Source organism: Maniola jurtina, chromosome 9, assembly GCF_905333055.1.
Source record: "Maniola jurtina chromosome 9, ilManJurt1.1, whole genome shotgun sequence".
NCBI lineage: Eukaryota > Metazoa > Arthropoda > Insecta > Lepidoptera > Nymphalidae > Maniola > Maniola jurtina.
The window spans coordinates 1,301,856-2,455,288 of record NC_060037.1 but is presented as its reverse complement, the minus strand read 5'-3'; the positions used below and the strand labels follow the sequence as shown (position 1 = coordinate 2,455,288).

The window sequence follows — 1,153,433 nt, the reverse complement described above, 5'->3', positions numbered from 1 at the left end:
ACATTTATATTTTGCATCTGTATCTCGCTTAATTTTCCGGGACAAAAGTAGCGTTTGTTCCGGTAAAAAGCTAGCAGACAGACAGATACATTTTCGCATTTATAATATAATACTAGTATGAAAGTATGGATACTGGATAGTAGTAGTTATTAGCTGGTCTTTGTTGAGGCTGACTACACCGTGGCCAAAATTTAGCCCGCGGGAATATTATGACCACAAACTCAGCCAATAACAACAATCGCGATTGAAAGGAACATTATTATCATCAGCTGATAAGATTGAAGCACCGCGCAAACCTGAGGATAAGAAGAAAGTGTAAGTAATTCAGCCCACAGTAATTACCTTACGATACGCATCTCGCCGCAAAACAAGCAAACGCCGCGGCCTTGCGACGAAAAACCAAAAAATCCACACCTCCTGACCTACATACGACGCACCATAAACGAATAAAATAACAGAAATAATAATAAGACGAATAAGACGAAATAATAATAAAAAAAAGTTATACTGGCAGTCGAAAAATAAAAATAATAACGTTCAGATTACGGTTACGCGGTCGTAGCGGCCGCGTTTTTCATTCACGCTCCGGTAGGATAGTTCTCTTTTTAAACGAGACGCGGTACGTGCCGCGAACTTGGTCTCGTTCCTTTTCTCCGTTCGTTCTTTTTTAATCATTTCTCGAATATGGAGCGTCGTTTTTATCGTTTTCCCGGCCGTTTGGGCTGTCCCATTCATGCGAGCGGGTTGATTCGAGTTTTAAAGTGTTTTTGTTGTTTTCGAACAATTACGATGTCTCGTAAGCTTCGTCGAGTGTGTTGTTTATGTTTTTTAAACCATTACGCAACCCGAGTTACTGTTCGGACTTCGGAATGATGACCCGCTCTAAACCGTTCGTCCGCTCCGTCCGAACTCCGGGCTCGTTTGCGTGCGATGAATTTTAAATTAATTTAAAATATCTGGCGCAAATTCTCAACTAAAGTATTTAAAGTTAATTAGACCTACAGATTTAACTAATGTTAGTAGCTTTACACTAGCTTCATAATTTTCCTGAAAACTCTAAAGTTTATAAAAACATAGCACACTAGAATCTTTACTCAACTGCGTATAGTGCGCCTCTTACGCATTTCAGCGAGAAGCCACTTTCACAATATAAGGAGAGGTAATAACATAGCATCCTTACTTTGCTACTAAGCAAAACTTAAGCATGTACCTACCTATAAGTACATATACAGGTAATTTCTAAAAAAATCGATTCTTTCACGAACGAACATGCAACTCTAATTTCAAAATAAAAAACCCCTGTTTACAATATCAGTATCATAAATGTGAAAATGTGTCTGTAGACTTTTCACTGAACCGATCTTAACAAAATTTAGCAGAGATATATTAAGTATAGCTTCCATCTAAAAAATCAAAGAGTTGTGATTTTGAAATTCGCCAGCATGAATTTTTTTATTATTAATTGTTGTTATACGGCATTAGAAATGCAGACCCTGTGAAAACTTCATCACTCTATCTATGACGGACCATGAGTTATGTAGATACAGCCCGCTGACGGACGGACATGACGGGCTGATAAACGGACGGACAACGGAGGCTTAGTAGTTAGGGTTCCGTTAGCACCCTTCGAGTACGAAAGCCTAAAAATTACAACTGAAAATCTGTGGCACTCGTACATCAATGTGTGGAAATGGTGTACAGGCAGGAAAACCCTTTAGAAATGTTCTTATTTGAAAAGAGCTTTTCCAAAAGCCGGCGTCGATACAAATAGATTTTTAGTACCATTTATTTAGCGGTAGAACTATTTTTGGTTGGAATCTTATTAAATCCAATTTAATTCTTTCCGGGTTCCGGATGGTCGGGCAGCTAGAAAGTGCTGGTCTAGGCAATAATGGCGATCTTTTTATCTTTTTAGTGTTCCGTAATTGAAAGTGAAAACGCACACTTATGGAATCACCACGATACAGCGAAGTATGTCTGTCAGACGTTTTATTCAAAAACTTGATGGGTGACAAGTAGAATTTTTGAAAATCACCCCCAAGCTGTTAGTTTATTCTTTACATGTATAGACTAGTAGATGATCCCCGCGCGTTTGTCCGCGTGGATTTAGCTTTTTTTTTCAAATCCCGTGGGAACTCTTTGATTTTCCGGGATAAAAAGTACCTAACCTATCTCCGAGATGCACGGTATCGCTGTTTTAAATAGATGCTGCCTGCGACTTTTGTCCACTTGGATTTAGGTATTTAAAACATCCCGTGAAAACTCTTTGCTTTTCCGGGATAAAAAGTAGCCGTCCCCGGGATGTAAGCTATTTCTATACCAAATCGTGAAAATCGGTTAAACGGTTGGACCGTGAAAAGCTAGACACATAGACAGACTTCCGCATTTAAAATATTAATTAGTAGGTATCGGTATGGATAAACTACAATTAAGCTAAGCTTTGAAGCTGATATGAACGGACGATTGTGGGTTAGAAACTTGTTAGTGAGTTTTCTATTTTGAAATAAAAAATGAGTAGGTAATTAGGTACTTAGCACATGAAAGTCGAAAATAAATACGAAAAGGGAATTTTATTTTATTTATTATAGGAAAATCTAAGAACATTACGATTATTATTTTATTACGGAACACTGATTGTGCGAGAACAACTGCCACTTGTCGGGCTTTTTTATCTTTTTTCGTATCGCCAGCATCTTTTTCTTTCTTTTTTCTATCTGTTCTCGAACGCTTTAACACTTGTCGCGCGTGGCGGCTTATTAAAGTGGAAATCCTTTGAAAAGGCGTCGTGATTTTTTTTGTACCGACTTCAAAAAGCACTTGTGCGATTAATCTATTTGGTCTTAATTCCTCTAAATAATGCAAAATACTCAAATGAGTTTCTACCGGTAAAAAAACTACAAAAGAAAATTTTTCCTTCATCGTCGGCTCCATCACTCATCCGATCATCACCATTCATCATCAGATTGATGATTTTAATGGTGTCTATTCCAGATAAGCAGTCGCAAAACTGAAAACCTGAAAAATCTCACAGATTCGGGAAATAAATAGAACGGTGGGAGTTATTACAAGTAAATATTGTCAAAATAATCTCTTTTTAACCCCCGACCCAAAAAGAGGGGTGTTATAAGTTTGACGTGTGTATCTGTGTATCTGTGTGTCTGTGTATCTGTGTATCTGTGTATCTGTGTATCTGTGTATCTGTGTATCTGTGTATCTGTCTGTGGCATCGTAGCGCCTAAACGAATGAACCGATTTTAATTTAGTTTTTTTTGTTTGAAAGGTGGCTTGATCGAGAGTGTTCTTAGCTATAATCCAAAAAAATTGGTTCAGCCGTTTAAGAGTTATCAGCTCTTTTCTAGTTTTCTCGTAGAAAAGAAGGTTACATAACCGTTAGGTTCATAATATTATATCAATTGACAAATGTCAAGCTGTCAAGATGGACGTTGCCTAGATATACATAATTATTTATTTGAAAATGATTTGTCGGGGGTGTTGAAAATTTTTAATTTACACTTGTAACTAACTTGTTAATACAGTTGCTCAAAAAGTGGCGTATTGCAGGGACGTATAGCGTTCGGGATGTGGGCTATTACATAATCGTGCTTTTTTTTACCTTTCCCGCACTCGTGCTTTTTCTTTCCCAACTGTCAAAATATTAAAAAGAAAAACCAACCATGAAGTTTTTACTAAAAAAATTCATAGAAGGTTTTATGATTCATGAAAATACGTATATTTCTAAGAAGAAGCTACTAATTTGTTTCAATATCAGATTTAATGATTTGATTGAATGAGTTTGGTTAGGTTTCATTTCATTTCATCTCATTAAATTTCATTTTCATTTCATATCAATAAAAAACTTCTACTGAATACTTGGCTGTATGGGCATAGTTCCCTTTGCCTACCAGAATGGGTGAAAAAAAAAAACTCTACTTATAGTCTACGGTTGGCGCCATTTTTCAGAAATTTTCTTTGCAAGTTTAGTTGTTGGTTGCCTAAAATGAGTAATTTCGACCCTAGTTTTTTATATCTATCACACTTAATATTATAAAGGCGAAAGTTTGTATGTGTGTGTGTGTGTGTGTGTGTGTGTGTGTGTGTATGTTTGTTACTCCTTCACGCAAAAACTACTGGACGGATTTGGCTGAAATTTGGAATGAAGATAGATAATATCCTGGATTAGCACATAGGCTACTTTTTATCCCGGAAAATCAAAGAGTTCCCACGGGATTTCGAAAAGCTAAATCCACGCGGGCGAAGTCGCGGGCATCGGCTAGTTAACAATAAAGTTGTTTTAAATTAAATTAAATTAAGTTAGTTGAGTTTATTGTGTTTTTATTATTTTATTAAATTGCTTCATTTTTTCGCAACTGTATTAAAAATAGTCGTTCAGTACACGTGCGGAACCGTCATTGCAACTCGTTCCGACTGTCAACCCTCGCCTTCAGCTACGCCTCGGCTCGGGTAGACATTTGTCGGAACTCTTTGCAATGACAGCCTTTCCGCACTTGTAATGAAATATACTATTGAAGGAGAAGTGTCTTCTAATTGCAGATAGGTCCTATAGGTAAGTAAGAAATTAGGTAAGTATGTAGATATTTTGAGAAATTTCACTCAAGTGAACCTGTCTGTCTGTCGCGGAACCGTAGGCCTCTGGGGCAGACGTTCTAGAGTCGAGACCGCATACCAATAAGTGCGGTGTGGGATGACCTCCAACCCGCTGGACTCACGGCATTAAGAAGGTAGTGGGAAGTGGGTGGATGAGAAAGGCGGAGGACCGTGTGGTGGCGCACTCTCGGGAAGGCCTTTGTCCAGCAGCTGGGCATTGACTAATTGATTGATTGAACGTAGATTCTCTATTTTAAAGAAGATCCTTATATTATCCTAAGCATCTAGCGAACTTTTCTTTCCCGAGGAAACAACAAAACGAACCTACTAACGCCATCTAGCGACAGCTTTACAAACTATTCTTTGGAAAATAAAAAATTGACTATATTTTTTATCAAAAGACTTTTAAGTTTTTAAACGAATGCTCGAATAGAGAATTAGTTGAACCACCCGACTTCGCTCGGGTGCAATCTGAAATTCTTTCTTGAGAGTCTATTTTACAGGAAAAACCTATGCAAAATCTCAGAATAGACCCAGTAGTTTGAGCTGTGCGTTGATACATCACTACAACAGCCAGTCAGTCAGTCAGTCAGTCGGTCAGTCAGTTTTGATTTTTATATTAGTATTTAAAAGTATTTATAGAATCCATTATAGCTGATATCCAAGACATATTTTAGGCTTTGCCATGACCTTAAATGTGGCCTAATAAGGAGACCCTGGTATAGTTCTCGACAGGTCGACATGGCAATCGGGGTGGGGACGCCCCGCACACCCGCACAGCCCCCGCGCTAAAGTAGTGGTGCGGCATATCCCCGCCTTATACCCCGATAGCCAAATCGACCTACCGCGTAGGTAGGTCCTATACGTATCTATTATTTTATCAGATTTGGCATTCTTTCATTCCCCACTCAGGTCGCTACCACTTAACGAGACGTGAAATAAAAATCAATTACATACTACTAGTTACCTATAATTTGAGAGTACTTATTTACAATTGCCCCGTCCGTCCGTCCATCTGTCTAAATGGTCTTATCGCGTGTGAAGTGGGTAACGTGTGTGATTTTGGACTAGAACGTTAATTTTACATTAGGTTAGTAGGTATTTTTGGCTAGCATTTTATTTTAAGGTAGTAATAGTAGTCTAAAATATATACAAGTCTAAATTAAAAATTTATAACACCCCCGACAAGTGAAGGTTACAGTAACTAGAAAAGCGATGATAATTTTCAAACGGCTGAACCGATTTTCTTGGATTATAGTTAAGAACACTCTCGATCAAGACACCTTTCAAACAAAAAAAAACAAAATAAAATCGGTTCATTAGTTTAGGAGCTACGATGCTACAGACAGATACACAGATAGACACGTCAAACTTATAACACCCCTCTTTTTGGGTCTGGGGTTAAAAATGAAAAGGTAAAGCTGCCTGACTGATCTATCAACGCACAGCTAAAACTACGAGTACTGCACGGATAGGGCTGAAAGGCATGCAGATAGCTATTATGACGTGAACATCCGCTTAGAAAAGATTTTTGAAAATTCAATCCCTTAGGGGGTATCTTTCATGAATACCGTTTTTAAATTATTGGGCAGCGTAAGGTAGTGGACAGACAGACACTTTCGCATTAATCCGTGTCGGACAAAAGTCCCAAAAAAATAAAGATTAAAAAAAATAAAAATAATAATATCAGTACTAGGTACCTATGGATTAACGTTTTATCAATCTATACTAATAAATAAAATTGGAGTGTCTGTCTGTAATTTCGAAATAACTACCGCATATTAAGATCATATGGTTATTTGAACGATACCATAACTGAATCACACTTTTTTAAAGTTTTTGTCTGTCTGTCTATCTGTCTGTCTGTCTGTCTGTCTGTCTGTCTGTTTGAAAAGGCTAATCTTCGGAACGGCTGAACCGATTTTGACGGGATTTTCGCAGACAAGTAGAGAATTGACCAGGGAGTAACATAGGCTACTTTTTTAACCGACTTTCAAAAAGGGAGTTGTGTTTTTCTAGCTATGTACACCGAAATATCCGAGATTTCTGAACCGATTTGCGTCGTTTCTTTTTTAATCGATAGAGGAACTTTGCGACATTGTTTCATAAAAAATTTGGAGTCCAACTCCTCAATCCTGATGCTGCAGGGGATCTGACCAATCCACGCGGGCGAAGCTGCGGGCATCAGCTAGTTTATTAGTATATAGATAAACATTTGATCTTTTTCGCGGAATTAAAGGCTACCCGTAAATTCTATCTCTAACGTCCGATCAAAGACATCCTAAATGTGCGCAGCTTGTATACCTACACAACATTAAATAAATGGCAAAGCGCTAAGACATACCTACCTGATTCTTAGAACGTCTGTAGGTCGAATGTTCAGCATAATTCTCAAAAGCTCATAAAAAGCTAAAGGTCACAGCGTCCCTATGGTTACGTCAGATGCTTCTAATTTGTACCTCTGTGGCTCATTAATAAACCACATCATCGCTTGGTAGTAAGTACCAAGTTCAAGTAGCACAGGACGGTGGCGTGTGTCAGTTCCTACAAAATCAGAAAAATGGTCAAGGGTTCCGTAACATCGTACAAGAATAATAACACTTTTTTTTAATGATCTATCAACGCACAGCTCAAACTACTGAAAGGAGAAGGCTCAAATTTAGCATGCAGGTAAGTAGTTATTGGCATCTGGTAAGAATTTTTGAAAATTCAAGCCCAAAGGGGGTAAAATAGGGGTTTGAAATTTGAGTAGTCCACGCGGATGAAGTCGCGGGCGTAAGCTAGTTTTGAAAAATAAATCGTAAGTAATTCACGCTACCGACGCGACGTTACAAACAAGCTTTTGAACCGCTTTACTTTTAACAGTTCTGCTATCAGACATCAGACTGGATAATAACAATATGCTTTCTAAAAAACCCAATTTTGGTTGCATTGTCGTGAACGGCGCCTGCTTTGAGAGTTTAATTTCTTATCAATGGTGCCACTAGGTGCCGTTATCTAATTTTTCTGAGACCCAACCGTGGCCAATCGCCTTCGGTGATTGGTCTTCGAGACGTTTAGAAATGGACCGATTAAACTTTTCTTTCAATTTCACATGGCATGCACCTACTTTGTAGTGTAATCTTACTAATTACATCAAAGATATTTAATATTATAGTCTACAAATTATATGGGCATCATCATCATAGGGTCTCCTTTTTAGGGTTCCGTAGTTGAATTATAAGGAGATACCAACGCTAGGTGGAGCGATGGCATGGCATCGAATCGACTAGGTGCGAAAGGCTGAGGGTAGGAAACATAGGCGCTACTTATATTAAAAGAGGCCTACGTTCAGCAATGGATGCATTGGCCGTACAATCAGTAACTTTAAATCAGGTCATAGCCATCCACAGCTGGATATTAGGTCTCTTGTAGGGATTTCCACGTGACTTTGTGGTTACATCATCAAAAAAAAAAAAAATTAAAATGTGTTTCAATTTTCAATGTAAGATAACTATATCAAGTGGGATATCATATTGTGGCTTTACCTGTACATTTTAAAACAGATTTTTATTTATTTTTATGCATAATAGTTTATAATTTGTCGTGCAAAATGTCGGAAAAATTACCCAAGTACGGAACCCTCGGTGCGCGAGTCTGACTCGCACTTGGCCGGTTTTTTTTTTAATTTGATTAAGTAGTAGACCTTAGTAAGTGCTTAGAGCTTAATAGTACTAGGTAGTCGTAACACTTCACTACTAGCTAGTAGCTACGAGTGCGAGTGCGGCAGTTGCCATAACAACCACTTCGTTGTTTTGCCAATTCTGTCTATTCATTTGACTCGTTTTCCATTTTTAGCGGAACTAGGCATAGGCGAGCGCATTCAGAAATACCTTTTATATCCACCGGGTTAACGTTTAGAAGCGAAAGTCAATAGCGCTTTATTAAGAGACCTCACGTTATGGTTCGTTTTTTAAAAAGAAAGTTTTTTATTGGTTCTACTTGTGCCAGGTTGGTTTGGAAAAAAAACTTATATGCATGAATGCTATTAGGCTGTATTGCTCATACTCTGTGCGTTGTTTTGAGATTTCATAAAAATATAAAATCCAGACTCATGTTGTAGTTCGCAATAGGCTTAGGCATGTTCTTTTTTTAAAAAAAGCTCACTTAAAAAGTTTTCGAATAAATTTTTTGACGAAAGCTCTGCCGAAGCAGTTCTGAAACCTCGTTTGAAGGTCTTGAGTTGAAATCACTGTTAAATTGCAGTTGATTTCACATAGAAACACCGCTGACTTTGTAATATCGATTTATATCAATACATAGTTACCTATTATTGTAAATGCGATAATGTGTCTGTCTGTCTGCTAGCTTTTCACTTGCTATCAGTTAAATCGAGTAGGTACAGTACAAAGATAGTTCGCATTCCGAGGTCAGAAAGTTTCAAAGAGTTGACACGGGATTTTTAAAACCGCCGCGGGCGAATCATCTACCAATTAATAAATTATACATATATGGCGGTACTTATAAAGTGAGGGGTAACGGTGGTGAAGACATTTACACGGCCGCGCATTGGTTCGTTAGACCTTTCGTTTCGCAGACTGATATGTAAAAGCACTAATGAAAGCAGTAGTAAGTGACAAGAACTACCTATAGTTATAGTTACATAGTTGTCTTATGTAGAGACACCGTCTGGAGTTTGTTGTAATTGCGTATAGCCAACGCGACGGCTTAGTTTATTTTCTACTAGCTGATGCCCGCAGCTTCGCCCGCGTGGATTGGTCAGATCCCTGCAGCATCAGGATTGAGGAGTTGGACTCCAAATTTTTTATGAAACAATGTCGCGAAGTTCCTCTATCGATTAAAAAAGAAATGACGCAAATCGGTTCAGAAATCTCGGAGATTTCGGTGTACATAGGTAGAAAAACACAACTCCCTTTTTGAAAGTCGGTTAAAAAAGTAGCCTATTTTACTCCCTGGTCAATTCTCTACTTGTCTGTGAAAACCCCGTCAAAATCGGTCCAGCCGTTCCGAAGATTAGCCTTTTCAAACAGACAGACAGACAGACAGACAGACAGACAGACAGACAGACAGACAGACAGACAGACAGACAGACAGACAGACAGACAGACAGACAAAAATTTTAAAAACGTGTGATTCAGTGTTGGCATCGTTCAAATAACCATATGAGCTTAATATGAGGTAGTTATTTCGAAATTACAGACAGACACTCCAATTTTATTTATTAGTATAGATTGTACCAAACAAGTACTTACCTACCGCAAATACCAAATTATAACTATTTGCTATTATAAACTGCAGGCGTTTTCAATTTTAATCATAATCCACTGATGAATTAATCGCTACGTAATCAAGTTTATCTAGAAGCAAGCAGTTACAAAAATAAACTTAAGAAAAAACAAATGGCTTTTTTAAAGATAACAGTACAAGTGTAAATTAAAAATTTATAACACCCCCGACAAAGTATCTGAGTTTTCCAAAACATCATTTTCAAATAAATAATTATGTATCAAGGCAACGTCCATCTTGACAGCTTGACATATTTTGTCAATTGACATAATATTATGAACCTAACGGTTATGTAACCTTCTTTTCTACAAGAAAACTAGAAAAGAGCTGATAACTCTTAAACGGCTGCACCAATTTTTTTGGATTATAGCTAAGAACACTCTCGATCAAGCCACCTTTCAAACAAAAAAAAGTAAATTAAAATCGGTTCATTCGTTTAGGCGCTACGATGCCACAGACAGATACACAGATACACAGATACACAGATACACAGATACACAGACACACAGATACACAGATACACAGATACACACGTCAAACTTATAACACCCCTCTTTTTGGGTCGGGGGTTAAAAATAAGACTGCCTTAAAACCCCAAAGAAGCTGATTGATAATTAATCATACTCTATGGTTGATTTTTCGAACGTTAACGAAACGTCATCCTAGTGCTATTACTAAACGAATGTTCGAACTTCAAAAAATTGGAAAATACTCGAGTGGTGCACTGCCCGTTCTTGAACAGTGTTTCGCAATAAAATAATATTAAATTAAACAATAACCATGTTATCCAGCCTCAGGACTGGAGTTCAAGGTTTGGTACGTTTAACCTAAAAACCTCAAAATGTATCAAGTTCGAAATGTTATTGAATTGCGTTACATAATAACAAAGTGACATCGGAATCGTAAGGTGAAGTTGAATTTGTGATTTTTTCAGTGGAAAGTGTCCTCTAGGGCTCTTCAGACCACTGCAAACCTTCAGCATGATAGCCTGTTCGTGCACCGAGACACTCCAGAAGACAACCCTAGTATACCTTTCGAATTTACGGCCGAAAATAAAAAGGTATTTTTGACAGGCGTTTGTTTTGAATCTAATTTCCTCCATTCTCTTTTTAAATTTAATATCAGCCATCAGCCAATTTTAATTTAGAACATAGTCAATGCGTATTAATTAATGTGAGTAATGTATAATTTAGAATAGAAAGATGAAGCTAACCTCTAACTTTAACCAAAAAAAAGCTAGTCTTCCCTTATCTTCAAGTCTTAAATCTTCTATCAACAAAATGTCTATATTTAGTTGCTTAGTATTTAAGATGAGATACTCTTAAACATATTTGTGGTAGGTAGCTCTTATATTTTATACTGTACTTACACATAAATTCTTACAATTTGCTCTCACACTTAGCATGTTCACCATATTGCAAAATATCTAACCAAGATACCTAACTCACAAGCCTAGTCCAGTCTGTCCCCTCCTAACTAGTTCGCACTGGCACTGGCCCATTTATTCCACTTCCTGGATGACAGTGAAAAGAGTATCTGCCGTATAATATTCTCATACTGACAAACAGACCAGTTCTATACTAGCAAGATATTCTTTTCACACCACCAAACAGATCAATAAATTGCCTACTCGCTCCAGCAATATAAGGCGGTGCAATTGCTTGTATACAGTATGGCATATTATTGTAAATTGAATATCTACTTGAAAAGAGCAACCGCCGAGTTTCTTGCTGGTTCTTCTCGGTAGGAACGGCATTCCGAACCAGTGGTAGATTTTTTTGACGATTCAAAAGCACTTGTAAAAGTTTAATTGAATAAAAACATTTTGAATTTTGTTTTTTTTTTTTACTGAACAGGTAGAAAGTTGGCAGTTGTTTTACATTCAAACAAACTTGCTTTGCTTGCCTCTATCCCACCCACACACTATCCACTTAGATATTATGAATATCCTTTTTCATACAATCCATCCATCTCTTCCTTGGTCTTCCTCTACTACTTAGTCCTTTCACATGCATTTACATAAAACAAATTGGTAGAAACTCGTAGAGATCTCTCGTGCTTCCCTGTCCACTTTTTCTTTTTAACCCCCGACCCAAAAAGAGGGGTGTTATAAGTTTGACGTGTGTATCTGTGTATCTGTGTATCTGTGTATCTGTGTATCTGTCTGTGGCATCGTAGCGCCTAAACGAATGAACCGATTTTAATTTAGTTTTTTTTGTTTGAAAGGTGGCTTGATCGAGAGTGTTCTTAGCTATAATCTAAAAAAATTGGTTCAGCCGTTTAAGAGTTATCAGCTCTTTTCTAGTTTTCTTGTAGAAAAGAAGGTTAGATAACCGTTAGGTTCATAATATTATGTCAATAGACAAATGTCAAGCTGTCAAGATGGACGTTGCCATAATTATTTATTTGAAAATGATGTTTTGGAAAACTCAAATACTTTGGATCGTTGGGGTCGTTATAAATTTTTAATTTACACTTGTTCTCTTTATTATTACAACTTTCTGGTACAAATTAAAAAAAAATGGTATAATTCCAGCGTGCAGATGCCCTCCTGAACATATACCCTGAAGGTCACAAGAGGGGGGCAATGATCCCACTCTTGGACCTGGCTCAGCGTCAGAACGGAGGCTGGCTTCCTATCTCAGCCATGCATAAGGTGGCTGACATGCTCAACCTGCCGAGGATGAGGGTGTATGAAGTCGCTACTTTTTATACTATGTTCATCAGGTAAATTGAAAAATTATGATAATTTATTTGTATACAGTATGAGCCCTTGTCAGAAAACATGTGATTGTAGCAATGCAGCAACATGACTCATTCCTTATACGCATGGCTAAGGTTTGGAATACTCTTCCGCAATCTGTGTTTCCTACCAATTACAATCCAGGTATCTTTAAAAAAAGAATGAAAAGGAATCTAGGCTAACGTGTCCCATGTTAGGCCACATCATCACTTTCCATCAGGTGTGATGCGCTTGCCTATGATGAATTAAAAAAAAACTCACACTGAACATAATATACACTGAAACAGTTAAGTGGTTAAGAGATCTTTTCTTTTTTCTCTTTTCATTCAGTTTGCCCATGGGCATAGGCCTCCTTCAGGGTTCTCCATATAGTTCTTTCTTTGGCTTTTCTTCGCCAAGTCTTCCCTGCCATTTCTGGCTGGGCAGCACTTTGTTGGGTGTGTCACATATCTTAGAGAGATTATCACTTTTTAAAATAATTCTGATATGGTTTATTTGTAAATTTCAGACGACCAATTGGCAAGTATCATCTACAAGTATGCACCACAACACCCTGCTGGTTGAGAGGATCCGACACAGTTCTGAAGACTATCACTGAGGCCACCAACTGCCAAGTTGGCGGGAACAGTCCTTGTGGGAAATTCTCTGTTTCTGAGGTTAGTTATTCAGCTGTTTTTATTATACACATAAAAAGTTAACTTACTGTCATGTCAATCATGTCAGCTAAACTGCTGGACCAGTCACAGTCTGCTGATCAGACAGTCAATTAGACAATAGCAATCAACTGGTCAGATAATCAGAGCATCAAACAGTCACAGACAGTTTGTTAGTCACAGTCACAACAGCAATCAACTGGTCAGACAGTCGCATTTAGCAGGTCAGAAGTTGCAATCAGTTATTTGGTCACAGTCAGTCTCAATCTCAACTAGTCAGTTAAATAGTGGCATTTAACCAGTCAGACAGGCACAGTCAGCTGGTCAGATAGTTGCAGTTAGACAGTAGCAGTAAGTATATGAGTTGGTCAGACAGTATTCAGTCGGTTTGACCGACTGAATACTGTCTGTTTGACCGTTTGTATAAAATAAATTCCCACTTAGAAAGGATTTTCTGGCAGGTCAGCTACTTTTCAATGCATACTTCCATATCCATATCCATACTAATATTATAAATGGGAGAGTTTGTCTGTCTGTCTGTCTGCTACCTTTTCACAGCCCAACAGTTTAACCGATTCTAACTAAATTTGGTACAGCTTACATCCCGGGGAAGGTCATAGGCTACTTTTTGTCCCGGAAAATCAAAAAGTTCCCACAGGATCCTTAAAGGTCCATCCGTTTAAACAATTTATATATGAAATTTGGTACCAAGGTAGCTTGCGCCCGCCTCCGTAATTGACAGGCAATTTTTTTATCCCATAAAATCAAACGGTTCCCACAGAATCGTTTAAAACCTAAATCCACGCGGATGAAGTCGCGGGCATCCTCTAGTAATATAATAAGAGATCTTTGTTTCTATTTTCAGGTGGAGTGTTTGGGCGCGTGTGTGAATGCTCCGATGCTTCAAGTCAATGATGACTACTATGTAAGCTATTTTTAACCGACTTCCAAAAAAGGAGGAGGTTCTCAATTCGTCGGGATCTTTTTTTTTTTTATTTTTTTTATTTTTTATGTATGTTCCCCGATTACTCAAAGACCCCTGGACCGATTTGGAAAATTTTTTTTTGTTTGAAAGGGTATACTGTGCAGGTGGTCCCATATAAATTTGGTGAAGATCTGATGAATATCTTCGGAGATGGAGAACAGAACTCCTCAATGGATAAGAGCAAATTGCTCGCGATCACTGTAATAGCTTAGTAAACAGTAGGGTTTTAACTGGGCATAGCATATTATAGTACAGTGGGGCCACTAAAAATAAAAAAAATTTCAAAAGAAAAATAAAACCGACTTCAAAAACCAAAAACACTAAAAAGTAGAAAATAATTTTTGTTTAGCTACACATGTAATGTACCTAGGTATGAAGTCGGGCGAGCTTCACTCTTGGATTTCTAATTTTGTTTTAATATGCTCGCTCGACTTCGTACCTAGGTACATTACATGTGTAGCGAAACAAAAATTATTTTCTACTTTTTAGTGTTTTTGGTTTTTGAAGTCGGTTTTATTTACTTAATTTAAATCTAAACTAAAACTAAATTACTAAAATAAACCAAAAGAAATCTCATCATCTCATTGATTTCACACCAGCGAAACATTGTACCAAAGAAGCTGGCAGCAATGCTCTTTTGGATAACCAAACATATTCTTTGGCAATCTCTTTGATCCTTGGTGAAAATAAACCTAAAGAGCTGTCAAGTTGAAAGGAACCACTACACAGAAGGAAAATATTAAAATTTAAAAAAAAAAAGTGTTCAGGGTATTTCTTGAATATGAAAAGCGTGATTTGAAAAAATTTGGTTTAACAAATTTTTGCCAAGTGTGAACGTTTGAAAGTAGTAAAAGCCCTTTTTTGCCTTTTTTCAGGAAGATCTAACGGTTGAGGACACAAAAGAAATTATTGAAAAACTAAAAAAAGATGAGAAACCGAAACCTGGACCAAGGTACAAATCAATCCTTACATATTCATTTAGTTTTTAGGGTTCTGTACCTCAAAAGGAAAAAGAAATTCTTATAGGATTACTTCGTTATCTGTCAAGACCCTCCAAGGGAATCAAATTCTATAGAGTACTTCCCGTTGATGAAATGTGGCAGCTAATAATGTTTTATTAGACAAGTAAAGAGATAAATACGAAAACCGTGAATTTGTGATCACATTACAAAAAATTTAAAAAGTGATATTTCTTGTATGATTGTACAGAACAATAATATACAACAGAATTTGCAACAATTTGTTTTGAAATGCGGCCAGCCTAAATTGTTTATAATTTGTCTTAGGAATGGCAGATTCGCCGCTGAGCCTCTGGGAGGGCTGACATCTCTGACGGAGGAGCCGACCGGGCCTGGATACGGTCTCCAAGACGCGCTCAAAGCGTAGACCGACTTGTGTAATTATTGTTAGGAATATTTAAATAAAATCATGTATAGAACTGATTTGTTTGTTTTTTTTTTTTTAATTTTTACTCAGGTTATAAACTAAACGCACACTGTTTTGTTGTGAGTTGGGTTGGGTGCTAGGTGTAAGCAATGTGCGTTCGTCTTAAAAGTATGGGTGCATTCAAATCAACATAGATATTGCATAAGTGTATGCACAGTATAATGATTGGTTTATAAAGTACTAGTTGATGCCCGTGACTTCGTCCGCGTGGATTGAGGTTTTTGAAAAATCCCGTGGGAATTCTGCTTTTCCGGGATAAACAGTTGCCTATGTCAATTTCCGGGACGCAAGCTACCTACCTCTGTACCAAATTTCATATAAATCGGTTAAATGGATGGGCTTTTAAGAATCCTGTGGTGAACTCTGATTTTCCGACATAAAAAGTAGCCTATGTGCCCAGCCTTCCTCAGGGTGTAAGCTAGCTCTGTACTTTTTATCAAGCAAGCATTCAGCGGTTAAGCTGTAAAAAGGTAACAGAGAGACAATCGCATAGTCCTATATCAGGAGTATAGGGTGCCCGCGGCTTCGTCCGCGTGGATGTAGGTTTTTGAAGATCCCGTGGGAACTGTTTGGATTTTCGGGATAAAAAGTTATATATGTCAATAACATGACGCATGCTATCTCGGTACCAAACGTACAAATCGGTTGAGCGGATGGGTCTTTAGGAATCCTGTGGGAACTCTGATTTTCCGGGATAAAAAGTAGCCTAGGTCCGTCCCCGGGATATAAGCTAACTCTGTACCTTTCGTCAGAATCGGTTAAACTATTGGGCCGTGAAAAGGTAGCAGACAGACGGACACACTTTCGCATTTATAATATTAGTATGGATTAATTAGTAATTAAGTGTTCTATGGTATTCATACCTCTAATGGCGTACGCAATTAAGTAAATTGAATATCAACTTATTGAATTAGAAAATCGCATTCAAAAGCATTTGCGTAAGGTCAAAACGAACAGATAAGGCATATCGAATACATTATGTTTAGATAACACGAACGCTAAACACGTTTTAGTCACGATTTATACATACGAGTGAGTGTTCATAGATAGTAGCTAGTTGGTAACTATTGAGGTAAATGAAATAACAATAAATCAGTATTTTATATTGGATACGACACGTCGGACCATAAAAATTAATTTAATTTGATTTTTATTTATAATTCGTGAACAGACCTATCTGTGTTTAAAATTAAGTGGTGTGAACAACTAGTCACCAAATTACCAGAAAATGAAGTGTTTTATATTAATTATGTGCAATTTTCCGCAAACTTTGCAAAAAAGTGAAGGTTGTTAGTGTCAACGTCAACGTGTATGAGTGAGACACGCGATGTGTTCAAATGTTTCGACGTAGCAGAAACGATAAAGATGGATATAGGGAATACACGAAAATTCAACTGTGGGAGGATGAACCGGCTAACTGGGATGTAAGTGCCAATTATATGAAATTGTATCTATGTAGATCAATGATCACCAAATCAAGTTTTTTTCTTGTAGTATCTAGCTAGCTAAGTATAACAAAAGTACCTGTGTAGCTATTATGAAATGCATTACCACACCAATGTGCTCGATGATGCATTAGTATGTACCTATCTACCTGTAAGTATGCGAATGCGAGTTCCGTTTGAAACTGGTGGAAGCTTTAGTTGGTGATTAGTTATTGAAGAAAAGTTTAGAATTTAATTACATTCACATAAGTAGGTACGTAGGTACTACAACGAACGAGCCTCGAGTTATTTAAAACTCAATTATATTTGTTTTTTTGAACTGTACAACTATTTCAAGCATTGTTAAAAAAGCGCGCCCATTTTTATATTAACGATTCCTGATTAATTTATTTATCATTTTAAAAACTTTTATTGTTAACTTGAACGCATAATTTGTTGTGATGTGACATTTGCGTTTGACATTGATTGAAAAACGTCATCTTCTTGCTTGTCAAATTGTCGACTGTTGAGTCAGCTGTCATTTTGTTAGCACTTTGTTAGTGAATTCGCGATCTTTCGTGGTTTGTGTTGTCTTTTCGGTGAAATAGAAAAAATGTCTTTCGAGTCCTAAGCTCCAAGACATTTTTCGTGAAAGATGAGAAGTAGCCCTACACGCAAATATGAGAATTTCTCCGACCACCAAGCAAGAGAGACCGACAAATACTCCTTAGACAGCCAAGACACGGCCAGTCTGGTATGCATAGTGCAAAACAGTTGTTAAAATTATTGATTTTGTTTGTGTACCATCCAGATGTTATTGATTCATTAAATGCTTTGTGTTAGTTAGTCATTGCTGGTCGTTCGGGAGCCATGGTAATTTAAAATTGTCGTTTAATTCATAGCAGTAGCGAGCGTTTACGTACGCCTCCCAATGCAGTTCAATGTGGAAGGGACTAGGGAGTGATTTTAGCGGTCTACGGTCTAGATTTTTCTCTCAAATCGTAGTTATAGTTTAGAGTGCACCGTATAAGATTATTCGCGTGTAGAAAAACGTCGATGCAATTTTTATTAGGCCGCCAACACGACTTTGCCTCATTGCAATTCTACTTACTTTCACTATGTGCGACTTATCGGCGAAAGTGGTAAAATAAACAATTTCCTTGTTGGTGAAGACACTCGCGCTCTTTATGTGTCTTCCTCCAAATTCCAGAAAATATTTTCAGCCAGCTGTAATATGTTTTTTGCCAGGCTTTTCAGAGCTCTTCAAGACTTCAAGTGACTGCTAACCTAAATTCTCATTCATTAAGCTCTTCACATTATTAAATAGGACACTGGTTGTTTAGGATAAAAGGCTTATTCTTGTTTTTTTATCTTTTAACTAAAAATTTTAGTTTACTCTTGTTTACTAAAATCTAACTGTTTGCTAAAATATTCAAACAATATCAATACACATTTTAATTCTAACACAAGTAATAATAACTGCATTAATATACAATTTAAAAAACTAGTCATATGAATAACAATGTCAGACATTTTATTCGTTAAGGGGACATTTTTGTCTTATTAGATAAGACTAACTTTGTTTGCATAGATTTAGGCTTTTAAAAATCCTGTGGGGACTCTTTACTTTCTGGAATAAAAAGTTGCCTATGTCCATCCCCAGGAAGCAAGCTGTACTAAACTTTTAATCAAATGTAAGCAGATGTGTCGTGTAAAGGTAACAGACCAAGTGGCAGACAGACAGATAGATTGAGAGACCCACTTATAGTATGAATTTAATCAAAATAATTCACAATAGTTACTGCCCTTTTGACTTTCTCACTGAGACATACAATTTCACAGAAAAGCCTATTACTAATGCACACAGAAGCAATGTGGCTTCTGGCCAACAGGTGCACAAGTAATAAGTATTGGTAAATGTGACTGTTGGTATTAAAGTTATATAAATAACTTTAATACATGAAACTGGAACATGAAAATGGAACCCATATAGGTTCAGTTGTCTATCTGTCTGTATGTCTGTCTAGCCAATTTGCTCCAAATCTACTGGACTGATTAAGTTGATATTTGGTTTACATATATGCATGATGGGTAATGTAAATAAATGAATTTTGAATATACTTTTGGGTGGCAAATTATAAAAAAGGTTTTGCAAACTGTTATATGTGATATATCAAATAAAAGGACTTGCTTGTTGTGAGGGTCTCATATAAAGACCTCAATAATATCCTGTGTCTTTTATAATTTTAAAATAATTATCTCAGAAACTACTGAGCCTAAACTTCAAAAAAAAAAAAGGGCTTTACTTATAGATTTCAGGAAAACCTATAAGAAGTCTATAGTCTTAAAATAACATGGCAAATCTCATTCAAGTGAATCTACCACTGGCTCGGAATGCCCAGTGATAGATTCCATTGGTTTAAACCAGAAATTACATTTTTCATAGGTAGTCACAACTTCTTAAGTACTTTATCTTATTAAGTAGGTACTTCTTTTAACTAAGTAGAGTAAGCCATACAAATATGTACATTAGACAATGATAGTTCATTATTTAAATGAGTTTATGTAAATAAGGAACAAACTTATTACAAGAGCTATTAAATGATGTGTTCATATGAATTGTATACCCTACTTTGTACTAAATATTTGTAGGTAAATAAATTAACTTATCTATAAATCTCATGCCGATGGAGCCACAGGCAAAAACTGGTTGTATAATAAATGCGAAAGTGTGTCTGTCTGTCTGTAATCTGTATCTTTTCTTTTCTCGGTTCAACTGCTGAACCAATCTTGATGTTTGGCATAGTGATAACTTATATCCCGGAAATGGGCTTATTCTTTTTATCCTGGAGTTTTAATTCTTTTTAAAAACCTAATCCACGCAAACAAAGTCGTGGGCATCAGCTGGTTTCAAAAATATTTGAGTTATCAAAAAAGATGGTACCTTAGCTATAATCCAAGAAAATCGGTTCAGCCGTTTGAAAGTTATCAGCTCTTTTCTAGTTACTGTAACCTTCACTTGTCGGGGGTGTTATGAATTTTTAATTTACACTTGTATTGATGATGATTAACGGGTTCACTATAATTGTTGCAGCATTCGAACACGGAGGAGGGCGGGCGGCGGGGTGCGGGGGACGTGAGCGCGGGCGCCGGCGACATGTGGATCAGTGCGGTCGAGAGTTCCATCCTCAGTTGGGAGGAGGTTGGTACAATCATACTTCCTTATATCCTGGTTTAATGATTCAAAAGAGACTCTCTGACTTATGGATGATCCCAAGCTATTGCCAATTTGTTGGTAAACCTGGAGCACCGCAGAGACGTAAGCTCGCTTTGCGTGTTCTATCGCTTATATATTGGTCTGAGGAGTTGTTTGATTTGATTCTATCCTCCTTTTTCTACAACCGCACTGCACGTCATCGTAAGAAATTTCATCAGTGCACTGCCTGGGTGTTTGGTGCACTTCGACCACCCGTTGTTTTATTCCATGCACAAGTAAACTGTGGGACCACCTCCCTTAGGCGGTGTTCCCACTAGATTTCAACATGGGATTATTGAATAAATTCCTGAAAGGCCGGCAACGCATTGGGGGTTCCTTTGGTGCTCCAAATGTTCATGGGCCGCGGTAATCACTTAATATTACGTGACCCGCCTGCTCGTTTGTTCGCAATTTATATAAAATCATTCACATAAGCCTCCTTTCGAGCTTCGCTGTAGTCTGGTGAAAAAATATGCTCCTGTAACTCTCTCTGAATGAGCTGTGTCGTTTACTCGATTCTTTCACGAATACTAAGATAACCAGAGTAACCAACACGACATAGCTCCACGCTGAGGTGGCAACAGTTCGAAAAGCAGATAGACATTGGGAGCCCATGATGCTAAAATGGCGATTTCGCACCAGAAAGTGCAACGTTGGAAGACTTTGAAGAACCCTACTAGGTGGACAGACAACATGAAACGAGTCTATCGGTTGATAATGGTGATGATGATATTTTCTGAATAATTTGAATGCTCAAACTGCCTGTTTTGATCCAGTCGCTAATAAGCTTAAAACGGCGCAAATAGGATAAATAGGGCAGTTGCGTGACACTAGTGTTAGACTGATTTGACGTGAAACTTAGTGAATAGTGGGCGTAAGCAAATTATCCGCTTACGGTTATCACCACTTTTTTTTTCCTCTCTCGTCTGGCTTTACAAATATTAGCCAATGTCAAGTTTGTAGTTATTTGTAACAAGTTAGTTAAACTATACAAGTATGGACCCCGTATGTGCCAGCGCTCGCCGGCACCCCCTTAGAGCGCTTTCCAGTCAGTTTTAACAAAAAAAAAACACTCCAAAAAGGCAGAACACGCCCGCCAGCTAACACCAACACAGACGAAGTCCTATCACCACTTTGACATAACGTAAGTCATAACATGACTTGAAATTATCAAATGATAGATCTGGTACTTGTAGGGTTCCGTATGTCTAAATGAAAAACCGTAAAAATACGAAAACCGTGAATTTCTGGTTACATCACAAAAAAAATTAAAATGTGTGTGTGGTGTCTTCTCGACAAACTAACGTTTATCGGGGTACGGGCCTCGAGGCCGAGCCTCCTTGCCCGGGCGTGTCCTCACAGGTTCTTAGCTACCTGGATTATTAATTTCAGTCCTTTCTAAAGGACTGAGGTCGCGCCTAAATTCGGCGTCGGCCTTGAGGCAATTAAAATGTGTTCGCGAAAAAAATAATTTATTAAATCAAATATAGATCCCGCAATCCGTTATTAACTTGCAGTATGCTACATAAAAGTGTTGGGTATTTTTTTGTCGCGAATCCTTCGCGTGCAAGTCCGACTCGCACTTGACCGGTTTTTTAAAATCTAAATCCACGCGGACGAGGCCGCGGGTACCTATCAGCTCTTCACTTAGACAGGCATACAAACACAACACGTGCTTCACTGTTCTGTCCCAGATTTGAGTAATCCTACCCCCAAAAGGGACGTGCTTTTGTTTTGTCTACTGTAGGGCCTCGACCCAGATTTTCCGTGATGTCCCATTTGTGAAGAAAATTTGAATCATCCAAAAATTTTTTTCTGAATTTTCGAAAAACGGAATTTGTTTTTCCTTTAACCAATTTTTATTATTGTTTATTGTTCGGATTCTCTTAATTTTTAGGATTCTCAAAAGGACAAAAGGAACTCCTATAGGATCACTTCTTGAATGTCTGTCAAGACATGTCAAGGGAATCAAAACCTATTGACCGGGTTTCTTTAAATCGTTTCTAGACTTATTTCTTTTAATTTAAAGTTGATATAACTTTCGCATAATTTTAGCTCCTTAAGACTGCCAAATAATACGGTATTTGCCTATGCCAAAATTATATTGTTTCTCAGTAATTATTATGAAATAGAGGGTCTTCCAAAATCCGTTGTTAGTTTTAAGTGTAATAACCATTTTAAATTAATTATCGATTAAACTAAAAAAGCTCGTCAAATCATTGTGATGTCACATGCCAGTATTTTATAGAAGCTCGCATACTAAGCGCGTTTTGATGTTTGATAAAAAAATACTGATTTGAATAGTTGTCAAATACCGGATTAGCTAGAAGGGCTTTAGTGTCAAAGTCAAAGTCAAAATCAATAAATTATTGTCATTTTGACCATCAAAATGAAAACTATTGTTTTCATTTTGAGCTAACTATTTTGATATATTTTGATTTGAACTATTGTTTTGATTTTGTTTTGAGAATTGTTATACATATTTGTATGATATAATAATTCCTCTAAACACTACATCCTAATACACCCTACCTAGGTAAACTAGGTACAAGATACGAAATTACTTCAGGTAAATTTGACCACTGCTATATAGGAGGACAATAGCATAGTTTTGTAATTTGTTCTATTGACATAAAAATTTTAATTAACACGTTCGTATGAAAGTTTGCTTCGCTGAATAGTTTTATAAAACCTATACCCAAACGATTTCGTAAATACAAAATAAATAATAGTACTATGTACGCGTAACTTTAATTGCTATTTGAAATAGCAATAGATTCAATTCATATTTGACCGCACAAACTACAAGTTCAAAGCAATCTAGCGGTCGAAAACCTTTTTCGAAATCGAGGTCGTTGTCTCGTGTCTGTCTTATGTCTATTGATATAGCGTAGTAATAATAATTATATTATTGGAATTATACCTAATAAGTTTTCCAGATTAGTCGTATAATCTAATAAATAAATACTAATTCTATAAGTCCAAAGGCCCAAAAAGAGGGGTGTTAACTTATAAGTTTGACGTGTGGATCTTTGTATGTGTGTATCTGTCTGTGGCATCGTAGCTCCTAAACTAATGAACCGATTTTAATTTTTTTTTTTTTTTTTTTTGTTTGAAAGGTGGCTTGATCGAGTGTGTGCTAAGCTATAATCCAAGAAAATCGGTTCAGCCGTTTGAAAGTTATCAGCTCTTTTCTAGTTATTGTAACCTTCACTTGTCGGGGGTGATATAAATTTTTAATTTACACTTGTTATTTCGTATAACTTGGTATTAAATAATTTATGGCAAAATGATAGAGCAAAATTGAATGTTCGAATGAGTAGGCACTGACAACACAACCGTTAAACTGTGACGATCATCTGCTTGTATAGAACAAAAACTCGTTCAATAACTAGTCATCTGTCCAAATATTTGCAAGTAATAAATTATCACATATTATTATACTATGTTTATTCACATTGTATAGACGTAGAATTACTGTCACACCCATTTATCATCGGGAAAATTTACGTCCCTTTCATTCAGTCAAGTTATACCACGACTTCAAAATAACAGAATGAAGTTCAAAGATTGTTTGACTCCAACTGACAATGCGAAAAATACCAAAATTTACAGGGTCCCGTAGCTGAAGGGTAACAAAGGGGTTGTATTATCCTCTGTTGTCCGTCTCTCCGTCTGTCTGTCTGTCAGGGGACTGTATTTCATGCACCGTAAAAGGCAGAGTTGAAATTTTCACAAAGTGTGAATTTTTATTACCGCTGTAATAACAAATGGTAAAAATTTCTTGCGCTGCCTAAATCCATTGGTACTTTGCTACTCGTTTGATGTCATCTACCCACCTAGTAGGGGGTTATCCAACGCTGCACTTTCCATTGCAAGGTCGTCACTCTAGCATCTTGCGACTGCAACGTCTATCGGGTTTTCGAACTATGTGCCTTGCCCATTGCCACTTCAGCTTCGCATCTCGTCGAGTTATTCCGGTTACTCTGGTTCTCCTTCTGAATTTCCGAAGGAACTCCATTTTACTATACTAGGTGCGTATTTTGTCTTGTAAGAAACGGGGCATTTAGTGCCCTGTTTATTAATACCAATCAGGTATTTGCCGTTGAGCTAGTTTGGTGGCATTATTAATTATAATCAGAATCACATATTATTATTTATCGTCTCAATTAATAAGCTCTTTATTATTTTTAAATTAATTATTCAGCATCACCTTTACATTTTGTTGTAGGCTAAAAGGAATTTTCCAAGTAAACAGGTGTCTAAATCATTGAATATCACTTGCTTTAACGGTGAAGGAGAACATCGTGTGGAAACCTGCATGCCGAGTTTTCTATAATGTTCTCAAAGGTGTATGAAAGCCGCCAATCCGCACTTGGCCTTGGAATTTGGCCTAACCCTTCTTATTCTGAGAAGAAGCCTGTTCTCTGTAGTAGGCCAGTGCGGCGATGGGTTAAATTAAAATGATAAGTTATCTAAAGTAATTTTCAAGTACAACTTCATGGCTAAACCGCTGAATCGACCTCAGTGCTTAAACATGTGCAGAGCGTGCAGAGATGGTTTGCGTTCTGGAGGATTAACATGTTAGGCTATTTTTCGTGTGAAACCTACCAATCACCACTTGACCAGCGTGCTGGACTATAGCTTAAATCCTTCTCATTCTGAGAGGAGACCCGTGGTATTGGGCCGGCGATGAGTTGACACTTGACATAATGGTAATGACTATTTTCGTCAACCATGTTGACATATACATATTACTACTTACTTGTTTATAAATTAGAATATCTCTCTGAGGTTGACTAAAACGTAAAATCCAACAGATTAATTTTAATATAGATACAGCTTAGCTATCACGAGAGGTATAATCTCAGACAGACAGACATTTCAGACAATACAGATCATTTGAGACAATGGCTAAGCTCTGACGCTTAGCGCATCTCATTACTGCAGACAATATTTACACTAACCTCCGTTCTCTCGATATTATACAAGGGTGAAGAATGAACGGGTTTATTATTTCTATTTCTATAACTGAAAACTGTAACAAGTGGATGTAGACAGAGAATGTATAATGCATACATTTTGAGAACTCACTCGCCATATTTCCTCTATTGTGTCAACTGTCATGTCAAAGGTACAGCTTACCAGGGTTTACCTTTAGATTAAGGACTAAAATCGTCACTATAGAGATCTTTTTCTTCTGAAGTTCATAATTCAGAGTGCGGACTGTTCCAAATTTCATAAAAATCGGTTAACCTGTTGGGCCGTGAAAAGCTAGCAGACAGACAGACAGACACACTTTCGGATTTATAATATTAGTATGGATAAGTATAATATAAGTATGGATGTTTACGACATTACGGTATTAAAATGTGAAAATTCGTTACCAACGTGGGATGGTTTCCAGGTCAGCTTTGATTTGCGGTTAAACGAATTCTGGTATTTTTGGTTCGAAAAGTCCGAGGCGCCAAAAAGGTCGACAAATAATATCATGACGTGCTGTTTGATGGAAAACGATTGAGAATTGAGATCCTTTTTCCTCCTTTTGCTTTTGCATATAAAGTACTTAAGTACCTAAACTAAGACTGTGCCAAAATGGTGACCTTACTGCAAGGCTAAACAATTAAGGAAAATTCATTTTCAGTTCTTGTCATTTAAAATTGAAGTCGAGAATATAGAAATAACTACCATACCTAACTGCAATTTGCGTCATCTCAGCACGCGATGGTTGACATACACATTATTAGATGTCTTTGTAATGCACAAATAATACAGGTTTGGATAAGTTAAGTATAATGTTTTGCTTCGGAATTATGCCCTGTGAAAGAAACTGAGTATAGTTCGCTCCATCATCCGGTGTGTGACTTTGAGCTTTCGTATATGAGGGGTTTCGGCTGTGGCTATTATCACTCTTTCAGTGCGTGCCGCGTAAAATCCGATTATGGGTATGGGTGTTAAAAATCGAACTACTGAGAGTAACTGTAGGGTGCCGCTGGATTCAGGCCGCACATAGCCGTGGCGTGTGAAGTTCTTAAAGAGACGTACCTATGTTCGGCAGTGGATGTCTATCGGTTGACGATGAAAATCATGACTGAGAATAAAGTGGGCTCAGGGATATGGTACTGGACAAAATAATCGAACATTTGAGACTAGGATGTTTCCATATTTTTTTTTGTCGTAGGTGGCGGAACGTCTCCAAGTAGACGTGCGTCGGGGACTATCATGGCGCGAAGCAAACGACCGGATGAACTTTGTGGGTCCAAACGAGTTTCAAGTCAAAGAAGAGGAACCGTTGTGGAAGAAGTACATCGAGCAGTTCCAGAACCCGCTCATACTTCTGTTGCTAGGTAAGTTAATGTTACTGCTAAGGATCTTTTGAACAGCGTTGTGGGTAAAAATTGACGCCTTAAACTTTGTGGGGCCAAATGAGTTTCAAGTCAAGGAAGGAGAACCGTTGAGGAAGAAAAACATAGTTGTAGAATCTATTTATTATTTTTAACCCCCGACCCAAAAAGAGGGGTGTTATAAGTTTGACGTGTGTATCTGTGTGTCTGTGTATCTGTGTGTCTGTGTATCTGTGTATCTGTGTGTGGCATCGTAGCGTCTAAACGAATGAACTGATTTTAATTTAGTTTTTTTTGTTTGCAAGGTGGCTTGATCGAGAGTGTTCTTAGCTATAATCTAAAAAAATTGGTTCAGCCGTTTAAGAGTTATCAGCTCTTTTCTAGTTTTCTTGTAGAAAAGAAGGTTAGATAACCGTTAGGTTCATAATAATATTATGTCAATAGACAAATGTCAAGCTGTCAAAATGGACGTTGCCTAAATACATAATTATTTATTTGAAAATGATGTTTTGGAAAACTCAAATACTTTGGATCGTCGGGGGTGTTATAAATTTTTATTTACACTTGTGTAACTTGTAAACTGGAAAGGTTTTTAAAGAATCTATACTAATAAATAAAATTGGAGTGTCTGTCTGTAATTTCGAAATGACTACCACATATTAAGGTCATATGGTTATTTGAACGATACCATGACTGAATCACACGTTTTTAAAATTTTTGTCTGTCTGTCTGTCTGTCTGTCTGTCTGTCTGTCTGTCTGTCTGTCTGTCTGTCTGTCTGTCTGTTTGAAAAGGCTAATCTTCGGAACGGCTGAACCGATTTTAACGGGATTTTCACATACAAGTAGAGGATTGACCAGGGTGTAACATAGGCTACTTTTTTAACCGACTTTCAAGAAGGGAGTTGTGTTTTTCTACCTATGTACACCGAAATCTCCGAGATTTCTGAACCGATTTGCGTCATTTCTTTTTTAATCGATAGAGGAACTTTGCGACATTGTTTCAAAAAAAATTTGGATTCAAACTCCTCAATCCTGATGCTGCAGAGGATCTGACCAAGCCACGCGGGCGAAGCTGCGGGCATCAGCTAGTTGTTTCATAAAAAAGGAGTCCCAACTCCTCAATCCTGATGCTGCAGGGGATCTGACCAATTCACGCGGGCGAAGCTGCGGGCATCAGCTAGTTTATGAATATGATAGGAATTGAACCCCGGACTTCTTACTTATAAAAACCACAGCGCTCACAACGGGAGGTCGTCGGTAGACGGAATTTATGTAAACAAACTGCAAGATTGGTTCAAAAGTCCAAGTTAACCAAAATGACACATAAATTACACGGTCTAGCTAGTTTTTGACTCAAAACGGATTACTGCTGCTTAAAATATCTTAAATCACGAGTTGGTTAAGTAAAATATGTGGTTCAACTAGTATAAGTACCTATAAAAACTAGGAAAACTTAGTACCAAATTAGGTACCTATGTATATTTGCATTTATACGTGCAACTCCTTGCAATCATCCGATATTCGAGAACGAATAAATTACGCAGATTGTTATCAAATTTATAACTCCAACAGACCAACAATTTTCGTGAAAATCGGGGTGGGGACGCCCCTACACCCGCACGGGTCTGTGGGGCGTCTCCCTGTCTCATACCGCGATTGCCATCTCGACTTGTCGTGTACTATACATATAATTCGCAACAGATTGGGCATAACAGTCAGGGTTTGAGGCAGGGGGACGCCCCCAATGCCATGTCGACCTGTCGCGTACTACACTTTTGTCCCAATAAAATCAAAGACTTTTTAAAATACTGCGGGATTTTTGCAGTCACTTAAATCCGCAGTATGAAGTCTGGGGCATACTCTACTTCAATATTTAAATTTTTGTCCACCTTTTAGGCGCCGCGCCGCTTTCATGTTAATGTAGTATGACCGGTACTACTTACTCCATATTATCTTGAGTACCTACGTTTTTATTGGAGACCTGATTTTGAACGAATTAATTGATATCGATCGATAAAGAAAGTCGTATTACAAATCGTTTGTGTAGATATTATCTATTACAGGTTTGTGGTTGATAACGATCTTAAATGGTAGGTAATGATTACTTACCAGTTAAGGATCTCCCTCCATCCATCCATCTGGGGCCGCGTCATCACTTGTCATAAGATGAGATTGCGGGAAAACTGTATCAATCATTATTACAATCGCAATCGTTGTGATTGGCTGAATTTATGGTATTCTTGTTGCAACAATACATTGTAGCCAATAGTAAGCGAGCATCAACCAATCAGAGGTGATTGCGATCGTGACATTGTAGCTGTCACTCTACCGCAATCGAGCCGCAGCTCAAAAATTCACATTATCTGAATAAGTAAGTTTTATAATGCAACTAGAGGATGCCCGCGACTTCGTTCGCGTGGATTTAGGTTTTTAAAGATCCCGTGGGAATTGTTTGATTTTCCGGGTTCGGAAACTATAAAGTCGAAGCGACACTTTTCTGTCACATTTTTTGTGTGACAACTTATCTTTTTAACCCCCGACCCAAAAAGAGGGGTGTTATAAGTTTGATGTGTGTATCTGTGTATCTGTCTGTGGCATCGTAGCTCCTAAACTAATGAACCGATTTTAATTTAGTTTTTTTTGTTTGAAAGGTGGCTTGATCGAGAGTGTTCTTAGCTATAGTAGAAGAAAATCGGTTCAGCCGTTTGAAAGTTATCAGCTCTTTTCTAGTTACTGTAACCTTCACTTGTCGGGGGTGATATAAATTTTTAATTTACACTTGTCACAAAGTGGCGTAGGTACTTTATCTAAGTACCATTACCTACTTTACCTACTCAAGTATCCATTTCCTGGGCACGTAATGGGTATGCATTAGTGATGATTGCAGCTCTCGCGTTTGCTCCCCGGGCGCGACAAACGGGCTTAATTAAGTTGCGTTAATGGAATTAAACTTTAATGGATTTTCCGTTTGTGAATGCTGTTTACACGAGCTTTGTTTGACTTGGCGAGATGGATAACTTCCGGGCACATATACATTGTATACAAGTGTAAATTAAAAATTTATAACACCCCCGACAAAGTATTTGAGTTTTCCAAAACATCATTTTCAAATAAATAATTATGTATCTAGGCAACGTCCATCTTGACAGCTTGACATTTGTCAATTGACATAATATTATGAACCTAACGGTTATCTAACCTTCTTTTCTACAAGAAAACTAGAAAAGAGCTGATAACTCTTAAACGGGTAAACCAATTTTTTTGGATTATAGCTAAGAGCACTCTCGATCAAGCCACCTTTCAAACAAAAAAAAGTAAATTAAAATCGGTTCATTCGTTTAGGCGCTACGATGCCACAGACAGATACACAGATACACAGATACACAAATACACAGATACACAGACACACAGATACACAGATGCACACGTCAAACTTATAACTCCCCTCTTTTTGGGTCGGGGGTTAAAAACAGCTGCCTATCTCAGCATCTTTATTCTTTAGGTCTTCGCACGTTACACTGACTGATGCCAACACCACTCAAACTCGACTCACAGTAAAGCATGGAAATATATCGTATTCCTTAGGCCCGGTTTCCACCTAAGCGGAGCGGAGAGAAATGTTCAGTAGACGAATCACATTACTGATAAGTATATGACGCGAAAAAATTATCACGTCATTTAACAATAATCTGCTTGGTCTGCTAAACACATCTGCGTCCATCTCCACTCTGGTGGACTCCACTCCGACTCGACTCACAGTAAAGCATGAAAATGTGAGCTTTATATGGCGTTTCTGACGGTGAAATTTTCAATGTTTAATTATTCAGCATGGTCTAATTTAATTACACACTTCAATATTGACAAGTGTAAATGAAAAAAAAGGTTACAGTAACTAGAAAAGAGCTGATAACTTTCAAACGGCTGAACCGATTTTTTCTTCGATTAAAGCTAAGAACACTCTCGATCAAGCCACCTTCAAAACAAAAAATAAGTAAATTAAATCGGTTCATTACTTTAGGAGCTACGATGCCACAGACAGATACCTACACAGATAAACACGTCAAACTTATAACACCTCTTATACGAGGGCGGCACTGAAAATTTCGGGAATCAAGGAAGTGACACAACATTACTATTTAAAAATGTATTTATTGCTTTTCGAAGTATTCTCCGCGAAATTTGACACATTTTTCCATACGATGGAACCAATATTGAAGCAACCATTCCATTCGGAAGTTGGGGTCTCCAAAATGGCCGTTTTGTAGGCGTCCACAGCTTCTTCAGGTGATGAAAATCTCTGACCACGCAATGTATTCTTTATTTTAGGGAAAGTACAGAAATCATTAGGGCTTAGGTCGGGGCTGTACGGCGGATGGTCTAATAATTCTATGTTTTCTTGCTCTAAAAACTCTTTTGTTCTGTGCGCGGTGTGAGAACTCGCATTGTCGTGATGGAGGATGATGTGGCGGTTGCAGTTCTCTTTACGGAGTTCAGAAACGACCTGTGGCAAACAAATGCTAGCATACCATTCTGCATTAACCGTTCTTTGTCCCTCAAGAGGAATAGTCGCAACATGGCCGGTTTTGGAGACAAACGTGGCCACCATTTTTTTGCAACACTTCGTGAACGAACAATTTTTGTTGGCTTTAACTCATTTTCGAACACCCAAACTCGTGACTGGTTTTTTGTTTCGAGTTTGTACGCGTATATCCAGGATTCGTCACCTGATACGATGTTGTATACAGCATTTGAGGATCCTGCGTGGAATCTTTCGAGAGTTCTGACGCACCAAGTAACGCGAGCCGCTTTTTGCTCTTCACAGAGCATATGCGGTATCCATCGGGAAAACAACTTTTTTACACCTAATTGTTCATGCAAGATTATTTGTATTTGACTCATGCCAATGTCTAAAGTTGCCTGAATTTCGCGGTATGTCACATGTCGATCTTCCTCAATCAGCTTACGCACAGCATCAACGTTTTCTTGGGTGACTGCAGTTTTTGGACGACCTTGACGGGGATCATCACTGAGCTTGACACGTCCACGTTGAAATTCAGCAAACCAGCGATAAACTGTGGTTTTAGATGGGGCTTCATCACCAAATGCAGAAATCATCCGGTCGACACACTCTTTTTGTGTTAAACCACTTCGAAAGTCATAATAAATCATCGCTCTAGAATTTTCTCGAGTCAATTCCATTTTCTCAACGACTAAACAAGTTTGACAAGACCTTGTGACAAGACCGAGAATCTTTTTCTAAATAAATAAATGGTATTCGATTTTTAAAACCTAGGAGTTTTCAATTAAAAAGATTTTAATATAACAGGGACAGTGGAAATATTCCATTCCCGATACTTTCAGTGCAGCCTATGTAAAGAGAAAAGAAACTGTCAGATCGAAATGGTGACTTTGGTATGAAATCAGCCTGTAGCTAGTTAGAAGGCGATTTGGTAAATATAAACATCCGGCATTTACAAATTAATAAACATATTATAAGCTGTAAGTAATTACCTACCTTATACCTAGGTAGCAGTCAGTTCCCTGCTATTTATATGTAAATAAAAATATGTTAATACAAGTGTAAATTAAAAATTTATAAACCCCCGACAAGTGAAGTTTACAGTAACTAGAAAAAAGCTGATAACATTCCACCGGCTGAACCGATTTTCTTGAATTATAGCTAAGATCACTCTCGATCAAGCCACCTTTCAAACAAAATAAAACTAAATTAAAATCGGTTCATTAGTTTAGGAGCTACGATGCCACAGACAGATACACAGATACACACGTCAAACTTATAACACACCTCTTTTTAGGTCGGGGATTAAAAATAATTTACTTACCTACCTTTAGAAACCTAGGAGGGCTATTTAAAATATGGAAAAAGTAATTGTTCTCGTTAAAAAATCGGAAACTCGGGATGATAGTTGATACGGTCTATGGGCGTTAATAGAAGTTCAAACCGTTCAAGACTAGATAATAAATTATGTATTATCATTCTAGAGTTAGCGCAGAAAACAAGTCAATAAAAGTAGCTCAAGCGTGTCTGGTTGTAAGAAACGGTTGCGCAAAACTCGTTTTACTTTTAAATGCACGACATGAGAACGCGCACCGTAAAAATTTGCGTTCTGTTAGGGTGCGTTCATACATGCTCTTTTTGCTAATCATGATCAGTGTTAACAGGGCTCTCTCCGTCACTTACTCCATACAATCGTAGTCCCAATTTCATTTGAATACTAAGCAACCAAAGTCCATGAAATTTTTCAGACATATTCTAGAAACTAATATCTGTGCCCGTGGTGTTTTAGATTTTTCTAAAAATATGTAGTTTTAAAATTACAGGGGCTCAAAGATTAGTATGTGAATTTTTAAGACCGCGTAACTTTGAAACCGAATATTTCAACGGAAATCTGGAAAACCACAGGCATAGATATTAGTTCCCGGAACGTTTCTATAAAATTCCATTGAGTATGATTGGTCAGTATTCCAATGAGAGACGAACTACGTTTGTATGGAGTGAGTGACGGAGAGACCCCTCTTAAGATATCGTCGCTAAGATCCAAGATCTTAGATCCAAAGAACTCACTTTGACTTTGCTACTACCGAATCTGATCCTTGATATGGAGTGTGGTCGACAAAAAAATCAGGTGTGAACCTACCCTAAGTTGTTGTAATGACGATGCATACTATGTATTTAACATCCTTTAGACATATCGTTAAAAAAGTTCAACAAACTTTATATAACCTGGCTACTTAAGTCTATTTCGAACTCAAGGTTTTGTGATCTACATATTTGGATAAAATGACTTAGTACCAATATACAACAAAATATGCTTTATAGTTTTGCGTACCCCACTAAGAAGGGATTTTACACAAATTCCACGAGTGACTTGGTTAAAATCTACCATAAGTATTTTTCATTATCCAATTCACAGAATTAAAAGTATCTAAATAAGATTATTTTTAAGTAAATCGGAGCATTTTCTGGCGGGTCACCTATTACAATAAAATATATTAAACGTTTTATTTTCCTTATATTATTTTACTGAAGAATTAGTTATTTAAGTTTTTTTGCGTTGGAAAAATTATAATAATCTTGAAGATAAAAAAATGGCAATAACTTCGGTGATGATTCGCGTGTTTTTCAAGGCAACTGAAATTTACAATTTTAAACTTGCAGGCAAAAAATCAAGTGATTTGTTAAAGAAAACAATAAGTTATAATTTTTACTAAATGAAGTCTAATTAGGTATAAAAGACTAGCTGAAGCCTGCGAGTTCGTTCGCGTTTAGGTTATAATAAATCCTGTGGGAACTCTCATTTTCCGGCATAAAAGTCTTATGTTCGTTTCAAGTGTTTAAATGATGGATTTCCAGCTATCTTTTTGACAGACAGACACACTTTCGCATTTACATTCATTTTTAGGGTTCCGTACCTCAAAGAGAAAAAGGAACTCTTGTAGGATCACTTTATTGACAGTCTGCCTGACCGTCCGTCCGTCGTGTCTGTCTAGAAAGCCAATAGGGTACTTCCCATTGACCTAGAATCATGGGCAGGTAGGTAGGCCTTATAGCACAAGTAAAGAAAAAATTCCGAAAACCGTTAAAAAGGTTTTCCGAAAAAAATAATTCCGAAAAAAAATTACATAATATGTCGTGTAGATTGTGCAGTATTTTTTGTACGATGGTATGGAACCCTTCGTGAGCGAGTCCGACTCGCACTTGACGGGTTTTTCTTATTTTTGTGGATGCAAGCTTTGAGTCAAAGTCAAAGTCAAAATCATTCATTCAAAGTAGGAACTATTGTACTCATTTTGATGGTCGAAATTGTTGTACGATATAACGGTGATAATTAATAACTTAAACGGGCGGGTTCCAAACGCGCCCAAGTCTGAGAAGAGCCCACAACAAACTCAGCCGGGTATTCTTTTTTTATTATCACCACTTTACAAAATCACATAGACTTGTTTCTATAATGCTTTGAACTTTTCATTTCTCATAGTTTATTTGTAAAATGACTGACGTACAGACAAACTGGACGAAACTCTAACTCCTTGTTTTACTAAGGACCCCGTAAAGTTTAAAAAAAATGTAAAAATTATAAGAATACAATATAATTTGGTTTAAATAATACTACAATTTCGAGCTGTTGGCGCGAGTCTTACACAACATCTTCACTTGCCACGAAGCGTGAAGGTCAAGCGCAAATCTGTTATCATTAGAATAAATAATTCAAGTTCAAGAATAATTTAATTATAACTATCCACTAGATAAAATTTGTACCATATTTTCCAAACGCGGGATTTTGCCTAAATTCTATCTTGACTCATCGTCTACATTACAGCTGTTATCTATCTCTCTTTGGGTTTTCGTGAAATCCTCTGTTTGCGGAGGAATTATTAAAATTGGGTTTTATATTATTTCCTGAGATTCTGTGACTTTATCTGTATTTATAACTCTGTGTTATCCTACTTAATATTATAAATTTGAAAGTGTGGATGTTCGGATGTTTGTTACTTAATCACGCAACGTTTTTGAGTGATTTGGATGAAATTTGGCATGGAGATAGATTATAACCTGGATTAAGACATAGGCTAATTTGTATTCCGAAAAATCAATGAGTACCCACGGGATTTCAAAAAAGCCTATATCCACGCGGACGAAGTCGCGGGCATCAGCTAGTAAGTTATAACTCTGAAATAGGTACTAACTAGTTCAGGATAGCTTAGTCTGAAGACAAAATTGAGTTTCGAAATCGGATTCAAAATTTTGACAGCCTCTCTGGCGCTGCTAAGCGCTGTGGTCTTATTAGTAGGCGGCCCCGGGTTCGATTCCCGGCAGGGGCTTAGAAATTTCTAAATTTCTGGCCTGGTCTGGTTGGAGGCTTCGGCCGTGGCTGTTTCCACCCTACCGGCAAAGCCGTGTCGCCAAGCGATTTAGCATTCCGGTACAATGCCGTGTAGAAACCAAAGAAGTTTCGGTTTAATAAAAACTGCCCTACCCCTTCCAGGTTAGCCCGTTTCCATCTTAGACTGCATCATCACTTACCACCAGGTGAGATTGCAGTCAAGGGCTAACTTGTATCTGAACGAGTGGAAATTAAAAAATTTATAACGCCCCCGACAAGTGAAGGTTACAGTAACTAGAAAAGAGCTAATAACTTTCAAACGGCTGAACCGATTTTTTCGGATTATAGCTAAGAACACTCTCGATCAAGCCACCTTTCAAACAAAAAAAAACTAAATTAAAATCGGTTCATTAGTTTAGGAGCTACGAAGTCACAGACAGATACACAGATACACACGACAAACTTATAACACCCCTCTTTTTGGGTCGGGGGTTAATAAAAAAAATAGGCAATCATAAGCACCTCCTCCTAGGGAGGTAGGCAGATTAAGCCGAAAGTTTACATTTTGACTAATACTCGGCGTTCCTGAGGATTGCCTAAGGTCAAATGTAGGCAACATTTGACGCCTGCCAGTTACGTCGAAGCCTCGAAGTTTTGATACAAGTTCCCTAACTGTCGTGAACTGTGGCTTCGTTCAGTTCAGTCAATGAAAGCAATGTTTGGATTGCATTTTGAGTGATAACTTTGTTCTGCATAGGTCTGAGGCTGTCCTAAACGTCGCGTGTATTCAGATACTCTATAAAACTATTATACCATTGTTATCAATCAAAAGTCACCTTGACCAGTCGCATAAATTAATGCGCGTCTAGTATTTGCAATACTAACTCAACTGTGAGTTGGTCATTGATGAAATTATATTAAGTGTTGATGATGCGCTTGGATTCATTAATCACATCCGCGTGGATTTAGGTTTTTTTAAATCCCATAGGACCTCTTCGATTTTCCAGAAAAAAAACCGGCCAAGTGCGAGTCGGACTCGCACACGCAGGGTTCCGTAACATCGTACAAGATATACATAACACCTTTATGTAGAACTCTGCAAGTTAATAACGGTCTGTGCCATCTATATGTGATTTAGTGAATTAAATTTTTCGTGAACTTATTAAAATTATTTTTATGTGTGATATAACCACAAATTCACAGACTCCTACCTGCCAAATATCATGATTCTAGGTCAACGGGAAGTATCCTATAGGTTTTCTTGAAAGACACAGACGGACAGACAGACAACAAAGTGATTCTATAAGGGTCCGTTTTTCCGTTTGAGGTAAGGAACCCTAAAAATAACCTATGCTATGCTATGCTAGGCCCCGGGATGCAAGCTATCTCTATCCCAAATACCAAACTTCTTGAGTAAAACCTAAACCCATCAATATTATTAATCTAAAAATATGTACTCGTTTTCCGCAGGTTCGGCGGTCGTCAGCGTCTGTATGCGGCAATTCGACGATGCCTTGTCGATCACGATTGCGATTATGATCGTGGTGACTGTCGCCTTCGTTCAGGAGTATCGATCGGAGAAGTCGCTTGAAGAGCTGAACAAACTGGTACCACCGACATGCAACTGGTAATTATTTTTATTATGCTAAATTGCTTCCAATGGCCAACGTAACAAGTTTAAATTAAAAATTTATAACACCCCCGACAAAGTATTTGAGTTTTCCAAAACATCATTTTCAAATAAATAATTATGTATCTAGGCAACGTCCATCTTGACAGCTTGACATTAATTGTCAATTGACATAATATTATGAACCTAACGGTTATCTAACCTTCTTTTCTACAAGAAAACTAGAAAAGAGCTGATAACTCTTAAACGGCTGAACCAATTTTTTTGGATTATAGCTAAGAACACTCTCGATCAAGCCACCTTTCAAACAAAAAAAAGTAAATTAAAATCGGTTCATTCGTTTAGGCGCTACGATGCCACAGACAGATACACAGATACACAGATACACAGATACACAGATACACAGACACACAGATACACAGATACACACGTCAAACTTATAACTCCCCTCTTTTTGGGTCGGGGGTTAAAAAGAGCAAGAGTTAAGATGTACAGTGCAAGACGTGCCGATATGCCATCGTTGGCGTAAAGTATTAATTCGACAAGCTAATAATAAATTATATTTTATTTAGTTCTACAAATTGTTGAAATAACCAAGATAATATGATCGAGTTATCGATATGACTTCATTTTGCTAGCAAAATTGCATATCGAATTTATTTAACCTGCAACGTGTAACCTTCAAATGGTGGTTACATTATTGGCAAGCCAAGGCTTTTTCTAGGGTTCCGTACCAAAATGTTATTAAAGCGGTCAAGTGCGAGTCGGCACTTCCGTAGCATCGTACTTACCAGATATTATACTCGTAACATCGTAACACTGAACTCTTTAATTGTTTTTAATTAGCATGGCGTCCATTTTGGAATTTTTCAGTGTATTATTTTAGGGTTCCGTATCCGAAGAGTGCCAACAGCCAACGGCATTCTTTACTAAGGCTCCGCTGTAGTTCGTCTGTCCGTCCATTTGTCGATATGTCTGTCAGCGGGTTGTATCTCCTGAACCGTAATAGGTAGAGAGTTGAAATTTTCACCGAATATCTATTGCCGCCTTTTATAGCGATGTTTTTTTTAACGATTTTTGTTCTATTACAAGTAAGCCCTTAACTGCGAGCTTACCTAATGGTAAGTGATGCTGCAGTCTAATAGGTATTAACGAAAATACTTTATTTTCTATTCTAGTTTACGAGAAGGCAGCGTCGAGCACTTCCTAGCAAGAAATCTAGTTCCGGGCGACATAATCCATCTTAACGTCGGCGATCGGGTCCCCGCAGACTTGCGACTCTACGACGCGACCGACCTCGCGATAGACGAGTCGTCGTTCACCGGCGAAACGGAACCCGCCTCGAAGAGCGTTTTACCGAACAAAGCTGCAGCTGGAAGGGTTAATAAGGATAACATCGCTTTTCTCGGCACGCTTGTGCGATGTGGAAACGCGAAGGTTAGTATTTTCATCGCCGACTAGGTATGTTTAGTTCGCGACAGGTTGACATGGCAATCGGGGTGGGGACGCATCGCCCGCAGGCGCTGGCGGGGTGTCTCCCCTCCACGACTCGTCCCATACCCCGATTGCCATGTATTATAATATGTATGCCATGTATTATAATCGTAAAAACACTATTTTGACAGATCCGTCAAAATACAGATCTGTAAAAACACGAATGAGAGCACACGCGTACGTACATTTTATATGACGGACATTTCGGATCGCATTTTCACGAATCACGAAAACGAATTGAATACGAACGAGTACAAACCACAGTCGGGGGTTTTTTGAAAACTTTAAATTACTAGTTGCTTGGTTTTACTAGCGGAACTCTTTAGGTATTAAACTAAGCCTCTTAGTTGTGCCTGTTATTCTAATCCCTTATTTGATACACTTCTAGTTACGACACGAACCAATTGCCTTTTGACCTTTGCAGTTACAAGTTAAACGAGCAGCTCAGATTATAGAATAATTTCCACTCGGGTTAACGTTGATCCCATTCAGTAATGGATTCGTAATAGGATTCTGGAAGTACTTAAACCCCCGAAGATGAGTGGTAGAGCACTTATAGCTTGTCAGTCATCTGAATATACAGTTCGATTTTTTAACTGGAAAAGTATGGGGAAATCCAAAACCATAGGAGATAGGGAAACTGTCTCAGGAAACTTTAGGTCCTTTTTGTGAAAACAATTTTGGCATAGTTAATTGTTTGGTCAAGCGTGAGTTGCCAATAAAAATCAATGAAATTGACAATTTTTTTTTTAATTCGGATCGACTCAGTTTAATGTAAGAATGATTTCATTGTATCTAAGGAAAAAAATTGGGCAGCAGAAGTCAATATTTTTATTGACAATGTACCTGCGCTGAAATCTTGTCGAATAGCGCGAAAATAACATAGTACGGGTCCGTCGGCTACTGGTTGCATGCCTACACGCCATGTTTTCAACATTTTTTTTTAGTAGGCTCTGCTAAAAGACAAATCTAGGTACAATAGGCGAAGTGGAGCTATTGTACTATGTAATTTTTGTTAGACAATTAAAATAAAATATTTTTCCTTTATGCTAGCATTTTGCTTTTTGTTCACGTTATTTTTTGTTGCTTTGTAAAAAATGTTTCAAACGTACTACGAAAAGTATTTGTGCCTGTTTTATGGAACATTAAGGTACACAATTGAAATAAAAGGAAGTAATTTTTCAGATTTATTCTAATTTAGAGGAAGTTAATCTAAATTGAGTATCATTATTACATTTTTTAAAATACGCGAAATAACTTATTTTATTATTATAAACGTTTTCATGATATTTTGTGAATGTCTAAGTTCTCAGATAAAACGTTTTTATTCCCTGATTAAAGTACAGTCGGTAATTTACAAAGTAAACGCATTTGCGTAGAATATGATTACAACTAACAGATAGCCTTGACCCGACCTCGAACTTATAACTAGTTGAATCCCCAATGAAATCAATAGTTTTCTGTAAAGGCCGATGAAAATTATAAAAAGCTATGTATATTATTGAGCGTAAATATTAAATGCCCATACTTACATAGTAGTTGTTGCGTGAACGAGTAACAAAAATACACACACACACACATACAAACTTTCGCCTTTATAATATTAGTGTGATTAGTGTGATGGGAATTGGGATATGTTCGTGCAATTTTTTGGTTTATTAAATTATTGACCGCTTGACCACGATTCTCACTTGATGGAAAGTGATGATGTCGCCTAAGATAGGACGCGTTTACCTAAAAGATGCCTAATCACTCCTGTTTTAAATACCTAGTTCATAATCGTTGAGTTGATAGTTTGAAACTTTGTGCAGTTGTTGGCACTTGCGGGAATGTTGCTGACAGTAATGTGCGTGGTACCATCAACATAGTTACAATAGATGACAAAAATTACCTTGACTGCGATTTCACCTGGTAGTACGTGTCAAGGCGGTCTAAGGCTAAGATCTATAAAATACTAGCTGATGTCCGCGACTTCGTCCGCGTGGATTTAGGTTTTTTTAAAATCCCGTGGGATCCCTTTGATTTTCCGGGATAAAAGTTGCCTATGACAATTTCCGGGTCGCAAGCTAACTCTGTACTTACCTTTAATCAAAATCGGTTTAACTGTTGGGCCGTGAAAAGCTAGCAAACATACAGCCAGACAGATACACTTTCGCATTTATAATATTAAGTATGAATTATTATTTCACCAGGGTATCGTAGTGAGCACAGGCGAGCGGTCAGAATTCGGTGACATCTTCCGCATGATGCAAGCCGAGGAAGCTCCGAAGACGCCTCTCCAGAAATCCATGGACACTCTTGGAGCTCAGCTGTCGTTGTATTCCTTCTGCATCATCGGTTTTATCATGGTCACGGGCTGGCTGCAAGGCAAGCAGCTGCAGGAGATGTTCACCATCGGCGTCAGTTTGGCTGTAGCTGCTATTCCTGAGGGTAAGGGCTACTGCTGGACATATTGTCTTGTATAGATATCCATAGCTTTCAGCATACCTTCAAGTCAAGAGTGAAACGGCATCTTCTAGGCAAGCGCGTTCCATCGTAGGATGCATCATCACTTGCCAGCAAGTCTGATTGCAGCCAAGCGCTGGTCTCTAATTAAAAAAAAAATCCACTGAATTGTTGCGCCTCAAGCGAGAAACAGAGAGAAGCGTGTTTTGTCCGCGAGCTCCTACGTCCTTCGTCAATGTCGTTTCCCAACTTATTAATCAGAAGAACCAACTTTTTATGCTGGCTTAGTGGCCCAAAGTCGATCTTGGCTTACGATAGTAGAAGTTGCTACTCATGCCTATTCGAATAGCTGTTCTCCGACTGTTTTTACGCCAGTCTACTCCCTTAGTTACGTAGCGATTCTCATTCTCACTCTTCAGCACATGCACACTGAGCACTCTTTCTCATTCAACTGCTGGTCTAATTTAAATCAACAATCGCTTTTCTCTTGTCTACAGGTTTGCCAATCGTGGTGACGGTGACTCTAGCGCTCGGGGTGATGCGAATGGCCAAGAGGAATGCCATCGTCAAGAAGCTGCCCACTGTTGAAACTCTAGGATGCGTCAATGTCATATGCAGTGATAAAACTGGTGAGTCAAGTATACATAGTATGTCATTTTTAGGTTTCAATCCGGACCTTATCTTTTCAAAGATTTTGAAGTGTGATATATTTTGTTGTTAACGCAAATAAATATTTTGCTTTTCTTTTTATGTTGTTCATCGGCATTTATTAACACTCATGTCTTATTTCTTACTTCGATTTGAGCAAAGTCAATGTTCGCTCTATATACTTCAGACAAGGGTTAGCTAATAACGTGTCATCGAATAAATTGATCTAATTTATCTGTTGACAGGGACGTTAACTAAAAACGAGATGACAGTAACAACGCTGTCAACCTCTGGCGGCCATATAGCGGAGGTGACGGGCGCCGGGTACAGTGCTAGAGGCGATATTCAGTTGAGGGCTTACAAGGGACGGGACCTCGATGTGGCGAGGATGGGAGTCAACAGTATGCTAGAGGTAGGAGGATACTTAGGATTTGCAGTTTTGTTATAGAACTGATGAGGAGGCATTACAGTTCCAAGAAGCTTGAATGGCAACGTTGAAAAATTCCTCATTAGGTTCTCCTCCTTGGTCCTACGTAGCATTTTTTTAGAAACTTTTGATTTTGAAAGTGAATGATTTTTGGCGATAGCTCTGAAACAATTTGATTTATAGGATCACTTTGTTGTCTGTCCCTCCGTCCGTCCGTCTGTCCGTCCGTCTGTCTGTCGTGTCTGTCAAAAAACCTATAGGGTACTTCCCGTTGACCCTAGAATCATGAAATTTGGCGGGTAGGTCTTATAGCACAAGTACAGGAATAAATCTGACTAGTGTAAATTAAAAATTTATAACACCCCCGACAAGTGAAGTTACAGTAACTAGAAAAGACCGAAAATACCTGATAACTTTCAAACGGCTGAACCGATTTTCTTGGACTATTCCGCGCCTACGATCCAAAGTATCAGAGTTTTCCAAAACATCATTTTCAAATAAATAATTATGTATCAAGGCAACGTCCATCTTAACAGCATGACACTTGTCAATTGACATAATATTATGAACCTAACGGTTATGTAACCTTCTTTTCTACAAGAAAACTAGAAAAGAGCTGATAACTCTTAAACGGCTGAACCAATTTTTTTGGATTATAGCTAAGAACACTCTCGATCAAGCCACCTTTCAAACAAAAAAAACTAAATTAAAATCGGTTCATTCGTTTAGGCGCTACGATGCCACAGACAGATACACAGATACACAGATACACAGATACACAGACACACAGATACACAGATACACACGTCAAACTTATAACACCCCTCTTTTTGGGTCGGGGGTTAAAAACCGCGAATTTGTGGTTACATAATTAAAAAAAAAATGTGTTTCAATTTTCAAAGTAAGATAACTATACCAAGTGCGGTATCATATAAATTTTATTTATTTTTATGTGTAATAGTTTTTGAGTTATCATGCAAAATGTTGGAAAAAATACCTGAGTACGGAACCCCTCGGTGCGCGAGTCTGACTCGCACTTGGCCGGTTTTTTAAGTTAACTACTTATAGAAATAGGGTGGCAGAATTTTCTCTAATAGACCGCTTTTTGCTCAAGATCTTTGGTGGGCACTGTAACTAAATTTCTCAAACCAGGTGGGTGTAATCTGCAACAACGCTGTGATCCGAGACGACGTCCTGTACGGCCAGCCTACAGAGGGCGCCTTGCTGGCTTGTGCTATGAAGAACAACATGCATGAGGTTCGCGACCAGTACACGAGGCTCAATGAAATACCTTTCAGGTAAATATCTTCATCAAGGCACACCGGAAAACGATTTTTTCAAAATTATCGAAAATTATCGATTAAAATTTAAATCGAATATTGGCTGGGCAGCGCGTATTCGTGCCTAACAATGAGTGACCGAGACAGATTACTGCTTCTGCTTTTGTTGGATATCTCACAACACCTCAAAGCTTTTTGAAATTAAACTTATTTAAGGGCACTTCTAGCGTTAGATCTTTTCTCAGACGGAATTAATGTTTGCGTTACTTCCATTCGTATTTAAAATGGCCGCCAAACAGAAGAGCTATTTTGAGGCCGACATCTTTTACTGAAAGTTTTTTCTAAGAACGATGTACTTCTTGTCTTAGATTAAAATCTCTGTCTTTTACTTGCTAAGTTACTACATGATTATGTTAAAATCATCGTTTAGTTCTTACAAATCAATTTCTTCACCAACAGTTCGGAAACCAAGATGATGGTAGTGAAATGCGCGCCAAAGTTCAACGATGGCAATCTGAAGGAAGAGGTATTCGTGAAAGGCGCCATCGAGAAAGTGTTGCCATTATGCACTCAGTACATAGACAGTGCGGGCAACTATGCGCCTATAACTAAGGAGAAGCAAGCGGATTTCCTCAACGAGGCTTATAACATTGGACGGATGGGTAAGAACTTTTTTGACTAGTTTTTGCCCGCACGGCAACAAAATTCAAATTCAAAAAAATTGAATTTGAATTTGAATTTTGAATTTGATTTACGGTCGAAAATTCAATACCACCGATTTTAATTTCGCATCGTTTATGCCTGGAGCGGTGACTGTAGATGTATTAACAAACTTAAGCTTTAAATAAAAGCAGTTAAAGCCTGTTTTACTTTAACGTGTTTTGACGCTCGAATTCTATCGACGTTGGGGAGATATAAAATCTTAAGTTTCTAGATACCGAAGTTTGAGTTTTATATTGATAAGTACGTCAATCAAGTGCTAGTTTCTCCTTAGTTTCATTCTTATAAAAATAGATTCAGCCCACAAGCTCTCACGAATTTTTACTTTTTTGTTTAAGGTTTGCGCATAATAGCCCTCTGTCGCGGCCCAAGCCTAGAATCCCTCACATACACGGGCGTATGCGGCGTGTGCGACCCTCCCAGAGAGTCAGCAAGGGACGCCATCGCCGCGTTGCGAAGGGCCCAAGTCCAAGTCAAAATGGTCACTGGCGACGCGAGACCCACTGCTTTGGCTGTTGGTACGTGTTCTTGTACGGTCGGCCTCAGAATTCGAATAGCAATTCTGCGAAACTATTGCATCAAAAACCTGTCATGTTTATGATCTTTTCTATAAACACGCCACACACACACCTAACGCTTGTGCATAACTGTGCCACACGAATATGATCATTAAGGTGCTAAACGACTTACGACTTTTGACTGTACATCATCGTCATCTTTGTCGTAACATTGTTGGCATAGTAGTCGTGGTCATCACGAAGCGAGGACTTTGTGGTAGATATCATATGCCTCACGAGCATTCGCCACTCTTCCCTGCTGGCCGATAGCCTGGTCCATCGCATGGGTGACCTTTCTCGCCCTCTGGTGCCCTCCACCTTCTCTGGCACGACAAGACGCTCGTTGGAGTCACTCTCATGCCAGGAGACGTCTCCGAAGAATCAGGGTAGAACTAAAAAACCTTCTTTTTTAGTTCTACCCTGATTCTACATGGGTACTACATCTATTCCCGATGCGTACATGAACACCGCGCTATCAAAATACGCTTCTGGACTATCACCACCTTTACTTGCCACGCAAAATGATTGACTCTGACGTATTTTCCAACAGCACAAATGGTTGGACTGGACGTCTTACATTCTCAGTCTCTGTCGGGAGAGCAGCTGGAAGCGATGTCTGATGACGAATTGGACGCCGTTATCGATAACGTGAGTATCTCTCTCTCCCCTCTCCATCTCTCTCTCTCCCTCCCCTCCCCCACCATCTTTCCTTAGCTCTACTCTCCTCCCGATCTCTCTCTCCCTCGATCTCTCTCTCCCCCTTTCACCATCTCCACCTCTCGCCCTCTCTCTCCCCTCTCTATCTCCATATTTCAAGGCTCTATTTCTCAAAAACGGCTTTTCCGACCTAAGGTAACAAGTTGTTCTGAATACTAAGGTCAAGCAGGTTTTAGCGGAGTGGAGTATGAGCTAAATCCTTCTAATTCTGAGAAGAGACTCATGCATAGTTATTCTATTATGCTATTTATAGTTCATCATTAATAGTTGATATATACTTTTAGGTAACGGTATTTTACCGAGTGACTCCTAAGCATAAACTGTCGATTGTTAAATCGCTACAGAGGCTCGGCAACATCGTTGGAATGACAGGTGAGAAAGGCCATGGCGAAAATGGACCCACAAAATTTAAAACTAACGAAGCATAGCACATAATATGCAGTTATATTAATAAATAGGTTAAGCCCGCAATTTCATCCGCGTGGACTACACTTTCTAACCCCTATTTTACCCTCTTAGGTAGGGGTTGAATTTTCAAAAATTGTCTTAGTGGATGTCTGCATTATAATAATATCTGCAAGTCTTTCAGCACTATCCATCCAGTAGTTTATATGCGTTGATCAGTCAGTCAATCAGACTAACCTTTTCGTTAATATATATTTAGACTCAATGATGACTACATTATTAAGAATCTTTGTTTTTTGAAAATCTAACTCCATTTCGATTTTCATGTTACCCTAAGAAGGATTGCTTTAATATGTAAAATCGCAGGCGATGGTGTGAACGACGGGGTGGCGCTAAAGCGCGCGGACATCGGCATCGCAATGGGGCGTAATGGCACCGACGTGTGCAAGGAGGCCGCCGATATGATCCTGGTGGATGACGACTTCGCTACTATCATGTAAGAATCGTTTTGACTGCATGTCGTATCACCTGACGGCATGCCATCGTATCACCCGACGACATATCGCATCACACGGTGGTGTGCCGTCTGTTCACTCGTCGGCATATCGTCGTATGATCTGACGGCTTGGATATTGTCTCACCGACGACATGCATGTCGTCGTCTCACCCGACGGTACTTCATCATTTTACTCGATGGCATGTCGTCTCGCCCGATGGCATGTCGTCTTATTCGACGGCATGTCGTCTCACCCGACGACATGTCATCTTACCCGACGGCATGGCGTCGTATCACCCGACGGCATGTCATCCCACCCGACGGCACGTCGTCGTAAAAGCGTAGGCTGTTCGCTTAGTAAAATCTTCCGTCTTGTTGATTGCAGTTCCGCAATCGAGGAGGGCAAGTGCATATTCTACAACATCCGCAACTTCGTGCGCTTCCAACTGTCCACGTCTATCGCGGCGCTGTCGCTCATCGCGCTCGCTACGCTCATGGGCGTGCCCAATCCGCTCAACGCGATGCAGATACTGTGGATCAACATCATTATGGACGGTTAGTATATTATATTTATATGGTAAACTAGCTGACGCCCGCGACTTCGTCCGCGTGGATTTAGGTTTTTCGAAATCCCGTGGGAACTCTTTGGTTTTTCGGGATAAAAAGTAGCCTACGTGTTAATCCCTGGATTAACATGTAATAACCCTGGTATAATCTATCTTCGTCCTAAACAGCGAAATCCGTCCAGTAGTTTTTGCGTGAAAGAGTAACAAACATACATTTCGCCTTTATAATGACAATGACTTATTGGTTTTACAGGCCCCCCCGCGCAATCGCTAGGCGTGGAGCCGGTGGACCACGAGGTGCTTCGACGGCGGCCGCGCGACACCAAGCGACGCATCATATCGAGATCGTTGCTGCTATCCGTGCTGCTTTCCGCCGCCATCATCATTGCTGGCACGCTCTGGGTGTTTAATAGAGAGGTAAGATTTTTTTTTTGATATTCAAAAATAAAATCTTAAGGATAGTAGACCCTTAAGAATTAGATACGCCGGTTGCATTCGTACTGCATAACTGCAAAATTGCAGTTTGGACGCGGTTATTGTGTAGTTGAATCTTCGTAATTGTTTGTTTGTAATTTTTAAATATAAAGACAGTTAACTTGTTGAGCTTTTACTGTTTTTACATGCAAAAGTATTGAAAAAACGTATGAAATCTCGATGTTTTTTAAAACGCTCGCCTCCGGCTCGGGTGTTAAATTTTGCCCCTCATTTAACTTACGGCACTTGTAACATAATAACTATTTTGAGCTTGCATGTTGTTGCCAGATGTCGGACAACAAGATAACGCCGCGCGACACCACGATGACGTTCACTTGCTTCGTGCTGTACGACATGTTCAACGCGCTGTCGTGTCGCTCGCAGACCAAGTCCGTGTTCCAAGTTGGATTCTTCTCTAACAAGTGAGTAATATGTCTGTCGGATATCGGGTAACCAACAACGTCGTGCGACACCACGATGACGTTCACTTGCTTCGTGCTGTTCGACGGTAAACTGTAAAGCAGACGTGTAGGATCAAAATATAACTGCGAATTGGGCCAAATAAAGAGACGGTCCTACACAAGTGTGATAATAAAATATTGTAGCACTGTCCTCTGTATTATTTTACTGTGCTCTGCCGTTTGCGTCTTCGCTTTTTTCGTTAATACGTGGCCAATATAGCACATAGCAATGGTGATACTGGTTGTTATATTTTATTGTTTTAACCTATTAAAAACATTGTATAAGACACATGTGCAACTCTCGTTGATATTTAAAATTCTCGTCTGCGGCTTGGGTATTATAACATGGGCCTTGTCTGTAATTTTGTGTTTTGCGCACTAGGGACTAAAATAGCTGTTTCTTTATGTTTTCTATCTGTTTGATACCATCGGGTCTGTGGTTTAACTGCGCATGATATTTTGCAGGATGTTCCTGATAGCGGTGACTCTGAGCCTGGTGGGGCAGATGCTGGTCATCTACTTCCCGCCGCTGCAGCGAGTCTTTCAGACCGAGGCGCTGACTGGACATGGTATATTATTTTACTATTAGCGGATACCGAGCGTGTGCTACTATTAATAAGAAGTAATGTTAAAAAGTAAAACCCGACTACGATCATCTTGATAAACGCTGAAATATTATAGTAAAATTGTTTTTCTGTCACTTGGTATATTTTAATGTTGTAGTAGGCACATTGATATTCATGAACTCAGAATTTTCTCCTTTTTAATTTGACATCCCACTCGATAGAATAGCAAAAAAAATTTTTGGAAACTTCCCACTTTTTTGATGTAACATCTGTTATGTCAATTTTTTTCTATAAAATATAGCCTATGTCACCCGGGTCTTTACAACGAATTCATTCATCAAAATCGGCCCAGTAGTTTAGGCGCTACGGGGGGAACTCACAGAATCTGGATACAAACATACATACATACTTACATACAGAGACTGCTAAAATCATATCCCTTCCTTTTTACTTTGCCGTAGTCGGGTAATATCGTTCGCCCTTGCAGCGTGGTTGAAGGACAAACCAACAAACATATTTTCGCTTTTATGAAGTAGTGATTATTATTATTTTTGTTTCAGATCTCATATTCCTAGTCTGTCTAACATCAAGCGTATTCATAGTGAGCGAAATCAAGAAACTCATAGAACGCACCCTCAAGAGACGGTCCTTTGGAAAGTTCTCGACGAAGGCTCACGACGCGTTGGACTTTGTATGACACGAGTCCGACAGGAAAACGCAGTAAGCACCGCGTCGTGTCATTGTGACGTCATGCAGCATGACAGTGGAATTCACTGTGTCATAGACCAACATGACATGAGGGAATTCATCAAAAGTTGCGTTTATGACACTGAAATTCACTGTGCCATAGATATTACAAACAACAGAGTTAAAAATCAAGTTTATGACAGTGGAATTCATTGTGTCATAGACCGACACCACAACAGAAAAGTTGTCAAAAATAGTGATTATGACATCGGAATTCATTGTGCCACTGACCAATATGACACAAACAGAGTCAAAAGTGACGTTTATGACACTGAAATTCATTGTCTCATAGACCAACATAACACGAAGAAATTCGTCAAAAATTACATTTATGACACCGAAACTCAGTGTATTACTGATCAACACGACACAATGAACTATCATATCAAAAATTATGACAATGGAATTCAGGGTGTCATAGACAAATGTGACACAAACACGTGCAGTAGCAAAAGTGGAGTTTACGATGTGTTGAATTGTATAGAGATGGAACACAGTGAAAATCAATCTGTCATATTGCAACGTAACACAAGTAAGAACTACAGAACCAAAAGTGGTGTTGGCGAAGTGTCATATAGGCCAGAAATGGGACACAGTGAAAACCGATATGTCATAGAACAAAATAACACAAGAAAACACTGTGAAAGTGAAAATGACTTGGGTGTAATAAATTGTACAGATGAAAAAGTGAAAGTGACACAGTGTTTCTTTGACAGAATGGGTCGCGTTGCATCCCAAAGTGAGGGAAAGGAAAGTGAAAGTAAAGTGAATCTGTTTAGTAAAAATTTTAGTGAAGTATTGCAAGATGGGACACCATTTGCTATTTATGATGGTAAAATCGATATTCCTATTCGTTTATAATTTTCCTTCTGTACTGCGGAGTAATAATCGATTAATTCAGGTAAAGCAATAATATTACGAGTCATGTAAGTTGAAAATGTATGCGTTATAGTGTCCTGCACCTAGGTTCATAATCAACAACTATACTAACATATTATTTTATTACTCTGTAAAGTACAGAATACCAGTTGTGTTGTCTCAGTATTGAATGAACTATGATAATTATTTGTTTTTAATTTAGTTTCTAGTGTGAAGTATGTTAAGTGAAGTTTAATAGTTTAATGTTTACGCTTATATTTGTGTTTTTGGGTGCTTTGATGGTGTACTTTCAAAAGCTGATTGCATATTACAATTTAGGATGGTGAATGTGCCTTATTTAATTATTTTTTACGAATTATTAAATAGGGGGTCTTCCAAAATTCTTAAAATCCGCGTCTGCTTTTAGTTTTAAGTTTGCTAACCATTTTGAATTATCGATTTATCTAAAAAAGTACGTCGAATAACGTCAAATGTTTATGACGTCAAAGTCATTTATTCAAATTGGGTACTATTGTACACTTTCTGATTGTCAAACAATGATTTAGTGGTGATAATTTGATTGCTTTAACTTAAAATTAACATCACATCTATGTATTTCATACAAGCTATACCTATACCTATACCTATATAACTATACTAAGCGAGCGTTTTGACGTTTGATAAAATGTCGATGATTTGACTAGTAGTCATCATCCCTATTGTGTGTGTTTCGAATAACACCCTGGCAAGAAAGTCATGTCTCAAGACATCTTCTTCACTTGACCTAGGTCAAGACCCGACTTAACCTAGGTCAAGTAAAGAAGACAGAAGATCTCGCTGCTGCTGGTTTTGTGATTAGGTACTGTAGTTTAGGATATTTTACACCAAGCGAGGAAAATCTAAAATATAAAAAAGAGATAGTATTTGTATTACACAATTATATAATGAATTTTAAAGATTTCACTTTTATATCTTAACAAATATTCGAAACTCAAGTAGCTGTAGTCGCCATGATGGATTTCGACTGTGACGTCACATGGATTGTAGTTGTAATGTCACAAAGAAAATGCCATTGTTTATCCGTGTGACGTCATGACAGCTCATGACCTAACATGATGGCAGCTAGGGTTTTCGCGGGGAAATTTAAAATGAAAAATTTTAATGCATTTTTACTGTCGTTATCGATCGAATTGAATTTTTGTGAATTTTTTGGTAGTTTATTATCATCTTAGGATCAAATTAAGATACTTTTCATAAAAGAGTAAATTATCTTATGCGTGATTGCTGTAGAATTCTTTCATATGAGTATGAGCATACTGCTAGATACACCCAGTATCTATTGGCCACGTGCGGTTCTTACGGTAATATGCGCTCAGCTTTATTAATTCGCATTTTTGTTGTATTATTTATTTTTTGTGTGGTAATCATAGTTCTTAAATAGATAGCTATACTCTTTGGAACCAGTACATTGAATTGTCTCCAGTGTTCCAATAGGCAATTTATTTGTAGCACTTTTTTAAGTTGAAATAAATTATTTTGCATGGACTTATTTCACACTCCATTTATGAAACGTATTAAAACATTTTATTTTTGACATGTTAAGTAAAATGTATTCTAAAATATTAAATTGTAATATCAAATGTCATTGTGTATAAAATATAAACTATACTCTATCCACGGAAAGAAGTTAGTATAGGGATCTCTCTGTTACGTAATTCCATACAAATGATAGAGACACATATCTCAGTGGGCGTTAACCATTTTGAGCCACCAACCAATCGCTAACATGCTTTCAAAAAAACTCGAAATTCAATTCGAAAACATGTTCACAAATATAATATATAGAGTATGTATGATTGGTTGGTGGCTCAAAATGGTTAACGCCCACTGAGATATTTGTCTCTATCATTTGTATGGGATTACGTAATAGAGATCTCTGTGCTATTTTATTTTCGAGGATAGAGTATAGTAACTACAACTTGTTGGTTGGTGTAAACATGACGTCACATCTTTTGGTTGAATGGCTTGAAGTAAGATATTGTGAGCTGTGATGAGGCCTAGCCTCAAGACTGGATTGGTTCATCTTTAATGAGTAACTCTTACAATTAAAATTATCATTAAACATATGACACAAGTAGAAAATCGTGTAAAAATAACGTCTTTATAGTCAAAATAATGGGATGACATGATAAAATTATTTATGTTACATTTTATAAAAGTATACTTAAAATTTCTTTTCTTCCAAAACTATATTGTGATGTGCATGTGTAATTTATTAACTATTCGAATAATTAATTATTACAATTATATAATTTATTTATAATTATTATAATAGCCACAAGAAATTACCACATGATATTTTATTTTTCAATTCAATAAAATTTAATTTATCATCAAAGTTTTATTTCATTTTCCAATTTTTTTTTTAATTAGTTTATTTAAAATAATTATTATATTCTACACCTACATTTAAGTATTATCATGGATGTAATTTATTACACCCAGTGCAATTTAATTTAAGTAAAAAAAAAAAATCAAAAACACCTTTACGCCCGAAATTAATAATATTTAATCTGTTTGTAATCTATCGAAAAGTCGCTGAGAACCGCGGTTGTAATCTAGATACTCAAAAAGAAAAATCCTACAGGGATCTCTCTGTTATGTAATCCCATACAAATGATAGAGACAAGTATCTCAGTGGGTGTTAACCATTTTGAATCATCAACCAATTACAAACGAAACTATGTTTTCTAATTGAATTTTTGAAACATTTCCGTATTGCATTTCTTTTTTTTTTTTAAACATGTTTATATAGCGGCCGCCCGCTCAGCGAAAATATAGATCGTTGTTAGTTGCTTGGTGCCTCAACATAGTTAGCGCCCACTGAAATTTTTGCCTCTATCATTTGTATGGGAATAAAGTAAATTATTTCCGCCGATAGAGTAGGTATATTTTGTCAAAAAAGACGGTATAATTTTTGACAAAAAACAACGTCGCTTAAGTAACTTATTGACAGATTACAAATAGACTAATTATTGATGGCCTTTAGAAATAAACTGGTGCTAATTCTGGTGTATGCTAAACTGTAATCTTAGTTATTTATTGACACAACTAATATTACTGTCTCTTTTTGAATGGTCTCTGAAGAAAAGGACGCTCATCGTTTAATCCTTATGAGTAATTCTTAAAACAGTTATCTTTAAAATATATACTTGAATATATATTGTGATGAAATCATATCTATGTTAATAACAATATTGGCATAAAAATTAAAATATTCTAAAATGTATTTACAGTCATGGTTATAGACAGTATAATAGACATAAAATGTCAAATACAATTCTGAATATTAATGTTCTAAATGTTAAACTTAATTTTAATGGCGGTTATCGACCGAAATTAATAATCCTATCTACAATCTGTCAAGCCGGAGATACGATTGCACATCGCTTGTTCACTATTGTCACAGCTTAGCAATAATACAGTTTGGAAACAAAATTATTTAGTATTTACACAGAGTGACGGTGGGACCCTTGTATGGATATTGGCGCAACATCTCACAAACTTAAAGGGCTGATGTCTATTGATGATTCCATCTCACTCCTACACTAATCCTGTGTAAGTGTGGGAGTGAGACGGAATGATTTACGCCAATTCGTTACGAGTCCCTTCTTTATGGCACGCGTTCGCTAGATACCTATGTATAATTAATCATAATTAGGGATCTTTACATGAAATTTCCAATAGTTATTTAATAATCAAAAATATAAATAAATCAATTTTGTAACTTCAATAGACTATTTGAATATTTATATTGTTTTCTTAGCTAGTTAGCTAGATCTGAAGCTAGTACTTTAGATAAAGTCATGTAAAAATTAAAGTTGAATAATGTAACTACTACCCATGCTACTCGTTAAGGTAAAGGACAGCGGAATTCCGCGCGCGGAAATTATCTACGGTGTTTTGTCCGCACAAATACGGCGCTCATGTTTCATTTCTATGCGACACATTGCATTGCATTGGAGTGAAATTCCGCGCGTTTATTCGCATGCGGAATTCCGCTACATATTTAAGGTTGCCTGTCCACTGAAGCGGAGATGTCTCAAACAACCGATCAGATTATTAATTATGTAGATTATAAAATGCGGGGCGAGGGGCACACTGCATGGTCAATCCTGAACTGAATTAAGGTTAAGGTTACCGATTAATCGGCTTGGGCTTTAGCTAGAAATCGATTTTCAGTCGGTCACTCTCTGATCTACACTCTACTGATCACATCTCCACTCCGCTTTGGTTGACCGGCACCTTAAGAGCTTAGAGTTTGTCTCTCTATTGTTAAGATATCAAATATCTCTGATGTAGACTAAATAATAAAGTTAAATATTCGCGAGTTTACACAATTTAATATTAGAAGGGTATTGAGAAAAAAACCTTCAGATTTTCTCCATCTATAAAGGGAGAAGTTTTCCGAAATCGAAAAACTGTGAAATTCCTATCGAAATCGGAAAAACTTCCTTTTCAAAGTAGGTAGACTACACGTTTGGAAGGTGAAAATCCGAAGGCACGTCAGGAAGTTTCTCTCAGTGATATTTGTAAGTAGTATTTTATAAAGTCTACACCATATGTAATACTTTTCATTGCAATGTTCTGTGTACACTCAGGTCGAAATCTATAGACCGCACTTTGACTTTGCTTAGACTTAAGTTTGAGTTAAAATGACACAGATTTATGCCAGTGGTATAACGCTGTAATTTGGCAGGTAGGTAGGTCTTACAGCACAAGTACAGGAATAAATCTGAAAACCGCGAATTTGTGGTCACATCATTTAAAAAAAATTAAAATATGTTTTAATTTTCAAAGTAAGATAACTATGTCAAGTGTGGTATCATATGAAAGGGCTTTACCTGTACATTCTAAAACAGACTTTTATTTATTTTTATGCATAATAGTTTTGTTGGAAAAAATACCCGAGTACGGAACCTTCAGTGCGCAAATCTGACTCGCACTTGGCCGGTTTTTATTCAAGTTGAGCCTTATATAACTTAGAAGTGTAAATTAAAAATTTATAACTCCCCCGACAAGTGAAGGTTACAGTAGGTAACTAGAAAAGAGCTGATAACTTTCAAACGGCTGGACCGATTTTCTTGGATTTAAGAATTATAGCTAAGAACACTATCTATCAAGCCACCTTTCGAACAAAAAAAACTAAATAAAAATCGGTTCATTAGTTTAAGAGCTACGATGCCACAGACAGATACATACGTCAAACTTATAACACCCCTCTTTTTGGGTCGGGGGTTAAAAAGGCGTGTTTTGTAACACTTTTGTTATAAAACACGCCTTTTTAGTTATATAAGGCTCAACTTTATGAAATTGTTACATAATCTGGACGCGCCTTTAGTAGGTACCGAGAACATTTGGATAAAAAGTATTACAGTACGTCGAGACTCCTTTTATTAATGAAATCTTCATACAAGTCTTTATTGTACTGTTTTCATATCTGTACCTACGTAATAAATATCTGATTAGGGAACATCGTGTGAGAAATATACATGTTAGATATTGTATGTTTTGTTTTATTCGACATCCTGTACTATAAAGGGTTATTCCGTTTATCCACCCTGAAGCAACTAACGTCTGTTTTCAAAATTACATCTATCTGTAATCTACAGATAAGATACTTAGCAACGTTGTTATTTGTCAAAAATTGTATGGTGTTTTTGCCAAATAACAACGTCTCTAAGTAACTTATCTACAGCTTACAGCTTACAGATTGAATATTGAAAACGGATATAAGAGGGCCAGACCTTCGTTATTTTATAAAAGCTGAAAGTTTCTCTGCGCTTTGTCCCCAATACGGGGAGGCACTATCGGCGACTGTCTTTTTTTTCTTTCGTCTGGCTTTACAAAGATTAGCCAATGTCAAGTTTGTAGTTATTTGTAACAAGTTAGTTAAACTATACAAGTATGGACCCCCTCTGTGCCGGCGCTCGCCGACATACGCCGGCGACTGTCATAACTTTGGCAGGGTAACAGGTAACAAAGACGTATAAAATCTCGTCAAAGTATACCTGTTTTTTATATTTTCTTCCGAATAGTATTAGAAATCACGTGTCATGCATGGCCAGACACCCAAAATTTTAACCATTTATTAACACGACAGCTTTTTAACGTCCGTTAAAAAAACGTCCAAATAGAACAAAATATGTATTCCCAAGTATAATATTATGTTCACATGTCAACGCTTTTTAACGTGTGAACAGATACTTGGGAATACATGTGTTTTATTTGGACGCTTTTTTTAACGTCCGTTAAACGCTTTTTTAACGGAAATTAAAAAAGCTCTCGTGTAAATGGAGCTTTTGGGTGTCTGTCCAACACCATTGATATAGAATAAGAAATACACAGATGGTAAAGTAATACAACGGTAATTCATTGTAGGTAGGTATACCTATTATTTTCCTCGTGCTGGTCATTAACCTGGCATAGTAACCTACCTACCTAGATTTTTAGGGTATCTACATAATGGAATAAACGAAACTGCTTTATGATCACTATAATACTGAAGCCTCAGAACTCTGACTTAACTTGCGCAGTGGGAGCATTTATCGCTCTTTGTACGTCATTCATACGAAGTGAGGTGAGGCTGTCTGTTTCACCGCGCGATTGATTCTCCTGTAGGTAAACCTTAGGCTTCGTACGTAGTAAGAATGAACAGTACCGATGCGCAGACATATCCCTTCCACCTGTTGTACACAGTACTATTTAAAAGAAAAAAATAGCGAGCAGGCGGGTCACCTGATGTTAAGTGATTACCGCCACCCATGAACATTTGCAGCACAAAGGTGCTTACCGCCGATGCGTTGCCTGTCTTTCAGGAATTTGTTTGTCCGCTCCTTGAATACCACATTGTACCTAATCTAGTGGGAACACCGCTAATGGGAGTTGATTCCACAGTTCACAACGGGCGGTCGAAGTGCACTAGGTACCCAGGTGCAGTGCTGAGCTCTTTACTGAGTTAAAACCAAGTCAATTAAAAGAAAAGAACGGGTAATTCCCTAGTCCAAGACAGTCTTCCGAGTATTTGATTGACTTGTGCGATCGTTAGGTGCATATACCTACTTAGTTCGCACGGGGAGCCAAATTATGCTAATATTATCATAAATTATTTTGGTGCCTATTTGGGACAATTCCACACTACAATATATATTATCAGCTACCTACCTATCCAAATTATTGGCTTGAGCAGTGTTCACCAGGAAAGTTAAGCTTTTTAGGCACCCAAGTAAGTAGCTAGATAAATAGAAAACTTTATTGCACACAAAAAATGAAATAACCAAGACAAAACAAAGAAACTAAAAACAATTGTATGCAAAGGCGGCCTTATTGTAGCTAGATTTTACGGAATAAGGCCGGCTGCATTTTATCAAAAATCGGTCAAGTGCGAGACGAATTAATCGCACACGACCGTACCACTACCATCGTACAAGAAATTAACTTTTTCATTAGATTCCCTTCAGAGTTCAAACAGTGCGTACTGACTACAGACGGACAAACCGGCCCGAGGGACTTTACAGGCCGCTATATTAAGTAAATATCGACTTAGGTATAAACAAACCAGTCTAGTCAGTATCAAAATGGCTTCACGAGCGATTGGTCGCGTCATCTTCCTATATTTAGTTAGTGTAGAATTAGTGAGTGCACAATATACCATTCCGGATGTAACAATACAGGCTTTGAAACCAAAAGGAATCAGAGTTTCTATACCAGGTAACCCCAAAGAATATACTACTCTTGTGCTTGTGACAGACCCAACCCGGCTTTGTGGTTTTCTGAAAAACTTTTCTTAGTGAGTTATTAAAGGAGGCAAGTAGCCAAGTAGCAAATAGCAATGTTATAGTATAGCACAAGTAAAGGGAAAAATTGAAAAACCGGATTTTATTTAAAGTGTTATTTCTTGTAATATGGAACGGAACCCTTCCGTGCGAGTCCGACTCGCACTTGACGGGTTTTTAACCAAGGTATTACAATTATCGCCATTAAAAGTGATGTTTCTTACCCGTTGAGTAAAAGAAAGACATTTGACCGATTCAGATGAAACTTTCACAGTTCAAATGAGGTAGGACCAGAGCCAGACCTATCTAGACACAAGTGTAAATTAAAAATTTATAACACCCCCGACGATCCAAAGTATTTGAGTTTTCCAAAACATCATTTTCAAATAAATAATTATGTATTTAGGCAACGCCCATCTTGACAGCTTGACATTTGTCAATTGACATAATATTATGAACCTAACGGTTATGTAACCTTCTTTTCTACAAGAAAACTAGAAAAGAGCTGATAATTCTTAAACGGCTGAACCATTTTTTTTGGATTATAGCTAAGAACACTCTCGATCAAGCCACCTTTCAAACAAAAAAAACTAAATTAAAATCGGTTCATTCGTTTAGGCGCTACGATGCCACAGACAGATACACAGATACACACGTCAAACTTATAACACCCCTCTTTTTGGGTCGGGGGTTAAAAAAAACAATGATCGAAATCAGTAAATAATTACTGAACCGTGCGAAACAGGGGATAAACAAAAGCTAGATAGATATTTTAATCTTTAAAGATGAAAGGTCATTATTTCTGTATTGCAATAAAATTAAATAATACAGATAACAAGTGTAAATTAAAAATTTTCAACACCCCCGACCAATCATTTTCAAATAAATAATTATGTATATCTAGGCAACGTCCATCTTGACAGCTTGACATTTGTCAATTGACACTTGAATATTATGAACCTAAGGGTTATCTAACCTTCTTTCCTACAAGAAAACTAGAAAAGAGCTGATAACTTTTAAACGGCTGAACCAATTTTTTTGGATTAGGATAGCTAAGAACACTCTCGATCAAGCCACCTTTCAAACAAAAAAAAGTAAATTAAAATCGGTTCATTCGTTTAAGCGCTACGATGCCACAGACAGATACACAGATACACAGATACACAGACACACAGATACACAGATACACACGTCAAACTTATAACACCCCTCTTTTTGGGTCGGGGGTTAAAAACGGTGGTCGATTCATTACCTACTCTAAATTAAGAGGTTGTTTTCGCACGTTCTTTCATAACTATTGATACAGAGGGCGGTATACTTACGTAGGTAAATCGAGCGGGACAAGGACAATGTTTTATATAGTATACTACTAGCAGTGGCGTGCACAGGTCTATAGTTAGGGTAGGCATAAGGTAGGTAATTACAAGCGGTCACGATGAAAAATGAGCATTGAACTATTTCGGTCAGGGTAAGCAGCGCTTTTATGCCTCTCTGCACGCCGCTGACTACTAGGTACCCGCAGTTGCGGACGCGGGGAGAGCCTTCTTTACGTAATTAGTATTCTTTGGTACTACTATAATATTTTTTACTCGTTTCAGATTCTCCAGGAGTGACCTTGTTTGTTTTCCAAGGAAATGTCAATAAGAACATAGCAAACAAGGACGTTGGTCTCATAACGGGAGAAATAACCAACCCCACGAATGGAAGATGGCTATTCGAGGATTTGGACGTGGAACTGAAAATTGGGGATGTGGTCAACTACTATGTATTCGTTGTGAGCGATAAGAAGGGTTACATGAAGGATTCTTTGACCTTTACTGTGAAAGGTACTTAATTATAGATACCTACAGTAAGATTTTAATGATTTATTCAGGTACAAGTTAGCCCTTGACTGCAATCTTATCTGGTGGTATGTGATGATGCAGTCTAAGACAGAAACGGGCTAATGGAAGCGGTATGGCAGTTTTTATTAAACCCATACCCATTTGGTTTCTTCACGGCATCAAACCGGAACGCTAAATCGCTTGGCGGCAAAGCTTTGCCGGTAGGGTGGTAACTAGCCACGGCCAAAGCATCCCACCATTCTGTGTTCTATTTTAAGAAGCTTATATTTTTCTTGCAGTTTTAGAGGACCCTTCTTCTATACCTACCGCGGAAGGAAACTGCGAGCCTACTCAGACGCTAGTGAGAAATGGTCAAGCGTGCGCCGGCAAGATCATATTCGAAGATAAGTTCGACTCGCTACGGGAAGATGTGTGGCAAATTGAGCAATACATACCTGATGAACCTGTATGTGTATTATATATATGTAATCTGTATGTATGTATAGTAAAGAAAGAAAGAAAAAAAAGGTTTACTTTTGAAAGCTGTGCCACACATTACCAGTTATATCTACGGGTTAGGTTATCCCGGCGCCTCTAATACCTGAGCGCTTCAGCGGTTGGGCGGTGAAAACGTAGCAGACAGACAGACAGACCCACTTTCGCATTTATAATATTAGTATGGATTTTAAAAGAAACTCCAGTTCTATAGCCTTTGGTATTTGATCTCCTCATAAGATTAACTTGTGTTTCCAGGATTACCCATTCGTTTCATACCAACGTCCTTTCAACGCGCAAACGGTGTCGGTTCAAGGTGGAAATCTACGCATTGAACCCAAGCTACAACAAAACATACCAGGCTTTAGCAACTCGTCTATAGAGATGGGCGTATTGGATCTATTTAGTGGGTAAGTCACATCCATCATCATGATCATCCCATTGCCGGCTCACTACTGAGTGGGGGTCTCCTCTCAGAATGAAAAGGTTGTAGGAAACCAGTTCTCAGTAGTGGGCTGGCGATGGGGTCATGATGGTGATGACGCAATGGTAGTTTAGTAGTTGGCAAGCGCCCTCCCAGTCAGAGCCACTGATGTTCGATCCCGGGCACCTCTAACTTTTCAGAATTACCTATGTCACTTGCTATAACGGTGAAGGAAAACATCGGGAGGAAACCTGTATGCCTGACAGTTCTCCATAATGTTCTCAAATACCTATTCGCATTTGGACAGCGTGGTGGACTATGACCTATTCCCTTGTCATTTTGAGAAGAGACCGTGCCCATTGGTGGGCTGGTGGGTGGCGATGAGTTGATCATCATCATCATCACTTTTTACATGCTTTGCTCCATAATGCCTCATAAGGTCGCTTCATTTAGAACCAGGGTCTAACACCCGTGCTCTGTAGTAGTACCTAGTGAGAAGAGACCCGTGCTCAATGGTGAGCTGGTGATGGGTTGATTATAATGATGATGATGGGCGCAGACCTCGACGAAGGCTAGCCTTGCCATGTCTGAAGTTTTTGATTTATATACAGCTGTACGGCTACTTCGACGAAATGCCGCGCAGAGGCGTGGGGTGCAAGTATTCTACCGCCCATAGTCAGTGGCAGGCTGACGTCAAAGACGTTTGCTTTTACATACGGCGTTGTGGAAATACGCGCTAAACTACCACAAGGAGATTGGTTGTATCCAGGTAATTCAATTTTTTTTAGAAGGATACTAGAGTTGTCCGTCCGTCTGTCTATCGGGTGCTGTATCTCATGAACCGTAATAGAATAGGTAATTTTCATACTGTGTTGCTTAATTTATATTGCCGCTATAACAACAAATGATAAAAGTTTCAAAATGGCTGCCATGCAAATGAAAAAAATGTGTTATCATGAATCATGTACGATGATGGTACGGAATCCTTTGTGTGCGAGTCAACAATTAATTTCGTAAATAAATCATTTTCAAGTTAATCATTCCAATATTTTGTAGATATACTTCTGGAGTCTTTCCTGAAGAAATATGGCGTTCTTAACTACGCATCAGGGGTTGTGAGGATCGCCGGAGCTCGGGGCAATGGACAGCTGTCGGATCGAAGCTTTGATATTGGAAACAAAGTGAGATTAACTATCACTATTAGATACTATTAGATTTTTACGGGATATAAAGTAGCCTGTGTTTGTCCAGGGTATATTCTATCTACATTATGTCGTTTTTAGCCAAATCAGTTCAATAGTTTTTGCGTGTTGCAAAGAGTAACAAACGTATACACACACACACACAAGCATGGACCCCACATACAAACTTTCGCCTTTATAATAATACTAGATGATGCCCGCGACTTCATCCGCTTGGATTGAGGTTTTTTAGTGATCCCGTGAGAACCCTTCGATTTTCCGGGATAAAAGTTGCCTATGTCAGTTTTCGGGATGCAAGCTACCTCTGTACCCATCAAAATCGATTAAACTGTTGGGCCGTTAAAAGCCAGCAGACAGACAGACACACTTTCGCGTTTATAATATTAATTAGTATTAGTTTCGCATTTATAATATAAATTATATGGATTAGTGTGATGTGATCGAAGGCCATTATCGCCCACAGGCCGCAACCTTGCAAAATGGTGCTAAAGTGATAGCTTCTATCTCTACAGATGCTGTATGGTGGTGTATTGATGGATGCCAAATGTCGAGATGTTCTACAAGGAAGCCGACCCTCCAGTCGGCCGTGGGGTGACGAATTCCATGTTTACACTGTTCGATGGACACCAGGTACCTTCATTGAAACGTTGTATACAAGCAGGCGTTACCTACTTTGCGGAAGTCCATGATATACAAAGAACCAAAACCTCAATTTGTTATAATACGCTGAAACAGACAAATCCACTTTTAATATGGGTACCTTCAAGTCAAGAGTGAATAGGCAACTTCTAGGTAAGCATCACATAAATCCCGTCACCGGAGCATACTCAGGAGATGAAGAATGCACATTGTGACAACTGCAACGATGGACGGTGTATTTGTCACGATCGTCACTTAGCAATTGTGCATTGTATGGTCTACACCTACAGGTCTACAGGTGGTAGTGATGCTTGGTGGCTGGCTTTCCTGCATGTTTAGCAGTGGGAGGGCGGGTGAATATTGCATGCTGCATGGTGTATAGTGTGTCCATTTCAGCGGATTATAGCAAATTAAACTTTTGGTTCCATTTATAAATATCTATGGTTTTTTGTAGATGAAATAACGTTATCGGTAGACGGCGAGGAATGGGCCAGGTTCGCTCCAACTGGGGAAGGTTTGAGAGATTCCTTCTCTACCTCGTGCGACGTCCCTCGAAGCGTGCTCGCCACTGGCTCCAAGTTAGCGCCATTCGACGATCATGTAAGTGTACGAATGTACTTACTATACTATACCTACTATACCTACCTGTACTGTACCTAAGCCGAACTTGGTCCCGTGACTCGATAAATTATACCTAAAGCGGCGCACCCCTTCCACACCACTTATCTCTTATGAGATACTAGCTTATATGCCCACAACTACATAAATTTTTAGGGTTCCGTGTAGCGTATTCCGTATAAAGGAACCCTTATAGATCACAAAAAAATTAAAATGCATTCATGAAAAAATTAATTTACTAAATCACATATCGATGACGCTGTTGTCATTAACTTGCAGTGTTGCACATAAAAATGTAAAAAAATATCTTGTGCGACGGTACGGAACCCTTCGTATGCGTGTTCGACTCGCACTTGACCGGTTTTAATGTATGGTGGCAAATATTTCAATTCTACCCATTACGGCTCATGAGATACAGCCCGATGACAGACTGACTGACGGAATGACAGCGGAGGCTTAGTAACAGAGTCCTATTGGCACCAATCGGGTACTGAAACCTGAAAGAGCGAGGCCCGACTTCGCACTTGATCGGGTTTTTACACTACTGTGACATTATTATCGAATAATTGCGGTTTTTTCTTATCTTTCAGTTCGTGATAACTCTAGGAGTGGCAGCAGGAGGCATCACGGAGTTTCCAGATGATGTGACCTCAGGAGGGAAACCAAAGCCTTGGAGAAACACAAGTAGGAAGGCTAGTCTTCTGTTTTGGCAAGACATGGCCTCGTGGATAGAAACATGGAGGCAACCTGCCCTTCTTGTCGACTATGTGACTGTCCGAGCTTTGTGAACATCGAAAAATATTTTCTAAAGCCCGCTCTACACTCGCGCCATGACTTACCGCGAACGCCGCGATAGCAGCCGATGGTGCCGGTAGTTCGCGTTCACGCTTTACAGTGTTTCCGTATCCGGAGGGTGCGAATGGGACCAAGCCTCCGATGTCCATTTGTTTGTCTGTCAGTGGGTTGTATATCGTAAACCATAATAGGTAGAGAGTTGAAATTTTCACAGAGTTTGAAGTTCTATTGCCGCTATAGCAACAAATGATAAAAATTTCAAAATGGTCGATACGATACGATAGTAAGGAACCCTTCGTGTGCGAGTTCAACTCGCAGTTGACCGTTTTTTCTGCTTTGTAGAACTGACTGACGCGAAAAGTGCGCGATGGTAGAACGGGCTTAAGTATAATGAGTCTAATTAATTATATTATCGGTTTGAAAGAATAAAGGATAAAACATAGAAGTATTCCGTACGCTCCATTATGTCGTATCGAAACTCCACCTTAGAGGGCATGCATTTATACTTTACGCAACGTGTCTTTAATTCGATTATAACTCCGTAACTGTTACTTCGAGTCGGCCAACCAAGCCATTATAAACATCAATAGCTCAACAGTTAAAGGTTGGAATCCCATCAGTTGCACTATTTTGTAGTGCCTACCTGTCCTAGCACAACACGGTCTCTATTTTCAAATGGTGTGACACATGCGTCTTCTATGTTTTATCCTTCTTTATTTTATATCTTGATAAGAATTTTATTGATAAGATAAGGATATAATATTTTATACTATTGATGTCTAGTCGTAAAAATAAATATGTTTTATATTTTGTGGTAATGTTTTTTCGTGAACCTAGCTTTTCACTGTCGGTTACTCTGGTTCTCCTCCGGATCTCCTCATTTTTGACCCCCGACCAAAAAAGAGGGGTGTTATAAGTTTGATGTGTGTATCTATATCTCCTAAACTAATGAACCGATTTTAATTTAGTTTTTTATGTTTGAAAAGTGGCTTAATCAAGAGTGTACTTAGCTATAATCCAAGAAAATCGGTTCAGCCGTTTGAAAGTTATCAGCACTTTTCTAGTTACTGTAACCTTCACTTGTCGGAATTGTTATAAATTTTTATTTTCCCTTGTTGACTTGATCACGTAGAGAAACTCCACGCATAGGTAGTTCTCTCCATCGCCCGATGGGTGACTCTGAGCTTTCTCATGGGCCCATACTTAAATAGCGACCACGTCTCGGATCCATACTATACCAACACTAGCAACATGATTATGATGATGATGATGATGATGAAGAACCTATGGCAGGTACTTATATTAAATGAGTTTTTGACGCTATCTTTAGTAAGATAGAGCAGATAGGTACCTACGTGGTACTACTCGGGAATCGGGATTTCCATTCGATTTTCACAAATACACATAGACATTGTTAGGGAGAAGGTTTGTGTGTAAGTGACTAGTGTTCATAGATATCTAGGAAAACTAGTGTTCACCACCGGAGTGGAGTGGCTACCGTTACGGTTAAGTGTGAATCGGCTGAACTATGACGAATCATTTATTGTCGGTAAAAATATTGATATATCTGACACAAATACTGCGCACGTAAACCATTAAAATGAGAAAAATACACTGTGAACTTGTTTCTCTTCTATAGATTTTGCGTCGCTAATCTCATAATTTTCAAAAATCAAAAATATTTGAACCGATATTTCAGTAGGTAAGGTAGGCGAAGCCGAAAAGTCAGTAGTCTAGAATAAACGCATATATTATGGAGTCGGAGTTCATTGAGATAATTAGGTATGGTTATCGGGTCATTGTAACCTTTGAGAGTAGAGACAGATAAGTACTAAAACATTATCAACCTAACAAAATGATTTCATTATACTGGTAAGTGTGTTTTAATGTAAATGTTTTAGGATTCCGTACCCAAAGGATGCCAATCACTAAACCTCCCCTGTCCATCCGTCAGTCTGTCCGTCCGTCTATCCTGTATTCTGATAACGAACTGTATCTCATTTAAAATTTTCTGTCTATTGCCGTTATTTAACAAATATTCAAAAAAAGTGTCAAGTGCGAGTTGGATTCGCACACGAAGAGTTCCGTATCGTCTTCCAAAAAATTACACCTTTGATTATTTTTGTGCTGTAATCACAAATTCACGGTTTTCGAATTTTTCCATTTACTTGTGCTATAAGACATTACTATTTGCCTTCTAGGTCAACGGGAAGTAGGTAGGTACTAGGTACCTTATAGGTATTGATTCCTTGACGAGTCTTGACAGACACGACTGACAGACAGACAGACAACGAAGTGATCCTATAAGAATTTCTTTTTCCTTTTGAGGTACGGAACCCTAAGAACTAAGATGGCTAATTTCAAAATGGCCGCCATGTAAATTAAAAATAACTAAAAAATATATAGTGTACCAACGGTTGCCTGTAAAAGATTGCTATAGCAATAAGGCCGCCTTTGCACCATCTAGTATAGTTTTTTCTAATATTTTTCTGTAGGTATATGTTTGTGTGTGCAATAAAATTTTCCAAATAAAATAAACAGTGTTATATGTCTTGTACGATGGTATGGAACCCTTAGTGTGCGAGTCCGACTCATACTTGGCTGATTTTTAGGGTTCCGTACCTCAAAAAGAAAAATGGAACCCTTATAGGATCACTTTGTTATCTGTCTGTCTGTCGTGTCTGTCAAGAAAACCTATAGGGTACCTACTTCCCATTTACCTAGAATCATTGTAGGTCTCATAGCACAAGTAACGAAAAAAAAAATGGAAACCGTGAATTTGTGGTTACATCACAAAAAAAAATTAAAGTGTGGTTCAATTTTCGAAGTAAGATAACTATAACAAGTGAGGTACCATATGAAAGGGCTTAAAACCTGTACATTCTAAAACAGATTTTTATTTATTTTTATGCATAATAATTTTTGATTTATCGTGCAAAATGTTGGAAAAAATACCCGAGTACGGAACCCTCGATGCGCGAGTCTGACTTGCACTTGGCCGATTTTATTTTAAACTAGCTGATGCCCGCGACTTCGTTCGTGTGGATGTAGTTTTTTAAAAATCCCGTGGGAACTCTTTGATTTTCCGGGATAAAAAGTAGCCTATGTGCTAATCCAGAGTATAATCTATCTTCATTCTAAATTTCAGCCCAATCCGTCCAGTAGTTTTTGCGTGAAGGAGTAACAAACATACACACACACACACACACACACACACACATACAAACTTTCGCCTTTATAATATTAGTGTGATAATAAAATATAAAAGAGGCAGTCAATACGATACACTTTAAGTAGATACACGACGTAAAGTGTGTACATATTAGTTACTATTATTTGTGGTAAAGGGCACACCAAATGACGAATCCGCATATAATACGAAAATAAACTATTTTAATATCAATAGAGGAAAAAATTGTAAAAACCAGACGCAGAGATGTTTGTCAGTAAAGTTGTGTTCTGTATAGTGCTCGTGGAAATAATAAATGGACAAAATATTGGAACAAGAAAACCGAACGTCACCGCAACTTTAAGAGCGCTACATCCAAGAGGATTACGCGTTTATATAACTGGTACGTATATATTATTAGCTGTTAACTCTTTCTCTTCTTAATACTTCGAACTCAAAAAAATTAAGAGCCTCATCTACAAACTTACGACTTACGAAAGATAATAATCGATGAAGATAATCCGATAATTATGATTAAATAATATATATTTAATTGCAATAATTCAAAAAAAACCGGCCAAGTGCAAGCCAGACTTGCGCACCGAGGATTCCGTACTCGGGTATTTTTTCCGTCATTTTGCACGATTTATCAAAAACTGGTAGGTACGCATAAAAATAAATAAAAATCTGTTTTAGAATGTACAGGTTAAGTCCTTTCATATGATACCCCACTTGTTATGAGTTATCTTACTTTGAAAATTGAATCGCATTTTTAAACGATTTTTGGAGGTACGGAACTCTTAAAATATGAATACCTATAACATATTATCTATAGAAATGTACCATACATACACACATACTTACCTGTTATTTTTTCAAGGGGATGTGGACACAAACGTTGTAATTTTTAATGGGAAGCTGTATGGATTAATGGAAAATGGGATAAAGCAAGTATGGGGAACTGCGATAAAGCAAGCTAGTGGTGGATGGTTATTTGAAGATCCAAATTTGACTTTGAATGTAGGAAGTATGATAAGCTATCGGATATTTTTACCGGATCAGTTTACTCAATTTTTAAAGGAAAACGATAAAAATTCTTATAAATTGAAGGGATTTGAAACGGATATTTTGACCTTTCAAGTGTCAGGTGAGTTAGTCAAGTCAGGCTGTTTTATGATAGCGCATCAAGCCAGGCTGTTTTATGCCAGCGCATCAAGCCAGGCTGTTTTATGCCAGCGCATCAAGCCAGGCTGTTTTATGCCAGCGCATCAAGCCAGGCTGTTTTATGCCAGCGCATCAAGCCAGGCTGTTTTATGCCAGCGCATCAAGCCAGGCTGTTTTATGCCAGCGCATCAAGCCAGGCTGTTTTATGCCAGCGCATCAAGCCAGGCTGTTTTATGCCAGCGCATCAAGCCAGGCTGTTTTATGCCAGCGCATCAAGTCAGGCTGTTTTATGCCAGCGCATCAAGTCAGGCTGTTTTATGCGAGCGCATCAAGTCAGGCTGTTTTATGCCAGCGCATCAAGTCAGGCTGTTTTATGCCAGCGCATCCAGTCAGGCTGTTTTATGCGAGCGCATCAAGTCAGGCTGTTTTATGCCAGCGCATCAAGCCAGGCTGTTTTATGCCAGCGCATCAAGCCAGGCTGTTTTATGCCAGCGCATCAAGTCAGGCTGTTTTATGCCAGCGCATCAAGTCAGGCTGTTTTATGCGAGCGCATCAAGTCAGGCTGTTTTATGCCAGCGCATCAAGTCAGGCTGTTTTATGCCAGCGCATCCAGTCAGGCTGTTTTATGCGAGCGCATCAAGTCAGGCTGTTTTATGCCAGCGCATCAAGTCAGGCTGTTTTATGCCAGCGCATCAAGTCAGGCTGTTTTATGCGAGCGCATCAAGTCAGGCTGTTTTATGCCAGCGCATCAAGTCAGGCTGTTTTATGCCAGCGCATCCAGTCAGGCTGTTTTATGCGAGCGCATCAAGTCAGGCTGTTTTATGCCAGCGCATCAAGTCAGGCTGTTTTATGCCAGCGCATCAAGTCAGGCTGTTTTATGCGAGCGCATCAAGTCAGGCTGTTTTATGCCAGCGCATCAAGTCAGGCTGTTTTATGCCAGCGCATCCAGTCAGGCTGTTTTATGCGAGCGCATCAAGTCAGGCTGTTTTATGCCAGCGCATCAAGTCAGGCTGTTTTATGCCAGCGCATCAAGTCAGGCTGTTTTATGCCAGCGCATCAAGTCAGGCTGTTTTATACTGAATTATGAACATCTTCTAGTTCTGGAAGACCCTTCGGCACCTGAACCGAATTGTGTACCAACTAGGACCAGGGTTCGAGGTAGACAATACGTATGTGGCGGTGAGGTCATTTTTGAAGACAATTTTGACACGTTGCGAGAAGATTTATGGCAGGTCGAGCAGTATATACCTGTCGATCACCCTGTAAGTATTTAACCAATTATTTAATTTGTTATAAAATTATTTAACAAATTAGTAATTTACGCGAACCAGAGTTATGAGGAGTGTAAAAACAGCGCGAAATGTTTCGTGTAAAATATACACACTGCATGCTTAGGCCTGAACTGCCCTAAGTACGCACTCCTGACTGATCGTGCGTCTCATTTCATGTTCATCATCATCAACACTCATCGCCGGCTAACTACTGAGCACGGGTCTTCTCTCAGAATGAGAAGGGGCTGGCCATAATCCACGATGCTGGTCAATTGCGGATTGGCGACTTCACACACCTTTCGAGAATATTATGGAGAACTCTCAAGCATGCCAGATTCCTCACGATGTAGTAGGTACTTACATGTTGAAAACTAGACACCTCTCACTTTTATTATACCTACTTATTACAGGATCACCCATTCGTATCGTTTCAAAGGCTAACCTCAGATCCAAATGTGTTCGTGGAAAACGGGACTTTGCACATTGTTCCCAAACTACAGGAGAACTTACTAAGAGGACAGGAATCCATTTTATCCGGGAATCTAGATCTAAGTGATGGGTTAGTACACATGTTTTGATAAAATCATACGTTATTTTGTTTGAAACCTAGATAGAAAAAAATTGGCTTAGTGCGAGTCAGACTCGCGCACCGTGGGTTCCCTACTCGGGTATTTTCCCCGACATTTTGCACGATAAATCAAAAACTATTAAGTATGCTTAAAAATAAATAAAAATCTGTTTTAGAATATACAGGTAAAGCCCTTTCATATGACACCCCAATTGGTAGGTATAGTTATCTAACTTTACCAATAAATAGTAGGTATTATTTGGCTCATGAACACATTTAATTTTCTTTTTGTGATGTAACCACAAATTCACTTTATTTTACTCTACTTGTGCAATAAAACCTACCTACCTGCCACATTTCATGATCTTAAGTCAACGGGTATATACCTATAGGGTTTCTTGACAGAAACGACAGACGGGCAGACGGACAGACAGACAGACACCGCATCGACAGCGGCACAAGACTACTATTCAACGCCAGAACGTCAGACCTAATATATCTCATAATCGTCATCATCAACAATATAGGTATAGCAATCCGTTAATAGTCCGGGCCTGCTAAAACAACTCCACCAAACTCTATCCTGACTACCTTAGCTACTGACTTCCATTGAGGTGAGAGATCCCTTGGCATAATTGAAGTCGGTTTTTCAAAGAATTATAATGCCTCTTTTATTTTTCAAGTTGTACAAGAAAAATGTGCTCAAAAAAAGCTTTTGGACCGGATATTCTACCGCCGATTGTGAGCGGACGCTTGACCAGCTATCTCTTTTCCTTCAAATATGGGATCGTTTATGTGAGGGCCAAGGTACCAAAAGGAGATTGGTTGTATCCAGGTAGGTACGTTATTAAATATAATTCAACACTGTTTCAAACATTAAGGCTTTGTACAGATAAATGTACCTACATATAGGTTTGCCTGATCCGAACACCATATCATTCACCATATCGTATTAAGCTTCGTATCTCAATGTGGACGCTTTTCAGTTTGATCGTAATATCATGATTGGGTAATAAATAGTGCCAAAAATACTAGCTACATTTCCGCGTTGGGCTGGATTTATCCCTTGTACAAAAAAATAAGTCAACTTTTCTGTTACCAGTTGAGAAATTATCCGTGGTGTAAGAATTTTAGCAATAATACTCCATGGCCCCAGGATCTCCATGGCATACGGAATAACAATGTAACTCTCGATAAGAGAGACATAGGTAGGTACCTACTGGCGCCGCTTACCGGTTCCAGCTATGTCTACTATGGCTCTTGGTGTTTTCTAATGTTATATTTTACTTTATCTGGGGGTCAGTTAAGCATGAGCCATTTCATTTACAGAAATTCTTCTTGAGCCACTGTTAACAAAATACGGTGGTACATTCGGCGGTAAATTTTCTTTGCCTGAAATTTTAAAAATTGCGTTAGCTGATGGAAATCGAGTGAATAACGAGGACTACGCCCTGGTGTACCAGGTAATTAATTAATTGCCCAACTAAATAGCCTCATAACATACGAATATTCCTTAGTAAGAGTCCTACCTTAAGGTCGCTAACTATGGGCCTCATAAAAAAAGCTCAGAAACGCTCGGCGGGCAATGGAGTTGCCCGCCGAGCGTTTCTGCTTGAAGCGAGCAGAAACGCGTGAAGAGCGAGTTTCGAGCGTAAATGCTTGAAGTTCCTCTACGTGATCAAATCAGAAATGAGGAGATCCGTAGGAGAACCACAGTAATTGACACAGCTCAACGGGCTGTGAAACTGCAGTGGCAAAGGGCAGATCACATAGTTTGAAAAACCAATAGACGTTGCGGCCCCACGGTGCTAGAATGGTGACCTCAACAGCGTTGGAAGATTTCCCTACTAGGTAGACAGATGATATCAAACGAGTCGCAGGCAGCCACTGGATTCGGGTAGTGCAAGACCATGGCATGTAGAACTCCCTACATTAAGAGACCTATGTCCAGCAGTGCACGTCTAGTGATCAATAATAATGATGATGAGTGGAAGATACCCTGCCAGCAGGCATAAGACCGTAGGGATTTCTACCTCATTCTCCGAAAGAAAATGTCTTACGATGAAGACTGTTCTTACTTAGTTGGACAGAGGTTAGTCAGGGGCATCCTACGGTCATCCATAACACCCAAATTATGACGTTTCAAGTGACTTTCACTTGAATCGTCTCAGTAAAATTTGTTTTTTTTTTGCCCATAGATATTTAACAGATCGAAGTTAGGGCTTGGAAATTGCGGTGCCACTAAGACGGAGTCGACCACTCGATTCAATCATGACTTTTGGGGTGACGATTTTCACGAGTTTGCACTCCGATGGACGCCAGGTAAGGTCATTTCATAATAGAGGATTCCCGCGGCTTCGCCCGCGTGGATATCGGTTTTTTACTCCCTTTGATTTTCCGGATAAAAGTAGCCTATGTCCTTCCCCGGGATGTATCCCAAGTCTGTACCAAATTTCATTAAAATCGGTTCGGCAGTGAAAACGTACCAGACAGACAGACACACTTTCGCACTTATAATATCAGTATGAATTATTCAACAGACAGCAGACCAGTTATATACCTTCTATTAATATAATTCGTTAACCAGCATCTTCAAGGTATGAAGGTAACATCTAAGCAAGCGCACTCCATCTTAGGCTGCATTATCACTTGCTAGCAGGACTGATTGCAGCCAAGCGCTAGTCTGTAGAAAAAAAAACTAAGCTGTTAAGAAGATCATCAGCTCTTTTCTAGTTGATGAAGGGATATGAGCAATGAACATATTCCACGGGTCTGATCGATTCGAAATTTAGTGTCTAGTTACTTCAATGATATTGCAAAAACCTTTACTATCATGTTGTTTCAGACGAAATAATGCTTACTGTGGATGGGGATAAATACTTCTACTGGGAACGTCCATCCCTTTGCGAAGACATCACGTCTGCTTTCGACTACGTAAGCATTATTCTGATTTATTTCCCATTTTTAGGGATTCTTTACTTTTACTCTATCTATAAGTACATTAATCACGTCAAAAAGACAAAATTCAACTACACAGACCAAGTGCGAGAAGGTTCAGTACCTTGGAAGGATACGTGTTGCTTAAATTATCTCTAACTGCAAATGTAACTTTGTTATCGCAATAAGTCAAACTAGCCAAAGACGGCGTCCTCATTTATCTAATCTAATCTAATAGAATAATATTGTAAAGCGGGTATACTTTAGTTTTCTTTAGCTCTTACAAAGCGTAGAAACCTTCTCGAAGAAATGCGTACCTGAGCGATGCGATTTGCCCAGTGTTTTAAACCTTTTGGAGTTAGTGTTTTCACTTCTATCATGATTTCATTATTAGTTCGAGGTAACGAGGTCCTATGGGCCGCGTATAGTGCGCCTACGCATTTCAGCGAGAAGCTACTTGTTTACCATTTAAGTCAGAGGAAAAATAGATCGTTTGGGTCCACTGACCATTCGCTGACCACTGTCCATGACCACTTCCCGATATGACCAGTTTCCAATATAACCACTTCCCGGTATGTCCATTACCTGTATAACCACTTCCCGTTATGACCACTTCACGTTATGACCACTTCCCGTTATTACCACTTCCCATTATGACCACTTCCCGATATGGCCACTTCCCGGTATGACCATACGTATATAATATATTATTGTTATTACTCTTCTAGCTCCATCTAACTTTGGGCGTGGCTGTCGGGGGTGCTGGCGAGTTCCCTGATAACTCGAGCACTGACAACGGCAAGCCCAAGCCTTGGCGTAACGGTGACCCTAAGGCGAGTCTCCGGTTTTGGGAGGAACGACACTCCTGGTTACCAACATGGACGCAGCCAAGCTTGATCGTTGACTATATTAAAGTTGTTGCTTTATAAAGCTATCGCAATTTAAAAGATCGGTCAAGTGCGAGCTGGATTCGCATACGAAGGACAAACCGACACGTTTTCGATTTATAATGCGGGTAGTTATGCCTACTCTGTATGATACTGATTCAGGCCAGGTTTAAATAAAGCAACAAAGAAAACATTAAGTAACTTGTATTTTATTTACACTTATCTAGAAATTATTGCTAGATATTAAGCCGGTCCATGATCTGAGACAAATAAATATATTATTGACGCTAAGTATATTAATTTTTACATAACGGAACAGAACGCTAAACCGATTGCGGCACGGCTTTGCCAGTAGGGTGGCAACTAGCCACGGCGTAGTCTACTACTATAGATCAGTGACAATTCTAGAAATTGTATATCCCGATACTGCCGCTGCAGTTAATCGAACACCTCGCTTATAGGGCCACAGCGCTACTACTGCGCCAGGGAGGTTGTCGAAATATTTTATCATAGAACCCTAACAAACCCTGTTTAATTTTTTTTCCTTTTTATGAGTGCTACTCAATTCTACTATGATCTAGCCTAATTTATGACTAATAAGTAGTTTAACTTTAGCCTAAGTTCACGAAGAACCCGGAAGAAGAAGTAATCCTGTTTCATGAAGAAGAAAATGTACAACAACTCACCTTTCAAAGTGCATACACTCTCACATAGTCGACAAGCAAAGCGCTCATGTCCTCGTACCAAGTAGGCATCCACTGGTCCTTCGCCTCCCAGAATTTGAGCATCGCGTCCGTGGCATTGTTGGTCCAGGGTTTGTTGGGGTTATCCGGGAACTCGTGGGCACCACCCACGGACAGGCCCAGAGAAATGTAGAACTGGAAATTCAAATATCTTGGTTCAAGACATGTTTTTAGCCGACCACGACAAGCCAAAAGGAAGGCTCATGATTTGAGCAGTCTATGTATGTGTGTCTGTATTTACGCATGCTCCACTATAGTGCCTAAACAACACCGCTGGTTTTGATAAAATATAAAGTGTCATTCGATTCGTTATTGTGATCCTGGTGTCATGGCTACCTTTTATACGAACAACATGAAGCAGCAATGTAAAGAAACAAAATGTAGAACCAACCAATGTCAAATGAGTTTGATGATGATGCAAGTTTTCCAGAAATCAATCTGCAGTATTCTCTAAGGGCGGCGATATATTAATTCTCAGTTAATAGTCGCCCCCCGTGTCACGGAATCCGCCACGTGTCCACCACAACATGTGTGTGTGTGTGTGTGGGGACAGTGTGGTTTTTGTTTTTATGCAGCCGGCCCTCAGACAGGAGTGGTCCTGGATGTTTCTCCACGGACCGCAATGTGCGTTCGAAATGTCGATGTTCAAATGTGTCCTGCAGTTCACACTATGACGCGCAGTTAACTGCGTTCTTCATCGACCCGCGAGCCAAGTGATCCACCGTCCAGGGTAATAGTTTATTATTTAATAACAATAATAATAATAATAATATATTTTGTATTTGTATTGATATCAATAATTGTTGTTCGTGGTGGGGGTGTCGAGAGTGAGGACCGCCCGCGCGACACGCCCGCCCGCACGGGGCGGGCCACGCGCGGCCGGTCGCAAGTCTCATGTTGTGTGAGAATATTTGCGTGTAATTAATATTGTGTGTTGGTTGGTTGGTGGTGTCTTTAACAACATATACTACTATGTACGCGCGCGCGATGTACGTGTGCGTTTAGTGTACGTGTACGTTAATGATCCTTCCGCAGGTTCCCCTACGGAAACCTTGTTACGACTTTTACTTCCTCTAAATGATCAAGTTTGGTCAACTTCCCAGCAACGCCGACGGCCGTGAAGCCACCGCGTGTCGGTCCGAAGACCTCACTAAATCATTCAATCGGTAGTAGCGACGGGCGGTGTGTACAAAGGGCAGGGACGTAATCAACGCGAGCTTATGACTCGCGCTTACTAGGAATTCCTCGTTTATGGGGGATAATTGCAAACCCCAATCCCCAGCACGAAGGAGTTTCAACGGGTTGCCCGGGCCTCTAGGCCAGGGAGAACATGCTGATTCCTTCAGTGTAGCGCGCGTGCGGCCCAGGACATCTAAGGGCATCACAGACCTGTTATTGCTCAATCTCGTGCGCCTCGAAGACGCCGGTCCCTCTAAGAAGAATTTTAATACGCCGCCAGTGAGTTGCTCGACCGAAATCGTGCACACCTAAATGACGACGCCTATTTAGCAGGCTAGAGTCTCGTTCGTTACCGGAATTAACCAGACAAATCGCTCCACCAACTAAGAACGGCCATGCACCACCACCCACCGAATCAAGAAAGAGCTGTTAATCTGTCAATCCTTCCGGTGTCCGGGCCTGGTGAGATTTCCCGTGTTGAGTCAAATTAAGCCGCAGGCTCCACTCCTGGTGGTGCCCTTCCGTCAATTCCTTTAAGTTTCAGCTTTGCAACCATACTCCCCCCGGAGTCCAAAATCTTTGGTTTCCCGGAAGCTGCCCGCCGAGCCATTGTAGTAACGTCGGCGGATCGCTAGATGACATATTTACGGTTAGAACTAGGGCGGTATCTAATCGCCTTCGAACCTCTAACTTTCGTTCTTGATTGATGAAAACACCTTTGGCAAATGCTTTCGCTGATGTTCGTCTTGCGACGATCCAAGAATTTCACCTCTAACGTCGCAATACGAATGCCCCCAGTTATCCCTATTAATCATTACCTCGGAGTTCTGAAAACCAACAAAATAGAACCGAGATCATATTCTATTATTCCATGCACGAAATATTCAAGCGGCATTTTGAGCCCGCTTTGAGCACTCTAATTTGTTCAAAGTAAAATTGTCGGCCCACCTCGACACTCAATAAAGAGCACCGCGATAGGATTTTGATATTGAACCGGCGTGTTACCGCCGGCTCACCGACGATATGCTCCGCAAACGTGTCAGTATCACCGCGGATGCGGTGCACCGACAGCGCGGCGCACAAATGCAACTACGAGCTTTTTAACCGCAACAATTTTAGTATACGCTATTGGAGCTGGAATTACCGCGGCTGCTGGCACCAGACTTGCCCTCCAATTGTTCCTCGTTAAAATATTTAAAGTGTACTCATTCCGATTACGAGGCCTCGTAAGAGTCCCGTATCGTTATTTTTCGTCACTACCTCCCCGTGCCGGGAGTGGGTAATTTGCGCGCCTGCTGCCTTCCTTGGATGTGGTAGCCGTTTCTCAGGCTCCCTCTCCGGAATCGAACCCTGATTCCCCGTTACCCGTGACAACCATGGTAGTCGCAGAAACTACCATCGAAAGTTGATAAGGCAGACATTTGAAAGATGCGTCGCCGGTACTGGACCGTGCGATCGGCAAAAGTTATCCAGATTCATCAAAAGTAACGACTTCGGACGCGAGGCCCTCCGTCGATTGGTTTTGATCTAATAAAAGCACTCGTCCCATCACTGGTCGGAGTTCTGATTGCATGTATTAGCTCTAGAATTACCACAGTTATCCAAGTAACTGAGTAAGATCTAAGGAACCAAAACTGATATATTGAGCCATTCGCGGTATCGCCTTAATACGGCTTGCACTGAGACATGCATGGCTTAATCTTTGAGACAAGCATATAACTACTGGCAGGATCAACCAGGGAGCTACTCAGAGTACTATACTCCGGCGGGCGTCTCGCGTTGCGCGTTGCGTGTGCGCGCGCGCACTCGCACGCGAGCTCACGACGACGACGCACGACGCACGACGGAGATCGAAGCGACTCGCGTGCGCTCCAATGACGGAAGCGACGCGGTGCCCGAGAGACATATAAGTAGTAGTATAGTAGGAGAAGACAATATTCGGCTCCGGCGGAGAGGCGAAGCGTGAGGAGGATCGCGATATCGCTCCCTCCGACGGCCCCTCTTATTGTTTAAAGGACACTCGAGGTCCACATGTTCCGAACGTTCATAAACAAGACGATATCTGTTGAAATACACACGCGCACGTTTAGTGCTGCAAATGCTTTTCGTCCGCTGAAACAACAGAAACGGGAAAGACATTGCTTATCGTCGCTCGGTGTAAGAGAGCCCAGACGTACAGAGTTCCCCCGCGCGTTCTACACACGAACGACAACTACACACCTTATGTATGTAGTTGTCGTTGTTGTGCGGTAACGTCCATCTTGTGGAAGGGGATAACTGTGTGTGCGCCACACGGTCGGTGAAAACCGACCGAGTTTTAGGCACGCTTTGGACTTTCACATTTCGGCCGTTATATCAACTACATATATTTTGTATATATATTAGTTGTTACCACGAAAAACACCGCCGCTTTGTAGAGAGAACTCCTTCGCGCAGAGCGGCGCGTCGCGTCGTTACCGTCTCAGAGCGATAAGGGGGACGGCGCTGCTAACTTTTTTTTTTTTCCGTTAGCGAGTATGCCGCCTCCCCCCCCGTTCGGCTCCGGACCGAAACGCTGGCTGCCACCATAGCGTTGGAGTTCGCCCTCAGATGCGGTCTCGTCGGTCGACACAGTGGATTGGATGAAAAATTCAAATATAATTATTAATAACATTTGCTCTACTGACACTTCTACTAAAGGTCCTTCTTTTTTTCACCAATATATTTATTTCTTAATATATTTATTTATTACCAAGTATATAACAACCCCAGAAAAGACCCCACCACACACACAATATGTTCAAACACAAGTTTTTCAAACTTATTTTATTATTATTTATAAGTTTTATTTCCATGAGTACAAAACATATCTGGGGCGCCTGTTCGTTCAATATAGTTGGTGAAAAATTTGAACTTATAATATAATGTGAAGCGCAACTATTGCCACACCTACTCTAATATCCTCCGACACACAAACGATGCAGCGGTTCATAACGCAACGTATTATGAACTACAACAGCTAAACTATATGCTGAGCTGAACACAATCACGTTTCGTTTACCACTGAATCCTCTGTGGGGAGACTGGCGACAACCCATTTGTCTCTTTTCGAAAATAAAGAAGATAATGATGAATAATGAATATAATAATGATGATGATAATGATAATATGGTGTGCCCGTCCCCAAAAAAAAAAAAAAAATTATTTATAATAATAAAATAATTAATATAACACCACAGTTAATTATAATTTTTAACCCCGGGGAGAGGCTACACAGCGATTTGCACCAAAATAAACAATGCCTTTTATCCGAATATGAGATAATTAATTTATTATGACGCTCCATTACACTGTTGCTTAGGTGTGCCAACATAATTTATACAGCATCATTAATTATATTACTCTCAAATCATCACTGGGCTTTGATCTACTTTATTGTTAATTAAAAATAAAATTCTTGGATCGTCGCAACACGAACGTCAAGCGAAAGCATTCATTTATTTGCCAAAAGTGTTTTAACCATCAATCAAGAACGAAAGTCCCTACAACTACATATTGTATACCACCGCCCTAGTTGTGACCGTAAAATATGAGCCATCTCGCAGATTCGCAGACGTTGCTCTCGGCGGGCGGCTGCCGTTTTCACCACCAAACATTTTTCACCACGGGTAGAGTAGAGTAGAGTAGAGTAGAGTAGAGTAGAGTAGAGTAGAGTAGAGTAGAGTAGAGTAGAGTATGGTTGCAATTGTTGAAACTAAGAGGGATCGACAGAAGGAGGGCACCACCATGAGTGGAGCCTGTGGCTTAATTTGACTCATCATGGGGAAACTACTTCGTGTGCTGGGGATATTGGGGTTTGCAATTATATCAGCTTACGTATGTTGTCCTTGTCCTGCCCTTACTTACTAGCTGTAAAAGCTGCGCTTACTACGCGGGCAATAAAATTGAAACTTATCAATTCGCATAATGTTGTTGAAAATTTTAACGTGGTAGTGACGTCACAATTGACTAAATTCAGTAGCCCGTGTAATTATCCCGTGTCGATATTTAAGTGTGTGTACATGTGTGTTTCAGTGTGAGTTGAGTGACCCTGGACGGGTGACCGACTGCATATACATACTGGCGGCATACTGGTTACGGATACCTTAAATAATGGTTCCAATCGTTCATGTGGTACAATTCATAGCGGTCGGATAGGTATGTTAGTCAGGTGGGACACAAACAATCTTAGAACCACCCCAATCTCTTTGTATGTAGGTACGGATTCGTACTGACTATTGTCTATATCTAATCTATCTATAGGATAGGTGCTTAGGCATAATTATACCCGCTTACGTTACGGCAGCTAAGCTAGCGTGGCCGGTGACCGTCGCCCGTGGACCTGTGGAGTTGTTCCCGTAGAGTTCTCAGATGTGACCCTTTGACCTTTGAACAAAAGAGAAAAAAATAAAATAATTATCAATAGGAGAAAATAATTACTATCTGAAACAGCAAATTTTTGAAAGTAGGGGAGATGAAAATGTTTACTTGCATGAAAGCTTCACAACTTATACAATATATCTTCTATAATAAATCGACCGAAAGTGAAAAAATTGCAACCTAATGACTGGACAGCGCCATCTATGATTTGTATTAGTAATAAACGCTAACTTTATGCGGTCGTGAACGCAATTCTCCAATTCACGGTTTCTCGGATTTTATCCTTCACTTGTGCTATATATAGGACATTGCTACCTGTCAAATTTTTTTTTTTTTTTTTGTAACAATCGCAAGGGCTATATTCTATGGGCATATGAAAAAACAGATGCAAAAAAAAAAGACATTCTAATAAAAACGGGCGTAACGAAAAAAAAAAAATGCAATTTTTCTGTTACACTTGAGACATTCGAAAGACGGACGACAATATACTTTTATAATGACAAAAATTATAAAGAATCCAACCTGTTATAAAAAAAACTACAAAAAGTTACAAAAACAAAAATTACCTATAAAGAGTCGCACTTTTTAACCCCCGACCCAAAAAGAGGGGTGTTATAAGTTTGACGTGTGTATATGTGTATCTGTCTGTGGCATCGTAGCGCCTAAACGAATGAACAGATTTTAATGTTTGCAAGGTGGCTTGATCGAGTGTGTTCTTAGCTTATAATCTTATTATATATCTAATATCTATTAGAAATAAAATATATAATCATAATGATATTGTGTCAATTGACAAATGTCAAGCTGTCAAGATGGACGTTGCCTGTATACATAATTATTTATTTGAAAATTATGTTTTGGAAAACTCAGATACTTTAGATCGTAGGCGCGGAATAGTCCAAGAAAATCAGTTCAGCCGTTTGAAAGTTATCAGGTCTTTTCGGTCTTTTCTAGTTACTGTAACCTTCACTTGTCGGGGGTGTTATAAATTTTTAATTTACACTTGTCTACAAGAAAACTAGAAAAGAGCTGATAACTCTTAAACGGCTGAACCAATTTTTTTGGATTATAGCTAAGAACACTCTCGATCAAGCCACCTTTCAAACAAAAAAAACTAAATTAAAATCGGTTCATTCGTTTAGGCGCTACGATGCCACAGACAGATACACAGATACACAGACACACAGATACACAGATACACAGATACACACGTCAAACTTATAACACCCCTCTTTTTGGGTCGGGGGTTAAAAATTAAAAGAAGCCCTTATAATCTTCACAAACTGAAGTTTTTAATTGCATGTATTTAATAGCTGTTAATGCTTTAGAAAAATAAACAATTTACTTCAAAGTACAGCATTTTTGCGATTAGTCAAATAGCTATGGTCTAAGAGTGAAGCTCGCCCGACTTCATACCTAGGTACATTACATGTGTAGCTAAACAAAAATTATTTTCTACTTTTTAGTGTTTTTGGTTTTTGAAGTCGGTTTTATTTTTCTTTTGAAATTTTTTATTTCACATTTTTTAGTGGCCCCACTGTACTATAATATGCTATGCCCAGTTAAAACCCTACTGTTTACTAAGCTATTACAGTGATCGCGAGCAATTTGCTCTTATCCATTGAGGAGTTCTGTTCTCCATCTCCGAAGATATTCATCAGATCTTCACCAAATTTATATGGGACCACTTGCACAGTATACCCTTTCAAACAAAAAAAAAATTCCAAATCGGTCCAGGGATCTTTGAGTAATCGGGGAACATACATAAAAAAAAAAAAGATCCCGACGAATTGAGAACCTCCTCCTTTTTTGGAAGTCGGTTAAAAATTTAAGTACACAGATCAAGTTCGAGAAGGTTCAGTACCTTGGAAGGATACGTGTTGCTTAAATTATCTCCAACTGCAAATGTAACTTTGCTATCGCAATAAGTCAAAGTACGCTCTATAAGATTTCACCCTTAAACTAGCCAACGACGGCGTCCTCATTAATCTAATCTAATCTAATAGAATAATATTGTAAAGCGGGTATACTTTAGTTTTCTTTAGCTCTTACAAAGCGTAGAAACCTTCTCGAAGAAATGCGTACCTAAGCGATGTGATTTGCCCGACGTTTTAAACCTTTTGGAGTTAGTGTTTTCACTCCTATCATGATTTCATTATTAGTTAGAGGTAACGAGGTCCTATGGGCCGCGTATAGTGCGCCTACGCATTTCAGCGAGAAGCTACTTGTTTACCATTTAAGTCAGAGGAAAAATAGATCGTTTGGGTCCACTGACCATTCACTGACCACTGTCCATGACCACTTCCCGATATGACCAGTTTCCAATATAACCACTTCCCGATATGTCCATTACCCGTATAACCACTTCCCGTTATGACCACTTCGCGTTATGACCACTTCCCGTTATTACCACTTCCCATTATGACCACTTCCCGATATGACCATACGTATCAGGGGGCACGGTAGTGCCCCCGCCAAGACGAGCCAAACGCGGCGGTCGGGGCGCTACGTACCTTTTTCTCGAAGTGTTTCGCCGTATTTTCGACCCGTCATAACTTCGGTCTGGATGACGCTAGAAAGCTGAAATTTTCAGTATAAGGTGTCCTCAGCAAATTTACCAAATATACCAAGTATCAAATATCTAGCTTTTATGGTTACAGATTTATTGATACCTAAAATACGCCGTTTTCGTCCCTCACTGATGATCATCACAATTCAAAGTCTGTAATTCTAGGGTACTTCCCGAAGTCCTAGAAGGCTGAAATTTGGTATGTAGACTAGAAATTGCATACAAACTACAGGAAAATTAAGACTTTGGAAATTCCCCCCCTCTACGCCTCTTATGAGAAAAGCAAATCTGTAAATTCTGTCGCTAGAATGCTGATATTTTCAGGATAAGATGTCCTTGGCAGATTTATTAAACGCACTGAGTATCAATTGTCTAGCTTTTATAGTTTCAGATTTATTGACAGTCAAACTTCTAGTCTGTAATTCTAGGGCACTTCCCGAAGTCCTAGAAGACTGAAATTTGGTATGTAGACTAGAAATTGCATACAAACTACAAGAAAATTAAGACTTTGGAAATTTCCCCCCTCTACGCCTCTTATGAGAAAAGCAAATCTGTAAATTCTGTCGCTAGAATGCTGATATTTTCAGGATAAGATGTCCTTGGCAGATTTATTAAACGCATTGAGTATCAATTGTCTAGCTTTTATAGTTTCAGATTTATTGACAGTCAAAACTTCTAGTCACAAATTCTAGGGTACTTTCTGAAGTTCTAGAAGACTGAAATTTGGCATTAAGTAGGAATTTCAACAATTATGAACAACAGATAAATTAAGAAATCGGGCCCCCCTTCATCCCCTCGTATATGAGATGCATATCTGTAAAATCTGTTGCTCGAATTCTAAAGTTTTCAGGATAAGATGTCCGTGGCAGATTTATCAAACGTACCAAGTATCTGTGTTTCCTGAAGTCCTAAAAGACTGAAATTTGGTATATCTGCTTCAAAATTGAGTTGCAAGATTCCACCCGAACAAACATATTTACATACGAGTACATTGCAAGTTGAATAAAAGCTTTTAAAAAAAGAGGTAACGATAGAGAGTGGGCCATGAAAATGATGTACCTACAAAAAATAGATCCAAAAAAATCTAGGGCACCTGCCAAAAAGAAATGAAATCCCACCAAAAACATTTCATGTAAAAATGTAGCCAAGACTCACAAGTTCATAATGTTTTCACTGTTAAAAAGTTATGAGATCTCTAGTAGAGCCAAGCCCCTAACTGAGCTTAGATTTGTGCTGGCCATGGGACCTATCCCAAGTCCAAAGTAATATAGCTCTTAAATGTTCTTGACTGTATCAAATTTATAACAATAAACAACAAATCACTCTACTTAGAAGCTCTGATTCTACAAACCCTATATCTTGGTAAAAAAAGTACGGCTTGGCCGTTTACAGTTCGTGGATTTTTTATCTGAAATGACATCTAAGCCCGGAATTGCTTCTGCGACCATCACGAAGTACAATACAAATTAGTAATTGTCGAACAAACTATTCCTTAAGGCCTTAAAATATGTTATGTCATGTAATAGTTTTTTTACGAACATTAAACGGCCAATCCGTCCTTTTTTAACCCCCGACCCAAAAAGAGGGGTGTTATAAGTTTGACGTGTGTATCTGTGTATCTGTGTATCTGTGTATCTGTGTATCTGTGTATCTGTGTATCTGTGTATCTGTGTATCTGTGTATCTGTGTATCGGTGTATCTGTGTATCTGTCTGTGGCCTCGTAGCGCCTAAACGAATGAACCGATTTTAATTTAGTTTTTTTTGTTTGAAAGGTGGCTTGATCGAGAGTGTTCTTAGCTATAATCCAAAAAAATCGGTTCAGCCGTTTGGAAGTTATCAGCTCTTTTCTGGTTTTCTTATTACTTTTATCCCAGGACCACCAGAGGTTACGTATTTTCTGACACAGGAAATATGTACGATTGAGTAGAGTTAGTAAGTACTAAGAAAGCATGCCTAGCCTACGTGCTAGCTTGCTTAGACGGCCAATTTTCAGGTATCTGATAATCAAGGTACATAAAACCATTACTTACCTCACGTAAATTCTCCAAACTGATTTTTACGTATATTTTAGGCAATATCCATAAAAATATGTCGCCAATACTTCCAGACACTTCCCGCATCGGCCGTATTGCTTTGCAGACGCTTTAAAGCTCCCAAAATAAGTAATTACTTAACTGCACGTAAATTCTGATGCTCCATTTTTATATATGTCCACCAGACAACTATTTTAAAACCTTTTACAAGAAGACAGACCGATCCAGATCCAATTATCCCCTAAATTCAATTTTAACGCCTCTGTGGTTTTATATACGCGCATGAGACTGAGTAAGACATGTATTAGGATATATTGACTTCTCTCTCACTCTCTTATAGTTTACTTATGTCAATTAATTATTAATATAAAAAAAATCAGCTAAAAATTAAAAAAATTGGAGAATTTACATGAGGTAAGTAATGTTTTTATGTACCTTGATTACCTGATACCTGAAAATTGGCCGTCTAAGCAAGCTAGCAGGTCTGTAGGCATGCGTTCTTAGTACATACTAACACTACTCAATCGTCCACATTTCGTTCGTCAGAAAATACGTGACGGCTGGTGGCCCTGGGATCTTTCACTATTGTAACAGAGGTTCATAATATTATGTCAATTGGCAAATGTCAAGCTGTCAAGATGGACGTTGCTTAGATACATAATTATTTATTTGAAAATAATGTTTTGGAAAACTCCGATACTTTGGATCGTAGGCGCGGAGTTTCTAATTTATAAAATATTATAATTGATGATTAAACGAACTTACCTGAAGTGAAGTTCTATCCCAATTATACGAGTTGCTTCGTCCGAAGAGATTAGGTATACATTGTAGTAATACGTCAAAGTATTGCCTTTCTACCACTTGTTTGAAAGCAGAAAATCTGCACTTCTATTTTTTGTATTTTTTGTTGGTACCACTGGAGCGTTCCCATCTCATTTAGTTGAAAGCCTGCCTGGAACATTAATATTTCACTTATCAGGGGTCCTAGGGCTGGGAGGGACCTAATCTCTTCGGACGAAGCAACTCGTATAATTGGGATAGAACTTCACTTCAGGTAAGTTCGTTTAATCATCAATTATACCTCATTGCTTCGTCCTTTGAGATTAGGTATACATTGTAGATTTTGAAAGATAGTGAAATATTAAAACACTTCTAGGTTTAATAATATTGTATTTATATTATCAATTTTGACAAGCAAAATAAAGCCAAAAATAAATAAAAGATATTATCATAATTACGGTTACTTCATCCGTATTTAAGTAGATACTTAGTGATTTTTATAATCACTGTATTATAAGTAAAAATAAAATACTTTTAAAGCTGCTGATTCAAATTTATTTTACTTAAAATAAATTTTAATCAGCTGCTCAGTGTTCCAGATTGATTTATGAATAATAAATAATAATAAATAATAGGAGTGATAGAGCAATCTGATTAGATTGATCACATTGAATACCTCTACGATAAACTCTGGCACACAGCATAGAGTTGCCCACGCTAAGGCCGCTGTATTTCGTATTAGGTATATCAATATTGATACCTTTACTGTGAGCTGCGGAGGTAGCTGCATGCCTGACGGAATAAGCGAAAAAAAAAAATATAGAAGTATTATATTTTTATCCACTGACTGATACTGTTCGTAGATACCGATTTATGCGGACTCTTAAATCTTACTATTGTAATGGGGCATTTTTTTTTTTTTTTTTTCGTAGGGGTTACATTCTATCGATGTATTCTAACAATGTTTCTGCTGGATAAAGTTATCTTCGGTGAATGTTTATTAGAAAGGAACATTTAGGCAAGGTTGAGCTGAATCTGGGTATGACGATCTTGTTAGGACATGTATTTCGACTGATGTTTGTTAAATTAATATTATTATTAACAATTACACTACGTATCTAAATTAATTTTCAAAATATGGTTTGCACCTTATGTGTAATTATACCAGCATGAGTAATGTGACGTCAATCAAATATTCTAAATTCAAATTGTTATTTGGATTCCAATTAACAAAAATTCTAAAACTATGGACAGATCTCATGGTATAACAACATCAAATCTTGAGACTGGAGGACGATGAAAAAACAGACGTTACTCTCGAACCTAGGATCAACGATAGAGCTGAGCCATGGCTGTGTTTTATGAACCCATCAAGCTTATAGCCTGACCGGCTAATTCAGATAGACATTTTCATCGGAGTTGACGCTTCATAATATACAATATACCTTTATTTCAGGACACAGAGTTCGTTCTGTCGTGTGCACCTATTTTTTTTTTTTTTTTTTTTTTTACAAAAAACTAACCCAACACCATCTTGCGAAGTTGATCATAATATATACAAAGATGACGGTGCTACGCTCCTCTCTACCTAGTAGTACCGTCTTGATAACTTCCATGCAACCAACATAATATGCAATCAACAGGGTGGCTGAAACAGATAATGCATTATCATTATGTCTAAATTGAATTTAGAACCGAACAGAGAAGGCTCTGAAATGGTGGAAACCAGGGTTTTTTTTTTTTTTTTTGCCAAAACCAACATGTGGTTGCCCTAAGGCTGGTACTATTTATTTAAATACATGTTCTTCTAGTTCCCGTTTCCCTTGATAAGATCTTCGTGACTCCGCATTTCGTTGTTTTTTAAACTAATGTATGAAGCGAACACAAATCTCCTGTGAGCTTCACAGCATAATTATAGATTTTGATATTCTCGTAAGAAGTGGACATCTAACTCCATCTATATAGTTAAATAGGAAAGAGAGCACTTTATTGTCTTACGCAATAAAATGCCTTTTTTTTTTTTTTTTAATAGATTCCATTTTCTGAAAACCTGAAAGTCCAAAAAAAAAAAACAGTCAGTAATTTTAGCTACTTCATATGTTTGACAGATTCAAAACTAAACTCAGAATCCACTGGCCATCGGTGGTCTTCTCACAACGTGTCGCCCCTACCCTATATCGTTAGCATCCGAAAAAAAAAAAATAATTCTAGACAGTCTATTTTGTCAAATAGGATTGACTGTCACTTCGATAGATTTTTACCATTATGTAAATAATCCTGCAAAGACTGTGCTGAATGCTGATGTGTCAATGCTGAGCTATCTTAGTGATTTGCATTACACAACAAGATATTTAAAACATCTTTCTGTCCGTTTTTGTAGGTGTACCGTATCTACTTACTAAATCGCGGGTAAGTCGCAGTAAGTCATTAACAACGAGTTTTGTATGTAAATTTAGCTCTTGATTGATTAAATATCATTTTTCTTCAGACGGGTCAACGTATTTTTTATTTTTTTTTAATCAGGTAATTGCAATATTTGCGCACAGTAGGTACTCGGGCTGTACAGCTCTTTTTAACCCCCGACCCAAAAAGAGGGGTGTTATAAGTTTGACGTGTGTATCTGTGTATCTGTGTATCTGTGTATCTGTGTATCTGTGTATCTGTGTATCTGTCTGTGGCCTCGTAGCGCCTAAACGAATGAACCGATTTTAATTTAGTTTTTTTTGTTTGAAAGGTGGCTTGATCGAGAATGTTCTTAGCTATAATCCAAAAAAATTGGTTCAGCCGTTTGGAAGTTATCAGCTCTTTTCTGGTTTTCATATTACTTTTATCCCAGGACCACCAGAGGTTACGTATTTTCTGACACAGGAAATATGTACGATTGAGTAGTGTTAGTAAGTACTAAGAAAGCATGCCTAGCCTACGTGCTAGCTTGCTTAGACGGCCAATTTTCAGGTATCTGATATTCAAGGTACATAAAAATATTACTTACCTCTCGTGAATTCTCCAAACTGATTTTTACGTATATTTTAGGCAATATCCTTTAAAATGTGTCGCTTATACTCCCAGACACTTCCCGCGTCGGCCGTATTGCTTTGCAGACGCTTTAAAGCTCCCAAAATAAGTAATTACTTATCTGCACGTAAATTCTGATGCTCCATTTTTATATATGTCTACCAGACAACTATTTTAAAACCTTTTACAAGAAGACAGACCGATCCAGAGGGCCAATCATCCCCTAAATTAAATTTTAATGCCTCTGTGGGTTTGAGCGCGAGGGCATCATTATCTACGCGCATGAGACTGAGTAAGACATGTATTAGGATATATTGATTTCTCTCTCACTCTCTTATAGTTTACTTATGTCAATTAATTATTAATATTAAAAAAAAACAGCTAAAAATAAAAAAAAATGGAGAATTTACGCGAGGTAAGTAATGTTTTTATGTACCTTGATTACCTGATACCTGAAAATTGGCCGTCTAAGCAAGCTAGCAGGTCTGTAGGCATGCGTTCTTAGTACATACTAACACTACTCAATCGTCCACATTTCATTCGTCAGAAAATACGTGACGGCTGGTGGCCCTGGGATCTTTCACTATTGTAACAGAGGTTCATAATATTATGTCAATTGGCAAATGTCAAGCTGTCAAGATGGACGTTGCCTAGATACATAATTATTTATTTGAAAATAATGTTTTGGAAAACTCCGATACTTTGGATCGTAGGCGCGGAGTTTCTAATTTATAAAATATTATAATCACAGTTAAACGAGAAAACATCAATTCAATTATAATATCCAACAGTCAACCAAAGGCCACGAACAATCAACCCAAACCCAAACCATAGTCAAACTATTTTTAGGGTTCAGTAGGTATCTGTAGAAAAAAAAAACATGTTGTAGTCTCGACTGTTGTAGACGCGTAGGTGTGCATGGCACCATTAAATATCGTAGGAGGCGATGACCCTCCGCGCGGCTGAGGTTCCCGCATCGTAGTCGCTTTGTCGCGCAGGTTTGGATGATGCATTAGACATTGACGCATTTTTATCGTAAAATGAGTGGGAAAGAAGTTATCGTGAAAAAACTGTTTTTGGGCGCCATTTTTCCAAGATGGCGGCGCGAGCGGCAAAGGTACGAGGTGGCAAAATAAAAATTCGGAAAGAGCACATCAAAATTTATAAAACCACCAATTTGCATAACATTCTGAAAACTTTCCAGATAAGCCCCTTTTTGACGCCCAAATTACTGGGCTAATTATAGAAATTGGGTTTTAGAATGGCACAAATAAACGGTAATTTATGAATAAAAGTTTAAAAAGCGTGAAATAAAAATTAAATTAAAAATTTAAAAAACCCCCGACACATAAACCTCTAAAAAGTAAAAAAATAATAGGTAAGTATGTATGGGCCCTTTAAGAATAGTATAAATCATAAACTATGAAAGTCATCTGTTGTAGAAAGAATAGTCTTTAGCGGTCCCCCGACGCAACGAACGCTTGGATAAAAACTTTACTATTTATACTATTCTTAAAGGGCCCATACATACTTACCTATTATTTTTTTACTTTTTAGAGGTTTATGTGTCGGGGGTTTTTTAAATTTTTAATTTAATTTTTATTTACATTGATGATAAATCTTAAGAACTCTAAAGTATTTATTGTTTGTAAAATAATTTTAGATAACCCTGATAACTTTTAAAAATCAACTATATCTTGTAAATATATGTTATGTATATACCTAGTTGACAAGTAACCCAAAAATCTGAGTAAATACATAAATCACCGGCTTTAGTACTCGTAGTTTTGTAAAGACGAGAGGCGGAAAGTATATTCAGACCAAAATAGTAAACCATTAAATTGGAATAATTCTCGTTCATTTTAAATCGTAGATACTTTCTATAGATAGGTAGTAAAATCTTTTATAACTCCTAAGAAATAAATCTAACGTGGCCATCCAACTATTCATTGATGTAGTTGTAATTGACCTTAATGTTGTTATGTAAGCACCCACTTTAAGAATTTTTCGTTTAAGAATTTTAGACTTATTATAAGTCTGTTATTTCCATTGGATTTATAATAAAAAATGAAAAGAAGGAAACGATCCTTCACACGAATCACATTGTGATAAGTATAACTTCACTAAACATAAAGTCTATGATATTATATTCAGATGATAGGAGACATGCTGGGTCGTGAGATTAAGATACTGGTTTTAGAAATGGAATCCCGTATCCTCTTACCCACAATAGTATGACTGGGTCATAAATTAATTGCCATTAGTCCTAAAAGTAGAATGAACGTTCCTGCGGAACGTACCGGGTGCAGCGACGAGGGTCCCCGGTGACACTGCCAGAGCCAGCGGCGCGGCGACTGTCACAGCTGCCGTGAGCGCGGTGACTTCGTGGGTTCGTACTTCGTATATAATCGTTGCTCCCGCTTGTTGTATTGCCGGGAGCGGATGCTCCTGGTTTAAAGTCTGGATAGGAGCCGGTTTCGGCTTCTGCGTTGCAGGAGGTTTTCTTGCGGGTGGGATTATTCATATCTTGGCACCGGATCATAATATTACAAGCCCGAATGTATCGGCTAGCTTCACGCTGTATAAGACACAGTCTATTTCTGTATGAGCTGATCTTTAATATTTTTCTTTATTAAAAAAGAATATGAAGTTTTTTCTTGTCATAGATTCGTTGTGCTGGGTATCGCACATCAGTCTGGCTGGATCTTTAATAATAATTAATTTACGGACTGATCACTTTATTCTAAAGAGAAAAAATGAGTGAGAGCTTCCTCATGAGCATATCCGATAAAGCGAAGCGAAGACTAGTTTTTTCTTGACGATGGCTTAATTTTATGGTTGACGTGCTTGGCTGCGTTTCGACAACAATCATTGGCACTAACTCAGGTTCGAGTTGTAATCCGTCTGTACAATGGTATTTTAAACCATCTACCCTTAACTTTTCTATCAGTAGCGAAAGGGTACATCCTTATTAGAAGACCGCAACATAAATGTATAAACTATATGAAGGTATGAAGAAGGTATTTAATATGTGTAAATCTCAAATGATCTCATTTTTACTCGATAATAGCACTTGATATCTCATGATTCATGTAGACACATTTCATTCACAAATAATAATCAAAGTAAAGGTAATAATATTCCTTTTTAAATGTATTCCATCACGATAATATTTTCAAAGCTTTCGGAATTCCAAATGATGTGAAGGTAACATCCCCATGAGATGTACACAACACCGATTGGAAATTGATATCATTCCATTAGTCTGATACGGAAATAGTCCTAATAACTATTCACAATATCATTAGTAATAGGTAATGTTTTACTGTAAATACCTTCATGGTCTGGGCTTCCAAATGACGTGAAGGTTACATCCCCATGAGATGTACACAGCACTATTGGAAAGTGATGTCATATCATCACCAGTGTGATACGGAAATATCAGCATTTCACTGTTAAATACCTTCATGTTCCGGGATTCCAATTAACGTGAAGGTCACATCCCCACAAGATGTACACAACACAATAGGAAAGTGATGTCATATTCTCAGTGTGATACGGAAATAGTCCTTGCAACTATTCACAATATCCTAAGAAATAAATAACATTTCACTGTAAACACCTTCATGTTCCGGGATTCTAATTGATGTGAAGGTCACATCCCCACAAGATGTACACAACACAATAGGAAAGTAATGTCGTATTTTATTAGTGTGATATGGAAATAATCCTAGCAAATTTTCACAATATCCTTAGAAGTAGGCAACATTTCACTGTAAATACCTTTTTATTTCGGGATTCCAAGTGACGTATCATATATATCATATCACTAGTTTGATTCGTAAACAGTCCCAGAAGCTATTCATAATATGTTTAGAATTAGGTAACACGTCTTCACTGAAATACCTTATGGTCCGGAATTCCAAATCACGTGAAAGTAACATCGCCATGTTGTCATATGTCAAGGTAACATCGCAATGCACAAAACATTAATTGCATAGTGATATCATATCACCAGACACTATTATAATAAAACCTTATAACATAAAAATATGTAACAAATAAATAAATAAATAAATCACTATCGTTTTGGTGACTACGCTTTTGTAACGTTTTTTAAAACTTGAATAACGTGGTGATCGGCGAGGCACTAAAACGCGAATGAGATGGGAACGCTCCAGTGGTACCAACAAAAAATACAAAAAATAGAAGTGCAGATTTTCTGCTTTCAAACAAGTGGTAGAAAGGCAATACTTTGACGTATTACTACAATGTATACCTAATCTCAAAGGACGAAGCAATGAGGTATAATCACAGTTAAACGAGAAAACATCAATTCAATTATAATATCCAACAGTCAACCAAAGGCCACGAACAATCAACCCAAACCCAAACCATAGTCAAACTATTTTTAGGGTTCAGTAGGTATCTGTAGAAAAAAAAAAGATGTAGTCGCGTAGGTGTGCATGGCACCATTAAATATCGTAGGAGGCGATGACCCTCCGCGCGGCTGAGGTTCCCGCATCGTAGTCGCTTTGTCGCGCAGGTTTGGATGATGCATTAGGCGCACCTTCTTTATATTTTATCTGCTTGAACTCAGCTTATTTACTTTGACAAAATACGTTTAAAATTCATCATCATCAGGATCAACCCATCGCCGGCTCACTACTAAGCACAAGTCTCCTCTCAGAATGAGAAGCTACCACACTGGCCAAGCACGTATTGGCAGACCTCACGCACCTTTGAGGGAGCATTATGGCCAACTCTTAAGCTTGTAGGTTTCCTGACGATGTTTTCCTTCACCACTTCGTTGTCTGTCTGTGTGTCATCTTTCAAGAGAATCAAAACTTATAAATTGGGTACTTCCCGTTTACGTAGAATCATGAAAGGCAGGTAGCAATATCTTATAGCCCAAGCACTCTACTCCTGTGGCCCAAGTAAACAGAAAAATCCGACAACTGAATTGTCATTACATAAAAAAAAACTTGTACGGGACTCTTCATGTGTGAGGCAGACTCGCACTTGACCGGTTTTTGAAAGTTATGTCAAATAAAAATTTGACATGCAATAACAAACAAAATGACATACAAGCCACTTTATTCCTTATTTCATCGGATGAAAGTCGATTTCAATTTAATCGTATATCTTAAAAAAGCGAACTATTATACGACTACGTAAAATGGGTACATTTTTAAAGCAACGACATGTTAGAAAGAGATATTTCGTTTTGGTCATGTTAAACTATGTGAGTCATTCAGATAATTCTTGATTTAGTGATGTTCGGTCAAAAATATTTCATGGAACGTATAATTAACATAACATTGATGTTACTTTTGAAGAGATATTAGCTGCCTTATTGGATTTATATTATTATAGAAATTGGGTTTTAGAATGGCACAAATAAACGGTAATTTATGAATAAAAGTTTAAAAAGCGTGAAATAAAAATTAAATTAAAAATTTAAAAAACCCCCGACACATAAACCTCTAAAAAGTAAAAAAATAATAGGTAAGTATGTATGGGCCCTTTAAGAATAGTATAAATAGTAAAGTTTTTATCCAAGCGTTCGTTGCGTCGGGGGACCGCTAAAGACTATTCTTTCTACAACAGATGACTTTCATAGTTTATGATAGGTAGCGGTCCCCTGGCGCAACGAGCGCTTGGATAAAAACTTTACTATTTATACTATTCTTAAAGGGCCCATACATACTTACCTATTATTTTTTTACTTTTTAGAGGTTTATGTGTCGGGGGTTTTTTAAATTTTTAATTTAATTTTTATTTACCAAGATGTAGGGTTTGTAGAATCAGAGCTTGTAAGTAGAGTGATTTGTTATTTATTGTTATAAATTTGATACAGTCAAGAACATTTAAGAGCTATATTACTTTGGACTTGGGATAGGTCCCATGGCCAGCACAAATCTAAGCTCAGTTAGGGGCTTGGCTCTACTAGAGATCTCATAACTTTTTAACAGTGAAAACATTATGAACTTGTGAGTCTTGGCTACATTTTTACATGAAATGTTTTTGGTGGGTATATTATTGTTATTACTCTTCTAGCTCCATCTAACATTGGGCGTGGCTGCCGGGGGTGCTGGTGAGTTCCCTGATAACTCGAGCACTGACAACGGCAAGCCCAAGCCTTGGCGTAACGGTGACCCTAAGACGAGTCTCCGGTTTTGGGAGGAACGACACTCCTGGTTACCAACATGGACGCAGCCAAGCTTGATTGTTGACTATATTAAAGTTGTTGCTTTATAAAGCTATCGCAATTTAAAAGATCGGTCAAGTGCGAGCTGGATTCGCATACGAAGGACAAACCGACACGTTTTCGATTTATTATGCAGGTAGTTATGCCCACTCTGTATGATACTGATTCAGGCCAGGTTTAAATAAAGCGACAAAGAAAACATTGAGTAATTTGTATTTTTTTTACACTTATCTAGAAATTATTGCTAGATATTAAGCCGGTCCATGATCTGAAACAAATAAATATATTATTGACGCTAAGTATATTAATTTTTACATAACGGAACAGAACGCTAAACCGATTGCGGCACGGCTTTGCCAGTAGGGTGGCAACTAGCCACGGCGTAGTCTCCTACTATAGATCAGTGACAATTCTAGAAATTATATATCCCGATACTGCCGCTGCAGTTAATCGAACACCTCGCTTATAGGGCCACAGCGCCAGGGAAATATTTTATCATAGAACCCTAACAAACCCTGTTAAATTTTTTTTTTCCTTTTTATGAGTGCTACTCAATTCTACTACGATCTAGCCTAATTTATGACTAATAAGTAGTTTAACTTTAGCCTAAGTTCACGAAGAACACGGAAGAAGAAGTAATCCTGTTTCATGAAGAAGAAAATGTACAATGCAATAATTAATAATAATTTGACATGTTTGTTACATTAAATAAATTCAATAAATTTTGCACGCCATGCTTGGCAGAATATGAGATTCCACATAATATTTAAGACCAATGTACTCGTATATCATACCATATTCTAGCAAATAAACTCTTCTTATTCTTATTCTTAACAACTCACCTTTCAAAGTGCATAGACTCTCACATAGTCGACAAGCAAAGCGCTCATGTCCTCGTACCAAGTAGGCATCCACTGGTCCTTCGCCTCCCAGAATTTGAGCATCGCGTCCGTGGCATTGTTGGTCCAGGGTTTGTTGGGGTTATCCGGGAACTCGTGGGCACCACCCACTGAGAGGCCCAGGGAAATGTAGAACTGGAAATTCAAATATCTTGGTTGAAGACATGTTTTTAGCCGACCACGACAAAGCCAAAAGGAAAGCTCATGATTTGAGCAGTCTATGTATGTGTGTCTGTATTTACGCATGCTCTACCGTAGTGCCTAAACAACTCCGCTGGTTTTGATAAAATATAGTGTCACTCGATTCGTTATTGTGATCCTGGTGTCATGGCTACCTTTTTAACCGACTTCCAAAAAAGGAGGAGGTTCTCAATTCGTCGGGATCTTTGGATTTGGAAAATTTTTTTTTGTTTGAAAGGGTATACTGTGCAGGTGGTCCCATATAAATTTGGTGAAGATCTGATGAATATCTTCGGAGATGGAGAACAGAACTCCTCAATGGATAAGAGCAAATTGCTCGCGATCACTGTAATAGCTTAGTAAACAGTAGGGTTTTAACTGGGCATAGCATATTATAGTACAGTGGGGCCACTAAAAATTGTGAAATAAAAAATTTTCAAAAGAAAAATAAAACCGACTTCAAAAACCAAAACACTAAAAAGTAGAAAATAATTTTTGTTTAGCTACACATGTAATGTACCTAGGTATGAAGTCGGGCGAGCTTCACTCTTGGATTTCTAATTTTGTTTTAATATGCTCGCTCGACTTCATACCTAGGTACATTACATGTGTAGCTAAACAAAAATTATTTTCTACTTTTTAGTGTTTTTGGTTTTTGAAGTCGGTTTTATTTTTCTTTTATACGAACAACATGAAGCAGCAATGTAAAGAAACAAAATGTAGAACCAACCAATGTCAAATGAGTTTGATGACTATCATGATGATGCAAGTTTTCCAGAAATCAATCTGCAGTATTCTCTAAAGCTATGGTTTCCTCCAACAGCGGTGCCGTTTTTAAACGGATGCAATGTAATGACCGCAAAAAGACGGCCGTAAACATGTGGAATGTTCGAGACTGCGTTGACCGTTTTATTACGGTGAACAGTCCACAAAGTAAGTATCAATGGTTGAAAATGGACGAACTTGATTTAGCGTTACTCGTATATTTGGAAGATGAACAATCATCAGAAGACGAAAATAGTCTAATCTTTATGTTTTACATTATATAGCACATCATGAACCCGCACAAAATCAATTAAAATTTCATCATCCTCGCTGGTCCAGTTGATGAAACTCATTTTGAACAATAGATATTTTAAAATGGCACGCAAATTAATATTTCGCTTGAAAATACCTTCACCGCTATGAAAAAAACGTTGACAGACACTTTAACACCGACAAGACGACCGTCATGCAAATGGCGGTACCGCTTTTTGACGTTACGGTGTCAATTGCCGTTATCTAGGAAACCGCGCCATATTGTTTACATAGTCAACGTTCTAGTGACGTCATTCACCGCTGTATTACGGCCGCTACATGATGGCACCGCTTTTGGAGGAAACCAGAGCTTAAGGGCGGTTACGCACTCATCCGATCCGAATCCGTGAAAATTCGTTCCGAAGTAGTCATAGAACTATTTCTATGATAGCTTACTCACTAGATCCGACTTCCGTCATCCGATTCCTCTCCGTCATCCGTGTGAATATCCCGGATGTGACTCGAATTCAAATCGGACGTATGACTTACATAATATGACAAAGATCTACACTGAATAGCAAAGATTTGGATCAAAGATCGGATTAGTGCGTAAGCAATTATATATCCGTCCGAGGTTTTAATATCCGTATTTTCACGGATTCGGTTCGGATGAGTGCGTAACCGTTCTTAGAATAAAGTAAAAGCAAGCTATAAAGCAATTAATTAGATTGCTTATGGGTTTAGTGATTTTAAGGAAGCAGTGGTACCATTTGGTCAAAAGGCGCCATGGGAGTGCCTTGAAGCCACCTTGTAGCGGCTTGCACGTCATTCTTCTTGCCGTCCTCAGCAAAACCTCCAGGGCTTACTTCTCCATAGTTTTCTCCATCGACGTAAAGAGATATGCCATCTACACAAATAAATAAAATTGGTAGCAATGGGCTGATGATGATAATGATGCACGCCACGGAAGCTCTCAGAATTTTCCCGGCTTAATTCACAGTTATCACTCCGGTAGCTTAATATCACAAGATGTTCATAAGTTATAGCCTATAACCTTCTTAGTTAATCCTTATTTCTATTGGTGAAAACCGTATGAAAATCTGTACAGTAGTTTCTGAGATTAGCCCGAACAACCACGAATTCAACGCGGCGCGGCAGGGGACTTAATTTAAGTACCTATAATGATAAGTATAAAGTTAATATAGGTAGTGATCATAGAATCCAGATACAGGATGTAATTAGAGCGCTAGCGAAAACTTAGCGCTATTATTATAATACTAGCTAAGCAAAACCCAATACCATTGATAACCATTAGCTTTATACTTCTAGTTTTAGTAATTTAGTAGGTACTTTTCAAACCCGCAATGTTAATATTACTACAGCGTGCAAAACTCGGGCATGAGGCACCATTGACCCCACGGTTGACGGTACCTATCTATCGGCACCACGTGTAACTATTATATTTGATAAGTTACCTGGTTTCCATACTAAAGTGTAGTTATGAAAAACTTTGCTCCAGTGGTCGAAACCAATCTTCTCTTTTATATACTGCGTCCTGAAAATAAAGAAAAAGAATAATATAAAATATGTACTTAAAAATATTTGTTATATTTCAAAAGAATAAGAAAGCATTTTCGACGAAAGTTCTCAGTCGGTTTGGACATTTTTAACCCCCGACCAAAAAAGAGGGGTGTTATAAGTTTGACGTGTGTATCTGTGTATCTGTGTATCTGTGTGTCTGTGTATCTGTGTATCTGTGTATCTGTGTATCTGTGTATCTGTCTGTGGCATCGTAGCGCCTAAACGAATGAACCGATTTCAATTTACTTTTTTTTGTTTGAAAGGTGGCTTGATCGAGAGTGTTCTTAGCTATAATCCAAAAAAATTGGTTAAGCCATTTAAGAGTTATCAGCTCTTTTCTAGTTTTCTTGTAGAAAAGAAGGTTAGATAACCGTTAGGTTCATAATATTATGTCAATTGACAAATGTCAAGCTGTCAAGATGGACGTTGCCTAAATACATAATTATTTATTTGTGAAAATGATGTTTTGGAAAACTCAGATACTTTAGATCGGAGGCGCGGAATAGTTCAAGAAAATCAGTTCAGCCGTTTGAAAGTTATCAGGTCTTTTCGGTCTTTTCTAGTTACTGTAACCTTCACTCGTCGGGGGTGTTTTAAATTTTTAATTTACACTTGTGTACACTTTTGAACAATTATTTATTTATCGTCATATTTCAACAAATTAACACACAAGTGTAAATTAAAAATTTATAACACCTCCGACGATCCAAAGTATTTGAGTTTTCCAAAACATCAATTTCAAATAAATAATTATGTATTTAGGCAACGTCCATCTGGACAGCTTGACATTTGTCTATTGACATAATATTATGAACCTAACGGTTATCTAACCTTCTTTTCTACAAGAAAACTAGAAAAGAGCTGATAACTCTTAAACGGCTGAACCATTTTTTTTAGATTATAGCTAAGAACACTCTCGATCAAGCCACCTTTCAAACAAAAAAAACTAAATTAAAATCGGTTCATTCGTTTAGGCGCTACGATGCCACAGACAGATACACAGATACACAGATACACAGATACACAGATACACAGATACACAGACACACAGATACACACGTCAAACTTATAACACCCCTCTTTTTGGGTCGCACACAGATACACAGACACACAGATACACACGTCAAACTTATAACACCCCTCTTTTTGGGTCGGGGGTTAAAAACAATAGTAACGTTTACGGATAAACCTTTCTCTTGAATTGTTTTTAACCCCCGACCCAAAAAGAGGGGTGTTATAAGTTTGACGTGTGTATCTGTGTATCTGTCTGTGGCATCGTAGCGCCTAAACGAATGAACCGATTTTAATTTAGTTTTTTTTAAATATTGGATAGAATCAGGCGTTACTTTGCGGAAGTTCATGTTTAGCAAGAAACAGTTAAAAATTATTTTGCTATAATCCGCCAACAGGATAAATCTGTATGGTCAAACATGCAGTTACAAGCTAAGCACCGCTTACCTTCCCAACCAAGCAATAAAGCCAAGTTCCCAAGCAAGCACTGCCACCACCATTCACATGCAACACCACACAAGACTTTTCCACTACTCTCGACGCACGTTTCGCCCCGACACCGGAGCAGCCTCAGGAGATTTTGACTTTACAATGCTGTATTGTCAAGTGAAGACTTCACTTCCGGTCCGGTTTGCCGGTGTCGGGGCGAAACGTGCGTCGAGAGTAGTGGAAAAGTCTTGTGTGGTGTTGCATGTGAATGGTGGTGGCAGTGCTTGCTTGGGAACTTGGCTTTATTGCTTGGTTGGGAAGGTAAGCGGTGCTTAGCTTGTAACTGCATGTTTGACCATACAGATTTATCCTGTTGGCGGATTATAGCAAAATAATTTTTAACTGTTTCTTGTTAGTTTTTTTTGTTTGAAAGGTGGCTTGATCGAGAGTGTTCTTAACTATAATCTAAAAAAATTGGTTCAGCCGTTTAAGAGTTATCAGCTCTTTTCTAGTTTTCTTGTAGAAAAGAAGGTTAGATAACCGTTAGGTTCTTAGTATTATGTCAATAGACAAATGTCAAGCTGTCAAGATGGACGTTGCCTAAATACATAATTATTTATTTGAAAATGATGTTTTGGAAAACTCAAATACTTTGGATCGTCGGGGGTGTTATAAATTTGTAATTTACACTTGTGTCTATTGATGAAAACCGCATTAAAATCCGTTGCGTAGTTTAAAGGTCGTAGCTGACTTACACGATACAGCTCCCCACGGTAAAAGAATAAACATTCAAATATGGGCTTAAAGTCGTATTCTGTACATACATTTTACATTGACAGTATACAATTGCAAACATCGAGCAGCAAGCAAGCTTACCGCAATTTAGCCACTTGATGGTTGACGTCTTGCTCACCACACGCTTCAAGCAAGCGGCACACGGCCACGCGTCTACACTCACCAGGCCACTCGAGCAAGTTGTAAGGTGCACAGTAGGGAGACGCCGCCGTAGGTACTGACTACTGCTAGCTGTCATCGCGTGGGCAGCAAGCTTTCTGCTTGCTGTCGGCGCGTGGCCAACCTAGCGGTCAATTCGATTTGAGGCGGAGCCGTGCTTATGTTGTGTAGGAACGGTGTCGTGCAAATGAGCTACGACCTTAAAAGTCTTTAGCGTACAGAGAGAGGGATAGCCGGCGGGACGCGACTTGGTTTTTACTATGAGTATGTAGAGAAGTTACCTAAAAGGTGGTGCGTCATTTAAGATAGGTCCACCGTACAAGTGTTTGGAATCTTCCACGTTTCCCTTGACCAAAGCGACTCGTAGAAGTCCGGAGGCGTAGTTTTGATCTCCGTAGAGATTGTCTCGGGGTTCCAATTGTAGTTCTGTAAAAAAATACAATGAGACCTACAACATTTTGATTTTTGAGTTCAATAAAAGCGGCCGAAAGCGAGTCGGGACTCGCTCTTTTATAGTTCCGTACATAAACTTGTACAACGTATTTTTAACCCCCGACCCAAAAAGAGGGGTGTTATAAGTTTGACGTGTGTATCTGTGTATCTGTGTATCTGTCTGTGGCATCGTAGCGCCTAAACGAATGAACCGATTTTAATTTAGTTTTTTTGTTTGAAAGGTGGCTTGATCGAGAGTGTTCTTAGCTATAATCTAAAAAAATTGGTTCAGCCGTTTAAGAGTTATCAGCCCTTTTCTAGTTTTCTTGTAGAAAAGAAGGTTAGATATCCGTTAGGTTCATAATATTATGTCAATTGACAAATGTCAAGCTGTCAAGATGGACGTTGCCTAAATAAATAATTATTAATTATTTATTTGAAAATGATGTTTTAGAAAACTCAGATACTTTGGATCGTCGGGGGTGTTATAAATTTTTAATTTACACTTGTGTATGGAATATTTCATTTCCGAGCTAGACATCGCAACAAACTGTGAAAGTAAACTCAAAAAATGTTCGTTTGTTTTGGTCACATCAAACAAACCTCTTATTGTTTATGTTATTAACCCCCGACCCAAAAAGAGGGGAGTTATAAGTTTGACGTGTGTATCTGTGTATCTGTGTGTCTGTGTATCTGTGTATCTGTCTGTGGCATCGTAGCGGCTAAACGAATGAACCGATTTTAATTTACTTTTTTTGTTTGAAAGGTGGCTTGATCGAGAGTGTTCTTAGCTATAATCCAAAAAAATTGGTTCAGCCGTTTAAGAGTTATCAGCTCTTTTCTAGTTTTCTTGTAGAAAAGAAGGTTAGATAACGGTTAGGTTCATAATATTATGTCAATTGACAAATGTCAAGCTTTCAAGATGGACGTTGCCTAGATACATAATTATTTATTTGAAAATGATGTTTTGGAAAACTCAAATACTTTGTCGGGGGTGTTATAAATTTTTAATTTACACTTGTTTTCATTTTGTTCTATATAGTACCTAGATCAGGGGGCACGGCAGTGCCCCCGCCAAGACGAGCCAAACGGCGGCCGGGGCGCTACGTACCTTTTTCTCGAAGTGTTTCGCCGTATTTTCGACCCGTCATAACTTCGGTCTGGATGACGCTAGAAAGCTGAAATTTTCAGTATAAGGTGTCCTCAGCAAATTTACCAAATATACTAAGTATCAAATATCTAGCTTTTATGGTTACAGATTTATTGATACCTAAAATACGCCGATTTCGTCCCTCACTGATGATCATCAAAACCTATAAGGTACTTCCCGAAGTCCTAGAAGACTGAAATTTGGTATGTAGACTAGAAATTGCATACAAACTACAGGAAAATTAAGAAATTGGAAATGTCCCCCCTCTACGCCTCTTGTGAGAAAAGCAAATCTGTAAATTCTGTCGCTAGAACGCTGATATTTTCAGGATAAGATGTCCTTGGCAGATTTATTAAACACACTGAGTATCAATTGTCTAGCTTTTATAGTTTCAGATTTATTGACAGTCAAAACTCCTAGTCTGTAATTCTAGGGTACTTCCCGAAGTCATTAAGTAGGAATTTCAAGAATTATAAACAACAGATAAATTAAGAAATCGGGTCCCCCTTCATCCCCTCGTATATGAGATGCATATCTGTAAAATCTGTTGCTCGAATACTAAAGTTTTCAGGATAAGATGTCTGTGGCAGATTTATCAAACGTACCAAGTATCTGTGTTTGTAGAAGTTCTAAAAGACTGAAATTTGGTATATCTGCTTCAAAATTGAGTTGCAAGATTCCACCCGAACAAACATACTTACATAACTACGCGTACATTGCAAGTTGAATAAAAGCTTTTAAAAAGAGGTAACGATAGAGAGTGGGCCATGAAAATGATGTACCTACAAGAAATATATCCAAAAAAATCTAGGGCACCTGCCAAAAAGAAATGAAATCCCACCAAAAACATTTCATGTAAAAAAGTGGCCAAGACTCACAAGTTCATAATGTTTTCACTGTTAAAAAGTTATGAGATCTCTAGTAGAGCCAAGCCCCTAGCTGAGCTTAGATTTGTGCTGGCCATGGGACCTATCCGAAGTCCAAAGTAATATAGCTCTTAAATACTCCTGACTATATCACATTTATAACAATAAATAACAAATCACTCTACTTACAAGCTCTGATTCTACAAACCCTACATCTTGGTAAAAAAAGTACGGCTTGGCCGTTTACAGTTCGTGGATTTTTTATCTGAAATGACATTTAAGCCCGGAATAGCTTCTGCGACCATCACGAAGTACAATACAAATTAGTAATTGACGAACAAACTATTCCTTATGGCCTTAAAATATGTTATGTCATGTAATAATTATACGAACATTAAACGGCCAAGCCGTACTTTTTTAACCAAGACGTAGGGTTTGTAGAATCAGAGCTTGTAAGTGGAGTGATTTGTTATTTATTGTTATAAATGTGATATAGTCAAGAGCATTTAAGAGCTATATTACTTTGGACTTGGGATAGATCCCATGGCCAGCACAAATCTAAGCTCAGCTAGGGGCTTGGCTCTACTAGAGATCTCATAACTTTTTAACAGTGAAAACATTATGAACTTGTGAGTCTTGGCCACTTTTTTACATGAATAATATTATACCAAACATATTCTTAAAACTGTTTGGTTTTGTTTTTGAGATATAGCAACAAGTACAAGTGTAAATTAAAAATTTATAACACCCCCGACGATCCAAAGTATTTGAGTTTTCCAAAACATCATTTTCAAATAAATAATTATGTATTTTGGCAACGTCCATCTTGACAGCTTGACATTTGTCTATTGACATAATATTATGAACCTAACGGTTATCTAACCTTCTTTTCTACAACAAAACTAGAAAAGAGCTGATAACTCTTAAACGGCTGAACCAATTTTTTTAGATTATAGCTAAGAACACTCTCGATCAAGCCACCTTTCAAACAAAAAAAACTAAATTAAAATCGGTTCATTCGTTTAGGCGCTACGATGCCACAGATAGATACACAGATACACAGATACACAGATACACAGATACACAGACACACAGATACACAGACACACAGATACACACGTCAACCTTATAACACCCCTCTGTTTGGGTCGGGGGTTAAAAATGGTCTAAAACTGACAACTTTGTCCCCCTTTGTGAAAAAAAATAAACAAGTGTAAATTAAAAATTTATAACACCCCCGACAAAGTATCTGAGTTTTCCAAAACATCATTTTCAAATAAATAATTATGTATCAAGGCAACGTCCATCTTGACAGCTTGACATTTGTCAATTGACATAATATTATGAACCTAACGGTTATCTAACCTTCTTTTCTACAAGAAAACTAGAAAAGAGCTGATAACTCTTAAACGGCTGAACCAATTTTTTTTTATTATAGCTAAGAACACTCTCGATCAAGCCACCTTTCAAACAAAAAAAAGTACATTAAAATCGGTTCATTCGTTTAGGCGCTACGATGCCACAGACAGATACACAGATACACAGACACACAGATACACAGATACACACGTCAAACTTATAACACCCCTCTTTTTCGGTCGGGGGTTAAAAACTTATTCGTGCTCTACTCAAGGAGCTGTAGACAGAATGATATTCCACGTATTGTCGTATCCCACGAATCCCACGTATCATCTTTTCATTGAGTAGAGTAAAAAAACAGCCTTTTAATCTGGGGGCACGGTAGTGCCCCCGGGCCAAGTCGAGCTAGAGGCACACCGTAACATCCTTTTCTCGAACCCATTCGTGTCACTTTCGACCCCCCTGTAACTTCGTTGCAGATAAAGCTAGAAGTCTGAATTTTCAGTGACCAAGAGGACATAGTAAAACCAGGTATATGCCCAAATTACATTTAATTTGAGAACTATTACAAGTCAAAGTTCCTTGATTCTGTAAGTGACACACTCACCGATCATCAAAATTCTAAGGTACTTCTAGCAGACCTACAAGTTTCAAATTTTGCACACAGTAAGTGTTTAGAGTACAAAGCAAGGAAAAATTTAAAAATATCTGAATTTCAGTCCCGTTTTCAAGATATACTTATTTTTCATTATTACTGTATAAGTAACTTTGTAAACCTATATAAAAAGACTAGTGTTTTGCTCGGTGCGCGAGCTGCTAAAGCAGCTCGCGTGACGTGGTTGGGTTAACTTTATTATACTAAACCAAATTTATTTATTAAGATACAAAATTCACCGCGAAAACACCATAAAACGACACCCATAACGATTTTTTTCTTAAAAAATGCATGTCCGCCATCTTGGATTTCAAAATAAATGTCATTATCATAATCAGCACCCTACAAAACCCTGAAAACGACATTCACATTATTATTTGTAAAAACAGGGTAGTTGAGGTTAATAAAGTAGGGTGCGTGGGTGCGCGGACCACTAAAGTGGCCCGCGAGCATGCAGAATTTATTCCGCCGAGTAGACCTTTGGACCCTGATCATCTTTTGCCAAGAAACCACTCATCCATCTTTTATAGCCTCCGAGATAGACACCGACGAAATTTGTACGGCGGCCATCTTGTTTTTCCAAAATTTTCCATTTTTTCTATTAATCGTTTACTACTTTCTTCAAAGATTGCGAGTTTCAACGAAATCGGTTGGAAAACAAAAGAGTTGCAAAAATCACGTCGGTCGCCATCTTGTTTTTCTGAAATGTCATAATTTTTCCCTACTCGCCTCCCCCACCCAAACATATCTCCCCTACATTATTGTATCGTTTTCCGTATCTTTCTAGGAGAATGAGACATTCAATATTCGCCATACAAAATGTATGGAAAAATAAATTCCGCCATTTTGATTTTTTTTTCTATTCATCGAGTAGACCTTCGGATCCTGATCCTCTTTCGCCACGAAACCACACTTCCATCTTTTATACCCTCCGAGCTGGACACCGGCGAAATTTGTATGGCGGCCATCTTTTCTTCGCCATTTTGATTTTTTTTTCAGCTTTTTGGCAATTGCATGACGTCATGAATGACATTTGCTCGAGCACCCCCCACCTATCTTCAATACCTTAAGCGGGCCCTCCACCCGTCTCCGAAACCCTCAATCATCAGCTCTCTCCATAATTTTGGCTTACTAACTTTTTGTTTTCTATACGACACCATCAGTGAAAAAAAAATTTTTCATACAAAATTTTACAGGAGTTTCTTAGTTGAAAATCTCGAAAATCTCCCCAAAAGTGGCAACACCAGTTGTATATCTCCATACTGCCAGCCGAGATACACAATCGATTCATACATACTGACTTTCCAAAATGTTGCCAACTGCCTCAAAAACGTGGTCAAAATTTCGAAAAATAAAAAAAAATACAAAATGGCCGCCAACTCGTTTCACAGAAAGATTTTACACGGTTTCATAATTTTCCTATTAACTACAGGATATACCGCGCCCGATGACGTTTCAATCTTTCCTCTCGCTCGCACCCACGCGAAAGGGGATACCGTGAAAAAGACCGTGTCGAAAATCACTTTTACTTTGATAAATTCCAGTGTTGCCAGTCTCTGGTAACAAAAGTACCTAAATGTCATTTGCACGAGCAAAACACATAATCGCTTATACTCGGATTTTGCTAAAAGTGCGTATTTCGATTTTTTACAATTTCCCGAAAATCTTGAATTTTCCCTAAAAATGGGGTAATTATTTCACACCGATCTATACCTCCAGTCTATACGTACAACCGCTACATAGAATCTGAACCGCTCCGATGTTGCCAACTTTGAGATATTCGAATTTTAAAATTGCGTTTTTTCGTACCTCTAACAAAACGGCCGCCATGACAGTCGCCATCTTGAATTTTTAAAAACCACTCCCTTTCTGTCAAAATACAGGATAATCGTGGGCGAAATAGGAAAAAATAATTATCCTCGACTACCCCGTCTTGGATCTGTGGCGCCGCGGTTCGGGGTCGAAAAATCAAAATTTTGAAAACGCTACGGTTCGGCCGCCATCTTGTTTTTTCAATTTTTTCGACATTTCCCATTAATCGTTTACTACATTCTTTAATAGTTGCGAGTTTGAACGGAGTCCCTTAAAAAACAACGGAGCTGCAAAAATCACCTCGGCCGCCATCTTGTTTTTCCGAAATGTCATAATTTTTCCCCAGAGGGTTCCCGAAATCGAACATAACTCCCCTACATCATTATAACATTTTCCGTCTCTTTCTAGGAGAACAATTATGTCAATGAGTGAGTCAGTCAGTGAGTGGTAATCGAGCTATATATAGTATAATAACTAGTGTTTTGCTCGGTGCGCGAGCTGCTAAAGCAGCTCTCGTGACGTGGTTAGGTTTATGAGTTGTGTTAAACCGATTTTTTTTATTAAGATACACAAATTACCCCGAAAACCCCATAAAACGACACCTATATATTGAGGTTAATAAAGTAGGGTGCGTGGGTGCGCGGACCACTAAAGTGGTCCGCGAGCATGCAGAGTTTGTTCCACCGAGTAGACCTTCGGATCCTGATCATCTTTTGCCAAGAAACCACTCTTCCATCTTTTATAGCCTCCGAGATAGACACCGACGAAATTTGTACGGCGGCCATCTTGTTTTTCCAAAATTTTCCACTTTTTCTATTAATTATTTAATACATTCTTCAAAGATTGCGAGTTTCAACGAAATCGGTTGGAAAACAAAAGAGTTGCAAAAATCATATAGGCCGCCATCTTGTTTTTCTGAAATGTCATAATTTTTCCCTACTCATATTGCGCATCCGAACATATCTCCCATACATCAATGTATCGTTTTCTGTCTCTTTCTAGGAGAATGAGACATTCATAATCGCCATACAAAATGTATGGAAAAATAAATTCCGCCATTTTGAATTTTTTTTCTATTCATCGAGTAGACCTTCGGATCCTAATCATCTCTTGCCAAGAAACCTCACTTCCATCTTTTATACCCTCCGAGCTGGACACCGGCGAAATATGTATGGCGGCCATCTTTTCTTCGCCATTTTGAATTTTTTTTCAGCTTTTTGGCAATTGGATGACGTCATGAATGACATTTGCTCGAGCACCCCCCGCCTATCTTCAATACCTTAAGCGGGCCCTCCACCCGTCTCCGAAACCCTCAATCATCAGCTCTCTCCATAATTTTGGCTTACTAAGTTTTTGTTCTCTATACGACACCATCAGTGAAAAAAAAATTTTTCATACAAAATTTTACAGGAGTTTCTTAGTTGAAATTCTCGAAAATCTCCCCAAAAGTGGCAACACCGGTTGCATATCTCCATACTGCCAGCCGAGATACACAATCGATTCATACATATTGACTTTCCAAAATGTTGCCAACTGCCTCAAAAACGTGATCAAAATTTCGAAAAATTCAAAAAATTACAAAATGGCCGCCAACTCGTTTTGAAGAAATAAATTACATCGTTGTACAACTTTTCCAATAACTACAGGATATACCGCTCCCGATGACGTTTCAATCTCCCATCTCGCTCGCACCCACGCGAAACGATCGCCCCTGGAAAAAGACCATGTCGAAAATCACTTTTTCTTTGATAAATTCCAGTGTTGCCAGTCTCCGGCGACAAAAATATCCAAATGTCATTGTTACGAGCAAAACACATAATCGCTCATACTCGGATTTTGCAAAAAGTCCTTATTTCGTTTTTTTACAATTTCCCGAAAATCTTGAAATTTCCCTAAAAATGGGGTAATTTTTTCCCACCGATCTATACCTCGAGTCTATACGTACAACCGCTTCATAGAAGCCGAATCGCTCCGATGTTGCCAACTTTGAGATATTTAACTTTTAAAATTGCGTTTTTTCGTACCTTGAACAAAACGGCCGCCATGACAGCCGCCATCTTGAATTTTTAAAAATCACTCCCGTTCTGTCAAAATACAGGATAATTGTGGGCGAAACACGAAAAAATAATTATCCTCGATTTCCCCGTTTCGGATCTGTGGCGCCGCGGTTCGGGGTCGAAAAATCAAAATTTTGAAAACGCTGCGGTTCGGCCGCCATCTTGTTTTTTCAATTTTTTCGACATTTCCTATTAATCGTTTACTACTTTCTTTAAAGTTTACAAAATTCAACAAAATCGGTTGGAAAACAACGGAGCTGCAAAAATCACGTCGGCCGCCATCTTGTTTTTCTGAAATGTCATAATTTTTCCCCAGAGGGTTTCCGAATCCAACCACATCTCCCCTACATCATTATATCATTTTCCGTCTCTTTCTAGGAGAACAATTATGTCAATGAGTCAGTCAGTGAGTGAGTGGTAATCGAGCTATATATAGTATAACTAGTGTTTTGCTCGGTGCGCGAGCTGCTAAAGCAGCTCACGTGACGTGGTTATGTTAACTTTATTATATTTAACCAAATTTATTTATTAAAGATACACAATTCACCACAAAAACCCACAAAACGACACCCATATCAATTTTTTTCTTAAAAAGTGCATGTCCGCCATCTTGGATTTCAAAATCAGTGTCGTTATCAAAATCAGCACGCCGGAAAACTCTGAAAACGACATCCATATCATTTTTTGTAAAAACGGGGTAGTTGAGGTTAATAAAGTAGGGTGCGTGGGTGCGCGGACCACTAAAGTGGTCCGCGAGCATGCAGAGTTTGTTCCACCGAGTAGACCTTCGGATCCTGATCATCTTTTGCCGAGAAACCAGTCTTCCATCTTTTATACCCTCCGAGATAGACACCGACGAAGTTTGTGTGGCGGCCATCTTGTTTTTCCAAATTTTTCCACTATTTCCATTAATCGTTTACTACTTTCTTCCAAGATTGCGAGTTTCAACGAAATCGGTCGAAAAACAATAGAGTTGCAAAAATCATATAGGCCGCCATCTTGTTTTTCTGAAATATCATAATTTTCCCCTACTCATATCGCGCATCCGAACATATCTCCCATACATCAATGTATCGTTTTCTGTCTCTTTCTAGGAGAATGAGGCATTCAATATTCGCCATACAAAATGTATGGAAAAAAAAATTCCGCCATTTTGGATTTTTTTTCTATTCATCGAGTAGACCTTCGGATCCTGATCATCTCTTGCCAAGAAACCTCACTTCCATCTTTTATACCCTCCGAGCTGGACACCAGCGAAATTTGTATGGCGGCCATCTTTTCTTCGCCATTTTGAATTTTTTTTCAGCTTTTTGGCAATTGGATGACGTCATGAATGACATTTGCTCGAGCACCCCCCACCTATCTTCAATACCTTAAGCGGGCCCTCCACGCGTCTCCGAAACCCTCAATCATCAGCTCTCTCCATAATTTTGGCTTACTAACTTTTTGTTTTCAATACGACACCATCAGTGAAAAAAAAAATTTTCATACAAAATTTTACAGGAGTTTCTTAGTTGAAAATCTCGAAAATCTCCCCAAAACTGGCAACACCGGTTGCATATTTCTATACTGCCAGCCGAGATACACAATCGATTCATACATATTGACTTTCCAAAATGTTGCCAACTGCCTCAAAAACTTGATCAAAATTTCGAAAAGTTAAAAAAAATACAAAATGGCCGCCAGCTCGTTTCACAGAAAGATTTTACACGGTTTCATAATTTTCCTATTAACTACAGGATATACCGCTCCCGATGACGTTTCAATCTTGCCTCTCGCTCGCACCCACGCGAAAGGAGATACCGTGAAAAAGACCGTGTCGAAAATCACTTTTACTTTGATAAATTCCAGTGTTGCGAGTCTCTGGTAACAAAAGTACCTAAATGTCATTTGCACGAGCAAAACACATAATCGCTCATACTCGGATTTTGCTAAAAGTGCGTATTTCGATTTTTTACAATTTCCCGAAAATCTTGAAATTTCCCTAAAAATTGGGTAATTTTTTTCCTGCAAACTATACCTCGAGCCTGTACGTACAATCGCTTCATAGAAGCCGAATCGCTCTGATGTTGCCAACTTTGAGATATTTGAATTTTAAAATTGCGTTTTTTCGTACCTGTAACATAATGGTTGCCACGACAGCCGCCATCTTGAATTTTTAATAACCACTCCCGTTCTGTCAAAATACAGGATAATCGTGGGCGAAACCAGAAAAAATAATTATCCTCTATTACCCCGTCTCGGATCTGTGGCGCTGCGGTTAGGGGTCGAAAAATGAAAATTTTGAAAACGCTCCATCTCGGCCGCCATTTTGTTTTTCCAATTTTTTCTACATTTTCTGGTAACCGTTTACTACTTTCTACAAAGTTTGCAAAATTCAAAAAAATCGGTTGGAAAAGAACGGAGCTGCAAAAATCACCTCGGCCGCCATCTTGTTTTTCCGAAATGTCATAATTTTTCCCCAGAGGACTCCCGAATCCGACCACATCTCCCCTACATCATTATATCATTTTCCGTCTCTTTCTAGGAGAACAATTATGTCAATGAGTGAGTGGTAATCGAGCTATATATAGTATAACTAGTGTTTTGCTCGGTGCGCGAGCTGCTAAAGCAGCTCGCGTGACGTGGTTGGGTTAACTTTATTATACTAAACCAAATTTATTTATTAAGATACACAATTCACCACAAAAACCCACAAAACGACACCCATATCAATTTTTTTCTTAAAAAGTGCATGTCCGCCATCTTGGATTTCAAAATAAATGTCGTTATCAAAATCAGCACGCTAGAAAACTCTGAAAACGACATCCATATCATTTTTTGTAAAAACGGGGTAGTTGAGGTTAATAAAGTAGGGTGCGTGGGTGCGCGGACCACTAAAGTGGTCCGCGAGCATGCAGAGTTTGTTCCACCGAGTAGACCTTCGGACCCTGATCATCTTTTGCCAAGAAACCACTCTTCCATCTTTTATAGCCTCCGAGATAGACACCGACGAAATTTGTACGGCGGCCATCTTGTTTTTCCAAAATTTTCCACTTTTTCTGTTAATCGTTTCCTACATTCTTTAAAGATTGCGAGTTTCAACGAAATCGGTTGGAAAACAAAAGAGTTGCAAAAATCATATAGGCCGCCATCTTGTTTTTCTGAAATGTCATAATTTTTCCCTACTCGCCTCCCCCACCCGAACACATCTCCCCTACATTATTGTATCGTTTTCTGTCTCTTTCTAGGAGAATGAGACATTCAATATTCGCCATACAAAATGTATGGGAAAATAAATTCCGCCATTTTGAATTTTTTTTCTATTCATCGAGTAGACCTTTGGATCCTGATCCTCTTTTGCCAAGAAACCGCACCTCCATCTTTTATACCCTCCGAGCTGGACGCCGGCGAAATTTGTATGGCGGCCATCTTTTCTTCGCCATTTTGAATTTTTTTTCAGCTTTTTGGCAATTGGATGATGTCATGAATGACATTTGGTCGAGCACCCCCCACCTATCTTCAATACCTTGAGCGGACCCTTCACCCGTCTCCGACATCCTCGATCATCAGCTATTTCCAAATTTTTCCTCGATTTTTTTTTTGTTTCCTATACGAAACCATCAGTGAAAAAAAAAAATTTCATACAAAATTTTACAGGAGGAGTTTTTGGGGAAAATCTCGAAAATCTCCCCAAATGTGGCAACACTGTGTACATATTTCGATACTGCTGGTTGAGTCACACAATCGATTGATACATGTTGACTTTCCAAAATGTTGCCAACTGCCTCAAAAACGTGGTCAAAATTTCGAAAAATAAAAAAAAATACAAAATGGCCGCCAACTCGTTTCACAGAAAGATTTTACACGGTTTCATAATTTTCCTATTAACTACAGGATATACCGCGCCCGATGACGTTTCAATCTTTCCTCTCGCTCGCACCCACGCGAAAGGGGATACCGTGAAAAAGACCGTGTCGAAAATCACTTTTACTTTGATAAATTCCAGTGTTGCCAGTCTCCGGCGACAAAAATACCCAAATGTCATTTGTACGAGCAAAACACATAATCGCTCATACTCGGATTTTGCGAAAAGTCCGTATTTCGATTTTTTACATTTTCCCCAAAATCTTGAAATTTCCCGAAAAATGGGGTAATTTTTCCCGACCAATCTATACCTCAAGTTCATACGTACAATCGCTTCATAGAAGCTGAACCGCTCCGATGTTGCCAACTTTGAGATATTTAACTTTTAAAATTGCGTTTTTTCATACCTCTAACATAACGGCCACCATGACAGCCGCCATCTTGAATTTTTAAAAATCACTCCCGTTCTGTCAAAATACAGGATAATCGTGGGCGAAACACGAAAAAATAATTATCCTCGACTGCCCCGTCTCGGATCTGTGGCGCCGCGGTTCCGGGTCGAAAAATGAAAATTTTGAAAACGCTCCATCTCGGCCGCCATCTTGTTTTTCCAATTTTTTCCACATTTTCTGTTAATCGTTTACTACTTTCTTCAAAGTTTGCAAAATTCAACAAAATCGTTTGGAAAACAACGGAGCTGCAAAAATCACGTCGGCCGCCATCTTGTTTTTCTAAAATGTCATAATTTTTCCCCAGAGGGTTCCCGAATCCGAACACATCTCCCCTACATCATTATATCATTTTCTGTCTCCTTCTAGGAGAACAATTATGTCAATGAGTCAGTGAGTCAGTGAGTGGTAATCGAGCTATATATAGTATAATATAACTAGTGTTTTGCTCGGTGCGCGAGCTGCTAAAGCAGCTCACGTGACGTGGTTATGTTAACTTTATTATATTTAACCAAATTTATTTATTAAAGATACACAATTCACCACAAAAACCCACAAAACGACACCCATATCAATTTTTTTCTTAAAAAGTGCATGTCCGCCATCTTGGATTTCAAAATAAATGTCGTTATCAAAATCAGCACGCCGGAAAACTCTGAAAACGACATCCATATCATTTTTTGTAAAAACGGGGTAGTTGAGGTTAATAAAGTAGGGTGCGTGGGTGCGCGGACCACTAAAGTGGTCCGCGAGCATGCAGAGTTTGTTCCACCGAGTAGACCTTCGGACCCTGATCATCTTTTGCCAAGAAACCACTCTTCCATCTTTTATAGCCTCCGAGATAGACACCGACGAAATTTGTACGGCGGCCATTTTGTTTTTCCAAAATTTTCCACTTTTTCTATTAATTGTTTACTATATTCTTCAAAGATTGCGAGTTTCAACGAAATCGGTTGGAAAACAAAAGAGTTGCAAAAATCACGTCGGTCGCCATCTTGTTTTTCTGAAATTTCATAATTTTCCCCTACTCATATCGCGCATCCGAACATATCTTCCAAACATCAATGTATCGTTTTCCGTCTCTTTCTAGGAGAATGAGACATTCATAATCGCCATACAAAATGTATGGATAAATAAATTCCGCCATTTTGAATTTTTTTTCTATTCATCGAGTAGACCTTCGGACCCTGATTATCTCTTGCCAAGAAACCTCACTTCTATCTTTTATACCCTCCGAGCTGGACACCGGCGAAATATGTATGGCGGCCATCTTTTCTTTGCCATTTTGAATTTTTTTTCAGCTTTTTGGCAATTGGATGACGTCATGAATGACATTTGCTCGAGCACCCCCCACCTATCTTCAATACCTTAAGCGGGCCCTCCACCCGTCTCCGAAACCCTCATACATCAGCTCTCTCCATAATTTTGGCTTACTAAGTTTTTGTTTCCTATACGACACCATCAGTGAAAAAAAAAATTTTCATACAAAATTTTACAGGAGTTTCTTAGTTGAAAATCTCGAAAATCTCCCCAAAAGTGGCAACACCGGTTGCATATCTCCATACTGCCAGCCGAGATACACAATCGATTCATACATATTGACTTTCCAAAATGTTGCCAACTGCCTCAAAAACGTGATCAAAATTTCGAAAAATTCAAAAAATTACAAAATGGCCGCCAACTCGTTTCGCAGAAATAAATTACATCGTTGTACAACTTTCCCAATAACTACAGGATATACCGCTCCCGGTGACGTTTCAATCTCTCCTCTCGCTCGCACCCACGCGAAACGATCGCCCCTAAAAAAAGACTACGTCGAAAATCACTTTTTCTTTGATAAATTCCAGTGTTGCCAGTCTCCGGCAACAAAAATACCCAAATGTCATTTGTATGATCAAAACACATAATCGCTCATACTCGGATTTTGCGAAAAGTCCGTATTTCGTTTTTTTTCAATTTCCCGAAAATCTTGAAATTTTCCCCAAAAAATGGGGTAATTTTTTTCCTCCAATCTATACCTCGAGCCTATACGTACAATTGCTTCATAGAAGCCGAATCGCTCCGATGTTGCCAACTTTGCGATATTTAACTTTTAAAATTGCGTTTTTTCGTACCTCTAACATAACGGCCGCCATGACAGCCGCCATCTTGAAATTTTGAAAACCACTCCCATTCCGTCAAAATTCAGGATAATCATAGACGAAACCAGAAAAAAATAATTATAATCGATTTCCCGTTTCGGATCTGTGGCGCCGCGGTTCGGGGTCGAAAAATCAAAATTTTGAAAACGCTACGGTTCGGCCGCCATCTTGTTTTTTCAATTTTTTCGACATTTCCCATTAATCGTTTACCATTTTCTTCAAATATTACAAAATTCAACGAAATCGGTTGGAAAACAACGGAGCTGCAAAAATCACGTCGGCCGCCATCTTGTTTTTCCGAAATGTCATAATTTTTCCCCAGTCGAATCCCCCACCCGAACACATTTCTCCTACATCATTATATCATTTTCCTTCTCTTTCTAGGAGAACAATTATGTCAATGAGTCAGTGAGTGAGTGAGTGGTAATCGAGCTATATATAGTATAATAACTAGTGTTTCGCTCGGTGCGCGAGCTGCTAAAGCAGCTCACGTGACGTGGTTAGGTTTATGAGTTGTATTGAACCGATTTTTTTTATTAAGATACACAAATTACCCCGAAAACCCCATAAAACGACACCTATATCAATTTTTTTCTTATAAAGTGCACGCTCGCCATCTTGGATTTCAAAATAAATGTCGTTATCAAAATCAGCGCTCTGGAAAACTCTGAAAACGACATCCATATTATTTTTTGTAGATTAGGATTATAATTTAGTAGGGTGCGTGGGTGCGCGGACCACTAAAGTGGTCCGCGAGCATGCAGAGTTTGTTCCACCGAGTAGACCTTCGGACCCTGATCATCTTTTGCCAAGAAACCACTCTTCCATCTTTTATAGCCTCCGAGATAGACATCGACGAAATTTATACGGCGGCCATCTTGTTTTTCCAAAATTTTCCACTTTTTCTATTAATCGTTTACTACATTCTTCAAAGATTGCGAGTTTCAACGAAATCGGTTGGAAAACAAAAGATTTGCAAAAATCACGTCAGTCGCCATCTTGTTTTTCTGAGATGTCATAATTTTTCCCTACTCGCCTCCTCCACCCGAACACATCTCCCCTACATTATTGTATCGTTTTCCGTCTCTTTCTAGGAGAATGAGACATTCAATATTCACCATACATTTTCTATGGGAAAATAAATTCCGCCATTTTGAATTTTTTTTCCATTCATCGAGTAGACCTTCGGACCCTGATCGTCTCTTGCCACGAAACCACACTTCCATCTTTTATACCCTCCGAGCTGGACGCCGGCAAAATTTGTATGGCGGCCATCTTTTTTTCGCCATTTTGAATTTTTTTTCAGCTTTTTGGCAATTGGATGACGTCATGAATGACATTTGGTCGAGCACCCCCCACCTATCTTCAATACCTTGAGCGGACCCTTCACCCGTCTCCGACATCCTCGATCATCAGCTATTTCCAAATTTTTCCTCGATTTTTTTTTTGTTTTCTATACGAAACCATCAGTGGAAAAAAAAATTTCATACAAAATTTTACAGGAGGAGTTTTTGGGGAGAATCTCGAAAATCTCCCCAAATGTGGCAACACTGTTTACATATTTTGATACTGCTGGTTGAGTCACACAATCGATTGATATATGTCGACTTTCCAAAATGTTGCCAACTGCCTCAAAAACGTGGTCAAAATTTCGAAAAATAAAAAAAAATACAAAATGGCCGCCAACTCGTTTCACAGAAAGATTTTACACGGTTTCATAATTTTCCTATTAACTACAGGATATACCGCGCCCGATGACGTTTCAATCTTTCCTCTCGCTCGCACCCACGCGAAAGGGGATACCGTGAAAAAGACCGTGTCGAAAATCACTTTTACTTTGATAAATTCCAGTGTTGCCAGTCTCCGGCAACAAAAATACCCAAATGTCATTTGTACGAGCAAAACACGTAATCGCTTATACTCGGATTTTGCGAAAAGTCCGTATTTCGATTTTTTACAATTTCCCGAAAATCTTGAAATTCCCCCAAAAATGGGGTAATTTTTCCCCACCAATCTATACCTCAAGTTCATACGTACAATCGCTTCATAGAAGCCAAATCGCTCCGATGTTGCCAACTTTGAGATATTTAACTTTTAAAATTGCATTTTTTCGTACCTCAAACAAAACTGCCGCCATGACAGCCGCCATCTTGAACTTTTTAAAACCACTCCCGTTCTGTAAAAATACAGAATAATCATGGGCGAAACACGAAAAAATAGTTATCCTCGACTACCCCGTTTCGGATCTGTGGCGCCGCGGTTCGAGGTCGAAAAATCAAAATTTTTAAAACGCTACGGCTCGGCCGCCATCTTGTTTTTTCAATTTTTTCGACATTTCCCATTAATCGTTTACTACTTTCTTCAAAGTTTGCAAAATTCAACGAAATCGGTAGAAAAACAACGGAGCTGCAAAAATCATGTCGGCCGCCATCTTGTTTTTCTGAAATGTCATAATTTTTCCCCAGTCGATTCCCCCACCCGAACACAACTCCCCTACATCACTATATCATTTTCCGTCTCCTTCTAGGAGAACAATTATGTCAATGAGTGAGTGAGTCAGTGGTAATTGAGCTATATATAGTATAACTAGTGTTTTGCTCGGTGCGCGAGCTGCTAAAGCAGCTCACGTGACGTGGTAAGGTTAACTTTTATTATATAAAACCAAATTGATTTATTAAGATAATTCACCCCGAAAAACCCCATAAAATGACAGGCATTTCTATTTTTTGTAGAAAATGTAAGTCCGCCATCTTGGATTTGAAAATAAATGTCATTATCAAAATCAGCACCCTGGAAACCCTGAAAACGATATCCATATTATTTTTTGTAAATTAGGATAATAAGTTAGTAGGGTGCGTGGGTGCGCGGACCACTAAAGTGGTCCGCGAGCATGCAGCGTTTGTTCCACCGAGTAGACCTTCGGACTCTGATCATCTTTTGCCAAGAAACCACTCTTCCATCTTTTATAGCCTCCGAGATAGACACCGACGAAATTTGTACGGCGGCCATTTTGTTTTTCCAAAATTTTCCACTTTTTCTATTAATCGTTTAGTACATTCTTCAAAGATTGCGAGTTTCAACGAAATCGGTTGGAAAACAAAAGAGTTGCAAAAATCACGTCGGTCGCCATCTTGTTTTTCTGAAATTTCATAATTTTCCCCTACTCATATCGCGCATCCGAACATATCTCCCAAACATCAATGTATCGTTTTCCGTCTCTTTCTAGGAGAATGAGACATTCATAATCGCCATACAAAATGTATGGAAAAATAAATTCCGCCATTTTGAATTTTTTTTCTATTCATCGAGTAGACCTTCGGATCTTGATTCTCTTTTGCCAAGAAACCACACTTCCATCTTTTATACCTTCCGAGCTGGACACCGGCGAAATTTGTATGGCGGCCATCTTTTCTTCGCCATTTTGAATTTTTTTTCAGCTTTTTGGCAATTGGATGACGTCATGAATGACATTTGCTCGAGCACCCCCCACCTATCTTCAATACCTTAAGCGGACCCTTCACCCGTCTCCGATGTCCTCAATCATCAGCTTTCTCCATAATTTTGGCTTACTAAGTTTTTGTTTTCTATATAACACCATCAGTGAAAAAAAAATTTTTCATACAAAATTTTACAGGAGTTTCTTAGTTGAAAATCTCGAAAATCTCCCCAAAACTGGCAACACCGGTTGCATATCTCCATACTGCCAGCCGAGATACACAATCGATTCATACATACTGACTTTCCAAAATGTTGCCAACTGCCTCAAAAACGTGATCAAAATTTCGAAAAATTAAAAAAAATACAAAATGGCTGCCAACTCGTTTCACAGAAAGATTTTGCACGGTTTCATAATTTTCCTATTAACTACAGGATATACCGCGCCCGATGACGTTTCAATCTCTCCTCTCGCTCACACCCACGCGAAACGATCGCCCCTAAAAAAAGACCACGTCGAAAATCACTTTTACTTTGATAAATTCCAGTGTTGCCAGTCTCCGGTGACAAAAATACCCAAATGTCATTTGTACGAGCAAAACACGTAATCACTCATACTCGGATTTTGCTAAAAGTGCGTATTTCGATTTTTTACAATTTCCCGAAAATCTTGAAATTTCCCTAAAAATGGGGTAATTTTTTCCCACCGATCTATACCTCGAGCCTATACGTACAACCGCTTTATGGAAGCAGAATCGCTCCGATGTTGCCAACTTTGAGATATTTAACTTTTAAAATTGCGTTTTTTCGTACCTCGAACAAAACGGCCGCCATGACAGCCGCCATCTTGAATTTTTAAAAACCACTCCCGTTCTGTCAAAATACAGGATAGTCGTGGGAGAAACCAAGAAAAATAATTATCCTCGATTACCCCGTTTCGGATCTGTGGCGCCGCGGTTCGGGGTCGAAAAATGAAAATTTTGAAAACGCTACGGCTCGGCCGCCATCTTGTTTTTCCAATTTTTTCCACATTTCCCATTAATCGTTTACTATTTTCTTCAAATATTGCAAAATTCAATGAAATCGGTTGGAAAACAACAGAGCTGCAAAAATCACCTCAGCCGCCATCTTGTTTTTCTGAAATGTCATAATTTTTCCCCAGAGGACTCCCGAATCCGAACACAACTCCCCAGCATCATTATATCATTTTCCGTCTCTTTCTAGGAGAACAATTATGTCAATGAGTCAGTCAGTGAGTGAGTGGTAATCGAGCTATATATAGTATAATAATAATAACTAGTGTTTTGCTCGGTGCGCGAGCTGCTAAAGCAGCTCACGTGACGTGGTAAGGTTAACTTTTATTATATAAAACCAAATTGATTTATTAAGATAATTCACCCCGAAAAACCCCATAAAATGACAGGCATTTCTATTTTTTGTAGAAAATGTAAGCCCGCAATCTTGGATTTGAAAATAAATGTCATTATCAAAATCAGCACCCTGGAAACCCTGAAAACGATATCCATATTATTTTTTGTAAATTAGGATAATAAGTTAGTAGGGTGCGTGGGTGCGCGGACCACTAAAGTGGTCCGCGAGCATGCAGCGTTTGTTCCACCGAGTAGACCTTCGGACTCTGATCATCTTTTGCCAAGAAACCACTCTTCCATCTTTTATAGCCTCCGAGATAGACACCGACGAAATTTGTACGGCGGCCATTTTGTTTTTCCAAAATTTTCCACTTTTTCTATTAATCGTTTAGTACATTCTTCAAAGATTGCGAGTTTCAACGAAATCGGTTGGAAAACAAAAGAGTTGCAAAAATCACGTCGGCCGCCATCTTGTTTTTCTGAAATATCATAATCTTTCCCTACTCATATCGTGCACCCGAACATATCTCCCGAACATCATCGTATCGTTTATTGTTTCTTTCTAGGAGAATAAAACATAAAATATTCGCCATACAAAATGTATGGAAAAATAAATTCCGCCATTTTGAATTTTTTTTCTATTCATCGAGTAGACCTTTGGATCCTGATCCTCTTTTGCCAAGATACCACACCTCCATCTTTTATACCCTCCGAGCTGGACGCCGGCGAAATTCGTATGGCGGCCATCTTTTCTTCGCCATTTTGAATTTTTTTTCAGCTTTTTGGCAATTGGATGACGTCATGAATGACATTTGGTCGAGCACCCCCCACCTATCTTCAATACCTTGAGCGGACCCTTCACCCGTCTCCGACATCCTCAATCATCAGCTTTCTCCATAATTTTGGCTTACTAAGTTTTTGTTTTCTATATAACACCATCAGTGAAAAAAAAATTTTTCATACAAAATTTTACAGGAGTTTCTTAGTTGAAAATCTCGAAAATCTCCCCAAAACTGGCAACACCGGTTGCATATCTCCATACTGCCAGCCGAGATACACAATCGATTCATACATACTGACTTTCCAAAATGTTGCCAACTGCCTCAAAAACGTGATCAAAATTTCGAAAAATTAAAAAAAATACAAAATGGCCGCCAACTCGTTTCACAGAAAGATTTTACACGGTTTCATAATTTTCCTATTAACTACAGGATATACCGCGCCCGATGACGTTTCAATCTTTCCTCTCGCTCGCACCCACGCGAAAGGGGATACCGTGAAAAAGACCGTGTCGAAAATCACTTTTACTTTGATAAATTCCAGTGTTGCCAGTCTCCGGCAACAAAAATACCCAAATGTCATTTGTACGAGCAAAACACGTAATCGCTCATACTCGGATTTTTCAAAAAGCCCGTATTTCGATTTTTTACAATTTCCCGAAAATCTTGAAATTTCCCCAAAAAATGGGGTAATTTTTTTCCTCCAATCTATACCTCGAGCCTATACGTACAATCGCTTCATAGAAGCCGAATCGCTCCGATGTTGCCAACTTTGAGATATTTAACTTTTAAAATTGCGTTTTTTCATACCTCTAACATAACGGCCGCCATGACAGCCGCCATCTTGAATTTTTAAAAATCACTCCCATTCTGTCAAAATACAGGATAATTGTGGGCGAAACACGAAAAAATAATTATCCTCGACTACCCCGTCTCGGATCTGTGGCGCCGCGGTTCGGGGTCGAAAAATCAAAATTTTCAAAACGCTGCGGCTCGGCCGCCATCTTGTTTTTCCAATTTTTTCTACATTTTCTATTAACCGTTTACTACTTTCTTCAAAGTTTGCAAAATTCGACGAAATCGGTTGGAAAACAACGGAGCTGCAAAAATCACGTCGGCCGCCATCTTGTTTTTCTGAAATGTCATAATTTTTCCCCAGAGGGTTCCCGAAACCAAACACAACTCCCCTACATCATTATATCATTTTCCGTCTCTTTCTAGGAGAACAATTATGTCAATGAGTGAGTGAGTCAGTGAGTGGTAATCGAGCTATATATAGTATAATATAATAATAATAATAATTGCAAACTTGCGTGATTACAAAGTTACATTTGCAGTGAATTTCGAATAACTTAAGCGCCTATCTTACTTGAAAATAGACAATAATGAACCCTACTACAAAGTAATAAAAAGGTATATTTGAAAATAGACAATAATGAACCCTATTACACAGTACTAATATGGTGTATTTGAAAATAGAAAATAATAATAGACCCTTTTACAGAGCAGGTAGGCAGTGGGAGTAGGTATGGCATATTTGAAATAGACAATAATGAACCCTATTACATAGTACTAATATGGTACAGAATATGGTATATTTACTTCGAAAGCAACTTATACGCTACAATAGAAATATACAATAGAAAGCGTGAGTCGGAGTCGCACACAAAGGGTTTCATACCATCGCACAAAATTGAAAATTATGTACTTTTAAATAGGTATTTTGGTTTAAAAAATAAAAGAGACACTTTAAAAATATCACATTTCTTGTATGGCCTCTATATTTATTTATTTTATTTTCATTATTTACTTTTATAGCGGCAATATAAATACACAATCTTTCAAAATTTCAATTATCTACCTTCTTTCTACATTTCATGAGATACTGCCCACTGACAGACAGACGGACAGGCGGACGGCGGGAGCTTAGTAATAGGGTCCTGTTGGCACTCGTTGGATTCGGTCTTCGGAAAAAAAGCTTGTTTCTTTTCAATCAATGCTATGCATTGTTTTTACAGACTCAGTCGTTTAGAGTTATTTGTCAATTTTGCCAGATGTGATATGTCAGTAGGGTTGCCAGTTGCCACCTATTAAATATATTTTCTTTTCTTAAATATCACCCGATTTCATATAAGGATATAAAATACTTAGGGGAAAAACTCACGTTAGTAGTGAACTTAGAAAAATATAATAAGAATAAGAATAAGAAGTGTTTATTTATTTTATTTATGATGTATTGTGATTACTTGGTAGATGGTCTTGTTTGCCAATACACAGTCAAATTTTTTATTATATTACCAAGTCCTGATGCCAATATTATGGCCTTATGGCATAAAGCTATGTGGCTGAACTAAAAAAGCAATATTTAAATGACAATACAATGGTTTCAAAACAAAGTACTTTGGAATATTGTTAATATAAACCACGGCACATTAGAAATGACGTTATTAATAATCGGGACCTCATTAACAGCATCTTTAAATTCCAAGATATGTAAACAATCTGTTCTTGTTGAGTTTAAGATTACACTTAATTTCATCCCGCCACTTATTATATAGCATTTATTTGGATTTAATTTGGAAAAGTATAGCAGAAAAATTTACTGCAACAATCAACAACTGGTGGAAAGCCAAAATAAGCAAAAAAAAATTTATTGCTCTCATACCTACGTTACGTTTGCCCGAAATAAAGTAACACGTTATTATAAAGTATGGTTGGCAGCCCTAAACGTCGAGGTCCATTTATGGGCTACCTCTGATGAACATTTGGTACTCATAAAATATAATTCAATTGTTAGTTAGTAGTACCAAGTTTTAAGTAAAATAGACGAGTTTGTGAACTCTACGAAAGAGCTTGCGTTGTATTATTTTTCCCGGATTGTGGTGTTATCTTATAAAATAATACTGTAGTAAAATAATTGTAAAATCAATACCAAAAAGTTCGTGTAGCGAAGTTTTATTATTTTGGTGTTTTTAAAATGGACTATACTCAATAATCGTTAAATTAAATGACTGATACACTACTGTGCGTCAAGATTTTAAAACCCCGATAGTCTAAATTCTGTGACGTAATAGAGTGATATCCTGTGTTCCAGTAGCTGCACGTTGGGAAGTATTAGATATTAAGCTTATACGATAAATTATACATACATAGTTTTACCTAAAAGTTATATTGTATTGTACCTTTATGCTTTTATCGGCGAAGCTTACTATCCCTTATTTTTTTAATATAAACTTTTCACATTAATGGGATTAACATTTCCTAAATCTTCACAGTTGAATTTAAAATAACCGTTAAATTAACCGTACATTACTACTTACAACACACTACATACAACCTACTACTTACGCTGCACAAATATATGTAAATGTAGTTAAACTCATTTTAAGTAAATGCCTATCGTATTCCTTCACTCAAAACCATTTTTAACCCCCGACCCAAAAAGAGGGGTGTTATAAGTTTGACGTGTGTATCTGTGTGTCTGTGTATCTGTGTGTCTGTGTATCTGTGTGTCTGTGTATCTGTGTATCTGTGTATCTGTGTATCTGTGTATCTGTCTGTGGCATCGTAGCGCCTAAACGAATGAACCGATTTTAATTTAGTTTTTTTTGTTTGAAAGGTGGCTTGATCGAGAGTGTTCTTAGCTATAATCTAAAAAAATTGATTCAGCCGTTTAAGAGTTATCAGCTCTTTTCTAGTTTTCTTGTAGAAAAGAAGGTTAGATAACCGTTAGGTTCATAATATTATGTCAATAGACAAATGTCAAGCTGTCAAGATGGACGTTGCCTAAATACATAATTATTTATTTGAAAATGATGTTTTGGAAAACTCAAAAAATACTTTGGATCGTCGGGGGTGTTATAAATTTTTAATTTACACTTGTATCTAATGTTACCATTTGTAGCGAATAGTTAGTTATAGTAAAACAAACAACGTATTTAATTTACTGTTAAAATGAATGATGCAACGGAATCTGATAGTTAGGCTACGCTAGTATTTTAGGTTATAGTAGCTCATCGGTGATGAGCAGTATCCGCGGTAGTTCCAATGGCATTCTGAAGACATTGGCTGAAAAGCTAGATAATCCATTTATGAGACACTGGATTGGTTTGCACATGCACTCTTAGTGTCTCATGTTCAAATTCAAATTCAAATTCAAAATGTTTTTATTCAATTAGACTTTTACAAGTTCTTTCGAATCGTCAAAAGCATCTACCACTGGTGGGTCATCTACCACAGGCATCTACATGGGTGGGTATCTAGTCAAATAAAATTATATTATAATAAATAAACAAACCTACTTACTAACATAGTCATAAGCAATTATCAGGGGGCACGGCAGTGCCTCCGCCAAGACGAGCCAAACGGCGGCCGGGGCGCTACGTACCTTTTTCTCGAAGTGTTTCGCCGTATTTTCGACCCGTCATAACTTCGGTCTGGATGACGCTAGAAAGCTGAAATTTTCAGTCTAAGGTGTCCTTAGCAAATTTACCAAATGTACTAAGTATCAAATATCTAGCTTTTATGGTTACAGATTTATTGATACCTAAAATACGCCGATTTCGTCCCTCACTGATGATCATCAAAACCTCTAAGGTACTTCCCGAAGTCCTAGAAGACGGAAATTTGGTATGTAGACTAGAAATTGCATACAAACTACAGGAAAATTAAGAAATTGGAAATGTCCTCCCTCTACGCCTCTTATGGGAAAAGCAAATCTGTAAATTCTGTTGCTAGAATGCTGATTTTTTCAGAGTAAGATGTTCTTGGCAGATTTATTAAACGCATTGAGTATCAATTGTCTAGCTTTTATAGTTTCAGATTTATTGATAGTCAAAACTTCTAGTCTGTAATTCTAGGGTACTTCCCGAAGCCTTAGAAGACTGAAATTTGGTATTTAGACTAGAAATTGCATACAAACTACAGGAAAATTAAAAAATTGGAAATTTCCCCCCCTCTACGCCTCTTATGAGAAAAGCAAATCTGTAAATTCTGTCGCTAGAACGCTGATATTTTCAGGATAATATGTCCTTGGCAGATTTATTAAACACACTGAGTATCAATTGTCTAGCTTTTATAGTTTCAGATTTATTGACAGTCAAAACTCCTAGTCTGTAATTCTAGGGTACTTCCCGAAGTCATTAAGTAGGAATTTCAAGAATTATGAACAACAGATAAATTAAGAAATCGGGTCCTCCTTCATCCCCTCGTATATGAGATGCATATCTGTAAAATCTGTTGCTCGAATACTAAAGTTTTCAGGATAAGATGTCTGTGGCAGATTTATCAAACGTACCAAGTATCTGTGTTTGTAGAAGTCCTTAAAGACTGAAATTTGGTATATCTGCTTCAAAATTGAGTTGCAAGATTCCACCCGAACAAACATACTTACATACGAGTACATTGCAAGTTGAATAAAAGCTTTTAAAAAAGAGGTAACGATAGAGAGTGGGCCATGAAAATGATGTACCTACAAGAAATATATCCAAAAAAATCTAGGGCACCTGCCAAAAAGAAATGAAATCCCACCAAAAACATTTCATGTAAAAAAGTGGCCAAGACTCACAAGTTCATAATGTTTTCACTGTTAAAAAGTTATGAGATCTCTAGTAGAGCCAAGCCCCTAGCTGAGCTTAGATTTGTGCTGGCCATGGGATCTATCCCAAGTCCAAAGTAATATAGCTCTTAAATGCTCTTGAGTATATCACATTTATAACAATAAATAACAAATCACTCTACTTACAAGCTCTGATTCTACAAACCCTACATCTTGGTAAAAAAAGTACGGCTTGGCCGTTTACAGTTCGTGGATTTTTTATCTGAAATGACATTTAAGCCCGGAATAGCTTCTGCGACCATCACGAAGTACAATACAAATTAGTAATTGACGAACAAACTATTCCTTAAAATATGTTATGTCATGTAATAGTTATACGAACATTAAACGGCCAAGCCGTACTTTTTTAACCAAGACGTAGGGTTTGTAGAATCAGAGCTTGTAAGTGGAGTGATTTGTTATTTATTGTTATAAATGTGATATACTCAAGAGCATTTAAGAGCTATATTACTTTGGACTTGGGATAGATCCCATGGCCAGCACAAATCTAAGCTCAGCTAGGGGCTTGGCTCTACTAGAGATCTCATAACTTTTTAACAGTGAAAACATTATGAACTTGTGAGTCTTGGCCACTTTTTTACATGAAATGTTTTTGGTGGGTTCTCATATTCCTCACTTAGTTACATGTAGATTAGTTTTGTAGGTTATTACATTTTCCTTATTTTCTTATGTTAGTATGGTTAGTAAGTGAACAATTTTTGCTATGAACATGAGCCCCTACGCGGGTAAAGGCTCTACTCAAAGAAATTTAAGTAGGGTAAGAATACAAATATAGTTACCTACATAGAGTAAGTATACACCCATTTATCTTAATTTTTTTCTTGGCTCACGTAATAGGACCTATTCCTGATGGGCGTATGATTACCTGGTAGAAGCCAGTTCCCTAAAGGCATCCGAGCACCGATTTCGATCCTGCCATACTTGAAACTGAAACTCTTCTTTGTAGTCAACTTGGCGGTAATGATTGGCGGTAAGATGTCATCCTGAAAAGCTTCTCTATGACATTCTCTGGTCCCAATCACTCCTGTACAACTGGAAAGGCAAGATGATGAGTGGCTGAGATCTTCTTTGATATTACAATTGAATTTGAATTTAATTTTTTTTTTGTAAGTAAATTTTAATAAATAATACGTCATTAAATTTTTCTTCTTTCCTTCATTATTATTATTGAGACTGCTCGTGCAGATTTAGGCACAAGATCTCAATCTTGTGCCTAAATCTGCACGAGATCCCACGCATGATTTTGTTTTTAACCCCCGACCCAAAAAGAGGGGTGTTATAAGTTTGACGTGTGTATCTGTGTATCTGTGTGTCTGTGTATCTGTGTATCTGTGTGTCTGTGTATCTGTGTATCTGTGTATCTGTCTGTGGCATCGTAGCGCCGAAACGAATGAACCGATTTTAATTTAGTTTTTTTTGTTTGAAAGGTGGCTTGATCGAGAGTGTTCTTAGCTATAATCTGAAAAAAATTGGTTCAGCCGTTTAAGAGTTATCAGCTCTTTTCTAGTTTTCTTGTAGAAAAGAAGGTTAGATATCCGTTAGGTTCATAATATTATGTCAATAGACAAATGTCAAGCTGTCAAGATGGACGTTGCCTAAATACATAATTATTTATTTGAAAATAATGTTTTGGAAAACTCAAATACTTTGGATCGTCGGGGGTGTTATAAATTTTTAATTTACACTTGTATTGTAAAGTAATAATTAATCGAAGTAGTGGCGATTCTTGTCGATGAATATTCATCAATGGCAAGGTGATGACCTAATAATAACTCCGTTAAATTTTGTATACATCAAAAAAATAATCATTGCGTGCCTATAGACAATGGGATTCCCAAAGCTTGAAATCGAAGTTTTTTTTTAGTTATTTCTATTAAAACTCCTCACGAACTTTGCGGTAAAAAAAATATGTTTGTGGTTTTGTCCGAGTACATTGTTGGATATCCTCAATATTACGTGATAAAATTATACTGTATTTCTCCCTTTATTTCAATGCATCATCGTACTGTATTACTGTAGGCTTAGTACTAGTTTAGGAGCTACGATGCCACACACAGATGACAGATACACAGGTCAAACTTATAACACCCCTCTTTTTGGGTTAGGGGTCAAAAACTTATCCGAAAAAAACCTTACCTTTGAGTTAGATCTAAAGACTCATACACAAATTCATCTCCAAATTTCGACTCCAGGGTAATAGGTTTGATGACCAGTTTTCCATCGTTCACTCGAACATTTTTTCCAAACAAGTAAACGTTGAATGGGTATTCCTAAAAGGCAGATAGAATTAGACATTTCATTTTCTTGTTGTTCCTATTTTGTTTGTAATATCCGACATATTGAATTTGCCATGACGTCATTTTATTATACCTATCATCATCATGCTCAACCCACTGCCTGCTCGCTTTCAGCCCGCTCCATCCAGTAGGTAGGGCAGTTCGTTAATTGATCAGTTAGTCAATCAGTAACCTTATACTTTCCTTTTACTTATACATTACTAGTTTACGTCCGCAACTTCTTTCACGTGGGATACACAAATTTCCTACCCCTATTTACCTCATCAGGGGTTGAATTTCCAAAAATCCTCTTTTAACGGATGTCAACGTCACAATAGCTCTACAGCCCGATCCGTCCAGTAGTTTGAGCTGTGCGTTGATAGATCAATCAGTCCGTCAGTTAGTCACCTTTTCCTTTTATATATATTTAGACTAGCTTATATGTCCATGACTTCGTTCGCATAGAGTACACAAATTTTAAACCCTTATGGATTGGATTTTCTCAAATCTTGTCTTACCGGACGTCATAATAACTGTCTGCCTAATCCATTCATTAGTTTGAGCTGTATGTTGTTAAATCAGTCAGTCAGTTCTTTTATAATATACCTTATATAGATTCAGATATCGCCTCACTCTATATGTATTACTTACTGGAGGACCAGGAAACTTGGTTTCAGGCGTCCATACATTCCCCTTTTTGACGCCTGCATTGAAATTGTCTTCAAACAAAAGTTGGCCACTGCAGACAAATCCAGGTACTGACGTTTTAGACGCTGATATTTGACATGGATAGATGTTGCTTTCTTGGATTGGAGTTACTGGTTTTGCAGCTTCAGGGCTTAGTGCTGGAGGGTTTGGGGTGATCCCTGGGAGTGTACAAATTGGAGTATTCCCGGGTGATGATGTTTCAGGCGTTGGGAGAGGTGATGATGATTCTATGGCACTACCATCAGGCCCAACTGGATTGCCTTCTTCATCAACGTATCCTAGAAAAATTAGCACAATAAGTCATGACTGAGCCTACGTATGCAACGTATGTGATAATAACGTTTCGTGTTGGTGCACTTATACCACGTATGTACTCGTAACCTAGGTTTTGTCAAGAAAGGATTTTCAGAAATCGATCAAAGCGATTTACCATGGCTTCGTTCGATATCCAAAAGTCCTTTGTTTGATTGATGCCTGAGTATAAAATGTCTATCTCCCACTTGTAAGATTACATCGCTAACCATGGCGTCAAAGACGTAGGTATAGCCGCGTGCCCGATGTAGGTACTCATTGGTAAGATGAGAATTATACAGGGTAAGGTTAGAATCAGTGAGGTAGAAGGCGACAGGAAGAACGTTAAAATCGTCCTTGAAAATTTTATGATGGTATCGTATGTTGATTCAAGGAATTTACCTGTAACAGTCCATTCCCCATTATCCTGCCGATATCCAAGGCCATCTTTCAGAACATAAGTCCAGAAATAAATTTTATCGCCAATAACCAAATGCGCGTCTCGGTCTCTGAAGAACCAGCGTCCGTTTTTGGGCTTGGTGATATCGCGCGACCACTGGCCCGCTTCCAGGCCCTCCATTTCCTCGTTCAGTTTGCCGTGGAAGGCGAATAGGGTGTATCCATCATCTGTAATAATAAAATATGTTTGTATGTATGTACATTATTGCACCACATAACACAAATGACAGATTATAAACAAGTGTAAATTAAAAATTTTCAACACCCCCGACAAATCATTTTCAAATAAATAATTATGTATATCTAGGCAACGTCCATCTTGACAGCTTGACATTTGTCAATTGACACTTGAATATTATGAACCTAAGGGTTATCTAACCTTCTTTTCTACAAGAAAACTAGAAAATAGCTGATAACTTTTAAACGGCTGAACCAATTATTTTGGATTATAGCTAAGAACACTCTCGATCAAGCCACCTTTCAAACAAAAAAAAGTAAATTAAAATCGGTTCATTCGTTTAGGCGCTACGATGCCACAGACAGATACACAGATACACAGATACACAGATACACAGATACACAGATACACAGACACACAGATACACAGATACATACGTCAAACTTATAACACCCCTCTTTTTGGGTCGGGGGTTTAAAAGAAAACTTAAAATGTAGGTACAAAAATGCGGTCTTCTCACTAAATAGCGATCTCTTCCAGAGAAAACGAACAAATGGACAAATATATGTGCAAAATATTGTAAGTACCTTTTACAGAATGGATATGTTTATGGGCTTTACCTTATATGTATAAATTGTTACGGCTATACTCACGTATTTAGTCGTACTATACTTATAATGGAAATCACTCACGACAGTTTAAAGGTATTATACCTTACTTTATATATTTCAGTAGGTAGATTATTATTTTTAACCCCCGACCCAAAAAGAGGGGTGTTATAAGTTTGTCGTGTGTATCTGTGTATCTGTGTATCTGTGTGTCTGTGTATCTGTGTATCTGTGTATCTGTGTATCTGTGTATCTGTGTATCTGTCTGTGGCATCGTAGCGCCTAAACGAATGAACCGATTTTAATTTAGTTTTTTTTGTTTGAAAGGTGGCTTGATCGAGAGTGTTCTTAGCTATAATCTAAAAAAATTGGTTCAGCCGTTTAAGAGTTATCAGCTCTTTTCTAGTTTTCTTGTAGAAAAGAAGGTTAGATAACCGTTAGGTTCATAATATTATGTCAATAGACAAATGTCAAGCTGTCAAGATGGACGTTGCCTAAATACATAATTATTTATTTGAAAATGTCTGTTTTGGAAAACTCAAATACTTTGGATCGTCGGGGGTGTTATAAATTTTTAATTTACACTTGTTACTCTATGATTATGGAGTTCTGAAAACTATGTATCTAAACATTATATAAGCATTAGTTGAAATGTTTAGTACCTATTCAAAAAGAAATAAAAATAGTTTTTTCATCTCACTAGCTCGGAAAATAGAGCGATGATAGCCAAGTGGTTAAGACGTTGGCTTTCTATTCTTGCGGTCGGTAGTTCGATCCCCGGCTTTCAACTTCTCGGAGCATTTTAGTAATTAAATATTACTTTTAACGGTGAAGGAAAACATTAAAGGTTGCCTGGTAGAGATTGCTCCAAGCAATAAGGCCGCCTTTGCACACAATTGTTTTTTTCTGTTTTCTTCTTACTGTGTTGTTATCCTTTACATGTGTTTTTGTGTGCAATAAAGAGTTTCTATCTATCTATCATTGTGAGGAAACCTACATGTCTGAGAGAGATCTCCATAATTTCTTCAAAGTCTGCTAAGTCGCCTTTGGCTAATTATTAACTATCGCCATATCCTTCTCATACTAACGAGAGACTCGTTCTCAAAAGTGAGCCGGCGATAGGTTGATGATAATGATGATGACGAAAATCTCTACATAGTAGGTATCTATAAAAATACATACAGGTCAAACACATAACCCTCCTTTGCGCTTCGCCGCAGTCGGATAAAAAGTCGCTGTCTGTACGTAGGTACGCTTACATCTTTTAAAATACGCAAAGCATTTCAATGCGGTTTTTAACCCCCGACCCAAAAAGAGGGGTGTTATAAGTTTGACGTGTGTATTTGTGTATCTGTGTGTCTGTGTATCTGTGTATCTGTGTATCTGTGTATCTGTCTGTGGCATCGTAGCGCCTAAACGAATGAACCGATTTTAATTTACTTTTTTTTGTTTGAAAGGTGGCTTGATCGAGAGTGTTCTTAGCTATAATCCAAAAAAATTGGTTCAGCCGTTTGAAAGTTATCAGCTCTTTTCTAGTTTTCTTGTAGAAAAGAAGGTTAGATAACCCTTAGGTTCATAATATTCAAGTGTCAATTGACAAATGTCAAGCTGTCAAGATGGACGTTGCCTAGATAAACATAATTATTTATTTGAAAATGATTTGTCGGGGGTGTTGAAAATTTTTAATTTACACTTGTCCCTAATAGGTAGAGTGATTCAACAGGAAGATTTGTATGTACAGTTCAAAGCAGTTCCCGCGGGATTTTAAAACCTAAATCAACACGTATGAAGACGCGGGCACCAGTTAGTAATATAATATGGATTAAGTTAAAATCAAACCTGGAACGGAAACTCGTAATCCTTTAGGATAAACAGCTTCCAATTTGGCTTCTGGCACTTCATGACACTGCACTATTACAGATAGTCCTAACAAAAACAGTAAAAATCTAAATTTTGACGTCATAGTAACACTAACTGCTATTTTACATACGTGAAGGTGCTCAATGCGAAATATTATGATCGTATTTAATTTATTATATCATAGGTCTGACGTTTCCCATTCGATATAATGCACTAACGATTCGCGGTCTCTCCGCGGTTTTATGTACACACATAAGAGCCGGCTGCCCAAAGTGATCCATCCGTACTTCCGTACTGGCGATACACGATCAAGTATACTGTCAAGTTTGCAGCAGACTTGAAGCGGCGTTCAGTCACACTTAATGTTATAAAACCGACTTCAAAAACCACAAACACTAAAAAGTAAAAAATGACTTTTATTTAGCTACACATGTAATGTACCTAGGTATGAAGTTGAGCGAGCATATTAAAACATAAAAAAATAAAACCGACTTCAAAAACCACAAACACTAAAAAGTAAAAAATAACTTTTATTTAGCTACACATGTAATGTACCTAGGTATGAAGTCGAGCGAGCATATTAAAACAAAATTAGAAATCCAAGAGTGAAGCTCGCCCGACTTCATACTGAGATGGCCTTGCCATCCGTCATACGGTTTTATGACTGTCGGAAATTTGAAGCCTTGCTCTTAAAAACAAAAATCTCGCACGAAAAGAAATAAATTAGTTAAGTTTCTGAGTAATTGTAGGAAAGGAAGTAAAAAAAATAAAAGGGCAAAATAAATTGCTCTAAAGCTAAATTGCGTTAGGGTCGGTCATAAATTAGATAAAAGTCGTAAATTTTAACTTAGAAATCTCTACAAGTGTACAAAATTGTAATCACGTGTTATGCGAGTGGTCTAGACAAGGCAAGAGCGTGAGAAAGCAAAAGGTACGGCCCATTAAGGGATGTTCGAAATACATTTTATTTTCAGCCAATTAGCCATCAGCCAGGGTAATTCTGTGCGCAAGAGTGAACCAATCAGAAACCGAAATTTCGCTGGTTTTTTTTTCATTTCAGATCATGGGCGTGAACAAAAGATATCCGTGTGGACGTTTTAAGTCTACACTGGGGGACCGAGAGGGACATTCGATTGAGGTCTGGCTCAACGTGCAGTAGAGCCTAACAGTGAATATTAATTAAGTGTAGAAATATATTGCAATTGTATAGTTAATAATAGAAAAATTATAAATAGAATAAAATAGTGTGTATCCGGGCCAGCAGAAGCTGATATATGGTGATGTACTAATTTACATTTAATTTTAAACTAGATTATTTGAAAATCAGTTCCAAAAATCTTGAGTAAAGAATTATTTTACAAACTAAATTAGAGATGATATTATTATTTGGATATTAGGAGGTGTTACAATATTGTGTATAACTATTAGATTTGCATCCAAAATTATAGAAATGGGACATTTCTCTTTGTGGAACTAGGATTCAAATATATCTAGAATAAATAATGAATATATTATAATTTACGCATAATGTGTGTCCTTAAAATTTACTTTATTATGGAAGTAAGAATTATAGATAATATCTCTATTGATTATGTGGGCATGTGTGTATTTTAGATAAAATGGTGTACATAATATTATATAAAGCCGAAAGGGTTTTTTTGTTTGAATATTTGCTTTTCCCTTTCAATAATTAGTATGGCTTAGGAAGCAAATATTCGGCCGGGAATTAATTAATGTAATAAAGTTACTTAATTCCCAGTCTAAATAATAAATTCAGTTTCTCTTCTTTTTTTCTAAATACTCAACTGTATGAGTAAATAAACAATTATTTACCAGAAATAAATGCACTTGGGTATAACTATCATCTTTTATTTGCTATATTTAGATACATTTTCCTAGACATTTAATAATGGAGATTCAATTTGTTTGGAGGCTAGACTATCGTATTGTAATATTAACAAAGCCAAAGATACGAAGAAACCATGTATCGAACTAACTTGAGCTCCAATATTAAGATTTTCTCATATGACCTATTTACCAATCACAATTCCTATTATTAAGTAAAAATTAGGTTAGGTTTTTTTTCAGCAGTGCACCTATTTATAATACTAGCTCTTATTCAGCATTAAATAGGGAATAAAATTGAATTAGCAGTCTAATGCAGTCTGATGGAATGACACTTGTCGTTACAATTATAGATTTGGTAGAAAAATTACTCAATAGCTAAAATAAGGTGGTGTGCTATAAACTACTAGCTACCGCGGTATAAACATCGTCTTCATCAACATGAACAGCTTTCACCGGCTCACTACTGAGCGCGGACTTCATAGAGAACTCTCGATCAAGTTTACCTTCATCATATGGTATTTTATACCATTATGTGAAATTCTCACGATGGTTTTTCCTTATACTTTTATTATCACAAAACGATTAGTACTAATATACCAAGAATGCTCTCCACTACTAAAGATAATAGGGTTGGCTGGGTTCGAATCCCAGGCTAAAGACACCTTAAAGGGACCTTGTCGAGGATACTTTCGAGTAACAGCTAAATTTCATCTACCTACTAAAATACCCTGAACGAGACAATGGAATACACGCTGCCTCCGGAGGACAGATGGCGAGGCAGGTAGGTACCTTTTTTTTTATGGTGTACCGATCTTTCCCAAACAGCATTTTAGGTAACATTATCTGTTAAAACCGACGCCAGCTGAATTTGTGAATCACCGAGTTTTTGAATAGATAAAAATACTAGTTTTGCTGTACTTTGTAATTCCTTTGCTTGATATTATATGGTACATGGTTGATTGGTGACGTACCAGCAGCGAGATTCCGGCACAAAGCAAACACGTCATGTCTTTATACAGCTGGACTCTCCGAACTAATAAATTGGCCAATTTATTGACAATCAATCAAACAAATATATATATATATACAAAAATACCATGGTTTTGGGGCGAGCCCAGAGCTCATTGAAAAGAACCTAGGTTTCCGTACCTAGGCAAATTGAAACCGCTTCGCAGCGAAATAGGAGAGTCCAAGTGCTGTGCCCCGATAACAATGCTAAAAGACTGAGATTTCAGTGTAGGGCTCCCCCCGTGCTTGAGGAATGCCGGTTGGTCTCAAACCGATGGCCTAAATAAGGCAAATACACGTATCAACTGATTTTCCACACTAACAGGACGTTCTAAATTAGCAAATCTCTCCACTCATTATATCTATTTTGAGGAGTTGAAATTTTACATTAATTTTTTATAATTCAATCCGTGTAAACCTGTTAGCTGGTCGAGAAGTCTACGTGTTCACCCAACGTACTGTACCAATTAATTACTTGTAAATAACTCATGACTTAAATACCTAGGTGTTTCTATAATTCAGCTGAGTTCATTTCTTATTTTATCTCTTCATAATGCCTAATCTTAACCACTAGTATAGACGATCACAGCGTACCATCACAGAAATTTGATGCCGAGTGACCAGGGATCTATGTACGTATTCGAAATAACGATATGACTAGATTTACATTAACATAAAAATAACACAACGTAGAAATTGTGATTGGGTATTTGAGAGAGAAAAATTTATAAACTTACATTGCTATTTATAAATTATAAGTTTTAAGGACACACTGCATGTTGTTTTATATTTATATGTTGTACATTTACATTTATTTATGTATAGGGGGAGCAGGAGAGCAGAAATAAGCTGTATGTCTTATAAATGTAAAATTTACAGGTTTTCAGAAGATACTACAGAGATCGAGCTATTATTCCTTGCTTATTTCTCAGACTTAATTTTTTTCAAACTCTGAGAATACATATAATCGAAGCAGACCCAAACATGTGATTGCAATTAGTAACAGTAATATATTAGTATTAAAAATACGGCTTCGCGACTTATGAAAGTTATTCAAATAAAATTTAAGTTGGCACTTGGGTAGGTAAAAGAAATAGGGTCAAATTGAAAAAAAAAAGATGTCTTCAGGTAGAAAAGGACGTAGAACAAAGCAAGTAGGTGCGGGGCAAAGCGATGTTAGTACCGTAGAATCGAGCGAGCAAACAACGACCTTAGGGAATGCTACATTAGAGTTGATTTTGAAAAAAATCACCGAATTCGAAGCAAAATTACAACAGTTAAATTCAAATACCGGTTCAAATGAAATCGCGAGCATTTCTTCACACGAGTCGAACGGGATTAATGAAAATGAAAAATCTGATAGGCAGGGGTCGAATCTTGAAACCGCGAGCACAAGTACATTATCTGAGACCCGGAATTTATATGTTGTACAGCCGTCAGTAACTAAACCAAATTTCGACGGAAAACCATTCACTAACCCCATCGTTTTTCTTAAACGATTAAAGAAATATATAAGGGCGGTAAATGGATTAGATCGCGAAATAGATATAGCGTTAGGTTGCATCTCGGGGCATGCTCGGAAGGTTATGGACTTGTATTCGAAGGGCTGGACTACGTTCGCTGACTTCGAGATTGATTTTAGACGAAATTATTGGACCGAACAAATTCAGGAATCTATAAGATATAAATTGATTAATGCGGTATATTCAAGCGATTCGGGAATGTCGATGTCCGAACATTTTGCTGAGCAAGCAGAATCAATGCAGTCATTAACTATTGCGTTTAGTGAGAGAGATTTGGTCAATTCTATTATGCGACATTATGCTATAGATATACAGCGATTATGGTTTACTAGAACAGAAGAAGTTAACATCATGAACGGAGCGAAATTTCTTCGAAACATAGAGCAAAATATTGTTGAAAAACCTAGGCAAATTACGAGAGGTACTGTTAGTAATAATTACAGAGGTAGACGATACAATGAGTCATCATCGAGACGACCTATTGTAGCAACAATGTCAACAAGAAGTTGGAGAGCTAGGGGAAATTCGACGAGGGGACGCGGCTATCGTGGTCGATTAGGTTCTAGGGTTAACTTTAACAGGCCTACGGTATCCGAATCTAAACAAATTAGGCCGGCTATCACGTTCGTGAAAGAGGGCGAGAATCTTACTGTGTCTAAGAATGTGGGGGAGGGTTCATCAAAAAACTAGAATGCCCAACACAAACGAGGTCAAGTCAGTTAGTCTTGTGTGGCACGGGCGTCAGAAAGACCTCAGATCACGAAAGGACAGGTGTAGTCTATAGGATCTTAATTAATAGTGGATGGAAGCCAGGACAGAGTTTGGGGACCGGAGATAAGGGACTTAAACGGTTATTAAGAGGCGGCGTTGATTATAACGAGTATAGTAGTCAATTTGAAATTAGGAGTATAGGAATCTTATTGGAAAACCAGTTTGAAAATGTAACAGAGTGTAATGAGTTAGGCGTGACTTGTGAAACTTGTATGAGGAGAGGTTTGAATGTGTACACAATGTATCATGAATTAGATGAACAAACCGATGTGAGTGTTGATTATTCTTTACCTAGGTTACCTGAAGTATGTGTTAGACTGTATGGAAGGAGTATGAGTGCACTCATAGATACGGGAAGTCAGATTAGTGGAATAACTAGGGAATTGTACGACTCTATTCTAAGAGAACATGGGACATTGCCAGAGATCGCTATTCCAGCAATTCAAATACAAGGCGCGTTTGGATCGCGAAGTGAAAGCACAAATCGGTTAGTACTAATAGAGTTTCAGTTAGGTAGTACTTTAGTTGAAGCACCTGTACTAGTTATGCGACGTCTTCCTAGGTCATTGATACTAGGATACGATTGGTTAGAGCGGGTAAAAGGAATAGTGAACTGTAATGGTGAACACACTTTGACTATTGAACATATGGGCGTTAGGTCTTGTGTTAGGCTGAATTCGGACTGCAAAATCGAAAGGTTAGGGGGAGAGACGAACGCAGCCACGATTAATTTAATATTAAATCAAAACTCTAGGCCAGTGGAACAAAGTGTATCAGACATGAATTTAGATAATGAGAAATTTAAGGGATTAAAATTAGATGACGCGAACTTAAGTAATGAACAAAAGGAATTATTACTACCTGTGTTAAACAAACACTGTAAGGTATTTACGGTAGGTTTAGGTTTGACAAACAAGTACGAACACGTTATTGAGCTATTAGACGAAACACCTTTTGTAAAACACAGTTATCCGGTACCTTTGGCGTATAGAGAACAGGTAAAAACCGAATTAGAAGAGTTAGAAAAACTAGGCGTGATCAGACAGGAAGCGACTCCTTACTGTAGTCCTCTCACTTTCACTAAGAAGCGAGATGGGTCAATAAGACTCTTATTGGACGCACGAGAGTTGAATAAGAAAATGGTAGGTGACGCGGGCGCGCCTCCACTCACATCTGAGATTTTACAATCCTTTCATGGAGTAAATTATATCAGTTTAATTGATTTGAATAATGCCTATTTTCAAATACCTTTGCATAAAGATTCTAGGAAGTATACTGGGTTCTCGTTCATGGGGAAGACGTATACTTATAATGTTTTACCTCAAGGTTTAAAGACTTCTGTAGCAGGGTTTTCGAGAGCAATGGATTATATCCTAGTAGGAGTACGAGAGTTTTGCGTAAACTATTTAGACGACATAGTCATATTCACTACCGGGGACATGAAGTTACACTTAGAACATTTAGATCGAGTGTTAGATAAATTAGAAACCGCAGGTTTAACTGGAAGGTTAGAGAAGTGTCGGTTCTTATGTGTAGAGGTAAAGTTGTTAGGACACATAGTAAATACTAACGGGGTACGTATGGATCCTGAACGGGTTAAAGCCATATTAGACTTCCCTATACCTCGGACTATAAAACAATTACGAGGATTTCTGGGATTAATAAATTATTTCAGAAGATTTATCTCAAAATACAGCGAAGAGGTTAAACCACTGTGCGACCTATTAAAACAAAATACGAAATGGTCATGGACAGAGGAAATTAATGATTGTTTTGAAAGGGTCAAGAAATTGTTTATAGATACGATACTTCTTGTACACCCAAATCCTAAGGGAACTTATTATTTACAAACCGATAGCAGTAATTTGGGGGTTTCGGGTTATGTCTATCAATTGAATGAAGCAGGTGAAGAACAAATATTAGGGTTCTGTAGTAAAGCATTGACAGAGACAGAACGCAAATGGACAGTTACTGAACAAGAACTATGGGCCATCATTTTCAGTTTGTCAAAGTTTGAAACATATTTGAGAGGAGCGAATTTAGTCATTAGGACTGATCATAAAAGTCTGATTTTCTTGCAGACGTGCAAACTATTGAGTGCTAGGATGATACGTTGGGTACATTATATAGGGCGATTTAATTACACAGTCGAACATGTGAAAGGTAAACTAAACATTGTAGCAGACGTATTGTCTCGACACTTAAAGGGGACCACTGATGTATTAACTAACAAGGTCACGGGGCCTGAAATGAATCTATTTAAAACATCATTAGGACGATTAGTGCGGGAGCGATGGAGAGAGATAGGTAGTTATCAAAGTCGCGACAAGACTGCTAGTGAGATAATTAGACGCGTGCAAACAGCAAACACTTCTGAATCAAAGTACTACGTGCTTAAAGAAGGGATTCTTTATAGAACAGACATAAAAGGGGATATCTTAAGATTATATGTTCCCGAGAACATACTAAGGGATTTGATAGTTAGCATACATGAAGAAGTAGGTCATTTCGGGCGATACAAGGTTTATGCTCTGATGAAACGTCAATATTATTTCCCAAATATGTCTCGTATAATAGGTCGTGTTGTAAGAGCTTGCGAGGCATGTCAAAAGTCAAAGCATGCTTTGGAAACGCACACGGGGCCAATAAAAACTGTAATAGCGAAGGAAATAGGAGAGAGAGTTTTTTGCGATATTTTTGGACCTTTACCGGCAGGACGATTTGGTTTTAAATACATATTCGTAATGCAAGATGCTTATAGTAAGTTAATCAGACTATACCCACTACGCCAGGCTAGTGGGAAGGCTACTTTAACTTGTGTAAAAAAGTTTCATAAGCAGGTCACAATTAAGACATTATGTTCAGACAGAGGCGCGAACTTTACTTCAAAAGTTTTCGAGTTAGGTATTCGCCAACTAGGTATCGAGTTAACGCACACATCTGTTAGAAATCCACGGCCAAATTCAACAGAGAGAGTTAATAAAGAGTTAGGTAGATTATTCAGGACGTATTGCGACGAATCACATCGTTCATGGGTAGATCTATTATCGGATATAGAAGATTGTTACAATCAGGTAATACATACTACAACGGGATATTCGCCAAACGAGATTATATATGGAAAACGTACTCTGCTATCGACTGATTTCAACACTGACTCATCGGTGAGGGCAGACTTACAGGGTGAACCGTTAGAACAGATTCGACAGCAGGCACGGCAAAACATAGATAAGGCGGCCGAAAGTAGGCAATTACATTATAACAAAAATCATAAGTTAATACAATTCGAAATCGGAGATTTAGTGAAACTTAAGACTTTTACGAAGTCAGATGCGGATAAAAAGTTGACAAAAAAATTCATGCGCTTATATGAAGGACCGTACATAATAGGGGCAGTTCCATATAATAATGTATATACATTAATAGACGTTCATACTGGTAAAGTTAAGGGTAACTACAATGCCATTCATTTGTTTAGGTACTATGTAGATAACTAGAAAGATAGGTAAAACTAGAGTATTGAAAGGAACAGAAGACAGGTAGTTTGGGGTACGCTAAACAAAGAGATACCTGAGTTAAGTAGTTATGGTCATGCCCGAGGGTATAATAGATAGGCGTGGGAGGTTTAAGACTAGCGCTCGAATACAGATAAGAAAAAAAAAAAATAGATTTTGAAACGACTAGTACAGCTGCAATGAAAATAGGGGATTACTGCGTGTATTAAAAATCTATTTTGGGGGAGCGTGAGATGGCCTTGCCATCCGTCATACGGTTTTATGACTGTCGGAAATTTGAAGCCTTGCTCTTAAAAACAAAAATCTCGCACGAAAAGAAATAAATTAGTTAAGTTTCTGAGTAATTGTAGGAAAGGAAGTAAAAAAAATAAAAGGGCAAAATAAATTGCTCTAAAGCTAAATTGCGTTAGGGTCGGTCATAAATTAGATAAAAGTCGTAAATTTTAACTTAGAAATCTCTACAAGTGTACAAAATTGTAATCACGTGTTATGCGAGTGGTCTAGACAAGGCAAGAGCGTGAGAAAGCAAAAGGTACGGCCCATTAAGGGATGTTCGAAATACATTTTATTTTCAGCCAATTAGCCATCAGCCAGGGTAATTCTGTGCGCAAGAGTGAACCAATCAGAAACCGAAATTTCGCTGGTTTTTTTTTCATTTCAGATCATGGGCGTGAACAAAAGATATCCGTGTGGACGTTTTAAGTCTACACTGGGGGACCGAGAGGGACATTCGATTGAGGTCTGGCTCAACGTGCAGTAGAGCCTAACAGTGAATATTAATTAAGTGTAGAAATATATTGCAATTGTATAGTTAATAATAGAAAAATTATAAATAGAATAAAATAGTGTGTATCCGGGCCAGCAGAAGCTGATATATGGTGATGTACTAATTTACATTTAATTTTAAACTAGATTATTTGAAAATCAGTTCCAAAAATCTTGAGTAAAGAATTATTTTACAAACTAAATTAGAGATGATATTATTATTTGGATATTAGGAGGTGTTACAATATTGTGTATAACTATTAGATTTGCATCCAAAATTATAGAAATGGGACATTTCTCTTTGTGGAACTAGGATTCAAATATATCTAGAATAAATAATGAATATATTATAATTTACGCATAATGTGTGTCCTTAAAATTTACTTTATTATGGAAGTAAGAATTATAGATAATATCTCTATTGATTATGTGGGCATGTGTGTATTTTAGATAAAATGGTGTACATAATATTATATAAAGCCGAAAGGGTTTTTTTGTTTGAATATTTGCTTTTCCCTTTCAATAATTAGTATGGCTTAGGAAGCAAATATTCGGCCGGGAATTAATTAATGTAATAAAGTTACTTAATTCCCAGTCTAAATAATAAATTCAGTTTCTCTTCTTTTTTTCTAAATACTCAACTGTATGAGTAAATAAACAATTATTTACCAGAAATAAATGCACTTGGGTATAACTATCATCTTTTATTTGCTATATTTAGATACATTTTCCTAGACATTTAATAATGGAGATTCAATTTGTTTGGAGGCTAGACTATCGTATTGTAATATTAACAAAGCCAAAGATACGAAGAAACCATGTATCGAACTAACTTGAGCTCCAATATTAAGATTTTCTCATATGACCTATTTACCAATCACAATTCCTATTATTAAGTAAAAATTAGGTTAGGTTTTTTTTCAGCAGTGCACCTATTTATAATACTAGCTCTTATTCAGCATTAAATAGGGAATAAAATTGAATTAGCAGTCTAATGCAGTCTGATGGAATGACACTTGTCGTTACAATTATAGATTTGGTAGAAAAATTACTCAATAGCTAAAATAAGGTGGTGTGCTATAAACTACTAGCTACCGCGGTATAAACATCGTCTTCATCAACATGAACAGCTTTCACCGGCTCACTACTGAGCGCGGACTTCATAGAGAACTCTCGATCAAGTTTACCTTCATCATATGGTATTTTATACCATTATGTGAAATTCTCACGATGGTTTTTCCTTATACTTTTATTATCACAAAACGATTAGTACTAATATACCAAGAATGCTCTCCACTACTAAAGATAATAGGGTTGGCTGGGTTCGAATCCCAGGCTAAAGACACCTTAAAGGGACCTTGTCGAGGATACTTTCGAGTAACAGCTAAATTTCATCTACCTACTAAAATACCCTGAACGAGACAATGGAATACACGCTGCCTCCGGAGGACAGATGGCGAGGCAGGTAGGTACCTTTTTTTTTATGGTGTACCGATCTTTCCCAAACAGCATTTTAGGTAACATTATCTGTTAAAACCGACGCCAGCTGAATTTGTGAATCACCGAGTTTTTGAATAGATAAAAATACTAGTTTTGCTGTACTTTGTAATTCCTTTGCTTGATATTATATGGTACATGGTTGATTGGTGACGTACCAGCAGCGAGATTCCGGCACAAAGCAAACACGTCATGTCTTTATACAGCTGGACTCTCCGAACTAATAAATTGGCCAATTTATTGACAATCAATCAAACAAATATATATATATATACAAAAATACCATGGTTTTGGGGCGAGCCCAGAGCTCATTGAAAAGAACCTAGGTTTCCGTACCTAGGCAAATTGAAACCGCTTCGCAGCGAAATAGGAGAGTCCAAGTGCTGTGCCCCGATAACAATGCTAAAAGACTGAGATTTCAGTGTAGGGCTCCCCCCGTGCTTGAGGAATGCCGGTTGGTCTCAAACCGATGGCCTAAATAAGGCAAATACACGTATCAACTGATTTTCCACACTAACAGGACGTTCTAAATTAGCAAATCTCTCCACTCATTATATCTATTTTGAGGAGTTGAAATTTTACATTAATTTTTTATAATTCAATCCGTGTAAACCTGTTAGCTGGTCGAGAAGTCTACGTGTTCACCCAACGTACTGTACCAATTAATTACTTGTAAATAACTCATGACTTAAATACCTAGGTGTTTCTATAATTCAGCTGAGTTCATTTCTTATTTTATCTCTTCATAATGCCTAATCTTAACCACTAGTATAGACGATCACAGCGTACCATCACAATACCTAGGTACATTACATGTGTAGCTAAATAAAAGTTATTTTTTACTTTTTAGTGTTTGTGGTTTTTGAAGTCGGTTTTATTTTTCTTTTGAAAATTTTTTATTTCACAATTTTTAGTGGCCCCACTGTACTATAATATGCTATGCCCAGTTAAAACCCTACTGTTTACTAAGCTATTGCACTGATCGCGAGAAATTTGCTCCTATCTATTGAGGAGTTCTGTTCTCCATCTCCGAAGATATTCATCAAATCTTCACCAAATTTATATGAGACCACCTGCACAGTATACCCTTTCAAACAAAAAAAAAATTCCAAATCGGTCCAGGGGTCTTTGAGTAATCGGGGAACATACATAAAAACAAAAAAAAAAAAAAAAAGATTCCGACGAATTGAGAACCTCCTCCTTTTTTGGAAGTCGGTTAATAAAGGCGAAAGTTTGTGTGTATGTGTGTATGTATGTTTGTTACTCCTTCACGCAAAAACCACGGAAACTAATGTGTCAGAATTAGTCGATACTACAGCTAATTTCTTAACCTGGACCCTTTCAAGAAAAGATTTTTATATAAATCTGTGAGGATGATACTGCCATTGTCGCAATTGAAAATGCCATAAGCCTATGTTGTCGTATTAGTTTAAAAAATTCAAAAAACCAAATTAAATTTGAATTTCGCGGGCAGGCCCGTCTCATGCCCCTTAACCACAAATTGATTATTGAAATATTTCTGCATAGGCAGTTCTTCTTCAGTTGCATTCTATTGCATTCTGACCTGGCGTGTGCCTAGGTGTAGAAAATTAAGATAAAACAAAAAAAGTCAGTTAAAAATCGACTATAAAATGTTTACGAGTTGTATTCATTACCATACATAAATTAACTATCTAACATTGACATTTTTATTCTTCACACTACCTAATATTATAAAATTTCGAAAAACCTAAATCCACGCGGACGAAGTCGCGGGCGTCAGCTAGTTAATTAATAAATTATTGAAATTTTTATACTTTGAATAAATATTAATGGATCACTCGTATAAAATATATGATAATAGATCTTTATGATGACACATAAAAAAAAAATTCTGTATAGTTACTTGATAAGTGACGTTTGTCTCTTGTACTATTATTAGGTGTTATCGCTATTTTCTGAGAAATAAGTACCTAACATTTTGAAGATCGGATCGAATTAATAACATAATAATCATTATGTTCAGATTATAGATCTATTATTTATAATAAATAACAGCATTCCGAGTTGGTATAATTAATAACAAGAGTGAGGAAATATAATGAGATTTCATTTTTTATATGCCTTATCTACTAAAGGTATAAGTGTAAGAAAAACAAGAAAACCGGTGAAGTGCGAGGCGGGCTTCGATCGTTAGTGGTTCCGTCCATTATTATTTCGGGTGTATGAAATATAGATAAAAGATTAAACCGTGAAAGAACAACCCAAATAATGTTCGTTTGCGTTGGTCAGAGCTTACAAACAATTTTTAACCGACTTCAAAAAAAGGAGGAGGTTCTAAATCGACTGTGTGTCTTTTCAAATTTTTCTTGTATGTTTGTTACGCGATTACTCTGCCAAATATGAACCGATTTTTTTTTGGTAGATCATACTTGCGAGGTGGAGAGAACAGAACTCCTCAATGGATACGAGTAAATTGCTCGTGATCAGTGTAATAGCATGGTAAACAGTAGGTAAGTTTTTACCAGGTATAGCATATTTTAATACAGTGGGGCCACTAAAAATAGTGATATTTAACAAAATAAAAGCCGACTTCAATAACCACAATCACTAAAAAGCATTGCTAAAAAGTAAAAATCATATCATCGCATATCCTACGCTCCGCCTCAGGAAAGTGGGAAAATCGTTTGTGGGAATGAGTGTAATATTTTATAATAAAATTCCACAATCAATTTTAGACTTGCCTTTACACAAGTTTAAAAAATCTATTAAAAGTATGCTCCTGGAAAAAGCTTATTATACAATCGAAGATTATGTAAATGACAAAAAAGCTTGGATTTGATTCGCTCCAGCAATATACGGCGCTGCAATTGCTTGTATACAGTATGGCATATTATTGTAAATTGTACATTTGAAAAGAGCAACCGCCGAGTTTCTTGCTGGTTCTTCTCGGTAGGAACAGCATTCCGAACCAGTGGTAGATTATTTTGACGATTCAAAAGCACTTGTAAAAGTTTAATTGAATAAAAATAATTTGAATTTGAATTTGAATTTGAAAAAATAATTCAATTTCTCTATTTTCCGAGAGGTAAAAACTATTTATTTCTTTTTAACCGACTTCCAAAAAAGGAGGAGGTTCTCAATTCATCGGGATCTTTTTTTTTTTTTATGTATGTTCCCCGATTACTCAAAGACCCCTGGACCGATTTGGAAAATTTTTTTTTTGTTTGAAAGGGTATACTGTGCAAGTGGTCCCATATAAATTTGGTGAAGATCTGATGAATATCTTCGGAGATGGAGAACAGAACTCCTCAATGGATAAGAGCAAATTGCTCGCGATCACTGTAATAGCTTAGTAAACAGTAGGGTTTTAACTGGGCATAGCATATTATAGCACAGTGGGGCCACTAAAAATTGTGAAATAAAAAATTTTCAAAATAAAAATAAAACCGACTTCAAAAACCAAAAACACTAAAAAAGTAGAAAATAATTTTTGTTTAGCTACACATGTAATGTACCTAGGTATGAAGTCGGGCGAGCTTCACTCTTGGATTTCAAATTTTGTTTTAATATGCTCGCTCGACTTCATACCTAGGTACATTACATGTGTAGCTAAACAAAAATTATTTTCTACTTTTTAGTGTTTTTGGTTTTTGAAGTCGGTTTTATTTTTCTTTTGAAAATTTTTGAATACTTAGGTATATACAACTATTAACAAGAAATCCTTTACAGTCAAGGCCATCGACACAAAGATCGGCTGATATTATTTGACCTTCTAAGGTCAACATAGAGATGATTGGAGCTGTATTTTTATCAAAGTTTTTCAACATAGATATCTCAGTTCAGTTGACCGCAGGCTACGACAAAACCGGTTTTGTATATTGGGCAAGCAAAAAAACAACAAAATTGTTTGCATACAATTAGATACACATAGCGATGGCGTGAGTTCCTCGTATGGAATTAACGGCAGTTTCTCCATCATTCGCTGCATACAAACGTTAGTTTCGTTCTCATTAATTAAATATTAATGAAACAAACGCAATCAGGGGGCACGGCAGTGCCCCCGCCAAGACGAGCCAAACGGCGGCCGGGGCACTACGTACCTTTTTCTCGAAGTGTTTCGCCGTATTTTCGACCCGTCATAACTTCGGTCTGGATGACGCTAGAAAGCTGAAATTTTCAGTATAAGGTGTCCTCAGCAAATTTACCAAATATACTAAGTATCAAATATCTAGCTTTTATGGTTACAGATTTATTGATACCTAAAATACGCCGATTTCGTCCCTCACTGATGATCATCAAAACCTCTACTCAAAACCTCTAAGGTACTTCCCGAAGTCCTAGAAGACTGAAATTCGGTATGTAGACTAGAAATTGCATACAAACTACAGGAAAATTAAGAAATTGGAAATTTCCCCCCTCTACTCCTCTTATGAGAAAAGCAAATCTGTAAATTTTGTCGCTAGAATGCTGATATTTTCAGGATAAGATGTCCTTGGCAGATTTATTAAACGCACTGAGTATCAATTGTCTAGCTTTAATAGTTTCAGATTTATTGACAGTCAAAACTTCTAGTCACAAATTCTAGGGTACTTTCTGAAGTCCTAGAAGACTGAAATTTGGCATTAAGCAGGAATTTCAAGAATTATAAACAACAGATAAATTAAGAAATCGGGTCCCCCTTCATCCCCTCGTATATGAGATGCATATCTGTAAAATCTGTTGCTCGAATACTAAAGTTTTCAAAATAAGATGTCCGTGGCAGATTTATCAAACGTACCAAGTATCTGTGTTTCCTGAAGTCCTAAAAGACTGAAGTTTGGTATATCTGCTTCAAAATTGAGTTGCAAGATTCCACCCGAACTAACATATTTACATACGAGTACATTGCAAGTTGAATAAAAGCTTTTAAAAAAAGAGGTAACGATAGAGAGTGGGCCATGAAAATGATGTACCTACAAGAAATAGATCCAAAAAAAATCTAGGGCACCTGCCAAAAAGAAATGAAATCCCACCAAAAACATTCCATGTAAAAAGGTAGCCAAGACTCACAAGTTCATAATGTTTTCACTGTTAAAAAGTTATGAGATCTCTAATAGAGCCAAGCCCCTAGCTGAGCTTAGATTTGTGCTGGCCATGGGACCTATCCGAAGTCCAAAGTAATATAGCTCTTAAATGTTCTTGAGTGTATCAAATTTATAACAATAAATAACAAATCACTCTACTTACAAGCTCTGATTCTACAAACCCTATATCTTGGTAAAAAAAGTACGGCTTGGCCGTTTACAGTTCGTGGATTTTTTATCTGAAATGACATTTAAGCCCGGAATAGCTTCTGTGACCATCACGAAGTACAATAGAAATTAGTAATTGTCGAACAAACTATTCCTTATAGCCTTAAAATATGTGATGTCATGTAATAGTTTTACGAACATTAAACGGCCAAGCCGACCTTTTTTTACCAAGATGTAGGGTTTGTAGAATCAGAGCTTGTAAGTAGAGTGATTTGTTATTTATTGTTATAAATGTGATATAGTCAAGAACATTTAAGAGCTATATTACTTTGGACTTGGGATAGGTCCCATGGCCAGCACAAATCTAAGCTCAGTTAGGGGCTTGGCTCTACTAGAGATCTCATAAATTTTTAACAGTGAAAACATTATGAACTTGTGAGTCTTGGCTACCTTTTTACATGAAATGTTTTTGGTGGTATAATTTTGTGGGCATGTTCTAGATCTGTGAATCTGTGGATTGCCAGAGACAGACAGAGAAAAAAAAACACGTGATTTTTATTCGCTGTGCGGGCTAGCTGCTATTTACGGGGCCGTTTATAATGGGTCTAAACGCTAAGATAATCTTATTAAGTCATCAATCAAACATAGATTTTTTTATTAATTAGAGTCTAAGAGTCTTTATTTCCAAAAAAACATCTAACATTAAAGAATCACAAAGCGTAAACGTTAACGGAGTCAACAATCAGCTCTGGTGATGTCCAGGTCCGGAACCAGGAGTCCTGCTGCTGGTAGAACCTGTACACTGCCTTGCTGGCTCCATTGCTCCACGGCTTGTCAGGGTTGTCTGCGAAGTCGTTGATGCCACCTGCGCGCACGCCGAGTGAGATGTAGAACTGAGGGAGAAGAAAGAAAAGAAAAATGAAAAAAATATAATGGAGCCAAGTATTTCTTGACATAAAATCCAAATAGTTTTTTTTGGCTCAATCTGTGACTCTAATCCTGCGCCCTATGATCATCAGCCGAGTAAATCAGTGTTTTTTAAATTCCTATACAAGTTAGCCCTTGATTACAATACCACCTGGTGATAAGTGAAAATGCAGTCTAAGATGGTAGCGGGCTAACCCGGAAGAGGTATGGCATATTCATTAAAGCGACTTGGGTAAGTTTGTAAGTTTGTAGATAATCTCTGGAACTGTTGAACCTATTTTGAAAATTCTATCACCAGTAGAAAGCTACATTACTCCTGAGTGATATATGCTATATTTTATTTTCAATTGAATTAGAGATGTCAACAAAAATTATAATAAGCTACCCCTGCGAAGCCGGGACGCCAGGTCCTCAACTTTACTGTTAAGCTCACCATTTGATCAAGTGGCGCCATAATGGATCCCTTCAGCCACATGGAAGCGTGTGGTACGGCGTGCTGTTTGGCTGTATAGTAGAAGCCTTCTCCAGGGTTTACGTCCCCATAGTGGACGCCGTCTACGAACAGCTGGATACCATCTGGAAACAAAGCAGTTATACAGTTTATTGAGTTTATTAACCAAGCGAAGCGAAATCTCCGAGTCTCCTTAAGTGAATTTGCCATGTTTCTTGCATTCTAACTTCTGAATGAACACACTTTCCTTGTGTTTCTATATAATATGTTTGTTTGTGTAGGTGTATGTGTGTGTGAGTGTACTCCATGCCCCTAAAATACGTGGCGCAAAGAAATAAAATAGCTGGTTTCGGGTAGGTATTGCAGTAATTTTGTTTTCATGTGGTTGTGAAATCATAATTGACTGAATTGCCCAGAATATGGTACTTGCCTATGTCAAAAATAAATTATTTCTCAGTGATTATTAAATAGAGGGTCTCCCAAAATATGTAAAATACACGTCCTTTGTTAATTTTAAGTGTAATAACCATTTTAAATTATCAATAATTGAACTAAAAAAGCGTTTCAAATCATTCTGACCTCACATGCCAGTATTTCATAGAAGCTCGCATACTAAATTTAAGCGCGTGTTTTTTTACGTTGGTAAAAATATACTGATTAACTCCCCACCCAAAAAAGGGTTGTTATAAGTTTGACGTGTGTATCTGTGTATCTATGTGTGGCATCGTAGCTCCTAAACTAATGAACCAATTTTAATTTAGTTTTTTTTGTTTGAAAGGTGGCTTAATCGAGAGTGCTCTTAGCTATAATCAACGAAAATCGGTTCAGCCGTTTGAAAGTTATCAGTTCTTTTCTAGTTACTGTAATCTTCACTTGTCGGGGTTGTTATAAATTTTTAATTTACACTTGTTTGACTAGTTGCCAAACTATTGAGTAATTCCAATTGCCCGAGTAAGCGAACTTTAAGACTGGTCAAATACTTACTTGGTTTCCAAATCATACTGTAGTTATGGAAATCCTTGTTCCAGTTATCGATGCCGAGGTGTTCTTTCAGGAGGAAGGTTCTGTAAGGCTCGGCATCCGTGAGGACTGGTCCACCATACAGCCTCTTGCTGAAGGGCGGATTTCCCCTTACAAAAGCTACTCGCATGAGGCCAGACTCATAACGTTGTTTGCCGTAGACGCTGTCGCGAGGTTCGAGGTTGATTTCTGGAATTGAATAGAATGTAAGATATTTGCTTTGCAATTCTCATTGTGCTAAGGGTCGTAATAATGGTTCGAGATCGTGATTCTTTTTTTTAATTTATAGATTGTGGCAAGTGATGATGTACTTAGCTTAAGATGGAGGAGGACGCTTGCCTAAAATATGCCTGTTCACTCTTGACTTGAAGGTACCCATATTAAAATTGGGGGAAAACAGAAGCTGGAAGAGCGTTCCAGAGTGAATAGGCATCTTCTAGGCAAGCACATTCTATCTAAGGTTGCGTTATGTCACTTGGCAGCATGTCTGATTGCAGCCAAGCGCTAATTAATTATTTTACCTGGTATAAGCCAGTTCCCAGCCGGTAATTTAGCTCTCACGTCGATCCTGCCGTACTTGAAGTTGAACCGATTGCGCGTTGTGATTTTGCCACTGGTGACTGGCGGCAGGATGTTGGCGCCAGATGACTGCAAGTAGCACTCCTGTGTGCCAACCTGGCCTGTGCACCTGGAATACCATGAGGGAAACGATTAATCAAGGTCTTCATCTCAATTGTTCACTCTTGGCAGAGTGGTCATAGCTATGAATTCTTCTTCACTGCTCGTGCGATCTCCCTCAAGCGATTTCTGTTGGTGGCATTACGTGCAAGTAATAATTAAAGTGAGTATCTACTCTTTGAAAGTTGTGTGGTCCAGTTGTCGGAAGTTCTAGGCAAGCGCGCTTCATCTTAGGCTGCATCCTCATTTCTCAGCTAAATTTGTCATTTGACTAAATAAAAACCGGTCAAGTGCGAGTCGGACTCGCATGCGAAGGGTTCCGTACCATAGTACAAGATATACCTAACACCTTTATATAGAGCTCTGCAACTTACAGTCTACGCCATCTATATGTGATTTAGTGAAGTAGTTTTTTTGTGAACACATTTAATTTTTTTTTGTGATATAACAAATACACGGTTTTCGGATTTTTCCCTTTACTTGGGCTATCTATACTACTAATAAATAAAATTGGAGTGTCTGTCTGTAATTTCGAAATAACTACCTCATATTAAGCTCATATGGTTATTTGAACGATACCAACACGGAATCACACGTTTTTAAAATTTTTGTCTGTCTGTCTGTCTGTCTGTCTGTCTGTTTGAAAAGGCTAATCTTCGGAACGGCTGGACCGATTTTGACGGGGTTTTCACAGACAAGTAGAGGATTGATCAGGGAGTAACATAGGCTACTTTTTTAACCGACTTTCAAAAAGGGAGTTGTGTTTTTCTTCCTATGTACACCGAAATCTCCGAGATTTCTGAACCGATTTGCGTAATTTTTTTTTTAATCGATAGAGGAACTTTGTGACAACTTTTCCACGGGATTTCAGACCCTAAATCCACGCGGGCGAAGCTGCGGGCATCAGCTAGTAAGACATATGTACCTGCCACATTTCATGATTCTAGATCAACGGGAAGTACCCTATAGGTTTTCTTGACAGACACGACAGACGGACTGACGGACAGACAGACAGACATACAGAGAGACAGTTTTTCCTTTTGAGGTACGGAACCCTAAAAAAAAGTTGCCGGAAAATGAGGCATTGGTCGCAGGTCCTGGCTACGCAACATCCGGGAGTGGACGGGAATCGCGAGTGACGCCGAATCATTTCGCCTCGCGAATAGGATTGCGATACATATTATTAATTATTTCTTTTTAACACAATATTATTATTGTATTTAACACCCAAGAACTCACAATAATTGAGGAAAATACCAAATATAGTAATTATATAAGGAACCTGTTTATGAATAATATTATAATAATAAGTATGTTTTTTTTTATTTTTTTGCTATTTTATAGTCTTTTTTTCTCAAAGTCACAGGTGTCTCATGTTTTTGAGGTCATTATCCAAATCGTAGAGTTCTGACGCTGACTTTAAACGTCTTTTAATAAATTGAAAACAAGTTTCTTTATAATATAAAACAAGATGATTCCCGCGACTTCGGCCGCGTGGATTGGTAATACAGTGGCTGAGACATTAATGCGTTCTGGTTTTTAGGGTTCCGTACCTCAAAAGAAAAAACCGGTCAAGTGTGAGTCAGTCATGAACATATTTTAATTTTTTTTTGTAATGCAACCGCAAATTTAAGAGATTCGGATTTTTTCCTTTACTTGTGCTATAAGACCTACCTACAAGCCAAATTTCATGATTCTAGATCAACGGGAAGTAGGTACGGCTTTTCTTGACAGACACGACAGACAGACCTGAAGTGATCCTATAAGAGTTTCGTTTTTCCTTTTGAGGTACGGAATATTAATAACGAGCACACATGATGCCACACAAAACATTTACTTACGAACTGGTCAAGTCCCATTCGCCGTCTATATAAGCATCACCAAACCGCGACTCGGTAAGCACGGGCTTGATCTTCAGGTCACCGCTATCCAACGTTACTGTGTCCTTTACGTACGCGTTGAATGGGTAATCCTAGAATACAAACAAAATAAAATAATTTTAATATAGCTTACCCAAGAAATATCTGCCTTATTTGAAATAGCAATGACTATCCTTTATGACTTGCCAGTAAATAGCTACCTACCCAACTACTGTTTACCCTGGCTTTGAACACTGTGCACGCCACTGTATATTATCCCCGTGTGCTATAAATTAAGCTAACGAAGTCGCGTGAAAAAACTAGTAAATAATAAAACGTACCGGCCCTCGAGGAAGCATAACCTCAGCGTCCCATTGGTTCAACTTATCCAAATTTGGTTTGTTGAAGTCCTCAGTGAAGATGAGAGCACCTTGGCATACGGATCTGAGACCTTGGACCTCTGTCTGTGACTTCTGGCAGACTGGTGGGGGATTGTAGGGGGTAGGGTCCGGACCGGGAGCAGGTGTTGGTCCAGGTTCTGGAAGATTGGCTGGGTCTACTGGTGTTCCATCTTCGTTGACAAATTCTGCAAAATAATCGTGCTATTGTAAGACCTCCCAGAATTAAACAAAATCTGTATTGCTCAGGATATTTGTGACATATTGATGCCAGCGAATAAGTTTTTTTTTTAAATTCTGTGGGAATTTTTGTGAAAAAACTAACTCCACTATCTCCGTCTCCGGAATACGCTAGATCTGTAGTTGTACCTATTGCATCAAAATCAGTTAAGCGGTTGGACTGTGAAAAGTACCTAGCGAAATTCTGAATCTCAATTTTATAACTTTAACTTATTGCCAACTGCTCAGCCAGTTGACAAACTGCTCAAGTGAGTGCGTTATTTAGTAATCAATTGCTTAACCTACCTGTCTATTACTGGTGGAAGACAGAATCGTCCCAAAACAGCTCCTATCAAACGAAAAAGCTCCAGGGCAAAAAGAAGTAAATTCCTTACCAGTGACAGTCCATTCTCCATTGTCCTGCCTATATCCCAGACCATTCTTGATGACATAGGTCCAGAAGTATATTTTGTCCCCTAGTTTTAATTGTGCGTTTTTGTCTCTGAAGGTCCATACCCCGTTCTTGGGCTTGGTAATATCTCGAGCCCATTGCCCCGCCTCCAGACCTTCCATCTCCTGGTTGAGGTTACCGTGGAAGGCCATGAGTGAGAAGCCATCGTCTGTGAAATGAGAAAAAGATCATAGAGTAGGTATTACAGCAACTTGTAATGTTTATGCTGAAGGGTGTATTACTAGCTTTCATGCAACTTGGTCCGCGTCAAATTACCTTTCTTTCGTACCCGAAGGATGCCAACGGGCAGTGGCGTGCACAGGGTTTAAAGCCAGGGTAAGCATTAAAGTAGGAACTTATTTTCTGGGAGGTCATAATGGAAAATCACACTAATATTATAAAGGCGAATAATATTAGTGTGATAAAGGCGAAAGTTTGTATGTGTGTGTGTGTGTGTGTGTGTGTGTGTGTGTGTGTGTGTGTGTGTATATGTTTGTTACTCCTTCACGCAAAAACTACTGGACGGATTGGGCTGAAATTTAGAATGGAGATAGATTGTACCCTAGATTAGCACAATCCGATCCCGGAAAATCAAAGAGTTCCCACGGGAATTTAAAAAACCTACATCCACGCGAACGAAGTCGCGGGTATCAGCTAGTAATTGATAATTTATTACAACTAGGGTAGGCAGTACTTTTATACCTCTATGAGGTGCACGCCACAGCCAACGGGACTTTATTACTAAGCCTCCGCTGTTCATCCATCCGACGCATCCGTCCGTCTTGATCTTATCAATTGTTTTTGCAGAGGTTTGAATACAAGTGTTATAAGCGGGTGATAATTCCGTCAACTGAGCAATTTCCATTAGATACCTACCTAAACAGGTGCCTAGGTCTTGACCATACTTTTAAAAAACTCCTTGATTTTCTGATTGAAAATGAGAAAGATAGGGCATGTGCCGCATAGAGGCAAAGGCGATCGCAAGCAATGATGTAGGTAGGTACTATAGGTACCTACATAGGTATAGGACAGGTACCTAATTTGAAAAACAAATAATTTACTTCAACCTACGCCCTAAATTATGTCAAAAACTAAATGGTATTTAAAAAAAATAAGAACGTTGCTGAGTAACTTATCCAGAGAGTCCATATAGAGAGATTATTACTAGCTAATTATATTTCGGCCATTAGCCTTTGTTAAGACAGGTTAACGACATTTGCTTTTAATCCACTCCAAAGTACATCGAACTACTGCTGCTATCTGACCATTTATTAATACTATGTATAGTAATAATCATAATAAATCAAACTGGTTTAATATTCCACAAAGAATAATTTAAGTATAAACTTGTATAGTTAAGTGGCATCTCTTTCATATTGATTGGTATTTTGCCCCGGCCTCGTGTTATTGATTCCTTTATTATTTATCATTAGTAATGACGTTTAAGTTTAGTTTGACTATTAAGTTATTTATTGAATATTAAGGTATATTAAGCTATATCATCGGTGTATATCGACGAGGCGGCTCAAGCCATCATTGCTTACTTGTAGATCCATAGCATTTAAAAAAAAATCTTCTCAAAAGGTCATTAGTAAGTCGACGATGCGTTGTTTGTTGATGATGATGATGATGATTATATTTTAAGACCTCAAGCTTTGGAGTTTCGTAATTAATCGCTAACACGGGAGCTCAAGTGAGATGATCCTGATTGCTTCGTGGCATATTCTACAGTATAGGAGTATCAATATCTGATACTGCAGTTAACTGATAGCTAGCAAGTTACCAATTAATTTCCAGTATTACTTTAATGACACAATCTTAGCCACGGTTCAGACTTCAGACAGTCCAATGTTCTGATACAAAACGTGGTAAAAACCGGTACATTTGATTAAAATACTGAAAATACCCAACTATATAAATAAATTCATGTCTGTAAAAATAATGTAATTCATGTTTGTGAGTAGTTTTCGCAAAAAAAAATTTAGTGAAGGTTTCTGTTAGAAAAACTTACGTCCTACCTACATGTAGTCTACGTCGTCGGTTCAATCATTTTGGTGTAAAGGGGTAAAAAACAAAACTTTCACATTAAATATAGAGATAAAAATATTAGTGGATCGGTTCTGGGTTACGGTGCTGGGTACAGCATAGAGTAAAGTAATCTATAACAGCGTACAGTATAACATCCCATAAAGCCAAAACAAATAATTAAACTTTTCCTACAAAGACAATAACAATACAAAGTAGTTTAACCTTGAACTGTGTGATAAAAATACCTTAATAATACAAGAACATACCTTTGACTGTGACTCGCAATCCTTTGGGATAGATCGCTTCAAGCTTGGCCGGTGGGACCGTGTATGCAGCACTAGCCTGTATCAGGCATAGACTGCATACTGTAGCGAATATAAAAAGTATTTTTTCCAACATAACGTCCGTCTTCCATGAACGCTTGTCACAGACTGAACTTAGGTTATATAAATATCAGATGAAGACTCCAAGCTCCAAGTTAGAGGTCTCGAGACGTGTTTATCAACTCAGGCGCATCTGGGAAAATGTAGATTTAAGTAAATTATAGACTTGGCAGTTACAAAATTGTTTTTTTTTAATACTAAAAAACCGACCAAGTGCGAGTCGGCCTCGCGCACCGCGGGTTCCGTACTCTGGTATTTTTTTTCGACATTTTGCACGATAAATCAAAAACTATTTGTATTTGTATTTATTTATTTCTTCGTTTCAGACTTATAAAAGCACTTACGAAAGTCACAATACACTGAAAAAATAAGTCTACCAAATATGTAGGATCTAAATAATATCAAAATAACAATAGTAACAATAGTAAACTATTATTTATGCATATAAAAATAAATGAACAACAAACCACTGAACGTGACGTGTTTGTTTGTTCCACATTTATAATATGGGTAGTAATCATTTCGTAATAGGTACCTACGTAATCCAAGAAAAATCAACATACCTACATAGATAATTCATGTAATTATTGGGAATTTCCCTACTTGTTTTCATTATGCTTATGAGTTTTGAGAACTATTAGGTACAAATTAGTAATTAAAATAATTGTTATTGTTTACATTTTAAGAATTTTACCAATTCCTATATTCGTGGTAGGTAGAAATGCGTAATTGGATTTCTCAGAAACAGTCATTTTTGGGTCGATTGTAACTAAGTAAATAAAAAATAACCTAGATAGAACTAATGATGAATGAGCAACCGGAAAGAACAAAAAAACTTTTTAAAACTGGCTGAACTATTCTAAACTGGCTGAAAAATTTAAAAAAAAAAAAAAAAAAAAAAAAAATCACTATACTTTAATGTGTGTTTGTTTGTTTGTCCTTCGCCATAACGGAGCAACGGATTGACCTGATTTTTAAAATAAATATACTTGAAGACCTGGAGAGTGGAGAGTGACATAGCCTATTTTTAGTCCCGGAGTATCAAAGAATTCCCACGGGATCTTTGAAAATCTAAATCACCGGCATCAGCTAGTAACTAATAATTCAAACTTTTGTAAACATTCCTGCCCTGTCTAAAAATAATTAAGTCTATGGAAAAGGCGAGTAGCGATGACCGCTGGAATTACCGGTTGGCAATATTACATAAGAGGTTGATATGGTTGATGGACAAATACCAACAGTTTTCCTCATCATCAGACTACTTTGTGTGGCTCGTAAACGAGCTATAGAAATTGCCGTGAACTTGCTGGCTACTCTAGCCCAGCCAGCAGCAAATAATATCATCATCATGATCATGTGCTTGTCAGAGCAGGTTTAAGGCAGGGCAAAAAAAACGTGTCGTCAACAGTGCGAGTCAATCCATCTTTGAAATTAATCATTTTTACGGAAATTTGGCAATCCACAGCCACATTTTAATTTCTAGAAATTATATTTAAAAAAATCAGTTCTACTGATGCCCGCGACTTCATCCGCGTGGATTTAGGTTTTCAAAAATCTCGAGGGAACTCTTTGATTTTCCGGGATAGAAGGTTGTGTACGGTATGGTTCCCAAGCTTTCTTATCATTTAAAACCCTTTAAAAACTGTAATAGGATTTTTCTATAGGTTTTACAAAAACTTCATCGCCGGCCCACCACTGAGAACGGGTCTCCTCTCAAAATGAGAAAGGTTCTATAGTCCGCTATGCTGGCCAAGTGCGACGATTTCATACACCTTCGAGAGCATTATGGCGAACTCTCAGGCTTCACTCACCGAATAAAAATTTTTTTTTGGAAATCGGTTAAAAGGCATAGATTTTCAAATCAGTTTATTCAGAAAAACTTGAGATAAATCATATTGCATAAACGTCGATGGAGTCAACAATCAGCTCTGGTGAAGTCCAGGTCCGGAACCAGGAGTCCTGCTGCTGGTAGAACCTGTACACTGCCTTGCTGGCTCCATTGCTCCACGGCTTGTCAGGGCTGTCCGCAAAGTCGTTGATCCCACCTGCGCGCACTCCGAGGGAGATGTAGAACTGAGGGCAAAAAACTGGTCAAGTGCGAGACTCGCATACGAAAGGTTCCGTACCATCGTACAAGATATTTTAATATTTTTATGTGCACAGCAAGTTAATTACAACAGCGCCATCTATATGTGATTTGGTAAATTAATTTTTTCGTGAATACAATTTTTTTTTTTGTGATGTAACCACAAATTTTCTGCTTTCGGATTTATTCCTTTACGTATGCTGTAAGACCCACCTTTCTACCAAATTTCATGATTCTAGATCAACGGGAAGTACCCTATAGGTGACGGACACGACGGACGGACAGACGACAGAGAACAAAGTGATCCTGTAAGGGTTCCGTTTTTCCTTTTGAAGTACGAAACCCTAAAAATCGGGCAAATGTCTTCCCACACCAAGGGTTCCGCACCATCGTACAAGTAATCTCAAACCTCCTCACCAGTTGGTCAAACGGTGCAATGTGGGATCCTTTCAACCAGTTAGAAGCGTAGGGTACATCATACTGCTTGGCTGTGTAGTAGAAACCTTCGCCGGGTTTCACAGTCCCGTAGCTAACTGAATCCACGAAGACTTCGATGCTGGCTGAAAAAACAACCATGGTATTTTATAAATCTAAATATACAGGGTGTAAACTAATGATTGTAAGCTTATTTCGACATTATAAAATTATTGATCAATGTTGACCTGAATAAACTTTTATTTTTTACCTATTTGTTTATTACTTCGGAACGGCTGAACCGATTTTGACGGGATTTACACAGACAAGTAGAGGATTGACCAGGGAGTAACATAGGCTACTTTTTTTAACTGACTTTCAAAAAGGAAGTTGTGTTTTGCTACCTATGTACACCGAAATCTCCGAGATTTCTGAACCGATTTGCGTCATTTCTTTTTTAATCGATAGAGGAACTTTGCGACATTGTTTCATAAAAAATTTGGAGTCCAACTCCTCAATCCTGATGCTGCAGAGGATCTGACCAATCCACGCGGGAGAAGCTGCGGGCATCAGCTAGTCGAAAAATAAAGTCAGAAAACTAATGGTATGCGTGGTATGTACCTACCCTTTATCCATACTAATAAAGTCCATACTTACTAATAAAATGCGAAAGTGTGTCTCTGTCTATCTTTCTGCTAACTTTTTACAGCCAAACAGATTGACCGATTTTGATGAAATTTGGTACAGGGTTAATTTACATCCCGGTGCCTGGGATCAAACCCCCGTCCCCCGAATAGAAGGCGAACGTCTGAACCACTAGGCTTACAATCGCAACCGCAATCACTAATAGTTGATTTGTATACGAAAAACTTACTTGGTTTCCAAACCAAAGTGAAGTCATGGAAGTCCTTATTCCAGTTCTCGATGCTGCGATTTTCTTTGAGATGGTAGGATCTGTAAGGCTCGGCATCGGAGAGGACTGGCCCGCTGTATAACTTGTTGCTAAAGAGCGGATTTCCTCGCACAAAGGCTACACGGATGAGGCCCGACTCATAACGTTGTTTGCCGTAGACGGTGTCGCGAGGTTCGAGGTTGATTTCTGGAATTGGAATAAACTTGCTTATTTAGATTTTTTTTAAGTTAAATGACATCATCATCATCACCATCATTGTCAACCGATAGACGTCCACCGCTGGACATACTCGTAGGTCTCTTGTAGGGACATCCACACGCCACGATCTTGCGCCGCCTACATCCAGTGGCTCCCTGAGACTCGTTTGATGTTGCCTGTCCACCTAGTGGGAGGATTTTTGAACTTTTAGTTGAATACCTTTTGCAATCAACAAATGAACAAGTGTAAATCAAAAATATATAACACACTCGACAAGTGAAGGTTATAGTAAATAGAAAAGAGCTGATAACTTTCAAACGGCTGAACCAATTTTCTTGGATTATAGCTAAGAACACTCTCGATCAAGCCACCTTTCAAACAAACAAAAAAACTAAATTAAAATCGGTTTAAAATCAGTTTATCTGTCTGTGGCATCGTAGCTCCTAAACTATTAAACCGATTTTAATTTAGTTTTTTTGTTTGTTGATACACAGATACGCAGATACACAGATACGCAGATACACAGATACACACGTCAAACTTATAACACCCCTCTTTTTGGGTCGGGGGTTAATAAAAAGGGGTTAAGCAAATCTTCACCTGGTATAAGCCAGTTCCCAGCAGGCAGTTTGGCTCTCACGTCTATCCTGCCGTACTTGAAGCTAAACCGATTGCGCGTGGTGATCTTGCCACTGGTGACTGGCGGCAGGATGTTGGCGCCAGACGACTGCAAGTAACACTCTTCTGAGCCCACCTGGCCTGTGCACCTGAAAATACCATTGAAAAGGATGGTGAAATCATCTTCGTGAGCTGATTGAGACGTACAGACAAACAGTAGAAAAATTCAGTACGTCGGTTCCGGAAAACTCGCATCAATCATTAATTACAATCGAAATTGTTGTGATTGGCTGAATTTATGGTATTCTTGTTAGTAGCCAATTAGTGAGCGAGTGCATGTCGGCCATCATCATTGATCAGAGATCATTGTGATCGTCACACCGTAGAGCTATCATTTTACCATAATCGAGTCCCAGGTGTCCATCGGCATTGATTCATTTTTTATTTACGTGTTGGTCATTTTGAAATTTTTATTATTTGTTCTTATAGCGGCAATAGAAATAGACACTGTAAAAATTTCAATTCTCTGCCTATTACGGTTCATGCAATACAGCCCGCTGACAGACAGACGGGCGGACGGACCGCGGAGGCTTTCTAATAGGGTCTCATTGGCCCCTTCGGTTACACAAACTTGAAAATATCTACAGATTTTACCTTCAACATTGACATATGTATTCTATTGTTTGAGCTCGATGATAAATATGGAGAAACCGGTTAGGTAGTTGAACTTACAGTGATATTTTAACTCTCACGTTTTCCTCAAATCTAAGTGCATAGGTATAGAGACAAAATCGATTCCTATAATATTTATAAGAAAATATTATCCGGGTAGTGCTAGAGGTATGGGTAAATGTAGATTTACCCGGGATCACTTAGCATACCCGAGCTTTGCAATAGTCAAAGGCAAAGTCAGAATATAAGTTTGAGTTCGGTATTGTACCTTTATCAAAAACGGTTAAACGGGCAGGACGGACAGACAAACTCGCATACTTATAGGTAATCATCGATGTAGGTAATATTAGTTGAAACTCTAGAGTATGGATAGTATGAACTATTCTAAACTTCAAATACATTGCATTGATAGAAGCTGACAAAGCAGGTGCGACAGGCGAATGGACAGACGGACGGACTGAGTCACGTCATGGTTGTACCAATTTTAGGGTTCCGTATAGGATCACTTGCCTGCCTGTCTGTCTGTCCGTCTGTCGTTTCTATCAAGAAAACCTATATGGTACTTCCCGTTCACCTAGAGTCATGAAATTTGGAAGGTAGGCAGGGTCTTATAGCACGAGTAAAGGGGAAAATCAGTAAATCGTGAATTTGTGATTCAAAACATATACTCACGAGCTGGTCAAGTCCCATTCACCACCTATATAAACATCTCCAAAGCGCGAATCAGTTAGTTCAGGTTTTATCTTTAGGTTACCATCCTCTACTTTTATTGTGTCCTTCACATATGCGTTGAACGGGTAATCCTTTAAACAAGTGTAAATTAAAAATTTTCAACACCCCCGACAAATCATTTTCAAATAAATAATTATGTATATCTAGGCAACGTCCATCTTGACAGCTTGACATTTGTCAATTGACACTTGAATATTATGAACCTAACCGTTATCTAACCTTCTTTTCTACAAGAAAACTAGAAAAGAGCTGATAACTCTTAAACGGCTGAACCAATTTTTTTGGATTATAGCTAAGAACACTCCCGATCAAGCCACGTTTCAAAAAAAAAAAACTAAATTAAAATCGGTTCATTCGTTTAGGCGCTACGGTGCCACAGACAGATACACAGATACACAGACACACAGATACACAGATACACAGACACACAGATACACAGATACACAGATACACAGATACACACGTCAAACTTATAACACCCCTCTTTTTGGGTCGGGGGTTAAAAATACGAAATTTAGAACCACGTGAAAACTTAGCCTAGAGCTTATGACATCGGGTTCCTAGGCAGGAGACTAGACTATAAAAACAAATAGTAAAAAATTTAAAATGATCTACATGAAAATTAAAGAAAAATATATATTGTACGATGGTACGGAACCCTTCGTGTGCGAGTCCGACTCGTACTTGACCGATGTTTTAAGTAAAACTTCTTTTAGTCGTGCCTTAAGACTTCAAGGTTAGGTAATTTTTCGCACCGAAGTAACGTTTTCTCGTACGTTCTTAAAATGGCCACCACGAGTTCTCTTCTACCACGAAAAAGAAGTTTTATTCTATAAACTCTCGTGGGAGGCTTCAGCCGTGGCTAGTTACCACCCTATTGCAGTCAAGGGCTAACTTGTATCTTAATAAAAAAAAAACTTACTGGACCTCGAGGAAACTTGTACTCAGCATCCCACTGGTTCAAATCATTCAATTTTTGTTTGCTAAAGTCCTCACTGAAGATGTGAGCACCTTGGCACACTGAGCTTAGACCAAGGACTTCTGTCTCCGACTTTCGACAGCTTGGAGATTGATAAATATATGAATACGGGTCCGGTTTGGGGTCAGGTTCAGGTTTTGGCAGATTCGCTGGATCCACTGGTCTCCCGTCTTCGCTGATGAACTCTGAAAAAAGGTATTATAGATTTAACTACTACTCGGTCAAGCTAAGTTTGCACCTCGCGTCAATTACGTCATACTACGGTATGCGAACCGTACTGATGCGACAAGGCGACCGCGGGGAGGTGAGCGGGGAGGTGGGAGAGGCGCCGCATTCCAACGAGGTGCAAACTCTGCACAGCATGAGAGATAGCTGTGATAGCCCAGTGGTTAGGACGTCCGCCTCCTAATCGGAGGTTGAAGGTTCGATACCGGGCATGAACCTGTAACTTTTAGGGAGTTATGTGCATTTTAAGTATAGAAAAAGTATCTCTTGCTTTAACGGTGAAGGAAAAGATCGTGAGGAAACTGCATGCCTGAGAGTTCTGATGATTCTTTGAAGATGTTCTCAAAGGTGTGTGAAGTCTACCCATCCGCAATTGGCTAGTGTGGTAGACTATAGCCAAAAACCTTCTCACTCTTAGAAGAGGTCCGTGCTCTGTAGTGAGCCGGCGATGGGTTGACCATTATGATGCCTGAGAGATCTCCATAATATTCTTGTGTTCAAAGTTGTGTGAAGTCTGCCAATCTGCACTCGGCCCACGTGGCAGACTATGGCCTAAAGTCCTAAACCCTTCTCATCCTGTGAGAAGACTAGTGATGTAGAGGACCAACGATGTGTTGATCATGATGGAGATGAAATGGATCAAAATTTCGAGTTTGAAACGGTTCTTACCAGTAATAGTCCATTCTCCCTCCTGCCTATAAGTCAGGTCATTCTTCATAACAACTAACCAGTAGTAAAATGTGTCACCAAGTTTAATTTTAATGCCTTGGCCGTGGAAGGTCCACGGGTCCCCATTCTTTGGCTTATGTAAAGTTTGGAAGATCCGGCCAGGCTCCAGCACTCCTATTTTTTTATTAATGTTGGCATGGAACTGCAGGAGGGAGTACCCGTCATCTACAAAATAAGAGATTTTTAGAGTTCCTTACCCGGAGGGTGCTGACGGGAACCTATTACAAAGCCAGTCCAAAAGTCAAAAGTCATAATGATTTATTCAAAGTAGGTACTATTGTACTCCTTTTCATGGACAGAATTGTTATATTAATTGTATGATATAGTGGTGATAATTAATCACGTGAACAATGTTCGTACGTCCGTCCGTCTATCTATCCGTCTGTCTGTCAACGGGTTGTATCGTGTATGTAAGTTGAAATTTTCACAGTAGCAAGTAGCCGAAATTTTTCCAAAAGTAACCAACTTCAATGGAATGTGAATGAAATTCATTGAGTTTGTTCTCTTACTACCTGTCTATAGGTAGTCCTCAAGGCACTTTGCACATTCCCTGCATTCGCTTTAATAACTCACATTTTGTTTAGTTTTCGTGAGTGTTTTTCAATACGCATTATAAAATGTTAACGTGAATTATACACCCAGACTAAACCAGGAGGAAATAAATATAAATAATTATTTATCTAGCGAATTAAACCGCATTTAACACAAACTATGAAGTAGTTTATCCTTAATGTATAGTACTTATTCATACTAATATTATAATTGCGGAAGTGTGTCTGTCTGTCTGTCTGTCTGTCTGTCTGCTACGTTTTCACGGCCCAATCGCTGAACCGATTTTAATGTTTGGTACAGTCTTGGGATACATCCCGGGGAAGGACATAGGCTACTTTTTATCCCGGAAAATGACAGAGTTCCTACGGGATTTAAAAAAAAAACCGAAATCCAGCCATCCATAAATTAGTGGACCGATTTCAAAATTTCTTTTACCTTTACTTAGAGGGATTCTTCCGAATCCGTATAGGCTATATTTTATCCCGGAAAATAGAAAAAATAAATATCCACCCGTGCGAAGCCGGGGCGGGTCGCTAGTAAATAATATAGAAAAACATACCCTTGACAGATAGTCGAAAGTATCCTGGAGGGTACACCGCTTCAAACTTTGCTGGCGGCACTTTGTATGCACTAGCCTTTATAAAGCATAGAGTCACAAATGTAGCGAATATTATATGTAATTTTCCCAACATAACGCCTATGCAATGTGAACGCTCCACGCAGACTGAGGTCTGACTTCTGAGTTTTGACTTCTGAGGTTATATGATTATTGACTACCTAGGTATATGTTATCATAGTTCAACTCAAAGATACATAATATCATCTCAATAAAGTGCCGTGAGCATCCAAAAAAAATATATGGTATGGCCAATACCCGTCTTGTTTGTTCGACTTGGCCGAGGGCACTACCGGGGCCTCAGATTATGTGATCATATTTTTTCCTGTCATCATTTTCTTGTATATCCGCTATAATATTTCTATCATTTTCAATATTTCTCAAAATACTCATACCTACGAAATAATTCAAACAAAACTATAATATTATAAATGCGAAAGTGTGTCTATCTGTCTGCCTATTACCTTTATACGGCTCAACCGCTGAACTAATCTTCACAAACCGACAGACCTTTTAAGTTTACCCCGTATAGATAGTAGGGGCTTCTTCATAACGTTTGGGCGCATATAGAACCTTCACAGCTTTATATTATGACGAATTTATAATATTACCTGCTGCAGTTTACAACAATGCTACCCTTTACTTATTATTAAAGCGGAACTTACGAAAAAACCCCATGATCTTAACTAAGAGCATGCAGAGAGTTTGCATCCCGGAGATTATCGTAGGCTACAATTTATCCCGGAAAATCAAAGAGTTCTCACGGGATTTAAAAAAAAATTTTAAGCCATGCAGATGAAGTCATCTTGTATTATTTAAACTAATAATATGTGAAGCCTGTCAAGACTTATTCGATCACCGATTTTGATGAACTTTAGTACAAGGATAGCTTGCATGCGGGAGACGGGCTATAGAATTATCATTTTTTTGTCTCGGAAAATCATATAATTTCCGCAGATTTTCAAAAACCCGAATCCACGCGTACGAATTCACGGGCAACAGCTAGTAATTTAATATTTTTTTTTTATTTAGTGCGTTGTTTGTAACTTGTAGTATATTTTTCATTTTCTTATTAAATAATATCTTGCCAGGACAAAGCGGAGGTTATTTTTCTTTTTAATAAATCAAAAAATAATTATATTACTTTGAGAAACATACAACCGTAGATACGGAAGTGCTAACATATTAATAGTTATGTTCATAATATGTTACGAGTGTCATGTAGAGTGAAAAAGATGTAAAATTCGTATAATTTATTATCTTAGAAACATGGTTTGGAAATTATATGAATTACTAGATGATGGCCGCGACTTGGACAGCGTGGATTCAGGTTTAAAGAAATCCCGTGAGAACTCTTTACCTTTAGTCAAAATTGGTAAAACGGAGAATTTAAATTCAGGAACTACCTCTGTCATCTATGTACTATCTTTTATCCATTAAGAGGGCTCTCTCCGTCACTCGTTTCATACAATCGTAGTTCCGATTTCATTTGAATATTAAGCAACCAAAGTCCATGAAATTTTGCAGACATATTCTAAAAACTAATATCTATGTCTGTGGTTTTCCAGATTTCTGTTAAAATATTCGGTTTCAAAGTTACGCGGTCTTAAAAATTTTCATACAAATCATTGAGCCCCTGTAATTTTAAAACTACATATTTTTAGAAAAATCTAAAACACCACAGACACAGATATTAGTTTCTAGAATATGTCTGCAAAATTTCATGGACTTTGGTTGCTTAATATTCAAATGAAATTGGAACTACGATTGTATGAAACGAGTGGAAACGAGTGACGGAGAGAGCCCTGTTAACTGCTCCAATACCAATTTGTCATACTTTAGTTTAGTTTTAACTTTTAGTGTAACAAAAGTGCAAAATATTGTTCAGGAGTTAAAGTTGGGAAACTTTCCGGTCTTCAATAGAACTCGTTTTCTTCACTCATTAATCACGGGCCAAAACTTTGCAGATTAAAGTCCATTCAGATATAGCGATATTACAGGAACGAATTATTTAATTATTATTGGATACACTCTTTTTTCCGAATTTTTTCGCGAAAAAGCTTCGAAGTGGAAATAAACAAAACTAAAATAAAAAAACCGGCCAAGTGCGAGTCAGACTTGCGCACCGAGGATTCCGTACTAGGGTACTTTTTCTGATATTTTTAACCGACTTCCAAAAAAGGAGGAGGTTCTCAATTCGTCGGGATCTTTTTTTTTTTTTTTATTTTTTTTTTTTTTATGTATGTTCCCCGATTACTCAAATACCCCTGGACCGATTTGGAAATTTTTTTTTTGTTTGAAAGGGTATACTGTGCAGGTGGTCCCATATAAATTTGGTGAAGATCTGATGAATATCTTCGGAGATGAAGAACAGAACTCCTTAATGGATAGGAGCAAATTGCTCGCGATCAGTGTAATAGCTTAGTAAACAGTAGGGTTTTAACTGGGCACAGCATATTATAGTACAGTGGGGCCACTAAAAATTGTGAAATAAAAAAATTTCAAAAGAAAAATAAAACCGACTTCAAAAACGACAAACACTAAAAAGTAAAAATTAATTTTTGTTTAGCTACACGTGTAATGCACCTAGGTATGAAGTCGGGCGAGCTTCACTCTTGGATTTCTAATTTTGTTTTAATATGCTCGCTCGACTTCATACCTAGGTGCATTACACGTGTAGCTAAACAAAAGTTATTTTTTACTTTTTAGTGTTTGTCGTTTTTGAAGTCGGTTTTATTTTTCTTTTGAAAATTTTTTATGCACGGTAAATTAAATACTATTATGGATAAAAATAAACAAAAATCAGTTTTAAAATGTACAGGTAAGGTCCTTTCCCATGATACCCCACATAGTATAATTTTCTTACTTTGAAAATTGAAACACATTAATTTTTTTTTTGTGATGTAGCTACAACAAATTCACGGTTTTCGAATTTTTTCCTTTACTTGTGCTGCCTACCTACCTGCCGAGTTTCAAGATTCTAGGACAACAGGAAGTACCCTATAGCTTTTCTTGACAGACACGACAGACGGACAGACAGACAGACAACAAAGTGATTTTATAAGGGTTCCGTTTTGCTCCTTTGAGGTACGGAACCATAAAAAAATTACTTAACTTTCTTTCAAGATTCAATAGCAGTGCAAATGTCAAACATTAGATAAATAGGTGTTGAATAATTGAATGGAAGTTATCATTCGCTCGTTAGCGCTTGCTCGCCTTGTCTGTCACAACCTTTATCATCCGAAAAGTTCGGTGGAAGTTCGTTCTCTAGAACCAAGTATGTATGTACCTACATTTATCAGAACTGTCAACTTTTCTTTACGCCATAAACTTATTTTAGTTATAAAATGTTCCAAAAATGTTATTTTGTCATCAAATTCTACGTATCAATTAATTTGTAGGTATATAATATAATTAGTCCACGAAATATGTCTTTGAACCGTTCATAATAATAATTGTAACATAATATTAGATTCTGCCCTGCTCTACTACTCTACTTTTCAATGACACGCGCTTTTAAACGAATACTTACAATAGGTATATTTTAAATTCCACAACAAAGAAAGTAGTTTACCTAGTGTAAATAAAATATAGAAAATAGGGTTTTATTTCATCGGTGAATATGTTAGCTACCTAAATATGTTACCTATCTAGTTCATTCTTTCACATCCCACAATAATAATGCGTAAACAAAACTGCAAAACCATTGACTGCGCAAAACTACGCTAAACAGCCGCCCGCCCAAACAAAAGCTTTTACGAATTAGTGACATTTGAAAACTGCTCTAATATAAGCCCGATGCAACAAGTACCGCCCAAGCGGGGGCGGGCGGGTGAAGTTTCAGACTTCAGTACCGTCGCGACCATGGCTACGGACGGACGTACGAAGCGTTCGCAGTCGATATGCGCGCCCTCTTCCGCGAGTATGGAGGCCTTGGCTGCTCCCATGGAGACCACCCCGGCTCCGAGACGCAGGCCCGCGACCAGGTCGCAGTCCGCACGCATCACGGGCGGGCGATCAGTGCGGCACAGGAGACAGCAGCAGCAGCAACAGTTGGACAGGGAAACTAGAGCACGCTACAGCTCCGAACCACGCTTGGCGGAAGCCGAAACCCCCCCACAAGTCAGAAGGCAAGCTTCCGCACGCCGGCGGCCCCCACCAGGACAACACAGCCAACCTAGACGCTCAAACGCGTTCTTGGACGTTCCCAAAACAGCCCACCAACCAGAGGAGGAGCCAGATGAAGACTCCTACAGGCTCCGCACCTTCAATATAACACAGAAAGGAGGTCAGTGCTACACCGTTCATTCACCTTTTCGACTATATTTAAATGCGGAGTTTTTCGATTCAAAAAGTTGGCAGGCGTCCTACACAGTTTTCAGAACAGTTACAGTATTAATGCAGTGTTCCTACTTTTCCTCCCCATGATTTTAGTGAAAGAAGTATCCTGTTCAACGTATTGGACGTCTGCTGTTTCTTTTCCATTCGTGCTAAAAATCCCGGTCGTTAAATGTTATGCGCCGCCGTGAATCATTCCGTAACACCGTTTACGAGGCCAGCATAAATCAAGCGGTACAAGAACATACGTGTTTACTTTTGAGTGTAAAAATAAATCGGGGTGTTCACTTCGTGCGTCAGCCGTCGATGTGTGAGTAGCCCTTTAGGCTCGTTACGCACGACATCATCATTATCGACTGATAGACATCTATTGCTGGACTTAGTCTCTTGCAGGGACTTCCACACGCCGCGGTCTTGCGCCGCCTGAATCCAGCGGCTCCCTGCGACTCGTTTGATGTCGTATGCCCACCTAGTACGGGTTCTTCCAACGCAAGCTTTCCGGTGCGAGGTTGCCATTCTAGCACCTTGGAACCCCAACTTCTATGGTTTTTCTTTTCGAACCATGTGTCCTGTCTATTGCCACTTCAGCTTCTTAATCCTTTCAGCTATGTCGTTCTCCTACAGATGTTCTCATGTCTGATTTGACCACGTAGAAAACTCCAAGCTTAGCTCTCGCTATCGCTCGCTGAGCAACTCTGAGCTTTCTTATGAGACCCATAGTTAGCGACCATGTCTCGGATCTATGCGTCATCATTGGTAACACGCACTGTTCGAAGACACACACTCCATCTTCAAGTGTTCTTCAAGCACAACCATTTTGGACGAGAAGGCATCTCGAAGCTTTCCAAACGCTACCCAGCCCAGTTGGATTCAACATCTTTCTCGAAATTTATAATGAAGGAAACAATTATCTTTTTAATAAATAAATTTATAGTAGGTACCCGTTAGAAGCTCAGAGCTTATGGACGTTGGTACAGCACCTCCAATAAAGCTTATCCGAATACAATTACCAAAGGCAACTAACCCATTCAACAGTAAATTAATAAAGGCCCGAGCGGGAAAAGGAAGATTTAGATTATTGAATAAACTTTGAAAGATATCTAAAACTGCCAGAAGGAAGTAATTTAGAAAGAAAATTTTAATACCAACTTTTGTTAATTTACTAATTGTACCGCATTTTTAAGAAATTTTTACCTACTACTTTATCAAAAATTTAAATAAACACTACCATTCTATCTACATTTTAATTTTTGTTGTGATGTAACCACAAATTCACGGTTTTCGGATTTTTCCCCTTATTTATGCTATAAGATCTATATACCTGCTAAATTTCATGATCCTAGGTCAACGAAAAGTATCCTATAGGTTTCTTGATAGACATGACAGACAAACAGACAACGAAGTGATCCTATAATGGTTCCTTTTTTCCTTTTAAAGTACGGAACCCTAAAATACTAAAAGCTTATCTCCCAGTCAACCTAGATGTGCAACGGAGCTAGAAAAACGTTAATAGGAGTGCAATTAAATCAGATCTAGAACTATAGCAATATTTTTATGACTAGTTGGCCCACCCTGATATCGCTTGCCTAATCGGTTCAAGTGTTGGGCCCTGAAAAGCTAGCAGACAGACAGTCAGGCAGACAGACAGACACAATTTCGCATTTATAATATTAAGTATGGACGTTACAATGTTAGGACTTGCAATACAATGCACAGTAATGTAATTGACTTTGCAACTGTTTTCATCTCGGCGGATAGGTATAGGTACTTTATCTTTTTATTGCGTCTAGACAGCTGACTCTAAGTGCTAATATAAGTATTTATTTATCCCTTTGCCGTTGCATTACCAGCACTCAACAATATAAACAGTCTTATACACATTGGCCCGATGGACTCGGCCAATACACTCAGCGAACGTGTACTAGGCCATTTGACGTAGCTATGTACATTTAGGTACAACGTTAAATCAGCGCTGGCTGGCTTGCTGACTTTGTCGGTTTTCACTTTTTCTACAAAGATCAAAGAACCTTGGCGCAATTTAAGGTCGATTCACAGCAATTGCGTACACGTGACACGTGCGTAATGACGCGCGTAAAACCCATAAACAAACCGGGTAACGCTTACGTCCACGCTTTACGCAAGCGGTGTGCCATGTTTCATACAGTTCCATACATTATAACTATTAATCCTTTTAGATCTTGATCAACCCATTGCCAGCTAGTTACTGAGTACTGGTCTCCTTCGAGAATGAAAAAAGTGTGGCCATACTCTACCACACTGGCCACGATTGGCAGACTGCACACACCTTTGAGAAAGAAAACTCTTAGGCATACAGATTTCCTCTCGATGTTTTCCATCACCATTATAATGTAGCTTTCTACTGGTGAAAGAATTTAATTGGTTTAGTAGTAACCAGAGATTAGCCGTTACAAACAAACATACAAACTTTACCTCTTTATAATATTATTATAGAGTTTTTCAGGCAGAAAAAATAAGTTTTATTATTCAGCTTCACGTCCTGAAAGATTCGTCCTGACCTCTGTGACAGACGAACGACGGACTAACAGACAGACAACCGGAGGGTTGGTAGCAGGGCTCCCGTGTATCTCTTTGAATATGGAACCCTAAAAATTACCAACTCATTATAGTTAGAATCAGTAACGAGAAAAAAAGGTAGCTCTTGAGTCCGTAATTAAAAAACCATTACCAATTAAACACGAAGCTTTAAACGGGTAAAATAAATTCGTTCTTTTCTTGAATTTGTTTTTTTTTTTGTAATTTTCTCTGAATTGTGCCATTGGGCTTTATTAAGGATACAAAACTTTGCCGCTAAATAATTCCCTCTGCTTCGGGGAACACCTAAACCGACGACCTTAATAATTCTGGCTCGTAATCTAATGATATACATAATATTAAAAAAGGACCAAGTCCTGATTGACTTACTGATACTATCAGCGGTGGCCCGTTTGTTTGACGTGCGGACCTGGGATCAAATCTCCGACTTCCCGAGTAGAAGGCGGACGTCTTTACCACTAGACTATCACGTTGTTAAGTAAGTAGACCTAATTAAAGACTCGGAACTTCAAAGCAATATTCAAGTTAAAGTTAAAGCCAATATTGGTAAAAACGGCTTGGATTTCGAGCAGGAATTTCGGTCTGGTTCTTATTAAAATGAATATTAGAATTTCGAGAATTGGTAAACCAGTGGTGCTGGCTGAGTGATTAGGAATTCATGAATAAAACTAGTACCACAGTCAATAACATATCATTATTACTCAGAGTTACTCAACGAGCGATGGAGGGAGCTATGTTGAGAGTTACGTTACGTTATGTCGTGATCCAATCAGAAATGAGGAAATCCGTAGGAGAACCAGAGTAACTGTTAAAGCTCAGCGGTGGCAAAGCTGAAGTGGCAATGGGCAGAGCACATCGTCTATCTATATACATATAATAAAATTGTAGAAAAGTGGTGTTTGTACAATGGAAATATATAAAAAAAAAGTAGCAGGGGTTGTTATTATATCGATGCCGAACCCGAAATTGTAATTAAATTTTTTTTGTCTGTTTGTCTGTGTGTTTGTGCACGCTAATATCAGAAACGGCTTATTCGATTTAGATACGGTTTTCACTAATATATTGTAGTAAGCTTCACTTAACATTTAGTGTTTATTTCATGTCAATCGGTTCATAAATAAAAAAGTTATGTCAATTTAAAGAAGCCCGAAAAGTCACTATTCCACGCGAACGAAGTCGCGGGCACAGCTAGTTCGAAATAAAGCTATAGAAGTTGAGGTCCCACGGTGCTGGAATGGCGACCTTGCACCGGAAAGTGAGAGCTTTACTATGAGCTACACATTTTCTGCGCATGAAAAATTTCTTTTAAAATTGAAAATTTTAAAAAATCCTATTGTTTCAATACTCTGAGTCCTTAGATTCTCATGCACCTAATATTTCTTGTGTATCTACCAAAATGTGTGGAAATCATCTAATTTCTCCATCGCCCGTGGAGCCGAGGAGTAACTCTGAGCTTTATTGTGTGGCGCGCATTTTTCGCTCTGAGTTCTAAAATATTAATGCACTTAAATTTTTTTCTACCATAATCTTCCAAAAAGTGTGAAAAGCGGCATTTTTCTATCGTTTTCCCATCTACACCAAATCATATATAAGTATTATTTATTTCTTACGGTTAACGATATCCTAGAGCCTCTTGATCGTAAGTTCTTAATATGAGAACGCATTGAATATAAATAGTATATTTCGATGTAAAAACGTGACAACCGAGTTATTTCTGTTCAACGTTTCTGATACGAGCCGCTAAGATGTAGAACGCCCTTCCGGCGCGGGCGTCCGTGTTTCCAAGAGTTTCCTGCTATGTAATAACAACTTGAGGCAACACAAGAATAAAATATATATGTTCTAGGCAAGCACGCTCTGACCTAGACTTAATCATTGTTTTCCATTAGGAGTCATTGTTCTGAAATGCTAGTCCAATCATCATCACAACAAACTGGCCCACCAGTTTGGCGAGATATAAAATGTTAAAAATAGGTAAAATTTGTGTGAATAAATAAATTAAAAAAAAAACAATCGTAATTAATTATCACCACTATATCATTTTTCAAATCTCACCAATCTGACAAAGAAAAGGTGTACAATAGTACCTACTTTGAATAAATGATTTTGACTTTCACTTTGACTTTGATCATGATGACCCACAACTGAGCAAGGGTATTATACTCTTAGAATGGGAAGAGTTAAGGCCACAGTACACCACGCTGATGCAGTGCGGATTATAGTAGATTTCACTTCTCATAGAGAACATTATGGAGAACTCTCAGACATGCAGGTTTTCTGACGATGTTTTCCTTCACCAAGCATGTGATATTTAAGTGTCTACTAGTAATTACTTCTTTGAGATTTTAATGTCTCATCTTTTCCAATTTATCGGTATAGGAAAACGATGCCAATATTATAAAGTTTACTTTAGAATATTGCCATTTCAATCGACACCAAAGACTAGTAAAATCTCAATAATTGTTTAGCATTCATTCACATACATCCTAAAAATAAGATCAAAAGGAATGTTTTGATAAACTGTTTTTACGCCTAAACATGATGATTCATATCGATAAAACGTTTACTTTAACCACAAGATTGGTATCGCTAAATATGGTTTGGTGAAATATCGCTCAGCTTTCCGAATCCAATTTCTAAGATTGAAGGGAAACGAATTTTGCTAAAGATCCTTTCTAGTATGAGAGACGAATGACAATAAAAGTGAGGTGTCTAATACAAAAAGAAATTGATGTTGGCTATTTATCTATATGTTATAGTCTAAAGCCCAAATGCCGGTACATTGCGATGGACCTTGGCAATCCTTGCCTAAAACCAAAACTTCATTTTACTAATTTGGTTCTAGAAGGCACTTCTAGACTGAACCAAGCGCTCTCCTGGTATTTTTAAGGATTGCCTAGGACAATTGCGATGGGCTGGCATTTCGGCTTTGGACTGTAACATATATTAAAATGCAGGAAGAGTGCGAATTTTATGAGTTTGTGTGTATGTGGTGGGTAATATCCGAAACCACTGCACTTATTTGAAAAATTCAAATTAAAATTTTGTTAATTATGCTATTTTGACATAGTCTGATATTCCACTGTTTCGATTGTGGTTTATCAAAATAGCAATAAAAAGTAAAATTTCTATATCTTCCAATTATAGACATTTTGAAAGTCGACTCCTAGACTACGCACGGATGTGACAGAAACAGAGTTGATGTAATTTAATTTTTTTGTAAACATTTTAAGATTAAATGCGTTCCCTGTAAATAAAGGTTCTTTGAATTCGAATTTTCTCATCAAATGTTTTGTTTGGAAAATAATTGCTTATGTTTTTTAGCTTTAGACAATATCTTTGATCCGAGGACACAAAAATAATACTGTGTTTATAAAATACTGACTTTTGTCAGTGACTTCATCTGCGTGATATAACTTTTATGGCCTATCGGGAATAATGCATAAGCATAAGCATCTATCAGTAAAAGGATCACTTTGTCTGTCTGTCCGTAAAAAAATAAAAAAATACCTTTTTGGTTAGCCTGCTTCCATCTTATCTCATCACTTACCACCAGGTGAGATTGCAGTCAAGGGTTAACTTGTATCTGAATAAAAAATAAAAAACTTATTATTAACCGGTCTCATATTCATCATTTCAACCCACTGGCCCACTACTGATCACTCCTCTCAGAATGAGAAGGTTGGAACTTGAAATTTTGTTAATATAGATTTTTCTTTATCGTAGACCCAACTATGACTTTTCATGCACTCCTGCACTCATGAAACCGAGGCGTGTTAAATTTTATTATATTAGGTATTTGAATAGTAATACTGTGGTAATACCTTCTGTTGCACCATCTGCAATAGGTTAACCCAGTTTTGATATTGGCGTGTGACCAACTTTCTTAATGGCTTTATACGAATAGGAACCATTCAATGAGCGTTGCATTATAAAATCCGTGTAAAAAAAATATTTGATAGCTTTCCTATTAAAATTGACGTTCAGTAAATATCCTACTTTTTATCAGCGATAAATAATTATGCAGTGAGCTATCATCACCGTCATCATGATCAACCCATCGCCGGCCCACTACTGAGCACAGGTCTCCTCTCAGAATAAGAAGGTTTTAGGCCATAGTCCACCACGCTGGCCAAGTGCGGATTGGCAGACTTCAGACGCCTTTGAGTAGATATATTATAGACAACTCTCAGGCATACAGGTTTCCTTACGATGTTTTCTGAAATAAGAAGGTGAGAAAAAAGAATTTTATATACTTACAAATAGTTTTTACAGTTTCATTATCTGTTATCTGTATGATTTAGGCCGTATCATTTAGGTGTGAACAGATAACATAATTACATTTTGTTCAATTTGGACGCTTTTTTAACGAACGTTAAAAAAGCTTTCGTATAAATGAGGCCTTATGATATAACAATTTCCAATTTGTATTCAAAAGCTGGTTCCAATCCATTTTTGTTTGTGGATGACAGGTTTCGGGAATATAAAAACATTGCACGAAAAATGTTTGCTTAATTCCATACAGTATTTAAAGCTTGGACGCACATATTGTGCGATGGATACATCCAATATGGCTGCTAAATCCGTTTTGTTGTAATCCATCCATACTAATATTATAAATGCGAAGTCTGTCTATTTTTAGGGTTCCGTATCTCAAAAGTAAAACGGAACCTTTATAGGATCACTTTGTTGTCTGTCTGTCCCTCTGTCCGTCTATCGTGTCTGTCAAAAAAACCTATAAGGTACTTCCCGTGCCCTAGAATCATGAAATTTGACAGGTAGGTAGGTCTTATAGAACCAGTAAAGGAATAAATCCGAAAACGATGAATTCGTGGTTACATCATTAAAAAAAAATTAAAATGTGTTTAATTTTTAAAGTAAGATAACTATATCAAGTGTCATATGAAATGGCTTGACTTGCGTATTCTAAAACAGATTTTTATTTATTTTTAACCATAATAGTATTTGATTTATCAAGCTAAATGTCGGAAAAACACCCGAGTTCGGAACCCTCGGCGCGCGAGCCTGACACGCGCTTGGCCGGTTTTTTAGCTTTTCATACCAAATTTTTAGATGCAAGGATTAACGGGAATACCTAAGTAGGTATATAGGTTTTGGTTCCCTTGATCGAGCTTGAAATACACGACAGATAGACAACGAAGTAATCATGTAAGGGTTCCTTTGTCCTCTTGAGGACATGACCATAAAAATATCTGGTTCAAAATTAAAATAAAATATGCCCATAACGGACGCAAACAGTTCTAAGGCAGTCGTTACGAGGCCTTAACTTCTCGACGTGTTATGAATATTAACATCGAAAATTCGAAACCCTTTGTTTGAGTAAGTATTTTGCAAAAGTTTCCTTGCTTAGCGACTGTGAAATAATATTGAGCTTTGTACTTTACTAGAAGAAACTGTGGGTAGAGGTGAATAGAGACCTTAACCTGAGGTACTAACCGCCGCACAATCATCATCATCATCAATGCATCGCCGATGCCGACTGTCTAGTCTCCCTACAGAAGGTCTGCCCGAGATCAAATCCCGGACCTCCTGATTAGAAGGCTGACGTCTTAATCATTTGGCTATCACCGCTTCATTGGAGGCAATGCTCAAACCGTACTTTTGACAAACACGGGCATACATATTCAAATCAAATCAAAATATTTTATTAAATTAAACCTTTACTTTATTAAATTAAATTGATGTTGATAGATCAGTCAGTCAGTCAGTTTTTCTTTATATATATATATTATTTTAATATGTTTAAATTTTTCGTAGTAAATTAAGAAAGCTTGTAGATACTTTATAAATCGTTTTGACTTTAACAGGGCTCTCTCCGTCACTCGTTTCATACAATCGTAGTTCCAATTTCATTTGAATATTAAGCAACCAAAGTCCATGAAATTTTGCAGACATATTCTAGAAACTAATATCTATGTCTGTGGTTTTCCAGATTTCTGTTAAAATATTCGGTTTCAAAGTTATGCGGTCGTAATAATTTTCATACAAATCTTTGAGCCCCTGTTATTTTAAAACTACATATTTTTAGAAAAATCTAAAACACCACAGACACAGATATTAGTTTCTAGAATATGTCTGCAAAATTTCATGGACTTTGGTTGCTTAATATTCAAATGAAATTGGAACTACGATTGTATGAAACGAGTGGAAACGAGTGACGGAGAGAGCCCTCTTAAACTTATTACAAAACCAAACATAAAAACTCAATGTTGTCAGTCAGTAATTGTATAAAACGACAGTTAATTGAACAGGGAAGCAGAGCGCCGTTAAAATTAATGCCGCCTATTTTCATTAAGGCTTGTTAGGAAGCTATTAAAATAATTACTGATGACACTATTAGAAGCCGTACAGATTTTATAGTGAAACTTGATGGTAAACTTAGAACTTCCTATAAGTGTGCTTCTGAATTAAGCATACCAATTACACAATCGAAGATTATGCAAATTATAATTATAATTATAAACTTGCAGCTCGCGGGACTGCAATTACTTTTAATCATCATCATAATATTATTGTAAATCGAATCTTTAACAAGTGTAAATTAAAAATTTATAACACCCCCGATGATCCAAAGTATCTGAGTTTTCCAAAACATCACATTCAAATAAATAATTATGTATTTAGGCAACGTCCATCTTGACAGCTTGACATTTGTCTATTGACATAATATTATGAACCTAACGGTTATCTAACCTTCTTTTCCACAAGAAAACTAGAAAAGAGCTGATAACTCTTAAACGGCTGAACCAATTTTTTTAGATTATAGCTAAGAACACTCTCGATCAAGCCACCTTTCAAACAAAAAAAACTAAATTAAAATCGGTTCATACGTTTAGGCGCTACGATGCCACAGACAGATACACAGATACACAGACACACAGATATACAGACACACAGATACACAGATACACAGATACACAGACACACAGATATACAGACACACAGATACACACGTCAAACTTATAACACCCCTCTTTTTGGGTCGGGGGTTAAAAAGATCAACCGCCCGCGATTAAAAAGTACTTATAGAGTTTATTTAAATAAAATATATTTCTATTCTATTGTAGTAGATCAAGGCGGGTCCATTTAGTAACATGACCCGAGAAATATACCTACGGCGGCGCGCCCTTTCGACGTCTCTTGCGTAACTCTATCCATTATGAGAGAGACAGATAAGAGAGAGTTTACACGATAGAAAGAGTAGCGTTTGTTAAATTTTGAGCCGCAGCGCTGTACGAGCTTAATTGTACTTTACTGAGTCGTTTCAAGAGTCGCTATTGATTTAAATTTCATTGTAAAGTCATCCTCTTGTACCAGGAGGGGATTCTGTGGTGACGTTAGGTGGCGTGCAAAATTGTACTTAAAAATGGCACGGGTAAAACTAGCGATTTTTTTTAGGTGTTTTGTAGTGAGCAATATAATCACACCCTTTTCACTTTTATAGTCTATCTAATTGTGTAAGAGAGAGTGCCTTAAGAGGGCTCTCTCCGTCACTCGTTTCATACAAACGTAGTTCCAATTTCATTTGAATATTAAGCAACCAAAGTCCATGAAATTTTGCAGACATATTCTAGAAACTAATATCTATGTCTGTGGTTTTCCAGATTTCTGCTAAAATATTCGGTTTCAAAGTTACGTGGTCTTAAAAATTTACATACAAATCTTTGAGCACCTGTAATTTTAAAACTACATATTTTTAGAAAAATCTAAAACACCACAGACACAGATATTAAATTCTAGAATATGTCTGCAAAATTTCTTGGACTTTGGTTGCTTAATATTCAAATGAAATTGGAACTACGATTGTATGAAACGAGTGACGGAGAGAGCCCTGTTAATATTAGCTTGAGTCATGGAACAAGGTATATATATAAAGATCTACCTACGCAATCTTAATAGGTACTTTTTCTTTGTAGCTATTTCGCAACGCCAGGGCATGTAATAAGATTGTAATAAGAGTGTCAAACGTAGCCCTTAACGCCTTTGCATGTACACAAACTGTTGCTGGCGGGCAATATAACGCTTTTATGAGATTCCTCGCAAATATACTGACGCTTTTAACAAATTAGTTTTCTGCCTTCATGGGTACCTAGATGAAATGTGTTAAATTTAGATTGCTCGACTTGCTCACATTTTTAGGGTTCCGTTACTCAAAAGTAAAAAGGTAGCCTTTTACAACGACTTCTTTGGCTGTCTGTCTGTCGTGTCTATCAAGAAAAGGGAATCAAAACTGATACTTCTTGTTCACTTAGATTCATTAAAGATAGATAGGTAGGCTTAGACTAACAGGCTAATAGCATAAGTAAAGTAAAAAATCCAAAAACCGTGATTTTGCGGTTACATCCCGAAAAAAAAATGAAGTCGTGGAATTAGGAAGTACTTCGTAGGTTCTAGTTACTTCCTATTTGTACGCGTGAAATCAATGAAACCTAGACGTTTCATAGCTTCGCTTACCTAGCGTCAAACGTAAGTAACATTTGACGCCTGCCAGTGTAGCTGAAGCCTCTGCGTTTCGTTACAACTTTCTAAATGTCGTGAACTGTGGCAAAATATCAAACAGTCTAAAAGATGTCAAACAAGTGTAAATTAAAAATTTATAACACCCCCGACTTGGACTATTCCGCGCCTACGATCCAAAGTATCCGAGTATCCGAGTTTTCCAAAACATCATTTTCAAATAAATAATTGTGTATCTAGGCAACGTCCATCGTGACAGCTTGACATTTGTCAATTGACATAATATTATGAACCTAATGGTTATCTAACCTTCTTTTCTACAAGAAAACTAGAAAAGAGCTGATAACTCTTAAACGGCTAAACCAATTTTTTTGGATTATAGCTAAGAACACTCTCGATCAAGCCACCTTTCAAACAAAAAAAAACTAAACTAAAATCGGTTCATTCGTTTAGGCGCTACGATGCCACAGACAGATACACAGATACACACGTCAAACTTATAACACCCCTCTTTTTGGGTCGGGGGTTAAAAATGTGACGTGCAAACCTCTGGGTCTTTCATTGAACGACGACTTCATCACATGCCATAACATTACAGAGGCGTGGAAATGTACCGGAAATCTTTTCTGAAACCATTTTTCCTCTAAGGATCATTTTCACGTAATTTGTTACGACCCTACGTGCGCCTTCTTAAGATGACAGTAGGGTTGTCACTTTTGTTGTTAGTTCAGTAACATTTTTAATACCATTCTAAATAAGTTGAGATTGGAGTAAAATACTATTCGTCGATCTTGTATTCATTTGTACCTTAACTAATTTATTCCCGTAACTTCCCCTAATTTCAAACCTCTATTTTACTCTCTTAGGGGTTGAATTTCCAATAATCCTTTCTTAGCGATAGTCAGTCAGTCACCTTTTCCTTTTATACATTTAGACTAGCTGATCTGGCCCTAGCTTTGCTCGGGCGACACTTCTGAAATTTCTTTCTTAGCGTAGGATCTATTCTATACAGAAAAACCTACATGCGAAATCGTAAGTTTCTAAACTAGCAGTTGATATGTCAGTCAGTCAGCCGTTTCTATTTTATACAGATACTTTCACTGTATTGTTTCATTAAATCAATACCTAATTGAAAATTTCTAGTCTCTAAATAATGGTCTGGTCTGGGAGGCTCCGGTCAGTCAATAGCGATTGAGCATTCCGGTACAATGAGGTGCAGAAAGTGATGAAGAATATTGGTTTAATACACTCCTTACTGCACGCGATTACGAGTAAAGTTAGACGAAATCGCGTAAAAACTACAGTGCTCAGTCATCATAAAGAATGAATAAATGAATTAATGAATATTCTGTACTTCATAAAAATTAATGCAAAACATAAAAAGCAAAACAGTATAGCAAAAAAAGTGTTCCTAGCAAAAAATCTAAACAACGCTCAAACAAATTGTTTAGTTGACAACCCTACTTAACAAGAGCCATCTTCATACATAAAGTCACGTCAGTGTCAGGTTGACCCGAATCACGAGTGGTCGGCCGGCGAATCGATTGTTCAGGCATCCGGAAAAATCCTCCCCTTTCGAATTTACATTTTTTCTCAATCACTTCGATATGAAATACTCGATCGCTTGCGGTGAAGTACTCTTTGTGAGCCCTTGCCTTTGAACAAAAAATCAGGTCGGCCCTTTTTAAAAAGCTCACACAAATCAAATAATATAAAGTAATAATAAAGTAGGTACGTAAAGTCGGCCTCAGAATTCGAGTAGCAATTCCGCGAAACTATGGCATGAAAAACTTGTCGCACTCAATTGACCACACCTAACGAATGTGCATAACCGTGCCACGCGAATATGATCATTAAGGTGCTAAACGATTTACGGTCTTTGACTGTATATACATTAAAAACTATAACCGTATCCACAAATTTCCTTCTTTTTAGAGTTCCGTACCACAAAAAGAAAAAAAGAACCTTTACATGATCACTTCGTGGTCTATCTGTCGCGACTGTCAAGACCCGTCAAGAGAATCAAAACCGCTCAACTTCCCGTTGACCTGGTTTCTAGAATCATAAAACTTTTCATCTAGCAATGTTTTATAGCACAGGCGCAGGAAAAAAACCGAAATCCGCGGATTTGTGGTTATATCACAAAAATAATCAAGAATTGATACGGCAAAATAATATTATGCTTACCATAGATTTATTATGCCATTGAAAACTAAATCAGATCATAAATGGCGCTGTCCCTCACTAACCATTCTATGACTCACGATTCCTGACGTCACAAGTGCACGGTGGGCTAGGTGTGGGAACAAAAAGGGCTATTTCTTGTACGATGGTACGGAATCCTTTGTGTGCGAGTCCAACTCACACTTGACCGGTTTTTAACAACTGCGCACCAATGTGTGTTCAAGCCTAGAATGAAACGTTATTCTCTTGAGCGTAAAAATGTAATTTCCTTCCACTCCAGTCGCGGTTAGTTGTTTTTAAGAAGGAAAGATAATAGCTAAAATATTCAAATTTCGTTTCGAGGATTTTACCCAAAATTTTACCTATCTGCTCTTTTTGTTTTATTATCAGAGGTTCGTGGAACTTTTAATGGCTTTTAAAGAAGTATGATTTTGTAAAAAAAAATGGCACTCCATTTGATTGTATTTAGATAAATTATTTTTCCTTCGTGCAAAACATCTTGAGTGTTCTTCATAATATTATGTTCTGAAAGGCATGAAAAGTCTGCAATTCTGCACTTGGCTAGCGTGGTGAACTGCTACAATGGCTCAGTGCAGTTCGCAGACTTCACTCACCTTTGAGAAAATTATGGAGAACTCTCAGGCAGGATTCTCAACAATGTTTTTCTTCACCGATAAAACAAGTGATAAAAATTAAAAACGTGTGCCATGAACCCCCGACTTCTCAAAAAGAGGCGATGATAAGAGAACCACTAAGCTATCACGGCTTTTCTTACTCGTTCACTCACGCCCAAAAGCCGGTAGCCCTGAAATAGCACCGGTGGCTTAACATTTTGGCGCGATTTGGCTTCAAACCAAGCGTGCGAACATCAAAAATATCCCTCTATTTATACACGGACACGCCTTCGGACCGATTATTATTATTTTGGGATCGAAATAAAAAATCGGTCAAGTTGGCAAAAAGTACACGATAAAACAGAAATCGTTTTATAAACACGTACCTGCATTATATAAAAACGAAAAAACTATTAAAAGTTTTGATAGAGTTCTGCAAATTTTCAAACTGCTGCAAAACTAATATTAAACTAAGCGCCGCAGTATGGAGTTTGTCATACGTCTTTTGCCATGGAACCCTAAAAGAAAGAAAATAAACAGGAACATTGGGTATTTTCGTCTGGCAATAGTATCCATTTCTCCAGCCAAAGTCGCTCGCACGTGGTTAGGAGCGTCATTTTATTTACTTCACCTGCAGTCTAATCTATATTATTATTAGGATTCCGTTTTTCTGAGAAAAAAGGCCTTATAGAAATACAAGTGGAAGTCTCTCATTCTCAAGTCTGACTCTGTCTGATTTCTTTCAAGTCACGCTTGAAAAAGTTTTAATTCAAAAATACACACTAAGTATTTCAAACTTATAAACATTGTTAGGATACTTTGCAATCTTTTTCGTCTCGAAGGACAGTTTATCTTATTATTGCGTCTAAACTGCTGACTGTTGGTGCGAATTAAGTAGGTATTTATATTATTCTCAGTACTTTCCCAGCACCCCAATTCCTCCCAAGCAAAAGTGCGGGAGGGAGGGAGTCAGCTAATCGTTCTAAAAAGACTACATAATAAGCTGCCCCGTTGATCTAGTAGTTAGCATGTTCGAATGCGGATGAGGGTTCTGGGTTTGATTCCCGGTTATGATTATTGGGCTCCGTTTTTACTTTTTAGTACGGAACCCTAAAGAAGAGTAAAATTTAAAGCTAAGATAATCTCAGTTTGAGCAGATATGAGTATAAATTATACGGTACAAGTACAACTCTTATCGATTGCCCGATAGAGGGCGATGACCTCTATGCACCGGGGTTATTGACTCTGCTCAGATATTTCATAAGGCACAGTCGAGAAGTACTTCGCAGCGAGTTATGGAAATTGCTATATAGGGTTATGTTAGGAATTTCTCTGAGAGATAAATTCTAAATTCTTTGATCCGCGAAATCAATTTTACTGGCGCAGCCCAAACCATCAGCAACCTGAAGTTGCAGTGAATTAGGGATCAAACGTTATATTAGGAATTTCCCTAAGGAATATGATCCGAAATGAAGAGATCCGCTGGAGAATTAAGAACACCGAGATAGCCCAAACTTTCAGAAAGCTGAAGTGGTAGTGACTTAGTGAGTTAGGGAAAGGGTTATGTTAGGAATTTATCTGAGGGATACGATTCGAAATGAAAAGATCCGCAGGAGAACTAAGGTCACTGACATAGCCCAAATAAAAAGTAAAAGTCCATGGTTCCCGCGGACTTTTTTAAAGATTAAGTACGAGTATATTAAGGTGGACTAGGTCGCGGGCACCAGCTAGTATCGAAATAAATGCGAATTATTTATTTTGAGTAGATTATAAGTTGGACGGGGCTGCGCAGGCGGAACTCTGAACCAGGGCTTTGGACTTCAACTAATAACAATTTAACTTTTAAATTGAGGCTTTGCAACGTGCTAGCTGCCAGTCACTGGCGAAATATCGGCTCAGAGTAATTTGGTTATAGAACGAACTTACTTCGTGATTTTTTAGGGATCCGTACCCGAAGGGTGTCAACGGGACCCTATTACTAAGCCTCCGCTGTCCGTCGGTTCGTCCGTCTGACTGTACCTCATGAACCGTAATAGGTAGACAGTTGAAATTTTCACAGAATGTGGATTTCTATTGCCGCTATAACAAAAAATAATAAAAAAACGTGAAATTACCTCCCAGTCCCACGCATTCTAGGTACTAAAGCGCTTACCACTACGCCTAGAAGATTATTATCAAAAGTCGTTGAGTAGTTTTGGAGTTATGAGGGAACGGGTAAAAAACATACAAACAAAGACTGCTAAAATCATAAATCATCTAGTCAAGGATTGAAGGGGACTTTTTATTTAACAGCGGGTCTCTAGAAAGCTAAATATAGGGCTCCAGGTGTTCATGTCCTCATCTCACACTTTATTACCCATTTTAGTTTACATCCCATAGCAGCCTGTAAAAAACCTATTTGTTTACCTTCGTCTCTTCAAAAACAGACCTTATTCACCTGCAATAAGTTTCGAATTTCTTTAACGTTACCAGCTAATCCACTGTAAGTAAAACTTGGTAGCGCGCATTCGAAAGTTAACTTTAAGTAAAGAAGCTTAAGAGTTATAATTACTTTTGTAATATAAACACAGAGTTTCCCCATTAGCAGAACGAGCCTGTACAATAGATCCACAAAAGCCTATTCTGCGTGGACTTAAAGAGTTTTAAGTAACTGTCTAGGACGCGAAGGAATTTTTAATGAATATCTTCGTATTACTAGCTTTTGCCCGCATCTTTGGTTTTCTTAAATATTAAAAGGAAAAGCTGACTGACTGACTGACTGACTGATTTATTAACAGGGCTCTCTCCGTCACTCGTTTCATACAATCGTAGTTCCAATTTCATTTGAATATTAAGCAACCAAAGTCCATGAAATTTTGCAGACATATTCTAGAAACTAATATCTGTGTCTGTGGTGTTTTAGATTTTTCTAAAAATATGTAGTTTTAAAATTACAGGGGCTCAAAGATTTGTATGTAAATTTTTAAGACCGCGTAACTTTGAAACCGAATATTTTAACAGAAATCTGGAAAACCACAGACATAGATATTAGTTTCTAGAATATGTCTGCAAAATTTCATGGACTTTGGTTGCTTAATATGCAAATGAAATTGAAACTACGTTTGTATGAAACGAGTGACGGAGAGAGCCCTCTTAATGCACAGCTCTAACTACTGGACGGATCGGGCTGGGCATGCAGATAAATTATGACGTAGACATCCGCTAAGAAAGGATTTTTGAAAATTCAATTTCTAAAGACGCATAACAGGGGTTTGAAATTTGTTTAGTCCACGCGGACGTAGTCGCAGGCATAAGCTAGTACAAATATAAAAGCTTGCGATATAGTATTGTGAGTATAATAGACACAAGCAAAATATAATGGGAAAATTAGGCCTGGCTTAACCTAAATGACTTTTTGCTTCCTTTGAGCACATTAATATTATTTTTATACCGAAATAAGATGGAAAACTTTTATGCTGTATTTCTTGAGGGATAGATAAATTAGCGGATGTGAAGATGTTTCCTTGTTATTATTATATGTATTATTATAATATAATATTCTACATTATCATTAGGGATAGTGTAAAGTGTACGACGTTGGTATCCTGTTTGGTGGGGTCCAGGGTTCAAACATGCATGAGGCCCTGTCAGGGCATCGCAAATACAAAATATTGTAGAATATGATCTTCTTAATTTAAAATACAGTTAAAGTTAGACATACACCTTTTTAACCACCGACCCAAAAAGAGGGATGTTATAAGTTTGACGTGTGTATACTATCTGTGTATCTGTCGGTGGCATCGTAGCTCCTATTAGAATGAACCGATTTTAATTTAGTTTTTTTCGTTTGAAAGGTGGCACAATCGAGAGTGTTCTTAGCTATAATCGAAGAAAATTGGTTCAGCCGATTGAAAGTTATCAGATCTTTTCTAGTTTTCTTATAAGTAGAGGTTTTTGTGTCGGGGGGTTTTTAAATTTTGAGCTATTATTATCACAATCTGTTATTATGTGTGTAATGAATAAAATAGAATATAAATACAAACCTTGGAATTGGCAATTTAGCACTTAATAATCACTTAACGATAACTTAATAATTATCTATTAATACGTAGCGTAATATCACAAGCGGGAGTTAATAGCGAGCTCTGAGAGGTACATAATTAGGTGCATTAGCGCTCATAATTAGATTGACATTATCAAAATAGGTAGGGTACAGTGGGTTAACACAGCTTTCACTAAAATATTTCGCGTCGATATTTCTCTTAATATGATTTGGAATACCTGCAGCTTTTTCTTTTTATTATTGCTAAAAGAGGATCCAGTTAAAATTTTAGTGCTATTCTACAAAAAATACTTAAAAATGCTCAGAATATATCAGTTTATCTGTCCTTTTCTTATTAAATTGGTGAGAAAAAGATGCGAATACTCTGAAATTCAGACAGGTGGGCGAATTGAATTATGGAGATACTCGTAGTGTTGCCATCATGGACTTGGAATAGCCAGATTCCGTATATTTATACTATATATAGCTCGATTACCACTCACTCACTCACTGACTCATTGACATAATTGTTCTCCTAGAAAGAGACGGAAAATGATATAATGATGTAGGGGAGTTGTGTTTGGATTCGGGAACCCTCTGGGGAAAAATTATGACATTTCAGAAAAACAAGATGGCGGCCGATGTGATTTTTGCACCTCCGTTGTTTTCCAACCGATTTTGTTGAATTTTGTAAACTTCAAAGAAAGTAGTAAACGATTAATGGGAAATGTCGAAAAAATTGAAAAAACAAGATGGCGGCCAAACCGTAGCGTTTTCAAAATTTTGATTTTTCGACCCCGAACCGCGGCGCCACAGATCCGAGACGGGGTAGTCGAGGATAATTATTTTTTCGTGTTTCGCCCACAATTATCCTGTATTTTGACAGAACGGGAGTGATTTTTAAAAATTCAAGATGGCGGCTGTCATGGCGGCCGTTTTGTTCGAGGTACGAAAAAACGCAATTTTAAAAGTTAAATATCTCAAAGTTGGCAACATCGGAGCGATTCGGCTTCTATGAAGCGGTTGTACGTATAGACTCGAGGTATAGATCGGTGGGAAAAAATTACCCCATTTTTAGGGAAATTTCAAGATTTTCGGGAAATTGTAAAAAAACGAAATAAGGACTTTTTGCAAAATCCGAGTAAGAGCGATTATGTGTTTTGCTCGTAACAATGACATTTGGGTACTTTTGTCGCCGAAGACTGGCAACACTGGAATTTATCAGAGAAAAAGTGATTTTCGACGTGGTCTTTTTTCAGGGGCGATCGTTTCGCTTGGGTGCGAGCGAGAGGAGAGATTGCAACGTCATCGGAAGCGGTATATCCTGTAGTTATTGGAAAAGTTGTACAACGATGTAATTTATTTCTGTAAAACGAATTGGCGGCCATTTTGTATTTTTTTTAATTTTTCGAAATTTTGACCACGTTTTTGAGGCAGTTGGCAACATTTTGGATAGTCAATATGTATGAATCGATTGTGTATCTCGGCTGGCAGTATCGAGATATGCAACCGGTGTTGCCACTTTTGGGGAGATTTTCGAGATTTTCGACTAAGAAACTCCTGTAAAATTTTGTATGAAAATTTTTTTTTTCAATGATGGTGTTATATAGAAAACAAAAACTTAGTAAGCCAAAATTATGGAGAGAGCTGATGATTGAGGATATCGGAGACACGTGAAGGGCCCGCTTAAGGTATTGAAGATAGGTGGGGGGTGCTCGAGCAAATGTCATTCATGATGTCATCCAATTGCCAAAAAGCTGAAAAAAATTCAAAATGGCGAAGAAAAGATGGCCGCCATACAAATTTCGCCAGTGTCCAGCTCGGAGGGTATAAAAGATGGAAGTGGGGTTTCTTGGAAGAAGATGATCGAGATCCGAAGGTCTACTCGATGAATAGAAAAAAAAATCAAAATGGCGGAATTTATTTTTCCATACATTTTGTATGGCGAATATTTTATGTTTTGTTCTCCTAGAAAGAAACAATAAACGATACGATGATGTTCGGGAGATATGTTTGGGTGCACGATATGAGTAGGGAAAAATTATGATATTTCAGAAAAACAAGATGGCGACCGACATGATTTTTGCAACTCTTTTGTTTTCCAACCGATTTCGTTGAAACTCGCAATCTTTGAAGAATGTAGTAAACGATTAATAGGAAAAGTGGAAAATTTTGGAAAATCAAGATGGCCGCCGTACAAATTTCGTCGGTGTCTATCTCGGAGGCTATAAAAGATGGAAGAGTGGTTTCTTGGCAAAAGATGATCAGGATCCGAAGGTCTACTCGTTGGAACAAAGTATGTATGCTCGCGGACCACTTTAGTGGTCCGCGCACCAACGCACCCTACTTTATTAACCTCAACTACCCCATTTTTACAAAAAATGATATGGATGTCGTTTTCAGAGTTTTCCAGCGTGCTGATTTTGATAACGACATTTATTTTGAAATCCAAGATGGCGGACATGCACTTTTTAAGAAAAAAATTGATATGGGTGTCGTTTTGTGGGTTTTTGTGGTGAATTGTGTTTCTTTAATAAATAAATTTGGTTAAATATAATAAAGTTAACATAACCACGTCACGCGAGCTGCTTTAGCAGCTCGCGCACCGAGCAAAACACTAGTTTTATACTATATATAGCTCGATTACCACTCACTGACTCACTGACTCACTCATTGACATAATTGTTCTCCTAGAAGGAGACGGAAAATGATATAGTGATGTGGGGGAATTGTGTTCGGTTTCGGGAACCCTCTGGGGAAAAATTATGACATTTCAGAAAAACAAGATGGCGGCCAAGGTGATTTTTGCAGCTCCGTTGTTTTCCAACCGATTTTGTTGAATTTTGCAATCTTTAAAGAAAGTAGTAAACGGTTAATAGAAAATGTGAAAAAAATTGGAAAAACAAGATGGCGGCAGAACCGTAGCGTTTTGAAAATTTTCATTTTTCGACCCCGAACCGCGGCGCCACAGATCCGAGACGGGGTAGTCGAGAATAATTATTTTTTCACGTTTCGCCCACGATTATCCTGTATTTTGACAGAACGGGAGTGGTTTTTAAAAATTCAAGATGGCGGCTGTCATTGCGGCCGTTTTGTGCGAGGTACGAAAAAACGCAACTTTAAAAGTTAAATATCCCAAAGTTGGCAACATCGGAGCGATTCGGCTTCTATGAAGCGATTGTACGTATAAGCTCAAGGTATAGATTGGAGGAAAAAAATTACCCCATTTTTTGGGGAAATTTCAAGATTTTCGGGAAATTGTAAAAAATCGAAATGCGGACTTTTCGCAAAATCCGAGTATGAGCGATTATGTGTTTTGATCATACAAATGACATTTGGGTATTTTCGTCACCGGAAACTGGCAACACTGTAATTTATCAAAGAAAAAGTGATTTTCGACATGGTCTTTTTTCAGGGACGATAGGTTCGCTTGGGTGCGAGCGAGATGAGAGATTGAAACGTCAACGGGAGGGGTATATCCTGTAGTTATTGGAAAAGTTGTACAACGATGTAATTTATTTCTGCAAAACGAGTTGGCGGCCATTTTGTAATTTTTTGAATTTTTAGAAATTTTGATCACGTTTTTGAGGCAGTTGGCAACATTTTGGAAAGTCGATATGTATGAATCGATTGTGTATCTCGGCTGGCAGTATCGAAATATGCAACTGGTGTTGCCACTTTTGGGGAGATTTTTGAGATTTTCAACTAAGAAACTCCTGTAAAATTTTGTATGAAAAATTTTTTTTTCACTGATGGTGTCGTATAGAAAACAAAAACTTAGTAAGCCAAAATTATGGAGACAGCTGATGATTGAGGATTTCGGAGACGGGTGAAGGGTCCGCTTAAGGTATTGAAGATAGGTGGGGGGTGCTCGAGCAAATGTCATTCACGACGTCATCCAATTGCCAAAAAGCTGAAAAAAAAATCAAAATGGCGAAAAAAAGATGGCCGCCATACAAATTTCGCCGGCGTCCAGCTCGGAGGGTATAAAAGATGGAGGTGCGGTTTCTTGGCAATAGAGGATCAGGATCCAAAGGTTTACTCGATGAATAGAAAAAAAATTCAAAATGGCGGAATTTAATTTTCCATACATTTTGTATGGTGAATATTGAATGCCTCATTCTCCTAGAAAGAGACGGATAACGATACGATAATGTAGAGGAGATATGTTTTGGTGCACGATATGAGTAGGGAAAAATTATGACATTTCAGAAAAACAAGATGGCGGCTTATATGATTTTTGCAACTCTTTTGTTTTCCAACCGATTTCGTTGAAACTCGCAATCTTTAAAGAATGTAGTAAACGATTAATAGAAAAAGTGGAAAATTTTGGAAAAACAAGATGGCCGCCGTACAAATTTCGTCGGTGTCTATCTCGGAGGCTATAAAAGATGGAAGAGTGGTTTCTTGGCAAAAGATGATCAGGGTCCGAAGGTCTACTCGGTGAAACAAACTCTGCATGCTCGCGGACCACTTTAGTGGTCCGCGCACCCACGCACCCTACTAAATCATTATCCTAATTTACAAAAAAATAATATGGATATCGTTTTCAGCGTTTTTCAGGGTGCTGATTTTGATAATGACATTCATTTTCAAATCCAAGATGGCGGACTTACATTTTCTACAAAAAATAGAAATGCCTGTCATTTTATGGGGTTTTTCGGGGTGAATTATGTATCTTAATAAATCAATTTGATTTTATATAATAAAGTTAACCTTACCACGTCACGCGAGCTGCTTTAGCAGCTCGCGCACCGAGCAAAAGCTAGTTATACTATATATAGCTCGATTACCACTCACTCACTCATTGACATAATTGTTCTCCTAGAAAGAGAAGGAAAATGATATAATGATGTAGGGGAAATGTGTTCGGGTGGGGGAGTTGACTGGGGAAAAATTATGACATTTCGGAAAAACAAGATGGCGGCCGACGTGATTTTTGCAGCTCCTTTATTTTTTAAGGGATTCCGTTCAAACTCGCAACTATTAAAAAATGTAGTAAACGATTAACAAAAAATGTGGAAAAAATTGGAAAAACAAGATGGCGGCCGAGCCGTAGCGTTTCAAAATTTTTAATTTTTCGACCCCGAACCGCGGCGTCACAGATCCGAAACGGGGTAATCGAGGATAATTATTTTTTCTGGTTTCGCCCACGATTATCCTGTATTTTGACAGAACGGGAGTGGCTTTTAAAAATTCAAGATGGCGGCTGTCATGGCGGCCGTTTTGTTAGAGGTACGAAAAAACGCAATTTTAAAAGTTAAATATCTCAAAGTTGGCAACATCGGAGCGATTCGGCTTCTATGAAGCGATTGTACGTATAGGCTCGAGGTATAGATTGGTGGGAAAAAATTACCCCATTTTTAGGGAAATTTCAAGATTTTCGGGAAATTGTAAAAAATCGAAATACGCACTTTTAGCAAAATTCGAGTATGAGCGATTACGTGTTTTGCTCGTAAAAATGACATTTGGGTATTTTCGTCGCCGGAGACTGGCAACACTGGAATTCATCAAAGAAAAAGTGATTTTCGACACGGTCTTTTTCACGGTATCCCCTTTCGCGTGGGTGCGAGCGAGAGGCAAGATTGAAACGTCATCGGGAGCGGTATATCCTGTAGTTAATAGGAAAATTATGAAACCGTGTAAAATCTTTCTGTGAAACGAGCTGGCGGCCATTTTGTATTTTTTTTAACTTTTCGAAATTTTGATCAAGTTTTTGAGGCAGTTGGCAACATTTTGGAAAGTCAATATGTATGAATCGATTGTGTATCTCGGCTGGCAGTATAGAGATATGCAACCGGTGTTGCCAGTTTTGGGGAGATTTTCGAGATTTTCAACTAAGAAACTCCTGTAAAATTTTGTATGAAAATTTTTTTTTTCACTGATGGTGTCGTATAGAAAACAAAAAGTTAGTAAGCCAAAATTATGGAGAGAGCTGATGATTGAGGGTTTCGGAGACGGGTGGAGGGCCCGCTTAAGGTATTGAAGATAGGTGGGGGGTGCTCGAGCAAATGTCATTCATGACGTCATCCAATTGCCAAAAAGCTGAAAAAAAATTCAAAATGGCGAAGAAAAGATGGCCGCCATACAAATTTCGCCGGTGTCCAGCTCGGAGGGTATAAAAGATGGAAGTGTGGTTTCTTGGCAAGAGAGGATCAGGATCCGAAGGTCTACTCGATGAATAGAAAAAAAAATCAAAATGGCGGAATTTATTTTTCCATACATTTTGTATGGCGAATATTTTATGTTTTATTCTCCTAGAAAGAAACAATAAACGATACGATGATGTTCGGGAGATATGTTCGGGTGCACGATATGAGTAGGGAAAAATTATGACATTTCAGAAAAACAAGATGGCGGCCTATATGATTTTTGCAACTCTTTTGTTTTCCAACCGATTTCGTTGAAACTCGCAATCTTTGAAGAATGTAGTAAACGATTAATAGAAAAAGTGAAAAATTTTGGAAAAACAAGATGGCCGCCGTACAAATTTCGTCGGTGTCTATCTCGGAGGCTATAAAAGATGGAAGTGTGGTTTCTTGGCAAAAGATGATCAGGGTCCGAAGGTCTACTCGGTGGAACAAACTCTGCATGCTCGCGGACCACTTTAGTGGTCCGCGCACCCACGCACCCTACTAAATTAACCTCAACTACCCCGTTTTTACAAAAAATGATATGGATGTCGTTTTTAGAGTTTTCCAGGGTGCTGATTTTGATAATGACATTCATTTTTAGATCCAAGCTGGTGGACATGCACTTTTTAAGAAAAAATTGATATGGGTGTGGGTTTTATGTGTTTTTGTGGTGAATTGTGTATCTTAATAAATAAATTTGGTTAAATATAATAAAGTCAACATAACCACGTCACGCGAGCTGCTTTAGCAGCTCGCGCACCGAGCAAAACACTAGTTATACTATATATAGCTTTATACTATATATAGCTCGATTACCACTGACTGACTCACTCACTCATTGACATAATTGTTCTCCTAGAAAGAGACGGAAAATGATATAGTAATGTAGGGGAGATGTGTTTGGTTTCGGGAACCCTCTGGGGAAAAATTATGACATTTCAGAAAAACAAGATGGCCGCCGATGTGATTTTTGCAGCTCTGTTGTTTTCCAACCGATTTCGTTGAATTTTGCAATCTTTAAAGAAATTGGTTAAAAATTAATAAAAAAAGTAGAAAAAATTGAAAAAACAAAATGGCGGCTGAGCTGGAGCGTTTTCAAAATTTTCATTTTTCGACCCTTAACCGCGGCGCCACAGATCCCAAACGGGGTAGTTGAGGATAATTATTTTTCCGTGATTCACCCACGATTATCCTGAATTTTGACGGAATGGGAGTGGTTTTTAAAAATTCAAGATGGCGGCTGTCGTGGCGGCCATTATGTTAGAGGTACGAAAAAACGCAATTTTAAAAGTTAAATATCTCAAAGTTGGCAACATCGGAGCGATTCGGCTTCTATGAAGCGATTGTACGTATAGGCTCGAGGTATAGATTGGAGGAAAAAAATTACCCCATTTTTTGGGAAAATTTCAAGATTTTCGGGAAATTGTAAAAAATCGAAATACGCACTTTTAGCAAAATCCGAGTATGAGCGATTACGTGTTTTGCTCGTGCAAATGACATTTGGATATTTTCGTCACCGGAAACTGGCAACACTGGAATTGATCAAAGAAAACGTGATTTTCGACATGGTCTTTTTTCAGGGACGATAGGTTCGCTTGGGTGCGAGCGAGATGAGAGATTGAAACGTCAACGGGAGCGGTATATCCTGTAGTTATTGGAAAAGTTGTACAACGATGTAATTTATTTCTGCAAAACGAGTTGGCGGCCATTTTGTAATTTTTTGAATTTTTCGAAATTTTGATCACGTTTTTGAGGCAGTTGGCAACATTTTGGAAAGTCAATATGTATGAATCGATTGTGTATCTCGGCTGGCAGTATGGAGATGTGCAACCGGTGTTGCCACTTTTGGGGAGATTTTCGAGATTCGAGACTAAGAAACTCCTGTAAAATTTTGTATGAAAAATTTTTTTTTCACTGATGGTGTCAGATAGAAAACAAAAACTTAGTAAGCCAAAATTATGGAGAGAGCTGATGATTGAGGGTTTCGGAGACGGGTGGAGGGCCCGCTTAAGGTATTGAAGATAGGTGGGGGGTGCTCGAGCAAATGTCATTCATGACGTCATCCAATTGCCAAAAAGCTGAAAAAAAATTCAAAATGGTGAAAAAAAGATGGCCGCCATACAAATTTTGCCGGCGTCCAGCTCGGAGGGTACAAAAGATGGAGGTGCGGTTTCGTGGCAAAAGAGGATCAGGATCCAAAGGTCTACTCGATAAATAGAAAAAAAATTCAAAATGGCGGAATTTATTTTCCCATACATTTTGTATGGCGAATATTGAATGTCTCATTCTCCTAGAAAGAGACGGAAAACGATACGATAATGTAGGGGAGATGTGTTCGGGTGGGGAAGGCGAGTAGGGAAAAATTATAACATTTCAGAAAAAACAAGATGGCGACCGACGTGATTTTTGCAACTCTTTTGTTTTCCAACCAATTTCGTTGAAACTCGCAATCTTAGAAGAATGTAGTAAACGATTAATAGAAAGTGGAAAATTTTGGAAAAACAAGATGGCCGCCGCACAAATTTCGTCGGTGTCTATCTCGGAGGCTATAAAAGATGGAAGAGTGGTTTCTTGGCAAAAGATGATCAGGGTCCGAAGGTCTACTCAGTGGAACAAACTCTGCATGCTCGCGGACCACTTTAGTGGTCCGCGTACCCACGCACCCTACTTTATTAACCTCAACTACCCCGTTTTTACAAAAAACAATATCGATGTCGATTTCAGGGTTTTCCAGGGTGCTGATTTTGGTAATGACATTCATTTCGAAATCCAAGATGGCGGACATGCACTTTTTAAGAGAAAAGTTGAAATGGGTGTCGTTTTGTGGGTTTTTGAGGTGAATCGTGTATCTTAATAAATAAATTTGGTTTAGTATAATAAATTTAACCCAACCACGTCACGTGAGCTGCTTTAGCAGCTCGCGCACCGAGCAAAACACTAGTTCATCTATACATGTAATAAAATTGTAGAAAAGTGGTGTCTGTACAATGGAAATATATAAAAAAAAGTAGCAGGGGTTGTTATTATATCGATGCCGAACCCGAAATTGTAATTAATTTTTTTATTGTCTGTTTGTCTGTTTGTCTGTGTGTTTGTGCACGCTAATATCAGAAACGGCTTATTCGATTTAGATACGGTTTTCACTAATATATTGTAAAAAGCTTCACTTAACATTTAGTGTTATTTCATGTCAATCGGTTCATAAATAAAAAAGTTATGTCAATTTAAAGAATCACGCTGCCCGAAAAGTCAATATTCCACGCGAACGAAGTCGCGGGCACAGCTAGTTAAATAATATGAAAAGCAACTGTGTCTACGTGCGTTTTTCCACTAACGATGACGTCACGCGAGTCATTTAGATCTTAGATGATCACAACTTGCAACACAAGTTCTATTCGCCACGCTCGGTGAGCCCGTAAGTGCCAGGCCTTCGGTATTTTATAAAAGCTGAAATTGAAAAATTTGATGAAAAATTTTTATGCGAGTCCCTAACATAACAGTATTACCCCTAACACAGGGAGGAACGATCAGCGACTATGAAGTTTGGATCATGGTGGCTTTGGCCGATAACAGGTAACAAATACGTATAGGTAAATACCCTTAAATTCAACATGCCTTAAGGGTGTGCATGACGTGATTTTTAATACTATACCGAAGAAAATGTTCCGAATAAATTAGACTATAATTTAACGAAAAATTTTATTCGTCTTTGTTACCTGTTATCTGCCAAACCCACCAATGGGACCAATAATACAAGTCTACAAGATGCGTGGTCACCCTACACATAACATGGTATGCCAATACTAACTACACTCAATATTGTGCACGACACTATAACGTGTCCAATGACATTAAAGCCTTCTGAAAGGTTATTTATTCTGCGCTCGTAGCGCTACGTGGATGCTACGTCGTAGGCATGTGGCTACGTTTATCGTAGGCGATAACTTTGTAAGTGACGTCATATGGAGCGAGTGACGTTTATTGTGAAAGTTCTTTTAAGTCAGTATACGTCATGCATGTTCCCTTACTTCTACCAGAGCTTGCTTAGGGAAGGAATACATATTTCAGAATTTTTAGAAATTCCACTCTAAAGATAACTAAGGGATGGAAGTTTGTAGGAAATATTATAAATGTATGAAAGTCCGTCATTTTAAAGTTATAACGGCTTGGGCATTTAGGAGTTCGGTCCAAAATTAAAAAGTCCGCGTTTCATAATTTTTTGAAATTTTCATCTTCTCGCCGATTTTTAACCCCCGACCCAAAAAAAGGGGTGTTATAAGTTTGACGTGTATATCTGTTTATCTGTGTGTTTGTGTATCTGTCTGTGGCATCGTAGCTCTTAAACGCATAAACCAATTTTAATATATGTAGTTTTTTTTTTGTTTGAAAGGTAGCTTGATCGAGAGTGTTCTTAAGCTATAATCCAAGAAAATCGGTTCAGCCGTTTGAAACTTATTTACTTTTCAGAGAGTTTTTATGTCAGGGGTTTTAAATTTTGTATTTATGTTAGGTATATTTAAGTTATTTAAGGATTCCATTTTATTTTGAATGAGGTCTCAGTTACTCTCAAGTTGCGCCTAGAAAAAGTTTTAAGTACTAAAAAAACTGAGTTTACCCAATTTACCAAAACAACTCAACTGGGAATCAAATTCAGAACTTTCTTATAAGGTCCACTAAATAGGTTTCGTCCCGGAGGCTTTGTTGGTAATCCCATACAAAAGTAATATTCTCTTCCCTAAAGTTCGAGCACACTTTCACACTATCTTGAACAAAAGTAATTTGATTGTTTCAAGAGACTTACATTCTTAAGTAGTGCTACACAATATTATTAAAAAAAGCAGAAATAGCCTAGTGGTGAAGACTTCTGGTCTTCTAAGAAGACTAGTGGTCAGCTTTCTATTTGAGCGTTCCAGAGTTCAGCCTTCTCAGACCCGGGCGCGTTTGGAACCCTCGTGGCTTTATTTTTAAGTTGAGGTAATTAATTATCACAACTACATCATTATTTGACAATCAGAAAGTGTACAATAATACCCAAATTGAATAAATGACTGCGACCCTCGTCTATCTTAGATCATCACTTCTGGTAAAGGTGAGATTGCAGTCAAAGACTAACATGTATTTAAAGAAATTAATTAATTTAAAACTAAAAAAGATTTCAAGTAAATAAAACTTTAAACGTTTGGTGCGCTTAGTAATCCATTAAATTAATTAAAAGCATAAATCCCTAGGATTAAAAGCTTAAGAGATCCTCAAGCCTATTAAATAAGAGTTTCTTAGAATTTTAATGCGACCGCGGTTTCACAAGTGATTTAAATTAAAAGGTAATTATGATTCATTTTCACCCGACCACGGCAAAACTAAAAAGAAGGGTTATGATTTTAGCAGTCTATTTATGTATATTTGTATTTAGATATTTAAAATTTCGTCACAAGTCTTTGATTTTCCGGGATAAAAAGTAGTCTATGTCACTTTTCAGGTCTTTAATTATATCCAAGCAAACAATCACTCCGATCCGTTGCGGCGTGATTGAAGGACAAACCAATAAACAAACTCAGTTTTATATTTATAATATGGGTAATGTAGCACCATCCAATCGGATCATTAGTTCTGGAGTTGGCCGCCCACATACAAACTCACAAAGTAACAAATTTTACCACTTTATAATACTAATACCAATAAAATTAGTAGTTTTAAGTTACAAATATAATTTATTGAATATTGTATCTTGGACAAATTTTGCAACCAGTAGGTAGGTATCCATAAGAAAAATAGATAAATAGGAAGCAAGGCTGTGTCTGTCGTAATTAAAACCCAATATAAGAGCAATAAAATAAAACTACGATTATAATAGTATCTATTTATTAGTCCAAATGTCGGAACCCTTTAAGTGTTTTTGAGACCTCATTTCATGTTTATTCAAATGTTCTGTCTACCAAAAACAATTTGTCCATTACGAATAGATTATTATTTGTCTCGTTGGATCCCAATTCGGTTGTGTCAAACCGCAGGATGATTATTCCACTCAATAGACCGCAAAACTTGAGGTTTGCCACCGCTGTTTTAGCTTTAACTTGTAATAATTAAACGATCGACTTCAGTGACTTAGAAGAAATTCCTTTATTCGGGTTTTGTACTTTAAAAGGAAAAACCGGCCAAGTGCGAGTCAGACTCGCGCATCGAGGGTTCCAGGTATTTTTTCCAACATTTTGCACGACAAATCAAAAACTATACCTATGCATGAAACTATACCTATACTTGTACATTCTAAAATCTGTTTTAGAATGTACAAGTAAAGCCCGTACACTATATGATACACCACTTGGTATAGTTATCTTACTTTGAAAATTGAAAATAAGTAGGTACTAATTATTTATTAGTTCATGAACACATTTTAATTCACGGTTTTCGGATTTTTTCCTTTACTTGTGCTATAAGACCTACCTACTTGCCTTTCATGATTCTAGATCAACGGGAAGTACCCTAAAAGGTTTTCTTGACAGTTTCTAGACTACAGTTAGACAGACAGACAGACAGAGAGACAAACAGACAGACAACAATGTGCCTCTAGAAGGGTTCCGTTTTCCTTTTGAGGTACACGCGGGAACCCTAAAAAGGAAGCCTTATAGAATCATTTCATTGTCCATTTGTCGTGTCTGACATCAAGTGAATCAAAATCTATAGGATAATTCCCGTTGACCTAAAATCATGAAATTTATCAGATACCAATGCCTTATTAGTTATATAAAGTGGTTAAATCACAAAAGTGTTATTATTATGTACAGCCCAAATCAATAGCAATGAGGATTAGATACGACGATCTCACTTATGCCTTCGGTCCATACTCCCTAAAGCGCACCCTAGCTTGTTTAGTCGAAGATATTATCTCAGACTTAAGAATATCACTTTTCGGAAGCGATGAGATGAAAACGGACAGATGTCAGGACCGTTCAGGCCTTCAGGATAATAATTAACAGAGACGCCGGCTCTGAGCGGAACCTATAAATATTTAATGACGCAAAATACATAGATACGAGTATCTTGCTTTACTATATTGTAACGTGGGAGGGTTGTGTATCTGTGTATCTGTCTGGGGCAGCATAGCTCCTAAACGAATGAACCGATTTTAATTTAGTTTTTTTTGTTTGAAAGTTGGCTTGATCGAGAGTGTTCTTAGCTATAATCGAAGAAAATCGGTTCAGCTGTTTGAAAGTTATCAGCTCTTCTCTAGTTTTCTTATAGAGGTTAATTGTGTCGGGGGTTTTTTAAATTTTGAGTTATCTTTAAACTCTTTTTAACCGGTTTAAAGAAGCTAACTAATCTAGTAAAATAAATTGCTAAACACTTACTAGACGCAGGTTAACAGGCACTAAGCGAGCACTAATCGCCAAGCTGTCTGTTTCTCGAGGGACGTGTTATGGGCTGCCAATACCAGTACATTAATCTAGAAAGCGTACGAGCAGATTGGATACTTTAGAACGCAGAATTCAGAAAATGTATAGAAGTAGTCGTTATGGCTTTCACAGGAGTTAAATGATTATAAGTCGAATAAAATACTAGAGGATGCCCGCGACTTCGTCCGTGTGGATGTAGGTTTTTGAATATCCTGTGGATACTGTTTGGTTTTCCGGGATAAAAAGTTGTCTATGTCAATAACAGGAACGAACGTAAGCTACCTTGGTACCAACATACATATCGGTTGAGCGGATGGGTCTTCAGGAATCCCGTAGGAACTCTTTGATTTTCCGAGATTAAAAGTAGCCTATGTCCGTCCCCGGGATATAAGCTAACTCTGTACCAAATTTCGTCAGAATCGGTAAAACTGTTGGGCTGTGAAAAGGTAGCAGACAGACAGACAGACACACTTTCGCATTTATAATATTAGTATAGAAGATACGAAGTTGCCTCGTAGATATGTGGTAAAACAGTATTCTAAAATCCGATTGTATTTTTAGAATGATGTTATACCACATATCTAATAATAATTACTGAAAACTCATTGCCGGCCCAATATTGAGCACAGACACCTTTAGAATGAGAACGGTTTAGGACATAATCCAACGTGCTGCTAAAGCGCGGATTGGCAGATTTCACACACCTTTGAGAACATTCCTATTTCATCTTACGAGTGATTTATGTCGTTGGCGTGACTTCATTATCTTTTTATCACTCATCCCTTTTGAACTGTAAATGCTGGTAGGAGAGTTTATATAAATTCAAACTCAACTCAAACTCAAAATCAAATACAAGGAACCAAAAGCTTAATTTGCTATAATCCGCTAACCAACTAACGCTAACGAATTATAGCAAATTAAGCTTTTGGTTCGTTGTATATCATGGACTTCCGCAAAATAACGCCTGCTTCTATTAATACCTATATTCAAAATCATTTATTCAAAGTAGGTATTAGTATATACCTTTAGATGGTCAGAATTGTTAGATTTGTAAGATGATATAGTGGTGATAATTAACTACGTAAACTTAAAACTAAATCTACGAGTTGTATAATACCTGCGGTTTGTGCGTGACCGTTTTAGGCAACGTACTCTCCACTATACTTCACTAAACACAAGCCTCAGCCTTGAGACACAAGAGCATAAAGTAGGTGCTAGTAGGTACGAATAACCTATATTGGATACAGTCGAAGTCCTCAAAGTTGGGAACTGTGTCGCGCATCCAGTGAGGGATTCACCGACTCACACTCGATTTGACACACTCAGTGAGCCAGCGATCTAGAAACATTAATAGCCTAAGAGCCAACAGGAGACAGACCTTCGTTATTTTATAAAAGTTGAAAGTTATCTGTGTATTGTCTCCAACACAGGGAAGAATGGTCAGCGACTATATGCAGTTTGGATCATGGTGGCTTTGGTAGATAAAACAGTTAAAAAAGTGCAAGCGCAATTTTTTATATTTGCTTTGGAATAGTATTAGAAATCACTTCATGGATTGCCAAATACTGTGGCAACTTTTCTACCTGTTATCTTCCAAAGCCACCATGATCCAACGTCATAGTCGCTGATCGCTCGGCCTTGTTTTGGGGACAATACGCAGAGAAACTTTCAGCTTTTATAAAATAACGAAGGTCTGGGCTTCGCTGGCTCTCTCTCTTTATAAACTTTCAAACGTTTTCATCTATTTCAGGAACGGAAACGGCCTATCCTATTAAACGATATACTTTAAACGAGCAATTTTTTATATGTACCTAATTGGTTTCTCGGAAACGTCTCAAACGATTTGAATGGAATTGAGTATTGAGTTTTAAATTATTTTTTATATTCCTTTATATAAAGAAGCGTCATCTCTAAGTTATCGTGGGGATTTAGAGTTAACATGTTTTTTTGGAAATGGTTCTAACGATTTGGTTGAAGATTTAGATAGTGTTTTACTGTCAAAGTTTTTTAGATTGTCAAACAAAATAAAAGCACCGAGCAAAGCTTGCAAATATGCGCTAATTATTTTTACATTTCTGAAGTATCTATAACATTTCATTCAGCTAACAGTCGATTTTTAACCCCCGACCCAAAAAGAGGGGTGTTATAAGTTTGACGTGGTGGCTTGATCGAGAGTGTTCGATTATAGAATCGAAAAAAATCAGTTCAGCCGTTTGAAAGTTATCAGCTCTTTTCTAGTTTTCTTATACTTAGAGGTTTTTGTGTTGGGGGTTTTTTAAATTTTGAGTTATTAATAGTAGGTATAGTAAAATTTAACAGAGGCATAAATTTGAGTAGCAAATGAATACTTACTTTAAATTTAATAGGTACACATTTTATACGTAAGCTAAAAATAAATGAATATTAATTTCATACACGATAACACACTCAACATTTGTTTCACATCAGAAGCAAAGTGTTTTCCAATTTTAAACAAACGAACCCGAACTGAACGTGCTTCCGAAAATAGCCGAAGTAACACGAAAACTTCCGAAAATAAACGAACGCACGCTCGCACGACCGACGCAATTCTTGACCCTATTTCAAAAATGTCTTAATTTCTTTAATAGCATTCGGTAACCATGCAATAATTATTTTAATAATATTATTATGCTGAAACTGAAATGTGAACTTAAAGAGAATAAGCTCCGATGGTTCGGGCACAAAATGCGAAGAAGTATTTTTTTTATTGGCTAGCCACAGCCAATAAAAAAAATACTTACTATCCTTACCAACCCACCAGGGAGAGGAAGACTAACAGCCACATGGTGGTCCAATGTCGTGAGCCCGTTAAAGCCCGTTAACGTTAGCGACGTTAACATCTCGTTAATAACAAGTAACAACCAGGACAGCCAAAGACGATCTTCTATTCAGAGAGCCTGGGGTTTGATCTAGCATTTCTAACTTACAGAGTTGGGATTTAAGGAGTCAAATATCACATGCTTTAGCGGTGAAGGAAAACATCGTATAGAATCTTGTATGCCTGAGAGTTCTCCATATTGTTTTCAAATGTGTGTTATCTGTGAATAAGTTATAATGTGAATATTATTGTAAATCGAAGAATTGAAAAAAGCAACCGCCGAGTTTCTTGCTGGTTCTTCTCGGTTGGAACGGCATTCCGAACAAGTGGTAAATTATTATTTGACGATTCAAAAGCACTTGTAAAAGTATATTTGAATAAAAATCTATTCTTTTTTTTCTATTTTAAAATTGACCAGTGTAGTGACCAAATCCTTCTCAATCTGAGAGGAGATCTGCTTCAGTTCTGGTCTGGCGATTACTTGATGATTATTATGATGGCGGAAGGAAATGGTTACAGGAAAATCAATCTTGTTAAATATGTAGGAAATACGCGTGGATTTTCTTTTGAGAAAATCCATGGGAACTCTTTAATTTTCCGGGATAAAAAGTAGCCTTTGTCACTTTCCAAGTTTTGAAACTCATTCAAAAAAATCATGTCGATCCGATGCTCCTTTACAGGGTGATTGCAAGACAAACCAATAAACCAACACTTTCGTATTTATAATATTAATAGGATGTGATGATCCAATGAACCAATTACATTTCCTCTATTTACCATGAAAGATTGAAGTGAAAACGGATTATTTATTATTTTATGAAAAAATAAAATTAAGATAAAATCTGATCCTTGCCACCCTACACTACTGATTCAGTACCGTGCGTGCGCGCAACGAAACCATACGATTTATTTCAATGCGAGTTTAATGCTGAAAACAGATGCCTACCCCTAATAAATCCTTTTTTACCGTTAGAATAGAAAAAAGATTTACCTCGTTGTTTTAGCCGCTAGCATATTAGATTGCGAATTTAACTGCAATCTGTCGATAACTTACTAGTCTGTCTGTCGTGTCTGTCAAGTACATCATTGAAATCAAAATCTATAGGGTACCTTCCGTAACTACGTAAAAATGAGTTGCAGTCAGCAAAAGTTTTAGTTCGGAATGACCCGTCCTGTATGAGTATTGAGTATCTACTACAATTAATACAATACATTGTTGGGTTACGGTTTCTAGGTTTCACGAAATCACATCCGAACAAGTTCGAAATGTACCGCAAATCCGCTTGGTTAGCAAAACTGAAGTAAATTCCGGAATCGGACAAACTCCGTCGTAATCCGGAAAATATTTGATCTGTCCGAAACCGCGGAGCTCGGACTACAACTGTGAGCGAGGTTTCCTGAACAAACAGTTTTATCAAGTACATACATGAGCACGACCGCTTCAACATTTATAAGAGGGTTGGAAAATGGTATTTAGAAAAGAAGGAATGTCACGTTTCTTTTGACTAGTGACCCGAACGTTTTCGATTTTAAAAGTGGTCTACTTTTAAGATCGAAAACGTTCTGTGTTTAAAAGTTCCGATAGAAAAATCAGTCAAGTGCGAGTCGGACTCACTCACGAAGGTTCCGTATCATTGTACAAGAAATAATATTTCGTAATTTTGGCGGCCAATTAGTTATTATTTCTTGTTATAGCGACAATAGAAATGCATACCTAATCAGTGAAAATTTCAACTCTCCTATTACGGCTCACGAGATATAGCCCACTGACAGACAGACGGATGGACAGGCGGACAGCGGAGGCTTAGTAATAGGATCCCTTTGGCACCTTTCAAATACGGAACCCGGAAAAAAGACATAATAATATCTTCTATTTTTCTTTCAATTACAGCTCTGTTACAGACGTATAATAGAGTAAGTAGTAAATAAAATAGTTATTTAATAAGAATGTCCCAAACATTTTTATCTTCATAATACATTATGCTGGACAAGTCGCAGCCTTTTTCTATCACAAAAGGCTATTTCCCTTCACTTTAACAGTTTCCTCTTTACTTATTGGGTAAAATCGATAACCTTTTTCCGTAACAAAATTTATTTCGTGTAAATAAAACCTTGTTTATTGATATAAAAAGGCTTTAGGTCAAAGAATATCGAAAATAATATACTTACTATTTTTTTTCCTTCCGTTTTTGGGTACGATTCCGTACCTCAAAAGGAAAAACGGAACCCTTATAGGATCATTCCGTTGTCTGTCTGTCCATCTGTAGTGCCTGTGAAAAAACCTATAGGTAATTACTTCCCGTTGACCTAGAATCATAAAATTTGGCAGGTAGGTAGATCTTATAGCACAAGTACAGGAATAAACTTGAAAACCGCGAATTTGTGGTTACATTACAAAAAAAATTAAAACGTATTTCAATTTTCAAAGTAAGATAACTATACTAAGTGGGGTATCATATGAAAGGGGTTTACGTATACATTCTAAAATAGATTTTTATTTATTTTTATGTATAATAGTTTTTAATAGTTTTTGATTTATCGTGCAAAATGTTGGAAAAATACCTGAGTACGGAACCCTCAGTGCGCGAGTCTAACTCACTTCACTCACTTCACTTCACACACGTCACTTAGCCGGTTTTTTGAATGCAAAACTTATTTCTGAGTCTCTCACATGACCGATTCAAGCATCTGGTAGATAGATATACGATATATTATAATAAGACCAACTTCGATATGCGAGTATGTAAGCTTTTTATGATCTCTTCATACCGATATCTATTGAGTTAAAGCAATTTGCGTTTATGCTGGCTTATATTTTATCCGACAGCTTTTATTCTGAGTGTGTTATTTACGCGTTTTAATGCTATAATCGATCTATGAAGCTCTTAAGATTAGTATTTCATAAAAATAGGATTAATGGGATTTTAGTTCTATTTACTTCTTTGAAGAACTAAAATGTTTTTTAAATTGATTATCATCTATATTTACTTGTTTATATCTATACATATAATAAAATTGTAGAAAAGTGGTGTCTGTACAATGGAAATATATAAAAAAAAAGTAGCAGGGGTTGTTATTATATCGATGCCGAACCCGAAATTGTAATTAATTTTTTTTTGTCTGTTTGTCTGTTTGTCTGTTTGTCTGTTTGTCTGTTTGTCTGTTTGTCTGTTTGTCTGTTTGTCTGTTTGTCTGTGTGTTTGTGCACGCTAATCTCAGAAACGGCTTATTCGATTTAGATACGGTTTTCACTAATATATTGTAGGAAGCTTCACTTAGGATTTAGTGTTTATTTCATGTCAATCGATTCATAAATAAAAAAGTTATGTCAATTTAAAGAATCACGGCGCCTCGCGCCTGAGCGTCCGTGGCTATATAAAGCGCGAAAAGTCACTATTCCACGCGAACGAAGTCGCGGGCACAGCTAGTCTATCATATAAACATAGCATACAACTCAGCAGAGTTCCTTCTCGGACTGAGAAGGGTTTAGGCCATAGAAAATCACATTGGTTAACTTCACACACATTTGAGAACACTATGGAGAAATCTTAGGCACAGTTCACGTCAGTTATGAAACTTATAACAAAACCTCGAGGCTTTGCTACACTGGCATACAATGTTGGCTATGAAACGACTAGGTATGTGATATGGGACGTCGTGGCAGCGCAGCGCGACAAAGAGATTTAAATAATTTTTAACCCCTGACCCAAAAAGAGGGGTGTTATAAGTTTTACGTGTGTATCTGTGTGTCTGTGTATCTGTATATCTGTCTGTGGAATCGTTGCTCCTAAACGAATGGACCGATTTTAATTTAGTTTTTTTTTGTTTGAAAGGTGGCTTGATCGAGAGTGTTCTTAGCTATAATCGAAAATAGGTTCAGTCGTTCGAAAGTTATCAGCTCTTTTCTAGTTTTCTTGAGTTTTTTTTTTGCTCAAATACCTAATATTTTACAGATATTTGAAAGCTCACACAATCGAACTCACTCTTCCATTAAGCTATCCCGGACTTTTGGCATCTGCGATACCTAATGGAAATCATAAAATGCCATCCAAACTACAAAATTACCTTTCAACATACTTATCAACGGTTTAAACTATACCAGCGTAACTGTTACACGTTCTCTTTTGTTATTAGATTATAAATGTAAACAATACTATGCAGGCGGGTATCGGATTTAGAAAACACTTGCAATTTCTCGAGAAAATTGTTACAATTGGCCCTCGTCCAACGCTATGAATTTACGTACTGAAAGCGCTAATATCAATAATATTCGCAATAAAACGACTTCTGAAATAACTGGGAGCCTTGCGACATTGACGTAATAATTGTAACGTAGAACTGTGCACATGTGCAGTCGGTTTTTCCCTCAGTATGGCAATACTTAATTATTTCATGGAATGTAATATATCAGAGAGGAATGGAGACGCATTATTAAGCGTACCACAGCACTGCAAAGGTAACGCATCCGCGGCACTTCTGGGGCTGCAAGTGTCCATGGGCGGCGGTAATCACTTAACATCAGGTGACCTGCTCGTTAGCTCGCTATTTTTAACCCCCGACCCAAAAAGAGACGTGCTATAAGTTTGACGTGTGTATCTGTGTATCTGTCTGTGGCATCGTAGCTCCTAAACTAATGAACCGATTTTAATTTAGTTTTTTTGTTTGAAAGGTGGCTTGATCGAGAGTGGTTATTAGCTTTAATTCAAGAAAATCGGTTCAGCCGTTTGAAAGTTATCAGCTCTTTTCTAATTACTGTAATCTTCACTTGTCGGGGGTGTTATGAATTTTTAATTTACACTTGTTGGGATAAAACGGTACCACAAAAGGGATGTATTATCGGGGTATAAAGAGTAGTAAGAGAAAGGCCCGCATGATAAATGTGGCAACTTAATAACAGCGGCCGTCGAGTTGTAGCTTGAATTACGTTGCCGACATAAGTACAACAGGATTTATTTCACTTGTGTTACGTTTTGGATTTACTTTGAGGCTATTGCCGTGAGCTGTGCTATTGTACCGATCGTCATTACGGTCCTTTTAACACGTAGCCTTGCATCAAATCAGTCTATCCGCATTCTGTCAATAAGTTACTAAGCAACGTTATTATGTCAAAAGATCGGCCAAGTGCAAGTCGGACTCGCGCACCGGGGTTCCGTACCTTCGAAAGATGCGTGTAATTATTTATTATCTCCAACTGCAAATACATGTTTGTTATGGCTTTAAAGTGATAAAATACTTTATAGTTTCGGATTTTCCCCTTAACTTGTGCTATAAGACATTGTTTCTAGCAAACGGGAAGTATCCTATAGGTTTTGATTTCTTTGATTTTTTTGAACTCTTTGATTTCCGGGTTATAAAGTAGCCCATCCAGCTCACTCTCCAGCGAGGTGATTTGCTAACTTAGTGTTTAACACTAAGTTGAAAGCCATTTAGATTATTTTTATATTGGTTGGTTATATATTGCTGTTTCATTGAGTGGCATTAAAACAAATTTGCGTAGAAAACCTTCCATGGATTAAAAATAAATGTCAAATGAGCTCGGTGGTTATCATTCAGTGTTAGTCGCTGAGTAAGCTAATCGGTAAGCTGGTATTTATACTCATGCAAAAATCAAGTCGAGGTTATTTCGTTTGCGAGATCAATTCGCTCTTAACCTTTTTTTTTTCTATCGAAAGCGCTGGGGAGCGCTAGGAAAACTTCCCTTAAAGGAAAAATAACCCCAAAAAGCATACATTATCGGGGTAAAAGATTACACAGTAGTAAAAGAAAGGCCCGCGTGATAAATGTAACAAAATGGCATCGAGTTTGTAGCTCGAATTACCTACGTTGACGGCATACATAAAACAAGATTTATTTCACTTATGTTACGGTTCGGATTATTGTAGTTTTATTTTTCCGATCATGATTAAGCTCGCTGTCGTAGCGGTGAGGTCTCAGATTCGATTTCTGGTAGAAAGGTTTGGAAATAATCCCTCCGCTGAATGGCAATGGACAACTTTAGACCAGGAAGCTTCCAGAGTACGGGTCGCAGCCTAATTCCTTGTCGGCGGCCAATGTCGCGCACCAAGCCTTTCGTCTCCTCACCAGACTGCATGAGATTGTTAAGACGATGTACCTATATCCTCGACCTCTATCAACTATGCATTTCTGACCGGTTTGACATTCTTCATATTGAATGAATGCATGAATATAAAAAAAATATTCATTCAACTATTCCTTCAATATTCAACAGAACCAATTCATATTCCACAGGTTCTTTGGAAGTTCGCGAGGTTATTATTCACATCCAGACTTCATAAGTTTTCCAATTTGAGTAGGTATACGTGATTAGCATCTCATAAGAAGATAGCTAGGTCTTGTTAGATTTTGTGGCTCTGAATTTGCCTGTTAAAATTATAATGAGATTTCGATGTAGTCTAGCGTATCTTCTCTCTGGGCTGGTTTCCGCACTTAAACGTTTCCGTCTGTTGTGCGTATCATTCGATAGGATTTTTTTTCAGGTGGCAGTTTCAACGGAACAATAATGAAATAAATATCAAATGTAATTTATTTAGGTACCTACCTACTCATTTATTTTATACTTTACTGCAACTACACTAAGTAAACCCATCGGCAAACATATAAGGATCTTATTCTAATAGCTGCAGCGTTCAAAGGCGGTCTTATCGCTAAAGCGATCTCCAACAACATTTGATGAAAGGAATCACGAAAGCGCGGGTTGGTGCAGAGCCAACCTATGCTACAAAACTAAAGGGTTCCTTATTTTACTGCGGTACTCTAAAACCGGATATATGAGTACTGAAGTGCTTCAACTAAATAGTAAATGGAGTGGATCGCAGCTGTCAACCGTTATCTGATATTGCTAACGCGTTTGTTTGAAGCCCGGAAACCCTTACGACTCTACGTAAACAGATAGTCTGATAGTGTAGGTACCTACTAGTATATCTAGTGAAACTGCTTTTAATATAGCTTCTGAGTTCTGACCCATTCAGTAATCTTTGAGAGATCAGCGCTCAAAATTGTAAACGAGTATAACCTGGGATACACAATCCAGCTAGGTAGTTTCATTTTCGAGTATGAGCTTAACAGGAGAATCTAACGCGGTTGGGCAGCGCTCGGGAAGCTTCGAGATGTTTCTCGTCGAAAATTCCTCGGTGCTTGAAGACCAAAGTCTTGCGTGAACAGTGCGAATAGCCAGTAATGACATATGGATCCGAAACATGGTATTCTATTATGGGCCTTATAAGAAAGTCCGAGTCACTCAGCGGGCAATGGTAAGAGCTATGCTTGGGTTTTCTCTACGTGATCAAATCAGAAATGAGGAGATCCGTAGTAACTGACATGATACAACGGTTCAACATACATATAAGGAATATCTTCGGAAATTAGTTCACGTTGTTTTGCATAACATTATGCTCGCTTATATCATACAGTTGTCGGATATTTCTATCTCACAGACAAGCTTAATCGGATGCTGTCAGTTACCCCGCAACTGAGATAAGATGCTGCATAATACCACAATACTATCTGAAGGCATGCTTTGAAAACGTTGTTACCAGATAAGGGCGAGCATTTTCAATAAATAAACAAGGAAATCAATTGACATTTCAATGCCTGTTCTAATGTTTTTCCTCGCAGGTGGTGATTTTTTGGTTTTCGTTACACAAATTACAAAATAAGGAAGTAGGAGCCTTTATAGTTTCATCCAGTCGTTTGTCTGTGTATCACACCTATTTTAAAAGTCAACTAAAACAGCTGTAATATTGAAATTTAATATTTTCAGGATGATAAACATTTAAGTACTATTGGCGTCACTCAGAAAAGCAGGTATTATTTAAATATTTTTATCGAATTATTGGAATGTCCTCTCAAACCAACACAAAAAACATCAGGTTCAATGTGTAGAGGTTATCCGAGAGTTTTAATCTAAACAAACTAATGCCAAAATAAATAATTTAATTAGATCGTGATTGCTATCACAACATCTAATTATTCAGTTCACAATCCAAATACCGAAAATATGCGATATCGCTCCGAATCTCGGAAGGAGACTGAACTACAACTTTCGAAACACCCGTATTTATGCAAGTTCAATCTTGTTGGCCTCCTAGCAACAGATTGTATGACATCGAATGAGCCAAATATCGATTTTATCAATCTACCTGCATTAGATAAATTAATAATTTTATATTACTTTTGACAACTCAAATCAATTTTTAAAAATAACCTTACAGTTCTTAGGTGAAATTTGCAAAAAAAAAAATCGTTTTGTTTAAAAAAAACCCGGTCAAGTGCTATTCGGATTGGCACTCGAAGGATTCCGTACAAAAAATAACAACTTTAAAAATTTTTTCATGTTTTCACGGTTTTCTGATTTTCTTCTTTATTGTGCTAAAAGACCTTTACCTACCAGCCAAATTTCATGGTTCTATGTCCACGTGAAGTACCCTATAGGTTTTCATTCCCTTTTCTGACAGACACGACAAGCAGACAGACAGACAACGAAGTGATCCTATAAGGGTTCCTTTTTCTCTAGAGATAAGGAATCCTAAAAATTACGTAATTCAAATAAAATCTACTAAAACACAAAACAATACTATAAACAAAGTCTCTTAAAGTTCTTAAAACTTGACTTCCACCAAATGTCTTTATCAACTTCACTAAAGTTTTTCAAACAATACCCTGCCTTGAACTGCTTGTCTTTATATTATTTTCTTGGTGGGCTCATAACATACTTGGGCAGCTTCCAACGGCCTGTACGGCCATAACCGCTGCAAATAGCCCCCATTACCATAGGTCACGCATTGTCATGTCTTCTCTGAGTGGTGTGAGTAGTTTTCAATGTATTTTTAACCCCCGACCCAAAAAGAGGGGAGTTATAAGTTTGACGTGTGTATCTGTGTATCTGTGTGTCTGTGTATCTGTGTATCTGTGTATCTGTGTATCTGTGTATCTGTGTATCTGTGTATCTGTGTATCTGTCTGTGGCATCGTAGCGCCTAAACGAATGAACCGATTTTAATTTACTTTTTTTTGTTTGAAAGGTGGGATCGAGAGTGTTCTTAGCTATAATCCAAAAAAATTGGTTCAGCCGTTTAAGAGTTATCAGCTCTTTTCTAGTTTTCTTGTAGAAAAGAAGGTTAGATAACCGTTAGGTTCATAATATTATGTCAATTGACAAATGTCAAGCTGTCAAGATGGACGTTGCCTTGATACATAATTATTTATTTGAAAATGATGTTTTGGAAAACTCAGATACTTTGTCGGGGGTGTTATAAATTTTTAATTTACACTTGTGTGTTTTTAACCCCCGACTCAAAAAGAGGGGTGTTATAAGTTTGACGTGTGTATCTGTGTATCTGTCTGTGGCATCGTAGCTCCTAAACAAATGAACTGAATTTTAATTTAGTTCTTTTTTTGTATGAAAGGTGGCTTAATCGAGAGTGTTCTTAGCTATAATCCAAGAAAATCAGTTCAGATGTTTAAAAGTTATCAGTTCTTTTCTAGTTACTTCATTTGTCGGGGGTGTCATAAATTTTTAATTTACACTTGCTAGACTAGCACTTGGGTGAAATAGCAAGTTTCATATGATGCAGCCTAAGATGGAGCGCGCTTGCCTAGATGATACCTGTTCACTCTTGACTTGAAGGTACCCATATCAAAATTGGAGGGGAAAACGGATGCTGGAAGGACGCTCTATATCCTAGCAGTGCGAATTAGAAACGAGGAGGCGAATCGCTTGGTACGTGTCGGTGGAATTTTGACTACGTACGGGCGCAGACCTTAGCGATGCCTTGGGCTACGAAGACCAGGCCAAAAAGCTCATGGGTACTCTCTGAAATATATCCTGTGGGACACCGATACACAGGCAAGCTTGATAAAGGGTAAGAAGCTGTTCCGGCAGGAAATACCTACCGTTTGAAATTCATTTTACTGAGATACAGTAAAATTAATGAGATGAGAGATGACTATCTGTGTATATAATGTAATTAAATGTTGTGAACAAAAAAGAAGAAGAAAAAAATACAATGAATACCTTTATTAAGTTTTCGTACCCAAAGGGTAAAAACGGAGTCCCATTAATGTCACTCTGCTGTGTGTCTGTCCGCCGGTCACAGGTCTCTAGCTCATATAGCGAGGCCCGACTTTTTTTATTTTACTTTCTCATATACTTACTCTTATGTCGATCATTGAGCTTTACTCTTATGATACTTTTTTCCATCGCACTCTGTCATTTTTTGCTAATTTCATTCCGAATTCGGGACCTTCTACATACCTACTTATAAGACCACAGACAGCGCTCACAAAGGTGCATGCTGCTATGAAAATAGTGTAGCAACAACTCTAAATAAAACCGCAAAGTTTTTAGCTACGTCACAACATATAACCACGCTCCACGCATATCACTGGGTAATGGATAAACAGATTTACCCGAGTGCTCAGATCAAAGCAATCAGAAATGTATCTGCCTTCTGACGTAACACTTTTAACGATAGAGCGAAAAGATTCGTCGGTAACAGAATCCATACTAATATTATAAATGCGAAAGTGTGTCTGTCTGTCTGTCTGCTACCTTTTCACGGCCCAAAAGTTTAACCGATTCTGACGAAATTTGTTACAGAGTTAGCTTATATCCCGGGGACGGACATAGGCTACTTTTTATCCCGAAAAATGAAAGAGTTCCCACGGGATTCCTAAAGACCCATCCGCTCAACCGATTTGTATGAAAGGTACCGAGGTAGCTTGCGTCCATATTATTGACATAGACAACTTTTTATCCCGGAAAACCAAACAGTTCCCACGGGATCTTCAAAAACCTATATCCACGCGGACGAAGTCGCGGGCATCCTCTAGTACTAATAATATATCGTTTGGGTACCCGAAGGGTGCCAACGGGACCCTATTACTAAGCCTCCGCTATCCGTCCATCCGTCCGTCTGTCTGACAGTAGGCTATACGTAAATAGGTGTATAGGCAGTTAGGTGAGAGTTGAAATTACACTCTGTGAAAATTTCCCACAACAAACTACGTTTTTTCCGAGTTATTTTCCGAACACGATTCCATTCCATAACACAACAGTCGCACAATAGCCCAAATATGTTTAGTTTATCTTTGACGTTTGTTTTACGTAAACACGCGAGAAACAATTCATTCTATAGGCCGCCCATTATGATATGTTAGCACTGGATATTAGAGAACATGCACATATTTGCTTAACCCAAAGAAATAGGAGAGGAGGAAATGAGCAATCACTGACTAAAGTTCAATCTTAAACCATATTGAGTAAAAAAAGTTGATGTAGTTTTTAGGGTTCCGTTCCTCAAAAGAAAAAAGGAACCCTTATAAGATCAATTCGTTGTCTGTATATTTGTCTCTCAAGAAACTTATAGGGTACTTCCCGTTGACCTAGTATCATAAAAATTAGGTAGGTAGGTTTTACAGCACACGTAAGGGGAAAAATCTGGAAACCGTGAATTTGTGGTTATATACCAAAATGTGTTCATGAACAAATAATTAGTATTTTCAACTTTCAAAGTAAGATTAATATACCAAGTGGGGTATCATAATATGAAAGGACTTTACCTGCAACAGATTTTTATGCATTTTTGATTTATCGTGCAAAATGTCGAAAAAATTCGACTGTAGTACGGAACCCTCAGTGCGCGAGTCTGACTCGTACTTAGCCGATTTTATTTATAATGGATATCACTCACGATAGTTTTAAAGCTTTAATGCATGTACCTGTTCAACAGAAAGTTTGCATACGTTACAGACTGTTTGTCTTGATGGCTTTGGATTTAGCACGAGCTCGGGACGGTTATGGCGGGGAGTAAACACGGATTGACGTCATAGGTTTAAATGCATACACGAGTGATTCATGTGCGAACTGAGAGGTGTGTCTGATGCGTCGGTATATGGCCGAAATAAAGTTTATATTTATCAGGATTCTGGATACATTTGCTGAGCGCGTGATGGGGGTAAACAGAATAACCCATCTAACCCATGTAGCGTCCTGGTGTAATCAATACCCTGGCGGCCTCTAGCAAGTCTAGTGCGATCAAAATGAAATAATTTGATCATGCACAATTACCTATATTTCAATTCTACAGTGATCGGAAATTGAAAAAAAAATTAAATTCAAAATTCTTTATTTATTTACTAGCGACCCGCCCCAGCTTCGCACGCAAAGGTATGTGTATGTGAAGTCTCGCCAATCCGCACTTGGCCAGCTGCTGACTATGTCCTCAAGCGAACCTATTTCTAGTTCTTATTTATACATACTAATATTATAAATGCGAAAGTGTGTCTGTCTACATCCGTTTAACCAATTTATATGAAATTTAATACCATGATAGCTTGCATTCCGGAAATTGACATAGGCGGCTACTTTTTATTCTGGAAAATCAAAGAATTCCCAAGGGATTTTTGGGAAACATAAATCCACGCCGACGAAGTCGCAGGCATCATCTAGTTTCTATTATATTAAGTATGCGTAATTTTATATACTTTTGTGAAATCAAAGGGGTCAGGGATTGTACGTATCCAATAGCGGAAACTCCACTTGCCTTTCATTAATGTGAATCAACTCATTTTAAAAAAAGGTGATATTTTAGTTTGTCTAAAAATTAGGAACATTTCTTTATAACTCAGCCCGCGGCGAAAGGCGCTGAATCGACAAAAAGACTGACTGAATTCTACACTCAATAAAGCACATCTGCTAGTTATTTGATCGCACTTAATAAAATTCCGGCTACTAATAGGGTTGTCACTGTCAAAAAATTAAAACTTGTATGAAACCCATGAAATGAATGATGAAGTGTGTGAGTGCGTTCATTTGTCCTTCGATCACGTCACAAAGAGAAACGGATCGACATGATTTTTTGCATAGGTATTATTACAGACTTGGAAAATAACATAGGCTACTTTTTATCCTAGAAAATCCAAAAAAGAGTTCTCACGGTATTAAAAAAAACCGGCAAGTCCGATGGTTCCGTACTACAGTCGCATTTTTTTCCACATTTTGTATGATAAATTAAAAATTACTATGCACAAAAATAAATAAAAATCTGTTTTAGAATGTACACTGTACAGGTAAAAAGCTCTTTCATAAATGAGACCCATACCTCACTTGGTGTAGTAATCTTACTTATTTGTTCATAACCAGATTTTTTTTATGTAACCACCAATTCACGGTTTTCTGATTTTTCTCCTTATGTGCTATGTGTGCTATAAGATCTAGCTTTCTGTCAAATTTCATGACTCTAGACCAACGGGATGTACCCTATAGGTTTTTTTGACAGACACGACAGACGGACAGACATACAACAAACTGTTCCTATAAGGGTTCCTTTTTTCCTTTTGAAGTACGGAACTCTAAAAATGAAGTCCACGCGGACAAAGCCCCGGCGCGCATCAAATAAGTTTTTTTAGAGCAAATGCAGAAGTACGTGGTCTGATATTAATTGATTAAGTACCTACCATCGCCCCCATAAATAACGGTGGTCGTCCCTACTGTAGTACCAGAGGAACTGCTTGCGCGTTGCCGGCTTATCAACTTCCGGGAAATTTTTCAGTGCTTTTTCATTTCCGGGATTTTCCACTTTAATTTCCGGGACTTTAACTTAATTTTGAGCTCATTTCGATTTAATGTTAACACATTTTTTAATAATATAAAATAATATGAAGTCTGTCTGGAAAATAGTCTGCCAATCAGCTTTTGGCTAGCAACACTAGCGTGGTTGCACAATCAGCCCAAACTGTTCTCAATCTGAGAGGAGAACCGTTCTCGGTAGTGGGCTGGCGATGGAATGAGATGACAATGATGATGATGATGATGATGGGTGTGAAATCTAAAGAAAGTCTAAAGCAGCAACGCTTCTTATTTTTCTTTATTCTTTAACTAGCGAACCGCCCCGGCTTCGCACGGGTGCTTGAAAATAAAATATAGCCTATGTCAGGAAGAATGTAGTGTGTACTCGATTGGTCCAAATTTCATGATTCGAAGTCAACGGGAAGTACCCTATTTTATTCTATGGAAAAGTGGTTATAATGGCTAAAATATAAATGTTTGGTTTATACTATCGCGGACTTTTTTGTAGGCATTATTGAGTTCTACAACTTTTCTATAGAAGTCAACCATACATCTCTAACCATTTAGGCAGCGTTCGCGAGAATCGTTAACGTACGGCAGTTTTTTCGACGCCTTACTCCACAATTTTCACTACCACGAAAAATCCTATCTATTTTCCGGGATAAAATATAGCCTATACGGATTCGGTAGAATCCCTCTAAGTAATGGTAAAAGAAATTTTGAAATCAGTCCAGTAGTTTTTGAGCCTATTCAATACAAACATACAAAAATACAAAAATACAAAGGTTTCCTCTTTATAATATTAGTATAGACTAGCGACCCGCTCCGGCTTGCACGGGTTGCTACAATTACAATTTTCGCAGGGATTCCTAACTTTTTATAAACAAAATATAGATTATGTTACTCAGAAATAACGTAGCTTTCTACAGACGTGAAAGAATTTTCAAAATCGGTTCTGTAGTTCCAAAGATTTCCCCCTACAAACAAACTTACAAACTTTAAATAGATATTAATATGGATTGCTATTCCCGTCATTGAATCCGCGTGGATTGAGGTTTTTAAATCACTAGACGATTCAAACTTGTAAAAGTTCATTTGAATAAAACCATTCTATTTCTTTTTCAATATCTTACACATCCCGTATACATACGGCCTACAGATTTTTCAAAGTCGGGATGTCCCGATAAAATCCCGGATGGCTGGCATCCTTAGCTCGGAAGCCCAATGAACCTCATTTCAATCTTACGTCAATGCATCCCGTCATAGCTTGTCTGTTTCTACAGCTTTCTAAGAATAGATCGTAAGTGGGCAAAGAGATTTCGATGAGCTCACGGGCCTGCGTGAAATGATACAGGTTCGATTTCTGGTTGTGTTACTTTTATGTATGATCGCGTAATCTATCTTAGTATATAAAATATAAAAAGTATTTCTGCCTAAGTTTATCACATGTGCCCCAAACTAATTTGTGAGAATAGTCGATAGTAGAATTAATTTCTTAAACTGAAGATTTTTATATAAACTTGTGAGGATGATACTGCCATTGTCGCAATTAAAATACCATAAGCCTACGTTGTCGTATTAGTTTACAAATTGCGGAAAACCAAATTAAATTTGAATTTGGAACTCATAACTCTAGAACATTGGTTGTACTGGGCGGCTTTTTTGGCAATTACCACCAAAAACCTGTCCAAAATGACGCCGCGACATATTACACGGAAATGATCATCATTGTAGAGTCACAAATGACTAGTCCGTGATTAGATCGTGTTTTTCCACGTATGAGAGACAAACACAAATTATTGTCACATGTCCAATATGTTTCCATCGTATACATTCATCCCGGTTTAAGCGGCGATAGCCTAGTCATTAAAACCGGTCTTCTTTTCGGTTGTCCGAGGTTGAAGTCTGTCTGTCTGTCTGTCCGTCCGTTCGTCCGTCCGTCTGTCATGAAAACCTATAGAGTACATCTCATTGACCGAGAATTACGGACTTTGGTAGGTAGGTGGGTCTTATAGCACAAGTAAAGGAGTAACTCCGAAAACAAAGAATTTGTGGTGTGTCTACGAAAAATTAATTTATTAAATGACGTCATATTATAGATGGCGCTGTTCTCATTAACTTGTTCACTTTGCACATAAAAATATTAAAACTCGACTCGCATATGAAGAGTTCCGTACGATGGTACGGAACCCTTCATATGCGAGTCCGTCTCGCACTTGACCAGTTTTTTGCCAATCAAGTAGAGATGAATCATTGCACTTTGTCAAACGATTCGTCAACATTTGGATGGGTGATGGTGCAACTTGACACGTATGTCAGGTTTATTGTTGTGAAACGGTGGCGATGACGTCCTTGCGCCGTTAAACGAGTGCGCACGCGCAACCCGGCGCCGAGCTCTAGGGTTAACACTGCTGCTTGTGTTTATGTTAGCACTATAGATAATTGGGAGTTTGGGGGTTCCATCTTCCGACATCTCTAACTTTTCAGAGTTATACACTTTCGTACATGTTTACTACACAATGTACGTGTTTAAATCAATTAAATATCACTTACTTTAACGAAGTAAGATACATTATAAATAATTTATTATTATGTAGCATGCGGCCTTTTCTCATGCCTCAAGGCCATGTTTGATCTAGCATAAAACAGCCATTAGAGATATTAGTGTAAACTCTCAATTTCTGTATTCTGTTTTTAACCCCCGACCCCAAAAGAGGGGTGTTATAAGTTTGACGTGTGTATCTGTGTATCTGTCTGTGGCATCGTAGCTCCTAAACGAATGAACCGATTTTAATTCAGTTTTTTTGTTTGAAAGGTGGCTTGATCGAGAGTGTTCATAGCTATAATCGAGGAAAATCGGTTCATCCGTTTGAAAGTTATCAGCTCTTTTCTAGTTTTATTACAGAGGTTTTTGTGTCGGGGGTTTTTTAAATTTTGAGTTATTTCTCAACTGTTGAGGAAATTTATAATAAGAGTCTTGTTAGGGTTCTTGCTTCACTTACAACTTTGTAATGTAAAGAGTTAGCTAGACTGGGCCGAGTCAGGTAGTTTTATGTATTGCCCTATTGCATGCCTCAAGTCATTATGTTGGAGTATAACAGCCTTAAGCTAACTAACAAATGTAACTCTCAATTTCTGTGTTCTGTTTTTTTCAACCGTTGGAGAAATTTATAATTAAGATCTTGTTAGTGTTCTGCTTTGCTTTCGTCTTGCATCGTGCCTCTAACCACATCAGTTGCAAGTTAAAGCTAACGTTTAAATTATTCGTACAACTCTGCAATTTAACCTTTGCAAGGCACCTTTGCTAGGCTGAGTTAGCAAGGCTGGGGCGAGTAACGTAGTTTTATGTATTGCCCTATTATATGCCTCAAGGCATTATGTTGCTTTGGCGTAAAACAGTCTTTAGCTAACTAACAAATGTAACTCTCTATTCCTGTCTTCTGTTGGAGAAATTTATAATTAGGGTCTTGTTAGTGTTTTACTTTGCTTTCGTCTTGCATCGTGGCTCTAACCACTTTAGTTAAGAGTTAAAATAAAACTAACATTTAAGCTATTCGTACAACTCTGCAATGTAACCCTTGCAATTAGCTTTCCCGTGCCATAAAACGTTAATTGGAAATACTCAAGCATTAATTGAAATAAAGCCTGTCACACACATAAAGCGCGGCGATGGCGACGCGCAACGTCATCTACGTGGCACGATACGTGTAGAATTTACTAATCGTAATCCATATTAATATTATTAAAGTCTGTCTATCTGTCTACTAGTTTTGACGGCCCATACGTTTAACTGATTTTTATGAAATTTGCTTAAATCTGATCAGTTTGCACATAGATCAATAATAATAATTTAATGGATGACTGGCGCTTCCCAACTACATACTCTCTTCTCGTTGCTCGCCAACTCGTTTCTAGTTTATGGCTCAAATCCGTACAAGTTTAAAACTAGACATTTACGAAAATCTGGCAAACTTTGGTTGCCTAATATTCAAATGAGAATGAAGTATGTTTCTATGGATGAAGCGAGTGACGAGAATCTTCTGTTAAACTCATTGCAAAGTAAGCGTACGTAGCATCTACATTATTCAGTCTCACTGAAACCTGCACTTTACATAATTATATGAAAAGTTAAGTTTTACATCGCTCTAAAAGGACTTTCAGGGGAAACCCTTGAAAGTCCTTTTGGAGCGGTATAAAACTGCTACTGTGTATTGCAGAGAACACATTTAACAACTTCAAAGGTCAAGAGGGAGTTCAAAATGTCAACACATTGCTGGATTCAACGTAAACTTTCTTTTTACGACGGGAATTTTCGCAAAAGTTTGTATTAAATGGTAAAATTGTGAAACAGCGTTAATTACATGGAGATAAATTAGTTTTTAGGTAGTTAAATAATAGGTATTAAATAAAAAAAACGATGACAGCCAAGTGGCTAACCCACAACATTTCGGGATTACCTATGTGCATTTTGAGCAATTAGATATGTTTTGCTCTATCGACGAAGGAAAACATTACAAGGAAATCTGATTACTTTCAGGGAGTTCTCCATTATGTTCTCAAAAATTGTGAAGTCTGCTAATCTGGAAAAAAGGCTCGTGTTAGTACCAAGTTGACCACAAATGGATTGAAATGTTGACATAAACTTGGTAGAAGTATATTCTCTATTCAAGACAAGAGTGAATAGGCATTTTCTAGGCAATCGCGCTCCATCATATGCTGCATCATTACTTGCCAGCAGGTCTGATTGAAAAGCCAAGCTCTAAACTATACATTTAATAAATAATCCCTCAAAAGTAACAGGCATGAATAACAAAACAAAGTATGCCTTAAAATCTAATATCTCTTTTCTTTCACCAGGTATCGTCAACCGGGGAGATTCCTTCCGCCGGCGGAGATCCCGATCAGGAAGTCTGGCCCCAGCATCCCCCGCGCAATCTGCCCCTGAGTCACAAGAGCGCAAACCTGTGGCGTGTCACAGAGTGGCCATGGTCGGAGCGCAGGGCGTCGGCAAGACCGCACTCATCAGTCAGTTCCAGACCAGCGAGTGTATCAACGCTTATGACAGACAAAGTAAGCCACCACTTTAACTTTAGATAAGACATACTTAAAATTTACAAGCAAAGAGGGATATATAAGCTAGTCAGAAAATATTTTAAGATTAGAGAGTAAGATTTTGGTGTAACTAACGAAACGACATAGTCACTAAGTAACTAAGCTTTTTAATAAAGAGGCAAAAGAGCACAGCTTTCCTACTCTGAGCTCCTGCATTTCTTGTACAAACTGCCTTTCACAAGCGTGTGACTTGTCACAGAGTGACCGTGGTCGGAGCGCAGGGCGTTGGTAAAACTGCACTGATCAGTCAGTTCCAGACCAGCGAGTGTATCAACGCTTATGACAGTCAAAGTAAATCACCATTTTAATTTCAGGGGGGGCATTTCTTATACCAGCGATGTCTATCAGTTGAAACGAAGAAAACTTAACTTTTTGTCCCCAACTCCTTTGTGCTCAAAAACTTTTTAACCTTCACCTTTCTACTATCGTATCGCAAGACATCGTCAAAGTACATCTATAAGTAGTTCGTAGTTTTACGACAAAGCGATTTGCTATCTCGTTTCTAATTCGAACGCGCTCTAGGACATGGACTGCCCTCCCGGCTTCACATAGAGAATTTCAGAGACATAAATGCCTACAAACAAAAGTTGGATTCACTAATTTTGTGGCACTGAAACCCCGCAAGAATAATAATTGCAACTCACTGAGTGATTTCAAAGTTACTGATACAGTGAGTTTTGTCGTATCCACCTTACAGATTCTCTCAAAACTTTTACGTGTCAAACTCTTGTCTTCACGCTTTAGAAATCCGATCTTTGTCGCTTCGAACAAACTTTGTCTCTACAAGGTTATTATGTTTTGTCCTTGTTTTATAGATGAGAAACTACGTAAAGTATCTATGAACAATACTGTTCGAACTTTTTACGATAATAATGACGACGTAGCAGTCAACAAAATTTTCCAATTTTCCCGAGTGAGTAAACACCTAACCTTTCTCATTAATAACTCCATATTTTGCCACGACAGTAAAGTGAGGTAGCTATACTGCTGCTTCGAAGAACAAAAAAAAACCAGGCAAGTGCGAGTTGTACCAAGCACAATCAGTGTGTCACAAGCACAAGTAACTCCTTTCCGCGAACCTAAAATCAATAAAATTATGTTTGGGTGGTAACAAATTTTTGTAACTCTGCTGTTTCAGTTTCATAACGTGCATTGAAAGACCTCAAGGTCCTAATTCGGGAGATATACAGGGTTCGATCCTCTAACTTTTCGGAATTACCTGAGTATGTGCGTATTAAACATTTGAATATTACTTGCTTTAGCGATGTAGTAAACCATAGTGAGGAAACCTGCATGCCTGAAGAGAATTCCCCATAGTATTTTCAGAGGTGTGTGAAGTCTGCCAGTAAACATTTGATATAATAGAGATAAAATTATCGATAATAATTCATTTAGTTAGTTTGTTACTACCTTGGTTACTACATAATATTTTTGACGTTTTTTTTGGCCAAAGTGCTTAAATATGGCCTAAGCTTCCCATTTTGAGAGAAGACCCGTGCTTACTAGTGGGCTGATGATGTGATTGTGATGTTCTGAACGCCTCTAAACGGATGGACGGACTGCACGAAACTAAAAGGTTTCCTTTTCTCATTACGGAACTCTAAAACTAGAGTACATAATAAACTGTAGCGCTAGTTTTCCAGCTCAATAGCGATAATGTTGTTTTGGTAGAAACTTGCTCGAGTATAAAAAGGAAAACTAAGAGGTTCTTTTGTGCTTCCCACGTCGCGTCGCCGGAATAATTAACCTCCTTGCGATGCTCGGTACAATTACTGCAATACAGTGCTGTGTTTACCCACTTACTTTTTTAACCCCCGACCCAAAAAGAGGGGTGTTATAAGTTTGACGTGTGTATCTGTGTATCTGTGTGTCTGTGTATCTGTGTATCTGTGTATCTGTGTATCTGTGTATCTGTGTCTCTGTGTATCTGTGTATCTGTCTGTGGCATCGTAGCGCCTAAACGAATGAACCGATTTTAATTTACTTTTTTTTGTTTGAAAGGTGGCTTGATCGAGAGTGTTCTTAGCTATAATCCAAAAAAATTGGTTCAGCCGTTTAAAAGTTATCAGCTATTTTCTAGTTTTCTTGTAGAAAAGAAGGTTAGATAACCCTTAGGTTCATAATATTCAAGTGTCAATTGACAAATGTCAAGCTGTCAAGATGGACGTTGCCTAGATATACATAATTATTTATTTGAAAATGATTTGTCGGGGGTGTTGAAAATTTTTAATTTACTTTGTATTTGCTTTGCTTGTTTGCTTTGCGTGAAATGAATAAGGGTTTCCCAAATTAAGACATCGTTTGCATTTGATTTGCTCGGAAGCGTAAAAATCTTTAGCTTCGTATGCCTAGGTACATTTCAAAAATCAAAATATATTTCTTATACTACGTCTGTACCCGGTTCGAAATGCAGATTCTATTGAGAAGAGCCTCGTCGCGTCGTCGGAGTAATTAAGCTCTTTGCGATGCTCGGTATAATTACTGCCATATACCCAGTAAATTTTATATATTTACTTGTTTGCTCAAGTGAAAATGAAACTTGTATAAGGTTTTCTCAAGTTAAGACAACGTTTTTATTTATTTATTTATTTATTGAGTTTGCTTTGAATTTGCACATAAGCGTAAAAATCTAAAGCTTCGTACAAATATTTTATTTTGACGATGTCCCTGGCAGTGGTTAACGCTGTGGTACAATAAGTAGGAGGTCCCGGGATCGATTCTTGCCAAGGGCAATTTGAGAAACCATAATTTCTAAACTGTCTCTGGTCCTATTTAGTGAGAAGTTTCAGCAGTTACTAAGTAGTTACCAGTTATCACCCCACTGGCAAAGCGGTGCCGCCAAGCGATTTAGCGTCCCGTACGATACCAAAATATAGCAGGGGTGTGAGTTTAATGAAACTGCCACACCCTTTCCAAGTTAGCCCTCTTTCATCTTAGACTGCATCATCACTTACCATCAGGTGAAAACGTAGTCAAGGGCTAACTTGCATCAGAATCAAAAAATAAATGCCATACATGCCCATTATTAAGGCATTGATTACTTAATTAGGGACTTATTACATCTACTATCTTATTACATCTACTAGGTAGGTACTAGTCTGTACTTATTTACTTTTTTTTAATCTAAGTATCTAACATTGTTTTTGGAAGAACAAAGTACATGGCAACATAGATAAAATTTGTTACTATACATAACCTAGACCTTTGCAAATGTATCAATTAATTATTCCGAAATACAAATGTCAAACGATACCCAAGTTTCCATGTAATTCCCAATGTAACATTTCAATTGAATAGACATTTATTGAGACAACAATTTATGCGAGGTTTTGGATGCGATCTTTATTACTTTAGATCGATTCTGGCCAGCAATTCGTTTACGTTTGTTTAATCTTGAGAAATAAAACACCAGTGTTTAGAATTTAACGTATATTCACGAGGTGATGAGCAGTATCAAATCTTATAAAACATCATCCCAACGAAGCGGGAACTTCAGCCGCGCGGCGGTCGTCTCCCACGATATAATGGCGCCATGCACATCTACGCCACCACTTCAGATTTGCAATCGTGGATGCTATTGTATTGCATCCCACATCCCGCATTCATGAACACAGGTGTGTGTACTCCTGAAAATATAAAATGTATAAGAGGAAAAGCTGACTGACTGACTGACTGATCTATCAATGCACAACTCAAACAACTGGACTGATCGGGCTGGAACTTGCATGCAGATAGCTATTATGACGCAGACATCCGCTAAGAAAGGATTTTTGAAATTTCAATCCCTAAAAGAGTTTTGTGTAGTCCTCGCTGATGAAGTCGCGGGCATTAGCTAGTCTATACTAATATTATAAAGAGGAAACCTTTGTATTTTTGTATGTTTGTATTGAATAGGCTCAAAAACTACTGGACCGATTTCAAAATTTCTTTTACCATTACTTAGAGGGATTCTTCCGAATCCGTATAGGCTATATTTTACCCCGGAACACCCGTGCGAAGCCGGGGCGGGTCGCTAGTAAGTAATATAGTATTAAAACATAATTTTGTAATAGTACAGAATCCCTCTAAGTATACTGGCACTTGTTCGTCTTGTTTTACGCAGAGCCGCGCTATTTGCGCCGAATAATGCCTATGTAATATAATATTATATGCCAAAGCTACCTTTTTTGCTCTAATAAAATTAGCTTGACCTTACTAGCCTGTAAGTAATTTAGATTAATTAGGTAATGAATCTCCTTGACCCTTGGCCCATCTTAAGTGCTTATTTACTGCAATCATCACGCACTTTTCTGTGAAGGAAAACTTTGTGAGGAAACTTGCTTTTCTCGGAGTTTCGAGGCTAAACATCAGTACGATTAAGGTAAAATGAGAACTACAGTGTGACGATCGCAATCACATCCGATTGGCCAACACTGGCTCACTATTGGCTACAATGCCTTGTTGTAACAAGAACACCATAAATTCAGCCAATCACAACAACTACGATTGTAATAATGTTTCATGCAGGTTTTCCGGAATCGACCTACTGGTGTCAAATAACATGATTTCTGGATGACAGACATGGAAGGGATCCGTATTGTAGGTTGACTGATAAATTAAAAGAGCGGCAGTACATGCCTCCCTGCCTTACTTTATACCACCGATAGATCGATAAATAACCCATTGTGCTGGTTTAAGGACTGAATTTATTTTACCTGTCGTCATCTCATCTCATTGCCGGCCTAATATTGGGCACGAATCGCTTCTCAGAATAAAATCCACCGCAATAGCCGATTGCAAATAGGCAGTCTTCACACATTTTAAGGTTACTATGGGGAACTCTCAAGCATACAGGTTTCCTTGCGATGTTTTCCTTCACCGTTAAAGAAAGTGATACTTGATTGCTTAAAATGCACATAACTCCGAAAAGTTAAAAGTTACGTGATCAGATGTCTTAACCACCAGGCTATCATAGCTTGAGGAAGAGAATGTATTCTACAGAAAAAAATTGTACAGAAAAAAATTGTACAGAAAGTATTTTGTGGAAACCTCGCGGTAATTACCAAATTACCCAAATGAATATGAGAATCGCCGAGTGTTTCACTTACTCGCTGACGTCACTCGATATCCAAAATGGTGGATATTGTATGCTCAATAATTACATGAAATTAATGAAAATTAATTTATGTTTCATTCAAACAACTAATTGGTAGATTATTGTTTTTTTTTTTAAATTGTTCCGACTCAATGTAGGGGCGATGATTTTTTTAAAAGCCTTGTTAACCTAGTAATTTAGACGTCCACTTTACATTCCAGAAGTTGGGGGTTCGATCCTGGGCACGCATAATATCTAACTTTTCGAAGTTTTGGGCATTTTAAGCAATTAAATTTTATCTTGCTTTAACGGTGATGGAAAACATCGCGAGGAAACCTGCATGCCCGCTGCTCATAGGTGTCTGAAGTCTGCTAATTCGCATTGAGTCAGTGTGGCAGACTATGGCCTAAAACCCTTCTCATGCTAAGAGGCTGTGCTCAACATGTGAAGGAAAACATTATCCATGATGCCCACATTTCAAACGCTTGCAACCGTCTACAACTACCCATTGAAGCCTACCTATTGAAAGAGAAAAAAAATGTCGTGCAACTATGTAGGTAGCCATATTTTGGCTTTGCGTGATCGAGTTTATCTACAAAATACATTCTTGCCAAGATTTATGTAAACCAACTTGAAAAGTGAACCGTGAAATTGGGAGGGCGGATTTATTTGTGGCTTACAGCCTATGAATAAATAATTACAAGCGCGGTAATAAACAGATACGATTATTGAGATACTACGCCACAAAAAATTTAAAATACGAAAATTCTTGAACGTAAGTACTACGCGCATTAGGCACTTGACGAGACATTCTGAACAATTTTTTTTGCGGGCTGCAATATGTTTACCTATGTGTTGCAACAAGTGTAAATTAAAAATTTATAACACCCCTGACAAGTGAAGATTACAGAAACTAGAAAAGAGCTGATAACTTTCAAACGGCTGAACCGATTTTCTTGGATTATAGCTAAGAACACTTTCGAGCAAGACACCTGTCAAACACAAAAACTAAATTAAAATTGGTTCATTAGTTTAGGAGCTACGATGCCACAGAAGATACACAGATACACACGTCAAACTTATAACACCCCTCTTTTTGGGTCGGGGGTTAAAAACAATATGCCCGGAAGTAGCTGTGCCTTCGGTAGATATTGTTTTCGCTTGCGTGTTAAACTTTATCTGCACAGTTTATTTCCCGTCGAAAAATTTATGTTCGCCGAAAACTTGAAAGTGAACCATGAAATTGGGCGGCCTTAATTTATTATGCGGTTTATAGTCAACAAGATGATGTAGGGTTTTATTATTTATCAGAAAATGTTGTAAATCCAGTTTACTTCAATGCGTATTTATCGCTAGTGGACTCACCCCAGTTTCACTCGGGTGAGTTTTTAAAAATCCCATTGAACAAATTTTATTAAGTTAAAAACTTTTCTTTTCTATTGTAATACTATGCTAATACTATGCTAATACACACTTTCCCTCATATTAATCATTCTCTGTTTTCCGTGAGCCTACTATAACAACCTCGTAAGCCGCATTCAAGCGTGTACAATAGAACTTTGGCACAGTTTTAATCCAGGCTTAGTCGAGTAGTTACTATCCAGCTAGTTAGCTAATACACTCAGCTAAGGACCAATTGCATAACGGACGGTAAAAGTCCAATTATAGCTAGCGTTAAATTTTCACTGCCAATAAAAAGCAAAGTGGGTTGCCTAGTTCATTCATACCTCAGAGAAGTCTCCCTAGCGCATTACCCAGCGCTTTTCATACAAACGTAGTTTGGCTCTCATTTTAATACTAGGTAATCAAATACAATGAAATTTTATAGATATACGTTCTGAAAACAAATTAACATCCCGTACTTTTTCCAAATTTTAGTAAAAAATGTGTAACTTTGAAACTTCACAGTTTACAGAAATCTGGCAAATCATAAACACAGATTTTTGTTTTTAAAACATGTCTACATTGAGTTTGATTTTTTAGTATCAAAATGAGATCCAAACTTCGTTTGTTTGAAACGCATTACGAATGAACTCCTCTGCTTTAAAGAAAAATGGTCCAAAGTTAACAAACCCTCACGTGTACAACCCACTTTAACGGTAACCGTGACGTAACTTTAACCGCCAATCATGCAAATGACTTAAAGCTTATTTAAAATGCATACATGCAGGTGAGCTGTTTTTAACCCCCGACCCAAAAAGAGGGGAGTTATAAGTTTGACGTGTGTATCTGTGTATCTGTGTGTCTGTGTATCTGTGTATCTGTGTATCTGTGTATCTGTGTATCTGTCTGTGGCATCGTAGCGCCTAAACGAATGAACCGATTTTAATTTACTTTTTTTTGTTTGAAAGGTGGCTTGATCGAGAGTGTTCTTAGCTATAATCCAAAAAAATTGGTTCAGCCGTTTAAGAGTTATCAGCTCTTTTCTAGTTATCTTATATAAAAGAAGGTTAGATAACCGTAAGGTTCATAATATTATGTCAATTGACAAATGTCTAGCTGTCAAGATGGACGTTGCCTATAATAATTATTTATTTGAAAATGATGTTTTGGAAAATTCAAATACTTTGTCGGGGGTGTTATAAATTTTTAATTTACACTTGTGTTGTAAGTAACAAGCGCGGTGTAGCAAAGCTACGACTCTACGGTCTACGATCTATCGATTCTACGTCGTAGCCTTCCAGTTATTTAACCGTAGCGTAAGGTCTCAATATTATATATATCAAGGTTCCGTCAAACAAGGAACCTCATATTTGCATCCAGTCTGACGGTTTATCTGTCGATTGGTCTGTTTTGTGTCTAGGCTATTTTAAAAGAACTTCAGCATCTAAAAAAGTGTTGCCGCTACTGTATTAAAATTTTGAAAAAATAATATATCCTGAAAAAGAAAAGCGAGAGCCGAAAAATACAGGTTCAACATTATTATTTTAAAATCATTGTAAAGTTTAATTGTCGTTTTGGTAGAAAACTACCGTTCACAAAATAATGACCGTCAAAGTTTTTAGCATTTCAGCATGACTACGGAACCATAACTCTAAAAATAAAGATTTAAAAAAAGAATATTGCTACCTGCTAAATTTCTTGATTCTAAGTCAACAGGAAGTACCGTATAGGTGTTGATTCTCTTTTCTTTACAGTCGCAATAAACAGACAGACAGTCATACAGACCGATAACGAAGTAATAAGAGTTCCTCTTTCCCTTTTGAGGTACGGAACCCTAAAAATAGATGCGTATAGAAAAAGCGCGAAATGATATCAGTAAATTTCTACATTATGAAAACAAAATTAAGGGTATTTTTAGCTTGATGAAGAACATAATCCTCTCTGCTTCGAGGAGACAGTATAACAAATTGCTGGATCATTAATCTATTTTGTTAGAGGTCTTTGGAGACAATTCGTCGGCAATACGGCACAATTCCCACGGGATAGGCGATGGTACGGATGATAATTAATTAGGCTATAATATATAGAATACCCGGCTAAGTTTGTTGTGGGTTCTTCTCAGACCTGGGTGCGTTTGGAACCCTCGTAGCAGTCGTAGCTTAAGTTTTAAGTTTACGTTATCACCAAAAAATACATCATTAAATTAAAATGTATTTTGAATAAATGATTTGACTTTCGCTTTGATATTTTTTGCAACGGTGATAGTATAATGGTTAAAAAAGACTTCAGCCTCCTATCCAGGGGGACTGGAGTTCAATTGCGGGCTTACCTCTACCTTTATCGATTTGGGATGTTTTAATTCATGTTCACGATGTTCTCTTTGCCGTTAGAGTATGTGATATATTTTAATATATCACATACTCTAACGGCAAAAAGAACATCGTGAGGATTCTGTATGCCTGAGTGTTCTCCATAATGTTCTCAAAGGTGTGAAAAGTCTAAACACATACAAAAACCGATAAGCGTTGCGTACCGATACCCCAATGCGTTTGGCGAGTGCTAGCCACTGAGTAATTATGAATTTCTAGCTGATACCCGCAACTTCGTTCGCGTGGATGTTGGTTTTTTATAATTCCCGTGGGAACTCTTTGATTTTCCGGGATAAAAAGTAGCCTATGTGCTAATCCAGGGTATAATCTATCTCTATTCTAAATTTCAGCCCAATCCGTCCAGTAGTTTTTGCGTGAAAGAGTAACAAACATATACACACACACACACACACACACACACACACACACACACACACACACACACATACAAACTTTCTCCTTTATAATATTATAGTGTGATAGTGTGATGCCATGATCTTAGAGATTTATATATATTATAAAACCCCATAAAACTCGGAAAGTCGGTAAGCATAGCCACACGCAACATTTATGTTCACCAAGTAGCCCGCTACACGTTCGCCGGATGCATTGGCCGAAAACATTGGCCCAACGTGCGTCCCTTAACACAGTTATGAGTACTTGAGGAAAATTCGATCAACCTTCCTTCAATCTAAATCTCCAGAACTCACGACTTGGGCGAGACTAATCGAGTTTATTACACGTGTATTAGACCCTTATCCCTTACAACATTGGCATGATGTATAAGGATTATAAGAGTACCGTAAAAGAGCATTTATTTTTACTGAAGTTTTTACTCAGAGCGAGTTGTGGCTTATCAGTAAATAGGCGACATATTATTAAAGCTGCATTTAGTATACATTGCCCCAATGTGGTTGCCGAGTGCTGGCCGATGTGTAAGCGTTACTTACGAACTTTTTGAGGTTTATATCATAAAAACTAACAAAAAAGCGCATTGGCCGAGAACGTTGGGCCAATGTGTTCAAGGCTCTTAAAATTTTCGACTGTCAACGCGTCTCGTAACACAGTTATAAATACTTGAGGAAAATTCGATCAACCCTCCCTAAGCCCGCCGACATTTTGCCCGATAGATACAATCTAAATCTCCAGGGATCACGGCTTGGGCATGGAGCTAATCGAGTTTATTATACGTGTATCAGGCCCTTACACGAGCATTGGTACAAGGTATAAGGATTTTTTTTTTACACCAATACTGTGTTACTGTGTACTTAGACCAGGCCGTGACGCGATAAAATATAATAATATCTTAGTAATTATATACATTATTATAGGTACTTAATTTTAATTCATTTTCATAAAAAATACAAGAGAAGTTTTGTTGTTTAACATGTGCAATCGGAGTTTTTTAACTTCAAGTAATTAATGTTTGTTTTGTTTTGTTTTGAAAATACGAATAAAATTATTGACACACTTACGCTACAATTAAAAATATAAAGTTTAATACTAAAACTCGACTATTCCTCTTAATAAATGCTGAAATATGGTAAAAAACCGTCCAAGTGCGAGTCAGAGTCGCGCACCGAGGGTTCCGTACTCGGGTATTTTTTCCGACATTTTGCACGATAAATCAAAAACTATTTATTTTAGAATGTACAAGTAAAGCCCTTTCATATTATGATACCCCCTATTTTTTATTCACGTTGAATTGGCACTGCCGCAGTGTCGTGAATAAAACGCTTTATAGACCTGTGGGCGTCGTCAGACTCAGGACACGCACCGACTTACAATAAAATTAGCGCTGTTTGACTGTATATTCTCATCATGCGCTGAGGATGAGCCGGTATTGGGACTCGGGACTCGGGGCGAGACGTGCGTAGACTGCGTTCTTACTACGAAAAACTTTGTATGGTGTAGGGCGAACATTTCGATATAACTGTAAACCTAGAACTTTTAATTTGGATTTCATTATACTTACAATCAATCTGTAATTTGCGGATAAGTTATTTACAAATTACAACGTTGTTATTTGTCCAAAAAACCATAGGTAGGCATAATTTTTGACATAAGTATAACAACGTTGCTAAGTAGATTATCGACAGATTGAAGATGGATTGAAAACAATATGATGTAGTTTTTGAATCTAGAATTACTTTTGACGTACTTTCCACTAAGAAAATTTTAGACACTTAGTTTTTACGATCGACTACAACATGACCATAAAACTAAAATAATATAGGCATGACGAAAGTCATCGCACAAATCACCGCACGCGCCTCTTGGCTATCTATATTTTACTTCTGTTTATTTTTCATTACTTATGTTTTGCTACTTAGAATTAATGAAGTGGACATTGGAACAGCTTATCCGTACTAATATTATAAATGTGAAAGTGTGTCTGTCTGTCTGTCTGCTAACAACCGCTGCTGCTCGGTGCAGCGGTTGGGCTGTGAAAACTTAGCCTAAGTTTTCACAGCCCAACCGCTGCACCGATTTAATGAAATTTGCTACAGACTTGGGATACATCCCGGGGAAGGACATAGGCTACTTTTATTCCGTAAAATCAAAGAGTTCCTACGGGATTTAAAAAAATGGAAATCGACGCGAGCGAAGCCGCGGACATCCCCTAGTTTCTAATTAAGATAATAAGACAGCTGGTAAAATCCATCCTCCACTGGCTACTGGAAAAATTCAGCAGACAGCGGCGGCTTAGAAATAGGGTCCCGTTGGTACCCTTCGGGTACGGAACCCTAAAATTGCGTCGATCCCAGAGCGAGCGGCCCTTACTATTGCATGTGTGATCACGCTAAACGTGCGTGATAGTAATCTAGAATTAAGAACCCACGCAAACCCTTAATGACTAGAGTCCTAATAGCTTTTTCCAACTTGTTTCATCCCTTATCGAACTAGGTGTGGTTAAAGCGTATCTGAATTCCGAAAAGTATTTAATACTAGCCGAAGCCCGCGACTTCGCCCGCGTGGATTTAGGTTTTTCGATATCCCGTGGGAACTCTTTGATTTTCCGAGATAAAAAGTAGCCTATGCTCTAATCCAGGATATTATCTATCTCCATTCCAAACAGCCAAATCCATCTAGTAGTTTTTGCGTGAAGGAGTAACAAACATACACACACACACACACACACACATACAAACTTTCGCCTTTATAATATTATAGTGTGATTGACTATCAAAGCAGTAGGTACACAGAAAGCTTTCATTCTAGAAATGGGCATCCATTGTATCAAGCTATCTCTCAGAAAAAATCCGTCAAAATCGGTTCAGTGGTTGAACCGTGAAAAAATAACAGAGAGGTAGACAGATGAAAAAAATAATAATGAAAAATGAAAAGATGGACAGATTCATCCCATTTTATAAATGCGAAAATGTGTTTTTTTGTAAGTTTGTTGGTTTATTCTTCAATCATACCACAACGGACCAACGGATGACGTAATATTTGCACGGATATGTTAAAGACATACTGAGGCTACTTTTTATCCGGAAAATCAAAGTTTTCTAACGAGATTTTTAAAACCTTAAATCCACACTTGAGTTGCGAGCATCAGTTAGATAAATTCTGTGATATAGGATAGATTTAGAAAAACCAGCAGAGTCAGTTACTAGTGGATATAAGAGTAAAAGTAAGTAAAACTATTTGAACAGGGTTATTTCGACTCCCGCGGGACTTTTGTGGCAATTTGCTTGTATAAATTGAATCTAGCGGCGGACGCTTTTTCCCACATCAATCTAACGAAGCCCCGTGGGTTCGAGTTTTGATGGAGCTAGCGTATTCAACTTCGGATGTTGTGTTTGCTATAAATCCTTTATGAATTTGCTATAACTTTCACTAAAGCTGCCACTATTAAATATTTAAGTGTCTCTACGTACCGACATTAGTTGGCGCCACAGGTATGTTTAATCACTCATTATGGAGCCTGAATCGCGCTTGTAAAGCTTTCACTTTAGAGCACTAATACATATACAAGTTTCAAGATACAATGATCGGACCATCTGGATCCCCGGACTTATAGTATTAAACTAACTTATGCTCGTGACTTCGTCCACGTGGACCACACAAATTTCAAACAATTTTACCCCCTTAGGGGTTGAATTTTCAAATATCCTTTCTTAGCGGATGTCTACGTTATAATAGCTATCTGCATGCCAAATTTCAATCCGATCCGTCCAGTAGTTTGAACTGTACATTCAGTCAGTCAGTCACTTTTTCCTTTTATATATTTACATAAAATAAACATACTGATATCAACGTACCTACAGATTAAAACTCTGGGTCTAGAAATGCAGATTTTTCTCAGTAACGTGGACTCTAAGAAATGACTCTTAGACTTTGAAAGTACTTACCTATATAAATTCTAAATCCTACCGCCTCAGAAACTATTGCAAATTACATTAAAGTTATGGGTGTCCTGACGCCCGAACTTCTCAAAAGGACTTTGAATATACTAATCCAACTTTGTAATAACATTAAGCGTGTATTAATTCATTTCCATCGGCGCAAAGTTGCCCATCTATCGGTATTCTACAGGATATAATATTTCGGAGAGTATGCCCAAAAACTTTTTGACCTGATTCTTCCTTCACCTTTCTACTTTCATACCGCAAGGCATCGTCAAGGTCTGCACCTGTACGTGGTCGAAATTCCACGGGGACGTACGAATATTAACTTTTTGCTACTATTTAACCCGACAAACTAGAATACTGTGAAGGTAGATACAGTTCTAGTGATAACTGCACTCGGAGTACCTGTACTAGACAATTATTATAATGTAATATTTTTAATGTTGAGTTTATACAGTGTATCGATGGTTTATCATATGAAATAAATAAATAAATAAATAAGCGATTTGCCTCCTCGTTTCTAATTCGGACCACTACGATTGGAACGTCCTTTCGGCATCGGTTTTCTCCTCCACTTTTAATATAGGTACCTTTAAGTCAAGAATAAATAAGCATCTTATTTTACTAGAGAATGCCCGCGACTTCGTCCGCGTGGACTTAGGTTTTTAAAGATCCCGTGGGAACTGTTTGATTTTCCGGGATAAAATGCCTATGTCAATTACAGAAGCACAAGTTACCTCGGTACCAAATTTCATAAAAATCGGTTAAGCGCCATCCGCTTAACCGATTTTTATGAAATTTGGAAGTTTTTAGGAATCCCGTTTATTTAGGAACTCTTTGATTTTCCGAGATAAAAAGTAACTTATGTCCGTCCCCAAATTTAAAAAAAAACCGTAATTAATATAAATCGACGTGAGTAACTTGGAAAATTACCAAGCAAAAAAGTTCGACACGCTACCATTTACCATCTGACCTTGATTTCAGTTATCAGTTAGATAAGGCTTCGTAGTTCGTGATCATAAATGTTAATTTATTTATGTATGCGAAAAGTTCCATTCTAAAGATTACTTTCTTACTTTTCAGGGTTCCGAATCCCCTGAGAAAAAAAAGGAACCCTTATAGGATCACTTCATAGTCGGTCTGTCTGTTTGTCGTGCTGCCAAGACCCGTCAAGGTAATCAAAACCAATAGGATGTACTTCCCGTTAACCTAGAATCCTGTTTTCCTGGAGTTTTCCATAATGTTCTCAAAGATGTTGCATAGAAGCAGGTGTTATATTGCGGAAGTCCATATACAAGGAACCAAGAGCTTAATTTGCCATAATCTGCTAAACCAGACAGATCTACATATATGGTACCACGCAGCACCACACAGATCCCAAAACCACTCGACATACGTTTTGCCCCAACACCGGAGCATCCTCAGGAGATGTAGACCTTACAATGCCTAATTACAAATTGCTTTGCATCATTAAACCATTGAAACATGTGTAAAGAAATAGATGTGCTTGTAATATTGTACGGTATCGAGTAATAACCCATTTATTTCCAATAAAACTCGTCTATTACTGTCAATTTATCTCGATTGATGTTCCTGGGTGGGAACAATAAGCTTATTATAATATTATAAAGGCGAAAATTTGTGTGTATGTATGTGTGTTTGTATGTGTGTATGTTTGTTACTTTTTCACGTAAAAACTACTAATCGGATTTGGCTGAATGGAGGCAGATTATACCATGGATTAACATATAGGCTACTTTTTATGCCGGAAAATTAAAGAGAGAGAATTAAATTTTTAAAAACCTATATCCATGCGAACGAAGTCGCGGGCATCAGCTTATTTCCAACGAAACTCGTCTACTACCATCAATTTATCTTAATTAATGTTCCTGGGTGGGAAGAATAAGGTTACAGATGGACGATAAATGCGATTCATTGAGAAGACTCTAGGTTTAGGATATATTTTATTTTTGATGTCCGTCCTGGTGCAGTTGTGAGTGACAGCTCTTAAAAATGGGAACAAGATCAGTTTTCCAAATTCTTAACTAAAGGAAATATTGTAGGTACCTTTACGGGTTCAAAGGTGATAATTAATATAAACATTTGAAGGGTGGGAATTGAATTAGTCTAATCAAAGGGGCTCAGGGAAATTATATGCGTGCCTTGATTGCGACACATTCAGAGGTTTAATGAGTGCCTCAGACGCTGATTTTGTATCCGAGGCCAAAGAGAACCCTTCCTAGAAGGGAAGACGATATATTATGCAACATTTCCTTCATAATCCATATCCATACTTCAATACTTTAAAATTATAAATGGGAAAATGTGTCGGTCTGTCTGTGACCGTTCATGACCCATCCGTTTAACCGATTTTGACGTAGATTGCAGCCCGAGAAAACAGCCTTCTTTTTGTTTCGTTGTGGGCTACACTATCTGTGCTAGTATTATAAAGGCGAAAGAGTGTGTGTGTGGGTGTGTGTGTGTGTGGGTGTGTGTGTGTGTGGGTGTGTGTGTGGGTGTGTATGTGTGTTGAGATTTGAATGTAGATATAGGGTATGTATTGTTAGAATACTTACATCATCCCGAGTGACACTCTACTCGCCAATTTTCGAAATAAAAATAATATGGCGGTTGTATGCCATTTTAATTTTTGGAATGGACGTGTTGAAGGCCCTACAAGAGACCTATATTTAGCAGTAGACCGTAGACGTCTATCGGTTGATAACGATGATGATGATGATGAAGATTTTTAATTAATCGCAACCGCAATAAGGAGTTACCCTCACTAACCTTTCAAAGTGTAAGCTCATTAAAATTCTCGTCTTGGCAACATTTTGACCAACTTTTCCCTTTGTGAGGAATTTAAATGAGGGTGAAAAATTATCGGTTTGAACTCTCCCGAGGTAATTATAAGACAAAGAGCCAAAATGGGCAGTTATTTTTAATTTCGCTCATTTTGTCTTACCTAACCAAAGCTTTTACATCTTAGTTTCTATAGCCTACCAAATCTTTGTAAAGAATATCAATTTTTTTCTTTTATTGTTGGGTAAATTAGAACAGAAACACTTGTATCAGTACTGTCGGCTACTGCGTTCTACACGGCGTCGTACCAGAACGCTTAATCGCTTGGCGGTATGACTTTGCACGTAGGGTGGTAATGGTAACTACGTCCACGTCAGAAGCCTCCCACCAGACCAGCAACAGCTTCGAAATCATAAATTCCCAAATTGCTCCTGTCGGAAATCGAACTCGGGACCTCCCACTTATAAGACCAAAGCGCTCACCAATGCACCAGGGAGGCCGTCATTTTGAAATTTTGCATTTACCTAGATTCAATCTATAACGTAGACTCTTTAAAAATGATTTTAACTATTTCAGGTTCAACTGTATTACATGTCATATACATGATCTCATATTCTATTCAGCTTAGAAAGTTGATAGGTCTTAATACGTGACAGGTTGAAATGGCAATCGGAGAGGGAACGACGCCGGTTTCCTCACGATGTATTCCTCCACCATTAAAGCAAGTAACTTTTTTTTAAAATTCATTATAGGCAACCGCTTGACCACGATCACACCTGGTGGAAAGTGATGATGTGGCCTAAGATGGGACGTGTTTGCCTAGAAGATGCCTATTCACTCTTGTTTTAAAGATACCCGGATTGTAATTCCAAACCTTAGCCATGCGTATGAGGAATGATGACGCAAAACGTTTCGTGCATGTAGATGAAACTCCGAAAAGTTAGAGGCGTATAGGAACTCCCGACCCACCGATAAGCGGCCGATGTTTTATTCCCTAGGCTATCACCACTTCTGCAATATAGTGCATAGGTACTCTATGTTAATATATTTAATCCCTTCGGGCCGACGTGCGCCTCCAAAGACTACATTAATGATCGTTGTTTATAAACTACGACGGTACTCATTGTGAGCTTTTACCTAATAATGGGTTTTACCCAGCTTTCCCCTATTACTCATTCCAGCAGTAATAAATCAAAAACAATGGCCGACCTGCGTCAATTAATCAAAAGGAACGGGTTTAGCATCTACATACATTCCAACCTTCAACTCCTCGTAGATCTAGTGGTTAGCTGTCCGATTGCGGATGATGAAGTCCCGGGTTCGATTCCTGGGTCGGGCTAAAAATAGGATTGGGTTGTCTGTTAAAAAAAAATCAGCAGGTACTAGTTCTGAGATAGGAAGTTGGTTCAGCCCAGTGCCTCGCAGAACACGTTTAAAGCTGTCGCTCTTCCAGTTGATATCTTTTCGGTTGTGTTGGATTTCCGTCCCATCGGGCTATGAGACTGAGGAAATAGAGAGTGCACCTGTGTTTTCGCACAAACTTGTGCATTATAATATCTCCCGTGGAGATGGCTAATTTGTAATTTTTTTAAATCTATATTTTGCGGAAATCTTGATCGTCAATTGAATCTATATAGGTTTAAAGAAATGCGGGAGACGAAAATTTCACTGACAATAATTAATCATGGTAGAACGCATGCTCTATCATGATTAGTTACGATTAACTACGGTTTACCCACGATGGTTAATATGCACATAGCTCTGAAAAGTTAGAGGGAAACCCCGGTCTCCCCGAATAACAGGCTGAAGTCTTAACCTTCATTATTCACCACACGATTCCTTATCCTTGAAGAAACAATAAACCTAGCTTAACTTAGCTTGACTTTAAACTGCTTTGAACGTATTGAAAGCTGACTTGTCAGCACGTCTATAGAGGCTTTATAAACAGTGATGAACGGTGGATGAACGCAATGGATTCATGTCAAAATCCCCATCCAAATAAACCAATTAGTTATTGATTGAAGCCATTAATGTCTATATTTTGGAAATTTAGATTAATCTATGCGATATTGAAAGACATTTAACTATAAATCTGTAGTTTCAATTAAATATTAATTGAAGCTTAATGAAGGCGTACTTAGTAAGTTGGTTAGTGGTTATTAAAACCGCAGGTTGAAATGTGTTCTCACCCATAGGTATATCGCAAATATTTAGATAACTAATTGTAGGTAGATTGTTTTATTATTCCTATTCAAATTCCTGGAACTGATACCTTCTGCTAACTTCGTTTTGTTACCAATATTATTACATTGTGAGTGAATGTAGTAGATACAGCCTATGGAGTGAAGTTAGCACGAGGTGTCAAACTGTGTCTGTTGGCTTTTGATTATACCCTAGAGTTTCTTATCTTTTTTTTATAATCATGGCAATTTATATTGAAAGATTCAACAGCTTATACCGAAGTTCGCCAAGATAAATATCAAAATCGTTCACATATCCCTAACTCAAGTTAACCCAGCTCCTTTCATATCAAAAGTTCTCAAACGTAAACCTTAACTTAGACTAGACAGATTTCATCTCCGGAAGCGATTATGCTCATCTGCCAAAAGCACACGTAGGTGTGCGACTTAAGGCGCAACGCACTCCTGCAGAGTGGAGCTGAGTTTAGCTGCTTTGGGTAGCGACATCGATGGATAGCGCACCCTTCGAGTATCTTTTTACTGCGACAAAGCCCAAAATGAAAGTTATTATGTATTTATTTAGGTCCGTTCCTATGTCCGCTCGTAACTACTCAATGGCTCAACCGATTTTGATAAATGATACATCATTAGATTTATCTTGATGGTTTGGTAACATGAGTTTTTGGTTGGGTACATAAAATTATTAAAAAAGCAAAATGGCGGATTTTATGCGCTTTAATGTGCGGGCTGAAAAGGATGCAGAGATGCGTAGTCGGGGTCTTTTTGAAAACTTTTTAAATTACTTGTTACCCGATTACGTCAAAGCCTTTGACGGGATAATGATTTTAGCACACTATGTATGTAATATGTATGCAGGTACATATTTTAAGCTTTAATAATTTTAATTTTTTATTCACAGATGTCGACAGTTCCGAGCAAAAGGTGTCCATAATGCTGAACGGCGAAGAATCAGAATTATATTTCGTTAACTGTACAAGCACAAAGGTACGATTTATCTAAGCACTACTAAATGATACGCGCGACTTACGAGTAGTTCGCGTGGATATGTAGGTTTATAATATCGCGGGAACTCTTTGATTTTTTCAAATAAAAAGTAGCATTTGTCCATGTGCAGGATGCATGATATCTACTGCTATGTACCAAAATTCATCAAAATCGGTTAAGCGGAAGCGGAAGCGTGAATAGGTGACAGACAGACTTCGTCCGCGTGGATTTAGGTTTTTAAAGATCCCGTGGGAGCTGTATGATTTTCCGGGGTTAAAAGTTGCCTATGTCAATTAAAGGGACGTATCACGTAAGTTATCTCGGTGCCAAATTTCATACAAATCGGTGAAGCGGATGGGTTTTTGGAAATCCTGTGGGAATTCTTTGATTTTCCGGGATAAAAAGTAGCCTATGCCCGTCCCCGGGATATAAGCTAACCCTGTACCAAATTTCGTCAGAATCGGTTAAACTGTTGGGCCGTGAAAAGGTAGCACACAGACAGACAGACAGATAGTATGGATATGGATGAATAGTATGGTTGTATCGAGCTTCAAGCTGGGAAAATCGTTCATTTTCGGTACAGCCAAAAGGCTTCACCCGAAATTGAACTCGTAATTTTTGACTGGATTGAAATATTTAGTAGGAAACATTGTAAAGGGATGTTTGGGGATGAGGGAATTTTATTATTGATATATCCAAATAGGATATTTCACCAAATGGCGAGCAAATATTAATAATTGAGTACATTTTTGTATTAAAATATTATCAACAGTTTCATATTTTATTATTTGTGTGACAGAGTTACTGTGTTTCCTGTTTTCATAAAGCACAATGCCTACATGTACCAATACTAGTTAGGGTTTCGTACCCGAAGAGACTATTATTAGTTTCCGTTGTCCATTCGTCTGTCTGTCCGACGCATTTTTAGGGTTCGGATAGCAAATAATAAAAACTTCCAAATGGCCGCCATGTAAATTTAAAAAAAAAAGAGTACATAAGCTTGTACGATGGTACGGAACCCTTTGTATGCGACTCCGGCTCGCACTAGACCGATTTTGTATTAAATTATCGACAGCTTCATCACACTATTATATATAATATTATAAAGGAGAAAGTTTGTATGTGTGTGTATGTGTGTGTGTGTGTGTGTGTGTATGTTTGTTACTCCTTCACGCAAAAACTACTGGACGGATTGGGCTGAAATTTAGAATGGAGATAGATTATACCCTGGATTAGCACATAGGCTACTTTTTATCCCGGAAAATTAAAGAGTTCCCACGGGAATTTTAAAAAACCTACATCCACGCGAACGAAGTCGCGGGTATCAGCTAGTATTTTAATAATTTATTTGTGAGAGAGTTAATGTATTTTCTGTTTTCATAAAGAACAATGCATACGTGCGCTATAGTTAGTTATGATATGTAAATTGCAGGGTAGGTAGTTATCAGTGAATATCCAGGTTGTTACTCGTCCCCAGTTGCCCACTCATGCACTGATTGAACATTGAATAAAGCCTTGTATTGGAAAATGTAACAGTATTTTTCCGCACTTTTGAATTGCTACTTATTTACTACATACATTCCATACTTCCATACTAATGTTACAAATGCAAAGTTGTCCATCTGTTGTTTACCTTTTCACGGCTCAACTGCTGAAGCAATCTTGACAAAATCGGACACAAAAATACCATGCATACTGCATGCAGAATGCAGACGTAGGTATATAGACCGCGTATGCGTCCTGCTGAGTATCCTGTAGATAGATAAGACACTTTTTAACCCCCGACCCAAAAAAATGGGTTTTATAAGTTTTACGTGTGTATCTGTGTATCTGTCTGTGGCATCTTAGCTCCTAAACTAATAAACCGATTTTAATTTAGTTTTTTTTTGTGTCAAAGGTGGTTTAAAAGTTATCAGCTCTTTTCTAGTTACTGTAATCTTCCCTTGTCGGGGGTGTTATAAATTTTTAATTTACACTTGTTATTCCAAAAAATCAAATAATTCTCGCAGGATTTTTAAAATATCTAAAGCGCACACAAAGAATATTTGATGATATCTTCTTCTATTAGAATAATATATATATAAATAATACTCGCTTTATGTCTGTCTCCTAAGATTAACGCACAGTAATCAAAAATTCAATCGAAATTCTGAAGACACTTCGTGCTACCCGTGCAAAGCCGGGGCGAGTCGCTAGCTAGGACGGAATAAAGCATTGTATTGGAAAATGAATCGAGTATTTTTCCGAGCTTTGCAACATTTTATATTAGAAACATTGAATTATGCAAGCTGCATTACGAGTGCCCTGTTGAAATGGAAATGCTGAGGAATATAACTATTTATTCGGGCAAAATATTGTGCAGGTCCTTTGGATTTGTAATGGAACAGGTTTGCGTTTGACTATAAAAGTAAAAGAATATAATTATTACTAAAGTACCTAATCTCCAGTAGAAATTACTTAGTTCTTCTTTGTGTATGTCTTTTCATTGTAAGGTATGTTGTAATTTTAAGTTATTGGTACATGAATAAATACAAGTGTAAATTAAAAATTTATAACACCCCCGACGATCCAAAGTATTTGAGTTTTCCAAAACATCATTTTCAAATAAATAATAATTATGTATTTAGGCAACGTCCATCTTGACAGTTTGACATTTGTCTATTGACATAATATTATGAACCTAACGGTTATATAACCTTCTTTTCTACAAGAAAACTAGAAAAGAGCTGATAACTCTTAAACGGCTGAACCAATTTTTTTAGATTATAGCTAAGAACACTCTCGATCAAGCCACCTTTCAAACAAAAAAAACTAAATTAAAATCGGTTCATTCGTTTAGGCGCTACGATGCCACAGACAGATACACAGATACACAGATACACAGATACACAGATACACAGATACACAGATACACAGACACACAGATACACAGATACACAGACACACAGATACACAGATACACACGTCAAACTTATAACACCCCTCTTTTTGGGTCGGGGGTTAAAAAGAATATGACCCGCAGTGGGGGCAAGTGATGATGATAATAATATTATAATAAAAGGAGAAACTTACCTAAGAGCTGATTAACGTATCGAGATAGTAGGTGAAACTGCTGTAAAAAAAATTTGAATGGATGATTTCTTTGTAATGTTGACTTACTATATGTATATTTATTATACTTAAAAAGGGTGAAACTTTGCCTAAATATAAGTCATTTTAAACTGAATTCTATCAACAAGTGTAAATTAAAAATTTATAACACCCCCGACGATCCAAAGTATTTGAGTTTTCCAAAACATCATTTTCAAATAAATAATTATGTATTTAGACAACGTCCATCTTGACAGCTTGACATTAGTCTATTGACATAATATTATGAACCTAACGGTTATCTAACCTTCTTTTCTACAAGAAAACTAGAAAAGAGCTGATAACTCTTAAACGGCTGAACCAATTTTTTTAGATTATAGCTAAGAACACTCTCGATCAAGCCACCTTTCAAACAAAAAAAACTAAATTAAAATCGGTTCATTCGTTTAGGCGCTACGATGCCACAGACAGATACACAGATACACAGATACACACGTCAAACTTATAACACCCCTCTTTTTGGGTCGGGGGTTAAAAATTTTCAACACCCCCGACAAATCATTTTCAAATAAATAATTATGTATATCTAGGCAATGTCCATCTTGACAGCTTGACATTTGTCAATTGACACTTGAATATTATGAACCTAAGGGTTATCTAACCTTCTTTTCTACAAGAAAACTAGAAAATAGCTAATAACTTTTAAACGGCTGAACCAATTTTTTTGGATTATAGCTAAGAACACTCTCGATCAAGCCACCTTTCCAACAAAAAAAAGTAAATTAAAATCGGTTCATTTCTTTAGGCGCTACGATGCCACAGACAGATACACAGATACACAGATACACAGATACACAGATACACAGACACACAGATACACACGTCAAACTTATAACACCCCTCTTTTTGGGTCGGGGGTTAAAAATAGCGTTGACTTTTTTGAGTATATATATATTAGTAGCGAAAACTACGCGGATGAAGTCTCTGGCGAATCCTACCTACTTAGTAACTTTTTTTTGTGTTCGTAGGAAGAAATCGACCGAGCAGAACCTCCAGATGCCTTCGTAGTGATCTACTCCGTGATAGACAAGGCGTCCTTCCAGAAAGCTGAACAAGAGCTAGCCAGGTTGCTAGATTGTGACATGCTGAGATCAAGACCTGCTTTACTGGTCGGCAATAAGATCGACCTGGCGAGAAGCAGGGCTGTTTCTACACAAGGTAATACAAAACAAGTGGTCCTTTTTGGAGTTGCGTACCTCAAAAGGAAAAATGGAACCCTTATAGGATCACTTCGTTGTCTGTCCGTCTGTCGTGTCTGTCAAGAAATCATTCGTCATCTTATCGGTTTGTATTAAAGTAGCTGAGGGTGTCAACCTGCAACCACATAAGGATGCCAACGCTCCCGGTTACTCACTGTTCTCTGGTGGAAACACAAAACAGTGCAGGATGAATAAGCTTGTAAAGCTCCTCAGCACACTCTTCAAAGTCCACCGTCCTTCCATCTTCGAGGATACAGAGGAAGAATTTGCCAGGTTCCCAAATTCCATGACTTGTCGGAAAACAAAACAGGGATCGGGGGTGACATTTTTGTTATCAAGGCTAGGCCAGAAAAAAACAAGTTTTTATTCATAATATCACTAGCGACCCGCCCCGGCTTCGCACGGGTGGACATTTATTTTTTCTATTTTCCGGGATAAAATATAGCCTATACGGATTCGGAAGAATCCCTCTAAGTAATGGTAAAAGAAATTTTGAAATCGGTCCAGTAGTTTTTGAGCCTATTCAATACAAACATACAAAAATACAAAGGTTTCCTCTTTATAATAATTATAATATCATAAGCATAAAATGTCATGTTTTTCGTTCGATTTAAAAACCATCTGAAACATTCTGGTTATCGAATCAACGGCTTCGCAACTTTGTTTCCCAACTTGCGTGAAGAGGTAACAAAACTTTTGATTAAATTGCTATTTGCTGATTTATATTTTATGACTTCGTTACATTCAGGGATATTATTACCTATCGAAATTACCGACTAACGTAGAATTTTTGACAAAAAATATTAAAAAAAACCAGTCAAGTGCGAGTCAGACTCGCGCACATGGGGTTCCGTGCCATCGTAAAAGATCATGTACTTTTTGATTTTTTATTATTTACGTGGCAGCCATTTTTAAATATTTGTTAGCAGTCACTATACATACACTATACTATACACACTCTGTGTGAATTCCAACTCTTTACCTAAGTATTAAAATTCATGAGCTACAGTCCGCTGATAGGCAGATAGACAGACAGAAATAAAGACAGATAGATGGGCAGACGGATTGACAGCGGAGGCTTTAGAATCCCGTTAGCACTTTTCGGGTACGTAACGATAAAAACTTTTTCTATAATACAAGTGTAAATTAAAAATTTATAACACCCCCGACGATCCAAAGTATTTGAGTTTTCCAAAACATCATTTTCAAATAAATAATAATGCATTTAGGCAACGTCCATCTTGACAGCTTGACATTTGTCTATTGACATAATATTAAGAACCTAACGGTTATCTAACCTTCTTTTCTACAAGAAAACTAGAAAAGAGCTGATAACTCTTAAACGGCTGAACCAATTTTTTTAGATTATAGCTAAGAACACTCTCGATCAAGCCACCTTTCAAACAAAAAAAACTAAATTAAAATCGGTTCATTCGTTTAGGCGCTACGATGCCACAGACAGATACACAGATACACAGATACACAGATACACAGATACACAGATACACAGATACACAGATACACAGACACACAGATACACAGACACACAGATACACAGATACACACGTCAAACTTATAACACCCCTCTTTTTGGGTCGGGGGTTAAAAATTGCGGAACTTATACCATATCGAGGTACCCTTTGTTTGGAAGTACGAAACTGGAGACAGGATGAGGTGGTATTTAATAGGGTACGTCCGCAGTCTGATATGATGATGATGATTATGAATTATATGATTCTTTAAACTTTGTCCGTCTATTAATAAAGCAAATCATTGGAATGTTTTCGTGAAAATAGTTAATTAAACTTTGTCATGTTTATAGCTGTAGGCTTAAATATCGGATGTTCAATTTACTTGAATAATGAGGACAATGTACGGACGATCTATCAAATTGGCCTCGGTATAAGAGCGAGGGCATATTAGCGACTTTTTGTCCCGAAACTTTTTGTGCTTTCATGCTGTTTACACTCTTTATTACAATACTTAGTCACTTTAATTTGCCATAACTTTCTAAAAAGGTGAACTATTAGCTTCTCACTGAAACGCGTAAGACTGAGACTACACGACGCGTTTCTGGTGCGTTACGGCGCCGCACCGGTATAGGTATGAGTATTGGGTAATTAAAAAAAAAAAGATTCCGACGAATTGAGTACCTCCTCCTTTTTTGGAAGTCGGTTAAAAATCAGATCTGGATACGAAAAACCAACTCCGAAGGGTCTGGGGCCGGGCAAATGCGTCGTTTATCTGCGTGTTTCTCCGAGAAGATTTTTGAATATTGAGAATATTATTGATAAAAGACAAGTGTAAATTAAAAATTTATAACACCCCCGACGATCCAAAGTATTTGAGTTTTCCAAAACATCATTTTCAAATAAATAACAAATAATTATGTATTTAGGCATCGTCCATCTTGGCAGCTTGACATTTGTCTATTGACATAATATTAAGAACCTAACGGTTATCTAACCTTCTTTTCTACAAGAAAACTAGAAAAGAGCTGATAACTCTTAAACGGCTGAACCAATTTATTTAGATTATAGCTAAGAACACTCTCGATCAAGCCACCTTTCAAACAAAAAAACTAAATTAAAATCGGTTCATTCGTTTAGGCGCTACGATGCCACAGACAGATACACAGATACACAGATACACAGATACACAGATACACAGATACACAGATACACAGACACACAGATACACAGATACACACGTCAAACTTATAACACCCCTCTTTTTGGGTCGGGGGTTAAAAATGCTGTTAATTTTCGTAAAGACGTTTGGTTAAACCCTCCGATAGTGCCATTTAATACATTAACAAGTGTAAATTAAAAATTTATAACACCCCCGACAAGTGAAGTTACAGTAACTAGACAAGTGTAAATTAAAAATTTTCAACACCCCCGACAAATCATTTTCAAAAAAATAATTATGTATATCTAGGCAACGTCCATCTTGACAGCTTGACATTTGTCAATTGACACTTGAATATTATGAACCTAAGGATTATCTAACCTTCTTTTCTACAAGAAAACTAGAAAATAGCTGATAACTTTTAAACGGCTGAACCAATTTTTTTGGATTATAGCTAAGAACACTCTCGATCAAGCCACCTTTCAAACAAAAAAAACTAAATTAAAATCGGTTCATTCGTTTAGGCGCTACGATGCCACAGACAGATACACAGATACACAGACACACAGATACACAGATACACACGTCAAACTTATAACACCCCTCTTTTTGGGTCGGGGGTTAAAAAGAGCTGCTAACTTTCAAACGGCTGAACTGATTTTCTTGGACTATTCCGCGCCTACGATCCAAAGTATCAGAGTTTTCCAAAACATCATTTTCAAATAAATAATTATGTATCAAGGCAACGTCCATCTTGACAGCTTGACATTTGTCAATTGACATAATATTATGAACCTAACGGTTATGTAACCTTCTTTTCTACAAGAAAACTAGAAAAGAGCTGATAACTCTTAAACGGCTGCACCAACTTTTTTGGATTATAGCTAAGAACACTCTTGATCAAGCCACCTTTCAAACAAAAAAAACTAAATTAAAATCGGTTCATTCGTTTAGGCGCTACGATGCCACAGACAGATACACAGATACACAGATACACAGATACACACGTCAAACTTATAACACCCCTCTTTTTGGGTCGGGGGTTAAAAATCACAATAAATATAAAAAAATTATATTAAAATAATAAGACACTAAAAATATGGGGGTAATTTTTTTGCAAGCAAGCTTTTTATGAGTAAGAGCAAAGCTTGCTCGTCAAGCTTGTATCAGCGTCGGGAGCAAGCTTTACAATAAAGCTTTTATGCGACCGTAAATTAGGCCGTCAATTACAGGAATACAGACTGAATAGGAGAGTTTTCAAGCAAAATTGCGAAACGTAAATAAATAAACCATTATTCATGAAAAATGGGCTCCTTTTATAACGTCGTTCGATTTATGTCCGTACCAGATTATATTTTTCTGACGTATTAATTTTATGATTCCAACCACGCTTAATAACTTTTTTTGTTAATTAATAATTACAAGCTGGTACCCGGGACATCATCTGCTTTTTTGAAATTGCTGAGGAAATTCTTTAGTTTTCCGAGATAGAACGTAGCCGTCTTCAGGATGAAAGTTATCTCTATGCCAAATATCCTCAGGATGGGTTCATTGTTGATCAGTGGAAAAGTAACAGATAAATAGACAGACGTACTTTTATATTTACAACATTACTATGGGTACAATACATTACGTACGATAGAGTTTCTTTTCTCATTGGTTGATGCTTCATTAAAAGTTTCCGTTTGGAGGGCTAAGGTATATTTTACTCTAACGTTCTAGTTTTTCGATACTCGAAATCAATCAACTTTGTGTTGTACTCGAACTAACCCTGGAAAGTTGTGCAACGCTAACTTCTCTACGCTAAACTATTTTGTAACTTTGCCTTTGTTAACACTTCAACTTTGCCAATTTTGTCCACAGACGGCAAATGCCTCGCCTGCACCTACAAAGCGAAGTTCATCGAAGTATCAGTCGGTATCAACCACAATGTGGACGAGCTCCTGGTCGGCATCCTGAACCAAATACGGCTGAAACAGCAGCAATACTCAGCGGAAGGAGGTAGGGAATCCTCGCCAGCCCACTGGTACAAGTCCAGAGGAGTTGTACGAGCCAGTATGAAAGCTAGGCAAATGTTAACCTGGATTTTCGGCAAAGAGGACACGAAATTCAAAAACTGTGAGAACTTAAACGTCCTGTGAGTGGAAAGTGATGGCCCCGTGTTCGTTTAGACATTGGACTGTGACGCGGGTGTTTTTTTTTAAATTTTAAGTAAGGCAACGGCTGACGTCACTTTGTTTTTGGAAATATGGTACTCTTAGGTTTCGATCCATCATGAGAGAGATAGAACTGAGAATATGTAGACATCAGTCATCATAGACTATAGGCCAGATATAAGTAAAAGCTATGGATGTGGCACCGTGACACGCCATGATACAAGTAACCAGGGTTCGGAACCAGTTGATTTCCCAAACCGGTTTTGATTGTGGTTAAAGTTTCGGTCACTGTTTTAAGTTTTAACCGATTAGTAAGGAAGGTTTTTTCCCGATTCTGTTGAGCGAAATTTAACCCAAATATTTTTTCGGTTTAGTTAGTTGAAACCATGCTCTTACGGAGTTATAATGGTTTCATGAACAATTAGTGCTGTTTCAAAACCGGTTCTAAGCCCTGAAACTGACAGCTAAAAATAATATTATTAATTATGTTAAAAAGTGGAACTAACAGAGAACGGAGAGAACGTTTAAGAAAAAATCAACATGGCGTCTGCGCAGTAGTGTATTTTTAATGCCAAAGAATATCTGTAAATCAATATTAGATGTATTGTGCCAATTTTTTGGAAAAAATTTAAACATAATCGTTTAGATTAAGCCTATATTTAAGTGATAAACGCAGTATTCTCCTTTGTCTCGTCTTTAAAATATGATTTAAATAATAATACGACATCATCAGCAATATTATAGTTATGATATTGAATTACTTACTAAGTATGTACGTATTTGTATTATAAAATTTATAGAATACCTATTATAACTAAGAATTTAAGGGCTGATTTTCCATTCGACAATTTGATGGATTGATAGTTTTCATTCAAAAACAGCTAAAATTCAAAATTCTTGAGTTGTAAGTTAATGCCGATTGAAAAATCAGTCCTAATTATAATATAATAAAACTCGAATACTAAAAAATACAATGTTACTGGACCATTTGATATGTAAAATCATATAATTAATATATTTTATTTAAATATAGCTATGAGTATAAAACATTTAAAATAGGTAACTGTCTGTATCTAGTTTTTACAAGAGAGTTTAAAAACATATGATATTATTTCACATTGCTTTTTTTGCAAAAATTACCATGATACCTAAATAAAAATCATTAATATCGTGAATACTTATATTTAATTTGTTTATGAATACTAATTCGAGAGTGTTTAAAACCTTTACTAGCAGAACGTTCAATTCCGTCGACAAACCCTTAGAAAAATATACCTACTTAATATTGCTTTGTATGAAATATGTATAATTTTATAACATGTATAATTTGCATATTTATTTAGTTATTGTATAATAAAGAACTAGCTATACCATGTACATATAACAACTGCGGATGCACTTAAGGATTTGATGTTGTATAAAAATATAATATAAGATTTATTGATTGTATATTAATTCAATGTTTTATATCTTTGTGATTGTCCAATTTATGTCAAAATATATCATTATAGAATGTTATACATTAAACACAAAATATTATTTCGTTAACAAAATGGTAATTCAGATTTCGAAATTTTCTTCAAGTGTAACAATTAGAGAACAAAATGTTTCTGAAATAAATTAATTTTCTTAAACAATAGCACAATTATTTTGAATTAAATGACACCATATAGGTAATTAAATCAGTTGTGGCACAAAGTTTAAAATGATTTTTGGCTAAATGAATGTTTTACTATACCAAAATTATAGATCAAATAAATCAAAAATTATGGCTGAATGTTATTCTCATCAATAATAATGATTTCAAAACTGTTCTTAAATAATATTATAAATTAGAAACTTCATTATCTCTATTCGAAACAGTGCCTTTAATAATTAATAATGTATGTTAAACCTACACATACTTTACTTACCTATATTCATCTTGAAACTCTTCGTTTTCATGTCTAATTAGTAATTAATAAAATTAATAGTTATTGATGTATTTTTTATATATTTCCCATTATCATAGATTTTGATATAAATTATAAGAGTAAGTATTACTTATGTTAAAGTATAACAGTAATATTGTACAGACATCCGAATTATATAAATGTATAACTTGGTAAATAATTATAATTAAGTATTCGTTATATATAATTTGCGATGTAAAAATATTTTGTGTCTATTAGCTAGTGTGGTATTTAATAAAAGATCTATGATGGTAGGGTTTCCAACATAGTTTCTTGCAAAGGTCATATCGTCGGAAAAAAGGGCAGTTCAAAAGTTTTTCAATCTAGTCGTCTATCTAGACCTGCTCCGTATCCTGCTCAGTTGGCTTCGCTCACACCTCAGCCCTAGAGTTACCCACACAGAAATCGTGTGTGGACAGACCGGTGTTCCGGTAGTAGGAATAGCTAATTAAATCAATTACGATTCTAGCCACGGAAAGAAGTTAGCATAGCGCTTTCTCTTACGTAATATCATACAAATGAAAGAGCCAAAGATCTCAGTGGGCGTTAACCATTTTGAGTTTTGATTACTAATTAGTCATATCCGGGGGTGAAATTTTTAGGCAACCCATATGCAATATATTTATTGACATGTTTAATTGAATATAAAATATGTTTCATCCATTAACCAGCTCGGTGAAGGTCGTTGTATAGCAGGATCTTAACCAATACTGGTGTTTCTGCGGCCTCAGGTTATAATAAATTCATATCTTATAGTACGTGACTGGTTGAGATGGCCATCGGGGTATGGGGCGGGGGGACACCCCGGTTGCCATTTCAACCTGTCGCGCACTATACTATACATGCTCAATGATCTAAAGAAAGCACACCTATTATTACAAGCGCTAACTAACTTTGTTTTCTAAATCCTCACTCACACCTACCTTGAGAGATAATCTGTTTGAAAGCTATCTGAAAGTTCACTTCTCACAATTTGCATACACACAAATTGCCGAGTAAGCTACCGACATAAGCATACTTGACTTTAACAGACTTTCACAGTGTCTGTTGCACAAAAGTCGCTTGAATGAAATGAAATAACTTTTGTTTCAAGTAGGACAACTTGTGCCACTTATGCAAATTCAGGACTCTACTTCCGGTTTGGAAAATAGGAGGTACTGAAAAGAGACTAAACCGGCTCTTTTCAAAACGCAAAATGTTACCATATGCAGATATCGTTGCTGGCTTGTAGAAAGGGCGAATAAGCCATTTTTAACCCCAGACCCAAAAAGAGGGGTGATAATATGACGAGTGTATCTGTGTATCTGTCTGTGGCATCCTAGCTCCTAAATTCAGGAACCGATTTTAATTCATTTACATATGACAGGGAAAAAATATACGATCATAACGGAATGTCGATATCTAGATGCAGCAATTCGTAACTTATATTTTCTGACCGGCCAATTTAGATCGCGTGTATTGTACGCGTCAGTCGAAAAAAAATCGCGTTGTTTTAAAATAAGTGTGAACGCAGCCTAAGCTTGAAACTTTGATTAATTTCGCATAAAATCATCGTCTTCGCCAACCCTCGAACAAATTGAATAATTATTAATTTTACTATAATTTTATACGTCTTATAATTAATGTAGTAAAATGTTTACTTAACTGTAAATAAATAAACAGATTGACAATAAATTTGAATACTGTATGTGATATATTTATTTTATTTACCTTAAAACCCAATTTCGCAGCCAAAGATATGGTCGTTAGTAAGTAGGTACTTACTGTTACAGGTGGATTTAACTTTAAGGGCAGGCCTACACTGCTGAATTTCGCCGCGCAATTTTCGCGGGAAAACTCGCATCGCTGGTGATATTTCGCAGTGCGGGCTTATCGCGTGAATTTATTGACCCCCGACCCAAAAAGCAGGGTGGTATATGGTTGACGTGTGTATCTGTGTATCTGTCTGTGGCATCGTAGCTCCTAAATTAATGAACCTATTTTAATTTAGTTTTTTTTTGTTTGAAAGGTCGTCGAGTGTTCTTAGCTATAATCCGAGAAAATCGGTTCAGCCGTTTGAAAGTTAGCAGCTTTTCTAGTTATTGTAACCTTCCACTAATTGTCGGAGGTGTCGCAATTTTTTGTGTACTATCAAATGGGGTAGAAACTGACAAAAAATTACTCGTAAGCAATTTCACCCTAACCACCTGGGTGCCTGGCCTGGTGCACTTCGACAGATCCTTTTTTCCATGCACATTAACTGTGAAATCGACTCCGTGTTCCCACTATATTACAACAAAGGGTTATTCAAAGGGGCGTACAAAAAATTCCTGAAAGGTCAGCAACGCATCGGCGGCTCCTCCGATGCAAATGTTCATAGGCGGTGGTAATTACTTAACATTAAGTGATCCGCCTGGCTTGCTATTTTTGATTCAAAAAAAACATTATAAATAATCCCGAAGGTTTTATTCACCATGTGTGCTAGGCAAGATCAATAGATACGCAGATTTTTATAAACCCACAAAAAAGATCGCGGATTTATTTCGTACTGGCTTACCATAATGGACGAAATGTCTCATAAATTTTGATAAAGTAAATAGGTGCTACATTTATTAGATAGCCTATTCCCATTTATCGTGATGAATACCCGAACCTGAATAGCAAATGTCTCTCGGGTGACATAGAGTCGACATTTTAGAACAATACCCGCGGAGTATAATAGCATTCCGGTAAAATGCTGTTTGTATAGCCACTTCTGCGGTGTGATATCTATTTATCAGAAGTAGCTGTACGAAGTTATGAAGCAATGTAATAAGGAACAAATAACACCTAACTAGCTTATCCGCCCGGCTTCGCTCGGGGGAATTTCATATAATAATTATTATTAAAGCAGGAATAATAATATTAATTAAGAGGATGGTGAAAGACCTCAGTTATCTATTTAGTAAAGGCTATCAAACGTATTTCATATTACATTATAATATACTATATATCAAAACGGAACTAACATGGTCAGCGGCTCTCTTCGTATGAGAAGAAAAAATAAACTCGAACTGCTTTTTTCTTTTTAAACTAATAATTATTAATTATGTACAGTCGTATGCACATAATTAAGAACGACTACCTACTTCATGGCAAACATATAAAACTGCTTATACTTTGTCGTAAAAACATTGATAACTTTTGACCATTCAAATTGTAATTTCAGGATTCATTTTTAGGCCATTCAGATTTAGGTATAGAACGAACTTTGTTTGCTTAGACTTAAGACACTGTTAAAATGAGACAGCGTTACATCGCTGATATAAATCCATCATCTCGTTTTAACTAAAACTTAACAGGGCTCTCTCCGTCACTCGTTTCATACAATCGTAGTTCCAATTTCATTTGAATATTAAGCAACCAAAGTCCATGAAATTTTGCAGACATATTCTAGAAACTAATATCTGTGTCTGTGGTGTTTTAGATTTTTCTAAAAATATGTAGTTTTAAAATTACAGGGGCTCAAAGATTTGTATGAAATTTTTTAAGACCGCGTAAATTTGAAACCGAATATTTTAACAGAAATCTGGAAAACCACAGACATAGATATTAGTTTCTAGAATATGTCTGCAAAATTTCATGGACTTTGGTTGCTTAATATTCAAATGAAATTGGAACTACGATTGTATGAAACGACTAACGGACAGAGCCCTCTTAAGTCTGAGCAAAGTCAAAGTACGCTCTAAAGATTTCAGCATTAGAATCTTTCGCTTGCTAGGTATCAAACAAGCTGTAGGGTGCCGTTGGATTTAGGTGACGCAAGATGGTGGCGCATGGAAGTCCCTACTTGAGACCTAGGTCCAGGAGTTGGTGTCTATCGGTTCATTATGACGAAAATAGCACCAAATAACGACTTTACAGCCTTGCATAATAACTAACTTAGTATTTTTAAGTCTTTCTTTTTAGATGATGGTTGAAATCACGTGATATACAAGGCACCAAAAGCTTAATTGGCTATAATCCGCTGTGACTAACTGGAAATGGCTTGGCAAATAGGCATTGTAAGGTCTATATCTCCTGAGGATGCTTCGGTGTCGGGGCGAAACGTGCGTCGAGGGGTTTTGGGGTTTGTGTGGTGCTGAGTGGTAGTGGTGCGTATTGCTTGCTAGGTGGCTGGCTTTTCCTGCATGTTTATCAGTGGCAGGGTGGGTGGTGCATGTCGCATGCTGCATGTTGCACATACAGATTTGTTTGGTTTAGCGGATTATAGCAAATTAAGCTTTTGGTTCCTTGTATATCATGGACTTCCGCAAAATAATGCCTGCTTCTATACTACATTTGAAATCACATCACACGTAGGATGACGTAGATAAGTATTTGAATAAGTAAAGTATTTGGTGCCCTTTGCCCTTAAATGTAAGTCGCGAGGGGTTCGTTCCAATTAAAAAGGGTAAAATGGCCTCATTGATGTAACTCGTAATGAAGAGCTAGCTGGGTTACAACCAGCTCTGTAGGCTTTATAATATCTCTTATACAATATTTTTGTGTAGTACGTTCAATTGTTCATGCAACAAATGCTTTAGATTTAAAACCCTCTAATTTAAAAGAATCTTTAAGTATAAAGAATATAATGTCCTCTCGACCGAATTTCGCCCACGGCGGCCAAGCTCCATAGAGATTAGCCAACTGCGTGGGAGATAGTATATGCACACACTATTCCCTCACTCTCATAGCCCGATGGCACAGGAATCCGATAGGTACAACCGGAGAGAGATCAGGCGCAGGACCGACGGCAAAGCTCTCTGAAACACGGGGGTAAAGAACCACCAACTTCCTATATAACACCGAGCTAGTACCTACTGGAAAAATCCAATCCTATTTTTGGCCAGGACCTCGTCATCTGCAGTCGAACATAGAACCACTAGACCAAGGAGGAAAAGTCTATGAATACATTATCTTTACTTTATACTTATACTTTACTAAAACCCGACTACGATCGTCTATAATAAACGCTAAAATATTTATACATAATAAATTGTTTTTCTGTCGCTTTGTATATTTTAATGTTATAGTACAATTATATTCCTAAATTTTCTCTCTTTCATTTGACATTCAATAGCAAAAAAAAACCTTTTTTTATGCAACATCCGTTAGCTCAATTTTTTTCGTAAAAATATAACCTATATTACCCGGACCTTTATAACTCATCAATTGACAACTCATTCATCAAAATCGGCCCAGTAGTTTAGGTGCTACGGTGGAAAACACAGAATATGGATAAACACAAAACATAGACTGTTAAAATCATTTAACCCTTTCTTTTGGCTTTGCCGTAGTTGGGTAAAAAGGATAAACTGATTGACTGACATAATATTGTTATAACGAGCACCTTTCACCACTGGGTCTTGAATTTTGTTACTTGAGATTTTACGTATACGTTTTCCCTTTATTTCAAAAAGGCAAATAGGTGAATAATAATATTATCTTACCTATCTTTTCGACTTCTTTCGAACTCTCCGATGGGCCTCCTATTAACAGACAGGCCTTTATTAAGGATGTTTCAAAGAGGATGTGTGATGTGTAGGCCTATTTGAATAAAATCTATTTTGAATAGAATATTCGGCTATGATAAAACCAGGTACCCATACCTACCTATAGTCCGTAATAAATGACTTCTTACGCGCCATTTTAACTGGTCATTCTGTCACGAAAAAGTACGGTACACCTAATATTATAACGGCGAAAGTTTGTGTGTGTGTGTGTGTGTGTGTGTGTGTGTATGTTTGTTACTTTTTCACGCAACTTTCATTCTCCACGCACGCTTCCTTCATTTTACAGAATAAAATCTAGTATAGACTAGATTTTATTCTAGAATAAAATCTAGTATAGACTAGATTTTATTCTGGATTTTATTTGGAGAGTGACATAGGTCACTCTCCAAATCTTTAACTGTACCCATGCAAAAAAAAACACGCCAATCCTTGTGCCGTTGCGACGTGATTGAAAGACAAACCAACAAAAAACACACTTTCGTATTTATAATATGGGTAGTGTTTTGTCCAAGCAGACTGCTTCTGAGACCTGAGTTCGTTTGATCAATTAACAACTTTTCTGTACTCTCTGGTGACTGGCCGACCATACGAGGTATAATTAACCCCTAATATTGACATAAATTGACAAACAAGCCGCCGCCATCGAAACGTGGTCATTTATTCATTATGCCTACTAATGTACTCATGTTATTACCCGGGCCTGCACCCCCCATCCGTAATGTGTCGATATGGGAATGCTAGGGATGGCAAAAAATGGTTTGTTTTGTTTTCTCAATCAATAGACGCCCGTAATTAACAATAATTATAATCAATCTATCATAATTATTAAATCTGTCGATCAGTTATTTAGCAACGTTGTAATAAACGTTGTAATAAAACTTATAAAGTCATTAAGAAATATTCCATATGCTAGCTATATTAAAACATAATGAAAACTCTACCGTGGTGGGCAGTGCATAATCTTCTTCTTCGTTGTAACACTCTTGGCAGAGCGGTCGTGGTCATTACGAAGCAACGTTTGAGGTCAAACGTCAAGAGGAGGTTATACGCCTAATTACGCCTAATACGACTCAGTGGTAAGCGCTGTGGTCTTATTAGTGGCAGGTCCCGGGTTCAAATCCCGGCAGGGGTTTGGAATTTTATGGTCTGGTTTGGTGAGAGGCTTAGGTCGTGGCTAGTTACCACCGTACCGGCAAATCCGTGCCGATTTATCGTTCCAGTACGATGTCGTATAGAATCTAAAGTGGTATGAGTTTAATAAAACTACCACACTCCTTCCAGGTTAACCCGCTTCCATCTTAGACTGCATGATCACTTACCACCAGATAGATTACAGTCAAGGGCTAAATTGTATCTGAATTTAAAAAAAACTCTACCGCATCTGCTTTCAGTCCGATTGTAACTACGTAACTGTCTATTTGATTCGATCAAGGCAGTGGCCAGTGTTGCATGAAACGTAGTACGAACTAACTATGAGTCTGTTGCGTTTTGCGTTACGTGTTTAACAGACGTGAGGTGGCGCCTGGGGGCCCCTAGTTTTGAATGACAATCATGTTAGAGACGCGGTTTCTGTGCTTTGTCGTTCACTGCATTGTTATATTTGGTCCATAGATTAAATAGTCTGGATTTAATACTTAGTCACTATTAGATAATACCACAATTGATAAGAATAAGAATATATAAGAATTGTCACAGAAATTTAATTATTGGCACGTATGCCAATCAGAATAACAGAACGAAACTGTACCTACCTATTGTCCTAAATATATTAGCTTTTTATTATTGCTCACAATACAAATTGTGTCCAACGAACTAAAATTTTCATACAAACGCATGACCTATTGACATTAAAACCCTCTATATTGACGGTTGCAGCAAGATTAACACCCGTATTCACAAACGTTACTATGAGGTCTCACAGTGCCCTCGAACGCACAGTGTCCGTTCCACCAATCAGATGACTGTATCACGTCAATTTACAATGATCTGATTGGTGGAACCTACACTATGCGTTAGAGCGCACTGTGAGACCTCATAGTAACGTTTGTGAATACGGCCGTAATAGTAGTAAGTAGTAGTACCTAAAGTACTTAGTAGAGTAGCTACTTAATTTTCATCTATTGACATTAAAAACCTCTATAGGCTAAAATGCACTATTGTAGCATTACCTACTAAGTACTTTAAATTCATCCAATCACAATATTAATATTGTAGCAATGTGACATCCACAACTTTCGTGCTAAAGAGGCCGGTTACCCTAGCGGCCCTACAGATTTTCATTAAAAAAGCATTATTGATCAACCCTGATTTATGATAGTAGGTTGGGGGGATGCGACGGGCCCAATTTCGGAAATCAATTGGTCTCGTTGGGGCTTCGCACTCGTTTGCGGGGCGGGCTGACGGCGATTGGTAATTTCCATAAGGCGGATCGCACAGGCGTTCGTTAGATATCCGACGGGACAAACACAGCCGGCACCTGTTCACGACAGGTATGAAACTTATACGAGGCTTCACATATGTATACTGGCAGGCGTCAAATGTAGATAACATTTGACGCCTGATCAGTCTCGTATGATTGAGGTTCTCAATCATACGAGACTTGTGACTTGATGAATTATTGTGATTCTCAGTGTAAATTCTTTGACCAGAACGCGAATCTGCGAAATGCTATTTTTCCGGGTCCGGGGTTCGACCCGGGTACGTAACTTTTTTAATCGTTTTAATCAATCTGAATACATCGTGAGGAAATTTTCGATGCTGGAGAGTTCTCCATAATGTTCTCAAAAGTGTGTGAAGTCTGCCAATCCTCACTTGACCAGTGTGGTTGAAAACATATCATTCTGAGAGGAGACCCGTCTGACGCAGTGGTAAGCGCTATGGTCTTATTAGTTGGAGGTTTCGATTTCTTCGATTCCCGGGGTTTCGAATTTTATAATTCGTAGTCTGGTCTGGAGGCTTCGGTCGTGGCTAGTTATCACTAGTGCCGCCAAGCGATTTAGCGTTCCGGTACGATGCAGTGTAGAAATTAAACGGGAACATGGGTTTAATAAAAACTGCCATACCCCTTCCAGGTTAGCCCACTTCCATCTTAGATTACAAATCATCACTTACTACCAGATGAGATTGCAGTCAAGGGCTAACTTGTATCTGAATAATAAAAAAAGACAGCTCAGTAGTGAGCTGGCAATGGGTTGTGATGATGATTAAAGCTTCATAGTGACAATAGGCAAACTTTATGCCAAAAAAATCATATGTGGATGGATATAGTTACTCGTATTATACGGCATGCCCAGTATGCAATAAAATTTTGGCACGCATGACAATGAGGCTCATTAAAGCATGCCTGTATGCCGCCATCTTGCGACTGCCAACTGCCGTTTCCGCTTCCGTTCCAATTTTAAATCCTGAACTCAGAATTGTATGAATCATCCACATTCAACAAAGCCTTCATTAGTGAAAGCGTAGGAGTCCAGAGAATTACTTAAAATGCAGAAAACCTACCAATTTTGTACTCTCAGCATCGTTTGATGTCTCCTCATTTCTGTGATTGTGACCCCTTTGCCTGTTAATACATAGGTAGGTGAAGTAAGTAATATTGTATACCAAAACGCAATAATATCCACATTTTTGCTAGCAGGTAAGATACCAGTTTACTATAATAGTACGAAACTTTATAAAATAAAGTGTAAGATAGTACATAAATCTCTAGTCTTATTTAAACTCTATTCAATTTACATGCGGATACAACAGATGAGTTTAGATGTTTCAGTATATTCGACGGTGAAACAACCATGTTAACCGCAAACCTACCTCTATTTCTACACATTCGTTTCGTGGGTCAACGACGTCCAATGTTTGTAAATTGGGCCACAGTGCTTTGCCGAATATTCGCAAATACTTCCTCTTGCGGTGATAGCCCAGTGGTTAAGACGGTTATTCGAAAGGTCGGGGACTCGATCCCGGGCTCTAAACTTGACCTCTAACTTTTCAGAGTCATGTGCGTTCTAAGCAATTACCTAAATACTTAGGTATCACAAACCTGCATACCTGAGAGTTTTCCATAATGCTCTCGGGCATTGGGCAATCTACACTGGGCCAGCTTGGCAGACTATGGCCTAAACCCTTCTCATTCGGAGAGGAGTATTTACTCAGTAGTGCGTCAGCGATGAGTTGATCCTGATGATGATAATTTTCTCTTACATTTAAATTCATATATACATATCTACCTAGTACCTACTCCTTGTGACGTAGCATGCGAGTTTTAAAATACAAATAACTCCGAAAAGGGGTGCTTGTCTGGGAGCAAACCACGGACCCACCAAATGAGACACTGTCACAATTTTTTCAGTTAAATCGATAAATGTAGGTAATATTGTTGTCAATTGTCATCATCATCGAACCTCAGACATCCCCCAAATACAAGACGTCTTAACCAATCGCCGTTTTATACATCGATAAATTAGTTTACATTATTAGTTTTAGGTACTTACGTCGATAAATATATTATTATTGATATAATTTATCTAAAACTCTGAAAAAAGAATTGTTCGCGTCGTCAAATCCCGGCAACGCTGTAAGGGAAGCTATAAAAGCCTTGTAAAACGACATCAAATATCACAAAAGTTTCAAAAGAAATCACTTATTTTTTTACGCTCATCTGCGAGGAAAAGCCTTCATCGCTTTTCATAAAATATATGTATAAAATGTTCAGAATATTTCCTTCCGCGAAATCTGTTACTCGTGTAGGACAATAATACCACTTTTTTATTTTTCACAATATAAGTTTTCATAACACAGACCCTCCCATAAGGAAGAATTTTCGGAAATCCTACCCGAATGAAGCTGTAACGGGCCAGCTTGTTTAACCATAAATGGATACTTACTTACTTTTTATAAATTCAATATTGAACAGATTTTGCAGAATTTAATATATGACTCCAATTTCAGCCAAATTGCTCTGAGCATTAAAGAAATAAATGTCATGCTCAACCTATTCCATACTGGCATAAGCCATAATATTACCCTTGCGTGTAGGGTTGCCAGCAAGACCAATATTTCTTTTATACATAGGTATACAAGTGTAAATTAAAAATTTATAACACCCCCGACAAATTATTTGAGTTTTCCAAAACATCATTTTCAAATAAATATTTATGTATCTAGGCAACGTCCATCTAGACAGCTTGACATTTGTCAATTGACATAATATTATGAACCTAACGGTTATCTAACCTTCTTTTCTACAAGAAAACTAGAAAAGAGCTGATAACTCTTAAACGGATGAACCAATTTTTTTGGATTATAGCTAAGAACACTCTCGATCAAGCCACCTTTCAAACAAAAAAAAGTAAATTAAAATCGGTTCATTCGTTTAGGCGCTACGATGCCACAGACAGATACACAGATACACAGATACACAGATACACAGATACACAGATACACAGACACACAGATACACAGATACACACGTCAAACTTATAACTCCCCTCTTTTTGGGTCGGGGGTTAAAAAGTACCCATAAAAGGATAACTGACGGATTGATTTAACAGCGATTTAAGCTATGCATAAGCAAACAACTTAAATTGCTGGGTCTAAAACTTGAGTTTTTGTTTAAAGGTCTAAAATTGACTCTCGCTATGAAAGGATTTTAAGAAATAAGGCTCTCAACGGGAGCTTTATTCTAACACGGACGAATTCACAAAAAAAAAGAGGTACTTTTATATTAGGATTTGTAAAAGCAAACCAACCTTAGCTTGTTACAGTGTACAGCTACTACGGGTTAAAAGCCTCTGTTTATTAAACTACAATACTGATCGTACTTCAGTGATTTTTATCCTTTGCTGAATTCCGTTTTTCACCTACAAAGTTAAACTTGCTCTTGCTGGCAATCGAATCTGAAACCGGTCACCGGTCAACCGGTGAATACGGTCACTACATATCTATGGGTCACAACGCTTACAGATGACTGTCAAAAAGATGAAAAGAGAGTTAAAAAATCCTGAAAATTACTTAATAAGAATTTCGTTCCTGGCAATCAATCTCTACGGAGGATTGAGCATCTGCGCAGAACATATTATGCACAAACACAGGTGCACTCTCTCTTGCCTTACTCTCCTTCTCCGATGGAACGGCAATCCGACCCGCCCGGAGAAACATCAAGCGAAATGACCTTCGGAAACGGATTCACATACTCTCCGAGGCAGAGATTGAAACCCCGCTAACTTGCTAATTCCGGGCTCTGTCTTCATTGCTAGTACTGAAAATCGTGGTCTGTCGAGATCCTACCCTCAAACGGATTATTGCACCGGCTTCTGTTGGCAGCCATTTAATATTTATGACTCTGGCCTTGATGAATTCCTTGATAGAAGTATCTAGGTGCGAGGTTCCGGGTTCGATTCCCGGCAGGGAATTAGAAATTTTATAATTTCTAAATTTTTGGTCTGGTCTGGTGAGACTCCGTGGAGTTATCATCCTACTGGCAAAGCCGAGCCGCCAAGCGATTTAGCGTTTCGTTACGATGCCGTGTAAAAACCAAAGGGAGGTTAGCCCGCTTCCATCTTAGACCCCATCATCACTTACCACCAGGTGAGATTGCAGTGAAGGGCTAAATTGTATCTGAATTTAAAAAAAGCCAACGAGAATTTTATTCTCCGAAATTAATTTGCTGCATCCGACAAACCTGATCTCAAACAGCTTCCATCCGACCATTAGGGTTGTCTACGAAACGTAGAATTCACCAATTTAATACAAATTTAGTTTCCACGACCCACTGAATTTAACACTCCAGGCAAACCTCAACTCTAACACGATTCCTATAAAACTCTAATTTGCTTATCATATCTACAACTGCAGTAAAACCGAAATTATCTCTATTTATTCATGCAAGGGATGTTGGACTTTGTTTTGAATGAGATGGGGTTGGGTTTTGAGTGGCAGGTTTGATTATTGTATGGCAAAGACAGGGTAACATGTTGTGCTTGGTCCTGTGATGCGTTTCACACGCTCTCCAATTTGACATGTTAATAGACGCCGTACAAAGCAATGCTTAGTATTTAATTACGAAGGAGGAGAAATTACAAGAAGAGATAGTAGGTACAGTCTCCATCGATATAGAATTAGACAGTCTCTCAAGCTTCCTAGGACAGCGATAGGAACTTTTTTTTAATTATGGTCGGCAATCGCAAGTCCAGCGTACCTACTTGTATTAGTAGGTATAGGTCATTGTATGCGCACTTAAAATAACCCTTTATCATAATAATGGACTCAGATCACAATATAAATGAAACCCTTCGAAGTCCAGGCTTAAGTCGTTAACCAAAGAGCACTTATTATAAGCATAATACTTTGGAAATTGGGACCTTAGAGGATCAAACCTCTGTCGGGGTCTCATTAACTTTGAACGTTCCTTTATGTATGTATCCTTTATGCAGGTATTTTATTTCAACGAAGGTTGCCACATAAGATAACGAAGGTAATCTATACAATGTGCCATAAAAACCGGTCAAGTGCGAGTCGGCCTCGCATATGAAGGGTTCCGGATCATCATAAAAGAAATGACACCTTTTTATTTTTTTACAAAACTGTCAGCGCTTTAGCGCTTTATGATATAAAAAATCAATTAAAGTGAAAATAATTTTGGAACTTTCCCATCGCTAAACGCTCCCGCTACCTGTAGCCATGTCCCCGGATGATCCAATCAAAGTAGGTACGATGGAACGGTGTTAATTAATACGATACGCGAACCAGTAGCGTACATGCGTGGATACACAGCGTGGATATAAATAACTAAAGAATACATTGCTAGTCTTTAAAATGTATTGATGCTCATACAAATAAGATCTGCAAGGGTAACCGCTTGATTTTGGATTTGGAAAGTGATTAATCGTACAGATCTGCACGATAAAGTAGAAGGTTCGCCGTGTCAAAAAGCTCGTACAGGCCAAAGCTGCAATGTCGGCGCATTGCGATTGGCCTAGTCAATCCTAAGGTCAGAGACGCTACGAGTGCTTGGTAAAATCCAATCTTTTGATTTTTGCCTGACCAGTTTTTGTTCTGGCAATCCTGAGTTCGAACTAAAAAATAGGACTTACGAACACTCGATAGACTCAAAACTCACTAGACCTCATGCTGGTGGTATGCTTTTGACTTGCTTTCGGCATAAAAAAGGTCCCATACTTATCTACTAAAATACCTATCTTTTCCTTCAGCTGACTTAAAAAAGTATCTACCTACGAGTATAAACGTCGACAATCTGCGTGAGAAGAAACCAAAAAAAAAAACCTTTAAATGACATACAAGGGACCTAATATCCAGTAGGTACATATATCTTTTTCAAATGACCTACCAGAGACCTATGTCCAGCACTGTAGGTAGATAGGTGTCTTAGATTTTGCATAATTTCCAGCCCAGGTTTCCGAAGTCAATATGAATGAATACGAGATTAGAGTATCTGTGTACTTTGTGTCTATGAGATATGAATATTGGGTCGTGTGAGTGTTTATTCAATTACTGCAACTAATTTAATTAAAATCTTTCGTATGAATACCTATCTACCTATATTTTAGGCTTGAATCACAGAATTCAGAACAGGTTATAGAAAAATCTGGGGTATTTCAAATAAGAGTCCTAGGGCCACACAACACTAGTTCCTAAGCCATTGCGACACAGACTATGTTTTAAGGTTTAAAAATCGGCCACGTGTGAGTTGGACTCGTACACGAAGGGTTCCGTACCATTGTACAAGAAACAATTTTTTTCATGGCGGCCATTTTGAAAAATTATTATTTGTTCTTATAGCGGCAATAAAAATACATATTCTGTCAAAATTTCAACTCGCTACCTATTACGGTTCACGAGATACAGCCCGCTGACAGACTCGATAGCTCAACGGTTGAAGAGCAGACTGAATTCCGAAAGGTCGGCGGTTCAAACCCCACCCGTTGCACTATTGTCGTACCCACTCCTGGCAAAAGCTTTACGCTTAATTTGAGTGGAAACAGGAGTAGGTATAAGTCATTATTAGCATGCCTAATATTCTTTTTTTTTTAAATGGGCGGGCGGTCGGACGGACGAACAGCGGAGGCCTTGGCAGTTGGCATCCTTCGGGTGCGGAACCCTAGTAATTAAACTGAAAATCTATGTATACCTACTTTGTGCTATCCGTATGAAGCCGGGGCGGGTCGCTATAGTTAGGTAGGTATCTATACATAACGTGACGAGAGATACGAGTGAAGTGACCCATTTAATTATATTACCATGGGTCGAGTTGGTTGCAAAAAGGGAATTTTATATTATGTACACGAGACCTAACACACAACGAACGAAAATAATAAATTCAGCTGAATTAAGGGGTCCATTACATTATTAGGCAGTACATCTGGTACAGGCTTAAACACTAAAGGTGCTATTTACCTACCTACTGTACGTATTGTACCTATTAGGTACAGAGTCATTATCATCTTCAGCCAATAGACGTCCACAACTGGGTATAGGCCTCTCTTTAGAACTTCCACCTTCCACACGCCACAGACTTGCGCCGCCATGTGACTCGTCTTTATCTTCTGCTATGAGGCTATACAGGTTCTTGTATACCCTGTATCACTTCGACCGTCTCCGATCTATTGTGATCGCCTCCACTTCATATTTCCTCGTCGAAACCTGTGGCCGCCAGATACAGGAGCACTTTTTTGACTGGAACTGAAGTAGCATCCTCTGGGTATACGATCTGTTCGATTCCCTAGGTGAATGCTTAAGGTGCCCACGCACTCGAACTGAACTGCAGCTGAACTGCGCGTCGCGTCAACGCCCCGTACGATATTCTCTCCAGCCGCGCAGCGCGGCAGTGACGTACGCGCGTCGCATTAGAGCGGGGCAAAAGCAGACTATGCGCATCAGAGTCTCGACAGACTCCGGGCACAGTCTACGAATGTCTTTGCCCTAGAGCTTAAGGGCACTTGTCTAATATTAGTCCACAGTGACCTGTCAAAGCTTGCACTAGTAATGCATAGATTTCTCCTACTAAGCGCCAGCACCTCAGAGGCTACCTTGAAATTGAAGGATTTGACCAGCGCTTTCGAGTGGCTGTTTTTCCAGCGATTGAGTATGTTATAATCAAATTCACAATATTTTTATTCAATTAACTTTTACAAGTTCTTTTGAATCGTCAAGAGCATCTACCACTGGTTCAGAATGCCTTTCCTACCGAGAAGAACCAGCAAGAAACTCGGCGGTTGCTCTTTTCAAGGATTTGATATACAATATTATGCCATGTATAAAAGCAATTGAAGTAAGTTATAATAGCAGTAGGTTAACAGGGTAAGTTGAATCAGGCTCTCAGATAATAGCAGACAGGTGCCTACGACTCGTATGATATCGCAACTCATCTATGAAGGAGTCTGCTAAAGCTAAACTCTCCGGTACAAGACCGCCATTCCATAGCCTGTACCTAAGTTGGTTGGTTCTCTTTTTCCGTCTCCCTCTCCGTCATTGTTGAGGGTCGAGACCACTTTCCAATTAGTCACATAATGCAAGGGATTTTCTAGATTGGATGGGATTCACCTACAATTTACTCAAGTAAATATCATTTCAACGACAAAAGCTCTAGTGTTAGAGTTTTGGAATTTCCGTAGTAGCAACCCATTGTCGAATAACAGTTCCAATTTACTAAGCTTCCTTCTGTATTCGGATAAATTGTTTCTGAAATCCTATTAACGTAGTTTAATTTCCACGTTTGGTGCTCTCTAATTTGTGTTATAGTGCTGGAATTGCTTCATGTACGAATAGGTACCTATTACTAAAATCCTTACCGACGTTTTGAATACATAAATGGATGAACACTATATGTTCTTAATATTGTGTAGGTAAATTATAAATCATGAACATGATCCCCGCGACTTCATCCGCGTAAATCCTTTGATTGTGTAAATCAAAAATTTATAACACCCCCGACAAGTGAAGGTTACGGTCACTAGAAAAGAGCTAATAAATTTCAAACGGCTGAACCGATTTTCCTGAATTATACTAGATAAGAACACTCTCGATCAAGCCACCTTTCAAATTAAAAAAAAACTAAATTAAAATCGGTTCACTAGTTTAGGAGCTACGATGCCACATACAGATACACGCGTCAAACTTATAACACTCCTCTTTTTGAGTCGGGGGTTAAAAACGTCATTAATCCCTAACAATTAGTGATTTCTTCTTTTTAAACTCTTGCCTTATTTAAGCATACCTTAGGTTATCTAAGGTCCTTGGCGTACAAATTCCAGCTACTAATATAGAAAGTAGTTCGTCTGTCTGTTTCTATACAAAGGTAATACCTACAAACTGCAAGAGCGACTCACCGAAGTGGTTATGCTTATAGTCTCAATTGTTTGTGTGTAGTGTAAGCCACAAGAGTTTGCAGTGTTTGTAAAAGAGAAAATATCTTTCTGTCTGTCTGTCTATCTTTTTTCAACACAGTTAAATAATACGATACATATCCATTAGGTAGGTAGGAGGTAGGTACCAGTGGTATCAATACTTAGTCGAAACTCCACTGTTACGTACGGTGCTATTTGCTTCCGCGTTTCAAATTCTTAACAGTCAAGCGCTGGCCAATAAATTAAAAAAAAAACAGAGTTCCCACGGGATTTTAAACAGACCTAAATCAACGACAATGAAGTCACGGGCATCATCTAGTTTATTATAAAACTCTTGCCTTTTTAACCCCCGACCCAAACGGAGGGGTGTTATAAGTTTGACGTGTGTATCTGTATATCTGTCTGTGGCATCGTAGCTCCTAAACTAATGAACCGATTTTAATTTAGTTTTTTTTGTTTGAAAGGTGGCTTGATCGAGAGTGTTCTTAGCTATAATCCAAGAAAATCGGTACAGCCGTTTGAAAGTTATCAGCTCTTTTCTAGTTCTTACTGTAACCTTCACTTGTCGGGGGTGTTATAAATTTTTAATTTACACTTGTATAACTTGTACCACAGAGTAAGCTAAAGCCAACTGACCGTAGCTCGAGAAGAGAATTTAATCAAAGCTTGGGTATTGTGCGATTGTGGGTAAGTAAGCAACTATCTTTGATGCTGGAGCACTTAAGTGAACTACGAGCACTGCATAAACAATAGGGATACCTATCCGATGCACTAGATACCTACTGTGTCACAGAATTTAGAATACCTACCTACGAGTATCATCATCATTGTAGCGGTTGCCACCTTCACAAGATGTCGCTTCTGAACTCAATCAATCAACAACGCTCGAAACACGAACCCCAGCCTGATAACTCACGACCCGCGGCCTAGATGGCAGCACGGGTAGCTTAATTGGAAACTCAAGGAGAAACACGCAACTTTCAATCGCATTAACAGAGCGTTTATCAAATTGCACTATATATAGAAGTTTCTGGCGCCCCGAGCACAACACTAGTTCGGTGGAAATTCCCATTTGGTACGGTCGAGCACACAGCCACAGCTCCCGTACATCATCATCATCAGCCTGTGGACGTCCTCTGTTGAACATAGACGCTTAATTATTAGCAGGGCAGGGCAACGACGTGCGAGCTATTTTGGACATACCTACTTACAATTAAAGGGCTACTTTTTATCCCAGAAAATTAAACAGTTCCCAAAAATGATAGAAAGTGTGTCTGTCTGTCTGCTACCCGTTCCACGGGATTCGTAAAAACCCATCCGCTTAACCGATTTGTATGTTTGGTACCGAGATAGCTTGCGTCCCTGTAATTGACATACGCATTTTATCCCGGAAAATCAAACAGTGCCCAACAAAGATCCCGATCTTTAAAAATATAAATCCACGCGGACGAAGTCGCGGGCATCCTCTAGTTATTAATAATATAATTAGTTTAATTATACATTAATCACAATTATTTCCTTTACTAGCCCCCAGTTGAAATGGTGGTGAAACGAGAATCCATCAATGATAAAAAGGTTGCCTTTGTAAATTTTCACGACCCTTTTTCCTGAATGCTTCAACAATAGCGCTGTACGCTTCGCTTCGCTGGTCTTCACACTTCATTAGCAGTGGACGGGAAGCGACGTGCGGGCTATTTTAGACACAATGAAATGGCTATTATAAAGGTATCAGTTTAGGAGATAATAATTCTATTGTATGCAATTTTGGATAATAAATGGTAACACCATTATTTTTAACCCCCGACCCAAAAAGAGGGGTGTTATAAGTTTAACGTGTGTATCTGTGTATCTGTCCGTGGCATCGTAGCGCCTAAACGAATGAACCGATTTTAATTAACTTTTTTTTGTTTGAAAGGTGGCTTGATCGAGAGTGTTCTTAGCTATAATCCAAAAAAATTGCTTCAGCCGTTTAAAAGTTATCAGCTCTTTGCTAGTTTTCTTGTAGAAAAGAAGGTTAGATAACCGTTAGGTTCATAATATTATGTCGATTGACAAATGTCAAGCTGTCAAGATGGACGTTACCTAGATACATAAATATTTATTTGAAAATGATGTTTTGGAAAACTCAGATACTTTGGTCTTTGGATCGTAGGCGCGGAATAGTCCAAGAAAATCGGTTCAGCCGTTTGAAATTTATCAGGTCTTTTCTCCACCTCCACTTGTCGGGGGTGTTATAAATTTTTAATTTACACTTGTGTAACTTTAACATAAAATTGACAAAATATTGGACATAATAATATTGTGCCCACACAATAAACTTGAAGATCTAGCGCAATGCTAATAGAGAGAAAGCCTGGGAGGGCCAGACCTTAGTTATTTTATAAAAGCTGAAAGTTTGTGTTATCCTCAACACTACAGACAGACAGCCTTAAACTTAAACAATTTCTTAAAGGAAGTCTGGCATGAGTTGCCACAACTCTTAAGACGTGTTTGGCAATCCATGATGTAATTACTAATACTATTCCGAAGAAAATATTTAAAAAAATACACTATACTTTGATCTAAGATTTTTCACACCTTTGTCACCTGTTATCTCCCAAAGCCAACATGATCCAAACTTCATAATTGCTCATCATTCCTCCCTGTGTTGGGAACAACACGCAGAGAAACTTTCAGCTTTTATAAAGTAACGAAGGTAAGCACTGTGGTTTTATAAGTGAGGTTCTGGGTTTGGTTCCTGGCAGAGGATGCATTGGATTCGCCAAGCGTTCGAGCATTCTGCGAAGATGGAAACCGCCATCTGACTATTTCATACAATTTTCCAATACTAAGTTGTTGTTGATAAAGGGTAACTTATTTGATTAGTTAGCAACATCCCTATTACAATTCAGGTATCTTTAAAACAAGAGTGAGTACACATCTAGGCACACAAATCCCATCTTAGGTCACATCATCACTTCCCATTAGGGGTGATTGTGGTCAAGCATTCGCTTGAATTTAATAAAAGTAGCCTCTAATCAAATCTTTATTCTATAACTAACAAAATTACACTTATTATTTTTACTTAACGATTAACAATTAACTAAATAAATTATTTTTTCTGCAATAATGCATTCCCTTTAGGTTTCAACCGGTTGTTAATGATATCCTGTCTCTCTTGCTCCTTAGCTTGCACCATATCTTGGTGTCTCCTTTTAGCAAAGTCCACTTCTGAACATAATGTGACAATTTGATTCGCAAATTCTTGCTGCTTGAGCATTCTCTTCTTTTGCTTTTGCTGGAATCAAATAAAACAAACTCGTTAACATAATATATTTTTGTATAGTGATGGTCCATTTCAATGTGGCAAACAATCACAGAAAGCGAATTTTCGCACTTACACCTGTGAAATCACTGTAAAAAAAAAATAAGTTTCACAAAATGAAAATGATTTCAAAATAGCAATAATGCCCATCTCTGGGTTTTAGTATTAAGCCAGTCTGTCCTACATATTGTTTCAGCCTTGTTAGATTGGTGGTAAACTTTCATTGTAGATGATGAGGTACCAGGTTCTACTTCTAGAAACAGAAGGATTTTTCATTCAAATAAACTTTTGCAAGTGCTTTTGGTATTATCTACCATTGGTTTGAAATGCCTTTCCAACTGAGAATATCCAGCAAAAAACTCAATGGTGGCTCTTTTCAAACAACATAATTTAAAGTAATTGCAGTCCCTTGTATAGAGTGAGCTATAAGACAAATCCATGCTATTTCATCATTTAATAATCTGTGATTGAATAATCAAGCTAGCTTTTGCCTATGACTTTGGCTGCAATAGGTACATTTATAATTTATAGCCTATATCACTCGAAGATAATGTAGTTATCTGTCAGTAAAAGAATTTTTGAAATCAGATGAGTAGTTTTGGAGATTACCTCCTATATCCAAACTTACAAACTACATTTTCATATTAGTGTAGATGATAAAATCAACATACAAGTAAAGGAGTGGGTCTTCCATCCAAGAAGGTGTAATCAGGTCCATCTGTCAATACCCCCTCAGCATTGCGGTTGGCCGACAGTCCTTTGGAGACTCTCCATTGCTTCATATGTGACACTGTAGTGCAGGTGAACGAGCGCCTTAGAACTGAAATTTGAAATGCCTCCTTTTATAAGCTGGCTGATGGCTATTATGCTTATACTTTGTGTGAAAATGAGCCAGCTATTCTGTAATCTGTTACCTCATCGCCTTTTGCATCGGTTGCCTCATCGATTCTATTGAATATCAAACTTCAGGCAATTTTATTCAAATCCATACTTTTACTAATATTATAAATGCGAAAGTGTGTCTGTCTGTCTCTCTGTCTGTCTGTCTGTCTGCTACGTTTTCACGGTCCAACCGTTGAACCGATTTGAATGAAATTTGGTACAGACATGAGATACATCCCGGGGAAGGACATAGGCTACTTTTTATCCCGGAAAATCAAAGAGTTCCTACAGGATTTTAAAAAACCAAAATTCACGCGGGCGAAGCCGCGGGCATCCTCTAGTAAGTATTAAATTGAATTATAAATTGGGATATTTTTTGTTACTTAGTTGAAAACAAAGTTATTCACTTACCAGTATATCTAGAGAAAGTAAGAGTTTTCACAAATCCACTCATTTCAAACTAAGTACAAAAATTTTACAATAGTTTCATTCGATTACAATTTAGTACCTAATACCTATTTTATTATTTTACTTTTCGATTTGTATTTTGAAAAATAAAATTTTGATTTTTGAGGTTATTTGTAGAACTTTGACATTGACATCTGTTAACAATTGAAATTTATCATAGATTATAGACACATAATTTTGTAGAATTCTGTAGAAACTAACATGACAGAAAACATTGCAGGCAGAAAACATGAAGAAAACACTTGTGAATTTTTGGTACCTAATAATAATAATTATTATCATTTATTTTTCAGTCATAATGACTGGTTTTGTGGTGTTTTGTTTTGTCAACTAACCATAGTGAACTTTGAGTTATCTGTAGAGCTATTGTATATGATCTACGCATAGTATTGCCATCAGTTGATTTTCTACTTATATTCAGGCAACGTCGTCTAAGGAAAATCTAGGGGAGAAGCTTAATGGGGAGAAGGGATATAACAGGTCCTTTTTCACAAAACAATTTTAACGCCTTTCCAAAAGGTACCCAAAAAGAATAGAATTTAAGTATATGAGGGTTTAGGGAGTGCCGTGATATTTAAAATAGAATTTAAAAAAAAATGATAAATAGAATTATGTGATAGCAACCCCGTTAGTCAATTGTGATTTGTGAATGTGTCTCATATCCACGATTTGTCAATAATTTTGTGTGAGTGAGTTCATTTTTGTGCTTGGAAAAACTTCGAAGAAACGCTAAAAATAGCAGTGTTTCTAGGTGATTTGCAAGTTTTTCTCTGATTTCTTCATTTACCAACAAAGAACGTAAGTAGAATAAATGGAAAAGCCTCTTCGATAAGAAAACAGATCGATAAATACATAGTTGTTGCGCCATTTCGGAAATCTAGCACTTTCTAGAGAAAACTCTCAACATTCAACTGAACATTCATGATTAAATTTGTTTATATAGCTAGTGATTTAATATTTTTTTAGTTGCTCTATTGTTCAAAGCATGTTTCTTTTCTGATGTTTTACAAAGTATTGTAATCGAAATATTTGTTATTGCATCATAATATCTTGTAAAATACGACGGTAAATCAATCAATATCTTCTAGTAAAAACGTCCATACTAAATTTTAAAAAACGTGTTTCTTGCGTAGGGCTTTAGGGTATTTCCTCTGGCGATAGAGTGATTGTGTGACTCTCTCTCTTGTATATTTACTATTTCCCTTCCTTACAAACCCAATATTATACTTAAATATTATGAGTCAGTAAGTAAATATTATTAGCTAGGTAATTAAAAATTATTATTTTGTAACTACTTTTCAAATGCAAGGACACATACGTCATCTTTTATTGAAATTGTAATATAAACTGTAAAGAACATAGTTGCAATCTACATTGGTCTAAGTATATAATGTTTTGTTTGTAATAAGCCAGGGAATACAGAATATTAAGACTCAATTACATTTTTTAGAAAAGGCATGTCCATAATACCCATTATGAAAGTACAATGAAAGTAGCATAAAACTAAGTGATATACATTCTCAAAACATTGATTACAGTAAAAAGAATTAATTATTACCAATATCAACAAATAAAATTTAACCCTATTAATTTTTCCAGTTAATTCTCCCACCGTGTAAGTGAAATTTCATCAAAACGGCTTCAGAAAAGTTAAACCCGTCGGAGCAGAAAAACTACGACACAATGTGTATGTATACCTTTAATTCCTTTTTTACTTAATTTTTCTTCTTTTTTGCAGTCTGTGACTTTGGACAATGTGGCAGAGCCCTGGAGTCTATCCCGGAGGTTTTATATTTTGCATAGATATTTGAATGTTGTGCACCCTATGTCATCATTGTCCAAAAGTTGTTTTTTTTTATATTGTTGCTGTGTAATATAATGCTACTTCCTTACTGTGCTAGAAACTTGAGAAGCATTTGCATGTGCTAATAACATGGCGCAATGCAAACCGTCAGAGTGGAATGGGCAGCATTTATTTTGATATTAATTCAAAGTAAGCTTTATTTAGCTAACCTGTATTCTGCCATAGTAATTGTAGTAAGTCAGAAGGACTAGATTTCAACATGGGGTTCCTCTGGTGCTGAAAATGTTCACAGGTGGCATTAATTAAGAAAATTTAATAAAAGTAATTTAAAAAAACGAAAAATCTGGAACAGCCATGATTAACATTATACCAACCATAGCTCATAAAGACTGGCTTCTTTCTACTCTGTGGGTATGCATCAGCCCTAAAAACTGTTCGCCTTGAAAAGTTAAAACAAGGCTATCCCTTTCCTAAGAGTATGTTGTAAAAAGATGAGCACAATTTTTAAACCTGTCAATTTAATTCATCAAAGATTGTCCTAGGATTGTACCATTATGTCTGTTTATTTAAAAACATGATAAACATCTAAACATTTATCTACACAGGCACACACTGTTAAACATGCATAAGCAAACATCTTTCAATGAGTTTATAGTATACTTTTATTAGAACAAACTCACCTGAACACTTCTGCTATTCACCAATCACCAATTTATTATTATTTTGACATTTCTCACTGTGCTAGCAATCTAGCATGCTACTCTCACACCTGGATAAAATGAAACTTTAACTGCATAAAATGAGGAATAGTATAATAAAAATTCCAGCTTGGGATTTTGGGTAAAAGCCAGGCATTACTTTGCAGAAGTCCAGGGTATACAACAAACCATAAGCTTAATTTGCTACAATCTGCTGGTGCTAGGCCATAGATCAAGTTTACTGTCAAGTTTGCATGATATCAGGCAAACTTGAAGCCATACACAGTCAAGTATGCATGCTGTCATGCAAACTTGACCAATAAACTTGACTGTGTATGGCTAGCAAACAGACATCTGTAGCGTACAACATGCAGCATTAGATATACACCCACTGCCCTCCCACTGCTAAAGATGCAGGAAAGGCAAGCAAGTAAGATAATCACCAACATGTAACACCACACAAACAGTCCAAACATAAAAAGGCTTTGAGTGCATGGATCATAGCAAATTAAGCTTATGGTTTCTTGTCCAGTTTCAAAGTTGTAATTGGCTTTATGATGCAACTGCATTTTAGCCAACAACAACAGCCACAAGCTACAAGAGAGGGTCAGCCAATCAGAGATGATTGCAAACATCACATTGTAGATATCAAACATGAAAAATACAAGGATTTAACTAGGGGTGTCAAAAGCTAATAAAATAACACAAATGATGCAGTGTTTATCAGAACTTTTGGGTATTGAGGCTTATTTAATACTAGACAATGAAATATTTAATACTAGACGATGCCCGCGAATCTAAGTCCTCGTGGAATTAGATTTCAAAATTCCCATGGGAACCCTTGTGTCTCAGGGATGCAAGCTAACTCTGTACCAAACTTCCATTTGATTGAGCGGTGAAAAGGTAACAGGCAGACACCTTCGGATTCACAATATTATTATAGATTTCTCATTGTTTGTTCTTTACAACCCTAATAAACTTGCCTGCAATTATTTCAACTCATATTGGTTTTTCAATTTTGAACTTTATCATAAAGATGACTAAGTGCAATATGCAAGTTCAGTGCAAATCGCTCTAATGCCATCCACCTACACTAATTGTATTGACCCTGGAAATGAGTTTTATAATCTCGTTAGGAAATCGTAAACATTACCCTCAATGAGCAAATATGTGGTCTCTAACTCTAACATCATCTCACCTTCATCATCATCAATATGCATCCCACTTCTGGACATACAGTTCTTACATAATATAGGCTTCTTAAATCGTCGTTAATCGATAGACGTCCACAATCCACTGCTGGACAAAGGTCTTTTTATAGGTACTTCCACTCGTCACGTTCTTGCGCCGCCTGCATCCAACGGCTCCCTGCGATTTGTTTGATATTGATTGTTGTCTACCTAGTAGGGGGTCTTCCAACGCTGTGCTTTCCGGTGCGAGGTCGCCATTCTACCATCTTGGGACCCTAACGTCTATCGGCTTTTTGAACTACGTGCCCTGCCCAATGCCACTTGAGCTTAGCAACCCATTGAACTGTTGGCTAATCTGATTCTCCTATGGATCTCCTCATTTCTGATTTGATCACGTAGACATGTAGGCGTGGAAATCCCTACAAGAGACCTCTGTCCAGCTGTGGACGTATATTGGTTGATAATGATGATGATATTGACAAATACCTATTAGGGTAACATTTTTGTAAGCGGGATTTCCCGAGTTCACGATATGAATATGAATCATTCATTGTTGTTATACATTTATTTTACTAATAATGATAAGAGGCACAAAACTGACCCAACAAGTTGCCTACAAGTTTAAAATAAACATCAGGAAAACTGATAACAGAAGCTTGTTATCAAGTTTCGATTTTTTTTTGCTTCAATTTAAGTTTCAATAAAAAGGAGACAAAATACCAGCGGTGTAACGCTGTCTCGTTTTAACCGTATCTTAAGTCTGAGGAAAGGTGTGATGATTTGTTCCACAGTTTTCATTGGCCAAGTTGAGCTGGTCTTGGTTGGCAAATGCTTAGATTTTATGTGATACTCTATATTGTGTGTCTGTCAGTCTGTCTGCTAGCTTTTCACGCCCCAACAGATTGACCGATTTTGATGAAAGGTACAGAGTTAGCTTACATCCCGGGGACGGACATAGGCTACTTTTTATCCCGGAAAATCAAAGAGTTCCCACGGGATTCTTAAAGGTCCATCCGTTTAACCGATATGGGTACAGAGGTAGCTTGCGTGCCGGAAATATACATAGTCAACTTTTTATCCCGGAAAATTAAATAGTTCTCACGGGATCATAAAAAATTTAAATTCACGCGGACGAAGTTGCTGGCATCATCTAGTAAGTTATAATCTCATTTGAAAGTAAACAAAGTTATAAAAAAAACGGTAATTAGATATTTTATCTGTTTTTCAATGCATCGCTGTTCGCCGTTGGCAGACAGTCAAGGATGCATCGATTTTCAATAATTTATATGTATCTACTTACATAATATATTAATGTGAATGTTACATTTTAATTTCGGAGGGATCACCAAACTTCGCCATTAATTTCACCTTGTCTGTCTGCCCGTCCGTCTGTCCTAGATATCAGTTGCTAAAGGTACGTAAAAATATTACTCCCTTTTCTTAATGCTTGAGTATTGATTTTTATGTATATTTCCTGAGTATCATAGTATAAAAATTACGACTCAGACTATAAGTAAGATAAACTATGTTATTTTTAGTCTGGAGGAAATTAGTAATTATCGCCGACTGGAGTCTGGAAGTGTCTGGCAGTATTGTAATTAATTATATTAATTACAATATTATAATACTAGCTGATGCCCGCAGCTTCGCCCGCGTGGATTGGTCAGATCCCCTGCAGCATCAGGATTGAGGAGTTGGACTCCAAATTTTTTATGAAATAATGTCGCCAAGTTCCTCTATCGATTAAAACAAAAATTACGCAAATCGGTTCAGAAATCTCGGAGATTTCGCTGTACATAGGTTGAAAAACACAACTCCCTTTTTGAAAGTTGGTTAAAAAAGTAGCCTATGTTACTCCCTGGTCAATCCTCTACTTATCTGTGAAAACCCCGTCAAAATCGGTTCAGCCGTTCCGAAGATTAGCCTTTTCAAACAGACAGACAGACAGACAGACAAAAATTTTAAAAACGTGTGATTCAGTGTTGGTATCGTTCAAATAACCATATGAGCTTAATATGAGGTAGTTATTTCGAAATTACAGACAGACACTCCTATTTTATTTATTAGTATAGATTCTGTACAATATATGTATATGAAAATCAGCACTCAGACTTTAAGAAAAGTGAGTAATTTTTTTTTAATAGGTACTTTCAGTAGCTGATACCTATTAATTGGCCCACGGTTCAAGCTAGGAGATATGCGTATGTTAACAGCGTACCACTACTATTTTTTTTTTTTTTAAAGAATATTAGCCATGTTAAATGACTAATATTCCCCCTTTCCTCTCCAACTAAGCGTCAGGCTTGTGCTAGGAGTAGGTACGACAATAGTGCAACGGGCGGGGTTTGAACCGTCGACCTTTCGGTTTTCAGTCCACTCCTTTACCGGTTGAGCTATTGAGGCTATCTACTATCCCACACATTTTGTTTCTCAGAAAATAAGGAAGGTCTGGCGGCAGTGGGAACTTGCTCTATAAAATCTATCTCAATGATATTTTGGTCGCCAACAAAGATTTTTAAGTAGGTAGGTATATTTTACCGCCAAAAGAATACCTAAACCTTAAAATATCTGAAACACTTATAAAGCATTTTCTATTTTTCACACACATCGCTATCGATTACCTCATGCTGGCATGACTCAGCATACAATTCTAAATCGGCACACATTATTATATGTACCTACTTTCTAGTATTTTCACAGTGATGCAAGATGAAAAGCAATTTGTTTGTAAATCTTCAGCCCTAATAAAAAAAACCTCTTCGTAAACGTTACAATCATAACTCTTATCCAGTCAAAACTACTATACGCAAACAACTATAGTAATAGACTTAAGTAATTTTGACTGAAATAGCCTGCTTCCATCTTAGATTACATCATCAGTCATCACTTACCACCAGGTGAGATTGCAGTTAAGGACTAACTTGTATCCGAATGAAATGAAATAAACTCCGTATCCTTGGCATAGTCTAGTAGTAGTCAGCGAAAAGAGAGCCACATTATTATCCCAAGAACATCACTATCATTATCTAGTTAATGGATATGGTTCACAAGCTTAGCAATGAGGAATTTGATGCAGACGGTCAACAGATCCATCCTCTCAGTTTCTCGCCTCATGTTTCCTATAAAGATGGTTTTAGCCATTACATGTACAGTTTAGAATAGGGTATTCACCTACAATGGCTTCGTGAAACTCGGCCATTTGGCTCTTATTCCTTACAAATGGGGGCATAACACTTACTTTCAGTATTTACAGAATACAGACGATCCAATTTGACTGACGGTGAGGTGGCCTAGTTACTCACTAGTGTGGTGTACAACAGCATAATTTCGAATTTCGAAACCTTACATAAAAAGTCTAGGTGATACCCCCGCGAATTCGTCCGCGTGGATGTAGGTTTTTATCCCGCAGGAATTCTTTCGAGTTGCCGGGATGAAAATATGTGTTGAGTCAGGGTATAAGCTATTCCAATCCAAATGGCCAAATCCGCCCAGTATTTTTTGCGTATAAGAGTAATAAACATACACACACATAAGCCCCCGTACTTACACATATACATGGATATAAACTTTGGCTTTTTAATATTATATTTCTAGTATTATATCCTCCTTCCCTCAATTTTGCGCATTATGCTGGCCTGAACTGTCCCAGATAACTGAACTGACCTTTCTGTGTGACACTCTTTCAGTATTTGAACTGAAACTCTAAACTGAACTGTTGATTATCACAACTTTGCTAACTAATCGAGACATCCAATTTGGGTCGGGCCCAACCATCCAACAAGATACCAACCACGTTGGTTTGTGTGTTAGTATCTATCTACAACTGTTGGATCCGCTCAAGTCTCAACTCTGTTCCCAGTACGCATGTGTGGCGTAAACATTCCTATTTCCGTATACGGGAATTTAGCTCTTAACACAATCGGATTAACACTATAATCGCGAACAACATATATTTATACGGTCGTCTTACATTCTATACATTTTTTTCAAGTTCTTATGAGATAGGTACGCCGTACGACTTTTTCATTCAGCTCAGTTTTTGCGTTGGCACATCTCGCCACGGTTGTGGGTCGGTTTTTCATAATAGGAGTGCAGTGTTAATTCGTGACTCGTTCATATATTAGTGCTGTTCGAGGTCACAGACGGGTATAATTCGTTGCGGAAAAAATAGAAAAAAATCTTTTTAATATTGCTATTGTTGTTTCTTGAGAAGATATTTGCTACCAATTTTAATAGAAACAAAGATATCCTAAATATTATCCCGGTATTAATATCAGGGTATCCTTTTACGAGCGATTGCTATACTGTGAATCTCGTGGATAGTACAACTTAAAACCGGCGACATGCTGGCGGCCCAGGCACGCGACGCGAAACCGGCACTAAACAGTCAAACTCCTGATTTATTACCTTATGCTTTATAGCACAAATAAAGGAAAAATCCGAAAATCGGGACTGTGGTTACATCACAAAAAAAATTATAATGTGTTCATGAACAAATAATAATAATTAGTATTTTCAGTTCATAAGATATCTAGCTAGGTATACCAAGTAGGGTATCATATGAAAGGGCTTTACCTCTACATTCTAAAACAGATTTTTATTTATTTTTAAGCATTATAGTTTTTGATTTATCGCGCAAAATGTCGAAAAAAATATCCGAGTACGGAACCCTCGATACGCGAGTCTAGCTCGCACTTGGCTGGTTTTTTTCTTTGGTCACTAATAGATCGGATACGTCTACTATGTACCTTCCCACTTAATTTTTCTGACCAAGACAGCACTATATTTTGAACGTGAGCTCATTCATCCAATTAAAAGGTGTTTTGGTGAATTTAGTGATTTTTTAAGTCAGAGTGAAGGATATAATAAATTTTCAACATAAAATCAACCGTAAATATAACAAATATAACACAGTGTCGATAATTGTTTACGTGCAAATGATATGAGGCCTTCGTCATATTTATAACCTCCAACAGTACGATGGCTGAGAACAAAGGTATAATAAAGTTTTTTTATATGTGTTGTATGCCCATTGTGTCTTGACCTACGGGCTACGAGTATAACTAGCATTCAGCGGTCACTCCTCAACGCTAGTTAGTTGTTGACTATTGATCATTCCGTGTTTTTCACCGTTTCATCGAATTTATGCAGTTATGCCTCTGATTTCCAAAATGATCTTATACTGTTTTTTATACCACTTTCAGTCGTGTTTCGATTGATAATGGTACAAATGTGCAGTGGATGTTACGCATTCATCCGAATTGAATCCGTGAAATTACGGATATAAAAATCTCGGACCGAATTCGGATATTGCTTACCTACTAATCCGATCTCTGATCCAACTCCAAGCTATTCAGTGGGACATCTTTGACATCTCTACGTGATATATCCGGTTTGAATCCGAGGGACATCTGAGATATTCTCACGGATGACGGAAGTTGGATCTAGTGCGTAAGCTACCATACAAATAGTTCTATGACTACTTCGGAACGTATTTTTATGGACTCGAATCGGATGAACTATCAAAATAATAACTATCTCATCATTATTACAGATCAATCGCAAGGTGGCGGCTATCCACAGGCCGGTTATCCCCAAGGAGGTTATCCTCCTCAAGGCGGCTATCCTCCTCAGGGAGGTTACCCTCCTCCAGGCGGCTATCCTCAGGGAGGGTATGCACCACCACCGCAACCTGGATTCCAGCCTGCTGGATATGGAGAGGGCTATGGAGTAAGTTCTCATTTCAATCATAACCAATCAGAGGTTTGGGCTTAATTAAACTCATACTCCTTCCAAGTTAGCCCGCTTCCATCTTAGACTGCATCATCACTTACCACCAGGTGAGATCGCACTTCGCAGTCAAGGACTAACTTGTATCAGAATTTTGGACTCGCACAGGTAGGGCTCCATGCCATTGTACAAGAAATAACACTTTTTTAATTTTATTAATTTTCATGGCGAACAATTTGAAACCTTTATTATTTGTTGTTATAGCGGCAATAGAAATACAGGTTTTGTGAAAATTTTAATTCTCTGCCTATTACGGTTCACGAGATACAGCCCGCTGACAGACAGACAGACGGACGGACGGACAGCGGAGTAATAGGGTCCCATTGGCACTCTTCGGGTGGAACCCTAATAAAAACTCGCGCAGTTTGTGCAGGGATTAAATGTGTCTCAGTGACCATAGTACGAGTAATTACCCGTCAAACTCGCACACTCGCTCGTAGCCCAGCGACAATACTATCCCATCTCACACGCTCTCTTCTCGTTGCTCGCCAATTCATTTCTAGTTTTCAGGTCAACTCGTTTACCTCTAATTGTCAGCGGTCGGACAGAGGCCTTATTCTAGTTGGCTTTGTTATGGCATTATCTAATGTCCGTTTTATAATCGGACGGAAATCTTTTTAAATATGTATCAATTTGGCGTGGATTGGGGAGGACATGATGATCGTAAGATATTAATGACATTATGAGTGATTGCATAGTCAAGTCTTAAACTAAATCCATGCAAAAATCACCTCAAACCAAAGAACAAACATAATAATGGCGAGTCCTTTATAATGGGGAGAGCTCTGAAGAGTTGTAGGACCTCATTCCACCCTCCTTTTTCTACAACCGCACGGCACGCCGCGCAACTGAAATTACCCTATAGGTTTTTGACGGACACAACAGACGGACAGACGCACAGACAACAAAGTGAACCTACAAGGGTTCCATTTTTCCTTTTGAGGTACAGAACCCTAAAAAAATCTGCGCAGCCACATCAGCGTAACTTATAAAAGTAGTACCTACTATACCTTGATGTTCTACTAAGTATTAACTTTTCGTTTCCAGCAACCAGCATACCCTGGCCCCGGCGGCAGCCTCGGCGAGGATGCGGACGTCAAGGGCTTTGATTTCAATGAGCAGAGCATTCGGAAGTCTTTCATCCGAAAGGTGAGATCCCTTTCACTTTTTCTTGACATCTATACTAATATTATAAAGAAGAAACCATTGTATTTTTGTATGTTTGTATTGAATAGGCTCAAAAACTACTGGACCGATTTCAAAATTTCTTTTACCATTACTTAGAGGGATTCTTCCGAATCCGTATAGGCTATATTTTATCCCGGAAAATAGAAATGTCCACCCGTGCGAAGCCGGGGCGGGTCGCTAGTTAAAAATAAAAGTTAATTGTGTACTAAGAGTGGAAAATTGAAATTATAATACCTGAGCTGCAGGCGAGGTTTTTAAATAACACCAAGTTTTTTTTACCGGGCCTTGTACTAATAATAATATATATATATATATATATATATATTTTGCCTGGCCTTATAACATTTGTTATGATTGGTCGCAGGTGTACTCCATCCTGATGTGCCAGCTGCTGGTGACGATGGCCTTCATCACTCTGTTCGTGTATCACCAACCCACCAAGCTCTGGGTCCGCACCCACACCTATTTATTGTGAGTATTCATCATCATCAAATCAAATTGATCTGGTCAAAGCTGAAGATTGATTGCTACATGCATAACATTGGCTTAGTCAAATAGCCAGTTATGTCTTTATTACAGTTCTATAATCGCATTTACAGCTAGGTTACTCGCTATATTCACACAGACTAAAAGTTAACGTTAGATGCGGTCGCTGTGGGGGAGCCTTAAAAAGTCACCGGTGGCTCGCCAGGTAGAAGCCGCTGGAGCTGGCTGAAACGAACCGAAGCTATGATGCGACCAACACCTACAGGGTCCTGCTCGTCCCCACCACCACACGTCTGCCCGAATTCCCACGAGCCGACGACCTTAATATACCTAAGAAATTCGGTTCACGATTGCCTACCCGCGCGTCTCCTCTTCCGTTCTTGTAACAGTTCATTCAACTTCGGCGTTTGTTAAAATCCTTCAGCTTCGTCCAAACTTTGGCCTATTTTGGCCGAAGCCAAAGCCGTGGTCGAACACTACTGATAGGGCATAGGATCTAACAATAATGCTTTTAGAATGCGTAACTTGCGGCAGCTGTGTTAACTGTGGAGTTTGGTTTGCAGCTGGATCGCCTTCGTCATAGTGTTCGTCTGCCTGATCGCGATGGCGTGCTGCGAGAGCGTGCGGCGCCAGGCTCCCATGAATTTCATCTTCCTCGGCATCTTCACCGTCGCCGAGAGCTTCATGCTCGGCGTCACCAGCAGCATGTACGATAGCGACGCGGTAAGTGATAGACACTTCTTCTACAGGTTTTTCTTCTTTGTCGTAACACTCTTGGCAGAGCGGTCGTGCTCATCGCGAAGCGACCTAACGCAGATGTTATATGACTCACGAGCATTCGCCACGTATCAAGTTCGCGCTCGTGCATTGAAGAACTATACGACATAACCCGGTGTCCCGAGTTGCTGCGTTTTATCATCCGAGGGCATTAGCATTGACTTGATTGTGGGTTCTAACTTTTTCAGAACATACATCTCATTGAGTATTGAAATTGCGACTCATTCAATTGATTCCATGTATACAGGTTGCTATTAGGACTTTAGAAAAAACGAAGACAGGTGATAGCACTGATGATGATTACTGATAAGAAATAATCCTGCATTTTTAAAACTTAGCCATGTATTGCAAATAAAACATCTGACTGACGCTAGAGGTCAACGAACTTTGTGTAGATAGGTACCGTGGAATCAATGCCGCAACGTAGGTGGGGCATTGATCCCGAGTTTTGCACGCTATACATTGTGGATTTGAAAATACTAAATCGCCAAAATGGCCAATAGCTATTGGTATTGGATTGTGCTTAGGTAGTATAATAATAGCGCTGAGTTTTCGCTAGTGTTCTAATCACACCCTGTATAACAAGCTGTTCCATCAACAGGTAATGATGGCGGTGGGTATAACGGCGGCCGTGTGCCTCGCGCTGACTCTGTTCGCGTTCCAGTCTCGATGGGACTTCACGGCCATGGGTGGAGTCTTGCTTTGCGCTACCGTCGTGCTCTTGCTGTTTGGTAAGCTATTTTTAACTGACTATTTTTGACTATTTTCAAAAAAGGAAGAGGTTCTTTCGTCAGAATCTTTTTTTTTTTTTTAATGTATGTTCCCCGATTAATCAAAGACGCCTGGACCGCTTTAGATTTTTTTTCTTTGGTTTGAATATACTTCGCAGGTGGTCCTGTATAGATTTGGTGAAGATCTGATAAATATCTTCAATCTAAGTATAGCCCAAAATTATGTACTTTGAGATGCTTAAAATTTTTACTAGATACATGCTGAAGTTACAATAATTAATATGTGTTTTGCCACTTTTAGCTACATTGAATAACTATATGTTTTGTTAATAGAGTAAGGTAGAAGTCTTACTTTGATGTTTCATCATTTAATATCCAACTTTTTTTCAGGTATTATCGCGATATTCGTACGCGGAAAGACGATGACTCTAGTCTACGCGTCTCTCGGAGCTCTGATCTTCTCTCTCTACCTGATCTACGACACTCAGCTGATGATGGGCGGCAAGCACAAGTACAGCATCTCCCCCGAGGAGTACATCTTCGCGGCTCTCAACTTGTACCTCGACGTTGTCAACATCTTCATCTACATCCTCACCATCATCGGCGCTGCGAAGGACTAATGCGTGCGGCAACCCTTATACTGTACGTTCTTCAATTTTGTTTAAATTAGGGCCAACGATAAGCGATACTAAGAAAAACTATGTACTTTAAACGTAGGGCTGGCAAGAAGCGATACTTTATTTTACAAAACTACACGAAAACCATTGTTACCTAATACGTTACCTCTACTTGCGGCATCCGTATTTCTTTGGCGCGTCCATTGCTACTGACTTACGTTGAATGATGGCATCCTCGTCTGATGCAACTGGCTCGTACTGCCAACTTCAGCGCAGGCGATGCTGCTGACTTTTGCTGCTTTGGTCAAACCTTATATAACCCGACAAGTGATGCGTTCTTGAGTGCTAGTATCTTACAGCTTATCTCGGATTCTCGGTTACATTAACCAAATAATTTATTCCCAGAGGTTGTAAGAAAAAGATGTATAGTTTTTTCTTACAATCTCTGCGAATAAATTATGGCGCCTTACAAGCCTTAGCAGTACCTTAGCGTACACCGTTAGCACAGTGCACGACAGAGGGAACCTCTAACAAAATGTCGAAGCTTCAACGTCACTGGCAGGCGTCAAATGTTCCCTCACTTTAGAAGCCCGTACAGCTGCAGCTGTCGAGGAAGTATTGTTTCAAAGACTTGCCCACCAAATCCAAGACATTAGCTGCTGACAAAACTATTCCACATAAAAGTTCTTGTTTAAAAAAAAAAACTTTTTTTGCTTTAAATGTATCGCTTTTCGAAGGCTTTAACTAAGTTTCGGTTAAATACGTGCTTGACGTGTTGTTTTGGAATGATTTATTTCTATTTTTTGTGCGGATAGTGAATTTTTTTAAATTATTATATGATTTTTTTAAATCTTAATATGTGCAAAGTAGGAAAGGTCCCTGCGAATAGTAAAATGTATCTTCGCAACTTACAGGCCTTTTCTTCTTAGGTGACTTTTTTTAGTACCAAACCACCATATTGCACTTCGCCAGTGTAAAGTAGCTGGAAGAAGGCACGATGGAGATTGGCCGGTGAAAATGTGCCAATTTTCTGAATATTGTATTTGAATAGGCTTTAAATCATATTTGTTAGTAAAATATACTATAATAAATACTATCACGATATACATCAAAGAGACAACCATTAATAGATTAAAAAAAAAATTGGGGAACTACTAATATTAGCCTACTAATATTGGACTTCTATTTAATTTTATTTGATGTAGGTATTATTTAGCATGTTTGCGTTTTGTTCATACAGAAAATGTCAATATTCATTTCGTTTTCATTCATTGTGTTTGATTACATGCGTTATAATAGGTTTAAGTATATAAAATAAATAAATAAATAAATAATATCAGTTTTCGCCTTGTGATAAAAAAAAATTATACAATTTTTTAATAACCGTAAATAAAATACAAATGTTAGCTTCTCTTACATTCCATAAAACTTTACTATTCACTGTTCCATACAGAAAAAAAAAACAATGTGATAGAATAATATTATTTATGGACTGATTAGAATAAAACACGTCAAGTGCGATCACTATTTAACCGCACCACAGACAATAAAGTGTCATTTCTAAAAAAATAACCTGATTTGAGGTAACCTTGGTGTTCAACTTTGACAGCCAACGAACAATTGAATTTGAAGGTTTCCTTTTCAATAACGGATCTATGGTTAGATTGAATATGGAGATAAAGATAAGATAAAGCGTTTATCTTATCTTTACCTCCATACGTTATCTTTCTTTAAATATTTTTGTTATCTTTTAATACTTTGTTTAGATAATAATTAGAATATGTATTTTTTCGTTTGCTGTCATAGTTACTTGAAAAGCAAAGTTATCCTAATCCTAGTTACCAGTCTTGACCTCGACTGATATTATGTTTTAAAAACTTTTCGAATACTTACTTAATACATACAAGCTTAAAACCTGATTGCATACTTACACCAATATATACAAAAAACTATTAAACTAAAATTTGCCTAAACGTAATGCTATCCATTTATAAATTAATAATAATAATTCAATCTGTGTATATGTTACTGATTGCTGACATTAATAATATTATAATCTGTAATATGTCGATAAGTTACTTAGCAACATTGTTATCTGTCAAAAATTTTATTTTATTTTTTGACAAAAAATAACAATATTGCTAAGAAACGAAAGATTACAGATAGATTGTATTATTAATTTTGGTGTATATTTTAGTCCAGTCAATTTTTCTTGTGAAATTTTCGTACATCCCATTCATCAAAAACCCTAACATTGAAATACCGTATTTTGGTTTATAGTTTTTTGTACAAAATATTTGGTTATTGTTTAAAATACATATTTTTAAATACTTGTTCGTATGTTTTAGGAGCGATTTATGGCCGAAATTGGTAATAATTGATATATCAGTTATTGTTGTTGTTATTTGTCAAAAAAGAAGATGCAATTATTGCGAAATAACAACGTTGCTAATCAACTTGATGACAGATTACGGGTAGATTGATTTATTATTATTAATTCCGGCCTGTAGCGATTAATAATTTAATTGATTTATTTTTTAATATTGATGTTATGTAATCTAAATAAAAATGTGTTTGAATCGAATAGTTATGCTTATATGAATTAAACCTATGTATATTCGAAACTTAAGATGAATTCGAATATTTAGTGACTGCTCACTGCTGCACTAAAATAACTAAGATCCTTAACTATATAACTATAATAATATTATACTGATGTACCTACGCCGTTTATTAAAAAAATATAAAATATTATAAAACCTACAGTTAGACGTGTTTTGCCCTATTTAAAAATATTATCATTTGAATGGGTAAGAGTAAGACAAAACACATTTTTAACTTTTTATAAAAAAGATATTTAGAACTTAATTTTTTCAATAGGTTTATTGGATTATTTTGAAAATATATTTTCGTCCACGATCTTTATGTATGCAATTATTCTAAATGTACATTGTATTTAACATGATATATGTATAACAGACCATAAAATTGTTCCACTCTGATTGAATGTCATTTGCACATTATATGCAGTTTTATGGTCGACTAATGTGTAAATCGTAAATGTCGTCAAAACAATTTGAGACGTGTTACATAGGCAATAGGGACGCATTTGAATTGCGCGTCTTGTGTTAATTCGGATTATAATATGAGAGTATTAAAAAATATACCTTCCTTTTCTGCAAGAAACGTTATGAGAAGGATGGCACTAGTTTATTCTTATTTAGTTTCTGTACAACCGAATTTGCACAATATAACAGTTTCAGATATTAAAATAAATTGTATTACTGTTAATTTATAACAAGCTCTAGCTCAATGCCGTAGAGTTTATTATTGCAAAATATTTTATTCGTCAGTGTGATTTATGAGATTTGTGTAGTGTCATCCTTTTCACATTGCTCTATGATGGAGAGGACGGAACTATATGCGGTTTGATTAAGAGCTGTATTTCGTCGTTGTAATTTTAAGTATTGCTAATAGATGGAGCTTGCAAACTGAGACAGCTAATATATGTAAAGATCACAGATTAGCAATACTACAGTTTGGAAACGAATCATACTACAACAAGCTATTGCTAACCTTTTGCATTGCAATGTTCAAATCACGCTATAGTTCGCATTCACGCTCAAACTCACGGACAATCGATGTCGTGCATTACAATGAAACCACGTTTTTAGACTAACAGCTGAAATTAATAACCAATATTATTCGTAATTCGTCGATAAGTTACTTAGCAACATTGTAATTTGTATAAATGGTATGGTCTTTTTTGACAAATAACGTAACGACGCTGCTATGCAACTTATCGACAGGTTACAGATAGATTGATTTAATTAATTTCAGCTTTAAGCAAGTTTTTGGAATTTGTCACAATCATACTTATGTATATGCTGCTATCTAGTTTCTGAACTGTGTGATTGCTAAACTTTGCTAAAAATTACTCAACTGTTTTGTTTACAAATTAATGTGATATTGATTTTTTTCTCTGCACAGGGTGTTAAAAAATAGCACTAAATACTGTGGGATTCAATACTTTAGTCAAGATTTGCCATATTATTAGCGGCAAATTGCGTTTAAAAAAAAAATCATTGAAATTCCAGATTTTTTCGGAACAAAACCATTTTTTCGTATTTTTTATTATTTCCAGTGAAGTGATGGTATGTCGTGCTATTTACTAGACACCCTTTATTCATATTATGTAATTTTAAAAAGAAGAGTTCAAATATGTTTTTTTTCACAAAACATGCTGTATATACTTAAGCAATGGCACATTGATTCTCAGCAAGGATCTAAAGTATTTATATTGTAAGGGTTTTGTTATGTTCAAACTTTGATTTTTATTAAAATTAACGTAATAATACCTTATTTGTGTTATTATTTAACACCGTTGTAGGCATATTATTCTAATTACTAGATACGCGCCCATTTTTTCAATTGTTGGTGTTTGTGCAATAAACCGCCTTGTTAAAGTTTTTGAAAACGCAATATTTAAGCTAGCAAACAGACAGATAGTCACACTCGCATTTATAATATAAGATGGATTATTATCCATAGCATTGCGCCAAAGAGTGTTGAAATATATTTTTCTTTCTTAATAGAAATTCAATTCTAAGAAAAGTCTTATCTTTATGCAGAAGGGCTTCCGAGACGGTCAAGCACGTAGTTTTGCTTGGTCAAGCTGCTCGGTGCGCCCGTCAAGCAGCTTGAGCCAGCAAACTACCTTTCTCATTTCTCGAACACTCCGAACGTCTCGTCAAGCTAAAATATAAAATCGCACCAATCACCGTCAAGCTTGTAAATGCTTGACTCGAGCATCAAGCCAACTTTGTAAACGTTCAAAATGCTTAGCTCCAACCAAATTCTACGTGCTTGACCGTCTCTGAAGCCCGTTACTATAAAAATACTGCTGAAACTAATCTGACACAGGACACTTACAATACTGGCTTTTTGCAGTTTTATAAAAGCCAATTACAACGATTGAGACGATCGCGATGCGCCAATCGCAAGTTTCGTAATATCTACCTAAGTACACCCTATAGGAGTCATACAGGTGTGTTATCATTATCAATCTACTGTTCTACATAGTTTTATCAGTGTATGTCTCGTATCAGTGACTGTGCTGTGCGATAAACTACGAACGGATACACAATGGCACAGGTAAGTCGAATATTTTATTATTTTCAATTAAATAAGTTGCCAAAGTATTTATGTAACAAAGCTATGTCCTTTGCACCACTTTGGTTGCCTGGTGGAGATCGCTAGGTAGCGATAAGGCCGCCAAATTGTACCTGCCTATATTTTTCTGTACTATTTTTCAATACGATTTCATACAATAAAAGTATAGGTAGGTATTCATTCATCATTCAAAATATTATCACCTTTTATCTATGAGTATTGAATGCAACTCAGCTGGGCAGCGTTCGGGAGTCTTCGACATGTCTTCTCTTCTAAAATTCTTGTTTGAAGACTAAAATCTTCGAACAGTGCAAGTTGCCAGTGGATATGAAACATGGTTGCTAAATATGGGCCTCATAAGAAAGCTTCAGTCACTTAGCATTCGATGGATAAAGATATGCAACTAATTATATAAAACACTATTACTTTTTTAGCAAACATACTATGGGCCTGGCAGTTATGGCGAGGATCAAGACGTGGAAGCCTTCGATTTCACCGAGCAAAGTATAAGGAGGGGCTTTATTAGAAAGGTAAGAGAAACGACAATTTCTATAACTAACTACCTACCCAACTCCTATGTGTGATTCGCTTGAGGCTTGAGTATCTAAGAGTAGTTTCTCTGACAGCCTTTACGGAAGATAGCGTTGTACGCTTGACTCGGAAGAAGAATAGGAAGATCTTCCTCCGGGCTTTTTAGGGTTCTGTACCCAAATGGTAAAAACGGTCCCTCCGCGTGTCATGCCTAGGTCTCTAGCTCGTAGACGAAGTGAGTTACAAACCTGAAATTTAGATATTTGGTCCAGAACGTTGACCCAAAACCATATATTGAATTAAAAATTCAATTTAATTATTATTTTTCGGGAGGGATACATGAAAAAGGAGCCAAAAAAGTAGAGCACGAATATATTTTCGTATTTTTAGGGTTCCTCAAAAGGAAAAACGGAACCCTTATAGGATCACTTTGTTGTCTGTCTGTCCGTCCGTTCGTGTCTTTCAAGAAAACCTATAGGGTACTTCCCGATGATCTAGAATCATAAAATTTGGCACATAGGTAGGTCTTATAGTACTACAAGTAAAGGAAAAAATCCCAAAACCGCGATTTGTGGTTACATCACGAAAAAAAATTAAAATGTGTCTTGAAATTGTTAAAATTCAAAGTAAGATAACTAAATCGGGTTTCATATGAAAAGGCTTTACTTGTACATTCTAAAAAATAATAATTTTTGATTTATCGTGCAAAATATCGGAAAAACACCCGAGTACGGACCCTCGGTGCGCGAGTCTGACTCGCACTTGGCCGGTTTTTTAATACAAGTTCCTTAACTGTCAGAAACTGTGCCACAGTTATTTTGCCAGATTAGCCTTTCCCATACAATTCCGTCCGCAAAAATACGCTTGAATCTTACGTCATCGTCATTGACAAAGTCAAGAGACTTTTGCAATTTCTCTTGACTTTTTGAGCGCGTTTTTTATCTTCGAAGGGCCCATCCATATACATCGATGGCCACAGATCTATTACGTACTTCGTCCGTGCAGTACCTACCTATCTAGTTACTAAATTAAGTACAACGTTTCCAGGTATACGCGATCTTGATGTGTCAACTGCTCATCACGATGGGATGCATATCGCTGTTCCTCTTCCACGAGCCGACTCAACAGTTCGTCAAAGATAACCCCTACCTCTTGTAAGTTAAAACTCATTACCACTTTTGTCCTATTTATCTATAAGGTATAGTACGCGACAGGTCGAGTTGGCAATCGGGGTAAGTGTCGGGGGACGCCCCACACACCCGCACGTCAGCGCTATCCCACACGGGGTTAGAGCGGGGGCTGTGCGAGTGTGCGGGGCGTCCCCACCCCGATTAAAACACCTTGGTAAAAGATAGCGGCCTCAGCTGTTCTGTTTAACGGTTAATTTAAATTACCAGTTACCTAATGAAATTACGAAATAATCGGCTTGTAAAGCACACCACGAGGGCTAAGTGCGGATTGATAGACTTCACACACCTTTGAGAATATTCTGGAAATCGGAGAACAAGCATGCAGATTTCCTCACGACGTTTTTCTTTACCGTCAAAGCAAGTGATATTTTTTTAATTACTTAAAACGTACGACTGAAAAGTCAGAGCTAGGTCAGAACCCAGAGCACCCGAATAAATAGCTGAAGTCTTAACCACTAGCTAGGATATCACCGCTTTATCCATACTTAATTATATTTATAATACTTATTATTAGAAATGCGAAAGTGTACCTGTCTGTCTGTCTGCTACGTTTTCACGGCCCAACCACTGAACCGATTTTAATGGGTACAGATTTGGGGTAGGTACATCCCAGGAAAGGACATAGGCTACTTTTTATCCCGGAAAATCAAAGAGTTCCTACAGGATTTAAAAAAAAACCGAAATCTAGTTATATATATGACCTTGTTTGATTAAGGTAAATTTTTGGGTGTTTCCAGGTGGATAGCGATAGTGGTTCTGGTCGTGTGCCTCATCTCTATGGCGTGCTGCACGGAGGTGCGGCGCACTGCACCCATGAACTTCATCTTCCTCACCCTCTTCACTCTGGCGCAAAGCTTCCTGCTTGGCGTCATCACCAGCGCCTACAACGTTAGCGAGGTAAGTCTAATACCTATTTCCTATATCCTCAGTAACATTTTACTTCTCACCGACGTTGAAATATCTATTAATATATTCATATTTTATCCTGATAACGCCTGTTATCAGAGAACTGGTTACCAAATGAGTAACTAAATTGCTTTACTTATCAGGAGGCAAAAATAACGGTTTCGTCATGGGCGTATTGATTTTATCATGGGAGGGACTGCCCGTTCTCACAATTCAACAAACTAGGCTGACATCTATCTACACTTAAAAATTTTAAAAAAAATCTCAATAACGTTGGCTGGCTGGACTACTCTTTTAACCTTTTTCGAAGGGAGCGGACTCAACTATATTAATGATAGCGACCCGCCCCGGCTACGCACGGGTGGACATTTATTTTTTCTATTTTCCGGGATAAAATATAGCCTATATACGGATTCGGAAGAATCCCTCTAAGTAATGGTAAAAGAAGTTTTGAAATCGGTCCAGTAGTTTTTGAGCCTATTCAATACAAACATACAAAAATACAAAAATACGAAAATACAAAGGTTTCCTCTTTATAATATTAGTATAGACGACAAGGAGATCTTCTTCGGCCAAACGGGGGTACAGGCCTCGAAGCATGGCCTCCTTACCCGGGTGAGGCGCAGGGCAACTTAGTGCAGCGGTATTCCATCGGCCAGGGCCTGCCATTCTTGGTTTTGACCCAAGGAACTCGTTGTAGGAACTTTCCAGGGTATGTTCGGCCTTATAGAGCCTTATAGATGGGATTCATGCTCTTCCAAGGAAAGTTGTAGATTTTTTCTTAAATCGGACTTTTGTGCTAGAGTTTGGTTCAACGACAGTCAAAAGTAAATTTCCTGTACGACCCCGTCTAGAAACCGATAAGTGAGTGTAATAAGAATTACTATACCCCTACCAAGTAAGTTCTTTATCATCTTCATCTGCATCATCATTTACCACCGGGTGAAATCGCAGTCAAGGGCTAACTTGTAATGGAATGAAAAAACCACTTAGTTTGTTTTTTTAGGGTAAGCAGTTTATTTTCCTTTGCAGGTGATGATGGCAGTAGGCATAACTGCAGCTGTGTGCCTGGGGCTGACGCTGTTTGCCTTCCAGACTAAATTCGACTTCACTATGATGGGCGGCGCGCTCGTTGCCGCTTCTATGGTTTTGCTAGTCTTTGGTAAGCATTGCTTCTAATCGATCAACTGTCAAGCTCTTTAATAAACTAAGCATATAACCCACCATCTCCCATGGCCCTGAAACGGGCTGAAACGACATTAGGAACGACATTCCGAACGAGTGGTAAATTATTTTGACGATTCAAAAGCACTTGTGAAAGTTTATTTAAATAAAAATACATTCCATTCTAACGGAGAAGCGCGCCCGTTCGGTAATTGCTCTTGCCTTATTTCCCAGGTCGTCTTCTTGACGCCCTACAAATTATTTCCAATCTACTTCCTCGTCCCTGTGTGTCCCTCTCCCCTTTCTGGGGCATACGACACGGTTACAGGAGATTCCCTTCGCCAGTCGTGATATCTCCTCCTATCCACTTCTTCTTCTGTTTCCTCATGAACAAAGGGAATTAACTCGTAAGAAAATTACGTAGCTATTGCTTCTTCCTTTGTGATTCGCACGCAAAGACCTAGAATGCTCTTTCGGCTTCCGTTTCCCCTACACCTAAAGCATTTATACCTGCAAATAAAGGGATCTAGGCAAGCATGCTCCATCTTAGCCTGTATCATCTCTTGCCAGTTGCCAAGCGCTAGTTTTTAGGTATCCCTACGGAACCCTAAAAACTAGCGCTTGGCAACTGGCAAGAGATGGAAATTTAATATGGCTCCTAAGTACCTAAGCATCTTCATTTTGCCAGCTTGTTCGACTACTTTAAATTGGCATTCTAATACGAATTTATTTATTTCTAGGTATCCTAGCGTTAATCTTAAGGAGCAACATCCTGACACTAGTCTACGCGGCCGCCGGCGCTCTGATCTTCTCACTCTACCTGGTCTACGACACTCAGCTGATGATGGGCGGCAAGCACAAGTACAGCATCTCTCCCGAAGAGTACATCTTCGCGGCTCTCAACTTGTACTTGGACATTGTCAACATTTTCTTGTTCATATTGACCATTATTGGCGCAACGAAATGAAACTCAAGACTTCCCTTAAAATAGTCCTCTTTTTCGTTCAAACATCAAGTCTTTTCGTGGTACGTAGCGACCCGAACTGCAACGGGATTCGAGCAACACTACATGATAGCCATGTAGCTCATTCGACATTTATTTTTAATCCATTGAAGGTTTAAACGTCCATTTAAACGAAGGTAAGCAGTGCTTTTATGACTCTACTAGAGATCGTTTTGCTAGAGGAAAATATAAAAAATAGGAGAAATCTTGGCCTTTTTTCTTGTGCAAAATTTCAGCTTTCTAGGATTTGGGCTGGGTGTTGATAAGCCAGGCAGTGAGTCATGTTGAGTTATTGATGACCTGCACGCTACTGCTTTGAACCCTTTAAATTATAATTAACGCCATGTGAACGATTTCGAAATAAAACGTTTTGCATGAGCATTGTTGTGGTAATAACGGGGACTGACGGTAACGGGGACGGGGACAGAGTTAGGTGAGGTATTTCTTCGAATACAATCTAGTAGAGTAGACAGACACGATACTTTTACGAAATTTAAACCACCGTATTGGTAAACGAAAATAGGATATTCTTGCCGAAACCGAAACGGGTCAGTGTCTAAAGGATAGGTAGGTACTTAATGATTGTTAATTCATTCCTTTTTTGGCTCTGTAGGAATCTCTATGGTACAGAAAATTTTCATCAATATGCATTCGACCAAACACAGACACAGAGTAGGATAGGATCCTAGATATAAGTATGATGTAAATATTATACTTAATAGAGTTCTTATAATGTTACCTAATTTAGTTTTAAAATGTAATAAAAATAAATTATTGTTTGCTATTTGCTTATTTTATTGTTAACTTACATTTCTCATCTAGTTTTTACTATTTCGACAAAAGACTATGTGGTCTCATGAGGCTGTTTTTCCACCAGAGATGTGCTATGCAGCTATATTTTGAAGAGATCAAAGCTAAGTTATAAAACTACTAGAAGATGCCCGCGACTACGTCTGCGTGGATTTAAGATTTTAAAGATCCCGTGGGAACTGTTTGATTTTCCGGGATAAAAAGTAGCCTATGTCCGTCTCCGGGATATAGGCTAACTCTATACTAAATTTATCAGAATCGGTGAAACTGTTGGGCCGTGAAAAGGTAGCAGACAGACAGACACACTTTCGCATTAATAATATTAGTATGGATGTGACCGTTTCCACTGATACTAAGCGGTGTATAGTGCTCGGCAGACAACTTGGCCCTGAAGCAGCGTAGTGGGAAAAAGTTTTTCGCGACTCGAACTAAGCGATGCATCCACGGGGTGGGTGCCCAACGAGTCACACTGTCTCTTCTAGGGAATTCATTGAAGTTTTCCTCACATCAAGTCACACTGTTACTAGCTGCAACTTTTTGATCCATGGTAGGGAGAGCATGGCGCTTCACCACTCGTGCATCCGTACGTCCTTCTGTATCTCATATAAAAAACATAGCGACCCGTTTCCACCAATGCTGAGCTATGTGGAGCAATAAAAATGATTGGAGAATAACATCCATAGCAACGCATAATGGCACATCTCTGATGGAAAAACAGCCTAATAGTAATATTAATGGTCGATGGTGAGCCACCTCGCTGGGTTATGAATGGTAATTTTGTCGATCAGATCCTGCGAGAAGCCTTTGAGCTTCATTCTTGGAAGAACGTTGGTGTTTATGTGACTGTAGCCGTGCCCTCCGAATTTTGTCTGGAATTAAAGGTAAACAGATACACTTAGGTTGAAATCTATAGTTTAGCTTAGACTTAAGTTCCAGTTAAAACGAGACAGATTTATGCCAGCGGTATATCGTTGTCTCGCTTTAACAGTGTCTTAAGTCTGAGAAAAGTCAAAGTGCGCTCTATAAATTCCAGTCGTAGATGGGTGATGTTAAAAATAAGATGGGTGTCATTGACAATGGACATGATACGGATGTACTAAGCGCGTGCTCCGAAAAAATTATCAGTTTAGAGATCAAGTAACTATATATAAACTAAAAAAAACTACCATCTAATCTATAAATAGTTGTAATGTAGGAACCTTATAATTTTCTCAAGCAATAAATTAAAAAAAAAAAACAGAAGTATTATCTGTATTAGTGATTGGTGATCTTGAAAATAAGATGGGTCCTACACAAATCACTTAGCTTACTTACCAATCTATGCTTGGTGTGTATATCGTGAGACATCAGTATCTTATCCTCCTTGCCTTCTTTAACTAACTGTCTGATCATGCCGATCCTCTGAGCATCTGATGGCATATCTGTGTCTAGATTCAGCTGGTAGAAAGATACTTCTATACCGAACAGATCGAATTGACAATATGTGCCCAGTTCGGAAAATTCTAGCAGTTTTGCTGGGTCCAATAATGTACCTAAAAATATAAATAACCACAATTTACGTCAATAGCTCATGGTTAATTGGAATCCTATAAGTATGTCCTAATCCAGAGTCATTCAGATGGCAATGGAGAGACTAAAGAACTATGCTTGGAGTTTATCTCCGTGATCAAATCAGAAATCACGAGATCCAAAGGAGAAGCAGAGTCGACAAAGCTCCAGCGAGTTGCGAAGCTGATGTGGCAATGGGCAGGCCACATAATTTGGAAAACCGATAGACGTACCAAGATGCTGGAATTCCAGCCTTACACCGGAATTGTTGGATGACGCTGGATACTAGCAGCATAGGACTGGCTATTGTGAAGATTCATGCAGGAGACCTTCATCCAGTAATAGACGGCTAGGTATCGCTTGAGTCGACGACGACGACAAAGAACTTTTTTATTTTATTCAGTTACAATTTAGTCCTTGACTGTAACCTCACCTGGTGGTAAGTAACGATGCAGTCTAAGATGGAAGCGGGCTAACCTGGAAGGGGTATGGCAGTTTTTATTAAACCCATACCCCTTTGGTTTCTACACGGCATTGTACTGGAACGCTAAATCGCTTGGCGGCACGGTTTTGCCAGTAGGGCGGTAACTAGCCACGGCCGAAGCCTCCCACCAGACCAGACCAGAAATTATAAAATTACAGACCCATGCCGGGAATCGAACCCCGAACCTCACACTAAAATACAAACAACAACCAAAATTACTCACGGTCTAAATGCAACATGACAGCTTTGTCGACCTTCCCACCAGCCTCCGCGTAGATGCGTATAATCTCAAACGGCGCTTCGGGCTCTCGATGCGGATGGAAACTCACTCCGCAGCCAATCTGAGCTTGAAGTTCCCCTGCTGCTGCTATTGCTTTACGCTCGAAATCTAGAAAGGAATATTTTTAACAATACTTTTTTTTAAAGAAAACTAGCCATGCTAATCATGACTAATAGAATAGAATAGAATAGATTTTTATTCAAATAAACTTTTACAAGTGCTTTTGAATACTCCCCTTTCCCGTCCAATTAGCGTAAAGCTTGTGCCAGAAGTGGGTACGACAATAGGGTAGTGGGGTTTGAACGCCAAATTTCTAACCCCCGACCCAAAAAGAGGGGTGTTATAAGTTTGACGTGTGTATCTGTGTATCTGTCTGTGGCATCGTAGCTCCTAAATTAATGGACCGATTTTAATAATTTTTTTTTTGTTTGAAAGGTGGCTTGATCGAGAGTGTTCTTAGCTATAATCCAAGAAAATCGGTTCAGCGGTTTGAAAGTTATCAGCTCTTTACTAATTACTGTAACCTTCACTTGTCGGGGGTGTTATAAATTTTTAATTTACACTTGTATACTAACCTCTCAAAGGCCATACACTAGCAATCTCCCCCATGAAACCCGCTCTAACGGTCGGATAGTCCACACACCCCACGGTCAACTCTTCCAGCATGTGGTTATACAGGTCTTCCTTACTGCTCTTCAGGGTGTCTTCGGCTTGCACGTCAGCGATGTAGTGCCCCGTGCCAGCGACTATATGCACGTCTGTCGATTCTGACACTTGCTTGTAAAACCCAATGTCCCTCTCAAGACCTAACGTCGAGTTTTCCACTATGGTACCTGGAAACAAAAGGATTATGTGAACAACTTTATAACTCAAAATTTAAAAACCCCCGACACAAAAACCTCTGTAAGAAAACTAAAAAAGAGCTGATAACTTTCAAACGGCTTAACCGATTTTCTTCGATTATAACTAAGAACGCTCTCGATCAAGCCACCTTTCAAACACAAAAAAAAACTAAATTAAAATCGGTTCATCGGTTTAGGAGCTACAATGCCACAGACAGATCCACAGATACACACGTCAAACTTATAACACCCCTTTTTTTGGGTCGGGGGTTAAAAAACAATTTTCATCATTTCAGCGCATCGTTGGCTCACTACTGAGTACAGGTCCCCTCTCAGAATGAGAAGGGTTTAGGCCATAGTTCACTATGATAAAAGTACAGATTGGCAGACTTCACACATTTGAGAACATTATGAAGAACTCTGGTCTCAGACATGCAGGTTTCCATAACAAAGTTTTCCTTTACTACGTATAAAGCAAGGTGATATCTAATACTCCTCATTTTCCCGAAGAGGTCTATGTCCAGGCTGGGGCGATTTGGAAATTTAGAATTTCTACATTGTCTGTACACTGTAGGCTGGTCTGGTGGGAGGCTACGGCCGTGGTTATAATTACCACCCTATCGGCAAAGCTGTGCCGCCAAGCGATCTAGCGTTTCAGTACGATGACGTTAAAAACGGGTGTAATAAAAATCGCCATACACCTTCCAAGTTAGCCCGCTACCATCTTAGACTGCATCATCACTTACTATCAGGTGAGATCTCAGTCAAGGGCTGTATTGGAACTTGTAATGGAAAAAAAACTTACCGCCACCTAGTGATTTATAAAGCTGGACATCACTCAAAACAGCATTCCTGGAGTCCAAATCATTGAACAATAAATTATACTGCGAACTGTATGGATACTGCCTAATGAATCCGACCTTTTCACAAGTGAAACCTTCTGTAAAATTGCTCTCTAACTCTTTGGGAGGTTGCCGGTAAAAGTGGGTGAATTTCATACACAAGTGCTCATGGGTTAGCGTCCTTCCCAGGACTTGGGGTGAGACGTTGCCTCTAACTGAAAAACAATAAAATTATTTTGAGTTGGGGAGCGTAAGTCGAAGTACCTTTAGAGGTAGCTATCAAGTGCCAACTAGTATTTTTAGGGTGCGTACCCGGAGGGTGCCAACGGGACCCTATAACTAAGCCTCCACTGTCTGTCTGTCTGTAAGCGTCTAGCGAGCTGTATCTCACGAACCGTAATAGCTAAAGAGTTAAAAATTTTTAGTATGTAGTTAGGTATTTCTATTTCCGCTATAACAACAAATAATAAAAAACACCAAGATGTCGAATTTCAAAAAGACCGCCATGCGATATCTTGTACGATGGTAGATACGGAACCTTTCGTGTGCAAGGTCAACTTGCACCTGACCGATTATATTTGAGTTCCGTACCAAAATAATAAAAAGGAACCCTATGGACCACAAATTAATAAAAAAATGGAAACTCACCAGTCTGAACTTTTCCCGTACTCATTGTTGTATCACTAAAGATAAGTAGTTAGTTTTTAATTGCAGAGATAAATGATGTAAGTTCTGTTGTACTTGTAGATTTATTCTCCTTTCACAGATATCGACACTAATTTGTATAGAGACCATATCACACAAGTTAGTAAACAGGTTCATGTAGTTAGGTAGGCAATATGTTCGCTTGATATCTTCACTTCATAATATAAACCAATAATATTATCATTCAGCGACATAAAGTACTTATGTTTAGTATTTATATGTACCTATGCCTTTTATCACTGTCACACACTAATTTAATACAAACAAAACAAACTCAATAAACTAGGCACGCAGCTCTCGCCATGAATATGTAACTGGATAAATTACTACGCATTATAGAGTACGGAAGGCGCGACGCGTCGAGTGATGATAGTAATATTTACCAAAGCCGTGAACTACGTTTGATGTCGATGGCCTCTATAAAACAACGGCGCGAACTGTCGTCCGCGTTTGAAGTCTGAGATTCGATTCCCCGGTAGATGTTTTTTATCATCATCATCAATCCATCGCCGGCACACTGCTGGTTACGGGTCTCCTGTCAGAATGAGAAGGGTTCAAGCCATGGTTGGCCATGCTTGCCCAGTGCGGATTTGCAGACAACTAACTTACCAAGTTACCTTCCACTACCTAACTTATCAGATGAAATTGTAGTCAACCTCAGGCTGAATCTCAGCGTACTTTGACTTTGCTCAGACTTAGGTAAGTTTCAGTTATAACAAGACAGATATATGTCAGCGATATACTGCTGCCTCGTTTTATCTGTGTCTTAAGTCTAAGCAAAGACGGAGTTCACTCTATAAATCTCTTTTAGTTATTAATCTTTTTGGAAATAAATTATTTGTATTTGTAAATTTCAGCCTAAATATTGGTACAAGCATCATTAAAATCGGTCCACGCGTTTTGTGCCCGAAAGGAAACAAACATTAGATGAACATAAATTAAGTATACCTAACTATTATTTTGCCCTGTACCTACTGTCCGTAAAACCATAGTCAAACTAGGTATGTAAAAGTCGAAATAAATTGTCATAGAAACGAATAAACAAGGATTTTATTGTCCTAGTGACAGAATCAATTCAAAATAAATGGTAGGCTCAGATCAGCTCAGATGGTAGGTGTCGAATATTCTTCTTGAATTTTCCTCTCCTCTAACAGCAAAGATGCCAATTTTAGTGAAAGATTATTCGTGGATACAAAGTTCCACCAACATCCATATAAGAGTACCTCTAGATCCAGTTTATAAGGAAAAGGTAGATCTTTTTACAACAGACAGGTATATCAAAGCTAATTTTAGCCCATTTCTCTTTGAAATATTTCTATTGCACGACGTAGACATAAAAAGAAGCAAATGTATCGTAAAAGATGATGTGATTCTACTAGATTTATTCAAAAAAGATGATGCTGAATGGGAGTCTTTAGAAAAAACCTTAACAAAAGAAGAAAAGATGAGGATTAGGCAAGAAACACTTGAAGAATGCCAGCAAAAGGCCAAGCAAGAAGCAGAAGATAAAGCTATTAAGAAAAGCAACTTAGATAGATTCACTGTCCAACGGGCAATGGATATTGATAATAAGCAACATGATTTAATGGATTCGAGAAGAGACGAACAACGTAAGAAAGCTATGGGTGATTTAGAAAAATGGAGAGCATCGACTGTTGAAAATAATCACAATTTTAAAGATACTACAAGCTCCAGTGTTAAAATAGTTGAATTGCCCTCGTCAGAGGATGAAGAAGTTGAGAAAAATGCAAGAGGAAGAGAAGTTGAAAATAATAAAAGAAGTTTTGTTGATACTGAAAGTTCTGGGGCTAAAATAATTGAATTACCGTCGTCAGAAGACGAATGTTTCGCGAATAATACAAAAATAAATGAAAATCTTACCAAAAAGCAAACTTCAGAAGATTCGCCCAAAAGCACTAAAATACTAGCTGAAATCAAAAAGCAAATACTATGGAAACCAGAGAAGAAAGTAGTGAAATCGGAATACGTAGAAAAGAAAAAAGAAGAAACTGTTAAAAGAGTCTTGCCAAAACTAAGGCAAATGGCTGAATTACAAATTACTCATACTCCTCGAACGTTTCCAACCCCCAGCAGGGAATCCACTGCTCAAGAAGAAGAAGCGTGGCTGAAGAACATTACAATGGCCAGAAGAGCTACTGGTAAGATATGTAGCGTTTTGATTGGCAATCCAAATATTATGCTCTATTTATAATAATATGATCCTCTCCCAGATGCCCAAGCCAGTCAATTAACCTTTTTGCGTTCATAGCTGGAGATTCTCGAGAGTGCGTCCCCATACAATGTCCTCCGCCTTCCTGAACACCCTGCTATCTTCTTTAGGTCGTCCATAGGGTGGGCTGGTCTTCCCACATTGCGCATGCTGATACACCTACAATGTCTTCACTCCAGAACATGTATACCACAGGGGCCAATGGTTGTGGAACAAATATGGCCGGCCCATTGCCATTTCAGCTCCTCGGATCTCCTTCATTACCGATTTTATACCTCCGCTGATGTGCTGATAGGGTCAACATAGCTCCATAGCACGCGGAACGACTTTGAACTTGTGGGCGAGACTAAGCCAACGAGAAATGGTTGTTTATTTCTTATGCCAACTTTTTGTTGAAACCAGTAGGTAGTTAGTTGGAGAATCGAAATCGTTTTCTTTTACTAAGTACTTGTAATTTTTCAGGTTTTGTGTCCGAAGATTTGCGTCCGGAAGAGCAAGACCCTCAATGGTGCAAAGAGAAGGGCGACGAGTTCTTTCGGAGCGGGAACTATCTCGGCGCTATCAGTGCCTATACACACGGCATCACTTTGTCTGACAAACTGCCCACGCTTTTTGCCAACAGAGCTGCCACTCACTTTGCCTTGGGGAATTTTAGTAAATGTGTAAGGTCTAAAAAGCTTAAACTCGGTATAATCGTCGCAAATCTTCCGGGTTCTTGCGAATCATGTGACAAACACTGAGTCCTAAAACTCGTAATTAATTTTATTATCACCACTATATCGTACAAATATAACAATTCCGACCATCAAAAGGTCGTACAATAGTACCTACTTACTTTGAATAAATGATTTTGACTTTGACTTTGACTTGACTTTAAGCTAGCTACCTTACTGCGCAGTTTTAGCACATGACACACTAGAATCAAGAAGATTTGCGAGTTGCTGGCTTAGTATGATAGTATGAAAGTTGCATCATAATACTTTTATCACGTTTCAAACCATCGGCACCCCACTACTGATCACGGGTCTCCCCTTAGAATAAAATAGAATACATTTTTATTCAAGTTAACTTTTATAAGTGCTACAATGAGAAGGGTTCAATTCTACAAGCTGACCAAGTGTACACTGGCAATCTTAACATAACTTTGAGAACCACGCATGTCATAACGTTAAGCTCCATGTAAAAAGTCCATGATAGGCTCAAAATTGACTACTTTTACAAAATTTACTGTAACATAACATAAGAAGTACCCCAACCCACAATACCAACAGATAGGTTAACCTGGTTAATACATGTTGAACACTTTCTTTCAGGCGACAGATTGTTCCACAGCCTTGGATCTGTTGAAGCCGCCGTGCGAAGGCAATCGTCGGAGTCGAGCAAAATGCATCGCCAGGAGAGGAGCAGCGCTTGCTCGGCTCGGGTATCTGAGCAAAGCCATCGACGAAATGAAGGCAGCTGCCAAGTTGGTGCCCGATGATGAAAAAATCAAGAGAGATATAATTGACATGGAAAGAGCTTGGGAACAAAATCCAGATTCAGATTAGGGCACTTAAATCTTTAATTGACGTTAGTTTGGAGTCTCGCCTATATTCCAGAAATAAGAAAAAGAACGCCAAACAACATCAATATTTGAGTTGCCCCCAAATCAAAGCAACTACCTCCTATTACATTTCAATTTTCAATTAATATGTACGTATTTGTAGTTTAATATTTTTTATTTTCATTAACATTACCGTGAAGTGATATAATGTATACCAATAAAAATGATTACAAGATCTAAGTTGTTCTTTTTACAGGATGACAGCCCTTAATATAGCTATACTATAATAAATGTCCTAGGGGTTAATTAATCCATCGGGAAATTAAAGAAGAATTTTTTAACATAAGCACTATATAATACATAATAGGAATAAAAATATAATACACAAAAAATTATGAATTCACTGTGTCGTACTATTCCTCTACAATCTTATTCGTAAGCCCAAGATTATTCAATAACGCGTGAGGCGACGGATCTCTGCCGCGGAATCTTCTAAATACTTCGCTGGGGTGGCAACTACCGCCGGTGGCCAAGAACGTGTCTCTATATCTTTTACTGATGGTTAGAATATCCTGATTCCTCTCTCTGGCTTCATCGAAAGCACTGTAAATGTCAGCGGCAATCATTTTCGACCACAGATGGCAGTAGTACGCTGCACCCCATTCCTCAGAGAAAATCTTGGTAAAGGAAAGAAGGTGCGAGTCGTATTTGTCAAACGGCAACGCGTTATATTTCGGCCACAATTCCATTACTAAATCGCGCCAGAACGTTTGTTTGGAGTACAATTCTAAATCTAATCGTGAGAGATACAATTCTTTGCATAATTCGTATCCTGCCATATGCCTCCTTATGTTTTGCAGGTTTGTGACTATCTCCTCAGGTAATGGTTCGTCAGTTTTGTAGTGGCCACTGATCGATTGGATAGTGTGCTGGTCGTAAAGCCAATGCGTCATCACTTGCCCGCATACTTCTGCCGCATCCCATTCCACGTTGGACAGCCCAGCTACTTCTGAATAGTTCGCAGTCGTAAGCAAATGTCTGAGTGCATGCCCGAATCTTTGGAACAACGCGCTCACTTCTTTAAATGTTAACAGCGACTGTTTTCCTTCAATCGGTGGTTGGAAATTAAAAATTAGAGCAGAAAGAGGTTGCGTTGATGCTACAAAATTTTTTTGGCGAATCGAAACATGCCATCCTGCGTCATCGTATACGCGAATTTTTTCATCCTCTCGAGCGTAAGGATCCAAATAGAATCCAGCTATCGGTTTGTTACGGTTTTCGTCATAAATGTCGTAATATTTAACATCCTTATGCCAGGTGTGCGTATTCGATCGTTCAACGATCTGTATTCTAAAGAGGTTGCTACACAAATTGAAGAGACTGTTAATGACTTTGGGCAGCGGGAAATATTCGCGAATTTTGTTCTCATCGAAATTATAGAGGGACCATTTTTGTTTTCGTTGCCAATACGGTATATCCCAATGCTCCAATTTTGAATCAAACCCTCGTTCGTTAGCGTAACTCTGTAGTGTATCAAGTTCAACATCCTGCATAGGTCTGGCAGTTGTAAGGAGATTATCAAGTACACTAATAACATTTTCTAGCGATCCTGCCATTTTGGTTTCCATACTCATATCAACAAAAGAATCATAGCCCAATATTTTTGCTTGTTCCGATCTGTAACTTCTCAACTTTTCTATATTAGTACTGGTTTCCAAATCTTTGTTAAGGTATCCCGAGCAACGTTGCACATGGGCTTGCCATGCATTCCACCTCAAATTCCTATCGGGACAGTATTGCATAAATGGTTCATAAATGTGCGGTTGCAATGTGAGTTTCCACGGACCCTTATCAGCTTCATTATTTACGGACATCGCTTTTGCTAGGTTTTCGGGAAACTCTTTGGCTACTCGATCATTATTTATGATGCTACTGAACCTTTTAGTAGCAACTCCGACCTTTTCTCTTATAACATTTCTTTCTTTCTGTAAGTTGTTTAAGATATTGTTGAGTCTATCGCGTTTAGCTCCTTTGATGTCTAGGCCATTTAGTTTGCCTTCTAGTATGTATTTATCTAAAAGCCTCTGTTCTTCGTCTGTTAATTTTTTGAGTCTGTTTTTCTCATCCACTGCTGCATTGTAAATTGGTATGCTGTTAAACTTGGATGACCTAGCTTTATGAGCCCTCTCGTGTATTTGAATATAAGATTTGGTTGGCATTAGTGAACTGTTACTCAAGTACAAGGTCTTCGCCATGCCCCATGTCAGTTCTAACTGGCTATCTAATGTCTCTAGAGGCTGGAAAATCTCCACAAATGCATTTTTGCAATTCATACATGATTGCTCAATTTGTCGGACACCGTTTTCATATTCCAAGCTCTGTTTACTGATTGTGGCGATGCATTTCTCAATTGTAAAGGCATTGAATTCTGGTAAGCCATTCTCTGATAGAAGTGTACTTGTGTCTGCATCCTCGCCTATCTCTGGAATTCTGCAAAAATAGATATTACTTATATAAAGTTAGGTAGAAATTAAAATTGCTTCTTTTTTTCTTTATCTTATTTACTATCTTTTATATAATACCTGGTTCTTTTTACTTTAAACTAATACAGAGATCTAATGCCTTGGAAAAAATTTACCTACAATACAACTACATACATAAATATTTTATTTATTTGTAATGAGGTAAAGTCTGAAGTTTGGATACAGGAGGTGATCTCCGAAACTACTAATAGTGATCAGAAATGTTGGGTTTACACACATTATAATACATTTATATCTATAGTATAATGTACTTATTTAAAAAAAAATATAACAATTGATTGGACCATATTGACTCACACAAGTTTTAAATATTATGCAATACTTGAAAAAATATTGGTTTTCTAAGAGATTCTCCAGTAGATCAAATATATGATAATTTAATTGAAGTATTTGTATATTCAATGGTTTATTAAACATTTTTGCAGTTATTGCAAATGAGCTTCTATCATACACTATCTTATATGCCAAACAATATAACATATTGTACAGTGAAAAATAGTTGTGAAACAATCAAAAAATAGGCCTCGAGACGATTTGCTACCTAATAATCACCTGGCCTTAAAGTTATGCTATTGTTTCATATAAAATCAAGTCATTAGCAGAAAGATATGAACAGAATCAAGATATTCGTTTTTGATAGGTTGGTATATATCTTATATTTTGCTAAATGAACGCAAAACATTCACAATATCACAGTCATCAATCAATTGTGAGTAGATTTGTGTTATTCTAGCTTTATTTTTACGACGAAATTATTGGATGAGACCTTAATGAGACTAAAAAGAAAGTCTACTTACAGAACAACATAACCAGAGTTGCGTTTGTTTTGATAAAATGGTCGTTTCAAATGGCGCGTTAAAATGTTAGGACGCAAAAAAGACGATGCCATTATAATATTAACAACTCTAAATCACTCAATCACGTTTTTATTAAATAATTCGTTTAAAATAGAAAAACAGAGCCGCAAAAACATATGATGTTGACATTTGATGACAGTGACATGACATATGAAGAGAAGATGTCAAATTCAAATTAGCACCGACCATAGACTCAAAGATCATATTGTTTAAGTTTTTAAAGTTAGTCATTGAAAGGTCATGGACGCCTACATTTCGAATCTTCTACATTTTTTCTAAAGATTCTTGTTTCACTTATCTATACTAATCTATTCTATATAATAAATAAAATTGGAGTGTCTGTCTGTAATTTCGAAATAACTACCTCATATTAAGCTCATATGGTTATTTGAACGATACCATAACTGAATCACACGTTTTTAAAATTTTTGTCTGTCTGTCTGTCTGTCTGTCTGTTTGAAAAGGCTAATCTTTGGAACGGCTGAACCGATTTTGACGGGACTTTCACAGGCAAGTAGAGGATTGACCAGGGCGTAAAATAGGCTACTTTTTTAACCGACTTTCAAAAAGGGAGTTGTGTTTTTCTACCTATGTACACCGAAATCTCCGAGATTTCTGAACCGATTTGCGTCATTTCTTTTTTAATCGATAGAGGAACTTTGCGACATTGTTTCATAAAAAATTTGGAGTCCAACTCCTCAATCCTGATGCTGCAGGGGATCTGACCAATCCACGCGGGCGAAGCTGCGGGCATCAGCTAGTCTTTCATAAAAATACGTAGAACTTGTTGATTAGATACATAAAGTAAAAATTGTTTACTAAATAAGGATCGTACGAGGTAGGACGCGCATACATTGAGGTTTAAATCATTATGATTTTACTATGCAAAGCAAAACTTTGGAATATACTAGGGTGCAATAATAATAATTTTATAGCAGGTTTTGTACAATCCTTTATTTTAATACCATAAATTCAATTTTTTCATTACTCTTATCAATAACAGCCACATCCTCATTTAAAGTCACATTCACCATTTGGCACGAACACAACGCGTTGCAATCTTTACAGTTGGCTTGTTTCTTTTCTTCCTCGACTTTGGTTTCTTTGACTGGTGGACTGCAGCAGAAGTCTGTATCGAGGCCCATTCTCTCACCATCTTCTAGGGTCTGTGGTAGATGTTGGTTGAGGGTTTCAGGGAGAAGCAAGCTCGCGATGCCACCGGCTACCAGCAATGCTCCCATTATGATTAGGGGTAGAACCATTATGTCAGAACCCTGAAAGTAATTATGGACTTAGATAGGATGTACCTATTTATAAAGAGAATAACAATGAAAACCTAGAACTAGTAGACCTTAGACCTAGTGGTCAAGGTGGGTAACATTAGACCAATGTGATGTAACATTGTCAAGTATTAGAGACGGGCCGAATATGAATTTTGCCATGAGCGTAATGGTAAGGAGCACGATCTGCTATGGAATAATTGACCAGTAAAATTTTAATTGAATTGTCTTACCAGATAGTTTACTAGTGGGATGAAAATAGGTCCAAGCATGCCGAGCACAGAGCTCAGACTCATGCCGAGTCCCCTGACAACCGTGGGATACAGTTCCGACGCCATCAATGGTAACACGACGAACGCGGACGATATGCCCATCTTACCCACGCAGTATAGAGCTAAGGTTACATTGGTTTCTGAAAAAGAATGCTTTTTTATTTGAATCTCTGCATCATCATTAAACCCATTGCCAGCAAAGGTCTCACAATGAGATCGGTTTAGGCTATAGTCCACCACGTTGACTTAGCAAACTAATGAGAATTAGCAAACTTGAGCAAATTATGGAGAACTCTCAGGCATGCAGGTTTCTTTACGATGTTTTCTTGCACCATTAAAACAAGTGATATTTAATTGATTAAAATGTTTATAGCTTAGAAAAGTAAGAGGTGCGTCCCCGAAAGGTATGAGAAATCTTCCGTACTTTGGCTAGCGTGATGGACTATACCATTCTCATTCTAAGAGAACTCCCTGACCAGCTGTGTGTGAGCTGCTGTGGGCCAGCAATGGGTTGAGATAATAATGACGTTCTCTGTATAGCATCGATCCACATTAAGATAAGATTCTGAGAAATTCCAATGAAATCTTTAAATACCTAACCTAACTCCGCGCGAATGAAGTCGCAGTAAACAAGATGATAGTAAAACGATTCATACCGAAAACTTTTCACAGAACTTACCATGTTGTACCAAAAATGTGGTCAAACAAGCAACACCACCGACCACCATACTCATGCATAAAGTCCAGCGTCTGCCCAACCGTTCCATAGATGGCCACAGGAACATATATGTGGGTAACTCCACGATACCAGCTAGAAAGAAGTTCAGAAACTCATCCCCTCCCAAAACTGGAGCATAGTACGATAGTCCAACATACACGCTCGTGTTTGTAAACCATATAAAAGTTATGATGATGGTTTTCTTCCGTAAATTGGGTGTTCTGAAGAGGTCTAATATTCCATATTTTCGCGACTTCTCCTTTTCTAGATCTTGTTTTAGCTTGTCAGATTCGTACTTGCGTCGCAAGTGCACCATGTAGTTTGCGGGTAAGGATTTGCCATTGATCCTAAGAACAAAATGATCTGTATTAATTTTTTATTGCTTACTAGCTGATGCCCGCAGCTTCGCCCGCGTGGATTGGTCAGATCCCCTGCAGCATCAGGATTGAGGAGTTGGACTCCAAATTTTTTATGAAACAATGTCGCAAAGTTCCTCTATCGATTAAAAAAGAAATGACGCAAATCGGTTCAGAAATCCCGGAGATTTCGGTGTACATAGGTAGAAAAACACAACTCCCTTTTTGAAAGTCGGTTAAAAAGTAGCCTATACTTACTCCCTACTCCCTCCCTACCTTACTCCCTGGTCAATTCTCTACTTGTCTGTGAAAATCCCGTCAAAATCGGTTCAGCCGTTCCCAAGATTAGCCTTTTCAAACAGACAGACAGACAGACAGACAGACAAAAATTTTAAAAACGTGTGATTCAGTTATAGTATCGTTCAAATAACCACATGACCTTAATATGCGGTAGTTATTTCGAAATTACAGACAGACACTCCAATTTTATTTATTAGTATAGATAGTATAGACTACCGCCCATAGCAGAGAGGTCCTCTAGGATGAGCCCAATGTGTGTCGTGTACAAAACAGGCACCGGCACAAGTTCTTTAGAGTTCTCAGAGCCTCTCCATATGCATGGAGGATGGCCACCAAGATGGATAAATCCAACGTAACCCGATCTCTTTGCAGAGATCGAGTATCTTAAGAAGGAATTTTCCTCCCTACAAAAAACGATAAGAAATTTAACTAACCTGGCCATATTCTTCAAAATAACTTCAGCCTTCTCAAACTGTCCCCTCGCCAACAACCAACGTGGACTTTCAGGCATTGGCCAGATGTAGAGGAAGAAGCAGACAAAAGGCAGAGTACTAGCCAAGGCCAGGTGTCGCCAGTCTCTGACCAAGTAGACCAGGCCAGCTAACAGGATGAGGCCCAGGGAATACGCAATGTTAGACAGGATGGTACACAGAGTTCGGCATTTCGGACCCACTAGTTCTATCGCTGAAATTTAAATTATAACATTAAAGAAACAAAGTTCAAAACTAAAACTCCTTCTAAAAATACGACCACAGACGAATCATCTAAAAAGAACTCTGAACTGTAATCCTGCGCAGTGGATAATTAATTGATCTAATTGGTGATATGGAGTGGGACTTCTGTGCTACCGCGCATTGGTTTACCAGTCAGCCAACCACTGTAAAGTGGTTTGTCAAAATCTAAAGTCCAATTTGAAATTGCAATATGGCCGATTGCGCAGGTCATACACAAGCCCGGCTGAGATCTGTTTCTACTTTTCATACTTACAATGCGCAGTCATATGCCTCGCGTTCAGATTGGACTGTACTTGATTTGCGCGCACTATCGGAAAGAATAGTACAACTGAAGCAGACATCTCACAGTTGTCCAGAAGTCTATTAAAGTAACCGCAGTTACATCAAAAAATTACTAACCCAAAACGTAAGGTGTGGCCATAATAGCAGGAACGGTGAATCCTACGCCAAATCTATAGATTATCCACACCAAGTAGTTTTGAGCGAACGCTGTGGCCACTCCGAAGACACACTCAATGGCCAGGTAGATGAAGAAGGAGGGCTTCCTTCCCAACGTGTCTTGGAGGTAGCCGAAGATGTAGTTGCCTATGATGCCTCCGACGGCGAGCAGTACCAGCCCGAGGGTTGGGTAAAAATCCTTGTTGCATACCAAGTTCCACTGTGAAATTAAAATCACGATTATCATCATCATCATCTCAACCCATCTGCGGTACGAGTCTCTTCTCAGAATGTGAAGGACTCAGACCATCCACGCTGGACAAGTGTGGATTGGCAGATTTCACACACCTTATAGAGCATCGTGGAGAGCCTCAGACACGCAGGTTTCCTGACGATGTTTTCCTCCACTGTTGAAACCAGTGATATATAATTGCTTAAAACGCACCCAACCCCAAAAAGTTAGAGGTCCAAACAGGTAGAGTTAGAGGCCCGGGATCGAACCGCCAACCTTCTGAATAGGAAGTCAACGTCTAAGCCACTAGGCTATCACTGCTTTGTTTACGAAATAGTAACTCCCTTAAATGCCAATAAATATTCCATATTAATATTAGAAAAGCGAAAGTGTGTCTGTCTGTCTGTCTGTTACCTTTTCATGGCTCAACACCTGCCAATTTTAACTAAAGGCACAGATATAGCTTATATTCTGGAGACAAAAATAGGATACCTAAACTTTAAACCACGCGGATATAGTTGCGAGTATCAACTAGGTAATTCCCCTCCCAGAAATTGAACCTGAGACCACGGTGCTCACCACTACGCCGAAAAGGTCTGAATACCGCTCCGCTGCCGTATCTGCACTTACCTCGATAACAACGGTATTTTTGTAAGTGTTCATTTCGTAAACCCAACCATCTGAGCAGGGTATGGTCTCCACCTGCTTATCCTGATTGTCTTCTATATTCGGGTAGTTGCTCACAATGTCGGTGTAGTTCAGATTGTACATGGTACAAGAGGAGTACTCCAGCTGCTCGTTCTTTAGTTCCAGTGGTATACTGAAAAATAAAAAAATGATTCATGTTTTAGGTAGGTAGGTAGTTCTGTACCTACTTGACAAACTGTTTTCTGGGTCCATAACTTTTTAATAACGAATTTTAATAAAATATAACCAATATTTAAAGTAATAAAATGGTTGCAGGATGCGCAAAATGTTGAATCCTAGTTTCGTCGTCTTTTGATTTGATTGATGGAGGTTGGAACCCATATAATTTCCGCGGAAGCTTAGGCATGACACCTTAGATAAACTTGGAAAGTGGATTATAGAAGGATAAGATCTGAAATGAAGAGATCCGCTAGAGGATCAAGGTCACTGATATAGCCCAAACTAGCAGCAATAAGTAGGTAGGTACTACTAGTTAAGTTTATCGTAGGGGGCAGGGGCGATGGCTGTTGGAGTCGAACAGTCGAATAGTCCTAGAGTGGTGACGGAGTACTAGTTAACGTAGTGTGGGGTGTTCTCCCCACCCTCTGTCACGATATAAAGAGGGTGATGGGAAGTGGACAGTGTGTGGTGGTAAAAAGCTAGGCTGCGCCAGCAATGCCAAGTCCACTGCAGTATTCAGCAGTGGATATTTGGTGATATTACGATGATGCCTACCTAATGTTCCTAGCTAGCTCTGGATCCTCAAGCGCCTCCAGCTCGGGCACCCTGCACCAATGCTGGACATCTGCCGCCATGAAGAGCTGCGCGTAGGCGTGGAAGCCGCACGGGATCACCGCGGGCAGCAGGATGAAGTAGATCACCAGCTTCTGGTAGCGTCCGAATTCACCCACGTCTTCAAGGATCGCATCGAAATCCATTGTCGGACCTGCTGAATAAGACTTATACTAATAATAATTTACTTATATACTTACTGTTTGTTTACTCATGATTTATACTCATCAATTAAATTACAAAAATATGTTTAAGCTGTGGAAATAGACACCTTTTTTTATTCAAATAAACTTTCAAAAGTGCTTTGAAGCGCCTAAAGAATCTGACCACAGTACACAGGTTCGGAATGCCATTCCTACCGAGAAGAATTTAGTATGTGTACCTAACTACCTATCGAGTAGTGCGAAAATATTAGGTCTTCTTATACTTAGGTCATCTACCGCTAAGACTGAGATGACTCGTGGCCGTGTAAGGTCTGGGTTGTGACTTGTGGGAGGGTGCCAGTGACGTTGAAAGCATTGATTTTTTCGTCAAGTGACCTCCCGCAACCCGCGCTCTTTTCACTAGCTGTCTCAATAGAACGGCATACCTGCATAGTAGGTAGGTACCTACAAATTTAAAACTGATGATCAGAAAACGAAATGTTTGTTCTCTGTTTTCCCGCGAAACTTAAAATTTTCTTGTAGGCATAGTTAGTCCGTCTCCAGAATTTGAAGATTTGTCTTGATCTAACACCCATATTTCTACTTATCCAAAATTCGATCCGTTTGCATTAGTTAAATCAATGCCTAAACACCACCTGAAGAAGACTCCAGAATTATCTCTAGGGACCTACTTAGTGTTAAGTACCTATTACGTACCTTATACATAGAATAGTTTTTACTTTTTAACCCGGAAAAATAAAGAATGTCTACAAAATTTTAAAATAACCTAAATCGACGCGGGGAAGTCTATAATATTTATTGTAGGTAGGTAGTAATTTTTATTTAAAAAAAGAGCAACCGCCGAGTTTCTGATTTCATTGGTAAGTTTCACTTGAGAATCACCTCGAAAGTATTTTGTAAAAGTTTTCTATTTAATAAAGTATTAATATTTTGCATTCCTTACCTTCGGAGTTCTCAAATGAGACGCGTCCCTCGACGTTGTATCTTTAATCCAAGTGGTCAAAATAGTTGTCATATACCGGCCACTGTCCACGCGGGTCGAGCAGGCAAACTGCCGCGGTGTACCAATAAGCAGGTTGCCTATACTTGGGACCCTAAACGCTACCGGTTCTATGTACAGTGTGCTTAGATATTTAAAATAATATGCCTGAATTCAGAAACTTCTTCACTCTTAACAGCTAAATTAGTTTCCCGGGGCGAGTCCCCAACTAAAAATATATCCTGTTTTTAACCCCCAACCCAAAAAGAGGGTTATAAGTTTGACGTGTGTATCTGTATATCTGCCTGCATCGTAGCTCCTAAACTAATGAACCGATTTTAATTTAGTTTTTTTTTGTTTGAAAGATGCCTTGAACGAGAGTGTTCTTATCTATAATCCAAGAAAATCGGTTCAGCCGTTTGAAAGTTATCAGCTCTTTTCTAGTTACTGTAACCTTCACTTGTCGGGGGTGTTATAAATTTTTAATTTATACTAATTGTTCTATCAAGAAATTTTTAATAAGGAAAGTTGATCAGCCTGCTATGGAGCGAGCTATGTTAGATGTCTCTCTGGAAGACAAATTCTGGAGGAAATCCGAAGGCGAACTAAAGCAACCGATACAGTTCAATGAATTAGCAAGCTAAAGTGGCAGTGGGTGTGTCTGTCTCAGAACCGATGGCTGCCGAGGCAGGCGTGTTCTGGAGTGAAGACCGCGAACCAGCAAGTGTAGTATGGCCCGTGTGGGATCTCCAACCCACTGGATTGATGACCTTAACCTATTTGCTCACACACCCATATGACCTATAGGTACACTTTTTTTCTTGCGGGATTGTCTAGTCTCCGATGAGATCTGAGGCAATGGCGTTGTGCAGCAAAAAATATACGAGATGCGTTCTTTGGAAATCTCGAAGCCCGTGAATCAACAAAGATTGGGAGTTGGTCGAAATTTTAATGAGTTCAATTCGATCCGGTCTCCAGGCCGGAACTTCGGGCATCTAAGAAATTTCACCTTCAAGAAGTTCCTGGGTTATATCTTGTAAGGTTATTTTTAAAAAGTTGATTTGAGTTGTCAAAAATAATATAAAATTATTAATTTAGCTGATGAAGGTAGTTTGGTAAAATCGATATTTGGCTCATTCGATGTCATACAATCTGTTGCTAGGAGGCCAACAAGATTGAACTTGCATAAATACGGGTGTTTCGAAGGTTTTAGTTTAGTCTCCTTCTGAGATTCGGAGCGATATCGCATATTTTCGGTATTTGGATTGTGAACTGAATAATTAGATGTTGTGATACCAATCACGCTCTAATTAAATTATTTATTTTGGCATTAGTTTGTTTAGATTAAAACTCTCGGATAACCTTGCACATTAAACTTGTGTTTTTTTGTGTTGGTTTTGGAGAGGACATTCCAATAATTCGATAAAAATATTTAAATAATACCTGCTTTTCTGAGTGACGCCAATAATCTGAATTATTTAGATACCTACACACAAAACAGTAGGTACTCAAATAGAGCTGGGTCAGTCGGTAATAGGTATTTAATAGGTAGATAATAAGGGTATTCTAGGTTTATTTGTAGATAATACGCAGTTGGGTGGTTCGATTTATCCCTACGCTATCCACCAGCATGCTATAGGCAGATATACTTGCCCTTTGATTTGCCTTTGACCCTGTATATAAATTCGTGAAACGAAATCTATTGTTAAGAATTAAATCATGAAGAGGAAATCAGCTTTGCAATGACATACCTCTCGATTTTTAAATCCAAGAGCTAAAAAAACTTCACCCAATATACATGATGGGATGCTCTAGCGCAATTATCTCATTGGTTGAGCGCAGTCAATTCGATTAGCGATATAATTGGAGCAGCGAAAGGACGGCTGCTGACCGACAAATCAAGGTCGGAGTTGATCAACTAATAGGCATCACCCATTGACGATTCATTGTGCAATATGGCGTGGGAAACAGGTGAAATGGGGCAGTGGATTGCGTGCAACGCTGGGAGAGTAATAGAGCAATGGCTAAAGGCTGCCAAGGCTCTGTCATGGCCAGTTGGGGAATTGGGAGTTGTGACATTGTACAGACGAGACTTGTAGACTTCAGAATAGTAACTTAAATAGTAGGTAGGTACCTTCAGTGGCAATACGTCACCAACGTTTTCAATAATTTGTGCAATCTTGAAACGTAGAGAAAGCAGAAATTAAAACTTATTTGAATTGAATGTTTTTTAAAACCTATTTGAAATGAAGATTTTTTAGGAAACGCGCAATAGAAAGTAAAAACAGACAGTTGCTAAAAAAAATTCGAGGTCTAGAACATTTGGCATGGTAACTTAGGTACCTACTAAAAGAATGCAGTATTCGGGTAAGGTCTACGTGTAATAATGGACATTTTCCATTAATTACTGCTTGTAATCAACGTATTTCGAATCAAGAGAAGAAATAAGAGAGTATTTCACTGTCTGATGGATCGACAAGTAAATTGAACAGACAAGAATGTTAGACAGTGTAAGGAAGTAAAGGAAAACTGTTAGGCTAGGAAGACAGAATATGTTAGGTAGGGTGTAAAATGAAAACACCAAAATAAAAAATGCTAAAAATGTATACTTAGTAAAAAGTAACAAATTACGTAAGTATATTAACTTTTTAGCTTACTAGTATAATTACCAAAAATAAGAAAGCATACAAAATACTGAGATGTCTCTATGAAATAAAAGCGATTTTTTTAGGTTTTCAAATTAATTGTAGTATCAATAATTAGAGGTATACCTACCTACCTATGATATATAGGTATATAGGATATGTATATTATCAATCGTGCATATCATACGCGCAATACGTCATACTTATAGCTACAATGTCGCTGACGCGAGCGTGGAGTTTTCAACCATCCCAATTACACGGGTCTGCCCGCGAAATTCAAATTTAATTTGGTTTTTCGCAATTTGTAAACTAATACGACAAAGTAGGCTTATAACATTCTAACAGCGCCAATGGCAGTATCATCTCCACAGGTTTATATCAATATCGTTACTTAGAGTATCGACTAATTTGTGAGTAACTCACGTCAAGCTCATTATTTTGGCTAATTCCTTAAACTGTACACTTTCAAGTAAAGATATTTATACAAACCTGTAAGGATGATACTGCCATTGGCGCTATTAGAATGCCATAAGCCTACTTTATCGTATTAGTTTACAAATTGCGAAGAACCAAATTTAATTTGAATTTCGCGGGCAGACCTGTCTAGTGCACCTTAAGGGTGCTTTTTCACCAGAGATGTGCTATGCTACGTTGCTATGGATGCGTTTCATATCCACCAATTATATTCATTAGTGCACATATCTTAGCACTGGTGGAAACGGATTCAACTTAGATATGTTTTTTATATGGAAGGATGCGTGCTATGGATGCGTACTATGTGCCCTCACCGCTTCCCTACTAACGATACGTCGCATAGCTCGAGCTGCGCGTCTTCCTCGCGCAGCTACTTTGCGGCGGCGCATCTTCCTCGCACAGCTACATAGCTTAGTATTGGTGGAAACGGTCACATATTTTCGTAGCGCAGATTTCACATCTTCGCAGCATAGCTGATTAGCATATCTCTGGTGGAAAGGCACCCTTAGTTTTCACTTCAAGCAGTGCTACATCTAGAGTTGTGTGTAGACCAGCCTACGTGTCCGCATCCCGGGTCTTGTGACACATGGTGCGGTACCACTCGGGGTCGGTCTTGGCCGCGCTCTCGGGCCGCCCGTCGCGGTGGCGGTAGTGGAACTCCGAGACTCCGCGCCCGCGTATACCGTTCACTGTGAACGCGCAGAACCGCTCCACCATACGCGCCTCCCACTCCGAAGACACGTAGTGTACCGACTCGTACTCCACCAGCACCTGAATACAGAGTAGAGACCATAATAGGTAAACACACAGAATACTTACCTACTAGACACTTGGTAGAATTGTTTACAGTAGATTTCTACTGCTGTTATAACAATTTTTACTGTATTAAATACGACTTAAAGATTTATCTATTCAGTCACTCGCGTACCTATATTTTCTTCGCTCACTTGCTTTGTCGCATTTTTCGAGAGATTGTTTTGTGCAGTCCCTGGACGTACCCATGCAGGTATAACCGCTAACTACTGCACAGCCCACCGTCGTACCTGCACAGTATACACCTGGTCCCCGGCCTGCATCCTGAAGGCGTAGTCCCTGGGCGCACTGCCGCCTTCGCCGTGCTGATACAGCTGCAAATCCACCCACTGCACAGCCAAAACCTCGCCGTTTGGTAGACCCACTGTTCCTGCCTCCAAACTGCACAAAAAAGACAGAACATCAGAGAGTTCAAGTATTCTCGGCGGCTGTCCGAGACTGATACAAGACAATCTCCCTCAATAGCTCAACGGTTGAGGAGCGGACTGACTACCGAAAGGTCGGCGGTTCAAACCCCACCCGTTGCACTATTATCGTACCCACTTCTGGCACAAGCTTTACGCTTAATTGGAGGGGAAAGGGGAGTATTAGTCATGATTAGCATGGCTAATATTCTTTTAAAATAAAATCTTTTTGGTGACAATAATAATTATTATTATTAGTTACGTAAAGTATTGAAAAATAATTTTCAATGTGGGCAGTTGCTTCACGAGATTAAAAAACCAGTCAAGTGCGAGTCGGACTCGCACACGAAGGCTTTTGAAACATCGTATGAGAAAAAACACTTTCAATTTTTTTTATTTTCATGGCGGCCATTTTGAAATTTTTAACACTAATTTGTTGTTATAGCGGCAATAAATACACACTCTATGAAAATTTCAACTTTCTACCTATTACGGTTCACGAGAAACATCGCACTGCCAGACAGACGGACGGACGGACAGCGGAGGCCATAGGGAGACATTATAGGGTCCCGTTGGCACCCTTCGGGTATGGAACCCTAACAAGGAAGATTGAGCTAATGCTCTTAGCTTTATTTAGTCCAGCTGATTCAAGTACCTACGTAAAGTATCTAAGAAAGGATCTCTCTTCAATAGAAAACAAGTGACGAACCTGGTGGCTGTCGAAGGTTGGCAGACCACTCCAACGCTGATACTGGTGCCGTCTTCCAGAAAAATGTGATGGAACGCGTATCGGTGCATCAGACTCCAGTCCCGTATTTGACCTGGAAACATAAACTTAGGAAAACCTTCCGAAAAGTCAAAAAAACGCTGAAGAAATAATTTTACATAGATGGAAGAAGATGATAGCCATGTCGAAGACATCAGTATCCTAGTCGAAAAATTTTGGACTTCAAGCCCGGGCACACGAACCTCTAACATTCCAAAGTTTGTGCGTTTTAATCGATTAAACATCATTTGCTGTAGGTAGCGGCGAAGGAAAACATCGAGATGAAAACCTGCATGCCTAAGAGTTTTCCATAATGTTCTCAAAAATGTGTGAAGTCAGCCAATCTACTTGGACTATGTGGTCGTCTATAGACAACCCCTTCTTATTTTCAGAGCAGACCCGTGCTCAGTAGCGAATGTGAGCCGGCAATGGGTTGTTGAAGATGGTGGAGGAATTTAAAAGGTCTTACCAAAGCTGTGATCTCTAAAGGAAGGCAAGGTGTATTCGTAGGATTCGTTCCCAATCATGAAATTGCATTTCAAAACTCCGAATTGCTCATAGTGAGATTGGTGGGCCCTGAAAAAATTAAGATTTCAATAATCCAGTAAGTTTGATTGCAACAAAGGACAAGTCTGAATGAAGTAGGTAATTAAAAAAAAAAAACTGACTGCCGTTTGCACTGTAGCACGTCTCTGGGTATTTAGTAATTCTTAAGGCTAGTCTACGTGGTCAGTGGACTAAGAAACCTTGATTTTAAAAGACCAATTGAGTGCTATGTGATTTTTTTCGCCTCTACCGCCATTTAGTATTTTACGGTTAGGTTTCATAAAAACCAACCTAGCGTACCTATAACGTTTCTAGACGTTCAGCATGGTTCAGATGAATCCCATGCAGCTTTTTAGATGCTTCGAGGGTATAAAGAATAGAAGAAATACAGCCCTGACTTTGCTGATACGCAGTCGGGTAATAAAGGAACTAACGTTTTGAGTTTCTGAAAGTACTGTCGACTCCACTTCTCCCTGGCGATGGATCGGATGACGGCGGGCGGGTGGAGGTCGCAATCGTAGTCGAAATACTTGCTCGTCGCGTTCCATTCGCCGTTGAATTCCACTTCCACCATTTTGCTTGGGTCGTTTTGGTACCTGCACATTTTGAAATAAATATTATTTTTATTTGTTAGAAATCTTTCTTGCACACAAACATATATGGATAAAGAAAACAATATAAGTTACAGAAGAAATTATACCTACAAAATAGTGCAAAGGCGGCCCTATTGCTAAGCAATCTCTTACAGACAACCTTTGATGAAAGGATTTAATAAGCAGAGCATTGAACATATTATTCAGAACATTGAAATACACTTCTACCTTCTTCGAAGGTTCTATGTGACTATATCCACCCCAAATCAACCAGGTGTATACCTAGAATATCATGTCCGCGTCTGTCTATCCAGGTCAGGGAATTAGTAATTTTTTAATCCGGGGTGGATGGTCAGTTTTAGGGTGAATAAAACGAATAACCCACTAATGTCTTACTGCTGGGCAAAGAAGTGCAGAGCACTAGAAACAATATGGTATTTATACTTATTATTTTAATATTTATAAATACTGCTTTCACCACCCCTAAATCTAGATCTGGAATTTTGCCAATTAATTATATACCCTCGGAACCTAATGGGAGGCTGCAGGATCAGTCCACACCTGCCTTACCCAAAACCTAACGAGTCTGTGAAGAATGGTCATATAATAATATAATTTCGTACCACATCTGTCCTCTGTAAGAGATGGTCCACTTCTTCATCGGCTCAACGGGTGTCATCTTAATACCCTCAGCCCCAAATTCACCGATTGGAGCCCCGAAAAGTACCGTGTCCGGAATCTTTTTACTGCAGAGGAGACCTTTGCCGGGTAACTGGAAATACAAAAATCTCTTTTAATTAAGCTTTCTCCTGTCTTTTTCTATAGATAAAGTCCTTTATTTCTTAACATTGATAAAGACCTAAAACACAGTCCGTGTTTAAGGGAAACATCCCGTTTTCTAAAATAGAAAAGCACTAATATGGGATGAATACCTATGATTTTTTTCAGTCAACTATATAATATCCTTGGTAAGGCGTGATATTGCTTCATCAGAAGAAGGTTGAATTGCCCCAGATGATCACAGTCAACTTCGGATTTTCTTCTTTCCAACCAAAAAAACTTATTTTGTCATATTATTCGTTGCCAACTATACCTTTTGAAGACGAAGAAACAGAACAGAAAAACAGAATCGATAAGTTTTTACAGTCTACCTGGCGCAGTGGTAAGCGCTGTGGTCTTATTAGTGGGAGGTCCCGGGTTCGATTTTTGCCAGGGTTTGAAATATAATAATTTCTAATATTTATGGTCTGGTCTGGAGGCTCCGGCCGTGGCTAGTTACCACCCTACCGGCAAAGCCGTGTCGCCAAGCGATTTAGCGTTCCGGTACGATGTCGCGTAGAAACCAAATGGATATGGGTTTAATAAACACTGCCATACTCCTTCCAGGTTAGCCCGCTTCCATCTTAGACTGCATCATCACTTACTGTCAGGTGAGATTGCAGTCAAGGGCTAACTTGTATCTAATAAATAAATAAAAAGTTATACAGGGAGAAGCGATAAGAACAAAACAATAAGTACCCCTATATAGAAGAGGCCATTGCACATGCCCATGGGTCGTCGCTCGCAGCCCGATATCACGTACACCCCCTTGTCCTTATCGTCCTCCTCCTTCGCCGATATGAAGAACACTGCATCGAAAGCCTTCAAAGCAAAAAAAAAATTTATAGGTAGGTATAGCGCATAACTGATAGGCCTGTGGTAGTGGAGCGGTGCGGGAAGGGTCACAGTTGTCACATCACTGAACTCTTGGGTTACGTCATCACACCCTCCCGAATCACTCCACTACCGCAGGAACCAACTCAGTTATAAGTACATTAGGCCTGTATGATTTGGGTAGTTGGGTACATAAGTACCTATATATTAATAAATTCGAAGTTCTTGGATAGAATCAGGCGTTACTTTGCGGAAGTTCATGTTCCTCAAGTCGAAATCTCCTGAGGATGCTCCGGTGTCGGGGCGAAACGTGCGTCGAGAGTAGTGGAAAAGTCTTGTGTGGTGGTGCATGTGATTGGTGGTGGCAGTGCTTGCTTGGGAACTTGGCTTTATTGCTTGGTTGGGGAGGTAAGCGGTGCTTATAGCTTGTAACTGCATGTTTGACCATACAAATTTTTTCTGTTGGCGGATTATAGCAAAATAATTTTTAACTGTTTCTTGCTAATTCGAAGTTCGTTCTTCAAAATTATTTTCTGGTTGACTCCATTACATGTCGTAATTTTGGTATTGACCTGACCGTGGCTGCTTACTTGACAAACTCCTGGGGTTCTAGGCTTCCGTATCTCCGAAGGAAAAAAGGAGGCTAATAGGATCACTACGTTGTCTGTCTGCCTGTCGTGTCTATCAAGACCTATCAAGGGAATCAAAACCAAGAGCGTATGTACTTCCCATTGAGCTTGGAATCATATTTGTCAGGTAACTTTGTTTTACAGCATCCGAAAACCGTGAAATATCTTTAAATAAAACTTACCTTGGCATGATAGCTGAGTGGTTGTGCTTTGTCCATTTCTGCAGGGTCTGACATGGCTTTGACTCCCTGCCCCGCTCGCCCCTCCTTACCAGCTGCATGGTTTTTGCTAGAATACTGTACAAAACATAAAACATTTAGGTGCGATGTAGGTAGCTGGATCATCAGTAGCCTATTTTTTTTAATTACAGTAGAACGCCGATTATCCGAATTAATTGGGAACGGGGTCGATTCGGATAATCGAAAATTCGGATAATCGGACATAGACTGGTAATAAAGAAAAACGAACTGTCACACATAGAATAAACTTTATTAAATTTAACAAACTCAATTCTACAATATGTAAGTAGTGCACTAGAGATAGAGAGAGGGACAACAAAACAAAACAAAACAAAAATTACATTACTTACTTACAGTGCTTGGTTTTAATTTTTTATATTACGCTTAGGACAGATTTCGGATAATTGGCGATTCGGTTAATCGGCGTTCGGATAATCGGCGTTCTACTGTACCATGAAAGTTAGCCCTTGACTGCGATCTCACCTGGTAGTAAGTGTCGATGCAGTCGATGGAAACGGGCTAACTTGGGAAAGGTAGGTACTATATGTAGGTATATACCGACAAAGACTCCGGCGCAGACCAATCCCCTTCACTATCATTCTAGCTCTTCTTACCTGATGGCATCTGTACCGTCCTACCTACCTAATTTATCTAACTACCTACTAAAACTTTTTTCCTATTTTTTTTTTATACGTAATATTTTCTTTTTTTATTTGACCAAGTAGGTACCTAATAACATTCTCTTGATAAATGACTAACGTAATTATCTTTATCTGGAACAGGTGTTATCTCGAAGTATTAATATTTTTAGTAAGTAGGCACACGACTATATCTAATTACTTGCGCGATAATGAAATTAAGTAATAGTGTTAGTTTGATATTTTCAAAAATATATTTAGGAACCTATTTTTAAATACTTCTACTATTTCATTCCTATGTTGCATTACCACGTCCATTCGTTTCCCAACTTTCGCTTCAAAAGCCTCTGCTATCGATTAGGGAACGAGTAACTCAGCTATTTTCTCGATACCAAATTAGATATTGGGTTTAGGTAGGTAAGTACTGTAGTAAGTACCTAATAAATAAACAAACAACTCAATTTACCGATAAAAGTTGTTTGGGCTGCTGATTTTATATGTAAGTACAAATATGTACTTACTTATTAAGTAAATATTATAGTAAATCACTATAGATACATAACAAGACATTTTGCTCCAGCATTGCTTGGAAGTTTTTGTCAATCCTTTCTTAGTGAGGGGTCTATGTAAAGGGAAAACATACATACAAAATCTTAAGTTTCTAGTACTTAACAACGGTTTTACAATAGGCCAAATATACCATAGGCCCTGATAGCCTAGTCCGCCTCGGAGTTATATATGCGTTTTAAGCAATTAAATTATCACTTGCTTTAACGGTAAAGGAAAACATCGTGAGGAAACCTGTGTGCCTGAGACTTCTTCATACTGTTCTCAAAGGTGTGTGAAGTCATTCAATCCGCACTAGGCCAGCGTGGCAGAGTATGGCCAAACGCTATTCATTCTGTGAGACCATTACTTAGTAATTAGTAATGAGCCGGCTATCGGTTGATCATGATGATGTAAAGTTTCTGTAGTATAGAAGCAGGCGTTATTTTGCGGAAGTCCATGATATACAAGGAACCAAAAGCTTAATTTGCTATAATCCGCTAAACCAAACAAATCTGTATGGTGCAACATGCAGCATACGACATTCTTGCCTGGTGGCTGGCTTTTCCTGCATGTTTATCAGTGGGAGGGCGGGCGCTGTATGTTGCACCATACAGATTTGTTTGGTTTCGCGGATTATAGCAAATTAAGCTTTTGGTTCCTTGAAAAGTTTCTGACATATTAGTACTATCAACATACAAGTAAAGGTTACTGTAACTAGAAAAGAGCTGATAACTTTCAAACGGCTGAACCGATTTTCTTGGATTATAGCTAAGAACACTCTCGATTAAGCCACCTTTCAAACAAAAAAAAAACTAAATTAAAATCGGTTCATTAGTTTAGGAGCTACGATGCCACAGACAGATACACAGATACTCAGATACACACATGTCAAACTTATAACACCCCTCTTTTTGGGTCGGGGGTTAAAAAGAAAGCGCACGATCGCATTGCAAGCATGCCGGGCAATTAGCAAGTAAACAATGATTACAAAACTGACCTTTCTATAGTAATACAGGCAGGCAAATACCACGTATTTCAAGTAGTACCATTTCCCCGGTACTGAGTATATGCCAAAGATCGGCTCAGGGTCCTTTCTCCTCAGAAAAATCACCAAAAACACAATAAATACACCCAATATTACCAGAGCGCAGGTCATTTTGCCGTGAGTAGATAATAGCGAATGCTGTGGTTATACATATAACTGTACATAATGACCATTGATATAAATAAACCAAAGATACACAATTAATTAGCAATGTAATTAGCAGGTAATTAGTAATTACATTGCTAATCAATTGTGTATCTTCAGTAAGGTATTCTATGCTTATACTCAATAAATACTTTTAGCTGAGTATAAGCAACACAAGATACAAAAGGCTCACAACGCAAAGACGTTTAAATAAATAGCGACAAATCTTGTAACAACGCGATTAATTGGCATGCGTGTCCGAGTAGGTATACACCTTCGGGTGGTTGTTTTAGGGTGGATAAACGGAATAAATAAATCAGTAATAACAGTTTCATCTGGTGGGAGGCTTCGGCCGTAGCTAGTTACCAACCTACTGGCAAAGCCGTGCCGACAGCGTTTTAGCGTTCCGGTACAATGCCATGTAGAAAACAAAGGAGTATGGGTTTAATGAAAACTGTCATCCCCCTTCTAGGTTAGCCCCGTCCATCTTAGACTGCATCATCACTTACCACTAGGTGAGATTTCAGTCAAGGGCTAACTTGTATCTGAATAAATAAATAAAAGTAACAACAACGTTTAGTATATCAATGGTAATGAAAGTGTCCACGCTGATAAGACGTGACGTTATGGTTAGTGATAATGGACTTATTTAATGTGTTGCTATTCACCTACATTTATCAAGAGCCAAGTGTAAATATAATTTTTTAGGGTTCCGTAACCAAAGGGTGCCAACGGGACCTTATGACTAAGCTTCCACTGTTCGTCCGTCAATCCGTCTGTCTGTCAGCGGGCTGTATCTCGTGAACCGTAATAGGCAGAGTTGAAATTTTCACAGAATGTGTACATATTTCTATTACCGCTATAACAATAACAAAAATTTCAAAATGGCCGTAAAAATAACTTATCACTTCTATACCTATTTTAATTGTGTGATTTGTAATTATTATTTACTAAAATAAGCTCTATTAAAGAGATTTAAAATAAAACACATACACAAAAATATAAATAAAATTGATTTTTATTCAATCGATATATCAGAATCGACTTCTTTGATATCTAACCATTGTTTTATTTTAATTTTATTGTAGCAGTCAGTTTGCGTATTCTACACCATCTCAAGAGCTCATTGTGCATTGATCCGACCCAAATCCGAAAATAATAATCCGTTTTTAGGGTTCCGTACCACGAAAGGAAAAAAGAAACCCTTAAGGGCCCCCGAGACGATCAATCGCGATTGTCAATTTTTACGTGATTGATGCTTATTGTCAATGCCAAATGATCGTTTAGCAAGAGAATTGAAGCAATTGTCAATTGCAACTACGGTATTGAAGGACATTGATGGAAATTTTGATTGATGGCAATTGACGCGCTGTGCATTGACGTTCAATGACAGCAATTGTCAATCGTTTTTATAAACATCCGGCTCTGTTTTTAAAGATTTTTTGGTAAATGTTCATTAGTGAAGCGATATCTTAATTTTTTTTTTTTTTTTTTTATAATATTTTAATTATTTAAATTAATTATTTAATTATTTAATTTATAATATTTTTTATCGTTTTTTGTGGGTAGAAACTGCAAGAAAAAACTATATCTACGTTTGAAATCATATTTCGAGCGACTTGACTTTCTTCATTGCAGTTCAATATCAGACTGAAGCAAGCGTAAATGATACACCTTCATTTGGAGCTTCAATCGCTCATCATTTGAAATCTTCAATCACGTGACCATTGTCAATTGCAAATGATCGTTTCGGGCATCCTTTATAGGATCACTTCGTTGTCTGTCTGTTGCGTCTGTCAAGACTCATTTGGGGAATCAAAACCTATAGGATCCACCACACCATCCCGAGGGAAAGGCTATATTTTTTTTTTTAATTCCAATAGGAGAGAGCAGTCAGGTATTTTTTTTTTAAAAATTAAGTATTAGTTACTTGTTTAACAGATTTCACAAACGTTTTCCCGAATTCGGATCGGATTAATGCACTGCCGCCCTTACGGTGCATGTCCACTTAAGTGGAGCGGAAGCGTTTGACAAATCAGATTATTCATAGGTGACGTGATAATTTTTCAGGTCATCTACCTACTTTTATATAAAATTTTAAAGAGCACAAGATGTAGGAATGGTTGGTCCTTCAATCACGCACTAACAGAGCAGCGGATTGATGTGATTTTACGCGTGGATATAGGTAAAGACCTGAAGAGTGACCTGCTATACTATTTATCCCAGATTTTTTTTTATGAGATTTTCAAAAACGTACTACACAGACGATGTCGCGGGCATTTTAGCTGAAGGGGTTAAATAAAGATGATGAAATATATCAATAATTTGATCAGTCTGCTGAACACATATCCGCTCTATCAAACTTTATTAGACAGGCACCCTTCGAATTAAATTTTTTTATTCATTCCTAAATCCTAATCCTCCAAATCAAGGTTCTGTAACTCCTCATCTAGGTCTTCATCAAGGAATAGGTTTTCGTTGATGGGGACTGCCCCGTCGTGGGAGGTCTCCTTGTCCTCATCTGGAGCTTTGTCTCCGTTCTCCATAACATGGTTGATCTGGTGGAGTCTGTCGTCTGTTGCTTTTGTGCCTGAGTCATCCACCTGAGAAACGAAGGATCATCACTACATAATATACAAGTGAAGGTTACAGTAACTAGAAAAGAGCTGATAACTTTCAAACGGCTAAACTGTTTTTCTTGGATTATAGCTAAGAACACTCTTGATCAAGCTGCCCTTCAAACAAAAAAAAACTAAATTAAAATCGGCTCATTAGTTTAGGAGCTACGATGCCACAAACAGATACACAGATACACACGTCAAACTTATAACACCCCTCTTTTTGGGTCGGGGGTTAAAAACAAAGTCGCTTACCGCTGTCTGGCCCTATGTATGCTTAGATCTTTAAAAATACGCAACAGATTTTGATGCGGTTTTTTTAATAGATAGAGTGATTCAAAAGGAAGGTTTATACATATAATACACGTGTCAGATCAAGATGAATTTATGCCTATATCTATTATGCTAAAATTGATCCAATCGTAAACTTGGAGACTGAACTAAATATTGATTATTATATTTTGAACGGAAACGTTATTATTCCGCGACAATCTTCACTGCCAATGTGCTGCCATCAAACAAGAGTATGATATTGTTATAATGTCTTTTATTATTCATCATAGTTTAATTTGGTATCTAGGAATATGACAATATGTAAAATATTAAGATGCAAATTATCAATACATATCACTAGTTAATTTATTGTAAAATAAATACTGTCAATATACTAAGATTGACATGATACTACTGGATTTAACATTTATCATACAGTAGTCAATAGTTATTATGTAAAATAAGGAATAAGAGAATATCTAAAATATTATGATGTTAATTATCAATACATGTCATTAATTATTAATTGTGAATTAAATACTGTCACTATACTAGGGTTGACATGATACCGCTGGATTTGGTATACAGTTGTCAATAGTTATTATGTGAAATAATATGTAAACCATCGATTTATTATGTAATTAATTATTATTGTCAAATTAACAATATGTAAACCATAAATATGTGTTGCTGATGATATTATTATGTTAAATTAAATATTGTGTTAGGTTGGTACATTGTACCAACCTTCAAATAAATATTAAGATGGACGTCACAATGGATTCCCGCCTTGTTTGCGATGGCAGTGTCTATAAAAGTACCTTACCTCGACGGAGGGAGGTCATTCTTGTGGAATAATTCAGTCTACATCATTTCTTGTGTAATAATTCAGTCTACGTCATTCTTGTGTTATAATTCAAATAGTAAAGTCAGTCTGGTTCAAATGGTGAAGTTCTTGACGCCAGAGCAAACAAGGGCGGCAGGCTATACCAAAGTTAAGTATTCTTATATTTTATTATAATTGAGAAGTATTTGCTGGTTATAACTGATTGCCATAAATGTGTACCAAATATATTTTAGTACTATGTATTGAATGTTGTAATGGTTTTAAAAAGACGTGTGTCGTGGAGTTTCTTTGCCCTTTCTTCTCCACGACGAAACACCTTTGCGAAACGGGCAGTAGAGTCATCTTTAAATAAATAGATCTATGCTGAACAATACAATAAAATACAGATAGATCTATAAAGATTAAGTGAGGAAGATATCTGAATAAACGACTAATTATTATTATTCAGCTTGGTTTGTTTTACTTATGTGTTTACTACCTACCCTCTCTTGGTAATTAATTAACTTTATCTATTGAAGTGAAAGTTTAGATTAGGTTTTTAACTTATTTAATTTTAGAAAACAGTTTAGGATTCTTACTTTTACTAAATAATACAGTAGTTGCTTTGCTTGATTTTAATTGTTAAATGATTTAACATTTAGGCTTTACCTGACAAAATCATAGCTACCTACAAGTTTAAATAAAAGATAGATGATAACTTTTATTAGTCAATATTTAAGCCCACTCTGTAATACAAATCTAACATCAGAAGTGGGATTCAATAAGATCTTGTCTTAATACTAATACTTTTCAAATGCTTTCAGTAATCTTGGATGCGGCCTCTCCTCGAAGCGACAGGCTTCTGCCTGTCGTCAACGGCACTTGGTGCTGGTAATCCGAAGGCCAGAGAGTGATGGACAACCCTGTCGTCAGTGGCCTTGATGCTAGTTTGGCACCGCTAGTTAAAACGTTTCTCCATTAGTGAAATTCAATGCTACAGCTAAGTTCTAGTGTTTATTTTTTTTAGTGAGGGTGGTTACAAAAATTTTAGTTATTAAGATAAATCTAGATTAAGATAATTTTATTTAGATAATGGTAAATCTAGTTAGGCGTCAGATTGGCCGAGCGATTTATATAAAATGTATTTGTGAAATAATCACAAAATTATAATACTCTATCAAAGCAAAAATAACAACAAAACAGTAAATTTGCTTTCGAGAATATATCATACCCATTTACTTTAGGTAAAAGTCTGAAGACAGTGTGAATTTTCAAAATTATGATTTACGAAACCTAAGCATAAAAAAAAAAAACTATTTACTTTCTTTTCTCTTAAAGCAATTTAAATAATTTTTGACACTCAAGTGTTTTTTTTTTTGGGCTCTCTTCAACTTGCCTTAAACAAAAAAAAAAAAATATTCCCCTTAAATATAGTTTGATTTTTAATCTTACTAATAAAATATCCTCACTGTTTCTATATTTAGTATATAGATACCTAATGTTAATAAGTCTTCCTAATAATAGTAATACATCCATTTTATTTTGGAAATACCTACATTATAACATTTTATAATTTTATTTTTCTTGAGTTGTTTTGAAAGAGGAAGGAAGGAAGAAATCACATACAATAACATAAAATAAAGACTATGTTTATTCACATAGAAAAAGATAGGCACAATGTTATGTAACAACAAATAAAACAAATTCTATAATAATCCAATTTCGGTCTGACGTCTAGCTATCTTAGTTTTCATGGCAGTAACATTGACATTGAATCTTTGAATATTAATTGTGTTCCGAATAATACAATCGTATTTATATATAATCTATTTTATATACGTCGGTACTTTGTTACGAATGACATCATTTTATATATTTTTTTTTCATGTCGGTATTTTGTTACCGCAGTTGATTTACTTTCACTGGAGCTACAATGTTCTATTTTCCTATGTACTTCGAGAGCGAAGTACTTATCAGAATGGCCGAATAAGAGATATAATATACTAATAATTTATACTTTAAATGACAGAAAGAAGGAAAAACAAAGAAGAAAAACAAAAAAAAAAAACAAAAAAAAAAAAAAAACTTCTAGTGTCAAATGGTCAAAAGGTTAATAATCCCAAATGACAAGGACAAATAGAAAATTAGGTTAGTTAGTTCTGCTTGTACTAATCATTACCAGTACTAATTCTTAACTTCTATTAATACTTTTTTTTAAAGAAGTTTTTAGTCTGGTAATGTTAGACGTCTTGAACTTGACAAATACTAGTACTGTGATCTAGTACTTGTCTCTGGTACAAGCCCATATCTTTATGGGGGGCAGATCGTTAGGTAGGTAGGTGTTAGTTCTGCTTGTACTAATCATTACCAGTACTAATTCTTAACTTCTATTAATACATTTTTTTTTTTAAGAAGTTTTTAGTCTGGTAATGTTAGACGTCTTGAACTTGACAAATACTAGTACTGTGATCTAGTACTTGTCTCTGGTACAAGCCCATATCTTTATGGGGGGCAGATCGTTAGGTAGGTAGGTGTTAGTTCTGCTTGTACTAATCATTACCACTACTAATTCTTAACTTCTATTAATACATTTTTTTTTTAAGAAGTTTTTAGTCTGGTAATGTTAGACGTCTTGAACTTGACAAATACTAGTACTGTGATCTAGTACTTGTCTCTGGTACAAGCCCATATCTTTATGGGGGGCAGATCGTTAGGTAGGTAGGTGTTAGTTCTGCTTGTACTAATCATTGCCAGTACTAATTCTTAACTTCTATTAATATTTTTTTTTTAAGAAGTTTTTAGTCTGGTAATGTTAGACGTCTTGAACTTGACAAATGCTAGTACTGTGATCTAGTAATTGTCTCTGGTACAAGCCCATATTTTTATGGGGGGCAGATTGTTAGATAGGTGTTAGTTAGTTCTGCTTGTACTAATCATTATCAGTACTAATTCTTAACTTCTCTTAACATTTCTTTTTTTTTTTAAAAGAAGTTTTTGGTTTGATAATGTTAGACGTCTTGAACCTGACAAATGCTAGTACTGTGATCTAGTAATTGTCTCTGGTACAAGCCCATAATATTTATGGGGGGCAGATAGTTAGGTAGTTTATTTAGGCTGCTGATGACCGCCCTGTTGCTCTACCGTTATGTTCCACTCAGCGGGAATAGGTATTTTGCAATAAAGGCCGGAGGCAGTAGTCTGCTGAGTTACTGACCCACTCGGTCTAGATCTTCACGTACAGCAGGTGAGAGGACTGAGAGGGGGGTCTCTAACTAATAGGTTAGCTATTAGCTTACAGAATTTTTTTTTATAGCTTACAGATATTTCTTTTTGTAGCTCTTAGCTAGGCATTTTTTTTTTCTTTTCTTTCTCGGCCCCTTTATATGTAAGGTCTATATTTATGCTAAAATTTATCTATGTCATCTCAGAATGACTTTTATTTCTATATGCTAAAATTTATCTTTCCCTATGTACTTCGGGAGCGAAGTACTTGTCAGTCTGGCCGTGTCAGATCAAGATGAATTTATGCCTATATCTATTATGCTAAAATTGATCCAATCGTAAACTTGGAGACTGAACTAAATATTGATTATTATATTTTGAACGGAAACGTTATTATTCCGCGACAATCTTCACTGCCAATGTGCTGCCATCAAACAAGAGTATGATATTGTTATAATGTCTTTTATTATTCATCATAGTTTAATTTGGTATCTAGGAATATGACAATATGTAAAATATTAAGATGCAAATTATCAATACATATCACTAGTTAATTTATTGTAAAATAAATACTGTCAATATACTAAGATTGACATGATACTACTGGATTTAACATTTATCATACAGTAGTCAATAGTTATTATGTAAAATAAGGAATAAGAGAATATCTAAAATATTATGATGTTAATTATCAATACATGTCATTAATTATTAATTGTGAATTAAATACTGTCACTATACTAGGGTTGACATGATACCGCTGGATTTGGTATACAGTTGTCAATAGTTATTATGTGAAATAATATGTAAACCATCGATTTATTATGTAATTAATTATTATTGTCAAATTAACAATATGTAAACCATAAATATGTGTTGCTGATGATATTATTATGTTAAATTAAATATTGTGTTAGGTTGGTACATTGTACCAACCTTCAAATAAATATTAAGATGGACGTCACAATGGATTCCCGCCTTGTTTGCGATGGCAGTGTCTATAAAAGTACCTTACCTCGACGGAGGGAGGTCATTCTTGTGGAATAATTCAGTCTACATCATTTCTTGTGTAATAATTCAGTCTACGTCATTCTTGTGTTATAATTCAAATAGTAAAGTCAGTCTGGTTCAAATGGTGAAGTTCTTGACGCCAGAGCAAACAAGGGCGGCAGGCTATACCAAAGTTAAGTATTCTTATATTTTATTATAATTGAGAAGTATTTGCTGGTTATAACTGATTGCCATAAATGTGTACCAAATATATTTTAGTACTATGTATTGAATGTTGTAATGGTTTTAAAAAGACGTGTGTCGTGGAGTTTCTTTGCCCTTTCTTCTCCACGACGAAACACCTTTGCGAAACGGGCAGTAGAGTCATCTTTAAATAAATAGATCTATGCTGAACAATACAATAAAATACAGATAGATCTATAAAGATTAAGTGAGGAAGATATCTGAATAAACGACTAATTATTATTATTCAGCTTGGTTTGTTTTACTTATGTGTTTACTACCTACCCTCTCTTGGTAATTAATTAACTTTATCTATTGAAGTGAAAGTTTAGATTAGGTTTTTAACTTATTTAATTTTAGAAAACAGTTTAGGATTCTTACTTTTACTAAATAATACAGTAGTTGCTTTGCTTGATTTTAATTGTTAAATGATTTAACATTTAGGCTTTACCTGACAAAATCATAGCTACCTACAAGTTTAAATAAAAGATAGATGATAACTTTTATTAGTCAATATTTAAGCCCACTCTGTAATACAAATCTAACACACGCATAAGATATTAGAGAAACACTGATAATTTTAGAGGTTTAAATAAATAAAAAAATAGGATCTTCACCTCAGAAGCTTCCATGCCAATAAGGTCCAGCTCAATATTCCTATACTCCGTAATATCCTGTTCCTCCTCCTCTTGGTCGTAGTTGCGAAGGTCGAAGGCCTCATCATCATCGTCGTCGTCTTCAGCCAGCGCCGGGTCGAAGGAGAACATCTCTCGTCCGGACAGACCGACCGCTCGGCCAGCTTTGAAGTCTGTACGTTTTTGTTCCTCTGCTTGGAGGAGGGCTTCCTGTAATTTTGAAAAACTATTACATTTCGGTAATTTGTAACATCTCACTAATATTGTAAAGGCGAAAGTTTGTGTGTATGTATGTCACGCAAAAACTACTGGACGGACTTGGCTGAAATTTAGAATGGAAATAGGTTATCACACTAATATTATAAAGGCGAAAGTTGTTTGTTACTCTTTCACACAAAAACTACTGGACGGATTTGGCAGAAATTTAGAATGTAAATCGATTATACCCTGGATTAACACATATGCTACTTTTATCCCGGAAAATTAAAGAGTTCTCACGAAAAAACCAATGTCCACGCGAACAAAGTCGCGGGCATCAGCTAGTAATTACTAAAATAACTTTTTAAATTAACTTTTTACATTGGTAACTGAACCGTTAATTCAGTTACCAAACTATATTAACTTGATTTGAGTTTTTTGTAGTTTACTTTGGTAGTTTAGTTTCAGGCATTTTGGTGGTGCCTGGCATAAGTTCTTGTGTTCATTTGGGACTATTTCCGAAGGTTATTTTTCAATACCGATGCACATAAACCGACATTTTGCACGATAAATCAAAAACTATTATGCATAAAAATAAATAAAAATCTTTTTTAGAATGTATAGGTAAAGCCCTTTCATATGATACCCCACTTGGTACAGTTATGTTACTTTGAAAGTTAAAACACATTTTAATTATTTTTTTGTGTGATGTAACCACAAATTCACGGTCTTCGGATTTATTCCTTTATTTGTGTTATAAGACCTACCTACCTGCCAAATTTCATGATTCTAGGTCAACGGGAAGTACCCTATAGGTTTTCTTGACAGATTAGATGGACGGACAGACAGACAGACAACTGATCCTATAAGAGTTCCGTTTTTCCTTTTGAGGTACGGAACCCTAAAAAAGACAAGTATCAGACATACCTGTTTCTCTTTAATCTTTTTCTTCTTCCATGCCAAAAAGGTTTCCAACGTGATCTTTGTCTGGTTGGCCCCTAACGCAGCTCTCTCCCTCTCAATGAGATCAACAAGAGATATCTCGTTCTTTTTGTCCTCCATCTTCTTTTTGTCGCGTTTGAGGACGAAGCCGGCCGGCAGAGCGTGTCTGTAGATACATTTCCCACCCGATGGACACTCCCAAAACCAACCATATTTGGACTTTTCAACAGCTTCCAGAAAATGTTTGCATATCTGTAAAAAATATTAATAAGGATTAACTTTTTTTCTAAACTACTAGAAAAACAAGCTTATCAAGCACACAACAGAACATGCATATAAGGTAAGTTCTATTGTCAAAGTTCTTAGACTGACAATAGAACTTCCTCTTTGCACCCTAATGTATGAGTTTAGTTTTCCATTTCTGTACTTCTCTCTCTGTTTATGTGTGTACGTGTGTGTGAGTAACCTTATATTCTCTCATAAGAAATGGAATCTTACTTATAAAATAGCCTAGTACTGGCTGGACTCACTTAGATAATAAACAAAGTGAGCCTGACTAGTTTTGAACCCATCCAGTGTCCTTTTTCAGAGGGACTCTGCTAAATGAGACTGCGCGCTGCGCGGGCAGCTGTGGGAGAGGCTGAGGGTTCTAGCTTCTAATGAGGGGAAATACTCACAATGTCAGTGGGAGGTCGCTGCTTGTTGCCCTCTCCGTGTTTCTTCTCCACCACCTCTTTCAGTTTGTCCTCATCCCAGTTGTCCATGGTGTCATCATCGTCCCTCATGTCCACATATAGAGATCTCTTTTCAGCCTGCAAAGTTGATAAAAAGATTTATCTATCTATTTATATATCATTTTAGTATAATTTTATTGTGTTCATTTTGTTGAAGGATTTTTGTCTCAATCTAAATAAAAGATCTTTGTGCTGCATTCATAACAAACATAAGAATAATTATTTTAATAATAAATTAACTTAATTCAAAACTAAAATAGAAAATATTTAAATTAAATAGTAAAGTAGAACTACTAACTAATTTGAGTCAGTATTACTTAAAATAATAGTTATATTTAATAAAAATTTTAAACTTGGAAAAATATCATTTATTTATTTAAACAAAATTACAAAGAATAAGAATATGGGATACACTTAATAAAACAAAGGACAACCTTATGACTAAAGTGATCGCTTCCAGGTAACCCATACTTAAGAACTTATAGAACTGAAGACCAATATATATTTCTTTTTCTGAACAACATTAATTGTTATTGCTATTATTACAACTGATATTAAAAAGACCTTTTCACTTGTCTTCTCTGCTTAACTGATTTTGACGAAATTCGGTACAAAGATACAGTTTGGGAAGACAAAGCTAGCAAGTAACACCCCAATGAAATTACTTACTTAATTAGAACTTTGAAAGTTTCAGTGTTATTTTTAGGTAATTTTGTTATTATAAGTTCGTTCTCTATGTCTTAGATAAAAGATATTACTCTTTTGACTTACCTTTCTTTCAATAGTCAAGTCGTGAGAGAACTTGCACTTGTCACCTTTTGTACATTGCCCTTGTTTGAAGAAAGCACACACAACCGACTTGGGGTCAATACCTGTGCAAAAGAGGGGTGTTATAAGTTTGACGTGTGTATCTGTGTATCTGTGTGTCTGTGTATCTGTGTATCTGTCTGTGGCATCGTAGCGCCTAAACGAATGAACCGATTTTAATTTAGTTTTTTTTTGTTTGAAAGGTGGCTTGATCGAGAGTGTTCTTAGCTATAATCCAAAAAAAATTGGTTCAGCCGTTTAAAAGTTATCAGCTCTTTTCTAGTTTTTTTGTAGAAAAGAAGGTTAGATAACCCTTAGGTTCATAATATTCAAGTGTCAATTGACAAATGTCAAGCTGTCAAGATGGACGTTGCCTAGATATACATAATTATTTATTTGAAAATGATTTGTCGGGGGTGTTGAAAATTTTTAATTTACACTTGTTGTTTCAGGTAAGTATAGATCCGGATGTGTCCGGAATTAACAATGGCGCCCAACAGGGGATTCCAACAAGGTTTATTAATACTAATACCCATAAATTAATCCAATATGTATGGTAGGAACTCTATTAAAATTATAAATACCGAAGTGTGTTTGCTTAGACGTGATTTTTTGCATTGATATAGTTAAAGACCTGGAGAGTAACATAGGCTACTTCTTATCCAGGGAAATAAAAGTTTGCATGAGAATCTTTTAAACCTAAATCCACATGGTTTTTTTTGAGGTCACCTATTGTACTGAATTACCAAAAACAAAAATCATGCTATCCTTTTCATTTTGACAAGAATGGCACCACTTTCACTTTCGGTAGCAATCATTAAAGCATTTTTCATACCTTTCTCAACTTTTTGTGTCTGAACAGGTTTGAACAGCAGGGCCAACTCCTTCAACTTCTGTTCTTTTTCCTTCTTTTTGTCATCTATAGGCTTGGCGGGGTGGATGCCACCGCTCTTCACTTGCTTCTCTACTTGCTGGATGAACTTCTGCTGTTTTGCGCCCTTCTTGTTCTTTAAGCCAAATGTCTTGTCCTGGTAATGATAAAGAAGTATTGAACACTAGCTGACCCACCTCTGCTTCTCTGTTTAATGACTATAAATGGTGGTATATGCTTACTTCCACTACATATTAACCCACAGGTGTAAATTAAAAATTTATAACACCCCCCACAAGTGAAGGTTACAGTAACTAGAAAAGAGCTGATAACCTTCAAACGGCTGAACCAATTTTCTTGGATTATAGCTAAGAACACCCTCGATCAAGCCACCTTTTAAATAAAAAAATTAAATTAAAATTGGTTAGGAGCTACGATTCCACAGGCAGATACACAGATACACACGTCCAACTTATAACACCCCTCTTTTTGGGTTGGGGGTTAAAAAGTAGGTAGTGAAATAGTACTTAATGGAACTTTTTCTTTAAGAAAATGTTTATATGGAAATATTTTAAGTAACACAAGAAACAATAAAAGTTACATATTGTTAAATTAAGATCTATTTCTATAACGCAATGCCAGTAGTCTGTATAATATTATGCCCTATACATCTATATACACTATACAGTTTGCGGAAATCAAGTAATGCAAACTGAAGTTGCAACATGGCAGTTTGCGCAGGCAGGTCATAGGTTTCATTATGTTCAGATTAGACTTGTTTTGCATCCACTATACAATCTTACTTACTTTACTACTCCAAAATTCTCAACTATCGCTACTCACAGATTTCATCTAAGTTGTGCAATTCACAATGCCAGGCATTCTACGTAACTTGACAAAAATATGAACTAACTGACCCAACCCGGCTTCGCTTAGATAGGATTTCTCACAATCCATTTTTATTTCTTAGTGATGGAGAAGTCTACGTTATAAAGATAGGTATCAACAAGATCTCAAGTTTCTAGACCCAGCTGTTTGAGCTGTATGTTGTTATGGCAGTCAGTCAGTTTATCCTTTTATTGTATAGATATTGCCAATATTATTAGGAACTTTAATCTATAAGCAGCATTCTTATATATTAACCCATCTTATAATGAAATTTCAGAGTCATTGCTCTCTTTTTGATGTGAATTGTAAAGTTCAAGAGGTTGTTCAGAATAGAAAACATAGGGTAAGGTTATTAAATTTACCTCAATAACTTTCTCCTTTTTCTTCTGCTCGGTCTTTTTGCTGGCCCCAGGAGCAGGCTGTTTCTTCGGCGGCATGGTTATAGTTAAATTTTTGATTAAACAGAGCAGTTACAAAATTTACATTTCTTGGGCAGTGGGCACTGGGCTGCCAACTGCTGAGTGCTAGTTTTTCCGCAGAAAGAGATTTAGGTTTCCACTCGGTCTCGATTTTTTAGAAAAAAAATAATCGCGATCGTGGCTTAGGAGACGGCTGTACATTGACGTTTGGTTCTTAATGTTGCTATTTACTATTCAATAAGTCCCTAAATTCGATTTTCCCTTAAACTACTTTTAGACATTATTATGTCAGTTTATTCAATTTATCCTTTTATATTATGTATAGTAGATAATAATTTGGTATAGATTTGAATAATTCAATTGTAAGGAAATTCAAAAATCTCATATAATTATTTAGTTTGATTGAGTTGTTTCTTTTTTTTTTTTCTTTAAATCTGGCTTTACTCTCATTAGCCAATGTCAAGTTTGTGATATTTTCAAGTTATTGAATTTATACAAGTATGGACTCCGTCTGCGCCGGCGCCCGCCGACATACGCGCGGCGCCCCTTTAGAGCGCTTCCCAGTCAGTTCCACCATCAAAAAACACCAACTAACACAAAAACCAGCCACTCTTAACAATAAAAACACTCCAAACAAGCATAGCACGCGCGCCAGCAAACGCCATCACAGACGAAGTCCTGAGTTGTTTCTTCACCACTAAAATTCCCCAAATCACGGGATTTTTTTCATAGACAGGCTGGTGACATATGACAGGCAGGCAGACCTTTATTACATAGGTAACGTCAGAAGTATGTCAGAAGTTGGTCAGAAGATAGCTAATTTTTAGCTAAGGATGAGATGTCTCGTCGGAAAACGATTATCTAATCGACACTAATGGCGAGTTTCTCTAACTATAGGCAGGAGCACCAATTTATTTATGGATCAGCCTTTTAGGTCATTCTGAAAAGTTAAGCTGGTAGAAATATTATCGTCATTAAGTACTCGACTATTAAACTATTAAAAGACGACAAACTACAAAAAGTGTTATTTTACAATCGATTCATTTTACACTGGTTCCTATTCAAGTATTCTTGTGAAAAAAATTGTATCGGACATCACTAACATTCATGTCAGAATGTCAGACATTGTCATTTGTCAGACTTTTTTATTTATTGGTGCGCGAGAATCGCTGGTTGGTTCACGTCAGACACGGTCAATGTTGAATTTTTATCCCGTATCGAAATAAACAGTTGCTGAAGCCTGAAAGTAGGCCATGGCGAATGATAGTCGTTTTTACAGGCTATCATCTGGTGCACGCTCGAATAGGTCGTATTTGTTTTGCCAATAAGTTGGAAGTAATGGAAATTGTCGACGTCGAAGATGGTCAGCCCGACGCCGCGGCGGCGACGAGAAAGAAGACTTTGTGGGCTAAAATAAACAACAGGACGACATACAGTTATTTAGTTAATATTGTGATATCGACGTTACTCCTCACGTGTTTAGTTCTAGTGCTTTATTTCTTCAAGGAGTACTTGAAGATTATTTTATACTGGGTGGACGCACAGGACCCTAAGATAATATTTTTACTGTTCATGGGACTGTTTTTGATCGTAAGTTTTCCAGTGACGATTGGTTATTTAGTGTTGATAATAACGAGTGGATACTTGTTTGGGATTCTGAAGGGGTTGGGTACAGTGATCGTGAGTGCGAACTTCGGGGTGGCGGTGGCTCATTTCACGTTGAAAATGCTAAGAGGCTACCTGCCTCTTGACCGCCTTCTCAAGAACGAGACGGCGAGAGCCCTCTTGAAAGTGATATCGGGGCCTCAAGCGTTCAAGATAGTATTCTTTGCGAGGCTCACTCCAATACCTTTTGGACTTCAAAACACGATATTTGCGGTAAGTTTTCCGCTCCTTACCTTACTCCTCTGCTGCCACTAGTTTTTATTAAGATAACTTAATCACAGACTTCAAAAATAAATTAGGTTGGTGCTACCTACCCAATTTATTTTTTACAGTTCCATGGTAAACACTTATACCCCATGGATTAATGTCTGTCTTTCTAACAATCTATTTCATAGCTATTTTACAAATAAAATATTAAAACTGGAAAGTAGAAAGTTATTACCACTATAAAGACTTAATTTACCATCTTACACTGATGACTAAATCAACATATTATCAGTTTATGTATGGGAAATGTGTTGGGCGTAAAATAAACATGGTGATAAAAGCTTGTACAAGTTTATTACTTAAGGCAGATGATAAATTGGACAGCATCATGAGCATCAACAATTTTTGGGCCCAATAGCCTCCTATTAGTTATACATTTAATTCATTAATAAAACATTTTACCTAATTAATAGATAGATTGTATAGAAGTACTTAAGTATACCTACTTAGTAAATTTCTTTGTATTCCATTACTACTTTTCTTATTTACATTTTCCTCAAATGCCATAATTTACAGTTACAATATAATTTATTACATGGTAACAATTAACGTGAAGGTCACATAAAAGCCCCTAGTTATAATACAAGACTGTTTCTCAAGGTGAATTTATGCTTAGCACCATCTAATTATTCACCAGCAAACCCCATACTTTTGTGGGCTTTCTGAAGGGTGGTAACTGGCACTGTTTTAAGAATGCACAGTCATGATTGGCTACCCTTTTTTCTTTGAATAATTTTGCTTCATAGTCATAGTCATAGTCATAGTCATTTATTCTTGATAATATACATTATACGTCAATCCATCATGATCAACCCATTTCCGCCCCACTACTGAGTACGGGTCTCCTCTCAGAATGAGAAGGGTTTAGGCCATAGTCTGCCACGCTGGCCCAATGCGGATTGGCAGACTTCACACACCTTTGAGAACATGGAGAACTCTCAGGCATGCAGGTTTCCTCACGATGTTTTCCTTCACCGTTAAAGCAAGTGATATTTAATTGCTTAATCTTCTTCTTCTCTCTGGGCTGGTTTCCACACTTAAACGTTTCCGTCTGTTGTGCGTGTATTCCGTCTGTTGCTTCTACTATATGAAAAGAGCGATAATAGCCTAATAGTTAAGATGTCGACTTTTTCGGGAGGTCGGACTTCAATCCTGGGCACACAAGCCTAGCTTCTCTAGCTCTAGCTTCAAGCTCTAGCTTAACATCACTTGCTTTAATGATGAAAGAAAACATCTTGTGGAAAGCCACATGCCTCAGAGTTCTTCATAATGTTCTCAAACGTATGTGAAGTCTGCCAATCTACACTGGACTAGCGCGTGGCTAAAGTAGTGAGCTGACGATGGGTTGATCATAATAATGTAATGTTATTATTATTATGGTTAGAGCTTTATTTTCCACACACTAATTAGCACCTATTACATTTTTATTTTTTACAATATTTTAACTATCGTGGCGTGCGGCCCCCTGCGGGTAAAAGCCTCCCCCATCCTTTTCCAGGCCTCTCTGTCGATTGCGATTTCCATCCATTTTCTTCCTGCGATGCCTATAATTTTGTCTTCCCACTTTTTCCTCTGTCTTCCTACACTCCTTTTGCCAGTAGGGTCCTGCCATTTTGATGTTAAATAAGTCCACCTTTTGTCTTTATACCTTGATATATATGTCCTGCCCATTTTCACTTTTGTTCCAGGGCATACTGAAGAGCATCTATTATCTGGGTTTTCTTGTAGATGTCTATGTTTCTTGTTTTTTATATTCTTCTCAGCTTCAGTGTGCTTCTTGAATGTAATGTTACCGCAGCCATTTACTCTTATCTGTTGAGGAGTTCTGTTCTCCATCTCTGAAGACATTCACCCGATCTTAACCAAATTTAAATGGGACCAACCTGATAGTAGTTCTTTCTTTTCTCTGGAGATACAGAAGCTTAAAACTCAATATGGCGGGTGTATGGCGCCATTTTCAAATGTGGAACCTTTAAGTAAATGTTTTTGGTTACCTTTTGGTAGGACAGTCGTATTTTTTATTTTTATTAAATAAGGTCTTGTTTTGACAGATTCAGGATAACCCATCTAGTGTGCAGTAAATAGTGGGCTGTTATTATTGTAGGTATTTCATTCACAAATCCAGTAGAATATAGTCACTTGATCTTCAAATGTAATTAGATTCAATTAGCTTCACTCAAGAGTCAAACCTACAGGTCATTATATAATGAAGCATGCTAAATTGCGCTCATGTCTCTCCGAGAGTAAGTACTTAAACCTAATTCATTTTTAGGGTTCAGTACCTGAAGGATGCCAATGGGACCCTATTACTGCCTCCACTGTCTGTTCGCCCATCTATCTGTCCGTTAGAACTACCATACCCCTTGCAGGTTAGCCAGCTTCCATCTTAAACTGCATCATCACTTACCACCAGGTGAGATTATAGTCAACAGCTAACTTGTGTCTGACTAAAAAAAAAGCTGTAACCATAGAAAGTTGAAATTTTTATACAATATCTATTTCTATTGCTGCTACAGCAACAAATCTTACTAAATATTTTAAAATGGCAGCCATGAAAATTTAAAAAAAATAATTAAAAGGTTTTAAGTATTTCTTGTAGCTTTTTAATTTTATTTAAAAGCTACTTTCTTCAAGTAAACCTTTACAAAGCGCTTACGAATCGTCAAGTGAATTTACCATTACACTGGTTCGGAAGAACTAGCAAGAAACTTAGCGATTGCTCACTCATTGCCACCGAGGCTCACAATGCGACAGCACGGCATAGGCACTAGGCAGGTATTGAATTGATCCTACTAATCGTAGAACTGCGATTGGTATTTGTGTAGGTACTCTTCCAAAAGACAACTATAGGTACAACAACACAAATACAATGTGATGATCTCAATAGTTTATTTTATAGCAGCAATATTCTATTGACGTCAAACAGCTTCAGTGAACCATGAAAAATTCATTTCAAAGATTGCGTTGTCCTCTTTAATATAATTTATTCACTTTTTTCAATGGTTTTGAATAATTTATTCATGTAATAGTAAATAATGTACTTGAAATTTACTTACTTACAAAATATATCCATTTTAGCCTAGTTTAGTCCCACGATAATATATGTATTTATAAGATTGTATGTAGGTATGATATTGATATGTAAATAAGAGCTAAACTACGTTTGTATGGAGTGAGCTAAGGACGCGCTAGGGAAACTTCTCTTTAGGTGGAAGCGACTGGCTTGCCCGCGAAATTCAAATTTAATTTGGTTTTTCGCAATTTATATCGACTAATTTGTGAGAATAGTCGATACGAGAATTAATTTCTTAAACTCTCTTGTAAAGATTTTTATATAAACTTGTGAGGATGATACTGCCATTGTCGCAATTAAAATACCTACGTTTTCGTATTAGTTTACAAATTGCGAAAAACCAAATTAAATTTGAATTTCGCGGGCAGGCCCGTCTCATGCCCCTTACAGACCCAGCTCTATGCCGCGGCTTTGAATGGATAATCCGGTATCAACCAGATACACACAAGTACTTATTATTATCATTATCGTCATCAAAGTTGCAAAACAAGAATTACTGCTATGCAATCTATTCTACCTACGTACGCGTACCTACTAGTACTCATACATTATAATATTATTTTACTACATATAAATAAAGTAGATAGCTAAGCTATATTGTATGGACAGGTAGTCAATGATCTGTCGACTGAAAAAAGTTGGCAGCCATCAAGATTTAAAACTACACAAGTGTAAATTAAAAATTTATAACACCCCCGACAAGTGAAAGTTACAGTAACTAGAAAAGAGCTGATAACTTTCAAACGGCTGAACCGATTTTCTTGGACTATAGCTAAGAACACTCTCGATCAAGCCACCTTTTAAACAAAAAAAACTAAATTAAAATCGGTTCATTTGTTTAGGCGCTACGGTGCCACAGACAGATACACAGATACACAGATACACAGACACACAGATACACAGATACACACGTCAAACTTATAACACCCCTCTTTTTGGGTCGGGGGTTAAAAATACACGCCCGGATGGTATCGAGATCAATGCTTACGAAAAAGCTACATAAGCCTTTTTTAACTTGAATCCGTGTTAGTACCTTTTGCTTTACAGTCTAAGTACATATTTAAAAGACTCCTTTAAAAAGAACACTACTCCACTACCTCATCCCACACTACATCATGGAAATATTTAACAAATTCCTGAAAGGCCGGCAACACATCGGCGGTTCCTCTGATGTTGCGGCGGCGGTAATCTCCTAAGGCTGGTTTTACAGTGACGCTTACCGTCCGCGCGGGTGGTAAGCGCGCGGGTGGTAAGCACGGTGGTGGGTGAATTGCCGTCAGCGCGGGCCATCCGCGCGACTATGTAACAATCCAAGAGACGCAAAGCTCGTGGCCCGCGACGCTTACCAACCGCGCTGGCGAAAGCGTCACTGTAAAACCACACTATTATCAAGTTGACTCGTTTGCTCGCTAGTTATTTAAAAAAAATCTTGACTATATCATATAGAAGAAGTGTGAATTAAAAATTTATAACACCTCCGACAAATGAAGGTCACAGTAACTAGAAAAGAGCTGATAACTTTCAAACGGCTGAACCTATTTTCTTGGATTATAGCTAAGAACACTCGATCAAGCCACCTTTCAAACAAAAAAAAACTAAATTAAAATCGATTCATTAGTTTAGGAGCTACGATGCCACAGATATATACACAGATACACACGTCAAACTTATAAATACCCCTCTTTTCGGGTCGGGGGTTAAAAATGGGCTCTAACTCAAATCTAATAAGAAATTCGCATATGCACATACAAATGACGTCACTCATCAAGACAAAACTAGTCGCACTGAGACGCAACACGCCCTAGGCACCCCGCGGGCGCCGAGAACAATAGGGTCGTAAACTTTATGGCACATTTCTATTTGCGCACGTTATTGAGATAATCTGTCGATCAACTCGTCGAGGAGAAGACATTCTCATCTTGTTCAAAACATTGGAACACACGAGGGGTTTATTGTAATTTAACGCTCGTTTTCCAGACGCTTGTTTGGAATCAAGAATCATACATTTTCTGTAAGCTTTTGGACTGTTCATTTCATTACAAAGAGAGCCAATGACAAAAAACTGGTCAAGTGCAAGGCTGACTTGCCCTTGCCTCGAGATTCGCACTTGACCAGTTTTTTTATTATTTAACTAGCGACCCGTCTCGGCTTCGCACGGGTGCAATGTAAATTATCGCAAATTAACACAAAATTATATTAAACTATACGTATAAACCATCCTCTTGAATTACTATCTATTGGTGAAAACCGCAGTTCAATCCATTGCGTAGTTTATGAGATCTAAGCGTACATACAGGCAGCGGAAAGCGACTTTATTTTTAACCCCCGACCCAAAAAGAGGGGTGTTATAAGTTTGACGTGTGTATCTGTGTATCTGTGACCTGTGTGTCTGTGTATCTGTGTATCTGTGTATCTGTCTGTGGCATCGTAGCGCCTAAACGAATGAACCGATTTTAATTTACTTTTTTTTGTTTGAAAGGTGGCTTGATCGAGAGTGTTCTTAGCTATAATCCAAAAAAATTGGTTCAGCCGTTTAAGAGTTATCAGCTCTTTTCTAGTTTTCTTGTAGAAAAGAAGGTTAGATAACCCTTAGGTTTATAACACTCAAGTGTCAATTTTGACAAATCAATCTGTCAAGATGGACGTTGCCTAGATATACATAATTATTTATATGAAAATGATGTTTTGGAAAACTCAGATACTTTGGATTGTAGGCGCGGAATAGTCCAAGAAAATCGGTTCAGCCGTTTGAAAGTTATCAGCTCTTTTCTAGTTACTGTACTGTGTTAGTGAAGGTTCACTTGTCGGGGGTGTTGAAAATTTTTAATTTACACTTGTATACTATGTAGAGGTGATCATGCGGCATCTACCTACTCCAGGTCCATGGTCCCACCTGATGGTGATATCTTAATTTATTTGACCCAGTGGTCCTCTACTTTTACAAAAATGAACATTATGTGCATACCGTCCAGATAGCGCCTCTCCAGAGAGGAGAGGGTTGAGAGTTGAGACTGAGTTGATCTTTGAGATAATCAGTTCACTTGGCAAGAACAAAACAAATATTAACATAACATTACCCTTCTTCCGTCCATCGATTTTTATTACTTGCTGTTGCTGATGTCCGTGACTTCGTCTGCGTGGATTTAGATTTCCAAAAATCCCGTAGGAACTTTGATTTTCCGGGAAAAAAGTAGCCTATATTACTCTCCAAGATCTTAATTATATCTTAAAATCCGTTGCGGCGTGATTGAAGGACAAACCAACAAACAAGCATTTTCGAAATATTATGGATAACATACAACAATAACATAATGGATGGACAAATATTATGTGTAGTTCTAGTTTATAGTAGGTATGCCTGGAGATTACGCTCGTACAAAATGTAGATCGGTACCTACATACTTACTTTTGCACAATCTGAAATGACGGTCCATTTTTAGCTATTTTAAGAACTCGAGAAATAGGCCTCGTCGACCCAGTTTAAAAGTTAGTGTGAAATGTGTAACTTTCATCTTGAGCAAATGTTTATTAGAGCAACAAGACGAGACAAAGTTCATGGTGGAACTACCGATTTTATTGCCAGATTTATTTCAGCAGTATCAGGATTGAGAAGTTGAAATAATTATTGTAATCCTAATGTATAGAACCAAAAAAATATTTCTACCTATGAGACTTTGAAACCATCCAACCGATGTGCCCCCAACCGGTTTCATCTAAAAGGTAATAATGCGAAAATTAATGAATGAATGAATATACTTTATGCCAAATTTCAGCCTGATCCGTCCAGTAGCTGTGCATTGATAGATCAGTCAGTCAGTCACCTTTTCCTTTTATAAATGTAACCCTTGTCAGTCGTCATCATACTAATTTCAACCTACAATTTTGCTCGCATAGGTATTACAATTTATACTTACGTAGATTTGCACTGTACGCGTATGATTGCGGATTGATAAAATCCACAAATAGATCCACGATACTAGACGTGTCTTGTTTTTATTGCACGTTTAGAGGGCGATATAAATATCTAGCGTGCGTGATAAACAGATAAAGAATGTAATAATAGCTGTATCAGCAAATATATGAATGATTCCATTTCACCAAATGAAACCTCACTCACATTATCTGCCTCGACCGCTTGAGATGAATGTTCTGTAGTGGAGCATACCTACCGCATTTTATTCTCTTGACCCTGAGATAAATAAAAAGTTACTCATACATTAGGTACTAGCAGTTGCCCGCGATTTCATCCACGTTATAATCATAATCCTCAACTCAGCGCGGGTCAGTCAACACCTCTCATAATGAGAAAGACTTAGGCCATAGTCTGCCACGCTGGCCCAGTGTGGATTGGCAGACTTCACACACCTTGGGGAAAGGTACCTCCAATATCAATTTATAACCGACAATTTCTAAATCTCATCAGTTTCAGGTGGCCAGGTCCCTTGCAGCATCAGAAATGAGGAGTAGAAATTCAAATTTTTAATGGAAATTTCGCAAGGTGTCCCTATCGATTTCAAAAATATTACGCAAATCGGTTCAGAAATGTCGGAGATTTCGGTGTACATAGGTAGAAAAACACAACTTCTCCCACAACTGGATATATCCACGGGCATGAAGTGGCGGGCATCAGCTAGTAATTTCATAAATATTTGTAACCGAAACCGTTTTTAACCCCCGACCCAAAAAGAGGGGTGTTATAAGTTTGACGTGTGTATCTGTGTATCTGTGTGTCTGTGTATCTGTGTATCTGTCTGTGGCATCGTAGCGCCTAAACGAATGAACCGATTTTAATTTAGTTTTTTTTTGTTTGAAAGGTGGCTTGATCGAGAGTGTTCTTAGCTATAATCTAAAAAAATTGGTTCAGCCGTTTAAGAGTTATCAGCTCTTTTCTAGTTTTCTTGTAGAAAAGAAGGTTAGATAACCGTTAGGTTCATAATATTATGTCAATAGACAAATCTCAAGCTGTCAAGATGGACGTTGCCTAAATACATAATTATTTATTTGAAAATGATGTTTTGGAAAACTACTTTGGATCGTCGGGGGTGTTATAAATTTTTAATTTACACTTGTAATACTACAATCTTATCTATAGCCAGATCCGAAATTTCACCGCTAACAACCCTGGTAATATGAGCGACGATGGCCGTTACAAAATTAAAGACAATGTCTATACCTTACAATGACAAGTGTAAATTAAAAATTTACACACCCCCGACAAGTGAAGGTTACAGTACCTAGAAAAAAGCTGATAACTTTCAAACGGCTGAACCGATTTTCTTGGATGATAGCTAAGAACACTCTCGATCAAGCCACTTTTCAAACAAAAAAAAACTAAATTAAAATCGGTTCATTCGTTTAGGCGCTACGATGCCACAGACAGATACACAGATACACACGTCAAACTTATAACACCCCTCTTTTTGGGTCGGGGGTTAAAAACCCAGGTCTATACGTAGTACGTACAGAGTAAAGTTTCTCGCTTACTCCCACGGTACCGTATAAAAATATCCAGGAGAAAAATGTGATCAGCAGCGTTTTAATTCGTTTGAAGTCACACATCGCGTTGCGTGTTCGAAGAATTTGATCTCGTGCAAAAACACAGTCAGAAGCCAAGCGCCTTTTTTTTCCTCAATTTGTTTATACGGCCTCGTCTAATAAAAGTATCTTCGCCTTCACTTTGAAAATACAATGTCGTTTAAAAAAAAAAAAAATAGCGAGCAAACAAGCAGGCGGGTCACCTGATGTTAAGTGATTACCCGCCGCCCATGAACATTTGCAGCACCATAGGAACCGCCGATGCGTTGCCGGCCTTTCAGGAATTTGTTGGTCCGGCCCTGTTGTAATCTAGCGGGAACACCGCCGATGGGAGTTGATTCCACAGTTTGCATGTGCGTGGAAAAAAGGATCTGGCACAACGGGCGGTCAAAGCGCACCAGGCACCCAGGTGTTGCTGGTGATATTTTTATAGCTGACGTTTGACATGTCTAGTATACTCGTTGCTAGTATAAGATTCCTTTACAAGCGATAGACTAAGTAAGGTGGCATCCACTTCCTATTCACTTAACTTGTAACTGCAGAACGAAAAAATCGTTAGGAAACCTGCATTCCTGCGAGTTCCCCATAACGTTCTCAAAAGTAGGTGAAGTGTATGAAGTTTGCCAATCCGTACTTGACCGCGTGCTAGCTAACTGCGTCTCATTCTGAGAGGAGACCTGTTGTCAGTAGTGGGCCGGCGCGGCGGTTGATAAGGATTAGAGTCCTCTTATTCCTATTAGTCTAGGTCTTGCGCAAATCACCATGTTCCAACTTCAGACTGGACTGCTTGCTTTACGTCAATCAACCCCCTTAATCAACGTCGCAACTCGAACCCAACGTAATCAGTTGATTTACGCAGTCACAAGTCACAAAGCTATATATTCCACACCAGCCCTAGTTGCACATATTTATTTGCCTTTGTGTCATTGTTTTATTGACTCGTTTCTTGCGCAAAAGATTTATGTTCCGTTGCGAAATCTATTGCGGAAGCTTGGTAAATACCTAAGTATAGGTTATTTGCTTCGATGTCTCAAATTGAATCGGTATCCCCATTATCATGTTAAGAGGGCTCTCTCCGTCACTCGTTTCCACTCGTTTCATACAATCGTAGTTCCAATTTCATCTGAATATTAAGCAACCAAAGTCCATGAAATTTTGCAGACATATTCTAGAAACTAATATCTATGTCTGTGGTTTTTCAGATTTCTGTTAAAATATTCGGTTTCAAAGTTACGCGGTCTTTAAAATTTACATACAAATCTTTGAGCCCTTGTAATTTTAAAACTACATATTTTTAGAAAAATCTAAAACACCACAGACACAGATATTAGTTTCTAGAATATGTCTGCAAAATTTCATGGACTTTGGTTGCTTAATATTCAAATGAAATTGGAACTACGATTGTATGAAACGAGTGGAAACGAGTGACGGAGAGAGCCCTGTTAAGTGACCGGGTGATAAGAGTTCAATGATAAAATCTTGACATGACGCAAGTAGGTATAAGTACTTTGCTAACTACACATAATACAAGTAGAAATCTATATTATCCATACTATAATGTTATAAATGCGAAAGTGTGTCTGTCTGTCTGCTAGCTTTTCACGGCCCAACAGTTTAGCCGATTTTGATGAAATTTGGTACAGAGTTAGTTTACATCCCGGGGACGAACATGGGCCACTTTTTATCCTAGAAAATATTTTCCAGGGGATTCTCAAAGGCCCATCCGTATAACCAATTTATATGAAATTTGGTACAGAGGTAGCTTGCATCCCGGAAACTGAATAGGCAACTTTTATCTAGGATTTTTCATAAATCTAATTTCACGCAGATGAAGTCGCGGGCATTATCTAGTACTTAATAATATTATAAGCATTTTAGCTTGTAACTAAACCTTGTATTTACAGCTCACAAATAGGTACGTTACATCATAGGTACTTATTGAACGGCGATAAAATGATAAAATACCACAACACAACTAATAGCTATTGTGACTTTAATACCGATCATAGCTATCAATATATGTGTACATGTTTATTATTAACTGTAATGAGATTTCACAATTTCGCATGACTTTAGATACCGTCTATAACTACTTACTCACATATAATTCCCAATCACAAGTTGCTCAGTTTTGCTCACACTATAGCATCTATACTTAAAACTTGGAGGAGGCTCGCACAACACCGAGAGGAATGGCGTGCACGTGAGGAGGCCTATGTCCAACAATGGATTAACAAAGGCTAAGAAAGAAGAAGAACAAGAAGATAGCATCTATAGACAAGCCAACTTCTAACTCCAACTAGGTCGCCAATTATTGTGAGTGTCATCAAGTGTAAGGTTAGGTACTGAATATCTAAATAGACAAGTGTAAATTAAAAATTTATAACACCCCCGACAAGTGAAGGTTACAGTAACTAGAAAAGACCGAAAAGACCTGATAACTTTCAAACGGCTGAACTGATTTTCTTGGACTATTCCGCGCCTACTATCTAAAGTATCTGAGTTTTCCAAAACATCATTTTCAAATAATTAATTATGTGTCTAGGCAACGTCCATCTGGACAGCTTGACATTTTTCAATTGACATAATATTATGAACCTAACGGTTATGTAACCTACTTTTCTACAAGAAAACTAGAAAAGAGCTGATAACTCTTAAACGGCTGAACCAATTTTTTTGTATTATAGCTAAGAACACTCTCGATCAAGCCACCTTTCAAACAAAAAAAACTAAATTAAAATCGGTTCATTCGTTTAGGCGCTACGATGCCACAGACAGATACACAGATACACAGATACACAGACACAAAGATACACAGATACACACGTCAAACTTATAACACCCCTCTTTTTGGGTCGGGGGTTAAAAAGATGACTGACTGTCTGAGTGACTGATTGATCTATCAACGCACAGCTCAAACTACTGAACGGATCGAGTTGGGCATGCAGATATCTATTATGACGTAGACATCTGCTAGAAAAGATTTCTGAAAATTAAACCCCTAAGAGGAGGGGGGGTTCAGGGGTTTGTCCCCCACGGGGGCGTAAGCTAATAGTCCTGCAATAAATAAAAATTGAAAGTTTGAGAGACTTGGGATACATCCCGGGGAAGGATATATAGGCTATTTTTTATCCCGGAAAATTAGAGTTCCTACGGGATTTAAAAAAAAAACGAAATCCGCACGGGCGAAGCCGCAGGCATCCTCTAGTAATTATATAAGAATTAACTACTTACTTCTAAATAATTAAGTTACTAACTACTTAGGTAGCATAAATGTAAACCAACATTTCTGGCGCATGACGGCGATGTAAATTTTTCAACAAGATTTTTCGCGTGTGTAGCTGCGAGCTAGACGGGGCTATGACGTGACACGATAAACATTTTCAGCGCATTTCAGTTTACTGTACAAGTTTACTATTGACGTAGGGTTGGCAGTTGCCGTCTATGAATTTTTAACGATCTCTTTAACGATTCATATGCTGTTATAGTTACTTTTGGAAGTAAACAAGAGGACGAATGTAATTCATTAATTTTTAGGCGTCGCGTCCTCTAAACTAAAATAAAAATCTAAAATTGTATTCTTATTCTTTATTGTGCTTTTGTGGAGCTAAATAAACTTTTATTTATTTATTTAAATAGGTTCTGCATCAGTCAAATAAGTCGACATGAATTCATGACTTATGGAACAAAGATATATCCAGATATTAGACGCCAGGTTAGTGATGTCATTGCAGTGAGTGTGACAAAACTCAAAGCAAAACCTATCGTCTAAGTGGAGGGAGATTGGAGATCAAACGAGCAAATGCTGGCTCTATCTCCGCACTAATTCTAATTCTAATTGGATAAACAGAGACAGAGCAATGCTCTGTTTGACAGGGTAGTAATAAAGCGAGCATTTCTTTTGGTCTTAATTCTTAATGAACGATTATGCGCCATAACCGTTCGTTCGTGTGTTGTGCGCGATTGACAAAACCATAAAAATAAATCCCACTAAATCTTGAATCTTTATTCTTAGGTAGGCACCTGAAAAGATACTGATTTTCCCTTGTGCTTATTAAGTTAAACTAGTCTTGGTATCAGGATAAATATCTGGATATTTTGTAGAGAAAAAGGTAAGTGCTTCCTGAACTCTTAAATATTTCCACACTTTCGAGCCTTGAGCTTAACTCGATCGATTTAGATTTTTTGTATAATATATGCTGTACCATTAATTATGTCTTTAAAAAAGCGAAGAGGCAACCCTAATTTTACATCAAAGATTGTTTACACCTCTGCGCGACGCGGACGTTTGAAAATATCCGCAGCATGCGAGGCTGTCGTTTATTGTGTACTAACTACTAACACGTCTGTTTGTATATTTTTAACGGAATGATGCTTATAAAGTTAATAATGGTACAAGAAAACGTCACAAGTCATAAAACTAGTCATATCTTTCCTCCCGACCGAATTTAGGCCACGGTATTTAACCTCCAACTACGCAGGATGTAGGCGAGAGTATCCTGCTAAAACCCAATAATCCCACCCAACTCAACAAAGACTTATTGGATTTTAGTTCTGTACCCTCGAGGTAGGTAAAGAGACAAGTAACTATATGCGCAAACACTGGTGCACAAGAAACAAGCTTAATCCATACTTCCATACTAATATTATAAATGCGTAAGTGTGTCTGTCTGTCTATCTGCTACGTTTTCACGGCCCAACCACTGAACCAATTTTAATGGGTACCTACAGACTTGGGATACACCCTGAGCAAGGACATAGGCTACTTTTTATCCCGGAAAATCACAGAGTTCCTACGGGATTTAAAAAAAAAATCGAAATCCACGCGGGCGAAGCCGCGGGCATCCCCTAATTCGCTATATAATCCGCCAAAGCAGACAAGTGTGTATAATGTATATGCATTATGTACCTATACGTGTAGGTATCATGCGATATGCACCGCAGGCCCTCTCACTACTATGGCATGCAGGAAAAGCAATCAATCAAGGGAGCAATACTCACCACTACTACCACACAAGTCACAATACCAAACAAGTCTTCTAAAACACACTCAACGTACGTTTCATTCCGAAATCGAGCATAATCAGAAGATGAGACCTTTTTTAGAGTTCCGTACCTCAAAAGAAAAAACGTTGGGAAAATTACCCAAGTACAGAACCCTCGGTACGCGAGTCTGACTCGCACTTGACCGGTTTTTTTTTTTAAATTTAGGACAATTTTTTTAGGATTAAATTTAAACAGACTAGCGCTTGGCTGTAATCAGACCTGCTAGCAAGTACCTAATGATGTACCCTATGATGGAGCGCGCTTTCCTAGGAGTTGCATATTCGCTCTTGACTTGAAGGTACCCATGTTAATAGTGGAAGAGAAAACTGATGTCGGAAGGGCGTTCCATATCCTGGCGGTTCGGATTAGAAATGAGGAAGCAAATCGCTTCCTCGTGACCAAGGTCCTACCAAGGAGGGTTCCAGACATGCGAGCTAAGCGGTTTGATGACAGCTCAGCTTATATGGCTGCAACCTTCGTAAGCGTAACAAGTCTTTCACTAAGTGCCTAAGCAAGTAGTTAATTACTAAAGTGGCGAAAAAGACTAATGGTAATGACTTTCAGCAATTTCCTTTATTGTCAAGCATGTTACAATATTCATGACTCTTTACGAAGCGGAATCTTGTAGTGTTCTTGAGAACTTTTAATGAAGTATAGGTTATTAATAATAATTACGTCGTTGTTTTAACGACTTATAAAAAACTTCTTTTGTTTAGTTCAGTTCAGTTGACTTCGAAACTAAAAATACACTTCTTTATTATCCTCTACTTTGTACGTACAATGTTCATCCTAATAATATTATACGCGAAAGTTTGTATGTATGTATGGATGGATGTTTCACGAAAAAATTACGGGACGGATGTGGTTGAAGTTTGGAATGGAGATAGATTTTATACCCTGGCTTGACAGTTAACATATAGGCTAATTTTATCCCGGAAAAGCAATGAGTTTCCACGGGATTTTTAAAAACCTATATCCACGGGAACGAAGTCGCGGGCATCAGCTAGTGTTATAATTGTCACACTAGCTGAGATGCTCGTAACTTTGTCCGCATGGAATAGATACAGTGAAAACCCTTTATAACAACATCATTATAAGAACAAATCGGTTATAATGTCAAAAATTTAAGTCCCAGCTATTTGTAGAATAAAGACTTAACACTGGTTATCACAGCTACTGCTTTTTGCGATTCATGGTCGCTTCAATTTTGTTATAACAAATTTTGACTGTATTTTAAAAATCAGGTGAACTGCCCACCAAGGGTTAAGGAAGTATGGATTGTTTTCAGCTTGTGTACATAACTTTAACCAAGTGCGCCTTAACCATTAGTTATATTGCGCTGGCGTTTTACCAAATGGCGTGCAGTATGGTACAATTTACTCGCACTTACTTAGTAGAAACAAAATAATTGCTTCCACTTTTCCATGCGAGATTATTGTAATGTTTACGAGTGGCTCGAGTTTGCGGACTGACGTGCGAAGCCACTATATCCAATGTTAGTTAATTATGTACATAATATATTATGTTAAACTAACTCTTTGCGTGTTGGTTTATCACGACAGTTATATAAACTGCGTGCCTGTATTGCTCCTATAAAAACATTTTTATCGTAAGAATAATGGGATTAGGCTGGTTATATGTGCCAAGTGAATGATTTACCATCAGGTGAGATTGCAGTCAAAGGCTAACTTGAATCTGAATAAAAAAAAAATGATGATCATTGTCAACCTCATATAAGGACTTCACAGACAACGGTCTTATGCTGCCTGAACCTAACAACTTCCCGAAACTTGTTTGATATGTCCATCTAGTGGAGGATCTGACAACGCTGCGCTTTCCGGCTCGAGGTCGCCATTCTAACACTTTGGGACCCCAACATTCGACCCCCCAACTGTTTTTCGAACTATGTTCCCAACCCATTGCCACTTCAGCTTCGCAACCCTATATCTATATCGGTAAGGTAATCTGGTTCTCTAACGGATCTCATTATTCGTCGGTGGTCTGCTTTTTTTCTGGAATCCCCAAAAAATATTAGTGCTATGATATTGGAGGCCGTTTTCCGCATTTTCCGTTTTTAAGCAACATTTATCATTTAATTTTAAACTGATTCAGTAGGTTACAAGTTTTTACACATAGCAAGTAACCGGTAAATGAGTCTCTCAGAAAACTAGTCTAGTCTAAAAACTTGTTTTGAATAGTTTTACTTTCTTCACCAACTAACGACCTAAAAACCTTGGCATCCTGCGACCGTTTACTTAAATAATTTAATCGTTCACACGAATTAGATCTCCCTCAAACGACTTCTGTTGGAGGCATTACGTGCACACACGGAGACAGGCGTGTTCGTTGCAGAACGAATTAAGTCCGTCCAGCTAGTTGGGGAACGCGCACGTGGACGTTTGTCCTCCGCTCGACCTTGTACCACGAGGTGTTCGTCGATGGTACCACTCTTTCTCGTAATGTACCCAAAGAACTCGAGGATTAACGTTATTCAAAATCCCGCGGGAACTCTTTGATTTTCCGGGATAAAAAGTAGCCTATGTGCTAATCCAGGGTATAATCTATCTCCATTCTAAATTTCAGCCCAATCCGTCCAGTAGTTTTTGCGTGAAGGAGTAACAAACATACACACACACACACACACACACACACACACACACACACACACACACACACACACACACACACACACACACACACACATACAAACTTTCTCCTTTATAATATTAAGTGTGATGTGATTAGTACGATTAATACAGAGATTTAAAAAAATGTTTGTTACAGGTGAGCGATGTCCGAGGCTGCGGGTACCACCTGGCCACGTTGCTGGGCCTGCTGCCGGCGCAGGTCATCAACGTGTACCTGGGCTCCACGCTGCGCTCCATGCACGACGTGCTGCACGAATCGCACGTGACCGGGTACATCGTGTTCGCTTTCCAGGTAAGCTTTTTTCCTATTCTTGATCCCGAAAAAAGTTTTATCTGACCTTTGTTTTGCCTTGATCTGTACCACATTTCACGACTCTATCAGTACTATGTTGTCCATTATCCAACCTAATCCTACTAATATTATAAATGTGAAAGTGTGGATGTTTGGATGTTTGTTACTCAATCACCCAAAACGGCTGAACGGAATTGGATGAAATTTGGAATGGAGATAGATTATACCCTGGATTAGCACATAGGCTACTTTGTATCCCGGAAAATCGAAGATTTTCCGCGGGATTTCAAAAAACATAAATCCACGCGGACGAAGTCGCGGGCATCAGCTAGTATATTATAAATGTGAAAGTGTGGATGTTTGGATGTTTGTTACTCACTTTACATACACGTTACTTTTTATTCTGAATTATATCAAAAAAACATCAAAGAGTCCTCACGATACTTTTGAAAACATATATCCACGCGGACGAATTCGCTGGCATAGGGTACCTTTTATCCCGGAAAAGCATCATCTTTAATGCGTAAATGTGTCTGTCTGTAGATTTGTCTGTTACTTTTTAACGGCCAGCCAAAAGCTGGTACAGAGACGCCGCCAAAAACCGATCTCCGGCTTTCCTCGTCCACCTAGTTCCCGCCACCTGAACTAATGGTCTCCATTCCATAACACGTGTGTCCCTCGGTTCTGTGGCAAATACCCGTATGACCTGCGTACCACCACTTCCGCTTCCTAATCCTTTGGGATATGCCGGTTCATTTTGGTTTGTCTATGAATTTCCTTGTCGGGGATTTGTCTGAGAAAGATTTCTTTTCTTCTTCTTCGATCTTCTTTTCTTAGTTAGGGTTTTTTTCTTAAAATAAAGCCGCATTTTTCCTGCAAAAAATTCCCACGTTAGATATTTAAAAACAAAACATCTCCACTTTCTCCATGAAAAGACGTTAAGTGCCGCGCTATTTCCAGCTTAACAACCTTTTATGCGCGGACCGAGGTCTTAGGGTCATAGCAGACACGATGCTGTTAGTATCAGCGATCGGTCGATCGCTGCATCGCGTTTTGACAATTTTCTGCGTTCAATTGAATTCGCGCATTTTAGAGATGGTTTCTTTTGTCTGCGTTCGATCGCTATATTGAAATCCATCCATACTATCCATCACACTAATATTATAAAGGCGAAAGTTTGTATGTGTGTGTGTGTGTGTGTGTGTGTGTGTATGTTTGTTACTCCTTCACGCAAAAACTACTGGACGGATTTGGCTGAAATGTGGAATGGAGATAGATAATATCCTGGATTAGCACATAGGCTACTTTTTATCTCGGAAAATCAAAGAGTTCCCACGGGATTTCAAAACACCTAAATCCACGCGGGCGAAGTCGCGGGCATCGGCTAGTACTCAATATTATAAATGCAAAAGTGTCTATCTGTCTGTCTGCTAGCTTTTCACAGCCCATCTAATAAACCAATTTTGATGAAATTAGCTTGATACCTGGGGACGGACATAAGCCACTTTTTATCCCGGAAAATCACAGAATTCATACAGAATTTTTAATAGCCCATCCATTTAACCAATTTCAAGGGGTACAAAAATAGCTTATATCCCGGAGACGGATATGGGCTTTTTATCCCGAAAAATCAGAGGTTTTCTACGGGATTTTTAAAATATACGCGGATGAAATCGCGGGCATCATCTCTTCGATATTATACTATCGAAGATTATGTAAATGATAAAAAAGCGTGAATTTGACCTGCAATTCGCTCCAGCAATGCGCAGGACTTCAATTGCTTTTATACATGGCATAATATTGTATATCAAATCTTTGAAAAGAGCAACCGCCGAGTTTCTTGCTGGTTTTTCTCGGTAGGAAAGGCATTCCGAACCAGTGGTAGATGCTTTTGACGATTCGAAAGAACTTGTAAAAGTCTAATTGAATAAAAATATTTTGAATTTTGAATTTTGAATTTTTAACAAATAATCAATTTGATCGCTGCGACTGGAGATACTTGTGCAGAATGGAACGGCATTGAGCGTTCGAAAAAGCAACAACACCGATCGCCGATGCTAAAAACATCGTGTCTGCTGTGGCCCTTAGAGAAAGCGTTTGACTAAGTCACGTTTCAATAACCGCCCACTTCTCCCCATAACTTCCCCAGACCTTCAACTTGCTTCCATTGGAAATGCGAATATAAAAACGTATACAAAACTGTAATTTATTCTATGCTTATGGTAATTAAGTTTGCTGTTTGCGTATTTCTTGTGTAAATGGATAACGTTTTTACATGCATATCATTAAACGAAACATGAAAACCTTAGCTATAGGTACCTTGCTACTTAGAATTTCACCAAAAAATTCTAAACAAGGCGTTAGCTAATGTCTCTTCTACTTAGTTACTCCCAAACAATCTATTACCTGAGTATCACAAAAATGTAAATGCCCGGATAAAAAAAACATTAATTCCAATTTTCCTCCTTGTATTTATAAAATCAACCTTCAGTGCAGACAGGAGCTTGTGTGGCCCGGTTGCCAATTGACATTTCAATTTACAAATTGACGACGTTATTGAGCCAGTGTACCTACAACTACTGTGTCTATAGTACGGCGTACCTAGACCTACCTAGCTGTATGGTAAGGATAGTAAATGTTAAAATATTTATTTTTAGGGTTCGGAAAACTTTATTACGTAATCCTTATAGGATTACTTTGTAATCTGTCTCTCTGTCCGTCTTTTCGTCTGTCGTTTGTCAAGAAAGCCTATAGGGTACTTCCCGTTGACCTAGAATCATGAAAGGCAGGTAGGTAGGTCTTAAATACAAGCAAAGGAAAAAATCCGAAAACCTGAATTTGTGGTTACATCACACAAAAATAATTAACATTTCAGAAGTGTTTCAATTTTCAAAGCAAGATAACTATACCAAGTGGGGTATCATATGAAAGGGCTTTACCTGTACATTCTAAAACAGATTTATTTTTTATTTTTATGCAGAATAGTTTTTGATTTATCATGCAAAATGATGGAAAAAATACCCGGTTACGGAACCCTCGGTGCACGAGTCTGACTCGCACTTGGCCGATCTTTTCATCCTTAAGAGAAGTTTCCCTAGTGCGCTTCCCAGCCCTCTCAATACAAACGTAGTTTATCATTTAAATAATAACCAATTCCCATTGGAATATTAACCCAACGTTTTGCAGATACGTTTTAGAAACAAATATCTTACACTAGCTGACGCCCGCGACTTCGTCCGCGTGGTTTTAGGTTTTTCGAAATCCCGTGGGAACTCCGGGATAAAAAGTAGCCTATGTGCTAATCCAGGATATTATCTATCTCCATTCCAAATTTCAGCCAAATCCGTCGAGTAGTTTTTGCGTGAAAAAGTAACAAACATACACACACACGCACACACACACACACACACACACACATATACATACAAACTTTCGCCTTTATAATATTAGTGTGATATGTTCCCGGTGCCTACTTACTTTGTGGGTGGTCTGCTAACTACTACATATACGTGATTACTAATCCAGCACCTTGGAACCCCAACGCCTATCGGTTATTCGAACTATGCACCAGCTCACTTGGTCTCACCTCTCATGGTCTCATCTCATTTCCCTTCTCTCATCTTAGTTATACCTGGCTTGAGAAGTCAGAGTCTGTGTATCCAGTGAACGCAGTGGATATGAAATTGTATCGATTTCTTCTATATTTATCCGCGTATATCCGGATGAGAAACCCCTGTAGACGCTTCAACCTTGATTCAATTATTCCAAGCCTCTCTTCAATGCCAGGGAAGTGTAATGAAATTGGAAAGGTCGTTGGTTCTATCACAGAATACTTTATAGTACCTACTACTTCAAATTCATATCTAAATACAAGTCTAAATTAAAAATTTATAACACCCCCGACAAGTGAAGGTTACAGTAACTAGAAAAGAGCTGATAACTTTCAAACGGCTATAGCGATTTTCTTGGATTATAGCTAAGAATACTCTCAATCAAGCCACCTTACAAACAAAAAAAAAAAACTAAATTAAAATCGGTTTATTAGTTTAGGAGCTACGATGCCACAGAAAGATACACAGATACACACTGATGTGAATCAAACGAGTACATGATGGGAACTGAACTTTATTATATTTATTTTCATAATACCCACTTCTATACAACATCTTTCCCCTTATTTTTATAAAGTTAAGAACACAATATATTCTTACAATATTATTAATTGATCAATAGAGAAACTTAAGACTGAAATTAGGTATACATTAATATACGTAATCCAATTTAACATTAAGTAAATTATTAAAACATTAATTAATTAAAATATTTAAACATTACATACTACTAAAAATAAAAATTAATTATACATGCATATTGTTTATATATTAGAATTAATCTAGCTGTAATGAATTGTACCTATTTAATTAATAAATAATCATTTTAAATATTTTAAATTCATGCGAGCCTTGACAGCCGCCGGTCTGCGTGCTGCTATTTTATTTTCATTATTTGGCATACTCTCATTATCATAGACCGTAAGGGTTTCCGCGGTAGTAGTAGCAGTAGGATGAGTATCCTGAGGTGTATTATGATTGTCGCCTTCTGCGTCACTCCACTTATCTTCCTCCGTTGCGCGAGCTTCAACTGGAGGCATGAGTAGTAAATGACGTCTATTTCGTCTGTAACGTCTCCCGGACACATTGTCCTTGACGAAGTACGAGCGCGGTTGAGGCGCTGCACTTTGTACTACGGCATGCTTCCGTTTGCCTTCATCAACCATAACTACACTCTGTCCCGGTACTAGTTCGGGCAAAACTCGCGAATGCTGATCGTAATAAGTTTTACTCTTAACCTGCTTACCTAAGATGCTTTGGTAATCCGCGGTGTTATCACGCTGGGGTCTAAGAGATCGCTCATGCGCTGGAAGCCTGGTATTTAATCTGCGCCCCATGAGCAGTTCAGCTGGAGAGCTTACTCCATCGCGTGGACATGCTCTAAAGTTCAGCAGTCCCAAGTGAAAGTCTGATCCCGAATTAGTTGCTTTAATTAACATATTTTTAATAGTTCGTACGCTTTTTTCACTTCGGCCGTTAGCTTGAGGATAGTTGGGTGACGTAGTGATATGAGAAAACCCCCATTTTGTTCGGAAATCGGCAAATTCCCTTGAGCAATACGCCGGGCCGTTGTCAGTGACCAATTGAACTGGAATGCCATGCCTGGCGAACTGATCCTTCATAGCTTGTATGACCGCCTTGCTTCCTATACTACTGAGCGAACTGACTTCTATAAAGTTTGAAAAATAATCTACGAGAATTAAAAAGTTTTTATTTCGATACTGAAAAATATCCGAACCTACCTTCGACCACGGAATATCTGGTATCTCGTGCGGTATCATGGGTTCTCGCGAGGGTCGCGGCGCGTGCTGCGCGCACGTCGCACACCGGCGCACCGCGCGCTCCACGTCGCGCGCCATGCCCGGCCAAAACATTACCAATCGAGCGCGCCGCTTGCACCGATCGATGCCCATGTGACCTTCATGAACACGGTTTATCATTTCTGTACGAAGGCTTCGGGGTATGTAAACCAAATTATCTTTTAAAATAATATTATCTATATATTCAAAACTTTCTCTGTATGACCATAAGTGCCGCACACATTCATCGGCATCATATTTATTTACTGGCCACCCATCTTTTATGTACTTGATAATAGTTTGGCATTCCTTATCCGACTCGACGCCACGTCCGTCGAGGAGCCGCGAGGAGGAGCGCGAGCCACAGCGCTCCGCGCGCCGCGGCCGCCGCGCGCCGGGACGCGCCCGCGCCGAGCCCACGGCGGCGGCGCCGCGCCGCCCGCGCCTGCGCGACCGCCTCGTATCACGTCCACTGACGTCGATGATGATGACGCACACGCCTCCTCAGCCTTCGCCTTGGTGCCTTCGATGTTCTGTTTCTCTTCAATCGACATCTCATTAGCCCGGCATATCTTAAGAGCACTTTGCAAAGTTAACTCTTCTGACCTCAATAATCTATCTCGTACTTTGCTATCCAATACGCCGCAAACTATTCGATCACGAATAAGGCCTTCCTCTAAATGCTCGAATTCACAATGTTCTGATAAAATTTTCAAGGCCGTCACGTATTCGTCGATCGACTCGCCAGATTCTTGATTTCGGGTAAAGAACTTGAAACGTACCATAGTTGTGTTTTGTTTCGTGCCAAAGTGTTCGTTGAATTTTTTTACCAATGTATCAATATCTTCACGATTTTCTTCTTTTGTGTATTTGAACGTCGTATAAATATCATAACCCTCCGATCCTATCAAGTTTACTAGTAGGCTGGCCTGCACATCCGTAGATTCCTTGTGAACGCCGGCCGCTTTTAAAAATACATAAAACTGCTGCCGCCATTTTCGCCACGCGGTTGCACGGCACGCCGGCCCACCTTCCAGGCACAATTCCGCTGGTGGCCTCGCGTGTTCCATTTTTATTATTTACTTATCACTGCACACTGCATCCAAAACTTATCTTAACGTACATTACACAGTTCCACACGCGCAATTATTATTTAATTACATTCACCGCTGCCACCATGATGTGAATCAAACGAGTACATGATGGGAACTGAACTTTATTATATTTATTTTCATAATACCCACTTCTATACAACACACACGTCAAACTAATAACACCCCTTTTTTGGGCCGAGGGTTACTAAACCTTACTGCTGGCAGCTCGTCTTCTTCCCTAACTTCTATTGGAATAGAATAGAAATATTTTTTATTTAATTAAACTTTTACAAGGAGGTACTTTTGAATTGGCAAATGTATCTACCACTGGTTCGGAATGCCTATACATAAAAGCAGCTGAGTGACTTACTTATCAAGTTTCAACAGACCTCCATCCAAATTGGATACCCAAGAAAAGAACTTTCGTCTACCCCATCAATCCAGCGACCTTTAGGTCTCTTAGGACCTTCTGGTTTGCTGCATAAAAAATAAACTAATATTAAATTTATCAGCTATCGCGGAATTCAAGGAAAATTGATTATTGTAGATAGATAATAGTATTAGCAGCAAGTGGGTAAATAAGTAAATTGGGAGTGCAGTTTATGTGGCATTTTGTTGTCTTACATAAGCAAATAATAAAATAATAATAATAATTTATCAAGAGCGTGTCATAACACGCAATAAGGAAGGTTTGCGTAGTCGTGGTTTGCAAAGTTTGTAATGGTAAGTGTAGTCATGCTTTGCAAAGTTTGTCATGCTAAGCGTATTTATGCTTTGCAAAGTTTGTCATGCTAAGCGTAGTCATGATTTGCAAAGTTTGACATAACTAAGCGTAGTCATGCTTTGCAAAGTTTAATTTGCAGACGAACTTTGACGGTCATCATTTCGTAAACGGTAGCTTTATTCGACTGTGATACACAGACTGACGGACAGACGGACTGGGCGAAACTATTTATTACAATACCCTAAAAACTGGTCAAGTGCGAGGCGGATTCGCACACGAAGGGTTCCATACCATCGTTCAAGGTATACGTAACACTTTTATGTAGCACTGCAAGTTAATGACGGACTGCGCCATCTATATGTGATTTAATAAATTAATTTTTTCATTAATGCATTATAGTTTTTTAATGATGTAACCACAAATTCAAGGTTTTCGGATTTTTCCTTCCTTGTGCTATAAGACATACCTACCTGCTAAATTTCATGATTCTAGGTCAACGGGAAATAACCTATAGGTTTTTTTTTGACAGACACGACAGACAGACAGACAACAAAGTGATCCTATAAGGGTTCTTTTTTTCCTTTTGAGGTACGGAACCCTAAATATTTATGGAAATGGGTAGACGATAACCTAATACCTTAGGCACACCTATAAACAATCTTATCTATAATCTAGTACTTAACGATTAATTAGGTTACCAGAAATAAATAGGTAAGTACCTACCTAGATTACATACTTTTTATAAACCCGTGGTACTTATTCCAATCAAGGTCTTATCGTAAGATAAAATTTGTCGTCGATAAGTATAGGTAGACTAATATTTCAAGATAAAAAACCTTAAAGACAATAATAGGCATAAAATAATTAAAAAAAATTGATGATATAGCGAGATACTGGCTATATTATAGAAATGTGTGATTTGATGAATAGGTACCAAAAATCTTAAGTAAGTATATTATGCTGTGGCCCCGCCATCAGCGGTGCGATGGAACTTCGTAAGGTTTTTAGTCGGTAGGAGTCCGACATAACCACTGAACTCCCCCGTGGTCGGTGGTATCCATGACGGATTTTCCTCACGAGAAAAAAAAAAGGTACATATGACAGGTGGTCAAATTTACGTTACGGTTGCCGTTAATCTTTCGTTTGTAATAAAAGCAAAATGGGTTGTACAGGGTTTAACTTTAACAGGGTTAACTTTAGACCACAATTATGAAGGACGTGTATGAATACTGACTCTGAAATTTAAATTTATATAAGTTCGTGTTAAACTTTACAATAAAGACCTTATATTAATATGAAAAAGTTATAAACTGCATTACAGCCGCCACGCTCACCTCCGAACTATCAGTCAGACAGACACACTTTCGTATTCATAATATGGATAGTGATATAGTTTTATTAAAATCTATAAATCGAAGCTCCAAGGTAACAATAGAAAAACTTTATAGTAAACACCTCCGACTGATAAGAGAGGGCGATCGCCCGACGCCCGGTGCTGAGGACGAATCCAAATCCAATTATAGCCCGGCCTCGTGATTGTGAGATTACTCTTACACCACCGATATTTTCAAATCTTTGTCTGAAAACAATTTTCGACTATAATATCATCATCATTATCAACCGATAGACTTCTAGTACTGCTGGACATAGGCAGAGTAAACTGGGGACGTGAAATCAAAGAAAAATAATCGTTTCATACCTAGCGTCAAATGTAGGTCACATTTGACGCCTGCCAGTGACTTCGAAGCCTCGATGTTTTGTTACAAGTTTCCTAACTGTCGTGAACTTTAACATAAATGTAGGTCTCTTGTAGACTTCCTCACTTATTTGGATATGTACCTTGTGTCTCCGTAGGAAGAATGCAAAAAGCCGAGAAAAGTTCGGTTGCGTCCATGTAAACCCCACCCGTTGCACTATTGTCGTATACCTACCTCTAGCACAAGCTTTGCGCTTAGTTGGGGGAAAAGGGGGATGATAGTCATGATTAAAATGACGAATATTCCTTAAAAAAACTATTAACTGACGTGTAACTGTTCTTCAATTTTCAGATACTCATCGGCGTAACGCTCATGGTGTGGGTGGTGCAAAAGGCGCGGAAAGAGCTCACGATAGCCATAATGGCAGCTGAGTTGGGCCGCGACACACTCTCCACGAGCAGTTCCTCCAGCTAGCACACCGCCCCCACGTCTGACGTGGACAGCGCTAGTGACAGCTAGGGGCCGGCCGTCGGGTGCTGCGCCCGGCAACGTGAGACTTTTGTATAGCCGCTACAGCTCTACATAGACTGGTCAAACGATCCCACTTCTGATGTGCCAGTGATAGTTATTTACAGAACTCTTGACTTCATTTGTTGATTAATGAGCCAACGATCGACTTCTTGGGTGATAGGATATACGAGCATACCGCCCCCATGTCCGACGTGGACAGGGCTAATGATACCTAGTAGCATCTAAGTGCCGGCGAGCGTGAGCTGTGCCCGGCAACGTGAGACTTTTGAATTGCCGCTATAGAGACACATAGACTGGTCAAATGATCCCACTTCTGATGTGCCAGTGATAATTTATAGAGCTCTTGGTTTAGACTTCATTAGTTGATTACTAAGCCAGTGTTTGGCTTCTAAGACTGGGCGATAGGATATACTAGCACACCGTCCCCACATTTAACACGGGCAGCGTGAGTGACGGCTAGGGACTGGCCACCGAGTGTAGTGTCCGGCAACGTGAGACTTTTGTATAGCCGCTACAGCTCTTCATAGACTGGACTTGAACCACAACGATCCCACTTCTGATGTGCTAGTGATAATATTAGTCAGCCAAAGTTACGAGTTATAGGGCTCGGTGATAGGACACAAGAAGGTGACTGATCTCACTTTTGCTGTTAGCAAAGACAATGAGACTATTGTATAGTGTTTGAAGCAAATGTTGAAAGTTGTACGATTATTAAAAGATGTACTGAGCCATACTGATCCCACTTCTGATGTAGACAATTAAAGCTAGAGGCCGGCCATTGGGTGCTACTCCTGGCAACAAGAGCCTATGTCGTATTCGCTACGGCTCTAGACTGGTCCTTAACCACTATGATCCCACTTCTGATGTGTCAGTTTTAATTATGTATTTAGACTTCATTTGATGGAAGCCAATGTTTCGAGTGCTAGTACTTGGTGATAGGATACAATAAGCTACTGATCTCACTCTTAATGTTAGCAATGCTAGTGAGACTATTGTAACGTGTTTTGAGGCCAATTTTCAAAGTTCTCAGATTACTATGATATTAGAAGACGAACTAACGTAAACTGATCCCACTTCTGATTGAAACAACGAAAGCTAGGGTACAGACACCGACTGTTGCGCATAATTAATTAATTATTTATAATAAATTACTAGCAAATTCTGATAATATGTATTTAAAATTATTTAGAAATTTCGTTGTATGTAAGAAAATTATAAATATTTTGCCCTTGATTTCCAGACAGTAATTTCACACAACTGGCGTCAAGGCTAGTACGTATAGTTCAAGGATAGTCAAATATCTTGCAACCGCGATCGCGTCCCGTCACGCATTTGCCTCGTCAGAGACCGTATTGTTATCAAACGTGAAAATCTTTCATGCATAATTTTGTATATTCCGCTGCGACCTTTCAAGATCTTGATAATACAACCGTACCTTATACCTAAGCTACTGTTAAACGTAAATTCAGATTAAACAATTGAGTCAAAAAAAACTCAAATATGACGTATTGTGTACCTACCCATATCCATACTTAATATTATAATTGCGAAAGTGTGTCTGTCTGTCTGTCTGCTACCTTTTCACGGCTCAACAGTTTAACCGATTCTGACGAAATTTGGTACAGAGTTAGCTTATATCCCGGGGACGGACATCTATCCCGGAAAATCAAAGTTCCCACGGGATTCCTAAAGACCCAGCCGCTCAACCGATTTGTATGAAATTTTGTACCGAGGTAGCTTGCGTCCATGTTATTGACATAGACAACTTTTTATCCCGGAAACCCAAACAGTTCCCACGGGATCTTCAAAAACCTACATCCACGCGGACGAAGTCGCGGGCATCCTCTAGTTATATGTAGGTAAAAAAATGCGAAACCATGTTTGTTTGTTTATTTACGTTCAATCTTGTCGAAACCGAGCAAGAATCGACGTGATTATATGCACGGGTATAGTTAAAGACCTACAGAGTGGCATGGCTACTTTCTATCTCGGAAAATCAAAGAGTTCCCACAGGATTTTCAAAAATCTAAATCCACACGGACATAGTCAGTGATGCCATCTAGTGCTATAAGTTTGTAAATATGTTCCAGTGAAATATTTATTAACTTTTTTATCAAAAGCAATATACCAACATGTCCTTATCAGCAAATATCAAAATCAGTGATCAAATATCGATGAAGGTTATATTTGGCTGCGTTTTCAAGCGTGCTCAAGTCTCAACTGCTCAAGTTCAATCGCACATGTTATCAGTACGTCTAGATTGTAGCTAGATATTGCTGTGTAGCAACCGACTGCCAAGGTCACGTAAGGGCCGGCTCACATCACGACAACACATCCTCATAGACCGTTTAGGGAGCATAAGTATGTGGAGTTATTATCACGATTATTGGACAAACAGCCGCTTTGTAAGCGACCATAGGCGGGTGGAACTTTGTCACTGACTCTACCTAATACAATGTTTACCTACTAATAGGTACTTTAAATATACTAAAATAATATTAAGACTTCAATTGCTTATTTAGTATTATGTAAAACAAACATCACAAGTGGTTATTCTATATTTTTGACATTAGATTGATTCTTTGCTCGATAACGGAACAGCTGCATCAATCATTGCTACAATTTCAATAGGTGTGATTGGCTGAATTTATGGTATTCTTGCTGCAAACAAAATTTCAGCCAATAGTGAGAGAGTGACGTAAATCAAAAGTGATTACGATTTTTATACACTATATTGTTAAAATATGGTAGTATGCCCTTCAGTCGCTATAATGTCAGATAGTTTCAGAATCAGCAGTAGGTAGGTCTAAGTAGGCCTAAATATGAGTAAGATTCGTTCACTTGGAAAAGTCCAACTGTTTAAAATATTATATAGTGACAATGGCGTCAATTATGATGTTTTTCTGAAGTATCTGTATCTTTTTCTTTTTAATATTGCCAAAAAGGACGGAAAATTAATTTTAAATTTAAAGACTCCAAATTTTAGTGCACTCTAAACAATAGGCTTACGACTAGCATTAAGTTTGTCTGTCCTTTTCATATTACATTTGTAAGAAGAAGATGCGAATACTTACTCTGAAATTTAGTTGCGACCAATTACCATTTACCATCAGTAAAATTTTTCTTTCTTTCTTTTGCTAAGCCTAGAAAATGTAACACCATACGCAGCAAAGTTGAGTTAAGTTTTTACACAGTTGGTGATTTTCAAATGAACAGACGTGTTTTGCACCCATTGTGTGTACACGCCCTTATGATAAGAAATATGCAAAAAAATATTTTTCAACAATTTATCCATAGATTTTATTAATTTTCGGATGTTTTATGTAGTCAAACTATTTGTATATAGTATTAAAATTGATGCCAAATTACTACGGTTAACCCCGATGCGATGGTTATGGTCAAAAGAGTTATCTTACAAATTATAATGGACTGTTAAAATGTAATTTTTTTCTAAATATTTTTGCAGTACAAAAGAAAATTGTTAAAGCCAACGACCTGTATTAAAGTACTACGCACTGGACGGGTCATTCCGAACTTTTGCAGCAACTGCAACACATTTATGTTTACAATGCTTCATATAACCCGATTTTTGCTCGGAACGCCCATCTAGTGCGTAGTACATAGAGGTCGCTGGGTTTTGAGGGGTTTGTTCAACAGAATAGCCACCATAACAACTAACACTGTTTGAGTGTGACACCTTTAAATGTGTATTCAACTTTATTTGTTTAGTCTATTAAATGGGACCATGAGTATCTATTGATTTTTATATGGTAGCCATATTATGTAATACAATCCTTATATCAGTAGTTGGAAAAAGGACGATAAAGTGTAAAGCTGGAGACTGACTTGTAATATTAGTTTGTAATATATCATTCGCGGCGGGCGCAACGTGCTCTACTCGACTGTTTGCGAATTCCCTGTAAGTGTTACATTACACCTTTAAGTGTTACATTACAAGACTGCAGGTCGTGTCATGTCGCGTCATTTTGAGTAAAAACCAGCCAAGTGCGAGTCGGACTCGCACATGAAAAGTTCTGTACCATCGTACAAAATATTTTTACATTTGTATGTTGATACTGTTAGTTAATTACAACAGCGCTATCTATATTATGTTATGTGATTAAGTAAATTATTTTTTCGTGATAGTAAGTTATTTTGTTCATGGTTTTCAGATTTTTCCTCTACTTGTGCTAATAAGATGTGCTTTATAAGACCTACCTACCTGCCAAATTCTAAATCAGCGGGACCTATAGGTTTTCTTGACGAACACGACAGACAACAAAGTGATTCTATAAGGGTTCCTTTTTTCCATTTAGAGATACGGAACCCTAAAAATGGAGAACACTTGAGCAAAGATTACAAATGATACATTACAAACACGCTACAATTCAGTCTGTGGCGCCGTACTGTAACAAGAAAAAATATAAAAATTAAATTAAAAATTTAAAAAACCCCCGACACATAAACCTCTAAAAAGTAAAAAAATAATAGGTAAGTATGTATGGGCCCTTTAAGAATAGTATAAATAGTAAAGTTTTTATCCAAGCGCTCGTTGCGCCAGGGGACCGCTACCTATCATAAACTATGAAAGTCATCTGTTGTAGAAAGAATAGTCTTTAGCGGTCCCCCGACGCAACGAACGCTTGGATAAAAACTTTACTATTTATACTATTCTTAAAGGGCCCATACATACTTACCTATTATTTTTTTACTTTTTAGAGGTTTATGTGTCGGGGGTTTTTTAAATTTTTAATTTAATTTTTATTTCACGCTTTTTAAACTTTTATTCATAAATTACCGTTTATTTGTGCAATTCTAAAACCCAATTTCTATAATAATATAAATCCAATAAGGCAGCTAATATCTCTTCAAAAGTAACATCAATGTTATACGTTCCATGAAATATTTTTGACCGAACATCACTAAATCAAGAATTATCTGAATGACTCACATAGTTTAACACGACCAAAACGAAATATCTGTTTCTAACATGTCGTTGCTTTAAAAAGGTACCCATTTTACGTAGTCGTATAATAGTTCGCTTTTCAAGATATACCTACGATTAAATTGAAATCGACTTTCACCCGATGAAATAAGGAATAAATTGGCTTGTATTTCATTTTGTTTGTTATTGCATGTAAAATTTTTATTTGACATAACTTTCAAAAACCGGTCAAGTGCGAGTCTGCCTCACACATGAAGAGTTCCGTACAAGTTTTTTTTATGTAATGACAATTCAGTTGTCGGATTTTTCTGTTTACTTGGGCCACAGGAGTAGAGTACTTGGGCTATAAGATATTGCTACCTGCCTTTCATGATCCTACGTAAAAGGGAAGTACCCAATTTATAAGTTTTGATTCTCTTGAAAGATGACACACAGACAGACAACGAAGTGGTGAAGGAAAACACCGTCAGGAAACCTGCATGCTTAAGAGTTGGCCATAATGCTCCCTCAAAGGTACGTGAGGTGTGCCAATACGTGCTTGGCCAGTGTGGTAGCTTCTCATTCTGAGAGGAGACTTGTGCTCAGTAGTGAGCCGGCGATGGGTTGATCCTGATAATGATGAATTTTAAACGTATTTTGTCAAAGTAAATAAGCTGAGTTCAAGCAGATAAAATATAAAGAAAGTGCGCCTAATGCATCATCCAAACCTGCGCGACAAAGCGACTACAATGCGGGAACCTCAGCTGCGCGGAGGGTCATCGCCTATATTTACGATATTTAATGGTGCCATGCACACCTACGCGACTACAACAGTCGAGGCTACATCTTTTTTTTTTTCTACAGATACCTACTGAACCCTAAAAATAGTTAGACTATGGTTTGGGTTTGGGTTGATTGTTCGTGGCCTTTGGTTGACTGTTGGATATTATAATTGAATTGATGTTTTCTCGTTTAACTGTGATTATAATATTTTATAAATTAGAAACTCCGCGCCTACGATCCAAAGTATCGGAGTTTTCCAAAACATTATTTTCAAATAAATAATTATGTATCTAAGCAACGTCCATCTTGACAGCTTGACATTTGCCAATTGAAATAATATTATGAACCTCTGTTACAATAGTGAAAGATCCCAGGGCCACCAGCCGTCACGTATTTTCTGACGAACGAAATGTGGACGATTGAGTAGTGTTAGTATGTACTAAGAACGCATGCCTACAGACCTGCTAGCTTGCTTAGACGGCCAATTTTCAGGTATCAGGTAATCAAGGTACATAAATACATTACTTACCTCACGTAAATTCTCCAATTTTTTTAATTTTTAGCTGTTTTTTTTTAATATTAATAATTAATTGACATAAGTAAACTATAAGAGAGTGAGAGAGAAGTCAATATATCCTAATACATGTCTTACTCAGTCTCATGCGCGTAGATAATGATGCCCTCGCGCTCAAACCCACAGAGGCATTATAATTGAATTTAGGGGATGATTGGCCCTCTGGATCGGTCTGTCTTCTTGTAAAAGGTTTTAAAATAGTTGTCTGGTGGACATATATAAAACTGGAGCATCAGAATTTACGTGCAGTTAAGTAATTACTTATTTTGGGAGCTTTAAAGCGTCTGCAAAGCAATACGGCCGACGCGGGAAGTGTCTGGGAGTATTGGCGACATATTTTTAAGGATATTGCCTAAAATATACGTAAAAATCAGTTTGGAGAATTTACGTGAGGTAAGTAATGGTTTTATGTACCTTGATTATCAGATACCTGAAAATTGGCCGTCTAAGCAAGCTAGCACGTAGGCTAGGCATGCTTTCTTAGTACTTACTAACACTACTCAATCGTACATATTTCCTGTGTCAGAAAATACGTAACCTCTGGTGGTCCTGGGATAAAAGTAATAAGAAAACCAGAAAAGAGCTGATAACTTCCAAACGGCTGAACCGATTTTCTTGGATTATAGCTAAGAACACTCTCGATCAAGCCACCTTTCAAACAAAAAAAACTAAATTAAAATCGGTTCATTCGTTTAGGCGCTACGAGGCCACAGACAGATACACAGATACACAGATACACACGTCAAACTTATAACACCCCTCTTTTTGGGTCGGGGGTTAAAAATAAAATTAAAGATTGCCTCAAATGGTATACAAACAAACGGTACAAGTCAATCTCCAGCTTAATAATTAATTAAGAAGCGACCAGAGTAGTACCACCTCTATTTACTGCTGTCGTTTTGCTAAAAAGCAGCTAACTCCAAAAAATCGATTTTTCAGTTATCGCCAAAACATGGGAATTTAGAAAAACTAATGTTAATTTGAAATCAGTGGTTTATGAAAAAGAATCATTATGTTGGACCAAACTAAAAACTAACGGATAATCTTGATCGTAGCATACTTTTTGAAAACTTCCGTTTTTCAAAATTCTCATGTTTTTGGCGAAGTTTGGCGTCTTTTATATGCTATTTATATAACTATATCTAAAGACGTGTCCACATTATGTAGCCTTAATAATTTTTGTAATAAAATTTAATTATAATAATGGCTTATCTTTTATCTTGTCATACGTTATTAATAATTCGTTAAAATTGGATCATTATTATACTACGTAAAATCTCTTGACCATAACTGGACGAAGAGCAAACTCAATATGAATAAATTATAAAATTACTTAGCTATTAAAATTCTAAATATTAATGTGAAATTATTGTATTTGGCATTTATTATTTTTGAACATAGACTATTTTGTTTGGGAGGCTTTATTTGTTACAATGTTATTCTTAAAGTGAATGTAAATAGTTTATAAACTAGTCTAAAATACTACCTATTATTTTAAATTTGAGAACACTATTCTCTATGATGTGTGCTAAAGGTGTGAACACATTGCTGTGTTGTCAGTTGTCACTCGACAGAATGTTGTTTTTCACCACAACACAACACAATAAATTCGAAAACCGTGAATTTGTAGACATAACAAAAAAGATTAAAAGGTTATTTTTTGCACAATGGTATGAAATCCTTCGTGTGCGAGTCTGACTCGCATTTGTCCAGTTTTTTTTATCGGTTTTATTTTGTTGCGTTAAGGATTCATCATTGGGCTAGACGCACATGACTTATTTTCGATTACAGACCGATTTTATTAAAAAGTCGGTTTCATAAACTTGCCTAGCAAGTATTCGTGACATATTAAAATACTCTGTTTTCTATAAAAAATTGTTTTAATGTTGTAGGTAAATAGGTACTCATAAGGATATGTTTAAGCATCAATGAAATGTATGATCCAAGTAGATAATTAATAAAATAAAATCTAATTAAAGCTATAGTCAAATGGTGCGGAATCAGGCGTGCAATGCGACGTATTAAAACATTTTATTTTTTTACTACAAAATATTGCTTGAAAAATGAAGTGTAATAATAAAATATGCGAGAGTTAACAGCTAAAAATCATTATGGTTAAAAACATATTGTTAAAATTGATTTAAGTTATGCCATACTGTAATATTTTGGTTTTATTTTGACCAACGTCAATATTGTGGTCTTTAAAATCATTTAATAGCACAACAACGAATTACAGTTGCCTATATTTAAAAAAAAAACCTGTGCAATAACTTGATGGGATATTTGATCTCAAAATTGTTTTCTTTTTTATATAGGTACTTATGTTTTTATGTAACCAACTAATTAGTTCTTCCTTTAGACATCTTGAAGACTGATTTTTTTGTAGCACTCTATTCATTTGTTATTTGCAAAATATGACCTAAATCAAATTTAGGCACTTTAAAAAAATTATCCTAATTGAAATTTTATTACAAAATATGTTGTAAACTTGTACATTACAAGTTATTTTTATGTTAATTAAATTATTGTTATCTCTTAAATTCAATAGATACATCAATTTTGTAGGGAGATGATTGTATTTTTTTACCTGAACTTATTATTTAATGTTTTTGACTGTGACGTAAGTACGAAAGTGACTGATTGCGATCACCCACCTACAAAATGACCTAAAATTGGCTAGGATTATCATGATCAAGCAAGACAAAAATTTAGGTAATTGAGGACCGATTTATCGCTCGCCAAATAATAAACGGAGTTTTAAGTTTTTTGACAGATTTTATACAGAAAAGCTGTCACAGGTTATCTAAAGGCCGAAATTAATAATAATCAACCCTATCTGTAATCTGTGGATAGCTTCCTTAGCAACGATCTCTCGTTAGAGAGTTGTTTGTTGTTCCTTGGTTGTTAATCGTCAAAAACTTATCGACAGATTACGGATAGATTGATTTATTAATGATGGTTAAAAAATCGATCCATAATTTTTTGTTTTTATAAAGGTAAGCGAAGACTATGACGACTTGCTTGCTCTATCATAATAATATCGTTTTTCATATTATTATTGTGTACTTACCTATAACCTTGTCAAAATCAAAAGCATTGCCTTTTCCAAATGAGTGCCAAATTATTTTATAACACATTTCGAGCATCTCTTCATAGCAAATTGTGATTTTAGATTTCGCTATATTAAAATTGCGTAAGTGTTTTAATATTCTCTTATATTCATTCGTGCTTTTCATTGTAACTATAATCTATGTCGTTAAGAGAATACCTATCAAAACCTTTTTAAAAATCTATCTTTTTCACAAGGTTCATTAAATAATAATGAATTAGGGTGCGTTTCCACTGAAGTGGAGCTGTTTGTTTCCGACCAATCAAGTTATATTTAGATGAGGTGATAATTTTCAGATCACGTCATCTCTCAATGATTTGATTGGTCGAAAACACTTGTCTCCGTTCTGCACCGCTTCATAAGAAAGACACCCTTAAGAATTGCATAGATATAATATGTAGAGAGGTCGTATACTCGTCCAAGAGTCGCATTTTGGTAAGATGCGTTATGCGATTCACTACGACTAATACGAATAGGAAATATGATATAATGTAATTTTTAATCTTAAACAAATTTCGAGTTTCGAGGAATATTTAATTAAATCAATAAGAACTCAGTGTAAGGTGTAATAATATAATACATATATAAAATACAATATACCGCATAGAGAGTGCATATAAAAATCTAGACGGTATATTTTATTTATATATCAATCGTGATATATAATACAAAAATTGTTTATAGTATATTATGTAAGTAATATTTATTAAATGTGTGATGCTTTAAAAAGCTAAAATTATGCTCAGTCAGAACTACCTATTTAAATATTTTTATATTAAGAAAACTAATTCTAATGTTTATGATGGTAACGCATTTATTATAAACGAATTTATTTTGTGTTGTTTTAAATACATAATATATCCAATTGTTGTTTATGATTACACATTCTGGCGGTTACGAAGAATAAACAAGCCCTATGAATACACATACCTAATTATGTAGTTTTATTTTATATTGAACACCCTCTTTTCTCTACGGTAGATAGTTAAAATATACCGAAAATGCTGTAATTAGACTTATTTATTACCAACATATCTACACGGTTTCAAATTAGAGCACCGCAGTAGGTAAGTCCCCCTTTGTGTTTAAGATGGACTAGGTACAGGAAACAATTCAATTATATTTAATAGAACAATCATAGCTGGCATCTTTGTTCGAGGTGTAAGTAGCAATGTGCGCACGCCTTAACATTAAAAAAAGTTGTTACTCTACCCATATGCCAAAAAAATTTCGGTTAATCATCTGCACGGATAACTTGATCGATAATCTCTGTTACCTAATTAAAAATTGAAATAATATTATTAACTACCTAAAAAATGTCAAGTTTTGGAGACGACCTTGCAATCATGAGGATCATCGCAGTGGACTCCATTGCACGAACGGAAATCGCAGACGCTCAATAATGTGACTCGTCCGATAGTTCATATTATTGTAGTATTTGATCATAAAGAAGCGATTTAAAAGAATGTTGCGACGCATCCCAGTCTCGACTTTCTACGGATGCCCGCCATAATGTATGCTTACCTTAGGTAGGTATTCATGGATCAGCTTAGGCTATGTATAAAATTAAAGCCGTTGTTGATTACTTTAATTTTTAAATTAGTATTATATGAAATTAGTTATATAACAATTTACAGAGATGGTTTAAAATGATATAATTTTGTTCTTGTATTTCGAACGCATCACATTTGACAGAAACGGTAGGTTTTTGAACGCATCCTCAAACTGTCATTTTCATTTATCATGGCGGAGGATGAAGACGGTGTTTCGGATAAAAAATCACCACAAAATTCGAATAATGCGGGATCGTCTCAACAAAATGCAGCTAAGCCTGACCTGGGGATAGCAGAAGCCAAGTATGACGTGAAAGAGAACGGGGACGCCGGCCCCGCGGAGCCAATAAGCTCGTCTTCCAGTATGTGTTTTGCGGAGTTGTTTTTTGTTGCCTAAAATATAAAGTAGGGCTACGTTTAGTTGAAACGTTCTTTTTGCAGAATCGACTGGCGCAATGCGTAAGGAAGAGAATCCGTTCTCGTTCCGACACTTCCTGAAACGGGATCTGTCGCTGCCGGGGAATTCTACGTACGAGAACACGGGAGCTCGACCTAAAGTTTACGCAAATACAGTGCAGCATTCTCCAACGAAAATAGATGTTCACAACGATACGAGGCGCGATAAGAGCCGCTCCAGCGAGACCCAAGCCAAAGAGAAACAAAACGATGATACTTTATCGAATAATTTAGTAGATATTCCTTTTAGACCATTTAATGTAGTGGATAATTCTGATTCTAAGCATAATCTGTACACGGACAATTCAGAGCCTTTCTCCCACAGGCCGAACTTGGCCTCTGAGCCTCTGGGCATGCCTTCCTTGCCCGACTTTGTTCAGGATCACATTTTAGTGGAGCAAGCTTATCTGAATTCCAATGGTCCGATATCTGTTGATCTTGATAATTTACCTGATTTTACGTTCAATACTAACTTCAATGTGGGTTCTTCTTCCTCGCTGGGGAGGAGGAATAAAAGTGGATATGGGAATAATCGAGGTTACGACTATGAGGCATACATGGGTGCGTCAACGTCTGAGTCGGGGCCATCTGGTCACATTCCCCTGGACTTGCCCTCTGGAGCGGAAGCGGCTGGCCCAGTGCCTCTGGATCTCCCTGCACACTTGAGCCTGGATCTGACCGAGTCTGTGAACCCGGCAGATAGACGGAACGTGTCACCAAGGAATACCTTTCCTTTGGATCTACCGCCTAATGCAGGTGAGTTAATAAAAATATACATTACGGCTAATTCTGATGTACACAATCTCTAAACTGATAGGTTTAATCTTAGTGCTATCATTTTCTGCAAAGAGCATTATGAAAGGGATGGCTATCCATATTTGTTAGTTAAAATAAAGAATAGGTGCTCAACATATTATTGAATAAATTGAGTAGGTTAATGATCTCTTTCGCATAAATTTTTAAACATTATAAAAGTTGATTTACACATTTTTGTTCAAGTCATCAAGTATTTAATTATAAACACATAAATTTAAACACTGTTGAACAATGTGTTTAGTCTAGGTTATTATACAATTAGGTACTTAACAAAGTTTTTAATGACAGAGTAGTAATAACCATAATCGTTTATTTATAATATCATAAATGGCGTGAGTTGTCTCTTACATGAAATAAAAATATTTAACTTCATTCATTACACCCAACAGTTGTTATTAAATCCAAAAAAAAAAATTGTATATTTAGGAGATCTCTCTATGCATTTTGATCACTTGCAATTACTCATCATTGTGATGTCAGTATGAACTTGCTAAGTTATATATCAATATCCTTCAGACAGAATGGAATGCATAGAGCATACTAATAAATTATAAGGCTGGCCGCACATGGGAAATAGTTCTCTGACTTATGTTGCAATTTGCGCCAACACATTGGTGTTTCATGTAAAAACTGGTGACAAAAATTGGTTTTATTGTTGTAAAGTTCTAATCTATACAGCATGCCTTTTTACCTTTGTGATTGATTTTGTCGCTTTAGTAAACGGAACTGTAAAACAACTGTTAGATCTTTACTGTAATCTCAATTGTGTGATTGGTTGAATTTATGAGATTCTTGCTGCAACAATGCATTTCAGATTGAAAGAGATTGTCTGCTCACATTCAAGTCAATGTGTGCCCAGCCTAAAGAAATTATATGACATAACTATTTATGGTGGCTATTGAATACTGTTATAATGATGATATGTATGGACTCACCAATTTATACTCGTGACGTTTTTATTGTTTCCAATCAGTTATGTCATTATGCTAAGGTTGCTACTTATTTTTAGGATTCTGTAACTCAAATGGAAAAAAATATCCCACAAGAATCACTTCGCTGTCTGTGTCTTTGTCTGACTGTGTGTCTTATCTGTCAAGAAAACATATCGGGTATTTCCCGTTGACCTAAAATCATGAAATTTCGCAGGTAGATAAGTCCTATAAGTAAATGAAAAAATCCAAAAGACATGAATTTGTATTGACATTGATGAATTTGTATTGTAAAGACATGAATATTACCAAAAAAATTGAAATGTGCTCAACAAACAATTAGTTTACTACATAAATCAAATATAGATGGAGTCCATCATTAACTTGCAGTGTTGCCCAAATCTCACTTGACTGGGTTTTTTAAATAGTAGGCAACTGCATGAATTTTTCAAAATCCTGTATTTTTTTTTTGTTGTTCTAGGAGCAGAATCAATGAGGCTGCCAGACTTCCTGCCAGTACACCCTGGCCGGACGTCTCCGGAGCCAGAGCACCAAGATGAACAGCTTCAACAGATTATCTCTGAGCTGGAACGCACCAGGTTAGCTAAATTATATTACTTTACATTTCTTTCTTTGGGACAAGTTTCTGAACTTTAGGTTGCCCTTCTTACGTGCTTCTCCATTCAAACGTATTACACTGATTATTCCATCATTTATTGTTCTAGATCTAAAACTAAGCCAGATATTGATTTATCTATGCTCAAAAGCAATAAATATTGTAAAACTATATTTATTTTGAAAATTGTGGCCCTTACAACATCTCTATTGTAAGTCAAATTTTACGGCAACTACGTGCATAAATCGAGCACGTAAGCAAGTGTAAAATTGTGTATTTGCTTTAGGGTAAACTTAATGATAATTTCCTATGTCTTCCCCTTTTCCCCTCCAATTAAGCGTAAAGCTTGTGCCAGGAGTGGGTACGTCAATAGTGCAACGGGTGGGGTTTGAACCGCCGACGGAATTCAGTCCGCTCCGCAACCGTTGAGCTATGGAGGCTCTAACTTGTCGGTAAACTTGATCGTGTATGGCCAGGTTAATTTCAAAATGTGAGTAAACTGATTTTTCCAGATCGGAGTTATTCGCGGAGCGCAGCCGTCGCTCGCGCGCGGAGGAGGAGGCCAACTCTGCGCGCGAGGCCGCCTCGCTGCTGCGTGCCGAGGCGGCGGCCGCGCGCGCCTCCGAGGCGGCCTTGCGGGCGCGCCTGCACGACGCGCGCCTCGCCGACCGCGAGTACGCGGGGCAGCTCGAGGCGGCAACGCACCGCGTCGAGAACAACCTCCAGGACACTGCCGTGAGTTCTTTGAATCCAAGTTAGGGATAATACGTATATCCATACTTCCATACTAATGTTATGAATGTGAAAATGTGTCTGTCTGTCTGCCCACGGCCCAACAGTTTAACCGATTTTAAATATTGGATAGAATCAGGCGTTACTTTGCGGAAGTTCATGTTTAGCAAGAAACAGTTAAAAATTATTTTGCTATAATCCGCCAACAGGATAAATCTGTATGGTCAAACATGCAGTTACAAGCTAAGCACCGCTTACCTTCCCAACCAAGCAATAAAGCCAAGTTCCCAAGCAAGCACTGCCACCACCATTCACATGCAACACCACACAAGACTTTTCCACTACTCTCGACGCACGTTTCGCCCCGACACCGGAGCATCCTCAGGAGATTTTGACTTTACAATGCTGTATTGTCAAGTGACGTTCTAATCAAATGCGCGGTATTATATACTGTTATTTAGTCCCACAACTGTTGCCCCGCCCATTACCCCCCCTCACCCCCTGTACTACCCCCGCCCCCCTCCAGTCTACCCCTTTCAAACAAACGAAGCAACGGTGAATTTGAAACATTAACTTGTTCATTGAGTAATTTAAATTGATTATTATTATTATGTTTTATTATTACTAATTGTTCGAACATGCTCAATCCAAGACCTTTATCGCAAGTGTGTAGGATTTTATATGAATGGTCGGATGATAATTTGTGTCCACTATCTAGGAGATGTTTAGCAAAATGTGATTTTTGGGGTTGGTTGTTCCTAACCGCGGCTAAATGTTCTTTGTAACGTGTTTCAAATTTACGACCCGTTTGACCGATATATGTGGCTTTGCAGTCTGAGCATTCGAGTTTATAAATGCCGGATTTTTGTTTGTTGTTTAATTTATCTTTACCGTTGCAAATATTTTTAAGTGTATTATTAGTCCTAAATGCAACATGTATATCATGTGCTTTAAGTGTCTTAGCTATACGCTCGGACACTGTTCCAAAATAGGTTAGACTGGATTTGTATTTGTTTATTTTATCTGATGGCGATGAATATAAATCCTTTTATTTAAAATTTTCACATTTTAAACATTTCACATTTTCACATTTTAAATTTTTTAAAATTTGGTACAGAGGTAGCTAGCATCCTGGGAATTGACATAGGCAATTTTTTTCCTGGAACTCTAAAGAGTTCCCACGAGATTTTTAAAAACCCTGAATCCACGCGGATGACGTCGCGGACATCATCTAGCAATACATAATTCAAAGAGTTCCACACTATAGTAAAAGAAATCTCAATATCTACTGCAACAAAACAACAGTGCAAGATAATAACAGACAGCGCCATCTTGATGTTTGAATCTCCAGAATGAATTTGGGGGAGCCAAAACTTATAGAGTACTTTCCATTGACTTAGAATCATGAAATTTGGCAGGTAGCAATGTCTTATAGCACAGCTAAAGCAAAAAATCCGAAAACCGTGAATTTGTGGTTACATCACAAAAAATAAAATTGTTCACAACCAAATAATAATATCTTTACTAAATCAAATCATAAATGGCACTGTCCATTATTAACTTGCAATGTTGTACAGCTGTTGGAACGATAAACTTTTATTATACTTGTTTGAGCTGTCTTGCACGATGGTACGGAACCCTTCGTGAGCGAGTCCGACGCGCACTTGACCGATTTTTAATATGTAATAATCTAGTTGAGAGGCTAGTTAGAATTTTGCACTAAGCTATGTGTTTGTTTCGCAGGCGAGAGCGACGGAAGCAGAGACAAACGTTTCTAAACTAAGGAATGAAATCAAAAGACTAAAGGTACGTCAAATATATAAAAGTAGGCGCAACAAACACCTATAGAATGGCAATGGCCATGGTTTGTTGTGGGCTCCTCTCAGACTTGGGCGCGTGTCGAACCCTCGTAGCTTTAGCTTTAAGTTATCGTAATTAACTGTCACCATTTTGATAATCAGAAAGTGTACAATAGTACCCCATTTGAATAAATGCCTTTGACTTTGTAACGAGATGCAGCATCTGTTAAAGCGATTTTCATCTATATTTATTATTATGGTGGTCTTTTTCTTTCCTTCACCATTAAATCTAGTGATATTTAATTGTTTAAAATGCACATAACTCAGAAAAGTTAGAGGTACATCTCTTAGGCTGAGATCTGTAGAGCGAACTTTGCTTTGCTTAGAGTTTAGTTTCAGTTAAAACGAGACAGAATAATGCCAGCGTTATGACGCTGTCTCGTTTTAACAATGTCTTAAGCTTGAGCAAAGTCAAAGTGCGTTCTATAGATCACAGCCTTAATCTCTATCATAAACATTATCATTCCTATATTCATTAAAATCGTAGGAGGAGTTGGCAGCATCACAAGAAGAAGTGCGCTCGCTGCGCAACGTGCAGAGCAACGCCGCGACTGACTTGCGACACGCCACCACTGTCGCCGAGACATCGCTCAGGTACTTACTTATTTATAACTTAAGTAGTTCACTTAAGTGCTCCAGCATCAAAGATAGTTGCTTACTTAAGCTTTGATTAAATTCTCTTCTCGAGCTACGGTCAGTTGGCTTTAGCTTACTCTGTGGTACAAGTCATAAAAGGCAAGCGTTTTATAATAAACTAGAGGATGTCCGCGACTTCGTCCGCGTGGATTTGGGCTTTTAAAGATCCCGTGGGAACTGTTTGATTTTCCGGGATAAAAAGTTGCCAATGTCAATTACAGGAACGCAAGCTACCTCGGTACCAAATTTCATACAAATCGGTTAAGCGGATAGGTTTTTGGGAATCCCGTGGGAACTTTTTGATTTTCCGGAATAAAAAATAGCTTATGTCTGTCCCCGGGATATAAGCTAACCCTGTACCAAACGTCTGAATCGGTTAAACTGTTGGGCTGTGAAAAGGTAGCAGACACTTTCGCATTTATAATATTAGTATGGATTACAAAAATGCGGCCAAGTGCGAGTCGGAGTGTGCACCGAAGGTTCCGTAATCCGTTGCCTCAAATATCTTAAGGTCCATGACACGGCTCTGCCCGCGAAATTCAAATTTTTTGGCTTATGACATTTTAATTGCGCATCATCCTCGCAGGTTTATATAAAATCTTTACTTGAAAGGGTCCAGTTTAAGACTAAGGTATGGGTATGGGTTTGCAGTTCGCGGGTAGTAGTCGGGCTTTGGTGCTGTTTAATTTACCTGTCATTTTTGTTGCAGGGAGCTCTTGTCCGGCTTAGAGCGGTTACGCTCGCTCAGCTCCGCGCTGGACCCCACATGATGGTCGCGACCTCACTACTAACCTTAACACTCAACTTTTGTATCGATGTTTCCCGAACACCGCTATTTATAAGATAATTTATTAAATATCATTATTTACCACGGAAATTGTGCGTTTATTATTTTTTTCATCATTATTTTTATCATAGCAATGGTTTAGATGAAAAAAACTTACTTTGTGGTGGTGCCCAGTGCCCACTGTAACAGTTCGATCAATTGGAATACGCCTCAATAGATATTGTTGTACATGTATCTAAATATAAAAGGAAAAGGTGACTGACTGACTGACTGATCTATCAACACACAGCTCAAACTACTGGACGGATTGGACTGAAATTTGGCATCCAGATAGCTATTATAATGTAGATATCAGTTGAGAAAGGAATTTCGAAATCAATCCCTAAGAAGGTAAAATATGTACACGTTTGAAATTTGTGTAGTTGTAAGTTAGAAATAATTTAATTTGCCAACCCAATAACATCACAATTTTATATTTATTGTTCATTCATAAAATCACAACTTTATATCGCGTCCTCATAACAAAAAATGACACTTATTAAAGCGATTATATTCAAATGTATAATAATTATAAATAAATAAATAGGTATAGTACAATTATCGTGGATTCTACTACTGGATACTAGATTCAATGCATGTAAGAAAAGTTCTGACTGACTGACTAACCCATCAGCGCCCAGGCCAAACTGTTGGCCCTAGAAAGCAGAATTTTGCATTTTATAATGTATAAGTGAATGTAAAATAATGAATAAGGCGGGAATTTTTGCGCAAATTATTATATTCGCAAAGCAAATAATTTGCAATTCCCACGAGAGGAAAGAGGATTTTTGACTCCTAGAGTCGAATACTATTTTACATTGAATTGAGGTCTGAAGGAAGGTGATGGGATACATCTCACAAGTCGAAAGTGATTTAAATTATTAATTTACATTTGGAAATTAAAATAAGTGAGTCATAGGTATCATGTAGAACTTGTAATTACGCATCGACCATTTCTATATGAATAATAACACGATTATTGTAGGTAAAAAATTAAAAGAAACACCAGTACACATCGGCCCGATGCGTTCGGCCAGTACCGGCCAACGTGTAAGATGCTTTGATGATAGTTTGACAACCTACTAAAGTTAGTAAGCCTGTCAGCGTTGGCTGGAGCAAAGTTCTGTCTTGTATTATTTGCCGAGTGCATTGGCCAATGTGTACTAGGCATTACACACATTGTACAGTGTAATTTATTTTCGAATGTGAGAATGTGTGTTTTAGATCTAATTTTGGTTGAGTTTGGAAAATGGGCTGTAATTTAAGGTCACTTAATATAATTCTAGGCATGGGGTGTAGCAAAAATGAGGGAAATCTATTATATAGGGGAAAAATATTATGAAAAAAAATCCTGAAATTTATTAGTTATGTATCATAAAACTATTAAGTAAATAAATATATCCATGAGATACATTTTGGTTTTTAAGGATTAAAAAATGGAAATTGTAAGCTTAAAATAAAAAAAATATTTTTGCATTTTAGAAATGTAAATCCTTTATAGATTGTAATAATTGGATTAAATATGAATAACATTATACTTATCTATGAATAGTACGCAACTCTGTGCGCTGGCCCTAAGGTTGAAATCACTTTGACTTAAGTTTCAATTAAAACGAGACAAATTTATGCCAGTGGTATAACGCTGTCTCGTTTTAACAGAGCCTTAAGGCCGAGCAAAATCAATGTGTGGTCTATGGATCTCAGCCTAAGACCAGGGGCAGTAGAATTCAGCGAGCTAGCTAAAAAACGCGCGCGGAATTCCGGAACAATATGAGATATTGAAATATGAAGGGAGCAACCACTTTGCCCCCTTGTGACACAAATGCCTATTTTGTGTCACAAAATCATGTTGTGTTATCAGTAATACTTATCCAATTTTTGTGATTCATTTTGAATCAAACTTGGTACACGTTCAGTCCTATGTAAAATGTTCACAATAAACTCGAAACATTAATTATAATTAATTATATATGTGAGTCTGAATGGAAATAAAAAAGAAACAATATTATAATTGTGTTATTATTTTTATTTCCTAATATTTATTACAATAATAGTAAGTAGCGCTATTAAAAATACGTGAAAGTACCTACTTATCTAACTTTAAAGTGTTTACAACATTTTTCACATAACTATTATTTTGGAATGCAATTAATATAAAATTGCGAAGGTTTAAAGAAAACCCGGTTTAGTAGAGTTAATTCTTAACTCAAAGATCTTTAATGTTTTTGCATTATTATAGTACATTACCTAAAAAATGTGTTACTATTTTTATTACCAAACAATTATAATAAGTAGATATCACTAGTAAAAATACTTAGGTAAGTACTTATTTTTTTAAAATATCCAATTTTTTCACTTAATTCTTTTTTGGAATGCAAATATATTTCTATGGTTTAACGAAAACTCTCTTTTGTCGAGTTGATTCTCAAATCAAAGGTCTAAAAACCTTTTTACATCATTCACAGTAAAGTGTTCTAGAAGTAAATTCATAAAAGTAACAATGATGCAAATTCACTCATCTGAAATTGACATGTTTAAAAGTGTGCTACTCTTTACTATGTTCTCTGCATAAAAGGATATTACTTTTAAACCAATTTGGTTTAGAAATCGTATAAAACCGAATTAGCATCATTGTTTATAAAATAATACAATTTTAAACTTAACATTAAAACAATAATACTTTTCAGCGGTTATTAAAGCCTTTTTTTTTTTTTTTCTCTCTCGTCTGGCTTTTACAATGATTAGCCAATGTCAAGTTTGAAGTTAAAGTTAGCTAAAATATACAAGTATGGACCCCGTCTGTGCCGGCGCTCGCCGACATACGCACGGCACCCCCTTAGAGCGCTTTCCAGTCGGTTTTAACAAAAAAAACACTCCAAAAAGTCACAACACGCGCGCCAGCAAACGCCACCACAGACGAAGTCCTTATTAAAGCCTAGAACAATAGAAATTTTTATTTGATTCAAAGGAGACTGCCCAGAATTCATAGAAAATGTACATAGGGGTCCAAAAGTAATGTCAAAAATATGAATTTAATTGCATTAATTTTTGATTTATTGGTACAATTTGGTACAGAGGTAGTTTGCGGTACGTAGTTTGCTGGAAATTGACCAAGGCAACTTTTTATCCCGGAAAAGCAGAGTTCCTAAGGGATTAAAAAAAATTGGTTGTCTGTAAAGTCGGTTTACTGACGATAGTTGAACGTGACAACAAAGGCCGATTGTGCTTCTTTGTCGCTCGTTCCGCGCTCTCGCTTGCGCTTCAAGCCTTACATGGAACGCCTCAGAGCGAGGTAACGCCGCATGATTCATGTTTTTTCGTGCGTGCAGCGAGCTCTATCGAATTATAAGACGTTGTCACGTCAAAAACGAAATCCATGCAGTCTAAGTCGCGGGCATCGTCGAGTACATCATTAATCGACGCTACGCCGGGTAATATTCTATGAATATCGGGTGATCTCCTTTAGAATCATTCAATGACGTCATTGAGCTATGATGTCAGTGTAGAGATGGTCCCAGTGCTCGGGACAGTGCAGGAAGTACTTCCGGCACGCCGTGCAGAAGCGCCGCTTGTACTGCTCGGGGGACACCACGGTGGGCTGGCCCGACCCGAGGTTCTTCTTCACCAGATGTTCCAGCTTTTTGTCCCATGTGAAGGTGCGTATGTAATCTGTAAACGAGATAAACTTCAAACATACAGCCTCATCACTAATATTATAAAGGAGAAAGTTTGTGTCTGTTTGTTACTGTAAGCGCCCTCTAGTTACTTAAGTTATTATGATATATTTAATTACGCTATCATACATACACACATACAAACACTCACGCACACATAAAATTCCATCCTATTACCCGCTCTTACACCCCGCTCCTGTCAGTTACCTTTCAACCTGCGTTTACGCACGTCGAGTCTGAAACCCGCTAACTGCGTGACGCCCGCTATACAAACGCCACGCTCCGCTTGTGTAAAAAACTCATATATCGCTAAATTAATCACGCAAAAACCCGCTATTAAACTGTAAAAACGCTACGCTAAGTAAATAAGTTAAAATCACATAAACTTTAAAATTAAGTGAAGTGTTCTGCGAATCTGTGCTTCGAAGAAACTATCCACGGAATACGAGAAAGGGAAGACTCCAAACCACCGGTGACCTATCCTGCCTAAATCCAGGTATTTATCCTACAGTTACTCTTAGACGCAAAAACTACTGCACGTATTTGGCTGTGGGATAGAGATAGATTAACACAGGCTACTTTTTACCCCGGAAAATCAATGAGTTCCCATGGGATTTTTAAAAACCTATATCCACGCGAATGAAGTTGCGGGCAACGGCTAGTCTTAGACTTACTGTTCGTTCGTTGAGTGCGAGTCAGACTTGCACACGAAGGATTTCGTTCAAGAAACACTAATTTTCATGGCAGCCATTTTGAAATTTTTAGGACCTGTTTCACCACCTCCAGATAAACTATAGCCAATATACTCTCTGCTTTAAGTTCACGAGAACAGCCCGCTGTCAAACGGACGGACAGCGGAGGCTTAGTTATATTCTTTGTCACGCTACCACGACGGCCCATGTCACATACCTAGTCATTTCATAGCCTACATTTGACGCTTATCAGTGCAGGTGAAGCCCCGAGGTTTTGTTACAAGTGTCATATTATCTGTGGTGTAAGTGTGAAGGGTTAGCAACTCACCAATAATGCCTAGCACGAGCGTCCGGCCGCGTATGCCCAGTAGCAGCGAGTAGTCCATGACCGCGTTGTCGGCCAGGAACCGCGTGTCGCGCTCCACGCCCGCCCACAGCGCGCGCGCGCCCGCGCCGCCGATGTGCAGCTGCTGCTCCCAGCGCACTGCGGGGAACCGCGCGTCTTGAGAGAATGCTCATCACACTAATATTATAAAGGCGAAAGTTTGTATGTGTGTGTGTGTGTGTGTGTGTGTGTGTGTGTGTGTATGTTTGTTACTCCTTCACGCTAAAACTACTGGACGGATTGGGCTGAAATTTAGAATGGAGATAGATTATACTCTGGATTAGCACATAGGCTATTTTTTATCCAGGAAAATCAAAGAGTTCCCACGGGATTTTTAAAAAACTACATCCACGCGAACGAAGTCGCGGGCATCAGCTAGTTATTGTATACAGCAGTGATGGGCAAACTACGGCCCGCGGCCCAACTCCGGCCCTCGAACTGTTTTCGAAAAAAAGGAAAGTTGACGCCGAGTGCCGAAAAATCTGGCCCTCCTCAGATTTTCTGGTTTTTCTGGTATAGAGCATAGGTCCACTTATAGTGCGCGTAAAACAAGTTTTACGTGTCAACGTGTGGCTCTTCGTTGTTTTAGTCATTGGTATAATTTAAAGTAAATGTTATGTTTGCTTGCGACTGATCGGCTCGACAAATACGCCCGCTTAAGACCTAAACAAACTACATCGGACGCGGCTGAACGATTCCTCCGAGCCGGTGTTGTGCTTGGAATGCAGTTGGTTCAACCGTTGTAGGTTAGAAGTTCTATATATAGTGCAATTCGGTAAGAACTTCGGAATTGATTCAGGCTGCGAGCATGTAGGTACTCTGTCGTGTTTACATCGTAGATCTAATAGCGACATCTATAATCATATGCTTCAGGGTCGTAAAGGCCGTGCTTAGGGCGTTTTTTATCGAGGGAGGCGGAGGAGAAGACAGGGGGAGGAGGACGAGGTGGGAGGAGGAGGGGGGTTTACTCACGTCGCAACAAGTTCTCATCAACAAGTACGGCCGTGGTGGGCGGCGCCGCGGCCGCGCCGGCGGCCAGGCGCTGCCGACTCGCGCCCTTTAGGTCGAAGCGTTGTTCCACCGCCGCGCCGCCTGAGCCATACCTATACCAAATAACCATTAATAAATGAATGAACCGTGAATGAATTGATGAATATTCTTTTAATATAAACAAAAATCAGTACAGATAACAAAGCATAATAAAAATCGGTGAAGTGTGAGTCGGGCTCGCGCACGAAGATTTCCATAGCGTCGTACAAGAAATAACACTTATTAATTCTTGTTAATTCGGCCATGGCAGCCATTTTTATCAGCAATAGAAATGCACAATGTGAAAATTTCAACTCTCTGCCTATTACGGTGCTCGAGATACAGACCGCTGACGTAAAGATAGACAGACAGACGGACGGACAGCGGAGGGTTAGTCTTCGGGTACAATAAAATTAATTTTACATATTAGAATTATAACAGGGAGTATTTATAGTGGGTCAGTTCTGGCCTCTGAGCATTCGAACAAATCCTCTTCAGTAAATTCTGTCTATACTAACCAAACATTTTCCATAACCAAAACACCACAAGCCGCACCGCCCACGCTGAATACACCCAGGATACGGGCTGGAATGAATGAATGAAAAATAAATGAATAAACTTTGTATCGAGCAGAACTAACAAACAGAGAGACAATAAAGTGAGTTAATATTGCATTGTCATCTAGTTCCAATCTATGTTTCAAATTTCAAACCTCTATATTATCGGAAAGTTAGTTTAAAATTGATTTCAATTTTTTTCGACGAACAGAGTGACAAGAAATACTAACAAACAAATAGAAAATGTAATAAATATTAATACTAATAATAACTACTAGTAATAATTATATACTTTATAATTACTCACACCACACCATTATAGTGGTAAATACACTGAGACCTTTTGTACCACTTAAATTGTAACATGTATTTCTAATAAATAAATTATGATTAAGATTAAGATATTGAGAGATAACAAACAGGCTTGCAAGAAAGTGAGTTAGTAAAAAGTGTTTAAAATATTCTAGAATGAAAATCAAGAAAATGGAAGGCAATCATTGCTGGCAATAAGTTTATGTTTTCATACCAAGTAAACTGGGTAATCTTTTCTGTCGACAGTTTGTGACGTAGTTGAAATAGTGAGGCGCGAACTCCAGAAACTGTTGCCACTCCGGCTTTGTCATCTCTTTTAACACGTACCGGTCGTCTGAAAATCATAAAATATATTAAAAGGGCATCTTAGTGTGGAAACCACACTCACGGCGGCCGATACAAGCGAAATTAATGTGAGTGATTTTATGTGTTGTCCTACAAAATATTGCATTGTCGGCCAGAATTTGACCGACGGAGTCGTTAAGGTCGTGCTTAGGGCGTCTTTTTTTTTTAGAGATTTTTTAATTTTAAGAGATGTTCACCGTTAGTTTTGCAAAAAGTGGAGCCAGATTTGCCCCCTCGGGCAGCCCATGGTACGCAGTGTGCTAGCGACCTTATGAACCCTTCCTCAATCTCGCAAAGGCCTTTGGCTGAAACAAAAATTACATTGGTATATATAATTTTGAAATTCCGAATCCAATCCGAGTTTTCTGAATTTGTTAAGTTACAGTAATTAACTATCACCACTATATCGTACAAATATAACAATTCCGACCATCAAAAGGAGTACAATAGTACGTCCTTAAAAATAAATGATTTTGACTTTGACTTGACTTTGAATAAACAATACCCACTGTCTCTGAGATCATCGCAGCACTTGGCGTCCTCCCAGAACTGCTTGTTGTCTTCGTCCCCGTCCAGCGGCGACAGCAGCATGTGACGAAACTTGTGGAACTGGCACGCGTAGTACACGCGACAGAGCAGACCGTCCTACAAATGGAATAATGTCGCCATTTTATACCGCCTTACTAATGGAATAAATATGCTAACATTTTATACCGTCCTACAAAAGGGTTTTTTAAGAATATTGTCATACTATTCATGACCAATATTCCCCTTTCCCCTCCAATAAAGCTTGTGCTAGGAGTTAGGTACGACAACAGTGCAACGGGTAGGGTTTGAACCGCCGACCATTCGGTATTCAGTCCGCTCTTCAACTATTCAGGCTTTAATATTGTCACCATTCTATAATATACCGCCCTACATATGGAATAAACATGTCATCATTCTTTACCGCCCTACAAAACGACTAAATATTATGTTATCATTTTATACCATCCTACAAATGGAATAAATATTATGTCAGCATTTTATACCGTCCTACAAATGGAATAAATATTATGTCACCATTTTATACCGCCCTACAAATGGATGACCGCATTTCCAATATTCGTTACTTTTTGGATATTGGATTATGTAACAGTCAACAGAGAGAGTCCTAGACTAACTTCTTTCCGTGGATAGAGTAAGTATAGAAGTTACCTTTAATAACACTTCAATGTGTTCATTGCTCTTAGTTTTAGCCTTGTCCGTCTCGCTTTTCTCTCTAACGGAATTTGTATTCTCGCCCTCTTCGAGTTCAGTTTGACTTCTGGAATTAAAATAAATAATTTTTCAATAGGAGAGTAAAGATATGTATGTATGTATTTACTTTATTGCACCACAAATGACTGGTTACAAAAAAGAAAACTTAAAATGTAGGTACGAAAAGGCGGTCTTATCGCTAAATAGCGATCTCTTCTAAACAACCTTAACACTAGGAAGAAGACGAACAAATGGAAAGTGGGAGGTGGTGTATCTAATAAACCTTAAATACTATTTAGCTAAAGATAGTACCTATGTTATTTTACCTACCAGAGGTTCGACGAAGACATCTAGACACAGCAATCGAGTGAAGAGACCAACCGTAAATGGCCACAGTAATTCTTGGACCTTTATGGCAGAGTCAACAAAGTAATCCTATAAGGGTTCCGTTTTTCCTTTTGAGGTACGGAACCCTAAAAAGCCTATCTTGCAATTAAAATAAATAAACAAAAAAAAAAAATTCTGACGAATTCAGAACCTCCTACTTTTTTCGAAGTCGGTTAAAAATACGCACGTGTGTCGCTGTTGCTGCAGAGTCTTCTGGTAGGTGACGGAGGCGAGCGTGGCCGCTATGACGGAGCCGATCTCCCCAGCCTTCACTACCACGGGGACCAGTCCGCTCGATATTATCATACCTCCCTATGATCAAAATAGAAAGTACATTACTGTCGAGTATTATTGGAAGGATGAGCCAAAGCCGAGGACTTGCCAAGTGATTTTAAAAGGACGAAGCGCCAGCAGAGTCCTTTTAAAGTCAACTAGGCCGTTAATTACTATTTCGGTCGAGGAATGAACTAGCCCGCACGCAGCCAGCCGCGAAGCTATCACCAGGTATAACTATTGGTTCGCGGTCATTTTCGTGATTTGTTTTACTGTAAGTACAGAGTAAACTCGAATCTGTGAGAAACATTAGTACCACGCTGTTCTGCGACATAGCAACGCAGCAGGGTACTACTACTGTTTTGCGAATTTCTTCAATTTTATTTTATTTTAAGACTAACGCCAAATAAATGATCGAAAAGGATAGTACTATTAAAATATACACTTAGCTAGAGCTATAAAACCACTAAAATTTCAGCGTGTATTTTCACCTGATTCGCAGGTTGATTGTTGGACAGAAGTTGTGACAGAATTTGTTTGACCGTCTTCTTGTCGCCCTTTTCCTCGTCTTCTTCCGTTCCTACAATATTCATTTGTTATACTTGAGAGGAATAGATGAGTTAAATAATTAAGAAATCACTTTTATACAATATACAGAGCGAAACCAGAACGCAAGCAAAAAGGAAAACAGGTGATTGATGATTATTGAGAGATAACACAAAAAAAAATTATTTAAAAATCCTGTATTTTTAAAAGTTCACAATATATTGCAAATAAAACATCTGACTGACGCTAGAGGTCAACGAACGTTGCGTAAATATGCCACTCGGAGTCAATGCCGCGTCGTAGATGGGGCATTGATTCGAGTTTTGCACGCCATACATTGCGGGTTTGAAAACACTATATCACTAAAACTACAAGATAAGGCGAATGGTTATTGGGATTGGATTGTGTAATGTATGTACCTCCAAAAAATTAAATATAACTTACATACCTGCGTGATCTTTGTCATTGTCCTTGATGAGATTTTCTGTGTAAAAAAACCAATACATAATTTTATTCTTAAGTTTGAATTTTAGCTAAGAAATTGTACATTTAATTATTTCTGTAAGTACTAGCCTGTAATATCGTTGTTAGCAACGTCCGTTGATTCTTCCAAATCTGGTTTATCGTCCGCTAGAATGAGACAAATGTACGATATTACTTATTTATTGAAAATAAATACTTAAATAAAGATACCACTTGTGCGCGCCACCACTATTGTATTGTTTAATTTACTTGACATACATAATGAAGTATGCTTTGTAATTCAGAGTATAACATATAGAATCGTATCATTGGATCTGTAATATATTGGATTACAAGGTATTCTTTTGTAAAAAATCTACTCTGTAATCCGACAAATTCGATAGTTCGACATTGCAAAACTTTTGTCGGATTTATCGGGGGACCACTGTATTGGTTCTATTTTGCATTTATTTCTTATCTTGTACAGATACTCAGATCGCTGGCTGAAACTGTAGCCTTTGGTAGGCTGAACACAGAGCATACAAAGCAGAGGCCGCGTATGTCAGATGCAAAATGGTTTCACTCACAAGTGGTGTCAGTTTGTGGTCTCGGTTTGTGCGTGGCGCGTGCGTCGTGCGCGTCGCGCAGCATCTTCTCCCCCGAGATGATGCTGTCGTACACGCTCCACAGCTTCCGGACGCGCTCTGTCAAGTTAAATCCAAATACATACAAATCTAAATATATGAAAGGAAAACCTGGCTGACTGACTGACTGATCTATCAACGCACAGCTCAAACTACTGGATGGATCAGGCTAAAATTTGTTATGAGGTGATCCGCAAAAACCGCAGAAGTTCGCGTGGACTACACTTTCAAACCCATATTTTATCCCCTTAGCGGTTGAATTTTCTAAAATCCTTTCTAAGCGGATGTCTGCATCATAATAGCTATCTGAATGCTAAATTTTAGCCTGATCCATCCAGTAGTTTGACCTGTGCGCTAATAGATTAGTCAGTCAGTCAGTTAGTCATCCTTTCCTTTTATATATTTAGATTTAGTTCATACTCCATACCAGCTAAAGAGGCCTGCTCGTGCGTGGAAGTGAGCGCGAGGTGTATTTGCTCCATGTGCTGTTTGAACGCCGCGTACTCCTTCTCCATATCCACTTCCGTTGCGTTGCTGAATGTTTCGTGACCTGAGGATCATTTTTTACTCTCAATAGTTAGCTTTTTTGTTTTAATAAAAAATAGCGAACAAACGAGCAGGCTGGTCACCTGGTGTTAAGTGATTACCGCCGCCCATGAACATTTGGAACACCAGAGGTACCGCCGAAGCAAGTACTCAAAATATCGAGTGTTGATCATTATAGATATCGTTCTCTCATTTCAATTTTTCAGTTTTCAGAAAAGTTTAAAAGTGTGCCTCCCCCCTTTGTGGCTTGAATTGCTATTTATTTAAATGATTTAGGGGAGGAAACATTTGTTTCGGAGGGAACATGCCTGCACTATTATGCATTCTGAGCCTCTACAGTGTACCAACCTTTGAGCATGATTTCGTTGAGATGTGCTATGAGCGCGTCGCGCATCTGCTTCGTGTCGTAGTTGATAGCGATCACATCCGGCGGCAACTGGATCTCGTACATCGGTATCTTGTTGTATCTGACAACATTACACGAATATTGCTTTATTTTTTGTATTACCTACTTAATTATTAAATTACTATACTAACTCTATCTATTAACCACAGTCTTTGTATTTATATCTTATATTCTATCTTATCTTTTATACCGTCCGAAACTTCTGGCTCCACAGAAGACCAGCGCTGTGCCTGCGTTCCCGACACAGGCGCAGCAAATGCTGAGTAGAATCCATTTTGGTACCACATACCACCTTATTTAGAGCAATTATTCTTTTATCTGTACTTTCTGTGGCATCAAATAGACAATTTTTCTTTCTTTCTTCATAGTCAATATACTTACCTGAAGCAAGCAGTAGTGAGTCGACTCACAAACGCGTGGGAGTGCGCGTTGAGTGCGTGCGAACATTGCTCGCGCGCGTACCGCGGCGCTGAGAGACGCGTGCGCACGTACTGCGCCAGCGACAGCGACAGAGACAGGCGCGACAGTCGCGACCCGCGCGACACCGCGCCGCACTGCTCGCAGCGCGACCAGAACATTACCTGAGGATATTAATCATGAGACAGATTGGCTTACTATATATTCCAGCCACACTACAACGCAAACAAAAGTAGTCCGATCTGAGAAAAACCGGCCCTTATAAGATTACTTTGTTGTCTGTCTGTCTGTCTGTATGTTCATCTGTCAGTCTGTCGTGTCTGTCGAGAAAACCTATAAAGTACTTTCCGTTGACCTAGAATCATGAAATTTGGCAGGTAGGTAGGTCCTATAACACACTATAACCCGAAAACCGCGAATTAGTGGTTACATCACAAAAAAATTAAACGTGAACAAATAATTAGTATTTTTAATTTTCAAAGTAAGATAACTATGCCAAGTGGGCTATCATATTAAAGGGCTTTATCTACACATTCTAAAACAGATTTTTATGCAAGTTTGCGTTTAATGAAAATACTAAAGTTGTTGAGAGACATCTTAAAAATATCTTCTGAGAGTTTTTTGTAGAAACGTATACAACACTAAGTAACTTATTAGAGACGCCTATATACGATACCTGTTTGTTCTGCTCCTCTTTGGCTTTATCGACGTTGCTGTGGCCGATGGTGTTGCAGGTTATTGTAATGCATACGTCATCGTGCACGAACCTGAGTATACGAATTTGTTTTGAAAATGCAGAACATGTAGCTGACATAACTATAAGAAAAATAATATTGTTTGTACATAAATCTATAGTTCCATTTAAACCACAATAGATCGTTTCAACGAATAGTTCCTATGGCGTTATGTTGGCTCCCCTTCATTTCATTTCATTCATTCATGAAAATAAACAAAATATGCGTCTTCTCATGCCAATATGGTGCCAATGACTGAGACAGACAGGGGAGCCAACGTAACGCCATAGGAACTATTCTTTGAAACGATCTATAGCTTATGCCCGCGACTTCATCCGATGTGTACGTCATAACAGCTATCTGCATGCAGACCAATCCGTCCAACGTAGGTAGTTAGAGTCGGCGTTGATAGATCATTAATCAATCATTTGTTTGCTCTAAATGCAGGATAACAAGTTATTCAGTCAGTCAGTCACCTTTTCCTTTTATATATTTAGGTAATATCACTAACTTCCTGATATGCTGGTTCATCGGAATGTGGCAGTTGGAAGCAGGACACTTGTGGTCGCCATTGAAGCAGTACTTCTCTAGGAAAGCTCCCAGGGAAATGTCGTGCCGGCCGTACATTTCCATTGTCACTATCCTGGAAACAAAACCAGTAATAATAATATTTATCTATACTCCACGGAAAGAAGTTAGCACAGCGCTCTCTCTGTTATGTAATCCCATACAAATGACAGAGACAAAAATCACAGTAGGCGCTAACCATTTTGAGTCACCAACCAGTCACGCACGAAACGTTTGGCGTCATCATTCCTCATACGCATACGTAAGGTTTGGAATACTCTTTCACGATATGTATTTCCTACTAAATACAATCCAGCTAGTTATCTTTGAAACAAGAGTGAATAGGCAAACGCATCACAATCTCATGCCACATACTCACTCACACTTTCCATCAGGTGTGATTGTGCCTAAACTGAATTAAAAAATATATATATTTACACCTTCTTTCATTAACCTAATAACTTGGGACTGTCACAAGCACATTTTAGTCAAGTATTTGACCTTCTTACTAATATAAAAGAAGAAGCACAATTTACTGAATTGTTTTCTTTTTGGAACTCACCAAGGATTAACACAGAAGTCCGGTACGTTGGGTGATTTATTGCAATAACTGTACAGCAAGAGGCTCAGTCGTTGATGATTTTCTGGCGACAGAACATCCAGTGGTTCTTTTTCCGAGTTCTTGTTAGATTCTGCTTCTGCTTCCGTAGATTTAACTACTGATACTTTATAGTGGGGACATTCGGCTGAAAAAATCCATTAGTCTAATATTTTTTCTGTAAAATCATCTGTCATTTCAGTAATGAAATTCAAAAAGTTTAAAATCTATTTTTTCAAATTACACAACAGCCTTAGAAAAATGTAAACTGCATTCTACATAGAGAGTCCCATATTATCTCTTGCATTTGAGTATATATCGGGTAAAACATTTCAGGATTCCAAGTATTTGTCATGGTCGTCTGACTGGATAGGGTTTCTGTCTATACTAATATTATTGAGAAGTATGTTTGTTTGTTTGCCCTTTTTTCACACCCTAACTAAGCAACCAATGATTTCATTTTTGGAAATAGAAATAGTTCAAAGGATGGAGAGTAAGTAATATAGGCTACTTTTTATCCCGGAAGTGAAGAATTTTATGAGTGACGAGATCACCTTTGGTATTTTTGTTTCCCCCGTGCCTAAACATTGACAGAACATGCACAAGGACAACTTATCTCTTTTATGAGCATTTATAAAAATACATACGTTTATGTTTATTAGTAGGTAGCTGGCAACCGACAGCACGGAAGTTAGCTAAAGATGCTCTTAACGCTGGATCATCCGCCGGTGCTGTTATCGGATTACTAACAAACGGATGATCTTGTATCTTCACATTCTTAGAGGGTGCCTTAGCAGACTCTTTGCGTAAAGCCCTCGGAGTGTGAGGAGTTTGCGGCTGTTGTAACGGTAGCAGGTTTAGTGAGGGTGCTGGTATTACTATGTTGGGAGACATTGATAGTACCACGTCGTCTGTGCACCATCTGTAATATTTATTTGGTTTTAGAGCTATTCCAGACGTAATACGATTCCCTATTTCTAAAATCAAATTTTTCGCCGACAATAGCCAACTTGGTGGTGGTCGATTCAGACACAACAAATTATTGACAGGTCCAATCTAGTGCTTTACTTTTCCGTTGAGCATTATGAGAGGGCTAGCAATATATTAAGATCTGTATTTTAGTTTTAGTTAGTAAGTTTAGTTTAGAGATTATTGTGCAACAGAATTAACTATATTGTTTTGAGTCTTATTTTCGCTGTTATTTTTATAAGATTAATCGTCTGCGATTTGAGTTAATCTATGACACACCTGTATCAGTATAAAAGATCGCTAATATTGCCAATTGGTATGGTAGATCATTAACATAAACTAAAAACAAAATAGGACCCACATCCTTCATTGTAAGACACCCCAATGAAGTATGCTCTACAAGTACTTCAAATTCTTACGATAAGAAGCAATGAGATCTAATGCTTTTACTTAGTTTACGAGACAAATTATTAGCAAAGCTGCAAAGTTCATCACAGTCAAATGCCTCAGCCAGGTCACTAAAATTCTTTTGACATTCAGTTGTCATCTGTTATACACTGATAAATAATTATACATAGTAAAATTATGAAAAGTACATATAACTTATAATTTTTGTCGTCAGATTTAAGAGATATTCCTAAATAATTACATAAACTATTTATTAAATAAGATTAAGAGTAGTGTGCACAATTATTTTAATTTACTTAACTCACCTTTCACTATGACTATCAGCTTTTAATTTAGCTTCTTCTTTTGGTAGAAATACGTCATCATCCACAGACAGTCTAGATTGCAAAGGATCACTAAAATCTTTTATAGGGACACCGCAACTTAGATTTTTATCGCTATCAGTTTTACGAGAAAACTGCTTTGATTTTTGCAATGGATCATCGATTTCTATTGACTTTTTCACTTCATTGTGATCCTCTTGTTTATTCTGTTGTAGTTCACTTACTTCTTCATTTTTTTTATTTTTATTTACATTTGATTCATCATTTAAAGTATCATTTGTTTCATTTTCAGATTCATTATTACGAGATTCATCTATACCAATATTCGAATTTTTTGTTGTATCATCATTTTGCTTATTAGGATCATCCAGCGCATTATTTGTATTACCGAATATTTTATCACTTCCTTCAGAAATGTCATTACTATCATCATTGTCATCTTGACTGTTAAATTGATGTCTCATGTTACTTTCAGTACCTATTTTTTCATTTTTGTCATGTTGGTCATCCTCGTCATCGACAAAAGTTCCGGGTTCAGGTAGTACTGCTTCTATATCACCTAGGAATGCCTTTTCTAGTTTCCAATTATAACATGCTAAGAGCATGAATTTGACTATTTTCTTTACACGGATAAGTTCCTGTAAAGATCCTCCACGGAGTAATATACAGCAGCCTAATTGTGGTTCTGCACAACCTTCTAGCACCATGAGAGTTTTACTAGAAACTGACAATTGGCAATATTAGTAAGATTCATTTAAATTTAACTCATTAGCCTGAGAGTTCTGGTGGATATACTCACAATTCTTGACATAAAAGTTCCTACAAGTGCCCAACCGCGGCATTCCGATCCTTGCATCGATAGAGGCCACCAGGTCAGCCCGGGCACAGCGGGCGCTCCGCCGCAGGGCCCGGTCGCGGACCCCCACCGCTAGGGCTACACCCTCGCCGCGCAGGGCGTCTTGCACAGCCCTGGCTGCGCTGCCTCGCACTAGCACTACTTTAGGCCGAAGGGCTGATATTCGGGCTGCGCAACGGACTAGATATTCTTGCTCCTAATAAAGTGTACATAGCATTTTTATTTGAATTGTTGTCGCGCTTTCTTTTCTAGGGTTCTTTTTTTAATTTATAGACTAGAGCTTGACTGTAATCAGATCTGTTAGTTAATTATTGTTTGGGTACCCGTTAATATAGGTATCAAATCAAAGCTGAGTAAAAATTGCCAAGGATTAACCTAACCTGCATTAGAAGGGGCTCCAATGAAGTAAGCTTTCCCTCCACCCTCTGATACGCAATAGAACAATCCAGCAATAGCACTGTAGGATTCGATATGTGTTTTGGCATGCCTCTGGAAAAAACAATTGAATAAACATTACGCAAACATAGTACACAGTACAAACACACAGAAATATATGGAGAAAAAGATAAAGATCACAAGAAATAGTTTTAAAACACGATTTTCCATATACATATTACATTACCGCAAAAATGATATTACTTAAATAACATTTTGAAAAAAGTTGGACAGTAAAAGCCGATTCACACCAAGCACGTACACGTGACACGCGTGTAGTGACGCGCGTGAATCCGTAGACATAACTGCACGCATTACGTCTACGCGGACTTCACGCCACGCAAGCGGTGTGCCATGTCTCATACAGTGCCATACATTACAACGCAATGCTACGCGCTAAGTCTACGCTTACGCGAGGCATGCGCGGCCTGTGTGGCCGGCGCTTAAACATTAGGGAGAACAGAATGTACTTATTAAAAAAGAATTAACCAACCTGTGTGCAACATTTTTGGTCATAACGACTCCCTGTATGACGCAACTGTCAGTCATGTTCCCACCCGGGACCTTCTTCACTTGCACGTAGTTCCGTACGTCTATGTCGTTGCTAAGCATATCTAAAAACACGATGGACACTTGATAATAATTTACGTACAAATTTAATTCTCGATCTGTGTAACTGGATATAATTATGGTGATGTACAAGAATTTAATCGTAGCATTTCTGCCGCTTTAGTCAATACAGACACGAAACAGTACTGGTCCCAAAATTAAACCTGGAGGAACCTCAAATTTAAAAGATCCAAAAGTTATTTATTTATTACTCGGTTATTTATTACAAACAAAATGGAGAGTTTACTAACCAATAATAATAAAATATCATGCCAGTAAAAATACACTTTTGGAAGAAACAGTATGGAACACTCTGTCAAAGGCTTTTAATAAATCTTAAGACACTTTAGCATCTTGCACACAATCTCTGGAACATTGGAAGACTCCCCGCTATGTGGGCAGATGACATCAAACGAGTCACGGGGAGCCGCTGGATTCAGGCGGCACGAGATTGTGGCGTGTGTGTGACTTACAAGAGACCTACAGTGGAGAGAGAGAGAGAGAGAGAGAGAGAGAGAGAGAGAGAGAGAGAGAGAGAGAGAGAGAGAGAGAGAGAGAGAGAGATACACCAGCAGTTGACGTGCAAAATGTATTTTCACTGACCAGGTGCTGTTATATCGGCCGCGTGCACGCACAGTGGGTACAGCGCGTCTAACCATGCTGCTGGTAAACCTTCCCTTGCGAGCCACTGGCGCATCAACAGCTTCAGATGCTCCTCTCCGGATTGTTCTATTGCTTTGCACACTTGTTTTGTATCGTTGCCATCTACAAATAAATTGTCGCTCTAAATAAAAATCATTATTTTTATTCTCTTTATTAAATTGCAATCCATAATTGTATGATATTATAAATAGTTAACGATTTGTTAAATGTCACTATTACTTATTTTTATTTATTAATTTATACTTTTTTTAGAACCAACTTTTCAATAACTAAATAACTTTTTTTGCAATAAAGATTAGTTTGGGTTAGGAACTACCTAAGCACACTACCTGCTAAACTTGATTTAGGTCAACGGGAATTTATAGGTATTGATTCTCCCGAATTTAGACATGACAGACAGACAACGAAGTGATACTATAGGGCTTCCTTTTTTCCTTTTGAGGTATGGAACTCTAAAAAGGATAACCATAATTTTGGATAACTTACTTTCATTATGATCTAAAATTGGCTGGTCCTCTTCACTGGTCGGTGTTGATTTCAGTTCTAAAAACATCACAACATATATAAAATAATTTAGCTACCCACTATATTAAAATAAACCTACAATCCAACTGTTTCTTACCAGTTTTCGTGGCTTTGATAAGTCTAGCCGAGCTGTTCCCTAGGTTTAGATCCAGGCAATAGGAGGATACACTCTCTACAAGTCCATTGTTACATTCCTCTGCTGCAATGGAAAATAATGCATTTTGTAGTCGCAAATTAGTATCTAACATACACGCGAGTTGAAGGTAAAATACCTATGATTAGTCTTAGAGAATACATTCAGACTATTTACTACGGCATGCTTGCCACTCGTTGGCGACTCGTCGGCAATGTTTTTGATGACTCGTCCTCGATGTGTTGACGACTCGTGGACAGTATGTTAACGATTCATCGGCAATTTATTGACGACTTGTTGGCAATATGTTGACAACTCATCGGCAATTTACTGACGACTTCTCGGCAATGTTAAAGAAGTGGACTGAAATCCGAAATGTTGGCTGTTCAAACCTCGTCAGCAATGTGTTGACGACTCATGGACAACCGTGACCTGGCTTAGCGCTATGTTTACCTGTCGGCGCGTCATTGGAGTCGCTGTCCCGCCTCAGTTGTATGGGGCGGTAGAGCGCGTAGTCCGCGAACGCGGCCGGCTCGGTCATACGCTCCATATACCCGTTGCTCAACAAGCTCTGACACAGGATCGCCGCTTGAGCCCTGCCATTTTTATCATTTCGGAAATAAACACAATAATAGTCACACATTTCAGTTCTATATTTTAGAAAGTATTTCGACTTTCTTGATATCTTTCGAATATCATCTCTCCATTGTTCGTATGTCTGTCAAAAACTCATTCTCGCGTTTGGCGATCAAAATCCCAGATCAAAAATAAAGATTGCGATCCATGTTAGATTGATTGGGTTGTACGAATAAATCCGAGCGTGGTGTTAGCTTACAGATTAGGACACACGTAGGTACTATACAAACATATAGGCCAATTTTCGATGTTTTTCATTTTAACATATACGATCTATAAATGTACCTACTCGATCGATATATTTATGTTGAAATTTTTATAAAACTCGAAAACTTTCAACAATAATTTTCATGGGTTTACACAGGATTTTACACGGTTTCCTACGGCAGGAACACAATTTTGGTTTTATCTACGGGAATAATAATGATTTTAAAATACAATAAGTAGGTATACACAAGTGATACAAGCGGACGAACTCGCGGTCAACAACTAGTGTTAAAATACGTTGTAATGATAGCCTTTACGTTTTACAAAGCAAATAAGGTGAAATTGTGCATCGATAAAAATGTACTTAGGTCCTAAAATTATTATCTGATAAAATTATCTAGAAATTGGCCTAAATTAGGTATTATCAGATATCTATGTATTATTAAATTAGAATTATTTTTTTAGGAGTTGATCATACAATATTGACGAAATCTTTGCAGTATATTTAGTCTCTACTATTGCCTCTATAAATGTGTTAGTGGACCATGAAAAATATAGGTACGATTGGTTCTTTTACGCAGATTTAGGTTCTGGTAAGAGGCAAGAGCTAATTTATACAAAACCTAATTTATTTTGACTTCATCCGCGTCAATTTTAGCTTTTTGAAAATCTCGTAGTGCATAAATTAGCTTTCAGTGAAACATAGTAAACGTAGTTTAATTAGATGTTTTTTACTTTCGGATCCGCAGCGATGCGAGTGTTCTCGTTCGCACGCTCTTTAGCTTCTTAGCTCGGGTTGATGACCATGGCGCGCGAAATTAAACAAATCAAAATATTATGTTATCTGTGAAATGGAAAAATCTCTAGGAAGTATGGATAGCATAAACATAGACTATAGAATATAGATCATATTACTAGTATGGATTATAATACTTGTATGGACAGAAAAGGAAGGAGGATTTCGTCTGTGGTGGCGTTTCCTGGCGCGCGTGCGGTGCTTTTTTGGAGTGTTTTTTTGTGAAAAGTGGTCGGTTTTTGTGTTCTGCTGGTGTTTATTGGTGGTGGAACTGACTGGGAAGCGCTCTAAAGGGGCGCCGCGTGTATGTCGGCGGGCGCCAGCACAGACGGAGCCCATACTTATACATATAGTTTCCCTAACTTAACCCTAACTTGACATTGGCTAATCAGTGTAAAGCCAGACGAGAGAGTAAAAAAAAAGTAGAGAAGGAAGGATATCAGCTTACCTGGTTTTTTGCGAAGTATGCTCCATAATCCACTGCATGATGTCGTACCCGCGCCATACGCTGTTGTACCTCATTAGACGATACCTGTAAAGTTTTGTTTTGTTAACCCCTGACCCAAAAAAAGGGGTGTTACAAGTTTGACGTGTGTATCTGTGTATCTGTCTGTGGCATCGTAGCTCCTAAGCTAATGAACCGATTTTAATTTAGTTTTTTGTTTGAAAGGTGGCTTGATCGAGAGTGTTCTTAGTTATAATCCAGAAAATCGGTTCAGCCGTTTGAAAGTTATCAGCTTTTTTCTAGTTACTTCACTTTTCGGGGGTGTTATAAATTTTTAATTTATAATTAAATATCATTTGCTTTAGTGGTGAAGGAGAACATAGTGGGAAACCTGCACGGCTGAGAGTTCTCCATAATGTTCCCAAAGGTGTGTGAAGTCTACCAACCCGCACTTGGCCAGTAGTGTACTATGGTCAAACTCTTCTCTTACCGTGCTCAGTAGTGAGACGGCGATGGGTTGATCATGATGATAGTATACCTGTGGTGTTGAGTAGGTAATGCGTAATACAGCTGCCGGAATACATCGTGCAGAGCCTCTTTAGTGGAACTCCTTACTTCGCACGGCTCTTGTTCACGCGCGAACATGAAATCCCTGTTCTTATTCTGCTGAATTTTGTTGTCAGGGAACTTTACCTGTTCAGGAAACAAGTATACTTTAGCAACAAACGTTTAAGAGTGGCCTCCATGGTCGCTTCAAGTCAGGCGTGAGAACATGCTATTGCAGTCAACTTTTGTAGGTGGGAGGATACTCTAGAATCCTAGAGCAAGATGCGTGATAAGATAACACTAATCAATGTTTGGTATTATATTTTTTGCAAATTTTATTATTTTTAAACAAGCTAAAGACATTTTTGAAAGTAAAGTTTACCATAAAAGCAATAATTTTGCAATTTTATAGTTTCTTACATGGTTTACTTACGCACGAAGTTGCCTCATTTGGCTTAAAATGGAGATTCACAGATCATAACTTTCAAATTTATCTTAATTTTACTTTTATTCTTTTAGGACATAGATAATGTAAAGATAAATCGGTATCTCATTTAGCTTTACATAGAATAATAGACGTAATACGTTTGTATTCAGAAGTGTGTAAGGAGGGTGAACAATTATCAATATTTATCACTACTGAGCACAAGTTTGTTCTCAGAATGAGAAGGGCCATAGTCTGCCACACTGGCCAAGTGCGGAATAGCAGACTTCACACACATTCGAGAACATTATGAAGAACTCGCAGGCATTCAGGCTTCCTCACGATGATTTCCTTTACTGTTAAAGCAAGTGATAAACATATGACGACTAAATTCACATGTTTGTCGATGTTTGCCCGACAAATGACTATTTCTTATGTATACTTACTTGCAAACTCTCTTGCAGACTCCTTAGGTCAGGCGAGATATCATTGGTCATGTCGTTTTCACGCAAGTACGTTAACACTACATTACAGCAGTACGTACATACGCGCAGCCCGCCCGCACATCCGAATATTTGACCTGGAAAGTTACAACCAAACCAATAGTAGAGGCTCGATAGCTCAACGGTTGAGGAGCGGACTAACTTCCGAAAGGTCGGCGGTTCAAACCCCACCCGTTGCACTATTGTCGTACCCACTCCTGGCACAAGCTTTACGCTTAATTGGAGGGGAAAGGGGAATATTGTTCATGATTAGCGTGGCTAATATTCTTTTTTAAAACAAAAAAAATAACAATTAAATCTTCTCCTATATCTAAATACTAGATGATACCCGCGACTTCGTTTGCGTAGATTTAGTTTTTTAAAAATCTCGTGGGAACTTTTTGATTTTTCTGGGATAAAAAGTTGCCTATGTAAATTTCTAGGAAAGCTACCTCTGAATCAAACAAATTAGTTAAATGGATAGGCCTTTGAGAATTTCAAGGAACTCTTTCATTTTCCGGGATAAAAAGTAGCCTATATCCATCCCCGGGATGTAAGCTAACCTATCTATACTAATAAATAAAATTGGAGTGTCTGTCTGTAATTTCGAAATAACTACCTCATATTAAGCTCATATGGTTATTTGAACGATATCAACACTGAATCACACGTTTTTAAAATTTTTGTCTGTCTGTCTGTCTGTCTGTCTGTCTGTTTGAAAAGGCTAATCTTCGGAACGGCTGGACCGATTTTGACGGGGTTTTCACAGACAAGTAGAGGATTGATCAGGGAGTAAAATAGGCTACTTTTTTAACCGACTTTTAAAAAGGGAGTTGTGTTTTTCTTCCTATGTACACCGAAATCTCCGAGCTTTCTGAACGGATTTGCGTAATTTTTTTTTTTAATCGATAGAGGAACTTTGTGACAACTTTTCCACGGGATTTCAGACCCTAAATCCACGCGGGCGAAGCTGCGGGCATCAGCTAGTAAGGATATATAACTCATAACTAAGCTGCTGTAGTGGAGCGATGCGGGTAAATGACGTCATCACACCCCTCCCGCTCCACTCCAATACTACAGGAACCTTGAGTAGGTAGGTACCTGTGTCACGTGTTGTCTTTTAGAAATGATTTTCAGAAATTCTGCTCAGAATTCAGAAATGATGCTGGGCTGTTTCAGCAAGACCCTCCTATAACTTTTTTTTTAAAAGAATATCAGTCATGCTAAATGCTAATCATGAGTCATGACTTATATTCCCCTTTCCTCTCCAACTAAGAGTAAAGCTTGTTCTAGGTGTAGGAAAGACAGTAGTGTAATGGGACAGGTTTGAACCCTCAACTTTTTTTCATTCACTTCTCATCAGCTGAGCTATTCAGACACTTATAATCAACAAGTGTAAATTAAAAATTTATAACACCCCCAACAAGTGAAGGTTACAGTAACTAGAAAATAGCTGATAACTTTCAAACGGCTGAACCGATTTTATTGGATTATAGCTAAGAACACTCTCGATTAAGCCACCTTTCAAACAAAAAAAACTAAATTAAAATCGGTTTATTTGTGTAGGCGCTACGATGCCACAGACAGATACACAGATACACACGTCAAACTTATAACACCCCTCTTTTTGGGTCGGGGGTTAAAAATATATTTTACCTGGTACACGCTGGCTGCAACATCGCGAGCAGAATATCTGCCCACACACTCTGCAGTGGTGCTTGCGCCTCAGTGCACTAAACCTCGCCGCACATTCATAACATTCCATAGATATGTCATCAGGCATCCAGTAGCGAGCTAGCTCTGTGTCTGCGTAACGAGTGCCACTCTAAAATTCATACAATTTCGTACAATATAGCATGCGCTTAGCTAGTAGTCCAATCTGAAGTTGCTACATGGCAGTTTTACACATCTATACTAATATTATAAAGAGGTAACCTCTGTATTTTTGTATGTTTGTATTGAATAGGCTCAAAAACTACTGGACCGATTTCAAAATTTCTTTTACCATTACTTAGAGGGATTCTTCCGAATCCGTATAGGCTATATTTTATCCCGGAAAATAGAAAAAATAAATGTCCACCCGTGCGAAGCCGGGGCGGGTCGTTAGTGTCATATAAAATAAAAACCGGCCAAGTGCAAGTCAGACTCACACACTGAGGGTTCAGTACTCTGGTATTTTTCCAACATTTTGCATGATAAATCAAAAACTATTATACACAAAAATAAATAAAAATCTGTTTTAGGATGTACAGGTAAAGCCCTTTCATATGATACCCCACTTGGTATAGTTATCTTATTTTGAAAATTGAAACACATTTTTTTTTTTAAATGATGTAACCACAAATTCGCGGTTTTCAGATTTGTTCCTGTACTTGTGCTAGAAGACCTACCTACCTACAAAATTTCATGATTCTAGGTCAACGGGAAGTACCCTATAGGTTTCTTGACAGACAGACAAAGTGATCCTATAAGGGTTCCGTTTTTCTCTTTGAGGTACGGAACCCTAAAAATAGCCTTTATTTCAGAGTCCACAATGTTTTAGTACTTAATTATTTGCATCACAAAAAATCTCAACTCTGAGGCTGAGATCTATAGAGTGTACTTTGACTTTGCTTAGACTTAAGACACTGTTAAAACGAGACAGTATTTTACACGGAATAAATCTGTCTCATTTTAAATGAAACTTAAGTCTAAGTCAAAGGCTGAGTGCCTCGCAGCAAAGGCTTCCTCCAACCTTTACAAGTGCTTACGGTCCTGTGCCACCCTTTTCACTAACAGACCAGCCGTTAGTTTCAGCTCATCCTACCAATGTCTTTCATAGGACATAATCCTAATTTCAGCAATATATAAACAGGAGTAGCAATTTAAAAATGGTGTATACTTTTCTAAATGTATATGCAATAGGCCGCGCATGTTTGAACCTATGCAAAAACCCTTCTGATAAGCATACTCATATAACTCACCCCTGACCCTAATGCAGCAAGGCCACTGATTCTCTTCAAAACATTAGGCAAACTACGCCCCTCGTATTCCACCACATAGCTGCCTGTTTCCGTTCTAGAATCATCGTAATCTCTCTCCTGATCATCAACAGACTCATCAGCTTTCTCATCCTCACCCTTGTCCTGGCTTTCACCAGGCTCATTTGGGGTAAAGATAGGAAATTTCCACAGTTTGTTCAAAAATGTTGTTACACCACTCTGGCTAGATTCCGACTCGAAACGAGGAAACTCCGTTAGTTGGGAGGTGTCGTATTTTTCCATGATTGATTAAAATATGGGTTTGGTAAATAATTTATAATGGAATTCATAAGAAATTAAGAATGTTTTTAGTTTATGTTGTGATCACCTGACCCTGACACTTTTGTTTATCTGTCAATCTGTCAATGTCTATTTGTCTATTCATGCAACATTGCCAGTAAAGGTACGAAATATGTAAAATTGGTACTTTTTGGTACCTTGTTATGTTTTTGTCTTGTTCTTTTACCTTACTGTTTTGTTAATTTGTAAGTATCTCAAAAATCCATACGGCAAATTCAAGTTTAAATCAACAGTTCAAAGTTCAGCGATGTACAGACTTTTTCTTCAGTTTTTTTTACAGTCTGCGGTACTGCACGTCATACCTTTTCAAGCTTTTCATACCTTTTCAGGGCCTCGTTCGTAGTATTTGCCACCCATCTGGCAATGCTTGCTAAATGTCAATATGAATGTCAATTATTGTCATTTGTCACACATCATTTGATATTGACGTTTCAATTAAAATATAAAACCAAGAAGAAATTTACAATTTATTAGTAAAAGTTCTTAATTCTTATTTTTTACTTATAATATAAATTAGAAAGAGAAAAATAATGGGTGAAGTGTCCTTAGAAACATCGGCATACGCCAAAATTATATTACACGCTGCAAAATACCCACATTGTGCGGTGAACGGAGTTCTGCTTGCAGACGGATCCAAAATCAAATCTGGCAACAAAAACCAGGATCTGGATATCGTGGATTCCATACCGTTGTTCCACCATAGCCATTACGTATCTCCTATGGCGGAAATTGCTTTAACTCAGGTACATTTGTTGAAATTCTATGATGACTGAGCTTCAATCATAAGCTTAAGCATAATTTCTTAGCATAAGCTAGCTTGCGACTACTGCCTAGAAATATGCTTTCCTTATGCACCCACTAGTTCCAGACACTTTCTTACGATCGTCGCTTTAGTGAGTAGGAGTATGAACATACTAGCTATTGTACATACTAGTACCATGACCTGCTTGTTGTCATCTCAATTTTATTTAAAACTAGATGATATTAATGACTTAGTCTGCATGGATTTAGGTTCTTAAAAATGCTGTGTAATCAAGTTTTCTGTGATAAAAAGTACCTAACCTGTGTGCTTTTCAGGAATGCAAGCTATCTCTGTACCAGATTTCATCATTATGATTAATTCCTATTTACAGATAGAATTACAGGCCCAACAAGATAACAGAGTGATAGCAGGCTACTATGTAGCCTGTGAGAACTTCAGGGACAATACTGTGGAAAAGTGTCCAGGACAGAAGATAGCTGAGAAGATTGTTGAATATTTTCCATCTGCTGTGTTCATTGTGGTAAGGATATTGTTTTGTAGAATTTGATAACTACAACCATAGGACAGGTAGACTATGTAGGTAGATTATCATGGAAGTTTTCAGTATAGATTGGATACTTCTTCTTCTTCTAGTGCCGTCTCCTATCAGAGGTTGGCAATCATTAAGGCTACTTATAAGTGGATTGGATTATTGGATACTTATAAGTTATAATATTTTTTAACCCCCAACCCAAAAAGAGGGGTGTTATAAGTTTGACGTGTGTATCTGTGTATCTGTGTGTCTGTGTATCTGTGTATCTGTCTGTGGCATCGTAGCGCCTAAACGAATGAACCGATTTTAATTTAGTTTTTTTTGTTTGAAAGGTGGCTTGATCGAGAGTGTTCTTAGCTATAATCTATAAAAATTGGTTCAGCCGTTTAAGAGTTATCAGCTCTTTTCTAGTTTTCTTGTAGAAAAGAAGGTTAGATAACCGTTAGGTTCATAATATTATGTCAATAGACAAATGTCAAGCTGTCAAGATGGACGTTGCCTAAATACATAATTATTTATTTGAAAATGATGTTTTGGAAAACTCAGATACTTTGGATCGTCGGGGGTGTTATAAATTTTTAATTTACACTTGTAATTGGATTAAATCACAGTGTAGTCCCGTCTGAAAGACACTGTTGTTTCATGAACAAGATATGTCCTTTGGTATGACTTCTTTTTAGGACCCAGAGAAGAATTTAAAAAGAAAGCTATTAAGATTTTTGAAGTAAGTTTTGGAAGTGGAGAAGAGCCCTCAATCAAATCTTGATATCAAGATCAGTTAAGCTACCAAGCCAAGTTTATCTTAATTTTCCTAAAGATCAATCTTACCAAAGGAAATGTCTTGTTCATGAAACACCATATTTTGCACTTTTTCATCATATGCAATTTTTATTAATTTTTTTCTATCTATCTATCTAATCAGGTTGACAATAAAAGGATGGTGCAGAACCTAGACACTCCAGCTATCAAGATACACAAATACAGTGAAGGGAAATGGAAACCAAAAGATGCCAACAAAGTGTTATTTCGTAAGTTAATGAAACCTGTATGTTATTTCTTTTGTGTAAAAAATAAAAATATAATATTAAAGTGATTGAAGGACAAACCAACAAAATTCTTATGTGTTTATGTGTACCAGATTTTGTCTGCAATGATTCGTGTTGCCCATGGCAACTCTTTGATTTATTTTATTTATTTTTTATTTGTACCAGAAAGTTGTAACAATTAAGAGACAAAGAAAGTAAAAGTGGACAGAGAAGCACTCTATAAGAGATCTCTACCAGTGACCCTTGGCAGTGCGAGAGGTTGTAAAGGGAGTAGAATAGAATATGTTGCCCCATCGTACTTTTGCATTTATAATATTAGGCTAGTCATTTTCATTTTTTTTTCCAGAGACTCCTTATGTACTAGAGACAGTGTCGCATTTACTTCAGCGGCGAGTTCAGAAGGACCTCGTAGACTTTGATAACTACTTGGATGATTCAACGCAAGATTGGAGCAACTTGGGCATAGAGAAACTCATAGCTAGCATGGATGCTACAAATGCACTTGACAAGGAAAAGGATTCTGAATAAAAGCACCTTTTGTTTCATAGAAATTGGCGTTGATTCTGATGACTTTTATCTAAACTAAGAATATCTGCATTTCTTTTCTATTTACTATTGCTAAAAAAGGATGGAAACAGAATTTTTAACCGATTTCAAAAAAAGGAGGAGGTTCTCAATTTGTAGGGATCTTTTCTTTTTTTTTTAGATAAAATACTCTTTTTAGTGTTACTCTACATTAAACACTATACTCAGGACTGCATCTGACTTTGTCTGTGTTAGTGTTGGCTGGCGGGCGTGCTCTGCCTTTTTGGTGTTTTTTTTTTTTTGTTAAAACTGACTGGAAAGCGCTCTAAGGGGATGCCGTGCGTGTGTCAGCGAGCGCCGGCACAGACGGGGTCCATACTTGTATAGTTTATCTAACTTGTTACAATTAACTACAAACTTGACATTGGCTAATCTTTGTAAAGCCAGAAGAGAGAGAGAGATTGAGGTTTGACAGTTTCAAATTAAATAAAATAAGTTTGTCCGTCCTTTTCTTATTACTTTGTAAAAGATTCAAATACTTTAAAATTTATTTGCCATCAGAATCAGTACCAAGGTCAAGAAATCCAAGCATTTAATATTTTGGATAATTTGGGTAGTTTGTTTTGACAGTATAAGGTCAGGACAGAATTAATCCTACAAATATAGATCTAAGTGTAATTATTTAAAATGTGTAGACGGGGGGGTAAAATGTTTAGTTTAATTTGTAAATTATATATATTGAGCCTGTAAATCACCGTATCGGTCAGCGCATACCCACAGAGTGGAGTGGACTCTATTGGATTAAAACATAAACTCAGCTTTATGGACTTTGATATATGGTTCAAATTGGTATAAACTAATACACAGAGGAGACTTGTAGTGGCAAAGTATTTGTCCTCAAGAGGATAATCCAAATAAGACGGTGCGCGCCTCAGCTTCACTCCACTCTGTCGATGTGTATTGTGCTTTAGATTACTAAAATCGTCAAGGGTGCAGTTTCGATCGTAGGTTGTTTTTCAGGCTGTATTCCATATAGCAAAGGTTTGTTTTATTTTAATTTTAAGAAAAAATGTTATTAAATAACAAACATTTTTAGTATGAATTTAATAATTAAGATATGTATTTATTTAAAGAAGCATTTATTTATACTACAAAAGTATAATAAAACCAGTTATATCTGTATAATATTTTTTATTGTGAATTAAAGTAATCTTCTACCAACTTCTTGCATTTATTGAGTCCACTCAAATCGCCAGCTTTGCCTTGAAACTTGCCGTTTTTAAATGCACCTTTGCCTTTTAAAAGTTCCGTTATTCTGAAAACAAAAACAAATTCAAACAAGTGTAAATTAAAAATTTATAACACCCCAGACAAGTGAAGGTTACAGTAACTAGAAAAGAGCTGATAACTTTCAAACGGCTAAACCGATTTTATTGGATTATAGCTGAGAACACTCTCGATCAAGCCACCTTTCAAACAAAAAAAACTAAATTAAAATCGGTTCATTAGTTTAAGAGCTACGATGCCACAGACAGATAAACAGATACACACGTCAAACTTATAACACCCCTCTGTTTGGGTTGGGGGTTAATTAAGAAGTTTTATAGAGATGAGTTTTTGGTGATCTCCCTGCCACAATGGAAAATATAATATTGATCAAACAAAGCAAGGTCTAAATAATTTTATATATATTATTATGCCCAGAATTGCGGAACCGGCAGATTTTACTTACTGTTGTCCCAAAGCATTGCAATGTTCTTCTGGTCCTTGTATTATAATCTGTCCTTCTTTTGGTTTGTCCGGGTCCTCCGATACCAAAAACATAAACAACCCTTCTTTCTCCAAACCCTTGCATATAGCTCGATTAAATTCAGGGGTGGCCTCTTTCTTGTACATAAACAAGTATTTTGGTTTAGGGTTGGCACTTTTGACTTTGTTAATTTCATGCTCTGCTAACTCTGATAGGACGTTTTGGAGATTTTTGTTAGTGATTTTTAGATTTTTTTGAAGTTTTGAGACTAGTTCCTCGTGTTTAGTTGGTTCATTCCTGAAACAATGAAGAATTAGTGAAAAAAAAAACCGGCCAAGTGCGAGTCAGACTCACGCACCGAGAGTTCCGTACTCAGGTATTTTTCCGACATTTTGTATTTATGCAAAAACTATTATGCTTAAAAATACATAAGAATGTACAAGTAAAGCCCTTTCATATAGGCCCAATTGGTATAGTTATCTTACTTTGAAAATTAAAAGACATTTTAATTTTTTTTCTGTGATGTAACCACAAACTCACGGTTTTCAGATTTATTCCTGTACTGGTGCTATAAGACCTACCTACCTACCAAATTTCATGATTCGTCATGAAACAAACATGAGTCAACGGGAAGTACCCTATAGGTTTCTTGACAGATACGACGGATGGACGGACGGACGGACAGACAGACAGACAGACAACAAAGTGATCCTGTTCCGGGTTCCGTTTTTCTTTTTGAGGTACAGAACCCTAAAAAAACACTCGACTGAAGCTGAGCTGATCAGCCAGTCTTAAAGGACATAAATCTTACTTCAATAGTGCATTGAGGGCTTTCTCTCTGTCCAACATCCGTTGCAATGTGTTGGTGACTCGATTGCCCACTAGGAACTTGAGGTTTGTCTTGCCTTTCTTCCCTGCTTCTATTCCTAGTAACTTGATAGTTTGAAGTTGGCTGCAACAAGATAATATAAGATCAAAAACAGGCCAAGTACGAGTCAGCCTCGCGCACTGAGGGTTCCTGGGCACTGAGAGAGTTCCGTTTTTCCTTTTGAGGTATGGAACCCCTTAAAATTATGAACATACACCATAACCACTATACTATCACACATATATTTTATGAATAGGTATAATACAAACTACATTTTACTACTGCGTTTTAAACGAAAAAATTGACTTGACGAATGTTACCTCCAAAGTGTACATTTCAGATTTTCAGATTTATTTATTTATTTGCTTTCATGTACATTTACATTAATTGATGGTGGGTGCTTAAAGCTAAAAGCTAAATACATGAGACCCTGTCAGGGTATTGCAAATACAATTTTAGGTACAATAAAATGGTTAATATTAAAAATACAATAAGAATAGGATTAAAATAAGAATAGGAATAAAATATAATAAATAGGTGTATAGTCCATGTAGATGAAGTTACGGGCATAATCTAGTTACGAATACAATTGAGTGCACAAACTACCTTATTCTCAAGTTGGGCTTAAAAATGTTTTACTTTGATATCTATCCTTTTGTGTATTTTACCTCAAATTAGAGACATGTGTACCGCAGCACATATTCTCGTCAATGTCGCCGATGCAAATCACTCGGATTGTGTCCATGCAGTCCTTAGGAAGGCCCCGCGTGTGTGCCTGAAACCATTTAGTTTTTATTAGCGGCCGACTTTTTCAATCGTTAGTTAATAGGTAGGTAGGTTAATAAGTAGGTTAGTTCATTAAGTAGCAATATGAATTTTAATGAAAAATATGAGTAGGTAGATGCCAAAATCTCCTGTGGCTGTACGCCACGACAAAATGCGGCACGTGCCATGGCGTATCTAAGCGAACAGACGTTATTTACCTCATCTAAATTAGGATCATTGGCTTTACACATCTTCACAGATACAGGTATGGCTCTACGTATCAAGTCATTGCACCTCTCCTCAACAACTTTTACAACACTCTCTGCAATGCTGGTAGAGTCAAGTTCAACATAAGACTCTTCTGCCCCCAGCCACCAACTTGTTGTGGGTAAGTTATGTTCTTTTTCCAGAATGGCTGAGAGCAAATGCTGACCTGAAAATACAAGTTAGTTCTTAGGGTTTCATACTGGAAGGGTGCCAACGAGACTATAACTAAGACTTTGCTGTCTGTCCGTCAGCAGACTTTATCTCCTGAATCGTAATAGGTGGAGAATTCAAATTTTGACAAAAAAGATTTTACAGGAATCAGTATACCTCAATTTTTGATCTGTTTAGCCCACAGGAATCAGTTTACCTCCTGAACATAAAAAGTGAAGTGGAAATTTTTTTGATGTGTTCAATCCTAGAGTGATATCTTTTTAAAAGGTTCTCATTAAACTTCTCATAAATCAATTTAATCAAAATTTTAGTAAATAAATAATTTAAGAGATGGATAGACACAGAGCGCAACTTACACCTGCTAGAAATAGGTTTTCAAGAATCCCCTGGGAACTCTTTGATTTTCCAGAACAAAAAGTATCTTTGAAATTTAAGCCGAATCTGTACAAAATTTTGCCAAAATTGTTCAAACGGATGGACTGCAAAAAGTCTGCAGACAGACACACTTTCGAATTTATAATATTAGTCAGGATTATTATTATTTTCAAATAGCACTAACCTACCTACCTGAGTGCTGCTGCATGTGATCAAACCGTCTTGTCCAGTCTATCCTCTGAGCCACCTCAGTGCCCACTTCCAGTGGTTCTCGTGTGAAATGTAGAGCTTCATCACCCTTGCGAAGCACTTGGAGCACCTCTGTGTTGTTCAACCAACCTATGTCATGTGGCTGTAGACGAGATTGTAAAGAAGATTATTGTGAAAAATTGCAGTAAAAAGAGCCATGTAAAAGAAGAAGTAAAGTAAGAGTACTATGACAAGACCTGTTCTCAGACCTGGGCACGTTTGGAACCCTCATAGCTTTAGTTTTAAGTTGATGAAATTAATTATCACCACTATCGTCTTACAAATCCAACAACTGACTATCAAAAAGTGTACAATAGTACATAGTTTGGATAAATGATTTCACTTTGAAAAGTGCTACCCGAGCAAAGCAGGGGCTAGGCGGCTAGTCATATTATAAACTAGCTGATGCCCGCGACTTCGTCCGCATAATATGTATGTTACTCCTTCACGCAAAAATTACTTCACAGATTTGGCTGAAATTTGGAATGGAGATAGATAATATTCTGGTTTAGCACAGCTACTTTTTATCTCGGAAAATCAAAGGGTTCCCACACTATTTTAAAAAAGCTAAATCCATACAGACGAAGGACAGGGCATTTAATAATGAAAATAATGAACTAGTACCTGGCCGCCCCCTGCTGGGAAGAGGATAGTGTTCTCCAGTGTTACTTGATATCCCTCGAACTTTGATACTTTTCCATAGTCCACGATTGGCTCTTTAGTTTCTTCACATTTTACTACTTTTGATATGAACTTAAAAAGAGATTTTCACATTTTAGACCCACACGAAAATGTTATTAAGTCTTTCAAATCATTAAATTCATTTATTTAGTTTTGACTTCAATTTGTGAGAGCTGTAATTTGGTTTTATCGTGGTTTTATTCAGAAATTCCACAATATTTACCTCCTTTAAGAAACTGTCCTCTTGGCATTTGAAAACCATGTTCAATTATTTTATTTTGTTCGTAAATTATTGCAAACGACTGAGAAATATATATTTTTAGTGAATTTTACTTATTTTAACTTTAGCAAACCAATAACTTTCTAGATTTGAGGTTAGGAACTGTGGTTAGGACCTAGGTAGGTTAGGACTTAGGATTACCGATTAGGTCCATGTCTAATTGTGTCAAATGATATATAATATACTCTGTGGTCATATGTCAAAAAAAACGCTCTTTGGCAAGGAACCGTAGACTGAGTAATATTTCCTCTTGATCTTTGGTTCCACTTTCAAAAATTCAAATTCATTCTAAAACGGTAGAGGAACTCTGCTATGTAAACTTAAGCTACATCTAGGTACACAAGAACAAAAATTGTTTTATTTAAATCCAATTCTGTATCTTTTTAATGGTGGTTTAGTAAAACACATCGTTGCTGGTATTTTATTAAGATAGTTAAGGTAAAAAAATAAAAGTGCATCTAAGAATGTTAGGGTTAATCATAAGCTAATTTTTTTATTCTTTGTATATGAATTGAACGTTTGATCCAAAACTGATACGGCGAAATCGACGTCCTCCTTGTTGATACACATCGGCGGTTTAATTCTGAGAACCTGTGGAATTAAATAGAAAACTTTTTTTTAAATAATGTATGAAAACTGGCTAAGTAGCGCGGTCCTCTGTCTCTTGGCAAGTAAAATTCTGGTACAGTAGTGTTCTGGATTCAAATTTTAATACGATGATATCTATAAGCTAATCGGGAAAGTTTGGTTTGACTGCTTTATATCATCCTATGTTAAGTTAGCTTTTCTAAAATGACGCATATGACGATGATCGTTGTCGTCCGCGTTGTTGTCATCAGCCATAGACGTCCAATGCTGAACATAGGGATCTTGTAAAAACTTTCACACGGCATGTTTTTGGGCTGCCAACTACCAACCATCAATTTTTTTTAACATAAAACTGAAAATTAGTAGGTATATATCTATATTGACTTCAAGACTGAAGTCTACACTCCACAGATGCCTACAACTTTATGTTTTATGCTGTCATTTCCAAAATTAATATCTTACATTGCCCCACCGCCCTCCTGCACCAATAAGAGCGCCAGAATCCTTGATCATTTCCATAATATCGACAAAGTCACTTCTCTTCAATGGATCCTTGGTTCCTGGCTCGACCAGTTCTAGGGCTAACATAAGACCTTTACCACGCACATCCCCAATCATGGGGTGGACCTTTTGCAATGCCATTAGTTGTTCTATGAAGTATTTGCCAGTTTCTTTACAGTTTTTCTGAAGGTTCTCTTCTTCTATCACCTGTAATGAACAAAAATATAGATGTGAAAAAAACTAAGTTCTATAAAATGATTTGCCAAACAATAATAAAGGAACCAATTTGATTTTTTGATAAATTAGTAGACTGACTCAAGTTTAGTCTGCTAGGAGGCTATGGTAGCATCAAAGAAAACTCTACTCCCTATATCGCGATAACCTTATATCTGAACAGGATTCTGGATTTATTTAAAACACGTTATTTCCATTGGACCGCCATGTTTTATGCTGGTTGTTCTCAATAAAGTGGTAGTTTGAAGCCAGTGTCACTTAAAATTACAACGATTCAGGAGCACTTGATAGTTACATGTTTAATTGAATTAAACTTTTCTATTCTATTTTCTGTATCGTCGTTCCAAACTTTCCATATACCTAATTAGATCCTAAGAACTTACTTCCAAAACAGCTTTTCCAACTGCAGCAGCCATTGGGTTTCCCCCGAACGTATTAAAATACGAGGCTTTATTGTGAGCATCAGCTATTTCCTTAGTAGTAACCACCGCTGCTAAGGGGAAGCCATTACCAATTCCTTTTGCCATAGTCACAATGTCTGGTACAATTCCGTGAGTCTCAAAACCCCAAAACGCGTCGCCGGTACGACCAAAACCTGTTTGCACCTAGAGAAGTCATTAAGTATCAACATATTGACTGTGGTGGAAATGCCAGAAACTAGTTAGAAAAATAAATAGGTAATATTATCATAAAGTATTATACTATGAAATATGCCGTTCTGAAAGGGTAAAATCAGCAAGGTGATTCAAAACACTTCGATTCGGTAAGTTACGGAACTTACCGAATCAAGTGTCCTAAATCGCAGTGCTGGTAGAAAATTGTTTTTTAAGAACAAGTAACTAAGTAGCGCAAATAAGATTGCAAAAATCCACAGATCTTTGGGCGACAAGATGATTGAATAATTATTATTTATGCAAATAACTACCTGATTCCGCTAGAATCCCAAGATCATAAAATTTTCAATATAAATAACTAGCTAGAGTTCCACACTATTTTAAAGGAACATCATTAAAAATTGAGCTAAGAAGCAAATCAATAATTACCTCATCAGCAACATACAGTCCGCCATATTTACGTATTAGTTCTCTAGCTTTCCTAATATATCCTTTCGGAAACTGCACGCCTCCATTCACTCCTTGGATTGATTCTGCAAAAAGTGCAGCCACTTTTCCAGCTGGCACTGAATTCTCTAAAAGCTAAAATTTCCCATTATGTACACTTTTGAAGGCCCACAAATAATAATCGTTACCATCATTTTCGCCAACTAATAACATCCACAGCTGGACACAGATCTCTTGTAAGGACTTCTGTCATATATATATGCTAGTCATATATATATGCTAGCGCCCAAATGGATACTTTGAGCATTTCTCAGCTACTGTAGGGAAGCTAGAGTTTCTTCCTTAGACTTTATGGCTGCTAGGCTAGACATTCAGGCGATAGATCAAATCTGGTTTGAAATCTTTCGAAATAAGTAGTTACTCTTCGCTTAGTTAGGAGATAATATCTACAGTGTATAAAAATCATTATACTTATTTTGAATAGGTTCTGCTGACTGTATATACCTCTTTGAGCTGATGGATGTATTTGTCCGAAGTATCACAGTCACCAACACAAGAACACGCATCCGGTACTTGTGATATCGAGTCTCTACATCCACCCCAAATACCACGGTAGGGGTCTGGTAGCATTGCCTGTTAGCATGTTAAAAATTATTTCTTAAAACTATTTGTTCATCAAATCAAAAAGGATAAATTCCAAAAAAAGTAAATTGAATAAAAAAAATTTAAACATGATCCTTCGAACCGGATTATGAAAGTTTATGTCAGTCAATTTTAATATACAAAGCAGTGTTGTTAAAAAACATTCCGGTACGATATGCCCCATAGAAACGTTCCTGCACGGTCAAATAAAAGCTAAGCACCATATTTCTTCCAAGTAAGTGCACTCAATTTTTGAGCATAATATCGTCATTTACTGTCAGAACACAGTATCAAAGTTCACAGTCATGCGATTAGTTTTCATCGAATAAAAAATACCTAGAGTCCTAAGAGAGGTGAATATAGAGAAATTTTCCTTACATGATGAATACCAGCCGGGACTGGCAATGGCATTCGGTACGACTGCGAGGCTGTCAAACCCATCAAGGCACTGGAGTAGCCGTGGTAACAACTCTGGAGAGAAATTATATCATGGTTTCCCGTGTATGCCTTGGCTAGGACTGTAGCCAGATCGTTTGCTTCTGTGCCACTGTTCACCAAGTAGACTACCTATTTGAACAAAAATATGATTATTATTATTATGATAATTATGACCTCCTTATATGATTATCTCCTTCTACCGGCAGGCTGCCATAGAAATGCCACTTAAGCAACGATCGCCTCAGAGCTAAGAATCCGAATTTCCACTTTTGAATTTCTTTTGAACAACTCAGCGTAAGATGATTAGAAAAAAAAAAAATGAAAATCCAAATGTAGGCAATAAACAGCTTCGTCAATGCGGTAAGCACATTACAAAAGTACGCTTGCGCTTGTGTTAAAAAAGCTCATAATGATAGTAGAGAGGATTTTTCTGCGCATGGGTATGTATTTTCTACAGCGCTTTCTTTCTGAAGAAATGGAAAGTTGTCTAACAAACCAATATGACAGCGTTATGGAAACTATAAATGTAGTTTTAATTTAATTTATGTGGTATAAATAAATCGTTAAATCACTCACTGCGCAGGTTCAGCGTTAGAATTATTTTCAACTGACGTTAATTATTGCAGCATTAGCTGTCGTTGAGTTTAGTGATTATTAAGCCAAAGTATACCTTCAGATCTCCTGGAAATTTGGAAGTCAATTTCTCAATGTACTCATAAATTCTTGGATGCCTGTAAATATTTGTAGTGTGCCAGAGAGTATCGATTTGTTTATGTAGTGCAGCAGACACTTTCCTGAAAAAACATGAACCAATTTATTTTCCAGTGCCCTGAAAAATTATTTTGAAGGCTGGTTATTTCACTACAATGCAGATTTTTTTCTTTCACAACACCTCGTTCGTCTCAAAAATGAAGTGGTATGTTCACAAAATCACTTTCTTCGAAGGTTAATATAATCATATTAACCTTCGTCTTTTTTATTGCCTAACTTAGAAAAATATAACTTTCTCTTGACTTGAGCTGATCTTGACTAGCTTGAACTGACCATAAACTATCGCAAGCCAAAACGGTAAAACGCATCGGCTAAGAAAAGATTTTGGAAATATCTGTTGAGATCCAGGAGATGTTAAATGACCACCTGGTTAGAAAAGATAGATTTCTCACGGATGACAATGCCCCACGGAGACGGTGACGATGCCTCCGATCAGATCAAGGTACCGTCTGCCCTCATGATCGAACAACCATTGCATGTGCCCCTGGTGGAGCATAATGGGCCGCTTGTACAAGTTGTACATAACTGAAGGTATTTTCTCAGCTTTTATACTATCCGTCTCTGAGATTGATGGACCCTGAAAAATTAATGATCTTTTATGATGACCTTCCTTTAAAATTGGAGAAATATTTATGGATTTAGCTGAACTTATAAGGTCATTATATTTTTTTCTTTTCTTCCAGTTAATTATCGCCATCAGCTTATTTGGAGGAACACATCAAACGCAACATAGCGATAGTAATTTTAATGGGCGTCGTGCAAGGGAGGCATGATACCTCGAAGGCTTCCAGTAGGCGCTTAGGGTGGCCATCGAGGATGTGTAAGTGGATGAAAATCCCACATTTCTTCTCAAAAAAGGCAGCTATCGTAAAAAGATTTTGCCCAAGTCATTAAAAAAAAGTAATAACTCACATGGTATTTATTTGGTGTAAAATCACATTTCGGCAAGGCGCTTGCGTATCTCCTGTTTAAAGTTTTATACCAACATCTTGTTACTATTAACAAACAATAATTAAGATTTATTTATGTAAGTTGTACGCACCTACTTAAACAATAACTAAAATTAAAGACCGTTTGATAAATTAAAAACGTTAAAGTTAAAAATACCTTTTTTAGTTTTACTGTATTTTAATATTGTTATTGAAATTAAGTTTTATGCCTAAGTTCATTAAGTTATATACAGGTCCCTATGTAGGTACCTATATTTTATAATAAAATTACCTTTGATCGCCATTATATTTTTTAATTTATTAACCAAGTAGGTACCCGTTCAAATAGAAGGCGTAAATACTACTGAATTGAATTTGAATTATAATTTAGGTACCTACGTCTCTTGACATCTTGACACCAGAATATGTTTATGATAACAATAGCCACATAATGTATTAAGTTGATTTACATTGTTTTACTTACCGAGAAAATAAATAATTCTGTTGTATTTTTTATTTAAATTACATAGTTACTTCAGATACCTAATTAAAAACCTTCACCAGTCATAATGGATCATTCACGCCTCGTCTATTGTGAATCGTGCCCCCTTTAGCCGCGCTCACTATTCACGCATTTCGTAAACATTAAACAGAAAAGTGCAGGTTATTGCGGATTGCATCTTTCATTTCATTTCAGATTCACCTTTCCAATTCCTTTAACTTGTTTCACAGTTTAGGTAGTTACCTATATAGGCGTATACCTTAAATGAAACGAACGAAAACGTATGATTTTGTAGTATTCAAATAGAGTTAATATTAATAGCCTTGTTATTATAATATATTTACATAATTTTATCAATTGTTGTAGAAAAGTGATAAGATAACAAGGAAGCGTATAATTGTGAAGGAAAAGTATAAAGATTATAATATTATATTTTTGTTTTAATTATTATCTGTAGTTTTAAACTTTGATAAACATATTATTTTTTGTTAGATATTTATTGTTAAGTTCAGCACTATTCCAGGCTGATATTCGTATAAACTACGTACATACACTAAAGACATCCATTGAAATTGACTATCTATTTGAAAAGAGCAACCGCCGAGTTTCTTGCCGGTTCTTCTCGGTAGGAAAGGCATTCCGAACCAGTGGTAGATACTTTTGACGATTCAAAAGAACTTGTAAAAGTTGAATAAAAATATGTTGAAAAAAAAAATTGAATTGAATTGAATATATAGGTAACAATAATTTTAATGTCCCCCACAAGTGTAAACCTAGCTTTACGCATAATTATTCAATAGTCAGATTTATTAGAGTCATTAAATCTTTGATTATGATTAGTGATTTCGATACATAAACTAGTATGAATGGTATGAATCTAGTCTGGTCTTGAAATCTTGAGTCTTTACTCTTGACTCAGATTAAATTTTTGACACGGGACCTTGACTCTTCAAGTTTAGAGAAAGGAATGAAATATGAATCGATAATAATATTGTACCAGAATATTTACGAATACAAATAGCCCGTTGAAAAATTTTCCTATTTTATTTTTAAAAAAATCTTAAAAGATTAAATCAGGAACACTTTTCTCGGTTTTCACCATCTCAGGATCACTTCTTTTATCTATGGTTTTCACAAAACCGGTAACTGTTGGATAAAGTTGAACTTCACTAGTGACAAGTGTTCCTTCCACGTCAATCGAGTTGGATATAAAATTGGCGTTGTCAAAAAACGAGTGTTCGAGGAGGTGGCCGTATATTGTATTCGTATTGTATTGGAAAAGTGAACGGCTCAAGTCACCTCTAAAATTGTTAAATAACTCCGTTAATTATATCTAGAATATAATTCAAAATGAAACTAATTTATCTCATGTTATTGGTCTTGCCTGCGGCGCTTCTTTGCTTTCAAAATGGTAAGCTATTTTCGTACTTTTTGTAAAAGTAAATATTCCATGTACGTGGCATAACATTGAATTTATGTAATTCTTAAAAGAAAGTGCCTATTTATAGCATCACAATTTGTTATACAAACAGAATTACAAGTTTTAAAGGATTGCTTTTGGTTAACTTTACTAGTTTGTTGCTCAAATAACTCATATAGTAACCTAATTTCTAAAGAACTTATTATATTCCACATACATATTAACACTACCATAATTTTGTATGAATATTTGAGCTGATCATCATAATATTGTTGTGTCTTGGGATCTTGAGTATATATTTTTATGTCTGATCTTTCCATATGGATATACTCTTGTCATCTATATATACATATAGTAAAATTGTAGAAAAGTGGTGTCTGTACACTGGAAATATATAAAAAAAAAGTAGCAGGGGTTGTTATTATATTGATGCCGAACCCAAAATTGTAATTAATTTTTTTTGTCTGTTTGTGTGTTTGTGCACGCTAATATCAGAAACGGCTTATTCGATTTAGATACGGTTTTCACTAATATATTGTAGTAAGCTTCACTTAACATTTTGTGTTTATTTCATGTCAATTGGTTCATAAATAAAAAAGTTATGTCAATTAAAGAATCACGGCGAACATTTTTAACGTACATGCTGCCCGAAAAGTCACTATTCCACGCGAACGAAGTCGCGAGCACAGCTAGTAATAACTATGTGGGCCCAGGACCAATTTCAATACACATTTTCCTTGCTAGCAATTTTTTTACTGTTGAGTTAGAAAGGCAGCCAGTATCTTTGGCTACTCAGACTCAGGACAAACAACTGTGTTCATCTCAAAGATTTGTCAGAGGGGGAATCAAATTCATGGCCCATGATTTTGAGATCACTTTATTCTGTTAACTTAGTATTTCTTGGCACAAGGGGTGAAGGGGGAGGGGTAGGTGCTCCCTCACCTCACCTACCACTCTCATTGCAAGGTAATGGACAGTTAGACCAAAGAAAAAAAGGATTATATCCTAATCCCAAACTATGACATATATTGCGCGCGTGGGGGAAGGAGGGTAAAAAAAGGTGGAGGGTAAGGGTAGGAGGTAAAGGGTATCCCTTCCTCCCTTCATTAATATCTTAATATCTTGGAAACTTATATGAATCGCCGATTTGGCTTGCAGGGGGGTACATTCCTTCGTCTCCTACCATTTACTCCCCCGTCCCAGCCCCTGAGTTTCATGGTATAGTTTGGGGTTAGGCTATAAAACTTTTTTCTCTGGAACAGCCCATTACCTTGTAATAAAAGTGGTATCAGGGATGAGGAAGCAGCTCCCCCTTTCCCTTCCCTCCATCTTTCGCTCTCTCGTGCAAAGGGATACTAAGTCCAACCCCTTATTCTTATTAACCACTAGCCTACAAGTCAGTCTAGATATGAATTTTTAGTTTATCCTATCTAAAGATACTCATTGTGTTGAATCAATAATTCATTAGTCTCCTTTCGGTTTAATAGTAATTTATTTTTTGGAAAGTACTGGCAGTCCAGGAAATGTTGAATTGCTTTGATTAACTATAAATTTGAATATAGACCAAAACATAATCACATAATAATCACAAACTTTTCAAGGATAGCTTGGAATGTTCTTGTAGTACTATAAGATTGAATATGTGGAATAAGTCTGACATTGTATTCATTACATTTTACAGGGAACACACTCCTAGCAAAAGCTGACGAGGATGAACTAGATGATGTAGTGGACATTGAGGGTGAAGATAACCAGGTGGTGGGTGAAGATGCGCTCGGCGATGAAGATGATGACTCGGTCAAATCATCACAAGATGTTGACACTACGATAATGTTCATCAAACCTTTACCAAGTTATGGTGATGCAGTATTTGGTGAGTGGTACTATATAACAAATGGCAACTGTGTAAACAGACTTAAATAATACGACCACTAATTTTTAACTACTATAGAAAATCTGCTTTGCTTTATGCAGTTTAAAAAAAATTGAATGTCCCAAAATATCTGCAGGTTTTGGTCTGTGGCGATATCTGTATGAAAAATTTCATGGGCGATTTTTCCTTGGCCTTGTGTTAGGCCTTGCTAAGACATATTATGCACAGTTGACTTGTCGCCCAGCGATTCAACGGACGGCAACCGTTAGAATCTATATGGAAGTTGTGTGAACGCGCACGCGCAGTCGCGGCAACTACGTGCGCATACACGTATATAAATTACATATTCTAACTGTGGACTAAGTGGCCAAGCAAGGTTTTACCCTGCTTAGAGACTATTCTAAAGACATCTATAGATATTTAAAAAAAAAATCATATTTATCATAAAGTGTTTTTCAACCCACAGACATACAAGCCGGCTTCCCCGTAGAATTCCTCGTCGGTTTCACCAACAAAGGCTCAGAAGATTACATTGTAGAGACCATGGAGGCCTCATTCAGATACCCCATGGACTACACATACTACATTCAGAACTTCACAGCGTTGCCGTACTATAGAGAAGTGAAGCCAAAGCAAGAGGCTACGTTCGCTTATTCCTTCATCCCCAATGAAGCATTCGCTGGCAGGCCTTTTGGACTTAACATTCAGTTGAACTACAGGGATGCCAGTGGGAACTTTTATCAGGTTTGTAAGGTTTTTTTTTAATTTTTAGCAATATCAATGTAAAATGGTCATTTCATCAATTAATTACTTAATTATTTCATTTTATAACTTAATTACATGTACTTTAGTAAACAGATCTTGAAAATGATATCTAAGCATACTCCAAATCTGAATGAACTGTTTCTGGTGGGTTCTTTAAAGAGTAGTTGGAGTTAATGAGCATTGTTTTCCATCACAGAAGTCTAAATACAACTAAAAAAACTTGGTAAATTAGTTTAGACTATGCTCAAGGTCTGGGGGGAGGTTGTGGTTGTGTATCGCAGTCAAGGGAGAATAAACAAAATGTCAATTAAAAATACTTGCTATTTTTATTTCGCTTATTAAAGATGAAATATTATTTTTCATTTAAACTATGCATAGAACAAAGTTCAACAAAGTGTATCTCTAACCAAGAAAGACTAAGATGCGTCAATGTACAATTTCTTAGTACATAAGATAATATTTTATAAGCTTAGGTTAATGTTTCTTCTTAGTCATAAATTAGGCTAGGTCATAGTACAATTGAGTAGCTTATTGGCACTCATAATAAGAAAAAAAATTTAAACTATTATTCTGTCTTATCAACAGGATGCTGTATACAACCAGACCCTTAACATCGTAGAAGTCTCAGAAGGTCTGGACGGAGAGACCTTCTTCCTATACGTGTTCCTGGGAGCAGCGTGCGTGTTGGCGCTAGTGTTGGGCCAACAAGCGCTGTCGTCGCTCGCGCGGCGCCGCTCGCCTCGCTCCGCGCCCAAACCTCTTGAGACTGGAACGGCCAGCGATGTAGACTATGACTGGCTACCCAAGGAAGTCGTTAACCAGCTCAGTAAGTGTTCTCATATCTTGATACTTTTTTAAGTGTGGAAACCAGCTCAGAGAGAAGAAAGAAAGGATCTCAATACTTTTTAAGATTCCGTACCCAAAGGGTGCCAATGGGGCCCTATCATTACTGCTCTGCTGTCCGTAAGAAATTAGCTCTAGTATTGACTTATTTATGAGTTATAATCGATACTAGAGCTAATTTCTTAAACTGGACCCTTTCAAGTAAAGATTTTTATATAAAACCTGTGAGAATAATACTGCCATTGGCGCAATTAAAGTGCCATAAGCCTACTTTGTCGTATTAGTTTACAAATTGCGATAAACCAAATTAAAATTGAATTTCGCGGGCAGACCCGTCGCATTTATATACCATATTCTAGCAAATAAACACTTCTTATTCTTATTCTTATCCACCTTAATAGATGTCGCTGTTTTCTATTACAATATGTATTTATGTATTTAAAACTATCTTATAGGAATTATGGGATATCGCGAGGGCTCAGTTCAAAGCGAACCACTACTTTAAATTTTGTTTTCTTGTTTACAGAAAAGTCGCCCAAAACGCCCAAGCAGTCGCCGCGCCTGAGGAAGGCGAAAAGATCTGCGGGCGCGGACGATTAATTATAGCATCGAATTATTAGCGTAGGAACACCAAGCAATGCCTAACCTAGGCTATGAGTGATCCTTGACAACTGGAATAGGACTAGCTCACTCATTCTTGTGACATTTTAGCCCTAAGCGAGCCTAAGGCCGTGTCCCCATTAGGCAAACAGACTCTGAGCGGCGTACCTGTCGCTAACTCTATGTCAGTTTGAGTACAACTATTCTCATACCTCCAATTTGCACTTAGCCAATGTGGGTAGACTATGGCCAAACCCTTCAGTGGTGAGCCGGTGAAGGGTTGATCATGATGGTGATGATGATGATGATTCTCATACCTATCTATATAATTATATTATTGTATACTTTTTGCTTCACTGCAAATTAGCCGCTCGCTGAATGAGTCGGCAAGTGAAACGCCATAAACCGCGTACATTACGCTCTGAATGGCCACTCCATTTAAAAATTATAGGAAGGCAAACTAAACAAACCACTCACTGTTCGTCTAGTGGGGACAAGGCCTCAATTGTTAGGGCCGCCTTTACCATAACCTTACAGTTACACAAGCCAAACGCCCCAAAATATGACATTCTTCTGTAAAATTATAAAAAAAAATTGTTCTCTGTTCTTTGATTTATTTTCTATCTCGTATTTTCATATTAATTTATATGTGCTGTTTACTAAATTTAATAATAAATAATGCTGACTGCGCACGCGATGTTTATCAATTTAATATATTTTCATAGTTAGCTCGAATAAGCTAACAAAAAAATTTACCATTATTTTTATATTTTTCTTACTTTGAATCTATAAAGTTATTTAAGTGCCCACTAAGTAGGCATTCAAAAGACTCAATAGGCTAATGATATCATTCTCCTATTCCTATTTCAAATTGTTATAAAGTGAAAAACTGTGTTTTTAGTTGCTGAAAGTTGTGAGTAAATTATGGAACAAAATGTGTGGATAACTTTGTAATGATGTGTGAATTATGTGGAGACATTATTTAATTAAAAATGTTACATTTTTACTTAGTGTTTCTTTTTTAATACCCAAACTGGGCCATAATTATAATGTTTTATGGTTCCAACATATTATTTTTCATGAATTTAGTATATTTAGGTAGATATTATGTTTACCATTTCTTCATATTAAAGACATTTTCAAAATTAGAACCATGAGTTTTTAAAATTTTATTTGAAGAAGGAAGGGGTTTGAATTTTTCAGTATGGATTTATGGAATGGAGTCATGTTTGTCATTTTTTTTTTTTTTAAATAGCAGCCACTCATAAAACCTGCTAAGCCTGCATGACGGACTACACTCTAGGTAGACCAAAATGTTCAAGGCTCTGAGAAGGTTCAAGATCCTCTATCCTCTGGCCTCTATGAGTCTATGGGTTCAAGGATCAAGCTTAGTATGGTGCAAAGTAGATAGTCACATAGAATTTCACACGGTATGGTGCATAAACTCCATTTAAATGAATAATTTTATTTTAATATCGAAAATAACTAGAAAAATGAAAGTGGAGGCTGGAACTAGGTAGTAAATACTTTTATAGGTTGGAGCTAGGAACAAGTATAAATCACAGGTATAAATACTTGGAAGAAAAGTATAAGTATTGTTCCTAGGGTTGTAATAGAACTAGAAGCATAATAAAAATTGTCTATGCGCCGGTGTTTAAAGTGTCCTCCGGTTAAAAACCGGTTAACTTCTAAAACTGGTAAAAATAAGAAAAACCAAAATGGTTAAAGCTATAAGGTCACCAGCACACCCAATAGTACATAAATAGAATTTAGCATCAATTTAGGATGTCAATAAAAGTAATTTTGCTAAATTACCGATAAATTCAAAATTGCCATGTAAATGGTTACATCACTAAGCCGTCACTAATCAATGTGATTTTTTTTATCTGTCATCAATTTCTTTTTCGTACACGCTTGTTGCGTTGCACGTGTATTTAGGGTTTTCGCTCGATATCTAACAAAAATGGATAAGCCCAACGTTCTCGCCCGTGTGATTAAGGTCCTGGGCCGTACTGGCTCCCAGGGACAATGTACCCAGGTCAAAGTGGAGTTCATAGGAGAGACGAGTCGTCAAATTATTAGGAACGTGAAGGGACCGATTCGTGAAGGAGACATTCTAACACTCTTGGAGTCTGAGCGTGAAGCTAGAAGACTAAGATAAACGGTAAGGAATAATGTATTATTCTCTATTTACGGTGCAAGCATGATACATTTGGGTAGTCAATAATCTAACCTCTCAAAATGTCAACATTTTTGCTATGCACTTTCCTTAGAATCCTAAGATCGTTTTTTGTTTTATAACACTAGTCGGGAAATCCAGGGTTCAATCCTGTGCACTCACCTTGTAAGTCTTCTAGTTTTGTCATTTTAAGCAATTAGATATCACTTGCCTTTACAGTTGAGGTAAACATTGTAATTATGCCTGTGAGTTCTCTATAATTTTCTTAAAGGTTGGCTAATCCACACTTGGCCAGCGTGGTAGCCTATGGCCAAATACTTTTCTTAATAGTGAACCAGCCATGGGTTGATCATGATGATAATGATGTATGAATTTATATACTTATTTTTACTTGGATGTATGGACATATGAACTTTTGTAATATGTCTTAATCTGTTTCTTCTTTTCCAGGGTTGGGCGAATCTACATTAGGTTAAGTTGCTTTATAATGTATCATCTATTATCTAGAGTTTAATGTGAACATCAAAACCGTCAAAGATTTCTTATAACTATGTAACCAGCTAATAAATGACATAAAAAACATTTGTCTTTAATTTTCCCACTATCTAATACTGGCTATACATGATCAAGTTTGCAGTGGACTTGAAGCATGTACAGTCAACTGATAGCCATACACTGTCAAGTTGTAAACTGGATGTCCTGCTGCAAACTTGACCAGTAAACTTGGTCAGGTATGGCCAACATAACAGAATATACTATGATTAAATATTTACAGTGATAATGCATAAAATATATGGATTGGTTCTCCATTTTGCAGCTATTCTTTCCAATTACTTGAAAATTGGAAATAATTTTGAAATTGACTAAGTCCACTGGGTATAATTTGAAAAATTATTAATTAGCCCTTAATATTGTGAGAGGAGACCCATTCTCAGTAGACTGGTGATGGCTTGAAATTAGTCTAACAATTTTCTATATTTGGGTTCCTATTTAATAGTCTAGTCTTCACCTAGCTATAGAAATATAATACTGCACCTGGAGTTGGTAAAATATACTGCATCTGGTAAAAAACATCTCTGCCAAGAAGCTGCTGCTGTTCCTGGTGTCAATCATTATTGGACGGAAACTGTAAGGGGGGGGGGGCAATAGAAGGTGAACACGACAGATTGGCAATGTTCAACGTGATACAGGGTCTGGAAGAGCCCTGCATAGACACCAAGACGAAGATCTGTTTACTAGGCTCATAGATTTATTATTTATACTTGGTAAGACAGGTTCTACTCTACTGTCTATGGCTAAGATTAGTTGCAAAATTATACAGTTTACACCTGGCATCCTAAGAATGGAGCAGGATGGATGATCCAAGGATGTCTTCAGCACACCAGTCAGATAATTTATACACAATGAAAAACTATCAATCATCTGATTGGTCTGCAAAGTAGCTCTGCTTTGGTGGATACCAGGCCTTATTTTAAAGCAGTGAAGGTAAATTGAAACTACTGCTCTTTATTATACGTCTTTACTAGGAAGCTGAATTATTTCCAAGATGTAAATGTATCTAATTTATACAAATACAAAAAAAAAACTGGTCAAGTGGGAGTCCACTTGCACACGAAGTGTTCATTATCACTACAAAAAATATCATTTTGTGGTGTAAGCACAAATTCGGATTTTTCCCTTTACTTGTGCTATAAAACTTACCTACCTGCCTTTCATGATTCTAGGTAAACGGGAAGTACCCAATAGGTTTCTTGACAGACCCAACAGACATCAAAGTGATCCTATGTGGGTTCCGTTTTTCCTTTGGAGGTATGGAACATGTAAAAGTAAAATGTGAATTTGTATCAGTCTGGTAACTTAGGATAACTGATTTTGTCCAAGATAGCTTGAATCCCAGAGACAGATATAGGCAACTTTTTATCCCTGAAAATCTGAGTTCATGCAGAATTTTTGAAACTAAATCCACATGGACAAAGTCGCAGGCATCAGTACATACAAAATTAAAAGTATTATACTTATGTACAAAATTTAATTAACTTATGCAGAAAACTGCTGAGATTTCTTTGTATGCAAGGGTTGCATCATAAAGAAAAACTACATTTTTGAGAGTTTATTCACAATATTATCATAATAATATATTCGCTAACAGTAACTGTACACTCATTTTTTATGTTGATTATTATTTTGATAATATTAAATAATTTAATAAAACAATAACATAAAAAATGAGATAATGTAAGTAAATTAGCATGTCCACAACTAGGGACCCCATATTCATATTCTGACATGAAAACTGGTGGATAATAATATTCTATTTACAAAAATATACAAGTTTTATTCATTGGATAAAAACACACGGATGCCACTTTTCTGGATAACTCTTGATATTTTCGTTGACAGGAACACTTAAGTTTGCACATTGAGCACATCTGAGGCTTGTGTGGGCGCTACTAAGTGTCGTATTTTTCACATTCGCACTGAGCCCAAAACAAACAGTTACCTATACCACTGTAACAAATAAGAGTGACAGCCGCTAGGAATACTACACTGCACACAGTACAAGGCTTCCTTTCCAGAAAGAATCCAATAAGGTACAGCACCATAAACATAACGTGCGTGTTCACTAGCGCCGGGTTCACGGGCTTTGGTATCAGAAGAACGGGAATCAGCCATTGCAAACAATACATTTCGGTGGTGACCGATGAGGTAACAAATTGTGGAGACTAATAATTGATATGAACGGCAGCGACGCGGGTGCCTATCAGTGTCGTAATCGACATGTTTTGGATGATATCATAGTTATCCGCAATTAATAATGTCAAGGTACGTATCGAATAATTATTATGAGCGGACGTCGACCGAAAAATTTATTTTTGACAATGACATTTTTACGCAGTCTTTTTTGACATTTAGTAATGTAGTGCTGCTACATAAAAATAATATGTTACCGACAGACTATATAAGGTGTTACCGTGGCTTAGGGCTAGGTTACATTAGTTTGAAAAAAAAAACGATAATTACCGATTTTCCGAAATAATCGTTTTTACAAAATTTACGTATTTTTCTACTTATTAGGTATCTCTACTGCAGAGTGCAGAAGACTTCGATTAGGTATGAAGATCGTGACCAAGCGATCAAAAATGAATTTAATTTCAGTAGGTAAATAGATTTTAAAAAGATTGTTAGATTCGGAACACGACGAATCCGGTAAAAATAAAATAGATAGATTCCTATGGCTCTATATTCTACAACATCGTGGAAAATATGAAGGTTCTTTTTTCTGTCCTAACTCACATTAGTAGGATACCTGGATACACAACATACTTTCTCATTACACAAGAAAGAATAGCGAAGCTGCACGATGTGAGTCCGTGTGGCCTAGTCGCGACCTGCGATCGCGTTTGTCTGTAGATTGCTCTGGGAAAATACCTAAGTTGGTAACTGGAATGGATGGGTGACCGATGTAAGATAATCTATGCTAAAACGTAATGGTAACTACATACTCTTTGCTATGCTTAAGAGTTACCTCGGAGAGCAAAACCGTTGCATCGTCCGCCCGGTATAATAATAATTATTTAGTTATTAAATTGTAAGCAATGTATGCGGAAGGATAGGTGCTAGCGGTCGGCCCAGATAGGAACGGGTAGGTACGTTCTGCGGGCGCAATGCCATACATTCCACACCGCTCGACACCCGCTGTCGATTAGGACACAGCCATCGACAGATTTTGTGAAGTAGGTAGGTACCTACTTTTATCTATCAATTATAAATATTATTATCATCATCATCGTCAAAGCCAAAATCATTTATTCAAAGTAGGTAACTGTTGTACTCCTTTTGATGGTCGGAATTGTTTTATTTGCACGATATAGTGGTGATAATTAATTACGTAACTTAAAACTAAAGCTAGGAGGGTTCCAAACGCGCCCAAGTCTGAGAAGAGCACACATTGATCCACAGCCCATCCTCAGCGCACTTCTGAGCACGGGTTCCTCTCAGAATGATATGGTTTGGCCATAGTCCATCACGTTGGCCAAATGCGGATTGGCAGACTTGAAATATAAGTAGGTATACTTAGGTAGGTACTTATATTTCAAAACATGCGGAGAAGTGAGAACTTTGAGGCATGCAGGTCTCCTTACAATGTTTTCCGATGTACCGATATTATTATGCTTAATATATTTCACCGCGATTAATAGCCTCATCTGGTGATAAAAGGGCTGGCTCATTTTTTGCGCAACGGATCAGCCTGGCTGTCCAGCGCGGAAATGCAGCCAGTATTCTTGGCACCATTCCACGCGGGCGTGATTTGTATATATAGTAATAAGATAAGGCTTGATATCTATACTAATAAATAAAATTGGAGTGTCTGTCTGTAATTTCGAAATAACTACCGCATATTAAGGTCATATGGTTATTTGAACGATACTATAACTGAATCACACGTTTTTAAAATTTTTGTCTGTCTGTCTGTCTGTCTGTCTGTTGAAAAGGCTAATCTTGGGAACGGCTGAACCGATTTTGACGGGATTTTCACAGACAAGCAGAGAATTGACCAGGGAGTAACATAGGCTACTTTTTAACCGACTTTCAAAAAGGGAGTTGTGTTTTTCTACCTATATACACCGAAATCTCCGAGATTTCTGAACCGATTTGCGTCATTTCTTTTTTAATCGATAGAGGAACTTTGCGACATTGTTTCTTAAAAAATTCGTAGTCCAACTCCTCAATCCTGATGCTGCAGGGGATCTGACCAATCCACGCGGGCGAAGCTGCGGGCATCAGCTAGTTTTCAATAAAAACAATTAGGTACAATTCAAAATAAAAATAGAAAAAGTTACTCATTTTTTATTTTCATTTTCATGATATTTTTGTATTGTAAATTTTTACATTTCAATTTTTATAAAAAAAAAGATAAGTGCCTATTGCTATTACTTGCTTTCATTTCTGGTATTTTACTTTTCCAGTTCATTCATCCGTGTAACTTATAAAGTAAGTAAATAAAACTTATTTGGCACACTGCCATATTATAAAAACAAGTTGTAGTAGATATGTACCAACTGACCTATTTGGGTGAAATATTTATTATCTCCGTAAAAGCAGAGACAGGGTTTTCGGAAGTTCAAACTTTAATAAAATTAGTTTTATTTAGTTAGATTCTACCTACCTACAATCTAAGACAAGTTTCAGGCATTATTTCATCAAGATAATTTTCTTCACCGTTCAAACAAGGGATACGAAATCAAGAAAATACCCGTCCTTAGTAGTGGGCATGCGATGGTTTGATGGTGATGATGATGATTATTACAAGAGAACTGCCATTCTGTGATTAATAGAATGGGGTCATAACCTTCAGCAATGGGGAATAGCACTATATATAAGAAGTCGTAAATGAAAAACTTAATATTTCCAAGCGAACATAGCAAACATAACTAATAAATAACTCCAGTGGGAACGAAATATATAAGACAATAAATCGCATCAAGCAACTTAGCAACTACGAGTAAGTTTAAGTTTTAAGCGAATTTCACAGCAGCGCGTGCTTTCAAACTAAGGGTGATTTTCCACTTAGTGGTAAACAAGTTAGCCTTTTAGGCATTCTACAAACAGAACGCGTAGGTCGGTACTTAGCGCGCATCAAAACGTAATTTAGCGTCGTCGCTATACGCGCGTACGTCACTGCCGCGCTTCGCGACTGGAGAGAATATCGTGCGGGGCGCTGACGCGACGCGCAGTTCAGCTGCAGTTCAGTTCGAGTGCATGGGCACCTTTACTGCCTACAGCGCAGCCTTAAGTATTGCTTTATGTTCTACTAGAGGATGCCCGCGACTTCGTCCGCGTGGATTTAGATTTTTATAGATCCCGTGGGAACTGTTTGATTTTCCAGGATAAAAGTTGCCTATTATGAATGAATATGAGATTGAACTTTTTATAAAAAAATTAGATATTGATATTCTATGCCTTACTGAGCATTGGCTCAATAGTTATCAATTAATTGTCAATCTTGGAAATTATTCATTGTCAAGTGCGTTCACAAGAAAGAAGGCTATTCGCGGAGGATCTATGATAATAACCCGCAACAACATTAATTACAAGGAACGAAAAGACATTCTTAATCTTTCGGTTGAACGCACTATTGAGCTGTCCTGTGTTGAGCTGGAGCGATATATTATAGTTTGCGCATACCGACCTCCTTCAGGTGACTTTTCTTTGTTTGAGGACGTCATGGAGGAGGCACTGAGGCGGATATGTAGGTCATCAAAAAAAATATTGATTTGTGGAGACTTTAATATTGATATTTTACTTCACACCTCCTTTACAGACAGATTACTTAACTTATTTAAAAGTTTTAATTTAGAAAACATTTTTGTTGAGCCCACACGTGTAACTGCAACTTCAGCTACTTGTATTGATAATATACTAATAAATAAAATTGGAGTGTCTGTCTGTAATTTCGAAATAACTACCTCATATTAAGCTCATATGGTTATTTGAACGATACCAACACTGAATCACACGTTTTTAAAATTTTTGTCTGTCTGTCTGTCTGTCTGTCTGTCTGTCTGTTTGAAAAGGCTAATCTCCGGAACGGCTGAACCGATTTTGACGGGATTTTTACAGACAAGTTGAGGATTGACCAGGGCGTAAAATAGGCTACTTTTTTAACCGACTTTCAAAAAGGGAGTTGTGTTTTTCTACCTATGTACACCGAAATCTCAGAGATTTCTGAACCGATTTGCGTAATTTTTTTTTTAATCGATAGAGGAACTATGTGACATTGTTTCATAAAAAAATTGGATTCCAACTCCTCAATCCTGATCCTGTAGGAGACCTCACCATCAATACTGATGGGATTTAGAAACTGTCGGTTATAAATTGATTGATGCATGCGTCTGTGTAAGTACTGAAATGTATATAGTAATCTTAATGTAAGTGAACAGTATGTTCTTTTTGAGAATAAATTCTTTAAACCGATATTGAAGGTATCTCTGTACCATGTAAAGACTTTGTCGTTGACCTCGAGGACCCAACTCCTCAACCCTGATACTGTAAGGAATTGCATTCCTAAATCCTGGTGATCCCTCGGGATTTTTTAAGGATCATCCGTTTAAATGTTTTTACGTGATACAGAAACACGTTGCAACCCGGGGACAGGCTATTACGGATAGGCTACTTATGTCCTGGGAAATCAAAAGTTCCCACGGGATTTCAGACCCTAAATCCACGCGGGCGAAGCTGCGGGCATCAGCTAGTTGATAATATTTTTGGTGATTGTAAAATTGTTACAAAATCCATTATCACCAATCTTAGATCCGACCACTGTGGACAAATGATATCTGTTCCCAGCTGTCAACGAAATACAATAAAAGTAGTAAAGTATAGGCCAGTCACTACTAAAAAAGTAAAGCAATTCAAACATAATATTTTATTCACCTTACCTTCACTTGACCTTACACAGGGTGGTCCGGATGAACTGTATAATGCTTTTTTTAACTTAATAAATTCCCAATTTAATTCTATTTTTAAAATTATAGAAAAAAGATTGTTTAAAAATCTTAAATTTAGTGAGTGGGCAACTGTTGGCATTTATAAAAGTAGGAATAAGCTGTTTGACTTGTATGCAGAAAAGCAATATAATTTTACTCCAACCTTTGTTCAATATGTAAGAAATTATTCAAAATTATTTAGAAATGTTTGCATACAAGCTAAGTCAATTCACATAAAACAAAAAAATATTAATTCAGATAATAAAATAAAAGCAGCTTGGGAAATCATCGCAGATGAAACTGGGAAATATAAAATGGAAAATAATAAATTGGAACTTAGAATTAACAATCACATTACTGACTCTGACATAGAAATTGCAAAGACATTTGAGGACTTTTTCCGAAACATCCCAGTTACCACTACTAGTTCCCTTAACTCATCGCCAACAGAAGCCTATAATCTTCTTAGGGGCAATGTTTCTGAGTGCAGTGTACTATTTAAGTTTGAACAAATTACCCCACATGATATTATTAAGGTATTCAAATCTTTACAGTACAAAAAAACATGTGACTTATGGGGGATATCAGTAAAAGTAATCAGCATTATTATTGATATTGTTGCTCCATATCTTGCTCTAATTTTTAATAAGTCCGTAGAGTCAGGATCCTTTCCAGATCTTATGAAATACAGTAAATTGATTCCTCTTTTCAAATCGGGCAGTAAAAGTGACCCAAATAATTACAGGCCTATTTCGATTTTGCCGACTTTTAGCAAGATATTTGAAAAAATTATGCTCAACCAACTGCTCTTGCACTTTAACTTGAATAAATTACTTCACTCGGAGCAGTATGGTTTTACTAAAGGACGATCAACAATCGATGCAGGCGCAATGCTTTTAAAGCATATATTCGATGCGTGGGAGAACTCACAGAATGCCATTGGAATTTTCTGTGATTTGTCTAAAGCATTCGATTGCGTTGAGCACGAGACTCTCTTAGCTAAATTGAGCTATTATGGAGTCAAAGACACTGCGCTTAGTCTTATTGCGTCTTATCTCAGTGATCGTATACAAACAGTATGTGTAAATGATGTGAAGTCATCCGGATCAGCCTCATTAATGGGTGTTCCTCAAGGCTCTATCCTAGGTCCCTTCATGTTCTTGGTATATATAAACGATCTACCATATTTTGTCCAAAATACTTGCGATATTGTACTATTTGCTGATGATACGTCTTTGATTTTTAAATTAGATAGAAATGAGAATACTTTTGACGATGTAAATAGAGCCATATCGCGGGTCACTCACTGGTTTACTGTTAACAATTTGCTTTTAAATGCAAAGAAAACCAAGTGTGTCGAATTCGCACTGCCCAATACCAAGACGAAAAATGACATTAAATTAAATAATAAATAATGATATGTTGAAAGTAGAGGAGACCACCGTGTTCCTGGGGATAACTCTAGATGCAAAGCTTCAATGGAACGCCCATATATCAACACTTGCTGGTAAACTCAGCTCTGCTGCTTACGCTGTTAGAAAGATTCGACAAATAACTGACGTGGAAACTGCAAAAATTGTATATTTTGCCTATTTTCACAGTATCATGTCTTACGGAATCTTGCTATGGGGTAAAGCGGCAGATATTGGAAAAATTTTCGTTTTACAAAAAAGGGCAATACGCGCAATTTATAATTTAAAACCGCGCGATTCCCTACGAGAGAAATTTAAGGAAATAGGTATTCTTACAGTAGCTTCTAAATACATTTACAATAATATAATTTTTGTACGACAAAACATCCTCAGCTACAATAAAATCGGTGATTTCCATGACAGGCCAACTAGAAACCGTAATAAGCTCGCAACTCCTACGCTCCGCCTCAGAAAAGTGGCAAAGTCATTTGTGGAAATGAGTGTAATATTTTATAATAAAATTCCACAGTCAATATTAGACTTGCCTTTACAAAAGTTTAAAAAATCCATTAAAAGTATGCTCCTGGCAAAAGCATATTACACAATCGAAGATTATGTAAATGATAAAAAGCATGGATTTGACTCGCTCCAGCAATGCGCGGGTCTGCAATTGCTTGTATAGTATAGAATATTATGTAAATTGAACAATTGAAAAGAGCAACCGCCGAGTTTCTTGCTGGTTCTTCTCGGTAGGAACGGCATTCCGAATCAGTGGTAAATTATTTGACGATTCAAAAGCACTTGTAAAAGTTTACTTGAATAAAAATCTATTCTATTCTATTCTATTCTATTCTATTTCGATTACAGGGACGCAAGCTACTTCGCTACCAAATTTCATACAAATCGGTTATCGGTAGTGGATGGGTCTTTAGGAATCCCGCGGGAACTCTTTGATTTTCCGGGATAAAAAGTAGCCTATGTCCGTCCCCGGGATGTAAGCTAACTCTGTACCAAATTTTATCAAAAAAGGTTAAGCTGTTGGGCTGGGAAAAGCTAGTAGACGGATACACTTTCGCATTTATAATATTAGTATGGATTTGGGCTATGTCAGTGACCTTGGCTCTTCTGCGACTTTTAGTGTTATTCGGAAATAATACCCAGGACCTCCTTATTAGACCATAACGCACACTAAGTACTATGCCAGGGAGGTCGTCGAACAGGTAGGAGAAAATTATTAGTCATCTCAATTCTATTGGAAATGAAAATATACCTCTGTATAGAGTAAGTAGGTAGCATATATGACCGCACAAGATTAATGTCCAAAGGAATACAAAAAGCTTTCATTCCTGACTACCAGTGCCTATTTCATGAAAGCCTTTTGCGCATGCGTGGCGAATAAAGGGTTCTCTCACCCCCACGTTTCGGCAGTTTCCCGCCAGTGACGTCCGACACCCGAATCGGACGGCATTCGTCCAAAAACGTGTAAAAAAACTCAAAAAACCAGTGAATACCCATAACTATAGGTGAAGTGAACAATACCTTGGACCGTTTGCCGAAAAAAAAAACCAAGCATGGCCCGATTTGAATTTAAATCAATACACGAACGGCTCGGACACACAGTAAAGGGATTCCTTTTAATTGCATGCCATGTTTTATTCTCGATCATGTGCCATGATAGCGAAAACGAATCGCATTGAGGATTTAGACGTTATGACAATAACGAGACAATAAAATATAGACTACTATATTAGCGTTTTAGAGATTATATAAGAAGTTAGAAGATAAAGTATTTGGAATTGATATTATAGAAACTGTAACTCTAATAATAATCGAAAATGGCGAACACAGCACATTTAATGAGAAGGCAGAGTTCCCGAGATTTATACGCTCAGCGTTCATTAGATCGGATGGAAATGAAAGAGTTGAGAGGGCGTTTAGTTACAATGGAGAATGGACACCCAATACATCGCACCCATGTTATGTACGGAGCGACAAACCAGGCTTTCGAGGACACCAGCCCAAACCGACGGTCTTCAGAAACGCCGACAAGCAAAGCAAGTTCGGAAAACGAAAGAGGTGTGATTAAACCAGAGGGGGGTGGAATCGAGAGGGAATCTTGGGACAGCAAGCTGACTTTCTTACTGGCCACCGTTGGTTATGCCGTTGGTTTGGGTAACGTGTGGAGGTTTCCATATTTAGCCCAAAAGAATGGGGGTGGAGCGTTTCTTATCCCGTACTTTGTTATGCTTGCAATTGAAGGGATACCAATATTTTATTTGGAGCTCGCGATCGGTCAGCGTTTGAGGAAGGGTGCTATTGGAGTTTGGCATCAGGTTTCTCCGTATTTGGGCGGTATAGGGATCAGCTCGGCCGTGGTGTCGTTCAACGTGGCTTTGTACTATAACTCTATAATCGCGTGGTGCCTGTTCTACTTCGTTCAAAGCTTCCAGGCTGAGCTTCCGTGGTCCGAGTGTCCGAGGAAGTACTTCCGCAATGGATCCTATACCACTGAACCGGAGTGTGCTGTAAGTATGCCTAGTACTTACATTGAAAACTCGTTTTTTTTCTATTATTCAAAGCACTGTATTGCTTAAAACTATGACAAAGAATAAAATACAGGATACATTTATAAACAAAGGGCGACCTTATCACTATAGTGATCTCTATCTTTTTTTAACCCCCGACCCAAAAAGAGGGGTGTTATAAGTTTGACGTGTGTATCTGTGTATCTGTGTATCTGTCTGTGGTATCGTAGCTCCTAAACTAATGAACCGATTTAAATTTAGTTTTTTTTGTTTGAAAGGTGGCTTGACCGAAAGTGTTCTTAGCTATAATCCAAGAAAATTGGTTCAGCCGTTTGAAAGTTATCAGCTCTTTTCTAGTTACTGTAACCTTCACTTGTCGGGGGTGTTATAAATTTTTAATTTACACTTGTTCATAAATATGTCTGGAATTTTTGCAAACTCGTTTGGGAAATACCTGCTATGCTAGAAATATTGAAATTTACGTTTACTACATTCATCATGCCTGAAATATTGGAAAACTCGTTTGTATAATAACACTTTTTTTACTTTGCCCGAAATGTTTGGAAAATATGTTCTTCAAATGTATCTTTCTATATTATGTCTGAAATATTGAAAAACTCGTTGGTTAAATAAGCCTTTTAATAACATAGGTACCTCAATACTAGAAAACGTGTTTGTTAAATTAATTATTACATGTCTTTCTTTGATATGCCTGAAATACTAGAAAATGCGTTTGTTAAATATGCCTGAAATACTGGGAGATCCTTCTTATGTCAGAAATATCACGAAATTACAACGCTCGATATGTAAGCATCATATTATTAGAGTTTCAGAGCATAGTAATACTGGATTTTGCATCCGCTCATATGAATTTGCATAAATGAATTGAACGTATATCATGTTCGTAGTTTGCTCATGTAGATTGGAGACCTAGCATTTAATTTATCTGCGAGGTTTATGGTGAGAAAGTGTAACTTATGATTTTCAACCCCCGACCCAAAAAGAGGGTGTTATAAGTTTGACGTGTGTATCTGTGTATCTGTCTGTGGCATCGTAGCTCCTAAACTTAATTTAGTTTTTTTTTTTTGTCTGAAAGGTGGCTTGATCGAGAGTGTTCTTAGCTATAATCCAAAAAAATCGGTTCAGCCGTTTGAAAGTTATCAGCTCTTTTCTAGTTACTGTAACATCCACTTGTCGGGGGTGGTATAAATTTTTAATTTAGGTACACTTGTTAAACTTGTGTAAAAAGTTAAAAGTATGCTCCTCAAAAAAGCATATTATACATGGATTTGACTCGCTCCAGCAATTCGCGGGGCTGCTATTGCTTGTATAGTACGGTATATTATTGTAAATTGAACCGTTGAAAAGAGCAACCGCCGAGTTTCTTGCTGGTTCTTCTCGGTAGGAACGGCATTCTGGATCAGTGGTAAATTATTTTGACGATTCAAAAGCACGTAAAAGTTTATTTGAATAAAAATCTATTCTATTCTATTCTATTCCATTGCATATTCATCAGTTTAAATAACAAGTTAAAGACCCTAAATGTCTAAACCAAGAATATTGATCACGATTTATCTCTCGTAGATTTAATCTCATAATAGCTTTGAGATGAGTAAATAATCTGCTTGTGACGCAATAAGAAAACGAAATAAGATTCTAAAATTATGAAGGAAATCTCACACTGCCGCAAGATCTACACTCTGCAAAAATAAAATTTTTTATATTTATGCCTATATTTATATTTGTAATATGAAGGCTAGCAATAAAATTGTTTAAACTTATAAATAAATAAAAGCGAACAGCGAAGTCTTAGTAAGACCCTATGTGATCCGAAGAGTCCCGTTGACACCCTGCAAAATTAAGTTTGTGCCATCAAACATAACTGAAAATTAAAAAAAACCACCGACACAAAAACCTCGATAAGTGCTGATAACTTTCAAACGTCTGAACCGATTTTCTTCGACTATGTCTGAGAACACTCTCGATCAAGCCACCTTTCAAACAAAAAAATTAAATTAAAATCGGTTCATTCGTTTAGGAGCTACGATACCACAGACAGATACACAGACATACAGATACACACGTCAAACTTATAACACTCCTCTTTTTGGGTCAGGGGTTAAAAATAAGAAGAAAATTAAGTTTGCTACTAATGATATAGGTACCTTATCAGTATCACACTTCACACTAAATTTTATAAAGGCGAAAGTTTGTGTGTATGTATGTGTGTGTTTGTTACTCTTTCACGCTAAAACTACTGAATGGATTCGGCTGAAATTCGGAATAGAGTTAGAAATCCTGGATAGCACATCGTTTTACTCAAATAACTCTTACAAGTAAGTACATGGGTACTTTTGAATCGTCAAATGCATCGCTATCGTATCGCTGCAAAAATCGGCGTGGGCGATAGCTCTTAAGGCTTCCTTTTGAAGTTGTATTAAAGGAAAAGTTCCATTCTAACTTGGGAGAACTTATAAGACTTAATTTATGTTTTAAGAATTTAATAAGTCATAATCCAGCCAAAACCTAGTTTAGCTCAAAATATGAGCAGATTTTATACCTAACTTCGTGCCCGTAGCTTCAATATACAAGTGTCTTTTAGGATTCCGTTTTTTTTTTTTAAATAAACACTACTCCAAAAGAAATCCTACTGAAGTAGGATTCAGGAAAGTGTACTTAAATATTAGCACTGTTAGGTTTCTAATAATATAATACGTTACGTAAGGTTTTGTTACCACAAAAACTTGTAAACCACTTAGGGCTAAGTTCAGACGTAATTTTAGTAAAAAACTCACCCTAAAGTCTGCTTGGGACATTTTCTTCGTAACTTTAGCTTGAAATGGAATGTAATTTCGCTGAGTAAGTTAGGAACTCTGAATAAGAAGGTATACTGTCTAGTTAGTGCTCAAAATGAATTAAGGAATGGAGTGTGAGAAGTGGCCTATAGGATATCTCTCTCACTCGAACTCATATAGTCCAGATAAGGGATGTTTTAGGGGACCATTCGATCAAAGAGATCCCTCGAGATTTTTAGAAACCTAAATCCATGTGTGTCATTTGTAAAGCGGACAGTTAAAAATTTATAACACCTCCGACAAGTGAAGGTTACAGTAACTAGAAAATAGCTAATAACTTTCAAACGGCTGAACCGATATTCTTGGATTATAGCTAAGAACACTCTCGATCAAGCCATCTTTCAAACAAAAAAAATAAATATTGGATAGAATCAGGCGTTACTTTGCGGAAGTTCATGTTTAGCAAGAAACAGTTAAAAATTATTTTGCTATAATCCGCCAACAGAAAAAATCTGTACCCGACACCGGAGCATCCTCAGGAGAGGATGCTCCGGTGTCGGGGCGAAACGTGCGTCGAGAGTAGTGGAAAAGTCTTGTGTGGTGGTGCATGTGAATGGTGGTGGCAGTGCTTGCTTGGGAACTTGGCTTTATTGCTTGGTTGGGGAGGTAAGCGGTGCTTAGCTTGTAACTGCATGTTTGACCATACAGATTTTTTCTGTTGGCGGATTATAGCAAAATAATTTTTAACTGTTTCTTGCTAAAAAAAAAAAATTAAAATCGGTTCATTCGTTTAGGCGCTACGATGCCACAGACAGATACACAGATACACACGTCAAACTTATAACACCCCTCTTTTTGGGTCGGGGGTTAAAAATATTGTGTTGAATGACTCTAAGTATTTATATAACGTTCTCCGAAAATTACTCTACCTTTGAAAACTAATAAAGATTTGTACCTTTATAAAACTAGAATTTCTGGGAATTGTAAGCTATGGAGAAACCAATCCAATATTTGAGATGTTAGTCAATCAGTTCATTCTTTTATATATGTACTATAGTTGATACCCGCGGCTTCGTTCACGTGGATATAGGTTTTATTATATCCACTGTTTTATATTAAAATTTCGTTGGAACTCTTTGATTTTCTGGGATAAAAAGTAGCTTATATGTGTTAATCCAGAGTATAATATATCTCCATTCTAAATTTCAGCGAAATCTAGGTTACTCTTTCCTACAAATCCAGTAGGTTTTGTAGGAAAGAGTAACAAACATAGACACACATACAAACTTCGCCTTAATAATAATATTAGTGTGATAAGATCTTATAGATAAAATCATTTCTAATAAGATAAACTTATCCGTAATAACAAGTGTAAATTAAAAATTTTCAACACCCCCGACAAATCATTTTCAAATAAATAATTATGTATATCTAGGCAACGTCCATCTTGACAACTTGACAAATCAATCATTGTCATTTGTCAATTGACACTTGAATATTATGAACCTAAGGGTTATCTAACCTTGTTTTCTACAAGAAAACTAGAAAATAGCTGATAACTTTTAAACGGCTGAACCAAATTTTTTGGATTATAGCTAAGAACACTCTCGATCAAGCCACCTTTCAAACAAAAAAAAACTAAATTAAAATCGGTTCATTCGTTTAGGCGCTACGATGCCACAGACAGATACACAGATACACAGATACACAGATACACAGACACACAGATACACAGATACACACGTCAAACTTATAACACCCCTCTTTTTGGGTCGGGGGTTAAAAAAGACACTCGTAAGCACAAATAAAACATAAAACAAAGAGAGAAAGCTTCTTTTCCTCTTGAGTGCGGGGCCCGAGGGCTCTCCCTTGAGAGGGATTGAACCACACGGGTCGATTATTACGTGCACCACGCGTTTTACTATCTTGGGACAGTGTTAATCTAAAATAAAGAATTAAGTTTTTTATCATTTATTCAGGCACTTCTGTAAAAAATTGAATGATTTAGAATAAACTCTTATATAACGCAAAATTTAAAAACTCCCGACACAAAAACCTCTATAAGAAAACTAGAAAAGAGCTGATAACTTTCAAACGGCTGAATCGATTTTCTTCGATTATAACTAAGAACACTCTCTATAAGCCACCTTTCAAACAAAAAAACTAAATTAAAATCGTTTCATTCGTTTAGGAGCTACAATGCCACAGACAGATACACACGTCAAACTTATAACACCCCTCTTTTTGTGTCAGGGGTTAAAATATGCTCGCTTAAGCCCATGACATAAGATACATTATAGATTATAGGCAGATACATTATATCTCCGTAAACAACAATAATAAATACTTACTTAACATGCTTTCATAATAATAACTTCGTGCAAGAAAACACATCGCTTAAAACATAAGTAAACTTAAGTATGAAAGTTAGAAGACTTCAAGGTTTGGGTTCAAACTTTGACATTGCGTCTTAATTTTATGTGTGGTTTATTTATTGTTAGTAAGTAGGTAACTTTAAAAATCGTCGATTAAAATTAAAATACTCTTTATGGAAAGCTTTTTAAAAGCAAATCAAAAGATAAAAGGTTACTCTTGATATTTTATAAGAATTAATGGTCACCCTCAACGTTGTATCATCTGAGATAACGTGTTAATTTTGCTTCTAAAGACAGTAAGGGTTTGAACTTTTGAAGTTCGTTTTGAAGTCTTTTCTACTTGAGTGCTTTCGCTAACATTCAATAATAATCGCTTCATACTTTACTCTAAAGTTGAGTTGGGCGTGGGTGCGGAAGGATCTGGGTGCCCTCCGCATTATAGCCCAAGAAAATTTCCACCATAATAGAAAAGGCACCTTCCGTTATATGATTATTACAAGTAAGACGCAGAAAGACTAACCAAAACAAACTTCGGAAAGTTTTCTTAGCTGAATCATTACCCATAATATTATTATAAATGCAAAAGAATGTTTGTTGTTGGTTTGTTCTTTAACACACCGCAACAGAGCAACGGGTCCACTTGATTTTTTACATGGATATAAATAAAAACCTGGAGAGTGATATCAAATTTATATCTCGGAAATTCAACGAGTTCCCATTGGATTTTTAGTAACTAAAATCTACGAGAAGAAAGTCGCGGGCATCAGCTAGTAATATTTATACCGAGTCCTTTTATTTTAAAAGAGTCTACATACTAAGAAGCTTATACTCATACTACAGACTTAGGCACAAGGTATACCGTCAGAGAAGAGTGCACCCCCGGCTCGGTGACTTTCTTGATAACAATTCATACTAAGCTTCATATTAAGGCTGGTCATACACTACAGAAGTAGCTAAACTATGAGCAATGGTAAAGTTAGGCGATGAAACTATGTGTCTATCTCCACCAAAGCTAACTGATGCAGCGGTGTGTGTAAAATGTGCGAGGAAGATGCACGATGCTAAAGCTAAAGACGCTTAGTCATTGGCTGGGTTCTATACTTGCTCGCTACACCACTTGCATCCCTCGTTTCAACTGAGCAGTATGTAAAAAACTCAGCTTCACTGACTCCCTTTCCACCAAAGCCAAGCTTAGCTGTGCTATGAAAATTAACGATCCTATTTTATGGGATTTAGCACAGACCGCAGCATAGCAAAGTAGCACATCTCTGGTGGAAAGGCAACCTTACTTTGGTATAATGGCAGCAGCGTCCAAGCGATCCATGAGTTTTTATTTTCAAGAAACGAATTTGAACCGTATGCGAAAGAACATAAAACCGAGTTTAAGTTGTAATCAAAATGCATCCACTCTACTCTCTGTCTGTATGCGTTGGCCCTTAGAATGACTAATCTAAGTTGTTAAGTTTGAGTACTTTATAGAGTTTCAAAGTGGAAAGATTGAGTCTGTAAGCCCCAAGCGCAGCTCCATCCATTATTTAAAATCGATAGTTCGAGAAAATTCACCGTGGCTTTTGCAGTCGGAGTTATTTTCCATGAAAATCGGGTTTCCGATGGAGAGAAATTTCCTTTATATGTTTTCTATTGTGATAAGGTATTTCAAGACATTTCCCAATTCTAGACCAAAATTACTCGTCACATATTTATTCGTCACATAAGTAGGTATATGAGTCACAATTGTACTTCTTTTGATGGTCAGAATTGTTATTGAAGAAAAAATAAATACTTATTCACTAAGATCTCGCGATATAACAATACCAGAAGAACCTATTCCCAGGGTATCAAATAACGATAGGTCACGGCCCGAAGGTTAGATTAAGGACTATATGCCCGAAGGAAGAAAATGACATTTACTAAGATTAATTATTATCTGTTGGCTCGTCGATGGTAATTGATGACTAGCTGGAAAAATCGTGAAATAGCGTCTGTAGTAGATTAAGGGTTCTTTAATAAGCCGAAACAACGATAAAATTAATGCTAGACTCTTGAAATTCAAATAAGTATGCGTTAAGAATTTATTAGCGTAAGGCCTCATTCGCACGAGAGCTTTTTTAACAGGTTGTTCAAATAGGACAAATGCATTCCCAAGTATCTGTTCACACGTCAACGCTTTTTTAACGCGCTCTTTGTATTATCAGCGCAACGCCGGGTTTTAACGCAACACTTTTCAGAATTAGAGCTAAAAGATGCAAAAGTACGTAATTTGTAAGTCCGTAATTTGCGAAGACTTCATACACATAACACAATTTCAATGTCTTCTTGGTAGGAAAGTCATTCCGAACCAGTGGTAAATTATTTTGACGATGCAAAAGCACGTGTAAAAGTTTACTTGAATAAAAATATATTCTATTCCGTTCCGTCCCGTCCCATCCCATCCCATCCTATCCCATTCCATTCCATTCCACTCTATTCTATTCTATCCTATTCTAAGCCTCAATAGCTCAACAGTTATAGGAGTGGACTGAATTCCGAAAGGTCAGCGGTTCAAACCCCAGCCGTTGCACATTGCCGTACCCACTCCTAGCACAAGCTTTACGCTTAGTTGGAGGGGAAAGGGGACTGTTAGTCATGATTAAAAATGGCTAATATTCTTTTTTTTAAAATTAAATAAATATATATTCTATTCTAATGCCATACTGATTGCAATTTTGTAGCGCACCTACACCACTCGTTAGAATCTATATATTAACTATTCAAAATATAAATCACATTATCAATTTTCATACCTTTACCGTTATTAAGTCGAGAGCGTGAAATTGATGTTCAAGTATAATTGGTGTTTTTGAATTGGTTCGCAGCGTAAATGGAAATTTCCACCCTCTGTATTTTACTACAATTTTTATTTACTTAACTAGATGATGCCCGCAGCTTCGCCCGCGTGGATTGGTCAGATCCCTTACGAATTACGCAAATCTGTTCAGAAATCTCGGAGATATCAGAGTACAAAGGTAGAAAAACACAATTCCTCCATTTTTTTAAGTCGTTTAAATAGTAGCTTCTGCTACTCCTTGGTTAATCATTGTTGTCTGAGAAAGTCCCGTCAAAATAGGTTCAGTCATTCCGAAGATTAGCCCGTTCAAACAGACTGGCACTTCAATTTTATTTATTAGTAGATATAGATACTCCACTTTCGATCGATCCACACGAATCGGTACAAAAAATAACTGCCATTTCCATTTCAGTCAACGTACTATGTCAATGAAAAGCTGAATCCACCGAGTTCTATCTACCTATCTAGGTTTTATGTAGGTATGTAGTTAACTAAGAAAGGAAAAAGGATTTTCAGAAAACCCATTCGAGCGAAGCCGCTGTGCATCAACTAGTGTAAATATAACGAAATCCTTTCAAGTTTTTAACCGACTTCCAAAAAAGGAGGAGGTTCTCAATTCGTCGGGATCTTTTTTTTTTTATTTTTTTTTTATTTTTTATGTATGTTCCCCGATTACTCAAAGACCCCAGGACCGATTTGGAAAAATTTTTTTTTGTTTGAAAGGGTATACTGTGCAGGTGGTCCCATATAAATTTGGTGAAGATCTGATGAATATCTTCGGAGATGGAGAACAGAACTCCTCAATGGATAGGAGCAAATTGCTCGCGATCAGTGTAATAGCTTAGTAAACAGTAGGGTTTTAACTGGGCACAGCATATTATAGTACAGTAGGGCCACTAAAAATTGTGAAATAAAAAAATTTCAAAAGAAAAATAAAACCGACTTCAAAAACGACAAACACTAAAAAGTAAAAAATAACTTTTGTTTAGCTACACGTGTAATGCACCTAGGTATGAAGTCGGGCGAGCTTCACTCTTGGATTTCTAATTTTGTTTATATATGCTCGCTCGACTTCATACCTAGGTGCATTACACATGTAGCTAAACAAAAGTTATTTTTTACTTTTTAGTGTTTGTCGTTTTTGAAGTCGGTTTTATTTTTTAGTATACCTAGAGCTAAGCAAGATCTATGTATGAAAATATTGTAGCTATCGTAGCATATTCGTAGCCGCGTAGGTGGAACGTAGGCTGCTACGATTCTGTAGCGTGGGCGTAGAACGTAGCTGTATATGATTATGAACTATATGCTTATTGTAATAAGAGCTAAAAATGTTGGCAGTCTGGTTAGTGATGTCTTCAGTAAATTGATCGTGTGTTTCGTTTGTGTAGGCGCTCTATACGTTTTAATTTAACTATGTGGAGATTTAAAATAGCTGTTATTTACTTATGTTGCAAGTATGCAAAGTAGAAAACTTAATAAATTGAAATATAGTTTGTTTGCTAAAACATTGGTATAATATCACTAACAAGTGTAAATTAAAAATTTATAACACCCTCGACAAGTGAAAGTTACAGTAACTAGAAAAGAGCTGATGACTTCCAAACGGCTGAGCCGATTTTCTTGGATTATAGCTAAGAACACTCTCGATCAAGCCACCTTTCAAACAAAAAAAACTAAATTAAAATCGGTACATTAGTTTAGGCGCTACGGTGCCACAGACAGATACACAGATACACAGACACACAGATACACACGTCAAACTTATAACACCCCTCTTTATGGGTCGGGGGTTAAAAATAGTGGTGTACTTCCAGACATGTTTGGCTTTTGAATATTTATTGTTTGTTATAGCGTGAATAGCGTTACATATACTCTGTGAAAATTTCAAGTCTCTACCCATTAGGGTTCATGAGATACAACCCGCTGACAGACAGACGAACAGACGGATGGACAGCGGAGGCTTAGTACAAAGGCACCCAAAGGGACGAAACCCTAAATCCTAATTAGGAATATCTAATTAATTAGAGCAAGTTCTCATTCCCAAGCTTTTTAACCCCCGACCCAAAAAGAGGCATATTATAAGTTTGACGTGTGTATCTGTGTGTCTGTGCATCTGTCTGTGGCATCGTAGCTCCTAAACTAATGAACCGATTTTAATTTAGTTTTTTTTGTTTGAAAGGTGGCTTGATCGAAAGTGTTCTTAGCAATAATCCAAGAAAATCGGTTCAGCCGTTTGAAAGTTATCAACTCTTTTCTAGTTACTGTAACCTTCACTTTTCGGGGGTATTATAAATTTTTAATTTACACTTGTTTGCCATTTAAATAGTCCCTATAGGATATTTCAATAAGTTTTCGTTTTATTAAAAAAAAAACTACTCACACCCATAATACTGCGATAATATTATAATAATTATGTGATGTAATTTATCAGAAATGGACCATGATGACGTCATGCGGTCACATTACCTACACGTTATGTTATGTATAATATTATTACATAAGAGTATGTATGCGTGGACCCTGTCATTTGTGGTTATACTGGGTTTTATGCGAAGCGAATGAATGCGTGTATATAATATTATTATCTACTAAATCATAAAAGGGAAAGCTGACTGACTGATCCATCAACGACAGCTGTAACCCCTATTTTACTTCCGTAGGGGTTGAATTTCCAAAAATCCTTTCTTAGTGGATAATTACGTTATAATAGCTATCTATATATGCTGCCTAATCCATCCAGTAGCTTAAACTGTGCGTTGACAGATCAGTCAGTCAGTTAATTTTTCCTTTTATATATTTAAACACATTAATTTTCCGAGCGAGCAATATTAAATAGAACAAAACAATGGTAGTCTAAGCCCTAATAATCCCCTGTCTGCGATCTTAATCTATACATAATATAATAAAATTGTAGAAAAGTGGTGTCTGTACAGTGGAAATATATTAAAAAAAAGTAGCAGGGATTGTTATTATATCGATGCTGAACCCGAAATTGTAATTAATTTTCTTTTTGTCTGTTTGTCTGTTCGTCTGTGTGTTTGTGCACGCTAATATCAGAAACGGCTGATTCGATTTAGATACGGGTTTCACTAATATATTGTAGTAAGCTTCACTTAACATTTAGTGTTTATTTCATGTCAATCGGTTCATAACTAAAAAAGTTATGTCAATTTAAAGAATCACGGCGAACATTTTTAACGTACAGAGTACCTACGCACTATGCTGCCCGATAAGTCACTATTCCACGCGAACTAAGTCGCGGGCACAGCTAGTTGGTAATATAAGTGAAGATGCCGTCTAAGATGGAAGCCGGCTAACGTGGCAGCTGGGTATGGTAGTTTAATTAAACCCATACCTTCTCTAAATCAGACGCTATGTGGCATCTTAAAAAAAGTTTATGTGAAAATATTAACTTTCCTATAGGAGAGATGTAGTTTATTCCACAAGAATTAATAAGTAACGCTAAAAGAGGGGTATTGACTCAGCCATTTACTACCGGAGACTCAGACCCGTTGGCCGTCTTGTTTGTTCAACTGGAGTGAACAGTCCCGCTTTATTAAATTGTGAAAACAAAATGATGTCGCGATTGTCACGTAGGGTCCGTTTGAGTTAAACGTACTGGAAAATTACTCTTTACGATGTTTTATAACCCTCTCATAATAAACTGATTTGATTGTTTTATTTAGGTCGTTTTATTAACATTATAGGTGTATTACTTGTTTGAGATTTTTTATTCTGTTACAAGTTTAAAGAACACAATAACAAAGTGTCTTCCAGTAAAAACTCTTGACTAAAAACTCTACGTCACTGCAATTTTTAACCCCCGGGACCCAAAAAGGGGGTGTTATAAGTTTGACGTATATATCTGTGTATCTGCGTATCTGTCTGTGGCATCGTAGCTCCTAAACTAATGAATCGATTTTAATTTAGTTTTTTTTTTGTTTGAAAGGTGGCTTGATCTGGAGTGTTCTTAGCTATAATCCAATAAAATCGGTTCAGCCGTTTGAAAGTTATTTATCAGCGCTTTTCTAGTTACTGTAACCTTCATTTGTAGGGGGTTTCATAAATTTTTATTAATTTATACTTGTATTTTTATCTAAGTATAAATACGTTAATATAGTATTACTCATCAGCTTTACTCATAGCCAGATTATAATCTTTGTACAGTAAGTGCTGTACGATAAAAAAATCGGTTTCAATTTAGCCTTTGACTACGATCTCACCTGCTGGTAAATAATGATACAATCTAATATGGAAGCGGGCTAACTTGGAAGGGATATAGCAATTTGGCACGGCTTTCACTGGTAGATAGGTAACTAACTAGCCACGGCCATAGACTGAGCTTTAAAGGGTACTTCTCTGATTTGGCGCAAATCGGAGAAAATAAGAGAATTTTTTAAATTGTGAAAATTGCTGAACTAAACTAAAATATAGGTGAAATTAAAAAGAATGACCAAGTTATATCAAATTGCACCCATGAATTTCAGAGATATATGCATTTGAAATTTTCAGTTACTGAAGGTAATGATTTCTAGTGTGCTGGTAATGATTTTGGTGGAGAAGGCGTTGATGTTTATGTGATGGTAATGAAGCAATATTTCATTTTCAAAAAAGAACGTATTTCTTCATCTTATTACTCAAGTAAACAGAATCAATAACGGAAATATTGCAAACTTTAACAAAAATATTATTCCAGACATATCATCACCTATAAATTTTACTTGAAATGTATAAAATAATCATGCTGCGAGAGCATATTATCACGAAAACAAATGTTTGGTGATAGAACAGTATGAGCGAAAACATGATTATTTTAATTTGCATAGAAATGATAGACCTGCGAAGGGTGTCGTATATAAACATTTTAGTTGATGATAAAGTTATACCAATTTTGGACCCTGAAGTCAAAAAGAATTTGTAAAACGATTTATAGAAAATAAAATGTTCGCAGACACATGTCAAGGAATCATTGCAACATCTTGGGAATGTTAAGACATGCAATGAATACCGCACTATCAGCCTCATGAGTCATGTTCCAAAGATGTTTCTACTTATCAGCTCTTAAGGGATTAGAAATAAATGTGACAACTACTTCAATGAGAGTCAGTTTGGATTTAGATTTGGTGTTGGAACCTGAGAAGCATTATTTGCTATAAACGTACTAGTCCAAAAATATAGAGACATGCAAACTGATGTTTGAATTTCCTTCATTGATTATGAAAAGCCTTTGACCGTGTACATCAAGTGGTACTTATTCGTTGTTTGCAGTATGTTGAACTCGTTGGCAAGGAAATAAAGATCATTAAGAACCCTTACTGGTGGCAGACTGGGACAGTAATAGTTGAAGTTGAGGAAACAGATGAAGTAGCGGTAGGCCATAGGGTATGACAAGGACACATCTTATCTCCGCTTCTGTTCAACTTATACTGAGACGCTATCATCTCAGAAGCATTGGAAAATAAGGAATGGGATGTCAAGGTAAACAAATAAATATAAATAATATTAGATACGCTGATGATACTGTTTTTTTAGCTTCTAGTTCCCAAGATCTTTAGAAAATAATAGATAGCGTTTATAAATGTAGCAGAAAGTCGGGTTTAAGCATGAATCTCTCAAAGACTAAGTTTATGTACAGTATCAAGAAAACCGCAACAAACCTCAATAAGAACTCTCACATGTACAACACTCGAAAGAGTTTCAATGCACAAATATCTTGATACATGGGTAAATGAAGAATGGGATCCAGATTCTGAAATAAAGACCTGAATTGAAATTGCCCGTGAATTATTCATGAAAATGAAAAAAGTACTGCGCAATAAGCAACTGCTACTGAAAATTACTGCGAGTAAGTTGGGTTCAAAAAATAAAAATGACAAAGATGCATCGGTAAAGATAGAGACCTAATTTTGGCGATCAAATGCAGAAAGGTTGGTTATCTGGGGCATGTTCTCAGACATGACCAGTATCAGTCGTACGCGTACTATCTTTAAGAGGTAATCTGCCATTAATAAAGAAAGGAGTATTAGTCCAATGGAAACGTACATCAGAAAGTATTTTTACTTTTGGTGAATTCCTGGCTTTCCTGGAAACTTCTTCCGTTTTATTTGTTTCAACTGATAGAGTTTCTTGTAAAGGTTTTTTATATAATCCCATCCTCGTCGCCACTGAAATATACTACAAGAAGTTAATAACCATGGTCATTTCGATACGCCATTTTATTCGAAAACACGTCAAACCGTCGAAACAAAAGCCTAATAATTATTGACATACACCATCGACAATGTATATTACACAAAGCTAGCCCTTGACGTCAATTGTAGAGGTTTTGACGAATAAATAACATCTTTTATTACTATAGGAGTGGTATGTTCACAAGGAGCACATTATTTTTCTGTGGATGATTTTCTTCTAAATCCCTTGTTATCTTAAACAGTATTTTCTCAATCGGCTTACTTCTTTTTATTTTTTCTATATGTTTTTTTAATTTTCAAGTATTTTTTTTTCTCTGTACTCTTTGTTGTCTTGGAGTCAACAAAGAGTTTTGATTTTCTATTCTTCTTTAGTCTCAAAATAATCCGTAGAGTTAAGTAAGGATGTCTTCCTCACCACTGTTATTTATCTTGCTTATCGACGAAGTTATGCGTCGTGTCACCAATAGTCCGAAAGGGATATCATGGAGCAGTAGGCAACTTGAAGACCTTAACTATGCGGAAGACCTTGTTCTCATATCAGATTGACTCGAATACATTAAGTCCAAATCAAAATACCTACAAGACAAAGTTCCTTAACTAGTCTGCCGATTACCACAAAGAAAACAGTGAAGATGAGGATAAGTTCTACTGCTTCAGAACCATTTTATTTAGAAGACAAACCAATTAAACAGGTGGAGGAGTTCTATAACCTCGGTAGCATCATTTCTCCTAGCGGCGGTGCCGAGGCTGATGTCGATAACTGGATTATAAAAGCTAAAGCTCTCTCTGTTTGAATCGCTTGTAAATTCAGTCTTCTTATACAGGTGTGAAACGTGGAAACAACTATATCGCTAATCCACAGAATTCAGGTTTTCCACAATAAGAGTTTCAGTGTTATTCCCCGCATTTTCTGGTCTAACACGATCAGAAATGAGGACTTGTGGTACAAATGCCAGCAACTCCCAGTTAATAAGGAAATAGCTTTGAGGCGATTGTGATTGGTCGGGCATATTTTGCGAAGAGAGGAAGAAAACGTTGCTCAAGTGGCATTTATTGAAACCTGCCTACCTGGCAGCCTGGCGGTCAAATGAGACCTGGTCGAACAACAAACTCCTAGAGGAGGCCCATTGAAGCAGACCTTAAAAGAGTGGAATTCTCGTGGAACCATGTCAAAGCAGCAACCAAAGGTAGGAAGACCTAGAAAACAACTGCTGCAGCCCTAATATCCAAGAAGGAATGAAAGGACTCCATCATTCTTCTTTACGTTTCGCATATTTTTCTAGATCTTTCTTTAGTTCTTCGTTTTTGTTTGTTTTTTGTGTTTTTAGCCTGCGCTAATTTTTTTTCGCGCGTTTTTTGACTATTTCTTTTCACTATGGTAGTTTCTAAAATCGATATATGATGGTTATTTTTAATACTGAAATACCTCGAGTTGCAAGGATTTCGAATAGTTATTTCTAAATCGCTTGTAACAATATGGGCTACTAATTCAACTGATTAGTTAAAGAATTACTGAAGATTAATATTTTGTCACGTGATTTAATGTCAAAGGATATGAAGAAAATTACACAATTTTGGCACAACATTATTTCCTGAAAAATTGATCACCTCCTTCAATTCAACATCATTACCTTAATTTAACAAAATTACGGTAATGATAGAGCGTAAGTGAGGTTTTGGCAGTTTTAATTGTCTAACGTCGTATTTTAAAATGCAATATATTTGAACTTCAAACTAGATACTTATATTGTTAATAGTACATGAAAGAAGATAAAATTATTAAGAAAAACTAATTACTTACCCTAAAATGATGTTGAAGGTAAAGAGTGAAAAGTCGTGCCAAACACCATTTTCGGCACCAAAAACGTAAATAATTTTTTTTCTACAAGTGCACGGCCACTTTCCACAACATGCCTAGATAGACCGATTATGGCTTAGTACGGGGCAGGGGAGAACGGATGGCAATATGTATACTAGAAGGATATTTTGGAGGTGCCATCTCAGTTGCAGGTAATGACTTTTTTTCTGTGCCAAACATTTGTTATTTTTTTATGACGTAATTAAATGATTCGTACGTGTAAAAATGCATTTTAATTGCTTCTCAGTATGTATATAATAATATGTGAAAAACTCGAGCTCGTTTAAAACCGTCTTCTTTGAAAATCATAGCGATTTTTCCTGAGACTCCTGTTTTACCCGCAGAAGGAGGTGAGTTTTTAATATCAAAAATATTATTTCTGAAGTAACCTTTGTAGTTACAATTTTGAATTTTGGGGCACCCGTAGCTGAATATACAAGAGTTCTTTTGTAATGCAATTCTCATCTGTAACTCCATTCATTATTTTTTTATTTGACCTGATATGTGATTTGCGCCAAATCTGAGAATCACCGTAAATGGAATCAGAAGTTTTCTGTAGAGATTCTACTAGAGTAATAAGTACTTAATAAAACAATATTTTATCTTTTCAGGTAAGCAGCCCAACACAATACTTCTGGTACCGAACAACCCTTCAAATATCCGAAGACATTAACTATCCAGAAACCTTCAACTACAAAATAGCTCTTGCCCTCATAGTAGCCTGGATCTTGGTCTACATGTGCATGATCAAGGGCATAGCATCTTCGGGCAAAGTGGTCTACGTCACAGCCACCTTTCCTTATATTGTACTAGTGATATTCTTCTTTAGAGGAATCACTTTGAAAGGAATGGGAGATGGGCTGATACATCTCTTTACTCCGAAATGGCATAAGATTTTGGATCCCGTGGTTTGGTTGGAAGCTGGCACGCAGATCTTCTTTTCATTAGGTAACTATTGTAATTTATTTCTTACTGGCGACCCACCCCGGCGTCGCAGGGGTCAATTTATCTACAGATTTTTTAATTTTTGTTTTTTGTGTTGCTCTTGGAAGGATCACTAGCAACGTCACGAGTTTTTGAACATTACTTATATTTTTAGGAAGAAAAACTGCACAATACATTGTTTACTGGCAGTATCTTTTGATTGCGTTCACTTAGAAGTTCGATTTTTTCACAGCTTTAAGGGATTGTAGACCTGAGCATTTCATAATTGATTTCAAATTGATTCCTCCACGGGTTCCTAAAAAAAGCGTCTTGACAGGTCGGACAGACAGACAGACAACAAAGTGATTCTATAAGGGTTCGTGTTTCCTTTGGAGGTTCGAACCTCCAAAGGTTGAAGTCTTTTATATTTAAATATTACTGAAATTTTCAGGTCTAGCCTTCGGAGGTCTAATAGCGTTCAGCTCATACAACCCAGTCGACAACAACTGCTACAGGGACGCAATCATGGTGTCAATGACGAACTGCCTGACGTCGATGTTCGCGGGCATCGTCGTCTTCTCCATAATCGGCTTCAAAGCCACCATGGTCTATGAGAAGTGCCTTGAATTGAGAAACGAGACGCTACGAGAGGTGTTTGGATCAGGGTATAGGTCGATGGTATTTCCTGAGGCGGGGCAGAATGTGACTGTGGATTTGAACGGCAATTTGACGACGTTGGTGATGCCGACCTTGCCTGAATGCGATTTGCAGAAGGAACTAGATAATGTGAGTATAAAATGTTACTATTATCTTGGACTTTTGTTCGATCTGTGTAGAGGCATATAACCACAATTAAAATGATGCAGCGTAGAGCGTGCTAGCAAAGTTCACGAACTAACTTTTCGTAGTTATGTGCGTTTTAGGCAAAAACATCACTTGCTTTGGTGAAGGAAAACATCGCGAGGAAACCTGCATTTAATGTTGTGGGTATGTGAAATCTGCCAAACCCTTTTCTATTTGAGAAGAGATCCGGTGCATTAATGATAATGATGACAAAACGGAATCTTTTATCCACAGACCGCATCAGGGACCGGCCTAGCGTTCATAATCTTCACAGAAGCGATCAACCAGTTCCCTGGCGCCCAGTTCTGGTCCGTCCTATTCTTCCTCATGCTCTTCACGCTGGGCATCGATTCACAATTCGGAACTTTGGAAGGCGTGGTGACTTCTATCGTTGACATGAAGCTGTTCCCGAACCTTCGTAAGGAGTATCTGACTGGAGGACTATGCCTGATCTGTTGCCTGTTGTCTATGGCATTCGCGCATGGTTCCGGAAGCTATATCTTCTTGCTGTTCGATATGTATAGCGGGAATTTCCCGTTGCTGATCATAGCGTTCTTTGAATGCATTGGGATCGCTTACGTGTATGGTGTGAAAAGGTGCGTATAACTGTATTTGTTATAATTAGTACCTATTTTCATATTTTTAGGGTTCCGTACCTCAAAAGGAAAAAAACCCTTATAGGATCACTTTGTTATCTGTCTGTCTGTCTGTCCGTCCGTCCGTCCGTCCGTCCGTCCGTCCGTCCGTCCGTCGTGTTTGTCAAGAAACCTATAGGGTACTTCCCGTTGACCTAGAATCATGCAAAACAGATTTTTATTTATTTTTATGTATAATAGTTTTTGATTTTACGTGCAAAATGTTGAAAAAAATACCCGAGTACGGAACCCTCAGTGCGCGAGCCTGACTGGCCGGTTTTTATATAAAGATACAAATATTAAAGTTAGCCAACTGGTTACTGATAATGCAGTTTAAGATGGAAGCGGACTTTCTAGCTCAAGACATTTCTTTTTAGATATTAAGATAAAGACATAAATTAAGTACCTAATATTACTTAATTTATATATGTAAGTAGTATTTCATAAGTATGGATTAAAAGGAAAAGCAGTGGATTATAAAAAAGCAAAATCAATTTTCTCCTCACATTCAGAAACGAATATTTGTGTTTCAATCTTGCAAACTCCGCAAAATGAGTTTATTTCTGTTGAAAAGGGTAGGATTTCATTAACGGCAAACCCAACCCCCGTTTTATTGTAAGCACGTTGTAAGTAACTGAATAAACGTATCGAGCTGTTTATTCGGTGTTAAAGCTTTATGCAAATTGGTATCCATTGAATTTTATGTAATACAGCTGTGAATTTGCGGGAACGAAATTGGGCAAGAAATATAATAAATTACTGGAAATACGTATTCATTTAGGTTTTTTTACATATCTCGTGGGAATTTGTTAGTTAAAACCCACAAAGACCAAGCCGGCAATCAATTAATGTAATCTAGGACCTCCTACTTATACTTATTTTAGTGATTTAAGACCTTTAAAAAGTGAGCTACGTATAGGTACTTGTACCTATTTTGAATACCTACAAGTGTAAATTAAAAATTCATTACAAACCCGACAAGTGAAGGTTACAGTAACTAGAAAAGAGCTGACAACTTTTTGATGATTTTCTTGGATTATAGCTAAGAACACTCTCGATCAAGCCACCTTTCAAACAAAAAAAAAACTAAATTAAAATCCGTTCATCAGTTTAGGAGCTACGATGCCACAGACAGATACACAGATACAGACGTCAAACTTATAACACCCCTCTTTTTGGGTCGGGGTTAAAAATGTTATAATTATTTGACTTTTTTGACGCTGTGCCTAGATGATCAGAGACCAGTAATTTTTTTGAAATATTGTCGGGAAAGGTAGCTTAATAATGGTCGTCCGTAGGCTGAAATGACGATGATGATATTGTCTTTACAGATTTGCCGACGACATAGAACTCATGACGGGTCAACGTCCAGGCATATACTGGATGATTTGCTGGAAGTACCTTTCACCTTTGGCCATGCTCTCCATCCTGGTGTCCTCATTCGTCGAGTTGGCCATGGAAGGCTCCAGTTACGAGGCCTGGATTGCTTCTGAGGGCGATACGGTGAAGAAACCTTGGCCGATATGGGCGGTGCTGTTGGTGCTTGTGCTGATACTTGCTTCGGTGCTGTGGATTCCTGGATTGGCTATTTTCAGGTATATATGATCACCATGAAGTGAACTCGTTACTCGTCACCTCTGATTGGTTGACGATCGCTCACTATTGGCTACAACAATACATTGTTGCAACAAGAATAGCATGAATTTAGCCAGTAACAACAATTGGGATTGTAATAATGATTGATGCAAGTTTTACGGAATCGTGCTACTGAGCTTTCTTATTGAGTTAGCGACCAAGGGCTAAAATGACTTCTTTTAACTTCATTTAATGTTTCAGATACTTCGGAATCCCAATAATAGACGACGAAGAACGCGCATGGTTCCCAGCGGATGATCTTCGTGACTTCCACGGCATCGAACCCAGGCCCGTCTCCAAGTTGGAGACCTTGCTGTTCTGCACCAGACCTGATGGAAGCGAGGGTTGCTGCTGGCCTGGCTGCTGTGAAACCGACGATGAAGAATAAACCAAAAATATCAGGTTAACTCGAATTTTCACCATACCTACCAATTACAGTACGGGTATCTTTAGAACAAGAGTGAATACTGAATACGCATGTCCTAGGTAAACGCGTCCCATCTTAGGCCACATCATCACTATCCATCAGGTGTGATTGTGATTTGTGGTCAAGCGTGTGCCTATAAAGAATTTTGAAAAATCCCGTAGTATTCGTACTAACATATCAAAGTAAGGAAACATCCACATATCTTTGAAAATTTTTGAGTATTCCGTATAAAAAGTATAATAGGACTTATTATAGACACCTACCTATTATCGAATCACTATCGAATAATAATAATTATTTATTATAGTTAATAAGATATACAGGGTGCTTGGTAATTAGTATATAATGACGACACGTACCCATACTTCTTTGATCTGATAAATACAATGCTGAAGTAAAATTACGAAATAAAATTATAAAAATTTCCATACAAAATTTTAATTTTTTTTTATGACCAAGTTTTCATGGCCCTAATGTGCCCTAACTCACTGAGATCGTTGGCCTCGGCCTATCTAAAGATGGCCAACGATCTCAGTGAGTTAGGGCACGTCAGGGTCATGAAAACTGTGACATATGTTTTTTTTTTAAATTTTGTATGGAAATTTTTATAATTTAATTTCGTCATTATACTTCAGCATTGTGTTTATCAGATCAAAGTAGCATGGGTCGTCATTATTTACCAAACACCCTGTATACACTCTTGCCATATCACCATGAAACCCAAATGTCTTATGTCGGTACGTTCAGAATTACCTATATTTTAAAAAAAAACTTTGAAATTTTAAAAAGCTTGTTATCAGCGAAAAAGAAAAAATTATATAATAAATCCAGATGCACACTGGAGATTTTTGATGACTAAAAAAAGAAAAATGTCATTGTATGCAAAAAAATGCCTTTACAAAAACCATTTTGCACTAAGTATTTGTACTCATTTCAAAAATAGTTAGGAGTATATAGGAATTAGTAAATTAAAGTACTTATTTTCACAAAAAATATGATTGTCATTAAGGTGTACTTTAGTTATCGTTAGTTCACTTAAAAGGTAAACAAATCACAGAAATCTTTTTGGAAAAACGCATAAGCGACCCGATTTGCCCGGCGCTTTAGACCTTGCTTTAGACCCTCTGGCGTTAGATTTTTCTTTCCTGTCATGGTTTTATGTACAAGAAACCAAAAGCTTAATTATCTATAACGAATTTTTGGATTGGCGGACCAAATCAAAGGAATCTGCATTTTTTTTGGTTTGGCGGATACTAGCAAATTAAGCTTTTGGTTCCTTGTATGTCATGAACTTCCGCTTAAACCTACTTCTATACTACATGATTTTATTGTCAGTTCGGGGTAATAAGGTCTTATGGGCCGCATGGCGCCTCGTTATGCGTTTTAGCGAAAAGCTCCTTAAAAACAGATTATACGATAGTGATTATTATACTCCATTCGTCATATTATTATCCTGCCGTTTATACTTTAAGTATACTACTCTGTTAAATCTTTGTATATTTAGCGTCATTAGTATATTTGTTGTTGCCTAGTATAAAGTAATAAAATAAGTAATAATGTTCACCTACATGATTATAATGCTCAAAGCACATTAGCGCGAAGCGTTTAATTCGCCGGGACCGAAGAGCATAAGGTCGCATTCTCTCAAAATGTATTAGGCGCAATTAGTACCATAGACATGGTAAATTCACATTACACTAACTCATAGTTCAACAATGAATGATAGCCATCGAGCTCATTTGACTTTGGCCAGTTCTACATTGCTGCTTCACTGAGAGATATCAAAATGATTTTGCATAGCCCAAATGTCAAATTCAATTCAATTCAATTCAAAATATTTTTATTCAATTAAACTTTTACAAGTGCTTTTGAATGTCAAAATAAGCTACCACTGGTTCGGAACGCCGTTTCTACCGAGAAGAACTAGCAAGAAACTCGGCGGTTGCTCTTTTCAAGTATAAAGAGCTTGGTGGATATCATTCAGTATTGGACACTGAGTTAGCGAATCACCCCGCTGGTCTCGGTGAAAATGTTCCTTTGCAAATTACGTTAGATAAAACGTAGGAAACGTGACAAGATAAAGTTCAGTTGACTATGAGGCTAAGAAGTCGTGTCGCTGCATGTCATCTTGCCGCAATGTGCCTTGAGCCTAATTCATTTTTTGTTGATTTATTTGTAACGATGACAGTAAAATAATCCTTGAAACTTGTATTATTTTAAAATAGCGCTATCAAGGTAAGAAGTTCTCGCTTATATTAGTTTGATAAAATATGACAATATTGCTAGACTGTCTTCTGAATACATCTTTTTTAAATATTTTATTATATCAGTCGGTCTAGTTTTATTATAATAAGCCAGTAACAAGCGACTTTAAAAAACATATTATTATTATACATATTCTATTTTATAATGGTTAATTTAAGATTTTGAATGACAATAACGAAGAAATATGAATAAAGACAATAATAAATTGAGTTCTTCATTGATAGAAACGAATAATGAGATAAAGTAGTTGAGATGAATGCCATCCTGAGCAATACATGCCTACATGTAGATTATTATTATAGATACATACAGGGTGTTATTAGAACGCTATAAGCAAAAACGAAGACGGGTGAGCGTACCTACTGATGATTATTGATAGGAAAAAATATTTAAAAAACCTGTTTGTATTTATTAAAGGTACTCAATTTATTGCAAATAAAACATCTGACTGATGCTAGAGGTCAACGTACATGCGTAGATAGGTGCCCCTGGGGTAATGCGTCGTCGAAGGCTAAACATTGCGGGTTTGAAAACTACTAATCACTAAAACTGCAAATAATGCGAATGGTTACCTTTTGGTATTGGACTGTGTTTAGGTAACTAGTTACGCTAAGTTTTCGCTAGCGTTCTAATTACAAAGTGTATTTATAAGACTAAGTATGTTAGTAAATAAGGCGAAAAATTGTTTTGTTTTGAAGTTGTTTAAGATTTTTTGTTATATTTTCTCGGTACCTATAGGATTATTTATTGAATTTTTAAGTGCCATTTTTATAGATGTTACCTACTTGTTTAGCTTATTTTTTTATTATCTTTTTATATACTTACCTACATAATAAGAATTTGAAAGATTTTGGATTAATATTGATGATTATAGTAGTTTAAGATAAACTTATATTGCAATACCGCGTAGGTACTTATAATGTATCTTATGATAATAATAAGGTAGTTATATCTAAGCTTGAATCATACCTACATTAAAAAAAAATTTAACGGTTAAAATTTAACCCATAACCATATATTTTAATCAAATACATCCGATTCTTTGCTATTGTGACATAATCATAGCTAAAGTTGCCACTAGGAATATAATAAGTATAGCGTGTATAATACAAAATGTAATATTATGCAGAAAGACTAGCCCTAGTTATTTTTTGCGAATTGTGTCAATTAAGATAATAAAATGCCTATGAAGAAAACGTAACAGGTGGGTGGGTTATTGGGTCGCATTTAACAATTTTTTGTTGTTAATTTTATGTTTTTAAAGTCCTAAAATAACAGTAAAGTACTTAATAAAAATAAATTGAGCATTTTTCACAGTCAAAGTACTATCGACATTGCCCTCATTGCAATAATATCTAAAATCAATTGTGCATCCGTTCGAATACTAGCGCATCCGCGCGCAGTCTCGCGCGTGCTCGCGTATTCTCTGGTAGAAAGCGTAATGTGACACGCGATTAGAAAACTTCGCGGGCATGCTCTGCGCTGCGCTCCGCCATATGTGCGCCGGCTCTTATACTACTTTTATTTAGTGATTGAAAAATAGGTTCTTAGTTTAAATACGTTTTCAAATACAGAAACCTGTCGAAAGTCCAAGTTAAAGTCCCTAATGCCGTTAAAATACTCACCGATTTTTAACCGACCTTCAAAAGTGGAGGATCTCAATTCCATGCATTTTTTTTAAATCGTAATCTAAATCGTGTAGTTTGTAACGTAAAATACACCAATACAAAAAGCACAAAATAATACTTAGTGTTAAAATCGTTATTTATTGGTGTACATAAGCATCATAATATGTCTAAGTAGGTATCATAAGTTATATGATTAGATAAACTAGTAGGAATCACCAATGCACACTCGTTCTTATTTTTGCGATATAGAAAATCATAGTTATTAAGTAGTAGGTTTAAAACAAATGCCTAAAATACCTAGGTTTGGAAAATATTGGCGAAAGCGCAGCGAGCGTCAAATTTTTTGACGTTTCAATAAACTGTTTTAGAATTTAAACTTTCGCGAATAGCGAATAGAACACGGCTATACTGACGTCTGGTGTTGTCGGTGTATGTCCGACTACGACTAGTCTCTGATTTCGTATCGGACCGAAGAACCCCGACGTAAAAAAACTATAGTCGGACATACGCCAACAATATCGAAAAACTCCGTGTTTTGAAACTGATTTGTTCTTAGCAAATCAGTATGTGGACAATAATTTCAGGGGTTTAAACTTCCAAAAACTCCCCTAACTTGGTATTTTTAAAAATATAACTGTACTTATATCACTGGTAGGTCTACCTACTTATAGCTGTTATGTATATAGAACTTATACAATACCTATTGTTCCGAAACGTAGACAATACTTTTAAAAATATACTATATCTTAATATGTAATATGATATTACCTATATCCCCTATAAATGTTATCTGGTTAAACATATCTTTCTATAAGAACTTGTTGTTTTTTGTGTAATGTAAAAATTTTGTGTAATCTATTGCGTGTTGATGGTAAATAAACGTTCAAAAAACTATTACGGTTTTTATTTTTTATAAACTACTAGCTTTTACCTAGATTTAGGTTTACCCGTTGAAAGGGCTTGAAGATTTTGGCCTGCCTAGTAGTCCACCATTTTTCTTTTTTTAGGGTTCCGTACCTCAAAAAGAAAAACGGAACCCTTATAGGATCACTTTGTTGTCTGTCTGTCTGTCAAGAAACCTATAGGGTACTTGCCGTTGACCTAGAATCATGAAATTTGGCAGGTAGGTAGGTCTTATAGCACAAACACAGAAAAAATTTGAAAACCCCGAATTTGTGGTTACATCATTAAAAAAAAATTAAAACGTGTTTTAATTTTCAGAGTAAGATAACTATACCTACCAAGTGGGGTATCATATGAAAGGGCTTTACCTGTACATTCTAAAACAGATTTTATTTATTATTATGTATAGTAGTTAGTACCTATTTGATTTATCTTGCAAAATGTTGGTAAAAAAACCCGAGTACGGAACCCTCAGTGCGCGAGCCTGACTAGCACTTGGCCGGTTTTTTTTTTCAAAAAAGCACCCACCAATAAAACCTGCATTAATCAATATCAGACATCAATACCTACTAACAAGTATAATTGTAGGAGATAAAATCTTCCAGAGCGTCAAGTTTCTAAGATATACCTAGGTAAGCTATTAAAGTTGTACTTGGTGGAGTCATCAATACAAGTCTAGCCACTGGAAGATTTTTAACCGCCGACCCAAAAAGAGGGGTGCAGTGTTATAACTTTGACGTGTATCTGTCTCTGGCATCGTAGCTCCTAAACTAAACTAATGAACCGATTTTAATTTAGTTTTTTTGTTTGAAAGGTGGCTTGATCGAGAGTTTCCTTAGCTATAATCCAAGAAAATCGGTTCGGCCGTTTGAAAGTTATCAGCTCTTTTCTAGTTACTGTAACCTTCACATGTCGGGGGTGTTATTTTTTAATTGACACTTGCGTCTTATACAATACTTTTTTGTATTGATGCCAGCTATTGATTCAGGTTTTATGCATGGCCGCTATTTTGAAACAAAAAGAAAATGGCGGACATGTAGGTAGGCCAGGTTCTATACTAAAATATTCAAACTCCTTTGTCAAAACCTTTATTGTAGTTCTATTCTAAAAGCATACTTTGACTTTGCTCAGATATAAGTTCCAGTTAAAACGAGAAAGATTTAGGTCAGCAATATAACGCTGTCTCGTTTTAGCAGAAGTCTGAACTAAGTCAAGGTACACTCTATGAATCTTAATCTTATTAGTGTAATATAAGACAAACACAAACGTATATTTTTGCATAATAATCATTTATTTGATGTCTAAACAAGTTCTTTAGGTTTGGGTATTCATTTTATCAGGAACGAATGATATAACATTGATACCTTTGATACTTAGAATATTTTTATTATAATAATAATAAAACTACTAGCACCCACCCCGCTGCTAGTGGGACCCATTTTATCATATTTTTATCCAATGTTTTTTTTTTCTTCCTTTACTTTAGTTCTCTGTTGTTTCTGTTATTTTATTTCTCTTTTGTTTCTGTTATTTATTGATTTTGTTGTTGCTGTTATTTTATTTTTTGTTCTTTCTGTGTTTCTGTTATTTTTTCTGTTGTTTTTGTTATTGCTGTTATTTTTGAACATTTTTTAAAAATAGGGTAAAATGTGCAAAATAAATAAATGAGAGTAAAAATAAAACTAAAAAATTCAGAATAATGAAAATCATACGATCTACATTAGGTACTATAGGAGTACAGTCTTAAAAATGTTTTTTAACTAAGTACCTAATCAAGTATAGATACATCGGTTTAGTTTAGAGATTATATACAACAGAATTAGCCACATTATTTCATTATATAATTTAGATTCACTAACATTAGGTATACAGTCTTTTCTGTAAGTTAGGCACTGGCATCGATTCTGATGTTTTTCTCTAAACTAAATTTAGAGTATCTGCATCTTTTTCTTTTTAAAATTGCTGAAAAGGGACGGAAAATGAATTTTGAATTTAATCCTGTCACGAGAATTGACAGTTTTAAATTAAATTAAATAAGGTCTTCAGTGAGTGTGTCCTATCCATCTACCTGTGATGATGTATGGATCGGAAACGTGGACACTGACAGTTCGCCTCGTCCACAAACTACAAGTCACTCAGCGCGCTATGGAGCGAGCTATGTTGGTATCACTCTCAGGGGTAAAATCTAAGCGAGGAAATTCGCACAAGAACAAACGCGACTGACATAGCTCAAAGGGTTAGAAAGCTGAAGCGCCAATGAGCAGGTCATGTCTGTCACAGAACCGACGGCCGATGGGACAGACGCGTTCTGGAGTGGAGATCACATACCAGTAAGCGCAGTGTAGGACCTCCAGCCCGCTGGATCGATGACCTAAAGAAGGTGGCGGGGAGCGAGTGGATGAGGAAGGCGGAGGACCGTGTTTGGCGGCGCGCTCTTGGAAAGGCCTATGTCCAGCAGTGGACGCATACAGGCTGATGAAATAGAAAATTAAATTAGGTCTGTCTGTCCTTTTTTTGTTACATTGGTAAGAAAAAGATACGAATACTCTAAAATTTAGTTGCGATCAGAATCAGTACCAATATTGCTGTAGATAACTAAAACTATACTAGTTAATAGTTCGCCCGGTGTGAATTTGAAGTAAATATCGTCGGACAGACAAATGCAAATTCACCCCAGTAGACTCCGGTTGAATATAATGGATATTATTGCACTTGACTTTGCTTAGACTTAAGGTTCAGTTAAAACGGGACAGATTTATGCCAGCGGTATAGCGCTGTCTCGTTTTAACAGTGTCTTAAGTCTGAGCAAAGACAAAGTGCACACTATAGACCTCCTCAGAGACCTTACTTCGCTCAGTTAACTATGCTAAAGCTATTTATATGACATACTAGCTGATGCCCGCGACTTCGTTCGCGCGGATGTAGGTTTTTAAAAATCCCGTAGGAATTCTTTGATTTTCCGGGATAAAAAGTAGCCTATGTGCTAATCCAGGGTATAATCTATTTCCATTCTAAATTTCAGCCCAATCCGTCCAGTAGTTATTGCGTGAAGGAGTAACAAACTTACACACACACACACACACATACAAACTTTCGCCTTTATAATATTAAGTGTGATTATTGCTAAAATTTATTAGTTAGGAATTTTACAATTAACTTTCTGAAACATAAAGTAATAAGAAGCACAGATAAATATTACAGATAAATATCTAGCATCCAAAGCAAATTAAAGTTTAATGCTATACAAATATATCTGTTTTTACAATAACGCTAGCTGATGTCTCACTAGTCATCTGCGCAATAATTTAACACTTATACTTATTCTGAATTAGATGTTCTGATATAGTCTGCTATTCTTTAGTTTGCTTAAAAGATAAACAAATCGCCGAAACCTCAGAGAAAACACGAAAGACCTTCAGTAGGTCGATTCCGGAAAACCTGCATCAATCATTCAATTGTTGTGATTGGCTGAATTTATGGTATTCTTGTTGCAACAATGCATTGTAGCCAATAGTGAGCGAGCGTCAACCAATCAGAGGTAATTGCGATTGTCACATTGTAGCTGTCATTCTACCGCAATCGAGCACCTGGATTGAGGTTCATCATAGTGATTTTATTGTCAGTTCTTGGTAACAGGGTCATACTTGTTTACCTTTTAAGTAAACTAAGGAAAACTAAGGTATAACAATGAAACTAAAGGAAATTGACGATTCTATTCAAAACTAGTCAAATACTACTCTCTCCATCCAAAATTGCTTTGTCGTCCTCAGCTTTTTTAACCTTTTTGGCTTTAATATCAGCCATTGTCTGTTCTATGGAACGTAAATCCTTTTTATTCTCGCTAGGAACTTCTCCATAACTTTTGTTCATATTAGTCTTCTGTGCTGCATCTATGGCAGCTTCTTGGCCAATCAGATGCGCGTATTTCTGTTTATAAAAAGTCCCACTCAATTCTTCTTTGCCATGCTTCCGTTTTCTATTCTTCTCTTCTTGGTTATCTAGTTCGGCTTGTTTCTCCATTTCTAGACGTCTTTGAGCCATTTCGGTGGCTTTGTCATCGTTCCATACACCACCGCCTCTACGAACACTTAACTCATCCTCAGAGGGACCTTTATCTTTTAAGTAGACAACGGCATAACGGTCCACACCTTCTTGTCCAAATGAGTATACCTAGAAAGAGAGAAATGTTTACCCTTATATATTATTAAAAAAAAAAATTAAGACCCTCACTTTTTTTGATGTAACATCCGTCGGGGTGATTTTTTTTGTATAATATATAGCCTATGTCACCCAGACCTTTACAACGAATCGATTGACACCTCATTCATCAAAATCGTTCCAGTAGTTTAGGCGCTTTGGTGGAACACACACAATCTGGACATAAACATACATATATAGACTGCTAAAATCATAACCCTTCCTTTCGGCTTTGCCGTAGTCGGGTAAAAAAGGAAAAGCTAACTGACTGACTGATCTATCAACGCACAGCTCAAACTACTGGACTGGTCTAATAGGCAAAAATTTTAAAAAAGTGTGCGATACTCTGGTATTTTTTCCAACATTTTGCATGATAAATCAAAAACTTTTATGCATAAAAATAAATAAAAATCTGTTTTAGAATAGTAAAGTAAGTACAAGTAAAGTTCTTTCATATGATACACCACTTGGTGTAGTTATCTTACTTTGAAAATTGAAACACATTTTAACTTTTTTTTCTATGATGTAACACTCAATTTTAGGATTTATTCCTTTACTTGTGCTATAAGAGCTACCTACCTGCCAAATTTCATGATTCTAGGTCAATGGAAAGTAGCCTATAGGTTTTTTTGACACACACAACAGATGGACGAACAGACAGACAAACAGACAAAAAAGTGATCCTATAAAGGTTCCGTTTTTCATTTTGAGATACAGAACCCTAAAAACTTTCAGGCATGCAGGTTTCCTCACAATGTTTTCCTTCACTATTAAAAGAAGTGCTATTAACACACATAACTCCAAGAAGTTAGAGGTGCTGCTTTATAATAAACACATTACCTGAGCACCAGCTGTGGTAGCCACATCACGGATAACAGATCTGTACATTTGTTCCATCGGTTCAAACTGCAGGTATGGTTTAGTACCATCCTTTATGAAATTACTTATCTTCTCCTCAACTCGTTTACAGAATTTGTTCAAAATAACTTTTTCTTCTTTCTGCTTACGTTCTATTGCCTCTTTCTGCTTTTTCATAGCATTTTTCTGCGCCTCACTCGTTGACGGAGGTTTTTGCATGGAATTCAATATGGAGCCTAAGAGATCCATGTTTGAACAATAACCTTTGAATTAAAGCTCTAGCTTTTATATTTCGTTTTCCGTGCAAAAGGATGTGTATGCAATAATTTCAGGCACTTTTCGCTGCCAATCAGAAGGTATTTTAAAATTTTCAACCAACGACTGTGTGTTCAGACCTTTAAGGGCTAAAACGTTTAGTGAAGTTTCAATCTGACCACAGATTTGACCTCCAAAAGATATTGTGTCTGCCACAAATTCTAGGACCTGCTCTAAAGGAGGTTGGTATGGGGTTCCAGTTACAAGTGGTGTTTGAACTGAGAAGTCAATTTCTTTGCAGCTTTCTAAAAGAACTCTGTTTTTGTTACAAAGTTGTTCAAACAAGTCTTCAATGATTGATCTGAAAATAAAGTTTTAAGACTTTACTACTTACTTACTACTATACTTACTACTTTACTTACTACTTTAAGTAGTACTAAAAGATGGCAGCAACTTTATCTGCTGGATTTAATTTTTTTATACCCTGTAGGAACTTTATGGTTTTTTCCACAACAAAAATAGTCTTTATTTATTCTTGAATACAAGGTATCTCTTAATCCGTTGAATGCTGTCAGTCTCACAGCCAAAGTTAGATGCCACCATGCATTTCTTAATTTAGGCATATTTTTACAAAATCATTTTATTAGACTCCGCAAATTCCTCACTTGTAAATTAAGTAAGTACTTCCCTCACTTGCAATTAATTCTAATAAAGTTACTCTTTCGTTATTGCTTGTTTAATAACATTAGTTCACCAATTCTATACTCAGCAATGAGTGTTTTGATATTATGATGGCCTAAATAACTACACAATTATTAGAGATAGTGACTTACCGTTGACTTTGTATCTCTTCAACTTCTTCAGAAATGAGGTTATGTAGAGCCGATAACAATTTAGCTTGGAGCCCTGTAAATTCTTCCAATGGAGTGCCAATTACTTGGGCTCTAAAACAGTCAATTTTTGAAACTATATGGAAACTTACAATATTAACAATTTAAGTAGTACTTAATCAAATTAAACTTACTCTTTGATATTGCGGCAGCGATGTATTAATTTATTTATAGAAATTGCGCAGTTTTGGCAAATTTTCAAACTACTTTTGGACGTATTGTACAATTCTTCGAAGTACGAAAAGTAGTCAATAATTTGCTTCTGTACTTTCGTTTCCATTATATGAATTAAAATTCATATTTTATATTTTTCTTGTAGGCAAAGCAAACAATATTTTATTTTAAAATTATGTGTACCTTTATTTTGTTTTGGCTTACATTAGACTTCGAATGACATTTATGCAAAAATATATTGCCTACTAAATTTGCAGCACTGTCCCCAAAAGTTGGAAAAGGGAAATGAAAATCTATTTCAATTTAATGTGAGCTTTCTTGCATCAAATTTTATCAAAATCGGTTGAACAGTGAAAAGGTAACAAATAGACAGACAGATAGGAGCACTTTCACATTTCACATTCAACATAACGTTAGTATTAGTTGTAAGCATTTATTGCTTATATTACTGTCAGTTGGCACAGAACTACTTGAACTCCCTAAATTATGGGAAGTTTGATCAACATATAAACACTTTATTTAGGTTACCACAGACAATATTAAACAAGCGTAGATTATACAAAGGATTTTATAAAAATTAAACATTATTAGTGTATTAAATAAATAATCAAACATTAGGCTAATGAAAAATTCAAATAAGTTTTAAAATAGCAGGTAGGTATTACTTTTATAATTATTTTTTCGAAGCCTTATGGTAGTTCGTTCTCTTTGTGCATTAATTGAAGTCATTTTTATGAGGTTGTCAAATCATCCACCAATAGGAAACGAGTAAAAAGACAAGGAAAGTCTTTCTTTTTGAATTTGGTTGATGAAAACAAATCAGTCTCGCTTGTTGCACGATTAGAGGTGGATGTTGACCTCCGCCGCGATAAATGACGAAAAAAAATCGCTGTATAAATTAAATACGGTGTTATTGCAATACTTAAGCCATTGTTGTGTTGATAAAATGAGTGAAAAAGTGTGATATAATTTTATATTAAAAGCGTAGGTAAATAGCAGTAAGTGCATTCGTGAAAATGAATGGTAAATTGCACAGTGAAACGGGGCCCACTTTCTCGGCCGACGACATGCGTGCCCAAATATTAAATCCATTTGTACACAAATTAGAATTGGATAACACATACGACAAAATACGGGTAAGATTATGTTTGCAACAAGGTTTGCAACAAAAACAATACATACAGTACCTAGGTACTTTATTTTTGGAATAAAAAAAAAACAAGTTCATTTTGCGCAGACTCAGTGAGATGTCTTATCGCGAAATGATTTGCGATTGAGATTCTTTCAATCATTCTATTAGTTAGTTTTCATCAGTATAAATAATTTAAGTATCTTTGCGAAAGTTGTTATGGTATTATTATGTAATAAAAACAAGATAGGTAGGTACCTATTTAGTTACTTACTTAAAAGGCCTTCGCGCACTTTCTCTAATTTATATTTTTGTAGTTATGTAGGTATAGGAAGTAGTAGTAGGCCATAGAAATAAAAAAATACACATACTTAATGTGAAAATTTCAACTCTAGGTTCCCGTTTAAAATAGGTTCCCGTGGGCAACTTCGGTTACGGAATCCTAAATTCCACATTGCACTATTATTGATATCAAACGTACGACTAAATAACGTAACAGTTCCTATATTTTAATACGTGCGTTTGAACGTAATGTTATTAGGTATAATAATATTAAGTTTCACGCTCGGTAAGTAATGTAAATAATATAATCTTCATTATTACTCTCTACAAGCAAAGCAATGACAAAACCTGAAAAAATCGGTCAAGTGCGAGTCGGGCTCGCATATGAAGGTTTCCGCACCATCGTACACGAAATCATCATCATCAACGACCGATAAACGTCCATTGCTGGAATAGGTAGAATGTAGGGACTTCCACACGCCACGGTCTTGCGCCGCCGTCATTCAGCGGCTGATTTCGGCCGTCCACCTAATGGGGGGTCTTCCAGTGCAATGAATCCCGTGCGAGGTGTCTCCATTCCAGCATCTTCATGTCTTGCTTATGTCCCGCCCGTAGAAGAAATAATACTTTTAAATTTTTTTTAAATTTTCATGGCGGTTATAGCTCCAATAGAAATACACACCCTGTCTCTACCTATGACAGACATATGGACGGACAGCAGAGGCTTAGTAATATATAGGTAAAAAATATGCCCTGCTACCTTTGGTTGCTCTACGTTCTACCCAGTAACTTGAGCTGAACCACAAAATAATTCGTGAGAGAGTATCTGTGCGTGAATGGTAGGTCTTGCGGGTATAGTAACTTAATAGCCAGGTCCACGTTGATCGAGCACTGCTCGCGAACATCCCTCGAGCTTCTGGCTCTCGAGCAGTATCCGCGAGGCAATCTACTCGACTGCGGCAGAATGATAGCTACAATGTCACGACCGGAATCACCTCTGATTGGTTGACGCTCGCTCACCATTGGCTACAATGCATTGTTGCACCAAAAATAGCATACATTTAGGCAATAACTACAATTGCGATAATAATGATTTATGTAGGTTTTACGGAATCGAGCTACCGAACCCAAATCCGCGTAGAGATATAGTAGACTGTCAATACCGAACAAACACCTCTCAAAACGAGGTGTCTTTGAGGACATTCCATGACTCAGGGCAGAAGCGTTCGAGGCAGCCTGAGCCGGCCGAGGCAAATTGACTCGCGAGCTGTCCGGTTTAGACCCGGCTAATGCCTATGAAATATGAGTAATATTAGGTAACCTACCAGTTATATTAACTACCTCATATAGGTACCTACTTTATTGTAATTTTGTCCCAGAAACAGATTCTTCTCAGATTCGATGTCGATGCTGATCGACGATCTAGCTAGGTCGTCGATTACCGACAAGCATTTTATAAAATTTCATAACACGCAGTTCAAATCGTATAAGAGGAACAGAAAGTTAGAAATTGACCACTTACATCGCCATCGGCCGGTCGTCAAGGGAAAGTAGTGTTGTTCACCATAATACGCGCATATGCTCATGTTGATGTTCATGTACTAAAAACGTACTTACCCAGTTACTGTAATAGTTAAATTATGTAACATAAATAACTTTAGTTATCGAACCGAGAATTAATTTAGTCGTATCCAGTTGACATGACAAAGATGATATTAAGTAGGTATTTTCCTACAACAGACTGAATAAATTTAGATAGGATATTGGTAGATCTTTAGTTACAACTAGCTGATGCCCGCAGCTTCGCCCGCGTGGATTGGTCAGATCCCCTGCAGCATCAGGATTGAGGAGTTGGACTCCAAATTTTTTACGAAACAATGTCGCAAAGTTCCTCTATCGATTAAAAAAGAAATGACGCAAATCGGTTCAGAAATCTCGGAGATTTCGGTGTACATAGGTAGAAAAACACAACTCCCTTTTTGAAAGTCGGTTAAAAAAGTAGCCTATTTTACGCCCTGGTCAATCCTCTACTTGCCTGTGAAAGTCCCGTCAAAATCGGTTCAGCCGTTCCAAAGATTAGCCTTTTCAAACAGACAGACAGACAGACAGACAGACAGACAGACAAAAATTTTAAAAACGTGTGATTCAGTTATGGTATCGTTCAAATAACCATATGAGCTTAATATGAGGTAGTTATTTCGAAATTACAGACAGACACTCCAATTTTATTTATTAGTATAGATAACAGTAATTATAGGAAACCGCTGATACCTACTGAAACCTTTTTAGAGCTTGATTACGATCTAATGCTCATTTTTCGGTACGGAATTGCCATTCTACCAACTTTAATTACTCAATAAAGTGTTTAAATTACCTATTGGAATAGATCGATATTCTATTATTATGATTAATTAGCAAGTATCTACTAACTACCTATAGAAAATTACTTGGGTTGCTTTACTTAGCTAAGTAGGTACTTGGATTGCCAATTTCAAGTCAAGTAAGACACTGCATTCTACAATGTTGTACCCACCCACAGGCTTACGAGTTTGCGTGACCAGTGACGTACAAAGATGTTTGCCTTCAAGTTTTATAGGTAACAGTATTAGGTATTTTGTCTCGGATCGATTATGATGAGCTGGTATTGACTCTACATTGCATTTTGATGGGAATTATTGTAGCTACAGCTCTCGTCACGAAGTCTATTGTGAGAAAAAAAACGCTAGCTCACTAAGACGGGTCTCCATTCAGCATGTTCTACCACGCTGGCCAAGTGCGGATTGGCAGACTTCAAACACCTTTAAGAACAATATAGAGAACTCTCAGATATGCAGGTTTCCTCACGATTTTTCCTTCACTATATAGCAAGTGATATTAAATGCTTAAAACGTAGGTACATAGATAGCTCCGAAAAGTTAGAGGTGCGTGAACGGACTCGAATCCCGGACTTGCTGGTTAGAAGAGCGACATTTGGTTCATAACAAAATGATGATGATGATGACAATATTAGGTTAGGCGAAGCTAATTTATAAAGCTTATAATAAAAAGCACCTTGACCTAATGGACTAAGAGCTAGCGCGTGCCAGATATTCGTTATTTTATAAAAGCTAAAAGTTTGTCTGAGTGCGTATTGTCCCCAACACAGCGATTAGCGACTAAGAAGCTTGGAGCATGGTTGCTTTGGGAAACTTAAACTTTAAGGGCATCTGGCAGGAAGTTGCCACGACACTAAGTGTCTGACAAAGTATGACATTATTTCTAATACTTTTCCAAAGAAAAAAATAAAAAAATTAGACTTTATACTTTGACGTAATTTTTTTTACACCTTTATTACCTGTTATCTTCCAAAGCAACCATGCTCCAAACTTTATGGTCGCTGATCGTTCTTCCCTGTATTGGGGGCAATACGCAGAGAAACTTTTAGCTTTTTTAAAATAACGAAGGTCTGGCACGCGCTGGCTCTCTCTCTATAATGATGACGACAAAATGACGAAAAGCACGACTACCTAGTTAGTGATACCTATTAGTGCATTGTTATCGCTGCGGCAATCAAAACACTATACATAGTCTTGAACATCAAGGTCTTTACCTAATCTATCATCCACATACCGTTAAGGCCACTCCTCAATGCTAAACAAAAACCTAATTAAAGTTTTTTGGATGCTCGAAAAAATGCAGGAAAATAAAGAACTTCCGAACTAGAAAAAAATCGGTCAAGTGCAATTTGTACTCGCATACGAACAAGTGTAAATTAAAAATTTATAACACCCCCGACGATCCAAAGTATTTGAGTTTTCCAAAACATCATTTTCAAATTAATAATTATGTATTTAATCAACGTCCATATTTGACAGCTTGACATTTGTCAATTGACATAATATTATGAACCTAACGGTTATCTAACCTTCTTTTCTACAAGAAAACTAGAAAAGAGCTGATAACTCTTAAACGGCTCAACCAATTTTTTTAGATTATAGCTAAGAACACTCTCGATCAAGCCACCTTTCAAACAAAAAAAACTAAATTAAAATCGGTTCATTCGTTTAGGCGCTACGATGCCACAGACAGATACACAGATACACAGATACACAGACACACAGATACACAGACACACAGATACACAGATACACAGATACACACGTCAAACTTATAACACCCCTCTTTTTGGGTCGGGGGTTAATAATATCGTAAAAGAAATAACACTTATTTCACGGCTATTTTGAAATTTTTGATATCTATGATATTTACCGTTATTAGCGGCAATAAAAATACATAACACTTAAATATTTATCTCCATTACTTAGCCATCTGTTCAGATCCTTCAGCGGTCAAGTAGTGATAAAGTAGTGAACAGACAGACAAACTTCCTCATAGTTATCTGTTCAAGATCCGTTTAACGGTAACTCGTGATATAAGGTAACAGACAGGCATACTTCCCCATTATAGTATAGATTAGAGATAAGTGCTTGACCTTTAGCTCGGTCTTATTTAAACAGTAACTACTGAAGTTTGGGGTTATGTAACTAGTTGTTCGAGAAAAGTTGAAAATCTCTGGAGAATTAAGTAGTTTGCCACTTGAGACAGGCTTTTGTGTTTGGTGCAATGCTACTAAAAGGTCGCGTTGTGTGTCGCGATTACCAGGGTTTATTGGCTGATCCGATGATAGACCTGGTTAATTTTTTCCGCAAAGGATCAGCTGTCTGTTCAGCGCGGAAAATCCTCTGACCTTCTCACAGACTCAGCGTGAAAAGTCCTCACTCTCTCACAGATTCAGCGCGGAAAGTCCTAACTCTCTCACAGATTCAGCGCGGATAATCCTGACTCTCTCACAGATTCAGCGCGGATAATCCTACTCTCTCACAGACTCAGCGCGGAAAGTCCTGACTCTCTCACAGACTCAGCGCGGAAAGTCCTGACTCTCTCACAGACTCAGCGCGGAAAGTCCTGACTCTCTCACAGATTCAGCGCAGAAAGTCCTGACTCTTCTTGAGCGCTCGGACTTCCGAGAGATTTCGCGAGCTGCTTCCATAAGACTGTCACGGCTGTCAGCCGCGACTTACGGATGCGTTCACGCTTTACTAAAACGATAAATAAAAATAAAATAAATAAAAATATTTTATTTCAGACAATAATTACATGTCCATAATTAATTCTATACAAATTAAATTAAATCTATTATTGTTTGTTTCAGACGGCGATTTTCACAGTAATTTTATTGCCTTTCCGGGTGATAGTGATCCTCTTTCTGATCGTCACGGCATGGTTCCTTGCGTGTATAGGCCTCTATGGGCTGACCGAGGACGACCTGAGGGAGAAACCCATGACTGGCTGGAGAAGGTGAATATAACTACTTAATATACTTGTTAAGTATATATTCTTGACAATACTTTTTATTCCGTTGCAAGTTAGCCCTTGACTGCGATCTCACTGGTGGTAAGTGATGAAGCAGTCGTAGATGGAAACGGGTAACTTGGAATGGGTATACCACCATGGCATGCCAATGTGCCCATAAATGGTAATATTACCTGTCTGGATACATTGTCCAGTTGCAATGCTCTGGATGATATTTTTGATGTGCATTTTTTTTTAAATTTTTCTTAAGTAAACTATTGAAAATTAAGTTCCTAAGTAATTTGAAGACAGATAAAATTGAACAGATAAGATTCCATATTTTTTTGCAAGAACATACTTCCACATATGGGTAAAACATATATTTTGTCGTAGTTAGTTAGTTAACTAACAAGTTAGATGGAATATTCAACTTTTCTTTTTGACCCCAAACTGCTAGTTCTTCGTACCGCATGCCGTGGCATAAAGAAGCATATAATTATGTACTGACACGCTGTTTTCAATTACCTTTTCTCGTCATTGCGAATAATGTGTGTGCCGTTTTAAATTAAATGAGGATGCGATAAGAACGGGTTTACCGAAATTAAAAGAGCGCATGTTCATTTTGATATTTCACTGACACAAAACCATTATTACATAATCGCAATTCGTAAAGTTATCGATAGGGAAATATTATAATATACCTTTAGGTATACAGGTTTATGACTGAAACAGGTTTTTCAAAATCATCATCGGCTTATGGACGTCCACTGTTGGTCATAGGCCTTCCCTAATGAATGCTACCACACCCGGTCCTCTGCCTTCTTCCAGCCACTTCTCGCCAGTCTCTTTATATCCTCGGTCCATCGTACTGGAGGACGCGACGCCCCACACTATGCTTGCTTACGCGCGGTCTCTAGGACTTTTCGGCTCCAACGGCCATCCATCGCCTCTACGACAGGCATAGCCTGCCCACTGCCACTGCCAGCTTGCTAATGGTTTGGGCTATGTCAGTAACCTTGGTCCTCCTGCGGATTTCCTCATTTCGGACTCTACCCCTCAGGGAAATTCCTAACACAGCGCTCTCCATAGCTCGCTGAGCGTCATTGATTTTGTCCATGAATCCGTTTGTCAGTGTCCACGTTTCATCACCATACCTACGTGAGAAAAAATACATATCCGAAAAAATCACTACAGAAGTCAAATCAACAGCAGTTCCTATAAACTTGAAAGTCATTATTTAAATTTTCACGAAGTGATAAATGAATTATTTTATTCAAGTTTTCACCGTAAATAGAGATGTCTGTACTCTGGACCAGCTAGATTTTCGGTAGATCCTTTATTAATATAAAGCGGATGCCCGCAATTTTGTCCTCATGAATTATGGCTTGTTGAATATCCCATGGGCATCTAAGTACTTACCTTGATTAACTTATTGATTTTCCGAGATGAATATCTATGTTTATCTTTAAAATGCAAGCTCTCTTTGCCAAACGTCAAGATCGATGAAGCATTGAGTCGTGAAAAGTTTACAGATAGACAAAATTTACGTATAATATATAAGTAATATAATATCATGTACAAGTACAATAGTGTTATTGTTCAAGTTTTTGTTACATTTTATAGTTTTCCGGCTTCGTAGCACAATAACACAGTATTACAAATACTACGCTAACAATGCCAGTTGCAGGGCATTGTTGTCTAAACTATACTAACTATAGGCAAGTGAAATCCTTGAAACCTCGCACAGAAAAACTATGGACAGGCGGGAAGTATTATGTGTTTCGTAAAACATTCATTTGAACAAAATTATAGGTAACACTAAAATGACCGTGACTTTAACCGCGTGGATTTAGGTTTTTAAAAATCCCGAGGCAACTCATTGATTTTCCGGGTTTGAAAGTAGCCTATATGAAAGCTATCTCTCTCCCTGTACTTATCTTTCATCAAAATCTGTTTAAATCGGTCGTGAAACGGTAACAGACATACATACCTTCACACTTTTGCATTTATAATAATTAGTATGGATTATTAAATACTTACCTCGTTACTTACGATGTTGTAGCAATGGAGGTAAACCATTTAAGTTCATCATTATAATCATTATCATGATTCTTGATCAAACCATCGGCAGCTCACTACTGAGCACGGGTCTGCTGGCTAAGTGCGGATTGGCAGACTTCACACATCTTTGAGAACATTATCTACGGATAACTCTCAGGCATACAGGTTTCCTCACGATGTTTTTCTTCACCGTTAATAATATTATTTTTAATTTTTATTATTGGTGGTCAAAGTTTAACACGATAACCATAACGTAACTTTAACCGCCTCTCATGCAATTAGCTTTAGGTATTTGCTGTAACCAAACCACACCAAACCGCAGACGTTAGAGATTAACCTAATTCACCCATACAAGTATCTAAATAATAACTATTACCGTTATTGTGGATGCAAAAACTGGTACCTACTCTTTATTTTTTTTTTGTTTAAGCATATTTTAATAAGCAGACTTGGCAAAGAATTTCTTCGTATGAACTTGGGCCACGGTAGTAAGAATACAAATCGGTTAAGCGGATGGGTTTTTGGGAATCCCGTGGGAACTCTTTGATTTTCCGGGATAAAAAGTAGCCTATGTCCGTCCACGGGACATAAGCTAACCCTGTACCAAATTTCGTCAGGATCGGTTAAACTGTTGGGCTGTGAAAAGGTAGCAGACAGGCAGACACACTTTCGCATTTATAATATTAGTATGGATTTATACACTCAGTGAAAATTTCAATTGTGTACCTCTTACAGGTTATAAGACCCACTGACAAACAGACTGACGAATATTGGAGGCTTAGCACTTGTTGGCAGTCTTCGGGTACTGAACCCTACAAAGCATTTCTACCTGCATGAAATGTGCATTTGTAAATTGGAACTGTATTGGACAGCTTTTACTACTTCTGATACTATGTCAGACCAAAGACATGGCGTTTATATTTACATCGCTGTGTCAGACCGACTCTACGGAAAGCAGATTCTACTCAAAAGATTATTTTTCTTGAAGTATGCAAAAGCTTTCGATTTACTATGATAAATTTTTGCTCATGAAGTCAGTATCACAGTATCACACTTCACATCAATATTATAAAAGCGAAAGTTTGTGTGTATGTGTGTGTGTGTGTGTATGTTTGTTACTCCTTCACGCAAAAACTACTAGACAGATTTGGCTGAAATTTGGAGTGGAGATTGATAATATCCTGGATTAGCACATAGGCTACTTATTACCCCGGAAAATCAAAGAGTTCCCACGGGATTTCAAAAAACTAAATCCACGCGGGCGAAGTCGCGGGCATCGGTTAGTAGAACATATAAGGATAAACTGACTGATTGATTTCAGTATTGAGATTTGGTATACGTATGATATAGGGAAGTAAAAATTACTAGAAATACCACCTGAGCAAGGGCAGCGTGGTGCTAGTTATAGTAACAACTTATATAATTTTCATGGTTTTGGGTCGTTGGGTCGTCAAGTAACAGTAAGTAATAGTTAAGTAATTGGCTCGTTTAGTGGTATTAGCAAAGCTACCTTATTATACCTAACTCCTATAATTAGTGTAAAAAGAGCTACGGGTCGTATTGAGTAATTGCATCTTTCTGTTAGTTTACTGTTTCGAGGCCACGTGATTGAATCACTATTTGCCAATTTTGGCGATAGTTAAGAGAGGCTTCTCTAGTGCGGTCCCCAGCACTTTTTATAAAAAGTTAAACAGCACTAAAACGTGACTACTACCCGCGAACTGCTTGCCGATAGAAGCGATAGATATAGTAGAATTGTTTTCCGGTCGCTCGGTGTATATTAACATTGTACTATGTTTATATTTATCATTTGATATCCCACTCGATGCAATAGCAACAAGTGTAAATTAAAAATTTATAACACCCCCGACAAGTGAAGGTTACAGTAACTAGAAAAGAGCTGATAAATTTCAAACGGCTTAACCGATTTTCTTAGATTTATTATAGCTAAGAACACTCTCGATCAAGCCACCTTTCAAACAAAAAATAAATTAATTAAAATCGGTTCATTCGTTTAGGAGCTACGATGCTACAGACAGATACACAGATTAAACACACGTCAAAATTATAACACCCCTCTTTTTGGGTCGGGGGTTAAAAACGCGCGTGGAAATTTTTTCTTCCGTCTCTTCATTGTAGAAAATTACGCTAGATTTGTCCCTAGCCTAAGTCGGTCAAAAAGTAAAATATTTGTTTGTCTCCATGATCCATCAAGTCTGTTGAGCAAACGGGTGCTGGCCTTGGAGTCTGTGGCACCGTTAAAGTAACGAAGCACGCTATCTATTACTGACATAGATGATATTCTAGGCTATATTATTCAACCTGTGTACTTAGGTAGGTTCTTTCTATCTTTCTTTTATTATAATACAAGTGTAAATTAAAAATTTTCATCACCCCCGACCAGTGAAGGTTACAGTAACTAGAAAAGAGCTGATAACTTTCAAAAACTTGGAGTTTTCCAAACATTTTCCAAAACATCATTTTTAAATAAATAATAATGTATATCTAGGCAACGTCCATCTTGACAGCTTGACATTTGTCAATTGACTTAATATTAAGAACCTAACGGTTATGTAACCTTCTTTTCTACAAGAAAACTAGAAAAGAGCTGATAACTCTTAAACGGCTGAACCAATTTTTTTAGATTATAGCTAAGAACACTCTCGATCAAGCCACCTTTCAAACAAAAAAAACTAAATTAAAATCGGTTCATTCGTTTAGGCGCTACGATGCCACAGACAGATACACAGATACACAGATACACAGACACACAGATACACAGATACACACGTCAAACTTATAACACCCCTCTTTTTTGGTCGGGGGTTAAAAATTGAGGGACCCAGGATACATCCTTTGTAGATGACCGATAAATTAAATAGTCTGTACTTAGGAAAATTCGCGAAAATAGCAGACAGCTAATTTATTCCTGTCGTATTTTATACTCGTAACTAGTATTTCTATCTATCTATAACCCAAACTAATTGGTAATCATTCGGTCGAATGGATATTGTAATTAATTAATTATGCATGGATTGCTTTTTTGATGTCGGAACGCATGTAATTAGTATTATTTATCTATCTAAATATTTAAAAGGAAAAGCTAATTGACTGACTGACTGACTGACTGATCCATCAACGCAAAGCTCAAACTACTGGACGGATCGGGCTAAAAATTGGCATGCACATAGATAGCTATTTTGACGTAGACATCCGCTAAGAAAGGATTTTTTAACCCCCGACCCAAAAAGAGGGGTGTTATAAGTTTGACGTGTGTATCTGTGTATCTGTCTGTGGCATTGTAGCGTCTAAACGAATGAACCGATTTTAATTTTGTTTTTTTTTTTGTTTGAAAGGTGGCTTGATCTTAGCCATAATCCAAAAAAATTGGTTCAGCCGTTTAAGAGTTATCAGCTCTTTTCTAGTTTTCTTGTAGAAAAGAAGGTTAGATAACCGTTAGGTTCATAATATTATGTCAATTGACAAATGTCAAGCTGTCAAGATGGACGTTGCCTAAATACATAATTATTTATTTGAAAATGATGTTTTGGAAAACTCAGATAGGTACTTTGGATCGTAGGCGCGGAATAATCCAAGAAAATCGGTTCAGCCGTTTGAGAGTTATCAGCTTTTTTCTAGTTACTGTAACCTTCACTTGTCGGGGGTGTTATAAATTTTTAATTTACACTTGTGAAAATTCAACCGCTAAGGGGTAAAATTGGGGTTTGAAATTTGTGTAGGCCACGCGGACGAAGTCGCGGGCATAAGCTAGTATGATAATATACTGTTAAACTGCAAAATACTGTTATCAATGTATTGTTACCAGTTTAATTCAAATCCTAATTCACTTTCTTTTATTGTTTCATCAAGATTATCTAGCGAAAGTGAAATCGATACACCAACACGATTTTTGAATAACAAATTAGATTGTTATCGATTAATTATAGTTTATTAATGGAATGGACATTGGAATTTAAATTTACGGCCGAAATTAATCATCGATCTTCAATACTAATAGTAAAGTAAGTTTGTTTGTAGGAAGTAATCTCGGAAACTACTACTCGACCTGTATCTGTACATTCTAAAACAGATTTTTATTTATGCATAATACTTTTTGATTTATCGTGCAAAATGTTGGACAAAATACCCGAGTACGGAACCCTCGATCCTACCAACACCTTAACCTACCCTTAAGGCATTCCCGCAATTTTTGATATATATTTAAAAATTATTAAGACATTGTATAAATAATAAAGACAAGTAAGAGTATTTTTACCGTTGAACCTTTTTACCATCCCATATTCATACTTGAGCTTATTGACAGAGAAAGTTTCGTTTTTCTATCGTGCGTAAAGAAAGTACAAACTCATGTTGTCTGTGTCAATAGAAAAACGATTATTTAAAAAATCCCATATGCGCAGGCGCAAATATGTAGTTTACGGTCGAAATTGATATTAATAAGTAAATACATTATCTATTTGTGATTAGTTGATAAGTTACTCAGAAATGTAGTTATCCACTGATATTTTAAGAATTTTATGACAGACTAGCGACCCGCCCCGGTTTCGCACGGGTGGACATTTATTTTTTCTATTTTCCGGGATAAAATATAGCCTATACGGATTCGGAAGAATCCCTCTAAGTAATGGTAAAAGAAATTTTGAAATCGGTCCAGTAGTTTTTGAGCCTATTCAATACAAACATACAAAAATACAAAGGTTTCCTCTTTATAATATTAGTATAGAAATCCATACTAATATTACCGTAGAGTTAATTTTATTAGTATTCGCAACAAATATTCGTCGCCAAGGCTGGTTTTGTAGAGCAAAGCGTATCCAATCGAGACATTGACGATCGATGTTGAAACGCAACGGAGGATGAATCGCTAACAATGCTTCAAGGCTTTAACTCTACATATTTTGATTGAGTTTACTATTGAATCAGAAAGGATGCTTTGATTTTGCGATCTTACAATTTGATTTGTATTTATTTACATTTGGAATTCCTTGTCAGTTGTTGATATTATATCATATTATGTGCAACTAATATCAACAATCAGTCAAGTGTAAATCGGACTCCGTACCATCGTACAAAAGTAATACTTTGATTTTTCGAATTTTCATGGCGGCCATTTTGAATTTTTTATTATTTGTTGTTATAGCGGCAATAGAGATACATATTCTGTGAAAATTTAAACTCTCTACCTATTACGGTTCACGAAACACAGACAGACAGACGGATGGACGGACGGACGGACGGACAGCGAACGTTTAGTAATAGGGTCACGCGCGTTGGCACGCTTATTTTCAATTTTTCCATCGTCGCAGCCTCGGCAATATTGATATCAAAGAAAAACAAATGAAAAACTGGTTTTTAAAATTAATTTGAGAATTGAGATACGAAGTCAAGCATAAAAATCGAGTTTTTTGGCTAGTGCGCAGTTTTAGAATTTAGAAATGATAATTTCACTCCTAGGAAAGTATCTACTTCAAGACAAGTGATTAGGAATCTTCTAAGCAAGCGCGTTCAAACCTAGAATTCATCAAATGGAAACGTTTAGTATGATTGTCGTCAAGTGCAAGCATACCTATACCTATTTCAATGAAGACAAGAGATTTAAAACATAATAGGTACTTACTATAATAATACGTCATATTGCACGAATTTGTAGAACATATAAGATCAGCTTTATTTCGCCCGAGTAATTACTGTCACAAGTGTAAATTAAAAATTTTCAACACCCCCGACAAATCATTTTCAAATAAATAATTATGTATATCTAGGCAACGTCCATCTTGACAGCTTGACATTTGTCAATTGACACTTGAATATTATGAACCTAAGGGTTATCTAACCTTCTTTTCTACAAGAAAACTAGAAAATAGCTGATAACTCTTAAACGGCTGAACCAAGTTTTTTGGATTATAGCTAAGAACACTCTCGATCAAGCCACCTTTCAAACAAAAAAAAGTAAATTAAAATCGGTTCATTCGTTTAGGCGCTACGATGCCACAGACAGATACACAGATACACAGATACACAGATACACAGATACACAGACACACAGATACACACGTCAAACTTATAACACCCCTCTTTTTGGGTCGGGGGTTAAAAACATGATCATATCGTACAATTTAGCATTGTATTACAACCTTTAAAGCCACGAGTTATGGTATAAATTCGCCTGAGGTATTTTATCTGAGAACTGGTAAGACTGCTCTTATGTTAGCTTAGCTTCGAAGATCTAGTTTCGAGGTCGAGACTACGCTCGCCTCTAGAGATGAAGTATTTGATTTTCCCGATTGCCTGTCTTGTCTTTGGCTCTTGTACTGTTTGTAGTAAATGAGGCCTGAATCACTTACTTTTGATGTCAAATAACTTCGATTCTCGAGGCATGGACGTAAAAAATCGGTCAAGTGCGAGTCGGCATCGCAGACGAAGGGTTCCGTGCCACGAGAAATAACACTTTATTTTATTTAATTTTTATGGCGGCCATTTTATAATTTTTTATTATGTTGTTGTAATACAGGCATTAGAAATGATACAGATTCATGACTTACAACCCTTTGACAGACAGACAGACGGTCGGACGGACGGACGGGCAATAGAGGCTTAGTAATAGCACCGTTGGCACCCTTTGGGTACGGAAACCTAAAAATAAGGAAGTCATAAAATATTTGCTTTGGCGTACAAAAATTTTACAATGCTGATAAAAGTATGCAATCAATCTGAATAAGAATCAACATCATTATAGGAGGTACTAGGTAGGTACCTACCTACTACGATGGTGCCTGAGTTACGTCGTTATCTTTATCAAGCTTTCCCCTGTGTGTGGTATTCGTAAACGAGTCTTGTTTGGCTGCTGCTTACGTCACAACTCGCAGTACACTGGCCTTGTTCTCGGTAGCGAGTACTGACGAGCGGCACTTGTTTGTTTTCGCCAAACTGTTCCTTGCGTACTGTTTGTATTATCATTGGCTACCACTGAAATGGACTTGTACAAGTACACTGGAAGAGGCGTGCCATACAAAATGACAGTTACTTTTTGTGCCGATTTGAAGCACTAGGCTACGTCCACTACTTCCAATAGTTTGCACAGCTCAGTGTATATTTTATTATCCAGATGTACATATCTCTAAGGCTGAAATCTATAGAGCGGACTTTGCTCAGACTTAAGTTTCAGTTAAAACGAGACAGATTTATGTCATCGATATAGCGCTTTTTCATTTTATCAGTGTCTTGAGTCAAAGTCAAAGTGCGCTCTATAGATCTTAGCCTAAGTCAGCCGTGTCCGATGATTCGTTTCCACCTTTACTCACGCATTTCGTCGGATGCAATGCTGACGCATTTTACAGATGTAGGTACCTGATTGTACAATGTATAGGAATAATTTAATAAGCACGAGAGTAACGCCTCCACAAAAGTAACGTAATTTAATAGAGTAGGAAAAGGCTTCGTTGAATAGGTATACTTCAAGGCTTATAGATCTGCTAGCTGAATAATAGGGCGAAGGAAAAATATTCCTTTTTTATTTCTAGACTTCTTTATTTAAGCATTACTAGCTGATGACTGTGTCTTCGTTAGCATGGATTTAGTTTTATAAAAATCCCGTGGGAACTCTTTGATTTTCGGGTATAAAAGTAGCCTATGCGCGCCTCTGCTTTTCCAGGATACAAGTTATCTCTGTGCCAAATAGATAATAATAGGTAATCGCGAATACAAGTTTTTGAGGACCCCTTGGGAACTCTGATTTTCCGGGATAAAATGTAGCCTTCGTCCTTCCCTGGGATGCAAGCTGTATCAGACAGACGGACGGACAGCGGACGCGGAGGCTTAGTAGTTAGTAATAGGGTCCCATTGGCATTCTTCAGGTGCAGAACCCTGAAACAGCTTTATTTAGACCTCGTGTACTGAATTTGCTTAGACATTAGCTACTGTTATTATTTTATTTCGCAAGGAAAACTTACAGCTTGCAGGAAAAAGTAAATAGATAAGAACATAATAAAATTAAAGCTAATAATAAGTTTTCACGGATAGAATTTACATAAGAAAAAAAAAAATTTATTTCCCATCTTTCATCAAAAGAAATCGTACTTATAATACCTACTTCGTTGCGATAACAGGGGTTGGTACACGCTATACCATTATGAAATGCCATAAACAAAAGCTATGAACGAAGAAAAAAGCTAGTAAAGCTTTATCTGACGAAAATTAAAATCAAATAAATTTTTATTGTTTGTTAGGTACAAGATTAAAAATGCGTGCTACTAAAATTTCAATATTGCCTTCTTACATAGGTTCACTGTCCACTGACTGACTGGACTAGTCAAGGTCAAGTACCTTCCCTTTTGACACGAAAGGTTCAAATTACATGAGTTTCGCATGAGTAACATATAGATACTTATAATTATTTAAAAGCTTTTGGAATAAATACAAAGAGACTTTTTTATCACTTCATCATTTAAATAATTGCCTAACCGACCCATTCATTAGGACTGAGCTCCTAAACCCCAAGAAGAATATGTTGAATATAAAGCGTACAGCGTAATGCTGAGTTGGGACCTTTTTTTCGGGTTGTGCCACACATGACAGTATATTCCGGCGCTTCTTCCGCTGGAATAAACTGCCTTTTGGCTTTGCGACGGGTTTGCCCGCGAAATTCAAATTTAATTTGGTTTTTCGCAATTTGTAAACTAATACGACAAAGTAGGCTTATGCCACTTTAATTGTGCCAATGGCAGTATCATCCTCACAGATTTTTTAGCTAAGAAATTAGCTCTAGTATCGACTAACTTGTGAGATATAGTTGATACTAGAGCTAATTTCTTAAACTAGACCCTTTCAAGTAAAGATTTTTATATAAACCTGTGAGGATGATACTGCCATTGGCGCAATTAAAATGCCATAAGCCTACATCGTCGTATTAGTTTACAAATTGCGAAAAACCAAATTAAATTTGAATTTCGCGGGCAGACCTGTCTCATGCCCCTTAATGCTCAAGTGTTAGAAACGCCGGTGGTGTGTGGCACAACTTTCAAAGAGTGAACGTTTTTTTTTTCTTTCTTTACTACGCATACTAACATAGCTATCTCGTTCTAGCAAGCTGCGCTTCTCGATTCTCTCTCTCATACGCTTGGTGGTGGTAGCAGCCGGGTTCCACCGGGTGCGGATATTGGGTCGAGAGCACGTGCCTTCCAACCGGCGGGAAGCCCCAGTAATCGTGATCGCCCCACATTCTTCCTACTTCGATGCAATAGCCATCGTATGCCTTGGAGCACCCAGCGTGGTTGCTAAGGCGGACACAGCAAGACTGCCCTTCATAGGACGTACGTGCTCATTGTGGTGTTTTGGCATGATGTGTGTAGTTTAGTTATTGAGTTCAGCTTCTGTGCACAAATGCTGTTTTAATTTCGTTTGTTATATTTTGATTCGTAGTTCTTATAAAGTAGCGATACGTTCCTTTTTGACGCAACAGCCACTATATTGTCTTGGTTTTCTCAAAGTGGTTGAAAAGTCTGACACAGCAAGACTGCCCTTCATAGGACGTACGTGCTCATTGTGGTGTTTTGGCATGATGTGTGTAGTTTAGTTATTGAGTTAAGCTTCTGTGCACAAATGTTGTTTTACTTTCGTTTGTTATATTTTGATTCGTAGTCCTTTTAAATTAGCGATACGTTTCTTTTTGACGTAACAGTCACTTTATTGTGTATTGGTGTTTTCCGCTGTGTGTAGTTTAGCTATTGAGTTAAGTTTTTATACACAAATGCTGTTGTACTTTCGTTTGATATTCTTTTTTTCGTAGTCCTTTTAAAGTTACCCAACAGGCGTTGTGTACCTTGGTTTCTCAGCTTGGTTGCCAAGGTTGTACAGCAAAACTGCGCTTCATAGGATGTACGTGCTCATTGTGGTGTTTTGGCATGATGTGTGTAGTTTAGAGCTTCTTTGCACAAATGCTGTTTTACTTGGGTTTGATGTCTTTTGTTTTGTAGTTCTTTTTAAAGTAGTGATACGTTTCTTTTTGACGCAACAGTCACTGTATGTTTTGGTGTTCTCAGCGTGGTTGAAACATTGGATGTACATTGTACATGCTCATATTATTTGTGATGTTTTGAATTTTGTGGTGTTTGGCATGAAGTGTGTAGATTAGTTTTTTTGCGCAAAAATATTTGGTTTTGTTTAATTTGTTTGTGTTTTTATATTTGTAGTTTTTTTCATCCTTTGCTGGCTAAGCCATTCTATGACTGGTTTGTTAATTTTTGTAATGTTTTCTAGCTATTTCATTTATAACATTTCAGCCTGAATATATTATATCATTTTCTTGTATGAGTACATAAAAATTGTTTCTAAAACCTATGGTTGCCACAATAATAGAGTAAGATCCAAGGATCGGGTTAGTTTGTATTGTTAATGTACGAGTAGGCGTGCATATTTGCTTCGCGATCTTAGACCATAAGATGCGGTATGGCCCATACCGGACCTAATTGTGGCGACAATCTCTAAACATGACATGCATCTTGTATAATGATTCACACCTGCAGATGCTAACGACTTGTGATAATGGAATCAAGTTCTCATATAGTGGCATCGTAGCCCTAATGTGGTCGACGTGACGTAAAGTGAAAGTACCCTTTGGAAGTAGCTCAAGTATGTTTTTGTTGGTATGGTTCAATGACTTTCTAAGCAAGGACATCGCACTGGCGCGCATAACAAGGGACCAAGTAATTGTGCTTATACTCGGTGTAAGCACACTTTCTTCATTAGTCGCATGTTGACTGCTAAGCTGCCAAGATGCCTAAATGCGCGATCAAAAAGTGCCGAAATAATACGTTAACGACGCAGAAAAGAGATGGTGTGACTTACCACCGGTAAGTTAATTTTATTTACGTAAGATAACATGCGAAAAAGTGTAAAATACTTAGTAAAACCATTGAAAACACTAGAAATATCTAAAATTATTTACAATGTTCCCATTCCTTTCTCTCACGCACATCGGAAAGAGACAGATGGAAGGGCGCGTCACGAATGTCGGAAAAACAAAACTGTGGAGTAGCTTTTTTTTGTTCAATGTAAAATCTATTGGCCATTATTGTATCACATTTATTTTATTATCTTTTGACGACCTCCGGTGCGCAGTGGTAGCGCGGTGGATTTGTATGACGAGGGTCCCGGGTTCGATTCCCGGCTGGGCCGATTGAGATTTTCTTAATTGGTTTAGGTCGGCTGGTGGGAGGCCTTTGGCCGTGGCTACTTACCACTCTACCGCCAAGCGATTTAACGTTCCGGTACGATGCCATATAGAAACATCTATAACGGGTATGGATTTTACCCCACCCCTACAAGTTAGCCCGCTACTACCGTAGACTGTATCATCACTTTCCACCAGGTGTGATTGCAATCTAGGGCTTTTAATTTTTTTTTAATATAAATCATCCCACGTAAAACCATATACATATAACTAGTAGGGCGCGAGAGTTCGCGGCCCGCAAGCGGACCGCAATTTTTCTGCTCATCAAGTTGAATTTCGGGTCCTGATCATTTTTTGTCAAGAAACCACTCTTCCATCTTTTATAATCTTCGAGATAGACACCGGCGAAATTTGTATGGCCGCCATATTGAATCCGCCATTTTGGTTTTATTTTTCAGCTCCCTGTCTATTGGATGAAGTTCTGAGTGACATTTGTTCGAGCAACCCCACCTATCTTCAATACCCTGACCGTGCTCCTCACCGAAATCCTCAATCATCAGCTCTATCCATATTTTTCCTCCGAATCATTTTTTGTCCTCTATACGAAACTATCGGTAAAAAAAAAACATACAAAGAGGTGATCAAATGAGTCAGTCAGTCAGTCAGTCAGTCAGTCAGTCAGTGAATCAGCACGAGGAGATATAGTATAATAGTTATATAGTATAGATATAGTATAATAGTTTCATATTTACAAAAACGAAAAATCTCTCAAAGAAATAACAAAAATTAATAGTGCTACACTACTCCATTCCATTTTTTGTTCAAGTTTGCTTCTAAAATCACCTTATTCAGCTTCCAGTGCTTATCGATTTACATTGCGGCTTAATCACTGAGGTTAGTTTACAGGACTTGAATGTTAGCGGGAATGTATAAATGGAGCAGTAGAAGCTACATAAGGTGAATTTAGAAACGTGTGCCATGTTTGGGCTCTTGTGTTGTATGCCGTGATGTGTCCATGCTTAGAAAGTCATTGGTATGGTTTGTGTAAATAAGCATGCTTGCTTGGTACTCCGTTATGATGTCGCGTAGACCTCAAGGCGTAGGTACATACGTCAGTAGGTACAGTAAAAATCCGATAAAGTGCGAGTCGGACTCGTGTACAAAGGGTTCCGTACCTTCGTACAAGATATACGTAGGCACTTTTATTTACTCGTACCATCTTACAAGATATTTTAATAGTTTTCTGTGAAACACAGCAAGTTAATGACAACAGCGCCAGCTGTATGTGATTTAGTAAATTAATTTTTTTCGTGAACACATTTTTTTAAATGGGCGTCCTTTACCTCGTGAGCTTTTGCAGTCACCCGCACCAGCGCAACTTGCTGGTGAAGATGATGACGACGAGGACGACGCAAGCATTACTGGACCTGACAATAGCCCCGTGCGCGATGGCGAGTCCATCGCCCACAGTACGGGGGCCCTGGATCCAACACACATCCGAGACCTCGAGGCCCAAAGCCAAGAAGGCAGGCCTTAGCCGATAACGGCTTAAAGGACGTTACCGGGGAAGTGTTCTTCCCCGCGCCACACCCGGGCAAGGAGGCCACGCCTCGAGGCCCGTACCCCCGTCTTGACCTAGGTCAGATGGAGAAGACCCCGCTGCGACATTTTTTTTGTGATGTAGCTACAAAATCTCTGTTTTTGGATTTATTCCTTTACTTGTGCTACAAGACATACCTGCCAGCCACATTTCATGAAGAAAGAACCTTTAGAAGTACCCTAAAGGTTTTGACAGTTTGCTTATGTGGTTTACAGTGGTAATGGATTTTTGCCAAGTTCTCTACCAGATAAAACGACTGTGAGTTAAGAAAGAAAAACTTCAATTTAGACTTGGTTACAAGGGCACGCAACAGGAATTGCTTATGTGCTAAAATGCGAAGCATACGTTAATAAATTGTGCATACTATTTACTGTAGCTACCTGGCAGGTATTGCGTGTCTATCTTAGATCATTAAGTTATCATGTGTATGAGGAATTTACGCCATACACTCGAGTCGCTAACGGGACATCGTATGATCGTATAATTTTCAAGTTTACTGTTTTTAGCCGTCCGTACACGAAGGGTGCCAACGGGACTCTATTACTAAGCCTCCTCTGTCCGTCCGTCCGTCCGCCCGTCCGCCCTTCCATCTGTCAGCGGGCTGTATTTCGTGAACCATTTTACCACCGAACCGGAAGACGTCGGGCGAGTTCACCGATCCTTATGTCGTCGACATTCCATCTACACGCACGAAACGTTTTGCGCCATCATTCCTCATACGCATGGCTAAGGTTTGGAATACTCTTCCGCGATCTGTGTTTCCTACCAATTAGGTACAATCCGGGTATCTTTAAAACAAGAGTGACCTCACTTCGCTCGATCAGTTTATACGTAACAAAGTTCTAGTTTATTCTATTAGTATTGTCTGTACCTATGCCTAATCTTGTAAAGATAATGAACATGTAGGGTTAATTTCGCCTTCCTCACATTTACTTTGCTATTCCTAAGATATATCTGCGAAGTGCGAAATAATCATAAAGTAACCTCCTATAATATTACTTGTAGTCCCGTTGTGTTATTATCTTGAAACTTACGATGTTGTTAAGTTGGATGCACACTTGAAAATAAAATAAAAATTACTTAATATAAATACAAGTGTAAATTAAAAATTTATAACACCCCCGACGATCCAAAGTATTTGAGTTTTCCAAAACATCTTTTTGAAATAAATAATTATGTATTTAGGCAACGTCCATCTTGACAGCTTGACATTTGTCTATTGACATAATATTATGAACCTAACGGTTATCTAACCTTCTTTTCTACAAGAAAACTAGAAAAGAGCTGATAACTCTTAAACTGCTGCCAATTTTTTTAGATTATAGCTAAGAACACTCTCGATCAAGCCACCTTTCAAACAAAAAAAACTAAATTAAAATCGGTTCATTCGTTTAGGCGCTACGATGCCACAGACAGATACACAGATACACAGATACACACGTCAAACTTATAATACCCCTCTTTTTTGGTCGGGGGTTAAAAATAATTTAGCACCTATATACTTACCTACGCTTCGGTTAGTAAAACAATTTCTTGTAAAAATATAAAAAGGAATTGCATTTAGGGTTCCGTACCCGAAGGGGCTTACGGGACCCAAACAGGAATTAATGTCTGGTTGCTAAGGCTTCAGAAGCTCCTGGATATTAATAAATTACAAAATTGTTCAACTTTATCTAAAAGCAAGTGTAAATTAAAAATTTATAACGCCCCCGGCAAGTGATGGTTACTGTAACTAGAAAAGAGCTGATAACTTTCAAACGGTAGAACCGATTTTCTTGGATTATAGCTAAGAACACTCGGTCAAGTCACCTTTCAAACAAAAAAAAAAAAACTAATTTAAAATCGGTTCATTAGTTTGGGAGCTACGATACCACAGACAGATACACAGATACACACGTCAAACTTACAACACCCCTCTTTTTGGGTCGGGGGTTAAAAACAAGCGGGCCTGCTCCGGCTTTGTTCAGATCATGACTAGAGACTAGATTATTTTATCAAACTACGGTTGAATCACTTATCACACCTGTTCAAGTGTTCTATAACACTGCAATGGTTATTTTAATTGAGTTGAACGAATCGCTAAATACTTCCTCTACTGACGTAAACGGCAAATGTCATGCAATGCATCCGTTTTGCAGCAGGTTTTACATAACGCACGCAATGTGCAACGTCCCCCTTATGTGCACTCGGCTTAAATCGACTTTCTCTATGTCTAGGCACGCTTAAACACTGGAGTCGAAAGTTGAGAAATAGCGATGATACTAAAGTTATTATTAGTTATTTTGAATCTGAGCAACTCATTATGTTTGTATTAAAGCTTGGAGATAACATAATGGAGCTATGTTAACAACACGCGACTGCGTGCGCCAGAAACGTGCTTCCTAGAAGGAAATTGTATAATGTATAGTAATGCAGAAACTGCTCAACGGGTTGTAAAGCCGAAATGGCAATGGGCGCAACACATATAGTACCCGCACGTCACCCGCGTTATCCCACCACATCGGGTTAGCGCGTGGGCTGTGTAGGTGTACGGGGCGTCCCCACCCCAATTGCACACTCGACCTGTCGCGTACAATAGGCCGAAGAAGCGATAGATGTTTGGTTACCAAGTTTCTGGAATGGCGACCGGAAAGCGCAGTGTTGGCAGTTGTTGGGGTTTGTAAAGAGTTGTTCCCGTTGAGTCACGCTCCCGTGAGTAACACTGTGATACAACGGGGGAAAAATTCCTCTGAGTCACAGTGTGACACAAGAGAAATTAATGGTGGTCTCACCATCGCCATCCGAAGGCGACAAAGAAACATCCATATACCTACCTACTAACTTGTAGTGGTCCCGAACTCTATTAAACAGTTTAGACTTTTAGAGCTACATATTTTCAGGGCTACAATAAGGCTCAAAATGTTGAGTAGGACATAACCTTGCCTACATAATTTACGTACCTTTTTTTTCTATGGGGAAATCTCTTTAAGATACCCGCTTGGGTTATGTGGGATTTCTACCCACTAAATCCCTTCCGTGGCCTTCCTCAGCATAATTATATTGAAGAGCTCCGGGAACTCTGACGAACGTGCGCCGGTGCCTCTTTCGCACTCCTCTTCGACGGTCTCCTCCTGAACAATGTACTTCCCTGGCCCTCAGCTTGTGCCACAGCAAGCTGCTGACTTCTCAGGGTCGCCGGCTTTTAATTTACGTACCTACGTTATATAGGTACTAACTTTATTACTAAAAAATTTGAACTAACGTATGTTCTTTCTTATAATTTCTAGGTCTCTGAAACCCCTGATATGTTTCATTGGGAAGATGTCGTACCTCGCCGGTGGTATGGCCATCACAGTGCGAGGCCGACAAGTCAGTCGCAAGGAAGCCCCCATACTTGTCGTGGCCCCGCACTCCTCGTTTCTGGACAGCTGCATCGTGTACGCGACAAAAATGTCTTCGGTCATTGTCAGGAAGGAAAGCATGGACAATTATGTTGGAAGTAGGTGTCTTTTTCATCTGGTGACGGGTTTTGGGAACTTTTTGTGAAAGTGCATTAAAGGTGAAAGTGCATTGGTTTTTGGTGAAGGTGTATGGACTTTTGAATTGCATAATATGTAGCTATGACCTTTTAGTCAAGAGTGCATCGTGTATGCATAAAAATGTTCTCGGTCATTGTCAGGAAGGAAAGCGTGGACAATTTACAAAGTAGGGTTTCTGGGAACTTTTTGTAAAAGTGCATTAAAGGTGAAGGTACATTAGTTTTTGGTGATGGTTTATCAACTTTTGCATAATGTGTTAATAGCTATGGCCTCCAAGCCAATAGTGAATAAGCATCTTCTAGGCATTTGCTGCATCTTAGGCTGCATTAACACCTGCCAGCCGGTCTGATTATTACGGCCAAGCTAGTCTATTTTATAAAAAAAACTATTATCATTCAGTAAGGAATGCATGGACAATATTATTTACTGAACATAGGTGCCCATTAAAGCTACCTGTTGATGTTTTTTGGGAGCTTTATGTGAAAGCGTATTAGATAAGTTTGGTAAATGAATGCTTGGTATACTAACTTTTGGTGAAGGCTACATAAAATGTGTGAATTGTGCAATGTCTGGGAATAGTTTTCATGAAGGAATGCATGGGCGATTAAGGTGTAGGAATTAATTGTTATACCTAATTATCTATTTCTTTACTTGGTGATGGTTTTGACGAACATAACTAACTTTTGATGAGAGTGCCTACAGTTAAAAACAGATACTATTGGAAGATATCCATTCTTATATGAATATTTGTTACATCATAGCCAGATTATGGACATATTTTGTTAGCGAAAACGGAATGTGATAATGATCTTTAACAAAATTAATCGGCTTGGTGGTGGAAGCCATCTTTGATAGTAGATTTTGCTATGATTTTCTACTGTTGTTTCATAACTGCTCGTCACACAATCATAGTTTTCGAGCTGTGACATTTTTACTGTTTCCGATATTTGTGGATGCATTTCTTAGTCTTGTTTTTGTGGATATTTTTTTGGGGAAACCAGGGATAAATCTAGCGGAAAATTGCTTGCGTATTTCCGCTTTTACCCTTGCTCTAAGGCCTCTGAGGGTGTTTCAATAAGATTTTTATGATCTTTTTTCACACGGAATTGACGTTTGTGTTTCTGTTTGTCTACCGATAACAATATCTATGTTATTCGTTGACCGTCAAACAGCAACCCACGGTGAGTTTAGTTTTATTTCAAACGTGCCTTTGCGTAAAGGCACGCACTACTTTTTTATAAATCCCCTAAAAATATATATCTAATTACATATTATATACTAAAAAGGAAAAGCTGACTGACCGACTGACTGGTCTATCAACGCACAGCTCAAATTACGGATCGGGTTGGGCATGCAGGCTATTATGGCGTAGACATCCGCTAAGAATAGATTTTTGAAAATTCAACCTAAGAGGGTATAACAAGTGTAAATTAAAAGTTTATAACACCCCCGACGATCCAAAGTATCTGAGTTTTCCAAAACATCATTTTCAAATAAATAATTATGTATTTAGGCAACGTCCATCTTGACAGCTTGACATTTGTCTATTGACATAATATTATGAACCTAACGGTTATCTAACCTTCTTTTCTACAAGAAAACTAGAAAAGAGCTTATAACTCTTAAACGGCTGAACCAATTTTTTTAGATTATAGCTAAGAACACTCTCGATCAAGCCACCTTTCAAACAAAAAAACTAAATTAAAATCGGTTCATTCGTTTAGGCGCTACGATGCCACAGACAGATACACAGATACACAGATACACACGTCAAACTTATAACACCCCTCTTTTTGGGTCGGGGGTTAAAAATAGGGGTTTGAAATGTATGTAGTCCACGCGGACTAATTCGCCTTGGGGTAATACATAACGCTGGTAAAAACCAGTTTCATTTCCATTCATGTTCAACTCAAGTAAGGCTGAACTTATATTTATAAAAGGCATTTAGCAGGCGTGCACACTCGAGACTGCTCTTACTATTGATTTTCTGTTCAGCAGTCTGAGCTGGTGCAGCTCACGCGTATTATAAGTGATGCTAAGAATAAATTCATCTATTTATTGCAAAGAAATTTAATATTTTACGGTAGGTATCCGAAGGGCATTCCGAACCAGTGGTAGATGCTCTTGACAATAAAAAATTATTTGTAAAAGTCTAATTGAATAAAAATATTTTGAATTTGGTGGTTTTTCTGGTAGATCAATGGTCGCTAGATAAGTACCACTGTATCTCGGGAACCGTATATACCTATGTAGCTAGAGAGTTTAAATTTTCATAGAATATGTATATCTATCTCTATTGCCACTATAACAACGAATAATAAAAATTTCGAAATGGCCGCCATAAAAATGTAAAACAAATAGTGCAAGTCCAACTCGCAGTTTTATTTATATTCATTAACTTAAAAAATATACATAGAGTTTTTGTTACGTTCAGCGCCATAAAAACCACAGTTTATTTGACTGATATTTTCAAAACTATACAAGCTCACTGACAAACATACACATCTTTGTAGGTATATCAGTTGGATACGATTTTCGAAAGTTTCTTTTCAAGCCTCTACTCGAGCTCGGACCTTATACGAATTTTAAAGACATTCACGCTTCACAACTCAGTCACGTATTCACTATTCAAGTACGCGTATTCAAGCCTAAATAGTATAATGAAATCACCTTTTTCATGGCTTCTTTTGAATCTTTTTCGTTGCCGCCTTTTTCCTTGTTATTTGTAAACAACCTTTTGTAGAGTTGTACATTTATTGTGGCTCGTGACATTTTAAGGCTAATGTGTATTGATGTAGTTTTGTCATTTAGAGACGTAAAGGTGGTTTCAGACTTCTTTATCTGCTTGTTTTATAAGCGAAATTCACATTACGAGTGACACGAAATTAGTTTCACGACATTAATTTCATTATCAATTGCATGTGTAATCGCATTGCGTTACGAAATTAGACGTTAAAGTCTGATACTAATTTCGTGCCTCTAATTTTGTAATAAAAATTCCGCTTTACGCTTGTTTTGACATAGGTACGCGCTAATACGCGCTTCACATTTCGCGCTTCAATAAACCGAACACTTAAATATACCGGCGTGATCGCTCAAAGCCGCCTCGAATCGGTGGGTCGGTCACAAAGAGTATACCTAATAATATTGGTCAGTCAGCCAGTAGCAATATTAATTGGCGTCTGTCGCTGTGTATACACTGTACACGCAAGTAGGTATAGTCCGTTATTCCTTTTTTTTTTAAATAAAGAATATTAGCCAAGTTTATCATGATGACTAATATTCCCCTTTCCCTTCCTATAACTGTCCGCTCCTATAACCGTTGAGCTATCGAGGCCTTTGTTTGCTTAAAAGATAAACATATCGTACAGAACCTCGGAGAAACGTGTACCTAAGTGACGCAATTTTGGATGCGCTTTATACCTTGTGGAGTTTGCTTTTTCCCTCGTATCATAATTTATTTGTCAGTTAGCGGTACAAGGTTGTATGGGCCTCGCATAGTGCGTCTCTTACGGAAAATTAAATAGATCGTCCGAGAGGATTTTATAAATAAATAAGTTAATAATATTTTATTTCAGACCACATACAAAGAATGTGTTAGTAACAATAAATCCTTATAATAACCTTAGTAATGTTAGTACAAAGTAAATAAATAAAGTAGCCTACCGTGCCAACTCCAGTCGCCCGGTGGCCACAGCTATCCAATATTTTGTTATTGGGCAGCCTATCCTATCCCTTATTGCACCGAGAATGCCGTTGTGACTGCTACGAAGGCGCTGTAGGAGTGAGGCCTGAGGATCTTTTTACACATCTTTTTAATTAGTCAATATTTTGTAGTCTTCTGAATATAAAATGTAAAAGCCCAACGTTCACAATATGAAATAGCAATGGTGACATTAACCTTTGTCGAAGTCAGGTGAAGTCAGCCAAGTCTAAAGACGCTACACGTGTGAATAAAAATACCGCGGGCGACCTCACGTGCTATTGTCTTGTACCTACTCGATACATAATTAGCTCATACGGCGAGTTACATAGCATCACAATAATACTTTATAAATAATACTTAGTTACCTATGAAATGTACACGGGTATGTGTGTATGTATGTATATTATATTTAATTGCACCACAAAACACAAATGACAGGTTACAAATAAGTGTATTTAAATAAAAAAATTATAACACCCCCCACAAGTGAATAACAGTAACTAGAAAAGAGCTGATAACTTTCAAACGGCAGAACCGATTTTCTTGGATTATAGCTAAGAACACTCTCTATCAAGCCACCTTTCAAACAAAAAAAAAACTAAATTAAAATAGGTTAATTAGTTTAGGAGCTACGATGCCACAGACAGATACACAGATACACACGTCAAACTTATAACCCCTCTTTTTGGGTCGGGGATTAAAAAGAAAACTTAAAAAGGTACAAAAAGATACGTCTGGATTCAGTCCTACAAGAGACCTAATGTCCAGCAGTTGTTGATGACGATGATGATGATGAAAGAGTATAAAAAAATCTTCGCAAAATGGATATGAAAGATTTATCATTGAGTTAACTTGCTAAAGCAAGTCTACTAAGGGAAGTACATCAAACCCGTCCGAATGACCCATCCGCGTTGTAAAAGACGACAATATCATAACTGCAAAATGTTCGAATTAGTCCGAATTAGATTTTGTCGAAAGAAAAATTGGCAAAGGTTCCTGGACAATTCTCGAATTCGGGCAAAACTGCACATTTTTTAAATCTGTTTTGTAAAGACTCAAGGCCATGAAAGAACACACGATTCAAAAGATGGATATGCGTAATTTTTTTTTGTTTTGCATTATGGTCAATGGTCATGTAAAAGTTATAAGGAAGGGAATCTAAAGAATAGAGATTATTACGCAAAACTAATTCCAGAGGGGGTTTTGAGGACAGGAAAACGTCTGTCGGGTCAGCTAGTTTGAAATATACCAAAACATCACTATAATACTATAATGGTTAATTGGTAAATATTCCTTATATTCCAGAACTAATAAACTACACTCAGCCGGTGTACGTGTGGCGCGATGACCCCAACTCGAGACAAAACACTATCAAGGAGATCATAGAGCGAGCGACCTCCAAAGAAGACTGGCCTCAGGTGGGTTCCATTAAACTTACAGAGTAGCTGACAATTGTCAAGAAATGCTTATTTAGGTCGAACATTCATATGAAGGGATCCATTATGATCCATGGCGAGTGATGTATTGAAATGAGTAAGTAGGTAACTGCTGGGGAGCTTTCCGGCTCTTCTCAGTAGAAATTTCTTTCCAGAGTGGTTGTAGTTTTAAGTTATATGAGCCATAAGGAAGAGAAATGCGACGCCTAGCTCTATTATGTCTAAAGATGGCCGTATATTCTTGTAATGTGAAGAAATCTTTTAGCTTTTATTTATTCTATCGTAATTTATAACATCAAAAATCAAAATTTAAATTTAGGATTCATTATTTTATCATAATTAGAATTGTGAACTTAAAAATTTGAATATTCAATAAATAATAATTTCATTTTGAATATTAAATTTATGATTTCGAATAAAAACTTTGAATTTTGAATTAAGTTTATAACAATTTATTGTAAAACAAAATAAGCTAGGAGCTAAGAACATGATTTTTCATGTTTCCAGGTGCTAATATTCCCAGAAGGCACGTGCACGAATCGGTCCTGCTTGATCACGTTCAAGCCGGGTGGATTCTACCCCGGCGTGCCCGTCCAACCCGTCACTATCCGCTACCCCAATGCCAAAGACACGGTCACTTGGACCTGGGATGGACCTGGCGCGTAAGTTACCTTATTTTATTTTGCGGCCTGTGTACCACAGTGGGTACTTCTTTGTCAATCTTGGAAGTGGTTTTTTACTACTGCTCAGCTTCTGGCAACAACTTACCATGTCACCCAGCCAAAACATCTGCTGGTCGATTACGGAAAAGCTGCCTGCATCAATCATTGTTACATTATCTAAATTGTTTTGTTTGGCTGGATTCATATAGTACTTTTGCTACGACAATGCATTTCATCAAAAGAGTGTTGGCCAATTACAGATGATTGCGATTATCACACTCTAGCTGTCATTTTATCATAATTGACTGGAATCCCCACTAGATTGACGATAGATATTAAACAAGTTGCTGCCCGGCTAGCATGGGCAGTAGATAAAAATTATATCCCCCGATTATATCCACTTATCTCATAGAAATCAGTGGATATAATCGGGGGATATAATTTTTATCTACTGCCCATGCTAGCCGGGCTGGAAGATGCCAAAATCCTTGCAAGTGACTTGTGCCTAAATGTCGACGTCTTTCCGTTGAAACTAAGACGATAGTAGTTGTAGTACCACCTCGCCTTTGTAATTTATCTTCTGGCAAATTAGTACAGTCAATTTGCAAATTGCCCTCCGAAAAAAGACCTACCGCAATTTGACATAATGAATCGTTAGGGGGGCATGTCAAGAGGTCAGAGGAAAAATAAAAAGGTCGCGCTGATTGCTGATTTTGAGAAATTCAAAAAATGAATAAAAAAAATTTGAAATGCTTTTTTCTTGGAAACTATTGGTTTTAGGAAAAAGTTTTTTAAATAAAAATGTAGAGGGCATTACGAACTATATTTTTTGTCATTGGAGTGACGTCATCCGACTTGAAATACAAAAAGTAGAGGGCGCTAATGGATCAAAAAAGTGTTTCAACGCTATTTTCGATAGGAAAAAATGATTTTTTTATAATAATGTAAATTGGAAAGTTGTGCATCACAAAATTAGCTACAACTTTTATTTTAACAAAAATTTTATAAAACTTACCGTTTTCGAGCTGGAACTTGTCGAAGTGTACAAATTGTACATTATGTACCGTGCCGTTGCACAGTTCTCATGCCATTCAGTTTTTATCTTTTTTAACCCCCGACCCAAAAAGAGGGGTGTTATAAGTTTCACGTGTGTATCTGTGTATCTGTGTGTCTGTGTATCTGTGTGTCTGTGTATCTGTGTATATGTGTATCTGTCTGTGGCATCGGAGCGCCTAAACGAATGAACCGATTTTAATTTACTTTTTTTTGTTTGAAAGGTGGCTTGATCGAGAGTGTTCTTAGCTATAATCCAAAAAAATTCGTTCAGCCGTTTAAGAGTTATCAGCTCTTTTCTAGTTTTCTTGTAGAAAAGAAGGTTAGATAACCGTTAGGTTCATAATATTATGTCAATTGACAAATGTCAAGCTGTCAAGATGTACGTTGCCTAAATACATAATTATTTATTTGAAAATCTTTTTGAAAATGATGTTTTGGAAAACTCAGATACTTTAGATAGTAGGCGCGGAATAGTCCAAGAAAATCAGTTCAGCCGTTTCAAAGTTATCAGGTCTTTTCGGTCTTTTCTAGTTACTGTAACCTTCACTTGTCGGGGGTGTTATAAATTTTTGATTTACACTTGTTTTAATTCAAATGAAATAGCAGTAATTGTTTTCTTACTTTTTTATCAAAAAAATTGAACTTTTGTTTAACAAAAATTTGAACTTAGGTGAATTTATCTATGTTTTGCATCACGTTTATTTCTTTCTTTTGAAACAAACACATTTATTCGACAATTTTGTTTTTTCATTTAGTTAACTAAATGCAATAACGTTGCACTTTTTCAACTGTACCTCGAGAACAGAAAGTTTTATAAAAATTTTGTTTAAATAAAAGTTGTAGCTAATTTTGTGACGAACAACTTTCCAATTTACATTATTATAAAAAAATAATTTTTTCCTATCGAAAATAGCGTTGAAACACTTTTCTGATCCATTAGCGCCCTCTACTTTTTGTATTTCAAGTCGGATGACGTCACTCCAATGACAAAAAATGTAGTTCGCAATGCCCTCTACATTTTTGTTTAAAAAACTTTTTCCTAAAACTAATAGTTTCCAAGAAAAAAGCATTTCTAATTTTTTTTATTCATTTTTGAATTTCTCAAAATCAGCAATCAGCACGACCTTTTTATTTTTCCTGTGACCTCTTGACATGCCCCCCTAACGATACATTATGTCAAATTACGGTAGGTCTTTTTTCGGAGGGCATCTAATTATTCCTTGCATATTGACTGAACTAAATGAACGAATTGAATTTCATTGATTTATTTATGAATCAACGAGAGTGAGAGTTTATGACGTCATTTTATTCACCAGGTGACCTTGTAACAATACCAGTTTCAAGTATTAAAATATATTTAAATATTTATATTGAGAAAATTATCTATCACGCCTGCTAATGAATAAACAAGTCGTTAGAGTTCATTGTCTTGCACACGTTTATATAATAAATACTAGCTGATGCCCGCGACATCGTTCGCGTGGATGTAATTTTTTAAAAATCCCGTGGGAACTCTTTGATTTTCCGGGATAAAAAGTAGCCTATGTGCTAATCCAAAGTATAATCTATCTCCATTCCCAATTTCAGCTAAATCCGTCCTGTAGTTTTTGCGTAAAAGAGTAACAAAGGTAGGTATACATACAAACTTTCGCGTTTATAATATTAAAAAGTAGAATATACATCATCATCACCATTATCAAATGATAGACGTCCACTGCTGGACAACTCGGCGGTTGCTCTTTTCATATATTCAACTAGTGACCCGCCCCGGCTTCGTACAGCTTATTACAATTTTGTTAGGGATCTCTAATTTTTTTGAAAATAAAAATAAATATGTAACTCTGGAATAATGTAGCTTTCCACTGTCGAAAGAATTTTCAAAATCGGTTCAAATGTTCCAGAGATTACCCCCTACAAACAAACTTACAAACGTTACCCCTTTAATTTTTTTTTTACAATTACAATTTTATAAATTGTAATTCCCTCCCTTCTAAATTTCAGCCCGATCCGTCCAGTAGTTTTTACGTGAAAGGGTAACAAACATACACACACACACACACACACACATACAAACTTTCGCCTTTATAATATTAGTGTGAAGTGTGATATTAGTGTGATTATTATATGCTTGTATTTTTAGCCTAGTGCCTGCCTAGTCGTAGTAGTAGAGTGGTGATATGCTAGTGATTAACACGTCGGCCTCCTATTTGATCCTGGGTCCTCTAATCTTTCGGAGTTGTGCGTTTTAAACATGCTGTAACGATGAAACCTGCATGACTGCGAGATCTTCATAATGTTCTCAAAGGTGTGTAAAGACTGTTGGGTCTCTCTGGGTTGCTCTTGGGTCAGCGTTGGACTATGGCCAAAACCCATTTTAAGAAGAAACCTATGTGCAGTAATGAACCGGCGAGGGATTGATGATGATCTTTAGCCAACGGTTGTTATTTCTTTCAGATTAAAACTGTTATGGCTGACGTTAACCCAAGTGCACAGTTCGTGTGAGATCGAATTCCTGCCGGTGTACTACCCCAGCGAGGAAGAGAAACGTGACCCTAAGCTTTACGCGAGGAACGTCAGAGATGTTATGGCCAAGTAAGTTAATTTAGATTAAAAAATGTTTACAAAGAAAACTGTTCAAGTAACTACTTTGGACTTATAAATATACTAGCCGATGCCCGCGACTTCGCCCGCGTGGATTTAGGTTTTCGAAATCCCGTGGGAACTCTTTGATTTTCCGGGATAAAAAGTAGCCTATGTGCTAATCCAGGATATTATCTATCTCCATTCCAAATTTCAGCCAAATCCGTCCAGTAGTTTTTGCGTGAAGGAGTAACAAACATACACACACACACACACACACACACACACACACACACACACACACACACACACACACACACACACACATACAAACTTTCGCCTTTATAATATTAGTGTGATTAGTGTGATTTACAAAAAAAAACTGGTCGTATAAAAATTCAAAATTCAAAATTCAAAATTCAAATCATTTTTATTCAAGTAAACTTTTACAAGTGCTTTCGAATCGTCAAAATAATCTACCACTGGTTCGGAATTCGGAATGGTAAAAACGTCTTTACTAATGGCTGAGTATTAATAGTGCTTGAACAAAATAATTCATCACTTGTGAATATTTTAATCATATTGAATTTGTGGACTTATTACTTAAATATCTGAAATATTCAGTCAAATTTAAAATTTCCTCTGTTACAAAAATCGGAGTATAAGTTGGTATTTTATTTTAAATCATAAATTATGCAGACTGTCAGTTTAAAATTTTACTCGCAAAACTGCTGTTCTTAAATATTCGAAATATTCGTTTGTGTTAACTTAAATCTTAAGCTTCGAATTTAGAATTTAGGCTTACTGAGTTATAGTTCTTAATTAATTTAATGAGTGATGAGTTTCAAATAATCAGGTCTGAATTATGAATATGAAAATTTGAATAATGAATTTTCCGTTGTTTCAGAGCACTAGGAGTACCAGTGCTAGACTATACATACGATGATTGTCGTCTAATCGCGCAGGCTAAGCAGATGGGCATTCCGGGAGGAGCGTTCGTTAGGGAAGTCAGTGAGCTACGGACATTGCTCGGGTAAGACTCAATGAGAAATTGACCTTAATTTTATATCTATACATATAATAAAATTGTAGAAAAGTGGTGTCTGTACAATGGAAATATATAAAAAAAAAGTAGCAGGGGTTGTTATTATATCGATGCCGAACCCGAAATTGTAATTAATTTTTTTTTCGTCTGTTTGTCTGTGTGTTTGTGCACGCTAATATCAGAAACGGCTTATTCGATTTAGATACGGTTTTACTAACATATTGTAGTAAGCTTCACTTAACATTTAGTGTTTATTTCATGTCAATCGGTTCATAAATAAAAAAGTTATGTCAATTTAAAGAATCACGGCGAACATTTTTAACGTACAGAGTACGTATACTACACGCCTCGCGCCTGAGCGTCCGTGGCTATATAAAGCGCGGTCACTATTTCACGCGAACGAAGTCGCGGGCACAGCTAGTTATTAATATGTTCATTTTATTTTTTTAAGATATTTTTGTGAAATATTATTTAGAAACAAGTGTAAATTAAAAATTTATAACACCCCCGACAAGTGAAGGTTACAGTAACTAGAAAAGAGCTGATAACTTTCAAACAGCTGAAGCGATTTCTTGGATTATAACTAAGAACACTCTCGATCAAGCCACCTTTCAAGCAAAAAAACTAAATTAAAATTGGTTCATTAGTTTATAAGCTACGATGCCATAGACAGATACACGTCAAACTTATAACACCCCTCTTTTTGGGTCGGGGGTTAAAAAAGAAATGTGATTGACGTATAATGTATATATATATTATGAATATTAAACAACTATGACTATGACTATTGAAATTGATAAATCTTTGTCGACAGATTGACGCGAACACAGCCAGAGTTGGATCTGGCGCGCATGGGAGTGCAGGAACAGACACGATGGGTGTCTGCGCAAGAGTTCGCGCAGAGGCTCGGCGTGCCGCACGACTCGCGCTTGCTACGACTCTACAAAATATTTGAGCATGTGAGTTTATTGACGATTTTTAGGGTTCCGAATCTCAAAAGGAACCCTTATAAGATCACTTTGTTGTCGTCTGCGTGTCTGTCTCTCTGTCCGTCTGTCTGTCCGTCTCTCCGTCTATCTGTCTGTCTGTCCGTCTGTAGTGTCTATCCGTAAATTCGTGGTTACATCACGAAAAAACAAAAATCAAACTGTGTTCATCAACAAATAATTGAATAAAATAAATTAAACTTATTGAATATTAACTTCTGAATGTTGAACAATGAGTTTGTTTAAAATATTGAATATTCAAATTTTAATATTGGGACAATTGGTTTCAGAGAACTCTCGGGATGGTGTGTTTCCCAGACTATCTTCTGTGTGCGGTGTTCCTGTCAATACCACATGTGACTGTGAGCCAGCTCCTAGAATATGCTTTTAAGGTAAATGAAAAGTTATATGAAACTAGCTTGTTCGTCCGCGTAGACTACAAAATTTCAAACCCCTTTTTCATCTCCTTACGGGTCTTTAAAAAAAGTATTTTTGGTATTAATACATATTCTCAGTCCCCATAAAGTAATTTTAATCAGCTGAATTGAGGTTCCGAAGTTCAATGAAGTCGCTTCACGGCTTTTAAGTATATTTTGGATATTTTAGTTATATGACACAACGGGCACGGGGCGGCTAAAGATGCACAACTTCGAAGAGGTAGCGACGCGCTGTCTCGGTCTCTCGCACGAAGAGGCGCAGAACACGTTTCGACAAGCCGACCTCGACGAAAAGGGGTACCTTACTTATGGTAAGTACACTACAATGATGTACACTATGATACAATAAGCTGACGTCTATGGAAAGTGATACGTTACTTGTATGTATTATTAGTGTAGCTAAAACAGAAATTACATTATGAAATTAGTGGCACGAAATTAGTTTCACGACATTTATTTCATTAAATTAAAAATTTAATGCAATTACATTAGAAATTAATGTGAAAGTAATTTCGTAATGTAAATTCCGCTTAACTTACTACAGCATACACTATAATGTACACTACAACGCACTATGCAACCTACACTGCAATATTCATAACAGTGTTCACTACAACGTTAGCTGCAGTGTACTACGTGATGAATCCTGTGGTTTGTTATACAAAATAGGATCTACAAAAAAAATTGGAATATTAAAAACTCCTTTTTTTGGCAATGGTATATGATATTAACTAACATTTTTTTTTATTTCAGAGGACTTTATGTCATTCTTCCAAAACGAATCGGATTTCTCGTTAAACTTCATAGAGGCGCCACAGAAGAAGGTGCAGTGAGGGTCGCCGGTTCACATCCCGACAGTCTGCAGCCAAGTACCTTAACGTTAGTTATAAGGCGGAAACAAATTATAGAACGCAGATACATAACTGTAATGATCCAGACTCCAGATCCCATCCAGATACACATATAAGTTGCGACAGATGCGTCCATCAGTCGCAACTAATATATGTATCTGGATGGGACATTGAACTGTCAAGCTTGCGGACGTAACCTTGAGCGCTCGGACGTCCGAGCGATATCTCGCAAGCCGCAACTCAAAGCAGAGCTATCAGTTGCGGACGCGGCTTACGGACGCCTCCCATAGTTTGTTTCACGCTATAGACATACTTTATGTGTAGTACAATCCAAATACTAGTGATCTTTGCAATAACTTGAATTAGTAGGCTTAGTAAAAGTTGGCACATCTCGACAGTGTCTTTCGATTTCCAGTATCGAAATACTATAACGTAAGACGTAACGTAGAGTAAAATAAACCTTAAGTGCCATGTTTTAAAGTACATTCAGTATTACCGATTTTTAATACAGCAAAATGAGGTCTCTGAGCCTACTTGGTTGAATTTGCATTTGCCCGTTCGTCTGTCAGAGCATTATAACTTCTGAATTAGTTCACATACTTATACATACTCATATTTATACTTGTACATTTTTACACTTTGTGAAGTTTACAATTAATATGTAAATCAATGGTCCAATGCTTAACAAATACTAACTTTAGTCAGTTATCAAATAATTCTACACTTTTTCCCTTCACAGGGAGAGAGAGAGAGATTAAGAACCTAATAATTATTTCAGTATAAAATAGTGTAGAACTTTATGACTTTAACATTATAGTGTATCGAATTATGATACTCGACATCTACCCACGTTGTCGAGAAGTGCAACCTCGTACTATGCCTGTTGATTTGACATAAAACGCGTCCATTTGCGTAATCTATCACGTAGTTTAATAATTGTATAAATACAATTAGTGCCAAAAAAGAAACGAAACGAAAATAGCGGTGTCAATCAATCTCTCACTCTCTCATACACACTAACTTTGCATAGTGTGCGAGTGAGAGGGAATGATTGACGCTATCATTTTCGATTCGTTTCTTAGCACGAGTTATAATGTAGGTAGAATAATTAATTAATTATTTACTTAATTTGCAATACCTAGTAGTAGTTCTGCAGACATAGGGAATGTGAATACATGAATACTGAGTAGAAAACCACTGAGCAATTATTAATTATGGTTTTTTAGTGATTATAGTTCAATTATATGATAATTACTGTATTAGTGAACGTAACAAGTAATTTAAAAGTCGCAGGTTCGAATACTGAGGTTGTTATGTGCTTAAATGTGTATGAAAATGTATAAAGAAGTTTTAGTGTATTTAATAAATCAAATCACATAGTCTGCATAGTGAAACACGAATGAGTTTGTTTCGCTAACTCCCTTTCCAAACCAGTGTCCAATTGAAGGACGCGTGCCTTCAATGAGGAACTTTCCAGTGAACGTTCCATAAAATTATCATAGATGTCTTTGAATGCATAGCTCGCCGTGGCAGAAAAATACTGTGTGTGCCCTTGAGATTGTTTTTTTAGGTCATTCAACATATTCAATGATATAATATGACGAGTAACTGTTTAGTTTATAGACACATCTAAAGTAAAGCAGAAATAAATAAAAACGAAAACGAAAAACTGGCGAATGGCTGACGTAGGAATATGTCCATAAACTAAACATTTACTCGTCCTTTACTCGTCATATTATATCATTGATTGACCTAAGAAAAAAAAATCTAAAGGGCACAGACAGTATTTTTCTGCCGCGGTGAGCTATGCATTCAGAGACATCTATGATAATTTTATGGAACGTTCGCTGGAAAGTTCCTCATTGAACACGGATTTGGAAAGAAGTTAGCGTCACAAGCCCGTGTGTGTTTCAAGGCTGTACTGCCTTCTGTTGCACACGGAAACTTAAGGGGCAAGCGACGGGTCTGCCCGCGAAATTCAAATTTAATTTGGTTTTTAGCAATTTGTAAACTAATACGAAGAAGTAGGCTTATGGCATTCTAATTACGACAATGGCAGTATCATTTCCACGTGTTTATATAAAAATCTTTACTTGATAAGGTCCAATTTAAGAAATTAGCTCTAGTATCGACTAATTTGTGAGTTACAGTCGATACTAGAGCTAATTTCTTAAACTGGACCCTTTCAAGTAAAGATTTTTATATAAATAGGTGGGAATGATACTGTTATTGTCGTAAATAGAATGCCATACTTTGTCGTAATAGTTTACAAATTGCGAAAACCAAATAAAATTTGAATTTCGCGGGCAAACCCGTCACATCCACCTTACGTAGCCGGCCGGAGTCTATGTAATGTGCGAAGACCTGAAAGCATTTTACATTCGCTGGATACGATTTACTGTTAGTAATCAAATCACTTGGATCTTGAAAATACATAATTGTTGTAAATATTATTTAATAAATACAATTTTATATTATTTAGTAAGTAGTAAAATGGTCACCGCGCTTCCTTATATAAATATACCTTTGGAAAGCCATTCTGTAAATGTGATAAGTTTAATATATTGGTACTGATTCGGATCGCAACTAAATTTTAGAGTATCCGCTTTTTCTTGCCAATGTAATAAGAAAAGGACGGACAAACTGTCAAACCTCTGTCTTCAGATGCCAGTCGTGATTATAAGGGTTAAATTTGTAGCACTAAAATTTAGAACCTTAAAGCTCATTCACACAGGCTGCGTAAGCGTAGACGTAGCGCGTGCCATTGAGCTGTAATGTATGGAACTGTATGAAACATGGCACACCGCCTGCGTAAAGCGTGGACGTATGCGTAACCCGGTATGTTACGGGTTTACGCGCGTCACTACGCACGTGTCACGTGTACGCAATTGGTGTGAATCGGCCTTTAATTTAATATTAATTGTCCGTCCTTATTTTTGCAATATTAAAAAGTAAAGGTGCAGATACTCTAAATTTAGTTTATAGAAAAACAACGTAGGTTTAGTAAGCGGTGAAGATGCTATTTAAAATTATTAATTTATTTGCTGACCCGCCCGGCTTCGCACGGGTGGGTTTACCTGTACACTAAATGTTGATGTGTTATATGTTATGTTAAAGCGAAAGTGATTAATTAGCGATAATAAATAATAGCTAGATTAATCAATCACTATAGCTGTGATATGTTACAGCTACAACTCATGTTTTTAGAATTATGTCGTGGTTCAACGACCCCGGTTGGAACGGGTTTAAACCCGTTTTTCTCGTCAAACTCCTCCTCAAAAAAAACAGTCAAGTGCGAGTAGGAGTCTTGCAATCGTACCATCGTACAAGAAATATTTTTTTTTAATTTTCATGGCGGCCATTTTGAATTCTTTTATTTTTCATTTATTTGTTGTTATAGCGGGAATAGAAATAAACATCCTGTCAATATTTCAACTTTCTACCTATCACAGTTTACGTTATAGAGCCCGCTGACACACAGACGGACGGACAGACAGCGGAGTCTTAGTAATAGAGTCCCGTTGGCACCCTTCGGATACGGAACCCTAAAAATGAGCTCGGTGGCTATCATTCAGTGTTGAATACTGATTTAGCGAATCACCCTGCTAGTCAGTACGCATATTTATGTTGCTCGCACATTAGAGTCGAGCCGCACGTGGCGAATTTTTCATATTGGATTCAAAAAGGATTCGAAAATTTTTGCTAAAATAAAAAATCCTATTTTTGGGTAGCTTACTAGTATTTGTTGTTTACCTCCATCTTAATACTCAGTAGAGGTTTAAACAATGTGTAAGTTATAAATATAGGTATTAAAGGAGGTATTAATTGTATTACAATCTCAATCGATTAGCAGTAAGTATTTAAGGACTTAATCTTAGCTTAAGTATTTATTTCTATTTGTAGGTAGTTTATTTAATAGGGGCATTGTGGCTATTTCTGTGGTACACTCTCTAAACTACACTAAAATGGCAAATCTATATTGCTACCCCTTTCATAATCCTCCATTCGGTAAAGGATAGCACTAGATTAAATGATCGTATGTACAACAGAATTAGCTACAATGATCACAGATTATAGACTAATATTACTAAACGCGCTGCAAACGACGCATTTTTAGTATGGGAATTGCGAATAACCATCATTTGACAGATTTTTACTAAATATACTGTCAAAACGTCTAATTTTTTCCTCATTTGATAGTTGAAAAATCTGTTATAATATGCGGTCAGCATTACCCAGATTTCTATTGTACTTGAAAATAGTTTATTTGCCCTATAAGGCTACAAATGAAGAAATGATTTTATCGATAAAAAGCCTAGTACACATTGGCCCAACGTGCTTGGTCAATGCACTTGGCGAACATGTACGGAGCAACGAGCGAGCGCTGACAACTTGTCGACTCTTGTAGGTTTTCATCACTGACCTCGAAATAATATTCTACGCTGGACTTGCGATAGCCGACCTTTTTGTGAAACAATTTGATTTTTGTGCTGATAGCAGCAGTTAGCGTACTCGGAACTAAATATTAGTGATGACTGATGAGACATCTGACAACATAATGTCAACACCAAGACCATTCGACTCAAAATGTAAATTTTAATTCCCGGTACGCTCAGTGGGGTGCTTCGAATCGGCACAAAAAATAACTCTCATTTTGTATGACACACGTCTTCCAACGTACCTACTTGTATTTAAGTCTATTTCAGTGCTTATTATACATCTAATCTTGGCGCAAATCGCAAGCAACGAGGCACTCGCCAAACGCATTGAGCCAATGTGTATTGGAGCCATAAGAAATTATATTAATGAGATTTGATTGAACTAAGTATGCGAAAGTATTTTAGGTAGCATTCCTTTGTTATTGTTTTTAATTTTATTGTACCGAGGCGTATTAACTTTTTTATAATAAAACTTTTGAAATTAATTTTGGTGCTTTTATTTCTCATCTTTTTCTATTTTAAATCAGGTAACATATTAATAGGTATTTAATGTGATCTTTAACAGCGGCCATTTTGTTTTTTTTTTATTATTTGCTGTTAAAGCGGCAATAGGTACATAGTACAACTCTGTGAAAATTTCAACTCTCTACCTATAACGGTTCAGGAGATACTGGTCGCTGACAGACAGATGAGTGGACAGCGAAGGCTTAGTAATAGCGTCCCGTTGGTACTCTTTGGATGCGGAACCCTAGAGATACGTACCACATAAACTTTGTGTCTTTAGGAACGAACTTTTTCATCGCAGTATAAAGGTTATCCATCTTGATCCTCAGTTGCATCAAAGACCCGGACATTAAACGCTACATGGTAGGTACTCCGTTTGAGAGGCCAACTTCTTTCTCAGTTCTCTGGCCTCTCACAGGCGGAGTCTGGTCACGTAGACCGACTGAGTCATCTTGCTTTGCTGACAAAAAACTGGTTTTCCCAGTATGCCTTTTCCTTGGGGATCCTACTCTCTCTGGCTTGTCGTCCGGCGGTTCTGAATAAAAAGAGCGGTCAAGCGCGAATCGATTTCGCACACGAAGCGTTCCGGACTCCCTGCAAGATATAAGTAGGTACCTAACACTTTTATATAGAACACTGCAAGTTAATGTGATTTAGTAAATGAATTTTTGCGTGACCACATTCTAATTATTTTTTGAGATGTAACCACAAATTCACAGTTTTAGGATTTTTCCCTTTACTTGTGCTATGAAAGGCAGGTAGGTAGGTCTTATATAAGACCTACCTACCTGCCTTTCATGAATCTAGATCAACGGGAAATACCTACCCTACAGGTTATACCCTAATTGCCCTATAGGACAGACAGACAACAAAGTGATCCTATAAGGGTTCCTTTTTTCCTTTTGAGTTACGGAACCCTGAAAAGCTGTGAGGGATTTTCTTTCTGTGATTGATGAGTTAACAAGACAAGGTACAAGATAGCTATTTTACTCTACTTCACATGCGTAACGCATGGGTGCGCACTGCCCAGCCAACGTTCAAAGGTGGCGGTGGCGTTTAATGTGAAATAAATTTATCGTGGTCCATATATTAGGTGTGTAAAGTCTGCCTTGGCTGGCGTGGTGGACTATGACCTAAGCTTTCTCCTTCTGAAAGGAGACTCGGAGACTTGTGCTCAGTAGGTAGGCTGGTGATGAGTAGAGATTCAATGGGCTTCGGCCGTAGCTAGTTACCTGAAATGAGGTAGAGCTAGTCCTCTACCTTATTTCATCTCTTCTTATTAGAAACGCATAGTATTCAAAGCAACAAACCATTTTGTTTATTTTTACCCTCAATTTCGGTCCAGACTCGGCTTGAATTTTTGTATTTAATCCTTGAAAGTCCAATTATTCATCCGTGTTTCGAAACCAGTTTCCGTATGCGGGTTAAATTCAATTGCCTTCGTAAAAAGTAACGAATAAAATTGCAATGAAGCAATCTGAAATAAATAAAAAATAAAATAAAACCCGATCAAGTGCAATTTTGCACGAATTTTCTAAAAATATTTCCAACCAACCGAAGCTAAACCGTTAATGACTATATAGACAGTGTATATTTTGTAAATATCCACTTTTCGTCAATTTTTTTGTGTGTAACAATAAATTGCACATTTGAAAAGACCAGCCGCCGAGTTTCTTGCTGGCTCTTCTCGGTGGGAATTCTCGTTTGTATCAAAAAAATATTTGATTGATCACACTACTATTATAAAAGCGAAAGTTTGTATGTGTGTGTGTGTGTGTGTGTGTGTTTGTTACTCTTTCACGCAAAAACCACTTGGCTTGGATAGATTTGGCTGAAATTCGGAATGGAGATAGATAGTACCCTGGATTAGCACATAGGCTACTTTTTATCCCGGAAAATCAAAAAGTTCCCACGGGATTTCGAAAAACCTAAATCCACGCGGAAGAAGTCGCGGGCCTCAGCTTGTACTCTGTATATTCTAATCTATTCTACACTAGGTCATGCTCGCAACTTCGTCCGCGTGGATTTACATTTCCGAAAAACCCGTGGGAACTCTAAGATTTTCCGGGAAGAAAAAGTAGCTCACTCACTCTCCACTCTCCCGATCTTTAACTATATATTTCATGTATGTAATTAGGTCAATCCGTTGCTCAGTTGCAGCGTGATTGAAGGACAAACCAATAAACCAACAAATAAACACACTTTCGCATTGATATTATGCGGTGATGATAAAGTCAAAGTCAAAGTCAAAATCATTTATTCAAAGTAGGTACAATTGTACTCCTTTTGATGGTCGAAATTGTTAAACTTGTACGATATAGTGGTGATAAAGCTACGAGGGTTCCAAACGATAATAAATGCGATATTTAAAAACCAATAATGTAATTAATAACTCACGCTACATTCGGGCGAGCATCTCCTTGTCGATACTTCGCGTTTGATGGCAGATTGTAAATTCAATAATACCATCAATTATGGTCCATTAACGACCTCGTTATTTAACAGTAAATGTTCAGCGGAATCTTGCGTTTATAATGCATTCATTTCGGGAACTCACTCGCCATGTTTAATATGAATTGCTGGCGCTCCGCCGACTTCAGATATTTGTAGGTCTGATAATAATAAATAGGGCCGATAATTTCGCCGACTTGTATCATAGACTAGAAGATGCCCGCGACTTCGTCCGCGTGGATTTAGATTTTTACAGATCCTGTGGGAACTGTTTGATTTTCCGGGATAAAATACCTATGTCAATTACAGGGACGGAAGCTACCTCGGTACCAAATTTCACACAAATCGGTTAAGCGGATGGGATTTTAGGAATCCCGTGGGAACTCTTTGATTTTCCGGGATAAAAGTAGCCTTTGTCCGTCCCTGAGATATAAGCTAACACTGTACCAAATTTCGTCAGAATCGGTTAAACTGTTGGGCCGTGAAAAGGTAGCAGACAGACAGACACACTTTCGCATTTATAATATTAGTATGGATATGGATTTTATTGACCAACTAGGGCATTTTGTAGGGCGTGTAAGACGTGTGCGTTTCAATATTGCAATTTGTATGTTTCATTTTTTGCCGACCAAAAAATCCGTCACCGATTTGTCGGACGTGGGCGAAGCGCCTTAAATGCACATAGCTCCGAAAAGTTAAAGGTGCGTCCTTGAATCCCGGATTCCCTGAACAACAATTCGAGGCAATATCTTAGGCTATTATCGAGGTACATACCTAAGTTTCCCTAACTTTTCAGTCAGGGCAGGCAACCTTAATGCAGATTAGCCATCGAAGTAGGAGATATTAACTTCCGCTTTAAGCATCATCCAAACCTGCACAACCAAGCGACTATAAGTAGATACATAAAGCTTAATATTTTAACACAGAAGGTCTCACGAGGTCAACGATACCCTACAAATGAAAAGGCTCTTCATATAAGTCAAAATGATCCCACATTCCATCCCGTCGCGAACCTTAAGAGCTGGGACACTACAAACGCGTATGCAGCACGTACACGTGACCACGCGCGTAGTGACGCGCGTGAATCCATAGACATGACAGCACGCATTACGTCTACGCGAACGTTCACGTCACGCAAGCGGTATGCCATATCTCATGCAGTTCTATACATACAACGTCATGGTACGCGCTACGTCTACGCTTACGTGCTGCATACGCGTTTGGTGTGTCCCGGCTTTAAAACTGTCTTTGTTTCTGCACAAGTATGTGCAGAAATACAGTAGCACTTTCTAATTCCCTGACTCTCATAATCCAATGGAACAGCAATCCGGCAAAACCGAAAAGAGATGAAACACAGAACCTTAGCAATTGATTTAGCCCTTTCGTAGCTTCGTAGCGCCTCTACGAAAAACGTAGGGTGAGTACCTATAGCACTTTCCTTGCGCGGATCTTACTTCGTAGCACGCTTTAGAAATACGCGGGACTGCAATATTACTGATACTACTCATTTATTATGCCATAATAAAATTGTAAATCTATACACTTCTATACCAATATTTTTAAGGGGTAACGTTTGTAAGTTTGTTTGCAGGGGATAATCTCTGGAACTACTGAATCGATTTTGAAAATTCTTTCGACAGTGGAAAGCTACATTATTCCAGAGTAACATATTTATTTTTATTTTCAAATAAATTAGAGATCCCTAAGAAAATTGTAATAAGCTGTACGAAGCCGGGGCGGGTCACTAGTTGAATATATGAAAAGAGCAACCGCCGAGTTGTCCAGCAGTGGAAGTCTATCGTTTGATAATGATGATAATGATGTATATTCTACTTAATATTATAAACGCGAAAGTTTGTATGTATAGACCTTTATTACTCTTTCACACAAAAACTACAGGGCGGATTTAGCTGAAATTGGGAATGGAGATAGATTATACTCTGAATTAACACATAAGCTATTTTTTATCCCGGAAAATCAATGAGTTCCCAGGGGATTTCAAGAACCTATATCTACGCAAACGAAGTTGCGGGCGTCAGCTAGTATCTTTATAAAGTCAATAATGAGGAGTCGAACTTAAGCCCATTTGAACTGACTGGTGATTCTTTTACACCACTGTGCCAAAGAAGTCATAAGAAAAGAAAGACGGGTCATTAGGTGCAAGTGTTTCAGCTTATTGCACGTTAAAGGTAATATCGAGACAATTCCAAACGCTCACAACTCTTTAGGTCTCATATTTTATTTGAGCTGAAAGAAAGCCTATTCAAATACGGTTTCAGTCGCCAACATATCCGTCTCCTTCTGGCAGCTGGAGCGCATATTTTCGGTCCCTCTTCCACGCCCGGTCAAACGGGTCAAAGATTGTATGGAGCTACCAGTTTATATTATTTTCCTGAAACTTTTATCACGATAAAAGAAAGAAAAACAAAACTTTTTAATAGTTTATTGGTTGCGGTAGGTTTTACATAAAACAGGTAGTGTAGACCTACTATTTACTAATGGGCATTTTGACTTAAACCTAAAAAAGGTAGCTTATTAGGCTTTGAATGTTCTTTTGTATCAAAAGGAGACATCCTGAAGTCGGCTTCACCTAAAAATAGGTCCAGAAACTTGGAATTTTAGGTTTCGTGTAGGAGACTATGTCGTAGACTAAGAAAAGATTTTGTAAATCTATAACTACGTGGACAAAGTCGTCAAAATCTGCTAGTCAAGCACATATAGCCTCGAGCTTTAGGGTTTTAAGAAGCTCCAAGAATCTTAGAAAATCTATAAGTACCTTTAAAAGGAAAAGATAAATGACTGACTGATTGATCTATCAACGCACAGCTCAAACTACTGGAGGGATTGCGCTGGGTATACCTACAGATAGCTATTATGACGTAGAATAAAGTTTGAAATTTTTGAAGTCCACGCAAAATCGCGGACATTTTAATACTGGCAAACTCGTGTCGCCAAGTGATTTAGCATTCCGGGACGATGCCACGTAGGAAGCAATCAGGTTCCCAGGTTCCAATCCAGGTTGGCCCGTTTCCATCTTAGACTACATCGTCACTTACCACCAAGTGAGATCGTAGCCAAGGGCTAACTTGTTTCGGAATAAAGCAAAACAAAAAACCAGTCAAGTGCGAGTCGGACTCGCACACGAAGGTTTCCGTACCATCGTACATGATTAGGTACTTTTTTATTTGTTGTTATGGCGACAATAGAAAATACACATTTTGTGAAAATTTTAAATCTCAACCTAGGTTCATGTGATTAGGCCTGCTGACAGACAGATGGATGGACAGACGGACTAATGGATGGACAGCCGGAGGCTCAATAATAGTATCCCGTTGGTACTCTTCGGGTACGGAACCCGAAAAAGTCTCTTACGGAATGTCTGCTCTGATACATGCTTATTCTATGATCCCGTAGTATCGAAATAGGGGTTTCCTACCCCTCGGATCCAGTGTTATGAGGTGCGTTCCGCCGGTTACACGCGCCTGTTTCACCCGCGACAAATAAACACGACAAAAAATGTAGTCGAATTTCATACGCGACAAGAACACGCAAGTAAAACGCACGCGATGGTTCGAAATCCGAAATTATGAATCGAATTTTTTTTCTTTCGTCCTAGGTACTTTTGCATGTTAAGTTTGGGAATTGAGTTCTTTATAGTGCCGTGACCTGTGTAATGCTCGGAATTTCAGCCGTTGGGCGTGTTTTGTGTTGGAACTGAAAGTGTAATCACAGGTGAGTTGGCGAGGTCGCTTTTGATTGGGTTTAAGTCCTGCAACGTAATGTTACGTGATTTACTCATATTTATAAATGCTTATAGTATCTGTTTTAATGTATTATTAATGTAATTCAAAGGAATAAATTTAAATTTTAAAATAAATAAATTAAACAACAAAAACAAATCAATAATATCATCTAAACCTCAGTAACCAGGCAAGGTGCCCAGAACGCTGGCTGCTTTAAATCTTTGAAAAGCCAGACTAACTTAATCAGTTATATTAATTAAAAAATATTTATATTTCTTAATAGATACTCAGGTACAACTAAAGTACATTTTATTTATTTATTTATTATTAAAACTATATTTTTTGAATTGTCACTGAAATATTATAATTCGTTACTAAATTAAAGCGTTTTCATACTTTAACATAAATTGAAGGCAATGGGTTAGTATTTTAATCGTGTCCTTGTTATTAATATTTTAAATGGTTTTATATTCAATTTAAAGCAGTCTCTGCATTTTCATCATTAAATTTAAATGTATAATTAGAAAATCACCCTGATTTTCTTTGTTTTAACATATATATACATTATACATACTTATACGCAAATTATCGTGCATTCGTAATTACATAAGCAGAAATTTTTATACAATGATTTATCTATAAAAATTATAGGTACTAAAAATATTAATTTAAGTATTTAATTATCGAAAATATACATATAAGACTACAAGTACGCTAGTGTAAAATTATTTTTTACACTAGCGTAACTATTGAATCTACGTAGATAAAATCTCTGTTCTCTAGTATGACTCTATCAAAAAATTTGACAATATAATTCAATTTTTAACCCCCGACCCAAAAAGAGGGGTGTTATAAGTTTGACGTGTGTATCTGTGTATCTGTGTATCTGTCTGTGGCATCGTAGCTCCTAAACTAATGAACTGATTTTAATTTAGTTTTTTTTGTTTGAAAGGTGGCTTGATCGAGAGTGTTCTTAGCTATAATTCAAGAAAATCGGTTCAGCCGTTTGAAAGTTATCAGCTCTTTTCTAGTGACTGTAATCTTCACTTGTCGGGGGTGTTATAAATTTTTAATTTACACTTGTTTTAATAATTTTAAATAGTTATTTAATAAATCTATACATATAAAAAGTTAATTAGTAATTAATGTTTTCATTATAGTATGAAAAATCATAAGTTTCTCGACCAGTGCTTTCTCGGTAGGAAAGGCATTCCGAACCAGTGGTAGATGCTTTTGACGATTCGAAAGAACTTGTAAAAGTCTAATTGAATAAAAACATTTTGAATTTGAATTTGAATTTGAAAAGTGCAACGCGTAGTTTGAGCTTGATATTAGATTAGCTGGATATTAGTCAGATACTCAGATCTATTGCATAAAATTATAGATGAACCGTGGAACCAACTATTTAATTCGACAGTAACCTAATGCATTTTAACGAAGGTTAACCAATAATTACACAACATCCACTAATTGAGTTGGCAGTACAAAGCGCAATGGTTTTGCGATATTGGTTTATAATCTACTGTCGGCCAAACTGATAATAATGCAAAGAGAACTGTGTCAAAGTTGATATAAGCACAATTCAGTAACACATCACCGACTTAGATCAAACTTTAGATGGAGATCTAAAGTTTAAGGTGCCCTTTAACAGGGCTCTCTCCGTCACTCGTTTCATACAATCGTAGTTCCAATTTCATTTGAATATTAAGCAACCAAAGTCCATGAAATTTTGCAGACATATTCTAGAAACTAATATCTTATGTCTGTGGTTTCCAGATTTCTGTTAAAATATTCGGTTTCAAAGTTACGCGGTCTTAAAAATTCACATACAAATCTTTGAGCCCCTGTAATTTTAAAACTACATATTTTTAGAAAAATCTAAAACACCACAGACACAGATATTAGTTTCTAGAATATGTCTGCAAAATTTTATGGACTTTGGTTGCTTAATATTCAAATGAAATTGGAACTACGATTGTATGAAACGAGTGACGGAGAGAGCCCTGTTAATGTACAATAATTAAAGGAAAAGACGTTATCGGCGGATAGGTGACGTTATCGTATCGGAAGATGTTTCGAAGATATCTTTCTAATATACTAGCTTCTTCCCGGGACTTCGTCTGTGGTGGCGTTTGCTGGCGCGCGTGTTGTGGCTTTTTGAATGTTTTTTTTTTGTTAAAACTGACTGGAAAGCGCTCTAAGGGGGTGCCGTGCGTATGTCGGCGAGCGCCGGCACAGACGGGGTCCATACTTGTATAGTTTAGCTAACTTGTTACAAATAACTACAAACTTGACATTGGCTAATCATTGTAAAAGCCAGACGAGAGAAAAAAAAAAAGCTTCTTCCCGCGGTTTCGTCCGCTTGAACTACACAAATTTCAAACCCCTATTTTACCCCCTTAGGGGTTGAATTTTCAAAAATCCTTTCTTAGCGTGTGTATACGTCATAATAGGCTATCTGCATGCTAAGTTGCAGCCTGATCCGTCCAGTAGTAGTTTGAGCTGTGCGTTGAAAGGTCAGTCAGTCAATCAGTCCGTCCGTCAGTCAGCTTTTCCTTTTATGTATATTGTAAGGTTATTTTTAAAAATTGATTTGAGTTGTCAAAAATAATATAAAATTATTAATTTATCTAATGCAGGTAGATTGATAAAATCGATATTTGGCTCATTCGATGTCATACAATCTGTTGCTAGGAGGCCAACAAGATTGAACTTGCATAAATACGGGTGTTTCGAAAGTTGTAGTTCAGTCTCCTTCCGAGATTCGGAGCGATATCGCATATTTTCGGTATTTGGATTGTGAACTGAATAATTAGATGTTGTGATAGCAATCACGATCTAATTAAATTATTTATTTTGGCATTAGTTTGTTTAGATTAAAACTCTCGGATAACCTCTACACATTGAACCTGATGTTTTTTGTGTTGGTTTGAGAGGACATTCCAATAATTCGATAAAAATATTTAAATAATACCTGCTTTTCTGAGTGACGCCAATAATTCAGAAGCGGGACGTGTCTCGCGTTGCCTTAATTTCGCTTTGGTATCTTTTTCAAAACAACCCACATTTGATAAATTTTTTTAATGAGTTCGGTGGTTTTGTTGATTAAAATTTTAAGTTTTTTTTTAAAGAATTTAGTCTTTTGTGAAGTGGAAAGTAATTTGCAATAAGTGGTTCAGATTTTGTATACATCGAATGAGAAGTTAGTCGTTTGGATTTATTGTTGACTTGATATTAAAACTGAGAGTTCGGCAGTTCAAGGGTAGGTTTTAATGATTTGACGGAGGGCAGGATAGCCCATGATTTGGATTTGACTTAGGGCAAGGAAGCCCGCGACTGACATGACAAGATTGATTAGAAACACGAGGACGTGTTAAATTCAGGACGGCCGCACTGTAAGGTTATTTTTAAAAATTGATTTGAGTTGTCAAAAATAATATAAAATTATTAATTTATCTAATGCAGGTAGATTGATAAAATCGATATTTGGCTCATTCGATGTCATACAATCTGTTGCTAGGAGGCCAACAAGATTGAACTTGCATAAATACGGGTGTTTCGAAAGTTGTAGTTCAGTCTCCTTCCGAGATTCGGAGCGATATCGCATATTTTCGGTATTTGGATTGTGAACTGAATAATTAGATGTTGTGATAGCAATCACGATCTAATTAAATTATTTATTTTGGCATTAGTTTGTTTAGATTAAAACTCTCGGATAACCTCTACACATTGAACCTGATGTTTTTTGTGTTGGTTTGAGAGGACATTCCAATAATTCGATAAAAATATTTAAATAATACCTGCTTTTCTGAGTGACGCCAATAATATATACATTAAAAAGTTGTCTTAAGAGGTAGGTAAGGTGAGGTGAATATTGGTAAGGTAGATAGGTAGGCGTGGGTTGTGACTTGTGGCCTAAGCGACGTGTAAGATGAACGCGTCGGCTGACCGTTATGAATTTCACCAGCTTTCTCGTAACTAACAATATTTTGCCTTACAAAAATTAAACAATTAATGGATGCATATTGGCTGTTGATGATGATGATGGTGATGATGAATAAGAAAACGGTTATTTTAAAAATAAGTAAACATGCTTGATCGAAGAGAAAGATCCAGTTCATTTCCCTATAATTCGACTATCAACAACAACAAATCTGGCAAATCGATTTTCGGATTAGTTGGAAACTTCGCTAACTTCATGGCAGGGGTGATTTATACCCTATCAGATACTGTTGATGTTTCGCCCTTGTAATTGGCTCTGTTCTACTCCATAATTAGTTAATTCAGTTTCTACAATGCAATTACAAGTTAAGCCTATTTCGACGATATAAGATTACGTACTTAACTAAGTATAGCCTCAAAAACGGTGATAGCCTAATGGTTAGAACTTCGGTCTCTTATTCAAGGGGTCCAAACTTCGGTTTCGGGCATGCACTTAACTTTTCACAGTTCTGTGCGTCTCAAGCAATTAAATATCAAAATGATGCCTGAATACCTTGGAGTTCTTCCTTAGTGTTCGCAAAAGAGTGTGAAGTCTACCAATCCGCACTTGTGACCAGACTATGCCTAAACAATTCTCATTCTGAGTAGAGAAACGTGCTCAGTAGTGGGAAAAGGTAACAGACAGCCTGACACACTTTCACATTTATGGATCACCGACCTTTTTAGGGTTCCGTACCTGAAAAGGAAAAACGGAACCCTTATAGGATCATTTTGTTGTCTGTCTGTCTGTCTGTCCGTCTGTCTGTCCGTCCGTCAAACAAACTTTCGCATTTATAATCTTTCCTCTTTATAATATTAGGTAGTTTAGATATCAATTTCAGAGTGTGGATTATTCTACGCGTATTTTCCGCATCACTCCGCAACAAGAGTGACATAATACGTTTTCGGGAAAATTGAGTTTTGCTTACATTTAATTAAAATTTGATTGAAACGGCTCACCGAAGGGCGTAAAGGGGTGAAAGGGTGTAACGCCAGCGGCAATTTCTGAACTTGTATAAAAGTTTGACAACGCCTTCTCATGTTCATTTCGCCGGCGGAACCCTGACTTGAATTACGCAGGTAACGCATAGGTACTATTCAAGTTATATATGTTTGTATAGCGCTAATAGCCTAGAATAGAAAGGGATATGTTTTATTCAAGTAAACGTTTATTGAATAGTCAAAATAATTTACCATTATTTCGGAATGCCGTTTCTACCGAGAAGAACCAGCAAGAAACTCGGCAATTGCTCTTTTCAAGTGCTCAATTCACAATAATGTTATGTACAATTATTGCAATAATATAATGTTGTTATACAAGCAATTGCAGGTTTAGGTCATACTATACAAGCAGGTTCCCAGCGATCAAGTCATCGTCAGTAACGAAGCTTCGCTTGAAAAAACTCATTTCTTCTGGTAATATGAGCCAATACTTTAAACGAGATTATTTCAAGGTAAACTGGAATTTTATAAAGAGGTTTGCGGACGACGGCGGTATTATACGGACATTAGCATTTCAATCTGGCGCTGTCCCGATAGAATCGAACTCATTACTAGTCTCGCGGGGCCTTGCAGCCCAAGCATGACCAGTGCGATAACGCTAAGGTAATATTAAAATGGTATTTTTCTATTTTAAGGGTTCCGTACCTCAAAAGGAAAAACGGAACCCTTATAGGGTCACTTTGTTGTCTGTCTGTCTGTCCATCTGTCCATAAAACCTATAGGGTCCTTCCCGTTGACCTAGAATTAAGAAATTTGGCAGATAGGTAGCTTTTAGCACAAATACAGAAAAAACCTGATCTGTTTGTCCTCGGGATGTAAGTTAACTCTGCACCCATCAAAATTGGTTGAACTGTTGGGCCGTGAAAAGCTAGCAGACAGACAGACAGACACATCACACTAATATTATAAAGGAGAAAGTTTGTATGTGTGTGTGTGTGTGTGTATGTTTGTTACTCCTTTACGCAATAACTACTGGATGGATTGGGCTGAAAATAATGGAGATAGATTATACTCTGGATTAGCACATAGGCTACTTTTTATCCCGGAAAATCAAAGAGTTCTCACGGGAATTTTAAAAAACCTACATCCACGCGAACGAAGTCGCGGGTATCAGCTAGTAAGTAATATTTTTGGTATAAAAGTAAACGAGTCAGCGATAATTTTTTCTACTGAAGGAAATCGATAGGTTTACCGTCTATACGTACAAAGTTATACCTTTTGCCAGAGCTTTTGCACGTGTTACCTATATTCCCAGCTCTCAAAGAATGTTGATGCATCGATCTGCGTACCTTATTCATTACGGGGAGACCCCGCCTCTCGAACGAATGATCAAACTGAAAGATGTGAAAAACGTATTACGATATAATAAAATTATGATTATGATTTTTATTTCAAACTCAAACCCAAAACTTTAATAGCACTAATATTATAAAGGCGAAAGTTTTGTGTGTGCGTGTGTGTATGTTTGGTACTCCTTCACGCAAAAACTACTGGACGAATTTGGATGTTTAGAGTGGTGATAGCTGGTTTATACTCTGGATTAACGCAAAGGCTACTTACTTTTTATTCCGAAAAATTAAAGAGTTCCAACGAGATTTTTAAGAAATCTATATCCACGCGGGCGAGGTCGATGGCATCAGCTAGTTTAAAATGGATATTTACTTACCATTGTACACTTTTTGATTGTCAATATCGTTAAATTAAAAGATAATGATTATTTATTTATTTATTTTATTTTACAATTTATTGAACGGCAGTGCCACTTACACGAACTAGATGATTAATTTTTATTATACAAATACAAAAAAGAAAAAAAAGGTAAAGATATAAAAAGGTAAAGGTAAAGGTAAAGGTAAGATTATACATGACTGTCCAAAAAAGAAGTGTAACTTTTTCAGGACTAGTGCAGGATGGATGCCAACAAGGTATTTAGCATCCCAGTACGATGCCGTATAGACATCGATAAGGAGTAAGGGTTTAATAAAAAACTGCCACACCCTTTCCAAGTTATCCCACTATAACTATGCTAGCCTGCATCATCACTTACCACCAGGTGAGATCACAGTTGAGGGATAACTTGTAATGGAATAAAAAAAACAATATTAATATTTTTCCAAAAATAAACTCGTCACTTTTTCTCGCAAATAATGTAGAGATTCAGAAAAACCTTTCTACATGATGAATTTGCCTTCAACATGTATATAGGTTTTGTTACTTTAATGCGATATAAGAGTGAGGTTTTGGGAAGGGTCAGTTGGGCAAAAACTAAAACTTTTGATATGAATGATAGAGGATGTAGGAATATGTTTTGCTACTAGATGAAGCCTGTATTTCGTCCGCATGGATTTATGTTTTAAATTTCCGTAGTCTGATTTTCCTGGTTAAAAAGTTTCCATACAGCCAACCATCTCCAAAACACGAGCTATCATCCTACCTACCGAATTTCATCAAAATCAGTTAAACGCATGTTAAGACAGGCAGACAGACAGGCATATAAACAGACAGACATACTTTCGCATTTATAATATTAGTATAGAAGTATGGATTGTATGGATAATTTCAGTTTTCCGTACTGGCCGCTCCCAACATCTCACCCTGTATATGGATGAAAAGAGGGGGTACAAAAGGGAGAAAAGGTGGTCCTAAATGTCAAATGGCAATGCAAATCATGCTGTATCATCGGGCCGAATACAGGGCGCTCCGAAAGCCGTCCATTAACGTTTTTGTGGCCTCCATTCTGCGTTTCAAATGTTTTTCCGTCCGCTATAATTACTGAAATAGGTTTTATAATTTCGTGTTATTTTGAGAAGTGACATTACATTTCCCTTTTGCTTATGTTCGGTAATGACTTTACATTTTAATGCCTTTAATGTTTTGGCTTTTATTTAATTCTGCTTATGAGTTTGTGGCATTATTTTTGGCCATAAAAACCCAAAAATCACTACATAAGTCCCTCGTCCCGCAAATTCCGTATTTGTTCGGACTAATCTTAAAAACTACTTACCGTGAGGAATTTTATACGGTTTCCACTTATAGAAAGAAGGGTTTAAATATCTGAGAAGGTCATAAGCTATAATATTTGAACATTTTGCGAAAATAAGTTACTGGTACGTTGATATTTGTGAATTAATTTGGAAAAAATCGTACATTAGTACCTAATGCGACATGATAGCGTGCATGCATGCACGGACTTCATTCCTTATCTTATCCATTCTCATACCACACATCTATCTTACCTCCCTTTTACCGCCCAAAGTTCTGAACCATATACAATGTAACAGATTTAACGACTGTTTTATAGATTTCTCCCTTAAGTTTAAGGGGAGTTTGCGGGTCGTATGCACCTGAGACCTGTCGCCATTTCATCCTACTATACTTAGCATTATTAATCGTCGCCTCTCAAAGTGTATTACTTGTTTGATGTATCGCGGGCAACTGCATGCCGTCACCCGTGATCCGTTCGTTCATCAATATTACAAATGACCGCAATTTTGAATCTTAGGCTGCTTACAGGCTTAGCGGTTACTATAGCGGTCTTATTTCGTTATGACGTCATAGTTTTCACATTCGCACCATTCGGCAACGAACGAATGCACGAAACAACGAACGGCATAATGCTTTTGCCAAAACTCGCTATCACAAAATTAAACTAAATCTGTCTACGTCCATGTGCAAATGAGCCTTAGCTATGTCAGGTATTTAAGCTCGACGCTGGTTAAATAACCAAGTAAAACATCTTTGTTCAGAAAAATTACTTACATAATAAACTCTTCCATTTTTTTTTGCTTCATTTGCTTTTAAAAAGAGTGACCATAGATATTTTGTGGTTGTTCTTGGTGAGAAATGTATTCCAAACTAGTATTGGAATATATTTCTCTGGAAGATAAAAACTAACTCAAAAATGTCCTGTGTCCTGACAGTTGTAAAGCAAATTAGAAATCGAGCATCACGCGTTTTTCCAAACTTTTTCATAATCATATCAGCCTGTGGATGTCTACTGCTGGGTATAGACCTTCATTAATGAGTTCCACTATACTTTATATTGTCAGTCCTTCGTGTGGGAGGATGCGCCACGCTACGGTTACTGGCATACACAGTGTCCACTCTAGGACTTTTACGCTTAAACGGCGTCGCCCCTGGCCCTACAAGCATAGTCTATCTATCTACTATCATATCAGTTTGTTGATGAGTCAGTTGCCTTGATTCTGTTGCAGATTTCCTCGTTCCGGATCTTATCCTTCAAGAAATCGTCTATCATAGCTCTTGGAGAGAGCTATGATAATGATAATATAAAGATCGTATTTTAAATTTTTGCACACGTCTAGAAATAAGATAGTCCCGTTTATAAATACCCTTATATAATTTATTACAAAGCGTCCATGGGTATAATCTAGTGTACAAAGCGGCCATTGTTGGAATGTAGGTAGTATACCGACGAGCCACGTTTTTCAAACAAAACATCACAATCAATCATTTTCGCTCTTTTCGCTACATTGGAGCGGTACTGAGAAAAACAACTTTGAGAAATTGAAAAAGTATTTTTTATAAAATGTTTTTCATATATTTCGGATACAACGAAAAATACTTCAAAATATTTGTAAAAATGTTTTATTTCTTTATTTTTACTAGGTGATGCCTGTGCCTTCGTCCGAGAGCGTTTAGATATTTTTATTTCCGTGATAAAAAACTCAACCACTACAGTCTTAACCACTACGCTTAACCCCTTTTTTGCAACTCATAAATACCCATAAAAGAAACCTATACAAATACAATACGAGTATTATGTAACATTGAGGGACTAAAATAGCGGATTGTTTGAAGTATTTTCACGCCTAGATTCCAAGCTCGGCATGCCAAAACGGCCGTTCATCTAAATAGCTCCCTTTGTGGAGAGATCATTATAGCGTCACTTGTTTTCTACGTTTCATGCCGATTGTTCCATGAGCTACGTGTTTGAACTTGAATGAAGATAGGAAAAATAGGAAAGATGTGGTTCTTTTTACATTTAGTTGGTGTATTTTATTTTAAGTTGATAAATATAGTTATCATAATCATCCCATGAGGGTACGTTTCCACTGAAGTGGAGCTGGGCAGAGTGGAGCGGAGAAAAACAGTGAAAAGCGGCAAGTGTTTACATCCTCCGTTCGGCACCATGGCCTGATTGACTCCGTTCTGTCCGGCTCGGGGCCGCATGTTCATGTGAACATATTTTATTTGAAAGTCCGCTCCGCTCCACTTACACAGTTTCCACTGGTGCGGAGTGGAGATAAGCACTGTAATTGGCCGATTCACGGCACGCTCCACTCCACTCCGCCCAGCACTGCATCAAGAGAAACGCACTCTTACAATGATAAAAACATTTTTGACCTCACTACATGTAGGTAGATTATAGCAACTATTCGTGCAAAGCGCATCTTCATAGCACTTATTCCTTGCTCATCTGCTCCTACAGTAAATTTGGTGAAAATTAAATATAGTTTTGTAGTTTAACCTCGCTTATTTCTTAGCTACATCGCACATCATTAAGTGACCAATGGTTGAATTTTATTGAATGAAAACTCACCAGCGATGATGATAGATGAAGCCTCTACCTACCCAAACAGTATTGAAGCAGTAATTATACTCTAGGAGATTACATAGCAATCGCCCGTTGAAATATTACGCAATTATTGTGATTTACCGCCCCAATACACCCAAAGCTATCCGATGTTAGACCGGTTTCAACATTATTAATTACTACCTTACCATTAAAATATAATCTATTACCGGGAAATGGAAACAAGGGATCGGAAGGGGAATTAGAATTTAATATTAATTAAACTTTGTAGAACAGAAGTGTACTTATGTCGTTAGTTTATATAGGAGCATGTGAGTTGCGCTCAAAGTAATCAAGTAAAATAATAGGAACAACTTTCTCCAGTGTTGTTATGTCCTAGGATCCAGCTGATCCAGCCGATAGATCTTGGGACGATCTTGAAAGCTCGTTAGCGCGATTTTTCTTTATTGATTTTTGTAATCAACAGCGTTACAGATAATAAGGGTTTACAGTTCAAACTTAATACTAAAATAAAAAAATTTCAAAAGAAAAATAAAACCGACTTCAAAAACCAAAAACACTAAAAAGTAGAAAATAATTTTTGTTTAGCTACACATGTAATGTACCTAGGTATGAAGTCGAGCGAGCATATTAAAACAAAATTAGAAATCCAAGAGTGAAGCTCGCCCGACTTCATACCTAGGTACATTACATGTGTAGCTAAACAAAAATTATTTTCTACTTTTTAGTGTTTTTGGTTTTTGAAGTCGGTTTTATTTTTCTTTTGAATTTTTTTTATTTCATAATTTTTAGTGGCCCCACTGTACTATAATATGCTATGCCCAGTTAAAACCCTACTGTTTACTAAGCTATTACAGTGATCGCGAGCAATTTGCTCTTATCCATTGAGGAGTTCTGTTCTCCATCTCCGAAGATATTCATCAGATCTTCACCAAATTTATATGGGACCACCTGCACAGTATACCCTTTCAAACAAAAAAAAAAAATTTCCAAATCGGTCCAGGGGTCTTTGCGTAATCGGGGAACATACATAAAAAAAACAAAAAAAAAAAAAAAAGATCCCGACGAATTGAGAACCTCCTCCTTTTTTGGAAGTCGGTTAATGAGGCCAAGTAGGATTTATAACTACATATTTATAACAGTAGGTTTGAGGTTAAGTATACATTTTATTTCAAGAAAAGTGTCCGGGATCGTAATTAAAAAAACGTGCATTTTCTTTGTCATTTATCATCATCATCATCTTAATTCTCAACACTTGCTGGCCCACTACTGAGTCTCCTCTGAGAGTGAAAAGAACTCAGGCCATAGCTTAGCCACCTGTGTTGTTACCATACTAGACAAATGTGAATTAGCAGACTTAGCACACTTTGTACTAAAGTTCTATTAACAGGAAAAATGATAGAGGACTCTCAGGCATGCAGGTTTTCTCATACTATTATCTGTACCTACCAATACACATTTCAAACATATCAACAAGTCCAACATTCATACGGAGGTACTAATGGTTAGGGTAAAGAGTCAAACTTTATGTTTAAAAGTTAACATACCCTGACTTGTGCACCCTAAAGTGTTTTTTGGTGGTAAAAAAAAGGGAGCCTTTATAACCCCCGACCCGAAAAAGAGGGGTGTTATAAGTTTGACGTGTGTATCTGTGTATCTGTCTGTGGCATCGTAGCTCCTAAACTAATGAACCAATTTTAATTTAGTTTTTTTTTTGTTTGAAATGTGGCTTGATCGAAAGTGTTCTTAGCTATAATTCAAGAAAATCTTTTTTTTTTTTTTTTAAAGAATATTAGCCATGCTAATCATGACTAATACTCCCCTTTCCCTCTAACGGTAAGCTTACCTTAACAATGTGCGACTAACGCAAAAAATAATTGTGCCTTAGTAGGTACTTTTTACGTTTCAGAACATTCCCCGCGGACCTGAAATAAAGCATAATTTTTAATCCCATTTGCACATTTTCGGATTTAACTAAGTAGTATAAAACCTCATTAGCACCATTGTGAAATTTATAAAAGCCAGTGAAAAATGAAAATTCCGAAACATGACTTAATAAAATCATACCGAAACGGGAATGTTTTTGGCTCAAATATATTAATTATCTTTCATGCTTTCATGGATTCTACTCATTTTGAATAAAAATTAAATAAAGCTATTTTTATTTTTTATCTTTTTTACAGATATTTTTTTATTATTTTCTTTGCCATGCCTCGGAGAGTATATAAAGCCATCAGTTCCGGTTGTTATCACTAAAATCTGATAATAACCGTAAAAACCTAAAAACTCGAAGACTTGTTCTCATAGAGTCGTAAATATCTCAATATTTACGACCGCATTACTGTATCCCAAGAAAACTCATGGCCCTCAGCAACAAGAAATATGATGCAGAGAGAGAGAGAAAATCTTTTATAATTAACTAGCGACCCACCCCGGCTTCGCACGGGTGCAATGTAGATACTAATGTGGTGTCATTGTGGTTATTTGGTTGTATTTCAAAAGAATAAGACAGCATTTTCGATGAAAGCTCTCAGTCGACTTGATTTTTTTGACATTTTTAACCCCCGACCCAAAAAAGGGGTGTTATAAGTTTGACGTGTGTATCTGTGTATCTGTCTGTGGCATCGTAGCTCCTAAACTAATGAACTGATTTTAATTTAGTTTTTTTTTGTTTGAAAGGTGGCTTGATCGAGAGTGTTCTTACTATAATCCAAGAAAATCGGTTCAGCCGTTTGAAAGCTCTTTTCTAGTTACTGTAACCTTCACTTGTTGGGGGTGTTATAAATTTTTAATTTACACTTGTGAACAATTATCATTATATTTCAACAAACCAACAATAAACATTAAACTTCGAGCACACGTTTATAACATCCTCTTGAATCACTCTATATTTTGCTGGAAATTACATTAAAATCCGTTGCGTAATTTAAAATATTACAAGAAGACAGACAGCGGGAAGCGACTTTGTTTTATACTACGTAGATACGCGCTTTCGTAGCGTCGTAGCGAGGCGTAACTCCTCTACAAGACACGTAGATCATGAGTGTAGCATTTCTTGTGTATAAAATGTAGAGTACGCGCCTGGATCCAACAGCTTTTTGCTAATCGTTTGATATCATCTATTTACATACTCGTAGTAGTCTGCTAACGCTGTGCTTTCCGTATGAGGTTCCTATTCCAGTACGTTGGGACCCCAACCTTTATCGGAACTATGTGTCCGATCCATTGCCTCTTCAGCTACGCAACTCGTTGGGCTTCATCGTGCCGGTACCACTCGCTGCCAACGATTCTGCCAAAAATCCTTTCCTAGTGCATGTCTACGTCATAATAAGTATTTGCATACCAAATTTCAGCCTGAATCGTCCAGTAGTTTGAGCTGTGCTTTGATAGATCAATCAGTCAGTCAGTCACTTTGTAGGGTTCAAACATATAACATAGGTACGCGGATTGTAAGCCAGTAGTAATAATTGAGTCAAAATACGCGCTCGCGGCGTAATACCCAAGCCAGTGTTTCATTTAGCCGCCATTTCTCGCATTTCCTAAACATTTTATATCTATATTATATTAAAAAGTGTAGACTTATATCCCCTGTGGCATGCCTGTATGTATTGCTCGGCGTAAAACGGCCTTAACAATGGACTTGTACGCCACGCTCTACTGTAATTTGTCTAATAGCATCCCTACTTCCTCCTATTCAACTTAATGGCATACCCCATTACTCATGGAGTACGAGCAGTTATCTAGTTACTGGTCAAAGCGTCAACAGTATCACATCACACTAATATTATAAAGCCAAAAGTTTGTATGTGTGTGTGCGTGTGTGTGTATGTTTGTTACTCCTTCACGCAAAAACTACCAGACGGATTTGGCTGAAATTTGGAATGGAGATAGATAATATCCTGGATTAGCACATAGGCTACTTTTTATCCCGGAAATCAAAGATTTCGAAAAACCTAAATCCACGCGAGCGAAGCCGCGGGCATCGGCTAGTTTCAAATAAAAGCAGGCACATAGCAATACAAGTCAGTTCATCTATACTAAGTCCATACTTAATAATATTATAAATGCGAAAGTTTGTCTCTCGATCTGTCTGTCTATTTGTTAGCTTTTCACGGCCCATCTGTTTAACCGTTCTAGACGAAATTTGTTATCTTTGGCTTTGGGTTAGGTATTATAAGTATGCTTATGCCTTAATCCAAAGCCTTATTGTTCCTGCCCTTTCAAAACCAAATTGGATTGAAGTTTTAATTCTTACCTTCTATTCACGTTTACAGACAGTAAAACACATTTCCCCAATCGAAACAATGCCGATCCATCATTATGAAACGGGCACGTATTATACATTCATGAGATTATTTCCATCAACATTGAGCCTAACAGCTAGGGTTGCCACCTGCCAAAAACATCAAACGCGCGGGAAAAGTAAACAAAGTGTTTTTAACCCCCGACCCAAAAAGAGGGGTGTTATAAGTTTGACGTGTGTATCTGTGTATCTGTGTGTCTGTGTATCTGTGTATCTGTGTATCTGTGTATCTGTCTGTGGCATCGTAGCGCCTAAACGAATGAACCGATTTTAATTTAGTTTTTTTTGTTTGAAAGGTGGCTTGATCGAGAGTGTTCTTAGTTATAATTTAAAAAAATTGGTTCAGCCGTTTAAGAGTTATCAGCTCTTTTCTAGTTTTTAGTTGAAAAGAAGGTTAGATAACCGTTAGGTTTTTAATATTATGTCAACAGACAAATGTCAAGCTGTCAAGATGGACGTTGCCTACATACATAATTATTTATTTGAAAATGATGTTTTGGAAAACTCAAATACTTTGGATCGTCGGGGGTGTTATAAATTTTTAATTTACACTTGTCTACTATCCATTTACCATCGAACAGAATTCTGACCCTGCCTATTGATTTGCTAACTCACTGTTGATTGATTGCGAAAAAACTGCAGCAATCATTATTATAATCTTAACTGTAATTTAATTGTAGTTGGCTGAATTTAAGGTGTTGTTGTTGCAACAATGGATTATCCTCAATAGTGACCGAGTGTCAAACAATCATAGGTGATTGCAATCATGACATTGTAACTGCCATTTTACTGTAATCGAGCACCAGAATGATAGCCACCGTGGTTATCGAAAAAATATTTTAATATCACTTAGTTAAGCCGCAATGTGAAACTAACCAATATCAAATGAGTTCGGTGGCCATTATTTAGACAATGAGCAAGTGAATCAGACCACTAATAGGTAATAACTTAAAATTTAAAAACCCTCGACACAAACACCTCTATAAGAAAACTAGAAAAGAGCTGTTAACTCTTAAGCGGCTGAACCGATTTTCTTTGATTATAGCTAAGAACACTCTCGATCAAGCCACCTTTCAAACAAAAAAACTAAATTAAAATCGGTCCATTCGTTTAGGAGCTACGATACCACAAACAGATACACAGATACGCACGTCAAACTTATAACACCCCTCTTTTTGGGTCGGGGTGGTTTATCAGTTAAAAGTGGTTTATCATTCATACCGGTTGGTGTATTTTTCTGACTCACCCGGGCTTCGTATGTTTGGACTTAAGTTTTTTTAAAGTAGAAGAAAATATTGTACTCGTACCTACATAATATAAGCTTTCTCGTGAATGTTCTAAGTAATTTTAAAACTGTATTGAAATACGGTTTTAATAAGTATGTTATATTATTAAAGTAATAAGTACGTTATATTTTATTTTGAACTTTGGCACCCCTACTGCTTCGCTTGAAAGCCGTTAATTTTGATACAATGCCGCCTATCGCGATTCCCATATTCATTAGAATTTTTCAAACAGCGTGATTGATTTGAAGGCGGGTCCTGAATAAAAATATACCCATACTAATATTGTTAAGTCCACCTCCTATTCGGAAGGTCGGGGGTTCGAACCCTGGCACGCACCGAATATGAAGAGTCAGAATATTACAAACATTAAAATACATGCACAGAATTGTTTTTTTTTTGTTAGCTGAGATGTAGTTAGTGAATGTGAAGTAGTATATTAGAAGTATCATAATATTTATGGTAATTTCAAGAGAATCATGTTGTGCCTTGATAGAAAGCACAGATCCTTGCTGCATGGGGATGCAGCAAAGACGTCAGAAGTGGTTAAACAGATGGGAAGTGAAAAGCTAGCATCAGACAGACATACTTTCGCGTTTATGTTATACGTATCGCGTTTATAGTTCAAAGAAATTTAATGTTATTAGCATGGATTCCTCAGGTAAATGTATTCTGACCTTCCTTTTGCAATACCATCTACATTTCAGCGGCGATCTTTGAAAAGACAAGGGTCATAGCTAGGTCGTAATATCCAAATATTATTTTTATATTTTTCATTTACGAATAGAAAAGGTCTCGAAAGAAAATTGTTTACTTTTTACATTCCCTTGGAAGTAATTTCAAAGGGACTTCGTGAGATTACATCGGGCAAAAGTAAAGAAAGCAATTAGGTTGGGTTTGATTGGTTGTTTCGAGACGATTACATGCATGGCGAAATTTAATATAGCTAATTTTAAGAACAGTTTTTTTCATTACCCCGAGGGATTTTACATATTTAGGGAGCATATACTTACTTATTATAAAAGCGAAAATGTGTCTATCTGTGTGCTAACTTTCATCCATCCGTTTAACCATTTTGACAAAATTTTGTACAAAGATAGCTTACTTTCAGAAATCAAAGAGTTCTCACGGGCTTCTTAAAAACCTAAATCTACGTGGATGAAGTCGTTTGTATCATCCATCTATTTGGTACAGAGATAGCTTGCATCCTGGGGATAGACACAGGATAATTTTTATCCCGGAAATCAAAGAGTTCCCACGGGATTTTTTTAAAACCCGGGCCGGGTTGACCCGGGCAACATCTAGTTTTGCGATAAAAAAAGTATATGTAGGTATATCACCAGAGAAAAGAAATCTCAATTTTACGCATTCAAGGTTCAAAGACAAGGCCAAAGGCTGGTTATAACGTGAAATCATAGAAAAGTGTCCATTTCCACGTTTGCCAAGACCCTTGTCTTTGCAATAAGCCCGGACGCGTTGCTGACGTTTTAAAAGGATGAAACAATTTGGGCATCTGACGTACAAGGCGAAGGGTTTTGAATAAGGTTCAGAATACCCTTGTTTTATTATTTTCTCAGTCATATTAACCCAACTAGCCTGGCACGACGCCGCACAAAACGCGCGCGTACTTGTGTACCATTTGTGTTATTTCTATATTATGATGGTTCAGAACTGACTTGCACTGGGTTTTTAAATGAATACATTTTCTTTTAAGTGCTTATGGTGTTTTGGTGATTAAAACCATATAATTATGGCGGGCGTTTTCGCCAGTAAAACGGTCGCGTATCCTCGCGACTCTGCGGCCGTCGGTGGTGTAATACGGCCTAACGACCACAATTACGGCGCACCGTAATATTTTATGTAATGCGCTTGTGTTTTGCTGAATACGCCGCACGTTCATAACAAAGGGTGATGTTGTATTGTATTGTTTGTGGAGGCATTTTTTAGGGTTCTGCACCGAAAGGATGCAAACGGGACCCTTTTCTTTCCTTTCTTCTCTGTGGGCTGGTTTCTGCACCTGAACGTTTCCGTCTGTTGTGCATGCATTGCCTCTCTCCGCCGAAATCGTCACTCCAGCCAAATGTTCACTCCAGAAGCCGAGTAGACCGCTCAGGTTGCCGATTTCAGGCACTCGACAAATTAAGCCTATCTGCTGTCCGATTATCTGTCTGTCAGTGGCCCGGATCTCATGAACTGTAATAAACACTTAGAGAGATGAAATTTTCACAGAGTGTGTGTATTTCTATTACCGCTATAAGAAGATAACCAAGATATAGCTATTTGCTACATATATTATATATGCGTACGTTAAAGGTCACCCTAGCACTACTCTATCCTATACATTTTGTTTCTCAGCTCTAGAATATTTTATTGATCAGTAGATGCAAATCGCTGCAATGGAAGGTACTTAGAAATGCCATTAGAATCATTTATTGCACACACACTGCATAAAGTTCGAGATAGATAAGTAATTTACTTGTGTTTTATGGGTTGGAGCACGTCATCTCAATATATGAAAGGAAATGCTAACTGAATGACTAATCTATCAACGCATATTACTGTCTTGAATTAAAAGAAATTGATTTAGATAGAAAAACTTTGCGTGATGAGTGATAACTGCTAAACTTCGTTTTGAAGAAGGTATATGATGGTCGACCCATTGTCGGCTCACTACTGAGCAGGAGTCTATCCTCAGAGTGAAGGGTTTAGGCCATAGTCTGCCACGCTGGTCCAATGCGGATCAGCAGACTTCACACACCTTTGAGAACATAGAGAACTCAGGCATGCAGGTTTGTTCAAGATGTTTTCCTTCACCGTTAAAGCAAGTGATATTTAATTGCTTAAAACGCATATCACTGAAAAGTTAGAAGTGCATGCCCGGGATCAAATCCCCGACTTCCGATTAGGAGCCGGATGTTCTAACCGCTAGGCTATCACAGCTAGCTAGATAATCCTGTCCGACGTCCTATCACTGCCTAAATTGATGATGAAAAATAATATATGTAGATTAACCCTTTTAAGAAAACTATTTTAAACTAGCCGATGCCCGCGACTTCGCCCGCGTGGATTTAGGTTTTTTGAAATCCCGTGGGAACTCTTTGATTTTCCGGGATAAAAAGTAGCCTATGTGCTAATCCAGGATATAATCTATCTCCATTCTAAATTTCAGTGAAATCCGTCCAGTAGTTTTTGCGTGAAGGAGTAACAAACATGTGTATGTTTGTTACTCCTTGTTTGTGTGTGTGTGTGTACACACACACACACACACACACACACACATACAAACTTTCGCCTTTATAATATTAGTGTGATGTGATGCTGGCACCGAAGCGAAAAGAATATTAAATCGATAGAGCTAAAAATTTGTGACAGTTTTTTTCAGTAAAAAAGTAGAGTAAAACTTTCTACGTAGATACTCGTAGTAGGTATAGTAAGTATTATCATTGAGTTAGGCCATGGAGCAGCAAATTTTATGCATCAGGCGTTAAAAACAAACGCCTATATACATGACCTTAATTTCTTTACACCCTGGACCTGCGATTGTCGATATTGAAAGAACTTGAGTTTTGGCACTTTGGCGCAAATAGCATCAGCGAGCGTCATGTTGGTACTCGGAAGTCGGAACTAATTATAATAGTGATGAGATATCTGTCAACGTTCACTAAGTTGACAGATATCTCATACTATTCCATATGAATACCATGAAAAATAAGTCTTTTTAAGGATCGGCTCGGCCGATTTCGATCAAGATAGATAACTGACATCCCGGAGCCGTCTATGGCTGCTCACTGCTATTTTTAATCCCGAGTTCTTAGGGGATCTTAAGAATGTACACGACTTATAACTTTATAATATCGTTCCTACTGTGTATCTACTAAAACCATGCAAACTTTATTCTTATTCGTGATAACCTATTAGGTAAGTAGGTATACTTATTTTGCTGTGCATCCATACTGGTGAATTGTATATATTATATTTATATTTATTTTTCATGTACCAAAATTGTAGTTACAAAGTTAAGATAAATTAAGCTATGTACATAGGAAATGCTTATCTCTAAACAGAGATTGTACATTGATATTGAAATGAAAATGTATTTATTTAACAGGTAAAAGATTTTTAGAAAAGAGAATAAGGTTATTATACCAAAGATTTATTTAGACTAAAAACTTACTTAATAAACATGTCACCAAGCATGTCACTTGGCTTAATGAATAGTTAATTTCTTTTTTGCTGCTCTAGTATCGCACGACTCTTCGGGTTTATTGGCGTATAGTTCATACCTATGCATAGAAAGCTTCCATGTTAAAGAGTCTTTGGCTGTTTGCCTATTCCGAAGTTTTAGTTTGTTTTTCAACAGGAACAAGGAAAAAACTCATGCATTTTCTGAATTGAATTGGAACTTTGAAACAAAGTTTAGTCAAGTTTCCAATGTAGATACCTACCAGTAAAACTTTATTATCTTTTCATATTAAAACTCGAACAAGTTTGAGTCGGACTCGCACACGAAGGGTTCCGTACCGTCGTATAAGAAAACCCTTAAATTTTCTTTGTAATGTAAGCGTAAATTCACAATTTTCGCACTATCCCCTTTACTTGTGTTGCAAGAAATGATTACTACCTGCCTTTCATGATTCTAGGTCAATGGAAAGTATCCTATAAGTTTTGATTCCCTTGACGGGTATTGACAGACACGACAGACAAGCAGACAACGAAGTAATCCTATTTTTAACCCCCGACCAAAAAGAGGGGTGTTATAAGTTTGACGTGTGTATCTGTGTATCTGTGTGTCTGTGTATCTGTGTATTTGTCTGTGGCATCGTAGCGCTTAAACGACTGAACCGATTTTAATTTACTTTTTTTGTTTGAAAGGTGGCTTGATCGAGAGTGTTCTTAGCTATAATCCAAAAAAATTGGTTCAGTCGTTTAAAAGTTATCAGCTATTTTCTAGTTTTCTTGTAGAAAAGAAGGTTAGATAACCCTTAGGTTCATCATATTCAAGTGTCAATTGACAAATGTCAAGCTGTCAAGATGGACGTTGCCTAGATATACATAATAATTTATTTGAAAATGATTTGTCGGGGGTGTTGAAAATTCTTAATTTACGTCTTTTATTCTTTTTGACGTATGGACCCCTAAAAATATAAGATCTTATGAAATCCATCTCCATAGTAATGCTAAAAATGCGAAAATGTGTCACTCGGTCTATCCGCTAAACCGATTTTGACGACATTTGGCAAAAGGGTAACTTTTTTTTTTGTTGTTTCGTTTGTGATTGGCTAGAGGCTCAAAATGGATAGCGCCTACTGATTTTTGTCTCTATCTATTGTATGGGATTACGTAACAGAGAGAGTGCCATGCTCACTTCTTTCCACGGATAATATATAGATAAGTATAAATATTGATGTGCTGGTACCAGACGTGTGTGCAGTAAAATTGTCGTAAAAGCTCGTAAATATTTATCGGGGTGTGTTAAAACTGGGTTCATTTTGTGTCTTCGGAACTAGGGCACAGTATAAAATCAGTCGAGGCGTAGGTACATACAAACAAAAAGTTCAATTGCGTCAAATTCGAAGCAGACAAATACAAGCTTTTTATTTGACAAAGAGATAGCGCTTGATTGCGAAACTTGCTTACTTGGGTATGTTAGTTTTTTAGGGTTCCGTTCCAAAGCTGCCAACGAGACCCTGTAATTAAGCTTCCACTATCCGTCCGGCTGTCTGTCTGTCAAAGATTTGCACTGAATAATTTGGATTTGGATCAGAGATATCCGATCTCTGATCCAAATCCAAGTTATTCGTGCGTTATTAATGCGTATAGAAATGTCCGAATTCGGTCCGAGTTTTTTATATCCGTATTTTCACGGATTCGGATCGGATGAATACGTAACCGCTCTAACGATGTTTGCAGTAGGTACGATAGTAGAAAGGAATATTGGGAAATTATAGACTTCCAGATTCTTCCGCATACAGGTATACTTTTTTCCACGTCCTAACTGTAACTTAGCAATTAAAACAAATAGCATTTTATTCTTACTTCTAGAAACCTTCTAGCAAATAAAAACGTATTGCGGCCAGAGCGGGAATAGATTGAAAAACCATTAGAGATCGCTTTAGCTGTTGTAAGTACATTACCGATACACAACCGGATCAGAGATAAACGCTCCTTTTATACTGATTAAAATAACTCTTAGGAACTTAAATTAATTACAATTGCATGGAAACTACCTGCAAGGTAATAATATAGTTTTGATAGATATACATAGTAATGAAATAGATCTTAATATATCTATAGCTATGTCCTTTGCACCATTTTGGTTGCCTGGAAGAGATCGCTAGGTAGCGATAAGGCCGCCAAATTGTACCTGCCTTATATTTTTGTTGTGCTTTGTATGTGTTTTTTCTGTATTATTTTTGTGGTGTTCTATAAAAGTATATTCATTCATTTGTTTAAGACTTCAGTCTTCTATAGTCTAAGGAGGGTTCGATCCCTGGCACACACCTCTTAATTTTTGGAGTTATGCAGTTAAATATCACTTGATTTTGCGAAGGAAAATATCGTGAAGAAACCTGCATGCATGAGTGTTCTATATTAAATATAATCTGTTCTGCGTGGCGTGGTGGACTATGATCTAAGCACTCATTGTGAAATGAGACTCATTCTTAGTAGTGGGCCGGCGCTGGGTTGAGGTGATGGTTATTCTCTTTGTAACGTAGAACTAAAACTCCACAAAGAAAAGATTTTCAGAAATTTTCAGAAAAGCCGGAGCGGGTCATAATATATATAGGTAGTTAAGTTTTATCAGGGTTCCGTAACCAAGGGTGCCAACGGGACCCTATGAGTAGGTATATCTAAACCTCTGCTGTCCGTCCGTCCGTGCGGGCTGTATCTCGTGAACCGTAATAGGCAGCGAGCAGAGATTCTAAGGTATTTCTATTGCCGCTATAGCAACCAATAATAAAAATTTAAAATTGACCGCCATGAAAATTAAAAAAAAGTGTTATTTCTTGTACGATGGCATGGAACATTCTGTGCGCGAATTCTTCTCAGGGGTATGAGATTGCTTGTTACAATAATAGGCCTTTAAGAAGTTGAAGCTAAAGAAAATTTTCTTTCCGAGCAAATCCTTTGCTAATACCTTCTTTTGCTTGCCTACTATGGCTTCAGGTCGCTATGTCAAGTGATTGCTATGTATTAGTTTAATGTAATGTGATTACTGTACTGTAAACAGATACAGGGGGATTAGACCATGAACTCTTTCATCCATACAATTCAAATTTTCTTATTGCCATACCTTCTCAAACTGAATTTTAATGGTTAAATACCAAGCATCATAGATAGGTAGGTATAACTTGAAAAATAATAGACTTATACAAAATTACAATATTTAATTTCCTAATACAAAATTTAATTTCCTATTTTTCTCTCTAGGGATGGAATTTCCAAAATCCTTCCTTATGTCACAGCCACATTAACGGCCATCAACGCGTTTGTCAAAGGTGTTCTCGTTAAGCGTAGATGTAGCCAAGATCAACACGCTAATTTGATCAACGGCATTCACAATGCCGGTTGGCGTTTGTCAATATGTCAGGTGGCGGTATATTATGGCCTGGTTTGCTGGGATGCTACGGCCGTGGCTAGTTACCACCCTACTGGCAAAGCCGTGCCGCCAAGCTATTTAGCGTTCCGGTATGATGCCGTGTAGAAACCAAAGGAGTATGATTTAGTAAAAACTACCATAGCCCTTCCAGGCTAGCCCGATTCCATGTTAGACTGCATCATCACTTACCGCCAGATGAAATTGCAGTCAAGGGCTAACTTGAAACTCAATTTAAAAAAAAACAATGTTGTAGTCACAGCTTTAGTGCTATAGGATCCAGAACGTTTACCGAGCGAGGTCAACGGGGTCTTTTTACGGTAAATTAAAAAATGCCAACTTGTGGTTAACCTCTTTTTGCATTTATTTGACTTTGTGTGTTCCGTGAATTCATACTAAACGATTCAATCCAACCAACCAACGATTTCATACTAGAGAAAACACTCTAATCTATAAAGCCGGCATTGTTTTAAACAAATATCTTAAATAAGTGTTTTAAATACCGTTTAAAGCAGCTAAATATTAAAAAAACTGTAAGTAAATAAATATGTTTAAAACAGTTTTTAAAGAGAATAATTTGTTCTTTAAAAAAAACATAGTTTTTCACCTTGTGTAGTATAAAACCTAAGTAGCTTGTGTAGTAAACCTAAGTACCTAAGTAGTTAGCTTTGGAAAAAGGCACCTAGTAGTCTTTCCAAAGGTAACTAAAAATAAATTTTACAAATAATGGTTCATCTCGCGATTAAAAAGTAATAAATTAAAGTTTTAATAATAATTTTAATACAATAGAATTACAGTTAATCCCACATAAATAACAATATGGAGGATGGAGGCTTTGTATAGCAGGCGGAACGTTTTAAATAGATAACATTTTCTCCAATCTAAACGTCAATCATGCTTAACGCGGCAAGGCAACGCGGCTGTGTTACTGGCAACGTTACTGTTTATTGACGAAAACAATAATACATGTGCGGGATTACAACCGGGTTCGCGTCAGGCAGGATACGGGATTATGCGCTTAGCCCGTACAATTAAAAAGAGACAATTTTAATGGCTAACACACAACCTATTGTGTCCACAAATAGACGGGTAAAAGCCAGATCCTATTATTGTCTACTAGCTGATGCCCGCGACTTCGTTCGCGTGGATTTAGGTTTTTTAAAAATCCCGTGGGAGCTCTTCGATTTTCCGGAAAAAAAGTAGCCTATGAGCTAATCCTGGGTATAATCTATCTCCATTCTAAATAGCCCAATCCGTCCAGTAGTTTTTGCGTGAAGGAGTAACAAACATACACACACGCATAAACACAAACTTTCGCCTTTATAATATTAGTGTGAAGTGTGACTATGGACTATGTCCAATTTAGTGACATCCTAGCTAGAAATATGTTTTGTTACAATATATTTTTAAACATAATCTATTAAAAACAGTGTGTTATTTTTAACTTGGACGGACGGGTTAGTAAAATACCATTTCCAATACATAAGAAAACTGTCTTTGGATCCATAAAAACATTGAAACTGACTAAAATCAAAATTTCATGATTCTAGGTCAACGGGAAGTAGGTAACCTATAGGTTTTCTTGATAGACCCGACAAACAGACAGACAATGACAACAAAGTAATCTTATAATAGTCCTTTTTTTCCTTTTGAGATACGGAACCCTAAAAAAAATTAAAAAACTAGCTGATTAATATTTCCCTATTAGATAGATATCTATCTAGGTTCTAGATGCTCGACGAGCAATCTTCATATTATAGAGTTTAGCATTAAATTTGCTTGAGTAAAGTTAAAAGTACCTATCAGATCCCACACCGCGTAATATCTTGTGTATGTGCATATTTAATACAAACTCATTTAAGTTTGGTAGTTTCCTCGAGCTCTGGTATCAGCATAATAATATTCATAAGAAAGTATGAGATACATTTCATGTTTCTATGCTTATTATTTTCTTCAGGCATGGATGGATCACCTATTGCTATGATCACCATCATTTCCTTCTAATCTATTACTGTGCATCCTTAAATGTATGATTTTTTTTTCAAAAAACCGACTTCCAAAACCACTACAAAGTAAAAGAATAATTTTTGTTTCTACACGTATATGTATGTGCTGCCATTCTGGAGATGGACATAGTTTTTATCGCGGGAAAAAAAGAGTTTTTAAAAAGCTCCTAACTTCGGGTAGTTGTGCTTGTGTGTGCATAAGTGCATGCCCGGTATTGAGCAACCAATCCCTCGAATGTGAAGCGGACGTCTTGACCACGAGGCTATCAAGTCTATCAACACGACTTGAAGTTATGCTCAGCTTAAATTCATTTTCTTATACTTCTGATAAAAATATCCGCTCAAATTATATTCGGTTAGGGGCTAGGGCAAACGAGCGGGTTGCATGTGCAAGATGGCTTGCGTGCTACAATCACGATAACTTAATATCTTCTAGGAATTTACTGTGTTCTTGGAAACGTAATTACTCCTACATCGAGTTTATCCTGCCAGGGTCGGTGTACTATGCCCTTATATTGAAAATACGTCTACATAGTTGGAGAATGTTACATAACTTTGAGAGTTAATAGAAAGGTGATTCAGTTTGTTTAAAGATTCCATTGGGACTTTTCGTTTCTAAGCGTGGGTGCACTAAAGGATTCTGACGTTATAAAGAGTACCTACCTACATACTAAATCCATGAATGTAATATATCTATTAATACGTTCATGAACAAAGGTCGTAGCTCACTTACACACACTCACTTACGACACAGCTCCCGTGCGTTATAAGGATAAACATTCAAATATTGGCTTGATGTCGTACTCACATACACTTTACAATGACAACATACATTTGCAATCAACGCGCAGCAAGCGAGCTTGCCGCTATTTAGTCACTCGGTGGTTGACGTCTCGCGTGCGTCGCATCTACAGCGTGCGGGCCACTCAAGCTAGTTGTAAACCCCCGTCCACACACTGTCCGTGTGGCATGGGAAGAAGCGCGGAACGGAGGCAGAGACGTAGTGTGGCCGCGTTACTCCCACGTTCCTCGTTCATGCCCATCGCTCCCTATTTCGTCGGTAAGTATGCAATAGCGCACACGCTGCCACAGTTTCGACGTCCATTGCGTTGCTAAGGCAAGCGACCTAGTGCGGCGCGTCGCGATTAATTGCGAGAGTAGAGCAGTGTGTGGACGCACAGTAACGCGTTCAGTAGGGTGACGCCTTACTACTAGCTGACATCGCATGGACGGCCAGCTTTCTACTAGCTGTCGGCGCGTGGACAATTACTAGCGGTCACTTCGATTTGAAGCGGAGCCGTGCGTGTTTTGTGTGGGAACGGTGTTGTGTAAATGAGTTACGACCTTAAATCTTAATTTTTATCAACGTGTATACATCTCAAATGCAGCGGTTTGAGCTGTATAAATACATTGATTTGTTGCAAGATGTGTTGCTATAAAAATTAAATCAAATCATTCTTTTTTTAAAACAAACGCTTACATAGTAAATCAAAATGAATATTTATTCATATTAATTAAGTTAATTATTTGTTGATATTAATTACCGTAAAAATATTATATAGAATGTAATAAATGTTCGTAATCACAAAATTCCCAACTCAATAAACTCATCAACGATACCTTGCATCCTATCATAGAATCGCTCATCAATTTTAATAGTCATCTCTAACAAGTTATCCTTTGCTAAATCGGGAACATCCTCCTTAATTAAAAACATAGGCAGCATATACAGGGTGTACATTAATGCATAATCCAAACTATCTTTAAAGCACTTTTCGAAGTCTTCACTCGAGAAGAGCGAGTCGATATCGAAGTAGTTGAGAAAGCTCGTTAAAGTTTTGAAGTAGACATCTCTGAGATAAAGTAAGTGTTGTTTTCTGAAGTTGCGGTCGCTCGCCGCGTATATAAAGTATATGAGGTCAATGACCGGACAGCCATAATAGATTTGCTGGTAGTCGATTGGTATGACTTCTGATACTCGTCCGTTCTGGGAAAGAAAGGATACAACATGTTTTGACTAACTTTATAAAAATATTACAATAAAACTTAATGCTAGCCTTAATTCATTGCTGTACAAATCAAGTCCGTGTGAAATGGCGCAAAGAATACTGGTGTCATTTCCGCGTTGGACAGCCAGGCTGATCCTTTGCGCAACAAACTAACTTTTGCTATTTGTTCGCGTAAAATTCGGGTTAAACTGTATCTAGGAGTTCTGGTAAACCGGTTTTCATAAAATGTAGGCTGTATAAGCCGGGACTCTTAAACATGCAGGTTTCTTCAGGTTTCTTCACGATATTTTAATTTACCGGTATAGCAAATGATATTCAATTGCTTAAAAATGCACAGATATAGACTACTTTTTAACTCGGATAATAATCGAAGGTTTCCTTTAGGATTAAAAAAAATCTAAACCCATACGGACGAAGTCGTGGGCGACATTAATGAAATTACAATATTACATATTACTTACTATTTCTTTCAGAAGAACGTTGTTCATTTTATAATCACCATGCACCAAACATTTTATCTTCGAGTGCAATCCGTTCATATATTTTGGATATTTTTCTAGAGAGATAGGAAAGAATTTTGCTATTTTATCCTTAGTGGCATCATCCATTCTTGCTGTAGAAGTGTCACACATTTTTTTAGCCAACTCATTCCAATAATCATCAAAAACAAATGACTGTTTTATCGTCTTTATTTTAGTTTCAAAGTATTCCGGGTTTCTATTTTGCAGAACAAAAGATAATGCATGAAATTTCGCCAGTTGTTTTATAGATAACTCTGCAAATTCCACTGACATTACGTCTAATCTTGGCATAGTCTTGTATCCTTTTTTGGTCAAATTATCCAAAATAATCACTTTACTATTCGTTTCGTTATAACTTTTAACCATTTTGAATCTTTCTCCTAGAGGAATTTTAGCTTTTACTTGCAACTCATCATATATTTTGCTAAGTTCTTTATAAACAAATGCTTCTCTTGCATAAACTTCTGGTATGGAATATACTCGAAAATCATCGTTGTAAATAATGTGCTTTAAAAATAAACTAGTTTCCTTATGGCCCTCAGAGTTATATCCAGTTACATTAATTTCATATAATTCACCTAAAAAATTGTTACCGCCGGTAAAAACTTTTCCTGCATCTATTTCATATGTACCATAACCTTGTTCGATAATGATTTTATTTATAGAATTCTGTAAATCATATGTAAACTCTTCACTGATAACAATTTTGGTTCGTTGATAATTATTTACGCTGCATTCACAACTCTGTTTACCTTCCATTTTTAAAGCACTAGTAAGTATGTTTTGTACTATTGTCTATCAGTACCTAATATTATAAGGTGTTGCATCTGTTAAATAACTAGTATATTCTTTAAATCTAATCTTCATAGATTAATCAAAACAAATATAGATGATTAGTTCTAGATAATATCACAGTATCACACTCCACACCACACGTCTTAAAGTCTATGGACACACTTTTGCTTTGACGTACAGTTGACGTTTTGGTTTGTTTATTGAATATCATTATGCAATAATTTAGATAAGATTTACTAAGCGATCCAATAAAACGATACTTTAATTAATATTGTTAAAACATTTTTTCCTGATATTATATTATTACATATTATCATTATTTTATTATTACAGGATTATGGCATATTTATAATCTGTATGTGTATGTATGCTCAGTTTATTTTATCTATTCATATTATAACTACACGAGTGGCCTTACTTGTATGTGACTCATGATTTCATGCTCGTTTATCGAACCGATAAAAATACTTTGTACTTTTTTCGACCACATAAAAACTTGTGAGTCAGACAGAGACGACTACATTATTTATGCTTCCCAATTTTATTATTACAATTGCAAACTTGGTAATTTTATTTTTACAATATTATATTTTATTGCATGACTCTACAACTACTTAAAACTTACTATGTACTTTACTTACTTTATACTTTAAACGCATATTTTTAAATAGCACAATATTCTCTATTTCATTTCTATTCATACTTTTTATATTTCAAACATTGCAGTGAAAAAAAATTTTTGATAAAAAACATGAAAGTATGTAAAACTTTTTATTTACTAATCATATTTTATAAAACTTAACTTAACCTAACTTACTTAACAGTTGAAAAACTATTAAAATTATTACTATTTACTAGAATTACTTTAATATTCCCCATTCCATATACTCTTCAACAACTTCAGTAACTCTCTCTTTGTATCTGTCATCCATTTTGAAAGGCACATCATTAACCGTATTTTTACCACAATATGGAACTTCTTGTTCTACTACTATAAATATTATAGGAGAAACATACAACGATACCATAAGCCCAAAATCTAACGAATCCTTAAAATCTTTTTCAAAGTCTTTCTTCGCATATATATCGTTTATATCTAAGTGAAAATACTTAAGAAATTCAGTCAATTTATTGTGATATAAATCTTTCAAGTTATTCATGTGAGCCTTTCTGAATTCACGGTCAGTTCCAGTGTAAAGAAAATAAAAAAAATCTACCAGTGGTGATCCGTAGAATAAAAATTGGTAGTCGATTAGTACGACCTCTTTTTCTTCGTCAGCCTGAAAATAAGGAATACATACTTTTATACTTTTATTTGGAATGCTTAATAATGATGCTTAGAGCTTGGCTTAGAGGTGACTATAATATTTACAGTGAATATTTTTAATACTTTGAGGAGATCCTTCCTCCACCTTCAGATCTTCCGATCTTAATTAAAATGAACTCTTACAACTAAACAACCGCAACCGTTCAAATAAAAAACAATTCTTGAAATCGGTTCACATTTGACGGAGTTAAGGAGTAATTTCGACAAAAAAAACCTGCCAAGTGCGAGTCAGACTCGCGCACACACATAAAAATAAATAAAAATCTGTTTTAGAATGTACAGGTAAAGCCCTTTCATATGATACCCCACTTGGTATAGTTAACTTACTTTGAAAATTAAAAAATATATTAATTTATTTAAAATGATGTTACCGCAAATTCGCAGTTTTCAGATTTATTCCTGTACTTGTGCTATAAGACCTACCAAACCTACCTGCCAAATTTCATGATTCTAGGTCTACGGGAAGTATCCTATAGGTATTCTTGACAGACACGACGGACGGACGGACGGACGAATAGACAGACAGACAGACAGACAACAAATTGATCCTATAAGGGTTCCTTTTTTATTTGAGGTAAGGAACCCTAAAAATAGGCGTTGAATATACTACAATTATAAGCCAGTCTTTCTGAAGGTAGTTCAAAATAGTACATAGAATAAATTGAAAAATCTACTTACGATTTCTTTGACCATGATATTACTTATCCTAAAATCTCCATGACACATGCATTTAACTGATCCAGTTTCACCTTTGGAGTATTTTGGAAATTTGTTATAAAATGAATGTTGTAGAAAATAATCTATTTTCTCTTTTGTGCCTCTATCGAAATGATTAGTTGTAATTTCAAACATTTTTTGTGCATAATTCTTCCACCCAATAATATCATCGAAAACCACTGAAGGTTCTAGTGATTTAATTTTCTTTTCAAAGTAATCTGGTCTTTTATGCTTTAGTACGAAAGTTAGTCCATGTAATTTGGCAAGCTGTGCGATTGATAGTTCAGCAAATTTTAAAGGCATTACATCCATTCGATTCAGAGTTTTGAATCCTTTTTTAGCAATGTTTTCAAGAAATATTGCTTCTGAAACGCATTCATAACTTTTCACAATTTTGAATCTCTCTCCTTCCGGTACATTTACATTATCTTGTAGTGTACTAAAAATATCAACCAATTCAGTATATACTAATACTTCACTTGAATAACAAGTTTCAACATTGACAATAGATTTTAAAATACCTTCGTCCGAAATGACTTGTTTAAGAAAAATGTGTATTTCTTTGGGTCCATCTTTCGTTTTACCTTTTATTTCAACCTCGTATAGATCCCCCAAGTAATTGCTGCCATTACTAGATATAAGTTTTTGGGATATTTCGTGCGATGTAAAACCTTCTTTTGCGACAATATTTTTTAATGACTGCTTGACACTGGGAAGGAACTTAACTTCGGAGGCTTCATCATTTGTACTGCCATTTTTTAATAAGCCTTTTGTTATGTTACTGCAAGATTTTTCTATGGCAGCCATTTGAGTAAATTAAAAAAACAATTATGATACGTTGTGTTCAAATTGTGATGCTCGCTGAAACACTACGAGAGTAATAATATTAATATAAACAATACGAAACATAATACCTAATATTGTAGATAATAAAAATTAAATTAAAAATTTAAAAAACCCCCGACACATAAACCTCTAAAAAGTAAAAAAATAATAGGTAAGTATGTATGGGCCCTTTAAGAATAGTATAAATAGTAAAGTTTTTATCCAAGCGCTCGTTGCGCCAGGGGACCGCTACCTATCATAAACTATGAAAGTCATCTGTTGTAGCAAGAATAGTTTTTGTTAACTTTAGCGGTCCCCCGACGCAACGAACGCTTGGATAAAAACTTTACTATTTATACTATTCTTAAAGGGCCCATACATACTTACCTATTATTTTTTTACTTTTTAGAGGTTTATGTGTCGGGGGTTTTTTAAATTTTTAATTTAATTTTTATTTCACGCTTTTTAAACTTTTATTCATAAATTACCGTTTATTTGTGCCATTCTAAAACCCAATTTCTATAATAATATAAATCCAATAAGGCAGCTAATATCTCTTCAAAAGTAACATCAATGTTATGTTAATTATACGTTCTATGAAATATTTTTGACCGAACATCACTATCTCAAGAATTATCTGAATGACTCACATAGTTTAACATGACCAAAACGAAATATCTGTTTCTAACATGTCGTTGCTTTAAAAATGTACCCATTTTACGTAGTCGTATAATAGTTCGCTTTTCAAGATATACCTACGATTAAATTGAAATCGACTTTCACCCGATGAAATAAGGAATAAAGTGGCTTGTATTTCATTTTGTTTGTTATTGCATGTAAAATTTTTATTTGACATAACTTTCAAAAACCGGTCAAGTGCGAGTCTGCCTCACACATGAAGAGTTCCGTACAAGTTTTTTTTTATGTAATGACAATTCAGTTGTCGGATTTTTCTGTTTACTTGGGCCAGAGGAGTAGAGTGCTTGGCCTATAACATATTGCTACCTGCCTTTCATGATTCTACGTAAACGGGAAGTACCCAATTTATAAGTTTTGATTCTCTTGAAAGATGACACACAGACAGACAACGAAGTGGTGAAGGAAAACATCGTCAGGAAACCTGCATGCTTAAGAGTTGGCCATAATGCTCCCTCAAAGGTGCATGAGGTGTGCCAATACGTGATTGGCCAATTTGGTAGCTTCTCATTCTGAGAGGAGACTTGTGCTCAGTAGTAAGCCGGCGATGGGTTGATCCTGATGATGATGAATTTTTAACGTATTTTGTCAAAATAAATAAGCTGAGTTCAAGCAGATATAATATAAAGAAGGTGCGCCTAATGCATCATCCAAACCTGCGCGACAAAGCGACTATGATGCGGGAACCTCAGCCGCGCGGAGGGTCATCGCCTCCTACGATATTACTATACGATATTACGATATTACTAAAACAGTCGAGGCTACATCTTTTTTTTTTCTACAGATACCTACTGAACCCTAAAAATAGTTTGACTATGGTTTGGGTTTGGGTTGATTGTTCGTGGCCTTTGGTTGACTGTTGGATATTATAATTGAATTGATGTTTTCTCGTTTAACTGTGATTATAATATTTTATAAATTAGAAACTCCGCGCCTACGATCCAAAGTATCGGAGTTTTCCAAAACATTATTTTCAAATAAATAATTATGTATCTAAGCAACGTCCATCTTGACAGCTTGACATTTGCCAATTGACATAATATTATGAACCTCTGTTACAATAGTGAAAGATCCCAGGGCCACCAGCCGTCACGTATTTTCTGACGAACGAAATGTGGACGATTGAGTAGTGTTAGTATATACTAAGAACGCATGCCTACAGACCTGCTAGCTTGCTTAGACGGCCAATTTTCAGGTATCAGGTAATCAAGGTACATAAAAACATTACTTACCTCACGTGAGTTCTCCAATTTTTTTAATTTTTAGCTGTTTTTTTTTAATATTAATAATTAATTGACATAAGTAAACTATAAGAGAGTGAGAGAGAAGTCAATATATCCTAATACATGTCTTACTCAGTCTCATGCGCGTAGATAATGATGCCCTCGCGCTCAAACCCACAGAGGCATTAAAATTGAATTTAGGGGATGATTGGCCCTCTGGATCGGTCTGTCTTCTTGTAAAAGGTTTTAAAATAGTTGTCTGGTGGACATATATAAAAATGGAGCATCAGAATTTACGTGCAGTTAAGTAATTACTTATTCTGGGAGCTTTAAAGCGTCTGCAAAGCAATACGGCCGACGCGGGAAGTGTCTGGGAGTATTGGCGACATATTTTTAAGGATATTGCCTAAAATATACGTAAAAATCAGTTTGGACAATTTACGTGAGGTAAGTAATGGTTTTATGTACCTTGATTATCAGATACCTGAAAATTGGCCGTCTAAGCAAGCTAGCACGTAGGCTAGGCATGCTTTCTTAGTACTTACTAACACTACTCAATCGTACATATTTCCTGTGTCAGAAAATACGTAACCTCTGGTGGTCCTGGGATAAAAGTAATAAGAAAACCAGAAAAGAGCTGATAACTTCCAAACGGCTGAACCAATTTTTTTGGATTATAGCTAAGAACACTCTCGATCAAGCCACCTTTCAAACAAAAAAAACTAAATTAAAATCGGTCCATTCGTTTAGGCGCTACGAGGTCACAGACAGATACACAGATACACAGATACACAGATACACAGATACACAGATACACAGATACACAGATACACAGATACACAGATACACAGATACACAGATACACACGTCAAACTTATAACACCCCTCTTTTTGGGTCGGGGGTTAAAAAGAATTGATAATAATGATTAGGTAACAAATAACAATGTTAACATAAGGGTATTTTCACATGCATATGGTTGCTAAAGGCTCGTCGCTGTGCCGTGCTAGCTCTTTCACGTGCTGTTTACGCACGGTCCACGGTCGCCCGGTAGCGATGGCCGAAGTATTGTCAAGGTACCAGATTGAAGACGCCTTTGTTTATTAGGAAATGGGACTAAATAGGTATACCAGCCTTACTCCTCTTGAACCAACGCCTTCAGCGTCAACTTCGTTACATACATACTTGACAGAAATATTGAATGCATCCATTCAATGTTATATAAAAATCTATAAAAGTTTATATATAGATTCCATATAGTAAGTCGCTCTCGTACTAGTGAAATTAACATATTATTTACGTCAATTTAAATGAGACGTTCTGCAGCAAACCTCCGCTCCTGTGATGTAAGGTCGAGTGACCTTCCCGTCTCTCACTGTGCCGTGTTACTCTCGTGTTTATGTGAACGATTCTTTACAAGTTATCTAATACATAACTGTAAAGGCGGTTGCCGCTTCGAAATCGTGTTTGTCGCGGATTAGGATGGACGACATGCGGTTACGGCACGGTCGCCGTGCGTTGTGAAAGCTGTCCTAATTGACCGTGCGCATGTGGAAAGGGCCTAACTTTGAATAATTTATGCCTTGTAGGTATGTCATTAGGCGTATATTTGCCTGCATGCAGATTACTTGCAAAGATAAGTGTTTTTTCATACAAACATATCAAACGATTGCGGTGGATTATGTAACCATACGCAATTTAAGCCTTCACACATTTGCATTGGTCGGCACTCGTCAAATGCACTGGGCCACTATGTGGCTGAAAGAATCCATCAAAATCATCATGGTCAGTCCATCACCGGCTCACTACTGAGAACGGGTCTTTCGTGAGAATGAAAATGGTTTGTCCTTAGACCACAACGCTAGCCAAGTAAGGATTGCCAGACTTCATATACCTTTAAGAACATTGTGGAATACTTTCAGGCATGCAGATTTCCTCAAGATGTTTTTTTTCAGCATTAAAGCAAGTGATATTTAATTACAAGCTTGTATAATGTGCTATTTATTTATTCACTAGTTAAATATGAGTCCGGGTGGTAGCAGAGGGTGCAACTATAACTAATTCCATCCTAATTGATTTGTTAAAAAAATATTTTACTAATAAATGCATATCAGTAAAATGTATGTAGGTAGTAAGTATAGTGCGTTTCATCGAATAGTACCTATGGCGTTATGTTGGCTCCCCTGTCTGTTCAAGTCATTGGCACCATATTTGCATAAGAAGACGCAGATTTTGTTTATTTTCATTTGATTTTCGTGAATGTATGAAATGAAAATCAAATGAAAATAAACAAAATCTGTGTCTTCTCAAGCCAATAGGGTGCCAATGACCACCCAACAGACAGGGGAGCCAACATAACGCCATAGGTACTATTCGATGAAACGCACTATACCTATGTATGCCCGTGCGGTTCAGCCTGTAATGTGCGAGCAGCATTAGACTATGCTAAATTTTTTCTGCGATGTTCACTCATACGTAATTAAGATACATGACATGATAATTTTAGACAAAGAAAAAAATAAAGGTTCAGTTATTGTGACCCCAAGTTCCCAAACAAAGAATGTTTTGATAAACAATATAGTATACTAATTCAATATTTGGTTTTGGGTCGACGTCCTACACCAAATACCCAAACTTCAGGTTTGCACCTCATTAGTCTACGAGCTAGAGACCTGTGACGCACGGACAGACAGATAGACAGACAGCAGACTGACATAAATAGGTTTTTTTACCCTTTGGCTACGGAAAAAATGAAACCCTAAAAAGGAAAATTTATTCTGGTTGTGGAAGTTAGAAAGCACTTTAGCAAACAGTTAAAAATCTATCTCAGAGATAAAGCCTTCCTCTGCATTAGGCCTTATGCAAATAAATTGGTATTACATAAGCCTTTTTTGTTAGTGTAATCCATGAATTTCGTAAACATCCAATTTAGGGAAAGCGGCTTCTGGGAGTACTTGTTGTTGAAAGAAAATGAGTTATTTTCCGTTTCATTGTAATTTCGGCTTTTCGAATTCGATCAAATCAGAGTATCAAGTACGTGCTCTATTTAAAGGACCATACATAGGCCCTCGAAACACGGGCAACTTTGACCAGTTTTTTTATAAAAGAAAAGTTCGCTTTTTCAGAAAATCTGAATCCCAGACTAAGTCAGGGGAAAAAGATCGTCGAAAAAGCTAAGTAATATCTATTTGGTGAATCTTTATTGTTCTGTGAGGTTTTGCAGTTCTATCGCCAAACGGAAAAAAAACCGGCCAAGTGCGAGTCAGACTCGCGCACTGAGGGTTCCGTACTCGGGTATTTTTCCCAAAATTTTGAACGATAAATTAAAAACTACTTATTATACGTAAAAATAAATAAAAATCTGTTTTAGGATGTACTGCAGGTAAAGCCCTTTCATTTGATACCCCACTTAGTATAGTTATCTTATTTCGAAAATTGAAACACATTTTAATTTTTTTTTAAATGATGTCACCACAAATTCACGGTTTTCAGATTTATTCCTGTACATGTGCTGCAAGACCTACCAACCTACCAAATTTCATGATTCTAGGTCAACGGGAAGTACCCTATAGGTTTCTTGACAGACACGATGGACAGACAGACAGACAACAAAGTGATTCTATAAGGGTTCCGTTTTTCCTTTTGAGCTACGGAACCCCTAAAAAGGAAAAAGTCGGTTTTCTCGTTTCATTTCGCGGTCGGTCCCAATCTAAGTAACGCTAGAGAAAACAGACCGCCCTTTGTTTGAGAGCAAATATATATGTACGCTATTATAGACAACGGACAATATAGTGGCCCATTTGTTAAGTGGGCCGCTCTCACACCGTTTTGTAACAAAAATCTCTACTCTTCAAAATTGCTTTCTCCATTGCCCGCTGAGTGCTTTCGAGCTTTCTTATGAGGCCCATAGCTACGTCTCGGATCTTGGTCTTCAACAGAGAAAGAGATGCTTGGAGTTCCTCTGCATAATTAAATTAGAAACGGGGAGATCCGTACAATAACCAATGTAAACAGGTTGCAAAGCTGAAGTGCCAATGGGCAGGGCACATAGTTCGAGAATATGATAGAAACTTAGGTCGGAAACATACATCGCGTGGATTTGACCTGCAGCTCGCTCCAGTAATACGCGGGACTCCAATTACCTTTATACACGGCATAATTATTGTAAAACAAATCTTTGAAAAGAGTAACCGCCGAGTTTCTTGCTGGTTCTTCTCGGTAGGAAAGACATTCCGAACCAGTGGTAGATGCTCTTGACGATTCAAAAGTACTTGTAAAAGTCTAATTGAATAAAAATATTTTGAATTTTGAATACGTTAGGGATGCTAGGTTCTAGAATGCTGAGTAATTACGAGAAAGTGCAGCATTGGAACACCCCCCTTCCCCCTTCCACTAGGTAGGCAGAGGACATCAAACTAGTCGGAGGGAGCTGCTGGATTCAGGCGGCGCAAGACCGTGGCGCGTGGAAATGAACTAGATTCGGCGGCTAACCTTTCTCGAAATTGGATTTAAGTACTTAGTTTAATATGCTACAAAGGTTCGAAAATTTCGATATAACAGCGTAAACGCGGACTTTACCGCCGCCTAACCTTGGTTCAATCGACCAACTACACTAACATTACGACAGTTCGCCATTTTGTTCAAAATTGTGCGTCGATTCGCCAATACAAAGTTATGGTCCTTGTCCTACAAGGGAATACATAATAGTAGGTACCTTTAATGAACAGAAGACTCACGCTATGGACGTAGAGATAAGGTAAACGATTTTATATCGGTGAAAAGATGAAAAAGTGTCCAGCTTAAGAGTTTTACAAGTGTAAATTAAAAATTTATAACACTCCCGATAAGTGAAGGTTACAGTAACTAGATAAGAGCTGATAACTTTCAAACGGCTGAAACGACTTTCTTGGATTATAGCTAAGAACACTGTCGATCAAGTCACCTTTCAAACAAAAAAACTAAATTAAAATCGGTGCATTAGTTTAGGAGCTACGATGCCACAGACAGATACACAGATACACACGTCAAACTTATAACATCCCTCTTTTTGGGTCGGGGGCTAAAAACGAAACGTACTTTTGACATGACAGTTTATACATAAAGCTAAAATGGCGAGTGAGATTTCTAAACACTATCATACATGCGGATGAAGTCGCGGGCATCATCTATGTATATTATAACTCAATATGTACAAGTGTAAATTAAAAATTTATAACACCCCCGACAAGTGAAGGTCACAGTAACTAGAAAATACCCAAAATACCTGATAACTTTCAAACGGCTGAACCGATTTTCTTGGACTATTCCGCACCTACGATTCAAAGTATCTGAGTTTTCCAAAACATCATTTTCAAATAAATAATTATGTATCTAGACAACGTCCATTTTGACAGCTTGACATTTGTCAATTGACATAATATTATGAACCTAACGGTTATCTAACCTTCTTTTCTACAAGAAAACTAGAAAAGAGCTGATAACTCTTAAACGGCTGCACCAATTTTTTTGCATTATAGCTAAGAACACTCTCGATCAAGCTACCTTTCAAACAAAAAAAACTAAATTAAAATCGGTTCATTCGTTTAGGCGCTACGATGTCACAGACAGATACACAGATACACAGGTACACAGATACACAGACACACAGATACACAGATACACACGTCAAACTTATAACACCCCTCTTTTTGGGTCGGGGGTTAAAAACATACCTAAGCGAAAAGAAAGCAAAAGAAAGAGCGCAATACAATGATATCGCAGGGGAAATCTTACCCAAATATAAAAACATCGTAAAACAGACTCAAACGTAATATTAAGCATTACTTTTTATCACCACGATAATGTGAATTCGGATTACGCAGCGGGAGTTCTTTAAATTGGACAACCCTGACTTGAGTTCTCGTGAATATTTTTAACCCCCGACCCAAAAAGAGGGGTGTTATAAGTTTGACGTGTGTATCTAGGTATCTGTCTGTGGCATCGTAGCTCCGAACTAATGAACCGATTTTAATTTAGTTTTTTTTTGTTTGAAAGGTGGCTTGATCGAGGGTGTTCTTAGCTATATAGGTAAAGAAGAAAAAAGAAGAAGAAGAGAAGAAAGAAAATCGGTTCAGCCGTTTGAAAGTTATCAGCTCTTTTCTAGTTACTGTGTCACCTTCATTTGTCGGGGGTGTTATTTTTTAATTTACACTTGTTCGACCTATCATTTTTTCTTTTCAAAATTAAAATAAAACCAGCCAAGTGCAAGTTGGACTCGCACACGTAGTTGTTTAAAAAACGTAATTTAATTTTCAAATAAACTGAAAATATTACAATAATACGTAAATTATACTCGCGCCTCGTCCTCGAGATTAGCAGGTTCTTGATGTTATAACACAGGTAGTTACGCCTAGATGTCACCACTCTGCACTTAGTTGAGAAAAAAGTATTAATTAAATTTTTATTTTTCTTGTTGTGGGTAGGTATCGTCCATTTGCATTCTCGGTCGATTGTCGTCCATCATTCGCGTTCTAGTGCTCAACCACTCAACATCTTTTAAGCGTTTTCGCACTGTTCGGTATAAAAATGTCCAAATGTAAAGGATCTAGGACCATTATTATAAGAATAAAATACGAAAGTTAGAACTTAAAATTCGTAAACGGAAGATAAGTGTTTCGGAGAGTGTATTGCTGTGTAATGTGTATAAATGTGTATCGTGTAACTTGCAAGCTGTTGCTGTAGTAGAAGACGAATTTGGAGCAGGTATTTACATATTTTTGTTTTAAAGTGATATATAATATCGTCTCTTTTGCTCGCACGTGTTTACGTACTGAATATTTAAATGCAACCTGAACAGTCATTGGGGCTGCTTCGACGCATTAAATTATGATCTCTCGGGCCTGTACGTATTTACGTACTAAATATTTAAATGCAACCTAAACAGTCATTGAAGCTGCTTCGACGCATTATAATATGATCTCTCTGGCCTGTACGTGTTTACGTACTGAATATTTAAATGCAACCTGAACAGTCATTGGGGCTGCTTCGACGCATTAAAACATGATTTCTCTGGCCTTTACGTGTTTACGCACTAAATATTTAAATGCACCTGAACAGTCATTGGGGCTGCTTCGACGCATTGAAATATGATCTCTCTGGCCTATACGTATTTACGTACTGAATAATTAAATGCAACCTGAACAGTCATTGGGGCTGTTTCAACGCATTAGAATACGAATGGCAGTCCTTCCGCTGGGGATTTTAACCTTACCTAATAAAACTGACAAATTTATAAGGTACCCTGACTTATTAATAATAATTAATATACTATAAACGTATATTTTCTGTTTAAGGAATAATAAATTACGAAAATTTGTCAGGGACTTCTTAAGGTCCACATTATAAATAAGTTATTTAGCTTATAAACTTTGAAATGATTAATATCATATCTATGATAAATTTCTTATACGCTCGCAATGCGACCAGATGACTTGCTAATTCTTTGTTTAAAGAATAATAAATTATGAAAATTTGTCAGGGGCCTCTTGAGGGTCCACCTTATAGGTAAATTATTTAGCTTACAAACCTTGAAAATATCATATCTATGATAAATTTCTTATACGCCCGCAATGCAATCATATGACTTGCTAATTCTTTGTTTAAAGAATAATAAATTACGAAAATTTGTCAGGGGCCTCTTGAGGGCCCACCTTATAGTTAAATTATTTAGCTTACAGATGACTTGCTATTTCTTTGTTTAAAGAATAATAAATTACGAAAATTTCTCAGGGGCCTCCTAAGGGTCCACCTTATAAGTAAATTATTTAGGTTACAAATTTTTAAAATATATCTATGATAAATTTCGGATACGCTCGCAATGTGAATAGAAGATTTGCTACTAGAATGACAAACTGAAGACAACACAGCTCAGATTTTTAACAACAACTTTGTGCCTCCACCAGGCCCTAGCAATGACACAGATCTTCCCCCGAAGACCCTTTTGCTCATGATACAAATGTCTTGATCTGGACATGGAGATTTTAGAGATATTATTAAGTACATATTGTCCAGTAGAAATGTTTCACCTTACATAATCAGGCATGTAAAATTTGTACAAAGTCATTCATATTTAAGTTACAAAGTCATTCATATTAAAAATTAATATTTAAACTATTCTTTGAATTTCAAAAATTTATCATATAATTTTTAAATTGTGTAGAAACACCTTTCTATTAGCCACCGTTTAAACCTTAATTGAAATAAGTTTAATGTAAGTTTTCTAAACGCCTTTGGTATTTGATTGAAAACTATGATCGATTTTACTGCGCAGTGATGATCCTACCTGTAACTAATAATAAATACGGGCCAGAAATACGCAACGAATTTGCAAATCGTTTATTACATGTTGTAAGAGACGGTCCTAATAAGGAAGACCGTAAAAACTTAATTAAACTAAAATGGGTATTTCGTACCTATTGCCAAATTGTACTCAACTAGACGAATTATGAAGGACTGACATCGAGAAATTTAAAATGCAAGGCCCGTAGGCCGCCAGCGGGGCCACCAAGGAACCGTGAGCTTGCCGCGCCGCGCGCTTCATACCACCCCGCCGCCGCGGCCGCCGCCGCGCCGCCCGGCGCACTACCCACCGCTGCACAGTGGGACGGATCGTGCGCCGCCGCCGCGCCGCACGCGCACTCATCAAAGACGTCGTCGCGGGGCTACCAGGCAACGGATTCCCGTCGCCACTATTACATGCAGCTAAGTATGCATGACTTTTATCTAAATTTTATCAACTGTGGGCTCGCTACAACGATAATAGTACTATACTGACTATTGGTACTATCCTGGTTAAAAGGGTATAAAATGCCATTTATATCACCTGTTGTACAACAGATACTTCCTGCTAGCGGCTAGCCCAACTTACTCGGCTATTGAAAGACCTCATTACTAGCTACCTACTCAATTTTGGAGCCATATCAAAATGTTTCTTCATTTTAGAGTGTTTCTCAATTTGTCTCCATGGACTTAAGTATAATATAATACATAATGTAAATATAATATTTTTTTTTTTCAAGTATTTTCCTGGTACCAGAATCTTGTGGCAAGATGCGATTCATTTTGAATCTAAGAAATCTTAATAAAATTGTTAAAACGGATCATTTTGAACTAGAGGATTTAAGAACAACATTAAAAATTATAACATAATATGTTTGTCAAATGGCGTCAATTTACTTAAAAGACGAGTATTTTTTAGTTAAAATACATGAAGAATCACGAAAATATTTAAGATTCTTTTTTGAGAGTAAATTATTCGAATTTAAGGTCTTGCTATTTGGGCTAAGCACGGCCGCATACGTATTTACTAAAATATGTAAACCTAAAGCTGAATTATTGCGCTCCGCGGGTCTTCTTTCTACCGTCTATTTAGACGATTGACTGACAGTATTGTTGGGTTCTTCCCGTTCAGAATGTTTAACTAACATAGATCTAACCAAAAGACTATTAGTGTCATTTGGTTTCATTACCAATGAAGTAAAGAGTCTTTCTTTTTGACCAAATGTAAATTTTTAGATATGATCATAGATTCAGACAGTTTTCAAATTGGCTTACCAACAGAATAAAAGATTGCGTATAAAAGCGCATCTTTAAATTTTCTAAAAATTTAAGTGTTGCAAAATTAGAACTTTTGCTCAGCTATTAGGCTTATTAGTTTCTCCTTGTCCGACCATCGAATACGGATGGTTGCACACTAAGGAAATGGAAAAATATAAACTTCTCAACTTGAAAGGTCATGATGATTACAACAATTTAATGAATTTACCCTTCAACATGTTTTCGACTGGATATATAAAAATAAAAAAAGAAACGAAAGTTCTGTTCATCGAATTAGTCTATTTTGATTTTTGAATTGAATTGATGTCTACCTACCAAGTTGAGATATTTTCTGACGCCTCAACGATGGGGTGGAGGGCCGCATGTGAAGGTAGGTCTGCAAGTGGATCGTGGTCGAATAATGAACGACAACAACATAAGAATTATTTAGAGCTGCTTGCTGCAATTATTGCTTTAATTATTTTTGCAAAAAACCTTTTTTAACTGCCAAATATTGCTACATGTTGACAATTCAAGGGCAGAGAATACATAAATAAAATGAGTGGTATACGGTACCCTCATCTCACAATAATTACTCGTGATGGATGGGAGTAGTGCCTTCTCGTTTTCGCATCTTACATTAAATCTAATGACAATACAATTGCAGACTATGAATCACGTAGAACTCACCCAGTCATAGAATGGGAGCTGTCTGATTGGGAGTTTTGACGCAGACATTCGCTATAGACTCATTTACAGTTTCATGGTCAGATTATAGTTATACGCGTTTCCGCTTATGTCAGTGATACTTAAGACGCTTAGAAAAATAATTACAGACAAAGCACGCGGTATCATGGTTGTACTCCTTTTGGCCTACACAGCCATGGTACCCCTTGTTAAGATACCTCTTATTTCGGATACTGTGACTTTTTTCCCTAAAAGCCATGCCTTATAATTCTCTCATTGTAGCTCCTGCCGAATGCACGACTCTATTACCCTGGTGGCATTATCCGGGTATTATCCGAGATGCATTTTCAAGAAAAAACATATCAGAATTATCTCTTGAAATAATGTTGACATCATTAGCACCTAACTTCGTGAAACATTACCATGTTTACTTGGAGAAATTGTGGTATTTCTGTCAAACTAACTTGGTATATATTTATGATGCATCTATACCCACGGTAATTTGTTTTTTAAACCAACTTTTTAATGATTGTTACCAATACGGCACACTCAATTCGTTTCGCAGATACTAAGCCAAGAAATAGTTAATAATGATAGCATAAAAAAAAAAAAAATGATGTAACCTGAGATGCCAACCTAGTATTAAATAAACTGAGCTCATGGCACCCCAATGTGCAATTAACCGTAGATAATCTTACAAATAAAACCCCTTACTAGCTCTGTCGACCGCACAAAGAGTCCAAACTCTCTCGAAGATAAAAGATAGTAATATTCAAAACTTCTCTCATCGTATCACAATTAAAATTCCCGACATAATAAAGACTTCTAGACTTGGCTTTCAACAACCCATTATTCGTTTACCCTTCTTTATACAGAGAACAGCCATAATATGTCCAGCCACTACAGTGTTATGTTATACATATAGAACGCACCTCATCGTTAAGAACATCCTCATAAACCAGTAGCGGTATTGTTAATAATGATGATACTACTTTAGCAGAATCAATCACTAATCAATCTTTATCATATATTTGATCAGTCAATTATATCTAGTGTAATCACTCGCAACTTGCAAAATCATAATACGGTACTTACATTGTACTTAATACATATAATTGTTTACAACTAGCTAGGATAGCTAGTATAAGGATAATAGTTAATTAATTTTCACTTAATCAGTATGATTACGAAAAAAAAAAAAAAAAAACTTATGTTTATTGATTGTACTAAAGGATATAATAATAATAATTATACTCTATTTAGATACAATCTTTTATTTTTCATTGATGATATTTCCGCAATACTCTCAAAGTCTACCTGTGTTATAACATCAAGAACCTGCTAATCTCGAGGACGAGGCGCGAGTATAATTAATGATTAAACGAACTTACCTGTACGTGAAGTTCTATCATAATTATACGAGCGCCGAGTCCGAAGAGATTAGCAATCCCGCCCGCCCAGTGCGCACACCCCAATTAGTGTCTCGGAAATACATCAATGAATATCAGAATCTCTTGCTCTAAACTAAATGATGGACGACAATCGACCGAGAATGCAAATGGACGATACCTACCCACAACAAGAAAAATAAAAATTTAATTAATACTTTTTTCTCAACTAAGTGCAGAGTGGTGACATCTAGGCGTAACTACCTGTGTTATAACATCAAGAACCTGCTAATCTCTTCGGACTCGGCGCTCGTATAATTATGATAGAACTTCACGTACAGGTAAGTTCGTTTAATCATTAATTATCGCCTTATCTGATTACTAAACAAATCATGCCCACGCGGAATGGTGCCAAGAATACTGGCTGCATTTCCGCGCTGGACAGCTAGACTGATCCGTTGCGCAGAAAATGAGCCAGCCTTCTGTTACCCGATCAGGCTATTAAAAAAATAAAATTCTTGATAAACTTTTTATTCCATAATGCTCAAAACCTCGTTGTACGTATGTAATTGTAGTGGGACGTTAATAAAAGGTTACTTTAATATTCCCCATTCCATATACTCTTCAACAACTTCAGTAACTCTCTCTTTGTATCTATCATCCAATATGAACGACATATCATCAACGGTATTTTTACCAAAATCTGGAACTTCATCTTCTACTGTAAATATTATGGGAGAATAAAACAACGCTAACATAAGGCCAAAATCTAAGTAATCTTTAAAATCTTTTTCAAAGTCCTTCTTCGGATATACATCTTTTATGTCTAATTCAAAATACTTAAGAAATTCAGTCAATTTATTGTGATATCGATCTTTCAAGTTATTCATGTGAGCCTTTCTGAATTTACGATCAGTTCCAGTGTAAAGAAAAAAGAAAAGATCTTCTAGTGGTGATCCATAACATAAAAATTGATAGTCAATTAATACAACTTCTTTTTCTTCTCCGGCCTGTAAATTATAAAAATAAGTAACATTTTCAATTAGAATTTTTAAAATAATAATTCATATTTGTACCTAAATATTTTTAGAGTGAACATTTTGCACATTTTTAACACTCAGAGACGTTCCATCCTCCATCTCTGAAGATATTCATCAGATGTTCATTATAAAATTTTTAAAACAAACAGGACTAATTTGATGGTACATTCTTTAAAATGGGAAAGATTTATTAAAATCGGTATAGGTAGATTTGACGTAAGTATGAGAAAATTGGGTTTGAAATTTATGTACTTCACCCGGACGAAGTCGCGGACATAAGCTAGTCTTCTGTATAATATATACTTGTAAAAGGAAAAGCTGACTGACTGACTAACTGATCTATCAACGCACAACTCAAACTACTGGACAGATTGGGCTGTTTCGTATGCAGATGCTATTATGACGTAGAAATCCGCTAAGGTATATTGACAAAAATCTACTTACGATTTCTTTGACCATTATATTACTCAACTTAAAGTCGCCATGATTCATGCACTTAACTGAACCAAATTCACCTTTAAAATACTTTGGATATTTGTCATAAAATGAGTTTTGTAAAAAATAATCTATTTTCTCTTTTGTGCCTCTATCGAAATGTTTAGTCGTAATTTCAAATATTTTTTTTGCATAATTTTTCCATACAATTGTATCATAGAAGAGCGCAGCAGATTCTATTGTTTTTATCTTCTCTTCAAAGTAATCTGTTCTTTTATGCTTTAGTACGAAAGCTAGTCCATGTAACTTAGCAAGCTCTGCGATTGATAGCTCTGCAAATTTTAAAGGCATAACATCCATCCTATTAAGAGTTTTGAATCCTTTTTTAGCAATGTTTTCGAGAAATATCGCTTCTGGAACGCATTCATAACTTTTCACAGTTTTGAGTCTCTCTCCTTCCGGTACATTTGCATTCTCTTGTAGTGTATTAAAAATATCAATCAATTCAGTATACAGTAATACTTCATGTGAATAGCAAGTTTCAACATTGACAATAGATTTCATAGTACCTTCACATGAGATGATTTGTTTAAGAAAAATGTGTATTTCTTTGGGTCCATCTTTGGTTTCACCTTTGATATCAACCTCGTATAGGTCTCCCAAGTAATTGCTGCCATTATTGGATATCATTCTTTGGGATATGTCGTGCGATGTAAAACCTTCTCTTGCGACAATATGTTTAAGTGACTGTTTGACACTGGGAAAGAACTTAACTTCTAATTCTTCATCGTTTGTAATGCCATTTTTTATTAAGTCTTTTGTTAAGTTACTACAAGATTTTTGTATGACATCCATTTCAATAAATTATATTTTAAAAAAAAACTAATTGTGATACGTTGCAGTTAAGTTGTGACGCTCGTTGAAACACTGCGAGAATAATATAATATTGACGTAATCCATGTAAAACATACTCGTAATTATGTTTTAGATAAGAATAAATGACGCAGATTTGTTAAAAATGCAAGCTGGAGACTGACTTGTAACATTTTGGTGTAATATATCGAGATTTTGTAACTTAAACCAAAGACTGACTTGTAACGTTCGTTTGTAATGTATCATTCGCGGTGGGTGCTCTACTCGACTTTCTATTCGCGAATTCCTTTTGAGAGTTACATTACTAGTCAGTGCACTTCAAAAATGGACACACTTGAGCCAAAGAGCTCGAATCGATACATTACACACCCTACAAGTCAGTCTCTAGCTTAAGACTGTTATGTTTTATCTCCGATGTTCACATATTATGCTAAACTTATACTTACATAATCTTATTATTGATTTAATAAAAAAAAAATAGATTCACTTATTATGTACCCAAGTTCCCAAACAGATAGTGTTTTTATAAACATCAGTTTTTATATGTTTAATTGCTTATCGGGCCTTGAGATTTCAAGTGAATCATTAATGTAATAAGTATCTACTATATAAAAGCCATACAAGTATTACGCAAGCAGAATTTAAGTAATTTGTAAACTCCCCTCCCCCTTGTCAGCAAAAGTAAGCAAAGGTCTTATATCCCCTACCTATGCTTGGGTAAACAGTACATCAAATCTTTGAGAAGAGCAACTGTCGAATTTCTTGTTAGTTCTTCTCAGTTGTAAAGGTATTCCGAACCAGTGGTAGATCCATTTGACAATTCAAAAGTGCTTGTAAAAGTTTAATTGAATAATTCGACTACTAAGTAATTTAATTTCTATTTTCAAAATCCTAGTTGCTTATCCCTTTCGAATACTGTATTTGCATAGGTCAACAAGTGTAAATTAAAAATTTATAACACCCCCGACGATCCAAAGTATTTGAGTTTTCCAAAACATCATTTTCAAATAAATAATTATATGATAATTATGTATTTAGGCAACGTCCATCTTGACAGCTTGACATTTGTCAATTGACATAATATTAAGAACCTAACGGTTATCTAACCTTCTCTTCTACAAGAAAACTAGAAAAGAGCTGATAACTCTTAAACGGCTGAACCAATTTTTTTGGATTATAGCTAAGAACACTCTCGATCAAGCCACCTTTCAAACAAAAAAAACTAAATTAAAATCGGTTCATTCGTTTAGGCGCTACGATGCCACAGACAGATACACAGATACACAGATACACAGACACACAGATACACACGTCAAACTTATAACACCCCTCTTTTTGGGTCGGGGGTTAAAAATAATTTATTTATCAGTGATTATTAAATAGAGGGTTTTCCATAATACGTAAAATCCACGTCCTTTCTTAGTTTTATGTGTGATAACCATTTTAAATATTTAATATGTTAAAACGCACATAACTCCGAACAGTTAGAGGTGCGTGCCCGGGATCGAACCCCCGATCTCTCGAATAGGAGGCGGAAGTCATAACCACTAGGCTATCACGGGTTTGGTAGTAAATCTATTTAGTAGATTCGCTACAAGGCCATTATTGAAAGCAAGAGTCGAATGTTTTGGAAATATTTTCTGTTATTTCGTTCGCGGCTTATCTCTCTTTATCTCCTGACTCCTGACCTTTGGTGATGAATTAGGAAAATATAAAAATAAAATGTTTGTATTTTTAACCCCCGACCAAAAAGAGGGGTGTTATAAGTTTGACGTGTCTATCTGTGTATCTGTCTGTGGCATCATAGCTCCTACACTAATGAACCGATTTTAATTTAGTTTTTTTTTTTTGTTTGAAAGGTGGCTTGATCGAGAGTGTTCTTAGCTATAATCCAAGAAAATCGGTTCAGCCGTTTGAACCTTCCCGCCTTCACTTGTCGGGGGTGTTATAAATTATTAATTTACACTTGTTATCGAATAAATAGGTACCTACTATACTCTATCTTTAAAAGAGTGGGACTCTCGTGAAACCATGTCAAGGCAACAGTCAGAGAGAGGGAGACATGGAAATCAACAGCCCTAAGTTCCAAGAGGGAATAAAAGGACCCCATCATCATCATCATCATCATCATACTCTATCTACGGAAATAAGTTAGTATAGGGCTCTCTTTGTTGACCTGTGCGTGATGGACACGAGGTGGTCCGTCGCTCACAGTGTGGTCCTCGGTTCGGTTGGCGTGCTGTGGTTCCGGCATGCCTCTAACGGTGTTTGGGGCCACGTAGTGTCCCAGTGATGGATCCGCTGAGGCGGACATCCGCTGACGGAGTAACAAGGTTTTGTCGGTCTCTTGTGGTCCGAGATCAGCGGTGGGATGGAACTTTGTGAGGTTTTTAGTCGGTAGGAGTCCGACATAACCATTAGTGGCCGGTGGTATCCATGACGGATAAAAAAACCCAGCCATAGGGTTAGAAACCATCACCATTATTACGTTTTTTACATACCTTGGAGAACATTATGGAGAACTCTCAGGAATGCAAGTTTCCTCACGATAGTTCATTCACCTTCAAAGCAAATGTTGTACTTTAATTGCTTAAAATTGCGTCTAGAAAATGGCAAGAGCTTTTGAAATAATAAATATATACAATGGCGTTGAAAATCTCGGAAAGACCGGCTCAGTGAGTACAAAATTCCACGGCTTTCTTACTAATTGAGTCTTTTGTGGCAGATTTAAATGTTAAATTATATTCTGGTTTTTGTGAGAGCGAGTCAACGATTTAACTTATAACAATACGGCTGTTGGTTTGAGATATGAATATAAATAAGTTGTGCATTTTAAAAACTTGCTGTGTTCAATGTTCATACTTGGTCGATTTTCGGGTGGCTGTGCTCACAACCTTTTCTGAGGGCTGGATCCTCGCTTGGGTGGGGCCATGGGTGTTGTTGGGTTGTCTTAGTTCAAAAATATTCCGATGGAAACTCCCCCTATTCTTCCACCAGATAAATAGGTAAGGCTGAGTGCACTTGGGCATACCAAGTGTAATCTTTCCCTCGGGCGATGCCAAAAATATTTTCCATCTCGCAAAACATGTTTGCGAAAACAATCCGATCGATGTTGTGACCGGAAATTGAAGTAGGCTCGCTTCCGCTTGAATTATTAATAACCTAATTTTCACGGACTTGCAAATTAGTAATGGTCGTTTTCCACGCTGCCTGATTACTGTACGTCCGACTTTTTTAATATTCAGATACAAAGGAATACAAACCTTAATTTGCTATAATAACCTGAAAAAGGCAAATCTTTATGGTGCAACATGCAGCAAGCGACATGCACAGACCGCCCTCTCACTGCTAAGCATGCAGGAAAAGCTAGCCAATGAGCAAGCCCGAAGTAACACCACGCAACACCACACAAATCCATCAGAACACACTTGGATATCATGGACTTCCTCAAAGTAACACCTGCTTCTATACAATTTTCAGATACAAGTTATCTTGACCGACATCTCACCTGGTGGTAAGTGAGGATGCAGTCTAAAACTTTTTAAAATTGTAGACTAAGTAGTTACAATTTTAATTAGCTTTCTACAAGTACCGCTCAAAAAGACACACTATTTTGCATAATATTAGCATTTTGCTCTTCGAGAGCTAAAACATCTGGTTTTTCGGTTTTGAATAAATTTGCTTTTATTGCCAGGGGAGTTTTTGCAGAATGTAATTCCTGCAGATGACCTTCCTCTTCATTTCATTCAACAAAAAACTTAACTAACCCACCCAAGGAGAAGTTATGATATAATGTGATCGAAGAAAGCACGCATTTACCTACCTAGCAGATGCCTATTACAAAACTCTTTTTTTTTCAACTATAGTAAAAGTATTCGCTTGGCTATAGGTAATCATACCAAATAGTAGGTGGTAATCCAACCTAAAGAACACCACGCCTGCCTAGGAGATGAAATTCTAGATTCTAGCCAGAGATGTGCTACCTAAACATGATTGTGCACTTCAGCTTTAATTCCCTGCAAAAATAAACTCTGTTGCATTAGCATAAAGTCCAATTTCTAATACAATTATGCTAAGCGGAAAAATGAGCCGAGCGAGAGGTCTATAAATTGGAGTGTGTTACTGTCTAATGGATTGCAAGCATAAAAAAATATTTTCTATGGTACGAATTATGATGTAGCTCACAAAGTTCTTATTCATTGTTTATTTAATTTCAAACAACAAGATTACTTTCTTTTGCTTTCGCAGTAATTTTCATACTGTTATCTTTATTTTATAATGTCATTAAAATATCATTTAGTTTAAAAAGTATTATAAATATTTTTTTAAATTAATAGGATGACAACACTGGGTGTCAAGCAAAACAATATGGCGAACATTCTGTACTATACTATACAGAAGTAGTAAGGTAACCATAATTTGATTGTTTAATGGAAGTGTTTTTTTCTGTTTATCGATAGATTTCTCAAAAATGAAGACTTAAGGCAAAAATGGATCGCTGTCGTTCCAGGAAATATCAGCATAAATTCGGCAGTTTGCGGAATGCATTTTAAAGCGGAAGATTTTGCTACGGCTTCGTGTGCACTGAATTTTTTTTTAAAAGAAACGCTGTACCATCAATTTTCCCAAAAGTATGCCTTGCTTACGAACTTCCTAAAACTGTTTAGTACCTAAACACATGCACCAGATTATACAAAATAATTTTACTTACCTATATTATAGGTACCCATACTTAACATGACTGGTACTTTTTCGTAGAACAAAAAAAAATTGAATTTCTCTACTTTTATAACTACAGCGCGGCAGACTATGGCCTAAACCTTTATCATTCTGAGAAGAGACCCGTGCTCAGTAGTGAGCGGTAATGGGTTATCAGGATGATTCATCCTCTCCTATTCTCATATAATCCATCAAATGTCTTACATTATCAAATCGTGTTGTCACCCTAATAGAAAGGGACACACTCCAATTTAGCGCTATCTCAATAGGCTCGTTTTTGGTGTCTCAGTGCACAATCTTGTTTAGGTAGCATGTCTCTGATTCTAGCAGTACGAATTAGAAACGAGGACGCGAAGTGGTGTACCTTGAATGAACTCTTCTTTAACCCCCGACCAAAAAAGAGGGGTGTTATAAGTTTGACGTGTGTATCTGTGTATCTGTGTATCTGTGTGTCTGTGTATCTGTGTATCTGTGTATCTGTGTATCTGTGTATCTGTCTGTGGCATCGTAGCGCCTAAACGAATGAACCGATTTTAATTTAGTTTTTTTTGTTTGAAAGGTGGCTTGATCGAGAGTGTTCTTAGCTATAATCTAAAAAAATTGGTTCAGCCGTTTAAGAGTTATCAGCTCTTTTCTAGTTTTCTTGTAGAAAAGAAGGTTAGATAACCGTTAGGTTCATAATATTCTGTCAATAGACAAATGACAAGCTGTCAAGATGGACGTTGCCTAAATACATAATATTTGAAAATGATGTTTTGGAAAACTCAAATACTTTGGATCGTCGGGGGTGTTATAAATTTTTAATTTACACTTGTTAAAAGATAGCGAGAAGAGGTTGTAAGAGTGCTGAAACAGAATGGAGCGCAGGCGTCCCTCGAAGTCAGTCGACCACATCTTCGCTCCACTCACTTTAGTGGGCAGGCAGCCTAAGAGTCGAAAACTCAGATCTCTGAAGAGTCCAACCTTGCCTATAAAGAAAGGGAGGCAATTTTTTCTCATAAATGCCAACATTATGAAATTAATACCATTTTTTTGTTACAGAAAACAGCCATGAAAAAACCAGGCGCTACACACACAACAAAATAAAATGACGACAACCAATGGTATACTCACTATGCAAGCACCAATCAAACGTTACAATCCGATCAAATTGAAAATGAACAGTATCCATACCAACGTCATAGCAACAGTGGTTATCCTCGCATCGTTGCCTTACATCTCAACTTTAAACCTTCCAAGTGGAGACCCCGCACCGGGACGCTCGCCGGGACCACCTGTCGACGAAAAGTTTGAATTAGAGACGAATTTGGGAATGCCTGAAGACCCAGTTTACGACGAAATGACGACGACTGACGATGTTCCAACCACTATAAGTGAAGCTAGTGTTAGTGAAAGGACGGTTGATGGTTGCGCGTACGCACACATTCCGAGTGACAGTGACGAAGTAGTTACGTTGAGTGAATGGAATAGTGATGTGAATTTGACGGTCAGTCATTCGGTGTTCGATAGTGAGGAGCTCGTGAAAGGAGTTATATATGATGGTGAGTATTATACATACGTGAAATGCTACGTGAAACAGAATAAGCACAATTTTTATCTGACTGCGGCAAAGCCAAAAGGAAGGGTTATGATTTTAGCAGTCTATGTATGTATGTTTTTCAAAGAAATACTAAGCCAAAAATAACAGACCATTAAAAGACATCGTTAAAATAGAGTTAACTGAAGCAACCACAGCCATAATGGCCGGAACCGATAAGTGTCGCACGTACTTATGCCTTTCTTATCGAGAGTTACATTTTTGTTTGTCGTTTTCGGGTTTGCCGTAGAGACCCTATGGCTCAAAGTCAGCGCTCAAAAACTCTTACGAGAGGTTTCTACATATACAATTGGTTTATTAAGTGACAGAAGGGCTGGTTTAGTTATATTCGCAAAAGCTTGGTTGTTCAGAGCAGAAAACATTATATGTATGCAGGATTTTTATAGATAAGGCTAGATTTTTCATCAAAAAAGACTCAAAGCTAAAATATTTCCACCAACGTAGCGTACGGGACCATGCAGTCAAAAGCTCTTGAACGTGCCTAGGAGTTGTTCACGACAATTCTCAAGCACACTGAACGATTATTATTTTGGTGAGCATTCGTTTGCCAAATCCGTGTGCAAACTACAAACCCTAATACGGATGTTGCTTAAAGTGAAAAATCAATTATTTCCATTGATTACTATAATTATTAATAGAGGATCTTCCAAAATACTTGTTGCTTGTTAAAAAAGTGGATTGCATTTGAATCGTGTACTAACTAACTACTCAATGGACTAATTAGTTAAAATAATTCACATATAAATATCTCTCAATCAATTTATTATACAAGTGTAAATTAAAAATTTATAACACCCCCGACAAGTGAAGGTTACAGTAACTAGAAAAGAGCTGATAACTTTCGAATGGCTGAACCGATTTTCTTGGAGTATAGCTAGAACACTCGATCAAGCCACCTTTCAAACAAAAAAAAACTAAATTAAAATCGGTTTATTAGTTTAGGAGCTACGATGCCACAGACAGATACACAGAAACGTCAAACTTATAACAACCCTCTTTTTGGGTCGGGGATTAAAAAATATTTATTGAGTTACTGAAACATAAACCTCCTGGGTCTGGGATCTTGAGATTGATAAGTTGTTTTCTTCTTATTGTAGACAATCACTAAGAAAAGATTTTCAAAAATATTGTTGGTGAAGAGGGAAAGGACCTACAAGTCATTCATGTATGGAGGGGAGCCACTTTAGAATGTTAATTGTACGTACTTCTACCCAATTTTATTTCTCCAGCCTCTACATGAACATTGTTCTACAATCAAGCGCGAATGATTGTTATACAAACGCATTAACACTGTGACAGCACAATACAATTTGCGATTCAAAGCGCAGATTAGAGTTCTGATTAGTGATTCCCTTTGGATCATGTTGCTCCTTGACGACTAAGCAATTCTAGTGCAAGAGCTGGTAGTACAAATACAATATGGTGTTATACTAACTTACTAATTCTCTGACGGCCAATACAATTTGCGATACAAAGCGCAGATTGGAGGTCTGATTGATCGTAGCTCAGAATTTTCAATAGAACCATCAGAATAGAACTTGCTTTACACATAAAATATCTCAATAGGAGTGAAGTTCCCAATTTTAGTTTTGATTGTACCAAGCCTCAGCAATACACATCCCAAGCAATTGTAGCAAGCCTCAGTATACAATCACAAGCCAGTATTTTTTTATACCAACGCACTGATGCTATATGGGTAGAATACAATATACGATTCAAAGCCCAGATTTGAGTTCTAATTAGTAATTCCCTTGATCATGTCTTTCCATGATTTGCATAAGCCAATCCTAGGGAAAGAGCTGGTAGTACAAATACATGATGTTGTACAAACGCATTAAGCGATACGATAGCAAATATAAGCGATTTAAAGCGCAGATTGGACTCAAATCAATATTGGTGATCAGTTAAAAAACAATTAGACATCATAACAGTCTTAAAATATCACAGTTATAAGGTGTGAGGTGCGCAATATTAATTATGAATATACTCATATCACTTCTTCACTCTTAATACTTACTACTTTTTCTGTGTATTCAATACATAGGAAATATGACAGTGGTCCCTTACACTATCGTTAATTTGCAACACACATCGTAATTAGTGTCTTAACTACATTAGTCTCATGTTTATTCAAAGCTAAGCCCACCTCACACCTCGACGCGCATATATATCTACATACACACAGAGTTATGTACTAAGTTATTGTATAGCATAAGATACACTAGGTGCCCTACATGAAATAATAATTTTTGAGACAAACGCTTTTCATTCTTGCTTTTAGTCAAACGATCACAAAACTCAATCACACACACAAACGCGCAAAACATGTAGTGCAATTTGAACACGAGGCGTTGACTGCCACAGATTAGGTATTAGTTTGACTGCGCATTGTAAGCTCAACGGCAAAGCTAGGTTTCCACCCGTCCATAGTTGCTTACACTGGCGGGTGCAAACCTAACTTTGTCGTATGTCTTCATACTGTTTCTTGTATTAAAACTTCTACTACTTAGCCAAGTTGGACACGTCACTTTCGCACTTTTACTATGTTAAGCCTTTAGATCCAAGTTTTCGATGAAATCGTTCGGAAAGAAAAGTTTCGCTGAAAGAGTATTGGCAGCACGTTTGAACGCATCAAGCCGTGTATAATGACACGGCTAATCCAGACAACTTAGCAGACTTTGTGACGCCTGTGGGGTTAGAACGACTTTTAACAACTCGCTAACGTTGATAGAACAGCTATAATTTCGGCAGTAAATGTCCTCATTACGATTACATTGCGTTAACGTTTATTAGAGCGATTTTTCACGGTTTTACATCTAGCCAACGTTGATAGAATTCAAGCTTCGAAACCCTGTAAATGTAAAGTGAGAATAAAATAGACTTAAAGGTGAATTTTTTAAAGTAGCTTTTGCGCTACTATCTATTGGTTTTTGCTTTCCGATGTTTCCGCATCGAGCGTTGACTGTAGATGTATGGATTTGAAAAAAAAAAAGTTAAGTCCCATCCAAGGTCCCATCTAGATTTTTGACGTTAGACGTTTAAAATGTTTCAAAGCTCGAATTCTATTAAGTTTCAACTTTGGCGAGGTAAAATCTCATGCTAACCATACTGTTATGTCGAGGAAAATTGCCCTAATAAACGTTAAAGTAACGTAATACGATAACGTGGATATTTTTTCCTGTAATTTTATTTTGATATTTTGACAGTAGTGTCCTTAATGTGTACCTTTCTCTTTTCATACAAACGTATTTCGGTTGTTATCACACGGCCTTATCTGCAGTTTGCCAGATTTCCGTAAAAAAGCGAAGTTTTGAAGTCGGGCTCAAAGATTTGTATAAAAGGTTTAGGGTACATATAAATATTCCTACGTTTAAAAAACCCAAAAACTTAGAATCCACAGCTGAACAGACAATAAAGCAATGGAGGCAGACTTCAATCGTCTAGAAAGCATAAGGAAGAAATAAAATCGTTTATTATTTAAATTGTGCCACACATCAGGGGGCACGGCAGTGCCCCCGCCAAGACGAGCCAAACGGCGGCCGGGGCGCTACGTACCTTTTTCTCGAAGTGTTTCGCCGTATTTTCGACCCGTCATAACTTCGGTCTGGAAGACGCTAGAAAGCTGAAATTTTCAGTATAAGGTGTCCTCAGCAAATTTACCAAATATACCAAGTATCAAATATCTAGCTTTTATGGTTACAGATTTATTGATACCTAAAATACGCCGATTTCGTCCCTCACTGATGATCATCAAAACCTCTACTCAAAACCTCTAAGGTACTTCCCGAAGTCCTAGAAGACTGAAATTTGGTATGTAGACTAGAAATTGACTACAAACTACAGGAAAATTAAGAAATTGGAAATGCCCCCCCTCTACGCCTCTTATGGGTGAAGCAAATCAGTAAATTCTGTCGCTAGAATGCTGATATTTTCAGGATAAGATGTCCTGGGCAGATTTATTAAACGCATTGAGTATCAATTGTCTAGCCTTTATAGTTTCAGATTTATTGACAGTCAAAACTTCTAGTCTGTAATTCTAGGGTACTTCCCGAAGTCCTAAAAGACTGAAATTTGGTGTGTACACTAGAAATTGCATACAAACTACAGAAAAATTAAGAAATTCGAAATTTTCCCCCTCCACTCCCACGTATGGGGGAAGCAAATTATTTGTAAAGTCTATCGCTAGAATGCTGATATTTTCAGAATAATATGTCCTTGACAGACTTATCAAACGTACCAAGTATCAATTGTCTACCTGTTATGGTTTCAGATTTATTGCCATTCAAAACCCCTCTAGTCAAAAGTTCTAAAGTACTTCCCTAAGTCCTAGAAGACTGAAATTTGGTATGTAGGCTAGGGATTTCATTCAAACAACAGGAAAATAAACTTTTCCCAGTCTGTACATTTAAAAAATGTGTTTCCTGAAGTCCTAAAAGACTGAAATCTGATATATGTATCTGCTTTAAAATTGAGTTGCAAGATTCCACCCAAAAAAACATAGTTACATACATTGCAAGTGGAATAAAAGCTTTTAAAAAAAGAGGTAACAATAGAGAGGGGGCCATGAAAATGATGTAGGTACTTACAAAAAATAGATCCAAAAAAAAAATCTAGAGCACCTGCCAAAAAGAAATGAAATCCCACCAAAAACATTTCATGTAAAATGTTGCCAAGACTCACAAGTTCATAATGCTTTCACTGTTAAAAAGTTATGAGATCTCTAGTAGAGCCAAGCCCCTAGCTGAGCTTAGAATTGTGCTGGCCATGGGACCTATCCCAAGTCCAAAGTATATAGCTCTTAAATGCTCTTGAGTATATCTCATTTATAACAATAAAGAACAAATAACTCTACTTACAAGTTCTGATTTTACAAACCCTAAATCTTGGTTAAAAAAGTACGGCTTGGCCGTTTAATGTTCGTGAAACTATTACATGACATAACATATTATATTAAGGTCATAAGGAATAGTTTGTTCGACAATTACTAATTTTTATTATACTTCATGATTGTCGCACAAGCTATTCCGGGCTTAAATGTCATATCAGATAAAAGTACCACGAACATTAAACGGCCAAGCCGTCCTTTTTTAACCAAGATTTAGGGTTTGTAAAATCAGAGCTTGTAAGTAGAGTTATTTGTTCTTTATTGTTATAAATGAGATATACTCAAGAGCATTTAAGAGCTGTATACTTTGGACTTGGGATAGGTCCCATGGCCAGCACAATTCTAAGCTCAGCTAGGGGCTTGGCTCTACTAGAGATCTCATAACTTTTTAACAGTGAAAGCATTATGAACTTGTGAGTCTTGGCAACATTTTACATGAAATGTTTTTGGTGGGATCACATATTATATCTAAGAGGTTTCCCCCATCTTAGCATTAAAGCCAATATGCCTCAAGTAGAAGAAATGCCGATATAAACTGTCGTGTATGGTACAACCTGAAAAAGGGCTTCAGCTCAGAATAATGTTGTATGCTAAATTATTTGGTCTGATGGGAGGGATTTGAACTCATGAACTATCCGTCCACTTAACCGTTGAGCTAATGGGGAGTTAGTAGAGATCACATCTTACATACCACCGCACATCTAATGGGTACTCTAGGGGGTCATAAAGATCCAAAATTAAGCTGCCCTAGCATTAATAGACCTTCAAAGATTATAGATGGTCCGGCCCTTCAGAATTACGAGTTGTAGAGGGAATAAAGGTTAATAAGGGTTAAATGGATAATGACTTGTATATACACGCCAATAACAATTCTGGCTCACTTGTATTGGTAGCCAACTTACTTCTATAAGTCTTGTTAGGCTAAGTATATTAAACATACATAGTTACTTAGATGGGATGACTTCGTTTTCTGGTTGATTCCTACGTGTCGGCAGCAGCCTTTTTGTACATCTAAAAGTATAAGACCACGATAATTGTTCTGCTAGTGCAAAATATCTTTATATCAGCGTGTTATATACATATTAGGCAGAAACACTTTGGCCTTGTTTATTTTCTATTATATTAACTAAGGTCTGTCATCATCATCATCATCATCATCAGCCTGTGGACGTCCACTGCTGGACATAGGCCTTCCCTATAGAGCGCCACCACACCCGGTCCTCAGCCTTCCTCATCCAGCCACTTCCCGCCAGCCGCTTTATATCGTCGGTCCATCGTGCTGGAGGGCGTCCCACACTACGTTTGCTCAAACGCGGTCTCCACTCAAGGACTTTCCGGCTCCAACGGCCATCGCCTCTACGACAGGCATGGCCTGCCCACTGCCACTTCAGCTTGCTAATAGTTTGGGCTATGTCAGTGACCTTGGTTCTCCTGCGGATCTCCTCATTTCGGATCTTATCCCTCAGGGAAACTCCTAACATAGCCCTCTCCATAGCTCGCTGAGCAACTTTGAATTTCTGAACAAGGCCATTTGTCAGTGTCCACGTTTCAGCACCATAGGTGAGGACGGGAAGGACTAAGGTCTGTACGGTACGATAATAACAATAACATTAAGATATTACACGAGGATATAAGCTCATTTAATAAACTATACGCAACTTAATAGACTATCACAGACACATATAATTAATTTTTCGATTGATAATTACTGATAGGAACCTGGCGAAAGCCGACATAATTGGCACGTCTGTAGATGCTTTAACAAGGGTCAAAATAAATTGACGAGATGTGGTGTGATGAGGCAACCCTTTGAGGTCGATCAGAATTATCATGGCACTTATGACCCAAGCTATTAATTATCCAGTTTACTATTCAGAAGCGTATTTTAGATAGCAATTTCGGATGGGTATTGAAGTTCAAACGACCGTAATAAATATTAACTATTGAGTGATATATTGGTAGTTAGATGAAAATAGATGACCGAGTTGTGAAGTAATTTATTATATTGACAACAAGTGTAAATTAAAAATTTATAACACCCCCGACGATCCAAAGTATTTGAGTTTTCCAAAACATCATTTTCAAATAAATAATTTGGTATGTATTTAGGCAACGTCCATCTTGACAGCTTGACATTTGTCAATTGACATAATATTATGAACCTAACGGTTATCTAACCTTCTTTTCTACAAGAAAACTAGAAAAGAGCTGATAACTCTTAAACGGCTGAACCAATTTTTTTAGATTATAGCTAAGAACACTCTCGATCAAGCCACCTTTCAAACAAAAAAAACTAAATTAAAATCGGTTCATTCGTTTAGGCGCTACGATGCCACAGACAGATACACAGATACACAGATACACAGACACACAGATACACAGATACACACGTCAAACTTATAACACCCCTCTTTTTGGGTCGGGGGTTAAAAACAAAGCTACTACATTATTAAACTACAGATGTTACGCTTAAAGGCATGAACTCTTACAAAACAAACCAATACAATATGGATAGTTTGAATTACGTAGGTAATAATTTTCATACAATTTATTGCTAGATTCGGGGAGTCAGAGGTTCGAACCCAAGCTCACACCTCTAGCTTTCCAGAGTTATATGCGTTTTTAACTGACTTCAAAAAAAGAAGGAGGTTCTCAATTCGTCGGATTCTTTGTTTTTTTTTTTTAATGTATGTTCACCGATTACTCAAAGAACCGATTTGGAATTTTTTTTTGTTTGAAAGGGTATACTGTGCAGGTGGTCCCATATAAATTTGGTGAAGATTTGATGAATATCTTCGGAGATGGAGAACAGAACTCCTCAATGGATAAGAGCAAATTGCTCGCGATCAGTGTAATAGCTTAGTAAACAGTAGGTCTTTAACTGGGGATAGCATATTATAGTACAGTGGGGCCACTAAAAATTGTGAAATAAAAAAAATTCAAAAGAAAAATAAAACCGACTTCAAAAACCACTAAGCGAGCTTCACATTTGGATTTCTAATTTTGTTTTATTATGCTCACTCGACTTCATACCTAGGTAGGTACATCACACGTGTAACTAAACAAAAATTATTTATTACTTTTTAGTGCTAGTGGTTTTTGAAGTCGGTTTTATTTTTCTTTTGAATTTTTTTTAGCAATTACATATAACTTGCTTTAACATTGAAAACTGCATCGTTAAAAAACGATCGAATCTAAACTAGTTAAAAATAATTTTAAAATATTTCAAAAAACAATTTTAAAATAAGTAAAGCTCATTTTATAAAAAAAGGCAAATGAAAAGGTCCAAATTATGCACGGTAGAGTTCCGTAGGCAATTTGTAGCGAAAGTTGCGGTTCGGAATTAATTTGTGTGCGCAGCTAAGGGTAATGTATTATTTCACGCGCTTGTAGGCAGCGGAAAGTGGCTTGCAAAAATTCATTGTAGAATATATATATTTTTTTTTACAAATAAACCGTTGCCAGCTCTGTGAAGTTATTACGCGCCTGCCCCAATAAGGTGTTTTACATTGGCAGAGCAGCCGGTCGTGTTTTTAATTTTTTTCTAATTACGACTATTTTAAATGTAATTTATTACCACAATCAGATAGCCATAAAATAATAAGTATAAGTAGGTACCTACCACTGAAGTTTTGCGTTCACGCAATGCAAAAGATCTCTCAGAATCTACCTTCGCTCCGGTAGGAATTTCTGTTTTTTTTTTATTACATTGGGAAGAGCTTAGATCATAGTACCAGTCTGGCAAATTGTGAAGTGGCAAAGTCAAATTCAAATTCAAAATATTTTTATTCAATTAAACTTTTACAAGTGCTTTTGAATAGTCAAAATAATCTACCGCTGGTTCGGAATACCGTTCCTACCGAGAAGAACCAGCAAGAAGCTCGGCAGATTTTACATACCTTTGGAGTAGGTACGCTATGTTTTCTTTCACCGTGATAGCAAGTGATATTTAATTGCACATAGCCGTAACTCTGATAACTTAAGCGTGCTTGCCCAGATCGCACTCCAAATCCCCGGAATAGTAAGGAAGTCTTCCCCATTAGGTTACCACCGATTTTTGACTGTAGTAACAAAAATTACGACGGTTTTCATCAAATTATCTAAAATACAACTCAAATCGTTCAAGTAAACAAACAAATACAATTTCACGAGGCTGCGTAGTACTGTAATGGGATTAAAGACTCTCTTTTTGTTGAAACCGCCCCCCGGGAAGCCTTTATCCAATAAATTAATCAAATCTTCCTTGTTTACAACTGACCCACTTGCAAACGGGCCGTTTGCGATTTTTAACCCCCGACCCAAAAAGAGGGGTGTTATAAGTTTGACGTGTGTATCTGTGTATCTGTGTATCTGTGTATCTGTGTGTCTGTGTATCTGTGTATCTGTGTATCTGTGTATCTGTGTATCTGTCTGTGGCATCGTAGCGCCTAAACGAATGAACCGATTTTAATTTACTTTTTTTTGTTTGAAAGGTGGCTTGATCGAGAGTGTTCTTAGCTATAATCCAAAAAAATTGGTGCAGCCGTTTAAGAGTTATCAGCTCTTTTCTAGTTTTCTTGTAGAAAAGAAGGTTACATAACCATTAGGTTCTTAATATTATGTCAATTGACAAATGTCAAGCTGTCAAGATGGACGTTGCCTTGATACATAATTATTTATTTGAAAATGATGTTTTGGAAAACTCTGATACTTTGGATCGTAGGCGCGGAATAGTCCAAGAAAATCGGTTCAGCCGTTTGAAAGTTATCAGGTCTTTTCGGTCTTTTCTAGTTACTGTAACTTCACTTGTCGGGGGTGTTATAAATTTTTAATTTACACTTGTTGTAAAATTATACAACTTTCAAGCTTGAAGTGCATAGTAGGTACATGTTAGCCCAAAGCGCTCGGCCATTGCACTTAACGAAAGTGTTCAAGGATATTTAGTGAGTAGTTGGCGTGCGGTTAGATCTGGTTGGCTTATGGACTTTCGTGGGTTTTCATATAAGCATTTGAGTAATGTACTGGAAACTTAACGTGAGATATTTTTGAGTTGTAGAAAAATTTTGAGTGTACAAGTTATCTCAAAGGTGAAAAAGGTGTTTTTCAGTAGGTATTGTTAGTGTTAGCATGTTTTTAATTATATTTTTGAAGAATTATATTTGGGGCCATATGTAACGCACCAGAATAATTTCTTAAATTAATATCAGTTTGTGACTTAAAGTAACAAGTAGTTTATATTAATAATATCGAAGGGCTCCTTACAATATTGAAAATTCGAGTGATATCGCGCGTAGAGAAAATAATATACACCTATAATTGGACATGTACAAGTTCGCCGAATGCTTTGTCCGAGCACATTTAGCTAATGTGTACAACGCTCTTTATCCATTCTAACCGGCCATAGACATACATTAACATTACTTATTTAAGTTCATATTGAACAATCAGATATGACTATTTTAAGTTACCAAGAAATAAAGTACTTATATTTCAAAATAAGTGACTTTGTACTAGTTTGAGGACTTATTTAAAACAATGCTGTAAAGAACTCGTTATAAAGTTAAGATGAGGATCGTATTTAGATACATTGTCGTGTCTTCCTACAACTTTCCTTCCCCAAGAATATACAACTTTTGTATTAAAAGTAACAACTTTTAATACGTCCCCGGACAGGCACGTGGATCGGAAAGACTTTTACTTTTATCATGCATAAAACTCTTTTGAATTATTATCGCTGTTTCGTTCATAGGAAACTAACTTTTACTATAAATAAAAGAAGCTATTTTTGTGTAAATATTTTATAGGCTACGTCCGCGTGATATTCAGGACAAAGAAAGCAATATCTGGAGTTTTAGTGGACCGATTTTGATCAAAGTTTATTAAGAGTTCATTCGCAGTGTATTTTAAAAAACGTAGTTTGGCTCTCATTTGAATATGATGAAATCTTCAAGGCAAGATTGAAAATACATCTTCTAGCCTAGAAGCGCGCTTACTTAAAAGTTCTAGGCAAGCGCGCTCTAACCTAGTCCTCATCAAATTGCTCTCTCATTACTCAGGCATGATTGTCGTCAAGATTAATTCACAATTTAAAAATCTCTGAAACTAAAAAAAATGTCTGTGTTGCCAGGTTTCCTTTAAAATCCACCATGATCCAAACTTTATAGACGCTGATCGTTCTTCCCGTTGGGGACAATACGCAGAGAAACCCTCAGCGTTTATAAAATAACGAAGGTCCGGCACGCACTGGCTCTTAGTCCAATACGGCTGCGAGGCGTGATCGTTGACTGTGGACCTCACTCAGATCTACAAGTGTAAATTAAAAATTTATAACACCCCCGACAAGTGAAGGTTACAGTAACTAGAAAAGAGCTAATAACGTTCAAACGGCTGAACCGATTTTCTTGGATTATAGCTAAGAAAACTCTCGATCAAGCCACCTTTCAAACAAAAAAAAAAAAACTAAATTAAAATCAGTTCATTAGTTTAGGAGCTACGATGCCACAGACAGATACACAGGTACATAGATACATAGATACGCAGATATATAGATACACACGTCAAACTTATAACACCCCTCTTTTTGGGTCGGGGGTTAAAAAGGCCTCTTAAGAAAGCTCCGAGTCACTCAGCGGGCGATGGAGAGAGTCAATATTTTCTAATTTGATCACGTAGAGAAACGTGATCAAATTAGAAATGTAGAGATCCGTTAGACCAACCAGATTAAGTAGAAGTATTGTCTCTACCGATAAAATTAAAATAGGTCTATAAGAAAAAAGGAAAATGTGTCTGACTGACTAACACACTGACTGATCTATCAACGCACAGCCTCGCACAGCTCGAACTACTCAGTCAAGAATGGATTTTTGAAAATTCAAGCCCTAAGGGGGTAAAATAGGGGTTTGAAATTTGTGTAATCCATGCTGACCCTTTTACCAAGAGAAGCACAAAAGCTAGCTAATTTTCTATGCTAATTTTAGGAAAAACCACAAAATATTAGTTAAATCACCGGGTAAGCTATGATATTGCAATTCAGTCATATTATTACCATGTAGTATTAGTTAAATTAACGTGTAGTATTAGCTGAGTGTTGCGGTAAGTGGGCATATTCAGTTAATTACGTTGTGGGACGTACAAGTATTCATAGGTAGCAATAAGGTAGGTACCTAAAATCAAACGCATATATTATGTACTAGCTGATACCCGCGACTTCGTTCGCGTGGATGTAGGTTTTTTAAAATTCCCGTGGGAACTCTTGGATTTTCCGGGATAAAAAGTAGCCTATGTGCTAATCCAGGGTATAATCTATGTCCATTCTAAATTTCAGCCCAATCCGTCCAGTAGTTTTTGCGTGAAGGAGTAACAAACACACACACACACACACACACACACACACACACACACACACACACACACACACACACACACACACATACATACAAACTTTCTCCTTTATATCGAGCCGAACGTTCCCCCGCGCTATACCCCGTTTGCCATCTCGATCTGTCGCGAACTATAGTTAGACAAGCTGCGTTATAACTAAATTACGACCCCATCGAATGCCATATTCCATTATTGTAATACTAGCTGATACCCGCGACTTCGTTCGCGTGGATTTAGGTTTTTTGAAATCCCGTGGGAAGTCTTTGATTTTCTGGGATAAAAAGTAGCTTATGTGTTAATCCTGGATATTATCTATCTCCATTCCGAATTTCAGCCAAAACCGTCCAGTAGTTTTTGCGTGAAGGAGTAACAAACATACACACACACACAACACACACATACAAACTTTCGCCTTTATAATATTAGTGTGATGATATGCCTAATTAATCCCTCAATACACTTACAAGTCATCAATACATGAAAATAATTGCAACACTACCTACTTGGAAAACATTCACAGAAATTCAATTTTCATGCGCCTCATTATTATAACACTGATGATAATATTCATCCATTTTCAACATTTAAAGCTGATCGCATATCTATCAGCACTCTTCGAAATCCGGCTGCATGTTGCAGTATACAGATTTGCCGTTTTTAGCGGATTATAGCTTAAGCTTTTGATTCCTTGTATTTTTAACCTCCGACCCAAAAAGAGGGATGTTATAAGTTTGACGTGTGTATCTATGTATCGGTCTGTGGCATCGTAGCTCCTCAATTAATGAACAGATTTTAATTTGGTTTTTTTATTTGAAAGGCGGCTTGATCGAGAGTGTTCTTAGCTATAATCCAAGAAAATCGGTTCAGCCGTTTGAAAGTTATCAGCTCTTTTCTAGTTTTCTTATAGAGGTGTTTGTGTCGGGGGTTTGTTAAATTTTAAATTATTAGATATTTGATTACAAGTCTGAAATTCTCTTTGATATTTTGAGATAAACCTTTATCTAACCTGATGGTAAGTGATAATGCACTCTAAGATGGAAGCGGGCTAACTTGATGCGGAGTTTGCACTTATTGATAGGCGATCAGTTTTATCCACCCACCTGATAATTGTTAATTTCCGTTTATTGAACAGTGCTTTTATGTTACAGTTAAAGCTTAATTCCGTTAATTAATTAATTAGTCGCGGGTGGAAAACGTAAACATGCCTCGTCGATATTGAATTGAATGTTTTGTAATTGTCAAGGCCAGAGGATTAAATACGAAACATCAAACTCAATATCTCAATATTTTAAACTCATATAAATACGTACCGTATTTTCCTTTATATAAAATCACTGTAACAAGTGTAAATTAAAAATTTTCAACACCCCCGACAAATCATTTTCAAATAAATATTTATGTATATCTAGGCAACGTCCATCTTGACAGCTTGACATATTTTGTCAATTGACATAATATTATGAACCTAACGGTTATGTAACCTTCTTTTCTACAAGAAAACTAGAAAAGAGCTGATAACTCTTGAACGGCTGAACCAATTTTTTTGGATTATAGCTAAGAACACTCTCGATCAAGCCACCTTTCAAACAAAAAAACTAAATTAAAATCGGTTCATTCGTTTAGGCGCTACGATGCCACAGACAGATACACAGATACACAGATACACAGATACACAGATACACACGTCAAACTTATAACACCCCTCTTTTTGGGTCGGGGGTTAAAAACTAAATAAATATATTAAAAATATCTTTTTAAAGCATTTTGTGTGTCATATCCGCCATTTTGGTGTTGTCATATCACGTGGAAGACTTATTCGTTGTGCGAGTGGTCAAGTGTGAGTCGGACTCGGACGAAGGGTTCCGTGTCATCGTACAAGAAATAGTAAGTACTTTAATTTGTTTTTAATTTTCATGGCGGCCAATTTGAAATTCTTATTATTCGTAGTTGTAGCGGCATTATAAATACACATACTGTAAAAATTCAACTCTCTACCTATTAAGGTTCATGAGATACAGCCCGCTGACAGGTAGACGGACGAATGGATGGACGAACAAACAGCGGAGTATTAGTAATAGGGTCCCGTCTGCACCCTTTGGGTACGTAACGCTAAAAAGTAAGTAAAATATTATAACTGTAAGCAATATTTATCATAGACTGCAAGTTAAGTACTCTTGTGAAGGTAATAAACCCACAAATTGAAGTTATTACAACAATAAATTTTGTTTACAATAAAATATGACTGAATATTTTAAGTTCTGAATATTATAGAATTGAATTATGAAAATGGCTACAACGTGGTATAAAATTACCTTCAGATATCATTTATTCATGATTTGTCGTCGAAACTAATGGCGCGATGTCGCGTGGATGGAATTTTAAATTATTAATCAACAGAGATATTTAAAACATTTATACCTAATTGTGGATGGATAGGGCAAAGTAGCAAAGGTTTTACGAAGTTGTGGGCAAAAGTTAGTCTTAGACCATAGCTAGCTTTTTCTTGTGGCTTCGTTTGTGTAGATTAAGGTTTATTAACGATGGCGTTGGCGTGGCAATTTCCCAAAATCTTTTCTATAGTGGGCGGTTTACTACGTTATAACTTATAGGTCCCACACGCAAAATAGCAAGTTTCTAAATCCAGTGGTTTAACTACCAGTCTATTACTTTCTTATTTTATGTATAACTTTTTCCCATGACTTCGTTCGCGTGACATAATGTATATCCTACCTAAATCTTACTCAGGGATAATTTTGCATATATATCAGTGAAAGCATTCTCTATAGATTAATTTGTTATACTAGTGTAAATATATCTACACAGATTTAACCTTTTTTAACTGAATTTATAACAAGTGTAAATTAAAAATTTATAACACCCCCGACGATCCAAAGTATTTGAGTTTTCCAAAACATCATTTTCAAATAAATAATTATGTATTTAGGCAACGTCCATCTTGACAGCTTGACATTTGTCTATTGACATAATATTATAAACCTAACGGTTATCTAACCTTCTTTTCTACAAGAAAACTAGAAAAGAGCTGATAACTCTTAAACGGCTGAACCAATTTTTTTAGATTATAGCTAAGAACACTCTCGATCAAGCCACCTTTCAAACAAAAAAAACTAAATTAAAATCGGTTCATTCGTTTAGGCGCTACGATGCCACAGACAGATACACAGATACACAGATACACACGTCAAACTTATAACACCCCTCTTTTTGGGTCGGGGGTTAAAAATGGGAGGTTGTTTTGCACTTGTTCGGATTTCAATATACGTATTTTTATTTGAATGGATAAGAAATGGATATATCGTCAGGTTGGTTCAATTTACATTTCGTGAAGATCTTATAAAATTGCTTCGGATACGGAGGACGGAACTCCTCAACGGATAAGATTAAATCGCTCGCGAACATTGCACATTTTTGTACTGTACGTACATAGCACTTTAGTTAGGTAGGTATATAACAGAGTCTTACGTATATTTAGGTATTTATTGTGTCTGCAAATGAGCACCACGACTATCACTTCCTATATCAATACTTACCACTACCTACTCGTATATTATAAACTAGAGGATGCCCGCGACCTCGTCCGCGTGGATTTAGGTTTTTAAGGATCCCGTGGGAACTGTTTGATTTTCCGGGATAAAAAGTTGCCTATTTCGATTACAGGGATGCAAGCTCCTTCGGTACCAAATTTCATACAAATCGGTTAAGTGGATGGGTCTTTAGGAATCCCGCGGGAACTTTTTGATTTTCCGGGATAAAAAGTAGCCTATGTCCGTCCCCGGGATATAAGCTAACCCTGTACCAAATTTTGTCAGAATCGGTTACACTATTGGGCCGTAAAAAGGTAGCAGACAGACAGACAGATAGACAGACAGACACACTTTCGCATTTATAATATTAGTATGGATGTCATAACTTTCATTACCTATATCACTACCTCTCTACCTCACTACCTAAGAAAGTATGTTTGTTTGTTAGTTTTTTGGGTTGTCGATTTCTCCTTCAAACACGTCGCAACAGATCAACCATAGATATGTAACCAACGTGTTCTTTTACTTGGATATAGTTAAACTACTAGAAACTAGAAGACTACTTTTTATCCCCGAAAAGCAATCACCCACAGAATTTTTAAATACCTAAATCCACTCGGACGAAGGCCTCTTGATGATGATTGCCTATTAATTATAGTTAATTTTTAGAGTTTTGTGCCCAAAGAGTGCCAATGGAACTCTATTACTAAGACTCCGCTGTCTGTCCGTCCATCCGTCCGTCCGTCTGTCAGTCAGCGGGCTATATCTCCTGAACCGTAATAAGTAGAAAGTCGAAATTTTCACTGATAGTGCATTTTTATTGTCGCTATAACACTAAATAATAAAAATTTCAAAGCTGAAAATAAAATAAAAATAGAATGTGTTATTTCTCGTACGATGGTACGGAACCCTTCGCGTGCAAGTCCGATTCTCCATTGGCCAATTTTTAAATTCGATTATACTGCTAGAGAAGATACGCACAATAGATAAAATGAATTCACAATAATACAGTGAATAATCATAAAAAGTTTTGAACTTTTTCTTGAGTTTCTTTAATGTAATGAGCAATTTACTTCAACCCTCTAACCTTTAAAGCCTTTGAAAATAGCTTCAGTAATTGCAAACGAATCGATCTTTATTTACTATTCTATGTACCCGCTGTTCAGAAACCTATTTACGTCTTATTTATTTAAATTAACAAGAGTGAATAGGCACCTTCTAGGTAAACGCGTCCCATCTTAGACCACATCATCACTTTCCATCAGGTGTGATTGTGGTCAAGCGCTTGCCTATAGTGAATAAAAAAAAAATTGTATAGTAGTGTAATAGTAAAGTAGAGGTAGACTTGGTAGGGCGTAAAGTCGGAGGATCATTAAAATCGGTGAAGTGCGAGTCAGAATCGCACACAAAAGGTTCCGTAGTGTGCAGTACATTATGTAATTCAGTGATAACTGCAAACTGGTGGTCTAGTTCACCGCAAAGTTTATTGTTTCGCAAGAACAATGGCGGTAGTGGTTGCTTTTGTACCTATGTTCTTATTACATAGCTACATAGTACGAACCTATGAGTAGGTACGTAGTTTGAATAAGCTGGAAGTTTATAAGTTGCAATTAAAGTCGAAAATGAACCATAATATGGTATATTATACGAAAATATTTTCTTGCTTATTGCTAGGAAGAAAAACGTTAACTAAGTAGGAGCCTTATAATAAAGCTCGGAATCACTCAATGGGCGATATGAATGGAGTATCTCTAATCAAAAATTGAAGATCCGTAGAAGATCCTGAGAAACCGATAACCCCGGGATGCGAAGTTAAAGTGGCATTTGGCAGGAAACAGTTCCAAGAACCGAAAATTTCCGCGCATTTTTTCCGCTAAAGAAATTCGCCTACATTTGTCTCTAGTCTTATAGTTTCCGTAATCATATAATTTTCAGTCTTAACAATCCTATTTGTAATCTAGATACCTATAAGAACGACCATTTTTACGCTAGGTAGAATTTCGTCAAATCCTTTCTTAGTTATGAAAACCTACAACATTTCAAGTTTCTAGACCCGTTGTGTATCGGTCGTAGAGTTAATCAATTCATTGTATATCATTGTATATAACAACTGTAAATGGTTTAAGAAAGTATTAACTACCATGGAAAAACTGCTCTAAGAATAAAACATCTTATAATTCATTAATTTCCCTCGACTCACAAACTAATTTCTTAAGTTCTTTTTTAAATTGAAAAGAAAAAATAAAAACAAACAAGCTGTACACGGCACTTGAGACCGAAGTTTTTAACTAGCATAATATTTTTTAGTCTAGTACTACGACCTCGCTCAAGTTTTTCAACGCCCAGTAATCTACTTACTTTTTTTTCTACTTCAGAAGTTGGAAAATGAAACAATTAGTGCTTGTAGATTTTCATATTTTTAAAGTTCATTCGATTCTAAGTTATAATAACTTGATACACAAGTTAAATTGTAAAAGATCAAATAAATTCTTATTGTTAACGCGCTCGAGTAAACAGCGCATCTTAAAAGTGCCTACGAGTATCTTAGGCGACGAAAGGCTGCCTAGGACCCTCGAATTTGAGAGGCGGCATGGTGCGTTAGCGGGAATTGACTGACTTGCGTGCCTCTTCCATGTCGAGTGTAGCAAACTAGCAGTAAGATAATAATCCATTAAAGCTTTTCTACGAAAATTATTTTAACGTCGCTCGGTAAAGCAGAAATGTACAACCAAACAATGTCAAATGCTGAAAATTAGCGCTGCGGTAATCGGACACAATATTGGTCTTAGTATTTTTTAGTTTTAAGTTTAGTTGATAATTTGTATGAATTGTATTTTTATTTTTACTCTTTTTTTGTGATTTTGTTGTGCTGAATAAACTTTTATTTATTTATTTAAATGAGTTTGATGGCTATTATTCAGTGTTGCACTGCATCACCACGCTACGTTTTAAGAGGCGTACTATAATCACGCGCAAAAGTGTTAAAGATAGATTTTAGTTAGAGTTTATTGGTGCCTTATTATTCCAATATGGTCGGTTGTTTAGTGATCGTTATCTTTCAGCTGAAGCTACGATAAATTACCGAAACGCTTCATACAAATTGGGGCACGATGCCCATAAAGTAACATTACAAGGCATAAAGCTTTCGCGATCGATATGGCCTGGACTCGCGCCAGTTTATCGAGGATAAGTGGAATTAGACATGTACGAGGGGCTATTCCACTTACACCTGACTAGATAACTCGCTCCAGTTCTACTCGAGTGGAATTTCTGGAAATACTTTCTTAGTGGCGGTCTACAATGGATCTATCTAGAAAAAATATTTGTGGTTCTGATTACACTTTGTATCCGCAAGTATATTGCCCTAATATTTTTTGAGTAAATAATATTTTTAAATTTAAATCTCAGTTTCTCCTTTTATATTAATTACTAACTTATGTCTGTGACTTCATCCGCGTGGACTACACTTTCAAACAACATAATACCCCCATTTTTCAAAAATCCTATTTGAGCGAATGTCTACGTCATAATAGCATGCCAAATTTCAGCCTGATCCTTCCAGTAGTTTGAGTTGTGCGTTGATAGATCAGTCAGTCAGTCAATCAGCTTTCCTTTTATATACATACAGATATAGATGCATAGATATACAAGAAGGTATATAATAGAAAAGGTTTATATAGTTAAAAAAATGGATATTACTGGCGTCGAGTGCTTTGAAAATATTGGCACAGTCGCTCCCAACGCTCCACAAAAATATCAAAAGTCATTGAACTTAGTTTTCGTCGGTTTGGAGAGTTTTCCTATTCGCATAAATACGAATAGATTCGGGCTTAACCTAGATTTCGGTCTGCAGTTCGCTTTGTAACCTGAATTTTCCGGATTTTGGTTAAAAGTTATTGAGAGAGTTTAAAAAAAGTTAAAACAAATGTTATTATAATATTAATATAAAACAACCGGTCAAGTGCGAGCCGGACTCGCACATGAAGGGTACCGTACAATTATTCCGTACAATTTGTGTACCGTACACTACGCACCACCACAACCTTACAATGAATAATTGCTTTGCAATTAGGCATTGTAAGGTCTACATCTCCTGAAGATACTCCGGTGTCGGGGCGAAACGTGCGTCGAGTGGTGTTGGGATTTGTATGGTGCTGCGTGGTGGTGGTGCGTTGTGCTTGCTTGGTGACTGGCTTGTCGTGCATGTCGCATGCTGCATCATACAGATTTGTTTGGTTTAACGGATTATAGCAAAAGCTTTTGGTTCCTTGCATATTATGGCCTTCCGCAAAGTAACGCCTGCTTCAATACAATATTTAATTTTTAACCCCCGACCCAAAAAGAGGGGTGTTATAAGTTTAACGTGTGTATCTGTATTCTGTGCATCTGTGTTCTTAGCTATAATCCAAGAAAATCGGTTCAGCCGCTTGAAAGTTATCAGCTCTTTTCTAGTTACTGTAACCTTCACTTGTCAGGGATGTAATAAATACTTGTTAGTAGTTCAGACATTACCACATTAAAATATGTCGCCTATATTTTTCTCCGTCCTATCGATAACACCAATCTGCTGACGTCACGCGCATAGGTAGAGGCGTGATGTCCTCCTACCCCACCCCAGGTGGGGTGAAGGACCGTGCAGTCGATACGGGTGCAACGAACTATTGCCACTGGGTGACTAGGCGTCCGTAGCGTTTTTAGGACGAGCTGAAGTCTACTGTATGCTATGGGTTATGGATAAGTACTAAAAATAGGTAACATAATGGATATGGATAAATACTAAGAACACGTAACATAATGGATATGGATAAGTACTAAGAACAGGTAACACAATATAAACAAAAATCAAGTGTCGCATGTATGAATGATCGGCACTTGAGAACGGCACAAGAAAACCTATAGGGTACTTCCCGTTGACCTAGAATCATGAAATTTGGCAGGTAAGTAGGTCTTATAGCACGAGTAAAGGAATAAATCTGAAAACCGTGAATTTGTGGTTGGATCATTAAAAAAAAATGTGTTTCACTTATTTGCACTTTTCAAAATAATTCAATTTTCAAAATAAGTTATCTATACCAAGTGGGGTATCATATGAAAGGGCTTTCTTTACCTGTACATCCTAAAACAGATTTTTATTTATTTTTATGCATAATAGTTTTTGATTTATCGTGCAAAATGTTGGAAAAAATACCCGAGCACGGAACCTTCAGTGCGCGAGTCTGACTCGCACTTGGCCGGTTTTTTTCGGGTTGCGCCACACATGACACAGTTTAGTCCGGCGGCGCTTCTTCTGCTTGAGGTTTTTGACTTTTAAATACTCAAGTATTAGAGTCGCCTAACCCGTAGGCATAACTGGTAATGTGTAGCACAGCTTTCAAAATAAAGTTTTTTCTTTCATTCAATATTGTCTGAGATTTCAATTCAGTTTTCTTCCAATAATCCGTCTCAACCATCTTAAAATTAAGGTCAATATAGAAATTTTGGGAGAAGGCAAATAAAAAGGAGCTCAGCTAAGAACTTTATTGGCGCCGATCCAACGGTTTTAAAATGAAATTTTATGTGAAAATAATATAGATTAAACACGCTTCGGGGTGTATTTAGTTGAAAGTTCAGACAGTATCGAATACCGGAAGGAGTTATGTTTTTAGACTGAAGCTTGATACTTTCTTCATCATTATTTTGTAATCCATTGGCAGCCTTGAGCACTGAACACAGGTCTCCTCTCAGAAGACATCCGTACGTAGAAATTCCTCGGACACGTATGAAGCGATTTGCTTCCTCGTTTCTAATCTGAACCGCTAGGACATGGAACGCCTTTCTGGCATCAGTTTTCCTCTTCACTTTCAACATGGACCAAGTCAAAAGTGAATAGGCATCATCTAGGCAAGCGCTCCGAAAAAAATATAAATGAAATACACTTGGGTTTATTGTAGTTGAAGTTTTAGACAGAAACGAATACCGGAGGGAGCTGTGCTTTTAAGAGAGCTCTCTCCGTCACTCGTTTCATACAATCGTAGTTCCAATTTCATTTGAATATTAAGCAACCAAAGTCCATGTAATTTTGCAGACATATTCTAGAAACTAATATCTATGTCTGTGGTTTTCCAGATTTCTGTTAAAATATTCGGTTTCAAAGTTACGCGGTCGTAAAAATTTTCATACAAATCTTCGAGCCCCTGTAATTTTAAAACTACATATTTTTAGAAAAATCTAAAACACCACAGACACAGATATTAGTTTCTAGAATATGTCTGCAAAATTTCATGGACTTTGGTTGCTTAATATTCAAATGAAATTGGAACTACGATTGTATAAAACGAGTGACGGAGAGAGCCCTGTTAAGATCGAAGCTAGAATTACTTCAATATCATGAACATATTGACACGATATCCTAAGAGGGTAGAGTGGATTAGTTTTGGAGGAATATAAATACTTATGTCAAGAATATTTTACCCCGTTTTTAACCCCCGACCCAAAAACGGGTGTTATAAGTTTGACATGTATATCTGTGTATCTGTCTGTGGCATCGTAGCTCCTAAACTAATGAATCGATTTTAATTTAGTTTTTTTTTGTTTGAAAGGTGGCTTAATCGAGAGTGTTCTTAGCTATAATCCAAGAAAATCGGTTCAGCCGTTTGAAAGTTATCAGCTTTTTCTAGTAACTGTAACCTTTCTCTTGTCGGGGGTGTTATAAATTTTTAATTTACACTTGTCTTACCTACTTACCTGCTAGGTATAAAGTCGCGATTACACTGTATGTTTCCTCATGTAAGTAACTTTCGGTAATTAAACACTGCTTGACTGCTTAGGCAAATGACACTTATACGAGTGTTTACATAAATTTGTTGTAAGTTAATCATGTGAGCTACTTACGTAAGTAAAACTTACAGGTGTAATTGCGGTCAAATCTAGTGCAAATAAGTGTAATCATGTTGTAATCATACTTCGAATTCCATCTACAAAACTCCGTCCCATTCCCGACGATCCATTTCCATTACAAGTTTCGGCTAAACGAATAAAGACGGTGTAGCCGGAATGACTTCATCTTCCCGAGAAAATTTAACCTTACGGAAAAATTATACCAGAGGGTCCTCGCGACCACGCGGACTGTGAAATCTTTTGCGATTTATTCTGTCCCGGTTCGTAGAAAGCTAAGGATTACGGAAAATACATTTAATTTTTTTCTCGAAATTTCTTTAAACAATATTCTTACTTTTCCTGTTCGTGTGGAAATGTTTTTAAAAATATTATGTCTTCCTGTTCGTACAAAGTCCACGGCCGCCATTAGGTATCGTAAACCACAATATAAACAACCAAGTACAACAATCAAGTAGTACTTTAAAACAAGGGTAAAACACCACCAACAGTTACAGTAACTAGAAAAGAGCTGATAACTTTCAAACGGCTGAACCGATTTTCTTGGATTATAGCTAAGAACACTCTCGATCAAGCCACCTTTCAAACAAAAAAACTAAATTAAAATCGGTTCATTAGTTTAGGAGCTACGATGCCACAGACAGATACACAGATACACACGTCAAACTTATAACACCCCTCTTTTTGGGTCGGGGATTTAAAAAAAATCGCGCTGAGAAGTTCTCAACAGTAAGCATTGTTACATCTGAGCGAGTATGACCGTTATTGAAACATTGTGTCGTGGACAACAAAACGGCTTTTGTTATTTGCATGTTGCAACTAGCTAATGCGCGACAGATAGCTAGTGCGTGTTGCCAATGATTTTAGGGTTCCGTATTTTCAGAGAATAAAGGAATCTTTATAGGATCACTTCGTTGTCTATCTGTATCGTTTAGATTTTTTAAGTCAACAATTTCCTTTGACCAATCTTTGCCGGCTCCTCTATCGACAAAATACATACTTTTAAGCATTCAGAATCTATTACTCATTCGGAATGCCCTAGAAACAAGTGTAAATTAAAAATTTATAACACCCCCGACAAGTGAAGGTTACAGTAACTAGAAAAGAGCTGATAATTTTCAAACGGCTGAACCGATTTTCTTGGATTATAGCTAAGAACACTCTCGATCAAGCCACCTTTCAAACAAAAAAAAAAACTAAATTAAAATCGGTTCACTAGTTTAGGAGCTACGATGCCACATACAGATACACAGATACACACGTCAAACTTATAATACCCCTCTTTTTGGGTCGGGGGTTAAAAATGTTCTTCTGCGAAATGTTTAAAACACGTAGAAACGCATTACCGTTTTACACGATAGGACTAATGACACAGCATTTTGGCTTAAACGCGAGCAAATATAGGGACTATTTGCATAGTTTTACATCGCGCATAAAATTTTACTCGAACGCGAAAAGCCGGCGTTGGATCATGGCACTTCGCTACGAAAATATGCAAAAGTGTAGAAGAGTTGGACCAGCCGCACGTTGGATCGCCAATTTATTGAGGCGTTGGACCAACCGCACGTTGGATCGCCAATTTGTAGAGGAGGTTAGGCAGGCGATGAAGAAAACACGAGGTCGAACTAGACGGAAACTATATATATTGGTTCACCACTTAGTTTAGGTACAATCTTATAGTTTGACACTTCGTAGGCTTCCAGAACGCCCTGTTCCAGCAGATGTGGATGCAGGAGTTCGTGCCACCTATGAAGGTTGGTAGGTTTCCGGAACGCCCCGTTCCAGCAGATGTGGATGCAGGGGTTCGTGCCACCTATGTCGTTGGTACTACTGAAACTAGTGTTTAACTCTGTCCCAACAGGTGTGGATGCAGAGTTCGTAACTCGTTTGAGTACCGAGCGAAGGAATCCGGAACTGACTCGGAATTCATTAGGAATTGATTAGATTGATTTGATAAGAATGATTTTACAAACATATGCTAGCCGATATATACAACTGACCCGCAGTTCACGGTAACGCGAAGTAACAGGTAACTAGCGCCATCTAGTTATCGGGTCGAGTACTGAAATCGGTGTTACAGTCTCCCCCTCTGTCTGCGAAGTCGTCCCGACGAGAGAGACAGGGAGTTAGTTGTAGTCGTTCTTTAGAGATCTTCCTCGATGGCATCGAGGAATTGTCGTTGTTAGCCTTGGTAAGAAATTATTCTCGTCCATCCAATCTCTTAAATCTTCGTTCAGGCTTTGTGTTAACAAAGTGCTTATCCACCCTCCCCCTGCACTGAAACTGCTCCAAGGACAAAGTAGCTTGCTTCCCATTAGGATTGAACACGTTTTCGTTCTTGGTAAGAAAAAATTTGGGTGCGTCGCTATAATTTTCCAGCTTTCCATAGCATCTTCATATAGAGCATCTAGTACAGGATAATAATCATCAAAAAGTTCTAAGTGTTTCCTCTTCAGTGGGCTGAGTGTCAAAGAGATGAGCGGACTATAAGGTTAGTCTGACAGCGTATTTGTCTGACTGTCTTCATGAAGCGAAGGCGAAGATACTGGTTCCATTCTAACAGAACGTATAGTGTCAACAGTGACATCAAGGTAGTTCAGAAACTCTCTTCACAGAGTTTGAAGATGTTGTGTGGATCCACGTCCACGGAGATACACGTTTCATCAAAGACTAATTCCTCGTCGTCCTTCATAAGTCGCCTGTAGTCGCGTCGGCCGTTGCGTCGGATCGGCCACCAGTTGGAGCGCCAATTTGTAAAAACGTTGCATAGGCGACCAGTTGGATCGCCAATTTATAGAGGTGTTGGACCAGCCGCACGTTGGATCGCCAATTTGTAGAGGAGGTTAGGCAGGCGATGAAGAAAACACGAGGTCGAACTAGACGGAAACTATATATATTGGTTCACCACTTAGTTTAGGTACAATCTTATAGTTTGACACTTCGTAGGCTTCCAGAACGCCCTGTTCCAGCAGATGTGGATGCAGGAGTTCGTGCCACCTATGAAGGTTGGTAGGTTTCCGGAACGCCCCGTTCCAGCAGATGTGGATGCAGGGGTTCGTGCCACCTATGTCGTTGGTACTACTGAAACTAGTGTTTAACTCTGTCCCAACAGGTGTGGATGCAGAGTTCGTAACTCGTTTGAGTACCGAGCGAAGGAATCCGGAACTGACTCGGAATTCATTAGGAATTGATTAGATTGATTTGATAAGAATGATTTTACAAACATATGCTAGCCGATATATACAACTGACCCGCAGTTCACGGTAACGCGAAGTAACAGGTAACTAGCGCCATCTAGTTATCGGGTCGAGTACTGAAATCGGTGTTACAAAAGGGTAAATAAAATTTACGGAAAATGTTTTTCATTTTATCTCATGTTGAAATTTTTTATGGGTATATTAAGGTTACGAGTAAGTACCTACTTATTTATTTGCTTAGTTATTATTGGCTAGAAACAAAGAAAACCAGGCAAGTTCAAGTAGGACTCACACATGGAGGGTTCCGTGCGATGGCACAAGAAATAACACCTTTTTTGTGATATAACTATACCGTTTTCTGATTTTTCCCTTTACTTGTGCTTGGGCTTTGCTAGTTGCCTCATGTAGGTCAACAGGAAGTGAAGTTTTGATTCTCTTGACGGATTTAGACTCTTGAAAGACAGACAAACATTTAAATGATCCTATTAGGGTTCCCTATAAGTACTTAAAATACTAAAGTGCATAACTTAGTTAATTGAAAATATCCTGCAAGAAAATGTTTCACCATTTTCAAAACACCTGAAATATGTACACGAGAAAAACACGATATTGGGAGCAAACTGTGATGAAAAATCTTTATTCGCGATGTTGAAACAAAACGATTTTGTCGATTTTGTCCGTTTTGCCACACTATGAATAGCCGTCCGCGGCTTCAGCCAATTTTCCTGTGAAATATTTTTAACAGTGCCACTTTCTCTTTACAATTTCCGATGCATGGTCGGTTCAGAATTCGAGTAGTAATTTCGCGAAAATATTGCATCAAAAACCTGTCAAAATTATGACCTTTTTCTATAAACACGCCACACACCTACCGCACGTGCATAACCGTGCCACACGAATATGACCATTAAGGTGCCAAACGACTTACGGCCTTTGACTGTACGTAGGTATTCCAACCAACATACACATAACTGTACACACACACCTTCATAGATAGGTATAAGGACTAATTGATCTATATTCATTATTTTCATCTGTTATATATCCTGTTTATTTTAAAATTAAAAAAAAGAAAAGTATTTGAGCAACAAGTCTTTTCATTTGCAATATGTCATACAGTACAGTTATTTGCCTTATGTTCTAATTACATATATCTTAAAAGTGTCCCAAAACCCCTTCTTAGATATTCAAAACTCATTTACGTATTTGAATCATAAAAATTCACATATGTACAGTCAAAGTCCGTAAGTCGTTTAGCACCTTAATGATCATATTTGCGTGGCACGGTTATGCACATACGTTAGGTATGAGTGGCGTGTTTATAGAAAAAGGTCCTAAGTGCGACAGGTTTTTGATGCAATAGTTTCGCGGAAACTCTAATACTGAAGCGAACCGTATCAAATAGTCGATACATCGTACTAAAGTTATCAAAATTCAATCAATTCTAAACCGGCCATATCCAATCAAAATAATCGTCGAAGCTATCCTTAATATGTGGTAGTTATTTCGAAATTACAGACATACACTCCAATTTTATTTATTAGTATAGATATAAGAAATAGCTTATGTCCGCGACTTCGTCTGCGTGGACTACACAAATTTCAACCCTCTATTTTACCCACTTAGGGGTTGAATTTTCAAAAGTCCTTTCTTGGCGCATGTCTACGTCATGATAGCTATCTGCATGCCCGGCCCGATTCTTTCAGTAGTTTGATTTGTGCTTTGATAGATAGTCAGTCAATCAGTCAGTCACCTTTTCCTTTTTAACCCCTGACCCAAAAAGAGGGGTGTTATAAGTTTGACGTGTGTATCTGTGTATCTGTGTGTCTGTGTATCTGTGTATCTGTGTATCTGTCTGTGGCATCGTAGCGCCTAAACGAATGAACCGATTTTAATTTACTTTTTTTTGTTTGAAAGGTGGCTTGATCGAGAGTGTTCTTAGCTATAATCTAAAAAAATTGGTTCAGCCGTTTAAGGTTTATCAGCTCTTTTCTAGTTTTCTTGTAGAAAAGAAGGTTAGATAACCGTTAGGTTCATAATATTATGTCAATAGACAAATAAATGTCAAGCTGTCAAGATGGACGTTGCCTAAATACATAATTATTTATTTGAAAATGATGTTTTGGAAAACTCAAATACTTTGGATCGTCGGGGGTGTTATAAATTTTTAATTTACACTTGTATATACTTAGACAAGTGTAAATTAAAAATTTACAACACCCCCGACAAGTGAAGGTTACAGTAACTACAAAAGAGCTGATAATTTTCAAACGGCTAAACCGATTTTCTTGGATTATAGCTAAGATCTCTCTCGATCAAGCCACCTTTCAAACAAAAAAAACTATATTAAAATCGGTTTATTAGTTAAGGAGCTACGATGCCACAGACAGATACACAGATACACACGTCAAACTTATAACAACCCTCTTTTTGGGTCGGGGGTTAATAACTAACTAAATACGAGTAAATGAAGTCGTGAGCATCATCTAGTTCCGAATATTTTCTTAATAATTTAGTTACATAATTAAAATGATGCCCTAAAGAAAATGGTAGTTATATTATTCATAATTTTAATTATCTTTAGTTTCAAGGCTGCGACTGAAAATGATTGATGACGAAAATGTATACAGTTACAAAGGAGTTTCATTTTGTATTCTGAGCTCATTAATCATGGAAAACGAGGGATGGTCATAATTAATAAATAAATAGATTTAGGGGTGATTTTTAATCCTCAAATAACTTTTATCTGAGGAATATCCGATGTCAATGGTTCTTTTTGTAAAAAATCAGCCCTAAGGGCCGATTTTTCAATCAAATGCTCTTTGACGATAGAAAAATCGGCTCTTAAGGTTGATTTTTTACAAAAAGAACCATCGAAATCGGATAACATAGCATAGTAGGTACAAACTTAATATGCGTGGTAGAATCGGATATCCTCCTTTTTTTCGTCCGTTGAAAACCAAAGTGGCCGATATCTAAAGTAAGTCAAGACAAAGTAATCTATCCTTCAAGGTAAGTAACATATATAGGGTCTATAAAACAACAGGGATCGCTGTTAGGGCCATCGTATTACCTTAACGTGGTTCATAGACGAGCAATACAAATTGCATCTTGCTAAAATTGTAGCCCAACTATAAAAAATTTCAATAAGATATACGAAGTCTGCGTGCTAGAAAGGGCTGGCTAAACGGGCGGGTTACATGTTTGAAAATAGACCTAGCTCGTTTGAAATGCCTGTAAATAGACTTCTATATCATGAAAAAGGTCTCAAGGTGACTTTTCAGGCAGCTTGAGCCAAAATAGGTTTTATCACTAAACTTTATGCTTCTTATCAATCTTATATTTTTCATCCTAAATCAGTTGCATTTGCGTATTTTGTACGTTTTTAGGGTTATGTACCTTAAAAGGAAAAAAGGAAAAATCCGAAAACCGTGAATTTATGGTTACGTTATAAGAATTTCCAATTAAAAGACATCAATGAATACATACTCACAAATTTTTCTCTACAAATTGTGTGTCTTACATAATTCTTGTAATTTTAATAATATACCCGTATAAACATGGGGCTATGAATCAGCTTAGCTTATTATATTCAGGCTATCTGTGAGTAGAAACTGGAGTGAAAAAGCCCTTGCGCTCTCAAAAACCGGCCAAGTGCGAGTCAGACTCGCGCACCGAGGGTTCCGTACTCGGGTACTTTTTCCGACATCAAAAACTACAGGTAAAGCCCGTTCATAATTTATGATACCCCACTTGGTAAAATTATGTTAATTTGAAAATTGAAAATAAGTACCTTTATTTGTTCATGAACACATTATTTTTGTGTGTAACCACAAATTTACGGTTTTCAGATTTTTTCCTTTACTTGTGCTATAAGACCTAACTACTTGGCAAATTTCATAATTCTAGTTCAACGGGAAGTACCCTGTAGGTTTCTTGACGGACACGAAAGACGGACAGACAGACAGATAACAAAGTGATCCTATAAGGGTTCTGTTTTTCCTTTTGAGGTACGGACTACGGAACCCTAAAAAGCTCTTGCGCTCTGAAAAATATGTAAAGTAGGTATACGAAAACATTGTATCTCTGGTTCTAAAAATAGATAATTTTAAAAAATTCGCATTCTATAGAATTGAAAGGCTGGAGAGGCTTTTTTAGCGATTCCCCTCGCGCGCCGCGGCGAGCATTTCAGTTGAATGCGAAAAATAAATGTTTATTTTTGTCGGAGTGAATTGGGTCAAGGCTGCACCGCTATCTCATCATCATCATGATCAGTCGATCATTTTGACTGGTGGGAGGCTTCGGCCGTGGCTAGTTACCACGATACCGACAAAGACGTGCCACCAATTCCAGTACGATGCCGTGTAGAAACCAAAAGGTTATAAGCCCTTCCAAGTTAACCCGCTTCCTCCTTGCATCATCACTTACCACTAGGTGAGATTGCAGTGAAGGGGTAACTTGTATCCAAATTAAAAAAACCTATCGCCAGCTCACTACTGAGCACTGGTTTCATCTCAGAATGAGAAGGGTTTGAAGATGCGAAAGTGTATCTGTCTGTCTGTCTGCCTGCTGGATTTTCACGGTTCAACCGATTTTCACATAAAAATAAACGAAAGTTGGTAGTCTAACTTCTTCACACTAATATTATAAAGGCGAAAGTTTGTGTGTTTGCGTGCAAGTGTGTATGTGTGTATGTTTGTTACTCCTTCAAGCAAAAACTACTAGACGGATTTGGCTGAAATTTGGAACGGAGACAGATTATATCCTGGATTAGCACATTGGCTACTTTTTATCCCGGAAAATTAAAGAGTTCCTACCGGATTTTGGAAACCTAGATCCACACGGGCGATGTCGCGGGCATCGGCTAGTAACATATAAAACTAAGTAGGTAAGTAGCTTAACGGCAATGTTTTCGTTAGATGTTTGTTCAATCATTTTTCGGGAACAAAGAGACGTTGGGTCAATGTTGGTTTTGGCCGGAATTTAATTAAATTACGTGCTTTCGCCCTTATTACTATAGATTTTGGGGCCAAGTAGAGACGTACGTACCTATTCCCACTGTGCAATTGCTGCCAGCCTTTGTGTCTAAAGGTCTATTATTGAAAAATTCTGAATTATTTTCCATTCACCCATATCTAATTAACAATCAGTTGCGTGCAAATAATTTAACGGCAATTTAATTTCCATTGAAATTCGCAGCTTTTAGCGGTTGACATTTTAATTTAGCGGTTACCGTAGAGTTCTTAACAGAGTGTAGAGAGGGCGTTAGTATATTTTCAAAACAAAGTTTTGATCCCTTGTTTGTTTCAGTACTTAACGTGGGCCCAAACTTGACTGCTATGAAAATTTTTTCTCTCAAAAAATATTACTCATTTCACATAATTATCTTTTTCTTATTGTGTAGTATACAAAAAAGTAGATTCTTATTTCATTTTAATATTAGACATATTACCTCTAACCGTTGAACTATTTAGGCTACTATATTTTGACTGCCAGCAGAGTGATAATGATAATCACACTAATATTATAAAGGCGAAAGTTTGTCTGTCTGTGTGTGTATGTTTGTTACTCCTTCACGCAAAAATCACTGGACGGATTTGGCTGAAATTTAGACTGGAGGTAGATATTATCCTGGATTAGCACATAAACTACTTTTTATCCCGGTAAATCAAAGAATTCCCACGGGATTTTGGAAAACTTAAGCGGATGAAGTCGCGGGCATCAGCTAGTAACTTTTAAAGTTCATGTTTAGTCCACTTGAATTCAGCCATGTCATATTAATATTATTGCAACCAATCCGTACTGTCAAAGGATTAAGCGTGGTTACACAAGTCTGTATAAGAAATAAGCCAACTTTTTTTCTTTCTCTATTTGTCCTATCTGTAGTCTTTAACGTCTTCGTCGATTAAGCATAGTTCGATACGCATGGTTGGCAATACAAGCGTTTGATTACATTGATTTAACGCCTCAGTCCTCCACGCCACTTTATTTACTAGAAAACGATTCCATTGAAACATTTCCAACCGAAAATGATTTTAAAACCATTACCAATTATCCTCATTTATGTTTTATTCTGCAACTGTAAAGATTCAAAAGTTATCAGCATCAAAACATTAGATTTTAAAACTAACGCTAGTATTAAAGGTCTGGGCGTTAAAGATCAGCCAAAAGAAAAAAAATTGAATGTGGCAAGTCCTAACAATTTTGAAGAAGATCAAGAAAAATCTTCAATTACTCCAAAAGTTATATCTCAAACTGGAGTTAGTATGAATCTAAGTACGAAAACTCCTAGTATATTATATCAAGATAAATCGTCAAGCACTGAAATTTTGAATCATACTGAAGTTAGTGTTAATAATATTAGTGATATAACAACTAATACTATTCATATGTCTGCAAGAAATCCAAACGAAAATGTTTTAGATCAAATAAAATATATAGAAGATAAAATTGCAAAAAGCAAAGCAGTCAATAATAATAATAAACTAAAAGCAATTTCATCAAATGATCTTTCAACTATTGAGTCTCTATTAAACGATATAAAGAAAATTCTCAAGTACGAAGAAGCAAGGAGCCATGAAATTGACTCCTTTAAAGGCTACGTTCCAATAACTGAGGATATAGACATTCCAGAATTCATTCCACAGGAACCGAGCCGGAAGATATTCAAAGATGGATTTAATTTGATTCCGCATTGGGGATTATAATAATTTATTGAAATAGTCAAACTTTTTAAATAAAATGAAATAATAAAGCATTTCCAGTTTGCAATTGAGAGAGAGGGCTCTCTCCGTCACTCGTTTCATACAATCGTAGTTCCAATTTCATTTGAATATTAAGCAACAAAGGCCATGAAATTTGCAGACATATTCTAGAAACTAATATCTATGTCTGTGGTTTTCCAGATTTCTGTTAAAATATTCGGTTTCAAAGTTACGCGGTCTTAAAAATTTTCATACAAATCTTTGAGTCCCTGTAATTTTCCTAACTACATATTTTTGGAAAAATCTAAACACCACAGACACAGATATTAGTTTCTAGAATATGTCTGCAAAATTTCATGGACTTTGGTTGTACAACAAACAAAATAGTATTAGAAATCACGTCATTGCAGACGTCCTTACAGTTTTAAGGGTGTGTCAGATTCAGTGACCCATACCACATACCGCGAACCTCTTAATACTTGGAGATCAGTGCCATAGACACATAAAAATACTCAAAAACTAGATATTCCCGTAGACCTAGAATCATGAAATTATATTGGTAGCAATTGCCTTAGAGCGCAATTTAAGGGAAAAATCTGATATCCATGAATTTGAGGTTACATCACAAAAAATGTTGTTTCTTGTACGGAACCCTTCGTGTGTGAATCGAACTCGCACTTGACCGTTGTTTCTTTTAGGATTGTCAACTGTCACCACTTTTTATTAACCGTGCTACCATTTCATTTTCAAGTGAAATCATTTTTAACCCCCGACCCAAAAAGAGGGGTGTTATAAGTTTGACGTGTGTATCTGTGTATCTGTGTGTCTGTGTATCTGTGTATCTGTGTATCTGTGTATCTGTGTATCTGTGTATCTGTGTATCTGTGTATCTGTGTATCTGTGTATCTGTGTATCTGTGTATCTGTGTATCTGTCTGTGACATCGTAGCGCCTAAACGAATGAACCGATTTTAATTTAGTTTTTTTTGTTTGAAAGGTGGCTTGATCGAGAGTGTTCTTAGCTATAATCTAAAAAAATTGGTTCAGCCGTTTAAGAGTTATCAGCTCTTTTCTAGTTTTCTTGTAGAAAAGAAGGTTAGATAACCGTTAGTTTCATAATATTATGTCAATTGACAAATGTCAAGCTGTCAAGATGGACGTTGCCTAAATACATAATTATTTATTTGAAAATGATGTTTTGGAAAACTCAGATACTTTGGATCGTCGGGGGTGTTATAAATTTTTAATTTACACTTGTTACAGTCGCAGTCAGTGGTACGCCATTTTGGATTCATTCCAAGTTTTATCTTGATTTGTTGCATTGTTTTATTGTGGTTGGGCCAATCATAAGAGAGATAAAAGTCTGGGTTGTATGAAAGTTATATCAAACTAAATGCTTTGCCTTTTTATAAATGAGGCGATGACCCAACCAAATGCAAACTATTTCGATTTAAATCTTTTCAAATACTAGCTTATGCCCGAGACTTTATTCTCGTAGACATTTCAAACCCCTATTTTTAACCCACGACCCAAAAAGAGGGGTGTTATAAGTTTGACGTGTGCATCTGTGTATCTGTCTGTGGCATCGTAGCTGCTAAACTAATGAACCGTTTTTAATTTAGTTTTTTTTGTTTGATAGGTGGCTTGATCGAAAGTGTTCTTAGCTATAATCCAAGAAAATCGCTTCAGCCGTTTGAAAGTAATCAGCTCTTTTCTAACTAGAAAAGAGCTGATTAACACCCTAACGACAAGTGAAGGTTACAGTAGTTACTGTAACTTTCACTTGTCGAGGGTGTTATAAATTTCTAATTTACACTAGGTAGGGTTTGAATTTTTAGAAATCCTTTCTTAAGTGGGTGTCTATGTCCTAATTATGGATACCTATGGATCAGATTCAAAAGATGATAGGTTAAATCCATCTCTCCTAACAAACAAGCAAAAATTATAATGGAGTCGTATGAAAAGTGGAATTTTAAAAACAAGTTCAAGCATAAACCATGTAACGTCTTACAAACTTTAACTTGACTGAACCCAGGGTTACTTTGCAACATTTGCACATTTCACAAATTGATCGATGTTAGAACTTTGCGACGACGACGGCGAAGATTGTTCGTTGTCGCATTAAGGTGATCACTGATCGTTTACAAACGACCAGTAAAGACGCAAGAATTACAAAAGGCGCAAAAGCCGTAAAAGCATGGAAAACACGTTTTTCACTATTGATGCGGTTGAATCAACAAAACTCAACCACATTAATCCCATAGCTGGTAACGTTACTAAAGGTGCTGATAGTTCAGTAATGCACACAATATTCGTAAGAGGTGCACACCATCCATTTTTAATACTGTAAATGCTTCAATGCATCAATAGAAAACTTTCTAGGGTTTCTGGAAGAAATCCCTTGAAAAGTTAAGTTGTGCTTGTGCAAGTAATTTCAATGTTAATATTTTAGTTTTTAAGTAACTGATATACAATAAATAAAAATATTTTTAGTAAGGAAAGTCCGCCTGAATATTGAAAACTACTTGATATTGGCGACTTTACCCACGAGAACTTCGATTTCTTAAAACCACGTCGGAATTTCACAAAATCGTTTTTTTTAGGTCTATGTTATAGAGAGAACTTACGTGCACAATCTCAAGTTTCTAGACCTAGTGGATTCAGCTGTAAGTCAGCCAGTCAGTTTCTGTTTTTATAGTTAAAGTTATAGATAGATACATTTAAAAATCTAAGTCAGACTTGCAACCTTTGCGGCTCTTGCGCCTCTCACATGTCTTACGTTTCTTACGGCCATGTGAAATACGCCTTATAGCCCATAAATCAATATAATAGCGACCATTTATTCTTGGAAGTTTAAATCACTGTAACTTACCGCTACTGTGGCTTAAGCAAGTTTACCTGCATTTGCTGTTCGATGCTATACTTCGAATAGGTGAAAAGATTCATTTTTAGGGTTCCGTATCTCTAGAGAAAAAAAGGAACCCTTATAGGATCACTTCGTTGTCTGTCTGTCGTGTCAGTCAAGACCCATCGAGGAAACCAAAACCTAGAATCATAAAATTTGACACATGTAAAAGAAGAAATCCGAAAACATGGATTTGGGTCACTGGTTACATAAAAAAAATGTTATCTCATGAACCATGGTACGGAACCTTTTGTGTGAGAGTCCGACTTGCACTTGATCGGTTTTAATATTAAGTCTAAGTACGTAGTACTTTAATTCAATTGTTAATGGGATCGCAATTCGTTGTGCCCTCAGTTCTCATAAACATTAATTACAAAGCTTTCACATAAAATTAAACGGCGAAGCTATCGCGCTCAGGGTCATGTAAAAGGGCGTTTAACTCAGAAATAATTATAAAGCGTTTCAAACAGAGAGTGAAAAAATTAATGTACATGAGTAATTATAAGTAATTATGAGTAATGATAACCCGCAATATGGCCTGCCTGGGCCACTAAATTTGCTTATTTTTAGAGCTCCTTATCTCTAGAGAAAAAAAGGAACCCTTGTAAGATCACTTCGTTGTCTATCTGTCAAGACTCGTCAACCCGTTGACCTATCATCAGGAAGGCAGGTAAAGCACTGTCTTAAAGCACAAGAGAAAAATCCGAAAACCGTGAATTTGTTGTTACATCACAAAAAAAAATTAAAAGTGTTATGTAGTGTATGATAGTACGGAATCCTTTGTGTGCGAATCCAAGTCGCACTTGATCATATTTTTTAATTAGAAATAGAAATATTTTTTATTGACCTACAGAAGCGAGCTCACTTAGCCTACTTGGCTAAATTTGTACCAATGATTTGGCCTGGCCTGGAAAGTATATTAGGAGAAAAAAACTATTACAAACCTTCACCTGTGATTAACAGAAGGGATTTTAACTTTCAGCAAATAGAAATACAGCGAGCAATATTACAAACTTAGACCCCAGAAGTTGGGACATATAGTGAGACAGTGACATACAGTATTACGGGTGCCATTTGGAGCCATGCCAGACGGCACGACGATGCCAAATGCATGCTCAGTAATTGTATGTTCTCGTTGTGTGAACACTTTAGTGTTAACTGGCTGGAAGTTGGAAAGCATTCGTTTAGTGCTTAAATAAACAAACTGGTGAAGCCGATTAGGACATTATTATTTCAAGACAACCTTCACCATTACGTGAGTAACAGAAGGGGTTTTGAAATTCAGGAAATAGAAATACAGTCAGCTATCTCCCAAACTCAGACCACAGAAGTTGGACCATAGTGAGACAATGATGAGCCGTATCGCGGGTGCCATTTGGAGCCGTGCCAGATGGCGCAACGATGCCAAATGCATTCTCAATAATTGCATGTTCTCGTTATGTGAACACTTTAGCGCTGACTGCCCAGAAGTTGGAACGCCTATAGCATTTGTTTAGGGCCTAAATAAACAACGGGTGTAAGTCGATCAGGACATTATTATTTCAAGAAAATCCTAACCATTGTGTGAAAAACAGAAGGGGTTTTAACATTCAGCAAATAGAAATACAGCAAGCAATATTCTAAATTTAGACCAGAGAAGTTGGACCATAGTGAGACAATGACATACTGTATCGCGGGTGCCATTTGGAGCCATGCCAGATGGCGCGACGATGCCAAATCCATGCTCAGTAATTGCATGTTCTCGTTATGTGAACACTTTAGTGCCGACTGGCCAGAAGTTGGAACGCCTGTGTTATTCGTTTAGTGTCTAACTACCCTCTGAATAAATACAACATTTATGATTTGAAATAGGAGTTGGAGGAGTTAACCGTGTTACCAGGATACACCGGCCCAAGCGCTGCTGTTACCCGCAACACTCAGACACACGAGGAGGTTACCTGGCTGGTACCTACCCACCTATGCCTATAAGTTTTCTTGACAAACATAACAGACGGACAGACGGACCGACAAACAGACAACAAAGTGATCCTATAAGGCTTCCGTTTTTCCTTTTGAGACATGGAACCCTAAAAATGTCTACGTTCCCTTTCCGTGGCCCAGCATTTAATTATTCAGGAAAAACAAACAATGGCCTGTAACAAGTTGACAACTGGAGAATAAATGAAAGCAAAACTTCATTGTTGAGTACATATTCCATTATTAAAAGTAAGCACCCCTTAATTAACCTCGCCCCTAGCAGGCCCTGTGGGAACTAAAAACAAATGTAGTGAAACTCCGCGGGCGGCAACACTCGTGCGCATTTCCGCAACAAAAAAAACACGCAATGATTTTGGCTCCAATATTCATCATTTCAAAATGTTAAGCCTAGCGTCATTATTATCTGTGCGGACAAGACAGCGATAGAAAATTCATCATCCTCTCAACCGGTACACTACTGAGAATGGGTCTTTTCTCAGAATGAAAATGGTTTGGTAATAGTCCAAAATTGGCAGACCTTTGAAAACGTCATAGAGAACTTTATGAATTGCGCAATACAATCAAGTTTTTTCTGAAACTCCAGCTTGTAAAAAATCTATGTCTCTTTTAAGCTTTCAACTCCAAAATTCTGGGTAGTGCTAGACCGAGCTTTATCTCAAAATATCAAAGAGAATTTAGTTAAGACTTGTAATCAAATATCTAATAACTTAAAATTTAAAAAACCCCCGACACAAAAACCTCTATATGAAAACTAGAAAAGAGCTGATAACAAACGGCTGAACCAATTTTCTTCGATTATAGCTAAGAACACTCTCGATCAAGCCACCTTTCATACAAAAAAAACTAAATTAAAATCGGTTCCTTAGCTTAGAGCTCCTAAGCTAATAAATTCATGGAATATAGCTAAGAAAAGAACACTCTCGATCAAGCTACCTTTCAAACAAAAAACTAAATTAAAATCGGTCCATTCGTTTAGGAGCTACGATGCCACATACAGATACACAGATACACACGTCAAATTTATAACACCCCTCTTTTTGGGTCGGGGGTTAAAACATATCATTAGATATCTCACACATTATCATTAGGTACCTCATACATCCAAATATTATGTCATAGTCAAATAAACAAACCCGTATTATTGAATAAAGAAATAATGATTTAAAAAAATTTTAATTCATAATATTCTATTCTCTAATTAACCAAGCTCCGTTGGGAAATACGGTATTCTATTGGCTTACGAAGGTGCGGCCATATTCGAATCGATTAGCAAAACACTGGCTAATTGGCGAATGGCGTAGTTACCCAATAAAAGAACTATCAGAATTGCCTAATGGCCAAGGAGGTCTCTAATTTCGAAAAGCATTCCAAGTTAACCGAAGAGAAACATTCGAGTATACATGGGTGAATTTGCACCGTTTGTCAGAACCTTATAATTTTTGTTTGAATTTGAGAAAATAATTACTTCAAATTTAAAAATATGATGTAAATCAATGGCTCAAAGTCAGAAATCACATTTTTTTATATTTGAAAACTGTGTTTGAGGGAGGCGCTATAGCAGCAAATGGGGGCAAAAAAAAATTGCGTAAACTTATGGAGTATCATTGAAAAACTAACAACAACAAAAAATAACTACCTGCACATTACATATAGAATATAAAAGAATAGATTTTTATTTAAATAAACTTTTACAAGTGCTTCTGAATCGTCAAATAATTTACCACTGGTTCGGAATGCCGGTCCTACCGAAAAGAACCAGCAAGAAACTCGACATAGTCAAACAACATAATTTTTTTTTGAATTGAATGTGGGGGCTATCAGAGCCCGAAGCTTTTAGACAAGTCGTAAAAAGTTAACAGACACACTTTCGCATTTATTAGTATAGATGAGTTAAAGTTTAAATGACGTCTACCTGTAGTAGGTGGTTGTACTACACAAAGGTCGTTGATTCAAAGTGATAGTTCGAAAGTAAGCTTCCACTAAAAGGCTTTCAAATTGCAGTTGAAAATAGTTGAACCGAACGAGCCTTGTCATTAGGCTAATAGCTATCGTGAATGTATATAAATCGGATCGATTAGCCGATGTTTAAGCCCTAATTCGCACGAGCGTTAAAAAGCGTTGCGTTAAAACCCGGCGGCGTTGCGCTGAAAATAGAAAGTGCGCGTTAAAAAAGCGTTGACGTCCGAATAGATACTTCAGAATGCATTTGTTCTATTTGAACGCTTTTTCAACGGACGTTAAAAAAAGCTCTCGTGCGAATGAGAGTCGTTTTCAATATATATAATATATAATATGGCGAGACGTTTGACGATTTAGGTTTTTAAAGTCGATGGAATTTTTCTAAATGTTTTTTTTTCTTACCCTATCATATTGTGAAGTATACTTATATCAAGAACTCATTGAGTAGAGTACAAATACATTTTGTGACCAAAACAGGCGAATTTTTTTTGGGGTTTGTACCATGGTTTAAACTTTAAGCATGATTTGTAATGATACGATGTGTAAGCTCGTAAGTGAAATAATTATTTCAAACACTCAAAATATGTTGTTCATAATTTTATTATGTACGGAACCCTCAAAGAGCGAGGCCCCACTGGCACTTGGCTGGTTTTTATTTAAAGAATGATAATACGTTAATTGCGGCTAGTGCGGTTAGTGTGGTGGTGGCATAAATAATATGTAAAGTACATACTATTAGCTATTAAGGCTTAATTAAGGGTAGATTCTTAGTTATAAACTAGCCCTGCCCCTTATACCCTTACGCCCTTTTATGGGTGTTGCAGGTGCGGCGATAATTGAATCGATTACCGAGACATCGATTAAACAAATCGATTCCGAAATACTGATGACCGCTTGTGGTAATGGTTAGAGTGGAGGTTTAAATTATTACTGTTAATGTTGCGGTTATAACAATGTTATAGTAAGTAACGAAGGGCTTTGTAATGAGTTGAGATTGAATTTGATACAGACATACTTAGGTCCGGTGATAAGTGATAACTGATAACCTTAGTGGTTAAGACTTTGGTGTCCTATTTCGGGGGTCCGTAGTTTGATCTCGGCCTGTACTCCTAAAAGTATTAGGAGTTATGTGTGCTTTAAGCAACCAAACCCAAAAAACCAAAGGAGTATGGGTTTAATGAAAACTGCCATAACCTTTCCAGGTTAACCCGCTTCCATCTTAGACTGCATCACCATCATCACTTACCACCGGATAAGATTGCAGTCAATGGCTCGAACGAGTCACACTGTACTGTGTTTCTAAATCTCTGGTCTAGTCTGGTGGAGGTTTCGGTCGTGGCTAGTTACACACCCTACCGGCAAAGCCGTGCCGCCAAGCGATTTAGCGTTCCGGTACGAATGCCGTGTAGAAACCAAAGGCATTCCGAACCAGTGGTAAATTATTTTGACGAATCAAAAGCAATTGTAAAAGTTTATTTGAATAAAAATATGTTCTATTCTATTCTAAAGGGTTATGCGTTAACAAAAAACTGCCATACCCCTTCCAGGTTAGCCCGTTTCCATCTTAGACTGCTTCATCACTTACTACGGTGAGATTGCAGTCAAGGGCTAACTTGTATCGGAACAAGTGTAAATTAAAAATTTATAACACCCCCGACAAGTGAAGGTTACAGCAACTAGAAAAGAGCTGATAACTTTCAAACGGCTGAACCGATTTTCTTGAATTATAGCTGAACACTCTCGATCAAGCCACCTTTCAAACAAAAAAAAAAACTAAATTAAAATCGGTTCATTAGTTTAGGAGCTACGATGCCACAGACAGATACACAGATACACCGATACACAGATACACACGTCAAACTTATAACACCCCTCTTTTTGGGTCGGGGGTTAAATAAAAAAAAACTGTTTGTGTGCCTCGATGGGAGAAAAATTTCGATGAATTCCCGACGAGTCACACTGTCACCCGATTGGGTGTGACTCGTTGGGAACCACCCAACCATGAGACATACAACCAGAAAGAGATGGTTCATTATGAAAGTAAAGCCGATGTACGACCCACCAACAATATAATTAACTCATTGCCGCCGGCCGGGCTCGAGCCAATTTATTGAAGCTTCAATAGCATATTTGTTTTGTAATAAGTTTTTGATTAACTCCAATAGGCTTATTTACTGAAAATGTTGACTACAATGCCTATCGCAAAACAAACCTTCTTGTTTCCCGCGACTTCGTCCGCGTGCAATTTCTGTTGTTCCCAGAACTAATGAATCCTAGCTGTAAGACACTTTATACGAGTTTATTTCGAGTACAACAGTTTCACTTTTAATATGGGTACCTTCAAGTCAAGAGTGAATAGGCAACTTCTAGGCAAGCGCGCTCCATTTTAGGCTGCATCATCACTTGCTAGCAGGTCTGATTGCAGCCAAGCGCTAGTCTATAAATTAACAAAAAAAAAAACAAGATATTTACATCAAATATCTAGATGGACCCACTTCCTAAAGGTCCTAAAGGGAAGAGATAAAGAGAGACCTTTTCATTTCCCGATTTCGGTAGGAATTTGTTTTTCCGATTCGATAGGTAATCGGTAAAGGAAAACTTCTCCCTTTTAAAAGAAACGCAATTGAAAGGAAAAAATCAGAAGGAAAATCGTAGCATTTACATCAATGACATATTATTAAACCATAGACATTAGATATGTTACCTTCACATTACATGATAGATTGGTAAGCGCTGTGGTCTTATTAGTGCGAGGTCCCAGGTTCGATTCCCGGCAGGGATTTGGCATTTTATAATTTATGAATTTCTGGTCTGGTCCTGTGGGAGGCTTCGGCCGTGGGTAGTTACCACCCTACCGGCAAAGCCGTACCACCAAGCGATTTAACGTTCCGGTACAATGCCGTGTAGAAAACAAAGGGGTATGGGTTTAATAAAAACTGCTATACCTAAGGTTAGCCCGCTTCCATCTTAGACTGCATCATCACTTACCACCAGGTAAGATTGCAGTCAAGGGCTAACTTCTTGGATGAATTAACCACTTATACAAGGCTAACTTGTATCTGAATACAAAATTAGAATAAAAAATAGGCCAACATAACCACCAGGCCTTACTTATTTTGTGAGAAACAAAATGTGTGGGATAGTGTAGTGTGTACTATATTATTAACGTGCACATATTCTGATCTGATTTTATTTATTTATAGCATCATAGATTTACATGCTCGTATTGTATAGACCTACCATTGAATACACGGCAATTTTTCAATACACTTTTTATTTACTCATGCGAAGGTTTTTTACAACGCCACACAAAGGCCCTTTTTTTCGCATTCACGGCTAATATTTACATTTGTTCTTTCACATCACGTGACGCGTAGCTTTGTAAAGCCTTTCACAATACAATAATAATAATGTATGTTAGAATATGTTTGATGTGCTGTTTTTTTTTTTTTTCATTTTAATATCGTGTTGATGTAACGTAGACAATTTTAATGAAAAAAAGAATGAGTTCTTTTATTATTGTGATGAGTCCTTAAAGACTCCAAACAAGACTAAAAGATAGGTAATATGCCAGAGTCAAAGTCAAAGTCAAATGATTTATTCAAAGTACGTATTATTGTACTCTTTTGATTTGGAACATGATAATAATATAGAGGTGATAATTAATAACGTAAACTTAAAATTGAAGCTACGAGGGTTCCAAACGCGTCCGGGTCTGAGAACAGCTCACAATATTGTAGGTAAATATTAGGAAAATATCACAGTTCATTTCCGTCAATTTGACTTCCGCGATATTTACTACACAAGTTTATGTAATCATTAACTTTGGTAGGGAAAAAATATGCGGGAAATATATCCCACATAATAATAAGTTATGAATGACCCGGATCCATCATTTGAGGCAAGATTAATATTGCGCATTGATTAATGATGATACCATAATATATCATCATGATTAATTGAAAATACTATTGGAAAAACACCATGTATTAGTGTCATGTACCTATTGTTCGCGACAAGTCGAGATGGCAATCGTAGTGTCGCACACCCGCACAGTAACCCTGTACGAGATAGCCCGGTTGAAATGCGAGTGTGTGTTCCCACACCTCATACTCCGATTGCCATCTCAATCTATCTCGTACTAGGTATACTCAAAATTCCAGCCTGATTGCCTAGTGGTTAAGACGTTGATCGTCCGGGGTTCGATCCCAGGCACGCACCTCTAACTTTTCGGTGTTATGTGCGTTTTAAGCATCCAAGAAAATGGGTTCAGCCGTTTGAAAGTTATCAGCTCTTTTCTAGTTACTGTAACCTTCACTTGTCGGGGGTGTTATAAATTATTAATTAACACTTGTACACTTAGTTGGTTGTGGAACAAGAGCCTAAAACAAATTAATGAGGCAAAAGTAAAACTGTCACAAGTCTAATTTAATTGAATATAACAAAAGCACGCTACGATTAATTCCATCGTAACCGTAAACTGAAACGCAACCGTAATATTCCAAAACAGTAGGAAACGGAACAACCGTAATATTTATCGCACGATACCAATCTTAGCTTTTGTACTTTGTAACCACGGAAGGCGGTACATCATTTGTTTGCGGTACAAGATATAAACTGAAGCGTTTTATAAATTGTACATTGCTTTACAAGCTGGAAATATTACAAATGTAAATTAAAAATTTATAACACCCCCGACAAGTGAAGGTTACAGTAACTAGAAAAGAGCTGATAACTTTCAAACGGCTGAACCGATTTTTTTGGATTATAGCTAAGAACACTCTCAATCAAGCCACCTTTCAAAAAAAAACTAAATTTAAATCGGTTCATTAGTTTAGGAGCTACGATGCCACAGACAGATACACAGATACACACGTCAAACTTATAACACTCTCTTTTTGGGTCGGGGGTTAAAATAGTCTCACAAATAATATCAAATTACTTTACAGGGTGTTTTTTATCTGGGAGAGTATGGGTAAATCCAAAACAATAGGAGATAAAGGGCAACTGTCTTAGGAACCTTAAAGTCATTTTATGTGAAATCAATATAAGAAACAATGAAATTGTAATTTTTTTAATGTCGATCGACACAGTTTCATGTAAGAATAATCTCATTGTATTGATAGAAATATTGGGACTGCAGAATCAATGAAAATGTTTGTAAACGCTCAAATCTATCAAGCGTATCGATGTAAATTGTCAGACTAAGCACACTGACGGCCGTATTCACAATCATTACTATGAGGTCTCACAGTGCGCTCGAACGCATAGTGTAGGTTCGACCAATCAGATCATTGTAAATTGACGTGATGCAGTCATCTGATTGGTGGAACCTACACTATGCCTTCGAGCGCGCTATGAGACCTCATAGTAACGTTTGTGAATACGGGTTCAAATTCAAATTTAAATTCAAAATATTTTCATTCAATTAGACTTTTACAAGTTCTTTTGAATCGTCAAAAGCATCTACCACTGGTTCGGAATGCCTTTCCTACGAAAAACCAGCAAGAAACTCGGCGGTTGCTCTTTTCAAAGATTTGATATACAATATTATGCCAAACGCTCAAATCTATCAAGCGTATAGATGTGAATTGTCAGACTAAGCACACTGAGTGTCTAATTCAAAATAACATTTCAGGTCGAGATTTCCCCAAACCCCGCGCTTGGCACGAGTCGAGCGTGTCGTAAAGCTCGATTAGTTCGATGATCCACCCTTTTAGCGGCTTGCAACAACGCCGCGCCGACCATATACCTCTCTTTGTTCGCTTTTATAGCACCATTACAGCACCGAAAGCGCTATAAGTCAACCAAATAAACGTGGCACTCAGCTACGATGTGCTAAAACCTGTGCTGAAACTTACATGGACTTTTGGCTGAATACTGAAACAACATGAGAGCTTCGAATGATATGTTTTTTGACATTTGTTGTATGGACAAAATGTCAAAAATCTGACCATATCTTTGAACTCAATTAGTACATCTAGAAGGCCTGTATCTATACTAATAAATAAAATTGGAGTGTCTGTCTGTAATCTATAATTTATAATCTATAATCTATAACTAATAAATAAAATTGGAGTGTCTGTCTGTAATTTCGAAATAACTACCGCATATTAAGGTCATATGGTTATTTGAACGATACTATAACTGAATCACACGTTTTTAAAATTTTTGTCTGTCTATCTGTCTGTCTGTCTGTCTGTCTGTCTGTCTGTCTGTCTGTCTGTCTGTTTGAAAAGGCTAATCTTGGGAACGGCTGAACCGATTTTGACAAGATTTTCACAGACAAGTAGAGAATTGACCAGGGAGTAACATAGGCTACTTTTTTAACCGACTTTCAAAAAGGGAGTTGTGTTTTTCTACCTATGTACACCGAAATCTCCGAGATTTCTGAACCGATTTGCGTCATTTCTTTTTTAATCGATAGAGGAACTTTGCGACATTGTTTCATAAAAAATTTGGAGTCCAACTCTTCAATCCTGATGCTGCAGGGGATCTGACCAATCCACGCGGGCGAAGCATCAGCTAGTTTCAAATAAAAATCGTGTTCTAAAAAGCTGTCAAAATTAGTATAACACTAACACTGGATATCAAGTTGTAAGCAAAAACGATTCAGCTCGCAAACATTTTTGTTCAGAATGACCCGTCTAGTGATCCGATAGTACTGCAGTCTACAGGTCGTTTTTCGACCGTGTTTTTTCATAGGCATATCTTCAATCCTTGAAAACAATTTTTTTTTTAATTTTTTCGGCAGACCACACAACAGTAGCGTTACCTCAAACTGACAGAGTAACTTAATCTTAGCTTAATTATTATAATTGTAATTTATAGTGTCGTGTACAGTGTTTATGGGATTTTGTTTAAATAATAATTTATATGAAAAATACCTAAACTTTAATAAAGTACTTTCGAATTATCAATATGACTCTAGGTACCACTTTAACCGCTTTATCCTATCTCTCACAAGTAAACGTTAAAACATCTTTGTATCTCAAACAATAAAAGCTCGGAGATTCTTGTTTGATGGCACTTTGAAGTTGTTTACTGCAACTTCCTTTCTTATTTATGAATTTCGGAAAGACAAATGGCTTGAAGCTGGATTTGTGACATTTGTATTAAAATGTAACTTTGGCTCGACTTTCTGATCGTTAAGTGAAACGTTTTGTAAATAATAGCAATAGTTATAATAAAGTAAGAAGTCCTCTTTGATTTTTATCGTCCATTATTAATACGAAGGCATTCCGAACCATGAGTAGATGGATTTGACGATTCAAAAGTACCTACATACTTGTAAAAGTCTAATTGAATAAAAAAATATTTTTATTCATTTATTTATTTAATAATGTAAATGTGTCAGTCGTGAGTCAATGTAATTAATATATCGTATTAAATATTTTATTTTAGTATAAAATCTCCTCGTTGTGATCCTGGACGTGATCACGACCTATGAAACTGGGTCGGAATATTGAGCATTTAAATATTCGTGGTACGTACCTGCACTTGCTTAGGTGGTACTTATTTTACTTAGTTTACTTAGGTGGTACTTTATACAGCTTATTTGATAGATCATAATTATAATGTAACCAAAATTGAGATATGTACCTAGTACCAAAATAGTTAGTGCCATAGATTCCTTGTACGCCCACGGATATCACACTACAAGGCTTATAATTAGGGTTGCATACTTCATAAGGAAAAAAGGAACCCTTATAGGATCACTTTGTCGTCTGTCTGTCTGTCCGTCTGTCCTCCTCAGCTCCCTCACCTCACCTCATGCTCACACAACCTCAGCTTGCTGGGATGTTACGGACGCTATCTAAGATGTGGTATTATATTATCACTGGTGTAACTGCCTAACATGTCTCCAGTAACAAAGCATTCTGTTTATTCGGATACATTTTTGGAATTAAATCAAAAAGGTAAATAGGTCAAAGGTGAAACAATAACTGTAACTTATTTAACCGCAATCAATAAAGGCGCGCGCCATTTAACGTTAACATAACCGTAAACTTTCAAACGGGACCATATTTCCCGTAAACAATGAGTTAACAAGAAAAAAGAAAATAAGTAACCAATATTATATTATTATTTTTTAATACAGTTGCTCAAAAAGTGGGGTATTGCAGGGACGTATAGCGTTCGGGATGTGGGCTATTACATACTCGTGCTTTTTCTTTACCTTTCCCGCACTTGTGCTTTTTCTTTCCCAACTGTCAAAATATTAAAAAGAAAAACCAACCAAGAAGTTTTTACTAGAAAAATTCATAGAAGTTTTTATGATTCATGCAAATACGTATTTCTAATAAGAAGCTACTAATTTGTTTCAATATCAGATTTAATGATTTGATTGAATGAGTTTGGTTAGGTTTCATTTCATTTCATCTCATTAAATTTCATTTTCATTTCATATCAATAAAAACTTCTACTGAAGACTTGGCTGTGTGGGCATAGTTCCCTTTGCCTACCAGAATGGGTGAAGAAAAAATAAAACTCTGCTTATATTCTACTCTTGGCGCCATTTTTCAGAAATTTTCTTTGCGAGTTTAGTTGTTGGTTGCCTAAAATGAGTAATTTCGACCCTAGTTTTTTATATCTATTAACAATAAAGTTGTTTTAAATTAAATTAAATTAAGTTAGTTGAGTTTATTGTGTTTTTATTATTTTATTAAATTGCTTCATTTTTTCGCAACTGTATTAAAAATAGTCGTTCAGTACACGTGCGGAACCGTCATTACAACTCGTTCCGACTGTCAACCCTCGCCTTCAGCTACGCCTCGGCTCGGGTAGACATTTGTCGGAACTCTTTGCAATGACAGCCTTTCCGCACTTGTAATGAAATATACTATTTTAATACAGTTGCTCAATAAGTGGCGTATTGCAGGGACGTATAGCGTTCGGGATGTGGGCTATTACATAATCGTGCTTTTTCTTTACCTTTCCCGCACTCGTGCTTTTTCTTTCCCAACTGTCAAAATATTAAAAAGAAAAACCAACCATGAAGTTTTTACTAAAAAAATTCATAGAAGTTTTTATGATTCATGCAAATACGTATTTCTAATAAGAAGCTACTAATTTGTTTCAATATCAGATTTAATGATTTGATTGAATGAGTTTGGTTAGGTTTCATTTCATTTCATCTCATTAAATTTCATTTTCATTTCATATCAATAAAAAACTTCTACTGAAGACTTGGCTGTATGGGCATAGTTCCCTTTGCCTACCAGAATGGGTGAAGAAAAAAAAAACTCTGCTTATATTCTACGGTTGGCGCCATTTTTCAGAAATTTTCTTTGCGAGTTTAGTTGTTGGTTGCCAAAAATGAGTAATTTCGACCCTAGTTTTTTATATCTATTAAAAATAAAGTAGTTTTAAATTAAATTAAATTAAGTTAGTTGAGTTTATTGTGTTTTTATTATTTTATTAAATTGCTTCATTTTTTCGCAACTGTATTAAAAATAGTCGTTCAGTACACGTGCGGAACCGTCATTGCAACTCGTTCCGACTGTCAACCCTCGCCTTCAGCTACGCCTCGGCTCGGGTAGACATTTGTCGGAACTCTTTGCAATGACAGCCTTTCCGCACTTGTAATGAAATATACTATTACCCTTCATAACCACGAATCGTGTCAATAACAGCTTTTTGCGGTCAAAGCCACGAGTAACAGCGATTTATTTTTTTCTTTCTTTTTTCTATTTTTGACGAACCTTATGATGAGAAGGAAATGTGAAGAAAAAACTTAGGTAATACTCAATTCAATTCAATTATACTTATAGGTAACACTTAACTAGCTTTAAGCTAATCATAATTTTATCACTTATCATTATTATCATTTCAATCTGCGAATGTGCTCTGCTGAACGTAGGTTTTTTTTTTCCAAAGAATGTTCGAGTTTTTTCCTCAGTCGTCCTCATTCAGCCACTTCCGCCACTCTTTTTACCCGACTACGGCAAAGCCGAAAGGAAGGGTTATTATATTGTAGGTACATCTTGCCAATCTGCACTAGACTAGGGGTGGCGGACTAATGTTTACAAAACACACTTAGACTTGTGAATACAAAAGTCTATCATGACGATATTAATCCTGCTACCCTTACTTGTTCCCGGTCTCCACACAAGAACTTTCCTGCTCCACCGGCCATCGCACCTTCGGCAAGATTACCCTTTTTTTTTTTATTCAGATACACGTTAGCCCATGACTGCAATCTCACCTGGTGGTAAGTGATGACGCAGTCTAAAATGAAAGCGGATGGAAGGAGTATGGCAGTTTTTCATTAAATCCATACTCCTTTGTTGTTTCACTTTTTGTTTGGCTCTTTCTCTTTTGGTTTGGCTTACCACTCGTAACTTATACTATACATTTCGTGCGCATGTTTCTAGTACCCTATTTCCACAGGATGGTACGAGAAAAGTGCGTGACGCGGCAAATTACACGGAAAATTGTTAATAAGATGAAAGAAACTTCGGTATTCTAATAGCTTAATCTAATGATCTCGTGCCTACTGTGACACGCAAGTGGTATTATGTATTTACCTTTCATAATAAGCTTATTAATTCTCTAGATATGATACCGGTGATTTCATTCGCATGTATTTAGGTATTTTTCCACGGGAACTTTTATTTTTTGGGACAAAAACTAGCCTTCAAGTATATAATTAAATCCATGCAAAACATCACATCGATTCGTTGGTCTGTTGCGGCGTAATTGACGGCCAATCCAACAAACAAACAAACACACTTTCGTAATATCAATATGAATGTTTGTTGATATAGTTCGATCGTGATTATATTTTAGGTTGAGATTCTACAGGACGTACCAAACTTTGACTGCTCAGATTTAAGACGAAATAAATGCAAATACAAATTAGGCGCCGCAGACTTAATTCACTTGGGTCTATTTAAGTATTAACAGGGCTCTCTCCGTCACTCGTTTCATACAATCGTAGTTCCAATTTCATTTGAATACTAAGCAACCAAAGTCAATGAAATTTTGCAGACATATTCTAGAAACTAATATCTGTGTCTGTGGTGTTTTAGATTTTTCTAAAAATATGTAGTTTTAAAATTACAGGAGCTCAAAGATTTGTATGAAAATTTTTAAGACCGCGTAACTTTGAAACCGAATATTTTAACAGAAATCTGGAAAACCACAGACATAGATATTAGTTTCTAGAATATGTCTGCAAAATTTCATGTACTTTGGTTGCTTAATATTCAAATAAAATTGGAACTACGATTGTATGAAACGAGTGACGGAGAGAGTCCTCTTAAGTATTTTACTTTGTTCACTTAATTGCTAGCTAGGTGAATTAAGTATACTAATAAGTAGTTTTGAAAACCCTTTAGTATTTGATAATTAATTAACTGAGAGTTCTGAAAAAACCAAAAGACCATTTTGTGCGATTTTACATGTTATGTTCCACTTCATTATGTGAATCCATACTTCAATCATTTAAATTAAGTCTACGGCAGCTAAAATTCTGGAACCAATTTCATATCACACTAATATTATAAAGGCAAACTTTTGTATGTGTGTGTGTGTGTGTGTGTACGTTTGTTACTCCTTCACGCAAAAACCACTGGACGGATTTGGCTGAAATTTGGAATGGAGATAGATAATATCTTGGATTAGCACATAGGCTACTTTTTATCCCGGAAAATCAGAGTTCCCACGGGATTCCGAAAAACCTAAATCCACGCGGGCGAAGTCGCGGGCATCGGCTAGTTAATTATATTATCGATGCTTCGACGGATTCCCTCTAGATTTTAACAGGGGGCTATTCAAGGGGCGGATTGACAAATTCCTGAAAATTACCGCAGCTTCACTGCTGTGGGAATTTCGGGAATTCAGTCTTATTCCTTGTCTACATAACACAAGAAACCTCTAAACAAAATTATTGAGTTTTCCAAAGTTTTGGGCTGAGCGTTGATGTCAGTCAGGACTTTTCATTGTATGAGTAAACAATGTACGCATTGAAATATTTTCTTTTTAAATAAACCTAAAAAATGTGAATTCCATCTCATTGGAATTTAAACGTAATTTTAAATTAAATTTAAAAAACAGATTAACCGGAATATCGTTGTGTTGAATTTAAATTAAAGCTGAATTTAAATTCACAGATATTAATGCTTCGGAGTTTTCAGATTATTTGGAGAATATTTGGAGTATTGCCAGCTCAGACCCACTTTAAGTAAATTAAATTAAATAGGAAGCAATTATTGGGGTGCTAATGTAAATTTTTCTTTAGTTTTCATTATAGCTAAGTAATAGAAAAGCTGTAAGGTGCCTTGTAATATCCGATAGAAGCGGAAGTCTCTTACGTAATTTATATTTGGACGCGCGTGACTTCATCACACTATCACACTAATATTATAAAGGTGAAAGTTTGTGTGTGTGTGTGTGTGTGTGTGTGTGTGTCTGTGTGTGTGTGTATGTTTGTTACTCCTTCACGCAAAAACCTAATAACCTGGATTAGCACATAGGCTACTTTTTATCCCGGAAAACCAAAGAGTTCCCAAGGGATTTCGAAAAACCTAAATCCACGCGGACGAAGTCGCGGGCATCAGCTAGTACTCAATATATTTATTGACCGAGCGAAGCTAGGTTTAGCTCTGAGGTTGAAATATATAGAGCGTACTTTGACTTTGTTTAGACTTAAGTTTCAGTTAAAACGAGACAGATTTATGCCAGCGGTATGACGCTGTCTCGTTTTAACAGTGTCTATAGATCTCAGCCTGAGTCTACTGTAGTGAATTTACACTTGTCCGTCCGTACGTCTGCCAGAGCCTTTTAACTTCTGAATTACTTAACGTAATTACTTGAAATTTAAATTTAATATGATCTGATATGTTATGATCTGATGGCCTTCATATAAAGTACCTATTGCATAAAAGTTATAAAAAGCTTTATTTCAGAGGGGGCTCTCGTGGAAGCGAATGCAACAAATACTAAAATTAAAATTAAATAAATGTTATAAAGAAAGGAAATTATTTCATTTTTAATGAGCATCAGTACTTTTAACATAACTTTACAATAATGCTAATTGATGGCGCTGTCTTCTTTTACAATGTATAGTTGAAATCTACAATGGTCTACTCTACTGGGCTAGGTGAGCGCAACAACTACAATATCATAAATTTAGAAAAAAGAGACTAAAATAAAAGTCACAACTGTATTACCCATCCGAACCAAAACCATTAAAAACATACCGAGGCCATCAAAAATAACGGTCTAGTCAGTTTAATTACCCACAGTCCTGGAAACGGTATTCTTTTTTTGAATATCGGACTCCAGTGTTGCCAGACCATTTGGCAAGTTGCCAGTGCATACCAACTTTAAATAAATGAACAGGAATTGAAAGCGTTTTGTTACTGGGACGTAGCACGCTATATTTTTCCGGCGTTTTTAGAGTTCCGTTCGTGAAGGGTGCCAACGGGTCCCTATTGTTAAGCCTCCGCTATCCGTCTATCTGTCAGCGAGCTGTATCCCATGAACCGAAGATAGAATAATAAAGAGAGAGTTCTATTACCACTAAAATCATAACCCTTCCTTTTGACGTTGGCGCAGTCGGGTAATAACAACCCGCAGTCGGGTAATAACAACAAAATGATAAACAAGTGTAAATTAAAAATTTATGACACCCCCGACAAGTGAAGGTTACAGTAACTAGAAAAGAGCTGATATCTTGCAAACGACTGAACCCATTTTCTTGGATTATAGCTAAGAACACTCAATCAAGCCACCTTTCAAACAAAAAAAAAACCAAATTAAAAACGGATCATTAGTTTAGGAGCTATGATGCCACAGACAGATTCACAGATACACACGTTAAACTTATAACACCCCTCTTTTTGGGTCGGGGGTTAAAAACCAAGATGGTGAATTTCAAAATAGCTGCCATGTAAATTAAAAAATTTGAAAGTACATAGTTACATCTTGTGCAATGGCACGGAACCCTTCAAGTGCGAGTCCGGTTCACACTTGACCAGCTTTGTGGTAACACTGCAAAACGGACGGGCTTTTTTGTCTATAACAGAATAGACTGATGCCACATGCCACTTCAATCAAGGTTTCTGTTGTAACCTGCTGTAAAAAGTTAACGAATTCACACTATGTGATGTGGCTGTCGCTAAATTCTTTTAAATGTAAGTATTTTCGATTTTCGATGGATGAAACATCACAGGTGCACTCTCATATCCCTATGGAATGGAAATCAGACACGAACGGAGAGATATCAGGCCCAAGAGCTTTAGATACAGGATGGAACCAGAACGCAAGCAAAAACTTAGCGTTATCATTACATGTACTACCATAATACAATCCAATGCCAATAACCATTTGCCTTATGTTGTAGTTTTAGTGATTTAGTATTTTCAAGCCCCTATTGTATAGCGTGCAAAATCCGGGTCAATGCCCCACCTACGACGCGGCATTGACTTCGAGTGGTCTATTTACGGAACGTTCGTTGACCTCTAGCGTCAGTCAGATGTTTTATTTGCAATAATATCGTGAACTTTTAAAAAATACAGGATTAAAAAAATCTTTTTGTAGTTTTTTTAATGGTATCTTATCAGTAATCATCCGTACTATCACCTGTCCTTGTTTTTGCTAGCGTTCTGATTACACCCTGTATTTGGCCTGACCTGGGAATTGAACCCAGAACCTCGACATCTGCAGTTAAACATGCTAACCCCTAGACGAAAAAGGCAGTTTGCCCGAAGGTAAAACCGTGGTAAGTATAAAGCATTAGTTCACCAATCCTCGTTTTAGTGGCTTGCAACAAAGTCACGCGATCCCCGCCCTTTCTCTGTAAGGTTACGGTGCTTACTTTGTGCCGAAAGCGCCGTAAACCTGTAGATAAACGTGACGAGGCGGTAAAACTTCAGTTATAGCTGTTATTATGGGAGTATCCACGTGGAACTACTAGCCTAATGTGTTACTTCGATGGCTCAGTGACTCAAAACATTGCCCAGAAAGCGTACAATCTATCGCGCATACCTATGCTTGCTAACAGGTTTGATTGCAGCCAAGCGGTCTAGTCTATAAATTAACAAGTGTAAATTATTTTATAACACCCCCGGACATGTGAAGGTTACAGTAACCAGAAGAGAGCTGATAACTTTCAAACGGTTGAACCGATTTTCTTGGATTATAGCTATAAGAATACTCTCGATCAAGCCACCTTTCAACCTAAAAAAAAAGTAAATTAAAATCGGTTCATTAGTTTAGGAGCTACGATGCCACAGACAGATACACAGATACACACATCAAACTTATAACACCCCTCTTTTTGGGTCGGGGATTAAAAATCAGTCAAATACGAGTCGGACTTGCACACGAAGGGTTCCGTACCATCGTACAAGAAATAACACTTTTTATTTTATTTTTGTGATGTAACCATAAATTCAAGGTCTTTACTTGTGCTATAAGACATTGCTATCTGCCAAATTTCATCTTTCTAGGTGAACAGGAAGTAGATATTCATAGGTATTCATTCTCTTGGGGTCTTGACAGATACGACAGAAAGACAGACAGACAGACAACGAAGAGAGCCTATAAAGGTTCCTTTTTTTTTCTCTAGAGTACGGAATCCGAAAATAGTAGAAGTCCAGTACATTTTTCGTCCAGTTTCATGCATAAAAGTTTTGAATAACTAAGCTTCGGTAGCCGCAAACCGTTGTACAGGGCAGCCGCAAAGCAAACGTGTTTCTGAAAATATTTTTGTTGTTACTTCAGCTATGATGTACTCATAACTTTGTTTATTTATTTAAACTTGTTGAGTATTAGCATCATCAGCCTATGGATGTCCACTGTTGGACATAGGCCTTCCCTAATGCATGAGCGCCACCACACCCGGTCCTCAGCCTTCCTCATCCAGCCACTTTCTGGCAACATCTTTAAATTGTCGGTCCATCATACTAGGACGCTCCACACTACGCTTTCTTAAGCAGTCTCCATTCTAGGACTTATCGTCTCCAACGGCCACATCGCTACTTCAGTTTGCAAAAAAAGAGGGGTGTTATTAGTTTAACGTGTGTATTTGTGTATCTGTGTATCTGTCTGTGGCATCGTAGCTCCTAAACCAATGAACCGATTTTAATTTAGTTTTTTTTTGTTTGAAAGGTGGCTTGATCGAGAGTGTTCTTAGGTATATTCCAAGAAAATCGGTTCAGCCGTTTGAAAGTTATCAGCTTTTTTCTAGTTACTGTAAACCTTCACTTTTCGGGGGTTTTATAATTTTTTTAACCCCCGACCCAAAAAGAGGGGTGTTATAAGTTTGACATGTGTATCTGTGTATCTGTGTGTCTGTGTATCTGTGTATCCGTGTATCTGTGTATCTGTGTATCTGTGTATCTGTGTATCTGTCTGTGGCATCGTAGCGCCTAAACGAATGAACCGATTTTAATTTAGTTTTTTTTGTTTGAAAGGTGGCTTGATCGAGAGTGTTCTTAGCTATAATCTAAAAAAATTGGTTCAGCCGTTACCAGCTCAGTACCAGAGTTATCAGCTCTTTTCTAGTTTTCTAGTTTTCTTGTAGAAAAGAAGGTTAGATAACCGTTAGGTTCACAATATTATGTCAATAGACAAATGTTAAGCTGTAAAGATGGACGTTGCCTAATAAATACATAATTATTTATTTGAAAATGATGTTTTGGAAAAAAAAAATACTTTGGATCGTCGGGGGTGTTATAAATTTTTAATTTACACTTGTTATTTACACTTGTTAATTTACACTTGTGATATAAAGAGTACCTATGTATCCATATTCCGTTTGTTAAAAGTTTTAATCGTTATCTTCCCTTTTTTCTCGGAGCGAAACTCGGGCGAGGCGACGAGGCTTTATTTATTCATCCCCTAACCGAGTTTCCCCGCTGCGTGACGTCATACGAATGTCGGTGACCTACAATCGATTTAAGCGCAGTTTCTAGCCTTAGTACTGTTTACACATCTCGATGACTACAATAGTTAACGTAAGGAAATTCCAGTTTCATGAATATATATGTTTGTAAATAGGTTTCATAATACCTACTCATATAGTAGACACTACTGAAATCCACTTATGGTGATAGGAATGTTTTCTAGTGTTTTTAATATCGAAATATTGTTCTAACAATTTGGTTTACAAAAATAATTCGAAAAAACTAATTGTAACATCCAAAACAACATAATTAAATTATACCTAATGCTATGAAAGTCCATCTGTTTTTACTAAAAAAACAGGTGTTTTTTGCAGTGATTGTTTTGAAGGCATGGAATTGCACTATCCATTCAATTTTTGTGGAAGACACAAAAAAGAAGAAGAATGTATCTATATTAAATCAAAGTCATAATATTTTAATTTATTAACACATATTTATATAGACATATTATTATGCGCCTTCGTCAGGACGCTTATGAAAGGCCAAATCTGTCAGTTTATTTATAGTGACTCTACCACTGAGAGGTAGCATTTTCTACTAAGAAGAAACCAACAACAAACTAAGCAGTTACTCTTTTCATATTAAGCACTTAAATTATGTTTTGGTACAATACAATTTAACAACGTATAAATTCTATATTGCGGGTTGCTACCATTAGAAAAAAAAAATCACCTAAAACTTTTGTCGTTATCACTCTATAATCTCTTTACTCTGGGATTTTTGCTTTACTATACTATGTATTCGCCAAATAAAAATCCCATAAAATCCTGTGTGATAAACGCGAATTGATATTATGACAGGAGCTCGCCATCGAGTTTCGATAAAAACGATTCCACTCATGCTAAGGCTGCGGTACACATGATACTATCGAATCTGAGAGAACCATCGACATAGAATGAGAGAACTGACAGCGTATAACGTATTATTTTGCAGACGAATGCGATTTGATTTTCGCTTTCAATGAAACTTTTTGATTACTGTACTCGATATCTTAGCTGAAAAATGTGTCCCAAACTTATTAGATCAAGTAAACCTTATATTAAAGATGGAACACATTTTTTTTCTGGGCTGTGCGTTGTCTGTGTGTTTGTTTGTTGCTTTACACGGAGGGTTCCATACCACCGTCAGGATATTACATTATCAGAATCGTCAGGCAAACAGACAGTCAACAAAGTGATCCTATAAGGGTTTCTTTTTCCTTTTGAGGTATGGAACCCTAAAAACCAATGATAAGGTCTAAGATAGAGTTTGTTGGTTTGTCCTTCAATCATGCTGCAACGATACAACGACACGGCGTGATTTTTTGCATGAATATTGAATATAGTTAAAGACCAGTGACATAGGCTACTTTTTATCGTGGAAAGTCAGAGTTCCTATGGGATTTTAAGCTAAATCCACGTGGACAAAGTTGGAGACATCAGCTAGCAATAATAATAATATAATGATGATGATGATGATGGAGTCCTTTTAATCCTTCGTGGAACTTAGGGCTGCAGCATTTGTTTTCCGTGTCTCCTTATCTTTGATCTATCCATACTAATATTATAAATGCGAAAGTGTGTCTGTCTGTCTGTCTGTCTGTCTGCTACGTTTTCACGGCCCAACCGCTGAACCGATTTTAATGAAATTTAGTACAGACTTGGGATACAACCCGGGGAAGGACATAGGCTACTTTTTATCCCGGAAAATCAAAGAGTTCCTACGGGATAAAAAACCGATATCCACGCGGGCGAAGCCGCGGGCATTCTCTAGTACTTAAATAATAATATAATACGGTAAAATTATTCATTTAAACGCCGAAACCTAAAACCTTTCGGGCGTTGATGAATGTCGCAAAACCCGCGGCAATGAATCCCGCCTCTCGTCCCGGCTGCGCTGAAACATGGCCTTGTTCATAAATTGCCGCCCAAGACGACTTGATTAATATCTTCTTATCGCCACCCGGTATTGGATACCATAATTAAAATGTTCTATCTATATTATAATCTACTATTACTAGCTTATATAAATGCCCGTGATTTCGTCTGCGGTTTTGAAAATTACATGAGAATTCTTTCATTTCCGTGACTAACATGTATGTAATAATGTATGTACTATGTAAACTATCTCTTTACCCGATTCGTCGAGTTCGGTTCAGTGGTCGAGTCATGAAAAGGTAACAAACAGACAGACAAACACACACTTTCTCATTGACTTACATTTTGCATGTTAGATGGTGTGTCCTTTTAAGTGTGTTTTGTATTGGTTGGTCTTTCAATCACGTCGCAACGGAGCAGCGGGTATTTTTTGCATGGGTATAGTTAAAGATCTGCCGAGTGACATAGAAAATCAAAATCTACGCGGACGAAGTCATGGGCATCAGCTAATTATTATGTATATATTTTTGGTCTAATGATTCAGTTTTTTTGGCAGTAAATTACCTTTTTGAGGATTTTAAGTTTACCACGAATAAATAAATCAAGTAACACTAAATAAACATAACCAATAATCAAAAACAATAGAAAGACATAATTTACTAGGTGAAATTCTAGCGTGAAAGTGTACCTAACGACTTGTCGAATACCTTTGCACTTAAAATAACATTAGGCACAAGTCGTTCGTATGAATATTTCAGATTCTTACGACTAACGATTCGTATAATTTCAATCTTCCATTCGCTCCTGCCTAATATCCGTGATAATTACGTTTCTACCATTAGGCACAAGTATTAAATCTGTGCTAATATATCACGTGATAAATGTTACTGGCAACACCGAGTGAGATTGTTCGAAATTTGAGCCAACAGCGTGAAAGCCTAGTGGTTTTCTATAATGTTTTAAAGGTGTGTGAAGTCTGCGAATCCCACATTCTCCTCATCTTTTATTTCCTCATCTGTGGTCAATCCTTACTTGACCAGCGTGGTGGACTATGGCATAAACGGGCGATGGGTTGATCATGATAATGATGATAAACTCTACAGCACTTTGAGCTACACGACCAAAACTCAAAACTCAAATCAAAGTAGATACTATTGTACTCCTTTTGATGGTCAGAAATGTTAGATTTGTAAGATGATATAGTGGTGATAATTAATTACATAAATTTAAAACTCAAGCTATGGGGGTTCCAAACGTGCCCAAGTCTGAGAAGAGCCACATAGCGACGCGACTCCGTTGGGTGTCGCGGTCGCATAACTCAAAGTGTATCTTGGACTCCTTGCACACAAGACATGGGCAAACATTTATTTAGAGTTCAAACAACATTCAAAGATTTAGAAGGATAGAAAAGAAGACAGCAAAGATAGGAAGAAAGACAAAATGGGTCAAGTGTGTGTCAGACTCGCACATGAGAGGTTCCGTTCCATCGTAGATTATATACTTTTTAATTTGCAGTGCGGCCATAATTTTTTATTATTTATTGTAGAAATACACGCACTCTGTGAAAACCTCAACTCTACCTATCACGGTTCTTGAGATACAGCTTGCTGATAGATAGACGGATCGACACCGAATGCTTAGTAATACAGTCCTAAACGAAGAGAATACGGAATCCTATATTATTAAAGAATGATTGATAATATTTCATATATTTTTGTGGAAAGACTGAGTGATGAGTTGTCATATATTTTAGGTCGTAAGGTAAAATTGCGCGTCTTTTCTACGATGATTAATGAGTTACATAAGTATAGCTTTTCTGGATCTTTCCACTAAAAAGCAACTCGGCCTTGTAAAAATTCGGCATTTGTTATATATTTGTTATACGAAAAGTTTTCATATGCCAAAGTATAGGTACCTAACGCACTGCAGCAGAGTCCAAAATAATTAATAGATATTTACTTTGTCCCCCGACAAGTGAAGGTTACAGTAACTAGAAAAGAGCTGATAACTTTCAAACGGCTGAACCGATTTTCTTGGATTATAGCTAAGAACACTCGATCAAGCCATCTTTCAAACAAAAAAAAAAACAAAAAAAAATCGATTCATTAGTTTAGGAGCTACGATGCCACAGATAGATACACAGATACACACGTCAAACTTATAACACCCCTCTTTCTGGGTCGGGGGTTAAAAAGACAAATAGATCCACGTTTGCTTCCCTTTCAAACAGCGTAGCATGAAGTTCAAGGCTACAGCACAATGCTTGTCATTTACGACGCTACACTGTGACAATAACCGACGACCACGAGCCTTATTCCATTATCTTTAATGTCTTTCATGTACCTAAGTTATAATCGTATAACGGGTGTTCTGTAACTTGTGATTAGCTTAATATATCTTGTGTCATTATTTAACTGTCTATTTTCCTTTGTAAGCGGTATACGGAAGCGGCGATAGTTTTTTTTTTTTTAAATTAGATACAAGTTAGCCCTTGACTGCAATCTCACCTGGTGGTAAGTGATGATGCAGTCTAAGATGGAAGCAGGCTTACCTGAAGGGTATGGCAGTTTTCATACTCCTTTGGTTTCCACACGGAATCGTACCGAAGCCATCATTTGGCGGTACGGCTTTGCCAATAGTTGAGACGTTTAGGTTAATAGAAATAAGAATAAGAATAAAAAAACTTTGTTTCTTGCTTTTTAGGGTTGAAATAAAGGTACCCTTATAGGACTACTTCGTTGTCTGTCTTTCTGTCTGTCCGTTCTGACAAGAAAACCTATAGGGTACTTCTCGTTGACCTAGAATTGTAAAATTCAGGCAGGTAGGTAGGTAGCAGCACAAGCAAAGGATAAAATCTGAAAACCGTGAATGTTACATCACATAAAAAAATTAAGATGCGTTCTGTTCGTGTTGTGTAAAATTACTAAGTAATCAATTCATTCATTCAATCTTCCAAATTGCTCGACTCAATTAAATACATAAACAACCTAAAAATGAAATATTGTATACACTGTATTTTCTATTGAAAGCGGCTTGAAATGAAATGAAATGATATTTATTATAAAATTCTTTCATTAATATTAAGTGGTTTTCTGTAAAAGCACTCCTATATATTTTTATTTTGCTTTACGGAGATGAAAGGAAACCAATAACTTTTAGTCTAAATTAAGAAAATTTGGTAAAATGTATACCTACTCAACCTAACTCCGGCTAAAAATGTTATTTGATAAATAACATATTACTCCATTGAACCATTATGTGCTATTGCTATCATGCATCAGCAAATAAATAATATTGAATTGAATTGAATATTGTACAAAATTCTTATGGAACGCGGTCTACATAACTATTATCTTGATAAACCATACTAATTTTATAGTACGAACGTGTTCATCCCGGCTTGCATCCCGGGAATGGGCATATGCTATTTTTTGTCCAGAAAATCGAGAGCCACCATGATCCTAACTTTATAGTCACCGATCGTTCTTCCCCGTGTTGGGGGCAGTACGCAGAGAAACTTTCAGCTATCATAATATACCTAACTAGCGACCCGCACTTGCAGCACATAAAACCCAGGTGGTACTTATAACGAGGAAAATCAAATATGACATACCAATATTTAAATTGAACGATATTCCACTAGAAATACAACCCTCCCTTACTATACTAGGATTGACAATTGACCCTATCCTAAACTTCAGGAAACATCTCGACAAAATATACAGCAAAACAACTAATATTTATAAAGCCGTTGCCAGATCAGCCAAGGCAACATGGGGCCTGAATCCGGAAATAGTACGTACTATCTATGTTACTGTTATAGAGCCAATAGTTTTGTATGCAGCGAGCGCCTGGGCACCAATCGTTCACAAACAATACGCCAGATCACAACTCCTCAAATTAACCCGTCTTTTCGCCATAAAAATTTGCAAGGCGCACAGAACAATTTCTGCGAATGCAAGTTTTTGCTTGAGTGGAATATTACCTTTAAACATGCGAGTGGAAGAATCAGCTATGCTTTATGAAATCAAAAGGGGCATAATGCCACAAACATTTCCGGATTGTCGCATTGAAAATAAAGTGAGCCCATTTCTTTTGCCACATCCAGCTGACAGATTTCCTATTCCATACGACACAATAAATACAACAGAAGAACTTGATACCATTTCGAATGAGGGTCCAAAAATCTTTACAGACGGAAGCAAAATTGAAGGAAAAGTTGGGGCGGCAGTATCTTGGTGGGAAAACGGATGTGAAGTTAAATATTTTACAATGAAACTTGGAAACCACTGTTCAGTATTTCAGGCAGAGCTGACAGCAATTCTTCGTGCTCTAAGGGTACTGTTGATTAAGAAAACACCACCCAAAATCGCAAATATATTAAGTGATTCGAGGTCAGCCTTACAATGCATCGAAGATCCAGATAATCTGCATCCCATAGTTTTTGAAATACGGAAAACTTTAGAGGACCTGAAAGAAGCCGGCGGGCTGGTCAATATGTTCTGGGTTAAGGCACATGCAGGTATACCAGGTAATGAACGGGCCGATGAAATAGCTAAAAAAGCAGCCCTCACTAAAAAATCTGCCCCTGTGTATGATGCACTCCCGGTCTCCTCAGCAAAGTGGATCCTGCGACAGGAGACATTGAACAAATGGCAGAGCAAATACACCACTGAACCTCAAGGCGCTGTTACGAAACGGTTCTTCCCGGATATTCGTCAAAGCTACCCAATAGTAAAGAAGTTAAAAATGAATAATCAGCTGGCACAGCTATTAACCGGACATGGTGGCTTCGGCGAATATCTCCATAAATATAAGTTAAAAGACAATCCTTTTTGTAATTGCGACGGCGTTAGCCCGGAATCGGTAGTACACGTAATATGCAAATGTCCAAAGTTTGCTTATGACAGAGCCAAAGTGGAACTGATGATGGGTTACGACGTATTAGAAGAAAATTTTCGTAACATAATTGCTAATAGTAAATGTAGAGAGATATTTTTGAAGTTTGCGCTAAAAATTATTCGGTCTGTTAATAAAAATAATAAAAGCACTTCCATATAAAACTAAATCATGTTACTGTAATCTAAGATCTGTAGTACAATAATGGTTAGAAAGAAAGTAATAATTTGATATTCTATAAACAGCATATATGATTATATAAACAACAACAATAAATATAAACAACAATAAACAGTAAATTATATTTTGTAATAAGTTAAGTAATAATAATATAGTTAACTTCTATTAAGTAATTAAATGATGTGAAATGCAACGATAGAGGATAAGGAGCTGGGAACTTAACAAAAAAAAAAAAAAAAAAAAACAGGTTTAAGCTTAGATTAAGTATATTACAATATTAATATTATAAGTGATAGTTTTTAAGGTTGTTGCACTGTAAATAGCAACAGATAAAATAGTTATATATTAAAAAAAAAAAAAAAAAAAAAAAAACTAGCGACCCGCCCCGGCTTCGCACGGGTGGACACTACCACGAAAAATCCTATCTATTTTCCGGGATAAAATATAGCCTATACGGATTCGGAAGAATCCCTCTAAGTAATGGTAAAAGAAATTTTGAAATCGGTCCAGTAGTTTTTGAGCCTATTCAATACAAACATACAAAAATACAAAGGTTTCCTCTTTATAATATTAGTTTTTATAGTACGAACGTGTTCATCCCGGCTTGCATCCCGGGAATGGGCATATGCTATTTTTTGTCCAGAAAATCGAGAGCCACCATGATCCTAACTTTATAGTCACCGATCGTTCTTCCCCGTGTTGGGGGCAGTACGCAGAGAAACTTTCAGCTATCATAATATACCTAACTAGCGACCCGCCCCGGCTTCGCACGGGTGGACACTACCACGAAAAATCCTATCTATTTTCCGGGATAAAATATAGCCTATACGGATTCGGAAGAATCCCTCTAAGTAATGGTAAAAGAAATTTTGAAATCGGTCCAGTAGTTTTTGAGCCTATTCAATACAAACATACAAAAATACAAAGGTTTCCTCTTTATAATATTAGTTTTTATAGTACGAACGTGTTCATCCCGGCTTGCATCCCGGGAATGGGCATATGCTATTTTTTGTCCAGAAAATCGAGAGCCACCATGATCCTAACTTTATAGTCACCGATCGTTCTTCCCCGTGTTGGGGGCAGTACGCAGAGAAACTTTCAGCTATCATAATATACCTAACTAGCGACCCGCCCCGGCTTCGCACGGGTGGACACTACCACGAAAAATCCTATCTATTTTCCGGGATAAAATATAGCCTATACGGATTCGGAAGAATCCCTCTAAGTAATGGTAAAAGAAATTTTGAAATCGGTCCAGTAGTTTTTGAGCCTATTCAATACAAACATACAAAAATACAAAGGTTTCCTCTTTATAATATTAGTTTTTATAGTACGAACGTGTTCATCCCGGCTTGCATCCCGGGAATGGGCATATGCTATTTTTTGTCCAGAAAATCGAGAGCCACCATGATCCTAACTTTATAGTCACCGATCGTTCTTCCCCGTGTTGGGGGCAGTACGCAGAGAAACTTTCAGCTATCATAATATACCTAACTAGCGACCCGCCCCGGCTTCGCACGGGTGGACACTACCACGAAAAATCCTATCTATTTTCCGGGATAAAATATAGCCTATACGGATTCGGAAGAATCCCTCTAAGTAATGGTAAAAGAAATTTTGAAATCGGTCCAGTAGTTTTTGAGCCTATTCAATACAAACATACAAAAATACAAAGGTTTCCTCTTTATAATATTAGTTTTTATAGTACGAACGTGTTCATCCCGGCTTGCATCCCGGGAATGGGCATATGCTATTTTTTGTCCAGAAAATCGAGAGCCACCATGATCCTAACTTTATAGTCACCGATCGTTCTTCCCCGTGTTGGGGGCAGTACGCAGAGAAACTTTCAGCTATCATAATATACCTAACTAGCGACCCGCCCCGGCTTCGCACGGGTGGACACTACCACGAAAAATCCTATCTATTTTCCGGGATAAAATATAGCCTATACGGATTCGGAAGAATCCCTCTAAGTAATGGTAAAAGAAATTTTGAAATCGGTCCAGTAGTTTTTGAGCCTATTCAATACAAACATACAAAAATACAAAGGTTTCCTCTTTATAATATTAGTTTTTATAGTACGAACGTGTTCATCCCGGCTTGCATCCCGGGAATGGGCATATGCTATTTTTTGTCCAGAAAATCGAGAGCCACCATGATCCTAACTTTATAGTCACCGATCGTTCTTCCCCGTGTTGGGGGCAGTACGCAGAGAACCTTTCAGCTATCATAAAATAACGAAGGCTCTCTCTATGACTTTTGATAAGGGCCACAAGTTGGCCTTTTTAAACCCCAACCCAAAAAGAAGGGTGTTATAAGTTTGACGTGTATATCCGTCTATCAGTTTGTGGCATCGTAGCTCCTAAACGAATGAACCGATTTTAATTTAGTTTTTTTTTTTGTTTGAAAGGTGGCTTGATCGAGAGTGTTCTTAGCTATCTATAATCCAAGAAAATTGGTTCAGCCGATTGAAAGTTATGAGCTCTTTTCTAGTTTTCTTATAGAGGTTTTTGTGTCGGGGGTTTTTTTTAATTTTAAGTTATTGAGTTTTGAAATAACTTCGTCAACCCAAAATAAGATAAGAAATATTTGAGTTAAAATAAAAGTTATGCGTATCACGTAATTGTGTCCGTTCCGGAATTCGTCCTAATTCTCTTGCTGGCACTCAAAGTAGAAAATACGATTATCTACTATATTATGTAGTCTCTGTTTGTCCTAACTTAATTGAACAATTTCAGTTTGAATGAAAGCCAAAATAAATCTAGTTATGTTGACGCTTTATTTACTCTATACTTTTATAAACAGTCGCCAAAATTCTAACAGCAGAATAAATACTTTATTGGTATTCTCCGCTACTGTCGCACTGGAATTACAATCATTTTATTTTTGGGTTTTCTGAAAATCCCTTGGGGATGAAAAGTAACCTATGATCACTATCCAGGTCTTCAACTAGATCTATGCAAAAATGTACGTCGATCCGTTGATCTGTAGCCGCGTGTTTGAAGAACAAACCAACAAACAAACACTTTCATTTATAGTAGGTAGGTATAGGTACAGCTAAGTAGATATGGATTAGTATTTAGCATGGAAGTAAATTGTTTTTTGCATCCAAACCCAAAAACAGGATGATTAATGTTATAATCGGACCTCGCTCAAGACTTTCCAAGGGTAGAAACGGTTTATTAAGCTGGCAACATTTCTGAATTAGCGCGGGAAATGAAATGTCACCCGGACAAAATGGCGGCAGTTTGCGCTGGTTTTTGTTTCCAGACTGTTTTGAGATTGAAATTATAGTATACTAGCCGATGCCCGCGACTTCGCCCGCGTGGATTTAGGTTTTTTGTAATCCCGTGGGAACTCTTTGATTTCCCGGGATAAAAAGTAGCCTATGTGCTAATCCAGGATATTATCTATCTCCATTCCAAATTTTAGCAAAATCCGTCAAAAACAAACATACACACACACACACACACACACACACACACACACACACACACACACACACACACACACACACACACACACACACATACAAACTTCCGCCTTTATAATATTATATAGTGTGAAGTGTGATAGTGTGATCACTGCCCATATTATACACATATATATACAAACTGTGTTTGTTTGTTGGTTTATTGGTTCTTCGGTTTGTCCTTCAATCATGTTGCACACGAGCAACGGGTCGTTATGGTTTTTGTATAGGTAAAGTTCCCACGAGTGTTTAAAAACCACGCATTCGTAGCCACGGGCATCAGCCAGTATCATCATCATCATCATCCACCCATCGCCGGCTCACACTACTTACAGTCTCTCAGAGACTCGCTACGGTCTCTTCTCAGAATGACATTTCACCATAGTCCAATTCTGAATGAGAATGAGACTCCACCATAGTCAAATGCGAATTGGCAGATTCACACACCTTTAAAACATTATGGTGAACTCTCGGGCATGCAGATTTTCTCACGATGATTTCTTCACGATCCTGGTAAGACAGTAAAATACAATTCCACTTAGTCGTGAATAATGGAAAACGAATGGAAAATAATAAAGTATGACAAGAATGTTTCCTTTTGTGTTTTTTAGGATTCCGCATTCTTAGAATAAGAAACACACGCTTACAGGAACACTTCGTTGTGAAAGGGGTAGGTAAAATAGGAGTTTAAAATTTTTGTAGCCGACACGGACTAAGTCGCGGGTATAAGCTAATGTGCTCATTAAACACCGACAACCAATTAATCAGAACAAAGCCGTCCTAATAAGGAGCCGCCAAGAAAAAGGACCTTACATTTAGAGCGCTTATTATTAGATAGAATTCTCCAGAACAAAAAATAGATTAATCGCCATTTGACAGCTGCGAGGGGATCGTAATTAATGTGGTAAAGACCAGTAGAATTAGTATGAGTTTATACCTACATCTCGACAACGTCGCGTCGTTAGATTTCGCGTTTCGAATACGAAAAACTATAACGTCAAAGTAAAGTGAATCTTAACATCCTAGTTTTAAAACTCAAGTTCATCCATATATCTACCATTATAGCATATACTCAATTTTACACTGCCATTAGCCCTAATTCGCACGAGCGTTAAAAAAGCGTTGCGTTAAAACCCAGCGTTGCGCTGATAATACAAAGTGCGCGTTAAAAAAGCGTTGACGTGTGAACAGATACTTGGGAATGCATTTATTCTATTTCTCTAGTGCGAATGAGGCCTTATTATTTACTAACACTTTATTGTACAAATGTGCACACGCACACCAAAAATAAAAACACACAACCTGGAAGCTTGCAGCATTCACAGGCGTTATCGTGTCATCGATTTGTATTGTATGTGTTGCTCGAAATCTTTCAACGTTGACCTGATGCAAAAACTCATACTAAGAGGAAAAGTGAAGAAAATAGTGCGATTAGGATTTTCCTTTGGGTTTTTTATCGTCGACCGCACGTATAGTAGTTGGGATATTAGTCCGTGTTTCCGTAGCTTTGAAATTAGTCTCGGGAAAATTAAAGAATTTTTATTAGGTACTTAAGTTTGTAATTCAACCTTAATTCTTGGTTCTTTTTTATGGTCTACTCTTTATAACAAACAGTGTTCTGAGGATTGTTTGTAACAAAGCCTAATATTTTTATGATGCATAGGATGCATAGTATGTACGAACATCCCTTATCTCTCTCTCTCTCTCTCTCTATCTCTCTCTGTGTCTGTATCTGTGTGTGTATCTGGGTGTGTGTGTGTGTGCGTGTGTGGGTGTGTGGGTATGTGTGTGTGTGTGTGTGTATGCGCGTATGTGTGTGTGTGTATGTGTGTATGTGTAACCCTTCGGGTACGGAACCCTTAAACCGTGATACGGATAATGTCACAAGGAAGTTAGGTATTATAACTAGTATGTCGAGGGAAATAGGGCAAAAAATTCTTTCAGCGTGGTCAGGCATTATCCGATCTTATGTCTAGGGACCGCACCTCGTTAGGCTAGGATTAAGTATACGAAGAAATACTGGCCCTGACTGTCTGAAGGCAAAATCCCGCCTGATAAACTGCGTTTAATTTTATACAGGACTACATGATGCCGGCGACTTCGATCGCTTGGATTTAGGTCTTTTTAAAATCCCGTGGGAACTCTTCGATTTTTCGGGGTCAAAAGTAGCCTATTTATTAACCCCCGACCCAAAAAGAGGGGTGTTAATAACTGGGTGTATCTGTACAATAAATCTGTGTATCTGTCTATGGCATCGTAGCTCCTAAACTAATGAACCGATTTTAATTTAGTTTTTTTTGTTTGAAAAGTGATCGAGAGTTTTCTTAGCTATAATCCAAGAAAATTGGTTCAGCCGTTTGATAGTTATCACGTCAGTTATTGATATACACGTCAAACTTATAACACCTCTCTTTTTGGGTCGGGGGTTAAAAACAAATCATCAACGAAAACACAAATACTTTTCAATTTTATTGCCCTGAATCGTTTCTAAATTGCCCTTAATTTTATTTTTGAATCAATATTTGGACATTGCCTATGGATACAACATAATTCAACACACATTTTAATAAAAATAAATCTCTCTCACAATTATAGCCCTAAATTATAATTTAGGGCAATATTGAGGCAGTATTCATTACATCAATGTCAAGGATACTGAAGTATTTGTCACGTAAAATTGTCACTTCAATTTCACCTCTATATATTTTTGCCCGCTCCGGTTTCCACTGCCCTTAATAATTTCCCGAATCAATATCAAGGATACTGAGGTATTTGTCACGTAAGATTGTCACTGCAATGACACCTTTATATATTTTTGCCCCTCAGCGTTTCCAATTGCCCTTAAGAGGGGTCTCTCCGTGACTCGCTCCATGCAAACGTAGTTCCAATTTCATTTGAATATTAAGCAACCAAAGTTGATGAAATTTTACAGACATATTCTAGAAACTAATATCTATGCCTGTGGTTTTTATATTTTTCTAAAAATATGTAGTTCCAAAATTACAGGAGCTCTAATTACAGGAGAAGAGGATTTGTATGTGAATTTTTAAGACCGCGTAACTTTGAAACCGAATATTTTAACAGAAATCTGGAAAACCACAGGCATAGATATTAGTTTCTAGAATATGTCTGCAAAATTTCATGGACTTTGGTTGCTTAATATTCAAATGAAATGGGAACTACGATTGTATGGAGTAAGTGACGGAGAGAGCCCTGTTAATAATTTTCTGAATCACTACCTAGGATACTGAGGTATTTTGTCACGTCGGCTTCGCGTCGCCTCGGACATTTTTGGATCGCTCGATTTTCTGCTACGTTCGACCCTATTTCCGGCACTTTGATGCTATGGATAAGTAATGTAAAGGATGGTTGGTCTATATCCTCCATTAATATTCAGTGTAACCAGAACGCTAGCAAAATTTAGCGTTATCATACGTACGCCACTTTGGAGAAGTGCGAATTGGTGGACTTCATACACCTTTGAGTATAGAGAACTCTCAAGAGTGCAGGTTTTCTCACGATATTTTCCTTCATCCCTAATGCATCTGATATTACGCACACGGCTCCGAAATTAGAGGTGCGTGCACGGAGGTTTTTATTCAAATATACTTTGTTTTATAATGCTTCTGAATCCATGCAAAAAAGCGATTGATTGACTTTGTGGACGAGCCAGCTGAATATTAAAATAGGTTCATTCAGTTTTTTAACATAAAACGAAAGTATGGCAACCTCGCAAATTATTTTTAAGTTCTGGCGTGGTTCTGGCTATAATATTGTCTAGACAGGATGCTCTGTGATTCAAATAAAGTCTTACAAAAGGTCAGAATGGGTAAATGGGATACTTTGTTATAAAAGTTATACAACAATGCTATTTACAAACTCTACTGAATTTCGGTGCATAGCTTGGAATTTTCAATCTAAAAGGGTTTCTTTATGTTTGGGGAAAGAATGTTCGGTGTCATATTTGACCTCTTGATATCAAATTACGTTGTCTGAACTACCTACAGCTCTTAGGGACTAGATACAGCAAGCGTGTTGTGTTTTGTTCCATGCCGAGTACCGTGCGCGCCCGGGGCGCTTATTTTTTATTCCATTACAAGTTAGCCTTTGACAGCGATCTCACCTAATGGTAAGTGATAATGCAGTCTAAGATGGTAGCGGGCTAACTTTGAAGAGGCCTGCCGGTTTTTATTACACTCATATCCCTAATCGGTTTCTACAGGCATCGTACTGGACCGTTAAATCATTTAGCTGTACAGCTTTGCTGGTAGGGTTGTAACTAGCCACGGCCGAATCTTCCCACCAAACCAGAGCAAAGAAAATTTTAAAATTCAAAATTTCCTCTGCCTGCTTGCTATACAATCTGTCTGGATGGCGCTCCAAAATCAATAGTCTGTACAATGTTTATAAGTATATTGGAGCGGGTCAGCGATGGGTTGATGTTGATGGAATAACAGAGAAGATATTTTTCATACAATTGTACCATGGACTAAGAGCCCGTGAGGGCCACACCCATTTCTGACCAGGCAGATTTAATTTGGCATCTATTCCGAAGAAAATATAAAGTAAAACATCTTTATACTGTGACGTAAGAAATGTATACCTTTTTACCTGTTGTCTCCCAAAGCCATCTTAGCCAAACTTTATCGTCACTGATCGTTCCTCCCTGTGATGGGCACAATGCGCAGAGAAACTTTAAGCTTTTATAAAATAACGAAAGGTCTGACCCTCGCGGGCTTTTCCTCTATCACATATCAGTTGAATAAATCTTGACACTTTGATCTGCGTCGAAGTGGCGCGGCGTCTCGGAAACGGTGTCACGCGATTCAGGAAATCGAGCCCCGACCTCGAAACGTCCGTCCCATTGGGGATCAATTTCCAGAGCTGCGTGACAACAATTTAACCTAATCTTGCCATTCTCTTCCATTTTGAGGGTACCGAATTTCCTGAGAAAAAGGAACTCTTATCGCCTGTTTGTGACTACAATGAGTTATTTCAAAAACCTGGTTTTTGAGAAAAAAAAATTTGCAATGGCTTTAAATTAGTAACCATCGAGCTTAGAAGGATGTACACTATCCTTCTACACTCGATCGTTACTAATTTAACTATGGTTAAATGGTTAAGGTGTGGTCTGTAAAATAAACCGTCCAGTATCATAGATTAAGAAACATTATGAATTCAATGTAAGCTTTATCATTTAATAATAGGATAAATAGTTTTGAACATACATTGTTAGTTAAAATTAAACTACACTTTTACGAAATAACACGTTGTAGGCGCAAACACGGGTTATAGAATCACAAATTTGAAAAATTATAATACTCAAAAATTATAAAACTCATGATTATAAGTTATGTATAACTTATAATCATGAGTTTGAGTGACATTATTCAAAATGTCCAAAGAATTTCCAATAAATCGAGATTAGAAAATCCAGACCAGACATTTTGTCACGACGTTTAGGAAATTGAGCTTTTGAGTTGCACCGCTATTTCCATTTATCTTTACGTCACAGATCGTCTTTTTGAGATATTCTAACTTATAATAAGATTCTGGAAGATGACCTCGCTGTGGTGAGTGCTGAAGATTGTCTGTTTTAAAACTCTTTATCTAAATATATAAAAGCTCAGAATACTAAAAGCTGACAGCTTAAATTCGGCATTCAGATGCCTATTAATATGACATAGACATCCGCTAAGAGAGGATTTTTGGAAATTCAACCCCTAAGGGGGTAAAATAGGGGTTTGAAATTTGTGTAGTCCACGCGGACAAAGTTCCAGGAATAAGCTTTATAAAAAAGAAAAGAAAAAAGTTCCAGGAATAAGCTTTATAAAAAAGAATGTACCTACGTAGGCAAACGTTAATATCTTTCTTTTAAAAATTCAGTATGCTTCTGTGATAATATTAATTACGTTTCTATACTACACTTTACACCTGTTAACTATACTTTACACCTGTTATAATTTATTTTGAGACTAAAACTCATAGATGCGGGCAGACGAATAGACGACTGACATAATATGGAGTAGATGAAACTATAAGGCTTTCTGGTTTTAGAAACCCAAAAAAAAAAAACGCATCGCTTCGCTAGCTTCGCTTTGACTCTCTCGCAATGTACTTTGAGCCTAAGCCCCCAAGCCTACAGGCTCAGTTAACGTCTTTATCTGTATCAAAGAGACATCCTGTTCGGAATACGGCTCTCGGGGCAAACAGGAAATAGAAATTTCAATGCCTTTTGATAGGATGTTTAAATCTTGAACGAAGGAATCTGCATCTACTGAAATTCTTCGTACTCTTTTTTATGGATCTTCTTTTATACTTAGTCCAATACAATAAATAGGTACATGCCCTTATAGTCCAGAAATACGAAAAAATTCCAAGAATTCGTTTTTATAGGAAAAAATCTGCAACTTTTGGATTTAAACCATTTTTGTTATTTTTTCATCGGTGTAGAAAATATAGTGTAAAGCATTTTCGCACCTTTTTCCTTTTTTTTTTTTGCAAACTTTACTATTGCATAGTTATAATAATTACTTACCTCTTGTGTAGTTCTCAACGGGCGATGTAGAGAGAGCTATGCTGAATATGACAACCAAAGTAACCGACAATAGCTCAACGGGTTGCGAAGCTGAAGTGGCAATGGGCAAGGCATAGAGTTCGAAAAACCAATCACATCACACAAATATTATAAACGCAAGGGTTGTGTGTATGTGTGTGTGTATATGTTTGTTATTCCTTTGCGCAAAAACTACTGGACGGATTGGGCTAAAATTTAGAATGGAGATAGATTATACCCTGGATTAGCACATGGGCTACTTTTGTATCCGGGAAAATCAAAGAGTTCCCACGAGATTTATAAAAAACCTAAATCCACGCGAACGAAGTTGCGGGCATCAGCTAGTAAACCGATAAATCCAAGGTACTAGAATGGCCACCTCCCACTGAAAGGTGCAGACTTCCCCCGCCCGAGTAGGTGGACAGACCGCATCAAACGCGTCGCAGGGAGCTACGACTCATATGATGTCGTCACTATATTCAGATAGTGCAGGTGGTACCGTGTACGAAAGTCCCTGTAAGACATCTATATCCAACAGTGGGCATCTATGAGTGGATAATGTTGATGATGTAGTATGTCTCCTTTTGATTGGCTGACGTAGCCGGAATTCGATAAGAGATACGTCATTATCAGACTCTAACATTCTCTTTTCCTTTCTTTCCAGTTCACCTTCAGTTCGAAGACCCATCACTTAGAGACTACGTTCTCTACTCCATCGTGGGGAACTTCATCCGAGGCAACTTCACTCCAACCAGCTTCGCCGAAAGACCTTGCAGGGATGAGGAGCCCCTACCATTCTTCATACCGAAACACGAAAGAACAGTGCATAAAGTGTCATGGCATGATGAGGACTATAGTAGTGGTTTTAGGACAAACAGTGATTTAGATGGGTATTACTTTAGGCCGAAGTTCCGGCGAGTGGAACGGTCAGTGTTCAAGTTTGGGAAGAGGTACAGATATGTGCCAGCCAGTATCGTGCGGGGACCACTGGGCGAGCGGCCAGGGGTGCTGCTGCATTGGTCCCTGACGGACACCTCGCGTTTACACAGCGAGGAGACTAGTGTTGTTTTTAGGTAAGTTTCTTCCCATTCAATTTTTCTTTATAGACCCGCGAATCAAGAGTCGTGTCTGGTGGAAAACATTAATCTAAATATATAAAAGTTAAAGCTGACTGATCTAAGACGCACAGCTCAAAGAACTGAACGGATTGGTCTGAAATTTGGTATTGCCCTTTAAGAGTCATAACTGCAATTTCACCTGGTTATGTTTGTTGATGTATTTTAAAAACGGGGTGATTGGAAAGGCAGTTAATAAAAATTAAAGCATACCTAATCAGTTTCTACATTTTACAGCATCGTATTGGAACGCTAAACGTTGACGTACCTACCTAAGTACTTATATAAGCGGAGTAACTGACATGATTTTGTCTGCCAATTTTCTTTTCAGAGGAAATTACACGCTAGTTAAACCGGAGTGAATCAGCTATTATTAATAAAATAAGAAAAAATCCTATCTCCATTTAGTAGGTTATACCCCGCTGAGCCACATGGGGTAAACTCCACAAACACGGCATTTCCCGAACCTTACAATATCGCTGGCGGGTATAATTAAGCCTACGTAAGCCGAAAACGTGACACACTGCCGCAAAGGCCTTCCCACAGTTCCACAAACACTGGCAGAAAGTTTAATTAAGTTTTGAATTACGGTTTACCGGCTATAAGACGGTGACAATAGGTATCTTGTATATCTTTTGTTTATTCATGACTACCCATATCGCACACCCAGAACAACACTGTATTATGTCGAAAAATCTCAAAATCGACTTGTAAATATAATTGAATAGCCGAAAATTTGCCGCGTATACCACGAAGACAGGCGTATTTATATTTACAAAAATGTCCAACAGATGGCACGCTAACTCTCTATTGGTGAAGACGCGAAGCCAGAGTCTTACCGCGAACACAAAACTATTTCGAGTTGCAACGTGTCCGCCTAGGGAACAGCACGCAGATCCTTTACGCAACAGTGAATTATTTTGTGATAATACGGTGTTGTTGAATGTGTTATAAAAATACTCCGAATCATTTAGTTTTAATTCAGTGTTGGTGACTGTGCTTATACAACGTGTTTGATACTATTTCGAAATAGGACTCTGTTGTTGACGAAGGTATGTTAGATTTTTTGTATTATTTCAAAATGGTTCTGTATTGTTCGCAAAAGGTGAAAATCAGTTAAATAATGCACTATTGATGGTAGATATAAATTATGCCCTAATTTTGTTAAAAAATCATTATAAATATTTTTTTATACTTATAATTGTTACTTACATTGTAAATTAAAGGTATAATAAAGCTGGGGAAAAGTTCCACGTTGTCGACGGGTCGGGATTCAGCCGAAGCAATTCAAACAGCAACGTTGCGTGAAGACACAATGGATTTATTCTAGGTTTTACGGAGTAGAGTCCCTAACCTAGGTCCCACGCAGTGGAAGCAAAGGTCGGAAGCACCACTAGGCGACGAGAGTCGTGTCCCTTACGAACGTCCCACGAAGTGGAAGCGAACGTCGGAAGCGCGACTTTTACACGGGGTTAAGAGAGTCGTGTCCCATACAATTCGTCCCACGCAGTGGAAGCGAAAGTCGGAAGCGCGGCTACAAGGTGACCTCGTGTGTCGAGTGATCCGTACTAGTGAATCAATTTTCGATTGATAAACATTGCCTATGGCTGGGTCTTATTGTAGGGTTGGAAAATCTCCCTAGCGTCATTTACTTTTTTGCCAACCTATAGTCAGCGCCATCTAGTTCCAACTTGGCAAGTTACAAGGTATGGTGCGATCTTTATTTCCGCACCCTGTAATTAGCGCCAGCTGGTGACGTTGTAGTGTTACAGTCTCCCCCTCAGCTTCCGAAGGCGTCCCGACGAGGAAACTGGATCAATCAATTTGTTGTTTCTTAGTTGTGTTTGCGGGGCCGTCCCCTCCTTCGTAAAGGTTGCACCGGGGTGTTCATTTTCCCCCTCCCCCTGGATCAAAGCAGCTCCTAATGCATAGTTACTTGCGTCTGTTTTTATAATAAATGGTTTGGTCTCATCAGCTTGTCTCAATATCGGAGCAGAAGTGAGACGACGTTTCAGTTCATCGTAAGCATCTTGCTGTGCTTGTGTCCAAGACCACTGGGCACTTTTCTTCGTGAGCTTGGTTAGGGGTTCCGCGATAGCCGAGAAATTTTCGATAAATCTGCGGTACCACGAACACGTCTGTAGAAAGGTCACTAAGTGCCGCAGATTGCTGGGTGTAGGAAGATTCGCTATTGCTGCTGTTTTATCGGGGTCCACTTTCAGTCCAAGAGGTGTAATGTAGTGTCCCAAGTATTTTATAGTTGAGCAACAAAATTTACATTTTTTCAGATTGGCAGTCAGATTGAATTCTCGCATCTTAGTTAGTATCTTGGCTATATCGGCGAGATGACAGTCGAACGACGTGGAGAATACAATCAGGTCATCCAAATATGCCAGGATTTTGACATCAACCAGAGATACCCGAAATCTGTCAATCAATCTTTGAAAGGTGGCAGGCGCGTTGCGCAATCCAAATGGCATACGTTTGAAAACATAGATTCCAAATGGGGTGATGAATCCGGTTTTGTCTATATCATCCTTGCTGACCTCAATTTGCCAATATCCTGCCTTGAGATCAAGACTAGTCATAAAGGGTGTAGGCTTAGCTTCGTGTAATAAGTCATCAATCCTTGGGATTGGGTAAGAGTCAGGTACAGTTATGGAGTTAAGCCGCCGGTAATCGATACAGACTCTTATTTCTCCATCCTTCTTTGGAACAAGAACTACCGGCGCAGCCCAAGGGGTTATGCGAGGCTCAATTATACCGTCTTGTACCATCTTGTTGATCTCTTTGCGTAGAATTTCACGGCGTGGTGGCGATAGACGGTAAGGTGGAAGCGAAATAGGTCCCTTGTCGGCTGTGTTGATAACATGTTGCACATGTTTGGCTGGTTTTCTATTTGGTGTAAACACGTCCTTGAAACTAGAAAGCAGATGCCTTAACTGAATTTGCCGTTCTGGGCTCAACTCGTCATTAGGGGGCAGTTCGATGTCCATAGTGTTGATACCAATATCCGTTGAGTCCGGAAACAGCGACAGAGAATGCGGTGATAGCTCCACTTCTTGCATCTGAATACTCATCTGTGCATCTTGGAACATGTAATTCAATCTAGGCGAGTATCCATCAAAGACCGTTTTGACGCGTTTTGGACTATCGAACGTTATCTCTTTGAGCTCATACTTCCTCTTAGTCTCATCGTTATCCTCAGGAAGACTTGCTTCTTCGTTTCTTTCGGGAATAGATATACTATCAGGGTCAGAGTAAATGCTCACATCGGTATGCATAGGCATTGCTTGAACGGGTGCGCATGCTGTGTATGGCGTGGAGGTTTGCTGTTGAGCGTTCATCGAGACAGCTGGTTTCACAGAATCTTCTCTAAATTTAACAAAATCCTCCGTAAACAGTTCGTATATTTCATCTGGTTTATCCATGAAGTGCCACGTGAATTGTGGTAAGTTTAAGATCATCATGGCCTTTGTAAGGAAGCCTATGCCCAGTAGGGTTTTATTTTTCCTTGATTCAGGAAGTATCATGAAGCTTGTGGGAAATACTCTTCCGTACATCTCCACATCCACTCGAACTGTGAGGACGGTGCACTTCTTAGTGATACCATCAGCTAAGGTAAGCTCTACATTCTCTTCCTTAAAGCTATACCCTTGCTCTAGCAGACGACAATATAATGAGTATGAGCCGACGTTTGTTTTTGCACAGGTGTCAACGTAGGGGTAACCTTTTACTCCACCAATTGTAGCTGGCACGACCGGGCGTGGTCTGGCTTCGTCACGAATGCTAAATGAGCAGAATCCTACCTCCTCGCTCTTCACGTCAGGCTTCGTTGATTTCCGAGCGCAGGTAGGGCAGTTCGTACGTACTACGTTTGGAGCACCACAACCGTAACACGAAAACTTTGGTTGCGGTGGTAGTGTAGCATGGGACTGCGTTTGACCTCCTGTTGAAGTAGGTTTGGTTTGGGAAAATATTTTCTTCTTACGGCATTCTTCTGTTGAATGGCCGGGGTTCTTACAGAACCCACATTTAGCTTTCGGGAAACGTGGAACAAATGTGGTAGCTGGGTGGCTTATTTTCTTTTCATTCATGATTTGTTCAATGCCTTTTGCCGATTCCAACAACTGCTGATAAGTAGTGAAGGAAGCTCGCGGTGCTTTGTCCCTTATCTCCAGGCGCAGTAGGTGATAAATCATATCTAGTTGTTGGTGTTCTGGGTGCTTTGGCTCCGGAAGTAGGGAGAATAGCATTTTTTTCTTGGTGATAAAGTCTTCGGTCGTGTCGGTAGCGCTTTGTTTAATACTCGTCAGTTCCTGATAAAGAAGGTGAGGCAGTTTCAGAGGCGCAAACCTTTCTCTCAGGCGCGACTCGAATACTTCTACACTTTTAATCTCGTCTTTAACTCCTTGCCACCAGGTACCGGCGTCTTTAAGCAGCACCAACGGCAGGCCTTGGATCAAGTCTTCGTCCGAAATGTTTTCTAGCCTTCTGAAGAGGTGAAGAGCAGACAAGAAGGCTTCGACCTTCTCAGTTTCTTTTTCACCGTTAAAAACACATTTGCATTTTGTCATGTTTCCGCGTCTGCTCTTGGTGAGAGCGTCGATGACAGACTGTTGCTGCTGGCGATTTTGTTCCAGGAACTTCTGGAATTGCTCCGTCGTCAACGCCATTCTGGTCTTTCTCTTTGGGGTCTTCAAGTGAAACGTTGATGTACGTCCCGATCTCGTCACGTAGAACCTTGGGCCTTGGGTGGTGTTTGACTTGCCTGAAGTGTCCGCCAGTTTGTAAACAGCGGCTCCACGTTGCGCGCCAGAATTATAATAAAGCTGGGGAAAAGTTCCACGTTGTCGACGGGTCGGGATTCAGCCGAAGCAATTCAAACAGCAACGTTGCGTGAAGACACAATGGATTTATTCTAGGTTTTACGGAGTAGAGTCCCTAACCTAGGTCCCACGCAGTGGAAGCAAAGGTCGGAAGCACCACTAGGCGACGAGAGTCGTGTCCCTTACGAACGTCCCACGAAGTGGAAGCGAACGTCGGAAGCGCGACTTTTACACGGGGTTAAGAGAGTCGTGTCCCATACAATTCGTCCCACGCAGTGGAAGCGAAAGTCGGAAGCGCGGCTACAAGGTGACCTCGTGTGTCGAGTGATCCGTACTAGTGAATCAATTTTCGATTGATAAACATTGCCTATGGCTGGGTCTTATTGTAGGGTTGGAAAATCTCCCTAGCGTCATTTACTTTTTTGCCAACCTATAGTCAGCGCCATCTAGTTCCAACTTGGCAAGTTACAAGGTATGGTGCGATCTTTATTTCCGCACCCTGTAATTAGCGCCAGCTGGTGACGTTGTAGTGTTACAAAGGTAATATATTTACAATTTGTGTTGTTCTTTATTTACAAAAAGATTAATAATTTTGTTTGAGATAATGCACTATTGTTGAATTAATTAAACTTGTTATTGTTATTTGGCAAATGATGAGAGGTCGTGGTCTCCTGTTACTTAAAATGGCAATGGAAGCAACTACAGAAGAAACCGGACCTGTTCAACAAAGCAGCGTGGAAAAGGATGTCGAAAATACAACCGTTGCCGCATCAACCGATGAGACGTCAGCGAAGGCAGCATCAGCCGATAAAGCATCAGATAGGGAGGTACCCGTTTCTATTTTATCTGATCATAGCGATGAAGAAGATTTTATAGATGATTCGGACACGGATCCTACTTTTGTAGTACCTGTTAAAGAAATATCTCGGCCTCTTGTAATCCCTAGGAGATCCCTCTTCTTCTTCCTCGAGCTCCTCGTCAGACTCAAGCTCATCATCGTCAAGCTCCAGCAGCTCAAGTAGTTCATCTGATAATGAATCCAATAGACCGGGTCCATCTACAGCAAATATTCAAGGGAATTCCAATGCTACTCCGACAAACGCACCCTCAACTTTTTCTGCCAGTGACACTGCTCCATCAGTGGGCTACCCCAAGATAAGTAGAAAGAGAATACGAAACCCTGCTGGCTGGAAGTCCAAGATTGCTAAGGCATTACGGAATACAGGAAAAGAGTATGTTTCTTTAACAAATCCTGCAAAACTGATCGCTGGGCGTCAAATCCGTCCACCTTGTGGCGACAAATGCAGGTTGAATTGTAAAACTAAAATAGACGAGATGGTAAGACAAGACATTTTCAAACAGTTTTGGCAGCTGGGTGAATTGGAGAGGCAAAGAGAATTCATAGTAAGGCATACACAAGAAATCAAACCGAAATATAGGTACATCACTTCTCAAAAATTGAGGGCTTTGAATTCGTCTTACTATCTTGAAAAGGATAACACTGATTAGGGTATGTAAAGAGTTTTTTAGGGCTACGCTGAGCATTTGTGACAGGTATATTAAGACGGCCCTTTCAAAGAAAACAGATGGTGGTTTTATGGAATCTGATGCACGTGGGAAGCATGGTAATCACCGCAAAATAGACTCTGAAATAAAAAATAGTGTGACTGATTTCATAAATTTTGTTTTGTTCATAAAATTTTAAACAGTTTTTGTTTTATGTAACTGTTGTTTATTTATTTTTAATTTATAACAGTTTGTGTTACTTATAATTGTTTTGTATCCAACCAACTTTGCCATTAATATTTCTTATTTTTTGATTAACAGAAGATTATTGAAGATTTTTTTTTTTGGTTTTTTTTTTGTGATTTACATGTTATAAGGGTCCAAAACGAGTACTAGTTTATGTTCAAAATATAAGTACCTACTGATTTTAGTAAAATGTTGTCTTTTATTTCATTATTAATTGGTATATTCCTAAAAACAAAACAAATGGTTCGTTATTGTTTATTGAATTTCAATAAATAAACAGTAGAATAATAGTGCATTATTTCAGAATCAATCAGTAAAAAGGACGTAACTCAAAATAATTATGTTTTATTTCGCTCAGTCATTCCACAACAGTGAATTAAGTCAAAAAATGCATTAATTTGGATTATTAATGCGTTTACAATCAACTGAACTTGATAATGCTGATACGCATTGGATTCCTTACATGCAATGTGCAGAACATTCGCAATAACTGTCACATAACATGAGATAACGGTTTTTCGTCGATTCTGAAAAATGAGCTATTTAGACTTAGTGCAGTGTTGTTCTGGGTGTGCGATATTATGAATGCGAAAGTGTGTTTGTTTGTTGGTTTATTGGTTTGTTACTTTGATTTTCAACCACGCCACAACGGAGCAACGCATCAGCGTGATTTTATGCATAGATCTGATATATCAAATGATAGAAGAATATTCGTCATGATTAACATGGCTAATATTCTTTTAAAAAAAATCCAAAAAAAAGCACTGTTTTTTCATAGTTTTAAATTTTGTCGACAGTTCCCACTGACTGCCAATTTGTTATGTTATTAAAAAATTATAACACAAAGTTTCTATCAGGGATGATAAAGTAGGAAATAGTTATATCGGAACCAAATTCGGAAGTGGAGTATTTAGTTTGGTTTGGCGGAACCGGAATCGAAGGCGGAGATTAAAGAAGAAAGATGTGTTACACACATCTAGGACAGACAGACAGATCTAAGAAAATAAAACAACACGCATTAGTTATCAGTTATATTCCTCTTATCAGTTCAAAAAAAAAAGGTAGATGTAGACTTCGGTGTTGAAAATAAAAACAATCGAATTGAAAATAGAACCTAAAATCTTAATCAGTCCTAGCAGGGAAGTTAAGCAGCATCAGCATATTCGACCTCCGATATAACTTCCGATTAAAATTTATCGGAACCGGAATCGGAGCTGAAGATGTAAAATCAATCGGAAGTTCCGAACTATCGGATTGGAATCAAACCTCCATAACATCTCTAATTTCTATCATTGTTCTACCCGTATGTCATACAATTTGCAGGTTTTGTCAAAAAGTTATTTGTCTTCATCAGGCTTTAGTATGAATAATATGATATTTTCTTGGTGAAAGGCGCAAATGACGCATTCATGTCGTTAGCGTCGCTTGATTACCCCCATTTACAGAGTTCGCTGGTTTTACGAATCTAACAACCGAAATTGCTTTTTGATTTATAACTTGTTTCACATGAATACTAAACAAAATATACTTACCTAGTTTTAACTATCTTCGTAAGTAAAGTCGCCGTCCGTCCGTCCGTCCGTCGTGTCTGTCAAGAAAACCTATAGGGTACTTCCCGTTGACCTAGAGTCATGAAATTTGGTAGGTAGGTCTTATAGCACAAGTAAAGGAATAAATCTGAAAACAGTGAATTTGTGGTTACATTACAGAAAAAAAATTATAATGTGTTTTAATTTTCAAAGTAAGATAACTATACCAAGTGGGGTATTATATGAAAGAGCTTTGTGCAAATTGTGTTTGTATAACCTAATTTAAAAAAACACTTTGGGAAAAGCAACATACAGCCACCATTTATAAATTTAAAAAAAATAATTATAAGCTGCCAGTGTCACTCGGGTTCTAACGATTATCCTTATCTTCATCCACATCTGTTCAAGCATTTAAAAGTTATGGTCGAATAAAAAACCAAACATAACACTTCTTTTTTTAACCCCCGACCTAAAAAGAGGGGTGTTATAAGTTTGACGTGTGTATCTGTGTGTCTGTGTATCTGTGTATCTGTCTGTGGCACCGTAGCGCCTAAACTAATGAACCAATTTTAATTTAGTTTTTTTTGTTTGAAAGGTGGCTTGGCTTGATCGAGAGTGTTCTTAGCTATAATCCAAGAAAATCGCTTCAGCCGTTTGAAAGTTATCAGCTCTTTTCTAGTTACTGTAACCTTCACTTGTCGGGGGTGTTATAAATTTTTAATTTACACTTGTTGAGCAGTCTAGTTATTTCAAGCAGTAGTGTATAAAAATCGTTCAAGTGCGTATTACAAATTTTATTATCTGTTGTTATAGCGGCAATAGAAATACACATTCTGTAAAAAAAATCAACTCTACCTATTACGGTTCACGAGATACAACCTGCTGACAGACATCCGAACGAATGGATGGACAGCGGAGACTAAGTAATGAGGTCCCAATTACACCCATCGGGTACGGAACTCTAAAAATAGCATAGGATGCAGTTCGCGTAGTGAATTCAGTAGGTATTCTGCGGCTGCACACTCGTCGCCGCATGTCATGAATACGTAACCGCGCCGGCATGCTCTGTCACAATTTCACACTTCTGCGTTCGTTTGCATTTACAAGTGTAAATAAAAAATTTATAACACCCCCGACGATCCAAAGTATTTGAGTTTTCCAAAACATCATTTTCATGTCATTTTCAAATAAATAATTATGTATTTAGGCAACGTCCATCTTGACAGCTTGACATTTGTCTATTGACATAATATTATGAACCTAACGGTTATCTAACGTTCTTTTCTACAAGAAAACTAGAAAAGAGCTGATAACTCTTAAACGGCTGAACCAATTTTTTTAGATTATAGCTAAGAACACTCTCGATCAAGCCACCTTTTAAACAAAAAAAACTAAATTAAAATCGGTTCATTCGTTTAGGCGCTACGATGCCACAGACAGATACACAGATACACAGATACACAGACACACAGATACACAGATACACACGTCAAACTTATAACACCCCTCTTTTTGGGTCGGGGGTTAATAAACCTTGTCAATGTCTGTCATTCTTTCTACAATACTAGCACAGTTCACTACAGTTATGAAAATTTACTACACCTCCGACAAGTGGAGGTTACAGTAATTAGAAAAGAGCTGATAACTTTCAAACGGCTGAACCGATTTTCATGGATTATAGCTAAGAATACTCTTGATCAAGACACCTTTCAAACAAAAAAAAACAAAATTAAAATCTGTTCATTAGTTTAGGAGCTACGATGCCACAGACAGATACACAGATACCCACGTCAAACTTATAACACCCTTCTTTTTGGGTCAGGGGTTAAAAATTTAAACCATGGCATTATTACTACTTCACATAGGTCAAAATATGTACGTAGGTAGGCTATGAAAGGGCTAAGTATGTAACTTCTATGTAATTTCTATAACGTGCCTGCAAAATCTTCATCTCAGACGGGCGCGTTTGGAATCCTCGTATTTTTTTTAATGAAAATTGCGAGCAAACGAACAGGCGGGTCGCCTGATGTGAAGTGAGTACCGCCGCCCATGCGTTACCGGCCTTTTAGGAATTCGTTGGTCCGCCCCTTGAATAACCCCATGTTGTAATCTAATGGAAACACCTCAGAAGGGAGTTGATTCCACAGTTTGCACGTGCGTGGTAAAAAGGATCGTAGCTTTAGTTTTAAGTTTACGTAATTAATAATTACATTATTATCATTATACTAATTTCGCATTCCACAATTAAAAGTGTGCAATCATTGGTGCCTACATAATTTGGATAAATGATTTGAGTTTGAGTTTGAAACATTGATTTCGATTGGTTAATGGTGAATGTCCAAATGAGAACCAAATTACGTTTGTTTGGAATCCGCCACGAATTAAAAGGGCTCTCTCCGTCATTCGTTTCATACAATCGTAGTTCCAATTTCATTTGAATATTAAGCAACCAAAGTCCATGAAATTTTGCAGACATATGTATATTAGAAACTAATATCTATGTCGGTGGTTTTCCAGATTTCTGTTAAAATATTCGGTTTCAAAGTTATGCGGTCTTAAAAATTTTCATACAAATCTTTGAGCCCCTGTAATTTTAAAACTACATATTTTTAGAAAAATCTAAAACACCACAGACACAGATATTAGTTTCTAGAATATGTCTGCAAAATTTCATGGACTTTGGTTGCTTAATATTCAAATGAAATTGGAACTACGATTGTATGAAACGAGTGACGGAGAGAGCCCTGTTAACTCCTCTTAAAATGATCCTATTACGTAATCGTTGTTATTTCACGTATATTTGCGAACGTAGGCCCGTTAATTACAACAGCACTTTAATCAAGTAATCCTCCATTGTTATCATTAGTTACAATTTGTTGGAAGCAAATACCTAACGTTTCTGCTCGTGTAAATTTGAGCAAATATTTTATTTGTAACATAAAACCTAACTACTCACATAAAATATGTTTAATTAATAAAATAAAGTCAAGTTCACTTGGACTCGAACATGAAGTGTTCCGTACCATAGCATAAGATTTTTTTTATAATATTCGATACAAGTTCACCCTTGACTGCAATCTCACCTGGTGGTAAGTGATGATGATGTCTAAGATGGAAGCGGGTTAACATGAGAGGGGTATGTCAGGTTTCATTAAACCCATACCTACTCCTTTGGTTTCTACGCGGCATCGTACCGGAACGCTAAATCGCTTGGCGGCACGGCTGTGCTGGTAGGTTGGTTACTAGCCTTTGCATTGTAGTCTACTTGAATTTTTATTATTTGTTGTTATAGTGGCTAAATAGATACCTTAGAGAGTTAAAATTACTCTCTTCTATGGTTCATGAGATACAACCTGTTGACAGACAGCCCGGTGGAGGAGGATGAATAGCGGAGGCGTAATAGGGTCCAAAGTCCAAGTCAAAATCAAATCATTTATTCAAAGTAGGCACTATTTTGAACACACTCTATTTTGTATGAGGTGTACGTGAAAACGTAATTGGCATTCCAGGGAAAATTCTCTCCCCCATAAAATCTTAAAAGTATGCCAAAAGAAAATCCATCGGTGAAATCCTACCTATTTAAAAACGTAGCACGTGGTACCGGCGGTAATAAGCGGTGTAAAGTTCGCACTAAACTTCGACTACTCAATGTCAGAGAGGTGCCGTATACTAGAGGCTGTAATGCCCCGCAAAATAACTCTAACCTAACTAATGGTGAACGATTTTCCTTGTTGTGATTGGTTGAATTCATGTGTATTTTTAAGGTTCCGTTCCTCAACAGGAAGAAAGGAACCCTTATAGGATTACTACGTTGTCTGTCACAACAGAGCTATGATATGATGATGATGTTCAGAGCTATGGGCTTTTTAAGCAAATCACTTGCTGTAACGGTGAAATAAAACATCGTGAAAAAACCTGCATACCTGAGAGTTTTCCATAATGTTGTGTGAAAAGTCTGGAGTAAAAAGAGTGAAGTCTGCCAATCCATACTTAGCCAGTGTGGTGGACTGTGTCCAAGCCTTTCCCATTCCGCAAGAAGATCCAGTGCTCAGTAGTGGGCTGGCGATGGCTTGATCATGATGACAATGATGAATAAATGGTAAAGTATTCTGTATGATGAACTCATGTTCGCGATTTTCTCACTTCTGGCTTGACTGATTTGAATGCGATTCTTTTATTAAAATTAGTTATTCGTGGGTTTTATTTTTTTTGCATAAGGGATTGCATCTCTACGGACTATACTCAATGCCTAACACAGCATAAATCATCGTTGAAAGACTTACGAAGTTTTACTTGGGATCAAACTTGAACGATGAAGCTTCAATACCTTCAGGATATAACGCCAGACTCTGAATAAAATATTATTCTTCAAATACATGACCTATCTACGAACCTACAGTTTGAAATAAATAACCTGTCATACTTTCATAAACACAATCCATACTGACACAACAAGAAAAAGAATGTAATTTTTTCAGGATTGATGTATGTATATAATTATATTTGTCAGTTTCTTTTTCCACCATAACTCCTAAATGCCTGAACATGATCACGATCACGATTAGGATCCCGGGCATGCGCCTCTACCTTCTCAGAGCCTTGTGGCCTTTTTTAAGGGCGAAGGAAAATTATGTTAGAATTCTGCATAATGTTGTTAGCGATGTGTGAAGTTTACCAATTTACACTTGACCCTGGTTGGCCTAAGAACTTAGCGTTTCTCATTTTGTGCCGGTGGGCCACTGCAATGGATTGATATACGGATGATGACTAATGGTGCAATAAACATTTATCGTTAAGCAAGAAAACTGAAGCCTGAATCAAAACAATAAAGAAGAAAGTTGAAAACAACAGGCTTTAAGATTCCTTAGGATGAGGAACATAAATCACAGTAATTTACGGCTAAGCTATATTATCAATTTGGGTTATTTTTAGGGTTCCCCAGTACAACAAGGAACCCTTATAGTTTCGTCCAGTATAATATCTGCCCGTTTGGTCCATCTGTCCGCCCATCCGTCTCTCCGTCTGTCTGTCAGCGGGCTGTATTTCATGAACCGAATATCCAATATATGAATGGATAGCCTAAACTTGTACAATGTGTATTTCTATAACTGCTGTAACAATAAGTAATAAAAATTTCAAAATGGTTGTCATGAAAATTAAAAAAAAATTAAAAATTGTTATTTCTTGTTCAATGGTACGGAACCCTTCGTGTGCAAGTCCGACTCGCACTTGGCTGGTTTTTCTTTTAACGACACAATGTCTCCGCCAACTATTTCTTTGGATCCGCCCATTAGCGCGCTATCTTTTAATAGTTTCATTTTCATTATAAGTTACGATCCGCCCAGACGCTCACTTGTTGGATCACAGCTGTAAATCTTGTCGAGGAAAACAATTTCTTTGTAAGTTTTGCTTAATTAAGTTTATTATTAAGGCTCTCTCCGTCACTCGTTTCATACAATCGTAGTTCCAATTTCATTTAAATATTAAGCAACAAAAGTCCATGAAATTTTGCAGACATATTCTAGAAACTAATATCTATGTCTGTGGTTTTCCAGATTTCTGTTAAAATATTCGGTTTAAAAGTTACGCGGTCTTAAAAAATTTCATACAAATCTTTGAGCCCCTGTAATTTTAAATCTACATAGTTTTAGAAAAATCTAAAACACCACAGACACAGATATTAGTTTCTAGAATATGTCTGCAAAATTTCAAGGACTTTGGTTGCTTAATATTCAAATGAAATTGGAACTACGATTGTATGAAACGAGTGACGGAGAGAGCCCTATTAAGTAGGCACTCTACTTGTTTTCATCATTGTACAGGATGTAACCAGAGCGCTAGCAAAAACATAGCGTTATTAATATACTACCTTCCCAATCCAATGCCAATAACCATTTGGCTTATCTTGTAGTTTTAGTGATTATTTTTTAAACCCGCATTGTATAGCGTGCAAAACTCGGGTCAATGCCCCACCTGCGATGCGGCATTGACATCGAGTGACCTATTTACGGAACATTCGTTGACCTCTAGCGTCAGTCAAATCTTTTATTTGCAAATATATTGTGAACTTTTAAGAAAAACAGGATTTTTAATTATTTTTTTCGTAGTTTTTTAAGGGTATCTTATCAGTAATCATCAGTGCTATCACCTGTCTTCATTTTTGCTAACGTTCTGGTTACATCCTGTAGAATAAATACGGATTGGCAGACTTTAAACACCTTTGAGAACATTGAAGCATTCAGTTTACCTCACGATGTTTTCCTTTACCGTTAAAGCAAGTGATATTTAACTGCTTAAAACGCACATATAGCTCCGAAAAGAGGTGCGAGTCCAGGGTCGAACCCCCGACCTCCCGAAAAGAAGGCCAACGTCTTAACCACTAGGCTATAACCGTAAGTTTTACTTAATTAACTTTATTATGATAGCCACTTTGTATGAAGATTCAACTTTGCCTCACTAATAAATTCATTATCATCATTATCTTCAACCGACAGACGTTCACTGATATAATGTGTCTTGTAGGGTTTTTGTACATTTTTGTATGAGTTGTGAATCAAAGTGCACATTTTTTTATCACAGTCTACGCTCAAAATCGGCGACACGCGGTCCCCGTATTAAAGGCATCTGGTACCATTTCTATTATCATAATTACAATTCTGAGGCGACTAACATAAAGTTGAAATATTTTGACTATAATATTCAGCATTTGTTTTTATTTTTTACATTTCTCATAATAATCCACAACGCTAGCAGACTGTTAGCTGTAACAGTGGTTTATGGGTGTCGTAAATCTTGTCTAGGGAAACTAATTTGTATGGATATTAAAACCGCTTTTACTTTATGCGCAGTTTGTTTAACTTTGTTTGGAGGAAAACGTCGGTCAACGGCGTTCACTCTATAGAGGCTAATAGGCATTTTTTACCTTATCACAGAATACCTATATTATCTTGATCGATAGTAGATAGTTTTCTTAGTTTATTTCAAAAGCAAAAATGAAACACTTAAAAACCACATTGATGTATGTCTGTCTATCTATCACAGAAGTTTTATTCAGTCTACGTAGCAACTTCGTCCGCGTGGACTTAGGTTTTTTAAAATCCCGTAGGAAATCTTTGATCACCTTTCTCTTTGTCACTTTCTGAATCGGTAGAAACCGTTCAGGGATGTGGGTTTAATGAAACTATGTTATGCCTTCGAAGTAAGCCCACTTCCATCTTAGATTGCATCATCACTTACCATCAGGTGAGGTAGCAGTCAAGGGCTAACATGTATTAGAATATTAAAAAATTCTTGTGGTATTTTCGTATACACCGGTGTATAATTAGCGCATTTGTTGGAGAGCGTTCGTAGCTCGCACAAGAGAGCTCATTAAGGCGCCGGGTCAGAAGAGTAGCAATTACCGAATTATATCCCGCAATAGCCTCGTAATGACAGAAAAACTGGAAATCTTGGATGAATTATTTATTAAGGTAATAGGTATGGTTTAACGTGGAGTATTTTTTAACCCCCGACCCAAAAAGAGGGGCGATATAATTTGACGTGTGTATCTATGTATCTGCGTATCTGTGTATCTGTTTATCTGTGTATCTGTCTGTGGCATCGTAGCTCCTAAACTAATGAACCAATTTTAATTTAGTTTTTTTTTGTTTGAAAGGTGGCTTGATCGAGAGTGTTCTTAGCTACAATCCAAAAAAATCGGTTCAGCCATTTAAAAGCTATCAGCTCTTTTCTAGTTACTGTAACCTTATCGGGGGTGTTATAAATTAAGTAAATTTTAATTTACACTTGTCTTTATTTTTATTTAAAGACGCTTGGCTGCAATCAGATCTGCTGGCAAGTGATGATGATTGAAGGTACTCATATGAGAGGAAAACTGATGGTGAAAGGGCGTTCCATATTCTAGCGGTTCGAATTAAAAACGAGAAGGCAAATCGCTTCGATATCAACTGATAAACGTCCATTGCTGAACAAAAGGTCTCTTGTAGGGAGTTCCACACGCCATGATATTGTGGAACTCCCTGGAACTCGTTTGATATCGTCTGTCCACGTACTTAGTGGAGGATCGTCCAACGCTGAGCTACGAAGTCGCCATTTCAGCACCTCGGGACCCCAACTTTCTTTTCTACAACGTTTTCCGAACTATGTGCCCTACCATTGCCACTTCACCTTCGCAACCCACTGAGCTATTCCAGTTACTCTAGTTCTCCTAGATCATCATATCAACCCATTGCCGGTCCACTACTGAGCACGAGCCTCCTCTCAAAATATAATACAAGTGTAAATTAAAAACTTATAACACCCCCGACGAGTGAAGTTCAAACGGCTGAACCGATTTTCTTGAATTATAGCTAAGAACACTCGATCAAGCCATCTTTCAAACAAAAAAAAACTATATAAAAATCGGTTCATTAGCTTAGGAGCTACGATGGCATAGACAGATACACACGTCAAACTTATAATACTCCTCTTTTTGGGTCGGAGGTTGAAAAGGGGTTTAGACCATAGTTTGCTACACTGGCGAAGTGCGGATTGGCAGACTTCACAGTTCACTTACCTTTGACACAATTTGCGGAGGATCTCAAGCTTTCTTTAGCAGTGAATGACAAAAACGACTGGGCGAAGCTGCAACGGAACGTAGATGAAAAAAAATATGGAGAACTCTCAAGCGTGCAGTTAAATTATGAAAGCTAAAATGATAAATGTTGCACTGAATTATGATATACGCTGCGCAAAATATGAAAAACATATATTCATAAGGTGAAAACACGTTACTCATCTCACTAGGGAGGCCCTACGTGAGGCCGAAATGAAATTTCACTGTATCACTTAACAGAACAGACGCGCTGTTACCTCGGGGCCGGGGTTGGCGCGTGTTAAAAACTTTAACTCCGAAAGGTTTAATCTTTAGCCCGGTCTCTTGAGAATACCTTAACATTTTACAGTTATGCAAATTGACTGCTAACAATTAGAATAGAATAGAATAAATTTTAATCAAGTAAACTTTTACAAGTGCATTTGAATCGTCAAAATGACCACTGGATCGGAATGCCGTTCCTACTGAGAAGAACCAGCAAGAAACTCGGCGGTTGCTCTTTTCAAGTGTTCAATTAACAAAAATATGCCATACTAGGTATTGCTGGAGCGAAGCAAATCCATGCTTTTTAGGGTTCCGTACCTCAAAAGGAACACTTATAGGATCACTTCGTTGTCTATTTGTCTGTCTGTCCATCTGTCGTGTCTGTCAAGAAAAGCTATAGGGTACCTACTCCCGTTGACCTAGAATCATGTAATTTGGCAGGTAGCTAGGTCTTACAGCACAAGTAATAAAATAAAAAAATTCAAAAACCGTGAATTTGTGGTTACATTACGAAAAAAAAAGTTTTCATGAACAAATAATTAAAATTTTCAATTTTCAAAGTAAAACAAATATACCAAGTAGATGTGAAAGGGTTTTACTGTACATTTTAAAACATTTATTTTTATGCATAATAGTTTTTGATTCAAATTACCCGTGTACAGAACCGTCGAATCTGACTCGCACTTGGCCGGTTTTTATTATTCATCTGAATTAGGGGACGGCTCAGAGGCCGGGAGTAAAAGCAAAGTGTAAACATGCCGAAATATCTCGGGAGCGTCTTGTCGGAATGTATACCATTGTTCCGGGAAAGGCCAGAAGCTAAACAACTTCGAACAAAGGAAAGTAAAAGACTTTTCTTTCAAATGACTTTGTACCACACTGATAACATACAGATTAGAACACGTGAATGATTCCTTAGTAAAAGACTCAGACAAAGACACGAGGTGATGTTTATTGCTAATGTCCGCAGCTTCGCCCGCGTGGATTGGTCAGATCCCCTGCAGCATCAGGATTGAAGAGTTGGACTCCAAATTTTTTATGAAACAATGTCGCAAAGTTCCTCTATCGATTAAAAAAGAAATGACGCAAATCGGTTCAGAAATCTCGGAGATTTCGGTGTACATAGGTAGAAAAACACAACTCCCTTTTTGAAAGTCGGTTAAAAAAGTAGCCTATGTAAATTGGTAAATTCTCTACATGTCTCTGAAAATCCCGTCAAAATCGGTTCAGCCGTTCCCAAGATTAGCCTTTTCCAACAGACAGACAGACAGACAGACAGACAGACAGACAAAAATTTTAAAAACGTATGATTCAGTTAAGGTATCGTTCGAATAACCCTATGAGCTTAATATGAGGTAATTATTTCGAAATTACAGACAGATACTCCAATTTTATTTATTAGTATAGATTTTTAACCCCCGACCCGAAAAGAGGGGTGTTATAAGTTTGATGTGTGTATCTGTGTTTCTGTCTGTGGCATCGTAGCTCCTAAGCTAATGAACCGATTTTAATTTAGTTTTTTTTTTAAAGGTGGCTTGATCGAGAGTGTTCTTAGCTATAATCCAAGAAAATCGGTTGAGCCGTTTGAAAGTTATCAGCTCTTTTCTAGTTACTGTAACCTTCACTTATCGGTGGTGTTATAAATTTTTAATTTACACTTGTTCACTTAAGTTTATAGTACCTACTATAATATCGCCTGTTAGCGGCTGCAACGTTTTATTCCTCAAACTTGATTAGTTGCAAACGGGCGATATTATAAAGAGGAAAGATATTGTTTGTTTGTTTGTAATTCATAAACTCCTAAACTACTGAACTGATTTTAATTTGTAAAGAGTTTTTAAATACATATCAAAAATTGCGGAACCAGCGGATGATTCCTTTCCTTGGTTCTTCATAGTTGTTTAGCTTATTTTCTTTATGATAATGATAATTCAATTCACTACTAACTGATACCCCTGACTGCGTCCGCATGGATACCTGCCTATATAGGCAGGTATTTTTTCAATCCCTTATGATTTTTGATTTTCCGGGATAAAAAGTAAACTTTGTCATTCTTCTCTATCTATGCAAAAAATATTGTTGTTAAGTTGATTGCTGCGTAATTGAAGGACAACCCAACAAACAAATACTTTTGCATTTATAATATGAGTTTTTTTTCATGATTTTCATGAAAAGCTGCAACGAGCTTATATTGTTTCCATTATAAATATTTTCCTAACTGTTGCTTTAGAACAAACTCATCATACTGTAGAAAACTGGGAGAAAGGAAAATACAAGCTATTTGCCAACAACGGTCAAAAGAAAACTTTACAAAGAGCGCCGCCAGAGGGCGGGGTGACTCGGCGGCTTTGTAAGGCTAAGAAAATGTTCGATGTATTATGGTGCTCTTACATGGGCAATTTTTTAAGCAATTGTCAACAGCAACAGCAATCTGCAGCAATTATTTCGGAAAACATTGCCGAAATTTTTAGATATTGCTGGGTGTTGCAGTAAATTGCTTCATGTGTTCGTGAAGTCATAATTGACTAAATTGCCTGGAATCGAAGAATTTCGATTGTCCGTGTAAGCGTACCTTTGGAAACATCAACAATACCGTTTTATATATTTTACATAAGACGTATGATTTTTTACACCTTTATTACTTGTTATCTCCCAAAACCATCATGATCCAAACTTCATAGTCGCTGATCGTTCCTCCCTGTGTTGTGGAGGAGAGAAACTTTCAGCTTTTACAAAATAAAGAAGGTCCGGCACGCGCTGGCTCTTAGTCCAAGAGATAAGACAAAAGTTATCACTACCTAGTGATGTTATTTCTGTTGTTTAATAACTTTTGTTTCGTTTGTTTCAGGTTACGTTATAGAAAAACAACGAGTGCCACCATATACCAAGTGTTCTTTACTAAAACTTTAAGACTAGGTAAGCATTCCATATTCCTTTAGGTATTGTTTTTATACTGAAACAACGTTTATATTATGTAACTTTCTCTATTTTAGTTCATCAGTTTTGAAACAATACACCTAGGGCAATGATCTATTGATCCTAATGACCTACAATGATCATCCTCTTCTCAAGCCATGGCTGACTCACTAATTACTGAAGGCGGGTCTCCTCTCAGAATGAAAAGGGGTTCAGCAAAGTGTGTTAGTCTGTCTGTTACCTTTCCACGACCTATCCGTTCGTTCCTGACGAGGTACAGAGATAGCTTATATCCCGGAAACGGATATAGGCTACTTTTTATCCCGGAAAAAGAATTCTCTCGGAGTTTTTGAAGACATAGATACACGCGGATGAAATAGCTTGCATTCCGAAGATGCACATTGCACATAAGCTACTTTTTATCTCGGAAAATCTAAGAGTTCCCTCGAAATTTTCAAAACCTGGATCCAAGCATCGTTATCATGGATAAGCAGGTATCATGTAATCATCTAGTATTCATCCAAACATCGGTATCTCGGATAGGTATCTCGGATAGGTATCTAATCATCTAGTATCTATATAATGTGTACAATTTCAAAGTTTTCACAATCCCATCCAATCTTATCCAATTAAAGTCGGATATAACTGTACCACTTGACAAACCTCACAACAGAATAGCAGATAGTTCTACGAGTTACAACTACTTCTATGTACCACCGCCCGCTTCAAATTGAGGACCTCTTCAACTGTGCAATGCGCAAATTGGAAATGTCGGCCATATAATTTTGTTTAATATAGTTGCATTTTTCATTTCTATATCACAAGTGCAAATTTAAAAAAAAAATTAAAACCCCAGACAAGTGAAGTATACAGTAACTAGAAAAGAGCTGATATCTTTCAAACGGCTGAACCGATTTTCTTGAATTATAGATAAGGACACTCTCGATAAAGCCACCTTTCAAATAAAAAAACTAAATTAAAATCGGTTCATTAGTTTAGGAGCTACGATGTCACAGACAGATACACAGATACACACGTCAAACTTATAACACCTCTCTTTTTGGGTCGGGGGTTAAAAATGTGCATAAAGTAATAATTAAGGAGGAACTCACTACAAGAAGCCTGTATCCAGCAGTTGACGTCTATCGATTTTTTTTTTTCATTCAGATACAAGTTAAACCTAAACTGCAATCTCATATAGTGGGAAGTGGTGATGCAGTCTAAGATGGAAGCGGGTTAACCTAGAAGGGATATCGCAGTTTTTATTAAACCCATACCCCCTTGGTTTCTACACGGCATCATACCGGAACGCTAAATCGCTTAACGGCACGGCTTTGCCGGTAGAGTGGTAACTAGCCACGGCCGAAGCCTCCCACCAGGCCAATTGAAGATGATGATAACGATGATTTACGAAGTGGTCGACACTTGCCGAACGTTCTGGATCAATGTGTACAGGAGCCTTTAGAGAGTTATGTCATCGTCTATAGCGGTGGTTAAACTATGAGAAAGCACGACCTTAACATGACTTTTGACCTTTAAATCCATTAACGTCTGTACTCTGTAGGTACCCATATACATTACAAAAGGGGCATTAAAGAGCTGGAATAACAATGTTAAGTGTAGAGGCACTAGCGAGTAATCATTTTAGAGGCTACGCGTGCAACGACGTAGCGTAATTCGTTAGTTGCATCTAGCCCGTTGTATCATGTTGACGTTTACAAATTGTAACTTAAAATTGTGAATTATAATATATATTTTTTTAGTGTTCATTTCTTTTGTTTTTATTACTACCCTGGTAGAGAACACGGCGCTATATATACATCAAATATCTGTACAAATATACCTGTACATTGGTGACTCGGACTTTGAACTACCAGGGTAGCGCGTGTTAATTTTCTTAATTAAAATAAAGTAAAGTAACGTAAGCTAGGGCAACTCAAATTAACACGTAGGAAGTGAAAAACTAAAAAACTTTAAAAATGGCGCAACCTACGACAGTAGTGAAGGATGAAGACACGTATCTAGCGTCGATATCTCTCACGTCGAAGATCCCGGAGTTTTGGACCGACCAACCTAGGGTCTGGTTTATCCAGCTGGAAGCAATACATAACATCAGCCATCCTGGCATTAGAACAACAAGGAAAATGGTAACTAATAATTATTTTTGGCCTGGGATGAATAAAGATATAGGTATTTGGGCTAGGTCGTGCATAGAGTGTCAAAAAGCAAAGGTTCACAGACACACTATGTCACCTTTAGGGCAATTTGCAAAAGTAGATAGAATGTGTCATTTACACATTGACATTACAGGTCCATTCACTATTTCAGAGGAAGGCTACAGGTATTGTCTTACAATGATTGATAGGGAAACAGGTTGGCCGGAAGCATTTCCAATTAAAGATATTTGTGCGAAGACAGTAGCCAAACTCGTGTATGAAGGATGGATTACTAGACATGGGTGTTTTATTAATTTGAGCTCAGATCAAGGAAAGCAATTTGAAAGCAGTCTCTTTAGACAGTTAATGAAATATTTAGGGGTTCATAAGTTTAGGACGACACCGTACCATCCACAAAGTAATGGCATGATCGAACGATGGCATCGTAGTTTTAAGGCCGCCTTAATGGCGAGATTAAAGGACAATAGATCGTGGGTTGAAGAAATGCACACCATTATGATGGGACTACGTGCAGCACCACGCAGTGACACAGGGGTAAGTGCCGCGGAATTAACCTTTGGGCGAACTCTGAGGCTCCCTGGAGAATTTTTCGAACCATCGGATAGTAAGATAACGGACGGTGAGGAGTACCTAAAGCAGTTGAAACAGGTAATTAGTAATTTAAGACCGAAACCCGAGACACACAGAGACTCTCGGACTATTTTTGTACACCCTGCCTTAAAAGACTGTAAAAAAGTTTTTGTTAGAAACGATGTAATGCGTAAGTGTCTACAACCACCGTATGACGGTCCCTATGACGTCATAAAGCGGTTGGAAAAAGCATACTTAGTACAGTTACCCAATAGACAAGCACTTATTTCAATTGACAGGTTAAAACCGGCTTTTGTCCTGGATATCAAAAATCCACGACAGACGCCGGATGAAACGACATGTAAGAAAAAATGTAGATTTAGTGACGATGATGTTTTGCCGACTCATACAATCCGTACTACTCGGAGTGGGAGAGTCAGCAAAACGCCCGTTAGGTATCAGTAGAATAATTTGAGTATCAACTAGCAATTAAGCAATAAGTATTGTAAAATGGCCCCGATCCGCATATATTATTTTTTATTTTATTCATGTATTATTTTTTATTAGAAGTCATAACTAAACCTTATTATTGAGAGTGTTAGAGTGGTTGACGATTGTTATAATTTATTGGATAGTGTGTAAACGTAAAATGTAATGTAACAAACATTCGAAGCGTTGAGTGCAACGTAGGCTGGATGGCGCGGGCATAGCAACAATTGTAAGTGGACTTGCCACAGCGACCCCGTCGCCACCCGCTCAAGTTCTAGTGACCTCATCTCAAGTATAATGTGTTAAGAGATGTACCATGCATCGAATCAAAGGAACACTGTAACTGGGTGACGTGTTTAAATTATGATTTGTTGGGTAAGCGGATCGGAAACATTGTTAGGGTTGTCGAAAAATAAAGAACGAATATTGTGAAATAAAATTAAGGTTGCGGAAATTTGTATTTGTTTAATTTTTATTAAGATAAAAATTTGGGGTGGTGTGATGTAGAGGCACTAGCGAGTAATCATTTTAGAGGCTACGCGTGCAACGACGTAGCGTAATTCGTTAGTTGCATCTAGCCCGTTGTATCATGTTGACGTTTACAAATTGTAACTTAAAATTGTGAATTATAATATATATTTTTTTAGTGTTCATTTCTTTTGTTTTTATTACTACCCTGGTAGAGAACACGGCGCTATATATACATCAAATATCTGTACAAATATACCTGTACATTAAGCTAATGGATGCTCCTCTTCATAATATACCTGGACCCGCATAATGTCCTCCGGACCGAGTCTCCATAGAGATTAGCCAACTGCGCGGGAGATATTATAGTCCACAAGTGTGTGCGCAAGCACAGGTACACTCTCAATTCCCTCACTCTCATAGCCCGATGGGACGGAAATCCGACACGACCGGAGAGAGATCACTAGTCAGAGGCACTAGTCCGACGGCTTTATTTACGTGCTCTCCGAGGCATGGGCATAAAACACCGCCAATTTACTACCTCTTTGCGAGTAGGTATTCAGAATTTCGTAACAGAAAAATCCAACCCACCAAAAACATTTCATGTAAAATATTGCCAAGACTCACAAGTTCATAATGCTTTCACTGTTAAAAAGTTATGAGATCTCTAGTAGAGCCAAGCCCCTAGCTGAGCTTAGAATTTCGCTGCCCATGGGACCTATCCCAAGTCCAAAGTATATAGCTCTTAAATGCTCTTGAGTATATCACATTTATAACAATAAAGAACAAATAACTCTACTTACAAGCTCTGATTTTACAAACCCTAAATCTTGGTTAAAAAAGGACGGCTTGGCCGTTTAATGTTCGTGGTACTTTTATCTGATATGATATTTAAGCCCGGAATAGCTTGTGCGACAATCATGAAGTATAATACAAATTAGTAATTGTCGAACAAACTATTCCTTATGACCTTAATATAATATGTTATGTCATGTAATAGTTTTACGAACATTAAACGGCCAAGCCGTACTTTTTTAACCAAGATTTAGGGTTTGTAGAATCAGAGCTTGTAAGTAGAGTTATTTGTTCTTTATTGTTATAAATGTGATATACTCAAGAGCATTTAAGAGCTATATACTTTGGACTTGGGATAGGTCCCATGGGCAGCGAAATTCTAAGCTCAGCTAGGGGCTTGGCTCTACTAGAGATCTCATAACTTTTTAACAGTGAAAGCATTATGAACTTGTGAGTCTTGGCAATATTTTACATGAAATGTTTTTGGTGGGATTTCATTTCTTTTTGGCAGGTGCCCTAGATTTTTTTTTTGGATCTATTTTTTGTAGGTACCTACATCATTTTCATGGCCCGCTCTCTATCGTTACCTCTTTTTTTAAAAGCTTTTATTCCACTTGCAATGTATGTAACTATGTTTGTTTGAGTGGAATCTTGCAACTCAATTTTAAAGCAGATATATCAAATTTTAGTCCTTTAGGAGTTCAGGAAACACATTTTTTAAATGTACAGACTGGGAAAAGTTTATTTTCCTGTTGTTTGAATGAAATCCCTAGCCTACATAACAAATTTCAGTCTTCTAGGACTTAGGGAAGTACTTTAGAACTTTTGACTAAAGGGGTTTTGAATGGCAATAAATCTGAAACCATAACAGGTAGACAATTGATACTTGGTAAGTTTGATAAGTCTGTCAAGGACATATTATCCTGAAAATATCAGCATTCTTAGCGATAGACTTTATAAATAATTTGCTTCCCCCATACGTGGGAGTGGAGGGGGAAAATTTTGAATTTCTTAATTTTCCTGTAGTTTGTATGCAATTTATAGTGTACACACCAAATTTCAGTCTTCTAGGACTTCGGGAAGTACCCTAGAATTACAGACTAGAAGTTTTGACTGTCAATAAATCTGAAACTATAAAAGCTAGACAATTGATACTCAATGCGTTTAATAAATCTGCCAAGGACATCTTATCCTGAAAATATCAGCATTCTAGCGACAGAATTTACAGATTTGCTTCACCCTTAAGAGGCGTAGAGGGGGGGCATTTCCAATTTCTTAATTTTCCTGTAGTTTGTAGTCAATTTCTAGTCTACATACCAAAATTCAGTCTTCTAGGACTTCGGGAAGTACCTTAGAGGTTTTGAGTAGAGGTTTTGATGATCATCAGTGAGGGACGAAATCGGCGTATTTTAGGTATCAATAAATCTGTAACCATAAAAGCTAGATATTTGATACTTGGTATATTTGGTAAATTTGGTGAGGACACCTTATACTGAAAATTTCAGCTTTCTAGCGTCATCCAGACCGAAGTTATGACGGGTCGAAAATACGGCGAAACACTTCGAGAAAAAGGTACGTAGCGCCCCGGCCGCCGTTTGGCTCGTCTTGGCGGGGGCACTGCCGTGCCCCCTGATCCAAGTTTTTTTGCTCCAACCCGGGAATTGAACCCAGGACTTCGTCATCTGCAGTTGAACATGCTACCCACTAGACCAAGGGGGCAGTTATGCACCCGTATAGTAAGGATAAACTGACTGACATATTATTATTATATTACAGCTCAAGCCGCTAGGTCTTGTAGAGCTAACGCACACCAAGGTTTTCCGTACGTTTTTTTTCCGCAAATTCTAAAAACTATAGAACTACATAAAAGCGCGCGCGGAATGAATTCCGCACCGGATTTTGATTGATTTATACGAAAAATTTACGGATTTTAAAACGCACCTCCATCTCATGTGTAATGTACACCTACATGTGAAACGCAAAATAAAAAATATGAATATGAATATGAGCAAAAACATGAATTCGTTCGAGGAAGATGACACCGCGCTTTGTGGAAGCCTTTAGGGTGGACTTGGCTTTTGACCTTTAAATCCATTAACGCCAGTGTTAATACAAAAATGATATTGTAGAGCTGAAACAATAACAGTGTTTAGCTAATGGACGCTTCTCATAAACTTAATGATTCACTTTCCTTGGATGTTATAGAGCTATTTAATAAACTTAATCATTAATATTTGCTAAGTCGTAATCAATCTTTAGCTCTTTTCTGACACTTATTTCTCATTATTGAAGGTCGTGACCCCTTCAAATATTGACGTTTTCTTGAGATAATTATGATACTAGATGATGCCCTCGACCTCGTCTGCGTGGATTTAGGTTTTTTTCAAAATTCTATGGGAACTCTTTCCTTTTCCGGGATAAAAAGTTGCCGATGTCAATTTTTGGGATGCATCCCAAATTGACATATTTAGGCCCTCTTTAATTTTTCTTATTATAGAATGCCGAAGTCTTGACCACAAAACTATCGCCTCATATAAAATAGTATTGAATACGACCAAAGCAGAAATACCGTTAACATGATAACGGTATTTTTGTTTTCGAATGGGGAATTTATTTCTCGTTACATAAATATACGAGTGTTATCGTAACCGGATACGGTCCGCGGGGGTTCGGAATTCAATATCCGGGTTTAGGCTTTATACGTAAAAATTGTAGTTTATTTCGACTTGATAAAATTCGTTATTTATTAACTAAGTATTATAGGTCAAGGATATTTGGTATCTATCGTAGTTTTAGGGTGGCAGATCTCATCCGTCGTCCGCATGCATTAAAGTTTTAAAAATCCCATGCGAACTCTTTCATTTTCCGATATGAAAAGCTATGTATACTAAGCTAAACCTATGTCACTGTCCAGGTCTTTAACTATATCGATACATGTCGATCCGTTGCGGCGTGATTATTAACCCCCACCCAAAAAGAGGGGTGTTATAAGTTTGACGTGTGTATCTGTGTATCTGTGCATCTGTGTATCTGTCTGTGGCATCATAGCTCCTAAACGAATGAACCGATTTTAATTTAGTTTTTTTGTTTGAAAGGTGGCTTGATCGAGAGTGTAGCTATAATCAAAGAAAATCGGTGCAGCCGTTTGAAAGTTATTAGCTCTTTTCTAGTTTTCTTATAGAAGTTTTTGCGTCGGGGGTTTTTTAAAGAGTTATTAAACAAAACAAATCATTTTGCACGTATAATATGGGTAGTGAAGTATAAAGGGTCAAGGACATTTTCTACTTGCCGTAGTTTTAAGGTCACAGTTGAATCTATGAGTGTATTACCGGATACACTCAATGGGAGTTCGGGATATTCGGGACTCGATATCCGGGTTTCGGGTCGAAATAAGAAAACATTTTATACGTAAAATGTTGCTTGCTTATTTCGACGAAATATTCTACAGTTGTAGTACGCGAGACCTTACCTACCTACCTACCTGTAGCATGATTATACCAAAAACTTCGTTTTGGATTAAGTATAGCTAAGTTATCTGGTTGTTCAAGTATAAGACGTAGGAAGGCAGATAAAGTTGAACTTGTAAGACGTGTAACAGGAAAATCTCTGAAGGCCCCTTTGTTTCGTCTTTACTTGCGAACTATTCCCTAAGGGCCCCATAACTTCACAAAACCGGATTCTTAGTTACAAAGTACATACTAACTTACAGTACATTATAGCTTTTGCCTGCGGCTTTATATAAAAGCTTACTGGTAGGGTAAACTTTTTTGTACAGCTTCCGTATGCAAACTTTAGTTTCTGCCCTTAAGAGGGCTCTCTCCGTCACTCGTTTCATACAATCGTAGTTCCAATTTCATTTGAATACTAAGCAACTAAAGTCCATGAAATTTTGCAGACATATTCTAGAAACTAATATCTATGCCTGTGGTTTTCCAGATTTCTGTTAAAATATTCGGTTTCAAAGTTACGCGTTCTTAAAAATTTTCATACAAATCTTTGAGCCCCTGTAATTTTTAAACTACATATTTTTAGAAAAATCTAAAACACCACAGACACAGATATTAGTTTCTAGAATATGTCTGCAAAATTTCATGGACTTTGGTTGCTTAATATTCAAATGAAATTGGAACTACGATTGTATGAAACGAGTGACGGAGAGAGCCCTGTTAAGAAGTTTCATACAATACTGAATTACATACTCGTAATAATATAATGATAGTGATCATAGTTACCCAGATACTCGTGGTTACCAAATCAGGCCGTCAAGCGACTTAGCGTTCCGGTACGAAGCCGTGGAGGAACCAAATTTTTTTTTTTTTATTTATTTTTATTTATTTAGTAATAGACTTAATTTAAAGAGAAACATTTTTCACCATTTTTTATAGACCAAAGCACTAGATAAAAAACAGACTGGTGTTTGGAATTTTGCAGCCCAAATAGACCGTAGTCTGTGCTAGGGCTGACAAAAAAGAAAAAAAGATTAATTTATTTTATGATTTTACGATTTAAAAAAAAAAAAAAAAAAAGAGTTAAGCCTATATTTCCATTTTTTACAAACAAAAGAATAAAAAAATAAATTTTTTTTTTTGTGCAACAGTGTTTATATAATAATATTTCAAAAAATATATAAAGATAGGATAGGATAAAGTTTAGATTATAGCATTGAGTTTCAACAGATCTTGTCATAAAGGCATTTAAAACTTTCACAAGTGTAAATTAAAAATTTATAACACCCCCGACGATCCAAAGTATTTGAATTTTCCAAAACATCATTTTCAAATAAATAATTATGTATCTAGGCAACGTCCATCTTGACAGCTTGACATTTGTCTATTGACATAATATTATGAACCTAACGGTTATCTAACCTTCTTTTCTACAAGAAAACTAGAAAAGAGCTGATAACTCTTAAACGGCTGAACCAATTTTTTTAGATTATAGCTAAGAACACTCTCGATCAAGCCACCTTTCAAACAAAAAAAACTAAATTAAAATCGGTTCATTCGTTTAGGCGCTACGATGCCACAGACAGATACACAGATACACAGATACACAGACACACAGATACACACGTCAAACTTATAACACCCCTATTTTTGGGTCGGGGGTTAAAAACCGGATTCTAGCAAAAATTTCTTTATATAGATTTTTAGTTTTCTCTTTAAGGAATTACGCTGGGCATATAAAAGCAGTTTGGATATCTCCAAAGGAAGATTATTAAACAGTTTTGGCGCCGCAGCTGTAAAATGTCTACTCGTAAATCCAGATGTTCGTCGGGGAACTGAACATCTTTGTTGCCTTTGCCTGAGGTGACTGGGAGTTTGCTCAAACGTAAAGTCGTCTATATATTTTGCCATATACATTGTTAGTTGCCATATGTATATTTTTCTTGGTGTTAGTACTTTACTCAGTTTAAATAGTTCTTCTGTAGGGAATCGTCGATTTTTTCTTAAAATAATTTTGAGATTGAGTTTTTGAGCCTTATTGAGTTTGTCTAATAAAGTTGATCCACATGAACCCCATGCTATGATGCCATACAATATTAACGACTGAGTTAAAGAGCAATACACTGTTAAGAGTAGGTTGACACTCATAATATTTCTTAGATCATTGTATATATAGCTCAAACTTCGGACTTTATTAGTCAGCATGTCTACGTGCGCGTCCCATCTTAGATGTTGATGTATGGGTGTAGGTTTGATAAAAACTGCCATACCCGTTCCAGATTAGCCCACTCTTTTCTTAGACTGCATCACCACTTACCACCAGGTGAGATAACAGTCAAGGGTTAACTTGTGTTTGGATTGAAAAAATTTAAAACGAGGTAATCTTAGAGGTCTATGTAATCTCTAGAACTAATAATGATATGGATAAACTCGCAGGGAAAAGCTAGTGTCCTACATAGTACGAAGCGATTTGCTTCCCCGTTTCTAATCCGAACCGCTAGGATATGGTAGGCCCTTCCGGCCTCCGCAACTAGGCAACTTCTAGGCAAGCGCGCTCCGTCTTAGACTGCATCATTACTTCCTAGCAGATTTGATTGCAGCCAAGCGCTACTTAAGTCTGTAAATTTAAAAAAAATATATATTGTCTATTATTTGTCTTTGCACACTAGTGCAAAGCTAGTAACAGATAGTATACAGAGTAGTGATGTAGCGTCAAGGCTTTAGGAATGTCATCAGGTTGTTGCAGCATGCAAAGTGCTTTGTGCTTTGTGCGCGTTCAAAGCAGCCAAGAAACCTGTGCACCGTACCTATGTTGCAAAGCTCTTTATGAATTAGGGTTTAGGCATATGCAACGCGAAACGGCTAAACCGGTATACGTCCACTGCTGGATATAGGTCTCTTGTAGAGACTTCTAAAGATAACTATACCAAGTAGGGTATCATATAAAAGGGCTTTACCTGCATATTCTTAAACATATTTCATTTATTTTTATGCATAATGGTTTTTGATTTATCGTGCAAAATGTCGAAAAAATTACCCGAGTACGAAACCCTCGGTGCGCGAGTCTGAATCGCATTTGGCCGGTTTTTTTTTTTTGTTTTCAGTATACTTACCAATTTCTACCATATTTCAAAGTCCATTAGGTTAACTTTCAGTTCTTATCAATAAGAGTTGTTCAACCATATTTCAAAGTCCATTAGACTAACTTAAAGTTGTTATCATACTTCCCCTCTACCCCGTCTGTTTGCATTGGCCAAAACAATTTCTTGTTGTATATTCTTCTTACCGTAGGTCAATGAAATTCCTTGTATATTTTTTTTAATTGTATCCGAATCAGTATTGTCTACGTGTTTAGTAAGGCGGCATTTACCGACACGTGTAATATATATCCAGGCCTTTATAGTGAGTGAAATACTAGGGTGGTAAGTATGATTTCCACGTCACTTAGAAAGGTACGTAGAGACGTCATACTACTGCTATATTTCTGTGTATTACGTACAGAAATTCAAAGGAAAGGAAACGGAATATTCTAGAATTATGCAGTTGTACTACAGAGAAGTTTATTGTAGTACAACAACGTCAGTCGGAATATAAACTACGGAATATAGAACTAAACTCTCTTGACTAATACTGATCACTGTTTCACTTCACTTCATCCAGTTACTTTGTCGAGAGTCAGAATGTTTGTACAGTGGTTGTATAGCTGCATATGTAATCATTGTTGCATAGCATAAGTCTTTTTTAGGGTTCCATACTCGAAAGGTGCCAACGGGAACCTATTACTAAACTAAGCCTCCGCTGTAAATCCGGCTATCTGTCAGAGGGCTGTATTTCGTGAACCGTAATATATTGAGAGTTGAATGTTTCGCAGAATAATTATGTATTTCTATTGCCGCTATAACAATAAATAGTGAAAAATTCAAAATGGCCGCCACGAAAATAAAAATAAATTAAAGTTCTTGTTCAATGTTACGGAATCCTTCGCGTTCGTGTCCAACTCGCTCTTGACCGATTTTTTACTATCAATGATTCATTTTGCAAAAAAATCCATATCGTTTCATTTGTTCCAGATTGTGCAATACACGTAAGAGCGTCGCGATCGGGACGCGTGCATTCCGGTCACCTGCCCAGGACACACAACTGCCGCCTGCTCTTCCCTCCCCCCTCACTCAACTACGCCCTCCTCGTCGACCTCCACAAACTCAACGTACCATGCTCCAGCGGCTCCATAAAGTTCGCCCCAAACTCCCCGACATTATGCGGAAAGCTGGAACAAATAACGCCACCAAACAGAAGATACATCTACCAATCGTCAAGCAATCCAGAAATAGAACTCCACGGCCGACCTACGTTCGCCGCGACCTACCGTCTAGTTGACCATTGTCACGATGTTCTCTTGACGGGAAGAAACGGCTCGTTCGAAGTCGGACCAACCACAAAACTGTTCTGCTCCTACAAAATCCATTTGCCCTACGGAAATAGGGTAGCCTTACGCCTCCAAATGGGCACAGGAAATGGGCTCAAAAACACTGATAGTTCTAATATAATTCACGAAGATTCCCACACATTTTGCAAAGGGATGGAATTAAATTTAGTTGACGGAGACTCTAGGTGGAAGCATTGCTCGCAACCTGGTGATCCATTGCGTAGTGTTCAAATAATTTCCGAGAGAAACTCTGTTAGATTAAATATTAGTATATTGGCGAAGAGGAATTCGTCCGCCATGTGGTTGAAAGTCTGGTGGATGGATAAACCAGTGGAAGACATAATTGGGCACTGTGAATATGGATGGGTGATTTCAGGGGATTTTTGTATAACAGCTGTAAGAGAAGGGAAGAAGGCTTGGAGGCCAGCGGAGGTGGAATGTGTCAGAATGGGCGGCCATCTGGCAAGCATACTGAACGAGCGTCAACAACAAATTATGGACCAACTACTTATACACGCGTAAGTTTTAACAGGGGTCTTCCCTTCACTCGCTCCATACAAAAATAGAGCCTCAATAGCTCAACCGGTAAAGGAGTGAACTGAAAACCGAAAGGTCGACGGTTCAAACCCCGCCCGTTGCACTATTGTCGTACCTACTCCTAGCACAAGCCTGACGCTTAGTTGGAGAGGAAAGGGGAATATTAGTCATTTAGAAATGGCTAATATTCTTTAAAAAAAAAAAATATAGGTTGGTTCTCATTTAAATATTCCATAAACATTCATCTTTTGATTTAACTAATCAAAATCGATTAATTTTGTAGATACGTTCTAGAAACTAATATTTATGTCTAGAGTGTGCTACATTTCCGTAAAAATAACTAGTTTTAAACTTACACGAGTTTAAAGATTTTTGTAAATTCTTGAGACCGTTTAACTTTGAACCTGAATATTTTAATGGAAATCTGGAAACCACAGGCATACATAGGCATTCGTTCCTCAAACATATCTAAAAAAATCCATTGAGTTGGATTGGTTAATATTCAAATGAGAGCGAAACTTCAATAATAGTACCGAGCGAGTGACGCAGCGATTGCTATTCTCAAAACATATTACACAGTCACTAAGCTACTGTAAAACTAAATTTTAATTAAAAATTAAAATCGACTAACTTTTGAAATTAGTTGAAGTTACGAGCTTTGTTTACTTCATTAGTATTTTATTAAATTCTGTAGCTAGCAAACTATCTTGCCAGATGTCAACATCAGAATAATAATTGGGAAACTTATTTTAGTTATAAGTTTCTAGGAAAAAAAAACTAGTCAAAATATGTCCTTTTCAAATACAAATATTCCCGACATTTTATCAACTTAGCACGAAAGAATGACTATCATCGTCATCAAAAACAGTCAATATGCATCCACTACTGGACATAATATAGGTATCTTTTGAGTAGCGACAACTTTGCCGATCCTCGGCCTTTGGGATCCAATCGAAGAAGATGAGTTAATGTCCATCGCTCCACCTAGCCGGTAGGAGAAGGAATATGATTATCACATTGTTACAATCGCAATTGTTGTGATTGGCTGATTTTATGTTGCTATGCATTTTAGCCAATGGTGAGAGAGTGTCAACCAATCAGAGGTGATTGCACTCCTCGCAATGTAGCAGCGATAAAGTGTGTTCCTTTCACAGACCTGGCGCTGGAATCGAAGATGTCTACTGGATAGGAGCAACGGATGCAGTTCACGAGGGGGAGTTCCGATGGTCCGACAACCTTCCTTTTTCTTACGCACGTAAGTTCCCTTCCAATCTTCTCTAAGATGGTATCTAGTCTTTATAGTCACCACATTGTCTTTACAGTCATTACCATCATCTCAACCCATTGCTGGGCCGCCTAATGGGTAGGTATAGGTCTCAGACTTTAGGACAGACAGAAGGATTTAGGCCATACTTCTAGAATGCTATTCAAGTGCGGATTGGTAGATTTCACACACCTACCAATTACAATGCGGGTATCTTTAAAACAAGAGTGAATAGGCACCTTCTAGGTAAACGCGACCCATCTTAGACCACATTATCACTTTCCATCAGGTGTGATTGTGGCCAAGCGCTTGCCTATAGTGAAAAAAAAAAAACCCCTGAGAGAACATTACTGATCTAAGGCAACAAGTTTCCACACGATGTCTACCAACCGTTAAGTGGTTAAAATGATCTTAACCCTGAAAACTTAGAGGCGTTTGCCCGAGATCGTATCCCAGACTCCTCGGAATACGAAGATGACTTCTTAACTAATGGGCTATCAACGCTTAACCCCAAAACTTATCAAATATTAAACTTCATTCTACGACCTTGTATCATCTAATTCTTCCCCACTTCTATTATAAACTCCTAGATATGTAGGTAGCTAAAAAATAAAAGGCCAAATAAAAGCTAACAAAGGCAAACGAATATATTGAAGTTAAGAGGGCTCTCTCCGTCACTCGTTTCATACAATCGTAGTTCCAATTTCATTTGAATATTAAGCAACCAAAGTCCATGAAATTTTGCAGACATATTCGAGAAACTCTATGTCTGTGGTTTTCCAGATTTCTGTTAAAATATTCGGTTTCAAAGTTACGCGGTCTTAGAAATTTTCATACAAATCTTTGAGCGCCTGTAATTTTAAAACTACATATTGTTAGAAAAATCTAAAACACCACAGACACAGATATTAGTTTCTAGAATATGTCTGCAAAATTTCATGGACTTTGGTTGCTTAATATTCAAATGAAATTGGAACTACGATTGTATGAAACGAGTGACGGAGAGAGCCCTGTTAAAGCCAAATACTATAAATATTTGTCACACAACTGAATGTACTAATATTATCTTCTCTTCAATTATTATTAGCTCCACAAAGAAGACACTGATACGTAGAGTAGGTACGATATTAGATTACACTATAGAAACCGTCTACTTAGAAGCAGATAAGTTCAAATAAAGGACACGCAATTAGAAAAATTGGCCATATTCATTATTTATCACAAAGGCCGAGTCTAGCCCGGCTGGCGACAGGCCTGATTTATTACATACATAGAGATTTACCTAAAATTAGAGAGGATATTTCAAATATTATCATAAAAATTGAAACAATATATCAATTAGAGGTGATAGTCTATTAGATAAGACGTTGACCATCAATTCGAGATGTCCGAAGTTCGATCCCAGGCACGCACCTCTAACTTTTCAGATCTCTCTCTATGAATTTAATATCACTGAGTGAATCTGAGAGTACTCCATGATGTTCTCAAGACTGTGTAAATTCTGTCAATCTACAGCGTGGTGAACTATGACCTAAGCCCTTCTCGTTCTGAGAGGAAACTCATGTTCAGAAATGGGCCGGCGATGATGTTTATGAAATGTCATATCTGTTTAAAAGCCGCTTTTTTTGTGATAACTAACAAGTGTAAATTAAAACCACCCCCGATAAGTGAAGGTTACAGTAACTAGAAAAGAGCTGATAACTTTCAAACGGCTGAACAGATTTTCTTAGAAGAATACAATGTAAATAGTTGTAAGAATTATGTAAATACAATAAATAAAATAAAATAAATAGATTATAGCTAAGAAAACTCTCGATCAAGCCATCTTTCAAACGAAAAAAACTAAATTAAAATCGGTTCATTAGTTTAGGAGCTACGATGCCACAGACAGATACACAGATACACACGTCAAACTTATAGCACCCCTCTTTTTGGGTCGGGGGTTAATAAATAATGAATAAGGCTTTAAAGGCATTTATGACCTACGCTACACTTTATTGTCAAGTTACAAGCAAAAACAAACAAAAAATCTACTCGTTCTTGAATTAAAAGTTATGGTTTTGTCCTATCTGTCAATATACATCAATATTTAAATATCGTTGGTTGGTTTCCTCAATAAACATTAGCTTACTGTTAGCTATGTCGAGCCTTTACGGTCCAATGGTCAGATCTCGAGATCCTATTGGATTTATCAACGGTTTAGAGGTTTCTATTACGAGTAGGTACACAAGTCCTATCCTGAGTGTTGTGTGACCTAGTTTCTTCAATATGAGGTCGATAAGTGAAGTGTTTTATAATGAAATGCTATAAAATTCGGAGTAAAAAACCTTTTAAATCTTTTCAAAAAAAAAAAAAATTCATCTCCATCATGAGGTTTTAATCATTGCAATTTTTGAAAAGTACTTATAAAAATCAGTCAAATACGAGTCGGGCTCGCACACGAAGGGTTCCGTAACGTTGTACAAGAAATAACATTTTATGATTTTTTTAACTTTCATGGCGGCCATTTTGAAAGTTATTAACCCCCGACCCAAAAAGAGGGGTGTTATACTCGTAAGTTTGACGTGTGTATCTGTGCATTTGTGTGTGGCATCGTAACTCCTAAACTAATGAACCGAGTTTAATTTAGTTTTTTTTTTGTTTGAAAGGTGGCTTGATCGAGAGTGTTCTTAGCTATAATCCAAAAAAATCGGTTCAGCCGTTTGAAAGTTATCAGCTCTTTTCTAGTTACTATGATGATGATGTATCTAAGAATACCCCATACATTCAAATCTGTTCAGGCGTTCAGAAGTTATGGTGAATGTGTAGAAAAAGTGACATAAAGGATCTAAAAATATTACACTCCTTTTTTGGGCAATCGTGTGAAAAGTGAAAACTATTCTATTCAGTAACTAATCCATCCATAGAAGCAATCACCCCAAAATTACCTACTCCCTTTCATTCACTTTTTGTAAGTAAATCTAGTTTCAAAATTAACTCCAAAATAAGAAAGAAGTTTATCACAAGTGTAAATTAAAAATTTATAACACCCCCGACGATCCAAAGTATTTGAGTTTTCCAAAACATCATTTTCAAATAAATAATTATGTATTTAGGCAACGTCCATCTTGACAGCTTGACATTTGTCTATTGACATAATATTATGAACCTAACGGTTATCTTACCTTCTTTTCTACAAGAAAACTAGAAAAGAGCTGATAACTCTTAAACGGCTGAACCAATTTTTTTAGATTATAGCTAAGAACACTCTCGATCAAGCCACCTTTCAAACAAAAAAAACTAAATTAAAATCGGTTCATTCGTTTAGGCGCTACGATGCCACAGACAGATACACAGATACACAGATACACAGATACACAGACACACAGATACACAGATACACACGTCAAACTTATAACACCCCTCTTTTTGGGTCGGGGGTTAAAAATAATTAGCATAACATCATTACACTACATGTTCCCGGAATTTCGAAGCGAGCTTTTTCATATTTATTATGTAAATTCGTGGCAAGTTTTAGCCAAATTTTCGCACTCAATTTTCTGAGTTAGTCTGATGCTCTAACTTTTAACGAGTCTTTATTAAATAAGGACTTATTTAGTTAATTTAGGAATTTTTGGTTAGATTAGGTTAAGAAATCTTTTTCAAAGTTGGTTAGCAAAGTCCGTTGTCTTAGCCACTAAGCTAACGATTGTTTCAGGCAAATATAACTTGGCAAAAGTGAAATGATAACTGATATGACACTTAGTGCGAAGAACTTGTTTACATCGCCTTGAGCGGTCGTATCGGTTACGTTTGTACTTACTTTAGCAGAATCAACACAGCTGTACCTGTACTATGAAATAAATCTTTATTTATAGCAACTAGGCCACAATTTGTTAGTAGACACTTTTCATTCTTATAAACTAATGTTAGTAATAACTTTGTGGGAAAAAGAAACCGCAAAAAATTTGTATAATGTTTATTCCATCTTATTAAAGACTTTAATGAACGTATATTTGCATACTTCATAGAAACGGTTATAGTGACACATCTTTTATTCATGTTATTGCATAAATTATAATCTATTTCAGTTTGAACCATTCTTTCCTTTAGTCCAGATGCCTTTGTGTTTCATTTTGAGTCGGTACAGCCATTATGTTCTGTGACGTTTTAATATAATTTCAACATCAAGAGTCTTTATAAAAGTTGTAACCCATTTTTGCAAAGTGCGTAATTTTTTTCATGTTTTTTTGCGAAAAAAGAGCTTCCTATGACTTTAACCTAGCTAAGTTTACCCGACTGTCTTGTGGCAAAGCATAAAATGTGTTTGATCTTTATGTATGTATGTCCGATTACAATAAAAGATACGGCAGTAGATTCTTCTTGATCTGTTATACCTACTGTTGTAGGTACATAAAATTGTAAAAAAATCGAAATGGCGGATTTTATGCACCTTAATGTGAAAAGATGCACTGCAAACCGCAATCAGGGTTTTTTGAAAACTTTTTTTTATATACAAAAGCGAGCAAACAAGCAGGCGGGTCACCTGGCGTTAAGTGATTACCGCCACCTATGAACATTTGCAGCACCAGAGGTACCGCCGTCGCTTTGCGGGCCTTTTAGGACTTTTTAAATTATTATTCTTTTGTCCACCAGATTGGTTTCCCGGTTGGCGGAAGCACGCTGGGCAGCCGAATGACGACGGCACCTCAGGCCAGGACTGCGTGGAGGCTCGGAGAGAGCTGCCTCCCCGCCCAGCGCATCCCACCTTCCTGTGGAACGACAGGAGCTGTCATGAGCATAACTACTACGTTTGTGAGAGGCCTGGTGTTGAAGGTAAGATGATTATCATCACCATCATTATCACAACCTAACGCCAGCTCACAACTACTAACGGATCTTTTCTTAAGCTAAAAAGGTTTTAATCTACCACGCCAGTGAAGTCGTTGGTATAATTCACTCGCCTTTGAGAACATTATGGAGAACTCTCAGGTATGCGGATTTCCTTATTATGTTTTCCTTAATCGTGCTTAATTTTGCTTTATTGTTCAATACCACCAAAAATATTTCCTGTAAAGTTGGTTGCTAGGACTCACAAGTATGTAATGTCTCACTGTTAAAAAGTTAGGAGCCCATGGGGCCTGTTCCAAGTTCAAAGAAGCTCTTAAATGCTCATGACTGTACCAAATTTATAACAATAAATAACAAATGATCTACTAAATAACATCTACCTATACATACAAACTCTATTATATTTCTTAGTATAAAGTATACCTAGGACGTTTAATGTTCGTAGAATTATTACATAACATAACATGTAAGGCCATAAGAAATAATTTGTGCGACAATCACGAAATGGCCACACAATAATACAATTTCGTGATAGTCATACAAACTATTCTTTATGGACATAAAACACCCACCCACCCCCAAACTAATATAATATTATAAATGAAAGTGTGTCTGTCTGTATGTCTGTCTGCTAGCTTTTCACGGCAGCAACACTTGAACAGATTTTTATGGGAACAGAGTTAGCTTACTTCCCGGGAAAGAACAAAGGTAACTTTTTATCACAGAATATCAAAAAGTTCCCACGGGATTTTTAAAAACCTAGATCCACACGGAAGAAGTCGCGGGCATGGTCTGGTATGTTTACATAGCTATGACGGATCGAAAATACGACAAAAAGCTTTCAAAAAAGGGAGGTTGTCGCACCTGATACGTTAGAAACCAAAGTGTGCAGAAAGTGATTGTTTATGTGCAAAACCTCGAGTTTCAAAACACGTTCATAATTCATATTTAGACCTTTTTGAAGATTGTTCAATATGGGGCTTATTCTATTACTAGCTGATGCCCGCAGCTTCGCCCGCGTGGATTGGTCAGATCCCCTGCAGCATCAGGATTGAGGAGTTGGACTCCAAATTTTTTATGAAACAATGTTGCAAAGTTCCTCTATCGATTAAAAAAGAAATGACGCAAATCGGTTCAGAAATCTCGGAGATTTCGGTGTACATAGGTAGAAAAACACAACTCCCTTTTTGAAAGTCGGTTAAAAAAGTAGCCTATGTTACTCCCTGGTCAATTTTCTACTTGTCTGTGAAAATCCCGTCAAAATCGGTTCAGCCGTTCCCAAGATTAGCCTTTTCAAACAGACAGACAGACAGACAGACAGACAAAAATTTTAAAAACGTGTAATTCGGTTATAGTATCGTTCAAATAACCATATGACCTTAATATGCGGTAGTTATTTCGAAATTACAGACAGACACTCCAATTTTATTTATTAGTATAGATTTGCAAATATATATCTCTTTGTAACAGTACTTCACAAGAGCAATTTCCCCTTAGCCATGTTTAATAGACACACTGACAAATGAGATAACAACGCTTGAGCACTTATCACTTCAGTACTGTACTCCCTATCAAAGGACTGACCACTTACATTGACGTCACGTTCACCCCAGCGAGGAAGTACGTGACCTGTGTACCCACTTACCCCCTCACTCATATACCACTTTAACCCATTGACTTAAAGTTCAAATTCCCATTTTACAAATAGACATCTTAATTGTCACTTCAAAATTGTATTCTATTCTAACACCAACAAGGACCAAAATCGGATGTCTTTATAACTTGAGGAATGTCCTCTTTGAAAGCATGTACATCTCCAGTATAATTTTGAAAAATGGACTCTTTAATTTTATAAATAGAGTTCAAAATTAGTTGAAGGAGTAAACTTTACTAGTCTTGGCCCTTTCATTCCGCTAAATTGCTTCGTACTTAAAACATCTTGTTAACCTTTGACTTGTCTTCCAAAATTGAGTAAAATAAGCGTTTTGCCCTTTTATTGTCTTGATGACATAATACCCCAGTACTCGTCTTTTTTTTACTATTTCTTTCAACAATTTCTAAGAAGTGCTCCACCCTAGATGCGTTATCAAAAATAAAAACTTCGATTTCGCTAACAACTTGACGTCCAGTGTCATACTAAATTTGACAGCTTCATAGGACACGGCTTTTGTTCAGAATATCCGTTCTATTTCAACTATTACAAAATCCTAACAGTTTGTTAGTTTATTTAAATACCAAGCAAAAACCCTTGTAATCTGTTCTTATGGAGACGGATGTTTGATCATAAAAAGCATAATATTATAATATTAAATATATTTTTTATTGTATGGTACTAATTTGACTTTTCTAAGAGCTTTTATAAGTCTAAACCGGAGAATAAATAAATAAAAATAAAAAAACAGACTTTTGAACAAATCGATCCAACTTTAATATCAATAGCAAAGCTAAGCTGAAAAGCTGACTAATGCGGCCTTAAACGTACTGTATATTAGAACTTAATAGTAATTTAAATCGAATGATCTCTCGCTAAACATCCGGCAAAAGTCGTGCAAGTATCTACAACGGATCGTGCACACAAAACTACGCAACATCGTAGCATATCTACGAAATACGTAGAACATGTCTACGCTTGAGCGGAATCGTAGACAGTAGACACGCTACGAGGCTTCTACTTTTACCCGTTAAAAACTTATACATTTTTGGTATGAGATTATGAGAGATTATTTTCTCAAAAAAACGTGGTAAAATTAAAAAATAAGCCATTAATAAGCAATCTAGCTTATAATCAAAATTGTGCGATGTGAAGTTTTAAAAAAAGTTAGAAAGAACACCCGTTGTGCCAGATCTTTTTCCATGCACATGCAGGCTGTGGAACTAACTCTCTTCGGCGGTGTTCCCACTAGATTTCAACATACGGTTATTAAAAGGGTGGATCAGCAAATTCTTGAAAGCCAGCAACGCATTGGCGGTTCTTCTGGTGCTGCAAACGTTCATGGGCGGTGGTAATCACTTAACACAAGAAGCCCTACCTGCCCATTTGCTCGCAATTATTACTAAAAACTTTTTCGTAAAGTTGGCTTCAAAAAGTCGATTTTAGTGCAAATATCAACAAAAATCAGTGAGGCGTGCAGAAACCTACACATATCGGTAAACTGAACAAATTTAACGCAAATCGTTTTACATAAACTTTTACGAGAGAGCTTTAAGCCTCTGTGTATCGAGGAACATTGGAAAGTTTATTTTAATCCGTTTCACGATCGTTTTGACACTATTGCATGAGCGCTTACCTTAATTAATCGAACTGAACAAGTGTAAATTAAAAATTTATAACACCCCCGACAAGTGAAGGTTACAGTAACTAGAAAAGAGTTGATAACTTTCAAACGGCTGAACCGATTTTCTTGGATTATAGCTAAGAACACTCTCGATCAAGCCACCTTTCAAACAAAAAAAAAACTAAATAAAAATAGTTTCATTAGTTTAGGAGCTACGAATCCACAGAGAGATACACAGATACACACGTCAAACTTATAACACCCCTCTTTTTGGGTCGGGGGTTAAAAAGAATTAATTGAAAGCAAAAAATTCGTTACAATATCATAAATATTGTAGAGCTATTCAATTAAGCTAATTTTGATAGTTGTCGCCTATTGACAATACCTAAGGTAAGAAAAGGCTATGAGAGTAAGGGAATAGAGAGACAGTTGTGGCTAGTTGAGTATCTTGGGATTCGTTTTCGAGATCGAAACTTGTTCAACTCTACGTTTTCTCACCATAATAAAAGAAGAACATTAGTAATATGCTAAGTTCGTAAAATACCTATTCAACAAGGTATCACACGAGAGAATAAACCATTTTTTTTAGGTTCATGCTTTTCATATAATTCATGAAAACCTGATTTTTTTAAAATTTAAATATGCCTCTGTATAGGTAATAGGTAAATCTAACTATACTAAACAACCTGATAACTTTTATAGTTGAGTGGATGAGTTTTTAGGAATCCCGTGGGAACTCTTTGATTTTCCGGGATAAAAAGTAGCCTATGTCCGTCCCCGAGATATAAGCTAACTCTGTACCTTTTGTCAGAATCGGTTAAATTGTTGGGCCGTGAAAAGGTAGCAGACAGACAGACAGAGAGACACACTTGCGCATTTATAATATTAGTATGGATGTATGGATTTTAAAACGATTGTGATACAAAGATAGCCGGAGAAATAAACAGACGGACGGACAGACTGGACGAAACTGTAAGTTTTGTTGTATTACTACGGAACTCTTAAAAGATGTAATTACAGAAACACAATTTCTGTAAGGCAAATATTATTTCGACAGTCCCCGTAGACTTTATTAATTAATTCTTTTGATGTTCGAAAACAAAATGGCAATGAAAGTTTCCGCTTCAGTACTAAGAGGGGTCTCTCCGTCACTCGCTTCATACAAACGTAGTTCCAATTTCATTTGAATATTAAGCAACCAAAGTCCATGAAATTTTGCAGACTTATTTTAGAAACTAATATCTGTGTATGTGGTGTTTTAGATTTTTCTAAAAATATGTAGTTTTAAAATTACAGGGGCTCAAAGATTTGTATGTGAATTTTTAAGACCGCGTAACTTTGAAACCGAATATATTAACAGAAATATGGAAAACCACAGACATAGATATTACTTTCTAGAATATGTCTGCAAAATTTCATGGACTTTGGTTGCTTAATATTCAAATGAAATTGGAACTACGTTTGTATGAAGCGAGTGACGGAGAGAGCCCTGTTAAAGCCTTCCTTTCAAGCCTTTTATGTTGGAAATGGAAATAATTAATGGCGGAACGCAAATAGCCGCGACACAATACAGTAGATTGCATCGAAAACTTCGCGATTACGTGCCTTTTCAGAGAACTCTGATGAAATACAATAATATTATCATCTTGCGATAAGTTGTTCTGGAATTGTTCCCTGCAAAGTTTGAAGGATGTAAATTGTACATAATATCGTAGAGGTGATACTCGTGTATTTTATTAACCCCCGACCCAAAAAGAGGGGTGTTATAAGTTTGACGTGTGTATCTATGTATCTGTCTATGGCAACGTAGCTCCTAAACTAATGAACTGATTTTAATTCAGTTTTTTTGTTTGAAAGGTGGCTTGATCGAGAGTGTTCTTAGCTATAATCCAAGAAAATCGGTTCAGCCGTTTGAAAGTTATCAGCTCTTTTCTAGTTACTGTAACCTTCACTTGTCGAGGGTGTTATAAATTTTTAATTTACACTTATTTAAATTAAATTTGTTCAAGCATACGGTCAGTATTAGGAGGACTACTTGTACCATATTATATCAAAAACAAGTGTAAATTAAAAATTTATAACACCCCCGACGATCCAAAGTATTTGAGTTTTCCAAAACATCATTTTCAAATAAATAATTATGTATTTAGGCAACGTCCATCTTGACAGCTTGACATTTGTCAATTGACATAATATTATGAACCTAACGGTTATCTAACCTTCTTTTCTACAAGAAAACTAGAAAAGAGCTGATAACTCTTAAATGGCTGAACCAATTTTTTTAGATTATAGCTAAGAACACTCTCGATCAAGCCACCTTTCAAACAAAAAAAACTAAATTAAAATCGGTTCATTCGTTTAGGCACTACGATGCCACAGACAGATACACAGATACACAGATACACAGATACACAGATACACAGATACACAGATACACAGATACACAGGTACACAGATACACACGTCAAACTTATAACACCCCTCTTTTTGGGTCGGGGGTTAAAAAAGCAGAAAACATTACGAGTACTACATTAACAAGTGTTATTTAAAAATTTTCAACACCCCCGACAAATCATTTTCAAATAAATAATTATGTATATCTAGGCAACGTCCATCTTGACAGCTTGACATTTGTCAATTGACACTTGAATATTATGAACCTAAGGGTTATCTTACCTTCTTTTATACAAGAAAACTAGAAAATAGCTCATAACTTTTAAACGGCTGAACCAATTTTTTTGGATTATAGCTAAGAACACTCTCGATCAAGCCACCTTTCAAACAAAAAAAAGTAAATTAAAATCGGTTCATTCGTTTAGGCGCTACGATGCCACAGACAGATACACAGATACACAGACACACAGATACACAGATACACACGTCAAACTTATAACACCCCTCTTTTTGGGTCGGGGGTTAAAAATCAAATAATTGAGTGTTTTATTACAATTAAATTACACAAGTTATTTGGAAATGCAATATTTTGCTTATTTTTTATATAACCTGGTGGCTGGCGCCCTTTTAGCAAAAAAGAAACCATGAATTTTTTTTTGAGAATATTAGTTATGCTAATCATGACTAGAATTAAGCGTAAAGCTGCCAATAGTGACTCGGGTGGGGTTTGAACCGCCGACCCTTCAGAATTCAGTCGGCTCCTCAACCGTAGAGCCTATATAGATTGGCAACTTTATGTAGTCGATATCCAATCAGCTCGTACTAATGTTTTTGCTCAACGTTTCTGATACGAACCACTATGGTGCGGAATGCCGTTCCAGCGCCCATGTTTTCTACTAAGTCTAATTTGAATACCTTCAAGGCTAGAGTGAATTGGCATTTTCTAGGCAAGAGCACTCCAACCAAACGTAGTTACCACCAAGCGTAGTAAAAAAAAAAAAAAGTAATCTTAAATAGCTAATCTGGTCATAAACTGAAGATTTAGGTTGAAGATAATATTTCCGGGGGAAATATCATAAAGTTATGAACCATATCGCGTAACCGCATCTAAATCCTCGTTTACGAGTTACGATGTAATAAAAGTGATGAACACTCATCTCTATATAAACGACCTTTAAGTAGGTTGATGTTTATTTCAAATCAAATAAACATCTGTGTAACAAAATCGATTTTTTGTAAGTCAAAATCAAAATATGTAACGTATGTAGTTAAGATAAGGGCTTTTAGAGGCTAATTGTGGTGATAATGGAATATTCAACCTTTATGCAACTCATTAAGGTTGAATATGACACAATTTGTCGTGTGAATAGTCCCCTAAAGAAGCCCCTATCTTGACTATGAATTCCAGTGTAAGACCATAATAATAGGAATTTCTCGTGGAATGCACGTAATAATAGTATACCTAATGAGTCCGAGCACCAAAATTGTTTTTTATCACGAAATAATCTTTAACTGAAGAAGGTTTTGTTATTTTTACAGATTTCCAACAAACTTTCGTAACATTAAATTTATTTTTCAGTTTAAAATTATTTGACGTGTGAAAAATTGACACTAAAAAACTCAAAATATAAAAAGCCCCCGACACAAAAACCTCTATAAGAAACCTAGAAAAGAGCCGATAACTTTCAAATGGCTTAACCAATTTTCTTCGATTACAGAAGAACACTCTCGATCAAGCCACCTTTCAAACAAAAAAAACTAAATTAAAATCGGTTCATTCGTTTAGGATAGGAGCTGCGATGCCATAGACAGATACACAGATATACGCACGTCGAACTTATAACACCCCTCTTTTTGGGTTGGGGGTTAAAAAGTGAAAATTAAACATCATCTCTACTGTAGTGACTCTCGGGCCTCAGCCGTACTATAGCTTTAAATTCATGGATTACCATTTCAAAATCGCTCATGTAGATTTTTAAGAAAAATGGTAACAGACATTTACAAACAATAAAGAAACCGAACAGCCTGTATACAACCAAAAGTTTTACCAGAGCATAACCATTTTGTACAATAGCTACAGATTAAACAAAACAGTTGAAAAAGCGAATGAACTGAAACAAAAACAATCGGCAGCCCCGAAACGATGGCAAAATATTCCAAAAGTTGCGTTGTAAATGCGGAAATGCACCGGACGGGCGAACTGAGCCATTTTATGTCCATTCCGCTATCGCTTTTTATTTAGGGCTGTCATATAACCGATAAATATAACAGGGTTGTCAGATAACAGAAATTTACGTGTGAACGGTATTAATGTCTAATGAATTGTTATAGCCAAATAGGTTGTTTGAGGGTGATAACGTCGTTATACGTAATTCGGTAATATAGGCATACAAGTGTAAATTAAAAATTTATAACACCCCCGACAAGTGAAGGTTACAGTAACTAGAAAAGAGCTGGTAACTTTCAAACGGCTGAACCGATTTTCTTGGATTATAGCTAAGAACACTCTCGATCAAGCCACCTTTCAAACAAATAAAACTAAATTAAAATCGGTTCATTAGTTTAGGAGCTACGATGCCACAGACAGACACACAGATACACACGAACACCGCTCTTTTAGGGTCGGGGTTAAAAATCACGTTGATCCGTTGCGTCGTTGTGGCATAATTACAGGAGAATTAATAAATCGACAAATCAACAAACAAACACCCTTTCGCATTTATAAATGGGTAATGATTTTAATTGCGGAGTATGGATTTGAAAGCCTTTAGTAATTTTTAACCGACTTCCAAAAAAGGAAGAGGTTCTCAATTCGTCGGAATCTTTTTTTTTTTTTTTTTTTTTTTTTTTTTTTTTATGTTCCCCGATTACTCAAAGACCCCTGGACCGATTTGGAAAATTTTTTTTTGTTTGAAAGGGTATACTGTGCAGGTGGTCCCATATAAATTTGGTGAAGATCTGATGAATATCTTCGGAGATGGAGAACAGAACTCCTCAATAGATAGGAGCAAATTGCTCGCGATCAGTGCAATAGCTTAGTAAACAGTAGGGTTTTAACTGGGCATAGCATATTATAGTACAGTGGGGCCACTAAAAATTGTGAAATAAAAAATTTTCAAAAGAAAAATAAAACCGACTTCAAAAACCACAAACACTAACAAGTGTAAATTAAAAATTTTCAACACCCCCGACAAATCATTTTCAAATAAATAATTATGTATATCTAGGCAACGTCCATCTTGACAGCTTGACATTTGTCAATTGACACTTGAATATTATGAACCTAAGGGTTATCTTACCTTCTTTTATACAAGAAAACTAGAAAATAGCTCATAACTTTTAAACGGCTGAACCAATTTTTTTGGATTATAGCTAAGAACACTCTCGATCAAGCCACCTTTCAAACAAAAAAAAGTAAATTAAAATCGGTTCATTCGTTTAGGCGCTACGATGCCACAGACAGATACACAGATACACAAATACACAGATACACAGACACACATATACACAGATACACAGATACACACGTCAAACTTATAACACCCCTCTTTTTGGGTCGGGGGTTAAAAAGTAAAAAATAACTTTTATTTAGCTACACATGTAATGTACCTAGGTATGAAGTCGGGCGAGCTTCACTCTTGGATTTCTAATTTTGTTTTAATATGCTTGCTCGACTTCATACCTAGGTACATTACATGTGTAGCTAAATAAAAGTTATTTTTTACTTTTTAGTGTTTGTGGTTTTTGAAGTCGGTTTTATTTTTCTTTTGAAAATTTTTATTCGTAAGTAGCGTGGTTAAGAGGCGTGTTTTGCAAAAGTCGTTAACTGCTGCGATGGTCGTAAAGAAAGCAGTAAGGACGCGGGCTTATGAACCGAAAGGAATGTTGAGAGTCAATGCGATATGGCGTGTAATGTCCTTTTTAACCCCCGACCCAAAAAGAGGGGTGTTATAAGTTTGACGTGTGTATCTGTGTGTCTGTGTATCTGTGTATCTGTGTATCTGTGTATCTGTCTGTGGCATCGTAGCGCCTAAACGAATGAACCGATTTTAATTTACTTTTTTTTGTTTGAAAGGTGGCTTGATCGAGAGTGTTCTTAGCTATAATCCAAAAAAATTGGTGCAGCCGTTTAAGAGTTATCAGCTCTTTTCTAGTTTTCTTGTAGAAAAGAAGGTTCCATAACCGTTAGGTTCATAATATTATGTCAATTGACAAAATATGTCAAGCTGTCAAGTTGGACGTTGCCTTGATACATAATTATTTATTTGAAAATGATGTTTTGGAAAACTCAGATACTTTGTCGGGGGTGTTATAAATTTTTAATTTACACTTGTTAAATGGGGTTATCCAATTTTGTTTGCTGCAGTTTTATACCCCGACAAGTACTATACTTAAATAAATATAAGTATGAAATAAACAAGATATACACAGAATTTGTAAAATGAAGGCCTATTTCAACTAGGGTAAGCACTACGCACATCGATGTATAAGGATATGCCATTCCCATATAAATCCGTTTACAAAAATGAGCCTATAAAAAAATAAATATTACGTCATTGAACTCGTCAGTGAATTTGACGCGAGCGTCAACTCTCTATTATTAAAAAGATCAAGGATGGAATGGAGCTGTTTTGTGCAATATTTCGTCAATTTTTTTTTTGCGTTAAAAATATTATTAGTGCAGATATGAGCATGTAATGAATCTAACAAAGAATTTTCACAAATAATATGTAATAATATAAACCATAACCAAAAAAACTTCTGTAGTACGGAACCCTCTATCAATGCGGCAGCTTCGCCGTTGCGGATGCGGAAGCCCGCAAAATCGCTAAAATATAACTACGTCATACGTACGACGTATACATACAAAATACACACATCGTTAAATAGTTAAACACATACATAAACATACATAGTTAAATACATAAAAAATACATATAAGCATGTATACACTCAAACATACATGTATAGTTTTCGCGACTTGCAACATCCGCATCCGCTAACTATCCGCATTGATTATTATTATTGTAGATGCAGATGTGGATGCCCAAATCAATGCGTAACCTTCACAATTGCGGGTGAGGATGCGAATATCGGAAACATCGCTAGTCTACTAGTACAGATATACATACATAGTAAAACAGTTAATTATATACAAACATACATAGTTAAATACTTACAAACATACAATCATAGTTAAATATATTCATGATCATAAGTAGTCTGTCATACGCGAATAAAAAGTTTTACTTCAAAAAAAATAACACGACTCCATTCTTTCTGTATTCCAATTGTACGATATTTTTGCGGCAAATATTTAATCATAGCAAAATTAAAAATATACCCAGCTTATACGTTAAATTAAATGAGAAAACGATATACTTACGAGTGAAATGTTATTCCATCTTTTTTTTGATGGATTTCCGTACGGTTTTTGCAAGATTAGACCGCACATGACGGCATTTTCGACAGTCAAAAACACGTGCGATACGATAAAGCGTGTGCGGCCGACTGATGCGTGATAAAGAGACTTTTGCCAATTCTCTTTAACTTGTGAGCGCATTTTTTTTCTTCTAAGGGCCTATCCATATACATCGATGACTACGCAGTACTTTTATGTCTCTACTAGCTGATGCCCGCGACTTCGTTCGCGTGGATGTAGGTTTTTTAAAATTTCCGTGGAAACTCTTTAATTTTCCGGGATAAAAAGTAGCCTATGTGCTAATCTAGGGTATAATCTATCTCCATTATAAATTTCAGCCAAATCCGTCCAGTAGTTTTTGCGTGAAGGCACACACACACACACACACACACACACACAACACACACGCACGCGCACACACACACAGACACACACACACACACACACACACACACACACACAAACTTTCTCCTTTATAATATTATTCAGTGTGATGGCCTGCAGCCGCTGGTGGCGTGAAACTATATATATTGTCAGAAATGCATACTAATGTCAATCGTAGTGAGGATATTAATAACTGTAGAGCTCGGAACTGCGGCGAGGGACACATTGGGAGTGCGGCCAACTCGAAAGACAGGCGCGGGTGAAATATACGAGTATTGTGCCAATGCACTCCAGATATACCGAAACTTACAATTACATGAATAGTACTATCACAGTATGAGGAAGATCATAGTATCCTTTGTGGGCGTTATATTTACCTACCAAAAATATAACAAAACTCCAAATAGGCTCGTACAATTGTATTTTAAAAGCGAAGACAAATTCATTGACGTGTGTATGTGAAACATACAGACTGTATCATCACTTACCGCCAGGTGAGATTGCAGTCAAGGGCTAACTTGTATCTGAATTTAAAATAAGGAAGCCAAACTTTAATCTTTACTACCAATCTATCACCACAAACTGCGATATCCCTTCTAGGTTAACCCCCTTCCATCGTAGACTGGATCATCACTTACCGCCAGGTGAGATTGCAGTTACGGGCTAACTTGTATCTGAATAAAAAAAAATTGGTTGTCTGTAAAGTCGGTTTACTGACGATAGTTGAACGTGACAACAAAGGCCGATTGTGCTTCTTTGTCGCTCGTTCCACGCTCTCGCTTGCACTTCAAGCCTTACATGGAACGCCTCAGAGCGAGGTAACGCCGCATGAGTCATGTTTTTTCGTGCGTGCAGCCGGCTCTATCGAATTATAAGACGTTGTCACGTCAAAAGGACGCCAAACTTAATCTATATTCTATACCATTAAGCTATCACCAGTTATTATAAAGGAACTACTTAAGTAATTATTAACCACAAAACTACATGTAACGTGGTCTTCCACTCTCCCGGGCGTAATTCGTCACTAAGTTTCGTGGTTATGTGCTATTCGCTCGACGTCACCATTCGTTATAGTGTCGCTTACTACTCCCATAGGATCTTGCTCGTATACCCGCTATGAGCTTAAATTTGTACTCCTGGGCCGTCACTACAATAGTATACTAGTTAGGTTTGTACGAGTAGGACTAGCAGTCCCCAAGCAATAATACCCGCTCGGAATAAGATCTTCGTAGGACTCCGTCTGTGATGGAGTTTGCTGGCGCGCGTGCTGTGCTTGTTTAGAGTGTTTTTTTTTTGTTAAGAGTGGATGGTTTTTGTGTTAGTTGGTGTTTTTTGGTGGTGGAACTGACTGGGAAGCGCTCTAAAGGGGCGCCGCGCGTGTGTCGGCGGGTGCCGGCGCAGACGGAGTCCATACTTGTGTAGATTCAATAACTTGAAAATAACTACAAACTTGACATTGGCTAATCAGAGTAAAGCCAGATTTAAAGAAAAAAAAAAAAACGATCTTCGTACGTTGTGTACGTTTGCCCACAACATCATTATCTTCATCATCATCATGATCAATCTATTGCCGGCCCACTACTGAACACGGATCTCCTCTCAGAATGAAAAGGACTTAGGTTATATTCTGCTAACGCTAGTGCGGATTGGTAGACTAAACACTGTATCTAACTGAAAAACTATAATTTTATTACAACACTCTCCATTGTTTCAGATCCTTATAAAGCCTCGAAAGTGCAATGCAACGAGTCGATAGTGCTGTCCCACTCGCACCCGCACGCTACAATCTCCAGCCCCGGGTTTCCTCGCCCCTACCCGGATGACGTCAGCTGCGTCACTGAGATACGAGCTCCTGCCGCTCATACGATACGACTCCACTTTGAAGAGTTGCTGACTGAGCATGAACCACAGTAAGTATTAGAGAGAGAGCCCGTGAGGGTTAGATCTTCGTTATTTTATAAAAGCTGAGTTTCTATGAGCATTCTAAATACTTAATTTTTAAATAGAAATCAAAAATTGTGGAACCGGCAGAATTCGAACCTACGTCTTTTGGTTTTGCATCCGATGTATTTAAAATTTTAAAAATCCTTGAAGTGTAGGTAAAAAATTATCATAAAAATTCTTAAAAATTTATGTGCATGGTCCCCAACACAGTAGGAACGATCAGCGACGAGTTTGAATCATACTTAGTGGCTTTGGCAGATAACAGGTGTACCTATAAAATCTTTCGCCAATGTTAAAATGTAATTTTCTTAATCTTTTCTTCGGAATAGTAAATCACGTCATGCATAGCAAGACACTTAGTATCATGGCAACCCAAATTTATTAAAGTTTAAGGGTACTAAATCATTTATTGACATGGCAGTTTGATACATAGCGTAAATATGGCCATCCAAACAAAAGTACGTTTAAAAGTGGTTTAAAACATGCAACATATTGCTTTCTCATCTGAACCTCATATTGAAAACTGTTTAAACCTCGATACATTTTTGAGCTTATGAAACTCCAGATATGCATTGAACATAATATCAAAATATGGTAATATATTAAAATGGCTGGTCGTTCTAAATCTTTCATAAGCTTTCAGCGTCGTGCAGCGTCGTAATATTATGCTAATCCGTGCCAGCACGCGTCGCGTGAAAAATATTATTTTGTATACAAGAAACACAAGAAATTACTTGTACAGCTTGTTGTTCAGCAAATATTGCATTTATAATAAGATATTCTTTATTTCTTTGTTCTCGCGTGTTACTGGTAATTGACTCGGCAAAAGCAAACGCAAATCGTCGCACCACGACAGTCAGACTGCGAAAAGTGGCGATGGACATACGATCTCGATTGTAAAGCGGATTTTAATTTAACCTCTATCTATCCGATTTCTGACTGCCAATGTCTTTGCCTCAATGTCTGAAGTCGAAATAGTATCCAGTAGCTCGATTCCGTAAAACCTGCATCAATCATTATCACAATAATTGTTGTTATTGGCTAAGTTTATGCTAATCATACAAAAATGTAACTTTTAAAGGTAGTAAGTAGTTCTGTATATATTCATAATGTTAACGTATGATACAAGCTTCCAAAATGCGGTTACACCTCAACGATTTAAAATCATTCAAAAAAATCTTGAGGTTTTAAAATAACGACTCGAAAACCAGCCATACAAATTACACTAGCGCCTCAATGTTTTTAAGTAAATGCTAAATACAAACACTTTCAGCTAGAACGATCTCACTAATGAAGTAGTTTCGATGCTTAAACAACGAGAACATGAAATATACGAAGCATATTACACTTTGCCACTATTTACATAAAACTCATTATTGTCTGAGAGTGATTTGAGCCGCATTGTATGTAAAATAACAATACATATTCATGGTTTAAAACTCTGATGCGTATCTCGCGTTATAAGGGGGCGGTCGTTTGTTAAATTAATGTGGTATTTTAGGGTCCTGGAGAAAAATAGGGAATCCTTAGTTTCGACCATTCTGTCTGTCCGAATGTCTGTGAATCACAGCCATTTTTTTTTTAACGAAAAATAGCGAGCAGACGATCAGGTGTATCACCTGGTGTTAAATGATTACCAACGCCCATGAACATTTGCAGTACCAGAGGAACCCCCGATGCTTTGCCGGCCTTTCAGGAATTTGTCGGTGCGCCACTTGAATAACCCCATGTTGTAATCTAGGGGGAACACCGCCAATGGGAGTTGATTCCATAGTTTGCATGTGCGTGGAAAAAGGACAGATAGATAGATAGATAGATAGAAACACTTTATTGCACACAAAAACACATGTAAAGGATCACAACACTGAAAGAAGAAAACAGAAAAACAATTGTGTGCAAAGGCGGCCTTATTGCTTGGAGCAATCTCTACCAGGCAACCTTCTTTTACAAGTAAACTATGAGCTGCAAAGTAGGAACACCAAAACTTGTAAAGTTGTAAGTTAGTAGCAGAGTCATAGAAACTTGTTAATGCTCTAAACATATTTAAATTTTGGAAAAAAATATAGAGTCGTCCAGGTACCCCTGAATTTTTTTATTTTGAATACGATACATAATGAAAAGCACGAGACAAAAAAAATTTGTTTAGGGATACCTCGTTAAATAGATAGATATTTTAATTAGGTTTTATAAGCAATTTTGAAAAAAAAACTATGCAGGTAGGTACTTGCCATTTAAGATATAAGATACACGTGTACTTATATCTTAAATGGTTTTTTTTGGAAATCTTATGGATAAGAAATAGCCTTATCATTCCTTTTATCATAAATAATAGTTCAGTTGTACGTTTCTATACGTCTTTATTCATGAAGGGCTTCATATAATACGACTAAGTATATGTTTGATGGACACGATCGTCAAAGAGGAAAAGAGAAAATACTATGTAAGATATAATGATAAATTTCTTTTGTATTATTACTATAACAAGTAGATATCTTAATAGAAATGCTCCGTTATGGTTTTTATAAATGGTCCCGGAGATAAAGACGATCTCATTTGTCTGTCCGTCAAGACGGTCCTTGGGTTTTATTTGAGATAGATTGCTTAGGACGAGCGAGCAAGCCAAGCTCACAGAATTCAAATTAAGTATGGAAATGGAAACATCAGACAAAGTTATGATTGTTTTCCAGGATAAAAAGAAGTCTATGTTATTCTCCAGGCCATCCATTCATAAGGTATACTACGTGAATACATGCTATTGCTGCGTGATTGAACGTCAAAGTCGTGTAAAAAGACATCAATTCAAAGAATTTAAAATTCAAAATTAATCTACCACTGGTTCGGAATGCCGTTACTACCGAAAGGAACCAGCAAGAAACTAGGCGGTTGCTCTTTTCAAGTATTCAATTTACAATAATATGCCATACCTACTGTATACAAGTAGGAACCGTTCGTTTTTCCGGGACAAAAGTAGCCCAAGTCGCTCTCCATATATTTTATTGCTCCCTAGTGATGTGACTAAAGGACGAACCTCTAAAAAAATACACTTTCGCATTTGTAAGGTTAAATAATTCTTAGTTTGCATCCCGAAGAGGAACATTACTTTTTATCCGAGAAAATCAAAGAGTTCACTCAGTATTATTAAAACCAGGCTAAGCAAGAGTCGGACTTGCACACAAAGGGTTCCCTACCATCTAAGCTTATGAGCTTTTTATTTATTTTTTAATTTATATGGCGGCCATTTTGTAATTTTTAAGTACTTATTTGTTGTTATAGCGGCAATAGAAATACATATAAGTACTCTGTGAAAATTCATCAACTCAACACAATATAACAAATCAACTCCCTACCTATTATGGTTCATGAGATACAGCCCGCTGACCAGACGTATGGACAGACAGACGAACAGAAGGACGGGCGGCTGAGCCTTAGTAAAAGGTGCCCGTTGGTACTCTTCGGGTAGGGAACCTTAAAAATGTAAATACACCACCGCAAGACGTCGGGCGAGTTTCCATCCTTATGTCGTCGACATTCCATCTACACGCACGAAAGGTTTTGCGTCATAATTTCTCATACGCATGGCTAAGGTTTGGAATACTCTTCCGCGATCTGTGTTTTCTACCAATTATAATCCAGGTATCTTTACCACAAGAGTGAACAGGCATCTTCAAGGTAAACGCGTCCCATCTTAGACCACATCATCATTTTCTATCAGGTGTGATTGTGGTCAAGTGTTTGCCTACAAGTGTAAATTAAAAATTTATAACACCCCTGACAAGTGAAGGTTACAGTCACTAGAAAAGAGCTAATAACTTTCAAACGGCTGAACCGATTTTCTTGGATTATAGCTAAGAACACTCCCGATCAAGCCACCTTTCAAACAAAAAAAGCTAAATTAAAATCGGTTCATTAGTTTAGGAGCTACGATGCCACAGAATACACAGATACCCACGTCAAACTTATAACACCCCTCTTTAAACAAGTGTAAATTAAAAATTTATAACACCCCCGACAAGTGAAGGTTACAGTAACTAGAAAAGACCGAAAAGAGCTGATAGCTTTCAAACGGCTGAACCGATTTTCTTGGACTATTCCGCGCCTACGATCTAAAGTATGTAAGTTTTCCAAAACATCATTTTCAAATAAATAATTATGTATCAAGGCAACGTCCATCTTGACAGCTTGACATTTGTCAATTGACATAATATTATGAACCTAACGGTTATGTAACCTTCTTTTATACAACAAAACTAGAAAAGAGCTGATAACTCTTAAACGGCTGCACCAATTTTTTTGGATTATAGCTAAGAACACTCTCGATCAAGCCACCTTTCAAACAAAAAAAACTAAATTAAAATCGGTTCATTCGTTTAGGCGCTACGATGCCACAGACAGATACACAGATACACAGATACACAGACACACAGATACACACGTCAAACTTATAACACCCCTCTTTTTGGGTCGGGGGTTAAAAAAAAACATTCGGATGACGTCGTGGGCATCATCTAGTAGCGTATAAGTTAGTTATTCAACTAACAAACTGATCCGTATTTCCGGTCGTGTTCCGATAAAGAGATTTATTACGGCTCTGCATTTGCGGACAAAGCGGATAGTCGTCCATTGTTCACAATGTTGCGATCGGAATCGATTCAGGTCCGTCCGATTGTTCTTATTAATGCGATTAATCGATCTGTGTTAGCGACTCGGTGGTTACGAATTTCCGGGTTAGCGAATTGAGAGAAGTTATTATTAATTCAAATTAATTTCAACTTTCAAACATTCAATAGTTTTTAGGTACCAGTCGGCTTCATCCAACATTTTGCACAATATTCCTCATATTATTTCTACACAATATTCACAAAACAATATTAAGCTATTAGCTGATGCCCGCGACTTCGTCCGCGTGGATTTTGGTTTTTCGAAATCTCGTGGGAACTCTTTGATTTTACGGTATAACAAGTGTAAATTAAAAATTTTCAACACCCCCGACAAATCATTTTCAAATAAATAATTATGTATATCTAGGCAACGTCCATCTTGACAGCTTGACATTTGTCAATTGACACTTGAATATTATGAACCTAAGGGTTATCTAACCTTCTTTTCTACAAGAAAACTAGAAAAGAGCTGATAACTCTTAAACGGCTGAACCAATTTTTTTAGATTATAGCTAAGAACACTCTCGATCAAGCCACCTTTCAAACAAAAAAAACTAAATTAAAATCGGTTCATTCGTTTAGGCGCTACGATGCCACAGACAGATACACAGATACACAGATACACAGATACACAGATACACAGACACACAGATACACAGATACACACGTCAAACTTATAACACCCCTCTTTTTGGGTCGGGGGTTAAAAAGTAGCCTATTTGCTAATTCAAGATATTAGCTATCTCCATTCTAAATCTCAGCCAAATCAGTCTAGTCGTTTTTGCGAGAAAGAGTAACAAACATACACACACATACACACAAACTTTTGCCTTTACAATGTTAAGTGATACGTATAAACTTTCCTCTTGAATCACTCTAGGTATATCTATTGATGAAAACCGTATTAAGGTCCACTTTTAACCCCCGACCCAAAAAGAGGGGTGTCATAAGTTTGACGTGTGTATCTGTGTATCTGTCTGTGGCATCGTAGCTCCTAAAATAATGAACAGATTTTAATGTAGTTTTTTTTGAAAGGTGGCTTGATTTAGAGTGTTCTTAGCTATAGTCCAAGAAAATCAGTTCAGCCGTTTGAAAGTTATCAGCTCTTTTCTTGTTTATGTAATCTTCACTTGTCGGGGTTGTTATAAATTTTTAATTTACACTTGTGTAGCTTAAGAGATCTAAGCGTACAGAGGGACAAACGGTGGGAATAGACTTTGTTTCATACTATGCAGAGAAATGTCAATCCATAAATTAATAGTAGGTATCTGCACAAAATATCTGGCTTTACTTGGCTGCTGTTCCGCCGTTTTTGGCAGTCATTCGGCTTGGCAGGGTCGTCTGCTCGTATCACGTAACTTGTGATAGTCAGCGCAATGTAGGATATAGGGGATTGGGCTACTGGATGAGTTATTGATCATAGATTACAATTTATTGACTTCTAGGTATATGTAACTTATGTAACAGTAGTTACCTAGAAGTAATGTATTACTGTTAGTTTGTAAGAGGAGTCGATCATAAGCCTGCACCGAATAAAGACGTCTACTGCAACGCTGTCGTCCATCATTTATCCCAACCATTTCAGCCCCACGCAGTTTCAGAAACTGCTGAAATACTTCTTTAAAGTCAGTTAGAAACCAAAGAGGTACACGCAAAAACATGAATTAGGTGTATCGCTGAGTACTTACATGGGTTCTATAAAAACTGCCATACCCCTTCCAGGTTAACCCGCTTCCATCTTAGACTGCATCAACATTTATAGGAATTAGGTGAGATTGCAGTCAAGAGCTAACTTGTATCTGAATAAAAAACCAATAAAGTGCGAGTCAGACTCGCGCACTGAGGGTTCCGTACTCGGGCATTTTTTCCGACATTTTGCACAATAAATCAAAAACTATTTACTGTGCATAAATATAAATAAAAATCTGTTTTAGAATGTACAGGTAAAAACTCTTTCATATTATCCCACTTAGTATCTTACTTAATTGTAAATACTAATTAATTATTATTTGTTCATGAACACATTTTAATTATTATTTTGTGATGTAACCACAAATTCACGGTTTTCGGACTTTTCCATTTACTTGTGCTATAATATGACCTACCTACCTGCCAAATTTCATGATTGTAGGTCAACAGGAAGTACCCTAAAGGTTTTCTTGACATACACGACAAACTGACAGATGACGGGCAGACGGATAGACGGACGGACAGACAGACAACAAAGTGATCCTATAAGGGGTCCGTTTTTCCTTTTGAGTTTTGTGTTTCCTAAAAAGCCAGTAGCGCATCCCCATATCAAAGTGGGCATAAAGCTCAATTTGACATAAATCCGCCTCCGTTTGAAACCAATTGTACACAAAGACCAAGAATAGGTATATTGTAGAAATACGAAAAAAGTATTGTGATACGAAAAAATCTTATTGTTATACAAAATACGCTAAAGACGTTTCCTGTACAGACAGGATACACCGTCCATTAGGCATTGGGGTACGAAAAATGGTTGCCATTATACTTTGTAGGCTAAGAGACGGTGGGCGGTTTCTTTTGGAAAATCACTTCCCATCCCATTCCAGCATATCATAATAAATACATAATATACAATATACATATCATAATATACATGCGAAAGTGTGTTAGTTAGTTCTTCAATCACGCCGCAACATAGCAACGGATTGATCTGCTTTTACATCTGGAGAGTGACATATTGCTTTTTATTCCGGAAAATCAAATAGTTCCCTCGGATTTTTGAAAATCTTAATCCACGCGGACGAAGTCATGTGTCTATCTATCAGCTATTGTGTTATAATTAATATTATTTCAGCTAAATATTCACACTCTGGCAAAAGAAAACTATTTCCATCATTTCTCTTTAACTTACGAACTGTACTAATTTCCTATACTATGTATTTGCAACTAGCATATGCCCGCGACTTCGTCCGCGTGGACAATAAACCCCTATTTTACCCCTTAGGGGTTGAATACTCGTTGATAGATCAGTCAGTCAGTCAGTTTTTCCTTTTGTATATTTAGATACACGAAATCTTGCAATTGTCTCTGAGATTATTAGGTACGACAGGGAATCTATACTCGACGAAAAATACTTATCTTTAAAACATGTTTCCGAAACTTTTTTATTTATAGCTTTTTGTCACCTAAACGGTGGAGATTTTTATCACAGACGTTATTTATAGGGGGATAATACTCTCGAACGGTTTTTGAAGAGTTTCGTAGATTGTAGCTACGTGAAAAGATTTGAGACGATGAAGGAAACTTTTTGTACGTAGCTATAAAATAAAGGTTGCTAAAAGGAAAAGAGACGAAATTAAAAAAGAAATTATCAACGAGATAAAGTTAAAAACGAAAGAAACAATTTCAATGCCTTTGTTTGAACTCGGACCTCCCTAGTGCAGTGGTACGCGCTGTGGCTAATAAGGAAGATTCGGTAAGGCAGGTGGTAGGTTCGATCCCCGATAATGCTCGCAATTTCATGAATTTGGGTTTTCCATCAAAATCCGATAGGAACTCTTTGACTTTCCGGGATAAAAAGTAGCCCACGTCCATCTCCGGGATGCAAGTGAAATTCATCATAATCGGTTAAACGGAAAAGGTAACAGACAGGCTCGCATTTATAATATTATTACGGATATAACAACAATGTGATATTTTTTATTCAATTACAAGTTAGCCCTTGACTGCAGTCGCACCTTGTGGTAAGTGATGATACAATCTAAGATGGAAGCGGCCTAACTTGTAAGGAGTATCTGTGGCAGTTTTATTAAAAACATACTCCCTAGCGGTCTCTACACGACATCGTACCGGAAACGCTAAATCGCCGAATCGCATGGCGGCACTACTTTGCCGGTAGGCTGGTAACTAGGCACGACCATAGCCTCCTACTAGACCAGACCAGTCTGCTGATTCGCCAACTCAATGTCTAACACTGAATGATAGCCACCGAGCTCAACTCACAGAAACAATTTAGGATCTGCCGCGAATCAAACCTATGAATAGCCCAGTAACATTCGCATATTAATTCCTGGTCTACCATACTCCCTGGCGAGACAATCAAACCTGACTCATCTGTTCATGTTCGTATTGATATACGTCAAATTGATTTCCACAAAGCATTTCAACGAGGAATCAATATTGCAAGTGGGTCTACATTACGACAACCACACATTAACACAACCGTAGGTTGGCTATTCATTAATACGGATAATTCCTGTTGTGATTTATCTTGTATTTAATACCACAGCTCACAACAGTTAGGGAACTTGTAACAAAATGTCGAGGCTTTGACGTCACTGGCAGGCGTCAAATGTTCCTACATTTGACGCTAGATAGCTTATGGATCGCCTATTTTTAACCCCCGAACCAAAAAGAGGGGTGTTATAAGTTTGACGTGTGTATCTGTGTATTTGTCTGTGTCACCGTAGCTCCTAAACTAATGAACCTTATATATGAATATGAAATTATAATCGGTTCATTAGTTTACGAGCTACGATGCCACAGACAGATACGCAGATACACAGATACACACGTCAAACTTATAACACTCCTCTTTTTGGGTCGGGGGTTAATAAGTACGACCTCTGGTCCCAGCTATGCGGCAGGTATGTAGACCCTAGCCCGCACACAGGTGTGGGAGTGACGGGATATGCCTAGAGCGGTAGAGCCTCGATATTAGCTGGCGATATTGACCCGAGTGACGTAACCATGTCCGTCATACAAAGTCCCAGAGACCCTACACTGGGTAAATTAATTTGACTAATACAACACTGTCAGGAGGTATTGCAAACAAACAATTAACTAACGCTAACACCAAATAAATACACCACCTAATTCTAAGATTAATATTATTTTACTAGATGGTGACCCGCGACTTTGTCCGCGTGGAATTAGGTTTTTTATAAATCCCGTTGGGAACTCTTTGCTTTTCCGGGATGAAAAGTAACCTGTACAGAGTTAGCTCTGTACCGATCAAAATCAGAAAACTGTTGCGCCGTGTTGCAGCAGACAGACAAACAAACAGACGGACAGACACACTTTCGCATTTATATTTTGTTTTTTGTTTTGTTTTTTAAAAAAAAGAATATTAGCCATTTAAATCATGACTAACATTCCTCTTTCCCCTCCAACTAAGCGTAAAGCTTGTGCTATGAGTGGGTACGTCAATAGTGCAACGGCTGGGGTTTGAACCGCCGATCTTTCGGAATTCAGTCCACTCCTATAACCGTTGAGCTATTGAGGCTTCATTATATTTCTATTCATTATATTCATTATATTATTAGTATGGAGTATCGATTCTTGTATTAAACAATCAAGATCCCACAGCGCACTTTACCTTTGACCATTAAAAAGTCAAATACTCGGATCCCCAAAATTTGTCACCCATCCAAACTTGACTGGCTTAAGTCAACTTTCTCATTATAATCGACTAAATATGTTCTGTCACAATAAGGCCACAGTCGTCACGCTCATCGAGAGAGCATTCTATATGAAATCTTTTTGTCCGCAGTTGCAGCTACGATTACCTGGAGATCGTAGAGTCAGGGTTAGACAACATCACGGAGCACGGCACAGAGGAATGGGTGGCGCATGATCATCACACCTATCACGTGGAAAATGAGGTAACTCCTATAATAATCCATACTTAATATAATAAATGCGAAAGTGTGTCTGTATGTCTGTCTGTTTGTAGGCCCATCCGTTTAACCGATTTATGTGAAATTTGATATCGGTTAAGTGGATGGGTCTATAAGAATCCCGTGGGAACACCTTCACCTTCTCTCGCACTAGTAATCTGGTGTAAAGTAAACCTGTGCCGGTTCAACGTCGGGACGTCTCAGTCGCATACGATAACCGGGATCCTGAGACGCCTCATACCTGACGCGGACGGTACCGCTAGGTTTTTAATGGGTAGGTATTTTTAATGGGCAGCATAGCCAGTGAGCCCCACATACCCGCTTTAGCACGGGATGCGTAACTGCATTTTTACCCGTGGAAAAAAACACCTTGGGAACCTAACCTTCCGCGTCCACACCTTATCAGTGCCTATTAAACCAGAAACTTTAGCAGAGAATTTCCCTATAGTAAAACCTATGAAAATATTCGTGTTAGGGACGCCACATATATTTTGGATGTAATGCCAAAGAAAATGTCCGCACGCGTTTTCCGCTACATTTGTCAATGACCCTAGAAAGTTAATGTTGTGAGGAATCGTCACAAATCTGGCTATAATAGTCATGATTTTTTGACCACAATCACAGTTGATGGAAAATGTTGATGTGGGCTAAGATGGGACGCGTTTACCTCGAAGATGCCTAAGTATTCACTTTTGTTTTAATGATACCCGGATTGTAATTGGTAAGAAACACAGATCGCGGAAGAGTATTCCAAACTTTAGCCATGCGTATGAGGATTGAAGACGTAAAAGGTTTCGTGCGTGTGATGGAATCCTAATATACCTTGTCTCGTAAACAGGTCTGGGAAGAACTGGAGACGCTACTCCCGGAATCGGATGCCGTCAGTGCGGGCTGGTCGCGCGACACTCATGCAACCCGCGCGCGACGGCTTTGCGGCGACTGGAGCGGCAAGCTAAAGCTGTTGCGCTACCAGTCGCGTGGCCACGAAATGCGGCTACGCTTCCGCTCCGACCACGCGCGACACTACGCTGGATACCGCGCCAAACTCACACTGACTGACAGTAAGTTAATGTTAAGTGATTACCGCCGCCCGTGAACATTTGTAGTACCAGAGGAACTGCCAAAGCGTTGCCAGCCTTTCAGGAATTTGTTGGCCGGCCCCTTGAATGATCCCATGTTGTAGGTAGTACCAGTGGTAAGAAGGTATGGATTGGTTGTAGTGGCCCTCACCGGGAAAGTAATATTATGTTCAACAATGGATGTCCACAGGCTTAAATGGTGATGATGAAGTATGAAAATTCGTACATACATTGTCCTTCTTCGTTACACTCTTGGTGGAACAGTCGTGGCCATCTGAAGTAACATTAAATGCCAATGTACACCAATTGTGTACACGTGACACGTGCGTAGTGACGTGCGTAAACCCCTAACACACCGGGTTACGCATACGTCCACGCTTTACGCAAGCGGTGTGCCATGTTTCATATAAAGTTCCATACATTACAACGCAATGGGTACGCGCTACGTCTACACTTACGCAATGCTTACGCAGCCTGTGTGAAGGAGCTATAAACTAGTAGGTAGGCCTCTTCTGTCATCGTATCAACTATAGAAGTTAACAACAGTATACCTACCTATTTTTCAATCCCAACTTCACCGGACATCAGTTCCGACTTTTCGAAACTTTCACAAACAAGTACGGAACTCGTGTCCACTTTCCATACAAACAACTAACAACTCTCGCCACTAATAATAGAGTTTCAATTCGCTTGTGACTGTAGTCAACTTGCAAAGTGCAAACTTTGTGTTAGGGCCGTCCCATACTGTAACGACTCTACAGACACTTTGCTTTATTCGATTTGTTGAAAAGAGTCAAACTACGTCACTTACCAACTTATAGTAAGTGACGTTATAATGTGTGGGTCCCAAAAGCTATCTATTATGGCTGCAGTAACGCAAAAATAACAACTGCAACTGTCGTACCTACTCCTAGCACAATCTTTTCGTTTATTTGGAGGAGAAAGAGGGAATAAATTAGTCATAATTAACTGGTACTCTAAACAAGTGTAAATTAAAAATTTATAACACCCCCGACAAGTGAAGGTTACAGTAAAAACTAGAAAAGAGCTGATAACTTTCAAACGGCTGAACCGATTTTCTTGGATTATAGCTAAGAACATTCTCGATGAAGCCACCTTTTAAGCAAAAAAACTAAATTAAAATCGGTTCATTAGTTTAGGAGTTACGATGCCACAGACAGATACACAGATACACACGTCAAACTTATAACACCCCTCTTTTTGAGTCGAGGGTTAAAAAAGACATTTCTAACGAAATCTAATTAATTATTGATCCTTAATCTACCTGTTTTGTGCCAATCGGTCGTTAATTAAAAAAATAAGTAACACGATGTCCGAGTCGCCACAAACTGGCTAGCAGATTTAGCAAAAATGTCAAGCATTCGAATTCGATTTTCTTTTGATCAATGTAACACATCGAATAGTGATTGATTGTCAATTAAGTACACATAGAGAAAAATGTTAGACAAATTAATTATTAAATTTCTAACAAGTAAGTAATATCGATTCACTCGTATTCGTTAAATATATATTTGTACAACCATCGCTCGCTCTACCTTTGAGCGAGCGGCGAGTTGAACAGTAAAATCGATCAACAGATGCAATCGATTGAATCGATTCGATGTTACGCCGTACGGTACGGATGTGGTAAGACCCTGTACGTGGAACTTTCCTACCACAACTAACAGTCATTCGAAAAGGCTTCATTAGTTTCAGTGCTATAATAATTGCTTGCGACCAAGCGTTCAGATTATAACTCTTATTTATCGGATGTTAAAGTTTATAATTGTTTGACAAAGAATTTATGGGATGAAATAATAATTTAACACAATTTTAAGTTTTGTAGAGCAATATTTTTAATTAACTGCAAAAGTTACTTAGAGTTTGAAAATGCAATATCCGTGCGTGTTTAGGTCTAATAAGTTACCTAACTCAGGTAGGTCTGTTATTTACCAAAAACTAGACTCGAAGCATATGACTAAAATAGCAAATACTACTATGACGATGATAGCCTAGTGGTTAAAACGTTGGCCTTATATTCTGAAGGACGGGGGGTTCGATTCCGGGCACGCACCTCCAACTTTTATCAGTAGGTATCTTCTAATCGTAGGACCCAAGTAAAGGTGCATTGCAGTATACCGTACACTTGGCATGATGAAATATATGATGAACTAGCTGACGCCCGCGACTTCGTCCGCGTGGATTTAGGTTTTTCGAAATCCCGTGAAAACCTTTTGGTTTTCCGGGATAAAAAGTAGCCTATGTGCAAATCCAGAGTATAATCTATCTCCATTCTAAATTTCAGCCTAATCCGTCCAGTAGTTTTAGCGTGAAGGAGTAACAAACATACACACACACATACACAGACACACACACACACACACACATACAAACTTTCGCCTTTATAATATTATAGTGTGATATGCACTTATATCGAAATCATATTAGGTAGGACCTTTCAAAATTCGTAAAATTCACGTCCACTGTTAGTTTTAAGTTTGCTAACCATTTTTAACCCCCGACCCAAAAAGAGGGGTGTTATAAGTTTGACGTGTGTATCTGTGTGTCTGTGTATCTGTGTGTCTGTGTATCTGTGTATCTGTGTATCTGTGTATCTGTGTATCTGTCTGTGGCATCGTAGCGCCTAAACGAATGAACCGATTTTAATTTAGTTTTTTTTTGTTTGAAAGGTGGCTTGATCGAGAGTGTTCTTAGCTATAATCTAAAAAAATTGGTTCAGCCGTTTAAGAGTTATCAGCTCTTTTCTAGTTTTCTTGTAGAAAAGAAGGTTAGATAACCGTTCGGTTCATAATATTATGTCAATTGACAAATGTCAAGCTGTCAAGATGGACGTTGCCTAAATACATAATTATTTATTTGAAAATGATGTTTTGGAAAACTCAAATACTTTGGATCGTCGGGGGTGTTATAAATTTTTAATTTACACTTGTAAATTATCGATTTAGATTAAAAAGCACGTCAAATGTTTATGACGGTACATCTATGTATTTCATATAAGCTCTCACACTAAGCGAGCGTTTTGATGTTTAATAAAAAGTTGCTGATTTGATTAGTAGGCACCAACCCTATTCATAGTAGCCACCAACTATTCACACAGATCCGAAGCAAATCGTACAAAGGTACACGAGTTGTCGTCCCGCTTCCTGCGTAGCCAGTTCTTTAGCTCAATATACAAACTCAGAATAGGTGCGGTGGCGTCCACTTCCACACAAAGACTAGAAACTCCCACTGGAGAACTAACTCTATTAATAGATTTGTAGTTCACTTGACACAAGTAACTGGCTTTGAGTTACATGTTAACCTTCTGGCATTTTGCAACTAGAAGAGACAACTTCTACTGATAAGAAATACTGTAGCCAGCAAGAAATATTGTACATTGACCTTTAGAAAGAGATTTCGGCTTCGTAGAGCGTTGTCTCTGTCACTCATACCTATGTGACATTTCCTCGGTCTCAACGACAGAGACATCGCTCTACGAAACCGCTATCTCTTTCCAAAGGTCGATGTACAATATTTCCTGCCGGGTACTGTAAATATAGAAAGGTGTGTTATGTTCTAAGTTACTTTCAACCAAGTAATCCCTTAAGAGGGGTTTATTTATAGTACCTACGCTCCAAACAAAACGACTGTCGTGTCTGACAAAACCCTTCAGGGGAATCAAACCCTATAAGGGTACTTGCCATTGACCTAGAATCATGAAATTTGGCAAGCAGCAATGTTTTATAGCACAAGTAAAGGGAAAATCCGATAACTGTGAATTTAAGGTTACATCACAAAAAAAGAATTATTTCTTGTGCTATGGTACGGAACCCTTTGCAATGACCGGTTTTTAATGTGGCTCAAAATTATAGCACGCTAATTTATATCCGTGACTCGCTTTCAACCGAGGACAAGCAAAACGCTTCACCTCGTTAGCCGCTCCCATTCAACCATTCATCGGATCGTGAGCGAATGAGTCTAAAGAATTTTATCGCGAAATTTTCACCGTGTAGTCCAATTTAGCGCATAGCCCGTTATTACATAACTTCAATAAGTGAACGAATAGTTGTAATTCCACGCTGATATTATGATTGAAAGAATACCTTAAAGTACCTCGAAAAAAAATGGCGGTCTCAAAATAGTTATTCTGTTTGGTGGCATATTATCCTAATTCCTACTAATATTATAAATGCGAAAGTGTGTCTATCTGTCCCTCTGTCTGCTAGGTTACTAGGATTTGTTACTACAGAGATAGCTTACATCCCAGGGAAGGACATTGGCTATTTTTTATCCCGCAAAATATTAATTTTTATCCCGGAAAATTAAAGATTTCCCGCGAGATTTGAGAAAAACTAAACCTTAATTGGGCATTTTCTAGTATTAAATGTGACTTTTTATGACGAAAAAGATCTAAAAGTCACGCCCAAAAGAGTTTTTCTTCAAAATGTTTTGGGCATGTTAGCCATTAGCATTATTAGATCTTGAATTTTCTACCAAGCGTTTTCTCTACGAGTTGATAAGGCCCATTTAAAGAAATCGGTCACGCCTTGCAAAATGGATGTAAGAGGTACTTACGATACTTTCTCTGAGGGGCTGGAGAGCTATTACTGGGAGGGCCCTCCGTTTGTCATATTGTCATATCGCTTTGTGTAATTTGTGTGTGTTTGTGTATTTTATTGGTGCCACTTTCAGTGTTTGATATCGATTCTGAGAAATTGGTCAGGCTCTTTCTTTGAGATAAATTTGGAATACATCTATACTAATATTATAAAGAGGAAACCTTTATATTTTTGTATTTTTGTATGTTTGTATTGAATAGGCTCAAAAACTACTGGACCGATTTCAAAATTTCTTTTACCATTACTTAGAGGGATTCTTCCGAATCCGTATAGGCTATATTTTATCCCGGAAAATGGAAAAAATAAATGTCCACCCGTGCAAAGCCGGGGCGGGTCGCTAGTATTTTATAAAGAATACCTACTGAAGATGTCCGTGACTTCATCCGCGTGGATTTAGGTTTTTAAAAAATCCCGTGGGAACTCTTTGATTTCCCGGGATTAAAAGTTACCTATATCAATTTTCGGGATTCGAGCTATCACTGAATCAAATTTCATACAAATCGTTTGAACGAACAATTATGAATCTCGTAGGAAATCTTTGATTTCCGGGATAAAAAGTACCTATGTCCTTCCCCTGGATGTTAACTAACTATGTACGAAATTTTATCAAAATCGGTTAAACTGTTGGGCCGTGAAAATCTAGCAAACAGACAGATATACTTTCGCATTTATAATATTATTAGCGACCCGCCCCGGCTTCGCACGGGTGGACATTTATTTTTTCTATTTTCCGGGATAAAATATAGCCTATACGGATTCGGAAGAATCCCTCTAAGTAATGGTAAAAGAAATTTTGAAATCGGTCACGTAGTTTTTGAGCCTATTCAATACAAACATATAAAAATACAAAGGTTTCCTCTTTATAATATTAGTATAGAAGTATGGAGTATTCGGATTAAATAGAGGTAAAGTTTGTAAGTTAGGACACAAAAAGTAATCTCCGAAACTAATGATTCGATTCTGATTTTTTTTTAATTATAGATAGCTACATTATATCCCTGAGCGCTATAGATAGACAGAAAGAGAGACAGACGGACGGACGGATGGACAGCGGAGGCTTAGTAATAGGCTCCCGTTTGCAACCTTCGGGTACGGAACTCTAAAAAAGTATAGTTTAGATTTAGAGTAAAAAATACCGTTCATGAAAAATATAATCCTGAAATATTTATCGAGTTTGAGTAGATACTCTACTTTCAAGTTTTATGCAAGTCAAGAAAGTTATTAGTTTCCCGATATTGCATTCGTATTGCGGGGCAAGATAAATACAAACCAGAAGAGATCTTGAAAGATCTCGGATCATGTAAATACTTACATAGCAACTTTGATTAAAATCGATATGGAATCATCTATAGATAACATTATAATAAAAAAATCCGGTCAAGTGCGAGTCAGACTCGCACACGAAGGGTTCCATACCATCGTACAGGAAATAACACTTTTTATTGTTTTTTTTGATGATGTAACCGCGAATTCACGGTTTCCGGATTTTTTCCCTTTACATGTACCAGGTACCTCTATAAGACAGTGTTATCTGACATCAACGGAAAGTACTCTATATTCTATAGGTTTTGATTCCCATGGTGACATGACAGACAGACGAAGTGATCCTATAAGGGTCCTTTTGACTTTCAAAATTCAAAATATTTTTATTCAATTGAAAACAAGTACTTTTGAATCGTCAAGTGCATCTACTACTAGTTCGAAATACCTTTCCTACCGAGAAGAACCAGCAAGAAACTCGCCGGTCGATCTTTTCAAAAATTTGATATACAATATTGGAGTTACGGAACACTAAAAACCGCATAAGAAAAACTTTTCGGTAAACCGCAACATGTGAAAGTACTGCCAGGTTTAAGACAAGGTAGTCAAATATCAGACGCGAAAAATATCAGCTTTCATAAATAATATAAATGTTACATCAAGATCCCCGGCGAGCGACGTACGTTTGAATACAAGCCATATAAAAGGAAGATCCATCTTGTTCGTAGCTATTCATGAGTAGGATTCCCATGAGATTGAATTCTTCCGGATACAATAGGACGAAATCCCAGAGATCTACCACTTAGTGAAGTTAGGCGTAGAAAACTTCGGGCGATTTTGGGATGAGTAAAAAGGTTCAAGGTTGCGTCACCGACATGCTAATGTTAATAGTGCTCGGAGTGTCGATAGGTAGAAAAACTAAACTAACTTTGGATACTGTAATTCATTTGAAAATCCAAATCATGCTCCCGTTTTCCAGTTTTCTGGGATGATTTCGACATCAATGGGCAAAACCCACACACAGCCGAAGTAACATATAATAAGTATAGTCTATGCACACAGCCAATTTTTTTTCATCATGATCAACCCATCGCCGGCCCACTACTGAGCAAAGATCTCCTCTCAGAATGAGAAAGTTTTAGGCAGTAGTCTGCCACGCAGGCCCAGTGCGGATTGGCAGACTGCACACAACTTTGAGAACTCTCAGGCGTGCAGGTTTCCTCACGATGTTTTCCTGCACCGTTAAGGCAAGTGATATTTAAATGCTTAAAACGCACATGACTCCGAATTTGAGGTGCGAGTCCGGAATCGAACCTCCGACCTCCCGAAGAGAAGAGCGACGTCCTGACACCGTTGAGGAAAACCGCATTAAAATCCATGGCGTTGTTTAAAAGTACAAAGAGGCAGACAGCGGGAAGCGTCTTTGTTATATACTATTTGGAGATGTATAAGTTAGAGTTTTTGTCCTAATAATGTTGTGATATGGTAACAATACACAAAGAAAAATATACAAAAGTGCTTTCTCAAGTGGAGCAAAACATTTACGAATAAAATAGAGTTTACAACTTACCTCGGTTTAAAAATTTTATTTTACTCAAAGAAAAACTTGGGTGTTTTTTTTTTGAGGTCTTAAATATTTGATAAGGGTAACCTTGACTCGGACTCGACTGTAATCAGTATCTTGCATATTTTATTGAAGCTAATTTGGTAACAAATACTTAAATGCAGCTAGTATTCTTAGCACCACTCAACGCGGGCATGCTTTGTACAGTAATTAGATAAGGCTAGCTAAGTTTTATTGTAATACTAGAGGATGCCCGCGACTTCGTCCGCGTGGATTTAGATTTTTAAAGATCCCGTGGGAACTGTTTGATTTCCCGGGATAAATTTTTTCTTTTTTTCTGTCCCCAGCACAGACTTGTATGGACGTGAAACAGGTCCTCTTCAACGGCTACTGTTACCTGTTCTCCGGCTACCCGCAAGCGTCCTGGACTACTGCAAAGCAGGTAGGCTGATTTTAGTATACACGCTGAAAAAATGGTGTTTTCCCGAAGCGAAATGATTTTATCACCCGAGTGCGGCAAAGCCAATAGGAAGCCTGAACTACTGAGCCGATTTTAATAAATGAGCTGTCAATTGATTCGTTGTAAAGGTCCGGGTGATATATAGGCTATATTTTATAAGAAAAAATTGACCTAACGGATTTTACAACGAAAAAAGTGGAGGTCTCTTGTATTTTTAACCCCCGACCCAAAAAGGGGGTGTTATAAATTTGACGTGTGTATCTGTGTATTTGTGTAGCTGTCTTTGGCATCGTAGCTCCTAAACGAATGAACCGATTTTAATTTAATTTTTTTTGTTTGAAAGGTGGCTTGATCGAGAGTGTTCTTAGCTATAATCGAAGAAAATCGGTTCCGCCGTTTGAAAATTATCAGCTCTTTTCTAGTTACTGTAACTTTCACTTGTCGGGGGTGTTATAAATTTTTAATTTACACTTGTTCCTCTTTCATTGATATCCCGCTCGATACAATAGCAAACTGTTTTGCGAGTTCAAAATAAAGTTGAAACAAGCTTCAAGCTTGTATAAAGGGATACTCATAAATAAAAAGACAGGCAAAAAGATTATACAAAGAGAAAAAATGAGAGAACCAATTTCAAAATTCGAGAAAAATTGCCCAATTACTGCAAAAGCCTGATATTCCATTAAAGTAACGAGCGAGTTAATTTGATTATAGGTCTGTCGGTGACTCCGAGGAATTGCTTTGAGAGTGAAATGGAGACCGTTTTTTCAGGGTTCCGTACCCTATTACTAAACCCGCCCATTTTTTTTTTTATTTTTAAAAAAAAGAATATTATTTAATTATATGTTAAATGACTAAAATTACCCTTTCCTCTCCAACTAAGCGTCAGGCTAGTGCTAGGAGTAGGTACGACAATAGTGCAACGGGCGGGGTTTGAACCGTCGACCTCTCGGTTTTCAGTCTACTCCTTTACCGGTTGAGCTCTTGAGGCTTAAATATGGCGAATTCTTTCTCAGATTATGCGTAATACCTATATTTATGTACCTATTGATATCATTGGAGAAACATAAAAAGTGTGTTGCTAACAAGAGTAAATTAAAAATTTATAATACCGGGGACAAATGAATGTTACAGTAACTAGAAAAGAGCTGATAATTTTCAAACGGCGGAACCGATTTTCTTCGATTATAGCTAAGAACACTCTCGATCAAGCCACCTTTCAAACAACAAAAATTAAATTAAAATCGGTTCATTAGTTTAGGAGCTACGATGCCACAGACAGATACACAGATACACACGTCAAACTCATAACACCCCTTTTTGGGTCGGGGGTTAAAAAACAGATTTACAATTTAAGACTTTAAGTAGGTATCGTTGTTCGTTATTTCTTACAAAGATATTGCGATAGTAATGAGACAAGAGCGCTAGCTAGAATCATTAGGGTATTCACTTGAGCTTGAATTCCGAGACAATATGCCCCTTGGGGGGTGCTTTCCGTTTTTAAGAGGATCGTTTTCGCTTTTCGTACTTAAACATTTTACTTAGTGACGATATTAAAGTCTAGCGTTCATAATTCTTATTCGTTTCGTACCTTTACCGACCAGATTTAGATTCACCTATGTATTTTTAACCCCCGACCCAAAAAGAGGGGTGTAATAGGTTCGACGTGTGTATCTGTGTATCTGTCTGTGGCATCGTAGCTCCTAAACTAATGACCTGATTTTAATTTGTTTTTTTATTTGAAAGGTGGCTTGATCGAGAGTGTTCTTAGCTATAATCTAAGAAAATCGGTTCAGCCGTTTGAAATTTATCAGCTCTTTTCTAGTTACTGTACCTTCACTTGTCGGGGGTGTTATAAATTTTTAATATACACTTGTAGGGACTCGGCTCGCTGCCCATCGCGGTACTCAACCGCGGTACATCGACTGAATAAGTAAGAAAATAATTCAATCATCGCATTCGATGAGTCCAGCAAAGTTTTCCCAAAGCCCAATACTGGCAAAGTTTTCCCAAAGTCCAAGTCTGTCAAAGTTTCCCCCCTCCATCTCTGCCTCAACTACCTGGCGAGAGTAATGATCCAAGGAATCGCTTTCCCAACATTTTCTAAATGACTCCTTATTCGGCGTTTCTTGAAAGATCTTTTCCCTTGCGAATATTTATTGACTGGCCTTTAGTAACAAACTTGTTGTCATAGCATTATTTTTAACCCCCGACCCAAAAAGAGGGGTGTTATAAGTTTGACGTGTGTATCTGTTTATCTGTCTGTGGCATCGTAGCTCCTACACTAATGAACCGATTTTAATTTAGTTTTTTTTTTTTGAAAGGTGGCTTGATCGAGAGTGTTCTTAGCTATAATCCAAGAAAATCGGTTCAGCCGTTTGAAAGTTATCAGCTCTTTTCTCACACAGAACACACTCGATCCTTTGAAACTAAATCAAAATGGGTACATTCGTTTAGAAGCTACGATGCCATAGACAGATACACACATACACAAATACAGAAACAGACGTCAAACTTATAACACCCCTCTTTTTGGGTCGGGAGTTTAAAAAAGTTGTCGGCATCGATTCATCGGTTCTTTTCGCCACATTATTAAGAGAGAGAGAAAACTTTGTGAATCAATACCTTCCGTCTGTTAACGAGATCTTGGATAGGGTTGTCAGTCGTATGTACCTACACTAGTTTAAAAAAAAATTTACACCTACTGCCCTTCCCGGCTTCGTAAGGTTGGAATTTGAAGAGATTTTGAAAAACCGGGCACGGCCAACATCTAGTACAGTATTCTACCACTTTTTTAAGTTACGCCAATGTACCTGCGTAGAAGTCATATAAACTTGCGCGAAAATATCTCGGCTAATCATACAGCGCGTTCGTACACTATTGGTTATTGCCTACGCGCCATATTTTGTATGGGCGAATTATGAGCGTATAGTCTCTGTTATTCTTGAAATCAAGCAATCAGGTCTGTGCCTATTTCATTGGTGTACATTCGGTTTAAATCAGCGCTAGGTTGCGCTTCTCTGCGCAAACGAATTTGGCCGATGCAACTTATTAAGAGTGGTACGAGTAGCTCAGTAATCTCATAACGTGGCCCTCGACAGCCCTGATGGTGAAGAAACTTCGCTCCATTTACACTTCGGAAAATTCCAACGACTCGACGACAGCGATAAGCAAATTACTTTCATCGTTAAATTAATTAAGCTGAATTCTTTCGACGTTTAGTATCTCTCCCGAGAATCTTTCCTCTCATATTTTCTTTTCTTTTCATTGGATCTAATTGTATTTGCTACCCACATGTCGTACAATTTTATTTTTAAGGTAGCGTACCTCAAAAGGAAAAACGGAATCCTTATAGGATCACTTTGTTGTCTGTCTGTCGGTCTGTCCATCTGTCATGGCTGTCAAACCTATAGGGTGCTTTCCGTTGACCTAGAATCATCCTTAAAATCGACATAATTCTGAAAAGTCACAGGGGCATGCCCGGAATCGTCATCTTAAACAATAATACTATTTCAATGAGTCGCTTTTTATTTTTCAGGTTTGCGAAGGCTTGAACATGCACCTATCATCCGTCCATACGCCTGAGGAAGAACGGTTCGTCGTAACAGGGATAAGACAAAGCAGCGATTACAGCGCTGGATCTGTGTACTGGTTGGGCGCTCGTCTAGAGCCCAGCGCTGAACTGGACTGGATTGATGGCACCACAATGGACTACCAGGCCTGGCCGCCGTATAATGATACTGAGGAGGTGGTGGAGGACGCTTGCTTGGGTGTACAAGTAAGCAACGGATATTTTTCTAGCTCAGTAATTCTGAGTCCCATTTATTAAGCTGGCACAGCACACCTTCCCACAAATGGCTTCAAATTGCAAAAGATACTACATGCAGCATTGAATCTAAACTTGTATTTTCTAATGGCTTTTACCGAACGTAAAATAAGAATTTCTTTCGAACGTAGCCTTTGCGTTAGAGGTACCAAATTCTTTGAATATACGACGAATAAAACGAGTTTTTAGTTTAAAAAAGTACATAATATACCTAAACCTAAATAAACATAAGGACAGAGATGATCCGATTAATCCTGATAAAAACGACCATCATGGGATTAGTACTAAATATCTTACCGCTTTATCTCCCTAACATAAGATCCTACTATGTCATTATATGACAAAGGGCAATCAAAGTCTATGTGAATAACATTCAATGCGTGTGTTGCGATGATTGGCCAATTGTCATACCAGAGTTTGTTGTGATACTGCACACACACAATACACTAGTATGTTTGCACCTTTATTATATTACACCGCTTTGCTCGGCCGTATCCTGGATGGACGTTTCAACTACTTCTTATAACTGGCGAATCTTTGAGCTACAAGAATAAAATGTTCTGTTCTAGTGGAAAACATCTCCCGTACCATCACAACCCAGCGGCTTGTACTGGACTTTACACAAGTGTACAGCCACCGGAGGATACGTGTGCAAGCGAAGACTGAACTCTGAACATGTGCTAAGAAACAACACCGTAGAAGGGTCATCAGGTAAATGAAGCTAATGGAATCACACTATCACACTTCACACTAATATTATAAAGGCGAAAGTTTGTATGTGTGTGTGTGTGTGTGTGTGTGTATGTTTGTTACTCCTTCACGCAAAAATTACTGGACGGATTGGGCTGAATTTTAGAATGGAGATAGATTATACTCTGGATTAGCACGTAGGCTACTTTTTATCCCGAAAAATCAAAGAGCTCCCACGGGATTTTTAAATCCTACATCCACGCGAATGTAGTCGCGGGCATCAGCTAGTATCAAATATATAACATCATGAGATTTTCTGTTGCAAAGACTTGCTTAAATAGCAAGGCTTTGAATTTTTGAAAGAGATTTGGAAAAGTAAATTTTATGAACCAATAGTATTCAAATTCTTGTATTTATTAGTCTTTGCTGGATTATCGATAAGTGCATTGAAGAAATCAGCAGGCTTTTTAAGTTTAGTTAGGTCTCTCGTTTAATCTTAAGCTGAGAATTGTCTATGAGTTCTCAATCAGTAAACCATCAGTATTTTCGTTTAAATATTCACCTTGAACTAGCTATGCCTGCATGAGTAGCAATGTGACTCCTGCATCACCTCGCATATACGTTGACGGTACTAATACATGAGTAAAGATGGTACAATTCTTGCAAGTACCAGCAAAACTCAGTCGAATGTTGGTGAAAAATAAAAAGACATTAGATAAGATAAACGTCATATAATATTTATAGTCAAGGTAATCATCTTATCGTGTAATTTTTAATTACAGGAGTCCTAACAAGTCCTAACCACCCCGGAATATACGACACTGACCTTGACTATTGGGTACACGTTAAGGGACCTCTCGACACTCGTCTCGTGTTCGTCTTCACTATCATCGACTTGGAGTACCAGAACGACTGCCTTTATGATTTTATTGAGGTAATAGTTGAATAAGGCTTTATGTATAGCAGGAACATGAATGGAACCAGACTAAAGCCTTGCGGAACACCTATGACTTTTTACAATTAAGTTTTAAGTTGTGCTAATTTATACCAAAACATAAAAGGACTGAGAATTAAATCTTGGTAACACTCAATACAATAACTAATCAAATGTAAATATCAGAAATCCAAGCTTTTTTGTTAAACGTAATGAAATGCCTAAGGAAAATCACACAATATATTTTTTATTTAATTTTGCACTTTTGATAATAGGTAATTACTGTTGCTGCTTGCTTTACAACAATGTAATTATTAACTATGGTGATAATTTTTTTCAGTTACGAGACCGTAAATTTAGTTCCAAATCTGCAAGATACTGCGGATCCATGACAGAAACCAGATGGGTAGCAACAAGCAACGAAGCAATACTACATTTTCATTCCGATTTTAAGTAAGTGTTTAGGTTTTTCTTAAAAAAGTCTGATAAACTATCATATTATATTAATTCATCATTCAGTGATTCTAAAGCTCTCTTTAGGATAAAAGCTCATCTTATTTCTACTACGCGTATTTTTGACATTTTATCTTTAGCTAATCAGTTCATCATACAGGGATTCTAAAGCTTTCTTTAGGATAAAAGCTCATCTTATTTCTACTAGGCGTATTTTTGACATTTTATCTTTAGCTAATCAGTTCATCATACAGGGATTCTAAAGTTTTCTTTAGAATAAAAGCTCATCTTATTTCTACTAGGCGTATTTTTGACATTTTATCTTTAGCTAATCAGTTCATCATACAGGGATTCTTAAGCTTTTTTTAGGATAAAAGCTCATCTTATTTCTACTAGGCGTATTTTTGACATTAATTTATCTTTAGTTAATCAGTTCCTTAATTGCCATGACCCTAATAAAACCTGCGATTGCTTCTGAAGCATTTGGTTGATTGAATTGAAGCTTTTGGTTTTCGTCCGTGGCTTACGTTACACTATTAAAGTTTAATTTACTTCACTATAAGTCACTTCAGTTTATTTTTTAAATCACCGGATCCTTGATCGTTCATATTCAGAAACAGATATTCTTCTGTGCCATAATTCATTTCAGTGTCCAGGGTTCGGGGTTCTCGGTGAACTGGCGAGCGGTGGAGCTGGCGGGGTGTCCGTCACAGACCTTCACTTCTAAAGAGGGAATTTTGCACAGCCCGAACTATCCACAGTTTCTGTTGCCGGAGTTGGATTGTACCATTGACATTTTTGCACCTGCTGGTATGCCACCTTTTACACGTATTTTAACTATTCAGTAGGATTTGACTTTCTTCAGTAAAATTTTAGAAAACGTTACATCCTAAACTAGAGATCACTGGTAGGCACCATACTTTTATATCCTTTTGAATGGTTTGACTTTATATGTGAAAACTCCGTTCAAGACAACAGCGAATTCCAAGCAAGCTTATCTTGTACCTAATAAAAAACTTTTATCGTCAATAAAGCTTATTTTATGTGGTTAATATCTTTAAAGTATTACTGTAAAGAAACTACAAATTCATCATTTACTTTTTTATTTACTTTATCGTTAAAATTCTAGGAAAGCGAGTATTTCTGAACATCAGTTTTTTTGACTTCGGCTACGGATCCTTCGAGAATGGTGTACCGGTCAACGTAACTGAGGCAGTATCCGAAGAGAACTTTCTAGAAATTCAAGTAGATTCGCAAAGTCCGCCCATTCGACCATTTCTGAACGCGAGGATTTTAAACAACGGTTTATTTGTATCGCAATCTGAAATCTTGAGGTTGAGGCTGAGAACTGGAGAGAATGTGACGGGGGTTGGATTTTTGGCTCATTTTAAAACAGGTGAGCTTTGGACGATAAGATATATTTGTATTTTTTTTTTGTAACTTGACTTCCGGTGTTTCATTTCTTTCCTTATATTATCCATTTTTTAGGATGTAAATCTTTTTTCCGTAACACCGATTGTTTAATTTTTTGAATAGAATGAACTGTTAGTTTATTGAATTTCGATGTTGTAGTTGTTAAACATTGTATTTTATTAAATTGTATTATTTTATATTCAATTCCTATTTCAAATTCTTGGACAAAGTAAAACTGAGTTAGCGAAATGCTCCGCCTTATTACAGCTCGGTTTTACCTTCCATTATAACATTCGAAACAATTTTTTCCAGTTTGGTACGTAAACGCATCAAACGTAGTGAAACTGAGAGAGAATAGCCGTGGAAAGTTAGCAGCTCCAAACTGGCCCGGTGCCCCGCCATCGCACACTGCATTACGTACAAGGCTGTTTGCGCCCCACGGACACACACTATCTGCGGCATTTGCACGAACCACTCTCGTACCTAGTCAGAGTCTGTGGCCGTGTGGACAGGGAAAAGGATGGATTGAGGTTTGTTCACATCACACACATTTTGTATAGATTCAGTCGTTCATACTCTTTTAATAGTCTTGGACAATCTCTATATACATTATTGCATTACCTGTCACAAGCATTACAAAAATAGTTGGTGTAATCAGTGCGATAGAAACGTTTTCTTAGAGTGCCAAGCCCTCAAACAATCCCTAAAACATTTTTTTAAATGGGCTAATATCTTCAAAGTCTTGTGGGCAAGGTTTAGATTTGTGTTCTACTGTTAAAGAATATTCATTTATTATGTAGAATGTAGTCTTTTATTGCCAATTTTTATGGGAATTTTTATTGCCTCAAAAGTGTAATCAAAAGTTAAATGCAAAGTGTAAACAAGAAATGCGAAATTCTGTCGAAATAATTTATTTGCTATGTGAGCAAAATTAGTTGCCTTAAAAGCGAGTACCTAAGTCTTCCGTTGACTGGGCACTAAGCTTCTAAATTGGCTTGTATCTCCACTAAAGGTTTAATTATATCATAATAATTGATCGTCATCTATCACATCAAATTGCAACCAACTATTTTCACTGAATTTACTAGAAATAGCTCATGAATTTTCGTATAAAATCATATCTTCAATTTTTATCTTTTATGACGTCCTGAGGGCGATAGGGAGGAAATTAGATGCAGACAAAATTCACATAATCCGTTTTATTCCGCAATCGCTTCACGACTGACGCTTCAATATAAAAGTCATAAGACCCACCTTAATCTTTCTAGGTAAAAGACAGTTACACGGACAACAACGGGACGCAATGGACACTCTGCGAGGTGGTGAAGAGCAAACGGAAACTGGAGTCCAACGCACCACTGGTGATCAACTCATATCTACACTCCTTGATGGTGACGCATCACACCGGCGAACGAGGCATGAGCCTGGACGTATCTGTGATGGTTAATTTGGGTAAGTAACAGGGTTCCTCCAGAAAAAATTTAAAAATAAGGAGAATTTGATTAGTAATAAAAACTCTTTATGCGTCATATTCCTTATTTCTGAAGATGATCTCTTAATTACATACCTTTTCTTATGACAATAATAACTCTTCAGTTACAACTCCAATAAGAATTCAAATGTGACTCTTGATTTTGAGTTTGACGATTACTAACCAGGAACGATGGCTTAGTATCTCTTCAAGGTAAAAGTAAAAGCCAAAGGACCTCCAAAGTAGGTCATGCATGCATGAGGTCGACGTGGCTCATGCAGCACAATTGACTGATATACGTTGTCGCAACTAGGGCACATATCCCTCGCGTAAAAACGCCTTTCTAATTAGAGAACCAAAATTATACCTTCATTATGAGAGAGGCATAAAAATGAGGGAGTTCAAATAGGATCTTCTTAGAAAGAAAACACAAAATAACCCATATTTTATACTGGGTTTCAGATGCAGAGTACCACAGTAAAATACTAATGCTCTCTGATGAGACCAACTTGGAGTCATGTTATCCAAACCCATGCTTGCACGGAGGACGTTGCGCTGCGGAGGACTCGAAGAATTTTTGTCGGTGCTCAGGATATTATACTGGTGAGGAATTTTGATAGTCTCTACTCTCTAAGTGTATATGTACTAAGGGACAGTAGATAAAGACTCTTGCAGGTTACTAGGCAAAATAACTCATTGGTTACAAGAAAAAGTCTTGCTTGTTGCAACTTGAAAAGGACTCGCGAGTGGTGTCCAACTACTTAGCCTTCCGAGGGATAATATTATGTTCCTCTCAACCGAACTTCCGCCGTGGCAGACAATCCCAAGGTAGACTAGCACATGACTAGCACTAGACTACACGTATAAATGGGAAATAATATAATGCAGAAATGCGTGTACGCAAAACGGATGTGAACGGAAATCCGACACAATCAGGAGAGACCTCAAAGCAAGACCTACAGCTTTACGTGAAAAATCGCCAACTTCTCAACTCCGAGCTGCTGCTAAGAGCTTCTTAACTGAGAACCCTGAAATTTTTATGTCCAACCCATGGCTTGAATCCGAAATCTTACGATTTGCAGTCAATTAAGCCAGCAACTACACCAGTGCAATCAAATTCTGATTTCCTTATATTACAGGTGTATTTTGCCTCCTAACCGCTTGTGAGCGTTCTCCATGCGTCTTCGGGAACTGTTCCCTAGTGATTGGCGGTGGAGAGGAAGACGGCTTCAGTTGCTCTTGCGCTCGTGGCTGGAAGGGGAAGCGGTGCGCGGACAGGATACGACCTTGTGCTTCCAGACCTTGTAACAATAGAGGGGCGTGCGTCGAACGAGATGGGGCTTTTTTGTGCCAATGCAACCCTTCTTGGAAGGGAAAGAGGTAAGATCACTTAGCTTTTCTGAACCAAAAATTTATCAAACCTATTATTGTTCCGCAAATGAACCAGTATAGACTGCAAATGGTTTTAACGTACCTTAGAAGATAACTAACTAATTTATATCGATTGGCTAAAACATTACAATTTGCATATGGCTACATTGGCGTCATATATGAACGTAACAAAAATTTACTATTCCAGTAAAGAAAGACGATAAAATATGAACAGAACCACTGCCTAAATACTTTACCAGGTTTGAGAAATATACTCGTACCTACCTACTGATATAAAATTGGTTAATCCAGAACATTTTTTCAGATGTGAAGTACCAAATCCTACGCCAAACATCGTGGGTCTCGGGACAAAGATGATGCAGGAACCATTCTGGCTGGGTTTGTTCGCGGTGTTTCTCGTTCTCGGCTTCATCGGGCTAATCTGGTGCGCCAAACGGCATTTCCCAGAGAAAATCGAGAAACTTCTCGCTGAAGAAGCAGACAGATGTGCACGACGTAAGTACACTCTAACAGCCCAGTACAATTCGGTTGTGGGTACAAAAAACTTAGGCCTACGTTTAAGTAAGACGGTTTCTAAAGGAGCTATGGGATATGGTGACATAACTGTTACCCTCAGTACCACGCAGCTGCCTTAGGAACTGTCTCAGATAAACGGTAGGCTTGACTTAGACTGAGATCTACAGCCGTACTTTGAATTTTCTCAGACTGAAGATAAAGTTAAAACGATATAGACTTATAACTCGCCATAAATTCATCTCATTTTGACTCTCCTCAAGTCTGAGTAAAATCAAATTGTGCTACATATTTAAGTTTCAGGCTCACACCTGTAATCACAATCATTACTCAGTCTCAATGTGCATCTGAATGGACAGTGCAATCAAATGATTGCATAACGAAGTGCCACCATGTTCATTTTTATTAATCTGATTGGTGGAACTAGCACCCTGCGTTTAAATGCCCTATGAGACTGATAATAATAATAGTTGTGAATATGAGTATTAATCACCCAGCTAACCAGATCTTAAATATAGTTTAAATTTTGTGTCGACCCAACTTTCGAAGATTGGAGGACAAATCTTTAGGCTTCGAAAAATCTAACACGGAAAGAAATTAGCAAAAAGATTTATTTCGAAATCCGGATTTCGTGAGCACACAATAACAGCTTTTTCACAGTTTCCTTTATAAGACACAAGTTTGAGGATTTCACTGGAACGAAAGGGCCATTCGTTGATTACTCCAACACTGTTTTTTAGCCTTTATTTTCTTTTGTCTAGGTTGTCATAAATTTTATAGTTAAGTTCACTCTTATAGGGCACATTACTTACAAGTGTAAATTAAAAATTGATAACACCCCCGACAAGTGAAGGTTAATGTAACTAGAAAAGAGCTGATAACTTTCAAACGGCTGAACCGATTTTCTTGGATTATAGCTAAAAACACTCTCGATCAAGGTGGCTTGGTGGCTTCAAACAAAAAAAAAAATTAAAATCGGTTCATTAGTTTTGGAGCTACGATGCCACAGACAGATACACAGATACACACGTCAAACTTATAACACCCCTCTTTTTGGGTCGGGGGTTAAAAAGTATTATATATTAAGCTGGATCTTTAAATTAATTGATTTCACTTGTTTTATCTTACTCAAGAATCTCTCACATCAGAAGTGGTATTTTTCGAAAATTATTATTTTTCTGATTTTATTACATTTAATTTTTTTCTCATTCAGGATTTGGGCCCCCACCTAAAATCCTTCTTTTAAATTTTAATATCACTTCTAAATCATATTGTAGCATTTTTAAAGCGATCTACCCCTTCTTTCTTGTTTCTCTTGTTAGGTGTTTCGTAATTAACGAATGGTCTGAAAGATGCATAGATATGAGATCACCATACATTAAACGCTTTGTGACTTGTTTATCAGATTATTTCCGCTATATTTTTGTACTTCCTAACGCACTAACTCTGGGATGGTAAGGACACGTTTTTGCGTATCTTCTCTATACTTTCTTTCTATGTTATCCGGCGTAATCACAAACTACATTTTTTCGACGTAAAAAAGTTAGTTTTTCATCATTAATATTATCTATATTAACATTTTACAAATATTTATCTACCTATAACATTATGTAAATTAAATTTTTCAAGTTGATTAGATACTTCTACTGGGCTATATGCAAAATAATGAAGTTCCAATAACAATGGGAGTTTTTGATTATCGCACAGAGTCACAATTATTTTACCTTGATTCACTAGAAACTGATGTCTCAGTCTTAAGGTTTATAGAAATTACAATTTGATCCAACTGATAATTTATAGCAAATCGTGATGATTACTGATTTTTAAAATGTACTAAGGTGTAAAAAACATTTAATTCAACTTTGATTATTTCAAAATTTTCGTTACTTTAAGCAAAATTTTACGTGATATTTATATTTATCAATTTTAGACTATCTAAAGGCAAGCAAATCTTTTTCAAAATTGCAAGTTAAAACAATTGTGTCCACAACAACAACAAATCAGCTTACTTGAAGCTTTTTTGACAGCCGGGATATACTGTGTGGTATTTCCTATTTAAAGCAGAAATTTGTGGAGATGGCTTTAGCAGAGCAATCAGATAATTGATGAAGGACGTGATAACTTTTCTTCACCATCTATCAATACATAATGTGATTGATCTGCTAAATACATTGCTGCCCATCTCCAGTTTGATGGATCCTAGGCCGACGACGGTTGTGTGTGTATGTGTGTGTGTGTGGTGTTGTCTATATGATAGTCATATCAATTAATATTATGATTGTATGTTTTGTGTAAAGGAAGGTGTTTAGCTCGAAGATGTTACAGATTATCCCTGTGTCCTACGTGATTTGCTAGATGATTATAAATTGTCAAATTTCTGAGCGATATTCAAGGCAAAGTTAAAAATTTCAAATGAAAAATTATTCTAGTCTTCGTGGAACCTGCAGTTACTTACAACTTTCTTTTGTTAACATAGTGTACATATAGAATATTATTTCAAAAAATTCTGACCTAATAAAAAAGTAGGTCTGTACGCTTACTTTACATATTTACATATTATATCGCCAATGAAATTGACAATCTATAATTTTAAATGTCCCCCTTCATTCCCTCCAATTTTCTCACCCTCAGGCTGCTCGGTTACGAATACCTACATAAGTGTTTTAAGCAATTAACGTTCTATGGTTTTAATTAATTAATTAAAATCTTTATTAAGAACGTTTTGCTTTAAAAGCGGTGCGTTGCGATGTATAAAGTCCCTTACACACATTAGATTTCGACCGCACGTTAACAATAGTGCGATTTTATCGATTTCGATACGTTCTGTATTCAAATGCATAGATGGCGTTGGGGTTTGCGCCTGGTGCTAACTTCACTCACAACTTTGCTATAATATGACCTATCATTTGCTATTGAAGTAGCAGATGTCAAACCGTGCCGTTAGCATTTGAATGGGTATTATGACATTTTCCCGTGCAATCGAAATCAATGTGAGGGGTGCTAGTGGTTAATGTTGATTGGCTATGTCCCGGCGCTCTATGGCGTATGGCGCATTATGGCGTATGGCGGCTATATGGCGCGGGCTAGCGACGCGGGGCCGCGCGGTCGTGGATTCCCGTGGCCAGTACACTGCGGTGCCACGGCAGCCTACAACGTCCTAGCATACAGCCGGTACATAATCAGGGTCTGCTTATTCCAAACCCATAGGTTGCCAGTTTTAGGTAGAAAAATTGTCATCCGGCCTCCGCTTCCGATTAACTGACTAAGAGTAGATCTAAGTAGATCAATTTCCAGAAGATTAAAGACAGTGATAATAACCGGGGCCGACGGCTTTACAAATTCCAAGGCACAGAGGGCAAGTAGGCTTTGGTTTGTACAGTGGTACCAACCAAAGCTTCAAAAGTAACTTTTTTATTAAGAAAACTCATCACTGGAGTAAAACAATCTTTTGAAATCAGAGCTTTTGAAATGCTGTTTAAAGTGACGAGTTATTACGCAGAAAATACATCAAGAACCGGGACAAATTGAAGTCGTCCTAGTATCACCCTCAGTGCCTTGCAGCCGCGCGGTGGCCGTGCGGTCGGCCGCGCGGCTCCTGTGACGCAGCGTTTGTCCACAGCTCGGGTGGAGGCGCCGCACCGCACACTGTTCGCGCGGCTCGGTATCCGCAAGCCGTCCGTGTCGGGGCTCGCGCACCCGCGCGCGGCCCGCACCTTTAGTTTGGACGATCTGTTAAAGCCGCCGCCCGGACGTAAGGAGTGGAGCGCGCTCCTACCCGTGCTCTCCGCGATACATCCCCATCACAGTCTAGGGTTGCCACCTTGTACATCCGTTCTAATTATATCGTTTACAAATTTCGAACTAAATTCGGAAACTTTATGGCCTTAGGTATATGGCCTGTAGACACGCTAAAACATGATATAAAATAAAATAAAATAAAATAGACTTGACTCGAAGCTTTCTTCAAAAGTGCGCGGAGCTACAATTATTTACCTTTATACATGGCATAATATTCTACATCGAATCTTTGATAAAAGCATCTGCCGAGTTTCTTGTTGGTTCTTCACGGCAAGAAGGGTATTTCAAATCAGTGATGAATTCACTTGGCGATTGAAAATCGCTCGTGAAAATTTATTTAGTGAGTGGTAGAATGATGTTAAAGGAGTTGTAAAAGTTTATTTGAACTTAAATTTTTCTATTTCGTATCATACTGGCATATCTAATTACCTATACTGACCAGTATTTAAGTTTTTTTTTCTTTTTCTAATAAAGATGGCAACCCTATTCATTTATCTCATTTCTCTTTCTCGTTATTGTATCGTTTTAAAATCGTATTTTATGTTCCATTTGTTTACAGTAGGTTTTCTACATATGAAAATACATACTACACATAATATGTGTATGTACGCAATGGTGGCATATTATAACAGCTAAAACGTTCAATTTTTGTTTCAATAGATCTACAGTTTACAGCATTGTTATTTTTTTATCATTTTGTGTTAAGTTTTTGTTATTATTATTTTGGGGGTCTATTTTATTTACAATGATGTGATTTAGGTAATTCATTTTTACATGATGAGGTTTATTTACAAAATTCATGTTGTCACATTCCATGTTCATGGTAAAGCATAGCGGAGCGCGCGGTGTATATGAGCTAAATGTTACTTGAATGTTCCCTTGAATGATAAATGGTGTGGAATGCTACCCCTGAACGGTCTCCCTGCCGGCCGACCTCGATGTGTGCACCTCTGACTATGCAACTACACTTACATCTCTTGTAGTCGCTCCTTCCTTCGTTAGCACCTTTTTAGATCGTCCAAATTCTTTTCCAAATCTTTTATCGTCAACATCATTAACCTTTTCTTTACCAACTTCAATGTCTTTCACGTTTCCAATCAAATTTTTATCACTTGACGATAAGAAATTTGTTATTTCTACTATGAATGTCGCTTTCGCATGCCCTTGGACATAGTTCTGCTATTTCTGAATTAATTCTACATACTATTCTCTTAATCTTTTGTATATTATTGCTATATTACCCTTATAATACTAGAGGTACCTAATTAAGTTATCTATACGACCATAACGCATAACTCTGTCCTTAATAGTTGTATAGCTATTCGAATACGAAGCAAATGTGAATGTTTAGAGGATACTCCAATACCCTTAGTATTACGCATGTCAACAAAATTAATAACTATACAATTAATCCAATCTACTTCATTTTCATCTACCGATGTTTCTAAATTTCATTCAACAAACACTTTACAGTTTCTAACACGAACTTCAATTGGCACGTTTAATTTAACCAATTATTATAATAGCACCTACCCTAAAGAATTGGCTTCCACTAGATGCACCAACCTTGACAATAATATTCAAAGGCATGATAGTGACTACTTGAAAGCCTTTCGAAATAATGTTCTTTTTAATAAATTGTATGATAAACCATTTGGTATTATATAGTTCCTGTTAATCATTAATATTTGATGTCGTAGCTTCTGTAGTTGAATTGTTTTTTGTAGTAAATACTACATGACTTTCAAATCTGTGCAGGCTCGCCATCCCCACGTAAAAAACGCAATAACTCAACTCCTACAAAGAAAAATGCAGCAGAAAAGAAGCAAATTCTACAGCAGCTTATTAGCCCATCGCCCGCTAACGATCATTCAAAGAAAATAACTATGGGAGAATTGATACAGATGTCCGAAAAAAGGACTTTGAGTACGGTGGAAAGTGCTCCAGCCTTTGTAGAGTATGGAGTAGATAATAAAGACACTTCGTTTGCTAGTGAAGGATCTTCCCCGTCTACTTCGCCATCGATGCGGCAAATTTCCGATCCTAAAATGGAGAAAAAAGTTACATTCGCACGATTAATGAACAAAGTGTCCGCAGAAATGAGCTCTAGCTCTGAGGTAGATATGGTTAACACTATAGCAATACCAATGGCAGTGATAGCGAATAGAACAATTAAAACTAAAGCATCTAGCACTCCGCCGTCACCGAATGTGGAAGTTAGATCCCCTCATAGTACGTCAAGTAATCAAGGAAGTGATTCTATGTCAAGTCTTGACTTAACATTAGCCCATGCTGCTTTGAAAAAGTATTCTAGGTAAGCCATACTTTTAAGATATATTTTTGTTTAGAACCATGTACTACCAGGAATCTTTTTTACACTGACTTGAGTAAAAGATGAGCCAAGCTATTTATCGAGCAAAATGTTAGGAAAAATACCCAAGTCGGAACCCTCAGTGCGCGAGTCTGACTCGCACTTGGCCGGTTTTTTTTTTAGATCACGTCCCGAGCACGTTCGCTAAATCGATATGGTACCATTGTATATTTATTGTTTGTTTTTTTCTTATTGCACCCTTAATGTGTTTGTTTATTCTCATTATGCTCCCTAAATCTTCTTTGTTTTAGAACCCCAAAAATCTCCAGTGCAGATTCGATATTGGCTATGTTTCGAAACTTCTCTTCATCATCAGCGGCGATCATATCACGAGCATCCTCGGGTGGAATATCAGCCTCAAGTACTCCCACAGCATCTTCACCGCAAGATGACACCGTCGATGGCGATGATTTATCTATTGCTTCCTCTCATATACCTTCGTTAGCGCCTGACTCACCTGTTCTAAGACCTCATAATACGATTGAAATACAGGTAACTAAAATCTTGTTATTTTTATTTTACTCGGCTTCGTACCTAGTTGAGTACTCTTGAGTAAGCAAAATTCGTAAATAGAACTGGCATTCATCTGTTGGTGAACCAGGTTACTCTTCATGTTTCCAAATATAATATTAATACTTATAACAACTTTGACAAGTTTTTGTACAATAAAATATTCAGAATTCTCAGTAGATAGTTTACTTTACCACCAAATTTTTTTTAGATCACTTGTGATTGAAAATATTTTAATGTTTCAATTAATTTTCAGGTCGTGGATCCCCTTAGTTCTCATAAACCAGTCACTTCTGGCAACCTCCTACATCCCCCATCTATCCTCCTCGAAGTGCCTAGCAGTATCAATAAATGTCTATCCCCCATACGAGAACTACCGACTCCTTTGCCAACCCCCCTTCCAACCCCTTTACCAACTCCTTTACCTTCACCTCGAATGCCTCGAGCGAAGATGGAGTCTGATGCTAAGAGTGACTCCACTGTTACATTTGTATCGCCAAGTGAGGACGAGTTAGATGATATTAGACCAGAAAAAATGGAGAGACCGACATCGGGATTAAGATTAAAGGTAACGTCAATCCTGCTATTCTAACACCTAACATTTGATTCTACATTGCAATACTTGCAAATTCTTATTGGCTAATTTCATAGCAATTTGAAAGCTAAAACTCTGTAGTTTCAGCAATCCAAAATGCAATTCGGTGTTATGCATGCTTAAATGCTGATCATAATATTTAAATTTTCAATTATCTAATATTTTTATGCATGTATGATGTAAGTAATACTGAAATTATTATTTACAGCTTAGACAACCAGTTGTATGTTCAGATACTCCAACGCCGTCCACCCACGTAACTGACTCTCCGAGCCCTAGCTGTACTCATAGTCAAGACTCCGAGCGCGAAATGTCTTCCCCTTCACCCGCTCCGCCTTCTTTAAGAGTTCCTGTCCTTACTATAGAACGAGCGTCGCCAGGATCGCCCCCACCTCGAAGAACGCCTCCACATTTAGACTTCCAACCTCCTCCATTAATAACTGTTACGTACAACGCTAGCGAAGAATCTGACGAACCACTATCTCCAAGACCACCTCCTCCAACAGCGAATATGTGCTATTTGAGTCCATTCTCAATGTCAGCGAGAGGAGAAAGAGCTCCATCGGAATCAAACTTATCTTCATCTGGATACAGTTCTATGGCGAGTCCTGGACCTTCGAGATGTGGGTCAAGTAATCCTTTGTGTCCATCTGAAATGGAGGATCCAGGTTCTGGGGGCGGCCCGTCTTGTTTTCAAACTAGAAGGAGACCTCTTATGAAAACGAATTCAAGTCCAGCTACGTCTAATGATGGTGGCAATGAACGAAGAAGAGGAAGATCAGATTCCGAAACTCTCTCAGATGATCCATTGCTAGAGTCAAATGATGAAGGAATAGGAACGGATGAGAGAGTGGATGATGTTCCTTCCAGTGCAAAAGAAATGGAGCATTTGGCAGCTTTAAAAGAAACTTTGGAAATCCCAACAGCAAGTTTATGTTCGCCCAGTGGTGTCACAAAATGTACAATCGTGAAGTGTATTAGTGTCGAACGAGGTTTGGATGAAAAGGCTAGCCTTAAACCACCGATTCTGTTCTCGGATTGTAGTCGCCCTTTGAGCCCTGTAAGTTCGAGAAGCGAAAGTCCTTTAAGCGACAAGACTGGACTGGGAAGATTTTCACCACAATTTTATGGAAGACAGTTGCCGTTTACGGATTCAGATGGGCTTTACGACTTTCCTAGTTCGGAATGCGTAAAAGGGGGTAATTGTAAAAGCGCTAGCAGTTCCCACAGAAAAGCCGGTAGAAGAAGAGACAGAAGAACATCAAGAACAACGTCACATGAAGTAACAGGAGCACCGAAATCTACTTTACCTCATATGCCACACTCGATGCACAATTTATTGGAGGTAAGATTCACTTTTTTATCAGCTTGATAGTGGTCCATGCACTGGGGTATAAGCCGAAATACTAATTTATCTCTGCCCTACCCAACAGCGTAGTGGACCTATGGCCTAAGCCCTTTTTATTCTGAGAGCTGAGCCGAGTTCAGTAATGGGCCGCCTGTAGGTTGGATGATGATGATTATGATATCCAACTAAACTAGTCAAAATTTACACATCATCTTTCTCTTTTTCTTAGCGCCTCTCAACTGTTGATGGTGTTTCTCGTCATGTAAAACTTAATAGCCCATCATGTTAATCGGAAAATTCGGCATTGGGAATGTTCTTGCATTAAGTACTAGGTATTTCTTAGATACGATTGTAATTTTCAGGTACCCTGCTGTACTCAAAACCGCGGTCGCAAGGGTGGAAGACGTAGGTCCAGATCGCAAGCACCAGCTCTAGCAACCTCTTCCTCATCAGAAGAGTCAGTGTCCAATGCCTCAATAGCGTCCGTAGCTTCTGCCCGGGAATTCAGATTACCAGATTTGGAGATGCAGGTTAAAAATAATGATTGTCAATTTTGTTGGTACACTTTTGTCTAACATTTTTCAGATACCTATTGTACACTTTTAGATCGTGGTATTTTTTTCAGAGATTTAAATCTCTGATTCACCTTCATCGTATGTGCGAATTGTTTCAATTATAGTGCCTGGCAAACAACTTGGACCTGAAGCAACGTAGTGGGAGAAAGTTGGCGAATCCGGGAAACGAAAGTCCACGTATCAACCAATCGCGTGCACTCGCGCCGACTGATCAACCAATCGCGTCCACCCGTCAATCGCCAGCCAATCGCGTCAATGCTCAAGTTGTTTACCGGGCACTATTATAATTAGCAATAGTTCTGACTTTTCGAATGGAGAAAGTCAAATCACGACTTTTTGGTCCCGTTCTCTTCCATACCTACTATATGGCAAATTTACACACTCGGGGACCAAATTGACATGAGATGAAAAATAGTGGCCGAAAAGAACTGATACTAATATTCGCTTTACATGTTGTCCTCTCGAAGGTGGTGCCATATTTTTCGATGTCAGAGCATATTTTTTCTATCTAAGGTCGCAGATACACCTGTAAGTTTTACTCACGTACCTAAGTAGCTTCCGAACTTACAACACTAATGTTAACTCTTTGATAAGTAGGTACACATACTTTGCCGATTTTTTGTCAATTAATTACATAATCCAGTTACGTGAGTAAAACTTGTAGATGTAAGCGCGGCCTAATAATTTAAATCTCTGATTTTTCTCATTTTCACACAATAAGTTTTCAAATTTTTGTAACATATGGGTGAACAATCGTGGTAGGTTGGGTTTGATAAAGGCACATTTTGATGCACTACCCCTTTTTCACGTACCTACCCTACAGCTTGCACTTGTTATAATTTCTCGTCGAAAGGAAGCTAGGCCTAGCATGGGTATAATATTATTCTTTCTACCTAAGTACCACAAAATCTGAGAGTACTTATTTAATTTTACGTAAAATCAGAAATTATAACATCGGACTCAGGGCCTTAGGTAGATACAAGTTACAATTGTCAGCAACGTAAATTGCGGAAAATAAACCTAGGGCAGAAGAAAATCGGTTTCAGGCAGAAATTCCGATGTTTCTAAAAAAATGAAAGCAAGTATTGTTTCTTCTAAATAAAATAAAAACAAGTACTTAGGTATGCATTTATTTACCAGAATGTCTTTGTTCAAAATTCGTAAAAAATACATTTTGCAACACTTCTAGAAAGATGCAACAATCCGAACTAGTGGAAATGTAATATTTACAAACAAATCACACGATTTTTGAAAAATACAAGTTATTTTTGGGTCCGCCGCCGTAGGTACCGAGATATTTTGCTACCCAGGCAAAGCAGGTCTCCCAGTCTTAATTTTTTCAAAATATTTTTTGGACTCATTGTACTTATCCAAAAAAAATTGGATTGAGTATTCCCAAGTATCAAGACTTGGGTCTGTCATATGATTTATATGAACCTGGCCAAGCTTCCTTTTGAAAGTGTTGTTAACTGTGTTCAGCTTGTTATGTTCAGTTTCGCTACGTTTAGTGTGTGTTTGCAGCCAGAACCGACCAGGCTGAAGAAACCGCTGAGAAGACAAAAATGCAGGAGCTCTGAGGTGAATGGGGGACACCCGATGGTTGTATTGATTGTAAAGAATATTGAGCTCAAAATGTCTCGAAAATTTAAAAAAAAAACTAAGAAAGTAACTTATACTTCAAAAATTACAATCGGTCAATTCATCAGGTTGTTTCAAATTACACTTTAGCTTCTTGTAAATAAGTTATTTCCTTTTATATGGATTCATTTTCAACATTTTCACAGTTCAATTATATTTTCCATCTCTTCTAATATTATGTGCATAGGTATTTCTTTGTTTGCTTATTTTAACACATTTTTACTACGGCCACATAATTGTACATACTTACAATCTTCTAAGTACTTTTTAACAATTTACTGGCCTCTATTTTGAAATTACTTGGTATCACACAATGTGGCTAATTCTGTCGTAAACCACCTCAACTAAAATTAAAAGGTCTAAATCTAGTCCATCCTTTTCCCCAGGGAGCTTTTTCCCCCTTTCTTATGAAAAGAATAGCAATGCACTTAGATCTGTCATTTTAGGTTAGTTCAGAGATTTTGTACACAATTCAGCCACATAAGTATATCCATACCTACTATAATATTATAGATGCGAAAGTATGTCTGTCTGTCTGCTACATTTTAACGGCTCAACTGCTGAATCGATTTTAATGGGTACAGACTTGGGATACATCCCGGGGAAGGACACAGACTACTTTTATTCCAGAAAATCGAAGAGTTCCTACGGGATTCAAAAAACCGAAATCCACGCGAGAGAATCCGCGGGAATTCTCTATTTAATAATAATGTTCACAATAGAACAATAATTTTTCAGGACACATCGTCCAAGATTTCGTCCAATTTGGATCTCACAGAAGACTCACGGAAGCCAGTCAAAGTTAGCAAGCTGCGGACGATTGGGAATCAAATAAGGTGCTTATTTTAATCTTTCGATTGTACCTACTTAGGACCAATTTCACCAATATAGAATACATTTTATACCCAGGATAAATTCGCAAGTTACTCTCAGATAACCAAATAATCCATACTTAATATTATAAATGCGAAAGTGTGTCTGTCTATCTGTCTGTCTGCTACCTTTTCACGGCCCACCAGTGTAACCGATTTCTGACGAAATTTGGTACAGGGTTAGCTTATATCCCGGGGACGGACATAGGCTACTCTTTATCCCGGAAAATCAAAGAGTTTCCACGGGATCTATAAAAATCTAAATCCACGCGGACTAAGTCGCGGGCATCCTCTAGTCCAAGAATAAGAAGAATGGGCCGATAATGGGTTGAGATTTGATGATGATAATTTTTAATGTCCTCTCCCTTATCCCTTACTTGATTAGGTAACTTTCCAATACCCCACTTCCGTTCATTCAGATAAACTCACCTTCCAGATTCCTCCGCCGTTTAGAAAGAAGCCTCAAAATGAAAGAAAACTACCCGGCGATATCCGACGACGAAGGCGACGAGTCCTCCAGTGTGACCTCACCTCTACTCCAAGGGAGGAAGGAGCTTAGCCGAATGCCTTGCCACGCGATTTCTGCCCCTCTGTTAAGTGCTGCAAGGCCGAAAATCACGCGGCAAAGGAGGTACGATAAGTCGTTATTAAATGAGGAAACAAGGACGTTAAGTGCTGCCGCTGGACACGATAACTCAGATTAGTTTAAGATCACAAAATATGCCTACGTATCTAACAAAAAGTTGATTTACCCCGTTTTGTATGGAAAACCATAGACTTATAAAAGGATAGATTGGTCACACAAAAATGTCCCTTAAATGATAGGCGACACTGTATGTACATGCAATGTACACTACATTATTATAAACATTGTATGTGCATGGGCCTTATGAGACCGAGTGCGTTATGTTACAGCAACGGCGAGCAATCGGGCATAATCTATATTTACCATTTTTTAAGCGTGTTACATTAAAAGTATACAAGATTCTAATCTAATGTGATAATATAATGTAATATAATAATATTATGGACACGTAGTACATTTGTTGTTATTATTATGTAGTGGAAAAACGTGATTTTTACTATATTACCTATATTGTAATTCAAGGTTAGTTCTCTTGAAAAATTTCCAAGCATGTAAACTATTGACCAAATGTGCAATTACTGAGTCTCCATCTTCCCTGGGTGAACCGTGCCCCAGTGGTCTAAACTTGGGTCTAAAGTACTCCGGGCGCCATGCCCAGTGGAGATGTCACTTCGAATCCTACCGTTTCCACAATTTTTGATAATTAAACCATCCTTAAAGTGTAGATAAAACACAATAACACAAATAAATAATTTTCTTTACTTTATTTAATGTTTTTTAATTTTTGTGTTAAAGCGGATGTGATGTTACGCAGACTATAGGTACCAAAATGTTCACCACATTGTACGTAGGCAAGTACCAAGTAAACAGATGAATTATAAAAAAAATTAGTAAGAGAATTGTTTACAGAATTGGAAATTTCTAAGCGAACAGGCCTTATACACTTTCATTTCCACTTTCGTTACGTTTTGGTGTCTTCAATTTTCGATAGTTAACTAAATTAATACTTATTATTAATATTATAGCTAGGTGAAACTGTGTAAATAAATTTCTTATAGCAATAATTTATTTTATAGGATCGTAAGTAAATAATTTGGTTTATAATGGTTAAGTAGATATAGGTCTAGTATCAACTATCTTATGAATAATCGTAAACTTTATTTTCAGTTAGCGTTAAAAGTTACAACAAATTTTATTAGGGTTACTAGATAGCCGGGAAATTCTGCAAAATCGCAGAAAACCTACCCGCACATACCTACATACATACATACATACATTTACATATTATACATCCATGCCTATGTACAAAATATTTTTTGTCTAAAATATCTATACCTAGATATTTTTAAGATCGTGAATATAGCCGATGCTTATTGGCTAATTTTTAATCCAATAATTAAAAAAACAACAAGATGTGTTTAATTTAATGATTAAGTACTACTTTATTTTTAACCGAATTCCAAAAAGGAGAAGATTCTCAAATGACCTTCAACTTGTACCTTATTTCCTAAATTTTTAGGGTAGGCATAGAAATGTTCAGCAGGGAAATTCTATTATTTTTTACAAATTTCAAACATGCCAGTATGTCAAACGTAGGTACCATGCGATTGTCAAACTGTTTGATATTATTTAGACAAAAGTACTTCTTACTAATCGAGGCATAAAAAATAGTAGGTATAATACAAAATTGCGTTCCCCTATCCAGTAACCCTGTATTGGGCTTCTAACGTGTATATGGTATTTATTTGAAGTTCGCATTTTGCTAACTATAATTTCTTGTTGAATACTTAGTCTAATGTATAAAAAAGTGTTTTTGTAAATATTTTAAAACATATTGCTCAAATGCATATTTTGTGAGTTGTCTTTTGTGCACTATTTGCTACTTTGTAAATACATAAAACTATTGTTTCATAATGTAAATACCGGGATACGAGAGAAATCTTTGTTTCTGTGTAAGTAATATTTGCTAAAGACTTGTTTACGCTGATCATATACAAATTGCCAATCGTTAAAACAATACGGCGGACAATTATTGCACCTCATAGCATTTTTTAAAATATGTTTATTAATACAAGTATAAAAGGTTATGCAGATTATGCAGAATGTTCATAATGAATTACAAAACATTCAAAAATGTCACGTTTTTATAGATTTGGCAATATCTATATGATCAGACTTTAAATTGCTAGTTAGTAAGTTCGAAAACAAATCGAAAGGCCCAAAAAAATTGGTATACCAAAATGCACAATTACTATTATCTATTTCTACTATACAATCGTAAATTGTATGAACTATAAGCACATGTTTAACTCTAAAAAAACATTTTAAAGCTACACATATTACATTTTTTCGCAAAACTTACATTTTTTTTATGAATGCACGATTATCATAGAGACGCATCTTACCTACTTAAAAATTTAAACCATTGGAATTGAAACATAATAAAATTGAGAAAATGTGTTTGACTTTCAATTATGTAAGTATTTTATTTTTTCAAGATGTAAATTACATCAAAAAAGGCCGTGCTCTAAAAACCATTTCTTGTGCTTTTTTCAGATGAATACTAAAATTTTTTTTTCTTTATTTGAAAATGTGTACCACTAGAAATCTTACGCAAGTAGCACATCCAGCAATAATTATATGTGATCGAATTGTTCAAAGACTGACGTTTTATGTGTATGTCAGTACTTATATCTAAGGTTTGATTTTATAGAAATTAGAAACTACAAAAATACAATTGTACAGGCATTTCCAAATAGAATTCTGCAGCTTGCTGAGCCAAGAAAATTAACAGTGAAAACTTTGTTTATACATTTATTTGCAAACTTCTATAAAATCAAACCTAAAAATATTATCTACTTGTTAGTTTACATTAATAGGTACCTACCAAAAAAGGTACAGTGGCTCTATCAATAAACTATTCTTTATACTACGAGTTACGACCTATGTAAACCTACTACCTAAAACTGACAGTAGCAGTATCAAAAACAAAATGGTATTAAATTGATTGACATAACAAGAACTAGGTATTTAACCGTTAATAAAATTGCATTGGAATTGAAAAGTTAAAATAAAGTTGCAAGTAGGCTCACTTGAATTTAAAAATAAAAAAATTACATCATGTATGTACGAATAGGGTACTTTTTAACTTGGCATTGTAACTGATTTTATATATATTTAACACATCACGCAAAATAATGTATCTATTTTTCGACGCACCACCACCACCATCTACCGCACTTTTTATATCAAAATCGGATTAATTTTACTCTTAAATTATTTATAAATACACTATCATGGCTTAAGATTAACCGAATTAGTGTTACTATTAAAATACATATAAAAAAACAATGGCCTGTTTTTGAGACTGATTTTCTAAAACTTATTCTTAACATTGCAATGTTATGTTCCAATACCTTTGCACAGATTTTTCACTCTTTTTAGCACTAGCCCTCTTTTTGATATATCTACTTTATTCGTTTTTTTCACAGTATTTATTGTATAAAAATCCGTTTATTCGTAAGTTTTCAACTATTGTTTTGTAATTATTTTTAACATCACATTTGTATCGTACTTTAAAAATCTGTTTCTTTTATTATAAATTTTATTCAATTTGATTGATTTTAGAGTAATGTTACTAACGTAGTTATAGAAAAATATAAAAGGAAAAAAACTATGCAACGCACCTAAATATTAAAAGTAATGCAAACTTTTCATGCTAAAGCAATAAAACGCTGTTTTGAAAACACGTATTTTATTTAATAAAAATGTTTGTTTTAGTAGAATAAACAATGACAAAATATATTTTTCCACACATTTATTAATATTTCTCGATTATTAATATTATTAATAATTTCCCTCCTAGATTTCGCTATTATTTTTGCACTTTTATGGATTTTCATTTTTTTGTTTTTTTCAAACACTTTCGAATTTAAAACCCAAGTTAACCATAAAATATATATAATAATATTGTAGGACCATTGACTTAATATAAGTTCACTTACTATAATAAGAATAAAGTGCACCTTTATAGGTTAAGGCTCGCTAAATATAAGAACACCATTATAAAAATTCTTTTGATTCCTTACAGATTTACCTTATAAAACTTTGCAATTTTGAATTACCTAAGTACATTCTACTCTAAATATAGAATGCGGGAATGAGAAAATTAATATTTATTTGAAAGGAATCGAAATAATTTAAGTACTTACCTAACTATTTATTATTATTCAAGAATATGGGTATATAAAAATATATATGTCCTCCATAACATTCGACATATTTGGTATTGTTACATTATTTAAATGAAAGATATCTAAAAGGGTAACTTTTGAATGAGTGCGACGATCATATTTAAATAATTTTGTTCTTAACTGCATTTCTAATTGACATAATATGGTAGAACTGTATCTATTTTTGAAACCCTGCCTCGTAAAGATGACTGGGTACAGGTCACAATCGTGCATAGCTAAAAGTTGAATATACTTACCTACCTATAACAAATTGTACCTACCTACCTATAGGTAACAAATTATCCCGGCGTAATATTCTACAACTATTGTCACAATTCGCGTACCTATTTAACGACCCTTATTTGCTTTATCATTTTATCTTTACATTGTTCATAATTCTAACAAACAAACTTTCTGAGAGTCCCACTATTATATTTATTCGAGTTTCAGCGACGGAAGTTATTCATACCTAAATGATCATTGATGATTTTGGCCATAAGAATTCGATTATTTTCCATACTAACATTAGAACTTCCTGTTAAAATATCAAACTTTGAGTTGACGTGTCGATACTACCATGTCTCTTGTTATTTTAACTGAAAGGGCTATTCATTTCTTGTGTCATTTAAACAAAAAATAATTACCCGCTAAACTAGTAGGTACTTACTAAATTTAAAAAATCGCTGAACTGCCAGATACCTACTAACGTTACCAACAAAATCCCCACATTCTATTTTCCGTTGAAAACTCAATAAGGATGAAAATATGTTACCTTCCGAAAATGTTAAATATTATAAAACTTAATGACTTCTTTTGACAGCTGGATGTCTCCAAAATTTTGTTGCAAAAATTGCAGAATCACCCTGCTAATATTGCGCGACTCAATTGAATGTAGGAAACCTTTTTATTATTTCAATTATATTTTCCGCAATGTAAATAAACAAGTTTTACTTACATTTAAACGCATGTTATGATTATAATCGTCATAATTACCATCTTGTCCACGGACATGTAAAAAAACCAAGTAAAATAAATTTTGCTTGTTATTATTCTGTTGTTTTATTTATAGTTATTAACCCCCGACCCAAAAAGAGGGGTATTAAAAGTTTGACGTATCTGTGTATCTGTCTGTGACATCGTAGCTGCTACACTAATGAACAGATTTTAAATTAGTTTTTTCTTGTTTGTAAGGTGGCTTGATCGAGAGTGTTTTTAGCTATAATCCAAGAAAATCGGTTCAGCCGTTTGAAAGTTATCAACTTTTTTCTAGTTATTACTATAACCTTCACATGTCCATGCCTGTTTAAAATAAAAAAATTACATTGTAACTTGCGTGGCTCAGTACTGAGAATGGGTCTCTCAGAATGAGTGGGGTTAGGCCATAGTCCACCACGCTGGCCAATTACGGATTGGCAGACTTCACACACCTTAGAGGACATTATGGAGAACTTTCAGGCATACAGGTTTCCTCACGATGTTTTCCTTCACAGTTAAAGCAAGCGATATTTAATTGCTTAAAATTTTCAAAAGAAAAATAAAACCGACTTCAAAAACCAAAAACACTAAAAAGTAGAAAATAATTTTTGTTTAGCTACACATGTAATGTACCTAGGTATGAAGTCGAGCGAGCATATTAAAACAAAATTAGAAATCCAAGAGTGAAGCTCGCCCGACTTCATACCTAGGTACATTACATGTGTAGCTAAACAAAAATTATTTTCTACTTTTTAGTGTTTTTGGTTTTTGAAGTCGGTTTTATTTTTCTTTTGAAAATTTTTTATTTCACAATTTTTAGTGGCCCCACTGTACTATAATATGCTATGCCCAGTTAAAACCCTACTGTTTACTAAGCTATTACAGTGATCGCGAGCAATTTGCTCTTATCCATTGAGGAGTTCTGTTCTCCATCTCCGAAGATATTCATCGGATCTTCACCAAATTTATATGGGACCACCTGCACAGTATACCCTTTCAAACAAAAAAAAAATTCCAAATCGGTCCAGGGGTCTTTGAGTAATCGGGGAACATACATAAATAAAAAAAAAAAAAAAAAAAAAAAAAGATCCCGACGAATTGAGAACCTCCTCCTTTTTTGGAAGTCGGTTAAAAACGCACACAACTCTGATAAATTACAGGTGCATGCCAGGGATAGAACCCCGGACCTCTCGATTAGGAGGCATAACAACTAGGCTACTGTTTACCATAGAATTACTGAAATTAAAAAAAAACTGGATATTCAAAATTATTTATTGCATTTGTACATAGGAAATAAATTACTAGAATACAATAAATTACAAATATTATCTCACGCGTGTGTACTTTTGATCACAGGTTTTGTTTTATAATATTATGCATTAATAGAGTGAAGCGAGGTCTCTGAGCAAATTGCACTTGTCCGTCTGTCAGAGCCTGAATTACTGACCGTAATTATGTACTTCAAATTTAATTTAAAAAAAAGATAAGTATGTGCCTACCTACGTAGTTAGCTAAAAATAAATCACACTCAATATTGTCTAAGGCTAAAGACACATCTAGGGTAACTCCGCGCACGGAATGCCGCTAGTAATTATATTCCTTCCTTAATTTATTTCTTAATTTATTTAAATATTAGAAGAGCGGATTTGTCACGGACAAGACGGCGAAGAAAAATTCCACACGCGTGTTTCTGCTCACGGAATTCCATCAGACACGTCGTTAGCCTAAAACTACAAAAAAAAAAAACCAGCATACGTATTTTATGAGGTCGCATCGTATGTATAAACAAAAATGCCTCTTACGTTAAAAGTCCTTAATATATTTTATGTATATTACCTAACTGGATGTTGTTAAAGGAAAGGATCCAACCCACAAATATTAAGGTTTTAGGATTTCGTACCCGAAGGATGCCAACGAGACCCTATTAAGCCTCCGCCGTCCGTTCGTTCGTCTATTAGTAGGCTGTATCTCGTGTACCGTAATAGGTAGAGATTGAAATTTTCACAGTATGTACAATTTCTTTTGCAGCTATAGTTAACAACTAATAAAAAAAAAAATGGCCGCCATTAAAAAAAAAGTGGTATTTCTTGTACGACTGTATGGAACCCTTCGTGTGCGAGATCGAATGTCACTTGACCGATTTTTAGACATTCGGAACTTTAAAGTGACTTGGCCTAGTGGGTGTGCTTAGAAGCAATGCCCTGAATCCTTTTCACGTAACGTCTAATTTTACCTACTAAAGAGTTTTCCTGCATCGACAGCTTTCACGCAAAAGATTATTTTAAAGCAAAAAACTACAAAGCTTATTTCTAAATATCACAACATTTATTATGTACATTGTTTTTATTGTGGCTCATTTTGCCATTTGGATCTACCAATTGCTCAAGATTGCCCGATTTCTAAAAGGTCAAACCTACCTACCTTACCAAGGAAATTCAATGGCTACTAGCTGAGTTTACTCAGTATAAAGACTATTTTGTACAAAAGGGCAACAAAAAAAAGCTATTAGGTATAGCCATAATAATTAGAAAAAATCTTATAGCCATTCTTAAAAAATCACCATTTATCCTGATTGGGACTAAATCACCAAAATAATGACGATATTATGCAAAAACTACTGCCAATTTTCAAAATGGCTTCTAAACCCGCCCGCTCATTTGCTCGCTATTTTTTTTTTATTAAAAAAAACTTTCTTTACAAGTACCTCAAATCATTGAAAGTCCCAAGGTGCTGAAATGGCGACCTTACATTGGAAAATGCAGTGCTGTTAGACCACCCAAAATGTTGACAAAGGAGATATCAAACATTTCTCGGAAAACTGCTCACAAAATCGTCAGAAAACCATGCAGTGTGGAAATTCCTTTAAGAGACCTATTTACTATAGACGTCTATCGGTTGGGACGATGACAACTCATCTAAGTCTTCTAATACATTTTTTTTAATTATAGACTAGCGCTTGGCTGCAGACTTGGTGGCAAATTACGATGGAGCCTAAGATGGAGCGCGCTTGCCTAGAAGATGCCTATTCACTCTTGACATGCCATCATTTAATCAATCAATCAATTAATCGGCACCAAAATCGCCAGAAAAATGGCAAAATTCCTCAAAACTAATTTTCAATCATCTGATACCCAATACTTCTTTCCAAGTCAAAACTCAAATCGCAGAAGATCCCAAAGTATTGGAATAGCGACCTAACATTGCACCGAAAGTCCCAAGGTGTTCAAATGGCGACCCCACATTGGAAAATGCAGTATTGTAAGACCACCCACGACGTGAACAGAGTATATCACACATTTCCGAGAAAACTGATGGATAAGAAGCGTCACAATAGCTTCACAGAATCGTAAAATTCGTTATTTTTACGAATTTTACTTATGTCCAGCAATGGACGTCTATTAGTTGAAACGATGACGACTGAAATGTCTTCTAAAACATACCATCATGTATCCCAATCGGCACCAAAATCGCCAGAAAAATGGCAAAATTCCTCAAAACTAATTTCCAATCATCTGGTACCGCGTATGGTAAAATTATCGCCGTCAACTTGTGTATTTCGTGCGCGGTAAATATGAATATATAGGATGTTAGGATTAAGTTCAAAATTGGTGCGCCAGGGATCAAGACCAGAACACCATGTGTATCTGCCGCTAACCATATATGGGATTGGCTCGCGAATAATTCTAAAGTTATTGTGCCGAACCACGCGAAAAGACTTGAATGACGCGTTCGGAGAGCTCCCGAAACATTCCTGAGTAAAATATAACTGACTATGGGTAAAAATGTAACGTAGCTGTGAATTTCGTTGCAATCGAAAGTGTTTGTGCAGAAAAATGTGAAGGTTACGTAACTGCCCAGGCCTATGAAGGCAAGGAGCGTCGCGCTGAGGGATATTCCGGGGGTGAAAAGGTTGCTATGGTTGTTATCGTCCAGCAAATTGTAGCGTTGGGCTAGAAGGTAGGCTGTGGCGAAGATTATACCGTAGGCCATTGAGTACCTGGAACAAAATATTAACTCCTGAATACTATATTATAATGTAGATAACGAGTAGTGAGTACATGTATGTATGTATATTTATTAACTGAAAAAAATGTACAGAGGGTTTTTCTTACATTCAGCGCCACAAAAACCACAGTTGGTTTAACTGGGCGCTGCCACCACACCACACATACCGCGATTAATTAGATAGATGATTTTGATTTGTCGATATTTCGACCCAGTTGCATTGCAGTTGCGTCATGACCATGACAGTCATGACGCGACTGCAGTGCTGCAAAAATTAAAAACTACCCTCTTTTTTGTTCTTTTCGCGGTCTACATTACAATGTTAAACCATGAAAATATAAGCTTAAAATGACTAGTCCTTAGTAGTATAATTTCATTTTACAAACATAGGTACATATCTCCCTTTCTTTCTCTCTCTCTCTCTCTATCTCCCTCCCCCTCTCATACTCACTCTCTCTTATGAAATAAGACTTCTTTTTTCCTCAAATCTGATACACTCACCGATCCTGCTTCCAATCCAACCACCACTGGTGAATATCATCATCCGCATTAACAAATAGAGCTTTCCAGGGCCTGGTCACGAATATCTTCTGGAAGAACACCTCGCTCATGTACAGCACTGTGACGATGGTCAGAAGGCCGAAGACCTTGATGGCTATGTACAGGTACTGGTATGGCTTGGTTTCCACTGTGTGACTCGATGACTGAGTTATGTGAGGTGGTAGAGCCCAGATTACGAAGAACTGAAAGGATTTTTTCAAGGTAAGTTGTGAATCGTGGGACGTATGGTCTAGTTGTTACAATGCATTTAAATCTACTACTACTAACTTATGCCCGCCACTTTGTCCGAATGTACTACACAAACAAACCCGTTTTACTCCTTTGGACTTTGGAGATCCTGTGGTCTATTTACGTTCGCCATGGCTCCAGAAAACATGTTAAACTGTTAGTCCCGGTTATTATCACTAACCTCGCGAAGTCGAAGTCTTGTTCTCTAGTCGAGTTGTATCTGGGAATCCACCGCATTATAATCCCAAGAAAACTCCTACTATCGTGTGGTTAATGGAAAGTGGTCACAACCTTCAGCAATGAGAAGAAAGGATTTTACCCCGCACATACCTAATACTACAAAGTATTAATCGGAATACATTTTCTATTCATCCCTAAATTGCTTTTTCGAATCTTTTGGGACTCCCTGTAGGACTTTACATAATACTTATGCATATAGAAATATCAATTTCTAAGGACACTTACCAGAGTATACCAAAAAGACACCAACGGTATGAAGCTATAGAACTGATACGGCCGATTCATAGTCAGGCAAAGTACGACGGTTAGAAAGTTCAGTCGAAAGATGACCCTGAAGTATCTGACCAGGCTAGTGTCTCCGGTCTTCCAGGTGTAATAGAAGTGGCCGTATCCAGTGAGGAAGAGATAGGAGGAGACGAGCGCCCTCACTAGCATGTATATGGGCAGAACTTTGCTGGCCCCAGTGACTTGGTAAACGAGGATAACTAATTGCATCCATCCTTTCCATTCGTTGGTTTGTTCGCGGTGGAGTACTCTTGAATGGCTGAAATTAAATGTTTCCTCTTTATCACAAGACTTACTGATCCTCCTAGTTTTGCTCAGGTGGAATTTGATGTAGTATATTCATAACTAGCTATGTCCGCGACTTCGTCCGTGTGGTCTACACAAATTTTAAACCCCTGTTATTGTAGAGTAGTAAAGAAAACATAGTTAACAACAAACATTGGTTGGTGACTTAAAATGGTTAACGCCAACTAAGTTTTTGTCTTTGTCACTTGTATGGGATTACATAACAGAGACACCCCTATACTTATTTCCCTCTGTGAATAGTGTATAGGTTTAGTGGTCAACTGTATTTTTTTATTAACATTTTTCGAATACTACAGTACAAATAGGGCAAGCATATAATATTGTTAATTTAACAAGTGTAAATCAAAAATTTATAACACCCCCAACAAGTGAAGGTTACAACAAGAAAAGAGCTGATAACTTTCAAACGGCTGAACCGACTTTCTTGGATTATAGCTAAGAACAGTCTCGATCAAGCCACCTTTCAAACAAAAAAAAAACTTAATTAAAATCGGTTCATTAGTTTAGGAGCTACGATGCCACAGACAGATACAGATACACACGTCAAACTTATAACACCCTTCTTTTTTGGGTCGGGGATTAAAAAAAAGCAACTCACCTACTGGATCTTGATTCATCCGTAAAGAACAGTCCCAGAGCAAAGACATATCCAACAGGCAGCCAGAAGCTCCATTCTGAATAATATTTGTTCTCCTTCATGAAGAAGTTGGTTCTGTCGCAGAGATAGAAGTACGCCATGATCATGCCGAGCTTGGCAATGGCGGCCATGGCTGATGGGGTCTCGACCACCACTTTCTGGTTAACGAGGGAGTACCCGTCTAGCCGCTGCTTGATGTTCTGTGACCACCGCCACACGCCGCGGATGGTGGCTAGCACTGCGCTAGAAAGACAACTCGATGTTAAGATGATCAAAAAATATCGATGAAAAATCGTTTTTATCGATCTTATTTCGAAGCTATTATTATCGATAAAAAAGACTTCGACCGCCCGTTGTGCCCGATCCTTTTTTCAACAGTAATCACTTAACGTCAGGTGACCCATCTGTTCGTTCCCTCGCTATTTTAATATTTAAAAAAAAAAAAAGTATAAACGCTCAATGTCTTCACATTTCAACACAATACTCGACGTTTTTAATGTTTGGCAATAGCGGCCGTGGTTGATGGGATCTCAACAACATGAAAAGCACTAACCACAGCAATAACAGTAAGTAAAACCACAGCAAGGAAAGTACTCATCACTTCTAGAACAGCACTCATCACAGCTAGAACAGCACTCACCACAGCAAGAACAGTACTTGCCACAAAAAGAACAGTACTAACCACAGCAAGAACAGCACTCACCACAGCAAGAACAATACTCACCATAGCAGGAACAGCGCAAAGGTCAGCAGCTGCAGTTGCGTGCAGGGCTCAGGCTGCGCACAACACGTTCCGTCGTTGAAGTTCATGTGGTCGTTGCAGAACATGTTCAGTAAGATCTGCGCCGAGTGCCTCAGGGCGGTAGGGCTGATACTGAGCCCGTCGCCTGAAGACGCCGCGGCGGAGGCTAGACGCGGGGAATCCCATATTTTCGTAGCACTATGTTGCAGTATCTGGAAAAACACTTGGTGTAAATTGGCGTCAGGTAAAAGCGAGGCCAAGGAGTCCTTGGTCTGACACATATTGACACTATGCACTAGGAGCAGGACGGAAAGGATTTTGACGACCTGCCTAGCGCAGTGGTGGGCGCTGTGGTCTTATATGTGGGAGGGAGGCATATTTCCGGCAGGTACAATTTGGGAATTTATTATTTCTAAAATTGTCTCTGGTCTGGTGACTTCAGTCGTGGCTAGTTACCTCTCAACCAGCAAAGCCAATTTAGTACGACACAGTGTAGAAATCGATCAGGGGTGTGGGTTCAATGAAACTGCCATAGCCCTTCGAAGCTAGCTAGCTTCCAAAACTTACAGCAAGCAGACTAGATGGCGCCATAGCTATCTTCAATCACTCTATAAGAAGCTTCAATCGCGCAAACAAAGTTTTAACCCAAGAGGACTTTTCTTAGACTAGTATTAAGCTGCTATCAGACCTGCTGGCAAGTGTTGATCCAGTCTAATATGGAGGGTAAGTAAGCAAACGCACTATATACAAGTTCCAAGACACAACAGTTGGACCAGCCGAACGTGACAACCTTCCAGAAAAAAATCTTCTTTTAACAGCTCTCAACATCTGCTCATCATTGTGATGCAAGGCTCACCTCTAACGCAGCTCTATTGTAGGCGTCGATGTCGGCGTTGCTGATTTTGATGTCGCTCTTTAGTGCAGCGACGTCCACAGCCTCCATCGTCTTCCACAGCACGCGAGTGCCGCGGGCAGCCAGCGAGTCCACAGGCTGTACCAACTGCGTCAGATTTCTCTTGTACTGCTCTAACGCTTGCTCTGTGATGTTGCGGTTCTTTACCAGTTGTAGGCCCGCGCTTGCTACTATTACTGATGGTGGGCGGTCTGAATATTGCCTACAAGACATACAATGTGATTTTTTTGTCATCTCATAAAACCGAACCAATTAATGTACTTAACCATACTGATTCTGCTTGTAATTAAATTTAAAGAATATTCACATTATTTCTTATCCATGTAATAAGAAAAGGACAGACCAATTTAATTTAAAACTGTAAAATTTAAAACTGGCAAACCTCATGACTTTAGGTGCCAGTCTTGAGCAGTTCAAACTTGTAGAATAGCACTATTGAGCCATACATAAATAGAGCCTTTAATTTAAAATTTATTTTCTGACCTTTTTAGCAATATTAAGAAGGAAAAGATGCAGATACTCTAAATTTCGTTTAGAGAAAAACATCTGAATCGACGCCAATGTCTAGTATCGTTATATAGTATCGCCAAATTACATGATAATGGCAAATCTAAGGACTCCTTAAAAAATCCTAAAAAAATATGAAAGAAATCTGATTATAACTTACCAAGTTCTAAACTGTTCTACCATGGTCTTTGAAACATCGTCGCTCCATATAAACGTGATAGATAGTTTCAGTTTATTATCCACATAAGTATAGTTGGGCATGTGGTGATCCACTGTGGAGTAGGAGGAATCCATGTCCAGCCTAGTTTTAATTACTCCTAAAATAACATATCTATTACTATATAATGTCCATGACTTCATCCATGTGGATAAAGTTTTTTAAAAGATATTGTGGAAACATTCACATTTCTCGGATAAAAAGTAGCCTGTCTGTCTCCAGAATGCAAGATATATTTTTATCTTTCATCAAAATCATTCAGCGAATGAACCAGCAAGGTTCATTCATTAAGATTCAAAGGACAGTCAGACACATTTTCGCATCTATAATAATACTAGCTCACACAGCGACTTATATTATAAATGCGAAAGTGTGTTTGTTTGTTTATTGGTTTGTCCTTAAATCACGTCAGAATGGAGCAATGGATCAACATGACTTTTTGCATGGGTATAGTTTAGTGGGATTTTGAGAGTTGTATAGGCTACTTTTTATCCCAAAAAATCAAAAAAAAACCATGAGAGAAAACATTAAGCTTACCTATAAAATATTCATACAATTGTTCAAGCCTTGAGTCTCCAATAAAGGCAAAACTGTTATATTTACCCCAAAATGCCAAATACCTCAAACATCTTCTTGCATCTCTGGAACAAATTCATGGTTACATGTAATACTTTCATAGAGAAAGTCTGTTATTAGGAAGGCCTACATGTGAATTTCAAGTTTTTAGATCTTTTTACCCTCTTAAATAGATATGTTGTTGACTTCAATTGCACCAAATAGTAGGTGATGATACAGCCTAAGTAAACCTGCCTAAAAAGTGCATATTTACTCTTCTTTTGAAGGTCTCAATAAGACATAATAATTCAAGTAGTATGTTGATATATCAGTCAGAGCAACTGCCTAGTTTCTTGCCAGCTCTTCTTAGTAGAATCTCCTTTCTGAACTGGACATGGTAGGGTTTTAAAATATTACATAAGTGGCACCAATTGTCCTATATTTCATTTTAAGTCCATTCATTTCTCTTCTTGTAATATAATTCTTTTTGAGGAACAAATCTTAACTTTTATAACAATAATGTTGAAAAAAGCTTACGTTTTGGAGTACTTGTGTAACATACACCCATATGGTTGCCATTCATGATCACCTTTGTACCTTCCTGATGACAACAGCCAAGTACATGAATCAGGACCTAAGCAAAGGTAAAGGTGTAATATCATAGAAGTATAGAGGTAAATGATATTTTTAAAAACATGCTTTTATGAGTACAAATCAAGAAGTTTCCATGACCACCTTCCTCATTCATCATCTGACCCTTATAGTCACATTCTTTAACAGACTATACAGCTCTGGATTCTAGCTCATTTGAGCCTCCTTATAGTACTTTAACAATATGTTAGCAAAGGACTCACAAGATATGTCAATGACTTACTGAGCTTTGAGGAATTCCTATAGCCTCTTCCACTCACCTCATCATCCTACTCAATGGCTTGTTTATTATTATATAAACATTTTAGTTGCACAAGTTTGCAAACTTTCAAATTCATACTACAATTAGAAATAGGTGGAAAGTAATTTGTTCAATTGGTTCCCTTACAGTTTACACTGTTACCTAAGAAGTTACAGGCGGAACTAATATATAAAAAATTACCATATCTTAAATGCAATATTCCGTGGTATCCTATAAACCCAAGGACTAGAACAAACGCCACCAACTTTGCGTTATCCACATTTAACTGGTCGATAAACCATTCGGCTGAACTTCTTTTTGGGTGCGAACCCATTTTATTGCACGATTTATTACCAAACAAGATTTTGTGAAGGACAATCCACTAAATATAAATAAAGTTATACAACTTCTCAGGGCCTAAAGATAAAAATTCTATTCATTTTCACGAAATTACTTGAATTTATGAATTAAAAACTAATTAATTGCACATCAAAACAATGCTCAGCCATTTTTTCAGCAGTATTTTATGACATTGACACCTGACAGTTTTAACAGTACCATCGAGTTCTGAAATTGACAATGACAATTTGAATTGGTGTTTACTGAATCAAAAAGATTTTTTTGCAATAAAATGGCCCGTTCAACCTATTAAAGTCTATTTAAAATCGTACAAAAAATAAAAAATAAAAAAACAAGAGTTATGTGAGTATTTTAATTTTAATACCCAAGATTTTTTTTTCGAATTATTGTTTTAAAAAAATTCTTTAGTGTGGTTTCAAAAGGAAAATCGACTTCAGGGAAAAACAAGAAAATTAGAATGGTAACATTAAACGTCTAAATTTGTACAATGGCGGCTATGTCCCCGTCGGAGGTTAGTAAAGTTAATTTAAAAATATTACGATTCCCAGTCACTTCTACGAATTAATTCAATTTAAAATAGACTTAATACTTCCGCAATTATTGTCCTCAAACCCATGCCAGATCATCCAGTTTTAGTGTAAACAAAACCGAACTGTTATGACAGTTTTCTTATGAGATTTCATGTCAAGATTTCTATTGTTGTGTTAAAAATGGTTTGTATACGAAAAATCTTGAGAGGGTGCTGGTAAGTGTTTTATTTGTTTGTTGCAGCGACGTTTACAGAAAGAACTGATGTCGTTAATGAAAGAGCCTCCACCGGGTGTAACGGTAGACGGAGACCAGGCCAGCCAAAATCTGACACTGTAAGTGACCTTATTTTATTTATCTTTGGATCGGGTATTCTAGAAAAAAATGCTGAATAGATCAATTAACTTTGCTGCCCTTCCGTACTGTATGTAACCCTTGTAGGGAAATGTTTTGGCGCCTTGATTTAATGCAACATTATTATCAATTTTAAAAGTGTTATCATAACAATATTATTGCTCATGCCTCATATGAACTTACATGGTTTTTTTTATAATGGTTAACATTTCTAATTTATTTTTTCAACTTAGACCACAGACGCCAGTAACTATTTGTTGCGACAAGATAGCTTTGTTTATTGTTTAATATGTTTTAACAAATACTATGTTTTTTTTCTGAAACAATAAAAGGTGCATTAAGCCTATTTGTAATGTTGATATTGCAACAACAGTAAAAAAATTCATAGTATAAATTGTCTGACTGACATGAACATAAAGCCGTTTGATCTAGAAATTGATATTTTGCAGGTAGTTTTTCTCTACATATATTCACCCCTATTAAGAAAGTAACAGATATTCTACTTGAGCAAAGTCAGGCTGGTCAGCAAGGCTATTATTATACATTCAAATATGTCGGTCTGTCTGCTAGCTTTTCACAGCCTAACCATTTAAATTTGACTTTCAAAGTTAGCTTTCTTACATCCCGATGACAGAATACGGACACTGGACAGACTACATTTTGTCTCAAAAGTTAAATAGTTCCCACAGGATTTACAACCCTAAATTATCTTGGACAAAGTTGTGGACATCTTCTATTTGGTGCAGAGATAGCTTTGGCATTAGGTAATTTTTATACCAGAAATAATGTAATTGAAGGACAAACCAACTCACTTTTGCAATTATATTTGCAAATAGTGTAAAAAGTAAATACCAAGAAATCTCAGAAAATGATAACATTGCTTAGTTTGCACTTCGCACAAATATTGTGTTGCTTTACTGTCATCAAATATAATAATTTAAATGGATGGTACTTATTAAGGTATATTTTACAGACTGACTCAACAATATGTTGGATGTTTTCTAATAGTTTGATTTCATTATAATACCAAGTACCTATGCTTATTTATACTAATCCATACTAATATTATAAATGCGAAAGTGTGTCTGTCTGTCTGTCTGCTACCTTTTCACAGCCCAACAGTTTGATCGATTTTGATGAAATTCTGTACAGAGTTAGCTTATATCCCGGGGATGGACATAGGTTACTTTTTATCCCGGAAAATCAAAGAGTTCCCACGGGATCCCAAATACCCATCAGCTTAACCAATTTGCATGAAATTTGGAACCGAGGAAGCTTGCGTCCCTGCAATTGACATAGGCAACTTTTTATCCCGGAAAATCAAATAGTTCCCATGGGATCTTTAAAAATCGAAATCCACGCGGACGAAGTCGCAGGCATCCTCTAGTATAATATAATACTTATAATTCACTGGGTCCTTAAAGCATTTACAAAATTGCAAAACCAACAACGTCAAGGCATACTTTACATAATTTCAAATATGTTCAGATTATTTTGCTATAATTGTTTAGTTTTGCAAAAGAATAACATAATATCAAACATTGATTTGTGTTGTTTGAACATCGTTCATCTCGGAATTGAGTATGCCTACACAGCCTCTGGGTACTTTTAGTCTCACACAATAGGTCACTACAACTGCATGGAATAACGAACACAGGGGACTAAAAGTACCCTGTACAAAAAGTCCCCAAATAGCCCGAGGGCATCGATAGACTGGACTGCACAAAAGCACACGGAGCCTCGCAAAAAAATAGAACTGACATTCCAAGGCGGATTTTAGGCTGTGTTGAGTCCTTAATCCAATGTAAAGGGATGGGCCCGGTATTCCCTTCTTAAACTCCCTCTTTTTCTTAAAATTCAAGTAAATTACAATACAACGTAATCTCAGAATATGCCCTTCACTAAACTTCCGAGGAACAAATCATCGCACACTGTGTTGCGTGCAAATTGTGAGCGCACATTTTACCTAAGCTTCGGGGAGTTTTGTCCTCCTATGTACAGGCCCTAAAAGCTAGTTATTGAAATAACATGCAATAGCACACGCTATCGAAGAGAGCACTCTTAAGTGAGTACGTGACTTGATAAGAATGTTATCGCCCTTTTTAGGCTTCCGTACCCGAAGGGTGCCAATGGGACCCTATTACTGACCCTCCGCTGTCCGTCCGTCGGTCCGTCCGTCCATCTGTCGGCGGGCTGTATCTCATTAACCATATGTAGACTTATACTGAAATTTTTACAGAATGTGTAATTGCTACAACGATGAATACTGAAAAAATTCAAAACTGTCACCATGAAAATTAAAAAGTTTTATTTCTAGTACGATGGTACGGTACAATTCTTGTGCGAGTCCGACTCGCACTTAACCGATTTTTAGGGTTCCATACCTCAAAAGGAAAACGGAACCCTTATAGGATCACTTTGTTGTCTGTCTGTCTATCCGTTCGTCCGTCCGTCCAGCGTCGTGTCTGTCAAGAAACCTATAGGGTACACACAAGTCCTATAGGGTACAGATACAGGAATAAATCTGAAAACCGCGAATTTGTGGTTACATCATTAAAAAAAATGTGTTTCAAAGCAAGATAACTATACCAAGTGGAGTATCATATGAAAGAGCTTTACCTGTGCATTCTAAAACAGATTTTTATTTATTTTTATGTCATAGTTTTTGTTTTTGATTTATCGTGCAAAATGTTGGAAAAAATACCTGAGCACGGAACCCTCAGTGCGCGAGTCTGACTCGCACTTGGCCGGTTTTATTTGTATTGCGACAACTTCGATCGTCATCAGAATATTTGTCGTATGAATGATCATCGATTTATTAATAGCGCGCTGGTCTTTCACACTCCAATTGACATTGTTTGTGCTAATATTACCACTCTTGATTAAATATAACACGCCTCTGTTATATTTGGCTACTGAGTACGGACATAATATAATTGTTCCAATAAGCTAATCACATGTCACATAGTACGCGACGCACGCGCCAAACGCAACGCATTTTCGTTGCGTTGTAAATAAATTCATCAGGAGATGAGGAATTTGTTTACTAATGAGGTATGAGTTCACAACAGTTAGGGCGGTTTCGCACTCATTCGATCCGAGTCCGTGAAAATACATTCCGAAGTAGTCATAGAACTATTTGAATAGAATAGAGTAGAATATATTTTTATTCAAATAAACTTTTACAAGTGCTTTTGAATCGTCAAAATAATTTACCACTCGTTCGGAATGCCGTCCCTACCGAGAGGAACCAGCAAGAAACTCGGCGGTTGCTCATTTCAATTGTTCAATTTTATATGGTAGCTTACGCACTAGATCTGACTTCCGTCATCCGAGTTCTGTCCGTCATCCTTGAGAATATCTCGGATTTTTTTTTAAATCACGCAAGAATTCTTTGATTTTCTGGGACAAAAAGTAGCCTAGCCTAAGCCCGTGGCCAGGATTTTCATAACACCTAAATCCACATTTACAAAGTTTAAAATAGTAAAATAAATAAGGTAATAAGTAAAGTAAATAAATTAATAATAAATAATAATATGCCACTTTTTTTCGGAAAATTGAAGTGTTCCCATAGAAAAAATATAAACCTATAAAAAATATATAAATCCACGCGGATGACGTTATGGGCATCAGCCTGCAACGTCATCCGCGTGGATTTAGGTTTTACTAATCCTAGTTTAGATGTACTGTACAATGTTTATTTTTGTCTGTATACAGGTGGACAGTACACATGGAAGGAGTTCCTGGCACACTGTATGAGGGGGAAAAGTTCGTATTGCAGTTCAAATTCACTAATAAATACCCTTTCGACTCTCCAGAGGTAAGATCTAGGACCTTGGTAATCAATAAGATCTATAGAATGTACTTAGACTTTGTTCATGTACTCAGACTGGATCTGTCTCATTTTAAAGCCGATTGACTTTTTAGGCTGCAGTGCTGTGCGAGCCGAATTGCACTTTATTGCGTCCAAACTAGAGCCGCTATTTATTTTGACGTCTTGCGTACTCAGCCTTCTGTACCAGTAAGGTACTAATTAGTAGATTCATCGCACAATAGCCTAGAATAGCTGGCAACTTAATTACGGCAATCTAGGTAACCTACAATTGATACCTACTGCGTCGTGGACGAGACAAGAATCCTAAATCAATTGATAACATATACATACGGAATTCCAGACAGGCTCGACATAGCCTCTTGCATTGTATGCATTTTTTAATGAAGTCTCATTACAAACGGTATTCACTCAATTAGTACATTACTACAATTGCTAACGACCTAATGCTCGATTTACCTTATTTCAATCGTTTGACCATCTTCCTAGCATAATACTTACGTCCTATAAATATTATTGTAAATTGCACAATTGAAAAGAGCAACCGCCGAGTTTCTTGCTGGTTCTTCTCGGTAGGAACGGCATTCCGAACCAGTGGTAAATTATTTGACGATTCAAAAGCACTTGTAAAAGTTTATTTGAATAAAAATCTATTCTATTCTATTCTATTCTATTCTATTCTATGCGGTCTGAAAAGCCGTCAAAGCGAGCGTTTTTTTTCAATCAATCAATAATCATCATCATCAGCATGTGAACGTCCACTGCTGGACATAGGCCTTCCCTAAAGAGCGCCACCACACCCGGTCCTCAGCCTTCCTCATCCAGCTACTTCCCGCCAGCCGCTTAATATCATCGTTGCACGATGAGGGCGTCCCACACTACGCTTGCTTAAACGCGGTCTCCACTCCAGGACTTTCCGGCTCCAACGGCCATCGCCTCTACAACAAGCATGACCTGCCCACTGCCACTTCAACTTGCTAATAGTTTGGGCTATGTCAGTGACCTTGGTTCTCCTGCGGATCTCCTCATTTCGGATCTTATCCCTCAAAGAAACTCCTAACATAGCCCTCTCCATAGCTCGCTGAGCAACTTTGAATTTGTGGACAAGGCCGTTTGTCAGTGTCTACATTTCAACACCATATATGAGGATGGGAAGGACACACTGGTTAAAGACTTTTGTTTTCAATCAATAATGCTGTCAATCAATATTTTGCTAGAATATGGTACATGCATATTATTTACATGCATATTTTTTCTCTTGAAGATTAGGTAAAATCGCATATCCTGCCAAGCATGGGGTGCAAAATTTATTGAATCCAGTCCAGCATCTCATTTTTTGACGTTTGATTAAAAGTCACTGATTTGACTAGTAGTCATCGTCCCTATTCTCAGGCATGCAGGTTTCCTCATGAGTGATGTTTTCCTTGTAAAGCAAGTGATATTTAATTACTTAGAACGGACATAACTTCGAAAAGTTAGAGGTGCGTGCCACATCACTGCTTTTAAATACCAATTAAAGCGAAACTCGAAACTCACGTTTATAATAATGTGTTTACTGACATTTTCAATGCAGGTACATTAAATAAATGTTAGATTAATTTATAAAAGTAATTAATATTTATTCAGGTATGTATGTACTCAGTTTGTTTTCCTATGAATTTATTAAAATCAGGTTTTACTTTTAACCACCGTCACTGTTGACCGCGTGGAACGTAAAAACAGATGGACTCACCACAAAAACGTTAAATAAGTGCGTTTGTATGGATTAAACGGGTTTATTTAACGTTTTTTTAAACTGCGGCGCCCAAAGTTTTTGTTGTGAACGATGTTTTCTATAAAGGTTAGGTCACACGGCACCGCCAATCGCTGCGGTGCGCGGCGAAGCCAAATAGAGAAAGAGCCAGCGCGTGCCAGACCTTCGTTATTTTATATTGTTTTGGGATATAGGGGATAATGCGCAGAGAAACTTTCAGCTTTCATAAAATAACGAAAGTCTGGCACGCGATGGCTTTTAGTCCAAAATGTTTTGTTGTGAACGCCGCTTGCTATAAAGAATAGTTCACACGACACCGCCAATCGCTGCGATGCGCGGCGAAGCCAACGTTTTTGTTTTGAACGCTGTTTGCTATAAATAGTTCACACGACACCGCCAAACGCCGCGGTGCAAGGTACTTATCGAAGTATCATCAAGTTTTTTCATAAGTATTATTTTTAACATGGCATTATCATTTGCTTCTTTTTCAGGTGACGTTTATAGGCAATAACATCCCGATACACCCCCACGTGTACTCGAACGGGCACATCTGCCTCTCCATACTGACGGACGACTGGTCGCCCGCGCTCTCCGTGCAGTCCGTCTGCCTCTCCATAGTCTCTATGCTTAGTAGCTGTAAAGAAAAGGTGAGAGATACTCTATTATTATAATTTTTTTTAAACTCGCTTTCTTGTTGGTCTGTTTGTCTATTCGCTACAAATATTTCAACCGATTTAACACTAACTTTCTACTAAACTAACTAGAGACCTGAAACTTTAAATATAGTTCATAGAGTGAAAGAGAGAGAGAGACTTAAATAAACAGACTAAATAGCAGAAAATAATAGTTTATTTAAAAAAAATATAAATCACATTTTTAATACTAATTAAACAGTATAAAATAATTATAGCTATGAGAATACTTGTAAAATTTAAAACGAAAAACGTGGGGCTCATGCAATAATTATGAAATAAGTAGTATAGTGGGCTCTGTGGTTTATGAAACACAACAGTTCATATCATTAGCAGTGGAATAATTTGTGACTTTACCTATTGCATACGCCACAGGTTTTTGTTTTAAATCTTGTAAGTATTCTCATAGCTGTAATAATTTTATACTTTTTTGACCGTTCTAAAAACATGGTATTAAAAAAATTACTTAAACAACTGTCAGTGATTTTTGCATGTGAACAGTCTCATGTAATGGCACATACCAGCTTATCAATTCCGATTGCTGGAAACAAATTGAACTAAAAAAATTCTCTCTGCTCCGCGCGGTTGATTCTATCGTCTGAACTAGCCCTTAAAAATTTCATGCTATCTTTTAATCATGAGTCTTTCATTTATGCATAATAATTATAAAGTGTTTTTTCATATTTTTCAGAAACGGCCGCCAGATAATTCTTTTTATGTAAAAACGTGCAACAAAAATCCTAAGAAAACAAAATGGTGGTATCATGGTACGTATAATTTTTGATGACCATCACACTTCACACTAATATTATAAATGCGAAAGTTTGTATATGTGTGTGTGTGTGTGTGTGTGTGTGTGTGTGTTTGTGTATGTTTGTTACTCCTTCACGCAAAAACTACTGGACGGATTTGGCTGAAATTCGGAATGGAGATAGATATTATCCTGGATTAGCACATAGGCTACTTTTTATCCCGGAAAACCAAAGAGTTCCCACGGGATTTCGAAAAACCTAAATCCACGCGGACAAAGTCGCGGGCGTCAGCTAGTAGATAATAATTGACTGCAATGAATTCTATGATCTATCATAAGACTCATTAGGCACAGTCGACTATTCGCCCGTGCGTAATGGCTCTAAGCTTAACATTGACGTAGATATCTAATCCAAAAACAAGTACACAAAATGATAAAATCTAGATTACAAGCAGGTATGAGCTTTTATGAAAAATGATATTGATTACATTTATCAGCTTTATCACAGTTGAACGATCATACAGTTCAGAAATGTACATTGAAAATCGAATGTCGTATCGGTAATAATTAGTACATGTGATGCGATTCGAACTAAACTAAAGTTAGTGCTTAGTGTTAGCTAAGCTATTAGTAAGTTAAGTGTCTTCTAAGCGAATAAATATAATTACTTTAACGGTGAGGGAAAACATTGTGAGGAAACCTGCATGCCTGAGAGTTCGCCATAATATTCTCGAAGGTGTGTGAAGCCTGCCAATCTACACTTGGCAGGCTTCACACACCTTCCATCATAGCGGACTATGGGTCATAGTTTATGGCCAAACCTTGATGATTACTTATTTTTTACCTTTTTAAATTACTTGTTTCAGATGACTCCGTTTAACAAATCGCGGCTATATCGACAATGGACGATAAATCTAATTTGTGATAAGTGTTATATCGATACAGTATGTTAACATGTATATACGAGATGAGAGTGTTGGACCGCGGTATCGAAATTGTGTCGAACAAGTGATGTGCTAGTGGTGCCCTGCGGTGCGATTTTTAATCTGTATTTCCAATTTTATTTATAATCTGTGCTGGCTTCCCGGACCTCTGATTTGTTTTTTAGTCTGTGGACATTTAATTACGACTTTACAAGGGTTGTACAATAAAGGTAAGGAAATTGAAAATTCTAACCATTAATTTATTATAAATACTAGCTTGCGGCCGCGACTTCGTCCGCGTGGAAATTTCAAACCCCCTATTTTACCCATTATGGGTTGAATTTTCAAAAACCCTTTCTTAGCGGATGTCTATGTCATAAAAACTATCTGCATGCCAAACATCCCGATCCGTCCTGTAGTTTGAGCTGTGCGATGATAGATCAGTCAGTCAGTCAGCTTTTCCTTTACATATTTGGACAAGTAAGACTGCAAATTGCTAGGAAAAGTTCATCATAAAATGTCTGACAGTTACTAATAACAATTTCATTCAAATTCAGACGTTATTTTTTACAGTAAGGTACAATTTTAAATGCACGTGACAGTAACAAAACAAAAACATATCTAGTATGATGCATAAATTTTGAGAACGCAATCGCCATATTTGCTATAATATTATGTGTCAACTGTCATGCCAAAAATATGGTTTACACTTAGATTAAGGACTGAAATCATACTTTTGACATGACAGTTGTCACTTTGCATAAAAGGCAAGTGCGTTCTCAAAATGTATGCACTATGCAGTTAGTTTACTGAAAAAACATTTTGAGAAACTCCAATGGTCTAATCTTTAAAAACCTAAATCCACACGCGTGAAGTCACGGGGAAAACTACAAGTTGTAAATTGAGTACAAGTAATAAAGTTTGTAGGTCCGTTTTCCGGGGTTGAGGAATTAGGTATAAACAGAAAAGTGCAATATCAGACAGAGATGAACTGCTACAAATTTTGTGCTATCTATCTCACTTTTATAGGTTACTAACAAAATTATTGTGCAAGCCTTTGGATAGTCTGCTATATTACATTCTTGGCTATTGCTGTGAGCTATAATTAAGGTGATTTCAGACTGACATGAATCTCGCAAGATTATGAAACCGATCGTGGCAACAAATTATCAAACTGAATTTTTTATATAGCCAAAAAAAGCGCGGTTCTCGTGGTCAGTCTGAAAGCGCCCTAACAATTAGAGATTTATTCGTGTACTTTAAAAAGACCCTAGTAAATTATTTTTTTAAGTTTACTGTATTACTTTGATGCTATGTATTAATAAAAAAATTGTTCATATTAATTAACTTTTTTATTTTATTGTCAAACTTGGCTCCATTGTGGCTAAATTCTGTATCACAATCTCTTAACTAACATGACAGGTCTAATTGTATTGCTATCCCTTTCATAATGATTCCTGTTGAAAAGGATAACACTAGATTTAGACCTGTCAAATTAGTTTACAGATTTAGTATGACAGAATAAACCCATCTTATCTGATATGTATCCCTGTATTTGATGTGTACAGTGTGTCATGGATTTCAGCGTTACATATGTATATTGTGATATAATAAACAATGCAATAATCTGGGATGGAGTGTCAATTAATGTTGTAAAATGCTATACTATAGATGACGGATAAGTTCACACCAATGTGCGTATTTCTTGAAAGTTATGACGCGACATGTCATTGCTACAGGACTTGTTACTAACTGCTCAACCGCTTATACAGGGTGTAAATAAAGCCCTAGCAATTTAAACGAAAACAGGTGATTCTACTGATGATTACTGATAAGATACCACAAGAAAAACGCGAAAAATATAGTTAAGAATCCTGTATTTTGTAAAAAGTTCGCATTGTATTGCAAATAACTGATACTAGAGGTCAACGAACGTTGCGTAGATAAGTGCCGCTTTGTAGGTGGGGCATTAACCATAAGCTTTGCACGCTATACATTGCGGGTTTGAAAAATATGTACTAAATCACTGAAACTACAAGTATAAGACAAATTGTTAATAGTATTGGATAGTGTTTACTGTTTAGGTATTATAATAATAGCCCTAAGTTTTTCCTAGCGTTCTAATTACACCCTGTAGTTAAACAAGCAACCTGCCTCAATATAAGGAAAGAGTGCACAATGAGTGAACATATCCATACTGAGTTATTATTAAATGCGAAATATACAAAGAAATGCTTTTGAATCACGTCTAAACTAAATAAATTATTTAATAATAGAATAAACATTTCAATACTAATATGTGGCTACGTTATTTTAAAACAGTGATTCCACATTTTAAAATTTATGCCTATTATCTTTTCACAGTTAATCCGCTATCCCAGATAGGTATCTAAAGTTCGCGACAGGTCGACATGGCAATAGGAGTGGGGACGAGCCGCACAGTCCCCGCGCTAACCCTGTGCGGGATAGGGCGGGTGACGTACCCCGGCCGATTGTCATGTCGACCTTTCGCGAACTATATAATGAAAAACAAGGATTTAAACAAGTGTAAATTAAAAATTTATAACACCCCCGACGATCCAAAGTATTTGAGTTTTCCAAAACATCATTTTCAAATAAATAATTATGTATTTAGGCAATGTACATCTTGACAGCTTGACATTTGTCTATTGACATAATATTATGATCCTAACGGTTATCTAACCTTCTTTTCTACAAGAAAACTAGAAATGAGCTGATAACTCTTAAACGGCTGAACCAATTTTTTTAGATTATAGCTAAGAACTCTCTCGATCAAGCCACCTTTCAAACAAAAAAAACTAAATTAAAATCGGTTCATTCGTTTAGGCGCTACGATGCCACAGACAGATACACAGATACACAGATACACAGACACACAGATACACAGATACACACGTCAAACTTATAACACCCCTCTTTTTGGGTCGGGGGTTAAAAAATGTAAGCCGCGGGTAACAAATGCTTTGAATTGACAGCTCTAATAATAGTTATTTGTTCAACAAGATAGCAAAGTTCATTTTTGTTGCAAGTGCCTAGTTTGAACCCTAAGCGGGCGAAGGATTATAATATAATAGAATGACGAGCGTAGCAATTGATTCTAAGTTAGAATACTGAGCGTAGTGAGGGATTCAAAGGCACAAGAATCAAAAACTTTGCTATCGTGTGATACATACAACATTTCACTTCAATAGTTCGAAAAAGTCGCCTTTGCTGTCTAAAACCAGTGAGCAAAAGTCGTTTTTGCTCACTGGTTCTAGACAGCAAAGCAAAGGCACCCTTTTCGAGCTAGTTCGTTCGAGTTGAAAAAGTAATATTATTTTCAAAACTGTATAGAACCGTAAATAAGTGCTGTTAAATAAATAAAATAACAAGTAATACAAATATAATTTAATACAATACAACCTATAAATTACAACAACTTTAGTTCACATAAAACTAGTTTGAACATAAATGAACATACATACAAGTCAGTAAGTATAATATTTACAATTTCTTTCCAATAATAATAATTAATTAATGTGGCTAATTCTGTTGTACACAATCTCTTAGCTAAACTAAAATGACATTCCTATGTCTTTCTTATTGCTCTCTGCGAAAAAGGATAGCACTACATTTAGACCTGTCAATTTAATTCAGAGATTATGTTTAACAGACACATTATTTATTATATACAAATAATAAATAAATAATTTAAGATGGAAAAGATGAGATCTTAGCCAATAGTCATATCATAAACATTTCTATTTTTACACAAACTCCTCTTTCTCCTAGGTATTATGTTTTCACACAGAATTCTTTCAAACACAGATTGTCGCCGTACATAATATGACTTATACCTTTTACCTTTACCTTTTTTAGGGTTCCATACCTCAAAAGGAAAAACGGAACCCTTATAGGATCACTCTGTTGTCTGTCTGTCTGTCCGTCGTATCTGTCATGAAACCTATAGGATACTTCCCGTTAACCTAGAATCAGGCAGGTAGGTAGGTAGGTAGGTAGGTCTTATAGCACAAGTACAGGAATAAACCTGAAAATCCCTAATTTGTGGTTACATCATTTAAAAAATAAGATAACTATACCAAGTGGGATATCATATGAAAGGGCTTTCTTTACCTGTACATCCTAAAACAGATTTTTATTTACTTTTATGTATAATAGTTTTTGATTTATCGTGCAAAATGTTGGAAAAAATACCCCAGTATGGAACCCTCAGTGCGCGAGTCTGACTGGCACTTGGCCGGTCTTTTTTATATCTTTTGAGGTACGGGGAACCCTAAAAAAATTGCAGACTGCAACACAGTTTTGCTTACAACTTGATGTCCAGTGTGATACTAATTTTGACAGCTTCATAAAACACGATTTTTGTTTGGAATAGCCCCTCTATCTACAGGTACTAGTATAGTTCAATGCCATTTCTATAAGCTTAATCGGAATTCTGTGCTTTTTACAATATTAATAAATAATAATATACAGAAAAGGACAAGTATTGATCTTATAAGTTTAGTTCTAATTTGTTTTCTATTCTATAAAATAAAATATTGTATATTACACTAATCAGCATTAGTATATAACCAGAAACCTCATAGTAAATTAAAAGATCAAAATATTTACAATTCTTTCAAGAATGAAATTAGTGTCTAATTATTCTACATAATAATATAATTTAATAATTAATTTTATATTCAAAATATAATAATCTGTATACAATATTCCGTATATCTACAAAACAAATGTTTTAGACAGTAAAAGTAAAAATTTAATATAACATCTGATGCATATTATGACCTCATCAATTAGAAATTCTAGTTACATAAAACTAAAATGGTTACATAACCCCATACATCCATTTACAATTTAAACTAGGAAAGACTAGTTTGGACTGAAAGCCATTGTTATAACAGCTAGCTAGAAACTAGAAATTTATTCAGTCATGTTTTTTATCCAATTAACTAATTTGTCAACTGACTGACTGATCGATTAACTAGCTGACTCACTGATTATTTTTAAATGGATGATGATAGAAGACTCGCTCAATTTTTCCTTCATTCAGCTTCACCCACTCGACATGCGATTCACTATGGGCGCCCTACTGTTTTTTACAAAATCACTAGGGGTAGGACAGACAAGAGTTGAAAAGATAGAATTTCTTTCTGGACTGCCAAATAAACACAAAGGCTTTCAGTCTGCGCTAGTTTTTATTAGTTTAAACTGAAAACTAATTTTAACTGTGACAAAACAATACATTATTACGAAGTAGCTACGTCATTTGGCAACTTACTCAAATAATACTCGTGGTCATACCTCGTTACAAGAATACCATCCGTTATTTTAACAGCACTGTTTGCAGAATAATCAATGTCCTTACCCTTCAAAGTTGTCATTTTACCGTTAACCGCTTTAATTATTGCATTGCCAGCACATAAATCCCACTTTTTGATCGCCGTTGCATGTAGATAAACATCAAATTCTCCGTTAACTACACCCATGACCTTGTCTCCTGCACCAGCTGCCGGGGTAACCGTGGTTTTGATACCGAAGGCTGCTTTGGCTATGTCAGAAACTTTTCCTGGGTGAGAACGGGACACAACTACTCTGGGATGCTCTTTGTTTTCCTCCATCTGAAAACGTAAATAAAAAAATCGGTCAAGTATTAGTTGGACTGGCACACAAAACAACACTTAAAATTTTTTGGAACACAGATTTTGGATTTTTCCGTTTACTTGTACTATAAAGGTCCCATTCCACCAGTGTGCGGCACTGTACACAGTGTGTGTGGCAGTTAGAGTTCTGCACAAAATGTTTGTGAACAAATGTGCTGAACACAATAGGGTATTTTACTCTAATTTTTTTATTACTTTGTTATAAACTAGAATAAAAATAATGACGTAAACTGAAAAAACTAATTAAATCGATCAAATAACATAAAAGTTATAAGCATTTAAATATTTCAGATTAGACAGAGATAGCGATAATAGCATTATGACGTCCCTCTGTGCTAATGCCATAGTAGCTTCGTGCGGTTTCATACAAATTTTCGTTTTGCGAGAAAGGGATAGAAGACCCTCCCATTCCAAAATTAAAATGCCTGTAACTTTGTAAATCTTTGTTGGATTTTAATATTTTTTTCAGCGTACATCATTATTTTTATCCTAGTTTATAATAAAATAATAATATTTATCAAATTCAAAAGTAGTAAAATACCCAATTATGGTGGAATCCCGCTTTAGACATGGCTACCTACCTTTCATGACTTTAGGTATGGGAAGTACCCTATAGGTTTTGTTGATTGTCTTGACAGGCAACAGACAGACAACAAAGTGATTCTATAAGGGTTTCTTTTTCTTTTTGAAGGACGGACCTCTAAAAATTGTCATATACCAATCAGCTTAGCCAGTTTCCATCTCAGCTCTGTTCTGTTGTCGATAATAAATTGTCAATAACATTCTGAACTACCTACTAGGATAAGATAGACGAGTATAATATCCACTTACATGTTGTATATTAGGTATGTTGGTGGAAGTCTTCTTGGTCTCCCAACCCCAGTAGGTGCGAGTTGTGAACGGGTAGTGTATCACACCAACTATTGGCACTCCATTGATTGCCACACACACCATAGTTGTTACATACTTGTACAGACCCTCTGGAAAAAACATAATATAAAAACTAGATGGACTTATGTTTTTAAAAAATTCCTGGTTTTCCAAGATAAAAAGTGGACAATCTCTGGGATGCAAATTATCTCTAACAACTTAATCGAAATTGGTTAAGCGAAAGGGCAGTGAAAAGATAGGACTTTTGTAATTTTGTAAAAGTACTAATATTCTACTTCACACTAATATTATGAAGGCGAAAGTTTGTGTGTATGTGTGTGTATGTTTGTTACTCCTTCACGCAAAAACTACTGGATGGATTTGGCTGAAATTTGGAATGGAGAGATATAATGCCCTGAATTAGCACATAGGCTACTTTTTATCCCGGAAAATCACAGAGTTCCCACGGGATTTCGAAAAACCTAAATCTACGCGGGCGAAGTCGCGGGCATCAGCTAGTTATGGATAAAACTAAAATAGTAGAGATAATAAAAGCTTTTTAGCTTTTACATAAAAACCAAGAAGAGATAGTAAAAGCTTTTTAGCTTTTACATAAAAACCAAGAAGTATGGGGTCAAAGACTTTTTTACTGTACGAGGGTACAGTAAAAAATGCTTCAATTGAATTCAGGTCAAATATAAATAATTAATTCATGTATTAAGGAATCAAATCTAGGTTTTGGTCAAAATTAATTTTATTCTAAGAACTTTCTAAAACAACAAATATGTAAGTATGTCACCACTGTGTAGTAAGAATCATTAAAAAAATTGATATCCTGCCAAATTACCTGTATATTCTTGCGTAGCGTCCAAAGGATCTATCCATATAGTCACATCTTTGATAAAAACATGTTCATCATTTAAATGGTCTATTATCCTATGTTCTTTGGGTGTTGAGTCTATATCTATCTTGCCCTGGTTCTGGCAATTCGGGTCATCTTTCGAATGCTCTTCCGAAATTATATTTAACTTAGGAAACGTGTTTTTTAGACTAAAATACATCGTGCAGTGAGAAGCATAGTCTGCGTCTGTTACAGGATCGTTAGCCCCTTCCAGCGTCTTTCCCTTAATTTTTATATTCAAGTCATGGTTCTTACCCTCAGCAACCTTCTTACCACCCTGCTCGGCCGCATAAATAGCAGCTTTTAGCAACGATTTTATGTTTACCAAATCCGTTTTGTCAGCGGGATACCCCGCACTTCCCGATCGCCAATAAACTATGAGGAACAGAATGAAAATTAACGTGAAACAAGCGAATTTGTTTAGTCTTAACGTACCACCGAAATTCATTGTAAATTTATGTCACAATTTTGGTATTTTGTTGATGTGGAAAGTAATAATTCATTTCAAATTCGAAACGCGATCTTGAATTATTTATTGATACTTGTACTCAGTGTTGCCAGTGGCAGATAGTCAATTGTAACACGAGACATCTCAAAATGTAACATTTTCACGAGAAAAGTAACATTTCCTTATTTTTCGTGGAAAATAAAAGTAATAAGGTACACAGGTTAATATGGCACTTTATTATACAAAAATTTAAACAGTTTTCTTGTCCCATTAGTTAAGCTTAAAAAGAATCGTAATAACTAATAATTGTTGATTGAATAAATTGACTGCTGATCCTGAAAAAGAAAAACAAATCAATATGTAAAATAATAATATACCAATGGATTTAGAAATGTCTTTGAATAGCTATAACTTATTTTGTTAATCAATTTATAATACAAGTGTAAATTAAAAATTTATATCACCCCAACAAGTGAAGGTAGGTTAACTAGAAAAGAGCTGATAACTTTCAAACGGCTGAACCGATTTTCTTTGATTATAGCTAAGAACACTCTCCATCAAGCCACCTTGCAAACAAAAAAACTAAATTAAAATCGGTTCATTAGTTTGAGAGCTACGATGCCATACACAGATACACACGTCAAACTTATAACACCCCTCTTTTTGGATCGGGGGTTAAAAAGATTAAAATCGTCTTATATCGGGCGATCTGGCAACACAGGACTGTTTGAGTTTGAGAGGCTACGCACTAGGTGGACTTTGTCTGTGTAGCGTTTGATGGCGCGCGTGTGGTGCCTTTTTGGAGCGTTTTTTTTTTTTTTGTTAAAAGTGGCTGGTTTTTGTGTTTCACTGGCGTTTTCGTGCTAGAACCATGCTGGAACTAACTGGGAAGCGCTCTAAAGGGGTGCCGTGCGTATGTCGGCGAGCGCCGGCACAGACGATGTCCTTACTTATATAGTTTCCCTAACTTAAAAATATCTTCAAACTTGACATTGGCTAATCTTTGTAAAGCCAGACGAGAGACTAAAAAAAAACGCACGAGGTAGGTACGCAGTGAAGAAAATTACGCGGGAATTTCAAATTCGTTTTGTTAACTGAACAATACTAGGTAGGTACCTAACTACTTACCTTGGTCTCAGCAAAGAGATCGATAGATTCGATAGCAAAACTCAAATTTTAGGTTACGCCGGCCGGTATCTACTCAGCTCGCTCTCATTCCTGTAAAGAAAACCGAAGTTACCTACAACAATAACTAAGTAGTAAATAGCTAAATGAACTTCTGGAAACTAATGTGACTTAATAATAAGATGACAGTCAATACAAAAACGAACTGCTTTCAGTTGCAAATCCTATGACTTTGTTTTTGCATTCCTGATTCCCTAATTAGTTAACTACTTACTTATTTACTTAAAACTACATTGTATACAACATTTACTTACCAAGCAAGTAGTGTTAGCAACACATATACACAGTCGATAAGGATAACGAACAAACCAATCACTTTCGAATTTTGACGAAATAAAGATACAATTTTTTTTTGTACTTAGATACCTAACTACCTACAATATCACTACCACGCAACGAATAACTTTTTTTTTTTTCTCTCGACTGGCTTTATACTGATTAGCCAATGTCAAGTTTGTAGTTATTTACAAGTTAGAAAAACTATATGTATAAGAATGGACTTCGTCTGTACCGGCGCCCGCCAACATACACGCGGCGCCCCTTTAGAGTGCTTCCCAGTCAGTTCCTTGGTCAGTTTCACCACCAATAAACACTAGCAGAACACAAAAACCGGCCACTTCTAACAAAAAAACACTCCAAAAAGTCACAATACGCGCGCCAGCAAACGCCACCACAGACGAAGTCCACGAATAACTTTATTAGCCAAAACTTGGCCAAAACAAAGTTGAGTCACAGAGAAAAACAAACAAAACACTTTTTTAATCACAGAGTAATTACAAAACAAAGTGAACTTAGACCAATAACTTAGAGAAAGTGAAATAAACTAACAAATGGGCCAATTACGACAAACGAAAACTGTTTTGGATGCGTTCCGTTTCACGATTATTTTTGGTTTGCTGGGAAAAATTTGAATATTTTTATGAAGTCCTAAAAGTAACGTAAAGTAACATTTTGAGTCGTGTAACATGGAGGAAACATGAGGGGGTCAAAAGTAACGTAAAATGTTACAAAAGTAACATTCTGGCAACGCTGCTTGTACTTGATAGCTTGAAAATGAAACGTCACTCGTCTGTCAGTCGGGCACAGATTAGGTATTAGTTACATATTACGTCAGTCACACTCACAAATATACGTCCCAGACGAGAAGAAAAAAAAATATATACGTCCGGACTTCGTCTGTGTTGGTGTTAGCTGGCGGGCGTGCTCTGCCTTTTTGGAGTGTTTTTTTTTTGTTAAAACTGACTGGAAAGTGCTCTAAGGGGGTGCTGTGCGTATGTCGACGAGTGCCGGCACAGACGGGGTCTATACGTCTTGTATATTTTAACTAACTTGTTACAAAATAACTACAAACTTGACATTGGCTAATCTTTGTAAAGCCAGAAGAGAGAGAAAAAAAAGACATACGTCCATGTCACAACTGCACAACCATTTTTTTTTTTTCTTCAAATCTGGCTTTACTCTGATTAGCCAATGTCAAGTTTGTAATATTTTCAAGTTATTGAATTTATACAAGTATGGACTCCGTCTGCGCCAGCGCCCGCCGACATACGCGCGGCGCCCCTTTAGAGCGCTTCCCAGTCAGTTCCACCACCAAAAAACACCAACTAACACAAAAACCAGCCACTCTTAACAAAAAAAACACTCCAAATAAGCACAGCACGCGCGCCAGCAAACGCCATCACAGACGAAGTCCAGCTTAGTTTTCATTTTCCTTTTTTCTCTGCACAACCATGTGCACAACGCAACGCCTTGACATTAGTTTGACATGAACGTCAAAGTCAAGTCAAAGATGAAATATTTTGTTTGTGACGTTAGTGTTTGATTAATTTCAATAAATTTTTGATTATATCGGCGAGAGCCGAGAAACTAGAATTTTAATAATTACTTGTTAGTCGTTATTGAATGTGTGAGGACGTTAATTCAAATTCACAAAAATGATTTTCATGGATATCTATGATACCGTAAGTAAAATTAACCTTTCTTTAAATATAGGTTATGTTTCGGCAAGTTTTACTCAACTTTTTAAAATCTATTGATCTATGTACATATTTCAGGCTAGTTGGTGGACAATAGTTATCGCTGCCCAAGTCGTTATCGGCTCAGTATATTTTTTATGGTTGAGAAAATCGAAGAAACCTGAAGACCGATTGACTAAGAGAAAATTGCTTGAATGGAAGCCCTTACCGTTAGTTGAAGATGATTTGATGGTCCCAGAGCCTCCTTTGATGGGGAAAATTGATGAGAATGTTCTAAATGTGGGTGCTACTAGCTTTCTTTGCCTAGATAGGGAGGCCACAATCATGGAACGGGCTATACAATCTTTGCATAAGTATGGAGTTGGTTCATGTGGTCCTCGAGGGTTCTATGGTACCATAGATGTGCATTTGGAGCTGGAAGAGAGGCTGGCAAAATTCTTACAGGTGGAAGAAACCTGTGTATACTCATATGGGTTCTCAACAGTAGCCAGTGCCATTCCCGCATATGCTAAGAAAGGGGATATCATTTTTGCGTAAGTATTATTTAAATACATATATATAAAAAAGTCCTGGCTCTTACTGACTCATTCGTCTACACTTAATCAATACTCTTGAAATTAGAGAGCTGAAATTTTCCACAGAAGTTCCTTCTGTAATTCAGATATTTAATGAGACAAGAGTTATTGAAACTCCCATGGAAGTAAAGCCATGAAAAATCAAAATATGTTTTATCAAAATTGTTTACTAATTAATTACGTAAACTATTATTGTTCATTTGATTTTGAAAAAACTTGGACTTATTAGCTATCTAATAAAGTGAATGGAATAATATATTATTTATATGTATTATATTGCCAGACTGTCATCATCATTACATTACAGATTTTCATCTAAAAGTTATATTTTATTAGTTACAGTTATAAGTTTCAAAGTAAAACAAATTGGAATGGACATATAATTAATTCTTGTTTAAAAAACTGGAAATGTATTTTTATTGAACAAGTGTGATTCTGACAAAAATCTATACATAGGTTTTAACTCAAGTTCTAATTGTTTTGAAAAACCCAAAATTATTATGAATAATGTTGTGATTTTCCTTGCAAAACAGGAAACTTCATAAAGAAGAATAGAGGATAAAAGGTTTATTTATGTCTCTGTGGTTATTCCATAATAAATAATAATTATTATAATTAGATTTTTTACCTCATAAAATAGAATATGTTTAGAATAGAATAAGTAAAAAGACAAGTGATTTTGAATTGTAGAATTGTAGAAACCGATTACAAGTATGAGTTTAATTAATATACCCTACCAAGTCAGCTTAAATAATAACCATTTTTAGGGTTCCGTACCCCAAAAAGAAAAACGGAACCCTTATAGGACCTGTCCGTCCGTCCGTTGTGTCTGTCAAGAAACCTATAGGGTACTTCCCATTGACCTAGAATCATGAAATTTGGCAGGTCTTATAGCACAAGTACAGGAATAAATCTGAAAACCCCGAATTTATGGTTACATCATTTAAACAAAATTAAAATGTGTTTTAATTTTCAAAGTAAGATAACTAAACCAAGTGGGGTATCATATGAAAGGGCTTTATCTGTACATCCTAAAACAGATTTCTATTTATTTTTATGCATAATAGTTTTTGATTTATCATGCAAAATGTTGGAAAAAATACCAGAGTACGGAACCCACAGTGCGTGAGTGCAGTGCGTGCAATCATGGCTTTTTTACTCAACAGGGATGAAAAAGTATGGTTCGCCATACAAAAAGGCATAGACGCCTCACGGAGTACAGTCAGATACTTCAAACATAACGACATGAAAGACCTGGAGCGGCAGTTGGAACAAGCGGCCGAGAAGAAAGAGCTTAACCCGAAAAGAAGAGCCTTTTTGATTGCGGAGGCTATTTACTACAATACTGGTAAAATGTGCCCTTTGAGAAAATTGGTGGAGTTAGCACGAAGGTACAAGTTGAGGATTATTTTGGACGAAAGCTTAACTATTGGGGTGAGTTGGTTTGATTCCTTCTATTCATTATACTTAGAAAGATTACATAGTTATAATTTTTTTTTAAAGAATATTAGCCATTTTAATCATGACTAACATTCCCCTTTCCCCTCCAACTAAGCGCAAAGCTTGTGCTAGGAGTGGGTACGACAATAGTGCAACGGCTGGAGTTTGAACCGCCGACCTTTCGGAATTCAGTCCACTCTTATAACCGTTGAGCTATTGAGGCTTAAGTATGTAAGTTTGTAAAAAAATATTTCAGTCACAGAATCTTGAAAAAAAAAAATGAAACAATGAACAATTCCAAGGTAGGAATGTATTTGGAGTAAATAGGGCAAGATTTCTGTACATATTGACTTGCTAGTGGTAATTAAATGTTAATAGTAGTACATTCCGTAATTTCAAATGTGGTAAATGATTCATATCGGACTACACAATTTTGCTTTAGGTAAATTCATTTTTACTTTAGGGTCCTGTACCACAAAAGAAAAAAAGGAACCCTTATAGGATCACTTTATTGTCTGTCCGTCTGTCCGTCCGTCGTGTCTGTCAAGAAAACCTATATGGTACTTCCTGTTGACGTAGAATCATGAAAGGCAGGTAGGTAGGTCTTATAGCACAAATAAAGGAAAAAATCTGAAAAACGTGAATTTGTGCGTTCATCACAAAAGGGTTCCTTTTAATGTACGGAACCCTAAAAAGAGTGATTCGGGGATGGGTTGATCATGATGATGATAATGTCTAACTAAGGTAATGACTTCGTCTGTGTTGGTGTTAGCTGGCGGGCGTGCTCTGCCTTTTTGGAGTGTTTTTTTTTTGTTAAAACTGACTGGAAAGCGCTCTAAGGGGGTGCCGTGCGGGTGTCGGCGAGCGCCGGCGCAGACGGGGTCCATACTTGTATAGTTTAACTAACTTGTTACAAATAACTACAAACATGACACTGGCTAATCTTTGTAAAGCCAGACGAGAGAGCAGAAAAAATTTATTGAGGTAATGAAAACTTTTTGTAGGTGATTGGTAAGCACGGGCGAGGCCTGACTGAACACCTGAACGTTCCTCGCGACGAGATCGACCTGATCGTAGGCTCGCTGGAACACTCCTTCGCGACCATCGGAGGCTTCTGCGCCGGCACGCACTTCATTGTGGAACACCAACGGCTTTCCGGATTAGGTAAGGAGTTTATTTTGTTTTGATTATCTTTTTCTTTTCCCCTTCCACTTTCTCTCTACCTCACTCTCTCTCTATCTCTTTCCTTGTTTGTATCCACATTGCTGAATGTTGTGATGCCTTTTTAGGGGTTTATATCACTAGATAAAAAAGGAACTCTTATAGGATAATTTCGTTTTCTGTCTGTGTGTCTGTCTGTTGTGTCTGTTAAGACCCGTAAAAGGAAGCAATCCTATAGGGTACTTCCCGTTGACCTTGAATCATGAAAGACAGCTAGCCATTCTCATAGCAAAAGTAAAGGGAAAAATTCGAAAACTGTGGTTACATTGCAAAAAAATTAATAAGTGTTATTTGTTGTACGATGGTACGGAACCCTTCGTCAGCGAGTCTGACTCTCACTTGACCGGTTCTTTTGTATACTGCGGTTTCAACAAACGATAAAAATATCTTACGAATTAACCTTGTTTTCCTTCTTATGTTAAAGTGTTGATTTCCCTAAGACTGGGGAAACTACGTTGACGTCATAATACGTTTTGGGATTGACGTGTTCAAGCTGATCTAATGGGAAATCTTATAAAGGGCCAGGTTCACCTGGCGGTAAGTGATGATACAGTCTAAGATGAAGCAGGCTAACCTGGAAGGGGTAACGGCGCAAAACCGAGACGTGTGGAAGACCCTGACGAGACATATGTCCAGCTGTTGACGTCTATCGGTTGATGACGGTGATGATGATGAATTCATATAAAAACAGTTGCCCTAATTGGGTCTTCCATGTTTTAAGTACACCAATTTCAACTGTATGTCTAAATACATAAAGCCGATTTTAAATCTGTTATGGCTGAGGTCAGGTTCAGTAGGTAGGTATAGTTCGCGACAGGTCTTGATGGCAATCGGGGTATGAGGTTGGGGGACGCCCCGCACACCCGCACGTCACCCGCGCTATCCCCCACCGGGTAAGCGCGGGGGCTGTGCGAGGCGTCCCCTCCCCACTCCCCACCTGGATTGCCATGTTGACCTGTCGCAAACTATAGATTGTAAACCTAAGGTTAGGTGACATTTAGGTAGTGAAAATAGTCTCCTCCACTCCACTGTTAGAGTGGACCCTATTCTTTGATTTGTTGATCAAAATCATTATTTATATATCAATACTTTCAGGGTATTGCTTCAGCGCGTCTCTACCTCCCATGCTGACCGAAGCAGCCATTGCAGCGCTGGATATCATAGAGGAAAAGCCCTCCATCATCAGCGAGCTAGATGAAAACTCCATTAAATTGAACAGGTGACACCTATCTATACTAATAAATAAAATTGGAGTGTCTGTCTGTAATTTCGAAATAACTACCGCATATTAAGATCATATGGTTATTTGAACGATACTATAACTGAATCACACGTTTTTAAATTTTTTGTCTGTCTGTCTGTTTGTCTGTCTGTCTGTCTGTCTGTCTGTTTGAAAAGGCTAATCTTGGGAACGGCTGAACCGATTTTGACGGGATTTTCACAGACAAGTAGAGAATTGACCAGGGAGTAACATAGGCTACTTTTTTAACCGACTTTCAAAAAGGGAGTTGTGTTTTTCTACCTATGTACACCGAAATCTCCGAGATTTCTGAACCGATTTGCGTCATTTCTTTTTTAATCGATAGAGGAACTTTGCGACATTGTTTCATAAAAAATTTGGAGTCCAACTCCTCAATCCTGATGCTGCAGGGGATCTGATCGATCCACGCGGGCGAAGCTGCGGCCATCAGCTAGTCTCTTAATAAACTTGCTCAAAACTCCATTCTTTTCCTCACAAACCCATTTTTTTAAATGTACAGCTCTGGCTTCTAGTCTTTTTAATCAATAAAGTAAAACCGTCAAGTGCTAGTCGGATGGGCACACGAAGGGTTCCATACCGTCGTACAAGGTATAACACTATGTACTTTTTAATTTGCATGGTGGCCCCTTGAAATTTCTATTATTTAATAGCGACAAAAGTATAAAATACACACTGAAAATTTCAACTCTACCTATTACGGTTCATGAGATAAAGCCCGCTGATAGACTAATAGACGGATGAAAAAGAGGCTTAGTAATTTCGGGTACAGAACCCTAACCAGTCCATCATACATACAAAGACTAAAAGACAATGATAGATGGAGCAAAAAACATGCTCAAAGTGAAGAGAAATAAATATAAGTTCTTTTTAATGTAAAATCCATTTTTCTTTATTTCAGGGCCCTTACAAACTTGAAGAACTACACATTCAGTGGAGATGAGCTGTCGCCTGTGAAACATGTCTACCTCAACAACTCAAGCCTACCATACGAAGCCAAAGAGTCGTATCTCAGAAATATTACTAAATATTGCCTGGACAAAGGCGTCGCCATGACAGTTGCAGCTTATATAAAGGACGCTGAAGTTAACTGTCCAGAACCTTCTATAAGATTGGCGTCGAGTAGAAAACTTAATGATTCTATTATAACGCAGATTTGCGATTTATTGGAGGAGGCGTACATGAATTGTAGGCCTTAAATAGTAAGGCTGAATAAGAAGTATTGACCTAAGAATTTTTTTTTTTTTTGGCAAAGATTGAATATCTGTTCAGCCTTAACAGTCAAAGTTTTATTTATTTTTGTATTTTTTAATAAAGAGCACAAATGTCACAATTGCACTAATTATTATTATTATTATTTTGAGAACATTCCAATTCCATACTTATTTATATTACATAGACATAATTTAGCCAAAGAAATGTATTTAAATACCTACTTACTGTATATAAGAACCTATTATAATAAGAAAAAGTATAATGTACCAGTGAAATAAAACTGAATAAGTATTGTATTAATTTATTTAACAAGGCACAAATAAAATTTGTCACAAATCAAAAAATATTAGTTAATTCATAATCCAAATCATAATTATGGTTTGGTACCTATAATATTATAGTCTAGCTAGTGCATCAATATTTTTATTTTTATAATATTATTTTATGTTGTATTGTCTATTATATTTCTGTAAACTAAATTGTAATCAAATATTTTTTAATCTACTACTTAAGTAAAATCAGAAGTTGAGTTTCACATAATTATAATTGCAGTTATCTAAATGTAAAACTTAATAAATTATTGATTTATTTTAATCACTTACCTAATATTGCGTTTTATTTCCAAAATCTTACTTTATTACTATATTAACTATTACAATCGTTCATGAATCATGACTATAACATTTAAACACAGTTTACTTACTCACTACAATTATAACTAGCAACCCGCCCCGGCTATGCATGGGTAGCTCATTACATACAATTTTATCATAGGGATCTCTAATTTTTTGAAAATAAATTATAGCCTATGTCACTCAGAAATAATATAGATTTCTACTGTTGAAAGAATTTTCAAAATTGGTTCAGTAGTTCCAGAGATTACTTCCTACAAACAAACTTGCCACTTGTACTTCTTTATAATATTAATATAGATAGAGCCGTAATTTTTCTTTAGGTTACAATTTTTTTTCACCTTACAGAATCGATTTAAAAAGTACATACCTATGAAATAAATCTTTTAGGGTGTCTTTTTTCCTTTTGAGTTACAGAACCCCAAAATCTCTGTTTCTCTGAATTGATCTGAAATCAATGTTTCCTTAATTTGACCTCCAATCCATTAAAACTTTAGTTTTATTAAGTTGGCTAATTGTAAAACCAATTAAAAACTTTCTATGTATTAGTATAATGACTTGAACGAGAACATAGTTTTATTTGAGTAATTCCCCTACCCTAGTTTATGATTGCACGGTTTCGAATAATTTTGAAAATTACTTTTGGGGTTGCCATGCTGATATTTTTTTAATTTACCAAGTTTTTCTAGTCTAGGTTACTTGCGTTAGCCATACTATACTTACTTAGGTCGTATGTTATTGAACTATTAATAATTTACTTTTTAATAGCGAAAGGATAAATAAAATGCAATGCAATCAAAAATAGTACGAAGTTAATAAGGGCGCTGTTAGTGTCGTTCAAGGTAACTTCCATATAGTGCGGTAAAACGGTGTTGATACTTCGTATTTTTAACATAATACCTACCTAGTTACTTATTAATTAAATTAGTAAGACAACACTTTTGAGAACTTATTAGTTACTTAGTAACAGATCCGACTAATCGGTCACAAGTTCATCAGCCATGTGGCAGTACCCAACATTTCTCTTGAACTCTGTATCATCTTCCTTGTGCAGAGGCTTACGGATCTCTATCAAACGGCGATCAGTTTCCAACGCCTGATTCTTATACTCCAAGTCTTTCTTAACTCGCTGATGATGGTTGTACATGCCGTGATATGTTGACCTGCGAAAGTGTTCGAGTTAGATTCCCTGTTCTGTCAATTTAGGACTGGATTTACTGAGTCTTATGATAAATTATTATGTTTTTCTTTCTGCTACTTTATTTTTCTGTTGTTTCCGCTATTTTATTTTTTGTTATTTCAATTATCCTGTTAGGAATTCAGGAGTTACTAGTACAAAATCATACTGCGAAGCGATTTAGTAATTTCATTCAATACTACAATATAAGAATGGGTAGTTAAATAGAAATATATTCCTACTTTTCTTAATGCAAGAGTGCATAACTGCATAGCATACAAATTATTATTATACTATATATAGCTCAATTACCACTGACTCATTGACATAATTGTTCTCCTAGAAAGAGACGGAAAATGATACAATGATGTAGGGGAGATGTGTTCGGGTGGGGGAGTCGACTGGGGAAAAATTATGACATTTCGGAAAAACAAGATGGCGGCCGACGTGATTTTTGCAGCTCCTTTGTTTTTTAAGGGACTCCGTTCAAACTCGCAACTATTAAAGAATGTAGTAAACGGTTAACAGAAAATGTGAAAAAAATTGGAAAAACAAGATGGCGGCCGAGCCGTAGCGTTTTCAAAATTTTGATTTTTCGACCCCGAACCGCGGCGCCACAGATCCGAGACGGGGTAATCGAGGATAATTATTTTTTCTGGTTTCGCCCACGATTATCCTGTATTTTGACAGAATGGGAGTGGTTTTTAAAAATTCAAGATGGCGGCTGTTATGGAGGCCGTTTTGTTCGAGGTACGAAAAAACGCAATTTTAAAAGTTAAATATCTCAAAGTTGGCAACATCGGAGCGATTCGGTTTCTATGAAGCGATTGTACGTATAGATTTGGGGTATAGATTGGAGGAAAAAAATTACCCCATTTTTTGGGGAAATTTCAAGATTTTCGGGAAATTGTAAAAAATCGAAATACGGACTTTTCGCAAAATCCGAGTATGAGCGATTATGTGTTTTGATCATACAAATGACATTTGGGTATTTTTATCGCCGGAGACTGGCAACACTGGAATTTATCAAAGAAAAAATGATTTTCGACGTGGTCTTTTTTTAGGGGCGATCGTTTCGCGTGGGTGCGAGCGAGAGGAGAGATTGAAACGTCATCGGGAGCGGTATATCCTGTAGTTATTGAAAAAGTTGAACAACGATGTAATTTATTTCTGCAAAACGAGTTGGCGGCCATTTTGTATTTTTTTTAATTTTTCGAAATTTTGATCACGTTTTTGAGGCAGTTGGCAACATTTTGGAAAGTCAATATGTATGAATCGATTGTGTATCTCGGCTGGCAGTATGGAGATATGCAACCGGTGTTGCCACTTTTGGGGAGATTTTCGAGATTCGAGACTAAGAAACTCCTGTAAAATTTTGTATGAAAAATTTTTTTTTCACTGATGGTATCGTATAGAAAACAAAAACTTAGTAAGCCAAAATTATGGAGACAGCTGATGATTGAGGATTTCGGAGACGGGTGAAGGGTCCGCTTAAGGTATTGAAGATAGGTGGGGGGTGCTCGAGCAAATGTCATTCATGACGTCATCCAATTGCCAAAAAGCTGAAAAAAAATTCAAAATGGCGAAGAAAAGATGGCCGCCATACAAATTTCGCCGGTGTCCAGCTCGGAGGGTATAAAAGATGGAAGTGTGGTTTCTTGGCAAGAGATGATCAGGGTCCGAAGGTCTACTCAATGAACAGAAAAAAAATTCAAAATGGCGGAATTTATTTTCCCATACATTTTGTATGGTGAATATCGGATGTCTCATTCTCCTAGAAAGAGACAGAAAACGATACGATAATGTAGGGGAGATGTGTTTGGGTGGGGAAGGCGAGTAGGGAAAAATTATAACATTTCAGAAAAACAAAATGGCGACCGACGTGATTTTTGCAACTCTTTTGTTTTCTAACCGATTTCGTTGAAACTCGCAATCTTTGAAGAATGTAGTAAACGATTAATAGGGAAAGTGGAAAATTTTGGAAAAACAAGATGGCCGCCGTACAAACTTCGTCGGTGTCTATCTCGGAGGCTATAAAAGATGGAAGAGTGGTTTCTTGGCAAAAGATGATCAGGGTCCGAAGGTCTACTCGGTGGAACAAACTCTGCATGCTCGCGGACCACTTTAGTGGTCCGCGCACCCACGCACCCTACTTTATTAACCTCAACTACCCCGTTTTTATAAAAAATGATATGGATGTCGTTTTCAGAGATTCCCAGGGTGCTGATTTTGATAACGACATTTATTTTGAAATCCAAGATGGCGGTCATGCATTTTTTAAGAAAAAAATCGATATGGGTGTCGTTTTATGGTGTTTTTGGGGTGAATTTTGAATCTTAATAAATAAATTCGTTTTAATACTTATCAACCTAACCACGTCACGCGAGCTGCTTTAGCAGCTCGCGCACCGAGCGAAACACTAGTTATTATACTATATATAGCTCGATTACCACTGACTCACTGACTCATTGACATAATTGTTCTCCTAGAAAGAGACGGAAAATGATATAGTGATGAATGGGAGTTGTGTTCGGGTGGGGGATTCGACTGGGGAAAAATTATGACATTTCAGAAAAACAAGATGGCGGCCGATGTGATTTTTGCAGCTCCGTTGTTTTCCAACCGATTTTGTTGAATTTTGCAAACTTTGTAGAAAGTAGTAAATGATTAACAGAAAATGTAGAAAAAATTGGAAAAACAAGATGGCGGCCGAGCCGTAGCGTTTTCAAAATTTTCATTTTTCGACCCCGAACCGCGGCGCCACAGATCCGGAACGGGGTAATCGAGGATTATTATTTTTTCTGGTTTCGCCCACGATTATCCTGTATTTTGACAGAACGGGAGTGGTTTTTAAAAATTCAAGATGGCGGCTGTCGTGGAGGCCGTTTTGTTCGAGGTACGAAAAAACGCAATTTTAAAAGTTAAATATCTCAAAGTTGGCAACATCGGAGCGATTCGGTTTCTATGAAGCGATTGTACGTATAGACTCGGGGTATAGATTGGAGGAAAAAAATTACCCCACTTTTAGGGAAATTTCAAGATTTTCGGGAAATCGTAAAAAATCGAAATACGCACTTTTAGCAAAATCCGAGTATGAGCGATTACGTGTTTTGCTCGTACAAATGACATTTGGGTATTTTTGTCGCCGGAGACTGGCAACACTGGAATTTATCAAAGAAAAAGTGATTTTTGGCATGGTCTTTTTCACGGTATCCCCTTTCGCGTGGGTGCGAGCGAGAGGAAAGATTGAAACGTCATCGGAAGCGGTATATCCTGTAGTTAATAGGAAAATTATGAAACCGTGTAAAATCTTTCTGTGAAACGAGTTGGCGGCCATTTTGTATTTTTTTTAATTTTTCGAAATTTTGATCACGTTTTTGAGGCAGTTGGCAACATTTTGGAAAGTCGACATGTATGAATCGATTGTGTGACTCAACCGGCAGTATCGAAATATGTAAACAGTGTTGCCACATTTGGGGAGATTTTCGAGATTTTCCCCAAAAACTCCTCCTGTAAAATTTTGTATGAAATTATTTTTTTTCACTGATGGTTTCGTATAGAAAACAAAAAAAAAATCGAGGAAAAATTTGGAAATAGCTGATGATCGAGGATGTCGGAGACGGGTGAAGGGTCCGCTCAAGGTATTGAAGATAGGTAGGGGGTGCTCGACCAAATGTCATTCATGACGTCATCCAATTGCCAAAAAGCTGAAAAAAAATTCAAAATGGCGAAGAAAAGATGGCCGCCATACAAATTTCGCCGGTGTCCAGCTCGGAGGGTATAAAAGATGGAGGTGCGGTTTCTTGGCAAAAGGTGATCAGGATCCGAAGGTCTACTCGATGAATAGAAAAAAAATTCAAAATGGCGGAATTTATTTTCCCATACATTTTGTATGGCGAATATTGAATGTCTCATTCTCCTAGAAAGAGACGGAAAACGATACGATAATGTAGGAGAGATGTGTTTGGGTGGAGGAGGCGAGTAGGGAAAAATTATGACATTTCAGTAAAACAAGATGGCGACCGACGTGATTTTTGCAACTCTTTTGTTTTCCAACCGATTTCGTTGAAACTCGCAACCTATGAAGAAAGTAGTAAACGATTAATAAAAAAAGTGGAAAATTTTGGATAAACAAGATGGCCGCCGTACAAATTTCGTCGTTATCTATCTCGGAGGCTATAAAAGATGGAAGAGTAGTTTCTTGGCAAAAGATTATCAGGGTCCGAATGTCTAATCGGTGGAACAAACTCTGCATGCTCGCGGACCACTTTAGTGGTCCGCGCACGCACGCACCCTACCTTATTAACCTCAACTACCCCGTTTTTACAAAAAATGATATGGATGTCGTTTTCAGAGTTTTCCAGGGTGCTGATTTTGATAACGACATTTATTTTGAAATCCAAGATGGCGAACATGCACTTTTTAAGAAAAAAATCGATATGGGTGTCGTTTTGTGGATTTTTGTGGTGAATTGCGTATCTTAATAAATAAATTCGTTTTAATACTTGTCAACCTAACCACGTCACGCGAGCTGCTTTAGCAGCTCGCGCACCGAGCAAAAGCTAGTTATACTATATATAGCTCGATTACCACTGACTCACTGACTGACTCATTGACATAATTGTTCTCCTAGAAAGAGACGGAAAATGATATAATGATGTAGGAGAGATGTGTTCGGTTTTGGGAACCCTCTGGGGAAAAATTATGACATTTCAGAAAAACAAGATGGCGGCCGAGGTGATTTTTGCAGCTCCGTTGTTTTCCAACCGATTTCGTAGAATTTTGCAAACTTTCAAGAAATTGGTTAAAAATTAATAAAAAAAGTAGAAAAAATTGAAAAAACAAAATGGCGGCCGAGCCGTAGCGTTTTCAAAATTTTGATTTTTCGACCCCGAACCGCGGCGCCACAGATCCGAAACGGGGTAATCGAGGATAATTATTTTTTTTGATTTCACCCACGATTATCCTGTTTTTTGACAGAACGGGAGTGATTTTTAAAAATTCAAGATGGCGGCTGTCGTGGCGGCCGTTTTGTTAGAGGTACGAAAAAACGCAATTTTAAAAGTTAAATATCTGAAAGTTGGCAACATCGGAGCGATTCGGCTTTTATGTAGCGATTGTACGTATAGGCTCGAGGTATAGATTGGAGGAAAAAAATTACCCCATTTTTCGGGAAATTTCAAGATTTTCGGGAAACTGTAAAAAATCGAAATACGGACTTTTCGCAAAATCCGAGTATGAGCGATTACGTGTTTTGCTCGTACAAATGACATTTGGGTATTTTTGTCACCGGAAACTGGCAACACTGGAATTTATCAAAGTAAAAGTGATTTTCGACACGGTCTTTTTCACGGTATCCCCTTTCGCGTGGGTGCGAGCGAGAGGAAAGATTGAAACGTCATCGGGAGCGGTATATCCTGTAGTTAATAGGAAAATTATGAAACCGTGTAAAATCTTTCTGTGAAACGAGTTGGCGGCCATTTTGTATTTTTTTTAATTTTTCGAAATTTTGACCACGTTTTTGAGGCAGTTGGCAACATTTTGGAAAGTCAGTATGTATGAATCGATTGTGTATCTCGGCTGGCAGTATAGAGATATGCAGTCGGTGTTGCCAGTTTTGGGGAGATTTTCGAGATTTTCAACTAAGAAACTCCTGTAAAATTTTGTATGAAAATTTTTTTTTTCACTGATGGTGTCGTATAGAGAACAAAAACTTAGTAAGCCAAAATTAGTGAGAGAGCTGATGATTGAGGGTTTCGGAGACGGGTGGAGGGCCCGCTTAAGGTATTGAAGATAGGTGGGGAGTGCTCGAGCAAATGTCATTCATGACGTCATCCAATTGCCAAAAAGCTGAAAAAAAATTCAAAATGGCGAAAAAAAGATGGCCGCCATACTAATTTCGCCGGCGTCCAGCTCGGAGGGTATAAAAGATGGAGGTGCGGTTTCTTGGCAAAAGAGGATCAGGATCCAAAGGTTTACTCGATGAATAGAAAAAAAATTCAAAATGGCGGAATTTAATTTTCCATACATTTTGTATGGCGAATATTGAATGCCTCATTCTCCTAGAAAGAGACGGATAACGATACGATAATGTAGGGGAGATATGTTTTGGTGCGCGATATGAGTAGGGAAAAATTACGACATTTCAGAAAAACAAGATGGCGGCCTATATGATTTTTGCAACTCTTTTGTTTTCCAACCGATTTCGTTGAAACTCGCAATCTTTAAAGAATGTAGTAAACGATTAATAGAAAAAGTGGAAAATTTTGGAAAAACAAGATGGCCGCCGTACAAATTTCGTCGGTGTCTATCTCGGAGAATATAAAAGATGGAAAAGTGGTTTCTTGGCAAAAGATGATTAGGGTCCGAAGGTCTACTCGGTGGAACAAACTCTGCATGCTCGCGGACCACTTTAGTGGTCCGCGCACCCACGCACCCTACTTTATTAACCTCAACTACCCCGTTTTTACAAAAAATGGTATGGATGTCGTTTTCAGAGTTTTCCAGGTTGCTCATTTTGATAACGACATTTATTTTGAAATCCAAGATGGCGGACATGCATTTTTTAAGAAAAAATCGATATGGGTGTCGTTTTATTGTGTTTTCGCAGTTAATTTTGTATCTTAATAAATACTATCGTTTTAATACTTGTCAACCCAACCACGTCACGTGAGCTGCTTTAGCAGCTCGCGCACCGAGCAAAAACTAGTTATACTATATATAGCTCAATTACCACTGACTCACTCATTGACATAATTGTTCTCCTAGAAAGAGACGGAAAATGATATAATGATGTAGGGGAGTTGTGTTCGGTTTCGGGAACCTTCTGGGGAAAAATTATGACATTTCGGAAAAACAAGATGGCGGCCGACGTGATTTTTGCAGCTCCTTTGTTTTTTAAGGGACTCCATTCAAACTCGCAACTATTAAAAAATGTAGTAAACGGTTAACAGAAAATGTGGAAAAAATTGGAAAAACAAGATGGCGGCCGAGCCGTAGCGTTTTCAAAATTTTCATTTTTCGACCCCGAACCGCGGCGCCACAGATCCGTAACGGGGTAATCGAGGATAATTATTTTTCTTGGTTTCTCCCACGATTATCCTGTATTTTGACAGAACGGGAGTGGTTTTTAAAAATTCAAGATGGCGGCTGTCATGGCGGCCGTTTTGTTCGAGGTACGAAAAAACGCAATTTTAAAAGTTAAATATCTCAAAGTTGGCAACATCGGAGCGATTCGGCTTCTATGAAGCGGTTGTACGTATAGGCTCGAGGTATAGATCGGTGGGAAAAAATTACCCCATTTTTAGGGAAATTTCAAGATTTTCGGGAAATTGTAAAAAATCGAAATACGCACTTTTAGCAAAATCCGAGTATGAGTGATTACGTGTTTTGCTCGTACAAATGACATTTGGGTATTTTTTTTGCCGAAGACTGGCAACACTGGAATTTATCAAAGAAAAAGTGATTTTCGACACGGTCTTTTTCACGGTATCCCCTTTCGTGTGGGTGCGAGCGAGAGGAGAGATTGAAACGTCATCGGGCGCGGTATATCCTGTAGTTAATAGGAAAATTATGAAACCGTGTAAAATCTTTCTGTGAAACGAGTTGGCGGCCATTTTGTATTTTTTTTTATTTTTCGAAATTTTGACCACGTTTTTGAAGCAGTTGGCAACATTTTGGAAAGTCGACATGTATCAATCGATTGTGTGACTCAACCAGCAGTATCGAAATATGTAAACGGTGTTGCCACATTTGGGGAGTTTTTCGAAATTTTCCCCAAAAACTCCTCCTGTAAAATTTTGTATGAAATTTTTTTTTCCACTGATGGTTTCGTATAGAAAATAAAAAAAAAATCGAGGAAAAATTTGGAAATAGCTGATGATCGAGGATGTCGGAGACGGGTGAAGGGTCCGCTCAAGGTATTGAAGATAGGTGGGGGGTGCTCGACCAAATGTCATTCATGACATCATCCAATTGCCAAAAAGCTGAAAAAAAATTCAAAATGGCGAAGAAAAGATGGCCGCCATACAAATTTCGCCGGCGTCCAGCTCGGAGGGTATAAAAGATGGAGGTGCGGTTTTTTGGCAAAAGAGGATCAGGATCCAAAGGTCTACTCGATGAATAGAAAAAAAATTCAAAATGGCGGAATTTATTTTCCCATACATTTTGTATGGCGAATATTGAATGTCTCATTCTCGTAGAAAGAGAGAGAAAACGATACAATGATATTCGGGAGATATGTTTTGGTGCGCGATATGAGTAGGGAAAAATTATGACATTTCAGAAAAACAAAATGGCGGCCTATATGATTTTTGCAACTCTTTTGTTTTCCAACCGATTTCGTTCAAACTCGCAATCTTTGAAGAATGTAGTAAACGATTAATAGAAAAAGTGGAAAATTTTGGAAAAACAAGATGGCCGCCGTACAAATTTCGTCGGTGTCTATCTCGGAGAATATAAAAGATGGAAGAGTGGTTTCTTGGCAAAAGATGATTAGGGTCCGAAGGTCTACTCAGTGGAACAAACTCTGCATGCTCGCGGACCACTTTAGTGGTCCGCGCACCCACGCACCCTACTAAATTATTATCCTAATCTACAAAAAATAATATGGATGTCGTTTTCAGGGTTTTCCAGGGTGCTGATTTTGATAATGACATTTATTTTCAAATCCAAGATGGCGGACTTACATTTTCTACAAAAAATAGAAATGCCTGTCATTTTATGGGTTTTTTCGGGGTGAATTATGTATCTTAATAAATCAATTTGATTTTATATAATAAAGTTAACCTTACCACGTCACGCGAGCTGCTTTAGCAGCTCGCGCACCGAGCGAAATACTAGTATTATACTATATATAGCTCGATTACCACTGACTGACTGACTCATTGACATAATTGTTCTCCTAGAAAGAGAAGGAAAATGATATAGTGATGTAGGGGAGTTGTGTTCGGATGGGGGAGTCTACTGGGGAAAAATTATGACATTTCGGAAAAACAAGATGGCGGCCGACGTGATTTTTGCAGCTCCGTTGTTTTCCAACCGATTTCGTCGAATTTTACAATCTTTAAAGAAAGTAGTAAACGATTAATGGGAAATGTCGAAAAAATTGGAAAAACAAGATGGCGGCCGAGCCGTAGCGTTTTCAAAATTTTCATTTTTCGACCCCGAACCGCGGCGCCACAGATCCGAAACGGGGTAATCGAGGATAATTATTTTTCTTGGTTTCTCCCACGATTATCCTGTATTTTCACAGAACGGGAGTGGTTTTTAAAAATTCAAGATGGCGGCTGTCATGGCGGCCGTTTTGTTCGAGGTACGAAAAAACGCAATTTTAAAAGTTAAATATCTCAAAGTTGGCAACATCGGAGCGATTCGGCTTCTATGAAGCGGTTGTACGTATAGGCTCGAGGTATAGATCGGTGGGAAAAAATTACCCCATTTTTAGGGAAATTTCAAGATTTTCGGGAAATTGTAAAAAATCGAAATACGCACTTTTAGCAAAATCCGAGTATGAGTGATTACGTGTTTTGCTCGTACAAATGACATTTGGGTATTTTTTTTGCCGAAGACTGGCAACACTGGAATTTATCAAAGAAAAAGTGATTTTCGACACGGTCTTTTTCACGGTATCCCCTTTCGTGTGGGTGCGAGCGAGAGGAGAGATTGAAACGTCATCGGGCGCGGTATATCCTGTAGTTAATAGGAAAATTATGAAACCGTGTAAAATCTTTCTGTGAAACGAGTTGGCGGCCATTTTGTATTTTTTTTTATTTTTCGAAATTTTGACCACGTTTTTGAAGCAGTTGGCAACATTTTGGAAAGTCGACATGTATCAATCGATTGTGTGACTCAACCAGCAGTATCGAAATATGTAAACGGTGTTGCCACATTTGGGGAGTTTTTCGAAATTTTCCCCAAAAACTCCTCCTGTAAAATTTTGTATGAAATTTTTTTTTCCACTGATGGTTTCGTATAGAAAATAAAAAAAAAATCGAGGAAAAATTTGGAAATAGCTGATGATCGAGGATGTCGGAGACGGGTGAAGGGTCCGCTCAAGGTATTGAAGATAGGTGGGGGGTGCTCGACCAAATGTCATTCATGACATCATCCAATTGCCAAAAAGCTGAAAAAAAATTCAAAATGGCGAAGAAAAGATGGCCGCCATACAAATTTCGCCGGCGTCCAGCTCGGAGGGTATAAAAGATGGAGGTGCGGTTTTTTGGCAAAAGAGGATCAGGATCCAAAGGTCTACTCGATGAATAGAAAAAAAATTCAAAATGGCGGAATTTATTTTCCCATACATTTTGTATGGCGAATATTGAATGTCTCATTCTCGTAGAAAGAGAGAGAAAACGATACAATGATATTCGGGAGATATGTTTTGGTGCGCGATATGAGTAGGGAAAAATTATGACATTTCAGAAAAACAAAATGGCGGCCTATATGATTTTTGCAACTCTTTTGTTTTCCAACCGATTTCGTTCAAACTCGCAATCTTTGAAGAATGTAGTAAACGATTAATAGAAAAAGTGGAAAATTTTGGAAAAACAAGATGGCCGCCGTACAAATTTCGTCGGTGTCTATCTCGGAGAATATAAAAGATGGAAGAGTGGTTTCTTGGCAAAAGATGATTAGGGTCCGAAGGTCTACTCAGTGGAACAAACTCTGCATGCTCGCGGACCACTTTAGTGGTCCGCGCACCCACGCACCCTACTAAATTATTATCCTAATCTACAAAAAATAATATGGATGTCGTTTTCAGGGTTTTCCAGGGTGCTGATTTTGATAATGACATTTATTTTCAAATCCAAGATGGCGGACTTACATTTTCTACAAAAAATAGAAATGCCTGTCATTTTATGGGTTTTTTCGGGGTGAATTATGTATCTTAATAAATCAATTTGATTTTATATAATAAAGTTAACCTTACCACGTCACGCGAGCTGCTTTAGCAGCTCGCGCACCGAGCGAAATACTAGTATTATACTATATATAGCTCGATTACCACTGACTGACTGACTCATTGACATAATTGTTCTCCTAGAAAGAGAAGGAAAATGATATAGTGATGTAGGGGAGTTGTGTTCGGATGGGGGAGTCTACTGGGGAAAAATTATGACATTTCGGAAAAACAAGATGGCGGCCGACGTGATTTTTGCAGCTCCGTTGTTTTCCAACCGATTTCGTCGAATTTTACAATCTTTAAAGAAAGTAGTAAACGATTAATGGGAAATGTCGAAAAAATTGGAAAAACAAGATGGCGGCCGAGCCGTAGCGTTTTCAAAATTTTCATTTTTCGACCCCGAACCGCGGCGCCACAGATCCGAAACGGGGTAATCGAGGATAATTATTTTTCTTGGTTTCTCCCACGATTATCCTGTATTTTCACAGAACGGGAGTGGTTTTTAAAAATTCAAGATGGCGGCTGTCATGGCGGCCGTTTTGTTCGAGGTACGAAAAAACGCAATTTTAAAAGTTAAATATCTCAAAGTTGGCAACATCGGAGCGGTTCGGCTTCTATGAAGCGGTTGTACGTATAGGCTCGAGGTATAGATCGGTGGGAAAAAATTACCCCATTTTTAGGGAAATTTCAAGATTTTCGGGAAATTGTAAAAAATCGAAATACGCACTTTTAGCAAAATCCGAGTATGAGTGATTACGTGTTTTGCTCGAACAAATGACATTTGGGTATTTTTATCACCGGAGACTGGCAACACTGGAATTTATCAAAGTAAAAGTGATTTTCGACACGGTCTTTTTCACGGTATCCCCTTTCGCGTGGGTGCGAGCGAGAGGAAAGATTGAAACGTCATCGGGCGCGGTATATCCTGTAGTTAATAGGAAAATTATGAAACCGTGTAAAATCTTTCTGTGAAACGAGTTGGCGGCCATTTTGTATTTTTTTTAATTTTTCGAAATTTTGATCACGTTTTTGAGGCAGTTGGCAACATTTTGGAAAGTCAGTATGTATGAATCGATTGTGTATCTCGGCTGGCAGTATGGAGATGTGCAACCGGTGTTGCCAGTTTTGGGGAGATTTTCGAGATTTTCAACTAAGAAACTCCTGTAAAATTTTGTATGAAAATTTTTTTTTTCACTGATGGTGTTATATAGAAAACAAAAACTTAGTAAGCCAAAATTATGGAGAAAGCTGATGATTGAGGATATCGGAGACGGGTGAAGGGTCCGCTTAAGGTATTGAAGATAGGTGGGGGGTGCTCGAGCAAATGTCATTCATGACGTCATCCAATTGCCAAAAAGCTGAAAAAAAATTCAAAATGGCGAAGAAAAGATGGCCGCCATACAAATTTCGCTGGTGTCCAGCTCGGAGGGTATAAAAGATGGAAGTGAGGTTTCTTGGCAAGAGATGATCAGGATCCCAAGGTCTACTCGATGAATAGAAAAAAAATCCAAAATGGCGGAATTTTTTTTTCCATACATTTTGTATGGCGAATATTGAATGCCTCATTCTCCTAGAAAGAGACAGAAAGCGATACATTGATGTATGGGAGATATGTTCGGATGCGCGATATGAGTAGGGGAAAATTATGATATTTCAGAAAAACAAGATGGCGGCCTATATGATTTTTGCAACTCTATTGTTTTTCGACCGATTTCGTTGAAACTCGCAATCTTGGAAGAAAGTAGTAAACGATTAATGGAAATAGTGGAAAAATTTGGAAAAACAAGATGGCCGCCACACAAACTTCGTCGGTGTCTATCTCGGAGGGTATAAAAGATGAAAGACTGGTTTCTCGGCAAAAGATGATCAGGATCCGAAGGTCTACTCGGTGGAACAAACTCTGCATGCTCGCGGACCACTTTAGTGGTCCGCGCACCCACGCACCTCAATTACCCCGTTTTTAACCTCAACTACCCCGTTTTTACAAAAAATGATATGGATGTCGTTTTCAGAGTTTTCTGGCGTGCTGATTTTGATAACGACATTTATTTTGAAATCCAAGATGGCGGACATGCACTTTTTAAGAAAAAAATTGATATGGGTGTCGTTTTGTGGGTTTTTGTGGTGAATTGTGTATCTTTAATAAATAAATTTGGTTAAATATAATAAAGTTAACATAACCACGTCACGTGAGCTGCTTTAGCAGCTCGCGCACCGAGCAAAACACTAGTTTATACTATATATAGCTCAATTACCACTCACTCACTCACTGACTCATTGACATAATTGTTCTCCTAGAATGAGACGGAAAATGATATAATGATGTAGGGGAGATGTGTTCGGTTTCGGGAACCCTCTGGGGAAAAATTATGACATTTCAGAAAAACAAGATGGCGGCCGAGGTGATTTTTGCAGCTCCGTTGTTTTCCAACCGATTTTGTTTAAACTCGCAACTATTTAGGAAAGTAAAAAACAGTTAATAGAAAAGGTAGAGAAAATTGGAAAAACAAAATGGCGGCCGAGCTGGAGAGTTTTCAAAATTTTCATTTTTCGACCCCGAACCGCGGCGCCACAGATCCGAAACGGGGTAATCGAGGATAATTATTTTTCTTGGTTTCTCCCACGACTATCCTGTATTTTGACAGAACGGGAGTGGTTTTTAAAAATTCAAGATGGCGGCTGTCATGGCGGCCGTTTTGTTCGAGGTACGAAAAAACGCAATTTTAAAAGTTAAATATCTCAAAGTTGGCAACATCGGAGCGATTCGGCTTCTATAAAGCGGTTGTACGTATAGGCTCGAGGTATAGATCGGTGGGAAAAAATTACCCCATTTTTAGGGAAATTTCAAGATTTTCGGGAAATTGTAAAAAATCGAAATACGCACTTTTAGCAAAATCCGAGTATGAGTGATTACGTGTTTTGCTCGTACAAATGACATTTGGGTATTTTTGTCGCCGGAGACTGGCAACACTGGAATTTATCAAAGTAAAAGTGATTTTCGACACGGTCTTTTTCACGGTATCCCCTTTCGCGTGGGTGCGAGCGAGAGGAGAGATTGAAACGTCATCGGGAGCGGTATATCCTGTAGTTAATAGGAAAATTATGAAACCGTGTAAAATCTTTCTGTGAAATGAGTTGGCGGCCATTTTGTATTTTTTTTAATTTTTCGAAATTTTGATCACGTTTTTGAGGCAGTTGGCAACATTTTGGAAAGTCAATATGTACGAATCGATTGTGTATCTCGGCTGGCAGTATGGAGATATGCAACCGGTGTTGCCACTTTTGGGGAGATTTTCGAGATTTTCAACTAAGAAACTCCTGTAAAATTTTGTATGAAAAATTTTTTTTTCACTGATGCTGTCGTATAGAAAACAAAAACTTAGTAAGCCAAAATTATGGAGAGAGCTGATGATCGAGGATGTCGGAGATGGGTGAAGGGTCCGCTTAAGGTATTGAAGATAGGTGGGGGGTGCTCGACCAAATGTCATTCATGACATCATCCAATTGCCAAAAAGCTGAAAAAAAATTCAAAATGGCGAAGAAAAGATGGCCGCCATACAAATTTCGCCGGCGTCCAGCTCGGAGGGTATAAAAGATGGAGGTGCGGTTTCTTGGCAAAAGAGGATCAGGATCCAAAGGTCTACTCGATGAATAGAAAAAAAATTCAAAATGGCGGAATTTATTTTCCCATACATTTTGTATGGCGAATATTGAATGTCTCATTCTCCTGGAAAGAGACGGAAAACGATACATTGATGTATGAGAGATATGTTTGGGTGTGCAATATGAGTAGGGAAAAATTATGACATTTCAGAAAAACAAGATGGCGGCCTGTATGATTTTTGCGACTCTTTTGTTTTCCAACCGATTTCGTTGAAACTCGCAATCTTTGAAGAATGTAGTAAACGATTAATAGAAAAAGTGGAAAATTTTGGAATAACAAGATGGCCGCCGTAAAAATTTCGTCGGTGTCTATCTCGGAGGCTATAAAAGATGGAAGAGTGGTTTCTTGGCAAAAGATGATCAGGGTCCGAAGGTCTACTCGGTGAAACAAACTCTGCATGCTCGCGGACCACTTTAGTGGTCCGCGCACCCACGCACCCTACTTTATTAACCTCAACTACCCCGTTTTTACAAAAAATGATATGGATGTTGTTTTCAGAGTTTTCCAGGGTGCTGATTTTGATAACGACATTTATTTTTAAATCCAAGATGGCGGGCGTGCACTTTTTAAGAAAAAAATTGATATAAGTGTCGTTTTATGGGCTTTTCGGGGTAATTTGTGTATCTTAATAAAAAAAATCGGTTTAATACAACTCATAAACCTAACCACGTCACGCGAGCTGCTTTAGCAGCTCGCGCACCGAGCAAAATACTAGTTTTATACTATATATAGCTCGATTACCACTCACTGACTCACTGACTCATTGACATAATTGTTCTCCTAGAAAGAGACGGAAAATGATATAATGATGTAGGGGAGTTGTGTTTGGATTCGGGAACCCTCTGGGGAAAAATTATGACATTTCAGAAAAACAAGATGGCGGCCGATGTGATTTTTGCATCTCCGTTGTTTTCCAACCGATTTCGTTGAATTTTGCAAACTTTGAAGAAAGTAGTAAACGGTTAATAGAAAATGTAGAAAAAATTGGAAAAACAAGATGGCGGCCGAGCCGCAGCATTTTGAAAATTTTGATTTTTCGACCCCGAACCGCGGCGCCACAGATCCGAGACGGGGTAGTCGAGGATAATTATTTTTTCGTGTTTCGCCCACGATTATCCTGCATTTTGACAGAATGGGAGTGATTTTTAAAAATTCAAGATGGCGGCTGTCATGGCGGCCGTTAAGTTAGACGTACAAAAAATCGCAATTTTAAAATTCAAATATCTCAAAGTTGGCAACATCGGAGCGATTCGGCTTCTATGAAGCGATTGTACGTATGAACTTGAGATATAGATTGGTGGGGAAAAATTACCCCATTTTTCGGGAAATTTCAAGATTTTTGCGAAAATGTAAAAAATCGAAATACGCACTTTTAGCAAAATCCGAGTATGAGTGATTACGTGTTTTGCTCGTACAAATGACATTTAGGTATTTTCGTCGCCGAGGACTGGCAACACTGGAATTTATCGAAGCAAAAGTGATTTTCGACATTGTCTTTTTTCAGGGACGATCATTTCGCGTGGGTGCGAGCGAGATGAAACATTGAAACGTCATCGGGAGCGGTATATCCTGTAGTTAATGGGAAAGTTGTACAACGATGTAATTTATTTCTGCAAAACGAGTTGGCGGCCATTTTGTATTTTTTTTAACTTTTCGAAATTTTGATCACGTTTTTGAGGCAGTTGGCAACATTTTGGAAAGTCAATATGTATGAATCGATTGTGTATCTAGGCTGGCAGTATGGAGATATGCAACCGGTGTTGCCACTTTTGGGGAGATTTTCGAGATTTTCAACTAAGAAACTCCTGTAAAATTTTGTATGAAAATTTTTTTTTTCACTGATTGTGTCGTATAGAAAACAAAAACTTAGTAAGCCAAAATTATGGAGAGAGCTGATGATTGAGGATTTCGGAGACGGGTGGAGGGCCCGCTTAAGGTATTGAAGATAGGCGGGGGGTGCTCGAGCAAATGTCATTTGTGACGTCATCCAATTGCCAAAAAGCTGAAAAAAAATTCAAAATGGCGAAGAAAAGATGGCCGCCATACAAGTTTCGCCGGTGTCCAGCTCGGAGGGTATAAAAGATGGAAGTGTGGTTTTGTGGCAAGAGATGATCAGGGTCCGAAGGTCTACTCGATGAATAGAAAAAAAATTCAAAATGGCGGAATTTATTTTCCCATAGAAAATGTATGGCGAATATTCAATGTCTCATTCTCCTAGAAAGAGACGGAAAACGATACATTGATGTATGGGAGATATGTTCGGATGCGCGATATGAGTAGGGGAAAATTATGATATTTCAGAAAAACAAGATGGCGGCCTATATGATTTTTGCAACTCTTTTGTTTTCCAACCGATTTCGTTGAAACTCGCAATCTTTGAAGAATGTACTAAACGATTAATAGAAAAAGTGGAAAATTTTGGAAAAACAAAATGGCCGCCGTACAAATTTCGTCGGTGTCTATCTCGGAGGCTATAAAAGATGGAAGAGTGGTTTCTTGGCAAAAGACGATCAGGGTCCGAAGGTCTACTCGGTGGAACAAACTCTGCATGCTCGCGGACCACTTTAGTGGTCCGCGCACCCACGCACCCTACTTTATTAACCTCAACTACCCCGTTTTTTACAAAAAATGATATGGATGTCGTTTTCAGAGTTTTCCACGGTGCTGATTTTGATCACGACATTTATTTTGAAATCCAAGATGGCGGACATGCATTTTTTAAGAAAAAATCGATATGGGTGTCGTTTTATGGTGTTTTCGCGGTGAATTTTGTATCTTAATAAATAAATTTGGTTTAGTATAATAAAGTTAACCCAACCACGTCACGCGAGCTGCTTTAGCAGCTCGCGCACCGAGCAAAACACTAGTTATACTATATATAGCTCGATTACCACTCACTGACTCACTGACTCATTGACATAATTGTTCTCCTAGAAAGAGACGGAAAATGATATAATGATGTAGGGGAGTTGTGTTTGGATTCGGGAACCCTCTGGGGAAAAATTATGACATTTCAGAAAAACAAGATGGCGGCCGATGTGATTTTTGCACCTCCGTTGTTTTCCAACCGATTTCATTGAATTTTGCAAACTTTGAAGAAAGTAGTAAACGGTTAATAGAAAATGTAGAAAAAATTGGAAAAACAAGATGGCGGCCGAGCCGCAGCGTTTTGAAAATTTTGATTTTTCGACCCCGAACCGCGGCGCCACAGATCCGAGACGGGGTAGTCGAGGATAATTATTTTTTCATGTTTCGCCCACAATTATCCTGTATTTTGACAGAATGGGAGTGATTTTTAAAAATTCAAGATGGCGGCTGTCATGGCGGCCGTTATGTTAGAGGTATGAAAAAACGCAATTTTAAAAGTTAAATATCTCAAAGTTGGCAACATCGGAGCGATTCGGCTTCTATCAAGCGATTGTACGTATAGGCTCGAGGTATAGATTGGAGGAAAAAAATTACCCCATTTTTTGGGGAAATTTCAAGATTTTCGGGAAATTGTAAAAAATCGAAATACGGGCTTTTTGAAAAATCCGAGTATGAGCGATTACGTGTTTTGCTCGTACAAATGACATTTGGGTATTTTTGTTGCCGGAGACTGGCAACACTGGAATTTATCAAAGTAAAAGTGATTTTCGACACGGTCTTTTTCACGGTATCCCCTTTCGCGTGGGTGCGAGCGAGAGGAAAGATTGAAACGTCATCGGGCGCGGTATATCCTGTTGTTAATAGGAAAATTATGAAACCGTGTAAAATCTTTCTGTGAAACGAGTTGGCGGCCATTTTGTATTTTTTTTTATTTTTCGAAATTTTGACCACGTTTTTGAGGCAGTTGGCAACATTTTGGAAAGTCGACATATATCAATTGATTGTGTGACTCAACCAGCAGTATCAAAATATGTAAACAGTGTTGCCACATTTGGGGAGATTTTCGAGATTCTCCCCAAAAACTCCTCCTGTAAAATTTTGTATGAAATTTTTTTTTCCACTGATGGTTTCGTATAGAAAACAAAAAAAAAATCGAGGAAAAATTTGGAAATAGCTGATGATCGAGGATGTCGGAGACGGGTGAAGGGTCCGCTCAAGGTATTGAAGATAGGTGGGGGGGTGCTCGACCAAATGTCATTCATGACATCATCCAATTGCCAAAAAGCTGAAAAAAAATTCAAAATGGCGAAGAAAAGATGGCCGCCATACAAATTTCGCCGGCGTCCAGCTCGGAGGGTATAAAAGATAGAGGTGTGGTTTCGTGGCAAAAGAGGATCAGGATCTAAAGTTCTACTCGATGAATAGAAAAAAAATTCAAAATGGCGGAATTTAATTTTCCATACATTTTGTATGGCGATTATGAATGTCTCATTCTCCTAGAAAGAGACGGAAAACGATACATTGATGTATAGGAGATATGTTCGGGTGCGCGATATGAGTAGGGAAAAATTATGACAATTCAGAAAAACAAGATGGCGACTGACGTGATTTTTGCAACTCTTTTGTTTTCCAACCGATTTCGCTGAAACTCACAATCTTTGAAGAAAGTACCAAATGATTAATAGAAAAAGTGGAAAATTTTGGAAAAACAAGATGGCCGCCATACAAATTTCGCCGGTCTCCAGCTCGGAGGGTATAATAGATGGAAGTGTGGATTCTTGGAAGAAGATGATCAGGATCCGAAGGTCTACTCGATGAATAGAAAAAAAATTCAAAATGGCGGAATTTAATTTTCCATACATTTTGTATGGCGATTATGAATGTCTCATTCTCCTAGAAAGAGACGGAAAACGATACATTGATGTATAGGAGATATGTTCGGATGCGCGATATGAGTAGGGAAAAATTATGACAATTCAGAAAAACAAGATTGACGTGATTTTAGCAACTCTTTTGTTTTCCAACCGATTTCGCTGAAACTCACAATCTTTGAAGAAAGTACCAAACGATTAATAGAAAAAGTGGAAAATTTTGGAAAAACAAGATGGCCGCCGTACAAATTTCGTCGGTGTCTATAAAAGTTATTTTTTCATGTTTCGCCCACAATTATCCTGTATTTTGACAGAATGGGAGTGATTTTTAAAAATTCAAGATGGCGGCTGTCATGGCGGCCGTTATGTTAGAGGTATGAAAAAACGCAATTTTAAAAGTTAAATATCTCAAAGTTGGCAACATCGGAGCGATTCGGCTTCTATCAAGCGATTGTACGTATAGGCTCGAGGTATAGATTGGAGGAAAAAAATTACCCCATTTTTTGGGGAAATTTCAAGATTTTCGGGAAATTGTAAAAAATCGAAATACGGGCTTTTTGAAAAATCCGAGTATGAGCGATTACGTGTTTTGCTCGTACAAATGACATTTGGGTATTTTTGTTGCCGGAGACTGGCAACACTGGAATTTATCAAAGTAAAAGTGATTTTCGACACGGTCTTTTTCACGGTATCCCCTTTCGCGTGGGTGCGAGCGAGAGGAAAGATTGAAACGTCATCGGGCGCGGTATATCCTGTTGTTAATAGGAAAATTATGAAACCGTGTAAAATCTTTCTGTGAAACGAGTTGGCGGCCATTTTGTATTTTTTTTTATTTTTCGAAATTTTGACCACGTTTTTGAGGCAGTTGGCAACATTTTGGAAAGTCGACATATATCAATTGATTGTGTGACTCAACCAGCAGTATCAAAATATGTAAACAGTGTTGCCACATTTGGGGAGATTTTCGAGATTCTCCCCAAAAACTCCTCCTGTAAAATTTTGTATGAAATTTTTTTTTCCACTGATGGTTTCGTATAGAAAACAAAAAAAAAATCGAGGAAAAATTTGGAAATAGCTGATGATCGAGGATGTCGGAGACGGGTGAAGGGTCCGCTCAAGGTATTGAAGATAGGTGGGGGGTGCTCGACCAAATGTCATTCATGACATCATCCAATTGCCAAAAAGCTGAAAAAAAATTCAAAATGGCGAAGAAAAGATGGCCGCCATACAAATTTCGCCGGCGTCCAGCTCGGAGGGTATAAAAGATAGAGGTGTGGTTTCGTGGCAAAAGAGGATCAGGATCTAAAGTTCTACTCGATGAATAGAAAAAAAATTCAAAATGGCGGAATTTAATTTTCCATACATTTTGTATGGCGATTATGAATGTCTCATTCTCCTAGAAAGAGACGGAAAACGATACATTGATGTATAGGAGATATGTTCGGGTGCGCGATATGAGTAGGGAAAAATTATGACAATTCAGAAAAACAAGATGGCGACTGACGTGATTTTTGCAACTCTTTTGTTTTCCAACCGATTTCGCTGAAACTCACAATCTTTGAAGAAAGTACCAAATGATTAATAGAAAAAGTGGAAAATTTTGGAAAAACAAGATGGCCGCCATACAAATTTCGCCGGTCTCCAGCTCGGAGGGTATAATAGATGGAAGTGTGGATTCTTGGAAGAAGATGATCAGGATCCGAAGGTCTACTCGATGAATAGAAAAAAAATTCAAAATGGCGGAATTTAATTTTCCATACATTTTGTATGGCGATTATGAATGTCTCATTCTCCTAGAAAGAGACGGAAAACGATACATTGATGTATAGGAGATATGTTCGGATGCGCGATATGAGTAGGGAAAAATTATGACAATTCAGAAAAACAAGATTGACGTGATTTTAGCAACTCTTTTGTTTTCCAACCGATTTCGCTGAAACTCACAATCTTTGAAGAAAGTACCAAACGATTAATAGAAAAAGTGGAAAATTTTGGAAAAACAAGATGGCCGCCGTACAAATTTCGTCGGTGTCTATAAAAGATGGAAGAGTGGTTTCTTGGCAAAAGATGATCAGGGTCCGAAGGTCTACTCGGTGAAACAAACTCTGCATGCTCGCGGACCACTTTAGTGGTCCGCGCACCCACGCACCCTACTAAATTATTATCCTAATTTAAAAAATAATAATATGGATATCGTTTTCAGGGTTTTCCAGGGTGCTGATTTTGATAATGACATTTATTTTCAGATCCAAGATGGCGGACTTATATTTTATACAAAAAATAGAAATGCCTGTCATTTTATGGGGTTTTTTGGGGTGAATTATGTATCTTAATAAATCAATTTGGTTTTATATAATAAAGTTAACCTTACCACGTCACGTGAGCTGCTTTAGCAGCTCGCGCACCGAGCAAAAACTAGTTATACTATATATAGCTCAATTACCACTGACTCATTGACATAATTGTTCTCCTAGAAAGAGACGGAAAATGATATAATGATGTTGGGGAGTTGTGTTCGGTTTCGGGAACCCTCTGGGGAAAAATTATGACATTTCAGAAAAACAAGATGGCGGCCGATGTGAGTTTTGCAGCTCCGTTGTTTTCCAACCGATTTCGTTGAATTTTGCAATCTTTAAAGAAACTGGTTAAAGATTAATAAAAAAAGTAGAAAAAATTGGAAAAACAAGATGGCGGCCGAGCCGTAGCGTTTTCAAAATTTTGATTTTTCGACCCCAAACCGCGGCGCCACGGATCCGAAACGGGAAATTGAAACTAATAATTTTTTTCTGGTTTCGTCTACGATTATCCTGAATTTTGACGGAATGGGAGTGGTTTTTAAAAATTCAAGATGGCGGCTGTCGTGGCGGCCATTATGTTAGAGATACGAAAAAACGCAATTTTAAAAGTTAAATATCTCAAAGTTGGCAACATCGGAGCGATTCGGCTTCTATGAAGCGATTGTACGTATAGACTCGAGGTATAGATTGAAGGAAAAAAATTACCCCATTTTTTGGGGAAATTTCAAGATTTTCGGGAAATTGTAAAAAATCGAAATACGCACTTTTAGCAAAATTCGAGTATGAGCGATTACGTGTTTTGCTCGTGCAAATGACATTTAGGTATTTTCGTCGCCAAGGACTGGCAACACTGGAATTTATCGAAGCAAAAGTGATTTTCGACATTTGTCTTTTTCAGGGACGATCATTTCGCGTGGGTGCGAGCGAGATGAGAGATTGAAACGTCATCGGGAGCGGTATATCCTGTAGTTATTGGAAAAGTTGTACAACGATGTAATTTATTTCTGCGAAACGAGTTGGCGGCCATTTTGTAATTTTTTGAATTTTTCGAAATTTTGATCACGTTTTTGAGGCAGTTGGCGACATTTTGGAAAGTCAATATATATGAATCGATTGTGTATCTCGGCTGGCAGTATGGAGATATGCAACCAGTGTTGCCACTTTTAGGGAGATTTTCGAGAATTTCAACTAAGAAACTCCTGTAAAATTTTGTATGAAAATTTTTTTTTTCATTGATGGTGTCATATAGAAAACAAAAACTTAGTAAGCCAAAATTATGGAGAGAGCTGATGATTGAGGATATCGGAGACGGGTGAAGGGCCCGCTTAAGGTATTGAAGATAGGTGGGGGGTGCTCGAGCAAATGTCATTCATGACGTCATCCAATTGCCAAAAAGCTGAAAAAAAATTCAAAATGGCGAAGAAAAGATGGCCGCCATACATATTTCGCCGGCGTCCAGCTCGGAGGGTATAAAAGATGGAGGTGCGGTTTCTTGGCAAAAGAGGATCAAGATCCAAAGGTCTACTCGATGAATAAAAAAAAAATTCAAAATGGCGGAATTTATTTTCCCATACATTTTGTATGGCGAATATTGAATGTCTCATTCTCCTAGAAAGAGACAGAAAACGATACATTAATGTATGGGAGATATGTTCGGATGCGCAATATGAGTAGGGGAAAATTATGACATTTCAGAAAAACAAGATGGCGGCCTATATGATTTTTGCAACTCTTTTGTTTTCCAACTGATTTCGTTGAAACTCGCAATCTTTGAAGAATGTAGTAAACGATTAATAGAAAAAGTGGAATTTTTTGAAAAAACAAGATGGCCGCCGTACAGATTTCGTCGGTGTCTATCTCGGAGGCTATAAAAGATGGAAGAGTGGTTTCTTGGCAAAAGATGATCAGGGTCCGAAGGTCTACTCGGTGGAACAAACTCTGCATGCTCGCGGACCACTTTAGTGGTCCGCGCACCCGCGCACCCTACTTTATTAATCTCAACCACCCCATTTTTACAAAAAAAATGATATGGATGTCGTTTTCAGAGTTTTCCAGGGTGCTGATTTTGATAACGACATTTATTTTGAAATCCAAGATGGCGGACTTACATTTTCTACAAAAAATAGAAATGCCTGTCATTTTATGGGGGTTTTCGGGGTGAATTGTGTATCTTAATAAATAAATTTGGTTTAATATAATAATAATCTTACCACGTCACGCGAGCTGCTTTAGCAGCTCGCGCACCGAGCAAAACACTAGTTATTATACTATATATAGCTTTATACTATATATAGCTCAATTACCACTGACTCATTGACATAATTGTTCTCCTAGAAAGAGACGGAAAATGATACAATGATGTAGGGGAGATGTGTTCGGGTGGGGGAGTCGACTGGGGAAAAATTATGACATTTCGGAAAAACAAGATGGCGGCCGACGTGATTTTTGCAGCTCCTTTGTTTTTTAAGGGACTCCGTTCAAACTCGCAACTATTAAAGAATGTAGTAAACGGTTAACAGAAAATGTGAAAAAAATTGGAAAAACAAGATGGCGGCCGAGCCGTAGCGTTTTCAAAATTTTGATTTTTCGACCCCGAACCGCGGCGCCACAGATCCGAGACGGGGTAATCGAGGATAATTATTTTTTCTGGTTTCGCCCACGATTATCCTGTATTTTGACAGAATGGGAGTGGTTTTTAAAAATTCAAGATGGCGGCTGTTATGGAGGCCGTTTTGTTCGAGGTACGAAAAAACGCAATTTTAAAAGTTAAATATCTCAAAGTTGGCAACATCGGAGCGATTCGGTTTCTATGAAGCGATTGTACGTATAGATTTGGGGTATAGATTGGAGGAAAAAAATTACCCCATTTTTTGGGGAAATTTCAAGATTTTCGGGAAATTGTAAAAAATCGAAATACGGACTTTTCGCAAAATCCGAGTATTATATAGCTCGATTACCACTCACTCACTGACTGACTCATTGACATAATTGTTCTCCTAGAAAGAGACGGAAAATGATATAATGATGCTGGGGAGTTGTGTTCGGATTCGGGAGTCCTCTGGGGAAAAATTATGACATTTCAGAAAAACAAGATGGCGGCTGAGGTGATTTTTGCAGCTCTGTTGTTTTCCAACCGATTTCATTGAATTTTGCAATATTTGAAGAAAATAGTAAACGATTAATGGGAAATGTGGAAAAAATTGGAAAAACAAGATGGCGGCCGAGCCGTAGCGTTTTCAAAATTTTCATTTTTCGACCCCGAACCGCGGCGCCACAGATCCGAAACGGGGTAATCGAGGATAATTATTTTTCTTGGTTTCTCCCACGACTATCCTGTATTTTGACAGAACGGGAGTGGTTTTTAAAAATTCAAGATGGCGGCTGTCATGGCGGCCGTTTTGTTAGAGGTACGAAAAAACGCAATTTTAAAAGTTAAATATCTGAAAGTTGGCAACATCGGAGCGATTCGGCTTTTATGTAGCGATTGTACGTATAGGCTCGAGGTATAGATTGGAGGAAAAAAATTACCCCATTTTTCGGGAAATTTCAAGATTTTCGGGAAACTGTAAAAAATCGAAATACGGACTTTTCGCAAAATCCGAGTATGAGCGATTACGTGTTTTGCTCGTACAAATGACATTTGGGTATTTTTGTCACCGGAAACTGGCAACACTGGAATTTATCAAAGTAAAAGTGATTTTCGACACGGTCTTTTTCACGGTATCCCCTTTCGCGTGGGTGCGAGCGAGAGGAAAGATTGAAACGTCATCGGGAGCGGTATATCCTGTAGTTAATAGGAAAATTATGAAACCGTGTAAAATCTTTCTGTGAAACGAGTTGGCGGCCATTTTGTATTTTTTTTAATTTTTCGAAATTTTGACCACGTTTTTGAGGCAGTTGGCAACATTTTGGAAAGTCAGTATGTATGAATCGATTGTGTATCTCGGCTGGCAGTATAGAGATATGCAGTCGGTGTTGCCAGTTTTGGGGAGATTTTCGAGATTTTCAACTAAGAAACTCCTGTAAAATTTTGTATGAAAATTTTTTTTTTCACTGATGGTGTCGTATAGAGAACAAAAACTTAGTAAGCCAAAATTAGTGAGAGAGCTGATGATTGAGGGTTTCGGAGACGGGTGGAGGGCCCGCTTAAGGTATTGAAGATAGGTGGGGGGTGCTCGAGCAAATGTCATTCATGACGTCATCCAATTGCCAAAAAGCTGAAAAAAAATTCAAAATGGCGAAAAAAAGATGGCCGCCATACTAATTTCGCCGGCGTCCAGCTCGGAGGGTATAAAAGATGGAGGTGCGGTTTCTTGGCAAAAGAGGATCAGGATCCAAAGGTTTACTCGATGAATAGAAAAAAAATTCAAAATGGCGGAATTTAATTTTCCATACATTTTGTATGGCGAATATTGAATGCCTCATTCTCCTAGAAAGAGACGGATAACGATACGATAATGTAGGGGAGATATGTTTTGGTGCGCGATATGAGTAGGGAAAAATTACGACATTTCAGAAAAACAAGATGGCGGCCTATATGATTTTTGCAACTCTTTTGTTTTCCAACCGATTTCGTTGAAACTCGCAATCTTTAAAGAATGTAGTAAACGATTAATAGAAAAAGTGGAAAATTTTGGAAAAACAAGATGGCCGCCGTACAAATTTCGTCGGTGTCTATCTCGGAGAATATAAAAGATGGAAAAGTGGTTTCTTGGCAAAAGATGATTAGGGTCCGAAGGTCTACTCGGTGGAACAAACTCTGCATGCTCGCGGACCACTTTAGTGGTCCGCGCACCCACGCACCCTACTTTATTAACCTCAACTACCCCGTTTTTACAAAAAATGATATGGATGTCGTTTTCAGAGTTTTCCAGGTTGCTCATTTTGATAACGACATTTATTTTGAAATCCAAGATGGCGGACATGCATTTTTTAAGAAAAAATCGATATGGGTGTCGTTTTATTGTGTTTTCGCAGTTAATTTTGTATCTTAATAAATACTATCGTTTTAATACTTGTCAACCCAACCACGTCACGTGAGCTGCTTTAGCAGCTCGCGCACCGAGCAAAAACTAGTTATACTATATATAGCTCGATTACCACTCACTCACTGACTCATTGACATAATTGTTCTCCTAGAAGGAGACGGAAAATGATATAATGATGTAGGGGAGTTGTGTTTGGTTTCCAAAACCCTCTGGGGAAAAATTATGACATTTCGGAAAAACAAGATGGCGGCTGATGTGATTTTTGCAGCTCCTTTGTTTTTTAAGGGACTCCGTTCAAACTCGCAATTATCAAAGAATGTAGTAAACGGTTAAGAGAATATGTGAAAAAAATTGGAAAAACAAGATGGCGGCCGAGCCGTAGCGTTTTAAAATTTTTGATTTTTCGACCCCGAACCGCGGCGCCACAGATCCGATACGGGGTGATCGAGGATAATTATTTTTTTTTGTTTCGCCCATGATTATCCTGTATTTTGACAGAACGGGAGTGGTTTTTAAAAATTCAAGATGGCGACTGTCATGGCGGCCGTTTTGTTCGAGGTACGAAAAAACGCAATTTTAAAAGTTAAATATCTCAAAGTTGGCAACATCGGAGCGATTCGGCTTCTATCAAGCGATTATACGTATAGGCTCGAGGTATAGATTGGAGGAAAAAAATTACCCCATTTTCAGGGAAATTTCAAGATTTTCGGGAAATTGTAAAAAATCGAAATACGCACTTTTAGCAAAATCCGAGTATGAGCGATTACGTGTTTTGCTCGTACAAATGACATTTGGGTATTTTTGTCACCGGAGACTGGCAACACTAGAATTTATCAAAGTAAAAGTGATTTTCGACACGGTCTTTTTCACGGTATCCCCTTTCGTGTGGGTGCGAGCGAGAGGAAAGATTGAAACGTCATCGGGCGCGGTATATCCTGTAGTTAATAGGAAAATTATGAAACCGTGTAAAATCTTTCTGTGAAACGAGTTGGCGGCCATTTTGTATTTTTTTTTATTTTTCGATATTTTGACCACGTTTTTGAGGCAGTTGGCAACATTTTGGAAAGTCAGTATGTATGAATCGATTGTGTATCTCGGCTGGCAGTATGGAGATATGCAATCGGTGCTGCCACTTTTGGAGAGATTTTCGAGATTTTCAACTAAGAAACTCCTGTAAAATTTTGTATGAAAATTTTTTTTTTTACTGATGGCATCAGATAGAAAACAAAAACTTAGTAAGCCAAAATTATGGAGAGAGCTGATGATTGAGGGTTTCGGAGACGGGTGAAGGGCCCGCTTAAGGTATTGAAGATAGGCGGGGGGTGCTCGAGCAAATGTCATTCATGACGTCATCCAATTGCCAAAAAGCTGGAAAAAAATTCAAAATGGCGAAGAAAAGATGGCCGCCATACAAATTTCGCCGGTGTCCAGCTCGGAGGGTATAAAAGATGGAAGTGTGATTTCTTGGCAAGAGATGATCAGGGTCCGAAGGTCTACTCGATGAATAGAAAAAAAATTCAAAATGGCGGATTTTTTTTCCCCATAGAAAATGTATGGCGAATATTGAATGTCTCATTCTCCTAGAAAGAGACGGAAAACGATTCGATAATGTAGGACAGATGTGTTTGGCTGGTGGAAGCAAGTAGTGAAAAATTATGACATTTCAGAAAAACAAGATGGCGACCGACGTGATTTTTGCAACTCTTTTGTTTTCCAACCGATTTCGTTGAAACTCACAATCTTTGAAGAAAGTAGTAAACGATTGATAGAAAAAGTGGAATTTTTTGGAAAAACAAGATGGCCGCCGTACAAATTTCGTCGGTGTCTATCTCGGAGGCTATAAAAGATGGAAGAGTGGTTTATTGGCAAAAGATGATCAGGATCTAAATGTCTATCGGTGAAATAATCTCTGCATGCTCGCGGACCACTTAAGTGGTCCGCGCACCCACGCACCCTACTTTATTAACCCTAACTACCCCGTTTTTACAAAAAATAATATGGATGTCGTTTTCAGGGTTTTCCAGGGTGCTAATTTTGATAACGACATTTATTTTAAAATCCAAGATGGCGGACATGCACTTTTTAAGAAAAAATTTATATGGGTGTCGTTTTGTGGGTTTTTTGGGGTGAATTGTGTATCTTAATAAATAAATTTGGTTTAGTATAATAAAGTTAACCCAACCACGTCACGCGAGCTGCTTTAGCAGCTCGCGCACTGAGCAAAACACTAGTTATATACTATATATAGCTCGATTACCACTCACTGACTGACTGACTCATTGACATAATTGTTCTCCTAGAAAGAGACGGAAAATGATATAATGATGTAGGGGAGTTGTGTTCGGATTCGGGAACCCTCTGGGGAAAAATTATGACATTTCAGAAAAACAAGATGGCGGCCGATGTGATTTTTGCACCTCCGTTGTTTTCCAACCGATTTCATTGAATTTTGCAAACTTTGAAGAAAGTAGTAAACGGTTAATAGAAAATGTAGAAAAAATTGGAAAAACAAGATGGCGGCCGAGCCGCAGCGTTTTGAAAATTTTGATTTTTCGACCCCGAACCGCGGCGCCACAGATCCGAGACGGGGTAGTCGAGGATAATTATTTTTTCGTGTTTCGCCCACAATTATCCTGTATTTTGACAGAACGGGAGTGCTTTTAAAAAATTCAAGATGGCGGCTGTCATGGCGGCCGTTTTGTTCGAGGTACGAAAAAACACAATTTTAAAAGTTAAATATCTCAAAGTTGGCAACATCGGAGCGATTCGGCTTCTATGAAGCGGTTGTACGTATAGACTCGAGGTATAGATCGGTGGGAAAAAATTACCCCATTTTTAGGGAAATTTCAAGATTTTCGGGAAATTGTAAAAAATCGAAATACGCACTTTTAGCAAAATCCGAGTATGAGTGATTACGTGTTTTGCTCGTACAAATGACATTTGGGTATTTTTGTCACCGGAGACTGGCAACACTGGAATTTATCAAAGTAAAAGTGATTTTCGACACGGTCTTTTTCACGGTATCCCCTTTCGCGTGGGTGCGAGCGAGAGGAAAGATTGAAACGTCATCGGGCGCGGTATATCCTGTAGTTAATAGGAAAATTATGAAACCGTGTAAAATCTTTCTGTGAAACGAGTTGGCGGCCATTTTGTATTTTCCTTAAATTTTCCGAAATTTTGATCACGTTTTTGAGGCAGTTGGCAACATTTTGGAAAGTCGACATGTATCAATCGATTGTGTGACTCAACCAGCAGTATCGAAATATGTAAACAGTGTTGCCACATTTGGGGAGATTTTCGAGATTTTCCCCAAAAACTCCTCCTGTAAAATTTTGTATGAAATTTTTTTTTTCACTGATGGTTTCGTATAGAAAACAAAAAAAAAATCGAGGAAAAATTTGGAAATAGCTGATGATCGAGGATGTCGGAGACGGGTGAAGGGTCCGCTCAAGGTATTGAAGATAGGTGGGGGGTGCTCGACCAAATGTCATTCATGACATCATCCAATTGCCAAAAAGCTGAAAAAAAATTCAAAATGGCGAAGAAAAGATGGCCGCCATACAAATTTCGCCGGCGTCCAGCTCGGAGGGTATAAAAGATGGAGGTGCGGTTTCGTGGCAAAAGAGGATCAGGGTCCGAAGGTCTACTCGATGAATAGAAAAAAAATTCAAAATGGCGGAATTTATTTTCCCATACATTTTGTATGGTGAATATCGGATGTCTCATTCTCCTAGAAAGAGACAGAAAACGATACAATAATGTAGGGGAGATGTGTTTGGGTGGGGAAGGCGAGTAGGGAAAAATTATAACATTTCAGAAAAACAAAATGGCGACCGACGTGATTTTTGCAACTCTTTTGTTTTCCAACCGATTTCGTTGAAACTCGCAATCTTTGAAGAATGTAGTAAACGATTAATAGGAAAAGTGGAAAATTTTGGAAAAACAAGATGGCCGCCGTACAAATTTCGTCGGTGTCTATCTCGGAGGCTATAAAAGATGGAAGAGTGGTTTCTTGGCAAAAGATGATCAGGGTCCGAAGGTCTACTCGGTGGAACAAACTCTGCATGCTCGCGGACCACTTTAGTGGTCCGCGCACCCACGCACCCTACTTTATTAACCTCAACTACCCCGTTTTTACAAAAAATGATATGGATGTCGTTTTCAGAGTTTTCCAGGGTGCTGGTTTTGATAACGACATTCATTTTCAAATCCAAGATGGCGGACATGCATTTTTTAAGAAAAAAATCGATATGGGTGTCGTTTTATTGTGTTTTCGCGGTTAATTTTGTATCTTAATAAATACTATCGTTTTAATACTGAAGGTCTACTCGTTGGAACAAACTCTGCATGCTCGCGGACCACTTTAGTGGTCCGCGCACCCACGCACCCTACTTTATTAACCTCAACTACCCCGTTTTAACAAAAACTAATATGGATGTCGTTTTCAGAGTTTTCCAGTGTGTTGATTTTGATAACGACATTTATTTTGAAATCCAAGATGGCGGACATGCATTTTTTAAGAAAAAAATCGATGTGGGTGTCGTTTTGTGGGTTTTTGTGGTAAATTGTGTATCTTTAACCGACTTCCAAAAAAGGAGGAGGTTCTCAATTCGTCGGAATCTTTTTTTTATTTATTTTTTATATTTTTTATGTATGTTCCCCGATTACTCAAAGACCCCTGGACCGATTTGGAATTTTTTTTTGTTTGAAAGGGTATACTGTGCAGATGGTCCCATATAAATTTGGTGAAGATCTGATGAATATCTTCGGAGATGGAGAACAGAACTCCTCAATAGATAGGAGCAAATTGCTCGCGATCAGTGTAATAGCTTAGTAAACAGTAAAGTTTTTAACTGGGCATAGCATATTATAGTACAGTGGGCCACTAAAAATTGTGAAATAAAAAATTTTCAAAAGAAAAATAAAACCGACTTCAAAAACCACAAACACTAAAAAGTAAAAAATAACTTTTATTTAGCTACACGTGTAATGTACCTAGGTATGAAGTCGGGCGAGCTTCACTCTTGGATTTCTAATTTTGTTTTAATATGCTCGCTCGACTTCATACCTAGGTGCATTACACGTGTAGCTAAATAAAAGTTATTTTTTACTTTTTAGTGTTTGTGGTTTTTGAAGTCGGTTTTATTTTTCTTTTGTTAATAAATAAATTTGGTTAAATATAATAAAGTTAACCTTACCACGTCACGCGAGCTGCTTTAGCAGCTCGCGCACCGAGCAAAAGCTAGTTATAATATATACCTATCTTAAACATTTTTAGAAAGCTTATAAGGCTAGGTACTTTAACATTTAGATCAATTAAGCAATACTTACAAAGCTTCTTGGAGCTTTTTCTCAAGCATATTAGAACTGGTATGAACTCTTTCGTATTCTTCTATCAGACCACGCATGGGCTTATCCTAAAAATAAAATGTGTAGTAGTACTTACATAAATAAGTATTTGGTAGGTAGTCGCGTAATAAAACTATTTATTACGTTGCCAAATTCAAAATAGAAAACTGTAGTTACTACAGTCCGTTCACTATAACCCATGCGGTCATGTTGGCACCATTGATTTGCTTGCTTTATTCCTTAGACACTAGGGTTTATTATTGTCTGATTTGCAATAATGCCAACATAACGTTAAGAGATTTACCTGCACTCTTTCAAGGACTGGTCTTCTAGTCCGTGTCTCCAATCGAGTCTCTACTAGTTTCGTGGGGTTTATTTTGTCCGCCACCGCTGCACGAAGAGACTCAATCTCACGATCCACTTTTTGCATATTCGCTTCCAGCTAAAATATAGTGTTTAAATATTTTATTGCAGTTTGTACGAAATATCGACGGAAAAGTGGTTTTTGGCATGTTCTTCTGTATATAGGTACCAATATTTTATCATTTGGAAACGTATCTAACACGGATTTTTTTTGGTATAGGTAGGACAAAAGCATAGGAAAGGGCAGCAGATGCTTCTAGCACTGATTTGCTACTTTAAAAGAAAAAAATCCTCAAAAGAATATCTATCAATAAAAGAAGTCACATAAAAAAAATCATAATAAAGGCATTTTAAACGAAAAATTCACGCCGTCAAATTCACCTTATATTTCTGCCACTCCATCTCATTCCTCGCCCTCTGTATATCGTACACCCGTCTTCGGACAATCATCTCCACCTGTTGACTTTGGGCATACATCTGATTCCTGGCTTGTTCCCTGCTCCTGAACATAGTTTCCCGTAGCTCCTTGGATTCTCGCATGAGCTGTTCCGCAATATTTATTGTGTTCTCTATGCAGTGGACGTAACTTTCTTCTGTCATTGAGCTGAAAAATAGTTTTTCTGGTTAATCCTTAAAGCCAGCTCTAGACTCGTGTGTAGATAATGACGTAGAAGAGACAAGAACGTGAGTGTGGATGGGATTCAGGCCTATTCTTGGTTCAAAGGCTGGTTAAGACAACCAGCCTTTGAACCAAGAATAGTCCAAGAGACGAGAACACTATCTATAGAATGGCCGCTCCAGAGTCACGCCGAGAAGTACCTAAGTACCTATTACAAGATTTCTTGCCGAGACTTCTGAACTCTAAAGCTGAACAGTGTTCAAATAAAAAAATTCAGTATATTCAGACTATTGAATTAATATCATACTGAGATTTTAACTGCGCAACGCGAGTTAATATCACAGTCTATATTATTTAAGAAGTAACAACAACGCACTCAGGCGGAATTCTCGTTGGGTCCACCTTATAAGATATCTCGGAGCTCTCTCTATTCAACTCCTTCACATGATACTCCAGAGTGAGACAGTCGTCCTTATTCTGAATCTCCCGCTCTAGTCTGCAGAAGACATTCGTCAGATCCTTGATCTTCTGCCAGCCCATGTGACACACGTCGGTTAGCACTCGTTTGCTGTTTTCGATTATGTGTAGTTCCTGAAAAAATGAGGATGTTAAAGGCCTTCAGAGCATGAAATTTTTAAGAATTAATTTCCAATATGTATTGGACATTAGTACGCATATAATAATTAATTATATGTTGAGTTAATCCAGCCACAGCTAATTTCATATATACCTAACTACTTTCAACACTACCAATACCTAATTAGATAGAATAGAAATATTTTTATTCAAATAAACTGGTTCGGAACACCTTTGACTATACTACTTAACAAGCTCTTAATAGCCTAAAGTACTCGGTTAAAGTGTATTATCATTAGCTGCTGTCTAAAAGAAAATGCATCTAGAAATATGGTAGAGACTATTGTAAGCTTAGACCAAAAGGGGCGTTATAATTTAACTATTTTTATAAGTTATTAAATGTTCCTTCATATTAAGCTTGCGCGAGGACATAAGCCACAACGCGTAGAGGCTTATCAAGAGTTTTAATCTTTAAATAACCTAACTGCAATATTAATTTGACCGGGGCGCAATTGCTATTGCAACCACTCAATCAAATTGGCGACCTAAACACAAAAGTATTTAATAGTCGTTGAGTCTCGAGTCGGAGCGAGACTGGCTTAAAAACCGTCAAGCAGCCGTATTTATACAAATCGATTCAAGATGGCTGCTCGGAAGCGATCGTGTGACGTCGAATGAGTCAAATATCTGTTTTATTATTTTAAATTTTAAATAGTTTTTTTGAAAAAGCTAACACTATTGAGATCCATATAACTAACTACGTTTATTAGCCATGTGGCAGATTCACCAGCAAACTGAAATTGAACTGTTTTGAGAAAAAAAATATTATCTTTAAACTCTAGATTTCTTAAACTGATCAATTTCCCTAATCATGTGTATGTGCCAAAAATACAATGAAATACAATTTTCACTAGGTACCTTCCTCAATTCTTCTCCAAGCTGGTCCCTCGTCAACTCAGGTGGAACCCTCTGGTCTCTATTGGACAGACATTGCGACACTACCATCAAAGGAATTTGTAGTGATTCAAGGTGTAATTCTGTTGCATTTTTCTCTTCTTTCAAAGCCCTGATTTCATCTCTCACTTGTTCCCGTGTGAACCTTTGCTTTTCACGCCATGAGTCTACTTCGAAAATTCTAGGAAAAAATATTAAATGTTATCTTATTGTAAAACTAAAATCTTGATTTCAATTAACTAATAGCGTAAAATTTGCATTCTTGAAAACTTGCTGAACCGATTTTGATGCAACTCAGATAGTTACCTATTTCACTGTTTCCTTTTTTAAGTGGTCACATTTTGGGTTATAGTTTTATAACTAAACTGATATGACTTACTAAATTTTATAAATGTAAATAAAGCTGATAGTTTATATAAGTACCTGTCTCTCATTAACTCATTGTTAACATAATTATCCCAACGTGTAGTAACTGAAGTTTCATTTCGTAGTTGGTTCGCTCGTTGCCTAAGTTCGTAAGATTCGAAACGTCTCAACCTAGCTTCATTTTGTAGTCTCTGAATGTTCCTAGTCCAGTCTAGAACACTAATACGAGGGTGGGGCTTCTCAAATACTGGGATAGATGCGTCCATTTTCAATAACAAGCTGTCCTACTTAGTTCTGCTTGGCTGAATGTAACAGGATAGCTACGGGAATTTGATCAATAAGTAAGATGTTAGTCATTTGAACATAATATTATATCGATAAATTTAGAGATAGGTAATGTAGTAATGTATGATGGTAAATTGGTAAATTTGTTAACTTTTTAGTTCGAATTCATACAAACTATCGTTTATCAGAGAGTAACAATGAAAATAGAATCAATTGAATTTCCCGCGCAAGTTCATTCTGATTTCCACCTTTATTAATATAATGTTTTCTTCGAAACTAATCATTGTAACAATCGCAAAATAATTGAGGAATTTTGATTATGATTTAAAATTAATGATGAAGTGATTATTAAATAAATTAGAGTTCGTACCATGCATTGGTAATGAGTTCACAAATTAATGGATCATACGTCACATCCGTGTTGCACGTCAATCAATAAAGTAACGGGCTGCCAACATAAAAATTAAACAAAGAAGAATATGGCGGCTTTATAACGCTTGGCCAAGCCGTGTCAAAAAGAAAATCTGGTTGAAATAAACAATAGATCGTTGTTTATTAAGTGAGAAATAAGTGATATAGTTGTTTTAAGAATATTTTTGTGTGATTTAGTGGTGTGATACTTATCAAAAGACTGCAAAAAACATGTAAGTAGAAAACTATTTTTTACTCCAAACCTCTTTGCTTTTTGGCTTTTACGAGTATATAAGAGTTTTTTGTTGTGAATAGGTTTGACGATAGACGAGGTGGTCGCGGCGGCCGTGGCGGTGGAGGGACAAGAGGCCGCGGCGGCAGTCGTGGTGGTATGGGTTCCCGAAGCGGGGACAGATCTCAAGAGAGAGGCACTCGTTTCGGCGGGGGAGGTGGCGGTAGAGGACGTGACTCCAGCCGAGGCGGCGGACGAGGAGGCGGCCGGGGCGGCCGCGACAGCCGCGATTTACGCGATGAGTTTCCACGAAAGTTTGGCAAAAATGACCAACCGGGCGGTAATCTACGCAAGATACGCTGGGATGGCATACAACTCACTCCATTCCAGAAAAACTTTTATGTGCCCCACCCGAACGTGCAAAGGCGACCGATGTCTGAAGTGGAAGCTTATCGTAGCCAACATCAGATCACAGTGAACGGGCGGGACGTGCCAGCGCCGAGCATTTATTTCGAGGAAGGCGGATTCCCCGATTATGCTATGAAGGAGATCCTTAAACAAGGTTTCCCAAACCCGACTCCGATCCAAGCTCAGGGTTGGCCGATAGCTCTATCCGGGCGTGATATGGTTGGGATAGCTCAAACTGGCTCGGGGAAGACATTGGCATACATTTTGCCAGCAATAGTTCATATTATTAACCAGCCGAGGCTTTTGCGAGACGAAGGCCCGATTGTTCTTGTGTTGGCGCCAACAAGAGAGCTTGCACAGCAAATTCAGCAGGTAATTACAATTAGTTTTATTTTTCTCTAGTTATTATTTATAATTTTAATATACCTATTTTCACATGGGAATGGCCAAAACGTCAGGATTTAATTAATCTGATGCAAATAATCACTTTGTACATACATTTTATGGATTCTTTGACACAGGTTTTCCAAAGTTTGTTATAGTTATGAATTTTTTTAATTTGATCTTATGTGAGAATAGATTTAGGTTGTTTGCCTGCAAAGGGTGTGTTATGATGGGTAGTGAAGGATGTGTGTGCAACACCAAAAGGGTTGCTAATGAGTTTTAGAAGAGGTAAGGTCCAGGGGATCTCCCATGTAGAAAAATCAAAGTGTACCTCTGTATCTGTAACCCCCCTGTTTATTTTGACATATGACACATTCTTTCTTAGAAAAGAGTAACGGCTGAGTTGGTTGGCTCTTCTCATTTGGGCATTCAGAACCAGTGCTAGATGCATTTGATGAATCAAATGTACTTGTAAAAGTTTATTTGAATAAAAATATTTCAATTTCAATATAACCTGTGTACAAGGTTTGACTGGCTACAATTGCATAATTCCTAATGGTCTGACTCGCTGACTAATCATGCAGAGTTGTGTTACATGCTGTACATATTTTGAAATTATCATTAAGTATGCCTCTACACTATTGATTTTGCAATGTTGCATTTTCTTCATAGTTTATTATGCACTAAATTGCTTCACAATTTGCCCTAAAATGGAGACTTCAAAGGTCACAACTTTCAAGATAAATATGATTTTTAACCCCCGACCAAAAAGAGGGGTGTTATAAGTTTGACATGTGTATCTGTGTATCTGTATGTGGCATTGTAGCGCCTAAACGAATGAATCGATTTTAATTTACTTTTTTTTGTTTGAAAGGTGGCTTGATCGAGAGTGTTCTTAGCTATAATCCAAAAAAATTGGTTCAGCCGTTTAAGAGTTATCAGCTCTTTTCTAGTTTTCTTGTAGAAAAGAAGGTTAGATAACCGTTAGGTTCATAATATTATGTCAATTGACAAATGTCAAGCTGTCAAGATGGACGTTGTTGCCTTGATACATAATTATTTATTTGAAAATGATGTTTTGGAAAACTCAGATACTTTGGATCGTAGCAAAGAGTATATAGGCGCGGAATAGTCCAAGAAAATCGGTTCTGCCGTTTGAAAGTTATCAGGTCTTTTCTAGTTACTGTAACCTTCACTTGTCGGGGGTATTATAAATTTTTAATTTACACTTGTACTATATTGTTCTCTGGCATAGGTATCCGAAAGTTAAATCGATATCTGGCTTAGATATCGATTGTTCTAGATCTAAATCTAGAACAACAAAAATAAAACAATTAGTATAATATGTTTGTATGGAGAAGCAAGTAAGAAGTATAAACTTAACTCTTAGCTTATCTCATTGAGGCCCCACCATCCAGATGATTAGCTGAACTAAGGAAATGAAGGGATCTGTTGATGGGTTCCACACACATCTTTCTATTCTCATTCTTGGACACACCTTGTGAAAAGTCTGACACTAGGCATTATGAAATGAACAAAATAGTGATACAATGTGACAAAGATAAGGATAGGAATGTCAACCTCCCTGTCAACTGAATAGTTATTTTCAACCTCTAGGTCTGCCCGGCTAGCATGGGCAGTAGATAAAAATTATATCCCCGATTATATCCACTGATTTCTATGACGTCAGTGGATATAATCGGGGGATATAATTTTTATCTACTGCCCATGCTAGCCTGGCTGCCAGCTGAAGTATCCTTTGCAAATAAAATTATTTTGCATACATAATCTGCATCATTTTTCTGCATTAATTAAATCTTAGTATTAGAAAATCTACTGAAGTTTTAATTAGTTAAATAATAAGACTTTACAATATGGCGGAAAGTCATTCCTATTCTTATTTTAGCATAGTATAACATTATTTTATATAAAATTTTTTGTTCCCTGAGTGCTCATTTTGAAGTCCATATTTCAGAAACCTTTAGATAAGTACTAAGTGTTTTTCTTTTTTTGATTTTAACTATTGAAAACTCTAAGATGGTGACATGAAAATAATATCTGGCTGAGTTTGTTGTGTACTTCATCTCAGATCAGGGTGTTTTTGAAACATGATTATGACTATCACCATTGCTACAGGAATTATTGGATTAATTTCTTATTTAGATCAATATTTGAATACAAAGATTTGATTTGTATAGTAAAAATAATATGTTAATTTGTTTTCCATTCCGCCCCCAAGGCTCTGCTTTCAATGAATGGGATAACGGCAGATGTGGACGGAAATCCAAACAACATGGATATAGTAATTTGTTTCAATTCTATTGTATTTTGATGTAGATAGCTTAATTCAACCAGGGGTATAACTGATCATCAGTGATCTGAATTGGTAGAGCATAAATACTTAAAGTTAGGGAGAATACAAAGCCAACTTTAGGTATTTAATCTCTACCTATTCCAATCACTTCTGATCATGCATTTGCATTCAGCATACAGCTCAGACAGTAAGTCAAGCGACGCCAATAATTTCATTCAGCTTGACCTACTGACCTTTACAAAAACACTTTAGGGGTAAAACAGACAAGACTGTGTGAAGTGGAGGTCCCTGGTACAGTCTGATTTAGTTCTGGCCTAGTATGCCAGTTAAACTATGTACCACTATAAAATACTATATGTTGGGGTGTTGCAATGATTAGGTACTTTCAAAATACCCATAATTTGGCAAAATAGTGGGTATTTTGAAAGCAAAAAGAGAAATTAACACATTTATCAATAATCTGATTGTCTGCTAAATACACCTCCACCCACATTTTTGTTTTGATGGATCCTAGGCCTAAAACGTAAAGATGTGTAAGGAAGCAGTGCAGAAGGCATGCTTAAAATATGTTGTATCATACAAGATATTTTGAACCAAGTAGGGTTGACGTGAAATCAAAGATATCTAGTCATTTCATTAGTATAGGATCCACATTCTACTAATACAACTACATTAAATGTAGGTAACATTTGACGCCTGCCAGTGTAGGTAACATTTGACGCCTGCCAGTGTAGGTAACATTTGACGCCTGCCCGTGTAGATGAAGCCTCAATGTTTTATTATAAGTTTCCAACTGTTGTGAACTGTGCTGCATGTCACCAAGGTTGCAAAAATTGGTGGCTACTGCATAGTTTCACTATTGGTACCCAAGCTGTAGGCCGATTGCAATGCATTGCGTGACTATCCCTCAGGCTATGTTCGAAAACCTGTTTAAAGTATAAATAAAATAAAAAATGCACTTTTCAACAATAAGAATAATTTTAAACTAATTTTAGGTCTAAGGTTTCTGAACGTAACCTTAACATTTTACATGAGCACCTATTCATCTGTTATTTTTTTTATTTTGACCTTAGTTGGATTTTATTTATAAGTACATATTTATATTTTATTCTATGAAACATGTAGTTTTCGCCATCCATTCGTAGAAGTAGTTTTTGTTAGAAATATGTTTATTTTGCACTATTACATAATAGCAGATTTTCTGTACTAATTCTGTTATACACAAAATTTATTAAAAAATTATTTATACATTAAATTTAATAAAATTTATAGAATTGACAGTTGACAGGTGACAAAATTTATTAAAAAATTATTTATACATTAAATTTAATAAAATTTATAGAATTGACAGTTGACAGTTTCCAAAAAAAGGAGATTAGTCATTATGATTTGCGTACAACAGAATTGCAACATGTTTTCTTCAATCAACTTCTTTTTTCATATTACTTCTTAGTTTGCTCAAAAGCAATCTTCTTAACAATTAATTCTGTTTTTTGTATAAAACAAAATTAATAAAATAAAATTATATTCATCCCAAGAACTATTGTATTTGGTTACTTATTTAGTTAGGCTGAAATTTACCATGGTGCCAATTCAGTCTTACAAAAAATTCTAAACAAAGGAACATTGTGTAAAAGATATTAAGTATTACCTGTCAATTAAGTTCAGAGATTTGTCCACAACCAAATTAGCACCATGTAGTAGTTAAATTCTATCGTAGTGTCATATATTATGTCATTTTCATAGTATTTCTAGCAGAAACACTATGAAAATAGGGTAAAGCTGTAGCTTCCTAAGATAGCAATGCCCTCTTTCGTCGTTCGAGAAACCTGTTACATCAATGTTACCACAATCTTGAGGAAACTAGAGCTGAATGGCTGAAATCAATAATCAATCTATCTGTTGATATTTTACCAGGGCCTGTTTCACAACTTGCGGATACACTTTATCTTACGAATTTTGATGATATATCTGTCAAATTGACAAATTTATCCATTAGATAAAGTTTATCTGTCGATTGTAAAACAGGGCTTTAACAATGTTATTTGTCAATAAAAACAACAGTTTTTGACAAATAACAACTTGCTAAAAACTTATCAAGAGATAACTTTTAGATTGATCATATTAATTTCAGATGGAGTGTTATTCTGATATTCCTGAACTCATAATTAACATGGCGAAATAATTTTGACAGGTGGCGACTGATTTCGGTCAAAGCGTCCAAGTTCGTAATACGTGCATCTTTGGCGGAGCGCCCAAGGGGCCGCAAGGGAGGACCCTGGAGCGAGGCGTGGAGATTGTCATTGCTACACCTGGGAGACTGATCGACTTCTTGGAGAAAGGTGAGTTTTTTTTTGTTTTTGAAAACAGTATTAGCCACATTGTATCATCTTATTTTTTATTCTGATACAAGGTAGCCCTTGACTGCGGTCACACCTAATAGTAAGTGATGATGCAGTCTATGATGGGCTATAGGCTAACCTGGGAGGGGTATGGCAGTTTTCATTGACTCCCTACCGCTTTGGTTTCTAAACGGCATCGTACCGGAGCGCTAAATCGCTTGGCGGTACGGATTTGTCGGCAGAGTGGTGACTAGCCACGGCCGTAGACTCCCACCAGACCAGATCAGAGAAAATTCAGAAATTATACAATTCCAAATTTCCCCTGCCGGGAATCAAACCCAGGCCCTTCCACTGATAAACCCACAGCACTCACTATTGCGCCAGAGTAATAAGACCGGAACGAAGATAAGGTCACTAAAATAATCTAAATAATAATAATTCGCAAATTGAAGGGGCTGTATAGACGCCATGCTTGTTGTAAATGGTAGTTGTTGGACCCGAAAAGTAAAGTGTATATTCTGATGGCAGAAGTAACTCAGAAGTAACTTCGTAATTGACGATTTGATGCATGGGACATCGCAAGTACATACTAATGCTTACTCGTAGTGAAGAGCAACCGCCGAGTTTCTTGCTGATCCATCTCAGTAGCATTTGGGAATGCGTTTGGAACCAGTGGTAAATTCATTTGACGATTCATAAACACTTGTAAATCTCAACACTTGTATGGTCTGAGCAGTGGTATGCAGAGTGGAACAAACTGATATTAGTGCATCCACTTCACTCCAGCCTTGCTAAATGAGAAGTAACTGCCCATTATGTCTTCATTGTTGATGCCTGTCAAATTCAAATTCAAATTCAAAATATTTTTATTCAATTAGACTTTTACAAGTTCTTTTGAATCGTCAAAAGCATCTACCTCTGGTTCGGAATGCCTTTCCTACCGAGAAGAACCAGCAAGAAACTTGGCGGTTGCTCTTTTCAAAGATTTGATATACAATATTATGCCATGTATAAAAGCAATTGAGGATTTGACCTGCAAAAGAATTGCAGGTCAAATCCACGCTTTTTTAGCATTTACATAATCTTCGACAGTATAATATGCTTTTCTCAGGAGCATATTTTTAATAGATTTTTTGAACCTGTGTAAAGGCAAGTCCAAAATTGGCTGAGAAATTTTGTTATAAAAGATTATACCCATTCCCACAAATGACTTTTGGACCTTGTTGTTGAAAGCACTATATTTTTCTTTGTCCCAGATACAACAAATCTCCGTCGATGCACATATCTGGTGCTGGATGAGGCGGACAGGATGTTGGACATGGGCTTTGAGCCTCAGATCAGGAAGATTATAGAGCAGATCAGGCCCGACCGACAAGTGAGTTTACTTTTACAGAATCTAGGTACAAGTCTGAGAGTGCCCAATGGACAAACAGCTTTTTTTTAAATAGTAACAATGCTTGCGCATGTCTGTCTGCGAATGGCCAGTTTGAAATATTCAGATCTAGAAGTTCAGTGGCCAGACTAGAGTTCATGTTAAAACTGCCAATAATAAAAGAAGATCTTTTAAAACAAAGGAACAATGGCTGTATTTTCCTAAAGCTAGGATTTAGTAACCATCTTAATAGAACTTGTCATCTTCTTTTATATCCACCAAATTTAAACTTTTGTAGTGAACTCTGCCTTTATTCACACTTATCATTTTGATGGGATCATTCATTGCTTAATTTCCAGGTCCTTATGTGGTCAGCCACCTGGCCCAAAGAGGTCCAGAACCTGGCTGAAGAATTCCTTCATGACTACATCCAGATCAACATTGGTTCCCTCTCCCTGTCTGCCAACCATAACATTCTGCAAATAGTGGACGTATGTGAGGAGTGGGAGAAGAATGACAAGCTCCTCACGCTGCTGACTGAAATTTCCTCTGAGGAGGAGACCAAGACTATCATATTTGCTGAGACCAAGAGAAAGGTAAGTTTTTGATATAAAAATTGGTCGAGCCATTCAGTTGTTACAAGCACAGAGGAACAGACACACATACAGGTAAAACACACAACCTTCCTTTGGGCTTCTCTGCAGTTGGATAAAAAGGTTCCTTAACATTCCCCCACCCTTAAAAGAGTTAGGGTAAGGGACCCGGTTTTGGTCTCTGACCCACTTCTGGACCTTTTCAACTTTGAAACAATATAAAAATATGTTCTATCTAGTACAATATTTCATTTTTCTAGAAACAAAGGCAATTATCATGAAAATAGTAAATAGCGTTTTTTTAATAACTTCTAGGTTAGAATTTTTGTTAAACGTCCACATTGAATTTAAAAAAAAATATTATGCTCATATGAAAAAATCCTGTTCTCTTTTTCGATTTGATTGATTTTACTTGAGAGTTGGTGTCCTATTTGCAGGTAGATGAAATAACAAAAACCATCAACCGAGCCGGATGGCGTGCGCTCGCTATTCATGGCGACAAAAACCAACAGGATCGCGATTACGTGCTGCAACAGTTCCGCAACTCACGCGCCGGAGTACTCGTGGCCACTGATGTCGCCGCGCGGGGTCTTGGTAACTATACCACACCAACACCTAAAACACCTAGCACATTAATATTGGAATTCATAATCAAGATAGGGGCTGCTTTAGGGGACCATTCAGACGTCTTGTGTCATATTCAACCTTAATGCTTTGCATAAAAATTCAATATTACACATGTAGTCTGAATGGTCTCCTAGAGAAGCCCCTGCTTGAATATGAAATCCTGTGCTAGACACATAACACACAGAACATCCACAGACCAAACAATGTCATTGGGCATTCAATCCGAATAAGAAGATAAAAAACTGTATACATATATAAACTTATTCTGATTGATATGCTTCTTTATTTATATAATAAAAGTATTTGATATATCAAATAATCAAAATTGTCAAAGAAGGGATCATGCAAAAATTAAACGCATTTTTCAGAACATATTTTGAAGAGAAATATGCAGGCAATGTTTGTAGAAAGTATTTTGTAAATGTATGTTCACTGTAAGTGCCCAGAAGTTTTCAATATCTTATGTTTGTGCCACCATATTAGTTAACAAAGAAACCAAAGTGAAAGGTGGTGATAATTCCCGCCAAAGATGTTATTGAAAATTGAAATATACGCAAACCAAAAATATACATCCAAAGTACCTAAATAATTATGGTTAATTTTGGTTATGCATATAATGTGTAGATTGTGTTTTCGAGAGATTTTTATTGAATGAGGAATTACGTGTTAGGGTAGATTTTAAGTCGATGACAAAATTAAAATTATTATTGATCTTCATGTCAAAAACAGTTTGCGAATATTTCAAAAATACAGAAAAGGCATCAAACAAAAGATCAACATAAGACAGTTGCGAGGTTTTTTAACTGCTGGCCCGCTAAGCTAAATACCCTCGCACTGTAGCCGCCGGGGTGTGAGGTCTAAGACGTGTCAGGAGCGTAGCCCGGCTTTGATACCATTGCTAAGTGATTTGTGAACGAAAGGGTGCATTCGGCCTGAGCATAGAACTGATACGATTGGTCCCAAAATATCCTGGAAATTGGCCGAAACTTGCGTCGAAATATGTTTCTAAAGTTGTCTAAATTGTCTTCTAAAAATCTTCATCCGAAATTGTCCATAAATGGGCCCTTATTTGGTTGAACTGGATCAAATATTAATATTAGGTAACTCACCGAAAATCTTCACAAAATTCAATCATCAAAATTCTCTTGAGCGATATGATAAAACTTGAAACTGGAGTATGTTCGACAAACGGATATCGAGGAAGTTGGAACAAAATACTTAAATTGCATTTATTCAAAATAGGCCTCTTTGATATAAATTCGAATGTGCGGACGCAACATCAAGCATTTCTATGCTCTATGAAGCATACTCCAGTCAGTAAATCCAGTACTAACAATAAAAAATTTAATGAGATGTTTTGTAAAAAAATCTTTCCTGCTTAATTTACAAGACACTCTACATACTGAATATCTGTCTATGCACGGCCAATTTCTACAAATGCAACCCTGAAATTTGCCAATGAAGGAAGATAAAACTTTTCTGTGGATTTGTGATGAAAAAAAAGGAAAAAAATCGATAAAGGCAATAACTTTTAGCTAGTCTTCATGCATTATTTCTTCATTAGATAATTCTTTACTATTAAACCCTGACTTTACTGTTTTTAAGGTGAATTTGATATCAGGAAAAGACATTTTCTAGATATCCTTTTTAGAATTACCTTCAAAAAATATAATAGTATGATGTTGGAATCCAAAACTCAGGACTTGTTATTGCAATAAAATATAATCGGCTTAAAAATGTCAATGGGTTAAAAATTCCACATGAAAAGTATATCACATACATTTCTAAAAAGGCAGCTTTTGGTTCCAGTATTCACTTCAATTGAGGAATATCTAAAATTATAACTGTGTTTTCAAATAGGGGCAGGAGGCATTTTCAGCTGTAGGGACGTCAGCTGCAGATATATCACAAAAGTTGTGATTATCGCATTGCTATAATCGAACTTGCTGTGATTGGCTGAAATTGCTGCAACTGTTCCAAGATAGTTTCAGCCAATCAGAGATGATTGCTATCGTCACACTGTAACTGTCAACAAGTGAGGGAAATGTGAATGTCAACTGTATAGGCACTGTGAATATTGGAACATACAAGAGGCACACGTAAATGACACAGCAATGGTCCCATTACGCCATTTAGAGATGTTCCTTGGCCATGGCAACTAGTACCCTATCTACTATTGAGCCTTTCGTATCCACGACTGTATATTATCCTATATGTGTTTTGCGTTAGTAGGAAGTTCTGTGAATAATACACATTTACAGTATTTCATACCTTTATTATATTTAGGTTTAGGGGCCGTTTATTTATTTCGTAAGACATTTTGATTATAAATTCGCGTAAAATCTTCAGAAACCTCTATAATATGATATAGTCCAAAACTAAATCGCCGGTGCATCGCGATTGGCTAAAATTCTCAGGAATACCTACCTAGAACATCAAAAATTTGAATTAAAATATTGAATTTTGGTCCAAAGCCGAGACTCGATTTTAACAATTCACTAATTCAGTTTTGGACTGGTTAGTTATGTATTTAAATGTGCTTAGACTTACTGAATTTTTGATCCATTTTAGAAGTGCGTAAATTCTTGGTCCAAAATCGAAACTCAATTTCAACGACCCGGTTTTGGACTAAAATACGTATTGAATGTGTTTTGACTTTGAATAAAGCAATAATTTTAGTAGTTTTATGTTTATTACAAAGTAATCAAAACTCTTACGAAATAAACGAATGACCTTTTATCATGGATTACGGACTCTACGGATACGGCGGCTATTTTTTAAATCACAGTGAAAGTGACGAAATTAAATTGCTGTAAGGTCACACTAGTTTTCTTTAACTTCTTCTATCGTCTTCCTGCACACAATAATGCCCACAGAATTCTTAACAAGCCAATAGAAATGGTATCTGCATTATTTAATATCGGGATGTGTCTTCGATTTTCAGTTACTTTGCATATGGAAAAAATGGAAAGCAAAGTAAGTTTTTACAACAACGCGCGGTGACAATATCTCTTACCAATTCTATACCAATTCTGAATTCTGTAGCCTAGTCTGACCTTACGGTGAAAAACCACCATAGGGTACAATAAGTCCAGGCCAAATGATTATGAAAAATTTCCATGACTGACTCGGCATTTATTTTCGTTTTCATTGCAGAGGCGCATGCGTGCAGAGATATGGGCTAACTTTGCGGTGTGTTGCTGACTGCGCGTGATACATGATACATTGTGATACAGTGTGATATGATACAGATCACATATAAATGATATGATAGTGATGACAGCTAGTGTCAGCGCACACTGTTAGAGCATGCTGCCTCTAAAAATGGAATCTTGGGGAGTCTATGGTCTTGCAAATTGTGAAAGTAATTTTTTTTTTGGGGTTTGGGCTGTCTGTAAAATACCATAATCTATATTATATCTATAAGTCCTACTTGCATATTATATTTTCTTTCTTTATATCCATTATTTAAGTTTCAATAGGATTCGCATTGAAACCAGGTTTTTGGGTATGGGTTTTTATAAACTGTGGTAACTGGTACCCTTTATCAAATTAAAAAATAATTGCATTGTCTTCTAATCATAAAATGCTAGATTTCTTTATCATCAATGCTTATAATAATTATGCGTCTATGTCCTTCGCACGCTTACAAATAAACGTATTGCTTATTACTTGCTATTTTCTCAAAATCATGTATTTTATAGACAGCCCAATGTTATTAAATCTAGTGTTTTAAGAAATCAAGATTTTAACAACGGCAAGACCAAATAAAGCTATTAATGCATTAGCAATATTTGCTCAGTTATATGTCATGAGAGATTTGATAGCGAACAGAACTAAACAAGCGCTACGCCACCTGACAATTTGTAGACGTTCATATAAATGTGGGATTTATGTATACACTTGAGATGCACCGATTGTGATGATCCTCTTGGCCTACACCACTCCGGACACTGATGGGCATATAATACAGTTATTTCCAGCCAATCTGCGGGCTAAACGCCGTTTATAAGGTAATTTAGGTTTTGTTTCTGCGGTTTGGGGGAATAATAACCAAACACTACACCGGCGTTATTATTAGGTTAACCTATTACCTAACCAAAATACAATTATCATGGGATCCTATTTCACCTTCGAGAAATAAATAATCACACACTTCAGTGTCAGTGAAAATATCTGAATTACGTATTTTTTTGGGTTCCGTACCTCGAGAGGAAACAAGGAACCCTTATAGGATCACTTCATTGTCTGTGTGTCTGTCAAGACCCGTCAAGGGAATCGCACAAGTAAAGGGAAAATTTGTGGTTACATCACAAAAAAATTAAAAAGTGTTATTTCTTGTACGATGGTACGGAACCCTTCGTGTGCGAGTGCGACTCGCACTTGACCGGTTTTTTGGTTCTGTTGTAACAAAACGACACATTTTCTGGGACTAATTTTTCATAAAGAATAGAATTTTCATTTAATATTTTAGCAAAGTGCTTTCGAATCATCGAAAGTTGCCTTCAAATCTACTCAGAGCTTATTCCCTCAAACTTGGTTATATAAATTTAAATTTTTGAGTGTGTGGAGTTGTATGGTGTAACGAGAACGCTAGCAAAAACGAAGACATATTGTGATTAGTACTGATGATTACTGATAAGATACTAACCAAAAATCCAGTATTTATAAAAATTCGCAATGTATTGCAAATAAAACATCTGACTAACAATAGAGGTCAACGAACGTTGCGTAGATAGATTTTGCAAGCATTGCGGAGTTTGAAAATCACTAAAACTACAAGTTTAAGGTAAATGTTTATTCGTATTGGATTGTGTTTTAGTTATAATACTGCTAAGTTTTTACTATCGTTCTAATTACACCTTATATAACAAGTTGTGTGCGTAATGAATTGTACGTGCATAAATAACATTCGTTCGCGGTACAGACGTGGAGGACGTGAAGTTCGTGATAAACTACGACTATCCGAACAACTCGGAGGACTACGTGCACCGCATCGGGCGTACGGGCCGCTCGCAGAACACCGGCACTGCGTATACGCTGTTCACGCCCAACAACTCCGCTAAGGTGAGTGTTCACAATCAAAAAACTATTTAGGTCTTCGTGAAAATGATGTTTGTATACTGGCAGAGGCCTGTGGAAAAGTAAAGTTTATATAATGACACATGCCTGTTAAAAATTAAAGTTTATATAATGACATATGCCTGTGGAAAAGTAAAGTTTATATAATGACACATGCCTGTTAAAAAGTAAAGTTTATAACATACATTGTTATGCCTGTGGAAAAGTAAAGTTTATATAATGACATATGCCTGTGGAAAAGTAATGCTTATATAATGACACTTATGATTTAAAAAAAAAACAAATGATTTAAAAATAACTTTATATTATTTTGCAGGCAAAGGACTTGATGTCAGTCCTGCAAGAAGCCAACCAGGTGGTCAATCCGAAGTTATTGGAGTTGGCGCAATGCGGGATGGGATTCAAAGGAAAATATGGTAAGACATTTGAATCAATTCTTCCTTTACAACCTCTTGGATACATATCTCTTTCCTGTCCACTTTTCTTTTTTTTTTTACAATTTTTTTTGATGTAATTAAATTAAATACCTGGAAAGATGTTTTGAGGGACATAATTTTGAAAATAAATACAATTTTACGATACATATTGATTATTTAAGGGCATAGGTAGGGTATTTAAGAGTGCGTAAGAAGGGCAACCTTAATAATAAAAATCATACAATGTGGTGGTGATTCCAGGTCGTGGAAGATATCGCGACGATGAAGGCGGGCGCGGCGGCGGACGAGGACGTGGACGCGGAGGCGGCCGCGGAGGTGAGCTCAGTTCACGACAGTAGGAAGCTTTTAACGAAACGTCGAGGCTTGACCTACACCGGCAGGCGTCAAATGTTACCCACATTTGTCGCTGGGTAGGCTATGAAACGACTAGGTTTCTTTGGATTTCACGTCACCCCTAGCCTAATACTTGACGCGATACCCAGGGGAGACGCAGGTTCGAATCCTGCCGGTTCCAATTTTATGTATTTTAAATTATTTAGAAATTTCCTTAAAGTGTAAGTTATAATAATATCAATGAATATCATGAATTCTCAAATGAAATATCAATGGTATAAAATTTTACTGTACAACTTTTGTTTTCAATGCACGTGTGACTGCCCATATATAGAGTAACATTAGACCTATAGAACTTAAGGAATAAATAAAAGAAAGAAAGTGTGTAATTCTGTGGGCGGTTCTGTAACAAATAAAATCCCAAATTCGTTTCCAGGCGGCTCAAGATGGGACAACTCGTCCAACGGCGGAAGCCAGGGCGGTTTCGGCCAAGGGTCGGGCTACAACCGACAAGATAGCTACAACACCCGATCCAACTTCCAGAGCCGAGAGGGCGGCGGAGGCTTTAACAGGGACCGGGAGGGCGGAGGCAGCTTCCGGGGCAGAGGGGGAGGACGCGGAGGGTCCAGGGGAGGTCGTGGCGGCGCGGGAGGGTTCACCCCGGCGCCGAGCTACGGGCAGGGGCAGGGCTACAGCCAGACCCCTGCACAAGGGTTCAACAATGTTGCCCCCAGTAGCTATTACAATATGTATTCGCAACCACCCCCGCAACAGTGAGAAAATTAAATAAATTTGTGAATGATCAAGCAGAAAGGGACCTGGATTGACAATAATTGATTTCCAGTAAATTGAATTGAAAGTTTGGAATCGTGTATGCCTGACTCGGGTAATTTATAGGTATAGCGCATAACCTAGTAGGCTCCTGCGGTAGTGGAAGGGTGGCATTATTACAAGTTGACGAATCACAGAGGCTACACCCTACTACCCGCCCACTCCTGAATCGCTCCACTATCGCAGGAATCTACTCAGTTAAGCGTTATTCCTGTAAAAATTCACTGATAAAAATCTGTCTGGATCAAAAAGTGATCAAGGAATCAATATCACCTAAAACCATTGTCAAATGTTTTCAATCATTCTAGGGCCCTTTTTATTTGATCATTTTAATTAAAGATTTATATTCGCTAAGTAATTTTAACCACCCGATTGTGGTGTAAAATGACCTAATTATTTTCTCTATTAAATTAAAATATGATTTATGACTAATTTTTTCCTTTTATTTTTAACAAACCAGTTATTGTCAAGCTGAGTCTACATTACTTATCATGTTTATTAACTGAATGTAACACTTTGAAATAACAATTTTTAACATGTAACGTTCAGTGTAGACTAAGCTTTATGTGAACTTATTTCTTTATCTTATTCTGAAGTAACAAGATTATTTATCAATATTTTAATATTGTGTAACTGATTTAAATTGATAATTTCTTTGGACTTACATAAGTATTTCAATAAAAATACTGATCCAAAGTTGAGGTTATACTTCTACATGTGATGTAGCAAATAAATTTTAGAATAAAGAATTTAAAAAAAGCACGAATTTGTGAACTTCTCATATCTTTTATAGATAAGCATCGAATAATTAAATCAGGCTTTTTGATCTTATTCTGACCAGTTGTAGTTGGAAAACATTAGGGTGAGTCGAGACTATGGTGTTATATAACATTGGTAATCAGTTTTATATAACATCCCCAAGTACAAAGTTATATTTACTTGATAATGGCGTATAGTGCTGACTCATCTTAGAGAAATATTGTGTAGTGATGGTATATTTAACATTCCCATTGTGTTTGGACGCTCAGTTTTTGAAATGTGCAATCCATCAAATAAAAGCATTCAAATTATTTGTCGCTTTTTATTTTATAGTTGCAACAGAGCCTAAACTTAAATACATATATTTTGTTAATGGAAAAAAAAGACTTCCAAAACCATTACAAATAAGCACGTCTTATCCTGTTGGCCCCGTTAACGGGGCCAATAGGACTACACGTCAAAATCAGCTGAGTTAATAGGAACGAGCGGATGGATTCGTTATTATCATCTGGGTGACATAGGCTGTATTTTACATAAACAAAATAAATAATGGTGGGTGTTACATACCAAAAAGTACTGGTACTCCGAAATTTTTTAGTGTTTAGTGAGATTTCAAATGAAAGAGAAGAAAATTCTGATTTTATACATATTAATAGTGTACCTACCGACATACATTATGAGTGACAGAAAAACAATTTTACTACCTATATATCTCGGCGTAAGAGTAGCTAGGTTTTAGTTTTGAAGTCTGGTGCTATTTTACTTTATCCTGTTATATCTGAATTTATTGTCATTACTGGCAGTCTATGGCGTCTTACTTGATATCTGTTAATCAACTTGTTCTACCTATAATTCCTTTACATTGAGGCGTAGAATGTGGGCTTTTTGATGTAGAAAAACAACACAATCTGGAAACATTTCGCTTTATTTCTACATAAATTATACAGAGCAGATTAAAAGTATCGCAAATTGTATCATAACATGACATAACTTCGTTGATGAAATGAAGCTATCATTTTTGTATCTAATTTCATTTATTTTTCATATAATCACTGTTTTAATGTCCGGAAGCGTGTTGTCTGTCCGGGTCCACGTAGCCCAGCTGTTCCTCTGCATTGTGAGGCCAGAATGTGGGTTTGTTGATGGGGTCGATGGCCATATCGGGATGCGCATCGCGGAAGTCCTCCATGGTCATTTGATCGTATGGCAGTGTTGCTTTGGTCTCTTCGATTTCTTTTTGGTACCTAATAAATTGATGGTAAAGTTTAAATTAGGTGTTTAGATAGAATGAGAGGCATAAGAGTTATATATTATTGTTGTTAGCCCGAACTGTCCCAATGCTGGTCAAAGGCCTCCCTTTCTTCCTTCCTGTTTCTGTCTAAGGATATAGATATACCCCTTTCAACCTACATGAAGAGTTACATACATTCTTGTTATATTACAACCTATATAAGTTGTAATATAACTAGATAGAAAATGGTAAGATTGAAAGCACATCATATGATTAAAATGTAGCTACAGCTTTTATTTTTAACTGACTTCCAAAAAAGGTGGTTTAGAGTTCTCATTTTTCATCACACTAAAGTTTGTGTGTGTGCGTGTGTGTGTGCGTGCGGCGTGCGTGCGTGCGTGCGTGTGTGTGCGTGCGTGCGTGCGTGTGTGTGTGTGTTTGTTACTCCTTCACGGAAAAACTACTAGACAGCTAGGAAAAACTGCTAGGCTACTTTTTATCCCGGAAAATCAAAGAGTTCCCATGGGACTTCCCTCCAGAAAATCTAAATCCACGCGGGCCAAGTTGCGGGCATTGGCTAGTATTTAAATAAACAATCCTTACTTAGCAATATTAGCATTGGAATCCTGAATGAAAACATCAATCGCCTTCTTGATCTCGACCCACTGCGCGTCCACCTTGGCAGTCAATGTATCAGCAGGGTATGGCACTTTCAGGGCTTCATATTGCTTCTGGAAGTTGTCCACCATACCAGCAACAGGGACAACCCTCTTGTAGAGTGCCCAGTCAATCTTGGGTGGCTCGGCAGGGTTGGCAAGAACCCTATCACAGAGATGGAAAAGAATAAATTTTTATTCAAATAAACTTTTACAAGCGCTTTTCAACCGTCAAAATAATTTACCACAGTTAGATAGACATTATGTTAGTGATAGCACCAAAAAAAGTTTTGATAGTTTTGCTTTATTGTCAACCACCTGACCACCCAAGCTCTTTGAGAATGAGCAGGGTTTTGGCCAAGTGAGGATTGACAGACTTAGCACACCATTGAGAACATCATGGATCACTTAACATCAGGTGACCCAGCTGCTCAATTACTCGCTATTTTATTATAAAAAAATACTCTCAGGCATGCAGGTTTCCTCACAATGTTTGCCTTTGCCATTAAAGCAAGTGATATTTAATTGCTTAAAATGCACATAACTCTGAAAAGTTGGAGGTGCATGACCAGTATCAAACCCCCATTCTCCCAAGTAGGAGACGGACATCTTAACCACTAGGGCCTAGGCTATCACGGCTGTACAGCCCCAGCTTTGCTCAGGTGTAATTTCTGCAGATTTTTTTAGTGGGGGTCTACATAATAAAACACATTTGTGAAAAAAATTAAGTTTCTAATTTACACATAGCAGTTTGTATGCATAGGAATGTGTTCTAAAGTTCAAAAAGAACCTCCACACATCCTTTACATCTTATACAGCAGAACGCTAGATAGCCTTATTATTGAAGCCAATTTTTTGCGATGAGACAAGCAGTTTGTAATAGGGCCGTAGCCCTGCAGTTCTAGAGAATCAAAACAAAATTTTACCTTGTATAAAAATAATTTTTGATAACGATGCTGAAGTATTACTAAGTAAATCTTTGGTTGAGTAAATTTTTTCTGAAATATAGGTACCTATAGTGTGCAAATTATCAAGATTAACTTGAAAAAGTATATTTTGCTTTTTTAAAAAATACTGTGCAGAAAAATCGATGTTAAAATTATGTAACAACCATGTAAAAACTAACCTTCGAAGGTAACCATCGGACTTGACTTTGAAAGCGAGAAGGTTGCCTTTCTGGTGGGGCGGAACCCTTTCGGCCAAAGCGGCCCAGTTTACGGAGCTCTGAGCGATCCTTTTCGACATTTTTTGCTATTTTTTACCGGAATTTAGAGAACCCTCTTTGCTGACAAGTTCAAGTAACCATAGACAATTTTTGACAGCACCAGATGTTGGTGTTGTCAAGCTAAAAATTATTAGACCATAGAATAGAGCATTTATATCTGTGATTTGCATGTAGCATATTATGTAATGAACGCTCTACACGGTTTAACTTAAGGGGCTTGAGACGTGTCTGCCCGCGAAATTCAAATTTAATTTGGTTTTTCGCAATTTATGAGAATTAGTCGATACTATAGCTAATTTCTTAAACTGGCCCCTTTCAAGTAAAGATTTTTATATAAACTTGTGAGGATGATACTGCCATTAGCGCAATTTAAGTGCTATAAGCCGACTTTGTCGAATTAGTTCACAAGTCAAAACGCATCCAACTTAATAATAAAAAAAAACCTTTATTTCGACCTTATATAATAGAATAGTACAGTCAGCAACAGAGCTAGGTAACAAACCCGCCAGTATAACAAGCGACTATGAGCGCGTGCAAACCTAGTTTCGTTGCTGACTGTACTAACTCCAACTCAGATAAGTAATAGTTTATTTTAAAGATATACGTTTCACTGAGACGGTTCAGGAGGACACGGGTTGTGGGAAAGTTACCCTCTTGCAACTCGTTTCCTAATATATTATTTGCATATTATCTACCCCCTGACCGTTCTGTCCAGTCAAGCAGTTTGCGGTTTGATATAAGTACCTAGATATATTTTATGTAGACTTTTCAATGTACTTTCTAGTTTTTTTTCTTTCCCCTCTCCCCTCCAATTGGAGGCGTAAAGCCAGGAGTGGGTACAACAATAGTGCAACGGGTGGGGTTTGAACCGCCGACCTTTTCGGAATTCAGTCCGCTCCTCAACCGATGAGCTATCAAGGTAGTATAGTTGGTATAAAAGGGTGCTAATGCATTTATGATCGCAAAGTAAGCATGCCAGATCAACGTTGGATCAACGCTGAATTGCGTCACTGAAATAAAACACAATTTACGTAAATAATTATACATTTAATTAAACTTTGGTATGTTTTGATCGAAAGAAAAATAGTGATGATCAAATAATAATATAAATTATTCGTATTTAGGTGATAAGAATCGGAGAAATATTATGATATTGTTTGTTAAATATTATATTATTATTCTAATTGACTTTTAATATCAGTCTTGGTGTCAACTAAACTAAGTACTTATTACATTATTACATGTAAATTGTTACGGCTATAAAAAAGCTTACGTCGACTAATTAGGTATGTAAGTATAGCCATATCAATCTATACTTATAATGGAATTCACACAGTATTGTGAATGTCTCACATGATAGTTTAAACGCTAGAATACTATCTACATTATTTTTATAATAATCGTACAACATTATATTTATAACAAACGTTACAAAATTGGTTTACTGGTTTACAATAAGTATTCAAATTCTCTGCTCTATCATTCAAGTACCCGTGTCCCAACGACACGACAGAGACAACGTTCTAAAAACCCGTTATCTCTTTCTATACGATATGCAGTATTTTCTGCTGGGTACTGTACTAAGTATTCAATAAACACAATAATAATTATTAATATCAATACTTAATTGTGTCATTATTGTTATTATAATTGATAATATCAACTAAATAAGCATACGGAATGTTTTGAGGAGAGAAATCATCGAAGATTAAACAAGAACTAAGTATTTTTTATAGATAAAATAATAAAACTAACAAGTGAAATAATCACCAATATTGTAACTGCTGATTATTTTACTTACTTTTTTTGTTATTTTGTACTTAATTAAATATATGTAAAAAAATATACTCTTAGGTTCTGTATCGTCTTTGGTGGTCTCAGGGTTGATCACTCAAGCCACAAATACCTAAAGGTCAAAGTCGTTAATAATATCATTGCTATCGTATAATATACATAAATAACGACTTCGCTATTTTTAATGAATAAACTGTTGATAATGCTTTTACGATACTGTTGCACAATAAAGTTACGACAAGAGGATTTAATAACACAAGGACAGTAAATCTGTCTAATTTTTTCTCAGCAGTTTTAAGACAATGCAAAAGAAAAGTGTATAGGTAGGTAGGTATATTAATTAGTTCCAAATATATATATTGGTACCTATTGATTCTGATGTCAACTAAATTTTAGAGTATTAATGTAGGCTTAGTAGGAAAGATTCATTTTCCACCCTCATGTGGCTTCCATTTTTTTTTTTGAGGTTCCGAACTCTAAAAATCATCATAATATTACTTATTTTCAGAAATAATAGTAAGTATCTATCCATATATTATTGAGATTTCTATGTATATCACTAACACTATAAAATAAATTACTTTGGTCATGTACTAATTAACGATTAAGTAATTAAGTATATAATAAGTTTTTATGCTGGATCTCCACGCAGATACATGTTTGACGATCAAGTTTTGAAGACTGGGGAGATATTCGAATTTGATTCAACGAACTTTAAAACATGCAAGCATGTTCCAACGTCTACACATTGGAACATGCTTGCATGTTTTAAAGTTCGCATTATATTATTCTAGTAGAAATTATATGTACAATATTGACTTATTAATAATTTTTATTTACAAGAGAACTTAAAGGAAATAGGACCACTTTTCACATAAGTATTTACGCTCTTAATATGTAGTTACAGTTAAGATGGGTCATTCTACTTGCTCTATCGCGCATACAGTATTAATTATTTATTGGTGCATGAAAAGACCTATTCGTGTTTGACCGCTTAACTGTGAATAAACACATGGTAAATGACTATGCACATGATTTATCATAAATTAAAGTGATAGAATAGGTGTACGGCTTGACTGAGATGGCTCGTGGGGAAGGGACCCATCTACCTGCCTTTCATGGTTCCAAGTCAACGGGAAGTAGGTACCTTATAGGTTTTCTTGAAGATACGGCGGACGGACGGACGGACAGACAGACAGGCAACAAAGTGATCCTATGAGGGTTCCGTTTTTCCTTTTGAGGTAAGGAACCCTAAAAACAGCGATGACGTTGAATTTCTGGATTTTTACGTCAACTGTCATTCTCCCGCCACCCGCGCCCTACTTCACGAGCCGTCTCAGTGAAACCGATAAAATAGAATAGTGGTAACTTTGTAACTTTTACACAATAAACAAACTAAATGAAGCCATAATAGTCATTTGCCAGCACAGCAATATTTTTTAACCCCCGACCCAAAAATAAGGTGTTATAAGTTTGACGTGTGTATCTGTGTATCTGTCTGTGGCATCGTAGCTTCCAAAATAAATGAACTGATTTTAATTTAGTTTTTTTTTTTTTTGAAAGGTGGTTTGATCGAGTGTTCTTAGCAATAATCCATGAAAATCGGTTCAGCCGTTTGAAAGTTATCAGCTCTTTTCTAGTTACTGTAACCTTCACTTGTCGGGGGTGTTATAGATTTTTAATTTACACTTGTTATATGTTTAAATCACAAATACGCTACTATCTACGTTCAATTGTTATTTTTTTTAGTATCAACTAAATAATCGACACAATTTTCAGAGAGTTCCATTTATAACGAGATCGATTCAAAATTCAACAATAATTATAATGGTCCTTATACACTTTGCGACTTGGTATCAACAAGTAATTACAGCAAGCCTATAAATTAGTTGGCTTTTCTTTCAAATTATTCCGTTTATTATCAACGTAATGTGGAGAATTTGATGAATGCCCCACAGTCCTACTTCCCCACGTAGTTCTTCGAGCGACGGGGTTATTTTTGCAAAACTTCAAAAGGTTGCCATACGCCGCTCTATATTGTCTATTGGTTGCTGCGTATATTATGGGGTTGATCACACTAGAGGCCCAGGCCAATATTGACGCGATTATATGCAGCCAAGGATATGTGATGCCGTCATCAGAGACGTTCATAATCATGAGAGGGAGGAAACAAGCGAGGAAACACAGGAATATTGTTAGCATTAACGTTGTGAGGCGGGAATCTTCTTCCTTTTCTTTGGCTGTTTGTCCACTGAGTTTGCTGTGGAAAAAGAGAAAAGTTATTAAAATTACTAATACATAAATTTAAAATTAAACACAAACGCATGATTGTTAATCTAACGAAAACTACAGTGAAAAACTAAACTTCAAATTCAGCGAAGAACTAAAAAGATACAGGTAATAATATTAACGCGAGCGTAACGAATATCAAATTTTTTCGTAAACGGGTATTTGTCATTGATGTATGAAAGAATTAAACCGAATAAAAAGCGTTAGTGAGAGCGCAGTGAGCGCTAAGTTTAATGTTAATTTAACAGAACAGAAGTTCATAAACTTATGAAAGATACTTGAAATGCAATCCATACTTCCATACTAATATTATAAATGCGCTTTTCACAGTCCATCAGCTTAACCGATTTTAATGTTTGGTAAAAGCTTGCATTCCGGGGGCAGCTAAAGACCCTACTTTTTATCCCGTAAAATCATAGTTTCGGCCGGATTTTTGAAAAACGTTACTGACTTGGGTCAACATTCATTACCCAGAGCAAACAGGTTTTTTATAATAAAATAGCAAGCAAACGAGCAGGCGGGTCACCTGATGTTAAGTGGTTACCACCGCCCATGAACATTTGCAGCACCAGAAGTGCCGACTACCGCCGATGCGTTGCCGGCCTTTCAGGAACTTGTTGGTCCTCCCCTTGAATAACCCCATGTTGTTATCTAGTGGGAACACCGCCGATGGGAGTTGATTTCACAGTTTGCATGTGCGTGGATTATATGGTTTATATGCGCTGTCGTAATAAGGCTATATTCCCCTTACTAATAGTACAAATAGCAGGCTCGATATCTCACCCACATACACACCTGCGACCTTCAAGCTTCCTCTTGCTCTCTCTGACGCGCCAGTAGATGCAGGAGTAGGACACGATGATCACGACGCAGGGCAGCGCGAAACCGAACACGAATAGATACTTCTTGGGGCTTTTCCCGTCTTTGGGGAGGATCGTGCACGAAAACGTGTCCGGGTCTAGACCTAGTTGGCCCCAGATGCCGAGGAGAGGTGGTACCTGCCAAAAAAATTCTATATTAAATTGTAGATACTGATCTATAATTCTATCTAAGTATTGCTTGGTAAAAGCGACAGAAGTGAAGACTATCTTATATAGTATATGAAATCTTGTAATATTTCGCTTACTCATATGATACAGCCAATAAAGTGCGTTTCATAGCAGTTTTAGTTCATTTTTATTTCGCACTAGCCGATGCCCGCGACTTCGTCCGCGTGGATTTAGGTTTTTCAAAATCCCGTGGGAACTCTTTGATTTTCCGGGATAAATGCCTATGTGCTAATCCAGAATATTATCTATCTCCATTCTAAATTTCAGCCAAATCCGTTCAGTAGTTTCTGCGTAAAGAAGTAACAAACATACACACACACACACACATACAAACTTTCGCCTTTATAATATTAAGTGTGAAGTAATTGCATCTCATTCTCAACCGTCCGTGTAGAAGTTTCGCTTTGATAAAAGTAAATTCATCAGTGCCTGCCAGTGACGTGTCGAAGACTCGGTGTTTTGTAAGAAGTCCCTTACAGTACCTACCGTAGATCTTTTCCTCTACGCATCCGTGTATTTTTGCGTAGGTAAGCTGCAAACTGCTCAAGCTTACCTGCCTAAAAATATTTTGTGCCTAAACAATGAAAGTTCTAAGTTCGATTTATTTTGATAGGCCGCGATTACACCTGTAAATTTTACTCTTGTATGCAGCTTAGCTGATTAACTTACGACTTTACTAAACAATTTTATAAGTAGGTATTTACATTTATTTACATTAGCTTTGTTGTCAATTAATTACGTAAGCTACTTACGTGAGTAAAACTTACAGGTGTAATCGGGGCCTAAGATTTAGATCAAACGCAATCTTATATGCTATACCTATGTATAGAGTTTCTATGCTAATCAGTCTATTCCTAGATACATATTATTTAAAACCTGCAAAGCAACGAGGCATCTGCAAATTAGTGAAGTAACATAATCAAAAACCACAAAAATAGCCTGACCTCACGCGTTGAATAGTATCAATATGTACCAGTGTTAAAGGCTTGGGCAGTCAAAACGCGAGACGGAAACACCCCAACGCGGCTCCTGGAATTTGTAGGGAAAAGCAGCAGGGTTGGCATTGTTTACCTAAACTTATTTTAACCCTGCTGTGCAGTGGGTGATTTATCGATCTATTTGGTTGCGATAAGTTCTTCAATCTTTCTCTTTCCCCGCAGTAGATAAGTATAGTGCGTGTAAAACAATTAGTAGGTCAAGCAGAAGTTGCAACATGGTGGTTTTCGCTCAAAAGCCATAAGGCCGAGATCTATAGAGTGAAGACTTTGCTCAGACTGAAGACACTGTTAAATGAGACAGCGTTATACCGCTGGCATAAATCTGTCTCATTTTAACTGAAACTTAAGTCTAATCAAAGTCAAAGTGTGCTTTATAGATTTCAACCTGAATACTACGCGTTCAGTATAACTGCCATCTACAGCCATCGCGCGTCGCTTCGTGTTTGTCAAGGCCTATTTAACTAGCAATGATAATCCTAATAGCTATAGTTAGATAGACATAGTTAAAAACTATAATAGGTTATGTGGAATGTGGATTAGGCGCGGGCGTTGAATGAGCAGCGTTTAACAATTACCACGGCACCAATTTAAATTACCAATTATGGAGACCATTCAACAATCAACATGGTTCGGCCTTATGTAATACCACCATTGATGTAGGAGGCTATTTATTTACTTACAATGATTTAATAGTATGGGAGAGATACTATTTGGATATGCTCATATTCATATCCGTTCAACTCCAAACCGATATTACATACCTAAAATCATAACCCTTCCTTTCGGCTTTGCCGTAGTCGGGTAAAAATAAACGCAAAGGTAAGGTAACTTTGCATATATTTGTTACCAGAACAAACTTGCTCTTTTATCGCAAGCGAAGCGAGCGGGAAACTTTTCGCTGTCACAGAATAAATACTAACAAAATACGTCACTATTACTAATGGAAGTTGTAATTACGGTCGTCCGTTCGTCAATGAGGGCACCGTAATACGGATGTACAGCGCATGCGCGGTAATTCGGGACAATTAAACAAGTAACGCGGGGAAGTGCAATGAACTAATTCCATTTACGTTAATAGCGCACACGCATAATCTTTACGTTCAATCATTCATTCAGTGTGAGGGTGTATTGTGCTATATGCTATATATAATATGTATGTATATCTTTGTTTGTATCAACCAGGCAATGGCGACAAAATTCGCAGGCAATATTATGTAGAGTGACTGAATTCAAAAACCCGGGTGAATGCGAGTCGGGTGGGTGAAGTGTTCCGTCCATCGTACAAGAAACAACACTTTTTTTATTTAAATGGCGGTCGTTATAAATTTTTATTATTTGTTTGTTATATAGTGGCAATAGAACTTTATAATCTGTGAAAATTTCAACTCTCTACCTATTACGGTTCATGAGATGCAGCCCTTTAACAGACGACGGACGGACAGCGGAGGCTTAGTAATAGGGTCCCGTCGGGTATGGAACCCTAAAAATTAGTTTTATGACAATTAATAACCAAAAAAAAAATTTTTGCATTTAGGACTCATAAAATAAACAGCGAAGAATCATCGGTTTATATGTTTTTAACCGACCTCCAAAAAAGGAGGAGGTTCTCAATTCGTCGGAATCTTTTTTTTTTTTTTTTTATGTATGTTCCCCGATTACTCAAAGACCCCTGGACCGATTTGGAAAATTTTTTTTTTGTTTGAAAGGGTACCATACTGTGCAGGTGGTCCCATATAAATTTGGTGAAGATCTGATGAATATCTTCGGAGATGGAGAACAGAACTCCTCAATGGATAAGAGCAAATTGCTCGCGATCAGTGTAATAGCTTAGTAAACAGTAGGGTTTTAACTGGGCATAGCATATTATAGTACAGTGGGGCCACTAAAAAGTGTGAAATAAAAAATTTTCAAAAGAAAAATAAAACCGACTTCAAAAACCACAAACACTAAAAAGTACAAAATAATTTTTGTTTAGCTACACGTGTAATGTACCTAGGTATGAAGTCGGGCGAGCTTCACTCTTGGATTTCTAATTTTGTTTTAATATGCTCGTTCGACTTCATACCTAGGTACATTACACGTGTAGCTAAACAAAAATTATTTTGTACTTTTTAGTGTTTGTGGTTTTTGAAGTCGGATTTATTTTTCGTTTTACGGGTACAGGTCACCGTGCATCCCAAGGATGGGCTACTACGGATAGGATACTTTTTACAAAAGTTCCCACGGGATTTTTAAAAACCCCTTAATCCACGTGGGCAAAGCCACGGGCGTCAAAATAAATAATCTTTTAGATTAGAACTCGACAGTGGATAACAAGATAACAAAGAGAATAGAAGTAAACGCGATTTCTCTTGTGAAGGTCTTAGAAGGACTATAATAGACGGATACTCACCATCAAGCCAAAAGAGACGAGCCAGATGAGCAGCAGCTGTATCCAGATCTTGGTGGTGGTGTAGATTTGCGAGTACATGTCGTAGTACGCTATCAACGTGTATCTGAAACAAGTGTAAATTAAAAAAATTTAACACCCCCGGGGAGTAGGTACCCTATAGGTTTTCTTGACAGACACGTCAGACGGACAGACAGACAACAAAGCAATCCTATATGGGTTCTGTTTTTCCTTTTGAGGTAGGTAGGGATAACGGAACCCTAAAAATTAGATAATTTAGAATAATGATTCAAAATAATCGTTTGACGAGCAATAACGGTAACGGCTTCTTGCAAGGCGTACAAAACGTTAAAACTAATTGCTCTTACCGTGTCTTTATGATCCTTCCTTACATGCTGAGAGTCTAAAGCGATTAAATAATAATATACGTACTGTACTTCAGGTTATTATTTCTGTGTGAGCTGTTAGAAGTGTAAGCCACTATAATATTTATGGTTCAATCCAAACGTTCGTTGAAAAATAATAAAACGGAACGAATGTCTAACATAACCCGCATGAATAAAAAACTTCTAATTGAGGCCTAAAATCACTTGCCTACAAGTGTGAATTAAAAATTTATAACACCCCCGATAAGTGAAGGTTACAGTAACTAGAAAAGAGCTGATAACTTTCAAACGGCTGAACCGATTTTCTTGAACACTCTCGATCAAGCCACCTTTCAAACAAAGAAATCTAAAATAAAATCGGTTCATTAGTTTAGGAGCTACGATGCCACAGACAGGTACACAGATACACACGTCAAACTTATAACACATCTCTTTTAGGTCGGGGGTTAAAAATAGAGATGTTTAAAGGGTCATAAGTATCTAACTTTTTTTAAATAAATAACAGAAGGACTAATCCTTCCGTTTGGATATTTCTTCTCTAACTTCGATCGTAATATATATAGGACATAATCCTTGAATTTATTGTTGTGTGAACGAAAGTACGGACCCTATCGGCCAGCCCTCCCAATAACCGATAACGTTTCAATAACAAACCGAAAGCAACGAATCAAGCCCTAAAGTGGCTGTTATCACCCGCTTAAAAAGCACTCAGCTCTCACCGTGAGAAACAAATGTTTGTTGAAGGATTAGATAAGCTAAGCTGTACAAGCTATATAGTCCCCTGATTACATATTACACGATTTGCTCGGGGAAAACTGGATTGTACAGATTTGGTACTAATTTTATGCGCTTTATATTGTTAACCCCCGACCCAAAAAGAGGGGTGTTATAAGTTTGACGTGTGTATCTGTGTATCTGTCTGTGGCATCGTAGCGCCTAAACGAATGAACCGATTTTAATTTAGTTTTTTTTGTTTGAAAGGTGGCTTGATCGAGAGTGTTCTTAGCTATCATCCAAGAAAATCGGTTCAGCCGTTTGAAAGTTATCAGCTCTTTTCTAGTTACTGTCACCTTCACTTGTCGGGGGTGTTATAAATTTTTAATTTACACTTGTTTGGAATATAATTTCATAAAAATTATAGGCAAAGCAAGGGGTAATAGTTCAATATCGGACACATACGTACCTCTTATTTTTCGGAGTTATACCTATGCGTTTCACCGGTGAAGAAAAACAAACAAGGAAACCCATATGGTCTCTGCGACAATTTTGTTTAAGTATCCCGTGGGAACCCCTTGATTTTCCGGGATAAAAAGTAGGTAACCCTATAGCCAGAGATGGCTTTCATCCCGGAGATGGCTCCGAGATGAAAGCCATCTCTGGACCTACTCAATTTCATCAAACTCGGTTAATCGGAGGGTGTCGTGAAAAGGGCAGACAGATAGATTATGAAGAAGTACACTTTCGCATTTATAATATTAGCACATGAGTAGATCCTACTCTGTGATATTAGTATGGATGTTTTTTTTACTTCAACTTACAAAGTGTGGCTGTAAAGGTTGATGAAATCACCCACACTTAGCACATCCTCGTTTGAACGCCGGGCGCCGGGCGGAAAGCGATGCACAAAATAAAGCAACGCATCTTGCAAGGGTCTCCGTGCTTCACGACTCTCCATAAAGAGTCTTTGTGCTTCGGTAACTGACCCGGCCTCATGAATAGCCTTATTTTTACGGCTAATAGGGCGTGGTGGAACTTTGTGAGAGATGCGATGTCGGCTGATGGCTATTGAAAGTCTAGATTAAAATCACTACCCATGTTATAAATGCGAAAGTGTATTCATTTGTTGGTTTGTAGGTTGGTTAGTTTGTCCCCAATCACGCCGCAATAGAGCAACGGATCGGCGTAATTTTTGGGTTCCGTTTGTTCACTTTTCACACTTTTCACGATCACTTTGTTGTCTGTCTGTTGTGTCTGTCAAGAAACCTATAGGGTAGGTGCTTTCTGTTGACCTAGAATCATGAAATTTGGCAGGTTGAGTAGTTACGAGCGGACACACATACATACAGGTCAAACACATAACTCTCGTTTGGGTTTCGCCGCAGTCGGGTAAAAAATGTAGAGCGCAATAACGCTTGATGCGTAGGAGTATATTATGTGAAGCATTGGCGGCACGCAAATAAAACCTAGATGAAAGTTAGTTAATGAGTCAGTGACACAGTTGTTAGATTTATAGCGCATGAAAACCATTGATTTAACTGTTAAACGCGATCTAACAGAGAAAACTATATTAAACCAGTCAAGTGTGAGTTGGACTCGCACGCGAAGGGTTCCGTACAATCGTTCAAGATATATAAAACCTTAATATTATGTACTTTTCAAATGTTTAATTTGCATGGCGGCCATTTTGAAATATTTATTATTTGTTGCTATAGCGGCAATAGAAATACACACTGAAAATTTCAACTTTCTACCTATTACAGTTCATGAGATACAGCCCGTTGAAAGACAGACGGACGGACAGCGGAGGCTTAGTAATAGCACATAGGGTCCCATTGGTACGCTCCTGATACGGAACCCTGATCACCGATACGTTGATCTATCAGGCGTAACATCATTGCCTCTATAACTCTACTTTCTGGAAAGTACTAATAGGTATAAATATAAGAAAATTATATTGTCTTTTAAGATTATTTAAATAGATATCTATATGTACATATACTTAGTACTTACCTATCTATTAGTCGATAATAAGAGAGCGATTTTAATTACATATTTGTAATATAGAAGCAGGCATTACTTTGCGGAAGACTATGATATCATACGAAGAACTACAATTTGCTATACCTATTCGGTGAAGCAAATAAATACTCTGTATGATCTTTTAAGGTGTTTTTTTCCAGATGCATGTTAGCCCTTGAATGCCATCTCATCTAGTGGTAAGTGATGACGCAGTCTAAGATGGAAGCGGGCTATTCTGGAAGGGATAACCTGAAAAGTGATGCTGCATGCTGTATCTCCTGTATCCTTGACCAACAACCAAAACAGAAATATTATAAACAACCTGCTAAAATAGAATAATTTCAATCAAATTAGAAAGAAAATCTAAAACACCACTTCAAACTTCAAAGACGTCACGCACTTGGCACTAAACTCAGTATTTATTTGATGGCGTGCAAATATTTACATGAAGTCTAGAAAATGCGTGAAAGCGAACATTGTACGAAGATTAACACCTATGTTGAGCAAACTGCACTATGTAATTACATAGATTCGGTGGAAAAAACGGTAAAAACTGTGGTTAATTAAGAAAAGTCGGGAGAAAAGCAAAAACAGCTTGTTGCGTTTTCTATGCATGCTACCTACCTATAGTGTACCTAGATGTACCTAACTACAAATTCACAGTTTTTGAGTTTTTTTTTACTTGTGCTATAGGACCTACATATCTGCCAAATTTCATGATTCTTCATGATTTCATTCATTGATTTCATGATTTTCTTGACAAAAGGACAGACAATAAAGTGATCCTATAAGGGTTCCGTTTTTTTTTGGGGTACGGAATCCTAAAAATGATTCTAAATAACAATATGGTTGTCAGCCACATGGGATTAAAATTTAAGCCAGACAGACCCAACAAATAAAATTTATAAATTATTTTACACACACGTCAACCACGCCTTTGTTGAAACATTTAAACGGAGCCATAAAAACCGTGGAGTCGTTAAATTTTTAAAAATTAATTCCTGCTGGAGACTGTTTGTTTGTGATAAATAAACTTGTACGTTGTTAACTTTATTGAAACGTATTGAAGAGGTGCGAATCGAAACATACCAACATTGCAAACGGTTGAATGCAATTTATTTAGTAATTATTTAATCAGAGTTTTACACGGTCAAAGATCTGTACGTCATATCATAACTCATATTGTAGACTCTAGAGAGAGAGCCTGAGAGGCCCAGACCTTCGTTAGGTATTTTATAAAAGTTGAAAGTTTCTCTGCGTATTGTCCCCAACACAGGGAGGAACGATCAGTGAAGTTTGGATCATGAAGGCTTTGGGAGATAACAGGTAACAAAGCTGTAAAAAAAGTTACGTCAAAGTGCAAATTGTAATTTTTTTTATATTTATTTTGAAATAGTATTAGAAATCACGTCATGCATTGCCAGACACAGTATCGTGGGAATTCCTCGCCAGAAAACCTTAATAAACAGACCTTAATAATTTTATTAATTTTAATTCTATGAGGAAGTAAAAATTTCATGAAAGCAACGTTCAAGTATTTAGGATAGCCACAATATATAACATATAAAAATCTTTAATAGGTGGCCTCAAAAAATATGAATAAGTAAATGACTACTTGACATTTGAGCCCCAAAATGGTCTTCACTATTACGATAAAATTACAGCTACAGTGTGACGATCGCAATCACCTCTGATTGGCCGACGCTCGCTCACTATTGGCTACAACGCATTGTTGCAACAAGAATACCATAAATTCAGCCAATCACAAGAATTGCGATTGTAGTAATGATTGATGCCGACCTACAGGATACAGCGCTGATGGTCCGTGAAGCCAGAAAATTTCGATTTCACTAGGACCGTTATTGAAGGTTCAAGCACTTTTGAAGTGCCTATAACATTCTTTTCAACACTGATACCATCATTTACTTAACTCGTCATTCAACTCTAACGACACCCATCACTCGGCGCAATGCACTTAGCATATTTTTATGTAACTTACAATCCAACAATGGGACGTTAAATTAAAATGCATCGTCATCGTTCAAAATAACAAGCGTCAACTAACTAAAACATCTAGTTACATGGTATGAGGGCGATATGATGGAGCCATTCTAAATTACAATTGTCAGTATTATGGTAGAGCTTGTCTTTATCTAACGAATAAATTCGACGTTATAACAGTTTTTTAACCCCCGACCCAAAAAGAGGGGTGTTATAAGTTTGACGTGTGTATCTGTGTATCTGTGTGTCTGTGTGTCTGTGTATCTGTGTATCTGTGTATCTGTCTGTGGCATCGTAGCGCCTAAACGAATGAACCGATTTTAATTTAGTTTTTTTTTTTGAAAGGTGGCTTGATCGAGAGTGTTCTTAGCTATAATCTAAAAAAATTGGTTCAGCCGTTTAAGAGTTATCCGCTCTTTTCTAGTTTTCTTGTAGAAAAGAAGGTTAGATAACCGTTAGGTTCATAATATTATGTCAATAGACAAATGTCAAGCTGTCAAGATGGACGTTGCCTAAATACATAATTATTTATTTGAAAATGATGTTTTGGAAAACTCAGATACTTTGGATCGTCGGGGGTGTTATAAATTTTTAATTTACACTTGTTACTGGGAGAATCTGTCAAAATGTCAAAATTATCCGCGGATGTGAAACAGGCCCTTAATGCTGTATACATGATAATCTGCTCTGATCTGAATATAAGAACTTTAAAATAGAAATACTTAGGCATTAAACTAGACCTATATTTTGTTGTCCTGATAAGGGATGGGGATTAGTGAACCAATCTGCTCAAACTTTGGCAAGGATAAGAAACTTAAAAGGATGACAAGAAAACAAAGCATAATACCAGATTATGGTAAAAGACAAAAGAACAACACTAAGAAAAAAAAGAAACCAAGCATAATTTGAATAATCTTATTGAGGAGAAAGAGGAACCGCCGAGTTTCTTGCTAGTTGCGTACATTATAATATCCAGAAGGTACATAATATAGAATTTACAATTTCCGGACTAATGCCTATGAATTAAGGCAATGAATCCTAACTTTTATTTAAATAGACTTCCTGTAGCCACTGAGTCACCTATTCAAAGTAGTCTTGCCTAAAAGACTAGGAAATTGAAGTACCTATATGTAGTTTCATTTTGTGATGTGAAAAATAAGGTACGATGCCATTCAAAGAATATATTCAACCTAAAAGCAAAAATTGTTAACCAGTTTATACCATACATATAATTGTTAACCAATTATTATACAAATAATAATTGGTTATCGCATGTTGGATTTACTAAGAAATAAATCTTTTAAAGTCTTCGAGTGATATCAATTCATTGCCAGACCAATATTTATTGAAAACGATAACATTTTTCAAATTCTTTTTCAACGAAAAAGTTTACGTGATCCAAAATAATATAAGCTGGCGACAAATTTTCAAAATATACACATCCAACTCTGTATTTTAAAATAAGACAACATAAATCAGAGGCCTTGTATAGGAGAAATTCTCGACCTACAATTTAATTGTTTCAAAACAAATTTTTTCTTTGTATCTTTTTTTAACTGCTGTAACGCTCTGTAAATATTTTGACAACCCAACTTTTTTTCACAAACTTTCGGATTCATTTGTTTCATGCCTCGTTTGGTTATTTATATAAATCACTTGGTCGAGTGCTATTGCATTTTTACTGTTTTTGCATTTTGTACTTTTATTAGCAAGTCCTGATTTTTTGAAGTCGATTAGAAACTGAGGTCATGCTTGTAAGCCAAAAGTATTGTTTAGTATTGTATTAATTAAATCTAGATCGAGTTATGATTCTCTTGTAGTCAATTCAATGTTTTAGGACTTTGAAGTCAAGCGAAGGGTATAAAAGTAATAAATCATCCAGTGCAATCTTGGGGTACTTGAGACTTGAAAGAGCTCGACCGAGTGTTGTGGTTTGATGTAAACGAATCAATATCTCAAATGTCAATATAACTCATTGATATAACTTAATATTCATACTCATCATTTGTCTCCTCTGACCTAGATCACAAGTCACGGCGGTTAAGGAACTTAATACATATATTACTATTTATCTCATACTATTTCCTGCTAAAAAGGACAGCAGATTTAGACGTGTCAATTCAGTAAAGATTGTGTACAACAGAATTAGCCACATTATGTCATGATTTTAATATCTCTAACCTAATTCCGAATGTTTCATCAGTAATCACTCAGGCCGTCTTAAGAAAACTGAAAGCCAACCATAAAGATGTCAGTGTTTTAACACGCTTTTATCCCGGAAGGAATAAAGATAAAAGCAGTGCGCAAACGCAGTGCCCCCTCCCTTGAACGTATTCCGAACGCTTGAGTATCGGAAAATAAAAATATGTGGGAACACTCAAGAAGTATATAAATGTCTGCGTGTTATTTATTGCTATTGAGTGCCTCGTTTACGACACGTTTTCACTTGCTCAAGTGCGCTTGACTAATATAAATGAAAATTTTAAAGAAATTTAAATAACTTATAATAACGTTGAATTTTTTGCCTGGATGCACTGTCGCCTGAGCGTATAGTCTCCCAGGAAAAGTTCAATCTCTATCCCCAGCCCTTCTCCCCAGCAAGTGTCTCGATACTGTTAAAAAAAAAGTGCAAGTCAGATTCGCGCACCGAGGGTTCCGTACTCGGGTATTTTTTCTGACATTTTACACGATAAACTTTAAAAATTAGCTATAACAACTCACCGATTTATGGTGATAGCGACCATAGAGAGCAGAGACACAGCTTCGTTCCCGTAGAACACGAACGCGAACATCTGGCACAGCCGCGGACCCAACACCCACTGCTGTTTGATGTACCTGTCAACATTACACCACTATTACTTCTTTTGCACGCACGAAAATGGTATATAATATGTTGTTACCTGCTTGCTATAAGCGGAAGATTGATGCTGCAGAACAGAATATCCGATACTCAGAGGGAAAACACAAACATGTAATCACGTGGATCCATTAACAGTGGCACGAAAACAGGTTGAAGAAGAAGATAGTATTAAATACCGGTATATTGCTAGGAAGAAGATAGTATATATATGTTGTTACCTGCTTGCTGTAAGCGGTAGATTGATGCTGCAGAACAGAAGATCCGACACGCAGAGGGAAAGCACGAACATGGTTGTCACATGACCGCGCAGTTTTGGATGCATGAGTAGTGCCACTGTTGTTATGAAGTTGCCTGGAGAAAAAAGTGGGATCAGTTAAGTAGTATTATAGTTAGTTGTTCTATTTCACGACGAGTTAAGTATAAGTTTGTATTCTTATCGGTAGTCTCCACTGACTGCCAATTTATTAAGCTAACGTTAACTGTTAATGTAGCATGGAAATGTGAAATCATGAAGTTTTCCCGAAGGTTAATCATTAATCAAATCTAAATGACAGATTTGGGTTAATGAGTTCAAATTTTTCGTTCGCCTGTTTCAATTTTAAAATCACATTTTATAACGAAAAATATTTTCGACATTTCAATATTATGAAAATAATTTAATGAACTAAAAATTTGAGTCAAAAGCGCGACTCCATTCTTTCTGTGTTCACTTTGATGACGTGTGGTCATATTATTATGTAGGTAATTTTTATTTAAAACAATATGTGACTATTTTTAGGGTTCCGAAGGGAGCCAACTGCTTCTATTTGAGCCTCCACTGTCCATGCGTCTGTCTGTCAGCGGGCTGCATCTCGTGAACCGTACCTAATAGGTAGAGATTTGAAATTTTCACAGAATGAGTATTTCTATTGCTATAACAACAAAATATTAAAAAAATTCAAAATGGCCGCCATGAAAATTAAGAAAAATCAAAGTGTTATTTCTCGTACGATGATGTATCGGAACCCTTCGTGCGCGAATCTGATTCGCACTTGACCGATTTTTTTCACTTTATGAGAATTCCTTGTCTATTTTAGAATAGGCATGCAATTAATTAATCATACTGTGAGATCACTTCGAGATCTTTATCAAAAGCTAAGACAAACATTAAGTCATCAAATAAAATAGCGACCTCCTCTATTTATTTACCTACATTCATCACTACCTTCAACTCATCGCCCGGATCATTACTGAGCTAGGGTTTCCTCTCACAAAGAGTAAGGTTTAGTTAGGGCCAAGGTCCACCACGCTGGCCAAGTACGGATTGGTAGACTTCACACGCCTTCCGATCCGCACTTGACTAGCGTGGTTGACTGTCGCCTAAGCCCTTCTTATGCAAAAAGCTTATATTATGTACTTATAACTTCAACTTGTTGCGAAATTGGCAAGGCACATAAGTAGGTATATGTACATATTATTTTGAAAAATCGATGACATTGGGGTCCCAAGATATTAGAATGGCAACCTCGCACGTGACAGACGACATCAAACTCGTCGCAGGGATTCAGGAAGTGCAAGATCGTGGCGTGTGACCGTTAAAACTAACGCTATGAGGGCTCCAAACGCGCGCAGGTCTGAGAAGAGCCCACACCAAACTTAGCGGGCATAGGGAACCAATTTAAAAGCTATAATGGATGACAATAAAACAAAACATCTAATATCGATCTTGTATGGCCAGTATCGTGTGGACCATAAAGCTAATACGTCCATGGTGTGGACTCATTAACAGGGCTCTCTCCGTCATTCGTTTCCACTCGTTTCATACAATCGTAGTTCCAATTTCATTTGAATATTAAGCAACCAAAGTCCATGAAATTTTGCAGACATATTCTAGAATCTAATATCTGTGTCTGTGGTGTTTTAGATTTTTCTAAAAATATGTAGTTTTAAAGTTACAGGGGCTCCAAGATTTGTATGAAAATTTTTAAGACCGCGTAACTTTGAAACCGAATATTTTAACGGAAATCTGGAAAACCACAGACACAGATATTAGTTTCTAGAATATGTCTGCAAAATTTCATGGACTTAGGTTGCTTAATATTCAAATGAAATTGGAACTACAATTGTATGAAACGAGTGGAAACGAGTGACGGAGAGAGCCCTCTTAAGGAGCGGCCACTCCGCATTAACTGATAAATTGACAGCTTGATTGATATAACCCATAACCCCTAAACTACCCCTCAATGTTTATTTTGTCTTCTAAAGATAAAATATTAAATACCCTCAACCCTCAACAGTGGTTTGGCAGCATTGATTGAAGTATGTCATGTCGCAGTTTGAGCGCTTATGGTCTTATTAGTGGGAGGTCCCGGGTTCGATTCCCGGCAGGTGTAATCTGTAAATTTCATAATATCTAAATTTTCTCCGGTCTGATCTGGTGGGAGGCTTCGGCCGCGGCTAGTTACCACCCGACCGGCAATGCCTCCAAGCGATTTAGCGTTCCGGTACGATGCCGTGTAGAAATCAAAAGGATGGATGGATTACAAACGAAACTGTAGTTGGTGTCTCAAAATGGTTAACGCCCACTGAGTTTTCGTCTTTGTCATTTGTATGGGATTACGTAACAGAGAGCCCTATACTAACTTCTCACCGTGGATAGAGATCCATAACCTTCGGTATTCGGCACAAACTATTTTGTGGTGCAGACAAAAAAATCCCATATGTTTTCATATTTGAATGTTACCACATTGAGGTTGGGCAAATCCGTCGAAATGAACCATATGACCAAACTTTATTTAAACAGGATACTGGTTAGGGTTATGTATCTAGAGATGCGTCATGAGACATGCGTTAATATATGTTTTAAGATCATCGCATACTAGAGTAAGCCACAGGAAAGGGACCATAGTCCGTACGCAATGCAAACGAGTAGATCAAGCCGAATGCAACGCCTTTTTACATGGCTACAAGAGGAGGCTAGTATTTGGCAATTACGTGTACAGCACTATCATCATAGTTACGTCTATGTACCTGCGCAGAAATCTTATTTTTGATACACACACACACACACACACACACACAAATCCAACTATACACTATAACTATATTCATTATACCGTGAGAAAAAGTTACGTTACTAATACCTAGCGTGTACATCCCGGAAAACTTTCATCAATCATTATGACAATAGCAATTGTCATGAAATTGGCTGAATTTTTGGTAATCTTATTGCATTAACCGATCTGAGGTGACTACGATCGTTACACTGTAGCTTTCATTTTATCGTATTCGAGCGTCTGGTAACGCTTGTCACTGCAAGTGACACTATCCGCATTTCTTTGGCACGTTCGTGCGGTGGACGCGTACTATGACGGCATGTGCGACTCTCGCGGCACCGCTGTAATCAGCGATCAGTTTTATCCGTTTTAACTTATAGGAGAAATCCCAGACGCAAGTACACGTAATTCGTATTCAATGTTATCATACCCATTACCAGACCGACACTCGAAGATGTTTTTAATCAATTCAGATTTAAACAGAAAGAAGGCCAGGCCTATACTCTACTTCTCAGGGTTCCCTACCCAAAGAGTACGAACGGGACCCTATTATGCCTCCGGTGTCTGGAAGTACGGATCCTTCCGTCCGTTTGTCCGTCTGTCAGCGGGCTATATCTCATGAACGTACGTACACTTTTTAATTTGTATGGCGGCCATTTTGAAATTTTCATTATTTGTTGTAATAACAGCAACATAAATACACATTCTGCCAAAATATCAACTCTCTTCCTACATTATGAGAGTTCAGGAGATACAGAGATCACCTCTGGATGTGGCTGCCAGACGGACGGACAGCGGAGGCTTAGTAATAGATACCGGAGGCGTCATTCATTCTGCCAGTAGTGGGTAATAGCAAGCACTTGACTCCATTTCCCAGTCGGCCACTCAAAGCTATTGAATTGATCAGCGCAGTACCTATCTACCAATAGATTCGATCATTTAATTGCCGACGCATCCCATTATGGTTCAACGCACTTCGATTATGGAATCGAGTTGGGTCTTACTTTGCTTTTGCCCGACATCGACATAAGATACTTTTGCTGAACTTACCAACCTATTTGTACCTGTCAATGACTCATTCATCACTATCACGTATGGGTCAATCTGACCCATACGCGACTGAGTATGGGTCTCCTCTCAGAATAAGGGTTTAGGAAGGTCTGCCACGGATGTGTAGACTTCACACACAGAGAACACTATGGAGAACATGCAGGTTTCCTCACGATATTTTCCTTCGCCGTTAAAGCAAGTGATATTTATTGAAAAGTTCCTAATAACTAACTTAATATTATTATTGCAAGTTTTCTTATATGTGATTTATTTTTATCGTTTGTTTTTCTTCACTGGAGCCGGATGCAATCAATCAGCGCCCTGTCGGGTATCATTGCAAGCTAAAAATATGTAAGGACTCCCTATCATCTTATTTTTATATCGAGGTTACAGGTTACGCAGGGCTTTGACAGGGTGTGAGTTAAGGCATTGGGTCAGTGAAGGGTTAGCGACCTAACAACATTGACAAGGAATTTTCATTGTCGATGTTTCATAACATCAAACAAAATGTCTAAAGTCTAGACTTGTTTGCTTTATTCCATAGTTACTGTGCGTCCACACACTGCTCTACTCACGCAATAATTAATCGCGATTAATTATTGCGCGCGCCGCACTAGGTCGCTTGCCTTTGCAACGCAATGGACGTCGAAACTGTGGCAGCGTGCGCGCTATTGCATACTTACATTACTTACCGACGAAATAGGGAGCGATGGGCATGAACGAGGAACATGCGAGTAACGCGGCCGCACTACGTCTCTGCCTCCGTTCTTCGCGTCTTCCCATGCCACACGGGCAGTGTGTGGACGGGGGGTTAGAACTTAGGCTTAGTATTAATTGCCATCAGTCTGTTTTCGTATTCAGTTTATTCATCGCACAGCTAAAACTACTAAACGCATCGGGCTGAAATTCGGAATGCAGATAGCTATTAATATGACGTAGAAATCTGCTAAGGAAAGGTTTTTGCAAATTCCACCCCTAATTAAGGGAGTAAAATTTGTGTAGTCCACGCGGACGTAGTTGCAGGCATAATCTTGTAGGTACATTATATATATGGCAAGTAAAGGCTTTTAGTTAGAACTGTCCAATCAAAACCGACCATCAGTCTCACGTTCAGTAAACATGTTCCGCGGAGTTGGTTGGAGGCATATTAATCGATGTTGACGATACATAAGGCTTCGATTAGACTTAAAAGTACGATAGCGATTATGAACGTAATGTAGCTAACAAGTGTAAATTAAAAATTTTCAACACCCCCGACAAGTGAAGGTTTCAGTAACTAGAAAAGAGCTGATAACTTTTAAACCGCTGAACCAATTTTTTTGGATTATAGCTAAGAACACTCTCGATCAAGCCACCTTTCAAACAAAAAAAAGTAAATTAAAATCGGTTCATTCGTTTAGGCGCTACGATGCCACAGACAGATACACAGATACACAGACACACAGATACACACGTCAAACTTATAACATCCCACCACCAACTTTTTGGGTCGGGTGTTAATAACTATCGTGCGTGCCTACTCTACGGGAAACGGATTAATATTTTAATTCACTAAGAAATATCGATATCCGGATATCATTGACAAGCTTGTGCTCACCACTGACCGCTACTGATACACTGGAACTTCAATTGCAACGCTGTTTTGGAAGCAACTTGTTTTTCGCTATTTTAGCGCTGATATTATTTACGTAGCAGCAGTGAGCTTGATGTGACTGACTAGGTCTTAAAAATCGGACTAATTTCCAGCTCCGGAGTCAGGTTTTGATGCTCAGAGTTCCAAGTCCGGAGTTCCGGAGTTTCGAGGCTTCATTGAAAATATTGAATGTGATCAAATAATGGATTACCTGGCATTGCAATTGTCGAAGCTTGTTTATCGATAAGCACCTCATTAAGCGCTGAGCGTATCACATCACTACAAATTCTGAGAAGACAGAACTAGGGTTGCTTCTCACTAGAGGCAGAGTGAACTGAGGCAACTCGCGATTGGATCCTAAATCGACGATATGTCAAATATTAGGATTAGGCTATGGGTGACGTGAAATCTAGAAAAATAGGCGATTCATAGGCTATCTAGTGTCAGAAGGAACATTTGACGCCGGCCAATAACATCGAAGCCTCGAAGTTTCGTTACAAGTTCCTAACAGTCGTGAACTGTGCTAGAAGTATTAAAATTAGACTAAGGGGCGATTTAAAAAAATCTTTTAAATATTATTATTATTTATAATAGACTAAGCAGCTTTCACTGATGCGTCTCTATCGGAAGTGCTTCGAGTATTCTTTCAATTATTGCATTTTTTTATCTTCTTTGTGCTAGGCTTGGATTTTCAAATTTTTATTAAAAGGATTGTGGACATATTTGTATAATTTTATGCTCCAGGCCGTTTCGCAAAATATGAATCCTGTGGAGTACGTACTCCTTAAATGTTCAGCTTCCGTGACATGACTAATCTTTATTTAAAATTGACAGCCCTAATGTTTGTGCGCGTGCGCATGTTGGTATACAGTCGACTATTGTTTCATAATGTGTCACTCATAACTCATAACAACTAGCACGCTTCCACTGTCACTGCTTGCAGATGACCGATTTTAGGGTTCCATGCCCGAAGATTGCCAACGGGACCCTATTTATTATTAAGCCTCCACTGTCCGTCCGTCTGTCTGTCTGTTTGTCGCAGCGGACTGTACTCTCGTGATTCGTAAACCGTAAGTGGTAGACAACTAAAATGTTCACAGAATGTTATTTCTATTGCCGCTATAATAACAATCATGCCGCAACGTAGGAACGGATCGCCACATAGGCTACTTTTTATCCCGGAAAATTATAGTTCCCAGGGATTTTAAAATCTAAATCCACGCGGACGAAGTCGTGGGCATTGGCTAGTAATACATAATTACGTCATAAGCAAAGTAAACAGTTGTTCCAACTTCTAATCAATGAGTCGACGACAGATCAATATTTAAACTGGCAAGTGGGTAGTTATTCATTACATATTTATAAGGAGGCATGTCCTTATTTAACTTATCATCGCCGTAGTCAAACAGTGTGTACCTAAGATCTAGCAATTCCATTTTATCTACGAGTATAACTAGTGACTATCTATAACTAGTGACCCTCCCCGTCTTTCCACGGGTGATTGAAAATAAAATATAGCCTATGTCACTCCAGAATAATGTAGCTTTCTACTGGTGAAAAAATTTTCAAAATCGGTTCAAACTTTACACCATTCCTTCCTCCTTCCCTCTTTACAACCTTTCCCTCTTTCATTCCTTTCCTTACCTCTTAAAACATTAGTCTAGACTAGTTATGTAAGCGATTTGCGTGATTCAATTTATGACTAGCTGATACCTGTGATTTCGTCCGTGTGGATTTAGGTTTTGAAAAACTCCGTGGGAAACTGGGAACTCTTTGATTTTCCGGGATAAAAGTAACCTATGTCCCCTCCAGTCCTCTAACTATACTAATGCGAAAAATAACATTAATTACTTGCTCCATTTCGACGTGACTGAAGGACAAACAAACACACTTTCGCATTTATATGGATAGTGCTGTCACTAGGTGTCACTTAGGAGATAATGTATATAGCTATCTAGCCGCTGGATTCAGGCGGCGCAGGACCATGGCATGTGGAAGTCCCTACAAGAGAATTTGTCCAGCAGTGGACAAGTCTATCGGTTGATGATGATGATGATGTTGAGGTACATACCTAAAACACCAACTATACTGAAGATGCAGGCACACGCGGCCGCCATGATGGTCGCCTCCCGCGGATATATCGTGTCCAGCGTCGAGTTATGCATATCCAAATCCATGTCGTTAGTTCATCGATATGATTCAATTCAGCACATCACTAGCACAAACATACTTTTGTGTCTCATTTTAGTTTTTCACATTTTTGTGTCCTTTTGAGATTATTAAGATCCATTGCGAATTGCGATGTATTTGAAGCATGTACCTGTAATAAAAAAAATTAATGTAGAAAAATTTCAAGCTTACTGCGCTCGAGCTTAAATCGTTATGGAAACTATTCATTTATTTATTTTAACTTTCTCATAAAAAAGTCCACCTGGGTTTTTCGAACTATGTGCCCTGCCCATTGCCAATTTAGCTTCGCCACCCACTGAGCTATGCGGGTCACTCTAGTTCTCCTACGGATCTCCTCATTTCTGATTTGTTCACGTACCTACCTAGAGTAATTACTTCAAATATAGCTCTCTCGTTCGTTCCTGCGCTTATGCGCTAGCCCTATCTCCCCCTAATTCGCATTTCGTGACGATTTTTTCAGGCATATAAACCTGTAATATTATGCATTAAACTTAATCTATGTCAATGCACAAGTAACCACAATTCGAACGTTCCGCTCGCCTGCCCACAGTCCCCGAGATGTATGGAAATGCATGTAAATACATCACGTATTCTAACACGCGAGTCATACTGAATATTCTATCATCTATAAGTGTTCTATGTTGGGAAAGTTGAACGACCTGCAAATATTGACCAATCGATCATAGGATATTTAAATGAAAGAGTCATTATATTATACCTACTGCGGAGATCCGTGGGGGAACCAGAGTAACTGACATAGCTCAACGGGTTGCAAAGCTGAAGTGGCAATGGGCAGGGCAGGGCACGTAGCCCGAAAAACGGATAGACGATGGGGTCTTAAGCTGATGAGTTTCTGGAGAAAAAAGCCTCTGGATTCAGGCAACATAATATAACCGTAGCTTGTGGGAGTCTAAACAAGAGACCTATGTCCAGCAGTGGACGTCTATCAGCCAATGATGATAATGGAGACGCAAGACCGTGGCGTGTAGACGTCTTACAAGAGACATATGCTTATTGGACGTCTAAGTATCGGTTAATGATGATGATGGACATAGGTCTTTTGCAGGGACTTCCTCAGGCATCGGTCTCGCGCCGCCTGAATCCAGCGGCTCCTGTATTACATAACACCTAAACCCCTACACCACAATTGCATACAATAATGTAATTTACGAAGTCAAGGCCAGTGTCTATCGAGGACCCGGCAGGAGTTGAATACTAATTGTCGTCAATGAGCAAGTAATGAGCCATATCATCGTGACCAAGCACACTTTATTAATTCACACTGGACAAGAATTAACAGATATTAGGCTACAAACTAATCCACACAAAGTAGAAAACCTGAAAAATACGAAACCCGTGAATTTGTGGTTGTATGTATTGTGGATGGTACATCCCAAAAACTGGTCAAGTGCGAGTCAGACTCGCATACGAAGGGTTCCGTACTATCGTACAAGATATTTTAACATTTTTATGTGCAACACAGCAAATTAATGCCAACAGACCATACTATATGTGATTTAGTAAATTAATTTTTTCATGAATACATTTTTTTGTGTGATGTAACCACAAATTCTCTGTTTGCGTATTTATTCCTTAACTTGTGCTATCAGACTCACCTACATATCAAATTTCGTGATTCTAGGTCAACGGGAAATCCTGTAGGTTTTTTTGACTGACACGACGGAAAGACGGACAGACAGTCAGACAGACAGACATACAGACAACAAAGTGATCCTATAAGGGCTCCGTTTTTTCTTTTGAGGCATGGAACGCTAAAAATAATTCTACTATAGAAATTAGAAAAGGGCAAAGGCTCGTTTCCGTAAAGTGAAACCGCAATTTCGTTGATGCCATTTTCATCGAGTGGTGTTTGCGCTCACATCACTACTTTACTAATTGCTGGATAAATAACTAATCGATAAACGGGTAGTTACGGCACTAGACATTTTTAGGGTTCCCTAGTAAATTCGTCGATACTACAAAGCCTAAAGACGAAAGTCTGTGATAGCGTAAGCATTGAAACGTGGACACTTGGTCATATCCATAAGTTCCATATAAGTTCGAACTTCAAAGTCGCTTAGCGTGCTATATCTTTCTGAATTCTGAGGGACTATAAATCCGTAGCAACGAAATTCGCAGGAGAACAAAAGTAAACGACATAGCTCAACGAATTAGCAAATTGAAGTGGCAGTGGGCAGGCCATGTCTGGGGCAGACGTGTTCTGGAGTGGAGATCGCGTACCAGCAAGCAGTGTGACTTGTGAGATGAACTCTAAGCCGTTGACTGACGACGTTAATACGCTAGCGGGAAGTAAATGGATGAGGACGGTGGGTGTGGTGAGCGGGAAGGCCTATGCCCAGCATTGGACGCAAACAGGCTGATGGATTGTAGTAAAACAAGGAAGTTTTTGGTTCTACTTGAGACCCAGGATTTCTGGACAGGAGATCCGCTCGTATAAGCGAGCCACTAGTCCTAAAGCGCAGTTACATAAGATCAAAAGAAAAGAAATCAGGTAGGTAATTAGAAAACAGGTCATACCCATGCAGATGGCACCAGGATTGGTTGATGTGGTATTTGGTAAGTAAAGTAAGGTGAATAATCTATACTAATAAATAAAATTGGAGTGTCTGTCTGTAACTTCGAAATAACTACCTCATATTAAGCTCATATGGTTATTTGAACGATACCATAACTGAATCACACGTTTTTAAAATTTTTGTCTGTCTGTCTGTCTGTCTGTCTGTCTGTTTGAAAAGGCTAATCTTTGGAACGGCTGAACCGATTTTGACGGGACTTTCACAGGCAAGTAGAGGATTGACCAGGGCGTAAAATAGGCTACTTTTTTAACCGACTTTCAAAAAGGGAGTTGTGTTTTTATACCTATGTACACCGAAATCTCCGAGATTTCTGAACCGATTTGCGTCATTTCTTTTTTAATCGATAGAGGAACTTTGCGACATTGTTTCATAAAAAATTTGGAGTCCAACTCCTCAATCCTGATGCTGCAGGGGATCTGACCAATCCACGCGGGCGAAGCTGCGGGCATCATATTTAATAATAACTATGTAACATAAGTAATAACTATGAATGTAGTAAACACACTTACATTTTATAACTTGAGGCATTTACGCGTATCGTGTGGTCAAAGATGAAAGAGAAATTGATTCCATTAAAGAAATTGAGGGTAAAATGAATCGACAGCTTACAGCAAAAACTAACTAACTGCCAAAATCGTAATTTTACAAAGACCTTTTTTTTGTAAAATCCAATTTGTAAATTGCAATTGTAAATTACATTAATTATTTTTCATTCAATATTGCTGAAGTAAATGTTTCTTTTAAGTAAACCGATAGCTTATGGATAAAACTAGGTACTAGAAGAGACAATAAATTTTACTAGTGAAACAAATATTTCGAAATTATAGAAAAGAGATGATTTTGATGTAATGATTTGAACCATAGGTTGCCGGGGGGTCCGGGGTTCGATTCCGGGCACGCTCTAACTTTTCAGAATTATGTGCGTTTATCACTAGTTTTAACAGTGTAGGGAAATATCGTAAAGCACCCTGAAACCTGAATGCCTGAATGTTTTCCATAATATTTTCAAAGTTGTATGAATTCTGCAAATCTTTTGGCTAGGGTGGTGAACTATGGCCTCAGCCCTTTATTCTGGCAGAAGACCCGTGCGCATTACCTACTGTTTCAACATAGTTCCGAAAATGAGGTGTAATAAGTTAATAAATCTAGTGGACGTGTTTGCCAATAAACCTAACAAGTAACTGTTCAATAAAAAAACCATTATTCATTTAGAGCTAAAGATTCCGCGTAGGCGTTTGTATTGCCTATAAATCTACATTGCACGGAAGTGGCTCAAGAAAAATAGATCATCGCTGTAGGTTGAGTTCATAAAACCAATTGGGATTGAATTGGATTGTGAAACTATGACGTAACAGACAGCTGGATGCACATAAGTGCTTGTATTTTGGTGCCTGAAGACGGATTTGGATGTTTCAATTGATATTATTGAACTGGAAAGTGTATAGAGTTTCGTAAACAATTTTTTTTTACAATATGGTACAGTAACAAATTGAATCATATTGATTTATTTTTATAAAATGTCGGAATATAAATTTTTGTTAATGTTTAGAAAGCAAAGTGCTCGTTCGTACGTTCCAAACTTAAATTATTATCTAATGTGTATCTAACTTAAATAGTAAAGAAAGAATGTATGAAGTTCTTAAAATCATAAAACAATTTTTAACCAAGATTTTTCCGAATTTCCCTCGGCGAATAATTGACTAATATTACTGTCACATCGTAAATTTGTTATCGATGGAGACCCCCAAGAGGATTCTAATGTCCCCATCCCCTTATGTTATGTCACCCCTTAGATCTAATAGGGATGCAGAGAACCACAATAGCAAATTTTCGACGTTTGACAGAAATTATTCTCTCAAAAGTACGTAAGAAACCATAAAATTCTATTTATACTTAACATAAAATTATTTCTAAATGAATATAAAAAGCATATTTTAACAAGTGTAAATTAAAAATTTATAACACCCCCGACGATCCAAAGTATTTGAGTTTTCCAAAACATCATTTTCAAATAAATAATTATGTATTTAGGCAACGTCCATCTTGACAGCTTGACATTTGTCTATTGACATAATATTATGAACCTAACGGTTATCTAACCTTCTTTTCTACAAGAAAACTAGAAAAGAGCTGATAACTCTTAAACGGCTGAACCAATTTTTTTAGATTATAGCTAAGAACACTCTCGATCAAGCCACCTTTCAAACAAAAAAAACTAAATTAAAATCGGTTCATTCGTTTAGGCGCTACGATGCCACAGACAGATACACAGATACACAGACACACAGATACACAGATACACACGTCAAACTTATAACACCCCTCTTTTTGGGTCGGGGGTTAAAAATAAGATTTAGTTAATATGCGGAGTTTGGCTTTATTTTTAACCGACTTCCAAAAAAGGAGGAGGTTCTCAATTCGTCGGGATCTTTTTTTTTTTTTTTTTTTTATGTATGTTCCCCGATTACTCAAAGACCCCTGAACCGATTTGGAAAATTTTTTTTTTGTTTGAAAGGGTATACTGTGCAGGTGGTCCCATATAAATTTGGTGAAGATCTGATGAATATCTTCGGAGATGGAGAACAGAACTCCTCAATGGATAAGAGCAAATTGCTCGCGATCACTGTAATCGTGTAAAAGTAGAAAATAATTTTTGTTTAGCTACACATGTAATGTACCTAGGTATGAAGTCGGGCGAGCTTCACTCTTGGATTTCTAATTTTGTTTTAATATGCTCGCTCGACTTCATACCTAGGTACATTACATGTGTAGCTAAACAAAAATTATTTTCTACTTTTTAGTGTTTTTGGTTTTTGAAGTCGGTTTTATTTTTAGCGTTAAGCTATCATAAGCTATAAGGGCAAATTCAATATGGTGGATATGATAACCAAAATACTTAAACGAACAAAATTAAATTGAGACAAATGCTTATATTGGTTGCTTGGATTTTTGTATCAAATGGCGCTTGATTAATGAAAATAAAATATCGTTTATCCAACCATCGGGTTTCAGTTTTTGTTTCTTGTACCTTATTTATCTTGATATTTCTTACTTTTTGGAATTATATCCGATAATTTGACAACCCTGACTATAACTAGGGTTGCTTGCTAATGGGCAATTTATCATTGTCCAGTGCAAACAGTGATCCCTATTCTCGTATTTAGAAAGGCTAGCCTCCGCTCGTTAAATGTTCGAATCGACGCGACGTTTAGACATTGTCGAGGCTAGGTTATTGTAGTGTAGGACATTAGTTACTAAGAAAAAATAAAACCGACTTCAAAAACCACAAACACTAAAAAGTAAAAAATAACTTTTATTTAGCTACACATGTAATGTACCTAGGTATGAAGTCGAGCGAGCATATTAAAACAAAATTAGAAATCCAAGAGTGAAGCTCGCCCGACTTCATACCTAGGTACATACATGTGTAGCTAAATAAAAGTTATTTTTTACTTTTTAGTGTTTGTGGTTTTTGAAGTCGGTTTTATTTTTCTTTTGAAAATTTTTTATTTCACAATTTTTAGTGGCCCCACTGTACTATAATATGCTATGCCCAGTTAAAACCCTACTGTTTACTAAGCTATTGCACTGATCGCGAGCAATTTGCTCCTATCTATTGAGGAGTTCTGTTCTCCATCTCCGAAGATATTCATCAGATCTTCACCAAATTTATATGGGACCACCTGCACAGTATACCCTTTCAAACAAAAAAAAAAATTTCCAAATCGGTCCAGGGGTCTTTGAGTAATCGGGGAACATACATAAAAAATAATAAAAAAAAAAAAAAAGATTCCGACGAATTGAGAACCTCCTCCTTTTTTGGAAGTCGGTTAAAAATAGGAAGTTTATTTGAGCTTCCTAGGAACTTGCAGGATATTTATTACCTCAAACAGAACCTGATACGCTTATGGTGTAGTGTTGGTACTATTATTTTTGTCGTATGTGGGTCAAATCTAGCACATTATTGAAATTTTACACCCTTCCTGTTAAACTATTGATCTGGGATAACAATACAATTTGATAAATTCAATAACCAATTCCAAAATGGCCAAAGCCACAAAATGGTGGATTACCATTGGATTACCTAGTTTATTCAATCTCCTCCTCCTATGGGTACCAAATGAAAGGGCTTAGCTAATAGAACACAGTACCTAAACTATGGAAAAAATCCAAATCCAAAATAGCAGATTACTTTTTAGAGTTAGATTGCATTGCAACATGATTGCAACAAATTGATAAGTAAGAAACCTTGTAGGTTCTAAATGAACTAAATAGAACGAAAAAAATTAATTAAATAACTAAATAAAAACTAAAACTTGAAAATAATGTATGTGCGCTTCCTAGATAAACAAAATATGGCGAGTGGTATAGAAAGAGTATTGACTATACATTTTATCACCTTTAAAAAGCAATTAACGTACCTAACTACAGTATGAAGCTATCTAGGGCAGTTATCCTACACTAATTAGTGTTATGTCGAGGTGATGTAACGCACTAACATACATACAGTGCGTTCATCTTAGCAGCAGATAATTATTTTACGTAAGTACCTACCTAATCCTACTACCTACCTACGTCAAAATAATTATGTGACATTAAATGTGTGACAAGGTACCTATTGTATTAGGTATGTAGATGTAATTTGAGTAGCTAGCTATATTAAGCAAAGTAGTGGCTACTACTACAATAATGTTTGAATCCGAACCGCCAGGATGTGGAACGGCATCAGTTTTCCCTTCCACCTATAATATGGGTACCTTCAAGTCAAGAGTGAATAGGCAACTTCTAGGCAAGCGCGCTCCATCTTAGGCTGCATCATCAATTGCTAGCGAGTCTGATTGCAGCCAAGCGCTAGTCTATATAATTAAAAAAAATTGGTTGTCTGTAAAGTCGGTTTACTGACGATAGTTGAACGTGACAACAAAGGCCGATTGTGCTTCTTTGTCGTTCGTTCCGCGCTCTCGCTTGCACTTCAAGCCTTACATGGAACGCCTCAGAGCGAGGTAACGCCGCAAGAGTCATGTTTTTTCGTGCGTGCAGCCGGCTCTATCGAATTATAAGACGTTGTCACGTCAAAAACTTAATTGCACACATGCTAAATACCTAACTCTTAAAACTATTGTTGGTGGTGTGTGCACACTGTGCAGGTTGACATATTATTAGTCAACGTCATCAACCTCATTGATGCGCCAGCGGTGTCATGGTTTTGCTTCTAATAAACATTTTTACGTCACGTACGAAAAACTGTTTACGTGGGAAAAAACCATTCCAGTGGCCACAGTAGTGCCTATATGGTTGTATTACGCAGATTAAGTACACTATTCATTCAACCTATTATTCATTTGGTCACAAAAAAATGTTTGTTTACATAAGATTGGAGCCATTTAATTGTTCGTTGTAACTTGTAGCCATACTTTACCTACCAAAAACTCGCCTTTGGGTTTTTTATTTTTATTATTAAATTAAACTCCTAATATTTTTTTTTTTTAATCATGACTAACATTCCCATTTCCCCTCCAACTAAGCGTAAAGCTTGTGCTAGGAGTGGGTACGACAATAGTGCAACGGGTGGGATTTGAACCACCGACCTTTCGGATTTCAATCCGCTCCTATAACCGTTGAGCTATTGAGGCTATAATATAATATTAGGTAGGCATTATGTATATCTATCTAGGTAGGTATAGATAATGCGAAATCAGTGTATAAGAACATTGTGTTGTTTATATAGGTGAAGTGAAAGGAATCCGATACATTATGATAAACTTCGGTCCCAGATTCGCACGTCTGACGTAGAATTCGGGTCAACCAAGATTGCGATAACATTCGACCCAAGATAAAATTTAATGATCAACGGATCAAATCACGATGTTTTGTGAAAACGTGGGTTTTATTGCACATTTATAGCAATTTTAAAATACATTTACATCAATTTTAACCTTTAAAGAAAGTTAAATTTGCTTCTCAAATCTAAAAGGAAAAGTAGTACTTAAAACAAAAGATTAAAAGATTGAAAAACACGACTGCTCTACCATATTTCAGTTTTTTCAAAAAAATTAGAGCCAATGTTGTGTGATTCTCACGAGACCGCTTGCACCTAATCTAAATATGTTCAGGCCTTTAGAAGTTATGGTAGAACAAAGAAACGCACATACAATACATGATGATGAGCTTCTTCTGTGCAATGTAGATGAGCCCTAAAAACATCACACTCCTTTTTTGAAAAGTCGCCAGCCTCCTTATTTTTTTTATGTATTACATACACAACTGTATAAAGTCAACTAAGAAAGTGTAACAAACAAAGATATTTAATATGATTACTATGGGTACCTACTTACCTACATAAATAAACTGTAAACGAATTTCAAGAGAAATATCAATCGACTCATCTTTTCTGTGGGTGCGGATAAGACTGCGGTTACGATTAGTGTAAAAGGTAGTGATTCAATCAGGCTATGTCGTAATGCACCTACCTATGTGAATCACTTAAAAAGTGAAAAAATTTTGGAGGTTAGATGACAGATCTACATAGCCCATAAGTAAATTAGGTAGTGTAATGAATAATGATATAGTTTGCATAATAGTTATATATTTTTTGACTTTTCTACATTGAGGTACATATTTTTGGTAATGTATCTATTTCTTAATGGGTTCAAAAATAATATTTTTTGTAGAATATTTGGAAGTGCATCGTGAAAAATAGACAGTAAACAGCGGCAGGTGGTGCGGCTGCCAAGCGGCGCGTGCGCACGATGTATTTTTTACCCGAAATTAAAGAAGGGGTAAGGATCTACCATACGTGTAAATGATTCCCCGTCTACTACATACAGTTCAATGGTGCATAGCGGCCTTGCATAACAAAAAACCATTACGTCAAACGTTAAAATGGAATTAGATTTTTTTTTGTTGGTGGAGATGTCTATCTCCATTTTAAGTAAGTAATAATAACAAGCAGGTAGGTATGGTAAATATGTAACGTAAAATACAAATCTTTTATGATTTTTGAGAAAAGCAATTAACTACATTTTTTTCAAATATCACATAATTTATATCTAAGCACATATCTACTAACTAGATAATTGATATAACTAGCTAAAAAGATAAAGAAAATGAAAAGTAAATGTAAATAACATTCAGTCATAATTTTATTATAAACTACAACTTTATTATAATACTAGGGAAAACCTTGGAAAATAAAATTGTAATGAATTTGGCAGTTACTAACTTTTACAACTATGGAGCTATGGAATTTACAATTTTTATTTTATTCATCGTTATATTAACTATAAATTAAAAGAGGTCTAAATAGTTATTATTAAGTTTACTTTACTAAATCAAGAAATAGTTAAGTAGGTAACTAATTAGATACTTAAAAACACAATAGCTAACGGATACCTCCTTAATTTCATAATTATATTTTTACCTACAGCAAAAAACAAAAGTTTCATTCAAAAATCAAAATATACTTAACACTTTTTTTTAATAAACAATACTTTTTACAAAGCTTAGGTACTTACCGTTATAATAAAAGTAATGGAAAACAATTTAGTTTATTAATTACACTAAACTTCTAGCACGAAACACGTACGATAGGTAAATAAATAACAGTATTCTAATATCCATAGACAAACAAAACTCAACACAACCTCTCTCGGCGAGGATTCGCGCGCCACTACATCTTGATTCGAAATTCGAATTTTGAACTTCTTGTGGCTCTTGTGCGTGCTTCAGTGTGTTGTACTTTTTTGTGACTACTTCTAGTTTTATTTTACTACCACATACCTTGCCAGGTGCCACTTTCTCTATGCTACTGAAACCAACTAATCACTAATCATTACTACTTCGGCTTACCAGCTAATAAAAACAAAGTGGAAAAGACGCATGGACTTACAAGTCAAAGTAAATTAAATTCTCTCAACAAGTTAGTTGAATCTGTGTGAGATTCTGCCCGGCCGTAGAAGGAAAGTGCCAAAGCAGGGGCAATTTGGGAATTCAATTTAGTAAGTAACTAGGTAGTTACTTAGACTTACTTTTAATAATAATTACAAAATTGTTTTTAGTCCGGTCTAGTGGAAAGCTTCAGCCGTGACCAATCTACTAGCAATTAGGGACTCTACTAGCAATGAGGGGCCTGACATAGCACCACTTACCTAGTGATTAGTACAATGTTGCGAAACCTTTAGGTTTCATGGGTAATACAAACTGCCGTGCCATTTTCACGTCAGTCCGCTTCCCTCTTGGGACTGCATCATCACTTACCATCAGGTGAAATCTCAGTCAAGGGCTAACTGGTCATCGAATTAAAAACATTTACCGACCATTTTATAGCAAGTAGGTAACTGCTATAACTTATATGTATAGAGGTAGCTATGTATATTTTTAGAACGCAATTGAATTAACCTAATAAAATATTATTTATTTATTCATTGAGCGATTAAATAACAGGATAAAAGGCGCCAAAGTTGATCATAAGGCCAAGGGTACATCCATAGCAGCCGTATTATAGCAGCTGTACGATCCATTGTCAACGCGATAAAAGACCTAATGCATTGAGCAATGCGATGAAGAGGAGACAAGTTTTGGACGATTCCGGAAAACCTGCATCAATCATGATTACAATCGCAATTGTTTTGATTAGCTGAACTTCTGGTATTCATATTTCAACAATGCAATAATATAGCCAATAGTGAACGAGTGTCGGCCAATCAGAGGTGATTGCGATTGTCACACTGTAGATGTCAAACGACCGCAGTAGAGCCAAAAGTAGTCGTCATGTAAGCGCACAGCTTGTCATACAAAGTTTGTATGACGAGAATATAACATCAGTTATTACACACATTACTAAAATATACACACATTATTCATCATAATAATGTGTGTAATTTTATTTTCTTAGACCTGCCCTAAACGCATCTCTGTTCTGCCTCCGATTGCGATTTTTATTCCTATTCCGGTTCCGACAAACCAAATATTTCAGAACATTATGGAGAACTCCAGGCATGCAGGTTTCTTAACTATGTGTACTAAGTGATATTTATTTGCTTAAAATACGCATAACTCCAAAAAGTTACTAGTGTCAGGATCAAACACCCAACTCCCCGGATATGAGGCTGACATCCTAACCACTAGGCTATCACCAATCTATCCAAAGTAAATATGTAACTATATGCATGATATTCTTATCAACAACATTACAGGTATAATAGCAACATATTATGGCATTTTGGATTTCACTTAGTGAAAAATAATCCGCTGCTACGGAACGCGTAAAAATAGATCATCACATCGACAACTTCACACACAGTGAAATAAATTCCTTTTTTGACCGATTGGTCCCGTACTCAGGCAGAAGGTACGTATACCTATATTACCTTCGGAAAGGAACGATTGCGTCACTTTTTGACCCATTCATGACCATTGCCGATAATAAACTTTATACCCATGGTCCATGGTTTAAAGTTTAATATGGGTTTGTCAGGGGTTTTAAAACGTTCTATTTCTTCAATGTTTATACAGTATTATTAATCGTAAACGATGATTTTATTGGGGTCTTATTGTAATGCGGCACCCCGCACCGGTGATCCTTTTATTAATCTAGGTTTGGTCATATCGTTTTGTTGAAGTTTAATTAATTATTTTTAAAATAGATGAAACAAAGTTTACAAATCCTATGATTTCCTTTCACCAGCCATCTCCTTTATCGTGTTTGATGCAGTCGATGCGTGGCGAAGACGTAATTTGCATCAAGACTAATATTCTTGCTTTTGAAAATTACATTATATCCGGCGCGTGTGATTCTCATAATCTTGATTTTAGTTATAGTGTGCATTTCATTACTGATGATTGGCCACAACCGTGCCCAGCCATGCCCGCTATCCGTCGCCAATACATCCTACTCTATGTCCGTCGCGTCGGTTATCCGGAATCTGGACTCCAGCATTCACAACTCACAGTTCCGGTTTCTATGACCATAGATACAAATTTTAACTTAAAATATAGTCTGTATTTTTTTATCTGTGGTTTTTATTTTTATTCTGTACGTCCATTGTACGTCACTCATCACTATTAATTTGTCAATATTTTCAAAATAAATACCGAATATGCCAGGTGCTTTTTCCGAAATAATCGACGATATTGAAGATTTAATATCTTCTCAGGACATAACACCTAAAGAGAGATATGCCAGCAGGAAAAGTGTTAGTGTACGATCCAAAAAGAAAGAAACCAAGGACTTGGAACCTGTGGAAAAAGTGTTTTTAGAGAGTGTCGTACCAGGTATAACCTTAAAACCTTTGGATTTTGTGTATTATTTCTTATTTTAATACAAGACATATATAGTAGTAATATAATCTAGCATGTATTATTGATTTTCTTCATTATATTTTCATTTTATGACATGTTAACTATATGCCATATAAATTACAAATCAAACTTAATTGATATTTAATGAGAGGATTTTACTTATTACTTGGACGAATTTACCACTTACCTACTTGTGCGACCCAGTTACCATCAATAACATTTGAGTAAACATTGTGAAAATTAGAATCCAAAGAACTATAAGAAGTCCATATACTAAAATTATAAATGTGAAAGTTCGTCTGTCTCTTAATTACTTTTTAAATCCCACATGTTTAACTGATTTAGTTGAAATTTGTTATAAATATAGATTGCATCCTGGAGACAGACTCAGGCTACTTTTTCATGGAAAATTAAAGAGTTTCCTTAGGATTTTAAATACCTACCTAAATTCAGCTATACTAAGGGTATGGCAAATAAAAAAATACATGGAAAATATAGTACATTACACTTTAATAAGTCGCATTGGAAAAATTCAGAAAAAACGGATTCTAACGCCAACTAAACCTAGACCAATGAAATACAGACATTATTGCTTGTCATTAAGATTTTTAACACAAGAACAACAGAGACTAAAGCTATATCGCTCATAATTCTCACGTACAAAACATAGCATCTAGGCAGCAACCAATAGCAAGTGGACACATGCTATGATTGGTTGAGATATTTTTGCACCATTCAAAAATAACTTTTCTGTAGAGATACTTATGTACTACTGTAACACCTAGTAAATAAACAAAACATTCTTCCAGGCACTCAAACAATCTATGTGAAGACTTGGGGCTGTGCTCACAACAACTCCGACTCGGAGTACATGGCAGGGCTATTGGCTGCTCAGGGCTACAAGTTGACAGAGGACAAGTGGCAAGCTCAGCTGTGGCTACTCAACTCTTGCACTGTGAAGAGTCCCGCAGAGGATCATTTCAAGTAAAAATCACACTAATATTATAAAGGAGAAAGTTTGTATGTGTGTGTGTGTGTGTGTGTGTGTGTGTGTGTATGTTTGTTACTCCTTCACGCAAAAACTACTGGACGGATTGGGCTGAAATTTAGAATGGAGATAGATTATACCCTGGATTAGCACATAGGCTACTTTTTATCCCGGAAAGTCAAAGAGTTCCCACGGGAATTTTAAAACCTACATCCACGCGAACGAAGTCGCGGGCATCAGCTAGTAAAAGATAAAATAAAAATCATTTATTTCGACCATAAATTAATCATAATTGTTAGTAATAACACACACCTTAAAACTAATGTTAGTGATCTTATAACTATTTACCTAATCCTAATACTATATCTAAGACAGGCTTGATTAGTCAGCACGTGCACCATATGACAATGGTTCAGGTACTGACAATCAAACCTGTCAGCAAATGCCCTCAGGATGGCTTTGGAACTAGCCCGTATCCTGCCCCCACCCTCAAGTGAGAATATCACTAATGTTAGGGTTCCGTACCTCCAAAGGAAAAAAAGAACCCTTTTAGGATCACTTCATTGCCTGTTTGTCTGTCCATCTGTTGTGTCTGTCAAGAAACTTAAAGGGTACTTCCTGTTAACCTAGAATCATGATATTTGATAGGCAGATAGGTTTTATAGCACAAGTAAAAGAAAAAAAAAATTCGAAAACCGTGAACTTGTGGTTATATTGAACAAAAAAAAACTTTGATTTTTTCATGAAAAATTTAATTTACTAAATCACATATAGATTGTGCGTTATTAACTTGCATAGAATAATGGATGTAGATCTCAAAACAGCTGTTCTGTTTGGCGTCCTTTTAAAATTAGAATATAGACAAATCTGTCTCAAGTTGCCCCTAGAGAAGTTTTACTTGGAAAATTAAATTGATTGTCATGTATTACAGGAATGAAATAGAGCTGGGTCAGAGCCGAGGCATCCACGTTGTAGTGGCAGGCTGTGTACCGCAGGGCGCTCCCCGTGCTACTTACTTGCAAGGGCTTAGCGTGGTGGGCGTGCAGCAAATAGACAGGATCGTTGAGATTGTGGAGGAGACATTGAAAGGTAGATATGGAAGCCAGTGCATACTGATATCTTATTCTCATCATGAACATCTTGATCAACTCATCACCGACTCACTACTGAGCATGGGTCTTTTCTCACAATGAGAAGTGTCTACCACACTGACCAAGTATAGATCCAGCAGACTTTATATATACCTTTGAGAATATTGTGGTAAACTCTCAGGCATGCAGGTATCCTCACTAAGTTTTCTTTCTTTTGGGTATTAAGTTTAATTGTTTAAAACGCATATGGCTCTGGTGAGTTAGTGGTGTGTGCCCGTGATTGAAGCCCAGACTCCGGAACATCTTATTCAGGAGGTTGTCACCGCTTATTGTGAAAATCTTCCTTTTGTCCTACCATATCTACCCAAACGAAAAAAGGGTTCCCACGGGAATTTAAGAAAACCTACATCCACGCGAACGAAGTCGCGGGCATCAGCTAGTATACAAATAAACAAAACCCAGCATTATCCTCTAATATCACTGATGAAAAAATTCTTTTCAGGTCACACAGTCAGATTATTTGGTCAAAAAAAGACAGATGGGGGTAAAAAAGCCGGTGGCGCATCCCTTCTTCTACCCAAAGTACGAAAAAACCCCCTTATAGAGATCATCCCTATTAACACAGGGTGCTTGAACCAATGCACATACTGTAAGACCAAACACGCACGGGGTGAGTTGGGCAGTTATCCACCAGAGGAGATTGTTGAGAGGGCAAGACAGTCCTTCACAGAGGGAGTTTGTGAGATATGGCTGACTAGTGAGGATACAGGTAAGCTTGTATATTTTTAGTGATACATAGTGTAAGACCTAGCATGCAAAAGGTAAGTTGGGGAATTATCCACCAGAGGAGGTTGAGAGGAGTACATACACTAATAATACAAAGGCAAAAGTTTGTGTGTATGTTTGTTACTCCTTCACGCAAAAACTACTAGATGGATTTGGCTGAAATTTAGATGGAATGGTCCGACAAGGCTCTTTTGGCACTTTGTAGCTGGGCGCTGTTGTAGCTATATGCCGACACAGCGAACTACCAACAAGTGCACTTCTCAAGATGGCGGCTTTAGTTCCGATTTTGGCCACGCGCCAAAAGAGCCTTGTCGGACTGTACAAGGGGACAGCGTGACACTTCACAAGATGGCAGCATTAGTTCCGATTTTGGCCACGCGTCAAATGATCCTTGTCGCAATGTAGTGATGTTCTTATCTTTGCAGGAACATACGGGCGCGACATAGGCACAACTCTACCAGAACTGCTGTGGCAGTTGGTGGAGGTGATACCGGAAGGTTGCAGGCTACGACTGGGTATGACCAACCCACCCTACATTCTGGAACATTTAGCTGAAATCGCCCAAATTATGCACCATCCCAGAGTCTATAAGTAAGTTTCATTTTTTAGGATTCCGGACCGGAAGAGTGCCAACAGGACCCTATTACTAAGCCTCTGCTGTCCGTCCATCCGTCTGCATGTCTTTCAGCGGGCTGTATCTTGTGAACCGTATTAGGTAGAAAGTTGAAAATTTTACAGAATATGTATTACTATTGCCACTATAACATAATTAAAATATACAAATATACTCCTTGAAAAAAATAAAAAGTGTTATTTCTTGTACGGTGTTACGAAACCTTTTGCGTTTCGAGTCCGACTCTTACTTTCACCGATATTTAGGGCTCCGTACCTCAACCGGGAAAAACTCGTTATAAGATCACTTTTTGTCTATCTGTCTGTCCATCTGTCCTCTGTCCGTCTGTCAGTCGTGTCTGTCAAGAAAATTATCTAGTAAATGATAAAAGAGCTTGGATTTGACCTGAAGCTCGCTCCAGCAATGCGCGGGACTTCAATTACCTTTGTACATGTTGCCGAATTTCTTGCTGGTTTTTCTTGGTAGGAAAGGCATTCCAAACTATGGTAGATGCATTTGACGATTCTCGATGCATTTGAAAAGTACTTGTAAAAGTTTAATTGAATAAAGATATTTTGATTTTGATATTTCAAAATAAGTATCTATTGTATTTATGTTATGTATATTTGTATATTTTGTGGGTAGGTTTCTTCACGTGCCAGTGCAGTCGGGCAGCGACGAAGTGCTTTCGGATATGAAAAGAGAATACACTAGAGCAGACTTCGAGAGAGTTGTGGACTACCTTAGACACAAGTGAGTAGGCTATGATCTGAGGTAATAGGGTACCATACCCGAAGTGTGCCAACTACCCTATTACTAGGACTCCGCTGTCCTTCCGTCTGTCTACCTATCAGCAGGCTGTATCTCGTGAACCATAATAGGTAGAGACCTGAAACTTTCACAGAATGTATATTCCTATTGCCGCTATAACAACAAATACTAAAAGTTTCAATATTGCCAGCATTAAATTTAGTTTTATTCTTGTATACGGAACCCTTCGTCTGCGAGACTTACTCGCCTTTGGTCGAGTTTGTATGGGATTAGGTCCATCTCTTTTTTACACGACTGCGGCAAAGCCAAAAGGAAGGGTTATGATTTTAACAGTCTATGTATGTATGTATATATGTATGTATGTTTGTATCCAGATTCTGTGTATTTCACCGTAGCGCCTAAACTACTAGGCCGATTTTGATGAATGAGGTGTCAATTGATTCATTGTAAAGGCCGGGGTGACAAAGGCTATATTTTATACAAAAAAAATGACCTAACGGATGTTAGATCAAAAAAGTAGGGGTCTTCAAATTTTTTTTTGCTTTTGTATCTAGTGGGATGTCGAATGAAATAGAAGAAAATTTTCAGTTCATAAATATAAATCTACTACAACATTAAAATACACCATCATAAAAACAATTTTACTGCAATATTTCAGCGTTTATTAAGACGATCGCGCTCGGGTTTTAGTTTTCAACATTATCTTGTGTATTTTTGGCTTAGGGTCCCCGGTATGACGATAGCGACAGACATCATCTGCGGCTTCCCGACAGAAACTGAAGCCAACTTCGAAGATACGATGTCTCTCTGCAAAAAGTACAAGTTCCCTTCACTCTTCATCAACCAGTTCTTCCCGCGACCTGGGACTCCAGCTGCTAAGATGCAGAGGGTGAGTGAAAAATTGATTTGTTTTCCTATCATGATCAACTCATCGCCGGCGCACTACTGAGACCGGGTCTCCTCTCAAATTGGGTGTGGCCATAGACTTAAAAAGCTATTTAAATAAATAATGGCTAAAAGAATACGACTATGAGAGTGTCGAGCTTCTTCAAAGGAATATTTTCACGCGCACACACATACTAACACACACACACACACACACGCTCTTAGTATACTAAATATATATGGCTAAATACAGTAAGTTAGGGAATATTAATGCTTACTAACAATTTAGTTTAATGCAGTATTAAAGATGCATAATATTATAAAATGAATAATTATACTATATATTGTACATATTGTGTTATTTTGTGGTTTTTTTTTTTTGTTTGTTATGGGTTGTCTTGAGACTTATATTGTCTGAAATAAAAATTATTAATTTATTATGATAAAAAAACTAAATTAACTACTTAAGTACCTAATTTTACAATTTTCGAGATAAATATACCCGTTTCGTTGTCTAGGTACCAGGTCAAGAAGTTAAAAAGCGTACAAAACAACTATCAGATTTCTTCCGCTCGTACGAACCGTACGGCCACAAGATAGGCGAGATACAGCAAGTGTTGGTGACAGACATATCGCACGACAAGAATTACTATGTTGCTCACAACGAGTACTACGAGCAGGTGCTGGTGCCCAAGCAGGACAGGTATATGGGCAAGATGCTGACCGTGCAGATCACTAGCGCCGGCAAGTTCTCTATGATGGGACAACCCATAGGTAAGAACACGCAAAAACAAAAAAAAAGAACCATAGCATTAAAGTAAGATGGACCTTAAGGCCTTGGTTTAAAGCTCAAATTAATCCACATCGATATATCTAAAGCCAGCGCTCCAAGCGGAAACCTTGCGAAATTAAAATCGATAGTACTCGATTTTTTTACTTTAACTCGAGCATCATAGGGTCCATTTTACTCTGACGGTATTGTGTAGTACGGCCATAAGATAGGCCGCAAAATGCTGACCGTGCAGATCATTAGCGCCGCCGGCAAGTTCTCTATGATGGGACTACCTATAGCTAAGTACAGCGACAAAGTAAGATAGACCTTAATTGCCTTGTTTTAAAGCTCAAATTCATCCACATCAATATATCTAAAGCCAGCGCTCCAAGCGGAAACCTTGCGAAATTAAAATCGGTGGTACTGAATTATTTACTTTAAATCGAGTAGCATAAGGTCCATTTTACTCTGATGTTATAGTGTCGTATGGCCACAAGATAGGCGAGTTACAGCAAGTGTTGGTGAGGGACATATCACACGACAGGAACACGTAGCTCACAATGACCTATAAGACCTACCTACCTGCCATGATTCTAGGTCAACGGGAATCTATCCTATAGGTTTTCTTGACAGACACGACAGACGGACGGACGGACAGACGGACGTATAGACAGACAGACAGAAACAACAAAGTGATCCTATAAGGGTTTTTCCTTTTGAGGTACGGAACCCTTAAAAAATGTTTCCAGTTTTATTCCTAACGGCTTTTATGTTTGTTTTTCACAGATAAGCCAAAAATGCCAGGGCTAGCACAACCATTAAAGAAAGGCGAAGTGTCAGGGTTGACCAAAACGGAGTCCAAGAGGGCGGTACCGATACCTATATTTACTCGTATATTGTTCGTAGCTGTCGTTCTACGATTGATATGGATGTTTTTATACGGCTAATAGTTGTAAATATAGTTTTAATTAAAGTATTTTTGTAAGTGCAGAAGATAGTTTGATTTATCTAACTTAAGCTTAGTAATTGAGATTAAAAATTAGGTAAAGACTCTACCACCAGTTCAGAAAGCAGCTTCTATTGGAAAAATGCGGCAATTATAAAATGTGGTACCTTAATAATGGTAAAATAGGCCTAGAAACATTATATCCTTCTAGTGTTATTATTTGTTCCATTCAAAAAGAGACAATTTTTGCGAAACATTCTTTTAAGCCTTTTTAGGTTGAAATTAAGGAGAATTTTGAAAAGTAACCTTCATTTTTTTTTATTTAAGCAAAAACCTCTTCAGTTCAGTTCTGTGTCTGGCTTACGTAAAATGAATGTTTTTAATTTCATTTGAATTTTGGAATATTAATATACCATTTACTAGTTTTGGATATAATAAAATAAGTAAATAATATTTTGTTTCAGACCATCTTATACACAAGTGTAAATTAAAAATTTATAACACCTCCGACAAGTGAAGGTTAAAGTAACTAGACAAGAGCTGATAACTCTTAAACGGCTGAACCGATTTTCTTGGATTATAGCTAAGAACACTCTCGATCAAGCCACCTTTCAAACAAAAAAAAAAACTAAATTAAAGTCGGTTCATTAGTTTAGGCGCTACGGTGCCACAGACAGATACACAGATACACAAGTCAAACTTATAACACCCCTCTTTTTGGGTCGGGGGTTAAAAACAGTCTATATACAAAGTTAGTGATAGATAAATGATAGAAAAGATATAGCTAATAAGGTTTAAAGTACTGGTAACCATATCATATTACACCTCGCTTTAAATTGTTTTGTTGAGTTAAACCGTAGTTACTCACTACAATGCTATAGTTAACGCAACTATAGTTAAACGATCAGGTTTTAGGTAAAACAATGCGCAACCCAACACAGAACCGCAGGACACGCTCTGTTGCGTCTATTCAAATGATATTATATAAAACTACGTTACGTACGTCTGTTTGTCAGTGCCTAAACTGTTTTACTACAATTAGTACTAACTTTTTTACCTACATAAATATTCAGATATAAAGTACAATTCTTAGACTTCATCATTGATTTTTACTCAGCATGATTTTTGTCAAGCGAAAACCTTAAATGCATAAGATAAAAATATTATGTGAGAATCGAAAAGTTGAAAATCTATGTACATATTCTGTATGGATTTTTTTCTTTCGATTTCTATGCATCAGTTAGATAGGTAGGTATATTAGGAAAAGATCAATATTTAAAGTAATTACTTCATATACAAGACAAGAAATTCCATAGACAATAAAAAAAAACTTAAAATAATCTCAAAGGTAAATAGGGGGTTTTTTAAATCCTGAAAAATGTCGTACGCACAAACCGGGAAGAGGCAAAAAGTGCGGGAAGCGAAAACGGCTGAAAATGTGGATTATTTTCAAGGTAAGAAATTATTTGATGTTTGTATTAAACCTAAATGTAAATAAAGTTCCTGTTAGCATAGAAAAGTTTTTATCCGAATAAACTTTAATAAAGTGCTTTTGAATTTGCAAGTCGGTCGATCTTTCACTGGTTTAGAAATGCCCTTTGTAGCGAGAAGAACCAGCTAGAAACTCGGCAGATGCACTTTTTCAAAAACCTGTGTCCTTCCAAAAGTCGATTTATTATAACACTAGTTATACTAATATTATTAAGGGGAAAGAATTTTGTTTAATTGTGCCTAATCGATAAACTGACTTGACTGAATCGATTTTGATAATTATTTCACCACGAGAAAACTACTTATTTATCGTGCAAAATTTCGGAACAAATACTCGAGTACGGAACTCTCGGTGCGCGAGTCTGACTCGCACTTGGCTGGTTTTTTCCTTTTGAGGTACGGAACCCTAAAAAAAATATATTTCCAGGCATAGACAAGGTAGAGTACAACAACATGGCAACGGCCACAGACACCACTATTTTCCGTTACTACAACAGTAGCGAACGGGTGCACTCGCGCAGTATGGAGGACTGGCTCAAGTACAGCGTTTCACTTACGGACTTCAGGAACAATGGTATGAGATCATTATCTCAACTCATCACCGGCTCACTACTGAGCACGGGTCTCCTCTCAGAATAAGATGAGCTTAGGCCTGGTATCCACCTAAGCGGAAAAGAGAGGAGTTGCGTTCAGTCGACCAATCAGATTGATAAATAGATGATGTGAAAAAAAAATTTCAAAAGAAAAATAAAACCGACTTCAAAAACCACAAACACTAAAAAGTAAAAAATAACTTTTATTTAGCTACACGTGTAATGTACCTAGGTATGAAGTCGAGCGAGCATATTAAAACAAAATTAGAAATCCAAGAGTGAAGCTCGCCCGACTTCATACCTAGGTACATTACACGTGTAGCTAAATAAAAGTTATTTTTTACTTTTTAGTGTTTGTGGTTTTTGAAGTCGGTTTTATTTTTCTTTTGAAAATTTTTTATTTCACAATTTTTAGTGGCCCACTGTACTATAATATGCTATGCCCAGTTAAAACCCTACTGTTTACTAAGCTATTACACTGATCGCGAGCAATCAGCTCCTATCCATTAAGGAGTTCTGTTCTCCATCTCCGAAGATATTCATCAGATCTTTACCAAATTTATATGGGACCACCTGCACAGTATACCCTTTCAAACAAAAAAAAATTTTTCCAAATCGGTCCAGGGGTCTTTGAGTAATCGGGGAACATACATAAAAAAAATAAAAAATAAAAAAAAAAAGATTCCGACGAATTGAGAACCTCCTCCTTTTTTGGAAGTCGGTTAAAAATATTATCACGTCATCTTTTAAAAATGTGATTAGTTGACTGTACACCTCCTCCTGTACTCTGCTCCGCTTAGGTGGACACCGGGCCGTACGCCGTAGTCTACCACGCTGGCCAATTGCGGATCGGCAGACAAATAAGATATAACTCGTGCCACTTTATAACCGTATAAAGAAACGGCATGAAAATGGCGGCGTTAATGTTTGCCTTTCACTTACACACCATACTTGTCTATAGTGTGTGATTGAGACGGAATTACCGCTGCTTCGTTTCGATTCGTTTCTTTATCGGCAAAAAAATATTCGCTAGAAGTTTTCCAAATATGCAGGGTCTATCTACACTCATCTGAGATTTTCACATAATGCAGAGACTACACTTAGGTATCTGACTTTTTCACATAATATACAGGAACTATCCACACTTATCCGTTTTCTCTTCCAGGGTCAGATAGCCAAGGGCGACCCACACTCAGCCGTTCCTGGGACGACAACTCACATACCATAGACAATTACAAACGCTACATCAAAGCGTTCTACGACTTTTGTACCAAACTAGGGATAAAGTACTGGACGGCGTTTGATACGGACTTAGTGCCTCCGACAGACAATTGGGAGGAGAATAAGACGAATTGGGATGATATTGTGGAGTATATCAATGAGTTGAATCAAAGGTGTCAGATTAAGTTGCTGTGGATTGCGCCGGATTTGCATTCACATCCAAGGTACGTATCATCCATTTAATTCTTACGACAGACTATTTGGAGGAGAATAAGACGAATTGGGACGATGTTATGGAGTATAAACGAAGGCATATACGAAAATTCAATCTCATTCTGAGGTTGATCCCTTTGTACTGTTCCGTACCTCAAAAGGAAAAACGAAACCCTTACAGGATCACTTTGTTGTCTGTCTGTCTATCCGTCTGTCCGTGTGTCGTGTCTGTCAAGAAAACCTATAGGGTACGTTCCGTTGACCTATGGCAGGTAGGTAGGTCTTATAGTACAAGTAAAGGGGAAAATCCGAAAACCGTTAATTTGTGGTTGCATCACAAAAAATAATGTTCACAAAAGATTAATTTACTAAATCACATATAGATGGCGCAGACCGTTATTAACTTGCAGAGTTCTATATAAAGGTATATCTTGTACTATGGTACGGAACCCTTCGCATGCGAGTCCGACTCGCACTTGACCGATTTTTATTGAATAGATATAATATCACTTTACAAAAAAAAAATATTAGCCATGCTAGTCATAACTAATACTCCTTTTTTCCCTCCAATTAAGCGTAAAGCTTGTGCCAGTAGTACAACGGGTGGGGTTTGAACCGTCGACCTTTCGGAATTCAGTCCGCTCCTCAACCGTTGAACTATCGAGGCTCTGTATGTTCGGTTACTTTGATCTGAATTTTCCACTTTTCCAGATATGCGTCCGGTGCTTTTACAAGCAACGAGGCAACCACCTTCGTGCAAGCGGCGACACAGATCAAGAAGTGTCTAGAAGTATCACAGCGTTTGAATGCTGAGTGTTTCCTTCTGTGGCCGTATAGAGAGGGATACGACGCCATCTTCCAAACCGATGTCGCCAGGGAAATTAAATTGTTCGCGAAACTATTGAAAATAACTGCCGAATATAAAGATAGACTTAATTATAGGTGAGACTGTGAGACAATGAAATAACAGTGGTTTTTTTTGGAGTTTTCAAATTATTTGTAGTATCAAAAACTATAAATAGACAATATATACGGAATATATGTTATCGAACGCGCGAAATGTCGAGTGGTTTTGAGATTTGTGTTGTGCTGCGTGGTGGTGGTACGTGATGCTTGCTTGGTGGCTGGCTTTTCCTGCATGTTTATCAGTGGGAGGGCGGCCGGTGCATGCCGTATGCTACATGTTGCACCATACACATTTGTTTAGTTTGGCGGATTATAGCAAATGAAGCTTTTGGTTCGTTGTATACCATGGACTTCCGCATAGTAACGCCTGCTTCTATACTACATTTAAACCCATGTTTTTAACCCCCAACCCAAAAGAGGGGTGTTATAAGTTTGACGTGTGTATCTGTGTATCTGTCTGTGGCATCGTAGCACCTAAACTAATGAACCGATTTTAATTTAGTTTCTTTTTGTTTGAAAGGTGGCTTTGAAGAGTGTTCTTAGCTATTATCCAAGAAAATCGGTTCAGCCGTTTGAAAGTTACCAGCTCTTTTCTAGTTACTGTAACCTTCACTTGTAAAATTTTAATTTACACTTGTTAAATTGCAGATGTCAGCTGCTACTAATGCCATACCATGATAACTTCGGTTCTAACTACAGTAGTTATACCAGTGTAGCCGGCCAACGCTGCAACTGGGCCGACATGCTAAACCGATACATGTGGGACTTGACCAGTTGCTTGTATTTCCTCAAATGCCACAGCTTGGACCGGTTCTACAAAGTCTGTACTCCGCCTGGTCATCATTTGTATATGGCTTCCGTGTGAGTATATTACCATCTTCATTTCAATCCATTAAAAGTATGCTCCTGGCAAAAGCTTATTACACAATCAAAGATTATGTAAATGATAAAAAAGCATGGATTTGACTCGTTCCAGCAATGCGCGGGACTGCAATTGCTTGTATAGTATGGAATATTATTGTAAATTGAACAATTGAAAAGAGCAACCGCCGAGTTTCTTGCTGGTTCTTCTCGGTAGGAACTGCATTCCGAACCAGTGGTAAATTATTTGACGATTCAAAAGCACTTGTAAAAGCTTATTTGAATAAAAGTCTATTCTATTCTGATCCATCACCGTCCCACTACTGAGGACGGGTCTCCTTTCAAAATGAGAAGGATTCGTCGTATAATATCTATTTTCTATGGTTTTAGGTACAACATGTTCGGAGGTGTGACGATAACGAACAAGTTTAATTATTCCGATGGCAAAACCATCACTTTGATGATGAAATGTATCGTCGATCAGGTAAATAACTAAAATATAATGAACTGTTACACAATTATGTACCTCCAACTCCAGATGGGGAAAGTTGTATTTTAAGTAGTGAAGACAAATTAGTATGTTTGTGTGTATGACATACTTATCCCCCAAAACGTAGTTTAAAAGTAGATCCAAAAGGTAGGTACCTAGGTAGGTCTTATAACACAAGTAAAGGAATAAATCCGAAAACCGTGAATTGGTGTGGTATCATGTGGGGTATCATATGAAAGGGCTTTACCCATACATTCTAAAACAGTTTTTTTTTTATACATAATAGTTTTTGATTTATCGTGCAAAATGTCGGAAAAATTACCCGAGTACGGAACCCTCGGCACGCGACTCTGATTCGCAGTTGGCGGGTTTTTAACCCCCGACCCAAAAAGAGAGGTGTTATAAGTTTGACGTGTGTATCTGTGTATCTGTCTGTGGCATCGTAGCGCCTAAACGAATGAACCGATTTAAATTTAGTTTTTTTCGTTTGAAAGATGGCTTGATCGAGAGTGTTCTTAGCTATCATCCAAGAAAATCGGTTCAGCCGTTTGAAAGTTATCAGCTGTTTTCTAGTTACTATAATCTTCACTTGTCGGGGGTGTTATAAATTTTTAATTTACACTTGTTTGTACGTATATTTTGTTATCAAGGGTGGAGCGCCCCCTGGCGGTATAAATCTAAAGCTGCCGTCTCGCCGGGACAGCGATCTCCGCGATCTAGTCACTATGTACGTGAAGTATATGGACGCGTTCGCCAAGGGACTGCGGGTCGCTTGCAGTATCGTCACTGAGCAGGTGTTCGTGAAACACTTACAGGTAAGATTTTACTAACCCCCGACCCAAAAAGAGGGGTGTTATAAGTGTGACATGTGTGTCTGTGCATCTATGTATCTGTGTATCTGTCTGTGGCATCGTAGCTCCTAAACTAATGAACCGATTTTAATTTAGTTTTTTTTGTTTGAAAGGTGGCTCGATCGAGAGTGTTCTTAGCTATAATCCAAGAAAATCGGTTCAGCCATTTGAAAGTTATCAGCTCTTTTCTAGTTACTGTAACCTTCACTTGTCGGGGGTGTTATACATTTTTAATTTACACTTATTTGTGAACTGTTGGTTTATTATGATAATATATTATTTATATATTATTTTGGCGTGAATAACTGTTAATTTATTTTTTTATTGTAGCAACGCTATGCTTCGTATTATAGCGGGTTCGGTTCCCGGCTGGTCAGTGCGGATGTCACAATCGAGGAATGCGAAGAGTTTTACAAGTATGTACTTTTTTATGTATGTAAATTATATACTTTTTTTAAATTTATAGATAAACGCTTGGCTGCAATCAGACCTGCTAAGTGCTAGCAAGTGATGATGCAGCCTAAGATGGAGCGCTTGCCTACAAGTTACCTATTCACTCTTGACTTGAAGGAACCCATATTGAAAGTGGAAGGAAAAACTGAGGCCGGAAGGGCGTTCCATATCCTAGCGGTTCGGATTAGAAACGAGGAAGCAAATCGCTTTGTACGTGTCTGAGGGATTTCAACTACGTATGCAGACCTTGACGATGCCTTGCAGTAATGGTAGAAAGGTGAAGCAGGAACCAGGTCAAAGAGCTCTTGTGCACAATCTCCGAAATATATACCGATAGACTGGCAACTTACTAACTGACTAGCAATACTTACATCTTAGGTAGCACTTTTTGGTTTTAGGGATCCGTAGTAAAACAAGGGACCCATATAGTTTCTGCTATATGTACGAGTATAAATGTCTCAAACAAACTAAAAATTTCCTTTAAATTCAGTAATTTCCTTTTTTCCAGAAAAAACCAACCCCACAACGAGCCCACGTGCAGCAAACCCGAACACTACCACGTGGTGTTTCAGAGATACCTCGACACATGCGAACATATATGATATTCGACTTGCAACGGTTTCGCGGGGGACTGCATTTCTTTACAGCTGTAATTTTATACATATGGCGATCGCATTTTTAGTGTGCCATACGTAAAAATAAATAAAACTATCATCTACTGCCTGTATAATCGCTATAATCTATTAGCGAATCCAGATTATGTAACATGTTATATAACTTTGATGTCAACGCTGTTTTACATTGTTATATAACTTATTGTTGACGAATTTTAGTATTTGCTCGGCTTGGGGCAATTATAACATTATTTTTGAAAAACAATAATTATACGTCCATTTATTCAGAAGTTACGAGACTTTGACAGACAGACGGATGGGAAAATTCACCCAAATATATACCTCACTTTAATCGATTAACGAGCCACTTACGTGTTTCTCCGAGATTTCTACGATTTGTTTATCTCTTAAGCAAACATATTAGGCATATTGATTTAGAATATAATATGATGTAAGATTTATGTTAGATAGAGAAAGTATTTAGATAGGGAAGACGAAACGCTTTTTTTAAGCTTTTTAATTAGTTTAGATACTTTTAAAACCTATTTAATAGCAGCTCGCAGAATATGTGATAAAATACTTATATATAAAGCTATTCCTTTTGTACAAAATCAAGACAGGACCCAAAAATCTTTTAATTTAACGACTTCTGTGGACTGATAACGGGCCGGCATGTTGTGAAGTATGCTCGTAGGTGTCGTTTTACGCAAAAGGTTATGTTTATTCGTGTCACACACAAGCGTGAGAATTTGTCCTCACTTTTTGAAATACAAACGAAGTTTTGCCTTTCTGGAGTTATAATACCTCGGTTTTGTAGCATAACTTATACCACCGATTTTTTTGTATTCCAATAAACACTGGAACGTATCATAATTCATAAGAACATCGTAAATATGAAGTGACTAATTTTGTCATACCTGTATTCATCCTTTAAGTATTTCTAAGAGGATTATTTTATCGATAAAATTAAAGTAGTATGTAGCACAACATATAGACTGTAGTAGAATTCGTTTTGTATAACCCTAGAGTGATATCTTCTGAGTGCCATAGAGAAATAAGTTATTTTAATTAAAAATCCTATTGTCATCAGGGCAAAAGAAAACACAAAATTCTCTCATATTTATTTTATTACGACATTTTGTTTTGTTTTTTGTATTTTTTCTTATATTCACAGCGACTTACACTTATTATAGTAAAATGTAATACAACACTTGTGCTTAAGTAAATACAGTTGTATTCCTTAAGATGCTCATAAACGAGCTAATTTCTTTTCAATTTTAGATGCAACACAAAGTTGAAGTGGACGATAAATGAACCAGGATATACATGTTATATTACACAAAGACCGCTCAGCCTTGGTTGTCGTAGTAAGAGTACGATAAGCGTTAACGCATTTGTGTGGTCGAAACTGATCCCCTCGCACACTATAACAATGTGTACGTGTGCACCCACACAAACCGCCAAACGGTCCTCGTTAAATAGAACTTCTGTAATACCTTGCAACATAATTGGCTGTATTACCGACTGTTACATAACACTGACTGTTACATAACAATCGATATTTACATTTACACACTTTCGTGACAGTAACTTTGATTGTTAGTGCACTAATCCGATGTAAACCCAAGAAATGCGGTCGGAAATAGCCTTACAGCCAAAATTAATAAAAATCAATTTATCTATAATAAAATCTGTCGACACTTATTAGTACCAACGTTCTGTAAAAAAAAAAATCCTTTAGTATATAGAACAACCTATTTGTCTGATTCGGATCAGATGTCATTATTAGTATTCGATTCTATTTAAACTATTATTTTTGATCTATTTCAAGGATTCGTATCGGACTAGTGCACAATCGCTTGCAGGCGTCAAACATGAATTTTATCAATTGATTGGGCTATATTGTCGGCAAGATGCAATTTTTATAGCCGGTTTATGAGCAACTTAAAATAACAATATGGACCAATAGTTGCTAAGCAACACTTAGATATTAAATTAAAATAACTGGTAGAATGTCAGACTGTAAAACTGAATAGTATAATGTCAGATCGTAAAACTGAATCGAAAAGTATATAACAAGTTAAGATTGTTATATAACATTTATAACTCATTCTTAATGCGGGTCTTTTTATACACACCATTTGAAAATAAACTGTAAAAAGACAATGTTAAAAGAATTCTGTGTTGTTGAAGAATTCAGTACAAAATAATGTGTTTTTAATGCATTGATAAGTGTGTATTTAAGTGTACCAGTATAATATACTTAAATGTCTTTGATTTAAGTAGGTTATATTATTTTTAGACATTTCACATTTTTATACATTAAGTGAATCTTAAGATTAAATATTTTATATTACAATTCTAAAAATAAATAAAAAATTAAGCACACTAACTTTAAGCGTTGAGAAATCGTTCTTAAACTAATAGTTTACTTATAGCTACTAAATTTCACTAATAAATAAACGGATCCAAAATTCATTACTATATGTTTCAATTGAAAACATTACATTTTAATTTTATTTTTTAAGAGGATACGGGGGGGGGCTTAACTTTACTTATAGCTTGGTTTTTTAGGGTTCCGTACCCAAAGCCAAAGGGTGCCAACGGGACCCTATCACAAAGTCTCCGATGTCCGTTCATCTGTCTGTTAGCAGGCTGTATCTGAAGAACCGTAATAGGTAGAGTTGAAATTTTCACAGGGTATGTATTTCTATTGTCACTATTACAAATAATAAAAATTTCAAAAGGCAATGGCGGCCAAATTAAAAATAAATAAAAATTACAGTGACATCTTGTTACGATGGTACGGAATCCTTCGTGTGCGAGTCCGACTCGCTTTTCACCATGCCTTGTTTTGAATGAATCCTAAAATTAAATTGATGGGCGATATTGATATGTCGGTCATACGACAAATCTTAAACCTTTTTCAGTTTTTGCGAAACAAAAAACGTAACTTAACTCTTGTCATCTTGTTTAAGAAATTGACCTATAGTCCAAAAACTAAAAAATAATAAGTCTAAGATTAAAAATTTTTAGCCAAATTAAAAAAATTGGGCTATAAAATTCACTAATACTGAAAAATAGACTAAAATATAATTAAATGACAGTGTACTTTGGAATGAGCGTAGACTATTAAATCGTAAAAAGTTCAGAACACATTCTGTTTATTTAGTCATAAAAACAGTAGTAGATTGTAAGGTTGCTGCCCCAAAAGTTAATATACTCAAACCAGTCTATATTATTTATAATTTATATACATGTCTAAATACTTTATAATATAAATTATACATATATACTCAAACGACTCAAACCAGTCCATATTATTTATATACATATCTGAATAGTTCATAACATAAATTATACAAATCATAAATATATGTATACTTTATATCACATAGTTCTGTATATTTTGTCATCTATATGAAAAAGTAGTAAAACCAAATATTATAAAATTAGTGCTAACACATAAGAAAAAAAATGCCATTGGTAGTACAAAAAAAAATTTGATTGTATTGTTAAATTACCTATTAAAAATAAAATAATTTGTGTAAAAAATTTTGTGTCTTTATTCAGAAATACAATATTTATATATTTATGTAAGTAAATGTCTATCTTGTGCATACTCAGCAATCATGGTATTTCATATATTAGTCGCTCCATGATTTTATAAGTTTTCAAAATTATTATTTATTCATTGGAATAGCTATTAGGTACGTAAAGATTCATAACATAATACATACTTTTTTCAGAGTCATACATTTAAAATATTATTTGGTGGCCTTAAAGACTTTATTGTTGTACCATATTTAGACAATCTTGACTTGTCAAGATCATTTCAGCATCATTTCACTTTTACTCAATGGGGGTCACGTATTATTATCATTGTCAAGTATTTATTTATTTGTCAAGTGTTATTGTTCATTTATGAACGACCTCATAATTCCAAGAAACTTTTACTCGATAAGGGTCACACATTTTGTCAAGTATCTATTTATTTGTCAAGTATTATTGTTAATTTATGAATGATAATTGCAAGTGACTTACTCCATGAGATCACACATAAATTGTCAAGTATGTTTGTGGCCTGAATTAAAATTTCAAAATAAACGAATAAAAAATTAAATAAACCGTGGCGGTGGTATATATTCAACTATGACTTATGACTTATTCAAAATAGGGACTTCATTAATAATCATGAATCCCTATTAATTAACGTATTATAAAAAGCGTGTGTGTGCTATTTGATAAAGTATAGCGCGATGTACGAATGACCTATTCAATATGAGTAAATTATATGTTTACAAACAATACGAGTATGATGATATAATTTTTATAGTACAAATCGATGGACAAAGATTTTCCGATTGAAATATATTAAGTATTCAAAGTGTATTACATAATTAGTAAGCACGTATTTCATTATTTGCGCCGATATATTTTTTGAATATACAAATTACTTTTTTTTACTAGACAATTTTTTATATGTATTCACTATGGAAGTGTTGATATTGCTCATAGAAAATTATAATTATTACACCAAATATTGGGATGGGGCGCAACGTTTTTGTTAAGAATATTGCCACTTTATTTTTAGAGGAACCAATATTCTTTGGCCTAAAATTATCTAAAAGTATTAGACATTATTTAAATATTGTTATTGCGTTAATAAACTTTTAAAAATTAAAGTATTTTCTTGCAAAAAAATACATATTATACATTTATAAAATTACTAAGTAAGTAAAATTATTAAGTGTCAAAATGCTGAATTTGTAAAATAATATGACTAGACTGACAGTCTGTAATAATTTAAATTTATTCATTAAAAGTACTTAATTAGAAATCAATATTAACACTTTCATAGCTAAACAAGTATAAATATAACTCGTGTCAATAAGCAAACCGAATCTAATAGAAACGGGGCTGATCATTCCGCCTCACTCACATGTACAGTCAGAGGCTATAAGTCGTTTAGCACCTTAATGATCATATTCGCGTGGCACATGCGTTAGGTGTGTGTGTGGCGTGTTTATAGAAGAGGTCATAAGTGCCACAGCTTTTTGTTGCAATAGTTTCGCGGAATTGCTACTCGAATTCTGAGACCGACCGTACACGGGTATTGTGTGCCCAAAAAAGTACAGCACTGCTGATGATACGATATTGTACCAATAAAGATAGTATGTACGAAATAGTACTATAGTGTGGTATGTGGTAATAATAAATATTGTTTATACGAAATAGTATTAAATATAGTATGGTACGAAATGGTACCAATAATAATAATGGGGTATTGGCAATTTCCGCACAGTCAAATAAATTCAGTCTATTTTCGCCGATACTTTAGAATATTTAGGTTTAGACAGAATATTCTAATGTTTTTACATTAAATATCATAATATAGAATGCAGATTGTAACGTGTACCTTAGCGGTCCCGTTACATCCTTTATTTAGATCGCATATTTTTATTAACATAACCTGAAATCTGTTAGTAGACCTTTTATACGTCATATGTCAGTGTCCCAAACTTCACCATGACGTTTCTAAGGCGTGACGTTTGGGAATGTAATTCAACGATCTGTCAAACCCTCTTTCATATTGGAAAAAAAACTAGTAACATTTTTGACAGCTCGTTTACCGAATGAAGTTGGCATCTTTCGGTGGCCATTTTGAAGCTTCACTTTTCTTCCTACATAGACACGCAAACATTTGCTCGTCAATTATTAATTTTTAAAAATGTGAAAGTTAAACTAAATAAGTATAATACATATTTATGGGCCAGAGGGCTATAGAGTGGTAGGACACGGCGCTTTTAGCGGTAAGTGTTCATTTTTCTACCCAATTTCGCCATTAAAACATTGAATTTTCCAACAAGAAAATGAATGAAAATTTTAACCTAACATTTCCTTGTTACAGCCGTTGATCCTAGATCGTTGATCCTAGATCGTTGATCCTAGATCGTTGATCCTAGATTGTTATCATTTAACGCCTCATTTGAGCATTTATCATGAGGATTTTCCCGTAAATTTCATTTTGGATCGTACATGTTACGTTTTATATCGGATTCCATCCCGGAATTGGTGTGATGGAATGCAGTTTTCGGCCTGTGGAATTAGTTAGATATTCGACATGTGCCTAGCTTATTCTCTATTTTAACAAATTTTGTGATAATTTGGACTTTATTTTTTTATAACCTAGTGTGTGGCCATGTGGCCCAGGTACTATAAGTTTGTTTATTATTGATAATTGTATAAAATATATAAAAAATTAAGACAAGTGACAATTGGCAGCCCCGAACAGGGACTGATTTTTATTTGGGAACCTAGTTGTGTTGATTCTCATAGTATTAGTGAATAAATATTTTAATTGTTCTCGTTCTTGTCTTAATTTGTATTTTTTGTAATATTTTAAGGTGTATTGTATTCTTGTAACTTATTTTTTTTATTGTATGCCTAGATACTAAGATGTTTGTTTTAGCATAGCTAATTTAAGTGTGCTCGCCTAGTTAATAAGCGTAGTTTATTTTGAGGTTTTTTATACTACTATTATTTATGTGTTACTAGTGAAAATGCTACCTTTTACCTAAAAAGGCCATTTCTTTGTAAGAAACGGAGCCAAAAACTTGATAGGTGTCGCTGTGACCAGTTTTCTCTTGAAAATGATAGGTGCACGATGATGGAAAATCTATTTTATTTAATTTTATCTATTTTTTTTTAGGCTTTTTGGAAATTTTGTTAGAAGAATCTTCTAGAGAATAGACAGCGTTTGTAGTCCCAGGTCGTGGTCTATTTGTATTCGTTAGGATGTTATTTGGTATGACAAATGCACCGTCGAATTACACAGACTTTCTGATCGTTTGTTTGGACCAGATTTTGATAACGAAGTCCTGTTACCTAGATGATATTATTATTTTACTTTCAAAAGATTTTAAATTCATTCAGCATTTTAGATAAATAAATATCAAAGATTAAAAGATTCTAGACTTGCAAATAACTTAAATAAATTTGAATTTTGCTAAAGAATATAATATTCCAAAAATATTTCATAATATACTCCTCAGAATAACCCAGTTGAACGTTTTAACAAAACTATTGAGACTTGCTTAGCATGCTATGTTGAAAGTGACCATAGAACGTGGTCTAAATATTTACCCCATGTTCAGGCAGCTATTAATGGCACTATTAATTTAGTTACAGGATACACACCTAATTTTCTTATGTTTGGTAGGGAAGTTTTCCTTGATGGATCCTTACATAAATTTTATTCTATCTCTGACCCTTCAGAGTTAACTATTGGTAGTCGTTCAGATTATTCGGACGCACTTCTTACTTTGAGTAATATTTTTGATAAAACTGTTAGTAATCTGGCCAAGTCATATAGACGAAATGCCAAATACTACAATGAAGGAAGAAAAAGCATTTCTTATTGTGTTGGAGACACAGTTTGGAGGCGCAACTTTGTGCAATCCAATGCTGCTTCTTTCTTTTCCGCAAAATTAGCCCCTAAATTTGTTAAATGTAAAATAATAAAGAAAATTTCAGATAATGTATATTTATTAAAAGATTTGGAAAAAAATAGTACAGGTAGATACCATATAAAAGATATTCTTAAAATTTGACAAAATTAAAACTTAAAATTAATTTTAACAGGAAAAGAATCTAGCAGAAGCTAACACAATAAGGACTCATTATTATTTTGTGTAGGATTTTTTTTGGCTCCTTTGTCAGTCCTACCGATTTGTAGGTTGCGGCTATGCAGTTGCTCCGCATTACCTCTCTTTTTTGTATATATTGTATATTTTTGATTTTATAGTTCTGTTTATAAGAGATCTTTTGGTAGCGGTTATGCAGTTGCTTCGTTTTACCAGGCTCTTGAAGAACTCATTTTTGGTTGCGGTTTTGCCTTTGTTAGCACCGTATTACCTAATTTTATTGTAAATATGTATAGTTTTCTTTTATGGGATTACGGTTTAGCACATGCCCCGTACTATCCTCCTGCTTGTTCTGCTATAGTCAGTCAGGTAGTTTTGTAAATATGTACAGATCTTTTGTGGGATCATGGTTGGCACATGCTCCATGTTATCCTCCTGCTTGTGTCTGTTTTATCGGGCAAGTAGATGTATATATTTTTTTCTATGTGGGTCTTTAGTACTCATCCTTGGCCTTGTCTCACACATGTGGACATGTTCGCTAGGTCCTTGCTTTAGGCAGGACGATGTTTTAGGTGTTGCTCTTTTGTAGTGCATCTTTATTTTGGATGGTTCGACAATGCGCGGCGAGGGTGCCTGAGTGCTTTGTTCGGTTGCATACCATTCCGAAAACCCCTTAGCTAGGTTAGTTCGTCAATACGCGGCGAGGGTGCCTCAGTGGATTGATCAGTTGCATACTAACTCTAGACTCTTTTTATTTTGGCTTATGTTGTGTTAGGTTGGTTTGCCATTTCACGGCGTTGATGCTTAGTGTCTTGGTCAGTAGTATACCAATCCTAATCACACACTCTTTAGAAAGTTTTCTTCCCTTCTTAGCTAGTTTGGTTTGCCATTTCACAGCGTTGATGCTAGTGTCTTGGACAGTAGTATACCAATACTATGCAATTCTAGTTTAGGAATTTTGTTTTAATGGATTGCTTCTCAATCTGTATTTATTAATGATTATTTGGTTGTTTTGGCTTACATAAATTTAGATATTTAACTTTCCTTTTGTTTGGTAGTTCCCTTTGTTTTGTCTTATAGAATTGTTTAGGGTAAAGAAAAAAAAGGTTTTTTTTTCTTTTCTCTAGAAAGGGGAAATTGTAACGTGTACCTTAGCGGTCCCGTTACATCCTTTATTTAGATCGCATATTTTTATTAACATAACCTGAAATCTGTTAGTAGACCTTTTATACGTCATATGTCAGTGTCCCAAACTTCACCATGACGTTTCTAAGGCGTGACGTTTGGGAATGTAATTCAACGATCTGTCAAACCCTCTTTCATATTGGAAAAAAAACTAGTAACATTTTTGACAGCTCGTTTACCGAATGAAGTTGGCATCTTTCGGTGGCCATTTTGAAGCTTCACTTTTCTTCCTACATAGACACGCAAACATTTGCTCGTCAATTATTAATTTTTAAAAATGTGAAAGTTAAACTAAATAAGTATAATACATATTTATGGGCCAGAGGGCTATAGAGTGGTAGGACACGGCGCTTTTAGCGGTAAGTGTTCATTTTTCTACCCAATTTCGCCATTAAAACATTGAATTTTCCAACAAGAAAATGAATGAAAATTTTAACCTAACATTTCCTTGTTACAGCCGTTGATCCTAGATCGTTGATCCTAGATCGTTGATCCTAGATCGTTGATCCTAGATTGTTATCATTTAACGCCTCATTTGAGCATTTATCATGAGGATTTTCCCGTAAATTTCATTTTGGATCGTACATGTTACGTTTTATATCGGATTCCATCCCGGAATTGGTGTGATGGAATGCAGTTTTCGGCCTGTGGAATTAGTTAGATATTCGACATGTGCCTAGCTTATTCTCTATTTTAACAAATTTTGTGATAATTTGGACTTTATTTTTTTATAACCTAGTGTGTGGCCATGTGGCCCAGGTACTATAAGTTTGTTTATTTTTGATAATTATATATAAGACATATAAAATTAAGACAAGAACAAAGGGGCGATACCTATTATAAATTGTCATATTTTTTTTTCCTCTTTAATAAATAAAATTTGTATAAAACTTTAGAAATTTAATAAATTAATTTTTAATAATAAATTTTAAATTCTTTGATTTTTATTCACCAATATTTATTTCTTGAGGACGTTTGGCGTCCCGGAATAGAGAGCACGGCTAGGTGGACCGAATCTCTGACTTGCGATTAAAAGTCCAGGCCTCGGCAAGTCTATCTGTGGAGATTTCTATCCAGCTGGCTGGCGCCCGAAGGTTTTCCCTATATCCATTTTATATATATATATTTTGTCAGCTGGAAGTAAAAGTAAGGAATTAATTGTATTGTTTATTTTTATTTTAAATAAATTTTATTTTAAATTTTTCACCTATTGGGTGGTGAAAAATTTTCTTTGTTACAAGATTTTGGCAATAGATGACGTAAATAGTTTAAAAAAATTGTCGGCGTATGTCCGACTAGTTGTGAACAGTGCTGGCTGTAGATATATGGGGATTTTTTTTTCTCTCGTCTGGCTTTTACAATGATTAGCCAATGTCAAGTTTGTAGTTATTTGTAACAAGTTAGCTAAACTATACAAGTATGGACCCCGTCTGTGCCCGCGCTCGCCGACATACGCACGGCACCCCCTTAGAGCGCTTTCCAGTCAGTTTTGACAAAAAACACTCCAAAAAGTCACAACACGCGCGCCAGTAAACGCCACCGCAGACGAAGTCCGGGGAAAAGTTTAATTTTCAGACTTTCAGTATCCTTAGAACGCACTCACACATTCGACAACGTTGATAGATTTCGAGTGTCAAAATATAACGTTAGAGTGAACTAAACCTAAATCCTTTTATTTTAAAGTTTTTGACACAGTAATACAAATTTTTATTTCACACTTTCCGCTTGGGGTGTAGATATATGATTTCTAGCCTTAAAACAAAGCAGTTTAGGTTCATTATACTTTGACAGTACTCGAAATCTATTATCGTTGTAGAAATGTGAAGCCTATACTAACTCTATTGATAAAGAACTTGCGTTATAAAAATACGCCATCTTTTGCCAACATCTAAATAAATACCGCGTAAGTGTATACGTCTCGCTCACTCTTCAGGCAGGTATACATTACTGAGTAAGTACTCGTAAATATGTCTCGCTCACTCGCGCGACAAGGTTTATATGCGTCTCGCTCACTCGTCGTCACTCGGTTCGGTGCCAAAGTATCGGTCGCCGAAGTTGCCTATTCCGGGCAGAACGTAGAATTTCTCGTTGATCTCTGGGTCTAGCGCTGACGTCACGATCTTGACCTAAAAAGAAGAAGAGAGCATTAAAGCCCAGTATCTACTAAAGCCGAGATAGGCGAAAAAGCAACCAGAAATGTGTAACCATAACGCTAACAAAACTTAGGGATATTATTAGGTATACCAACACAATCCAACACCTTGTATAACATTTTTTCACGTCATTTCAAAAATTGGAATAACTTTATTTTTGCTATTCAACATTTTTCACGAGCTTATTTTAGCAAGACAATGACCTTGAAAAAGCGTAGGTTATGGAGTGCACGCCGAACTCAATCAAAGAGACAGTACAAAACATCTGTTTGATCAACATCCGAGACAAAAATATCTGATTTTTCTAGCACATCGTGGTCCAGGAATACGCAGATGGCCATAATGGCCGGCACATCATGGTCCAATAATAAGCGGATGTGCAATGATGACCATCACATAGTGGTCCAATAATACGCAGATGGCCATGATGTCACTGTGGCGTCCATGAGGATGTCTTTATCATACAACTGACCTTGGGAAAAGCGTAGGCTATGGAGTGCACACCGATTTCCGCCATAAGCAAAGACACGAGACTGATGTTCTCTTCGGGCACATCGTGGTCCAATAATACGCGGATGGCCATGATGGCCGCCGCGCCCGTGGCCACTGTGGCGTCCATTAAGATGACGCGGTAGTCTTTGATGTCCTTAGGCAAGCGTAGGTAGTATAGCTGTGAGGAAAGAACAAATTCAGTTAATTCAAATTCAAAATGTTTTTATTCAATTAAACTTTTACAAGTGCTTTTGAATCGTCAAAAAAATCTACCACTGGTTCGGAATGCCGTTCCTACCGAGAAGAACCAGCAAGAAACTCGGCGGTTGCTCTTTTCAAGTACATATTCAATTTACAATAATAAACTGGTTATGTCATTGCGTGTATCCGCTATGTACACATAAGAAGTGAATCTCATAACAACAATGTAAGTCAGCCATTGGTTGGTTTTGCAAATGGATATAAATTCCTTAACGAGCACCCGGAAAATAGTCAGACATTATACGAATATTGATTTGCGACCTTATGACAATAGAGATAAAATCTATTTTACAATAATGCACACCTCAAGTTCGTCAGTCTAATGGTTGCTCTTGTCGATACGATATCATTGCCAAAGGCCACACAAGGCTTTTTCCATGGTTTTAATTTACGACTTTATTACAATGGATATATAAGACCTGTTTCACAATAATTCACGTTTGGTCAGTTGGTCAGGCAGATCAGTATCTTGTCGATTCTGATATCCTTGTAAGTCACACACGCGTTCTTCCATGGTTTTACCTGCACTTTAATTTACGACCCTATTACAATAGAAATAAGGCATACTTTACAATACACATCCCAGGTTCGTCAGTCTGGTTGGTCTATATGAGTATCTTCCCATATCCTTATGGCTTGTTTCACGTTTAATTTACGACCCTACCCTAAAAGAAATAAGACACATTTTACAATACACACCTCAGGTTCGTCAGTCTGCTGGTTGGTCTGTATGAGTATCTTGCCAATGCGTATGTCTTTACAAACGTCACACACCGCTTGCTCCATGGTTTCTCCCGCGCGCAGTATGGACACACCGCAGATCTTCTCCACGTCGCATTTACGACCTTATTACAATAGAAACAAGACCTGTAGTTTAAAACGTAGATATTTAAGTTAAAGGGCCATATTTATAAATGAATGAGCATAGTTTTATTGTAAACCACAAAATTAGAACAGAAAAAATACATAAAAAGGAAAAATAAAAATACAGGCAGGTACAATTTGTCGTCGGTACAATTTGGCGTCGGTACAATTTGGCGTCCTTACTACCTAGCGATCTCTTCCATCATTTTTAACCCCCGACCCAAAAAGAGGGGTGTTATAAGTTTGACGTGTGTATCTGTGTATCTGTGTATCTGTCTGTGGCATCGTAGCGCCTAAACGAATGAACCGATTTTAATTTACTTTTTTTTGTTTGAAAGGTAGCTCGATCGAGAGGGTTCTTAGCTATAATCCAAAAAAATTGGTTCAGCCGTTTAAGAGTTATCAGCTCTTTTCTAGTTTTCTTGTAGAAAAGAAGGTTAGATAACCGTTAGGTTTTTAATATTATGTCAATTGACAAATTTATGTCAAGCTGTCAAGATGCCTTCACTTGTCGGGGGTGTTATAAATTTTTAATTTACACTTGTTATCATTCAAATCGAATCCATCATTTTTATCATACAAACCTAAATCAAAAATTTACAGGTCATAAGTACTTTTTTTGTTCGTATATTATTATTCCGTTGAAATTTATGGCTGATTTTTAGACTACTTCCAAATGTCCCGTTGAGTTGCTACACATGTGGTTTGGATGATTATGGTACTATTGAGGGTCTCTGATGAAGGAGACTGGAGGTGGGAGGTGGATATTGGAACTCTCGTTGGGTTAAGGAACAAAGGCTAATAAAATTAGCATGACACGATTTTTAAGTTTTTACCCATCCCAAAACCGCCCAACGCGCCTAAGATTTCCTTTAACAACTGTTGTAACCCACAATTTGGCTAGTAAATTATTCAAAGTCAAAGTCAAAATCATATATTGAAAGTAGGTACAATTGTACTCCTTTTGATGGTCAAAATTGTTAAATTTCTACGATATAGTGGTGATAATTACTTACGTAACTTTTTTTCCCCCCACCTCTGGCTTTACACTGATTAGCCAATGTCAAGTTCGTAGTTATTTACAAGTTAGGGAAACTATATGTATAAGTATGGACTTCGTCTGTGCCGGCAACCGCCGACATTCGCGCGGCGCCCCTTTAGAGCGCTTCCCAGTCAGTTCCACCAGTAATAACCACCAGCAGAACACAAAAACCGGCCACTTCTAACAAAAAAACACTCCAAAAAGGCACAACACGCGCGCCAGTAAACGCCACCACAAACGAAGTCCAATCTCGTAACTTAAAACTAAAGCTATATAAGTTCCAAACGCGCCCAAGTCTGAGAAGAGCCCACAACAAACTCTTTTGATTATGATTAGGTAGTATAAACTTTAGTCTTACCCGTGTAAGTGAAGCCCTGAGGAGTGTCGACAGCGTGCTCAGAGTAAGGCAGTAAGGACAGAGCAAACTCTATGACGAGTCGCATCAGTCGCTTCGAGTAGAATATAAACTCGTCCCGCGGCGTGTCTTTGTTCCTGATGAATGTGTGTAGGCCTTGTACCTGAGAATCAAGGGCTCACGGTAACCACAATCCATACTAATTTTATAAATGTGTCTGTCTGTCTGTCTGTTAGCTTTTCATGGTTGATGATGAACTGATTTTGGCGAAAGTACACCACACAGTATAGACGTATGAGTCCACAAACAGACAGAAAAAAAGTGTACTGTTTTGTTCTAACTCGATAACAATGAAGATGAAAATGAAAATGAAAAATGTTTATTTACCAAATACAGTCTTGTACAATTTTTCTGTATCTGGTAGTACCCACACTAGGTAATCTTGTATCGTGGGTGGTTTCTACATTTAAAATTTATTTGAGAAATCGTTAAAAAACCAATATTTATCAAAAACTTAAGATATTATGATAATTTTAACAATGTGTTAAAAGGGGAGAGGTTAAAGGGGTAAAGTAAGTGTCTTACTTGTGGCGTATCTTTAAGTACGAACAAAGAGTCAGGTACGGGTTGGCCGATGTGGGCGATGGCTAGCTTTTCTCGCACTTTGAAACCGCGCTGAAACAAAAAATACCGTTTTAAGATCTCATTGTTTGAAGCCATCAATGTACTGTTTTCAACAAGTGTAAATTAAAAATTTTCAACACCCCCGACAAATCATTTTCAAATAAATAATTATGTATATCTAGGCAACGTCCATCTTGACAGCTTGACACTTGAATATTATGAACCTAAGGGTTATCTAACCTTCTTTTCTACAAGAAAACTAGAAAAGAGCTGATAACTTTTAAACAGCTGAACCGATTTTCTTGGATTATAGCTAAGAACACTCTCGATCAAGCCACCTTTCAAACAAAAAAAAGTAAATTAAAATCGGTTCATTCGTTTAGGCGCTACGATGCCACAGACAGATACACAGATACACAGATACACAGACACACAGATACACACGTCAAACTTATAACACCCCTCTTTTTGGGTCGGGGGTTAAAAACATGTATGGCCCAACTTCTGCTGTCCTGATTTTTTCTTTCGATACACTGAAATGATTCTTACATGAAACTGAGTTGATCAGCGTTAATTTTTAGTGAATTGCATTGATTTTTATGGGCAAGTCACGTTCAACCAAAAAATTTACTATGCCAAAATTGTTTTCACTAAAAAGAATTACAGTTTCCTAAGATAGTTTCCCTGTATCTCTTATGGGTTTGGATCACACTGTATAACACTTTACGTGCATATTATTTCAATTATTTGTATTATTATCATTAGCTGGTTTATTTTTAGCAATCAACTATTTTATAATCTAAAGATTACTATGTGTTAAGTGTTTACCGCATGTATTCCTGACGATTACCTGGTGTACTCTTCAATGATTACTTGGCATATTCTTCAATGATTATGTTATTACCTGTAGTATATTTTAATGATTACCTACAGTATTACTCACCAGCTGTAAATAATTATCTGATGTATTTTTCAATGATTACCTGTAGTATATTTCAGTGATTACCTGCAGTATTAATCACCAGATGCAATAATTATTTGGTGTATTTTTCAATGATTACCAGTAGTATATTTCAGTGATTACCTGCAGTATTACTCACCAGCTGCAGTTGTTTGTGCACGTGTTGAACAATTAGCGATATCGCAACTTTGTTTTCTCCACCGCGAGGCACGATGATATCAGCGTGTGCCATACTGGGCGCTATATAGCTACAAATAAATTAATCAAATGAAAATCTCCGTCGACATATAAATATAAATAAAAATCTCAAGAGCTCAACCGTCGAAAGGCGGACTGAGAAAAGTTGTAGACTCAAAACCCAACCATTCAACTATTGTTGTTTCTATTGTTTAAAAGATTTTCGATTAGTTGGAGGAAACAGCTAAATATTCTACTAGCTATGTCTAACCAAATATTCATTGTCTAAATATACATTTTAAATATTCTTGATGTGTTTCAACAGGAGCAACGATAATATAATTTAGCATTCATATTACTATTATTTTGGAAACGAATAAGTATATGTTTATAATTCAGTTTGGAAATGGATATGTAATATTATATTATTATGCTCACCTCTGGTATGCCGGCTTTACGTGCGTCATGTACTGCTTTAACACGCCCTCTAAGTCGCGACCGCGTTGAACGATGTCCCTGAAATAAGTTGAATGAAGTATTATCTAAGACATTCCTTGAAAATCTCGATGTAAAATTGGTAGAACCGGGTCTGAGAAGATTTAGAGCAAAATAGCGGATGCGCTTCTTTTTTTATAGTAAAATAGCAAGCAAACGAGTAGGCGGGTCACCTGATGTTAAGTGATTACCGCCGCCCATGAACATTTGCAGCACCAGAGGTACCGCCGATGCGTTGCCGGCCTTTTAGCAATTTATTGGTCCACCCTTGAATAACCCCACGTTGTAATCTAGTGGGAACACCGCCAAAGGGAGTTGATTCAGTTTACATATGCATGGAAAAAGGATTTGGCACAACGGGCGGTCGAAATCCACCAGGCACCCTGGTGGTGAGGTGAGGTCTTCTTGTTGGTTGAGTGGCTGTGCAGGGCTTTTCCAGACCCTGTATAACTTTGACCGCTTCCGATCTATTGTGATCGCCACCGTTTAACAATATTTCATATCAACAATCTCTAGTAATTCATATTACATTAAAATTCACATATATCTGATAAAATGCAAATTGTTATTTTGTAATGTAAGTTTTTTTTTTGCAAAACCGACATTGCATTACAATTATGTTCAGAATTATCTGTATGGGGCTAAATAGTTTATTTTCAGGCATTTTTTTTTTCTAAACTACTACTGTAATTATTTTTCTTTGTATTTTTAGTTTTAAGGTTAGTTGTTATTTTGTCTTTATACATTTTTAGTCTGTTTTAAAAACGCAACACATTACAAATTAGCTTTTATTTAAATAACTTCCTAATACCTTCTCAGTCGTCTGGCCAGTCGGATGTCGGCGTCGGTGTCGACGAAGACTTTCATATCGAGCAGCTTCAACACATCGGTGTTGTAGAACGCCAGTATACCTTCGAAGATTATTACGTTTGCGCCGTACATTGTTTTCTGAAACAAAATACTCCAGTTCATCATACTGGAGAAAAGACAAAAATGACACTATAATGTCTGGTGGAGATTGTTCTGAACAATAAGGCCGCCTTTGCACACAATTGTTTTTAGTTTATTTGTTTTGTCTTGATTATTTCATGTTTTCTGTGCAATAAAGTTTTCTATCTATCTATCTATCTTTTATATTTATAAAGGAAGCTATAATAGTCGATACGGTAACAGCTCGATGCCAAACGCGTTAGGGTGATTGAAGTTGTATTGCGCATCGCCAGGTGGTGTTTTTTGTTTATTCTGATACAAGTTAGCCCTTGACGGCAATCTCAACTGGTGGTAAGTGATGATGCAATCTAAAAGATGGAAGCGGGCTAACCTGGCTACACAGTAGTTTTTCTTAAATCTCACACTCCTTTGGTTTCTACACGGCATCGTACTGAAATGCTAAATAACTTGGCGGCACGGCTTTTCTAGTAGGGTGGTAACTAGCCACGGCCGTAGCCTTCCACCAAACTAATTGTACAGACATACTTACAGTGCGGTTTTCCCTGGAGTGCGTGACATAGTTGTAGATGGGAACCTCGACCTTCTTGCCCTCTTTGAGCCGCTGCAGTACAGAAATGAGGAGTTCGATGTCGAACGCATCCGGGTGATCGAAGTTGTATTCGTTGCGCGTCGCCAGGTGGTGTTGTTTCTCATTTAACACCTGCCAAACCAAATATATAAATATATTGACTGACTGACTGACTGATCTATCAACACACAGCTCAAACTACTGGACGGATTGGGCAAGGTATGCACGGTGCGAAGAGCTATATATAAAGCGGAATTTACATTACGAAGTTAGTTTTTGCACGTGTAAACGTCTAATTTCGCAATGCATGCATTTCGAACGAAATTAGACATTTACACGTGCAATTGATAATGAAATTAATGTCGTGAAACTAATTCCTTGCCACTAGTTTCGTAATGAAAATTACGCTTTATACAGCTCTCTGCACTCTGCTTGCCAAATTTCACTTTATGGTTGGTTTACCTTATAGAATGAGTCCATACTGACTATGGTGACCCAGGGTATGTTGAGAGATTCTATGATTTTGGCCGCCACTGTTGTCTTGCCAGATGCGCTCGCACCGCATATACCTGAAAAGAACACTGAATTCTACAACTGTTCATCATCATGTCAACGCATTGTGACCCATTACTAGGCACAAGAGTTCCTCTAAGATCAAGAAGGGTTTAGGTCACAGTCCACCAAGTTAACCAAGTGTGGGTTAGTAGGCTTCACACACCTTTGAGAACAATATGGAGAACTCTCAGACACATAGGTTTCTTCATAATCTTTATAAGTTTATAAGTACTTCATAGAGTAGATTGGTTATTTGAAAATAGTTGAAAAATAAACATATTATAGTTATATCGCCAATCCGCGCTTGGCCAGCGTGGTAGACTATGGCGAAACCCTTCTCATTCCTCAGAGACCTATGCTCAGTAGCAAGCTGACCATGGATTGATGATGGTGATTAGTTGTCAAACATGAGCGCAGTGAGCGCAAAACGTTCAACATCTTACCAATAACAAAAGGTTCGACCTCCTGTCCGCCGGTGCAGTTGTACCAGGGCGGCCTGCCCGCGGTGTATATTGTCCGTCTGTCCGCGTGCAGTATGCTCTCTGCGGTTGTGCGCTTGTTGGACTGTGACATGGACGTTGTTCTAACGCGGCGCGCTCGAGGCGACTTCATGATGTTTGAACCTGTGAAGGAGATAGATAGAAACCTTATTGCACACAAAACCTGAAATAATCAAGACAAAACAAAGAAACTAAAACCAATTGTATAAGGTGGCCTTATTGCTCAGTTTAATCTCCATCAGGCTACCTCAAGGCAAGGTAAGGAGTTAGTACTCAAAAATAATGTTTTCGCATAAATCAAGGACCTCCATGACACACTAGATGGGTCATTATGACTCATTATGAACAAAAAAATTTACAGGTTGCAACTCGTTTCTGCATAAAAGTTGATATCCAATTTTGACAGCTTTGTAGAACATAGCTGTTTCATATTATATTTAATCCCATGGATAGTACAGAATATAATAATGCCCAAGGTGCAAGGAATGCTCAGCATTGGAAGACTGGGCGATCTTAAGAGAGTAGCTGGGAGTCATGGGAACAACCAACATAAGACTGTGTATTGTAGAGATCCTTGCAAGAGACCTTCATGTGAATATCTACCAGTTGAGATGATGAATACGACAATCTCGACTAGACTTTACAAGGCTATTTGTTTACCTGTGGAAGGTGGACGGTAGGGCCTGACGTTAGGAACTGTAGTGGGCGAAGCTGGGGCGCGCGTATAGTCATCCTCGTCCAGGAACACTTGCTCGTTTAATTCCAGCGCCAGTTCTGAGTCACTGTGAAAGTTTAGAATGTTAAATATATATATATGACAAACAAGCCCTTATACAGGATAAGGGCTTGTTTGTCTGCAAAAACATAGTACTTATCAATGAAAATTTACGTGAAATAATTGTTTATTCCTTTCCCAGCAGTTATAGATGTCGGTTGGTAATGTGTGTTTTTAGTAATCAAATATCACTTGCTTTAACTAAATTATCATCTATCAAATCTACTATTGAAATAAAATGTAGCAGCAAAAAGCACATGGAGCTTTTACAACAGAAAACAAAAAAAAAAAAACCGCCCAAGTGCGAATCAGAGTCGCGCCCTTAGGGTTCCGTATTCAGGTATTTTTTCCGACATTTTGCACGATAAATTAGAAACTATTATACGTAAAAATAAATAAAAATCTGTTTTAGAATATACAGCTAAAATCCTTTCATATGATACCCCACTTGGTATAGTTCTCTTATTTTGAAAATTGAAACACATTTTAATTTTTTTTTCTGTGATGTAACCACAAATTCACGGTTTTCAGATTTATTCCTTTACTTGTACTATAAGACCTACCTACCTGCTAAATTTCATGATTCTAGGTCAACGGGAAGTACCCTATAGGTTACCCTATAGACGGACGGACGGACAGACAGACAACAAAGTGATTCTATAAGGGTTCCGTTTTTTTTTTGAGGTACGGAACCCTATAAAACCGTTTTCTATTCATCAAGCTTTCATCCAACTTAGCAAATGAAGAATTTGAGGCAATGAAGTATTCTTACTGTTTAGTGGACGGTGGAATAATGATGAGACATGGTGCAGACGTGTTTATTTAGTGAAGTCTTAAGATCTACTCTCTAACTACTGTACAATATTGTTTTTAACCCCCGACCCAAAAAGAGGGGTGTTATAAGTTTGACGTGTGTATCTGTGTATCTGTCTGTGGCATCGTAGCGCCTAAACTAATGAACCAATTTTAATTTAGTTTTTTTTTGGTTTGAAAGGTGGCTTGATCGAGAGTGTTCTTAGCTATCATCCAAGAAAATCGGTTCAGCCGTTTGAAAGTTATCAGCTTTTTTCTAGTTACTGTAACCTTCACTTGTCGGGGGTGTTATAAATTTTTACTACACTTGTAATAATATTTCTTAATCTAACCTATACATATAACTTCATATCAATTTTCTTCCAATTCGATGTGTATGCAACCTACTTTGATTTATTGAGGAGTTGCATCTTTATGTTACAGTTAATGTGAACATGTTACATTCAAATTATGAACTTGTACATATTACAGTAACAGTGTGTTGGATTTGAGAGAGAATCAATTTTAAGTGTTTCGTGCCTCTAAAGGAAAAAAGGAACCCTTATAGGATAACTTTGTTGTCTGTCAAGAAAATTTATATGGTACCTACTGCCTGTTGACCAAGCATCATGAAATTTGGTAGATAGGTAGATATACTAAAGCACAAGTAAAGGGAAAATCCAATATCCATGAATTTATGGTTACCTCCCGAAAAAACTGGCTAAGTGTGAGTGTGGGTGTGGCTAGATTTTTGAAATTTCCACAGGAGCGAAGCCACAGGCAGACATTAGTATTATAATAACAGTAAAAATATATAGATTTTTACTCGTTCATACAAACACAACCATTTCTTGAACTAGTTAAGAACCTAATACAATTTATAATTAAGGTCAAAGGAATTAACAGGCATGACATAGCTGTGTAATTTATTGTTCTGCTTTCTGTAGGTTTTATTTTTGTTTCAAGGGCAACCAGTATCAAAGTTGTTATACCTAGTAATTTTATATCACTCTCCATCACTACCCATATTATTATAAATGGAAAAGTGTGTCTGTCTGCTAGCTTTTTATCACCCATTGGTTTAACTAATTTTTAATAAAATTAGACGACAGAGTTGCTTTTATTTCTTATTATTTTATAACATGATAAAGCTTAATTGTTTGAATTTTATCATACAAATTAATATCTCCATATTGCAACAAGTTGCTAGAACTAATTCAGTTCAGTTCAATGTCAAATTTAAATATAACTCCAACAATTGCACATTGAAGGATGTGAATGCATGACTAACAAGTTCTCATAACATTACTGTTCTTATCTTATCAGTGTACCTATTTATAAATCTGTTTATATTAATCTTGATGCCTGATATTGTTTACATTTTCTATTGACTGACAGTGACAGGTTTTGCATAATAACAAGCATAATTTAAAGTTATGCTTTTCATGAAAATAAAGTAAAAGCAATAGGTTTTTAAAATTAATAAAAAAAATACAGACATGCAAGTTTATAGAAAGTGCAGAAGCGAGCAGAAAGCTTTGTTTTTTAGTCACGACAACAGACAACATAAGGAATCATTCAAAAATTCTTACGGATTCGCGAAGATTACAGAACCTTGTGCCATATTTATAATTTTGAGTAATTTTCATACGCTAGAGTAAACTTTAAAGGTCGAGTTATGGAAATGTATCAGTCCGAGCACGTGCCCGGTTCACGTAGCGTAAAGTAAGCTGCCAATGAACTAAATAAATGTCTAAAAATAAAACACAATGTGTCCACGCTGAGGTTATGATTCCAGGCCGCTGGCCGCACGATTTTACTGCACTCTCGCCGAATATCGCCGTTCTCACTGAGTCACTTGCACATAATAATACAGGGTTCTCCACCTCGCGGTCAATCACACACGAAAACCTTCGGAAGCGAAAAAAACTGTTGACGCAAGACAGCTGTGCAATCCAAACAAACAAAAACTAAGGTTATCCCACACGATTTACCTATCTGAGCTTGCCGAGCTGGGTGTCTCGAATTTGTTCAGCTTTCCAGACATTGCTGGTCGTCAAAAAGTTAATAATTATTGAAGAAAAACAAGGCAATAACTTGAAAAGTTCACGACTAGGCACACGCAATTTAATGATTTTGACACGACTATGACAGCTGACACTTTAACGTTCGGAAAATCATTCTATCGTGTCACACACGTTATGTCACGAAATATCTGCATCAAAGCTATGTTACGAACATTATTTTAAGAAATCCTATGATTTAAGTTGTATTAATTCTTACTTGCTCATTTAATACTTTGTTTTTTACCATTTTATCGTTATAGAAATTAAAATAGGAAAATTTTGCAAGTTTGAGTCATGGTTTTTAAACGTTTACCAGTTACGTTCCGTTTATGCAAATAAAATCAATAGATTTTTAAAATATACTGCTAATAAAAATAATAACAGGAAAAGCAAAAAACAAGCTTTTTAGGTATTCTAACTATAGGGGCATACATAAATGTTAGAAAATAAATGGCAGGCGGGTACTTAACCAACTACCTACTTTTGGGCTATTAGCTTGCCCTCTTGATCTTCACGATGTTTTCCTTGACCGTTATAGCAAGTGATATTTTAATTGCTTAAAAGATACCTAACTCCGAAAAGTTTGACGTGCATGGCCGGAATCGAACACCGGACCACCCGAATAGGAGAGTCTTAACCCCTAGGCTATCAGCGTTTTTTAGGGTTCCGTACCCAAAGGGTAAAATCGGAGCCCTATTGATGTCACTCTGTCTGTCTGTCTGTCCACGTGATGGACGATTTATAAAATCGCAGTTGTGACTAAAATAAACGAACATTTTTTGGGTTTTTCTTTCACAGTTGATTGCGATCTAGGAAAAGAAATATTTCATACACCCAAAATGATGATGATGATGTTTATAATTATGTACGGAACTCTAAAAGAGCGAGGGGCGACTCGCACGTGACCAGTTTTAAGTTTTTAGATTATAATGATGGTTAATTAAGCATGCTCGGCCAGGCGTCGCGCCGACCTGAGGTCGAGCCAACTTGGAAGTTTGGAGTTGCAAGCAATTAGCTGGAACTTTCCCAATTTGCATGTTATGGCGAAACTTTCCAGGCAACTTCAACTTCCAAGAATTCTAAATTCGAATTGATTATAAGTAAGCATTTTTTATTACAAAGCAAGACTTTTTTTTTTGAAAACTTTCATCTGCGCACGGTCTGGGTACCTAGCGGCCATCTTATTAAAATACTTTTTTAATAACAAAATTTTGGAAGATCTTTAGTTACTTACTTATCTACTACCTGCAGTCTAGTGAAATAAAAGTGGCGGTAAATAAAATAAAATAAAATCATAGAACATTTTTCCCCGGTTAACTAGGGGACAAAACATTTATTAAATAGATACTATATTTTAAAATAATTTTCATGAAAATATTACCTCAATGCGGAATAGTTATATTCCTACCTAGATTTGAATACAAAAGTTTCACTTCAATCATTAATTTTATCTCATTGCATACATAGGACTTAGGTAAGTTTGAAAAAGATCACACTAAAATCTGCAGACAACAAGTGTAAATTAAAAATTTATAACACCCCCGACAAGTGAAGGTTACAGTAACTAAAAAAGAGCTGATAACTTTTAAACGGCTGAACCGATTTTCTTGGATTATAGCTAAGAACACTCTCGATCAAGCCACCTTTCAAACAAAAATAACTAAATTAAAATCGGTTCATTAGTTTAGGAGCTACGATGCCACAGACTGATACACAGATACACACGTCAAACTTATAACACCCCCCTTTTTGGGTCGGGGGTTAAAAAATAGTATAAAAGCGAGTCCTTTAAACGTGACAAGCTTAAACTGCTGGCAATTTGGAGCTGACTTTTGGCGGTTATTTTACGCGGCAACTTTGATTGGGAGTGACATTCAAAGTTCGAACGTCGCCCGAATGCTTAAACAAGCTGTTTGTTGAGGAACATTCTAGAGGCGTTTTATCGCAGATTGAACGACCATTTTATTGCAATCGACTCGTGTTTAATTTCAAAGTTTGCGTTTACTGTCATCACGGACTCGGAATAGCTACACCTTATCTGCGGAAAAAGTTAATATAGCGCTCTCTCTGTTACGTAATCCCATACAAATGATAGAGACAAAAACCTGGACGCTTAAAAAAGTGGACGCTAAATAATGGGAGTCATCAACTAATCACAAGTGTGTTTTCACAAACATTTTAAATTCAATTCGGATATGTATTCAAAAAATATTCAAAATTCAATTAGAAGACATAGTTTCATTTGTGATTAGTTGGCGTCTCAAAATGGTTAGCGCCCGATGAGATTTTTAGCTCTATCATCTGTATGGGATTACATAGGTACCCGTTTGTCAGGGTGCCCGTTTGAGCCAGACAAGAAAGTGAGTTTAGTATTTAATAGTATTAATGAATTGTCATCCACTTTCAATCTATTTTTAACCCCCGACCCAAAAAGAGGGGTGTTATAAGTTTGATGTGTGTATCTGTGTATCTGTGTATCTGTCTGTGGCATCGTAGCGCCTAAACGAATGAACCGATTTTAATTTAATTTTTTTTGTTTGAAAGGTGGCTTGATCGAGAGTGTTCTTAGCTATAATCCAAAAAAATTGGTTCAGCCGTTTAAGAGTTATCAGCTCTTTTCTAGTTTTCTTGTAGAAAAGAAGGTTAGATAACCGATAGGTTCATAATATTATGTCAATTGTCAAATGTCAAGCTGTCAAGCTCACTTGTCGGGGGTAGTTATAATACGTCCATGGTCGGGGGTGTTATAAATTTTTAATTTACACTTGTTAAAATTTCAAAAGAGGGGTCTCTTCGTCACTCGCTCCATACAAACGTAGTTCCAATTTCATTTGAATACTAAGTAACCAAAGTCCATGAAATTTTGCAGACATATTCTAAAAACTAATATCTACGCCTGTGGTTTTCCAGATTTCTGTTAAAATATTCGGTTTCAAAGTTACGCGGTCTTAAAAATTCACATACAAATCTTTGAGCTCCTGTAATTTTGAAACTACATATTTTTAGAAAAATCTAAAACACCACATGCACAGATATTAGTTTCTAGAATATGTCTGCAAAATTTCATGGACTTTGGTTGCTTAATATTCAAATGAAATTGGAACTACGATTGTATGGAGTAAGTGACGGAGAGAGCCCTGTTAACAAACAGATCGACAAGAAAGTTATTAAAAATGTGTTAAAATCAACTTAGCGTGGGTCCTTATTAGGTATAATTCCTCCATAATTGCAAATTACACAGGATAATGTTTTAGCGTGTCGGGGTATAGCTAGTTACGTCCACGTCCATGGACTAGTTAGGTACACAGCTTGTGTTACGGAGAAGGATCTGTCAACTAATTGCTGGATCCACTCGGCGTAATGAAATCACTCGCGCTTTTGTTCCCTTTGTGTCTGTCGCTAAACGTCCCACGGAGACGGAGTATTAACTCGTTACCTATGGATTGCTTTTGTTACGGAATCAGTGCGAAAGTTACCTACAGTGCCGGACATCGCCATAATATTATCGTTCCGTCATTATGTATCATTCCTTCAGTATGGTAGTATGGCATATTATTGTAACAAGTGTAAATTAAAAATTTATAACACCCCCGACAAGTGAAGGCATCTTGACAGCTTGACATAAATTTGTCAATTGACATAATATTAAGAACCTAACGGTTATCTAACCTTCTTTTCTACAAGAAAACTAGAAAAGAGCTGATAACTCTTAAACGGCTGAACCAATTTTTTTGGTTTATAGCTAAGAACACTCTCGATCGAGCCACCTTTCAAACAAAAAAAAAGTAAATTAAAATCGGTTCATTCGTTTAGGCGCTACGATGCCACAGATAGATACACAGATACAGAGACACACAGATACACAGATACACACGTCAAACTTATAACACCCCTCTTTTTGGGTCGGGGGTTAAAAACAGTTGAAAAGAACAACCGCCCGTCGAGTTTCTTGCTGGTTCTTTTCGGTAGGAACGGCATTCCGAACCAGTGGTAAATTATTTTGACGATTCAAAAGCACTTGTAAAAGTCTACTTGAGTATTATTGAAGATCGTTGTAGAGTCGACTAGAGTAAGGGAACTGTCGGTTTGATCTGAATCGACGATATATAAACTAACTAGCGACCCGCCCCGGCTTCGCACGGGTGGACATTTATTTTTTCTATTTTCCGGGATAAAATATAGCCTATACGGATTCGGAAGAATCCCTCTAAGTAATGGTAAAAGAAATTTTGAAATCGGTCCAGTAGTTTTTGAGCCTATTCAATACAAACATACAAAAATACAAAGGTTTCCTCTTTATAATACTAGTATAGATATAGGCTATGGTGACGTAAAATCAAACAAAAATAGGGCTACTTTAGGGCTACCTGCGTCAGATGACTTAGGGGTGAAATTTCCAAAAAAAAATTCTTAGTGAGTGCTCACGTTATTAAAGGAACCTACTATACTATACAAGTTTCTAACGCCAGCTGTTTTGCCTGTGCCTTGATAGATCACTCAGTCAGACAGAACAAGTCTTTTTTTAACCCCCGACCCAAAAAGAGGGGTGTTATAAGTTTGACGTGTGTATCTGTCTATCTATCTGTGGCATCGTAGCTCCTAAACTATTGAACCGATTTTAATTTAGTTTTTTTTTGTTTGAAAGGTGGCTTGATCGAGAGTATTCTTAGCTATAATCCAAGAAAATCGGTTCAGTCGTTCGAAAGTTATCAGCTCTTTTCTAGTTACTGTAACCTTCACTTGTCGGGGGTGTTGTACATTTTTAATTTACACTTGTTACTACTTGTACGAGTTTCCCATTCAGGTTGGTAAAACTATTTAAGCAAACTAAACTATCAAACTATGCATTATATCCCTTTCTATCCTCCATTTCGCGAGTTTCGAAGCAGTGTTTATGTATTTAATTTCGGTCTATTGCTTTCAAGGAAATTGCTTTACCATGAATTTACGATCGAAAGAAAAAGCGGACTGTTTTGCGAATTGCGATTATAGTTGATTCTCGAATTATAGTCACATTTTTTCCAAGAAATCAATTAAAAAAAATATACAATTGGTTTCTATAATGTACCTATTTTTATGATGAGAGCTACAAAAATACTTAATTGGACATGACAGTCACATAAAGATATGGTCAGTACTTTCTCAGATTGTACGCGTTATTTAATTTGTAAAATTTAAATAATTTTACGAATAACAAGTGTAAATTAAAAATTTATAACACCCCCGACAAGTGAAGGTTACAGTAACTAGAAAAGAGCTGATAACTTTCAAACGGCTTAACCGATTTTCTTAGATTATAGCTAAGAACACTCTCGATCAAGCCACCTTTCAAACAAAAAAAACTAAATTAATATCGGTTCATTAGTTTAGGCGCTACGGTGCCACAGACAGATACACAGACACACACATACACAGATACACACAAACATAGATACACAGATACACACGTCAAACTTATAACACCCCTCTTTTTGGGTCGGGGGTTAAAAATGGTCCATTCTTTTCTTTTCTTCGCACATTCGGTTTCTTTTCCACACTTTGTCGCCGTTGTGCAAAAATTATTAGTACCTACCTACCTGTAACTATTTTTTACTATCAATAACTATTTATTCGCTAAACAGCACGGAATGTACGTATTTAGCGTTAATCTCGTAGTAGTGGTTCAATACAGAACAGGATTGCAGACAGACGAATATCCGCGAGCGAGCAGCGGATACTGAAGATTGTGTGGCCACTGCTGCAGCGGAAAGGCTGTGGTCTCGATGACAGCGAGAGGCGGAGCGGGAGCGACCGCGCTAGCGAGGTGAAGATAGGTACACCATACATTCTTTTTACACAACTGACCAAACAAAGGCGTGTTATGTTTCAGGGTGTGTACATGTGAGTTTCTCTATTCCACCAGAACTTCTAAATGCCTGGACCGATTTGGATGTATGGGGAATCGTTAGAATTTTCAAATGTGAAAATATCTTTTTATTTTGTGGTTCTTCATAGGTATAAAGATACGTATATAGATTAGATTTTTTAGAGTCAATACTAATTTTTTATTGTTTGAGATAATTGTAATTTAATAAAAACAGCCGCAATTTTCGTGGCTCCACAAAAATCGGTAAATTCATTGCAATCGAAAAGGATTCGTCTTCGTTTCCGCGGTGTTCCTCGTAGCGGAAACAAGTACAGGGGATTTAGTTTATTCCACTTTTAAATTCATCTTGTTTGTCGTGTTTTTAACCCCCGACCCAAAAAGAGGGGTGTTATAAGTTTGACGTGTGTATCTGTGTATCTGTGTATCTGTGTATCTGTGTATCTGTGTATCTGTGTATCTGTCTATGGCATCGTAGCGCCTAAACGAATGAACCGATTTTAATTTACTTTTTTTTGTTTGAAAGGTGGCTTGATCGAGAGTGTTCTTAGCTATAATCCAAAAAAATTGGTTCAGCCGTTTAAAAGTTATCAGCTATTTTCTAGTTTTCTTGTAGAAAAGAAGGTTAGATAACCCTTAGGTTCATAATATTCAAGTGTCAATTGACAAATGTCAAGCTGTCAAGATGGACGTTGCCTAGATATACATAATTATTATTTATTTGAAAATGATTTGTCGGGGGTGTTGAAAATTTTAATTTACACTTGTATCTGTTGAGGTGGAACTGATGCCGAACTTTTTAAATCTTTAGTTCCCGGCAAGGCAACGGTTTAAAGATTTAGTGCCAAGTGGTACCTACTTTATCATACGTATAGATTTGCTATTATACAAAAAAAAACACACACACATACACAAATTAATGATGAATTTTTCAGTGACAAACTTGCGTGAAAGCAACCAGCTGAGCTTTCAGTTGCCCATAAGATGGTGTAGTCTATTGTTAGATATTTTAACTTTTCTTGATTTGAAATGAGCAATTGCTGAGTTTCTTGCCAACTCTTCTCAGTAGAACCTTCATTCCGATGTCAAGTGTCACAGGTGTAGCAAAGAGACACAACTTGTTCTAAATGAAATAAATTTTAATTTGATTTAATTATTATCTACTTACTTATAAATTATTTTCGCGATGGGAGAAAAACAAACTTGTTTTTCCGGAGGCAACGTTCGGAAATTCAAATATTAAACTGGAGCGGATGACATCGGAATATTATCATGATTTGGATTCCGAACGTTTAACGGCTCACAGCTGTTTGACGATCAATCAACCTTTGACATATTGCTCTGCTCCCAACGCTCGGTAATTCGATTTTCCACTCGTCTCCTTCGCAAAGTTGGAGCTGAAATCAAGTGAAGGCGAAGTGATCCTACAGTATTCACTCCAGCACGCACTATTATCCGACTCAGTGGTCCGTGAATACGGATTCTTTTATGTAAAACGTTTCTGAACGAATTGGCGCGAAAATTATACTATTAAACTTGGAATGGTAACGACTACGGTCTGTAAATGCATTTTCGTAATTTGAAGGCAAAGGATGATCAGAACTTTGGTTTCCGTATTTAATTTAAATAATAAATTAAATGCTATACTTCTGCTATATTTAATAAGCAGTTTCATTTCAAAAAGACAAAGGTTTCAGTCGAGACCGAATTCGACTGTCCTGCAATAAGTCATCACAGAGTTCCAATGTACACATTCTTAGAGCATTTCCATCATCAGAGACGCTCAATTTTACATAACAATAGATGACAACCAGGTAGGTACCGATTGTCATCTATTTTTTTTTTCTTCTCGTCTGGCTTTACATAGATTGTCATCTAATTGTCATCTGAACTCACAGACCAAGGTTAAATTATCTGTGTCTAAATCCTGTGTCTGCAAAATTTTGACCTAATCGGACAATAAATTGGAAAAAGCCGAAAAAATTGTCACGAGTACCAATTTCGACGGAATGACATCAGATAATTACATTACGAAAAAGTAATCTACTTAAAATATAAAACTATAAAAATTGGTTTTGAATTTTGTAATTATAATAGGATTTTCACAACATTAAGTATGAAAATCCTATAAAAATTAGGAAAAGAAAAAAATTGATTTCATTTGTTACTTAGGTACCTACCTTTTTTCCGTCTATATTTCCAATTATGCCAATCGCAATTCGCGTTTCCTTTGTCTATGGCATGGACGCAACGCAATGATGGCGCGTATTCGCAGCACGTGTTCCAATTTCGCGGGTGTCGATTTAAATTCGAATTTCGAACGCAATATTTAATCACAATGGGGTATCGGCTGGTATTGGGGTATTTTTTAACCGAGGTTTTATTTAAAAGTGATCTCGATAAAAATATCTTATATTATTATACTTAAATTAAATAATAGATAAATGAAGTACAGTATTGCTATTCTCTAGCTCACATTTATAATAATAATATGAGTAGGGATGTAATTTGTTAAAAAATTAAAACATAGTCAAAGTATATAGAGTATTGTGCGTAGAGTAAACGTAGCCTTGTCGTAGCCGCGCCGTAGACCCCGAAAAAATATTTTAGTCGGTAGAATTTATGTGGTAGTAGTATTAGCAAGCTGTGTCCTTGTTAATAAACCACAGCACAGATATAATTGGATTATGTTCAATGTTCGTGTATGTAACGACAGCCCCTTATGAGCTGTCACATGTATGTAACGATGTACCAGTAAGTACTAAACAACACCGGTTCTCATAGTTCGGAAAACCAACATAATCACAGTAGTTCTTAGTCCTTATCAACTTCTATTCTTTTAAGGGTTCTGTTGTCCTAAATAATATATACAAGTGTAAATTAAAAATTTATAACACCCCCGACAAGTGAAGGTTACAGTAACTAGAAAAGAGCTGATAACTTTCAAACAGCTGAACCGATTTTTTGGATTATAGCTAAGAACATTCTCGATCACCTTTCAAACAAAAAAATAATTAAAATCGGTTTATTAGCTTAGGAGCTACGATGCCACAGACAGATACACAGATACACACATCAAATTTATAACATCCCTCTTTTTGGGTCGGGGGTTAAAAAGGAAAAGCTGACTGACTGACTGATCTATTAACGCACAACTCAAACTACTATCTGGATCGGCCTGCTTGGCATTGAGATAGTTACTAAGCGCTAAGAAAGGATTTTTGAATAAGGGGTTGAAATAGGGGTTTGAAATTTGTGTAGTCCACTGATTGATTGTGATGGTGAGGATAATAAATAGTACATTGCCTTATTAACTCGCCTTACCTGTGCTATTACTTCGAAGTGTACCTACAAGTAAAGAACTCTTCATATTTAAAGAGCCGTGCTCTCGCATTCCTTTATAACGTGCTCAGTAGTGGCCCGCCAAGGGGTTGATACTGATGATGATAGTAACATTGCCTCATTATCTCGCATTACTTCGCAAGTGTACAAGTAAAGAGCTATACATTTTTAAAGAGCCGCGCTCTCACTGCCCATCCTTTGCGTCGCGCGGCCATTGTTTCACAGCCTTTTGTGCAGCTGACCAGTCTATGCTGACCCCCACTAGCTTATGTAACCCTTTAGCAACTTTTATACGAGATTATACGAGTAATTTAGAGATTTCTTGGATAAATTCTCCATTTTTAACCCCCGACCCAAAAAGAGGGGTGTTATAAGTTTGACGTGTGTATCTGTGTGTCTGTGTATCTGTGTATCTGTCTGTGGCATCGTAGCTCCTTTAAAGTAACGAATCGATTTTAATTTAGTTTTTTTTGTTTGAAAGGTGGCTTGATCGAGAGTGTTCTTAGCTATAATCCAAGAAAATCGGTTCAGCCGTTTGAAAGTTATCAGCTCTTTTCTAGTTAATGTAACCTTCACTTGTCGGGGGTGTTATAAATTTTTAATTTACACTTGTGTGTAATAAGATTAAGTCAATTGAAATGGGTGGTAATTTGTAGAGCAGAGATTAGTAAGCTGAAGTGGCAATGGACAGGTCATGTCTTTCGCAGAACCGACGGCCGATGGGGCAGACGTGTTCTGGAGTGGAGACCGCGTACCGGTAAGCGCAGTGTGGGACGACCTCCTGCCCGCTGGACCGACGACCTGAAGAAGGTGGCGGGGAGCGGGTGGATGAGGAAGGCGGAGGACCGTGTTTGGTGACGCGTGCTGGAAGGCCTAGTCCAGCAGTGGACGCATACAGGCTGATGATATAGAAAAATAGTAGAGATTATAAATGCGAAAGTGTTTGTTTGGTTAGCGACCATGCAATTGAAGAAACCTATTACCAATTACACATTTACATTTTGTAAAAAAAAAATTTTTTTTCAAGCTACCTCCTTAACATGATTTAAGCTAATGCGATATCAACCTATCACACTTCAGAGCATTCAAGAAGTTTGGCATCACAACACCTTGCTGACAATCTTCTCAATTGAAATGCATAGTAGGTATAGTTAGAAGTTTTCAAGGGACACTCGCCAGGGTCTTGTCAAACTGGTGGCATGAAAGCACTCGAGCGCCCTCTACAGCGAACGAGTGTGGAGCTTCTCAAGATGTTTCCGATAAATTCCTATCTGCCATATATCGCTGTAATATCAGATTCTATCAAATTCTTATGTTATTAAAAACTACGTAGTTGATAGTTTAATCGAAAATCTAAGCGTCCTTATATTAATACTAGGTATATGTCCTTATAATATACACTAGCTGATGCCCGCGACTTCGTACGTATGGATATGGGGTTTTAAAAATCCCGTAGGAACTCTTTAACTTTCCGGCATAAAATGTGGCCTATATTGTGTTAATCTAAGTATGTCTATTTTCAATTTCAACCAAACGCGTTGGGTGGTTTTTGCGTAAAAGAGTAACAAACATACACACATACACACAAACTTTCGCCTTTATAATATTTGTGTGATATAATATATAATAAGTATGATATAATAAGTGTGATACCTAGTGTGATTGGGTAAAACTGTACATAAAGATTTTATCGTATTATCCTCGTATTTCTCGTTTCTCGTTTCGATAGGACGTCAGTAGGCAGGCAGGTACGTACATGTTTCCCATACAAAATTAATCACATTGCCATCATACACAGGTGCCGCTTGATTGATTAACAGTAATTTCCGCAGCGGAAATTGCTTTATCATTAAACGACTTGCTAATAATACAAGGTACTTAGAGGATATGATACCTCCTGATACTAAGACAAAAAACATAAGTAGGTAATGACACTACTTAGTACATTCATCATATTTTTTGTTTTTTTATAGCCAAGGGCTAGACCTTGTGGTCTAGCGTCTAGGTCTAGGTGTGATTGTTCACACCTGATGGAAAGTGATGATGTAGCCTAAGATGGGAGGCGTTTACCTACAAAATGCCTATTCAGTCTTGTTTTAAAGATACCCGGATTATAATCGGTAGGAAACACAGATCGCGGAAGAGTATTCCAAACCTTAGCCATGCGTATGAGGAATGATGATGCAAAACGTTACGTGTATAGATGGAATGTCGACGACATAAGGGTAAAATGGTGAAGGATAAGATCGAAAAGTTCCTTCCCACTACGACATATACAATTATTATCATCATGATCAACTCATCGCCGACTGATTATGAAGTACGAATTCCTAGTAGAATAATGTAATGTAATCTTAAAAGCGCTGTGCCCGCGTCCCCGATACAGGCGCAGCAAATGCTGAGTGGAGTCCATTTTGGTACCACACACCACGCATCTCATCTTATTTCGAGCTTCTATATTTATATCTTACTAGCTGATGCCCGTGACTTCGTTCGCGTGGATGTAGGTTAGCCTATGTACTAATCCAGGGTCAGCCCAATCCGTCCAGTAGTTTTTTCGTGAAGGAGTAACAACAACACACACACACACACACACACACACACACACACACACACACACACACACACACACACACACACACACACACACACACACACACACACACACACGCACAAACTTTCGCGTTTATAATATTAGTGTGATTTTTGTGGCACTAAATAAACACTTTTTCTTTCTTTCTTTCTTAAGGTTAATATGAAGAAGCCACAATATCAGAGAATCCCAACAAATGATGGCAACATTATTCAGCTTTTCTAAGCCCGGGCCGAGTTAACGAGCAGGAAACCGTCGGGATTGTTGAGGATGTACCATTAGGAGTTGTTATTGCTCGGGGGTGCCCCACCGCGGTGGATAATGCGAACAAGAATAAAGGAAATTACCATTTTCATGCTCATCAGTAGGTATGTCAACAAGTAACGAATTTGTATAGAAGCAGTCAATACTTTGTGGATATACAAGAAATGATAATAATTGCCATTTGCCCGCTCTCCCACTACTAAACATAACGCATGAGGGTGGGCAGTGCATATCGCATGCTGCATGTTGCACCATACGGATTTGTCTGTTTTACGGATTATAGCAAATTAAGCTTATGGTTTCTGAGAAGCAATAATAACCATAGAGTTTGGGGCAATTTTTTTGTTATAAACATAAAAACTGTCGGGGAACTATTCCGCCTAGCCATGGTCAAGGAGTTATACTTCTCCTTGACAACTGACTGCTGACCTTCAGTAATGGACAGGCACATGTAAAGTAGAATAAGATTTTTTTTGTTGTTCCTCTTATTATTTCTTCTTACGGAGGAAGTGATGGGTCTGTCCGCGAAATTCAAATTTAATTTGGTTTTACGCAATTTGTAAACTAATACGACAACGTTTTTGTGAGAATTTGTCGATACTAGAGCTAATTTCTTAAACTGGACCATTTCAAGTAAAGATTTTTATATAAACCTGTGAGGATGATACTGTCACTGTCGCAATTAAAATGCCATAAACCTACGTTGTCGTATTAGTTAACAAATTGCGAAATATTAAATAAAATTTGAATTTCGCGGGCAGACCCGTTTCATGCCCCTTAAGGAACCATAAGAAAAAATTGGTTTAATTATTTGACTATTTCTTCGCTTCACTAGTAGATCAATAAAAACAGTCAGACAGACAAATTCAAATTCAAATTCAAAATGTTTTTATTCAATTAGACTTTTACAAGTTCTTTCGAATCGTCAAAAGCATCTACCACTGGTTCGGAATGCCTTTCCTACCGAGAAGAACCAGCAAGAAACTCGGCGGTTGCTCTTTTCAAAGATTTGATATACAATATTATGCCATGTATAAAAGCAATTGAAGTCCTGCGCATTGCTGGAGCGAATCGAAGTTCAAATCCACGCTTTTTTATCATTTACATAATCTTCGATAGTATAATATGCTTTTCTCAAGAGCATATTTTTAATAGATTTTTTGAACCTGTGTAAAGGCAAGTCCAAAATTGACTGAGGAATTTTGTTATAGAAGATTATACCCATTCCCACAAATGACTTTTGGACCTTCCTGAGACGGAGCGTAGGAGTCGCAAGCCTGTTACGGTGTCTAGTCAGCCTGTTGTGTAGATCGCCAACCTTCTTGTAACTAAGAATATTTTGTCTTACAAAAATTATGTTGTTGTAAATATATTGAGAGGCTACGGTAAGGATACCTATTTCCTTAAATTTTTCTCGAAGTGAATCGCGTGGTTTTAAGTTATAAATTGCGCGTATTGCCCTTTTTTGTAATACAAAAACTCTCCCAATATCTGCCGCTCTACCCCATATTAAGATTCCATAAGACATAATACTATGAAAATAAGCAAAATATACTATCTTTGCGGTCTCCACGTCAGTTAATTGTCGAATCTTTCTAACCGCGTAAGCAGCAGAGCTTAGTTTGCCAGCAAGAGTTGATATATGGGTGCCCCATTGAAGCTTCGCATCTAAGGTTATCCCCAAAAATGTAGTAGTCTCTTCTATTTTCAAAATATCATTATTTATCATTAAATTAATGTTACTTGTGTTCTTGGTATTGGGCAGTGCGAATTCAATACACTTAGTTTTTTTTGCATTTAAAAGTAGATTATTTACAGTAAACCAGTGAGTTACCTGAGATATGGCACCATTTATATCGTCAAAATTGTCCTTATTTCTATCGACTTTAAAAATCAAAGACGTATCGTCAGCAAATAGTACGATATCGCAAATATTTTGGACTACATATGGTAAATCGTTTATGTATACTAAGAACATGAAAGGACCTAGAATAGAGCCTTGAGGAACACCCATTAGTGAGGCTGATCCGGATGACTTCACATCATTCACACATACTGTTTGAATACGATCACTAAGATAGGACGCAATGAGACCAAGCGCAGTGTCTTTGATTCCATAGTGGCTCAATTTAACTAAAAGAGTCTCGTGCTCAACGCAATCAAATGCCTTGGATAAATCACAGAAAATACCAATGGCATTCTGTGACCCCTCCCACGCATTGAATATATGCTTTAACAGCATTGCGGCCGCGTCGGTTGTTGATCGACCTTTAGTGAAGCCATACTGTTCAGAATGGAGTAGCTTATTAAAATTGAAATGCTGAAGCAGTTGGTTGAGCATGATTTTCTCAAATATCTTGCTCAGTGTTGGCAAAATTGAAATTGGCCTGTAATTGTTTGGGTCACTTTTGCTACCCGATTTAAAAAGAGGTATCAATTTACTACATTTCATGAGATCTGGAAAAGCGCCTGTATCCACAGACTCATTAAAAATTAAGGCTAGATATGGCGCAATAATATCAATAATATTGTTAATTATTTTTACTGATATTCCCCACAGATCTCCGGTTTTTTTGCTTTGTAAAGATTTGAACACTTTAACAATGTCATATGGAGTAACGTATTCAAACCTAAACAACACACCGCATTCAGTGACATTGGCCCTGAGAAGATCATAGGCTTCTGTTGGTGAAGAGCTAAGGGAACTAGTAGTGATGACTGGAATGTTCTGGAAAAAATTCTCAAATGTATTTGCAATTTCAATATTGGAGTCAATAATACGGTTATTAATTTTTAGCTCCAATTTATTGTTATGCACTTTTTGTTTCCCAGTTTCATCCGTGATGATATCCCAAGCTGCTTTAATTTTATTATCAGAATTAATAATTTTTTGCTTTATGCAGAGTGACTTTGCTTGTATGCAAACCTTTTTGAATAATTTTGAATAATTTTTTACATATTCAACAAATGTGGGAGTGTAGTTATATTGTTTTTCTGCATACAAGTCGAACAACTTATTTCTACTTTTATAGATGCCAACAGTAGCCCAGTCACTAAATTTAAGATTTTTAAACAGTTTTTTTTCTACAATTTTAAAGGTAGAATTAAATTGAGAGTTTATGAGATCAAAAAAAGCATTATAGTGTTCATCCGGACCACCCTGAGTAAAGTCAAGTTTAGGTAAAGCAGTTAAAACCTTTAGTTTGAACTGCTTTACCTTTTTAGTGGTTACTGGCCTATACTTTATTAACTTTGTTATGTCTTGATTATCACTGGGAACAGATATCATTTGTCCACAGTGATCGGATCTTAGATTCGTCATGATCGATTTTGCGACAATCTTACAGTCACAGAAAATGTTATCTATACAAGTGGCTGAATTTGCAGTTATCCGTGTTGGTTCATTGAAAATTTTCTGTAAATTAAAGCTTTTAAATAAATTGAGTAATCTGTCAGTAAAAGAAGTGTGAAGCAAAATATCAATATTGAAGTCTCCACAAACTAATATCTTTTTTGATGACCTACATATCCGCCTCAAGGCCTCTTCCATAACGTCCTCAAACAGAACAAAGTCACCTGAGGGGGGTCGGTACACGCAGACGACAATATAGCGCTCCAGCTCAACACAGGACAGCTCAATAGTGCGTTCCAATGAAAGATTAACAATGTCTTTCCGTTCTTTATAATTGATATTGTTGCGGGTTAATATTAAAGACCCTCCGCGTATAGCTTTCTTTCTAGAGAACGCACTTGACAATTGATAATGTTTTAAATTTACTATTAATTGATAACTATTGAGCCAATGCTCAGTGAGGCATAAGATGTCAATATCAAATTTTTTAATAAATAGTTCTATCTCATGTTCTTTGCCAGATAAGCCCTGAATATTTTGGTGTACAAGATTGATTTTACATAGCTTATCTGTTGTCGCACTACTTAGTTTAAAATCTTATTACTGTTTACAGTAGTGTCCATGCAACTATTTGTATCCAAACTATTATAATAGTTTGTATCCAACGTAAAAAAACTGGAATTAGTAGTATTACTAATTAGGTCTATATTATTAGTACAACATGTACCGTTTTCAAAAGAACTCAAGCTAAAAATAGCTGTGTCTTGTATATTACAAGCTACCAAGGTAGCTATTTGTTTCTTATAACTAAGGGGCAAGTACATTGTATCCTTTGTCAGTGAAAATTTTTTTATAAAATTATTCGTGTCTATTATGTGAATATAATCCCTATGGCCAAAACTTAAATTATTAATAAGCATGTTGAGTTTATAGACATACCTATTTTGTGCTGGGGTTAAAGTGCAAGAGTAAGGAAAAGTGCACAATATGAATTTACAACCCGTATTTTCTTGTAGGTCCAATAGGTATGCAAAACTTCTTAAAATTTGTTTTTTTGTTATTTGCACACAGACAGACAACAAAGTTATCCTATAAGGGTTCCGTTTTTCTTTTTGATGTGTACGGAGCCCTAAAAAAATACAAAAAGTTCTCGTTTCACTTTAGCGACATTTCCCAAAAGTTAGGGACGTAAAATGTCGACAATCAGGTTTATACCTCCATCAAAACTTCATAAAACAACTCTTCTAACAAATGGCGGGCCGCGCTGTCATTCGCGGTTAGAAATCGTCTCACATTACCCGGGTTAAAGGCTCTAAAACATTCCGGATTAAACAAAGGGTAACATTAGCGACTCCTATCTATATCTATACTAATAAATAAAATTGGAGTGTCTGTCTGTAATTTCGAAATAACTACCTCATATTAAGCTCATATGGTTATTTGAACGATGCCAACACTGAATCACACGTTTTTAAATTTTTTGTCTGTCTGTCTGTCTGTCTGTTTGAAAAGGCTAATCTTCGGAACGGCTGGACCGATTTTGACGGGGTTTTCACAGACAAGTAGAGAATTGACCAGGGAGTAAAATAGGCTACTTTTTTAACCGACTTTCAAAAAGGGAGTTGTGTTTTTCTACCTATGTACACCGAAATCTCCGAGATTTCTGAACCGATTTGCGTCATTTCTTTTTTAATCGATAGAGAAACTTCGCGACATTGTTTCATAAAAAATTTGGAGTCCTACTCCTCAATCCTGATGCTGCAGGGATCTGACCAATCCACGCGGGCAAAGCTGCGGGCATCAGCTGGTTTGGAATAAGGGCCTTAAGGGTAATATTATGGGAGTCATGATGAGCGTATATCACCAGCTTCCATCTTCTTGGTGTGTTCTGACAGAAATGTAGAGCATTGAGAGTAAATATCACGAAAACAATTGTAAATCAAAAATTTATAACACTCCCAACAAGTGAAGGTTACAGTAACCAGAAAAGAGCTGATAACTTTCAAACGGCTGAACCGATATTCTTGGATTATAGCTAAGAACACTCTCGATCAAACTACCTTTCAAACAAAAAAAAACTAAATTAAAATCGGTTCATTAGTTTAGGAGCTACGATGCCACACAGATACACAGATAGGGGTGTTATAAGTTTGACGTGTGTATCTGTCTGTGGTATCGTAGCTCCTAAACTAATGAACCGATTTTAATTTAGCTTTTTTTTGTTTGAAAGGTGGCTTAATCGAGAGTGTTCTTAGCTATAATCCAAGAAAATCGGTTCAGCCGTTTGAAAGTTATCAGCTCTTTTCTAGTTACTGTAACCTTCACTTGTCGGGGGTGTTATAAATTTTTAATTTACACTTGTAGTTATTGTTCTTCATATTACGTAGATCCTTACTAAGAAATGATTTTCAGAAATTACATCCAAGCTAAGTAGGGGCGGTCAGTAAGAACTCATGACTATTAAATTTAATTTAATCATAACATAAATCAGGTTTTCAAAGGTAGCGTATTTCGCCATTTTGCTCCGAATTGTAACCATCAAAAGGAATGAAAGGCGATTTGGTCGTGATCATCGGACCGCTCCGTCGCGCGCCGAAATAACAAGCTGCACTTCCATTCCCTTCGCCTTACCTTAGGGTGGAGTCTACTGAAATTACGGTACACACTCGAGCAAGTGTTTCACCTCCAAACGACTCGGTTTTTAAGGTATTTGTCGATTTTGAGTGACCATCGGTGCATAATCGCGCTTTGGTCAGTTAAATCTTTTCACCAATGGTTGCCTGTAAAGATTGCTTTAGCAATAAGGCCGCCTTTGCAGCTTTTATTTAGTTTCTTCCGTATTTTGTACTGTTTTCCTAAAAAATTTCCTGACTTCTAAATTAAAAAAAATATATTTTCTTGGTTCGTTACATGGTATATTAATTTGGGCATCTTAATTGAATTGAAATGACTTTTCCGGGGTCAATCCAATAAAAAAATTAAGTATGCTGTTTTATTTTACAGTACATGAAACATCTTTTTAAGAAACAACAAAAAATTTAACCATGCTTGTCATAGGGGTGAAGGCCGTTGAAGTCGGAAAATCCTAGACTGTATAATAATCACGTAACTAGGTACTAGTAAGTGCAGGAGTGTCTTCTAGGTGTTGAACCGATAGTATAAAGAACATAGCGGGAAGAGATTGGATAAAGAAGGCTTACGACAGAGCCGCAAAGATTTGATGATGAAAATAGCTTCGGTCCCGTCCAAAATATATTTCCGTATATTTCCAAGACCCTTTCCTCACATAGCCGCAAGACTTTATCAAATAAATATGAGCGCCGGGTTGTTTATTAAAACACGACTCCCAGACTTAGGGACTCGAGCTCCGTCGAATAAGGACGGTCTAATATTTTGTGGATTTTCCCCGCCATTAATGATTTTTCTTATTAGAATGGCCACTTGAGATTTTCTTATTTAACCGACTTCCAAAAAAAGAGGAGGTTCTCAATTCGTCGGAATCGTTTTTTTGCAAATCTAAATGAATCAGATCTACGTGTATTTCAGCAGGTGTGAATACAATTTGCTAATTCGATTATACTTATTATAAATTAACAGGTCTTGTGGTGTTCTAAGTTTGACTTGTGTATCTGTGTATCTGTCTGTGGCATCGTAGCTCCTAAACTAATGAACGGTTTTTAATTTAGTTTTTTTTTTGTTTGTAACAGATACAAAGTATTCGTTGTATTTGTCTCCAAATGTATATAAATACAGTGGAGGAGATAAGGAAGAACAGATTTATAATAAGTTGAACGCGAGAAGATAACGCGGACTTTTATTGCCCTCCGTAGAGACGAGTTAGAGGCCTATCTAATCCTTATTACACTTTAAAATTCAAATACAGACTCTTAAATTACGCTTTGTTTAAACTTAAATAGACTATCAGAAACTTTTTTTGAACAAATTGCACTTATGTGATGCTTGTGTATTTATTTTATTAACCCCCGACCCAAAAAGAAGTTATAAGTTTGACGTGTGTATCTGTGTATCTGTCTGTGGCATCGTAGCTCCTAAGACCTAAACTAATGAACCGATTTTTTAGTTTTTTCGTTTGAAAGGTGGCTTGATCGAGAGTGTTCTTAGCTATAATCCAATAAAATCGGTTCAGCCGTTTGAAAGTTATCAGCTCTTTTCTAGTTACTGCAACCTTCACTTGTCGGGGGTGTTATAAATTTTTAATTTACACTTGTCAGAAGTTGCAAGAGGATGGCAATACCTTCAGAATTTAGATTAGTTTAGAGATTTGTGTATCTGTATAGACTGGTCAGAAATGAGGAGATCCATAGATGATAGAGAAACCAACATAGTTCTACGGGTTGCGATGCTGACCGGCAATGGGCAGGGCACTACCTAGTTCCAACAATCATAGACGTTGGGGTCCCAAGGTGCTAGAATGGTGACCTGTCTGATGTCCAGGAGTTGACGTTTATCGATTGATAATGATGATGATGATAAATGGCTGAATATTTAGGGGTTCTGTAACTCAAAAGGAAATAAGGTTCTTATAAGAGTCTGTCCGTCAGTCGTGTCTGTCAAGAAAACTTATAGAGTACTTCCCGTTGACCTAGAAGAATCATGTTTTTTTTTTTTCAAAAAGAATATTAGTAAATAACTAATATTCCCCTTTCCTCTCCAATTAAGCGTCAGGCTTGTGCTAGGAGTAGGTACGACAATTATAGTGCATCGGCCGGGGTTTGAAACGTCGACCTTTCGGTTTTCAGTCCACTCCTTTACCGGATGAGCTATTGAGGCTCTAATTCGTGGGTATTAGGTTTTTAGGGTTCCGTAAAACCCTAAAAACTTAATACGACCTACGTATTACGAACAAGAAAGTCGTTCATCTCTCGAGTCCATAAAACAAATGGTGCGAATGTAACGTAGCGTGGAAAGCTCACTGATACCTCATTAGTGCCGGCCCGGATTGTTCCGCCGGTTTTTCCTAAATGTTTTTCTACTATCCTTAGGGTTGTCAATATCTTAAAAGCAGCCAAGTAAATTGCATTGCTTAAAAAAAGATTCCGACGAATTGAGAACCTCCACTTTTTTTCGAAGTCGGTTAAAAATGCACATAACTGGGAAAAGTTATAGGTGCATACCCGGGATCGAATAGCAAACCCCAAATAGGAGGCCACGGCGCCGTCTACTAGGCTATCACGGATATTCGGGTTCTCCTACGGATCACCTCATTTGACCACGTAGAGAAACTCCACTCTCCATAACCCGCTGAGTGACTCTGAGCTTAATATGATTAATGATTCATGATTAAATGATTAATAATTAAATGAGTAATGATTAAACGATAAAATGATTAATGAATTAATGATTAAATGATTAATATGAGGTCCATCGTTAGTGGCCATGTCAATTATCTCGGTGACTATTCTACTAAATGATAACCATGTGACGATGAGTCACAAACAGCCTACATGCCGGCCGGCGTGGAAGCATCGAGAATCTTCCACGACAGCAACGCGTGATCGACTCAGCAACCCGACCGGCCAATCAGCAAGCTCCGCGACTGCCGCGCGTTGATCACGCCACCGGTTAGGCTCCGCCCATTCCCCAGTGTATAAATACGGCAGCAGCCGCCAGATCAGCAGAGTCGCTCGGCTTCTTCGCCCCGCATAGGTCGGTGTGATCTTTAACATCGCTGCTCGATCTGGGGGAAGGAGTCCAGCGACACAGGTAGCGTTGAAAGCAACCAGGCCCTCTGCTTGGTGGCACAACAATACCGCACGTCCCGCCCGCGCGTTCACCCCTCCTCCGGTCTCCGTCCATAAAGCGATCCTCGGTACGACATAGGTCGCCCGTGCAACCCCGTCTATAGTCCGACCCGAATTGCCCGCGTCCTTGTGAAACCCTCCGCGAAGGGTAGATGTATCTTGTGTTATCAATAACCATGTACAGTAGACATAAGATTTAGACGTAAATAAACATATAACGGTTTGTGTGTGATCATTGTTTTTCTTAGCTGACAAGTCAGGCAGGGTTCCCTATCCTTTATGTACGTAGTAAGGACGTTGCACACCCCAGCCTCCTTGCTACGTTACAACCACTTTAGAATTAAGTGTTGGCAGCCCTGTAGGCCCTATGGGACGTTATCGGCGCTAACACTGTGTGATTTATATCGGATGGGCTGGCCGGCAGCGGATTAGCGCGAGGATTACACCGCGTCTACGCCCCGCAGGGATTCCCTTACTGGATAATTGCTACACCGTGAAAAAAGGCTGTTCTTCAGATTATTATACGGGTTTAACCTCTTTAACCTGCGTTTTTTAACCCCCGACCCAAAAAGAGGGGTGTTATAAGTTTGACGTATCTGTGTATCTGTCTGTGGCATCGTAGCTCCTAAACTAATGAACCGATTTTAATTTAGTTTTTTTGTTTGAAAGGTGGCTTGATCGAGAGGGTTCTTAGCTGTAATCCAAGAAAATCGGTTCAGCCGTTTGAAAGTTATCAGCTCTTTTCTAGTTACTGTAACCTTCACTTGTCGGGGGTGTTATAAATTTTTAATTTACACTTGTATATTTAGGATGTTGCTTGATGCACTTAAACATATAAAAATACAGTCAAATAAGTAGATGGGTAAGGCTAACCTTACGTATATAGGTTAAAACATTTAACCACTTTATCCTTGTAGAAATTAAAATATTTCTCAGTGCTGCGCCTAACGGTCGCATACGATAACTAATTACATCTTATTTAACCGCAATTACACACATAATTATAATTTATTACGCACCATTAAAGCACAGTGTGCCAGTGCGACAGACAAATGCACCGTGAAACGGGATCTGGTCGGGTTCACAGAGAAATGTATAATCCATACTAATATTATAAATGCGAAAGTGTGTCTGTCTGTCTGTCTGTCTGCTACCTTTTCACAGCCCAACAGTTTAACCGATTCTGACGTTTGGTACAGAGTAAGCTTATATCCCGGGGACGGACATAGGCTACTTTTATCCCGGAAAATCAAAGAGTTCCCACGGGATTCCTAGAGACCTATCCGCTCAACCGATTTGTATGAAATTTGGTACCGAGGTAGCTTGCGTCCATGTTATTGACATAGACAACTTTTTATCGGGGAAACCCAAACAGTTCCTACGGGATCTTCAAAAACTTACATCCACGCGGATGAAGTCGTGGACATCCTCTAGTTAAATATAGTAGAGAATTAAGCTTCTTTGACCTATCTTTCTTGGCGCAATGATAAGTCTACCACCAAGAGGTCGTTTACTTAAAAAAAATGTTAGTCTTACATCCTCAATACATTCTTTGTAAACGCACAACTCTTTCACTCCTTCAACACTCTAATCAATACCTAACTATCCCCATTTAATTAGTTAAAAGAAACTTTACATAGCTTAGTAATCAAACAGTTCGGTAAATACCTAATGTAGATATTAGTCGATTATTACTAAGTACATAAGAATGCTACGGGGATGTACCTACACCTTCAATTAACCTTCCTATTGGTGGTACATGTGTTCGTAACGTAGCGGAGAGTTGGGGGTATTATCACGATTTCCTATGCTTCCCCAGATTGGTGGCTGTAACGGGCGCCCTATCCCAAAAACTGTGGGCTAGGGCTCTGTTACGGTTGTACAAGAAGGCCTTACGAAAGTAGGTTATTTAATAAATGTAGGTGCCTTCCAGAGTGTACCGAAAGGAAAAGACTCCATAAATTAAAGACTTAAAAAAACGCTACGGGGTTTAACACAAACCCCGAACTAATTTGGTACCTACTTTACGTTGAAAATAATAGTAACATTTTCATTTGCGTTACACGTTGTGCATCGCGCGTAGCTTCAATTCTTGCTAGAATTAAATTATAATAATATAACTCTCTATAGCTTAACATAATAACCTACCTCTAATATCTATAGCTATGTCCTTTGCACTATTTTGGTTGCCTGGAAAAGATCGCTAGGTAGCGATAAGGCCGCCAAATTGTACCTACCTGATAATTTTTTTTCTGTAGGTACTAATTTTGTGGTGTACAATAAAGTATTTTCATTAATTGTGGTAGCAATCTCTCGCGGTCAATTTCCCCACTGTATAATTGCTACACAATGACTATAATGAACGCCGTACACTCTCCGATAATGAAGCGATTGATTGAGTTAAAATTCCTGCCACGTTACACAGTTTATTTAGTTTAGTTTAGTTTTGAACCGAAGACATGCTGAGCTTAATCAACGCAAGTGTTGTATTGAATGTCAATGAAGCCATGTTGCCTTTTACTAATTAGGATTAGGTCGGTATGTACAACGTACATTCCTGTAGAATTTGGTGAGATGTTTATTTATTTATTTATTTACTATAGTACCGCCCACAGAGTTACACATTTTAATTATACATTTTGTTCCTTACTTTCTATTGCTCTTATGCAACTCCACTTACGGGCAGTCACAGCGTGCATTAACATAAACATAAGTCGTACAGTAAAATATAAAATATAATATAATAGCTAACCTAAGGACTATGAAAAAATACCTAAGTTATAAATTTTAAAAGAATATAATAAGATGAAAACTAAGTTAAAGTAAATTTAAGTTAAACTAAGCTAAATTATCTAAATCATCTAAAATACAATATACTTACGGCTAGGGATTGACACTAATTATCGTTATCCTATTGAGGAATCAAATGATTTGAGCAACTTGGCTTTAAATTTAGCCAGGTTATCGCAAAACAGATCAGTGGTAATGTCCTTGTCCAAAAATTCCTTATATGTACTACTAAACCTTGGTATTAACGAATGACGACCTAGATTGGTTCTACTGATTCGGTGAGTGAACAGAGGAATAGGATACCGCGGTATACGGGAGGGAACTTTGAAAGATATTTGGCTCAACAGTTCCGAGTTATCCATGGTTCCGTTTGCAAGTTTGTGGAAGAATACCATGTCATGAACTTTGCGTCTGTCCGATAATGAATTTAATTTAAAAAGTTTAAGCCGAGAGATATAGGATAGTCTTTTGTATTTAATGCTAAAATTGTAAGACTAATCATCATCAATAGGTACATACAAGTGTAAATTAAAAATTTATAACACCCCCGACAAGTGAAGGTTACAGTAACTAGAAAAGAGCTGATAACTTCCAAACGGCTGAACCGATTTCCTTGGATTATAGCTAAGAACACTTTCGATTAAGCCACCTTTCAAACAAAATAAACTAAATTAAAATCGGCTCATTAGTTTTGGAGCTACGATGCCACAGACAGATACACAGATACCGCCAAACTTATAACACCCCTCTTTTTAGGTCGGGGGTTAATAAAACAGTACCGTAATTAGCTGAAAGATAACGCACATAAACCAATGAGGGGTAAGTATTGGCTAAGTTAAAACTATCTGGTAATTAATAGTATTTTAAACTGAAATTCCTTAGTTTAGAAAACGAATTAATATTTGTTAGCATACTCGTAACGGATCAAATTACATAACTGATTGTTATTGAAACAATAGTTAAACTTGAAAATAGTTGAGTAGCGCATTGTAAATTCAATAATATGAACTAAACTGTGAAATTACAATTATAGCTTTTACTTACAATTTACAACTCATTTCCTGCTGATAACAATGTTTACGGTAGGTTTTGTAAACATTAAGTACAATGTTAAACATGAGTACCTACCTACGATGTTTAAAATACATAACAAGTTGAATAATAATTTTTAACCCCCGACCCAAAAAGAGGGGTGTTATAAGTTTGACGTGTGTATCTGTGTGTCTGTGTATCTGTGTATCTGTGTATCTGTCTGTGGCATCGTAGCGCCTAAACGAATGAACCGATTTTAATTTAGTTTTTTTTGTTTGAAAGGTGGCTTGATCGAGAGTGTTCTTAGCTATAATCTAAAAAAATTGGTTCAGCCGTTTAAGAGTTATCAGCTCTTTTCTAGTTTTCTTGTAGAAAAGAAGGTTAGATAACCGTTAGGTTCATAATATTATGTCAATAGACAAATGTCAAGCTGTCAAGATGGACGTTGCCTAAATCATAGACATACGATTTTTCGCTACGGCCTAAATACATAATTATTTATTTGAAAATGATGTTTTGGAAAACTCAGATACTTTGGATCGTCGGGGGTGTTATAAATTTTTAATTTACACTTGTAGATCTACTGATTCTGATCGCAAAATTTTAAAGTAGGTAGGAATTCGCATCTTTTTCTTACCAATGTAATAAGAAAAGGATAGACAAACTTTTAGTTTAAATCTGAACTTATGACATCAACATAAGAGTTTTTTAACCCCCGACCCTAAAAGAGGGGTGTTATAAGTTTGACGTGTGTATATGTGTATCTGTCTGTGGCATCGTAGCTAAGGTAATCAACCGATTTTAATTTAGTTTTTTTTTGTTTGGAAGGTGGCTTGTTCGAGAGTGTTCTTAGCTATAATCCAAAAAAAATCGGTTCAGCCGTTTGAAAGTTATCAGCTCTTTTCTAGTTACTGTAACCTTCACTTGTCGGGGGTGTTATAAATTTTTAATTTACACTTGTTCATAAAATAAACATTGTTGCGGCGTCGTAGATCGGAACGCTGACCGCGGGCGTGGGCCAACCTGATTGGTCCACGTAGCTGTGTCGTCGACTTTTTCAAAACGTCAATTCAAATGGACATTCGACTTTCGCTTTTCGTTTATATAATAACATCGTTGTTTTCCAAATTCGCACTTGTAATCGCTAATTAGTTTTGATTAAACCAAAATATCAAAAGTTCTCTTTTTTCTTCAAATACCAAGCGCAAACATAAATTTGTGGACCTTCTGCACCGGATATATACGAAAACGCTGACTTCGAGACGCGCAGGATACGGTCAACCTATCCAGGAACCACCCAACCCGTTGCTTCACTTGGTTAATATAGTGCTGTTCCTTCGTAAACGTGCATGTGCAACCTGCTAGCTGCTATAAGGTAAGTACTCCCACGTAAGTACTTCCACTTTCCCAAAATGGCAAATCGCGACAAATCTCCGCAATTAGGGCTCAACGATGATAAGTTAGAACTACTCGTACGCGATCTAATTAAGAAACGTGGCACTCTCAAAGGTAGATTAACAAAATTTGGTACTTATATTAATAATTTTGATGCAAATTTTGTAACGCCTCAGAACAAAATAGATTTAAAGTTACGCATTGAAGGTGCCACGAATCTTTATCGTGAGTTCAATAGCATTCAGTCTAGGATAGAGGAATGTGTCAGCGAAACTGATCTAGATGATCAATTAACTCAGAGAGAGCAGTTCGAGGACTGCTACTATAGTACATTGTCGCAGGCTGAGTTATTATCAAATAGGTGTGGTAGTAGTAGCAGTAGTAAGGTCACAGCTTGTTCGAAAACATGCGAAAATAGTCAGTTACGTTCTGTAAAATTACCTACCATAACTTTGCCATCCTTTGATGGGTCATACGAACACTGGCTGGAATTTCGGGATACATTTCAATCTCTCATTCACGATTCAGATGAAATTAACACCATCCAGAAATTCCACTACCTAAAGTCCTCCCTGAAGGGTAGTGCCGAGCTGGTTATTGACGCATTGGAGTTCACGTCTAGTAATTATTCAGTTGCCTGGGAACTCTTACTCGACCGGTATAATAACAACAGACTATTAATTCAAAATCACATAAAAACAATATTTAATATCCAACCATTGAGTAAAGAGTCCCCAGTGGCGATAAGAACACTTAGTGACACAATTTTAAAAAACATACGCGCATTAAAGATCCTAGGGGAGCCAGTGGACTCCTGGGATACGCTTATTATTTTTATAATTGTGTCTAAGCTAGACAAAACAACGGAACGCGAGTGGGAACAGCATAAAGGCACTTTGATAACTAACAATAACGATTCCAAGTTAAAATTAAAGGTTGATGATTTAATTAACTTCCTAAAAAATCGGGCGGACATGCTAGAAACATTACATTCATCACAAATTAATAAACAGTCAATAAACACGAAAAACGATCGAATGAAACCCACAAAATGCAATGTTTCTAGCACTAAGCCGCACGAACGTCACTCCGCGCCTAAAAACTGTGTTATGTGCAATGGAGCTCATCAACTTTACGCATGTTCACAATTCATTGACTCTAATTTGGAATCGAAATTGAAGTTTCTTCGCGATAGGAAATTATGCGAAAATTGCATGAAAAGTAGCAGCCACACTGCTGAATTTTGCAAATTTGGCGGTTGTCGTCGTTGTTTTAAAAAGCATAATTCCCTAATTCATCCTTCGGATGATTTAAATCATCCCCCGGATGATACGAAAACGATAGGTAACACTAGCGGTTCCCTAACAATGCACTCGTCATTCGATAATAATCGGCAACTGATGACCGGCGCTCGCGCGGTGTCGCTCCCGAGCGGCGCCGCGCCGCTCCTCAACCCCGCGGATGCAGTGTGCTATGCAAATAATGCACACAGTAACGATAAACGCACACATCGTTCTTTGCAACCGGTTTTGTTGTCCACCGCGCTAATCGAAGTACGAACTCGAAATAATGTTTATTTACTCGCAAATGCATTATTAGATAACGGAAGCGAACGCAGTTTTATAACCGAAGCCTTTAGTAAAAAACTAGGGGTAGAATTCTTACAGTCCACTCACGAAATAAGAGGTGTAGGTAATTCAGTGACGCAATGCACGAAATCATGCGACATTGAGATTAAATCGCGCATATCTACCTACACTACTAAACTACATTGTTTCATATTGCCGCTAATTTCAAGTACGTTGCCCGCTGTACATTATGAACGCGCGAAGTTTCGTATACCTAATAGTTTACAGCTGGCAGACCCGCATTTTCTTAATTCTCGAAAAATAGATATTTTAATCGGCGCAGATATATTTTGGGAATTAATACACGAAGGTAATATAAGGTTACCTAACGGACCTTATTTACAAAATACGCATTTAGGCTGGATAATATCGGGACCTATCGTATTTAATACGCGCAACGATAGGCTTATTCAGTGTAATTTCACGCAATCGATAGACACGCAATTACGCCAATTCTGGGAGATCGAGCAGCTGCCTCGGGATCGGGATACACGCACAGATGCTGAGCGTGCTTGCGAAGAACTGTTCACTCGTACTACGACGCGCAATGACGAGGGACGGTTTATTGTTAGCATACCTCTTAAGTCATCACCCGATCTTTTGGGCGAATCACTTCCACAGGCGGAACGACGCTTCCTAGCGTTAGAAAGGCGGTTAGAACGCGCGCCCGCTTACAAAAAATTATACGCAGATTTTCTTCATGAATATGAGAGCCTAGGTCATATGACTCGCGTTTCGACCTACGGAACCCCTCATTATTTTATGCCGCATCACGGCGTATTTCGCGAAAATCACTCGACTACTAAACTTCGAGTTGTTTACGATGCTGGGGCCGTTTCTAGCACGGGAATCAGCTATAATGACCTACAGTTGGTAGGCCCGCCTATTCAAGGCGACCTAATTTCAATTATATTGCGCTTCAGGCAACATCGGTACGTCGCATGCGCAGACATCGAAAAGATGTACCGACAGTGCCTTGTTGATGAAAAGCAGCGAGATCTTCAGCTGATTCTCTGGCGCGACGAAACCACGCAGCCACTCGGTGTCTATCGACTCAACACGGTCACCTACGGAACCGCGTCCGCGCCGTTTTTAAGTTGTCGCTGCCTAAAACAACTTGCATGCGAAGCAACCAATCCCGAAGTGTCGCGAATCATCAATGAAGATTTTTACGTCGATGACATGATCACGGGTTCTCACGACAAAGAAACATTATTAAAATTGTGCGAAGAAACAACCAAGACGTTGCAAGCTGGTTGTTTCCCACTACGCAAGTGGATTTTCAATTTTACGTGTGAACCCGAGATGACGTCATCGTCGTGCGCTTCTAAGCAAATACTCGCGGAAAATACAAATCACAAAACATTAGGTATTGGTTGGCTTAATGACAGCGACGAATTTTATTTCAATACAGAATTTGAGTCTAGGAATGAACCTATAACTAAACGCATAATTCTATCATACGCATCTCAAATTTTCGATCCACTGGGGATTTTAAGTCCATTTATCTTGCCTGCAAAAATGTTATTACAACACTTGTGGTTATTAAAATTGGACTGGGACGACATCGTACCTACTGACATCGCGCGTCAGTGGAACCGGTTTCTCGCTTCGCTGTCGATCCTAAAAACGATACGTGTTCCTCGATATGTCATGGATATTGATCCTATATCTACCGAGATGCATATTTTTAGCGACGCTTCTCAAACCGCATACGGCGCGTGCGTTTATATAAGGACCGTAAGCGCTAATACGGTCAAAGTGCAATTGCTCTGTTCTAAAGGGAAGGTTGCACCGCTAAAAACCGTCAGCATCCCACGGTTAGAGCTTCTCGGTGCTCTAGTGGGCGCTCGCCTTTATAACAAGGTTCGCGATTCACTTCACTGCAACTTCGATCACGTAATATTTTGGACGGACTCGACAATTGTCTTAGGTTGGCTGCGCATGCCGCCACGATTGTTAAATACGTTCGTTCAAAATAGGACAATAGAAATTCACGATTTGACGAAGGATCTCCCGTGGCGTCATGTAAGCGGGAAGGAGAACCCAGCTGATCTCGTTTCGCGTGGGGTTGTGAATCTCGAGGAGCTCTCTTCGTCTAATTTGTGGTGGGAAGGGCCAGCCTTCCTTCGTGACAGTGAATTTGACTGTGAAAACGTACCTCCCTTTTACACGCACGAAGATCAGTCAAATGACTTACCTGAAATAAAGGGTAGTGACGTCACCGCGTTAGTAGCCCAGGATAGGCCGAGCTCTGAAGATGGATCTATTATCGATTTCCAACGATTCTCTCGGTTCAGCCGGCTGAGACGCTCAACTGCTTATGTTTTACGGTTTTTACATAATACGCGCAATAAACTTAATAAGCGGTCGAGCGTTCTTACCGTCGATGAACTGAGAGAAGCCGACAACTTGTTGGTTAGGCTGTCTCAACTGGAATCTTTTCCAGTTGAGTACAAGTCAATAGCCAACAATCGCGCGCTAAAAAATAAACATAATTTAAGTAAATTAAATCTGTTTATTGATGACAATAAACTGTTGCGAGTTGGCGGCAGGTTGGACTATTCAGAGTTCGACTATAATAAAAAACACCCAATTTTACTGTCAGGCAAACATCATTTTACGCTTCTTCTTTTTCGCCACGAACACAAATCCTTGCTACACGCAGCTCCGCAGGCGCTTCTTTTTCACCTTCGTGAATCTTGGTGGCCAATCGCAGGCAGAAATCTCGCTAGAAAGGTAGTTCATGACTGCGTGGTGTGTAAGCGCCTGCGAGGTCAAACACTTACCCCTCTGATGGGAAATCTTCCCAGCGAGAGGATCACACCCACTTTTCCGTTCTTTCGATGCGGCGTTGACTATGCCGGCCCAGTGTTCGTGTTGACCAGAAAAGGTAGGGGAGCTAAAACTACAAAGGCATACATTTGCATTTTTATATGCCTCGTTACGCGCGCTGTGCATTTAGAGCTGGTGAGTGATCTTACTACTAAAGCGTACTGTCTCACACTCAACCGCTTTGTCTCACGCAGGTCAAAACCCGCTGAAATGTGGTCTGATAATGGCCGCACCATGGTCGGACTTAAAAACGAATTCGCGCAATTTTTAGAACGCTGTAGTTCTGACATTATTGAATACGCAAATCAACAAAAAATTAAATTTAAATTCATAGTGCCGTATGCCAGCCACTTTGGTGGACTGTGGGAACGTGGAGTACAGTCGTGCAAGTACCACCTTCGCCGCGTGGTCGGTAACGCGCATCTCACATACGAAGAGTTCAGCACAGTATTAGCACAAGTTGAAGCTGTCCTGAATTCTCGTCCCCTCTCCCCAATGTCTTCCGATCCTAACGACTTCCTTCCTCTTAGTCCTGCTCATTTCCTGGTTGGCCGTACGCTCACCGCACCTGCCTACGACAACCTGGTGGATACGCCCACGCATAGACTCGATCGGTACCAGAGGGTGGAGCAAATTCGACAACACTTTTGGAGACGCTGGTCGAAAGAATACATATCCGAGCTGCAAACACGGACGAAGTGGAGACAAAACACGCAAGACCTCAAACCCAACACTATGGTCATCATCAAAGAGGACAACTTCCCGCCGTTGAAATGGCATCTCGGACGAGTCATCAGAAACATACCTGGGAAGGATGGAATCTCAAGAGTCGCGGAAATACAAACTGCATCCGGGCTTGTGAGGCGAGCTTACGCAAAGATCTGCCCATTAGTCGACCCTGATGACGACAGTCTTGGAAGCCAAGAGCTCCAAGGCCGGGGGCATGTTGCGGCGTCGTAGATCGGAACGCTGACCGCGGGCGTGGGCCAACCTGATTGGTCCACGTAGCTGTGTCGTCGACTTTTTCAAAACGTCAATTCAAATGGACATTCGACTTTCGCTTTTCGTTTATATAATAACATCGTTGTTTTCCAAATTCGCACTTGTAATCGCTAATTAGTTTTGATTAAACCAAAATATCAAAAGTTCTCTTTTTTCTTCAAATACCAAGCGCAAACAAACATAAATCTGTTAATATTTTTTCCGAAAAAGCCCATGTATAAGCTCTTTGATGGATAAACTTTTATAATAGCAAAGTGAGTTCCGGGAAGGCTGTAGCTGATGGAAGTGACACGTGAATAAGAGTTATTTCAGTTTACACTGCGCGGGCGCACAATGCGTTATTAAATGCGCGCGGCTTATATTTCAACAGAAACTTATTATGGGCCATTGTGCTCACAGCTTACTGATAGGCTTCGCACAAACTGGCGACTAGAATAGAATAGAATAATTTTTTGTTCAAGTAAACTTTTAAAGGTGCTTTTGAATCGTCAAAATAATTTACTACTGCACTGGTTCGGAATGCTGTTCCTGTCTGAAATAAAATTCTCAAAAAATAACAAGTGTAAATTAAAAATTTGTAACATCCCGGACAAATGATTACAGTAACTAGCTACTACAGTAAAGAGCTGATAACTTTCAAACGGATTAACTTTATTATTTTATTAATTAACTTTCGAACCGATTTTCTTTGATTATAGCTAAGAACACTCTCGATCAAGCCACCTTTCAAACAAAAAAAAACTTATTTAAAATCGGTTCATTAGTTATGGAGCTACGATGCCACAGACAAATACACAGATACATACAATGGATACACAGATACACACGTCAAACTTATAACACCCCTCTTTTTGGGTCGGGGGTTAAAAAGAGCAGAGGACGGCCAAAGAAAAGGTTGATGGATTGCGTGAAAGAGGATATGCGTATAAAAGGGGTGGTTGATACGTTGTCGGATGACAAAAGGGAGTGGAAGAAGAAGACATGTTGTGCTGACCCCACGTAGCGTGATATAAGGTCTAGAAGAAGACTTGTTTTGCTTCTTAGTATACTAACAGTAAATATCTTTAAATATTAAGTTCTTACGTAATTTTTTTTAAATTAAATTATAAGTGGTTACTTTTGGAAACACAGTTTTCACTTCATCAGGAGGCAGGGCCTCACACTAAAGTTTGTAAACACTGTTTTATTAAGATAATAAAGATTTATTTATTTATTTATTCTGTGAAGCGTAATCCACTGCAAGTGTACGAGCAGCCTTATTAATTTCAAATGCATCATGATCTGGCGTTGTGGCGGAATGCACGGTAGATTGGTTTTGCGATTCCTAGACTAACGGTACCACCATCTGATCCCATATTCCTATTCTATGTTTATACTATAACTAATCAAGCGTTTCTTTGAGCGAGAAGTTCGTGGGTGGTTTCCGTCGTGGCTACTGACCACTCTTCACACTGACTTCAAAGCTGGACTTCTTCCTCAAAAGCCTGCATCCTTAGCGCATTGGGTGTTATCGATTCTTGTTACTGATGAAATTCAGATTTGAAGGCATTGACGAAAGGAATAACCATTAATGCAATACGGAATATTAAAAAATCGGTTAAGTGCGTTTCGGACTCGCACACGAAGGGTTCCGTACGTACCATCGTACCTATTTTATTTTCATTTGAAATTTTTATTATTTGTTGTAATAATAACAATAGAAATACACATTCCGTGGAAATTTCAACTCGCTACCTATTACGGTTCTCGAGATGCAGCTCGCTGACAGAAAGACGGACGGACGGACGGATAGGTGAGGCTTATAGTAAAAGGGCCCTGTTGGTACACTGCGTACGGAACCCTGAAAAGTAGGAAATTACTTTAGTAGGTATCTATCAGTAAATACGAGAAGTCACTGCACCCCTACGCTCTTCCATCTAAGTTATGTGTCAATATTTCTGAAAGAAATGCCCATTAACATTGATTCACTAAAACATAGATACGCTGTTTCGCGTGAAAAGGTTACCGAAAAAAAAAAGATTGATTTTACAAACTGATTTATCTCAGCTTCGCACAGGTTATAATGCCAGTGATAGCTTAATCTAATCCATACTTACTTAGATCCAGTATCATTTTAGAGTACAGGACTACTTTGTTTGCATGTATTAAGGTTTTTTAACAATTCCATTAGATCTCTTCAATTTTCCTAGATAACAAGTGTAAATTAAAAATTTTCAACACCCCCGACAAATCATTTTCAAATAAATAATTATGTATATCTAGGCAACGTCCATCTTGACAGCTTGACATTTGTCAATTGACACTTGAATATTATGAACCTAAGGGTTATCTAACCTTCTTTTCTACAAGAAAACTAGAAAATAGCTAATAACTTTTAAACGGCTGAACCAATTTTTTTGGATTATAGCTAAGAACACTCTCGATCAAGCCACCTTTCAAACAAAAAAAACTAAATTAAAATCGGTTCATTCGTTTAGGCGCTACGATGCCACAGACAGATACACAGATACACAGATACACAGACACACAGATACACACGTCAAACTTATAACACCCCTCTTTTTGGGTCAGGTGTTAAAAAGTAGCTTATGCCACTTTAACTTTACTTACCCATATTTTTACTAGGTATAGGTACCCATTTAAAAAGCTAGTAGATGCTTTGCGGCATAATTGAATGACAATCCAACAGGCACACTTTCGCATTTGTAATGAATATTAATGAATATAATCTTATCTTTCTCTCTTATTCAACCTGTATTTGTCTGTGTATTCGCTCATTACTTCTAAATGATTGAATGCGGCTCTTATAAAAACTAGATATTTCAAGCAAAAAGGAACACGTGCGAAGTCAGTTGTTGCTTTTCATTAAAAGTGTGTATCTTTGCTCATTTTTTCTACAATCAATGGCCATCAAGAACATTACAGTTACCTTAGCGGTCCTAGAGGAGCGTCCCGCGGGAAATCAGCCGAGTTGCCAGCCCTGTCGGCGGCTTATTGTCTTACAGGGTTGATTTATTCGCGATACGTGCTAAAGGTTATAGGATGATAGGCTTTAAATAGGGTTGTCGCAAGTATTATAACTTTCTTAGTAGGCTTTAGTTTTTTAGGGTTCCGTACCTCAAAAGGAAAAACGGTAGGTTCACTTTGTTGTCTGTCAAGAAAACTTATAGGGTATCTATAGGGTAAACCTATAGGGTATATGTAAGTAAGTACCCTATAGGTTTTCTTGACAGACAACGGTAAGCCGTTGATCTAGAATTATGAAATTTGGCAGGTAAAGTAGCTCTTATAGCACAAAAATGGAATAAATCCGAAAACTGTGGATTTGTGGGTAAAAAACCTATACCAAGTGGGGTATCATATGAAAGGGCTTTACTTGCACATTCTAAAATAGATTTTTATTTATTTTTAAGCATTTTTAAGGTTTTTGATTTATCGTGCACAATGTCGGAAAAATACCCGAGTACGGAACCCTCGGGGTGCGAGACTGGATTCGCACTTGGCCGGTTTTTCTTGTTTTAGGGTTTGAATTTGGTCGATTAAAGCCGGATATGATCATCCCGACTCTAGAAGTCTAGACTTACCTGTCCTACCTCTGTAGGTGCGAAGCTAGCAGTTCGCAAAGGAGGTCTTGTATGAAGCCGAGAGGAGCAAAGGCGAGGTGGTGGCGATTCGCCGTCCTTCATGAGCAAAGCGACCACTTATTTTCATACAGGGTTGGTTTTTTTGCGTTACGTGATGTTAGATTTTAAGTAGGATTGCCATAAACTTTTGGTAAATATGTCTACGAATAAAAAAAATTAAGCTATATCAGCATTACTGATTTCCTTGTCTAAGAATAGATACTACTTGCTTAAATCTACGTCCTTTCCTTCGACCTAAATCGTTGAGCTGTAGAAGCTTTGTTGTTTTTATCAAATACACTTTTACAAGTAATTTTGAATCGTCAAATGCATCTACCACTGGTTCAGAATAATAGGGATAGTATCATCAAACTGAGTGCGTTTCCATTTTAGACTTGAGATTAGCCACTTTTTTAGAAAAGAAACGGCAGCATTTGAATTGATCAAAATTTCTCATTCAGTCATTGATTTAAAATCAAAGGTCCTCGGTTTGATTTAAGTAAAAAAAGATAAGTTCTTATTATCATTAGATTTTAGAAAGACAGGGTCGAATAAAAGACAAAGTTCCGTATATTAATGTACTTTTTATTTTTAAATAAATATAACCAATAACATTTATTACATCACAGGAGCAGGGTATCATAAAAACACAAGTTCATCGCGAAAACACTCAGAACATACGTTGGGACCACAAACAAATTAATCATTACTTTTTAACCGCCTAGTCCGAGCGATGATGAACGATTTGTTCAAAGATATTCTTCATTTTTGGGCGCGCTTCAGAAGAAGCGCTAAAAAGGAAGCGTAGCGGAGCGGAGACGTGTATTTTTGACCAATCAGATTATTGAGAGATAACGTGCTAAAATTATCACGTCATCTAACAATAACCTGATTGGTCTATTGAACAAGTCTCCGCTCCACTTCACTTCAGTGGAAATACACACATATTATAGCATTTAGGACTAATTTTAGAGTTTTTCTTTCAAAATAATATCACAAAAATTGCCAGAAATTTGTAAGGAAGCTATTTTATTTTTTTATTAATTGTAGATTATTTTTTTAAAGAAAAAGACACCCTACAAGTGTAGCAGTTATTTATTTATTGCTGCTGGCACAATACAGTAAAATACACCGAGTTTTTTGCTGGCTCTTTCACGATTCGAAAGCATTCATTTGAAAAAAAAACCTTTTATTTTCTTATAAAAATCTATTATTTTCTGAGAAAGTATAGAATATTTTGTATTTTGTACATAATAGGTAACAAACGCTTTGAAGAAATCATTCATAGCTCTTGGTCTATTGTTTTTGGTCTCAACACGTTCGTCCCTCACATGTCTTAAATTTAATTGACGTTCCTTATAATATAAGCCTAAACAACATACATACATATCATTCATCGATGTATATCATTAAACTAAATAATAATATATTTCAAAGGATTTTTTATTCATCGTTAGCCACAAAAGTCGATTTAAAATAAAGTATTTTTCTTTTTTTTTTTACTTTTTGATAAAATAATTTTGGAATTTTAATTTTTTTTGCTATGTCACGATTTTTTTTTTGTTGATAAAAATAGGATTTCTTTTTTTAGCAACTTGAAATTCAATGAAGTATAAATTTTATAGGTACATGAAAACAAATAAGCTTTTGTGGCAATAGCGTTAATAAATTTCGAAAAAATAGGCCCAAATTGTGCGTAGAAAAGCTAAATTTTAGTAAATAAATTTGAAATTTGTGATGCAATTCCAAATTCTCAATTCTCATTTAAAATATTTTAAGTCTATTATAATCATGATTATAATTTTTTCAATTGACTTCATAAAAGAAAAAAATCAATATAATATTAACATTATAAATAAGACTAAGCGCGCATAACGACGTGCAGCACGAAATTTAAATTCTCTAATACCGGCTTCCCACGGTGCGTGATTCTGCGGATTACTACGCAAGGCAGACTACCACGGACAGCCACGCACCGAGCGCAAGGCTTGGACGATACGACAGCTATGCGCTTCACGGACACTCTTTCCACGGTGTCGGTGCGGGCTGGTCCGCGTCCATCCGCAATATCGCGCACCGTGGGAAGCCAGTATAAAAAAGTCTCAAAGTGACTGAATTTGTTCAGATTTTTTTTATTTGACCGCAAATTCACTTAATTGTATCTTGATTTGTACTGGTTTTATTCCAATTTTCGAAAACTCCGTTTATTTGGTATGTATACCGAACGTAATCAAATAAATTTTTGTGATAGGTGCAATCCATCGTACAGCGGGTTTGAGAAGTACAAATTGTCTAGTTATTTCTATACAGGTATGTTCTGATATTATCTATGTTATAAAATGTATTTTTATCGTTTGCACGCCTTTAATCAAACATAAGGTTGAATTGAAAAATTTCAACAAAAAATATATCTGGCGTGCAAAAATAAATATGCCCATAATATTACTGTGATAATAAAATTTGTAAAACAAGTGTAAATTAAAAATTTATAACACCCCCGACAAGTGAAGGTTACCGTAACTAGAAAAGAGCTGATAACTTTCAAACGGCTGACCTGATTTTCTAGGATTATAGCTATCCAAAGTATCTGAGTTTTCCAAAACATCATTTTCAAATAAATATTATGTACCTAGACAACGTCCATCTCGACAGCTTGACATTTGTCAATTGACATAATATTATGAACCTAACGGTTAGTTAACCTTCTTTTCTACAAGAAAACTAGAAAAGAGCTGATAACTCTTAAACGGCTGAACCAATTTTTTTGGATTATAGCTAAGAACACTCTCGATCAAGCCACCTTTCAAACAAAAAAAACTAAATTAAAATCGGTTCATTCGTTTAGGCGCTACGATGCCACAGACAGATACACAGATACACAGATACACAGATACACAGATACACAGATACACAGATACACAGACACACAGATACACAGATACACACGTCAAACTTATAACACCCCTCTTTTTGGGTCGGGGGTTAAAAATATTAAGGGTTTTGAACATGAATTTTCACAGTTCTGTAATACCTACACTTACTTACTTGTATTTAATTGGAGGAAAAAGAATTGTTAAAGATTTCATATTATCTTTCGTCGATATTAGTTTTTTACAATTTCACAAATAAAGAATTAAATTTCTATAGTTTTGTACCAACATTATCAAAATTAAAATATTAAGTAGTAGTTAAGAATTAAGTTAGGTATTTTCAGAATTTAATGAGTGTTTAACCATAAGTTAAAGTTAACGTACAATATTAATGTTTTTACAAATTTTATTAAAACAGAATATAAATTGCGAAATCTTACGATATGCTTAGCTAGAAACAGGTTAATAGATATCAATCTACAACTAAATACACTTTTTACAATCCGCAGTACAATCAAGCGAAACCACTAATTAATTTTTAAATACGTATCTAAAACGATTATTTTTCATTTCATTTTCTAAACGTACATTTAAACGCTACAGATATATTGTTTTACAGGAATTATGTTAGTTTTATTTTTTACTAGTCAAATAAAAATAAATGATAACACAAAGATATATGTATTTAGAGTAGGTAAATAAGAATACACACGAGCGCAGCAAGCTCGAAATTTCAATTATAGATTAAAAATTTACAAATTGTGGCAACAGAAAGATAATAGTACTGTAAAAAAAACATAAACGCAGTTTTTGTTTGATAAAGAACATCATTTTAATGTAAGCAGGAAAAATAATGAAGGAACTAAAATTACGTACCGAGGTGAGAGCGAAGCGAGTGCAATATTTATTTTCTTTAAGTTGGTAAATGTGTAAAATTCTTTTATTTTATTTTGAACATCCAAAATCTCTCCTAGCTAGTAGCTTCTAGCTTCTCCTCTTAACCTAATATGTAAAATAATAGTAATTGGAACATGAAATCGGCCGGTATCTGTAATAAGTCCATTGAAATAATTTCGTGTATTGTTTTCCCGCCGGCGGCCATTATCCCGCCATATTTGTTTGTCCCGCGGCCATGTTGCGAATCCTAACAATGGATTATTGTAAATTGTAGCATCGTGAGAGAGATGATTTGTTGCATTGTGTCCCTACTCTACGTTTTCCACGGACCACCCACGACACGATTTTCGGTAACGACCAACACGATAACGCGATCTGTGTACGTTCGCGTTCCATCACCAAGTTCATGTGTTTTTCTTCGAATATCGATTTCAGCAAAGACACGACAGTCACAAAGGTCTGTCGCATTATGAGTGGTATGGTGAATCTTCCGCAAATTCATACTTTCGTGGCTATATCGTTGCTATTATGAGTCGCTATACTTAAAAACTTAGAACCAACTTAGTGAAGAAAGTAACATAGCAGCACCAACGACATAAAAAATAGACAAAAAGTCGTCGAAAACATACACCATGCTGTGAGATGTCGTAGCGTCGAAAACATACACCATGCTGTGAGATGTCGTAGCATTAATAAACGATGTATTTATATCTATAGAACTAGAAAACTTTTTGGCTAGTAGTTTTGTCAAAGGGCATGAGCATATTTTACTAAGACTTGGAATGTTGCAAGTATGTTTCACATGTTTTGGACCGAGGAAACTTCTTAGTTCCACTTGGCAACTGATATAGATAACAGAGATAGACTACAATCTTTCTTTCTCTCATTAATATAGACCGTAGATTATTTGATTGTGCTCGGAGTCATTGACATTTCGTCGTGTCGTGAGATGGTCCGTGGAAACATGCCATAACTGTACCTGAGAGTATAATTTTGATGGTTCAATTGGAGAGATTAGAGTGTAGGCCTTTTTGTTGAAATACAATATTGTTTTGTGTCGTTATTGCGATTGGAAATTGTTCTTGTTCAAAATATCTTCGAACTTTTACGTTGTCTTTTTGTTTAATATTTCATAGAATATCGTTCTTAAAAATTTTGCGTATGTTTACCCATGATTGAAAATGTGAAAAGTCAAAGTGACCAATATCAAATATGACGTCAAAATGTACGTTTAAAACTTTATACACTTAATTACTTTATAATTTTATTTTAGTAAAGCTAATAATACTGTACATATACCTTCAATCAGGCGTTAGATAAAGAAATAATAAACTAGGTACGTTTAAACATTTTAGCGGAAAAAATAAGTACTTGGTATAGAAGTTAAAAATCATCGCTTTGGCAAGACATGTCGTTTAAAAGAGGATTTTCCAAAATATTATTACGAAGGAAATTTATAAATTAATAGATTTAATAACCCTTAACTATAAGTTTTCTTAATAAATGAGGTACGTTAAAACATTATGACTATACTTTGTGGAGACGAATCATCGAAATGAGTCATCCTCAATATCTCCTAAATCTATATTGTACAAAAAATATCATTTATCAAAAGAGAGCTGAAAAAGCGCTGAATAATTGCGCGCCAATTTTGACACATGATATTGACGAGAGTTACCAGTACTTAAAAACAATTTCAACATACGCATTTTCAATATAAAAATTAACAATTATACAAAAAATGCATAAAATGGAACGAAAACTATTATTTAGTCATAGCTTCTAGAATATTTAAATAAATAATCTTATAAAATTAGAGTAAAGTTAACAACAAAATTCCTTAAACCAATTAAATACATTTCAGTGTTGCAATAGGTAATAAATTTTTTTTGTTTCACATAATATAGGAACTTTGTTGTTAACAGTACTCGTTTAGTAACGAAATCCTAGGAAGGAAGAAATTAAGTCATCATAATATTTTGCTTCCATTTTTACATGGCAACAATTATATTATTTTACTCATATAGTGGGTAAATCGAGTCGATATAGTAACAATTCGTAAATTGAGATAGTAGGGGGTATAGAATCAAAGTATTGTGAAGGAGACAGAACCATTTAACATCTTTATTAATTATTATTAACGGATTACTATATCCTTAAACGCGACTAGGTCAATCTATTGTATTATTAAACAGCGTTAATGGCAGTTTTCTTGCATCCATTCAAAAATATGCACGGAACATAGACGGAATACCTTACAAACACCTTTAAATAGGCCCTCGCATTAGGCTGTTTGTTACTAAACCTTTGCCTTTTTCAAGATGGCGGCTAATGGCCCTCGGGAACGCGCTTCGGTTAGTGGCAGTTGATCGCACGCCGTTGCAGGCGACGGATGCGTCTGTGCCAGTCGTCCCGCCACTCCAGCAGTAAAGTTCTGTCGCCAACCGTCAGCCCCGGCAAACCAGACGACGATCCTTCTTTTTCCACTCCTAGGATTAAATAGGACCTGTCGAGAAAAATTTACTGGTAAAATTCAAGCTTTAAATGCGTTGTTATATAAATTGGGATATGTACTTTGCTTTTTGCTGTTATTTTTTTAAGAGGCCTGTACGCTCTTTCGTTTATGCGTTGAAGATAAACGAAATAAGTTTGCTACGCATAGCAATTTTTTTTAAGACATTACGACGAAAGGAATAGACAATCTTTTCAAAAAATTCAAGTTATTTATTACAATTCTTTTTAAAATATTCTTCCTAAATCAAGATTATGCGCCTCGTCTATTGCAGTTGCGACAGTGTTTCAAGACTTGCCACGTCCATACATACCAGTCATACTCAATCATCGTTTGATTTTTAATGTTGATAACATGCGATTTATTAATCTTGAGTATTTGATTACTTTCTAGCGACCATTAAACTTTCATTTACCTATAAATTGCATTACCTGAGGTCAGGTTACGTACCTAATCAGAAGAGCTACTTTATTGAACTTTCTGGAGAATGTAAATTAGAAAGGCCTGAACGTCTAAGATATTTTTATCATACACGTGAAATATGTTTTGTGACTTCTGCGACAACTTTTTAAAGGTATTTATGTATCTACTATCTATCAATAAACATTATTTAGGTGGAACTGAAACTAAGTTCTTAGTGGAATGGGAACATGCAAAGTCTAATTTCTAGACTTAGCAGCTTGAGCTTGAGAACGGTAAAAACTTTCAGTAATGACAGGAAGCTCTGCTGGGGATCCTCTTAAAGCTATCAAAAGATAATGAGATTATGAGCAGCCATAGCACATGTTTGAAAGTCGAAGACTTCCCAATATTATTCCAAAAGAACTCCTGATTATGTGATTAATGGAAAAGGATCACGACCCTCAGCAATGAGGAATAAAGAGGATGTAGGTGCTACAAGCGTAAAGCTGGCTTTTCTGCAAACATCAAGGGTATCGTCTCACAGTGCGTTATCTGTACCTTTTTTTATTCAGATACAAGTTAGCCTTTGACTGCAATCTCACCTGGTGATAAGTGATGAATGATGATGCAGTCTAAGATAGAAGCGGGCTAAGGGGTATGGCAGTTTTCATTAAGCCCTTTGGTTTTTACACGGCATCGTACTGGAACACTAAATCGCTTGGCGACACTGCTTTGCCAGTCGGGTGGTAACTAGCCACAGCGAAAGCCTCCCACCAGACCAGACCAGAAATTTAGAAATTATGAAATTCTGAACCCCTGCCGGAAGTGCCGGGACCTCCCACTAATAAGACCACAGCGTTTATCAGTGCGCCAGGGAAGTCATCAGAAACCCTATGTTATAGTGAAGTGTAGAGGGTCGCTCACTTGTTAATCTTGATCTTGGGGCACTTGCAGGCGAGGTCGTGCGCGCGCACGTGCAGCGCCACGGCGCCGCGGCGCAGGCGGCTGCGCGGCGCGCGCTTGTACACGGCCTGCACGCTCAGCGCCAGCCGCACCCACGCGCCGCCCGCGCCCGCCGCCTCGCGCCCGACCACTCGACCCATTATGACTGCAAGAACAGACACGAGAACTTATACTGCCATCACATAGGGGTGTAATCAGAACGCTAGCAGAAACTTAGCGTTATTAATTATTATTATACTACCTAACCACAATCCAATGCCCATAACCGTATTGTCTTATTACGACGTAGTTTTAGTGATTTAGTATTTTTCAAACCCCAATGCCCCATTTACGACGCGGCATTGACTCCGAATGGCCTACGCAACGTTCGTTGACATCTAGCGTCAGTCAGATGTTTTATTTGCAATATAATAATTACTTTAAGCGGTGGTAGTAGGGCCCCAGATTGTCGACGACAACTCACCGTAATCTCGGCTGCAGAACTTGTTGAGGTTGAGCGTTCGTGCGCCGGCGCGGCACCGCCCGCACTGCTCCGCTGCGCCCAACACATCACACGTCAGATTATGTCACTCTACCACCATCACAGCTGTTCACACTAATGTATAATCTATAGAGCGCACTTTGACTCTGCTCAGACTTAAGACACTGTTAGAGTTTAAGGCCGATTCACACCAATTGCGTACACGTGACACGTGCGTAGTGACGCGCGTAAACCCCTAACATACCGGGTTACGCATACGTCCACGCTTTACGCAAGCGGTGTGCCATGTTTCATACAGTTCCATACATTACAACGAAATGGTACGCGCTACGTCTACGCTTACGCAGCCTGTGTGAACGAGCTATTAACTGAAAGAGTCTGGCAAAGTCAAAGTACGGTCTATAGATCTCAGCCTAAGTGCGAAACACATACAAGCGGTGGGACCCGCAACGCAATAAATCAGCGCCCATAGGAGTTTTTTGAGAGCAGCACGTCGATTTTTGCGTTGCGGCAGTGCATCGCTTGGATGTGTTTCGCCCTTAGTAGTTATCTTGCTACAATTCTGGCAATTCACGAGCTTTACTTGTGGTTACATCAAGTATTGAAATTAAGAATTTAAATTGATTGAAAAACAATCTTTAAATAGATAATTTCATCACATTACTATAGGGATTTAAAAAAAACACATCATATTTTACAACAAGCACATCTAAGACGAACTAAGGGATGCTATTTCTAGTTTATAAAAGTAAAGTAATACACCAAAATTTGTTTACCTTCCTCGCACTTGATATAACACAGATCGGACTTGAATACATAAGGAAACAAAAGGGGTAATGAGTTTGGCGATGAGTAATAAAGCAAGCCTGGAAACAAACTATGTTTGATGTTAAAACCACCATTCCAATGGCAGGTAGGCAATATTGTAAATAATCAAAAGTGCAAATTAATATAAATGGAGTGCGCTTACTTTACTGTATTTTCTTCAAAAACAGAAAATAATATGGGTTCTTTTCTTTAGAATTTTTTAATCTGAAACCATATTTCAGATTAAAAATTAATGAAACATAATTACGTTCAAATTAAATCAATACATAGTCACAATTGTAGCTATGTGTGACTATTTATAAACTACTTTGAAATATACTTAATGTTACCATGAACGTAAATTAATACCAACAATAATTTAATTAGGTTTAAATGACGACTAAAATGTTGAGAATCTTAACAAAGTAAAAAAAGTAAATAAAGATAGAGAGACTTAAAGAAATTAGTAAAGTAAGCCGACTCCTTAAAAGCACTCCATCACGGTAATATGATTATGATTAGTATTTTGGGAATAATTTGTTATAAAACTTGTTTTAAAATATCGTAATCATGATTAATGGATAAGTTACGGATTCCAGTATTTGGTGACGGACAGACAGACAGAGTTAACAGGGCTCTCTCCGTCACTCGCTTCATACAATCGTAGTTCCAATTTCATTTGGATATTAAGCAACCAAAGTCCATGTTTTGCAGACATATTCTAGAAACTAATATCTGTGTCTGTGGTGTTTTAGATTTTCCTAAAAATATGTAGTTTTAAAATTACAGGGGCTCAAAGATTTGTATGTAAATTTTTAAGACTGCGTAACTTTGAAATTGAATATTTTAACAGAAATCTGGAAAACCACAAACATACGAGTATATACTAGTTTCTAGAATAGGTATGTCTGCAAAATTTCATGGACTTTGATTGCTTAATATTCAATTGAAATTGGAACTACGTTTGTATGAAGCGAGTCACGGAGAGACCCCTCTTAAGAGATTAGTATTAGATTTAAAATTTATTTTGTCCAAATTTTTTAAAATACAGCTATCAGATAATGATTTAAATTTAAACGCTCGGCCCATTTTGCTTTGCAAAACAGACGTTTTGCAAAATTCAACTCGGTTAAATTAGTTTGAATTTGAAAGAGACCTTATTAATAGGTATGTTATTTATAAGGGACGTATGTTAATTTGTGAAGGTACTAGTACTAGTTATTTAAGTACGCATTCCTATTGAAATACCGTTTCTTGTTTGTAGAATGGTGACCGGATGTATCGATCAATGTTGTGTAACGAGGTATGCATTATGATTTGATTGATATGAGTTATTATTGCAATGAATCTGGTTTGGCGTGGTAATGGATGGATTTTAACTGAATTAGTCAGCACTCTGTTTGACATATGCATTGATTTATTTCGCCTTATACAAACATCACAAAGGCAGGATTTTTCGAAAGAAGTTTGCAGAGTTTTAAGAATCTGTTGCAACACTTTATACTTTCAAAAGAAACTTGGATTGTCCAAAAAGAAGCAACTAATCGCATGCAAGTTTTCGGGATCTTCAGGAAAATGCTCCAGATCACTTGGAACAGCCTTTACACCTAACACTAAGATACTGAAATTGGTTCACAAAGAAAGAAAACTCATGTCCACCATCATGCGGAGGAAGCTCGCTTTCTTTGGACATTTAGGAGAAGAGTATAGCTGTTCTCATTCCCAAGATAAGTGTTGGAAGGAAGAATTGAAGGTCCAGGTCACTGAAGACGTAAATGGTTGGACGGTATGAGGGTGGGTGGATATCAAAAGTCTCAAGGACACACTAGATCCAGGCAGTGCAAGACCACGGCGTGAGAAAGTCCTTACAAGATACAATATGCCCAGCAATGGGCGTTTATCGGTCGATGACGGCGACACTGCTATCATACGAGTATGTTTGCGTAAAATGATTAATGTAATAATGTGACTTAATCTTTGGAAGAAAAAATAATATTTTGTTAACATTAGATTGGTCAAATGAATTATTATATTTTACAGTGGATAGCTGTTGGACGCACATGAAAATTTTCGTGGAAATTTATAACAATGTCTTCAAAAATATGTTTGATGTGACAAATTCTAAGTTACTCTAAATTAAAAGACCAGGGAATTCTCTAATTTGCTATTAATTTTGCTACACCTAACATTTTGGTTTTGTAACAATAAACGTTACTCCAATATTAACGTTACCAGAGATACAGTTACAAGGTCCACCAATAACGTTACCAGGAGAGTATACCGTGAGAGAGTGCGGCATGCGTGTGATGGGCGAAGTGCATGAAGGTCCACTTACTACTTACCGCGCCCCGGCTCCGCGTCGACCGCCTCCATGGCTTGCACCGCGGTCACTATGCGAGGAATGCCTGTAACAACAACAGTGTAGTCAATGCAAACCGAGGAGTGACGCTTACAATAATACAAATGTTTTGATAGCAGGTAACCAGACTGGTCATGCTTTTACAGCGCGAGCAAATTGGGCGCGGCTCTTCGTTGGTACGAAGAATTAATGGTTCTAACTACTTGGTACCACCCCACCTCTGTTTGGCGGGTTTTCAACAGAAGTGACATATGAAATTTACTTCCGTTCGATAAATGGCACGTCTCAAGACGTGTCTAAAGACGGTATATTTGTAAACTCAAGTAGGCAAAGCATGATGTGACCCCACGACTGTTGGTAGCCCTTGGACGCCATTCTTGCACGGGTACTATCCACTCCTCTGGTCGCATGTCTTCCCACTCGCACACATTGGATGACAGTAACATGCTGTTGAGACAAGGAATGTTACTCACGTATGCAAGGTGCGATGTGGCTCCTGGATTGCTGGTAGCCTTTAGCGCAGCGGTTGCACGTGGTGCCCGTGACGCCGTCCTTGCACGGGCACTGTCCGCTCGTCTGGTTGCACGTCTTCCCGCTCGCACCCACTGGGTGGCAGTCGCATGCTGTTGAGACAGAAAATGCTTTCAGTGACTGCAATATTGATAATAAAGCTCTGATCTCCTCTCAGAATGAGAAAGGCAAAGCAATTCCCAATCACTTGCTTTGCAAACGGAAAACATCCGAAAGAAAACTTCGTGAAAAACCTGCATACCTGAGAGTATGTTGTTGTTGATATGAGTTGCCTCCATAATGTTCTCAAAGGTATGTCAAGTCTGTCAAACCGCACTTAGCCAGCGTGGTAGACTATCATAGCCCACATTATTTGAACAGTTTTTTCTTTACATCTTACCGGTTATTTTTGGTAGGAAAGACGTTCTGAACCAGTGTTAGATTCACTTGACGATTCAATAGCAATTCGTTCTTATTTCAATCGACTAGGTATAGGTACCTACTAATATCAACGAAAATGTCAACAGTAACATAAAAAGAAAACAAGAAAAGAAAAGCAAAAAAAAGGGCCACCTTAATAATAGAATTGCCTTCCACACTCTTCGGTCAAGAAACCAATAGCAGCAATAGCAGTAACTCGAGAGCCTGACGGCGTAAAACCAACATAAAACCCCACCGCAGGCCGTCTCCAGCGAATAGTTTCCTCATAAAAACTATACCCGGAAATCGCGGAACAACTTCGCAGGCCCTTTACGATGGGATGGACCTTTTCGAATCGGCCCCTGGGGAAAAGATTTTATACGGGGCTAAGTTCGGGTTGCTGACGTCGGGAAAAAGGACCGTTTCAGATTTTTCTTTGTAACTTTAACGTACTGAGTTGCTTTTTTCGCTAGTTTGTTTATTACATGACTGCCCAAACGACAGACAGACAACGAAGTGATGATATAAAATAGTTCCTTTTTCCTTTTGAGGTACCGAATTCTAAAAAACTACAGCCTAAAAGATAATTTAATTGCCAATGTGAGAACAATTTGAATTGGATAGATAAAATATAATATGTTAGTTAAGTAAGCTTTGTTGGATAGAAGAAAATCTGAGGATAATGGATAAATATACAAACTGAAGAGGCAGACGGAGGATTGCGAGAAATGGAAGAAGACTGGAGCAAGGCCAAGACCAACCAGGAAAAGCAAGATGTAATAAATATATGTACATTTTAGCAGCAAAGCAAAGAACAGTTACAGTAATATAAGTATAATAATATAAGTATATTAGGTAGGTATATTTTGCATCTTTCACCATTTTATCAAGTGCACTTGATACATCTTTTTCTGCTCTTTCCTATGACTCAATGGCATAATATACTATAGCAAAAAACTCCACGATTTTTAAGTTACCTCGTACAAACTTGTCATATACAAGTGTAAATTAAAAATTTATAACACCCCCGACAACTGAAGGTTACAGTAACTAGAAAAGAGCTGATAACTTTCAAACGCCTGAACCGATTTTCTTGGATTAATAGCTAAGAACACTCTCGATCAAGCCACCTTTCAAACACAAAATACTTAATTAAAATCGGTTCATTCGTTTAGGCGCTACGATGCCACAGACAGATACACAGATACACACATACACACGACAAACTTATAACACCTCTCTTTTGGGTCGGGGGTTAAAAATGTATCCTATCGTACTTTTTATGAAAGCTATAAACTTTATTAACAAGCTACAGTAGAGACAAAAATAACCACATTTTATGCCTAAAATAAGTAAAACATGTATCCCGTAGCAGGTGCGAGGGAAAATAAATAAGAAATCGTAAAAATCTACTAACTTGTTTCGAGTAGACTAGACAAACATGGCCGGCGTTTGTTATACCTACTTCTCATTTTATTTGGCTCTGTTTGAATAATACTTTTTGTTATTTTTGTCTTACTTATCTTAATATCTGTACTATGTTTGCTATATTTATTTAAGCCTGTTCGAATAAATAGCCACCCACGTATGTAACATGTTTAGACCAAAACGTAGCTAGAAATTTCGTTAAAGTAAAGCAAAACTAATCTGACTGCACATTTAACAAGTGTAAATTAAAAATTTATAACACCCCCGATAAGTGAAGGTTACAGTATTTAGAAAAGTGCTGATAACTTTCAAACGGCTGAACCGATTTTCTTGGATTATAGCTAAGAATACTCTCGATCAAACCACCTTTCAAACAAAAAAAAAAACTAAATTAAAATCGGTTCATTAGTTTAGGAGCTACGATGCCACAGACAGATACACACGTCAAACTTATAACACCCCTCTTTATGGGTCGGGGGTTAAAAAGCAATGCACTTTTTCTGTATTCTTTTCTACTTTTTTGATGAAAGTTCAAAAGTAGTGGTGTATAGGTAAGTTATGAACCGGAAAGTTGTAGAAACTACAAATAAGCGAAACGATAACAGAGCAAATCTATGAGCACGAGGTCAAATGCCGATCGCGAAATCCAATTATCGGAATGTGTCCCGGGAAAGGGCCGAGAAATAGCCGTGTAACCTTAACTGCCGTATCTTACGACTGTGCGCCGTGGGAGAGTTAAACTATACACATAAGAGCCTTTGCACACCACGTTTTTTAAACGCACCGTTGACGCGCGTTTCTAGCGATACAGTCGCGATACGCACGCGAGTCAGACGCAGCCTGTAGACCTTTGTACACCTGTATAAATTCTAACACGCGTTTGAATCGAAACAGACGCGTGTGTGTAGTGATTCAAACGCGATGCTAACGTGCGTGTGTATCGATACAAACGACAAAAAACTGCTCTGTAGGATAAAACCGCGCCGTCGACGCACGTTTCTAAAACGCGCGTCAACGGCGCGTTAAAAAACGTGGTGTGCAAAGGCCCTAAGATAAGATTGATTTTATTCTTATTAACCCCCGACCCAAAAAGAGGGGTGTTATAAGTTTGACGTGTGTATCTGTGTATCTGTGTGTCTGTGTATCTGTGTATCTGTGTATCTGTGTATCTGTGTATCTGTGTATCTGTCTGTGGCATCGTAGCGCCTAAACGAATGGACCGATTTTAATTTCGTTTTTTTTGTTTGAAAGCTGGCTTGATCGAGAGTGTTCTTAGCTATAATCTAAAAACATTGGTTCAGCCGTTTAAGAGTTATCAGCTCTTTTCTAGTTTTCTTGTAGAAAAGAAGGTTAGATAACCGTTAGGTTCATAATATTATGTCAATAGACAAATGTCAAGCTGTCAAGATGGACATTGTCTAAATACATAATTATTTATTTGAAAATGATGTTTTGGAAAACTCAAATACTTTGGATCGTCGGGGGTGTTATAAATTTTTAATTTACACTTGTTTATTAAGGTGTTATTTGATAGCGACACAGAGTAGTGAAAACTGAAACTTTTAGAGATTTAAGAGGAATTTGATCTAAAATTTTAGAACTCTTCTAACTTTGATCTAAAAAAAATACATGAAAGCAACCGGGTTTCATGGTCATACAACTTGTACTCATGTTTGTATGCCTTATCGTGAGTAAGAAAGTCAACGTAAGTTTCGGTTTTTCTTTTCTGTTATTGACACGTGGCCTACAAAATAAAAGAAAAGAAAAACTGTTAAGAATGAGTTAGTACGTTTTTGTTTTCATGCAATCTTGTATCAATCAAATTGCATCTACTCATGTGTCAAAGCCTCGCTATAAATGAGGATTTTCGATGGTAGTTTTGATAGGGAAGCTGTACTCACGTTTGCAAGCCTTCTTATGAGTGATGGGTTTGGTGGGGTCTCGGTAGTAGCCCTCGCGGCAGTAGTGGCAGTGCCGGCCGGCGGTGTAGTGCCGGCACTTGAGGCACACGCCGCCGCTGGCTCGACCCGACAGCTTGTACAGCTCCATGTTGAAGCGACATCGACGCGCGTGCCCGTTGCAGTTGCATTCTGGAAAAGGATACAAAACGTGAACGTCCTGTGACTAACGTATCGTCGTCTTAGAGTGAAAACCTCGGGAATGCATTTTTGCTCAAATTTATTTTATTGCGTTTCTAGGAAGAAAACCTCGCAACGCACATCCTGATCTGACTAATTTGTTCATTTGATACTCGTAACGCCATCTATGACATTAAATGAGAAACTCGTAAATTCTCGCTTCTAATTTTACAGCACGTTTTTTCTTCCTCCTGAAAAGTTACTTCTTTTACACTTACGAGGTTTTCACTCTAAGCCGTCGTTATTAGCACACGACAGTTATGAAACTTATAACAAAATCTCCAGGCTTCACCTATCAAATGTAAGCTATGAATCGATTAGTTACGATCGTCGTGACAGTATGGCAGAGTTTCAAATATTATAATAGTTTTAACCCCCGACCCAAAAAGAGGGGTGTTATAAGTTTGACGTGTGTATCTGTGTGTCTATCTGTGTATCTGTCTGTGACATCGTAGCTCCTAAACTAATGAACCGATTTTAATTTAGTTTTTTTTGTTTGAAAGGTGGCTTGATCGAGAGTGTTCTTAGCTTTAATCCAAAAAAATCGGTTCAGCCGTTTCTATCAACTTTTTGATAACTTTCTATCAACTCTTTTCTAGTAACTGTAACCTTCACTTGTCGGGGGTGTTATAAATTTTTAATTTACACTTGTTTAACCTTTGATTCGACGTCAACCACTTAACCTCTAGTACTAAGCAAGTAATATTTGACAGAATGTCGATTCACGATCAACCCTGATTAACCCAGAGCCAGAGTGGAGTATAGCTACCTGTAGCAAGTATATACTGTCAGCATAAACTGCAGCGTGAAGATTGCAGTAAAAATCCAAATAGGTTCCTGTTTTAAAGCAGCTCCGTTTAACGATTAAAGCTAAGCCGATTCCTAGCACCTAGTTCCATGGTTTAACAGATGATACTAATGCGTGTACATGTATTAAGTCGCGTGTCGCTCGCAGGCGGGTCGCGGTGACATATCGCCGCATTAACCAACTGTTGCGCACAGGTTGCACACGATCACAAATAATAATAACGAAGCTTTATTTAATTCCATACAAAAAATAATAATAAATTAAATACAAGTTTTTTTTTTTTTTGATACCATAATAATAAACTTAAGAATAGTGTTGATTAGTGAGTTAGTAATTATATTACAAATTAAAATTATGGTTAGTTCGTTAGTACAAATTATTTACAATGGTAGTGTGTGTCTTCAGTCTGGGTTCTTATATTGTATGGACCCCCTTTGGGTAAAAGCTACGATCACAAATGCTTGCGATTAATATCGCTCCGGGCCGCGGCGTGTGATTACGACGCTCCGTAGGTTTGCAAAAAATGACTTGGACCCGAAATTCCTGCGGGCTGATTCGCTAACTCAGTGTCTAACCCTGAACTATTGCCACAGAGTTAATTTGACACTGGTCGGTTCTACATTGCTGCTTCACTGAGTGATAATAATGTAATTTTTCGTAGAAAACCTTCAATGGTTTATAGATAAATGTCAAATGAACTCAGTGGATATCATTTAGTGAGTTAAGCAAATCAGAGCGGTGGTCAGTAAATTGCCTTTCACAACAGTGCGTGTTGCAAATGATATGACATAATTATGGATCCGAGACATGGACGCTAACTATGGGCTTCATAAGAAAGCAAGTTAAGTACTCAGTGGCAATGGTGAGAGCTATACTTAGAGTCTACATGGTCAGAAATGAGGAGATCCGAAGAAGACCCAGAATATTTGACATAGCGCGATAATGACAGCTTCCTCAACGCTCATGTCACTTTGGCTGAACTCAGGTTGTAAAGTTTTATTAGGGCCTCAGGCACAGCTAATACTTTCGTCTCAGGTTACATTATATCCTACGCTATTCAGGCAATGTTACAGTATGCATCCAACGCTATACGGGCAAATGGCTATGTTCAAAGCAAACATAAAATGGCCGTAAACTAGTATAAATTAGCAGTAGGTTCGTCTTATAAGGCAACGAATGCGGCGAGCTAATGAGGGGCATAAAGATGTTGAAGCCACTAACTAAGGTCACCGTTCGCACTATTTATGCTTTAGACATGGTGCATGGTAATGCTGCGTCCACACTAGGACTTTGTAAACTGCGACCTGGTCTATTTTTACCCGGCTGCGGCAAAGCCAAAAGGAAGGGTTATGATTTTAGCATCCTATATATGTAAATATTATGTATGTTTGCATCAGATTCTGTGTTCCACCGTAGCACCTAAATTACTGGGCCGATTTTGATGGATGATTCGTTGTTCTGGTCCAGGTAGGCTAAATCGCCTTGACAGATGTTACATCCAAAAAGTGAAGGTCTCCAAATTTTTTATTGCTATCGTATCGAGTGAGATATCAAATGAAAGAGGAAACCATTATGAGTTCATAAATACAAGTGTAAATCAAAAATTTATAACACCCCCGACATATAACAAGTAAAGGTTACAGTAACTAGAAAAGAACTGATAACTTTCAAACTGGCTTTTTTTTTGGAACACTCTCGATCAAGCCACCTTTCAAACAAAAAAAAAACTAAATTAAAATCGGTTCATTACTATTGGCGTCACTCAGAAAAGCAGGTATTATTTAAATATTTTTATCGAATTATTGGAATGTCCTCTCAAACCAACACAAAAAACATCAGGTTCAATGTGTAGAGGTTATCCGAGAGTTTTAATCTAAACAAACTAATGCCAAAATAAATAATTTAATTAGAGCGTGATTGCTATCACAACATCTAATTATTCAGTTCACAATCCAAATACCGAAAATATGCGATATCGCTCCGAATCTCGGAAGGAGACTGAATTAAAACCTTCGAAACACCCGTATTTATGCAAGTTCAATCTTGTCGGCCTCCTAGTAACAGATTGTATGACATCGAATGAGCCAAATATCGATTTTATCAAACTACCTGCATTAGATAAATTAATAATTTTATATTATTTTTGACAACTCAAATCAATTTTTAAAAATAACCTTACAGTTCGGCCGTCCTGAATTTAACACGTCCTCGTGTTTCTAATCAATCTTGTCATGTCAGTCGCGGGCTTCCTTGCCCTAAGTCAAATCCAAATCATGGGCTATCCTGCCCTTCGTCAAATCATTAAAACCTACCCTTGAACTGCCGAACTCTCAGTTTTAATATCAAGCCAACAATAAATCCAAACGACTAACTTCTCATTCGATGTATACAAAATCTGAACCACTTATTGCAAATTACTTTCCACTTCACAAAAGACTAAATTCTTAAAAAAAAACTAAAAATTTTAATCACCAAATCAAACTCAATAAAAATTTTAATCAAATGTGGGTTGTTTACAAAAAGATACCAAAGCAAAATTAAGACAACGTGAGACACATCCCACTTCTGAATTATTGGCGTCACTCAGAAAAGCAGGTATTATTTAAATATTTTTATCGAATTATTGGAATGTCCTCTCAAACCAACACAAAAAACATCAGGTTCAATGTGTAGAGGTTATCCGAGAGTTTTAATCTAAACAAACTAATGCCAAAATAAATAATTTAATTAGAGCGTGATTGCTATCACAACATCTAATTATTCAGTTCACAATCCAAATACCGAAAATATGCGATATCGCTCCGAATCTCGGAAGGAGACTGAATTAAAACCTTCGAAACACCCGTATTTATGCAAGTTCAATCTTGTCGGCCTCCTAGTAACAGATTGTATGACATCGAATGAGCCAAATATCGATTTTATCAAACTACCTGCATTAGATAAATTAATAATTTTATATTATTTTTGACAACTCAAATCAATTTTTAAAAATAACCTTACATTACTTTAGGAGCTACGATGCCACAGACAGATACACAGATACACACGTCAAACTTATGACACCCCTCTCTTTGGGTCGGGGATTAAAAAGTCTTCGAATAGCTTCGAATAATGCGTGTGTCGCCAGTAATGCGACCATGTTCATGTTGTGCGACCATATAGGATTGCAATAACGTCAAAATGTAGTAATTTAAGAATAAGTTTAAATTATTATTGTAATCTGTTTTGGTTGTCAATAAATAAATAAATGACATATGGATCCGAGACATGGTCACTAATTATGGGCACATTGTGTTCAAATTCATATACTACTTAATAAAGTGTTACCCATAGCAACTTCTACTAAAACCATAAATCTATCACTGTCAGTTATAACCCCATAGAAGCACCATAAGAATTTCCCACATACCACCGCCTGAACAAACAGGTCTTATTATTTGACATTGAATAATAATTTGTACTGCAATTGGGAACGTCAGGCTAACGAGATGAAACGGAAATTACATCAAAATTACATCACACGATATACTCAATAGGGGGAGGATTCATATTGACCGGAATTTGCATTGATGTCGGAACCACAGCACTATGGGAATTGGAATGTTATTATCTATACTTCTATACTAATAAATAAAATTGGAGTGTCTGTCTGTAATTTCGAAATAACTACCTCATATTAAGCTCATATGGTTATTTGAACGATACCATAACTGAATCACACGTTTTTAAAATTTTTGTCTGTCTGTCTGTCTGTCTGTCTGTCTGTCTGTCTGTCTGTTTGAAAAGGCTAATCTTTGGAACGGCTGAACCGATTTTGACGGGACTTTCACAGGCAAGTAGAGGATTGACCAGGGCGTAAAATAGGCTACTTTTTTAACCGACTTTCAAAAAGGGAGTTGTGTTTTTCTACCTATGTACACCGAAATCTCCGAGATTTCTGAACCGATTTGCGTCATTTTTTTTTTAATCGATAGAGGAACTTTGCGACATTGTTTCATAAAAAATTTGGAGTCAAACTCCTCAATCCTGATGCTGCAGGGGATCTGACCAATCCACGCGGGCGAAGCTGCGGGCATCAGCTAGTGTTATAATATAATAGAAGCGTTATTTAGACGTGATTTCGCGAAAGTCCACGATGAACAAGGAACCAAAAGCTTATTCGTACTTCATACTAATGTTATAAATGCGAAAGAGTATGTTACTTTATTTGTCCTTCAATCACGCCGCAACAGAGCTATGGATCGTGGTGATTTTTTGCATGGGTACAGTTAAAGACCGTTAGAGTAACATAGGCTACTTTTTTAACCCCCGACCCAAAAAGAGGGGTGTTATAAGTTTGACGTGTGTATCTGTGTATTTGTGTGTCTGTGTATCTGTGTATTTGTGTATCTGTGTATCTGTGTATCTGTCTGTGGCATCGTAGCGCCTAAACGAATGAACCGATTTTAATTTAGTTTTTTTTGTTTGAAAGGTGGCTTGATTGAGAGAGTGTTCTTAGCTATAATCTAAAAAAATTGGTTCAGCCGTTTAAGAGTTATCAGCTCTTTTCTAGTTTTCTTGTAGAAAAGAAGGTTAGATAACCGTTAGGTTCATAATATTATGTCAATAGACAAATGTCAAGCTGTCAAGATGGACGTTGCCTAAATACATAATTATTTATTTGAAAATGATGTTTTGGAAAACTCAAATACTTTGGATCGTCGGGGGTGTTATAAATTTTTAATTTACACTTGTATCCCGTCAAATCGAAGAGTTGCCACGGGATTTTTGAAAATGTAAATCTACACGGACGAAGTCACGGGTATCAGCTAGTTTGCTATAATCCGCTGAAACAAACAAAGTACGGTGCAACATGCAGCACATACATCCTAGCGGTTCGGATTAGAAACGAGGCCGAGGAATATCAACTACATACGTAGTTGAAATTCCTCGGATGCAGGACCTTGACGATGCCTTGCAGTACGTACGATGGTAGAAAGGTGAAGCAGGAACCAGGTCGAAGAGTTCTTGTGCACACTCTCCGAATTATATCCTGTAGAATACCGATAGACTGGCAACTTTGCGCCGATGTTGCAGTAAATGGCTGCAGTACTCCACGCATGATTGAGCTTGGTACAGGGTAAGAAGCTGTTCCGGCGTAAAGTACCACTTGACTTTGTTGAGGATGCCAAGTTTCGAGAACCAAACTATTGAGCGAGCGACGGAATAATCATGAAATTCTCATCACAGTCTATGTGAATTCACCCCCGTCATAACTCAGGCAAGATGCGCGTACGCAGCGCATAAAACTGTCATCGGATGATCTGTAGCCTGTGTACGAGCGAACAGATGCCAGGAAATAGCTGGAAGTCTGGCTGTTATTGTTTCTAGCGCTTTGGGTTGTTTCGGGTGGAAAAAATGCAGACAATTTTATTATTTTTAGAGATCCGTAACTCAAAAGTTTTTTATATTAATAGCAAGCACCTTCACTTGTCGGGGGTGTTTTTATTTACACTTGTGGTGAATTGATAATGTAGATCTGAAATCAAGACAAATCTGCTCATTTATTCTTGTAACTAAGGAGTATTTATAGGTCTACGCTTGGATTATAGAATACATAGATCGCTCTATACGCATTAGAGACGTAAACAAGAACCAAAAAAAAAAACAAAAAAAAGGGACGTCTAATGCGCTAAGATCACGTGCGTCATAGTACGTGACTCCCAGCGACTGGTCCGACTTACTAGCCCTTACAATACAGCTACAATGCCGCGGATGCGCGTGACCATGAATGGGACAGAAAGTGGCCCCAAACTTGATCAAAAGCGACCCCAGCTTCCGATTGGACGGAACTTGAATGATGAAGGAAAATGTCTGTATTTTGGTTTCCATACCAAGGGTATTTCAATATATGTATCTATATACAGTGGTGTACCCTTCATACACGCGTAAAAGCACTGCGTACCTTAAAAATATTTGGTTTTTCGTATTCAAGTTTTCCCCCTATTTTGTGCATGCCTGCTCCCTTGTACCTATCCTGGTGAAAATATCTGTCCCCCTCCCCCCCTCCCCCCTTTCTCAGTGGAAATATAAATCCTCTTATGTATCTACCTATCTCGTGGGTAGGTATTACAAAAATCCGGAATTATTCCTTTTCCCATTGTCCTTGGCCAGGGTAGAAACCTCTGCGCTAAATCTTAAAAAAAGTCCAAGGTTTTGGGTCGGGCATGGGTGAGTTTGCTTTTTATATAATTTTAAATCTATGAGAGTTTTTATTTTCAAATAACAATATTAAAATACTAGATTATGATGATTTAGAAAAAATATGTGTGGACTCTGATTTTTCGAGATAAACATAAAACAGTAGCCTCCGAGTATGTCCACTTTTCAGGTCTTTACCTACCTCCATGCAAAAATTCACGTCGATCCGTAGATCCGTTGCGGTGTGATTGAAGGTCCAACCAGCAACCAAAAACATTTTCGTATTTATGGGTGTCATCCACACCTGCTATTAGGTATAACCTATGAAGGTATATTAAACGTTAGCACTTAGTAACGCGATTTTGTGTAATGTCCTTATTCACGCGTGTCACGTACAGAGCGACGCAAATTCGATACAGGGAGTGAACATCAAAATTAATTAACAATTCTGCAATGGGTTACCTTCTGAGTAGAGGCACCATCTCGAGAATAAGTAAATTAAGACAAGATATAATCAATACTAGTTGATAACCGCGACATTTTTCCGCGTAGATTTAGGTTTTCAAAATCTCGTGGGAACTCTTTGATTTTCCGGGATAAAAGTAACCTACGAGTATGTCACTTTCCAGGTATTTAACTAGATCCATGCAAAAAATCACATCGATCCGTTGCTTCGGTGCGATGTGATTGAAGGACAAACCAACAAACAAACACACTATCGCATGTATCATATGTATCACATTATGGGTATGGATTTTCAGGAAAATCTACGGAGTTCCAAAAACATAGCCACCCCACCATCTAAGTAATGAAGCATAGATACCTACATGTCATGGGATAATTTAATTAATATACTCATTACCGGAGTGGCAATTTAGTACCCCACGTACTCGTAGGATAACGTTATTAGGCGTCTGGAACGAGTACCTAATATACTCGTACCCGTGGCATTAGGGTAATCAGATTGCAGGTGTCAAATTGATGATGAAGTCTGTGGTGCTTACTATCGTAACTTAATAGGCATATTGAGAACTAGCGACCCGCCCCGGCTTTGCACGGGTGCAATGTATATACCTAATGTGGTGTCAGTGCGGTTATTTCGTTATTTCAAAAGAGTAAGACAGCTTGACGATGAAAGCTCTCAATCACAAATTCACGATTTTCAGATTTATTCCTTTACTTGTGCTATAAGACCTACTCGTATCTACCTGCCTTTCATGATTCTAGGTCAACGAGAAGTACCCTATAGGTTTTCTTGGCAGACACGTCAGACGGACGGACAGACGGACAGATAGACAGTCAGACAGACAACAATGTGATCCTACAGGGGTTCCGTTTTTCCTTTTGAGATACGGAACCCTAAAAATTATAGAGAACAATACTAAAGTACACGTACAGACCTTTCTTTTGAATCACTCTATCTATTGATGAAAACTCTCATCAATCACTAGAGTGATTGATGAGAGTTAATAATAATGAGTGAAGTTTAGATAGATCTAAAGATGGCAATATTTAATTGCGTAAAAAGCCTAAAGGCCGATTCACACCAAGCACGTACACGCAACACGTGCCTATGACGCGCGTAAACCCCTAACACATCGGGTTACGCATACGTCCACGCTTTACGCAAGCGGAGTGCCATGTTTCATACAGTTCCATACATTACAACGAAATGGTACGCGCTACGTCTACGCTTACGCAGCCTGTGTGAGCGAGCTATAAATCGTAAATAGGCATTTTGGGCACAAAACGATATAATTTAGCCAGTAATCACAGTAATCTGGGCATGATAAATGCCCGCGCCAGTTCGCTAGACCCCGTGGAGCTGTAAATCTTGCGCTGGACACCTGCCAAGCTAAGCACCGGGTATTAGGGTATTTAGCGGGACAGCTGTTTGCTAACTGCTTAGCTGTATTTGTATTGAAACATTTTTGGACCTGTCTCCGTCCCGCGGATGCAAACTATCTGTTTATTAACCGACTTCCAAAAAAGGAGGAGGTTCTCAATTCGTCGGGATCTTTTTTTTTTTTTTTTTTTTTTATTTTTTTTTTTTTTTTATGTATGTTCCCCGATTACTCAAAGACCCCTGGACCGATTTGGAAATTTTTTTTTGTTTGAAAGGGTATACTGTGCAGGTGGTCCCATATAAATTTGGTGAAGATCTGATGAATATCTTCGGAGATGGAGAACAGAACTCCTCAATGGATAAGAGCAAATTGCTCGCGATCAGTGTAATAGCTTAGTAAACAGTAGGGTTTTAACTGGGCATAGCATATTATAGTACAGTGGGGCCACTAAAAATTGTGAAATAAAAAATTTTCAAAAGAAAAATAAAACCGACTTCAAAAACCAAAAACACTAAAAAGTAGAAAATAATTTTTGTTTAGCTACACATGTAATGTACCTAGGTATGAAGTCGGGCGAGCTTCACTCTTGGATTTCTAATTTTGTTTTAATATGCTCGCTCGACTTCATACCTAGGTACATTACATGTGTAGCTAAACAAAAATTATTTTCTACTTTTTAGTGTTTTTGGTTTTTGAAGTCGGTTTTATTTTTTTTCATCAAAATTAGTTAAAATTAAAAAAGTTAAGTTCGCATTAGTTATTATAAAATTGTTTATGAACACATTTAATTTTTTTGTGTGATGTAACCACAAATTCACAGTTTTCGTTACTTGTGCTACAAGAGCTATCTACCTGCCTTTCACAAGAGCCTGTAACTTTTTATTGACCGTCCATACATGATCCATATGAAACAAATTTACGCACAGTTAACTTTCATTTAAAAAGGTTATAGCAAACTTCAGTTTTTACGTTTGCGATTACAACGAATATGATCCCATAAAAACATGAAATGTGACGGAAAATGTATCTGAATGTCGAGGAAATCAAATTGGGACCCAAATTATAGCGTAATTTGATTTCTCAGAGTGCGGATGTTTTCTGAATCAAGGAATTATGCATGATGTTTATTTTAAAGACCGGCCAAGTGCGAGTCAGACTCGCGCACCGAGGGTTCCGTACTACAGTTGTATTTTTTCGACATTTTGCACTATAAATCAAAAACCATTATGTATAAAAATAAATTGAAATCTGTTAAAAATGTACAGGCACCGTGATAAGCCAGTATTATAGCTACTGGCTGTAGCATCCAGACAGACGGACGGATGAAAGGAAACTATGGAGTCTAAATCCACTACAAAAGTTTTTTTTCATTCGATCCCCTTGCCTAATAGCGAATCTGAAACGGTTAGATAGGTACTCCGTACTAGGTAGTAGTTTTCTAACCAAATTGATTTGAAATCGTTCGTTATCATGGAGCACTGCCAAGCCGAGATCCTATTACCAACAACTGTGTAGTTAGTCGCATTATTAGACGACTGATCGGTGATTTGTGTTCCTATCGATCTTCCGATTGACAGTGACTCGGACTAAAGAGTGGCCACCGATACACGTTCAAGTCCTACTTTTAGAACAGTGAGTCTGATTCATTCATTATTTATTACTAGCTGATGCCCGCAGCTTCGCCCGCGTGGATTGGTCAGATCCCCTGCAGCATCAGGATTGAGGAGTTGGACTTCAAATTTTTTATGAAACAATGTCGCAAAATTCCTCTATCGATTAAAAAAGAAATGACGCAAATCGGTTCAGAAATCTCGGAGATTTCGGTGTACATAGGTAGAAAAACACAACTCCCTTTTTGAAAGTCGGTTAAAAAAGTAGCCTATTTTACGCCCTGGTCAATCCTCTACTTGCCTATGAAAGTCCCGTCAAAATCGGTTCAGCCGTTCCAAAGATTAGCCTTTTCAAACAGACAGACAGACAGACAGACAGACAGACAGACAGACAGACAGACAGACAAAAATTTTAAAAACGTGTGATTCAGTTATGGTATCGTTCAAATAACCATATGAGCTTAATATGAGGTAGTTATTTCGAAATTACAGACAGACACTCCAATTTTATTTATTAGTATAGATTCGGTGTACATAGGTAGAAAAACACAACTCCCTTTTTGAAAGTCGGTTAAAAAAGTAGCCTATTTTACGCCCTGGTCAATCCTCTACTTGCCTATGAAAGTCCCGTCAAAATCGGTTCAGCCGTTCCAAAGATTAGCCTTTTCAAACAGACAGACAGACAGACAGACAGACAGACAGACAGACAGACAGACAGACAGACAGACAAAAATTTTAAAAACGTGTGATTCAGTTATGGTATCGTTCAAATAACCATATGAGCTCAATATGAGGTAGTTATTTCGAAATTACAGACAGACACTCCAATTTTATTTATTAGTATTAGTATAGATAGTAAAGCATTTTGTTGTAAATAAATAGTGTACTAATTATTACTTTTTATTATTTTTGGATACCTAATGGATTGTTCTAATCCATTAGAGTTCCGATAACTCAAAAGGAAAAGGGAACCTTATAGGATCACTTGGTTGTCTGACTGTTTATCTGTCGTGTCTGTCAAGAAAACCTATAGGGTACTTCCCGTTGACCTACGAAGGGCTCCGTACCATTATACAAGATATACCTACCCAACACCTTTAGGTAGAACTCTGCAAGTTAATAACTGTCTGCGCCATCTAGATTATGTGATTTAGTGAATTAATTTTTTTTGAATACATTTTTTTGTGTGATATAACCACTAATTCACGGTTTTCGGATTTTTCCTTTATTTGTGCTATAAGACCTACCTACCTGCCAAATTTCATGATTCTAGGTCAAAGGGAAGTATCCTATAGATTATTTTGACAGGCACTACAGACAGACAGACAACACAGTGATCCTATAAAGGTTCCATTTCTCCTTTAGAGGTACGGAACTCTAAAAATCATATTTCATGGCTATAGTGAAATATTAATCTGTATGAAATGCATTTTTCGACGTCATCAATTTGCACCTTACTACATAAGTATTGTAAGTTAGTGATCGCTAACAACAAGCAACGCATTTTGAAATTCTGAAATAATGGACTTTATTCATTTAAGTATTTCAAAACCTTTACACGTGTAGAATGCTAGATTAATTTTAGATCTCAAGAACTCAAGACTATAGACGAAGCCTAAGTTAAGTTTAAAAATGCTTTTTTAACAGGGCTCTCTCCGTCACTCCTTTCATACAATCGTAGTTCCAATTTCATTTGAATACTAAGCAACCAAAGTCCATGAAATTTTGCAGACATATTCTGGAAACTTATATCTGTGTCTGTGGTGTTTTAGATTTTTCTAAAAATATGTAATTTTAAAATTACAGGGGCTCAAAGATTTGTATGAAAATTTTTAAGACCGCGTAACTTTGAAACCGAATATTATAACAGAAATCTGGAAAACCACAGACATAGATATTAGTTTCTAGAATATGTCTGCAAAATTTCATGGACTTTGGTTGCTTAATATTCAAATGAAATTGGAACTACGATTGTATGAAACGAGTGACGGAGAGAGCCCTCTTAAAGTTTGATCTTGACACCGGTGTTCCATTGTGATCTTTTTCTTTGTGCTACGCTAAACTTTTTGAAATCTATTTTTTACTAGCCACCTGAAAAAATGTTAGAACATATTATATTTTCCAACACTCATACCTACACGGGGCAAAATCTCACAAAGTTTTAATATTTTTACATTTAATCCCGCTTTAGTTTTTTTGCGAGCGAGAGCAATCGGTTAGAAAGGAAAAAATCTAGTTTTTTTACAAAAGAATCTAATGATGAATAATACTCTCCTTTCCCCTCCAATTAAGCGTAAATCTTGTGCCAGGAGTGTACGACAATAGTGCAACGGGTGGGGTTTAAACCGCCGACCTTTCGGAGTTCAGTCCGCTCCTCAGCCGTTGAGCTATTGAGGCTTTATAGGCCTTTGTTAATATATAGCAAAGGGAAAACATCTATAAATTAATGCCGTAATCATTTGCTACTTGATCTTGATCATAATTCCTAATTAATGTAGCAAACGATTGTAGGTGCGAAAATTTAAAATTATTTTCCTTAAAAACGCCTGTGAAGTCACTATAAAGCTATTGCGGAATTTTATGGATATTTTGACATCCAAGTAAGCATTTAGTATATGTAAAGTATAAGAGAACTCATATCCACCCTATTATCTATCATATCTATGTGTTCACTATCATGCGAAGGAAACTCGCTTTCTTTGCACATTTACAGAGAGGAGGACAATTCTCATTCCCAAAATTAGTGTTGGAAGAGAGAATTGCAGGCAAAAGAGATCAAGGTCGCCAAAGACGCAAATGGTTGGACGATATAAGGGGGTGGATAGGGCTTAGTTACCCGAAGTTGAAAGAGGCGGCTTTAAATAGAGAAGCTTTACGGATGATGATCGCCAAACTTCGTTTCGAAGAAGTCACGCGATGATGATGATAAATAAATTGCAATCACTTCATAAGTAATACGCACTCACGAAAATAAATAAAATTGATTTCCCGAGTGCAAGTCAAATATTTAAGCGAGGAAAATAAATATTACGAGGTCTGTTTGTTCGCGAAATGTAAATTAAAATGATGTTCATCCACAAAACGTAATACTGGATGTGAATGAAATGATATTTGCCCACTTTATTGTTGTGGTACACGATACAGGTGATAAGCGGGAATAATCCATCCTTTTTTTTTAAAGAATATTTGATAATTGTAATTTGCAACTGGAATTCAGTCCGCTCCTCACCCGTTGAGCTATCGAGGCTATTTTAAAATGCGAAAGTGTCTGTCTGTCTGTCTATTACCTTTTCACGGCTCAACCGCTGAACCGATTTTAATGGGTACAGAGTTAGCTTACATCCCAGGGACGGGCATAGGCTACTTTTTATCCCGGAAAAGCAAAGAGTTCCTCCGGGGTTTTAAAAAAAACTAAATTCACGCGGACGTAGTCGCGGGCATCATCTAGTTTAATATAATAAGTACTAACTTATGCCAACTTGTGATCACGATCGGAACACAAATCACAGAACGCTTATGACTTCGAGCCTCATATATTTAATCAGTTTCTCTTTGAAGCGTCATATTAAACTGCGTGGCCACTGGCAGCCGCGCTGATCAAAGAGTAATTAATTAATTCCATGTAACTCGCCAACGCTTGTGATACCGCTAACGCTTATGACTTGGAGCCTCGTATATTTAATCTGTTTCTCTTTGAAGCTGCATATTAAACTGCGTGGCCACGGGCGGCGGCGCTGATCAAAGAGTAATTATTTAATTCCGTAAGCACCGCTATTTTGACAACGTCCTTTGCGTTCGGAACCGTTTTGCGTTTCGGTTGTGTTAGGGTTAATTAAATCAACTGCTTATGTTGCGGAATTTATTATCTTAGTTTTGCGGCTAACCTACCATCGAATGGAAGAGGCTACGCGTAAGGTTATCTGTCAAAATAGGTACCGAAATCACCAAAAAACCAAGACGGTCAAGCGCGAGTTTTGCACGATAAATCAAAAACTATATTATGCATAAAAATAAATAAAAATCTGTTCTAGAATATACATATAAAGTCTTTTCATATGATACCCACTTGGTATAGTTATCTTAACTTGAAAATTGAAACACATTTTAATTTTTTTTAAATGATGTAACCACAACTTCAAGGTTTTCGGATTTCTTGCTGCACTTGTGCTATAAGACCTACCTACCTGCCAAATTTCATGATTCTAGGTCAACGGGAAGTACCCTATAGGTTTTATTAACAGACACGACAGACGGACAGACAGACAAATAACAAAGTGATGCTATAAGGGTTCCGTTTTTTCTTTTGAGATACGGAACCCTAAAAATATTCTTGCAAGTTCCACCTTAGACTAGACTCATTTACGGAGGTACAGCATCAGCACCGGAGCTGTCTTGTTCGTGCGTGCTAGGTGCTAAGTTTATGGACTGACAAGCGCACAAGTGGAAAGTCGATATTAACGCAAAAAGAACTGCACTTTAGTTCCACGCAGCGAAGCAGGTACACTCATGTGATCAAAGTGTAACTGTGGGAGATGCCTCAAAAGGAAAAACGGAGCCGTACAGGATCACTTTGTTATCTGTCTGTCTGTCTATCTATCAGTCTGTCTTTCTGTCCGTCCGTCTTTCCTCCAAAAAACCTCTAGGGTATAAGGTATACCCACGATTCTGTGTCGCTATACTGTTGCGATTAAGAAACATGTTCCACATACGCGCCACTGTATAGCTAAAAAAGTCACCGCAGGCGAAGCCCTTATGACTTGGAATGAGTGTCATAATAAATTCTAAAGCTGAGATCTATCGAACGCAGTAACTTTTGCTCAGACTTTAGTCAAACCGAGACATTTTTATGTCAGAAACTTACACAGTTTTTTTTTTTACGCACACAACTTTTATATGTTCTAGTGTGAAATAAATGTTTTATTAAATCTTGTATTTAGTGTTGTTCTTGTGTTAAAGTGCCTATTACCTACTTTTAATTTTTACTTTACATCACTAGATACTCTTTCTTAACAGCTGTAGCTTATGAAACTTGATTAAGAAATAGTAAAACACATTTTTATTAACACGTTAAAATGTTGCATAACTATAAAAAAGACTACTAATAAAAAAGACATAAAAATAAAATAAAATAAAGTCCTAGTCGCTAATAAACCAGTTGCCAGTTATCGCTTGTCGCGTCGCCTGTACCACGCACGCACCCAGGTGAACATTTACGATATCGTAAAACGCAAGACGGGAAATTAGAAACAGTCCAGGAATGCGTTTGCCAGCCTGGCTGTAAAAATAGCTTAAAACAATCAGGCATTGAAGAAGTTTAAATATGCGCCAATTGACGATTTACCTGCCTACTCAGCTAGAGACTTGAAATTTTCAAACAGAGCTCGATAAATAAACAAATAAATGAATAAATAATAACAAAACTAAAAAGTATAAAACAATGATTAGTTAGCTATGATGACTTGTAAGATTTAAAATGAAAAACGTGAGGCGTATGCAATAAATAATATAAAGAGTGTGGTGCGTAGACTGAGAAGCTATCGTTGAGAAAATTCTTACAGCAGTTCATATCATTTGCAGAGGCATTCCTATGTAAATTCATGAATTGTTTGTGATTTAGGTGTAAATCGTGCACCAAATTACAAGTAGTAAATACCTACCTAAAATAAATCCCTTCACGTCCAAAATGTTGAATTCCTAAAATGTTGATTTCTTATAATGTTGAATTTGCAATCTACTGCGGTCGTTTAGTTTTAAATCTTACAACTATTCTTAGAGCTACGTAAAACTATTATCTGTACTTTATGTCCATTTTTAACCCCCGACCCAAAAAGAGGGGTGTTATAAGTTTGACGTGTGTATCTGTGTATCTGTGTGTCTGTGTATCTGTGTATCTGTCTGTGGCATCGTAGCGCCTAAACGAATGAACCGATTTTAATTTACTTTTTTTTGTTTGAAAGGTGGCTTGATCGAGAGTGTTCTTAGCTATAATCCAAAAAAATTGGTGCAGCCGTTTAAGAGTTATCAGCTCTTTTCTAGTTTTCTTGTAGAAAAGAAGGTTACATAACCGTTAGGTTCATAATATTATGTCAATTGACAAATGTCAAGCTGTCAAGATGGACGTTGCCTAAATACATAATTATTTATTTGAAAATGATGTTTTGGAAAACTTAGATACTTTGGATCATAGGCGCGGAATAGTCCAAGAAAATCGGTTCAGCCGTTTGAAAGTTATCAGGTCTTTTCGGTCTTTTCTAGTTACTGTAACCTCACAATTTTTAATTTACACTTGTAATAACGTGGTATAATTGAAAAAAATACATAAAATACTATTTTAATCTTACACTTGTCATGTCGTCTGTACGTAGGCAGGTGATCGTTTACGGAATCGTAAACGCGGACCGTGTTTTAAATAGAATAGGGATGCGCTTGCGTCGACAGGCCATGCATTTGTTCTATATCTTATGGGAAACTTTACTAAATAACTAGGTGATGTCCGTGACTTTGTCCGTGTGGGTTTTTACACACATTTTAGGGGTTCCGTATGCGAAGGATGCCAACGGGACCCTATTATTAAACCTCCGCTGTCCGTCCGTCCGTCCGTCTGTCAGCTGGATATATCTCGTGAACCTTTTTTTTTTAAAGAATATTTGCCATGCTAATCATGACTAATACTCGCCTTTCCCCTCCAATTAAGCGTAAAGCTTGTGCCAGGAGTGGGTACGACAACAGTGCAACGGGTGGGGTTTGAACCGCCGACCTCTCGGAATTCAGTCCGCTCCTCAACCGTTGAGCTATCGAGGCTCTAGTATTAGGTAGAGAGTTCATTTTCACAGAATGTGTATTTCTATTGCCGCTATAACAACAAATAAAAAAATCTCAAAATGGCCGCCCCGAAAATTAGAATAAATAAAAAGTATTATTTCTTTTACGATGGTATGGAAGAGACTTATGTCCAACTGTGGACGTCTGTTGGATGATGATGATGATGATGATGAAGTACCTATTTGAATTCTAAACTCATAGCTCAACGTTTGCCATTCCCAAGTCGGAAACATAAAGAGTGCTTTCTATTTCTTAAAAATTCACTTGATCGACTTTTCAAAGCCATAATCGGAGGCCATATTAATTTTTATATGCTTTCCAAAACCGGAAATCCGGTACACGTCCCGCCAAGATTTATGTTTTCACCATTTATATCAAGTGATTGATTTATAATTTATTTCACTCATTAGGAAAACCGTTCACGACTCACTCCAAATAGAGTGAACGAGACGGATAGTCAAAGAACCAGTGGCACCAATTTATTAAGGGACTTTAAAAAATATATATCATAAAGTGCTGACAACAGTTATTTATTAAAATTACAATCTAGCCTACGAGTGAAGCTAATTTCTTACTATACTAACCTAAACTTATAAACATACTTGTACCTAGGAATCGGTCCATTGACTTATCTTAGTTTTTGTTTAGTTAGTTTTTATTGGAAGACGCTTTGTTTTTGTGTTCTTTAATTGGCACGGGCACTATATTTTCACTTTGTTCTTGTGATCTTTAAATTGCACTTAAGTAACTAGCGATATGTACTGCCCGCCCTCCCACTGCTAAACATGCAGGAAAACCCAGCCATTAAGCCAGCAATACGCACCACGCAGCATACCACCAAATCCCACACAAATCTCCCAAAGCACACTCAAAAACAACTTTGCATAATATGCAGAAGGAATATGTATAAGATGTAATGTGTGGCACAATTTAAGAAATAAACGTTTTTATTTTCTTTCTTTTTCTCTCAAAATTTTACTTACTAAGATAGGATTTTTATAAATTCCACCAGCTCCCCGCCTATACAAGCCGGTCTTACAGCAAATCGATTGCTTCCAGACAATATTTATTGCGGTTTTTGTGACAATGTTGAGCAATTGGTGACGGCGACAAATATGGATGGATTGATTTGTAATAGGGTCTTGAACTAGTAATAAAATGATGTGATGTTTTGCGGTAGTAGGAGCTAGAATTCCTGATTAAAGAAAATAATATAAAAAAAAATAGATTTTTTGTACGTATGTTTTAACCCCCGACCCAATAAGAGGGGTGTTATAAGTTTGACGTGTGTATCTGTGTATCTGTCTGTGGCATCGTAGCTCCTAAACTAATGAACCGATTTTAATTTATTTTTTTGTTTGAAAGGTGGCTTGATCGACAGTGTTCTTAGCTATAATCCAAGAAAATCGCTTCAGCCGTTTGAAAGTTATCAGCTCTTTTCTAGTTACTGTAACCTTTAATTGGTGGGGGGTGTTATAAATTTTTAATTTACACTTGTTATTTTTTTATGGCGTTGATTTTGAAATTTTTATTATTTGTTATTAAAGCAGCAATAGGAATACATACTCTGTGAAAATTTCAACTCTCTACCTATTACGGTTCCTGAGACATGAGGTTACGGTACACCTGACAGACAGACAGATAGACGGATGGATGCCGGATAGTGGAGGCCTAACAGGGTTCCATTGGCCCATTCCAGTACAGAACCCTAAAAATAGACTAACCATTCGAAGCATTTTCACAGATAAAATATTTTTTTACCAATAATAACCGAGGAAAACGTGTTAAACGAATCGTTTTTGTGAGAAATAACGCGAAACAACTGGAAGTAACGTGAAATAACTGACATAACGGTGAAATGATAACTGATTGGCTCCACGATAATTTGGGTTCAGTGTTGCAATGCTTTGTAGCGGTCGCATTGGTTCCGCGACAGTGGATCGATTGATTGTGATTGAACTTCGAGCAATCATCGTATCCGCGACTTTTTCGGCGTGAATTTAGATTTTTTGTTTATTTATGCCCGCGACTTCATCCGTGCCGTGGGAACTCTATGATTTTTACGGGATAAAAGTAGCTTATGACACTCCCGAGATCTGTAACTATACCCATGCGAAAAATCTGTCTGTCCGTCCGTCTATCTGTATGTTTGTCGGTTTGGCTGTCTGTCCGCATGTCACAGGTCTCTAGCTCATAGACGAAATGAGTTACAAACCTGAAAAGGTGTAGAACGTTGACCCAAAACCGAATATTGAATTAGGATTCAATATTCGATAATCAGTTGTACCTTAGACTGCATGAACACTTACCACCAGGTGAGATCACAAGTTCTAAGTTTAAGATCGAATAAATAAAAGTTTTGCCTATTTTATTCGTTACGGATCCCTAAACCTGTAATCTTATAAGAACACACGTCGGGGCAATCCGTCCATCCATCTTGATATCAAAGCACATTAGCTTTTATTATCCGTTACATCTAACCTCCCTTTCTAACGCGAAGAGATTGTATCTATCTATCCTTGTCGCAATCATGCTGCAGGGCAAGCCATAATTCTGACACTTTCTCCGATGACCCCCGGGTCAGTGGATACAATGCCCGGATTCAGATATCTCTATACTATTTGTATTTGAATAATATAAAAGGTAAATTGCTGTATTCTAGTGTCTTCCTAATGCGTATTTATTTATGCGTTTTGTATCTAATATTGTATTAAAAATAATAAGAGATTTTATATGCATTATCTATTTTTAGGGTTCTGTATCTTTAGAGAAAAAAGGGAACCCTTATACATATTATCACTTCGTTGTCTGTCTGTCTACCGTGTCTGTCAAAACCCACCAAGGGTATCAAAACCTCTTGGGTAATTCCCGTTAGCTTATAATCATGAAAGACAGACAGCAATGTCTTATAGCATAAGTAAACGGAAAATTCCGAAAACCATGAATTTGTGGTTACATCACAAAAAGCGCTATTTCTCGTACGCTGGTACGGAACCTTCACATGCGAAGCCGATTCGACAGGTTTTTTGTTTCATAATAACAAAAATTTAATCGTTCCTAAAATGTCCAAAAAGTAACCCTCACAATTCATAAGCAGATTTATATGGGGTGCGTTTGTCCCAGCTCCCAATGTTTGGTGAATGCAGATAGTATGCCAATAAGAAGCCTAGCAGATAAGCCCTTTGTTTGACATTCACTCGATGGGGTGCTTTTAACATTATAAACCCTTGGTAGGGGTTATAAGACGAATTTTATTACTTTATTAAGAACTGTTACGACTTTGCTTAAATATTATAATTAAATTTTTAACAAACTAAACTACAAGTGTAAATTAAAAATTTATAACACCCCCGAAAAATGAAGGTTACAGTAACTAGGAAAGAGCTGATAACTTTCAAACGGCTGAACCGATTTTCTTGGATTATAGCTAAGAACATTCTCGATCAAGCCAATTTTCAAACAAAAATTAAAATCGGTTAATTAGTTTAGGAGCTACGATGCCACAGACAGATACACAGATACACACATCAAACTTATAACACCCCTTTTTTGGGTCGGGGGTTAAAAACAAAACAGTGATAGCCTAATGGTTGTAACTTTGGCATGCTATTCGACGGGTTTGGGGTTCGATCTCGGGCACGCATCTCTCTTTCAGAGTTATATAAGTTTTAATTAAGCAATTAAATATCTCTTGCTTTAAGAGTAATGGAAAACATCGTAGGGAAACCTGCATGCCTGAGAGTTCTCCAAAATATTCTCAAAGGTGTGTGAAGTCTGCCGATTCGCACTTAGCCAGCGTGGTGGACTATGCCCTAACCCCATAGCTTTTTAAAAGGAAACCATGCTCCGTAGTGGGCCGGCGATGTGTTGATATGACTAAATACAAAGTATGCAACAAGTGTTTACTGATGAAAATTTCTGTGTGTTTGAAAAAAAAATGTAACTGTAGCACTAAATATGTGTCACTTACTAAAGTACATTTTCATCACAAGGACTCCTTAATTGTAATTTAATCCCAGCTGCTACCAAATTAAACAAAAATAAACAAATTAATCAACACTATAGTAGGTACTGAGAAAAACCACGAAACAGTTTTCTTGGTAAGTAATTTGTAATTAGCTCTTTACGACTCATGAGTCATTCATTACACTTACATCTCATTAGGTTGCATCAAAGTCAAAAAGCTGTAACTACCTACAGCGTAAATGTGATTGAAATTATGCTTTTTGTCACAGAGAAATGAAAATGCATGGTGGTATGGCCTAGTTACGAGTTACGACACTGTGGATATTAAATGTTCGCATTTTTAGTTTTCCCTTTTTTAACCCCCGACCCAAAAAGAGGGGTGTTATAAGTTTGACGTGTGTATCTGTGTATCTGTGTATCTGTGTATCTGTGTATCTGTGTATCTGTGTATCTGTCTGTGGCCTCGTAGCGCCTAAACGAATGAACCGATTTTAATTTAGTTTTTTTTGTTTGAAAGGTGGCTTGATCGAGAGTGTTCTTAGCTATAATCCAAAAAAATTGGTTCAGCCGTTTGGAAGTTATCAGCTCTTTTCTGGTTTTCTTATTACTTTTATCCCATGACCACCAGAGGTTACGTATTTTCTGACACAGGAAATATGTACGATTGAGTAGTGTTAGTAAGTACTAAGAAAGCATGCCTAGCCTACGTGCTAGCTTGCTTAGACGGCCAATTTTCAGGTATCTGATAATCAAGGTACATAAAAACATTACTTACCTCACGTAAATTCGCCAAACTGATTTTTACGTATATTTTAGGCAATATCCTTAAAAATATGTCGCCAATACTCCCAGACACTTCCCGCGTCAAAATAAGTAATTACTTAACTGCACGTAAATTCTGATGCTCCATTTTTATATATGTCCACCAGACAACTATTTTAAAACCTTTTACAAGAAGACAGACCGATCCAGAGGGCCAATCATCCCCTAAATTCAATTTTAATGCCTCTGTGGGTTTGAACGCGAGGGCATCATTATCTACGCGCATGAGACTGAGTAAGACATGTATTAGGATATATTGACTTCTCTCTCACTCTCTTATAGTTTACTTATGTCAATTAATTATTAATATTAAAAAAAAAAACTGCTAAAAATTAAAAAATTGGAGAATTTACGTGAAGTAAGTAATGTTTTTATGTACCTTGATTACCTGATAACTGAAAATTGGCCGTCTAAGCAAGCTAGCAGGTCTGTAGGCATGCGTTCTTAGTACATACTAACACTACTCAATCGTCCACATTTCGTTCGTCAGAAAATACGTGACGGCTGGTGGCCCTGGGATCTTTTACTATTGTAACAGAGGTTCATAATATTATGTCAATTGGCAAATGTCAAGTTGTCAAGATGGACGTTGCCTAGATACATAATTATTTATTTGAAAATAATGTTTTGGAAAACTCCGATACTTTGGATCGTAGGCGCGGAGTTTCTAATTTATAAAATATTATAATCACAGTTAAACGAGAAAACATTAATTCAATTATAATATCCAACAGTCAACCAAAGGCCACGAACAATCAACCCAAACCCAAACCATAGTCAAACTATTTTTAGGGTTCAGTAGGTATCTGTAGAAAAAAAAAGATGTTGTAGGTAGCCTCGACTGTTGTAGTCGCGTAGGTGTGCATGGCACCATTAAATATCGTAGGAGGCGATGACCCTCCGCGCGGCTGAGGTTCCCGCATCGTAGTCGCTTTGTCGCGCAGGTTTGGATGATGCATTAGGCGCACCTTCTTTTTATTTTATCTGCTTGAACTCAGCTTATTTACTTTGACAAAATACGTTTAAAATTCATCATCATCAGGATCAACCCATCGCCGGCTCACTACTGAGCACAAGTCTCCTCTCAGAATGAGAAGCTACCACACTGACCAAGCACGTATTGGCACACCTCATGCACCTTTGAGGGAGCATTATGGCCAACTCTCAAGCATGCAGGTTTCCTGACGGTGTTTTCCTTCACCACTTCGTTGTCTGTCTGTGTGTCATCTTTCAAGAGAATCAAAACTTATAAATTGGGTACTTCCCGTTTACGTAGAATCATGAAAGGCAGGTAGCAATATCTTATAGCCCAAGCACTCTACTCCTGTGGCCCAAGTAAAGAGAAAAATCCGACAACTGAATTGTCATTACATAAAAAAAAAAACTTGTACGGAACTCTTCATGTGTGAGGCAGACTCGCACTTGACCGGTTTTTGAAAGTTATGTCAAATAAAAATTTGACATGCAATAACAAACAAAATGAAATACAAGCCACTTTATTCCTTATTTTATCGGGTGAAAGTCGATTTCAATTTAATCGTAGGTATATCTTGAAAAGCGAACTATTATATGACTACGTAAAATGGGCACATTTTTAAAGCAACGACATGTTAGAAACAGATATTTCGTTTTGGTCGTGTTAAACTATGTGAGTCATTCAGATAATTCTTGATTTAGTGATGTTCGGTCAAAAATATTTCATGGAACGTATAATTAACATAACATTGATGTTACTTTTGAAGAGATATTAGCTGCCTTATTAGATTTATATTATTACTAGCCGATGCCCGCGACTTCGCCCGCGTGAATTTAGGTTTTTTGAAATCCCGTGGGAACTCTTTGATTTTCCGGGATAAAAAGTAGCCTATGTGCTAATCCAGGATATTATCTATCTCCATTCTGAATTTCAGCCAAATCCGTCCAGTGGTTTTTGCGTGAAGGAGTAACAAACATACACACACACACATACAAACTTTCGCCTTTATAATATTAGTGTGATAGAAATTAGGTTTTAGAATGGCACAAATAAACGGTAATTTATGAATAAAGTTTAAAAAGCGTGAAATAAAAATTAAATTAAAAATTTAAAAAACCCCCGACACATAAACCTCTAAAAAGTAAAAAAATAATAGGTAAATATGTATGGGCCCTTTAAGAATAGTATAAATAGTAAAGTTTTATCCAAGCGCTCGTTGCGTCGGGGGACCGCTAAAGACTAATCTTTCTACAACAGATGACTTTCATAGTTTATCATAGGTAGCGGTCCCCTGGCGCAACGAGCGCTTGGATAAAACTTTACTATTTATACTATTCTTAAAGGGCCCATACATATTTACCTATTATTTTTTTACTTTTTAGAGGTTTATGTGTCGGGGGTTTTTTAAATTTTTAATTTAATTTTTATTAAAGCAAAATGAGATGAGGTCATTATTTACTTGTGTACTAGGTTTTGACCCGCGACTTCATTCATCGTATATAATGTATAACTTCCTAGCTGATGCCCATGGCTTTACTGTAAGGTTTTAAAACTCTTTTTTTCGGAATTTTACGCTATAAAAAATAGCCTATGTTACTTGCCACGCATATAGGTAGTCTAACTTTCATGCATAGATTCGTTACCCTGTTGCGGTATGATTGAAGGACAAACCAACAAACAAATACACTTTCGCATTTGAAGCAACTTGTAGGCATTTACTTAGTTCACAGGACAGAACTCCTTCTAGTCTTGCAAAGAAAACACAAGAAGCATAAAAAGATGCAAATCTACAGATTTATAATTTGGGTACTTATAGCCCTTGGGGACAAAGTAGCTATATTATCAGTGAAAGAATTCACAGAATCGGATCGTTAGTTCCGGAGATTACCCCCATATATAAACAGACACACTAACCTCTTCATAATATTAGTATGGATAATGAATTGATGTGTTAAAAGATCACAGTGTACGGAGAAAAACCGCGTAACAGTTTTAGCTGCAGTTACAGCTTTATGTGTGAACTCAATTAGGCGTTTTTACGATACAGCTATTTTCGGCGGCCACACGCATTTCGACTCATGGATGCGTTGTTTTATTGATATAATAATCGATAGCTTTTGGCGTAAAATGTTTAGTTATATTTCATTTAATTATTCACAATCACTAGTATGAAATGCGAAAGTGTGTTTATTTGATGGTTTATTGATTTTTTTTTTTATTCACTATAAGTAAGCCCTTGACCACAATCACACCTGATGGAAAGTGATGATGTGGTCTAAGATGGGACGCGTTTACCTAGAAGGTGTCTATTCACTCTTGTTTTAAAGATACCCGGATTGTAATTGGTAGGAAACACAGATCGCGGAAGAGTATTCCAAACCTTAGCCATGCGTATGAGGAATGAAGACGCAAAACGTATCGTGCGTGTAGATGGAATGTCAACGACATAAGGATGGAAACTCGCCCGACGTCTTGCGGTTCGGTTTATTTATTGGTTTGTCCTACAATCAAGTCGCACCAGAGCAACGGATCGACGTGATTTTATGCCTGAGTGTAAAGATCTGGATAGTTACATAGGTTACTTTATCCCGGAAAATGTAAGAGTTCCCACAGGTTTTTTTTGAAACCCTAAACTAACTCATGGGCATCAGCTTGTCAATCAAAAATCATAATATTTGTCCTTCTAAATTATTTATTTGACTTGAAATAAAAGTAAAATGAACATGAATAGGTTAGGTATAGAGCTAAATTTCAATGTAAAAAATGGCAAGATTGCTTGACAGTATGAAACCACATTAATAAAAGTTGGTCTTTTTCATATAATAAATCCGTCTTCCAAAAAGTCTTAATAAAATTTTCGGTCTCAAAAAAATCCTCTTTTTTACATTTTTGTGGCATTGCACAGTTTTTCAGTTTATTTAACGGGGCTATTCGCTGCCGGCCGATTTCGGTCGTAGGTATCTACGTCGAAGTAGGCAAGTATCCAGCCACTAGCGCGCTTACGTCATGCGCAGTGAGACTCCGACACAAATGGATACAACCCACGCGGACGAAATTTTGAGGTTTTGCAAGTAATAAGTATAATAATAATTTTTTTTTGTAAAAAAATCAGGAGTGAGCAAGCATAGATAGTAATTACCTAACTATAATAAAGACGTAAGATATATAGAAAAAAGTGGCAGCAAAATAGTACGACCTTTATCGTCACGACTCACAACATGGAACTCCGAGTGCTGTTGTAAATTGCACTCTGTTTTTTATATTGCTGATGATTTTGTAATAAAACTCAATTTTGTTTTGAAATTAATAATTTAATGTTAATTTCAAAAATAATACCATATTCGTTCTCAACCACCCCGATAACCTTGAAATGTAACCTATAATGCGAAAGGCTGAGTTTGTTGTGGGCTCTTCTCAGACTTGGGCGCGTTTGGAACCCTCGTAGCTTTAGTTTTAAGTTACGTAATTAATTATCACCACTATATCGTACAAATTTAACAATTTCGACCATCAAGAGGAGTACAATTGTACCTACTTTAAATAAATGATTTTGACTTTGACTTTGAAAGTAACAAATTAGTGCAATAGCCATCTTGGATTTAAAGAACCATCTTGGATTTAAAGAATAATAGCATATCCGTTTTTAGACACCCCGAAAACCTTGAATATGAGGCCCATAATGTAAAAAATTTTCGGCGGCCATTTTGGATTTCAAAAATAATATGATATTCGTTCTTTGTCACCCCTAAAAAGCTGAAAACGACACCCATAGTGTGAAAATGACAAATTGGAGCGGCGGCCATTTTGGGTTTTTAAAATTATAGCAAATTTTACAGATAACGAAACCGTTTTTTGACGGAATCCTAAAAACCAACCGATAACTAAATGCCAAAATATGTCTCAGCAAATAATTAATTTAATCGACTTAAATCTACTTTTTTTAAACTTGCTATATTTTACTTGTTGTTTTTGCGTGTACGATTGGAAGTTCACGATTCCCGCGTAAAAGTAGAGCTGGCGGCGAGAAGCGTAGTCCCCCTTCGAAGGCCGTCGGCAGAGTGAAAATTCGGCTCGTGCGCTTCCTGTTATATCAGTGAGATTTTGTATCGCAAATCCCCATACGATTTTGTATGGAGAATTTTTGTGGAAATACTTGGAGCGCTTGAATGTTTTTCATTAAATAATGAAAGCACAAAAGTCTAAAATAAGATAGGCCAATAATACTTCAATTTCTTTCATTTGTAAAAAGAATTTTTGTTTCGTGTTTACTGCAGTAGACAAATCATATTTACGGGAACTTTACAAGGCGTTTTGGTTGATTTTTCGTGATTTTAGCAATGTGTTTCAATTTTTCTTTGGATAAATAAGGTATTTTCGTCAAATCCGAAAGGCTCTCAAAGAAGATCAACCTTTTAAACTTGCTACACTATTTTTTGTTTCTCAAAATATTTCTGTTTAATACGTTAAACAATGGTAATTCGTGAGCATGTTTAGCGTATAAGACCCTTAAGTCCATGTACCATTTGATTCGGAAGTAATACGAAGTCGTCGTTTATATATTCCTGGTGTGTCCAAGGAGCGGTCCTGTCCCCTTTACCCTCATTACCGTGACGTACGCCGAATACCGAGCACCGTGGCCTTACATTAGGGGTAGGGCTGGCACTTGGCAGTTAACTCATCATTGCTTGAAGCGACGCGGCTATAGCTACATAGGTCTCTTGCAAGGACCACCACAGAGCATAGCTCTTGTAATTTTTTACTACGATTATAAATTTAAAAGTGTTCAAAATACGAGTATGTTTCTGTATCGTAAACACGTTACTTCAAAATGCAAATAACACTTTTTGAAGTGAAACTTCTTTATTAATCTTTTTTTAGTGGCATGAGGTAGTTTTAGTTTATTTTAGTCTATGATTCGGAAGTATATGAAGTGAGTAGATTCGAAAATTTTAATCAGTATTTTTAACAGTATTTGCAGTATTTTTGACTCCTAATTTCTATGCTCTGGATGTCAATATATTTTTAGACGGCCCTTGATGCTTGCGTGGTATGATATCAGCTTAAAAGCGAGATTGTGCCAACCCTGCGGCGTAGGTCGGAAGCAATCAGTCAAGCCGACATGTCGTAGAGTGGGCGTTCTCGTTTACGACTTTTCCGACTTAACGACGAACTTATGTCGTTTGCTTATAAATTATTTACTGCTAATTTGTAAGGTGCTTTAAAAAATTCATGATAAATTGGTTGAAAGGTAACTACGTGTAGCGAAACACTTCATGATTTTAATGCGAGCAAAATAGACATAGCCAGTTGAAATAAAAACATGTTTTCATCAAAAAACAGTCCACATTTCACATCAGGCCACCTGTCATCTTTATGACAAGTCACTCGGCTCGTTACGTCGTGTCCGGGTTGAGTAATTTATTTTGACGGTCGCGGTCATTTTGACCCCCGGCCGCTGAAGAGGGTTCGTACATTTCCTTTAACAAATGGAGTGCGGAAAACATTTTTCATTATTATATTTGTAGCAGGCAGGTACATGTATTAGAGATTTCTTTTTATTATGTTATTAAATCAACAGTAGTGTGTAGGTAAGTTATTTCAACGTTATATTTTATGGTTCGAAAACTTGAGGCTCAGGCTGTCTATTCAATTATTTTGTTATGTAGAGCTATTATAACAGTTCATATTGAAACAGTTTTTAGTGCTTAGAGCTTTTTCAATACTAAGCCTATCTTTTAAAGAAAATGATTTACAGTATGAATCCATCTATACTAATAAATAAAATTGGAGGTTCTGTCTGTAATTTCGAAATAACTACCGCATATTAAGGTTATATGGTTATTTGAACGATACTATAACTGAATCACACGTTTTTAAAATTTTTGTCTGTCTGTCTGTCTGTCTGTCTGTCTGTTTGAAAAGGCTAATCTTGGGAACGGCTGAACCGATTTTGACGGGATTTTCACAGACAAGTAGAGAATTGACCAGGAAGTAAAATAGGCTACTTTTTTAACCGACTTTCAAAAAGGGAGTTGTGTTTTTCTACCTATGTACACCGAAATCTCCGAGATTTCTAAACCGATTTGCGTCATTTCTTTTTTAATCGATAGAGGAACTTTGCGACATTGTTTCATAAAAAATTTGGAGTCCAACTCCTCAATCCTGATGCTGCAGGTGATCTGACCAATCCACGCGGGCGAAGCTGCGGGCATCAGCCAGTAATAAATAAATGCGAGAGTTGTTTGTCTGTCTGTCTGCTAGCGTTTCTAGCCCATCCGTTAAACCGATTTTGTCGAAAGTTTATACACATATAGCTTTTATCCTGGTGGGATATAGACGTTTTATCCCAGAAAATCAAAGAGTTCCAACAGGTTTTATAAAAAACCTAATGTGCACGAAATCGTGGGTATTGTCTATTTGATACAAAGATAGCTTGCATCCCGTATACGGATATACCTATATAGGCTACTTTTTATCCGAAAAATCAAAGAGTTCCCTTGGAATTTTTAAAAAACTGAAATCCAGGCGGTTGAAGTCACGGGCATAATGTAATGATGAATAAAAAGATTTTCAAGACTTTTATTCAGTCAAAGTGTAAATTGTTTTTCGAAATCAAAAAGGTTTAAATATATTTTTAACCGCAACCTATTCAGTGAAGTAAGTAAACCAGTAAAGTGAGCTACCATATGGACGATATCGATTCACGTAAGAAAATCGATAGATCAATGTCACTTGGGTATCGCTGAAAATTACTCACGCGCAGTAATCTTGATGAAGGACGCGTTTCGCGGTCAGCTAAAATGTTTTCGAAATGAAGTGAAGTAGGTATTGCTCTAAGTATTGCTACAATAAAAATAAAATTGGTCAAGGACTCACACACGAAGGGCTCCGTAACATCGTACAAGAATTAATAACGCTCGCGCTCTAATTATTTTTTTTTTACTTACAGAGTGGCCATTTTTGAAATTTTTACTATATGTTGTTATAGCGGCAATAGAAATACACATTTTGTGAACATTTCAACTTTATACCTATTACGGTTCATTAGATACAGCTCGCTGATCGACAGACGGACACACGGAAAGGGGTCAGGACCGTCAGCAACGAGGGATATACGCACAGGTACTCTCAGAATGAGAAGGGTTTAGGCCATAGTCTGCCACGCTGGCCCAATGCGGATTGGTAGACTTCACACACCTTTGAGAATATTATGGAGAACTCACAGGCATTCATGTTTCCTCACGATGTTTTCCTTTACCATTAACACAAGTGATATTTAATCGCTTAAACGCACATACTTAGCTCGGACAAGTGTAAATTAAAAATTTATAACACCCCCGACAAGTGAAGGTTAAAGTAACTAGAAAAGAGCTAATAAATTTCAAACGGCTGAACCGATTTTCTTGGATTATAGCTAAGAACACTCTCGATCAAGCCTGCACCTTTCAAACAAAAAACAAAACTAAATTAAAGTCGATTCATTAGTTTAGGAGCTACGATGCCACAGACAGATACACACATCAAACTTATAACACCCCTCTTTTTGGGTCGGGTGGTTAAAAAGTTAGAGGTGCGTGCTCAGGATCGAACCCCCGACCGCTCGAATAGGAACGTCTTAACGAATATGCTATCACCGCTTCACAGTTCAATAAACCTATCCTGAAAATGGCATCAAGAAAATCCGTACAAACCGATTCATCTTTGAACGTCCTAAATAAAGGATCTTGGATTAAGTCAATCAAAGTAATCCTCACCCGCCTGTTCGTTGAAGCTTAAGCAAATTCAGACGAGGCGTAAAATACTGGATGACTGAACACTGAATGGATTACGCTTTTATTTTATTACCATTTCAATATTGTGTATGATCTAAGATTTTAGTTTACTTCTTTGAAGTTTATACTTTTTTAGGGCTCCGCACGCGAAGGGTCTCCACCGAACCATAGCTTATTTTTAACCGACTTCGAAAAAAGGAGGAGGTTCTCAATTCGTCGGAATTTTTTTTCGACTTCAATTCAATTTAATTCTCGTGAATTTTATTCGCACGATTTATTTTTCGCGTACAGAATTTCACCTGCCCGCACTGCGAATGCGGTGAGCGCCATACTTACAACTCCATATTGGTCAAAATATACGCGCGAATTTTAAACCGCAGTGCGGGCATCTCTATATAATTGCAAGTATTACAGAATTGTGAAAAAAAAATCGCGCGATTTTTATTTACTGAGCGAGCTAGCTCTATGCCTCCGATGTCTGTCGGGCTGTATCTCATGAACCGTACCTAATAGGTTTAGGTAGTGAGTAAAAATTTTCATAGAGTGTGCATTTCTATTGCCGTTATGACAAGCAATAATAAAAAATACACCGACTACTCCAAACCCACCGAATTAAAGCCCGACGTCTTCATCAGGCTAACCTCTTACAGTTACTTATGAAAAATGTGTGCAAGGCTTTTTAAATTTGAACTCGCACTTGACCAGTTTTTTTTTTCATCTTCTTAAGCAAGGTATCCTCAGGCAGTACAAGTATTTCATTTTAAGAAATAAGTAATGTTTTCAAGTTGAAAGGGATCCATGATTCGTGGCTGCAGGCGATCAAGACCCCAAGCCCTTGTGCCTGCCTCTGTATTATTTTATTTGCAGTGATTATTTTCTAGGTATCTATATTATATTCTTTATTATAGTAATTACTCGTGAATTCGTCGACGTGGAATCTATATCTCCTTCCTTTTTTTTTACTTATTAAAAGAAAAGTCTGTTTAGCCCAAACCCTGGGACCTAGAGAGCTATTTGCACACAGGCTTTAAAATGTAAACAAGGCCGGATATTTTGAAACCATGGGATACAACAAAGAAAATTTCTAATTCCACGCGAGTGAAGTCGAAGGCGATCGCTAGTGCGTTAATAGATCACTCAGCGAGCTTTACCTTTTATATGTTTAGACTATTTTTGACACGTTTTTAAGTACCTAATCCGTATAGGAAAAAGTGCATTTCACGTTAGTCACGGCCAAACAGCCGGTCCACGGCTGGTCATTGTTTTATTCGTCCGTTCTCGCTCCGATTAGCCATGCGAAGATTTCTGAACGCAGCTGTAAATCTTTTCACACAAAAATACACTGTAAAACCATGGAAATAGAGTTTTATTTCAAATGGATTACTGAACTAAGTAGATTACAAACGGATCGCAGAAAAGATTCGCTTGAACGAAAGTCAGTAAGCGTTCGAAAACCGTCACGGCTATAAAGGGCTTTAGAAAACGAAGTCTTCCATGGTTGACACGATTTTAAAATTACGTGAAAAATCTCAGAAAATACATTCGTTCTAGATATCGTGCATCAAAGACAGTTTGAAGATTTTTTTTCAAATTACTGGCTTACCGATTAGGTTCAGATTCTAGTTCTTTTGCTTTGAAAAAAAAAAAGAAGTTTTTTTTTTAAATTTTATAAGAAAGACTTGAGACAATTTTTTTTAAATTGTGTCTCGTCTCTGGACTCTAATTTTACAATCTTGATTTAGAGCCAAAATGGGGGCAAATATAGTTTTTCAACGTTTTGGTTTTGATCTTTAGACAATAATTTTTAAAGATTCAGATAGATAATGGAAATCACTCAAAATAGTTTAAACGCTAATACATCTTGAGCATGAAATATAAAAACTTGTGCAAACCAGATTATTATTAAAGAAATCAAAGTAATCCCTCTTCACATAAAGATCCCGAAAGTTCATCGCAAAAATCAATAAATTAAGGCTTACAAATTGCGATAAGAAATTTGTATATTTATGACGAGATACAAAGTGATAAATATAAAAATTTAAATGGCGCGAAATGAGCTCATTAGTCCTTGCAAGGCGGTGATCGTAACTTAATGTGTCATCTTAGCTGCGCAAAGTTCACGCATCCATAAATATTTTTTTAAGTTCTTAAATTTAAAAAATAAATGCATGTCCGCCTATAAAGTTAGTTTTTTTAACCCCCGACCCAAAAAGAGGGGTGTTATAAGTTTGACGTGTGTATCTGTGTGTCTGTGTATCTGTGTATCTGTGTATCTGTGTATCTGTGGCATCGTAGCGCCTAAACGAATGAACCGATTTTAATTTAGTTTTTTTTGTTTGAAAGGTGGCTTGATCGAGAGTGTTCTTAGCTATAATCCAAAAAAATTGGTTCAGCCGTTTAAGAGTTATCAGCTTTTTTCTAGTTTTCTTGTTGAAAAGAAGGTTAGATAACCGTTAGGTTCTTAATATTATTATGTCAATTGACAAATTTCAAGCTGTCAAGATGGACGTTGCCTAAATACATAATTATTTATTCGAAAATGATGTTTTGGAAAACTCAAATACTTTGGATCGTCGGGGGTGTTATAAATTTTTAATTTACACTTGTTTACTTCTGTGTTTATAACAAGTGTAAATTAAAAATTTTCAACACCCCCGACAAATCATTTTCAAATAAATAATTATGTATATCTAGGCAACGTCCATCTTGACAGCTTGACATTTGTCAATTGACATAATATTATGAACCTAACGGTTATGTAACCTTCTTTTCTACAAGAAAACTAGAAAAGAGCTGATAACTCTTAAACGGCTGAACCAAATTTTTTGGATTATAGCTAAGAACACTCTCGATCAAGCCACCTTTCAAACAAAAAAAACTAAATTAAAATCGGTTCATTCGTTTAGGCGCTACGATGCCACAGACAGATACACAGATACACAGATACACACGTCAAACTTATAACACCCCTCTTTTTGGGTCGGGGGTTAAAAAACCGGTTAAGTGTGAGTCAAACACGCACATGAAGGGATCCTTACTATCTACAAGAAATACCTAACACCTTTATGTAGAACCAGCGACATCTATGACTACTCGTATGTGATTTAGTAAATTAAATTTTTGTGAACACGTTTTAATTTTTTTTGTGCGATATTTAACCACAAACTCACGGTTTTTGACAGATGTCGATTCAAGATCAAACCAAGAGCTTGCTCACTCTGCCATGGCTTGGTTCTTTCCGAATATTTTGAAAATATCGTTCTTAATTTAAATTATGACGCACTTGTCCAATGGGCCAGTGACCGCTTGCGCCGTCCATATAAATAGGTGACATAGTTCTTGCAAGATCAATAAACATTTTTAACAGTCATATAAATCACGCACAATCCGCTCAAAGATTTATTGGCCGCTAAATAATGACACGAGGGCCTAAGGGTTTTTATGTGCAATCTGTGTGCAATTTTTATGATTTTTAGGGTTTTGTATCTCAAAAGGAAAAACGGAACACTTATAGGATCACTTTGTTGCCTGTCTGTCTGTCAAGAAAGCTTACTTAAAGGTACTTCCCGTTGACCTAGAATCATGAAAGAAAAAACCTACCACACAATATGCGAAATCCCGAGTTTCCAAATTAAGCGGTTTGAGATTGCACACATTGCTTTATGTCAGTCAGTCAGTAAGTTTCCCCTTTAATACCTACATATAATATAGATTAGTAGATATATTATACGAATCCTGTTAAAATTTTATAAACTAGGTGTACGCAAAATTTCAAGATTCCAAGCCCACTTTGATCAATCAATCATCAATCATTTATTTATTAAAATTGATTAAATAAAATTGATATGCCAGTCAGTCAGTTTGCTCTTTCATAAACACAATATAGATAGAAGGTATTCTATTGGTACAAAAAAGGCGAAGAATTCAATAAATGGTTCAGTATGAATAGAATGACGGACATTCCAAGCTTTTTTCCGAAACGTTTTAACACGAAGCTGAATGGAGCGGTTTTATTGTGAAAACTAAACCAATCGGGACAGCTGCATGCAGCATTTAATTTAGTCGTATCCCTCTTTTTAAAAAAAATAATTAAATATCACTTGCTTTAATGGTGGAGGAAAACATCGTGAGGAAACCTGCATGCCTGAGAGCTCCCCATAATGTTTTCAAAGATATGTGAAGTCTGCAAATCCGCACTCGGTCAGCGTGGTGCACTTGTTCAGTTTTGAGCCGGCGATGGGTTTTTGAGGATGATAATTCCTCTAAAGCTGATTCCTAGTTCCATGGAATCCCATGGTCCCAGGAGGTTGAGGAGCGGACTGAATTCCGAAAGGTCACCGGTTCAAACCCCACCCGTTGCACTATTGTCGTACCCACTCCTGGCACAAGCTTTATGCTTAATTGGAGGGGAAAGGAGAGTATTAGTCATGATTAGCATAGGTAATATTCTTTTTTTGTATTGTTTTTTGTTTGTTTTTGATCAAAATAATTAGCTTAACATAAGCTTAACATCATGACTAACCCATCGTCGGCCCACTACTGAGAAAGGGTCTCCTCTCAGAATGAGAAGGGTTTTAGACATAGTCTGATAGCTAAACCAGTGCGGATTGGTAGAATTCACACATCTTTGAGAACATTATGGAGGACTCTTGGCATGCAGGTTTCCACACGATATTTTCCTTCACCGTTAAAGCAAGTGATATTAAAACGCACATAACTCCGAAAAGGGATGTGCCTTCTTTCTTTCTGGGTTTCTTTTCCACACTTCTTCAATCTACAGAGCGCACTTCGACTTTGCTCAGACTTAAGACACTGTTAAAACGAGACAGCATTGTACCGCTGTTATAAATCTGTCTCGTTTTAACCGAAACTTTAGTCTAAGCAAAATTAATGTGCGCGCTATAGATTTCAACCTTACACGTAGCCGTCCGTTGTACATGAAGGGATGACCACAGATGATGTGCCAAATGTAAACATTGGTTCGACGGTTTAACAGTTAAAAGGTAACAAGCAGACAGACATATTTTCGCATTCGTGTGGATACGTAAAACCAGCCGCGTTATAAAATAAAAGTAAAAGAGGTAAAAATAAAAAGGTTGTAAAGCCGAGTGGGTGTTCCAAGATATATTGGCGCGTGAACCCAGCGCCTGCAGATTGGAGATTGCGACTGATGGATGGAAATGAGGAGTCTGTGAGATGCTGCGAGCACTGAGATGAATACCTGTGGAGTTACCGCCCGGCTGATCTATTGCGGAAGCTGTTGTGGTCATCAAATTACCTAATTTCTAAATACCTACATATCGAAAATTGCGGAACCAGGAGCAGATTCAAACCTACGTTTTCTGGGTTCGCACCCGACGCTGTGACTGCTAATGCCACGGTTGCATTTACTGCCAGTGACGAAATTTGTGATATGTATGTTCAATCAGTATAACTGAAGTGTAGGTAAAATTATTGAAATCTTTCTTGATTGTTATGATTGAATTAGTATTGTTAATCACCCATCGAATGCGGCAAAATGATTACATACGTTTATAATTTTTAACACGTTTTTATTAACTCGCTCTCTTGTCGGTCTTTTTGTTTGTCCATTCAAATTCAAATTCAAAATATTTTTATTCAATTAGACTATTACAAGTACTTTTGAATCATCAAGAGCATCTGGTTCGGAATGCCTTTCATTCAAAACAAATCTGGTATTCGATTTTGAGTTCCTGGTGAGCTATACTTAGGCTTCAAATTCAAATTCATTTTGAACGTATTGCACGCTCTATCGACATAGCAACTCTATGCCGTCGAGCGTTGAATAATGTCCTACGCACATTCGACTAGACAGGCTAGTATTTTTCACTTTGCGTAGGTTATGTCAATTTTAAACGCTTGCTATATGTCTAGATTATGTTAATATGACCTTTGAGGCATTCTACTGAGATTATAAATGTGAAAATGTGTTTGTTTAATGGTTTGTCATTCAATCACGCTGTAAAAATTACGTCGATCCCTTGCTCCATCAAGGGATCGACGTAATTTTTAGCCTGTAAGTATATCTAAAGACCTGTAGAGTGACATAGGCTACTTTTTATCCCACAAAATTAAATATATAGAGAGACTAGCTGATACCTGCGACTTCGTTCGCGTGGATGTAGGTTTTTTAAAATTCCCGTGGGAACTCTTTGATTTTCCGGAATAAAAAGTAGCCTATGTGCTAATCCAGGGTATAATCTATCTCCATTCGAAATTTCAGCCCAATCCGTCCAGTAGTTTTTGCGTGAAGGAGTAACAAACATACACACACACACACACACACATACACACACATACAAACTTTCTCCTTTATAATATTAGTGTGATAGCTTCTATCCCGAGGATGAACATAGAATAGGTGAAAATTGCTTATGTTGAGAAATTTTTTACCTCGGAAAATCAAAGAGTTTCTACGGGATCATGATATTTGAACACAGATAAGTTCGTGAATTTTAAGTCTCTATGTTTTCATTCCTCTTTTTCTGTTTCAACTGACTGCAAACTTATTTTCCGCAAGAAATACGATACAGGTAAAAGGACAATAGCTAGTTATGAATAAACGTTACCCATTTATGCTAAACCACATCCCACCGGCCAGCCTGTCTAGCCAGCTAACTTTACCTGGAACAAAAAGAAAACATAAGTTTTGGTTATGCTGAGAGATTTCCTATGGGAATATGCTGAAGATTTGTAATAGCTACGCCAAGTTGCTTTGTATTTATTTTCATGTTCCATTTAAATCTAGACTATGTCTATTATAATATTTTGATACTAGATGACGTCCACGATTTCATCCGCGTACGTTTCGATTATTTTAAGCCCATGGGAACAATTTCACTGTCTGGGATGAAAAATAGAGGTAAAGATAAGACCTGCGGTTTCATTGGTGTGGATTTAGGTTTTTAAACAAATTCTTTGATTTTCTGAGACAAAAATCAGCCTACGAGGTTGCAGTGCGTAAAAAAAAGTTTAAAAATAAAATTGTAATGCAATGGTGAAAAGGTGATTTCGTCGCCTCTTTGAAAGTATGCGTTTGGTTCTTTAAAAGTTCGTACAGTTCGTGATTGTAACGAACGCACCTAAAACCATTATCCTGAATAGCACGAACATCTTTCTTTTTGAGGTTAACTCTAGGTTTTTCTCTCTACATTTAATAACATAGTAATCGTGACGCGTCAGACGCCCGGGCGGCGTTGCAACTTGCACCCCAATCTCTGGCTACAGCTGCCGGCGATACAAGTAGATCGAACAACGAATTGCAGTGTAATAAGATGCACGACTTGATGTATAATATACGAGCACTAGTAAATCTAAATATTATATAAAAAAAGATTCCGACGAAGTTAGAATCTCCTCCTTTTTTGAAGTCGGTGGAAAAGGAAAAGCTGATTGATTGAGTGATCTTTCAACGTACAGCTCAAACTACTGGACTGGCATATTTAGCTATTATGACGCAGACATCCACTAAGCAAAGTTTTTGAAAATTCAACCCCTAGAGGGATGAAATAGGGAGCTGAAGATTGTGTAGTCCACGCAAACGAAGTCGCAGGCATAAGCCAGTAGGTCTATAATAACATAGTAATCGTGACGCGTCAGACGCCCAGGCGGCGTTGCAACTCGCACCCCAATCTCTGGCTACAGCTGCCGGCGATACAAGTAGATCGAACTACGAGTTGCAGCGTAATAAGATGCACGAACTTGATGTATGATATACGAGCACTAGTACATAAGTATATAAGTTAACTTATTAAGTTTTTAGGGTTCCTTGTCTCCAGAGAAGAAAAGGGAGCCTTACAGGATCACTTTGTTGTCTGTCTGCCTCTCTGTCGAGACCCGCAAGGATTCGCTAGAAGGTACTATCATACTAGAAATAACACTTTTGAATTTTTTTAAGGTTTCGAAACGTAAAAGAAAAAGGGAACCCTTATAGGATCACTTTGTTGCCTGTCTGTCTATCGTGTCTGTCAAGAAACCTATAGGGTACTTCCTGACAGGTACTTCTTCTGTAGGGTAGAATCATGACATTTGGCCGGTAGGTACCTAGGTATTATCATATTATCACACAAAAAAAAATCGGTTCAAATTCACGGTTTTCACAATATTTCCTTGTTACTTGCCCAATTTCATGGTCCTAGGTCAACGGGAAGTAACCTATAGGTTTGATTTCCTTGACGGATTTTGACAGACACGACAGACAGACAGACAACGAAGTGATCTTATAACGATTTTTATCTCTATAAATACGGAACCCTAAAAAATTACCTACTATATTCCGTATGCATCACAGTAAGAATAAGTAAAAAATCTGGAGTGAAATATGTAGATACAAAACTATTTTAGGAAAACCAACTTGCCGCCATAATTTTATAATCCCTCCAGTAAATTCCTCAGCAACTCGCACAGATAATTCGGTCTCGGTACCCCTGCAGCTAAAACGCAAACAAAATAGCGCAATGATTGCCAGCGAGATGATATGATTGCATGACTCAAAGCCCCGCGAAAGCTTTACCGTTTTCGTGGAGCATATAAACTTGCGGGGCTAGAAAACCGCCTTGGGGGACACTTCGTTTTGCCTTAAATTCCACCTCCAATATTGATTCTATAAGCCGCAATTTTATAAAGTCTCAATCATTGATCTATGGTCCCAATACAATTCAAAATCCTTTGGCTAAAATCAGGAGTTATTTCGCGGAAGTTACCACCATCACAAAACCACACAAATCTTCTACCTAAAACACACTAACCGCTTCTATTTTAGAATACATAATCACTTACCACCAGGTGAGATTACAGTCGAGGGCTAAATTATAAAAAAAATCATAGATATGTAAAAAAAATCAATAGGTAGCTAAAACCTAAAACCTAAAACGTAATGCCGGCTTCCCACGGTGCGTGATATTGCGGACGGACACGGACTAGCCCGCACCAACGCACCATGGGAAGAGTATCGTTCGTGGTAACGCAGACACTTCGTCGTTGTCGTCCAAGCCTTGCGTAGCTGTCCGTGGTCGTCGGCGGTGCGTGATAATCCGTAGAATCACGCACCGTGGGAAGCCAGTGTAGGATGCCTAAGATAAAACGTAATTTGGTATTGAAGTAAAATTATTATCTGAGAATCGTCCCATGATCGTCCCGTTTACAATGCGCGCCGGGACAGATGTGACAGGCGACAACTTTCCGAGAAACTATCTTTTAAAATTCTGCCCCGTAACGGGACTGATTTTGCGCTTGCGCCTGCGACGGTAGGGTCACCATACGTTGTAAATATGATGTATTATTTATTTACCATGATTTTTTGGAATTTAATCAAAAATGCAAAAATTAGGTAGTTTGATGATGCCCGCGACTTCATCGACGTGGATTCAGATTCTTAAAGATCCCGTGGGAACTCTTTGATTTTCCGGGATTAAAAGTTATCCATATCTATGTCCATCCCTGAGATATAAGCTAACTCTGTACATCAAAATCAGTTAATCTGTTGGGCCGTGAAAAGCTAGTAGACAGACGGACAGAGAGACACACTTTCGCATTTATAATATCATTATTTCCGTATTTACTAACCCCCGTCCAAAAAAGAGCGGTGTTATAAGTTTGACGTGTGTATCTGTGTATCTGTCTGTGGCATCGTAGCTCCGAAACGAATAAACCAATTTTAATTTACTTTTTTTTTGTTTGAAAGCTAATTGGCTTGATCTAGAGTGTTCTTAGTTATAATCGAAGAAAATCGGTTCAGCCGTTTGCAAGTCATCAGCTCTTTTCTAGTTTTCTTACAGAGGTGTTTGTGTCGGGGGTTTTTTAAATTTTGAGCTATGACGGAGAAGCGGATTACACACACAGAAGTACTTATGAAATAATTTATTTGTAACTAGCTGATGCCCGCGACTTCGTCCGCGTGGATTAAGGTTTTTCGAAATCCCGTGGGAACTCTTTGGTTTTCCGGGATAAAAAGTAGCCTATGTGCTAATCCAGGATATTATATGTCTCCATTCCGAATTTCAGCCAAATCCGTCCAGTAGTTTTTGCGTGAAGGAGTAACAAACATACACACACACACACACACACACACACACACACACACACACACACACACACACACATACAAACTTTCACCTTTATAATATTAGTGTGACAGTTGTGTTCTTAAGAGTCCCGAAAATGAAAACAGATTGGTCACTAGATTCAGTGGCCAAAGATCAGATAACAGTAACTACCGACGATCCTGTGTCTTCGAGGCGCGCAACTCATGCTTTATCATTTATCGCGACAATTGGGAAAATTAAGAGCACATTATGGCTAGTGAAGTTGTTATTAAAACCAGGTCAGTAAAATGAGCAATTGGTCATAGTCGATTTAAAGTTCTTGGATTGCTTGAGTGGACTTGGAATAAAAATAGAATAGCCGAGCATTTTATCTAACTCGCAACAGCAAAGACAGGGTTAGCTATGTGTGTTTTGGGATTGTTTTTATAACATAGATAAAGTTTTATCCCCTCAAAGTATCCCAACGATTAGATCGATTTTAATCAATAAAGTAGGTATCTATTGATTCGTCTAAGCCGTGCAATAATTATAGGCTAGGTTACGTTTTGATAAAGCCAAAATAAGGGCTAAAAGATACAAAAAGGTGGAAGAGACGGTAAAAATTCTATGTATGACGTATGCAGCCGACGTACGCGACCGACATGAGCGTAGAAAAAAATCCACTCTAAAAAGATATTTAAGTTTATACTGGTTGGACTGACTTTATACTGTGAAACCCCACATCTCAATATGGCTCACGGCTAAAGAACTTTAGAAAAGCTTTTTGCCAGAGATTCCATAAACCATAATCTGATATGGTATAAACATGAGCTTATCTGGTATAAGCATGGCCAATTAAAATGTTCTGATCGAACGATACTTTAACGAGCTATTAAGTGATTTTAAAACGATGCAGATTTCATCTTATGTAATTAATTTGCAATTTTAATTGTATCTTTTAATTAATTTAAAAATTACTTTGTTTGAGGTGGAATCGAACATTTGTGAATACATATTATTTTCTAATCGAATTTATTATCCATGTCAAAATCGATATTAATTACGTTTTTTTCTTCTTTGAGCTTGGCTATGCATTTGGTAATGCAGTATTCTTGGGACATTTCCATGCGAGATTTAGATACCTATAAATACCTAAATGAAAATAAGACATAATTTTAAAATTCAACATAATAACGTTTTCAATAAAAATTCTCGATCGTTCATTTTCACAAAATAATCTTTGCCATTCAAATGCCGAATCAATCGAGACCGATTTAAAAAAAAACAAACGAAAGCAAAAAGCATCGCCGGCGTCCGGTTTCCGAACATTTACATCGAGCTTCGTGAGTCGATTGTCTCGATGCGAGATTTATTCGATTCCGGTATTGAATCGCTCGAGCGTGAAGAATTCCTTGTAGCTTTAAATTGAGTTATACGCTCTTATCGAATTGTGCGTGCAGCACGACTTGACATCCGCGATACCAAAGTAAAGTAGCATAAAAGCTTAACAGGGCTCTCTCCGTCCTTACTCCATACAATCGTAGTCCCAATTTCATTTGAATATTAAGCAACCAAAGTCCATGAAATTTTGCACACATATTCTAGAAACTAATATCTGTGCCTGTGGTGTTTTAGATTTTTCTAAAAATATGTAGTTTTAAAATTACAGGGGCTCAAAGATTTGTATGTGAATTTTTAAGACCGCGTAAATTTGAAACCGAATATTTTAACAGAAATCTGGAAAACCACAGGCAATATTAGTTCCCGGAATATTTCTACAAAATTCCATTGAGTATGATTGGTTAGTATTCCATTGAGAGACGAACTAAGTTTGTATGGAGCAGGGGAAGGAGAGACTCCTCTTAATCATGAATTTCACTTAGGAGCTTGCTGAAAATCTGACTAAAAATAAACAACATCCGTATTATTATTATAAATGCGAAAGTGTGTTTGTCTGTCTGTCTGCTAGCTTGTCAAGGCCCATCCGTTCAAACGATTTTAACGAAATTTAGTATAGGGATAACTTGCATCCTGGAGACGGATGTGGAACGCCCTTCCGGCATCAGTTTTCCCTGCCAGAGTTCCCTTCAAGAGTGAATAGGCAACTTCTAGGCAAGCGCGTTCCATCTTAGGCTGCATCATCACTTGCTAGCGAGTCTGATTGCAGCCAAGCGCTAGTCTATATAATTTAAAAAAAGACGGACATTGGGGTATTCTTGTACCGGAAAATCAACAGTTTCCACGGATTTTCAAAAACCTAAATCCATGTGGACAATGTGGAGGCCTCTGTCCAACAGTGGACGTCCATAGGCTGATGATGATGATGATGATGAATGTGGCGGGTATAATCTAGTTTTAAATAATGATAGCCGATGCCTGCGACTTCGTCTGCGTGGATTTAGATTTTTAAAATAGCGTACAACAGCAGATACGGAATAATTTTTTTCCACATCCCTATAGTATCCCATACCCGCACCTTGCCACAAGGGCTTTATAATTGCCGGTAGGGTTTAATTGAATGTTATTGAATTAGAACCCCGCCCCCGCCACTACCGCCTAATTTTTAGAATTCCGTAACTCAAAAGGAAAAACGGAACCCTTATAGGATCACTTTGTTGTCTGTTTGTCTGCCTGTCTGTCCGTCTGTCGTGTCTGTCCAGAAAACCTATAGGGTACCTACTCCCCTTTGACCTAGAATCATGTTTGGCAGGACGTAAGTCTTATAGGCCAAGTAAAGGAAAAAATCCGAAAACCATGAATTTGTGTTCACATCACAAGAAAAAAATTAAAATATATTCATGAACAAATAATTAGTATTTTTAATTTTCAAAGTAACTAACCAAATGTGGTATCATAATATGAAAGGGACTTACCTGTACATTCCAAAACAGATATTTAATTATTTTTATGCATAATAGTTTTTGATTTATCTTGCAAAATGTCGACAAAATACCCGAGTACGGAACCCTCGGTGCGCGAGTCTGACTCGCACTTGGCCGGTTCTAGAGCCCCACTGACACGACGAGCCTCAAAATTATAGGTTCAGTATTACTTAAGCGGTTTGCGATCTTATCTTAATGGCCTTTAATGAACTACCCTGATTTAAAGGAGATTTGGAGGGATGGAAAATAAAATGACCTTAATATGGACCCTGGGACGGAATATGCCTTAAGTCCAAGGATGGGGGGAGTGATTTTTAATCCATTGAAGGTTTGCTACGAAATACTATTTTAATATTGCTTAGTGAAGCAGCAATGCAGATCCAATCAATGTCATATGAGTTTCAAATGAGATCACTGAGTTAACAAATAAACCAAGCCGCTAATATAATATCCGTCCGTCTGTTTGGTTTGTCGTAGCAACAATATTATTGTTCGCATTCGACTATCGATATCCGAATGTGGTTGTACCCGGCCGGCTCTAATGGATTGGGGGTATGGAATTGGTTTTGCGTTGCATTGAATTGATGATTTTCTGGTCGGAGCGGTCAACAATGCAAGTTTAAAAATGTTTTTTCCATAGCCATCGCGGTCTCTGTAGAGCCAGATTGTAGTGCAAAATGATTTCACAATTTTGCGGCAATGAATAAGTAAATCAATTGAATCCATCAGCCTGTATGCGTCCACAGCTGGACAATAGGCCTTTTCAAGAGTACGCCACCAGACACGGTCCTTTACCTTAAATAGATATAAGAACAAGTGTAAATTAAAAATTTATAACACCCCCGACAAGTGAAGGTTACAGTAACTAGAAAACAGCTGATAATTTTCAAACGGCTGAACCGATTTTCTTGGATTATAGCTAAGAACACTCTCAATTAAGCCATCTTTCAAACAAAAAAACTAAATTAAAATCGGTTCATCAGTTTAGGAGATACGATGCCACAGACAGATAGACAGGTACACACGTCAAACTTATAACACCCCTCTTTTTGAGTCGGGGGTTAAATAGGTGACTGACTGACTGATTGATCTATGACCGATCGGGCTATTTAGTATACAGATAGCTATTCGTATTTTGACAAAGAATGAAAACTATGAAAGGATTATTTAAAATTCAACCCGTAAGGGGGTAAAAAGGGGATTGAAGTTTGTGTAGTTCACGCGGACAAAGTCGCGGGCATAAGCTAATGTAATATAATATAGGTAGGTAAGATTTTCCGAGAAATTCCAATTTGTCTTTTCAAAATGAAAGACACGTACCAAATGAAACCATTCTGTAAAATCTGTGTGACCATTAATCCAATTACAGCGCACTTGACAAGTGTTTTACATTACTTTCCACGCCCAGGTGGTGACGTATTAACAGTTACAAATTGTAAACGTTGGCTGACGTTAATTTATACAAGTTCTCTTTGAATAATTTACTTAATTCTACCAAATTCGTCCGCGTGGAATTAGGGTTTTAAAAATCCCGAGGGAACTCTCCGATTTCTCGAGATAAGAATTAGCCTATGTCTCCGGGATGCAAGTTATCTCTGTGCCTTTCGTATAAATCTGTTAATCGGATGGGCCGTGAACAGACAGACAGACACATTTACGTATTTATTATATTAATATGGTTAGTATGGATTTAATCGTAACATGTGCCACAAGCTAAAAGGTTTCACGCACTTTTTAAATCTCTACCACCCTATAAGTACATAATATATTGTGAGTCAGTACCTACTATTCTTTTGTACCTACATAGGTACAAAGTTATTGTAATTGCGAAAGCTCATAAGAAAGCTCAGTTACTCAGCGAGCGATGGATAGAGCTATGCTTAGAGTTTCTCTACGTGATCAAATCAGAAATGAAGAGATCCGTAGGAGAATCAGAGTAAGCGACATAGTTCAACGGGTTGCGAAGCTGAAGTGACAATGAGCAGGGCTAGTTCGAATAAGGGTTCCGTTTTTTGCCATTTGGCTACGGAACCCTAAAATCCGATAGACGTTGGGTACGGGACCTTAAAAAGTTAAACTTATGAAGTTTTCTCGATTTTTTTGCTTATGGTGCAATATTTCTCTTAAATTGATATTGTCGTGGCCTTTAAATGCATTAATATTATTAATATCATCCTTACAATAAATATAAAGGTAGTTTTTCACCTCTGATCTGAATACAGCAAGTCCTTGTAATTTATCATTATCATACAAATCAAGAGGTATCTTTTATTTAGCTTTTGTGGCTTTTGCATTTGCAAGTTTATTGCTTTAAAGGGTTAATTCCATGATTAATATTATCTTGTAATTCACAATAAGTATGTTTCTTTTCTTCTTCTTTTAGATGTTATTTATTTAAATTTTTATTAAACAAAGGTTATTATGATGTTAATGAATTTTTAAATGACAAATTTTAAATAGTGAATGCAATAATTAATAATAATTTGACATGTTTGTTACATTAAATAAATTCAATAAATTTTGCACGCCATGCTTGGCAGAATATGCGGTTCCACATAATATTTAAGACCAATGTACTTGTACATTATACCATATTCTAGCAAATAAACACTTCTTATTCTTATTCTTATTCAAAATTCTTTTTTTTAAACTGGTAGGATTTCTTTTTATTCAAAGTGGTGAGTGATTCAATAATTTTACCCTCCAGGTCCATATCGCTGCTACGCTGTGACGTGATTAACGGATAAACAAACCCATTATAGCGACCTATTAACTGGCCAGTTTATCTATTCGTTATAACTTTGTTTCGGACAGCAAATTTCTGTCTGTCTGTTTATATCAAGCTTGTATTTAGTTAAGTCTAAATCGTGACGAAAACCAGAATACGACGAAGTCAAAACAAAGTAGAAACAAATCACAGAACGTAAATTGTTCATTAAAATTCAAATCAACTTCACCATGTTCACGGAATCGTTATCGAAATAGAATCGAGACTTCTGGTACGAATCGATCAATCGATTCCTAAATACCACGCTCTTTGATGAAGATGGCCGTGATTCGATCAAAGTATCTGATCTTGACGTGTATGGACTTTCTCGCCGTGCTTTACGTCAACGCTTCTCAAATAATTGTGTGAATAAAGTTTTGTTTGAGTCTCGAACTTTCTGCAATAACTCCTGTTGTACTCCTCATTGCTTAGTCTTAAACACTTATTATTCCTACCATGCCAGAGTCTAAAGCAAATCAAATAAAATGTAGGTGTCTATAAAAAATTGTAGAGCTATTGTAGCAATTTATGAACAACTCGCTATGCCAGCAATTTCGTCCCATGAGGACGAAAGACGATTAAGATTTTTTTTTAAACCCCATGAGAATGTTTGAATGAAGTATTTTTAATAAACTAAGTAACTTATTATTTTCATACTTGTTAACAAGTGTAAATTAAAAATTTATAACACCCCCGACAATTGAAGGTTACAGTAACTAGAAAAGAGCTGATAACTTTCAAACGGCTGAACCGATTTTCTTGGATTATAGCTAAGAACACTCTCGATCTTCAAAGAAAAAAAACTAAATTAAAATCGGTTTATTAGTTTAGGAGCTACGATGCCACAGACAGATACACACGTCAAACTTAAACACCCCTTTTTGGGTTGGGGGTTAAAAATGCAAGAACCCGGAGCTCTCGAAGAATAATAAAGATGATTTCCAAGGCTGTATAGGCATTGATCATTGCCTGGATAAAAAGGAACACTCATAAACCATTGAAGTAAGAGCAAAAAATCTTTCCCCTATTTGAAATCGTAGCATTTCCACCTCATAACATAAATTAAGTTGGATACACAATAATTTATCACCTTCGACAGATTTATTCGCTGCGGCCCGGGATGCATCATCGCTATCATTGTGAATAAATTATCTTTATAAAACAAACCAGTTAGTCACACAACAACTTACAACTACAAATACCTATTTGATGTGTTCCTAGTTAGTGTAATTTATTGTTAAGAGGGGTCTCTCCGTCACTCGCTCCATACAAACGTAGTTCGTCTCTCGTTGTAATACTAACCAATCATACTCAATGGAATTTTGTAGAATCGTTCCGGGAACTAATATCTATGCCTGTGGTTTTCCATGTTTCCGTTAAAATATTCGGTTTCAAAATTACGCGGTCTTAAAAAATCACATACAAATCTTTGAGCCCCTGTAATTTTAAAGCTACATATTTTTAGAAATATCTAAAACACCACAGGCACAGATATTAGTTTCTAGAATATGTCTGCATTTCATGAACTTTGGTTGCTTAATATTCAAATGAAATTGGGACTACGATTGTATGGCGTAAGTGACGGAGAGAGCCCTGTTAAGTACCTACTTATAGAGAAAGAGCTAGTGAGAGCCAGACCTTAGTTATTTTATAAAAGCTGAAAGTTTCTCTGCGCATTGATACCTTAGTCTTACTTTGACAATTGAAAATATTAATTATTTGATCATGAACAAATTTTAATTTTTTTTTTCTGATGTAACCACAAATTCACGGTTTTCTGATTTTTTCTTTACTTGAGACCTACCAAATTTTATGATTCTAGGTCAACGGGAAGTACTCTAAGGTTTTCTTGACAGACACGACAGACGGACAGACAGACAACAAAATGACCTATAAGGGTTCCGTTTGTCCTTTTGAGGTACGGAACCCAAAAAATCGTAGACAAACAATGCCATTACTATAAAACTAATTAGTAATTACAAACAAGAACTAAACAATTACACGGCATACCGTGACAACAAGTAAAGGCGGCAGGAATGACATAAATACCGACACAAAAACAACGTAATGCCCATTCCACACGCCGCGGTGTTATCGCGACAATTTATCGCTACACACGCGAGGCGTTTATCGCGCGACAAATCTGTGCGTGGACAAGGGTTTTATGATTTCATTCCTTTGATACGGCTTGACACTTTCCCGCCTGAATTATGTCAGCTGTACATCGTTTGTTGTCACTATGGAGTTAGATGTAACGTGGACGCCGCGATACGTTGACCGTTGCCTACTATTTTAAGCCCAGTTTATGTTTTGAAGCGGTTATAGCTATTGAATGCTATTGAGATATCGATTTTATTGAGCCTTCCTTATGCATACTTCCTAAACTATATAATAAACTAGAGGATGCCCGCGGCTTCGCCCGCGTGGATTTCGGTTTTCTTAGATCCCGTTGGAACTCTTTGATTTTCCGGGATAAAAAGTAGCCTATGTCCTTCCCCGGGAAGTATCCTAAGTCTGTACCAAGTTTCATTAAAATCGGTTCAGCGGTTGGGCCGTGAAAACGTAGCAGACAGACACTTTCGCATTTATAATATTAAGTATGGATAGTAATAAATTGATAAAATCTTTCAATTATAGAACTATCTTTGCCAAATAGTTCTAGTATTTAAATTCTGTCCAAGTAAAGACGTTATTTTACTTTTTTTTGACTATAGGGCCTATCTTCTTGGCTTTGGCTTTGGATCATTGACATATCCGTTAGTCTTCGCGTTTTGGACGACAAGATGAAGATTTCAGATATAATAACATCAATGCAAAAAAGGTGACGCGCGAGTCGTTCTTATAACGAGGCATTGCAACGAGTATTTGCTACTTGTTTAAATAATCGCAGCAAAACGTTAGAATATAGGTTGTTATGGCTATACCCACGTATTTAGTCCATGTAAGCCGATTGTTGTAATGGAAATCACTCGCGATAGTTTAAACGTTAAAGCAGCAAAACGTGTATAAAACAGTTCATACTAACATCCTAAAAATAGTTAGTAAATAATATTTAGATCTAGTTTCAAGTGTTTGAATTATATCATGTGGAAGTCTTACGAGACTTACATAGTTACATTAGTAACCCAGCTCTTTAAATAAGAATAATAAAAAAACCGGCCAAGTGCGAGTCAGACTCGCGCACCGAGGGTTCCGTACTCGGGTATTTTACCCGACATTTTGCCCGATAAATCAAAAACTATAATGCATAAAAATAAATAAAAATCTTTTTTTGAATGTACAGGTGAAACTCTTTCATATGATATTCTACCACTACCTACCTAACTATTCCACTTGGTATAGTTACCTTACTTTGAAAATTTAAACGCATTTTAAATTTTTTTGATGATGTAACCACAAATTCACGGTTTTTGGTTTTTTTCTTTTGCTTGTGCTATAAGACCTATCTACCTGCCAAATTTCATGATTCTAGGTCAACGGGAAGTACCCTATAGGTTTTCTTGACAGACACAACGGACGGACGGACGGACAAATAAACAGACAGACAACAAAGTGGACCTATTATAAGGGATCCGTTTTTCCTTTTGAGGTACGGAACCCTAAAAAAATCTAAACAATTGATATGAAGGTTCCTTTTTTGCCTTCTCGTAATCCCTTCATGTACAGCTCTCTACAATAACGCGCAGACCATGTTTCAATGACGTATTTAATGATGGTTTTTCTATCCCTCAACTTGTCTTGACCCATTTCCAGCTACAATGATATCAGACGTGTATCATCCATGATTGATTCTAATATTTGTTTTGTTTTTTCGAAGGCTTTTAGAGCAGCGGCTTCTTTTGTGTAGTCTGAAGATACATTTATGACTTATCCTACTTCCTACTAATATTATAAACGCGAAAGTTTTAAAATACATTTTCTAACTAACTACTATAATTTTCTTGTAAAAAACGTAAACACAGATTGCATGTGTGTTATGAGTTTCTTCGTATTAAAAATCATAAAATACATACAGACCCGAAAAAAAAACAAGGGTGATACAATTACAAACTCATTTATCATTTCCGAACGGTTAAACAAGATGGCTGTAATTACTATCATTACATTCACCGAAACTTTTTAGAGTTCCGTATCCGAAGGACCCGTTTACTAAGCCTCCACTGTTCGTCCGTCCATCCTTCCGACTGTCTGTCAACGCTGCAGTAGTGGCAGGGCTGTTTCCCTTGAACTGTAATAGGTACTTCGAGAGTTTAATCCATAATGTGTATTTCTCTGGCCGCTATAAAATCAATAATAAAAATTTCAGAATGACCGCCATGAAAATTAAAAGTTTTAGGTATTCTATGGTACGGAACCCTTTGTATGCGAGTCCGACTCGCACTTCTCTGAATTTTATTAAAGAGCGAAATTTGACCACGGGACAAGAAAATGTGGGAGGTTTTGTCGTAATTAGCCAACATCTAATGACAGTTTGGGTCATACTAGTTTTAATAATGCATACATTTTTAAAACTCACTCGCCATATTGCTCTTTGTGTCAAAATCATATCAAAAGTACGGTTTACCCTAAGATTAAGGCCTATAATCGTACTTTTGACATGACATTTGACACATAGACCAAATATGGCGGGTGAGTTCTCAAAATGTACGCACTATACTTTACATTCTTGGAAGAATATCTTACTGCAGTCATCATTTAAACCTTAAGGCGATCCTAAAGACACGTATGTTTGTATCTTGCCCTAATTACCATGCCCCTTTGGCGGTTCGTAAATTATTTCGAGGAATCATGCGCACTTCGCCTTAATGCTTCCACGTTGCATGCCAAAAAGACGAGTCCGTCTAAATATACCCATGCATTCATGCAAGTAAATAAATGCTTAATAATATACCCTATCAACTCATCGACGGTCCACTACTGAACTTGTAACAAAACGTTGAGGCTTAGACACTGGTAGTCGTCAAAAATTTCTATATGTGACGCAAGATAGCCTATTAAACACCTATTTTTCTTAAATTTCATGCCACTTAGTAGGTATTTTAGTTTAGTTACATTAAAAAAATAAAAATACTCTAGAAAGATTTTAGGTCAAAAATATAGATATTCAGACGCTAGTAACTTTTACCATACGCAATATATTATTTTCATCAAAATTAAAACGTACGAGCATAGTTCTCCATTATATCTAGAACATTTCTAAAAATAATAAAAATTAGACTACATTTACGGGGAGAAAATTTTATCGCTTTTTCTATGAAAATTTACAACTAGACGATTCTCTTAACGTTAACTTGAAATGAAAATTCAAAAAAAAAAAAATTACTCTTCTTAAATCTTTATACTCTATACTCTATGCCTAAATGCCTTATTTAATCATTTCCAAAGCATTTAATCAACAGTAAACTAATAAACCGAGTGACAAGGCGTGAGGTGGTGTGGCCATTAACGTGGTGGTTTAATTATATTTTTGTTCTGTTTTTAATCCTATCTAATGCGACCACATGTCTCGCGTATTAATTTGTCATGCTGTCATCGTTGTTATATTAAACGGCGTAATTCACAAGCACGAGCGATTTTGAAGTCACCCAAGCATCGTTATGAAATTAGTAATAACTTTAGCTGCTGTTATTTCCAGACTAAATCAACAGAACAGAACAGAACAGACAGCAAAATTACCTGATTCTCCTATTAGGTAATTTTGGCAACACTGTTAAGTTTCCTCATGTTTGTCTTTTTGTATACAGTAATAGTCACTAATAATATTATGAATTCGAAAGTGTGTTTGACTTTGGTTTGTCCTTCAATCACGCTTCAACGGATCGGTGTGATTTTTGGCATGGAAATAGTTCAAGACTCGGAGAGTGACATATGTTACACTTTATCTCAGAAGCATAGAATATCGATGATCTGCTAGGTGGTTTGCTAACTCAGTGTCTGACACCTAATGATAGCCACCGAGGTTGGTTAGTTCAACGTTGCTTCTTCACTGAGTGACATAAAAATATTTTTTCATAGAAAACCTTCAATGGATTAAAAAATAAGCTTGGTGGCTATCATCTAGTGTTAGACACTGAGTTAGCGAATCACTCCGCCGGTCACATCATAAAAGCTTATGACATGAACCATACGCTAAGGTCCCCCGGGCGTAGTCGTTACGTGTACTGACAGTCCTGCCTCAGAGACACCTGGTTCGTGAGTTATATGAAATCTAATTATGTGCATAAAACATGAGTTTATTGTGACTTTATTTATATCCTACGGGAAATTGTTACTGTACACTGCAATAGCTGTAAAATACTGCACCATATTCTTAAAAAACCGGTCAAGTGCGAGTCGGATACGCACACTAAGGGTTCCGTACCACATCATACAAATATACGTAACACTTTTATGTAGAGCACTGCAATTTAATAACGGACTGCGCCATCTATTATGTGATTAGTAAATTAAATTTTTCGTGAACACAGTTTAATTTTTTCGTGTGATATAACCACAAATTCTCAGTTTTCGGATTTTTCCCTTTACTTGTGCTATAAGACAATATATAAAAATAATATCTGCCAAATTTCATGATTCTAGGTCAACGGGAAGTACCCTATAGGTTTTATTGACAGAAACGACAGACGGACAGACAGTCATTTAGATTTTCGCGATCTAAAATTAAATTAAAAAAATTGGTTGTCTGTAAAGTCGGTTTACTGACGATAGTTGAACGTGACAACAAAGGCCTATTGTGCTTCTTTGTCGCTCGTTCCGCGCTCTCGCTTGCACTTCAAGCCTTACATGGAACGCCTCAGAGCGAGGTAACGCCGCATGAGTCATGTTTTTTCGTGCGTGCAGCCGGCTCTATCGAATTATAAGACGTTGTCACGTCAAAAAATATTATGATCTTTTGCAAGTGTCATTCTCATTTTATGATTTATAAGCTCAAAATCACTGAGCATTTTTAAAGACCTAAAAAAAACTGCCGAGTAAAAAATGTTTGAGTTTTTTTCAAGTCACGATCGGAGAGTACAAATTCAAGTGCACCCTTTTCACTTTGATCGCTTATTATCGGTGGCATATCGGAGGCCAATCGATATTGTGTATGACATTGTCAATATACAATCTGACAGCCAATAACGGTAATTTTTAGGGTTCCGTATCTTCACTGAACCCTTATAGAAACACTTCGTTGTCTGTCTGTCGTGTCTGTCAAGACCGGAGAATCAAGAGAATCAAAACGTATAGGTAGGGTTCTTCCCACTTACCTAGAATCATGTTTGACAGGTAGCACTGTCAGAAAGCACAAGTGAAGGGAATAGTCCAAAAATATGAATTTGTAGATATACATACGGAACCCTTCAACTTGCACTTGACCGATTTTTGCTGTACTTCATCATTTAGGTATATTTCTTAAATAAAGTGGTCGCAAATTCGGAGAAAAGAAACGGTCTTTGATTCGACTGTTTCTATACGAGTTCATAAAAATAAAGATCACCTATAAAATACTTTGGAAAAAATTGACAAACCAACAACCAACTACACTTTTGTATACTTTATAATTATATTGTTTCCACTTACCAGTAGCTAAGTTTAGACTGTTAAAAAATATATTTACTTATTGAAAAATTTTGGACTTTAATTTATACGGACTAAAGGCACTCGGCTCCGAAGCTAAAGGGATGCAGTATAAATCTCTGTCGGTTTCGATATAGGTACCTTAATGTATTTGTAAAAAAGTTTCGAAAAATGACATGTTAAAAACCTCCTCTATTTAATTATTATTAAAAAAAATAAAGTTCTAAATTCGAATACAAATAGCTCGCAGTCTGGGGACGATTTTCAAAATTAGAACCCGGCGAGCGTCGCGTACATTCTGTGTTTATGTTACACCGACGGTTTATTAGGTGCTAATGACACGCCGCACGCCGGCTGAACGAGCTAAAGGTCAACACACATTGCGATAAGATTTTAGAGACATTAATGGCACGTTGCGGTGATAGCCTAGTGGTTAAAACCTATTCGGAAGGTTGGGGGTTCGACCTCAGGCACCTCTAATCTTTCAAAGGTATAAATGGTTGCGGTTTTAGTCCAGTGGTAAGGTAAGTTAGCCTCTTATTCGGAGGGTCCAGAGTTCGGGTACGCCTTTCAAACTTTTCGGACTTATGCGCGTTTTAAGAAATTGAATATATGTAACTTGTTTTAACGGTAAAGGAAAACATGAGGAAACCTGCATGCTTGAGTTCTTCATACTGTACTTAAAAGAGTGTAGCGTCTGCCATTCTCATTCTCATTCTGAAAGGAGACCCGCTCATTAGTGAGCTGGTGAAGGATTGATCATGATGATAATGATGATTGTGATGATATTTTTTTTTATTCATGGATTTTATTATACTTAGAGAAAGCATAAAACTAATATATTATTAGACCAACACAATTTTGTGAGAGTTTTGAACACAAATTGTGAAACAAATTATCTGGAGAGTTCTAAAAAAAATCCCATGCACAAGGTGTGCGCTAACCTTAATTCAATCACGTTCTAAATTGAACTGTATCCAAGTTGATTCCTCGAGTGAGTATGATTTACTCATCCTTGAGTGAATTATAATTTTATTATTTTGTAAACGACCATTTTGCCTTGTTCGAGTTGCCGTTGCAACAATAAACCAAAAAGTATAGACACGACACGACGTTGGTACGACATCAACACGACGTCGGTACGACATGACGATACGTTTAGTAATATAGCGTATATTTATTTACAAAGTCAGTGGCATTGAGACGGCACAAGTTGGACCGACGACAGATTTAATGGACCACCAGAGAAAATAATTTCTTCCCGAGAGAAACTACACCAGACAACAGCGTCTTTACAGCATACGACACGACATCAACATGACGTCGCGTTTATACAATTATTTACGTAGCGTAGGTGTATTTAGAAACCCAGTACCAATATATCTTTGTTGATTACGACCATTACTTATTAAAGCTACATACTTTTAAAGCTAACAAGAAACAAAAGCTTATTAAAACAGTATATTAAAATTAAAATAAAGTTCTTGTCCCATATCGTTAAATGTAAAAACAGTGTATCGATAAAATCTGTTTTATTCGTAGCTTCAAAGTTCTCAGGCAAAAAGTTCCAAATTAAACGGTTTTTGTTTTGCTTCATTTTGTTGAATAAATGAGGAAGTGGCAGTGAATTTTGTAAAAAGGTAAGTAGGTACCCACGGTAAATTGGTTTTCTACAAATTACTTTTTTGTAAAAAAGTTTAAGTAAACAAACTTTGATGATCTCTCCAGTGTGCAGCGATGCGTTGAAAAGTCGTAGCAGATGTCAGAATGTTAAAATTACCTGAAACAAAAAAAAAGTTGTTAGAAAACGTAAATAATGAATATCATTTGGGAAATTTGAGTTTGAAGAGATAACTCGATTCTCATTCTTAGATATCTAGATTTTATTTGAAAAGAATTCGGCTTTCTAGCAACAAGTGTAAATTAAAAATTTATAACGAAGTGAAAGTTAACAGTAACTAGAAAAGAGCTGATATGACATTTCAAACGGCTGAACCGATTTTCTTGGATTATAGCTAAGAATACTCTCGATCAAGCCAAGCCACCTTTCAAACAAAAAAAAACTAAATTAAAATCGGTTCATTAGTATAGGAGCTACGATGCCACAGACAGATACACAGATACACACGTCAAACTTATAACACCCCTCTTTTTGGGTCGGCGGTTAAAAATGGCATCCATTTTTGGCAGACTCAAAATGGTTAGCGCCCAATGATTTTTGTCTCTATCATTAGTACGGAATTACGTAACAGAGAGAGCACTATACCAACTTTTCCGCATATAGAGTATAGAATACACCATTAGTAACACTTATAATAACACGTGACATCTCCATATTCAAACAAAAACCTTCACTAGGAAATGAGACAAATAAAATGGGGATGCTGACTGCCATTTTATCACGCCAGATGGCGCATCGTCGCCATGGCCATTGAAAACTGTCATATTCATACGTTTAATAACCTTTCACAAAGTAATTTTTTAATTTTCTCAAAATATGCCTCTTTGTGCTGTGCCAGGATGTACTAACTCCGGTGTCCATTTATTTCCGAAAGATCCAAAGTTAAAAAAACAGTGGGAGAAGGTTATACGTCGCAAAAATTTTGTGGCGACTTTGCATAGCAGGTTATGTCGGAATCATTTCCAAGAGTCTGATTATGTAGGAGAGTCAGCTTACACAGGTGAGTTAAAAAGTATCTAATTTCAGTCATTAGTGTAACAGAATCGCAGTTATCATTTGTACCAGTGTGTTCATGGAACTATAAATATTTTACTGTGTTTGAAAGCTGATTTCCAACACACATAATTTGGTTTGAATATTTCCCTAGTTTCTTTTAAAGAATAAACAAACCATGCATCACTAATGTATCACTATGTATCCTGTCACCCTTTATCCACCTATAGTTTTAGGCCTGGTCTAAAAAGCTCTTATTTTTTATCTTACTAGTTATGTTACAATACTAGTTTAGACAAATAATATTGCTGACTTGTTCAATTTATTTTTATTTTTCAGGATATCCTCAAATATGCAGGTATTTAAAAAAGGGGACCATACCAAGCATATTTCCTTGGTCCACCCATGTGTCAACAACGCCTACATCAAGAGCCCGTCGATATTTGGCAAGAAGCAGACGCCAAATTGACTTCGGTCAACCAACTGTGGATGAAAGTATTCCAGAACCCTCTACGAGTACTGAAATAGAAATATCTACAATAATAGAGTCCTCAACAGAAGACATTACTCCAAAAGCAATATCTGTTAGCACTCAGTGTGGTAGTACTTTAGGAATATTATCACTAGAAGCTATGAGAGGCAATAATAAAACTATTCATTTTTATACCGGTCTTGAAAACTATGACAAATTCATGCTGCTCTTAGACACATTAACTCCTATGTGCTATAATTTAAACTATTTGAGAAGTACAGTTATGAATGTTTGTGTTCGTGACCAAATGTTAATAACAATGATGAAACTTAGAAGGTATTTACCAGATTTTGAGTTGGCATTTTTGTTTGGTATTTCAGAAACTAATGTTGCAAACATTTTTATAACATGGATCAATTTTATGTATGAAATATGGAATTTAATTGATATTTGGCCCACTAAAGAATTAGTTGAATACTTTATGCCGGAGGCATTTAAAAGAGGTTTTCCGAGTACAAGAATTATTGTGGACACAACGGAAATACCCATTACAAAGCCTGGTAATCCTATAGCACAGCAAGTGACATTCAGCAATTATAAACACAAAAATACTGTGAAGGCTATGATTGGGGCAACACCTGGTGGTCTAATATCATATATCTCAGAATGTTATGGTGGTTCTGTCAGTGATAGACAGATCATAGAAAGATCTGAGCTGGTTAATCGTTGTGACAGTGGCGACTCTATTATGGCTGATAGAGGTTTCAATGTGCAGGATATATTTGCTACAAAAGACGTTACTATTAATATTCCAACATATTTGAAAGGAAAGACACAAATACCTGGTATTAGAATAGTCCAGGATCGAAAACTAGCAAGCAAACGAGTGCACATAGAACGTATTATTGGGCTAGCCAAAACTTACAAGATTTTAAAAAGTGAATTAAGCCCATACCACGTAGCCTTATCATCAAGAATTTTATTCATTTGTGCTTTTGTATGTAATTTTAGAGAAAATATTATGAAATAAAAGCTGTTTAATCTTATATAAATTTTTTATTAGACATTATTATTCTTTATATAGGAGTTTTTTAATCACAGCAGCTTTAAAGAAGTTGTGATAAAAATAATCAAGTTTTTCTAACATGTACTTAATGAATTCTTCATCATAATCAATGAATATGACTTCTAAACTTTTGAAGGTATAAACCAATAAGTTGCAAAATTTCCTTTTTGTGACATACAATTGCCCTTGTATTTGATAGTAATATATGTTGTTCTTTTTCAAAGAGAGTTTCCCATTTTCATATTGTAGATATGGCACATTTAGTGGACAAACTTCTTTGTTCCGCGAACTATATGGACATTTTACTTCTATTATTGTTTCTGATCCCAGTAAGCCATCAGGGGATGCTCCTAGGTAAGGACGTTCCTTACTCAAAAATAACCCACATTCTGTAATTTCAAGATTAAAAGTGTCCATATATTTTTTCATTGCAATTTTTTCATTTATATTACCATGTGCCATTGCTTTGGTTTTTATTGTAGTTTTATGTAAGATTTGACTGGAATATTTCAATAAACTTTCAGTTTTTAAATGGCACACAGTATGAAAAATGCTGGCTGTTATATGGGTTTTTCTGTAACTATGCCATTTTGGGTTATTGCTTTGTCCTCGAGTCTCCCTTTCTATTTCCAGAATCTTTTGTTCTGATACATTTTGCAATACCATAGATTCTAAAAAACAATCTATAGCACTTTTTTCCAAGTACTCATGGTCCAAACATATGCTTCGTTGGCTGGCTACAGGATATATCTGTTTTATAGGCATTGATGACTGTGGATAATTTAGAATCATGGACTGGAATCTGCATTGAAATGCCTTCTTGTCAAAATCAGGGTTTTGCTTCAAGTATGGCGAGAAGACAGTATTATTTATATCCCTTTTTGATGGGAATCTGGAAGCTCGTAATGGAGTAGCATAATATTTCCTTGATGGCTTATGGAATGTCTGTAGTTGTGACGTAGAAACTTCATGAAGTATTATTATTTTTTGCTGGACAATGTTTTCTGCTGCAAGAAGCACCACAGCAATGTGTTTACAGTGGGCTTCATTGCCTTCACCTGCTGCACATTCACAGTTTGCCTCTTCAGGCATTCCATCGTTATTTAATTTGATGTTAATCTCGTATTGAAGTTGTTTCATGGATGCCTTGCAATAACCTGGAAGTATAGGTATAATAAATTTTAATTATCAAATTAAGGCAAGTACACAAACAAAATCTAAAACCACACTGTCATACCACAATCAATAGTAGTTGCATATTATTTCAGTCATCGCCTTTTATTTTCTTATATCCTACTAATATTAAAAATGCAAAAGTATGTTTGTTTGTTGGTTTATTCATTTGTCCTTCAATCACGCCACAACAGAGCAATGGAATGTGATTTTTTGTATGGGTATAGTTAAGAACCTGAAGAGTGGCTACTTTTTATCCTGGAATATTGTGTGAGGAGTTTCAGTAGTACTTAATCAAAAAACTTATTCCACACAATTTCCAAGGCATCAGCTAGTTAAAATTAAATAGCTAGTCTAGTATAAGTGGAAATAAGCCTACCTTTTAGGTAAGTATCTTGGCCAGATGTTGCTGATCGTAAAACAAGAAGGTATCTCGATTCATACAATTTAACAGCATCGCAGATATTTTTATTGAATCTGAAATAAATACCAATGCATGAGGACTGAATGAGGCTTAGGGTATTACATGATAAATAAAGGAACAGTATTATTATATTAAATGTCTTTTGAAAGAATTATATTATATTATTTGTTATTATAAGCACTAGGTACCTACCTATCAAAGTAACTTTGAATATGATGTTTGGTAATCTTCGGCAATATGGTGGAGCTATTAACGTCTTTGTAAAGTTCTACAGCAGGTACGTCAATTGCTTGGCTTTGAGAAGCTTGCAGGGTTTGGTGACCAAAATTAAAATTTCGATCGTAGGCTTCTAACCTAAAAATTAAAAACATATATTATGTACTAAAGTAACGATCTCAGGACTATACTTAATTTTTTAACATGAATTATTTAAGAATAAAAACATTCAAATCCAAAAAAAAGGTGCTAATTATATAAAAGACCACTAAAAAAAATTAATAATATATATTAGGACTACCTTTCTACAAGTTCCGATTTCTTTCCAGTTATCCTCCCTCCTCGTTTTTTTAATTCGTCTTTCAATTCTTTGAGCTTCCAGGTAGAATACATATCAAGTATTGCGTTGATCGATAGGTTTTAACCACAAAAAACAGCAAAAAATCGATTTGCAAACTGATGTAAACAAAGCAATTACAAAATGACAGCGGCCATCGCGCTTCTAGCGCCCTCTGCGCTCAGCTTTGCGTCAGCATCTTCATTGAAATGGGGAATAAAAAAAATATGGGGCCGATTCGGCACACGGCGCGTGGACTGACACCTGTCAAAACAAAGAAGTTTACCGGTTTTTTGGGGCACAAGGTAGGGCATGTAGCGATAATGTGTCTCTCTCTTTAGTACACAATCTCTCTGTAATGCTCCTTGCGAAAAAATACCACATCATTATCATCATCATCAGCCTGTGGGCGTCCACTGTTGGACATAGGCCTCCCCTAACCAACCGTATTCCAACTGTCAGTGACCTTGGTTCTCCTGCGGATCTCCTCATTTCGGATCTTATCCCTCAGGGAAATTCCTAATTAGTAGTTAATAGTAGTAGTAGTAGTTCCTAATTAGTAGCTGGAGCGCTATATTGTCGTCTGCGTGTACCGACCCCCCTCAGGTGACTTTGTTCTGTTTGAGGACGTTATGGAAGAGGCCTTGAGGCGGATATGTAGGTCATCAAAAAAGATATTAGTTTGTGGAGACTTCAATATTGATATTTTGCTTCACACTTCTTTTACTGACAGATTACTCAATTTATTTAAAAGCTTTAATTTACAGAAAATTTTCAATGAACCAACACGGATAACTGCAAATTCAGCCACTTGTATAGATAACATTTTCTGTGACTGTAAGATTGTCGCAAAATCGATCATGACGAATCTAAGATCCGATCACTGTGGACAAATGATATCTGTTCCCAGTGATAATCAAGACATAACAAAGTTAATAAAGTATAGGCCAGTAACCACTAAAAAGGTAAAGCAGTTCAAACTAAAGGTTTTAACTGCTTTACCTAAACTTGACTTTACTCAGGGTGGTCCGGATGAACACTATAATGCTTTTTTTGATCTCATAAACTCTCAATTTAATTCTACCTTTAAAATTGTAGAAAAAAAACTGTTTAAAAATCTTAAATTTAGTGACTGGGCTACTGTTGGCATCTATAAAAGTAGAAATAAGTTGTTCGACTTGTATGCAGAAAAACAATATAACTACACTCCCACATTTGTTGAATATGTAAAAAATTATTCAAAATTATTCAAAAAGGTTTGCATACAAGCAAAGTCACTCTGCATAAAGCAAAAAATTATTAATTCTGATAATAAAATTAAAGCAGCTTGGGATATCATCACGGATGAAACTGGGAAACAAAAAGTGCATGACAATAAATTGGAGCTAAAAATTAATAACCGTATTATTGACTCCAATATTGAAATTGCAAATACATTTGAGAATTTTTTCCAGAACATTCCAGTCATCACTACTAGTTCCCTTAGCTCTTCACCAACAGAAGCCTATGATCTTCTCAGGGCCAATGTCACTGAATGCGGTGTGTTGTTTAGGTTTGAATACGTTACTCCATATGACATTGTTAAAGTGTTCAAATCTTTACAAAGCAAAAAAACCGGAGATCTGTGGGGAATATCAGTAAAAATAATTAACAATATTATTGATATTATTGCGCCATATCTAGCCTTAATTTTTAATGAGTCTGTGGATACAGGCGCTTTTCCAGATCTCATGAAATGTAGTAAATTGATACCTCTTTTTAAATCGGGTAGCAAAAGTGACCCAAACAATTACAGGCCAATTTCAATTTTGCCAACACTGAGCAAGATATTTGAGAAAATCATGCTCAACCAACTGCTTCAGCATTTCAATTTTAATAAGCTACTCCATTCTGAACAGTATGGCTTCACTAAAGGTCGATCAACAACCGACGCGGCCGCAATGCTGTTAAAGCATATATTCAATGCGTGGGAGGGGTCACAGAATGCCATTGGTATTTTCTGTGATTTATCCAAGGCATTTGATTGCGTTGAGCACGAGACTCTTTTAGTTAAATTGAGCCACTATGGAATCAAAGACACTGCGCTTGGTCTCATTGCGTCCTATCTTAGTGATCGTATTCAAACAGTGTGTGTGAATGATGTGAAGTCATCCGGATCAGCCTCACTGATGGGTGTTCCTCAAGGCTCTATTCTAGGTCCTTTCATGTTCTTAGTATACATAAACGATTTACCATATGTAGTCCAAAATATTTGCGATATCGTACTATTTGCTGACGATACGTCTTTGATTTTTAAAGTCGATAGAAATAAGGACAATTTTGACGATATAAATGGTGCCATATCTCAGGTAACTCACTGGTTTACTGTAAATAATCTACTTTTAAATGCAAAAAAAACTAAGTGTATTGAATTCGCACTGCCCAATACCAAGAACACAAGTAACATTAATTTAATGATAAATAATGATATTTTGAAAATAGAAGAGACTACTACATTTTTGGGGATAACCTTAGATGCGAAGCTTCAATGGGGCACCCATATATCAACTCTTGCTGGCAAACTAAGCTCTGCTGCTTACGCGGTTAGAAAGATTCGACAATTAACTGACGTGGAGACCGCAAAGATAGTATATTTTGCTTATTTTCATAGTATTATGTCTTATGGAATCTTAATATGGGGTAGAGCGGCAGATATTGGGAGAGTTTTTGTATTACAAAAAAGGGCAATACGCGCAATTTATAACTTAAAACCACGCGATTCACTTCGAGAAAAATTTAAGGAAATAGGTATCCTTACCGTAGCCTCTCAATATATTTACAACAACATAATTTTTGTAAGACAAAATATTCTTAGTTACAAGAAGGTTGGCGATCTACACAACAGGCTGACTAGACACCGTAACAGGCTTGCGACTCCTACGCTCCGTCTCAGGAAGGTCCAAAAGTCATTTGTGGGAATGGGTATAATCTTCTATAACAAAATTCCTCAGTCAATTTTGGACTTGCCTTTACACAGGTTCAAAAAATCTATTAAAAATATGCTCTTGAGAAAAGCATATTATACTATCGAAGATTATGTAAATGATAAAAAAGCGTGGATTTGAACTTCGATTCGCTCCAGCAATGCGCAGGACTTCAATTGCTTTTATACATGGCATAATATTGTATATCAAATCTTTGAAAAGAGCAACCGCCGAGTTTCTTGCTGGTTCTTCTCGGTAGGAAAGGCATTCCGAACCAGTGGTAGATGCTTTTGACGATTCGAAAGAACTTGTAAAGGTCTAATTGAATAAAAACATTTTGAATTTGAATTTGAATTTGAATTTGAGTTATTCCTTACTCTGTTATAATACTAGATTAATTAGATCTGTCAATTTGAGTTGGAGAAAGGCACAGTACAGCCAAAGACATTTAATCTAAATAACAAGTGCAAAAATTTTATAACACCCCCGACAAGTGAAGGTTACAGTAACTAGAAAAGAGCTGATAACTTTCAAACGGCTGAACCGATTTTCGTGGATTATAGCTAAGAACACTCTCGATTAAGCCACCTTTCAAACAAAAAAAAAACTAAAGTCTGATCGGTTCATTAGTTTAGGAGCTACGATGCCACAGACGGATACACAGATACACACGTCAAACTTATGACACCCCACTTTTTGAGTCGGGGGTTAATAAAAAGGAAAAGCTGACTGACTGATCTATCAACGTACAGCTCAGACTACTGGCGGATCGGGCTGAAATTCTGCATACAGATATAGGCTCCAAGAAATGTTAATATAGAACTACATTTACTGTTGTATACGTAATATATTTGGCAATTAATTAAATTATTTTTCACTTGTTAGCGTTTGCAGTTATTGAAGTCAGATTTTTTTTTGATTTTTTTATCACAAGGCAGTTTTTACTCTACTCAACTTCTATTTTAGACCACGTACGTCGTCGTGTGTCAATGTTAATATTAATAATGAGCGTGCGACGCTTGTCTGTCTGTGTGTGATTGTCACGAGCGCGGAAACCTCTATTAGTGTAGTGTTTAGTGTAGTGTTAGTATAGCGTTAGTGTCCCGTTAGCGATATGTTTTGCTATTTGCAGGGCTCATATAACAATAGAACCCTAAGTAACTACCGCAAATCTTAGCTTCGGATTTTTTTTAAATTCAGATACAAGTTGGCCGTTGACTGCAATCTCACCTAGTGATAAGTGATGTTGCAGTCTAAGATGGAAGTGGACTAACCTGGAAGGGGTAGGGCAGTTTTAATTAAACCCGTACTCCTTTGGTTTAACCAACGGCATCGTACGGCGGCGTACCGGAGCGCTAAATTGCTTGGCGGCTCGGCTTGGCGGGTGTACTTTTTTATAGTGTATCTTTTTTTAATAAAAATAACGAGCCAACGAGCAGGCGTGTCTCCTGATGTTAAGTAATTACCGCCGCCTATGAACATTTGCAGCACCAGAGGAAAAGCCAATGGTTGGCCTTTCAGGAATTTGTTAATCCGCCCCTCGAATAACCCGACGTTGAAATCTAGTGGGAACACCGCTGTAGGGAGTTGGTTCCACAGTTTGCAATTTGCTCATACTTTTTAACCCCCGACCCAAAAAGAGGGGTGTTATAAGTTTGACGTGTGTATCTGTATATCTGTGTATCTTTGTATCTGTATATCTGCTCATTTAGTTAGTCAAGTACAAACAAATTATTATACAATATATTTAGGTAGTTTTATGTAGTTTCAACTTTACTCTAAATAATTTAAAAAAAAATGATGTAATATTGCAATGGTGGTTATATCTTTGTTGTCGGTCGGCAGACTGAGCTTACGACGCCTGTCATTACGATCGCTTGCTAATGACGGCATCTTAACTTTGGACTGTTGACAGAACAAGTGTAAATTAAAAATTTAAAACACCCCCGACGAGTGAAGGTTACAGTAACTAGAAAAGACCGAAAAGACCTGATAATTTTCAAACGGCTGAACTGATTTTCTTGAACTATTCCGCGCCTCCGATCTAAAGTATCTGAGTTTTCCAAAACATCATTTTCACAAATAAATAATTATGTATTTAGGCAACGTCCATCTTGACAGCTTGACATTTGTCAATTGACATAATATTATGAACCTAACGGTTATCTAATCTTCTTTTCTACAAGAAAACTAGAAAAGAGCTGATAACTCTTAAACGGCTGAACCAATTTTTTTGGATTATAGCTAAGAACACTCTCGATCAAGCCACCTTTCAAACAAAAAAAAGTAAATTGAAATCGGTTCATTCGTTTAGGCGCTACGATGCCACAGACAGATACACAGATACACAGATACACAGACACACAGATACACAGATACACAGATACACACGTCAAACTTATAACACCCCTCTTTTTTGGTCGGGGGTTAAAAAATATTAGAACTAAGACTTTTCTGCCAACTTTTAAAAGTAAAATAACAGTTTCTTTATCTTTTTAATATCATAGAAAGGTAAAGTTTGTAAGTTTGCTTGTAGGAAGTAATCTCTGGAAATTGAATTTTGAAAATTCTTTCACGAGTAGAAAGCTACATTATTCCTGAGTGACATAGGCTATATTTTATTTTAAAAAACTTAGATCCCTACGAAAATTTTAATAAGCTACCCGTGCAAAGCCGTGGTGGTTCGTTAATTATAATAATATATTGAATAACTCAAGGATTAGATTCCTATTCTTTCCTGTAAATTGAAAGATTCTTCTTAAAAATTTGCGCGGTTTTTTTTGCTGTCACTACCATTATAATAACAGTCAGGCAATTCGTCGTTATTACAGCGTCGGCAAAAACAATAATAACCCATTGTATTGTGAATGAGTTCTGCCTCAGTGTTCCGACGGATATCAGTTCTTGATTTCGATTGTGTTTGCTAATTTAGGGTTATAATTTTGTCATTAAGTATACATATTTATTTTTACTAGCTGTGCCCGCGACTTCGTTCGCGTGGAATAGTGACTTTTCGGGCAGCATATACTCTGTACGTTAAAAATGTTCGCCGTGATTCTTTAAATTGACATAACTTTTTTATTTATGAACCGATTGACATGAAATAAACACTTAATGTTAAGTGAAGCTTACTACAATATATTAGTGAAAACCGTATCTAAATCGAATAAGCCGTTTCTGATATTAGCGTGCACAAACAGACAAACAGACAAAAAATAATAATTACAATTTCGGGTTCGGCATCGATATAATAACAACCTCTGCTACTTTTTTTTATATATTTCCATTGTACAGACACCACTTTTCTACAATTTTATTATATGTATAGATAGGTTAGATAATAATATAATCATCATGATCACGTCCGTCCACCTAGTGGGGATCGTCCAAGCTATGCTTTCGAAGCAAGGTCGCCATTCGTGCACCTTGGGAAACCAACATTTATCGGTTGTTAGGGTTCCGTACCTCAAACAGATCTCTTATAGGGTCACTTCTTTGTTGTCTGTCTGTCTATCTGTCTATCTGTCCGTCTGTTCGGCGGAATACGGAACCCTCGGTGCGCGAGTCTGACTCGCACTTGGCTGGTTTTTTAAACTATGCGTCCTACCTACTACCACTTCAGCTTCGCAATCCGTCCGCTATACTCTCTATATCTCGCTATACTCTGGTTCTCCTACAGATCTTCTCTTTTCTAATTTGATCTCGTAGAGAAACTCCAAGCATAGCTCTGCGACCATGTCTAGGATCTATATAAATGTCATCACTGTTAACACGCCCTTTTCGAAGATAATTAAGTACCTATATCAATAAGAAAGGGTATCATAAATCCAGCCAGTGCAGGAGTACGACGATTGCGATTGTCACAATGTGATAGTCACAGCTCCCGCACTAGCCCCTGGCTGTAACTGATCGCTTCAACAAAGCAATTGAAGACGACAATACAATACAATAACTCGTAAACTAATTACGAGACAATAAGTCATCAATCCGACTTGATGTCCACGACATGAAGCTTCCCGCAATAACGATACGCAATTATAAATCCATCTGTCTGTTCCGGCCAATTGAACAACGAAGGACGCAGTTTAACAAACACACAGTTACAAAACAGACTTTTTTACAGACTAGCGCTCGCTGTAATCAGACTTTACTAGTAATTGATGTTGTAGCCTAAGATGGAGCACACTTGCGTAGAAGATGAATATTCACTCTTGGTTTGAAGGTACCCATATTATAATTTGAGGGAAAAACTGATTCTGGACTAATTATACTGTCCATATTCTGAACTAAATGGAAACTTTGTGTTGGCGTTTGCTGGCGTGCGTGTTGTGACTTTTTGGAGTGTTTTTTGTTAGAAGTGGCCGGTTTTTGTGTTCTGCTGGTGTTTATTGTTGGTGGAACTGACTGGGAAGCGCTCTAAAGGGGCGCCGCGCGTGTATCGGCGGGCGCCGGCACGGACGGAGTCCATACACATATAGTTTCCCTAACTTGTAAATAACTATAAACTTGACATTGGCTAATCAGTGTAAAGCCAGACAAGAGAGAGAGAGAAACTAATTTATTCTTGGGTTTAGGCGGCTAGCTTCTAAGGATGGGAATAGAATCCAAAAAAACTCAGCTACCTACTTTTTCGCTCCGATTCCTTATCATTCGGTCAGCTCTAGATTTCCGCACTGTATGATTGCTAAACTGTAACACAGAAGTACCTTATTCTGTCTTCCTAAGGGTCATTTTTGCAAATAGTCCATGAGAAAGACATTAAACATAAATCAATCTAAACTCTATGCAAACAACATAAAGTTTATTTTTCAAGAGCTTGTTGATGGGATCATACGGGCATGATTTATGATCTATTAACTAGGTATAGGGTTAGTATGGATTTTTTTTATATGCTCAAATCGGAAGGGCCCCTGAAGGGGGTAAAATAATAAGTCATGCGTTGTCAGGTCCAGCGAAACAATTTGCGAGGGTCGCAGAGTACCAAATCCATCATCCTGACAAGAAAAACAAAAGATACCTACAAAATTCTATTAAGATGTTTTTTGTTGAAGTCTGAAATTGGTTTGAATCTCATGTTTGCACAGGCAGATCAATTTTGAATCAATTTTGAAAAAACCGGCCAAATGTGAGTTAGACTCGCGCACCGCGGGTTCCGTACTTGAGTATTTTTCCCACATTTTACACGATAAATCAAAAACTATTTTGCATAAAAATAGATAAAAATCTGTTTTAGAATGTACAGATAAAACCCTTACATATGATACCCCACTTGGTATATTAATCTTACTTTAAAGAAGAAAATACTATATTATTATTTGTTCATAAACACATCCTAATTTTTTTGTACGATGTACCCACAAATTCACGGTTTTCGGGTTTTAGGTAAATTAGAGGTACCCCCGAATGTAAGTTCGACGTTAAGGTCCCTCAATGGCTCTATAATACATATTTTATGCCCAATGATGTTCTGAAAATTGTGTCATATCCCCACCATATGCCTACTTTAAACACTAAAAAACATAAATAACTCAGTAAGCATCGTTAAAACCCACCGGTCAAAGTCAAAGCGAATGTGGTCGTTTGTAGTTAACTGTTAACTTTTGTCGCGCCTCGTACGTTTTTATAGTTCTGCTATAAAATTAAAACATGCGTCTTGTTAGGAAATTTTTAAATAACATTTTATAGAAAAGAAATTGTTAAAAACCTATACATAAATATAAAAGGAAAGGCTGACTGACTGAATGATCTATTAACGCACGGCTTAACCATTACATTACAAAGGCATACAGATAGTATCACCTCATTTATCAAAATCGGTTCAGTAGTTTAGGCGCTACGGTGGAACACACATAAATACATACCTACTTATATACATATTACACACATATTAAATAGACTGCTAAAATCATAAACCTTCCTTTTGGCTTTGCCGTAGTCGGGTAAAAAAACCGGCCAAGTGCGAGTCGGACTCGCGCACTGAGGGTTCCGTACTCGTGTATTTTTTCCAACATTTTGCACGAAAAATCAAAAACTATTAAACATAAAAATAAATAAAAATCTGTTTTAGGATGTAGGTACAAGTAAAGCCCTTTCATATTATGATACCCCACTTGGTATAGTTGTGTTATTTTGAAAATTGAAACACATTTTAATTTTTTTTTAAATGATGTAACCATAAATTCGCGGTTTTCAGATTTATTCCTGTACTTGTGCTATAAGACCTACCTACCTACCAAATTTCATGATTCTAGGTCAACGGGAAGTACCATATAGGTTTCTTGACAGACACGACGGACAGACAGACAGACAACAAAGTGATCCTCTAAGGGTTCCGTTTTTCCTTGTGAGGTACGGTATCCTAACAAGTGTAAATTAAAAATTTATAACACCCCCGACAAGTGAAGGTTACAGTAACTAGAAAAGAGCTGATAACTTTCAAACGGCTGAACCAATTTTTTTGGATTATAGCTAAGAACACTCTCGATCAAGCCACCTTTCAAACAAAAAAAAATTAAATTAAAATCGGTTCATTCGTTTAGGCGCTACGGTGCCACAGACAGATACACAGATACACAGACACACAGATACACACGTCAAACTTATAACACCCCTCTTTTTGGGTCGGTGGTTAAAAACTAGTCAAACTAATAAAAAAGCTTTTAAAATGGTAACAATTTATTAAACCCCGGAAAGAATTACGTAAAAATGATAAATGTATCCGAAAATCCGAATGTTGAAATGATTGAATACGCATTAATGCAAGATGGGAAAACATAAAACACCGCATTTCACAATAGCCCCCATTTCGGCTGCGGCTATTCATTTAATTTTAGTATTATAACATACTTGAGAAGATTTTTCGCTTTTATCTCGTTTTGATTTAACACAGCGGAAATGAAACTAAATTCAGATTTCGATTTGATTTTCTGTTTAGTTTTGTCTAAGCGTATGGTTCTCTTTACTATGTAGTACGAAATGCCTGGATAGAGGCCTAAAAAATCTCTATTCAAGCACGTTATAAGCTAAGAACTATATTTAACTAAATTAGACATCAGAATCCCTCCCGCTTTTTCACACAAGCCACCTTTCACACACAAAAAACTAAATTAAAATCGATTCATTAGTTTAGGAGCTACAATACCACAGACAGATACACAGGTACACACGTCAAACTTATAACACCTCTCTTTTTGGGTCGGGGGTTAATAAAGTATACTATATTTACAAATACTATAAATATTTAATTATACAAAACTTACAGAACAAAAATGTCACCCAAACCACTGTAACGAGGCAGGGTGCCCAGAACGCTGGCTGTGTTACCTCATTGAATGACCAGAGTAACATGCTGACCGAGGTAACTGCCAGACCTCCGGTCACCCGTGGAAATAAAAGATTATTATTTATTTATATTTTATTTGATGCTTCGAATAAACATTTTTCTATTCTATTCTATTCTAAAAGTTAGAGAGGCTTCTAATATAACTAAACCAAATACAAGTGTAAATTAAAAATTTACATTTGTATTTGGATACTTTAAATTTATATTTATTAGTTTAGGAGCTACGATGCCACAGACAGATACACATTACACAGATACACACGTCAAACTTATAACACCCCTCTTTTAGGGCCGGTTAATAACATCACCTAAACTAGTTCCTCATGTAGAGTTGAATGGACTCTGCCTGAGTCCTGGCGAACTTAACGTGGGTTTAGCAAACAAACAACAGCATCGTGTTTGTATCAGCGATTCGAAATCGTAAAGTATCCTCGATTAACTTTATCTCTTAGTTTCCCTTGTCTTGCTTGCTTGTTCACTGTTTATGTATTTCTTTTTTATTAACCCCCGACCCAAAAAGAGGGGTGTTATAAGTTTGACGTGTGTATCTGTGTGTCTGTGTATCTGTGTATCTGTCTGTGGCATCGTAGCGCCTAAACGAATGAACCGATTTTAATTTAGTTTTTTTTGTTTGAAAGGTGGCTTGATCGAGAGTGTTCTTAGCTATAATCTAAAAAAATTGGTTCAGCCGTTTAAGAGTTATCAGCTCTTTTCTAGTTTTCTTGTAGAAAAGAAGGTTAAATAACCGTTAGGTTCATAATATTATGTCAATAGACAAATGTCAAGCTGTCAAGATGGACGTTGCCTAAATACATAATTATTTATTTGAAAATGATGTTTTGGAAAACTCAGATACTTTAGATCGTAGGCGCGGAATAGTCCAAGAAAATCAGGTCAGCCGTTGTCTTTTCGGTCTTTTCTTGTTACTATAACCTTCACTTGTTGGGGGTGTTATAAATTTTTAATTTACACTTGTTATTTAAACACATAAAAGGAATCACCCTGACTAACTGACTGGTCTATCAAGGCATAGATTAAACCACTTTTGTTACAAATAGCAAGCATTGTTGAAGTAATAGTGAAATTCTGTTTACACGGCGCTGTGGCTTAAAATTTAATTAACACCTCTCTTTCTATCGCATAAACCTCTCTCTCGCTAAGAAGAGATGAGAATTCAGCAATGACTGATCTTTGAGTTATTATAGTTTTTTCTAGCCAAACCAATAGTGGTCTTAGATAAATGGAATAATATAGACAACTCGAGACTCAAGTCATCATCATCATCATCATGATCAACCCATTTCCGCTCCACTACTGAGCACGGGTCTCTTCTCAGAATGAGAAGGATTTAGGCCATAGTCTGCCACGCTGGCCCAATGCGGATTGGCAGACTTCACACACCTTTGAGTACATGGAGAACTTTCAGGCATGCAGGTTTCCTCACGATGTTTTCCTTCACCGTTAAAGCAAGTTATATTTAATTGCTTAAAGCGCACATAACTGAAAAGTTAGTGGTACGTGCCCGGAATCGAACCCCCGATCTCTGATTAGGAGGCGGACGTTCTAACCACTAGGCTATCACAGCTTTTTCTCAAAGACTCAAGTGCTTCTATTAAATTACTGGAAAGAGCGACTGGCGTAATGTGCACCCTGGACCGGCCATAAACACTGTAATGGTAATCTGATGTGTTTGTTTGTGCGAAACATTCATCACAGTGTTGTGTTAGGCTGGATTACATCTGCGCAGGTGTCGGCCGTCTTGCTTGACGCTGGCTAAACAAGGCTTCACGTGTATCTGAGTAATCTCGAGGATTTGTATCTCGTAACAAAACATCATCACAATATATACATCAACGATATTTTGGCCTCAACACGGAGTGTGTATCGAACGTACAGTCAACAACAAAGCTAGGTTTGCAATGCCGTCCATGTCGCTTGTACAGGTGGATGCAAACCCAGCTTTGTTGCTGACTGTACGATGTAGGTACGTGATCAAATCAGAAAAGAGGAGATGGACTGACCCTAGTCACAACTTAGTAACAAGTAGTAAGTGGCACAGAGTAAAAGCTCTATATTTTCCATGATAATAAAAAGCCTTCTGGTTCTGAATAGTGCTCAGTAGTGGGCTGGTGATGAGCTGATTATGTTTAAAAAGCCTTTTACCAACTCATTAACCCCCTACCCAAAAAGAGGGGTGTTATAAGTTTGACGTGTGTATCTGTGTATCTGTCTGTGGCATCGTAGCTCCTAAACTAATGAACCGATTTCAATTCAGTTTTTTTTTATTTGAGAGGTGGCTTGATCGAGACTTTTTTTTAGCTATAATCCAAGAAAATCGGTTCAGCCGTTTTAAAGCTCTTTTCTAGTAACTTGTAACCTTCACTTGTCGGGGGTGTTATAAATTTTTAATTTACACTTGTTTTCATATGAGAACTTCATTGTAGCAAGATACCTATTGCGTTTACAAAATGTTCAGAGTTAAGCATACGGTGTTTAACTTTAGGAGCCATTTAGAAGCCAATAAAAGATGAATCAGCCCCAACCCAACCTGTCCAACTTATTATTTACAAGCTAACCGGGAGCGGACAGACGGACGGACAAATATTTACTTTACACATTTACACGGCAACTGTAACGGCGTATAAAACCGTGTTTACAAGCTCGTTAAACCTTGTCTGTAATTAAAAGTATCCGAGATTGTTTTGTGTGCATTCACTTTTACTCTATTTTAACATTTAAATAAAAATAAAAAGGTAATCTGTGATGGCCTAGATGTTGGCTTATAAAAGCTAGAAACCAGAGTCATGTAGCCAGTTATTAAAAAAATTGAGCATTTTCCATAGCCCTCTATTTTCTTTCGCGGATTTCCATACTTGTCGTCACTTTATTTGATGCATCCGTCTTTTAGCTTTAGTCTGTACAGATAATATGTAATGCAGATTTTATTCGAACTACTATTTTTCAAGATTTAAAGTAAGGAATAATTATTGAAAACACAATAAGACCATTAAAACATACTTAATTGATTTAATAACAGTATAATAATAAAAAACAGTAATATAGCAAAAAACATCCTATTATTTTGGTAGGTAAACAATCATAATCAAACGGTACATAAATTCGTAAAATTAAAAAAAAAAAACCAATCCAGCTATTCGAAACCACAGACAATTTAGTTAAATACCGGATTCCGGAACAATACTGTTGACGTATCAATACATTCGAATTTGGAATCTATACTAATAAATAAAATTGGAGTGTCTGTCTGTAATTTCGAAATAACTACCTCATATTAAGCTCATATGGTTATTTGAACGATACCATAACTGAATCACACGTTTTTAAAATTTTTGTCTGTCTGTCTGTCTGTCTGTCTGTCTGTCTGTCTGTCTGTCTATCTGTCTGTCTGTCTGTCTGTTTGAAAAGGCTAATCTTTGGAACGGCTGAACCGATTTTGACGGGACTTTCACAGGCAAGTAGAGGATTGACCAGGGCGTAAAATAGGCTACTTTTTTAACCGACTTTCAAAAAGGGAGTTGTGTTTTTCTACCTATGTACACCGAAATCTCCGAGATTTCTGAACCGATTTGCGTCATTTCTTTTTTAATCGATAGAGGAACTTTGCGACATTGTTTCATAAAAAATTTGGAGTCCAACTCCTCAATCCTGATGCTGCAGGGGATCTGACCAATCCACGCGGGCGAAGCTGCGGGCATCAGCTAGTCCTAAATAAACTTGCTCCTATAAAAAATACAGTAACAATCGAATATGAAATCATTGCTTTTCATTCTAAAGTTCAATATCTCTTAACTATGAATGCACAACAACAATAACAATAAAAAATGGAACAATTTATGAATGGCCAGTCATGCTCGCATTTGAAAAAAGAACTTAGTAAGGTTCTTTTTGTTGCCACGATGTCTACCGTAAATCGTCCATTGAGCGCGGAAAGAAAAAAACAAATAAAAAAAATGGTTGACATTTTAAGATGGCGCGGCAACCTCGCGGCAACTACCTGAACGTTAACTAACTATAAAATTGTAGGGATTTTTATGTCTCTTTTACGGTTTTGGGAAGAAAGCGACGATTTACGAACTTTCGATTTAATTCTTGCATATTTTTATACAGGTCTTTTATCGGGTAGATACATTTAGTTTTCGTGGCCATTAGACTCACTTGAGTGTGGGTTAGGTAGGTATCTTTAAACTTATAACACTAGGCCTAGGGTCACTTGCAAAAGGACAGTTACATTCAATTTAATACTGTCACTTTTTAGTTTTTAATGCAAAAAAGTGGCAAATATTATGTTTCTAGAATTTGTCTACATTTCATTGAGTTTGATTTAATGAGAACCACAGTACGTTTTTATTAAATTCAATGTTCCCAACCTATGTTTACTTTAGTAACCAAATATTATATTTTTCAAATTTCCGGATTGAAAGCCAACGCCTTGAAAAGCAGGCTTTTTGATTCGCAGTATTTTTTAAAATATTTTTTTCTTATATTTTTTTTAATATTTTTATCTGTTAATGTTAAGTCACTTTTCGAAGATCCTTATAAAAATTTATTTGCTTAACGTTAAAAAATATGATGCGCCATGTAAAATTTATTATTAGCAAGAGAGTATCAATTTCAGACGCCATGTAGAGGCGGCAACGTCATTTATTGCGACAATAAATTCATTGCACCTAGTTAACCACCGCAAGCGTTTAAATTATCTGGTTACTGCTTAACCGAAGATTCACTCTTAAGTGCTTTGTAATAAAATTGTGCTTTAACTATGTGACATTCTTTAGCTAATTGAAAAACATGTTTTAGGGTTACCTAGTCCAAAGGTACCTCCGCCCGTTGTGCCAGATCCACGCACATGCAAACTGTAGAATCAACTCCCTTCTGCGGTGTTTCCATTAGATTACAACTTGGGGTTATTCAAGGGGCGGACCAACAAATTCCTGAAAGGCCAGCAACGCATTGGCAGTTCCTCTGATACTGCAAATGTTCATGGGCAGCGGTAATCACTTAGCATTAGGTGATCCACCTGCTCATTTGCTCGCTATTTGATAACAAGTGTAAATTAAAAATTTATAACACCCCCGACGATCCAAAGTATTTGAGTTTTCCAAAACATCATTTTCAAATAAATAATTATGTATTTAGGCAACGTCCATCTTGACAGCTTGACATTTGTCAATTGACATAATATTATGAACCTAACGGTTATCTAACCTTCTTTTCTACAAGAAAACTAGAAAAGAGCTGATAACTCTTAAACGGCTGAGCCAATTTTTTTAGATTATAGCTAAGAACACTCTCGATCAAGCCACCTTTCAAACAAAAAAAACTAAATTAAAATCGGTTCATTCGTTTAGGCGCTACGATGCCACAGACAGATACACAGATACACAGATACACAGATACACAGATACACAGATACACAGATACACAGACACACAGATACACAGATACACAGATACACACGTCAAACTTATAACACCCCTCTTTTTGGGTCGGGGGTTAAAAAAAAGGAAAATGTTAACCCTTATAGGATTACTTCGTTGTCTATCTGTCTGTCAAACCCTGTCAAGGGAATCAAAACCTATAGGGTACTTTCCGTTGCCCTAGAATATTGAGGTAGCAATGTCTGATCAACATAAGTACCTAAACCAGAATATACGAAACCCATGAATTTGTGGTTACTTTACAAATAAATCAAATATTGTTAAGTATTTTTTGTACGATGGTGGTACGGATCCCTTCGTGTGCGAGTTTAGCTCGTACTTGACCGGTTTTTTTTTTTAATTTTCATGGTGACCATTTTGAAATTTTCATTATTTGTAATTACCTATAGCGGCAATAATAATACAATTCTGTAATTTCAACTCTACTTATTACCTATGGTTCACGAGATATAGACCGCTGACAGACAGACAGCCGGACGGACGGACGGGCAGCGGAGGCTGTAGAGTTAGTATCTAATATTTATATTTCTTCAAGATCATTTCAGCGGAAATCTTTTTTCTACAAGATCATTTCAGCGGTAGAGCCATGAAAAGGTAAAAACTCATCACTTTCACCTATCAGTTATGGGTGAAAATACACTTGCATGTCACATTATACCGTGTGGGTGTTATTTCTTATTAATAAGTACATAGTTCCGGCCAGACCGTGAATCGGGTCAAATGTTCAATTTGTTAATCAATTCACGCGCGTCAATGGCACTAATTGGTCGCACCGATTCATTACCGTGTAAGCATCAAATGAAATTATTTATTCATGTCAGGCGGATTAATGATGGTTGGTGAAGTTTATTGACTGACAAAAAGACTCGAAAAAGTGAAAATTTTAATGTTTTTTGTATTACTTAACTCCGATAAAAGCCCTTCTTCTTCAGAGGAGGAAGAGAATTTAGCCCTTGATCTCACCTGGTGGTAAGTGATGAGGCAGTCTTAGATGGAAGCGAGCTAACCTGGAAGGGATATGAGTTATGACAGTTTTTATTAAGCCCACCCCCCCCCCCCCCCTTTGGTTTCTACACGGCATCGTACCGGTACGCTATATTGCTTGGCGGCACGGCTTTGCCGGTAGGATGCTTATTAGTTACGGTCCAAGAATTCCACCAGGAATTAAAGTTAGTTTTTCTAGAGCATCGTTTCTGATTCATCGTCATTCAGTGCTGGACATAGAATTCTTCTAACCAGTCGAAGTGCCAACGTGTTGTATCCTCGCCTTTTGCATCTCCAGACATTCTCGTGGCAAGAATTCGGTCAAGCGAACATTGCCAGAGTGAACTAGAGTGAGGGAAGTCTCGGTTGGATCTTGGATCGAAAATATCTCAAATATTAGGCTATGTGAAATCAAAGAAAAATAGGTTATTCATAGGCTACCTAGCGTCAAATGAAGGAACATTTGACGCCTGCCAGTGACGTCGAAGCTTCGAGGTATTGTTACAACTTACAAGATACCCAGCCCAGCTAGCATGGGCAGTAGATAAAAATTATATCCCCGATTATATCCACTGATTTCTATGACATCAGTGGATATAATCGGGGGATATAATTTTTATCTACTGCCCATGCTAGCCGGGCAGCTGTCGTGAGCTGTGACATTACTCTCCTTTTGGAGAAAATTATTTGTCACGCACTTGGCGGTTATTAATGACAAATTGCGGTGGAGCCACGTGCGAATTAGGGCGGAACGGATCGCCTAATTCGTGGCGAAGGCGATTAATTCACGCGTGTCAAACGCTCCAATTGGGCAGGTCATTAGTCATCTGTGGCCATCGCGGTCGAGTGTCAAATGATGGCTGCTGATTGATTGTATCTAGCTAATTCCAGAATATTGCGGATATAGCCTATACTCTATCCACTGAGATAAGTTAGTAAAGGGCTCTCTCTGTTATGTAATTCCATACACAACAAGACAGAGACAAAAATCTCAGTGGGCGTTAATCATTTAGAGTCACTAACCAATCACAAAAATGATTTCAAAAACATTCGAAATAGCTTTGTTATGTGATTGGTTGGTAACCCAAAATGGTTAACGCCCACTGAGATTTTTGTCTCTGTCATTTGTATGGGATTACGTAACAGAGAGAGCCTTATGTTGATTTTTCTCAGTGCTAAGTTATGAGGTAGATTATTATGATTCCAAGAAACTATGCGATCAATGGAAAGGGGTCTCGACTCTCAGCAATGAAAGATACGCGTCACAAAGAGACCAACTACAAATGTACAAAGAAATAGCTCCGAGATGATGACGAGTGGGCAAAGTTTACCGAAGTACGCAGAACTGCTTAGGTAGCGATCGTTTCATCTAGCCCGCCAGTAAACTGGACAAAATACAGCGACGTTTACAAGCCATCCAATTACCTCACGACGTGACAATTGCTGCTTACAGCCTGATTTACACCACCCTACTGCATGCGAGTAACAACCACTGCACTGCTGATTGCCTAGTAAGTTCTAGTAGCTAGTAGCTAGTCCAATGAAAAACGATGATAATACTGTCGTATCTTGACCGGATTTTGGTCTCGACGGCCAATCTCCACAGAGGTTAAACATCTGCGCCAGAGATGATTTTATAGGGCCGAAATTAATATAGTCAATCTATCCGTAATCTGTCGCAATATTTATCGACAGATTACAAGATACAATACTAATTTCAGTCCATAGTGCTACTTAGATTAAGGATTGGTCTCCTTTGCGCTCCGACAGACAAGACCACTCCTTATTCTAAAAGTGCACAATTGCGTGGTAAACATACATAATTAGTGTACTCTCATAGATATGTGTTTGTGTACTCTCTATTCCTTTCTCATAGTCAGATGGGACTGCAATCCGACACGGCCGGAGAGAGATTAGGTATTTATTTATTGAATATTTTAAGATGGACACTTCCTTAATTTCCTGTGATAGAGCGTGCGGTAGCGAAGCCTCTTGGTTTATTAGGATTCCGTACCTGAGGGGTGCCAACGGAACCTTATTACTAAGCGTCCGCTGTCCGTATTGCCCATCCGCCTGTCTCTGTCAGCGGGCTGTATCTCATGATCCTTAATAAATAGAGAGTTGAAATTTTTACAGAACAAATAATAAAAATTCTAGTCACCATGCAAAAAAAGAAATATACATATTATACGGAACCTTCGGTGTGCGAGTCCGACTCGGTTTTTTTAATTCTATTCATAAAATTTGTAAGACTGTTGTGGTACTCGTAGGTAAGGTAGATGGTAAACGCCACGTGTGCCGTGGTCTACCGCAGCGGACCACCTGTCGGGCGAAGCGCTAATTAATTGAGCGTGTAATGAGGGCAGAACCGACACTTGATCTTATGATTTCGTTAACTGGTTGTTAGCCCCAGTTTTGGACCATCACTAAAAAGCTTGTGTGCTCATTTAACAGCAAGGTTTAGTAGTTCACAAACGCGTCCATTCTTCTGCAACTCTGCAAGGTTTGGAATACTCTTCCGCGATCTGTGTTTCCTATCAATTATAATCCGGGTAGAGTGAATAGGCACCTTCTAGGTAAACGCGTCCCATCTTAGACCACATCATCACTTTCCATCAAGTGTGATTGTGGTCAAGCGCTTGCCTATAATGAATTAAAAAAAACTATAGAGTATCTGTACACGTCGAACTCAAACTGAAGCTACGACTTACGAGAGAGTACGCCAACATCTATTGTACCTACCGTAAGAGAGCAGTAGAGAAGGTTCATCGGGTGATAGAAAGAGCTAGTCATTACTAACGACAACAGAAACATTTCTATTACCTCATTTAGAGTTCTGTGGTTTCAACCTTTACCTACCGTAGATTAATAAGGAAAAGTTAAACGAACGGAAAATGTCAGGAACCTACAGCTTAATTACAATATGGCTAACTTTGACGCGGGTCAAAGATAAAGTTGGCTAAAGTCAGCACCAGCACACAGACAAAATGTCGACCTTTTCAATATTCGTACGGCGGATTAGATTAATATTATAAGGGCTTCCATATAAAGTCATGTATTCATACTTACATACCAAAATTATTACTAACTATCAGATCGTGATTTCGTATGCCTGCATTTAGAGGTTTAATCTCAGTGTTTCCGTGGGAACTCTTTGATTTTCCGGGATAGAAAGTATCCTATGTTCGTCTTTCGGATGCCAAGCTTTCTCTGTATCTCTGGTCAAATAGATTCAACTGTAAGTACAACTAACAGCTTCATCTGTGTGGATTCGGATCGTTACAAATCCCGTGGGAACTTTTTCACTTTGCGATATAGACTAAAAATTGTTCGGAATGACCCATTTCGGAATTTGTTCGGACCCAATTGTTCGGAATGAACAATTTTTTTTCTCTTTACTTGATAGCCCTTGTGACCAATTCCATTCAGTCTCTAAACTAAACTAAAATGACAGGTAAAATTGCTATCCCTTTCATCATGCTTTCTGCGAAAAATGATAGCATTAGATTTAGAGTTTAGACCTGCCAATTTTTGTCCCATATAATAACCTGTCTAGTGCATACTATATAGTGTAGCTATAAAAATTAAAACATATGGTTTAACTAAATAACAATTAATTTTCTGTATACCAGCCCTAACAGATTACTCCACGCTAAAGGAAGTGTTACAAAATTGGGTCAGCCCTATCGACGCTCGACTTTATGCAATTACTCTTTGTTCCCGCGCCTCGTACATACAGTCACTTACCTGTAATTATAATATACTTATCTCTGTTATTTATTATACTTATCGAGCTATGGAGCGAGCTATGTTGGGAACAGAGATAAAATCCGGAACGAGGAAATTGGCAGAGCAACGGATAGTAAGCTGAATTGGCAGTGGGCAGGCCATGTCTATAGCAGAACCGACGACCGTTGGAGCAGACGTGTTCTGGAGTGGAGACCACGTACTGGTGAGCGTAGTGTATAGAACGACCAGTGTCCAACCTGTTGGATCGATGACTCTAAGAAGGTGACCGAAAGAAAGTAGATGAAGAAGGCGGCGGTCCGTGTTTGGCGGCGCGCTCTTGTCAAGGTCTAAAAATTCCTCTTCTGTGCGTCATTCTACTAACGCGGACGAAGTCGCGGGCATCATCTAGTCACACTAATATTATAAAGGCAAAAGTTTGTATGTGTGTGTGTGTGTGTGTGTGTGTATGTTTGTTACTCCTTCACGCAAAAACTACTGGACGGATTTGGCTGAAATTCGGAATGGAGATAGATAATATCCTGGATTAGCACATAGGCTACTTTTTATTCCGTAAAACCAGAGTTCCCACGAGATATTGAAAAACCTAAATCCACGCGAACGAAGTCGCGGGCGTCAGCTAGTAAGTACTAAAATAAAATTCGTCTGCAAAAGACACAAAGAGATTTTGCTCAGTAGAGTGTGTCGGTCAGGACATGGTGTTGGGTGTCGCTCGGTGTCGACTCCCAGTGTCGGCCACACGTGAAGAGATCACAAAGGTATAAGTAACTTGTGATTCAAAACATGAGTGTATAGATCCTTACAACTCGAGGACAGTTGCCTATCTTTGTTTTTAACCCCCGACCCAAAAAGAGGGATGTTATAAGTTTGACGTGTGTATCTGTCTGTAGCATCGTAGCTCCTAAACGAATGAACCGATTTTAATTTACTTTTTTTTTGTTTGAAAGGTGGCTTGATCGATAGTGTTCTTAGCTATAATCCAAAAAAATTGGTTCAGCCGTTTAAAAGTTATCAGCTATTTTCTAGTTTTCTTGTAGAAAAGAAGGTTAGATAACCCTTAGGTTCATAATATTCAAGTGTCAATTGACAAATGTCAAGCTGTCAAGATGGACGTTGCCTAGATATACATAATTATTTATTTGAAAATGATTTGTCGGGGGTGTTGAATATTTTTAATTTACACTTGTTGACTAATTAGTAGTTTTATTTTAATTTGAGCTGATAAATTATCTTATATACTAAGAAATAGTCCATTCATTTGTTCCCATATTCTTTTCAGCACTCACTATAGGTAAACTTTCACTTATCACTATGCACTAACTCAAAAGTCTTCTCTTTTTAAAAGATGAGTCGAATAAACTTGTAGCCTGTGTTTTAGGTTGACTACCCCTGCTCAGGTTACAATACAACACTGTAACCTAGTACTTGCCTAGTACTTGACAGAACAAAGCTCCGCGGTCAGATAAACACGATTCCTGTCGAGACCACCTTTGTGTAGCTCGCACAAACCGCACACGATCAGCGGGATAGATTTCACATACAGCGAAAAAACCTTGAAGGTTGTTGGTGGAGAGACAATAGAATGGGAATAAAGAAAACCCCTATAACATTATTTCCGTTTCTATATGTCGCAGCGAAATGGCATAAGCCGGGAGTTAGCCAACTCTCTTAGGGATATGGCTAACGCCCGGGAGATGTTAAAACGACACCTCAATTAGACTATTTCACTAAACAAATCTAGTGATATTATAGAACACTGAACATCTGATAATAATATTAAGATAATATTACCCAATTGTACCTAAGTGCTTGGTACAGAAAAGTGAGGTTTTGCATGTCGGTTTTTTTCTATTAGTTACCTAGGTGAACCCCAAATAATAAAGAATTTTCAGAAATTCCACCCGACCCAGCGACATTCCGATTTCTGACCTGACTTGAGTTATTTAGCTTAGTAATGTAGGTATAACTATTTAAAAGACTAACTACCACAAACCCTTATATTAAAGAAACTATAAAGTAAAGAAGACAAGTGTAAATTAAAAATATATACTACCCCCGACAAGTGAAGGTTACAGTATTAACTAGAAAAGAGCTGATAACTTTTAAACGGCTTAACCAATTTTTTTGGATTATAGCTAAGAACACTCTCGATCAAGCCACCTTTCAAACAAAAAAAAGTAAATTAAAATCGGTCCATTCGTTTAGGCGCTACGATGCCACAAACAGATACACAGATACACACGTCAAACTTATAACACCCCTCTTTTTGGGTCGGGGGTAAAAACAAACCAAATAGAATATGTTAAAACTAAAGAGCAATGACAAAATCAATAAACAACTAACAAGCCGTAACAAACTCCCAAACAAATAGACCCGTAGCAACTAATAAGTATGCAAATCTCAAACAGACCGGCGAGAGTAACGAGAATATGTCCAATTAATCGAGTCCTCCCCTCGACGGTACATCACTAATCATTCAAACATGGCAAAATCGCCCTTATTACAATGAAATAAAACGTAGAAGTTGAAAACGACCTATTAAAAGTTTAACGATGAGTAACACGCGCAGGAGTGGACAACGATACAGAAAGTACTGGCTTTTGATGTGGGGAAATATTGTACTTTATTTATTAATTCAATACTGTCTTCCGTCAATGTCATCAAAAAAACCTTTCTGATGACATATTATCGTTTGTCGTTATTGGTCACTAGGCTCAGATGCCCATCCTCGTTTAGATGTCTAAATTAATATTAAACAACAGTTCTTAAGTCACGGTTATTATACAATCGACGAATTTCTTAATGACAAGGTTGCTTGGAAACTGTCGGCTTTAAATTCAGCAGCCCGCAAGGTAGTGTAATATTTACACTCCATGTGTACCTAACAAATGTTCGTATATATTTTACATATTGTAACAATGTGTATTTTTAAAAGAACAACTGCTGAGTTTCTCGACGGCTCTACTCAGTAGAATCTTCTTTCCGAACCGGTGGTAGAGCCATGTCATAAGTGGCACCCACTGTCCTGCTTAATCACTTTAAAACACCTTAAAATATTTTGTTTAAATATGGCAGCTTCAAAACAGCTGTTATGTTTAGTGGAGTAAGGCTTTCGTTAAAAGCTCTGAGTTACTCTCACGATGCGCTTAAGAAGTTTTACTTCGAAAACTTTTCTGACCGTTTGGGCTTGTATTTGTTTAGCAACGTATGACACCTTCCTCCGTGAGGGAATGACCACGTTTCTTTTTCCTATTAACATGTTAATAAACTGTCATTTCCACGGTAATTTGAACCGTAATAAATCCAAGATAAAAAGCAATTTCCAGTGACGAAATTGTTTTAAAAATGTTCACCAATCTGTTCTACTCGCAAGCTGAAATGGACTTTATTTTAAAATTGTAAGGTTGATTTTCCCTTTTTGAGGGAGTGTAATTTTTAAGTGGGGTAGGGTAGGGCAAGTATCGATAGTTATAGATCAGGTTGTGTGTAATGAAACGACTGTATCGACTGATACCGCGGGCGCTTCGCAATGTTATGTCGTATGGGAAAGTGGATGGCAATTTAAAATGAGATAGTATTGAAAGACAAGTGTAAATTAAAAATTTATAACACCCCCGACAAGTGAAGGTTACAGTAACTAGAGAAGAACTGATAACTTTCAAACGGCTGAACCGATTTTCTTGAATTATAGCTAAGAACACTCTCGATTAAGCCACCTTTCAAACAAAAAAAAAAAAAAACTAAATTAAAATCGGTTCATTCGTTCAGGAGCTACGATGCCACAGACAGATACACAGATACACACGTCAAACTTATAAAACCCCTCTTTTTTGGTCGGGGGTTAAAAATAGAATAGAGACGTGCTGAATAATGGTATTGTTCGACGAAATTTACACATCGGTATTTAAAATCGGTCAATCACATGAGGGAAATACACAGCACACACTGATAATTTTAACTCTCTATCTATTACAGTTCATAAGATACAGTCCGCTGACAGACGGAGTATTAGGCTGCCAGTCCACCAGAGCGGAGCGAGGCAGCGGAGCCGAGAAACGGACTAATGCGGAGTGGAGTTGCGTACTGTGACTGTCCACCGGAGCGGAGCGAGGCTGCGGAGCGGAGTGAGGAAGTAATGCGGAGCGGAGTTGCTGTGTTTTTCAATATGCGGAGCTAGGCAGCAAGTACGCGACGAGTGATTTCGAGCTCCCGGCGTGGGGCGATTGGTTTAGTTCTACGCGAAATGTCAGTGATAGCAGACATGCCATCGAAAAAGTTGATACATTATTACCTTACATTGCTTGAGGAAGAAGAGTTGGAGTCAGAAGAAGCCGAAATACTTACCATATACCATTTGAACAATTCTATGAGGAAACATAGATTTTGGTTAAGAAATCATATCAAACATCGTTCAGAACACAGTGAATATTTTACTTTTTTCCAAACAGCTGATGAAGAAACTTTCGAAAATTCTTATAGAGTTTCAAGATGTACTTTTTATGAACTTCACTCCCTGATTGAACCATATATTCGGAAACAAGACACAAATTACAGAAATTGAATTAGTAGCCGTGAAAGATTAGCGGTGTGTTTAAAGTAAGTACACATTTTAAATCAAAGTAACTTTTATTTTTGCATACAGTTATAGAAGCCATGTTATATTAATTTAAAAATCGTAATCTGTCTCAAAATTGACCGCATTTTCATTGGGTTCTGTTGGCTCTGCTGCAGATGTTTCAATATCCTGGGTTGTTGGAATTTGTAAAGCGCTAGGATTAATGATACTAGTGTTAATATTATCTGAAGCACTAGGAATATTGACACTAGTGTTGGTATTATCTGAAGCACTAGGAATATTAAGACTAGTGTTGATATTATCTGAAGCACTAGGAATATTGATACTAGTGTTGATATTATCTGAAGCACTAGGAGTATCGATACTAGTGTTGATGTTATCTGATGTAGGTGTTGAGCCTGTAGAATAACCATAATTATTCGGAGAATACCAACTATGTTGAAGATTACTTTCTTCAGCTGACATTACCGCATTAAAGCAGGTTTTTTTAATTTGAAGTTGAAAATAATACGGCAGCTTTTTTGTCGATGCAGCCAAATTTAAAAAAAATAAGTCTATTTCATCGTATTTATCACTGGCTGACATCATGTTTTTAAGTTCTATCCGTTCTCGTTCCAACACTTCGCGGCGTTCTTGATTTTTTTTTAAATAATCTAGAATTTCATCGTTCTTTCTTTTTTTGGATGTTGATGGAAGAGATTCCGAAGCTGTTGGATTCTTAGGATCATCGGCAAAAGGAAGATTATTTGAATTTGATGGCAAAAAATTGCATGATTCCCGTGAACTCTCTTCAATGGTATTTGGCGGATTTGAAGTTTCGCTTACTGAGTGGTCCAGGGGCGTAAAATTTGTTGACCGGTCTCTGTTACTCATGTAAGGCAATAAAAATGACATGGCTTTTTGATATTTCCATTCTTTTCGTTGTTTTCTAGCCTGTCCACTCCTTGTTGCATTTTGTCTTTTTAAGGCATCCCGATGGTTATCTCTCAGTTGTTTCCATCGCGACTTGGCAGTTGTAACTGAAACAATCAACAAACACAAAAATGTATTACATGGTCTATTTATGACAAAAATATTACATCACTTACGCGAAGTACAATTAAATACGTTTTTTTTTAGGTATTTAGCAACCGGCCAGTCATTTACAACGATGGGAGAGAATTTTAGAATTGGATTGAAAAGTGTATCAAGAATTGTTGAGGAGGTTTGTGATGCTTTATGGAATATATTGCAACCTCTTGTCATGTCACAACCAACAGAAAACGACTGGAAAGAAATCGCAAAAGATTTTGATGAACTATGGCAATTTAAAAATTGTATAGGTGCTCTTGATGGCAAGCACGTATATATCAAGGCTCCCTCGAAAACCGGGTCCTCGTTTTTCAACTACAAAAAGAGATTTTCTGTAGTATTGATGTGTTTAGCTGATGCCAAAAGGAAAATCATAATGGCTGATGTGGGATCTATGGGAAGATTTTCTGATGCAGGAATTTTTGATAACAGCATTTTCGGAAAGAGTCTAAAAGAAAAGAGATTGAATTTACCTCAGCCGGTACCATTTTATCAAGGTGGAGCAAAAATGCCGTTCGTATTTATAGGAGACGAAGCTTTTCCATTAATGGAAAATTTTATGAGGCCTTACCCACGTGATGGACTTAACGCAGAAAAAAAAATTTTTAATTACCGATTATCAAGAGCACGTCGTATTGTTGAGGCAACTTTCGGTGTATTGACGAGAAAGTGGTACGTGTATCATAAAGATTTTGAATGCAAAATAGAAACAGTTGACAAGGTAATAAAAGCAACATGTGTTTTGCACAATTATTTAATTCAAAGACAACCTAATTATATAAACAATATTGAAAATAACATGGAGCAATCATTATTATCAGTTGGTGATATTATAGAAACACAACATTCTAGTAACGATGGTTATCAAGTTCGTGAAATGTATTGTTCATACTTTAATAATCAGGGGAAGGTACCATGGCAAGATACTCGAATTTTGAAAAGAATCTATAATAGTCAGTGATGTGAGACAGATATAGATAATTTGGCCAGCTGCGGACATTATTTAGGTATTATTTTGTTAAATAAAAAAAAAGATATCAATATGTACCTACTAGAAGGTATTATAGAATAAAGATACATATTATTTACCATCCGATATGTTTGTTTCAATGATAATTTGGTCCCACGCAGCATCTTTTGTTTCGTTGCATTTGTAAAATTCTGAAGATGTGTTCCAAATGCACGGAAACTTTTTCACACTTTCAATAAGTTTTTCATCCATTATCTTCGGTCACATACGCACTGGTCGGAATACGGCGGCACACTGCCGGCGCAAAGTGCGCCCGCGCCCGCACTCGCTTCCCCGCTCCGCATCCCCGCACGTTTCCCCGCTCCGTTTCCCCGCTCCGCTTACCGGTTTTATATGAAATTTTAAACTAGCTCGCAAGTCCCTGTCCACTTAAGAGGAGCGGAGATTTTGTGCAATCCTATTGGTTAATATTTCTCCGTTTCTCGGCTCCGCTGCCTCGCTCCGCTCTGGTGGACTGGCAGCCTTAGATTCCCGTTAGCACCCTTTGACAGGTAGTTTTAGAGAAAAATATAAAATTTTATCGCTCGATTCACTGTTTGCACTGCAGTATCAACGTGCAAAAGCACACACAATAACTCGATTGTTCTCGCGCCGAACTGCAAACACGAGTGAAAATATACCTTTATTTGAACGGGCTATAGCTAATCTGGCACTCCCTCTACTGAGTTCAATGAAAAATATATTAAAAAATCGGTCAAGTTCGAGTCGCTCACAGAGAAAGGATTTGGTACCGCCCTTAAAGGCATAAGACTATGATTAGGCGGTGATTTAAAAAAAATCTTATTTTTGCTATAGCGGTAATGAAAATACACACTGAAAACTTTATCTCTCTACCTTACCTGTTACGGTTCATAACAATAAACAGACTACAGTCCACTGACAGACCAATAGACGGACCGTCCGTTTGCGAAGCCGTGCCGCCAAGCGATTTAGCGTTTCGGTACGATACCGTGTAGAATTTTTATTTATTTATTTATTCAGATACAGGTTAGCCCTTGACTGAAATCTCACCAGGAGGTAAGTGATTATGCAGTCTAAGATGGAAGCAAACTAGCCTGGAAGGTACTCCTTCCTATGGGTTTAATAAAAACTGCCATACCCCTTCCAAGTTAGCGCGTTTCCATCTCAGATTGCATCATTAGGTACTTACCACCAGGTGAGATTGACTAATTAACTGAAGGGCTAACTTGTATCTAAATAAAAAAAGTCTGATCTCTGGAGTATAATAATTAAACTCCTGTTAAAAGCTCTTAGTTATCTATATTAATATTATAAAGAGGAAACCTTTGTATTTTTGTATTTTTGTATGTTTGTATTGAATAATCTCAAAAACTACTGGACCGATTTCAAAATTTCTTTTACCATTACTTAGAGGGATTCTTCCGAATCCGTATAGGCTATATTTTATCTCGGAAAATAGAAAAAATAAATGTCCACCCGTGCGAAGCCGGGGCGGGTCGCTAGTAGTCTATAAAACTCCTTCTCAAGGAGTTACGATAGGTATAAAGTTACGAGACACCACCTCCTGCGGAAATCGCTCCAAACTTCATTAGCTCTAAACCAATTAATGGCTTAATTGGATGTAAAATCACGGGGCTCGACTATTAGTACGAGATACTTGAAGCCGGTTATTATAATTGGATGTAATTACATGTATTATTTAGTTGTTTTACTATGAATAGTATCTTAGTATTCAGAAAGTACCTTCTATTTCAGAGAAATAATGAAATTGAATTTTTAAAATTCCTCGGTGCTTGAAAACCTAAGTCTTCGAACAGTGCATGTCACCAGTGATGACATATGGATTCGAGATATATATATGCTTGTAGTACCTATCTCAACGCGATCAAATTAGAAATGAGGAGATCCATAAGAGACTCAGAGTAACCGACACAGCTAAAACGGATTGGGAAGCTAAAACGGCAATGGGTAGGGCACATAGATTTAAAACCCGGCCAAGTGCGAGTACTCGGGTATTTTTTCCAACATTTTGCACGATAAATCAAAAACTATTATGCATAAAAATCTGTTTTAGAATGTACAGGTTAAGCCCCTTCATTTGATACCCCACTTGGTATAGTTATCATACTTTGAAAATTGAAACATATTTTTTTTAATTACCAGACAGACAGACAACAAAGTGATCCTATAAGGGGTTCCGTTTTTTCTTTTGAGGTACGGAACCCTAAAAACCTACAGATGTTGGGGTCCCACGTTACCATCTGCTGACGCAGACAAATATGTATGGTGCAACATGCACCGTCCGCCTTCTAAATATTTTTTTCAATTATTGTGAATTGTAAGGTTTACATTTCTTGAGGATGCCCTGATGTTAGAGCAAAACGTGAATGGAGTGTATTTTGGGGGATCTGTGTGGTGCTGCGTGGTAGTGGTGCGCATTCCCTACCTGCTGGTTGTCTTTTCTTGCATGTTTAGTAGTGGGCGGGCGGTGCATATCACATGCTGCATGTTGCACCATACAGATTTGTCTGTTTCAGTAAATTAAGCATTTGGTTCAATTTTTTTAAAGAATATCTGCCGCTAGCTGATACCCGCGACTTTGTTCGCGTGGATGTAGGTTTTTTAAAATTCCCGTGGGAACTCTTTGATTTTCCGGGATAAAAAGTAGCCTATGTGCTAATCCAGGGTATAATCTATCTCCATTCTAAATTTCAGCCCAATCCATCCAGTAGTTTTAGCGTGAAGGAGTAACAAACATACACACAAACACACACACACACACACACACACACACACACACACACTCATACAAACTTTCTACTTTATTATATTAGTGTGATGTTAATCATGACTAATATTCTCCTTTCCCCTCCAATTAAGCATTAAGCTTGTGACGACAATAGTGAAACGGGTGGGGTTTGAATCGGCTACCTTTCGGAATTCAATCCGCTGCATAACCGTTGAGCTATTGAGGCTCTAAAAGTTTATTTACAAGTTCATTGAACAAGGTATTAGGTACTTGTTACATAACAAGTGTAAATTAAAAATTTATATCACCCCCGACAAGTAAAGGTTACAGTAACTAGAAAAGAGCTGATAACTTTCAAACGGCTGAACCGATTTTCTTGGATTATAGCTAAGAACACTCTCGATCAAGCCACCTTTCAAACAAAGAAAACTAAATTAAAATCGGTTCAGTAGTTTAGGAGCTACGATGCCACAGACAGATACACAGATACACAGATACACTCAAACTTATAACACTCCTCTTTTTGGGTCGGGGGTTAAAAATCGTGAATTTCCCTGGCATTTTTATTTTTCCGGTAAGCTTAGGCGCCAGCGTCAACACAATCCGTGTTGCGCCACTGATGAAGCCCTACAAACATAATGCTCGCACGACCCTATTATATCGTGTGTCTGATAATATGTGATCAATAAGTGATTCAATTACATGTCAATCACAACTAAGTACATCCATATACAAGTGTAAATTAAAAATTTATAACGCCCCTGACAAGTGAAGGTTACAGTAACTAGAAAAGAGCTGATAAGTTTCAAACGGCTGAACAGATTTTCCTGAATTATAACTAAGAACACTCTCACAAAAAACACTCAAACAAAAACTAAATTAAAATCGGTTCATTCAGTGTCTGTCAAGAAAACCTATAGGGCACTTCCTGTTGACCTAAAATCATGTTTGAAAGGTCGGTAGGTTTTATCACAAGTAAAGGAAAAAATCGGAAACCCATGAATTTGTGGTTACATCGCACTATCTACACATTTTAAAATGTGTTCACGAAAAAATTAATTTACTAAATTAACTTGCCGTGTTTTATATAAAAATGTTAGGTGCATCTTGTTAGATGGTAGGGAACCTACGTATGCGAGTCCGTTGGTACGGAACCCTTCATGTGCGAGTCTAACTCGCGCTTGACCGGATTTTAAAGTTGCATTAGACTCCCCTGTTGCGTATCTCGTAATTGTTTCCTATTCTATTGTTTGTAACAACTACACTACACGTTAAATATAAACTGCTTAAGTAAGAAAGCTCATTTAATCCTGTGTCCAAGCTTTGCACTGTTAGGCTACAGGCACATTGCGGCAGAGATTAAACCAAGCGACGTGTGAGTAAACTGCATAATGTTCAAATTGTGAAGCAAAATGTAAAGGAAACGCGAATTTCGTTTTGTTGAATTATAAAGAAAGCTCAGTTTATTTTGCAAAAATGAAAAAGTTGCATGAAAGCAAAGTGTTTGCTTTCAGCTGCTCACAGCTTTAATAATTTGTTACATAGAGATAGACATAGCTAAGTATTGTTACATTTCGCCTTTTTGAAAAAAAAAACACTGTTGAATTTCTTGCCGGCCTAACTCTCTCTAGGCTAGAATAGAGCGTTAAAACGAGACAGATTCATGTGAGAGATATACCTCTGTGTCGTTTTAACTCTATCTTAAACGATATACAATTTTTGGAGAAAAAAACATAAATAAGGGTTCCGTTTTTCCTTTTGAGGTACGGAACCCTAAAAAAAGATTTGTCACGCTTTTCAGCTCCGTTAATGTCCCGTGAGCTTTATTCTAGTGAATAAGGAACAAATGTGGAGCAAGGGACGCCTGCACTACATAATTCAATAATATCGATTCACCCTCGTTGAGTAATTTGTGCTGTGGACACCATACCTACACCATACTTGCAGGACTTCGGAAGTTTATAACAGATGGTGTTTTATGGGATACTAGCTGACGCCCGCGACTTCGTCTGCGTGGATTTAGGTTTTTCGAAATCCCGTGGGAACTCTTTGGTTTTCCGGGATAAAAAGTAGCCTATGTGCTAATCCAGGATATTATCTATCTCCATTCCGAATTTCAGCCAAATCCGTCTAGTAGTTTTTGCGTGAAGGAGTAACAAACATACACACACACACACACACACACACACACACACACACATACAAACTTTCGCCTTTATAATATTAGTGTGATGACGATAGTCAAAGAAAAAGTGTATCCTTGCCTTTTCAGAATTTTCTTGGCTTCGTTTTTTGTACCCTAAGGATGCCAACGGGACGTTATTACCTACTAGCGTCCGCTATCCGTCTGTCAGCGGGCTATATGCCATAAACTGTAATAGGTGAAAAGTTGAAATTTTCACGGTGCGTTTTCTATTGCCGCTATTACAAATAATAATCAATTAAAGATGGCCGCCGTGCAAATTAAAAAAATTCATAGTTTTGTACGATGGTACGCATGGGTGAGTCTGACTCGCACTTGGCCGGTTTTTAGGAAGCATTTAAATATTCGAGCTTCATTTAATTACATAGATACATAATATTTATCATAAAACTATGAGCGATGCGCCGCCTATTAGTTTATCTATCAAAAGGAAATTCATCTTTGCTTATCTATGATGTATTCTATAGTGGCCTGGACGTGGGTTGTCAACAATCTATAAAACCGGCCAAGTGCGAGTCAAATTCGCGCACTGAGGGTTCCATAACTAAAGTGTTTGACATTTTGTATGATAAATCAAAAATTATTGTGCATAAAACTTTGTTGTGCCTCTGTGATAGTAATTTTTTGCGAATATTATTTGCATTTAGTTTTCTGTTATAAATTCGTCGTTGTAAGCGCAAATTAAGAAACATGAACTTTCATTTTGATTTCGATGACCTGAAGAAGGTGGCGGGGAGCGGGTGAATGAGGAAGGCGGAGGACCGTGTTTGGTGGCGCGCTCTTGGAAAGGCCTATGTCCAGCAGTGGACGCATACAGGCTGATGGATGGATGGATGGATGGAACTTTCATTCGTAACTTTCGTAAGTATGATTTGTTTTGTTGCTCTCCCGTTCGGGTATACTCGTCTGTTAAGTCCACCTGATTCTTCGTCCGAGTTTTCCCAGTCCCTATTAAATATAACATATTCGATATCTTCATCTCTCTCACAAGTCACACTATACACGTTTCGCAATTCATGTGTGCTCATTATCTATGGTTATTGCATTTTAAAGAGAACAAATAGTAGTTTTATTGGTCGGCGAGAGAGTGACATCATTTGGCTCACTTGTTTGACAATAAATGACAATCAGTAATCACATTAAAGTGGATTGTCGCTGATTGTGATTGTAATGGTTTGTTCTGGTGTGTAACGTACTTTGTGGTTTATTTACATGATTGGGATGATACCTACCAATGTCAAAAATAAATTATTTCTTAGGAATTATTAGTAATAGGGTCTTCCAAAATTCGTAAAATCCACGTAAACGACGTCACATCTGTGAATTTCATGGAAGCGCCCATACTAAGCGAGTGTTTTGACGTTTGATAAAAAGTCACTGATTTGACTAGTAGTCATCATCTCTATTGTAATTTTATTTTTTATCGTTCCGTAGTACCTAGACAAGGAAGCTTTATACATAGTTTCGCCATGTCCGTCTGTCTGTCGTCCATCAGTCCACTTTTACTTGACTTATTAGTACTAGAACGCTGTATTTTGGCATAGGAATACATATTATTAATCATAAATAATGAACTAGTTTCATTAATTTCTTCAATTGACATGATCATCAATACTTCAATAGTAAACTTACAGCTTCGGTTTTGCCCATAATAGACTTTCAGAGAAGAGTGAATAGGCACATTCCAGGCAGGTGAGCTCCATCTTAAACTACATCATCACCTACCTACTATTTGATAAGATTCCAGTCAAGCGCATGCCTATTTAGTTGTTTTCAAAAGGTAGATAGTCGGTAAGTAGCATTCGCCTACGGTGAACCGTAGCGTATCGTACCGTATTGAACTTGTCGACAAAAGAAAATCGAAAAATCGACGTTTGACATCCCTAAAAGTATTCTTTATCTTTATGCTATCTCATTTATTATGAATCTGTGCTATTTGTACCCTGCAGTAGTAAGTAAGCGTATGAGCATCTCTAATTGCTCGTTTCCATTCACATGGGTTCACTCGTTCTAAATTCAAATCGTAATGGTTCTTTCATTTGCGAATCTGCACCCGACTTGAAGACACAAGAGGTCCTTATGTTTGATATAAAAATAAAAGGATGCAAACTCTAACAAAGTTACAACGCTCTCCTTTTTAACCGACTTCTTAAAAGGATGAGGTTCTCAATTCGTCGGAATCTTTTTTATAGAGACCCTATTTTTCTCTACTTTTAGAAAAAATGTTTTTCAACATAGAAATAGAATAACTTTTATATACTTATAACTTAGGTTATACATGGGTTATACAAATAAACTTTAACAAGTAATTTAAATCTTTAAATGCATTTACCACTGATAAACATAAATAAAAAATATCCGAAAGATCCTGTGAAAAACCAAAAGATTGTAATGAAAAATGTCTGACCTAAGGCTTAGGTCTTACAAGAACTTTCTTCAAAATAATGCCTCAAAAACAAAATCATGAAATCCCACCTCTAGTCTGATTTAAGACTGAAAAACATACGATACAGTTAATTAAATAAATAAATAAATTAACGTTCAAAAATTTTAATTAATTGGACACCACTGGTTAAAAGTTTTAAAATGTCACACACATTTTTAAAACTCTCGCTGCACTTTCAAAATTCGAATGTATTTAAACTTTAAAGTAACACGGAGTCACAGAATTTATGAACCGCCGCGGATTTGTGTTTATTTAAATTCCGAATGCTCCATTCAGCCAGGAATGAGAAACAGGGTTGTCAACACTTGTGGTTTTCCAAATGATTGAAAACATAATAAGCTTTCTTAATTTAATTCAATAAGTTCAGTCTGAGTAAAACCGAATATTATTAAGACAAAGATTAAGAAGAAATCAATGCTGATATCGTAGTTTTATGTCTGTCTGTAAATTTTTCAGCTCTTATAATAAATGTTGTGATCGCTGTATAACTGATAAAAAAGAAAGGATCTTTGTCTTTGTATATCTATTTCAAAGCTGAAAGAAAAGTATCAAATTTTTCTTGTTTCAAAATCTCGTGACTATATATAATTGTTTACAATGTATATTGCAGACAAAGTAAATAAATAAATGCATTATAATATTTTCATAAGTCATTTTAGGTAAAGCTTATCATGAAGCTCTATTATTTACCAAAGCAACTATAGATTTTATCTTTTGTGAGAGACAGCCCTAATCCGCCATTGTATCGCGTTCTGAAACGGGAACCTTTCAATACACAATGAGCAATTCATTACTTTCTGAACGCAAATTAAACTTCGACAATTTTATTCCATCCTTTAAGTAATGCGTTCACGCACTTAAAATATATGTATAGATAATTTAACTATTATCATTAACTTTAAAATAATTATTCTTTAATCTGTTCCTGTAGTTTTTTTTTTTAATTCATGCTTGCAATCATTAAGTGCATACATAAGAGATCTAATAAATTCATTGAACATTGTTTGATATCGACAAACATCCTCATTGCTCATTCCAAAATTATATGAATTGTTTTTTTAATAAGCGTAGAAAAACTTGCTTTACAGCTCTGGATTCTAACACTTTGAATCTTGTCATCTATTATTTCATGCTTATTTTAGTAAATGCAAATAAAAAGAGACTTTATTATTAATGAACGCAGATGAATTATAACGTGAAAGCTTGTTGTATTTCTTCGAGAAGTTCTTTTTGTAACTAAATGGGTTACGACAGATTATAAAAGACATAAGGTTTGAAACACAACAAGCCTGTATTTTTAAATTTATTCAAAAGAATGTCATACAAATTTTCTGAAAAGTACAGGTAAAAAAACAGAAACAGATAGCTAAGTTATAAGGGAAAAATACTTACGAGATTCTAGCTGATCCGTCCCAGCTTAGGTCGGCTGAAATTCCTGAATTTTTTTCTTAGGAAGGGTCTACGTTTCGAAAAAACTTATATAGAACTTCAAGTTTCTAGAAAGAGCTTTATTTTAACTTCTTGGATTTTTTTACATAAATAGGATCAAACGAGCAGACGACCCACCTGATGATATAATTATTGCCGACCATGAACATTTACAACACTAAAGGAATTGCTTTGTGTATTACCGCCTTTTCAGTATTTGTTGATCCGCCCCTTGAATAACCCCATGTTAAAATCTGATGGGGAAAACGCTGAAGGAAGGTAGTCCCACAGTTTGCATGTGCGTGGAAAAAAACTGTCAAAATATTATTAAATACGAGTATAAAAAAAAACTAACATTTTTTATTGCTCTTGGTACACTTCTGCCCTTACTATGCCGTTCTATTTTCAAAATATATTACAAAAGCTTGTAGAGTCGCAGATTAATTTATCATTATTACGTTCATCACCGAATTCCGATCTCGTTTTTACGATCCATAGACCATCCATAGCCATATCCAAAGATCTATAATTTAACAAGTGTAAATTAAAAATTTATAACTCCCCCGACAAGTGAAGGTTACAGTAACTAGAAAAGAGCTGATAACTTTCAAACGGCTGAACCGATTTTCTTGGATTATAGCTAAGAACACTCTCGATCAAGCCACCTTTCAAACAAAAAAAAAACTAAATTAAAATCGGTCCATTAGTTTAGGAGCTACGATGCCACAGACAGATACACAGGTCAAACTTACAACACCCCTCTTTTTGGGTCGGGGGTTAAAAATGGTATCTTATATTATGTCCATTTTCGAGATATTCGATATCTCTGTACCAAATTTTGTCAAAATTGGTTTAACGAATGGGCCATGACAAGGTAGAGATCAGACACACTTTCGCATTTATAATATTATAGTATGGTTATGGAAGTACGGATATTAAATTAATTGACAATCAATACCTATAATAAGTAATGGGGCAATAAGAAAGTGCGGAGTGCATTAACGAGCCACTTATAACACCCCACATTAACGATAAGAGCTGATCCAATCAAACTATTAATAGTTAATACTCATCTCCCAACGGACGGACAAATTAATTTGTGGCGCAAACCATAACTTTTAGCGATTTTTGAATGGTTTACTCGTGTGTGTGGCGATGTGTTGATCATGATGATGGAATCAAAATCAAAATCATTTTATTCATAACTCAAAATTAAAAAAAAAAACTCCGACACAAACACTTCTGTAAGAAAACTAGAAAACAGCTGATAACTTTCAAACGGCTGAACCGATTTTCTTCAATTATAGCTAAGAACACTCTCCATCAAGCCACCTTTCAAACAAAAAAAAAACAAAATTCAAATCGGTTTATTCGTTTAGGAGCTACGATGCCACAGACAGATACACAGATACACACGTCAAACTCTTTTTGGGTCGGGGGTTAATAAAAATAGGTACTATTGTACACCTCTTGTTTGTCCGATTTTTTTGATTTGGTCTATCTTTGATAATCTTAAATCTATCTGGAAAATGTCGAAAAGGAAAAGGTGACTGACTAACCTATCAACGCAAGTTCAAACTACTGAGCGGATCAGGCTCAAATATGACATGCTATTATGACGTAGAGATCAGCTAAGAAAAGATTTTTGAAAATTCAACCCCTAAGAGGGTAAAATAATAGGTTTAAAAATTTGTGTAGTCCACGCGGAAATTGAGACTTACATAAGCTAGTACTTACTACATAAAGATCGTTGATAAAAGAGATACATTATTTTATTCATCGGACAATACTGAGCGAGTAACTAATGTTAAAATCTATAGAACGCACTTTAGCTTTGCTTAGACTTAAGTTTCCGTTAAAACGAGACAGATTTATGCCAGCGGGTATAACGATGTCTTGTTTTAACAGTATCTTAAGTCTGAGCTAAGTCAAAGTTCGTTCTATAGATCTCAACCTTAGGCAGGGTTACACCCATATCAGTTCTATGCGACATCGTACCGGAACGTAACGTAACTTTTAAAGCATTTTCTTGCAGCTTTTAACTTAGACCCAACTTTGTAGGCGCGCCTAAGGCGGTATCACACCTCCGCCTGGGCCGCTGCGATACGAATCATATCCCATAATATTAACATGGCTCCAATATTTTGACCTATCATTATACTGCAGTATAATGTGGTCTCAACTCTCGCCTAATTTGGTAATGACGAGAAAATTATACAACCTCTTTTTTAACTGAAGGCAAAAATGCAATCTCGATAATAATATGAGTATGAAGTAGTCGATATACCTACTTAGTTCATGGACATATTTTTCGGAATTTCGGCTTAGCTTCTAAATGATCAGACTTGAGTCGTCATATGCAGAGGGTTCGAAACGAGTTAAACTAAAGACTAGAAACGTGTTGGCGAGCAACGAGAAGCGTGTGTGTAGTTGGGATAGTTTTGTCGTAGGGCTGTGAGCGAGTATGCGATTGCGATGGAGGTGTAATGGCTTGTTATACCTATAGGTAAATTATTAATTTAGTAGAATTTGCGTATTAATTTGCGTAGAGATTAATTAAAGTACACTTTAATTAATCTCTAAACTAAACTGCGCGAGTGTATCTATCTATCAGCGTGGTTGAGCGATATTTTTCTTTGATAGCTCGTGTCGCTGTGATAGGTACTAGTGGATAGAAAGTTCTAGCAGGCAGTATGCACGGTGCACAGTCAGCGATCAACTATTAACATATTATTTGTCTCGTTTGTTGAAACGGATTCATAGTTTCTTGAGCAGGAAAATAATGGGGCAAGTGCCTTAGGCACCGAATATATCCGAAAATTCATATTAAGTCGTTGAAATTCTTCAACCGTTCCGCCATAAAACAAATGATTAGGTATGAAAAACAAAGTAATTTCCAACAATCGCGCCGCCTCTCGAAATATTCATAATTTTCTCATTCCACGCATCGCGGTCTGAATGCTAATCGACTGTTTGACCGCTCGCTCATAAATCTCTTGTGTAAGCTAAGCTTTTGCTAGACCATGCAAAAAGTTTGATTTTGTCTCGAGCAAAACAAACAAATAAACAAAATTCGTTGATTAAAATTTTATAGGATAATAAAATTTATAGACTCCATAAATAGAGTAGAGTCCATAATAAGACTAGCGAATAATGTCGCTATCTATCAGTGAAAGAATTTTAGAATCGGATCTAATCGGATCGGATTTCGATATAGGGTCTAAACGGGACAAAGGTTCCGAAGATTAGACCCTACATCCAAACTTAAAAACTTTACCTCTTCATAATAGTGCAGACCACAACTCACTACGTAATTGTTATAAATGCAAAAGTGTGTTTTTTTATTTGTTGGTCCTTCGATCAAGTCACAGCGGAGCTACGGATTGACGTGATATTTTGCATGGATATAGGTAGTCAAAGACCTAGAGAGTGACATAGACCGCATTTTATTTCATAAAAGAAGAGTTCCCACTGGTAACGGGCACCATCTAGATTCTAGTAGATGAATTTTGTTTTTTTTATTTTATTTTGTTTTTTAAAAAAGAATATTAGCCATGTTAAATGACTAATATCCCCCTTTCCTCTCCAACTAAGCGTCAGGCTTGTGCTAGGAGTAGGTACGACAATAGTGCAACGGGCGGGGTTTGAACCGTCGACCTTTCGGTTTTCAGTCCACTCCTTTACCGGTTGAGCTATTGAGGCTCAATAAATAAATCAATGAATAAAAGGCATCCATGGAATACTATTTAGAAGTAAAATAAAGTCATTATCACGTTGGTAAATGACTAAATAATCCGAGCGGGCGGCCCATTCGCCCTGAATCGTATCGCCAGATCTCGCTTATCTAAAGTGGCATTGTTATCGCGTATAATGGCCCGATAACAGACTGCAGGATTTATACCCGCCTGGGCCTACACTGTTCCTCATGCTAATGTGGAAGCTGGCTCTGAATATAAAATCTCTTCTACTACCTACCTGATGCCCGCAACTTCGTCGGCGTGGATTTAGGTTTTTAAAAATCCCGTGGGAACTCTTTGGTTTTCCGTGATAAAAAGTAGCATATGGCACTCTTCAAGTCTTTAACTACATCCATGCAAAAACTCATGTCGATTCGTTGCTTCATTGCGACGGATGGAAGGACAAACGAACAAACAAACACATTAAAATATGGATAGTGATGTAGAGTGATCTAAATAACACTTGTTTTAACGGTGAGGGAACCCATCGTGAGAAAGTCTGCATGCTTAAATTCTTCATAATTAAAGTTACGTAAAGCCTGCCAATACGGTACCAACCAAAGGAAATAAAGGAGCCAAAATTCATCCAAAATTGTTGGGCCGTGTAAAGCAAATAGATAGACAGATAGACAGACACACTACAGACAGACACACAGACGTATTCCTAATATTAAGTATGGATAAGTATAAAGTTTTGAGCTTCTTTTGTAGTCAACAGAAATGTTAGTAAACATTTGCGTACTCAGCCTAAAAAATGACAAGTTAAAACAAAATCCTAGTAACGATTGAGTAAAACTATTAGTGCGTTCTCACGTTTTTGTAGTTTTTCTAAGCGTAACCAACGCGCAGTAAAACCGAGAGTAATCCGAAACGCCTCGCGAGGCCTATGAAACTAATAAACCTCCAATAAAGGCATTCAATGCGTTCTTTGGAAACGCTGGATCGACTTAGTTGACATAAAAGACTTTATTCTGTGTGATTGTGTGCGTAGGTGTATATCGGCAGCATTACATATACTTTTATCGGTGGTCTGTACATCCAAAAATGAAGTTAGTTATGCCTATCATCATCATCATCAACCAATAGGGTATTTTACTCTAATTTTTTTATTACTTTATTATAAACTAGGATAAAAATAATGACGTAATCTGAAAAAACTAATTAAATCGATCAAATAACAAAAAAGTTATAAGCATTTAAATATTTCAGATTAGACAGAGATAGCGATAATAGCATTTTGACGTCATTCCGTGCGAATGCCTTAGTAGCTTCGTGCGGTTTCATACAAATTTTCGTTTTGCGAAAAAGGGACAGAAGACCCTCTCACACCAAAATTAAAATGCCAGTAACTTTGTAAATCTTTGTTGGATTTTAATATTTTTTCAGCGTACGTCATTATTTTTATCCTAGTTTATAATACAGTAGTAATATTTATAAAATTCAAAAGTAGGAAAATACCCAATTATAGACGTCATAGGTCTCTTGTAGGAACTTCCATACGCCACGGTCTTTCGTTACCCGAATCCAGCGGCTCCCAACAACTAGTGGGATGTCGTCTATCAACATAGGTTTTGCCTATACTCCAGATATTTAGGCCCAACCAACGTTAAACACAGAAGATTACCTACAAAAAAAAGGAGGATTTCAATATTTTCATTCCTCTACATGGACTATCAGAAAACTCCTATACACGACTAGCCAAGTTTAAATACATACCTAACGAGTAAACTTAACTGTAGTTTTTTCGAAGATTTGCCTGGCTAACTAATACCCAAGGCCTGACCCAGTTAAAAAAAAAATGTCCTAAATCTACCTAATCAGGTATTGAATATTGAACCTATTATTAATAATGATGAATTAACAAGGGATGCAGTTTATAGGTCACTTAAGACGTCACTGCATAATTAGAGAACAAGGAAACAACCCCACGTGTATCAAACTGACATCCAAGTATGAGATAATTATCACAAACTACCCACATATACACTGCGTATTCAGGTCTCATTAGGATCACCTTAGCTCACTGAATATTAATGACCTAAATTAGAGTATAAAACCCATGAATTTCCCTCCCTGTATCACACTTCAACCACCGCATCCATCGAAGAACTACCTACTATCAAAAAAATCCCAAGAAAATCCAATCAAAATGAAGATCCAGATTTTGGTAATCCTCACCGTGATTGCATTAATGTGCCTCTCTTCTGAAGCTCAAGTACGAAAATACTGTGGCAGACGACTCGCCGTGGCATTGGCTCTAATCTGTGAGGAACCATCTACATCAGATAAAAGGTCCTCTAACAAAAGAAATCAAGAAAAGAGTTCCTCAAACTACAAAGACCCTAAAAACAGGTACTCAAACTTTAAGGACTCAGAAAAGAGGTCCACATACTCTATAGAGGAAGAAATGAGTCCTTCATACTCTGACGATTCAGAAAAGAGCTTGTTAAACTACATGGACCAAAAAACCAGGCTCGCCAACTCAGCAAAAAGGTCTATGAATCTTGAGATCATGTCTTTAAACTCTATTGACCAAGAAACGACTTCAGAAAATTCTGTACTTTCAGACAAGAGGATCATAAACACTTTAGACTCAGAAAAGAGATCTTCAAACTCTATTGCCTCGGAAAAGAGGTACCCATACTCTATTGACTCAGAAGAGAGGTATCCAAACTCTATTGATTATGAGTACGATTGGAAGGTCGCTCCACAGAAAGCAAGAGGTATGGGGAGAGGGAAACGGCAGATTGTGAGTGAGTGCTGTGACAAACCATGCTCTCTTGATGAACTAAAAACCTACTGTTGATTTCTACTGGTAATGTAAACGTTAAGTAAAATAAAAGTTGTAAGTTATTACTGTTTTTCGTTTCTAATAGTGTAGTTACTCTTTTTAATCCCCGACCCAAAAAGAGGGGTGTTATAAGTTTGACGTGTGTATCTGTGTATCTGTGTGTCTGTGTATCTGTGTATCTGTCTGTGGCACCGTAGCGCTTAAACTAATGAACCGATTTGAATTTAGTTTTTTTTGTTTGAAAGGTGGCTTGATCGAGAGTGTTCTTAGCTATAATCCAAGAAAATCGGTTCAGCCGTTTGAAAGTTATCAGCTCTTTTCTAGTTACTGTAACTTTCACTTGTCGGGGGTGTGATAAATTTTTAATTTACACTTGTTCTTATATACATTATTTTGATTTTAAAAGTCTAACTTAGTTAAAAATTCCAAATAATTAAGCTATACCGCATCTAGTATCTACGTGTGCATACCATGTAAGTAGAATAGAAAGTGATTTGTTTCCATCCATTTCATAAGAGTTTCCTGAAAAGTATGCTTGTTTATTATGTACTAAATGATGCCCATGACTTAGTGTTAATTTAGTTTTTTGAAAATTCCGTAGGAACTTTTTCTCTTTTCATGATAACAAATGTAAATTAAAAATTTATAACACCCCCGACAAGTGAAGGTTACAGTAACTAGAAAAGAGCTGATAACTTTCAAACGGCTGAACCAATTTTTTTGGATTATAGCTAAGAACACTCTCGATCAAGCTACCTTTCAAAAACTAAATCAAAATCGGTTTATTAGTTTAGGAGCTACGATGCCACAGACAGATACACAGATACACACGTCAAACTTATGACACCCCTCTTTTTGGGTCGGGGGTTAAAAAGTAGCCTATAGCAATCTCATTCACCGATATACTTACTATACGATTATGTATATCGCTCTCTTTGCGTAGTTATTGCGGATAAGCTAACAAAGAAACACAACGTTTAAATAATAATAATCAAAAAGTATATGAGTTCGAATAGTATGTCTTATAAGGATCGTTTTCATTTAGAAAAGTAAGACCTTTTACGAAGTTTCGGGTAAAAAAAAGTATACGGTTTAGTTTGCTTATTACTTTTGAATAGGTTTATCAGTTGTAACAAATTCTGTTTTAGCTCCGATATTCTTCGAGTACCCGGTATGAATTACAACAAATGATATCAATAACATAACAAAGGCAAGTGCATTTATCAGTGCGCCGCCTGCACACAATTAAAACGGGATAAATTAAGACTTTCATGTCTGCCGCCCGCGCCCGACAGAGCCTTCCGATAGATTTATTTGACCCCCGCGGGCTTCTGCTGTGGCTCAAGTGACAGGAAATGTGGTCCAAGCGCATGAATAGAATAGAATAGATAAGATTTTTATTCAAATGAAACTTTTTGCGTCATCATTCCTCATACGCATGGCTAAGGTTTGGAATACTCTTCCGCGATCTGTGTTCCCTGCCAATTATAATCCGGGTACCATTAAAACAATAGTGAATAAGCATCTTCTAGGTAAACGCGTTCCATCTTAGGCCACATTACTTTCCATCAGATGGGATTGTGGTCAAGCGTGTGCCTATAATGAATAAAAAAAGAAATGTGTCGTATGTAAGGAACTTCTTCTATTTCTTCTATTCCTTCATCTATAACATCGGTTCATTAGTTTAGGAGCTAAGATGCCACAGACAGATACACAGATACACACGTCAAACTTATTACACCCCTCTTTTTGGGGCGGGGGTTAAAAAGATAGCGGTGATAGCCTAGTCGTTAAGACGTTGGACTCCTATTCGGAGGATCGGGATTCGATCCCGGGCACGCACCTCTCACGCACGGTGAAGGAAAACATCGTAAGACAACCTGCATGCCTTATAGTTTTCCATAAGGTTTTTCAAGGGTGTATGAAGTCTGCCAATCTGCACTGAGCCAGCGTGCAGCGTGGTATACTGTTATTCCACTCATTCTGAGAGGAGAACTGTACTCAGTAGTGAGCCGGCAACGGGTTGATGATCTAAATGATGTAGATGAGAGTCAACATTGACCCTTTTCCGTAAAGTTAACACAACTCCGAAAAGTTACAAAATACCATGATACCGTGATAATAGTGCCAACGTTTTATGTAACAGCTTATTATGTTGGCACTATTATCACATTTCTAGCGAAGTATTATAATAACTTGAATCGTAATAATAGTGTCAACGATATATTATCGTCTTGTATAAATATTTTTCCGTAGAAAAAGTCAATTTTTGTTGCCTTCGTTTAAGAGGGGTCTCTCCGTCACTCGCTCCATACAAACATAGTTCCAATTTCATTTGAATATCAAGCAATCAAAGTCCATAAAATGCAGACATATTCTAGAAACTAATATCTATGCCTGTGGTTTTCCAGATTCCTGTTAAAATATTCGGTTTCAAAGTTATGCGGTCTTAAAAATTTACATACAAACCTTTGAGCCCCTGTAATTTAAAAACTAAATATTTTTAGAAAAATCTAAAACACCACAGGCACAGATATTAGTTTCTAGAATATGTCTAGAATAGAAAATGTCATGGACTTTGGTTGCTTAATATTCAAATGAAATTGGAACTACGATTGTATGGAGTATGTGACGGAAAGAGCCCTGTTAACAAAGACATTTAATTAACTTTTTCATACTACAAAGCGCTTTCAGTTTATTAATTGCGTAGTTTTTTTTCCTCCAACAGCAAATACCGTGTTGCTTTTGTCGTTTAGAAATTCTTTACTAATTTTTGTTTAACGATTTATTTTACTAACGCCGCTATGCTGTTGTTTAAACGAGTAGTAAAGTTGTTGAGTTTTGTAATCTGTCCATATTTTATTAACCCCCGACCCAAAAAGAGGGGTGTTATAAGTTTGACGTGTGTATCTGTGTATCTGTGTGTCTGTGTATCTGTGTATCTGTGTATCTGTCTGTGGCATCGTAGCGCCTAAACGAATGAACCGATTTTAATTTAGTTTTTTTTGTTTGAAAGGTGGATTGATCGAGAGTGTTCTTAGCTATAATCTAAAAAAATTGGTTCAGCCGTTTAAGAGTTATCAGCTCTTTTCTAGTTTTCTTGTAGAAAAGAAGGTTAGATAACCGTTAGGTTCTTAATATTATGTCAATAGACAAATGTCAAGCTGTCAAGATGGACGTTGCCTAAATACATAATTATTTATTTGAAAATGACGTTTTGGAAAACTCACAAATACTTTGGATCGTCGGGGGTGTTATAAATTTTTAATTTACACTTGTTATAACACACTTTGCTTCGAAACATATCCTGGGTACCTATCGGACTAATTTGTAACAAAATCCGCAATCTTGTCTTAGTTAAATCTAGTCATTGTAAATAGGTTCAAGTTATTACTAAGTACTTAGTTTTGGCAAATGAATCCGAAATTTCGTTCTGTGCCGTATGAATTTTTTTGTGTTGAAGTGCAAATTTCGTTAATAAAATTTCTGCAGCATATGGCTTTTAAATTATTGTTATGATGACGTGAATTAATTATTTGAATATTAATTTAGACTGCATGTACTTACTCATTTACTACTTATTAAGATCGTAGACAATTTTACTCTGAACAAGTGTAAATTAAAAATTTATAACACCCCCGACAAGTGAAAGTTACAGTAAGAAAAGAGCTGATAACTTTCAAACGGCTGAACCGATTTTCTTGGATTATAGCTAAGAACACTCTCGATCAAGCCACCTTTCAAACAAAAAAAAAACTAAATTGAAATCAGTTCATTAGTTTAAGAGCTACGATGCCACAGACAGATACACAGATACACACGTCAAACTTATAACACCCCTCTTTTTGGGTCGGGGGTTAATAAAATATAAATATGAATGAGGTGATAATATGACGTTCCAATTTCCCACTGACTTACCTTTACTAAGTCGCCTGGTTACTAATTTATTCTGCGAGGGCTTCACAAATTAATACTCAAGTTACCTCAGTACTTTGCGTCCAAGAGCCTGGTTCAGCCATTGTAGAGCGTTTTTGCTCTCCGCATTTTAAACGAAGTGATTTTCTCCTTCACAGTACAGTCGCTGTTGCCATGGGAATCGCATCTAATTTTGCTATTTTCTTGAGTCTTGGAACTTAGAAGTGCTATTATTTATTAGGTCATACTTTTTTACCGTTTCTAGAATTCCGTACTTCAAAAAGAATAACAAGTGTAAATTAAAAATTTATACCACCCCCGACAAGTGTTAGTGAAGGTTACAGTAACTAGAAAAGAGCTGATAACTTTCAAACGGCTGAACCGATTTTCTTGGATTATAGCTAAGAACACTCTAGATCAAGCCACCTTTCAAACAAAAAAAAACTAAATTAAAATCGGTTCATTAGTATAGGAGCTACGATGCCACAGACAGATACACAGACACACAGATACACAGATACACACGTCAAACTTATAACACCCCTCTTTTAGGGTCGGGGGTTAAAAAAGGGACCCTTATACGATCTCTTCGTTGTCTGTCTGTCTGTTACCTTTGATGTAGAGGATATGCGAAGTTACAAAGAACATGATGTTACAAACGTGCATACTAATTTCACCCCCAAATCCGACATCCCCTATTCCCACCATTACAAGCCCCCAATGGTCAGTGTACGTACCACCATACCACAGGCCATTTCCGGGGGTACGGCTGCAAAGCCTCACTTCCGGGAGACAATGGCGGCCCTCCCGTTTCAGATCAGCGATTTCCCGTCGCCATTTTGCTAAATCGGAGTTCGAAATTGATTTTGAATACACATTTTCAGTAAATGGCAATTACCATGCACTAGATGATTTTGTTACAGTAATTTTACTCAGTAGTTATCAGTGTATCTAATTTCTGATTCAGAATAATGGAAGGTTAAAATAATCATACTATCCATACTAATATTATAAATGCGAAAGTGTGTCTGTCTGTCTGTGTCTACTACCTTTTCAGGGCCCAACAGTTTAACCGATTTTGACGTTTGATACAGAGTTAGCTTATATCCCGGGGGATGGACATAGGCTACTTTTATCCCGAAAAATCAAAGAGTTCCCACGGGATTCCTAAATACTTATCCGCTTAACCGATTTGCATGAAATTTGGAACCAAGGTAGCTTGCGTCCCTGTAATTGACATAAGCATTTTAGCCCGGAAAATCAAACAGTTCCTAAATCCACGCGGACGAAGTCGCGGGCATTCTCTAGTTCTTCACATTGTGAAAACGGAATCGCATGTTGTTTTCAGTAGCTACGTATTGCCTCCTAGGAAGCAATTAGCGGGTATTGCGTAACTTGGGGTAATAAAATACTTTCTTCATCAAGGTAATGGCGCCGATTCGTGTTCGTCATCGCTGCTGCTACGTCACTGTTGTTACACAAGCGCGTTAATGTGAAAACTTATGATAATGTGTGCTTCAGAATAGCGGGCTACAGTGGAAAACCACGTATCGTTATTTAGACATTTTTTACTGGGTGCAATAGGGATGATGACTAATACTAGTCAAATCAGTGACATTTTATCAAACGTCAAAACGCTCGCTTAGTATGGGAGGTAGGTAATTACTAATTTAATTAACCCCCGACCCAAAAAGAGGGGTGTTATAAGTTTGACGTGTGTATCTGTGTATCTATCTGTGACATCGTAGGTCCTAAACTAATGAACCGATTTTAATTTAGTTTTTATTGTTTGAAAGGTGGCTTGATCGAGAGTGTTCTTAGCTATAATCCAAGAAAATCGGTTCAGCCGTTTGAAAGTTATCAGCTCTTTTCTAGTTACTGTAACCTTCACTTGTCGGGGGTGTTACAAATTTTTAATTTACACTTGTTAAAAATGCGACAAGCATCTGAGATATTGATAATGAATGAAGCAAAGAAATAAATACTTTGAATATTCTTACCTTGAATCTGTTTTATTTTATACTAGCTGATGCCCGCGACTTCGTTCGCGTGGATGTAGGTTTTTTAAAAATCCCGTGAGAACTCTTTGACTTTCCGGGATAAATAGTAGCCTATGTGCTAATCCAGAGTATAATCTATCTCCATTCTAAATTTTAGCCCAATCCGTCCAGTAGTTTTTGCGTGAAGGAGTAACAAACATACACTCACATACACACATATATACACAAACTTTCGCCTTTATAACGCCCCACGTGATTTAACGCCCCACCCAAAAAGAGGGGTGTTATAAGTTTGACGTGTGTATCTGTGTATCTGTCTGTGGCATCGTAGCTCCTAAACTAATGAACCAATTTTAATTCCGTTTTTTTTTTGTTTGAAAGGTGGCTTGATCGAAAGTGTTCTTAGCTATAATCCAAGAAAATCAGTTCAGATGTTTGAAAGTTATCAGCTCTTTTCTGGTTACTGTAACCTTCACTTGTCGGGGGTGTTATAAATTGTTAATATAAGTTAGTCAAAGTGATTTCTTCATGTTATTTGGAACTATGTTATTCTTCGCACGTATTTGAAGTTTGGAAACATCCTGGAGGTCGTCTCCAATCTAAGATCTGAGTCTCCTTTTTAGGTACTTATTCACAAAAAGTGAACGTCTGACCAAGGTTTTGTAATCCGTTGTTATACTATTTATTTACGTATTATAGGGTTCCGTAACTCGAAAAGGAAACGAAATCCTTATTAAAGATTTCCTTTTTTAAAATACGTTTGTAAAATCGTAGAACATCATCGAAATAAGACTAATAAGAGATAACCGAAATTCTGGTAACTGATACCTCATTATCTCTATCCATCGCCGGCGCACTACTGAGCACTGGTCTTCTCTCGTATTTTAATAATATTTTAGGTCATAATCTAACATGCTGGCCAGGGGCGTATCGGCAGACTTTACACGCCACCGAGAACATAACATAACCATGGTAGGTCTAATAGAAATTCTCTAAAATAACTTCACAAGGTACGGAATCCTCTACGAATGAGTTCAAGTTGCACTTGATCGATTTGCTATAATTACGTCGCCCAAGATACTACAGGGAATCACGTTCTTATAAATCTTTGAAAAGGGGCTCTATTATAATAAACAAAAATTTTCAAAAGAAAAATAAAACCGACTTCAAAAACCAAAAACACTAAAAAGTAGAAAATAATTTTTGTTTAGCTACACATGTAATGTACCTAGGTATGAAGTCGAGCGAGCATATTAAAACAAAATTAGAAATCCAAGAGTGAAGCTCGCCCGACTTCATACCTAGGTACATTACATGTGTAGCTAAACAAAAATTATTTTCTACTTTTTAGTGTTTTTGGTTTTTGAAGTCGGTTTTATTTTTCTTTTGAAAATTTTTTATTTCACAATTTTTAGTGGCCCCACTGTTTACTAAGTAGTAAAAACCCTACTGTTTACTAAGCTATTACAGTGATCGCGAGCAATTTGCTCTTATCCATTGAGGAGTTCTGTTCTCCATCTCCGAAGATATTCATCAGATCTTTACCAAATTTATATGGGACCACCTGCACAGTATACCCTTTCAAACAAAAAAAAATTTTCCAAATCGGTCCAGGGGTCTTTGAGTAATCGGGGAACATACATAAAAAATAAAAAAAAAAATAAAAAAAAAAAGATCCCGACGAATTGAGAACCTCCTCCTTTTTTGGAAGTCGGTTAAAAATCGAACTTTAAACTTTATCTTTATAACAGTAGAGTTGTAAATTCCTTACAGATTTAAATTTACATAAGTCGTGGGTACAAAGCCCTGTCATTAGTGATGGTGCGTCGAGTTGTTACGCAACGGTCGTGGGTTCAAGTCTCGGCCAGAGAGATGTCATTTCCTAGAGGCTGTGATTTTCCGCCAACCAGCTCAATCTTATTGGTAAACAAGAGAACGGTTTGGTCATGCTGTTAGTCATTCATGTCATGTACTTTGACTCTGTTTTTCAGTAATCGTCATCATCGTCATTATCCTCACGGGATTCCTCTCAGAATGAGAAAGGTTTAGGCCATAGTCTACCACGCTAGGCAAATGCGGATGGGTAGAGTTCACACACCTTTGAGCATATTATGGAAAACACTCAGGCATGCAGGTTTCGTCACGATATTTTTCTTCACCATTAAAACCAGTGAGATTTAATAACTTAAAAAGCAAATAACTTTGAAAAGTTATAGGTGCATGCCCATACATCGTGAGGAAACCTACGTGCCTGAGACTTCTCCATAATGTTCTCAAAGGTGTGTGAAAGCCAATCTGCACTGGGGAGTCCCGTTCTCAGGAGTGGCTCGGCCATTGGTTGATCATGATGATCCCTGTTGCAATTGTGCATTTTAGCCAATAATGAGGGAGTGCCAACCAATCAGAGGTGATTGCTCTAAGTCTAGGCTCGCTGTACCCGTGAAACTACAGCAGTATGCCTCCAAATGTATGACGTTTGCATCTCCATCGTCTACAACTCAATGGTCTCAGCTAATTGCCGGTGCCATCATCAGAGCAATTATTTATCAATAAATCAAAATTGCTCGCCGTCCGTCGTGCGTGTTGTCGTGAAATAAAAATATTACGTGTTCATGGTATTGGCACATTGAGAATTGATAGCCTTCAAATAGAGGTTTATTTATGTGAATAACGGGCCTATCACATCATCATTTATTAAGTAAGTGTAAATTAAAAAATTTATAACACCCCCGACAAGTCTTAGTGAAGGTTACAGTAACTAGAAAAGAGCTGATAACTTTCAAACAGCTGAACCGATTTTCTTGGATTATAGCTAAGAACACTCTCGATCAAGCCACCTTTCAAACAAAAAAAAAAACTAAATTAAAATCGGTTCATTACTTTAGGAGCTACGATGCCACAGACAGATACACAGATACACATGTCAAACTTATAACACCCCTCTTTTTGGGTCGGGGGTTAAAAAAATTTAATGGTTGTGAATCCATTTGTTTTCTAGACATGTAAAGTAACAAAAGTGGACCGAGTAAAATGAAGTATCCAAGTCAATTCGGGCGAATTTGCAAAACATGTTTGTGATTGGTTAATCATTCAAAATTGATAACGCCCACTGATTTTTTGTATTTGTCACTTGTATGGAATTACGTAACAGAGAGAGCCCTACACTAACTTCTCTCCGTGGATAGAGTATGTTATATAGTCTAAGTTGTGGTGTTACAACCTCGTCATAAAAAATACTGGTCTATCTTGTTCCCCCGTGCCTTAAACAGCCCGTAAAGCTATTGGCCATGCATCTGATCTCTATACATTGCTTGGCGGCAAAGCTTTTTCGATCAGGTATATTAGTTAACTAACCACTTAGGCACCTATATTAGGTACAAGTTTAAATTAAAAATTTATAACACCCCCGACAAGTGAAGGTTACAGTAACTAGAAAAGAACTCATAACTTCTAGTTTCGGAGCTACGATGCCACAGACAGATACACAGGTACACAGATACACAAGTCAAACTTGTAACACCCCTCTTTTTGGGTCGGCGGTTAATAAATCATACACGTAAAACAAATAAGACATGATTGCTTGTTAATATAATACATTTAAGCTTCTTTGTAGCGTTTAATTAAATCAGAGCCGAGCGAAATGTAATAGCTTTTAAAATGCTTAAAACGCAATAAATGCCAGAACAAATTAACTGTCAAAGGTAATTTGTTGCTGCATGACAACTTGACTGTAACATGACGCCTTGGAGTCACACTGCAGACTTTAGACAAGTCAGTCTTAAAACAAGATAGTCTTAAGACACGATAGTCTTAAGACACTATACCTATATTTCTTCTGAACTACGTAATTTAATTAAAACGTTAATGCTAATAACCTCCTTTTTGAAATCAATTAAAAATATAACTTACGGAGTCGTAGAGATTTTTGAAAAAAGACTAGTACTTGGCTACAATCAGATTAGACCTGCTGGCAAGTGATGATAGTATAAAAAAACGCGCGACTGCGGCGCTACATCCACGCGTCCGTTCATCTATTGAAATTATAATATGATTTGAAGGCGCCCTAAGATTGAGCGTGCTTGCCTAGAAGATGTCTATTCATTCTTGACTTGAAGGCAACTACCTGTATTAAAGGTGCAGTGGGAATCTGAAGGGCGTTCCATATTCTAGCGGTTCAAGTAAAAAACGAGGAGGCAAATCATTTCGCACGTGTCCGTGGAATTTCCACTACGCACGGGTGTAGGCTGCAGATCTTGAAGACACTTTGTGGTACGATAGTAGAAAGGTAAAGGAGGAACCAGGTCAAAAAGTTCTTGGTGAGCCCAAGAACTTTATGACTCACAGAAATATACCTTGTAGAATTCTTTTTACGAATACTTAATATGATTATGTATGTAACTTTTGATTAAAATCTCGATCAGTTGAAACATAATTTCCTTAAAAGCTAAAAACTGCGTCACTTTAAAGATATCTCCTTAAAAGTTAAAAATAAAACGTAACTTTAAATGGATTTAAACTGTAAACGCCGCACTGCATTGGCGTCAAAGTGAGCCGCTGGTTTATACGCTGACAGTTGGACACCGCTCGATTTCAAGCTTTCGTTATTAATAAAACATGAACGCAGTTTGTGTTTGTCTGTAGATCGATGACGAAACAAGGAACTGATATGCACCGTAACAGTTGCCTTTCATTATTACAATATTTATTATCTTAGTATTATATATATTATATTATAGTTTTTAAGTTTGTATGTAAGGAGGTAATCTCTAGTATTAATTGATCCGATTTTGAAAAGTCACTGATATATTCATTCCGCATTATCTCCCAGAGCTACAGGCTATAAATTTTATACATAATGTATCTCGTGAATCGTAAGAAGTACCCTAGAGAGTTGAAATTTTCACAGAATGTGTATTTCACTTGCATAATAATTGTTGATATGTTGTCTCAAGTCTGCAACGTTTTAGATGTCCAACATGAACTATATTATCAGTAAATTATGATCACGTCATGATGTTTTTAAATGTTTCGAATTTTCCAACGTTTTTTCACAAATTTTATAGATTATGGCAGCACTAATGGACTAAGAGCCCGTGAGGGCCAGACCTTCGTTATTTTATAGAAAGTTTTTATACACATTGACCCCGACAAAGGAAAGAACGATCAACGACTATGAAGTTTGGATCATGGTGACTTTGGCAGATATAACAAAGACGTAGGTAAGTATAAAATCTTTGTCAAAGTATAAATCTAGTTTTTCCAGATACTTAGTATTGTGTCAGCCCCCCTGCCAGACACCCTGGGTATCTGGCTCCCTGACCGTTCCTTCCTGTGTTGGGGCCAATGCGCAGATAAACAGCTTTTAGCTTTTATAAAATAACAAAAATCTGGCACTCACGGGCTCTTTCTCTATAAATTAACCAGCAATGAAAACAATCAATTATTTCAAGCATCAAACATGTCCAATGTCCATAGTCTTGTCCAGATAATTTCCGAATGCTAATTAATATCGTGACAATATTTAGCGCTTACCGTAAATTACGCCGAGACAAAATGGCGTCGCATACAAAACAGTACATACTAGCTGATTAGCATAATGCAAACGTGCTCGCTAGATTTACGCTCACGATCCTTGAAATCTAGACAAAGAGAAAATGCACGGACGGAATCTTTAATACATATGATAAATGGCATAACCAGATAAAAACCCTGGCCAAGTGGGAGTAGAACCCGCGCACCAAGGGTTCTGTACCTTTTAAGGATACCTACGTGTAATTATTTTATTACTTAAATTATCTCCAACTGCAAATATAAGTTTGTAATCGCTAACTACAAAATGGATTTCAGATTTTCCTTTCCTTTTTTTTTTTTACTTATAGACTAGCCTTTTGCTAGCCTAAGATGGAGCGCGCTTGCCTAGAAGTTGCCTATTCACTCTTGACCTGAAGGTAGGTGCCTACTCATAATAAAATTAAAGGGGAAAACTGATGCTTGTGCTATAAGACATTGCTTCTTGCGAAATTTTATAGGAACGGTGCCAATGGGACCCTATCACTAAGCCTCTGTCCGCCGTCTATCTGTCAGCGGGTTATATCTCATGAACCGTAATAGGTAGAGTTGAAATTTTCACATTCTATTGCCGTTATATTTAAATGGCCGCCATGCAAATTTAAAAAGTACATATAGTGTTGTATCTTGTACGATAATGGTACGGAACCCTTCGCGTGCGAGTTCGACTCGCACTTGATACGCTTTTTAACCCCCGACCAAAAAAGAGGGGTGTTATAAGTTTGACGTGTGTATCTGTGTATGTGTGTATCTGTGTATCTGTCTGTGGCATCGTAGCTCCTAAACTAATGAACCGATTTTAATTAAGTTTTTTTTGTTTGAAAGGTGGCTTGATCGAGAGTGTTCTTAGCTATAATCCAAGAAAATCTGTTCAGCCGTTTGAAAGTTATCAGCTCTTTTCTAGTTATTACTGTAACCTTCACTGGTCGGGGGTGTTATAAATTTTTAATTTACACTTGTATTATTTAATTTTGTCAAGAAAAGTAATGTTTGAATTTTGAATGTAAAAAGTTTCAAAGCAGCATTATGGCAGCCTTTCGGAATAATCTGACATCTACAAACTGGCAATTGGCAAGGCGGGAGGGTACGTTTATCGTACAATCAGCATTTGTTTGCGCACGTCGGTCCGTCTGTCACATCTGTGAGCTCCGACATTGATACTCAGCCAACAGGATCGTGTGCTTGTGTAAACTTAGCACGACTGCGCTGCCATGAGGTTTCCAAATTCCGTGTTGTTTCCACATATCAAAAGCATCAAAAGCTAACCCATAACAGTTTAAGCACACTAATATATACACTATACTTAAAATTAAAAAAATTGGTTGTCTGTAAAGTCGGTTTACTGACGATAGTTGAACGTGACAACAAAGGCCGATTGTGCTTCTTTGTCGCTCGTTCCGCGCTCTCGCTTGCACTTCAAGCCTTACATGGAACGCCTCAGAGCGAGGTAACGCCGCATGAGTCATGTTTTTTCGTGCGTGCAGCCGGCTGTATCGATTTATAAGACGTTGTCACGTCAAAAACCGCCGACACAAAAACCTCTATAAAAAAACTAGAAAAGAGCTGATAACTTACAAACGGCTGAACCGATTTTCTTGGATTATACTCTAAGAACACTCTCGATTAAGCCACCTTTCAAACAAAAAAACTAAATTTAAAAGCGTTAAAAAGTAGGGGTTAAAAAGCGGTATACTAGTATAATTTAACGTCAAATTTTCATCCTTACTGAAGATGTTTACACCTGACTACACGGAATCGTTAGATATAGATAGGTGTAATATTATTACCGGTATGTATTGTTATACTTTTACAGATTAATGGATATATTATTACATTTTAATACATTTTAAATTCAAAATAAATATCGATTTATGAATAGATTTTCATATTATCGATCATTTACTATCAGAAATATCAGATACTTGAATAAATGAGGTCACAAATCATACTCTAATCGCGTTAGTTCAATTATAAATTAGAATTTCAAATTGCATTACACTATTTAGACCACTGAATTAAACAACATATCTATTTACAGAGAAATGTTGTTTTTAGAGCGTGCGATTTCTACTGAAATAAATATATCCATACTAATATTATAAATGCGAAAGTGTGTCTGTCTATCTGTCTGTCTCTCTGTCTGTCTGCTACCTTTTCACGGCCCAACAGTGTAACCGATTCTGACGAAATTTGGTACAGAGTTAAGCTTTTGAATCCTTGTATGAAATAAGGTCTGTTGCTCCATAAGCACACCTCGATGCCTACTTATCTACTGTACGTAATAAGTAATAACTAATAACATACAGCATTGACAGGTTTATTTGATTAAGATAACGTTAATAAAACTAAGATCGATTAATAGGAATTATTATAAGTAGTACCTAACCGGTAATAAGCGATGATTTAACCCGGTGGTTAAGACTTCGTTACCATACAGTTTTCAGAGGTATCCTTTTATTTGCCAATTGTAGGTGTAAGACACTGCTACCTGTCAAATTTCATGATTTTACCCACTCAATTTTAAGTCAAAAAATTCCTTAAGGTCATAAAAGTTGTGCATATTAAGCCATTTAAATCCAGTTTTGAATCTATTTACAGGCAATAATTTGATGTTATTAGCGATTTTGTTAAATATTTTCATACACAACATGACACAATTTTTTAAAAAAAAAACCTTGGTCCTAGGTATTTAGTTCAAAACTAAACGATCCTAGGTCAACGGGGAGTAGGTACCTACCTACATATAGGTTTTGATTTCCTTGACGGGTCTTGACAGACTTGGCATCGAGGACCATATGTTTGTCGTTTTTTTCTGGAGATACGAAACCTTAAAAACTAGCCTTAAAACTTAAAAGGTCTACTTAGTGTGAACTAGGCCTAACAAGACAGGAATAAAGCAGTTAAGTAGAAAGTGTGGAGTAGATAATAATAATAAAATATACCATTGGACACCTCGATGACACAAACTAGCGACAAAGTATTTTATCACCCATACTTACAGGCCTATTACGTGGCTCTGATGCCATCATTGCGATCATCGGAATCAAATTTATAAGACTGACTGATTTAGGGTTCAGTATCCCAAGAGTGCCAACAGAATCCTTCCGTCCATCCGTCTGGCTGAAAATAGACTGCATTTTTTAAACCTTGATACGAGTGGGAAGAGTTGAAATTTTTAAAGACCGTGCCGCTTTTACGCAAATAATAAAAATTTCAAAATGGCCGCCATAAAAATTAAAAAAATTAGTAATAAGTGTTATTCCTTGTACGATGATACTCGCACTTGACCTTTTTTTTTTTTTTTCATACAATTTTTTTTTTAATTTACCCTCATAAAAGCAGAAACTAGCTGACTGTCATGTCAAAGTATAGCTGTAACCACTGGGGTATGATGTCTTTACAAAGTAGACCCATGAAAGGGTTTTCTGAACAAGTGTAAATTAAAAATTTATAACACCCCCGACAAGTGAAGGTTACAGTAACTAGAAAAGACCTGATAACTTTCAAACAGCTGAACCGATTTTCTTGGACTATTCCGCGCCTACGATCCAAAGTATCTGAGTTTTCCAAAACATCATTTTCAAATAAATAATTATGTATCAATGCAACGTCCATCTTGACAGCTTGACATTTGCCAGTTGACATAATATTATGAACCTAACGGTTATCTAACCTTCTTTTCTACAAGAAAACTAGAAAAGAGCTGATAACTCTTAAACGGCTGAACCAATTTTTTTGGATTATAGCTAAGAACACTCTCGATCAAGCCACCTTTCAAACACAAAAAACTAAATTAAAATCGGTTCATTCGTTTGGGCGCTACGATGCCACAGACAGATACACAGATACACAGATACACACGTCAAACTTATAACACCCCTCTTTTTGGGTCGGGGGTTAAAAATACATATTATTGGAGCCGCGTTGCTGGCTATCCGTAAAGGCAGTGTGTCGCAAGCCGTCCACCACGTTAGTTTGTGCTAATAACACGTATAACATAAGCCATAAACTGTATGTTTTACAACCCAGTCGTTAAGATTCTATAGCTTGATATTTCATTCATACATTATTGTTATAGCGACTCATTACTAAGTAGATTCAATTTTCTTGGCAAATTAGTAAAGCAACACTAATACCTAATTTACCTATGACCCACTGTAACTTTTTTTAACCCCCGACCCAAAAAAGGGGTGTTATAAGTTTGACGTGTGTATCTGTGTATCTGTCTGTGGCATCGTAGCTTCTAAACTAATGAACCGATTTTAATTTAGTTTTTTTTTTGTTTGAAAGGTGACTTGATCGAGAGTGTTCTTAGCTACAATCCAAGAAAATTGGTTCAGCCGTTTGAAAGTTATCAGCTCTTTTCTAGTTACTGTAACCTTCACTTGTCGGGGGTGTTATAAATTTTTAATTTACACTTGTTTAACATTTTCTTGTTTAGGCCTACTTTATTTAGGTTCTACCACAAATACGCAGTTATTATATTGCTGTATATAGTAAATCGGGCTAGCTAGCGGGAATGCGGAACTATAACACTTTCGACGCCATCCACTCTGGCTTTATGTCTCTCACACTTGGATGAAAGCTCTCACATTAGCTTGCTTTTATAACCTACACATTAAACTGGGATGTCTTCTTTGATTCCTGTAACATATAAAACTAGCGATCCATCCCGGCTTCGCACGGGGAGCAATGTAGATATATTACCAGGGCTCTCTCCGTCACTCGCTTCATACAATCGTAGTTCCAATTTCATTTGTATATTAAGCAACCAAAGTTCATGAAATTTTGCAGACACATTTTAATAACTAATATCTGTGTCTGTGGTGTTTTAGATTTTTCTAAAAATATGTAGTTTTAAAATTACAGGGGCTCAAAGATTTGTATGTAAATTTTTAAGACCGCGTAACTTTGAAACCGAATATTTTAACAGAAATCTGGAAAACCACAGACACAAACACAGTTTCTAGAATATGTCTGCATTTCATGAACTTTGGTTGCTTAATATTCAAATGAAATTGGAACTACGTTTGTATGAAGTGAATGACGGAGAGACCCCTCTTAATGTGGTGTTACTGTGGTCATTTTATTACATTTCAGAAGAATAAGACAGCATTTTCGATGAAAGCTCTCAGCCTTGATTTCTTCCGACACCTTGAACAATTATCGTTATATTTTAACAAATGAATACAAAACAATATAAAACTATACATATAACCCTTCCTCTTGAATCACTCTATCTGCTGATGAAAACCGCAGTAAAATCCGTTGCGTAGTTTAAAAGATATAAGCGTACATAGGGACACACATCGGGAAGCTTTGAAGTTTGTTTTATTACTATGTAGAGATGTAGAGATGAGGAGCTCGTGAACAAAACGATGTAATTGCAAGATTTTTAGGGTTCCGTTCCAACTTACTAAACCATCGATGTCCGTCCATCCATCTTTCTGTCAGCGTGCTGTAAAATCTGTAAAAATTTCAACTCTACCTGTTAAGATAGATAGTTGATCCTGGAAAACCAAACAGTTCCCAGAGGATTTTTGAAAACCTAAATCCACGCGGGCGTGATTGCGGGCATCGACTAGATAACAATAATTAAGATAATCATACGGTCTTTTAATTTTCAGCTTAAAAATTTTAATTCCTCGTTAATGAAACACAGCGATAATGATTTATTCACCGCAGTCTTTTGATTACCGAAATGGTCCTAGGAAGAAAGGCTTTCCGCTCCCCCTGGCTCCCTTTCACTCCCTTTTCACTCCCCTTTCACTCCTTTTCACCTTGCACCCTAACGCACAGTCTGTTGGCTTTCAAGGTACAATTGACGCTTCTTTATTAGTATTCACTCTTATACGCACAAGTTTTGTGTGTTAATTATACGTAATTATCACTGAATGAAGAATGGTTTTATCTAATAGAACTTTTAAACAAGCCCAGTCTTAGAATTTGAAAGTTTTAAATAAGATTTTTTTATAACATAAGCAAAAAATATTATAAAGTATGCGTAGATTAGTGAATAGTTATATTATACAGTGAACATGTACTAACTGACAAACTGATAAAGATAGAGGATCCAAGAACTATGACATTCTATGCTATGACGTCTATTTTTAACCCCCGACCCATCTATCCGATCCCGTGTATCTGTGTATCTATCTGTGGCATCGTAGCTCCTAAACTAATGAACCGATTTTAATTTAGTTTGTTTTTGTTTGAAAAGTTGCTTGATCGAGAGTGTTTTAAGCTATAACTCAAGAAAATCGGTTCAGCCGTTTGAAAGTTATCAGCTCTGTTCTAGTTACTGTAACCTTTACTTGTCGGGGGTGTTATATTTTTTTAATTTACACTTGTTATTCAACATTAAACCTATAACTAAGAAAATAATAATAATTTCTCAATTTTTTTGAATGAAAAATTGAAATAAAAAATTATTTTTGATTGAAATTCGTTTTTAACTTTCAAAGATAGTAAATCTTGCTCTTCGTAGGTAGGTACACGTATAAATAATTTTCTTTTGCATCTTTCACTTTGTTTATTCTGTAGCAATTCTTAAAGTAACATCCTCATTAACTTGGATTTAAGAGCACAGAGTGCAAACGTTACTTTTAATTTTTTCCATAATTAAATAACTTTTTCAGTCATATAGGTACCTGTCTACCACGAGATTCCTATCTCTTATGAAATTCCGTTAATTACTTCTTATGTAATTAAGATTCGTTCAGACTACAGCCAGTCTGCTTTTTGTAAAAAAGTTTTTTTTCACAAAAATCACAGTTTAGCAAATTGTACAGTTTGAAAATGGACATACTGATCCAAATTCATGCTCATTGGTCACTACATACTCGTAGTATAAACTATTAAGTCACCCTGTCATATTTCGGTCTGTTTGAAAACGCTTGCTAATCTCACAGAGTACTTGCACGAATTTTATTTAACTTTCAAAAATTGATATAGAAAAGTCTCTATAATATTATTCTTAACAAAAGTCAACATACAAGAAGCATGGCGGCTTCTGAATATTTCCTGCTTGCATACCAAGATCACGGCGTGAAAGATTTTAAAACCTCCCACTAAAGAAAAATAATCTCTATCTTTTCTATCACACAAAATTGTACTCTAAAAGTTGTTGAATAAAGTTTAGTTTCAATTACAAAGCGCAAAGTTGACAAATCATCACCCAATAAGAGTGTGTGCCGATGATATTATGCGTAGGCACGCGTGCAAGCCGGTAATATTTACCCACAACTAATACCAATTTAAAAATGTACCTTAAAACCTAAACGCTTAGATTTATGTTACAACGGCAGAAGAAATGCAGAAGTTTTAATAGTACTACATATTGGAAAATCAAACGCTAGTAGACGCTGTAATTGCGATGTAAGCTTAAATGATCTCTGTAATTATAAAAATAGGGTCGTAATTTCTATGTACGCTTTATAGGGTTGCCGGTAGTATTTTTTAATACAATGCTTTGTTTTTCATTTACAATTTTTGTGATTGGCAATATTCTTCATCCAACAACAGCTAATCATAGATACATTTGGGTAAAGGATTCTTGCAAGGACTGACTCCGTGATCTATTGTTCCCTCATTTTCTTCTTGGTATTAAAATCAAGAACCCAAACAAATGATAAATTATACAATTGATAAATTTCTTTATGACAGCATTTGATGCAATTGGGATGATGCCTATGTCAAAAATAAAAGGAGTTATTAAATAAAGGGTCTTAAAAAATTCGTAAAATCCACGTCACGTCCACTGTAAGTCTTAAGTTTGCTAACCATTTTTAATTATCGATGTAACTAAAAAAGCATAGCAAATTATGTCAAATTTCTATGACGTGACATCTGTGAATTGCATACACTCACTTACTAAGCGAGCTTTTTGACGTTTGATAAAACTAGTAGTCATCATCCTTATTGGTTTTGCATTCACAACAAATCAGTAGTGAGTCTAATGAATGCTCACATGTCTCACAAGTTAGTAAGTACAATAATTTGTCAAAAGCTTGTTACATTGACGTATCTATTGTTTTGCATACACACTACTGTGTTTGTTTCTCCTTCAAACGCATCGCAACGGGGTAACCTCAGAATAAACAAAACTATTCTAAAATCCATGAGGGTAACGGATCGCCGTAATTTTTGCATGTTTGACCGGGTGATTGATGTAGAGGAGGACACAGGCTACTTTTTATCCCATAAAATCAAAAAGTTCCCACAGGATTTTAGTAAACTAAATCCTCGCGAACGACGTCGCGGGTATCAGATAGTTTCTAATTTATTGCTTTTGGAAAAAGAGTTCTTCGCAGTAGTTTTTACTTTTCGATTTAAGCTTTAAGCTTGTTGCTTAGTGAGAGGGAGAAAAGGATATTAGACGTATTTAACACTAGCGACCCGCCCCGGCTTCGCACGGGTGGACACTACCATGAAAAATCCTATCTATTTTCCGGGATAAAATATAGCCTATACGGATTCGGAAGAATCCCTCTAAGTAATGGTAAAAGAAATTTTGAAATCGGTCCAGTAGTTTTTGAGCCTATTCAATACAAACATACAACAAGTGTAAATTAAAAATTTATAATACCCCCGACGATCCAAAGTATTTGAGTTTTCCAAAACATCATTTTCAAATAAATAATTATGTATTTAGGCAACGTCCATCTTGACAGCTTGACATTTGTCTATTGACATAATATTATGAACCTAACGGTTATCTAACCTTCTTTTCTACAAGAAAACTAGAAAAGAGCTGATAACTCTTAAACGGCTGAACCAATCTTTTTAGATTATAGCTAAGAACACTCTCGATCAAGCCACCTTTCAAACAAAAAAAACTAAATTAAAATCGGTTCATTCGTTTAGGCGCTACGATGCCACAGACAGATACACAGATACACCGATACACAGATACACAGATACACAGATACACAGATACACAGATACACAGACACACAGATACACAGATACACACGTCAAACTTATAACACCCCTCTTTTTGGTCGGGGGTTAAAAATACAAAGGTTTCCTCTTTATAATATTAGTATAGATGGTTAATAAATAATTACACAAAAAAAAATATTTGTCAGCCCTAACGCATATTCATTAAGGGGTAGTGAACTGTTTGCGATCGCCGGCTTTGTGAGTGATAATCCGCGCGAGGCGTGCGCGACCGCGGACGAGGCGGACGCGCCTCGAGGCGGCGAGGCGCAAGTACACACCTGATTTTAACTAAAGTTTCAGTTCGAAACTCGGCATTATTGGTAAACAAGGGAAGGGTTGAAGGGAACTACTTGAGGCAATACATGCAGTGGAATACGGTTAACAATTATGGGAACAACTAGCTAATGTCCACGACTTCATTTGCGTGAATTTAGGTTTTTAAAAATCTTTTAGGAACTGTTCATTTTGCGGTATAATAATAATTAGCTTATGTTTATATCTCTCTAGGTCTTTAACTATATCAATTCAAAAAATACATCGATCTCTTGTTCCGTTGTGGCTTGATTCAAGGACAAACTAACACACTTTCACATTTATAATATGAGTAACTAACCATAGTCCATCTCTAGACTATGGTTAGTTACAACTTTAAATCTTACATCAATTTTAACATATTTTTAAAACTTTCTGACTAAATCTCCTTTGTAATAGACAAAAGGTACAATAAAACAACGCGATTCAATCAAAGAAGCCGAGAAACCAAATAAGTCATTCAATTATCTTTTAAGTTGGTCTCGTCCAATGCAATAGTACTTAAACGCCGCTTAGCCAGACGCATCTATCATCCATCACCGTCATATCCGATCATTTGTACACCAACCGCCGTCACAGTGTAAAAACCACACAGTGGGATAACACACGGTATTGCATTTAAAAATCTACATATTAGGCAATATTAGGCAAAATATTTCACTTACTAGGGTTGACTTCACTATCTTGTAGTGTAGTTAGTATTCAGTGGCTTATGCCCACGACCTATCAGCCTGCCGTTTGTTGTTATATATATCCCTTAGGTCGCAGGTTCACGGATGTCAAACGGTTTCATTAGGAAGCGGGAAACGTAGCGGACAGACAGACAGATACACTTTCGCATTTATAATATTAGTATGGATTTGAGCTTATGATAATATTATGTTGTCACTTTTGCCCATTCGAACTGATTTTGCGGACGAACGTCATGATCTGTCACTAATAGGTACCTGATAGGATTATTTATCCAGTCATCGATCAGTATCTACCTTTACTTTCTATACTATTATTTATGTTTCTTTGTATACTAAAATGAGGTAGGTACAGTTAGTATTTTAATATGTTTTTCAATGACGTCACAAAAATACTAACATGAAGTTGGCATGACAATGGCGCAATCTACATCGCCCGCCATCAAACCCACTCCCTAACTGTAAAGTTGCTAAACTGTTACACAATTTCTGCCTCAAGCTATCCCGGTATTGGATCCCGGGACACAGTTTGACTAATAGCGGCGCTGCCGTCGGCCAAACTGATTTATTAAATAAAATTAACGTTCACTTGATAAACGACCTGCTTAGACGCTCATTCGATGCGAAGTTATTTTTCCAATTTTGAGAGCTCTTCCCCTTAATGCGATTAAAAACACCATAATATTCTTCCGATTTACATAAACCACTATTTCATTTTAAAAATTTCAAAATCAATTTTTATAAAAATATAGTTCCTTCCAAATAGCGGTTTCATTTTGACAGATTTGTCAGATTAAACTGATGTATATCCGTAATTCATATGATTTATGTCCTTTATATAAAAACTAAAATTAAAGGTATATCCTAAATAGTAATTAAACTTTATAATACTATAAAAATAAAAATTGTGATTTCACAAAACTGAACAACTTTCGCCTCCTAAGTTGTCAATTAAAGTTTAAGCGATTTGAGGACCATAAGCAACTTAGGCACTTGAAAAAATATACAATACGTGTTTGGATATGCTTAAGGCCCTACCTATTCAAAATAACGCGTAAATAATTTTCAACAAAAAAACCTTCCATAAAAGTAATTCAAACTTTTCACAACGAAACCTCCTTTGTGGACGAAATAAAATTTGTTTTCACGCACGATCAACGTGGAAAGGAAAATAAATCAACATCCCTCTGTGCGTCGTTTGGGGATGCAGCGGGCGAATCCTGATAGGGTTGGCACTTTTATTATCAGTACTCATATTATTAATGAAAAAGTGTGTTTGTTTGTTGGTTTGTCGGTTTGACCATAAATCACGTGGTAAGAGAGCAACGACTTACGTGATATTTTGCATGAGTACCTATACCTAGTTAAATATCTAGAGATTAACATAGACAAAAAAATTGTATCAGTAGGTAGATCATTAGAGAATATCTATTCTTACTTAATCCATTGTAATTTTAATGTTTTATCAATTTCTTATTTTATTATTATACCTACCTACAGTAGAGAAATCATAAGGAAAAATAAAATATTTAGGTTTACGTAATATTTTCATTCAATATTGAATTGTTGATACTTTACTTGCCTTAACACGTAATGTAATGTTATGGTAAGAGATAGGTAAAACAAAATAAAACGAAATAATACCTATATAGGTACGTTGTAGACAGTTTGCTTTCCGATTACCAAATTTTGTAAAATTACTTACTGAATTCTCGTATTCAAGGGTATTTTATAATTAATAAAAGAAATCTACTTAGGTGGAAACCCTAAAAGCAGCTAATGAAATCGGGGGCTGGCCCTGCAACTAGCGAGACGTGTACAATAAATAAACGCCGTAATTAAGCCTATTCATATTATATCAAATTATTTCTCCTATTCTGAATTAAATCCGATGCCTCACAAATTAAGATAAGGGCGGCTTCCAACGATTTCTACAGTCCATATACTTACATCTATCTTTTCTTAGCTACCTGAAAAGGTAAACGAGCCCTTCTCACAGAAACATGTTACGTGAAATAATGAAACAGCGATACAAGTAAAAAACTAAACTTTGCAAAAAGCAAGTAATAAAAGAAAGTAAAGTAGTAAAAGCAAGTAAGTAATATGCATTTTTCGTCCAATTTTGTTTACCATTTACTAAGAAAAAATAGATCATAGATGTTTCTAATTCTATCCCGACGACATACACGTTTCTTTTTTTTACCAAGATCACCTATGAATTGATTTATTGATTGATTCAAAGTGAGGCCGACCTAATCTTCCACAATAAAATTACTAAATAATACAATGCGAATAAAATGCTCGCGAATTCGATGCATTTGATAGTTGGGTGCAGCCCTCTTGCATTGTTATTATGATGTATCTGCAAATGGCAGAGGTCACTTTATTAATGAAATTGGGGTGCTGAGCTCCTGATATTTCGAACATCTGTGTTATTGTTATTAGTTGATATTTATTAGTAGGTTATTGTAGTTATTAGTGGGCGTAGTATTTAAGGGATATCAATAATTTAATAGATCTGGGTACAATGTATATCGTCAGTTGAATTAAGAGATGTGTGCTTCGCCTAGTTTCGTTCAACTTTAAATTTAGTTAATAGCTGGATGAGTGACCAGACTTTAAAGACCGAACCTAGCCTTCGTCTTCACTCGGTTTTTTTTAAGAGTACGTACAATATATTATTAAGATTATTACTCTTAATCTTAATAATATATTAAGATTATTATTAAGATTAAGAGTAATAATCTTAATATTGTTGTTTCTATTCCCCACTGTTTTAAATTTAACCAGTTAAAGAGGTCATTTGCCAATGGTTCTGTAAGTGTCAATAATCATAGCCTGTCAAAATATCATATAACATCCACAGCACTTAGGTATCATGACTCACTCACTATAGTTTCATGACGAAAAAAGGATAAATCATTTGTTTCTGTTATAGGAAATTTAAAAATAAACAATTTCTGCGTACAGTGTGTTTAAAATAGAGTCTTACAAATTGCCAGGTGTACTTATGATTCCGTCGTCACTCGTCGTACTAAAAATATACACTAAAGCACTGTGGTCCATTCACATTAGCTGTCAAAAGTCTATACTTAGAACCATTGCACACATAATACTTCTAACAGCAGCGATCAACGATTTTAAAATTGCATCCTTATTTTACTCCGTGATTGCATCGATTCTGCTGAGCAAACTCAGCAATTCGCAGTGTCTTTTCCATCATCCAGATACTCACTAAGTTACAGCGTTTAGCATACAAATGTACTGTTATATGTCATAACCTTGATCAAGATTAAGGCACTTAGTGTCTTCCCACGCCTAGCACCAGACTAGCCAACTAATAAAAGAAGACATTATATGGCTAATTCTATTAAAGGAAATTCTAATAAAGGGAGTTTTTTTAAAAGAATATTATTGGTTAGTCATGATTAACATTCCCCCTTCTCCTCCAACTAAGCGTTAAGCTTGTGCTAGGAGTAGGTACGACAACAGTGCAGGGTTTAAACCACACCTCAAGCTTTCGGATTTCAGTCCACTCCTTTAACCGTTGAGCCATTAGGGTTATTCTTCATAGTCTAATTGTAGTTTTTTTAACCTTTCAAAAATCGCGATCGCCGATGCTTAAAGTCTCATGTATGCGCTGGTCTTTATATGATGAAATGTAAAATAGGACCGGTCTGGTGTAAAAATAGTCAGTCGTTAGTGAGAGATTTACTAATAGAATTATTAATGAAACACTTCAGCGGATTATAATATATTATGACAGTTAAGAAACGAGGTATATATCATTACATCTGTAAAATATTATCTGGAGTATAGATTTATTTTAAACATGACTATTCCACTTTTTGGTTTGAGCTAAGCATAAACGAAGCTTGTGTTAGGAGCAGATTTGAAGGTACATAATCCAATAACTAAGTTTTGAACTTTAAAATCGCAGCCGCGATCACGCGGCGTTCAAAGTCACACTTCGATTATACAATATCCATAGTCCAGTTTCAATTTAAAATATTAGTTTTTACACATAATTATCATATTTTCAAAGTAGCTAATAATGTTCATTATTATGGGATATATCAAAGTCTTTTTAGTATACGCCAACACGTAATATGTTAATTATTTTGACAAATTACTTAATTTAACAATTAAAAAGTGTCAAAAACTCCGACTAATTAAATTTCATAATTTACTTTATTCATATCGATATTTTAAATGCTTTTTCACTTGCTGAAAATATTAAGACGTCATACCACTGATTCTCTAGGCTAGGCTTTAGTTCAAAAAGTCTTAGAGTGGAGACCGCTAGCATAAGGTCCAAAAGTCATTTGTGGGAATGGGTATAATCTTTTATAACAAAATTCCTCAGCCGATTTTGGACTTGGACTTGCCTTTACACAGGTTCAAAAAATCTATTAAAAATATGCTCCTGAGAAAAGCATATTATACTATCGAAAATTATGTAAATGATAAAAAAGCGTGGATTTGACCTGCAATTCGCTCCAGCAATGCGCAGGACTTCAATTGCTTTTATACATGGCATAATATTGTATATCAAATCTTTGAAAAGAGCAACCGCCGAGTTCCTTGCTGGTTCTTCTCGGTAGGAAAGGCATTCCGAACCAGTGGTAGATGCTTTTGACGATTCAAAAGAACTTGTAAAAGTCTAATTGAATAAAAATATTTTGAATTTGAATTTGATTTTGAATTTAAGCAACGTCATTGCACCCTCCTGCAAGATAGACTGGATGATATAAAGGGATGGGGCGGGAAGCGGCTGGATGAGAGAGGATCTGCAAGTGAAGGCCTATGTTCAACATTGCACGTTTGCAGATTGATATGATGATAATATAATGGGATCAACACTTAGCTTTCTTACAAAAATCTAAACTGGTATTTATTTTAGTTATGGTACGACCATCAATCTAAGCTAAAATATTATAGTAGGAAACGACTACAAAGCACAGTAAACCTATAAAGCCACCGGCTGACCCTTTCCATTGAGTGTCGCGTTCACAACACGAGCAACACGCCGCGTCACAAAACGTGTCATAAATCGTAACATAACCGTGCGTTAGCACCGCACGAGAATAAACACTCAGATAAGCTGTGTTCAGACTGGATGAAAATACCGGAATAACAGAATGAAAAAGTTTGGGTCCTATGTATAAGTCTTTTTCTTCCTGACTTCCCATGTTAAGTCGGGTCAATATGTCTTTTTCATAAGTATTTCCCCTTTTATTTTCCAAAGTATTAATACGTAATTAGTACATTGAAGTTAAACTTCAACTTCCTTTTGTAGATTGATATAAAACCAAATCGATTTAGATACATCACTAGCTGATGCTTACCACTACATTCAAGTGGATTTAGATTTTAAAAAATCCCGTGAAAACTTTAATTTTCCTGAATAAAAAGTAGCCTATGTCACTTTCTAGGTCTTCAACTATATTCTTGCAAAAAATAATCTCTATCCATTACTCTATTGTCACGTGTTTGAAGGACAAATCAACAAACAATCACACTTCACATCATCTTTATGAATTATATTCTATCATCGCCAATTTAAACTATAGGTTGTTATCGGGCAGTTAATAATACAACAGGTAATTTAAATTTTACCGGTTTATTTTTATAAAAGAGCGTTTCTACCACTACATGTGTCTTCAGCCTAAATATGTACCTATAATTATAGGCAGTGGACGGATTTACGTCTGATACCGGAGCGTGGAACAAACGCGCTCTAAAATATCATCTCACCTTCTTTCATTGCTTCCTGCCTCTATCAGATGTTATGGGACTATGTTATGGGTTTTCTAACACGATGTGTTTAAAGAAAAAGCTTTCTGGTCATGGTATAGAAAAAACAACGTTTCCTAAATATAATATCCAATAAACTGAACTAGCATTTGCTTGCGACTTTCTCCGTTAAGTTTTTTACAAATTCCTTTAAAAATATTCTACAATCCCGAAACAAAAAGTACGATATTATGTCCATATAAAGAACTAACGGATTTAAATAATAAAGGCATTTAATTTTTTTTAAGTATAATGTATTAGTAACTGAATACAATATTATTAGTAAGGAATTTAGAATAGAACCACCTCAAAGAATGTCGACAACCCAGATAAAATTTAACATTTAACCTTAAATTCGTAAGATCTGGGTTAATTCGTGATTAGGTATGTAAATGCAAAGCTTCGATTTGATAATTGCATATTTAGTAAACATTTATTTAAATCCAGTTTAAACTCTGGGGTTAAAGTTAATTAAGTTGACTTTAAGTAAATAGTGTATTGATTATACTTAGTATATCCTAAACATCTAGTTCTTAGCAAAAAAAAAACATACCGTCGAATTGAGACTCTCCTCCTTTTTTTAAAGTTGGTTAAAAATAGTGTTAAGATCTAAGAATTAAAAATGTTCTAAGATTTTACACCTGTCAAGTAATTCCTTCAATTAATTGATTGGAGTATACACTGGCTTATAGATACATGACATGGGTCATCAAAAAAAAGAATCCTAATAGAAAATATTACTAAATTGTCCATACAAACATCAATTTTTTAAAGTAGTTAGGACCTGTCAAATTTCTCCATCAAATGTCGGACGGACTATACCTACAGTGTTTGTATTAAAGCTATCTATTGAAGATAATTCAATATTGTGGTCATTAAATAAAGAATGCAAATAGAAATTATTGACGTCCACATAAAACGCTAATGCCTATACAGTAAGTGGATGCCGACAGCAATAACACAGAACCATGTCGCAGTTAATGAGATACGACGTGCGCGACTAACATACTTTCACTGAGGATTACCATTGAGATTTACTTAGCGAACGCTTGTTAATAAGATTAGAATAAAGCTGATTAAATGAATAAAATGTTGATAGACTAGTAGTTAAGACGTTGGCCTTTTATTCGATTTAATCGGGGGTTCGATTCCGTGCATGCACCTCTAACTTTTCGAAGAAATGGAAATTAATATCACTCGCTTTAAGAGGGGTCTCTCAGTCACTCGCTCCATACAAACGTAGTTCCAATTTCATTTGAATATTAAGCAACCAAAGTCCATGAAATTTTGCAGACATATTCTTAAAACTAATATTTATTCCTGTGGTTTTCCAGATTTCTGTTAAAATATTCGGTTTCAAAGTTACGCGGTCTTAAAAATGCACATACAAATCTTTGAGCCCCTGTAATTTTAAAACTACATATTTGTAGAAAAATCTAAAACACCGCAGGCACAGATATTAGTTTCTAGAATATGTCTGCAAAATTTCATGGACTTTGGTTGCTTAATATTCAAATGAAATTGGAACTACGATTGTATGGAGTAAGTGACGGAGAGAGCCCTGTTCAAGATGTCGCGATCATTAGGAAACCTGCATGCCTGACAGTTACCCGTAATATTCTCAAGGGTTGCGAAGTCTGTCAATCCGTCGCTTGCGTGGTGGACTATAGCCACTGCCATGGGTCCCATGTTTTTAAATCTTTGATACAAAAAATTAAAGTTTAAATGTATTTTTATTTTTATTGTGTGGTATTTCTTGTAACTACATTTACTGCTAACCACTCAATTTGTTTAAAAATACAAAAACAACAAAAAATATCTCCCATAATTCAGTGATGACAAATCTTTGGTACCTACTACCATAAGATATTTTATTTAATATCACATGATGCCCGCGATGAATTTATCGTACTCTATCCCTGAGTTTAATTTGATCGAAAATAGTTGCATAGAAATATAAAAAACAAATAATTTATTTTATCTCTGAACCGAATCTACTGGAAATATAGCCATAGGATTTGGACTTTATTTTATTGTTTTGAATACATTGGTACGCATTTTATTGATTTGAATATATTGGTACGCATATCTGAAAAGTAACTAAGTATGATCACAATCATTATTTTTTTTTTAATCCGTTTCCCTTCCAACAAAACACAAAGCTTGTACTAGGAGTAGGGCAATAGTGCAATAATAATAATTAGTGGAGTTTGAACTGCCAATTTTTCTGAGTTCAGTCCGCTTCTTTAACCGTTGATATATTAAGGCTCTTCATACCATAATCATCATAAAGATTCGTATATTATAACTTATATCAGCCGAAAAAGGCAAAATATCAAAAGGTTTCCCACCCCTGCCCGTAACAGCAAGTTACAGTCTCACATTGTTGTCAATCATACAAAAAACGCATTCAAAACTAAACTATCCTTCTGTGCCATCGTAGTGGGCGGTCAAGACCTCCTTAAATCAATTATAATGCCACATTAACATTAACGATGTCAAAAAAACGTGATGATTTTGAGCGGGGTATAGGATAATAGTCCTTGCTGTTATTTGCTTAAAGATTATCGTGTAAGTTTGTGTAAAGTAAATATTAAATTAGGATTACCATGAAATTTCATTTAGATGGAACTGCACTGGGTCCGAAAATAAATGAAATTAAATATACTTTATTTTACTTGAAGAAATAAAAACAATTATAAAGTATATAGAGAGAAGAATAATAGATTACGCAAATTCTTTGGTTTTTCGGGATAAAAATTAGCCGATATCGCCGGGATGCAAGCTATCTCTGTCCCAAATAGATGAAGCCCGCGACTTCTTCGGTGTGGCTTTTAAAATCCACAAGTAAGTGAGTAAGTACCTATCTATACATACGTAAGTGTGTCTATAATACTAAACACGATTTTTCCTACCAAAATGTTCCAAATTAAGTGAACTTAGTTCTGACAAAGTAGACTAGAAGTAGAATTTCGAAGTCGGACACCCCAGATTGGATCTTTAAACTATGAATTCGAAGTTCAAAAGTTACTTTGGAGTTAAGACTTAAAACTTGGCTAAACGCTTCGTTTGGTTAGTTAAGACAAAGGTCTGTCGGTGAGTTCATCAATTTCTACGAACTAATAACACTAATAACGTCGGACCAACTTAGTTGAGAGTTCACAATAGTATATAATTATCAGGTGCTAGTCTATTATGTAATAGTTTTGATCTTTTTTTTAATCAAGTTAGCCCTTGACTGCAATCTCATCTAGTGGTAAGTGATGATGCAGTATAAAATGGCAGCGGGTTAACCTGGAAGGGTTATGGCAGTTTTCATTAAGCCCATACTCCTTTGGTTTCTACACGGCATCGTACCGGAACGCTGAATCGCTCGGCGGAACGGCTTTGCCGGTAGAGTGGAAACTAGCCACAGCCGAAGAAGCTCACCAGATTGAAGGACAAAAACAAACCAATAAACAAACATTTTCGCATAGCATACCATATTGGATAGTGATACATAATGTAATATTTTTTTTAAGAAGAGCAACTGCTGAGTTTACTGGCTCTTCTCAGAAGAATCTTCTTTCCGAAACCGTATCAGAGTCTTGATATTATGTTGTAAGGGACACAGACTCTTAAATGAAATAAAAAGATTCCGACGAATTGAGAACCGCTCCTCCTTTTTTGGAAGTCGGTTAAAAATGTAAATTCGTCTCATTTCATTTCATAACAATGATATGAAAATTATTTGTAAATAAACTATCCCATTCATCTTAATATCCATGGTTACCCTACCTACCACAAAAGGACTTTGCCGTTTGTATATGACGTGAACACACAAACAAACAGACAAATAAATGAGTTATAACTTCCGAGGGGGCTCGATTGAGACGGCGCGGAATTGATGGCAGTTTTCAAATTGTTCGTGTAATTGCTTTATCCGAAGGAATGTAGACGGGACTTTGGTTGCTGAGCACAAAAATTAGATTACAACTACGAGCATAGAGGTATCAATACTAACTATAATGTTATATTATCAGGAACTCATATTAATCTAACATACCTGTAAGTTCGTCTATGCTTGGAGTGTCTCTACGTGATCAAATCAGAAATGAGGAGATCCGTACAAGAATCAACGTAACCCACATAGCTCAACGCGTTGCAAAGCTGAAGTAGCAATGAGCGGGGCATATAGTTCGAAAACATAGACGATAGACATCCAGGTCCCAAGGTGTATGGAGACCAGGAAAGTGCACCACTTACAGGACAGACCCCCCCCCAATACGTGAACAGACGACATCATACGAGTCGTAAGGAGCCGCTGAATCTAGATGGACGCAAGACTAAAGCAGCTCTAGGTCCAGTAGTAGACATCTAGGGTTAATGATGACGATAATCTTTAGCTTAGACTACATGCTACAAATCTGCAAGGTAGGCTTAATAATGTGTCATAAAAGGATTGATTTGTCATAGAATAATGGGGTTTAATTGAAATACAAGAATCAATTCTAGATTTTGAAAATACTCGTAGTAACCGCCGCGCCGCGCGCCGTTTGTGTTTATTCTCGGTAAAATAGGCATTCCGAACCAGGTAGATTCATCTAATCTACGCCACAATAATTTGAAAAGTTGTACGTAACATAATAGTAACAAGTGTATATTAAAAATTTATAACACCCCCGACAAGTGAAGGTTACAGTAACTAGAAAAGAGCTGATAACATTCAAACGGCTGAACCGATTTTCTTGGATTATAGCTAAGAACACTCTCGATCAAGCCACCTTTCAAACAAAAAAAAAACTAAATTAAAATAGGTTTATTAATTTAGGAGCTACGATGCCACAGACAGATACACTGACACTTTTTGGGCCGGGGGTAAAGAGTTTACTCAGTTAAAGAAATAAATTACTTCAATTGCAATTTGATTGTCCAACGACTGTCATTTGAACTATAACGTTACTATTAAAGTTAATTATTTCTAGTAATTAATAACTGTTTTATTACGGAAAACTGATAACCGCCCATCGAGACGCTCTTATCAAATACATTAATTTCTCTAAATTATGACAATAAACTAAACTTGGCCTTATGTCTAACATATCTATGCGAGATTATTATATGAACTTATATCCCTAGTTTATTGAAAGAAATTACGGGATGGGTCAAAAATTATTAACACTACCCTTATTATAAATGCGAAAAAATGTTTTTTTTGTTGGTTTGTCCTTCAATCACGTCGCAACGGAGCAATGAATGGGTGTGATTTTTGCATGGATATAGGCCTGGAGAGTGACACAGAGTTATATACTTACCGGAAAATTAAATAGTTTTCAGATTTTTCAGGATTTCAAAAATATGTAAAATCCACGCGGACGAAGGCGCGGGCATTACTTAGTAATTTGTGAATGCGAAAGTGTGTTTGTTTCTGAGTTTGTCCTTCAATCACGTCGCAAGTTATGGAAGAGGTTACGCCGGTTCAGTTTTAAAATCAATTAGGTAGGTATGTCTCAAATCACAACCACATAAAACGTAAAGATAAAACAAAAAGCCATGCACATGGCACACAGTATCATAGCATAGTCAATAAATCTCGGTCAAAATCACTTTAAAACCATAGACAAGGCCAGTCACTGAACAATGCCAAACAAAAAACTGCTGGCCTTTTTTGTCTCGGCGAAATTCCTGCGTCACTTCCAGTGTTCCAAAGGCGACAATGTTTTGTTTTATGCATTCTAATTTATCTGTACGCACATCACTTTGCGGTAAATACACGGATTTATCGTTCTTTCTGTTTTATTTACGTACATTTTGTTAATTGATTACTTAATAAGCTTTGGAAAAATCAAGCGAGCGAGCAAGTTTCAGTAAAAAGCAGTACCGAGAATAAATCTACGTGGAGGGAAAAATTTCTATGAGGTCTAGTTTGGAGGCTGGAGCACGCTTGCCTAGGAGATGCAATGTCTTGCCTTGAATATTATATTCCGTAGTTTGAAATCAACTTTTGACCATTTTCTACCTCAAAAAATAAACTGGGTAAGAACCCTAAAAGAGCGAGGCGTGACTCGCACTTGACCGGTTTTTTTATTCTAATGAAAAGAAACATGTAAACATATCCGATCTGACCGCGTGCCAAGTTTTCGTCCCCAGATAACATGCGGATAAATATTTAGCTGTAAATAAAACCTTATCTCCGCTTTTTGGACAAAATTAGTGCATTCCACGATTATCGCATAACGGACGACTGTGCTTTTGGCTTTAAAAATTACTTTTAACATAAAAAGTAACCAGAAAGCAACTTTAATCCTTCGTTTCGATCGTCTGCCGATATTAAAGTATAATTTATAAACTTGTAAAACAAGAAGATACATAAATTTGTATCTATTTGAAGCCTTTTTAATCCTTCTGCACCGTGTTTCTGAATATTTCTTAAAATTTTAAATTTCAACTTACGATAGTATTTAATTCAGTGACTCTTCAAAACTCTACCACCGGTTGGAAAGCAGATTTTCAGCAGTTTCTCTATTGAAAAGGTTACATGCTACCTAATATTATATCAACGTATTATAAATATATAATATATATATAGTAAATATACATACAACTTCGTCAGAGTAGTTTTTGTTTTTTACAACTACCATTTACCACTGACAAAACTCTTTGATTTTCCGAGATATAAAGTATCTTACGAATACCTATGTCCGTCTCCAGGACGCAAGATCGGTTCAGCCTTGCCATGGCCTTGCCTTGACGAGCCTTGAAAAGGTAACACATAAACAGACAAACTTTTTTAAAAAGAATTATAGCCAAGTTTAGCATGCCGACTAATATTCCACTTTTTCCTCAATTAATCGTAAAGCTAGTGCTAGGCGTATGCGACATAGTGCAACCGGTGGGGTTTGAACCGACCTTTCTGTTTTCAGTCCGTTCCTTTAACCGTTGAGCTATAATTCGCATTTAAAATATTAGTATGGATCTAGTGGGTAATTGAATGTGAATGCGATTTGCTTCCAATAAACTATGTCATCAAGAAATTCATCATTATTACAGTAAAGTTAGCCGGGAAAATTCCAAGTTGCATGCCTAATATCTTCAGTAAAATTCTCGCTTTGTGAAAGACGAGTTAGAGTGCAGTAATTAGTAGTGTACATGGCATCTCCGTGCTATCTTTTATTCGCGACGTTGTGTTTGCGCGCACTAATGATCTCTGACACACAGCATCAACATCATTTGAATGCTCCTTAAACTTTGCTCACCTTATCACTTACTACTGAGCAATAATGGCGTTGCAGTTTTTCATTTCATCATCATCTCAACCCTTCACGCCGGTCCACTACTGAGCACGTGTCTCCTCTCTTACAAAAATTAAAATCGAAATCAAAATCAAAGTATTCAAAGTATTAGATAATTAATTACTTAAACTTAAAACTAAAGCTACGAGGGTTCCAAACGCGCCCAGGTCTGAGAAGAGCCCACAACAAACTCTAAATTACTAAACTTTAGAGTTTAGACCATAGTGCACGCCGCTGACCAAGTGTAAATTGGCAGACATCACATACCTTTGAGAACATTATGGAAAACTCAGCCATGCAGGTTTCCCTTCGTCAAAGCAAGTGATATTTAAAAGTTAGAAGTGCGTGCCTGAGATCGAACCTTAGACTTCTCGAATTGGAGGCTAAAGCTTTAACCACTAGGCTATCATTGTTTTTATCTGTCATTGTGTTCTGTGTTCTCAGATCTCGTCGCGTTTGGAACCCTCGTAGCTTTAGTTTTTAGTTTACGTTGTTAATTATCACCACTATATCATCTTACAAATCTAACAATTATGACTATCAAAAGGTATCTAGTTCCTACTTTGAATAAATGTTTTTTTTTTTGGATTCTATAGAAGGTTAAACTTCATTATGTAGTAAGCAAGCACAGTATCTTCCATAAGTACGCGACGCGTTGTTTCCACGGCACTAATGATCTCTGACACACAGTATCAACATCATTTGAATGCCAGCACGTGAATGCATATCTAACGTTTCCTCACCCCTTTTTGCTTCTAATACGTTTTGCTATCTAGCTTTTAATTTAAAATACCTTGCCTCTTTTTATAGAAACTATTCCATGATATTTCACTAACACTACGTAATGGTCTCTCTCTCATGAGTAAGTGCCGTCGAAGGGATGCCGTAGATAGTATAATATAGGGTAACCAGAAGGCTAGCAAAAACGAAGATAGGTGATAATACTGATAATTACTGATAAGATACCACAAAAACACGAGAAAAAAATAAATAAAAAAAATCCTGTTTTTTAAAGTTCACAATATAGCAAATAAAACATTTGACTGACTGAATAACCCCCGGTTACGCCCTGTTTATAGACGCGACAGGTTGAGATGGCAACCGGGGTGCCATCTCAACCATGTCGCGTACTATAGGTACCTACTTTTGGGACAATAAGCACGACCTGCGGGGTGATTTGGTAGCTCAATGACCTACGCCAGAGTGAACTAGAGTGAGGGAACTGTCGGTACCTAGCGTCAATTGTAGGTAACATTTGACGCTTGCCAGTGACGTCGACGCCTCCGTATTTCGTTATAAGTTTCTTAACTGAATGTTGCTTATGTGAATTTCCAGGATGCAAGCTACCTTTGTACCAAATTTCAGACAGACATACAGATACACTTTCGCATTTATAATATTAGTATGGATCGATAGATTTTCCTCACTAAACTTTCCCTAACAATAGAAACCTCACGGAGGCTCTATTCAAAATTCAAAATTCAAAATTCAAAATTCAAAATGTTTTTATTCAATTAGACTTTTACAAGTTCTTTCGAATCGTCAAAAGCATCTACCACTGGTTCGGAATGCCTTTCCTACCGAGAAGAACCAGCAAGAAACTCGGCGGTTGCTCTTTTCAAAGATTTGATATACAATATTATGCCATGTATAAAAGCAATTGAAGTCCTGCGCATTGCTGGAGCGAATCGAAGTTTAAATCCACGCTTTTTTATCATTTACATAATCTTCGATAGTATAATATGCTTTTCTCAAGAGCATATTTTTAATAGATTTTTTGAACCTGTGTAAAGGCAAGTCCAAAATTGACTGAGGAATTTTGTTATAGAAGATTATACCCATTCCCACAAATGACTTTTGGACCTTCCTGAGACGGAGCGTAGGAGTCGCAAGCCTGTTACGGTGTCTAGTCAGCCTGTTGTGTAGATCGCCAACCTTCTTGTAACTAAGAATATTTTGTCTTACAAAAATTATGTTGTTGTAAATATATTGAGAGGCTACGGTAAGGATACCTATTTCCTTAAATTTTTCTCGAAGTGAATCGCGTGGTTTTAAGTTATAAATTGCGCGTATTGCCCTTTTTTGTAATACAAAAATTCTCCCAATATCTGCCGCTCTACCCCATATTAAGATTCCATAAGACATAATACTATGAAAATAAGCAAAATATACTATCTTTGCGGTCTCCACGTCAGTTAATTGTCGAATCTTTCTAACCGCGTAAGCAGCAGAGCTTAGTTTGCCAGCAAGAGTTGATATATGGGTGCCCCATTGCAGCTTCGCATCTAAGGTTATCCCCAAAAATGTAGTAGTCTCTTCTATTTTCAAAATATCATTATTTATCCTTAAATTAATGTTACTTGTGTTCTTGGTATTGGGCAGTGCGAATTCAATACACTTAGTTTTTTTTGCATTTAAAAGTAGATTATTTACAGTAAACCAGTGAGTTACCTGAGATATGGCACCATTTATATCGTCAAAATTGTCCTTATTTCTATCGACTTTAAAAATCAAAGACGTATCGTCAGCAAATAGTACGATATCGCAAATATTTTGGACTACATATGGTAAATCGTTTATGTATACTAAGAACATGAAAGGACCTAGAATAGAGCCTTGAGGAACACCCATTAGTGAGGCTGATCCGGATGACTTCACATCATTCACACATACTGTTTGAATACGATCACTAAGATAGGACGCAATGAGACCAAGCGCAGTGTCTTTGATTCCATAGTGGCTCAATTTAACTAAAAGAGTCTCGTGCTCAACGCAATCAAATGCCTTGGATAAATCACAGAAAATACCAATGGCATTCTGTGACCCCTCCCACGCATTGAATATATGCTTTAACAGCATTGCGGCCGCGTCGGTTGTTGATCGACCTTTAGTGAAGCCATACTGTTCAGAATGGAGTAGCTTATTAAAATTGAAATGCTGAAGCAGTTGGTTGAGCATGATTTTCTCAAATATCTTGCTCAGTGTTGGCAAAATTGAAATTGGCCTGTAATTGTTTGGGTCACTTTTGCTACCCGATTTAAAAAGAGGTATCAATTTACTACATTTCATGAGATCTGGAAAAGCGCCTGTATCCACAGACTCATTAAAAATTAAGGCTAGATATGGCGCAATAATATCAATAATATTGTTAATTATTTTTACTGATATTCCCCACAGATCTCCGGTTTTTTTGCTTTGTAAAGATTTGAACACTTTAACAATGTCATATGGAGTAACGTATTCAAACCTAAACAACACACCGCATTCAGTGACATTGGCCCTGAGAAGATCATAGGCTTCTGTTGGTGAAGAGCTAAGGGAACTAGTAGTGATGACTGGAATGTTCTGGAAAAAATTCTCAAATGTATTTGCAATTTCAATATTGGAGTCAATAATACGGTTATTAATTTTTAGCTCCAATTTATTGTTATGCACTTTTTGTTTCCCAGTTTCATCCGTGATGATATCCCAAGCTGCTTTAATTTTATTATCAGAATTAATAATTTTTTGCTTTATGCAGAGTGACTTTGCTTGTATGCAAACATAACGATATGCAAACAAGCGGACAAACACAGATTAGATAAGTTATACTTTATTGCACTCGCGATCACATAAATAACGAAACAGTAACACATCGTTATCATCCATAAATGCCATATTCCAAACTTATGAAATACCGACAAACTGAATTCAGATTTATTGTGAAGCCATTCGATTTGTTTTTGAATAAATATTGCGTGCTAGTGGTGGTCTTTTCTCACTTTATCGATATTCAACACTAAATAGTATGAGCAGGAGTATCTATTGGCAACTCCGACAATTCAGAAAATATGTGTATGTCAATTAATGTATTCGTATCTAATCCAAACATCGTTAATACAAGTGTAAATTAAAAATTTATAACACCCCCGACAAAGTATTTGAGTTTTCCAAAACATCATGAAAACATCATTTTCAAATAAATAATTATGTATCTAGGCAACGTCCATCTTGATAGCTTGACATTTGTCAATTGACAAAAATTATGAACCTAACGGTTATCTAACCTTCTTTTCTACAAGAAAACTAGAAAAGAGCTGATAACTCTTAAACGGCTGAACCAATTTTTTTGGATTATAGCTAAGAACACTCTCGATCAAGCCACCTTTCAAACAAAAAAAAAGTAAATTAAAATCGGTTCATTCGTTTAGGCGCTACGATGCCACAGACAGATACACAGACACACAGATACACAGATACACACGTCAAACTTATAACTCCCCTCTTTTTGGGTCGGGGGTTAAAAAAAGATTCCGACGAATTGGGAACCTCCTCCTATTTTTGAAGTCGATTAAAAAGTCATAAAACTCAAAGTCTTATAGTTTTTGAAAAATCGTAAGTATTTACCACATACTGGATTTGGAGTTGGAGTGATGGAGTTTGAGATAAAATTGTGATTTTCCAAAAACTACACTACTATTAGTGACTTACTAAGCTACTATTTGTGATACCACTTGTGTTGACACCTTCTCTTTAATTACATAACGTAATGAGAGTTTTTTTTAGTATTACAATACATATTTACAATGCGATAGATTACCAGACGCTTTCACAAAATAGTGAGAACCTAATGAAATAGATCATAATGTCAGATTAATCGATAACTTTCGATACAGCAATGGTCACATCACTATTTCTAACAAATAAAACGAAAGCTCGAAGGTGCGAGCAATAAAATAAATCTTGTGATCAAGTGCAAAGCGCGACGCTCGCTTAGCACTCAAACATCGTAATAAAGCAAGGCTATCCAGACCACATCATGTATCCGGTTAACTTCACACTGTGATTTATTTTCACTGTTCTTGTGACCTTATGGGACACAGAAAATCGGTTTTTGAAGACCTCCCTGACGCAGTGGTAAGCGCTGTTTTCTTATTAGTGGGAGGTCCCGTGTTCGATTCCCGGCAGGGTGGAATTTTATAATTTCCAAATTTCTGGTCTGATCTGGTGGGAGACTTTGGCCGTGGCTAGTTACCACCCTACTCGCAGAGCAAAGTAATATAACTGTACCGAGTGGGGTATCATATGAAAACGCTTTACCTGTACATTCTAAAACAGATTTTTATTAATTTTTACGCATACTTAATAGTTTTTGATTTATCGAGCAAAATGTCGGAAAAAATACCCGAGTAACGGACCCCTCGGTGCGCGAGTCTGACTCGCACTTGGCCGGATTTTTATTGTTATAGCGGCAATAGAAATACACACATACATTTGTATCAAGCACAAGTCAGGTCGAGCATGGGGTTCTGCAGTCTATGATGGTCAGTTCTATGATGGCTCCGCTAAGTACGAACTAGCTCTGGATGCCGTTGATCGTCAAGCCAGAAGACTCATGGACGAAGACTCTCCTTTGCTGGCGAAACTCCAGTCTCGACCACCGCTGTATGGTCGCCTTTTTAACCGACTTCAAAAAAAGGAGGAGGTTCTCAATTCGTCGGAATCTTTTTTTTTTATCTGAATATAATTTCTGATTGATCACGTAGACAAACTCCAAGCATAGCTCTCTCCATCGCCCTCTAAGTGACTTACTTATGAGGCCCATAGCTAACGAACATGTCCCTTCCATTCACGATCCCTCTATTCAATGCCTCTACAACATCACTACAAGGTAACTTTCAGATCAAGTCATTTCATTAGCTAACTTCAATGCAGCGTGCCTCGGACCAGGAACTAGCATCCCAAACTTAACTAATTTAAATAATTCTAATCTATCCCGGTCCGAAACTTTCGCTGGTGGATCCATTTATCTATCTACTAGCAAGTCTACTAGATGATGTCTCGGACTAAGTCCGCGTGGATTTAGGATTTACAAAACCCGTGGCAATTCCTTGATTTCCCGGGATGAAATGTACCCTTTTTCGCCCTCCAGGTCTTGAACTATACCTATCCATGCAAACAATTCACGTCGATTTGTTGATCTGTTGCAGCGTCATTGAAAGACAATTATATCTACCTGCTTTCGCATTTTTACCCATTACTATCCATAATTATGAATGGGTGTTATTTTGAAAAAATACAGAAAAAGTTACATACCTATAAGTTACAGAAAACAGTATATTTGACCCCCGACCCAAAAAGAGGGGTGTTATAAGTTTGACGTGTGTATCTGTGTATCTGTCTGTGGCATCGTAGCTCCTAAACTAATGAACCTATTTTAATTTAGTTTTTTTTGTTTGAAAGGTGGCTTGATTGAGAGTGTTTTTAGCTATAATTCAAGAAAATCGGTTCAAAGTTATCAGCTTTTCTAGTTACTCTAACCTTCAATTGTTATAAATTTTATTGTTATTAATTAATTATAAATAAATTATAATTATAAATAAATAAATTGTTATAAATTTAACTAAATAATTATATATTCGGTGTTATAAATTTTTAATTTACACTTGTAAGTACCTAATTACTTAAATATCACTTTCATTAGGGGTAAAGCAAAACAGGAAACCTATTGTTCTCTAAATATATGCGTGAGTTCTGCTTCTTGACCAGCGTGGTAGTGTATAGCCAAACCCTTCTCATTCCCACCACCGCTGACGGTGAGCCGGCGATGGATTGGTGATGATGATGATGATGATCCCCTCTTTACTTCCATTATATTCCTAGAGATGTAATAACGACCTTCAAGTTAATAAAAGGCCAAAATCAGTCGATGATTAGCTAGAAAAAAAAGTAAACTCTTCTGAGTTTGAATATTTATGATAATAAAGCCCGACGGCCACAAATCATAGACTTCATATTGATTAGAGCGTGTTCAGGGTCAACAAACTGCCGCGGGCGCGGTAGCGGGTGTAACCATAATAATAAGGGTACGACTATTTTTAACCGACTTCAAAAAAGGAGGAATTCCAATTTCTCATTCCTCAATTCGTCGGAATCTTTTTTTTATGTCTCCCCGATTACTCAAATAATAATTAAATTGCTCGCAATCAGTGTAATAGCTCGACTTCATACATACATACATTAGACGTGTAGAAACAAAAAAAAATTATTAGTTTTAGTGTTTTTGGTTATTGAAGTCGGTTTTATTTTTCTGTCGAATTTTTTTTTTATATTAAGAATATGAACTCGCTATTTTACCCGAATTAATTAAAAATATTTTTTATTCGTCAACATCTTTGTCGACCTGTATTTACACCAAATAAATGATTGATCGATTGATAGGCCAAATTCTAAAGACATTCAAATGAGCGTAAACTATGATACGTATTTCATCTTTTCTTCATACGTTTGATATCGCTACCGCCGCTGCCATCGCCTGTTAACGTGAACAAGCACATAGACATCATAGAACTGCGTGGGCGCACATATCGGCCAGTTTGTTACCCTCATTGTTATGGATTGGGCATAGATAATTCGGTGTATGGGGAATGAAGATAAAATATAAATTAATTGTATCTCTGGGCTTCAATTAATGGACTTTCTGACGGGCCGCTATTATGCTCGGTGTGCTATCGAATCAATTTACTGTTGATTGAATGGAGGATAAGATTTATTTACTGTCTCACACGTGGTAGCGTGTTAAAAAGAGTAACAGACTATTAACCTACTTACAATTTCTGTATTAATTTTCCAGACTATATTATTACATAGTAGAGAGGGATATTTTGAGTTTACTTCTAAACTTCTTCATGTGTCTTCTATGTTATCTAATCAGAAATGAGGAGTCTATCCGGCCGTCCGTGTGACTGTCTATCTGTCAGAGGGCTGTATCTCGTGAGCTCTAATAGGTAAAGGAGTTAAAATTTTGAAGAATGCGTATTTCTGTTGTCGCTACAAATATACAAGTGTAAATTAAAAATTTATAACACCCCCGACGATCCAAAGTATCTGAGTTTTCCAAAACATCATTTTCAAATAAATAATTATGTATTTAGGCAACGTCCATCTTGACAGCTTGACATTTGTCTATTGACATAATATTATGAACCTAACGGTTATCTAACCTTCTTTTCTACAAGAAAACTAGAAAAGAGCTGATAACTCTTAAACGGCTGAACCAATTTTTTTAGATTATAGCTAAGAACACTCTTGATCAAGCCACCTTTCAAACTAAAAAAACTAAATTAAAATTGGTTCATTCGTTTAGGCGCTACGATGCCACAGACAGATACACAGATACACAGATACACAGATACACAGACACACAGATACACAGGTACACACGTCAAACTTATAACATCCCTCTTTTTGGGTCGGGAGTTAAAAAATAACAATTCCAAACTTAAATCTAGTTCAAAATGCCTGCTATGAAAAAAAACAAAATGTGTTATTTCTTGTACGATTGTACGGAACCCTTCGCGTGCGAGTCCCACTCGCGCTTGACCATTTTTATACTAGCTCTTCATTATAGTCGCAAAAACTTTTCAACCCCCCTTTCTCGTTGGCGGAAACTTCATCCCCAAGGACCGCTTAACTTACCAGTTTGAGGTAGATAACTTACTTTATGAGAAACAACAATATTTGGACTGACAAATAAACACCGTACTGCCACCCCTCTTCCCTGCCATAAAATATAACCATAATAATATACTTCCAAATGACATTTTGTAGATGTTTTTAAAGTTTTTGTTTTTAAAGGCAAACTTATTAAAATCCTAAAAAGGGTTACTAAAATGGCTAAAAACCTTGGGAATTAAATTCCCCTATACATTTTTAATAAAGAAGAATAAGCACCAGAAGATTTCGTTGTGGGGCTTCTTATCAGTTTAGGGAACCCTCGTAGCTATAGCTCTTAGATGATGAAAATAGTTATCAACTACAACTCACGGACCCAAAAGTAAGTTCGTTCTAAAATGAAAAGATCCAACAGACATATTTCAAACGAGGGCTTTGCCAACTCTCCTTGGTAGACAAAGGGTTTTCTGATGGGTCTGCCAATCCGCACTACGCCACTGTGATAGACTATGATGGCCTTAACTTTTTTCATCCTAAGACCCGTCCTCAGTATTGGGATCAGATGATAATATTGCTTCTTAGAAGTAGCTAAAGTTGTCTGCATTAGTAGACAAACAAACAAACATCCCACAAGACCGAATCTGGTTCAAACAAGAAATAATAGGATGAAATCTGAAACGTTTTGCTTGAAAGCGCAGTTAGAGTTTAAAAAACTGTGAGACGAGACGAGTTTTTATATCAACGCCAACGTCCGTTTATGGCAAAGTCAATTTGACCAATGCGTTTAGCAAGTTGCATATTTAGGAGCACCTGGTTAGGATCGGTATAATTAGAGTGGGTGGGTGATCGGATGTTCGGTGTTTGGTCACTCGTGGGCGAGCAGCTTTGGCCGTGAATGGGCGGAGAGTGGAGACGGAGTGACGCTGCGGTGGTCTGCGATATGTAGGTCGATAATGCTACATTAGGAATCGTGAGTTACCTACGGATTTTTTAATCCTAACTCGAATAAAAACGTTAGTTTGTCCATAGACTCGTGAGTCCGTTTACGTAGAGTTAGGCAAGTGTTCCACTTTCTAACTTTTAGGGTTCCGTTCCTCAAAAGGAAAAAAGGAACCCTTATAGGATCACTTCGTTGACTGTCTGGCTGTCCGTCTGTCGTGTCTGTCAAGAAAACCTCAGAGTCCAACTCGCACTTGGCCGGTTTTTTTAGGGTTCAAGACGGGAAGTATCCTATAGGTGATAGGTGATAGGTCTTGACACCTATAGGATACTTCCCGTCGACCTAGAATCATGAAATTTGGCAGCTAGGTAGGTCTTATAGCACAAGTTCAGGAATAAATCTGAAAACCGCGGTTTAGTGCATAGTATGTATTCGGATTTTCCTCTTTACTTGTGCTAAGACATTGCTATTTTCTACCTGCTAGATCAACGGGAAGTACCCTATAGGTTTTGATTCCTTTGACGGGTATTGACAGACAGACACACATAGGTACTTACAGACAGGCAGACAACGAACTGATCCTAAGAGTTTCCTTTTGAGGTACGGGACCTTTGAAAACTTAAATCCACGCCAATAAAGTCGCGGTAGCATTTCAATATTTACTATACGGTACCTAACTATTAGCAAGCTACTAGTAAGCTTTTCTTGACAGACTTAAAATATTGTTTATTTAGGATCATAATTAATTAGCTACACCTAATCCCATCTTAAATAAATACCTAACAAAATGCTAATCCCGAGGAATAATAAGAGATGATTTAAGGTTGTGTGGGTATAGCCAATAAACATAATATGTGCTATGATGGACAAATTTTACAGCTCAGCCCACGGGTTTGAATTCTTAGCGGATGTCATAATGACAGTAATAAGGAGTAGTCGTTAACTATCTATTACCATCGAATATAATGAGACGCAACCTGCAGTTTGTTTAGATTTCGTATTAACTTTTTGTATGCATGTTTTGGTGGGTACGCCCTTAATGATAGAGACTTGGTTTGTTTGAATGCGACTGTAATTTTCGTTAATCAGCATTGTTGTTCAGGTTATTGTTTGTTTTGACAAAGTGAAAGCGGTTTTACATTATTCGATCCGTAATTTTACTTATACTACTATAACGGATACTTCCCAAACATCACAAAAAAATTGAAATATGTTCATGAATATTAGTTCATTAAATTACATTATAGATGGCGCTGTCCGTATTTAACTTGCATCATCACATCACACTAATCACATATTATAAAGGCGAAAGTTTGTGTGTATGTTTGTTACTCCTTCACGCAAAAACTACTCGACGAATTTGGCTGAAATTTGGAATGGAGATAGGTAATATCTTGGATTAGCACATAGGTTACTTTTCATCCCGAAAAATCAAAGAGTTCCCACGGGATATCGAAAAACCTAAATCCATGCGGACGAAGTCGCGGGCATCAGCTAGTTGTACATAAAAGTGGTTGTATTATCTTGTACGATGGTGCAGAACCCCTCGTGTGCGAGTCCGACTTGCACTTCGCCGGTTTTTCGTACAATATCGTATAAGAGTAAAATAGTATACAAAAAATCGCGCTGTTGTGGAACGGTGATAAAAATAGCCACGCTTGCTGAACCATCGCTGATTCGTCGAGCAAAAAACTTAGCCAGCTGTCACCGAAGAAGCCGATCAAGCGCGAGGCTGTTTTATTTGCGCTATTACGCAGGGGAACTAATCTGTGAAAACTGGATGCAGAAAAGAATTTCATAAGAACTAATCTTTTAGGCCCAACGGGACCCTATTACTAGGCCTCCGCTGTCCGTCCGTCCGTCCGTCCGTCCGAATGTCTGTCAACGGGTTGTATCTTGTGAACCACAATAGGTAGACAGTTGAAATTTTCACACAACCTGTATTTCAATTGCCACTATAACTAAACAAATAATAAAAAGTTCACAAGTGTAAATTAAAAATTTATAACACCCCCGACAAGTGAAGGTTACAATAACTAGAAAAGAGCTGATAACTTTCTAACCGATTTTCTTGGATTATAGCTAAGAACACTCTCGATCAAGCCAACTTTCAAACAAAAAAAACGAAATTAAAATCGGTTCATTAGTTTAGGAGCTACGATGCCACAAACAGATACCCAGATACACACGCCAAACTTATAACACCCCTCTTTTTGGGTCGGGGGTTAAAAACAGATTTAATAAATATCCAAGAGTTTAGAAAACCTGTTGAGCACTAAATTAAATACTTTTATTTAACAGCTTAGCTGTTATAAAAATGATCAATACAAGTGTAAATTAAAAATTTATGACACCCCCGACAAGTGAAGTTACAGTAACTAGAAAAGACCGAAAAGACCTGATAACTTTCAAACGGCTGAACCGATTTTCTTGGACTATTCCGCGCCTACGATCCAAAGTATCAGAGTTTTCCAAAACATCATTTTCAAATAAATAATTATGTATCAAGGCAACGTCCATCTTGACAGCTTGACATTTGTCAATTGACATAATATTAAGGACCTAACGGTTATGTAACCTTCTCTTCTACAAGAAAACTAGAAAAGAGCTGATAACTCTTAAACGGCTGCACCAATTTTTTTGGGTTATAGCTAAGAACACTCTCGATCAAGCCACCTTTCAAACAAAAAAAAAACTAAATTAAAATCGGTTCATTCGTTTAGGCGCTACGATGCCACAGACAGATACACAGATACACAGATACACAGATACACAGATACACAGACACACAGATACACAGATACACACGTCAAACTTATAACACCCCTCTTTTTGGGTCGGGGGTTAAAAACATCTATTTTGTATAAACAAGTGCCTATTACTAATAGGTAACTTTTAGTTCCAATCTGTAATTTAAATTTTCGCTGAGTTTTGATTGTTAAGTTTTTGCTACATGAATTTTTATTGCTAAGTAATGACTTTAGGGGCTCAGTTAAAGTTTACGGCAAAGAAAAAGTTTGATGGATTCAAAATGAATTCCAATTTTCTTCATTATACATATTTTCAAAAAGCATGTTCCTTAAATAATCCCTTTTTTACTTTAAAGAAGTAATAATTACTTCTACTGCTCATATTCAGTACACTGTACACATATCTACGAACGTCCATTGTTATAATACGAGTATTATTTTGATGCTTTTCGTAAATTATATACCTACTTTGGCATGGTTTTTAGATTTTATTTTAGTTTAACTATTGTGTATGCGAATTCAGTTATTTAGTAGATATCCTGGTATAGTAAACTATTCATGAAATATCGTTTTTAATATTGAATAAACAAAATAAAATATTTTTAAATATTGAAGAGGTTAAAAAAGCTGTGCCTACACTTCTGATCAAAATCATTTTTTTCGTTAATCGGGACGTTTTTGGCTTACTAAATAGAATTCTCAACTCGCTTCTAAGCAAAACGGTCCAAAACTGTGCTAAAATTGAGTACACGGTAAAATTACAGGAAAGTTTCAATAGATTCCATTCAGTTTTTTGAATGAAAGCTATTGAAACTTTACTGTGAAATTTCATTTCATGTAATAAGGTTACACGCTTTTTTCGCCAGCTCCAAAATTGCAGTATAACTCCAACATTCGTTAATGATTTTATTTCTTCTATCCCATATAAAAAGTATAAAATGGCTTTCAAATAAAATCAGTTCCAATACAGTTATTTTCTATAACTTTATGTTTAATTTATCAAAGCTTGTATGTTTAGATTGGACTAGTATTTGCTTAATCAGCGTTTGTAAATTTAATTTGCTAATTGATACCCACCGTTAGATTTTATTTCATTTAGAAGCGAAGGGGCTATAAATTTTAATTAATTTCGGATAAAGTTTGATTTATTCGCTTTTGTACTAACTTAATGTTTATTTTACTGCTTTCTGTCGAAATAGTATTTAATTAGTTTCTTTTGGTATTTTTATTGATATTTACAATTTATCAATTTTAAAACATTGGTAAGTAAATCGTCACGATGCTTAAACTATAAGAAAATAATTAATGTAACCTACTATGATTTACGCTCCTTAGAAATCATATTCTAAACTTCCTCATGTAAGTCTGATGAATTCGGACCGCTTTTTATCATCGATGTAGGGTTCTTGAACATGTAAAAGATTGACTTTAGAATGAGCTTTGAATTTCATTGTATTTTAACTTATGTAAAAGCAATTCAAAAACTTGCTATGGAATTTTCAAACAAATCGAAGAAAAATTGTTTAAAGAACTTTGCATCTATCAATTATTGAATCTACAACCATTAATATAAAGGAGAGAAACCGGAAATAATGCAATTCAAATGCATAATTACTAAGTAAATAGGAACGTTGCGATGTACACAAAATAAGTTAACAAATATTTTAATTCCGATAACAGATACAAAGTATTCGTTGTATTTGTCTCCAAATGTATATAAATACAGTGGAGGAGATAAGGAAGAACAGATTTATAATAAGTTGAACGCGAGAAGATAACGCGGACTTTTATTGCCCTCCGTAGAGACGAGTTAGAGGCCTATCTAATCCTTATTACACTTTAAAATTCAAATACAGACTCTTAAATTACGCTTTGTTTAAACTTAAATAGACTATCAGAAACTTTTTTTGAACAAATTGCACTTATGTGATGCTTGTGTATTTATTTTATTAACCCCCGACCCAAAAAGAAGTTATAAGTTTGACGTGTGTATCTGTGTATCTGTCTGTGGCATCGTAGCTCCTAAGACCTAAACTAATGAACCGATTTTTTAGTTTTTTCGTTTGAAAGGTGGCTTGATCGGGAGTGTTCTTGGCTATAATCCAAGAAAATCGGTTCAGCCGTTTGAAAGTTATCAGCTCTTTTCTAGTTACTGTAACCTTCACTTGTCGGGGGTGTTATTAATTTTTAATTTACACTTGCTGTAGAATGTAACTAGAATATTGAATATACCGTCAAAAAACTTGTAGTTTAGACTTTAGATAAAACTTGTTAGGAATATGAGATTTTGGATTTGGATAATAATGGATTTATGAATATTTATATCGATTTTACGATTTATACGGCTATGGATATCTGATAGTTTCAATTACAGTTAAAAACCTTTATTATATTATTCTGGTTTAGACAAAGAATGCCACAATGCGCTAGATTCTGTATAGAATTTTTAGATGTTCAATAAAATAATAGAAAGTGTGATTCTTCTGTGTTACTTTTGTATAGTTAACTAGACCGGAAACTACTAAAGTCATCGATGTACTAAAATAAAGTGCTGCCACCGAGACAGCTAAGATTTTTGATAATAATCGAAAGTTTTGATAGTCAAATGCTGGGTTTAGTTCTCCAAATCTCTTTTGTTTCAACAGAACTTTTCTATCTTTATCATTTTCAGTTTTCGCATCACCAAACCATCTTAATCTTTCTGCAACATCAAAAGTAATTTAACATAATTTTGAAGCAATATTTCTGAGAGACCTTGAAGGTACAAAAAGTCGGGAGAGGCATTTTCAGTCCTCAGACCTCTTGATTACTGTCAATTACTAAACTGGTTTTGATGCGTACATTCAGAACTTATGTCACTGAGTGTTAGTTCACTATAAACACTTAGTTTAACCTCAGTTACATAATATAGAAGTTTTGATAGAGGCTTATTACATTGTTGTAGATTATCTTCAAACAGAGTTTAATCAAAACTTCATGTTCATGTGGGTTGTATATTGTTTCATTCGTTTTCAAGAAAATTACGACGATCTTTGAATGCATATCGGTTTTTTAACCCCCGACCAAAAAAGAGGGGTGTTATAAGTTTGACGTGTGTATCTGTGTATCTGTGTGTCTGTGTATCTGTGTATCTGTGTATCTGTCTGTGGCATCGTAGCGCCTAAACGAATGAACCGATTTTAATTAAGTTTTTTTTGTGTTCTTAGCTATAATCTAAAAAATTTGGTTCAGCCGTTTAAGGGTTATCAGCTCTTTTCTAGTTTTCTTGTAGAAAAGAAGGTTAGATAACCGTTAGGTTCATAATATTATGTCAATAGACAAATGTCAAGCTGTCAAGATGGACGTTGCCTAAATACATAATTATTTATTTGAAAATGATGTTTTGGAAAACTCAGATACTTTGGATCGTCGGGGGTGTTATAAATTTTTAATTTACACTTGTTCAAAGTAGCTGTCTTCAGTTGGTACTACTATACTTTCATTTGTATCTTATTAAGGTAAAGACAAAAAATTGTTGTTGAAAGTCCTTTTCAGGCATCCGAAATTTTCCTTTGAACTTTTCTCAACTCTCAAAAGGCACTCACTGTAAAACTTTCGCGAACATTTTCTTTTCTCCAAAGGGTTAGAATCGTAAAACCAGTTTAAAAAAACTCTTTTCTCAACAGTATATTGGCTGGCGTAACCTGTCAAAATATAATTGATAGAGTGCTACATTTTCACCAGATTTCCCATATCAGTACAGATTTCTTATTATGCGTGTCCAAAATAGGACGTCGTTTTTAACTTGTATCTGCTTGTATCTTGCAATCTCTTTAAATATGGAATAGCTTAGAATATAAAATAACAAGCCAAGCAACGCGGAAATACACGTTTAAATAGCATTCAAGTACCAAGGCTTAGATAAAACCTATGGATAAGGCTTTGAATTCTAAATCTTCCGCGTTGAGGTCCTGAAAACGAATATAATTTTCACAAAACCTGGGCAATTGCATACTTATGAGTGCCTTTTGCGACGCATCGGAAAAAATAGAGTCATAATTTTGACCATCACACGCAGAAAGATCATTTGTGATGAGCAAAGAGAAGAAGTCGGTGGAAAAAGAAAGTCGTGACTTAGATAAAACCAAGTAAAAGACAGGAAATTATGTGACGACATGATGACCAACCTCCAATAATGGAGATGTACAAGAAGAAAAGTACGTATTATTGCCACAAATAATTCATTAATGATAAAATTTTATACAAAAAATACATTGTTGCTCAAGTCACAAACCTTTGCATTCATTGGCGTCGCGCGCCGTCGCTCGTCCCCACGGTCTGTCGAAGTGAAACGGCTTGCATCTCTCGCAGTCTCTTCCAGCGGTGTTGTGCTTGCAGTCACACGCTAACTGAACCTGACTCTCCTCTGCCTTTGCAGGAATACATCTTGACGCGTGTCCGTTGCACTTGCACCGACCACCGACCGCAAAATCCGACACAGCGTAATGCTGAGTCCCAGCCGCTGCCTGCTTCTTATTGTCCACCTCATCCCCTTCATTCACCATGTGGAGGCGATTGAAAACAACCCGTACGTCAGTTGCAGTCACCCAATCTTGCAGAACAGGAGATATATCGAAGTTAGCAGCACTCGGACGCCCTTCCAGCGTACTAAACGCTAATCTGGCTCCACCGGAATTCTCCCCGGCCAATCTATGGGAATCTGAACATCTAGCTTCCTGCTCGTTCGCCGCGGTCACAGTAGCTTTATTCGGCCGCCCGTACACGCGTCTGCATTGACTCGAATAGAACTGAAAAGGTTGCCAAGTGACCCCGTAGTCAGCGCTCTTGTATATCGCCACGGAATCAGGACGGGCTGCTTTGGGACAGAATTGTAAACTGACATAGGTTAGCTCATACTTTTTTCCTAAGGACAGGGTTAGGGAGACGTTGTCTGGAGGGGAATCGTAGGAAGCCGGGGCTAGAGCGGCAGATCTCCAGCAGGTGACGTCGTGAGGGTTGTTCAAGTCTGTCAGATGGGTAGGGGGATGCCTTCGGTCCGAGCGTGCGGCATCGCAAACTCGGCAAGCATTTTCCGGGTTCTGATCTCCCGGTGGGTCGCACAGACGTTCGGGGCCTCGTCTTCCGCATATGGAGGATGCGATGACAGGGTTTCCGAAGGCTGCGTTGACGAAGTCCGGGATGCAGCGCCTCGGGCGACCCTCCTCGTAGCAAGGGTCGGGCGGAGAGGCCGCGAGGGCGAGGGCCGCGGTGGCGAGGAAGGCCACGGCGCGGGCGGGCATGTCACTCACTCGTCACTCACTCGCGATGCGCGGAACTCAGCGACGCAACCTCACCGGTCGGAAGTCGCCGGCAGACTAAAGCGGGGAGCTTTGAGTTGAGAGCTTACGACCTACGGCGTACGGCGTACGGCGTACGGGCCGCGGTACGCGATAGGCGACTTTTGTTAGTGAAAGTTTTTTCACCACGCGCACGGATTTTATCTCGCATTTATTATTTTACTATTAAAATACGAAACGTTCTGAATGTTTACAGGCTGATGTTGAATACGTTATAACTTGTGGCTGTAGTAAAAGCTTTTCATATGTTTTATAAATGGAAATAGTCTCTACAAATGTGTTAATTTGTCTTACAAACGAGCTTTTTACTGCGGTAGAGTTCATTAACTTACGAATACTGATGATTTAAATAGTGAATCGTTTATGTTTACTGCATTTCGATAATTCTGAATCTTGAATTAACTTTCTATAATATTAGCTGTACTAAAGTTAGTAGATAAATAGGAGAATTTATAAATCTTGTAGTTATTCTTACGTAAATTCAGAAAGTAATTTTTTTACCATCTCTAGACCCAAGTGTGGTTAGGTAATTTTTAATTCGAATCAAAACTCTTTCTAATTTCTTCCAAATTGATTGTACTTGACAGAAATGATCTAAAATTGCAACTAACCAAATTGCATTCAGATTTACACTGTAATGAAATCCATGTTATGACTTTGTCCCTATTTATGTAGTAAAATTATTTTTTGCAGTTTATTATGAACCCAGTTGGCTGTGGGATAAATGCGAGGTCCTTTCACGAGAATTGGAAGAATGCGTGCATACCTGCGTGTAATTCGTTTACACAGTTTGGTTTTTACGCGAACTTGCGTCGAGGGGGCCAAAGCTTTGATAAGGTCCGACCTTCGGTTTCCCATAATTACACCCACCTAACCATAAGTTTTTGTATGTTTTGCGTTCTGTAGACCTATTTCTAATTAGGTATGTCTATTCTCTTGAATCATACCTAACTATCTCTAGGTTGTATAATTCAGTTAAACTGTGAAAATTGCAAAAACAGCGGTGAGCCTAATATAGTATAGGTATACGACGTTGGTCTCCTATTCGGGAGTCCAGGGTTCGAAGGTGCGTTTTAAGCAATTAAATATAATTTGCTTTAACATCGAAAGAAACATGAAGAAGGGGAAGGAAAACTGAGAGTTCTCCGTAATTTTTTCAAAGGCGTGTTGAAAGATCTCAATTGTCGACCCATCGCCGACGCACTGCTGAACTTATCTTCTCAGAATGAGAAAGGTAAAGCTCATCATGGATCAGCTGTCTGGGCACACACTTGAGAACATTACGGAGAGTTCTCAAGCATCGGTTTCCTCACCATTTTTTCCTTTATCGTTATACTAGCTGATGCCCGCAGCTTCGCCCGCGTGGATTTAGGTTTTTAGAAATCCCGTGGGAATTCTTTGATAAAATTTCCGGGATAAAAAGTAGCCTATGTGCTAATCCAGGATATTATCTATCTCCATTCCAAATTTCAGCCAAATCCGTCCAGTAGTTTTTGCGTGAAGGAGTAACAAACATACACACACACACACACACACACACATACAAACTTTCGCTTTTATAATATTAGTGTGAAGTGTGATACTAAAAGATAACTGATACTTTATTGCTTAAAACGCGTATAACTCCGAAAAGTTACAGTTGCTTGCCCGGGATCAACCCCCGGACATTTTAGACGCCTGAGATATAAGTATTAATTTCTTGTTGTAATGAAAGAAACATTCAGAGGAGAAATTAACACTTAAACCAAATTACATTCTTTGTTAGACCAAACAAAACGTGGCAGCGCAGAACCAAGACAAAACATAATTAATACAAAAGACACATTTGTGGTATTGTACGCGCTTTGTTAATGAAATCTTTGCCCTTTGTCGACTTGCAGCATAACTCGGTAACCGTCTGCTTCCCTCACAATGCGAAAGTCAACGAACGCGTACATGTATATATTAGGATCAACACAGACATCAGACAAATAGAGCCTCGATAGCTCAACAGTTGAGGAGCGGACTGAATTTCGAAAGGTTGGCGGTTCAGCCTCTCCTAGCACAAGCTTATACGTTTATTTGGAAGGAAAAGAGGAGTATTAGTCATGATTCAGCATGGCTAATATTCTTTTTAGAAAAAAAAGGGTTTAGTCAAAATAGCTTACCCACTCCGACTTCACTTAGGTTGAATTTCTAAATATAATTAACGTCTTATCATCGATGTATAGATTTATCGTGTGTTGCGCTACAGCTTGCCTTCTAATCATGCACTTTGTGCAGACCTCAAGCTAGATTTAAAATGCAAAGATAGATAAGGCGCTTTTTATCACTGTAGTTTTTAGACAGTTTTGTCGCATATCTGCACTATCCTCACACATGTACGTACAGTGCAGATCTAACAATGGGTGTAATGGCAGTCATTACGCAAATGTGCGCGAGGAGAGACAATGCGCGACCTAGGACGCGGCGCAAGGTTCCACATTTGTAGCTCTCTGCATAAAAGGAGCCTACAATCGCTGAAATGCCCCTAAAAGGGGACATTTTCATTGACAGACATCTACACATACAATACAATATCTAGGTGCACAAAGTTGCTTCTGCACTTACGATCTGCATGAAATTCAGAACCATTACATTCTATTTTTAACCCCCGACCCAAAAAGACGGGTGTTATAAGTTTGACGTGTGTATCTGTGTATCTGTCTGTGGCATCGTAACTCCTAAACAGATTTTAATTTAGTTTTTTTTGTTTGAAAGGTGGCTTGATCGAGAGTGTTCTTAGCTATAATCCAAGAAAATCGGTTGAGCCGTTTGAAAATTATCAGCTCTTTTCTAGTTACTGTAACCTTCACTTGTCGGGGGTGTTATAAATTTTTAATTTACACTTGTTCAACTTTAAACTGTTTATAGTAGTTATGTAAGACTTGGATAGATGCTTTCGAAATGTGGTGCTGGAGGCGAATGCTACGAATACGGTGAACGGCCTAGGTCGGGGATTCGATCCCGGGCTCGCATCTCTAACTTTTCGAAGTTATATGTGTTTTAGAAACCGGTCAAGTGCGAGTCAGACTCGCGCACCGAGGGTTTCGTACTCGGGTATTTTTTCCGACATTGTGCACGATAAATCAAAAACCATTATATTAATTATATTATATTAATAAAATTCTTTTTTAAAATACCTACCTACCTGCCAAATTTCATGATTCTGGATCAACGGGAAACTTACCCGTTGATCTTGACAGACACGACAGATGGATAGACACACAACAAAGTGATCCTATAAGGGTTCCGTTTTTCTTTTTCAAGTACGGAACCCTAAAAATTAAAAAAAAACACTTGCTATAACGGGCAAGGAAAACATCGTGAGGAAACCTGCATGCCTGAGATTTCTCCATTATGCTCTCAAAGGTGCGTGAAGTCTGCCAATCCAGCAGTGGGCCGGCAATGGGTTGTAATGCTGATGAACGTTAACTTGTAAACTTAGGACCCTCAGGACTCCGAATAAAAAAGTCGGATTAAAATATACGCACATTAATCTAATAAACAATTGGAGCAGGCTCTCTGGAGCACCTCTCCCGGGATATGGAGGGGGAGGGGGGCGTACAGCCGGAAGTGACTAATTACCGCTGTCCAGATAAGGGTAGCTATATAATTACTTTTTTCGATAGTACTGTCGCGCGTTTCATTCTTATAGATGTATTTATTTTGATCGAGTATAATATAATTTTATTAATTTAGCGATGATAGCCTAGTATTTAAGACTTTGGCCTCCTATGTAAGGAGAAAGGGCCGGGTCTGATCCTGGTAACGCGCTAATTTTCAAGCAAATACGTGGTTTTAACCCCCGACCCAAAAAGCGGGGTGTTTATTTATTTATTTATTTTATTTTACATCTAATGGAACGGCAGTGCCACTTACACGAACTAGATGATTATTATACAAATACAAAAAGAAAAAAAAAAAGGTAAAGCTAGAACAAAATATGTTACAATAAAAGATTTTAAATTCTGAATGTGTTATAAGTTTGACGTGTGTATCTGTGTATCTGTGTGTCTGTGTATCTGTGTATCTGTGTATCTGTGTATCTGTGAACCGATTTTAATTTACTTTTTTTTGTTTGAAAGGTGGCTTGATCTAGAGTGTTCTTAGCTATAATCCAAAAAAATTGGTTCAGCCGTTTAAGAGTTATCAGCTCTTTACTAGTTTTCTTGTAGAAAAGAAGGTTAGATAACCGTTAGGTTCATAATATTATGTCAATTGACAAAATATGTCAAGCTGTTAAGATGGACGTTGCCTAAATACATAATTATTTATTTGAAAATGATGTTTTGGAAAACTCAGATACTTTAGATCGTAGGCGCGGAATAGTCCAAGAAAATCAGTTCAGCCTTTTGAAAGTTATCAGGTCTTTTCGGTCTTTTCTAGTTACTGTAACCTTCATTTGTCGGGGGTGTTATAAATTTTTAATTTACACTTGTTAAGTAACTGTTTGCCATGGTGAAGGAAAACATTGTAAGGAAACCCGCGTGAGAGTTCTTTATAAAGTTCTCAAAGGTATCTGTATGAAGTTTGCCAATATGCACTTATTTTATTTTTAAAAAAATTCGCGTAGGTTCTACTTTGTTTGCGAGTTAAAAAAAAAACTAATGGCAGAAAATGCTTGGCAGCATTATATATGGAGTATCGTGGGTTTAATGAAAACTGCCATCCCAGGTTGGTCCGCTTGCATCTTAGAGCTAACTTATATCTGCTAAGTTTGCCCTTTTCCACCAATCTACAAATTTAATTTGAAAGAAACCTACCATTTTAATTAAAAAGATAAGAAAAATAATATTTAAAAATTCTGTACTTGAATGTACCTACAGAACACACGGCCTTTGCAAAGTTCATTGTAATAATGTTTTGTTGAACATTTTCCAATTAATTAGGTATATTTATTTCCAAACAATATTATTAATACAAAATGTAAATTGGGAGTTCTGCTTTTGACTGTACGTAGCCCGCGGCGATATGCCTTGATGCGTGTAATATCTACTTAATTTTTGTTTTGTTGAAAATTATATCGCAATCAATACTTTTGTTAACCCCCGACCCAAAAGAGGGGTGTTATAAGTTTGACGTGTGTATCTGTGTATCTGTCTGTGGCATGGTAGCTCCTAAACGAATTAACCGATTTTAATTTAGTTTTTTTGTTTGAAAGGTGGCTTGATCGAGAGTTTTCTTAGCTATAATCCAAGAAAATCGGTTCAGTCGTTTGAAAGTTATCAGCTCTTTTCTAGTTACTGTAACCTTCACTTGTCGGGGGTGTTATAAATTTTTCAAGACAGTACAGGAATAAATCTGAAAACCACGAATTTGTGGTTACATCATTAAAAAAATTAAAATGTGTTTCAATTTTCAAAGTAAGATAGCTATACCAAGTGGGATATCGTATGAAAGGGCTTTACCTGTATATTCTAAAACAGATTTTCATTTATTTTTACGTATAATAGTTTTTGATTTATCGTACAAAATGTTGAAAAAAATACCGAGCACGGAACCCTTAGTGCGCGAGTCTGACTCGCACTTGGCCGGGTTTTTTTCTCTCGTCTGTTAAAGATACCTAGATATTATAAGCTTTGCTACCCAACTTCTTTCATATTATAATTTAAATAGATATAAGGGTAATATAGTAAACAAAGTTAATTGGATATTGTACAGAATATAATGAGCTTTAATATTACTTATCGGATTAAATTTAAATGGCTTTTATCGCTTTAATTTATAAGTAATGCGGGTAGTTGGAACAAGCAATGGCAATTGTGATAAACGATGAAGCTTTTAAATATTAAAACGGTTATAATTTAATTTTAATGTTTCTCAGGTTGATTTGTATTGTAATTTAAATAATATAAACTACAGATTAATATACTTGTACCTATTCTTTACTCGTTTGGTCAAATGAGTCAATTTTTTACTCTAACTAACTATTATATATGCAAAAACTTCACTTTTTGCTTTTTAACCCCCGACCCAAAAAGAGGGGTGTTATAAGTTTGACGTGTGTATCTGTGTATCTGTGTGTCTGTGTATCTGTGTATCTGTGTATCTGTGTATCTGTGTATCTGTCTGTGGCATCGTAGCGCCTAAACGAATGAACCGATTTTAATTTAGTTTTTTTTTGTTTGAAAGGTGGCTTGATCGAGAGTGTTCTTAGCTATAATCTAAAAAAATTGGTTCAGCCGTTTAAGAGTTATCAGCTCTTTTCTAGTTTTCTTGTAGCAAAGAAGGTTAGATAACCGTTAGGTTCATAATATTATGTCAATAGACAAATGTCAAGCTGTCAAGATGGACGTTGCCTAAATACATAATTATTTATTTGAAAATGATGTTTTGGAAAACTCAAATACTTTGGATCGTCGGGGGTGTTATAAATTTTTAATTTACACTTGTTAAATGATTCCCTTCTTGACTACAGACTTAGTCTACATTAACTCTTGTATAAGTACATAATATATTTGCTAATAAATTAAATTAGTTTTTCCTTTTTTGAAGTCGATTTTTTTAGTCTTTTTTAAAATACTTTGGTCTTGGATGAATAAATACTCAGGATGGTATGCTCCGAAAAGTCAAATGAAGCAGGGGAACTGTCAGTTGATGAGTATGTGTGCGTTATGGAATGATACCATTCACATATGAAAATTTGCCTATTTTCCTATTTCTCCCTATTTTTCCCTTTCACGATGATTATTTAAAATGAGATCTCATTAGATTAGTCTTTATTATGATAGTTACAAATCGATGGATGTTCGATGCTAGAAAATAATAATTTATCGATTGCAACGTATTAAAATTTACCTACTCTGTTTTTACATAATTTTGATTAATTACAGTATAGGGCCTCTGGCCTTATTGAAAATCTCTGCTTAACAGGGTGCCCATCACCATGTTTACTATATAATCGTATCCTGACAGTTAAAAATAAAAAAGTTAAAAAGTCAAATATAAAAACGCAATATATTCACTAAAAATATTTAATAATAATCCAAGTATGTACCAGTTAGCGATTTTATTTAGCGTATCTCGCAGGGTTAGTAGACTATTCACTACTTTTGGTGTTATACACCGGGCAAGTTTACATCCCTATATCGTAGATCTCTTACCAAATTACACAAAGCGGCTCTTGGGTAGCGGTTTTTTTTTTCTCTAAGCCAAATTCAAAGTTATTTATTCAAAATGGGTTCATATTTTATTTGTCTTGTGTTTTCTGACATTTATGACCTTAAAAAATACCTAAATAAAGATAAATATTCTAGCTATCCGTATAGCGTCCCATCTTTGACCACATCACGCGTGACGAGTCCTCCGTTCGTCGCTAAGGTTGTTTTGGTGGGTGCCTACTACCTATCATGGACTAACTATAACTAAATAATATTATTAATGTAGTAAGATTTTGATTACCTATTTATTTATTTCTTTATTGCACACACAAACATATACATTTACAAAAACATAGAAGACAACATGGTAAGTACATTGGTGTACGTACACCAATTACGTAGGTACCTAGGTACTTCATGATAAATTTGGCATGCAGCTATTATGACGGAGACTGGTATATTAAATGTACTACAATTTAGTAATAAGTTTTGTTTTAGTTAAATTTCAATATCAATTTAAAATCTTTTAATTAACAAAACAGCCTTTTTCGCTTAGTTATATTATGATTGTCATCAAAAATAAAATATAAATTTGTCTAAATATAATGAAAAAAAAATTGCTCATTTTTAGGCAAAATTACCCCATTTATTTTCTGACAACCCTAGACTTCAATTTGAAGTTGTGTAATTTGCACAGCACGATTACGATACGATTTAAAATTAAATTATTTCATTGAACTGTCAAACAAAAAAATATAATCACTACGTTGTGTCAAATGCGTATCGGAAGGTGTTAAGTGGCCAGTTTCGTAGAATTTATGTTGAGTTTGTGTGCGTGACGTGTAATTACAGAGATTTGGTCGATAGTGGGTCGATAGTTGTGCTTCCTTCGTTTGTACGGCGGGGTCACCCGTTGACTTTGGTATGATGATATTATTATGTATTTCCATAGCTCTCAATCCCTCTATTTAAACCACGTAGACGATAGATGTATGGTTCTATCAAGGTATTGCACAGAATTTAAATACCAGTTAATGAGTTTTCTGGAAAGTGATGGGATGCAGTTCTATTAATAGATGTTTTATTAGGAATCCCTTCCTCCTAGACTGGTTAATGGCTTTCATTGTATGTAAATACGGCCTTGAGCTTTGATGTGATTGTTTTAATCATACAACTAGCTCGTGTCCGCGACCTCGTCCGTGTATACTACATTTTCAAACCCCTTTTTTTAACCCCCGACCAAAAAAGAGGGGTGTTATAAGTTTGACGTGTGTATGTGTGTATGTGTGTATGTGTGTATCTGTGTATCTGTGCATCTGTGTATCTGTCTGTGGCATCGTAGCTCCTAAACTAGTGAACCGATTTTAATTTAGTTTTTTTTTTGTTTGAAAGGTGGCTTGATCGAGAGTGTTCTTGCCATAATTCAAGAAAATCGGTTCAGCCGTTTGAAAGTTATCAGCTCTTTTATAGTTATTACTGTAACCTTCACTTATCGGGGGTGTTATAAATTTTTAATTTACACTTGTATCCCCTTAAGGGTTGAATATTCAATAATTCTTTCTGAAAGGATGATTGCCTTTCAGCCCGATTCGTCTCGTCTAGTAGTATGAGCTGTGTGTTGACAGGATCAGTCACTTCAACAATCAATTCAACTAACTAGCTAGCTAACAGATTTTCACCAAATATACCCAAGAACAAATAATTTCTATCTATGCCCAAAAACTACCTCGATTTATCTTAATTTTATTAACTATTCCGAATTCCAATAATAATCTCAAATCAAAAAAAAACAAATCAGTCCATCCCTTTGACGTAGACACAGATAGACGCCGGGATAAAAAGTAGCCTATCTGCTAATCCAGGGTTTAATCTATCTCCATTACAAATTTCAGCCCAACCCGTTCAGTAGTTTTCGCGTGAAGAAGTAACAAATATACACACACACATACACACAAACTTTCCCCTTTATAATATTACTAGCCGATGCCAGCGACTTCGCCTACGTGGATTTAGATTTTTTGAAATCCTGTGGGAACTCTTTGATTTTTCGGGATAAAAAGTAGCCTATGTGCGAATCCAGGATATTATCTATCTCCATTCCAAATTTCAGCCAAATCCATCCAGTAGTTTTTGCGTGAAGAAGTAACAAATATACACACACACATACACACAAACTTTCCCCTTTATAATATTATAGTGTGATTATAATATTAGTGTGAAGTGTGATGAAGCTTTATGGCAGTAACCTGCCCTATACTAACTCTTTCTTTGGTTTAATTCTTTATAGGTGGTATTCCAACATAATTCACTTCTCAAAGTCACGTAGTAAAATTACTTCGTACAGTCGATAACAATTCACAGGAAAAGACATATAAAGACGTCCACTCAGACAAATTGTATTATTGCCAACAATATTCATTCCGAATCATAATTGCGAACCATTGATATACGAAAATCAAAGATCCCAACCGAAATCTTTTGATAACGTGTCCCATGTTTCTTTTACCTACAGGCTGCTGCATAATACAAGTGTAAATTAAAAATTTATAACACCCCCGACAAATGAAGGTTACAGTAACTAGATAAGAGCTGGTAACTTTCGAATGGCTGAACCGATTTTCTTGGATTATAACTAAGAACACTCTCCATCAAGCCACTTTTCCAACAAAAAAAAAAACTAAACTAAAATCGGTTCATTAGTTTAGGAGCTACGATACCACAGACTGATACACAGATACACAGACACACACTCAAACTAATAACACCCCTCTTTTTAGGTCAGGGGTTAAAAACTATTTTGGAATTAGGCACTTTTTAGAAAAAAAATTGGTTGTCTGTAAAGTCGGTTTACTGGCTGATAGTTGAACGTGACAACAAAGGCCGATTGTGCTTCTTTGTCGCTCGTTCCGCGCTCTCGCTTGCACTTCAAGCCTTACATGGAACGCCTCAGAGCGAGGTAACGCCGCATGAGTCATGTTTTTTCGAATTATAAGACGTTGTCACGTCAAAAATTTTAGAACAAATTCTTGAATTCGGATATCAATGGTGACAACCAATAAATCGAGTAGGTCGCTATAATGGTGTAATGATTATGGCACGGTGTACGAGCAACCATGCTGCATGCTGCATGCGCTGCACTCGGAGGGATCGCGAGCGACAAAAACTGGCGCTCCGGCGACTAATCGCTGCCATTACCTCTGTATGGGCATCGGCCACTCACGCACAGAGTAACTAGAAACAGAGCTTAAATTAATAATTTAAAGTTTTTACAATAAAACAAGTGTAAATTAAAAATTTATAACACCCCCGACAAGTGAAGGTTACAGTAACTAGAAAAGAGCTGATAACTTTCAAACGGCTGAACCGATTTTCTTAGATTATAGCTAAGAACACTCTCGATCAACTCACCTTTCAAACAAAAAAAACTAAATTAAAATCGGTTCATTAGTTTAGGAGCTACGATGCCACAGACAGATACACAGATACAGACGTCAAACTTATAACACCCCTCTTTTTGGGTCGGGGGTTAATAAGACATCTTTATTTTATACTTTAACTCTTTTAATATGAGACCGAGGTTATCCGCAACCGAGAATCAGTCCGGTCAGAAAAAACTGGCCAAGTGGGAGTCAGACTCGCGCATCGAGAGTTCCGTGCTCGGATATTTTTTCCGACCTTTTGCACGATAGATCAAAAACAATCAATCTGCAATCTGTAAGAATGTACAGATAAAGCTCTTTCATGTGATACCCCACTTGGTATAGTTATCTTACTTTGGAAAATATTAATTACATTTTGTCCATGAACACATTTAAATTTTTTTCTGATGTAATTACAAATTCACGGTTTTTGGATTTTTTCCTTTACTATTGTGCTAAAGACCTACCTAACTGCCAAACTGATTCTAGGTCAACGGAAAGTACCTTATAGGTTTTCTTGACAGACACGACAGACGGACAGATAGACAGACAGACAGACAACAAAGTGATCCTATAAGGGTTCCGTTTTTCCTGTCGAAGTACGGAACCCTAAAAATCCTTAAACTTAAAAAACTTTATTCTTTCTTTTTCTCTTTATTTTTAAAACTTTCTGGTACAATTTAAAAAAAAGTAAGTTACACTATTATACAGTCTCTATGTTATACTCGTTTTAATTTCTATGTCGTTTGATTATAAAGTCTTTAAATCTATACTAATATTATAAAGAGGAAACCTTTGTATTTTTGTATTTTTGTATGTTTGTATTGAATAGGCTCAAAAACTACTGGACCGATTTCAAAATTTCTTTTACCATTACTTAGAGGGATTCTTCCGAATCCGTGTAGGCTATATTTTATCCCGGAAAATAGATAGGATTTTTCGTGGTAGTGAAAATTGTGGAATAAGGCGTCGAAAAAACTGCCGTACGTTAACGATTCTCGCGAACGCTGCCTAAATGGTTAGAGATGTATGGCTGACTTCTATAGAAATAAATGTCCACCCGTGCGAAGCCGGGGCGGGTCGCTAGTGCAATATAACACCCCTGAGACTAATCTAGCAATACGTCAGGCGGAGGATTTACCGACTAGACATCTAAATCTGCAAAACCCTGCAAATCCAAAAACACTTTGATGTGATTACATTTCCACGCGGGTTTCAATGGAATACCTCGATACATTGAAACAACGAAGTGACTTGCGTCTCTACAGATGCAATCATTTTTAACCCCCGACCCAAAAAGAGGGGTGTTATAAGTTTGACGTGTGTATCTGTGTGTCTGTGTATCTGTGTATCTGTGTATCTGTCTGTGGCATCGTAGCGCCTAAACGAATGAACCGATTTTAATTTACTTTTTTTTGTTTGAAAGGTGGCTTGATCGAGAGTGTTCTTAGCTATAATCCAAAAAATTGGTTCAGCCGTTTAAGAGTTATCAGCTCTTTTCTAGTTTTTTTGTAGAAAAGAAGGTTAGATAACCGTCAGGTTCATAATATTATGTCAATTGACAAATGTCAAGCTGTCAAGATGGACGTTGCCTAAATACATAATTATTTATTTGTAAATGATGTTTTGGAAAACTCAGATACTTTAGATCGTAGGCGCGGAATAGTCTTAGAAAATCAATTCAGCCGTTTGAAAGTTATCAGGTCTTTTCGGTCTTTTCTAGTTACTGTAACCTTCACTTGTCGGGGGTGTTATAATTTTTTTATTTACACTTGTTATTATTATTATAAGAAAATGTAGCACTTTAAGGAAAGGTTCCGTACCATCGTAAAAGAAATAACACTTTTTAATTTTTCCTTAATTATCATGGCGTTAATTTTTAAATTTTTAATATTTTTTGTTATGGCGGCAATAGAAATACACATTCTGGGAAAATTACTTATTATGTATACTTCTTTACCTATTATGGTTCACGAGATACAGCAGTAGAGCCTTGAAAAGATAACAGACAGACACTTTTGCATGTATAACAAGTACTATTTTTTTTTAAATCCCGAACTCTTTGATTTTTCGCGATAAAAATTATGTCCGTCTTCAGGATGCAAGCGATCTCTGTACTTTTCGGCAAAAACGGTTTTGCCGAAACTGATGGGCCGTGAAAAGGTAGCAGACAGACACACAGACAGACACACTTTCGCATTTATAATATTAGTATGAATGTAAATGTGGGTACATCCGTACTTAATCCACACAATCCATATTAACATTATAAATGTGAAACTGTACTATCTGGCTGTCTGTCTTTCTTCTAGCTTTTCACGGCCTATCCATTTAACTGATTCTGACGAAAGGTACAGGGTTAGCTTATATCCCAGGGATGGACATAGGCTACTGTTACGTGTTTAAACACGTTGCATCCCGGGGACGGGCTATTACGGCTAGGCTACTTTTGTCCCGGAAAATCAAACAGTTCCCACGGGATTTTAAAAACCTAAATCCACGCGGACAAAGTCGCGGGCATCCTCTAGTTAATAATAATTTAAAAGAACTTCACATTCCCAGTTACTCTGTGCCTATCTTACATTTAAGGCGTAGTCTCGATAGCTGCAAAAACCGGCAGTCGCTGTAGTTTATACAACAATTACTTACCAACGCCTCTACCGCTCCATCTATGAGCATTCCGTTTTCACTGAACGCTGAGCCGACGCGGGAATTCGCTCAAAAAACGTTTCTTTTTCATACAAGAATTTTATTGGCATATTAATTTTCCTTTTCCATCAATTACATTGTATGCATAAATAGTCGCAGGCTGAGTTTGGACTCTACTATATAAAAGACGTTACGCTATAAGCTGATCCTTCTTAGGGTTCCGTATACCTCCAGAGAAAAAGGAACCCTTTTACGATCACTTTGTTGTCTGTTTGTCTGTCTGTCAAGACTGTTAAGGAAATGAAAGCCTATAAGGTACTTCCCATTGACCTAGAACCATGAAATTTGGCAGGTAGCAATATCTTATAGCACAAATAAAGAGAAAAATCCGAAACCCGTACATTTGTTGTTGTTACAGCACAAAAAAAGTGTTATTTCTTGTGCGGTGGTACGGAATCCTTGACTGCGAGAATGACTCGCACTTGACCAATTTTTATTCGTTAAAATCATTACATACATTTCAGTATGGTGATAATAACAATTTTCGATAACTTTAAACTTTTATGGAAGTTCTATTTCTTAGTTCTTCTGTTCACGACCTCCGAGACCGGTGATTTGGAAAATTGCATAAAAACATAGTAAGTATCTTATCACCAGATACCTACTTTATGCCTATATTCTCGATATACCTCTACATAATAACATTCAAGCGCGAGTCTTACTCGCAAGCGAAGGGCACTGTACCATCGTACAAGACTATGTACTTTTATTAAATGTACGTGGCGGAATTTTTATTTTTTTATTATTTGTTTGATAGAGACAATAGGAATATACACTGTGCAACTCTGTACCTACTACGGTTCATGAGATGCAGTCCGCTGACAGATGGATGGACGGTCGGATAGACAGACGTACGGATGGACAGAGGGTTCCGTTGGCATCCTTCAGTTACGGAGCCCTAAAACGCAGTTGAAACCGCAACTACTGAGCGACGCCTCTATAAGTCCTGCAAGTCCATCTATGATGGGTCTGATTTCACTGAACGACGCGGCGCCGGAATTCGCAGTAAGAAGCAAAAAGTTGATGATGCGCTTAGATTACTTTGGCCGAAGGAAGCCGCGGAATGCCGCCGTGAAGGCAATGAGATGAGGAATGTTGGTAGAACTTGCATTCGGTAATAACGGTTCACTTTGTAATATAAATTTTAGAGTAAACGCCCGTTAGAGTCTATACTAATCAATTTTTTTTAACAAAATCTTATTGTTTGAAGAAACAGTTTTTATAAGCTTTTCATTATGTGGAACAAATATATCAAAATCTTTACATGTTAGCTTAAAATTCCATCCATCCATCAGCCTGTATGCGTCCACTGCTGGACATAGGCCTTTCCAAGAGCGCGCCACCAAACACGGTCCCCGCGCCTTCCTCATCCACCCGCTCCCCGCCACCTTCTTCAGGTCATCGGTCCAGCGGGCTGGAGGTCGTCCCACACTGCGCTTGCCCGTACGCGGTCTCCACTCCAGAACACGTCTGCCCCATCGGCCGTCGGTTCTACGACAGACATGACCTGCCCATTGCCACTTCAGCTTGCTAATCCTTTGAGCTTCTTAACTTAACTTAAAATTACAACTGGTAATTCTTTCACAGTAAGTATCAATATTGAGTCAGTTTTGGCTAGGGCGCTGAATTTGAAAAAAATACAAGAGCTTGATTGAGCCCGTATTTTAATTTCGTAATTACGGTTTTCTGTGTTGTCATACCCTAAAACACGGGGTAACCCGTAAAATAAGGGGCACCTGGCAATCCTAGTTTTGGTACACCCAGTTTGATCTCCTCCTTGAGTCCACCCAAAATAGATGTCTTGTTTACAAGGCAGCCCACCGGGCACCGCTGTATCTGAAACAGTCAAATATCTTACGGGAATTTTCCTCTTAACCATGAAGACATCTTAGATGCAAGATAGTAAAGGTTATACTCACATATCTTGCAATCGGGCTCCGTGTATAAGTACCCTGATAAGGAAGCAGTTTTTGTGCCACGAAGCTTACATCGATACCGCGCAGGAATGTGCTGCGAGCCGTGACGTCACGAACCTCATTTGGTTCTGGATGATAAGGGCAGATCTCCAGCTTGAGCTATGCTATACTAACTTAAGCTGAGCTTCAGGATAAGGCAGCAGTTTTTGTGCAACGAAACTTACATCGATGCCACGCAGGAATCTAGTTCTAGAGGACAGTCTGGATAGCAGACCTTCAGCTTGAGCTATACAACCGTTCAAACTTCAAGATAAGTAGGAGTGTGTATGTGTGTGTGTGTGTGTTTGTCTGTGTGTGTGTGTGTGTGCGTATATAGGTGTATTTGTGTGTGTGGTGCAAATTATAGTGGGTACAATGCACGCGTAGGCAGGAAAAAAGACAACAAAAAACAACTTACTATGATTTCTCAATATCATAGTACAGTGATATAGCGCCATGCATTTTATGGACACGCTACTTTAGGCCCATTGCAAAAAACACTGCCTCTAAGTACCGCGGATGCGCTTAGCATAGTAATAACTTCATGGAATATTGAGATTTCAATGTATATTTTAGCTGCCTTGTACGGCGCAGATATTTCTGTTGGCTACTCGATTACTGGACATTTTTATTCATAACCACTTCAAGATTCCTATGTGTAGACTTTTCATATTTTATATGAAAAAGGCTGGATAAAAGTTCCTTCTATCAATTGCAAGCTTTGACTTTTTTCATCTGAAACTTGATGGTATTTGTACCTAAGTGATAAAGGTATTCAACGAACCTTCCAGAGACCGGTAGGTATGTCTAAAAGTCCAAGGAATATGAAATTTTGGTATATTATGTCCCTGCCATAAATTCTGAAAACAACCATCATAAATTAGTACCTAGTTTGTAAGCTGTGATCTGTGACTCGCACTTGGCCGGTTTTTGTAAACATGTTTAAATACCCGAATGGGTTCGATACTACTTATTTGGGCTAAATACGTGATTATATCCGTTACATTCTATAGGTACTTACAAGTGTACCTAAATAAAAATTATAACACCCCCGACAAGTGAAGGTTACAGTAACTAGAAAAGAGCTGATAGCTTTCAAACGGCTGAACCGATTTTCTTGGATTATAGCTAACACTTTCGATCGGTCACCTTTCAAACAAAAAAAACTAAATTAAAATCGGTTCATTAGTTTAGGAGCTACGATGCCACAAACAGATACACAGATAACACGTCAAACGTTACCCAAAAATGGAAATCACTCACGATAGTTAAATTTTGATTTACTTTTAAATGTTTAAAATACTTGTTTTGAACAATTTGCTTAAAACAATGCCAACTAAGGGTCTACTTTGTTCAAATCCAGGATAATCTGGATATCAGATGATACAGTGCAATAAATCTGAAGCCGTCTAGGTATCTCTGTTTGTGTGTAATGAACACAAAGCCCGCTCTAACGAGGTGGGGGATGCATAGCGACCATAGAACGTAAAATAGTGGGTACTACGTTTTTCAAAGGTGCTTAAAATTTACTTTATTTTATGAATTTAATATTTTATACATTAGCTGAACGTATAAAAGGTGGTTTTAGGTTTGTCTGTCTGTTAGCTAGCTTTTCAAGGCCCAACGGTTTAACCGATTTTGATGGGATTTGGTACAGAGCTAGCTTATGTCCCGAGGAAGGACAAAAGCATTTTTTATCCCGGAATTTTCCGGGATAAAAATCCCTTGGGAACTCTTTGATTTCAAAGAGTTCCCAAGGGATTTTTAAAAATCTAAATCCACGCGAACGATGTCGCGAGCATCTTTTAGTTCGTAATAATATGAAGTCGTTCGGTGGTTAGTTCTATGAAATTACAAACCACTAAGGCTGTATGAAATTAATAAAATACTTTGCGACAGTAGATAAATTCAAAAGCTTTAACGAACAATTTACATTCTAGGGCAGCTAGAAAAGGCAAACATGCTCTCGACATGACTTTACGCTAAATGTCTAGAACACCAGCTCTAGGCTCTAGCTAGAGCTTGTGTCAGACATTGTTGCTAAATCAGTGTTCCTTCAACCAAACCTGTCGGTTGATACTAATGTTAGAGACGTAATTATTTAAAACCATCGATGTTTGAAATCATATCATCAATATCATCAACTCCTGTCTGACGAACTACTGAGCACGGCTCTCCTCTTAGAATGAGAAGGCTTTGGCTATTAGCTTTGTGCTGCAGATTGGCAGACTTTACACACCTTTGAGAACACAAGTAGAAATTTCTTAAAACGCATCATCACACTTCACACTAATATTATAAAAGCGAAAGTTTATGTTAATGTGTGTGTATGTTTGTTACTCCTTCACGCAAAAACTACTAAACGGATTTGGCTGTTTGGAATGGAGATTAGATAATATCCTGGATTGGCACACAGGCTATTTTTATCCCGGAAAATCAAAAAGTTCCCACGGGATTTTGAAAAACCTAAATCCACGCGGTCGAAGTTGTGGGCATCAGTTAGTAGGTAGGTATGTAACTCCGAAAAGTTGAAGGTGGTGAGAAAGAGGTGCGTGCCCGGAATCGAATCCCCGATCCTCCGTTTAAGAGGCCTACTTCTTAACCTCTTGACTATCATCGCTTTTTTTTCGACTAGATATAGTATAGTATCCCTGAAATAGAGTATCGTTCGTGTATTGTTCTGTAACTTTTATTTTTTTAAGGTTGTTTTTGGTGCGTATTTCGGTCGCACCTGATTCCGGAGCTGGCGCGACGCCAGTCTCGACATGTAAAACACCTTTCACTAATAGCCAATTATTATTAGTCAGTGAAACCACAAATGGAGATACTAAATAACCTCCCCGTTAAGAGTTCTTGAGCTTGTTTCAGTTTTTTACTGTTCTTTGCTAGATTATGCCCTCGGCTACGTCCTCGTGGATTAAGCTTTTTCAAACATCCCGTGGGAACTCTTTGATTTTCTGGTGTAAAAAGTAGCCTATGTCAATGTCATGTAAGCTAACTCTGTGCCCATCAAAATGGGCTTGTTAGTTGTTGGGCCTTGAAAAGCCTCAAAAAGACATATAGACACACTTTCGCATTTATAGTTATTGGAAGTATGGATTTTCTTTATCCAGTCCTATTTGGAGTTTTGTGCTTAGAACGAATACCTCGGTAATTTTAGTTCCACGTATTGGTAATCATCTACGAATACGTGAATCGAAATCCGTTGAACTCAAATGTTATTCGCAACATCTCTACTTTACAGAAACCTCGATATTATGCCCACGTAGAACTCATAAAGAACATAAATCACATACATTTCACCATATACCCTTCGATTTGCGAGTCTCCCATCCGATATAACATTGTAAAAGAGAATCGAAATAAATCTGCGCGGGGTCATCGAGTCGTATCGACTATCGAGATATCGAGTGATCATTGATTTGACAGCCCCTTGCTTTGTAAAATACCACCTTACTCCACCACTTGAAAAACAAATCTCCACTCAAATTCCAACCTTATCACCCAAGTTTTAGAGTGCTTGGTTAATTTTCTGGGTGTTTGGGTTAAGTTTGTCGGTATGCGTCGGTGCCTTTGCGTTTTGATGTAGACGTTCGGCACTTAAGACGCCTTTGATGAGTTAAGTTGTCGACGATACTCGGATCTCGTTACCTTAGGAGTATTGAGTCGTGTATTAATTTAATAGTTTCGCTCAGTCATACATGTACGTACCATGTATTTAGTTGGACGTGAAGAGATGTTTAGTTGATGTACATTGGAGAGCTATATCGTTTAACTGCTTTGAACATAGCAGTACTAAGAGCTCCACCGCACTTGTAAAAATTGTAATGTAGCCCCAAAATATTACTTAAATTAGAATTTGTTATTCATTCCTGTTTTTCCGCAAATAATTCTTAAGCATTTTAAAGGAGTAGGTATGTAATATTAAGTAATACTAGTTCTTTAGATGTTTTACGTAAAACAATAGTGTAAAATTTTATACCAAATCTCTACTACAAGTGTAAATTAAAAATTTATAACACCCCCGACAAAGTATATGAGTTTTCCAAAACATCATTTTCAAATAAATAATTATGTATCTAGGCAACGTCCATCTTGACAGTTTGACATTTGTCAATTGACATAATATTATGAACCTAACGGTTATCTAACATTCTTTTCTACAAGAAAACTAGAAAAGAGCTGATAACTCTTAAACGGCTGAACCAATTTTTTTGGATTATAGCTAAGAACACTCTCGATCAATCCACATTTCAAACAAAAAAAAGTAAATTAAAATCGGTTCATTCGTTTAGGCGCTACGATGCCACAGACAGATACACAGATACACAGACACACAGATACACAGATACACACGTCAAACTTATAACTCCCCTCTTTTTGGGTCGGGGGTTAAAAATCAAGTCAAATAGGCCCAGCAGCAGTTCAAGTTCAGTCAGTCTTGTTATGCTTTTATAAGTTTAAGATTTTATCCAATTGAAAGAGCAACTGCTGAGTTTCATGTCTGCTCTTTTCTGAACCGATGGTATAGTCCTGATATATCATAAGTGGCAGCAGGGAGAAGTGGCGAAAGCTCGTGAGGCGTATAACATCTGCCCTCAAAAACGTCACTTCATGATGACTACGACCGCTCATCCAAGAGTGTTACGACGAAGAAGAAGTTTCTTGCCGAGTTTCTCGCTGGTTCTTCTCGGTAGGAACGGCATTCCGAACTAGTGGATTATTTTGACAATTCAAAAGCACTTGTAAAAGTTTAATAGAATAAAAATATTTTGAATTTGAATTTGAAGAAAGTGGCACATTCTGTTCTACCTGACATAAATAAATTCATTTCATTTCGTTTCCAAAATTGCCTCATCCGAGAATCAGACTCGCAATCTCTTACTGACAATTCGTAAGCTCACTGCAATCTCAGAGAGTTCTTAATTTCTTGTTTATCATGTCACCAAAAAGCACACCTTATTCAAAGTTTATTTAAGGGCCCATAAAATTTATACAACCCGTTTTATCCCATGATAAGAACCAAACGACAGACAGAGTCACAAGGTGTCTTTATGTGTCTTTGTTTAATTTATCACCTCGTAAAATACAGTCTCCGGCTAATAAATGACATGAGAAATTTTGTCAAATTAGAATGTTGTTAAATTTTTATTGCTTTTAATAAAAAGTAGTCAAAGTAGTTAAGAGTATTTTTGACAGTAGGTGGGGTCATGTTATAAAATTATTTACATGAGTTTCAACGATTCAGAGGCGTTTCTTCGTGATTCTTTATATTTAACTGGCAATGGTCTGTTACAACCATAACACGATAAAAGTAGGTAGGCAAAATAGGTGAAAATTAAATAACTACCTATATTTTAGCTACAATCAATATAACTTTAATGGAATCCTGATAACAATAGAATACATAATACGCTAAGTACTCCTCTCTTCAACTTGGTCCGTTGAATATCTCTCTAGCAAGTCGTGGTGAGTTTTCATAATGTTCTCAAAAGTGTGTTGCCAATATGCACTTGGCTAGCGTGGTAGACTGTCTTTCTATGCCCTTCCCATTCTGAGTAGAAACCCGTGCTCAGTAGTGAGCTGATAATGAATTGATGATGATGATGACTCATGTGTTAGGTTATATTTGAAATATCTAAATAATTACGAGTATTTATGTATTCAAAGAATTCTAAACACAAATATGTGTAAAGTGTATACCTACCTAAATATATTTGTATTTTGTTTGATTTTAACAAATGATAGGAATTTGTACTGATCGGAAACGGTTCGGAAACAAATCGACAACGCGTGGTGTTCTACAAAATATTTTAAACGAGTTTCACGTATTCGATATTATTTTGTTTGATTCACAAATGCATATTTGTATTTCGAATACAAAAACACGAATACAGCCGGTAATTTTCCCGATGATTACCATAATTATTCATTTATTTTATTTTATATGTTCGGGAAGCGGTTATGCATAATGGAATCAACTGTAATTATGAATTCAGAAATTGATAAAATATAGACTCGGAGTATCTACAATCATATACCTACGTACCGTTTTCTATGACTCCATCTACTATTTTAATAGAAGTCTTAACAGTATTCGCATTGATTGGAATATACCTCAACAAATACATATGCCTGGTTAAAATATTAACATACCTATATGCATTACCTATTTATTAACCCCCGACCCAAAAAGAGAGGGTGTTATAAATTTGACGTGTATATCTATGTATCTGTGTGTGCGTGTGTGTGTGTGTGTGCGTGTATAATACACAGATACACACGTCACAATTATAACACCCCTCTTGGTCGGGGGTTAAAAACCAATAATTTATTAACTAAATGCTATCACACTAAAGTAGGTGGCGGTCTAAGGTGGAGCGCGCTTGCCTAGGAGGTGCCTATTCACTCTTCTTTTGAAGGTCCTAATATTATCATTTTAATTAAATTAATTAAAAACCAACGCTTTATAAGCATAAATTATTGAGAGGCACTGTGTGGCATCGTGCTGGAAATTTTTAGGGTTCCAAAGTAATTTCAAGTTTTCCCACAGACGAGTTTAATTCTGGTGCTTCTGTAATATTTTGTACATGAGTTTAAATGCTGAAATGCACAATTATAAAACTAAATAGATATTCCTTTTTTTTCTTTTATTTAATCTACTGTAAGATATCTTATAATATAGGAACAATTAATATTGGTAACGTTTTACATTTTTTACTGAATTAAACACATTTGTTGACAAGATCAAATTCCAGGTTATTTTGAAGTGGGCTCCAGCATTGAGCTCGGCCGAGGCTACGAAGAGGTTAATATAAATAGCCGTATAAAATAAGAGGTGCGAACCGAATGACAAAACGTCGCCCCAGGGCTGCCACCAAGCAAGCGACTAACAAGTGTAAATTAAAAATTTATAACACCCCCGACAAGTGAAGGTTACAGTAACTAGAAAAGACCTGATAACTTTCAAACGGCTGAACCGATTTTCTTGGATTATAACTAAGAACACTCTCGATCAAGCCACCTTTCAACCAAAAAAACTAAATTAAAATCGGTTCATTCGTTTGGGCGCTACGATGCCACAGACAGATACACAGATACACAGATATACAGACACACAGATACACAGATACACACGTCAAACTTATAACACCCCTCTTTTTGGGTCGGGGGTTAAAAGATGCGTAAGTTACCACTTTTAGTTTTCCTTGGTTGCTCCAAGTTGTGTATGAGAGCATGCTATTGCAATCAGCATTTACGGGCGGAACGTGCCCAAGAGCGAGATGCGAGATATGTGAACAACGCTAATTAACCTTTGATATTACGTTATTTTTTTGCAAATCAATAAATATTTTTAATAAAGACATTTGAAATTATTATTAAATGAAGTTTGCCACCTTTCTTACACTTACGCATGAAATTGCAAATGTCTTATTTATTAACTAGCTGATGCCCACAGCTTCGCCCGCGTGGATTGGTCAGATCCCCTGCAGCATCAGGATTGAGGAGTTGGAATCCAAATTTTTTATGAAACAATGTCGCAAAGTTCCTCTATCAATTAAATAAAAAATTACGCAAATAGGTTCAGAAATCTCAGAGATTTCGGTGTACATAGGTAGAAAAACACAACTCCCTTTTTGAAAGTCGGTTAAAAAGTAGCCTATGTTACACCCTGGTCAATCCTCTACTTCTCTGTGAAAATCCCGTCAAAATCGGTTCAGCCGTTCCAAAGATTAGCCTTTTCAAACAGACAGACAGACAGACAGACAGACAGACAGACAGACAGACAGACAGACAGACAGACAGACAGACAAAAATTTTAAAAACGTGTGATTCAGTTAAGGTATCGTTCAAATAACCCTATGAGCTTAATATGAGGTAGTTATTTCGAAATTACAGACAGACACTCCAATTTTATTTATTAGTATAGATTACTTTAGTAAATAAGTAATAAATACTACATCATTTATTTGCAAGAAAAAAGATGGAAGTAAACAATACAGTTACGTCATTATTTAGTGTTGCATAATTCATTAAACTCAGACTCAGATCTAAGGTTGAGACCTGTAGAGCGTGCTTTAGCTTTGCCCAGACTTAGTATTGAAAATGAGACCAGTTTATGTCTCACATCATTAATTTAACTTTTTTAATCTAAGTAAAGTCTGAGCAACACGCCTATAGATTTTTTTAATTGAAAATCTATTACATATAATAAAATTGTAGAAAAGTGGTGTCTGTACAATGGAAATATATAAAAAAAAGTAGCAGGGGTTGTTATTATATCGATGCCGAACCCGAAATTGTAATTTTTTTTTTTGTCTGTTTGTCTGTGTGTTTGTGCACGCTAATATCAAAAACGACTTATTTGATTTAGATACGGTTTTCACTAATATATTGTAATAAGCTTCACTTAACATTTAGTGTTTATTTCATGTCAATCGGTTCATAAATAAAAAAGTTATGTCAATTTAAAGAATCACGGCGAACATTTTTAACGTACAGAGTACGTACTACACACCTCGCGCCTAGGAGCGTCCGTGGCTATATAAAGCGCGCTGATTCCACGCGAACGAAGTCGCGGGCACAGCTAGTATTACAATAAAACTTAAAGCTAGCCTTATCTAATTACTATACAAATTTTGCCCGCGTAGAATGGTACCAAGAATACTGGCTGCATTTCCGCCTATAGATTCACAACTTTAGTTGTCAGCCCTGTCCAAGACGCGCATGCCGAGTTAATCCTCTTTTTCCTGTCGATTTTGCGTGTCACTGCGCAGCATTTACTTATGTTCCAAAGAAAAAATCAAACGCTGATTCATGTGTCATAGTGTTTGTGAGATTGTATAGATTTAAATATTTAC

General features: G+C 37.2%; 48 protein-coding genes, 2 long non-coding RNA genes and 2 other non-coding genes across 81 annotated transcripts; 25 read left to right on the top strand and 27 right to left on the bottom strand.

The window, feature by feature from the left end:
- The first annotated feature begins 10,546 nt into the window (after positions 1 to 10,546).
- On the top strand, positions 10,547 to 15,714 carry LOC123868175 (NADH dehydrogenase [ubiquinone] flavoprotein 2, mitochondrial). Its single transcript, XM_045910580.1, has 7 exons — positions 10,547 to 10,707; positions 10,826 to 10,951; positions 12,428 to 12,618; positions 13,143 to 13,290; positions 14,153 to 14,212; positions 15,148 to 15,224; positions 15,559 to 15,714. Exons 1-7 carry the CDS (start codon positions 10,672 to 10,674, stop codon positions 15,656 to 15,658), a joined length of 738 nt encoding a protein of 245 aa, XP_045766536.1. The 5' UTR covers positions 10,547 to 10,671; the 3' UTR covers positions 15,659 to 15,714.
- Positions 15,715 to 16,714: 1,000 nt separating this feature from the next.
- LOC123868068 (calcium-transporting ATPase type 2C member 1) lies at positions 16,715 to 49,173 on the top strand. Of its 2 annotated transcripts, none has more exons than XM_045910414.1 (19): positions 16,715 to 17,142; positions 20,237 to 20,344; positions 26,580 to 26,745; positions 37,060 to 37,216; positions 38,398 to 38,656; positions 40,906 to 41,143; positions 41,656 to 41,787; positions 42,052 to 42,218; positions 43,386 to 43,531; positions 43,973 to 44,175; positions 44,572 to 44,751; positions 45,341 to 45,438; positions 45,792 to 45,879; positions 46,279 to 46,408; positions 46,794 to 46,963; positions 47,228 to 47,391; positions 47,737 to 47,870; positions 48,375 to 48,478; positions 49,036 to 49,173. In XM_045910414.1, the coding sequence occupies exons 1-19, from the start codon at positions 17,056 to 17,058 to the stop codon at positions 49,170 to 49,172; spliced, it is 2,868 nt and encodes a 955-aa protein (XP_045766370.1). In that variant the 5' UTR covers positions 16,715 to 17,055; the 3' UTR covers position 49,173. The 2 variants fall into 2 exon arrangements, with proteins under 2 accessions (XP_045766370.1, XP_045766369.1); XM_045910413.1 differs by lacking the exon at positions 16,715 to 17,142 and adding an exon at positions 17,682 to 17,896.
- An 8,502-nt stretch (positions 49,174 to 57,675) lies between these two features.
- Positions 57,676 to 64,723, top strand: LOC123868335 (beta-1,3-glucan-binding protein-like). Its single transcript, XM_045910812.1, has 9 exons — positions 57,676 to 57,850; positions 59,514 to 59,741; positions 60,038 to 60,204; positions 60,492 to 60,643; positions 61,269 to 61,426; positions 61,714 to 61,838; positions 62,372 to 62,489; positions 62,953 to 63,098; positions 63,707 to 64,723. The coding sequence occupies exons 1-9, from the start codon at positions 57,718 to 57,720 to the stop codon at positions 63,902 to 63,904; spliced, it is 1,425 nt and encodes a 474-aa protein (XP_045766768.1). The 5' UTR covers positions 57,676 to 57,717; the 3' UTR covers positions 63,905 to 64,723.
- Positions 64,724 to 67,198: 2,475 nt separating this feature from the next.
- On the top strand, positions 67,199 to 94,963 carry LOC123868336 (beta-1,3-glucan-binding protein-like). 3 transcript variants are annotated; one of them, XM_045910814.1, is made up of 9 exons: positions 67,199 to 67,483; positions 67,961 to 68,227; positions 69,343 to 69,506; positions 69,926 to 70,074; positions 70,767 to 70,918; positions 71,413 to 71,546; positions 72,282 to 72,405; positions 72,929 to 73,017; positions 94,686 to 94,963. In XM_045910814.1, exons 1-9 carry the CDS (start codon positions 67,348 to 67,350, stop codon positions 94,884 to 94,886), a joined length of 1,416 nt encoding a protein of 471 aa, XP_045766770.1. In that variant the 5' UTR covers positions 67,199 to 67,347; the 3' UTR covers positions 94,887 to 94,963. The 3 variants fall into 3 exon arrangements, with proteins under 3 accessions (XP_045766770.1, XP_045766769.1, XP_045766771.1); XM_045910813.1 differs by lacking the exon at positions 94,686 to 94,963 and adding an exon at positions 73,749 to 74,165; XM_045910815.1 differs by lacking the exons at positions 67,961 to 68,227; positions 94,686 to 94,963 and adding an exon at positions 73,749 to 74,165.
- LOC123868586 lies at positions 75,227 to 75,383 on the bottom strand. Its single transcript, XR_006796666.1, has one exon. It is a non-coding gene; the product is annotated as a 5.8S ribosomal RNA (ribosomal RNA).
- LOC123868601 lies at positions 75,669 to 77,571 on the bottom strand. The gene has a single exon (XR_006796681.1). It is a non-coding gene; the product is annotated as a small subunit ribosomal RNA (ribosomal RNA).
- Positions 94,964 to 95,031: 68 nt separating the features above from the next.
- Positions 95,032 to 133,484, bottom strand: LOC123868332 (beta-1,3-glucan-binding protein-like). Its single transcript, XM_045910808.1, has 10 exons — positions 133,235 to 133,484; positions 130,553 to 130,777; positions 129,803 to 130,137; positions 129,012 to 129,145; positions 127,741 to 127,907; positions 101,189 to 101,333; positions 98,408 to 98,487; positions 97,700 to 97,839; positions 95,679 to 95,870; positions 95,032 to 95,104 (listed from the first exon to the last, which is right to left on the bottom strand). The coding sequence occupies exons 1-9, from the start codon at positions 133,356 to 133,358 to the stop codon at positions 95,682 to 95,684; spliced, it is 1,539 nt and encodes a 512-aa protein (XP_045766764.1). The 5' UTR covers positions 133,359 to 133,484; the 3' UTR covers positions 95,032 to 95,104; positions 95,679 to 95,681.
- A 16,579-nt stretch (positions 133,485 to 150,063) lies between these two features.
- On the bottom strand, positions 150,064 to 157,900 carry LOC123868333 (beta-1,3-glucan-binding protein-like). The gene is made up of 8 exons (XM_045910810.1): positions 157,693 to 157,900; positions 155,343 to 155,567; positions 154,672 to 154,916; positions 154,313 to 154,443; positions 152,315 to 152,481; positions 151,758 to 151,982; positions 150,756 to 150,898; positions 150,064 to 150,288 (listed from the first exon to the last, which is right to left on the bottom strand). The coding sequence occupies exons 1-8, from the start codon at positions 157,823 to 157,825 to the stop codon at positions 150,106 to 150,108; spliced, it is 1,452 nt and encodes a 483-aa protein (XP_045766766.1). The 5' UTR covers positions 157,826 to 157,900; the 3' UTR covers positions 150,064 to 150,105.
- Positions 157,901 to 159,667: 1,767 nt separating this feature from the next.
- LOC123868334 (beta-1,3-glucan-binding protein-like) lies at positions 159,668 to 166,810 on the bottom strand. The gene is made up of 8 exons (XM_045910811.1): positions 166,487 to 166,810; positions 165,316 to 165,540; positions 164,365 to 164,606; positions 163,383 to 163,513; positions 162,021 to 162,187; positions 161,184 to 161,408; positions 160,313 to 160,455; positions 159,668 to 159,882 (listed from the first exon to the last, which is right to left on the bottom strand). The coding sequence occupies exons 1-8, from the start codon at positions 166,617 to 166,619 to the stop codon at positions 159,700 to 159,702; spliced, it is 1,449 nt and encodes a 482-aa protein (XP_045766767.1). The 5' UTR covers positions 166,620 to 166,810; the 3' UTR covers positions 159,668 to 159,699.
- Positions 166,811 to 170,385: 3,575 nt separating this feature from the next.
- On the top strand, positions 170,386 to 255,763 carry LOC123868337 (GTP-binding protein REM 1). Its single transcript, XM_045910816.1, has 5 exons — positions 170,386 to 170,831; positions 223,561 to 223,773; positions 242,898 to 242,983; positions 247,102 to 247,291; positions 251,827 to 255,763. The coding sequence occupies exons 1-5, from the start codon at positions 170,408 to 170,410 to the stop codon at positions 252,102 to 252,104; spliced, it is 1,191 nt and encodes a 396-aa protein (XP_045766772.1). The 5' UTR covers positions 170,386 to 170,407; the 3' UTR covers positions 252,105 to 255,763.
- Positions 255,764 to 273,955: 18,192 nt separating this feature from the next.
- On the bottom strand, positions 273,956 to 275,734 carry LOC123868348 (39S ribosomal protein L52, mitochondrial). The gene is made up of 3 exons (XM_045910835.1): positions 275,542 to 275,734; positions 274,920 to 275,068; positions 273,956 to 274,221 (listed from the first exon to the last, which is right to left on the bottom strand). The coding sequence occupies exons 1-3, from the start codon at positions 275,582 to 275,584 to the stop codon at positions 274,036 to 274,038; spliced, it is 378 nt and encodes a 125-aa protein (XP_045766791.1). The 5' UTR covers positions 275,585 to 275,734; the 3' UTR covers positions 273,956 to 274,035.
- Positions 275,735 to 276,223: 489 nt separating this feature from the next.
- On the top strand, positions 276,224 to 293,238 carry LOC123868345 (protein lifeguard 1-like). 7 transcript variants are annotated; one of them, XM_045910827.1, is made up of 8 exons: positions 276,224 to 276,396; positions 277,337 to 277,383; positions 284,845 to 285,020; positions 286,128 to 286,229; positions 286,633 to 286,739; positions 287,318 to 287,477; positions 288,133 to 288,262; positions 288,653 to 293,238. In XM_045910827.1, the coding sequence occupies exons 2-8, from the start codon at positions 277,353 to 277,355 to the stop codon at positions 288,880 to 288,882; spliced, it is 936 nt and encodes a 311-aa protein (XP_045766783.1). In that variant the 5' UTR covers positions 276,224 to 276,396; positions 277,337 to 277,352; the 3' UTR covers positions 288,883 to 293,238. The 7 variants fall into 7 exon arrangements, with proteins under 7 accessions (XP_045766783.1, XP_045766788.1, XP_045766785.1 ...); XM_045910832.1 differs by lacking the exon at positions 277,337 to 277,383 and adding an exon at positions 277,198 to 277,285 and having other exon boundaries at positions 276,225 to 276,396; XM_045910829.1 differs by lacking the exons at positions 276,224 to 276,396; positions 277,337 to 277,383 and adding exons at positions 283,328 to 283,436; positions 284,109 to 284,286.
- A 658-nt stretch (positions 293,239 to 293,896) lies between these two features.
- LOC123868347 (protein lifeguard 1-like) lies at positions 293,897 to 300,253 on the top strand. The gene is made up of 6 exons (XM_045910834.1): positions 293,897 to 294,033; positions 294,486 to 294,581; positions 295,630 to 295,736; positions 296,510 to 296,669; positions 297,711 to 297,840; positions 298,583 to 300,253. Exons 1-6 carry the CDS (start codon positions 294,025 to 294,027, stop codon positions 298,807 to 298,809), a joined length of 729 nt encoding a protein of 242 aa, XP_045766790.1. The 5' UTR covers positions 293,897 to 294,024; the 3' UTR covers positions 298,810 to 300,253.
- Positions 299,617 to 304,742, bottom strand: LOC123868344 (phosphotriesterase-related protein). Its single transcript, XM_045910825.1, has 6 exons — positions 304,300 to 304,742; positions 303,615 to 303,866; positions 302,543 to 302,800; positions 301,911 to 302,075; positions 300,970 to 301,187; positions 299,617 to 300,524 (listed from the first exon to the last, which is right to left on the bottom strand). The coding sequence occupies exons 1-6, from the start codon at positions 304,322 to 304,324 to the stop codon at positions 300,387 to 300,389; spliced, it is 1,056 nt and encodes a 351-aa protein (XP_045766781.1). The 5' UTR covers positions 304,325 to 304,742; the 3' UTR covers positions 299,617 to 300,386.
- Positions 304,743 to 305,033: 291 nt separating this feature from the next.
- Positions 305,034 to 308,330, top strand: LOC123868341 (dynein axonemal assembly factor 4-like). The gene is made up of 3 exons (XM_045910820.1): positions 305,034 to 306,515; positions 307,049 to 307,248; positions 307,900 to 308,330. Exons 1-3 carry the CDS (start codon positions 305,516 to 305,518, stop codon positions 308,131 to 308,133), a joined length of 1,434 nt encoding a protein of 477 aa, XP_045766776.1. The 5' UTR covers positions 305,034 to 305,515; the 3' UTR covers positions 308,134 to 308,330.
- A 113-nt stretch (positions 308,331 to 308,443) lies between these two features.
- LOC123868338 (probable cytosolic oligopeptidase A) lies at positions 308,444 to 311,669 on the bottom strand. The gene is made up of 2 exons (XM_045910817.1): positions 311,470 to 311,669; positions 308,444 to 310,619 (listed from the first exon to the last, which is right to left on the bottom strand). The coding sequence occupies exons 1-2, from the start codon at positions 311,559 to 311,561 to the stop codon at positions 308,543 to 308,545; spliced, it is 2,169 nt and encodes a 722-aa protein (XP_045766773.1). The 5' UTR covers positions 311,562 to 311,669; the 3' UTR covers positions 308,444 to 308,542.
- Positions 311,670 to 312,438: 769 nt separating this feature from the next.
- Positions 312,439 to 318,548, bottom strand: LOC123868340 (beta-alanine transporter). 2 transcript variants are annotated; one of them, XM_045910819.1, is made up of 8 exons: positions 318,446 to 318,548; positions 317,282 to 317,495; positions 316,490 to 316,679; positions 315,589 to 315,847; positions 314,890 to 315,139; positions 313,761 to 314,146; positions 313,043 to 313,221; positions 312,439 to 312,803 (listed from the first exon to the last, which is right to left on the bottom strand). In XM_045910819.1, the coding sequence occupies exons 2-8, from the start codon at positions 317,482 to 317,484 to the stop codon at positions 312,483 to 312,485; spliced, it is 1,788 nt and encodes a 595-aa protein (XP_045766775.1). In that variant the 5' UTR covers positions 317,485 to 317,495; positions 318,446 to 318,548; the 3' UTR covers positions 312,439 to 312,482. The 2 variants fall into 2 exon arrangements, with proteins under 2 accessions (XP_045766775.1, XP_045766774.1); XM_045910818.1 differs by having other exon boundaries at positions 317,282 to 317,492.
- Positions 313,325 to 329,690, bottom strand: LOC123868342. 2 transcript variants are annotated; one of them, XM_045910823.1, is made up of 10 exons: positions 329,428 to 329,690; positions 327,187 to 327,300; positions 326,241 to 326,363; positions 325,346 to 325,494; positions 324,564 to 324,725; positions 324,053 to 324,159; positions 323,527 to 323,638; positions 322,644 to 322,794; positions 322,132 to 322,371; positions 313,325 to 313,335 (listed from the first exon to the last, which is right to left on the bottom strand). In XM_045910823.1, exons 1-9 carry the CDS (start codon positions 329,584 to 329,586, stop codon positions 322,156 to 322,158), a joined length of 1,293 nt encoding a protein of 430 aa, XP_045766779.1. In that variant the 5' UTR covers positions 329,587 to 329,690; the 3' UTR covers positions 313,325 to 313,335; positions 322,132 to 322,155. The 2 variants fall into 2 exon arrangements, with proteins under 2 accessions (XP_045766779.1, XP_045766778.1); XM_045910822.1 differs by lacking the exon at positions 313,325 to 313,335 and having other exon boundaries at positions 321,068 to 322,371.
- A 1,754-nt stretch (positions 329,691 to 331,444) lies between these two features.
- Positions 331,445 to 343,510, bottom strand: LOC123868343 (zinc finger CCCH domain-containing protein 15 homolog). Its single transcript, XM_045910824.1, has 7 exons — positions 343,229 to 343,510; positions 341,943 to 342,135; positions 341,072 to 341,172; positions 340,244 to 340,378; positions 339,552 to 339,818; positions 338,409 to 338,636; positions 331,445 to 332,222 (listed from the first exon to the last, which is right to left on the bottom strand). The coding sequence occupies exons 1-7, from the start codon at positions 343,301 to 343,303 to the stop codon at positions 332,034 to 332,036; spliced, it is 1,188 nt and encodes a 395-aa protein (XP_045766780.1). The 5' UTR covers positions 343,304 to 343,510; the 3' UTR covers positions 331,445 to 332,033.
- A 929-nt stretch (positions 343,511 to 344,439) lies between these two features.
- On the top strand, positions 344,440 to 372,696 carry LOC123868112 (transmembrane protein 64). 2 transcript variants are annotated; one of them, XR_006796590.1, is made up of 4 exons: positions 344,440 to 345,163; positions 361,656 to 361,811; positions 371,088 to 371,451; positions 371,718 to 372,696. XR_006796590.1 is itself a non-coding variant. In XM_045910476.1 (3 exons), the coding sequence occupies exons 1-3, from the start codon at positions 344,546 to 344,548 to the stop codon at positions 371,208 to 371,210; spliced, it is 897 nt and encodes a 298-aa protein (XP_045766432.1). In that variant the 5' UTR covers positions 344,440 to 344,545; the 3' UTR covers positions 371,211 to 372,696. The 2 variants fall into 2 exon arrangements, 1 of the variants encoding a protein (XP_045766432.1); XM_045910476.1 differs by having other exon boundaries at positions 371,088 to 372,696.
- Positions 372,697 to 382,388: 9,692 nt separating this feature from the next.
- Positions 382,389 to 390,538, top strand: LOC123868506. The gene is made up of 7 exons (XM_045911051.1): positions 382,389 to 382,572; positions 382,652 to 383,422; positions 384,893 to 385,010; positions 385,540 to 385,762; positions 387,503 to 387,565; positions 388,106 to 388,212; positions 388,964 to 390,538. Exons 1-7 carry the CDS (start codon positions 382,401 to 382,403, stop codon positions 389,022 to 389,024), a joined length of 1,515 nt encoding a protein of 504 aa, XP_045767007.1. The 5' UTR covers positions 382,389 to 382,400; the 3' UTR covers positions 389,025 to 390,538.
- LOC123868505 (putative 1-phosphatidylinositol 3-phosphate 5-kinase) lies at positions 385,421 to 414,709 on the bottom strand. 2 transcript variants are annotated; one of them, XM_045911050.1, is made up of 34 exons: positions 414,314 to 414,709; positions 413,007 to 413,175; positions 411,315 to 411,448; positions 410,437 to 410,591; positions 409,902 to 409,985; positions 408,268 to 408,410; positions 407,779 to 407,880; positions 407,643 to 407,699; positions 407,097 to 407,258; positions 406,378 to 406,498; positions 405,830 to 405,938; positions 405,393 to 405,645; positions 404,576 to 405,317; positions 403,541 to 403,815; positions 402,858 to 403,041; positions 402,240 to 402,371; positions 401,671 to 401,761; positions 400,959 to 401,158; positions 400,520 to 400,638; positions 400,053 to 400,175; positions 399,569 to 399,685; positions 399,093 to 399,149; positions 398,968 to 399,003; positions 398,465 to 398,553; positions 397,888 to 398,012; positions 397,272 to 397,380; positions 396,584 to 396,719; positions 396,272 to 396,379; positions 395,944 to 396,063; positions 395,379 to 395,445; positions 394,804 to 394,934; positions 393,775 to 393,930; positions 392,550 to 392,749; positions 385,421 to 385,465 (listed from the first exon to the last, which is right to left on the bottom strand). In XM_045911050.1, exons 1-33 carry the CDS (start codon positions 414,611 to 414,613, stop codon positions 392,562 to 392,564), a joined length of 5,094 nt encoding a protein of 1,697 aa, XP_045767006.1. In that variant the 5' UTR covers positions 414,614 to 414,709; the 3' UTR covers positions 385,421 to 385,465; positions 392,550 to 392,561. The 2 variants fall into 2 exon arrangements, with proteins under 2 accessions (XP_045767006.1, XP_045767005.1); XM_045911049.1 differs by lacking the exon at positions 385,421 to 385,465 and having other exon boundaries at positions 392,431 to 392,749.
- A 381-nt stretch (positions 414,710 to 415,090) lies between these two features.
- On the top strand, positions 415,091 to 418,757 carry LOC123868508 (ER membrane protein complex subunit 8/9 homolog). Its single transcript, XM_045911053.1, has 5 exons — positions 415,091 to 415,413; positions 415,804 to 415,953; positions 416,888 to 416,993; positions 417,358 to 417,784; positions 417,995 to 418,757. The coding sequence occupies exons 1-4, from the start codon at positions 415,201 to 415,203 to the stop codon at positions 417,537 to 417,539; spliced, it is 651 nt and encodes a 216-aa protein (XP_045767009.1). The 5' UTR covers positions 415,091 to 415,200; the 3' UTR covers positions 417,540 to 417,784; positions 417,995 to 418,757.
- On the bottom strand, positions 418,711 to 428,545 carry LOC123868509 (alanine--glyoxylate aminotransferase 2, mitochondrial). Its single transcript, XM_045911054.1, has 17 exons — positions 428,399 to 428,545; positions 428,090 to 428,172; positions 427,570 to 427,754; positions 427,077 to 427,200; positions 426,347 to 426,535; positions 425,831 to 425,959; positions 425,309 to 425,461; positions 424,649 to 424,870; positions 423,993 to 424,238; positions 423,492 to 423,533; positions 422,606 to 422,734; positions 421,925 to 422,084; positions 421,138 to 421,352; positions 420,823 to 420,929; positions 420,098 to 420,238; positions 419,269 to 419,583; positions 418,711 to 418,851 (listed from the first exon to the last, which is right to left on the bottom strand). The coding sequence occupies exons 1-17, from the start codon at positions 428,409 to 428,411 to the stop codon at positions 418,728 to 418,730; spliced, it is 2,577 nt and encodes an 858-aa protein (XP_045767010.1). The 5' UTR covers positions 428,412 to 428,545; the 3' UTR covers positions 418,711 to 418,727.
- A 1,264-nt stretch (positions 428,546 to 429,809) lies between these two features.
- On the top strand, positions 429,810 to 435,115 carry LOC123868507 (translocon-associated protein subunit alpha). Its single transcript, XM_045911052.1, has 5 exons — positions 429,810 to 430,019; positions 431,710 to 431,901; positions 432,368 to 432,645; positions 433,252 to 433,492; positions 434,036 to 435,115. The coding sequence occupies exons 1-5, from the start codon at positions 429,959 to 429,961 to the stop codon at positions 434,107 to 434,109; spliced, it is 846 nt and encodes a 281-aa protein (XP_045767008.1). The 5' UTR covers positions 429,810 to 429,958; the 3' UTR covers positions 434,110 to 435,115.
- An 873-nt stretch (positions 435,116 to 435,988) lies between these two features.
- Positions 435,989 to 436,870, top strand: LOC123868562 (40S ribosomal protein S28). Its single transcript, XM_045911119.1, has 2 exons — positions 435,989 to 436,273; positions 436,739 to 436,870. Exon 1 carries the CDS (start codon positions 436,073 to 436,075, stop codon positions 436,268 to 436,270), a length of 198 nt encoding a protein of 65 aa, XP_045767075.1. The 5' UTR covers positions 435,989 to 436,072; the 3' UTR covers positions 436,271 to 436,273; positions 436,739 to 436,870.
- Positions 436,871 to 438,383: 1,513 nt separating this feature from the next.
- LOC123868523 (bladder cancer-associated protein) lies at positions 438,384 to 439,185 on the bottom strand. Its single transcript, XM_045911075.1, has one exon. The coding sequence runs from the start codon at positions 438,973 to 438,975 to the stop codon at positions 438,739 to 438,741; it is 237 nt and encodes a 78-aa protein (XP_045767031.1). The 5' UTR covers positions 438,976 to 439,185; the 3' UTR covers positions 438,384 to 438,738.
- A 7,452-nt stretch (positions 439,186 to 446,637) lies between these two features.
- On the top strand, positions 446,638 to 468,535 carry LOC123868398 (sodium-dependent neutral amino acid transporter B(0)AT3). Of its 2 annotated transcripts, XM_045910910.1 has the most exons (7): positions 446,638 to 447,712; positions 464,370 to 464,706; positions 465,134 to 465,468; positions 465,760 to 466,121; positions 467,492 to 467,755; positions 467,997 to 468,219; positions 468,371 to 468,535. In XM_045910910.1, the coding sequence occupies exons 1-6, from the start codon at positions 447,023 to 447,025 to the stop codon at positions 468,181 to 468,183; spliced, it is 2,175 nt and encodes a 724-aa protein (XP_045766866.1). In that variant the 5' UTR covers positions 446,638 to 447,022; the 3' UTR covers positions 468,184 to 468,219; positions 468,371 to 468,535. The 2 variants fall into 2 exon arrangements, with proteins under 2 accessions (XP_045766866.1, XP_045766865.1); XM_045910909.1 differs by lacking the exon at positions 468,371 to 468,535 and having other exon boundaries at positions 467,997 to 468,325.
- A 7,603-nt stretch (positions 468,536 to 476,138) lies between these two features.
- On the bottom strand, positions 476,139 to 479,623 carry LOC123868402 (sperm-associated antigen 7 homolog). 2 transcript variants are annotated; one of them, XM_045910916.1, is made up of 4 exons: positions 479,353 to 479,623; positions 479,162 to 479,294; positions 478,056 to 478,689; positions 476,139 to 477,188 (listed from the first exon to the last, which is right to left on the bottom strand). In XM_045910916.1, exons 3-4 carry the CDS (start codon positions 478,320 to 478,322, stop codon positions 476,745 to 476,747), a joined length of 711 nt encoding a protein of 236 aa, XP_045766872.1. In that variant the 5' UTR covers positions 478,323 to 478,689; positions 479,162 to 479,294; positions 479,353 to 479,623; the 3' UTR covers positions 476,139 to 476,744. The 2 variants fall into 2 exon arrangements, with proteins under 2 accessions (XP_045766872.1, XP_045766871.1); XM_045910915.1 differs by having other exon boundaries at positions 479,162 to 479,272.
- A 580-nt stretch (positions 479,624 to 480,203) lies between these two features.
- LOC123868399 (lysophosphatidylcholine acyltransferase) lies at positions 480,204 to 519,235 on the top strand. Of its 2 annotated transcripts, none has more exons than XM_045910912.1 (11): positions 480,204 to 480,528; positions 485,995 to 486,140; positions 504,250 to 504,461; positions 509,513 to 509,625; positions 510,151 to 510,305; positions 513,816 to 513,953; positions 514,849 to 514,974; positions 515,801 to 515,945; positions 516,263 to 516,364; positions 516,579 to 516,720; positions 517,163 to 519,235. In XM_045910912.1, the coding sequence occupies exons 1-11, from the start codon at positions 480,409 to 480,411 to the stop codon at positions 517,240 to 517,242; spliced, it is 1,479 nt and encodes a 492-aa protein (XP_045766868.1). In that variant the 5' UTR covers positions 480,204 to 480,408; the 3' UTR covers positions 517,243 to 519,235. The 2 variants fall into 2 exon arrangements, with proteins under 2 accessions (XP_045766868.1, XP_045766867.1); XM_045910911.1 differs by lacking the exon at positions 504,250 to 504,461 and adding an exon at positions 497,298 to 497,524 and having other exon boundaries at positions 480,205 to 480,528.
- Positions 519,236 to 525,235: 6,000 nt separating this feature from the next.
- On the bottom strand, positions 525,236 to 533,274 carry LOC123868404. Its single transcript, XR_006796640.1, has 3 exons — positions 533,264 to 533,274; positions 525,668 to 525,675; positions 525,236 to 525,324 (listed from the first exon to the last, which is right to left on the bottom strand). It is a non-coding gene; the product is annotated as an uncharacterized LOC123868404 (long non-coding RNA).
- LOC123868397 lies at positions 528,128 to 756,801 on the top strand. 3 transcript variants are annotated; one of them, XM_045910904.1, is made up of 31 exons: positions 528,128 to 528,386; positions 581,994 to 582,493; positions 656,496 to 656,904; positions 676,762 to 676,829; positions 688,845 to 689,718; positions 690,892 to 690,992; positions 695,637 to 695,816; positions 709,021 to 709,216; positions 719,430 to 719,541; positions 720,395 to 720,617; positions 728,426 to 728,520; positions 732,074 to 732,313; positions 732,931 to 733,072; positions 733,834 to 733,985; positions 734,326 to 734,438; positions 735,088 to 735,248; positions 735,568 to 735,834; positions 736,164 to 736,381; positions 737,120 to 737,303; positions 737,785 to 737,925; positions 738,462 to 738,702; positions 739,019 to 739,209; positions 742,847 to 742,978; positions 744,784 to 745,339; positions 745,648 to 745,888; positions 746,163 to 746,474; positions 746,710 to 747,846; positions 748,212 to 748,379; positions 749,946 to 750,002; positions 750,801 to 750,898; positions 751,371 to 756,801. In XM_045910904.1, the coding sequence occupies exons 2-31, from the start codon at positions 582,040 to 582,042 to the stop codon at positions 751,636 to 751,638; spliced, it is 7,731 nt and encodes a 2,576-aa protein (XP_045766860.1). In that variant the 5' UTR covers positions 528,128 to 528,386; positions 581,994 to 582,039; the 3' UTR covers positions 751,639 to 756,801. The 3 variants fall into 3 exon arrangements, with proteins under 3 accessions (XP_045766860.1, XP_045766864.1, XP_045766861.1); XM_045910908.1 differs by lacking the exon at positions 742,847 to 742,978; XM_045910905.1 differs by lacking the exon at positions 749,946 to 750,002.
- On the bottom strand, positions 555,647 to 557,729 carry LOC123868401. Its single transcript, XM_045910914.1, has 2 exons — positions 556,597 to 557,729; positions 555,647 to 556,113 (listed from the first exon to the last, which is right to left on the bottom strand). The coding sequence occupies exons 1-2, from the start codon at positions 557,413 to 557,415 to the stop codon at positions 555,709 to 555,711; spliced, it is 1,224 nt and encodes a 407-aa protein (XP_045766870.1). The 5' UTR covers positions 557,416 to 557,729; the 3' UTR covers positions 555,647 to 555,708.
- LOC123868400 lies at positions 557,797 to 560,359 on the bottom strand. The gene is made up of 2 exons (XM_045910913.1): positions 559,457 to 560,359; positions 557,797 to 558,731 (listed from the first exon to the last, which is right to left on the bottom strand). The coding sequence occupies exons 1-2, from the start codon at positions 560,300 to 560,302 to the stop codon at positions 558,312 to 558,314; spliced, it is 1,266 nt and encodes a 421-aa protein (XP_045766869.1). The 5' UTR covers positions 560,303 to 560,359; the 3' UTR covers positions 557,797 to 558,311.
- A 1,184-nt stretch (positions 756,802 to 757,985) lies between the features above and the next one.
- Positions 757,986 to 767,358, bottom strand: LOC123868371 (N-acetylneuraminate 9-O-acetyltransferase). 2 transcript variants are annotated; one of them, XR_006796636.1, is made up of 11 exons: positions 767,017 to 767,358; positions 766,461 to 766,557; positions 765,906 to 766,009; positions 765,312 to 765,468; positions 764,588 to 764,846; positions 763,714 to 763,943; positions 762,951 to 763,232; positions 761,987 to 762,305; positions 761,234 to 761,475; positions 759,417 to 760,724; positions 757,986 to 759,379 (listed from the first exon to the last, which is right to left on the bottom strand). XR_006796636.1 is itself a non-coding variant. In XM_045910861.1 (10 exons), the coding sequence occupies exons 1-10, from the start codon at positions 767,147 to 767,149 to the stop codon at positions 760,157 to 760,159; spliced, it is 2,391 nt and encodes a 796-aa protein (XP_045766817.1). In that variant the 5' UTR covers positions 767,150 to 767,358; the 3' UTR covers positions 757,986 to 760,156. The 2 variants fall into 2 exon arrangements, 1 of the variants encoding a protein (XP_045766817.1); XM_045910861.1 differs by having other exon boundaries at positions 757,986 to 760,724.
- Positions 767,359 to 767,597: 239 nt separating this feature from the next.
- On the top strand, positions 767,598 to 778,301 carry LOC123868376 (ubiquitin-conjugating enzyme E2 W). 2 transcript variants are annotated; one of them, XM_045910866.1, is made up of 6 exons: positions 767,598 to 767,686; positions 767,947 to 768,038; positions 771,775 to 771,877; positions 774,134 to 774,289; positions 775,026 to 775,101; positions 775,952 to 778,301. In XM_045910866.1, the coding sequence occupies exons 1-6, from the start codon at positions 767,663 to 767,665 to the stop codon at positions 775,963 to 775,965; spliced, it is 465 nt and encodes a 154-aa protein (XP_045766822.1). In that variant the 5' UTR covers positions 767,598 to 767,662; the 3' UTR covers positions 775,966 to 778,301. The 2 variants fall into 2 exon arrangements, with proteins under 2 accessions (XP_045766822.1, XP_045766823.1); XM_045910867.1 differs by lacking the exon at positions 767,598 to 767,686 and adding an exon at positions 767,706 to 767,812.
- Positions 778,302 to 780,670: 2,369 nt separating this feature from the next.
- LOC123868375 (putative inositol monophosphatase 3) lies at positions 780,671 to 784,003 on the bottom strand. Its single transcript, XM_045910865.1, has 3 exons — positions 783,407 to 784,003; positions 782,521 to 782,669; positions 780,671 to 781,647 (listed from the first exon to the last, which is right to left on the bottom strand). The coding sequence occupies exons 1-3, from the start codon at positions 783,906 to 783,908 to the stop codon at positions 781,276 to 781,278; spliced, it is 1,023 nt and encodes a 340-aa protein (XP_045766821.1). The 5' UTR covers positions 783,909 to 784,003; the 3' UTR covers positions 780,671 to 781,275.
- Positions 784,004 to 786,876: 2,873 nt separating this feature from the next.
- Positions 786,877 to 793,103, top strand: LOC123868372 (serine palmitoyltransferase 1). Its single transcript, XM_045910862.1, has 6 exons — positions 786,877 to 787,054; positions 787,148 to 787,602; positions 788,811 to 789,078; positions 790,089 to 790,248; positions 791,401 to 791,524; positions 792,465 to 793,103. Exons 1-6 carry the CDS (start codon positions 787,028 to 787,030, stop codon positions 792,760 to 792,762), a joined length of 1,332 nt encoding a protein of 443 aa, XP_045766818.1. The 5' UTR covers positions 786,877 to 787,027; the 3' UTR covers positions 792,763 to 793,103.
- Positions 793,104 to 793,976: 873 nt separating this feature from the next.
- LOC123868373 (tektin-B1-like) lies at positions 793,977 to 830,087 on the bottom strand. 2 transcript variants are annotated; one of them, XM_045910864.1, is made up of 8 exons: positions 830,061 to 830,087; positions 829,463 to 829,725; positions 829,004 to 829,220; positions 827,886 to 828,100; positions 827,272 to 827,494; positions 826,832 to 826,969; positions 826,510 to 826,595; positions 793,977 to 794,573 (listed from the first exon to the last, which is right to left on the bottom strand). In XM_045910864.1, exons 2-8 carry the CDS (start codon positions 829,669 to 829,671, stop codon positions 794,387 to 794,389), a joined length of 1,275 nt encoding a protein of 424 aa, XP_045766820.1. In that variant the 5' UTR covers positions 829,672 to 829,725; positions 830,061 to 830,087; the 3' UTR covers positions 793,977 to 794,386. The 2 variants fall into 2 exon arrangements, with proteins under 2 accessions (XP_045766820.1, XP_045766819.1); XM_045910863.1 differs by lacking the exon at positions 830,061 to 830,087 and having other exon boundaries at positions 829,463 to 829,726.
- Positions 830,088 to 830,137: 50 nt separating this feature from the next.
- LOC123868369 (ATP-dependent RNA helicase dbp2-like) lies at positions 830,138 to 846,126 on the top strand. 2 transcript variants are annotated; one of them, XM_045910858.1, is made up of 11 exons: positions 830,138 to 830,334; positions 830,417 to 831,113; positions 833,365 to 833,427; positions 835,634 to 835,781; positions 837,038 to 837,156; positions 837,513 to 837,749; positions 838,184 to 838,340; positions 843,301 to 843,440; positions 843,772 to 843,871; positions 844,133 to 844,207; positions 844,662 to 846,126. In XM_045910858.1, coding segments are annotated over exons 1-11 (2,079 nt in total). In that variant the 5' UTR covers positions 830,138 to 830,332; the 3' UTR covers positions 845,003 to 846,126. The 2 variants fall into 2 exon arrangements, with proteins under 2 accessions (XP_045766814.1, XP_045766815.1); XM_045910859.1 differs by lacking the exon at positions 833,365 to 833,427 and having other exon boundaries at positions 830,139 to 830,334.
- A 596-nt stretch (positions 846,127 to 846,722) lies between these two features.
- On the bottom strand, positions 846,723 to 849,041 carry LOC123868370 (ATP synthase subunit d, mitochondrial). The gene is made up of 3 exons (XM_045910860.1): positions 848,829 to 849,041; positions 847,650 to 847,868; positions 846,723 to 847,059 (listed from the first exon to the last, which is right to left on the bottom strand). Exons 1-3 carry the CDS (start codon positions 848,945 to 848,947, stop codon positions 846,873 to 846,875), a joined length of 525 nt encoding a protein of 174 aa, XP_045766816.1. The 5' UTR covers positions 848,948 to 849,041; the 3' UTR covers positions 846,723 to 846,872.
- Positions 849,042 to 852,328: 3,287 nt separating this feature from the next.
- LOC123868126 (protein trapped in endoderm-1) lies at positions 852,329 to 883,635 on the bottom strand. 3 transcript variants are annotated; one of them, XM_045910499.1, is made up of 7 exons: positions 883,452 to 883,635; positions 873,222 to 873,470; positions 865,651 to 865,783; positions 865,294 to 865,407; positions 857,450 to 857,552; positions 853,794 to 854,008; positions 852,329 to 852,981 (listed from the first exon to the last, which is right to left on the bottom strand). In XM_045910499.1, the coding sequence occupies exons 2-7, from the start codon at positions 873,325 to 873,327 to the stop codon at positions 852,600 to 852,602; spliced, it is 1,053 nt and encodes a 350-aa protein (XP_045766455.1). In that variant the 5' UTR covers positions 873,328 to 873,470; positions 883,452 to 883,635; the 3' UTR covers positions 852,329 to 852,599. The 3 variants fall into 3 exon arrangements, with proteins under 3 accessions (XP_045766455.1, XP_045766457.1, XP_045766456.1); XM_045910501.1 differs by having other exon boundaries at positions 853,806 to 854,008; positions 883,452 to 883,634; XM_045910500.1 differs by lacking the exon at positions 883,452 to 883,635 and having other exon boundaries at positions 873,222 to 873,504.
- Positions 883,636 to 885,992: 2,357 nt separating this feature from the next.
- LOC123868125 (threonylcarbamoyladenosine tRNA methylthiotransferase) lies at positions 885,993 to 893,132 on the top strand. The gene is made up of 9 exons (XM_045910498.1): positions 885,993 to 886,209; positions 887,046 to 887,220; positions 888,156 to 888,313; positions 888,818 to 889,084; positions 889,527 to 889,692; positions 890,360 to 890,467; positions 891,209 to 891,374; positions 891,889 to 892,144; positions 892,929 to 893,132. The coding sequence occupies exons 1-9, from the start codon at positions 886,035 to 886,037 to the stop codon at positions 893,087 to 893,089; spliced, it is 1,632 nt and encodes a 543-aa protein (XP_045766454.1). The 5' UTR covers positions 885,993 to 886,034; the 3' UTR covers positions 893,090 to 893,132.
- Positions 893,133 to 894,114: 982 nt separating this feature from the next.
- On the top strand, positions 894,115 to 905,467 carry LOC123868076 (xylose isomerase-like). The gene is made up of 9 exons (XM_045910427.1): positions 894,115 to 894,542; positions 895,007 to 895,153; positions 896,338 to 896,617; positions 897,318 to 897,548; positions 898,161 to 898,373; positions 898,764 to 898,857; positions 899,514 to 899,678; positions 900,045 to 900,130; positions 900,676 to 905,467. The coding sequence occupies exons 1-9, from the start codon at positions 894,467 to 894,469 to the stop codon at positions 900,767 to 900,769; spliced, it is 1,386 nt and encodes a 461-aa protein (XP_045766383.1). The 5' UTR covers positions 894,115 to 894,466; the 3' UTR covers positions 900,770 to 905,467.
- A 6,096-nt stretch (positions 905,468 to 911,563) lies between these two features.
- LOC123868074 (uridine-cytidine kinase-like 1) lies at positions 911,564 to 923,312 on the bottom strand. 5 transcript variants are annotated; one of them, XM_045910424.1, is made up of 14 exons: positions 923,172 to 923,304; positions 922,770 to 923,088; positions 920,271 to 920,392; positions 919,554 to 919,733; positions 919,018 to 919,124; positions 918,517 to 918,687; positions 917,848 to 917,984; positions 916,980 to 917,057; positions 916,504 to 916,612; positions 915,365 to 915,454; positions 914,783 to 914,942; positions 913,218 to 913,363; positions 912,238 to 912,435; positions 911,564 to 911,738 (listed from the first exon to the last, which is right to left on the bottom strand). In XM_045910424.1, exons 2-14 carry the CDS (start codon positions 922,799 to 922,801, stop codon positions 911,622 to 911,624), a joined length of 1,647 nt encoding a protein of 548 aa, XP_045766380.1. In that variant the 5' UTR covers positions 922,802 to 923,088; positions 923,172 to 923,304; the 3' UTR covers positions 911,564 to 911,621. The 5 variants fall into 5 exon arrangements, with proteins under 5 accessions (XP_045766380.1, XP_045766379.1, XP_045766378.1 ...); XM_045910423.1 differs by having other exon boundaries at positions 922,770 to 923,312; XM_045910422.1 differs by lacking the exon at positions 922,770 to 923,088 and having other exon boundaries at positions 923,172 to 923,312.
- A 27,691-nt stretch (positions 923,313 to 951,003) lies between these two features.
- LOC123868457 lies at positions 951,004 to 955,273 on the top strand. The gene has a single exon (XM_045910998.1). The coding sequence runs from the start codon at positions 951,004 to 951,006 to the stop codon at positions 955,057 to 955,059; it is 4,056 nt and encodes a 1,351-aa protein (XP_045766954.1). The 3' UTR covers positions 955,060 to 955,273.
- A 6,443-nt stretch (positions 955,274 to 961,716) lies between these two features.
- LOC123868012 (netrin-B-like) lies at positions 961,717 to 1,129,369 on the bottom strand. 2 transcript variants are annotated; one of them, XM_045910342.1, is made up of 7 exons: positions 1,128,306 to 1,129,369; positions 974,275 to 974,463; positions 970,489 to 970,638; positions 969,999 to 970,061; positions 966,832 to 966,903; positions 966,330 to 966,513; positions 961,717 to 964,997 (listed from the first exon to the last, which is right to left on the bottom strand). In XM_045910342.1, the coding sequence occupies exons 1-7, from the start codon at positions 1,129,309 to 1,129,311 to the stop codon at positions 964,847 to 964,849; spliced, it is 1,815 nt and encodes a 604-aa protein (XP_045766298.1). In that variant the 5' UTR covers positions 1,129,312 to 1,129,369; the 3' UTR covers positions 961,717 to 964,846. The 2 variants fall into 2 exon arrangements, with proteins under 2 accessions (XP_045766298.1, XP_045766299.1); XM_045910343.1 differs by having other exon boundaries at positions 964,880 to 964,997; positions 969,992 to 970,061.
- LOC123868014 lies at positions 1,030,959 to 1,032,742 on the top strand. Its single transcript, XM_045910345.1, has 2 exons — positions 1,030,959 to 1,031,247; positions 1,031,580 to 1,032,742. Exons 1-2 carry the CDS (start codon positions 1,031,064 to 1,031,066, stop codon positions 1,032,740 to 1,032,742), a joined length of 1,347 nt encoding a protein of 448 aa, XP_045766301.1. The 5' UTR covers positions 1,030,959 to 1,031,063.
- Positions 1,032,782 to 1,035,130, bottom strand: LOC123868013. The gene is made up of 4 exons (XM_045910344.1): positions 1,034,893 to 1,035,130; positions 1,034,568 to 1,034,729; positions 1,034,331 to 1,034,428; positions 1,032,782 to 1,033,935 (listed from the first exon to the last, which is right to left on the bottom strand). Exons 1-4 carry the CDS (start codon positions 1,034,982 to 1,034,984, stop codon positions 1,032,782 to 1,032,784), a joined length of 1,506 nt encoding a protein of 501 aa, XP_045766300.1. The 5' UTR covers positions 1,034,985 to 1,035,130.
- On the bottom strand, positions 1,059,601 to 1,062,561 carry LOC123868015. Its single transcript, XM_045910347.1, has 2 exons — positions 1,062,160 to 1,062,561; positions 1,059,601 to 1,061,018 (listed from the first exon to the last, which is right to left on the bottom strand). The coding sequence occupies exons 1-2, from the start codon at positions 1,062,290 to 1,062,292 to the stop codon at positions 1,060,090 to 1,060,092; spliced, it is 1,062 nt and encodes a 353-aa protein (XP_045766303.1). The 5' UTR covers positions 1,062,293 to 1,062,561; the 3' UTR covers positions 1,059,601 to 1,060,089.
- Positions 1,067,879 to 1,086,128, top strand: LOC123868017. The gene is made up of 3 exons (XR_006796554.1): positions 1,067,879 to 1,067,948; positions 1,081,062 to 1,081,066; positions 1,086,118 to 1,086,128. It is a non-coding gene; the product is annotated as an uncharacterized LOC123868017 (long non-coding RNA).
- Positions 1,076,515 to 1,077,482, top strand: LOC123868016. Its single transcript, XM_045910348.1, has one exon. It carries the CDS (start codon positions 1,076,684 to 1,076,686, stop codon positions 1,077,428 to 1,077,430), a length of 747 nt encoding a protein of 248 aa, XP_045766304.1. The 5' UTR covers positions 1,076,515 to 1,076,683; the 3' UTR covers positions 1,077,431 to 1,077,482.
- Positions 1,129,370 to 1,153,433: the final 24,064 nt, after the last annotated feature.

Coding starts and splice junctions, on each gene's coding strand:
- LOC123868400 (XM_045910913.1), bottom strand. CDS start 560,302: ATGGCTGCCATAGAAAAATCTTGCAGTAACATAACAAAAGGCTTATTA. Junction 558,732..559,456: donor ATATCATGGTCAAAGAAATC/GTAAGTAGATTT, acceptor CCTTATTTTCAG/GCTGACGAAGAAAAAGAGGT.
- LOC123868336 (XM_045910814.1), top strand. CDS start 67,348: ATGTTTGTCAGTAAAGTTGTGTTCTGTATAGTGCTCGTGGAAATAATA. Junction 70,919..71,412: donor AGGAGATTGGTTGTATCCAG/GTAGGTACGTTA, acceptor TTTCATTTACAG/AAATTCTTCTTGAGCCACTG. Junction 73,018..94,685: donor TCACGTCTGCTTTCGACTAC/GTAAGCATTATT, acceptor TTACTCTTCTAG/CTCCATCTAACATTGGGCGT.
- LOC123868334 (XM_045910811.1), bottom strand. CDS start 166,619: ATGTTGGGAAAATTACATATAATATTCGCTACATTTGTGACTCTATGC. Junction 165,541..166,486: donor CTTTCGACTATCTGTCAAGG/GTATGTTTTTCT, acceptor CTTATTTTGTAG/ATGACGGGTACTCCCTCCTG. Junction 162,188..163,382: donor GAATGGGACTTGACCAGCTC/GTGAGTATATGT, acceptor TGGTATTTTCAG/GTGCACAGGCCAGGTGGGCT.
- LOC123868397 (XM_045910904.1), top strand. CDS start 582,040: ATGACGACAACCAATGGTATACTCACTATGCAAGCACCAATCAAACGT. Junction 739,210..742,846: donor AGCAGACAGATGTGCACGAC/GTAAGTACACTC, acceptor GTTTGTCCACAG/CTCGGGTGGAGGCGCCGCAC. Junction 750,899..751,370: donor ACGATTGGGAATCAAATAAG/GTGCTTATTTTA, acceptor CTCACCTTCCAG/ATTCCTCCGCCGTTTAGAAA.
- LOC123868369 (XM_045910858.1), top strand. Junction 835,782..837,037: donor GATCGACTTCTTGGAGAAAG/GTGAGTTTTTTT, acceptor TCTTTGTCCCAG/ATACAACAAATCTCCGTCGA. Junction 837,157..837,512: donor AGATCAGGCCCGACCGACAA/GTGAGTTTACTT, acceptor CTTAATTTCCAG/GTCCTTATGTGGTCAGCCAC.
- LOC123868068 (XM_045910413.1), top strand. CDS start 17,798: ATGAGAAGTAGCCCTACACGCAAATATGAGAATTTCTCCGACCACCAA. Junction 46,409..46,793: donor GACGACTTCGCTACTATCAT/GTAAGAATCGTT, acceptor TGTTGATTGCAG/TTCCGCAATCGAGGAGGGCA. Junction 48,479..49,035: donor CGAGGCGCTGACTGGACATG/GTATATTATTTT, acceptor TTTTTGTTTCAG/ATCTCATATTCCTAGTCTGT.
- LOC123868562 (XM_045911119.1), top strand. CDS start 436,073: ATGGATAAGCCCAACGTTCTCGCCCGTGTGATTAAGGTCCTGGGCCGT.
- LOC123868347 (XM_045910834.1), top strand. Junction 294,582..295,629: donor GGAGGGGCTTTATTAGAAAG/GTAAGAGAAACG, acceptor CAACGTTTCCAG/GTATACGCGATCTTGATGTG. Junction 297,841..298,582: donor TATGGTTTTGCTAGTCTTTG/GTAAGCATTGCT, acceptor ATTTATTTCTAG/GTATCCTAGCGTTAATCTTA.
- LOC123868457 (XM_045910998.1), top strand. CDS start 951,004: ATGCACTCGTCATTCGATAATAATCGGCAACTGATGACCGGCGCTCGC.
- LOC123868332 (XM_045910808.1), bottom strand. CDS start 133,358: ATGACGTCAAAATTTAGATTTTTACTGTTTTTGTTAGGACTATCTGTA. Junction 130,138..130,552: donor TGGGGAATGGACTGTTACAG/GTAAATTCCTTG, acceptor TAATTTTTCTAG/GATACGTTGATGAAGAAGGC. Junction 127,908..129,011: donor TCTTTAGATCTAACTCAAAG/GTAAGGTTTTTT, acceptor TTGCCTTTCCAG/TTGTACAGGAGTGATTGGGA.
- LOC123868370 (XM_045910860.1), bottom strand. CDS start 848,947: ATGTCGAAAAGGATCGCTCAGAGCTCCGTAAACTGGGCCGCTTTGGCC. Junction 847,869..848,828: donor TCCGATGGTTACCTTCGAAG/GTTAGTTTTTAC, acceptor TCTCTGTGATAG/GGTTCTTGCCAACCCTGCCG. Junction 847,060..847,649: donor TCCAATGCTAATATTGCTAA/GTAAGGATTGTT, acceptor TCAATTTATTAG/GTACCAAAAAGAAATCGAAG.
- LOC123868333 (XM_045910810.1), bottom strand. CDS start 157,825: ATGTTGGAAAAAATACTTTTTATATTCGCTACAGTATGCAGTCTATGC. Junction 154,444..154,671: donor TTATGCTTCCTCGAGGGCCG/GTACGTTTTATT, acceptor TTTGTATTCTAG/GATTACCCATTCAACGCGTA. Junction 150,899..151,757: donor CAGTATGATTTGGAAACCAA/GTAAGTATTTGA, acceptor CTTTGTTTCCAG/ATGGTATCCAGCTGTTCGTA.
- LOC123868340 (XM_045910819.1), bottom strand. CDS start 317,484: ATGGATTTCGATGCGATCCTTGAAGACGTGGGTGAATTCGGACGCTAC. Junction 315,848..316,489: donor AAAATACCGTTGTTATCGAG/GTAAGTGCAGAT, acceptor TTAATTTCACAG/TGGAACTTGGTATGCAACAA. Junction 312,804..313,042: donor TCCCACTAGTAAACTATCTG/GTAAGACAATTC, acceptor AATTACTTTCAG/GGTTCTGACATAATGGTTCT.
- LOC123868126 (XM_045910499.1), bottom strand. CDS start 873,327: ATGGATTTGGATATGCATAACTCGACGCTGGACACGATATATCCGCGG. Junction 865,784..873,221: donor CAGTATAGTTGGTGTTTTAG/GTATGTACCTCA, acceptor TTTTTTCTCCAG/GCAACTTCATAACAACAGTG. Junction 865,408..865,650: donor CTACCGCTTACAGCAAGCAG/GTAACAACATAT, acceptor TAATGTTGACAG/GTACATCAAACAGCAGTGGG.
- LOC123868401 (XM_045910914.1), bottom strand. CDS start 557,415: ATGGAAGGTAAACAGAGTTGTGAATGCAGCGTAAATAATTATCAACGA. Junction 556,114..556,596: donor ACGTTCTTCTGAAAGAAATA/GTAAGTAATATG, acceptor TTTCTTTCCCAG/AACGGACGAGTATCAGAAGT.
- LOC123868013 (XM_045910344.1), bottom strand. CDS start 1,034,984: ATGTATTCTACCTGGAAGCTCAAAGAATTGAAAGACGAATTAAAAAAA. Junction 1,034,730..1,034,892: donor AAATCGGAACTTGTAGAAAG/GTAGTCCTAATA, acceptor TTTAATTTTTAG/GTTAGAAGCCTACGATCGAA. Junction 1,034,429..1,034,567: donor ATTCAAAGTTACTTTGATAG/GTAGGTACCTAG, acceptor TATTTATTTCAG/ATTCAATAAAAATATCTGCG.
- LOC123868509 (XM_045911054.1), bottom strand. Junction 427,755..428,089: donor TTACACCAAATAAATACCAT/GTGAGTTATTAC, acceptor TTAATTTTTCAG/GGTCCATCAATCTCAGAGAC. Junction 425,462..425,830: donor ACATCCATCAGCTCAAAGAG/GTATATACAGTC, acceptor GGGAAATTTTAG/CTTTTAGAGAATTCAGTGCC.
- LOC123868341 (XM_045910820.1), top strand. CDS start 305,516: ATGCCAATTTTAGTGAAAGATTATTCGTGGATACAAAGTTCCACCAAC. Junction 306,516..307,048: donor AATGGCCAGAAGAGCTACTG/GTAAGATATGTA, acceptor GTAATTTTTCAG/GTTTTGTGTCCGAAGATTTG. Junction 307,249..307,899: donor TGGGGAATTTTAGTAAATGT/GTAAGGTCTAAA, acceptor ACTTTCTTTCAG/GCGACAGATTGTTCCACAGC.
- LOC123868014 (XM_045910345.1), top strand. CDS start 1,031,064: ATGCCTCTTTGTGCTGTGCCAGGATGTACTAACTCCGGTGTCCATTTA. Junction 1,031,248..1,031,579: donor AGGAGAGTCAGCTTACACAG/GTGAGTTAAAAA, acceptor TTTATTTTTCAG/GATATCCTCAAATATGCAGG.
- LOC123868016 (XM_045910348.1), top strand. CDS start 1,076,684: ATGAATTTCCCTCCCTGTATCACACTTCAACCACCGCATCCATCGAAG.
- LOC123868335 (XM_045910812.1), top strand. CDS start 57,718: ATGGCTTCACGAGCGATTGGTCGCGTCATCTTCCTATATTTAGTTAGT. Junction 61,839..62,371: donor GCTTTGATATTGGAAACAAA/GTGAGATTAACT, acceptor CTATCTCTACAG/ATGCTGTATGGTGGTGTATT. Junction 62,490..62,952: donor CACTGTTCGATGGACACCAG/GTACCTTCATTG, acceptor GGTTTTTTGTAG/ATGAAATAACGTTATCGGTA.
- LOC123868402 (XM_045910916.1), bottom strand. CDS start 478,322: ATGGATCTCTTAGGCTCCATATTGAATTCCATGCAAAAACCTCCGTCA. Junction 477,189..478,055: donor CTACCACAGCTGGTGCTCAG/GTAATGTGTTTA, acceptor CTCTCTTTCTAG/GTATACTCATTTGGACAAGA.
- LOC123868507 (XM_045911052.1), top strand. CDS start 429,959: ATGAAACTAATTTATCTCATGTTATTGGTCTTGCCTGCGGCGCTTCTT. Junction 431,902..432,367: donor TTATGGTGATGCAGTATTTG/GTGAGTGGTACT, acceptor TTCAACCCACAG/ACATACAAGCCGGCTTCCCC. Junction 432,646..433,251: donor CCAGTGGGAACTTTTATCAG/GTTTGTAAGGTT, acceptor TCTTATCAACAG/GATGCTGTATACAACCAGAC.
- LOC123868345 (XM_045910827.1), top strand. CDS start 277,353: ATGTGGCAGAGCCCTGGAGTCTATCCCGGAG. Junction 277,384..284,844: donor CCCTGGAGTCTATCCCGGAG/GTTTTATATTTT, acceptor TCATTATTACAG/ATCAATCGCAAGGTGGCGGC. Junction 288,263..288,652: donor CGTCGTGCTCTTGCTGTTTG/GTAAGCTATTTT, acceptor ACTTTTTTTCAG/GTATTATCGCGATATTCGTA.
- LOC123868012 (XM_045910342.1), bottom strand. CDS start 1,129,311: ATGCCCGCCCGCGCCGTGGCCTTCCTCGCCACCGCGGCCCTCGCCCTC. Junction 974,464..1,128,305: donor CGACGCCAATGAATGCAAAG/GTTTGTGACTTG, acceptor ATCCTTTTCCAG/AATGCAACTGCAACGGGCAC. Junction 964,998..966,329: donor CCCAAGATCAAGATTAACAA/GTGAGCGACCCT, acceptor TTTTCTCGACAG/GTCCTATTTAATCCTAGGAG.
- LOC123868523 (XM_045911075.1), bottom strand. CDS start 438,975: ATGTATTGTTTGCAATGGCTGATTCCCGTTCTTCTGATACCAAAGCCC.
- LOC123868074 (XM_045910422.1), bottom strand. CDS start 923,224: ATGTCTGGAAAGCTGAACAAATTCGAGACACCCAGCTCGGCAAGCTCA. Junction 919,125..919,553: donor GGTCGAACCTTTTGTTATTG/GTAAGATGTTGA, acceptor TGTTCTTTTCAG/GTATATGCGGTGCGAGCGCA. Junction 916,613..916,979: donor GTAAAGCCGGCATACCAGAG/GTGAGCATAATA, acceptor ATTTATTTGTAG/CTATATAGCGCCCAGTATGG.
- LOC123868376 (XM_045910866.1), top strand. CDS start 767,663: ATGGCGGCTATGTCCCCGTCGGAG. Junction 771,878..774,133: donor ACCCTTTCGACTCTCCAGAG/GTAAGATCTAGG, acceptor CTTCTTTTTCAG/GTGACGTTTATAGGCAATAA. Junction 774,290..775,025: donor TTAGTAGCTGTAAAGAAAAG/GTGAGAGATACT, acceptor CATATTTTTCAG/AAACGGCCGCCAGATAATTC.
- LOC123868371 (XM_045910861.1), bottom strand. CDS start 767,149: ATGGGTTCGCACCCAAAAAGAAGTTCAGCCGAATGGTTTATCGACCAG. Junction 766,010..766,460: donor TTACACAAGTACTCCAAAAC/GTAAGCTTTTTT, acceptor AATTTGTTCCAG/AGATGCAAGAAGATGTTTGA. Junction 764,847..765,311: donor GTAGAACAGTTTAGAACTTG/GTAAGTTATAAT, acceptor TATGTCTTGTAG/GCAATATTCAGACCGCCCAC.
- LOC123868076 (XM_045910427.1), top strand. CDS start 894,467: ATGTCGTACGCACAAACCGGGAAGAGGCAAAAAGTGCGGGAAGCGAAA. Junction 897,549..898,160: donor AAAGATAGACTTAATTATAG/GTGAGACTGTGA, acceptor GTTAAATTGCAG/ATGTCAGCTGCTACTAATGC. Junction 898,374..898,763: donor CATTTGTATATGGCTTCCGT/GTGAGTATATTA, acceptor CTATGGTTTTAG/GTACAACATGTTCGGAGGTG.
- LOC123868399 (XM_045910911.1), top strand. CDS start 480,409: ATGAATGGTAAATTGCACAGTGAAACGGGGCCCACTTTCTCGGCCGAC. Junction 513,954..514,848: donor GTCAGAGATGTTATGGCCAA/GTAAGTTAATTT, acceptor CCGTTGTTTCAG/AGCACTAGGAGTACCAGTGC. Junction 516,721..517,162: donor AAAGGGGTACCTTACTTATG/GTAAGTACACTA, acceptor TTTTTATTTCAG/AGGACTTTATGTCATTCTTC.
- LOC123868505 (XM_045911050.1), bottom strand. CDS start 414,613: ATGGAAAAATACGACACCTCCCAACTAACGGAGTTTCCTCGTTTCGAG. Junction 409,986..410,436: donor TTACCTACTCAACACCACAG/GTATACTATCAT, acceptor AAAACTTTACAG/GTATCGTCTAATGAGGTACA. Junction 406,499..407,096: donor GGCCGATATAACAGCACCTG/GTCAGTGAAAAT, acceptor TCGTGTTTTTAG/ATATGCTTAGCAACGACATA.
- LOC123868506 (XM_045911051.1), top strand. CDS start 382,401: ATGGCGGAGGATGAAGACGGTGTTTCGGATAAAAAATCACCACAAAAT. Junction 382,573..382,651: donor GCCAATAAGCTCGTCTTCCA/GTATGTGTTTTG, acceptor TTCTTTTTGCAG/AATCGACTGGCGCAATGCGT. Junction 385,763..387,502: donor ACAACCTCCAGGACACTGCC/GTGAGTTCTTTG, acceptor TTTGTTTCGCAG/GCGAGAGCGACGGAAGCAGA.
- LOC123868373 (XM_045910864.1), bottom strand. CDS start 829,671: ATGGACGCATCTATCCCAGTATTTGAGAAGCCCCACCCTCGTATTAGT. Junction 828,101..829,003: donor TTGGAGAAGAATTGAGGAAG/GTACCTAGTGAA, acceptor TCATTTTTTCAG/GAACTACACATAATCGAAAA. Junction 827,495..827,885: donor CCAACGAGAATTCCGCCTGA/GTGCGTTGTTGT, acceptor ACTATTTTTCAG/CTCAATGACAGAAGAAAGTT.
- LOC123868372 (XM_045910862.1), top strand. CDS start 787,028: ATGATTTTCATGGATATCTATGATACC. Junction 787,055..787,147: donor TCATGGATATCTATGATACC/GTAAGTAAAATT, acceptor TACATATTTCAG/GCTAGTTGGTGGACAATAGT. Junction 787,603..788,810: donor AAAGGGGATATCATTTTTGC/GTAAGTATTATT, acceptor TTTACTCAACAG/GGATGAAAAAGTATGGTTCG.
- LOC123868398 (XM_045910910.1), top strand. CDS start 447,023: ATGGCGAACACAGCACATTTAATGAGAAGGCAGAGTTCCCGAGATTTA. Junction 465,469..465,759: donor TGCAGAAGGAACTAGATAAT/GTGAGTATAAAA, acceptor TTTTATCCACAG/ACCGCATCAGGGACCGGCCT. Junction 466,122..467,491: donor TACGTGTATGGTGTGAAAAG/GTGCGTATAACT, acceptor TTGTCTTTACAG/ATTTGCCGACGACATAGAAC.
- LOC123868348 (XM_045910835.1), bottom strand. CDS start 275,584: ATGAGTGGATTTGTGAAAACTCTTACTTTCTCTAGATATACTG. Junction 275,069..275,541: donor TACTTTCTCTAGATATACTG/GTAAGTGAATAA, acceptor TTCAAATTTCAG/TTCTAAGGCGCTCGTTCACC. Junction 274,222..274,919: donor GAAGACCCACTCCTTTACTT/GTATGTTGATTT, acceptor ATTTGATTCCAG/CAAAAGCAAAAGAAGAGAAT.
- LOC123868342 (XM_045910823.1), bottom strand. CDS start 329,586: ATGACCTGCGCTCTGGTAATATTGGGTGTATTTATTGTGTTTTTGGTG. Junction 324,726..325,345: donor TCTTACAGAGGACAGATGTG/GTACGAAATTAT, acceptor CAAAATGTGCAG/GTACCAAAACGACCCAAGCA. Junction 322,795..323,526: donor CAACCTTCGACAGCCACCAG/GTTCGTCACTTG, acceptor TTTTTTGTGCAG/TTTGGAGGCAGGAACAGTGG.
- LOC123868343 (XM_045910824.1), bottom strand. CDS start 343,303: ATGCCGCCGAAGAAACAGCCTGCTCCTGGGGCCAGCAAAAAGACCGAG. Junction 342,136..343,228: donor AAAAGGAGAAAGTTATTGAG/GTAAATTTAATA, acceptor TATCATTACCAG/GACAAGACATTTGGCTTAAA. Junction 339,819..340,243: donor AGCGACCTCCCACTGACATT/GTGAGTATTTCC, acceptor TATTTTTTACAG/ATATGCAAACATTTTCTGGA.
- LOC123868337 (XM_045910816.1), top strand. CDS start 170,408: ATGGCTACGGACGGACGTACGAAGCGTTCGCAGTCGATATGCGCGCCC. Junction 242,984..247,101: donor TTAACTGTACAAGCACAAAG/GTACGATTTATC, acceptor TTGTGTTCGTAG/GAAGAAATCGACCGAGCAGA. Junction 247,292..251,826: donor CAGGGCTGTTTCTACACAAG/GTAATACAAAAC, acceptor TTTTGTCCACAG/ACGGCAAATGCCTCGCCTGC.
- LOC123868375 (XM_045910865.1), bottom strand. CDS start 783,908: ATGAATTTCGGTGGTACGTTAAGACTAAACAAATTCGCTTGTTTCACG. Junction 782,670..783,406: donor CGCTACGCAAGAATATACAG/GTAATTTGGCAG, acceptor TGTTTTTTCCAG/AGGGTCTGTACAAGTATGTA. Junction 781,648..782,520: donor ACATACCTAATATACAACAT/GTAAGTGGATAT, acceptor TTACGTTTTCAG/ATGGAGGAAAACAAAGAGCA.
- LOC123868125 (XM_045910498.1), top strand. CDS start 886,035: ATGCCAGGTGCTTTTTCCGAAATAATCGACGATATTGAAGATTTAATA. Junction 886,210..887,045: donor TTTAGAGAGTGTCGTACCAG/GTATAACCTTAA, acceptor ACATTCTTCCAG/GCACTCAAACAATCTATGTG. Junction 891,375..891,888: donor CAGCTGCTAAGATGCAGAGG/GTGAGTGAAAAA, acceptor TTCGTTGTCTAG/GTACCAGGTCAAGAAGTTAA.
- LOC123868015 (XM_045910347.1), bottom strand. CDS start 1,062,292: ATGGATGAAAAACTTATTGAAAGTGTGAAAAAGTTTCCGTGCATTTGG. Junction 1,061,019..1,062,159: donor TGAAACAAACATATCGGATG/GTAAATAATATG, acceptor TGATTGTTTCAG/TTACAACTGCCAAGTCGCGA.
- LOC123868338 (XM_045910817.1), bottom strand. CDS start 311,561: ATGGCATCGTCTTTTTTGCGTCCTAACATTTTAACGCGCCATTTGAAA. Junction 310,620..311,469: donor AACTCTGGTTATGTTGTTCT/GTAAGTAGACTT, acceptor CTATTTTTGCAG/AATTCCAGAGATAGGCGAGG.
- LOC123868344 (XM_045910825.1), bottom strand. CDS start 304,324: ATGAGTACGGGAAAAGTTCAGACTG. Junction 303,867..304,299: donor TACGGGAAAAGTTCAGACTG/GTGAGTTTCCAT, acceptor ATTGTTTTTCAG/TTAGAGGCAACGTCTCACCC. Junction 301,188..301,910: donor TGTCATGTTGCATTTAGACC/GTGAGTAATTTT, acceptor TTATATTTTTAG/GTACATTATTGGACCCAGCA.
- LOC123868508 (XM_045911053.1), top strand. CDS start 415,201: ATGGGTGAAGTGTCCTTAGAAACATCGGCATACGCCAAAATTATATTA. Junction 415,954..416,887: donor CATCTGCTGTGTTCATTGTG/GTAAGGATATTG, acceptor CTATCTAATCAG/GTTGACAATAAAAGGATGGT. Junction 416,994..417,357: donor TGCCAACAAAGTGTTATTTC/GTAAGTTAATGA, acceptor TTTTTTTTCCAG/AGACTCCTTATGTACTAGAG.
- LOC123868175 (XM_045910580.1), top strand. CDS start 10,672: ATGTTATCCAGCCTCAGGACTGGAGTTCAAGGTTTG. Junction 10,952..12,427: donor TTACGGCCGAAAATAAAAAG/GTATTTTTGACA, acceptor GTATAATTCCAG/CGTGCAGATGCCCTCCTGAA. Junction 15,225..15,558: donor AAACCGAAACCTGGACCAAG/GTACAAATCAAT, acceptor AATTTGTCTTAG/GAATGGCAGATTCGCCGCTG.
- LOC123868112 (XM_045910476.1), top strand. CDS start 344,546: ATGATAGTCGTTTTTACAGGCTATCATCTGGTGCACGCTCGAATAGGT. Junction 345,164..361,655: donor TTCAAAACACGATATTTGCG/GTAAGTTTTCCG, acceptor TGTTTGTTACAG/GTGAGCGATGTCCGAGGCTG. Junction 361,812..371,087: donor ACATCGTGTTCGCTTTCCAG/GTAAGCTTTTTT, acceptor TTCAATTTTCAG/ATACTCATCGGCGTAACGCT.